The 857,463-nt window shown below is 36.6% G+C and overlaps 9 protein-coding genes, 862 non-coding genes and 1435 pseudogenes across 872 annotated transcripts; 1898 read left to right on the plus strand and 408 right to left on the minus strand.

Annotated features, from left to right (window-relative positions):
• Nucleotides 1–22,689: 22,689 nt before the first annotated feature.
• LOC149598993 (5S ribosomal RNA) lies at nt 22,690–22,792 on the minus strand (annotated as a pseudogene).
• Nucleotides 22,793–22,928: 136 nt separating this feature from the next.
• On the minus strand, nt 22,929–23,047 carry LOC149598994 (5S ribosomal RNA; annotated as a pseudogene).
• Nucleotides 23,048–23,184: 137 nt separating this feature from the next.
• LOC149598995 (5S ribosomal RNA) lies at nt 23,185–23,303 on the minus strand (annotated as a pseudogene).
• Nucleotides 23,304–23,425: 122 nt separating this feature from the next.
• On the minus strand, nt 23,426–23,528 carry LOC149598996 (5S ribosomal RNA; annotated as a pseudogene).
• A 137-nt stretch (nt 23,529–23,665) lies between these two features.
• Nucleotides 23,666–23,784, minus strand: LOC149598997 (5S ribosomal RNA; annotated as a pseudogene).
• A 123-nt stretch (nt 23,785–23,907) lies between these two features.
• Nucleotides 23,908–24,010, minus strand: LOC149598998 (5S ribosomal RNA; annotated as a pseudogene).
• A 137-nt stretch (nt 24,011–24,147) lies between these two features.
• LOC149598999 (5S ribosomal RNA) lies at nt 24,148–24,266 on the minus strand (annotated as a pseudogene).
• Nucleotides 24,267–24,389: 123 nt separating this feature from the next.
• On the minus strand, nt 24,390–24,492 carry LOC149599000 (5S ribosomal RNA; annotated as a pseudogene).
• Nucleotides 24,493–24,629: 137 nt separating this feature from the next.
• LOC149599001 (5S ribosomal RNA) lies at nt 24,630–24,748 on the minus strand (annotated as a pseudogene).
• Nucleotides 24,749–24,871: 123 nt separating this feature from the next.
• On the minus strand, nt 24,872–24,974 carry LOC149599002 (5S ribosomal RNA; annotated as a pseudogene).
• Nucleotides 24,975–25,111: 137 nt separating this feature from the next.
• On the minus strand, nt 25,112–25,230 carry LOC149599003 (5S ribosomal RNA; annotated as a pseudogene).
• A 123-nt stretch (nt 25,231–25,353) lies between these two features.
• Nucleotides 25,354–25,456, minus strand: LOC149599004 (5S ribosomal RNA; annotated as a pseudogene).
• A 137-nt stretch (nt 25,457–25,593) lies between these two features.
• Nucleotides 25,594–25,712, minus strand: LOC149599005 (5S ribosomal RNA; annotated as a pseudogene).
• A 122-nt stretch (nt 25,713–25,834) lies between these two features.
• Nucleotides 25,835–25,937, minus strand: LOC149599006 (5S ribosomal RNA; annotated as a pseudogene).
• A 378-nt stretch (nt 25,938–26,315) lies between these two features.
• LOC149599007 (5S ribosomal RNA) lies at nt 26,316–26,418 on the minus strand (annotated as a pseudogene).
• A 137-nt stretch (nt 26,419–26,555) lies between these two features.
• On the minus strand, nt 26,556–26,674 carry LOC149599008 (5S ribosomal RNA; annotated as a pseudogene).
• A 123-nt stretch (nt 26,675–26,797) lies between these two features.
• Nucleotides 26,798–26,900, minus strand: LOC149599009 (5S ribosomal RNA; annotated as a pseudogene).
• Nucleotides 26,901–27,037: 137 nt separating this feature from the next.
• Nucleotides 27,038–27,156, minus strand: LOC149599010 (5S ribosomal RNA; annotated as a pseudogene).
• Nucleotides 27,157–27,278: 122 nt separating this feature from the next.
• LOC149599011 (5S ribosomal RNA) lies at nt 27,279–27,381 on the minus strand (annotated as a pseudogene).
• Nucleotides 27,382–27,518: 137 nt separating this feature from the next.
• LOC149599012 (5S ribosomal RNA) lies at nt 27,519–27,637 on the minus strand (annotated as a pseudogene).
• Nucleotides 27,638–27,760: 123 nt separating this feature from the next.
• LOC149599013 (5S ribosomal RNA) lies at nt 27,761–27,863 on the minus strand (annotated as a pseudogene).
• A 137-nt stretch (nt 27,864–28,000) lies between these two features.
• LOC149599014 (5S ribosomal RNA) lies at nt 28,001–28,119 on the minus strand (annotated as a pseudogene).
• Nucleotides 28,120–28,242: 123 nt separating this feature from the next.
• Nucleotides 28,243–28,345, minus strand: LOC149599015 (5S ribosomal RNA; annotated as a pseudogene).
• Nucleotides 28,346–28,482: 137 nt separating this feature from the next.
• LOC149599016 (5S ribosomal RNA) lies at nt 28,483–28,601 on the minus strand (annotated as a pseudogene).
• Nucleotides 28,602–28,724: 123 nt separating this feature from the next.
• Nucleotides 28,725–28,827, minus strand: LOC149599017 (5S ribosomal RNA; annotated as a pseudogene).
• A 137-nt stretch (nt 28,828–28,964) lies between these two features.
• On the minus strand, nt 28,965–29,083 carry LOC149599018 (5S ribosomal RNA; annotated as a pseudogene).
• Nucleotides 29,084–29,206: 123 nt separating this feature from the next.
• On the minus strand, nt 29,207–29,309 carry LOC149599019 (5S ribosomal RNA; annotated as a pseudogene).
• Nucleotides 29,310–29,446: 137 nt separating this feature from the next.
• On the minus strand, nt 29,447–29,565 carry LOC149599020 (5S ribosomal RNA; annotated as a pseudogene).
• A 123-nt stretch (nt 29,566–29,688) lies between these two features.
• On the minus strand, nt 29,689–29,791 carry LOC149599021 (5S ribosomal RNA; annotated as a pseudogene).
• Nucleotides 29,792–29,928: 137 nt separating this feature from the next.
• Nucleotides 29,929–30,047, minus strand: LOC149599022 (5S ribosomal RNA; annotated as a pseudogene).
• Nucleotides 30,048–30,170: 123 nt separating this feature from the next.
• LOC149599023 (5S ribosomal RNA) lies at nt 30,171–30,273 on the minus strand (annotated as a pseudogene).
• A 137-nt stretch (nt 30,274–30,410) lies between these two features.
• Nucleotides 30,411–30,529, minus strand: LOC149599024 (5S ribosomal RNA; annotated as a pseudogene).
• Nucleotides 30,530–30,652: 123 nt separating this feature from the next.
• On the minus strand, nt 30,653–30,755 carry LOC149599025 (5S ribosomal RNA; annotated as a pseudogene).
• Nucleotides 30,756–30,892: 137 nt separating this feature from the next.
• Nucleotides 30,893–31,011, minus strand: LOC149599026 (5S ribosomal RNA; annotated as a pseudogene).
• Nucleotides 31,012–31,133: 122 nt separating this feature from the next.
• Nucleotides 31,134–31,236, minus strand: LOC149599027 (5S ribosomal RNA; annotated as a pseudogene).
• Nucleotides 31,237–31,373: 137 nt separating this feature from the next.
• LOC149599028 (5S ribosomal RNA) lies at nt 31,374–31,492 on the minus strand (annotated as a pseudogene).
• A 123-nt stretch (nt 31,493–31,615) lies between these two features.
• Nucleotides 31,616–31,718, minus strand: LOC149599029 (5S ribosomal RNA; annotated as a pseudogene).
• A 137-nt stretch (nt 31,719–31,855) lies between these two features.
• LOC149599030 (5S ribosomal RNA) lies at nt 31,856–31,974 on the minus strand (annotated as a pseudogene).
• A 122-nt stretch (nt 31,975–32,096) lies between these two features.
• LOC149599031 (5S ribosomal RNA) lies at nt 32,097–32,199 on the minus strand (annotated as a pseudogene).
• Nucleotides 32,200–32,336: 137 nt separating this feature from the next.
• Nucleotides 32,337–32,455, minus strand: LOC149599032 (5S ribosomal RNA; annotated as a pseudogene).
• Nucleotides 32,456–32,818: 363 nt separating this feature from the next.
• On the minus strand, nt 32,819–32,937 carry LOC149599033 (5S ribosomal RNA; annotated as a pseudogene).
• Nucleotides 32,938–33,060: 123 nt separating this feature from the next.
• On the minus strand, nt 33,061–33,163 carry LOC149599034 (5S ribosomal RNA; annotated as a pseudogene).
• A 137-nt stretch (nt 33,164–33,300) lies between these two features.
• On the minus strand, nt 33,301–33,419 carry LOC149599035 (5S ribosomal RNA; annotated as a pseudogene).
• Nucleotides 33,420–33,541: 122 nt separating this feature from the next.
• On the minus strand, nt 33,542–33,644 carry LOC149599036 (5S ribosomal RNA; annotated as a pseudogene).
• Nucleotides 33,645–34,022: 378 nt separating this feature from the next.
• LOC149599037 (5S ribosomal RNA) lies at nt 34,023–34,125 on the minus strand (annotated as a pseudogene).
• A 362-nt stretch (nt 34,126–34,487) lies between these two features.
• LOC149599038 (5S ribosomal RNA) lies at nt 34,488–34,590 on the minus strand (annotated as a pseudogene).
• Nucleotides 34,591–35,208: 618 nt separating this feature from the next.
• On the minus strand, nt 35,209–35,327 carry LOC149599039 (5S ribosomal RNA; annotated as a pseudogene).
• Nucleotides 35,328–35,690: 363 nt separating this feature from the next.
• LOC149599040 (5S ribosomal RNA) lies at nt 35,691–35,809 on the minus strand (annotated as a pseudogene).
• Nucleotides 35,810–35,932: 123 nt separating this feature from the next.
• LOC149599041 (5S ribosomal RNA) lies at nt 35,933–36,035 on the minus strand (annotated as a pseudogene).
• A 137-nt stretch (nt 36,036–36,172) lies between these two features.
• On the minus strand, nt 36,173–36,291 carry LOC149599042 (5S ribosomal RNA; annotated as a pseudogene).
• A 362-nt stretch (nt 36,292–36,653) lies between these two features.
• On the minus strand, nt 36,654–36,772 carry LOC149599043 (5S ribosomal RNA; annotated as a pseudogene).
• A 123-nt stretch (nt 36,773–36,895) lies between these two features.
• LOC149599044 (5S ribosomal RNA) lies at nt 36,896–36,998 on the minus strand (annotated as a pseudogene).
• A 378-nt stretch (nt 36,999–37,376) lies between these two features.
• LOC149599045 (5S ribosomal RNA) lies at nt 37,377–37,479 on the minus strand (annotated as a pseudogene).
• Nucleotides 37,480–37,841: 362 nt separating this feature from the next.
• LOC149599046 (5S ribosomal RNA) lies at nt 37,842–37,944 on the minus strand (annotated as a pseudogene).
• A 618-nt stretch (nt 37,945–38,562) lies between these two features.
• Nucleotides 38,563–38,681, minus strand: LOC149599047 (5S ribosomal RNA; annotated as a pseudogene).
• Nucleotides 38,682–38,803: 122 nt separating this feature from the next.
• Nucleotides 38,804–38,906, minus strand: LOC149599048 (5S ribosomal RNA; annotated as a pseudogene).
• A 137-nt stretch (nt 38,907–39,043) lies between these two features.
• Nucleotides 39,044–39,146, minus strand: LOC149599049 (5S ribosomal RNA; annotated as a pseudogene).
• Nucleotides 39,147–39,764: 618 nt separating this feature from the next.
• LOC149599050 (5S ribosomal RNA) lies at nt 39,765–39,883 on the minus strand (annotated as a pseudogene).
• Nucleotides 39,884–40,005: 122 nt separating this feature from the next.
• Nucleotides 40,006–40,108, minus strand: LOC149599051 (5S ribosomal RNA; annotated as a pseudogene).
• A 137-nt stretch (nt 40,109–40,245) lies between these two features.
• Nucleotides 40,246–40,348, minus strand: LOC149599052 (5S ribosomal RNA; annotated as a pseudogene).
• A 136-nt stretch (nt 40,349–40,484) lies between these two features.
• Nucleotides 40,485–40,603, minus strand: LOC149599053 (5S ribosomal RNA; annotated as a pseudogene).
• Nucleotides 40,604–40,724: 121 nt separating this feature from the next.
• On the minus strand, nt 40,725–40,843 carry LOC149599054 (5S ribosomal RNA; annotated as a pseudogene).
• A 122-nt stretch (nt 40,844–40,965) lies between these two features.
• On the minus strand, nt 40,966–41,084 carry LOC149599055 (5S ribosomal RNA; annotated as a pseudogene).
• A 363-nt stretch (nt 41,085–41,447) lies between these two features.
• LOC149599056 (5S ribosomal RNA) lies at nt 41,448–41,566 on the minus strand (annotated as a pseudogene).
• Nucleotides 41,567–41,928: 362 nt separating this feature from the next.
• LOC149599057 (5S ribosomal RNA) lies at nt 41,929–42,047 on the minus strand (annotated as a pseudogene).
• A 362-nt stretch (nt 42,048–42,409) lies between these two features.
• LOC149599058 (5S ribosomal RNA) lies at nt 42,410–42,528 on the minus strand (annotated as a pseudogene).
• Nucleotides 42,529–42,651: 123 nt separating this feature from the next.
• LOC149599059 (5S ribosomal RNA) lies at nt 42,652–42,754 on the minus strand (annotated as a pseudogene).
• Nucleotides 42,755–42,889: 135 nt separating this feature from the next.
• Nucleotides 42,890–43,008, minus strand: LOC149599060 (5S ribosomal RNA; annotated as a pseudogene).
• A 362-nt stretch (nt 43,009–43,370) lies between these two features.
• LOC149599061 (5S ribosomal RNA) lies at nt 43,371–43,489 on the minus strand (annotated as a pseudogene).
• A 362-nt stretch (nt 43,490–43,851) lies between these two features.
• On the minus strand, nt 43,852–43,970 carry LOC149599062 (5S ribosomal RNA; annotated as a pseudogene).
• Nucleotides 43,971–44,092: 122 nt separating this feature from the next.
• Nucleotides 44,093–44,195, minus strand: LOC149599063 (5S ribosomal RNA; annotated as a pseudogene).
• A 229-nt stretch (nt 44,196–44,424) lies between these two features.
• On the minus strand, nt 44,425–44,543 carry LOC149599064 (5S ribosomal RNA; annotated as a pseudogene).
• A 122-nt stretch (nt 44,544–44,665) lies between these two features.
• LOC149599065 (5S ribosomal RNA) lies at nt 44,666–44,784 on the minus strand (annotated as a pseudogene).
• Nucleotides 44,785–45,146: 362 nt separating this feature from the next.
• LOC149599066 (5S ribosomal RNA) lies at nt 45,147–45,265 on the minus strand (annotated as a pseudogene).
• Nucleotides 45,266–45,894: 629 nt separating this feature from the next.
• On the minus strand, nt 45,895–45,997 carry LOC149599067 (5S ribosomal RNA; annotated as a pseudogene).
• A 376-nt stretch (nt 45,998–46,373) lies between these two features.
• On the minus strand, nt 46,374–46,492 carry LOC149599068 (5S ribosomal RNA; annotated as a pseudogene).
• Nucleotides 46,493–46,614: 122 nt separating this feature from the next.
• Nucleotides 46,615–46,717, minus strand: LOC149599069 (5S ribosomal RNA; annotated as a pseudogene).
• Nucleotides 46,718–46,853: 136 nt separating this feature from the next.
• LOC149599070 (5S ribosomal RNA) lies at nt 46,854–46,972 on the minus strand (annotated as a pseudogene).
• Nucleotides 46,973–47,333: 361 nt separating this feature from the next.
• On the minus strand, nt 47,334–47,452 carry LOC149599071 (5S ribosomal RNA; annotated as a pseudogene).
• A 387-nt stretch (nt 47,453–47,839) lies between these two features.
• Nucleotides 47,840–47,942, plus strand: LOC149599072 (5S ribosomal RNA; annotated as a pseudogene).
• Nucleotides 47,943–48,455: 513 nt separating this feature from the next.
• LOC149599073 (5S ribosomal RNA) lies at nt 48,456–48,574 on the plus strand (annotated as a pseudogene).
• A 135-nt stretch (nt 48,575–48,709) lies between these two features.
• Nucleotides 48,710–48,812, plus strand: LOC149599074 (5S ribosomal RNA; annotated as a pseudogene).
• A 122-nt stretch (nt 48,813–48,934) lies between these two features.
• On the plus strand, nt 48,935–49,053 carry LOC149599075 (5S ribosomal RNA; annotated as a pseudogene).
• Nucleotides 49,054–49,190: 137 nt separating this feature from the next.
• Nucleotides 49,191–49,309, plus strand: LOC149599076 (5S ribosomal RNA; annotated as a pseudogene).
• A 137-nt stretch (nt 49,310–49,446) lies between these two features.
• On the plus strand, nt 49,447–49,549 carry LOC149599077 (5S ribosomal RNA; annotated as a pseudogene).
• A 347-nt stretch (nt 49,550–49,896) lies between these two features.
• Nucleotides 49,897–50,015, plus strand: LOC149599078 (5S ribosomal RNA; annotated as a pseudogene).
• Nucleotides 50,016–50,151: 136 nt separating this feature from the next.
• LOC149599079 (5S ribosomal RNA) lies at nt 50,152–50,270 on the plus strand (annotated as a pseudogene).
• Nucleotides 50,271–50,407: 137 nt separating this feature from the next.
• On the plus strand, nt 50,408–50,510 carry LOC149599080 (5S ribosomal RNA; annotated as a pseudogene).
• A 572-nt stretch (nt 50,511–51,082) lies between these two features.
• LOC149599081 (5S ribosomal RNA) lies at nt 51,083–51,201 on the plus strand (annotated as a pseudogene).
• A 137-nt stretch (nt 51,202–51,338) lies between these two features.
• On the plus strand, nt 51,339–51,457 carry LOC149599082 (5S ribosomal RNA; annotated as a pseudogene).
• A 137-nt stretch (nt 51,458–51,594) lies between these two features.
• LOC149599083 (5S ribosomal RNA) lies at nt 51,595–51,713 on the plus strand. Its single transcript, XR_016378232.1, has one exon. It is a non-coding gene; the product is annotated as a 5S ribosomal RNA (ribosomal RNA).
• A 137-nt stretch (nt 51,714–51,850) lies between these two features.
• LOC149599084 (5S ribosomal RNA) lies at nt 51,851–51,953 on the plus strand (annotated as a pseudogene).
• Nucleotides 51,954–52,075: 122 nt separating this feature from the next.
• LOC149599085 (5S ribosomal RNA) lies at nt 52,076–52,194 on the plus strand (annotated as a pseudogene).
• Nucleotides 52,195–52,331: 137 nt separating this feature from the next.
• On the plus strand, nt 52,332–52,434 carry LOC149599086 (5S ribosomal RNA; annotated as a pseudogene).
• Nucleotides 52,435–52,556: 122 nt separating this feature from the next.
• Nucleotides 52,557–52,675, plus strand: LOC149599087 (5S ribosomal RNA; annotated as a pseudogene).
• A 137-nt stretch (nt 52,676–52,812) lies between these two features.
• Nucleotides 52,813–52,915, plus strand: LOC149599088 (5S ribosomal RNA; annotated as a pseudogene).
• A 347-nt stretch (nt 52,916–53,262) lies between these two features.
• Nucleotides 53,263–53,381, plus strand: LOC149599089 (5S ribosomal RNA; annotated as a pseudogene).
• A 137-nt stretch (nt 53,382–53,518) lies between these two features.
• LOC149599090 (5S ribosomal RNA) lies at nt 53,519–53,621 on the plus strand (annotated as a pseudogene).
• Nucleotides 53,622–53,983: 362 nt separating this feature from the next.
• LOC149599091 (5S ribosomal RNA) lies at nt 53,984–54,102 on the plus strand (annotated as a pseudogene).
• Nucleotides 54,103–54,239: 137 nt separating this feature from the next.
• Nucleotides 54,240–54,342, plus strand: LOC149599092 (5S ribosomal RNA; annotated as a pseudogene).
• Nucleotides 54,343–54,688: 346 nt separating this feature from the next.
• LOC149599093 (5S ribosomal RNA) lies at nt 54,689–54,807 on the plus strand. Its single transcript, XR_016378559.1, has one exon. It is a non-coding gene; the product is annotated as a 5S ribosomal RNA (ribosomal RNA).
• Nucleotides 54,808–54,944: 137 nt separating this feature from the next.
• Nucleotides 54,945–55,063, plus strand: LOC149599094 (5S ribosomal RNA; annotated as a pseudogene).
• Nucleotides 55,064–55,875: 812 nt separating this feature from the next.
• On the plus strand, nt 55,876–55,994 carry LOC149599095 (5S ribosomal RNA). Its single transcript, XR_016378561.1, has one exon. It is a non-coding gene; the product is annotated as a 5S ribosomal RNA (ribosomal RNA).
• A 137-nt stretch (nt 55,995–56,131) lies between these two features.
• LOC149599096 (5S ribosomal RNA) lies at nt 56,132–56,250 on the plus strand (annotated as a pseudogene).
• Nucleotides 56,251–56,387: 137 nt separating this feature from the next.
• On the plus strand, nt 56,388–56,506 carry LOC149599097 (5S ribosomal RNA; annotated as a pseudogene).
• A 137-nt stretch (nt 56,507–56,643) lies between these two features.
• Nucleotides 56,644–56,746, plus strand: LOC149599098 (5S ribosomal RNA; annotated as a pseudogene).
• A 571-nt stretch (nt 56,747–57,317) lies between these two features.
• LOC149599099 (5S ribosomal RNA) lies at nt 57,318–57,436 on the plus strand. Its single transcript, XR_016378562.1, has one exon. It is a non-coding gene; the product is annotated as a 5S ribosomal RNA (ribosomal RNA).
• A 136-nt stretch (nt 57,437–57,572) lies between these two features.
• LOC149599100 (5S ribosomal RNA) lies at nt 57,573–57,691 on the plus strand (annotated as a pseudogene).
• Nucleotides 57,692–57,828: 137 nt separating this feature from the next.
• LOC149599101 (5S ribosomal RNA) lies at nt 57,829–57,947 on the plus strand (annotated as a pseudogene).
• A 137-nt stretch (nt 57,948–58,084) lies between these two features.
• Nucleotides 58,085–58,187, plus strand: LOC149599102 (5S ribosomal RNA; annotated as a pseudogene).
• A 121-nt stretch (nt 58,188–58,308) lies between these two features.
• LOC149599103 (5S ribosomal RNA) lies at nt 58,309–58,427 on the plus strand. Its single transcript, XR_016378563.1, has one exon. It is a non-coding gene; the product is annotated as a 5S ribosomal RNA (ribosomal RNA).
• A 136-nt stretch (nt 58,428–58,563) lies between these two features.
• On the plus strand, nt 58,564–58,682 carry LOC149599104 (5S ribosomal RNA; annotated as a pseudogene).
• A 137-nt stretch (nt 58,683–58,819) lies between these two features.
• On the plus strand, nt 58,820–58,938 carry LOC149599105 (5S ribosomal RNA; annotated as a pseudogene).
• A 137-nt stretch (nt 58,939–59,075) lies between these two features.
• Nucleotides 59,076–59,178, plus strand: LOC149599106 (5S ribosomal RNA; annotated as a pseudogene).
• Nucleotides 59,179–59,749: 571 nt separating this feature from the next.
• On the plus strand, nt 59,750–59,868 carry LOC149599107 (5S ribosomal RNA). Its single transcript, XR_016378564.1, has one exon. It is a non-coding gene; the product is annotated as a 5S ribosomal RNA (ribosomal RNA).
• A 137-nt stretch (nt 59,869–60,005) lies between these two features.
• LOC149599108 (5S ribosomal RNA) lies at nt 60,006–60,108 on the plus strand (annotated as a pseudogene).
• Nucleotides 60,109–60,679: 571 nt separating this feature from the next.
• Nucleotides 60,680–60,798, plus strand: LOC149599109 (5S ribosomal RNA). The gene has a single exon (XR_016378565.1). It is a non-coding gene; the product is annotated as a 5S ribosomal RNA (ribosomal RNA).
• A 136-nt stretch (nt 60,799–60,934) lies between these two features.
• LOC149599110 (5S ribosomal RNA) lies at nt 60,935–61,037 on the plus strand (annotated as a pseudogene).
• Nucleotides 61,038–61,608: 571 nt separating this feature from the next.
• Nucleotides 61,609–61,727, plus strand: LOC149599111 (5S ribosomal RNA). The gene has a single exon (XR_016378566.1). It is a non-coding gene; the product is annotated as a 5S ribosomal RNA (ribosomal RNA).
• Nucleotides 61,728–61,864: 137 nt separating this feature from the next.
• LOC149599112 (5S ribosomal RNA) lies at nt 61,865–61,967 on the plus strand (annotated as a pseudogene).
• Nucleotides 61,968–62,538: 571 nt separating this feature from the next.
• LOC149599113 (5S ribosomal RNA) lies at nt 62,539–62,657 on the plus strand (annotated as a pseudogene).
• Nucleotides 62,658–62,795: 138 nt separating this feature from the next.
• LOC149599114 (5S ribosomal RNA) lies at nt 62,796–62,914 on the plus strand (annotated as a pseudogene).
• Nucleotides 62,915–63,051: 137 nt separating this feature from the next.
• Nucleotides 63,052–63,170, plus strand: LOC149599115 (5S ribosomal RNA; annotated as a pseudogene).
• Nucleotides 63,171–63,307: 137 nt separating this feature from the next.
• On the plus strand, nt 63,308–63,410 carry LOC149599116 (5S ribosomal RNA; annotated as a pseudogene).
• Nucleotides 63,411–63,981: 571 nt separating this feature from the next.
• Nucleotides 63,982–64,100, plus strand: LOC149599117 (5S ribosomal RNA). The gene has a single exon (XR_016378567.1). It is a non-coding gene; the product is annotated as a 5S ribosomal RNA (ribosomal RNA).
• Nucleotides 64,101–64,237: 137 nt separating this feature from the next.
• Nucleotides 64,238–64,356, plus strand: LOC149599118 (5S ribosomal RNA; annotated as a pseudogene).
• A 137-nt stretch (nt 64,357–64,493) lies between these two features.
• Nucleotides 64,494–64,612, plus strand: LOC149599119 (5S ribosomal RNA; annotated as a pseudogene).
• A 137-nt stretch (nt 64,613–64,749) lies between these two features.
• LOC149599120 (5S ribosomal RNA) lies at nt 64,750–64,852 on the plus strand (annotated as a pseudogene).
• Nucleotides 64,853–65,423: 571 nt separating this feature from the next.
• Nucleotides 65,424–65,542, plus strand: LOC149599121 (5S ribosomal RNA). Its single transcript, XR_016378568.1, has one exon. It is a non-coding gene; the product is annotated as a 5S ribosomal RNA (ribosomal RNA).
• A 137-nt stretch (nt 65,543–65,679) lies between these two features.
• LOC149599122 (5S ribosomal RNA) lies at nt 65,680–65,782 on the plus strand (annotated as a pseudogene).
• A 571-nt stretch (nt 65,783–66,353) lies between these two features.
• Nucleotides 66,354–66,472, plus strand: LOC149599123 (5S ribosomal RNA). The gene has a single exon (XR_016378569.1). It is a non-coding gene; the product is annotated as a 5S ribosomal RNA (ribosomal RNA).
• A 137-nt stretch (nt 66,473–66,609) lies between these two features.
• On the plus strand, nt 66,610–66,712 carry LOC149599124 (5S ribosomal RNA; annotated as a pseudogene).
• Nucleotides 66,713–67,283: 571 nt separating this feature from the next.
• On the plus strand, nt 67,284–67,402 carry LOC149599125 (5S ribosomal RNA). Its single transcript, XR_016378570.1, has one exon. It is a non-coding gene; the product is annotated as a 5S ribosomal RNA (ribosomal RNA).
• Nucleotides 67,403–67,539: 137 nt separating this feature from the next.
• LOC149599126 (5S ribosomal RNA) lies at nt 67,540–67,658 on the plus strand (annotated as a pseudogene).
• Nucleotides 67,659–67,795: 137 nt separating this feature from the next.
• On the plus strand, nt 67,796–67,914 carry LOC149599127 (5S ribosomal RNA). Its single transcript, XR_016378231.1, has one exon. It is a non-coding gene; the product is annotated as a 5S ribosomal RNA (ribosomal RNA).
• Nucleotides 67,915–68,051: 137 nt separating this feature from the next.
• Nucleotides 68,052–68,154, plus strand: LOC149599128 (5S ribosomal RNA; annotated as a pseudogene).
• A 2,519-nt stretch (nt 68,155–70,673) lies between these two features.
• On the plus strand, nt 70,674–70,792 carry LOC149599129 (5S ribosomal RNA; annotated as a pseudogene).
• Nucleotides 70,793–70,929: 137 nt separating this feature from the next.
• Nucleotides 70,930–71,048, plus strand: LOC149599130 (5S ribosomal RNA; annotated as a pseudogene).
• A 137-nt stretch (nt 71,049–71,185) lies between these two features.
• LOC149599131 (5S ribosomal RNA) lies at nt 71,186–71,304 on the plus strand. The gene has a single exon (XR_016378669.1). It is a non-coding gene; the product is annotated as a 5S ribosomal RNA (ribosomal RNA).
• A 136-nt stretch (nt 71,305–71,440) lies between these two features.
• On the plus strand, nt 71,441–71,559 carry LOC149599132 (5S ribosomal RNA; annotated as a pseudogene).
• A 136-nt stretch (nt 71,560–71,695) lies between these two features.
• On the plus strand, nt 71,696–71,798 carry LOC149599133 (5S ribosomal RNA; annotated as a pseudogene).
• A 2,878-nt stretch (nt 71,799–74,676) lies between these two features.
• LOC149599134 (5S ribosomal RNA) lies at nt 74,677–74,795 on the plus strand (annotated as a pseudogene).
• A 137-nt stretch (nt 74,796–74,932) lies between these two features.
• On the plus strand, nt 74,933–75,051 carry LOC149599135 (5S ribosomal RNA; annotated as a pseudogene).
• Nucleotides 75,052–75,188: 137 nt separating this feature from the next.
• On the plus strand, nt 75,189–75,307 carry LOC149599136 (5S ribosomal RNA). Its single transcript, XR_016378670.1, has one exon. It is a non-coding gene; the product is annotated as a 5S ribosomal RNA (ribosomal RNA).
• A 138-nt stretch (nt 75,308–75,445) lies between these two features.
• On the plus strand, nt 75,446–75,564 carry LOC149599137 (5S ribosomal RNA; annotated as a pseudogene).
• A 136-nt stretch (nt 75,565–75,700) lies between these two features.
• LOC149599138 (5S ribosomal RNA) lies at nt 75,701–75,803 on the plus strand (annotated as a pseudogene).
• Nucleotides 75,804–76,150: 347 nt separating this feature from the next.
• Nucleotides 76,151–76,269, plus strand: LOC149599139 (5S ribosomal RNA). The gene has a single exon (XR_016378453.1). It is a non-coding gene; the product is annotated as a 5S ribosomal RNA (ribosomal RNA).
• A 137-nt stretch (nt 76,270–76,406) lies between these two features.
• On the plus strand, nt 76,407–76,525 carry LOC149599140 (5S ribosomal RNA; annotated as a pseudogene).
• Nucleotides 76,526–76,661: 136 nt separating this feature from the next.
• LOC149599141 (5S ribosomal RNA) lies at nt 76,662–76,764 on the plus strand (annotated as a pseudogene).
• Nucleotides 76,765–77,111: 347 nt separating this feature from the next.
• LOC149599142 (5S ribosomal RNA) lies at nt 77,112–77,230 on the plus strand. The gene has a single exon (XR_016378454.1). It is a non-coding gene; the product is annotated as a 5S ribosomal RNA (ribosomal RNA).
• A 137-nt stretch (nt 77,231–77,367) lies between these two features.
• LOC149599143 (5S ribosomal RNA) lies at nt 77,368–77,486 on the plus strand (annotated as a pseudogene).
• Nucleotides 77,487–77,621: 135 nt separating this feature from the next.
• On the plus strand, nt 77,622–77,740 carry LOC149599144 (5S ribosomal RNA; annotated as a pseudogene).
• Nucleotides 77,741–77,877: 137 nt separating this feature from the next.
• Nucleotides 77,878–77,980, plus strand: LOC149599145 (5S ribosomal RNA; annotated as a pseudogene).
• Nucleotides 77,981–78,102: 122 nt separating this feature from the next.
• Nucleotides 78,103–78,221, plus strand: LOC149599146 (5S ribosomal RNA; annotated as a pseudogene).
• Nucleotides 78,222–78,807: 586 nt separating this feature from the next.
• LOC149599147 (5S ribosomal RNA) lies at nt 78,808–78,925 on the plus strand (annotated as a pseudogene).
• Nucleotides 78,926–79,062: 137 nt separating this feature from the next.
• On the plus strand, nt 79,063–79,181 carry LOC149599148 (5S ribosomal RNA; annotated as a pseudogene).
• Nucleotides 79,182–79,317: 136 nt separating this feature from the next.
• On the plus strand, nt 79,318–79,436 carry LOC149599149 (5S ribosomal RNA; annotated as a pseudogene).
• Nucleotides 79,437–79,573: 137 nt separating this feature from the next.
• On the plus strand, nt 79,574–79,692 carry LOC149599150 (5S ribosomal RNA). Its single transcript, XR_016378631.1, has one exon. It is a non-coding gene; the product is annotated as a 5S ribosomal RNA (ribosomal RNA).
• Nucleotides 79,693–79,829: 137 nt separating this feature from the next.
• LOC149599151 (5S ribosomal RNA) lies at nt 79,830–79,948 on the plus strand. The gene has a single exon (XR_016378632.1). It is a non-coding gene; the product is annotated as a 5S ribosomal RNA (ribosomal RNA).
• Nucleotides 79,949–80,084: 136 nt separating this feature from the next.
• On the plus strand, nt 80,085–80,203 carry LOC149599152 (5S ribosomal RNA). Its single transcript, XR_016378672.1, has one exon. It is a non-coding gene; the product is annotated as a 5S ribosomal RNA (ribosomal RNA).
• A 138-nt stretch (nt 80,204–80,341) lies between these two features.
• Nucleotides 80,342–80,460, plus strand: LOC149599153 (5S ribosomal RNA; annotated as a pseudogene).
• Nucleotides 80,461–80,596: 136 nt separating this feature from the next.
• On the plus strand, nt 80,597–80,699 carry LOC149599154 (5S ribosomal RNA; annotated as a pseudogene).
• Nucleotides 80,700–81,271: 572 nt separating this feature from the next.
• On the plus strand, nt 81,272–81,389 carry LOC149599155 (5S ribosomal RNA; annotated as a pseudogene).
• A 137-nt stretch (nt 81,390–81,526) lies between these two features.
• On the plus strand, nt 81,527–81,645 carry LOC149599156 (5S ribosomal RNA; annotated as a pseudogene).
• Nucleotides 81,646–81,781: 136 nt separating this feature from the next.
• On the plus strand, nt 81,782–81,900 carry LOC149599157 (5S ribosomal RNA; annotated as a pseudogene).
• Nucleotides 81,901–82,037: 137 nt separating this feature from the next.
• On the plus strand, nt 82,038–82,156 carry LOC149599158 (5S ribosomal RNA). The gene has a single exon (XR_016378633.1). It is a non-coding gene; the product is annotated as a 5S ribosomal RNA (ribosomal RNA).
• A 137-nt stretch (nt 82,157–82,293) lies between these two features.
• On the plus strand, nt 82,294–82,412 carry LOC149599159 (5S ribosomal RNA). The gene has a single exon (XR_016378634.1). It is a non-coding gene; the product is annotated as a 5S ribosomal RNA (ribosomal RNA).
• Nucleotides 82,413–82,548: 136 nt separating this feature from the next.
• On the plus strand, nt 82,549–82,667 carry LOC149599160 (5S ribosomal RNA; annotated as a pseudogene).
• Nucleotides 82,668–82,805: 138 nt separating this feature from the next.
• Nucleotides 82,806–82,924, plus strand: LOC149599161 (5S ribosomal RNA; annotated as a pseudogene).
• Nucleotides 82,925–83,060: 136 nt separating this feature from the next.
• LOC149599162 (5S ribosomal RNA) lies at nt 83,061–83,163 on the plus strand (annotated as a pseudogene).
• Nucleotides 83,164–83,735: 572 nt separating this feature from the next.
• On the plus strand, nt 83,736–83,854 carry LOC149599163 (5S ribosomal RNA). The gene has a single exon (XR_016378455.1). It is a non-coding gene; the product is annotated as a 5S ribosomal RNA (ribosomal RNA).
• A 137-nt stretch (nt 83,855–83,991) lies between these two features.
• On the plus strand, nt 83,992–84,110 carry LOC149599164 (5S ribosomal RNA; annotated as a pseudogene).
• A 136-nt stretch (nt 84,111–84,246) lies between these two features.
• Nucleotides 84,247–84,365, plus strand: LOC149599165 (5S ribosomal RNA; annotated as a pseudogene).
• A 137-nt stretch (nt 84,366–84,502) lies between these two features.
• LOC149599166 (5S ribosomal RNA) lies at nt 84,503–84,605 on the plus strand (annotated as a pseudogene).
• A 122-nt stretch (nt 84,606–84,727) lies between these two features.
• Nucleotides 84,728–84,846, plus strand: LOC149599167 (5S ribosomal RNA; annotated as a pseudogene).
• A 587-nt stretch (nt 84,847–85,433) lies between these two features.
• LOC149599168 (5S ribosomal RNA) lies at nt 85,434–85,551 on the plus strand (annotated as a pseudogene).
• Nucleotides 85,552–85,688: 137 nt separating this feature from the next.
• LOC149599169 (5S ribosomal RNA) lies at nt 85,689–85,807 on the plus strand (annotated as a pseudogene).
• Nucleotides 85,808–85,944: 137 nt separating this feature from the next.
• Nucleotides 85,945–86,063, plus strand: LOC149599170 (5S ribosomal RNA; annotated as a pseudogene).
• A 137-nt stretch (nt 86,064–86,200) lies between these two features.
• On the plus strand, nt 86,201–86,319 carry LOC149599171 (5S ribosomal RNA). The gene has a single exon (XR_016378635.1). It is a non-coding gene; the product is annotated as a 5S ribosomal RNA (ribosomal RNA).
• A 137-nt stretch (nt 86,320–86,456) lies between these two features.
• On the plus strand, nt 86,457–86,575 carry LOC149599172 (5S ribosomal RNA). Its single transcript, XR_016378636.1, has one exon. It is a non-coding gene; the product is annotated as a 5S ribosomal RNA (ribosomal RNA).
• Nucleotides 86,576–86,711: 136 nt separating this feature from the next.
• Nucleotides 86,712–86,814, plus strand: LOC149599173 (5S ribosomal RNA; annotated as a pseudogene).
• A 122-nt stretch (nt 86,815–86,936) lies between these two features.
• On the plus strand, nt 86,937–87,055 carry LOC149599174 (5S ribosomal RNA; annotated as a pseudogene).
• A 137-nt stretch (nt 87,056–87,192) lies between these two features.
• Nucleotides 87,193–87,311, plus strand: LOC149599175 (5S ribosomal RNA; annotated as a pseudogene).
• Nucleotides 87,312–87,448: 137 nt separating this feature from the next.
• On the plus strand, nt 87,449–87,551 carry LOC149599176 (5S ribosomal RNA; annotated as a pseudogene).
• Nucleotides 87,552–87,673: 122 nt separating this feature from the next.
• On the plus strand, nt 87,674–87,792 carry LOC149599177 (5S ribosomal RNA). The gene has a single exon (XR_016378576.1). It is a non-coding gene; the product is annotated as a 5S ribosomal RNA (ribosomal RNA).
• Nucleotides 87,793–88,154: 362 nt separating this feature from the next.
• Nucleotides 88,155–88,257, plus strand: LOC149599178 (5S ribosomal RNA; annotated as a pseudogene).
• A 122-nt stretch (nt 88,258–88,379) lies between these two features.
• Nucleotides 88,380–88,497, plus strand: LOC149599179 (5S ribosomal RNA; annotated as a pseudogene).
• Nucleotides 88,498–88,634: 137 nt separating this feature from the next.
• On the plus strand, nt 88,635–88,753 carry LOC149599180 (5S ribosomal RNA; annotated as a pseudogene).
• Nucleotides 88,754–88,890: 137 nt separating this feature from the next.
• Nucleotides 88,891–89,009, plus strand: LOC149599181 (5S ribosomal RNA; annotated as a pseudogene).
• Nucleotides 89,010–89,146: 137 nt separating this feature from the next.
• Nucleotides 89,147–89,265, plus strand: LOC149599182 (5S ribosomal RNA). The gene has a single exon (XR_016378637.1). It is a non-coding gene; the product is annotated as a 5S ribosomal RNA (ribosomal RNA).
• A 137-nt stretch (nt 89,266–89,402) lies between these two features.
• On the plus strand, nt 89,403–89,521 carry LOC149599183 (5S ribosomal RNA). The gene has a single exon (XR_016378639.1). It is a non-coding gene; the product is annotated as a 5S ribosomal RNA (ribosomal RNA).
• A 136-nt stretch (nt 89,522–89,657) lies between these two features.
• Nucleotides 89,658–89,760, plus strand: LOC149599184 (5S ribosomal RNA; annotated as a pseudogene).
• A 347-nt stretch (nt 89,761–90,107) lies between these two features.
• LOC149599185 (5S ribosomal RNA) lies at nt 90,108–90,225 on the plus strand (annotated as a pseudogene).
• A 137-nt stretch (nt 90,226–90,362) lies between these two features.
• LOC149599186 (5S ribosomal RNA) lies at nt 90,363–90,481 on the plus strand (annotated as a pseudogene).
• Nucleotides 90,482–90,618: 137 nt separating this feature from the next.
• On the plus strand, nt 90,619–90,737 carry LOC149599187 (5S ribosomal RNA; annotated as a pseudogene).
• Nucleotides 90,738–90,874: 137 nt separating this feature from the next.
• On the plus strand, nt 90,875–90,993 carry LOC149599188 (5S ribosomal RNA; annotated as a pseudogene).
• Nucleotides 90,994–91,130: 137 nt separating this feature from the next.
• On the plus strand, nt 91,131–91,249 carry LOC149599189 (5S ribosomal RNA). The gene has a single exon (XR_016378640.1). It is a non-coding gene; the product is annotated as a 5S ribosomal RNA (ribosomal RNA).
• Nucleotides 91,250–91,385: 136 nt separating this feature from the next.
• Nucleotides 91,386–91,488, plus strand: LOC149599190 (5S ribosomal RNA; annotated as a pseudogene).
• A 122-nt stretch (nt 91,489–91,610) lies between these two features.
• LOC149599191 (5S ribosomal RNA) lies at nt 91,611–91,729 on the plus strand (annotated as a pseudogene).
• Nucleotides 91,730–91,866: 137 nt separating this feature from the next.
• LOC149599192 (5S ribosomal RNA) lies at nt 91,867–91,984 on the plus strand (annotated as a pseudogene).
• A 137-nt stretch (nt 91,985–92,121) lies between these two features.
• LOC149599193 (5S ribosomal RNA) lies at nt 92,122–92,240 on the plus strand (annotated as a pseudogene).
• A 137-nt stretch (nt 92,241–92,377) lies between these two features.
• LOC149599194 (5S ribosomal RNA) lies at nt 92,378–92,496 on the plus strand (annotated as a pseudogene).
• A 137-nt stretch (nt 92,497–92,633) lies between these two features.
• On the plus strand, nt 92,634–92,752 carry LOC149599195 (5S ribosomal RNA). Its single transcript, XR_016378641.1, has one exon. It is a non-coding gene; the product is annotated as a 5S ribosomal RNA (ribosomal RNA).
• A 137-nt stretch (nt 92,753–92,889) lies between these two features.
• On the plus strand, nt 92,890–93,008 carry LOC149599196 (5S ribosomal RNA). Its single transcript, XR_016378642.1, has one exon. It is a non-coding gene; the product is annotated as a 5S ribosomal RNA (ribosomal RNA).
• A 136-nt stretch (nt 93,009–93,144) lies between these two features.
• LOC149599197 (5S ribosomal RNA) lies at nt 93,145–93,247 on the plus strand (annotated as a pseudogene).
• A 122-nt stretch (nt 93,248–93,369) lies between these two features.
• Nucleotides 93,370–93,488, plus strand: LOC149599198 (5S ribosomal RNA; annotated as a pseudogene).
• Nucleotides 93,489–93,625: 137 nt separating this feature from the next.
• On the plus strand, nt 93,626–93,744 carry LOC149599199 (5S ribosomal RNA; annotated as a pseudogene).
• Nucleotides 93,745–93,881: 137 nt separating this feature from the next.
• Nucleotides 93,882–93,984, plus strand: LOC149599200 (5S ribosomal RNA; annotated as a pseudogene).
• Nucleotides 93,985–94,106: 122 nt separating this feature from the next.
• LOC149599201 (5S ribosomal RNA) lies at nt 94,107–94,225 on the plus strand. Its single transcript, XR_016378577.1, has one exon. It is a non-coding gene; the product is annotated as a 5S ribosomal RNA (ribosomal RNA).
• Nucleotides 94,226–94,362: 137 nt separating this feature from the next.
• Nucleotides 94,363–94,481, plus strand: LOC149599202 (5S ribosomal RNA; annotated as a pseudogene).
• Nucleotides 94,482–94,617: 136 nt separating this feature from the next.
• On the plus strand, nt 94,618–94,720 carry LOC149599203 (5S ribosomal RNA; annotated as a pseudogene).
• Nucleotides 94,721–94,842: 122 nt separating this feature from the next.
• LOC149599204 (5S ribosomal RNA) lies at nt 94,843–94,961 on the plus strand. Its single transcript, XR_016378578.1, has one exon. It is a non-coding gene; the product is annotated as a 5S ribosomal RNA (ribosomal RNA).
• Nucleotides 94,962–95,101: 140 nt separating this feature from the next.
• Nucleotides 95,102–95,220, plus strand: LOC149599205 (5S ribosomal RNA; annotated as a pseudogene).
• Nucleotides 95,221–95,357: 137 nt separating this feature from the next.
• On the plus strand, nt 95,358–95,476 carry LOC149599206 (5S ribosomal RNA; annotated as a pseudogene).
• Nucleotides 95,477–95,613: 137 nt separating this feature from the next.
• Nucleotides 95,614–95,716, plus strand: LOC149599207 (5S ribosomal RNA; annotated as a pseudogene).
• Nucleotides 95,717–96,063: 347 nt separating this feature from the next.
• On the plus strand, nt 96,064–96,182 carry LOC149599208 (5S ribosomal RNA). Its single transcript, XR_016378643.1, has one exon. It is a non-coding gene; the product is annotated as a 5S ribosomal RNA (ribosomal RNA).
• A 362-nt stretch (nt 96,183–96,544) lies between these two features.
• LOC149599209 (5S ribosomal RNA) lies at nt 96,545–96,663 on the plus strand (annotated as a pseudogene).
• Nucleotides 96,664–96,800: 137 nt separating this feature from the next.
• Nucleotides 96,801–96,919, plus strand: LOC149599210 (5S ribosomal RNA; annotated as a pseudogene).
• A 137-nt stretch (nt 96,920–97,056) lies between these two features.
• On the plus strand, nt 97,057–97,175 carry LOC149599211 (5S ribosomal RNA; annotated as a pseudogene).
• Nucleotides 97,176–97,315: 140 nt separating this feature from the next.
• On the plus strand, nt 97,316–97,434 carry LOC149599212 (5S ribosomal RNA). Its single transcript, XR_016378249.1, has one exon. It is a non-coding gene; the product is annotated as a 5S ribosomal RNA (ribosomal RNA).
• Nucleotides 97,435–97,571: 137 nt separating this feature from the next.
• On the plus strand, nt 97,572–97,690 carry LOC149599213 (5S ribosomal RNA). Its single transcript, XR_016379188.1, has one exon. It is a non-coding gene; the product is annotated as a 5S ribosomal RNA (ribosomal RNA).
• A 137-nt stretch (nt 97,691–97,827) lies between these two features.
• Nucleotides 97,828–97,930, plus strand: LOC149599214 (5S ribosomal RNA; annotated as a pseudogene).
• A 347-nt stretch (nt 97,931–98,277) lies between these two features.
• LOC149599215 (5S ribosomal RNA) lies at nt 98,278–98,396 on the plus strand. The gene has a single exon (XR_016378644.1). It is a non-coding gene; the product is annotated as a 5S ribosomal RNA (ribosomal RNA).
• Nucleotides 98,397–98,758: 362 nt separating this feature from the next.
• On the plus strand, nt 98,759–98,877 carry LOC149599216 (5S ribosomal RNA; annotated as a pseudogene).
• Nucleotides 98,878–99,014: 137 nt separating this feature from the next.
• Nucleotides 99,015–99,133, plus strand: LOC149599217 (5S ribosomal RNA; annotated as a pseudogene).
• A 137-nt stretch (nt 99,134–99,270) lies between these two features.
• On the plus strand, nt 99,271–99,373 carry LOC149599218 (5S ribosomal RNA; annotated as a pseudogene).
• A 122-nt stretch (nt 99,374–99,495) lies between these two features.
• LOC149599219 (5S ribosomal RNA) lies at nt 99,496–99,614 on the plus strand. Its single transcript, XR_016378579.1, has one exon. It is a non-coding gene; the product is annotated as a 5S ribosomal RNA (ribosomal RNA).
• Nucleotides 99,615–99,751: 137 nt separating this feature from the next.
• On the plus strand, nt 99,752–99,854 carry LOC149599220 (5S ribosomal RNA; annotated as a pseudogene).
• A 122-nt stretch (nt 99,855–99,976) lies between these two features.
• LOC149599221 (5S ribosomal RNA) lies at nt 99,977–100,095 on the plus strand. Its single transcript, XR_016378580.1, has one exon. It is a non-coding gene; the product is annotated as a 5S ribosomal RNA (ribosomal RNA).
• Nucleotides 100,096–100,232: 137 nt separating this feature from the next.
• LOC149599222 (5S ribosomal RNA) lies at nt 100,233–100,335 on the plus strand (annotated as a pseudogene).
• Nucleotides 100,336–100,457: 122 nt separating this feature from the next.
• On the plus strand, nt 100,458–100,576 carry LOC149599223 (5S ribosomal RNA). Its single transcript, XR_016378581.1, has one exon. It is a non-coding gene; the product is annotated as a 5S ribosomal RNA (ribosomal RNA).
• A 140-nt stretch (nt 100,577–100,716) lies between these two features.
• On the plus strand, nt 100,717–100,835 carry LOC149599224 (5S ribosomal RNA). The gene has a single exon (XR_016379108.1). It is a non-coding gene; the product is annotated as a 5S ribosomal RNA (ribosomal RNA).
• Nucleotides 100,836–100,971: 136 nt separating this feature from the next.
• Nucleotides 100,972–101,090, plus strand: LOC149599225 (5S ribosomal RNA). Its single transcript, XR_016378180.1, has one exon. It is a non-coding gene; the product is annotated as a 5S ribosomal RNA (ribosomal RNA).
• A 137-nt stretch (nt 101,091–101,227) lies between these two features.
• LOC149599226 (5S ribosomal RNA) lies at nt 101,228–101,330 on the plus strand (annotated as a pseudogene).
• Nucleotides 101,331–101,452: 122 nt separating this feature from the next.
• On the plus strand, nt 101,453–101,571 carry LOC149599227 (5S ribosomal RNA). Its single transcript, XR_016378583.1, has one exon. It is a non-coding gene; the product is annotated as a 5S ribosomal RNA (ribosomal RNA).
• A 137-nt stretch (nt 101,572–101,708) lies between these two features.
• On the plus strand, nt 101,709–101,827 carry LOC149599228 (5S ribosomal RNA; annotated as a pseudogene).
• A 136-nt stretch (nt 101,828–101,963) lies between these two features.
• LOC149599229 (5S ribosomal RNA) lies at nt 101,964–102,082 on the plus strand. Its single transcript, XR_016378181.1, has one exon. It is a non-coding gene; the product is annotated as a 5S ribosomal RNA (ribosomal RNA).
• Nucleotides 102,083–102,219: 137 nt separating this feature from the next.
• On the plus strand, nt 102,220–102,322 carry LOC149599230 (5S ribosomal RNA; annotated as a pseudogene).
• A 122-nt stretch (nt 102,323–102,444) lies between these two features.
• Nucleotides 102,445–102,563, plus strand: LOC149599231 (5S ribosomal RNA). The gene has a single exon (XR_016378584.1). It is a non-coding gene; the product is annotated as a 5S ribosomal RNA (ribosomal RNA).
• A 137-nt stretch (nt 102,564–102,700) lies between these two features.
• On the plus strand, nt 102,701–102,819 carry LOC149599232 (5S ribosomal RNA; annotated as a pseudogene).
• Nucleotides 102,820–103,162: 343 nt separating this feature from the next.
• Nucleotides 103,163–103,281, plus strand: LOC149599233 (5S ribosomal RNA). The gene has a single exon (XR_016378585.1). It is a non-coding gene; the product is annotated as a 5S ribosomal RNA (ribosomal RNA).
• A 140-nt stretch (nt 103,282–103,421) lies between these two features.
• On the plus strand, nt 103,422–103,540 carry LOC149599234 (5S ribosomal RNA; annotated as a pseudogene).
• A 136-nt stretch (nt 103,541–103,676) lies between these two features.
• On the plus strand, nt 103,677–103,795 carry LOC149599235 (5S ribosomal RNA). Its single transcript, XR_016378260.1, has one exon. It is a non-coding gene; the product is annotated as a 5S ribosomal RNA (ribosomal RNA).
• Nucleotides 103,796–103,932: 137 nt separating this feature from the next.
• Nucleotides 103,933–104,035, plus strand: LOC149599236 (5S ribosomal RNA; annotated as a pseudogene).
• A 122-nt stretch (nt 104,036–104,157) lies between these two features.
• LOC149599237 (5S ribosomal RNA) lies at nt 104,158–104,276 on the plus strand. The gene has a single exon (XR_016378586.1). It is a non-coding gene; the product is annotated as a 5S ribosomal RNA (ribosomal RNA).
• Nucleotides 104,277–104,413: 137 nt separating this feature from the next.
• On the plus strand, nt 104,414–104,532 carry LOC149599238 (5S ribosomal RNA; annotated as a pseudogene).
• Nucleotides 104,533–104,875: 343 nt separating this feature from the next.
• Nucleotides 104,876–104,994, plus strand: LOC149599239 (5S ribosomal RNA). The gene has a single exon (XR_016378587.1). It is a non-coding gene; the product is annotated as a 5S ribosomal RNA (ribosomal RNA).
• A 140-nt stretch (nt 104,995–105,134) lies between these two features.
• Nucleotides 105,135–105,253, plus strand: LOC149599240 (5S ribosomal RNA). Its single transcript, XR_016378696.1, has one exon. It is a non-coding gene; the product is annotated as a 5S ribosomal RNA (ribosomal RNA).
• Nucleotides 105,254–105,389: 136 nt separating this feature from the next.
• Nucleotides 105,390–105,508, plus strand: LOC149599241 (5S ribosomal RNA). Its single transcript, XR_016378272.1, has one exon. It is a non-coding gene; the product is annotated as a 5S ribosomal RNA (ribosomal RNA).
• A 137-nt stretch (nt 105,509–105,645) lies between these two features.
• On the plus strand, nt 105,646–105,748 carry LOC149599242 (5S ribosomal RNA; annotated as a pseudogene).
• A 122-nt stretch (nt 105,749–105,870) lies between these two features.
• LOC149599243 (5S ribosomal RNA) lies at nt 105,871–105,989 on the plus strand. The gene has a single exon (XR_016378588.1). It is a non-coding gene; the product is annotated as a 5S ribosomal RNA (ribosomal RNA).
• A 137-nt stretch (nt 105,990–106,126) lies between these two features.
• LOC149599244 (5S ribosomal RNA) lies at nt 106,127–106,245 on the plus strand (annotated as a pseudogene).
• Nucleotides 106,246–106,588: 343 nt separating this feature from the next.
• Nucleotides 106,589–106,707, plus strand: LOC149599245 (5S ribosomal RNA). The gene has a single exon (XR_016378589.1). It is a non-coding gene; the product is annotated as a 5S ribosomal RNA (ribosomal RNA).
• A 140-nt stretch (nt 106,708–106,847) lies between these two features.
• LOC149599246 (5S ribosomal RNA) lies at nt 106,848–106,966 on the plus strand. The gene has a single exon (XR_016378697.1). It is a non-coding gene; the product is annotated as a 5S ribosomal RNA (ribosomal RNA).
• Nucleotides 106,967–107,102: 136 nt separating this feature from the next.
• LOC149599247 (5S ribosomal RNA) lies at nt 107,103–107,221 on the plus strand. Its single transcript, XR_016378283.1, has one exon. It is a non-coding gene; the product is annotated as a 5S ribosomal RNA (ribosomal RNA).
• Nucleotides 107,222–107,358: 137 nt separating this feature from the next.
• LOC149599248 (5S ribosomal RNA) lies at nt 107,359–107,461 on the plus strand (annotated as a pseudogene).
• Nucleotides 107,462–107,808: 347 nt separating this feature from the next.
• Nucleotides 107,809–107,927, plus strand: LOC149599249 (5S ribosomal RNA). The gene has a single exon (XR_016378645.1). It is a non-coding gene; the product is annotated as a 5S ribosomal RNA (ribosomal RNA).
• A 138-nt stretch (nt 107,928–108,065) lies between these two features.
• LOC149599250 (5S ribosomal RNA) lies at nt 108,066–108,184 on the plus strand (annotated as a pseudogene).
• Nucleotides 108,185–108,321: 137 nt separating this feature from the next.
• On the plus strand, nt 108,322–108,424 carry LOC149599251 (5S ribosomal RNA; annotated as a pseudogene).
• Nucleotides 108,425–108,546: 122 nt separating this feature from the next.
• On the plus strand, nt 108,547–108,665 carry LOC149599252 (5S ribosomal RNA). Its single transcript, XR_016378590.1, has one exon. It is a non-coding gene; the product is annotated as a 5S ribosomal RNA (ribosomal RNA).
• A 137-nt stretch (nt 108,666–108,802) lies between these two features.
• Nucleotides 108,803–108,905, plus strand: LOC149599253 (5S ribosomal RNA; annotated as a pseudogene).
• Nucleotides 108,906–109,027: 122 nt separating this feature from the next.
• Nucleotides 109,028–109,146, plus strand: LOC149599254 (5S ribosomal RNA). Its single transcript, XR_016378591.1, has one exon. It is a non-coding gene; the product is annotated as a 5S ribosomal RNA (ribosomal RNA).
• A 137-nt stretch (nt 109,147–109,283) lies between these two features.
• LOC149599255 (5S ribosomal RNA) lies at nt 109,284–109,402 on the plus strand (annotated as a pseudogene).
• A 136-nt stretch (nt 109,403–109,538) lies between these two features.
• LOC149599256 (5S ribosomal RNA) lies at nt 109,539–109,641 on the plus strand (annotated as a pseudogene).
• A 122-nt stretch (nt 109,642–109,763) lies between these two features.
• On the plus strand, nt 109,764–109,882 carry LOC149599257 (5S ribosomal RNA). Its single transcript, XR_016378592.1, has one exon. It is a non-coding gene; the product is annotated as a 5S ribosomal RNA (ribosomal RNA).
• Nucleotides 109,883–110,022: 140 nt separating this feature from the next.
• LOC149599258 (5S ribosomal RNA) lies at nt 110,023–110,141 on the plus strand. Its single transcript, XR_016379109.1, has one exon. It is a non-coding gene; the product is annotated as a 5S ribosomal RNA (ribosomal RNA).
• Nucleotides 110,142–110,277: 136 nt separating this feature from the next.
• On the plus strand, nt 110,278–110,396 carry LOC149599259 (5S ribosomal RNA). Its single transcript, XR_016378182.1, has one exon. It is a non-coding gene; the product is annotated as a 5S ribosomal RNA (ribosomal RNA).
• Nucleotides 110,397–110,533: 137 nt separating this feature from the next.
• Nucleotides 110,534–110,636, plus strand: LOC149599260 (5S ribosomal RNA; annotated as a pseudogene).
• A 122-nt stretch (nt 110,637–110,758) lies between these two features.
• On the plus strand, nt 110,759–110,877 carry LOC149599261 (5S ribosomal RNA). The gene has a single exon (XR_016378594.1). It is a non-coding gene; the product is annotated as a 5S ribosomal RNA (ribosomal RNA).
• A 137-nt stretch (nt 110,878–111,014) lies between these two features.
• LOC149599262 (5S ribosomal RNA) lies at nt 111,015–111,133 on the plus strand (annotated as a pseudogene).
• Nucleotides 111,134–111,269: 136 nt separating this feature from the next.
• Nucleotides 111,270–111,372, plus strand: LOC149599263 (5S ribosomal RNA; annotated as a pseudogene).
• A 122-nt stretch (nt 111,373–111,494) lies between these two features.
• LOC149599264 (5S ribosomal RNA) lies at nt 111,495–111,613 on the plus strand. Its single transcript, XR_016378595.1, has one exon. It is a non-coding gene; the product is annotated as a 5S ribosomal RNA (ribosomal RNA).
• Nucleotides 111,614–111,753: 140 nt separating this feature from the next.
• Nucleotides 111,754–111,872, plus strand: LOC149599265 (5S ribosomal RNA). The gene has a single exon (XR_016379110.1). It is a non-coding gene; the product is annotated as a 5S ribosomal RNA (ribosomal RNA).
• A 136-nt stretch (nt 111,873–112,008) lies between these two features.
• LOC149599266 (5S ribosomal RNA) lies at nt 112,009–112,127 on the plus strand. Its single transcript, XR_016378294.1, has one exon. It is a non-coding gene; the product is annotated as a 5S ribosomal RNA (ribosomal RNA).
• Nucleotides 112,128–112,264: 137 nt separating this feature from the next.
• On the plus strand, nt 112,265–112,367 carry LOC149599267 (5S ribosomal RNA; annotated as a pseudogene).
• Nucleotides 112,368–112,714: 347 nt separating this feature from the next.
• On the plus strand, nt 112,715–112,833 carry LOC149599268 (5S ribosomal RNA). Its single transcript, XR_016378646.1, has one exon. It is a non-coding gene; the product is annotated as a 5S ribosomal RNA (ribosomal RNA).
• A 137-nt stretch (nt 112,834–112,970) lies between these two features.
• On the plus strand, nt 112,971–113,089 carry LOC149599269 (5S ribosomal RNA; annotated as a pseudogene).
• A 137-nt stretch (nt 113,090–113,226) lies between these two features.
• LOC149599270 (5S ribosomal RNA) lies at nt 113,227–113,345 on the plus strand (annotated as a pseudogene).
• A 137-nt stretch (nt 113,346–113,482) lies between these two features.
• On the plus strand, nt 113,483–113,601 carry LOC149599271 (5S ribosomal RNA; annotated as a pseudogene).
• A 137-nt stretch (nt 113,602–113,738) lies between these two features.
• Nucleotides 113,739–113,857, plus strand: LOC149599272 (5S ribosomal RNA; annotated as a pseudogene).
• Nucleotides 113,858–113,994: 137 nt separating this feature from the next.
• LOC149599273 (5S ribosomal RNA) lies at nt 113,995–114,113 on the plus strand (annotated as a pseudogene).
• Nucleotides 114,114–114,250: 137 nt separating this feature from the next.
• Nucleotides 114,251–114,369, plus strand: LOC149599274 (5S ribosomal RNA). The gene has a single exon (XR_016378305.1). It is a non-coding gene; the product is annotated as a 5S ribosomal RNA (ribosomal RNA).
• A 137-nt stretch (nt 114,370–114,506) lies between these two features.
• LOC149599275 (5S ribosomal RNA) lies at nt 114,507–114,625 on the plus strand (annotated as a pseudogene).
• A 137-nt stretch (nt 114,626–114,762) lies between these two features.
• On the plus strand, nt 114,763–114,881 carry LOC149599276 (5S ribosomal RNA). The gene has a single exon (XR_016378316.1). It is a non-coding gene; the product is annotated as a 5S ribosomal RNA (ribosomal RNA).
• Nucleotides 114,882–115,018: 137 nt separating this feature from the next.
• Nucleotides 115,019–115,137, plus strand: LOC149599277 (5S ribosomal RNA; annotated as a pseudogene).
• A 137-nt stretch (nt 115,138–115,274) lies between these two features.
• On the plus strand, nt 115,275–115,393 carry LOC149599278 (5S ribosomal RNA; annotated as a pseudogene).
• Nucleotides 115,394–115,530: 137 nt separating this feature from the next.
• LOC149599279 (5S ribosomal RNA) lies at nt 115,531–115,649 on the plus strand. The gene has a single exon (XR_016378327.1). It is a non-coding gene; the product is annotated as a 5S ribosomal RNA (ribosomal RNA).
• Nucleotides 115,650–115,786: 137 nt separating this feature from the next.
• On the plus strand, nt 115,787–115,905 carry LOC149599280 (5S ribosomal RNA). Its single transcript, XR_016377906.1, has one exon. It is a non-coding gene; the product is annotated as a 5S ribosomal RNA (ribosomal RNA).
• A 137-nt stretch (nt 115,906–116,042) lies between these two features.
• LOC149599281 (5S ribosomal RNA) lies at nt 116,043–116,161 on the plus strand (annotated as a pseudogene).
• A 137-nt stretch (nt 116,162–116,298) lies between these two features.
• On the plus strand, nt 116,299–116,417 carry LOC149599282 (5S ribosomal RNA; annotated as a pseudogene).
• Nucleotides 116,418–116,554: 137 nt separating this feature from the next.
• On the plus strand, nt 116,555–116,673 carry LOC149599283 (5S ribosomal RNA; annotated as a pseudogene).
• A 137-nt stretch (nt 116,674–116,810) lies between these two features.
• LOC149599284 (5S ribosomal RNA) lies at nt 116,811–116,929 on the plus strand (annotated as a pseudogene).
• A 137-nt stretch (nt 116,930–117,066) lies between these two features.
• On the plus strand, nt 117,067–117,185 carry LOC149599285 (5S ribosomal RNA). Its single transcript, XR_016378338.1, has one exon. It is a non-coding gene; the product is annotated as a 5S ribosomal RNA (ribosomal RNA).
• A 362-nt stretch (nt 117,186–117,547) lies between these two features.
• LOC149599286 (5S ribosomal RNA) lies at nt 117,548–117,666 on the plus strand (annotated as a pseudogene).
• A 137-nt stretch (nt 117,667–117,803) lies between these two features.
• On the plus strand, nt 117,804–117,922 carry LOC149599287 (5S ribosomal RNA; annotated as a pseudogene).
• A 136-nt stretch (nt 117,923–118,058) lies between these two features.
• LOC149599288 (5S ribosomal RNA) lies at nt 118,059–118,177 on the plus strand (annotated as a pseudogene).
• A 137-nt stretch (nt 118,178–118,314) lies between these two features.
• Nucleotides 118,315–118,433, plus strand: LOC149599289 (5S ribosomal RNA; annotated as a pseudogene).
• Nucleotides 118,434–118,570: 137 nt separating this feature from the next.
• On the plus strand, nt 118,571–118,689 carry LOC149599290 (5S ribosomal RNA; annotated as a pseudogene).
• Nucleotides 118,690–118,826: 137 nt separating this feature from the next.
• Nucleotides 118,827–118,945, plus strand: LOC149599291 (5S ribosomal RNA; annotated as a pseudogene).
• Nucleotides 118,946–119,081: 136 nt separating this feature from the next.
• LOC149599292 (5S ribosomal RNA) lies at nt 119,082–119,200 on the plus strand (annotated as a pseudogene).
• Nucleotides 119,201–119,337: 137 nt separating this feature from the next.
• Nucleotides 119,338–119,456, plus strand: LOC149599293 (5S ribosomal RNA). The gene has a single exon (XR_016378349.1). It is a non-coding gene; the product is annotated as a 5S ribosomal RNA (ribosomal RNA).
• A 137-nt stretch (nt 119,457–119,593) lies between these two features.
• LOC149599294 (5S ribosomal RNA) lies at nt 119,594–119,712 on the plus strand (annotated as a pseudogene).
• A 137-nt stretch (nt 119,713–119,849) lies between these two features.
• LOC149599295 (5S ribosomal RNA) lies at nt 119,850–119,968 on the plus strand. Its single transcript, XR_016378360.1, has one exon. It is a non-coding gene; the product is annotated as a 5S ribosomal RNA (ribosomal RNA).
• A 137-nt stretch (nt 119,969–120,105) lies between these two features.
• On the plus strand, nt 120,106–120,224 carry LOC149599296 (5S ribosomal RNA; annotated as a pseudogene).
• A 137-nt stretch (nt 120,225–120,361) lies between these two features.
• Nucleotides 120,362–120,480, plus strand: LOC149599297 (5S ribosomal RNA; annotated as a pseudogene).
• Nucleotides 120,481–120,617: 137 nt separating this feature from the next.
• Nucleotides 120,618–120,736, plus strand: LOC149599298 (5S ribosomal RNA). Its single transcript, XR_016378371.1, has one exon. It is a non-coding gene; the product is annotated as a 5S ribosomal RNA (ribosomal RNA).
• Nucleotides 120,737–121,098: 362 nt separating this feature from the next.
• LOC149599299 (5S ribosomal RNA) lies at nt 121,099–121,217 on the plus strand (annotated as a pseudogene).
• Nucleotides 121,218–121,354: 137 nt separating this feature from the next.
• LOC149599300 (5S ribosomal RNA) lies at nt 121,355–121,473 on the plus strand (annotated as a pseudogene).
• Nucleotides 121,474–121,609: 136 nt separating this feature from the next.
• On the plus strand, nt 121,610–121,728 carry LOC149599301 (5S ribosomal RNA; annotated as a pseudogene).
• A 137-nt stretch (nt 121,729–121,865) lies between these two features.
• On the plus strand, nt 121,866–121,984 carry LOC149599302 (5S ribosomal RNA; annotated as a pseudogene).
• A 137-nt stretch (nt 121,985–122,121) lies between these two features.
• LOC149599303 (5S ribosomal RNA) lies at nt 122,122–122,240 on the plus strand (annotated as a pseudogene).
• Nucleotides 122,241–122,377: 137 nt separating this feature from the next.
• LOC149599304 (5S ribosomal RNA) lies at nt 122,378–122,496 on the plus strand (annotated as a pseudogene).
• A 136-nt stretch (nt 122,497–122,632) lies between these two features.
• On the plus strand, nt 122,633–122,751 carry LOC149599305 (5S ribosomal RNA; annotated as a pseudogene).
• Nucleotides 122,752–122,888: 137 nt separating this feature from the next.
• Nucleotides 122,889–123,007, plus strand: LOC149599306 (5S ribosomal RNA). The gene has a single exon (XR_016378383.1). It is a non-coding gene; the product is annotated as a 5S ribosomal RNA (ribosomal RNA).
• A 137-nt stretch (nt 123,008–123,144) lies between these two features.
• LOC149599307 (5S ribosomal RNA) lies at nt 123,145–123,263 on the plus strand (annotated as a pseudogene).
• Nucleotides 123,264–123,400: 137 nt separating this feature from the next.
• LOC149599308 (5S ribosomal RNA) lies at nt 123,401–123,519 on the plus strand (annotated as a pseudogene).
• Nucleotides 123,520–123,656: 137 nt separating this feature from the next.
• On the plus strand, nt 123,657–123,775 carry LOC149599309 (5S ribosomal RNA; annotated as a pseudogene).
• Nucleotides 123,776–123,912: 137 nt separating this feature from the next.
• On the plus strand, nt 123,913–124,031 carry LOC149599310 (5S ribosomal RNA; annotated as a pseudogene).
• A 137-nt stretch (nt 124,032–124,168) lies between these two features.
• LOC149599311 (5S ribosomal RNA) lies at nt 124,169–124,287 on the plus strand. Its single transcript, XR_016379106.1, has one exon. It is a non-coding gene; the product is annotated as a 5S ribosomal RNA (ribosomal RNA).
• Nucleotides 124,288–124,649: 362 nt separating this feature from the next.
• Nucleotides 124,650–124,768, plus strand: LOC149599312 (5S ribosomal RNA; annotated as a pseudogene).
• Nucleotides 124,769–124,905: 137 nt separating this feature from the next.
• On the plus strand, nt 124,906–125,024 carry LOC149599313 (5S ribosomal RNA; annotated as a pseudogene).
• Nucleotides 125,025–125,160: 136 nt separating this feature from the next.
• Nucleotides 125,161–125,263, plus strand: LOC149599314 (5S ribosomal RNA; annotated as a pseudogene).
• A 122-nt stretch (nt 125,264–125,385) lies between these two features.
• LOC149599315 (5S ribosomal RNA) lies at nt 125,386–125,504 on the plus strand (annotated as a pseudogene).
• A 137-nt stretch (nt 125,505–125,641) lies between these two features.
• LOC149599316 (5S ribosomal RNA) lies at nt 125,642–125,760 on the plus strand. Its single transcript, XR_016379029.1, has one exon. It is a non-coding gene; the product is annotated as a 5S ribosomal RNA (ribosomal RNA).
• Nucleotides 125,761–126,344: 584 nt separating this feature from the next.
• On the plus strand, nt 126,345–126,463 carry LOC149599317 (5S ribosomal RNA). The gene has a single exon (XR_016378647.1). It is a non-coding gene; the product is annotated as a 5S ribosomal RNA (ribosomal RNA).
• Nucleotides 126,464–126,600: 137 nt separating this feature from the next.
• On the plus strand, nt 126,601–126,719 carry LOC149599318 (5S ribosomal RNA; annotated as a pseudogene).
• A 137-nt stretch (nt 126,720–126,856) lies between these two features.
• Nucleotides 126,857–126,975, plus strand: LOC149599319 (5S ribosomal RNA; annotated as a pseudogene).
• A 137-nt stretch (nt 126,976–127,112) lies between these two features.
• Nucleotides 127,113–127,231, plus strand: LOC149599320 (5S ribosomal RNA; annotated as a pseudogene).
• A 137-nt stretch (nt 127,232–127,368) lies between these two features.
• LOC149599321 (5S ribosomal RNA) lies at nt 127,369–127,487 on the plus strand (annotated as a pseudogene).
• A 362-nt stretch (nt 127,488–127,849) lies between these two features.
• LOC149599322 (5S ribosomal RNA) lies at nt 127,850–127,968 on the plus strand (annotated as a pseudogene).
• A 140-nt stretch (nt 127,969–128,108) lies between these two features.
• Nucleotides 128,109–128,227, plus strand: LOC149599323 (5S ribosomal RNA). Its single transcript, XR_016378394.1, has one exon. It is a non-coding gene; the product is annotated as a 5S ribosomal RNA (ribosomal RNA).
• A 137-nt stretch (nt 128,228–128,364) lies between these two features.
• LOC149599324 (5S ribosomal RNA) lies at nt 128,365–128,483 on the plus strand (annotated as a pseudogene).
• Nucleotides 128,484–128,623: 140 nt separating this feature from the next.
• Nucleotides 128,624–128,742, plus strand: LOC149599325 (5S ribosomal RNA; annotated as a pseudogene).
• Nucleotides 128,743–128,879: 137 nt separating this feature from the next.
• LOC149599326 (5S ribosomal RNA) lies at nt 128,880–128,998 on the plus strand. Its single transcript, XR_016378208.1, has one exon. It is a non-coding gene; the product is annotated as a 5S ribosomal RNA (ribosomal RNA).
• A 363-nt stretch (nt 128,999–129,361) lies between these two features.
• On the plus strand, nt 129,362–129,480 carry LOC149599327 (5S ribosomal RNA; annotated as a pseudogene).
• A 137-nt stretch (nt 129,481–129,617) lies between these two features.
• Nucleotides 129,618–129,736, plus strand: LOC149599328 (5S ribosomal RNA; annotated as a pseudogene).
• Nucleotides 129,737–129,872: 136 nt separating this feature from the next.
• On the plus strand, nt 129,873–129,975 carry LOC149599329 (5S ribosomal RNA; annotated as a pseudogene).
• Nucleotides 129,976–130,097: 122 nt separating this feature from the next.
• Nucleotides 130,098–130,216, plus strand: LOC149599330 (5S ribosomal RNA; annotated as a pseudogene).
• Nucleotides 130,217–130,338: 122 nt separating this feature from the next.
• On the plus strand, nt 130,339–130,457 carry LOC149599331 (5S ribosomal RNA; annotated as a pseudogene).
• A 137-nt stretch (nt 130,458–130,594) lies between these two features.
• On the plus strand, nt 130,595–130,713 carry LOC149599332 (5S ribosomal RNA). Its single transcript, XR_016378405.1, has one exon. It is a non-coding gene; the product is annotated as a 5S ribosomal RNA (ribosomal RNA).
• A 136-nt stretch (nt 130,714–130,849) lies between these two features.
• On the plus strand, nt 130,850–130,952 carry LOC149599333 (5S ribosomal RNA; annotated as a pseudogene).
• Nucleotides 130,953–131,074: 122 nt separating this feature from the next.
• LOC149599334 (5S ribosomal RNA) lies at nt 131,075–131,193 on the plus strand (annotated as a pseudogene).
• Nucleotides 131,194–131,329: 136 nt separating this feature from the next.
• On the plus strand, nt 131,330–131,432 carry LOC149599335 (5S ribosomal RNA; annotated as a pseudogene).
• A 122-nt stretch (nt 131,433–131,554) lies between these two features.
• Nucleotides 131,555–131,673, plus strand: LOC149599336 (5S ribosomal RNA). Its single transcript, XR_016378596.1, has one exon. It is a non-coding gene; the product is annotated as a 5S ribosomal RNA (ribosomal RNA).
• Nucleotides 131,674–131,813: 140 nt separating this feature from the next.
• On the plus strand, nt 131,814–131,932 carry LOC149599337 (5S ribosomal RNA; annotated as a pseudogene).
• Nucleotides 131,933–132,070: 138 nt separating this feature from the next.
• LOC149599338 (5S ribosomal RNA) lies at nt 132,071–132,173 on the plus strand (annotated as a pseudogene).
• Nucleotides 132,174–132,295: 122 nt separating this feature from the next.
• Nucleotides 132,296–132,414, plus strand: LOC149599339 (5S ribosomal RNA; annotated as a pseudogene).
• A 140-nt stretch (nt 132,415–132,554) lies between these two features.
• LOC149599340 (5S ribosomal RNA) lies at nt 132,555–132,673 on the plus strand. Its single transcript, XR_016378379.1, has one exon. It is a non-coding gene; the product is annotated as a 5S ribosomal RNA (ribosomal RNA).
• Nucleotides 132,674–133,035: 362 nt separating this feature from the next.
• LOC149599341 (5S ribosomal RNA) lies at nt 133,036–133,154 on the plus strand (annotated as a pseudogene).
• A 136-nt stretch (nt 133,155–133,290) lies between these two features.
• Nucleotides 133,291–133,393, plus strand: LOC149599342 (5S ribosomal RNA; annotated as a pseudogene).
• Nucleotides 133,394–133,515: 122 nt separating this feature from the next.
• Nucleotides 133,516–133,634, plus strand: LOC149599343 (5S ribosomal RNA; annotated as a pseudogene).
• Nucleotides 133,635–133,774: 140 nt separating this feature from the next.
• Nucleotides 133,775–133,893, plus strand: LOC149599344 (5S ribosomal RNA). Its single transcript, XR_016378380.1, has one exon. It is a non-coding gene; the product is annotated as a 5S ribosomal RNA (ribosomal RNA).
• Nucleotides 133,894–134,031: 138 nt separating this feature from the next.
• LOC149599345 (5S ribosomal RNA) lies at nt 134,032–134,150 on the plus strand. The gene has a single exon (XR_016378416.1). It is a non-coding gene; the product is annotated as a 5S ribosomal RNA (ribosomal RNA).
• Nucleotides 134,151–134,290: 140 nt separating this feature from the next.
• Nucleotides 134,291–134,409, plus strand: LOC149599346 (5S ribosomal RNA). The gene has a single exon (XR_016378381.1). It is a non-coding gene; the product is annotated as a 5S ribosomal RNA (ribosomal RNA).
• Nucleotides 134,410–134,547: 138 nt separating this feature from the next.
• On the plus strand, nt 134,548–134,650 carry LOC149599347 (5S ribosomal RNA; annotated as a pseudogene).
• Nucleotides 134,651–134,772: 122 nt separating this feature from the next.
• Nucleotides 134,773–134,891, plus strand: LOC149599348 (5S ribosomal RNA; annotated as a pseudogene).
• Nucleotides 134,892–135,028: 137 nt separating this feature from the next.
• LOC149599349 (5S ribosomal RNA) lies at nt 135,029–135,147 on the plus strand. The gene has a single exon (XR_016378427.1). It is a non-coding gene; the product is annotated as a 5S ribosomal RNA (ribosomal RNA).
• A 137-nt stretch (nt 135,148–135,284) lies between these two features.
• Nucleotides 135,285–135,403, plus strand: LOC149599350 (5S ribosomal RNA). Its single transcript, XR_016377909.1, has one exon. It is a non-coding gene; the product is annotated as a 5S ribosomal RNA (ribosomal RNA).
• Nucleotides 135,404–135,540: 137 nt separating this feature from the next.
• Nucleotides 135,541–135,659, plus strand: LOC149599351 (5S ribosomal RNA; annotated as a pseudogene).
• Nucleotides 135,660–135,796: 137 nt separating this feature from the next.
• Nucleotides 135,797–135,915, plus strand: LOC149599352 (5S ribosomal RNA; annotated as a pseudogene).
• Nucleotides 135,916–136,052: 137 nt separating this feature from the next.
• LOC149599353 (5S ribosomal RNA) lies at nt 136,053–136,171 on the plus strand (annotated as a pseudogene).
• A 137-nt stretch (nt 136,172–136,308) lies between these two features.
• Nucleotides 136,309–136,427, plus strand: LOC149599354 (5S ribosomal RNA; annotated as a pseudogene).
• Nucleotides 136,428–136,789: 362 nt separating this feature from the next.
• On the plus strand, nt 136,790–136,908 carry LOC149599355 (5S ribosomal RNA; annotated as a pseudogene).
• Nucleotides 136,909–137,048: 140 nt separating this feature from the next.
• Nucleotides 137,049–137,167, plus strand: LOC149599356 (5S ribosomal RNA). Its single transcript, XR_016378252.1, has one exon. It is a non-coding gene; the product is annotated as a 5S ribosomal RNA (ribosomal RNA).
• Nucleotides 137,168–137,304: 137 nt separating this feature from the next.
• Nucleotides 137,305–137,423, plus strand: LOC149599357 (5S ribosomal RNA; annotated as a pseudogene).
• A 140-nt stretch (nt 137,424–137,563) lies between these two features.
• LOC149599358 (5S ribosomal RNA) lies at nt 137,564–137,682 on the plus strand (annotated as a pseudogene).
• A 137-nt stretch (nt 137,683–137,819) lies between these two features.
• LOC149599359 (5S ribosomal RNA) lies at nt 137,820–137,938 on the plus strand. Its single transcript, XR_016378209.1, has one exon. It is a non-coding gene; the product is annotated as a 5S ribosomal RNA (ribosomal RNA).
• A 363-nt stretch (nt 137,939–138,301) lies between these two features.
• LOC149599360 (5S ribosomal RNA) lies at nt 138,302–138,420 on the plus strand (annotated as a pseudogene).
• A 137-nt stretch (nt 138,421–138,557) lies between these two features.
• LOC149599361 (5S ribosomal RNA) lies at nt 138,558–138,676 on the plus strand (annotated as a pseudogene).
• Nucleotides 138,677–138,812: 136 nt separating this feature from the next.
• LOC149599362 (5S ribosomal RNA) lies at nt 138,813–138,915 on the plus strand (annotated as a pseudogene).
• Nucleotides 138,916–139,037: 122 nt separating this feature from the next.
• LOC149599363 (5S ribosomal RNA) lies at nt 139,038–139,156 on the plus strand (annotated as a pseudogene).
• Nucleotides 139,157–139,278: 122 nt separating this feature from the next.
• Nucleotides 139,279–139,397, plus strand: LOC149599364 (5S ribosomal RNA; annotated as a pseudogene).
• A 137-nt stretch (nt 139,398–139,534) lies between these two features.
• On the plus strand, nt 139,535–139,653 carry LOC149599365 (5S ribosomal RNA). Its single transcript, XR_016378438.1, has one exon. It is a non-coding gene; the product is annotated as a 5S ribosomal RNA (ribosomal RNA).
• Nucleotides 139,654–139,789: 136 nt separating this feature from the next.
• Nucleotides 139,790–139,892, plus strand: LOC149599366 (5S ribosomal RNA; annotated as a pseudogene).
• Nucleotides 139,893–140,014: 122 nt separating this feature from the next.
• On the plus strand, nt 140,015–140,133 carry LOC149599367 (5S ribosomal RNA; annotated as a pseudogene).
• Nucleotides 140,134–140,269: 136 nt separating this feature from the next.
• On the plus strand, nt 140,270–140,372 carry LOC149599368 (5S ribosomal RNA; annotated as a pseudogene).
• Nucleotides 140,373–140,494: 122 nt separating this feature from the next.
• On the plus strand, nt 140,495–140,613 carry LOC149599369 (5S ribosomal RNA). The gene has a single exon (XR_016378597.1). It is a non-coding gene; the product is annotated as a 5S ribosomal RNA (ribosomal RNA).
• A 140-nt stretch (nt 140,614–140,753) lies between these two features.
• Nucleotides 140,754–140,872, plus strand: LOC149599370 (5S ribosomal RNA; annotated as a pseudogene).
• A 138-nt stretch (nt 140,873–141,010) lies between these two features.
• LOC149599371 (5S ribosomal RNA) lies at nt 141,011–141,113 on the plus strand (annotated as a pseudogene).
• Nucleotides 141,114–141,235: 122 nt separating this feature from the next.
• Nucleotides 141,236–141,354, plus strand: LOC149599372 (5S ribosomal RNA; annotated as a pseudogene).
• A 137-nt stretch (nt 141,355–141,491) lies between these two features.
• On the plus strand, nt 141,492–141,610 carry LOC149599373 (5S ribosomal RNA). The gene has a single exon (XR_016378449.1). It is a non-coding gene; the product is annotated as a 5S ribosomal RNA (ribosomal RNA).
• A 136-nt stretch (nt 141,611–141,746) lies between these two features.
• On the plus strand, nt 141,747–141,849 carry LOC149599374 (5S ribosomal RNA; annotated as a pseudogene).
• Nucleotides 141,850–141,971: 122 nt separating this feature from the next.
• Nucleotides 141,972–142,090, plus strand: LOC149599375 (5S ribosomal RNA; annotated as a pseudogene).
• Nucleotides 142,091–142,226: 136 nt separating this feature from the next.
• On the plus strand, nt 142,227–142,329 carry LOC149599376 (5S ribosomal RNA; annotated as a pseudogene).
• Nucleotides 142,330–142,451: 122 nt separating this feature from the next.
• LOC149599377 (5S ribosomal RNA) lies at nt 142,452–142,570 on the plus strand. Its single transcript, XR_016378598.1, has one exon. It is a non-coding gene; the product is annotated as a 5S ribosomal RNA (ribosomal RNA).
• A 140-nt stretch (nt 142,571–142,710) lies between these two features.
• Nucleotides 142,711–142,829, plus strand: LOC149599378 (5S ribosomal RNA; annotated as a pseudogene).
• Nucleotides 142,830–142,967: 138 nt separating this feature from the next.
• On the plus strand, nt 142,968–143,070 carry LOC149599379 (5S ribosomal RNA; annotated as a pseudogene).
• A 122-nt stretch (nt 143,071–143,192) lies between these two features.
• LOC149599380 (5S ribosomal RNA) lies at nt 143,193–143,311 on the plus strand (annotated as a pseudogene).
• A 140-nt stretch (nt 143,312–143,451) lies between these two features.
• LOC149599381 (5S ribosomal RNA) lies at nt 143,452–143,570 on the plus strand. The gene has a single exon (XR_016378382.1). It is a non-coding gene; the product is annotated as a 5S ribosomal RNA (ribosomal RNA).
• Nucleotides 143,571–143,932: 362 nt separating this feature from the next.
• Nucleotides 143,933–144,051, plus strand: LOC149599382 (5S ribosomal RNA; annotated as a pseudogene).
• Nucleotides 144,052–144,187: 136 nt separating this feature from the next.
• Nucleotides 144,188–144,290, plus strand: LOC149599383 (5S ribosomal RNA; annotated as a pseudogene).
• A 122-nt stretch (nt 144,291–144,412) lies between these two features.
• On the plus strand, nt 144,413–144,531 carry LOC149599384 (5S ribosomal RNA; annotated as a pseudogene).
• Nucleotides 144,532–144,671: 140 nt separating this feature from the next.
• Nucleotides 144,672–144,790, plus strand: LOC149599385 (5S ribosomal RNA). Its single transcript, XR_016378384.1, has one exon. It is a non-coding gene; the product is annotated as a 5S ribosomal RNA (ribosomal RNA).
• Nucleotides 144,791–144,928: 138 nt separating this feature from the next.
• LOC149599386 (5S ribosomal RNA) lies at nt 144,929–145,047 on the plus strand. Its single transcript, XR_016378460.1, has one exon. It is a non-coding gene; the product is annotated as a 5S ribosomal RNA (ribosomal RNA).
• A 140-nt stretch (nt 145,048–145,187) lies between these two features.
• LOC149599387 (5S ribosomal RNA) lies at nt 145,188–145,306 on the plus strand. Its single transcript, XR_016378385.1, has one exon. It is a non-coding gene; the product is annotated as a 5S ribosomal RNA (ribosomal RNA).
• A 141-nt stretch (nt 145,307–145,447) lies between these two features.
• LOC149599388 (5S ribosomal RNA) lies at nt 145,448–145,566 on the plus strand (annotated as a pseudogene).
• Nucleotides 145,567–145,704: 138 nt separating this feature from the next.
• On the plus strand, nt 145,705–145,807 carry LOC149599389 (5S ribosomal RNA; annotated as a pseudogene).
• A 122-nt stretch (nt 145,808–145,929) lies between these two features.
• LOC149599390 (5S ribosomal RNA) lies at nt 145,930–146,048 on the plus strand (annotated as a pseudogene).
• Nucleotides 146,049–146,188: 140 nt separating this feature from the next.
• LOC149599391 (5S ribosomal RNA) lies at nt 146,189–146,307 on the plus strand. The gene has a single exon (XR_016378386.1). It is a non-coding gene; the product is annotated as a 5S ribosomal RNA (ribosomal RNA).
• Nucleotides 146,308–146,669: 362 nt separating this feature from the next.
• On the plus strand, nt 146,670–146,788 carry LOC149599392 (5S ribosomal RNA; annotated as a pseudogene).
• A 136-nt stretch (nt 146,789–146,924) lies between these two features.
• On the plus strand, nt 146,925–147,027 carry LOC149599393 (5S ribosomal RNA; annotated as a pseudogene).
• A 122-nt stretch (nt 147,028–147,149) lies between these two features.
• Nucleotides 147,150–147,268, plus strand: LOC149599394 (5S ribosomal RNA; annotated as a pseudogene).
• A 140-nt stretch (nt 147,269–147,408) lies between these two features.
• On the plus strand, nt 147,409–147,527 carry LOC149599395 (5S ribosomal RNA). The gene has a single exon (XR_016378387.1). It is a non-coding gene; the product is annotated as a 5S ribosomal RNA (ribosomal RNA).
• Nucleotides 147,528–147,665: 138 nt separating this feature from the next.
• LOC149599396 (5S ribosomal RNA) lies at nt 147,666–147,784 on the plus strand. Its single transcript, XR_016378471.1, has one exon. It is a non-coding gene; the product is annotated as a 5S ribosomal RNA (ribosomal RNA).
• Nucleotides 147,785–147,924: 140 nt separating this feature from the next.
• LOC149599397 (5S ribosomal RNA) lies at nt 147,925–148,043 on the plus strand. The gene has a single exon (XR_016378388.1). It is a non-coding gene; the product is annotated as a 5S ribosomal RNA (ribosomal RNA).
• A 138-nt stretch (nt 148,044–148,181) lies between these two features.
• Nucleotides 148,182–148,284, plus strand: LOC149599398 (5S ribosomal RNA; annotated as a pseudogene).
• A 122-nt stretch (nt 148,285–148,406) lies between these two features.
• On the plus strand, nt 148,407–148,525 carry LOC149599399 (5S ribosomal RNA; annotated as a pseudogene).
• A 137-nt stretch (nt 148,526–148,662) lies between these two features.
• On the plus strand, nt 148,663–148,781 carry LOC149599400 (5S ribosomal RNA). The gene has a single exon (XR_016378482.1). It is a non-coding gene; the product is annotated as a 5S ribosomal RNA (ribosomal RNA).
• Nucleotides 148,782–148,918: 137 nt separating this feature from the next.
• On the plus strand, nt 148,919–149,037 carry LOC149599401 (5S ribosomal RNA). The gene has a single exon (XR_016378494.1). It is a non-coding gene; the product is annotated as a 5S ribosomal RNA (ribosomal RNA).
• A 136-nt stretch (nt 149,038–149,173) lies between these two features.
• Nucleotides 149,174–149,292, plus strand: LOC149599402 (5S ribosomal RNA). The gene has a single exon (XR_016378505.1). It is a non-coding gene; the product is annotated as a 5S ribosomal RNA (ribosomal RNA).
• Nucleotides 149,293–149,429: 137 nt separating this feature from the next.
• Nucleotides 149,430–149,548, plus strand: LOC149599403 (5S ribosomal RNA). Its single transcript, XR_016378516.1, has one exon. It is a non-coding gene; the product is annotated as a 5S ribosomal RNA (ribosomal RNA).
• Nucleotides 149,549–149,685: 137 nt separating this feature from the next.
• LOC149599404 (5S ribosomal RNA) lies at nt 149,686–149,804 on the plus strand. The gene has a single exon (XR_016378527.1). It is a non-coding gene; the product is annotated as a 5S ribosomal RNA (ribosomal RNA).
• A 136-nt stretch (nt 149,805–149,940) lies between these two features.
• On the plus strand, nt 149,941–150,059 carry LOC149599405 (5S ribosomal RNA). The gene has a single exon (XR_016378538.1). It is a non-coding gene; the product is annotated as a 5S ribosomal RNA (ribosomal RNA).
• A 137-nt stretch (nt 150,060–150,196) lies between these two features.
• Nucleotides 150,197–150,315, plus strand: LOC149599406 (5S ribosomal RNA). Its single transcript, XR_016379097.1, has one exon. It is a non-coding gene; the product is annotated as a 5S ribosomal RNA (ribosomal RNA).
• A 137-nt stretch (nt 150,316–150,452) lies between these two features.
• Nucleotides 150,453–150,571, plus strand: LOC149599407 (5S ribosomal RNA). Its single transcript, XR_016378686.1, has one exon. It is a non-coding gene; the product is annotated as a 5S ribosomal RNA (ribosomal RNA).
• A 135-nt stretch (nt 150,572–150,706) lies between these two features.
• LOC149599408 (5S ribosomal RNA) lies at nt 150,707–150,809 on the plus strand (annotated as a pseudogene).
• Nucleotides 150,810–150,931: 122 nt separating this feature from the next.
• LOC149599409 (5S ribosomal RNA) lies at nt 150,932–151,050 on the plus strand (annotated as a pseudogene).
• Nucleotides 151,051–151,190: 140 nt separating this feature from the next.
• LOC149599410 (5S ribosomal RNA) lies at nt 151,191–151,309 on the plus strand. Its single transcript, XR_016378389.1, has one exon. It is a non-coding gene; the product is annotated as a 5S ribosomal RNA (ribosomal RNA).
• A 138-nt stretch (nt 151,310–151,447) lies between these two features.
• LOC149599411 (5S ribosomal RNA) lies at nt 151,448–151,550 on the plus strand (annotated as a pseudogene).
• Nucleotides 151,551–151,672: 122 nt separating this feature from the next.
• Nucleotides 151,673–151,791, plus strand: LOC149599412 (5S ribosomal RNA). Its single transcript, XR_016378600.1, has one exon. It is a non-coding gene; the product is annotated as a 5S ribosomal RNA (ribosomal RNA).
• Nucleotides 151,792–151,928: 137 nt separating this feature from the next.
• Nucleotides 151,929–152,047, plus strand: LOC149599413 (5S ribosomal RNA). Its single transcript, XR_016378549.1, has one exon. It is a non-coding gene; the product is annotated as a 5S ribosomal RNA (ribosomal RNA).
• A 137-nt stretch (nt 152,048–152,184) lies between these two features.
• Nucleotides 152,185–152,303, plus strand: LOC149599414 (5S ribosomal RNA). The gene has a single exon (XR_016378560.1). It is a non-coding gene; the product is annotated as a 5S ribosomal RNA (ribosomal RNA).
• A 136-nt stretch (nt 152,304–152,439) lies between these two features.
• Nucleotides 152,440–152,542, plus strand: LOC149599415 (5S ribosomal RNA; annotated as a pseudogene).
• A 137-nt stretch (nt 152,543–152,679) lies between these two features.
• LOC149599416 (5S ribosomal RNA) lies at nt 152,680–152,798 on the plus strand. Its single transcript, XR_016378364.1, has one exon. It is a non-coding gene; the product is annotated as a 5S ribosomal RNA (ribosomal RNA).
• Nucleotides 152,799–152,935: 137 nt separating this feature from the next.
• LOC149599417 (5S ribosomal RNA) lies at nt 152,936–153,054 on the plus strand. The gene has a single exon (XR_016378571.1). It is a non-coding gene; the product is annotated as a 5S ribosomal RNA (ribosomal RNA).
• Nucleotides 153,055–153,190: 136 nt separating this feature from the next.
• LOC149599418 (5S ribosomal RNA) lies at nt 153,191–153,293 on the plus strand (annotated as a pseudogene).
• A 137-nt stretch (nt 153,294–153,430) lies between these two features.
• On the plus strand, nt 153,431–153,549 carry LOC149599419 (5S ribosomal RNA). The gene has a single exon (XR_016378365.1). It is a non-coding gene; the product is annotated as a 5S ribosomal RNA (ribosomal RNA).
• A 137-nt stretch (nt 153,550–153,686) lies between these two features.
• LOC149599420 (5S ribosomal RNA) lies at nt 153,687–153,805 on the plus strand. Its single transcript, XR_016378582.1, has one exon. It is a non-coding gene; the product is annotated as a 5S ribosomal RNA (ribosomal RNA).
• A 136-nt stretch (nt 153,806–153,941) lies between these two features.
• Nucleotides 153,942–154,044, plus strand: LOC149599421 (5S ribosomal RNA; annotated as a pseudogene).
• A 137-nt stretch (nt 154,045–154,181) lies between these two features.
• LOC149599422 (5S ribosomal RNA) lies at nt 154,182–154,300 on the plus strand. The gene has a single exon (XR_016378366.1). It is a non-coding gene; the product is annotated as a 5S ribosomal RNA (ribosomal RNA).
• Nucleotides 154,301–154,438: 138 nt separating this feature from the next.
• Nucleotides 154,439–154,541, plus strand: LOC149599423 (5S ribosomal RNA; annotated as a pseudogene).
• A 122-nt stretch (nt 154,542–154,663) lies between these two features.
• LOC149599424 (5S ribosomal RNA) lies at nt 154,664–154,782 on the plus strand. The gene has a single exon (XR_016378601.1). It is a non-coding gene; the product is annotated as a 5S ribosomal RNA (ribosomal RNA).
• Nucleotides 154,783–154,919: 137 nt separating this feature from the next.
• On the plus strand, nt 154,920–155,038 carry LOC149599425 (5S ribosomal RNA). Its single transcript, XR_016378593.1, has one exon. It is a non-coding gene; the product is annotated as a 5S ribosomal RNA (ribosomal RNA).
• Nucleotides 155,039–155,176: 138 nt separating this feature from the next.
• Nucleotides 155,177–155,279, plus strand: LOC149599426 (5S ribosomal RNA; annotated as a pseudogene).
• Nucleotides 155,280–155,401: 122 nt separating this feature from the next.
• On the plus strand, nt 155,402–155,520 carry LOC149599427 (5S ribosomal RNA). The gene has a single exon (XR_016378602.1). It is a non-coding gene; the product is annotated as a 5S ribosomal RNA (ribosomal RNA).
• A 137-nt stretch (nt 155,521–155,657) lies between these two features.
• Nucleotides 155,658–155,776, plus strand: LOC149599428 (5S ribosomal RNA). The gene has a single exon (XR_016378605.1). It is a non-coding gene; the product is annotated as a 5S ribosomal RNA (ribosomal RNA).
• Nucleotides 155,777–155,914: 138 nt separating this feature from the next.
• Nucleotides 155,915–156,017, plus strand: LOC149599429 (5S ribosomal RNA; annotated as a pseudogene).
• A 122-nt stretch (nt 156,018–156,139) lies between these two features.
• Nucleotides 156,140–156,258, plus strand: LOC149599430 (5S ribosomal RNA). The gene has a single exon (XR_016378603.1). It is a non-coding gene; the product is annotated as a 5S ribosomal RNA (ribosomal RNA).
• Nucleotides 156,259–156,392: 134 nt separating this feature from the next.
• On the plus strand, nt 156,393–156,511 carry LOC149599431 (5S ribosomal RNA). Its single transcript, XR_016378616.1, has one exon. It is a non-coding gene; the product is annotated as a 5S ribosomal RNA (ribosomal RNA).
• Nucleotides 156,512–156,647: 136 nt separating this feature from the next.
• LOC149599432 (5S ribosomal RNA) lies at nt 156,648–156,750 on the plus strand (annotated as a pseudogene).
• A 137-nt stretch (nt 156,751–156,887) lies between these two features.
• On the plus strand, nt 156,888–157,006 carry LOC149599433 (5S ribosomal RNA). The gene has a single exon (XR_016378367.1). It is a non-coding gene; the product is annotated as a 5S ribosomal RNA (ribosomal RNA).
• Nucleotides 157,007–157,143: 137 nt separating this feature from the next.
• LOC149599434 (5S ribosomal RNA) lies at nt 157,144–157,246 on the plus strand (annotated as a pseudogene).
• Nucleotides 157,247–157,368: 122 nt separating this feature from the next.
• Nucleotides 157,369–157,487, plus strand: LOC149599435 (5S ribosomal RNA; annotated as a pseudogene).
• Nucleotides 157,488–157,627: 140 nt separating this feature from the next.
• On the plus strand, nt 157,628–157,746 carry LOC149599436 (5S ribosomal RNA). The gene has a single exon (XR_016378390.1). It is a non-coding gene; the product is annotated as a 5S ribosomal RNA (ribosomal RNA).
• Nucleotides 157,747–157,884: 138 nt separating this feature from the next.
• On the plus strand, nt 157,885–158,003 carry LOC149599437 (5S ribosomal RNA). The gene has a single exon (XR_016378604.1). It is a non-coding gene; the product is annotated as a 5S ribosomal RNA (ribosomal RNA).
• A 140-nt stretch (nt 158,004–158,143) lies between these two features.
• Nucleotides 158,144–158,262, plus strand: LOC149599438 (5S ribosomal RNA). Its single transcript, XR_016379155.1, has one exon. It is a non-coding gene; the product is annotated as a 5S ribosomal RNA (ribosomal RNA).
• Nucleotides 158,263–158,399: 137 nt separating this feature from the next.
• On the plus strand, nt 158,400–158,518 carry LOC149599439 (5S ribosomal RNA). The gene has a single exon (XR_016378627.1). It is a non-coding gene; the product is annotated as a 5S ribosomal RNA (ribosomal RNA).
• Nucleotides 158,519–158,655: 137 nt separating this feature from the next.
• On the plus strand, nt 158,656–158,774 carry LOC149599440 (5S ribosomal RNA). Its single transcript, XR_016378368.1, has one exon. It is a non-coding gene; the product is annotated as a 5S ribosomal RNA (ribosomal RNA).
• Nucleotides 158,775–158,911: 137 nt separating this feature from the next.
• Nucleotides 158,912–159,030, plus strand: LOC149599441 (5S ribosomal RNA). Its single transcript, XR_016379150.1, has one exon. It is a non-coding gene; the product is annotated as a 5S ribosomal RNA (ribosomal RNA).
• A 136-nt stretch (nt 159,031–159,166) lies between these two features.
• Nucleotides 159,167–159,285, plus strand: LOC149599442 (5S ribosomal RNA). The gene has a single exon (XR_016378638.1). It is a non-coding gene; the product is annotated as a 5S ribosomal RNA (ribosomal RNA).
• Nucleotides 159,286–159,422: 137 nt separating this feature from the next.
• Nucleotides 159,423–159,541, plus strand: LOC149599443 (5S ribosomal RNA). The gene has a single exon (XR_016378369.1). It is a non-coding gene; the product is annotated as a 5S ribosomal RNA (ribosomal RNA).
• Nucleotides 159,542–159,678: 137 nt separating this feature from the next.
• Nucleotides 159,679–159,797, plus strand: LOC149599444 (5S ribosomal RNA). Its single transcript, XR_016379151.1, has one exon. It is a non-coding gene; the product is annotated as a 5S ribosomal RNA (ribosomal RNA).
• A 136-nt stretch (nt 159,798–159,933) lies between these two features.
• Nucleotides 159,934–160,052, plus strand: LOC149599445 (5S ribosomal RNA). Its single transcript, XR_016378649.1, has one exon. It is a non-coding gene; the product is annotated as a 5S ribosomal RNA (ribosomal RNA).
• A 137-nt stretch (nt 160,053–160,189) lies between these two features.
• On the plus strand, nt 160,190–160,308 carry LOC149599446 (5S ribosomal RNA). Its single transcript, XR_016378660.1, has one exon. It is a non-coding gene; the product is annotated as a 5S ribosomal RNA (ribosomal RNA).
• Nucleotides 160,309–160,445: 137 nt separating this feature from the next.
• Nucleotides 160,446–160,564, plus strand: LOC149599447 (5S ribosomal RNA). Its single transcript, XR_016378671.1, has one exon. It is a non-coding gene; the product is annotated as a 5S ribosomal RNA (ribosomal RNA).
• Nucleotides 160,565–160,700: 136 nt separating this feature from the next.
• LOC149599448 (5S ribosomal RNA) lies at nt 160,701–160,803 on the plus strand (annotated as a pseudogene).
• Nucleotides 160,804–160,925: 122 nt separating this feature from the next.
• Nucleotides 160,926–161,044, plus strand: LOC149599449 (5S ribosomal RNA; annotated as a pseudogene).
• Nucleotides 161,045–161,181: 137 nt separating this feature from the next.
• LOC149599450 (5S ribosomal RNA) lies at nt 161,182–161,284 on the plus strand (annotated as a pseudogene).
• A 139-nt stretch (nt 161,285–161,423) lies between these two features.
• LOC149599451 (5S ribosomal RNA) lies at nt 161,424–161,542 on the plus strand. The gene has a single exon (XR_016378625.1). It is a non-coding gene; the product is annotated as a 5S ribosomal RNA (ribosomal RNA).
• Nucleotides 161,543–161,679: 137 nt separating this feature from the next.
• LOC149599452 (5S ribosomal RNA) lies at nt 161,680–161,798 on the plus strand. The gene has a single exon (XR_016379120.1). It is a non-coding gene; the product is annotated as a 5S ribosomal RNA (ribosomal RNA).
• A 136-nt stretch (nt 161,799–161,934) lies between these two features.
• LOC149599453 (5S ribosomal RNA) lies at nt 161,935–162,037 on the plus strand (annotated as a pseudogene).
• A 122-nt stretch (nt 162,038–162,159) lies between these two features.
• LOC149599454 (5S ribosomal RNA) lies at nt 162,160–162,278 on the plus strand. The gene has a single exon (XR_016378606.1). It is a non-coding gene; the product is annotated as a 5S ribosomal RNA (ribosomal RNA).
• A 137-nt stretch (nt 162,279–162,415) lies between these two features.
• On the plus strand, nt 162,416–162,534 carry LOC149599455 (5S ribosomal RNA; annotated as a pseudogene).
• Nucleotides 162,535–162,671: 137 nt separating this feature from the next.
• LOC149599456 (5S ribosomal RNA) lies at nt 162,672–162,774 on the plus strand (annotated as a pseudogene).
• Nucleotides 162,775–162,896: 122 nt separating this feature from the next.
• LOC149599457 (5S ribosomal RNA) lies at nt 162,897–163,015 on the plus strand. Its single transcript, XR_016378472.1, has one exon. It is a non-coding gene; the product is annotated as a 5S ribosomal RNA (ribosomal RNA).
• A 137-nt stretch (nt 163,016–163,152) lies between these two features.
• LOC149599458 (5S ribosomal RNA) lies at nt 163,153–163,271 on the plus strand (annotated as a pseudogene).
• Nucleotides 163,272–163,409: 138 nt separating this feature from the next.
• LOC149599459 (5S ribosomal RNA) lies at nt 163,410–163,512 on the plus strand (annotated as a pseudogene).
• Nucleotides 163,513–163,634: 122 nt separating this feature from the next.
• Nucleotides 163,635–163,753, plus strand: LOC149599460 (5S ribosomal RNA; annotated as a pseudogene).
• A 136-nt stretch (nt 163,754–163,889) lies between these two features.
• Nucleotides 163,890–164,008, plus strand: LOC149599461 (5S ribosomal RNA). Its single transcript, XR_016377884.1, has one exon. It is a non-coding gene; the product is annotated as a 5S ribosomal RNA (ribosomal RNA).
• A 137-nt stretch (nt 164,009–164,145) lies between these two features.
• Nucleotides 164,146–164,264, plus strand: LOC149599462 (5S ribosomal RNA). Its single transcript, XR_016378400.1, has one exon. It is a non-coding gene; the product is annotated as a 5S ribosomal RNA (ribosomal RNA).
• A 136-nt stretch (nt 164,265–164,400) lies between these two features.
• Nucleotides 164,401–164,519, plus strand: LOC149599463 (5S ribosomal RNA; annotated as a pseudogene).
• A 137-nt stretch (nt 164,520–164,656) lies between these two features.
• On the plus strand, nt 164,657–164,775 carry LOC149599464 (5S ribosomal RNA; annotated as a pseudogene).
• Nucleotides 164,776–164,912: 137 nt separating this feature from the next.
• Nucleotides 164,913–165,015, plus strand: LOC149599465 (5S ribosomal RNA; annotated as a pseudogene).
• A 122-nt stretch (nt 165,016–165,137) lies between these two features.
• On the plus strand, nt 165,138–165,256 carry LOC149599466 (5S ribosomal RNA). Its single transcript, XR_016378473.1, has one exon. It is a non-coding gene; the product is annotated as a 5S ribosomal RNA (ribosomal RNA).
• Nucleotides 165,257–165,394: 138 nt separating this feature from the next.
• LOC149599467 (5S ribosomal RNA) lies at nt 165,395–165,513 on the plus strand. Its single transcript, XR_016378353.1, has one exon. It is a non-coding gene; the product is annotated as a 5S ribosomal RNA (ribosomal RNA).
• Nucleotides 165,514–165,650: 137 nt separating this feature from the next.
• LOC149599468 (5S ribosomal RNA) lies at nt 165,651–165,768 on the plus strand (annotated as a pseudogene).
• A 137-nt stretch (nt 165,769–165,905) lies between these two features.
• On the plus strand, nt 165,906–166,024 carry LOC149599469 (5S ribosomal RNA). Its single transcript, XR_016378682.1, has one exon. It is a non-coding gene; the product is annotated as a 5S ribosomal RNA (ribosomal RNA).
• A 137-nt stretch (nt 166,025–166,161) lies between these two features.
• On the plus strand, nt 166,162–166,280 carry LOC149599470 (5S ribosomal RNA; annotated as a pseudogene).
• A 137-nt stretch (nt 166,281–166,417) lies between these two features.
• On the plus strand, nt 166,418–166,520 carry LOC149599471 (5S ribosomal RNA; annotated as a pseudogene).
• Nucleotides 166,521–166,642: 122 nt separating this feature from the next.
• On the plus strand, nt 166,643–166,761 carry LOC149599472 (5S ribosomal RNA). The gene has a single exon (XR_016378474.1). It is a non-coding gene; the product is annotated as a 5S ribosomal RNA (ribosomal RNA).
• Nucleotides 166,762–166,895: 134 nt separating this feature from the next.
• Nucleotides 166,896–167,014, plus strand: LOC149599473 (5S ribosomal RNA). Its single transcript, XR_016378693.1, has one exon. It is a non-coding gene; the product is annotated as a 5S ribosomal RNA (ribosomal RNA).
• A 137-nt stretch (nt 167,015–167,151) lies between these two features.
• On the plus strand, nt 167,152–167,254 carry LOC149599474 (5S ribosomal RNA; annotated as a pseudogene).
• Nucleotides 167,255–167,376: 122 nt separating this feature from the next.
• LOC149599475 (5S ribosomal RNA) lies at nt 167,377–167,495 on the plus strand. The gene has a single exon (XR_016378475.1). It is a non-coding gene; the product is annotated as a 5S ribosomal RNA (ribosomal RNA).
• Nucleotides 167,496–167,632: 137 nt separating this feature from the next.
• Nucleotides 167,633–167,751, plus strand: LOC149599476 (5S ribosomal RNA; annotated as a pseudogene).
• Nucleotides 167,752–167,887: 136 nt separating this feature from the next.
• LOC149599477 (5S ribosomal RNA) lies at nt 167,888–168,006 on the plus strand. Its single transcript, XR_016377885.1, has one exon. It is a non-coding gene; the product is annotated as a 5S ribosomal RNA (ribosomal RNA).
• Nucleotides 168,007–168,143: 137 nt separating this feature from the next.
• On the plus strand, nt 168,144–168,246 carry LOC149599478 (5S ribosomal RNA; annotated as a pseudogene).
• Nucleotides 168,247–168,368: 122 nt separating this feature from the next.
• On the plus strand, nt 168,369–168,487 carry LOC149599479 (5S ribosomal RNA). Its single transcript, XR_016378476.1, has one exon. It is a non-coding gene; the product is annotated as a 5S ribosomal RNA (ribosomal RNA).
• A 137-nt stretch (nt 168,488–168,624) lies between these two features.
• On the plus strand, nt 168,625–168,743 carry LOC149599480 (5S ribosomal RNA; annotated as a pseudogene).
• Nucleotides 168,744–168,879: 136 nt separating this feature from the next.
• LOC149599481 (5S ribosomal RNA) lies at nt 168,880–168,998 on the plus strand. Its single transcript, XR_016377886.1, has one exon. It is a non-coding gene; the product is annotated as a 5S ribosomal RNA (ribosomal RNA).
• Nucleotides 168,999–169,135: 137 nt separating this feature from the next.
• LOC149599482 (5S ribosomal RNA) lies at nt 169,136–169,238 on the plus strand (annotated as a pseudogene).
• Nucleotides 169,239–169,360: 122 nt separating this feature from the next.
• On the plus strand, nt 169,361–169,479 carry LOC149599483 (5S ribosomal RNA). Its single transcript, XR_016378477.1, has one exon. It is a non-coding gene; the product is annotated as a 5S ribosomal RNA (ribosomal RNA).
• A 136-nt stretch (nt 169,480–169,615) lies between these two features.
• LOC149599484 (5S ribosomal RNA) lies at nt 169,616–169,734 on the plus strand (annotated as a pseudogene).
• Nucleotides 169,735–169,871: 137 nt separating this feature from the next.
• LOC149599485 (5S ribosomal RNA) lies at nt 169,872–169,990 on the plus strand. Its single transcript, XR_016379165.1, has one exon. It is a non-coding gene; the product is annotated as a 5S ribosomal RNA (ribosomal RNA).
• A 136-nt stretch (nt 169,991–170,126) lies between these two features.
• LOC149599486 (5S ribosomal RNA) lies at nt 170,127–170,245 on the plus strand (annotated as a pseudogene).
• Nucleotides 170,246–170,381: 136 nt separating this feature from the next.
• LOC149599487 (5S ribosomal RNA) lies at nt 170,382–170,484 on the plus strand (annotated as a pseudogene).
• Nucleotides 170,485–170,606: 122 nt separating this feature from the next.
• LOC149599488 (5S ribosomal RNA) lies at nt 170,607–170,725 on the plus strand. Its single transcript, XR_016378704.1, has one exon. It is a non-coding gene; the product is annotated as a 5S ribosomal RNA (ribosomal RNA).
• Nucleotides 170,726–170,862: 137 nt separating this feature from the next.
• On the plus strand, nt 170,863–170,981 carry LOC149599489 (5S ribosomal RNA). The gene has a single exon (XR_016378242.1). It is a non-coding gene; the product is annotated as a 5S ribosomal RNA (ribosomal RNA).
• A 137-nt stretch (nt 170,982–171,118) lies between these two features.
• On the plus strand, nt 171,119–171,237 carry LOC149599490 (5S ribosomal RNA; annotated as a pseudogene).
• Nucleotides 171,238–171,373: 136 nt separating this feature from the next.
• Nucleotides 171,374–171,492, plus strand: LOC149599491 (5S ribosomal RNA). The gene has a single exon (XR_016377887.1). It is a non-coding gene; the product is annotated as a 5S ribosomal RNA (ribosomal RNA).
• Nucleotides 171,493–171,629: 137 nt separating this feature from the next.
• Nucleotides 171,630–171,732, plus strand: LOC149599492 (5S ribosomal RNA; annotated as a pseudogene).
• A 122-nt stretch (nt 171,733–171,854) lies between these two features.
• On the plus strand, nt 171,855–171,973 carry LOC149599493 (5S ribosomal RNA; annotated as a pseudogene).
• Nucleotides 171,974–172,110: 137 nt separating this feature from the next.
• On the plus strand, nt 172,111–172,229 carry LOC149599494 (5S ribosomal RNA; annotated as a pseudogene).
• A 137-nt stretch (nt 172,230–172,366) lies between these two features.
• LOC149599495 (5S ribosomal RNA) lies at nt 172,367–172,485 on the plus strand (annotated as a pseudogene).
• Nucleotides 172,486–172,622: 137 nt separating this feature from the next.
• On the plus strand, nt 172,623–172,741 carry LOC149599496 (5S ribosomal RNA). The gene has a single exon (XR_016379166.1). It is a non-coding gene; the product is annotated as a 5S ribosomal RNA (ribosomal RNA).
• A 136-nt stretch (nt 172,742–172,877) lies between these two features.
• On the plus strand, nt 172,878–172,996 carry LOC149599497 (5S ribosomal RNA; annotated as a pseudogene).
• A 137-nt stretch (nt 172,997–173,133) lies between these two features.
• On the plus strand, nt 173,134–173,252 carry LOC149599498 (5S ribosomal RNA). The gene has a single exon (XR_016378716.1). It is a non-coding gene; the product is annotated as a 5S ribosomal RNA (ribosomal RNA).
• A 135-nt stretch (nt 173,253–173,387) lies between these two features.
• Nucleotides 173,388–173,506, plus strand: LOC149599499 (5S ribosomal RNA). The gene has a single exon (XR_016378080.1). It is a non-coding gene; the product is annotated as a 5S ribosomal RNA (ribosomal RNA).
• A 136-nt stretch (nt 173,507–173,642) lies between these two features.
• Nucleotides 173,643–173,745, plus strand: LOC149599500 (5S ribosomal RNA; annotated as a pseudogene).
• Nucleotides 173,746–173,867: 122 nt separating this feature from the next.
• On the plus strand, nt 173,868–173,986 carry LOC149599501 (5S ribosomal RNA; annotated as a pseudogene).
• A 361-nt stretch (nt 173,987–174,347) lies between these two features.
• On the plus strand, nt 174,348–174,466 carry LOC149599502 (5S ribosomal RNA; annotated as a pseudogene).
• A 748-nt stretch (nt 174,467–175,214) lies between these two features.
• On the plus strand, nt 175,215–175,333 carry LOC149599503 (5S ribosomal RNA). The gene has a single exon (XR_016378081.1). It is a non-coding gene; the product is annotated as a 5S ribosomal RNA (ribosomal RNA).
• A 136-nt stretch (nt 175,334–175,469) lies between these two features.
• On the plus strand, nt 175,470–175,588 carry LOC149599504 (5S ribosomal RNA; annotated as a pseudogene).
• Nucleotides 175,589–175,725: 137 nt separating this feature from the next.
• On the plus strand, nt 175,726–175,844 carry LOC149599505 (5S ribosomal RNA; annotated as a pseudogene).
• Nucleotides 175,845–176,431: 587 nt separating this feature from the next.
• LOC149599506 (5S ribosomal RNA) lies at nt 176,432–176,550 on the plus strand (annotated as a pseudogene).
• Nucleotides 176,551–176,687: 137 nt separating this feature from the next.
• Nucleotides 176,688–176,806, plus strand: LOC149599507 (5S ribosomal RNA). The gene has a single exon (XR_016378082.1). It is a non-coding gene; the product is annotated as a 5S ribosomal RNA (ribosomal RNA).
• Nucleotides 176,807–176,942: 136 nt separating this feature from the next.
• Nucleotides 176,943–177,061, plus strand: LOC149599508 (5S ribosomal RNA; annotated as a pseudogene).
• Nucleotides 177,062–177,198: 137 nt separating this feature from the next.
• LOC149599509 (5S ribosomal RNA) lies at nt 177,199–177,301 on the plus strand (annotated as a pseudogene).
• Nucleotides 177,302–177,422: 121 nt separating this feature from the next.
• Nucleotides 177,423–177,541, plus strand: LOC149599510 (5S ribosomal RNA; annotated as a pseudogene).
• A 362-nt stretch (nt 177,542–177,903) lies between these two features.
• On the plus strand, nt 177,904–178,022 carry LOC149599511 (5S ribosomal RNA). Its single transcript, XR_016379133.1, has one exon. It is a non-coding gene; the product is annotated as a 5S ribosomal RNA (ribosomal RNA).
• A 137-nt stretch (nt 178,023–178,159) lies between these two features.
• On the plus strand, nt 178,160–178,262 carry LOC149599512 (5S ribosomal RNA; annotated as a pseudogene).
• Nucleotides 178,263–180,043: 1,781 nt separating this feature from the next.
• LOC149599513 (5S ribosomal RNA) lies at nt 180,044–180,146 on the plus strand (annotated as a pseudogene).
• A 123-nt stretch (nt 180,147–180,269) lies between these two features.
• On the plus strand, nt 180,270–180,388 carry LOC149599514 (5S ribosomal RNA; annotated as a pseudogene).
• A 137-nt stretch (nt 180,389–180,525) lies between these two features.
• LOC149599515 (5S ribosomal RNA) lies at nt 180,526–180,644 on the plus strand. The gene has a single exon (XR_016378727.1). It is a non-coding gene; the product is annotated as a 5S ribosomal RNA (ribosomal RNA).
• Nucleotides 180,645–184,174: 3,530 nt separating this feature from the next.
• LOC149599516 (5S ribosomal RNA) lies at nt 184,175–184,293 on the plus strand (annotated as a pseudogene).
• Nucleotides 184,294–184,654: 361 nt separating this feature from the next.
• Nucleotides 184,655–184,757, plus strand: LOC149599517 (5S ribosomal RNA; annotated as a pseudogene).
• A 122-nt stretch (nt 184,758–184,879) lies between these two features.
• LOC149599518 (5S ribosomal RNA) lies at nt 184,880–184,998 on the plus strand. The gene has a single exon (XR_016378738.1). It is a non-coding gene; the product is annotated as a 5S ribosomal RNA (ribosomal RNA).
• Nucleotides 184,999–185,135: 137 nt separating this feature from the next.
• On the plus strand, nt 185,136–185,254 carry LOC149599519 (5S ribosomal RNA). The gene has a single exon (XR_016377928.1). It is a non-coding gene; the product is annotated as a 5S ribosomal RNA (ribosomal RNA).
• A 362-nt stretch (nt 185,255–185,616) lies between these two features.
• On the plus strand, nt 185,617–185,735 carry LOC149599520 (5S ribosomal RNA; annotated as a pseudogene).
• A 137-nt stretch (nt 185,736–185,872) lies between these two features.
• Nucleotides 185,873–185,991, plus strand: LOC149599521 (5S ribosomal RNA). Its single transcript, XR_016378749.1, has one exon. It is a non-coding gene; the product is annotated as a 5S ribosomal RNA (ribosomal RNA).
• A 136-nt stretch (nt 185,992–186,127) lies between these two features.
• LOC149599522 (5S ribosomal RNA) lies at nt 186,128–186,230 on the plus strand (annotated as a pseudogene).
• Nucleotides 186,231–186,352: 122 nt separating this feature from the next.
• Nucleotides 186,353–186,471, plus strand: LOC149599523 (5S ribosomal RNA). Its single transcript, XR_016378258.1, has one exon. It is a non-coding gene; the product is annotated as a 5S ribosomal RNA (ribosomal RNA).
• Nucleotides 186,472–186,609: 138 nt separating this feature from the next.
• LOC149599524 (5S ribosomal RNA) lies at nt 186,610–186,712 on the plus strand (annotated as a pseudogene).
• Nucleotides 186,713–186,834: 122 nt separating this feature from the next.
• On the plus strand, nt 186,835–186,953 carry LOC149599525 (5S ribosomal RNA; annotated as a pseudogene).
• Nucleotides 186,954–187,093: 140 nt separating this feature from the next.
• On the plus strand, nt 187,094–187,212 carry LOC149599526 (5S ribosomal RNA). Its single transcript, XR_016378607.1, has one exon. It is a non-coding gene; the product is annotated as a 5S ribosomal RNA (ribosomal RNA).
• A 362-nt stretch (nt 187,213–187,574) lies between these two features.
• LOC149599527 (5S ribosomal RNA) lies at nt 187,575–187,677 on the plus strand (annotated as a pseudogene).
• A 122-nt stretch (nt 187,678–187,799) lies between these two features.
• LOC149599528 (5S ribosomal RNA) lies at nt 187,800–187,918 on the plus strand. Its single transcript, XR_016378760.1, has one exon. It is a non-coding gene; the product is annotated as a 5S ribosomal RNA (ribosomal RNA).
• Nucleotides 187,919–188,054: 136 nt separating this feature from the next.
• LOC149599529 (5S ribosomal RNA) lies at nt 188,055–188,157 on the plus strand (annotated as a pseudogene).
• A 122-nt stretch (nt 188,158–188,279) lies between these two features.
• Nucleotides 188,280–188,398, plus strand: LOC149599530 (5S ribosomal RNA). The gene has a single exon (XR_016378608.1). It is a non-coding gene; the product is annotated as a 5S ribosomal RNA (ribosomal RNA).
• A 140-nt stretch (nt 188,399–188,538) lies between these two features.
• LOC149599531 (5S ribosomal RNA) lies at nt 188,539–188,657 on the plus strand. Its single transcript, XR_016378391.1, has one exon. It is a non-coding gene; the product is annotated as a 5S ribosomal RNA (ribosomal RNA).
• Nucleotides 188,658–188,795: 138 nt separating this feature from the next.
• Nucleotides 188,796–188,898, plus strand: LOC149599532 (5S ribosomal RNA; annotated as a pseudogene).
• Nucleotides 188,899–189,035: 137 nt separating this feature from the next.
• On the plus strand, nt 189,036–189,154 carry LOC149599533 (5S ribosomal RNA). Its single transcript, XR_016377905.1, has one exon. It is a non-coding gene; the product is annotated as a 5S ribosomal RNA (ribosomal RNA).
• Nucleotides 189,155–189,289: 135 nt separating this feature from the next.
• On the plus strand, nt 189,290–189,392 carry LOC149599534 (5S ribosomal RNA; annotated as a pseudogene).
• Nucleotides 189,393–189,514: 122 nt separating this feature from the next.
• Nucleotides 189,515–189,633, plus strand: LOC149599535 (5S ribosomal RNA). The gene has a single exon (XR_016378259.1). It is a non-coding gene; the product is annotated as a 5S ribosomal RNA (ribosomal RNA).
• A 138-nt stretch (nt 189,634–189,771) lies between these two features.
• On the plus strand, nt 189,772–189,874 carry LOC149599536 (5S ribosomal RNA; annotated as a pseudogene).
• Nucleotides 189,875–189,996: 122 nt separating this feature from the next.
• On the plus strand, nt 189,997–190,115 carry LOC149599537 (5S ribosomal RNA; annotated as a pseudogene).
• A 140-nt stretch (nt 190,116–190,255) lies between these two features.
• LOC149599538 (5S ribosomal RNA) lies at nt 190,256–190,374 on the plus strand. Its single transcript, XR_016378609.1, has one exon. It is a non-coding gene; the product is annotated as a 5S ribosomal RNA (ribosomal RNA).
• Nucleotides 190,375–190,511: 137 nt separating this feature from the next.
• LOC149599539 (5S ribosomal RNA) lies at nt 190,512–190,614 on the plus strand (annotated as a pseudogene).
• Nucleotides 190,615–190,735: 121 nt separating this feature from the next.
• Nucleotides 190,736–190,838, plus strand: LOC149599540 (5S ribosomal RNA; annotated as a pseudogene).
• Nucleotides 190,839–190,960: 122 nt separating this feature from the next.
• Nucleotides 190,961–191,079, plus strand: LOC149599541 (5S ribosomal RNA). The gene has a single exon (XR_016378771.1). It is a non-coding gene; the product is annotated as a 5S ribosomal RNA (ribosomal RNA).
• A 140-nt stretch (nt 191,080–191,219) lies between these two features.
• LOC149599542 (5S ribosomal RNA) lies at nt 191,220–191,338 on the plus strand. The gene has a single exon (XR_016378782.1). It is a non-coding gene; the product is annotated as a 5S ribosomal RNA (ribosomal RNA).
• Nucleotides 191,339–191,475: 137 nt separating this feature from the next.
• On the plus strand, nt 191,476–191,578 carry LOC149599543 (5S ribosomal RNA; annotated as a pseudogene).
• A 122-nt stretch (nt 191,579–191,700) lies between these two features.
• Nucleotides 191,701–191,819, plus strand: LOC149599544 (5S ribosomal RNA; annotated as a pseudogene).
• A 140-nt stretch (nt 191,820–191,959) lies between these two features.
• Nucleotides 191,960–192,078, plus strand: LOC149599545 (5S ribosomal RNA; annotated as a pseudogene).
• A 138-nt stretch (nt 192,079–192,216) lies between these two features.
• On the plus strand, nt 192,217–192,319 carry LOC149599546 (5S ribosomal RNA; annotated as a pseudogene).
• A 122-nt stretch (nt 192,320–192,441) lies between these two features.
• On the plus strand, nt 192,442–192,560 carry LOC149599547 (5S ribosomal RNA; annotated as a pseudogene).
• A 137-nt stretch (nt 192,561–192,697) lies between these two features.
• Nucleotides 192,698–192,816, plus strand: LOC149599548 (5S ribosomal RNA; annotated as a pseudogene).
• A 140-nt stretch (nt 192,817–192,956) lies between these two features.
• Nucleotides 192,957–193,075, plus strand: LOC149599549 (5S ribosomal RNA; annotated as a pseudogene).
• A 138-nt stretch (nt 193,076–193,213) lies between these two features.
• Nucleotides 193,214–193,316, plus strand: LOC149599550 (5S ribosomal RNA; annotated as a pseudogene).
• Nucleotides 193,317–193,438: 122 nt separating this feature from the next.
• Nucleotides 193,439–193,557, plus strand: LOC149599551 (5S ribosomal RNA; annotated as a pseudogene).
• Nucleotides 193,558–193,694: 137 nt separating this feature from the next.
• On the plus strand, nt 193,695–193,813 carry LOC149599552 (5S ribosomal RNA). Its single transcript, XR_016378784.1, has one exon. It is a non-coding gene; the product is annotated as a 5S ribosomal RNA (ribosomal RNA).
• Nucleotides 193,814–193,950: 137 nt separating this feature from the next.
• On the plus strand, nt 193,951–194,053 carry LOC149599553 (5S ribosomal RNA; annotated as a pseudogene).
• Nucleotides 194,054–194,175: 122 nt separating this feature from the next.
• Nucleotides 194,176–194,294, plus strand: LOC149599554 (5S ribosomal RNA; annotated as a pseudogene).
• Nucleotides 194,295–194,434: 140 nt separating this feature from the next.
• LOC149599555 (5S ribosomal RNA) lies at nt 194,435–194,553 on the plus strand (annotated as a pseudogene).
• Nucleotides 194,554–194,675: 122 nt separating this feature from the next.
• LOC149599556 (5S ribosomal RNA) lies at nt 194,676–194,794 on the plus strand (annotated as a pseudogene).
• Nucleotides 194,795–194,928: 134 nt separating this feature from the next.
• Nucleotides 194,929–195,047, plus strand: LOC149599557 (5S ribosomal RNA). The gene has a single exon (XR_016378785.1). It is a non-coding gene; the product is annotated as a 5S ribosomal RNA (ribosomal RNA).
• Nucleotides 195,048–195,408: 361 nt separating this feature from the next.
• LOC149599558 (5S ribosomal RNA) lies at nt 195,409–195,527 on the plus strand. Its single transcript, XR_016378610.1, has one exon. It is a non-coding gene; the product is annotated as a 5S ribosomal RNA (ribosomal RNA).
• Nucleotides 195,528–195,666: 139 nt separating this feature from the next.
• On the plus strand, nt 195,667–195,769 carry LOC149599559 (5S ribosomal RNA; annotated as a pseudogene).
• A 139-nt stretch (nt 195,770–195,908) lies between these two features.
• LOC149599560 (5S ribosomal RNA) lies at nt 195,909–196,027 on the plus strand (annotated as a pseudogene).
• Nucleotides 196,028–196,165: 138 nt separating this feature from the next.
• Nucleotides 196,166–196,268, plus strand: LOC149599561 (5S ribosomal RNA; annotated as a pseudogene).
• A 140-nt stretch (nt 196,269–196,408) lies between these two features.
• On the plus strand, nt 196,409–196,527 carry LOC149599562 (5S ribosomal RNA; annotated as a pseudogene).
• A 138-nt stretch (nt 196,528–196,665) lies between these two features.
• Nucleotides 196,666–196,784, plus strand: LOC149599563 (5S ribosomal RNA). Its single transcript, XR_016377911.1, has one exon. It is a non-coding gene; the product is annotated as a 5S ribosomal RNA (ribosomal RNA).
• A 140-nt stretch (nt 196,785–196,924) lies between these two features.
• On the plus strand, nt 196,925–197,043 carry LOC149599564 (5S ribosomal RNA). The gene has a single exon (XR_016379105.1). It is a non-coding gene; the product is annotated as a 5S ribosomal RNA (ribosomal RNA).
• Nucleotides 197,044–197,183: 140 nt separating this feature from the next.
• LOC149599565 (5S ribosomal RNA) lies at nt 197,184–197,302 on the plus strand (annotated as a pseudogene).
• A 141-nt stretch (nt 197,303–197,443) lies between these two features.
• LOC149599566 (5S ribosomal RNA) lies at nt 197,444–197,562 on the plus strand. Its single transcript, XR_016378786.1, has one exon. It is a non-coding gene; the product is annotated as a 5S ribosomal RNA (ribosomal RNA).
• Nucleotides 197,563–197,702: 140 nt separating this feature from the next.
• Nucleotides 197,703–197,821, plus strand: LOC149599567 (5S ribosomal RNA). The gene has a single exon (XR_016378392.1). It is a non-coding gene; the product is annotated as a 5S ribosomal RNA (ribosomal RNA).
• A 141-nt stretch (nt 197,822–197,962) lies between these two features.
• On the plus strand, nt 197,963–198,081 carry LOC149599568 (5S ribosomal RNA). Its single transcript, XR_016378788.1, has one exon. It is a non-coding gene; the product is annotated as a 5S ribosomal RNA (ribosomal RNA).
• Nucleotides 198,082–198,221: 140 nt separating this feature from the next.
• Nucleotides 198,222–198,340, plus strand: LOC149599569 (5S ribosomal RNA). Its single transcript, XR_016378393.1, has one exon. It is a non-coding gene; the product is annotated as a 5S ribosomal RNA (ribosomal RNA).
• A 138-nt stretch (nt 198,341–198,478) lies between these two features.
• LOC149599570 (5S ribosomal RNA) lies at nt 198,479–198,581 on the plus strand (annotated as a pseudogene).
• Nucleotides 198,582–198,703: 122 nt separating this feature from the next.
• LOC149599571 (5S ribosomal RNA) lies at nt 198,704–198,822 on the plus strand. Its single transcript, XR_016378789.1, has one exon. It is a non-coding gene; the product is annotated as a 5S ribosomal RNA (ribosomal RNA).
• A 1,624-nt stretch (nt 198,823–200,446) lies between these two features.
• Nucleotides 200,447–200,565, plus strand: LOC149599572 (5S ribosomal RNA; annotated as a pseudogene).
• A 362-nt stretch (nt 200,566–200,927) lies between these two features.
• On the plus strand, nt 200,928–201,046 carry LOC149599573 (5S ribosomal RNA; annotated as a pseudogene).
• A 137-nt stretch (nt 201,047–201,183) lies between these two features.
• On the plus strand, nt 201,184–201,302 carry LOC149599574 (5S ribosomal RNA; annotated as a pseudogene).
• Nucleotides 201,303–201,439: 137 nt separating this feature from the next.
• LOC149599575 (5S ribosomal RNA) lies at nt 201,440–201,558 on the plus strand (annotated as a pseudogene).
• Nucleotides 201,559–201,696: 138 nt separating this feature from the next.
• Nucleotides 201,697–201,799, plus strand: LOC149599576 (5S ribosomal RNA; annotated as a pseudogene).
• Nucleotides 201,800–201,921: 122 nt separating this feature from the next.
• LOC149599577 (5S ribosomal RNA) lies at nt 201,922–202,040 on the plus strand (annotated as a pseudogene).
• Nucleotides 202,041–202,177: 137 nt separating this feature from the next.
• Nucleotides 202,178–202,296, plus strand: LOC149599578 (5S ribosomal RNA). Its single transcript, XR_016378084.1, has one exon. It is a non-coding gene; the product is annotated as a 5S ribosomal RNA (ribosomal RNA).
• Nucleotides 202,297–202,434: 138 nt separating this feature from the next.
• LOC149599579 (5S ribosomal RNA) lies at nt 202,435–202,553 on the plus strand (annotated as a pseudogene).
• A 137-nt stretch (nt 202,554–202,690) lies between these two features.
• Nucleotides 202,691–202,809, plus strand: LOC149599580 (5S ribosomal RNA). Its single transcript, XR_016378573.1, has one exon. It is a non-coding gene; the product is annotated as a 5S ribosomal RNA (ribosomal RNA).
• Nucleotides 202,810–202,946: 137 nt separating this feature from the next.
• On the plus strand, nt 202,947–203,065 carry LOC149599581 (5S ribosomal RNA). The gene has a single exon (XR_016379140.1). It is a non-coding gene; the product is annotated as a 5S ribosomal RNA (ribosomal RNA).
• Nucleotides 203,066–203,202: 137 nt separating this feature from the next.
• Nucleotides 203,203–203,321, plus strand: LOC149599582 (5S ribosomal RNA). Its single transcript, XR_016378085.1, has one exon. It is a non-coding gene; the product is annotated as a 5S ribosomal RNA (ribosomal RNA).
• Nucleotides 203,322–203,458: 137 nt separating this feature from the next.
• On the plus strand, nt 203,459–203,577 carry LOC149599583 (5S ribosomal RNA). The gene has a single exon (XR_016378673.1). It is a non-coding gene; the product is annotated as a 5S ribosomal RNA (ribosomal RNA).
• A 138-nt stretch (nt 203,578–203,715) lies between these two features.
• LOC149599584 (5S ribosomal RNA) lies at nt 203,716–203,834 on the plus strand. Its single transcript, XR_016378086.1, has one exon. It is a non-coding gene; the product is annotated as a 5S ribosomal RNA (ribosomal RNA).
• Nucleotides 203,835–203,971: 137 nt separating this feature from the next.
• Nucleotides 203,972–204,090, plus strand: LOC149599585 (5S ribosomal RNA; annotated as a pseudogene).
• A 138-nt stretch (nt 204,091–204,228) lies between these two features.
• LOC149599586 (5S ribosomal RNA) lies at nt 204,229–204,331 on the plus strand (annotated as a pseudogene).
• Nucleotides 204,332–204,453: 122 nt separating this feature from the next.
• LOC149599587 (5S ribosomal RNA) lies at nt 204,454–204,572 on the plus strand. The gene has a single exon (XR_016378478.1). It is a non-coding gene; the product is annotated as a 5S ribosomal RNA (ribosomal RNA).
• Nucleotides 204,573–204,709: 137 nt separating this feature from the next.
• LOC149599588 (5S ribosomal RNA) lies at nt 204,710–204,828 on the plus strand (annotated as a pseudogene).
• A 138-nt stretch (nt 204,829–204,966) lies between these two features.
• On the plus strand, nt 204,967–205,069 carry LOC149599589 (5S ribosomal RNA; annotated as a pseudogene).
• Nucleotides 205,070–205,191: 122 nt separating this feature from the next.
• On the plus strand, nt 205,192–205,310 carry LOC149599590 (5S ribosomal RNA; annotated as a pseudogene).
• Nucleotides 205,311–205,447: 137 nt separating this feature from the next.
• On the plus strand, nt 205,448–205,566 carry LOC149599591 (5S ribosomal RNA; annotated as a pseudogene).
• Nucleotides 205,567–205,703: 137 nt separating this feature from the next.
• On the plus strand, nt 205,704–205,822 carry LOC149599592 (5S ribosomal RNA; annotated as a pseudogene).
• A 137-nt stretch (nt 205,823–205,959) lies between these two features.
• Nucleotides 205,960–206,078, plus strand: LOC149599593 (5S ribosomal RNA; annotated as a pseudogene).
• Nucleotides 206,079–206,215: 137 nt separating this feature from the next.
• On the plus strand, nt 206,216–206,334 carry LOC149599594 (5S ribosomal RNA; annotated as a pseudogene).
• Nucleotides 206,335–206,471: 137 nt separating this feature from the next.
• On the plus strand, nt 206,472–206,590 carry LOC149599595 (5S ribosomal RNA; annotated as a pseudogene).
• A 138-nt stretch (nt 206,591–206,728) lies between these two features.
• Nucleotides 206,729–206,831, plus strand: LOC149599596 (5S ribosomal RNA; annotated as a pseudogene).
• Nucleotides 206,832–206,953: 122 nt separating this feature from the next.
• Nucleotides 206,954–207,072, plus strand: LOC149599597 (5S ribosomal RNA). Its single transcript, XR_016378479.1, has one exon. It is a non-coding gene; the product is annotated as a 5S ribosomal RNA (ribosomal RNA).
• A 137-nt stretch (nt 207,073–207,209) lies between these two features.
• On the plus strand, nt 207,210–207,328 carry LOC149599598 (5S ribosomal RNA; annotated as a pseudogene).
• A 138-nt stretch (nt 207,329–207,466) lies between these two features.
• LOC149599599 (5S ribosomal RNA) lies at nt 207,467–207,569 on the plus strand (annotated as a pseudogene).
• Nucleotides 207,570–207,691: 122 nt separating this feature from the next.
• Nucleotides 207,692–207,810, plus strand: LOC149599600 (5S ribosomal RNA; annotated as a pseudogene).
• A 137-nt stretch (nt 207,811–207,947) lies between these two features.
• Nucleotides 207,948–208,066, plus strand: LOC149599601 (5S ribosomal RNA; annotated as a pseudogene).
• Nucleotides 208,067–208,203: 137 nt separating this feature from the next.
• Nucleotides 208,204–208,322, plus strand: LOC149599602 (5S ribosomal RNA; annotated as a pseudogene).
• A 137-nt stretch (nt 208,323–208,459) lies between these two features.
• LOC149599603 (5S ribosomal RNA) lies at nt 208,460–208,578 on the plus strand (annotated as a pseudogene).
• A 137-nt stretch (nt 208,579–208,715) lies between these two features.
• Nucleotides 208,716–208,834, plus strand: LOC149599604 (5S ribosomal RNA; annotated as a pseudogene).
• Nucleotides 208,835–208,971: 137 nt separating this feature from the next.
• On the plus strand, nt 208,972–209,090 carry LOC149599605 (5S ribosomal RNA). Its single transcript, XR_016378674.1, has one exon. It is a non-coding gene; the product is annotated as a 5S ribosomal RNA (ribosomal RNA).
• Nucleotides 209,091–209,228: 138 nt separating this feature from the next.
• On the plus strand, nt 209,229–209,347 carry LOC149599606 (5S ribosomal RNA; annotated as a pseudogene).
• A 137-nt stretch (nt 209,348–209,484) lies between these two features.
• LOC149599607 (5S ribosomal RNA) lies at nt 209,485–209,603 on the plus strand. The gene has a single exon (XR_016378190.1). It is a non-coding gene; the product is annotated as a 5S ribosomal RNA (ribosomal RNA).
• A 137-nt stretch (nt 209,604–209,740) lies between these two features.
• Nucleotides 209,741–209,859, plus strand: LOC149599608 (5S ribosomal RNA; annotated as a pseudogene).
• A 137-nt stretch (nt 209,860–209,996) lies between these two features.
• On the plus strand, nt 209,997–210,115 carry LOC149599609 (5S ribosomal RNA; annotated as a pseudogene).
• Nucleotides 210,116–210,252: 137 nt separating this feature from the next.
• On the plus strand, nt 210,253–210,371 carry LOC149599610 (5S ribosomal RNA). Its single transcript, XR_016378675.1, has one exon. It is a non-coding gene; the product is annotated as a 5S ribosomal RNA (ribosomal RNA).
• A 137-nt stretch (nt 210,372–210,508) lies between these two features.
• LOC149599611 (5S ribosomal RNA) lies at nt 210,509–210,627 on the plus strand (annotated as a pseudogene).
• Nucleotides 210,628–210,764: 137 nt separating this feature from the next.
• On the plus strand, nt 210,765–210,883 carry LOC149599612 (5S ribosomal RNA). The gene has a single exon (XR_016378191.1). It is a non-coding gene; the product is annotated as a 5S ribosomal RNA (ribosomal RNA).
• Nucleotides 210,884–211,020: 137 nt separating this feature from the next.
• On the plus strand, nt 211,021–211,139 carry LOC149599613 (5S ribosomal RNA; annotated as a pseudogene).
• A 137-nt stretch (nt 211,140–211,276) lies between these two features.
• On the plus strand, nt 211,277–211,395 carry LOC149599614 (5S ribosomal RNA; annotated as a pseudogene).
• A 137-nt stretch (nt 211,396–211,532) lies between these two features.
• On the plus strand, nt 211,533–211,651 carry LOC149599615 (5S ribosomal RNA). Its single transcript, XR_016378676.1, has one exon. It is a non-coding gene; the product is annotated as a 5S ribosomal RNA (ribosomal RNA).
• A 138-nt stretch (nt 211,652–211,789) lies between these two features.
• LOC149599616 (5S ribosomal RNA) lies at nt 211,790–211,908 on the plus strand (annotated as a pseudogene).
• A 137-nt stretch (nt 211,909–212,045) lies between these two features.
• Nucleotides 212,046–212,164, plus strand: LOC149599617 (5S ribosomal RNA). The gene has a single exon (XR_016378677.1). It is a non-coding gene; the product is annotated as a 5S ribosomal RNA (ribosomal RNA).
• Nucleotides 212,165–212,302: 138 nt separating this feature from the next.
• LOC149599618 (5S ribosomal RNA) lies at nt 212,303–212,421 on the plus strand (annotated as a pseudogene).
• A 137-nt stretch (nt 212,422–212,558) lies between these two features.
• Nucleotides 212,559–212,677, plus strand: LOC149599619 (5S ribosomal RNA; annotated as a pseudogene).
• Nucleotides 212,678–212,814: 137 nt separating this feature from the next.
• LOC149599620 (5S ribosomal RNA) lies at nt 212,815–212,933 on the plus strand. Its single transcript, XR_016378678.1, has one exon. It is a non-coding gene; the product is annotated as a 5S ribosomal RNA (ribosomal RNA).
• Nucleotides 212,934–213,071: 138 nt separating this feature from the next.
• LOC149599621 (5S ribosomal RNA) lies at nt 213,072–213,190 on the plus strand (annotated as a pseudogene).
• Nucleotides 213,191–213,327: 137 nt separating this feature from the next.
• LOC149599622 (5S ribosomal RNA) lies at nt 213,328–213,446 on the plus strand. Its single transcript, XR_016378679.1, has one exon. It is a non-coding gene; the product is annotated as a 5S ribosomal RNA (ribosomal RNA).
• A 137-nt stretch (nt 213,447–213,583) lies between these two features.
• Nucleotides 213,584–213,686, plus strand: LOC149599623 (5S ribosomal RNA; annotated as a pseudogene).
• A 122-nt stretch (nt 213,687–213,808) lies between these two features.
• Nucleotides 213,809–213,927, plus strand: LOC149599624 (5S ribosomal RNA; annotated as a pseudogene).
• A 377-nt stretch (nt 213,928–214,304) lies between these two features.
• Nucleotides 214,305–214,423, plus strand: LOC149599625 (5S ribosomal RNA). The gene has a single exon (XR_016378087.1). It is a non-coding gene; the product is annotated as a 5S ribosomal RNA (ribosomal RNA).
• Nucleotides 214,424–214,560: 137 nt separating this feature from the next.
• LOC149599626 (5S ribosomal RNA) lies at nt 214,561–214,679 on the plus strand (annotated as a pseudogene).
• A 137-nt stretch (nt 214,680–214,816) lies between these two features.
• Nucleotides 214,817–214,935, plus strand: LOC149599627 (5S ribosomal RNA). The gene has a single exon (XR_016378285.1). It is a non-coding gene; the product is annotated as a 5S ribosomal RNA (ribosomal RNA).
• A 137-nt stretch (nt 214,936–215,072) lies between these two features.
• Nucleotides 215,073–215,175, plus strand: LOC149599628 (5S ribosomal RNA; annotated as a pseudogene).
• A 122-nt stretch (nt 215,176–215,297) lies between these two features.
• LOC149599629 (5S ribosomal RNA) lies at nt 215,298–215,416 on the plus strand. Its single transcript, XR_016378088.1, has one exon. It is a non-coding gene; the product is annotated as a 5S ribosomal RNA (ribosomal RNA).
• Nucleotides 215,417–215,553: 137 nt separating this feature from the next.
• On the plus strand, nt 215,554–215,672 carry LOC149599630 (5S ribosomal RNA; annotated as a pseudogene).
• Nucleotides 215,673–215,809: 137 nt separating this feature from the next.
• On the plus strand, nt 215,810–215,912 carry LOC149599631 (5S ribosomal RNA; annotated as a pseudogene).
• A 122-nt stretch (nt 215,913–216,034) lies between these two features.
• LOC149599632 (5S ribosomal RNA) lies at nt 216,035–216,153 on the plus strand. The gene has a single exon (XR_016378089.1). It is a non-coding gene; the product is annotated as a 5S ribosomal RNA (ribosomal RNA).
• A 136-nt stretch (nt 216,154–216,289) lies between these two features.
• Nucleotides 216,290–216,408, plus strand: LOC149599633 (5S ribosomal RNA). The gene has a single exon (XR_016379187.1). It is a non-coding gene; the product is annotated as a 5S ribosomal RNA (ribosomal RNA).
• A 137-nt stretch (nt 216,409–216,545) lies between these two features.
• On the plus strand, nt 216,546–216,664 carry LOC149599634 (5S ribosomal RNA; annotated as a pseudogene).
• A 137-nt stretch (nt 216,665–216,801) lies between these two features.
• Nucleotides 216,802–216,904, plus strand: LOC149599635 (5S ribosomal RNA; annotated as a pseudogene).
• A 137-nt stretch (nt 216,905–217,041) lies between these two features.
• LOC149599636 (5S ribosomal RNA) lies at nt 217,042–217,160 on the plus strand. Its single transcript, XR_016378480.1, has one exon. It is a non-coding gene; the product is annotated as a 5S ribosomal RNA (ribosomal RNA).
• Nucleotides 217,161–217,297: 137 nt separating this feature from the next.
• On the plus strand, nt 217,298–217,416 carry LOC149599637 (5S ribosomal RNA; annotated as a pseudogene).
• A 137-nt stretch (nt 217,417–217,553) lies between these two features.
• On the plus strand, nt 217,554–217,656 carry LOC149599638 (5S ribosomal RNA; annotated as a pseudogene).
• A 122-nt stretch (nt 217,657–217,778) lies between these two features.
• Nucleotides 217,779–217,897, plus strand: LOC149599639 (5S ribosomal RNA). The gene has a single exon (XR_016378481.1). It is a non-coding gene; the product is annotated as a 5S ribosomal RNA (ribosomal RNA).
• Nucleotides 217,898–218,034: 137 nt separating this feature from the next.
• On the plus strand, nt 218,035–218,153 carry LOC149599640 (5S ribosomal RNA; annotated as a pseudogene).
• A 137-nt stretch (nt 218,154–218,290) lies between these two features.
• Nucleotides 218,291–218,409, plus strand: LOC149599641 (5S ribosomal RNA). Its single transcript, XR_016378286.1, has one exon. It is a non-coding gene; the product is annotated as a 5S ribosomal RNA (ribosomal RNA).
• A 137-nt stretch (nt 218,410–218,546) lies between these two features.
• LOC149599642 (5S ribosomal RNA) lies at nt 218,547–218,649 on the plus strand (annotated as a pseudogene).
• A 122-nt stretch (nt 218,650–218,771) lies between these two features.
• On the plus strand, nt 218,772–218,890 carry LOC149599643 (5S ribosomal RNA). Its single transcript, XR_016378090.1, has one exon. It is a non-coding gene; the product is annotated as a 5S ribosomal RNA (ribosomal RNA).
• A 137-nt stretch (nt 218,891–219,027) lies between these two features.
• On the plus strand, nt 219,028–219,146 carry LOC149599644 (5S ribosomal RNA). The gene has a single exon (XR_016377879.1). It is a non-coding gene; the product is annotated as a 5S ribosomal RNA (ribosomal RNA).
• Nucleotides 219,147–219,283: 137 nt separating this feature from the next.
• On the plus strand, nt 219,284–219,386 carry LOC149599645 (5S ribosomal RNA; annotated as a pseudogene).
• Nucleotides 219,387–219,508: 122 nt separating this feature from the next.
• LOC149599646 (5S ribosomal RNA) lies at nt 219,509–219,627 on the plus strand. Its single transcript, XR_016378483.1, has one exon. It is a non-coding gene; the product is annotated as a 5S ribosomal RNA (ribosomal RNA).
• A 137-nt stretch (nt 219,628–219,764) lies between these two features.
• On the plus strand, nt 219,765–219,883 carry LOC149599647 (5S ribosomal RNA; annotated as a pseudogene).
• Nucleotides 219,884–220,020: 137 nt separating this feature from the next.
• On the plus strand, nt 220,021–220,123 carry LOC149599648 (5S ribosomal RNA; annotated as a pseudogene).
• Nucleotides 220,124–220,240: 117 nt separating this feature from the next.
• Nucleotides 220,241–220,359, plus strand: LOC149599649 (5S ribosomal RNA). Its single transcript, XR_016378484.1, has one exon. It is a non-coding gene; the product is annotated as a 5S ribosomal RNA (ribosomal RNA).
• Nucleotides 220,360–220,496: 137 nt separating this feature from the next.
• LOC149599650 (5S ribosomal RNA) lies at nt 220,497–220,615 on the plus strand (annotated as a pseudogene).
• A 137-nt stretch (nt 220,616–220,752) lies between these two features.
• Nucleotides 220,753–220,871, plus strand: LOC149599651 (5S ribosomal RNA). Its single transcript, XR_016378287.1, has one exon. It is a non-coding gene; the product is annotated as a 5S ribosomal RNA (ribosomal RNA).
• Nucleotides 220,872–221,008: 137 nt separating this feature from the next.
• On the plus strand, nt 221,009–221,111 carry LOC149599652 (5S ribosomal RNA; annotated as a pseudogene).
• Nucleotides 221,112–221,233: 122 nt separating this feature from the next.
• On the plus strand, nt 221,234–221,352 carry LOC149599653 (5S ribosomal RNA). The gene has a single exon (XR_016378091.1). It is a non-coding gene; the product is annotated as a 5S ribosomal RNA (ribosomal RNA).
• Nucleotides 221,353–221,489: 137 nt separating this feature from the next.
• LOC149599654 (5S ribosomal RNA) lies at nt 221,490–221,608 on the plus strand. The gene has a single exon (XR_016377880.1). It is a non-coding gene; the product is annotated as a 5S ribosomal RNA (ribosomal RNA).
• Nucleotides 221,609–221,745: 137 nt separating this feature from the next.
• On the plus strand, nt 221,746–221,848 carry LOC149599655 (5S ribosomal RNA; annotated as a pseudogene).
• Nucleotides 221,849–221,970: 122 nt separating this feature from the next.
• On the plus strand, nt 221,971–222,089 carry LOC149599656 (5S ribosomal RNA). The gene has a single exon (XR_016378485.1). It is a non-coding gene; the product is annotated as a 5S ribosomal RNA (ribosomal RNA).
• Nucleotides 222,090–222,226: 137 nt separating this feature from the next.
• On the plus strand, nt 222,227–222,345 carry LOC149599657 (5S ribosomal RNA; annotated as a pseudogene).
• A 137-nt stretch (nt 222,346–222,482) lies between these two features.
• Nucleotides 222,483–222,585, plus strand: LOC149599658 (5S ribosomal RNA; annotated as a pseudogene).
• Nucleotides 222,586–222,702: 117 nt separating this feature from the next.
• On the plus strand, nt 222,703–222,821 carry LOC149599659 (5S ribosomal RNA). Its single transcript, XR_016378486.1, has one exon. It is a non-coding gene; the product is annotated as a 5S ribosomal RNA (ribosomal RNA).
• A 137-nt stretch (nt 222,822–222,958) lies between these two features.
• On the plus strand, nt 222,959–223,077 carry LOC149599660 (5S ribosomal RNA; annotated as a pseudogene).
• Nucleotides 223,078–223,214: 137 nt separating this feature from the next.
• LOC149599661 (5S ribosomal RNA) lies at nt 223,215–223,333 on the plus strand. Its single transcript, XR_016378288.1, has one exon. It is a non-coding gene; the product is annotated as a 5S ribosomal RNA (ribosomal RNA).
• A 137-nt stretch (nt 223,334–223,470) lies between these two features.
• LOC149599662 (5S ribosomal RNA) lies at nt 223,471–223,573 on the plus strand (annotated as a pseudogene).
• Nucleotides 223,574–223,695: 122 nt separating this feature from the next.
• On the plus strand, nt 223,696–223,814 carry LOC149599663 (5S ribosomal RNA). The gene has a single exon (XR_016378092.1). It is a non-coding gene; the product is annotated as a 5S ribosomal RNA (ribosomal RNA).
• A 137-nt stretch (nt 223,815–223,951) lies between these two features.
• Nucleotides 223,952–224,070, plus strand: LOC149599664 (5S ribosomal RNA). The gene has a single exon (XR_016379050.1). It is a non-coding gene; the product is annotated as a 5S ribosomal RNA (ribosomal RNA).
• A 137-nt stretch (nt 224,071–224,207) lies between these two features.
• On the plus strand, nt 224,208–224,326 carry LOC149599665 (5S ribosomal RNA). The gene has a single exon (XR_016378093.1). It is a non-coding gene; the product is annotated as a 5S ribosomal RNA (ribosomal RNA).
• Nucleotides 224,327–224,463: 137 nt separating this feature from the next.
• LOC149599666 (5S ribosomal RNA) lies at nt 224,464–224,566 on the plus strand (annotated as a pseudogene).
• Nucleotides 224,567–224,688: 122 nt separating this feature from the next.
• LOC149599667 (5S ribosomal RNA) lies at nt 224,689–224,807 on the plus strand. Its single transcript, XR_016378487.1, has one exon. It is a non-coding gene; the product is annotated as a 5S ribosomal RNA (ribosomal RNA).
• Nucleotides 224,808–224,944: 137 nt separating this feature from the next.
• On the plus strand, nt 224,945–225,063 carry LOC149599668 (5S ribosomal RNA; annotated as a pseudogene).
• Nucleotides 225,064–225,200: 137 nt separating this feature from the next.
• Nucleotides 225,201–225,319, plus strand: LOC149599669 (5S ribosomal RNA). Its single transcript, XR_016378790.1, has one exon. It is a non-coding gene; the product is annotated as a 5S ribosomal RNA (ribosomal RNA).
• A 137-nt stretch (nt 225,320–225,456) lies between these two features.
• LOC149599670 (5S ribosomal RNA) lies at nt 225,457–225,575 on the plus strand. Its single transcript, XR_016379051.1, has one exon. It is a non-coding gene; the product is annotated as a 5S ribosomal RNA (ribosomal RNA).
• A 137-nt stretch (nt 225,576–225,712) lies between these two features.
• On the plus strand, nt 225,713–225,831 carry LOC149599671 (5S ribosomal RNA). The gene has a single exon (XR_016378095.1). It is a non-coding gene; the product is annotated as a 5S ribosomal RNA (ribosomal RNA).
• Nucleotides 225,832–225,968: 137 nt separating this feature from the next.
• Nucleotides 225,969–226,071, plus strand: LOC149599672 (5S ribosomal RNA; annotated as a pseudogene).
• A 122-nt stretch (nt 226,072–226,193) lies between these two features.
• On the plus strand, nt 226,194–226,312 carry LOC149599673 (5S ribosomal RNA; annotated as a pseudogene).
• Nucleotides 226,313–226,449: 137 nt separating this feature from the next.
• Nucleotides 226,450–226,568, plus strand: LOC149599674 (5S ribosomal RNA; annotated as a pseudogene).
• A 137-nt stretch (nt 226,569–226,705) lies between these two features.
• Nucleotides 226,706–226,808, plus strand: LOC149599675 (5S ribosomal RNA; annotated as a pseudogene).
• Nucleotides 226,809–226,930: 122 nt separating this feature from the next.
• LOC149599676 (5S ribosomal RNA) lies at nt 226,931–227,049 on the plus strand. Its single transcript, XR_016378489.1, has one exon. It is a non-coding gene; the product is annotated as a 5S ribosomal RNA (ribosomal RNA).
• Nucleotides 227,050–227,186: 137 nt separating this feature from the next.
• LOC149599677 (5S ribosomal RNA) lies at nt 227,187–227,305 on the plus strand (annotated as a pseudogene).
• A 137-nt stretch (nt 227,306–227,442) lies between these two features.
• On the plus strand, nt 227,443–227,561 carry LOC149599678 (5S ribosomal RNA). The gene has a single exon (XR_016378289.1). It is a non-coding gene; the product is annotated as a 5S ribosomal RNA (ribosomal RNA).
• Nucleotides 227,562–227,698: 137 nt separating this feature from the next.
• Nucleotides 227,699–227,801, plus strand: LOC149599679 (5S ribosomal RNA; annotated as a pseudogene).
• A 122-nt stretch (nt 227,802–227,923) lies between these two features.
• On the plus strand, nt 227,924–228,042 carry LOC149599680 (5S ribosomal RNA). Its single transcript, XR_016378490.1, has one exon. It is a non-coding gene; the product is annotated as a 5S ribosomal RNA (ribosomal RNA).
• A 137-nt stretch (nt 228,043–228,179) lies between these two features.
• Nucleotides 228,180–228,298, plus strand: LOC149599681 (5S ribosomal RNA; annotated as a pseudogene).
• Nucleotides 228,299–228,435: 137 nt separating this feature from the next.
• Nucleotides 228,436–228,554, plus strand: LOC149599682 (5S ribosomal RNA). The gene has a single exon (XR_016377912.1). It is a non-coding gene; the product is annotated as a 5S ribosomal RNA (ribosomal RNA).
• A 137-nt stretch (nt 228,555–228,691) lies between these two features.
• LOC149599683 (5S ribosomal RNA) lies at nt 228,692–228,794 on the plus strand (annotated as a pseudogene).
• Nucleotides 228,795–228,916: 122 nt separating this feature from the next.
• Nucleotides 228,917–229,035, plus strand: LOC149599684 (5S ribosomal RNA). Its single transcript, XR_016378491.1, has one exon. It is a non-coding gene; the product is annotated as a 5S ribosomal RNA (ribosomal RNA).
• A 136-nt stretch (nt 229,036–229,171) lies between these two features.
• On the plus strand, nt 229,172–229,274 carry LOC149599685 (5S ribosomal RNA; annotated as a pseudogene).
• A 121-nt stretch (nt 229,275–229,395) lies between these two features.
• On the plus strand, nt 229,396–229,514 carry LOC149599686 (5S ribosomal RNA; annotated as a pseudogene).
• A 136-nt stretch (nt 229,515–229,650) lies between these two features.
• LOC149599687 (5S ribosomal RNA) lies at nt 229,651–229,769 on the plus strand (annotated as a pseudogene).
• A 137-nt stretch (nt 229,770–229,906) lies between these two features.
• Nucleotides 229,907–230,025, plus strand: LOC149599688 (5S ribosomal RNA; annotated as a pseudogene).
• A 137-nt stretch (nt 230,026–230,162) lies between these two features.
• On the plus strand, nt 230,163–230,265 carry LOC149599689 (5S ribosomal RNA; annotated as a pseudogene).
• A 122-nt stretch (nt 230,266–230,387) lies between these two features.
• Nucleotides 230,388–230,506, plus strand: LOC149599690 (5S ribosomal RNA). Its single transcript, XR_016378492.1, has one exon. It is a non-coding gene; the product is annotated as a 5S ribosomal RNA (ribosomal RNA).
• Nucleotides 230,507–230,642: 136 nt separating this feature from the next.
• LOC149599691 (5S ribosomal RNA) lies at nt 230,643–230,745 on the plus strand (annotated as a pseudogene).
• A 121-nt stretch (nt 230,746–230,866) lies between these two features.
• Nucleotides 230,867–230,985, plus strand: LOC149599692 (5S ribosomal RNA). The gene has a single exon (XR_016378493.1). It is a non-coding gene; the product is annotated as a 5S ribosomal RNA (ribosomal RNA).
• Nucleotides 230,986–231,122: 137 nt separating this feature from the next.
• Nucleotides 231,123–231,241, plus strand: LOC149599693 (5S ribosomal RNA; annotated as a pseudogene).
• A 137-nt stretch (nt 231,242–231,378) lies between these two features.
• Nucleotides 231,379–231,497, plus strand: LOC149599694 (5S ribosomal RNA; annotated as a pseudogene).
• A 137-nt stretch (nt 231,498–231,634) lies between these two features.
• LOC149599695 (5S ribosomal RNA) lies at nt 231,635–231,753 on the plus strand. Its single transcript, XR_016378791.1, has one exon. It is a non-coding gene; the product is annotated as a 5S ribosomal RNA (ribosomal RNA).
• Nucleotides 231,754–231,889: 136 nt separating this feature from the next.
• Nucleotides 231,890–232,008, plus strand: LOC149599696 (5S ribosomal RNA). Its single transcript, XR_016378212.1, has one exon. It is a non-coding gene; the product is annotated as a 5S ribosomal RNA (ribosomal RNA).
• Nucleotides 232,009–232,143: 135 nt separating this feature from the next.
• Nucleotides 232,144–232,262, plus strand: LOC149599697 (5S ribosomal RNA; annotated as a pseudogene).
• Nucleotides 232,263–232,399: 137 nt separating this feature from the next.
• Nucleotides 232,400–232,518, plus strand: LOC149599698 (5S ribosomal RNA). Its single transcript, XR_016379052.1, has one exon. It is a non-coding gene; the product is annotated as a 5S ribosomal RNA (ribosomal RNA).
• A 137-nt stretch (nt 232,519–232,655) lies between these two features.
• On the plus strand, nt 232,656–232,774 carry LOC149599699 (5S ribosomal RNA; annotated as a pseudogene).
• A 137-nt stretch (nt 232,775–232,911) lies between these two features.
• LOC149599700 (5S ribosomal RNA) lies at nt 232,912–233,014 on the plus strand (annotated as a pseudogene).
• A 122-nt stretch (nt 233,015–233,136) lies between these two features.
• Nucleotides 233,137–233,255, plus strand: LOC149599701 (5S ribosomal RNA). The gene has a single exon (XR_016378495.1). It is a non-coding gene; the product is annotated as a 5S ribosomal RNA (ribosomal RNA).
• Nucleotides 233,256–233,392: 137 nt separating this feature from the next.
• On the plus strand, nt 233,393–233,511 carry LOC149599702 (5S ribosomal RNA; annotated as a pseudogene).
• A 137-nt stretch (nt 233,512–233,648) lies between these two features.
• LOC149599703 (5S ribosomal RNA) lies at nt 233,649–233,751 on the plus strand (annotated as a pseudogene).
• Nucleotides 233,752–233,873: 122 nt separating this feature from the next.
• LOC149599704 (5S ribosomal RNA) lies at nt 233,874–233,992 on the plus strand. The gene has a single exon (XR_016378496.1). It is a non-coding gene; the product is annotated as a 5S ribosomal RNA (ribosomal RNA).
• A 137-nt stretch (nt 233,993–234,129) lies between these two features.
• On the plus strand, nt 234,130–234,248 carry LOC149599705 (5S ribosomal RNA; annotated as a pseudogene).
• A 137-nt stretch (nt 234,249–234,385) lies between these two features.
• Nucleotides 234,386–234,488, plus strand: LOC149599706 (5S ribosomal RNA; annotated as a pseudogene).
• A 122-nt stretch (nt 234,489–234,610) lies between these two features.
• On the plus strand, nt 234,611–234,729 carry LOC149599707 (5S ribosomal RNA). The gene has a single exon (XR_016378497.1). It is a non-coding gene; the product is annotated as a 5S ribosomal RNA (ribosomal RNA).
• Nucleotides 234,730–234,866: 137 nt separating this feature from the next.
• LOC149599708 (5S ribosomal RNA) lies at nt 234,867–234,985 on the plus strand (annotated as a pseudogene).
• Nucleotides 234,986–235,122: 137 nt separating this feature from the next.
• LOC149599709 (5S ribosomal RNA) lies at nt 235,123–235,241 on the plus strand. The gene has a single exon (XR_016378290.1). It is a non-coding gene; the product is annotated as a 5S ribosomal RNA (ribosomal RNA).
• Nucleotides 235,242–235,378: 137 nt separating this feature from the next.
• Nucleotides 235,379–235,481, plus strand: LOC149599710 (5S ribosomal RNA; annotated as a pseudogene).
• Nucleotides 235,482–235,603: 122 nt separating this feature from the next.
• Nucleotides 235,604–235,722, plus strand: LOC149599711 (5S ribosomal RNA). Its single transcript, XR_016378498.1, has one exon. It is a non-coding gene; the product is annotated as a 5S ribosomal RNA (ribosomal RNA).
• Nucleotides 235,723–235,859: 137 nt separating this feature from the next.
• LOC149599712 (5S ribosomal RNA) lies at nt 235,860–235,978 on the plus strand (annotated as a pseudogene).
• A 137-nt stretch (nt 235,979–236,115) lies between these two features.
• LOC149599713 (5S ribosomal RNA) lies at nt 236,116–236,234 on the plus strand. The gene has a single exon (XR_016377913.1). It is a non-coding gene; the product is annotated as a 5S ribosomal RNA (ribosomal RNA).
• A 137-nt stretch (nt 236,235–236,371) lies between these two features.
• LOC149599714 (5S ribosomal RNA) lies at nt 236,372–236,474 on the plus strand (annotated as a pseudogene).
• Nucleotides 236,475–236,596: 122 nt separating this feature from the next.
• LOC149599715 (5S ribosomal RNA) lies at nt 236,597–236,715 on the plus strand. The gene has a single exon (XR_016378499.1). It is a non-coding gene; the product is annotated as a 5S ribosomal RNA (ribosomal RNA).
• Nucleotides 236,716–236,852: 137 nt separating this feature from the next.
• On the plus strand, nt 236,853–236,971 carry LOC149599716 (5S ribosomal RNA; annotated as a pseudogene).
• A 137-nt stretch (nt 236,972–237,108) lies between these two features.
• LOC149599717 (5S ribosomal RNA) lies at nt 237,109–237,227 on the plus strand. Its single transcript, XR_016377914.1, has one exon. It is a non-coding gene; the product is annotated as a 5S ribosomal RNA (ribosomal RNA).
• Nucleotides 237,228–237,364: 137 nt separating this feature from the next.
• On the plus strand, nt 237,365–237,467 carry LOC149599718 (5S ribosomal RNA; annotated as a pseudogene).
• A 122-nt stretch (nt 237,468–237,589) lies between these two features.
• On the plus strand, nt 237,590–237,708 carry LOC149599719 (5S ribosomal RNA). The gene has a single exon (XR_016378500.1). It is a non-coding gene; the product is annotated as a 5S ribosomal RNA (ribosomal RNA).
• A 137-nt stretch (nt 237,709–237,845) lies between these two features.
• On the plus strand, nt 237,846–237,964 carry LOC149599720 (5S ribosomal RNA; annotated as a pseudogene).
• Nucleotides 237,965–238,101: 137 nt separating this feature from the next.
• On the plus strand, nt 238,102–238,220 carry LOC149599721 (5S ribosomal RNA). Its single transcript, XR_016377917.1, has one exon. It is a non-coding gene; the product is annotated as a 5S ribosomal RNA (ribosomal RNA).
• Nucleotides 238,221–238,357: 137 nt separating this feature from the next.
• LOC149599722 (5S ribosomal RNA) lies at nt 238,358–238,460 on the plus strand (annotated as a pseudogene).
• Nucleotides 238,461–238,582: 122 nt separating this feature from the next.
• Nucleotides 238,583–238,701, plus strand: LOC149599723 (5S ribosomal RNA). Its single transcript, XR_016378501.1, has one exon. It is a non-coding gene; the product is annotated as a 5S ribosomal RNA (ribosomal RNA).
• Nucleotides 238,702–238,838: 137 nt separating this feature from the next.
• On the plus strand, nt 238,839–238,957 carry LOC149599724 (5S ribosomal RNA; annotated as a pseudogene).
• Nucleotides 238,958–239,094: 137 nt separating this feature from the next.
• Nucleotides 239,095–239,213, plus strand: LOC149599725 (5S ribosomal RNA; annotated as a pseudogene).
• Nucleotides 239,214–239,350: 137 nt separating this feature from the next.
• On the plus strand, nt 239,351–239,469 carry LOC149599726 (5S ribosomal RNA). The gene has a single exon (XR_016378502.1). It is a non-coding gene; the product is annotated as a 5S ribosomal RNA (ribosomal RNA).
• A 137-nt stretch (nt 239,470–239,606) lies between these two features.
• On the plus strand, nt 239,607–239,725 carry LOC149599727 (5S ribosomal RNA; annotated as a pseudogene).
• A 137-nt stretch (nt 239,726–239,862) lies between these two features.
• On the plus strand, nt 239,863–239,981 carry LOC149599728 (5S ribosomal RNA; annotated as a pseudogene).
• Nucleotides 239,982–240,118: 137 nt separating this feature from the next.
• On the plus strand, nt 240,119–240,237 carry LOC149599729 (5S ribosomal RNA). Its single transcript, XR_016378503.1, has one exon. It is a non-coding gene; the product is annotated as a 5S ribosomal RNA (ribosomal RNA).
• A 137-nt stretch (nt 240,238–240,374) lies between these two features.
• On the plus strand, nt 240,375–240,493 carry LOC149599730 (5S ribosomal RNA; annotated as a pseudogene).
• Nucleotides 240,494–240,630: 137 nt separating this feature from the next.
• Nucleotides 240,631–240,749, plus strand: LOC149599731 (5S ribosomal RNA; annotated as a pseudogene).
• Nucleotides 240,750–240,886: 137 nt separating this feature from the next.
• On the plus strand, nt 240,887–241,005 carry LOC149599732 (5S ribosomal RNA). The gene has a single exon (XR_016378792.1). It is a non-coding gene; the product is annotated as a 5S ribosomal RNA (ribosomal RNA).
• A 136-nt stretch (nt 241,006–241,141) lies between these two features.
• On the plus strand, nt 241,142–241,260 carry LOC149599733 (5S ribosomal RNA). The gene has a single exon (XR_016378213.1). It is a non-coding gene; the product is annotated as a 5S ribosomal RNA (ribosomal RNA).
• Nucleotides 241,261–241,619: 359 nt separating this feature from the next.
• LOC149599734 (5S ribosomal RNA) lies at nt 241,620–241,738 on the plus strand. Its single transcript, XR_016378739.1, has one exon. It is a non-coding gene; the product is annotated as a 5S ribosomal RNA (ribosomal RNA).
• A 137-nt stretch (nt 241,739–241,875) lies between these two features.
• Nucleotides 241,876–241,994, plus strand: LOC149599735 (5S ribosomal RNA; annotated as a pseudogene).
• A 137-nt stretch (nt 241,995–242,131) lies between these two features.
• LOC149599736 (5S ribosomal RNA) lies at nt 242,132–242,250 on the plus strand (annotated as a pseudogene).
• A 137-nt stretch (nt 242,251–242,387) lies between these two features.
• LOC149599737 (5S ribosomal RNA) lies at nt 242,388–242,506 on the plus strand (annotated as a pseudogene).
• A 137-nt stretch (nt 242,507–242,643) lies between these two features.
• On the plus strand, nt 242,644–242,746 carry LOC149599738 (5S ribosomal RNA; annotated as a pseudogene).
• A 122-nt stretch (nt 242,747–242,868) lies between these two features.
• LOC149599739 (5S ribosomal RNA) lies at nt 242,869–242,987 on the plus strand (annotated as a pseudogene).
• A 137-nt stretch (nt 242,988–243,124) lies between these two features.
• Nucleotides 243,125–243,227, plus strand: LOC149599740 (5S ribosomal RNA; annotated as a pseudogene).
• Nucleotides 243,228–243,348: 121 nt separating this feature from the next.
• On the plus strand, nt 243,349–243,467 carry LOC149599741 (5S ribosomal RNA). Its single transcript, XR_016378504.1, has one exon. It is a non-coding gene; the product is annotated as a 5S ribosomal RNA (ribosomal RNA).
• Nucleotides 243,468–243,601: 134 nt separating this feature from the next.
• LOC149599742 (5S ribosomal RNA) lies at nt 243,602–243,720 on the plus strand (annotated as a pseudogene).
• Nucleotides 243,721–243,857: 137 nt separating this feature from the next.
• On the plus strand, nt 243,858–243,976 carry LOC149599743 (5S ribosomal RNA; annotated as a pseudogene).
• Nucleotides 243,977–244,113: 137 nt separating this feature from the next.
• LOC149599744 (5S ribosomal RNA) lies at nt 244,114–244,232 on the plus strand. Its single transcript, XR_016378793.1, has one exon. It is a non-coding gene; the product is annotated as a 5S ribosomal RNA (ribosomal RNA).
• Nucleotides 244,233–244,368: 136 nt separating this feature from the next.
• On the plus strand, nt 244,369–244,487 carry LOC149599745 (5S ribosomal RNA). The gene has a single exon (XR_016378214.1). It is a non-coding gene; the product is annotated as a 5S ribosomal RNA (ribosomal RNA).
• Nucleotides 244,488–244,622: 135 nt separating this feature from the next.
• LOC149599746 (5S ribosomal RNA) lies at nt 244,623–244,741 on the plus strand (annotated as a pseudogene).
• A 137-nt stretch (nt 244,742–244,878) lies between these two features.
• LOC149599747 (5S ribosomal RNA) lies at nt 244,879–244,997 on the plus strand. The gene has a single exon (XR_016379059.1). It is a non-coding gene; the product is annotated as a 5S ribosomal RNA (ribosomal RNA).
• A 132-nt stretch (nt 244,998–245,129) lies between these two features.
• LOC149599748 (5S ribosomal RNA) lies at nt 245,130–245,248 on the plus strand (annotated as a pseudogene).
• A 136-nt stretch (nt 245,249–245,384) lies between these two features.
• LOC149599749 (5S ribosomal RNA) lies at nt 245,385–245,487 on the plus strand (annotated as a pseudogene).
• Nucleotides 245,488–245,609: 122 nt separating this feature from the next.
• On the plus strand, nt 245,610–245,728 carry LOC149599750 (5S ribosomal RNA; annotated as a pseudogene).
• Nucleotides 245,729–245,865: 137 nt separating this feature from the next.
• LOC149599751 (5S ribosomal RNA) lies at nt 245,866–245,984 on the plus strand (annotated as a pseudogene).
• A 137-nt stretch (nt 245,985–246,121) lies between these two features.
• Nucleotides 246,122–246,224, plus strand: LOC149599752 (5S ribosomal RNA; annotated as a pseudogene).
• A 122-nt stretch (nt 246,225–246,346) lies between these two features.
• LOC149599753 (5S ribosomal RNA) lies at nt 246,347–246,465 on the plus strand (annotated as a pseudogene).
• Nucleotides 246,466–246,602: 137 nt separating this feature from the next.
• LOC149599754 (5S ribosomal RNA) lies at nt 246,603–246,705 on the plus strand (annotated as a pseudogene).
• Nucleotides 246,706–246,826: 121 nt separating this feature from the next.
• LOC149599755 (5S ribosomal RNA) lies at nt 246,827–246,945 on the plus strand (annotated as a pseudogene).
• Nucleotides 246,946–247,082: 137 nt separating this feature from the next.
• Nucleotides 247,083–247,201, plus strand: LOC149599756 (5S ribosomal RNA; annotated as a pseudogene).
• A 137-nt stretch (nt 247,202–247,338) lies between these two features.
• Nucleotides 247,339–247,457, plus strand: LOC149599757 (5S ribosomal RNA). Its single transcript, XR_016378794.1, has one exon. It is a non-coding gene; the product is annotated as a 5S ribosomal RNA (ribosomal RNA).
• Nucleotides 247,458–247,593: 136 nt separating this feature from the next.
• Nucleotides 247,594–247,712, plus strand: LOC149599758 (5S ribosomal RNA). Its single transcript, XR_016378215.1, has one exon. It is a non-coding gene; the product is annotated as a 5S ribosomal RNA (ribosomal RNA).
• A 135-nt stretch (nt 247,713–247,847) lies between these two features.
• Nucleotides 247,848–247,966, plus strand: LOC149599759 (5S ribosomal RNA; annotated as a pseudogene).
• A 137-nt stretch (nt 247,967–248,103) lies between these two features.
• Nucleotides 248,104–248,222, plus strand: LOC149599760 (5S ribosomal RNA). The gene has a single exon (XR_016379060.1). It is a non-coding gene; the product is annotated as a 5S ribosomal RNA (ribosomal RNA).
• Nucleotides 248,223–248,354: 132 nt separating this feature from the next.
• Nucleotides 248,355–248,473, plus strand: LOC149599761 (5S ribosomal RNA; annotated as a pseudogene).
• Nucleotides 248,474–248,609: 136 nt separating this feature from the next.
• Nucleotides 248,610–248,712, plus strand: LOC149599762 (5S ribosomal RNA; annotated as a pseudogene).
• A 122-nt stretch (nt 248,713–248,834) lies between these two features.
• Nucleotides 248,835–248,953, plus strand: LOC149599763 (5S ribosomal RNA; annotated as a pseudogene).
• A 137-nt stretch (nt 248,954–249,090) lies between these two features.
• On the plus strand, nt 249,091–249,209 carry LOC149599764 (5S ribosomal RNA). The gene has a single exon (XR_016378217.1). It is a non-coding gene; the product is annotated as a 5S ribosomal RNA (ribosomal RNA).
• Nucleotides 249,210–249,344: 135 nt separating this feature from the next.
• Nucleotides 249,345–249,463, plus strand: LOC149599765 (5S ribosomal RNA). The gene has a single exon (XR_016378218.1). It is a non-coding gene; the product is annotated as a 5S ribosomal RNA (ribosomal RNA).
• Nucleotides 249,464–249,600: 137 nt separating this feature from the next.
• Nucleotides 249,601–249,719, plus strand: LOC149599766 (5S ribosomal RNA; annotated as a pseudogene).
• A 137-nt stretch (nt 249,720–249,856) lies between these two features.
• On the plus strand, nt 249,857–249,975 carry LOC149599767 (5S ribosomal RNA). Its single transcript, XR_016378795.1, has one exon. It is a non-coding gene; the product is annotated as a 5S ribosomal RNA (ribosomal RNA).
• Nucleotides 249,976–250,112: 137 nt separating this feature from the next.
• LOC149599768 (5S ribosomal RNA) lies at nt 250,113–250,231 on the plus strand (annotated as a pseudogene).
• A 137-nt stretch (nt 250,232–250,368) lies between these two features.
• Nucleotides 250,369–250,487, plus strand: LOC149599769 (5S ribosomal RNA). Its single transcript, XR_016379061.1, has one exon. It is a non-coding gene; the product is annotated as a 5S ribosomal RNA (ribosomal RNA).
• A 136-nt stretch (nt 250,488–250,623) lies between these two features.
• Nucleotides 250,624–250,742, plus strand: LOC149599770 (5S ribosomal RNA). The gene has a single exon (XR_016378219.1). It is a non-coding gene; the product is annotated as a 5S ribosomal RNA (ribosomal RNA).
• Nucleotides 250,743–250,878: 136 nt separating this feature from the next.
• Nucleotides 250,879–250,997, plus strand: LOC149599771 (5S ribosomal RNA; annotated as a pseudogene).
• Nucleotides 250,998–251,134: 137 nt separating this feature from the next.
• LOC149599772 (5S ribosomal RNA) lies at nt 251,135–251,253 on the plus strand. Its single transcript, XR_016378796.1, has one exon. It is a non-coding gene; the product is annotated as a 5S ribosomal RNA (ribosomal RNA).
• Nucleotides 251,254–251,386: 133 nt separating this feature from the next.
• Nucleotides 251,387–251,505, plus strand: LOC149599773 (5S ribosomal RNA; annotated as a pseudogene).
• Nucleotides 251,506–251,642: 137 nt separating this feature from the next.
• Nucleotides 251,643–251,761, plus strand: LOC149599774 (5S ribosomal RNA). The gene has a single exon (XR_016379167.1). It is a non-coding gene; the product is annotated as a 5S ribosomal RNA (ribosomal RNA).
• A 137-nt stretch (nt 251,762–251,898) lies between these two features.
• On the plus strand, nt 251,899–252,017 carry LOC149599775 (5S ribosomal RNA). The gene has a single exon (XR_016378401.1). It is a non-coding gene; the product is annotated as a 5S ribosomal RNA (ribosomal RNA).
• A 137-nt stretch (nt 252,018–252,154) lies between these two features.
• On the plus strand, nt 252,155–252,257 carry LOC149599776 (5S ribosomal RNA; annotated as a pseudogene).
• A 122-nt stretch (nt 252,258–252,379) lies between these two features.
• On the plus strand, nt 252,380–252,498 carry LOC149599777 (5S ribosomal RNA). The gene has a single exon (XR_016378506.1). It is a non-coding gene; the product is annotated as a 5S ribosomal RNA (ribosomal RNA).
• Nucleotides 252,499–252,635: 137 nt separating this feature from the next.
• LOC149599778 (5S ribosomal RNA) lies at nt 252,636–252,754 on the plus strand (annotated as a pseudogene).
• Nucleotides 252,755–252,891: 137 nt separating this feature from the next.
• LOC149599779 (5S ribosomal RNA) lies at nt 252,892–253,010 on the plus strand. The gene has a single exon (XR_016378220.1). It is a non-coding gene; the product is annotated as a 5S ribosomal RNA (ribosomal RNA).
• A 136-nt stretch (nt 253,011–253,146) lies between these two features.
• LOC149599780 (5S ribosomal RNA) lies at nt 253,147–253,265 on the plus strand (annotated as a pseudogene).
• Nucleotides 253,266–253,402: 137 nt separating this feature from the next.
• Nucleotides 253,403–253,521, plus strand: LOC149599781 (5S ribosomal RNA). The gene has a single exon (XR_016378228.1). It is a non-coding gene; the product is annotated as a 5S ribosomal RNA (ribosomal RNA).
• Nucleotides 253,522–253,654: 133 nt separating this feature from the next.
• Nucleotides 253,655–253,773, plus strand: LOC149599782 (5S ribosomal RNA; annotated as a pseudogene).
• A 137-nt stretch (nt 253,774–253,910) lies between these two features.
• LOC149599783 (5S ribosomal RNA) lies at nt 253,911–254,029 on the plus strand. The gene has a single exon (XR_016379168.1). It is a non-coding gene; the product is annotated as a 5S ribosomal RNA (ribosomal RNA).
• Nucleotides 254,030–254,166: 137 nt separating this feature from the next.
• LOC149599784 (5S ribosomal RNA) lies at nt 254,167–254,285 on the plus strand. The gene has a single exon (XR_016378797.1). It is a non-coding gene; the product is annotated as a 5S ribosomal RNA (ribosomal RNA).
• A 137-nt stretch (nt 254,286–254,422) lies between these two features.
• LOC149599785 (5S ribosomal RNA) lies at nt 254,423–254,525 on the plus strand (annotated as a pseudogene).
• Nucleotides 254,526–254,647: 122 nt separating this feature from the next.
• On the plus strand, nt 254,648–254,766 carry LOC149599786 (5S ribosomal RNA). The gene has a single exon (XR_016378507.1). It is a non-coding gene; the product is annotated as a 5S ribosomal RNA (ribosomal RNA).
• Nucleotides 254,767–254,903: 137 nt separating this feature from the next.
• LOC149599787 (5S ribosomal RNA) lies at nt 254,904–255,022 on the plus strand. Its single transcript, XR_016379170.1, has one exon. It is a non-coding gene; the product is annotated as a 5S ribosomal RNA (ribosomal RNA).
• Nucleotides 255,023–255,155: 133 nt separating this feature from the next.
• Nucleotides 255,156–255,274, plus strand: LOC149599788 (5S ribosomal RNA; annotated as a pseudogene).
• A 137-nt stretch (nt 255,275–255,411) lies between these two features.
• Nucleotides 255,412–255,530, plus strand: LOC149599789 (5S ribosomal RNA). Its single transcript, XR_016378358.1, has one exon. It is a non-coding gene; the product is annotated as a 5S ribosomal RNA (ribosomal RNA).
• A 135-nt stretch (nt 255,531–255,665) lies between these two features.
• Nucleotides 255,666–255,768, plus strand: LOC149599790 (5S ribosomal RNA; annotated as a pseudogene).
• Nucleotides 255,769–255,890: 122 nt separating this feature from the next.
• Nucleotides 255,891–256,009, plus strand: LOC149599791 (5S ribosomal RNA; annotated as a pseudogene).
• A 137-nt stretch (nt 256,010–256,146) lies between these two features.
• Nucleotides 256,147–256,249, plus strand: LOC149599792 (5S ribosomal RNA; annotated as a pseudogene).
• A 122-nt stretch (nt 256,250–256,371) lies between these two features.
• Nucleotides 256,372–256,490, plus strand: LOC149599793 (5S ribosomal RNA). The gene has a single exon (XR_016378508.1). It is a non-coding gene; the product is annotated as a 5S ribosomal RNA (ribosomal RNA).
• Nucleotides 256,491–256,627: 137 nt separating this feature from the next.
• LOC149599794 (5S ribosomal RNA) lies at nt 256,628–256,746 on the plus strand (annotated as a pseudogene).
• A 137-nt stretch (nt 256,747–256,883) lies between these two features.
• On the plus strand, nt 256,884–257,002 carry LOC149599795 (5S ribosomal RNA; annotated as a pseudogene).
• Nucleotides 257,003–257,363: 361 nt separating this feature from the next.
• LOC149599796 (5S ribosomal RNA) lies at nt 257,364–257,482 on the plus strand (annotated as a pseudogene).
• Nucleotides 257,483–257,617: 135 nt separating this feature from the next.
• On the plus strand, nt 257,618–257,736 carry LOC149599797 (5S ribosomal RNA; annotated as a pseudogene).
• A 137-nt stretch (nt 257,737–257,873) lies between these two features.
• LOC149599798 (5S ribosomal RNA) lies at nt 257,874–257,992 on the plus strand (annotated as a pseudogene).
• Nucleotides 257,993–258,130: 138 nt separating this feature from the next.
• Nucleotides 258,131–258,249, plus strand: LOC149599799 (5S ribosomal RNA). The gene has a single exon (XR_016378799.1). It is a non-coding gene; the product is annotated as a 5S ribosomal RNA (ribosomal RNA).
• A 137-nt stretch (nt 258,250–258,386) lies between these two features.
• Nucleotides 258,387–258,489, plus strand: LOC149599800 (5S ribosomal RNA; annotated as a pseudogene).
• A 122-nt stretch (nt 258,490–258,611) lies between these two features.
• On the plus strand, nt 258,612–258,730 carry LOC149599801 (5S ribosomal RNA). The gene has a single exon (XR_016378509.1). It is a non-coding gene; the product is annotated as a 5S ribosomal RNA (ribosomal RNA).
• Nucleotides 258,731–258,867: 137 nt separating this feature from the next.
• Nucleotides 258,868–258,986, plus strand: LOC149599802 (5S ribosomal RNA). The gene has a single exon (XR_016379171.1). It is a non-coding gene; the product is annotated as a 5S ribosomal RNA (ribosomal RNA).
• Nucleotides 258,987–259,119: 133 nt separating this feature from the next.
• LOC149599803 (5S ribosomal RNA) lies at nt 259,120–259,238 on the plus strand (annotated as a pseudogene).
• A 137-nt stretch (nt 259,239–259,375) lies between these two features.
• On the plus strand, nt 259,376–259,494 carry LOC149599804 (5S ribosomal RNA). The gene has a single exon (XR_016378359.1). It is a non-coding gene; the product is annotated as a 5S ribosomal RNA (ribosomal RNA).
• Nucleotides 259,495–259,629: 135 nt separating this feature from the next.
• On the plus strand, nt 259,630–259,732 carry LOC149599805 (5S ribosomal RNA; annotated as a pseudogene).
• A 122-nt stretch (nt 259,733–259,854) lies between these two features.
• LOC149599806 (5S ribosomal RNA) lies at nt 259,855–259,973 on the plus strand (annotated as a pseudogene).
• Nucleotides 259,974–260,110: 137 nt separating this feature from the next.
• LOC149599807 (5S ribosomal RNA) lies at nt 260,111–260,213 on the plus strand (annotated as a pseudogene).
• Nucleotides 260,214–260,335: 122 nt separating this feature from the next.
• On the plus strand, nt 260,336–260,454 carry LOC149599808 (5S ribosomal RNA). The gene has a single exon (XR_016378510.1). It is a non-coding gene; the product is annotated as a 5S ribosomal RNA (ribosomal RNA).
• A 137-nt stretch (nt 260,455–260,591) lies between these two features.
• Nucleotides 260,592–260,710, plus strand: LOC149599809 (5S ribosomal RNA; annotated as a pseudogene).
• Nucleotides 260,711–260,847: 137 nt separating this feature from the next.
• Nucleotides 260,848–260,966, plus strand: LOC149599810 (5S ribosomal RNA; annotated as a pseudogene).
• A 361-nt stretch (nt 260,967–261,327) lies between these two features.
• On the plus strand, nt 261,328–261,446 carry LOC149599811 (5S ribosomal RNA; annotated as a pseudogene).
• A 135-nt stretch (nt 261,447–261,581) lies between these two features.
• On the plus strand, nt 261,582–261,700 carry LOC149599812 (5S ribosomal RNA; annotated as a pseudogene).
• Nucleotides 261,701–261,837: 137 nt separating this feature from the next.
• LOC149599813 (5S ribosomal RNA) lies at nt 261,838–261,956 on the plus strand (annotated as a pseudogene).
• Nucleotides 261,957–262,094: 138 nt separating this feature from the next.
• Nucleotides 262,095–262,213, plus strand: LOC149599814 (5S ribosomal RNA). Its single transcript, XR_016379027.1, has one exon. It is a non-coding gene; the product is annotated as a 5S ribosomal RNA (ribosomal RNA).
• A 137-nt stretch (nt 262,214–262,350) lies between these two features.
• LOC149599815 (5S ribosomal RNA) lies at nt 262,351–262,469 on the plus strand. The gene has a single exon (XR_016378800.1). It is a non-coding gene; the product is annotated as a 5S ribosomal RNA (ribosomal RNA).
• Nucleotides 262,470–262,829: 360 nt separating this feature from the next.
• Nucleotides 262,830–262,948, plus strand: LOC149599816 (5S ribosomal RNA; annotated as a pseudogene).
• A 361-nt stretch (nt 262,949–263,309) lies between these two features.
• Nucleotides 263,310–263,428, plus strand: LOC149599817 (5S ribosomal RNA; annotated as a pseudogene).
• A 135-nt stretch (nt 263,429–263,563) lies between these two features.
• On the plus strand, nt 263,564–263,682 carry LOC149599818 (5S ribosomal RNA; annotated as a pseudogene).
• Nucleotides 263,683–263,818: 136 nt separating this feature from the next.
• On the plus strand, nt 263,819–263,937 carry LOC149599819 (5S ribosomal RNA; annotated as a pseudogene).
• A 138-nt stretch (nt 263,938–264,075) lies between these two features.
• LOC149599820 (5S ribosomal RNA) lies at nt 264,076–264,194 on the plus strand. Its single transcript, XR_016379028.1, has one exon. It is a non-coding gene; the product is annotated as a 5S ribosomal RNA (ribosomal RNA).
• Nucleotides 264,195–264,330: 136 nt separating this feature from the next.
• On the plus strand, nt 264,331–264,449 carry LOC149599821 (5S ribosomal RNA). The gene has a single exon (XR_016378801.1). It is a non-coding gene; the product is annotated as a 5S ribosomal RNA (ribosomal RNA).
• Nucleotides 264,450–264,586: 137 nt separating this feature from the next.
• Nucleotides 264,587–264,689, plus strand: LOC149599822 (5S ribosomal RNA; annotated as a pseudogene).
• A 121-nt stretch (nt 264,690–264,810) lies between these two features.
• LOC149599823 (5S ribosomal RNA) lies at nt 264,811–264,929 on the plus strand. The gene has a single exon (XR_016378802.1). It is a non-coding gene; the product is annotated as a 5S ribosomal RNA (ribosomal RNA).
• A 137-nt stretch (nt 264,930–265,066) lies between these two features.
• LOC149599824 (5S ribosomal RNA) lies at nt 265,067–265,169 on the plus strand (annotated as a pseudogene).
• Nucleotides 265,170–266,866: 1,697 nt separating this feature from the next.
• On the plus strand, nt 266,867–266,985 carry LOC149599825 (5S ribosomal RNA; annotated as a pseudogene).
• Nucleotides 266,986–267,121: 136 nt separating this feature from the next.
• On the plus strand, nt 267,122–267,240 carry LOC149599826 (5S ribosomal RNA). The gene has a single exon (XR_016378803.1). It is a non-coding gene; the product is annotated as a 5S ribosomal RNA (ribosomal RNA).
• A 137-nt stretch (nt 267,241–267,377) lies between these two features.
• On the plus strand, nt 267,378–267,480 carry LOC149599827 (5S ribosomal RNA; annotated as a pseudogene).
• A 122-nt stretch (nt 267,481–267,602) lies between these two features.
• On the plus strand, nt 267,603–267,721 carry LOC149599828 (5S ribosomal RNA; annotated as a pseudogene).
• Nucleotides 267,722–268,082: 361 nt separating this feature from the next.
• On the plus strand, nt 268,083–268,201 carry LOC149599829 (5S ribosomal RNA). The gene has a single exon (XR_016378361.1). It is a non-coding gene; the product is annotated as a 5S ribosomal RNA (ribosomal RNA).
• Nucleotides 268,202–268,338: 137 nt separating this feature from the next.
• Nucleotides 268,339–268,457, plus strand: LOC149599830 (5S ribosomal RNA). The gene has a single exon (XR_016379042.1). It is a non-coding gene; the product is annotated as a 5S ribosomal RNA (ribosomal RNA).
• A 137-nt stretch (nt 268,458–268,594) lies between these two features.
• Nucleotides 268,595–268,697, plus strand: LOC149599831 (5S ribosomal RNA; annotated as a pseudogene).
• Nucleotides 268,698–268,819: 122 nt separating this feature from the next.
• On the plus strand, nt 268,820–268,938 carry LOC149599832 (5S ribosomal RNA; annotated as a pseudogene).
• Nucleotides 268,939–269,524: 586 nt separating this feature from the next.
• On the plus strand, nt 269,525–269,643 carry LOC149599833 (5S ribosomal RNA; annotated as a pseudogene).
• Nucleotides 269,644–269,780: 137 nt separating this feature from the next.
• LOC149599834 (5S ribosomal RNA) lies at nt 269,781–269,899 on the plus strand (annotated as a pseudogene).
• Nucleotides 269,900–270,036: 137 nt separating this feature from the next.
• Nucleotides 270,037–270,155, plus strand: LOC149599835 (5S ribosomal RNA; annotated as a pseudogene).
• A 137-nt stretch (nt 270,156–270,292) lies between these two features.
• LOC149599836 (5S ribosomal RNA) lies at nt 270,293–270,395 on the plus strand (annotated as a pseudogene).
• Nucleotides 270,396–270,517: 122 nt separating this feature from the next.
• LOC149599837 (5S ribosomal RNA) lies at nt 270,518–270,636 on the plus strand. The gene has a single exon (XR_016378611.1). It is a non-coding gene; the product is annotated as a 5S ribosomal RNA (ribosomal RNA).
• A 140-nt stretch (nt 270,637–270,776) lies between these two features.
• On the plus strand, nt 270,777–270,895 carry LOC149599838 (5S ribosomal RNA). The gene has a single exon (XR_016378805.1). It is a non-coding gene; the product is annotated as a 5S ribosomal RNA (ribosomal RNA).
• Nucleotides 270,896–271,017: 122 nt separating this feature from the next.
• On the plus strand, nt 271,018–271,136 carry LOC149599839 (5S ribosomal RNA). The gene has a single exon (XR_016378806.1). It is a non-coding gene; the product is annotated as a 5S ribosomal RNA (ribosomal RNA).
• Nucleotides 271,137–271,273: 137 nt separating this feature from the next.
• On the plus strand, nt 271,274–271,376 carry LOC149599840 (5S ribosomal RNA; annotated as a pseudogene).
• Nucleotides 271,377–271,498: 122 nt separating this feature from the next.
• On the plus strand, nt 271,499–271,617 carry LOC149599841 (5S ribosomal RNA). Its single transcript, XR_016378807.1, has one exon. It is a non-coding gene; the product is annotated as a 5S ribosomal RNA (ribosomal RNA).
• Nucleotides 271,618–271,756: 139 nt separating this feature from the next.
• Nucleotides 271,757–271,875, plus strand: LOC149599842 (5S ribosomal RNA). The gene has a single exon (XR_016378808.1). It is a non-coding gene; the product is annotated as a 5S ribosomal RNA (ribosomal RNA).
• Nucleotides 271,876–272,012: 137 nt separating this feature from the next.
• LOC149599843 (5S ribosomal RNA) lies at nt 272,013–272,115 on the plus strand (annotated as a pseudogene).
• Nucleotides 272,116–272,237: 122 nt separating this feature from the next.
• LOC149599844 (5S ribosomal RNA) lies at nt 272,238–272,356 on the plus strand. Its single transcript, XR_016378809.1, has one exon. It is a non-coding gene; the product is annotated as a 5S ribosomal RNA (ribosomal RNA).
• A 139-nt stretch (nt 272,357–272,495) lies between these two features.
• On the plus strand, nt 272,496–272,614 carry LOC149599845 (5S ribosomal RNA). Its single transcript, XR_016378811.1, has one exon. It is a non-coding gene; the product is annotated as a 5S ribosomal RNA (ribosomal RNA).
• A 137-nt stretch (nt 272,615–272,751) lies between these two features.
• LOC149599846 (5S ribosomal RNA) lies at nt 272,752–272,854 on the plus strand (annotated as a pseudogene).
• A 122-nt stretch (nt 272,855–272,976) lies between these two features.
• Nucleotides 272,977–273,095, plus strand: LOC149599847 (5S ribosomal RNA). The gene has a single exon (XR_016378812.1). It is a non-coding gene; the product is annotated as a 5S ribosomal RNA (ribosomal RNA).
• Nucleotides 273,096–273,232: 137 nt separating this feature from the next.
• LOC149599848 (5S ribosomal RNA) lies at nt 273,233–273,351 on the plus strand. Its single transcript, XR_016378461.1, has one exon. It is a non-coding gene; the product is annotated as a 5S ribosomal RNA (ribosomal RNA).
• A 136-nt stretch (nt 273,352–273,487) lies between these two features.
• LOC149599849 (5S ribosomal RNA) lies at nt 273,488–273,590 on the plus strand (annotated as a pseudogene).
• A 122-nt stretch (nt 273,591–273,712) lies between these two features.
• Nucleotides 273,713–273,831, plus strand: LOC149599850 (5S ribosomal RNA). Its single transcript, XR_016378813.1, has one exon. It is a non-coding gene; the product is annotated as a 5S ribosomal RNA (ribosomal RNA).
• Nucleotides 273,832–273,970: 139 nt separating this feature from the next.
• LOC149599851 (5S ribosomal RNA) lies at nt 273,971–274,089 on the plus strand. The gene has a single exon (XR_016378210.1). It is a non-coding gene; the product is annotated as a 5S ribosomal RNA (ribosomal RNA).
• A 137-nt stretch (nt 274,090–274,226) lies between these two features.
• Nucleotides 274,227–274,329, plus strand: LOC149599852 (5S ribosomal RNA; annotated as a pseudogene).
• Nucleotides 274,330–274,451: 122 nt separating this feature from the next.
• LOC149599853 (5S ribosomal RNA) lies at nt 274,452–274,570 on the plus strand. The gene has a single exon (XR_016378814.1). It is a non-coding gene; the product is annotated as a 5S ribosomal RNA (ribosomal RNA).
• A 137-nt stretch (nt 274,571–274,707) lies between these two features.
• On the plus strand, nt 274,708–274,826 carry LOC149599854 (5S ribosomal RNA). The gene has a single exon (XR_016378462.1). It is a non-coding gene; the product is annotated as a 5S ribosomal RNA (ribosomal RNA).
• Nucleotides 274,827–274,962: 136 nt separating this feature from the next.
• Nucleotides 274,963–275,065, plus strand: LOC149599855 (5S ribosomal RNA; annotated as a pseudogene).
• A 122-nt stretch (nt 275,066–275,187) lies between these two features.
• Nucleotides 275,188–275,306, plus strand: LOC149599856 (5S ribosomal RNA; annotated as a pseudogene).
• Nucleotides 275,307–275,443: 137 nt separating this feature from the next.
• LOC149599857 (5S ribosomal RNA) lies at nt 275,444–275,562 on the plus strand (annotated as a pseudogene).
• Nucleotides 275,563–275,699: 137 nt separating this feature from the next.
• LOC149599858 (5S ribosomal RNA) lies at nt 275,700–275,802 on the plus strand (annotated as a pseudogene).
• Nucleotides 275,803–275,924: 122 nt separating this feature from the next.
• LOC149599859 (5S ribosomal RNA) lies at nt 275,925–276,043 on the plus strand. Its single transcript, XR_016377876.1, has one exon. It is a non-coding gene; the product is annotated as a 5S ribosomal RNA (ribosomal RNA).
• Nucleotides 276,044–276,180: 137 nt separating this feature from the next.
• On the plus strand, nt 276,181–276,299 carry LOC149599860 (5S ribosomal RNA). The gene has a single exon (XR_016378815.1). It is a non-coding gene; the product is annotated as a 5S ribosomal RNA (ribosomal RNA).
• A 137-nt stretch (nt 276,300–276,436) lies between these two features.
• Nucleotides 276,437–276,539, plus strand: LOC149599861 (5S ribosomal RNA; annotated as a pseudogene).
• Nucleotides 276,540–276,661: 122 nt separating this feature from the next.
• On the plus strand, nt 276,662–276,780 carry LOC149599862 (5S ribosomal RNA). The gene has a single exon (XR_016378612.1). It is a non-coding gene; the product is annotated as a 5S ribosomal RNA (ribosomal RNA).
• Nucleotides 276,781–276,920: 140 nt separating this feature from the next.
• LOC149599863 (5S ribosomal RNA) lies at nt 276,921–277,039 on the plus strand. The gene has a single exon (XR_016378816.1). It is a non-coding gene; the product is annotated as a 5S ribosomal RNA (ribosomal RNA).
• Nucleotides 277,040–277,161: 122 nt separating this feature from the next.
• LOC149599864 (5S ribosomal RNA) lies at nt 277,162–277,280 on the plus strand. Its single transcript, XR_016378817.1, has one exon. It is a non-coding gene; the product is annotated as a 5S ribosomal RNA (ribosomal RNA).
• Nucleotides 277,281–277,417: 137 nt separating this feature from the next.
• On the plus strand, nt 277,418–277,520 carry LOC149599865 (5S ribosomal RNA; annotated as a pseudogene).
• A 122-nt stretch (nt 277,521–277,642) lies between these two features.
• LOC149599866 (5S ribosomal RNA) lies at nt 277,643–277,761 on the plus strand. The gene has a single exon (XR_016378818.1). It is a non-coding gene; the product is annotated as a 5S ribosomal RNA (ribosomal RNA).
• Nucleotides 277,762–277,897: 136 nt separating this feature from the next.
• On the plus strand, nt 277,898–278,016 carry LOC149599867 (5S ribosomal RNA). Its single transcript, XR_016378819.1, has one exon. It is a non-coding gene; the product is annotated as a 5S ribosomal RNA (ribosomal RNA).
• Nucleotides 278,017–278,153: 137 nt separating this feature from the next.
• Nucleotides 278,154–278,256, plus strand: LOC149599868 (5S ribosomal RNA; annotated as a pseudogene).
• Nucleotides 278,257–278,378: 122 nt separating this feature from the next.
• LOC149599869 (5S ribosomal RNA) lies at nt 278,379–278,497 on the plus strand. The gene has a single exon (XR_016378820.1). It is a non-coding gene; the product is annotated as a 5S ribosomal RNA (ribosomal RNA).
• A 137-nt stretch (nt 278,498–278,634) lies between these two features.
• LOC149599870 (5S ribosomal RNA) lies at nt 278,635–278,737 on the plus strand (annotated as a pseudogene).
• Nucleotides 278,738–278,859: 122 nt separating this feature from the next.
• LOC149599871 (5S ribosomal RNA) lies at nt 278,860–278,978 on the plus strand. Its single transcript, XR_016378822.1, has one exon. It is a non-coding gene; the product is annotated as a 5S ribosomal RNA (ribosomal RNA).
• Nucleotides 278,979–279,114: 136 nt separating this feature from the next.
• On the plus strand, nt 279,115–279,233 carry LOC149599872 (5S ribosomal RNA). The gene has a single exon (XR_016378823.1). It is a non-coding gene; the product is annotated as a 5S ribosomal RNA (ribosomal RNA).
• A 137-nt stretch (nt 279,234–279,370) lies between these two features.
• Nucleotides 279,371–279,473, plus strand: LOC149599873 (5S ribosomal RNA; annotated as a pseudogene).
• A 122-nt stretch (nt 279,474–279,595) lies between these two features.
• On the plus strand, nt 279,596–279,714 carry LOC149599874 (5S ribosomal RNA). Its single transcript, XR_016378824.1, has one exon. It is a non-coding gene; the product is annotated as a 5S ribosomal RNA (ribosomal RNA).
• Nucleotides 279,715–279,850: 136 nt separating this feature from the next.
• On the plus strand, nt 279,851–279,969 carry LOC149599875 (5S ribosomal RNA). Its single transcript, XR_016379184.1, has one exon. It is a non-coding gene; the product is annotated as a 5S ribosomal RNA (ribosomal RNA).
• Nucleotides 279,970–280,331: 362 nt separating this feature from the next.
• On the plus strand, nt 280,332–280,450 carry LOC149599876 (5S ribosomal RNA). The gene has a single exon (XR_016377899.1). It is a non-coding gene; the product is annotated as a 5S ribosomal RNA (ribosomal RNA).
• A 137-nt stretch (nt 280,451–280,587) lies between these two features.
• Nucleotides 280,588–280,690, plus strand: LOC149599877 (5S ribosomal RNA; annotated as a pseudogene).
• Nucleotides 280,691–280,811: 121 nt separating this feature from the next.
• On the plus strand, nt 280,812–280,930 carry LOC149599878 (5S ribosomal RNA). Its single transcript, XR_016379099.1, has one exon. It is a non-coding gene; the product is annotated as a 5S ribosomal RNA (ribosomal RNA).
• A 136-nt stretch (nt 280,931–281,066) lies between these two features.
• LOC149599879 (5S ribosomal RNA) lies at nt 281,067–281,185 on the plus strand. The gene has a single exon (XR_016379041.1). It is a non-coding gene; the product is annotated as a 5S ribosomal RNA (ribosomal RNA).
• A 137-nt stretch (nt 281,186–281,322) lies between these two features.
• On the plus strand, nt 281,323–281,425 carry LOC149599880 (5S ribosomal RNA; annotated as a pseudogene).
• Nucleotides 281,426–281,547: 122 nt separating this feature from the next.
• LOC149599881 (5S ribosomal RNA) lies at nt 281,548–281,666 on the plus strand (annotated as a pseudogene).
• A 137-nt stretch (nt 281,667–281,803) lies between these two features.
• Nucleotides 281,804–281,922, plus strand: LOC149599882 (5S ribosomal RNA; annotated as a pseudogene).
• Nucleotides 281,923–282,058: 136 nt separating this feature from the next.
• Nucleotides 282,059–282,161, plus strand: LOC149599883 (5S ribosomal RNA; annotated as a pseudogene).
• A 122-nt stretch (nt 282,162–282,283) lies between these two features.
• On the plus strand, nt 282,284–282,402 carry LOC149599884 (5S ribosomal RNA). Its single transcript, XR_016378825.1, has one exon. It is a non-coding gene; the product is annotated as a 5S ribosomal RNA (ribosomal RNA).
• Nucleotides 282,403–282,539: 137 nt separating this feature from the next.
• LOC149599885 (5S ribosomal RNA) lies at nt 282,540–282,658 on the plus strand. The gene has a single exon (XR_016378826.1). It is a non-coding gene; the product is annotated as a 5S ribosomal RNA (ribosomal RNA).
• Nucleotides 282,659–283,020: 362 nt separating this feature from the next.
• Nucleotides 283,021–283,139, plus strand: LOC149599886 (5S ribosomal RNA). The gene has a single exon (XR_016377900.1). It is a non-coding gene; the product is annotated as a 5S ribosomal RNA (ribosomal RNA).
• Nucleotides 283,140–283,276: 137 nt separating this feature from the next.
• Nucleotides 283,277–283,379, plus strand: LOC149599887 (5S ribosomal RNA; annotated as a pseudogene).
• A 121-nt stretch (nt 283,380–283,500) lies between these two features.
• Nucleotides 283,501–283,619, plus strand: LOC149599888 (5S ribosomal RNA). Its single transcript, XR_016378827.1, has one exon. It is a non-coding gene; the product is annotated as a 5S ribosomal RNA (ribosomal RNA).
• A 136-nt stretch (nt 283,620–283,755) lies between these two features.
• On the plus strand, nt 283,756–283,874 carry LOC149599889 (5S ribosomal RNA). Its single transcript, XR_016379043.1, has one exon. It is a non-coding gene; the product is annotated as a 5S ribosomal RNA (ribosomal RNA).
• Nucleotides 283,875–284,011: 137 nt separating this feature from the next.
• LOC149599890 (5S ribosomal RNA) lies at nt 284,012–284,114 on the plus strand (annotated as a pseudogene).
• A 121-nt stretch (nt 284,115–284,235) lies between these two features.
• On the plus strand, nt 284,236–284,354 carry LOC149599891 (5S ribosomal RNA; annotated as a pseudogene).
• Nucleotides 284,355–284,716: 362 nt separating this feature from the next.
• Nucleotides 284,717–284,819, plus strand: LOC149599892 (5S ribosomal RNA; annotated as a pseudogene).
• A 122-nt stretch (nt 284,820–284,941) lies between these two features.
• Nucleotides 284,942–285,060, plus strand: LOC149599893 (5S ribosomal RNA; annotated as a pseudogene).
• Nucleotides 285,061–285,439: 379 nt separating this feature from the next.
• Nucleotides 285,440–285,558, plus strand: LOC149599894 (5S ribosomal RNA). Its single transcript, XR_016378828.1, has one exon. It is a non-coding gene; the product is annotated as a 5S ribosomal RNA (ribosomal RNA).
• Nucleotides 285,559–285,695: 137 nt separating this feature from the next.
• LOC149599895 (5S ribosomal RNA) lies at nt 285,696–285,798 on the plus strand (annotated as a pseudogene).
• Nucleotides 285,799–285,920: 122 nt separating this feature from the next.
• On the plus strand, nt 285,921–286,023 carry LOC149599896 (5S ribosomal RNA; annotated as a pseudogene).
• A 122-nt stretch (nt 286,024–286,145) lies between these two features.
• Nucleotides 286,146–286,248, plus strand: LOC149599897 (5S ribosomal RNA; annotated as a pseudogene).
• A 122-nt stretch (nt 286,249–286,370) lies between these two features.
• On the plus strand, nt 286,371–286,489 carry LOC149599898 (5S ribosomal RNA; annotated as a pseudogene).
• Nucleotides 286,490–286,868: 379 nt separating this feature from the next.
• LOC149599899 (5S ribosomal RNA) lies at nt 286,869–286,987 on the plus strand. Its single transcript, XR_016378829.1, has one exon. It is a non-coding gene; the product is annotated as a 5S ribosomal RNA (ribosomal RNA).
• Nucleotides 286,988–287,124: 137 nt separating this feature from the next.
• Nucleotides 287,125–287,227, plus strand: LOC149599900 (5S ribosomal RNA; annotated as a pseudogene).
• A 122-nt stretch (nt 287,228–287,349) lies between these two features.
• LOC149599901 (5S ribosomal RNA) lies at nt 287,350–287,468 on the plus strand. Its single transcript, XR_016378830.1, has one exon. It is a non-coding gene; the product is annotated as a 5S ribosomal RNA (ribosomal RNA).
• A 137-nt stretch (nt 287,469–287,605) lies between these two features.
• LOC149599902 (5S ribosomal RNA) lies at nt 287,606–287,724 on the plus strand. Its single transcript, XR_016378463.1, has one exon. It is a non-coding gene; the product is annotated as a 5S ribosomal RNA (ribosomal RNA).
• A 136-nt stretch (nt 287,725–287,860) lies between these two features.
• On the plus strand, nt 287,861–287,963 carry LOC149599903 (5S ribosomal RNA; annotated as a pseudogene).
• Nucleotides 287,964–288,085: 122 nt separating this feature from the next.
• On the plus strand, nt 288,086–288,204 carry LOC149599904 (5S ribosomal RNA). Its single transcript, XR_016378831.1, has one exon. It is a non-coding gene; the product is annotated as a 5S ribosomal RNA (ribosomal RNA).
• A 137-nt stretch (nt 288,205–288,341) lies between these two features.
• Nucleotides 288,342–288,460, plus strand: LOC149599905 (5S ribosomal RNA). Its single transcript, XR_016378464.1, has one exon. It is a non-coding gene; the product is annotated as a 5S ribosomal RNA (ribosomal RNA).
• Nucleotides 288,461–288,596: 136 nt separating this feature from the next.
• On the plus strand, nt 288,597–288,699 carry LOC149599906 (5S ribosomal RNA; annotated as a pseudogene).
• A 122-nt stretch (nt 288,700–288,821) lies between these two features.
• Nucleotides 288,822–288,940, plus strand: LOC149599907 (5S ribosomal RNA). Its single transcript, XR_016378833.1, has one exon. It is a non-coding gene; the product is annotated as a 5S ribosomal RNA (ribosomal RNA).
• A 137-nt stretch (nt 288,941–289,077) lies between these two features.
• LOC149599908 (5S ribosomal RNA) lies at nt 289,078–289,196 on the plus strand. Its single transcript, XR_016378834.1, has one exon. It is a non-coding gene; the product is annotated as a 5S ribosomal RNA (ribosomal RNA).
• A 362-nt stretch (nt 289,197–289,558) lies between these two features.
• On the plus strand, nt 289,559–289,661 carry LOC149599909 (5S ribosomal RNA; annotated as a pseudogene).
• Nucleotides 289,662–289,783: 122 nt separating this feature from the next.
• LOC149599910 (5S ribosomal RNA) lies at nt 289,784–289,902 on the plus strand (annotated as a pseudogene).
• Nucleotides 289,903–290,264: 362 nt separating this feature from the next.
• On the plus strand, nt 290,265–290,383 carry LOC149599911 (5S ribosomal RNA; annotated as a pseudogene).
• A 138-nt stretch (nt 290,384–290,521) lies between these two features.
• LOC149599912 (5S ribosomal RNA) lies at nt 290,522–290,640 on the plus strand. The gene has a single exon (XR_016378835.1). It is a non-coding gene; the product is annotated as a 5S ribosomal RNA (ribosomal RNA).
• Nucleotides 290,641–290,776: 136 nt separating this feature from the next.
• LOC149599913 (5S ribosomal RNA) lies at nt 290,777–290,895 on the plus strand. The gene has a single exon (XR_016379130.1). It is a non-coding gene; the product is annotated as a 5S ribosomal RNA (ribosomal RNA).
• Nucleotides 290,896–291,032: 137 nt separating this feature from the next.
• On the plus strand, nt 291,033–291,135 carry LOC149599914 (5S ribosomal RNA; annotated as a pseudogene).
• A 122-nt stretch (nt 291,136–291,257) lies between these two features.
• LOC149599915 (5S ribosomal RNA) lies at nt 291,258–291,376 on the plus strand. The gene has a single exon (XR_016379131.1). It is a non-coding gene; the product is annotated as a 5S ribosomal RNA (ribosomal RNA).
• A 361-nt stretch (nt 291,377–291,737) lies between these two features.
• On the plus strand, nt 291,738–291,856 carry LOC149599916 (5S ribosomal RNA). The gene has a single exon (XR_016378836.1). It is a non-coding gene; the product is annotated as a 5S ribosomal RNA (ribosomal RNA).
• Nucleotides 291,857–291,992: 136 nt separating this feature from the next.
• LOC149599917 (5S ribosomal RNA) lies at nt 291,993–292,111 on the plus strand. The gene has a single exon (XR_016379044.1). It is a non-coding gene; the product is annotated as a 5S ribosomal RNA (ribosomal RNA).
• Nucleotides 292,112–292,248: 137 nt separating this feature from the next.
• Nucleotides 292,249–292,351, plus strand: LOC149599918 (5S ribosomal RNA; annotated as a pseudogene).
• A 122-nt stretch (nt 292,352–292,473) lies between these two features.
• Nucleotides 292,474–292,592, plus strand: LOC149599919 (5S ribosomal RNA; annotated as a pseudogene).
• Nucleotides 292,593–292,728: 136 nt separating this feature from the next.
• On the plus strand, nt 292,729–292,831 carry LOC149599920 (5S ribosomal RNA; annotated as a pseudogene).
• A 122-nt stretch (nt 292,832–292,953) lies between these two features.
• On the plus strand, nt 292,954–293,072 carry LOC149599921 (5S ribosomal RNA; annotated as a pseudogene).
• A 362-nt stretch (nt 293,073–293,434) lies between these two features.
• LOC149599922 (5S ribosomal RNA) lies at nt 293,435–293,553 on the plus strand (annotated as a pseudogene).
• A 348-nt stretch (nt 293,554–293,901) lies between these two features.
• LOC149599923 (5S ribosomal RNA) lies at nt 293,902–294,020 on the plus strand (annotated as a pseudogene).
• Nucleotides 294,021–294,156: 136 nt separating this feature from the next.
• LOC149599924 (5S ribosomal RNA) lies at nt 294,157–294,259 on the plus strand (annotated as a pseudogene).
• A 362-nt stretch (nt 294,260–294,621) lies between these two features.
• On the plus strand, nt 294,622–294,740 carry LOC149599925 (5S ribosomal RNA; annotated as a pseudogene).
• Nucleotides 294,741–295,088: 348 nt separating this feature from the next.
• On the plus strand, nt 295,089–295,207 carry LOC149599926 (5S ribosomal RNA; annotated as a pseudogene).
• Nucleotides 295,208–295,569: 362 nt separating this feature from the next.
• Nucleotides 295,570–295,688, plus strand: LOC149599927 (5S ribosomal RNA; annotated as a pseudogene).
• Nucleotides 295,689–296,049: 361 nt separating this feature from the next.
• Nucleotides 296,050–296,168, plus strand: LOC149599928 (5S ribosomal RNA; annotated as a pseudogene).
• A 362-nt stretch (nt 296,169–296,530) lies between these two features.
• LOC149599929 (5S ribosomal RNA) lies at nt 296,531–296,649 on the plus strand (annotated as a pseudogene).
• Nucleotides 296,650–296,997: 348 nt separating this feature from the next.
• On the plus strand, nt 296,998–297,116 carry LOC149599930 (5S ribosomal RNA; annotated as a pseudogene).
• Nucleotides 297,117–297,478: 362 nt separating this feature from the next.
• Nucleotides 297,479–297,597, plus strand: LOC149599931 (5S ribosomal RNA; annotated as a pseudogene).
• Nucleotides 297,598–297,958: 361 nt separating this feature from the next.
• On the plus strand, nt 297,959–298,077 carry LOC149599932 (5S ribosomal RNA; annotated as a pseudogene).
• A 362-nt stretch (nt 298,078–298,439) lies between these two features.
• Nucleotides 298,440–298,558, plus strand: LOC149599933 (5S ribosomal RNA; annotated as a pseudogene).
• A 361-nt stretch (nt 298,559–298,919) lies between these two features.
• On the plus strand, nt 298,920–299,038 carry LOC149599934 (5S ribosomal RNA; annotated as a pseudogene).
• Nucleotides 299,039–299,400: 362 nt separating this feature from the next.
• On the plus strand, nt 299,401–299,519 carry LOC149599935 (5S ribosomal RNA; annotated as a pseudogene).
• A 137-nt stretch (nt 299,520–299,656) lies between these two features.
• On the plus strand, nt 299,657–299,775 carry LOC149599936 (5S ribosomal RNA; annotated as a pseudogene).
• Nucleotides 299,776–299,912: 137 nt separating this feature from the next.
• On the plus strand, nt 299,913–300,031 carry LOC149599937 (5S ribosomal RNA; annotated as a pseudogene).
• A 137-nt stretch (nt 300,032–300,168) lies between these two features.
• LOC149599938 (5S ribosomal RNA) lies at nt 300,169–300,287 on the plus strand. Its single transcript, XR_016378179.1, has one exon. It is a non-coding gene; the product is annotated as a 5S ribosomal RNA (ribosomal RNA).
• A 135-nt stretch (nt 300,288–300,422) lies between these two features.
• On the plus strand, nt 300,423–300,525 carry LOC149599939 (5S ribosomal RNA; annotated as a pseudogene).
• A 122-nt stretch (nt 300,526–300,647) lies between these two features.
• Nucleotides 300,648–300,766, plus strand: LOC149599940 (5S ribosomal RNA). Its single transcript, XR_016379032.1, has one exon. It is a non-coding gene; the product is annotated as a 5S ribosomal RNA (ribosomal RNA).
• Nucleotides 300,767–300,903: 137 nt separating this feature from the next.
• LOC149599941 (5S ribosomal RNA) lies at nt 300,904–301,022 on the plus strand (annotated as a pseudogene).
• A 201-nt stretch (nt 301,023–301,223) lies between these two features.
• LOC149599942 (uncharacterized) lies at nt 301,224–303,069 on the minus strand. Its single transcript, XM_089860897.1, has 6 exons — nt 302,621–303,069; nt 302,445–302,556; nt 302,164–302,365; nt 301,722–302,091; nt 301,496–301,660; nt 301,224–301,421 (listed from the first exon to the last, which is right to left on the minus strand). Exons 1-6 carry the CDS (start codon nt 302,957–302,959, stop codon nt 301,224–301,226), a joined length of 1,386 nt encoding a protein of 461 aa, XP_089717023.1. The 5' UTR covers nt 302,960–303,069.
• A 499-nt stretch (nt 303,070–303,568) lies between these two features.
• Nucleotides 303,569–303,687, plus strand: LOC149599943 (5S ribosomal RNA; annotated as a pseudogene).
• Nucleotides 303,688–303,824: 137 nt separating this feature from the next.
• On the plus strand, nt 303,825–303,942 carry LOC149599944 (5S ribosomal RNA). The gene has a single exon (XR_016378711.1). It is a non-coding gene; the product is annotated as a 5S ribosomal RNA (ribosomal RNA).
• Nucleotides 303,943–304,275: 333 nt separating this feature from the next.
• Nucleotides 304,276–305,385, plus strand: LOC149599945 (uncharacterized). Its single transcript, XM_089860915.1, has 3 exons — nt 304,276–304,720; nt 304,873–305,097; nt 305,232–305,385. Exons 1-3 carry the CDS (start codon nt 304,464–304,466, stop codon nt 305,383–305,385), a joined length of 636 nt encoding a protein of 211 aa, XP_089717041.1. The 5' UTR covers nt 304,276–304,463.
• Nucleotides 305,386–306,007: 622 nt separating this feature from the next.
• On the minus strand, nt 306,008–307,862 carry LOC149599946 (uncharacterized). The gene is made up of 7 exons (XM_089860896.1): nt 307,609–307,862; nt 307,383–307,547; nt 307,122–307,308; nt 306,810–307,064; nt 306,485–306,650; nt 306,279–306,427; nt 306,008–306,222 (listed from the first exon to the last, which is right to left on the minus strand). The coding sequence occupies exons 1-7, from the start codon at nt 307,855–307,857 to the stop codon at nt 306,032–306,034; spliced, it is 1,362 nt and encodes a 453-aa protein (XP_089717022.1). The 5' UTR covers nt 307,858–307,862; the 3' UTR covers nt 306,008–306,031.
• Nucleotides 307,863–308,028: 166 nt separating this feature from the next.
• LOC149599947 (THAP domain-containing protein 2-like) lies at nt 308,029–308,956 on the minus strand. Its single transcript, XM_089860916.1, has 3 exons — nt 308,508–308,956; nt 308,332–308,443; nt 308,029–308,252 (listed from the first exon to the last, which is right to left on the minus strand). Exons 1-3 carry the CDS (start codon nt 308,844–308,846, stop codon nt 308,029–308,031), a joined length of 675 nt encoding a protein of 224 aa, XP_089717042.1. The 5' UTR covers nt 308,847–308,956.
• Nucleotides 308,957–309,455: 499 nt separating this feature from the next.
• On the plus strand, nt 309,456–309,573 carry LOC149599948 (5S ribosomal RNA). The gene has a single exon (XR_016378712.1). It is a non-coding gene; the product is annotated as a 5S ribosomal RNA (ribosomal RNA).
• A 134-nt stretch (nt 309,574–309,707) lies between these two features.
• On the plus strand, nt 309,708–309,826 carry LOC149599949 (5S ribosomal RNA). The gene has a single exon (XR_016378837.1). It is a non-coding gene; the product is annotated as a 5S ribosomal RNA (ribosomal RNA).
• Nucleotides 309,827–310,188: 362 nt separating this feature from the next.
• Nucleotides 310,189–310,307, plus strand: LOC149599950 (5S ribosomal RNA; annotated as a pseudogene).
• Nucleotides 310,308–310,444: 137 nt separating this feature from the next.
• Nucleotides 310,445–310,562, plus strand: LOC149599951 (5S ribosomal RNA). Its single transcript, XR_016378713.1, has one exon. It is a non-coding gene; the product is annotated as a 5S ribosomal RNA (ribosomal RNA).
• A 3,211-nt stretch (nt 310,563–313,773) lies between these two features.
• Nucleotides 313,774–313,876, plus strand: LOC149599952 (5S ribosomal RNA; annotated as a pseudogene).
• A 122-nt stretch (nt 313,877–313,998) lies between these two features.
• LOC149599953 (5S ribosomal RNA) lies at nt 313,999–314,117 on the plus strand. The gene has a single exon (XR_016378838.1). It is a non-coding gene; the product is annotated as a 5S ribosomal RNA (ribosomal RNA).
• A 137-nt stretch (nt 314,118–314,254) lies between these two features.
• LOC149599954 (5S ribosomal RNA) lies at nt 314,255–314,373 on the plus strand. Its single transcript, XR_016378839.1, has one exon. It is a non-coding gene; the product is annotated as a 5S ribosomal RNA (ribosomal RNA).
• Nucleotides 314,374–314,514: 141 nt separating this feature from the next.
• Nucleotides 314,515–314,633, plus strand: LOC149599955 (5S ribosomal RNA). The gene has a single exon (XR_016378840.1). It is a non-coding gene; the product is annotated as a 5S ribosomal RNA (ribosomal RNA).
• A 134-nt stretch (nt 314,634–314,767) lies between these two features.
• LOC149599956 (5S ribosomal RNA) lies at nt 314,768–314,886 on the plus strand. The gene has a single exon (XR_016378096.1). It is a non-coding gene; the product is annotated as a 5S ribosomal RNA (ribosomal RNA).
• Nucleotides 314,887–315,248: 362 nt separating this feature from the next.
• Nucleotides 315,249–315,367, plus strand: LOC149599957 (5S ribosomal RNA). The gene has a single exon (XR_016378841.1). It is a non-coding gene; the product is annotated as a 5S ribosomal RNA (ribosomal RNA).
• A 137-nt stretch (nt 315,368–315,504) lies between these two features.
• LOC149599958 (5S ribosomal RNA) lies at nt 315,505–315,623 on the plus strand. The gene has a single exon (XR_016378842.1). It is a non-coding gene; the product is annotated as a 5S ribosomal RNA (ribosomal RNA).
• Nucleotides 315,624–315,764: 141 nt separating this feature from the next.
• Nucleotides 315,765–315,883, plus strand: LOC149599959 (5S ribosomal RNA; annotated as a pseudogene).
• A 134-nt stretch (nt 315,884–316,017) lies between these two features.
• LOC149599960 (5S ribosomal RNA) lies at nt 316,018–316,136 on the plus strand. The gene has a single exon (XR_016378097.1). It is a non-coding gene; the product is annotated as a 5S ribosomal RNA (ribosomal RNA).
• Nucleotides 316,137–316,498: 362 nt separating this feature from the next.
• On the plus strand, nt 316,499–316,617 carry LOC149599961 (5S ribosomal RNA). The gene has a single exon (XR_016378844.1). It is a non-coding gene; the product is annotated as a 5S ribosomal RNA (ribosomal RNA).
• Nucleotides 316,618–316,754: 137 nt separating this feature from the next.
• LOC149599962 (5S ribosomal RNA) lies at nt 316,755–316,857 on the plus strand (annotated as a pseudogene).
• Nucleotides 316,858–316,979: 122 nt separating this feature from the next.
• LOC149599963 (5S ribosomal RNA) lies at nt 316,980–317,098 on the plus strand. Its single transcript, XR_016378845.1, has one exon. It is a non-coding gene; the product is annotated as a 5S ribosomal RNA (ribosomal RNA).
• Nucleotides 317,099–317,235: 137 nt separating this feature from the next.
• Nucleotides 317,236–317,354, plus strand: LOC149599964 (5S ribosomal RNA). Its single transcript, XR_016378846.1, has one exon. It is a non-coding gene; the product is annotated as a 5S ribosomal RNA (ribosomal RNA).
• A 141-nt stretch (nt 317,355–317,495) lies between these two features.
• LOC149599965 (5S ribosomal RNA) lies at nt 317,496–317,614 on the plus strand. The gene has a single exon (XR_016378847.1). It is a non-coding gene; the product is annotated as a 5S ribosomal RNA (ribosomal RNA).
• Nucleotides 317,615–317,748: 134 nt separating this feature from the next.
• Nucleotides 317,749–317,867, plus strand: LOC149599966 (5S ribosomal RNA; annotated as a pseudogene).
• A 362-nt stretch (nt 317,868–318,229) lies between these two features.
• LOC149599967 (5S ribosomal RNA) lies at nt 318,230–318,348 on the plus strand. Its single transcript, XR_016378848.1, has one exon. It is a non-coding gene; the product is annotated as a 5S ribosomal RNA (ribosomal RNA).
• Nucleotides 318,349–318,483: 135 nt separating this feature from the next.
• Nucleotides 318,484–318,586, plus strand: LOC149599968 (5S ribosomal RNA; annotated as a pseudogene).
• A 122-nt stretch (nt 318,587–318,708) lies between these two features.
• Nucleotides 318,709–318,827, plus strand: LOC149599969 (5S ribosomal RNA). Its single transcript, XR_016378849.1, has one exon. It is a non-coding gene; the product is annotated as a 5S ribosomal RNA (ribosomal RNA).
• A 134-nt stretch (nt 318,828–318,961) lies between these two features.
• On the plus strand, nt 318,962–319,080 carry LOC149599970 (5S ribosomal RNA; annotated as a pseudogene).
• A 362-nt stretch (nt 319,081–319,442) lies between these two features.
• On the plus strand, nt 319,443–319,561 carry LOC149599971 (5S ribosomal RNA). The gene has a single exon (XR_016378850.1). It is a non-coding gene; the product is annotated as a 5S ribosomal RNA (ribosomal RNA).
• A 135-nt stretch (nt 319,562–319,696) lies between these two features.
• Nucleotides 319,697–319,799, plus strand: LOC149599972 (5S ribosomal RNA; annotated as a pseudogene).
• Nucleotides 319,800–319,921: 122 nt separating this feature from the next.
• LOC149599973 (5S ribosomal RNA) lies at nt 319,922–320,040 on the plus strand. The gene has a single exon (XR_016378687.1). It is a non-coding gene; the product is annotated as a 5S ribosomal RNA (ribosomal RNA).
• A 137-nt stretch (nt 320,041–320,177) lies between these two features.
• On the plus strand, nt 320,178–320,296 carry LOC149599974 (5S ribosomal RNA). Its single transcript, XR_016378346.1, has one exon. It is a non-coding gene; the product is annotated as a 5S ribosomal RNA (ribosomal RNA).
• A 362-nt stretch (nt 320,297–320,658) lies between these two features.
• Nucleotides 320,659–320,777, plus strand: LOC149599975 (5S ribosomal RNA). Its single transcript, XR_016378851.1, has one exon. It is a non-coding gene; the product is annotated as a 5S ribosomal RNA (ribosomal RNA).
• A 134-nt stretch (nt 320,778–320,911) lies between these two features.
• On the plus strand, nt 320,912–321,030 carry LOC149599976 (5S ribosomal RNA). The gene has a single exon (XR_016378098.1). It is a non-coding gene; the product is annotated as a 5S ribosomal RNA (ribosomal RNA).
• A 362-nt stretch (nt 321,031–321,392) lies between these two features.
• On the plus strand, nt 321,393–321,511 carry LOC149599977 (5S ribosomal RNA). The gene has a single exon (XR_016378852.1). It is a non-coding gene; the product is annotated as a 5S ribosomal RNA (ribosomal RNA).
• A 137-nt stretch (nt 321,512–321,648) lies between these two features.
• LOC149599978 (5S ribosomal RNA) lies at nt 321,649–321,751 on the plus strand (annotated as a pseudogene).
• A 122-nt stretch (nt 321,752–321,873) lies between these two features.
• LOC149599979 (5S ribosomal RNA) lies at nt 321,874–321,992 on the plus strand (annotated as a pseudogene).
• A 137-nt stretch (nt 321,993–322,129) lies between these two features.
• LOC149599980 (5S ribosomal RNA) lies at nt 322,130–322,248 on the plus strand. Its single transcript, XR_016378853.1, has one exon. It is a non-coding gene; the product is annotated as a 5S ribosomal RNA (ribosomal RNA).
• A 132-nt stretch (nt 322,249–322,380) lies between these two features.
• LOC149599981 (5S ribosomal RNA) lies at nt 322,381–322,499 on the plus strand. The gene has a single exon (XR_016378099.1). It is a non-coding gene; the product is annotated as a 5S ribosomal RNA (ribosomal RNA).
• Nucleotides 322,500–322,861: 362 nt separating this feature from the next.
• On the plus strand, nt 322,862–322,980 carry LOC149599982 (5S ribosomal RNA). Its single transcript, XR_016378855.1, has one exon. It is a non-coding gene; the product is annotated as a 5S ribosomal RNA (ribosomal RNA).
• A 137-nt stretch (nt 322,981–323,117) lies between these two features.
• LOC149599983 (5S ribosomal RNA) lies at nt 323,118–323,236 on the plus strand. The gene has a single exon (XR_016378680.1). It is a non-coding gene; the product is annotated as a 5S ribosomal RNA (ribosomal RNA).
• A 138-nt stretch (nt 323,237–323,374) lies between these two features.
• LOC149599984 (5S ribosomal RNA) lies at nt 323,375–323,477 on the plus strand (annotated as a pseudogene).
• A 122-nt stretch (nt 323,478–323,599) lies between these two features.
• On the plus strand, nt 323,600–323,718 carry LOC149599985 (5S ribosomal RNA; annotated as a pseudogene).
• Nucleotides 323,719–323,855: 137 nt separating this feature from the next.
• LOC149599986 (5S ribosomal RNA) lies at nt 323,856–323,974 on the plus strand (annotated as a pseudogene).
• A 134-nt stretch (nt 323,975–324,108) lies between these two features.
• On the plus strand, nt 324,109–324,227 carry LOC149599987 (5S ribosomal RNA). The gene has a single exon (XR_016378100.1). It is a non-coding gene; the product is annotated as a 5S ribosomal RNA (ribosomal RNA).
• Nucleotides 324,228–324,363: 136 nt separating this feature from the next.
• On the plus strand, nt 324,364–324,482 carry LOC149599988 (5S ribosomal RNA). Its single transcript, XR_016378101.1, has one exon. It is a non-coding gene; the product is annotated as a 5S ribosomal RNA (ribosomal RNA).
• A 363-nt stretch (nt 324,483–324,845) lies between these two features.
• On the plus strand, nt 324,846–324,963 carry LOC149599989 (5S ribosomal RNA; annotated as a pseudogene).
• A 136-nt stretch (nt 324,964–325,099) lies between these two features.
• On the plus strand, nt 325,100–325,218 carry LOC149599990 (5S ribosomal RNA). Its single transcript, XR_016378856.1, has one exon. It is a non-coding gene; the product is annotated as a 5S ribosomal RNA (ribosomal RNA).
• Nucleotides 325,219–325,355: 137 nt separating this feature from the next.
• LOC149599991 (5S ribosomal RNA) lies at nt 325,356–325,474 on the plus strand (annotated as a pseudogene).
• A 137-nt stretch (nt 325,475–325,611) lies between these two features.
• LOC149599992 (5S ribosomal RNA) lies at nt 325,612–325,730 on the plus strand (annotated as a pseudogene).
• Nucleotides 325,731–325,867: 137 nt separating this feature from the next.
• LOC149599993 (5S ribosomal RNA) lies at nt 325,868–325,970 on the plus strand (annotated as a pseudogene).
• A 122-nt stretch (nt 325,971–326,092) lies between these two features.
• Nucleotides 326,093–326,211, plus strand: LOC149599994 (5S ribosomal RNA). The gene has a single exon (XR_016378740.1). It is a non-coding gene; the product is annotated as a 5S ribosomal RNA (ribosomal RNA).
• A 137-nt stretch (nt 326,212–326,348) lies between these two features.
• Nucleotides 326,349–326,467, plus strand: LOC149599995 (5S ribosomal RNA; annotated as a pseudogene).
• Nucleotides 326,468–326,604: 137 nt separating this feature from the next.
• On the plus strand, nt 326,605–326,723 carry LOC149599996 (5S ribosomal RNA). The gene has a single exon (XR_016378291.1). It is a non-coding gene; the product is annotated as a 5S ribosomal RNA (ribosomal RNA).
• Nucleotides 326,724–326,860: 137 nt separating this feature from the next.
• On the plus strand, nt 326,861–326,979 carry LOC149599997 (5S ribosomal RNA; annotated as a pseudogene).
• A 138-nt stretch (nt 326,980–327,117) lies between these two features.
• Nucleotides 327,118–327,220, plus strand: LOC149599998 (5S ribosomal RNA; annotated as a pseudogene).
• Nucleotides 327,221–327,342: 122 nt separating this feature from the next.
• LOC149599999 (5S ribosomal RNA) lies at nt 327,343–327,461 on the plus strand (annotated as a pseudogene).
• A 134-nt stretch (nt 327,462–327,595) lies between these two features.
• On the plus strand, nt 327,596–327,714 carry LOC149600000 (5S ribosomal RNA). Its single transcript, XR_016378102.1, has one exon. It is a non-coding gene; the product is annotated as a 5S ribosomal RNA (ribosomal RNA).
• Nucleotides 327,715–327,851: 137 nt separating this feature from the next.
• LOC149600001 (5S ribosomal RNA) lies at nt 327,852–327,970 on the plus strand. Its single transcript, XR_016378741.1, has one exon. It is a non-coding gene; the product is annotated as a 5S ribosomal RNA (ribosomal RNA).
• A 137-nt stretch (nt 327,971–328,107) lies between these two features.
• On the plus strand, nt 328,108–328,210 carry LOC149600002 (5S ribosomal RNA; annotated as a pseudogene).
• A 122-nt stretch (nt 328,211–328,332) lies between these two features.
• Nucleotides 328,333–328,451, plus strand: LOC149600003 (5S ribosomal RNA). Its single transcript, XR_016378742.1, has one exon. It is a non-coding gene; the product is annotated as a 5S ribosomal RNA (ribosomal RNA).
• A 137-nt stretch (nt 328,452–328,588) lies between these two features.
• On the plus strand, nt 328,589–328,707 carry LOC149600004 (5S ribosomal RNA; annotated as a pseudogene).
• Nucleotides 328,708–328,844: 137 nt separating this feature from the next.
• Nucleotides 328,845–328,963, plus strand: LOC149600005 (5S ribosomal RNA). The gene has a single exon (XR_016378292.1). It is a non-coding gene; the product is annotated as a 5S ribosomal RNA (ribosomal RNA).
• A 137-nt stretch (nt 328,964–329,100) lies between these two features.
• On the plus strand, nt 329,101–329,219 carry LOC149600006 (5S ribosomal RNA; annotated as a pseudogene).
• Nucleotides 329,220–329,357: 138 nt separating this feature from the next.
• On the plus strand, nt 329,358–329,460 carry LOC149600007 (5S ribosomal RNA; annotated as a pseudogene).
• A 122-nt stretch (nt 329,461–329,582) lies between these two features.
• Nucleotides 329,583–329,701, plus strand: LOC149600008 (5S ribosomal RNA; annotated as a pseudogene).
• Nucleotides 329,702–329,835: 134 nt separating this feature from the next.
• LOC149600009 (5S ribosomal RNA) lies at nt 329,836–329,954 on the plus strand. Its single transcript, XR_016378103.1, has one exon. It is a non-coding gene; the product is annotated as a 5S ribosomal RNA (ribosomal RNA).
• Nucleotides 329,955–330,091: 137 nt separating this feature from the next.
• Nucleotides 330,092–330,210, plus strand: LOC149600010 (5S ribosomal RNA). The gene has a single exon (XR_016378743.1). It is a non-coding gene; the product is annotated as a 5S ribosomal RNA (ribosomal RNA).
• A 137-nt stretch (nt 330,211–330,347) lies between these two features.
• LOC149600011 (5S ribosomal RNA) lies at nt 330,348–330,466 on the plus strand (annotated as a pseudogene).
• Nucleotides 330,467–330,603: 137 nt separating this feature from the next.
• LOC149600012 (5S ribosomal RNA) lies at nt 330,604–330,722 on the plus strand. Its single transcript, XR_016378293.1, has one exon. It is a non-coding gene; the product is annotated as a 5S ribosomal RNA (ribosomal RNA).
• Nucleotides 330,723–330,859: 137 nt separating this feature from the next.
• LOC149600013 (5S ribosomal RNA) lies at nt 330,860–330,978 on the plus strand (annotated as a pseudogene).
• Nucleotides 330,979–331,116: 138 nt separating this feature from the next.
• LOC149600014 (5S ribosomal RNA) lies at nt 331,117–331,235 on the plus strand. The gene has a single exon (XR_016378681.1). It is a non-coding gene; the product is annotated as a 5S ribosomal RNA (ribosomal RNA).
• Nucleotides 331,236–331,373: 138 nt separating this feature from the next.
• Nucleotides 331,374–331,476, plus strand: LOC149600015 (5S ribosomal RNA; annotated as a pseudogene).
• Nucleotides 331,477–331,598: 122 nt separating this feature from the next.
• On the plus strand, nt 331,599–331,717 carry LOC149600016 (5S ribosomal RNA; annotated as a pseudogene).
• A 137-nt stretch (nt 331,718–331,854) lies between these two features.
• LOC149600017 (5S ribosomal RNA) lies at nt 331,855–331,973 on the plus strand (annotated as a pseudogene).
• A 134-nt stretch (nt 331,974–332,107) lies between these two features.
• On the plus strand, nt 332,108–332,226 carry LOC149600018 (5S ribosomal RNA). Its single transcript, XR_016378104.1, has one exon. It is a non-coding gene; the product is annotated as a 5S ribosomal RNA (ribosomal RNA).
• Nucleotides 332,227–332,362: 136 nt separating this feature from the next.
• On the plus strand, nt 332,363–332,481 carry LOC149600019 (5S ribosomal RNA). The gene has a single exon (XR_016378106.1). It is a non-coding gene; the product is annotated as a 5S ribosomal RNA (ribosomal RNA).
• Nucleotides 332,482–332,844: 363 nt separating this feature from the next.
• On the plus strand, nt 332,845–332,962 carry LOC149600020 (5S ribosomal RNA; annotated as a pseudogene).
• A 136-nt stretch (nt 332,963–333,098) lies between these two features.
• Nucleotides 333,099–333,217, plus strand: LOC149600021 (5S ribosomal RNA). Its single transcript, XR_016378857.1, has one exon. It is a non-coding gene; the product is annotated as a 5S ribosomal RNA (ribosomal RNA).
• A 137-nt stretch (nt 333,218–333,354) lies between these two features.
• LOC149600022 (5S ribosomal RNA) lies at nt 333,355–333,473 on the plus strand (annotated as a pseudogene).
• A 137-nt stretch (nt 333,474–333,610) lies between these two features.
• On the plus strand, nt 333,611–333,729 carry LOC149600023 (5S ribosomal RNA; annotated as a pseudogene).
• A 137-nt stretch (nt 333,730–333,866) lies between these two features.
• Nucleotides 333,867–333,969, plus strand: LOC149600024 (5S ribosomal RNA; annotated as a pseudogene).
• Nucleotides 333,970–334,091: 122 nt separating this feature from the next.
• Nucleotides 334,092–334,210, plus strand: LOC149600025 (5S ribosomal RNA). Its single transcript, XR_016378744.1, has one exon. It is a non-coding gene; the product is annotated as a 5S ribosomal RNA (ribosomal RNA).
• A 137-nt stretch (nt 334,211–334,347) lies between these two features.
• LOC149600026 (5S ribosomal RNA) lies at nt 334,348–334,466 on the plus strand (annotated as a pseudogene).
• A 137-nt stretch (nt 334,467–334,603) lies between these two features.
• LOC149600027 (5S ribosomal RNA) lies at nt 334,604–334,722 on the plus strand. Its single transcript, XR_016378295.1, has one exon. It is a non-coding gene; the product is annotated as a 5S ribosomal RNA (ribosomal RNA).
• Nucleotides 334,723–334,859: 137 nt separating this feature from the next.
• Nucleotides 334,860–334,978, plus strand: LOC149600028 (5S ribosomal RNA; annotated as a pseudogene).
• A 138-nt stretch (nt 334,979–335,116) lies between these two features.
• On the plus strand, nt 335,117–335,219 carry LOC149600029 (5S ribosomal RNA; annotated as a pseudogene).
• A 122-nt stretch (nt 335,220–335,341) lies between these two features.
• Nucleotides 335,342–335,460, plus strand: LOC149600030 (5S ribosomal RNA; annotated as a pseudogene).
• A 134-nt stretch (nt 335,461–335,594) lies between these two features.
• On the plus strand, nt 335,595–335,713 carry LOC149600031 (5S ribosomal RNA). The gene has a single exon (XR_016378107.1). It is a non-coding gene; the product is annotated as a 5S ribosomal RNA (ribosomal RNA).
• Nucleotides 335,714–335,850: 137 nt separating this feature from the next.
• Nucleotides 335,851–335,969, plus strand: LOC149600032 (5S ribosomal RNA). Its single transcript, XR_016378745.1, has one exon. It is a non-coding gene; the product is annotated as a 5S ribosomal RNA (ribosomal RNA).
• Nucleotides 335,970–336,106: 137 nt separating this feature from the next.
• Nucleotides 336,107–336,225, plus strand: LOC149600033 (5S ribosomal RNA; annotated as a pseudogene).
• A 137-nt stretch (nt 336,226–336,362) lies between these two features.
• Nucleotides 336,363–336,481, plus strand: LOC149600034 (5S ribosomal RNA). The gene has a single exon (XR_016378296.1). It is a non-coding gene; the product is annotated as a 5S ribosomal RNA (ribosomal RNA).
• Nucleotides 336,482–336,618: 137 nt separating this feature from the next.
• Nucleotides 336,619–336,737, plus strand: LOC149600035 (5S ribosomal RNA; annotated as a pseudogene).
• Nucleotides 336,738–336,875: 138 nt separating this feature from the next.
• LOC149600036 (5S ribosomal RNA) lies at nt 336,876–336,994 on the plus strand. The gene has a single exon (XR_016378683.1). It is a non-coding gene; the product is annotated as a 5S ribosomal RNA (ribosomal RNA).
• Nucleotides 336,995–337,132: 138 nt separating this feature from the next.
• Nucleotides 337,133–337,235, plus strand: LOC149600037 (5S ribosomal RNA; annotated as a pseudogene).
• A 122-nt stretch (nt 337,236–337,357) lies between these two features.
• Nucleotides 337,358–337,476, plus strand: LOC149600038 (5S ribosomal RNA; annotated as a pseudogene).
• A 137-nt stretch (nt 337,477–337,613) lies between these two features.
• Nucleotides 337,614–337,732, plus strand: LOC149600039 (5S ribosomal RNA; annotated as a pseudogene).
• A 134-nt stretch (nt 337,733–337,866) lies between these two features.
• LOC149600040 (5S ribosomal RNA) lies at nt 337,867–337,985 on the plus strand. Its single transcript, XR_016378108.1, has one exon. It is a non-coding gene; the product is annotated as a 5S ribosomal RNA (ribosomal RNA).
• A 121-nt stretch (nt 337,986–338,106) lies between these two features.
• Nucleotides 338,107–338,225, plus strand: LOC149600041 (5S ribosomal RNA; annotated as a pseudogene).
• A 137-nt stretch (nt 338,226–338,362) lies between these two features.
• On the plus strand, nt 338,363–338,481 carry LOC149600042 (5S ribosomal RNA). The gene has a single exon (XR_016378109.1). It is a non-coding gene; the product is annotated as a 5S ribosomal RNA (ribosomal RNA).
• A 362-nt stretch (nt 338,482–338,843) lies between these two features.
• Nucleotides 338,844–338,962, plus strand: LOC149600043 (5S ribosomal RNA). The gene has a single exon (XR_016378684.1). It is a non-coding gene; the product is annotated as a 5S ribosomal RNA (ribosomal RNA).
• Nucleotides 338,963–339,099: 137 nt separating this feature from the next.
• LOC149600044 (5S ribosomal RNA) lies at nt 339,100–339,202 on the plus strand (annotated as a pseudogene).
• Nucleotides 339,203–339,324: 122 nt separating this feature from the next.
• LOC149600045 (5S ribosomal RNA) lies at nt 339,325–339,443 on the plus strand (annotated as a pseudogene).
• A 137-nt stretch (nt 339,444–339,580) lies between these two features.
• Nucleotides 339,581–339,699, plus strand: LOC149600046 (5S ribosomal RNA; annotated as a pseudogene).
• Nucleotides 339,700–339,836: 137 nt separating this feature from the next.
• On the plus strand, nt 339,837–339,955 carry LOC149600047 (5S ribosomal RNA). Its single transcript, XR_016378110.1, has one exon. It is a non-coding gene; the product is annotated as a 5S ribosomal RNA (ribosomal RNA).
• A 137-nt stretch (nt 339,956–340,092) lies between these two features.
• On the plus strand, nt 340,093–340,195 carry LOC149600048 (5S ribosomal RNA; annotated as a pseudogene).
• A 122-nt stretch (nt 340,196–340,317) lies between these two features.
• Nucleotides 340,318–340,436, plus strand: LOC149600049 (5S ribosomal RNA). The gene has a single exon (XR_016378746.1). It is a non-coding gene; the product is annotated as a 5S ribosomal RNA (ribosomal RNA).
• A 137-nt stretch (nt 340,437–340,573) lies between these two features.
• Nucleotides 340,574–340,692, plus strand: LOC149600050 (5S ribosomal RNA; annotated as a pseudogene).
• A 137-nt stretch (nt 340,693–340,829) lies between these two features.
• On the plus strand, nt 340,830–340,948 carry LOC149600051 (5S ribosomal RNA). Its single transcript, XR_016378297.1, has one exon. It is a non-coding gene; the product is annotated as a 5S ribosomal RNA (ribosomal RNA).
• Nucleotides 340,949–341,085: 137 nt separating this feature from the next.
• On the plus strand, nt 341,086–341,204 carry LOC149600052 (5S ribosomal RNA; annotated as a pseudogene).
• Nucleotides 341,205–341,341: 137 nt separating this feature from the next.
• Nucleotides 341,342–341,460, plus strand: LOC149600053 (5S ribosomal RNA). Its single transcript, XR_016378273.1, has one exon. It is a non-coding gene; the product is annotated as a 5S ribosomal RNA (ribosomal RNA).
• A 137-nt stretch (nt 341,461–341,597) lies between these two features.
• LOC149600054 (5S ribosomal RNA) lies at nt 341,598–341,700 on the plus strand (annotated as a pseudogene).
• Nucleotides 341,701–341,822: 122 nt separating this feature from the next.
• On the plus strand, nt 341,823–341,941 carry LOC149600055 (5S ribosomal RNA). Its single transcript, XR_016378511.1, has one exon. It is a non-coding gene; the product is annotated as a 5S ribosomal RNA (ribosomal RNA).
• Nucleotides 341,942–342,078: 137 nt separating this feature from the next.
• LOC149600056 (5S ribosomal RNA) lies at nt 342,079–342,197 on the plus strand. The gene has a single exon (XR_016378111.1). It is a non-coding gene; the product is annotated as a 5S ribosomal RNA (ribosomal RNA).
• Nucleotides 342,198–342,332: 135 nt separating this feature from the next.
• Nucleotides 342,333–342,451, plus strand: LOC149600057 (5S ribosomal RNA). Its single transcript, XR_016378298.1, has one exon. It is a non-coding gene; the product is annotated as a 5S ribosomal RNA (ribosomal RNA).
• A 136-nt stretch (nt 342,452–342,587) lies between these two features.
• Nucleotides 342,588–342,706, plus strand: LOC149600058 (5S ribosomal RNA). The gene has a single exon (XR_016378112.1). It is a non-coding gene; the product is annotated as a 5S ribosomal RNA (ribosomal RNA).
• A 137-nt stretch (nt 342,707–342,843) lies between these two features.
• LOC149600059 (5S ribosomal RNA) lies at nt 342,844–342,962 on the plus strand. Its single transcript, XR_016378299.1, has one exon. It is a non-coding gene; the product is annotated as a 5S ribosomal RNA (ribosomal RNA).
• A 137-nt stretch (nt 342,963–343,099) lies between these two features.
• On the plus strand, nt 343,100–343,218 carry LOC149600060 (5S ribosomal RNA). Its single transcript, XR_016378113.1, has one exon. It is a non-coding gene; the product is annotated as a 5S ribosomal RNA (ribosomal RNA).
• A 137-nt stretch (nt 343,219–343,355) lies between these two features.
• LOC149600061 (5S ribosomal RNA) lies at nt 343,356–343,474 on the plus strand. The gene has a single exon (XR_016378300.1). It is a non-coding gene; the product is annotated as a 5S ribosomal RNA (ribosomal RNA).
• A 137-nt stretch (nt 343,475–343,611) lies between these two features.
• On the plus strand, nt 343,612–343,730 carry LOC149600062 (5S ribosomal RNA). The gene has a single exon (XR_016378858.1). It is a non-coding gene; the product is annotated as a 5S ribosomal RNA (ribosomal RNA).
• A 137-nt stretch (nt 343,731–343,867) lies between these two features.
• On the plus strand, nt 343,868–343,986 carry LOC149600063 (5S ribosomal RNA). The gene has a single exon (XR_016378114.1). It is a non-coding gene; the product is annotated as a 5S ribosomal RNA (ribosomal RNA).
• Nucleotides 343,987–344,123: 137 nt separating this feature from the next.
• LOC149600064 (5S ribosomal RNA) lies at nt 344,124–344,242 on the plus strand. The gene has a single exon (XR_016378301.1). It is a non-coding gene; the product is annotated as a 5S ribosomal RNA (ribosomal RNA).
• A 136-nt stretch (nt 344,243–344,378) lies between these two features.
• Nucleotides 344,379–344,497, plus strand: LOC149600065 (5S ribosomal RNA). The gene has a single exon (XR_016378115.1). It is a non-coding gene; the product is annotated as a 5S ribosomal RNA (ribosomal RNA).
• Nucleotides 344,498–344,634: 137 nt separating this feature from the next.
• On the plus strand, nt 344,635–344,753 carry LOC149600066 (5S ribosomal RNA). The gene has a single exon (XR_016378302.1). It is a non-coding gene; the product is annotated as a 5S ribosomal RNA (ribosomal RNA).
• Nucleotides 344,754–344,890: 137 nt separating this feature from the next.
• LOC149600067 (5S ribosomal RNA) lies at nt 344,891–345,009 on the plus strand. The gene has a single exon (XR_016378859.1). It is a non-coding gene; the product is annotated as a 5S ribosomal RNA (ribosomal RNA).
• A 137-nt stretch (nt 345,010–345,146) lies between these two features.
• Nucleotides 345,147–345,265, plus strand: LOC149600068 (5S ribosomal RNA). The gene has a single exon (XR_016378117.1). It is a non-coding gene; the product is annotated as a 5S ribosomal RNA (ribosomal RNA).
• A 137-nt stretch (nt 345,266–345,402) lies between these two features.
• LOC149600069 (5S ribosomal RNA) lies at nt 345,403–345,521 on the plus strand. Its single transcript, XR_016378303.1, has one exon. It is a non-coding gene; the product is annotated as a 5S ribosomal RNA (ribosomal RNA).
• A 136-nt stretch (nt 345,522–345,657) lies between these two features.
• On the plus strand, nt 345,658–345,776 carry LOC149600070 (5S ribosomal RNA). The gene has a single exon (XR_016378118.1). It is a non-coding gene; the product is annotated as a 5S ribosomal RNA (ribosomal RNA).
• Nucleotides 345,777–345,913: 137 nt separating this feature from the next.
• LOC149600071 (5S ribosomal RNA) lies at nt 345,914–346,032 on the plus strand. Its single transcript, XR_016378304.1, has one exon. It is a non-coding gene; the product is annotated as a 5S ribosomal RNA (ribosomal RNA).
• A 137-nt stretch (nt 346,033–346,169) lies between these two features.
• On the plus strand, nt 346,170–346,288 carry LOC149600072 (5S ribosomal RNA). Its single transcript, XR_016378860.1, has one exon. It is a non-coding gene; the product is annotated as a 5S ribosomal RNA (ribosomal RNA).
• Nucleotides 346,289–346,425: 137 nt separating this feature from the next.
• On the plus strand, nt 346,426–346,544 carry LOC149600073 (5S ribosomal RNA; annotated as a pseudogene).
• Nucleotides 346,545–346,681: 137 nt separating this feature from the next.
• LOC149600074 (5S ribosomal RNA) lies at nt 346,682–346,800 on the plus strand (annotated as a pseudogene).
• Nucleotides 346,801–346,931: 131 nt separating this feature from the next.
• On the plus strand, nt 346,932–347,050 carry LOC149600075 (5S ribosomal RNA). The gene has a single exon (XR_016378306.1). It is a non-coding gene; the product is annotated as a 5S ribosomal RNA (ribosomal RNA).
• Nucleotides 347,051–347,184: 134 nt separating this feature from the next.
• On the plus strand, nt 347,185–347,303 carry LOC149600076 (5S ribosomal RNA). The gene has a single exon (XR_016378119.1). It is a non-coding gene; the product is annotated as a 5S ribosomal RNA (ribosomal RNA).
• Nucleotides 347,304–347,664: 361 nt separating this feature from the next.
• LOC149600077 (5S ribosomal RNA) lies at nt 347,665–347,783 on the plus strand (annotated as a pseudogene).
• A 137-nt stretch (nt 347,784–347,920) lies between these two features.
• LOC149600078 (5S ribosomal RNA) lies at nt 347,921–348,039 on the plus strand (annotated as a pseudogene).
• Nucleotides 348,040–348,177: 138 nt separating this feature from the next.
• LOC149600079 (5S ribosomal RNA) lies at nt 348,178–348,296 on the plus strand. The gene has a single exon (XR_016378307.1). It is a non-coding gene; the product is annotated as a 5S ribosomal RNA (ribosomal RNA).
• Nucleotides 348,297–348,433: 137 nt separating this feature from the next.
• On the plus strand, nt 348,434–348,536 carry LOC149600080 (5S ribosomal RNA; annotated as a pseudogene).
• Nucleotides 348,537–348,658: 122 nt separating this feature from the next.
• On the plus strand, nt 348,659–348,777 carry LOC149600081 (5S ribosomal RNA; annotated as a pseudogene).
• Nucleotides 348,778–348,914: 137 nt separating this feature from the next.
• On the plus strand, nt 348,915–349,033 carry LOC149600082 (5S ribosomal RNA). Its single transcript, XR_016378512.1, has one exon. It is a non-coding gene; the product is annotated as a 5S ribosomal RNA (ribosomal RNA).
• A 134-nt stretch (nt 349,034–349,167) lies between these two features.
• Nucleotides 349,168–349,286, plus strand: LOC149600083 (5S ribosomal RNA; annotated as a pseudogene).
• Nucleotides 349,287–349,423: 137 nt separating this feature from the next.
• Nucleotides 349,424–349,526, plus strand: LOC149600084 (5S ribosomal RNA; annotated as a pseudogene).
• Nucleotides 349,527–349,648: 122 nt separating this feature from the next.
• LOC149600085 (5S ribosomal RNA) lies at nt 349,649–349,767 on the plus strand. The gene has a single exon (XR_016378188.1). It is a non-coding gene; the product is annotated as a 5S ribosomal RNA (ribosomal RNA).
• A 137-nt stretch (nt 349,768–349,904) lies between these two features.
• LOC149600086 (5S ribosomal RNA) lies at nt 349,905–350,023 on the plus strand (annotated as a pseudogene).
• Nucleotides 350,024–350,158: 135 nt separating this feature from the next.
• LOC149600087 (5S ribosomal RNA) lies at nt 350,159–350,261 on the plus strand (annotated as a pseudogene).
• Nucleotides 350,262–350,383: 122 nt separating this feature from the next.
• Nucleotides 350,384–350,502, plus strand: LOC149600088 (5S ribosomal RNA). Its single transcript, XR_016378747.1, has one exon. It is a non-coding gene; the product is annotated as a 5S ribosomal RNA (ribosomal RNA).
• Nucleotides 350,503–350,639: 137 nt separating this feature from the next.
• On the plus strand, nt 350,640–350,758 carry LOC149600089 (5S ribosomal RNA; annotated as a pseudogene).
• Nucleotides 350,759–350,895: 137 nt separating this feature from the next.
• On the plus strand, nt 350,896–351,014 carry LOC149600090 (5S ribosomal RNA). The gene has a single exon (XR_016378308.1). It is a non-coding gene; the product is annotated as a 5S ribosomal RNA (ribosomal RNA).
• Nucleotides 351,015–351,151: 137 nt separating this feature from the next.
• LOC149600091 (5S ribosomal RNA) lies at nt 351,152–351,270 on the plus strand (annotated as a pseudogene).
• Nucleotides 351,271–351,407: 137 nt separating this feature from the next.
• LOC149600092 (5S ribosomal RNA) lies at nt 351,408–351,526 on the plus strand. The gene has a single exon (XR_016378274.1). It is a non-coding gene; the product is annotated as a 5S ribosomal RNA (ribosomal RNA).
• A 137-nt stretch (nt 351,527–351,663) lies between these two features.
• LOC149600093 (5S ribosomal RNA) lies at nt 351,664–351,766 on the plus strand (annotated as a pseudogene).
• A 122-nt stretch (nt 351,767–351,888) lies between these two features.
• Nucleotides 351,889–352,007, plus strand: LOC149600094 (5S ribosomal RNA). The gene has a single exon (XR_016378513.1). It is a non-coding gene; the product is annotated as a 5S ribosomal RNA (ribosomal RNA).
• Nucleotides 352,008–352,144: 137 nt separating this feature from the next.
• On the plus strand, nt 352,145–352,263 carry LOC149600095 (5S ribosomal RNA). The gene has a single exon (XR_016378120.1). It is a non-coding gene; the product is annotated as a 5S ribosomal RNA (ribosomal RNA).
• A 135-nt stretch (nt 352,264–352,398) lies between these two features.
• LOC149600096 (5S ribosomal RNA) lies at nt 352,399–352,517 on the plus strand. The gene has a single exon (XR_016378309.1). It is a non-coding gene; the product is annotated as a 5S ribosomal RNA (ribosomal RNA).
• A 136-nt stretch (nt 352,518–352,653) lies between these two features.
• Nucleotides 352,654–352,756, plus strand: LOC149600097 (5S ribosomal RNA; annotated as a pseudogene).
• Nucleotides 352,757–352,878: 122 nt separating this feature from the next.
• On the plus strand, nt 352,879–352,997 carry LOC149600098 (5S ribosomal RNA). Its single transcript, XR_016378514.1, has one exon. It is a non-coding gene; the product is annotated as a 5S ribosomal RNA (ribosomal RNA).
• A 137-nt stretch (nt 352,998–353,134) lies between these two features.
• On the plus strand, nt 353,135–353,253 carry LOC149600099 (5S ribosomal RNA). The gene has a single exon (XR_016378121.1). It is a non-coding gene; the product is annotated as a 5S ribosomal RNA (ribosomal RNA).
• Nucleotides 353,254–353,388: 135 nt separating this feature from the next.
• LOC149600100 (5S ribosomal RNA) lies at nt 353,389–353,507 on the plus strand. Its single transcript, XR_016378310.1, has one exon. It is a non-coding gene; the product is annotated as a 5S ribosomal RNA (ribosomal RNA).
• A 136-nt stretch (nt 353,508–353,643) lies between these two features.
• On the plus strand, nt 353,644–353,762 carry LOC149600101 (5S ribosomal RNA). Its single transcript, XR_016378122.1, has one exon. It is a non-coding gene; the product is annotated as a 5S ribosomal RNA (ribosomal RNA).
• Nucleotides 353,763–353,899: 137 nt separating this feature from the next.
• On the plus strand, nt 353,900–354,018 carry LOC149600102 (5S ribosomal RNA). Its single transcript, XR_016378311.1, has one exon. It is a non-coding gene; the product is annotated as a 5S ribosomal RNA (ribosomal RNA).
• Nucleotides 354,019–354,155: 137 nt separating this feature from the next.
• Nucleotides 354,156–354,274, plus strand: LOC149600103 (5S ribosomal RNA). The gene has a single exon (XR_016378123.1). It is a non-coding gene; the product is annotated as a 5S ribosomal RNA (ribosomal RNA).
• Nucleotides 354,275–354,411: 137 nt separating this feature from the next.
• Nucleotides 354,412–354,530, plus strand: LOC149600104 (5S ribosomal RNA). The gene has a single exon (XR_016378312.1). It is a non-coding gene; the product is annotated as a 5S ribosomal RNA (ribosomal RNA).
• Nucleotides 354,531–354,667: 137 nt separating this feature from the next.
• LOC149600105 (5S ribosomal RNA) lies at nt 354,668–354,786 on the plus strand. The gene has a single exon (XR_016378861.1). It is a non-coding gene; the product is annotated as a 5S ribosomal RNA (ribosomal RNA).
• A 137-nt stretch (nt 354,787–354,923) lies between these two features.
• On the plus strand, nt 354,924–355,042 carry LOC149600106 (5S ribosomal RNA; annotated as a pseudogene).
• Nucleotides 355,043–355,180: 138 nt separating this feature from the next.
• Nucleotides 355,181–355,299, plus strand: LOC149600107 (5S ribosomal RNA; annotated as a pseudogene).
• A 131-nt stretch (nt 355,300–355,430) lies between these two features.
• On the plus strand, nt 355,431–355,549 carry LOC149600108 (5S ribosomal RNA). The gene has a single exon (XR_016378313.1). It is a non-coding gene; the product is annotated as a 5S ribosomal RNA (ribosomal RNA).
• Nucleotides 355,550–355,683: 134 nt separating this feature from the next.
• LOC149600109 (5S ribosomal RNA) lies at nt 355,684–355,802 on the plus strand. The gene has a single exon (XR_016378124.1). It is a non-coding gene; the product is annotated as a 5S ribosomal RNA (ribosomal RNA).
• A 135-nt stretch (nt 355,803–355,937) lies between these two features.
• Nucleotides 355,938–356,056, plus strand: LOC149600110 (5S ribosomal RNA). The gene has a single exon (XR_016378314.1). It is a non-coding gene; the product is annotated as a 5S ribosomal RNA (ribosomal RNA).
• A 136-nt stretch (nt 356,057–356,192) lies between these two features.
• On the plus strand, nt 356,193–356,311 carry LOC149600111 (5S ribosomal RNA). Its single transcript, XR_016378125.1, has one exon. It is a non-coding gene; the product is annotated as a 5S ribosomal RNA (ribosomal RNA).
• Nucleotides 356,312–356,448: 137 nt separating this feature from the next.
• LOC149600112 (5S ribosomal RNA) lies at nt 356,449–356,567 on the plus strand. The gene has a single exon (XR_016378315.1). It is a non-coding gene; the product is annotated as a 5S ribosomal RNA (ribosomal RNA).
• Nucleotides 356,568–356,704: 137 nt separating this feature from the next.
• Nucleotides 356,705–356,823, plus strand: LOC149600113 (5S ribosomal RNA). Its single transcript, XR_016378126.1, has one exon. It is a non-coding gene; the product is annotated as a 5S ribosomal RNA (ribosomal RNA).
• Nucleotides 356,824–356,960: 137 nt separating this feature from the next.
• LOC149600114 (5S ribosomal RNA) lies at nt 356,961–357,079 on the plus strand. Its single transcript, XR_016378317.1, has one exon. It is a non-coding gene; the product is annotated as a 5S ribosomal RNA (ribosomal RNA).
• Nucleotides 357,080–357,216: 137 nt separating this feature from the next.
• Nucleotides 357,217–357,335, plus strand: LOC149600115 (5S ribosomal RNA). Its single transcript, XR_016378862.1, has one exon. It is a non-coding gene; the product is annotated as a 5S ribosomal RNA (ribosomal RNA).
• Nucleotides 357,336–357,472: 137 nt separating this feature from the next.
• Nucleotides 357,473–357,591, plus strand: LOC149600116 (5S ribosomal RNA; annotated as a pseudogene).
• Nucleotides 357,592–357,728: 137 nt separating this feature from the next.
• Nucleotides 357,729–357,847, plus strand: LOC149600117 (5S ribosomal RNA; annotated as a pseudogene).
• A 131-nt stretch (nt 357,848–357,978) lies between these two features.
• On the plus strand, nt 357,979–358,097 carry LOC149600118 (5S ribosomal RNA). The gene has a single exon (XR_016378318.1). It is a non-coding gene; the product is annotated as a 5S ribosomal RNA (ribosomal RNA).
• Nucleotides 358,098–358,234: 137 nt separating this feature from the next.
• LOC149600119 (5S ribosomal RNA) lies at nt 358,235–358,337 on the plus strand (annotated as a pseudogene).
• A 122-nt stretch (nt 358,338–358,459) lies between these two features.
• Nucleotides 358,460–358,578, plus strand: LOC149600120 (5S ribosomal RNA; annotated as a pseudogene).
• A 137-nt stretch (nt 358,579–358,715) lies between these two features.
• LOC149600121 (5S ribosomal RNA) lies at nt 358,716–358,818 on the plus strand (annotated as a pseudogene).
• Nucleotides 358,819–358,940: 122 nt separating this feature from the next.
• Nucleotides 358,941–359,059, plus strand: LOC149600122 (5S ribosomal RNA; annotated as a pseudogene).
• Nucleotides 359,060–359,196: 137 nt separating this feature from the next.
• LOC149600123 (5S ribosomal RNA) lies at nt 359,197–359,315 on the plus strand. The gene has a single exon (XR_016378515.1). It is a non-coding gene; the product is annotated as a 5S ribosomal RNA (ribosomal RNA).
• Nucleotides 359,316–359,449: 134 nt separating this feature from the next.
• Nucleotides 359,450–359,568, plus strand: LOC149600124 (5S ribosomal RNA; annotated as a pseudogene).
• A 135-nt stretch (nt 359,569–359,703) lies between these two features.
• Nucleotides 359,704–359,806, plus strand: LOC149600125 (5S ribosomal RNA; annotated as a pseudogene).
• A 122-nt stretch (nt 359,807–359,928) lies between these two features.
• LOC149600126 (5S ribosomal RNA) lies at nt 359,929–360,047 on the plus strand. Its single transcript, XR_016378748.1, has one exon. It is a non-coding gene; the product is annotated as a 5S ribosomal RNA (ribosomal RNA).
• Nucleotides 360,048–360,184: 137 nt separating this feature from the next.
• Nucleotides 360,185–360,287, plus strand: LOC149600127 (5S ribosomal RNA; annotated as a pseudogene).
• A 122-nt stretch (nt 360,288–360,409) lies between these two features.
• LOC149600128 (5S ribosomal RNA) lies at nt 360,410–360,528 on the plus strand (annotated as a pseudogene).
• Nucleotides 360,529–360,665: 137 nt separating this feature from the next.
• Nucleotides 360,666–360,768, plus strand: LOC149600129 (5S ribosomal RNA; annotated as a pseudogene).
• Nucleotides 360,769–360,890: 122 nt separating this feature from the next.
• On the plus strand, nt 360,891–361,009 carry LOC149600130 (5S ribosomal RNA; annotated as a pseudogene).
• A 137-nt stretch (nt 361,010–361,146) lies between these two features.
• Nucleotides 361,147–361,265, plus strand: LOC149600131 (5S ribosomal RNA). The gene has a single exon (XR_016378517.1). It is a non-coding gene; the product is annotated as a 5S ribosomal RNA (ribosomal RNA).
• A 134-nt stretch (nt 361,266–361,399) lies between these two features.
• Nucleotides 361,400–361,518, plus strand: LOC149600132 (5S ribosomal RNA; annotated as a pseudogene).
• A 135-nt stretch (nt 361,519–361,653) lies between these two features.
• LOC149600133 (5S ribosomal RNA) lies at nt 361,654–361,756 on the plus strand (annotated as a pseudogene).
• A 122-nt stretch (nt 361,757–361,878) lies between these two features.
• On the plus strand, nt 361,879–361,997 carry LOC149600134 (5S ribosomal RNA). Its single transcript, XR_016378750.1, has one exon. It is a non-coding gene; the product is annotated as a 5S ribosomal RNA (ribosomal RNA).
• A 137-nt stretch (nt 361,998–362,134) lies between these two features.
• On the plus strand, nt 362,135–362,253 carry LOC149600135 (5S ribosomal RNA; annotated as a pseudogene).
• A 137-nt stretch (nt 362,254–362,390) lies between these two features.
• Nucleotides 362,391–362,509, plus strand: LOC149600136 (5S ribosomal RNA; annotated as a pseudogene).
• Nucleotides 362,510–362,646: 137 nt separating this feature from the next.
• Nucleotides 362,647–362,765, plus strand: LOC149600137 (5S ribosomal RNA; annotated as a pseudogene).
• A 137-nt stretch (nt 362,766–362,902) lies between these two features.
• Nucleotides 362,903–363,021, plus strand: LOC149600138 (5S ribosomal RNA). The gene has a single exon (XR_016378275.1). It is a non-coding gene; the product is annotated as a 5S ribosomal RNA (ribosomal RNA).
• A 137-nt stretch (nt 363,022–363,158) lies between these two features.
• Nucleotides 363,159–363,261, plus strand: LOC149600139 (5S ribosomal RNA; annotated as a pseudogene).
• Nucleotides 363,262–363,383: 122 nt separating this feature from the next.
• On the plus strand, nt 363,384–363,502 carry LOC149600140 (5S ribosomal RNA). The gene has a single exon (XR_016378518.1). It is a non-coding gene; the product is annotated as a 5S ribosomal RNA (ribosomal RNA).
• A 137-nt stretch (nt 363,503–363,639) lies between these two features.
• Nucleotides 363,640–363,758, plus strand: LOC149600141 (5S ribosomal RNA). The gene has a single exon (XR_016378128.1). It is a non-coding gene; the product is annotated as a 5S ribosomal RNA (ribosomal RNA).
• Nucleotides 363,759–363,894: 136 nt separating this feature from the next.
• LOC149600142 (5S ribosomal RNA) lies at nt 363,895–364,013 on the plus strand. Its single transcript, XR_016378319.1, has one exon. It is a non-coding gene; the product is annotated as a 5S ribosomal RNA (ribosomal RNA).
• A 136-nt stretch (nt 364,014–364,149) lies between these two features.
• LOC149600143 (5S ribosomal RNA) lies at nt 364,150–364,252 on the plus strand (annotated as a pseudogene).
• A 122-nt stretch (nt 364,253–364,374) lies between these two features.
• On the plus strand, nt 364,375–364,493 carry LOC149600144 (5S ribosomal RNA). Its single transcript, XR_016378519.1, has one exon. It is a non-coding gene; the product is annotated as a 5S ribosomal RNA (ribosomal RNA).
• Nucleotides 364,494–364,630: 137 nt separating this feature from the next.
• Nucleotides 364,631–364,749, plus strand: LOC149600145 (5S ribosomal RNA). The gene has a single exon (XR_016378129.1). It is a non-coding gene; the product is annotated as a 5S ribosomal RNA (ribosomal RNA).
• Nucleotides 364,750–364,884: 135 nt separating this feature from the next.
• LOC149600146 (5S ribosomal RNA) lies at nt 364,885–365,003 on the plus strand. The gene has a single exon (XR_016378320.1). It is a non-coding gene; the product is annotated as a 5S ribosomal RNA (ribosomal RNA).
• Nucleotides 365,004–365,139: 136 nt separating this feature from the next.
• LOC149600147 (5S ribosomal RNA) lies at nt 365,140–365,258 on the plus strand. The gene has a single exon (XR_016378130.1). It is a non-coding gene; the product is annotated as a 5S ribosomal RNA (ribosomal RNA).
• Nucleotides 365,259–365,395: 137 nt separating this feature from the next.
• Nucleotides 365,396–365,514, plus strand: LOC149600148 (5S ribosomal RNA). The gene has a single exon (XR_016378321.1). It is a non-coding gene; the product is annotated as a 5S ribosomal RNA (ribosomal RNA).
• A 137-nt stretch (nt 365,515–365,651) lies between these two features.
• On the plus strand, nt 365,652–365,770 carry LOC149600149 (5S ribosomal RNA). Its single transcript, XR_016378131.1, has one exon. It is a non-coding gene; the product is annotated as a 5S ribosomal RNA (ribosomal RNA).
• Nucleotides 365,771–365,907: 137 nt separating this feature from the next.
• On the plus strand, nt 365,908–366,026 carry LOC149600150 (5S ribosomal RNA). The gene has a single exon (XR_016378322.1). It is a non-coding gene; the product is annotated as a 5S ribosomal RNA (ribosomal RNA).
• A 137-nt stretch (nt 366,027–366,163) lies between these two features.
• On the plus strand, nt 366,164–366,282 carry LOC149600151 (5S ribosomal RNA). Its single transcript, XR_016378863.1, has one exon. It is a non-coding gene; the product is annotated as a 5S ribosomal RNA (ribosomal RNA).
• Nucleotides 366,283–366,419: 137 nt separating this feature from the next.
• On the plus strand, nt 366,420–366,538 carry LOC149600152 (5S ribosomal RNA; annotated as a pseudogene).
• A 137-nt stretch (nt 366,539–366,675) lies between these two features.
• On the plus strand, nt 366,676–366,794 carry LOC149600153 (5S ribosomal RNA; annotated as a pseudogene).
• A 131-nt stretch (nt 366,795–366,925) lies between these two features.
• On the plus strand, nt 366,926–367,044 carry LOC149600154 (5S ribosomal RNA). Its single transcript, XR_016378323.1, has one exon. It is a non-coding gene; the product is annotated as a 5S ribosomal RNA (ribosomal RNA).
• Nucleotides 367,045–367,178: 134 nt separating this feature from the next.
• On the plus strand, nt 367,179–367,297 carry LOC149600155 (5S ribosomal RNA). The gene has a single exon (XR_016378132.1). It is a non-coding gene; the product is annotated as a 5S ribosomal RNA (ribosomal RNA).
• Nucleotides 367,298–367,434: 137 nt separating this feature from the next.
• LOC149600156 (5S ribosomal RNA) lies at nt 367,435–367,537 on the plus strand (annotated as a pseudogene).
• A 122-nt stretch (nt 367,538–367,659) lies between these two features.
• Nucleotides 367,660–367,778, plus strand: LOC149600157 (5S ribosomal RNA; annotated as a pseudogene).
• A 137-nt stretch (nt 367,779–367,915) lies between these two features.
• On the plus strand, nt 367,916–368,034 carry LOC149600158 (5S ribosomal RNA; annotated as a pseudogene).
• Nucleotides 368,035–368,172: 138 nt separating this feature from the next.
• On the plus strand, nt 368,173–368,275 carry LOC149600159 (5S ribosomal RNA; annotated as a pseudogene).
• Nucleotides 368,276–368,397: 122 nt separating this feature from the next.
• On the plus strand, nt 368,398–368,516 carry LOC149600160 (5S ribosomal RNA; annotated as a pseudogene).
• Nucleotides 368,517–368,647: 131 nt separating this feature from the next.
• On the plus strand, nt 368,648–368,766 carry LOC149600161 (5S ribosomal RNA). The gene has a single exon (XR_016378324.1). It is a non-coding gene; the product is annotated as a 5S ribosomal RNA (ribosomal RNA).
• Nucleotides 368,767–368,900: 134 nt separating this feature from the next.
• On the plus strand, nt 368,901–369,019 carry LOC149600162 (5S ribosomal RNA). The gene has a single exon (XR_016378133.1). It is a non-coding gene; the product is annotated as a 5S ribosomal RNA (ribosomal RNA).
• A 137-nt stretch (nt 369,020–369,156) lies between these two features.
• LOC149600163 (5S ribosomal RNA) lies at nt 369,157–369,259 on the plus strand (annotated as a pseudogene).
• Nucleotides 369,260–369,381: 122 nt separating this feature from the next.
• LOC149600164 (5S ribosomal RNA) lies at nt 369,382–369,500 on the plus strand (annotated as a pseudogene).
• A 137-nt stretch (nt 369,501–369,637) lies between these two features.
• Nucleotides 369,638–369,756, plus strand: LOC149600165 (5S ribosomal RNA; annotated as a pseudogene).
• A 138-nt stretch (nt 369,757–369,894) lies between these two features.
• On the plus strand, nt 369,895–370,013 carry LOC149600166 (5S ribosomal RNA). The gene has a single exon (XR_016378325.1). It is a non-coding gene; the product is annotated as a 5S ribosomal RNA (ribosomal RNA).
• Nucleotides 370,014–370,150: 137 nt separating this feature from the next.
• On the plus strand, nt 370,151–370,253 carry LOC149600167 (5S ribosomal RNA; annotated as a pseudogene).
• A 122-nt stretch (nt 370,254–370,375) lies between these two features.
• LOC149600168 (5S ribosomal RNA) lies at nt 370,376–370,494 on the plus strand (annotated as a pseudogene).
• Nucleotides 370,495–370,631: 137 nt separating this feature from the next.
• On the plus strand, nt 370,632–370,750 carry LOC149600169 (5S ribosomal RNA). The gene has a single exon (XR_016378520.1). It is a non-coding gene; the product is annotated as a 5S ribosomal RNA (ribosomal RNA).
• Nucleotides 370,751–370,884: 134 nt separating this feature from the next.
• On the plus strand, nt 370,885–371,003 carry LOC149600170 (5S ribosomal RNA; annotated as a pseudogene).
• A 137-nt stretch (nt 371,004–371,140) lies between these two features.
• Nucleotides 371,141–371,259, plus strand: LOC149600171 (5S ribosomal RNA). The gene has a single exon (XR_016377918.1). It is a non-coding gene; the product is annotated as a 5S ribosomal RNA (ribosomal RNA).
• Nucleotides 371,260–371,396: 137 nt separating this feature from the next.
• Nucleotides 371,397–371,499, plus strand: LOC149600172 (5S ribosomal RNA; annotated as a pseudogene).
• Nucleotides 371,500–371,621: 122 nt separating this feature from the next.
• Nucleotides 371,622–371,740, plus strand: LOC149600173 (5S ribosomal RNA). Its single transcript, XR_016378521.1, has one exon. It is a non-coding gene; the product is annotated as a 5S ribosomal RNA (ribosomal RNA).
• A 135-nt stretch (nt 371,741–371,875) lies between these two features.
• Nucleotides 371,876–371,994, plus strand: LOC149600174 (5S ribosomal RNA; annotated as a pseudogene).
• A 137-nt stretch (nt 371,995–372,131) lies between these two features.
• Nucleotides 372,132–372,250, plus strand: LOC149600175 (5S ribosomal RNA; annotated as a pseudogene).
• A 136-nt stretch (nt 372,251–372,386) lies between these two features.
• Nucleotides 372,387–372,505, plus strand: LOC149600176 (5S ribosomal RNA; annotated as a pseudogene).
• A 137-nt stretch (nt 372,506–372,642) lies between these two features.
• LOC149600177 (5S ribosomal RNA) lies at nt 372,643–372,761 on the plus strand. Its single transcript, XR_016378864.1, has one exon. It is a non-coding gene; the product is annotated as a 5S ribosomal RNA (ribosomal RNA).
• Nucleotides 372,762–372,896: 135 nt separating this feature from the next.
• LOC149600178 (5S ribosomal RNA) lies at nt 372,897–373,015 on the plus strand (annotated as a pseudogene).
• Nucleotides 373,016–373,152: 137 nt separating this feature from the next.
• LOC149600179 (5S ribosomal RNA) lies at nt 373,153–373,271 on the plus strand (annotated as a pseudogene).
• Nucleotides 373,272–373,408: 137 nt separating this feature from the next.
• Nucleotides 373,409–373,511, plus strand: LOC149600180 (5S ribosomal RNA; annotated as a pseudogene).
• Nucleotides 373,512–373,633: 122 nt separating this feature from the next.
• LOC149600181 (5S ribosomal RNA) lies at nt 373,634–373,752 on the plus strand. Its single transcript, XR_016378522.1, has one exon. It is a non-coding gene; the product is annotated as a 5S ribosomal RNA (ribosomal RNA).
• Nucleotides 373,753–373,889: 137 nt separating this feature from the next.
• On the plus strand, nt 373,890–374,008 carry LOC149600182 (5S ribosomal RNA). Its single transcript, XR_016378866.1, has one exon. It is a non-coding gene; the product is annotated as a 5S ribosomal RNA (ribosomal RNA).
• Nucleotides 374,009–374,142: 134 nt separating this feature from the next.
• Nucleotides 374,143–374,261, plus strand: LOC149600183 (5S ribosomal RNA; annotated as a pseudogene).
• A 136-nt stretch (nt 374,262–374,397) lies between these two features.
• On the plus strand, nt 374,398–374,516 carry LOC149600184 (5S ribosomal RNA; annotated as a pseudogene).
• Nucleotides 374,517–374,653: 137 nt separating this feature from the next.
• Nucleotides 374,654–374,772, plus strand: LOC149600185 (5S ribosomal RNA). The gene has a single exon (XR_016379101.1). It is a non-coding gene; the product is annotated as a 5S ribosomal RNA (ribosomal RNA).
• A 137-nt stretch (nt 374,773–374,909) lies between these two features.
• Nucleotides 374,910–375,028, plus strand: LOC149600186 (5S ribosomal RNA). Its single transcript, XR_016378523.1, has one exon. It is a non-coding gene; the product is annotated as a 5S ribosomal RNA (ribosomal RNA).
• Nucleotides 375,029–375,164: 136 nt separating this feature from the next.
• Nucleotides 375,165–375,283, plus strand: LOC149600187 (5S ribosomal RNA; annotated as a pseudogene).
• A 136-nt stretch (nt 375,284–375,419) lies between these two features.
• On the plus strand, nt 375,420–375,522 carry LOC149600188 (5S ribosomal RNA; annotated as a pseudogene).
• A 122-nt stretch (nt 375,523–375,644) lies between these two features.
• LOC149600189 (5S ribosomal RNA) lies at nt 375,645–375,763 on the plus strand. The gene has a single exon (XR_016378524.1). It is a non-coding gene; the product is annotated as a 5S ribosomal RNA (ribosomal RNA).
• Nucleotides 375,764–375,900: 137 nt separating this feature from the next.
• Nucleotides 375,901–376,019, plus strand: LOC149600190 (5S ribosomal RNA; annotated as a pseudogene).
• Nucleotides 376,020–376,155: 136 nt separating this feature from the next.
• LOC149600191 (5S ribosomal RNA) lies at nt 376,156–376,258 on the plus strand (annotated as a pseudogene).
• Nucleotides 376,259–376,380: 122 nt separating this feature from the next.
• Nucleotides 376,381–376,499, plus strand: LOC149600192 (5S ribosomal RNA). Its single transcript, XR_016378525.1, has one exon. It is a non-coding gene; the product is annotated as a 5S ribosomal RNA (ribosomal RNA).
• Nucleotides 376,500–376,636: 137 nt separating this feature from the next.
• LOC149600193 (5S ribosomal RNA) lies at nt 376,637–376,755 on the plus strand (annotated as a pseudogene).
• Nucleotides 376,756–376,891: 136 nt separating this feature from the next.
• LOC149600194 (5S ribosomal RNA) lies at nt 376,892–377,010 on the plus strand. Its single transcript, XR_016377888.1, has one exon. It is a non-coding gene; the product is annotated as a 5S ribosomal RNA (ribosomal RNA).
• A 136-nt stretch (nt 377,011–377,146) lies between these two features.
• On the plus strand, nt 377,147–377,265 carry LOC149600195 (5S ribosomal RNA; annotated as a pseudogene).
• Nucleotides 377,266–377,402: 137 nt separating this feature from the next.
• On the plus strand, nt 377,403–377,521 carry LOC149600196 (5S ribosomal RNA; annotated as a pseudogene).
• A 137-nt stretch (nt 377,522–377,658) lies between these two features.
• LOC149600197 (5S ribosomal RNA) lies at nt 377,659–377,761 on the plus strand (annotated as a pseudogene).
• Nucleotides 377,762–377,883: 122 nt separating this feature from the next.
• LOC149600198 (5S ribosomal RNA) lies at nt 377,884–378,002 on the plus strand. Its single transcript, XR_016378526.1, has one exon. It is a non-coding gene; the product is annotated as a 5S ribosomal RNA (ribosomal RNA).
• A 137-nt stretch (nt 378,003–378,139) lies between these two features.
• Nucleotides 378,140–378,258, plus strand: LOC149600199 (5S ribosomal RNA; annotated as a pseudogene).
• Nucleotides 378,259–378,394: 136 nt separating this feature from the next.
• Nucleotides 378,395–378,513, plus strand: LOC149600200 (5S ribosomal RNA; annotated as a pseudogene).
• A 137-nt stretch (nt 378,514–378,650) lies between these two features.
• Nucleotides 378,651–378,769, plus strand: LOC149600201 (5S ribosomal RNA). The gene has a single exon (XR_016378222.1). It is a non-coding gene; the product is annotated as a 5S ribosomal RNA (ribosomal RNA).
• Nucleotides 378,770–378,905: 136 nt separating this feature from the next.
• Nucleotides 378,906–379,024, plus strand: LOC149600202 (5S ribosomal RNA; annotated as a pseudogene).
• Nucleotides 379,025–379,160: 136 nt separating this feature from the next.
• LOC149600203 (5S ribosomal RNA) lies at nt 379,161–379,279 on the plus strand (annotated as a pseudogene).
• A 136-nt stretch (nt 379,280–379,415) lies between these two features.
• LOC149600204 (5S ribosomal RNA) lies at nt 379,416–379,518 on the plus strand (annotated as a pseudogene).
• A 122-nt stretch (nt 379,519–379,640) lies between these two features.
• Nucleotides 379,641–379,759, plus strand: LOC149600205 (5S ribosomal RNA; annotated as a pseudogene).
• A 137-nt stretch (nt 379,760–379,896) lies between these two features.
• On the plus strand, nt 379,897–379,999 carry LOC149600206 (5S ribosomal RNA; annotated as a pseudogene).
• A 122-nt stretch (nt 380,000–380,121) lies between these two features.
• LOC149600207 (5S ribosomal RNA) lies at nt 380,122–380,240 on the plus strand (annotated as a pseudogene).
• A 136-nt stretch (nt 380,241–380,376) lies between these two features.
• Nucleotides 380,377–380,495, plus strand: LOC149600208 (5S ribosomal RNA; annotated as a pseudogene).
• Nucleotides 380,496–380,632: 137 nt separating this feature from the next.
• Nucleotides 380,633–380,751, plus strand: LOC149600209 (5S ribosomal RNA; annotated as a pseudogene).
• A 137-nt stretch (nt 380,752–380,888) lies between these two features.
• On the plus strand, nt 380,889–381,007 carry LOC149600210 (5S ribosomal RNA). The gene has a single exon (XR_016378452.1). It is a non-coding gene; the product is annotated as a 5S ribosomal RNA (ribosomal RNA).
• A 122-nt stretch (nt 381,008–381,129) lies between these two features.
• LOC149600211 (5S ribosomal RNA) lies at nt 381,130–381,248 on the plus strand. The gene has a single exon (XR_016378867.1). It is a non-coding gene; the product is annotated as a 5S ribosomal RNA (ribosomal RNA).
• Nucleotides 381,249–381,385: 137 nt separating this feature from the next.
• On the plus strand, nt 381,386–381,488 carry LOC149600212 (5S ribosomal RNA; annotated as a pseudogene).
• Nucleotides 381,489–381,610: 122 nt separating this feature from the next.
• Nucleotides 381,611–381,729, plus strand: LOC149600213 (5S ribosomal RNA). The gene has a single exon (XR_016378868.1). It is a non-coding gene; the product is annotated as a 5S ribosomal RNA (ribosomal RNA).
• Nucleotides 381,730–381,868: 139 nt separating this feature from the next.
• LOC149600214 (5S ribosomal RNA) lies at nt 381,869–381,987 on the plus strand. Its single transcript, XR_016378869.1, has one exon. It is a non-coding gene; the product is annotated as a 5S ribosomal RNA (ribosomal RNA).
• A 137-nt stretch (nt 381,988–382,124) lies between these two features.
• Nucleotides 382,125–382,227, plus strand: LOC149600215 (5S ribosomal RNA; annotated as a pseudogene).
• A 122-nt stretch (nt 382,228–382,349) lies between these two features.
• On the plus strand, nt 382,350–382,468 carry LOC149600216 (5S ribosomal RNA). Its single transcript, XR_016378870.1, has one exon. It is a non-coding gene; the product is annotated as a 5S ribosomal RNA (ribosomal RNA).
• A 136-nt stretch (nt 382,469–382,604) lies between these two features.
• LOC149600217 (5S ribosomal RNA) lies at nt 382,605–382,723 on the plus strand. Its single transcript, XR_016378465.1, has one exon. It is a non-coding gene; the product is annotated as a 5S ribosomal RNA (ribosomal RNA).
• A 136-nt stretch (nt 382,724–382,859) lies between these two features.
• On the plus strand, nt 382,860–382,962 carry LOC149600218 (5S ribosomal RNA; annotated as a pseudogene).
• A 122-nt stretch (nt 382,963–383,084) lies between these two features.
• On the plus strand, nt 383,085–383,203 carry LOC149600219 (5S ribosomal RNA). The gene has a single exon (XR_016378871.1). It is a non-coding gene; the product is annotated as a 5S ribosomal RNA (ribosomal RNA).
• Nucleotides 383,204–383,340: 137 nt separating this feature from the next.
• Nucleotides 383,341–383,459, plus strand: LOC149600220 (5S ribosomal RNA). The gene has a single exon (XR_016378872.1). It is a non-coding gene; the product is annotated as a 5S ribosomal RNA (ribosomal RNA).
• Nucleotides 383,460–383,820: 361 nt separating this feature from the next.
• On the plus strand, nt 383,821–383,939 carry LOC149600221 (5S ribosomal RNA). The gene has a single exon (XR_016377901.1). It is a non-coding gene; the product is annotated as a 5S ribosomal RNA (ribosomal RNA).
• Nucleotides 383,940–384,076: 137 nt separating this feature from the next.
• On the plus strand, nt 384,077–384,179 carry LOC149600222 (5S ribosomal RNA; annotated as a pseudogene).
• A 121-nt stretch (nt 384,180–384,300) lies between these two features.
• LOC149600223 (5S ribosomal RNA) lies at nt 384,301–384,419 on the plus strand. The gene has a single exon (XR_016378873.1). It is a non-coding gene; the product is annotated as a 5S ribosomal RNA (ribosomal RNA).
• A 135-nt stretch (nt 384,420–384,554) lies between these two features.
• Nucleotides 384,555–384,673, plus strand: LOC149600224 (5S ribosomal RNA). The gene has a single exon (XR_016379045.1). It is a non-coding gene; the product is annotated as a 5S ribosomal RNA (ribosomal RNA).
• Nucleotides 384,674–384,810: 137 nt separating this feature from the next.
• LOC149600225 (5S ribosomal RNA) lies at nt 384,811–384,913 on the plus strand (annotated as a pseudogene).
• Nucleotides 384,914–385,035: 122 nt separating this feature from the next.
• Nucleotides 385,036–385,154, plus strand: LOC149600226 (5S ribosomal RNA; annotated as a pseudogene).
• A 137-nt stretch (nt 385,155–385,291) lies between these two features.
• On the plus strand, nt 385,292–385,410 carry LOC149600227 (5S ribosomal RNA; annotated as a pseudogene).
• Nucleotides 385,411–385,547: 137 nt separating this feature from the next.
• Nucleotides 385,548–385,650, plus strand: LOC149600228 (5S ribosomal RNA; annotated as a pseudogene).
• A 122-nt stretch (nt 385,651–385,772) lies between these two features.
• Nucleotides 385,773–385,891, plus strand: LOC149600229 (5S ribosomal RNA). Its single transcript, XR_016378804.1, has one exon. It is a non-coding gene; the product is annotated as a 5S ribosomal RNA (ribosomal RNA).
• Nucleotides 385,892–386,028: 137 nt separating this feature from the next.
• LOC149600230 (5S ribosomal RNA) lies at nt 386,029–386,147 on the plus strand. The gene has a single exon (XR_016378874.1). It is a non-coding gene; the product is annotated as a 5S ribosomal RNA (ribosomal RNA).
• Nucleotides 386,148–386,284: 137 nt separating this feature from the next.
• LOC149600231 (5S ribosomal RNA) lies at nt 386,285–386,387 on the plus strand (annotated as a pseudogene).
• A 122-nt stretch (nt 386,388–386,509) lies between these two features.
• Nucleotides 386,510–386,628, plus strand: LOC149600232 (5S ribosomal RNA). The gene has a single exon (XR_016378613.1). It is a non-coding gene; the product is annotated as a 5S ribosomal RNA (ribosomal RNA).
• Nucleotides 386,629–386,767: 139 nt separating this feature from the next.
• Nucleotides 386,768–386,886, plus strand: LOC149600233 (5S ribosomal RNA). The gene has a single exon (XR_016378875.1). It is a non-coding gene; the product is annotated as a 5S ribosomal RNA (ribosomal RNA).
• A 122-nt stretch (nt 386,887–387,008) lies between these two features.
• On the plus strand, nt 387,009–387,127 carry LOC149600234 (5S ribosomal RNA). Its single transcript, XR_016378877.1, has one exon. It is a non-coding gene; the product is annotated as a 5S ribosomal RNA (ribosomal RNA).
• A 137-nt stretch (nt 387,128–387,264) lies between these two features.
• On the plus strand, nt 387,265–387,367 carry LOC149600235 (5S ribosomal RNA; annotated as a pseudogene).
• Nucleotides 387,368–387,489: 122 nt separating this feature from the next.
• On the plus strand, nt 387,490–387,608 carry LOC149600236 (5S ribosomal RNA). The gene has a single exon (XR_016378879.1). It is a non-coding gene; the product is annotated as a 5S ribosomal RNA (ribosomal RNA).
• A 137-nt stretch (nt 387,609–387,745) lies between these two features.
• Nucleotides 387,746–387,864, plus strand: LOC149600237 (5S ribosomal RNA). The gene has a single exon (XR_016378880.1). It is a non-coding gene; the product is annotated as a 5S ribosomal RNA (ribosomal RNA).
• A 137-nt stretch (nt 387,865–388,001) lies between these two features.
• LOC149600238 (5S ribosomal RNA) lies at nt 388,002–388,104 on the plus strand (annotated as a pseudogene).
• A 122-nt stretch (nt 388,105–388,226) lies between these two features.
• On the plus strand, nt 388,227–388,345 carry LOC149600239 (5S ribosomal RNA). Its single transcript, XR_016378881.1, has one exon. It is a non-coding gene; the product is annotated as a 5S ribosomal RNA (ribosomal RNA).
• Nucleotides 388,346–388,482: 137 nt separating this feature from the next.
• LOC149600240 (5S ribosomal RNA) lies at nt 388,483–388,601 on the plus strand. The gene has a single exon (XR_016378882.1). It is a non-coding gene; the product is annotated as a 5S ribosomal RNA (ribosomal RNA).
• Nucleotides 388,602–388,723: 122 nt separating this feature from the next.
• Nucleotides 388,724–388,842, plus strand: LOC149600241 (5S ribosomal RNA). The gene has a single exon (XR_016378883.1). It is a non-coding gene; the product is annotated as a 5S ribosomal RNA (ribosomal RNA).
• A 137-nt stretch (nt 388,843–388,979) lies between these two features.
• On the plus strand, nt 388,980–389,082 carry LOC149600242 (5S ribosomal RNA; annotated as a pseudogene).
• Nucleotides 389,083–389,204: 122 nt separating this feature from the next.
• On the plus strand, nt 389,205–389,323 carry LOC149600243 (5S ribosomal RNA). The gene has a single exon (XR_016378884.1). It is a non-coding gene; the product is annotated as a 5S ribosomal RNA (ribosomal RNA).
• A 137-nt stretch (nt 389,324–389,460) lies between these two features.
• Nucleotides 389,461–389,579, plus strand: LOC149600244 (5S ribosomal RNA). Its single transcript, XR_016378885.1, has one exon. It is a non-coding gene; the product is annotated as a 5S ribosomal RNA (ribosomal RNA).
• Nucleotides 389,580–389,716: 137 nt separating this feature from the next.
• On the plus strand, nt 389,717–389,819 carry LOC149600245 (5S ribosomal RNA; annotated as a pseudogene).
• Nucleotides 389,820–389,941: 122 nt separating this feature from the next.
• Nucleotides 389,942–390,060, plus strand: LOC149600246 (5S ribosomal RNA). The gene has a single exon (XR_016378886.1). It is a non-coding gene; the product is annotated as a 5S ribosomal RNA (ribosomal RNA).
• Nucleotides 390,061–390,197: 137 nt separating this feature from the next.
• On the plus strand, nt 390,198–390,316 carry LOC149600247 (5S ribosomal RNA). The gene has a single exon (XR_016379030.1). It is a non-coding gene; the product is annotated as a 5S ribosomal RNA (ribosomal RNA).
• Nucleotides 390,317–390,453: 137 nt separating this feature from the next.
• Nucleotides 390,454–390,572, plus strand: LOC149600248 (5S ribosomal RNA). Its single transcript, XR_016378887.1, has one exon. It is a non-coding gene; the product is annotated as a 5S ribosomal RNA (ribosomal RNA).
• A 137-nt stretch (nt 390,573–390,709) lies between these two features.
• Nucleotides 390,710–390,812, plus strand: LOC149600249 (5S ribosomal RNA; annotated as a pseudogene).
• Nucleotides 390,813–390,934: 122 nt separating this feature from the next.
• LOC149600250 (5S ribosomal RNA) lies at nt 390,935–391,053 on the plus strand. The gene has a single exon (XR_016378889.1). It is a non-coding gene; the product is annotated as a 5S ribosomal RNA (ribosomal RNA).
• A 137-nt stretch (nt 391,054–391,190) lies between these two features.
• LOC149600251 (5S ribosomal RNA) lies at nt 391,191–391,309 on the plus strand. The gene has a single exon (XR_016378890.1). It is a non-coding gene; the product is annotated as a 5S ribosomal RNA (ribosomal RNA).
• A 137-nt stretch (nt 391,310–391,446) lies between these two features.
• LOC149600252 (5S ribosomal RNA) lies at nt 391,447–391,549 on the plus strand (annotated as a pseudogene).
• A 122-nt stretch (nt 391,550–391,671) lies between these two features.
• On the plus strand, nt 391,672–391,790 carry LOC149600253 (5S ribosomal RNA). Its single transcript, XR_016378891.1, has one exon. It is a non-coding gene; the product is annotated as a 5S ribosomal RNA (ribosomal RNA).
• A 137-nt stretch (nt 391,791–391,927) lies between these two features.
• On the plus strand, nt 391,928–392,046 carry LOC149600254 (5S ribosomal RNA). The gene has a single exon (XR_016378466.1). It is a non-coding gene; the product is annotated as a 5S ribosomal RNA (ribosomal RNA).
• Nucleotides 392,047–392,183: 137 nt separating this feature from the next.
• On the plus strand, nt 392,184–392,286 carry LOC149600255 (5S ribosomal RNA; annotated as a pseudogene).
• Nucleotides 392,287–392,408: 122 nt separating this feature from the next.
• On the plus strand, nt 392,409–392,527 carry LOC149600256 (5S ribosomal RNA). Its single transcript, XR_016378735.1, has one exon. It is a non-coding gene; the product is annotated as a 5S ribosomal RNA (ribosomal RNA).
• Nucleotides 392,528–392,663: 136 nt separating this feature from the next.
• Nucleotides 392,664–392,782, plus strand: LOC149600257 (5S ribosomal RNA). The gene has a single exon (XR_016378892.1). It is a non-coding gene; the product is annotated as a 5S ribosomal RNA (ribosomal RNA).
• A 139-nt stretch (nt 392,783–392,921) lies between these two features.
• LOC149600258 (5S ribosomal RNA) lies at nt 392,922–393,040 on the plus strand. Its single transcript, XR_016378893.1, has one exon. It is a non-coding gene; the product is annotated as a 5S ribosomal RNA (ribosomal RNA).
• A 137-nt stretch (nt 393,041–393,177) lies between these two features.
• On the plus strand, nt 393,178–393,296 carry LOC149600259 (5S ribosomal RNA). The gene has a single exon (XR_016379031.1). It is a non-coding gene; the product is annotated as a 5S ribosomal RNA (ribosomal RNA).
• Nucleotides 393,297–393,433: 137 nt separating this feature from the next.
• LOC149600260 (5S ribosomal RNA) lies at nt 393,434–393,552 on the plus strand. Its single transcript, XR_016378894.1, has one exon. It is a non-coding gene; the product is annotated as a 5S ribosomal RNA (ribosomal RNA).
• A 137-nt stretch (nt 393,553–393,689) lies between these two features.
• LOC149600261 (5S ribosomal RNA) lies at nt 393,690–393,792 on the plus strand (annotated as a pseudogene).
• Nucleotides 393,793–393,914: 122 nt separating this feature from the next.
• Nucleotides 393,915–394,033, plus strand: LOC149600262 (5S ribosomal RNA). Its single transcript, XR_016378895.1, has one exon. It is a non-coding gene; the product is annotated as a 5S ribosomal RNA (ribosomal RNA).
• Nucleotides 394,034–394,170: 137 nt separating this feature from the next.
• On the plus strand, nt 394,171–394,289 carry LOC149600263 (5S ribosomal RNA). Its single transcript, XR_016378896.1, has one exon. It is a non-coding gene; the product is annotated as a 5S ribosomal RNA (ribosomal RNA).
• A 137-nt stretch (nt 394,290–394,426) lies between these two features.
• LOC149600264 (5S ribosomal RNA) lies at nt 394,427–394,529 on the plus strand (annotated as a pseudogene).
• A 122-nt stretch (nt 394,530–394,651) lies between these two features.
• LOC149600265 (5S ribosomal RNA) lies at nt 394,652–394,770 on the plus strand. The gene has a single exon (XR_016378897.1). It is a non-coding gene; the product is annotated as a 5S ribosomal RNA (ribosomal RNA).
• A 137-nt stretch (nt 394,771–394,907) lies between these two features.
• Nucleotides 394,908–395,026, plus strand: LOC149600266 (5S ribosomal RNA). Its single transcript, XR_016378467.1, has one exon. It is a non-coding gene; the product is annotated as a 5S ribosomal RNA (ribosomal RNA).
• Nucleotides 395,027–395,163: 137 nt separating this feature from the next.
• Nucleotides 395,164–395,266, plus strand: LOC149600267 (5S ribosomal RNA; annotated as a pseudogene).
• A 122-nt stretch (nt 395,267–395,388) lies between these two features.
• On the plus strand, nt 395,389–395,507 carry LOC149600268 (5S ribosomal RNA). Its single transcript, XR_016378736.1, has one exon. It is a non-coding gene; the product is annotated as a 5S ribosomal RNA (ribosomal RNA).
• A 136-nt stretch (nt 395,508–395,643) lies between these two features.
• Nucleotides 395,644–395,762, plus strand: LOC149600269 (5S ribosomal RNA). Its single transcript, XR_016378898.1, has one exon. It is a non-coding gene; the product is annotated as a 5S ribosomal RNA (ribosomal RNA).
• Nucleotides 395,763–395,901: 139 nt separating this feature from the next.
• On the plus strand, nt 395,902–396,020 carry LOC149600270 (5S ribosomal RNA). Its single transcript, XR_016378900.1, has one exon. It is a non-coding gene; the product is annotated as a 5S ribosomal RNA (ribosomal RNA).
• Nucleotides 396,021–396,157: 137 nt separating this feature from the next.
• Nucleotides 396,158–396,260, plus strand: LOC149600271 (5S ribosomal RNA; annotated as a pseudogene).
• A 122-nt stretch (nt 396,261–396,382) lies between these two features.
• Nucleotides 396,383–396,501, plus strand: LOC149600272 (5S ribosomal RNA). The gene has a single exon (XR_016378901.1). It is a non-coding gene; the product is annotated as a 5S ribosomal RNA (ribosomal RNA).
• A 136-nt stretch (nt 396,502–396,637) lies between these two features.
• LOC149600273 (5S ribosomal RNA) lies at nt 396,638–396,756 on the plus strand. The gene has a single exon (XR_016378468.1). It is a non-coding gene; the product is annotated as a 5S ribosomal RNA (ribosomal RNA).
• Nucleotides 396,757–396,892: 136 nt separating this feature from the next.
• LOC149600274 (5S ribosomal RNA) lies at nt 396,893–396,995 on the plus strand (annotated as a pseudogene).
• Nucleotides 396,996–397,117: 122 nt separating this feature from the next.
• LOC149600275 (5S ribosomal RNA) lies at nt 397,118–397,236 on the plus strand. Its single transcript, XR_016378902.1, has one exon. It is a non-coding gene; the product is annotated as a 5S ribosomal RNA (ribosomal RNA).
• A 137-nt stretch (nt 397,237–397,373) lies between these two features.
• On the plus strand, nt 397,374–397,476 carry LOC149600276 (5S ribosomal RNA; annotated as a pseudogene).
• Nucleotides 397,477–397,598: 122 nt separating this feature from the next.
• Nucleotides 397,599–397,717, plus strand: LOC149600277 (5S ribosomal RNA). Its single transcript, XR_016378903.1, has one exon. It is a non-coding gene; the product is annotated as a 5S ribosomal RNA (ribosomal RNA).
• Nucleotides 397,718–397,854: 137 nt separating this feature from the next.
• Nucleotides 397,855–397,973, plus strand: LOC149600278 (5S ribosomal RNA). Its single transcript, XR_016378469.1, has one exon. It is a non-coding gene; the product is annotated as a 5S ribosomal RNA (ribosomal RNA).
• A 137-nt stretch (nt 397,974–398,110) lies between these two features.
• LOC149600279 (5S ribosomal RNA) lies at nt 398,111–398,213 on the plus strand (annotated as a pseudogene).
• A 122-nt stretch (nt 398,214–398,335) lies between these two features.
• LOC149600280 (5S ribosomal RNA) lies at nt 398,336–398,454 on the plus strand. Its single transcript, XR_016378737.1, has one exon. It is a non-coding gene; the product is annotated as a 5S ribosomal RNA (ribosomal RNA).
• A 136-nt stretch (nt 398,455–398,590) lies between these two features.
• Nucleotides 398,591–398,709, plus strand: LOC149600281 (5S ribosomal RNA). Its single transcript, XR_016378904.1, has one exon. It is a non-coding gene; the product is annotated as a 5S ribosomal RNA (ribosomal RNA).
• Nucleotides 398,710–399,071: 362 nt separating this feature from the next.
• LOC149600282 (5S ribosomal RNA) lies at nt 399,072–399,190 on the plus strand. Its single transcript, XR_016377902.1, has one exon. It is a non-coding gene; the product is annotated as a 5S ribosomal RNA (ribosomal RNA).
• A 137-nt stretch (nt 399,191–399,327) lies between these two features.
• LOC149600283 (5S ribosomal RNA) lies at nt 399,328–399,430 on the plus strand (annotated as a pseudogene).
• A 121-nt stretch (nt 399,431–399,551) lies between these two features.
• LOC149600284 (5S ribosomal RNA) lies at nt 399,552–399,670 on the plus strand. The gene has a single exon (XR_016378905.1). It is a non-coding gene; the product is annotated as a 5S ribosomal RNA (ribosomal RNA).
• A 136-nt stretch (nt 399,671–399,806) lies between these two features.
• LOC149600285 (5S ribosomal RNA) lies at nt 399,807–399,925 on the plus strand. Its single transcript, XR_016379047.1, has one exon. It is a non-coding gene; the product is annotated as a 5S ribosomal RNA (ribosomal RNA).
• Nucleotides 399,926–400,062: 137 nt separating this feature from the next.
• Nucleotides 400,063–400,165, plus strand: LOC149600286 (5S ribosomal RNA; annotated as a pseudogene).
• Nucleotides 400,166–400,287: 122 nt separating this feature from the next.
• On the plus strand, nt 400,288–400,406 carry LOC149600287 (5S ribosomal RNA). The gene has a single exon (XR_016378906.1). It is a non-coding gene; the product is annotated as a 5S ribosomal RNA (ribosomal RNA).
• A 137-nt stretch (nt 400,407–400,543) lies between these two features.
• Nucleotides 400,544–400,662, plus strand: LOC149600288 (5S ribosomal RNA). The gene has a single exon (XR_016378907.1). It is a non-coding gene; the product is annotated as a 5S ribosomal RNA (ribosomal RNA).
• A 362-nt stretch (nt 400,663–401,024) lies between these two features.
• LOC149600289 (5S ribosomal RNA) lies at nt 401,025–401,143 on the plus strand. Its single transcript, XR_016377903.1, has one exon. It is a non-coding gene; the product is annotated as a 5S ribosomal RNA (ribosomal RNA).
• A 137-nt stretch (nt 401,144–401,280) lies between these two features.
• Nucleotides 401,281–401,383, plus strand: LOC149600290 (5S ribosomal RNA; annotated as a pseudogene).
• Nucleotides 401,384–401,504: 121 nt separating this feature from the next.
• LOC149600291 (5S ribosomal RNA) lies at nt 401,505–401,623 on the plus strand. Its single transcript, XR_016378908.1, has one exon. It is a non-coding gene; the product is annotated as a 5S ribosomal RNA (ribosomal RNA).
• Nucleotides 401,624–401,759: 136 nt separating this feature from the next.
• LOC149600292 (5S ribosomal RNA) lies at nt 401,760–401,878 on the plus strand. The gene has a single exon (XR_016379048.1). It is a non-coding gene; the product is annotated as a 5S ribosomal RNA (ribosomal RNA).
• A 137-nt stretch (nt 401,879–402,015) lies between these two features.
• Nucleotides 402,016–402,118, plus strand: LOC149600293 (5S ribosomal RNA; annotated as a pseudogene).
• Nucleotides 402,119–402,240: 122 nt separating this feature from the next.
• Nucleotides 402,241–402,359, plus strand: LOC149600294 (5S ribosomal RNA; annotated as a pseudogene).
• A 362-nt stretch (nt 402,360–402,721) lies between these two features.
• On the plus strand, nt 402,722–402,840 carry LOC149600295 (5S ribosomal RNA). The gene has a single exon (XR_016378909.1). It is a non-coding gene; the product is annotated as a 5S ribosomal RNA (ribosomal RNA).
• A 136-nt stretch (nt 402,841–402,976) lies between these two features.
• Nucleotides 402,977–403,095, plus strand: LOC149600296 (5S ribosomal RNA). The gene has a single exon (XR_016379049.1). It is a non-coding gene; the product is annotated as a 5S ribosomal RNA (ribosomal RNA).
• A 137-nt stretch (nt 403,096–403,232) lies between these two features.
• LOC149600297 (5S ribosomal RNA) lies at nt 403,233–403,335 on the plus strand (annotated as a pseudogene).
• A 122-nt stretch (nt 403,336–403,457) lies between these two features.
• Nucleotides 403,458–403,576, plus strand: LOC149600298 (5S ribosomal RNA; annotated as a pseudogene).
• A 362-nt stretch (nt 403,577–403,938) lies between these two features.
• Nucleotides 403,939–404,041, plus strand: LOC149600299 (5S ribosomal RNA; annotated as a pseudogene).
• Nucleotides 404,042–404,163: 122 nt separating this feature from the next.
• LOC149600300 (5S ribosomal RNA) lies at nt 404,164–404,282 on the plus strand (annotated as a pseudogene).
• Nucleotides 404,283–404,644: 362 nt separating this feature from the next.
• Nucleotides 404,645–404,763, plus strand: LOC149600301 (5S ribosomal RNA; annotated as a pseudogene).
• Nucleotides 404,764–404,901: 138 nt separating this feature from the next.
• On the plus strand, nt 404,902–405,020 carry LOC149600302 (5S ribosomal RNA). Its single transcript, XR_016379100.1, has one exon. It is a non-coding gene; the product is annotated as a 5S ribosomal RNA (ribosomal RNA).
• A 136-nt stretch (nt 405,021–405,156) lies between these two features.
• On the plus strand, nt 405,157–405,275 carry LOC149600303 (5S ribosomal RNA). Its single transcript, XR_016379132.1, has one exon. It is a non-coding gene; the product is annotated as a 5S ribosomal RNA (ribosomal RNA).
• Nucleotides 405,276–405,636: 361 nt separating this feature from the next.
• LOC149600304 (5S ribosomal RNA) lies at nt 405,637–405,755 on the plus strand. Its single transcript, XR_016379104.1, has one exon. It is a non-coding gene; the product is annotated as a 5S ribosomal RNA (ribosomal RNA).
• Nucleotides 405,756–405,893: 138 nt separating this feature from the next.
• On the plus strand, nt 405,894–405,996 carry LOC149600305 (5S ribosomal RNA; annotated as a pseudogene).
• Nucleotides 405,997–406,117: 121 nt separating this feature from the next.
• Nucleotides 406,118–406,236, plus strand: LOC149600306 (5S ribosomal RNA). Its single transcript, XR_016378911.1, has one exon. It is a non-coding gene; the product is annotated as a 5S ribosomal RNA (ribosomal RNA).
• A 136-nt stretch (nt 406,237–406,372) lies between these two features.
• Nucleotides 406,373–406,491, plus strand: LOC149600307 (5S ribosomal RNA). The gene has a single exon (XR_016378241.1). It is a non-coding gene; the product is annotated as a 5S ribosomal RNA (ribosomal RNA).
• Nucleotides 406,492–406,628: 137 nt separating this feature from the next.
• Nucleotides 406,629–406,731, plus strand: LOC149600308 (5S ribosomal RNA; annotated as a pseudogene).
• Nucleotides 406,732–406,853: 122 nt separating this feature from the next.
• Nucleotides 406,854–406,972, plus strand: LOC149600309 (5S ribosomal RNA; annotated as a pseudogene).
• A 362-nt stretch (nt 406,973–407,334) lies between these two features.
• On the plus strand, nt 407,335–407,453 carry LOC149600310 (5S ribosomal RNA; annotated as a pseudogene).
• A 348-nt stretch (nt 407,454–407,801) lies between these two features.
• LOC149600311 (5S ribosomal RNA) lies at nt 407,802–407,920 on the plus strand (annotated as a pseudogene).
• A 136-nt stretch (nt 407,921–408,056) lies between these two features.
• On the plus strand, nt 408,057–408,159 carry LOC149600312 (5S ribosomal RNA; annotated as a pseudogene).
• A 362-nt stretch (nt 408,160–408,521) lies between these two features.
• Nucleotides 408,522–408,640, plus strand: LOC149600313 (5S ribosomal RNA; annotated as a pseudogene).
• A 348-nt stretch (nt 408,641–408,988) lies between these two features.
• Nucleotides 408,989–409,107, plus strand: LOC149600314 (5S ribosomal RNA; annotated as a pseudogene).
• A 362-nt stretch (nt 409,108–409,469) lies between these two features.
• On the plus strand, nt 409,470–409,588 carry LOC149600315 (5S ribosomal RNA; annotated as a pseudogene).
• A 361-nt stretch (nt 409,589–409,949) lies between these two features.
• On the plus strand, nt 409,950–410,068 carry LOC149600316 (5S ribosomal RNA; annotated as a pseudogene).
• Nucleotides 410,069–410,430: 362 nt separating this feature from the next.
• On the plus strand, nt 410,431–410,549 carry LOC149600317 (5S ribosomal RNA; annotated as a pseudogene).
• A 348-nt stretch (nt 410,550–410,897) lies between these two features.
• Nucleotides 410,898–411,016, plus strand: LOC149600318 (5S ribosomal RNA; annotated as a pseudogene).
• Nucleotides 411,017–411,378: 362 nt separating this feature from the next.
• LOC149600319 (5S ribosomal RNA) lies at nt 411,379–411,497 on the plus strand (annotated as a pseudogene).
• A 361-nt stretch (nt 411,498–411,858) lies between these two features.
• LOC149600320 (5S ribosomal RNA) lies at nt 411,859–411,977 on the plus strand (annotated as a pseudogene).
• Nucleotides 411,978–412,339: 362 nt separating this feature from the next.
• LOC149600321 (5S ribosomal RNA) lies at nt 412,340–412,458 on the plus strand (annotated as a pseudogene).
• A 137-nt stretch (nt 412,459–412,595) lies between these two features.
• Nucleotides 412,596–412,714, plus strand: LOC149600322 (5S ribosomal RNA; annotated as a pseudogene).
• A 137-nt stretch (nt 412,715–412,851) lies between these two features.
• LOC149600323 (5S ribosomal RNA) lies at nt 412,852–412,970 on the plus strand (annotated as a pseudogene).
• A 137-nt stretch (nt 412,971–413,107) lies between these two features.
• On the plus strand, nt 413,108–413,226 carry LOC149600324 (5S ribosomal RNA). Its single transcript, XR_016378916.1, has one exon. It is a non-coding gene; the product is annotated as a 5S ribosomal RNA (ribosomal RNA).
• Nucleotides 413,227–413,361: 135 nt separating this feature from the next.
• LOC149600325 (5S ribosomal RNA) lies at nt 413,362–413,464 on the plus strand (annotated as a pseudogene).
• Nucleotides 413,465–413,586: 122 nt separating this feature from the next.
• Nucleotides 413,587–413,705, plus strand: LOC149600326 (5S ribosomal RNA). The gene has a single exon (XR_016379033.1). It is a non-coding gene; the product is annotated as a 5S ribosomal RNA (ribosomal RNA).
• Nucleotides 413,706–413,839: 134 nt separating this feature from the next.
• On the plus strand, nt 413,840–413,958 carry LOC149600327 (5S ribosomal RNA; annotated as a pseudogene).
• A 182-nt stretch (nt 413,959–414,140) lies between these two features.
• LOC149600328 (uncharacterized) lies at nt 414,141–416,005 on the minus strand. The gene is made up of 6 exons (XM_089860898.1): nt 415,557–416,005; nt 415,381–415,492; nt 415,100–415,301; nt 414,658–415,027; nt 414,432–414,596; nt 414,141–414,357 (listed from the first exon to the last, which is right to left on the minus strand). The coding sequence occupies exons 1-6, from the start codon at nt 415,893–415,895 to the stop codon at nt 414,160–414,162; spliced, it is 1,386 nt and encodes a 461-aa protein (XP_089717024.1). The 5' UTR covers nt 415,896–416,005; the 3' UTR covers nt 414,141–414,159.
• A 499-nt stretch (nt 416,006–416,504) lies between these two features.
• On the plus strand, nt 416,505–416,623 carry LOC149600329 (5S ribosomal RNA; annotated as a pseudogene).
• A 137-nt stretch (nt 416,624–416,760) lies between these two features.
• Nucleotides 416,761–416,878, plus strand: LOC149600330 (5S ribosomal RNA). The gene has a single exon (XR_016378714.1). It is a non-coding gene; the product is annotated as a 5S ribosomal RNA (ribosomal RNA).
• A 2,065-nt stretch (nt 416,879–418,943) lies between these two features.
• LOC149600331 (uncharacterized) lies at nt 418,944–421,207 on the minus strand. Its single transcript, XM_089860917.1, has 8 exons — nt 420,987–421,207; nt 420,545–420,914; nt 420,319–420,483; nt 420,058–420,244; nt 419,746–420,000; nt 419,421–419,586; nt 419,215–419,363; nt 418,944–419,158 (listed from the first exon to the last, which is right to left on the minus strand). The coding sequence occupies exons 1-8, from the start codon at nt 421,205–421,207 to the stop codon at nt 418,968–418,970; spliced, it is 1,704 nt and encodes a 567-aa protein (XP_089717043.1). The 3' UTR covers nt 418,944–418,967.
• A 1,184-nt stretch (nt 421,208–422,391) lies between these two features.
• On the plus strand, nt 422,392–422,510 carry LOC149600332 (5S ribosomal RNA; annotated as a pseudogene).
• A 137-nt stretch (nt 422,511–422,647) lies between these two features.
• LOC149600333 (5S ribosomal RNA) lies at nt 422,648–422,765 on the plus strand. The gene has a single exon (XR_016378715.1). It is a non-coding gene; the product is annotated as a 5S ribosomal RNA (ribosomal RNA).
• A 134-nt stretch (nt 422,766–422,899) lies between these two features.
• Nucleotides 422,900–423,018, plus strand: LOC149600334 (5S ribosomal RNA). The gene has a single exon (XR_016378912.1). It is a non-coding gene; the product is annotated as a 5S ribosomal RNA (ribosomal RNA).
• Nucleotides 423,019–423,380: 362 nt separating this feature from the next.
• On the plus strand, nt 423,381–423,499 carry LOC149600335 (5S ribosomal RNA; annotated as a pseudogene).
• A 137-nt stretch (nt 423,500–423,636) lies between these two features.
• LOC149600336 (5S ribosomal RNA) lies at nt 423,637–423,754 on the plus strand. The gene has a single exon (XR_016378717.1). It is a non-coding gene; the product is annotated as a 5S ribosomal RNA (ribosomal RNA).
• A 3,213-nt stretch (nt 423,755–426,967) lies between these two features.
• Nucleotides 426,968–427,070, plus strand: LOC149600337 (5S ribosomal RNA; annotated as a pseudogene).
• A 122-nt stretch (nt 427,071–427,192) lies between these two features.
• Nucleotides 427,193–427,311, plus strand: LOC149600338 (5S ribosomal RNA). The gene has a single exon (XR_016378913.1). It is a non-coding gene; the product is annotated as a 5S ribosomal RNA (ribosomal RNA).
• A 137-nt stretch (nt 427,312–427,448) lies between these two features.
• Nucleotides 427,449–427,567, plus strand: LOC149600339 (5S ribosomal RNA). The gene has a single exon (XR_016378914.1). It is a non-coding gene; the product is annotated as a 5S ribosomal RNA (ribosomal RNA).
• Nucleotides 427,568–427,708: 141 nt separating this feature from the next.
• On the plus strand, nt 427,709–427,827 carry LOC149600340 (5S ribosomal RNA). The gene has a single exon (XR_016378915.1). It is a non-coding gene; the product is annotated as a 5S ribosomal RNA (ribosomal RNA).
• A 134-nt stretch (nt 427,828–427,961) lies between these two features.
• Nucleotides 427,962–428,080, plus strand: LOC149600341 (5S ribosomal RNA; annotated as a pseudogene).
• Nucleotides 428,081–428,442: 362 nt separating this feature from the next.
• On the plus strand, nt 428,443–428,561 carry LOC149600342 (5S ribosomal RNA). The gene has a single exon (XR_016378917.1). It is a non-coding gene; the product is annotated as a 5S ribosomal RNA (ribosomal RNA).
• Nucleotides 428,562–428,698: 137 nt separating this feature from the next.
• LOC149600343 (5S ribosomal RNA) lies at nt 428,699–428,817 on the plus strand. The gene has a single exon (XR_016378918.1). It is a non-coding gene; the product is annotated as a 5S ribosomal RNA (ribosomal RNA).
• A 141-nt stretch (nt 428,818–428,958) lies between these two features.
• LOC149600344 (5S ribosomal RNA) lies at nt 428,959–429,077 on the plus strand. The gene has a single exon (XR_016378919.1). It is a non-coding gene; the product is annotated as a 5S ribosomal RNA (ribosomal RNA).
• A 134-nt stretch (nt 429,078–429,211) lies between these two features.
• On the plus strand, nt 429,212–429,330 carry LOC149600345 (5S ribosomal RNA). Its single transcript, XR_016378134.1, has one exon. It is a non-coding gene; the product is annotated as a 5S ribosomal RNA (ribosomal RNA).
• Nucleotides 429,331–429,692: 362 nt separating this feature from the next.
• Nucleotides 429,693–429,811, plus strand: LOC149600346 (5S ribosomal RNA). Its single transcript, XR_016378920.1, has one exon. It is a non-coding gene; the product is annotated as a 5S ribosomal RNA (ribosomal RNA).
• Nucleotides 429,812–429,948: 137 nt separating this feature from the next.
• LOC149600347 (5S ribosomal RNA) lies at nt 429,949–430,051 on the plus strand (annotated as a pseudogene).
• Nucleotides 430,052–430,173: 122 nt separating this feature from the next.
• LOC149600348 (5S ribosomal RNA) lies at nt 430,174–430,292 on the plus strand. Its single transcript, XR_016378921.1, has one exon. It is a non-coding gene; the product is annotated as a 5S ribosomal RNA (ribosomal RNA).
• Nucleotides 430,293–430,429: 137 nt separating this feature from the next.
• LOC149600349 (5S ribosomal RNA) lies at nt 430,430–430,548 on the plus strand. Its single transcript, XR_016378923.1, has one exon. It is a non-coding gene; the product is annotated as a 5S ribosomal RNA (ribosomal RNA).
• A 141-nt stretch (nt 430,549–430,689) lies between these two features.
• LOC149600350 (5S ribosomal RNA) lies at nt 430,690–430,808 on the plus strand. The gene has a single exon (XR_016378924.1). It is a non-coding gene; the product is annotated as a 5S ribosomal RNA (ribosomal RNA).
• A 134-nt stretch (nt 430,809–430,942) lies between these two features.
• On the plus strand, nt 430,943–431,061 carry LOC149600351 (5S ribosomal RNA; annotated as a pseudogene).
• Nucleotides 431,062–431,202: 141 nt separating this feature from the next.
• On the plus strand, nt 431,203–431,321 carry LOC149600352 (5S ribosomal RNA). The gene has a single exon (XR_016378925.1). It is a non-coding gene; the product is annotated as a 5S ribosomal RNA (ribosomal RNA).
• Nucleotides 431,322–431,455: 134 nt separating this feature from the next.
• On the plus strand, nt 431,456–431,574 carry LOC149600353 (5S ribosomal RNA). Its single transcript, XR_016378135.1, has one exon. It is a non-coding gene; the product is annotated as a 5S ribosomal RNA (ribosomal RNA).
• Nucleotides 431,575–431,936: 362 nt separating this feature from the next.
• LOC149600354 (5S ribosomal RNA) lies at nt 431,937–432,055 on the plus strand. Its single transcript, XR_016378926.1, has one exon. It is a non-coding gene; the product is annotated as a 5S ribosomal RNA (ribosomal RNA).
• Nucleotides 432,056–432,192: 137 nt separating this feature from the next.
• LOC149600355 (5S ribosomal RNA) lies at nt 432,193–432,295 on the plus strand (annotated as a pseudogene).
• A 122-nt stretch (nt 432,296–432,417) lies between these two features.
• LOC149600356 (5S ribosomal RNA) lies at nt 432,418–432,536 on the plus strand. Its single transcript, XR_016378927.1, has one exon. It is a non-coding gene; the product is annotated as a 5S ribosomal RNA (ribosomal RNA).
• Nucleotides 432,537–432,673: 137 nt separating this feature from the next.
• Nucleotides 432,674–432,792, plus strand: LOC149600357 (5S ribosomal RNA). Its single transcript, XR_016378928.1, has one exon. It is a non-coding gene; the product is annotated as a 5S ribosomal RNA (ribosomal RNA).
• Nucleotides 432,793–432,933: 141 nt separating this feature from the next.
• LOC149600358 (5S ribosomal RNA) lies at nt 432,934–433,052 on the plus strand. Its single transcript, XR_016378929.1, has one exon. It is a non-coding gene; the product is annotated as a 5S ribosomal RNA (ribosomal RNA).
• Nucleotides 433,053–433,186: 134 nt separating this feature from the next.
• Nucleotides 433,187–433,305, plus strand: LOC149600359 (5S ribosomal RNA; annotated as a pseudogene).
• A 362-nt stretch (nt 433,306–433,667) lies between these two features.
• LOC149600360 (5S ribosomal RNA) lies at nt 433,668–433,786 on the plus strand. Its single transcript, XR_016378930.1, has one exon. It is a non-coding gene; the product is annotated as a 5S ribosomal RNA (ribosomal RNA).
• Nucleotides 433,787–433,923: 137 nt separating this feature from the next.
• LOC149600361 (5S ribosomal RNA) lies at nt 433,924–434,026 on the plus strand (annotated as a pseudogene).
• A 122-nt stretch (nt 434,027–434,148) lies between these two features.
• Nucleotides 434,149–434,267, plus strand: LOC149600362 (5S ribosomal RNA). The gene has a single exon (XR_016378688.1). It is a non-coding gene; the product is annotated as a 5S ribosomal RNA (ribosomal RNA).
• A 137-nt stretch (nt 434,268–434,404) lies between these two features.
• Nucleotides 434,405–434,523, plus strand: LOC149600363 (5S ribosomal RNA). Its single transcript, XR_016378347.1, has one exon. It is a non-coding gene; the product is annotated as a 5S ribosomal RNA (ribosomal RNA).
• Nucleotides 434,524–434,660: 137 nt separating this feature from the next.
• LOC149600364 (5S ribosomal RNA) lies at nt 434,661–434,779 on the plus strand. Its single transcript, XR_016378931.1, has one exon. It is a non-coding gene; the product is annotated as a 5S ribosomal RNA (ribosomal RNA).
• Nucleotides 434,780–434,913: 134 nt separating this feature from the next.
• On the plus strand, nt 434,914–435,032 carry LOC149600365 (5S ribosomal RNA). Its single transcript, XR_016378136.1, has one exon. It is a non-coding gene; the product is annotated as a 5S ribosomal RNA (ribosomal RNA).
• A 362-nt stretch (nt 435,033–435,394) lies between these two features.
• LOC149600366 (5S ribosomal RNA) lies at nt 435,395–435,497 on the plus strand (annotated as a pseudogene).
• A 122-nt stretch (nt 435,498–435,619) lies between these two features.
• On the plus strand, nt 435,620–435,738 carry LOC149600367 (5S ribosomal RNA). Its single transcript, XR_016378348.1, has one exon. It is a non-coding gene; the product is annotated as a 5S ribosomal RNA (ribosomal RNA).
• A 137-nt stretch (nt 435,739–435,875) lies between these two features.
• On the plus strand, nt 435,876–435,978 carry LOC149600368 (5S ribosomal RNA; annotated as a pseudogene).
• Nucleotides 435,979–436,100: 122 nt separating this feature from the next.
• Nucleotides 436,101–436,219, plus strand: LOC149600369 (5S ribosomal RNA). The gene has a single exon (XR_016378689.1). It is a non-coding gene; the product is annotated as a 5S ribosomal RNA (ribosomal RNA).
• A 137-nt stretch (nt 436,220–436,356) lies between these two features.
• On the plus strand, nt 436,357–436,475 carry LOC149600370 (5S ribosomal RNA). The gene has a single exon (XR_016378350.1). It is a non-coding gene; the product is annotated as a 5S ribosomal RNA (ribosomal RNA).
• A 137-nt stretch (nt 436,476–436,612) lies between these two features.
• On the plus strand, nt 436,613–436,731 carry LOC149600371 (5S ribosomal RNA). Its single transcript, XR_016378932.1, has one exon. It is a non-coding gene; the product is annotated as a 5S ribosomal RNA (ribosomal RNA).
• A 134-nt stretch (nt 436,732–436,865) lies between these two features.
• LOC149600372 (5S ribosomal RNA) lies at nt 436,866–436,984 on the plus strand. Its single transcript, XR_016378137.1, has one exon. It is a non-coding gene; the product is annotated as a 5S ribosomal RNA (ribosomal RNA).
• A 362-nt stretch (nt 436,985–437,346) lies between these two features.
• LOC149600373 (5S ribosomal RNA) lies at nt 437,347–437,449 on the plus strand (annotated as a pseudogene).
• A 122-nt stretch (nt 437,450–437,571) lies between these two features.
• Nucleotides 437,572–437,690, plus strand: LOC149600374 (5S ribosomal RNA). Its single transcript, XR_016378351.1, has one exon. It is a non-coding gene; the product is annotated as a 5S ribosomal RNA (ribosomal RNA).
• Nucleotides 437,691–437,827: 137 nt separating this feature from the next.
• Nucleotides 437,828–437,930, plus strand: LOC149600375 (5S ribosomal RNA; annotated as a pseudogene).
• A 122-nt stretch (nt 437,931–438,052) lies between these two features.
• Nucleotides 438,053–438,171, plus strand: LOC149600376 (5S ribosomal RNA). Its single transcript, XR_016378690.1, has one exon. It is a non-coding gene; the product is annotated as a 5S ribosomal RNA (ribosomal RNA).
• A 137-nt stretch (nt 438,172–438,308) lies between these two features.
• Nucleotides 438,309–438,427, plus strand: LOC149600377 (5S ribosomal RNA; annotated as a pseudogene).
• A 137-nt stretch (nt 438,428–438,564) lies between these two features.
• On the plus strand, nt 438,565–438,683 carry LOC149600378 (5S ribosomal RNA). Its single transcript, XR_016378934.1, has one exon. It is a non-coding gene; the product is annotated as a 5S ribosomal RNA (ribosomal RNA).
• A 134-nt stretch (nt 438,684–438,817) lies between these two features.
• LOC149600379 (5S ribosomal RNA) lies at nt 438,818–438,936 on the plus strand. Its single transcript, XR_016378139.1, has one exon. It is a non-coding gene; the product is annotated as a 5S ribosomal RNA (ribosomal RNA).
• Nucleotides 438,937–439,298: 362 nt separating this feature from the next.
• Nucleotides 439,299–439,417, plus strand: LOC149600380 (5S ribosomal RNA). The gene has a single exon (XR_016378935.1). It is a non-coding gene; the product is annotated as a 5S ribosomal RNA (ribosomal RNA).
• Nucleotides 439,418–439,779: 362 nt separating this feature from the next.
• LOC149600381 (5S ribosomal RNA) lies at nt 439,780–439,898 on the plus strand (annotated as a pseudogene).
• Nucleotides 439,899–440,035: 137 nt separating this feature from the next.
• Nucleotides 440,036–440,154, plus strand: LOC149600382 (5S ribosomal RNA). Its single transcript, XR_016378936.1, has one exon. It is a non-coding gene; the product is annotated as a 5S ribosomal RNA (ribosomal RNA).
• A 132-nt stretch (nt 440,155–440,286) lies between these two features.
• Nucleotides 440,287–440,405, plus strand: LOC149600383 (5S ribosomal RNA). Its single transcript, XR_016378140.1, has one exon. It is a non-coding gene; the product is annotated as a 5S ribosomal RNA (ribosomal RNA).
• Nucleotides 440,406–440,767: 362 nt separating this feature from the next.
• Nucleotides 440,768–440,886, plus strand: LOC149600384 (5S ribosomal RNA). The gene has a single exon (XR_016378937.1). It is a non-coding gene; the product is annotated as a 5S ribosomal RNA (ribosomal RNA).
• A 137-nt stretch (nt 440,887–441,023) lies between these two features.
• On the plus strand, nt 441,024–441,142 carry LOC149600385 (5S ribosomal RNA). The gene has a single exon (XR_016378326.1). It is a non-coding gene; the product is annotated as a 5S ribosomal RNA (ribosomal RNA).
• A 137-nt stretch (nt 441,143–441,279) lies between these two features.
• Nucleotides 441,280–441,398, plus strand: LOC149600386 (5S ribosomal RNA). Its single transcript, XR_016378141.1, has one exon. It is a non-coding gene; the product is annotated as a 5S ribosomal RNA (ribosomal RNA).
• Nucleotides 441,399–441,534: 136 nt separating this feature from the next.
• LOC149600387 (5S ribosomal RNA) lies at nt 441,535–441,653 on the plus strand. Its single transcript, XR_016378142.1, has one exon. It is a non-coding gene; the product is annotated as a 5S ribosomal RNA (ribosomal RNA).
• A 362-nt stretch (nt 441,654–442,015) lies between these two features.
• Nucleotides 442,016–442,134, plus strand: LOC149600388 (5S ribosomal RNA). The gene has a single exon (XR_016378751.1). It is a non-coding gene; the product is annotated as a 5S ribosomal RNA (ribosomal RNA).
• A 136-nt stretch (nt 442,135–442,270) lies between these two features.
• On the plus strand, nt 442,271–442,389 carry LOC149600389 (5S ribosomal RNA; annotated as a pseudogene).
• A 138-nt stretch (nt 442,390–442,527) lies between these two features.
• LOC149600390 (5S ribosomal RNA) lies at nt 442,528–442,630 on the plus strand (annotated as a pseudogene).
• Nucleotides 442,631–442,752: 122 nt separating this feature from the next.
• LOC149600391 (5S ribosomal RNA) lies at nt 442,753–442,871 on the plus strand (annotated as a pseudogene).
• A 137-nt stretch (nt 442,872–443,008) lies between these two features.
• LOC149600392 (5S ribosomal RNA) lies at nt 443,009–443,127 on the plus strand (annotated as a pseudogene).
• Nucleotides 443,128–443,264: 137 nt separating this feature from the next.
• LOC149600393 (5S ribosomal RNA) lies at nt 443,265–443,383 on the plus strand. Its single transcript, XR_016378143.1, has one exon. It is a non-coding gene; the product is annotated as a 5S ribosomal RNA (ribosomal RNA).
• Nucleotides 443,384–443,520: 137 nt separating this feature from the next.
• Nucleotides 443,521–443,639, plus strand: LOC149600394 (5S ribosomal RNA). Its single transcript, XR_016378144.1, has one exon. It is a non-coding gene; the product is annotated as a 5S ribosomal RNA (ribosomal RNA).
• A 362-nt stretch (nt 443,640–444,001) lies between these two features.
• LOC149600395 (5S ribosomal RNA) lies at nt 444,002–444,120 on the plus strand (annotated as a pseudogene).
• A 137-nt stretch (nt 444,121–444,257) lies between these two features.
• LOC149600396 (5S ribosomal RNA) lies at nt 444,258–444,375 on the plus strand. The gene has a single exon (XR_016378718.1). It is a non-coding gene; the product is annotated as a 5S ribosomal RNA (ribosomal RNA).
• Nucleotides 444,376–447,584: 3,209 nt separating this feature from the next.
• LOC149600397 (5S ribosomal RNA) lies at nt 447,585–447,703 on the plus strand. The gene has a single exon (XR_016378145.1). It is a non-coding gene; the product is annotated as a 5S ribosomal RNA (ribosomal RNA).
• A 362-nt stretch (nt 447,704–448,065) lies between these two features.
• LOC149600398 (5S ribosomal RNA) lies at nt 448,066–448,184 on the plus strand. Its single transcript, XR_016378938.1, has one exon. It is a non-coding gene; the product is annotated as a 5S ribosomal RNA (ribosomal RNA).
• Nucleotides 448,185–448,321: 137 nt separating this feature from the next.
• On the plus strand, nt 448,322–448,440 carry LOC149600399 (5S ribosomal RNA). Its single transcript, XR_016378939.1, has one exon. It is a non-coding gene; the product is annotated as a 5S ribosomal RNA (ribosomal RNA).
• A 141-nt stretch (nt 448,441–448,581) lies between these two features.
• LOC149600400 (5S ribosomal RNA) lies at nt 448,582–448,700 on the plus strand. Its single transcript, XR_016378940.1, has one exon. It is a non-coding gene; the product is annotated as a 5S ribosomal RNA (ribosomal RNA).
• A 134-nt stretch (nt 448,701–448,834) lies between these two features.
• Nucleotides 448,835–448,953, plus strand: LOC149600401 (5S ribosomal RNA). Its single transcript, XR_016378146.1, has one exon. It is a non-coding gene; the product is annotated as a 5S ribosomal RNA (ribosomal RNA).
• Nucleotides 448,954–449,315: 362 nt separating this feature from the next.
• On the plus strand, nt 449,316–449,434 carry LOC149600402 (5S ribosomal RNA). Its single transcript, XR_016378941.1, has one exon. It is a non-coding gene; the product is annotated as a 5S ribosomal RNA (ribosomal RNA).
• Nucleotides 449,435–449,571: 137 nt separating this feature from the next.
• LOC149600403 (5S ribosomal RNA) lies at nt 449,572–449,674 on the plus strand (annotated as a pseudogene).
• Nucleotides 449,675–449,796: 122 nt separating this feature from the next.
• LOC149600404 (5S ribosomal RNA) lies at nt 449,797–449,915 on the plus strand. Its single transcript, XR_016378942.1, has one exon. It is a non-coding gene; the product is annotated as a 5S ribosomal RNA (ribosomal RNA).
• A 137-nt stretch (nt 449,916–450,052) lies between these two features.
• On the plus strand, nt 450,053–450,171 carry LOC149600405 (5S ribosomal RNA). The gene has a single exon (XR_016378943.1). It is a non-coding gene; the product is annotated as a 5S ribosomal RNA (ribosomal RNA).
• Nucleotides 450,172–450,312: 141 nt separating this feature from the next.
• Nucleotides 450,313–450,431, plus strand: LOC149600406 (5S ribosomal RNA). The gene has a single exon (XR_016378945.1). It is a non-coding gene; the product is annotated as a 5S ribosomal RNA (ribosomal RNA).
• Nucleotides 450,432–450,565: 134 nt separating this feature from the next.
• LOC149600407 (5S ribosomal RNA) lies at nt 450,566–450,684 on the plus strand (annotated as a pseudogene).
• Nucleotides 450,685–451,046: 362 nt separating this feature from the next.
• LOC149600408 (5S ribosomal RNA) lies at nt 451,047–451,165 on the plus strand. The gene has a single exon (XR_016378946.1). It is a non-coding gene; the product is annotated as a 5S ribosomal RNA (ribosomal RNA).
• A 137-nt stretch (nt 451,166–451,302) lies between these two features.
• LOC149600409 (5S ribosomal RNA) lies at nt 451,303–451,405 on the plus strand (annotated as a pseudogene).
• Nucleotides 451,406–451,527: 122 nt separating this feature from the next.
• LOC149600410 (5S ribosomal RNA) lies at nt 451,528–451,646 on the plus strand. Its single transcript, XR_016378691.1, has one exon. It is a non-coding gene; the product is annotated as a 5S ribosomal RNA (ribosomal RNA).
• A 137-nt stretch (nt 451,647–451,783) lies between these two features.
• On the plus strand, nt 451,784–451,902 carry LOC149600411 (5S ribosomal RNA). Its single transcript, XR_016378352.1, has one exon. It is a non-coding gene; the product is annotated as a 5S ribosomal RNA (ribosomal RNA).
• A 137-nt stretch (nt 451,903–452,039) lies between these two features.
• On the plus strand, nt 452,040–452,158 carry LOC149600412 (5S ribosomal RNA). Its single transcript, XR_016378947.1, has one exon. It is a non-coding gene; the product is annotated as a 5S ribosomal RNA (ribosomal RNA).
• Nucleotides 452,159–452,292: 134 nt separating this feature from the next.
• On the plus strand, nt 452,293–452,411 carry LOC149600413 (5S ribosomal RNA). The gene has a single exon (XR_016378147.1). It is a non-coding gene; the product is annotated as a 5S ribosomal RNA (ribosomal RNA).
• A 362-nt stretch (nt 452,412–452,773) lies between these two features.
• Nucleotides 452,774–452,876, plus strand: LOC149600414 (5S ribosomal RNA; annotated as a pseudogene).
• A 122-nt stretch (nt 452,877–452,998) lies between these two features.
• Nucleotides 452,999–453,117, plus strand: LOC149600415 (5S ribosomal RNA; annotated as a pseudogene).
• Nucleotides 453,118–453,254: 137 nt separating this feature from the next.
• LOC149600416 (5S ribosomal RNA) lies at nt 453,255–453,357 on the plus strand (annotated as a pseudogene).
• Nucleotides 453,358–453,479: 122 nt separating this feature from the next.
• On the plus strand, nt 453,480–453,598 carry LOC149600417 (5S ribosomal RNA). The gene has a single exon (XR_016378692.1). It is a non-coding gene; the product is annotated as a 5S ribosomal RNA (ribosomal RNA).
• A 137-nt stretch (nt 453,599–453,735) lies between these two features.
• LOC149600418 (5S ribosomal RNA) lies at nt 453,736–453,854 on the plus strand (annotated as a pseudogene).
• A 137-nt stretch (nt 453,855–453,991) lies between these two features.
• On the plus strand, nt 453,992–454,110 carry LOC149600419 (5S ribosomal RNA). The gene has a single exon (XR_016378948.1). It is a non-coding gene; the product is annotated as a 5S ribosomal RNA (ribosomal RNA).
• A 362-nt stretch (nt 454,111–454,472) lies between these two features.
• LOC149600420 (5S ribosomal RNA) lies at nt 454,473–454,591 on the plus strand. Its single transcript, XR_016378949.1, has one exon. It is a non-coding gene; the product is annotated as a 5S ribosomal RNA (ribosomal RNA).
• Nucleotides 454,592–454,728: 137 nt separating this feature from the next.
• LOC149600421 (5S ribosomal RNA) lies at nt 454,729–454,831 on the plus strand (annotated as a pseudogene).
• A 122-nt stretch (nt 454,832–454,953) lies between these two features.
• On the plus strand, nt 454,954–455,072 carry LOC149600422 (5S ribosomal RNA; annotated as a pseudogene).
• Nucleotides 455,073–455,209: 137 nt separating this feature from the next.
• On the plus strand, nt 455,210–455,328 carry LOC149600423 (5S ribosomal RNA). Its single transcript, XR_016378950.1, has one exon. It is a non-coding gene; the product is annotated as a 5S ribosomal RNA (ribosomal RNA).
• Nucleotides 455,329–455,460: 132 nt separating this feature from the next.
• LOC149600424 (5S ribosomal RNA) lies at nt 455,461–455,579 on the plus strand. Its single transcript, XR_016378148.1, has one exon. It is a non-coding gene; the product is annotated as a 5S ribosomal RNA (ribosomal RNA).
• Nucleotides 455,580–455,941: 362 nt separating this feature from the next.
• On the plus strand, nt 455,942–456,060 carry LOC149600425 (5S ribosomal RNA). Its single transcript, XR_016378951.1, has one exon. It is a non-coding gene; the product is annotated as a 5S ribosomal RNA (ribosomal RNA).
• A 137-nt stretch (nt 456,061–456,197) lies between these two features.
• Nucleotides 456,198–456,316, plus strand: LOC149600426 (5S ribosomal RNA). Its single transcript, XR_016378328.1, has one exon. It is a non-coding gene; the product is annotated as a 5S ribosomal RNA (ribosomal RNA).
• A 137-nt stretch (nt 456,317–456,453) lies between these two features.
• LOC149600427 (5S ribosomal RNA) lies at nt 456,454–456,572 on the plus strand. Its single transcript, XR_016378150.1, has one exon. It is a non-coding gene; the product is annotated as a 5S ribosomal RNA (ribosomal RNA).
• A 362-nt stretch (nt 456,573–456,934) lies between these two features.
• On the plus strand, nt 456,935–457,053 carry LOC149600428 (5S ribosomal RNA). Its single transcript, XR_016378752.1, has one exon. It is a non-coding gene; the product is annotated as a 5S ribosomal RNA (ribosomal RNA).
• Nucleotides 457,054–457,189: 136 nt separating this feature from the next.
• Nucleotides 457,190–457,308, plus strand: LOC149600429 (5S ribosomal RNA; annotated as a pseudogene).
• Nucleotides 457,309–457,446: 138 nt separating this feature from the next.
• On the plus strand, nt 457,447–457,549 carry LOC149600430 (5S ribosomal RNA; annotated as a pseudogene).
• A 122-nt stretch (nt 457,550–457,671) lies between these two features.
• On the plus strand, nt 457,672–457,790 carry LOC149600431 (5S ribosomal RNA; annotated as a pseudogene).
• A 137-nt stretch (nt 457,791–457,927) lies between these two features.
• Nucleotides 457,928–458,046, plus strand: LOC149600432 (5S ribosomal RNA; annotated as a pseudogene).
• Nucleotides 458,047–458,183: 137 nt separating this feature from the next.
• LOC149600433 (5S ribosomal RNA) lies at nt 458,184–458,302 on the plus strand (annotated as a pseudogene).
• Nucleotides 458,303–458,439: 137 nt separating this feature from the next.
• LOC149600434 (5S ribosomal RNA) lies at nt 458,440–458,542 on the plus strand (annotated as a pseudogene).
• A 122-nt stretch (nt 458,543–458,664) lies between these two features.
• Nucleotides 458,665–458,783, plus strand: LOC149600435 (5S ribosomal RNA; annotated as a pseudogene).
• A 137-nt stretch (nt 458,784–458,920) lies between these two features.
• LOC149600436 (5S ribosomal RNA) lies at nt 458,921–459,039 on the plus strand. The gene has a single exon (XR_016378329.1). It is a non-coding gene; the product is annotated as a 5S ribosomal RNA (ribosomal RNA).
• A 137-nt stretch (nt 459,040–459,176) lies between these two features.
• Nucleotides 459,177–459,295, plus strand: LOC149600437 (5S ribosomal RNA; annotated as a pseudogene).
• A 137-nt stretch (nt 459,296–459,432) lies between these two features.
• On the plus strand, nt 459,433–459,551 carry LOC149600438 (5S ribosomal RNA). The gene has a single exon (XR_016378151.1). It is a non-coding gene; the product is annotated as a 5S ribosomal RNA (ribosomal RNA).
• Nucleotides 459,552–459,688: 137 nt separating this feature from the next.
• Nucleotides 459,689–459,791, plus strand: LOC149600439 (5S ribosomal RNA; annotated as a pseudogene).
• A 122-nt stretch (nt 459,792–459,913) lies between these two features.
• On the plus strand, nt 459,914–460,032 carry LOC149600440 (5S ribosomal RNA). Its single transcript, XR_016378753.1, has one exon. It is a non-coding gene; the product is annotated as a 5S ribosomal RNA (ribosomal RNA).
• Nucleotides 460,033–460,169: 137 nt separating this feature from the next.
• LOC149600441 (5S ribosomal RNA) lies at nt 460,170–460,288 on the plus strand (annotated as a pseudogene).
• Nucleotides 460,289–460,425: 137 nt separating this feature from the next.
• Nucleotides 460,426–460,544, plus strand: LOC149600442 (5S ribosomal RNA). The gene has a single exon (XR_016378271.1). It is a non-coding gene; the product is annotated as a 5S ribosomal RNA (ribosomal RNA).
• Nucleotides 460,545–460,681: 137 nt separating this feature from the next.
• LOC149600443 (5S ribosomal RNA) lies at nt 460,682–460,800 on the plus strand (annotated as a pseudogene).
• Nucleotides 460,801–460,938: 138 nt separating this feature from the next.
• On the plus strand, nt 460,939–461,041 carry LOC149600444 (5S ribosomal RNA; annotated as a pseudogene).
• A 137-nt stretch (nt 461,042–461,178) lies between these two features.
• On the plus strand, nt 461,179–461,297 carry LOC149600445 (5S ribosomal RNA). The gene has a single exon (XR_016378330.1). It is a non-coding gene; the product is annotated as a 5S ribosomal RNA (ribosomal RNA).
• Nucleotides 461,298–461,434: 137 nt separating this feature from the next.
• On the plus strand, nt 461,435–461,553 carry LOC149600446 (5S ribosomal RNA; annotated as a pseudogene).
• A 137-nt stretch (nt 461,554–461,690) lies between these two features.
• LOC149600447 (5S ribosomal RNA) lies at nt 461,691–461,809 on the plus strand. The gene has a single exon (XR_016378152.1). It is a non-coding gene; the product is annotated as a 5S ribosomal RNA (ribosomal RNA).
• A 137-nt stretch (nt 461,810–461,946) lies between these two features.
• Nucleotides 461,947–462,049, plus strand: LOC149600448 (5S ribosomal RNA; annotated as a pseudogene).
• A 122-nt stretch (nt 462,050–462,171) lies between these two features.
• On the plus strand, nt 462,172–462,290 carry LOC149600449 (5S ribosomal RNA). Its single transcript, XR_016378754.1, has one exon. It is a non-coding gene; the product is annotated as a 5S ribosomal RNA (ribosomal RNA).
• A 137-nt stretch (nt 462,291–462,427) lies between these two features.
• LOC149600450 (5S ribosomal RNA) lies at nt 462,428–462,546 on the plus strand (annotated as a pseudogene).
• Nucleotides 462,547–462,683: 137 nt separating this feature from the next.
• On the plus strand, nt 462,684–462,802 carry LOC149600451 (5S ribosomal RNA). Its single transcript, XR_016378331.1, has one exon. It is a non-coding gene; the product is annotated as a 5S ribosomal RNA (ribosomal RNA).
• Nucleotides 462,803–462,939: 137 nt separating this feature from the next.
• LOC149600452 (5S ribosomal RNA) lies at nt 462,940–463,058 on the plus strand (annotated as a pseudogene).
• Nucleotides 463,059–463,196: 138 nt separating this feature from the next.
• Nucleotides 463,197–463,299, plus strand: LOC149600453 (5S ribosomal RNA; annotated as a pseudogene).
• Nucleotides 463,300–463,421: 122 nt separating this feature from the next.
• Nucleotides 463,422–463,540, plus strand: LOC149600454 (5S ribosomal RNA; annotated as a pseudogene).
• Nucleotides 463,541–463,677: 137 nt separating this feature from the next.
• Nucleotides 463,678–463,796, plus strand: LOC149600455 (5S ribosomal RNA; annotated as a pseudogene).
• A 137-nt stretch (nt 463,797–463,933) lies between these two features.
• LOC149600456 (5S ribosomal RNA) lies at nt 463,934–464,052 on the plus strand. The gene has a single exon (XR_016378755.1). It is a non-coding gene; the product is annotated as a 5S ribosomal RNA (ribosomal RNA).
• A 137-nt stretch (nt 464,053–464,189) lies between these two features.
• Nucleotides 464,190–464,308, plus strand: LOC149600457 (5S ribosomal RNA; annotated as a pseudogene).
• Nucleotides 464,309–464,445: 137 nt separating this feature from the next.
• On the plus strand, nt 464,446–464,564 carry LOC149600458 (5S ribosomal RNA). The gene has a single exon (XR_016378332.1). It is a non-coding gene; the product is annotated as a 5S ribosomal RNA (ribosomal RNA).
• A 137-nt stretch (nt 464,565–464,701) lies between these two features.
• LOC149600459 (5S ribosomal RNA) lies at nt 464,702–464,820 on the plus strand (annotated as a pseudogene).
• A 138-nt stretch (nt 464,821–464,958) lies between these two features.
• Nucleotides 464,959–465,061, plus strand: LOC149600460 (5S ribosomal RNA; annotated as a pseudogene).
• A 122-nt stretch (nt 465,062–465,183) lies between these two features.
• LOC149600461 (5S ribosomal RNA) lies at nt 465,184–465,302 on the plus strand (annotated as a pseudogene).
• A 137-nt stretch (nt 465,303–465,439) lies between these two features.
• On the plus strand, nt 465,440–465,558 carry LOC149600462 (5S ribosomal RNA). The gene has a single exon (XR_016378153.1). It is a non-coding gene; the product is annotated as a 5S ribosomal RNA (ribosomal RNA).
• A 137-nt stretch (nt 465,559–465,695) lies between these two features.
• Nucleotides 465,696–465,814, plus strand: LOC149600463 (5S ribosomal RNA). Its single transcript, XR_016378333.1, has one exon. It is a non-coding gene; the product is annotated as a 5S ribosomal RNA (ribosomal RNA).
• Nucleotides 465,815–465,951: 137 nt separating this feature from the next.
• On the plus strand, nt 465,952–466,070 carry LOC149600464 (5S ribosomal RNA). Its single transcript, XR_016378154.1, has one exon. It is a non-coding gene; the product is annotated as a 5S ribosomal RNA (ribosomal RNA).
• Nucleotides 466,071–466,207: 137 nt separating this feature from the next.
• On the plus strand, nt 466,208–466,326 carry LOC149600465 (5S ribosomal RNA). Its single transcript, XR_016378156.1, has one exon. It is a non-coding gene; the product is annotated as a 5S ribosomal RNA (ribosomal RNA).
• A 362-nt stretch (nt 466,327–466,688) lies between these two features.
• LOC149600466 (5S ribosomal RNA) lies at nt 466,689–466,807 on the plus strand. Its single transcript, XR_016378685.1, has one exon. It is a non-coding gene; the product is annotated as a 5S ribosomal RNA (ribosomal RNA).
• Nucleotides 466,808–466,944: 137 nt separating this feature from the next.
• Nucleotides 466,945–467,047, plus strand: LOC149600467 (5S ribosomal RNA; annotated as a pseudogene).
• Nucleotides 467,048–467,169: 122 nt separating this feature from the next.
• On the plus strand, nt 467,170–467,288 carry LOC149600468 (5S ribosomal RNA; annotated as a pseudogene).
• A 137-nt stretch (nt 467,289–467,425) lies between these two features.
• Nucleotides 467,426–467,544, plus strand: LOC149600469 (5S ribosomal RNA; annotated as a pseudogene).
• Nucleotides 467,545–467,681: 137 nt separating this feature from the next.
• LOC149600470 (5S ribosomal RNA) lies at nt 467,682–467,800 on the plus strand. Its single transcript, XR_016378157.1, has one exon. It is a non-coding gene; the product is annotated as a 5S ribosomal RNA (ribosomal RNA).
• Nucleotides 467,801–467,937: 137 nt separating this feature from the next.
• Nucleotides 467,938–468,040, plus strand: LOC149600471 (5S ribosomal RNA; annotated as a pseudogene).
• A 122-nt stretch (nt 468,041–468,162) lies between these two features.
• On the plus strand, nt 468,163–468,281 carry LOC149600472 (5S ribosomal RNA; annotated as a pseudogene).
• A 137-nt stretch (nt 468,282–468,418) lies between these two features.
• On the plus strand, nt 468,419–468,521 carry LOC149600473 (5S ribosomal RNA; annotated as a pseudogene).
• A 122-nt stretch (nt 468,522–468,643) lies between these two features.
• On the plus strand, nt 468,644–468,762 carry LOC149600474 (5S ribosomal RNA; annotated as a pseudogene).
• A 137-nt stretch (nt 468,763–468,899) lies between these two features.
• LOC149600475 (5S ribosomal RNA) lies at nt 468,900–469,018 on the plus strand (annotated as a pseudogene).
• Nucleotides 469,019–469,155: 137 nt separating this feature from the next.
• On the plus strand, nt 469,156–469,274 carry LOC149600476 (5S ribosomal RNA). The gene has a single exon (XR_016378158.1). It is a non-coding gene; the product is annotated as a 5S ribosomal RNA (ribosomal RNA).
• A 137-nt stretch (nt 469,275–469,411) lies between these two features.
• On the plus strand, nt 469,412–469,514 carry LOC149600477 (5S ribosomal RNA; annotated as a pseudogene).
• A 122-nt stretch (nt 469,515–469,636) lies between these two features.
• Nucleotides 469,637–469,755, plus strand: LOC149600478 (5S ribosomal RNA). Its single transcript, XR_016378756.1, has one exon. It is a non-coding gene; the product is annotated as a 5S ribosomal RNA (ribosomal RNA).
• A 136-nt stretch (nt 469,756–469,891) lies between these two features.
• On the plus strand, nt 469,892–470,010 carry LOC149600479 (5S ribosomal RNA). The gene has a single exon (XR_016378952.1). It is a non-coding gene; the product is annotated as a 5S ribosomal RNA (ribosomal RNA).
• Nucleotides 470,011–470,147: 137 nt separating this feature from the next.
• LOC149600480 (5S ribosomal RNA) lies at nt 470,148–470,266 on the plus strand (annotated as a pseudogene).
• A 137-nt stretch (nt 470,267–470,403) lies between these two features.
• On the plus strand, nt 470,404–470,522 carry LOC149600481 (5S ribosomal RNA). The gene has a single exon (XR_016378276.1). It is a non-coding gene; the product is annotated as a 5S ribosomal RNA (ribosomal RNA).
• Nucleotides 470,523–470,658: 136 nt separating this feature from the next.
• On the plus strand, nt 470,659–470,761 carry LOC149600482 (5S ribosomal RNA; annotated as a pseudogene).
• Nucleotides 470,762–470,883: 122 nt separating this feature from the next.
• Nucleotides 470,884–471,002, plus strand: LOC149600483 (5S ribosomal RNA). The gene has a single exon (XR_016378528.1). It is a non-coding gene; the product is annotated as a 5S ribosomal RNA (ribosomal RNA).
• A 137-nt stretch (nt 471,003–471,139) lies between these two features.
• LOC149600484 (5S ribosomal RNA) lies at nt 471,140–471,258 on the plus strand. Its single transcript, XR_016378159.1, has one exon. It is a non-coding gene; the product is annotated as a 5S ribosomal RNA (ribosomal RNA).
• Nucleotides 471,259–471,393: 135 nt separating this feature from the next.
• LOC149600485 (5S ribosomal RNA) lies at nt 471,394–471,512 on the plus strand. The gene has a single exon (XR_016378953.1). It is a non-coding gene; the product is annotated as a 5S ribosomal RNA (ribosomal RNA).
• A 137-nt stretch (nt 471,513–471,649) lies between these two features.
• Nucleotides 471,650–471,768, plus strand: LOC149600486 (5S ribosomal RNA; annotated as a pseudogene).
• Nucleotides 471,769–471,905: 137 nt separating this feature from the next.
• On the plus strand, nt 471,906–472,024 carry LOC149600487 (5S ribosomal RNA). The gene has a single exon (XR_016378277.1). It is a non-coding gene; the product is annotated as a 5S ribosomal RNA (ribosomal RNA).
• Nucleotides 472,025–472,160: 136 nt separating this feature from the next.
• LOC149600488 (5S ribosomal RNA) lies at nt 472,161–472,263 on the plus strand (annotated as a pseudogene).
• Nucleotides 472,264–472,385: 122 nt separating this feature from the next.
• Nucleotides 472,386–472,504, plus strand: LOC149600489 (5S ribosomal RNA). The gene has a single exon (XR_016378529.1). It is a non-coding gene; the product is annotated as a 5S ribosomal RNA (ribosomal RNA).
• A 137-nt stretch (nt 472,505–472,641) lies between these two features.
• On the plus strand, nt 472,642–472,760 carry LOC149600490 (5S ribosomal RNA). Its single transcript, XR_016378160.1, has one exon. It is a non-coding gene; the product is annotated as a 5S ribosomal RNA (ribosomal RNA).
• Nucleotides 472,761–472,895: 135 nt separating this feature from the next.
• LOC149600491 (5S ribosomal RNA) lies at nt 472,896–473,014 on the plus strand. Its single transcript, XR_016378334.1, has one exon. It is a non-coding gene; the product is annotated as a 5S ribosomal RNA (ribosomal RNA).
• A 137-nt stretch (nt 473,015–473,151) lies between these two features.
• LOC149600492 (5S ribosomal RNA) lies at nt 473,152–473,270 on the plus strand (annotated as a pseudogene).
• Nucleotides 473,271–473,407: 137 nt separating this feature from the next.
• Nucleotides 473,408–473,526, plus strand: LOC149600493 (5S ribosomal RNA). The gene has a single exon (XR_016378278.1). It is a non-coding gene; the product is annotated as a 5S ribosomal RNA (ribosomal RNA).
• Nucleotides 473,527–473,663: 137 nt separating this feature from the next.
• LOC149600494 (5S ribosomal RNA) lies at nt 473,664–473,766 on the plus strand (annotated as a pseudogene).
• A 122-nt stretch (nt 473,767–473,888) lies between these two features.
• Nucleotides 473,889–474,007, plus strand: LOC149600495 (5S ribosomal RNA). The gene has a single exon (XR_016378530.1). It is a non-coding gene; the product is annotated as a 5S ribosomal RNA (ribosomal RNA).
• Nucleotides 474,008–474,141: 134 nt separating this feature from the next.
• LOC149600496 (5S ribosomal RNA) lies at nt 474,142–474,260 on the plus strand. Its single transcript, XR_016378162.1, has one exon. It is a non-coding gene; the product is annotated as a 5S ribosomal RNA (ribosomal RNA).
• A 135-nt stretch (nt 474,261–474,395) lies between these two features.
• Nucleotides 474,396–474,514, plus strand: LOC149600497 (5S ribosomal RNA). Its single transcript, XR_016378335.1, has one exon. It is a non-coding gene; the product is annotated as a 5S ribosomal RNA (ribosomal RNA).
• A 137-nt stretch (nt 474,515–474,651) lies between these two features.
• On the plus strand, nt 474,652–474,770 carry LOC149600498 (5S ribosomal RNA; annotated as a pseudogene).
• Nucleotides 474,771–474,907: 137 nt separating this feature from the next.
• LOC149600499 (5S ribosomal RNA) lies at nt 474,908–475,026 on the plus strand. The gene has a single exon (XR_016378279.1). It is a non-coding gene; the product is annotated as a 5S ribosomal RNA (ribosomal RNA).
• Nucleotides 475,027–475,162: 136 nt separating this feature from the next.
• LOC149600500 (5S ribosomal RNA) lies at nt 475,163–475,265 on the plus strand (annotated as a pseudogene).
• Nucleotides 475,266–475,387: 122 nt separating this feature from the next.
• LOC149600501 (5S ribosomal RNA) lies at nt 475,388–475,506 on the plus strand. Its single transcript, XR_016378531.1, has one exon. It is a non-coding gene; the product is annotated as a 5S ribosomal RNA (ribosomal RNA).
• Nucleotides 475,507–475,643: 137 nt separating this feature from the next.
• Nucleotides 475,644–475,762, plus strand: LOC149600502 (5S ribosomal RNA). The gene has a single exon (XR_016378163.1). It is a non-coding gene; the product is annotated as a 5S ribosomal RNA (ribosomal RNA).
• Nucleotides 475,763–475,897: 135 nt separating this feature from the next.
• LOC149600503 (5S ribosomal RNA) lies at nt 475,898–476,016 on the plus strand. Its single transcript, XR_016378336.1, has one exon. It is a non-coding gene; the product is annotated as a 5S ribosomal RNA (ribosomal RNA).
• A 137-nt stretch (nt 476,017–476,153) lies between these two features.
• On the plus strand, nt 476,154–476,272 carry LOC149600504 (5S ribosomal RNA; annotated as a pseudogene).
• A 137-nt stretch (nt 476,273–476,409) lies between these two features.
• Nucleotides 476,410–476,528, plus strand: LOC149600505 (5S ribosomal RNA). Its single transcript, XR_016378280.1, has one exon. It is a non-coding gene; the product is annotated as a 5S ribosomal RNA (ribosomal RNA).
• Nucleotides 476,529–476,665: 137 nt separating this feature from the next.
• Nucleotides 476,666–476,768, plus strand: LOC149600506 (5S ribosomal RNA; annotated as a pseudogene).
• A 122-nt stretch (nt 476,769–476,890) lies between these two features.
• LOC149600507 (5S ribosomal RNA) lies at nt 476,891–477,009 on the plus strand. The gene has a single exon (XR_016378532.1). It is a non-coding gene; the product is annotated as a 5S ribosomal RNA (ribosomal RNA).
• A 134-nt stretch (nt 477,010–477,143) lies between these two features.
• LOC149600508 (5S ribosomal RNA) lies at nt 477,144–477,262 on the plus strand (annotated as a pseudogene).
• A 137-nt stretch (nt 477,263–477,399) lies between these two features.
• Nucleotides 477,400–477,518, plus strand: LOC149600509 (5S ribosomal RNA; annotated as a pseudogene).
• Nucleotides 477,519–477,655: 137 nt separating this feature from the next.
• On the plus strand, nt 477,656–477,774 carry LOC149600510 (5S ribosomal RNA). Its single transcript, XR_016378281.1, has one exon. It is a non-coding gene; the product is annotated as a 5S ribosomal RNA (ribosomal RNA).
• A 137-nt stretch (nt 477,775–477,911) lies between these two features.
• LOC149600511 (5S ribosomal RNA) lies at nt 477,912–478,014 on the plus strand (annotated as a pseudogene).
• A 122-nt stretch (nt 478,015–478,136) lies between these two features.
• LOC149600512 (5S ribosomal RNA) lies at nt 478,137–478,255 on the plus strand. The gene has a single exon (XR_016378533.1). It is a non-coding gene; the product is annotated as a 5S ribosomal RNA (ribosomal RNA).
• Nucleotides 478,256–478,389: 134 nt separating this feature from the next.
• Nucleotides 478,390–478,508, plus strand: LOC149600513 (5S ribosomal RNA). The gene has a single exon (XR_016378164.1). It is a non-coding gene; the product is annotated as a 5S ribosomal RNA (ribosomal RNA).
• A 135-nt stretch (nt 478,509–478,643) lies between these two features.
• LOC149600514 (5S ribosomal RNA) lies at nt 478,644–478,762 on the plus strand. The gene has a single exon (XR_016378337.1). It is a non-coding gene; the product is annotated as a 5S ribosomal RNA (ribosomal RNA).
• A 137-nt stretch (nt 478,763–478,899) lies between these two features.
• On the plus strand, nt 478,900–479,018 carry LOC149600515 (5S ribosomal RNA; annotated as a pseudogene).
• Nucleotides 479,019–479,155: 137 nt separating this feature from the next.
• LOC149600516 (5S ribosomal RNA) lies at nt 479,156–479,274 on the plus strand. The gene has a single exon (XR_016378269.1). It is a non-coding gene; the product is annotated as a 5S ribosomal RNA (ribosomal RNA).
• A 137-nt stretch (nt 479,275–479,411) lies between these two features.
• On the plus strand, nt 479,412–479,530 carry LOC149600517 (5S ribosomal RNA; annotated as a pseudogene).
• Nucleotides 479,531–479,667: 137 nt separating this feature from the next.
• LOC149600518 (5S ribosomal RNA) lies at nt 479,668–479,786 on the plus strand. The gene has a single exon (XR_016378282.1). It is a non-coding gene; the product is annotated as a 5S ribosomal RNA (ribosomal RNA).
• A 137-nt stretch (nt 479,787–479,923) lies between these two features.
• On the plus strand, nt 479,924–480,026 carry LOC149600519 (5S ribosomal RNA; annotated as a pseudogene).
• Nucleotides 480,027–480,148: 122 nt separating this feature from the next.
• LOC149600520 (5S ribosomal RNA) lies at nt 480,149–480,267 on the plus strand. Its single transcript, XR_016378534.1, has one exon. It is a non-coding gene; the product is annotated as a 5S ribosomal RNA (ribosomal RNA).
• Nucleotides 480,268–480,401: 134 nt separating this feature from the next.
• On the plus strand, nt 480,402–480,520 carry LOC149600521 (5S ribosomal RNA). The gene has a single exon (XR_016378165.1). It is a non-coding gene; the product is annotated as a 5S ribosomal RNA (ribosomal RNA).
• Nucleotides 480,521–480,655: 135 nt separating this feature from the next.
• Nucleotides 480,656–480,774, plus strand: LOC149600522 (5S ribosomal RNA). The gene has a single exon (XR_016378339.1). It is a non-coding gene; the product is annotated as a 5S ribosomal RNA (ribosomal RNA).
• A 137-nt stretch (nt 480,775–480,911) lies between these two features.
• On the plus strand, nt 480,912–481,030 carry LOC149600523 (5S ribosomal RNA; annotated as a pseudogene).
• Nucleotides 481,031–481,167: 137 nt separating this feature from the next.
• On the plus strand, nt 481,168–481,286 carry LOC149600524 (5S ribosomal RNA). The gene has a single exon (XR_016378270.1). It is a non-coding gene; the product is annotated as a 5S ribosomal RNA (ribosomal RNA).
• Nucleotides 481,287–481,423: 137 nt separating this feature from the next.
• Nucleotides 481,424–481,542, plus strand: LOC149600525 (5S ribosomal RNA; annotated as a pseudogene).
• A 134-nt stretch (nt 481,543–481,676) lies between these two features.
• On the plus strand, nt 481,677–481,795 carry LOC149600526 (5S ribosomal RNA). Its single transcript, XR_016378284.1, has one exon. It is a non-coding gene; the product is annotated as a 5S ribosomal RNA (ribosomal RNA).
• Nucleotides 481,796–481,932: 137 nt separating this feature from the next.
• Nucleotides 481,933–482,035, plus strand: LOC149600527 (5S ribosomal RNA; annotated as a pseudogene).
• A 122-nt stretch (nt 482,036–482,157) lies between these two features.
• LOC149600528 (5S ribosomal RNA) lies at nt 482,158–482,276 on the plus strand. The gene has a single exon (XR_016378535.1). It is a non-coding gene; the product is annotated as a 5S ribosomal RNA (ribosomal RNA).
• A 134-nt stretch (nt 482,277–482,410) lies between these two features.
• LOC149600529 (5S ribosomal RNA) lies at nt 482,411–482,529 on the plus strand. Its single transcript, XR_016378166.1, has one exon. It is a non-coding gene; the product is annotated as a 5S ribosomal RNA (ribosomal RNA).
• Nucleotides 482,530–482,664: 135 nt separating this feature from the next.
• On the plus strand, nt 482,665–482,783 carry LOC149600530 (5S ribosomal RNA). The gene has a single exon (XR_016378340.1). It is a non-coding gene; the product is annotated as a 5S ribosomal RNA (ribosomal RNA).
• A 137-nt stretch (nt 482,784–482,920) lies between these two features.
• On the plus strand, nt 482,921–483,039 carry LOC149600531 (5S ribosomal RNA; annotated as a pseudogene).
• Nucleotides 483,040–483,176: 137 nt separating this feature from the next.
• On the plus strand, nt 483,177–483,295 carry LOC149600532 (5S ribosomal RNA). The gene has a single exon (XR_016378458.1). It is a non-coding gene; the product is annotated as a 5S ribosomal RNA (ribosomal RNA).
• Nucleotides 483,296–483,432: 137 nt separating this feature from the next.
• On the plus strand, nt 483,433–483,535 carry LOC149600533 (5S ribosomal RNA; annotated as a pseudogene).
• A 122-nt stretch (nt 483,536–483,657) lies between these two features.
• Nucleotides 483,658–483,776, plus strand: LOC149600534 (5S ribosomal RNA; annotated as a pseudogene).
• Nucleotides 483,777–483,913: 137 nt separating this feature from the next.
• Nucleotides 483,914–484,032, plus strand: LOC149600535 (5S ribosomal RNA). Its single transcript, XR_016378167.1, has one exon. It is a non-coding gene; the product is annotated as a 5S ribosomal RNA (ribosomal RNA).
• Nucleotides 484,033–484,167: 135 nt separating this feature from the next.
• LOC149600536 (5S ribosomal RNA) lies at nt 484,168–484,286 on the plus strand (annotated as a pseudogene).
• A 136-nt stretch (nt 484,287–484,422) lies between these two features.
• On the plus strand, nt 484,423–484,541 carry LOC149600537 (5S ribosomal RNA; annotated as a pseudogene).
• A 137-nt stretch (nt 484,542–484,678) lies between these two features.
• Nucleotides 484,679–484,797, plus strand: LOC149600538 (5S ribosomal RNA). The gene has a single exon (XR_016378341.1). It is a non-coding gene; the product is annotated as a 5S ribosomal RNA (ribosomal RNA).
• Nucleotides 484,798–484,934: 137 nt separating this feature from the next.
• On the plus strand, nt 484,935–485,052 carry LOC149600539 (5S ribosomal RNA; annotated as a pseudogene).
• Nucleotides 485,053–485,189: 137 nt separating this feature from the next.
• LOC149600540 (5S ribosomal RNA) lies at nt 485,190–485,308 on the plus strand. Its single transcript, XR_016378409.1, has one exon. It is a non-coding gene; the product is annotated as a 5S ribosomal RNA (ribosomal RNA).
• A 136-nt stretch (nt 485,309–485,444) lies between these two features.
• LOC149600541 (5S ribosomal RNA) lies at nt 485,445–485,547 on the plus strand (annotated as a pseudogene).
• Nucleotides 485,548–485,669: 122 nt separating this feature from the next.
• On the plus strand, nt 485,670–485,788 carry LOC149600542 (5S ribosomal RNA; annotated as a pseudogene).
• A 137-nt stretch (nt 485,789–485,925) lies between these two features.
• LOC149600543 (5S ribosomal RNA) lies at nt 485,926–486,044 on the plus strand. The gene has a single exon (XR_016378168.1). It is a non-coding gene; the product is annotated as a 5S ribosomal RNA (ribosomal RNA).
• Nucleotides 486,045–486,179: 135 nt separating this feature from the next.
• LOC149600544 (5S ribosomal RNA) lies at nt 486,180–486,298 on the plus strand (annotated as a pseudogene).
• A 136-nt stretch (nt 486,299–486,434) lies between these two features.
• LOC149600545 (5S ribosomal RNA) lies at nt 486,435–486,553 on the plus strand (annotated as a pseudogene).
• Nucleotides 486,554–486,690: 137 nt separating this feature from the next.
• Nucleotides 486,691–486,809, plus strand: LOC149600546 (5S ribosomal RNA). The gene has a single exon (XR_016378342.1). It is a non-coding gene; the product is annotated as a 5S ribosomal RNA (ribosomal RNA).
• Nucleotides 486,810–486,946: 137 nt separating this feature from the next.
• Nucleotides 486,947–487,064, plus strand: LOC149600547 (5S ribosomal RNA; annotated as a pseudogene).
• A 137-nt stretch (nt 487,065–487,201) lies between these two features.
• Nucleotides 487,202–487,320, plus strand: LOC149600548 (5S ribosomal RNA). Its single transcript, XR_016378410.1, has one exon. It is a non-coding gene; the product is annotated as a 5S ribosomal RNA (ribosomal RNA).
• A 136-nt stretch (nt 487,321–487,456) lies between these two features.
• Nucleotides 487,457–487,575, plus strand: LOC149600549 (5S ribosomal RNA). The gene has a single exon (XR_016378954.1). It is a non-coding gene; the product is annotated as a 5S ribosomal RNA (ribosomal RNA).
• A 137-nt stretch (nt 487,576–487,712) lies between these two features.
• Nucleotides 487,713–487,831, plus strand: LOC149600550 (5S ribosomal RNA; annotated as a pseudogene).
• A 137-nt stretch (nt 487,832–487,968) lies between these two features.
• Nucleotides 487,969–488,087, plus strand: LOC149600551 (5S ribosomal RNA; annotated as a pseudogene).
• Nucleotides 488,088–488,218: 131 nt separating this feature from the next.
• On the plus strand, nt 488,219–488,337 carry LOC149600552 (5S ribosomal RNA). Its single transcript, XR_016378343.1, has one exon. It is a non-coding gene; the product is annotated as a 5S ribosomal RNA (ribosomal RNA).
• A 134-nt stretch (nt 488,338–488,471) lies between these two features.
• Nucleotides 488,472–488,590, plus strand: LOC149600553 (5S ribosomal RNA; annotated as a pseudogene).
• Nucleotides 488,591–488,727: 137 nt separating this feature from the next.
• LOC149600554 (5S ribosomal RNA) lies at nt 488,728–488,846 on the plus strand. The gene has a single exon (XR_016378344.1). It is a non-coding gene; the product is annotated as a 5S ribosomal RNA (ribosomal RNA).
• Nucleotides 488,847–488,983: 137 nt separating this feature from the next.
• LOC149600555 (5S ribosomal RNA) lies at nt 488,984–489,086 on the plus strand (annotated as a pseudogene).
• A 122-nt stretch (nt 489,087–489,208) lies between these two features.
• LOC149600556 (5S ribosomal RNA) lies at nt 489,209–489,327 on the plus strand (annotated as a pseudogene).
• A 137-nt stretch (nt 489,328–489,464) lies between these two features.
• LOC149600557 (5S ribosomal RNA) lies at nt 489,465–489,583 on the plus strand (annotated as a pseudogene).
• A 137-nt stretch (nt 489,584–489,720) lies between these two features.
• On the plus strand, nt 489,721–489,839 carry LOC149600558 (5S ribosomal RNA). The gene has a single exon (XR_016378345.1). It is a non-coding gene; the product is annotated as a 5S ribosomal RNA (ribosomal RNA).
• A 137-nt stretch (nt 489,840–489,976) lies between these two features.
• LOC149600559 (5S ribosomal RNA) lies at nt 489,977–490,079 on the plus strand (annotated as a pseudogene).
• A 122-nt stretch (nt 490,080–490,201) lies between these two features.
• LOC149600560 (5S ribosomal RNA) lies at nt 490,202–490,320 on the plus strand (annotated as a pseudogene).
• Nucleotides 490,321–490,457: 137 nt separating this feature from the next.
• On the plus strand, nt 490,458–490,576 carry LOC149600561 (5S ribosomal RNA; annotated as a pseudogene).
• A 137-nt stretch (nt 490,577–490,713) lies between these two features.
• LOC149600562 (5S ribosomal RNA) lies at nt 490,714–490,816 on the plus strand (annotated as a pseudogene).
• Nucleotides 490,817–490,938: 122 nt separating this feature from the next.
• LOC149600563 (5S ribosomal RNA) lies at nt 490,939–491,057 on the plus strand (annotated as a pseudogene).
• Nucleotides 491,058–491,194: 137 nt separating this feature from the next.
• Nucleotides 491,195–491,313, plus strand: LOC149600564 (5S ribosomal RNA). Its single transcript, XR_016378536.1, has one exon. It is a non-coding gene; the product is annotated as a 5S ribosomal RNA (ribosomal RNA).
• A 134-nt stretch (nt 491,314–491,447) lies between these two features.
• LOC149600565 (5S ribosomal RNA) lies at nt 491,448–491,566 on the plus strand (annotated as a pseudogene).
• A 137-nt stretch (nt 491,567–491,703) lies between these two features.
• On the plus strand, nt 491,704–491,822 carry LOC149600566 (5S ribosomal RNA). Its single transcript, XR_016377919.1, has one exon. It is a non-coding gene; the product is annotated as a 5S ribosomal RNA (ribosomal RNA).
• Nucleotides 491,823–491,959: 137 nt separating this feature from the next.
• Nucleotides 491,960–492,062, plus strand: LOC149600567 (5S ribosomal RNA; annotated as a pseudogene).
• Nucleotides 492,063–492,183: 121 nt separating this feature from the next.
• Nucleotides 492,184–492,302, plus strand: LOC149600568 (5S ribosomal RNA). Its single transcript, XR_016378537.1, has one exon. It is a non-coding gene; the product is annotated as a 5S ribosomal RNA (ribosomal RNA).
• Nucleotides 492,303–492,437: 135 nt separating this feature from the next.
• Nucleotides 492,438–492,556, plus strand: LOC149600569 (5S ribosomal RNA; annotated as a pseudogene).
• A 137-nt stretch (nt 492,557–492,693) lies between these two features.
• On the plus strand, nt 492,694–492,812 carry LOC149600570 (5S ribosomal RNA; annotated as a pseudogene).
• Nucleotides 492,813–492,948: 136 nt separating this feature from the next.
• LOC149600571 (5S ribosomal RNA) lies at nt 492,949–493,067 on the plus strand (annotated as a pseudogene).
• A 137-nt stretch (nt 493,068–493,204) lies between these two features.
• On the plus strand, nt 493,205–493,323 carry LOC149600572 (5S ribosomal RNA). The gene has a single exon (XR_016378956.1). It is a non-coding gene; the product is annotated as a 5S ribosomal RNA (ribosomal RNA).
• A 135-nt stretch (nt 493,324–493,458) lies between these two features.
• On the plus strand, nt 493,459–493,577 carry LOC149600573 (5S ribosomal RNA; annotated as a pseudogene).
• A 137-nt stretch (nt 493,578–493,714) lies between these two features.
• On the plus strand, nt 493,715–493,832 carry LOC149600574 (5S ribosomal RNA; annotated as a pseudogene).
• Nucleotides 493,833–493,969: 137 nt separating this feature from the next.
• On the plus strand, nt 493,970–494,072 carry LOC149600575 (5S ribosomal RNA; annotated as a pseudogene).
• Nucleotides 494,073–494,194: 122 nt separating this feature from the next.
• LOC149600576 (5S ribosomal RNA) lies at nt 494,195–494,313 on the plus strand. Its single transcript, XR_016378539.1, has one exon. It is a non-coding gene; the product is annotated as a 5S ribosomal RNA (ribosomal RNA).
• A 137-nt stretch (nt 494,314–494,450) lies between these two features.
• LOC149600577 (5S ribosomal RNA) lies at nt 494,451–494,569 on the plus strand. Its single transcript, XR_016378957.1, has one exon. It is a non-coding gene; the product is annotated as a 5S ribosomal RNA (ribosomal RNA).
• Nucleotides 494,570–494,706: 137 nt separating this feature from the next.
• Nucleotides 494,707–494,825, plus strand: LOC149600578 (5S ribosomal RNA; annotated as a pseudogene).
• A 136-nt stretch (nt 494,826–494,961) lies between these two features.
• Nucleotides 494,962–495,080, plus strand: LOC149600579 (5S ribosomal RNA; annotated as a pseudogene).
• A 137-nt stretch (nt 495,081–495,217) lies between these two features.
• LOC149600580 (5S ribosomal RNA) lies at nt 495,218–495,336 on the plus strand. Its single transcript, XR_016379103.1, has one exon. It is a non-coding gene; the product is annotated as a 5S ribosomal RNA (ribosomal RNA).
• Nucleotides 495,337–495,470: 134 nt separating this feature from the next.
• LOC149600581 (5S ribosomal RNA) lies at nt 495,471–495,589 on the plus strand (annotated as a pseudogene).
• Nucleotides 495,590–495,725: 136 nt separating this feature from the next.
• Nucleotides 495,726–495,844, plus strand: LOC149600582 (5S ribosomal RNA; annotated as a pseudogene).
• A 137-nt stretch (nt 495,845–495,981) lies between these two features.
• LOC149600583 (5S ribosomal RNA) lies at nt 495,982–496,100 on the plus strand (annotated as a pseudogene).
• A 137-nt stretch (nt 496,101–496,237) lies between these two features.
• Nucleotides 496,238–496,340, plus strand: LOC149600584 (5S ribosomal RNA; annotated as a pseudogene).
• A 122-nt stretch (nt 496,341–496,462) lies between these two features.
• On the plus strand, nt 496,463–496,581 carry LOC149600585 (5S ribosomal RNA; annotated as a pseudogene).
• Nucleotides 496,582–496,717: 136 nt separating this feature from the next.
• Nucleotides 496,718–496,820, plus strand: LOC149600586 (5S ribosomal RNA; annotated as a pseudogene).
• Nucleotides 496,821–496,942: 122 nt separating this feature from the next.
• On the plus strand, nt 496,943–497,061 carry LOC149600587 (5S ribosomal RNA). Its single transcript, XR_016378540.1, has one exon. It is a non-coding gene; the product is annotated as a 5S ribosomal RNA (ribosomal RNA).
• Nucleotides 497,062–497,199: 138 nt separating this feature from the next.
• Nucleotides 497,200–497,318, plus strand: LOC149600588 (5S ribosomal RNA; annotated as a pseudogene).
• A 136-nt stretch (nt 497,319–497,454) lies between these two features.
• Nucleotides 497,455–497,573, plus strand: LOC149600589 (5S ribosomal RNA). Its single transcript, XR_016377889.1, has one exon. It is a non-coding gene; the product is annotated as a 5S ribosomal RNA (ribosomal RNA).
• A 137-nt stretch (nt 497,574–497,710) lies between these two features.
• Nucleotides 497,711–497,829, plus strand: LOC149600590 (5S ribosomal RNA; annotated as a pseudogene).
• Nucleotides 497,830–497,966: 137 nt separating this feature from the next.
• Nucleotides 497,967–498,069, plus strand: LOC149600591 (5S ribosomal RNA; annotated as a pseudogene).
• A 122-nt stretch (nt 498,070–498,191) lies between these two features.
• LOC149600592 (5S ribosomal RNA) lies at nt 498,192–498,310 on the plus strand (annotated as a pseudogene).
• Nucleotides 498,311–498,447: 137 nt separating this feature from the next.
• On the plus strand, nt 498,448–498,566 carry LOC149600593 (5S ribosomal RNA). Its single transcript, XR_016379121.1, has one exon. It is a non-coding gene; the product is annotated as a 5S ribosomal RNA (ribosomal RNA).
• Nucleotides 498,567–498,703: 137 nt separating this feature from the next.
• Nucleotides 498,704–498,822, plus strand: LOC149600594 (5S ribosomal RNA). Its single transcript, XR_016378447.1, has one exon. It is a non-coding gene; the product is annotated as a 5S ribosomal RNA (ribosomal RNA).
• Nucleotides 498,823–498,958: 136 nt separating this feature from the next.
• On the plus strand, nt 498,959–499,077 carry LOC149600595 (5S ribosomal RNA; annotated as a pseudogene).
• Nucleotides 499,078–499,214: 137 nt separating this feature from the next.
• On the plus strand, nt 499,215–499,333 carry LOC149600596 (5S ribosomal RNA; annotated as a pseudogene).
• Nucleotides 499,334–499,470: 137 nt separating this feature from the next.
• Nucleotides 499,471–499,573, plus strand: LOC149600597 (5S ribosomal RNA; annotated as a pseudogene).
• Nucleotides 499,574–499,695: 122 nt separating this feature from the next.
• On the plus strand, nt 499,696–499,814 carry LOC149600598 (5S ribosomal RNA). Its single transcript, XR_016378541.1, has one exon. It is a non-coding gene; the product is annotated as a 5S ribosomal RNA (ribosomal RNA).
• A 137-nt stretch (nt 499,815–499,951) lies between these two features.
• LOC149600599 (5S ribosomal RNA) lies at nt 499,952–500,070 on the plus strand (annotated as a pseudogene).
• A 137-nt stretch (nt 500,071–500,207) lies between these two features.
• On the plus strand, nt 500,208–500,326 carry LOC149600600 (5S ribosomal RNA; annotated as a pseudogene).
• Nucleotides 500,327–500,463: 137 nt separating this feature from the next.
• On the plus strand, nt 500,464–500,582 carry LOC149600601 (5S ribosomal RNA; annotated as a pseudogene).
• Nucleotides 500,583–500,718: 136 nt separating this feature from the next.
• LOC149600602 (5S ribosomal RNA) lies at nt 500,719–500,837 on the plus strand (annotated as a pseudogene).
• Nucleotides 500,838–500,974: 137 nt separating this feature from the next.
• Nucleotides 500,975–501,093, plus strand: LOC149600603 (5S ribosomal RNA). Its single transcript, XR_016378958.1, has one exon. It is a non-coding gene; the product is annotated as a 5S ribosomal RNA (ribosomal RNA).
• A 136-nt stretch (nt 501,094–501,229) lies between these two features.
• On the plus strand, nt 501,230–501,348 carry LOC149600604 (5S ribosomal RNA; annotated as a pseudogene).
• Nucleotides 501,349–501,484: 136 nt separating this feature from the next.
• LOC149600605 (5S ribosomal RNA) lies at nt 501,485–501,603 on the plus strand (annotated as a pseudogene).
• A 137-nt stretch (nt 501,604–501,740) lies between these two features.
• LOC149600606 (5S ribosomal RNA) lies at nt 501,741–501,859 on the plus strand. The gene has a single exon (XR_016379172.1). It is a non-coding gene; the product is annotated as a 5S ribosomal RNA (ribosomal RNA).
• A 135-nt stretch (nt 501,860–501,994) lies between these two features.
• Nucleotides 501,995–502,113, plus strand: LOC149600607 (5S ribosomal RNA; annotated as a pseudogene).
• A 137-nt stretch (nt 502,114–502,250) lies between these two features.
• Nucleotides 502,251–502,369, plus strand: LOC149600608 (5S ribosomal RNA; annotated as a pseudogene).
• Nucleotides 502,370–502,506: 137 nt separating this feature from the next.
• LOC149600609 (5S ribosomal RNA) lies at nt 502,507–502,625 on the plus strand. Its single transcript, XR_016379173.1, has one exon. It is a non-coding gene; the product is annotated as a 5S ribosomal RNA (ribosomal RNA).
• Nucleotides 502,626–502,760: 135 nt separating this feature from the next.
• Nucleotides 502,761–502,879, plus strand: LOC149600610 (5S ribosomal RNA; annotated as a pseudogene).
• Nucleotides 502,880–503,016: 137 nt separating this feature from the next.
• On the plus strand, nt 503,017–503,135 carry LOC149600611 (5S ribosomal RNA). The gene has a single exon (XR_016378959.1). It is a non-coding gene; the product is annotated as a 5S ribosomal RNA (ribosomal RNA).
• Nucleotides 503,136–503,271: 136 nt separating this feature from the next.
• Nucleotides 503,272–503,390, plus strand: LOC149600612 (5S ribosomal RNA; annotated as a pseudogene).
• Nucleotides 503,391–503,527: 137 nt separating this feature from the next.
• Nucleotides 503,528–503,646, plus strand: LOC149600613 (5S ribosomal RNA). Its single transcript, XR_016378960.1, has one exon. It is a non-coding gene; the product is annotated as a 5S ribosomal RNA (ribosomal RNA).
• Nucleotides 503,647–503,782: 136 nt separating this feature from the next.
• Nucleotides 503,783–503,901, plus strand: LOC149600614 (5S ribosomal RNA; annotated as a pseudogene).
• Nucleotides 503,902–504,037: 136 nt separating this feature from the next.
• Nucleotides 504,038–504,140, plus strand: LOC149600615 (5S ribosomal RNA; annotated as a pseudogene).
• A 122-nt stretch (nt 504,141–504,262) lies between these two features.
• LOC149600616 (5S ribosomal RNA) lies at nt 504,263–504,381 on the plus strand (annotated as a pseudogene).
• A 137-nt stretch (nt 504,382–504,518) lies between these two features.
• On the plus strand, nt 504,519–504,621 carry LOC149600617 (5S ribosomal RNA; annotated as a pseudogene).
• A 122-nt stretch (nt 504,622–504,743) lies between these two features.
• On the plus strand, nt 504,744–504,862 carry LOC149600618 (5S ribosomal RNA; annotated as a pseudogene).
• Nucleotides 504,863–504,998: 136 nt separating this feature from the next.
• LOC149600619 (5S ribosomal RNA) lies at nt 504,999–505,117 on the plus strand (annotated as a pseudogene).
• A 137-nt stretch (nt 505,118–505,254) lies between these two features.
• Nucleotides 505,255–505,373, plus strand: LOC149600620 (5S ribosomal RNA; annotated as a pseudogene).
• Nucleotides 505,374–505,510: 137 nt separating this feature from the next.
• Nucleotides 505,511–505,629, plus strand: LOC149600621 (5S ribosomal RNA; annotated as a pseudogene).
• A 137-nt stretch (nt 505,630–505,766) lies between these two features.
• Nucleotides 505,767–505,885, plus strand: LOC149600622 (5S ribosomal RNA). The gene has a single exon (XR_016379174.1). It is a non-coding gene; the product is annotated as a 5S ribosomal RNA (ribosomal RNA).
• A 135-nt stretch (nt 505,886–506,020) lies between these two features.
• LOC149600623 (5S ribosomal RNA) lies at nt 506,021–506,139 on the plus strand (annotated as a pseudogene).
• Nucleotides 506,140–506,276: 137 nt separating this feature from the next.
• Nucleotides 506,277–506,395, plus strand: LOC149600624 (5S ribosomal RNA; annotated as a pseudogene).
• Nucleotides 506,396–506,532: 137 nt separating this feature from the next.
• On the plus strand, nt 506,533–506,651 carry LOC149600625 (5S ribosomal RNA). The gene has a single exon (XR_016378961.1). It is a non-coding gene; the product is annotated as a 5S ribosomal RNA (ribosomal RNA).
• Nucleotides 506,652–506,787: 136 nt separating this feature from the next.
• On the plus strand, nt 506,788–506,906 carry LOC149600626 (5S ribosomal RNA; annotated as a pseudogene).
• Nucleotides 506,907–507,042: 136 nt separating this feature from the next.
• On the plus strand, nt 507,043–507,145 carry LOC149600627 (5S ribosomal RNA; annotated as a pseudogene).
• Nucleotides 507,146–507,267: 122 nt separating this feature from the next.
• LOC149600628 (5S ribosomal RNA) lies at nt 507,268–507,386 on the plus strand (annotated as a pseudogene).
• Nucleotides 507,387–507,523: 137 nt separating this feature from the next.
• LOC149600629 (5S ribosomal RNA) lies at nt 507,524–507,626 on the plus strand (annotated as a pseudogene).
• A 122-nt stretch (nt 507,627–507,748) lies between these two features.
• On the plus strand, nt 507,749–507,867 carry LOC149600630 (5S ribosomal RNA; annotated as a pseudogene).
• A 136-nt stretch (nt 507,868–508,003) lies between these two features.
• Nucleotides 508,004–508,122, plus strand: LOC149600631 (5S ribosomal RNA; annotated as a pseudogene).
• Nucleotides 508,123–508,259: 137 nt separating this feature from the next.
• On the plus strand, nt 508,260–508,378 carry LOC149600632 (5S ribosomal RNA; annotated as a pseudogene).
• A 137-nt stretch (nt 508,379–508,515) lies between these two features.
• On the plus strand, nt 508,516–508,634 carry LOC149600633 (5S ribosomal RNA; annotated as a pseudogene).
• Nucleotides 508,635–508,771: 137 nt separating this feature from the next.
• On the plus strand, nt 508,772–508,890 carry LOC149600634 (5S ribosomal RNA). The gene has a single exon (XR_016379175.1). It is a non-coding gene; the product is annotated as a 5S ribosomal RNA (ribosomal RNA).
• Nucleotides 508,891–509,025: 135 nt separating this feature from the next.
• On the plus strand, nt 509,026–509,144 carry LOC149600635 (5S ribosomal RNA; annotated as a pseudogene).
• Nucleotides 509,145–509,281: 137 nt separating this feature from the next.
• Nucleotides 509,282–509,400, plus strand: LOC149600636 (5S ribosomal RNA). Its single transcript, XR_016378962.1, has one exon. It is a non-coding gene; the product is annotated as a 5S ribosomal RNA (ribosomal RNA).
• A 136-nt stretch (nt 509,401–509,536) lies between these two features.
• Nucleotides 509,537–509,655, plus strand: LOC149600637 (5S ribosomal RNA; annotated as a pseudogene).
• Nucleotides 509,656–509,791: 136 nt separating this feature from the next.
• Nucleotides 509,792–509,894, plus strand: LOC149600638 (5S ribosomal RNA; annotated as a pseudogene).
• Nucleotides 509,895–510,016: 122 nt separating this feature from the next.
• On the plus strand, nt 510,017–510,135 carry LOC149600639 (5S ribosomal RNA). The gene has a single exon (XR_016378758.1). It is a non-coding gene; the product is annotated as a 5S ribosomal RNA (ribosomal RNA).
• Nucleotides 510,136–510,271: 136 nt separating this feature from the next.
• On the plus strand, nt 510,272–510,390 carry LOC149600640 (5S ribosomal RNA; annotated as a pseudogene).
• Nucleotides 510,391–510,524: 134 nt separating this feature from the next.
• Nucleotides 510,525–510,643, plus strand: LOC149600641 (5S ribosomal RNA). Its single transcript, XR_016378963.1, has one exon. It is a non-coding gene; the product is annotated as a 5S ribosomal RNA (ribosomal RNA).
• Nucleotides 510,644–510,779: 136 nt separating this feature from the next.
• On the plus strand, nt 510,780–510,898 carry LOC149600642 (5S ribosomal RNA; annotated as a pseudogene).
• A 136-nt stretch (nt 510,899–511,034) lies between these two features.
• LOC149600643 (5S ribosomal RNA) lies at nt 511,035–511,153 on the plus strand. Its single transcript, XR_016378964.1, has one exon. It is a non-coding gene; the product is annotated as a 5S ribosomal RNA (ribosomal RNA).
• Nucleotides 511,154–511,288: 135 nt separating this feature from the next.
• On the plus strand, nt 511,289–511,391 carry LOC149600644 (5S ribosomal RNA; annotated as a pseudogene).
• Nucleotides 511,392–511,513: 122 nt separating this feature from the next.
• Nucleotides 511,514–511,632, plus strand: LOC149600645 (5S ribosomal RNA). Its single transcript, XR_016378965.1, has one exon. It is a non-coding gene; the product is annotated as a 5S ribosomal RNA (ribosomal RNA).
• Nucleotides 511,633–511,769: 137 nt separating this feature from the next.
• On the plus strand, nt 511,770–511,888 carry LOC149600646 (5S ribosomal RNA). The gene has a single exon (XR_016378243.1). It is a non-coding gene; the product is annotated as a 5S ribosomal RNA (ribosomal RNA).
• Nucleotides 511,889–512,025: 137 nt separating this feature from the next.
• Nucleotides 512,026–512,144, plus strand: LOC149600647 (5S ribosomal RNA; annotated as a pseudogene).
• Nucleotides 512,145–512,281: 137 nt separating this feature from the next.
• Nucleotides 512,282–512,400, plus strand: LOC149600648 (5S ribosomal RNA). Its single transcript, XR_016379176.1, has one exon. It is a non-coding gene; the product is annotated as a 5S ribosomal RNA (ribosomal RNA).
• A 136-nt stretch (nt 512,401–512,536) lies between these two features.
• Nucleotides 512,537–512,655, plus strand: LOC149600649 (5S ribosomal RNA; annotated as a pseudogene).
• A 138-nt stretch (nt 512,656–512,793) lies between these two features.
• LOC149600650 (5S ribosomal RNA) lies at nt 512,794–512,912 on the plus strand. Its single transcript, XR_016378967.1, has one exon. It is a non-coding gene; the product is annotated as a 5S ribosomal RNA (ribosomal RNA).
• Nucleotides 512,913–513,049: 137 nt separating this feature from the next.
• Nucleotides 513,050–513,168, plus strand: LOC149600651 (5S ribosomal RNA; annotated as a pseudogene).
• Nucleotides 513,169–513,304: 136 nt separating this feature from the next.
• LOC149600652 (5S ribosomal RNA) lies at nt 513,305–513,407 on the plus strand (annotated as a pseudogene).
• A 122-nt stretch (nt 513,408–513,529) lies between these two features.
• LOC149600653 (5S ribosomal RNA) lies at nt 513,530–513,648 on the plus strand (annotated as a pseudogene).
• A 137-nt stretch (nt 513,649–513,785) lies between these two features.
• Nucleotides 513,786–513,888, plus strand: LOC149600654 (5S ribosomal RNA; annotated as a pseudogene).
• Nucleotides 513,889–514,010: 122 nt separating this feature from the next.
• On the plus strand, nt 514,011–514,129 carry LOC149600655 (5S ribosomal RNA). Its single transcript, XR_016378968.1, has one exon. It is a non-coding gene; the product is annotated as a 5S ribosomal RNA (ribosomal RNA).
• A 137-nt stretch (nt 514,130–514,266) lies between these two features.
• LOC149600656 (5S ribosomal RNA) lies at nt 514,267–514,385 on the plus strand. The gene has a single exon (XR_016378244.1). It is a non-coding gene; the product is annotated as a 5S ribosomal RNA (ribosomal RNA).
• A 137-nt stretch (nt 514,386–514,522) lies between these two features.
• On the plus strand, nt 514,523–514,641 carry LOC149600657 (5S ribosomal RNA; annotated as a pseudogene).
• A 137-nt stretch (nt 514,642–514,778) lies between these two features.
• On the plus strand, nt 514,779–514,897 carry LOC149600658 (5S ribosomal RNA). The gene has a single exon (XR_016378628.1). It is a non-coding gene; the product is annotated as a 5S ribosomal RNA (ribosomal RNA).
• A 132-nt stretch (nt 514,898–515,029) lies between these two features.
• LOC149600659 (5S ribosomal RNA) lies at nt 515,030–515,148 on the plus strand (annotated as a pseudogene).
• Nucleotides 515,149–515,285: 137 nt separating this feature from the next.
• LOC149600660 (5S ribosomal RNA) lies at nt 515,286–515,404 on the plus strand. The gene has a single exon (XR_016378969.1). It is a non-coding gene; the product is annotated as a 5S ribosomal RNA (ribosomal RNA).
• Nucleotides 515,405–515,540: 136 nt separating this feature from the next.
• Nucleotides 515,541–515,659, plus strand: LOC149600661 (5S ribosomal RNA; annotated as a pseudogene).
• A 136-nt stretch (nt 515,660–515,795) lies between these two features.
• On the plus strand, nt 515,796–515,914 carry LOC149600662 (5S ribosomal RNA). The gene has a single exon (XR_016378970.1). It is a non-coding gene; the product is annotated as a 5S ribosomal RNA (ribosomal RNA).
• Nucleotides 515,915–516,050: 136 nt separating this feature from the next.
• Nucleotides 516,051–516,169, plus strand: LOC149600663 (5S ribosomal RNA; annotated as a pseudogene).
• Nucleotides 516,170–516,305: 136 nt separating this feature from the next.
• LOC149600664 (5S ribosomal RNA) lies at nt 516,306–516,408 on the plus strand (annotated as a pseudogene).
• Nucleotides 516,409–516,530: 122 nt separating this feature from the next.
• LOC149600665 (5S ribosomal RNA) lies at nt 516,531–516,649 on the plus strand (annotated as a pseudogene).
• Nucleotides 516,650–516,785: 136 nt separating this feature from the next.
• LOC149600666 (5S ribosomal RNA) lies at nt 516,786–516,904 on the plus strand (annotated as a pseudogene).
• Nucleotides 516,905–517,041: 137 nt separating this feature from the next.
• Nucleotides 517,042–517,160, plus strand: LOC149600667 (5S ribosomal RNA; annotated as a pseudogene).
• Nucleotides 517,161–517,297: 137 nt separating this feature from the next.
• Nucleotides 517,298–517,416, plus strand: LOC149600668 (5S ribosomal RNA). Its single transcript, XR_016378629.1, has one exon. It is a non-coding gene; the product is annotated as a 5S ribosomal RNA (ribosomal RNA).
• Nucleotides 517,417–517,548: 132 nt separating this feature from the next.
• Nucleotides 517,549–517,667, plus strand: LOC149600669 (5S ribosomal RNA; annotated as a pseudogene).
• A 137-nt stretch (nt 517,668–517,804) lies between these two features.
• On the plus strand, nt 517,805–517,923 carry LOC149600670 (5S ribosomal RNA). Its single transcript, XR_016378971.1, has one exon. It is a non-coding gene; the product is annotated as a 5S ribosomal RNA (ribosomal RNA).
• A 136-nt stretch (nt 517,924–518,059) lies between these two features.
• On the plus strand, nt 518,060–518,178 carry LOC149600671 (5S ribosomal RNA; annotated as a pseudogene).
• A 136-nt stretch (nt 518,179–518,314) lies between these two features.
• Nucleotides 518,315–518,433, plus strand: LOC149600672 (5S ribosomal RNA). The gene has a single exon (XR_016378972.1). It is a non-coding gene; the product is annotated as a 5S ribosomal RNA (ribosomal RNA).
• A 136-nt stretch (nt 518,434–518,569) lies between these two features.
• LOC149600673 (5S ribosomal RNA) lies at nt 518,570–518,688 on the plus strand (annotated as a pseudogene).
• A 136-nt stretch (nt 518,689–518,824) lies between these two features.
• LOC149600674 (5S ribosomal RNA) lies at nt 518,825–518,927 on the plus strand (annotated as a pseudogene).
• A 122-nt stretch (nt 518,928–519,049) lies between these two features.
• Nucleotides 519,050–519,168, plus strand: LOC149600675 (5S ribosomal RNA; annotated as a pseudogene).
• Nucleotides 519,169–519,304: 136 nt separating this feature from the next.
• Nucleotides 519,305–519,423, plus strand: LOC149600676 (5S ribosomal RNA; annotated as a pseudogene).
• A 137-nt stretch (nt 519,424–519,560) lies between these two features.
• Nucleotides 519,561–519,679, plus strand: LOC149600677 (5S ribosomal RNA; annotated as a pseudogene).
• A 136-nt stretch (nt 519,680–519,815) lies between these two features.
• On the plus strand, nt 519,816–519,934 carry LOC149600678 (5S ribosomal RNA). The gene has a single exon (XR_016379125.1). It is a non-coding gene; the product is annotated as a 5S ribosomal RNA (ribosomal RNA).
• Nucleotides 519,935–520,070: 136 nt separating this feature from the next.
• On the plus strand, nt 520,071–520,189 carry LOC149600679 (5S ribosomal RNA; annotated as a pseudogene).
• A 137-nt stretch (nt 520,190–520,326) lies between these two features.
• Nucleotides 520,327–520,445, plus strand: LOC149600680 (5S ribosomal RNA). Its single transcript, XR_016378973.1, has one exon. It is a non-coding gene; the product is annotated as a 5S ribosomal RNA (ribosomal RNA).
• A 136-nt stretch (nt 520,446–520,581) lies between these two features.
• On the plus strand, nt 520,582–520,700 carry LOC149600681 (5S ribosomal RNA; annotated as a pseudogene).
• Nucleotides 520,701–520,836: 136 nt separating this feature from the next.
• LOC149600682 (5S ribosomal RNA) lies at nt 520,837–520,955 on the plus strand. The gene has a single exon (XR_016379126.1). It is a non-coding gene; the product is annotated as a 5S ribosomal RNA (ribosomal RNA).
• A 136-nt stretch (nt 520,956–521,091) lies between these two features.
• LOC149600683 (5S ribosomal RNA) lies at nt 521,092–521,210 on the plus strand (annotated as a pseudogene).
• Nucleotides 521,211–521,346: 136 nt separating this feature from the next.
• Nucleotides 521,347–521,449, plus strand: LOC149600684 (5S ribosomal RNA; annotated as a pseudogene).
• A 122-nt stretch (nt 521,450–521,571) lies between these two features.
• LOC149600685 (5S ribosomal RNA) lies at nt 521,572–521,690 on the plus strand (annotated as a pseudogene).
• Nucleotides 521,691–521,827: 137 nt separating this feature from the next.
• Nucleotides 521,828–521,930, plus strand: LOC149600686 (5S ribosomal RNA; annotated as a pseudogene).
• Nucleotides 521,931–522,052: 122 nt separating this feature from the next.
• Nucleotides 522,053–522,171, plus strand: LOC149600687 (5S ribosomal RNA). Its single transcript, XR_016378798.1, has one exon. It is a non-coding gene; the product is annotated as a 5S ribosomal RNA (ribosomal RNA).
• Nucleotides 522,172–522,308: 137 nt separating this feature from the next.
• LOC149600688 (5S ribosomal RNA) lies at nt 522,309–522,427 on the plus strand. The gene has a single exon (XR_016378245.1). It is a non-coding gene; the product is annotated as a 5S ribosomal RNA (ribosomal RNA).
• A 137-nt stretch (nt 522,428–522,564) lies between these two features.
• Nucleotides 522,565–522,683, plus strand: LOC149600689 (5S ribosomal RNA; annotated as a pseudogene).
• A 137-nt stretch (nt 522,684–522,820) lies between these two features.
• LOC149600690 (5S ribosomal RNA) lies at nt 522,821–522,923 on the plus strand (annotated as a pseudogene).
• A 122-nt stretch (nt 522,924–523,045) lies between these two features.
• On the plus strand, nt 523,046–523,164 carry LOC149600691 (5S ribosomal RNA). The gene has a single exon (XR_016378974.1). It is a non-coding gene; the product is annotated as a 5S ribosomal RNA (ribosomal RNA).
• Nucleotides 523,165–523,301: 137 nt separating this feature from the next.
• Nucleotides 523,302–523,420, plus strand: LOC149600692 (5S ribosomal RNA). The gene has a single exon (XR_016378246.1). It is a non-coding gene; the product is annotated as a 5S ribosomal RNA (ribosomal RNA).
• Nucleotides 523,421–523,557: 137 nt separating this feature from the next.
• LOC149600693 (5S ribosomal RNA) lies at nt 523,558–523,676 on the plus strand (annotated as a pseudogene).
• Nucleotides 523,677–523,813: 137 nt separating this feature from the next.
• LOC149600694 (5S ribosomal RNA) lies at nt 523,814–523,932 on the plus strand. Its single transcript, XR_016378630.1, has one exon. It is a non-coding gene; the product is annotated as a 5S ribosomal RNA (ribosomal RNA).
• Nucleotides 523,933–524,064: 132 nt separating this feature from the next.
• On the plus strand, nt 524,065–524,183 carry LOC149600695 (5S ribosomal RNA; annotated as a pseudogene).
• Nucleotides 524,184–524,320: 137 nt separating this feature from the next.
• Nucleotides 524,321–524,439, plus strand: LOC149600696 (5S ribosomal RNA). The gene has a single exon (XR_016378975.1). It is a non-coding gene; the product is annotated as a 5S ribosomal RNA (ribosomal RNA).
• Nucleotides 524,440–524,572: 133 nt separating this feature from the next.
• Nucleotides 524,573–524,691, plus strand: LOC149600697 (5S ribosomal RNA; annotated as a pseudogene).
• Nucleotides 524,692–524,827: 136 nt separating this feature from the next.
• On the plus strand, nt 524,828–524,946 carry LOC149600698 (5S ribosomal RNA). Its single transcript, XR_016378976.1, has one exon. It is a non-coding gene; the product is annotated as a 5S ribosomal RNA (ribosomal RNA).
• A 136-nt stretch (nt 524,947–525,082) lies between these two features.
• LOC149600699 (5S ribosomal RNA) lies at nt 525,083–525,201 on the plus strand (annotated as a pseudogene).
• A 136-nt stretch (nt 525,202–525,337) lies between these two features.
• LOC149600700 (5S ribosomal RNA) lies at nt 525,338–525,440 on the plus strand (annotated as a pseudogene).
• Nucleotides 525,441–525,562: 122 nt separating this feature from the next.
• LOC149600701 (5S ribosomal RNA) lies at nt 525,563–525,681 on the plus strand (annotated as a pseudogene).
• A 136-nt stretch (nt 525,682–525,817) lies between these two features.
• LOC149600702 (5S ribosomal RNA) lies at nt 525,818–525,936 on the plus strand (annotated as a pseudogene).
• Nucleotides 525,937–526,073: 137 nt separating this feature from the next.
• LOC149600703 (5S ribosomal RNA) lies at nt 526,074–526,192 on the plus strand. Its single transcript, XR_016378978.1, has one exon. It is a non-coding gene; the product is annotated as a 5S ribosomal RNA (ribosomal RNA).
• A 133-nt stretch (nt 526,193–526,325) lies between these two features.
• Nucleotides 526,326–526,444, plus strand: LOC149600704 (5S ribosomal RNA; annotated as a pseudogene).
• A 136-nt stretch (nt 526,445–526,580) lies between these two features.
• On the plus strand, nt 526,581–526,699 carry LOC149600705 (5S ribosomal RNA). Its single transcript, XR_016378980.1, has one exon. It is a non-coding gene; the product is annotated as a 5S ribosomal RNA (ribosomal RNA).
• A 136-nt stretch (nt 526,700–526,835) lies between these two features.
• Nucleotides 526,836–526,954, plus strand: LOC149600706 (5S ribosomal RNA; annotated as a pseudogene).
• A 136-nt stretch (nt 526,955–527,090) lies between these two features.
• LOC149600707 (5S ribosomal RNA) lies at nt 527,091–527,193 on the plus strand (annotated as a pseudogene).
• A 122-nt stretch (nt 527,194–527,315) lies between these two features.
• Nucleotides 527,316–527,434, plus strand: LOC149600708 (5S ribosomal RNA; annotated as a pseudogene).
• Nucleotides 527,435–527,570: 136 nt separating this feature from the next.
• LOC149600709 (5S ribosomal RNA) lies at nt 527,571–527,689 on the plus strand (annotated as a pseudogene).
• A 137-nt stretch (nt 527,690–527,826) lies between these two features.
• LOC149600710 (5S ribosomal RNA) lies at nt 527,827–527,945 on the plus strand (annotated as a pseudogene).
• Nucleotides 527,946–528,081: 136 nt separating this feature from the next.
• On the plus strand, nt 528,082–528,200 carry LOC149600711 (5S ribosomal RNA). The gene has a single exon (XR_016379127.1). It is a non-coding gene; the product is annotated as a 5S ribosomal RNA (ribosomal RNA).
• A 136-nt stretch (nt 528,201–528,336) lies between these two features.
• Nucleotides 528,337–528,455, plus strand: LOC149600712 (5S ribosomal RNA; annotated as a pseudogene).
• A 137-nt stretch (nt 528,456–528,592) lies between these two features.
• LOC149600713 (5S ribosomal RNA) lies at nt 528,593–528,711 on the plus strand. Its single transcript, XR_016378981.1, has one exon. It is a non-coding gene; the product is annotated as a 5S ribosomal RNA (ribosomal RNA).
• A 136-nt stretch (nt 528,712–528,847) lies between these two features.
• On the plus strand, nt 528,848–528,966 carry LOC149600714 (5S ribosomal RNA; annotated as a pseudogene).
• Nucleotides 528,967–529,102: 136 nt separating this feature from the next.
• Nucleotides 529,103–529,221, plus strand: LOC149600715 (5S ribosomal RNA). Its single transcript, XR_016379128.1, has one exon. It is a non-coding gene; the product is annotated as a 5S ribosomal RNA (ribosomal RNA).
• A 136-nt stretch (nt 529,222–529,357) lies between these two features.
• Nucleotides 529,358–529,476, plus strand: LOC149600716 (5S ribosomal RNA; annotated as a pseudogene).
• Nucleotides 529,477–529,612: 136 nt separating this feature from the next.
• On the plus strand, nt 529,613–529,715 carry LOC149600717 (5S ribosomal RNA; annotated as a pseudogene).
• Nucleotides 529,716–529,837: 122 nt separating this feature from the next.
• LOC149600718 (5S ribosomal RNA) lies at nt 529,838–529,956 on the plus strand (annotated as a pseudogene).
• Nucleotides 529,957–530,093: 137 nt separating this feature from the next.
• On the plus strand, nt 530,094–530,212 carry LOC149600719 (5S ribosomal RNA; annotated as a pseudogene).
• Nucleotides 530,213–530,349: 137 nt separating this feature from the next.
• On the plus strand, nt 530,350–530,452 carry LOC149600720 (5S ribosomal RNA; annotated as a pseudogene).
• A 122-nt stretch (nt 530,453–530,574) lies between these two features.
• LOC149600721 (5S ribosomal RNA) lies at nt 530,575–530,693 on the plus strand. Its single transcript, XR_016378810.1, has one exon. It is a non-coding gene; the product is annotated as a 5S ribosomal RNA (ribosomal RNA).
• A 137-nt stretch (nt 530,694–530,830) lies between these two features.
• LOC149600722 (5S ribosomal RNA) lies at nt 530,831–530,949 on the plus strand. The gene has a single exon (XR_016378247.1). It is a non-coding gene; the product is annotated as a 5S ribosomal RNA (ribosomal RNA).
• A 137-nt stretch (nt 530,950–531,086) lies between these two features.
• On the plus strand, nt 531,087–531,205 carry LOC149600723 (5S ribosomal RNA; annotated as a pseudogene).
• A 137-nt stretch (nt 531,206–531,342) lies between these two features.
• LOC149600724 (5S ribosomal RNA) lies at nt 531,343–531,445 on the plus strand (annotated as a pseudogene).
• Nucleotides 531,446–531,567: 122 nt separating this feature from the next.
• LOC149600725 (5S ribosomal RNA) lies at nt 531,568–531,686 on the plus strand. Its single transcript, XR_016378982.1, has one exon. It is a non-coding gene; the product is annotated as a 5S ribosomal RNA (ribosomal RNA).
• A 137-nt stretch (nt 531,687–531,823) lies between these two features.
• LOC149600726 (5S ribosomal RNA) lies at nt 531,824–531,942 on the plus strand. The gene has a single exon (XR_016378248.1). It is a non-coding gene; the product is annotated as a 5S ribosomal RNA (ribosomal RNA).
• A 137-nt stretch (nt 531,943–532,079) lies between these two features.
• Nucleotides 532,080–532,198, plus strand: LOC149600727 (5S ribosomal RNA; annotated as a pseudogene).
• A 136-nt stretch (nt 532,199–532,334) lies between these two features.
• LOC149600728 (5S ribosomal RNA) lies at nt 532,335–532,437 on the plus strand (annotated as a pseudogene).
• Nucleotides 532,438–532,558: 121 nt separating this feature from the next.
• Nucleotides 532,559–532,677, plus strand: LOC149600729 (5S ribosomal RNA). Its single transcript, XR_016378542.1, has one exon. It is a non-coding gene; the product is annotated as a 5S ribosomal RNA (ribosomal RNA).
• Nucleotides 532,678–532,814: 137 nt separating this feature from the next.
• LOC149600730 (5S ribosomal RNA) lies at nt 532,815–532,933 on the plus strand. The gene has a single exon (XR_016378169.1). It is a non-coding gene; the product is annotated as a 5S ribosomal RNA (ribosomal RNA).
• A 137-nt stretch (nt 532,934–533,070) lies between these two features.
• On the plus strand, nt 533,071–533,189 carry LOC149600731 (5S ribosomal RNA; annotated as a pseudogene).
• Nucleotides 533,190–533,327: 138 nt separating this feature from the next.
• On the plus strand, nt 533,328–533,446 carry LOC149600732 (5S ribosomal RNA). Its single transcript, XR_016379177.1, has one exon. It is a non-coding gene; the product is annotated as a 5S ribosomal RNA (ribosomal RNA).
• Nucleotides 533,447–533,580: 134 nt separating this feature from the next.
• Nucleotides 533,581–533,699, plus strand: LOC149600733 (5S ribosomal RNA; annotated as a pseudogene).
• Nucleotides 533,700–533,836: 137 nt separating this feature from the next.
• Nucleotides 533,837–533,939, plus strand: LOC149600734 (5S ribosomal RNA; annotated as a pseudogene).
• Nucleotides 533,940–534,061: 122 nt separating this feature from the next.
• On the plus strand, nt 534,062–534,180 carry LOC149600735 (5S ribosomal RNA). The gene has a single exon (XR_016378821.1). It is a non-coding gene; the product is annotated as a 5S ribosomal RNA (ribosomal RNA).
• A 137-nt stretch (nt 534,181–534,317) lies between these two features.
• On the plus strand, nt 534,318–534,436 carry LOC149600736 (5S ribosomal RNA). Its single transcript, XR_016378250.1, has one exon. It is a non-coding gene; the product is annotated as a 5S ribosomal RNA (ribosomal RNA).
• A 137-nt stretch (nt 534,437–534,573) lies between these two features.
• On the plus strand, nt 534,574–534,692 carry LOC149600737 (5S ribosomal RNA; annotated as a pseudogene).
• Nucleotides 534,693–534,829: 137 nt separating this feature from the next.
• LOC149600738 (5S ribosomal RNA) lies at nt 534,830–534,932 on the plus strand (annotated as a pseudogene).
• Nucleotides 534,933–535,054: 122 nt separating this feature from the next.
• Nucleotides 535,055–535,173, plus strand: LOC149600739 (5S ribosomal RNA). Its single transcript, XR_016378983.1, has one exon. It is a non-coding gene; the product is annotated as a 5S ribosomal RNA (ribosomal RNA).
• Nucleotides 535,174–535,310: 137 nt separating this feature from the next.
• On the plus strand, nt 535,311–535,429 carry LOC149600740 (5S ribosomal RNA). Its single transcript, XR_016378251.1, has one exon. It is a non-coding gene; the product is annotated as a 5S ribosomal RNA (ribosomal RNA).
• Nucleotides 535,430–535,566: 137 nt separating this feature from the next.
• On the plus strand, nt 535,567–535,685 carry LOC149600741 (5S ribosomal RNA; annotated as a pseudogene).
• A 136-nt stretch (nt 535,686–535,821) lies between these two features.
• On the plus strand, nt 535,822–535,924 carry LOC149600742 (5S ribosomal RNA; annotated as a pseudogene).
• A 121-nt stretch (nt 535,925–536,045) lies between these two features.
• Nucleotides 536,046–536,164, plus strand: LOC149600743 (5S ribosomal RNA). The gene has a single exon (XR_016378543.1). It is a non-coding gene; the product is annotated as a 5S ribosomal RNA (ribosomal RNA).
• A 137-nt stretch (nt 536,165–536,301) lies between these two features.
• LOC149600744 (5S ribosomal RNA) lies at nt 536,302–536,420 on the plus strand. Its single transcript, XR_016378170.1, has one exon. It is a non-coding gene; the product is annotated as a 5S ribosomal RNA (ribosomal RNA).
• A 137-nt stretch (nt 536,421–536,557) lies between these two features.
• LOC149600745 (5S ribosomal RNA) lies at nt 536,558–536,676 on the plus strand (annotated as a pseudogene).
• Nucleotides 536,677–536,814: 138 nt separating this feature from the next.
• On the plus strand, nt 536,815–536,933 carry LOC149600746 (5S ribosomal RNA). The gene has a single exon (XR_016379178.1). It is a non-coding gene; the product is annotated as a 5S ribosomal RNA (ribosomal RNA).
• Nucleotides 536,934–537,068: 135 nt separating this feature from the next.
• Nucleotides 537,069–537,187, plus strand: LOC149600747 (5S ribosomal RNA; annotated as a pseudogene).
• A 136-nt stretch (nt 537,188–537,323) lies between these two features.
• On the plus strand, nt 537,324–537,426 carry LOC149600748 (5S ribosomal RNA; annotated as a pseudogene).
• A 122-nt stretch (nt 537,427–537,548) lies between these two features.
• On the plus strand, nt 537,549–537,667 carry LOC149600749 (5S ribosomal RNA). The gene has a single exon (XR_016378544.1). It is a non-coding gene; the product is annotated as a 5S ribosomal RNA (ribosomal RNA).
• A 137-nt stretch (nt 537,668–537,804) lies between these two features.
• LOC149600750 (5S ribosomal RNA) lies at nt 537,805–537,923 on the plus strand (annotated as a pseudogene).
• Nucleotides 537,924–538,061: 138 nt separating this feature from the next.
• LOC149600751 (5S ribosomal RNA) lies at nt 538,062–538,180 on the plus strand. The gene has a single exon (XR_016379179.1). It is a non-coding gene; the product is annotated as a 5S ribosomal RNA (ribosomal RNA).
• Nucleotides 538,181–538,315: 135 nt separating this feature from the next.
• Nucleotides 538,316–538,434, plus strand: LOC149600752 (5S ribosomal RNA; annotated as a pseudogene).
• A 137-nt stretch (nt 538,435–538,571) lies between these two features.
• Nucleotides 538,572–538,690, plus strand: LOC149600753 (5S ribosomal RNA). Its single transcript, XR_016378984.1, has one exon. It is a non-coding gene; the product is annotated as a 5S ribosomal RNA (ribosomal RNA).
• Nucleotides 538,691–538,826: 136 nt separating this feature from the next.
• Nucleotides 538,827–538,945, plus strand: LOC149600754 (5S ribosomal RNA). Its single transcript, XR_016378171.1, has one exon. It is a non-coding gene; the product is annotated as a 5S ribosomal RNA (ribosomal RNA).
• Nucleotides 538,946–539,081: 136 nt separating this feature from the next.
• Nucleotides 539,082–539,184, plus strand: LOC149600755 (5S ribosomal RNA; annotated as a pseudogene).
• A 122-nt stretch (nt 539,185–539,306) lies between these two features.
• On the plus strand, nt 539,307–539,425 carry LOC149600756 (5S ribosomal RNA; annotated as a pseudogene).
• A 134-nt stretch (nt 539,426–539,559) lies between these two features.
• Nucleotides 539,560–539,678, plus strand: LOC149600757 (5S ribosomal RNA). Its single transcript, XR_016378173.1, has one exon. It is a non-coding gene; the product is annotated as a 5S ribosomal RNA (ribosomal RNA).
• Nucleotides 539,679–539,815: 137 nt separating this feature from the next.
• On the plus strand, nt 539,816–539,934 carry LOC149600758 (5S ribosomal RNA; annotated as a pseudogene).
• Nucleotides 539,935–540,072: 138 nt separating this feature from the next.
• On the plus strand, nt 540,073–540,191 carry LOC149600759 (5S ribosomal RNA). Its single transcript, XR_016379181.1, has one exon. It is a non-coding gene; the product is annotated as a 5S ribosomal RNA (ribosomal RNA).
• Nucleotides 540,192–540,326: 135 nt separating this feature from the next.
• Nucleotides 540,327–540,445, plus strand: LOC149600760 (5S ribosomal RNA; annotated as a pseudogene).
• A 137-nt stretch (nt 540,446–540,582) lies between these two features.
• On the plus strand, nt 540,583–540,701 carry LOC149600761 (5S ribosomal RNA). Its single transcript, XR_016378985.1, has one exon. It is a non-coding gene; the product is annotated as a 5S ribosomal RNA (ribosomal RNA).
• Nucleotides 540,702–540,837: 136 nt separating this feature from the next.
• On the plus strand, nt 540,838–540,956 carry LOC149600762 (5S ribosomal RNA). Its single transcript, XR_016378174.1, has one exon. It is a non-coding gene; the product is annotated as a 5S ribosomal RNA (ribosomal RNA).
• Nucleotides 540,957–541,092: 136 nt separating this feature from the next.
• LOC149600763 (5S ribosomal RNA) lies at nt 541,093–541,211 on the plus strand (annotated as a pseudogene).
• A 137-nt stretch (nt 541,212–541,348) lies between these two features.
• Nucleotides 541,349–541,467, plus strand: LOC149600764 (5S ribosomal RNA; annotated as a pseudogene).
• Nucleotides 541,468–541,604: 137 nt separating this feature from the next.
• On the plus strand, nt 541,605–541,723 carry LOC149600765 (5S ribosomal RNA). Its single transcript, XR_016379182.1, has one exon. It is a non-coding gene; the product is annotated as a 5S ribosomal RNA (ribosomal RNA).
• A 135-nt stretch (nt 541,724–541,858) lies between these two features.
• Nucleotides 541,859–541,977, plus strand: LOC149600766 (5S ribosomal RNA; annotated as a pseudogene).
• Nucleotides 541,978–542,114: 137 nt separating this feature from the next.
• Nucleotides 542,115–542,233, plus strand: LOC149600767 (5S ribosomal RNA). The gene has a single exon (XR_016378986.1). It is a non-coding gene; the product is annotated as a 5S ribosomal RNA (ribosomal RNA).
• Nucleotides 542,234–542,368: 135 nt separating this feature from the next.
• LOC149600768 (5S ribosomal RNA) lies at nt 542,369–542,487 on the plus strand. The gene has a single exon (XR_016378175.1). It is a non-coding gene; the product is annotated as a 5S ribosomal RNA (ribosomal RNA).
• A 136-nt stretch (nt 542,488–542,623) lies between these two features.
• On the plus strand, nt 542,624–542,742 carry LOC149600769 (5S ribosomal RNA; annotated as a pseudogene).
• Nucleotides 542,743–542,879: 137 nt separating this feature from the next.
• Nucleotides 542,880–542,998, plus strand: LOC149600770 (5S ribosomal RNA; annotated as a pseudogene).
• A 137-nt stretch (nt 542,999–543,135) lies between these two features.
• Nucleotides 543,136–543,254, plus strand: LOC149600771 (5S ribosomal RNA). Its single transcript, XR_016379183.1, has one exon. It is a non-coding gene; the product is annotated as a 5S ribosomal RNA (ribosomal RNA).
• A 135-nt stretch (nt 543,255–543,389) lies between these two features.
• LOC149600772 (5S ribosomal RNA) lies at nt 543,390–543,508 on the plus strand. The gene has a single exon (XR_016378176.1). It is a non-coding gene; the product is annotated as a 5S ribosomal RNA (ribosomal RNA).
• Nucleotides 543,509–543,644: 136 nt separating this feature from the next.
• LOC149600773 (5S ribosomal RNA) lies at nt 543,645–543,763 on the plus strand (annotated as a pseudogene).
• Nucleotides 543,764–543,900: 137 nt separating this feature from the next.
• LOC149600774 (5S ribosomal RNA) lies at nt 543,901–544,003 on the plus strand (annotated as a pseudogene).
• A 121-nt stretch (nt 544,004–544,124) lies between these two features.
• LOC149600775 (5S ribosomal RNA) lies at nt 544,125–544,243 on the plus strand (annotated as a pseudogene).
• Nucleotides 544,244–544,605: 362 nt separating this feature from the next.
• LOC149600776 (5S ribosomal RNA) lies at nt 544,606–544,724 on the plus strand. Its single transcript, XR_016378987.1, has one exon. It is a non-coding gene; the product is annotated as a 5S ribosomal RNA (ribosomal RNA).
• Nucleotides 544,725–544,860: 136 nt separating this feature from the next.
• On the plus strand, nt 544,861–544,963 carry LOC149600777 (5S ribosomal RNA; annotated as a pseudogene).
• A 1,780-nt stretch (nt 544,964–546,743) lies between these two features.
• On the plus strand, nt 546,744–546,846 carry LOC149600778 (5S ribosomal RNA; annotated as a pseudogene).
• Nucleotides 546,847–546,969: 123 nt separating this feature from the next.
• Nucleotides 546,970–547,088, plus strand: LOC149600779 (5S ribosomal RNA; annotated as a pseudogene).
• Nucleotides 547,089–547,227: 139 nt separating this feature from the next.
• LOC149600780 (5S ribosomal RNA) lies at nt 547,228–547,346 on the plus strand. The gene has a single exon (XR_016378988.1). It is a non-coding gene; the product is annotated as a 5S ribosomal RNA (ribosomal RNA).
• Nucleotides 547,347–550,697: 3,351 nt separating this feature from the next.
• On the plus strand, nt 550,698–550,815 carry LOC149600781 (5S ribosomal RNA; annotated as a pseudogene).
• A 362-nt stretch (nt 550,816–551,177) lies between these two features.
• Nucleotides 551,178–551,296, plus strand: LOC149600782 (5S ribosomal RNA; annotated as a pseudogene).
• Nucleotides 551,297–551,433: 137 nt separating this feature from the next.
• Nucleotides 551,434–551,552, plus strand: LOC149600783 (5S ribosomal RNA). Its single transcript, XR_016378990.1, has one exon. It is a non-coding gene; the product is annotated as a 5S ribosomal RNA (ribosomal RNA).
• A 136-nt stretch (nt 551,553–551,688) lies between these two features.
• LOC149600784 (5S ribosomal RNA) lies at nt 551,689–551,791 on the plus strand (annotated as a pseudogene).
• A 122-nt stretch (nt 551,792–551,913) lies between these two features.
• On the plus strand, nt 551,914–552,032 carry LOC149600785 (5S ribosomal RNA). Its single transcript, XR_016378614.1, has one exon. It is a non-coding gene; the product is annotated as a 5S ribosomal RNA (ribosomal RNA).
• A 140-nt stretch (nt 552,033–552,172) lies between these two features.
• On the plus strand, nt 552,173–552,291 carry LOC149600786 (5S ribosomal RNA; annotated as a pseudogene).
• Nucleotides 552,292–552,428: 137 nt separating this feature from the next.
• Nucleotides 552,429–552,531, plus strand: LOC149600787 (5S ribosomal RNA; annotated as a pseudogene).
• Nucleotides 552,532–552,652: 121 nt separating this feature from the next.
• Nucleotides 552,653–552,755, plus strand: LOC149600788 (5S ribosomal RNA; annotated as a pseudogene).
• A 122-nt stretch (nt 552,756–552,877) lies between these two features.
• On the plus strand, nt 552,878–552,996 carry LOC149600789 (5S ribosomal RNA). The gene has a single exon (XR_016378991.1). It is a non-coding gene; the product is annotated as a 5S ribosomal RNA (ribosomal RNA).
• A 137-nt stretch (nt 552,997–553,133) lies between these two features.
• Nucleotides 553,134–553,236, plus strand: LOC149600790 (5S ribosomal RNA; annotated as a pseudogene).
• Nucleotides 553,237–553,358: 122 nt separating this feature from the next.
• On the plus strand, nt 553,359–553,477 carry LOC149600791 (5S ribosomal RNA). Its single transcript, XR_016378615.1, has one exon. It is a non-coding gene; the product is annotated as a 5S ribosomal RNA (ribosomal RNA).
• Nucleotides 553,478–553,617: 140 nt separating this feature from the next.
• On the plus strand, nt 553,618–553,736 carry LOC149600792 (5S ribosomal RNA; annotated as a pseudogene).
• A 138-nt stretch (nt 553,737–553,874) lies between these two features.
• Nucleotides 553,875–553,977, plus strand: LOC149600793 (5S ribosomal RNA; annotated as a pseudogene).
• Nucleotides 553,978–554,099: 122 nt separating this feature from the next.
• Nucleotides 554,100–554,218, plus strand: LOC149600794 (5S ribosomal RNA). The gene has a single exon (XR_016378617.1). It is a non-coding gene; the product is annotated as a 5S ribosomal RNA (ribosomal RNA).
• Nucleotides 554,219–554,358: 140 nt separating this feature from the next.
• Nucleotides 554,359–554,477, plus strand: LOC149600795 (5S ribosomal RNA). The gene has a single exon (XR_016378668.1). It is a non-coding gene; the product is annotated as a 5S ribosomal RNA (ribosomal RNA).
• Nucleotides 554,478–554,613: 136 nt separating this feature from the next.
• On the plus strand, nt 554,614–554,716 carry LOC149600796 (5S ribosomal RNA; annotated as a pseudogene).
• Nucleotides 554,717–554,838: 122 nt separating this feature from the next.
• On the plus strand, nt 554,839–554,957 carry LOC149600797 (5S ribosomal RNA; annotated as a pseudogene).
• A 140-nt stretch (nt 554,958–555,097) lies between these two features.
• On the plus strand, nt 555,098–555,216 carry LOC149600798 (5S ribosomal RNA). Its single transcript, XR_016378395.1, has one exon. It is a non-coding gene; the product is annotated as a 5S ribosomal RNA (ribosomal RNA).
• A 363-nt stretch (nt 555,217–555,579) lies between these two features.
• Nucleotides 555,580–555,698, plus strand: LOC149600799 (5S ribosomal RNA). Its single transcript, XR_016378261.1, has one exon. It is a non-coding gene; the product is annotated as a 5S ribosomal RNA (ribosomal RNA).
• Nucleotides 555,699–555,820: 122 nt separating this feature from the next.
• On the plus strand, nt 555,821–555,939 carry LOC149600800 (5S ribosomal RNA; annotated as a pseudogene).
• A 137-nt stretch (nt 555,940–556,076) lies between these two features.
• On the plus strand, nt 556,077–556,179 carry LOC149600801 (5S ribosomal RNA; annotated as a pseudogene).
• Nucleotides 556,180–556,301: 122 nt separating this feature from the next.
• Nucleotides 556,302–556,420, plus strand: LOC149600802 (5S ribosomal RNA). The gene has a single exon (XR_016378262.1). It is a non-coding gene; the product is annotated as a 5S ribosomal RNA (ribosomal RNA).
• Nucleotides 556,421–556,557: 137 nt separating this feature from the next.
• On the plus strand, nt 556,558–556,660 carry LOC149600803 (5S ribosomal RNA; annotated as a pseudogene).
• Nucleotides 556,661–556,782: 122 nt separating this feature from the next.
• Nucleotides 556,783–556,901, plus strand: LOC149600804 (5S ribosomal RNA). Its single transcript, XR_016378618.1, has one exon. It is a non-coding gene; the product is annotated as a 5S ribosomal RNA (ribosomal RNA).
• A 140-nt stretch (nt 556,902–557,041) lies between these two features.
• On the plus strand, nt 557,042–557,160 carry LOC149600805 (5S ribosomal RNA). The gene has a single exon (XR_016378619.1). It is a non-coding gene; the product is annotated as a 5S ribosomal RNA (ribosomal RNA).
• Nucleotides 557,161–557,298: 138 nt separating this feature from the next.
• LOC149600806 (5S ribosomal RNA) lies at nt 557,299–557,401 on the plus strand (annotated as a pseudogene).
• Nucleotides 557,402–557,522: 121 nt separating this feature from the next.
• On the plus strand, nt 557,523–557,625 carry LOC149600807 (5S ribosomal RNA; annotated as a pseudogene).
• A 122-nt stretch (nt 557,626–557,747) lies between these two features.
• Nucleotides 557,748–557,866, plus strand: LOC149600808 (5S ribosomal RNA). Its single transcript, XR_016379129.1, has one exon. It is a non-coding gene; the product is annotated as a 5S ribosomal RNA (ribosomal RNA).
• Nucleotides 557,867–558,003: 137 nt separating this feature from the next.
• Nucleotides 558,004–558,106, plus strand: LOC149600809 (5S ribosomal RNA; annotated as a pseudogene).
• A 122-nt stretch (nt 558,107–558,228) lies between these two features.
• Nucleotides 558,229–558,347, plus strand: LOC149600810 (5S ribosomal RNA). Its single transcript, XR_016378620.1, has one exon. It is a non-coding gene; the product is annotated as a 5S ribosomal RNA (ribosomal RNA).
• A 140-nt stretch (nt 558,348–558,487) lies between these two features.
• LOC149600811 (5S ribosomal RNA) lies at nt 558,488–558,606 on the plus strand. The gene has a single exon (XR_016378396.1). It is a non-coding gene; the product is annotated as a 5S ribosomal RNA (ribosomal RNA).
• A 138-nt stretch (nt 558,607–558,744) lies between these two features.
• On the plus strand, nt 558,745–558,847 carry LOC149600812 (5S ribosomal RNA; annotated as a pseudogene).
• A 122-nt stretch (nt 558,848–558,969) lies between these two features.
• LOC149600813 (5S ribosomal RNA) lies at nt 558,970–559,088 on the plus strand. The gene has a single exon (XR_016378621.1). It is a non-coding gene; the product is annotated as a 5S ribosomal RNA (ribosomal RNA).
• A 140-nt stretch (nt 559,089–559,228) lies between these two features.
• LOC149600814 (5S ribosomal RNA) lies at nt 559,229–559,347 on the plus strand. Its single transcript, XR_016378992.1, has one exon. It is a non-coding gene; the product is annotated as a 5S ribosomal RNA (ribosomal RNA).
• A 137-nt stretch (nt 559,348–559,484) lies between these two features.
• LOC149600815 (5S ribosomal RNA) lies at nt 559,485–559,603 on the plus strand. Its single transcript, XR_016378993.1, has one exon. It is a non-coding gene; the product is annotated as a 5S ribosomal RNA (ribosomal RNA).
• A 136-nt stretch (nt 559,604–559,739) lies between these two features.
• Nucleotides 559,740–559,842, plus strand: LOC149600816 (5S ribosomal RNA; annotated as a pseudogene).
• A 122-nt stretch (nt 559,843–559,964) lies between these two features.
• Nucleotides 559,965–560,083, plus strand: LOC149600817 (5S ribosomal RNA; annotated as a pseudogene).
• A 140-nt stretch (nt 560,084–560,223) lies between these two features.
• LOC149600818 (5S ribosomal RNA) lies at nt 560,224–560,342 on the plus strand. The gene has a single exon (XR_016378397.1). It is a non-coding gene; the product is annotated as a 5S ribosomal RNA (ribosomal RNA).
• A 138-nt stretch (nt 560,343–560,480) lies between these two features.
• On the plus strand, nt 560,481–560,583 carry LOC149600819 (5S ribosomal RNA; annotated as a pseudogene).
• A 122-nt stretch (nt 560,584–560,705) lies between these two features.
• Nucleotides 560,706–560,824, plus strand: LOC149600820 (5S ribosomal RNA). The gene has a single exon (XR_016378622.1). It is a non-coding gene; the product is annotated as a 5S ribosomal RNA (ribosomal RNA).
• Nucleotides 560,825–560,964: 140 nt separating this feature from the next.
• Nucleotides 560,965–561,083, plus strand: LOC149600821 (5S ribosomal RNA). Its single transcript, XR_016378994.1, has one exon. It is a non-coding gene; the product is annotated as a 5S ribosomal RNA (ribosomal RNA).
• A 137-nt stretch (nt 561,084–561,220) lies between these two features.
• Nucleotides 561,221–561,339, plus strand: LOC149600822 (5S ribosomal RNA). The gene has a single exon (XR_016378995.1). It is a non-coding gene; the product is annotated as a 5S ribosomal RNA (ribosomal RNA).
• Nucleotides 561,340–561,475: 136 nt separating this feature from the next.
• Nucleotides 561,476–561,578, plus strand: LOC149600823 (5S ribosomal RNA; annotated as a pseudogene).
• Nucleotides 561,579–561,700: 122 nt separating this feature from the next.
• Nucleotides 561,701–561,819, plus strand: LOC149600824 (5S ribosomal RNA; annotated as a pseudogene).
• Nucleotides 561,820–561,959: 140 nt separating this feature from the next.
• LOC149600825 (5S ribosomal RNA) lies at nt 561,960–562,078 on the plus strand. Its single transcript, XR_016378398.1, has one exon. It is a non-coding gene; the product is annotated as a 5S ribosomal RNA (ribosomal RNA).
• Nucleotides 562,079–562,215: 137 nt separating this feature from the next.
• LOC149600826 (5S ribosomal RNA) lies at nt 562,216–562,318 on the plus strand (annotated as a pseudogene).
• Nucleotides 562,319–562,440: 122 nt separating this feature from the next.
• On the plus strand, nt 562,441–562,559 carry LOC149600827 (5S ribosomal RNA; annotated as a pseudogene).
• Nucleotides 562,560–562,696: 137 nt separating this feature from the next.
• Nucleotides 562,697–562,815, plus strand: LOC149600828 (5S ribosomal RNA). Its single transcript, XR_016378996.1, has one exon. It is a non-coding gene; the product is annotated as a 5S ribosomal RNA (ribosomal RNA).
• A 137-nt stretch (nt 562,816–562,952) lies between these two features.
• On the plus strand, nt 562,953–563,071 carry LOC149600829 (5S ribosomal RNA). Its single transcript, XR_016378997.1, has one exon. It is a non-coding gene; the product is annotated as a 5S ribosomal RNA (ribosomal RNA).
• A 140-nt stretch (nt 563,072–563,211) lies between these two features.
• LOC149600830 (5S ribosomal RNA) lies at nt 563,212–563,330 on the plus strand. Its single transcript, XR_016378399.1, has one exon. It is a non-coding gene; the product is annotated as a 5S ribosomal RNA (ribosomal RNA).
• A 138-nt stretch (nt 563,331–563,468) lies between these two features.
• On the plus strand, nt 563,469–563,571 carry LOC149600831 (5S ribosomal RNA; annotated as a pseudogene).
• Nucleotides 563,572–563,693: 122 nt separating this feature from the next.
• Nucleotides 563,694–563,812, plus strand: LOC149600832 (5S ribosomal RNA; annotated as a pseudogene).
• Nucleotides 563,813–563,949: 137 nt separating this feature from the next.
• On the plus strand, nt 563,950–564,068 carry LOC149600833 (5S ribosomal RNA). Its single transcript, XR_016378998.1, has one exon. It is a non-coding gene; the product is annotated as a 5S ribosomal RNA (ribosomal RNA).
• A 137-nt stretch (nt 564,069–564,205) lies between these two features.
• LOC149600834 (5S ribosomal RNA) lies at nt 564,206–564,324 on the plus strand. Its single transcript, XR_016379000.1, has one exon. It is a non-coding gene; the product is annotated as a 5S ribosomal RNA (ribosomal RNA).
• Nucleotides 564,325–564,460: 136 nt separating this feature from the next.
• On the plus strand, nt 564,461–564,563 carry LOC149600835 (5S ribosomal RNA; annotated as a pseudogene).
• Nucleotides 564,564–564,685: 122 nt separating this feature from the next.
• LOC149600836 (5S ribosomal RNA) lies at nt 564,686–564,804 on the plus strand. The gene has a single exon (XR_016379002.1). It is a non-coding gene; the product is annotated as a 5S ribosomal RNA (ribosomal RNA).
• Nucleotides 564,805–564,940: 136 nt separating this feature from the next.
• Nucleotides 564,941–565,043, plus strand: LOC149600837 (5S ribosomal RNA; annotated as a pseudogene).
• A 122-nt stretch (nt 565,044–565,165) lies between these two features.
• On the plus strand, nt 565,166–565,284 carry LOC149600838 (5S ribosomal RNA). Its single transcript, XR_016378623.1, has one exon. It is a non-coding gene; the product is annotated as a 5S ribosomal RNA (ribosomal RNA).
• A 137-nt stretch (nt 565,285–565,421) lies between these two features.
• On the plus strand, nt 565,422–565,524 carry LOC149600839 (5S ribosomal RNA; annotated as a pseudogene).
• A 139-nt stretch (nt 565,525–565,663) lies between these two features.
• Nucleotides 565,664–565,782, plus strand: LOC149600840 (5S ribosomal RNA). The gene has a single exon (XR_016379003.1). It is a non-coding gene; the product is annotated as a 5S ribosomal RNA (ribosomal RNA).
• A 136-nt stretch (nt 565,783–565,918) lies between these two features.
• LOC149600841 (5S ribosomal RNA) lies at nt 565,919–566,037 on the plus strand. Its single transcript, XR_016378223.1, has one exon. It is a non-coding gene; the product is annotated as a 5S ribosomal RNA (ribosomal RNA).
• Nucleotides 566,038–566,173: 136 nt separating this feature from the next.
• On the plus strand, nt 566,174–566,276 carry LOC149600842 (5S ribosomal RNA; annotated as a pseudogene).
• Nucleotides 566,277–566,398: 122 nt separating this feature from the next.
• On the plus strand, nt 566,399–566,517 carry LOC149600843 (5S ribosomal RNA). Its single transcript, XR_016378624.1, has one exon. It is a non-coding gene; the product is annotated as a 5S ribosomal RNA (ribosomal RNA).
• Nucleotides 566,518–566,655: 138 nt separating this feature from the next.
• On the plus strand, nt 566,656–566,758 carry LOC149600844 (5S ribosomal RNA; annotated as a pseudogene).
• A 139-nt stretch (nt 566,759–566,897) lies between these two features.
• LOC149600845 (5S ribosomal RNA) lies at nt 566,898–567,016 on the plus strand (annotated as a pseudogene).
• A 138-nt stretch (nt 567,017–567,154) lies between these two features.
• LOC149600846 (5S ribosomal RNA) lies at nt 567,155–567,257 on the plus strand (annotated as a pseudogene).
• A 122-nt stretch (nt 567,258–567,379) lies between these two features.
• LOC149600847 (5S ribosomal RNA) lies at nt 567,380–567,498 on the plus strand (annotated as a pseudogene).
• Nucleotides 567,499–567,638: 140 nt separating this feature from the next.
• Nucleotides 567,639–567,757, plus strand: LOC149600848 (5S ribosomal RNA). Its single transcript, XR_016379004.1, has one exon. It is a non-coding gene; the product is annotated as a 5S ribosomal RNA (ribosomal RNA).
• Nucleotides 567,758–567,894: 137 nt separating this feature from the next.
• LOC149600849 (5S ribosomal RNA) lies at nt 567,895–567,997 on the plus strand (annotated as a pseudogene).
• Nucleotides 567,998–568,119: 122 nt separating this feature from the next.
• On the plus strand, nt 568,120–568,238 carry LOC149600850 (5S ribosomal RNA; annotated as a pseudogene).
• A 140-nt stretch (nt 568,239–568,378) lies between these two features.
• Nucleotides 568,379–568,497, plus strand: LOC149600851 (5S ribosomal RNA; annotated as a pseudogene).
• A 138-nt stretch (nt 568,498–568,635) lies between these two features.
• Nucleotides 568,636–568,738, plus strand: LOC149600852 (5S ribosomal RNA; annotated as a pseudogene).
• Nucleotides 568,739–568,860: 122 nt separating this feature from the next.
• Nucleotides 568,861–568,979, plus strand: LOC149600853 (5S ribosomal RNA). Its single transcript, XR_016379064.1, has one exon. It is a non-coding gene; the product is annotated as a 5S ribosomal RNA (ribosomal RNA).
• Nucleotides 568,980–569,115: 136 nt separating this feature from the next.
• Nucleotides 569,116–569,218, plus strand: LOC149600854 (5S ribosomal RNA; annotated as a pseudogene).
• A 122-nt stretch (nt 569,219–569,340) lies between these two features.
• LOC149600855 (5S ribosomal RNA) lies at nt 569,341–569,459 on the plus strand. The gene has a single exon (XR_016378759.1). It is a non-coding gene; the product is annotated as a 5S ribosomal RNA (ribosomal RNA).
• Nucleotides 569,460–569,820: 361 nt separating this feature from the next.
• On the plus strand, nt 569,821–569,939 carry LOC149600856 (5S ribosomal RNA; annotated as a pseudogene).
• A 137-nt stretch (nt 569,940–570,076) lies between these two features.
• Nucleotides 570,077–570,179, plus strand: LOC149600857 (5S ribosomal RNA; annotated as a pseudogene).
• Nucleotides 570,180–570,301: 122 nt separating this feature from the next.
• LOC149600858 (5S ribosomal RNA) lies at nt 570,302–570,404 on the plus strand (annotated as a pseudogene).
• Nucleotides 570,405–570,526: 122 nt separating this feature from the next.
• On the plus strand, nt 570,527–570,645 carry LOC149600859 (5S ribosomal RNA). Its single transcript, XR_016378761.1, has one exon. It is a non-coding gene; the product is annotated as a 5S ribosomal RNA (ribosomal RNA).
• Nucleotides 570,646–570,781: 136 nt separating this feature from the next.
• On the plus strand, nt 570,782–570,884 carry LOC149600860 (5S ribosomal RNA; annotated as a pseudogene).
• Nucleotides 570,885–573,523: 2,639 nt separating this feature from the next.
• LOC149600861 (5S ribosomal RNA) lies at nt 573,524–573,642 on the plus strand. Its single transcript, XR_016378762.1, has one exon. It is a non-coding gene; the product is annotated as a 5S ribosomal RNA (ribosomal RNA).
• A 136-nt stretch (nt 573,643–573,778) lies between these two features.
• Nucleotides 573,779–573,881, plus strand: LOC149600862 (5S ribosomal RNA; annotated as a pseudogene).
• A 122-nt stretch (nt 573,882–574,003) lies between these two features.
• On the plus strand, nt 574,004–574,122 carry LOC149600863 (5S ribosomal RNA). Its single transcript, XR_016378763.1, has one exon. It is a non-coding gene; the product is annotated as a 5S ribosomal RNA (ribosomal RNA).
• Nucleotides 574,123–574,258: 136 nt separating this feature from the next.
• LOC149600864 (5S ribosomal RNA) lies at nt 574,259–574,361 on the plus strand (annotated as a pseudogene).
• A 2,574-nt stretch (nt 574,362–576,935) lies between these two features.
• On the plus strand, nt 576,936–577,054 carry LOC149600865 (5S ribosomal RNA). Its single transcript, XR_016378764.1, has one exon. It is a non-coding gene; the product is annotated as a 5S ribosomal RNA (ribosomal RNA).
• A 136-nt stretch (nt 577,055–577,190) lies between these two features.
• On the plus strand, nt 577,191–577,293 carry LOC149600866 (5S ribosomal RNA; annotated as a pseudogene).
• Nucleotides 577,294–577,415: 122 nt separating this feature from the next.
• Nucleotides 577,416–577,534, plus strand: LOC149600867 (5S ribosomal RNA). Its single transcript, XR_016378765.1, has one exon. It is a non-coding gene; the product is annotated as a 5S ribosomal RNA (ribosomal RNA).
• A 136-nt stretch (nt 577,535–577,670) lies between these two features.
• Nucleotides 577,671–577,773, plus strand: LOC149600868 (5S ribosomal RNA; annotated as a pseudogene).
• A 2,639-nt stretch (nt 577,774–580,412) lies between these two features.
• On the plus strand, nt 580,413–580,531 carry LOC149600869 (5S ribosomal RNA). The gene has a single exon (XR_016378766.1). It is a non-coding gene; the product is annotated as a 5S ribosomal RNA (ribosomal RNA).
• Nucleotides 580,532–580,667: 136 nt separating this feature from the next.
• Nucleotides 580,668–580,770, plus strand: LOC149600870 (5S ribosomal RNA; annotated as a pseudogene).
• Nucleotides 580,771–580,892: 122 nt separating this feature from the next.
• On the plus strand, nt 580,893–580,995 carry LOC149600871 (5S ribosomal RNA; annotated as a pseudogene).
• A 362-nt stretch (nt 580,996–581,357) lies between these two features.
• LOC149600872 (5S ribosomal RNA) lies at nt 581,358–581,476 on the plus strand. The gene has a single exon (XR_016378767.1). It is a non-coding gene; the product is annotated as a 5S ribosomal RNA (ribosomal RNA).
• Nucleotides 581,477–581,612: 136 nt separating this feature from the next.
• On the plus strand, nt 581,613–581,715 carry LOC149600873 (5S ribosomal RNA; annotated as a pseudogene).
• Nucleotides 581,716–582,301: 586 nt separating this feature from the next.
• Nucleotides 582,302–582,420, plus strand: LOC149600874 (5S ribosomal RNA). Its single transcript, XR_016377908.1, has one exon. It is a non-coding gene; the product is annotated as a 5S ribosomal RNA (ribosomal RNA).
• A 136-nt stretch (nt 582,421–582,556) lies between these two features.
• LOC149600875 (5S ribosomal RNA) lies at nt 582,557–582,675 on the plus strand (annotated as a pseudogene).
• A 137-nt stretch (nt 582,676–582,812) lies between these two features.
• Nucleotides 582,813–582,915, plus strand: LOC149600876 (5S ribosomal RNA; annotated as a pseudogene).
• A 122-nt stretch (nt 582,916–583,037) lies between these two features.
• Nucleotides 583,038–583,156, plus strand: LOC149600877 (5S ribosomal RNA; annotated as a pseudogene).
• A 136-nt stretch (nt 583,157–583,292) lies between these two features.
• LOC149600878 (5S ribosomal RNA) lies at nt 583,293–583,395 on the plus strand (annotated as a pseudogene).
• Nucleotides 583,396–583,517: 122 nt separating this feature from the next.
• Nucleotides 583,518–583,636, plus strand: LOC149600879 (5S ribosomal RNA; annotated as a pseudogene).
• A 136-nt stretch (nt 583,637–583,772) lies between these two features.
• LOC149600880 (5S ribosomal RNA) lies at nt 583,773–583,875 on the plus strand (annotated as a pseudogene).
• Nucleotides 583,876–583,997: 122 nt separating this feature from the next.
• On the plus strand, nt 583,998–584,116 carry LOC149600881 (5S ribosomal RNA; annotated as a pseudogene).
• Nucleotides 584,117–584,252: 136 nt separating this feature from the next.
• Nucleotides 584,253–584,355, plus strand: LOC149600882 (5S ribosomal RNA; annotated as a pseudogene).
• A 362-nt stretch (nt 584,356–584,717) lies between these two features.
• Nucleotides 584,718–584,836, plus strand: LOC149600883 (5S ribosomal RNA; annotated as a pseudogene).
• A 136-nt stretch (nt 584,837–584,972) lies between these two features.
• On the plus strand, nt 584,973–585,075 carry LOC149600884 (5S ribosomal RNA; annotated as a pseudogene).
• A 122-nt stretch (nt 585,076–585,197) lies between these two features.
• LOC149600885 (5S ribosomal RNA) lies at nt 585,198–585,316 on the plus strand (annotated as a pseudogene).
• Nucleotides 585,317–585,452: 136 nt separating this feature from the next.
• Nucleotides 585,453–585,555, plus strand: LOC149600886 (5S ribosomal RNA; annotated as a pseudogene).
• A 122-nt stretch (nt 585,556–585,677) lies between these two features.
• Nucleotides 585,678–585,796, plus strand: LOC149600887 (5S ribosomal RNA). Its single transcript, XR_016378768.1, has one exon. It is a non-coding gene; the product is annotated as a 5S ribosomal RNA (ribosomal RNA).
• A 136-nt stretch (nt 585,797–585,932) lies between these two features.
• LOC149600888 (5S ribosomal RNA) lies at nt 585,933–586,035 on the plus strand (annotated as a pseudogene).
• Nucleotides 586,036–586,156: 121 nt separating this feature from the next.
• On the plus strand, nt 586,157–586,275 carry LOC149600889 (5S ribosomal RNA; annotated as a pseudogene).
• Nucleotides 586,276–586,411: 136 nt separating this feature from the next.
• On the plus strand, nt 586,412–586,530 carry LOC149600890 (5S ribosomal RNA; annotated as a pseudogene).
• Nucleotides 586,531–586,667: 137 nt separating this feature from the next.
• LOC149600891 (5S ribosomal RNA) lies at nt 586,668–586,770 on the plus strand (annotated as a pseudogene).
• A 122-nt stretch (nt 586,771–586,892) lies between these two features.
• Nucleotides 586,893–587,011, plus strand: LOC149600892 (5S ribosomal RNA; annotated as a pseudogene).
• A 136-nt stretch (nt 587,012–587,147) lies between these two features.
• LOC149600893 (5S ribosomal RNA) lies at nt 587,148–587,250 on the plus strand (annotated as a pseudogene).
• A 122-nt stretch (nt 587,251–587,372) lies between these two features.
• LOC149600894 (5S ribosomal RNA) lies at nt 587,373–587,491 on the plus strand (annotated as a pseudogene).
• A 135-nt stretch (nt 587,492–587,626) lies between these two features.
• On the plus strand, nt 587,627–587,729 carry LOC149600895 (5S ribosomal RNA; annotated as a pseudogene).
• Nucleotides 587,730–587,851: 122 nt separating this feature from the next.
• On the plus strand, nt 587,852–587,970 carry LOC149600896 (5S ribosomal RNA; annotated as a pseudogene).
• A 136-nt stretch (nt 587,971–588,106) lies between these two features.
• On the plus strand, nt 588,107–588,209 carry LOC149600897 (5S ribosomal RNA; annotated as a pseudogene).
• Nucleotides 588,210–588,571: 362 nt separating this feature from the next.
• LOC149600898 (5S ribosomal RNA) lies at nt 588,572–588,690 on the plus strand (annotated as a pseudogene).
• A 136-nt stretch (nt 588,691–588,826) lies between these two features.
• LOC149600899 (5S ribosomal RNA) lies at nt 588,827–588,929 on the plus strand (annotated as a pseudogene).
• Nucleotides 588,930–589,051: 122 nt separating this feature from the next.
• LOC149600900 (5S ribosomal RNA) lies at nt 589,052–589,170 on the plus strand (annotated as a pseudogene).
• A 136-nt stretch (nt 589,171–589,306) lies between these two features.
• On the plus strand, nt 589,307–589,409 carry LOC149600901 (5S ribosomal RNA; annotated as a pseudogene).
• Nucleotides 589,410–589,531: 122 nt separating this feature from the next.
• LOC149600902 (5S ribosomal RNA) lies at nt 589,532–589,650 on the plus strand. Its single transcript, XR_016378769.1, has one exon. It is a non-coding gene; the product is annotated as a 5S ribosomal RNA (ribosomal RNA).
• Nucleotides 589,651–589,786: 136 nt separating this feature from the next.
• LOC149600903 (5S ribosomal RNA) lies at nt 589,787–589,889 on the plus strand (annotated as a pseudogene).
• Nucleotides 589,890–590,010: 121 nt separating this feature from the next.
• On the plus strand, nt 590,011–590,129 carry LOC149600904 (5S ribosomal RNA; annotated as a pseudogene).
• Nucleotides 590,130–590,265: 136 nt separating this feature from the next.
• On the plus strand, nt 590,266–590,368 carry LOC149600905 (5S ribosomal RNA; annotated as a pseudogene).
• Nucleotides 590,369–590,489: 121 nt separating this feature from the next.
• Nucleotides 590,490–590,608, plus strand: LOC149600906 (5S ribosomal RNA). The gene has a single exon (XR_016377931.1). It is a non-coding gene; the product is annotated as a 5S ribosomal RNA (ribosomal RNA).
• A 122-nt stretch (nt 590,609–590,730) lies between these two features.
• LOC149600907 (5S ribosomal RNA) lies at nt 590,731–590,849 on the plus strand. Its single transcript, XR_016378770.1, has one exon. It is a non-coding gene; the product is annotated as a 5S ribosomal RNA (ribosomal RNA).
• Nucleotides 590,850–590,985: 136 nt separating this feature from the next.
• LOC149600908 (5S ribosomal RNA) lies at nt 590,986–591,088 on the plus strand (annotated as a pseudogene).
• Nucleotides 591,089–591,209: 121 nt separating this feature from the next.
• LOC149600909 (5S ribosomal RNA) lies at nt 591,210–591,328 on the plus strand (annotated as a pseudogene).
• A 136-nt stretch (nt 591,329–591,464) lies between these two features.
• Nucleotides 591,465–591,567, plus strand: LOC149600910 (5S ribosomal RNA; annotated as a pseudogene).
• Nucleotides 591,568–591,689: 122 nt separating this feature from the next.
• LOC149600911 (5S ribosomal RNA) lies at nt 591,690–591,808 on the plus strand. Its single transcript, XR_016377932.1, has one exon. It is a non-coding gene; the product is annotated as a 5S ribosomal RNA (ribosomal RNA).
• A 122-nt stretch (nt 591,809–591,930) lies between these two features.
• On the plus strand, nt 591,931–592,049 carry LOC149600912 (5S ribosomal RNA). The gene has a single exon (XR_016378772.1). It is a non-coding gene; the product is annotated as a 5S ribosomal RNA (ribosomal RNA).
• Nucleotides 592,050–592,185: 136 nt separating this feature from the next.
• On the plus strand, nt 592,186–592,288 carry LOC149600913 (5S ribosomal RNA; annotated as a pseudogene).
• A 121-nt stretch (nt 592,289–592,409) lies between these two features.
• On the plus strand, nt 592,410–592,528 carry LOC149600914 (5S ribosomal RNA; annotated as a pseudogene).
• Nucleotides 592,529–592,664: 136 nt separating this feature from the next.
• On the plus strand, nt 592,665–592,767 carry LOC149600915 (5S ribosomal RNA; annotated as a pseudogene).
• A 586-nt stretch (nt 592,768–593,353) lies between these two features.
• On the plus strand, nt 593,354–593,472 carry LOC149600916 (5S ribosomal RNA). The gene has a single exon (XR_016377907.1). It is a non-coding gene; the product is annotated as a 5S ribosomal RNA (ribosomal RNA).
• A 136-nt stretch (nt 593,473–593,608) lies between these two features.
• LOC149600917 (5S ribosomal RNA) lies at nt 593,609–593,727 on the plus strand (annotated as a pseudogene).
• A 137-nt stretch (nt 593,728–593,864) lies between these two features.
• LOC149600918 (5S ribosomal RNA) lies at nt 593,865–593,967 on the plus strand (annotated as a pseudogene).
• A 122-nt stretch (nt 593,968–594,089) lies between these two features.
• Nucleotides 594,090–594,208, plus strand: LOC149600919 (5S ribosomal RNA; annotated as a pseudogene).
• A 361-nt stretch (nt 594,209–594,569) lies between these two features.
• LOC149600920 (5S ribosomal RNA) lies at nt 594,570–594,688 on the plus strand (annotated as a pseudogene).
• Nucleotides 594,689–594,824: 136 nt separating this feature from the next.
• Nucleotides 594,825–594,927, plus strand: LOC149600921 (5S ribosomal RNA; annotated as a pseudogene).
• A 362-nt stretch (nt 594,928–595,289) lies between these two features.
• On the plus strand, nt 595,290–595,407 carry LOC149600922 (5S ribosomal RNA; annotated as a pseudogene).
• A 136-nt stretch (nt 595,408–595,543) lies between these two features.
• LOC149600923 (5S ribosomal RNA) lies at nt 595,544–595,646 on the plus strand (annotated as a pseudogene).
• A 586-nt stretch (nt 595,647–596,232) lies between these two features.
• On the plus strand, nt 596,233–596,351 carry LOC149600924 (5S ribosomal RNA; annotated as a pseudogene).
• Nucleotides 596,352–596,486: 135 nt separating this feature from the next.
• LOC149600925 (5S ribosomal RNA) lies at nt 596,487–596,605 on the plus strand (annotated as a pseudogene).
• A 137-nt stretch (nt 596,606–596,742) lies between these two features.
• LOC149600926 (5S ribosomal RNA) lies at nt 596,743–596,845 on the plus strand (annotated as a pseudogene).
• Nucleotides 596,846–596,967: 122 nt separating this feature from the next.
• LOC149600927 (5S ribosomal RNA) lies at nt 596,968–597,086 on the plus strand (annotated as a pseudogene).
• A 362-nt stretch (nt 597,087–597,448) lies between these two features.
• Nucleotides 597,449–597,567, plus strand: LOC149600928 (5S ribosomal RNA; annotated as a pseudogene).
• A 136-nt stretch (nt 597,568–597,703) lies between these two features.
• On the plus strand, nt 597,704–597,806 carry LOC149600929 (5S ribosomal RNA; annotated as a pseudogene).
• A 362-nt stretch (nt 597,807–598,168) lies between these two features.
• On the plus strand, nt 598,169–598,287 carry LOC149600930 (5S ribosomal RNA; annotated as a pseudogene).
• A 135-nt stretch (nt 598,288–598,422) lies between these two features.
• On the plus strand, nt 598,423–598,525 carry LOC149600931 (5S ribosomal RNA; annotated as a pseudogene).
• Nucleotides 598,526–599,111: 586 nt separating this feature from the next.
• Nucleotides 599,112–599,230, plus strand: LOC149600932 (5S ribosomal RNA; annotated as a pseudogene).
• Nucleotides 599,231–599,365: 135 nt separating this feature from the next.
• On the plus strand, nt 599,366–599,484 carry LOC149600933 (5S ribosomal RNA; annotated as a pseudogene).
• Nucleotides 599,485–599,621: 137 nt separating this feature from the next.
• On the plus strand, nt 599,622–599,724 carry LOC149600934 (5S ribosomal RNA; annotated as a pseudogene).
• A 122-nt stretch (nt 599,725–599,846) lies between these two features.
• LOC149600935 (5S ribosomal RNA) lies at nt 599,847–599,965 on the plus strand (annotated as a pseudogene).
• A 362-nt stretch (nt 599,966–600,327) lies between these two features.
• Nucleotides 600,328–600,446, plus strand: LOC149600936 (5S ribosomal RNA; annotated as a pseudogene).
• Nucleotides 600,447–600,582: 136 nt separating this feature from the next.
• On the plus strand, nt 600,583–600,685 carry LOC149600937 (5S ribosomal RNA; annotated as a pseudogene).
• Nucleotides 600,686–601,047: 362 nt separating this feature from the next.
• Nucleotides 601,048–601,166, plus strand: LOC149600938 (5S ribosomal RNA; annotated as a pseudogene).
• Nucleotides 601,167–601,301: 135 nt separating this feature from the next.
• LOC149600939 (5S ribosomal RNA) lies at nt 601,302–601,404 on the plus strand (annotated as a pseudogene).
• A 137-nt stretch (nt 601,405–601,541) lies between these two features.
• LOC149600940 (5S ribosomal RNA) lies at nt 601,542–601,644 on the plus strand (annotated as a pseudogene).
• Nucleotides 601,645–602,006: 362 nt separating this feature from the next.
• Nucleotides 602,007–602,125, plus strand: LOC149600941 (5S ribosomal RNA). Its single transcript, XR_016378773.1, has one exon. It is a non-coding gene; the product is annotated as a 5S ribosomal RNA (ribosomal RNA).
• Nucleotides 602,126–602,261: 136 nt separating this feature from the next.
• LOC149600942 (5S ribosomal RNA) lies at nt 602,262–602,364 on the plus strand (annotated as a pseudogene).
• A 137-nt stretch (nt 602,365–602,501) lies between these two features.
• Nucleotides 602,502–602,604, plus strand: LOC149600943 (5S ribosomal RNA; annotated as a pseudogene).
• A 362-nt stretch (nt 602,605–602,966) lies between these two features.
• On the plus strand, nt 602,967–603,085 carry LOC149600944 (5S ribosomal RNA; annotated as a pseudogene).
• A 135-nt stretch (nt 603,086–603,220) lies between these two features.
• On the plus strand, nt 603,221–603,339 carry LOC149600945 (5S ribosomal RNA; annotated as a pseudogene).
• A 137-nt stretch (nt 603,340–603,476) lies between these two features.
• Nucleotides 603,477–603,579, plus strand: LOC149600946 (5S ribosomal RNA; annotated as a pseudogene).
• A 122-nt stretch (nt 603,580–603,701) lies between these two features.
• Nucleotides 603,702–603,820, plus strand: LOC149600947 (5S ribosomal RNA; annotated as a pseudogene).
• A 362-nt stretch (nt 603,821–604,182) lies between these two features.
• Nucleotides 604,183–604,301, plus strand: LOC149600948 (5S ribosomal RNA; annotated as a pseudogene).
• Nucleotides 604,302–604,437: 136 nt separating this feature from the next.
• On the plus strand, nt 604,438–604,540 carry LOC149600949 (5S ribosomal RNA; annotated as a pseudogene).
• A 362-nt stretch (nt 604,541–604,902) lies between these two features.
• LOC149600950 (5S ribosomal RNA) lies at nt 604,903–605,021 on the plus strand (annotated as a pseudogene).
• Nucleotides 605,022–605,156: 135 nt separating this feature from the next.
• LOC149600951 (5S ribosomal RNA) lies at nt 605,157–605,259 on the plus strand (annotated as a pseudogene).
• Nucleotides 605,260–605,845: 586 nt separating this feature from the next.
• Nucleotides 605,846–605,964, plus strand: LOC149600952 (5S ribosomal RNA). Its single transcript, XR_016377934.1, has one exon. It is a non-coding gene; the product is annotated as a 5S ribosomal RNA (ribosomal RNA).
• A 136-nt stretch (nt 605,965–606,100) lies between these two features.
• On the plus strand, nt 606,101–606,219 carry LOC149600953 (5S ribosomal RNA; annotated as a pseudogene).
• A 137-nt stretch (nt 606,220–606,356) lies between these two features.
• On the plus strand, nt 606,357–606,459 carry LOC149600954 (5S ribosomal RNA; annotated as a pseudogene).
• Nucleotides 606,460–606,581: 122 nt separating this feature from the next.
• On the plus strand, nt 606,582–606,700 carry LOC149600955 (5S ribosomal RNA; annotated as a pseudogene).
• Nucleotides 606,701–606,836: 136 nt separating this feature from the next.
• LOC149600956 (5S ribosomal RNA) lies at nt 606,837–606,939 on the plus strand (annotated as a pseudogene).
• Nucleotides 606,940–607,061: 122 nt separating this feature from the next.
• On the plus strand, nt 607,062–607,180 carry LOC149600957 (5S ribosomal RNA; annotated as a pseudogene).
• A 136-nt stretch (nt 607,181–607,316) lies between these two features.
• On the plus strand, nt 607,317–607,419 carry LOC149600958 (5S ribosomal RNA; annotated as a pseudogene).
• A 362-nt stretch (nt 607,420–607,781) lies between these two features.
• LOC149600959 (5S ribosomal RNA) lies at nt 607,782–607,900 on the plus strand (annotated as a pseudogene).
• Nucleotides 607,901–608,277: 377 nt separating this feature from the next.
• Nucleotides 608,278–608,380, plus strand: LOC149600960 (5S ribosomal RNA; annotated as a pseudogene).
• A 122-nt stretch (nt 608,381–608,502) lies between these two features.
• On the plus strand, nt 608,503–608,621 carry LOC149600961 (5S ribosomal RNA; annotated as a pseudogene).
• A 137-nt stretch (nt 608,622–608,758) lies between these two features.
• LOC149600962 (5S ribosomal RNA) lies at nt 608,759–608,861 on the plus strand (annotated as a pseudogene).
• Nucleotides 608,862–608,983: 122 nt separating this feature from the next.
• LOC149600963 (5S ribosomal RNA) lies at nt 608,984–609,086 on the plus strand (annotated as a pseudogene).
• Nucleotides 609,087–609,208: 122 nt separating this feature from the next.
• On the plus strand, nt 609,209–609,327 carry LOC149600964 (5S ribosomal RNA; annotated as a pseudogene).
• Nucleotides 609,328–609,464: 137 nt separating this feature from the next.
• LOC149600965 (5S ribosomal RNA) lies at nt 609,465–609,583 on the plus strand (annotated as a pseudogene).
• Nucleotides 609,584–610,407: 824 nt separating this feature from the next.
• LOC149600966 (5S ribosomal RNA) lies at nt 610,408–610,526 on the plus strand (annotated as a pseudogene).
• A 2,134-nt stretch (nt 610,527–612,660) lies between these two features.
• Nucleotides 612,661–612,779, plus strand: LOC149600967 (5S ribosomal RNA; annotated as a pseudogene).
• Nucleotides 612,780–613,231: 452 nt separating this feature from the next.
• LOC149600968 (5S ribosomal RNA) lies at nt 613,232–613,350 on the plus strand (annotated as a pseudogene).
• A 453-nt stretch (nt 613,351–613,803) lies between these two features.
• Nucleotides 613,804–613,922, plus strand: LOC149600969 (5S ribosomal RNA; annotated as a pseudogene).
• A 135-nt stretch (nt 613,923–614,057) lies between these two features.
• Nucleotides 614,058–614,160, plus strand: LOC149600970 (5S ribosomal RNA; annotated as a pseudogene).
• A 122-nt stretch (nt 614,161–614,282) lies between these two features.
• On the plus strand, nt 614,283–614,401 carry LOC149600971 (5S ribosomal RNA; annotated as a pseudogene).
• A 137-nt stretch (nt 614,402–614,538) lies between these two features.
• LOC149600972 (5S ribosomal RNA) lies at nt 614,539–614,657 on the plus strand (annotated as a pseudogene).
• A 2,788-nt stretch (nt 614,658–617,445) lies between these two features.
• On the minus strand, nt 617,446–617,564 carry LOC149600973 (5S ribosomal RNA; annotated as a pseudogene).
• A 137-nt stretch (nt 617,565–617,701) lies between these two features.
• On the minus strand, nt 617,702–617,820 carry LOC149600974 (5S ribosomal RNA; annotated as a pseudogene).
• Nucleotides 617,821–618,273: 453 nt separating this feature from the next.
• Nucleotides 618,274–618,391, minus strand: LOC149600975 (5S ribosomal RNA; annotated as a pseudogene).
• A 229-nt stretch (nt 618,392–618,620) lies between these two features.
• LOC149600976 (5S ribosomal RNA) lies at nt 618,621–618,739 on the minus strand (annotated as a pseudogene).
• A 137-nt stretch (nt 618,740–618,876) lies between these two features.
• On the minus strand, nt 618,877–618,995 carry LOC149600977 (5S ribosomal RNA; annotated as a pseudogene).
• Nucleotides 618,996–619,342: 347 nt separating this feature from the next.
• LOC149600978 (5S ribosomal RNA) lies at nt 619,343–619,445 on the minus strand (annotated as a pseudogene).
• Nucleotides 619,446–619,807: 362 nt separating this feature from the next.
• Nucleotides 619,808–619,910, minus strand: LOC149600979 (5S ribosomal RNA; annotated as a pseudogene).
• Nucleotides 619,911–620,032: 122 nt separating this feature from the next.
• On the minus strand, nt 620,033–620,135 carry LOC149600980 (5S ribosomal RNA; annotated as a pseudogene).
• A 137-nt stretch (nt 620,136–620,272) lies between these two features.
• LOC149600981 (5S ribosomal RNA) lies at nt 620,273–620,375 on the minus strand (annotated as a pseudogene).
• A 136-nt stretch (nt 620,376–620,511) lies between these two features.
• LOC149600982 (5S ribosomal RNA) lies at nt 620,512–620,614 on the minus strand (annotated as a pseudogene).
• A 136-nt stretch (nt 620,615–620,750) lies between these two features.
• On the minus strand, nt 620,751–620,869 carry LOC149600983 (5S ribosomal RNA). The gene has a single exon (XR_016378774.1). It is a non-coding gene; the product is annotated as a 5S ribosomal RNA (ribosomal RNA).
• Nucleotides 620,870–620,991: 122 nt separating this feature from the next.
• Nucleotides 620,992–621,094, minus strand: LOC149600984 (5S ribosomal RNA; annotated as a pseudogene).
• A 137-nt stretch (nt 621,095–621,231) lies between these two features.
• LOC149600985 (5S ribosomal RNA) lies at nt 621,232–621,350 on the minus strand (annotated as a pseudogene).
• A 120-nt stretch (nt 621,351–621,470) lies between these two features.
• Nucleotides 621,471–621,573, minus strand: LOC149600986 (5S ribosomal RNA; annotated as a pseudogene).
• Nucleotides 621,574–621,950: 377 nt separating this feature from the next.
• On the minus strand, nt 621,951–622,053 carry LOC149600987 (5S ribosomal RNA; annotated as a pseudogene).
• Nucleotides 622,054–622,189: 136 nt separating this feature from the next.
• Nucleotides 622,190–622,308, minus strand: LOC149600988 (5S ribosomal RNA). Its single transcript, XR_016378775.1, has one exon. It is a non-coding gene; the product is annotated as a 5S ribosomal RNA (ribosomal RNA).
• A 122-nt stretch (nt 622,309–622,430) lies between these two features.
• On the minus strand, nt 622,431–622,533 carry LOC149600989 (5S ribosomal RNA; annotated as a pseudogene).
• Nucleotides 622,534–622,669: 136 nt separating this feature from the next.
• LOC149600990 (5S ribosomal RNA) lies at nt 622,670–622,788 on the minus strand (annotated as a pseudogene).
• Nucleotides 622,789–622,910: 122 nt separating this feature from the next.
• LOC149600991 (5S ribosomal RNA) lies at nt 622,911–623,013 on the minus strand (annotated as a pseudogene).
• Nucleotides 623,014–623,150: 137 nt separating this feature from the next.
• Nucleotides 623,151–623,253, minus strand: LOC149600992 (5S ribosomal RNA; annotated as a pseudogene).
• A 136-nt stretch (nt 623,254–623,389) lies between these two features.
• Nucleotides 623,390–623,508, minus strand: LOC149600993 (5S ribosomal RNA; annotated as a pseudogene).
• Nucleotides 623,509–623,870: 362 nt separating this feature from the next.
• On the minus strand, nt 623,871–623,973 carry LOC149600994 (5S ribosomal RNA; annotated as a pseudogene).
• A 123-nt stretch (nt 623,974–624,096) lies between these two features.
• Nucleotides 624,097–624,199, minus strand: LOC149600995 (5S ribosomal RNA; annotated as a pseudogene).
• Nucleotides 624,200–624,336: 137 nt separating this feature from the next.
• Nucleotides 624,337–624,455, minus strand: LOC149600996 (5S ribosomal RNA; annotated as a pseudogene).
• Nucleotides 624,456–624,577: 122 nt separating this feature from the next.
• Nucleotides 624,578–624,680, minus strand: LOC149600997 (5S ribosomal RNA; annotated as a pseudogene).
• A 137-nt stretch (nt 624,681–624,817) lies between these two features.
• Nucleotides 624,818–624,936, minus strand: LOC149600998 (5S ribosomal RNA; annotated as a pseudogene).
• A 602-nt stretch (nt 624,937–625,538) lies between these two features.
• LOC149600999 (5S ribosomal RNA) lies at nt 625,539–625,657 on the minus strand (annotated as a pseudogene).
• A 122-nt stretch (nt 625,658–625,779) lies between these two features.
• LOC149601000 (5S ribosomal RNA) lies at nt 625,780–625,882 on the minus strand (annotated as a pseudogene).
• Nucleotides 625,883–626,019: 137 nt separating this feature from the next.
• LOC149601001 (5S ribosomal RNA) lies at nt 626,020–626,122 on the minus strand (annotated as a pseudogene).
• A 136-nt stretch (nt 626,123–626,258) lies between these two features.
• LOC149601002 (5S ribosomal RNA) lies at nt 626,259–626,377 on the minus strand (annotated as a pseudogene).
• A 362-nt stretch (nt 626,378–626,739) lies between these two features.
• LOC149601003 (5S ribosomal RNA) lies at nt 626,740–626,842 on the minus strand (annotated as a pseudogene).
• A 122-nt stretch (nt 626,843–626,964) lies between these two features.
• On the minus strand, nt 626,965–627,067 carry LOC149601004 (5S ribosomal RNA; annotated as a pseudogene).
• Nucleotides 627,068–627,204: 137 nt separating this feature from the next.
• Nucleotides 627,205–627,307, minus strand: LOC149601005 (5S ribosomal RNA; annotated as a pseudogene).
• Nucleotides 627,308–627,443: 136 nt separating this feature from the next.
• LOC149601006 (5S ribosomal RNA) lies at nt 627,444–627,562 on the minus strand (annotated as a pseudogene).
• Nucleotides 627,563–627,924: 362 nt separating this feature from the next.
• On the minus strand, nt 627,925–628,027 carry LOC149601007 (5S ribosomal RNA; annotated as a pseudogene).
• Nucleotides 628,028–628,164: 137 nt separating this feature from the next.
• Nucleotides 628,165–628,267, minus strand: LOC149601008 (5S ribosomal RNA; annotated as a pseudogene).
• Nucleotides 628,268–628,403: 136 nt separating this feature from the next.
• Nucleotides 628,404–628,522, minus strand: LOC149601009 (5S ribosomal RNA; annotated as a pseudogene).
• A 362-nt stretch (nt 628,523–628,884) lies between these two features.
• LOC149601010 (5S ribosomal RNA) lies at nt 628,885–628,987 on the minus strand (annotated as a pseudogene).
• A 122-nt stretch (nt 628,988–629,109) lies between these two features.
• LOC149601011 (5S ribosomal RNA) lies at nt 629,110–629,212 on the minus strand (annotated as a pseudogene).
• A 137-nt stretch (nt 629,213–629,349) lies between these two features.
• On the minus strand, nt 629,350–629,452 carry LOC149601012 (5S ribosomal RNA; annotated as a pseudogene).
• Nucleotides 629,453–629,588: 136 nt separating this feature from the next.
• On the minus strand, nt 629,589–629,707 carry LOC149601013 (5S ribosomal RNA; annotated as a pseudogene).
• Nucleotides 629,708–630,069: 362 nt separating this feature from the next.
• LOC149601014 (5S ribosomal RNA) lies at nt 630,070–630,172 on the minus strand (annotated as a pseudogene).
• Nucleotides 630,173–630,309: 137 nt separating this feature from the next.
• Nucleotides 630,310–630,412, minus strand: LOC149601015 (5S ribosomal RNA; annotated as a pseudogene).
• Nucleotides 630,413–630,548: 136 nt separating this feature from the next.
• Nucleotides 630,549–630,651, minus strand: LOC149601016 (5S ribosomal RNA; annotated as a pseudogene).
• Nucleotides 630,652–630,787: 136 nt separating this feature from the next.
• LOC149601017 (5S ribosomal RNA) lies at nt 630,788–630,906 on the minus strand. Its single transcript, XR_016378776.1, has one exon. It is a non-coding gene; the product is annotated as a 5S ribosomal RNA (ribosomal RNA).
• A 122-nt stretch (nt 630,907–631,028) lies between these two features.
• Nucleotides 631,029–631,131, minus strand: LOC149601018 (5S ribosomal RNA; annotated as a pseudogene).
• A 136-nt stretch (nt 631,132–631,267) lies between these two features.
• On the minus strand, nt 631,268–631,386 carry LOC149601019 (5S ribosomal RNA). Its single transcript, XR_016378777.1, has one exon. It is a non-coding gene; the product is annotated as a 5S ribosomal RNA (ribosomal RNA).
• Nucleotides 631,387–631,508: 122 nt separating this feature from the next.
• LOC149601020 (5S ribosomal RNA) lies at nt 631,509–631,611 on the minus strand (annotated as a pseudogene).
• A 136-nt stretch (nt 631,612–631,747) lies between these two features.
• Nucleotides 631,748–631,866, minus strand: LOC149601021 (5S ribosomal RNA). The gene has a single exon (XR_016378778.1). It is a non-coding gene; the product is annotated as a 5S ribosomal RNA (ribosomal RNA).
• A 122-nt stretch (nt 631,867–631,988) lies between these two features.
• On the minus strand, nt 631,989–632,091 carry LOC149601022 (5S ribosomal RNA; annotated as a pseudogene).
• A 137-nt stretch (nt 632,092–632,228) lies between these two features.
• On the minus strand, nt 632,229–632,347 carry LOC149601023 (5S ribosomal RNA). Its single transcript, XR_016379065.1, has one exon. It is a non-coding gene; the product is annotated as a 5S ribosomal RNA (ribosomal RNA).
• Nucleotides 632,348–632,469: 122 nt separating this feature from the next.
• On the minus strand, nt 632,470–632,572 carry LOC149601024 (5S ribosomal RNA; annotated as a pseudogene).
• Nucleotides 632,573–632,947: 375 nt separating this feature from the next.
• Nucleotides 632,948–633,066, minus strand: LOC149601025 (5S ribosomal RNA). Its single transcript, XR_016378779.1, has one exon. It is a non-coding gene; the product is annotated as a 5S ribosomal RNA (ribosomal RNA).
• Nucleotides 633,067–633,428: 362 nt separating this feature from the next.
• Nucleotides 633,429–633,531, minus strand: LOC149601026 (5S ribosomal RNA; annotated as a pseudogene).
• A 137-nt stretch (nt 633,532–633,668) lies between these two features.
• LOC149601027 (5S ribosomal RNA) lies at nt 633,669–633,771 on the minus strand (annotated as a pseudogene).
• A 136-nt stretch (nt 633,772–633,907) lies between these two features.
• Nucleotides 633,908–634,026, minus strand: LOC149601028 (5S ribosomal RNA). The gene has a single exon (XR_016378780.1). It is a non-coding gene; the product is annotated as a 5S ribosomal RNA (ribosomal RNA).
• Nucleotides 634,027–634,388: 362 nt separating this feature from the next.
• On the minus strand, nt 634,389–634,491 carry LOC149601029 (5S ribosomal RNA; annotated as a pseudogene).
• A 137-nt stretch (nt 634,492–634,628) lies between these two features.
• Nucleotides 634,629–634,731, minus strand: LOC149601030 (5S ribosomal RNA; annotated as a pseudogene).
• A 136-nt stretch (nt 634,732–634,867) lies between these two features.
• LOC149601031 (5S ribosomal RNA) lies at nt 634,868–634,986 on the minus strand. The gene has a single exon (XR_016378781.1). It is a non-coding gene; the product is annotated as a 5S ribosomal RNA (ribosomal RNA).
• A 362-nt stretch (nt 634,987–635,348) lies between these two features.
• On the minus strand, nt 635,349–635,451 carry LOC149601032 (5S ribosomal RNA; annotated as a pseudogene).
• Nucleotides 635,452–635,588: 137 nt separating this feature from the next.
• On the minus strand, nt 635,589–635,691 carry LOC149601033 (5S ribosomal RNA; annotated as a pseudogene).
• A 136-nt stretch (nt 635,692–635,827) lies between these two features.
• Nucleotides 635,828–635,946, minus strand: LOC149601034 (5S ribosomal RNA). The gene has a single exon (XR_016378783.1). It is a non-coding gene; the product is annotated as a 5S ribosomal RNA (ribosomal RNA).
• A 362-nt stretch (nt 635,947–636,308) lies between these two features.
• LOC149601035 (5S ribosomal RNA) lies at nt 636,309–636,411 on the minus strand (annotated as a pseudogene).
• A 137-nt stretch (nt 636,412–636,548) lies between these two features.
• On the minus strand, nt 636,549–636,651 carry LOC149601036 (5S ribosomal RNA; annotated as a pseudogene).
• A 137-nt stretch (nt 636,652–636,788) lies between these two features.
• LOC149601037 (5S ribosomal RNA) lies at nt 636,789–636,891 on the minus strand (annotated as a pseudogene).
• Nucleotides 636,892–637,028: 137 nt separating this feature from the next.
• Nucleotides 637,029–637,131, minus strand: LOC149601038 (5S ribosomal RNA; annotated as a pseudogene).
• Nucleotides 637,132–637,570: 439 nt separating this feature from the next.
• Nucleotides 637,571–638,959, plus strand: LOC149601039 (uncharacterized). 2 transcript variants are annotated; one of them, XM_089860895.1, is made up of 4 exons: nt 637,571–637,617; nt 637,733–638,108; nt 638,176–638,394; nt 638,464–638,959. In XM_089860895.1, exons 2-4 carry the CDS (start codon nt 637,843–637,845, stop codon nt 638,624–638,626), a joined length of 648 nt encoding a protein of 215 aa, XP_089717021.1. In that variant the 5' UTR covers nt 637,571–637,617; nt 637,733–637,842; the 3' UTR covers nt 638,627–638,959. The 2 variants fall into 2 exon arrangements, 1 of the variants encoding a protein (XP_089717021.1); XR_016377870.1 differs by lacking the exon at nt 637,571–637,617 and having other exon boundaries at nt 637,643–638,108; nt 638,464–638,751; nt 638,820–638,959.
• Nucleotides 638,960–639,304: 345 nt separating this feature from the next.
• On the minus strand, nt 639,305–641,282 carry LOC149601040 (uncharacterized). The gene is made up of 7 exons (XM_089860894.1): nt 641,150–641,282; nt 640,701–641,073; nt 640,396–640,560; nt 640,140–640,326; nt 639,834–640,079; nt 639,601–639,766; nt 639,305–639,532 (listed from the first exon to the last, which is right to left on the minus strand). Exons 2-7 carry the CDS (start codon nt 640,785–640,787, stop codon nt 639,328–639,330), a joined length of 1,056 nt encoding a protein of 351 aa, XP_089717020.1. The 5' UTR covers nt 640,788–641,073; nt 641,150–641,282; the 3' UTR covers nt 639,305–639,327.
• A 1,232-nt stretch (nt 641,283–642,514) lies between these two features.
• Nucleotides 642,515–642,633, minus strand: LOC149601041 (5S ribosomal RNA; annotated as a pseudogene).
• A 362-nt stretch (nt 642,634–642,995) lies between these two features.
• Nucleotides 642,996–643,098, minus strand: LOC149601042 (5S ribosomal RNA; annotated as a pseudogene).
• Nucleotides 643,099–643,235: 137 nt separating this feature from the next.
• On the minus strand, nt 643,236–643,338 carry LOC149601043 (5S ribosomal RNA; annotated as a pseudogene).
• Nucleotides 643,339–643,474: 136 nt separating this feature from the next.
• On the minus strand, nt 643,475–643,593 carry LOC149601044 (5S ribosomal RNA; annotated as a pseudogene).
• Nucleotides 643,594–643,715: 122 nt separating this feature from the next.
• Nucleotides 643,716–643,818, minus strand: LOC149601045 (5S ribosomal RNA; annotated as a pseudogene).
• Nucleotides 643,819–643,955: 137 nt separating this feature from the next.
• LOC149601046 (5S ribosomal RNA) lies at nt 643,956–644,074 on the minus strand (annotated as a pseudogene).
• Nucleotides 644,075–644,196: 122 nt separating this feature from the next.
• On the minus strand, nt 644,197–644,299 carry LOC149601047 (5S ribosomal RNA; annotated as a pseudogene).
• Nucleotides 644,300–644,437: 138 nt separating this feature from the next.
• Nucleotides 644,438–644,540, minus strand: LOC149601048 (5S ribosomal RNA; annotated as a pseudogene).
• A 136-nt stretch (nt 644,541–644,676) lies between these two features.
• On the minus strand, nt 644,677–644,795 carry LOC149601049 (5S ribosomal RNA; annotated as a pseudogene).
• Nucleotides 644,796–645,157: 362 nt separating this feature from the next.
• LOC149601050 (5S ribosomal RNA) lies at nt 645,158–645,260 on the minus strand (annotated as a pseudogene).
• Nucleotides 645,261–645,383: 123 nt separating this feature from the next.
• LOC149601051 (5S ribosomal RNA) lies at nt 645,384–645,486 on the minus strand (annotated as a pseudogene).
• Nucleotides 645,487–645,623: 137 nt separating this feature from the next.
• LOC149601052 (5S ribosomal RNA) lies at nt 645,624–645,742 on the minus strand (annotated as a pseudogene).
• A 122-nt stretch (nt 645,743–645,864) lies between these two features.
• Nucleotides 645,865–645,967, minus strand: LOC149601053 (5S ribosomal RNA; annotated as a pseudogene).
• A 137-nt stretch (nt 645,968–646,104) lies between these two features.
• LOC149601054 (5S ribosomal RNA) lies at nt 646,105–646,223 on the minus strand. Its single transcript, XR_016378654.1, has one exon. It is a non-coding gene; the product is annotated as a 5S ribosomal RNA (ribosomal RNA).
• A 362-nt stretch (nt 646,224–646,585) lies between these two features.
• Nucleotides 646,586–646,704, minus strand: LOC149601055 (5S ribosomal RNA; annotated as a pseudogene).
• Nucleotides 646,705–646,826: 122 nt separating this feature from the next.
• Nucleotides 646,827–646,929, minus strand: LOC149601056 (5S ribosomal RNA; annotated as a pseudogene).
• A 137-nt stretch (nt 646,930–647,066) lies between these two features.
• On the minus strand, nt 647,067–647,185 carry LOC149601057 (5S ribosomal RNA; annotated as a pseudogene).
• A 122-nt stretch (nt 647,186–647,307) lies between these two features.
• On the minus strand, nt 647,308–647,410 carry LOC149601058 (5S ribosomal RNA; annotated as a pseudogene).
• A 137-nt stretch (nt 647,411–647,547) lies between these two features.
• On the minus strand, nt 647,548–647,666 carry LOC149601059 (5S ribosomal RNA). The gene has a single exon (XR_016378655.1). It is a non-coding gene; the product is annotated as a 5S ribosomal RNA (ribosomal RNA).
• A 362-nt stretch (nt 647,667–648,028) lies between these two features.
• LOC149601060 (5S ribosomal RNA) lies at nt 648,029–648,147 on the minus strand (annotated as a pseudogene).
• A 122-nt stretch (nt 648,148–648,269) lies between these two features.
• On the minus strand, nt 648,270–648,372 carry LOC149601061 (5S ribosomal RNA; annotated as a pseudogene).
• Nucleotides 648,373–648,509: 137 nt separating this feature from the next.
• Nucleotides 648,510–648,628, minus strand: LOC149601062 (5S ribosomal RNA). Its single transcript, XR_016378656.1, has one exon. It is a non-coding gene; the product is annotated as a 5S ribosomal RNA (ribosomal RNA).
• A 122-nt stretch (nt 648,629–648,750) lies between these two features.
• LOC149601063 (5S ribosomal RNA) lies at nt 648,751–648,853 on the minus strand (annotated as a pseudogene).
• Nucleotides 648,854–648,990: 137 nt separating this feature from the next.
• On the minus strand, nt 648,991–649,109 carry LOC149601064 (5S ribosomal RNA). Its single transcript, XR_016378657.1, has one exon. It is a non-coding gene; the product is annotated as a 5S ribosomal RNA (ribosomal RNA).
• A 362-nt stretch (nt 649,110–649,471) lies between these two features.
• On the minus strand, nt 649,472–649,590 carry LOC149601065 (5S ribosomal RNA; annotated as a pseudogene).
• A 122-nt stretch (nt 649,591–649,712) lies between these two features.
• LOC149601066 (5S ribosomal RNA) lies at nt 649,713–649,815 on the minus strand (annotated as a pseudogene).
• A 137-nt stretch (nt 649,816–649,952) lies between these two features.
• Nucleotides 649,953–650,071, minus strand: LOC149601067 (5S ribosomal RNA; annotated as a pseudogene).
• Nucleotides 650,072–650,193: 122 nt separating this feature from the next.
• On the minus strand, nt 650,194–650,296 carry LOC149601068 (5S ribosomal RNA; annotated as a pseudogene).
• A 137-nt stretch (nt 650,297–650,433) lies between these two features.
• On the minus strand, nt 650,434–650,552 carry LOC149601069 (5S ribosomal RNA). The gene has a single exon (XR_016378658.1). It is a non-coding gene; the product is annotated as a 5S ribosomal RNA (ribosomal RNA).
• A 362-nt stretch (nt 650,553–650,914) lies between these two features.
• On the minus strand, nt 650,915–651,033 carry LOC149601070 (5S ribosomal RNA; annotated as a pseudogene).
• Nucleotides 651,034–651,155: 122 nt separating this feature from the next.
• Nucleotides 651,156–651,258, minus strand: LOC149601071 (5S ribosomal RNA; annotated as a pseudogene).
• Nucleotides 651,259–651,395: 137 nt separating this feature from the next.
• LOC149601072 (5S ribosomal RNA) lies at nt 651,396–651,514 on the minus strand (annotated as a pseudogene).
• A 122-nt stretch (nt 651,515–651,636) lies between these two features.
• Nucleotides 651,637–651,739, minus strand: LOC149601073 (5S ribosomal RNA; annotated as a pseudogene).
• A 137-nt stretch (nt 651,740–651,876) lies between these two features.
• LOC149601074 (5S ribosomal RNA) lies at nt 651,877–651,995 on the minus strand. The gene has a single exon (XR_016378659.1). It is a non-coding gene; the product is annotated as a 5S ribosomal RNA (ribosomal RNA).
• Nucleotides 651,996–652,357: 362 nt separating this feature from the next.
• LOC149601075 (5S ribosomal RNA) lies at nt 652,358–652,476 on the minus strand (annotated as a pseudogene).
• Nucleotides 652,477–652,598: 122 nt separating this feature from the next.
• LOC149601076 (5S ribosomal RNA) lies at nt 652,599–652,701 on the minus strand (annotated as a pseudogene).
• Nucleotides 652,702–652,838: 137 nt separating this feature from the next.
• Nucleotides 652,839–652,957, minus strand: LOC149601077 (5S ribosomal RNA; annotated as a pseudogene).
• A 122-nt stretch (nt 652,958–653,079) lies between these two features.
• On the minus strand, nt 653,080–653,182 carry LOC149601078 (5S ribosomal RNA; annotated as a pseudogene).
• A 137-nt stretch (nt 653,183–653,319) lies between these two features.
• On the minus strand, nt 653,320–653,438 carry LOC149601079 (5S ribosomal RNA). The gene has a single exon (XR_016378661.1). It is a non-coding gene; the product is annotated as a 5S ribosomal RNA (ribosomal RNA).
• A 362-nt stretch (nt 653,439–653,800) lies between these two features.
• On the minus strand, nt 653,801–653,919 carry LOC149601080 (5S ribosomal RNA; annotated as a pseudogene).
• A 122-nt stretch (nt 653,920–654,041) lies between these two features.
• On the minus strand, nt 654,042–654,144 carry LOC149601081 (5S ribosomal RNA; annotated as a pseudogene).
• A 137-nt stretch (nt 654,145–654,281) lies between these two features.
• On the minus strand, nt 654,282–654,400 carry LOC149601082 (5S ribosomal RNA). The gene has a single exon (XR_016378662.1). It is a non-coding gene; the product is annotated as a 5S ribosomal RNA (ribosomal RNA).
• A 122-nt stretch (nt 654,401–654,522) lies between these two features.
• On the minus strand, nt 654,523–654,625 carry LOC149601083 (5S ribosomal RNA; annotated as a pseudogene).
• A 137-nt stretch (nt 654,626–654,762) lies between these two features.
• On the minus strand, nt 654,763–654,881 carry LOC149601084 (5S ribosomal RNA). Its single transcript, XR_016378663.1, has one exon. It is a non-coding gene; the product is annotated as a 5S ribosomal RNA (ribosomal RNA).
• A 362-nt stretch (nt 654,882–655,243) lies between these two features.
• LOC149601085 (5S ribosomal RNA) lies at nt 655,244–655,362 on the minus strand (annotated as a pseudogene).
• Nucleotides 655,363–655,484: 122 nt separating this feature from the next.
• Nucleotides 655,485–655,587, minus strand: LOC149601086 (5S ribosomal RNA; annotated as a pseudogene).
• Nucleotides 655,588–655,724: 137 nt separating this feature from the next.
• On the minus strand, nt 655,725–655,843 carry LOC149601087 (5S ribosomal RNA; annotated as a pseudogene).
• Nucleotides 655,844–655,965: 122 nt separating this feature from the next.
• Nucleotides 655,966–656,068, minus strand: LOC149601088 (5S ribosomal RNA; annotated as a pseudogene).
• Nucleotides 656,069–656,205: 137 nt separating this feature from the next.
• Nucleotides 656,206–656,324, minus strand: LOC149601089 (5S ribosomal RNA; annotated as a pseudogene).
• Nucleotides 656,325–656,446: 122 nt separating this feature from the next.
• LOC149601090 (5S ribosomal RNA) lies at nt 656,447–656,549 on the minus strand (annotated as a pseudogene).
• A 137-nt stretch (nt 656,550–656,686) lies between these two features.
• On the minus strand, nt 656,687–656,805 carry LOC149601091 (5S ribosomal RNA). Its single transcript, XR_016378664.1, has one exon. It is a non-coding gene; the product is annotated as a 5S ribosomal RNA (ribosomal RNA).
• A 122-nt stretch (nt 656,806–656,927) lies between these two features.
• LOC149601092 (5S ribosomal RNA) lies at nt 656,928–657,030 on the minus strand (annotated as a pseudogene).
• A 137-nt stretch (nt 657,031–657,167) lies between these two features.
• Nucleotides 657,168–657,286, minus strand: LOC149601093 (5S ribosomal RNA). Its single transcript, XR_016378665.1, has one exon. It is a non-coding gene; the product is annotated as a 5S ribosomal RNA (ribosomal RNA).
• Nucleotides 657,287–657,648: 362 nt separating this feature from the next.
• Nucleotides 657,649–657,767, minus strand: LOC149601094 (5S ribosomal RNA; annotated as a pseudogene).
• Nucleotides 657,768–657,889: 122 nt separating this feature from the next.
• LOC149601095 (5S ribosomal RNA) lies at nt 657,890–657,992 on the minus strand (annotated as a pseudogene).
• Nucleotides 657,993–658,129: 137 nt separating this feature from the next.
• LOC149601096 (5S ribosomal RNA) lies at nt 658,130–658,248 on the minus strand (annotated as a pseudogene).
• A 122-nt stretch (nt 658,249–658,370) lies between these two features.
• On the minus strand, nt 658,371–658,473 carry LOC149601097 (5S ribosomal RNA; annotated as a pseudogene).
• A 137-nt stretch (nt 658,474–658,610) lies between these two features.
• Nucleotides 658,611–658,729, minus strand: LOC149601098 (5S ribosomal RNA). Its single transcript, XR_016378666.1, has one exon. It is a non-coding gene; the product is annotated as a 5S ribosomal RNA (ribosomal RNA).
• Nucleotides 658,730–659,091: 362 nt separating this feature from the next.
• Nucleotides 659,092–659,210, minus strand: LOC149601099 (5S ribosomal RNA; annotated as a pseudogene).
• A 122-nt stretch (nt 659,211–659,332) lies between these two features.
• LOC149601100 (5S ribosomal RNA) lies at nt 659,333–659,435 on the minus strand (annotated as a pseudogene).
• Nucleotides 659,436–659,572: 137 nt separating this feature from the next.
• LOC149601101 (5S ribosomal RNA) lies at nt 659,573–659,691 on the minus strand. Its single transcript, XR_016378667.1, has one exon. It is a non-coding gene; the product is annotated as a 5S ribosomal RNA (ribosomal RNA).
• A 363-nt stretch (nt 659,692–660,054) lies between these two features.
• On the minus strand, nt 660,055–660,173 carry LOC149601102 (5S ribosomal RNA; annotated as a pseudogene).
• A 361-nt stretch (nt 660,174–660,534) lies between these two features.
• Nucleotides 660,535–660,653, minus strand: LOC149601103 (5S ribosomal RNA; annotated as a pseudogene).
• A 122-nt stretch (nt 660,654–660,775) lies between these two features.
• Nucleotides 660,776–660,878, minus strand: LOC149601104 (5S ribosomal RNA; annotated as a pseudogene).
• A 2,660-nt stretch (nt 660,879–663,538) lies between these two features.
• LOC149601105 (5S ribosomal RNA) lies at nt 663,539–663,641 on the minus strand (annotated as a pseudogene).
• Nucleotides 663,642–663,779: 138 nt separating this feature from the next.
• Nucleotides 663,780–663,898, minus strand: LOC149601106 (5S ribosomal RNA; annotated as a pseudogene).
• Nucleotides 663,899–664,020: 122 nt separating this feature from the next.
• Nucleotides 664,021–664,123, minus strand: LOC149601107 (5S ribosomal RNA; annotated as a pseudogene).
• Nucleotides 664,124–664,261: 138 nt separating this feature from the next.
• On the minus strand, nt 664,262–664,380 carry LOC149601108 (5S ribosomal RNA; annotated as a pseudogene).
• A 119-nt stretch (nt 664,381–664,499) lies between these two features.
• On the minus strand, nt 664,500–664,602 carry LOC149601109 (5S ribosomal RNA; annotated as a pseudogene).
• Nucleotides 664,603–664,739: 137 nt separating this feature from the next.
• Nucleotides 664,740–664,858, minus strand: LOC149601110 (5S ribosomal RNA). The gene has a single exon (XR_016379111.1). It is a non-coding gene; the product is annotated as a 5S ribosomal RNA (ribosomal RNA).
• A 122-nt stretch (nt 664,859–664,980) lies between these two features.
• Nucleotides 664,981–665,083, minus strand: LOC149601111 (5S ribosomal RNA; annotated as a pseudogene).
• Nucleotides 665,084–665,439: 356 nt separating this feature from the next.
• On the minus strand, nt 665,440–665,558 carry LOC149601112 (5S ribosomal RNA; annotated as a pseudogene).
• Nucleotides 665,559–665,677: 119 nt separating this feature from the next.
• LOC149601113 (5S ribosomal RNA) lies at nt 665,678–665,780 on the minus strand (annotated as a pseudogene).
• A 137-nt stretch (nt 665,781–665,917) lies between these two features.
• LOC149601114 (5S ribosomal RNA) lies at nt 665,918–666,036 on the minus strand. The gene has a single exon (XR_016379112.1). It is a non-coding gene; the product is annotated as a 5S ribosomal RNA (ribosomal RNA).
• Nucleotides 666,037–666,158: 122 nt separating this feature from the next.
• LOC149601115 (5S ribosomal RNA) lies at nt 666,159–666,261 on the minus strand (annotated as a pseudogene).
• Nucleotides 666,262–666,616: 355 nt separating this feature from the next.
• Nucleotides 666,617–666,735, minus strand: LOC149601116 (5S ribosomal RNA). Its single transcript, XR_016379074.1, has one exon. It is a non-coding gene; the product is annotated as a 5S ribosomal RNA (ribosomal RNA).
• Nucleotides 666,736–666,857: 122 nt separating this feature from the next.
• Nucleotides 666,858–666,960, minus strand: LOC149601117 (5S ribosomal RNA; annotated as a pseudogene).
• Nucleotides 666,961–667,082: 122 nt separating this feature from the next.
• LOC149601118 (5S ribosomal RNA) lies at nt 667,083–667,185 on the minus strand (annotated as a pseudogene).
• A 573-nt stretch (nt 667,186–667,758) lies between these two features.
• Nucleotides 667,759–667,877, minus strand: LOC149601119 (5S ribosomal RNA). The gene has a single exon (XR_016378733.1). It is a non-coding gene; the product is annotated as a 5S ribosomal RNA (ribosomal RNA).
• A 122-nt stretch (nt 667,878–667,999) lies between these two features.
• LOC149601120 (5S ribosomal RNA) lies at nt 668,000–668,102 on the minus strand (annotated as a pseudogene).
• A 120-nt stretch (nt 668,103–668,222) lies between these two features.
• LOC149601121 (5S ribosomal RNA) lies at nt 668,223–668,341 on the minus strand. Its single transcript, XR_016378229.1, has one exon. It is a non-coding gene; the product is annotated as a 5S ribosomal RNA (ribosomal RNA).
• A 122-nt stretch (nt 668,342–668,463) lies between these two features.
• On the minus strand, nt 668,464–668,566 carry LOC149601122 (5S ribosomal RNA; annotated as a pseudogene).
• A 137-nt stretch (nt 668,567–668,703) lies between these two features.
• On the minus strand, nt 668,704–668,806 carry LOC149601123 (5S ribosomal RNA; annotated as a pseudogene).
• A 136-nt stretch (nt 668,807–668,942) lies between these two features.
• On the minus strand, nt 668,943–669,061 carry LOC149601124 (5S ribosomal RNA). The gene has a single exon (XR_016378417.1). It is a non-coding gene; the product is annotated as a 5S ribosomal RNA (ribosomal RNA).
• A 347-nt stretch (nt 669,062–669,408) lies between these two features.
• Nucleotides 669,409–669,511, minus strand: LOC149601125 (5S ribosomal RNA; annotated as a pseudogene).
• Nucleotides 669,512–669,867: 356 nt separating this feature from the next.
• LOC149601126 (5S ribosomal RNA) lies at nt 669,868–669,986 on the minus strand (annotated as a pseudogene).
• A 122-nt stretch (nt 669,987–670,108) lies between these two features.
• On the minus strand, nt 670,109–670,211 carry LOC149601127 (5S ribosomal RNA; annotated as a pseudogene).
• Nucleotides 670,212–670,333: 122 nt separating this feature from the next.
• On the minus strand, nt 670,334–670,436 carry LOC149601128 (5S ribosomal RNA; annotated as a pseudogene).
• A 375-nt stretch (nt 670,437–670,811) lies between these two features.
• LOC149601129 (5S ribosomal RNA) lies at nt 670,812–670,930 on the minus strand. The gene has a single exon (XR_016378408.1). It is a non-coding gene; the product is annotated as a 5S ribosomal RNA (ribosomal RNA).
• A 122-nt stretch (nt 670,931–671,052) lies between these two features.
• LOC149601130 (5S ribosomal RNA) lies at nt 671,053–671,155 on the minus strand (annotated as a pseudogene).
• A 136-nt stretch (nt 671,156–671,291) lies between these two features.
• On the minus strand, nt 671,292–671,410 carry LOC149601131 (5S ribosomal RNA; annotated as a pseudogene).
• Nucleotides 671,411–671,532: 122 nt separating this feature from the next.
• LOC149601132 (5S ribosomal RNA) lies at nt 671,533–671,635 on the minus strand (annotated as a pseudogene).
• A 122-nt stretch (nt 671,636–671,757) lies between these two features.
• LOC149601133 (5S ribosomal RNA) lies at nt 671,758–671,860 on the minus strand (annotated as a pseudogene).
• A 135-nt stretch (nt 671,861–671,995) lies between these two features.
• LOC149601134 (5S ribosomal RNA) lies at nt 671,996–672,114 on the minus strand. The gene has a single exon (XR_016379075.1). It is a non-coding gene; the product is annotated as a 5S ribosomal RNA (ribosomal RNA).
• Nucleotides 672,115–672,236: 122 nt separating this feature from the next.
• LOC149601135 (5S ribosomal RNA) lies at nt 672,237–672,339 on the minus strand (annotated as a pseudogene).
• A 136-nt stretch (nt 672,340–672,475) lies between these two features.
• LOC149601136 (5S ribosomal RNA) lies at nt 672,476–672,594 on the minus strand (annotated as a pseudogene).
• Nucleotides 672,595–672,716: 122 nt separating this feature from the next.
• On the minus strand, nt 672,717–672,819 carry LOC149601137 (5S ribosomal RNA; annotated as a pseudogene).
• A 122-nt stretch (nt 672,820–672,941) lies between these two features.
• LOC149601138 (5S ribosomal RNA) lies at nt 672,942–673,044 on the minus strand (annotated as a pseudogene).
• A 376-nt stretch (nt 673,045–673,420) lies between these two features.
• LOC149601139 (5S ribosomal RNA) lies at nt 673,421–673,539 on the minus strand (annotated as a pseudogene).
• Nucleotides 673,540–673,661: 122 nt separating this feature from the next.
• LOC149601140 (5S ribosomal RNA) lies at nt 673,662–673,764 on the minus strand (annotated as a pseudogene).
• Nucleotides 673,765–673,899: 135 nt separating this feature from the next.
• Nucleotides 673,900–674,018, minus strand: LOC149601141 (5S ribosomal RNA). Its single transcript, XR_016378418.1, has one exon. It is a non-coding gene; the product is annotated as a 5S ribosomal RNA (ribosomal RNA).
• Nucleotides 674,019–674,140: 122 nt separating this feature from the next.
• On the minus strand, nt 674,141–674,243 carry LOC149601142 (5S ribosomal RNA; annotated as a pseudogene).
• Nucleotides 674,244–674,365: 122 nt separating this feature from the next.
• Nucleotides 674,366–674,468, minus strand: LOC149601143 (5S ribosomal RNA; annotated as a pseudogene).
• A 375-nt stretch (nt 674,469–674,843) lies between these two features.
• Nucleotides 674,844–674,962, minus strand: LOC149601144 (5S ribosomal RNA). Its single transcript, XR_016379036.1, has one exon. It is a non-coding gene; the product is annotated as a 5S ribosomal RNA (ribosomal RNA).
• A 122-nt stretch (nt 674,963–675,084) lies between these two features.
• On the minus strand, nt 675,085–675,187 carry LOC149601145 (5S ribosomal RNA; annotated as a pseudogene).
• Nucleotides 675,188–675,324: 137 nt separating this feature from the next.
• Nucleotides 675,325–675,443, minus strand: LOC149601146 (5S ribosomal RNA). The gene has a single exon (XR_016379094.1). It is a non-coding gene; the product is annotated as a 5S ribosomal RNA (ribosomal RNA).
• A 122-nt stretch (nt 675,444–675,565) lies between these two features.
• On the minus strand, nt 675,566–675,668 carry LOC149601147 (5S ribosomal RNA; annotated as a pseudogene).
• Nucleotides 675,669–675,805: 137 nt separating this feature from the next.
• LOC149601148 (5S ribosomal RNA) lies at nt 675,806–675,924 on the minus strand (annotated as a pseudogene).
• Nucleotides 675,925–676,046: 122 nt separating this feature from the next.
• Nucleotides 676,047–676,149, minus strand: LOC149601149 (5S ribosomal RNA; annotated as a pseudogene).
• Nucleotides 676,150–676,286: 137 nt separating this feature from the next.
• LOC149601150 (5S ribosomal RNA) lies at nt 676,287–676,405 on the minus strand. Its single transcript, XR_016379116.1, has one exon. It is a non-coding gene; the product is annotated as a 5S ribosomal RNA (ribosomal RNA).
• A 339-nt stretch (nt 676,406–676,744) lies between these two features.
• LOC149601151 (5S ribosomal RNA) lies at nt 676,745–676,863 on the minus strand (annotated as a pseudogene).
• A 122-nt stretch (nt 676,864–676,985) lies between these two features.
• Nucleotides 676,986–677,088, minus strand: LOC149601152 (5S ribosomal RNA; annotated as a pseudogene).
• A 122-nt stretch (nt 677,089–677,210) lies between these two features.
• LOC149601153 (5S ribosomal RNA) lies at nt 677,211–677,313 on the minus strand (annotated as a pseudogene).
• A 137-nt stretch (nt 677,314–677,450) lies between these two features.
• Nucleotides 677,451–677,569, minus strand: LOC149601154 (5S ribosomal RNA; annotated as a pseudogene).
• Nucleotides 677,570–677,691: 122 nt separating this feature from the next.
• LOC149601155 (5S ribosomal RNA) lies at nt 677,692–677,794 on the minus strand (annotated as a pseudogene).
• A 137-nt stretch (nt 677,795–677,931) lies between these two features.
• LOC149601156 (5S ribosomal RNA) lies at nt 677,932–678,050 on the minus strand. Its single transcript, XR_016379117.1, has one exon. It is a non-coding gene; the product is annotated as a 5S ribosomal RNA (ribosomal RNA).
• A 557-nt stretch (nt 678,051–678,607) lies between these two features.
• On the minus strand, nt 678,608–678,726 carry LOC149601157 (5S ribosomal RNA; annotated as a pseudogene).
• A 360-nt stretch (nt 678,727–679,086) lies between these two features.
• Nucleotides 679,087–679,205, minus strand: LOC149601158 (5S ribosomal RNA; annotated as a pseudogene).
• Nucleotides 679,206–679,327: 122 nt separating this feature from the next.
• LOC149601159 (5S ribosomal RNA) lies at nt 679,328–679,446 on the minus strand (annotated as a pseudogene).
• Nucleotides 679,447–679,581: 135 nt separating this feature from the next.
• On the minus strand, nt 679,582–679,700 carry LOC149601160 (5S ribosomal RNA; annotated as a pseudogene).
• A 355-nt stretch (nt 679,701–680,055) lies between these two features.
• LOC149601161 (5S ribosomal RNA) lies at nt 680,056–680,174 on the minus strand (annotated as a pseudogene).
• A 122-nt stretch (nt 680,175–680,296) lies between these two features.
• LOC149601162 (5S ribosomal RNA) lies at nt 680,297–680,399 on the minus strand (annotated as a pseudogene).
• A 137-nt stretch (nt 680,400–680,536) lies between these two features.
• Nucleotides 680,537–680,655, minus strand: LOC149601163 (5S ribosomal RNA). The gene has a single exon (XR_016379118.1). It is a non-coding gene; the product is annotated as a 5S ribosomal RNA (ribosomal RNA).
• A 557-nt stretch (nt 680,656–681,212) lies between these two features.
• LOC149601164 (5S ribosomal RNA) lies at nt 681,213–681,331 on the minus strand. Its single transcript, XR_016378626.1, has one exon. It is a non-coding gene; the product is annotated as a 5S ribosomal RNA (ribosomal RNA).
• Nucleotides 681,332–681,691: 360 nt separating this feature from the next.
• On the minus strand, nt 681,692–681,810 carry LOC149601165 (5S ribosomal RNA; annotated as a pseudogene).
• Nucleotides 681,811–681,932: 122 nt separating this feature from the next.
• On the minus strand, nt 681,933–682,051 carry LOC149601166 (5S ribosomal RNA; annotated as a pseudogene).
• A 135-nt stretch (nt 682,052–682,186) lies between these two features.
• On the minus strand, nt 682,187–682,305 carry LOC149601167 (5S ribosomal RNA; annotated as a pseudogene).
• A 355-nt stretch (nt 682,306–682,660) lies between these two features.
• LOC149601168 (5S ribosomal RNA) lies at nt 682,661–682,779 on the minus strand (annotated as a pseudogene).
• A 122-nt stretch (nt 682,780–682,901) lies between these two features.
• LOC149601169 (5S ribosomal RNA) lies at nt 682,902–683,004 on the minus strand (annotated as a pseudogene).
• A 137-nt stretch (nt 683,005–683,141) lies between these two features.
• LOC149601170 (5S ribosomal RNA) lies at nt 683,142–683,260 on the minus strand. The gene has a single exon (XR_016379119.1). It is a non-coding gene; the product is annotated as a 5S ribosomal RNA (ribosomal RNA).
• A 557-nt stretch (nt 683,261–683,817) lies between these two features.
• Nucleotides 683,818–683,936, minus strand: LOC149601171 (5S ribosomal RNA). Its single transcript, XR_016379164.1, has one exon. It is a non-coding gene; the product is annotated as a 5S ribosomal RNA (ribosomal RNA).
• A 136-nt stretch (nt 683,937–684,072) lies between these two features.
• Nucleotides 684,073–684,191, minus strand: LOC149601172 (5S ribosomal RNA; annotated as a pseudogene).
• Nucleotides 684,192–684,551: 360 nt separating this feature from the next.
• Nucleotides 684,552–684,670, minus strand: LOC149601173 (5S ribosomal RNA; annotated as a pseudogene).
• A 136-nt stretch (nt 684,671–684,806) lies between these two features.
• LOC149601174 (5S ribosomal RNA) lies at nt 684,807–684,925 on the minus strand. Its single transcript, XR_016378177.1, has one exon. It is a non-coding gene; the product is annotated as a 5S ribosomal RNA (ribosomal RNA).
• Nucleotides 684,926–685,061: 136 nt separating this feature from the next.
• On the minus strand, nt 685,062–685,180 carry LOC149601175 (5S ribosomal RNA; annotated as a pseudogene).
• Nucleotides 685,181–685,540: 360 nt separating this feature from the next.
• LOC149601176 (5S ribosomal RNA) lies at nt 685,541–685,659 on the minus strand (annotated as a pseudogene).
• A 136-nt stretch (nt 685,660–685,795) lies between these two features.
• On the minus strand, nt 685,796–685,914 carry LOC149601177 (5S ribosomal RNA; annotated as a pseudogene).
• A 137-nt stretch (nt 685,915–686,051) lies between these two features.
• LOC149601178 (5S ribosomal RNA) lies at nt 686,052–686,170 on the minus strand. The gene has a single exon (XR_016378178.1). It is a non-coding gene; the product is annotated as a 5S ribosomal RNA (ribosomal RNA).
• Nucleotides 686,171–686,292: 122 nt separating this feature from the next.
• LOC149601179 (5S ribosomal RNA) lies at nt 686,293–686,411 on the minus strand (annotated as a pseudogene).
• Nucleotides 686,412–686,533: 122 nt separating this feature from the next.
• LOC149601180 (5S ribosomal RNA) lies at nt 686,534–686,636 on the minus strand (annotated as a pseudogene).
• A 136-nt stretch (nt 686,637–686,772) lies between these two features.
• On the minus strand, nt 686,773–686,891 carry LOC149601181 (5S ribosomal RNA). The gene has a single exon (XR_016378721.1). It is a non-coding gene; the product is annotated as a 5S ribosomal RNA (ribosomal RNA).
• Nucleotides 686,892–687,013: 122 nt separating this feature from the next.
• LOC149601182 (5S ribosomal RNA) lies at nt 687,014–687,132 on the minus strand (annotated as a pseudogene).
• A 121-nt stretch (nt 687,133–687,253) lies between these two features.
• Nucleotides 687,254–687,372, minus strand: LOC149601183 (5S ribosomal RNA; annotated as a pseudogene).
• Nucleotides 687,373–687,507: 135 nt separating this feature from the next.
• LOC149601184 (5S ribosomal RNA) lies at nt 687,508–687,626 on the minus strand. The gene has a single exon (XR_016379153.1). It is a non-coding gene; the product is annotated as a 5S ribosomal RNA (ribosomal RNA).
• A 122-nt stretch (nt 687,627–687,748) lies between these two features.
• LOC149601185 (5S ribosomal RNA) lies at nt 687,749–687,851 on the minus strand (annotated as a pseudogene).
• A 136-nt stretch (nt 687,852–687,987) lies between these two features.
• On the minus strand, nt 687,988–688,106 carry LOC149601186 (5S ribosomal RNA). The gene has a single exon (XR_016378722.1). It is a non-coding gene; the product is annotated as a 5S ribosomal RNA (ribosomal RNA).
• Nucleotides 688,107–688,228: 122 nt separating this feature from the next.
• On the minus strand, nt 688,229–688,347 carry LOC149601187 (5S ribosomal RNA; annotated as a pseudogene).
• A 122-nt stretch (nt 688,348–688,469) lies between these two features.
• Nucleotides 688,470–688,588, minus strand: LOC149601188 (5S ribosomal RNA). The gene has a single exon (XR_016378732.1). It is a non-coding gene; the product is annotated as a 5S ribosomal RNA (ribosomal RNA).
• Nucleotides 688,589–688,724: 136 nt separating this feature from the next.
• LOC149601189 (5S ribosomal RNA) lies at nt 688,725–688,843 on the minus strand (annotated as a pseudogene).
• Nucleotides 688,844–689,443: 600 nt separating this feature from the next.
• On the minus strand, nt 689,444–689,564 carry LOC149601190 (5S ribosomal RNA; annotated as a pseudogene).
• A 134-nt stretch (nt 689,565–689,698) lies between these two features.
• LOC149601191 (5S ribosomal RNA) lies at nt 689,699–689,801 on the minus strand (annotated as a pseudogene).
• Nucleotides 689,802–689,937: 136 nt separating this feature from the next.
• LOC149601192 (5S ribosomal RNA) lies at nt 689,938–690,056 on the minus strand. The gene has a single exon (XR_016379066.1). It is a non-coding gene; the product is annotated as a 5S ribosomal RNA (ribosomal RNA).
• A 600-nt stretch (nt 690,057–690,656) lies between these two features.
• On the minus strand, nt 690,657–690,775 carry LOC149601193 (5S ribosomal RNA; annotated as a pseudogene).
• A 135-nt stretch (nt 690,776–690,910) lies between these two features.
• Nucleotides 690,911–691,013, minus strand: LOC149601194 (5S ribosomal RNA; annotated as a pseudogene).
• A 136-nt stretch (nt 691,014–691,149) lies between these two features.
• On the minus strand, nt 691,150–691,268 carry LOC149601195 (5S ribosomal RNA; annotated as a pseudogene).
• Nucleotides 691,269–691,869: 601 nt separating this feature from the next.
• On the minus strand, nt 691,870–691,988 carry LOC149601196 (5S ribosomal RNA; annotated as a pseudogene).
• Nucleotides 691,989–692,122: 134 nt separating this feature from the next.
• LOC149601197 (5S ribosomal RNA) lies at nt 692,123–692,225 on the minus strand (annotated as a pseudogene).
• A 136-nt stretch (nt 692,226–692,361) lies between these two features.
• On the minus strand, nt 692,362–692,480 carry LOC149601198 (5S ribosomal RNA). Its single transcript, XR_016379067.1, has one exon. It is a non-coding gene; the product is annotated as a 5S ribosomal RNA (ribosomal RNA).
• A 601-nt stretch (nt 692,481–693,081) lies between these two features.
• Nucleotides 693,082–693,200, minus strand: LOC149601199 (5S ribosomal RNA; annotated as a pseudogene).
• A 135-nt stretch (nt 693,201–693,335) lies between these two features.
• Nucleotides 693,336–693,438, minus strand: LOC149601200 (5S ribosomal RNA; annotated as a pseudogene).
• A 137-nt stretch (nt 693,439–693,575) lies between these two features.
• On the minus strand, nt 693,576–693,694 carry LOC149601201 (5S ribosomal RNA; annotated as a pseudogene).
• Nucleotides 693,695–693,816: 122 nt separating this feature from the next.
• On the minus strand, nt 693,817–693,935 carry LOC149601202 (5S ribosomal RNA). The gene has a single exon (XR_016378574.1). It is a non-coding gene; the product is annotated as a 5S ribosomal RNA (ribosomal RNA).
• Nucleotides 693,936–694,312: 377 nt separating this feature from the next.
• LOC149601203 (5S ribosomal RNA) lies at nt 694,313–694,431 on the minus strand (annotated as a pseudogene).
• Nucleotides 694,432–694,566: 135 nt separating this feature from the next.
• LOC149601204 (5S ribosomal RNA) lies at nt 694,567–694,669 on the minus strand (annotated as a pseudogene).
• Nucleotides 694,670–694,805: 136 nt separating this feature from the next.
• LOC149601205 (5S ribosomal RNA) lies at nt 694,806–694,924 on the minus strand. The gene has a single exon (XR_016379069.1). It is a non-coding gene; the product is annotated as a 5S ribosomal RNA (ribosomal RNA).
• Nucleotides 694,925–695,283: 359 nt separating this feature from the next.
• LOC149601206 (5S ribosomal RNA) lies at nt 695,284–695,386 on the minus strand (annotated as a pseudogene).
• A 136-nt stretch (nt 695,387–695,522) lies between these two features.
• On the minus strand, nt 695,523–695,641 carry LOC149601207 (5S ribosomal RNA). The gene has a single exon (XR_016379070.1). It is a non-coding gene; the product is annotated as a 5S ribosomal RNA (ribosomal RNA).
• Nucleotides 695,642–696,242: 601 nt separating this feature from the next.
• LOC149601208 (5S ribosomal RNA) lies at nt 696,243–696,361 on the minus strand (annotated as a pseudogene).
• Nucleotides 696,362–696,495: 134 nt separating this feature from the next.
• LOC149601209 (5S ribosomal RNA) lies at nt 696,496–696,598 on the minus strand (annotated as a pseudogene).
• Nucleotides 696,599–696,735: 137 nt separating this feature from the next.
• On the minus strand, nt 696,736–696,854 carry LOC149601210 (5S ribosomal RNA; annotated as a pseudogene).
• A 122-nt stretch (nt 696,855–696,976) lies between these two features.
• On the minus strand, nt 696,977–697,095 carry LOC149601211 (5S ribosomal RNA; annotated as a pseudogene).
• Nucleotides 697,096–697,458: 363 nt separating this feature from the next.
• Nucleotides 697,459–697,561, minus strand: LOC149601212 (5S ribosomal RNA; annotated as a pseudogene).
• A 136-nt stretch (nt 697,562–697,697) lies between these two features.
• On the minus strand, nt 697,698–697,816 carry LOC149601213 (5S ribosomal RNA). The gene has a single exon (XR_016379193.1). It is a non-coding gene; the product is annotated as a 5S ribosomal RNA (ribosomal RNA).
• A 362-nt stretch (nt 697,817–698,178) lies between these two features.
• Nucleotides 698,179–698,281, minus strand: LOC149601214 (5S ribosomal RNA; annotated as a pseudogene).
• A 136-nt stretch (nt 698,282–698,417) lies between these two features.
• On the minus strand, nt 698,418–698,536 carry LOC149601215 (5S ribosomal RNA). Its single transcript, XR_016379194.1, has one exon. It is a non-coding gene; the product is annotated as a 5S ribosomal RNA (ribosomal RNA).
• Nucleotides 698,537–698,896: 360 nt separating this feature from the next.
• On the minus strand, nt 698,897–698,999 carry LOC149601216 (5S ribosomal RNA; annotated as a pseudogene).
• A 136-nt stretch (nt 699,000–699,135) lies between these two features.
• Nucleotides 699,136–699,254, minus strand: LOC149601217 (5S ribosomal RNA; annotated as a pseudogene).
• Nucleotides 699,255–699,615: 361 nt separating this feature from the next.
• Nucleotides 699,616–699,734, minus strand: LOC149601218 (5S ribosomal RNA). Its single transcript, XR_016379195.1, has one exon. It is a non-coding gene; the product is annotated as a 5S ribosomal RNA (ribosomal RNA).
• Nucleotides 699,735–700,095: 361 nt separating this feature from the next.
• On the minus strand, nt 700,096–700,198 carry LOC149601219 (5S ribosomal RNA; annotated as a pseudogene).
• Nucleotides 700,199–700,334: 136 nt separating this feature from the next.
• LOC149601220 (5S ribosomal RNA) lies at nt 700,335–700,453 on the minus strand (annotated as a pseudogene).
• A 363-nt stretch (nt 700,454–700,816) lies between these two features.
• LOC149601221 (5S ribosomal RNA) lies at nt 700,817–700,934 on the minus strand (annotated as a pseudogene).
• A 122-nt stretch (nt 700,935–701,056) lies between these two features.
• LOC149601222 (5S ribosomal RNA) lies at nt 701,057–701,174 on the minus strand (annotated as a pseudogene).
• Nucleotides 701,175–701,296: 122 nt separating this feature from the next.
• LOC149601223 (5S ribosomal RNA) lies at nt 701,297–701,399 on the minus strand (annotated as a pseudogene).
• A 377-nt stretch (nt 701,400–701,776) lies between these two features.
• On the minus strand, nt 701,777–701,895 carry LOC149601224 (5S ribosomal RNA; annotated as a pseudogene).
• A 363-nt stretch (nt 701,896–702,258) lies between these two features.
• LOC149601225 (5S ribosomal RNA) lies at nt 702,259–702,376 on the minus strand (annotated as a pseudogene).
• A 122-nt stretch (nt 702,377–702,498) lies between these two features.
• Nucleotides 702,499–702,601, minus strand: LOC149601226 (5S ribosomal RNA; annotated as a pseudogene).
• A 377-nt stretch (nt 702,602–702,978) lies between these two features.
• LOC149601227 (5S ribosomal RNA) lies at nt 702,979–703,097 on the minus strand (annotated as a pseudogene).
• A 122-nt stretch (nt 703,098–703,219) lies between these two features.
• On the minus strand, nt 703,220–703,322 carry LOC149601228 (5S ribosomal RNA; annotated as a pseudogene).
• A 122-nt stretch (nt 703,323–703,444) lies between these two features.
• Nucleotides 703,445–703,562, minus strand: LOC149601229 (5S ribosomal RNA; annotated as a pseudogene).
• A 122-nt stretch (nt 703,563–703,684) lies between these two features.
• LOC149601230 (5S ribosomal RNA) lies at nt 703,685–703,803 on the minus strand (annotated as a pseudogene).
• Nucleotides 703,804–704,910: 1,107 nt separating this feature from the next.
• On the minus strand, nt 704,911–705,029 carry LOC149601231 (5S ribosomal RNA; annotated as a pseudogene).
• A 361-nt stretch (nt 705,030–705,390) lies between these two features.
• Nucleotides 705,391–705,493, minus strand: LOC149601232 (5S ribosomal RNA; annotated as a pseudogene).
• A 361-nt stretch (nt 705,494–705,854) lies between these two features.
• LOC149601233 (5S ribosomal RNA) lies at nt 705,855–705,957 on the minus strand (annotated as a pseudogene).
• Nucleotides 705,958–706,094: 137 nt separating this feature from the next.
• Nucleotides 706,095–706,197, minus strand: LOC149601234 (5S ribosomal RNA; annotated as a pseudogene).
• Nucleotides 706,198–706,561: 364 nt separating this feature from the next.
• LOC149601235 (5S ribosomal RNA) lies at nt 706,562–706,680 on the minus strand (annotated as a pseudogene).
• A 123-nt stretch (nt 706,681–706,803) lies between these two features.
• On the minus strand, nt 706,804–706,906 carry LOC149601236 (5S ribosomal RNA; annotated as a pseudogene).
• A 1,352-nt stretch (nt 706,907–708,258) lies between these two features.
• On the minus strand, nt 708,259–708,361 carry LOC149601237 (5S ribosomal RNA; annotated as a pseudogene).
• Nucleotides 708,362–708,498: 137 nt separating this feature from the next.
• Nucleotides 708,499–708,601, minus strand: LOC149601238 (5S ribosomal RNA; annotated as a pseudogene).
• Nucleotides 708,602–708,737: 136 nt separating this feature from the next.
• LOC149601239 (5S ribosomal RNA) lies at nt 708,738–708,856 on the minus strand (annotated as a pseudogene).
• A 123-nt stretch (nt 708,857–708,979) lies between these two features.
• LOC149601240 (5S ribosomal RNA) lies at nt 708,980–709,082 on the minus strand (annotated as a pseudogene).
• A 137-nt stretch (nt 709,083–709,219) lies between these two features.
• Nucleotides 709,220–709,337, minus strand: LOC149601241 (5S ribosomal RNA; annotated as a pseudogene).
• A 362-nt stretch (nt 709,338–709,699) lies between these two features.
• LOC149601242 (5S ribosomal RNA) lies at nt 709,700–709,802 on the minus strand (annotated as a pseudogene).
• A 377-nt stretch (nt 709,803–710,179) lies between these two features.
• LOC149601243 (5S ribosomal RNA) lies at nt 710,180–710,298 on the minus strand (annotated as a pseudogene).
• Nucleotides 710,299–710,421: 123 nt separating this feature from the next.
• Nucleotides 710,422–710,524, minus strand: LOC149601244 (5S ribosomal RNA; annotated as a pseudogene).
• A 1,349-nt stretch (nt 710,525–711,873) lies between these two features.
• On the plus strand, nt 711,874–717,369 carry LOC149601245 (uncharacterized). Its single transcript, XM_089860918.1, has 2 exons — nt 711,874–711,982; nt 712,100–717,369. Exons 1-2 carry the CDS (start codon nt 711,874–711,876, stop codon nt 717,367–717,369), a joined length of 5,379 nt encoding a protein of 1,792 aa, XP_089717044.1.
• Nucleotides 717,370–718,258: 889 nt separating this feature from the next.
• On the minus strand, nt 718,259–718,361 carry LOC149601246 (5S ribosomal RNA; annotated as a pseudogene).
• Nucleotides 718,362–718,497: 136 nt separating this feature from the next.
• LOC149601247 (5S ribosomal RNA) lies at nt 718,498–718,615 on the minus strand (annotated as a pseudogene).
• Nucleotides 718,616–718,738: 123 nt separating this feature from the next.
• LOC149601248 (5S ribosomal RNA) lies at nt 718,739–718,841 on the minus strand (annotated as a pseudogene).
• A 136-nt stretch (nt 718,842–718,977) lies between these two features.
• On the minus strand, nt 718,978–719,095 carry LOC149601249 (5S ribosomal RNA; annotated as a pseudogene).
• Nucleotides 719,096–719,457: 362 nt separating this feature from the next.
• On the minus strand, nt 719,458–719,560 carry LOC149601250 (5S ribosomal RNA; annotated as a pseudogene).
• A 377-nt stretch (nt 719,561–719,937) lies between these two features.
• LOC149601251 (5S ribosomal RNA) lies at nt 719,938–720,055 on the minus strand (annotated as a pseudogene).
• A 362-nt stretch (nt 720,056–720,417) lies between these two features.
• LOC149601252 (5S ribosomal RNA) lies at nt 720,418–720,520 on the minus strand (annotated as a pseudogene).
• Nucleotides 720,521–720,898: 378 nt separating this feature from the next.
• LOC149601253 (5S ribosomal RNA) lies at nt 720,899–721,016 on the minus strand (annotated as a pseudogene).
• A 361-nt stretch (nt 721,017–721,377) lies between these two features.
• Nucleotides 721,378–721,480, minus strand: LOC149601254 (5S ribosomal RNA; annotated as a pseudogene).
• Nucleotides 721,481–721,617: 137 nt separating this feature from the next.
• On the minus strand, nt 721,618–721,736 carry LOC149601255 (5S ribosomal RNA; annotated as a pseudogene).
• A 121-nt stretch (nt 721,737–721,857) lies between these two features.
• On the minus strand, nt 721,858–721,960 carry LOC149601256 (5S ribosomal RNA; annotated as a pseudogene).
• Nucleotides 721,961–722,083: 123 nt separating this feature from the next.
• LOC149601257 (5S ribosomal RNA) lies at nt 722,084–722,186 on the minus strand (annotated as a pseudogene).
• Nucleotides 722,187–722,323: 137 nt separating this feature from the next.
• On the minus strand, nt 722,324–722,441 carry LOC149601258 (5S ribosomal RNA; annotated as a pseudogene).
• A 362-nt stretch (nt 722,442–722,803) lies between these two features.
• Nucleotides 722,804–722,921, minus strand: LOC149601259 (5S ribosomal RNA; annotated as a pseudogene).
• Nucleotides 722,922–723,043: 122 nt separating this feature from the next.
• LOC149601260 (5S ribosomal RNA) lies at nt 723,044–723,146 on the minus strand (annotated as a pseudogene).
• Nucleotides 723,147–723,524: 378 nt separating this feature from the next.
• On the minus strand, nt 723,525–723,643 carry LOC149601261 (5S ribosomal RNA; annotated as a pseudogene).
• Nucleotides 723,644–723,765: 122 nt separating this feature from the next.
• Nucleotides 723,766–723,868, minus strand: LOC149601262 (5S ribosomal RNA; annotated as a pseudogene).
• A 122-nt stretch (nt 723,869–723,990) lies between these two features.
• LOC149601263 (5S ribosomal RNA) lies at nt 723,991–724,109 on the minus strand (annotated as a pseudogene).
• Nucleotides 724,110–724,231: 122 nt separating this feature from the next.
• On the minus strand, nt 724,232–724,334 carry LOC149601264 (5S ribosomal RNA; annotated as a pseudogene).
• A 136-nt stretch (nt 724,335–724,470) lies between these two features.
• Nucleotides 724,471–724,589, minus strand: LOC149601265 (5S ribosomal RNA). Its single transcript, XR_016378184.1, has one exon. It is a non-coding gene; the product is annotated as a 5S ribosomal RNA (ribosomal RNA).
• Nucleotides 724,590–725,190: 601 nt separating this feature from the next.
• Nucleotides 725,191–725,309, minus strand: LOC149601266 (5S ribosomal RNA; annotated as a pseudogene).
• Nucleotides 725,310–725,432: 123 nt separating this feature from the next.
• LOC149601267 (5S ribosomal RNA) lies at nt 725,433–725,535 on the minus strand (annotated as a pseudogene).
• Nucleotides 725,536–725,672: 137 nt separating this feature from the next.
• Nucleotides 725,673–725,790, minus strand: LOC149601268 (5S ribosomal RNA; annotated as a pseudogene).
• Nucleotides 725,791–736,903: 11,113 nt separating this feature from the next.
• On the minus strand, nt 736,904–737,006 carry LOC149601269 (5S ribosomal RNA; annotated as a pseudogene).
• A 137-nt stretch (nt 737,007–737,143) lies between these two features.
• LOC149601270 (5S ribosomal RNA) lies at nt 737,144–737,246 on the minus strand (annotated as a pseudogene).
• A 122-nt stretch (nt 737,247–737,368) lies between these two features.
• Nucleotides 737,369–737,486, minus strand: LOC149601271 (5S ribosomal RNA; annotated as a pseudogene).
• Nucleotides 737,487–737,847: 361 nt separating this feature from the next.
• LOC149601272 (5S ribosomal RNA) lies at nt 737,848–737,966 on the minus strand (annotated as a pseudogene).
• Nucleotides 737,967–738,313: 347 nt separating this feature from the next.
• LOC149601273 (5S ribosomal RNA) lies at nt 738,314–738,431 on the minus strand (annotated as a pseudogene).
• A 122-nt stretch (nt 738,432–738,553) lies between these two features.
• Nucleotides 738,554–738,671, minus strand: LOC149601274 (5S ribosomal RNA; annotated as a pseudogene).
• A 121-nt stretch (nt 738,672–738,792) lies between these two features.
• Nucleotides 738,793–738,895, minus strand: LOC149601275 (5S ribosomal RNA; annotated as a pseudogene).
• Nucleotides 738,896–739,267: 372 nt separating this feature from the next.
• Nucleotides 739,268–739,386, minus strand: LOC149601276 (5S ribosomal RNA; annotated as a pseudogene).
• Nucleotides 739,387–739,508: 122 nt separating this feature from the next.
• LOC149601277 (5S ribosomal RNA) lies at nt 739,509–739,611 on the minus strand (annotated as a pseudogene).
• Nucleotides 739,612–739,985: 374 nt separating this feature from the next.
• Nucleotides 739,986–740,104, minus strand: LOC149601278 (5S ribosomal RNA; annotated as a pseudogene).
• A 122-nt stretch (nt 740,105–740,226) lies between these two features.
• Nucleotides 740,227–740,329, minus strand: LOC149601279 (5S ribosomal RNA; annotated as a pseudogene).
• Nucleotides 740,330–740,450: 121 nt separating this feature from the next.
• LOC149601280 (5S ribosomal RNA) lies at nt 740,451–740,568 on the minus strand (annotated as a pseudogene).
• A 362-nt stretch (nt 740,569–740,930) lies between these two features.
• Nucleotides 740,931–741,033, minus strand: LOC149601281 (5S ribosomal RNA; annotated as a pseudogene).
• A 136-nt stretch (nt 741,034–741,169) lies between these two features.
• Nucleotides 741,170–741,288, minus strand: LOC149601282 (5S ribosomal RNA). Its single transcript, XR_016378186.1, has one exon. It is a non-coding gene; the product is annotated as a 5S ribosomal RNA (ribosomal RNA).
• A 361-nt stretch (nt 741,289–741,649) lies between these two features.
• LOC149601283 (5S ribosomal RNA) lies at nt 741,650–741,752 on the minus strand (annotated as a pseudogene).
• A 122-nt stretch (nt 741,753–741,874) lies between these two features.
• Nucleotides 741,875–741,977, minus strand: LOC149601284 (5S ribosomal RNA; annotated as a pseudogene).
• Nucleotides 741,978–742,100: 123 nt separating this feature from the next.
• Nucleotides 742,101–742,203, minus strand: LOC149601285 (5S ribosomal RNA; annotated as a pseudogene).
• Nucleotides 742,204–742,340: 137 nt separating this feature from the next.
• LOC149601286 (5S ribosomal RNA) lies at nt 742,341–742,458 on the minus strand (annotated as a pseudogene).
• Nucleotides 742,459–742,820: 362 nt separating this feature from the next.
• On the minus strand, nt 742,821–742,923 carry LOC149601287 (5S ribosomal RNA; annotated as a pseudogene).
• A 135-nt stretch (nt 742,924–743,058) lies between these two features.
• LOC149601288 (5S ribosomal RNA) lies at nt 743,059–743,177 on the minus strand. The gene has a single exon (XR_016378187.1). It is a non-coding gene; the product is annotated as a 5S ribosomal RNA (ribosomal RNA).
• A 362-nt stretch (nt 743,178–743,539) lies between these two features.
• Nucleotides 743,540–743,642, minus strand: LOC149601289 (5S ribosomal RNA; annotated as a pseudogene).
• Nucleotides 743,643–743,778: 136 nt separating this feature from the next.
• On the minus strand, nt 743,779–743,897 carry LOC149601290 (5S ribosomal RNA; annotated as a pseudogene).
• Nucleotides 743,898–744,260: 363 nt separating this feature from the next.
• LOC149601291 (5S ribosomal RNA) lies at nt 744,261–744,379 on the minus strand (annotated as a pseudogene).
• A 123-nt stretch (nt 744,380–744,502) lies between these two features.
• On the minus strand, nt 744,503–744,605 carry LOC149601292 (5S ribosomal RNA; annotated as a pseudogene).
• A 137-nt stretch (nt 744,606–744,742) lies between these two features.
• LOC149601293 (5S ribosomal RNA) lies at nt 744,743–744,860 on the minus strand (annotated as a pseudogene).
• A 362-nt stretch (nt 744,861–745,222) lies between these two features.
• LOC149601294 (5S ribosomal RNA) lies at nt 745,223–745,325 on the minus strand (annotated as a pseudogene).
• A 377-nt stretch (nt 745,326–745,702) lies between these two features.
• Nucleotides 745,703–745,821, minus strand: LOC149601295 (5S ribosomal RNA; annotated as a pseudogene).
• A 121-nt stretch (nt 745,822–745,942) lies between these two features.
• On the minus strand, nt 745,943–746,045 carry LOC149601296 (5S ribosomal RNA; annotated as a pseudogene).
• A 122-nt stretch (nt 746,046–746,167) lies between these two features.
• Nucleotides 746,168–746,270, minus strand: LOC149601297 (5S ribosomal RNA; annotated as a pseudogene).
• A 376-nt stretch (nt 746,271–746,646) lies between these two features.
• On the minus strand, nt 746,647–746,749 carry LOC149601298 (5S ribosomal RNA; annotated as a pseudogene).
• Nucleotides 746,750–857,463: the final 110,714 nt, after the last annotated feature.

The following is an 857,463-nucleotide window of genomic DNA, read 5'->3' on the forward strand; positions in this document are numbered from 1 at the left end:
ATAACCACTGAAACCATTATTTTTGTACCTTTTGCTTTAATTCAAGCAAATATAACGATATTCATCCAAAAAACTGTAAAAATTCAATTTCCAATAAGAAATCGTTGTCACGGATTTTGTATCTTGAAGAAAAAAAACATGCGATTTTTTCGGTACACTTTTTAATGAATTTTTTTCTGAACAAATATTTGACCGAATTCAGCTTATTTACCTATAAAATACTCATTAAAAGTGATTTCATATCGATTGATCAATAAATAAAAATGTACCTCGAGTTTTTAATAACATTTTCAAAATCGACGTTTCTCGGCCAGAGAAGCATATTTTGAGAATTTTTTCACTTTTTTAAAATATAACCACTGAAACCATTATTTTTGTACCTTTTGCTTTAATTCAAGCAAATATAACGATATTCATCCAAAAAACTGTAAAAATTCAATTTCCAATAAGAAATCGTTGTCACGGATTTTGTCTCTTGAAGAAAAAAAACATGCGATTTTTTCGGTACACTTTTTAATGAATTTTTTTCTGGACAAATTTTTGACCGAATTCAGCTTATTTACCTATAAAATACTCATTAAAAGTGATTTCATATCGATTGATCAATAAATAAAAATGAACCTCGAGTTTTAATAACATTTTCAAAATCGACGTTTCTCGGCCAGAGAAGCACATTTTGAGAATTTTTACACTATTTTAAAATATAACCACTGAAACCATTATTTTTGTACTTTTTGCTTTAATTCAAGCAAATATAACGATATTCATCCAAAAAACTGTTAAAATTCAATTTCCAATAAGAAATCGTTGTCACGGATTTTGTATCTTGAAGAAAAAAAACATGCGATTTTTTCGGTACACTTTTTAATGAATTTTTTTCTGGACAAATTTTTGACCGAATTCAGCTTATTTACCTATAAAATACTCATTAAAAGTGATTTCATCTCGATTGATCAATAAATAAAATTGAACCTCGATTTTTAATTACATTTTCAAAATCGACGTTTCTCGGCCAGAGAAGCACATTTTGAGAATTTTTTCACTATTTTCAAATATAACCACTGAAACCATTTTTTTGTACTTTTTGCTTTAATTCAATCAAATATAACGATATTCATCCAAAAAACTGTTAAAATTCAATTTCTAATAAGAAATCGTTGTCACGGAGTTTGTATCTTGAAGAAAAAAAACATGCGATTTTTTCGGTACACTTTTGAATGCATTTTTTTCTGGACAAATTTTTGACCGAATTCAGCTTATTTATCTATAAAATACTCATTTAAAGTGATTTCATATCGATTGATCAATAAATAAAAATGTACCTCGAGTTTTAATAACATTTTCAAAATCGACGTTTCTCGGCCAGAGAAGCACATTTTGAGAATTTTTTCACAATTTTCAAATATAACCACTGAAACCATTTTTTTTTTGTACTTTTTGCTTTAATTGAATCGAATATAACGATATTCATCCAAAAAACTGTTAAAATTCAATTTCCAATAAGAAATCGTTGTCACGGAGTTTGTATCTTGAAGAAAAAAACATGCGATTTTTTCGGTACACTTTTGAATGCATTTTTTTCTGGACAAATTTTTGACCGAATTCAGCTTATTTACCTATAAAATACTCATTAAAAGTGATTTCATATCGATTGATCAATAAATAAAAATGTACCTTTATTTTTAATAACATTTTCAAAATCGACGTTTCTCGGCCAGAGAAAAACATTTTGAGAATTTTTTCACTATTTTAAAATATAACCATTGAAACCATTATTTTTGTACTTTTTGCTTTAATTCAAGAAAATATAACGATATTCATCCAAAAAACTGTTAAAATTCAATTTCCAATAAGAAATAGTTGTCACGGATTTTGTATCTTGAAGAAAAAAAACATGCGATTTTTTCGGTACACTTTTTAATGAATTTTTTTCTGGACAAATTTTTGACCGAATTCAGCTCATTTACCTATAAAATACTCATTGAAAGTGATTTCATATCGATTGATCAATAAATAAAAATGTACCTCGAGTTTTAATAACATTTTCAAAATCGACGTTTCTCGGCCAGAGAAGCACATTTTGAGAATTTTTTCACTATTTGAAAATATAACCACTGAAACCATTATTTTTGTACCTTTTGCTTTAATTCAAGCAAATATAACGATATTCATCCAAAAAACTGTAAAAATTCAATTTCCATTAAGAAATCGTTGTCACGGATTTTGTATCTTGAAGAAAAAAAACATGCGATTTTTTCGGTACACTTTTTAATGAATTTTTTTCTGGACAAACTTTTGACCGAATTCAGCTTATTTACCTATAAAATACTCATTAAAAGTGACTTCATATCGATTGATCAATAAATAAAAATGTACCTTTATTTTTAATAACATTTTCAAAATCGACGTTTCTCGGCCAGAGAAGCACATTTTGAGAATTTTTTCACTATTTTCAAATATAACCACTGAAACCATTTTTTTGTACTTTTTGCTTTAATTCAATCAAATATAACGATATTCATCCAAAAAACTGTTAAAATTCAATTTCTAATAAGAAATCGTTGTCACGGAGTTTGTATCTTGAAGAAAAAAAACATGCGATTTTTTCGGTACACTTTTGAATGCATTTTTTTCTGGACAAATTTTTGACCGAATTCAGCTTATTTATCTATAAAATACTCATTTAAAGTGATTTCATATCGATTGATCAATAAATAAAAATGTACCTCGAGTTTTAATAACATTTTCAAAATCGACGTTTCTCGGCCAGAGAAGCACATTTTGAGAATTTTTTCACAATTTTCAAATATAACCACTGAAACCATTTTTTTTTGTACTTTTTGCTTTAATTGAATCGAATATAACGATATTCATCCAAAAAACTGTTAAAATTCAATTTCCAATAAGAAATCGTTGTCACGGAGTTTGTATCTTGAAGAAAAAAACATGCGATTTTTTCGGTACACTTTTGAATGCATTTTTTTCTGGACAAATTTTTGACCGAATTCAGCTTATTTACCTATAAAATACTCATTAAAAGTGATTTCATATCGATTGATCAATAAATAAAAATGTACCTTTATTTTTAATAACATTTTCAAAATCGACGTTTCTCGGCCAGAGAAAAACATTTTGAGAATTTTTTCACTATTTTAAAATATAACCATTGAAACCATTATTTTTGTACTTTTTGCTTTAATTCAAGAAAATATAACGATATTCATCCAAAAAACTGTTAAAATTCAATTTCCAATAAGAAATAGTTGTCACGGATTTTGTATCTTGAAGAAAAAAAACATGCGATTTTTTCGGTACACTTTTTAATGAATTTTTTTCTGGACAAATTTTTGACCGAATTCAGCTCATTTACCTATAAAATACTCATTGAAAGTGATTTCATATCGATTGATCAATAAATAAAAATGTACCTCGAGTTTTAATAACATTTTCAAAATCGACGTTTCTCGGCCAGAGAAGCACATTTTGAGAATTTTTTCACTATTTGAAAATATAACCACTGAAACCATTATTTATGTACCTTTTGCTTTAATTCAAGCAAATATAACGATATTCATCCAAAAAACTGTAAAAATTCAATTTCCATTAAGAAATCGTTGTCACGGATTTTGTATCTTGAAGAAAAAAAACATGCGATTTTTTCGGTACACTTTTTAATGAATTTTTTTCTGGACAAACTTTTGACCGAATTCAGCTTATTTACCTATAAAATACTCATTAAAAGTGACTTCATATCGATTGATCAATAAATAAAAATGTACCTTTATTTTTAATAACATTTTCAAAATCGACGTTTCTCGGCCAGAGAAGCACATTTTGAGAATTTTTTCACTATTTTCAAATATAACCACTGAAACCATTTTTTTTTGTACTTTTTGCTTTAATTCAATCAAATATAACGATATTCATCCAAAAAACTGTTAAAATTCAATTTCCAATAAGAAATCGTTGTCACGGATTTTGTATCTTGAAGAAAAAAAACATGCGATTTTTTCGGTACACTTTTTAATGAATTTTTTTCTGGACAAATTTTTGACCGAATTCAGCTTATTTACCTATAAAATACTCATTAAATGTGATTTCATATCGATTGATCAATAAATAAAAATGTACCTCGAGTTTTAATAACATTTTCAAAATCGACGTTTCTCGGCCAGAGAAGCATATTTTGAGAATTTTTTCACTATTTTAAAATATAACCACTGAAACCATTATTTTTGTACCTTTTGCTTTAATTCAAGCAAATATAACGATATTCATCCAAAAAACTGTAAAAATTCAATTTCCAATAAGAAATCGTTGTCACGGATTTTGTATCTTGAAGAAAAAAAACATGCGATTTTTTCGGTACACTTTTTAATGAATTTTTTTCTGAACAAATTTTTGACCGAATTCAGCTTATTTATCTATAAAATACTCATTTAAAGTGATTTCATATCGATTGATCAATAAATAAAAATGTACCTCGAGTTTTAATAACATTTTCAAAATCGACGTTTCTCGGCCAGAGAAGCACATTTTGAGAATTTTTTCACAATTTTCAAATATAACCACTGAAACCATTTTTTTTTGTACTTTTTGCTTTAATTGAATCGAATATAACGATATTCATCCAAAAAACTGTTAAAATTCAATTTCCAATAAGAAATCGTTGTCACGGAGTTTGTATCTTGAAGAAAAAAACATGCGATTTTTTCGGTACACTTTTGAATGCATTTTTTTCTGGACAAATTTTTGACCGAATTCAGCTTATTTACCTATAAAATACTCATTAAAAGTGATTTCATATCGATTGATCAATAAATAAAAATGTACCTTTATTTTTAATAACATTTTCAAAATCGACGTTTCTCGGCCAGAGAAAAACATTTTGAGAATTTTTTCACTATTTTAAAATATAACCATTGAAACCATTATTTTTGTACTTTTTGCTTTAATTCAAGAAAATATAACGATATTCATCCAAAAAACTGTTAAAATTCAATTTCCAATAAGAAATAGTTGTCACGGATTTTGTATCTTGAAGAAAAAAAACATGCGATTTTTTCGGTACACTTTTTAATGAATTTTTTTCTGGACAAATTTTTGACCGAATTCAGCTCATTTACCTATAAAATACTCATTGAAAGTGATTTCATATCGATTGATCAATAAATAAAAATGTACCTCGAGTTTTAATAACATTTTCAAAATCGACGTTTCTCGGCCAGAGAAGCAAATTTTGAGAATTTTTTCACTATTTGAAAATATAACCACTGAAACCATTATTTTTGTACCTTTTGCTTTAATTCAAGCAAATATAACGATATTCATCCAAAAAACTGTAAAAATTCAATTTCCATTAAGAAATCGTTGTCACGGATTTTGTATCTTGAAGAAAAAAAACATGCGATTTTTTCGGTACACTTTTTAATGAATTTTTTTCTGGACAAACTTTTGACCGAATTCAGCTTATTTACCTATAAAATACTCATTAAAAGTGACTTCATATCGATTGATCAATAAATAAAAATGTACCTTTATTTTTAATAACATTTTCAAAATCGACGTTTCTCGGCCAGAGAAGCACATTTTGAGAATTTTTTCACTATTTTCAAATATAACCACTGAAACCATTTTTTTTTGTACTTTTTGCTTTAATTCAATCAAATATAACGATATTCATCCAAAAAACTGTTAAAATTCAATTTCCAATAAGAAATCGTTGTCACGGATTTTGTATCTTGAAGAAAAAAAACATGCGATTTTTTCGGTACACTTTTTAATGAATTTTTTTCTGGACAAATTTTTGACCGAATTCAGCTTATTTACCTATAAAATACTCATTAAAAGTGATTTCATATCGATTGATCAATAAATAAAAATGTACCTCGAGTTTTAATAACATTTTCAAAATCGACGTTTCTCGGCCAGAGAAGCATATTTTGAGAATTTTTTCACTATTTTAAAATATAACCACTGAAACCATTATTTTTGTACCTTTTGCTTTAATTCAAGCAAATATAACGATATTCATCCAAAAAACTGTAAAAATTCAATTTCCAATAAGAAATCGTTGTCACGGATTTTGTATCTTGAAGAAAAAAAACATGCGATTTTTTCGGTACACTTTTTAATGAATTTTTTTCTGAACAAATATTTGACCGAATTCAGCTTATTTACCTATAAAATACTCATTGAAAGTGATTTCATATCGATTGATCAATAAATAAAAATGTACCTCGAGTTTTTAATAACATTTTCAAAATCGACGTTTCTCGGCCAGAGAAGCATATTTTGAGAATTTTTTCACTTTTTTAAAATATAACCACTGAAACCATTATTTTTGTACCTTTTGCTTTAATTCAAGCAAATATAACGATATTCATCCAAAAAACTGTAAAAATTCAACTTCCAATAAGAAATCGTTGTCACGGATTTTGTATCTTGAAGAAAAAAAACATGCGATTTTTTCGGTACACTTTTTAATGAATTTTTTTCTGAACAAATATTTGACCGAATTCAGCTTATTTACCTATAAAATACTCATTAAAAGTGATTTCATATCGATTGATCAATAAATAAAAATGTACACTCTAAGAAATCGAAGTGTTAAAAATGTGTTAAAAGGGTGTAAATTTAGAATACTCTATTTTTTACACCGTAAAAACACCCAAAAAAGAGTTTTATAAAACCTTGAGTTTTTGTGGCCAATTTAAGGTGTAAATTCAGTGTAAAGTAACACTTTAAAAACACCCTTTGAAATTAAACATGGAAATTTATAATATGACTGGTTTCTTAAATAAGGTCTTTCATTTCCATTAATGTTTGAATATTAGAGTAAAAAATTATTTGTTTAACATTTATTTAAAGATGATATTCCTGAAAGAACATATTTTTCCTTTAAGTAAAATAACTAAGAAATTGGTAATCAGGCGGTATTGTACCATTATAAAACACTGCTAAACGTGTTAGGCGACACTCTTACAGGTGTTAGGCGACAATTCTTAACGGTGTTAGGCGACAATTCTTAACGGTGTTAGGCGACACTCTTAACGGTGTTAGGCGACACTCTTAACGGTGTTAGGCGACACTCTTAACGGTGTTAGGCGACACTTTTAACGGTGTTAGGCGACACTCCTAATAGTGTTAGGCGACACTCCTAATAGTGTTAGGCGACACTCCTAATAGTGTTTGGCGACACTCCTAATAGTGTTAGGCGACACTCCTAATAGTGTTAGGCGACACTCTTAATAGTGTTAAGCGACACTCTTAATAGTATTAAGCGACACTCTTAATAATGTTAAGCGACAGTCTTAATAATGTTAAGCGACAGTCTTAATAGTGTTAAGCGACACTCTTAATAGTGTTAAGCGAAACTCTTAATAGTGTTAAGCGACACTCTTAATGAGATAAAATAAAACTTACTAGAAAAATTAAAAGAATAGAAAGGTTTTTCATTCTTAAATTCCTTATTTTATATTTAGAAGTTACAACGATTCCCTAATATTCTAATAATTCTTGATGTTCTATTATCTAATCTCATCCCTCATCCCTTTAAAAAGGGAATGACCATCGTCTACTACATGGATATTCACGCCAAGTTTTGCTGTGTTTCAAATTTCGTGGGAAATTTAGGTTCTAAAGCGAACCCCTTGCGTACCCAAAAAAATTCTCGAAATAGGAGCGCGCTCAGGCCTGGATTAAAAATGTTGGCGAAGTTACAAGGTTAGGTTTCTGGTTAATTAACGTTAAAGAGTTACCAATAATGAAATTATTTCTTCAGATGGTCATGTTTTTTCCCTCTCATTGATCAGAATTAACAATGGAAACCAACCTTGGAATGTACCATTTGACCGAACTCCCGCACCTAGTTCGCCTTTCCCAAAGTAGGAAACAGCGTCAAAAGACGACACTTTATAGGCTAATTTCCCTCCGATAATAACGGAGTAGCAAGAGAATACCTTGTTTAACGATTTGCTAGCTTATCTAAATATAAAAGAAAGGTGAAATAAGCCATAATCAATAACATATCCTTTGATATTATTGCAAAATGATGCTTCAAAGGATAAACTTATATTTAAATCGACGTAAATAACCAATTTACAGTAAATTGTTGAGATAATAATGGATTTTTAGTGAAAGGTTTGTTTGTATTTCAAATTTATATCAGCAGAAGCAAGCAATTTTAGATCAGAGTAAATTTTGTTATTATTAGGGTTTTCAAAATTTATTTTATTCAAAGGAAGCCCAGCACTTTGGGCCTTTTAGGAAGAGTGTGGGCGCCGTGTACACTTAACATTAAATTAACCTTCTTTGTTGCACCATCTATATTTAGTTTAGCTTTTGATTTTTTTTATATTCATTTCCTTGGTTTTGAATAAATATAGACTAAGTTCATTAATATTGGCATTATGCAACACCAGACGAAGCCCCGGTCACTACACGTGGAAGGCTGGCCAACTACCACTGCCTCTAACGGTGCTTCTTGGTGTGAGGGAAACTACCTCCGATGGCAGCCCTGCCCAGTGGTGTTTGGTTCTCTTATGGCAATCATCAAATGGTCTCTGATGGTTCTAGGTTTTAAAACCACAACGCTAGTATTTTTATTCTTAAAAAAATTAGGATTGAAGTAATATCAATAGTAGCGCCATGAACGCTGAATCTCTAAAGCGACTGATAAACGGGAAAGAGACGTTTGCTCTGTAAAAAAATAAACCATAATGCACCTAAACTTAAACTTTTACTGGTATGATGTTTAAGTTTAAACCATGTAGAGACCATTTTTGGACCTCTAGTCTAGTGTTGACAGGCCAAGATGTGGGGCACTAGCTTTTCTGACATGTTTTATTTTTAGAAAAATTAGAGAACAAAAAGGGTTTTGTTTTTGTAAATAATGTTGTTGTTGAAATTAGGTTAAACGCGTTTCTGGTGCTTGAAAAACTCTTAGTGAAAAGAGATTATTAAATTTAACAATAACGTCTTAATCTACTGCCTGAATATTACGGCCTCAAAAACCAATTTAATATTTATTGCAGTAGTAGAAATCGGAAACTTTCTGCCTTTTTTCAGAAGGTTTAATACAGGAATGTTTACCGATTTTTCATGCAGTTTTACATTGCATTTTAAGTTGATTAAATGGTCAAATTTATATGCAGACGTTGCACACTTCATCCTAGGAATACCCGTACTTAAAGGGGTACAATTCTGCACGTGAGAAGTTTCCGCCTTATATGGGAATAAGTTCTCTCAAGGTGAAACCTTGCTATGAATATAGCACTAAATGCTAATAATTCTGCGGAATAGCGAATGCTCAAACATTAATTAAACAGCAAAACCATACGAGTATTCGATATTTCAATTATGCCTCATGAGTGGTCAAAATGTAGCTATCCATAGTATTTTCTCCGTCAATATAGTATTATTACTACTACTATCCTACTAAAAAACTCCCACTCTTAAGGGTGTTATGCGACACTCTGAAAGGTGTTAAGCGACACTCTTAAATGTGTTATGCAACACTCTTGAAGGTGTTATGCGACACCCTGAAAGGTGTTAAGTAAGACTATTAAAGCGGTTATGCGACACTCTTAAAGGTGTTATGCAACACTCTTATAGGTGTTAAGCGACACTCTTAAAGGTGTTAAGCGACACTCTTAAAGGTGTTAAGCGACACTCTTAAAGGTGTTAAGCGACACTCTAAAAGGTGTTATGCGACACTCTAAAAGGTGTTATGCGACACTCTAAAAGGCGTTATGCGGCACTCTAAAAGGTGTTTTGCGACGCTGAGAAAGGTGTTTTGCGACGCTGAGAAAGGTGTTATGCGACGCTGAGAAAGGTGTTATGCGACACTCTGAATGGTGTTACGCGACACTCTGAATGGTGTTACGCGACACTCTTAAAGTGGTTACGCGACACTCTGAAAGGTGTTACGCGACACTCTTAAAGTGGTTACGCGACACTCTGAAAGGCGTTATGCGACATTCTGAAAGGCGTTATGCGACACTCTTTAAAGTGTTATGCATTTTCTTAGAGTGTGTGATTTAACACCCTTTGGGTTGTAAACCAACACTGGAAATGGTGTTGAATTTAGCACCATCAAAAAGAGTTAAAAAGGTGTAGACTTACACCCCTATTTCTTAGAGTGTACCTCGAGTTTTTAATAACATTTTCAAAATCGACGTTTCTCGGCCAGAGAAGCATATTTTGAGAATTTTTTCACTTTTTTAAAATATAACCACTGAAACCATTATTTTTGTACCTTTTGCTTTAATTCAAGCAAATATAACGATATTCATCCAAAAAACTGTAAAAATTCAATTTCCAATAAGAAATCGTTGTCACGGATTTTGTATCTTGAAGAAAAAAAACATGCGATTTTTTCGGTACACTTTTTAATGAATTTTTTTCTGGACAAATTTTTGACCGAATTCAGCTTATTTACCTATAAAATACTCATTAAAAGTGATTTCATATCGATTGATCAATAAATAAAAATGAACCTCGAGTTTTAATAACATTTTCAAAATCGACGTTTCTCGGCCAGAGAAGCACATTTTGAGAATTTTTACACTATTTTAAAATATAACCACTGAAACCATTATTTTTGTACTTTTTGCTTTAATTCAAGCAAATATAACGATATTCATCCAAAAAACTGTTAAAATTCAATTTCCAATAAGAAATCGTTGTCACGGATTTTGTATCTTGAAGAAAAAAAACATGCGATTTTTTCGGTACACTTTTTAATGAATTTTTTTCTGGACAAATTTTTGACCGAATTCAGCTTATTTACCTATAAAATACTCATTAAAAGTGATTTCATCTCGATTGATCAATAAATAAAATTGAACCTCGATTTTTAATTACATTTTCAAAATCGACGTTTCTCGGCCAGAGAAGCACATTTTGAGAATTTTTTCACTATTTTCAAATATAACCACTGAAACCATTTTTTTTGTACTTTTTGCTTTAATTCAATCAAATATAACGATATTCATCCAAAAAACTGTTAAAATTCAATTTCTAATAAGAAATCGTTGTCACGGAGTTTGTATCTTGAAGAAAAAAAACATGCGATTTTTTCGGTACACTTTTGAATGCATTTTTTTCTGGACAAATTTTTGACCGAATTCAGCTTATTTATCTATAAAATACTCATTTAAAGTGATTTCATATCGATTGATCAATAAATAAAAATGTACCTCGAGTTTTAATAACATTTTCAAAATCGACGTTTCTCGGCCAGAGAAGCACATTTTGAGAATTTTTTCACAATTTTCAAATATAACCACTGAAACCATTTTTTTTTTGTACTTTTTGCTTTAATTGAATCGAATATAACGATATTCATCCAAAAAACTGTTAAAATTCAATTTCCAATAAGAAATCGTTGTCACGGAGTTTGTATCTTGAAGAAAAAAAACATGCGATTTTTTCGGTACACTTTTGAATGCATTTTTTTCTGGACAAATTTTTGACCGAATTCAGCTTATTTACCTATAAAATACTCATTAAAAGTGATTTCATATCGATTGATCAATAAATAAAAATGTACCTTTATTTTTAATAACATTTTCAAAATCGACGTTTCTCGGCCAGAGAAAAACATTTTGAGAATTTTTTCACTATTTTAAAATATAACCATTGAAACCATTATTTTTGTACTTTTTGCTTTAATTCAAGAAAATATAACGATATTCATCCAAAAAACTGTTAAAATTCAATTTCCAATAAGAAATAGTTGTCACGGATTTTGTATCTTGAAGAAAAAAAACATGCGATTTTTTCGGTACACTTTTTAATGAATTTTTTTCTGGACAAATTTTTGACCGAATTCAGCTTATTTACCTATAAAATACTCATTGAAAGTGATTTCATATCGATTGATCAATAAATAAAAATGTACCTCGAGTTTTAATAACATTTTCAAAATCGACGTTTCTCGGCCAGAGAAGCACATTTTGAGAATTTTTTCACTATTTGAAAATATAACCACTGAAACCATTATTTTTGTACCTTTTGCTTTAATTCAAGCAAATATAACGATATTCATCCAAAAAACTGTAAAAATTCAATTTCCATTAAGAAATCGTTGTCACGGATTTTGTATCTTGAAGAAAAAAAACATGCGATTTTTTCGGTACACTTTTTAATGAATTTTTTTCTGGACAAACTTTTGACCGAATTCAGCTTATTTACCTATAAAATACTCATTAAAAGTGACTTCATATCGATTGATCAATAAATAAAAATGTACCTTTATTTTTAATAACATTTTCAAAATCGACGTTTCTCGGCCAGAGAAGCACATTTTGAGAATTTTTTCACTATTTTCAAATATAACCACTGAAACCATTTTTTTTTGTACTTTTTGCTTTAATTCAATCAAATATAACGATATTCATCCAAAAAACTGTTAAAATTCAATTTCCAATAAGAAATCGTTGTCACGGATTTTGTATCTTGAAGAAATAAAACATGCGATTTTTTCGGTACACTTTTTAATGAATTTTTTTCTGGACAAATTTTTGACCGAATTCAGCTTATTTACCTATAAAATACTCATTAAAAGTGATTTCATATCGATTGATCAATAAATAAAAATGTACCTCGAGTTTTAATAACATTTTCAAAATCGACGTTTCTCGGCCAGAGAAGCATATTTTGAGAATTTTTTCACTATTTTAAAATATAACCACTGAAACCATTATTTTTGTACCTTTTGCTTTAATTCAAGCAAATATAACGATATTCATCCAAAAAACTGAAAAAATTCAATTTCCAATAAGAAATCGTTGTCACGGATTTTGTATCTTGAAGAAAAAAAACATGCGATTTTTTCGGTACACTTTTTAATGAATTTTTTTCTGAACAAATATTTGACCGAATTCAGCTTATTTACCTATAAAATACTCATTAAAAGTGATTCCATATCGATTGATCAATAAATAAAAATGTACCTCGAGTTTTTAATAACATTTTCAAAATCGACGTTTCTCGGCCAGAGAAGCATATTTTGAGAATTTTTTCACTTTTTTAAAATATAACCACTGAAACCATTATTTTTGTACCTTTTGCTTTAATTCAAGCAAATATAACGATATTTATCCAAAAAACTGTAAAAATTCAATTTCCAATAAGAAATCGTTGTCACGGATTTTGTATCTTGAAGAAAAAAAACATGCGATTTTTTCGGTACACTTTTTAATGAATTTTTTTCTGGACAAATTTTTGACCGAATTCAGCTTATTTACCTATAAAATACTCATTAAAAGTGATTTCATATCGATTGATCAATAAATAAAAATGAACCTCGAGTTTTAATAACATTTTCAAAATCGACGTTTCTCGGCCAGAGAAGCACATTTTGAGAATTTTTACACTATTTTAAAATATAACCACTGAAACCATTATTTTTGTACTTTTTGCTTTAATTCAAGCAAATATAACGATATTCATCCAAAAAACTGTTAAAATTCAATTTCCAATAAGAAATCGTTGTCACGGATTTTGTATCTTGAAGAAAAAAAACATGCGATTTTTTCGGTACACTTTTTAATGAATTTTTTTCTGGACAAATTTTTGACCGAATTCAGCTTATTTACCTATAAAATACTCATTAAAAGTGATTTCATCTCGATTGATCAATAAATAAAATTGAACCTCGATTTTTAATTACATTTTCAAAATCGACGTTTCTCGGCCAGAGAAGCACATTTTGAGAATTTTTTCACTATTTTCAAATATAACCACTGAAACCATTTTTTTTGTACATTTTGCTTTAATTCAATCAAATATAACGATATTCATCCAAAAAACTGTTAAAATTCAATTTCTAATAAGAAATCGTTGTCACGGAGTTTGTATCTTGAAGAAAAAAAACATGCGATTTTTTCGGTACACTTTTGAATGCATTTTTTTCTGGACAAATTTTTGACCGAATTCAGCTTATTTATCTATAAAATACTCATTTAAAGTGATTTCATATCGATTGATCAATAAATAAAAATGTACCTCGAGTTTTAATAACATTTTCAAAATCGACGTTTCTCGGCCAGAGAAGCACATTTTGAGAATATTTTCACAATTTTCAAATATAACCACTGAAACCATTTTTTTTTTGTACTTTTTGCTTTAATTGAATCGAATATAACGATATTCATCCAAAAAACTGTTAAAATTCAATTTCCAATAAGAAATCGTTGTCACGGAGTTTGTATCTTGAAGAAAAAAAACATGCGATTTTTTCGGTACACTTTTGAATGCATTTTTTTCTGGACAAATTTTTGACCGAATTCAGCTTATTTACCTATAAAATACTCATTAAAAGTGATTTCATATCGATTGATCAATAAATAAAAATGTACCTTTATTTTTAATAACATTTTCAAAATCGACGTTTCTCGGCCAGAGAAAAACATTTTGAGAATTTTTTCACTATTTTAAAATATAACCATTGAAACCATTATTTTTGTACTTTTTGCTTTAATTCAAGAAAATATAACGATATTCATCCAAAAAACTGTTAAAATTCAATTTCCAATAAGAAATCGTTGTCACGGATTTTGTATCTTGAAGAAATAAAACATGCGATTTTTTCGGTACACTTTTTAATGAATTTTTTTCTGGACAAATTTTTGACCGAATTCAGCTTATTTACCTATAAAATACTCATTAAAAGTGATTTCATATCGATTGATCAATAAATAAAAATGTACCTCGAGTTTTAATAACATTTTCAAAATCGACGTTTCTCGGCCAGAGAAGCATATTTTGAGAATTTTTTCACTATTTTAAAATATAACCACTGAAACCATTATTTTTGTACCTTTTGCTTTAATTCAAGCAAATATAACGATATTCATCCAAAAAACTGTAAAAATTCAATTTCCAATAAGAAATCGTTGTCACGGATTTTGTATCTTGAAGAAAAAAAACATGCGATTTTTTCGGTACACTTTTTAATGAATTTTTTTCTGAACAAATATTTGACCGAATTCAGCTTATTTACCTATAAAATACTCATTAAAAGTGATTCCATATCGATTGATCAATAAATAAAAATGTACCTCGAGTTTTTAATAACATTTTCAAAATCGACGTTTCTCGGCCAGAGAAGCATATTTTGAGAATTTTTTCACTTTTTTAAAATATAACCACTGAAACCATTATTTTTGTACCTTTTGCTTTAATTCAAGCAAATATAACGATATTTATCCAAAAAACTGTAAAAATTCAATTTCCAATAAGAAATCGTTGTCACGGATTTTGTATCTTGAAGAAAAAAAACATGCGATTTTTTCGGTACACTTTTTAATGAATTTTTTTCTGGACAAATTTTTGACCGAATTCAGCTTATTTACCTATAAAATACTCATTAAAAGTGATTTCATATCGATTGATCAATAAATAAAAATGAACCTCGAGTTTTAATAACATTTTCAAAATCGACGTTTCTCGGCCAGAGAAGCACATTTTGAGAATTTTTACACTATTTTAAAATATAACCACTGAAACCATTATTTTTGTACTTTTTGCTTTAATTCAAGCAAATATAACGATATTCATCCAAAAAACTGTTAAAATTCAATTTCCAATAAGAAATCGTTGTCACGGATTTTGTATCTTGAAGAAAAAAAACATGCGATTTTTTCGGTACACTTTTTAATGAATTTTTTTCTGGACAAATTTTTGACCGAATTCAGCTTATTTACCTATAAAATACTCATTAAAAGTGATTTCATCTCGATTGATCAATAAATAAAATTGAACCTCGATTTTTAATTACATTTTCAAAATCGACGTTTCTCGGCCAGAGAAGCACATTTTGAGAATTTTTTCACTATTTTCAAATATAACCACTGAAACCATTTTTTTTGTACATTTTGCTTTAATTCAATCAAATATAACGATATTCATCCAAAAAACTGTTAAAATTCAATTTCTAATAAGAAATCGTTGTCACGGAGTTTGTATCTTGAAGAAAAAAAACATGCGATTTTTTCGGTACACTTTTGAATGCATTTTTTTCTGGACAAATTTTTGACCGAATTCAGCTTATTTATCTATAAAATACTCATTTAAAGTGATTTCATATCGATTGATCAATAAATAAAAATGTACCTCGAGTTTTAATAACATTTTCAAAATCGACGTTTCTCGGCCAGAGAAGCACATTTTGAGAATATTTTCACAATTTTCAAATATAACCACTGAAACCATTTTTTTTTTGTACTTTTTGCTTTAATTGAATCGAATATAACGATATTCATCCAAAAAACTGTTAAAATTCAATTTCCAATAAGAAATCGTTGTCACGGAGTTTGTATCTTGAAGAAAAAAAACATGCGATTTTTTCGGTACACTTTTGAATGCATTTTTTTCTGGACAAATTTTTGACCGAATTCAGCTTATTTACCTATAAAATACTCATTAAAAGTGATTTCATATCGATTGATCAATAAATAAAAATGTACCTTTATTTTTAATAACATTTTCAAAATCGACGTTTCTCGGCCAGAGAAAAACATTTTGAGAATTTTTTCACTATTTTAAAATATAACCATTGAAACCATTATTTTTGTACTTTTTGCTTTAATTCAAGAAAATATAACGATATTCATCCAAAAAACTGTTAAAATTCAATTTCCAATAAGAAATAGTTGTCACGGATTTTGTATCTTGAAGAAAAAAAACATGCGATTTTTTCGGTACACTTTTTAATGAATTTTTTTCTGGACAAACTTTTGACCGAATTCAGCTTATTTACCTATAAAATACTCATTAAAAGTGACTTCATATCGATTGATCAATAAATAAAAATGTACCTTTATTTTTAATAACATTTTCAAAATCGACGTTTCTCGGCCAGAGAAGCACATTTTGAGAATTTTTTCACTATTTTCAAATATAACCACTGAAACCATTTTTTTTTGTACTTTTTGCTTTAATTCAATCAAATATAACGATATTCATCCAAAAAACTGTTAAAATTCAATTTCCAATAAGAAATCGTTGTCACGGATTTTGTATCTTGAAGAAAAAAAACATGCGATTTTTTCGGTACACTTTTTAATGAATTTTTTTCTGGACAAATTTTTGACCGAATTCAGCTTATTTACCTATAAAATACTCATTAAAAGTGATTTCATATCGATTGATCAATAAATAAAAATGTACCTCGAGTTTTAATAACATTTTCAAAATCGACGTTTCTCGGCCAGAGAAGCATATTTTGAGAATTTTTTCACTATTTTAAAATATAACCACTGAAACCATTATTTTTGTACCTTTTGCTTTAATTCAAGCAAATATAACGATATTCATCCAAAAAACTGTAAAAATTCAATTTCCAATAAGAAATCGTTGTCACGGATTTTGTATCTTGAAGAAAAAAAACATGCGATTTTTTCGGTACACTTTTTAATGAATTTTTTTCTGAACAAATATTTGACCGAATTCAGCTTATTTACCTATAAAATACTCATTAAAAGTGATTTCATATCGATTGATCAATAAATAAAAATGTACCTCGAGTTTTTAATAACATTTTCAAAATCGACGTTTCTCGGCCAGAGAAGCATATTTTGAGAATTTTTTCACTTTTTTAAAATATAACCACTGAAACCATTATTTTTGTACCTTTTGCTTTAATTCAAGCAAATATAACGATATTTATCCAAAAAACTGTAAAAATTCAATTTCCAATAAGAAATCGTTGTCACGGATTTTGTATCTTGAAGAAAAAAAACATGCGATTTTTTCGGTACACTTTTTAATGAATTTTTTTCTGGACAAATTTTTGACCGAATTCAGCTTATTTACCTATAAAATACTCATTAAAAGTGATTTCATATCGATTGATCAATAAATAAAAATGAACCTCGAGTTTTAAAAACATTTTCAAAATCGACGTTTCTCGGCCAGAGAAGCACATTTTGAGAATTTTTACACTATTTTAAAATATAACCACTGAAACCATTATTTTTGTACTTTTTGCTTTAATTCAAGCAAATATAACGATATTCATCCAAAAAACTGTTAAAATTCAATTTCCAATAAGAAATCGTTGTCACGGATTTTGTATCTTGAAGAAAAAAAACATGCGATTTTTTCGGTACACTTTTTAATGAATTTTTTTCTGGACAAATTTTTGACCGAATTCAGCTTATTTACCTATAAAATACTCATTAAAAGTGATTTCATCTCGATTGATCAATAAATAAAATTGAACCTCGATTTTTAATTACATTTTCAAAATCGACGTTTCTCGGCCAGAGAAGCACATTTTGAGAATTTTTTCACTATTTTCAAATATAACCACTGAAACCATTTTTTTTGTACTTTTTGCTTTAATTCAATCAAATATAACGATATTCATCCAAAAAACTGTTAAAATTCAATTTCTAATAAGAAATCGTTGTCACGGAGTTTGTATCTTGAAGAAAAAAAACATGCGATTTTTTCGGTACACTTTTGAATGCATTTTTTTCTGGACAAATTTTTGACCGAATTCAGCTTATTTATCTATAAAATACTCATTTAAAGTGATTTCATATCGATTGATCAATAAATAAAAATGTACCTCGAGTTTTAATAACATTTTCAAAATCGACGTTTCTCGGCCAGAGAAGCACATTTTGAGAATTTTTTCACTATTTTCAAATATAACCACTGAAACCATTTTTTTTTGTACTTTTTGCTTTAATTGAATCGAATATAACGATATTCATCCAAAAAACTGTTAAAATTCAATTTCCAATAAGAAATCGTTGTCACGGAGTTTGTATCTTGAAGAAAAAAAACATGCGATTTTTTCGGTACACTTTTGAATGCATTTTTTTCTGGACAAATTTTTGACCGAATTCAGCTTATTTACCTATAAAATACTCATTAAAAGTGATTTCATATCGATTGATCAATAAATAAAAATGTACCTTTATTTTTAATAACATTTTCAAAATCGACGTTTCTCGGCCAGAGAAAAACATTTTGAGAATTTTTTCACTATTTTAAAATATAACCATTGAAACCATTATTTTTGTACTTTTTGCTTTAATTCAAGAAAATATAACGATATTCATCCAAAAAACTGTTAAAATTCAATTTCCAATAAGAAATAGTTGTCACGGATTTTGTATCTTGAAGAAAAAAAACATGCGATTTTTTCGGTACACTTTTTAATGAATTTTTTTCTGGACAAATTTTTGACCGAATTCAGCTTATTTACCTATAAAATACTCATTGAAAGTGATTTCATATCGATTGATCAATAAATAAAAATGTACCTCGAGTTTTAATAACATTTTCAAAATCGACGTTTCTCGGCCAGAGAAGCACATTTTGAGAATTTTTTCACTATTTGAAAATATAACCACTGAAACCATTATTTTTGTACCTTTTGCTTTAATTCAAGCAAATATAACGATATTCATCAAAAAAACTGTAAAAATTCAATTTCCATTAAGAAATCGTTGTCACGGATTTTGTATCTTGAAGAAAAAAAACATGCGATTTTTTCGGTACACTTTTTAATGAATTTTTTTCTGGACAAACTTTTGACCGAATTCAGCTTATTTACCTATAAAATACTCATTAAAAGTGACTTCATATCGATTGATCAATAAATAAAAATGTACCTTTATTTTTAATAACATTTTCAAAATCGACGTTTCTCGGCCAGAGAAGCACATTTTGAGAATTTTTTCACTATTTTCAAATATAACCATTGAAACCATTTTTTTTGTACTTTTTGCTTTAATTCAATCAAATATAACGATATTCATCCAAAAAACTGTTAAAATTCAATTTCCAATAAGAAATCGTTGTCACGGAGTTTGTATCTTGAAGAAAAAAACATGCGATTTTTTCGGTACACTTTTGAATGCATTATTTTCTCGTCAAATTTTTGACCGAATTCAGCTTATTTACCTATAAAATACTCATTAAAAGTGATTTCATATCGATTGATCAATAAATAAAAATGTACCTCGAGTTTTAATAACATTTTCAAAATCGACGTTTCTCGGCCAGAGAAGCACATTTTGAGAATTTTTTCACTATTTTAAAATATAACCACTGAAACCACTATTTTTGTACTTTTTGCTTTAATTCAAGCAAATATAACGATATTCATTCAAAAAACTGTTCAAATTCAATTTCCAATAAGAAATCGTTGTCACGGATTTTGTATCTTGAAGAAAAAAAACATGCGATTTTTTCGGTACGCTTTTTAATGAATTTTTTTCTGGACAAACTTTTGATCGAATTCAGCTTATTTACCTATAAAATACTCATTAAAAGTGATTTCATATCGATTGATCAATAAATAAAAATGTACCTCGAGTTTTAATAACATTTTCAAAATCGACGTTTCTCGGCCAGAGAAGCACATTTTGAGAATGTTTTCACTATTTTAAAATATAACCACTGAAACCACTATTTTTTTGTACTTTTTGCTTTAATTCAATCAAATATAACGATATTCATCCAAAAAACTGTAAAAATTCAATTTCCAATAAGAAATCGTTGTCACGGATTTTGTATCTTGAAGAAAAAAAACATGCGATTTTTTCGGTACACTTTTTAATGAATTTTTTTCTGGACAAACTTTTGATCGAATTCAGCTTATTTACCTATAAAATACTCATTAAAAGTGACTTCATATCGATTGATCAATAAATAAAAATGTACCTTTATTTTTAATAACATTTTCAAAATCGACGTTTCTCGGCCAGAGAAGCATATTTTGAGAATTTTTTCACTATTTGAAAATATAACCACTGAAACCATTATTTTTGTACCTTTTGCTTTAATTCAAGCAAATATAACGATATTCATCCAAAAAACTGTAAAAATTCAATTTCCAATAAGAAATCGTTGTCACGGATTTTGTATCTTGAAGAAAAAAAACATGCGATTTTTTCGGTACACTTTTTAATGAATTTTTTTCTGGACAAACTTTTGACCGAATTCAGCTTATTTACCTATAAAATACTCATTAAAAGTGACTTCATATCGATTGATCAATAAATAAAAATGTACCTTTATTTTTAATAACATTTTCAAAATCGACGTTTCTCGGCCAGAGAAGCACATTTTGAGAATTTTTTCACTATTTTCAAATATAACCATTGAAACCATTTTTTTTGTACTTTTTGCTTTAATTCAATCAAATATAACGATATTCATCCAAAAAACTGTTAAAATTCAATTTCCAATAAGAAATCGTTGTCACGGAGTTTGTATCTTGAAGAAAAAAAACATGTGATTTTTTCGGTACACTTTTGAATGCATTATTTTCTCGACAAATTTTTGACCGAATTCAGCTTATTTACCTATAAAATACTCATTAAAAGTGATTTCATATCGATTGATCAATAAATAAAAATGTACCTCGAGTTTTAATAACATTTTCAAAATCGACGTTTCTCGGCCAGAGAAGCACATTTTGAGAATTTTTTCACTATTTTAAAATATAACCACTGAAACCACTATTTTTGTACTTTTCGCTTTAATTCAAGCAAATATAACGATATTCATTCAAAAAACTGTTCAAATTCAATTTCCAATAAGAAATCGTTGTCACGGATTTTGTATCTTGAAGAAAAAAAACATGCGATTTTTTCGGTACGCTTTCTAATGAATTTTTTTCTGGACAAACTTTTGATCGAATTCAGCTTATTTACCTATAAAATACTCATTAAAAGTGATTTCATATCGATTGATCAATAAATAAAAATGTACCTCGAGTTTTAATAACATTTTCAAAATCGACGTTTCTCGGCCAGAGAAGCACATTTTGAGAATGTTTTCACTATTTTAAAATATAACCACTGAAACCACTATTTCTTTGTACTTTTTGCTTTAATTCAATCAAATATAACGATATACATTCAAAAAACTGTTAAAATTCAATTTCCAATAAGAAATCGTTGTCACGGATTTTGTATCTTGAAGAAAAAAAAACATGCGATTTTTTCGGTACACTTTTTAATGAATTTTTTTCTGGACAAACTTTTGACCGAATTCAGCTTATTTACCTATAAAATACTCATTAAAAGTGACTTCATATCGATTGATCAATAAATAAAAATGTACCTTTATTTTTAATAACATTTTCAAAATCGACGTTTCTCGGCCAGAGAAGCACATTTTGAGAATTTTTTCACTATTTTCAAATATAACCACTGAAACCATTTTTTTTTGTACTTTTTGCTTTAATTCAATCAAATATAACGATATTCATCCAAAAAACTGTTAAAATTCAATTTCCAATAAGAAATCGTTGTCACGGATTTTGTATCTTGAAGAAAAAAAACATGCGATTTTTTCGGTACACTTTTTAATGAATTTTTTTCTGGACAAATTTTTGACCGAATTCAGCTTATTTACCTATAAAATACTCATTAAAAGTGATTTCATATCGATTGATCAATAAATAAAAATGTACCTTTATTTTTAATAACATTTTCAAAATCGACGTTTCTCGGCCAGAGAAGCATATTTTGAGAATTTTTTCACTATTTGAAAATATAACCACTGAAACCATTATTTTTGTACCTTTTGCTTTAATTCAAGCAAATATAACGATATTCATCCAAAAAACTGTAAAAATTCAATTTCCAATAAGAAATCGTTGTTGCTTTTTTCATATCTCATGGAATTTAAAAGAGGAAATAAAAGTGAAAAAGCCAACGGCACGCAAAGTTTCCAAGTACTGACTGCGCTCGACGCTGCTTAACTTCGGTGATCGGACGAGAACCGGTGTTTTCAGCGTGATATGGCCGTTGCCGAGAGTGCTAGATAATAATTCGAATTTAAATTAAGTGAGACAAATTAACCATCATCTTTTTAAAACAATAACAAAAAAAAATATGTTTGCTTTTGTCATATCTATTGGAATTTAAAAGAGGAAAAAAAAGTGAAAAATCCAACGGCACGCAGTGTTCCTAAGTGGTCTCACTCCCAAGTACTGACTGCGCTCGACGCTGCTTAACTTCGGTGATCGGACGAGAACCGGTGTTTTCAGCGTGATATGGCCGTTGCCGAGAGTGCTATTTAATAATTCGAATTTAAATTAAGTGAGACAAATTAACCTTCATCTTTTTAAAACAATAACAAAAAGAAAATATGTTTGCTATTTTCATATCTATTAAAATTTAAAAGAGGAAAAAAAAGTGAAAAAGCCAACGGCACGCAGTGTTCCTAAGTGGTCTCCCTCCCAAGTAATGACTGCGCTCGACGCTGCTTAACTTCGGTTATCGGACGAGAACCGGTGTATTCAGCGTGATATGGCCGTTGCCGAGAATGCTAGTTAATAATTTGAATTTAATTAACTTTCATCTTTATAAAACAATAACAAAAAGAAGATATGTTTGCTTTTTTCATATCTGGTGGAATTTGAAAGAGGAAACAAAAGTGAAAAAGCCAACGGCACGCAGTATTCCCAAGTACTGTATGCGCTCGACGCTGCTTAACTTCGGTGATCGGACGTGAACCGGTGTTTTCAGCGTGATATGGCCGTTGCCGAGAGTGCTAGTTAATAATTCGAATTTAAATTAAGTGAGACAAATTAACCTTCATCATTTTAAAACAATAACAAAAAGAAAACCTGTTTGCTTTTTACATATCTATTAAAATTTAAAAGAGGAAAAAAAAGTGAAAAAGCCAACGGCACGCAGTGTTCCTAAGTGGTCTCCCTCCCAAGTAGTGACTGCGCTCGACGCTGCTTAACTTCGGTTATCGGACGAGAACCGGAGTATTCAGCGTGATATGGCCGTTGCCGAGAGTGCTAGTTAATAATTTGAATTTAATTAACTTTCATCTTTATAAAACAATAACAAAAAAGAAGATATGTTTGCTTTTTTCATATCTGGTGGAATTTAAAAGAGGAAACAAAAGTGAAAAAGCAAACGGCACGCAGTATTCCGAAGTACTGTATGCGCTCGACGCTGCTTAACTTCGGTGATCGGACGTGAACCGGTGTTTTCAGCGTGATATGGCCGTTGCCGAAAGTGCTAGTTAATAATTCGAATTTAAATTAAGTGAGACAAATTAACCTTCATCATTTTAAAACAATAACAAAAAGAAAACATGTTTGCTTTTTTCATATCTATTAAAATTTAAAAGAGGAAAAAAAAGTGAAAAAGCCAACGGCACGCAGTGTTCCTAAGTGGTCTCCCTCCCAAGTAGTGACTGCGCTAGACGCTGCTTAACTTCGGTTATCGGACGAGAACCGGTGTATTCAGCGTGATATGGCCGTTGCCGAGAGTGCTAGTTAATAATTTGAATTTAATTAACTTTCATCTTTATAAAACAATAACAAAAAAGAAGATATGTTTGCTTTTTTCATATCTGGTGGAATTTGAAAGAGGAAACAAAAGTGAAAAAGCCAACGGCACGCAGTATTCCCAAGTACTGTATGCGCTCGACGCTGCTTAACTTCGGTGATCGGACGTGAACCGGTGTTTTCAGCGTGATATGGCCGTTGCCGAGAGTGCTAGTTAATAATTCGAATTTAAATTAAGTGAGACAAATTAACCTTCATCATTTTAAAACAATAACAAAAAGAAAACCTGTTTGCTTTTTACATATCTATTAAAATTTAAAAGAGGAAAAAAAAGTGAAAAAGCCAACGGCACGCAGTGTTCCTAAGTGGTCTCCCTCCCAAGTAGTGACTGCGCTCGACGCTGCTTAACTTCGGTTATCGGACGAGAACCGGAGTATTCAGCGTGATATGGCCGTTGCCGAGAGTGCTAGTTAATAATTTGAATTTAATTAACTTTCATCTTTATAAAACAATAACAAAAAAGAAGATATGTTTGCTTTTTTCATATCTGGTGGAATTTAAAAGAGGAAACAAAAGTGAAAAAGCAAACGGCACGCAGTATTCCGAAGTACTGTATGCGCTCGACGCTGCTTAACTTCGGTGATCGGACGTGAACCGGTGTTTTCAGCGTGATATGGCCGTTGCCGAAAGTGCTAGTTAATAATTCGAATTTAAATTAAGTGAGACAAATTAACCTTCATCATTTTAAAACAATAACAAAAAGAAAACATGTTTGCTTTTTTCATATCTATTAAAATTTAAAAGAGGAAAAAAAAGTGAAAAAGCCAACGGCACGCAGTGTTCCTAAGTGGTCTCCCTCCCAAGTAGTGACTGCGCTAGACGCTGCTTAACTTCGGTTATCGGACGAGAACCGGTGTATTCAGCGTGATATGGCCGTTGCCGAGAGTGCTAGTTAATAATTTGAATTTAATTAACTTTCATCTTTATAAAACAATAACAAAAAAGAAGATATGTTTGCTTTTTTCATATCTGGTGGAATTTGAAAGAGGAAACAAAAGTGAAAAAGCCAACGGCACGCAGTATTCCCAAGTACTGTATGCGCTCGACGCTGCTTAACTTCGGTGATCGGACGTGAACCGGTGTTTTCAGCGTGATATGGCCGTTGCCGAGAGTGCTAGTTAATAATTCGAATTTAAATTAAGTGAGACAAATTAACCTTCATCATTTTAAAACAATAACAAAAAGAAAACCTGTTTGCTTTTTACATATCTATTAAAATTTAAAAGAGGAAAAAAAAGTGAAAAAGCCAACGGCACGCAGTGTTCCTAAGTGGTCTCCCTCCCAAGTAATGACTGCGCTCGACGCTGCTTAACTTCGGTTATCGGACGAGAACCGGTGTATTCAGCGTGATATGGCCGTTGCCGAGAATGCTAGTTAATAATTTGAATTTAATTAACTTTCATCTTTATAAAACAATAACAAAAAGAAGATATGTTTGCTTTTTTCATATCTGGTGGAATTTGAAAGAGGAAACAAAAGTGAAAAAGCCAACGGCACGCAGTATTCCCAAGTACTGTATGCGCTCGACGCTGCTTAACTTCGGTGATCGGACGTGAACCGGTGTTTTCAGCGTGATATGGCCGTTGCCGAGAGTGCTAGTTAATAATTCGAATTTAAATTAAGTGAGACAAATTAACCTTCATCATTTTAAAACAATAACAAAAAGAAAACCTGTTTGCTTTTTACATATCTATTAAAATTTAAAAGAGGAAAAAAAAGTGAAAAAGCCAACGGCACGCAGTGATCCTAAGTGGTCTCCCTCCCAAGTAATGACTGCGCTCGACGCTGCTTAACTTCGGCTATGGGACGAGAATCGGTGTATTCAGCGTGATATGGCCGTTGCCGAGAGTGCTAGTTAATAATTTGAATTTCATTAACTTTCATCTTTATAAAACAATAACAAAAAGAAGATATGTTTGCTTTTTTCATATCTGGTGGAATTTGAAAGAGGAAACAAAAGTGAAAAAGCCAACGGCACGCAGTATTCCCAAGTACTGTATGCGCTCGACGCTGCTTAACTTCGGTGATCGGACGTGAACCGGTGTTTTCAGCGTGATATGGCCGTTGCCGAGAGTGCTAGTTAATAATTCGAATTTAAATTAAGTGAGACAAATTAACCTTCATCATTTTAAAACAATAACAAAAAGAAAACCTGTTTGCTTTTTACATATCTATTAAAATTTAAAAGAGGAAAAAAAAGTGAAAAAGCCAACGGCACGCAGTGTTCCTAAGTGGTCTCCCTCCCAAGTACTGACTGCGCTCGACGCTTCTTAACTTCGGTTATCGGACGAGAACCGGTGTATTCAGCGTGCTATGGCCGTTGCCGAGAGTGCTAGTTAATAATTTGAGTTAAATTAACTTTCATTTTTATAAAACGATAACAAAAAGAAGATATGTTTGCTTTTTTCATATCTGGTGGAATTTAAAAGAGGAAAAAAAAAGTGAAAAAGCCAACGGCACGCAGTATTCCCAAGTACTGTATGCGCTCGACGCTGCTTAACTTCGGTGATCGGACGTGAACCGGTGTTTTCAGCGTGATATGGCCGTTGCCGAGAGTGCTAGTTAATAATTCGAATTTAAATTAAGTGAGACAAATTAACCTTCATCATTTTAAAACAATAACAAAAAGAAAACGTGTTTGCTTTTTTCATATCTATTAAAATTTAAAAGAGGAAAAAAAAGTGAAAAAGCCAACGGCACGCAGTGTTCCTAAGTGGTCTCCCTTCCAAGTAGTGACTGCGCTCGACGCTGCTTAACTTCGGTTATCGGACGAGAACCGGAGTATTCAGCGTGACATGGCCGTTGCCGATAGTGCTAGTTAATAATTTGAATTTAATTAACTTTCATCTTTATAAAACAATAACAAAAAAGAAGATATGTTTGCTTTTTCATATCTGGTGGAATTTGAAAGAGGAAACAAAAGTGAAAAAGCCAACGGCACGCAGTATTCCCAAGTACTGTATGCGCTCGACGCTGCTTAACTTCGGTGATCGGACGTGAACCGGTGTTTTCAGCGTGATATGGCCGTTGCCGAGAGTGCTAGTTAATAATTCGAATTTAAATTAAGTGAGACAAATTAACCTTCATCATTTTAAAACAATAACAAAAAGAAAACCTGTTTGCTTTTTACATATCTATTAAAATTTAAAAGAGGAAAAAAAAGTGAAAAAGCCAACGGCACGCAGTGTTCCTAAGTGGTCTCCCTCCCAAGTAGTGACTGCGCTCGACGCTGCTTAACTTCGGTTATCGGACGAGAACCGGAGTATTCAGCGTGATATGGCCGTTGCCGAGAGTGCTAGTTAATAATTTGAATTTAATTAACTTTCATCTTTATAAAACAATAACAAAAAAGAAGATATGTTTGCTTTTTTCATATCTGGTGGAATTTAAAAGAGGAAACAAAAGTGAAAAAGCCAACGGCACGCAGTATTCTAAAGTACTGTATGCGCTCGACGCTGCTTAACTTCGGTGATCGGACGTGAACCGGTGTTTTCAGCGTGATATGGCCGTTGCCGAGAGTGCTAGTTAATAATTCGAATTTAAATTAAGTGAGACAAATTAACCTTCATCATTTTAAAACAATAACAAAAAGAAAACCTGTAGGCTTTTTACATATCTATTAAAATTTAAAAGAGGAAAAAAAAGTGAAAAAGCCAACGGCACGCAGTGTTCCTAAGTGGTCTCCCTCCCAAGTAATGACTGCGCTCGACGCTGCTTAACTTCGGTTATCGGACGAGAACCGGTGTATTCAGCGTGATATGGCCGTTGCCGAGAGTGCTAGTTAATAATTTGAATTTAATTAACTTTCATCTTTATAAAACAATAACAAAAAAGAAGATATGTTTGCTTTTTTCATATCTGGTGGAATTTAAAAGAGGAAACAAAAGTGAAAAAGCAAACGGCACGCAGTATTCCGAAGTACTGTATGCGCTCGACGCTGCTTAACTTCGGTGATCGGACGTGAACCGGTGTTTTCAGCGTGATATGGCCGTTGCCGAAAGTGCTAGTTAATAATTCGAATTTAAATTAAGTGAGACAAATTAACCTTCATCATTTTAAAACAATAACAAAAAGAAAACATGTTTGCTTTTTTCATATCTATTAAAATTTAAAAGAGGAAAAAAAAGTGAAAAAGCCAACGGCACGCAGTGTTCCTAAGTGGTCTCCCTCCCAAGTAGTGACTGCGCTAGACGCTGCTTAACTTCGGTTATCGGACGAGAACCGGTGTATTCAGCGTGATATGGCCGTTGCCGAGAGTGCTAGTTAATAATTTGAATTTAATTAACTTTCATCTTTATAAAACAATAACAAAAAAGAAGATATGTTTGCTTTTTTCATATCTGGTGGAATTTGAAAGAGGAAACAAAAGTGAAAAAGCCAACGGCACGCAGTATTCCCAAGTACTGTATGCGCTCGACGCTGCTTAACTTCGGTGATCGGACGTGAACCGGTGTTTTCAGCGTGATATGGCCGTTGCCGAGAGTGCTAGTTAATAATTCGAATTTAAATTAAGTGAGACAAATTAACCTTCATCATTTTAAAACAATAACAAAAAGAAAACCTGTAGGCTTTTTACATATCTATTAAAATTTAAAAGAGGAAAAAAAAGTGAAAAAGCCAACGGCACGCAGTGTTCCTAAGTGGTCTCCCTCCCAAGTAATGACTGCGCTCGACGCTGCTTAACTTCGGTTATCGGACGAGAACCGGTGTATTCAGCGTGATATGGCCGTTGCCGAGAGTGCTAGTTAATAATTTGAATTTAATTAACTTTCATCTTTATAAAACAATAACAAAAAAGAAGATATATTTGCTTTTTTCATATCTGGTTTAATTTAAAAGAGGAAACAAAAGTGAAAAAGCAAACGGCACGCAGTATTCCGAAGTACTGTATGCGCTCGACGCTGCTTAACTTCGGTGATCGGACGTGAACCGGTGTTTTCAGCGTGATATGGCCGTTGCCGAAAGTGCTAGTTAATAATTCGAATTTAAATTAAGTGAGACAAATTAACCTTCATCATTTTAAAACAATAACAAAAAGAAAACATGTTTGCTTTTTTCATATCTATTAAAATTTAAAAGAGGAAAAAAAAGTGAAAAAGCCAACGGCACGCAGTGTTCCTAAGTGGTCTCCCTCCCAAGTAGTGACTGCGCTAGACGCTGCTTAACTTCGGTTATCGGACGAGAACCGGTGTATTCAGCGTGATATGGCCGTTGCCGAGAGTGCTAGTTAATAATTTGAATTTAATTAACTTTCATCTTTATAAAACAATAACAAAAAAGAAGATATGTTTGCTTTTTTCATATCTGGTGGAATTTGAAAGAGGAAACAAAAGTGAAAAAGCCAACGGCACGCAGTATTCCCAAGTACTGTATGCGCTCGACGCTGCTTAACTTCGGTGATCGGACGTGAACCGGTGTTTTCAGCGTGATATGGCCGTTGCCGAGAGTGCTAGTTAATAATTCGAATTTAAATTAAGTGAGACAAATTAACCTTCATCATTTTAAAACAATAACAAAAAGAAAACCTGTAGGCTTTTTACATATCTATTAAAATTTAAAAGAGGAAAAAAAAGTGAAAAAGCCAACGGCACGCAGTGTTCCTAAGTGGTCTCCCTCCCAAGTAATGACTGCGCTCGACGCTGCTTAACTTCGGTTATCGGACGAGAACCGGTGTATTCAGCGTGATATGGCCGTTGCCGAGAGTGCTAGTTAATAATTTGAATTTAATTAACTTTCATCTTTATAAAACAATAACAAAAAAGAAGATATATTTGCTTTTTTCATATCTGGTTTAATTTAAAAGAGGAAACAAAAGTGAAAAAGCAAACGGCACGCAGTATTCCGAAGTACTGTATGCGCTCGACGCTGCTTAACTTCGGTGATCGGACGTGAACCGGTGTTTTCAGCGTGATATGGCCGTTGCCGAAAGTGCTAGTTAATAATTCGAATTTAAATTAAGTGAGACAAATTAACCTTCATCATTTTAAAACAATAACAAAAAGAAAACATGTTTGCTTTTTTCATATCTATTAAAATTTAAAAGAGGAAAAAAAAGTGAAAAAGCCAACGGCACGCAGTGTTCCTAAGTGGTCTCCCTCCCAAGTAGTGACTGCGCTAGACGCTGCTTAACTTCGGTTATCGGACGAGAACCGGTGTATTCAGCGTGATATGGCCGTTGCCGAGAGTGCTAGTTAATAATTTGAATTTAATTAACTTTCATCTTTATAAAACAATAACAAAAAAGAAGATATGTTTGCTTTTTTCATATCTGGTGGAATTTGAAAGAGGAAACAAAAGTGAAAAAGCCAACGGCACGCAGTATTCCCAAGTACTGTATGCGCTCGACGCTGCTTAACTTCGGTGATCGGACGTGAACCGGTGTTTTCAGCGTGATATGGCCGTTGCCGAGAGTGCTAGTTAATAATTCGAATTTAAATTAAGTGAGACAAATTAACCTTCATCATTTTAAAACAATAACAAAAAGAAAACATGTTTGCTTTTTTCATATCTATTAAAATTTAAAAGAGGAAAAAAAAGTGAAAAAGCCAACGGCACGCAGTGTTCCTAAGTGGTCTCCCTCCCAAGTAATGACTGCGCTCGACGCTGCTTAACTTCGGTTATCGGACGAGAACCGGTGTATTCAGCGTGATATGGCCGTTGCCGGGAATGCTAGTTAATAATTTGAATTTAATTAACTTTCATCTTTATAAAACAATAACAAAAAGAAGATATGTTTGCTTTTTTCATACCTGGTGGAATTTGAAAGAGGAAACAAAAGTGAAAAAGCCAACGGCACGCAGTATTCCCAAGTACTGTATGCGCTCGACGCTGCTTAACTTCGGTGATCGGACGTGAACCGGTGTTTTCAGCGTGATATGGCCGTTGCCGAGAGTGCTAGTTAATAATTCGAATTTAAATTAAGTGAGACAAATTAACCTTCATCATTTTAAAACAATAACAAAAAGAAAACCTGTTTGCTTTTTACATATCTATTAAAATTTAAAAGAGGAAAAAAAAGTGAAAAAGCCAACGGCACGCAGTGTTCCTAAGTGGTCTCCCTCCCAAGTAGTGACTGCGCTCGACGCTGCTTAACTTCGGTTATCGGACGAGAACCGGAGTATTCAGCGTGATATGGCCGTTGCCGAGAGTGCTAGTTAATAATTTGAATTTAATTAACTTTCATCTTTATAAAACAATAACAAAAAAGAAGATATGTTTGCTTTTTTCATATCTGGTGGAATTTAAAAGAGGAAACAAAAGTGAAAAAGCAAACGGCACGCAGTATTCCCAAGTACTGTATGCGCTCGACGCTGCTTAACTTCGGTGATCGGACGTGAACCGGTGTTTTCAGCGTGATATGGCCGTTGCCGAGAGTGCTAGTTAATAATTCGAATTTAAATTAAGTGAGACAAATTAACCTTCATCATTTTAAAACAATAACAAAAAGAAAACCTGTTTGCTTTTTACATATCTATTAAAATTTAAAAGAGGAAAAAAAAGTGAAAAAGCCAACGGCACGCAGTGTTCCTAAGTGGTCTCCCTCCCAAGTAATGACTGCGCTCGACGCTGCTTAACTTCGGTTATCGGACGAGAACCGGTGTATTCAGCGTGATATGGCCGTTGCCGGGAATGCTAGTTAATAATTTGAATTTAATTAACTTTCATCTTTATAAAACAATAACAAAAAGAAGATATGTTTGCTTTTTTCATACCTGGTGGAATTTGAAAGAGGAAACAAAAGTGAAAAAGCCAACGGCACGCAGTATTCCCAAGTACTGTATGCGCTCGACGCTGCTTAACTTCGGTGATCGGACGTGAACCGGTGTTTTCAGCGTGATATGGCCGTTGCCGAGAGTGCTAGTTAATAATTCGAATTTAAATTAAGTGAGACAAATTAACCTTCATCATTTTAAAACAATAACAAAAAGAAAACCTGTTTGCTTTTTACATATCTATTAAAATTTAAAAGAGGAAAAAAAAGTGAAAAAGCCAACGGCACGCAGTGTTCCTAAGTGGTCTCCCTCCCAAGTAGTGACTGCGCTCGACGCTGCTTAACTTCGGTTATCGGACGAGAACCGGAGTATTCAGCGTGATATGGCCGTTGCCGAGAGTGCTAGTTAATAATTTGAATTTAATTAACTTTCATCTTTATAAAACAATAACAAAAAAGAAGATATGTTTGCTTTTTTCATATCTGGTGGAATTTAAAAGAGGAAACAAAAGTGAAAAAGCAAACGGCACGCAGTATTCCGAAGTACTGTATGCGCTAGACGCTGCTTAACTTCGGTGATCGGACGTGAACCGGTGTTTTCAGCGTGATATGGCCGTTGCCGAAAGTGCTAGTTAATAATTCGAATTTAAATTAAGTGAGACAAATTAACCTTCATCATTTTAAAACAATAACAAAAAGAAAACATGTTTGCTTTTTTCATATCTATTAAAATTTAAAAGAGGAAAAAAAAGTGAAAAAGCCAACGGCACGCAGTGTTCCTAAGTGGTCTCCCTCCCAAGTAGTGACTGCGCTAGACGCTGCTTAACTTCGGTTATCGGACGAGAACCGGTGTATTCAGCGTGATATGGCCGTTGCCGAGAGTGCTAGTTAATAATTTGAATTTAATTAACTTTCATCTTTATAAAACAATAACAAAAAAGAAGATATGTTTGCTTTTTTCATATCTGGTGGAATTTGAAAGAGGAAACAAAAGTGAAAAAGCCAACGGCACGCAGTATTCCCAAGTACTGTATGCGCTCGACGCTGCTTAACTTCGGTGATCGGACGTGAACCGGTGTTTTCAGCGTGATATGGCCGTTGCCGAGAGTGCTAGTTAATTATTCGAATTTAAATTAAGTGAGACAAATTAACCTTCATCATTTTAAAACAATAACAAAAAGAAAACCTGTTTGCTTTTTACATATCTATTAAAATTTAAAAGAGGAAAAAAAAGTGAAAAAGCCAACGGCACGCAGTGTTCCTAAGTGGTCTCCCTCCCAAGTAATGACTGCGCTCGACGCTGCTTAACTTCGGTTATCGGACGAGAACCGGTGTATTCAGCGTGATATGGCCGTTGCCGAGAATGCTAGTTAATAATTTGAATTTAATTAACTTTCATCTTTATAAAACAATAACAAAAAGAAGATATGTTTGCTTTTTTCATATCTGGTGGAATTTGAAAGAGGAAACAAAAGTGAAAAAGCCAACGGCACGCAGTATTCCCAAGTACTGTATGCGCTCGACGCTGCTTAACTTCGGTGATCGGACGTGAACCGGTGTTTTCAGCGTGATATGGCCGTTGCCGAGAGTGCTAGTTAATAATTCGAATTTAAATTAAGTGAGACAAATTAACCTTCATCATTTTAAAACAATAACAAAAAGAAAACCTGTTTGCTTTTTACATATCTATTAAAATTTAAAAGAGGAAAAAAAAGTGAAAAAGCCAACGGCACGCAGTGATCCTAAGTGGTCTCCCTCCCAAGTAATGACTGCGCTCGACGCTGCTTAACTTCGGCTATGGGACGAGAATCGCTGTATTCAGCGTGATATGGCCGTTGCCGAGAGTGCTAGTTAATAATTTGAATTTCATTAACTTTCATCTTTATAAAACAATAACAAAAAGAAGATATGTTTGCTTTTTTCATATCTGGTGGAATTTGAAAGAGGAAACAAAAGTGAAAAAGCCAACGGCACGCAGTATTCCCAAGTACTGTATGCGCTCGACGCTGCTTAACTTCGGTGATCGGACGTGAACCGGTGTTTTCAGCGTGATATGGCCGTTGCCGAGAGTGCTAGTTAATAATTCGAATTTAAATTAAGTGAGACAAATTAACCTTCATCATTTTAAAACAATAACAAAAAGAAAACCTGTTTGCTTTTTACATATCTATTAAAATTTAAAAGAGGAAAAAAAAGTGAAAAAGCCAACGGCAGGCAGTATTCCCAAGTACTGTATGCGCTCGACGCTGCTTAACTTTGGTGATCGGACGTGAACCGGTGTTTTCAGCGTGATATGGCCGTTGCCGAGAGTGCTAGTTAATAATTTGAATTTCATTAACTTTCATCTTTATAAAACAATAACAAAAAGAAGATATGTTTGCTTTTTTCATATCTGGTGGAATTTGAAAGAGGAAACAAAAGTGAAAAAGCCAACGGCACGCAGTATTCCCAAGTACTGTATGCGCTCGACGCTGCTTAACTTCGGTGATCGGACGTGAACCGGTGTTTTCAGCGTGATATGGCCGTTGCCGAGAGTGCTAGTTAATAATTCGAATTTAAATTAAGTGAGACAAATTAACCTTCATCATTTTAAAACAATAACAAAAAGAAAACCTGTTTGCTTTTTACATATCTATTAAAATTTAAAAGAGGAAAAAAAAGTGAAAAAGCCAACGGCACGCAGTGATCCTAAGTGGTCTCCCTCCCAAGTAATGACTGCGCTCGACGCTGCTTAACTTCGGCTATGGGACGAGAATCGGTGTATTCAGCGAGATATGGCCGTTGCCGAGAGTGCTAGTTAATAATTTGAATTTCATTAACTTTCATCTTTATAAAACAATAACAAAAAGAAGATATGTTTGCTTTTTTCATATCTGGTGGAATTTGAAAGAGGAAACAAAAGTGAAAAAGCCAACGGCAGGCAGTATTCCCAAGTACTGTATGCGCTCGACGCTGCTTAACTTCGGTGATCGGACGTGAACCGGTGTTTTCAGCGTGATATGGCCGTTGCCGAGAGTGCTAGTTAATAATTCGAATTTAAATTAAGTGAGACAAGTTAACCTTCATCATTTTAAAACAATAACAAAAAGAAAACCTGTAGGCTTTTTACATATCTATTAAAATTTAAAAGAGGAAAAAAAAGTGAAAAAGCCAACGGCACGCAGTGTTCCTAAGTGGTCTCCCTCCCAAGTAATGACTGCGCTCGACGCTGCTTAACTTCGGTTATCGGACGAGAACCGGTGTATTCAGCGTGATATGGCCGTTGCCGAGAGTGCTAGTTAATAATTTGAATTTAATTAACTTTCATCTTTATAAAACAATAACAAAAAAGAAGATATGTTTGCTTTTTTCATATCTGGTGGAATTTAAAAGAGGAAACAAAAGTGAAAAAGCAAACGGCACGCAGTATTCCGAAGTACTGTATGCGCTCGACGCTGCTTAACTTCGGTGATCGGACGTGAACCGTTGTTTTCAGCGTGATATGGCCGTTGCCGAAAGTGCTAGTTAATAATTCGAATTTAAATTAAGTGAGACAAATTAACCTTCATCATTTTAAAACAATAACAAAAAGAAAACATGTTTGCTTTTTTCATATCTATTAAAATTTAAAAGAGGAAAAAAAAGTGAAAAAGCCAACGGCACGCAGTGTTCCTAAGTGGTCTCCCTCCCAAGTAGTGACTGCGCTAGACGCTGCTTAACTTCGGTTATCGGACGAGAACCGGTGTATTCAGCGTGATATGGCCGTTGCCGAGAGTGCTAGTTAATAATTTGAATTTAATTAACTTTCATCTTTATAAAACAATAACAAAAAAGAAGATATGTTTGCTTTTTTCATATCTGGTGGAATTTGAAAGAGGAAACAAAAGTGAAAAAGCCAACGGCACGCAGTATTCCCAAGTACTGTATGCGCTCGACGCTGCTTAACTTCGGTGATCGGACGTGAACCGGTGTTTTCAGCGTGATATGGCCGTTGCCGAGAGTGCTAGTTAATTATTCGAATTTAAATTAAGTGAGACAAATTAACCTTCATCATTTTAAAACAATAACAAAAAGAAAACCTGTTTGCTTTTTACATATCTATTAAAATTTAAAAGAGGAAAAAAAAGTGAAAAAGCCAACGGCACGCAGTGTTCCTAAGTGGTCTCCCTCCCAAGTAATGACTGCGCTCGACGCTGCTTAACTTCGGTTATCGGACGAGAACCGGTGTATTCAGCGTGATATGGCCGTTGCCGAGAATGCTAGTTAATAATTTGAATTTAATTAACTTTCATCTTTATAAAACAATAACAAAAAGAAGATATGTTTGCTTTTTTCATATCTGGTGGAATTTAAAAGAGGAAACAAAAGTGAAAAAGCAAACGGCACGCAGTATTCCGAAGTACTGTATGCGCTAGACGCTGCTTAACTTCGGTGATCGGACGTGAACCGGTGTTTTCAGCGTGATATGGCCGTTGCCGAAAGTGCTAGTTAATAATTCGAATTTAAATTAAGTGAGACAAATTAACCTTCATCATTTTAAAACAATAACAAAAAGAAAACATGTTTGCTTTTTTCATATCTATTAAAATTTAAAAGAGGAAAAAAAAGTGAAAAAGCCAACGGCACGCAGTGTTCCTAAGTGGTCTCCCTCCCAAGTAGTGACTGCGCTAGACGCTGCTTAACTTCGGTTATCGGACGAGAACCGGTGTATTCAGCGTGATATGGCCGTTGCCGAGAGTGCTAGTTAATAATTTGAATTTAATTAACTTTCATCTTTATAAAACAATAACAAAAAAGAAGATATGTTTGCTTTTTTCATATCTGGTGGAATTTGAAAGAGGAAACAAAAGTGAAAAAGCCAACGGCACGCAGTATTCCCAAGTACTGTATGCGCTCGACGCTGCTTAACTTCGGTGATCGGACGTGAACCGGTGTTTTCAGCGTGATATGGCCGTTGCCGAGAGTGCTAGTTAATTATTCGAATTTAAATTAAGTGAGACAAATTAACCTTCATCATTTTAAAACAATAACAAAAAGAAAACCTGTTTGCTTTTTACATATCTATTAAAATTTAAAAGAGGAAAAAAAAGTGAAAAAGCCAACGGCACGCAGTGATCCTAAGTGGTCTCCCTCCCAAGTAATGACTGCGCTCGACGCTGCTTAACTTCGGCTATGGGACGAGAATCGGTGTATTCAGCGTGATATGGCCGTTGCCGAGAGTGCTAGTTAATAATTTGAATTTCATTAACTTTCATCTTTATAAAACAATAACAAAAAGAAGATATGTTTGCTTTTTTCATATCTGGTGGAATTTGAAAGAGGAAACAAAAGTGAAAAAGCCAACGGCACGCAGTATTCCCAAGTACTGTATGCGCTCGACGCTGCTTAACTTCGGTGATCGGACGTAAACCGGTGTTTTCAGCGTGATATGGCCGTTGCCGAGAGTGCTAGTTAATAATTCGAATTTAAATTAAGTGAGACAAATTAACCTTCATCATTTTAAAACAATAACAAAAAGAAAACCTGTTTGCTTTTTACATATCTATTAAAATTTAAAAGAGGAAAAAAAAGTGAAAAAGCCAACGGCAGGCAGTATTCCCAAGTACTGTATGCGCTCGACGCTGCTTAACTTTGGTGATCGGACGTGAACCGGTGTTTTCAGCGTGATATGGCCGTTGCCGAGAGTGCTAGTTAATAATTTGAATTTCATTAACTTTCATCTTTATAAAACAATAACAAAAAGAAGATATGTTTGCTTTTTTCATATCTGGTGGAATTTGAAAGAGGAAACAAAAGTGAAAAAGCCAACGGCACGCAGTATTCCCAAGTACTGTATGCGCTCGACGCTGCTTAACTTCGGTGATCGGACGTGAACCGGTGTTTTCAGCGTGATATGGCCGTTGCCGAGAGTGCTAGTTAATAATTCGAATTTAAATTAAGTGAGACAAATTAACCTTCATCATTTTAAAACAATAACAAAAAGAAAACCTGTTTGCTTTTTACATATCTATTAAAATTTAAAAGAGGAAAAAAAAGTGAAAAAGCCAACGGCACGCAGTGATCCTAAGTGGTATCCCTCCCAAGTAATGACTGCGCTCGACGCTGCTTAACTTCGGCTATGGGACGAGAATCGGTGTATTCAGCGAGATATGGCCGTTGCCGAGAGTGCTAGTTAATAATTTGAATTTCATTAACTTTCATCTTTATAAAACAATAACAAAAAGAAGATATGTTTGCTTTTTTCATATCTGGTGGAATTTGAAAGAGGAAACAAAAGTGAAAAAGCCAACGGCAGGCAGTATTCCCAAGTACTGTATGCGCTCGACGCTGCTTAACTTCGGTGATCGGACGTGAACCGGTGTTTTCAGCGTGATATGGCCGTTGCCGAGAGTGCTAGTTAATAATTCGAATTTAAATTAAGTGAGACAAGTTAACCTTCATCATTTTAAAACAATAACAAAAAGAAAACGTGTTTGCTTTTTTCATATCTATTAAAATTTAAAAGAGGAAAAAAAAGTGAAAAAGCCAACGGCACGCAGTGTTCCTAAGTGGTCTCCCTCCCAAGTAGTGACTGCGCTCGACGCTGCTTAACCTCGGTTATCGGACGAGAACCGGAGTATTCAGCGTGATATGGCCGTTGCCGAGAGTGCTAGTTAATAATTTGAATTTAATTAACTTTCATCTTTATAAAACAATAACAAAAAGAAGATATGTTTGCTTTTTTCATATCTGGTGGAATTTGAAAGAGGAAACAAAAGTGAAAAAGCCAACGGCACGCAGTATTCCCAAGTACTGTATGCGCTCGACGCTGCTTAACTTTGGTGATCGGACGTGAACCGGTGTTTTCAGCGTGATATGGCCGTTGCCGAGAGTGCTAGTTAATAATTCGAATTTTAATTAAGTGAGACAAATTAACCTTCATCATTTTAAAACAATAACAAAAAGAAAACGTGTTTGCTTTTTTCATATCTATTAAAATTTAAAAGAGGAAACAAAAGTGAAAAAGCCAACGGCACGCAGTATTCCCAAGTACTGTATGCGCTCGACGCTGCTTAACTTCGGTGATCGGACGTGAACCGGTGTTTTCAGCGTGATATGGCCGTTGCCGAGAGTGCTAGTTAATAATTCGAATTTAAATTAAGTGAGACAAATTAACCTTCATCATTTTAAAACAATAACAAAAAGAAAACCTGTTTGCTTTTTACATATCTATTAAAATTTAAAAGAGGAAAAAAAAGTGAAAAAGCCAACGGCACGCAGTGATCCTAAGTGGTCTCCCTCCCAAGTAATGACTGCGCTCGACGCTGCTTAACTTCGGCTATGGGACGAGAATCGGTGTATTCAGCGTGATATGGCCGTTGCCGAGAGTGCTAGTTAATAATTTGAATTTCATTAACTTTCATCTTTATAAAACAATAACAAAAAGAAGATATGTTTGCTTTTTTCATATCTGGTGGAATTTGAAAGAGGAAACAAAAGTGAAAAAGCCAACGGCAGGCAGTATTCCCAAGTACTGTATGCGCTCGACGCTGCTTAACTTCGGTGATCGGACGTGAACCGGTGTTTTCAGCGTGATATGGCCGTTGCCGAGAGTGCTAGTTAATAATTCGAATTTAAATTAAGTGAGACAAGTTAACCTTCATCATTTTAAAACAATAACAAAAAGAAAACGTGTTTGCTTTTTTCATATCTATTAAAATTTAAAAGAGGAAAAAAAAGTGAAAAAGCCAACGGCACGCAGTGTTCCTAAGTGGTCTCCCTCCCAAGTAGTGACTGCGCTCGACGCTGCTTAACCTCGGTTATCGGACGAGAACCGGAGTATTCAGCGTGATATGGCCGTTGCCGAGAGTGCTAGTTAATAATTTGAATTTAATTAACTTTCATCTTTATAAAACAATAACAAAAAGAAGATATGTTTGCTTTTTTCATATCTGGTGGAATTTGAAAGAGGAAACAAAAGTGAAAAAGCCAACGGCACGCAGTATTCCCAAGTACTGTATGCGCTCGACGCTGCTTAACTTTGGTGATCGGACGTGAACCGGTGTTTTCAGCGTGATATGGCCGTTGCCGAGAGTGCTAGTTAATAATTCGAATTTTAATTAAGTGAGACAAATTAACCTTCATCATTTTAAAACAATAACAAAAAGAAAACGTGTTTGCTTTTTTCATATCTATTAAAATTTAAAAGAGGAAACAAAAGTGAAAAAGCCAACGGCACGCAGTATTCCCAAGTACTGTATGCGCTCGACGCTGCTTAACTTCGGTGATCGGACGTGAACCGGTGTTTTCAGCGTGATATGGCCGTTGCCGAGAGTGCTAGTTAATAATTCGAATTTAAATTAAGTGAGACAAATTAACCTTCATCATTTTAAAACAATAACAAAAAGAAAACCTGTTTGCTTTTTACATATCTATTAAAATTTAAAAGAGAAAAAAAAGTGAAAAAGCCAACGGCACGCAGTGTTCCTAAGTGGTCTCCCTCCCAAGTAATGACTGCGCTCGACGCTGCTTAACTTCGGTTATCGGAAGAGAACCGGTTTTCTCAGCGTGATATGGCCGTTGCCGAGAGTGCTAGTTTATAATTTGAATTTAATTAACCTTCATCTTTATAAAACAATAACAAAAAGAACATATGTTTGCTTTTTTCATATCAATTGGAATTTAAAAGAGGAAAAAAAGTGAAAAAGCTAACGGTACGCAGTGTTCCTAAGTGGTCTCCCTCCCAAGTAATGACTGCGCTCGACGCTGCTTAACTTCGGTGATCGGACGAGAACCGGTGTATTCAGCGTGATATGGCCGTTGCCGAGAGTGGTAGTTAATAATTTGAATTTATTTAACCTTCATCTTTATAAAACAATAACAAAAAGAAGATATGTTTGCTTTTTTCATATCTATTGGAATTTAAAAGTGGAAAAAAAAGTGAAAAAGCCGACGGCACGCAGTGTTCCTAAGTGGTCTCCCTCCCAAGTACTGACTGCGCTCGACGCTGCTTAACTTCGGTTATCGGACGAGAACCGGTGTATTCAGCGTGATATGGCCGTTGCCGAGAGTGCTAGTTAATAATTTGAATTTAATTAACTTTCATCTTTATAAAACAATAACAAAAAGAAGATATGTTTGCTTTTTTCATATCTGGTGGAATTTAAATGAGGAAGCAAAAGTGAAAAAGCAAACGGCACGCAGTATTCCCAAGTACTGTATGCGCTCGACGCTGCTTTACTTCGGTGATCGGACGAGAACCGGTGTTCTCAGCGTGATATGGCCGTTGCCGAGAGAGCTAGATAATAATTCGAATTTAAATTAAGTGAGACAAGTTAACCTTCATCTTTTTAAAACAATAACAAAAAGAAAATATGTTTGCTTATTTTCATATCTATTGGAATTTAAAAGAGGAAAAAAAAATGAAAAAGCTAACGGCACGCAGTGTTCCTAAGTGGTCGCCCTCCCAAGTACTGACTGCGCTCGACGCTGCTTAACTTCGGTTATCGGACGAGAACCGGTGTATTCAGCGTGATATGGCCGTTGCCGAGAGTGCTAGTTAATAATTTGAATTTAATTAACTTTCATCTTTATAAAACAATAACAAAAAGAAGATATGTTTGCTTTTTTCATATCTGGTGGAATTTAAAAGAGGAAACAAAAGTGAAAAAGCAAACGGCACGCAGAATTCCCAAGTACTGTATGCGCTCGACGCTGCTTAACTTCGGTTATCGGACGTGAACCGGTGTTTTCAGCGTGATATGGCCGTTGTCGAGAGTGCTAGTTAATAATTCGAATTTAAATTAAGTGAGACAAATTAACCTTCATCATTTTAAAACAATAACAAAAAGAAAACCTGTTTGCTTTTTACATATCTATTAAAATTTAAAAGAGGAAAAAAAAGTGAAAAAGCCAATGGCACGCAGTGTTCCTAAGTGGTCTCCCTCCCAAGTAATGACTGCGCTCGACGCTGCTTAACTTCGGTTATCGGACGAGAACCGGTGTATTCAGCGTGATATGGCCTTTGCCGAGAGTGCTAGTTAATAATTTGAATTTAATTAACTTTCATCTTTATAAAACAATAACAAAAAAGAAGATATGTTTGCTTTTTTCATATCTGGTGGAATTTAAAAGAGGAAACAAAAGTGAAAAAGCAAACGGCACGCAGTATTCCCAAGTACTGTATGCGCTCGACGCTGCTTAACTTCGGTGATCGGACGTGAACCGGTGTTTTCAGCGTGATATGGCCTTTGCCGAGAGTGCTAGATAATAATTCGAATTTAAATTAAGTGAGACAAATTAACCTTCATCATTTTAATACAATAACAAAAAGAAAACCTGTTTGCTTTTTACATATCTATTAAAATTTAAAAGAGGAAAAAAAGTGAAAAAGCTACCGGCACGCAGTGTTCCTAAGTGGTCTCCCTCCCAAGTAGTGACTGCGCTCGACGCTGCTTAACTTCGGTTATCGGACGAGAACCGGAGTATTCAGCGTGATATGGCCGTTGCCGAGAATGCTAGTTAATAATTTTAGTTTAATTAACTTTCATCTTTATAAAACAATAACAAAAAAGAAGATATGTTTGCTTTTTTCATATCTGGTGGAATTTAAAAGAGGAAACAAAAGTGAAAAAGCAAACGGCACGCAGTATTCCCAAGTACTGTATGCGCTCGACGCTGCTTAACTTCGGTGATCGGACGTGAACCGGTGTTTTCAGCGTGATATGGCCGTTGCCGAGAGTGCTAGTTAATAATTCGAATTTAAATTAAGTGAGACAAATTAACCTTCTTCATTTTAAAACAATAACAAAAAGAAAACAAGTTTGCTTTTTTCATATCTATTAAAATTTAAAAGAGGAAAAAAAGTGAAAAAGCCACGGCACGCAGTGTTCCTAAGTGGTCTCCCTCCCAAGTAGTGACTGCGCTCGACGCTGCTTAACTTCGGTTATCGGACGAGAACCGGTATATTCAGCGTGGTATGGCCGTTGCCGAGAGTGTTAGTTTATAATTTGAATTTAATTAACTTTCTTCTCTATAAAACAATAACAAAAAGAAGATATGTTTGCTTTTTTCATATCTGGTGGAATTTAAAAGAGGAAACAAAAGTGAAAAAGCAAACGGCACGCAGTATTCCCAAGTACAGTATGCGCTCGACGCTGCTTTACTTCGGTGATCGGACGTGAACCGGTGTTTTCAGCGTGATATGGCCGTTGCCGAGAGTGCTAGTTAATAATTCGAATTTAAATTAAGTGAGACAAATTAACCTTCATCATTTTAAAACAATAACAAAAAGAAAACGTGTTTGCTTTTTTCATATCTATTAAAATTTAAAAGAGGAAAAAAAAGTGAAAAAGCCAACGGCACGCAGTGTTCCTAAGTGGTCTCCCTCCCAAGTAGTGACTGCGCTCGACGCTGCTTAACTTCGGTTATCGGACGAGAACCGGAGTATTCAGCGTGACATGGCCGTTGCCGATAGTGCTAGTTAATAATTTGAATTTAATTAACTTTCTTCTCTATAAAACAATAACAAAAAGAAGATATGTTTGCTTTTTTCATATCTGGTGGAATTTAAAAGAGGAAACAAAAGTGAAAAAGCAAACGGCACGCAGTATTCCCAAGTACAGTATGCGCTCGACGCTGCTTTACTTCGTTGATCGGACGTGAACCGGTGTTTTCAGCGTGATATGGCCGTTGCCGAGAGTGCTAGTTAATAATTCGAATTTAAATTAAGTGAGACAAATTAACCTTCATCATTTTAAAACAATAACAAAAAGAAAACGTGTTTGCTTTTTTCATATCTATTAAAATTTAAAAGAGGAAAAAAAAGTGAAAAAGCCAACGGCACGCAGTGTTCCTAAGTGGTCTCCCTCCCAAGTAGTGACTGCGCTCGACGCTGCTTAACTTCGGTTATCGGACGAGAACCGGTGTATTCAGCGTGATATGGCCGTTGCCGAGAGTGCTAGTTAATAATTTGAATTTAATTAACCTTCATCTTTATAAAACAATAACAAAAAGAAGATATGTTTGCTTTTTTCATATCTGGTGGAATTTGAAAGAGGAAACAAAAGTGAAAAAGCCAACGGCACGCAGTATTCCCAAGTACTGTATGCGCTCGACGCTGCTTAACTTCGGTGATCGGACGTGAACCGGTGTTTTCAGCGTGATATGGCCGTTGCACGCAGTATTCCCAAGTACTGACTGCGCTCGACACTGCTAACGTCGGCGGTCGGACGAGAACCGGTGTTCTCAGCGTGATATGGCCGTTGCCGAGAGTGCTAGATAATAATTCGAATTTAAATTAAGTGAGATAAATTAACCTTCATCTTTTTAAAACAATAACAAAAAGAAAATATGTTTGCTTTTTTTCATATCTATTGGAATTTAAAAGAGGAAAAAAAAGTGAAAAAGCTAACGGCACGCAGTGTTCCTAAGTGGTCGCCCTCCCAAGTACTGACTGCGCTTGACGCTGCTTAACTTCGGTTATTGGACGAGAACCGGTGTATTCAGCGTGATATGGCCGTTGCCGAGAGTGCTAGTTAATAATTTGAATTTAATTAACCTTCATCTTTATAAAACAATAACAAAAAGAAGATACGTTTGCTTTTTTCATATCTTTTGCAATTTAAAAGAGGAAAAAAAAGTGAAAAAGCCAACGGCACGCAGTGTTCCTAAGTGGTCTCCCTCCCAAGTACTAACTGCGCTCGACGCTTCTTAACTTCGGTTATCGGACGAGAACCGGTGTATTCAGCGTGTTATGGCCGTTGCCGAGAGTGCTTGTTAATAATTTGAATTAAATTAACTTTCATCTTTATAGAACAATAACAAAAAGAAGATATGTTTGCTTTTTTCATATTTGGTGGAATTTGAAAGAGGAAACAAAAGTGAAAAAGCCAACGGCACGCAGTATTCCCAAGTACTGTATGCGCTCGACGCTACTTAACTTCGGTGATCGGACGAGAACCGGTGTTCTCAGCGTGATATGGCAGTTGCCGAGAGTGCTAGATAATAATTCGAATTTAAATTAAGTGAGACAAATTAACCTTCATCTTTTTAAAACAATAACAAAAAGAAAATATGTTTGCTTTTTTCATATCTATTGGAATTTAAAAGTGGAAAAAAAAGTGAAAAAGCTAGCGGCACGCAGTGTTCCTAAGTGGTCGCCCACCCAAGTACTGACTGCGCTCGACGCTGCTTAACTTCGGTTATCGTACGAGAACCGGTGTATTCAGCGTGATATGGCCCCCAATGCAAAACTTCAAAAAAGCTAAACTCAATCTTTTATGTAGGAGTAAAACTATACAACCAAATTTATTTACTTATATGTGATACCAAATCCTTTGCTTTAGTTAAAAAAAACTTAAAATTCATATACTTAATGGCAGTGTGTAGCCATCTTTGATCTATTTGTTTATTTATTTTTTTATTTATATATTTATTTATTCCTGATTTTATTGTTTTATTTAAAGAAAAACAATAACTCGTTTATATTTTATATTAAACGAAGTAAAAAAGTCATGCATTATAAAAGATATTAAACTATATTCATGTATTTGCAAAACTTTATTTAAATTTTAATTTATATTATTTTTTTTATGGTTATTCTCTTTTAATGTTCTTTATCTAATTTTGTTGTCCAATTGACGTTAATCTTAAGAAATTTAAGGAGGGCAATAAGTCGCTTGAAGACTTGGTCCCTCCTCATGAGCTTTTGTACTAAACTATGCCCAATAAACTTTGAAACTTTGAAACTTTGCCGAGAGTGCTAGTTAATAATTTGAATTTAATTAACTTTCATCATTATAAAACAATAACAAAAAGAAGATATGTTTGCTTTTTTCATATCGGGTGGAATTTAAAAGAGGAAACAAAAGGGAAAAACCAACGGCACGCAGTATTCCCAAGTACTGTATGCGCTCGACGCTGCTTAACTTCGGTGATCGGACGAGAACCGGTGTTTTCAGCAAGATATGACCGTTGCCGAGAGTGCTAGTTAATAATTCGAATTTAAATTAAGTGAGACAAATTAACCTTCATCTTTATAAAACAATAACAAAAAGAAGATATGTTTGCTTTTTTCATATCGGGTGGAATTTGAAAGAGGAAACAAAAGTGAAAAAGCCAACGGCACGCAGTATTCCCAAGTACTGACTGCGCTCGACGCTGCTAACGTCGGCGGTCGGACGAGAACCGGTGTTCTCAGCGTGATATGGCCGTTGCCGAGAGTGCTAGATAATAATTCGAATTTAAATTAAGTGAGACAAATTAACCTTCATCTCTTTAAAACAATAACAAAAAGAAAATATGTTTGCTTTTTTCATATCTATTGGAATTTAAAAGAGGAAAAAAAAGTGAAAACGCTAACGGCACGCAGTGTTCCTAAGTGGTCGCCCTCCCAAGTACTGACTGCGCTCGACGCTGCTTAACTTCGGTTATCGGACGAGAACCGGTGTATTCAGCGTGATACGGCCGTTGCCGAGAGTGCTAGTTAATAATTTGAATTTAATTAACCTTCATCTTTATAAAACAATAACAAAAAGAAGATACGTTTGCTTTTTTCATATCTATTGTAATTTAAAAGAGGAAACAAAAGTGAAAAAGCCAACGGCACGCAGTATACCCAAGTACTGTATGCGCTCGACGCTGCTTAACTTCGGTGATCGGACGTGAACCGGTGTTTTCAGCGTGATATGGCCGTTGCCGAGAGTGCTAGTTAATAATTCGAATTTAAATTAAGTGAGACAAATTAACCTTCATCTTTTTAAAACAATAACAAAAAGAAAATATGTTTGCTTTTTCATTTCTATTAAAATTTAAAAGAGGAAAAAAAAGTGAAAAAGCCAACGGCACGCAGTGTTCCTAAGTGGTCTCCCTCCCAAGTACTGACTGCGCTCGACGCTTCTTAACTTCGGTTATCGGACGAGAACCGGTGTATTCAGCGTTATATGGCCGTTGCCGAGAGTGCTAGTTAATAATTTGAATTTAATTAACCTTCATCTTTATAAAACAATAACAAAAAGAAGATACGTTTGCTTTTTTCATATCTATTGTAATTTAAAAGAGGAAACAAAAGTGAAAAAGCCAACGGCACGCAGTATACCCAAGTACTGTATGCGCTCGACGCTGCTTAACTTCGGTTATCGGACGAGAACCGGTTTATTCAGCGTGATATGGCCGTTGCCGAGAGTGCTAGGTAATAATTCGAATTTAAATTAAGTGAGACAAATTAACCATCATCTTTTTAAAACAATAACAAAAAGAAAATAAGTTTGCTTTTTTCAAATCTTTTGGAATTTAAAAGAGGAAAAAAAGTGAAAAAGCCAACGGCACGCAGTGTACCTAAGTGGTTTCCCTCCCAAGTAGTGACTGCGCTCTATGCTGCTTAACTTCGGTTATCGGACGAGAACCGGTGTATTCAGCGTGATATGGCCGTTGCCGAGAGTGCTAGTTAATAATTTGAATTTAATTAACTTTCATCTTTATAAAACAATAAGAAAAAGAAGATATGTTTGTTTTTCCATATCTGATGGAATTTTAAAGAGGGAAATGCTTTTTTCATATCTATTAAAATTTAAAAGACGAAAAAAAAATTGACACTGGGTCTCGTCCGATCGCCGAAGTTAAGCACCGTCGAGCGCAGTCAGTACTTGGGAGGGAGTACACTTAGGAACACTGCGTGCCGTTGGCTTTTTCACTTTTTTTCCTCTTTTAAATTCCAATAGATATGAAAAAAGCAAACATATTTTCTTTTTGTTATTGTTTTAAAAAGATGAAGGTTAATTTGTCTCAAATAATTTAAATTCGAATTATTATCTAGCACCCTCGGCAACGGCCATATCACGCTGAAAACACCGGTTCTCGTCCGATCACCGCAGTTAAGCAGCGTCGAGCGCAGTCAGTACTTGGAAACTCTGCGTGCCGTTGGCTTTTTCACTTTTGTTTCCTCTTTTAAATTCCATCAGACATGAAAAAGCAAACATATCTTCATTTTGTTATTGTTTTATAAAGATGAAGGTTAATTAAATTCAAATTATTAAATAGCACTCTCGGCAACGGCCATATCAAGCTGAAAACACCGGTTCTCGTCCGATCACCGAAAATAAGCACCGTCGAGCGCAGTCAGTACTTGGAAACTCTGCGTGGCGTTGGCTTTTTCACTTATGTTTCCTCTTTTAAATTCCATCAGATATGAAAAAAGCAAACATATCTTCTTTTTGTTATTGTTTTATAAAGATGAAGGTTAAATAAATTCAAATTATTAATTAGCACTCTCGGCAACGCTTAGGAACACTGCGTGCCGTTGGCTTTTTCACTTTTTTTTCCTCTTTTAAATTCCAATAGATATGAAAAAAGCAAACATATTTTCTTTTTGTTATTGTTTTAAAAAGATGGTTAATTTGTCTCACTTAATTTAAATTCGAATTATTATCTAGCACTCTCGGCAACGGGCATATCACACTGAAAACACCGGTTCTCGTCCGATCACCGAATTTAAGCAGCGTTGAGCGCAGTCAGTACTTGGGAGGGAGACCACTTAGGAAGACTGCGTGCCGTTGGCTTATTACTTTTTTTCCTCTTTTAAATTCCAATAGATATGAAAAAAGCAAACATATTTTCTTTTTGTTATTGTTTTAAAAAGATGAAGGTTAATTTGTCTCACTTAATTTAAATTCGAATTATTATCTAGCACCCTCGGCAACGGCCATATCACGCTGAAAACACCGGTTCTCGTCCGATCACCGCAGTTAGGCAGCGTCGAGCGCAGTCAGTACTTGGAAACTCTGCGTGCCGTTGGCTTTTTCACTTTTGTTTCCTCTTTTAAATTCCATCAGATATGAAAAAAGCAAACATATCTTCCTTTTGTTATTTTTTTATAAAGATGAAGGTTAATTAAATTCAAATTATTAAATAGCACTCTCGGCAACGGCCATATCAAGCTGAAAACACCGGTTATCGTCCGATCACCGAAGTTAAGCAGCGTCGAGTGCAGTCAGTACTTGGGAGGGAGACCACTTAGGAACACTGCGTGCCGTTGTCTTTTTCACTTTTTTTTCCTCTTTTAAATTCCAATAGATATGAAAAAAGCAAACATATTTTCTTTTTGTTATTGTTTTAAAAAGATGATGGTTAATTTTTCTCACTTAATTTAAATTCGAATTATTATCTAGCACTCTCGGCAATGGCCATATGACGCTGAAAACACCGGTTCTCGTCCGATCACCGAAGTTAAGAAGCGTCGAGCGCAGTCAGTACTTGGGAGAGAGACCACTTAGGAACACTGCGTGCCGTTGGCTTTTTCACTTTTTTTTCCTCTTTTAAATTCCAATAGATTTGAAAAAAGCAAACATATTTTCTTTTTGTTATTGTTTTAAAAAGATGAAGGATAATTTGTCTCACTTAATTTAAATTCGAATTATTATCTAGCACTCTCGGCAACGGCCATATCACGCTGAAAACACCGGTTCTCGTCCGATCACCGCAGTTAAGCAGCGTCGAGCGCAGTCAGTACTTGGAAACTCTGCGTGCCTTTGGCTTTTTCACTTTTGTTTCCTCTTTTTAATTCCATCAGATATGAAACAAGCAAACATATCTTCTTTTTGTTATTTTTTTATAAAGATGAAGGTTAATTAAATTCAAATTATTAAATAGCACTCTCGGCAACGGCCATATCAAGCTGAAAACACCGGTTATCGTCCGATCACCGAAGTTAAGCAGCGTCGAGCGCAGTCAGTACTTGGAAACTCTGCGTGCCGTTGGCTTTTTCACTTTTGTTTCCTCTTTTAAATTCCATCAGATTTGAAAAAAGCAAACATATCTTCTTTTTGTTATTGTTTTATAAAGATGAAGGTTAATTAAATTCAAATTATTAAATAGCACTCTCGGCAACGGCCATACCACGCTGAAAACACCGGTTCTCGTTCGATCACCGAAGTTAAGAAGCGTCGAGCGCAGTCAGTACTTGGGAGGGAGACCACTTAGGAACACTGCGTGCCGTTGGCTTTTTCACTTTTTTTCCTCTTTTAAATTCCAATAGATATGAAAAAAGCAAACATATTTTCTTTTTGTTATTGTTTTAAAAAGATGATGGTTAATTTTTCTCACTTAATTTAAATTCGAATTATTATCTAGCACTCTCGGCAATGGCCATATGACGCTGAAAACACCGGTTCTCGTCCGATCACCGAAGTTAAGAAGCGTCGAGCGCAGTCAGTACTTGGGAGAGAGACCACTTAGGAACACTGCGTGCCGTTGGCTTTTTCACTTTTTTTTCCTCTTTTAAATTCCAATAGATATGAAAAAAGCAAACATATTTTCTTTTTGTTATTGTTTTAAAAAGATGAAGGATAATTTGTCTCACTTAATTTAAATTCGAATTATTATCTAGCACTCTCGGCAACGGCCATATCACGCTGAAAACACCGGTTTTCGTCCGATCACCGCAGTTAAGCAGCGTCGAGCGCAGTCAGTACTTGGAAACTCTGCGTGCCGTTGGCTTTTTCACTTTTGTTTCCTCTTTTTAATTCCATCAGATATGAAACAAGCAAACATATCTTCTTTTTGTTATTTTTTTATAAAGATGAAGGTTAATTAAATTCAAATTATTAAATAGCACTCTCGGCAACGGCCATATCAAGCTGAAAACACCGGTTATCGTCCGATCACCGAAGTTAAGCAGCGTCGAGCGCAGTCAGTACTTGGAAACTCTGCGTGCCGTTGGCTTTTTCACTTTTGTTTCCTCTTTTAAATTTCATCAGATTTGAAAAAAGCAAACATATCTTCTTTTTGTTATTGTTTTATAAAGATGAAGGTTAATTAAATTCAAATTATTAAATAGCACTCTCGGCAACGGCCATATCAAGCTGAAAACACCGGTTCTCGTCCGATCACCGAAAATAAGCACCGTCGAGCGCAGTCAGTACTTGGAAACTCTGCGTGGCGTTGGCTTTTTCACTTATGTTTCCTCTTTTAAATTCCATCAGATATGAAAAAAGCAAACATATCTTCTTTTTGTTATTGTTTTATAAAGATGAAGGTTAATTAAATTCAAATTATTAATTAGCACTCTCGGCAACGGCCATATCACGCTGAAAACACCGGTTCTCGTCCGATCACCGAAGTTAAGAAGCGTCGAGCGCAGTCAGTACTAGGGAGGGAAACCACTTAGGAACACTGCGTGCCGTTGGCTTTTTCACTTTTTTTTCCTCTTTTAAATTCCAATAGATATGAAAAAAGCAAACATATTTTATTTTTGTTATTGTTTTAAAAAGATGATGGTTAATTTGTCTCACTTAATTTAAATTCGAATTATTATCTAGCACTCTCGGCAATGGCCATATGACGCTGAAAACACCGGTTCTCGTCCGATCACCGAAGTTAAGAAGCGTCGAGCGCAGTCAGTACTTGGGAGGGAGACCACTTAGGAACACTGCGTGCCGTTGGCTTTTTCACTTTTTTTTCCTCTTTTAAATTCCAATAGATATGAAAAAAGCAAACATATTTTCTTATTGTTATTGTTTTAAAAAGATGATGGTTAATTTGTCTCACTTAATTTAAATTCAAATTATTATCTAGCACTCTCGGCAACGGGCATATCACGCTGAAAACACCGGTTCTCGTCCGATCACCGAAGTTAAGCAGCGTCGAGCGCAGTCAGTACTTAGAAGGGAGACCACTTAAGAACACTGCGTGCCGTTGTCTTTTTCACTTTTTTTTCCTCATTTAAATTCCAATAGATATGAAAAAAGCAAACATATTTTCTTTTTGTTATTGTTTTAAAAAGATGAAGGATAATTTGTCTCACTTAATTTAAATTCGAATTATTATCTAGCACTCTCGGCAACGGCCATATCACGCTGAAAACACCGGTTCTCGTCCGATCACCGCAGTTAAGCAGCGTCGAGCGCAGTCAGTACTTGGAAACTCTGCGTGCCGTTGGCTTTTTCACTTTTGTTTCCTCTTTTAAATTCCATCAGATATGAAAAAAGCAAACATATCTTCCTTTTGTTATTTTTTTATAAAGATGAAGGTTAATTAAATTCAAATTATTAAATAGCACTCTCGGCAACGGCCATATCAAGCTGAAAACACCGGTTATCGTCCGATCACCGAAGTTAAGCAGCGTCGAGCGCAGTCAGTACTTGGGAGGGAGACCACTTAGGAACACTGCGTGCCGTTGTCTTTTTCACTGTTTTTTCCTCTTTTAAATTCCAATAGATATGAAAAAAGCAAACATATTTTCTTTTTGTTATTGTTTTAAAAAGATGAAGGATAATTTGTCTCACTTAATTTAAATTCGAATTATTATCTAGCACTCTCGGCAACGGCCATATCACGCTGAAAACACCGGTTCTCGTCCGATCACCGCAGTTAAGCAGCGTCGAGCGCAGTCAGTACTTGGAAACTCTGCGTGCCGTTGGCTTTTTCACATTTGTTTCCTCTTTTTAATTCCATTAGATATGAAAAAAGCAAACATATCTTCTTTTTGTTATTTTTTTATAAAGATGAAGGTTAATTAAATTCAAATTATTAAATAGCACTCTCGGCAACGGCCATATCAAGCTGAAAACACCGGTTATCGTCCGATCACCGAAGTTAAGCAGCGTCGAGCGCAGTCAGTACTTGGGAGGGAGACCACTTAGGAACACTGCGTGCCGTTGTATTTTTCACTTTTTTTTCCTCATTTAAATTCCAATAGATATGAAAAAAGCAAACATATTTTCTTTTTGTTATTGTTTTAAAAAGATGAAGGATAATTTGTCTCACTTAATTTAAATTCGAATTATTATCTAGCACTCTCGGCAACGGCCATATCACGCTGAAAACAGCGGTTCTCGTTCGATCACCGCAGTTAAGCAGCGTCGAGCGCAGTCAGTACTTGGAAACTCTGCGTGCCGTTGGCTTTTTCACTTTTGTTTCCTCTTTTAAATTCCATCAGATATGAAAAAAGCAAACATATCTTCTTTTTGTTATTTTTTTATAAAGATGAAGGTTAATTAAATTCAAATTATTAAATAGCACTCTCGGCAACGGCCATATCAAGCTGAAAACACCGGTTATCGTCCGATCACCGAAGTTAAGCAGCGTCGAGCGCAGTCAGTACTTGGAAACTCTGCGTGCCGTTGGCTTTTTCACTTTTGTTTCCTCTTTTAAATTCCATCAGATTTGAAAAAAGCAAACATATCTTCTTTTTGTTATTGTTTTATAAAGATGAAGGTTAATTAAATTCAAATTATTAATTAGCACTCTCGGCAACGGCCATATCACGCTGAAAACACCGGTTCTCGTCCGATCACCGAAGTTAAGAAGCGTCGAGCGCAGTCAGTACTAGGGAGGGAAACCACTTAGGAACACTGCGTGCCGTTGGCTTTTTCACTTTTTTTTCCTCTTTTAAATTCGTATAGATATGAAAAAAGCAAACATATTTTCTTTTTGTTATTGTTTTAAAAAGATGAAGGTCAATTTGTCTCACTTAATTTAAATTCGAATTATTATCTAGCACTCTCGGCAACGGCCATATCACGCTGAAAACACCGGTTCTCGTCCGATCACCGCAGTTAAGCAGCGTCGAGCGCAGTCAGTACTTGGAAACTCTGCGTGCCGTTGGCTTTTTCACATTTGTTTCCTCTTTTAAATTCCATCAGATATTAAAAAAGCAAACATATCTTCTTTTTGTTATTGTTTTATAAAGATGAAGGTTAATTAAATTCAAATTATTAAATAGCACTCTCGGCAACGGCTATATCAAGCTGAAAACACCGGTTCTCGTCCGATCACCGAAAATAAGCAGCGTTGAGCGCAGTCAGTACTTGGAAACTCTGCGTGCCGTTGGCTTTTTCACTTATGTTTCCTCTTTTAAATTCCATCAGATATGAAAAAAGCAAACATATTTTCTTTTTGTTATTGTTTTAAAAAGATGATGGTTAATTTGTCTCACTTAATTTAAATTCGAATTATTATCTAGCACTCTCGGCAACGGGCATATCACGCTGAAAACACCGGTTCTCGTCCGATCACCGAAGTTAAGCAGCGTCGAGCGCAGTCACTACTTGGGAGGGAGACCACTTAAGAACACTGCGTGCCGTTGTCTTTTTCACTTTTTTTTCCTCATTTAAATTCCAATAGATATGAAAAAAGCAAACATATTTTCTTTTTGTTATTGTTTTAAAAAGATGAAGGATAATTTGTCTCACTTAATTTAAATTCGATTTATTATCTAGCACTCTTGGCAACGGCCATATCACGCTGAAAACACCGGTTCTCGTCCGATCACCGCAGTTAAGCAGCGTCGAGCGCAGTCAGTACTTGGAAACTCTGCGTGCCGTTGGCTTTTTCACTTTTGTTTCCTCTTTTTAATTACATCAGATATGAAAAATCAAACATATCTTCTTTTTGTTATTTTTTTATAAAGATGAAGGTTAATTAAATTCAAATTATTAAATAGCACTCTCGGCAACGGCCATATCAAGCTGAAAACACCGGTTATCGTCCGATCACCGAAAATAAGCACCGTCGAGCGCAGTCAGTACTTGGAAACTCTGCGTGGCGTTGGCTTTTTCACTTAGGTTTCCTCTTTTAAATTCCATCAGATATGAAAAAAGCAAACATATCTTCTTTTTGTTATTGTTTTATAAAGATGAAGGTTAATTAAATTCAAATTATTAATTAGCACTCTCGGCAACGGCCATATCACGCTGAAAACACCGGTTCTCGTCCGATCACCGAAGTTAAGAAGCGTCGAGCGCAGTCAGTACTAGGGAGGGAGACCACTTAGGAACACTGCGTGCCGTTGGCTTTTTCACTTTTTTTTCCTCTTTTAAATTCCAATAGATATGAAAAAAGCAAACATATTTTCTTTTTGTTATTGTTTTAAAAAGATAATGGTTAATTTTTCTCACTTAATTTAAAGTCGAATTATTATCTAGCACTCTCGGCAACGGCCATATCACGCTGAAAACACCGGTTCTCGTCCGATCACCGAAGTTAAGAAGCGTCGAGCGCAGTCAGTACTAGGGAGGGAGACCACTCAGGAACACTGCGTGCCGTTGGCTTTTTCACTTTTTTTTCCTCTTTTAAATTCCAATAGATATGAAAAAAGCAAACATATTTTCTTTTTGTTATTGTTTTAAAAAGATGAAGGATAATTTGTCTCACTTAATTTAAATTCGAATTATTATCTAGCACTCTCGGCAACGGCCATATCACGCTGAAAACAGCGGTTCTCGTCCAATCACCGAAGTTAAGCAGCGTCGAGCGCAGTCAGTACTTGGAAACTCTGCGTGCCGTTGGCTTTTTCACTTTTGTTTCCTCTTTTAAATTCCATCAGATAGGAAAAAAGCAAACATATCTTCTTTTTGTTATTTTTTTATAAAGATAAAGGTTAATTAAATTCAAATTATTAAATAGCACTCTCGGCAACGGCCATATCAAGCTGAAAACACCGGTTATCGTCCGATCACCGAAGTTAAGCAGCGTCGAGCGCAGTCAGTACTTGGAAACTCTGCGTGCCGTTGGCTTTTTCACTTTTGTTTCCTCTTTTAAATTCCATCAGATTTGAAAAAAGCAAACATATCTTCTTTTTGTTATTGTTTTATAAAGATGAAGGTTAATTAAATTCAAATTATTAAATACCACTCTCGGCAACGGCCATATCAAGCTGAAAACACCGGTTCTCGTCCGATCACCGAAAATAAGCACCGTCGAGCGCAGTCAGTACTTGGAAACTCTGCGTGGCGTTGGCTTTTTCACTTAGGTTTCCTCTTTTAAATTCCATCAGATATGAAAAAAGCAAACATATCTTCTTTTTGTTATTGTTTTATAAAGATGAAGGTTAATTAAATTCAAATTATTAATTAGCACTCTCGGCAACGGCCATATCACGCTGAAAACACCGGTTCTCGTCCGATCACCGAAGTTAAGAAGCGTCGAGCGCAGTCAGTACTAGGGAGGGAGACCACTTAGGAACACTGCGTGCCGTTGGCTTTTTCACTTTTTTTTCCTCTTTTAAATTCCAATAGATATGAAAAAAGCAAACATATTTTCTTTTTGTTATTGTTTTAAAAAGATAATGGTTAATTTTTCTCACTTAATTTAAATTCGAATTATTATCTAGCACTCTCGGCAATGGCCATATGACGCTGAAAACACAGGTTCTCGTCCGATCACCGAAGTTAAGAAGCGTCGAGCGCAGTCAGTACTTGGGAGGGAGACCACTTAGGAACACTGCGTGCCGTTGGCTTTTTCACTTTTTTTTCCTCTTTTAAATTCCAATAGATATGAAAAAAGCAAACATATTTTCTTTTTGTTATTGTTTTAAAAAGATGATGGTTAATTTGTCTCACTAAATTTAAATTCGAATTATTATCTAGCACTCTCGGCAACGGGCATATCACGCTGAAAACACCGGTTCTCGTCCGATCACCGAAGTTAAGCAGCGTCGAGCGCAGTCACTACTTGGGAGGGAGACCACTTAAGAACACTGCGTGCCGTTGTCTTTTTCACTTTTTTTTCCTCATTTAAATTCCAATAGATATGAAAAAAGCAAACATATTTTCTTTTTGTTATTGTTTTAAAAAGATGAAGGATAATTTGTCTCACTTAATTTAAATTCGATTTATTATCTAGCACTCTCGGCAACGGCCATATCACGCTGAAAACACCGGTTCTCGTCCGATCACCGCAGTTAAGCAGCGTCGAGCGCAGTCAGTACTTGGAAACTCTGCGTGCCGTTGGCTTTTTCACTTTTGTTTCCTCTTTTTAATTCCATCAGATATGAAAAATCAAACATATCTTCTTTTTGTTATTTTTTTATAAAGATGAAGGTTAATTAAATTCAAATTATTAAATAGCACTCTCGGCAACGGCCATATCAAGCTGAAAACACCGGTTATCGTCCGATCACCGAAGTTAAGCAGCGTCGAGCGCAGTCAGTACTTGGAAACTCTGCGTGCCGTTGGCTTTTTCACTTTTGTTTCCTCTTTTAAATTCCATCAGATTTGAAAAAAGCAAACATATCTTCTTTTTGTTATTGTTTTATAAAGATGAAGGTTAATTAAATTCAAATTATTAAATAGCACTCTCGGCAACGGCCATATCAAGCTGAAAACACCGGTTCTCGTCCGATCACCGAAAATAAGCACCGTCGAGCGCAGTCAGTACTTGGAAACTCTGCGTGGCGTTGGCTTTTTCACTTAGGTTTCCTCTTTTAAATTCCATCAGATATGAAAAAAGCAAACATATCTTCTTTTTGTTATTGTTTTATAAAGATGAAGGTTAATTAAATTCAAATTATTAATTAGCACTCTCGGCAACGGCCATATCACGCTGAAAACACCGGTTCTCGTCCGATCACCGAAGTTAAGAAGCGTCGAGCGCAGTCAGTACTAGGGAGGGAGACCACTTAGGAACACTGCGTGCCGTTGGCTTTTTCACTTTTTTTCCTCTTTTAAATTCCAATAGATATGAAAAAAGCAAACATATTTTCTTTTTGTTATTGTTTTAAAAAGATAATGGTTAATTTTTCTCACTTAATTTAAATTCGAATTATTATCTAGCACTCTCGGCAATGGCCATATGACGCTGAAAACACAGGTTCTCGTCCGATCACCGAAGTTAAGAAGCGTCGAGCGCAGTCAGTACTTGGGAGGGAGACCACTTAGGAACACTGCGTGCCGTTGGCTTTTTCACTTTTTTTTCCTCTTTTAAATTCCAATAGATATGAAAAAAGCAAACATATTTTCTTTTTGTTATTGTTTTAAAAAGATGATGGTTAATTTGTCTCACTAAATTTAAATTCGAATTATTATCTAGCACTCTCGGCAACGGGCATATCACGCTGAAAACACCGGTTCTCGTCCGATCACCGAAGTTAAGCAGCGTCGAGCGCAGTCACTACTTGGGAGGGAGACCACTTAAGAACACTGCGTGCCGTTGTCTTTTTCACTTTTTTTTCCTCATTTAAATTCCAATAGATATGAAAAAAGCAAACATATTTTCTTTTTGTTATTGTTTTAAAAAGATGAAGGATAATTTGTCTCACTTAATTTAAATTCGATTTATTATCTAGCACTCTCGGCAACGGCCATATCACGCTGAAAACACCGGTTCTCGTCCGATCACCGCAGTTAAGCAGCGTCGAGCGCAGTCAGTACTTGGAAACTCTGCGTGCCGTTGGCTTTTTCACTTTTGTTTCCTCTTTTTAATTCCATCAGATATGAAAAATCAAACATATCTTCTTTTTGTTATTGTTTTATAAAGATGAAGGTTAATTAAATTCAAATTATTAATTAGCACTCTCGGCAACGGCCATATCACGCTGAAAACACCGGTTCTCGTCCGATCACCGAAGTTAAGAAGCGTCGAGCGCAGTCAGTACTAGGGAGGGAGACCACTTAGGAACACTGCGTGCCGTTGGCTTTTTCACTTTTTTTCCTCTTTTAAATTCCAATAGATATGAAAAAAGCAAACATATTTTCTTTTTGTTATTGTTTTAAAAAGATAATGGTTAATTTTTCTCACTTAATTTAAATTCGAATTATTATCTAGCACTCTCGGCAATGGCCATATGACGCTGAAAACACAGGTTCTCGTCCGATCACCGAAGTTAAGAAGCGTCGAGCGCAGTCAGTACTTGGGAGGGAGACCACTTAGGAACACTGCGTGCCGTTGGCTTTTTCACTTTTTTTTCCTCTTTTAAATTCCAATAGATATGAAAAAAGCAAACATATTTTCTTTTTGTTATTGTTTTAAAAAGATGATGGTTAATTTGTCTCACTAAATTTAAATTCGAATTATTATCTAGCACTCTCGGCAACGGGCATATCACGCTGAAAACACCGGTTCTCGTCCGATCACCGAAGTTAAGCAGCGTCGAGCGCAGTCACTACTTGGGAGGGAGACCACTTAAGAACACTGCGTGCCGTTGTCTTTTTCACTTTTTTTTCCTCATTTAAATTCCAATAGATATGAAAAAAGCAAACATATTTTCTTTTTGTTATTGTTTTAAAAAGATGAAGGATAATTTGTCTCACTTAATTTAAATTCGATTTATTATCTAGCACTCTCGGCAACGGCCATATCACGCTGAAAACACCGGTTCTCGTCCGATCACCGCAGTTAAGCAGCGTCGAGCGCAGTCAGTACTTGGAAACTCTGCGTGCCGTTGGCTTTTTCACTTTTGTTTCCTCTTTTTAATTCCATCAGATATGAAAAATCAAACATATCTTCTTTTTGTTATTTTTTTATAAAGATGAAGGTTAATTAAATTCAAATTATTAAATAGCACTCTCGGCAACGGCCATATCAAGCTGAAAACACCGGTTATCGTCCGATCACCGAAGTTAAGCAGCGTCGAGCGCAGTCAGTACTTGGAAACTCTGCGTGCCGTTGGCTTTTTCACTTTTGTTTCCTGTTTTAAATTCCATCAGATTTGAAAAAAGCAAACATATCTTCTTTTTGTTATTGTTTTATAAAGATGAAGGTTAATTAAATTCAAATTAATAAATAGCACTCTCGGCAACGGCCATATCAAGCTGAAAACACCGGTTCTCGTCCGATCACCGAAAATAAGCACCGTCGAGCGCAGTCAGTACTTGGAAACTCTGCGTGGCGTTGGCTTTTTCACTTAGGTTTCCTCTTTTAAATTCCATCAGATATGAAAAAAGCAAACATATCTTCTTTTTGTTATTGTTTTATAAAGATGAAGGTTAATTAAATTCAAATTATTAATTAGCACTCTCGGCAACGGCCATATCACGCTGAAAACACCGGTTCTCGTCCGATCACCGAAGTTAAGAAGCGTCGAGCGCAGTCAGTACTAGGGAGGGAGACCACTTAGGAACACTGCGTGCCGTTGGCTTTTTCACTTTTTTTTCCTCTTTTAAATTAAAATAGATATGAAAAAAGCAAACATATTTTCTTTTTGTTATTGTTTTAAAAAGATGAAGGATAATTTGTCTCACTTAATTTAAATTCGATTTATTATCTAGCACTCTCGGCAACGGCCATATCACGCTGAAAACACCGGTTCTCGTCCGATCACCGCAGTTAAGCAGCGTCGAGCGCAGTCAGTACTTGGAAACTCTGCGTGCCGTTGGCTTTTTCACTTTTGTTTCCTCTTTTTAATTCCATCAGATATGAAAAATCAAACATATATTCTTTTTGTTATTTTTTTATAAAGATGAAGGTTAATTAAATTCAAATTATTAAATAGCACTCTCGGCAACGGCCATATCAAGCTGAAAACACCGGTTATCGTCCGATCACCGAAGTTAAGCAGCGTCGAGCGCAGTCAGTACTTGGAAACTCTGCGTGCCGTTGGCTTTTTCAGTTTTGTTTCCTCTTTTAAATTCCATCAGATTTGAAAAAAGCAAACATATCTTCTTTTTGTTATTGTTTTATAAAGATGAAGGTTAATTAAATTCAAATTAATAAATAGCACTCTCGGCAACGGCCATATCAAGCTGAAAACACCGGTTCTCGTCCGATCACCGAAAATAAGCACCGTCGAGCGCATTCAGTACTTGGAAACTCTGCGTGGCGTTGGCTTTTTCACTTAGGTTTCCTCTTTTAAATTCCATCAGATATGAAAAAAGCAAACATATCTTCTTTTTGTTATTGTTTTATAAAGATGAAGGTTAATTAAATTCAAATTATTAATTAGCACTCTCGGCAACGGCCATATCACGCTGAAAACACCGGTTCTCGTCCGATCACCGAAGTTAAGAAGCGTCGAGCGCAGTCAGTACTAGGGAGGGAGACCACTTAGGAACACTGCGTGCCGTTGGCTTTTTCACTTTTTTTTCCTCTTTTAAATTCCAATAGATATGAAAAAGGCAAACATATTTTCTTTTTGTTATTGTTTTAAAAAGATGAAGGATAATTTGATCACTTAATTTAAATTCGATTTATTATCTAGCACTCTCGGCAACGGCCATATCACGCTGAAAACACCGGTTCTCGTCCGATCACCGCAGTTAAGCAGCGTCGAGCGCAGTCAGTACTTGGAAACTCTGCGTGCCGTTGGCTTTTTCACTTTTGTTTCCTCTTTTTAATTCCATCAGATATGAAAAATCAAACATATCTTCTTTTTGTTATTTTTTTATAAAGATGAAGGTTAATTAAATTCAAATTATTAAATAGCACTCTCGGCAACGGCCATATCAAGCTGAAAACACCGGTTATCGTCCGATCACCGAAGTTAAGCAGCGTCGAGCGCAGTCAGTACTTGGAAACTCTGCGTGCCGTTGGCTTTTTCACTTTTGTTTCCTCTTTTAAATTCCATCAGATTTGAAAAAAGCAAACATATCTTCTTTTTGTTATTGTTTTATAAAGATGAAGGTTAATTAAATTCAAATTAATAAATAGCACTCTCGGCAACGGCCATATCAAGCTGAAAACACCGGTTCTCGTCCGATCACCGAAAATAAGCACCGTCGAGCGCATTCAGTACTTGGAAACTCTGCGTGGCGTTGGCTTTTTCACTTAGGTTTCCTCTTTTAAATTCCATCAGATATGAAAAAAGCAAACATATCTTCTTTTTGTTATTGTTTTATAAAGATGAAGGTTAATTAAATTCAAATTATTAATTAGCACTCTCGGCAACGGCCATATCACGCTGAAAACACCGGTTCTCGTCCGATCACCGAAGTTAAGAAGCGTCGAGCGCAGTCAGTACTAGGGAGGGAGACCACTTAGGAACACTGCGTGCCGTTGGCTTTTTCACTTTTTTTTCCTCTTTTAAATTCCAATAGATATGAAAAAGGCAAACATATTTTCTTTTTGTTATTGTTTTAAAAAGATGAAGGATAATTTGTCTCACTTAATTTAAATTCGATTTATTATCTAGCACTCTCGGCAACGGCCATATCACGCTGAAAACACCGGTTCTCGTCCGATCACCGCAGTTAAGCAGCGTCGAGCGCAGTCAGTACTTGGAAACTCTGCGTGCCGTTGGCTTTTTCACTTTTGTTTCCTCTTTTTAATTCCATCAGATATGAAAAATCAAACATATCTTCTTTTTGTTATTTTTTTATAAAGATGAAGGTTAATTAAATTCAAATTATTAAATAGCACTCTCGGCAACGGCCATATCAAGCTGAAAACACCGGTTATCGTCCGATCACCGAAGTTAAGCAGCGTCGAGCGCAGTCAGTACTTGGAAACTCTGCGTGCCGTTGGCTTTTTCACTTTTGTTTCCTCTTTTAAATTCCATCAGATTTGAAAAAAGCAAACATATCTTCTTTTTGTTATTGTTTTATAAAGATGAAGGTTAATTAAATTCAAATTAATAAATAGCACTCTCGGCAACGGCCATATCAAGCTGAAAACACCGGTTCTCGTCCGATCACCGAAAATAAGCACCGTCGAGCGCATTCAGTACTTGGAAACTCTGCGTGGCGTTGGCTTTTTCACTTAGGTTTCCTCTTTTAAATTCCATCAGATATGAAAAAAGCAAACATATCTTCTTTTTGTTATTGTTTTATAAAGATGAAGGTTAATTAAATTCAAATTATTAATTAGCACTCTCGGCAACGGCCATATCACGCTGAAAACACCGGTTCTCGTCCGATCACCGAAGTTAAGAAGCGTCGAGCGCAGTCAGTACTAGGGAGGGAGACCACTTAGTAACACTGCGTGCCGTTGGCTTTTTCACTTTTTTTTTCCTCTTTTAAATTCCAATAGATATGAAAAAAGCAAACATATTTTCTTTTTGTTATTGTTTTAAAAAGATAATGGTTAATTTTTCTCACTTAATTTAAAGTCGAATTATTATCTAGCACTCTCGGCAATGGCCATATGACGCTGAAAACACCGGTTCTCGTCCGATCACCGAAGTTAAGAAGCGTCGAGCGCAGTCAGTACTTGGGAGGGAGACCACTTAGGAACACTGCGTGCCGTTGGCTTTTTCACTTTTTTTTCCTCTTTTAAATTCCAATAGATATGAAAAAAGCAAACATATTTTCTTTTTGTTATTGTTTTAAAAAGATGATGGTTAATTTGTCTCACTTAATTTAAATTCGAATTATTATCTAGCACTCTCGGCAACGGGCATATCACGCTGAAAACACCGGTTCTCGTCCGATCACCGAAGTTAAGCAGCGTCGAGCGCAGTCACTACTTGGGAGGGAGACCACTTAAGAACACTGCGTGCCGTTGTCTTTTTCACTTTTTTTTCCTCATTTAAATTCCAATAGATATGAAAAAAGCAAACATATTTTCTTTTTGTTATTGTTTTAAAAAGATGAAGGATAATTTGTCTCACTTAATTTAAATTCGATTTATTATCTAGCACTCTCGGCAACGGCCATATCACGCTGAAAACACCGGTTCTCGTCCGATCACCGCAGTTAAGCAGCGTCGAGCGCAGTCAGTACTTGGAAACTCTGCGTGCCGTTGGCTTTTTCACTTTTGTTTCCTCTTTTTAATTCCATCAGATATGAAAAATCAAACATATCTTCTTTTTGTTATTTTTTTATAAAGATGAAGGTTAATTAAATTCAAATTATTAAATAGCACTCTCGGCAACGGCCATATCAAGCTGAAAACACCGGTTATCGTCCGATCACCGAAGTTAAGCAGCGTCGAGCGCAGTCAGTACTTGGAAACTCTGCGTGCCGTTGGCTTTTTCACTTTTGTTTCCTGTTTTAAATTCCATCAGATTTGAAAAAAGCAAACATATCTTCTTTTTGTTATTGTTTTATAAAGATGAAGGTTAATTAAATTCAAATTAATAAATAGCACTCTCGGCAACGGCCATATCAAGCTGAAAACACCGGTTCTCGTCCGATCACCGAAAATAAGCACCGTCGAGCGCAGTCAGTACTTGGAAACTCTGCGTGGCGTTGGCTTTTTCACTTAGGTTTCCTCTTTTAAATTCCATCAGATATGAAAAAAGCAAACATATCTTCTTTTTGTTATTGTTTTATAAAGATGAAGGTTAATTAAATTCAAATTATTAATTAGCACTCTCGGCAACGGCCATATCACGCTGAAAACACCGGTTCTCGTCCGATCACCGAAGTTAAGAAGCGTCGAGCGCAGTCAGTACTAGGGAGGGAGACCACTTAGGAACACTGCGTGCCGTTGGCTTTTTCACTTTTTTTTCCTCTTTTAAATTCCAATAGATATGAAAAAAGCAAACATATTTTCTTTTTGTTATTGTTTTAAAAAGATAATGGTTAATTTTTCTCACTTAATTTAAATTCGAATTATTATCTAGCACTCTCGGCAATGGCCATATGACGCTGAAAACACAGGTTCTCGTCCGATCACCGAAGTTAAGAAGCGTCGAGCGCAGTCAGTACTTGGGAGGGAGACCACTTAGGAACACTGCGTGCCGTTGGCTTTTTCACTTTTTTTTCCTCTTTTAAATTCCAATAGATATGAAAAAAGCAAACATATTTTCTTTTTGTTATTGTTTTAAAAAGATGATGGTTAATTTGTCTCACTAAATTTAAATTCGAATTATTATCTAGCACTCTCGGCAACGGGCATATCACGCTGAAAACACCGGTTCTCGTCCGATCACCGAAGTTAAGCAGCGTCGAGCGCAGTCACTACTTGGGAGGGAGACCACTTAAGAACACTGCGTGCCGTTGTCTTTTTCACTTTTTTTTCCTCATTTAAATTCCAATAGATATGAAAAAAGCAAACATATTTTCTTTTTGTTATTGTTTTAAAAAGATGAAGGATAATTTGTCTCACTTAATTTAAATTCGATTTATTATCTAGCACTCTCGGCAACGGCCATATCACGCTGAAAACACCGGTTCTCGTCCGATCACCGCAGTTAAGCAGCGTCGAGCGCAGTCAGTACTTGGAAACTCTGCGTGCCGTTGGCTTTTTCACTTTTGTTTCCTCTTTTTAATTCCATCAGATATGAAAAATCAAACATATCTTCTTTTTGTTATTTTTTTATAAAGATGAAGGTTAATTAAATTCAAATTATTAAATAGCACTCTCGGCAACGGCCATATCAAGCTGAAAACACCGGTTATCGTCCGATCACCGAAGTTAAGCAGCGTCGAGCGCAGTCAGTACTTGGAAACTCTGCGTGCCGTTGGCTTTTTCACTTTTGTTTCCTGTTTTAAATTCCATCAGATTTGAAAAAAGCAAACATATCTTCTTTTTGTTATTGTTTTATAAAGATGAAGGTTAATTAAATTCAAATTAATAAATAGCACTCTCGGCAACGGCCATATCAAGCTGAAAACACCGGTTCTCGTCCGATCACCGAAAATAAGCACCGTCGAGCGCAGTCAGTACTTGGAAACTCTGCGTGGCGTTGGCTTTTTCACTTAGGTTTCCTCTTTTAAATTCCATCAGATATGAAAAAAGCAAACATATCTTCTTTTTGTTATTGTTTTATAAAGATGAAGGTTAATTAAATTCAAATTATTAATTAGCACTCTCGGCAACGGCCATATCACGCTGAAAACACCGGTTCTCGTCCGATCACCGAAGTTAAGAAGCGTCGAGCGCAGTCAGTACTAGGGAGGGAGACCACTTAGGAACACTGCGTGCCGTTGGCTTTTTCACTTTTTTTTCCTCTTTTAAATTCCAATAGATATGAAAAAAGCAAACATATTTTCTTTTTGTTATTGTTTTAAAAAGATGAAGGATAATTTGTCTCACTTAATTTAAATTCGATTTATTATCTAGCACTCTCGGCAACGGCCATATCACGCTGAAAACACCGGTTCTCGTCCGATCACCGCAGTTAAGCAGCGTCGAGCGCAGTCAGTACTTGGAAACTCTGCGTGCCGTTGGCTTTTTCACTTTTGTTTCCTCTTTTTAATTCCATCAGATATGAAAAATCAAACATATATTCTTTTTGTTATTTTTTTATAAAGATGAAGGTTAATTAAATTCAAATTATTAAATAGCACTCTCGGCAACGGCCATATCAAGCTGAAAACACCGGTTATCGTCCGATCACCGAAGTTAAGCAGCGTCGAGCGCAGTCAGTACTTGGAAACTCTGCGTGCCGTTGGCTTTTTCACTTTTGTTTCCTCTTTTAAATTCCATCAGATTTGAAAAAAGCAAACATATCTTCTTTTTGTTATTGTTTTATAAAGATGAAGGTTAATTAAATTCAAATTAATAAATAGCACTCTCGGCAACGGCCATATCAAGCTGAAAACACCGGTTCTCGTCCGATCACCGAAAATAAGCACCGTCGAGCGCAGTCAGTACTTGGAAACTCTGCGTGGCGTTGGCTTTTTCACTTAGGTTTCCTCTTTTAAATTCCATCAGATATGAAAAAAGCAAACATATCTTCTTTTTGTTATTGTTTTATAAAGATGAAGGTTAATTAAATTCAAATTATTAATTAGCACTCTCGGCAACGGCCATATCACGCTGAAAACACCGGTTCTCGTCCGATCACCGAAGTTAAGAAGCGTCGAGCGCAGTCAGTACTAGGGAGGGAGACCACTTAGGAACACTGCGTGCCGTTGGCTTTTTCACTTTTTTTTCCTCTTTTAAATTCCAATAGATATGAAAAAAGCAAACATATTTTCTTTTTGTTATTGTTTTAAAAAGATGAAGGATAATTTGTCTCACTTAATTTAAATTCGATTTATTATCTAGCACTCTCGGCAACGGCCATATCACGCTGAAAACACCGGTTCTCGTCCGATCACCGCAGTTAAGCAGCGTCGAGCGCAGTCAGTACTTGGAAACTCTGCGTGCCGTTGGCTTTTTCACTTTTGTTTCCTCTTTTTAATTCCATCAGATATGAAAAATCAAACATATATTCTTTTTGTTATTTTTTTATAAAGATGAAGGTTAATTAAATTCAAATTATTAAATAGCACTCTCGGCAACGGCCATATCAAGCTGAAAACACCGGTTATCGTCCGATCACCGAAGTTAAGCAGCGTCGAGCGCAGTCAGTACTTGGAAACTCTGCGTGCCGTTGGCTTTTTCACTTTTGTTTCCTCTTTTAAATTCCATCAGATTTGAAAAAAGCAAACATATCTTCTTTTTGTTATTGTTTTATAAAGATGAAGGTTAATTAAATTCAAATTAATAAATAGCACTCTCGGCAACGGCCATATCAAGCTGAAAACACCGGTTCTCGTCCGATCACCGAAAATAAGCACCGTCGAGCGCATTCAGTACTTGGAAACTCTGCGTGGCGTTGGCTTTTTCACTTAGGTTTCCTCTTTTAAATTCCATCAGATATGAAAAAAGCAAACATATCTTCTTTTTGTTATTGTTTTATAAAGATGAAGGTTAATTAAATTCAAATTATTAATTAGCACTCTCGGCAACGGCCATATCACGCTGAAAACACCGGTTCTCGTCCGATCACCGAAGTTAAGAAGCGTCGAGCGCAGTCAGTACTAGGGAGGGAGACCACTTAGGAACACTGCGTGCCGTTGGCTTTTTCACTTTTTTTTCCTCTTTTAAATTCCAATAGATATGAAAAAAGCAAACATATTTTCTTTTTGTTATTGTTTTAAAAAGATAATGGTTAATTTTTCTCACTTAATTTAAAGTCGAATTATTATCTAGCACTCTCGGCAATGGCCATATGACGCTGAAAACACCGGTTCTCGTCCGATCACCGAAGTTAAGAAGCGTCGAGCGCAGTCAGTACTTGGGAGGGAGACCACTTAGGAACACTGCGTGCCGTTGGCTTTTTCACTTTTTTTTCCTCTTTTAAATTCCAATAGATATGAAAAAAGCAAACATATTTTCTTTTTGTTATTGTTTTAAAAAGATGATGGTTAATTTGTCTCACTTAATTTAAATTCGAATTATTATCTAGCACTCTCGGCAACGGGCATATCACGCTGAAAACACCGGTTCTCGTCCGATCACCGAAGTTAAGCAGCGTCGAGCGCAGTCAGTACTTGGGAGGGAGACCACTTAAGAACACTGCGTGCCGTTGTCATTTTCACTTTTTTTTCGTCATTTAAATTCCAATAGATATGAAAAAAGCAAACATATTTTCTTTTTGTTATTGTTTTAAAAAGATGAAGGATAATTTGTCTCACTTAATTTAAATTCGAATTATTATCTAGCACTCTCGGCAACGGCCATATCACGCTGAAAACACCGGTTCTCGTCCGATCACCGCAGTTAAGCAGCGTCGAGCGCAGTCAGTACTTGGAAACTCTGCGTGCCGTTGGCTTTTTCACTTTTGTTTCCTCTTTTAAATTCCATCAGATATGAAAAAAGCAAACATATCTTCTTTTTGTTATTTTTTTATAAAGATGAAGGTTAATTAAATTCAAATTATTAAATAGCACTCTCGGCAACGGCCATATCAAGCTGAAAACACCGGTTATCGTCCGATCACCGAAGTTAAGCAGCGTCGAGCGCAGTCAGTACTTGGAAACTCTGCGTGCCGTTGGCTTTTTCACTTTTGTTTCCTCTTTTAAATTCCATCAGATATGAAAAAAGCAAACATATCTTCTTTTTGTTATTGTTTTATAAAGATGAAGGTTAATTAAATTCAATTTATTAAATAGCACTCTCGGCAACGGCCATATCAAGCTGAAAACACCGGTTCTCGTCCGATCACCGAAAATAAGCAGCGTCGAGCGCAGTCAGTACTTGGAAACTCTGCGTGCCGTTGGCTTTTTCACTTATGTTTCCTCTTTTAAATTCCATCAGATATGAAAAAAGCAAACATATCTCCTTTTTGTTATTGTTTTATAAAGATGAAGGTTAATTAAATTCAAATTATTAATTAGCACTCTCGGCAACGGCCATATCACGCTGAAAACACCGGTTCTCGTCCGATCACCGAAGTTAAGAAGCGTCGAGCGCAGTCAGTACTTGGAAACTCTGCGTGGCGTTGGCTTTTTCACTTATGTTTCCTCTTTTAAATTCCATCCCCTACAAAAATCTTCTTAAGAACTCTTAAGAAAATTCCTTGGGAAATTTCTTTGGAAATCCTTAAGGCGTTCTTTAGGAAATTGGGGAATATTGGCCTCTTTTTCTTTGGAAATTGCTTTGGAAATATCTTTGGAAATTTCTTGGGAAATATCTTTGGAATTTGCTTGGGAAATATCTTTGGAATTTTCTTGGGAAATATCTTTGGAATTTTCTTGGGAAATTTCTTTGGAATTTTCTTGGGAAATATCTTTGGAATTTTCTTGGGAAATATATTTGGAATTCTCTTGGGAAATATCTCGAGAAGTGGGTAAACTAATTTAGCCACTTGAAACGAGGATAGTTCTTACACGCAGAACCATATCCCAATACAGGGAGTGTAGTGAACTACACCCCATATAGGCCTAGCGAAGGAAGTTCTCGCATGCAGTGTGAAATTGCTTATAAAGTCAGACATTTAATCGACTTAAAAACATCCGTAAACGGCAGAAAGTTTTAACCTTGTGCAATTGTATGGTGTGCTATGTGGGTTTTGGAGGCTTTAACGGCCAAGCAGTAGATACAGACGTTGTTGTTAAATTTAATAATGTATATTCACTGAGAGTTTTTCAAGTATCAGAAACACGTTTAACCTAATTTTCTCTACAATGTTTTCTAAAAAATATTTATTTTAGACTCTAATTACGCTCGAAATAAAGATAAAACATGCCATAAGAGAATTAAGCAAAAATTTCGACTGACAGCGTAGATTCCCTGTAAATCTAAACATAACGATTTTAATTATATACTCTTATTTTTCTTTTAAAGAATTAATGCCAGGCGGGAGTGTGGCGCACTCCTGTAAGCCAAGCTTCTGGGCGGCAAAGTTTGAGGGAATAAGACACATGCCGGCGATCCTACCCTATAGGTGCCGACTGCCCCGTGTCCGCCGGAGGTAACTTGACCCCCACACCCCTTCCGTCACCTACCAAGTAAACCTCATTTCCTTCCCTGCTTAAACACATACTGAACCCTGACTAATCGCATCCTTGTCGCGGACGTATGTGCCCTACTTACATTGAAACATCCACAATAGAAAAAAAAGAGTTAGTGCCATAATTTTCGTCATCCACAAACTTAAAATGTGAAAAACTTTGGAAAATAAACCTTATACCTTCTTTGGAAATTGATCTCAAGAATTCCTAAAGAATTTCGTTGGGAAATATTCCCTAGACGTTCTTTGGAAATTTATCTCTAGAAATCCTAAAGAATTTCTTTAGAAAATAATCCTAAGAAATTCTTTGGAAATTTATCTCTAGAATTCCTAAAGAGTTTTTCAGAAAATAATCCTAAGAAATTCTTTGGTAATTTATCTCTAGAATTCCTAAAGGATTTTTCAGAAAATAATCCCAAGAAATTCTTTGGAAATTTATCTCTAGAATTCCTAAAGAATTTCTTTAGAAAATAATCCCAAGACATTCTTTGGAAATTTATCTCTAGAATTCCTAAAGAATTTCTTTAGAAAATAATCCAAAGACATTCTTTGGAAATTTATCTCTAGAATTCCTAAAGAATTTCATTAGAAAATAATCCCAAGAAATTATTTGGAAATTTATCTCAAAAATTCTTTAGGAAATTCCAAGGAAGTCTTTGGAAATTGCTTCTTTAGAAAATGATCCCAAGGGCTCCGTAGGGTTCCAAAGAAATTCCTTTAGAACTCTTAAGAAGTTTTTTGTAAGAGATCAGATATGAAAAAAGCAAACATATCTTCTTTTTGTTATTGTTTTATAAAGATGAAGGTTAATTAAATTCAAATTATTAATTAGCACTCTCGGCAACGGCCATAATACGCTGAAAACACCGGTTCTCATCCGATCACCGAAGTTAAGAAGCGTCGAGCGCAGTCAGTACTTGGGAGGGAGACAACTTAGGAACACTGCGTGCCGTTGGCTTTTTCACTTTTTTTTCCTCTTTTAAATTCCAATAGATATGAAAAAAGCAAACATATTTTCTTTTTGTTATTGTTTTAAAAAAATGATGGTTAATTTTTCTCACTTAATTTAAATTCGAATTATTATCTAGCACTCTCGGCAATGGCCATATGACGCTGAAAACACCGGTTCTCGTCCGATCACCGAAGTTAAGAAGCGTCGAGCGCAGTCAGTACTTGGGAGGGAGACCACTTAAGAACATTGCGTGCCGTTGGCTTTTTCACTTTTTTTTCCTCTTTTAAATTCCAATAGATATGAAAAAAGCAAACATATTTTCTTTTTGTTATTGTTTTAAAAAGATGAAGGTTAATTTTTCTCACTTAATTTAAATTCGAATTATTATCTAGCACTCTCGGCAACGGGCATATCACGCTGGAAACACCGGTTCTCGTCCGATCACCGAAGTTAAGCAGCGTCGAGCGCAGTCAGTACTTGGGAGGGAGGCCACATAAGAACACTGCGTGCCGTTGTCTTTTTCACTTTTTTTTCCTCATTTAAATTCCAATAGATATAAAAAAGCAAACATATTTTCTTTTTGTTATTGTTTTAAAAAGATGATGGTTAATTTTTCTCACTTAATTTAAATTCGAATTATTATCTAGCACTCTCGGCAATGGCCATATGACGCTGAAAACACCGGTTCTCGTCCGATCACCGAAGTTAAGAAGCGTCGAGCGCAGTCAGTACTTGGGATGGAGACCACTTAGGAACACTGCGTGCCGTTGGCTTTTTCACTTTTTTTCCTCTTTTAAATTCCAATAGATATGAAAAAAGCAAACATATTTTCTTTTTGTTATTGTTTTAAAAAGATGAAGGATAATTTGTCTCACTTAATTTAAATTCGAATTATTATCTAGCACTCTCGGCAACGGCCATATCACGCTGAAAACACCGGTTCTCGTCCGATCACCGCAGTTAAGCAGCGTCGAGCGCAGTCAGTACTTGGAAACTCTGCGTGCCGTTGGCTTTTTCACATTTGTTTCCTCTTTTAAATTCCATCAGATATGAAAAAAGCAAACATATCTTCTTTTTGTTATTTTTTTATAAAGATGAAGGTTAATTAAATTCAAATTATTAAATAGCACTCTCGGCAACGGCCATATCAAGCTGAAAACACCGGTTATCGTCCGATCACCGAAGTTAAGCAGCGTCGAGCGCAGTCAGTACTTGGAAACTCTGCGTGCCGTTGGCTTTTTCACTTTTGTTTCCTGTTTTAAATTCCATCAGATATGAAAAAAGCAAACATATCTTCTTTTTGTTATTGTTTTATAAAGATGAAGATTAATTAAATTCAAATTATTAAATAGCACTCTCGGTAACGGCCCTATCAAGCTGAAAACACCGGTTCTCGTCCGATCACCGAAAATAAGCAGCGTCGAGTGCAGTCAGTACTTGGAAACTCTGCGTGCCGTTGGCTTTTTCACTTATGTTTCCTCTTTTAAATTCCATCAGATATGAAAAAAGCAAACATATCTTCTTTTTGTTATTGTTTTATAAAGATGAAGGTTAATTAAATTCAAATTATTAATTAGCACTCTCGGCAACGGCCATATCACGCTGAAAACACCGGTTCTCGTCCGATCACCGAAGTTAAGAAGCGTCGAGCGCAGTCAGTACTTGGAAACTCTGCGTGGCGTTGGCTTTTTCACTTATGTTTCCTCTTTTAAATTCCATCCCCTACAAAAATCTTCTTAAGAACTCTTAAGAAAATTCCTTGGGAAATTTCTTTGGAAATCCTTAAGGCGTTCTTTAGGAAATTGGGGAATATTGGCCTCTTTTTCTTTGGAAATTGGGGAATATTGGCCTCTTTTTCTTTGGAAATTGCTTTGGAAATATCTTTGGAAATTTCTTGGGAAATATCTTTGGAATTTGCTTGGGAAATATCTTTGGAATTTTCTTGGGAAATATCTTTGGAATTTTCTTGGGAAATTTCTTTTTAATTTTCTTGGGAAATATCTTTGGAATTTTCTTGGGAAATATCTTTGGAATTATCTTGGGAAATATCTTTGGAATTTTCTTGAGAAATGTCTTTGAAATTTACTTGGGAAATGTCTTTGGAAATTACTTGGGAAATGTCTTTGGAAATTACTTGGGAAATGTCTTTGGAAATTACTTTGGAAATATCTTTGGAATTTTCTTGGGAAATATCTCGAGAAGTGGGTAAACTAATTTAGCCACTTGAAACGAGGATAGTTCTTACACGCAGAACCATATCCCAATACAGGGAGTGTAGTGAACTACACCCCATATAGGCCTAGCGAAGGAAGTTCTCGCATGCAGTGTGAAATTGCTTATAAAGTCAGACATTTAATCGACTTAAAAACATCCGTAAACGGCAGAAAGTTTTAACCTTGTGCAATTGTATGGTGTGCTATGTGGGTTTTGGAGGCTTTAACGGCCAAGCAGTAGATTCAGACGTTGTTGTTAAATTTAATAATGTATATTCACTGAGAGTTTTTCAAGTATCAGAAACACGTTTAACCTAATTTTCTCTACAATGTTTTCTAAAAAATATTTATTTTAGACTCTAATTACGCTCGAAATAAAGATAAAACATGCCATAAGAGAATTAAGCAAAAATTTCGACTGACAGCGTAGATTCCCTGTAAATCTAAACATAACGATTTTAATTATATACTCTTATTTTACTTTTAAAGAATTAATGCCAGGCGGGAGTGTGGCGCACTCCTGTAAGCCAAGCTTCTGGGCGGCAAAGTTTGAGGGAATAAGACACATGCCGGCGATCCTACCCTATAGGTGCCGACTGCCCCGTGTCCGCCGGAGGTAACTTGACCCCCACACCCCTTCCGTCACCTACCAAGTAAACCTCATTTCCTTCCCTGCTTAAACACATACTGAACCCTGACTAATCGCATCCTTGTCGCGGACGTATGTGCCCTACTTACATTGAAACATCCACAATAGAAAAAAAAGAGTTAGTGCCATAATTTTCGTCATCCACAAACTTAAAATGTGAAAAACTTTGGAAAATAAACCTTATACCTTCTTTGGAAATTGATCTCAAGAATTCCTAAAGAATTTCGTTGGGAAATATTCCCTAGACGTTCTTTGGAAATTTATCTCTAGAAATCCTAAAGAATTTCTTTAGAAAATAATCCTAAGAAATTCTTTGGAAATTTATCTCTAGAATTCCTAAAGAGTTTTTCAGAAAATAATCCTAAGAAATTCTTTGGTAATTTATCTCTAGAATTCCTAAAGAATTTTTCAGAAAATAAACCCAAGAAATTCTTTGGAAATTTATCTCTAGAATTCCTAAAGAATTTCTTTAGAAAATAATCCTAAGAAATTCTTTGGAAATTTATCTCTAGAATTCCTAAAGAATTTCTTTAGAAAATAATCCCTAGACCTTCTTTGGAAATTTATCTCTAGAATTCCTAAAGAATTTCTTTAGAAAATAATCCCAAGACATTCTTTGGAAATTTATCTCTAGAATTCCTAAAGAATTTCTTTAGAAAATAATCCCAAGACATTCTTTGGAAATTTATCTCTAGAATTCCTAAAGAATTTCTTTAGAAAATAATCCAAAGACATTCTTTGGAAATTTATCTCTAGAATTCCTAAAGAATTTCATTAGAAAATAATCCCAAGAAATTATTTGGAAATTTATTTCAAAAATTCTTTAGGAAATTCCAAGGAAGTCTTTGGAAATTGCTTCTTTAGAAAATGATCCCAAGGGCTCCGTAGGGTTCCAAAGAAATTCCTTTAGAACTCTTAAGAAGTTTTTTGTAAGAGATCAGATATGAAAAAAGCAAACATATCTTCTTTTTGTTATTGTTTTATAAAGATGAAGGTTAATTAAATTCAAATTATTAATTAGCACTCTCGGCAACGGCCATAATACGCTGAAAACACCGGTTCTCGTCCGATCACCGAAGTTAAGAAGCGTCAAGCGCAGTCAGTACTTGGGAGGGAGACCACTTAGGAACACTGCGTGCCGTTGGCTTTTTCACTTTTTTTTCCTCTTTTAAATTCCAATAGATATGAAAAAAGCAAACATATTTTCTTTTTGTTATTGTTTTAAAAAGATGATGGTTAATTTTTCTCACTTAATTTAAATTCGAATTATTATCTAGCACTCTCGGCAATGGCCATATGACGCTGAAAACACCGGTTCTCGTCCGATCACCGAAAATAAGAAGCGTCGAGCGCAGTCAGTACTTGGGAGGGAGACCACTTAGGAACATTGCGTGCCGTTGGCTTTTTCACTTTTTTTTCCTCTTTTAAATTCCAATAGATATGAAAAAAGCAAACATATTTTCTTTTTGTTATTGTTTTAAAAAGATGAAGGTTAATTTTTCTCACTTAATTTAAATTCGAATTATTATCTAGCACTCTCGGCAACGGGCATATCACGCTGGAAACACCGGTTCTCGTCCGATCACCGAAGTTAAGCAGCGTCGAGCGCAGTCAGTACTTGGGAGGGAGGCCACATAAGAACACTGCGTGCCGTTGTCTTTTTCACTTTTTTTTCCTCATTTAAATTCCAATAGATATAAAAAAAAGCAAACATATTTTCTTTTTGTTATTGTTTTAAAAAGATGATGGTTAATTTTTCTCACTTAATTTAAATTCGAATTATTATCTAGCACTCTCGGCAATGGCCATATGACGCTGAAAACACCGGTTCTCGTCCGATCACCGAAGTTAAGAAGCGTCGAGCGCAGTCAGTACTTGGGATGGAGACCACTTAGGAACACTGCGTGCCGTTGGCTTTTTCACTTTTTTTCCTCTTTTAAATTCCAATAGATATGAAAAAAGCAAACATATTTTCTTTTTGTTATTGTTTTAAAAAGATGAAGGATAATTTGTCTCACTTAATTTAAATTCGAATTATTATCTAGCACTCTCGGCAACGGCCATATCACGCTGAAAACACCGGTTCTCGTCCGATCACCGCAGTTAAGCAGCGTCGAGCGCAGTCAGTACTTGGAAACTCTGCGTGCCGTTGGCTTTTTCACTTTTGTTTCCTGCTTTAAATTCCATCAGATATGAAAAAAGCAAACATATCTTCTTTTTGTTATTGTTTTATAAAGATGAAGATTAATTAAATTCAAACTATTAAATAGCACTCTCGGTAACGGCCATATCAAGCTGAAAACACCGGTTCTCGTCCGATCACCGAAAATAAGCAGCGTCGAGCGCAGTCAGTACTTGGAAACTCTGCGTGCCGTTGGCTTTTTCACTTATGTTTCCTCTTTTAAATTCCATCAGATATGAAAAAAGCAAACATATCTTCTTTTTGTTATTGTTTTATAAAGATGAAGGTTAATTAAATTCAAATTATTAATTAGCACTCTCGGCAACGGCCATATCACGCTGAAAACACCGGTTCTCGTCCGATCACCGAAGTTAAGAAGCGTCGAGCGCAGTCAGTACTTGGGAGGGAGACCACTTAGGAACACTGCGTGCCGTTGACTTTTTCACTTTTTTTTCCTCTTTTAAATTCCAATAGATATGAAAAAAGCAAACATATTTTCTTTTTGTTATTGTTTTAAAAAGATGATGGTTAATTTGTCTCACTTAATTTAAATTCGAATTATTATCTAGCACTCTCGGCAACGGCCATATGACGCTGAAAACACCGGTTCTCGTCCGATCACCGAAGTTAAGAAGCGTCGAGCGCAGTCAGTACTTGGGAGGGAGACCACTTAGGAACACTGCGTGCCGTTGGCTTTTTCACTTTTTTTTCCTCTTTTAAATTCCAATAGATATGAAAAAAGCAAACATATTTTTTTTTGTTATTGTTTTAAAAAGATGATGGTTAATTTGTCTCACTTAATTTAAATTCGAAATATTATCTAGCACTCTCGGCAACGGCCATATCACGCTGAAAACACCGGTTCTCGTCCGATCACCGAAGTTTAGCAGCGTCGAGCGCAGTCAGTACTTGGAAACTCTACGTGCCGTTGGCTTTTTCACTTTTGTTTCCTGTTTTAAATTCCATCAGATATGAAAAAAGCAAACATATCTTCTTTTTGTTATTGTTTTATAAAGATGAAGATTAATTAAATTCAAATTATTAAATAGCACTCTCGGTAACGGCCATATCAAGCTGAAAACACCGGTTCTCGTCCGATCACCGAAAATAAGCAGCGTCGAGCGCAGTCAGTACTTGGAAACTCTGCGTGCCGTTGGCTTTTTCACTTATGTTTCCTCTTTTAAATTCCATCAGATATGAAAAAAGCAAACATATCTTCTTTTTGTTATTGTTTTATAAAGATGAAGGTTAATTAAATTCAAATTATTAATTAGCACTCTCGGCAACGGCCATATCACGCTGAAAACACCGGTTCTCGTCCGATCACCGAAGTTAAGAAGCGTCGAGCGCAGTCAGTACTTGGGAGGGAGACCACTTAGGAACACTGCGTGCCGTTGACTTTTTCACTTTTTTTTCCTCTTTTAAATTCCAATAGATATGAAAAAAGCAAACATATTTTCTTTTTGTTATTGTTTTAAAAAGATGATGGTTAATTTGTCTCACTTAATTTAAATTCGAATTATTATCTAGCACTCTCGGCAACGGCCATATGACGCTGAAAACACCGGTTCTCGTCCGATCACCGAAGTTAAGAAGCGTCGAGCGCAGTCAGTACTTGGGAGGGAGACCACTTAGGAACACTGCGTGCCGTTGGCTTTTTCACTTTTTTTTCCTCTTTTAAATTCCAATAGATATGAAAAAAGCAAACATATTTTTTTTGTTATTGTTTTAGAAAGATGATGGTTAATTTGTCTCACTTAATCTAAATTCGAATTATTATCTAGCACTCTCGGCAACGGCCATATGACGCTGAAAACACCGGTTCTCGTCCGATCACCGAAGTTAAGAAGCGTCGAGCGCAGTCAGTACTTGGGAGGGAGACCACTTAGGAACACTGCGTGCCGTTGGCTTTTTCACTTTTTTTTCCTCTTTTAAATTCCAATAGATATGAAAAAAGCAAACATATCTTCTTTTTGTTATTGTTTTAAAAAGATGATGGTTAATTTGTCTCACTTAATTTAAATTCGAAATATTATCTAGCACTCTCGGCAACGGCCATATCACGCTGAAAACACCGGTTCTCGTCCGATCACCGAAGTTTAGCAGCGTCGAGCGCAGTCAGTACTTGGAAACTCTGCGTGCCGTTGGCTTTTTCACTTTTGTTTCCTCTTTTAAATTCCATCAGATATGAAAGAAGCAAACATATCTTCTTTTTGTTATTGTTTTATAAAGATGAAGGTTAATTGAATTCAAATTATTAAATAGCACTCTCGGCAACGGCCATATCAAGCTGAAAACACCGGTTCTCGTCCGATCACCGAAGTTAAGAAGCGTCGAGCGCAGTCAGTACTTGGGAGGGAGACCACTTAGGAACACTGCGTGCCGTTGGCTTTTTCACTTTTTTTCCTCTTTTAAATTCCAATAGATATGAAAAAAGCAAACATATTTTCTTTTTGTTATTGTTTTAAAAAGATGATGGTTAATTTGTCTCACTTAATTTAAATTCGAAATATTATCTAGCACTCTCGGCAACCGCCATATCACGCTGAAAACACCGGTTATCTTCCGATCACCGAAGTTAAGCAGCGTCGAGCGCAGTCAGTACTTGGAAACTCTGCGTGCCGTTGGCTTTTTCACTTTTGTTTCCTCTTTTAAATTCCATCAGATATGAAAAAAGCAAACATATCTTCTTTTTGTTATTGTTTTATAAAGATGAAGGCTAATTGAATTCAAATTATTAAATAGCACTCTCGGCAACGGCCATATCAAGCTGAAAACACCGGTTATCGTCCGATCACCGAAGTTAAGCAGCGTCGAGCGCAGTCAGTACTTGGAAACTCTGCGTGCCGTTGGCTTTTTCACTTTTGTTTCCTCTTTTAAATTCCATCAGATATGAAAAAAGCAAACATATCTTCTTTTTGTTATTGTTTTATAAAGATGAAGGTTAATTGAATTCAAATTATTAAATAGCACTCTCGGCAACGGCCATATCAAGCTGAAAACACCGGTTCTCGTCCGATCACCGAAGTTAAGAAGCGTCGAGCGCAGTCAGTACTTGGAGGGAGACCACTTAGGAACACTGCGTGCCGTTGGCTTTTTCACTTTTTTTTCCTCTTTTAAATTCCAATAGATATGAAAAAAGCAAACATATTTTCTTTTTGTTATTGTTTTAAAAAGATGATGGTTAATTTGTCTCACTTAATTTAAATTCGAATTATTATCTAGCACTCTCGGCAACGGCCATATGACGCTGAAAACACCGGTTCTCGTCCGATCACCGAAGTTAAGAAGCGTCGAGCGCAGTCAGTACTTGGGAGGGAGACCACTTAGGAACACTGCGTGCCGTTGGCTTTTTCACTTTTTTTCCTCTTTTAAATTCCAATAGATATGAAAAAAGCAAACATATTTTCTTTTTGTTATTGTTTTAAAAAGATGATGGTTAATTTGTCTCACTTAATTTAAATTCGAATTATTATCTAGCACTCTCGGCAACGGCCATATGACGCTGAAAACACCGGTTCTCGTCCGATCACCGAAGTTAAGAAGCGTCGAGCGCAGTCAGTACTTGGGAGGGAGACCACTTAGGAACACTGCGTGCCGTTGGCTTTTTCACTTTTTTTCCCTCTTTTAAATTCCAATAGATATGAAAAAAGCAAACATATCTTCTTTTTTTTATTGTTATAAAAAGATGATGGTTAATTTGTCTCACTTAATTTAAATTCGAAATATTATCTAGCACTCTCGGCAACGGCCATATCACGCTGAAAACACCGGTTCTCGTCCGATCACCGAAGTTAAGAAGCGTCGAGCGCAGTCAGTACTTGGGAGGGAGACCACTTAGGAACACTGCGTGCCGTTGGCTTTTTCACTTTTTTTTCCTCTTTTAAATTCCAATAGATATGAAAAAAGCAAACATATCTTCTTTTTGTTATTGTTTTAAAAAGATGATGGTTAATTTGTCTCACTTAATTTAAATTCGAAATATTATCTAGCACTCTCGGCAACGGCCATATCACGCTGAAAACACCGGTTCTCGTCCGATCACCGAAGTTAAGAAGCGTCGAGCGCAGTCAGTACTTGGGAGGGAGACCACTTAGGAACACTGCGTGCCGTTGGCTTTTTCACTTTTTTTCCTCTTTTAAATTCCAATAGATATGAAAAAAGCAAACATATTTTCTTTTTGTTATTGTTTTAAAAAGATGAAGGTTAATTTTTCTCACTTAATTTAAATTCGAATTATTATCTAGCACTCTCGGCAACGGGCATATCACGCTGGAAACACCGGTTCTCGTCCGATCACCGAAGTTAAGCAGCGTCGAGCGCAGTCAGTACTTGGGAGGGAGGCCACATAAGAACACTGCGTGCCGTTGTCTTTTTCACTTTTTTTTCCTCATTTAAATTCCAATAGATATAAAAAAAAGCAAACATATTTTCTTTTTGTTATTGTTTTAAAAAGGTGATGGTTAATTTTTCTCACTTAATTTAAATTCGAATTATTATCTAGCACTCTCGGCAATGGCCATATGACGCTGAAAACACCGGTTCTCGTCCGATCACCGAAGTTAAGAAGCGTCGAGCGCAGTCAGTACTTGGGATGGAGACCACTTAGGAACACTGCGTGCCGTTGGCTTTTTCACTTTTTTTCCTCTTTTAAATTCCAATAGATATGAAAAAAGCAAACATATTTTCTTTTTGTTATTGTTTTAAAAAGATGAAGCATAATTTGTCTCACTTAATTTAAATTCGAATTATTATCTAGCACTCTCGGCAACGGCCATATCACGCTGAAAACACCGGTTCTCGTCCGATCACCGCAGTTAAGCAGCGTCGAGCGCAGTCAGTACTTGGGAACTCTGCGTGCCGTTGGCTTTTTCACATTTGTTTCCTCTTTTAAATTCCATCAGATATGAAAAAAGCAAACATATCTTCTTTTTGTTATTTTTTTATAAAGATGAAGGTTAATTAAATTCAAATTATTAAATAGCACTCTCGGCAACGGCCATATCAAGCTGAAAACACCGGTTATCGTCCGATCACCGAAGTTAAGCAGCGTCGAGCGCAGTCAGTACTTGGAAACTCTGCGTGCCGTTGGCTTTTTCACTTTTGTTTCCTGTTTTAAATTCCATCAGATATGAAAAAAGCAAACATATCTTCTTTTTGTTATTGTTTTATAAAGATGAAGATTAATTAAATTCAAATTATTAAATAGCACTCTCGGTAACGGCCATATCAAGCTGAAAACACCGGTTCTCGTCCGATCACCGAAAATAAGCAGCGTCGAGCGCAGTCAGTACTTGGAAACTCTGCGTGCCGTTGGCTTTTTCACTTATGTTTCCTCTTTTAAATTCCATCAGATATGAAAAAAGCAAACATATCTTCTTTTTGTTATTGTTTTATAAAGATGAAGGTTAATTGAATTCAAATTATTAAATAGCACTCTCGGCAACGGCCATATCAAGCTGAAAACACCGGTTCTCGTCCGATCACCGAAGTTAAGAAGCGTCGAGCGCAGTCAGTACTTGGAGGGAGACCACTTAGGAACACTGCGTGCCGTTGGCTTTTTCACTTTTTTTTCCTCTTTTAAATTCCAATAGATATGAAAAAAGCAAACATATTTTCTTTTTGTTATTGTTTTAAAAAGATGATGGTTAATTTGTCTCACTTAATTTAAATTCGAATTATTATCTAGCACTCTCGGCAACGGCCATATGACGCTGAAAACACCGGTTCTCGTCCGATCACCGAAGTTAAGAAGCGTCGAGCGCAGTCAGTACTTGGGAGGGAGACCACTTAGGAACACTGCGTGCCGTTGGCTTTTTCACTTTTTTTCCTCTTTTAAATTCCAATAGATATGAAAAAAGCAAACATATTTTCTTTTTGTTATTGTTTTAAAAAGATGATGGTTAATTTGTCTCACTTAATTTAAATTCGAATTATTATCTAGCACTCTCGGCAACGGCCATATGACGCTGAAAACACCGGTTCTCGTCCGATCACCGAAGTTAAGAAGCGTCGAGCGCAGTCAGTACTTGGGAGGGAGACCACTTAGGAACACTGCGTGCCGTTGGCTTTTTCACTTTTTTTCCCTCTTTTAAATTCCAATAGATATGAAAAAAGCAAACATATCTTCTTTTTTTTATTGTTTTAAAAAGATGATGGTTAATTTGTCTCACTTAATTTAAATTCGAAATATTATCTAGCACTCTCGGCAACGGCCATATCACGCTGAAAACACCGGTTCTCGTCCGATCACCGAAGTTAAGAAGCGTCGAGCGCAGTCAGTACTTGGGAGGGAGACCACTTAGGAACACTGCGTGCCGTTGGCTTTTTCACTTTTTTTTCCTCTTTTAAATTCCAATAGATATGAAAAAAGCAAACATATCTTCTTTTTGTTATTGTTTTAAAAAGATGATGGTTAATTTGTCTCACTTAATTTAAATTCGAAATATTATCTAGCACTCTCGGCAACGGCCATATCACGCTGAAAACACCGGTTCTCGTCCGATCACCGAAGTTAAGAAGCGTCGAGCGCAGTCAGTACTTGGGAGGGAGACCACTTAGGAACACTGCGTGCCGTTGGCTTTTTCACTTTTTTTCCTCTTTTAAATTCCAATAGATATGAAAAAAGCAAACATATTTTCTTTTTGTTATTGTTTTAAAAAGATGAAGGTTAATTTTTCTCACTTAATTTAAATTCGAATTATTATCTAGCACTCTCGGCAACGGGCATATCACGCTGGAAACACCGGTTCTCGTCCGATCACCGAAGTTAAGCATCGTCGAGCGCAGTCAGTACTTGGGAGGGAGGCCACATAAGAACACTGCGTGCCGTTGTCTTTTTCACTTTTTTTTCCTCATTTAAATTCCAATAGATATAAAAAAAAGCAAACATATTTTCTTTTTGTTATTGTTTTAAAAAGGTGATGGTTAATTTTTCTCACTTAATTTAAATTCGAATTATTATCTAGCACTCTCGGCAATGGCCATATGACGCTGAAAACACCGGTTCTCGTCCGATCACCGAAGTTAAGAAGCGTCGAGCGCAGTCAGTACTTGGGATGGAGACCACTTAGGAACACTGCGTGCCGTTGGCTTTTTCACTTTTTTTCCTCTTTTAAATTCCAATAGATATGAAAAAAGCAAACATATTTTCTTTTTGTTATTGTTTTAAAAAGATGAAGCATAATTTGTCTCACTTAATTTAAATTCGAATTATTATCTAGCACTCTCGGCAACGGCCATATCACGCTGAAAACACCGGTTCTCGTCCGATCACCGCAGTTAAGCAGCGTCGAGCGCAGTCAGTACTTGGGAACTCTGCGTGCCGTTGGCTTTTTCACATTTGTTTCCTCTTTTAAATTCCATCAGATATGAAAAAAGCAAACATATCTTCTTTTTGTTATTTTTTTATAAAGATGAAGGTTAATTAAATTCAAATTATTAAATAGCACTCTCGGCAACGGCCATATCAAGCTGAAAACACCGGTTATCGTCCGATCACCGAAGTTAAGCAGCGTCGAGCGCAGTCAGTACTTGGAAACTCTGCGTGCCGTTGGCTTTTTCACTTTTGTTTCCTGTTTTAAATTCCATCAGATATGAAAAAAGCAAACATATCTTCTTTTTGTTATTGTTTTATAAAGATGAAGATTAATTAAATTCAAATTATTAAATAGCACTCTCGGTAACGGCCATATCAAGCTGAAAACACCGGTTCTCGTCCGATCACCGAAAATAAGCAGCGTCGAGCGCAGTCAGTACTTGGAAACTCTGCGTGCCGTTGGCTTTTTCACTTATGTTTCCTCTTTTAAATTCCATCAGATATGAAAAAAGCAAACATATCTTCTTTTTGTTATTGTTTTATAAAGATGAAGGTTAATTAAATTCAAATTATTAATTAGCACTCTCGGCAACGGCCATATCACGCTGAAAACACCGGTTCTCGTCCGATCACCGAAGTTAAGAAGCGTCGAGCGCAGTCAGTACTTGGGAGGGAGACCACTTAGGAACACTGCGTGCCGTTGACTTTTTCACTTTTTTTTCCTCTTTTAAATTCCAATAGATATGAAAAAAGCAAACATATTTTCTTTTTGTTATTGTTTTAAAAAGATGATGGTTAATTTGTCTCACTTAATTTAAATTCGAATTATTATCTAGCACTCTCGGCAACGGCCATATGACGCTGAAAACACCGGTTCTCGTCCGATCACCGAAGTTAAGAAGCGTCGAGCGCAGTCAGTACTTGGGAGGGAGACCACTTAGGAACACTGCGTGCCGTTGGCTTTTTCACTTTTTTTTCCTCTTTTAAATTCCAATAGATATGAAAAAAGCAAACATATTTTTTTTTGTTATTGTTTTAAAAAGATGATGGTTAATTTGTCTCACTTAATCTAAATTCGAATTATTATCTAGCACTCTCGGCAACGGCCATATGACGCTGAAAACACCGGTTCTCGTCCGATCACCGAAGTTAAGAAGCGTCGAGCGCAGTCAGTACTTGGGAGGGAGACCACTTAGGAACACTGCGTGCCGTTGGCTTTTTCACTTTTTTTTCCTCTTTTAAATTCCAATAGATATGAAAAAAGCAAACATATCTTCTTTTTGTTATTGTTTTAAAAAGATGATGGTTAATTTGTCTCACTTAATTTAAATTCGAAATATTATCTAGCACTCTCGGCAACGGCCATATCACGCTGAAAACACCGGTTCTCGTCCGATCACCGAAGTTTAGCAGCGTCGAGCGCAGTCAGTACTTGGAAACTCTGCGTGCCGTTGGCTTTTTCACTTTTGTTTCCTCTTTTAAATTCCATCAGATATGAAAGAAGCAAACATATCTTCTTTTTGTTATTGTTTTATAAAGATGAAGGTTAATTGAATTCAAATTATTAAATAGCACTCTCGGCAACGGCCATATCAAGCTGAAAACACCGGTTCTCGTCCGATCACCGAAGTTAAGAAGCGTCGAGCGCAGTCAGTACTTGGGAGGGAGACCACTTAGGAACACTGCGTGCCGTTGGCTTTTTCACTTTTTTTTCCTCTTTTAAATTCCAATAGATATGAAAAAAGCAAACATATTTTCTTTTTGTTATTGTTTTAAAAAGATGATGGTTAATTTGTCTCACTTAATTTAAATTCGAAATATTATCTAGCACTCTCGGCAACCGCCATATCACGCTGAAAACACCGGTTATCGTCCGATCACCGAAGTTAAGCAGCGTCGAGCGCAGTCAGTACTTGGAAACTCTGCGTGCCGTTGGCTTTTTCACTTTTGTTTCCTCTTTTAAATTCCATCAGATATGAAAAAAGCAAACATATCTTCTTTTTGTTATTGTTTTATAAAGATGAAGGTTAATTGAATTCAAATTATTAAATAGCACTCTCGGCAACGGCCATATCAAGCTGAAAACACCGGTTATCGTCCGATCACCGAAGTTAAGCAGCGTCGAGCGCAGTCAGTACTTGGAAACTCTGCGTGCCGTTGGCTTTTTCACTTTTGTTTCCTCTTTTAAATTCCATCAGATATGAAAAAAGCAAACATATCTTCTTTTTGATATTGTTTTATAAAGATGAAGGTTAATTGAATTCAAATTATTAAATAGCACTCTCGGCAACGGCCATATCAAGCTGAAAACACCGGTTCTCGTCCGATCACCGAAGTTAAGAAGCGTCGAGCGCAGTCAGTACTTGGAGGGAGACCACTTAGGAACACTGCGTGCCGTTGGCTTTTTCACTTTTTTTTCCTCTTTTAAATTCCAATAGATATGAAAAAAGCAAACATATTTTCTTTTTGTTATTGTTTTAAAAAGATGATGGTTAATTTGTCTCACTTAATTTAAATTCGAATTATTATCTAGCACTCTCGGCAACGGCCATATGACGCTGAAAACACCGGTTCTCGTCCGATCACCGAAGTTAAGAAGCGTCGAGCGCAGTCAGTACTTGGGAGGGAGACCACTTAGGAACACTGCGTGCCGTTGGCTTTTTCACTTTTTTTTCCTCTTTTAAATTCCAATAGATATGAAAAAAGCAAACATATTTTCTTTTTGTTATTGTTTTAAAAAGATGATGGTTAATTTGTCTCACTTAATTTAAATTCGAATTATTATCTAGCACTCTCGGCAACGGCCATATGACGCTGAAAACACCGGTTCTCGTCCGATCACCGAAGTTAAGAAGCGTCGAGCGCAGTCAGTACTTGGGAGGGAGACCACTTAGGAACACTGCGTGCCGTTGGCTTTTTCACTTTTTTTCCCTCTTTTAAATTCCAATAGATATGAAAAAAGCAAACATATCTTCTTTTTGTTATTGTTTTAAAAAGATGATGGTTAATTTGTCTCACTTAATTTAAATTCGAAATATTATCTAGCACTCTCGGCAACGGCCATATCACGCTGAAAACACCGGTTCTCGTCCGATCACCGAAGTTAAGAAGCGTCGAGCGCAGTCAGTACTTGGGAGGGAGACCACTTAGGAACACTGCGTGCCGTTGGCTTTTTCACTTTTTTTTCCTCTTTTAAATTCCAATAGATATGAAAAAAGCAAACATATCTTCTTTTTGTTATTGTTTTAAAAAGATGATGGTTAATTTGTCTCACTTAATTTAAATTCGAAATATTATCTAGCACTCTCGGCAACGGCCATATCACGCTGAAAACACCGGTTCTCGTCCGATCACCGAAGTTAAGAAGCGTCGAGCGCAGTCAGTACTTGGGAGGGAGACCACTTAGGAACACTGCGTGCCGTTGGCTTTTTCACTTTTTTTCCTCTTTTAAATTCCAATAGATATGAAAAAAGGAAACATATTTTCTTTTTGTTATTGTTTTAAAAAGATGAAGGTTAATTTGTCTCACTTAATTTAAATTCGAATTATTATCTAGCACTCTCGGCAACGGCCATATCACGCTGAAAACACCGGTTCTCGTCCGATCACCGAAGTTAAGCAGCGTCGAGCGCAGTCAGTACTTGGAAACTCTGCGTGCCGTTGGCTTTTTCACTTTTGTTTTCTCTTTTAAATTCCATCAGATATGAAAAAAGCAAACATATCTTCTTTTTGTTATTGTTTTATAAAGATGAAGGTTAATTGAATTCAAATTATTAAATAGCACTCTCGGCAACGGCCATATCAAGCTGAAAACACCGGTTCTCGTCCGATCACCGAAGTTAAGAAGCGTCGAGCGCAGTCAGTACTTGGGAGGGAGACCACTTAGGAACACTGCGTGCCGTTGGCTTTTTCACTTTTTTTTCCTCTTTTAAATTCCAATAGATATGCAAAAAGCAAACATATTTTCTTTTTGTTATTGTTTTAAAAAGATGATGGTTAATTTGTCTCACTTAATTTAAATTCGAATTATTAAATAGCACTCTCGGCAACGGCCATATCACGCTGAAAACACCGGTTCTCGTCCGATCACCGAAGTTAAGCAGCGTCGAGCGCAGTCAGTACTTGGGAGTGAGACCACTTAGGAACACTGCGTGCCGTTGGCTTTTTCACTTTTTTTTCCTCTTTTAAATTCCAATAGATATGAAAAAAGCAAACATATTTTCTTTTTGTTATTGTTTTAAAAAGATGATGGTTAATTTGTCTCACTTAATTTAAATTCGAATTATTATCTAGCACTCTCGGCAACGGCCATATCACGCTGAAAACACCGGTTCTCGTCCGATCACCGAAGTTAAGCAGCGTCGAGCGCAGTCAGTACTTGGAAACTTTGCGTGCCGTTGGCTTTTTCACTTTTATTTCCTCTTTTAAATTCCATGAGATATGAAAAAAGCAAACATATCTTCTTTTTCTTATTGATTTATAAAGATGAAGGTTAATTAAATTCGAATTATTAAATAGCACTCTCGGCAACGGCCATATCACGCTGAAAACACCGGTTCTCGTCCGATCACCGAAGTTGAGCAGCGTCGAGCGCAGTCAGTACTTGGGAGGGAGACCACTTAGGAACACTGCGTGCCGTTGGCTTTTTCACTTTTTTTTCCTCTTTTAAATTCCAATAGATATGAAAAAAGCAAACATATTTTCTTTTTGTTATTGTTTTAAAAAGATGATGGTTAATTTGTCTCACTTAATTTAAATTCGAAATATTATCTAGCACTCTCGGCAACCGCCATATCACGCTGAAAACACCGGTTATCGTCCGATCACCGAAGTTAAGCAGCGTCGAGCGCAGTCAGTACTTGGAAACTCTGCGTGCCGTTGGCTTTTTCACTTTTATTTCCTCTTTTAAATTCCATGAGATATGAAAAAAGCAAACATATCTTCTTTTTCTTATTGATTTATAAAGATGAAGGTTAATTGAATTCAAATTATTAAATAGCACTCTCGGCAACGGCCATATCAAGCTGAAAACACCGGTTCTCGTCCGATCACCGAAGTTAAGCAGCGTCGAGCGCAGTCAGTACTTGGAAACTTTGCGTGCCGTTGGCTTTTTCTCTTTTATTTCCTCTTTTAAATTCCATGAGATATGAAAAAAGCAAACATATCTTCTTTTTGTTATTGTTTTATAAAGATGAAGGTTAATTGAATTCAAATTATTAAATAGCACTCTCGGCAACGGCCATATCAAGCTGAAAACACCGGTTCTCGTCCGATCACCGAAGTTAAGAAGCGTCGAGCGCAGTCAGTACTTGGAGGGAGACCACTTAGGAACACTGCGTGCCGTTGGCTTTTTCACTTTTTTTTCCTCTTTTAAATTCCAATAGATATGAAAAAAGCAAACATATTTTCTTTTTGTTATTGTTTTAAAAAGATGATGGTTAATTTGTCTCACTTAATTTAAATTCGAATTATTATCTAGCACTCTCGGCAACGGCCATATGACGCTGAAAACACCGGTTCTCGTCCGATCACCGAAGTTAAGAAGCGTCGAGCGCAGTCAGTACTTGGGAGGGAGACCACTTAGGAACACTGCGTGCCGTTGGCTTTTTCACTTTTTTTTCCTCTTTTAAATTCCAATAGATATGAAAAAAGCAAACATATTTTCTTTTTGTTATTGTTTTAAAAAGATGATGGTTAATTTGTCTCACTTAATTTAAATTCGAATTATTATCTAGCACTCTCGGCAACGGCCATATGACGCTGAAAACACCGGTTCTCGTCCGATCACCGAAGTTAAGAAGCGTTGAGCGCAGTCAGTACTTGGGAGGGAGACCACTTAGGAACACTGCGTGCCGTTGGCTTTTTCACTTTTTTTCCCTCTTTTAAATTCCAATAGATATGAAAAAAGCAAACATATCTTCTTTTTGTTATTGTTTTAAAAAGATGATGGTTAATTTGTCTCACTTAATTTAAATTCGAAATATTATCTAGCACTCTCGGCAACGGCCATATCACGCTGAAAACACCGGTTCTCGTCCGATCACCGAAGTTAAGAAGCGTCGAGCGCAGTCAGTACTTGGGAGGGAGACCACTTAGGAACACTGCGTGCCGTTGGCTTTTTCACTTTTTTTTCCTCTTTTAAATTCCAATAGATATGAAAAAAGCAAACATATCTTCTTTTTGTTATTGTTTTAAAAAGATGATGGTTAATTTGTCTCACTTAATTTAAATTCGAAATATTATCTAGCACTCTCGGCAACGGCCATATCACGCTGAAAACACCGGTTCTCGTCCGATCACCGAAGTTAAGAAGCGTCGAGCGCAGTCAGTACTTGGGAGGGAGACCACTTAGGAACACTGCGTGCCGTTGGCTTTTTCACTTTTTTTCCTCTTTTAAATTCCAATAGATATGAAAAAAGGAAACATATTTTCTTTTTGTTATTGTTTTAAAAAGATGAAGGTTAATTTGTCTCACTTAATTTAAATTCGAATTATTATCTAGCACTCTCGGCAACGGCCATATCACGCTGAAAACACCGGTTCTCGTCCGATCACCGAAGTTAAGCAGCGTCGAGCGCAGTCAGTACTTGGAAACTCTGCGTGCCGTTGGCTTTTTCACTTTTGTTTTCTCTTTTAAATTCCATCAGATATAAAAAAAGCAAACATATCTTCTTTTTGTTATTGTTTTATAAAGATGAAGGTTAATTGAATTCAAATTATTAAATAGCACTCTCGGCAACGGCCATATCAAGCTGAAAACACCGGTTCTCGTCCGATCACCGAAGTTAAGAAGCGTCGAGCGCAGTCAGTACTTGGAAACTCTGCGTGCCGTTGGCTTTTTCACTTTTGTTTCCTCTTTTAAATTCCATCAGATATGAAAAAAGCAAACATATCTTCTTTTTGTTATTGTTTTATAAAGATGAAGGTTAATTGAATTCAAATTATTAAATAGCACTCTCGGCAACGGCCATATCAAGCTGAAAACACCGGTTCTCGTCCGATCACCGAAGTTAAGAAGCGTCGAGCGCAGTCAGTACTTGGAGGGAGACCACTTAGGAACACTGCGTGCCGTTGGCTTTTTCACTTTTTTTTCCTCTTTTAAATTCCAATAGATATGAAAAAAGCAAACATATTTTCTTTTTGTTATTGTTTTAAAAAGATGATGGTTAATTTGTCTCACTTAATTTAAATTCGAATTATTATCTAGCACTCTCGGCAACGGCCATATGACGCTGAAAACACCGGTTCTCGTCCGATCACCGAAGTTAAGAAGCGTCGAGCGCAGTCAGTACTTGGGAGGGAGACCACTTAGGAACACTGCGTGCCGTTGGCTTTTTCACTTTTTTTTCCTCTTTTAAATTCCAATAGATATGAAAAAAGCAAACATATTTTCTTTTTGTTATTGTTTTAAAAAGATGATGGTTAATTTGTCTCACTTAATTTAAATTCGAATTATTATCTAGCACTCTCGGCAACGGCCATATGACGCTGAAAACACCGGTTCTCGTCCGATCACCGAAGTTAAGAAGCGTCGAGCGCAGTCAGTACTTGGGAGGGAGACCACTTAGGAACACTGCGTGCCGTTGGCTTTTTCACTTTTTTTCCCTCTTTTAAATTCCAATAGATATGAAAAAAGCAAACATATCTTCTTTTTGTTATTGTTTTAAAAAGATGATGGTTAATTTGTCTCACTTAATTTAAATTCGAAATATTATCTAGCACTCTCGGCAACGGCCATATCACGCTGAAAACACCGGTTCTCGTCCGATCACCGAAGTTAAGAAGCGTCGAGCGCAGTCAGTACTTGGGAGGGAGACCACTTAGGAACACTGCATGCCGTTGGCTTTTTCACTTTTTTTTCCTCTTTTAAATTCCAATAGATATGAAAAAAGCAAACATATCTTCTTTTTGTTATTGTTTTAAAAAGATGATGGTTAATTTGTCTCACTTAATTTAAATTCGAAATATTATCTAGCACTCTCGGCAACGGCCATATCACGCTGAAAACACCGGTTCTCGTCCGATCACCGAAGTTAAGAAGCGTCGAGCGCAGTCAGTACTTGGGAGGGAGACCACTTAGGAACACTGCGTGCCGTTGGCTTTTTCACTTTTTTTCCTCTTTTAAATTCCAATAGATATGAAAAAAGGAAACATATTTTCTTTTTGTTATTGTTTTAAAAAGATGAAGGTTAATTTGTCTCACTTAATTTAAATTCGAATTATTATCTAGCACTCTCGGCAACGGCCATATCACGCTGAAAACACCGGTTCTCGTCCGATCACCGAAGTTAAGCAGCGTCGAGCGCAGTCAGTACTTGGAAACTCTGCGTGCCGTTGGCTTTTTCACTTTTGTTTTCTCTTTTAAATTCCATCAGATATGAAAAAAGCAAACATATCTTCTTTTTGTTATTGTTTTATAAAGATGAAGGTTAATTGAATTCAAATTATTAAATAGCACTCTCGGCAACGGCCATATCAAGCTGAAAACACCGGTTCTCGTCCGATCACCGAAGTTAAGAAGCGTCGAGCGCAGTCAGTACTTGGGAGGGAGACCACTTAGGAACACTGCGTGCCGTTGGCTTTTTCACTTTTTTTTCCTCTTTTAAATTCCAATAGATATGAAAAAAGCAAACATATTTTCTTTTTGTTATTGTTTTAAAAAGATGATGGTTAATTTGTCTCACTTAATTTAAATTCGAATTATTAAATAGCACTCTCGGCAACGGCCATATCACGCTGAAAACACCGGTTCTCGTCCGATCACCGAAGTTAAGAAGCGTCGAGCGCAGTCAGTACTTGGAGGGAGACCACTTAGGAACACTGCGTGCCGTTGGCTTTTTCACTTTTTTTTCCTCTTTTAAATTCCAATAGATATGAAAAAAGCAAACATATTTTCTTTTTGTTATTGTTTTAAAAAGATGATGGTTAATTTGTCTCACTTAATTTAAATTCGAATTATTATCTAGCACTCTCGGCAACGGCCATATGACGCTGAAAACACCGGTTCTCGTCCGATCACCGAAGTTAAGAAGCGTCGAGCGCAGTCAGTACTTGGGAGGGAGACCACTTAGGAACACTGCGTGCCGTTGGCTTTTTCACTTTTTTTTCCTCTTTTAAATTCCAATAGATATGAAAAAAGCAAACATATTTTCTTTTTGTTATTGTTTTAAAAAGATGATGGTTAATTTGTCTCACTTAATTTAAATTCGAATTATTATCTAGCACTCTCGGCAACGGCCATATGACGCTGAAAACACCGGTTCTCGTCCGATCACCGAAGTTAAGAAGCGTCGAGCGCAGTCAGTACTTGGGAGGGAGACCACTTAGGAACACTGCGTGCCGTTGGCTTTTTCACTTTTTTTCCCTCTTTTAAATTCCAATAGATATGAAAAAAGCAAACATATCTTCTTTTTGTTATTGTTTTAAAAAGATGATGGTTAATTTGTCTCACTTAATTTAAATTCGAAATATTATCTAGCACTCTCGGCAACGGCCATATCACGCTGAAAACACCGGTTCTCGTCCGATCACCGAAGTTAAGAAGCGTCGAGCGCAGTCAGTACTTGGGAGGGAGACCACTTAGGAACACTGCGTGCCGTTGGCTTTTTCACTTTTTTTTCCTCTTTTAAATTCCAATAGATATGAAAAAAGCAAACATATCTTCTTTTTGTTATTGTTTTAAAAAGATGATGGTTAATTTGTCTCACTTAATTTAAATTCGAAATATTATCTAGCACTCTCGGCAACGGCCATATCACGCTGAAAACACCGGTTCTCGTCCGATCACCGAAGTTAAGAAGCGTCGAGCGCAGTCAGTACTTGGGAGGGAGACCACTTAGGAACACTGCGTGCCGTTGGCTTTTTCACTTTTTTTCCTCTTTTAAATTCCAATAGATATGAAAAAAGGAAACATATTTTCCTTTTGTTATTGTTTTAAAAAGATGAAGGTTAATTTGTCTCACTTAATTTAAATTCGAATTATTATCTAGCACTCTCGGCAACGGCCATATCACGCTGAAAACACCGGTTCTCGTCCGATCACCGAAGTTAAGCAGCGTCGAGCGCAGTCAGTACTTGGAAACTCTGCGTGCCGTTGGCTTTTTCACTTTTGTTTTCTCTTTTAAATTCCATCAGATATGAAAAAAGCAAACATATCTTCTTTTTGTTATTGTTTTATAAAGATGAAGGTTAATTGAATTCAAATTATTAAATAGCACTCTCGGCAACGGCCATATCAAGCTGAAAACACCGGTTCTCGTCCGATCACCGAAGTTAAGAAGCGTCGAGCGCAGTCAGTACTTGGGAGGGAGACCACTTAGGAACACTGCGTGCCGTTGGCTTTTTCACTTTTTTTTCCTCTTTTAAATTCCAATAGATATGAAAAAAGCAAACATATTTTCTTTTTGTTATTGTTTTAAAAAGATGATGGTTAATTTGTCTCACTTAATTTAAATTCGAATTATCAAATAGCACTCTCGGCAACGGCCATATCACGCTGAAAACACCGGTTCTCGTCCGATCACCGAAGTTAAGCAGCGTCGAGCGCAGTCAGTACTTGGGAGTGAGACCACTTAGGAACACTGCGTGCCGTTGGCTTTTTCACTTTTTTTTCCTCTTTTAAATTCCAATAGATATGAAAAAAGCAAACATATTTTCTTTTTGTTATTGTTTTAAAAAGATGATGGTTAATTTGTCTCACTTAATTTAAATTCGAATTATTATCTAGCACTCTCGGCAACGGCCATATCACGCTGAAAACACCGGTTCTCGTCCGATCACCGAAGTTAAGCAGCGTCGAGCGCAGTCAGTACTTGGAAACTTTGCGTGCCGTTGGCTTTTTCACTTTTATTTCCTCTTTTAAATTCCATGAGATATGAAAAAAGCAAACATATCTTCTTTTTCTTATTGATTTATAAAGATGAAGGTTAATTAAATTCGAATTATTAAATAGCACTCTCGGCAACGGCCATATCACGCTGAAAACACCGGTTCTCGTCCGATCACCGAAGTTGAGCAGCGTCGAGCGCAGTCAGTACTTGGGAGGGAGACCACTTAGGAACACTGCGTGCCGTTGGCTTTTTCACTTTTTTTTCCTTTTTTAAATTCCAATAAATATGAAAATAGCAAACATATTTTCTTTTTGTTATTGTTTTAAAAAGATGAAGGTTAATTTGTCTCACTTAATTTAAATTCGAATTATTAAATAGCACTCTCGGCAACGGCCATATCACGCTGAAAACACCGGTTCTCGTCCGATCACCGAAGTTAAGCAGCGTCGAGCGCAGTCAGTACTTGGGAGTGAGACCACTTAGGAACACTGCGTGCCGTTGGATTTTTCACTTTTTTTTCCTCTTTTAAATTCCAATAGATATGAAAAAAGCAAACATATTTTTTTTTGTTATTGTTTTAAAAAGATGATGGTTAATTTGTCTCACTTAATTTAAATTCGAATTATTATCTAGCACTCTCGGCAACGGCCATATCACGCTGAAAACACCGGTTCTCGTCCGATCACCGAAGTTAAGCAGCGTCGAGCGCAGTCAGTACTTGGAAACTTTGCGTGCCGTTGGCTTTTTCACTTTTATTTCCTCTTTTAAATTCCATGAGATATGAAAAAAGCAAACATATCTTCTTTTTCTTATTGATTTATAAAGATGAAGGTTAAGTAAATTCGAATTATTAAATAGCACTCTCGGCAACGGCCATATCACGCTGAAAACACCGGTTCTCGTCCGATCACCGAAGTTGAGCAGCGTCGAGCGCAGTCAGTACTTGGGAGGGAGACCACTTAGGAACACTGCGTGCCGTTGGCTTTTTCACTTTTTTTTCCTCTTTTAAATTCCAATAAATATGAAAATAGCAAACATATTTTCTTTTTGTTATTGTTTTAAAAAGATGAAGGTTAATTTGTCTCACTTAATTTAAATTCGAATTAGTATTAAATAGCACTCTCGGCAACGGCCATATCACGCTGAAAACACCGGTTGTCGTCCGATCACCGAAGTTAAGCAGCGTCGAGCGCAGTCAGTACTTGGGAGGGAGACCACTTAGGAACACTGCGTGCCGTTGGCTTTTTCACTTTTTTTTCCTCTTTTAAATTCCAATAGATATGAAAAAAGGAAACATATTTTCTTTTTGTTATTGTTTTAAAAAGATGAAGGTTAATTTGTCTCACTTAATTTAAATTCGAATTATTATCTAGCACTCTCGGCAACGGCCATATCACGCTGAAAACACCGGTTCTCGTCCGATCACCGAAGTTAAGCAGCGTCGAGCGCAGTCAGTACTTGGGAGTTAGACCACTTAGGAACACTGCGTGCCGTTGGCTTTTTCACTTTTTTTTCCTCTTTTAAATTCGTATAGATATGAAAAAAGCAAACATATTTTCTTTTTGTTATTGTTTTAAAAAGATGAAGGTCAATTTGTCTCACTTAATTTAAATTCGAATTATTATCTAGCACTCTCGGCAACGGCCATATCACGCTGAAAACACCGGTTCTCGTCCGATCACCGCAGTTAAGCAGCGTCGAGCGCAGTCAGTACTTGGAAACTCTGCGTGCCGTTGGCTTTTTCACATTTGTTTCCTCTTTTAAATTCCATCAGATATTAAAAAAGCAAACATATCTTCTTTTTGTTATTGTTTTATAAAGATGAAGGTTAATTAAATTCAAATTATTAAATATCACTCTCGGCAACGGCCATATCAAGCTGAAAACACCGGTTCTCGTCCGATCACCGAAAATAAGCAGCGTTGAGCGCAGTCAGTACTTGGAAACTCTGCGTGCCGTTGGCTTTTTCACTTATGTTTCCTCTTTTAAATTCCATCAGATATGAAAAAAGCAAACATATCTTCTTTTTGTTATTGTTTTATAAAGATGAAGGTTAATTAAATTCAAATTATTAATTAGCACTCTCGGCAACGGCCATATCACGCTGAAAACACCGGTTCTCGTCCGATCACCGAAGTTAAGAAGCGTCGAGCGCAGTCAGTACTTGGGAGGGAGACCACTTAGGAACACTGCGTGCCGTTGGCTTTTTCACTTTTTTTTCCTCTTTTAAATTCCTATAGATATGAAAAAAGCAAACATATTTTCTTTTTGTTATTGTTTTAAAAAGATGAAGGTCAATTTGTCTCACTTAATTTAAATTCGAATTATTATCTAGCACTCTCGGCAACGGCTATATCAAGCTGATAACACCGGTTATCGTCCGATCACCGAAGTTAAGCAGCGTCGATCGCAGTCAGTACTTGGAAACTCTGCGTGCCGTTGGCTTTTTCACTTTTGTTTCCTCTTTTAAATTCCATCAGATATGAAAAAAGCAAACATATCTTCTTTTTGTTATTGTTTTATAAAGATGAAGGTTAATTGAATTCAAATTATTAAATAGCACTCTCGGCAACGGCCATATCAAGCTGAAAACACCGGTTCTCGTCCGATCACCGAAGTTAAGAAGCGTCGAGCGCAGTCAGTACTTGGGAGGGAGACCACTTAGGAACACTGCGTGCCGTTGGCTTTTTCACTTTTTTTTCCTCTTTTAAATTCCAATAGATATGAAAAAAGCAAACATATTTTCTTTTTGTTATTGTTTTAAAAAGATGAAGGTTAATTTGTCTCACTTAATTTAAATTCGAATTATTAAATAGCACTCTCGGCAACGGCCATATCACGCTGAAAACACCGGTTCTCGTCCGATCACCGAAGTTAAGCAGCGTCGAGCGCAGTCAGTACTTGGGAGTGAGACCACTTAGGAACACTGCGTGCCGTTGGCTTTTTCACTTTTTTTTCCTCTTTTAAATTCCAATAGATATGAAAAAAGCAAACATATTTTCTTTTTGTTATTGTTTTAAAAAGATGATGGTTAATTTGTCTCACTTAATTTAAATTCGAATTATTATCTAGCACTCACGGCAACGGCCATATCACGCTGAAAACACCGGTTCTCGTCCGATCACCGAAGTTAAGCAGCGTCGAGCGCAGTCAGTACTTGGGAGTGAGACCACTTAGGAAAACTGCGTGCCGTTGGCTTTTTCACTTTTTTTTCCTCTTTTAAATTCCAATAGATATGAAAAAAGCAAACATATTTTCTTTTTGTTATTGTTTTAAAAAGATGAAGGTTAATTTGTCTCACTTAATTTAAATTCGAATTAGTATTAAATAGCACTCTCGGCAACGGCCATATCACGCTGAAAACACCGGTTCTCGTCCGATCACCGAAGTTAAGCAGCGTCGAGCGCAGTCAGTACTTGGGAGGGAGACCACTTAGGAACACTGCGTGCCGTTGGCTTTTTCACTTTTTTTTCCTCTTTTAAATTCCAATAGATATGAAAAAAGGAAACATATTTTCTTTTTGTTATTGTTTTAAAAAGATGAAGGTTAATTTGTCTCACTTAATTTAAATTCGAACTATTATCTAGCACTCTCGGCAACGGCCATATCACGCTGAAAACACCGGTTCTCGTCCGGTCACCGAAGTTAAGCAGCGTCGAGCGCAGTCAGTACTTGGGAGGGAGACCACTTAGGAACACTGCGTGCCGTTGGCTTTTTCACTTTTTTTTCCTCTTTTAAATTCGTATAGATATGAAAAAAGCAAACATATTTTCTTTTTGTTATTGTTTTAAAAAGATGAAGGTCAATTTGTCTCACTTAATTTAAATTCGAATTATTATCTAGCACTCTCGGCAACGGCCATATCACGCTGAAAACACCGGTTCTCGTCCGATCACCGCAGTTAAGCAGCGTCGAGCGCAGTCAGTACTTGGAAACTCTGCGTGCCGTTGGCTTTTTCACATTTGTTTCCTCTTTTAAATTCCATCAGATATTAAAAAAGCAAACATATCTTCTTTTTGTTATTGTTTTATAAAGATGAAGGTTAATTAAATTCAAATTATTAAATAGCACTCTCGGCAACGGCCATATCAAGCTGAAAACACCGGTTCTCGTCCGATCACCGAAAATAAGCAGCGTTGAGCGCAGTCAGTACTTGGAAACTCTGCGTGCCGTTGGCTTTTTCACTTATGTTTCCTCTTTTAAATTCCATCAGATATGAAAAAAGCAAACATATCTTCTTTTTGTTATTGTTTTATAAAGATGAAGGTTAATTAAATTCAAATTATTAATTAGCACTCTCGGCAACGGCCATATCACGCTGAAAACACCGGTTCTCGTCCGATCACCGAAGTTAAGAAGCGTCGAGCGCAGTCAGTACTTGGGAGGGAGACCACTTAGGAACACTGCGTGCCGTTGGCTTTTTCACTTTTTTTTCCTCTTTTAAATTCCTATAGATATGAAAAAAGCAAACATATTTTCTTTTTGTTATTGTTTTAAAAAGATGAAGGTCAATTTGTCTCACTTAATTTAAATTCGAATTATTATCTAGCACTCTCGGCAACGGCTATATCAAGCTGATAACACCGGTTATCGTCCGATCACCGAAGTTAAGCAGCGTCGAGCGCAGTCAGTACTTGGAAACTCTGCGTGCCGTTGGCTTTTTCACTTTTGTTTCCTCTTTTAAATTCCATCAGATATGAAAAAAGCAAACATATCTTCTTTTTGTTATTGTTTTATAAAGATGAAGGTTAATTGAATTCAAATTATTAAATAGCACTCTCGGCAACGGCCATATCAAGCTGAAAACACCGGTTCTCGTCCGATCACCGAAGTTAAGAAGCGTCGAGCGCAGTCAGTACTTGGGAGGGAGACCACTTAGGAACACTGCGTGCCGTTGGCTTTTTCACTTTTTTTTCCTCTTTTAAATTCCAATAGATATGAAAAAAGCAAACATATTTTCTTTTTGTTATTGTTTTAAAAAGATGAAGGTTAATTTGTCTCACTTAATTTAAATTCGAATTATTAAATAGCACTCTCGGCAACGGCCATATCACGCTGAAAACACCGGTTCTCGTCCGATCACCGAAGTTAAGCAGCGTCGAGCGCAGTCAGTACTTGGGAGTGAGACCACTTAGGAACACTGCGTGCCGTTGGCTTTTTCACTTTTTTTTCCTCTTTTAAATTCCAATAGATATGAAAAAAGCAAACATATTTTCTTTTTGTTATTGTTTTAAAAAGATGATGGTTAATTTGTCTCACTTAATTTAAATTCGAATTATTATCTAGCACTCACGGCAACGGCCATATCACGCTGAAAACACCGGTTCTCGTCCGATCACCGAAGTTAAGCAGCGTCGAGCGCAGTCAGTACTTGGAAACTTTGCGTGCCGTTGGCTTTTTCACTTTTATTTCCTCTTTTAAATTCCATGAGATATGAAAAAAGCAAACATATCTTCTTTTTCTTATTGATTTATAAAGATGAAGGTTAATTAAATTCGAATTATTAAATAGCACTCTCGGCAACGGCCATATCACGCTGAAAACACCGGTTCTCGTCCGATCACCGAAGTTGAGCAGCGTCGAGCGCAGTCAGTACTTGGGAGGGAGACCACTTAGGAACACTGCGTGCCGTTGGCTTTTTCACTTTTTTTTCCTCTTTTAAATTCCAATAGATATGAAAAAAGCAAACATATTTTCTTTTTGTTATTGTTTTAAAAAGATGATGGTTAATTTGTCACACTTAATTTAAATTCGAATTATTATCTAGCACTCACGGCAACGGCCATATCACGCTGAAAACACCGGTTCTCGTCCGATCACCGAAGTTAAGCAGCGTCGAGCGCAGTCAGTACTTGGAAACTTTGCGTGCCGTTGGCTTTTTCACTTTTATTTCCTCTTTTAAATTCCATGAGATATGAAAAAAGCAAACATATCTTCTTTTTCTTATTGATTTATAAAGATGAAGGTTAATTAAATTCGAATTATTAAATAGCACTCTCGGCAACGGCCATATCACGCTGAAAACACCGGTTCTCGTCCGATCACCGAAGTTGAGCAGCGTCGAGCGCAGTCAGTACTTGGGAGGGAGACCACTTAGGAACACTGCGTGCCGTTGGCTTTTTCACTTTTTTTTCCTTTTTTAAATTCCAATAAATATGAAAATAGCAAACATATTTTCTTTTTGTTATTGTTTTAAAAAGATGAAGGTTAATTTGTCTCACTTAATTTAAATTCGAATTATTAAATAGCACTCTCGGCAACGGCCATATCACGCTGAAAACACCGGTTCTCGTCCGATCACCGAAGTTAAGCAGCGTCGAGCGCAGTCAGTACTTGGAAACTTTGCGTGCCGTTGGCTTTTTCACTTTTATTTCCTCTTTTAAATTCCATGAGATATGAAAAAAGCAAACATATCTTCTTTTTCTTATTGATTTATAAAGATGAAGGTTAAGTAAATTCGAATTATTAAATAGCACTCTCGGCAACGGCCATATCACGCTGAAAACACCGGTTCTCGTCCGATCACCGAAGTTGAGCAGCGTCGAGCGCAGTCAGTACTTGGGAGGGAGACCACTTAGGAACACTGCGTGCCGTTGGCTTTTTCACTTTTTTTTCCTCTTTTAAATTCCAATAAATATGAAAATAGCAAACATATTTTCTTTTTGTTATTGTTTTAAAAAGATGAAGGTTAATTTGTCTCACTTAATTTAAATTCGAATTAGTATTAAATAGCACTCTCGGCAACGGCTATATCACGCTGAAAACACCGGTTCTCGTCCGATCACCGAAGTTAAGCAGCGTCGAGCGCAGTCAGTACTTGGGAGGGAGACCACTTAGGAACACTGCGTGCCGTTGGCTTTTTCACTTTTTTTCCTCTTTTAAATTCCAATAGATATGAAAAAAGGAAACATATTTTCTTTTTGTTATTGTTTTAAAAAGATGAAGGTTAATTTGTCTCACTTAATTTAAATTCGAATTATTATCTAGCACTCTCGGCAACGGCCATATCACGCTGAAAACATCGGTTCTCGTCCGATCACCGAAGTTAAGCAGCGTCGAGCGCAGTCAGTACTTGGGAGGGAGACCACTTAGGAACACTGCGTGCCGTTGGCTTTTTCACTTTTTTTTCCTCTTTTAAATTCGTATAGATATGAAAAAAGCAAACATATTTTCTTTTTGTTATTGTTTTAAAAAGATGAAGGTCAATTTGTCTCACTTAATTTAAATTCGAATTATTATCTAGCACTCTCGGCAACGGCCATATCACGCTGAAAACACCGGTTCTCGTCCGATCACCGCAGTTAAGCAGCGTCGAGCGCAGTCAGTACTTGGAAACTTTGCGTGCCGTTGGCTTTTTCACTTTTATTTCCTCTTTTAAATTCCATGAGATATGAAAAAAGCAAACATATCTTCTTTTTCTTATTGATTTATAAAGATGAAGGTTAATTAAATTCGAATTATTAAATAGCACTCTCGGCAACGGCCATATCACGCTGAAAACACCGGTTCTCGTCCGATCACCGAAGTTGAGCAGCGTCGAGCGCAGTCAGTACTTGGGAGGGAGACCACTTAGGAACACTGCGTGCCGTTGGCTTTTTCACTTTTTTTTCCTTTTTTAAATTCCAATAAATATGAAAATAGCAAACATATTTTTTTTTTGTTATTGTTTTAAAAAGATGAAGGTTAATTTGTCTCACTTAATTTAAATTCGAATTATTAAATAGCACTCTCGGCAACGGCCATATCACGCTGAAAACACCGGTTCTCGTCCGATCACCGAAGTTAAGCAGCGTCGAGCGCAGTCAGTACTTGGGAGTGAGACCACTTAGGAACACTGCGTGCCGTTGGATTTTTCACTTTTTTTTCCTCTTTTAAATTCCAATAGATATGAAAAAAGCAAACATATTTTTTTTTGTTATTGTTTTAAAAAGATGATGGTTAATTTGTCTCACTTAATTTAAATTCGAATTATTATCTAGCACTCTCGGCAACGGCCATATCACGCTGAAAACATCGGTTCTCGTCCGATCACCGAAGTTAAGCAGCGTCGAGCGCAGTCAGTACTTGGGAGGGAGACCACTTAGGAACACTGCGTGCCGTTGGCTTTTTCACTTTTTTTTCCTCTTTTAAATTCGTATAGATATGAAAAAAGCAAACATATTTTCTTTTTGTTATTGTTTTAAAAAGATGAAGGTCAATTTGTCTCACTTAATTTAAATTCGAATTATTATCTAGCACTCTCGGCAACGGCCATATCACGCTGAAAACACCGGTTCTCGTCCGATCACCGCAGTTAAGCAGCGTCGAGCGCAGTCAGTACTTGGAAACTTTGCGTGCCGTTGGCTTTTTCACTTTTATTTCCTCTTTTAAATTCCATGAGATATGAAAAAAGCAAACATATCTTCTTTTTCTTATTGATTTATAAAGATGAAGGTTAATTAAATTCGAATTATTAAATAGCACTCTCGGCAACGGCCATATCACGCTGAAAACACCGGTTCTCGTCCGATCACCGAAGTTGAGCAGCGTCGAGCGCAGTCAGTACTTGGGAGGGAGACCACTTAGGAACACTGCGTGCCGTTGGCTTTTTCACTTTTTTTTCCTTTTTTAAATTCCAATAAATATGAAAATAGCAAACATATTTTTTTTTTGTTATTGTTTTAAAAAGATGAAGGTTAATTTGTCTCACTTAATTTAAATTCGAATTATTAAATAGCACTCTCGGCAACGGCCATATCACGCTGAAAACACCGGTTCTCGTCCGATCACCGAAGTTAAGCAGCGTCGAGCGCAGTCAGTACTTGGGAGTGAGACCACTTAGGAACACTGCGTGCCGTTGGATTTTTCACTTTTTTTTCCTCTTTTAAATTCCAATAGATATGAAAAAAGCAAACATATTTTTTTTTGTTATTGTTTTAAAAAGATGATGGTTAATTTGTCTCACTTAATTTAAATTCGAATTATTATCTAGCACTCTCGGCAACGGCCATATCACGCTGAAAACACCGAAGTTAAGCAGCGTCGAGCGCAGTCAGTACTTGGAAACTTTGCGTGCCGTTGGCTTTTTCACTTTTATTTCCTCTTTTAAATTCCATGAGATATGAAAAAAGCAAACATATCTTCTTTTTCTTATTGATTTATAAAGATGAAGGTTAAGTAAATTCGAATTATTAAATAGCACTCTCGGCAACGGCCATATCACGCTGAAAACACCGGTTCTCGTCCGATCACCGAAGTTGAGCAGCGTCGAGCGCAGTCAGTACTTGGGAGGGAGACCACTTAGGAACACTGCGTGCCGTTGGCTTTTTCACTTTTTTTTCCTCTTTTAAATTCCAATAAATATGAAAATAGCAAACATATTTTCTTTTTGTTATTGTTTTAAAAAGATGAAGGTTAATTTGTCTCACTTAATTTAAATTCGAATTAGTATTAAATAGCACTCTCGGCAACGGCTATATCACGCTGAAAACACCGGTTCTTGTCCGATCACCGAAGTTAAGCAGCGTCGAGCGCAGTCAGTACTTGGGAGGGAGACCACTTAGGAACACTGCGTGCCGTTGGCTTTTTCACTTTTTTTCCTCTTTTAAATTCCAATAGATATGAAAAAAGGAAACATATTTTCTTTTTGTTATTGTTTTAAAAAGATGAAGGTTAATTTGTCTCACTTAATTTAAATTCAAATTATTATCTAGCACTCTCGGCAACGGCCATATCACGCTGAAAACACCGGTTCTCGTCCGATCACCGAAGTTAAGCAGCGTCGAGCGCAGTCAGTACTTGGGAGGGAGACCACTTAGGAACACTGCGTGCCGTTGGCTTTTTCACTTTTTTTTCCTCTTTTAAATTCGTATAGATATGAAAAAAGCAAACATATTTTCTTTTTGTTATTGTTTTAAAAAGATGAAGGTGAATTTGTCTCACTTAATTTAAATTCGAATTATTATCTAGCACTCTCGGCAACGGCCATATCACGCTGAAAACACCGGTTCTCGTCCGATCACCGCAGTTAAGCAGCGTCGAGCGCAGTCAGTACTTGGAAACTTTGCGTGCCGTTGGCTTTTTCACTTTTATTTCCTCTTTTAAATTCCATGAGATATGAAAAAAGCAAACATATCTTCTTTTTCTTATTGATTTATAAAGATGAAGGTTAATTAAATTCGAATTATTAAATAGCACTCTCGGCAACGGCCATATCACGCTGAAAACACCGGTTCTCGTCCGATCACCGAAGTTGAGCAGCGTCGAGCGCAGTCAGTACTTGGGAGGGAGACCACTTAGGAACACTGCGTGCCGTTGGCTTTTTCACTTTTTTTTCCTTTTTTAAATTCCAATAAATATGAAAATAGCAAACATATTTTCTTTTTGTTATTGTTTTAAAAAGATGAAGGTTAATTTGTCTCACTTAATTTAAATTCGAATTATTAAATAGCACTCTCGGCAACGGCCATATCACGCTGAAAACACCGGTTCTCGTCCGATCACCGAAGTTAAGCAGCGTCGAGCGCAGTCAGTACTTGGGAGTGAGACCACTTAGGAACACTGCGTGCCGTTGGATTTTTCACTTTTTTTTCCTCTTTTAAATTCCAATAGATATGAAAAAAGCAAACATATTTTTTTTTGTTATTGTTTTAAAAAGATGATGGTTAATTTGTCTCACTTAATTTAAATTCGAATTATTATCTAGCACTCTCGGCAACGGCCATATCACGCTGAAAACACCGAAGTTAAGCAGCGTCGAGCGCAGTCAGTACTTGGAAACTTTGCGTGCCGTTGGCTTGTTCACTTTTATTTCCTCTTTTAAATTCCATGAGATATGAAAAAAGCAAACATATCTTCTTTTTCTTATTGATTTATAAAGATGAAGGTTAAGTAAATTCGAATTATTAAATAGCACTCTCGGCAACGGCCATATCACGCTGAAAACACCGGTTCTCGTCCGATCACCGAAGTTGAGCAGCGTCGAGCGCAGTCAGTACTTGGGAGGGAGACCACTTAGGAACACTGCGTGCCGTTGGCTTATTCACTTTTTTTTCCTCTTTTAAATTCCAATAAATATGAAAATAGCAAACATATTTTCTTTTTGTTATTGTTTTAAAAAGATGAAGGTTAATTTGTCTCACTTAATTTAAATTCGAATTAGTATTAAATAGCACTCTCGGCAACGGCTATATCACGCTGAAAACACCGGTTCTCGTCCGATCACCGAAGTTAAGCAGCGTCGAGCGCAGTCAGTACAAGGGAGGGAGACCACTTAGGAACACTGCGTGCCGTTGGCTTTTTCACTTTTTTTCCTCTTTTAAATTCCAATAGATATGAAAAAAGGAAACATATTTTCTTTTTGTTATTGTTTTAAATAGATGAAGGTTAATTTGTCTCACTTAATTTAAATTCGAATTATTATCTAGCACTCTCGGCAACGGCCATATCACGCTGAAAACACCGGTTCTCGTCCGATCACCGAAGTTAAGCAGCGTCGAGCGCAGTCAGTACTTGGGAGGGAGACCACTTAGGAACACTGCGTGCCGTTGGCTTTTTCACTTTTTTTTCCTCTTTTAAATTCGTATAGATATGAAAAAAGCAAACATATTTTCTTTTTGTTATTGTTTTAAAAAGATGAAGGTCAATTTGTCTCACTTAATTTAAATTCGAATTATTATCTAGCACTCTCGGCAACGGCCATATCACGCTGAAAACACCGGTTCTCGTCCGATCACCGCAGTTAAGCAGCGTCGAGCGCAGTCAGTACTTGGAAACTTTGCGTGCCGTTGGCTTTTTCACTTTTATTTCCTCTTTTAAATTCCATGAGATATGAAAAAAGCAAACATATCTTCTTTTTCTTATTGATTTATAAAGATGAAGGTTAATTAAATTCGAATTATTAAATAGCACTCTCGGCAACGGCCATATCACGCTGAAAACACCGGTTCTCGTCCGATCACCGAAGTTGAGCAGCGTCGAGCGCAGTCAGTACTTGGGAGGGAGACCACTTAGGAACACTGCGTGCCGTTGGCTTTTTCACTTTTTTTTCCTTTTTTAAATTCCAATAAATATGAAAATAGCAAACATATTTTCTTTTTGTTATTGTTTTAAAAAGATGAAGGTTAATTTGTCTCACTTAATTTAAATTCGAATTATTAAATAGCACTCTCGGCAACGGCCATATCACGCTGAAAACACCGGTTCTCGTCCGATCACCGAAGTTAAGCAGCGTCGAGCGCAGTCAGTACTTGGGAGTGAGACCACTTAGGAACACTGCGTGCCGTTGGATTTTTCACTTTTTTTTCCTCTTTTAAATTCCAATAGATATGAAAAAAGCAAACATATTTTTTTTTGTTATTGTTTTAAAAAGATGATGGTTAATTTGTCTCACTTAATTTAAATTCGAATTATTATCTAGCACTCTCGGCAACGGCCATATCACGCTGAAAACACCGAAGTTAAGCAGCGTCGAGCGCAGTCAGTACTTGGAAACTTTGCGTGCCGTTGGCTTTTTCACTTTTATTTCCTCTTTTAAATTCCATGAGATATGAAAAAAGCAAACATATCTTCTTTTTCTTATTGATTTATAAAGATGAAGGTTAAGTAAATTCGAATTATTAAATAGCACTCTCGGCAACGGCCATATCACGCTGAAAACACCGGTTCTCGTCCGATCACCGAAGTTGAGCAGCGTCGAGCGCAGTCAGTACTTGGGAGGGAGACCACTTAGGAACACTGCGTGCCGTTGGCTTTTTCACTTTTTTTTCCTCTTTTAAATTCCAATAAATATGAAAATAGCAAACATATTTTCTTTTTGTTATTGTTTTAAAAAGATGAAGGTTAATTTGTCTCACTTAATTTAAATTCGAATTAGTATTAAATAGCACTCTCGGCAACGGCTATATCACGCTGAAAACACCGGTTCTCGTCCGATCACCGAAGTTAAGCAGCGTCGAGCGCAGTCAGTACAAGGGAGGGAGACCACTTAGGAACACTGCGTGCCGTTGGCTTTTTCACTTTTTTTCCTCTTTTAAATTCCAATAGATATGAAAAAAGGAAACATATTTTCTTTTTGTTATTGTTTTAAATAGATGAAGGTTAATTTGTCTCACTTAATTTAAATTCGAATTATTATCTAGCACTCTCGGCAACGGCCATATCACGCTGAAAACACCGGTTCTCGTCCGATCACCGAAGTTAAGCAGCGTCGAGCGCAGTCAGTACTTGGGAGGGAGACCACTTAGGAACACTGCGTGCCGTTGGCTTTTTCACTTTTTTTTCCTCTTTTAAATTCGTATAGATATGAAAAAAGCAAACATATTTTCTTTTTGTTATTGTTTTAAAAAGATGAAGGTCAATTTGTCTCACTTAATTTAAATTCGAATTATTATCTAGCACTCTCGGCAACGGCCATATCACGCTGAAAACACCGGTTCTCGTCCGATCACCGCAGTTAAGCAGCGTCGAGCGCAGTCAGTACTTGGAAACTCTGCGTGCCGTTGGCTTTTTCACATTTGTTTCCTCTTTTAAATTCCATCAGATATTAAAAAAGCAAACATATCTTCTTTTTGTTATTGTTTTATAAAGATGAAGGTTAATTAAATTCAAATTATTAAATAGCACTCTCGGCAACGGCTATATCAAGCTGAAAACACCGGTTCTCGTCCGATCACCGAAAATAAGCAGCGTTGAGCGCAGTCAGTACTTGGAAACTCTGCGTGCCGTTGGCTTTTTCACTTATGTTTCCTCTTTTAAATTCCATCAGATATGAAAAAAGCAAACATATCTTCTTTTTGTTATTGTTTTATAAAGATGAAGGTTAATTAAATTCAAATTATTAATTAGCACTCTCGGCAACGGCCATATCACGCTGAAAACACCGGTTCTCGTCCGATCACCGAAGTTAAGAAGCGTCGAGCGCAGTCAGTACTTGGGAGGGAGACCACTTAGGAACACTGCGTGCCGTTGGCTTTTTCACTTTTTTTTTCCTCTTTTAAATTCCAATAGATATGAAAAAAGCAAACATATTTTCTTTTTGTTATTGTTTTAAAAAGATGATGGTTAATTTGTCTCACTTAATTTAAATTCGAATTATTATCTAGCACTCTCGGCAACGGCCATATGACGCTGAAAACACCGGTTCTCGTCCGATTACCGAAGTTAAGAAGCGTCGAGCGCAGTCAGTACTTGGGAGTGAGACCACTTAGGAACACTGCGTGCCGTTGGCTTTTTCACTTTTTTTTCCTCTTTTAAATTCCAATAGATATGAAAAAAGCAAACATATTTTCTTTTTGTTATTGTTTTAAAAAGATGATGGTTAATTTGTCTCACTTAATTTAAATTCGAATTATTATCTAGCACTCACGGCAACGGCCATATCACGCTGAAAACACCGGTTCTCGTCCGATCACCGAAGTTAAGCAGCGTCGAGCGCAGTCAGTACTTGGAAACTTTGCGTGCCGTTGGCTTTTTCACTTTTATTTCCTCTTTTAAATTCCATGAGATATGAAAAAAGCAAACATATCTTCTTTTTCTTATTGATTTATAAAGATGAAGGTTAATTAAATTCGAATTATTAAATAGCACTCTCGGCAACGGCCATATCACGCTGAAAACACCGGTTCTCGTCCGATCACCGAAGTTGAGCAGCGTCGAGCGCAGTCAGTACTTGGGAGGGAGACCACTTAGGAACACTGCGTGCCGTTGGCTTTTTCACTTTTTTTTCCTCTTTTAAATTCCAATAGATATGAAAAAAGCAAACATATTTTCTTTTTGTTATTGTTTTAAAAAGATGATGGTTAATTTGTCTCACTTAATTTAAATTCGAATTATTATCTAGCACTCACGGCAACGGCCATATCACGCTGAAAACACCGGTTCTCGTCCGATCACCGAAGTTAAGCAGCGTCGAGCGCAGTCAGTACTTGGAAACTTTGCGTGCCGTTGGCTTTTTCACTTTTATTTCCTCTTTTAAATTCCATGAGATATGAAAAAAGCAAACATATCTTCTTTTTCTTATTGATTTATAAAGATGAAGGTTAATTAAATTCGAATTATTAAATAGCACTCTCGGCAACGGCCATATCACGCTGAAAACACCGGTTCTCGTCCGATCACCGAAGTTGAGCAGCGTCGAGCGCAGTCAGTACTTGGGAGGGAGACCACTTAGGAACACTGCGTGCCGTTGGCTTTTTCACTTTTTTTTCCTTTTTTAAATTCCAATAAATATGAAAATAGCAAACATATTTTCTTTTTGTTATTGTTTTAAAAAGATGAAGGTTAATTTGTCTCACTTAATTTAAATTCGAATTATTAAATAGCACTCTCGGCAACGGCCATATCACGCTGAAAACACCGGTTCTCGTCCGATCACCGAAGTTAAGCAGCGTCGAGCGCAGTCAGTACTTGGGAGTGAGACCACTTAGGAACACTGCGTGCCGTTGGATTTTTCACTTTTTTTTCCTCTTTTAAATTCCAATAGATATGAAAAAAGCAAACATATTTTTTTTTGTTATTGTTTTAAAAAGATGATGGTTAATTTGTCTCACTTAATTTAAATTCGAATTATTATCTAGCACTCTCGGCAACGGCCATATCACGCTGAAAACACCGGTTCTCGTCCGATCACCGAAGTTAAGCAGCGTCGAGCGCAGTCAGTACTTGGAAACTTTGCGTGCCGTTGGCTTTTTCACTTTTATTTCCTCTTTTAAATTCCATGAGATATGAAAAAAGCAAACATATCTTCTTTTTCTTATTGATTTATAAAGATGAAGGTTAAGTAAATTCGAATTATTAAATAGCACTCTCGGCAACGGCCATATCACGCTGAAAACACCGGTTCTCGTCCGATCACCGAAGTTGAGCAGCGTCGAGCGCAGTCAGTACTTGGGAGGGAGACCACTTAGGAACACTGCGTGCCGTTGGCTTTTTCACTTTTTTTTCCTCTTTTAAATTCCAATAAATATGAAAATAGCAAACATATTTTCTTTTTGTTATTGTTTTAAAAAGATGAAGGTTAATTTGTCTCACTTAATTTAAATTCGAATTAGTATTAAATAGCACTCTCGGCAACGGCTATATCACGCTGAAAACACCGGTTCTCGTCCGATCACCGAAGTTAAGCAGCGTCGAGCGCAGTCAGTACTTGGGAGGGAGACCACTTAGGAACACTGCGTGCCGTTGGCTTTTTCACTTTTTTTCCTCTTTTAAATTCCAATAGATATGAAAAAAGGAAACATATTTTCTTTTTGTTATTGTTTTAAAAAGATGAAGGTTAATTTGTCTCACTTAATTTAAATTCGAATTATTATCTAGCACTCTCGGCAACGGCCATATCACGCTGAAAACATCGGTTCTCGTCCGATCACCGAAGTTAAGCAGCGTCGAGCGCAGTCAGTACTTGGGAGGGAGACCACTTAGGAACACTGCGTGCCGTTGGCTTTTTCACTTTTTTTTCCTCTTTTAAATTCGTATAGATATGAAAAAAGCAAACATATTTTCTTTTTGTTATTGTTTTAAAAAGATGAAGGTCAATTTGTCTCACTTAATTTAAATTCGAATTATTATCTAGCACTCTCGGCAACGGCCATATCACGCTGAAAACACCGGTTCTCGTCCGATCACCGCAGTTAAGCAGCGTCGAGCGCAGTCAGTACTTGGAAACTTTGCGTGCCGTTGGCTTTTTCACTTTTATTTCCTCTTTTAAATTCCATGAGATATGAAAAAAGCAAACATATCTTCTTTTTCTTATTGATTTATAAAGATGAAGGTTAATTAAATTCGAATTATTAAATAGCACTCTCGGCAACGGCCATATCACGCTGAAAACACCGGTTCTCGTCCGATCACCGAAGTTGAGCAGCGTCGAGCGCAGTCAGTACTTGGGAGGGAGACCACTTAGGAACACTGCGTGCCGTTGGCTTTTTCACTTTTTTTTCCTTTTTTAAATTCCAATAAATATGAAAATAGCAAACATATTTTCTTTTTGTTATTGTTTTAAAAAGATGAAGGTTAATTTGTCTCACTTAATTTAAATTCGAATTATTAAATAGCACTCTCGGCAACGGCCATATCACGCTGAAAACACCGGTTCTCGTCCGATCACCGAAGTTAAGCAGCGTCGAGCGCAGTCAGTACTTGGGAGTGAGACCACTTAGGAACACTGCGTGCCGTTGGATTTTTCACTTTTTTTTCCTCTTTTAAATTCCAATAGATATGAAAAAAGCAAACATATTTTTTTTTGTTATTGTTTTAAAAAGATGATGGTTAATTTGTCTCACTTAATTTAAATTCGAATTATTATCTAGCACTCTCGGCAACGGCCATATCACGCTGAAAACACCGGTTCTCGTCCGATCACCGAAGTTAAGCAGCGTCGAGCGCAGTCAGTACTTGGAAACTTTGCGTGCCGTTGGCTTTTTCACTTTTATTTCCTCTTTTAAATTCCATGAGATATGAAAAAAGCAAACATATCTTCTTTTTCTTATTGATTTATAAAGATGAAGGTTAAGTAAATTCGAATTATTAAATAGCACTCTCGGCAACGGCCATATCACGCTGAAAACACCGGTTCTCGTCCGATCACCGAAGTTGAGCAGCGTCGAGCGCAGTCAGTACTTGGGAGGGAGACCACTTAGGAACACTGCGTGCCGTTGGCTTTTTCACTTTTTTTTCCTCTTTTAAATTCCAATAAATATGAAAATAGCAAACATATTTTCTTTTTGTTATTGTTTTAAAAAGATGAAGGTTAATTTGTCTCACTTAATTTAAATTCGAATTAGTATTAAATAGCACTCTCGGCAACGGCTATATCACGCTGAAAACACCGGTTCTCGTCCGATCACCGAAGTTAAGCAGCGTCGAGCGCAGTCAGTACTTGGGAGGGAGACCACTTAGGAACACTGCGTGCCGTTGGCTTTTTCACTTTTTTTCCTCTTTTAAATTCCAATAGATATGAAAAAAGGAAACATATTTTCTTTTTGTTATTGTTTTAAAAAGATGAAGGTTAATTTGTCTCACTTAATTTAAATTCGAATTATTATCTAGCACTCTCGGCAACGGCCATATCACGCTGAAAACACCGGTTCTCGTCCGATCACCGAAGTTAAGCAGCGTCGAGCGCAGTCAGTACTTGGGAGGGAGACCACTTAGGAACACTGCGTGCCGTTGGCTTTTTCCCTTTTTTTTCCTCTTTTAAATTCGTATAGATATGAAAAAAGCAAACATATTTTCTTTTTGTTATTGTTTTAAAAAGATGAAGGTCAATTTGTCTCACTTAATTTAAATTCGAATTATTATCTAGCACTCTCGGCAACGGCCATATCACGCTGAAAACACCGGTTCTCGTCCGATCACCGCAGTTAAGCAGCGTCGAGCGCAGTCAGTACTTGGAAACTCTGCGTGCCGTTGGCTTTTTCACATTTGTTTCCTCTTTTAAATTCCATCAGATATTAAAAAAGCAAACATATCTTCTTTTTGTTATTGTTTTATAAAGATGAAGGTTAATTAAATTCAAATTATTAAATAGCACTCTCGGCAACGGCCATATCAAGCTGAAAACACCGGTTCTCGTCCGATCACCGAAAATAAGCAGCGTTGAGCGCAGTCAGTACTTGGAAACTCTGCGTGCCGTTGGCTTTTTCACTTATGTTTCCTCTTTTAAATTCCATCAGATATGAAAAAAGCAAACATATCTTCTTTTTGTTATTGTTTTATAAAGATGAAGGTTAATTAAATTCAAATTATTAATTAGCACTCTCGGCAACGGCCATATCACGCTGAAAACACCGGTTCTCGTCCGATCACCGAAGTTAAGAAGCGTCGAGCGCAGTCAGTACTTGGGAGGGAGACCACTTAGGAACACTGCGTGCCGTTGGCTTTTTCACTTTTTTTTCCTCTTTTAAATTCCAATAGATATGAAAAAAGCAAACATATTTTCTTTTTGTTATTGTTTTAAAAAGATGATGGTTAATTTGTCTCACTTAATTTAAATTCGAATTATTATCTAGCACTCTCGGCAACGGCCATATGACGCTGAAAACACCGGTTCTCGTCCGATTACCGAAGTTAAGAAGCGTCGAGCGCAGTCAGTACTTGGGAGGGAGACCACTTAGGAACACTGCGTGCCGTTGGCTTTTTCACTTTTTTTTCCTCTTTTAAATTCCAATAGATATGAAAAAAGCAAACATATTTTCTTTTTGTTATTGTTTTAAAAAGATGATGGTTAATTTGTCTCACTTAATTTAAATTCGAATTATAATCTAGCACTCTCGGCAACGGCCATATGACGCTGAAAACACCGGTTCTCGTCCGATCACCGAAGTTAAGAAGCGTCGAGCGCAGTCAGTACTTGGGAGGGAGACCACTTAGGAACACTGCGTGCCGTTGGCTTTTTCACTTTTTTTTCCTCTTTTAAATTCCAATAGATATGAAAAAAGCAAACATATTTTCTTTTTGTTATTGTTTTAAAAAGATGATGGTTAATTTGTCTCACTTAATTTAAATTCGAATTATTATCTAGCACTCTCGGCAACGGCCATATGACGCTGAAAACACCGGTTCTCGTCCGATTACCGAAGTTAAGAAGCGTCGAGCGCAGTCAGTACTTGGGAGGGAGACCACTTAGGAACACTGCGTGCCGTTGGCTTTTTCACTTTTTTTTCCTCTTTTAAATTCCAATAGATATGAAAAAAGCAAACATATTTTCTTTTTGTTATTGTTTTAAAAAGATGATGGTTAATTTGTCTCACTTAATTTAAATTCGAATTATAATCTAGCACTCTCGGCAACGGCCATATGACGCTGAAAACACCGGTTCTCGTCCGATCACCGAAGTTAAGAAGCGTCGAGCGCAGTCAGTACTTGGGAGGGAGACCACTTAGGAACACTGCGTGCCGTTGGCTTTTTCACTTTTTTTTCCTCTTTTAAATTCCAATAGATATGAAAAAAGCAAACATATTTTCTTTTTGTTATTGTTTTAAAAAGATGATGGTTAATTTGTCTCACTTAATTTAAATTCGAAATATTATCTAGCACTCTCGGCAACGGCCATATCACGCTGAAAACACCGGTTCTGGTCCGATCACCGAAGTTAAGAAGCGTCGAGCGCAGTCAGTACTTGGGAGGGAGACCACTTAGGAACACTGCGTGCCGTTGGCTTTTTCACTTTATTTTCCTCTTTTAAATTCCAATAGATATGAAAAAAGGAAACATATTTTCTTTTTGTTATTGTTTTAAAAAGATGAAGGTTAATTTGTCTCACTTAATTTAAATTCGAATTATTATCTAGCACTCTCGGCAACGGCCATATCACGCTGAAAACACCGGTTCTCGTCCGATCACCGAAGTTAAGCAGCGTCGAGCGCAGTCAGTACTTGGGAGGGAGACCACTTAGGAACACTGCGTGCCGTTGGCTTTTTCACTTTTTTTTCCTCTTTTAAATTCCAATAGATATGAAAAAAGCAAACATATTTTCTTTTTGTTATTGTTTTAAAAAGATGATGGTTAATTTGTCTCACTTAATTTAAATTCGAAATATTATCTAGCACTCTCGGCAACGGCCATATGACGCTGAAAACACCGGTTCTCGTCCGATTACCGAAGTTAAGAAGCGTCGAGCGCAGTCAGTACTTGGGAGGGAGACCACTTAGGAACACTGCGTGCCGTTGGTTTTTTAATTTTTTTTTCCTCTTTTAAATTCCAATAGATATGAAAAAAGCAAACATATTTTCTTTTTGTTATTGTTTTAAAAAGATGATGGTTAATTTGTCTCACTTAATTTAAATTCGAATTATTATCCAGCACTCTCGGCAACGGCCATATCACGCTGAAAACACCGGTTCTCGTCCGATCACCGAAGTTAAGCAGCGTCGAGCGCAGTCAGTACTTGGGAGGGAGACCACTTAGGAACACTGCGTGCCGTTGGCTTTTTCACTTTTTTTTCCTCTTTTAAATTCCAATAGATATGAAAAAAGCAAACATATTTTCTTTTTGTTATTGTTTTAAAAAGATGATGGTTAATTTGTCTCACTTAATTTAAATTCGAATTATAATCTAGCACTCTCGGCAACGGCCATATGACGCTGAAAACACCGGTTCTCGTCCGATCACCGAAGTTAAGAAGCGTCGAGCGCAGTCAGTACTTGGGAGGGAGACCACTTAGGAACACTGCGTGCCGTTGGCTTTTTCACTTTTTTTTCCTCTTTTAAATTCCAATAGATATGAAAAAAGCAAACATATTTTCTTTTTGTTATTGTTTTAAAAAGATGATGGTTAATTTGTCTCACTTAATTTAAATTCGAAATATTATCTAGCACTCTCGGCAACGGCCATATCACGCTGAAAACACCGGTTCTGGTCCGATCACCGAAGTTAAGAAGCGTCGAGCGCAGTCAGTACTTGGGAGGGAGACCATTTAGGAACACTGCGTGCCGTTGGCTTTTTCACTTTATTTTCCTCTTTTAAATTCCAATAGATATGAAAAAAGGAAACATATTTTCTTTTTGTTATTGTTTTAAAAAGATGAAGGTTAATTTGTCTCACTTAATTTAAATTCGAATTATTATCTAGCACTCTCGGCAACGGCCATATCACGCTGAAAACACCGGTTCTCGTCCGATCACCGAAGTTAAGCAGCGTCGAGCGCAGTCAGTACTTGGGAGGGAGACCACTTAGGAACACTGCGTGCCGTTGGCTTATTCACTTTTTTTTCCTCTTTTAAATTCCTATAGATATGAAAAAAGCAAACATATTTTCTTTTTGTTATTGTTTTAAAAAGATGAAGGTCAATTTGTCTCACTTAATTTAAATTCGAATTATTATCTAGCACTCTCGGCAACGGCCATATCACGCTGAAAACACCGGTTCTCGTCCGATCACCGCAGTTAAGCAGCGTCGGGCGCAGTCAGTACTTGGGAGGGAGACCACTTAGGAACACTGCGTGCCGTTGGCTTTTTCACTTTTTTTTCCTCTTTTAAATTCCAATAGATATGAAAAAAGCAAACATATTTCCTTTTTGTTATTGTTTTAAAAAGATGATGGTTAATTTGTCTCACTTAATTTAAATTCGAAATATTATCTAGCACTCTCGGCAACGGCCATATGACGCTGAAAACACCGGTTCTCGTCCGATTACCGAAGTTAAGAAGCGTCGAGCGCAGTCAGTACTTGGGAGGGAGACCACTTAGGAACACTGCGTGCCGTTGGCTTTTTCACTTTTTTTTCCTCTTTTAAATTCCAATAGATATGAAAAAAGCAAACATATTTTCTTTTTGTTATTGTTTTAAAAAGATGATGGTTAATTTGTCTCACTTAATTTAAATTCGAATTATAATCTAGCACTCTCGGCAACGGCCATATGACGCTGAAAACACCGGTTCTCGTCCGATCACCGAAGTTAAGAAGCGTCGAGCGCAGTCAGTACTTGGGAGGGAGACCACTTAGGAACACTGCGTGCCGTTGGCTTTTTCACTTTTTTTTCCTCTTTTAAATTCCAATAGATATGAAAAAAGCAAACATATTTTCTTTTTGTTATTGTTTTAAAAAGATGATGGTTAATTTGTCTCACTTAATTTAAATTCGAATTATAATCTAGCACTCTCGGCAACGGCCATATGACGCTGAAAACACCGGTTCTCGTCCGATCACCGAAGTTAAGAAGCGTCGAGCGCAGTCAGTACTTGGGAGGGAGACCACTTAGGAACACTGCGTGCCGTTGGCTTTTTCACTTTTTTTTCCTCTTTTAAATTCCAATAGATATGAAAAAAGCAAACATATTTTCTTTTTGTTATTGTTTTAAAAAGATGATGGTTAATTTGTCTCACTTAATTTAAATTCGAAATATTATCTAGCACTCTCGGCATCGGCCATATCACGCTGAAAACACCGGTTCTGGTCCGATCACCGAAGTTAAGAAGCGTCGAGCGCAGTCAGTACTTGGGAGGGAGACCATTTAGGAACACTGCGTGCCGTTGGCTTTTTCACTTTATTTTCCTCTTTTAAATTCCAATAGATATGAAAAAAGGAAACATATTTTCTTTTTGTTATTGTTTTAAAAAGATGAAGGTTAATTTGTCTCACTTAATTTAAATTCGAATTATTATCTAGCACTCTCGGCAACGGCCATATCACGCTGAAAACACCGGTTCTCGTCCGATCACCGAAGTTAAGCAGCGTCGAGCGCAGTCAGTACTTGGGAGGGAGACCACTTAGGAACACTGCGTGCCGTTGGCTTTTTCACTTTTTTTTCCTCTTTTAAATTCCTATAGATATGAAAAAAGCAAACATATTTTCTTTTTGTTATTGTTTTAAAAAGATGAAGGTCAATTTGTCTCACTTAATTTAAATTCGAATTATTATCTAGCACTCTCGGCAACGGCTATATCAAGCTGATAACACCGGTTATCGTCCGATCACCGAAGTTAAGCAGCGTCGAGCGCAGTCAGTACTTGGAAACTCTGCGTGCCGTTGGCTTTTTCACTTTTGTTTCCTCTTTTAAATTCCATCAGATATGAAAAAAGCAAACATATCTTCTTTTTGTTATTGTTTTATAAAGATGAAGGTTAATTGAATTCAAATTATTAAATAGCACTCTCGGCAACGGCCATATCAAGCTGAAAACACCGGTTCTCGTCCGATCACCGAAGTTAAGAAGCGTCGAGCGCAGTCAGTACTTGGGAGGGAGACCACTTAGGAACACTGCGTGCCGTTGGCTTTTTCACTTTTTTTTCCTCTTTTAAATTCCAATAGATATGAAAAAAGCAAACATATTTTCTTTTTGTTATTGTTTTAAAAAGATGAAGGTTAATTTGTCTCACTTAATTTAAATTCGAATTATTAAATAGCACTCTCGGCAACGGCCATATCACGCTGAAAACACCGGTTCTCGTCCGATAACCGAAGTTAAGCAGCGTCGAGCGCAGTCAGTACTTGGGAGTGAGACCACTTAGGAACACTGCGTGCCGTTGGCTTTTTCACTTTTTTTTCCTCTTTTAAATTCCAATAGATATGAAAAAGCAAACATATTTTCTTTTTGTTATGGTTTTAAAAAGATGATGGTTAATTTGTCTCACTTAATTTGAATTCGAATTATTATCTAGCACTCTCGGCAACGGCCATATGACGCTGAAAACACCGGTTCTCGTCCGATTACCGAAGTTAAGAGGCGTCGAGCGCAGTCAGTACTTGGGAGGGAGACCACTTAGGAACACTGCGTGCCGTTGGCTTTTTCACTTTTTTTTCCTCTTTTAAATTCCAATAGATATGAAAAAAGCAAACATATTTTCTTTTTGTTATTGTTTTAAAAAGATGATGGTTAATTTGTCTCACTTAATTTAAATTCGAATTATAATCTAGCACTCTCGGCAACGGCCATATGACGCTGAAAACACCGGTTCTCGTCCGATCACCGAAGTTAAGAAGCGTCGAGCGCAGTCAGTACTTGGGAGGGAGACCACTTAGGAACACTGCGTGCCGTTGGCTTTTTCACTTTTTTTTCCTCTTTTAAATTCCAATAGATATGAAAAAAGCAAACATATTTTCTTTTTGTTATTGTTTTAAAAAGATGATGGTTAATTTGTCTCACTTAATTTAAATTCGAAATATTATCTAGCACTCTCGGCAACGGCCATATGACGCTGAAAACACCGGTTCTCGTCCGATTATCGAAGTTAAGAAGCGTCGAGCGCAGTCAGTACTTGGGAGGGAGACCACTTAGGAACACTGCGTGCCGTTGGCTTTTTCACTTTTTTTTCCTCTTTTAAATTCCAATATATATGAAAAAAGCAAACATATTTTCTTTTTGTTATTGTTTTAAAAAGATGATGGTTAATTTGTCTCACTTAATTTAAATTCGAATTATAATCTAGCACTCTCGGCAACGGCCATATGACGCTGAAAACACCGGTTCTCGTCCGATCACCGAAGTTAAGAAGCGTCGAGCGCAGTCAGTACTTGGGAGGGAGACCACTTAGGAACACTGCGTGCCGTTGGCTTTTTCACTTTTTTTTCCTCTTTAAATTCCAATAGATATGAAAAAAGCAAACATATTTTCATTTTGTTATTGTTTTAAAAAGATGATGGTTAATTTGTCTCACTTAATTTAAATTCGAAATATTATCTAGCACTCTCGGCAACGGCCATATCACGCTGAAAACACCGGTTCTGGTCCGATCACCGAAGTTAAGCAGCGTCGAGCGCAGTCAGTACTTGGGAGGGAGACCATTTAGGAACACTGCGTGCCGTTGGCTTTTTCACTTTATTTTCCTCTTTTAAATTCCAATAGATATGAAAAAAGGAAACATATTTTCTTTTTGTTATTGTTTTAAAAAGATGAAGGTTAATTTGTCTCACTTAATTTAAATTCGAATTATTATCTAGCACTCTCGGCAACGGCCATATCACGCTGAAAACACCGGTTCTCGTCCGATCACCGAAGTTAAGCAGCGTCGAGCGCAGTCAGTACTTGGGAGGGAGACCACTTAGGAACACTGCGTGCCGTTGGCTTTTTCACTTTTTTTTCCTCTTTTAAATTCCAATAGATATGAAAAAAGCAAACATATTTTCTTTTTGTTATTGTTTTAAAAAGATGATGGTTAATTTGTCTCACTTAATTTAAATTCGAAATATTATCTAGCACTCTCGGCAACGTTCATATCACGCTGAAAACACCGGTTCTGGTCCGATCACCGAAGTTAAGATGCGTCGAGCGCAGTCAGTACTTGGGAGGGAGACCACTTAGGAACACTGCGTGCCGTTGGCTTTTTCACTTTATTTTCCTCTTTTAAATTCCAATAGATATGAAAAAAGGAAACATATTTTCTTTTTGTTATTGTTTTAAAAAGATGAAGGTTAATTTGTCTCACTTAATTTAAATTCGAATTATTATCTAGCACTCTCGGCAACGGCCATATCACGCTGAAAACACCGGTTCTCGTCCGATCACCGAAGTTAAGCAGCGTCGAGCGCAGTCAGTACTTGGGAGGGAGACCACTTAGGAACACTGCGTGCCGTTGGCTTTTTCACTTTTTTTTCCTCTTTTAAATTCCAATAGATATGAAAAAAGCAAACATATTTTCTTTTTGTTATTGTTTTAAAAAGATGATGGTTAATTTGTCTCACTTAATTTAAATTCGAATTATAATCTAGCACTCTCGGCAACGGCCATATGACGCTGAAAACACCGGTTCTCGTCCGATCACCGAAGTTAAGAAGCGTCGAGCGCAGTCAGTACTTGGGAGGGAGACCACTTAGGAACACTGCGTGCCGTTGGCTTTTTCACTTTTTTTTCCTCTTTTAAATTCCAATAGATATGAAAAAAGCAAACATATTTTCTTTTTGTTATTGTTTTAAAAAGATGATGGTTAATTTGTCTCACTTAATTTAAATTCGAAATATTATCTAGCACTCTCGGCAACGGCCATATCACGCTGAAAACACCGGTTCTGGTCCGATCACCGAAGTTAAGAAGCGTCGAGCGCAGTCAGTACTTGGGAGGGAGACCATTTAGGAACACTGCGTGCCGTTGGCTTTTTCACTTTATTTTCCTCTTTTAAATTCCAATAGATATGAAAAAAGGAAACATATTTTCTTTTTGTTATTGTTTTAAAAAGATGAAGGTTAATTTGTCTCACTTAATTTAAATTCGAATTATTATCTAGCACTCTCGGCAACGGCCATATCACGCTGAAAACACCGGTTCTCGTCCGATCACCGAAGTTAAGCAGCGTCGAGCGCAGTCAGTACTTGGGAGGGAGACCACTTAGGAACACTGCGTGCCGTTGGCTTTTTCACTTTTTTTTCCTCTTTTAAATTCCTATAGATATGAAAAAAGCAAACATATTTTCTTTTTGTTATTGTTTTAAAAAGATGAAGGTCAATTTGTCTCACTTAATTTAAATTCGAATTATTATCTAGCACTCTCGGCAACGGCTATATCAAGCTGATAACACCGGTTATCGTCCGATCACCGAAGTTAAGCAGCGTCGAGCGCAGTCAGTACTTGGAAACTCTGCGTGCCGTTGGCTTTTTCACTTTTGTTTCCTCTTTTAAATTCCATCAGATATGAAAAAAGCAAACATATCTTCTTTTTGTTATTGTTTTATAAAGATGAAGGTTAATTGAATTCAAATTATTAAATAGCACTCTCGGCAACGGCCATATCAAGCTGAAAACACCGGTTCTCGTCCGATCACCGAAGTTAAGAAGCGTCGAGCGCAGTCAGTACTTGGGAGGGAGACCACTTAGGAACACTGCGTGCCGTTGGCTTTTTCACTTTTTTTTCCTCTTTTAAATTCCAATAGATATGAAAAAAGCAAACATATTTTCTTTTTGTTATTGTTTTAAAAAGATGAAGGTTAATTTGTCTCACTTAATTTAAATTCGAATTATTAAATAGCACTCTCGGCAACGGCCATATCACGCTGAAAACACCGGTTCTCGTCCGATAACCGAAGTTAAGCAGCGTCGAGCGCAGTCAGTACTTGGGAGTGAGACCACTTAGGAACACTGCGTGCCGTTGGCTTTTTCACTTTTTTTTCCTCTTTTAAATTCCAATAGATATGAAAAAGCAAACATATTTTCTTTTTGTTATGGTTTTAAAAAGATGATGGTTAATTTGTCTCACTTAATTTGAATTCGAATTATTATCTAGCACTCTCGGCAACGGCCATATGACGCTGAAAACACCGGTTCTCGTCCGATTACCGAAGTTAAGAGGCGTCGAGCGCAGTCAGTACTTGGGAGGGAGACCACTTAGGAACACTGCGTGCCGTTGGCTTTTTCACTTTTTTTTCCTCTTTTAAATTCCAATAGATATGAAAAAAGCAAACATATTTTCTTTTTGTTATTGTTTTAAAAAGATGATGGTTAATTTGTCTCACTTAATTTAAATTCGAATTATAATCTAGCACTCTCGGCAACGGCCATATGACGCTGAAAACACCGGTTCTCGTCCGATCACCGAAGTTAAGAAGCGTCGAGCGCAGTCAGTACTTGGGAGGGAGACCACTTAGGAACACTGCGTGCCGTTGGCTTTTTCACTTTTTTTTCCTCTTTTAAATTCCAATAGATATGAAAAAAGCAAACATATTTTCTTTTTGTTATTGTTTTAAAAAGATGATGGTTAATTTGTCTCACTTAATTTAAATTCGAAATATTATCTAGCACTCTCGGCAACGGCCATATGACGCTGAAAACACCGGTTCTCGTCCGATTATCGAAGTTAAGAAGCGTCGAGCGCAGTCAGTACTTGGGAGGGAGACCACTTAGGAACACTGCGTGCCGTTGGCTTTTTCACTTTTTTTTCCTCTTTTAAATTCCAATATATATGAAAAAAGCAAACATATTTTCTTTTTGTTATTGTTTTAAAAAGATGATGGTTAATTTGTCTCACTTAATTTAAATTCGAATTATAATCTAGCACTCTCGGCAACGGCCATATGACGCTGAAAACACCGGTTCTCGTCCGATCACCGAAGTTAAGAAGCGTCGAGCGCAGTCAGTACTTGGGAGGGAGACCACTTAGGAACACTGCGTGCCGTTGGCTTTTTCACTTTTTTTTCCTCTTTAAATTCCAATAGATATGAAAAAAGCAAACATATTTTCATTTTGTTATTGTTTTAAAAAGATGATGGTTAATTTGTCTCACTTAATTTAAATTCGAAATATTATCTAGCACTCTCGGCAACGGCCATATCACGCTGAAAACACCGGTTCTGGTCCGATCACCGAAGTTAAGCAGCGTCGAGCGCAGTCAGTACTTGGGAGGGAGACCATTTAGGAACACTGCGTGCCGTTGGCTTTTTCACTTTATTTTCCTCTTTTAAATTCCAATAGATATGAAAAAAGGAAACATATTTTCTTTTTGTTATTGTTTTAAAAAGATGAAGGTTAATTTGTCTCACTTAATTTAAATTCGAATTATTATCTAGCACTCTCGGCAACGGCCATATCACGCTGAAAACACCGGTTCTCGTCCGATCACCGAAGTTAAGCAGCGTCGAGCGCAGTCAGTACTTGGGAGGGAGACCACTTAGGAACACTGCGTGCCGTTGGCTTTTTCACTTTTTTTTCCTCTTTTAAATTCCTATAGATATGAAAAAAGCAAACATATTTTCATTTTGTTATTGTTTTAAAAAGATGAAGGTCAATTTGTCTCACTTAATTTAAATTCGAATTATTATCTAGCACTCTCGGCAACGGCCATATGACGCTGAAAACACCGGTTCTCGTCCGATTACCGAAGTTAAGAAGCGTCGAGCGCAGTCAGTACTTGGGAGGGAGACCACTTAGGAACACTGCGTGCCGTTGGCTTTTTCACTTTTTTTTCCTCTTTTAAATTCCAATAGATATGAAAAAAGCAAACATATTTTCTTTTTGTTATTGTTTTAAAAAGATGATGGTTAATTTGTCTCACTTAATTTAAATTCGAATTATAATCTAGCACTCTCGGCAACGGCCATATGACGCTGAAAACACCGGTTCTCGTCCGATCACCGAAGTTAAGAAGCGTCGAGCGCAGTCAGTACTTGGGAGGGAGACCACTTAGGAACACTGCGTGCCGTTGGCTTTTTCACTTTTTTTTCCTCTTTTAAATTCCAATAGATATGAAAAAAGCAAACATATTTTCTTTTTGTTATTGTTTTAAAAAGATGATGGTTAATTTGTCTCACTTAATTTAAATTCGAAATATTATCTAGCACTCTCGGCAACGGCCATATGACGCTGAAAACACCGGTTCTCGTCCGATTACCGAAGTTAAGAAGCGTCGAGCGCAGTCAGTACTTGGGAGGGAGACCACTTAGGAACACTGCGTGCCGTTGGCTTTTTCACTTTTTTTTCCTCTTTTAAATTCCAATAGATATGAAAAAAGCAAACATATTTTCTTTTTGTTATTGTTTTAAAAAGATGATGGTTAATTTGTCTCACTTAATTTAAATTCGAATTATAATCTAGCACTCTCGGCAACGGCCATATGACGCTGAAAACACCGGTTCTCGTCCGATCACCGAAGTTAAGAAGCGTCGAGCGCAGTCATTACTTGGGAGGGAGACCACTTAGGAACACTGCGTGCCGTTGGCTTTTTCATTTTTTTTTCCTCTTTTAAATTCCAATAGATATGAAAAAAGGAAACATATTTTCTTTTTGTTATTGTTTTAAAAAGATGAAGGTTAATTTGTCTCACTTAATTTAAATTCGAATTATTATCTAGCACTCTCGGCAACGGCCATATCACGCTGAAAACACCGGTTCTCGTCCGATCACCGAAGTTAAGCAGCGTCGAGCGCAGTCAGTACTTGGGAGGGAGACCACTCAGGAACACTGCGTGCCGTTGGCTTTTTCACTTTTTTTTCCTCTTTTAAATTCCTATAGATATGAAAAAAGCAAACATATTTTCTTTTTGTTATTGTTTTAAAAAGATGAAGGTCAATTTGTCTCACTTAATTTAAATTCGAATTATTATCTAGCACTCTCGGCAACGGCTATATCAAGCTGATAACACCGGTTATCGTCCGATCACCGAAGTTAAGCAGCGTAGAGCGCAGTCAGTACTTGGAAACTCTGCGTGCCGTTGGCTTTTTCACTTTTGTTTCCTCTTTTAAATTCCATCAGATATGAAAAAAGCAAACATATCTTCTTTTTGTTATTGTTTTATAAAGATGAAGGTTAATTGAATTCAAATTATTAAATAGCACTCTCGGCAACGGCCATATCAAGCTGAAAACACCGGTTCTCGTCCGATCACCGAAGTTAAGAAGCGTCGAGCGCAGTCAGTACTTGGGATGGAGACCACTTAGGAACACTGCGTGCCGTTGGCTTTTTCACTTTTTTTTCCTCTTTTAATTTCCAATAGATATGAAAAAAGCAAACATATTTTCTTTTTGTTATTGTTTTAAAAAGATGAAGGTTAATTTGTCTCACTTAATTTAAATTCGAATTATTAAATAGCACTCTCGGCAACGGCCATATCACGCTGAAAACACCGGTTCTCGTCCGATCACCGAAGTTAAGCAGCGTCGAGCGCAGTCAGTACTTGGGAGTGAGACCACTTAGGAACACTGCGTGCCGTTGGCTTTTTCACTTTTTTTTCCTCTTTTAAATTCCAATAGATATGAAAAAGCAAACATATTTTCTTTTTGTTATGGTTTTAAAAAGATGATGGTTAATTTGTCTCACTTAATTTGAATTCGAATTATTATCTAGCACTCTCGGCAACGGCCATATCACGCTGAAAACACCGGTTCTCGTCCGATCACCGAAGTTAAGCAGCGTCGAGCGCAGTCAGTACTTGGAAACTTTGCGTGCCGTTGGCTTTTTCACTATTATTTCCTCTTTTAAATTCCATGAAATATGAAAAAAGCAAACATATCTTCTTTTTCTTATTGATTTATAAAGATGAAGGTTAATTAAATTCGAATTATTAAATAGCACTCTCGGCAACGGCCATATCACGCTGAAAACACAGGTTCTCGTCTGATCACCGAAGTTGAGCAGCGTCGAGCGCAGTCAGTACTTGGGAGGGAGACCACTTAGGAACACTGCGTGCCGTTGGCTTTTTCACTTTTTTTTCCTCTTTTAAATTCCAATAGATATGAAAAAAGGAAACATATTTTCTTTTTGTTATTGTTTTAAAAAGATGAAGGTTAATTTGTCTCACTTAATTTAAATTCGAATTATTATCTAGCACTCTCGGCAACGGCCATATCACGCTGAAAACACCGGTTCTCGTCCGATCACCGAAGTTAAGCAGCGTTGAGCGCAGTCAGTACTTGGGAGGGAGACCACTTAGGAACACTGCGTGCCGTTGGCTTTTTCACTTTTTTTTCCTCTTTTAAATTCCTATAGATATGAAAAAAGCAAACATATTTTCTTTTTGTTATTGTTTTAAAAAGATGAAGGTCAATTTGTCTCGCTTAATTTAAATTCGAATTATTATCTAGCACTCTCGGCAACGGCCATATCACGCTGAAAACACCGGTTCTCGTCCGATCACCGCAGTTAAGCAGCGTCGAGCGCAGTCAGTACTTGGAAACTCTGCGTGACGTTGGCTTTTTCACATTTGTTTCCTGTTTTAAATTCCATCAGATATTAAAAAAGCAAACATATCTTCTTTTTGTTGTTTTATAAAGATGAAGGTTAATTAAATTCAAATTATTAAATAGCACTCTCGGCAACGGCCATATCAAGCTGAAAACACCGGTTCTCGTCCGATCACCGAAAATAAGCAGCGTCGAGCGCAGTCAGTACTTGGAAACTCTGCGTGCCGTTGGCTTTTTCACTTATGTTTCCTCTTTTAAATTCCATCAGATATGAAAAAAGCAAACATATCTTCTTTTTGTTATTGTTTTATAAAGATAAAGGTTAATTAAATTCAAATTATTAATTAGCACTCTCGGCAACGGCCATATCACGCTGAAAACACCGGTTCTCGTCCGATCACCGAAGTTAAGAAGCGTCGAGCGCAGTCAGTACTTGGGAGGGAGACCACTTAGGAACACTGCGTGCCGTTGGCTTTTTCACTTTTTTTTCCTCTTTTAAATTCCAATAGATATGAAAAAAGCAAACATATTTTCTTTTTGTTATTGTTTTAAAAAGATGATGGTTAATTTGTCTCACTTAATTTAAATTCGAATTATAATCTAGCACTCTCGGCAACGGCCATATGACGCTGAAAACACCGGTTCTCGTCCGATCACCGAAGTTAAGAAGCGTCGAGCGCAGTCAGTACTTGGGAGGGAGACCACTTAGGAACACTGCGTGCCGTTGGCTTTTTCACTTTTTTTTCCTCTTTTAAATTCCAATAGATATGAAAAAAGCAAACATATTTTCTTTTTGTTATTGTTTTAAAAAGATGATGGTTAATTTGTCTCACTTAATTTAAATTCGAATTATAATCTAGCACTCTCGGCAACGGCCATATGACGCTGAAAACACCGGTTCTCGTCCGATCACCGAAGTTAAGAAGCGTCGAGCGCAGTCAGTACTTGGGAGGGAGACCACTTAGGAACACTGCGTGCCGTTGGCTTTTTCACTTTTTTTTCCTCTTTTAAATTCCAATAGATATGAAAAAAGCAAACATATTTTCTTTTTGTTATTGTTTTAAAAAGATGATGGTTAATTTGTCTCACTTAATTTAAATTCGAATTATAATCTAGCACTCTCGGCAACGGCCATATGACGCTGAAAACACCGGTTCTCGTCCGATCACCGAAGTTAAGAAGCGTCGAGCGCAGTCAGTACTTGGGAGGGAGACCACTTAGGAACACTGCGTGCCGTTGGCTTTTTCACTTTTTTTTCCTCTTTTAAATTCCAACAGATATGAAAAAAGCAAACCTATTTTCTTTTTGTTATTGTTTTAAAAAGATGATGGTTAATTTGTCTCACTTAATTTAAATTCGAAATATTATCTAGCACTCTCGGCAACGGCCATATCACGCTGAAAACACCGGTTCTCGTCCGATCACCGAAGTTAAGCAAAGTCGAGCGCAGTCAGTACTTGGGAGGGAGACCACTTAGGAACACTGCGTGCCGTTAGCTTTTTCACTTTTTTTTCCTCTTTTAAATTCCTATAGATATGAAAAAAGCAAACATATTTTCTTTTTGTTATTGTTTTAAAAAGATGAAGGTCAATTTGTCTCACTTAATTTAAATTCGAATTATTATCTAGCACTCTCGGCAACGGCTATATCAAGCTGATAACACCGGTTATCGTCCGATCACCGAAGTTAAGCAGCGTCGAGCGCAGTCAGTACTTGGAAACTCTGCGTGCCGTTGGCTTTTTCACTTTTGTTTCCTCTTTTAAATTCCATCAGATATGAAAAAAGCAAACATATCTTCTTTTTGTTATTGTTCTATAAAGATGAAGGTTAATTGAATTCAAATTATTAAATAGCACTCTCGGCAACGGCCATATCACGCTGAAAACACCGGTTCTCGTCTGATCACCGAAGTTGAGCAGCGTCGAGCGCAGTCAGTACTTGGGAGGGAGACCACTTAGGAACACTGCGTGCCGTTGGCTTTTTCACTTTTTTTTCCTCTTTTAAATTCCAATAGATATGAAAAAAGCAAACATATTTTCTTTTTGTTATTGTTTTAAAAAGATGAAGGTTAATTTGTCTCACTTAATTTAAATTCGAATTAGTATTAAATAGCACTCTCGGCAACGGCCATATCACGCTGAAAACACCGGTTCTCGTCCGATCACCGAAGTTAAGCAGCGTCGAGCGCAGTCAGTACTTGGGAGGGAGACCACTTAGGAACACTGCGTGCCGTTGGCTTTTTCACTTTTTTTTCCTCTTTTGAATTCCAATAGATATGAAAAAAGGAAACATATTTTCTTTTTGTTATTGTTTTAAAAAGATGAAGGTTAATTTGTCTCACTTAATTTAAATTCGAATTATTATCTAGCACTCTCGGCAACGGCCATGTCACGCTCAAAACACCGGTTCTCGTCCGATCACCGAAGTTGAGCAGCGTCGAGCGCAGTCAGTACTTGGGAGGGAGACCACTTAGGAACACTGCGTGCCGTTGGCTTTTTCACTTTTTTTTCCTCTTTTAAATTCCAATAGATATGAAAAAAGCAAACATATTTTCTTTTTGTTATTGTTTTAAAAAGATGAAGGTTAATTTGTCTCACTTAATTTAAATTCGAATTAGTATTAAAGAGCACTCTCGGCAACGGCCATATCACGCTGAAAACACCGGTTCTCGTCCGATCACCGAAGTTAAGCAGCGTCGAGCACAGTCAGTACTTGGGAGGGAGACCACTTAGGAACATTGCGTGCCGTTGGCTTTTTCACTTTTTTTTCCTCTTTTAAATTCCAATAGATATGAAAAAAGGAAACATGTTTTCTTTTTGTTATTGTTTTAAAAAGATGAAGGTTAATTTGTCTCACTTAATTTAAATTCGAATTATTATCTAGCACTCTCGGCAACGGCCATATCACGCAGAAAACACCGGTTCTCGTCCGATCACCGAAGTTAAGCAGCGTCGAGCGCAGTCAGTACTTGGGAGGGAGACCACTTAGGAACACTGCGTGCCGTTGGCTTTTTCACTTTTTTTTTCCTCTTTTAAATTCCTATAGATATGAAAAAAGCAAACATATTTTCTTTTTGTTATTGTATTAAAAAGATGAAGGTCAATTTGTCTCACTTAATTTAAATTCGAATTATTATCTAGCACTCTCGGCAACGGCTATATCAAGCTGATAACACCGGTTATCGTCCGATCACCGAAGTTAAGCAGCGTCGAGCGCAGTCAGTACTTGGAAACTCTGCGTGCCGTTGGCTTTTTCACTTTTGTTTCCTCTTCTAAATTCCATCAGATATGAAAAAAGCAAACATATCTTCTTTTTGTTATTGTTTTATAAAGATGAAGGTTAATTAAATTCAAATTATTAAATAGCACTCTCGGCAACGGCCATATCAAGCTGAAAACACCGGTTCTCGTCCGATCACCGAAGTTAAGAAGCGTCGAGCGCAGTCAGTACTTGGGAGGGAGACCACTTAGGAACACTGCGTGCCGTTGGCTTTTTCACTTTTTTTTCCTCTTTTAAATTCCAATAGATATGAAAAAAGCAAACATATTTTCTTTTTGTTATTGTTTTTAAAAGATGAAGGTTAATTTGTATCACTTAATTTAAATTCGAATTATTAAATAGCACTCTCGGCAACGGCCATATCACGCTGAAACCACCGGTTCTCGTCCGATCACCGAAGTTAAGCAGCGTCGAGCGCAGTCAATACTTGGGAGGGAGACCACTTAGGAACACTGCGTGCCGTTGGCTTTTTCACTTTTTTTCCTCTTTTAAATTCCTATAGATATGAAAAAAGCAAACATATTTTCTTTTTGTTATTGTTTTAAAAAGATGATGGTTAATTTGTCTCACTTAATTTAAATTCGAATTATTATCTAGCACTCTCGGCAACGGCCATATCACGCTGAAAACACCGGTTCTCGTCCGATCACCGAAGTTAAGCAGCGTCGAGCGAAGTCAGTACTTGGAAACTTTGCGTGCCGTTGGCTTTTTCACTTTTATTTCCTCTTTTAAATTCCATGAGATATGAAAAAAGCAAACATATCTTCTTTTTCTTATTGATTTATAAAGATGAAGGTTAATTAAATTCGAATTATTAAATAGCACTCTCGGCAACGGCCATATCACGCTGAAAACACCGGTTCTCGTCCGATCACCGAAGTCGAGCAGCGTCGAGCGCAGTCAGTACTTGGGAGGGAGACCACTTAGGAACACTGCGTGCCGTTGGCTTTTTCACTTTTTTTTCCTCTTTTAAATTCCAATAGATATGAAAAAAGCAAACATATCTTCTTTTTGTTATTGTTTTATAAAGATGAAGGTTAATTAAATTCAAATTATTAAATAGCACTCTCGGCAACGGCCATATCAAGCTGAAAACACCGGTTCTCGTCCGATCACCGAAGTTAAGAAGCGTCGAGCGCAGTCAGTACTTGGGAGGGAGACCACTTAGGAACACTGCGTGCCGTTGGCTTTTTCACTTTTTTTTCCTCTTTTAAATTCCAATAGATATGAAAAAAGCAAACATATTTTCTTTTTGTTATTGTTTTTAAAAGATGAAGGTTAATTTGTATCACTTAATTTAAATTCGAATTATTAAATAGCACTCTCGGCAACGGCCATATCACGCTGAAAACACCGGTTCTCGTCCGATCACCGAAGTTAAGCAGCGTCGAGCGCAGTCAGTACTTGGGAGGGAGACCACTTAGGAACACTGCGTGCCGTTGGCTTTTTCACTTTTTTTCCTCTTTTAAATTCCTATAGATATGAAAAAAGCAAACATATTTTCTTTTTGTTATTGTTTTAAAAAGATGATGGTTAATTTGTCTCACTTAATTTAAATTCGAATTATTATCTAGCACTCTCGGCAACGGCCATATCACGCTGAAAACACCGGTTCTCGTCCGATCACCGAAGTTAAGCAGCGTCGAGCGCAGTCAGTACTTGGAAACTTTGCGTGCCGTTGGCTTTTTCACTTTTATTTCCTCTTTTAAATTCCATGAGATATGAAAAAAGCAAACATATCTTCTTTTTCTTATTGATTTATAAAGATGAAGGTTAATTAAATTCGAATTATTAAATAGCACTCTCGGCAACGGCCATATCACGCTGAAAACACCGGTTCTCGTCCGATCACCGAAGTCGAGCAGCGTCGAGCGCAGTCAGTACTTGGGAGGGAGACCACTTAGGAACACTGCGTGCCGTTGGCTTTTTCACTTTTTTTCCTCTTTTAAATTCCAATAGATATGAAAAAAGCAAACATATTTTCTTTTTGTTATTGTTTTAAAAAGATGATGGTTAATTTGTCTCACTTAATTTAAATTCGAATTATTATCTAGCACTCTCGGCAACGGCCATATCACGCTGAAAACACCGGTTCTCGTCCGATCACCGAAGTTAAGCAGCGTCGAGCGCAGTCAGTACTTGGAAACTTTGCGTGCCGTTGGCTTTTTCACTTTTATTTCCTCTTTAAAATTCCATGAGATATGAAAAAAGCAAACATATCTTCTTTTTCTTATTGATTTATAAAGATGAAGGTTAATTAAATTCGAATTATTAAATAGCACTCTCGGCAACGGCCATATCACGCTGAAAACACCGGTTCTCGTCCGATCACCGAAGTTGAGCAGCGTCGAGCGCAGTCAGTACTTGGGAGGGAGACCACTTAGGAACACTGCGTGCCGTTGGCTTTTTCACTTCTTTTTCCTCTTTTAAATTCCAATAGATATGGAAAAAGCAAACATATTTTCTTTTTGTTATTGTTTTAAAAAGATGAAGGTTAATTTGTCTCACTTAATTTAAATTCGAATTAGTATTAAATAGCACTCTCGGCAACGGCCATATCACGCTGAAAACACCGGTTCTTGTCCGATCACCGAAGTTAACCAGCGTCGAGCTCAGTCAGTACTTGGGAGGGAGACCACTTAGGAACACTGCGTGCCGTTGGCTTTTTCACTTTTTTTTTCATCTTTTAAATTCCAATAGATGTGAAAACAGCAAACATATTTTCTTTTTGTTATTGTTTCAAAAAGATGATGGTTAATTTGTCTCACTTAATTTAAATTCGAATTATTATCTAGCACTCTCGGCAACGGCCATATCACGCTGAAAACACCGGTTCTCGTCCGATCACCGAAGTTAAGCAGCGTCGAGCGCAGTCAGTACTTGGAAACTTTGCGTGCCGTTGGCTTTTTCACTTTTATTTCCTCTTTTAAATTCCATGAGATATGAAAAAAGCAAACATATCTTCTTTTTCTTATTGATTTATAAAGATGAAGGTTAATTAAATTCGAATTATTAAATAGCACTCTGGGCAACGGCCATATCACGCTGAAAACACCGGTTCTCGTCCGAGCACCGAAGTTGAGCAGCGTCGAGCGCAGTCAGTATTTGGGAGGGAGACCACTTAGGAACACTGCGTGCCGTTGGCTTTTTCACTTCTTTTTCCTCTTTTAAATTCCAATAGATATGAAAAAAGCAAACATATTTTCTTTTTGTTATTGTTTTAAAAAGATGAAGGTTAATTTGTCTCACTTAATTTAAATTCGAATTAGTATTAAATAGCACTCTCGGCAACGGCCATATCACGCTGAAAACACCGGTTCTCGTCCGATCACCGAAGTTAAGCAGCGTCGAGCTCAGTCAGTACTTGGGAGGGAGACCACTTAGGAACACTGCGTGCCGTTGGCTTTTTCACTTTTTTTTTCATCTTTTAAATTCCAATAGATGTGAAAAAAGCAAACATATTTTCTTTTTGTTATTGTTTCAAAAAGATGATGGTTAATTTGTCTCACTTAATTTTAATTCGAATTATTATCTAGCACTCTCGGCAACGGCCAGCTCACGCTGAAAACACCGGTTCTCGTCCGATCACCGAAGTTAAGCAGCGTCGAGCGCAGTCAGTACTTGGAAACTTTGCGTGCCGTTGGCTTTTTCACTTTTATTTCCTCTTTTAAATTCCATGAGATATGAAAAAGCAAACATATCTTCTTTTTCTTATTGATTTATAAAGATGAAGGTTAATTAAATTCGAATTATTAAATAGCACTCCCGGCAACGGCCATAACACGCTGAAAACACCGGTTCTCGTCCGATCACCGAAGTTGAGCAGCGTCGAGCGCAGTCAGTACTTGGGAGGGAGACCACTTAGGAACACTGCGTGCCGTTGGCTTTTTCACTTTTTTTCCTCTTTTAAATTCCAATAGATATGAAAAAAGCAAACATATTTTCTTTTTGTTATTGTTTTAAAAAGATGATGGTTAATTTGTCTCACTTAATTTAAATTCGAATTATTATCTAGCACTCTCGGCAACGGCCATATCACGCTGAAAACACCGGTTCTCGTCCGATCACCGAAGTTAAGCAGCGTCGAGCGCAGTCAGTACTTGGAAACTTTGCGTGCCGTTGGCTTTTTCACTTTTATTTCCTCTTTTAAATTCCATGAGATATGAAAAAAGCAAACATATCTTCTTTTTCTTATTGATTTATAAAGATGAAGGTTAATTAAATTCGAATTATTAAATAGCACTCTCGGCAACGGCCATATCACGCTGAAAACACCGGTTCTCGTCCGAGCACCGAAGTTGAGCAGCGTCGAGCGCAGTCAGTATTTGGGAGGGAGACCACTTAGGAACACTGCGTGCCGTTGGCTTTTTCACTTCTTTTTCCTCTTTTAAATTCCAATAGATATGAAAAAAGCAAACATATTTTCTTTTTGTTATTGTTTTAAAAAGATGAAGGTTAATTTGTCTCACTTAATTTAAATTCGAATTAGTATTAAATAGCACTCTCGGCAACGGCCATATCACGCTGAAAACACCGGTTCTCGTCCGATCACCGAAGTTAAGCAGCGTCGAGCTCAGTCAGTACTTGGGAGGGAGACCACTTAGGAACACTGCGTGCCGTTGGCTTTTTCACTTTTTTTTTCATCTTTTAAATTCCAATAGATGTGAAAAAAGCAAACATATTTTCTTTTTGTTATTGTTTCAAAAAGATGATGGTTAATTTGTCTCACTTAATTTAAATTCGAATTATTATCTAGCACTCTCGGCAACGGCCATATCACGCTGAAAACACCGGTTCTCGTCCGATCACCGAAGTTAAGCAGCGTCGAGCGCAGTCAGTACTTGGGAGGGAGACCACTTAGGAACACTGCGTGCCGTTGGCTTTTTCACTTCTTTTTCCTCTTTTAAATTCCAATAGATATGAAAAAAGCAAACATATTTTCTTTTTGTTATTGTTTTAAAAAGATGAAGGTTAATTTGTCTCACTTAATTTAAATTCGAATTAGTATTAAATAGCACTCTCGGCAACGGCCATATCACGCTGAAAACACCGGTTCTCGTCCGATCACCGAAGTTAAGCAGCGTCGAGCTCAGTCAGTACTTGGGAGGGAGACCACTTAGGAACACTGCGTGCCGTTGGCTTTTTCACTTTTTTTTTCATCTTTTAAATTCCAATAGATGTGAAAAAAGCAAACATATTTTCTTTTTGTTATTGTTTTTAAAAGATGAAGGTTAATTTGTCTCACTTAATTTAAATTCGAATTATTATCTAGCACTCTCGGCAACGGCCATATCACGCTGAAAACACCGGTTCTCGTCCGATCACCGAAGTTAAGCAGCGTCGAGCGCAGTCAGTACTTGGAAACTTTGCGTGCCGTTGGCTTTTTCACTTTTATTTCCTCTTTTAAATTCCATGAGATATGAAAAAAGCAAACATATCTTCTTTTTCTTATTGATTTATAAAGATGAAGGTTAATTAAATTCGAATTATTAAATAGCACTCTCGGCAACGGCCATATCACGCTGAAAACACCGGTTCTCGTCCGATTACCGAAGTTGAGCAGCGTCGAGCGCAGTCAGTACTTGGGAGGGAGACCACTTAGGAACACTGCGTGCCGTTGGCTTTTTCACTTTTTTTTCCTCTTTTAAATTCCAATAGATATGAAAAAAGCAAACATATTTTCATTTTGTTATTGTTTTAAAAAGATGGTTAATTTGTCTCACTTAATTTAAATTCGAATTAGTATTAAATAGCACTCTCGGCAACGGCCATATCACGCTGAAAACACCGGTTCTCGTCCGATCACCGAAGTTAAGCAGCGTCGAGCGCAGTCAGTACTTGGGAGGGAGACCACTTAGGAACACTGCGTGCCGTTGGCTTTTTCACTTTTCTTTCCTCTTTTAAATTCCAATAGATATGAAAAAAGCAAACATATTTTCTTTTTGTTATTGTTTTTAAAAGATGAAGGTTAATTTGTCTCACTTAATTTAAATTCGAATTATTAAATGGCACTCTCGGCAACGGCCATATCACGCTGAAAACACCGGTTCTCGTCCGATCACCGAAGTTAAGCAGCGTCGAGCGCAGTCAGTACTTGGGAGGGAGACCACTTAGGAACAATGCGTGCCGTTGGCTTTTTCACTTTTTTTTCCTCTTTTAAATTCCAATAGATATGAAAAAAGCAAACATATTTTCTTTTTGTTATTGTTTTAAAAAGATGATGGTTAATTTGTCTCACTTAATTTAAATTCGAATTATAATCTAGCACTCTCGGCAACGGCCATATGACGCTGAAAACACCGGTTCTCGTCCGATCACCGAAGTTAAGAAGCGTCGAGCGCAGTCAGTACTTGGGAGGGAGACCACTTAGGAACACTGCGTGCCGTTGGCTTTTTCACTTTTTTTTCCTCTTTTAAATTCCAATAGATATGAAAAAAGCAAACATATTTTCTTTTTGTTATTGTTTTAAAAAGATGATGGTTAATTTGTCTCACTTAATTTAAATTCGAATTATAATCTAGCACTCTCGGCAACGGCCATATGACGCTGAAAACACCGGTTCTCGTCCGATCACCGAAGTTAAGAAGCGTCGAGCGCAGTCAGTACTTGGGAGGGAGACCACTTAGGAACACTGCGTGCCGTTGGCTTTTTCACTTTTTTTTCCTCTTTTAAATTCCAATAGATATGAAAAAAGCAAACATATTTTCTTTTTGTTATTGTTTTAAAAAGATGATGGTTAATTTGTCTCACTTAATTTAAATTCGAATTATAATCTAGCACTCTCGGCAACGGCCATATGACGCTGAAAACACCGGTTCTCGTCCGATCACCGAAGTTAAGAAGCGTCGAGCGCAGTCAGTACTTGGGAGGGAGACCACTTAGGAACACTGCGTGCCGTTGGCTTTTTCACTTTTTTTTCCTCTTTTAAATTCCAACAGATATGAAAAAAGCAAACCTATTTTCTTTTTGTTATTGTTTTAAAAAGATGATGGTTAATTTGTCTCACTTAATTTAAATTCGAAATATTATCTAGCACTCTCGGCAACGGCCATATCACGCTGAAAACACCGGTTCTCGTCCGATCACCGAAGTTAAGCAAAGTCGAGCGCAGTCAGTACTTGGGAGGGAGACCACTTAGGAACACTGCGTGCCGTTAGCTTTTTCACTTTTTTTTCCTCTTTTAAATTCCTATAGATATGAAAAAAGCAAACATATTTTCTTTTTGTTATTGTTTTAAAAAGATGAAGGTCAATTTGTCTCACTTAATTTAAATTCGAATTATTATCTAGCACTCTCGGCAACGGCTATATCAAGCTGATAACACCGGTTATCGTCCGATCACCGAAGTTAAGCAGCGTCGAGCGCAGTCAGTACTTGGAAACTCTGCGTGCCGTTGGCTTTTTCACTTTTGTTTCCTCTTTTAAATTCCATCAGATATGAAAAAAGCAAACATATCTTCTTTTTGTTATTGTTCTATAAAGATGAAGGTTAATTGAATTCAAATTATTAAATAGCACTCTCGGCAACGGCCATATCACGCTGAAAACACCGGTTCTCGTCTGATCACCGAAGTTGAGCAGCGTCGAGCGCAGTCAGTACTTGGGAGGGAGACCACTTAGGAACACTGCGTGCCGTTGGCTTTTTCACTTTTTTTTCCTCTTTTAAATTCCAATAGATATGAAAAAAGCAAACATATTTTCTTTTTGTTATTGTTTTAAAAAGATGAAGGTTAATTTGTCTCACTTAATTTAAATTCGAATTAGTATTAAATAGCACTCTCGGCAACGGCCATATCACGCTGAAAACACCGGTTCTCGCCCGATCACCGAAGTTAAGCAGCGTCGAGCGCAGTCAGTACTTGGGAGGGAGACCACTTAGGAACACTGCGTGCCGTTGGCTTTTTCACTTTTTTTTCCTCTTTTGAATTCCAATAGATATGAAAAAAGGAAACATATTTTCTTTTTGTTATTGTTTTAAAAAGATGAAGGTTAATTTGTCTCACTTAATTTAAATTCGAATTATTATCTAGCACTCTCGGCAACGGCCATGTCACGCTCAAAACACCGGTTCTCGTCCGATCACCGAAGTTGAGCAGCGTCGAGCGCAGTCAGTACTTGGGAGGGAGACCACTTAGGAACACTGCGTGCCGTTGGCTTTTTCACTTTTTTTTCCTCTTTTAAATTCCAATAGATATGAAAAAAGCAAACATATTTTCTTTTTGTTATTGTTTTAAAAAGATGAAGGTTAATTTGTCTCACTTAATTTAAATTCGAATTAGTATTAAATAGCACTCTCGGCAACGGCCATATCACGCTGAAAACACCGGTTCTCGTCCGATCACCGAAGTTAAGCAGCGTCGAGCACAGTCAGTACTTGGGAGGGAGACCACTTAGGAACATTGCGTGCCGTTGGCTTTTTCACTTTTTTTTCCTCTTTTAAATTCCAATAGATATGAAAAAAGGAAACATGTTTTCTTTTTGTTATTGTTTTAAAAAGATGAAGGTTAATTTGTCTCACTTAATTTAAATTCGAATTATTATCTAGCACTCTCGGCAACGGCCATATCACGCAGAAAACACCGGTTCTCGTCCGATCACCGAAGTTAAGCAGCGTCGAGCGCAGTCAGTACTTGGGAGGGAGACCACTTAGGAACACTGCGTGCCGTTGGCTTTTTCACTTTTTTTTTCCTCTTTTAAATTCCTATAGATATGAAAAAAGCAAACATATTTTCTTTTTGTTATTGTATTAAAAAGATGAAGGTCAATTTGTCTCACTTAATTTAAATTCGAATTATTATCTAGCACTCTCGGCAACGGCTATATCAAGCTGATAACACCGGTTATCGTCCGATCACCGAAGTTAAGCAGCGTCGAGCGCAGTCAGTACTTGGAAACTCTGCGTGCCGTTGGCTTTTTCACTTTTGTTTCCTCTTCTAAATTCCATCAGATATGAAAAAAGCAAACATATCTTCTTTTTGTTATTGTTTTATAAAGATGAAGGTTAATTAAATTCAAATTATTAAATAGCACTCTCGGCAACGGCCATATCAAGCTGAAAACACCGGTTCTCGTCCGATCACCGAAGTTAAGAAGCGTCGAGCGCAGTCAGTACTTGGGAGGGAGACCACTTAGGAACACTGCGTGCCGTTGGCTTTTTCACTTTTTTTTCCTCTTTTAAATTCCAATAGATATGAAAAAAGCAAACATATTTTCTTTTTGTTATTGTTTTTAAAAGATGAAGGTTAATTTGTATCACTTAATTTAAATTCGAATTATTAAATAGCACTCTCGGCAACGGCCATATCACGCTGAAACCACCGGTTCTCGTCCGATCACCGAAGTTAAGCAGCGTCGAGCGCAGTCAATACTTGGGAGGGAGACCACTTAGGAACACTGCGTGCCGTTGGCTTTTTCACTTTTTTTCCTCTTTTAAATTCCTATAGATATGAAAAAAGCAAACATATTTTCTTTTTGTTATTGTTTTAAAAAGATGATGGTTAATTTGTCTCACTTAATTTAAATTCGAATTATTATCTAGCACTCTCGGCAACGGCCATATCACGCTGAAAACACCGGTTCTCGTCCGATCACCGAAGTTAAGCAGCGTCGAGCGAAGTCAGTACTTGGAAACTTTGCGTGCCGTTGGCTTTTTCACTTTTATTTCCTCTTTTAAATTCCATGAGATATGAAAAAAGCAAACATATCTTCTTTTTCTTATTGATTTATAAAGATGAAGGTTAATTAAATTCGAATTATTAAATAGCACTCTCGGCAACGGCCATATCACGCTGAAAACACCGGTTCTCGTCCGATCACCGAAGTCGAGCAGCGTCGAGCGCAGTCAGTACTTGGGAGGGAGACCACTTAGGAACACTGCGTGCCGTTGGCTTTTTCACTTTTTTTTCCTCTTTTAAATTCCAATAGATATGAAAAAAGCAAACATATCTTCTTTTTGTTATTGTTTTATAAAGATGAAGGTTAATTAAATTCAAATTATTAAATAGCACTCTCGGCAACGGCCATATCAAGCTGAAAACACCGGTTCTCGTCCGATCACCGAAGTTAAGAAGCGTCGAGCGCAGTCAGTACTTGGGAGGGAGACCACTTAGGAACACTGCGTGCCGTTGGCTTTTTCACTTTTTTTTCCTCTTTTAAATTCCAATAGATATGAAAAAAGCAAACATATTTTCTTTTTGTTATTGTTTTTAAAAGATGAAGGTTAATTTGTATCACTTAATTTAAATTCGAATTATTAAATAGCACTCTCGGCAACGGCCATATCACGCTGAAAACACCGGTTCTCGTCCGATCACCGAAGTTAAGCAGCGTCGAGCGCAGTCAGTACTTGGGAGGGAGACCACTTAGGAACACTGCGTGCCGTTGGCTTTTTCACTTTTTTTCCTCTTTTAAATTCCTATAGATATGAAAAAAGCAAACATATTTTCTTTTTGTTATTGTTTTAAAAAGATGATGGTTAATTTGTCTCACTTAATTTAAATTCGAATTATTATCTAGCACTCTCGGCAACGGCCATATCACGCTGAAAACACCGGTTCTCGTCCGATCACCGAAGTTAAGCAGCGTCGAGCGCAGTCAGTACTTGGAAACTTTGCGTGCCGTTGGCTTTTTCACTTTTATTTCCTCTTTTAAATTCCATGAGATATGAAAAAAGCAAACATATCTTCTTTTTCTTATTGATTTATAAAGATGAAGGTTAATTAAATTCGAATTATTAAATAGCACTCTCGGCAACGGCCATATCACGCTGAAAACACCGGTTCTCGTCCGATCACCGAAGTCGAGCAGCGTCGAGCGCAGTCAGTACTTGGGAGGGAGACCACTTAGGAACACTGCGTGCCGTTGGCTTTTTCACTTTTTTTCCTCTTTTAAATTCCAATAGATATGAAAAAAGCAAACATATTTTCTTTTTGTTATTGTTTTAAAAAGATGATGGTTAATTTGTCTCACTTAATTTAAATTCGAATTATTATCTAGCACTCTCGGCAACGGCCATATCACGCTGAAAACACCGGTTCTCGTCCGATCACCGAAGTTAAGCAGCGTCGAGCGCAGTCAGTACTTGGAAACTTTGCGTGCCGTTGGCTTTTTCACTTTTATTTCCTCTTTAAAATTCCATGAGATATGAAAAAAGCAAACATATCTTCTTTTTCTTATTGATTTATAAAGATGAAGGTTAATTAAATTCGAATTATTAAATAGCACTCTCGGCAACGGCCATATCACGCTGAAAACACCGGTTCTCGTCCGATCACCGAAGTTGAGCAGCGTCGAGCGCAGTCAGTACTTGGGAGGGAGACCACTTAGGAACACTGCGTGCCGTTGGCTTTTTCACTTCTTTTTCCTCTTTTAAATTCCAATAGATATGGAAAAAGCAAACATATTTTCTTTTTGTTATTGTTTTAAAAAGATGAAGGTTAATTTGTCTCACTTAATTTAAATTCGAATTAGTATTAAATAGCACTCTCGGCAACGGCCATATCACGCTGAAAACACCGGTTCTTGTCCGATCACCGAAGTTAACCAGCGTCGAGCTCAGTCAGTACTTGGGAGGGAGACCACTTAGGAACACTGCGTGCCGTTGGCTTTTTCACTTTTTTTTTCATCTTTTAAATTCCAATAGATGTGAAAACAGCAAACATATTTTCTTTTTGTTATTGTTTCAAAAAGATGATGGTTAATTTGTCTCACTTAATTTAAATTCGAATTATTATCTAGCACTCTCGGCAACGGCCATATCACGCTGAAAACACCGGTTCTCGTCCGATCACCGAAGTTAAGCAGCGTCGAGCGCAGTCAGTACTTGGAAACTTTGCGTGCCGTTGGCTTTTTCACTTTTATTTCCTCTTTTAAATTCCATGAGATATGAAAAAAGCAAACATATCTTCTTTTTCTTATTGATTTATAAAGATGAAGGTTAATTAAATTCGAATTATTAAATAGCACTCTGGGCAACGGCCATATCACGCTGAAAACACCGGTTCTCGTCCGAGCACCGAAGTTGAGCAGCGTCGAGCGCAGTCAGTATTTGGGAGGGAGACCACTTAGGAACACTGCGTGCCGTTGGCTTTTTCACTTCTTTTTCCTCTTTTAAATTCCAATAGATATGAAAAAAGCAAACATATTTTCTTTTTGTTATTGTTTTTAAAAGATGAAGGTTAATTTGTATCACTTAATTTAAATTCGAATTATTAAATAGCACTCTCGGCAACGGCCATATCACGCTGAAAACACCGGTTCTCGTCCGATCACCGAAGTTAAGCAGCGTCGAGCGCAGTCAGTACTTGGGAGGGAGACCACTTAGGAACACTGCGTGCCGTTGGCTTTTTCACTTTTTTTCCTCTTTTAAATTCCTATAGATATGAAAAAAGCAAACATATTTTCTTTTTGTTATTGTTTTAAAAAGATGATGGTTAATTTGTCTCACTTAATTTAAATTCGAATTATTATCTAGCACTCTCGGCAACGGCCATATCACGCTGAAAACACCGGTTCTCGTCCGATCACCGAAGTTAAGCAGCGTCGAGCGCAGTCAGTACTTGGAAACTTTGCGTGCCGTTGGCTTTTTCACTTTTATTTCCTCTTTTAAATTCCATGAGATATGAAAAAAGCAAACATATCTTCTTTTTCTTATTGATTTATAAAGATGAAGGTTAATTAAATTCGAATTATTAAATAGCACTCTCGGCAACGGCCATATCACGCTGAAAACACCGGTTCTCGTCCGATCACCGAAGTCGAGCAGCGTCGAGCGCAGTCAGTACTTGGGAGGGAGACCACTTAGGAACACTGCGTGCCGTTGGCTTTTTCACTTTTTTTCCTCTTTTAAATTCCAATAGATATGAAAAAAGCAAACATATTTTCTTTTTGTTATTGTTTTAAAAAGATGATGGTTAATTTGTCTCACTTAATTTAAATTCGAATTATTATCTAGCACTCTCGGCAACGGCCATATCACGCTGAAAACACCGGTTCTCGTCCGATCACCGAAGTTAAGCAGCGTCGAGCGCAGTCAGTACTTGGAAACTTTGCGTGCCGTTGGCTTTTTCACTTTTATTTCCTCTTTAAAATTCCATGAGATATGAAAAAAGCAAACATATCTTCTTTTTCTTATTGATTTATAAAGATGAAGGTTAATTAAATTCGAATTATTAAATAGCACTCTCGGCAACGGCCATATCACGCTGAAAACACCGGTTCTCGTCCGATCACCGAAGTTGAGCAGCGTCGAGCGCAGTCAGTACTTGGGAGGGAGACCACTTAGGAACACTGCGTGCCGTTGGCTTTTTCACTTCTTTTTCCTCTTTTAAATTCCAATAGATATGGAAAAAGCAAACATATTTTCTTTTTGTTATTGTTTTAAAAAGATGAAGGTTAATTTGTCTCACTTAATTTAAATTCGAATTAGTATTAAATAGCACTCTCGGCAACGGCCATATCACGCTGAAAACACCGGTTCTTGTCCGATCACCGAAGTTAACCAGCGTCGAGCTCAGTCAGTACTTGGGAGGGAGACCACTTAGGAACACTGCGTGCCGTTGGCTTTTTCACTTTTTTTTTCATCTTTTAAATTCCAATAGATGTGAAAACAGCAAACATATTTTCTTTTTGTTATTGTTTCAAAAAGATGATGGTTAATTTGTCTCACTTAATTTAAATTCGAATTATTATCTAGCACTCTCGGCAACGGCCATATCACGCTGAAAACACCGGTTCTCGTCCGATCACCGAAGTTAAGCAGCGTCGAGCGCAGTCAGTACTTGGAAACTTTGCGTGCCGTTGGCTTTTTCACTTTTATTTCCTCTTTTAAATTCCATGAGATATGAAAAAAGCAAACATATCTTCTTTTTCTTATTGATTTATAAAGATGAAGGTTAATTAAATTCGAATTATTAAATAGCACTCTGGGCAACGGCCATATCACGCTGAAAACACCGGTTCTCGTCCGAGCACCGAAGTTGAGCAGCGTCGAGCGCAGTCAGTATTTGGGAGGGAGACCACTTAGGAACACTGCGTGCCGTTGGCTTTTTCACTTCTTTTTCCTCTTTTAAATTCCAATAGATATGAAAAAAGCAAACATATTTTCTTTTTGTTATTGTTTTAAAAAGATGAAGGTTAATTTGTCTCACTTAATTTAAATTCGAATTAGTATTAAATAGCACTCTCGGCAACGGCCATATCACGCTGAAAACACCGGTTCTCGTCCGATCACCGAAGTTAAGCAGCGTCGAGCTCAGTCAGTACTTGGGAGGGAGACCACTTAGGAACACTGCGTGCCGTTGGCTTTTTCACTTTTTTTTTCATCTTTTAAATTCCAATAGATGTGAAAAAAGCAAACATATTTTCTTTTTGTTATTGTTTCAAAAAGATGATGGTTAATTTGTCTCACTTAATTTTAATTCGAATTATTATCTAGCACTCTCGGCAACGGCCAGCTCACGCTGAAAACACCGGTTCTCGTCCGATCACCGAAGTTAAGCAGCGTCGAGCGCAGTCAGTACTTGGAAACTTTGCGTGCCGTTGGCTTTTTCACTTTTATTTCCTCTTTTAAATTCCATGAGATATGAAAAAGCAAACATATCTTCTTTTTCTTATTGATTTATAAAGATGAAGGTTAATTAAATTCGAATTATTAAATAGCACTCCCGGCAACGGCCATAACACGCTGAAAACACCGGTTCTCGTCCGATCACCGAAGTTGAGCAGCGTCGAGCGCAGTCAGTACTTGGGAGGGAGACCACTTAGGAACACTGCGTGCCGTTGGCTTTTTCACTTTTTTTCCTCTTTTAAATTCCAATAGATATGAAAAAAGCAAACATATTTTCTTTTTGTTATTGTTTTAAAAAGATGATGGTTAATTTGTCTCACTTAATTTAAATTCGAATTATTATCTAGCACTCTCGGCAACGGCCATATCACGCTGAAAACACCGGTTCTCGTCCGATCACCGAAGTTAAGCAGCGTCGAGCGCAGTCAGTACTTGGAAACTTTGCGTGCCGTTGGCTTTTTCACTTTTATTTCCTCTTTTAAATTCCATGAGATATGAAAAAAGCAAACATATCTTCTTTTTCTTATTGATTTATAAAGATGAAGGTTAATTAAATTCGAATTATTAAATAGCACTCTCGGCAACGGCCATATCACGCTGAAAACACCGGTTCTCGTCCGAGCACCGAAGTTGAGCAGCGTCGAGCGCAGTCAGTATTTGGGAGGGAGACCACTTAGGAACACTGCGTGCCGTTGGCTTTTTCACTTCTTTTTCCTCTTTTAAATTCCAATAGATATGAAAAAAGCAAACATATTTTCTTTTTGTTATTGTTTTAAAAAGATGAAGGTTAATTTGTCTCACTTAATTTAAATTCGAATTAGTATTAAATAGCACTCTCGGCAACGGCCATATCACGCTGAAAACACCGGTTCTCGTCCGATCACCGAAGTTAAGCAGCGTCGAGCTCAGTCAGTACTTGGGAGGGAGACCACTTAGGAACACTGCGTGCCGTTGGCTTTTTCACTTTTTTTTTCATCTTTTAAATTCCAATAGATGTGAAAAAAGCAAACATATTTTCTTTTTGTTATTGTTTCAAAAAGATGATGGTTAATTTGTCTCACTTAATTTAAATTCGAATTATTATCTAGCACTCTCGGCAACGGCCATATCACGCTGAAAACACCGGTTCTCGTCCGATCACCGAAGTTAAGCAGCGTCGAGCGCAGTCAGTACTTGGGAGGGAGACCACTTAGGAACACTGCGTGCCGTTGGCTTTTTCACTTCTTTTTCCTCTTTTAAATTCCAATAGATATGAAAAAAGCAAACATATTTTCTTTTTGTTATTGTTTTAAAAAGATGAAGGTTAATTTGTCTCACTTAATTTAAATTCGAATTAGTATTAAATAGCACTCTCGGCAACGGCCATATCACGCTGAAAACACCGGTTCTCGTCCGATCACCGAAGTTAAGCAGCGTCGAGCTCAGTCAGTACTTGGGAGGGAGACCACTTAGGAACACTGCGTGCCGTTGGCTTTTTCACTTTTTTTTTCATCTTTTAAATTCCAATAGATATGGAAAAAGCAAACATATTTTCTTTTTGTTATTGTTTTAAAAAGATGAAGGTTAATTTGTCTCACTTAATTTAAATTCGAATTAGTATTAAATAGCACTCTCGGCAACGGCCATATCACGCTGAAAACACCGGTTCTTGTCCGATCACCGAAGTTAACCAGCGTCGAGCTCAGTCAGTACTTGGGAGGGAGACCACTTAGGAACACTGCGTGCCGTTGGCTTTTTCACTTTTTTTTTCATCTTTTAAATTCCAATAGATGTGAAAACAGCAAACATATTTTCTTTTTGTTATTGTTTCAAAAAGATGATGGTTAATTTGTCTCACTTAATTTAAATTCGAATTATTATCTAGCACTCTCGGCAACGGCCATATCACGCTGAAAACACCGGTTCTCGTCCGATCACCGAAGTTAAGCAGCGTCGAGCGCAGTCAGTACTTGGAAACTTTGCGTGCCGTTGGCTTTTTCACTTTTATTTCCTCTTTTAAATTCCATGAGATATGAAAAAAGCAAACATATCTTCTTTTTCTTATTGATTTATAAAGATGAAGGTTAATTAAATTCGAATTATTAAATAGCACTCTGGGCAACGGCCATATCACGCTGAAAACACCGGTTCTCGTCCGAGCACCGAAGTTGAGCAGCGTCGAGCGCAGTCAGTATTTGGGAGGGAGACCACTTAGGAACACTGCGTGCCGTTGGCTTTTTCACTTCTTTTTCCTCTTTTAAATTCCAATAGATATGAAAAAAGCAAACATATTTTCTTTTTGTTATTGTTTTAAAAAGATGAAGGTTAATTTGTCTCACTTAATTTAAATTCGAATTAGTATTAAATAGCACTCTCGGCAACGGCCATATCACGCTGAAAACACCGGTTCTCGTCCGATCACCGAAGTTAAGCAGCGTCGAGCTCAGTCAGTACTTGGGAGGGAGACCACTTAGGAACACTGCGTGCCGTTGGCTTTTTCACTTTTTTTTTCATCTTTTAAATTCCAATAGATGTGAAAAAAGCAAACATATTTTCTTTTTGTTATTGTTTCAAAAAGATGATGGTTAATTTGTCTCACTTAATTTTAATTCGAATTATTATCTAGCACTCTCGGCAACGGCCAGCTCACGCTGAAAACACCGGTTCTCGTCCGATCACCGAAGTTAAGCAGCGTCGAGCGCAGTCAGTACTTGGAAACTTTGCGTGCCGTTGGCTTTTTCACTTTTATTTCCTCTTTTAAATTCCATGAGATATGAAAAAGCAAACATATCTTCTTTTTCTTATTGATTTATAAAGATGAAGGTTAATTAAATTCGAATTATTAAATAGCACTCCCGGCAACGGCCATAACACGCTGAAAACACCGGTTCTCGTCCGATCACCGAAGTTGAGCAGCGTCGAGCGCAGTCAGTACTTGGGAGGGAGACCACTTAGGAACACTGCGTGCCGTTGGCTTTTTCACTTTTTTTCCTCTTTTAAATTCCAATAGATATGAAAAAAGCAAACATATTTTCTTTTTGTTATTGTTTTAAAAAGATGATGGTTAATTTGTCTCACTTAATTTAAATTCGAATTATTATCTAGCACTCTCGGCAACGGCCATATCACGCTGAAAACACCGGTTCTCGTCCGATCACCGAAGTTAAGCAGCGTCGAGCGCAGTCAGTACTTGGAAACTTTGCGTGCCGTTGGCTTTTTCACTTTTATTTCCTCTTTTAAATTCCATGAGATATGAAAAAAGCAAACATATCTTCTTTTTCTTATTGATTTATAAAGATGAAGGTTAATTAAATTCGAATTATTAAATAGCACTCTCGGCAACGGCCATATCACGCTGAAAACACCGGTTCTCGTCCGAGCACCGAAGTTGAGCAGCGTCGAGCGCAGTCAGTATTTGGGAGGGAGACCACTTAGGAACACTGCGTGCCGTTGGCTTTTTCACTTCTTTTTCCTCTTTTAAATTCCAATAGATATGAAAAAAGCAAACATATTTTCTTTTTGTTATTGTTTTAAAAAGATGAAGGTTAATTTGTCTCACTTAATTTAAATTCGAATTAGTATTAAATAGCACTCTCGGCAACGGCCATATCACGCTGAAAACACCGGTTCTCGTCCGATCACCGAAGTTAAGCAGCGTCGAGCTCAGTCAGTACTTGGGAGGGAGACCACTTAGGAACACTGCGTGCCGTTGGCTTTTTCACTTTTTTTTTCATCTTTTAAATTCCAATAGATGTGAAAAAAGCAAACATATTTTCTTTTTGTTATTGTTTCAAAAAGATGATGGTTAATTTGTCTCACTTAATTTAAATTCGAATTATTATCTAGCACTCTCGGCAACGGCCATATCACGCTGAAAACACCGGTTCTCGTCCGATCACCGAAGTTAAGCAGCGTCGAGCGCAGTCAGTACTTGGGAGGGAGACCACTTAGGAACACTGCGTGCCGTTGGCTTTTTCACTTCTTTTTCCTCTTTTAAATTCCAATAGATATGAAAAAAGCAAACATATTTTCTTTTTGTTATTGTTTTAAAAAGATGAAGGTTAATTTGTCTCACTTAATTTAAATTCGAATTAGTATTAAATAGCACTCTCGGCAACGGCCATATCACGCTGAAAACACCGGTTCTCGTCCGATCACCGAAGTTAAGCAGCGTCGAGCTCAGTCAGTACTTGGGAGGGAGACCACTTAGGAACACTGCGTGCCGTTGGCTTTTTCACTTTTTTTTTCATCTTTTAAATTCCAATAGATGTGAAAAAAGCAAACATATTTTCTTTTTGTTATTGTTTTTAAAAGATGAAGGTTAATTTGTCTCACTTAATTTAAATTCGAATTATTATCTAGCACTCTCGGCAACGGCCATATCACGCTGAAAACACCGGTTCTCGTCCGATCACCGAAGTTAAGCAGCGTCGAGCGCAGTCAGTACTTGGAAACTTTGCGTGCCGTTGGCTTTTTCACTTTTATTTCCTCTTTTAAATTCCATGAGATATGAAAAAAGCAAACATATCTTCTTTTTCTTATTGATTTATAAAGATGAAGGTTAATTAAATTCGAATTATTAAATAGCACTCTCGGCAACGGCCATATCACGCTGAAAACACCGGTTCTCGTCCGATTACCGAAGTTGAGCAGCGTCGAGCGCAGTCAGTACTTGGGAGGGAGACCACTTAGGAACACTGCGTGCCGTTGGCTTTTTCACTTTTTTTTCCTCTTTTAAATTCCAATAGATATGAAAAAAGCAAACATATTTTCATTTTGTTATTGTTTTAAAAAGATGGTTAATTTGTCTCACTTAATTTAAATTCGAATTAGTATTAAATAGCACTCTCGGCAACGGCCATATCACGCTGAAAACACCGGTTCTCGTCCGATCACCGAAGTTAAGCAGCGTCGAGCGCAGTCAGTACTTGGGAGGGAGACCACTTAGGAACACTGCGTGCCGTTGGCTTTTTCACTTTTCTTTCCTCTTTTAAATTCCAATAGATATGAAAAAAGCAAACATATTTTCTTTTTGTTATTGTTTTTAAAAGATGAAGGTTAATTTGTCTCACTTAATTTAAATTCGAATTATTAAATGGCACTCTCGGCAACGGCCATATCACGCTGAAAACACCGGTTCTCGTCCGATCACCGAAGTTAAGCAGCGTCGAGCGCAGTCAGTACTTGGGAGGGAGACCACTTAGGAACACTGCGTGCCGTTGGCTTTTTCACTTTTTTTCCTCTTTTAAATTCCAATAGATATGAAAAAAGCAAACATATTTTCTTTATGTTATTGTTTTAAAAAGATGATGGTTAATTTGTCTCACTTAATTTAAATTCGAATTATTATCTAGCACTCTCGGCAACGGCCATATCACGCTGAAAACACCGGTTCTCGTCCGATCACCGAAGTTAAGCAGCGTCGAGCGCAGTCAGTACTTGGGAGGGAGACCACTTAGGAACACTGCGTGCCGTTGGCTTTTTCACTTTTTTTTCCTCTTTTAAATTCCAATAGATATGAAAAAAGCAAACATATTTTCATTTTGTTATTGTTTTAAAAAGATGGTTAATTTGTCTCACTTAATTTAAATTCGAATTAGTATTAAATAGCACTCTCGGCAACGGCCATATCACGCTGAAAACACCGGTTCTCGTCCGATCACCGAAGTTAAGCAGCGTCGAGCGCAGTCAGTACTTGGGAGGGAGACCACTTAGGAACACTGCGTGCCGTTGGCTTTTTCACTTTTCTTTCCTCTTTTAAATTCCATTAGATATGAAAAAAGCAAACATATTTTCTTTTTGTTATTGTTTTTAAAAGATGAAGGTTAATTTGTCTCATTTAATTTAAATTCGAATTATTAAATGGCACTCTCGGCAACGGCCATATCACGCTGAAAACACCGGTTCTCGTCCGATCACCGAAGTTAAGCAGCGTCGAGCGCAGTCAGTACTTGGGAGGGAGACCACTTAGGAACACTGCGTGCCGTTGGCTTTTTCACTTTTTTTCCTCTTTTAAATTCCAATAGATATGAAAAAAGCAAACATATTTTCTTTTTGTTATTGTTTTAAAAAGATGATGGTTAATTTGTCTCACTTAATTTAAATTCGAATTATTATCTAGCACTCTCGGCAACGGCCATATCACGCTGAAAACACCGGTTCTCGTCCGATCACCGAAGTTAAGCAGCGTCGAGCGCAGTCAGTACTTGGGAGGGAGACCACTTAGGAACACTGCGTGCCGTTGGCTTTTTCACTTTTTTTTCCTCTTTTAAATTCCAATAGATATGAAAAAAGCAAACATATTTTCATTTTGTTATTGTTTTAAAAAGATGGTTAATTTGTCTCACTTAATTTAAATTCGAATTAGTATTAAATAGCACTCTCGGCAACGGCCATATCACGCTGAAAACACCGGTTCTCGTCCGATCACCGAAGTTAAGCAGCGTCGAGCGCAGTCAGTACTTGGTAGGGAGACCACTTAGGAACACTGCGTGCCGTTGGCTTTTTCACTTTTCTTTCCTCTTTTAAATTCCAATAGATATGAAAAAAGCAAACATATTTTCTTTTTGTTATTGTTTTTAAAAGATGAAGGTTAATTTGTCTCACTTAATTTAAATTCGAATTATTAAATGGCACTCTCGGCAACGGCCATATCACGCTGAAAACACCGGTTCTCGTCCGATCACCGAAGTTCAGCAGCGTCGAGCGCAGTCAGTACTTGGGAGGGAGACCACTTAGGAACACTGCGTGCCGTTGGCTTTTTCACTTTTTTCCTCTTTTAAATTCCAATAGATATGAAAAAAGCAAACATATTTTCTTTTTGTTATTGTTTTAAAAAGATGATGGTTAATTTGTCTCACTTAATTTAAATTCGAATTATTATCTAGCACTCTCGGCAACGGCCATATCACGCTGAAAACACCGGTTCTCGTCCGATCACCGAAGTTAAGCAGCGTCGAGCGCAGTCAGTACTTGGAAACTTTGCGTGCCGTTGGCTTTTTCACTTTTATTTCCTCTTTTAAATTCCATGAGATATGAAAAAAGCAAACATATCTTCTTTTTCTTATTGATTTATAAAGATGAAGGTTAATTAAATTCGAATTATTAAATATCACTCTCGGCAACGGCCATATCACGCTGAAAACACCGGTTCTCGTCCGAGCACCGAAGTTGAGCAGCGTCGAGCGCAGTCAGTATTTGGGAGGGAGACCACTTAGGAACACTGCGTGCCGTTGGCTTTTTCACTTCTTTTTCCTCTTTTAAATTCCAATAGATATGAAAAAAGCAAACATATTTTCTTTTTGTTATTGTTTTAAAAAGATGAAGGTTAATTTGTCTCACTTAATTTAAATTCGAATTAGTATTAAATAGCACTCTCGGCAACGGCCATATCACGCTGAAAACACCGGTTCTCGTCCGATCACCGAAGTTAAGCAGCGTCGAGCTCAGTCAGTACTTGGGAGGGAGACCACTTAGGAACACTGCGTGCCGTTGGCTTTTTCACTTTTTTTTTCATCTTTTAAATTCCAATAGATGTGAAAAAAGCAAACATATTTTCTTTTTGTTATTGTTTCAAAAAGATGATGGTTAATTTGTCTCACTTAATTTAAATTCGAATTATTATCTAGCACTCTCGGCAACGGCCATATCACGCTGAAAACACCGGTTCTCGTCCGATCACCGAAGTTAAGCAGCGTCGAGCGCAGTCAGTACTTGGAAACTTTGCGTGCCGTTGGCTTTTTCACTTTTATTTCCTCTTTTAAATTCCATGAGATATGAAAAAAGCAAACATATCTTCTTTTTCTTATTGATTTATAAAGATGAAGGTTAATTAAATTCGAATTATTAAATAGCACTCTCGGCAACGGCCATATCACGCTGAAAACACCGGTTCTCGTCCGATCACCGAAGTTGAGCAGCGTCGAGCGCAGTCAGTACTTGGGAGGGAGACCACTTAGGAACACTGCGTGCCGTTGGCTTTTTCACTTTTTTTTCCTCTTTTAAATTCCAATAGATATGAAAAAAGCAAACATATTTTCATTTTGTTATTGTTTTAAAAAGATGGTTAATTTGTCTCACTTAATTTAAATTCGAATTAGTATTAAATAGCACTCTCGGCAACGGCCATATCACGCTGAAAACACCGGTTCTCGTCCGATCACCGAAGTTAAGCAGCGTCGAGCGCAGTCAGTACTTGGGAGGGAGACCACTTAGGAACACTGCGTGCCGTTGGCTTTTTCACTTTTCTTTCCTCTTTTAAATTCCAATAGATATGAAAAAAGCAAACAAATTTTCTTTTTGTTATTGTTTTTAAAAGATGAAGGTTAATTTGTCTCACTTAATTTAAATTCGAATTATTAAATGGCACTCTCGGCAACGGCCATATCACGCTGAAAACACCGGTTCTCGTCCGATCACCGAAGTTAAGCAGCGTCGAGCGCAGTCAGTACTTGGGAGGGAGACCACTTAGGAACACTGCGTGCCGTTGGCTTTTTCACTTTTTTTCCTCTTTTAAATTCCAATAGATATGAAAAAAGCAAACATATTTTCTTTTTGTTATTGTTTTAAAAAGATGATGGTTAATTTGTCTCACTTAATTTAAATTCGAATTATTATCTAGCACTCTCGGCAACGGCCATATCACGCTGAAAACACCGGTTCTCGTCCGATCACCGAAGTTAAGCAGCGTCGAGCGCAGTCAGTACTTGGAAACTTTGCGTGCCGTTGGCTTTTTCACTTTTATTTCCTCTTTTAAATTCCAATAGATATGAAAAAAGCAAACATATTTTCATTTTGTTATTGTTTTAAAAAGATGGTTAATTTGTCTCACTTAATTTAAATTCGAATTAGTATTAAATAGCACTCTCGGCAACGGCCATATCACGCTGAAAACACCGGTTCTCGTCCGATCACCGAAGTTAAGCAGCGTCGAGCGCAGTCAGTTCTTGGGAGGGAGACCACTTAGGAACACTGCGTGCCGTTGGCTTTTTCACTTTTCTTTCCTCTTTTAAATTCCAATAGATATGAAAAAAGCAAACAAATTTTCTTTTTGTTATTGTTTTTAAAAGATGAAGGTTAATTTGTCTCACTTAATTTAAATTCGAATTATTAAATGGCACTCTCGGCAACGGCCATATCACGCTGAAAACACCGGTTCTCGTCCGATCACCGAAGTTAAGCAGCGTCGAGCGCAGTCAGTACTTGGGAGGGAGACCACTTAGGAACACTGCGTGCCGTTGGCTTTTTCACTTTTTTTCCTCTTTTAAATTCCAATAGATATGAAAAAAGCAAACATATTTTCTTTTTGTTATTGTTTTAAAAAGATGATGGTTAATTTGTCTCACTTAATTTAAATTCGAATTATTATCTAGCACTCTCGGCAACGGCCATATCACGCTGAAAACACCGGTTCTCGTCCGATCACCGAAGTTAAGCAGCGTCGAGCGCAGTCAGTACTTGGAAACTTTGCGTGCCGTTGGCTTTTTCACTTTTATTTCCTCTTTTAAATTCCAATAGATATGAAAAAAGCAAACATATTTTCATTTTGTTATTGTTTTAAAAAGATGGTTAATTTGTCTCACTTAATTTAAATTCGAATTAGTATTAAATAGCACTCTCGGCAACGGCCATATCACGCTGAAAACACCGGTTCTCGTCCGATCACCGAAGTTAAGCAGCGTCGAGCGCAGTCAGTTCTTGGGAGGGAGACCACTTAGGAACACTGCGTGCCGTTGGCTTTTTCACTTTTCTTTCCTCTTTTAAATTCCAATAGATATGAAAAAAGCAAACAAATTTTCTTTTTGTTATTGTTTTTAAAAGATGAAGGTTAATTTGTCTCACTTAATTTAAATTCGAATTATTAAATGGCACTCTCGGCAACGGCCATATCACGCTGAAAACACCGGTTCTCGTCCGATCACCGAAGTTAAGCAGCGTCGAGCGCAGTCAGTACTTGGGAGGGAGACCACTTAGGAACACTGCGTGCCGTTGGCTTTTTCACTTTTTTTCCTCTTTTAAATTCCAATAGATATGAAAAAAGCAAACATATTTTCTTTTTGTTATTGTTTTAAAAAGATGATGGTTAATTTGTCTCACTTAATTTAAATTCGAATTATTATCTAGCACTCTCGGCAACGGCCATATCACGCTGAAAACACCGGTTCTCGTCCGATCACCGAAGTTAAGCAGCGTCGAGCGCAGTCAGTACTTGGAAACTTTGCGTGCCGTTGGCTTTTTCACTTTTATTTCCTCTTTTAAATTCCAATAGATATGAAAAAAGCAAACATATTTTCATTTTGTTATTGTTTTAAAAAGATGGTTAATTTGTCTCACTTAATTTAAATTCGAATTAGTATTAAATAGCACTCTCGGCAACGGCCATATCACGCTGAAAACACCGGTTCTCGTCCGATCACCGAAGTTAAGCAGCGTCGAGCGCAGTCAGTTCTTGGGAGGGAGACCACTTAGGAACACTGCGTGCCGTTGGCTTTTTCACTTTTTTTTTCATCTTTTAAATTCCAATAGATGTGAAAAAAGCAAACATATTTTCTTTTTGTTATTGTTTCAAAAAGATGATGGTTAATTTGTCTCACTTAATTTAAATTCGAATTATTATCTAGCACTCTCGGCAACGGCCATATCACGCTGAAAACACCGGTTCTCGTCCGATCACCGAAGTTAAGCAGCGTCGAGCGCAGTCAGTACTTGGAAACTTTGCGTGCCGTTGGCTTTTTCACTTTTATTTCCTCTTTTAAATTCCATGAGATATGAAAAAAGCAAACATATCTTCTTTTTCTTATTGATTTATAAAGATGAAGGTTAATTAAATTCGAATTATTAAATAGCACTCTCGGCAACGGCCATATCACGCTGAAAACACCGGTTCTCGTCCGATCACCGAAGTTGAGCAGCGTCGAGCGCAGTCAGTACTTGGGAGGGAGACCACTTAGGAACACTGCGTGCCGTTGGCTTTTTCACTTTTTTTTCCTCTTTTAAATTCCAATAGATATGAAAAAAGCAAACATATTTTCATTTTGTTATTGTTTTAAAAAGATGGTTAATTTGTCTCACTTAATTTAAATTCGAATTAGTATTAAATAGCACTCTCGGCAACGGCCATATCACGCTGAAAACACCGGTTCTCGTCCGATCACCGAAGTTAAGCAGCGTCGAGCGCAGTCAGTACTTGGGAGGGAGACCACTTAGGAACACTGCGTGCCGTTGGCTTTTTCACTTTTTTTTTCATCTTTTAAATTCCAATAGATGTGAAAAAAGCAAACATATTTTCTTTTTGTTATTGTTTCAAAAAGATGATGGTTAATTTGTCTCACTTAATTTAAATTCGAATTATTATCTAGCACTCTCGGCAACGGCCATATCACGCTGAAAACACCGGTTCTCGTCCGATCACCGAAGTTAAGCAGCGTCGAGCGCAGTCAGTACTTGGAAACTTTGCGTGCCGTTGGCTTTTTCACTTTTATTTCCTCTTTTAAATTCCATGAGATATGAAAAAAGCAAACATATCTTCTTTTTCTTATTGATTTATAAAGATGAAGGTTAATTAAATTCGAATTATTAAATAGCACTCTCGGCAACGGCCATATCACGCTGAAAACACCGGTTCTCGTCCGATCACCGAAGTTGAGCAGCGTCGAGCGCAGTCAGTACTTGGGAGGGAGACCACTTAGGAACACTGCGTGCCGTTGGCTTTTTCACTTTTTTTTCCTCTTTTAAATTCCAATAGATATGAAAAAAGCAAACATATTTTCATTTTGTTATTGTTTTAAAAAGATGGTTAATTTGTCTCACTTAATTTAAATTCGAATTAGTATTAAATAGCACTCTCGGCAACGGCCATATCACGCTGAAAACACCGGTTCTCGTCCGATCACCGAAGTTAAGCAGCGTCGAGCGCAGTCAGTACTTGGGAGGGAGACCACTTAGGAACACTGCGTGCCGTTGGCTTTTTCACTTTTTTTTTCATCTTTTAAATTCCAATAGATGTGAAAAAAGCAAACATATTTTCTTTTTGTTATTGTTTCAAAAAGATGATGGTTAATTTGTCTCACTTAATTTAAATTCGAATTATTATCTAGCACTCTCGGCAACGGCCATATCACGCTGAAAACACCGGTTCTCGTCCGATCACCGAAGTTAAGCAGCGTCGAGCGCAGTCAGTACTTGGAAACTTTGCGTGCCGTTGGCTTTTTCACTTTTATTTCCTCTTTTAAATTCCATGAGATATGAAAAAAGCAAACATATCTTCTTTTTCTTATTGATTTATAAAGATGAAGGTTAATTAAATTCGAATTATTAAATAGCACTCTCGGCAACGGCCATATCACGCTGAAAACACCGGTTCTCGTCCGATCACCGAAGTTGAGCAGCGTCGAGCGCAGTCAGTACTTGGGAGGGAGACCACTTAGGAACACTGCGTGCCGTTGGCTTTTTCACTTTTTTTTCCTCTTTTAAATTCCAATAGATATGAAAAAAGCAAACATATTTTCATTTTGTTATTGTTTTAAAAAGATGGTTAATTTGTCTCACTTAATTTAAATTCGAATTATTAAATGGCACTCTCGGCAACGGCCATATCACGCTGAAAACACCGGTTCTCGTCCGATCACCGAAGTTAAGCAGCGTCGAGCGCAGTCAGTACTTGGGAGGGAGACCACTTAGGAACACTGCGTGCCGTTGGCTTTTTCACTTTTTTTCCTCTTTTAAATTCCAATAGATATGAAAAAAGCAAACATATTTTCTTTTTGTTATTGTTTTAAAAAGATGATGGTTAATTTGTCTCACTTAATTTAAATTCGAATTATTATCTAGCACTCTCGGCAACGGCCATATCACGCTGAAAACACCGGTTCTCGTCCGATCACCGAAGTTAAGCAGCGTCGAGCGCAGTCAGTACTTGGAAACTTTGCGTGCCGTTGGCTTTTTCACTTTTATTTCCTCTTTTAAATTCCAATAGATATGAAAAAAGCAAACATATTTTCATTTTGTTATTGTTTTAAAAAGATGGTTAATTTGTCTCACTTAATTTAAATTCGAATTAGTATTAAATAGCACTCTCGGCAACGGCCATATCACGCTGAAAACACCGGTTCTCGTCCGATCACCGAAGTTAAGCAGCGTCGAGCGCAGTCAGTTCTTGGGAGGGAGACCACTTAGGAACACTGCGTGCCGTTGGCTTTTTCACTTTTCTTTCCTCTTTTAAATTCCAATAGATATGAAAAAAGCAAACATATTTTCTTTTTGTTATTGTTTTTAAAAGATGATGGTTAATTTGTCTCACTTAATTTAAATTCGAATTATTATCTAGCACTCTCGGCAACGGCCATATCACGCTGAAAACACCGGTTCTCGTCCGATCACCGAAGTTAAGCAGCGTCGAGCGCAGTCAGTACTTGGAAACTTTGCGTGCCGTTGGGTTTTTCACTTTTATTTCCTCTTTTAAATTCCATGAGATATGAAAAAAGCAAACATATCTTCTTTTTCTTATTGATTTATAAAGATGAAGGTTAATTAAATTCGAATTATTAAATAGCACTCTCGGCAACGGCCATATCACGCTGAAAACACCGGTTCTCGTCCGAGCACCGAAGTTGAGCAGCGTCGAGCGCAGTCAGTATTTGGGAGGGAGACCACTTAGGAACACTGCGTGCCGTTGGCTTTTTCACTTCTTTTTCCTCTTTTAAATTCCAATAGATATGAAAAAAGCAAACATATTTTCTTTTTGTTATTGTTTTAAAAAGATGAAGGTTAATTTGTCTCACTTAATTTAAATTCGAATTAGTATTAAATAGCACTCTCGGCAACGGCCATATCACGCTGAAAACACCGGTTCTCGTCCGATCACCGAAGTTAAGCAGCGTCGAGCTCAGTCAGTACTTGGGAGGGAGACCACTTAGGAACACTGCGTGCCGTTGGCTTTTTCACTTTTTTTTTCATCTTTTAAATTCCAATAGATGTGAAAAAAGCAAACATATTTTCTTTTTGTTATTGTTTCAAAAAGATGATGGTTAATTTGTCTCACTTAATTTAAATTCGAATTATTATCTAGCACTCTCGGCAACGGCCATATCACGCTGAAAACACCGGTTCTCGTCCGATCACCGAAGTTGAGCAGCGTCGAGCGCAGTCAGTACTTGGGAGGGAGACCACTTAGGAACACTGCGTGCCGTTGGCTTTTTCACTTTTTTTTCCTCTTTTAAATTCCAATAGATATGAAAAAAGCAAACATATTTTCTTTTTGTTATTGTTTTAAAAAGATGAAGGTTAATTTGTCTCACTTAATTTAAATTCGAATTAGTATTAAATAGCACTCTCGGCAACGGCCATATCACGCTGAAAACACCGGTTCTCGTCCGATCACCGAAGATAAGCAGCGTCGAGCGCAGTCAGTACTTGGGAGGGAGACCACTTAGGAACACTGCGTGCCGTTGGCTTTTTCACTTTTTTTTCCTCTTTTAAAGTCCAATAGATATGAAAAAAGCAAACAAATTTTCTTTTTGTTATTGTTTTTAAAAGATGAAGGTTAATTTGTCTCACTTAATTTAAATTCGAATTATTAAATGGCACTCTCGGCAACGGCCATATCACGCTGAAAACACCGGTTCTCGTCCGATCACCGAAGTTAAGCAGCGTCGAGCGCAGTCAGTACTTGGGAGGGAGACCACTTAGGAACACTGCGTGCCGTTGGCTTTTTCACTTTTTTTTCCTCTTTTAAATTCCAATAGATATGAAAAAAGCAAACATATTTTCATTTTGTTATTGTTTTAAAAAGATGGTTAATTTGTCTCACTTAATTTAAATTCGAATTAGTATTAAATAGCACTCTCGGCAACGGCCATATCACGCTGAAAACACCGGTTCTCGTCCGATCACCGAAGTTAAGCAGCGTCGAGCGCAGTCAGTTCTTGGGAGGGAGACCACTTAGGAACACTGCGTGCCGTTGGCTTTTTCACTTTTCTTTCCTCTTTTAAATTCCAATAGATATGAAAAAAGCAAACATATTTTCTTTTTGTTATTGTTTTTAAAAGATGAAGGTTAATTTGTCTCACTTAATTTAAATTCGAATTATTAAATGGCACTCTCGGCAACGGCCATATCACGCTGAAAACACCGGTTCTCGTCCGATCACCGAAGTTAAGCAGCGTCGAGCGCGGTCAGTACTTGGGAGGGAGACCACTTAGGAACACTGCGTGCCGTTGGCTTTTTCACTTTTTTTCCTCTTTTAAATTCCAATAGATATGAAAAAAGCAAACATATTTTCTTTTTGTTATTGTTTTAAAAAGATGATGGTTAATTTGTCTCACTTAATTTAAATTCGAATTATTATCTAGCACTCTCGGCAACGGCCATATCACGCTGAAAACACCGGTTCTCGTCCGATCACCGAAGTTAAGCAGCGTCGAGCGCAGTCAGTACTTGGGAGGGAGACCACTTAGGAACACTGCGTGCCGTTGGCTTTTTCACTTTTTTTTCCTCTTTTAAATTCCAATAGATATGAAAAAAGCAAACATATTTTCATTTTGTTATTGTTTTAAAAAGATGGTTAATTTGTCTCACTTAATTTAAATTCGAATTAGTATTAAATAGCACTCTCGGCAACGGCCATATCACGCTGAAAACACCGGTTCTCGTCCGATCACCGAAGTTAAGCAGCGTCGAGCGCAGTCAGTTCTTGGGAGGGAGACCACTTAGGAACACTGCGTGCCGTTGGCTTTTTCACTTTTCTTTCCTCTTTTAAATTCCAATAGATATGAAAAAAGCAAACATATTTTCTTTTTGTTATTGTTTTTAAAAGATGAAGGTTAATTTGTCTCACTTAATTTAAATTCGAATTATTAAATGGCACTCTCGGCAACGGCCATATCACGCTGAAAACACCGGTTCTCGTCCGATCACCGAAGTTAAGCAGCGTCGAGCGCGGTCAGTACTTGGGAGGGAGACCACTTAGGAACACTGCGTGCCGTTGGCTTTTTCACTTTTTTTCCTCTTTTAAATTCCAATAGATATGAAAAAAGCAAACATATTTTCTTTTTGTTATTGTTTTAAAAAGATGATGGTTAATTTGTCTCACTTAATTTAAATTCGAATTATTATCTAGCACTCTCGGCAACGGCCATATCACGCTGAAAACACCGGTTCTCGTCCGATCACCGAAGTTAAGCAGCGTCGAGCGCAGTCAGTACTTGGGAGGGAGACCACTTAGGAACACTGCGTGCCGTTGGCTTTTTCACTTTTTTTTCCTCTTTTAAATTCCAATAGATATGAAAAAAGCAAACATATTTTCATTTTGTTATTGTTTTAAAAAGATGGTTAATTTGTCTCACTTAATTTAAATTCGAATTAGTATTAAATAGCACTCTCGGCAACGGCCATATCACGCTGAAAACACCGGTTCTCGTCCGATCACCGAAGTTAAGCAGCGTCGAGCGCAGTCAGTACTTGGGAGGGAGACCACTTAGGAACACTGCGTGCCGTTGGCTTTTTCACTTTTCTTTCCTCTTTTAAATTCCAATAGATATGAAAAAAGCAAACATATTTTCTTTTTGTTATTGTTTTTAAAAGATGAAGGTTAATTTGTCTCACTTCATTTAAATTCGAATTATTAAATGGCACTCTCGGCAACGGCCATATCACGCTGAAAACACCGGTTCTCGTCCGATCACCGAAGTTAAGCAGCGTCGAGCGCAGTCAGTACTTGGGAGGGAGACCACTTAGGAACACTGCGTGCCGTTGGCTTTTTCACTTTTTTTCCTCTTTTAAATTCCAATAGATATGAAAAAAGCAAACATATTTTCTTTTTGTTATTGTTTTAAAAAGATGATGGTTAATTTGTCTCACTTAATTTAAATTCGAATTATTATCTAGCACTCTCGGCAACGGCCATATCACGCTGAAAACACCGGTTCTCGTCCGATCACCGAAGTTAAGCAGCGTCGAGCGCAGTCAGTACTTGGAAACTTTGCGTGCCGTTGGCTTTTTCACTTTTATTTCCTCTTTTAAATTCCATGAGATATGAAAAAAGCAAACATATCTTCTTTTTCTTATTGATTTATAAAGATGAAGGTTAATTAAATTCGAATTATTAAATAGCACTCTCGGCAATGGCCATATCACGCTGAAAACACCGGTTCTCGTCCGATCACCGAAGTTGAGCAGCGTCGAGCGCAGTCAGTACTTGGGAGGGAGACCACTTAGGAACACTGCGTGCCGTTGGCTTTTTCACTTTTTTTTCCTCTTTTAAATTCCAATAGATATGAAAAAAGCAAACATATTTTCTTTTTGTTATTGTTTTAAAAAGATGATGGTTAATTTGTCTCACTTAATTTAAATTCGAATTATTATCTAGCACTCTCGGCAACGGCCATATCACGCTGAAAACACCGGTTCTCGTCCGATCACCGAAGTTAAGCAGCGTCGAGCGCAGTCAGTACTTGGAAACTTTGCGTGCCGTTGGCTTTTTCACTTTTTTTCCTCTTTTAAATTCCAATAGATATGAAAAAAGCAAACATATTTTCTTTTTGTTATTGTTTTAAAAAGATGAAGGTTAATTTGTCTCACTTAATTTAAATTCGAATTAGTATTAAATAGCACTCTCGGCAACGGCCATATCACGCTGAAAACACCGGTTCTCGTCCGATCACCGAAGTTAAGCAGCGTCGAGCGCAGTCAATACTTAGGAGGGAGACCACTTAGGAACACTGCGTGCCGTTGGCTTTTTCACTTTTCTTTCCTCTTTTAAATTCCAATAGATATGAAAAAAGCAAACATATTTTCTTTTTGTTATTGTTTTTAAAAGATGAAGGTTAATTTGTCTCACTTAATTTAAATTCGAATTATTAAATGGCACTCTCGGCAACGGCCATATCACGCTGAAAACACCGGTTCTCGTCAGATCACCGAAGTTAAGCAGCGTCGAGCGCAGTCAGTACTTGGGAGGGAGACCACTTAGGAACACTGCGTGCCGTTGGCTTTTTCACTTTTTTTCCTCTTTTAAATTCCAATAGATATGAAAAAAGCAAACATATTTTCTTTTTGTTATTGTTTTAAAAAGATGATGGTTAATTTGTCTCACTTAATTTAAATTCGAATTATTATCTAGCACTCTCGGCAACGGCCATATCACGCTGAAAACACCGGTTCTCGTCCGATCACCGAAGTTAAGCAGCGTCGAGCGCAGTCAGTACTTGGAAACTTTGCGTGCCGTTGGCTTTTTCACTTTTATTTCCTCTTTTAAATTCCATGAGATATGAAAAAAGCAAACATATCTTCTTTTTCTTATTGATTTATAAAGATGAAGGTTAATTAAATTCGAATTATTAAATAGCACTCTCGGCAACGGCCATATCACGCTGAAAACACCGGTTCTCGTCCGATCACCGAAGTTGAGCAGCGTCGAGCGCAGTCAGTACTTGGGAGGGAGACCACTTAGGAACACTGCGTGCCGTTGGCTTTTTCACTTTTTTTTCCTCTTTTAAATTCCAATAGATATGAAAAAAGCAAACATATTTTCTTTTTGTTATTGTTTTAAAAAGATGAAGGTTAATTTGTCTCACTTAATTTAAATTCGAATTATTAAATAGCACTCTCGGCAACGGCCATATCACGCTGAAAACACCGGTTCTCGTCTGATCACCGAAGTTAAGCAGCGTCGAGCGCAGTCAGTACTTGGGAGAGAGACCACTTAGGAACACTGCGTGCCGTTGGCTTTTTCACTTTTTTTTCCTCTTTTAAAATCCAATAGATATGAAAAAAGCAAACATATTTTCTTATTGTTATTGTTTTAAAAAGATGATGGTTAATTTGTCTCACTTAATTTAAATTCGAATTATTATCTAAAACTCTCGGCAACGGCCATATCACGCTGAAAACACCGGTTCTCGTCCGATCACCGAAGTTAAGCAGCGTCGAGCGCAGTCAGTACTTGGAAACTTTGCGTGCCGTTGGCTTTTTCACTTTTATTTCCTCTTTTAAATTCCATGAGATATGAAAAAAGCAAACATATCTTCTCTTTCTTATTGATTTATAAAGATGAATGTTAATTAAATTCGAATTATTAAATAGCACTCTCGGCAACGGCCATATCACGCTGAAAACACCGGTTCTCGTCCGATAACCGAAGTTAAGCAGCGTCGAGCGCAGTCAGTACTTGGGAGGGAGACCACTTAGGAACACTGCGTGCCGTTGGCTTTTTCACTTTTTTTTCCTCTTTTAAATTCCAATAGATATGAAAAAAGCCAACATATTTACTTTTTGTTATTGTTTTAAAAAGATGAAGGTTAATTTGTCTCACTTAATTTAAATTCGATTTATTAAATAGCACTCACAGCATCGGCCATATCACGCTGAAAACACCGGTTCTCGTCCGATCACCGAAGTTAAGCAGCGTCGAGCGCAGTCAGTACTTGGGAGGGAGACCACTTAGGAACGCTGCGTGCCGTTGGCTTTTTCACTTTTTTTTTCCTCTTTTAAATTCCAATAGATATGAAAAAAGCAAACATATTTTCTTTTTGTTATTGTTTTAAAAAGATGAAGGTTAATTTGTCTCACTTAATTTAAATTCGAATTATTAAATAGCACTCTCGGCAACGGCCATATCACGCTGAAAACACCGGTTCTCGTCCGATCACCGAAGTTAAGCAGCGTCGAGCGCAGTCAGTACTTGGAAACTTTGCGTGCCGTTGGCTTTTTCACTTTTATTTCCTCTTTTAAATTCCATGAGATATGAAAAAAGCAAACATATCTTCTCTTTCTTATTGATTTATAAAGATGAAGGTTAATTAAATTCGAATTATTAAATAGCACTCTCGGCAACGGCCATATCACGCTGAAAACACCGGTTCTCGTCCGATAACCGAAGTTAAGCAGCGTCGAGCGCAGTCAGTACTTGGGAGGGAGACCACTTAGGAACACTGCGCGCTGTTGGCTTTTTCACGTTTTTTTCATCTTTTTAATTCCTATAGATATGAAAAAAGCCAACATATTTTCTTTTTGTTATTGTTTTAAAAAGATGAAGGTTAATTTGTCTCACTTAATTTAAATTCGAATTATTAAATACTCTCTCGGCAACGGCCATATCACGCTTAAAACACCGGTTCTCGTCCGATCACCGAAGTTAAGCAGCGTCGAGCGCAGTCAGTACTTGGGAGGGAGACCACTTAGGAACACTGCGTGCCGTTGGCTTTTTCACTTTTTTTTCCTCTTTTAAATTCCAATAGATATGAAAAAAGCCAACATATTTTCTTTTTGTTATTGTTTTAAAAAGATGAAGGTTAATTTGTCTCACTTAATTTAAATTCGAATTATTAAATAGCACTCTCGGCAACGGCCATATCAGGCTGAAAACACCGGTTCTCGTCCGATCACCGAAGTTAAGCAGCGTCGAGCGCAGTCAGTACTTGGGAGGGAGACCACTTAGGAACACTGCGTGCCGTTGGCTTTTTCACTTTTTTTTTTCTTTTAAATTCCTATAGATATGAAAAAAGCAAACATATTTTCTTTTTGTTATTGTTTTAAAAAGATGAAGGTCAATTTGTCTCACTTAATTTAAATTCGAATTATTATCCAGCACTCTCGGCAACGGCCATATCACGCTGAAAACACCGGTTCTCGTCGGATCACGGAAGTTAAGCAGCGTCAAGCGCAGTCAGTACTTGGGAGGGATACCACTTAGGAACACTGCGTGCCGTTGGCTTTTTCACTTTTTTTTCCTCTTTTAAATTCCAATAGATATGAAAAAAGCAAACATATTTTCTTTTTGTTATTGTTTTAAAAAGATGAAGGTTAATTTGTCTCACTTAATTTAAATTCGAATTATTAAATAGCACTCTCGGCAACGGCCATATCACGCTGAAAACACCGGTTCTCGTCTGATCAATGAAGTTAAGCAGCGTCGAGCGCAGTCAGTACTTGGGAGAGAGACCACTTAGGAACACTGCGTGCCGTTGGCTTTTTCACTTTTTTTTCCTCTTTTAAAATCCAATAGATATGAAAAAAGCAAACATATTTTCTTATTGTTATTGTTTTAAAAAGATGATGGTTAATTTGTCTCACTTAATTTAAATTCGAATTATTATCTAAAACTCTCGGCAACGGCCATATCACGCTGAAAACACCGGTTCTCGTCCGATCACCGAAGTTAAGCAGCGTCGAGCGCAGTCAGTACTTGGAAACTTTGCGTGCCGTTGGCTTTTTCACTTTTATTTCCTCTTTTAAATTCCATGAGATATGAAAAAAGCAAACATATCTTCTCTTTCTTATTGATTTATAAAGATGAATGTTAATTAAATTCGAATTATTAAATAGCACTCTCGGCAACGGCCATATCACGCTGAAAACACCGGTTCTCGTCCGATAACCGAAGTTAAGCAGCGTCGAGCGCAGTCAGTACTTGGGAGGGAGACCACTTAGGAACACTGCGTGCCGTTGGCTTTTTCACTTTTTTTTTCCTCTTTTAAATTCCAATAGATATGAAAAAAGCCAACATATTTTCTTTTTGTTATTGTTTTAAAAAGATGAAGGTTAATTTGTCTCACTTAATTTAAATTCGAATTATTAAATAGCACTCACGGCATCGGCCATATCACGCTGAAAACACCGGTTCTCGTCCGATCACCGAAGTTAAGCAGCGTCGAGCGCAGTCAGTACTTGGGAGGGAGACCACTTAGGAACACTGCGTGCCGTTGGCTTTTTCACTTTTTTTTCCTCTTTTAAATTCCAATAGATATGAAAAAAGCAAACATATTTTCTTTTTGTTATTGTTTTAAAAAGATGAAGGTTAATTTGTCTCACTTAATTTAAATTCGAATTATTAAATAGCACTCTCGGCAACGGCCATATCACGCTGAAAACACCGGTTCTCGTCCGATCACCGAAGTTAAGCAGCGTCGAGCGCAGTCAGTACTTGGGAGGGAGACCACTTAGGAACACTGCGTGCGTTGGCTTTTTCACTTTTTTTTCCTCTTTTAAATTCCAATAGATATGAAAAAAGCCAACATATTTTCTTTTTGTTATTGTTTTAAAAAGATGAAGGTTAATTTGTCTCACTTAATTTAAATTCGAATTATTAAATAGCACTCTCGGCAACGGCCATATCACGCTGAAAACACCGGTTCTCGTCCGATCACCGAAGTTAAGCAGCGTCGAGCGCAGTCAGTACTTGGGAGGGAGACCACTTAGGAACACTGCGTGCCGTTGGCTTTTTCACTTTTTTTTCCTCTTTTAAATTCCAATAGATATGAAAAAAGCAAACATATTTTCTTTTTGTTATTGTTTTAAAAAGATGAAGGTTAATTTGTCTCACTTAATTTAAATTCGAATTATTAAATAGCACTCTCGGCAACGGCCATATCACGCTGAAAACACCGGTTCTCGTCTGATCACCGAAGTTAAGCAGCGTCGAGCGCAGTCAGTACTTGGGAGAGAGACCACTTAGGAACACTGCGTGCCGTTGGCTTTTTCACTTTTTTTTCCTCTTTTAAAATCCAATAGATATGAAAAAAGCAAACATATTTTCTTATTGTTATTGTTTTAAAAAGATGATGGTTAATTTGTCTCACTTAATTTAAATTCGAATTATTATCTAAAACTCTCGGCAACGGCCATATCACGCTGAAAACACCGGTTCTCGTCCGATCACCGAAGTTAAGCAGCGTCGAGCGCAGTCAGTACTTGGAAACCTTGCGTGCCGTTGGCTTTTTCACTTTTATTTCCTCTTTTAAATTCCATGAGATATGAAAAAAGCAAACATATCTTCTCTTTCTTATTGATTTATAAAGATGAATGTTAATTAAATTCGAATTATTAAATAGCACTCTCGGCAACGGCCATATCACGCTGAAAACACCGGTTCTCGTCCGATAACCGAAGTTAAGCAGCGTCGAGCGCAGTCAGTACTTGGGAGGGAGACCACTTAGGAACACTGCGTGCCGTTGGCTTTTTCACTTTTTTTTCCTCTTTTAAATTCCAATAGATATGAAAAAAGCCAACATATTTTCTTTTTGTTATTGTTTTAAAAAGATGGTTAATTTGTCTCACTTAATTTAAATTCGAATTATTAAATAGCACTCACGGCAACGGCCATATCACGCTGAAAACACCGGTTCTCGTCCGATCACCGAAGTTAAGCAGCGTCGAGCGCAGTCAGTACTTGGGAGGGAGACCACTTAGGAACACTGCGTGCCGTTGGCTTTTTCACTTTTTTTTCCTCTTTTAAATTCCAATAGATATGAAAAAAGCAAACATATTTTCTTTTTGTTATTGTTTTAAAAAGATGAAGGTTAATTTGTCTCACTTAATTTAAATTCGAATTATTAAATAGCACTCTCGGCAACGGCCATATCACGCTGAAAACACCGGTTCTCGTCCGATCACCGAAGTTAAGCAGCGTCGAGCGCAGTCAGTACTTGGAAACTTTGCGTGCCGTTGGCTTTTTCACTTTTATTTCCTCTTTTAAATTCCATGAGATATGAAAAAAGCAAACATATCTTCTCTTTCTTATTGATTTATAAAGATGAAGGTTAATTAAATTCGAATTATTAAATAGCACTCTCGGCAACGGCCATATCACGCTGAAAACACCGGTTCTCGTCCGATAACCGAAGTTAAGCAGCGTCGAGCGCAGTCAGTACTTGGGAGGGAGACCACTTAGGAACACTGCGTGCCGTTGGCTTTTTCACTTTTTTTTCCTCTTTTTAATTCCTATAGATATGAAAAAAGCAAACATATTTTCTTTTTGTTATTGTTTTAAAAAGATGAAGGTCAATTTGTCTCACTTAATTTAAATTCGAATTATTATCTAGCACGCTCGGCAACGGCCATATCACGCTGAAAACACCGGTTCTCGTCGGACCACCGAAGTTAAGCAGCGTCGAGCGCAGTCAGTACTTGGGAGGGAGACCACTTAGGAACACTGCGCGCTGTTGGCTTTTTCACGTTTTTTTCTTCTTTTAAATTCCAATAGATATGAAAAAAGCCAACATATTTTCTTTTTGTTATTGTTTTAAAAAGATGAAGGTTAATTTGTCTCACTTAATTTAAATTCGAATTATTAAATACTCTCTCGGCAACGGCCATATCACGCTTAAAACACCGGTTCTCGTCCGATCACCGAAGTTAAGCAGCGTCGAGCGCAGTCAGTACTTGGGAGGGAGACCACTTAGGAACACTGCGTGCCGTTGGCTTTTTCACTTTTTTTTCCTCTTTTAAATTCCAATAGATATGAAAAAAGCAAACATATTTTCTTTTTGTTATTGTTTTAAAAAGATGAAGGTTAATTTGTCTCACTTAATTTAAATTCGAATTATTAAATAGCACTCTCGGCAACGGCCATATCACGCTGAAAACACCGGTTCTCGTCCGATCACCGAAGTTAAGCAGCGTCGAGCGCAGTCAGTACTTGGAAACTTTGCGTGCCGTTGGCTTTTTCACTTTTATTTCCTCTTTTAAATTCCATGAGATATGAAAAAAGCAAACATATCTTCTCTTTCTTATTGATTTATAAAGATGAAGGTTAATTAAATTCGAATTATTAAATAGCACTCTCGGCAACGGCCATATCACGCTGAAAACACCGGTTCTCGTCCGATAACCGAAGTTAAGCAGCGTCGAGCGCAGTCAGTACTTGGGAGGGAGACCACTTAGGAACACTGCGTGCCGTTGGCTTTTTCACTTTTTTTTCCTCTTTTTAATTCCTATAGATATGAAAAAAGCAAACATATTTTCTTTTTGTTATTGTTTTAAAAAGATGAAGGTCAATTTGTCTCACTTAATTTAAATTCGAATTATTATCTAGCACTCTCGGCAACGGCCATATCACGCTGAAAACACCGGTTCTCGTCGGACCACCGAAGTTAAGCAGCGTCGAGCGCAGTCAGTACTTGGGAGGGAGACCACTTAGGAACACTGCGCGCTGTTGGCTTTTTCACGTTTTTTTCTTCTTTTAAATTCCAATAGATATGAAAAAAGCCAACATATTTTCTTTTTGTTATTGTTTTAAAAAGATGAAGGTTAATTTGTCTCACTTAATTTAAATTCGAATTATTAAATACTCTCTCGGCAACGGCCATATCACGCTTAAAACACCGGTTCTCGTCCGATCACCGAAGTTAAGCAGCGTCGAGCGCAGTCAGTACTTGGGAGGGAGACCACTTAGGAACACTGCGTGCCGTTGGCTTTTTCACTTTTTTTTCCTCTTTTAAATTCCAATAGATATGAAAAAAGCAAACATATTTTCTTTTTGTTATTGTTTTAAAAAGATGAAGGTTAATTTGTCTCACTTAATTTAAATTCGAATTATTAAATAGCACTCTCGGCAACGGCCATATCACGCTGAAAACACCGGTTCTCGTCCGATCACCGAAGTTAAGCAGCGTCGAGCGCAGTCAGTACTTGGAAACTTTGCGTGCCGTTGGCTTTTTCACTTTTATTTCCTCTTTTAAATTCCATGAGATATGAAAAAAGCAAACATATCTTCTCTTTCTTATTGATTTATAAAGATGAAGGTTAATTAAATTCGAATTATTAAATAGCACTCTCGGCAACGGCCATATCACGCTGAAAACACCGGTTCTCGTCCGATAACCGAAGTTAAGCAGCGTCGAGCGCAGTCAGTACTTGGGAGGGAGACCACTTAGGAACACTGCGTGCCGTTGGCTTTTTCACTTTTTTTCCTCTTTTCAATTCCAATAGATATGAAAAAAGCAAACATATTTTCTTTTTGTTATTGTTTTAAAAAGATGAAGGTCAATTTGTCTCACTTAATTTAAATTCGAATTATTATCTAGCACTCTCGGCAACGGCCATATCACGCTGAAAACACCGGTTCTCGTCGGATCACCGAAGTTAAGCAGCGTCGAGCGCAGTCAGTACTTGGGAGGGAGACCACTTAGGAACACTGCGCGCTGTTGGCTTTTTCACGTTTTTTTCCTCTTTTAAATTCCAATAGATATGAAAAAAGCAAACATATTTTCTTTTTGTTATTGTTTTAAAAAGATGAAGGTTAATTTGTCTCACTTAATTTAAATTCGAATTATTAAATAGCACTCTCGGCAACGGCCATATCACGCTGAAAACACCGGTTCTCGTCCGATCACTGAAGTTAAGCAGCGTCGAGCGCAGTCAGTACTTGGGAGGGAGACCACTTAGGAACACTGCGTGCCGTTGGCTTTTTCACTTTTTTTTTTCTTTTAAATTCCTATAGATATGAAAAAAGCAAACATATTTTCTTTTTGTTATTGTTTTAAAAAGATGAAGGTCAATTTGTCTCACTTAATTTAAATTCGAATTATTATCTAGCACTCTCGGCAACGGCCATATCACGCTGAAAACACCGGTTCTCGTCGGATCACCGAAGTTTAGCAGCGTCGAGCGCAGTCAGTACTTGGGAGGGAGACCACTTAGGAACACTGCGTGCCGTTGGCTTTTTCACTTTTTTTCCTCTTTTAAATTCCAATAGATATGAAAAAAGCAAACATATTTTCTTTTTGTTATTGTTTTAAAAAGATGAAGGTTAATTTGTCTCACTTATATTAAATTCGAATTATTAAATAGCACTATCGGTAACGGCCATATCACGCTGAAAACACCGGTTCTCGTCCGATCACCGAAGTTAAGCAGCGTCGAGCGCAGTCAGTACTTGGAAACTTTGCGTGCCGTTGGCTTTTTCACTTTTATTTCCTCTTTTAAATTCCATGAGATATGAAAAAAGCAAACATATCTTCTCTTTCTTATTGATTTATAAAGATGAAGGTTAATTAAATTCGAATTATTAAATAGCACTCACGGCAACGGCCATATCACGCTGAAAACACCGGTTCTCGTCCGATCACCGAAGTTAAGCAGCGTCGAGCGCAGTCAGTACTTGGGAGGGAGACCACTTAGGAACACTGCGTGCCGTTGGCTTTTTCACTTTTTTTTCCTCTTTTAAATTCCAATAGATATGAAAAAAGCAAACATATTTTCTTTTTGTTATTGTTTTAAAAAGATGAAGGTTAATTTGTCTCACTTAATTTATATTCGAATTATTAAATAGCACTCTCGGCAACGGCCATATCAAGCTGAAAACACCGGTTCTCGTCCGATCACCGAAGTTAAGCAGCGTCGAGCGCAGTCAGTACTTGGGAGGGAGACCACTTAGGAACACTGCGTGCCGTTGGCTTTTTCACTTTTTTTTCCTCTTTTCAATTCCTATAGATATGAAAAATGCAAACATATTTTCTTTTTGTTATTGTTTTAAAAAGATGAAGGTCAATTTGTCTCACTTAATTTAAATTCGAATTATTATCTAGCACTCTCGGCAACGGCCATATCACGCTGAAAACACCGGTTCTCGTCGGATCACCGAAGTTAAGCAGCGTCGAGCGCAGTCAGTACTTGGGAGGGAGACCACTTAGGAACACTGCGCGCTGTTGGCTTTTTCACGTTTTTTTCTTCTTTTAAATTCCAATAGATATGAAAAAAGCCAACATATTTTCTTTTTGTTATTGTTTTAAAAAGATGAAGGTTAATTTGTCTCACTTAATTTAAATTCGAATTATTAAATACTCTCTCGGCAACGGCCATATCACGCTTAAAACACCGGTTCTCGTCCGATCACCGAAGTTAAGCAGCGTCGAGCGCAGTCAGTACTTGGGAGGGAGACCACTTAGGAACACTGCGTGCCGTTGGCTTTTTCACTTTTTTTTCCTGTTTTAAATTCCAATAGATATGAAAAAAGCAAACATATTTTCTTTTTGTTATTGTTTTAAAAAGATGAAGGTTAATTTGTCTCACTTAATTTAAATTCGAATTATTAAATAGCACTCTCGGCAACGGCCATATCACGCTGAAAACACCGGTTCTCGTCCGATCACCGAAGTTAAGCAGCGTCGAGCGCAGTCAGTACTTGGTAACTTTGCGTGCCGTTGGCTTTTTCACTTTTATTTCCTCTTTTAAATCCCATGAGATATGAAAAAAGCAAACATATCTTCTCTTTCTTATTGATTTATAAAGATGAAGGTTAATTAAATTCGAATTATTAAATAGCACTCTCGGCAACGGCCATATCACGCTGAAAACACCGGTTCTCGTCCGATAACCGAAGTTAAGCAGCGTCGAGCGCAGTCAGTACTTGAGAGGGAGACCACTTAGGAACACTGCGTGCCGTTGGCTTTTTCACTTTTTTTTCCTCTTTTCAATTCCTATAGATATGAAAAAAGCAAACATATTTTCTTTTTGTTATTGTTTTAAAAAGATGAAGGTCAATTTGTCTCACTTAATTTAAATTCGAATTATTATCTAGCACTCTCGACAACGGCCATATCACGCTGAAAACACCGGTTCTCGTCGGATCACCGAAGTTAAGCAGCGTCGAGCGCAGTCAGTACTTGGGACGGAGACCACTTAGGAACACTGCGTGCCGTTGGCTTTTTCACTTTTTTTTCCTCTTTTCAATTCCTATAGATATGAAAAAAGCAAACATATTTTCTTTTTGTTATTGTTTTAAAAATATGAAGGTCAATTTGTCTCACTTAATTTAAATTCGAATTATTATCTAGCACTCTCGGCAACGGCCATATCACGCTGAAAACCCCGGTTCTCGTCGGATCACCGAAGTTAAGCAGCGTCGAGCGCAGTCAGTACTTGGGAGGGAGACCACTTAGGAACACTGCGCGCTGTTGGCTTTTTCACGTTATTTTCCTCTTTTAAATTCCAATAGATATGAAAAAAGCAAACATATTTTCTTTTTGTTATTGTTTTAAAAAGATGAAGGTTAATTTGTCTCACTTAATTTAAATTCGAATTATTAAATAGCACTCTCGGCAACGGCCATATCACGCTGAAAACACCGGTTCTCGTCCGATCACTGAAGTTAAGCAGCGTCGAGCGCAGTCAGTACTTGGGAGGGAGACCACTTAGGAACACTGCGTGCCGTTGGCTTTTTCACTTTTTTTTTTCTTTTAAATTCCTATAGATATGAAAAAAGCAAACATATTTTCTTTTTGTTATTGTTTTAAAAAGATGAAGGTCAATTTGTCACACTTAATTTAAATTCGAATTATTATCTAGCACTCTCGGCAACGGCCATATCACGCTGAAAACACCGGTTCTCGTCGGATCACCGAAGTTAAGCAGCGTCGAGCGCAGTCAGTACTTGGGAGGGAGACCACTTAGGAACACTGCGCGCTGTTGGCTTTTTCACGTTTTTTTCCTCTTTTAAATTCCAATAGATATGAAAAAAGCAAACATATTTTCTTTTTGTTATTGTTTTAAAAAGATGAAGGTTAATTTGTCTCACTTAATTTAAATTCGAATTATTAAATAGCACTCTCGGCAACGGCCATATCACGCTGAAAACACCGGTTCTCGTCCGATCACCGAAGTTAAGCAGCGTCGAGCGCAGTCAGTACTTGGGAGGGAGACCACTTAGGAACACTGCGTGCCGTTGGCTTTTTCACTTTTTTTTTCTTTTAAATTCCTATAGATATGAAAAAAGCAAACATATTTTCTTTTTGTTATTGTTTTAAAAAGATGAAGGTCAATTTGTCTCACTTAATTTAAATTCGAATTATTATCCAGCATACTCGGCAACGGCCATATCACGCTGAAAACACCGGTTCTCGTCGGATCACCGAAGTTAAGCAGCGTCGAGCGCAGTCAGTACTTGGGAGGGAGACCACTTAGGAACACTGCGTGCCGTTGGCTTTTTCACTTTTTTTCCTCTTTTAAATTCCAATAGATATGAAAAAAGCAAACATATTTTCTTTTTGTTATTGTTTTAAAAAGATGAAGGTTAATTTGTCTCACTTAATTTAAATTCGAATTATTAAATAGCACTCTCGGCAACGGCCATATCACGCTGAAAACACCGGTTCTCGTCCGATCACCGAAGTTAAGCAGCGTCGAGCGCATACAGTACTTGGGAATACTGCGTGCCGTTGGCTTTTTCACTTTTGTTTCCTCTTTCAAATTCCACCAGATATGAAAAAAGCAAACATATCTTCTTTTTGTTATTGTTTTATAAAGATGAAAGTTAATTAAATTCGAATTATTAAATAGCACTCTCGGCAACGGCCATATCACGCTGAAAACACCGGTTCTCGTCCGATCACCGAAGTTAAGCAGCGTCGAGCGCAGTCAGTACTTGGGAGGGAGACCACTTATTAACACTGCGTGCCGTTGGCTTTTTCACTTTTTTTTCCTCTTTTAAATTCCTATAGATATGAAAAAAGCAAACATATTTTCTTTTTGTTATTGTTTTAAAAAGATGAAGGTCAATTTGTCTCACTTAATTTAAATTCGAATTATTATCTAGCGCTCTCGGCAACGGCCATATCACGCTGAAAACACCGGTTCTCGCCGATCACCGAAGTAAAGCAGCGTCGAGCGCAGTCAGTACTTGGAAACTTTGCGTGCCGTTGGCTTTTTCACTTTTATTTCCTCTTTTAAATTCCATGAGATATGAAAAAAGCAAACATATCGTCTCTTTCTTATTGATTTATAAAGATGAAGGTTAATTAAATTCAAATTATTAAATAGCACTCTCGGCAACGTCCATATCACGCTGAAAACACCGGTTCTCGTCCGATCACCGAAGTTAAGCAGCGTCGAGCGCAGTCAGTACTTGGGAGGGAGACCACTTAGGAACACTGCGTGCCGTTGGCTTTTCCACTTTTTTTTCCTCTTTTAAATTCCAATAGATATGAAAAAAGCAAACATATTTTCTTTTTGTTATTGTTTTAAAAAGATGATGGTTAATTTGTCTCACTTAATTTAAATACGAATTATTATCTAGCACTCTCGGCAACGGCCATATAACGCTGAAAACACCGGTTCTCGTACGATCCCCGAAGTTAAGCAGCGTCGAGCGCAATCAGTACTTGGAAACCCTGCGTGCCGTTGGCTTTCAAACTTTTATTTCCTCTTTTAAATTCCACCAGATATAAAAAAGCAAACATATCTTCTTTTTGTTATTGTTTTTTAAAGATGAAGGTTAATTAAATTCAAATTATTAAATAGCACTCTCGGCAACGGCCATATCACGCTGAAAACACCGGTTCTCGCCGATCACCGAAGTTAAGCAGCGTCGAGCGCAGTCAGTAATTGGAAACTCTGCGTGCCGTTGGCTTTTTCACTTTTATTTCCCCTTTTAAATTCCATGAGATATGAAAAAAGCAAACATATCTTCTTTTTCTTATTGATTTATAAAGATGAAGGTTAATTAAATTCAAATTATTAAATAGTACTCTCGGCAACGGCCATATCACGCTGAAAACACCGGTTCTCGTCCGATCACCGAAGTTAAGCAGCGTCGAGCGCAAAAGCAAACATATTTTTTTTTGTTATTGTTTTAAAAAGATGAAGGTCAATTTGTCTCACTTAATTTAAATTCGAATTATTATCTAGCACTCTTGGCAACGGCCATATCACGCTGAAAACACCGGTTCTCGTCGGATCACCGAAGTTAAGCAGCGTCGAGCGCAGTCAGTACTTGGGAGGGAGACCACTTAGGAACACTGCGTGCCGTTGGCTTTTTCACTTTTTTTTCCTCTTTTAAATTCCAATAGATATGAAAAAAGCAAACATATTTTCTTTTTGTTATTGTTTTAAAAAGATGAAGGTTAATTTGTCTCACTTAATTTAAATTCGAATTATTAAATAGCACTCTCGGAAAGGCCATATCACGCTGAAAACACCGGTTCTCGTCCGATCACCAAAGTTAAGCAGCGTCGAGCGCAGTCAGTACTTGGGAGGGAGACCACTTAGGAACACTGCGTGCCGTTGGCTTTTTCACTTTTTTTTCCTCATTTAAAATCCAATAGATATGAAAAAAGCAAACATATTTTCTTTTTGTTATTGTTTTAGAAAGATGAAGGTCAATTTGTCTCACTTAATTTAAATTCGAATTATTATCTAGCACTCTTGGCAACGGCCATATCACGCTGGAAACACCGGTTCTCGTCGGATCACCGAAGTTAAGCAGCGTCGAGCGCATTCAGTACTTGGGAGGGAGACCACTTAGGAACACTGCGTGCCGTTGGCTTTTTCACTTTTTTATCCTCTTTTAAATTCCAATAGATATAAAAAAAAAGCAAACGTATTTTCTTTTTGTTATTGTTTTAAAAAGATGATGGTTAATTTGTCTCACTTAATTTAAATACGAATTATTATCTAGCACTCTCGGCAACGGCCATATAACGCTGAAAACACCGGTTCTCGTACGATCCCCGAAGTTAAGCAGCGTCGAGCGCAATCAGTACTTGGAAACCCTGCGTGCCGTTGGCTTTCAAACTTTTATTTCCTCTTTTAAATTCCACCAGATATAAAAAAGCAAACATATCTTCTTTTTGTTATTGTTTTTTAAAGATGAAGGTTAATTAAATTCAAATTATTAAATAGCACTCTCGGCAACGGCCATATCACGCTGAAAACACCGGTTCTCGCCGATCACCGAAGTTAAGCAGCGTCGAGCGCAGTCAGTACTTGGAAACTCTGCGTGCCGTTGGCTTTTTCACTTTTATTTCCCCTTTTAAATTCCATGAGATATGAAAAAAGCAAACATATCTTCTTTTTCTTATTGATTTATAAAGATGAAGGTTAATTAAATTCAAATTATTAAATAGCACTCTCGGCAACGGCCATATCACGCTGAAAACACCGGTTCTCGTCCGATCACCGAAGTTTAGCAGCGTCGAGCGCAATCAATGCTTGGGAGGGAGACCACTTAGGAACACTGCGTGCCGTTGGCTTTTTCACTTTTTTTTCCTCTTTTAAATTCCTATAGATATGAAAAAAGCAAACAAATTTTTTTTTTGTTATTGTTTTAAAAAGATGAAGGTCAATTTGTCTCACTTAATTTAAATTCGAATTATTATCTAGCACTCTTGGCAACGGCCATATCACGCTGAAAACACCGGTTCTCGTCGGATCACCGAAGTTAAGCAGCGTCGAGCGCAGTCAGTACTTGGGAGGGAGACCACTTAGGAACACTGCGTGCCGTTGGCTTTTTCACTTTTTTTTCCTCTTTTAAATTCCAATAGATATGAAAAAAGCAAACATATTTTCTTTTTGTTATTGTTTTAAAAAGATGAAGGTTAATTTGTCTCACTTAATTTAAATTCGAATTATTAAATAGCACTTTCGGAAAGGCCATTTCACGCTGAAAACACCGGTTCTCGTCCGATCACCGAAGTTAAGCAGCGTCGAGCGCAGTCAGTACTTGGGAGGGAGACCACTTAGGAACACTGCGTGCCGTTGGCTTTTTCACTTTTTTTTCCTCATTTAAAATCCAAAAGATATGAAAAAAGCAAACATATTTTCTTTTTGTTATTGTTTTAAAAAGATGATGGTTAATTTGTCTCACTTAATTTAAATTCGAATTATTATCTAGCACTCTCGGCAACTGCCATATCACGCTGAAAACACCGGTTCTCGTCCGATCACCGAAGTTAAGCAGCGTCGAGCGCAGTCAGTACTTCGAAACTCTGCGTGCCGTTGGCTTTTTCACTTTTATTTCCCCTTTTAAATTCCATGAGATATGAAAAAAGCAAACATATCTTCTTTTTCTTATTGATTTATAAAGATAAGGTTAATTAAATTCAAATTATTAAATAGCACTCTCGGCAACGGCCATATCATGCTGAAAACACCGGTTCTCGTCCGATCACCGAAGTTAAGCAGCGTCGAGCGCAGTCAGTACTTGGGAGCGAGACCACTTAAGAACACTGCGTGCCGTTGGCTTTTTCACTTTTTTTTCCTCTTTTAAATTTTAATAGATATGAAAAAAGCAAACACGTTTTCTTTTTGTTATTGTTTTAAAATGATGATGGTTAATTTGTCTCACTTAGTTTAAATTCGAATTATTATCTAGCACTCTCGGCAACTGCCATATCACGCTGAAAACACCGGTTCTCGTCCGATCACCGAAGTTAAGCAGCGTCGAACGCAGTCAGAACTTGGAAACTTTGCGTGCCGTTGGCTTTTTCACTTTTATTTCCTCTTTTAAATTCCATCAGATATGAAAAAAGCAAACATATCTTCTTTTTCTTATTGATTTTTAAAGATGAAAGTTAATTAAATTCAAATTATTAAATAGCACTCTCGGCAACGGCCTTATCACGCTGAAAACACCGGTTCTCATCCGATCACCGAAGTTAAGCAGCGTCGAGCGCAGTCAGTACTTGGGAGGGAGACCACTTAGGAACACTGCGTGCCGTTGGCTTTTTCACTTTTTTTTCCTCTTTTAAATTCCAATAGATATGAAAAAAGCAAACATATTTTCTTTTTGTTATTGTTTTAAAAAGATGATGGTTAATTTGTCTCACTTAATTTAAATTCGAATTATTATCTAGCACTCTCGGCAACGGCCATATCACGCTGAAGACACCGGTTCTCGTCCGATCACCGAAGTTAAGCAGCGTCGAGCGCAGTCAGTACTTGGAAACTCTGCGTGCCGTTGGCTTTTTCACTTTTATTTCCTCTTTTAAATTCCATCAGATATGAAAAAAGCAAACATATCTTCTTTTTGTTATTGTTTTATAAAGATGAAGGTTTTTAAATTCAAATTATTAAATAGCACTCTCGGCAACGGCCATATCACGCCCTCGATAGATGGAGCCTTACAAACGATGGGGCTCTAATTTGGCCGGGGCCATCTTGTTACACTTTCATAAATAAAGTACAACATCATATGCTTATGAAAATCAATGTTATTGGATATAAGTTAAATGTAATTATCTATAATTAAGTACTTCTTTAAGGAATTAGAAATAGATCAACCCCAAATATATGACGGTAAAGCAAAAATAAAATTATTCAAATTTTAATTACATTAAGACTGAAGTGACAGATATTATAAAAAACGTCTTGGTTTAGACCAAGGCCGAAAAAACAAACGATATGTGTGAGGTTTATCATTTGACTGAAGTTTCAGATATTGCAATTGTTTTAGTTATTTTTATCCATTTAATCCTTAATCAATATTTAATTCAATCAACTGATTTTACTGATCCATTCCCTCTAAATTAATTGATAAAATTACATATCTACGCTTTTTCAAGAACAATTACATTTTCCGAAAACATTTTATCATGAAATTAATTATTTTGAAGGGATTTCGTGTCGACGATTACTAACTGGAAAGCATCTTGACGGGCATAGTTTTAGTTAAGGCTGGCATGACAAATTTTGAAGTTTGCACCAAAAAAGTTTAAATCTGTAGTAAGTTTCTGAGAAGACTGATGTTCAAGAAATTATGATAAATAACTTATTCCGGACTTGCCCGCCAACCTTAATAACCTAAAACTATAAAACATTCGTGTACATGATTGATTACGGTTGTGGCTTGACACTCGCTAGCGCCTGAAGGACCGATCACTCAGTGTAATCGGTGTTCATTTGTAAGTGAGTGGACCATTTTGGAAATTACATACAGATAATTAAAACACAGGGGTGATGCCACCATTGAGGTCTTCTCTCTCTCTTGCCTAGAAGCCCCGCTATAGGCAGTGAGAGTTGACTAGCCTCTTGCCTGTAGTGAACTTTGGCACAGTCTGGCAGTGACCCTTGGTGTGAGGGAGAATACCCCAATGGTGGCCTCGCCCCTGTGTGTTTTCCGAAATGGTCTTTATGCGTACTAAAATGATTACACGTAATACGTAACCGGTGTACAAGTAGCGCCAACATTGTAGAAATGACGTTTCAAATGAAGACTGAATTATGACCAAGAAATTCTAAAGCACGGAGAGGGAAATTGCAGTGCAATCTTTTCTTCATAGAGGCGACAATAGAAATGTACTATTTCGATTGACGAAATTAAATGTATAAATTCATGCAACACCCTTGTTTGGCATCCCACTATTAAATATTTACTTTTTCTTTCGAATTATGTCAAAGTTCACATGCTCTTTTTAGAAAGTCAGTAGAATATTTCAAATATTCAATATTGACCCCTCAACACGTACTCCCTTCAAAATAATTAATTTCATGATAAAATGTTTTCGGAAAATGTAATTGTTCTTGAAAAAGCGTAGAAATGTAATTTTTTCAATTAATTTAGAGGGAATGGATCAGTAAAATCAGTTGATTGAATTAAATATTGATTAAGGATTAAATGGATAAAAATAACTAAAACAATTGCAATATCTGAAACTTCAGTCAAATGATAAACCTCACACATATCGTTTGTTTTTTCGGCCTTGGTCTAAACCAAGACGTTTTTTATAATTATTAAATAGCACTCTCGGCAACGGCCATATCACGCTGAAAACACCGGTTCACGTCCGATCACCGAAGTTAAGCAGCGTCGAGCGCATACAGTACTTGGGAATACTGCGTGCCGTTTGCTTTTTCACTTTTGTTTCCTCTTTTAAATTCCACCAGATATGAAAAAAGCAAACATATCTTCTTTTTTGTTATTGTTTTATAAAGATGAAAGTTAATTAAATTCAAATTATTAACTAGCACTCTCGGCAAGGGCCATATCACGCTGAATACACCGGTTCTCGTCCGATAACCGAAGTTAAGCAGCGTCGAGCGCAGTCACTACTTGGGAGGGAGACCACTTAGGAACACTGCGTGCCGTTGGCTTTTTCACTTTTTTTTTCTCTTTTAAATTCCAATAGATATGAAAAAAGCAAACATATTTTCTTTTTGTTATTGTTTTAAAAAGATGAAGGTTAATTTGTCTCACTTAATTTAAATTCGAATTATTAAATAGCGCTCTCGGCAACGGCCATATCACGCTGAAAACACCGGTTCTCGTCCGATCACCGAAGTTAAGCAGCGTCGAGCGCAGTCAGTACTTGGGAGGGAGACCACTTAGGAACACTGCGTGCCGTTGGCTTTTTCACTTTTTTTTCCTCTTTTAAATTCCTATAGATATGAAAAAAGAAAACATATTTTCTTTTTGTTATTGTTTTAAAAAGATGAAGGTCAATTTGTCTCACTTAATTTAAATTCGAATTATTATCCAGCACTCTCGGCAACGGCCATATCACGCTGAAAACACCGGTTCTCGTCGGATCACGGAAGTTAAGCAGCGTCGAGCGCAGTCAGTACTTGGGAGGGAGACCACACTCTAAGAAATAGAGGTGTAAGTCTACACCTTTTTAACTCTTTTTGATGGTGCTAAATTCAACACCATTTCCAGTGTTGGTTTACAACCCAAAGGGTGTTAAATCACACTCTAAGAAAATGGAGTGTGCTTTAACACCTTTAAGATAAGTTTATATGGGCCGAAATTTGACACCGTTTCAGTTGTTGCATAACACCTTTAAGAGTGTCGCATAACACCTTTAAGAGTGTCGCATAACGACATTAAGGGTGTCGCATAACGACTTTAAGAGTGTCGTATAACACCATTCAGCGTGTCGCATAACACCATTCAGAGTATCGCATAACACCATTCAGAGTGCGCATAACACCATTCTGAGCGGCGCATAACACTATTCAGGGTGTCGCATAACACCATTCAGAGTGTCGCATAACACCATTCAGAGTGTCGCATAACACCATTCAGAGTGTCGCATAACACCATTCAGAGTGTCGCATAACACCTTTAAGAGTGTCGCATAACACCTTTAAGAGTGTCGCATAAAACCTTTAAGAGTGTCCCATAAAACCTTTAAGAGTGTCCCATAAAACCTTTAAGAGTGTCCCATAAAACCTTTAAGAGTGTCGCATAACACCTTTAAGAGTGTCTCTTAACACCTTTAAGAGTGTCTCTAAACACCTTTCGGGGTTTCGCATAACACCTTTAAGACTTTCGCTTAACACCTCTCGGAGTGTTGCATAGCACCTTTAAGAGTGGGAGTTTTTTTAATAGGATAGTAGTAGAAATCATACTATACTGACGGAGAAAATACTATGGATAGCTACATTTTGACCACTCATGAGGCATAATTGAAATATCGAAAACTCGTATGGTTTTACTGTTTCATTACTGTTTGAGCATTCGCTATTCCGCAGAATTATTAGCATTTAGTGCTATATTCATAGCAAGGTTTCACCTTGAGAGAACTTATTCCCCTGTTGGAAATTTCTCACGTGCAGAACTTCGCCCCGTTAAGTAAGGGTATCTCTGGGATGAAGTGTGCAACTGCACATAAAGTTGGCCATTTGATCAACTTAAAATGCAGTGTAAAACTGCATGAAAAATCCGTAGAGTTTCCCGTATTAAACCATCTGAAAAACGGCAGAAAGTTTCCGATTTATACTAATGCAATGGAAATTATATTGGTTTTTGAGGCCATAATATTCAGGCAGTAGATTTAGACGTTCTTGTTAAATTTAATAATCTCTTTTCACTAAGAGTTTTTCAAGTAACAGAAACAAGTTTAACCTAATTTACTCTACAAAATTTTCAAAAACAAAACCCTTTTTTCTAAAAATAAAACATGTCAGAAAAGCAAGTGCTTCACAAGTTGTCCTGTCAACACTAGACTAGAGGTCTAAAAATGGTTTCTACATGGTTTAAACTTAAACATGATACCTGTAATAGTTTAAATTTAGTTGTATTATGGTTTATTTTTCTACAAAGCAAACGTGCTATAGAGAAAAATCTATCACGTTTACCAGTCCCTTTAGAGATTCAGCGTTCATGGCGCTACTATTGATATTACTTCAATAGTAATTACTTCATGCCTATTTCGAAATTTTTTTTCGGTACCCTTTAATTCGCCGAATGCGTCCGCAAGGGGCGCGCTTTAGAACCTATATTTCCCGCGAAATTTGAAACGCAGCAAAACTTGGCGTGAATATCCATATAGTAGACGATGGTCATTCCCTATTTCAAGGTCTGAGGGATGAGATTAGATAAAAGAACATCAAGAATTATTAGAATATTAGGGCATCGTTGAAACTTCTAAATTTAAAATAAGGAATTTAAGAATGAAAAAACCTTTTTATTCGTTTAATTTTTCTAGTAAGTTTTTTATTAGGAGTGTCGCCTAACACTAATAGGGGTGTCGCCTAACACTATAAAGAGTGTCGCCTAACACTATAAAGAGTGTCGCTTAACACTATTAAGAGTGTCGTCTAACACTATTAAGAGTGTCGTCTAACACTATTAAGAGTGTCACCTAACACTATTAAGAGTGTTGCCTAACACTATTAAGAGTGTTGCCTAACACTATTAAGAGTGCCGCCTAACACTATTAGGAGTGTCGCCTAACACTAATAGGGGTGTCGCCTAACACTAATAGGGGTGTCGCCTAACACTATTAGGAGTGTCGCCTAACACTAATAGGGGTGTCGCCTAACACTATTAAGAGTGTCGCCTTACACTATTAAGAGTGTCGCTTAAAACTATTAAGAGTGTCGTCTAACACTATTAAGAGTGACGTCTAACACTATTAAGAGTGTCGCCTAACACTATTAAGAGTGTTGCCTAACACTATTAAGAGTGTTGCCTAACACTATTAAGAGTGCCGCCTAACACTATTAGGAGTGTCGCCTAACACTATTAAGATTGTCGCTTAACACCGTTAAGAGTGTCGCTTAAAACCGTTAAGAGTGTCGCCTAACACCGTTAAGAGTGTCGCCTTACACCGTTAAGAGTGTCGCCTAACACCGTTAAGAGTGTCGCCAAACACCTGTAAGAGTGCATAACACGTTTAGCAGTGTTTTATAATGGTACAATACCGCCTGATTACCAATTTCTTAGTTATTTTATTTAAAGGAAAAAATGTTCTTTCATGAATATCATCTTTAAATAAATGTTTAAAAAATAATATTCTACTCTAATATTCAAACAGTAATGGAAATGAAAGACCTTATTTATGAAACCAGCCATATTATAAATTTCCATGTTTAATTTCAAAGGGTGTTTTTAAAGTGTTGCTTTACACTGAATTTACACCTTAAATTGGCCACAAAAACTAAAGGTAATAAAACTCTTTTTTTGGGTGTTTTTACGGTGTAAAAAAAGAGTATTCTAAATTTACACCCTTTTAACACATTTTTAACACTTCGATTTCTTAGAGTGCACTTAGGAACACTGCGTGCCGTTGGCTTTTTCACTTTTTTTTCCTCTTTTAAAATCCAATAGATATGAAAAAAGCAAACATATTTTCTTTTTGTTATTGTTTTAAAAAGATGATGGTTAATTTGTCTCACTTAATTTAAATTCGAATTATTATCTAGCACTCTCGGCAACGGCCATATCACGCTGAAAACACCGGTTCTCGCCGATCACCGAAGTTAAGCAGCGTCGAGCGCAGTCAGTACTTGGAAACTTTGCGTGCCGTTGGCTTTTTCACTTTTATTTCCTCTTTTAAATTCCATGAGATATGAAAAAAGCAAACATATCTTCTTTTTCTTATTGATTTATAAAGATGAAGGTTAATTAAATTCAAATTATTAAATAGCACTCTCGGCAACGTCCATATCACGCTGAAAACACCGGTTCTCGTCCGATCACCGAAGTTAAGCAGCGTCGAGCGCAGTCAGTACTTGGGAGGGAGACCACTTAGGAACACTGCGTGCCGTTGGCTTTTCCACTTTTTTTTCCTCTTTTAAATTCCAATAGATATGAAAAAAGCAAACATATTTTCTTTTTGTTATTGTTTTAAAAAGATGATGGTTAATTTGTCTCACTTAATTTAAATACGAATTATTATCTAGCACTCTCGGCAACGGCCATATAACGCTGAAAACACCGGTTCTCGTCCGATCCCCGAAGTTAAGCAGCGTCGAGCGCAATCAGTACTTGGAAACTCTGCGTGCCGTTGGCTTTCAAACTTTTATTTCCTCTTTTAAATTCCACCAGATATAAAAAAGCAAACATATCTTCTTTTTGTTATTGTTTTTTAAAGATGAAGGTTAATTAAATTCAAATTATTAAACAGCACTCTCGGCAACGGCCATACCACGCTGACAACACCGGTTCTCGTCCGATCACCGAAGTTAAGCAGCGTCGAGCGCAGTCAGTACTTGGAAACTCTGCGTGCCGTTGGCTTTTTCACTTTTATTTCCCCTTTTAAATTCCATGAGATATGAAAAAAGCAAACATATCTTCTTTTTCTTATTGATTTATAAAGATGAAGGTTAAATAAATTCAAATTATTAAATAGCACTCTCGGCAACGGCCATATCACGCTGAAAACACCGGTTCTCGTCCGATCACCGAAGTTAAGCAGCGTCGAGCGCAGTCAGTACTTGGGAGGGAGACCACTTAGGAACACTGCGTGCCGTTGGCTTTTTCACTTTTTTTTCCTCTTTTAAATTCCAATAGATATGAAAAAAGGAAACATATTTTCTTTTTGTTATTGTTTTAAAAAGATGAAGGTTAATTTGTCTCACTTAATTTAAATTCGAATTATTATCTAGCACTCTCGGCAACGGCCTTATCACGCTGAAAACACCGGTTCTCGTCCGATCACCGAAGTTAAGCAGCGTCGAGCGCAGTCAGTACTTGGGAGGGAGACCACTTAGGAACACTGCGTGCCGTTGGCTTTTTCACTTTTTTTTCCTCTTTTAAATTCCTATAGATATGAAAAAAGCAAACATATTTTCTTTTTGTTATTGTATTAAAAAGATGAAGTTCAATTTGTCTCACTTAATTTAAATTCGAATTATTATCTAGCACTCTCGGCAACGGCTATATCAAGCTGATAACACCGGTTATCGTCCGATCACCGAAGTTAAGCAGCGTCGAGCGCAGTCAGTACTTGGAAACTCTGCGTGCCGTTGGCTTTTTCACTTTTGTTTCCTCTTTTAAATTCCATCAGATATGAAAAAAGCAAACATATCTTCTTTTTGTTATTGTTTTATAAAGATGAAGGTTAATTAAATTCAAATTATTAAATAGCACTCTCGGCAACGGCCATATCAAGCTGAAAACACCGGTTCTCGTCCGATCACCGAAGTTAAGAAGCGTCGAGCGCAGTCAGTACTTGGGAGGGAGACCATTTAGGAACACTGCGTGCCGTTGGCTTTTTCACTTTTTTTTCCTCTTTTAAATTCCAATAGATATGAAAAAAGCAAACATATTTTCTTTTTGTTATTGTTTTTAAAAGATGAAGGTTAATTTGTATCACTTAATTTAAATTCGAATTATTAAATAGCACTCTCGGCAACGGCCATATCACGCTGAAAACACCGGTTCTCGTCCGATCACCGAAGTTAAGCAGCGTCGAGCGCAGTCAGTACTTGGGAGGGAGACCACTTAGGAACACTGCGTGCCGTTGGCTTTTTCACTTTTTTTCCTCTTTTAAATTCCAATAGATATGAAAAAAGCAAACATATTTTCTTTTTGTTATTGTTTTAAAAAGATGATGGTTAATTTGTCTCACTTAATTTAAATTCGAATTATTATCTAGCACTCTCGGCAACGGCCATATCACGCTGAAAACACCGGTTCTCGTCCGATCACCGAAGTTAAGCAGCCTCGAGCGCAGTCAGTACTTGGAAACTTTGCGTGCCGTTGGCTTTTTCACTTTTATTTCCTCTTTTAAATTCCATGAGATATGAAAAAAGCAAACATATCTTCTTTTTCTTATTGATTTATAAAGATGAAGGTTAATTAAATTCGAATTATTAAATAGCACTCTCGGCAACGGCCATATCACGCTGAAAACACCGGTTCTCGTCCGAACACCGAAGTTGAGCAGCGTCGAGCGCAGTCAGTACTTGGGAGGGAGACCACTTAGGAACACTGCGTGCCGTTGGCTTTTTCACTTTTTTTTTCCTCTTTTAAATTCCAATAGATATGAAAAAAGCAAACATATTTTCTTTTTGTTATTGTTTTAAAAAGATGATGGTTAATTTGTCTCACTTAATTTAAATTCGAATTATTATCTAGCACTCTCGGCAACGGCCATATCACGCTGAAAACACCAGTTCTCGTCCGATCACCGAAGTTAAGCAGCGTCGAGCGCAGTCAGTACTTGGAAACTTTGCGTGCCGTTGGCTTTTTCACTTTTATTTCCTCTTTTAAATTCCATGAGATATGAAAAAAGCAAACATATCTTCTTTTTCTTATTGATTTATAAAGATGAAGGTTAATTAAATTCGAATTATTAAATAGCACTCTCGGCAACGGCCATATCAAGCTGAAAACACCGGTTCTCGTCCGATCACCGAAGTTGAGCAGCGTCGAGCGCAGTCAGTACTTGGGAGGGAGACCACTTAGGAACACTGCGTGCCGTTGGCTTTTTCACTTCTTTTTCCTCTTTTAAATTCCAATAGATATGAAAAAAGCAAACATATTTTCTTTTTGTTATTGTTTTAAAAAGATGAAGGTTAATTTGTCTCACTTAATTTAAATTCGAATTAGTATTAAATAGCACTCTCGGCAACGGCCATATCACGCTGAAAACACCGGTTCTCGTCCGATCACCGAAGTTGAGCAGCGTCGAGCGCAGTCAGTACTTGGGAGGGAGACCACTTAGGAACACTGCGTGCCGTTGGCTTTTTCACTTTTTTTTTCCTCTTTTAAATTCCAATAGATATGAAAAAAGCAAACATATTTTCTTTTTGTTATTGTTTTAAAAAGATGATGGTTAATTTGTCTCACTTAATTTAAATTCGAATTATTATCTAGCACTCTCGGCAACGGCCATATCACGCTGAAAATACCGGTTCTCGTCCGATCCCCGAAGTTAAGCAGCGTCGAGCGCAATCAGTACTTGGAAACTCTGCGTGCCGTTGGCTTTCAAACTTTTATTTCCTCTTTTAAATTCCACCAGATATAAAAAAGCAAACATATCTTCTTTTTGTTATTGTTTTTTAAAGATGAAGGTTAATTAAATTCAAATTATTAAACAGCACTCTCGGCAACGGCCATACCACGCTGACAACACCGGTTCTCGTCCGATCACCGAAGTTAAGCAGCGTCGAGCGCAGTCAGTACTTGGAAACTCTGCGTGCCGTTGGCTTTTTCACTTTTATTTCCCCTTTTAAATTCCATGAGATATGAAAAAAGCAAGCATATCTTCTTTTTCTTATTGATTTATAAAGATGAAGGTTAATTAAATTCAAATTATTAAATAGGACTCTCGGCAACGGCCATATCACGCTGAAAACACCGGTTCTCGTCCGATCACCGAAGTTAAGCAGCGTCGAGCGCAGTCAGTACTTGGGAGGGAGACCACTTAGGAACACTGCGTGCCGTTGGCTTTTTCACTTTTTTTCCTCTTTTAAATTCCAATAGATATGAAAAAAGGAAACATATTTTCTTTTTGTTATTGTTTTAAAAAGATGAAGGTTAATTTGTCTCACTTAATTTAAATTCGAATTATTATCTAGCACTCTCGGCAACGGCCATATCACGCTGAAAACACCGGTTCTCGTCCGATCACCGAAGTTAAGCAGCGTCGAGCGCAGTAAGTACTTGGAAACTTTGCGTGCCGTTGGCTTTTTCACTTTTATTTCCTCTTTTAAATTCCAGGAGATATGAAAAAAGCAAACATATCTTCTTTTTCTTATTGATTTATAAAGATGAAGGTTAATTAAATTCGAATTATTAAATAGCACTCTCGGCAACGGCCATATCACGCTGAAAACACCGGTTCTCGTCCGATCACCGAAGTTGAGCAGCGTCGAGCGCAGTCAGTACTTGGGAGGGAGACCACTTAGGAACACTGCGTGCCGTTGGCTTTTTCACTTCTTTTTCCTCTTTTAAATTCCAATAGATATGAAAAAAGCAAACATATTTTCTTTTTGTTATTGTTTTAAAAAGATGAAGGTTAATTTGTCTCACTTAATTTAAATTCGAATTAGTATTAAATAGCACTCTCGGCAACGGCCATATCACGCTGAAAACACCGGTTCTCGTCCGATCACCGAAGTTAAGCAGCGTCGAGCTCAGTCAGTACTTGGGAGGGAGACCACTTAGGAACACTGCGTGCCGTTGGCTTTTTCACCTTTTTTTTCATCTTTTAAATTCCAATAGATGTGAAAAAAGCAAACATATTTTCTTTTTGTTATTGTTTCAAAAAGATGAAGGTTAATTTGTCTCACTTAATTTAAATTCGAATTATTATCTAGCACTCTCGGCAACGGCCATATCACGCTGAAAACACCGGTTCTCGTCCGATCACCGAAGTTAAGCAGCGTCGAGCGCAGTCAGTACTTGGAAACTTTGCGTGCCGTTGGCTTTTTCACTTTTATTTCCTCTTTTAAATTCCATGAGATATTAAAAAAGCAAACATATTTTCTTTTTGTTATTGTTTTTAAAAGATGAAGGTTAATTTGTATCACTTAATTTAAATTCGAATTATTAAATAGCACTCTCGGCAACGGCCATATCACGCTGAAAACACCGGTTCTCGTCCGATCACCGAAGTTAAGCAGCGTCGAGCGCAGTCAGTACTTGGGAGGGAGATCACTTAGGAACACTGCGTGCCGTTGGCTTTTTCACTTTTTTCCTCTTTTAAATTCCAATAGATATGAAAAAAGCAAACATATTTTCTTTTTGTTATTGTTTTAAAAAGATGATGGTTAATTTGTCTCACTTAATTTAAATTCGAATTATTATCTAGCACTCTCGGCAACGGCCATATCACGCTGAAAACACCGGTTCTCGTCCGATCACCGAAGTTAAGCAGCGTCGAGCGCAGTCAGTACTTGGAAACTTTGCGTGCCGTTGGCTTTTTCACTTTTATTTCCTCTTTTAAATTCCATGAGATATGAAAAAAGCAAACATATCTTCTTTTTCTTATTGATTTATAAAGATGAAGGTTAATTAAATTCGAATTATTAAATAGCACTCTCGGCAACGGCCATATCACGCTGAAAACACCGGTTCTCGTCCGAACACCGAAGTTGAGCAGCGTCGAGCGCAGTCAGTACTTGGGAGGGAGACCACTTAGGAACACTGCGTGCCGTTGGCTTTTTCACTTTTTTTTTCCTCTTTTAAATTCCAATAGATATGAAAAAAGCAAACATATTTTCTTTTTGTTATTGTTTTAAAAAGATGATGGTTAATTTGTCTCACTTAATTTAAATTCGAATTATTATCTAGCACTCTCGGCAACGGCCATATCACGCTGAAAACACCGGTTCTCGTCCGATCACCGAAGTTAAGCAGCGTCGAGCGCAGTCAGTACTTGGAAACTTTGCGTGCCGTTGGCTTTTTCACTTTTATTTCCTCTTTTAAATTCCATGAGATATGAAAAAAGCAAACATATCTTCTTTTTCTTATTGATTTATAAAGATGAAGGTTAATTAAATTTGAATTATTAAATAGCACTCTCGGCAACGGCCATATCAAGCTGAAAACACCGGTTCTCGTCCGATCACCGAAGTTGAGCAGCGTCGAGCGCAGTCAGTACTTGGGAGGGAGACCACTTAGGAACACTGCGTGCCGTTGGCTTTTTCACTTCTTTTTCCTCTTTTAAATTCCAATAGATATGAAAAAAGCAAACATATTTTCTTTTTGTTATTGTTTTAAAAAGATGAAGGTTAATTTGTCTCACTTAATTTAAATTCGAATTAGTATTAAATAGCACTCTCGGCAACGGCCATATCACGCTGAAAACACCGGTTCTCGTCCGATCACCGAAGTTGAGCAGCGTCGAGCGCAGTCAGTACTTGGGAGGGAGACCACTTAGGAACACTGCGTGCCGTTGGCTTTTTCACTTTTTTTTCCTCTTTTAAATTCCAATAGATATGAAAAAAGCAAACATATTTTCTTTTTGTTATTGTTTTAAAAAGATGATGGTTAATTTGTCTCACTTAATTTAAATTCGAATTATTATCTAGCACTCTCGGCAACGGCCATATCACGCTGAAAACACCGGTTCTCGTCCGATCCCCGAAGTTAAGCAGCGTCGAGCGCAATCAGTACTTGGAAACTCTGCGTGCCGTTGGCTTTCAAACTTTTATTTCCTCTTTTAAATTCCACCAGATATAAAAAAGCAAACATATCTTCTTTTTGTTATTGTTTTTTAAAGATGAAGGTTAATTAAATTCAAATTATTAAACAGCACTCTCGGCAACGGCCATACCACGCTGACAACACCGGTTCTCGTCCGATCACCGAAGTTAAGCAGCGTCGAGCGCAGTCAGTACTTGGAAACTCTGCGTGCCGTTGGCTTTTTCACTTTTATTTCCCCTTTTAAATTCCATGAGATATGAAAAAAGCAAGCATATCTTCTTTTTCTTATTGATTTATAAAGATGAAGGTTAATTAAATTCAAATTATTAAATAGGACTCTCGGCAACGGCCATATCACGCTGAAAACACCGGTTCTCGTCCGATCACCGAAGTTAAGCAGCGTCGAGCGCAGTCAGTACTTGGGAGGGAGACCACTTAGGAACACTGCGTGCCGTTGGCTTTTTCACTTTTTTTTCCTCTTTTAAATTCCAATAGATATGAAAAAAGCAAACATATTTTCATTTTGTTATTGTTTTAAAAAGATGAAGGTTAATTTGTCTCACTTAATTTAAATTCGAATTAGTATTAAATAGCACTCTCGGCAACGGCCATATCACGCTGAAAACACCGGTTCTCGTCCGATCACCGAAGTTAAGCAGCGTCGAGCGCAGTCAGTACTTGGGAGGGAGACCACTTAGGAACACTGCGTGCCGTTGGCTTTTTCACTTTTTTTTCCTCTTTTAAATTCCAATAGATATGAAAAAAGCAAACATATTTTCTTTTTGTTATTGTTTTTAAAAGATGAAGGTTAATTTGTCTCACTTAATTTAAATTCGAATTATTAAATAGCACTCTCGGCAACGGCCATATCACGCTGAAAACACCGGTTCTCGTCCGATCACCGAAGTTAAGCAGCGTCGAGCGCAGTCAGTACTTGGAAACTTTGCGTGCCGTTGGCTTTTTCACTTTTATTTCCTCTTTTAAATTCCATGAGATATGAAAAAAGCAAACATATCTTCTTTTTCTTATTGATTTATAAAGATGAAGGTTAATTAAATTCGAATTATTAAATAGCACTCTCGGCAACGGCCATATCACGCTGAAAACACCGGTTCTCGTCCGAGCACCGAAGTTGAGCAGCGTCGAGCGCAGTCAGTATTTGGGAGGGAGAACACTTAGGAACACTGCGTGCCGTTGGCTTTTTCACTTCTTTTTCCTCTTTTAAATTCCAATAGATATGAAAAAAGCAAACATATTTTCTTTTTGTTATTGTTTTAAAAAGATGAAGGTTAATTTGTCTCACTTAATTTAAATTCGAATTAGTATTAAATAGCACTCTCGGCAACGGCCATATCACGCTGAAAACACCGGTTCTCGTCCGATCACCGAAGTTAAGGAGCGTCGAGCTCAGTCAGTACTTGGGAGGGAGACCACTTAGGAACACTGCGTGCCGTTGGCTTTTTCACTTTTTTTTTCATCTTTTAAATTCCAATAGATGTGAAAAAAGCAAACATATTTTCTTTTTGTTATTGTTTCAAAAAGATGATGGTTAATTTGTCTCACTTAATTTAAATTCGAATTATTATCTAGCACTCTCGGCAACGGCCATATCACGCTGAAAACACCGGTTCTCGTCCGATCACCGAAGTTAAGCAGCGTCGAGCGCAGTCAGTACTTGGAAACTTTGCGTGCCGTTGGCTTTTTCACTTTTATTTCCTCTTTTAAATTCCATGAGATATGAAAAAAGCAAACATATCTTCTTTTTCTTATTGATTTATAAAGATGAAGGTTAAATAAATTTGAATTATTAAATAGCACTCTCGGCAACGGCCATATCACGCTGAAAACACCGGTTCTCGTCCGATCACCGAAGTTGAGCAGCGTCGAGCGCAGTCAGTACTTGGGAGGGAGACCACTTAGGAACATTGCGTGCCGTTGGCTTTTTCACTTTTTTTTCCTCTTTTAAATTCCAATAGATATGAAAAAAGCAAACATATTTTCATTTTGTTATTGTTTTAAAAAGATGGTTAATTTGTCTCACTTAATTTAAATTCGAATTAGTATTAAATAGCACTCTCGGCAACGGCCATATCACGCTGAAAACACCGGTTCTCGTCCGAGCACCGAAGTTGAGCAGCGTCGAGCGCAGTCAGTATTTGGGAGGGAGACCACTTAGGAACACTGCGTGCCGTTGGCTTTTTCACTTCTTTTTCCTCTTTTAAATTCCAATAGATATGAAAAAAGCAAACATATTTTCTTTTTGTTATTGTTTTAAAAAGATGAAGGTTAATTTGTCTCACTTAATTTAAATTCGAATTAGTATTAAATAGCACTCTCGGCAACGGCCATATCACGCTGAAAACACCGGTTCTCGTCCGATCACCGAAGTTAAGGAGCGTCGAGCTCAGTCAGTACTTGGGAGGGAGACCACTTAGGAACACTGCGTGCCGTTGGCTTTTTCACTATTTTTTTCATCTTTTAAATTCCAATAGATGTGAAAAAAGCAAACATATTTTCTTTTTGTTATTGTTTCAAAAAGATGATGGTTAATTTGTCTCACTTAATTTAAATTCGAATTATTATCTAGCACTCTCGGCAACGGCCATATCACGCTGAAAACACCGGTTCTCGTCCGATCACCGAAGTTAAGCAGCGTCGAGCGCAGTCAGTACTTGGAAACTTTGCGTGCCGTTGGCTTTTTCACTTTTATTTCCTCTTTTAAATTCCATGAGATATGAAAAAAGCAAACATATCTTCTTTTTCTTATTGATTTATAAAGATGAAGGTTAATTAAATTTGAATTATTAAATAGCACTCTCGGCAACGGCCATATCACGCTGAAAACACCGGTTCTCGTCCGATCACCGAAGTTGAGCAGCGTCGAGCGCAGTCAGTACTTGGGAGGGAGACCACTTAGGAACATTGCGTGCCGTTGGCTTTTTCACTTTTTTTTCCTCTTTTAAATTCCAATAGATATGAAAAAAGCAAACATATTTTCATTTTGTTATTGTTTTAAAAAGATGGTTAATTTGTCTCACTTAATTTAAATTCGAATTAGTATTAAATAGCACTCTCGGCAACGGCCATATCACGCTGAAAACACCGGTTCTCGTCCGATCACCGAAGTTAAGCAGCGTCGAGCGCAGTCAGTACTTGGGAGGGAGACCACTTAGGAACACTGCGTGCCGTTGGCTTTTTCACTTTTTTTTCCTCTTTTAAATTCCAATAGATATGAAAAAAGCAAACATATTTTCTTTTTGTTATTGTTTTTAAAAGATGAAGGTTAATTTGTCTCACTTAATTTAAATTCGAATTATTAAATAGCACTCTCGGCAACGGCCATATCACGCTGAAAACACCGGTTCTCGTCCGATCACCGAAGTTAAGCAGCGTCGAGCGCAGTCAGTACTTGGAAACTTTGCGTGCCGTTGGCTTTTTCACTTTTATTTCCTCTTTCAAATTCCATGAGATATGAAAAAAGCAAACATATCTTCTTTTTCTTATTGATTTATAAAGATGAAGGTTAATTAAATTCGAATTATTAAATAGCACTCTCGGCAACGGCCATATCACGCTGAAAACACCGGTTCTCGTCCGAGCACCGAAGTTGAGCAGCGTCGAGCGCAGTCAGTATTTGGGAGGGAGACCACTTAGGAACACTGCGTGCCGTTGGCTTTTTCACTTCTTTTTCCTCTTTTAAATTCCAATAGATATGAATAAAGCAAACATATTTTCTTTTTGTTATTGTTTTAAAAAGATGAAGGTTAATTTGTCTCACTTAATTTAAATTCGAATTAGTATTAAATAGCACTCTCGGCAACGGCCATATCACGCTGAAAACACCGGTTCTCGTCCGATCACCGAAGTTAAGGAGCGTCGAGCTCAGTCAGTACTTGGGAGGGAGACCACTTAGGAACACTGCGTGCCGTTGGCTTTTTCACTTTTATTTCCTCTTTTAAATTCCATGAGATATGAAAAAAGCAAACATATCTTCTTTTTCTTATTGATTTATAAAGATGAAGGTTAATTAAATTTGAATTATTAAATAGCACTCTCGGCAACGGCCATATCACGCTGAAAACACCGGTTCTCGTCCGATCACCGAAGTTGAGCAGCGTCGAGCGCAGTCAGTACTTGGGAGGGAGACCACTTAGGAACATTGCGTGCCGTTGGCTTTTTCACTTTTTTTTCCTCTTTTAAATTCCAATAGATATGAAAAAAGCAAACATATTTTCATTTTGTTATTGTTTTAAAAAGATGGTTAATTTGTCTCACTTAATTTAAATTCGAATTATTAAATGGCACTCTCGGCAACGGCCATATCACGCTGAAAACACCGGTTCTCGTCCGATCACCGAAGTTAAGCAGCGTCGAGCGCAGTCAGTACTTGGGAGGGAGACCACTTAGGAACACTGCGTGCCGTTGGCTTTTTCACTTTTTTTCCTCTTTTAAATTCCAATAGATATGAAAAAAGCAAACATATTTTCTTTTTGTTATTGTTTTAAAAAGATGATGGTTAATTTGTCTCACTTAATTTAAATTCAAATTATTATCTAGCACTCTCGGCAACGGCCATATCACGCTGAAAACACCGTTTCTCGTCCGATCACCGAAGTTAAGCAGCGTCGAGCGCAGTCAGTACTTGGAAACTTTGCGTGCCGTTGGCTTTTTCACTTTTATTTCCTCTTTTAAATTCCATGAGATATGAAAAAAGCAAACATATCTTCTTTTTCTTATTGATTTATAAAGATGAAGGTTAATTAAATTCGAATTATTAAATAGCACTCTCGGCAACGGCCATATCACGCTGAAAACACCGGTTCTCGTCCGATCACCGAAGTTGAGCAGCGTCGAGCGCAGTCAGTACTTGGGAGGGAGACCACTTAGGAACACTGCGTGCCGTTGGCTTTTTCACTTTTTTTTTTCCTCTTTTAAATTCCAATAGATATGAAAAAAGCAAACATATTTTCTTTTTGTTATTGTTTTAAAAAGATGATGGTTAATTTGTCTCACTTAATTTAAATTCGAATTATTATCTAGCACTCTCGGCAACGGCCATATCACGCTGAAAACACCGGTTCTCGTCCGATCACCGAAGTTAAGCCGCGTCGAGCGCAGTCAGTACTTGGAAACTTTGCGTGCCGTTGGCTTTTTCACTTTTTTTCCTCTTTTAAATTCCAATAGATATGAAAAAAGCAAACATATTTTCTTTTTGTTATTGTTTTAAAAAGATGAAGGTTAATTTGTCTCACTTAATTTAAATTCGAATTAGTATTAAATAGCACTCTCGGCAACGGCCATTTCACGCTGGAAACACCGGTGCTCGTCCGATCACCGAAGTTAAGCAGCGTCGAGCTCAGTCAGTACTTGGGAGGGAGACCACTTAGGAACACTGCGTGCCGTTGGCTTTTTCACTTTTTTGTTCATCTTTTAAATTCCAATAGATGTGAAAAAAGCAAACATATTTTCTTTTTGTTATTGTTTCAAAAAGATGATGGTTAATTTGTCTCACTTAATTTAAATTCGAATTATTATCTAGCACTCTCGGCAACGGCCATATCACGCTGAAAACACCGGTTCTCGTCCGATCACCGAAGTTAAGCAGCGTCGAGCTCAGTCAGTACTTGGAAACTTTGCGTGCCGTTGGCTTTTTCACTTTTATTTCCTCTTTTAAATTCCATGAGATATGAAAAAAGCAAACATATTTTCTTTTTGTTATTGTTTTAAAAAGATGAAGGTTAATTTGTCTCACTTAATTTAAATTCGAATTAGTATTAAATAGCACTCTCGGCAACGGCCATTTCACGCTGGAAACACCGGTGCTCGTCCGATCACCGAAGTTAAGCAGCGTCGAGCTCAGTCAGTACTTGGGAGGGAGACCACTTAGGAACACTGCGTGCCGTTGGCTTTTTCACTTTTTTGTTCATCTTTTAAATTCCAATAGATGTGAAAAAAGCAAACATATTTTCTTTTTGTTATTGTTTCAAAAAGATGATGGTTAATTTGTCTCACTTAATTTAAATTCGAATTATTATCTAGCACTCTCAGCAACGGCCATATCACGCTGAAAACACCGGTTCTCGTCCGATCACCGAAGTTAAGCAGCGTCGAGCGCAGTCAGTACTTGGGAGGGAGACCACTTAGGAACACTGCGTGCCGTTGGCTTTTTCACTTCTTTTTCCTCTTTTAAATTCCTATAGATATGAAAAAAGCAAACATATTTTCTTTTTGTTATTGTTTTAAAAAGATGAAGGTTAATTTGTCTCACTTAATTTAAATTCGAATTAGTATTAAATAGCACTCTCGGCAACGGCCATATCACGCTGAAAACACCGGTTCTCGTCCGATCACCGAAGTTAAGCAGCGTCGAGCGCAGTCAGTACTTGGGAGGGATACCACTTAGGAACACTGCGTGCCGTTGGCTTTTTCACTTTTTTTTCCTCTTTTAAAGTCCAATAGATATGAAAAAAGGAAACATATTTTCTTTTTGTTATTGTTTTATAAAGATGAAGGTCAATTTGTCTCACTTAATTTAAATTCGAATTAGTATTAAATAGCACTCTCGGCAACGGCCATATCACGCTGAAAACACCGTTTCTCGTCCGATCACCGAAGTTAAGCAGCGTCGAGATCAGTCAGTACTTGGGAGGGAGACCACTTAGGAACACTGCGTGCCGTTGGCTTTTTCACTTTTTTTTTCATCTTTTAAATTCCAATAGATGTGAAAAAAGCAAACATATTCTCTTTTTGTTATTGTTTCAAAAAGATGATGGTTAATTTGTCTCACTTAATTTAAATTCGAATTAGTATTAAATAGCACTCTCGGCAACGGCCATATCACGCTGAAAACACCGGTTCTCGTCCGATCACCGAAGTTAAGCAGCGTCGAGCGCAGTCAGTACTTGGGAGGGAGACCACTTAGGAACACTGCGTGCCGTTGGCTTTTTCACTTTTTTTTCCTCTTTTAAAGTCCAATAGATATGAAAAAAGGAAACATATTTTCTTTTTGTTATTGTTTTAAAAAGATGAAGGTCAATTTGTCTCACTTAATTTAAATTCGAATTAGTATTAAATAGCACTCTCGGCAACGGCCATATCACGCTGAAAACACCGGTTCTCGTCCGATCACCGAAGTTAAGCAGCGTCGAGCTCAGTCAGTACTTGGGAGGGAGACCACTTAGGAACACTGCGTGCCGTTGGCTTTTTCACTTTTTTTTTCATCTTTTAAATTCCAATAGATGTGAAAAAAGCAAACATATTCTCTTTTTGTTATTGTTTCAAAAAGATGATGGTTAATTTGTCTCACTTAATTTAAATTCGAATTAGTATTAAATTGCACTCTCGGCAACGGCCATATCACGCTGAAAACACCGGTTCTCGTCCGATCACCGAAGTTAAGCAGCGTCGAGCGCAGTCAGTACTTGGGAGGGAGACCACTTAGGAACACTGCGTGCCGTTGGCTTTTTCACTTTTTTTTCCTCTTTTAAAGTCCAATAGATATGAAAAAAGGAAACATATTTTCTTTTTGTTATTGTTTTAAAAAGATGAAGGTCAATTTGTCTCACTTAATTTAAATTCGAATTAGTATTAAATAGCACTCTCGGCAACGGCCATATCACGCTGAAAACACCGGTTCTCGTCCGATCACCGAAGTTAAGCAGCGTCGAGCTCAGTCAGTACTTGGGAGGGAGACCACTTAGGAACACTGCGTGCCGTTGGCTTTTTCACTTTTTTTTTCATCTTTTAAATTCCAATAGATGTGAAAAAAGCAAACATATTCTCTTTTTGTTATTGTTTCAAAAAGATGATGGTTAATTTGTCTCAATTAATTTAAATTCGAATTATTATCTAGCACTCTCGGCAACGGCCATATCACGCTGAAAATACCGGTTCTCGTCCGATCACCGAAGTTAAGCAGCGTCGAGCGCAGTCAGTACTTGGAAACTTTGCGTGCCGTTGGCTTTTTCACTTTTATTTCCTCTTTTAAATTCCATGAGATATGAAAAAAGCAAACATATCTTCTTTTTCTTATTGATTTATAAAGATGAAGGTTAATTAAATTCGAATTATTAAATGGCACTCTCGGCAACGGCCATATCACGCTGAAAACACCGGTTCTCGTCCGATCACCGAAGTTAAGCAGCGTCGAGCGCAGTCAGTACTTGGGAGGGAGACCACTTAGGAACACTGCGTGCCGTTGGCTTTTTCACTTTTTTATCCTCTTTTAAAGTCCAATAGATATGAAAAAAGGAAACATATTTTCTTTTTACCTCTCCGTGTGACGTAGTCCAGGAGAGGTTCTGTAACGGCCGTGTCTGTGTGTGTGTGTGTGTCTGTGTGTCTGTCTGTCCGTTGTTACACCCACGTGACCGCGTTCGCAGTTTGCGTATCGGAGCAAACGTGTTCGCCATTTCCGAACTGCTTTCACAGTCACGGAAATGGCTCCTCTACTTGAGTTCTCACACCACCATCTTCTGGTTTTTGTCCATCCCACACGGACACTAGTCTGTTCTTACTGGCTTCTAATTACCGTCTTCGTCCATTCCACTTGGCCACCAGTCTGTACATACTGGCTTCTAATCACCACCATCTTCTGTTCTTTGTCAATCCCACATTGACACCAGTCTGCACTTACACTGCCTTCTAACACCACCATCCACTGGTCTTCCGTCTATTCCACATAGACACCAATCTGTATCATTGGCTTCTACTCCATTATCATCGTTTGGTTTTAGGATATACGCGGCGATCAGCTAGGGTTACGAGAAACGTCTAGCCGCTCCCTAAGGTAGGATCGCTACCAAAGGTTTTCGCATTTGCGGTTTTTCCTTACTATTATAATGGAAACGAATCGTATATATACCCCAAAATTTGAAGAAAGCGGGAAGAGGGGTACCCTTCACTTTAAACGTCAATATTAGCAAAGTTTGAGAAGATAATAGGTATAACTTTATTTTAAACGATTTAACTATTATTAATGTTAATTATTGAAGATTAAAATAATTAAAAATAATTATATTTATTTAAATATTAAAGATAAACCTCTCGTGCAAAGAGAGAGATTATCATTGCCTCCTATATCTACCAAGGCCCGTGCATGCGATATATTTCCTTCATTGCCTCCTATATCTATCAAGGCCCGTGCATTGTGATATATTTCATTCATTGCATAAACATAAGCGAGATTGTTTTGGGAAAAAAATACTGCTTCCACTAATGGGTTTATACTCCTTGTTACTGTTGTATAGAGTAATCATGAGAAAAGCTTTAAAAATTACGAGAGGACAGACCTTTTTTATCCTCATTCAAAAATATTTTTTGGTGCTAGAAAGCTTTAAAAAATCCAAACGGTTAGGCATTGGTAAAAAAGACAAATGATATTTTTCAAATCTAATGAGATAACGCCCACCTAGTTGAAAATTGCCGTTTTTTATCCGCGGGAGCCATTCTTAATGAGAATTTCGATGCCAGTAGGTTGTCAATTAAACTACCGGTATATTATTGTTGTTGGAAATTGGATATTAAGTCAAATTAAGTGGTTGTAAAGAGCCAGCAGGTTTTTGCCACTTCTTTTTGTGAGTATTTGATATTTATATGTAAAATGGAGGAAGATAATGTTGAGAGTAAGTATGAAATGCGGAAGCGCAAAGCGCGGGAAAGGATGAGGGCAAAAAGGTCGACGTTTTCATTGGATACTTAAGGTTATATAATCTTCTCGACACGGAGAGGTAATATTTTGGTTTTCCCGACTTGTTGTTATTGTTTTAAAAAGATGAAGGTTAATTTGTCTCACTTAATTTTAATTCGAATTATTATCTAGCACTCTCAGCAACGGCCATATCACGCTGAAAACACCGGTTCTCGTCCGATCACCGAAGTTAAGCAGCGTCGAGCGCAGTCAGTACTTGGGAGGGAGACCACTTAGGAACACTGGGTCCCGTTGGCTTTTTCACTTTTTTTTCCTCTTTTAAATTCCTATAGATATGAAAAAAGCCAACATATTTTCTTTTTGTTATTGTTTTAAAAAGATGAAGGTCAATTTGTCTCACTTAATTTAAATTCGAATTATTATCTAGCACTCTCGGCAACGGCTATATCAAGCTGATAACACCGGTTATCGTCCGATCACCGAAGTTAAGCAGCGTCGAGCGCAGTCAGTACTTGGAAACTCTGCGTGCCGTTGGCTTTTTCACTTTTGTTTCCTCTTTTAAATTCCATCAGATATGAAAAAAGCAAACATATCTTCTTTTTGTTATTGTTTTATAAAGATGAAGGTTAATTAAATTCAAATTATTAAATAGCACTCTCGGCAACGGCCATATCAAGCTGAAAACACCGGTTCTCGTCCGATCACCGAAGTTAAGAAGCGTCGAGCGCAGTCAATGCTTGGGAGGGAGACCACTTAGGAACACTGCGTGCCGTTGGCTTTTTCACTTTTTTTTCCTCTTTTAAATTCCTATAGATATGAAAAAAGCAAACATATTATCTTTTTGTTATTGTTTTAAAATGATGAAGGTTAATTTGTCTCACTTAATTTAAATACGAATTATTAAATAGCACTCTCGGCAACGGCCATATCACGCTGAAAACACCGGTTCTCGTCGGATCACGGAAGTTAAGCAGCGTCGAGCGCAGTCAGTACTTGGGAGGGAGACCACTTAGGAACACTGCGCGCTGTTGGCTTTTTCACGTTTTTTTCCTCTTTTAAATTCCAATAGATATGAAAAAAGCCAACATATTTTCTTTTTGTTATTGTTTTAAAAAGATGAAGGTTAATTTGTCTCACTTAATTTAAATACGAATTATTAAATAGCACTCTCGGCAACGGCCATATCACGCTGAAAACACCGGTTTTCGTCCGATCACCGAAGTTAAGCAGCGTCGAGCGCAGTCAGTACTTGGGAGAGAGACCACTTAGGAACACTGCGTGCCGTTGGCTTTTTCACTTTTTTTTTCCTCTTTTAAAATCCAATAGATATGAAAAAAGCAAACATATTTTCTTTTTGTTATTGTTTTAGAAAGATGAAGGTCAATTTGTCTCACTTAATTTAAATTCGAATTATTATCTAGCACTCTTGGCAACGGCCATATCACGCTGAAAACACCGGTTCTCGTCCGATCACCGAAGTTAAGCAGCGTCGAGCGCAGTCAGTACTTGGAAACTCTGCGTGCCGTTGGCTTTTTCACTTTTATTTCCCCTTTTAAATTCCATGAGATATGAAAAAAGCAAACATATCTTCTTTTTCTTATTGATTTATAAAGATGAAGGTTAATTAAATTCAAATTATTAAATAACACTCTCGGCAACGGCCATATAACGCTGAAAACACCGGTTCTCGTCCGATCACCGAAGTTAAGCAGCGTCGAGCGCAGTCAATGCATGGGAGGGAGACCACTTAGGAACACTGCGTGCCGTTGGCTTTTTCACTTTTTTTTCCTCTTTTAAATTCCTATAGATATGAAAAAAGCAAACATATTATCTTTTTGTTATTGTTTTAAAAAGATGAAAGTCAATTTGTCTCACTTAATTTAAATTCGAATTATTATCTAGCACTCTTGGCAACGGCCATATCACGCTGAAAACACCGGTTCTCGTCGGATCACCGAAGTTAAGCAGCGTCGAGCGCAGTCAGTACTTGGGAGGGAGACCACTTAGGAACACTGCGTGCCGTTGGCTTTTTCACTTTTTTTTTCCTCTTTTAAATTCCAATAGATATGAAAAAAGCAAACATATTTTCTTTTTGTTATTGTTTTAAAAAGATGAAGGTTAATTTGTCTCACTTAATTTAAATTCGAATTATTAAATAGCACTCTCGGCAACGGCCATATGACGCTGAAAACACCGGTTCTCGTCCGTTCACCAAAGTTAAGCAGCGTCGAGCGCAGTCAGTACTTGGGAGGGAGACCACTTAGGAACACTGCGTGCCGTTGGCTTTTTCACTTTTTTTTCCTCATTTAAAATCCGATAGATATGAAAAAAGCAAACATATTTTCTTTTTGTTATTGTTTTAGAAATATGAAGGTCAATTTGTCTCACTTAATTTAAATTCGAATTATTATCTAGCACTCTTGGCAACGGCCATATCACGCTGAAAACACCGGTTCTCTTCGGATCACCGAAGTTAAGCAGCGTCGAGCGCAGTCAGTACTTGGGAGGGAGACCACTTAGGAACACTGCGTGCCGTTGGCTTTTTCACTTTTTTTTCCTCTTTTAAATTCCAATAGATATGAAAAAAGCCAACATATTTTCTTTTTGTTATTGTTTTAAAAAGATGAAGGTTAATTTGTCTCACTTAATTTAAATACGAATTATTAAATAGCACTCTCGGCAACGGCCATATCACGCTGAAAACACCGGTTCTCCTCCGATCACCGAAGTTAAGCAGCGTCGAGCGCAGTCAGTACTTGGGAGGGAGACCACTTAGGAACACTGCGTGCCGTTGGCTTTTTCACTTTTTTTTCCTCATTTAAAATCCGATAGATATGAAAAAAGCAAACATATTTTCTTTTTGTTATTGTTTTAGAAAGATGAAGGTCAATTTGTCTCACTTAATTTAAATTCGAATTATTATCTAACACTCTTGGCAACGGCCATATCACGCTGAAAACACCGGTTCTCGTCGGATCACCGAAGTTAAGCAGCGTCGAGCGCAGTCAGTACTTGGGAGGGAGACCACTTAGGAACACTGCGTGCCGTTGGCTTTTTCACTTTTTTTTCCTCTTTTAAATTCCAATAGATATGAAAAAAGCCAACATATTTTCTTTTTGTTATTGTTTTAAAATGATGAAGGTTAATTTGTCTCACTTAATTTAAATACGAATTATTAAATAGCACTCTCGGCAACGGCCATATCACGCTGAAAACACCGGTTCTCGTCCGATCACCGAAGTTAAGCAGCGTCGAGCGCAGTCAGTACTTGGGAGAGAGACCACTTAGGAACACTGCGTGCCGTTGGCTTTTTCACTTTTTTTTTCCTCTTTTAAAATCCAATAGATATGAAAAAAGCAAACATATTTTCTTTTTGTTATTGTTTTAGAAAGATGAAGGTCAATTTGTCTCACTTAATTTAAATTCGAATTATTATCTAGCACTCTCGGCAACGGCCATATCACGCTGAAAACACCGGTTCTCGTCGGATCACCGAAGTTAAGCAGCGTCGAGCGCAGTCAGTACTTGGGAGGGAGACCACTTAGGAACACTGCGTGCCGTTGGCTTTTTCACTTTTTTTTCCTCTTTTAAATTCCAATAGATATGAAAAAAGCCAACATATTTTCTTTTTGTTATTCTTTTAAAAAGATGAAGGTTAATTTGTCTCACTTAATTTAAATACGAATTATTAAATAGCACTCTCGGCAACGGCCATATCACGCTGAAAACACCGGTTCTCGTCCGATCACCGAAGTTAAGCAGCGTCGATCGCAGTCAGTACTTGGGAGAGAGACCACTTAGGAACACTGCGTGCCGTTGGCTTTTTCACTTTTTTTTTCCTCTTTTAAAATCCAATAGATATGAAAAAAGCAAACATATTTTCTTTTTGTTATTGTTTTAGAAAGATGAAGGTCAATTTGTCTCACTTAATTTAAATTCGAATTATTATCTAGCACTCTTGGCAACGGCCATATCACGCTGAAAACACCGGTTCTCGTCCGATCACCGAAGTTAAGCAGCGTCGAGCGCAGTCAGTACTTGGAAGCTCTGCGTGCCGTTGGCTTTTTCACTTTTATTTCCCCTTTTAAATTCCATGAGATATGAAAAAAGCAAACATATCTTCTCTTTCTTATTGATTTATAAAGATGAAGGTTAATTAAATTCGAATTATTAAATAGCACTCTCGGCAACGGCCATATCACGCTGAAAACACCGGTTCTCGTCCGATAACCGAAGTTAAGCAGCGTCGAGCGCAGTCAGTACTTGGGAGGGAGACCACTTAGGAACACTGCGTGCCGTTGGCTTTTTCACTTTTTTTTCCTCTTTTAAATTCCTATAGATATGAAAAAAGCAAACATTTTTTCTTTTTGTTATTGTTTTAAAAAGATGAAGGTCAATTTGTCTCACTTAATTTAAATTCGAATTATTATCTAGCACTCTTGGCAACGGCCATATCACGCTGAAAACACCGGTTCTCGTCGGATCACCGAAGTTAAGCAGCGTCGAGCGCAGTCAGTACTTGGGAGAGAGACCACTTAGGAACACTGCGTGCTGTTGGCTTTTTCACTTTTTTTTTCCTCTTTTAAAATCCAATAGATATGAAAAAAGCAAACATATTTTCTTTTTGTTATTGTTTTAGAAAGATGAAGGTCAATTTGTCTCACTTAATTTAAATTCGAATTATTATCTAGCACTCTTGGCAACGGCCATATCACGCTGAAAACACCGGTTCTCGTCCGATCACCGAAACTAAGCAGCGTCGAGCGCAGTCAGTACTTGGAAACTCTGCGTGCCGTTGGCTTTTTCACTTTTATTTCCCCTTTTAAATTCCATGAGATATGAAAAAAGCAAACATATCTTCTTTTTCTTATTGATTTATAAAGATGAAGGTTAATTAAATTCAAATTATTAAATAACAGTCTCGGCAACGGCCATATAACGCTGAAAACACCGGTTCTCGTCCGATCACCGAAGTTAAGCAGCGTCGAGCGCAGTCAATGCTTGGGAGGGAGACCACTTAGGAACACTGCGTGCCGTTGGCTTTTTCACTTTTTTTTCCTCTTTTAAATTCCTATAGATATGAAAAAAGCAAACATATTATCTTTTTGTTATTGTTTTAAAAAGATGAAAGTCAATTTGTCTCACTTAATTTAAATTCGAATTATTATCTAGCACTCTTGGCAACGGCCATATCACGCTGAAAACACCGGTTCTCGTCGGATCACCGAAGTTAAGCAGCGTCGAGCGCAGTCAGTACTTGGAAGGGAGACCACTTAGGAACGCTGCGTGCCGTTGGCTTTTTCACTTTTTTTTCCTCTTTTAAATTCCAATAGATATGAAAAAAGCAAACATATTTTCTTTTTGTTATTGTTTTAAAAAGATGAAGGTTAATTTGTCTCACTTAATTTAAATTCGAATTATTAAATAGCACTCTCGGCAACGGCCATATGACGCTGAAAACACCGGTTCTCGTCCGATCACCAAAGTTAAGCAGCGTCGAGCGCAGTCAGTACTTGGGAGGGAGACCACTTAGGAACACTGCGTGCCGTTGGCTTTTTCACTTTTTTTTCCTCATTTAAAATCCGATAGATATGAAAAAAGCAAACATATTTTCTTTTTGTTATTGTTTTAGAAAGATGAAGGTCAATTTGTCTCACTTAATTTAAATTCGAATTATTATCTAGCACTCTTGGCAACGGCCATATCACGCTGAAAACACCGGTTTTCGTCGGATCACCGACGTTAAGCAGCGTCGAGCGCAGTCAGTACTTGGGAGGGAGACCACTTAGGAACACTGCGTGCCGTTGGCTTTTTCACTTTTTTTTCCTCTTTTAAATTCCAATAGATATGAAAAAAGCCAACATATTTTCTTTTTGTTATTGTTTTAAAATGATGAAGGTTAATTTGTCTCACTTAATTTAAATACGAATTATTATCTAGCACTCTTGGCAACGGCCATATCACGCTGAAAACACCGGTTCTCGTCGGATCACCGAAGTTAGGCAGCGTCGAGCGCAGTCAGTACTTGGGAGGGAGACCACTTAGGAACACTGCGTGCCGTTGGCTTTTTCACTTTTTTTTCCTCTTTTAAATTCCAATAGATATGAAAAAAGCCAACATATTTTCTTTTTGTTATTCTTTTAAAAAGATGAAGGTTAATTTGTCTCACTTAATTTAAATACGAATTATTAAATAGCACTCTCGGCAACGGCCATATCACGCTGAAAACACCGGTTCTCGTCCGATCACCGAAGTTAAGCAGCGTCGATCGCAGTCAGTACTTGGGAGAGAGACCACTTAGGAACACTGCGTGCCGTTGGCTTTTTCACTTTTTTTTTCCTCTTTTAAAATCCAATAGATATGAAAAAAGCAAACATATTTTCTTTTTGTTATTGTTTTAGAAAGATGAAGGTCAATTTGTCTCACTTAATTTAAATTCGAATTATTATCTAGCACTCTTGGCAACGGCCATATCACGCTGAAAACACCGGTTCTCGTCCGATCACCGAAGTTAAGCAGCGTCGAGCGCAGTCAGTACTTGGAAACTCTGCGTGCCGTTGGCTTTTTCACTTTTATTTCCCCTTTTAAATTCCATGAGATATGAAAAAAGCAAACATATCTTCTCTTTCTTATTGATTTATAAAGATGAAGGTTAATTAAATTCGAATTATTAAATAGCACTCTCGGCAACGGCCATATCACGCTGAAAACACCGGTTCTCGTCCGATAACCGAAGTTAAGCAGCGTCGAGCGCAGTCAGTACTTGGGAGGGAGACCACTTAGGAACACTGCGTGCCGTTGGCTTTTTCACTTTTTTTTCCTCTTTTAAATTCCTATAGATATGAAAAAAGCAAACATTTTTTCTTTTTGTTATTGTTTTAAAAAGATGAAGGTCAATTTGTCTCACTTAATTTAAATTCGAATTATTATCTAGCACTCTTGGCAACGGCCATATCACGCTGAAAACACCGGTTCTCGTCGGATCACCGAAGTTAAGCAGCGTCGAGCGCAGTCAGTACTTGGGAGAGAGACCACTTAGGAACACTGCGTGCTGTTGGCTTTTTCACTTTTTTTTTCCTCTTTTAAAATCCAATAGATATGAAAAAAGCAAACATATTTTCTTTTTGTTATTGTTTTAGAAAGATGAAGGTCAATTTGTCTCACTTAATTTAAATTCGAATTATTATCTAGCACTCTTGGCAACGGCCATATCACGCTGAAAACACCGGTTCTCGTCCGATCACCGAAACTAAGCAGCGTCGAGCGCAGTCAGTACTTGGAAACTCTGCGTGCCGTTGGCTTTTTCACTTTTATTTCCCCTTTTAAATTCCATGAGATATGAAAAAAGCAAACATATCTTCTTTTTCTTATTGATTTATAAAGATGAAGGTTAATTAAATTCAAATTATTAAATAACAGTCTCGGCAACGGCCATATAACGCTGAAAACACCGGTTCTCGTCCGATCACCGAAGTTAAGCAGCGTCGAGCGCAGTCAATGCTTGGGAGGGAGACCACTTAGGAACACTGCGTGCCGTTGGCTTTTTCACTTTTTTTTCCTCTTTTAAATTCCTATAGATATGAAAAAAGCAAACATATTATCTTTTTGTTATTGTTTTAAAAAGATGAAAGTCAATTTGTCTCACTTAATTTAAATTCGAATTATTATCTAGCACTCTTGGCAACGGCCATATCACGCTGAAAACACCGGTTCTCGTCGGATCACCGAAGTTAAGCAGCGTCGAGCGCAGTCAGTACTTGGAAGGGAGACCACTTAGGAACGCTGCGTGCCGTTGGCTTTTTCACTTTTTTTTCCTCTTTTAAATTCCAATAGATATGAAAAAAGCAAACATATTTTCTTTTTGTTATTGTTTTAAAAAGATGAAGGTTAATTTGTCTCACTTAATTTAAATTCGAATTATTAAATAGCACTCTCGGCAACGGCCATATGACGCTGAAAACACCGGTTCTCGTCCGATCACCAAAGTTAAGCAGCGTCGAGCGCAGTCAGTACTTGGGAGGGAGACCACTTAGGAACACTGCGTGCCGTTGGCTTTTTCACTTTTTTTTCCTCATTTAAAATCCGATAGATATGAAAAAAGCAAACATATTTTCTTTTTGTTATTGTTTTAGAAAGATGAAGGTCAATTTGTCTCACTTAATTTAAATTCGAATTATTATCTAGCACTCTTGGCAACGGCCATATCACGCTGAAAACACCGGTTTTCGTCGGATCACCGACGTTAAGCAGCGTCGAGCGCAGTCAGTACTTGGGAGGGAGACCACTTAGGAACACTGCGTGCCGTTGGCTTTTTCACTTTTTTTTCCTCTTTTAAATTCCAATAGATATGAAAAAAGCCAACATATTTTCTTTTTGTTATTGTTTTAAAATGATGAAGGTTAATTTGTCTCACTTAATTTAAATACGAATTATTATCTAGCACTCTTGGCAACGGCCATATCACGCTGAAAACACCGGTTCTCGTCGGATCACCGAAGTTAGGCAGCGTCGAGCGCAGTCAGTACTTGGGAGGGAGACCACTTAGGAACACTGCGTGCCGTTGGCTTTTTCACTTTTTTTTCCTCTTTTAAATTCCAATAGATATGAAAAAAGCCAACATATTTTCTTTTTGTTATTCTTTTAAAAAGATGAAGGTTAATTTGTCTCACTTAATTTAAATACGAATTATTAAATAGCACTCTCGGCAACGGCCATATCACGCTGAAAACACCGGTTCTCGTCCGATCACCGAAGTTAAGCAGCGTCGAGCGCAGTCAGTACTTGGGAGAGAGACCACTTAGGAACACTGCGTGCCGTTGGCTTTTTCACTTTTTTTTTCCTCTTTTAAAATCCAATAGATATGAAAAAAGCAAACATATTTTCTTTTTGTTATTGTTTTAGAAAGATGAAGGTCAATTTGTCTCACTTAATTTAAATTCGAATTATTATCTAGCACTCTTGGCAACGGCCATATCACGCTGAAAACAACGGTTCTCGTCCGATCACCGAAGTTAAGCAGCGTCGAGCGCAGTCAATGCTTGGGAGGGAGACCTCTTAGGAACACTGCGTGCCGTTGGCTTTTTCACTTTTTTTTCCTCTTTTAAATTCCTATAGATATGAAAAAAGCAAACATATTATCTTTTTGTTATTGTTTTAAAAAGATGAAAGTCAATTTGTCTCACTTAATTTAAATTCGAATTATTATCTAGCACTCTTGGCAACGGCCATATCACGCTGAAAACACCGGTTCTCGTCGGATCACCGAAGTTAAGCAGCGTCGAGCGCAGTCAGTACTTGGAAGGGAGACCACTTAGGAACACTGCGTGCCGTTGGCTTTTTCACTTTTTTTTCCTCTTTTAAATTCCAATAGATATGAAAAAAGCAAACATATTTTCTTTTTGTTATTGTTTTAAAAAGATGAAGGTTAATTTGTCTCACTTAATTTAAATTCGAATTATTAAATAGCACTCTCGGCAACGGCCATATGACGCTGAAAACACCGGTTCTCGTCCGATCACCAAAGTTAAGCAGCGTCGAGCGCAGTCAGTACTTGGGAGGGAGACCACTTAGGAACACTGCGTGCCGTTGGCTTTTTCACTTTTTTTTCCTCATTTAAAATCCGATAGATATGAAAAAAGCAAACATATTTTCTTTTTGTTATTGTTTTAGAAAGATGAAGGTCAATTTGTCTCACTTAATTTAAATTCGAATTATTATCTAGCACTCTTGGCAACGGCCATATCACGCTGAAAACACCGGTTTTCGTCGGATCACCGAAGTTAAGCAGCGTCGAGCGCAGTCAGTACTTGGGAGGGAGACCACTTAGGAACACTGCGTGCCGTTGGCTTTTTCACTTTTTTTTCCTCTTTTAAATTCCAATAGATATGAAAAAAGCCAACATATTTTCTTTTTGTTATTGTTTTAAAATGATGAAGGTTAATTTGTCTCACTTAATTTAAATACGAATTATTAAATAGCACTCTCGGCAACGGCCATATCACGCTGAAAACACCGGTTCTCGTCCGATCACCGAAGTTAAGCAGCGTCGAGCGCAGTCAGTACTTGGGAGAGAGACCACTTAGGAACACTGCGTGCCGTTGGCTTTTTCACTTTTTTTTCCTCTTTTAAAATCCAATAGATATGAAAAAAGCAAACATATTTTCTTTTTGTTATTGTTTTAGAAAGATGAAGGTCAATTTGTCTCACTTAATTTAAATTCGAATTATTATCTAGCACTCTTGGCAACGGCCATATCACGCTGAAAACAACGGTTCTCGTCCGATCACCGAAGTTAAGCAGCGTCGAGCGCAGTCAATGCTTGGGAGGGAGACCACTTAGGAACACTGCGTGCCGTTGGCTTTTTCACTTTTTTTTCCTCTTTTAAATTCCTATAGATATGAAAAAAGCAAACATATTATCTTTTTGTTATTGTTTTAAAAAGATGAAAGTCAATTTGTCTCACTTAATTTAAATTCGAATTATTATCTAGCACTCTTGGCAACGGCCATATCACGCTGAAAACACCGGTTCTCGTCGGATCACCGAAGTTAAGCAGCGTCGAGCGCAGTCAGTACTTGGAAGGGAGACCACTTAGGAACACTGCGTGCCGTTGGCTTTTTCACTTTTTTTTCCTCTTTTAAATTCCAATAGATATGAAAAAAGCAAACATATTTTCTTTTTGTTATTGTTTTAAAAAGATGAAGGTTAATTTGTCTCACTTAATTTAAATTCGAATTATTAAATAGCACTCTCGGCAACGGCCATATGACGCTGAAAACACCGGTTCTCGTCCGATCACCAAAGTTAAGCAGCGTCGAGCGCAGTCAGTACTTGGGAGGGAGACCACTTAGGAACACTGCGTGCCGTTGGCTTTTTCACTTTTTTTTCCTCATTTAAAATCCGATAGATATGAAAAAAGCAAACATATTTTCTTTTTGTTATTGTTTTAGAAAGATGAAGGTCAATTTGTCTCACTTAATTTAAATTCGAATTATTATCTAGCACTCTTGGCAACGGCCATATCACGCTGAAAACACCGGTTTTCGTCGGATCACCGAAGTTAAGCAGCGTCGAGCGCAGTCAGTACTTGGGAGGGAGACCACTTAGGAACACTGCGTGCCGTTGGCTTTTTCACTTTTTTTTCCTCTTTTAAATTCCAATAGATATGAAAAAAGCCAACATATTTTCTTTTTGTTATTGTTTTAAAATGATGAAGGTTAATTTGTCTCACTTAATTTAAATACGAATTTTTAAATAGCACTCTCGGCAACGGCCATATCACGCTGAAAACACCGGTTCTCGTCCGATCACCGAAGTTAAGCAGCGTCGAGCGCAGTCAGTACTTGGGAGAGAGACCACTTAGGAACACTGCGTGCCGTTGGCTTTTTCACTTTTTTTTTCCTCTTTTAAAATCCAATAGATATGAAAAAAGCAAACATATTTTCTTTTTGTTATTGTTTTAGAAAGATGAAGGTCAATTTGTCTCACTTAATTTAAATTCGAATTATTATCTAGCACTCTTGGCAACGGCCATATCACGCTGAAAACACCGGTTCTCGTCGGATCACCGAAGTTAGGCAGCGTCGAGCGCAGTCAGTACTTGGGAGGGAGACCACTTAGGAACACTGCGTGCCGTTGGCTTTTTCACTTTTTTTTCCTCTTTTAAATTCCAATAGATATGAAAAAAGCCAACATATTTTCTTTTTGTTATTCTTTTAAAAAGATGAAGGTTAATTTGTCTCACTTAATTTAAATACGAATTATTAAATAGCACTCTCGGCAACGGCCATATCACGCTGAAAACACCGGTTCTCGTCCGATCACCGAAGTTAAGCAGCGTCGAGCGCAGTCAGTACTTGGGAGAGAGACCACTTAGGAACACTGCGTGCCGTTGGCTTTTTCACTTTTTTTTTCCTCTTTTAAAATCCAATAGATATGAAAAAAGCAAACATATTTTCTTTTTGTTATTGTTTTAGAAAGATGAAGGTCAATTTGTCTCACTTAATTTAAATTCGAATTATTATCTAGCACTCTTGGCAACGGCCATATCACGCTGAAAACAACGGTTCTCGTCCGATCACCGAAGTTAAGCAGCGTCGAGCGCAGTCAATGCTTGGGAGGGAGACCACTTAGGAACACTGCGTGCCGTTGGCTTTTTCACTTTTTTTTCCTCTTTTAAATTCCTATAGATATGAAAAAAGCAAACATATTATCTTTTTGTTATTGTTTTAAAAAGATGAAAGTCAATTTGTCTCACTTAATTTAAATTCGAATTATTATCTAGCACTCTTGGCAACGGCCATATCACGCTGAAAACACCGGTTTTCGTCGGATCACCGAAGTTAAGCAGCGTCGAGCGCAGTCAGTACTTGGGAGGGAGACCACTTAGGAACACTGCGTGCCGTTGGCTTTTTCACTTTTTTTTCCTCTTTTAAATTCCAATAGATATGAAAAAAGCCAACATATTTTCTTTTTGTTATTGTTTTAAAATGATGAAGGTTAATTTGTCTCACTTAATTTAAATACGAATTATTAAATAGCACTCTCGGCAACGGCCATATCACGCTGAAAACACCGGTTCTCGTCCGATCACCGAAGTTAAGCAGCGTCGAGCGCAGTCAGTACTTGGGAGAGAGACCACTTAGGAACACTGCGTGCCGTTGGCTTTTTCACTTTTTTTTTCCTCTTTTAAAATCCAATAGATATGAAAAAAGCAAACATATTTTCTTTTTGTTATTGTTTTAGAAAGATGAAGGTCAATTTGTCTCACTTAATTTAAATTCGAATTATTATCTAGCACTCTTGGCAACGGCCATATCACGCTGAAAACACCGGTTCTCGTCGGATCACCGAAGTTAGGCAGCGTCGAGCGCAGTCAGTACTTGGGAGGGAGACCACTTAGGAACACTGCGTGCCGTTGGCTTTTTCACTTTTTTTTCCTCTTTTAAATTCCAATAGATATGAAAAAAGCCAACATATTTTCTTTTTGTTATTCTTTTAAAAAGATGAAGGTTAATTTGTCTCACTTAATTTAAATACGAATTATTAAATAGCACTCTCGGCAACGGCCATATCACGCTGAAAACACCGGTTCTCGTCCGATCACCGAAGTTAAGCAGCGTCGAGCGCAGTCAGTACTTGGGAGAGAGACCACTTAGGAACACTGCGTGCCGTTGGCTTTTTCACTTTTTTTTCCTCTTTTAAAATCCAATAGATATGAAAAAAGCAAACATATTTTCTTTTTGTTATTGTTTTAGAAAGATGAAGGTCAATTTGTCTCACTTAATTTAAATTCGAATTATTATCTAGCACTCTTGGCAACGGCCATATCACGCTGAAAACACCGGTTCTCGTCCGATCACCGAAGTTAAGCAGCGTCGAGCGCAGTCAGTACTTGGAAACTCTGTGTGCCGTTGGCTTTTTCACTTTTATTTCCCCTTTTAAATTCCATGAGATATGAAAAAAGCAAACATATCTTCTTTTTCTTATTGATTTATAAAGATGAAGGTTAATTAAATTCAAATTATTAAATAACACTCTCGGCAACGGCCATATAACGCTGAAAACACCGGTTCTCGTCGGATCACCGAAGTTAAGCAGCGTCGAGCGCAGTCAGTACTTGGGAGGGAGACCACTTAGGAACACTGCGTGCCGTTGGCTTTTTCACTTTTTTTTCCTCTTTTAAATTCCAATAGATATGAAAAAAGCAAACATATTTTCTTTTTGTTATTGTTTTAAAAAGATGAAGGTTAATTTGTCTCACTTAATTTAAATTCGAATTATTAAATAGCACTCTCGGCAACGGCCATATGACGCTGAAAACACCGGTTCTCGTCCGATCACCAAAGTTAAGCAGCGTCGAGCGCAGTCAGTACTTAGGAACACTGCGTGCCGTTGGATTTTTCACTTTTTTTTCCTCATTTAAAATCCGATAGATATGAAAAAAGCAAACATATTTTCTTTTTGTTATTGTTTTAGAAAGATGAAGGTCAATTTGTCTCACTTAATTTAAATTCGAATTATTATCTAGCACTCTTGGCAACGGCCATATCACGCTGAAAACACCGGTTCTCGTCGGATCACCGAAGTTAAGCAGCGTCGAGCGCAGTCAGTACTTGGGAGGGAGACCACTTAGGAACACTGCGTGCCGTTGGCTTTTTCACTTTTTTTTCCTCTTTTAAATTCCAATAGATATGAAAAAAGCAAACATATTTTCTTTTTGTTATTGTTTTAAAAAGATGAAGGTTAATTTGTCTCACTTAATTTAAATTCGAATTATAAAATTGCACTCTCGGCAACGGCCATATCACGCTGAAAACACCGGTTCTCGTCGGATCACCGAAGTTAAGCAGCGTCGAGCGCAGTCAGTACTTGGGAGTGAGACCACTTAGGAACACTGCGTGCCGTTGGCTTTTTCACTTTTTTTTCCTCTTTTAAATTCCAATAGATATGAAAAAAGCAAACATATTTTCTTTTTGTTATTGTTTTAGAAAGATGAAGGTTAATTCGTCTCACTTAATTTAAATTCGAATTATTAAATAGCACTCTCGGCAACGGCCATATCACGCTGAAAACACCGGTTCTCGTCCGATCACCAAAGTTAAGCAGCGTCGAGCGCAGTCAGTACTTGGGAGGGAGACCACTTAGGAACACTGCGTGCCGTTGGCTTTTTCACTTTTTTTTCCTCATTTAAAATCCAATAGATATGAAAAAAGCAAACATATTTTCTTTTTGTTATTGTTTTAGAAAGATGAAGGTCAATTTGTCTCACTTAATTTAAATTCGAATTATTATCTAGCACTCTTAACAACGGCCATATCACGCTGAAAACACCGGTTCTCGTCCGATCACCGAAGTTAAGCAGCGTCGAGCGCAGTCAGTACTTGGAAACTTTGCGTGCCGTTGGCTTTTTCACTTTTATTTCCTTTTTTAAATTCCATGAGATATGAAAAAAGCAAACATATCTTCTCTTTCTTATTGATTTATAAAGATGAAGGTTAATTAAATTCGAATTATTATCTAGCACTCTTGGCAACGGCCATATCACGCTGAAAACACCGGTTCTCGTCGGATCACCGAAGTTAAGCAGCGTCGAGCGCAGTCAGTACTTGGGAGGGAGACCACTTAGGAACACTGCGTGCCGTTGGCTTTTTCACTTTTTTTTCCTCTTTTAAATTCCAATAGATATGAAAAAAGCAAACATATTTTCTTTTTGTTATTGTTTTAAAAAGATGAAGGTTAATTTGTCTCACTTAATTTAAATTCGAATTATTAAATAGTACTCTCGGCAACGGCAATATCACGCTGAAAACACCGGTTCTCGTCCGATCACCAAAGTTAAGCAGCGTCGAGCGCAGTCAGTACTTGGGAGGGAGACCACTTAGGAACACTGCGTGCCGTAGGCTTTTTCACTTTTTTTTCCTCATTTAAAATCCAATAGATATGAAAAAAGCAAACATATTTTCTTTTTGTTATTGTTTTAGAAAGATGAAGGTCAATTTGTCTCACTTAATTTAAATTCGAATTATTATCTAGCACTCTTAACAACGGCCATATCACGCTGAAAACACCGGTTCTCGTCCGATCACCGAAGTTAAGCAGCGTCGAGCGCAGTCAGTACTTGGAAACTTTGCGTGCCGTTGGCTTTTTCACTTTTATTTCCTTTTTTAAATTCCATGAGATATGAAAAAAGCAAACATATCTTCTCTTTCTTATTGATTTATAAAGATGAAGGTTAGTTAAATTCGAATTATTATCTAGCACTCTTGGCAACGGCCATATCACGCTGAAAACACCGGTTCTCGTCGGATCACCGAAGTTAAGCAGCGTCGAGCGCAGTCAGTACTTGGGAGGGAGACCACTTAGGAACACTGCGTGCCGTTGGCTTTTTCACTTTTTTTTCCTCTTTAAATTCCAATAGATATGAAGAAAGCAAACATATTTTCTTTTTGTTATTGTTTTAAAAAGATGAAGGTTAATTTGTCTCACTTAATTTAAATTCGAATTATTAAATAGCACTCTCGGCAACGGCCATATCACGCTGAAAACACCGGTTCTCGTCCGATCACCAAAGTTAAGCAGCGTCGAGCGCAGTCAGTACTTGGGAGGGAGACCACTTAGGAACTCTGCGTGCCGTTGTCTTTTTCACTTTTTTTTCCTCATTTAAAATCCGATAGATATGAAAAAAGCAAACATATTTTCTTTTTGTTATGGTTTTAGAAAGATGAAGGTCAATTTGTCTCACTTAATTTAAATTCGAATTATTATCTAGCACTCTTGGCAACGGCCATATCACGCTGAAAACACCGGTTCTCGTCGGATCACCGAAGTTAAGCAGCGTCGAGGGCAGTCAGTACTTGGGAGGGAGACCACTTAGGAACACTGCGTGCCGTTGGCTTTTTCACTTTTTTTTCCTCTTTTAAATTCCAATAGATATGAAAAAAGCAAACATATTTTCTTTTTGTTATTGTTTTAAAAAGATGAAGGTTAATTTGTCTCACTTAATTTAAATTCGAATTATTAAATAGCACTCTCGGCAACGGCCATATCACGCTGAAAACACCGGTTCTCGTCCGATCACCGAAGTTAAGCAGCGTCGAGCGCAGTCAGTACTTGGAAACTTTGCGTGCCGTTGGCTTTTTCACTTTTTTTTCCTCTTTTAAATTCCAATAGATATGAAAAAAGCAAACATATTTTCTTTTTGTTATTGTTTTAAAAAGATGAAGGTTAATTTGTCTCACTTAATTTAAATTCGAATTATTAAATAGCACTCTCGGCAACGGCCATATCACGCTGAAAACACCGGTTCTCGTCCGATAACCGAAGTTAAGCAGCGTCGAGCGCAGTCAGTACTTGGGAGGGAGACCACTTAGGAACACTGCGTGCCGTTGGCTTTTTCACTTTTTTTTCCTCTTTTAAATTCCTATAGATATGAAAAAAGCAAACATTTTTTCTTTTTGTTATTGTTTTAAAAAGATGAAGGTCAATTTGTCTCACTTAATTTAAATTCGAATTATTATCTAGCACTCTTGGCAACGGCCATATCACGCTGAAAACACCGGTTCTCGTCGGATCACCGAAGTTAATAAGCGTCGAGCGCAGTCAGTACTTGGGAGGGAGACCACTTAGGAACACTGCGTGCCGTTGGCTTTTTCACTTTTTTTTCCTCTTTTAAATTCCAATAGATATGAAAAAAGCAAACATATTTTCTTTTTGTTATTGTTTTAAAAAGATGAAGGTTAATTTGTCTCACTTAATTTAAATTCGAATTATTAAATAGCACTCTCGGCAACGGCCATATCACGCTGAAAACACCGGTTCTCGTCCGATCACCGAAGTTAAGCAGCGTCGAGCGCAGTCAGTACTTGGAAACTTTGCGTGCCGTTGGCTTTTTCACTTTTATTTCCTCTTTTAAATTCCATGAGATATGAAAAAAGCAAACATATCTTCTCTTTCTTATTGATTTATAAAGATGAAGGTTAATTAAATTCGAATTATTAAATAGCACTCTCGGCAACGGCCATATCACGCTGAAAACACCGGTTCTCGTCCGATAACCGAAGTTAAGCAGCGTCGAGCGCAGTCAGTACTTGGGAGGGAGACCACTTAGGAACACTGCGTGCCGTTGGCTTTTTCACTTTTTTTTCCTCTTTTAAATTCCTATAGATATGAAAAAAGCAAACATTTTTTCTTTTTGTTATTGTTTTAAAAAGATGAAGGTCAATTTGTCTCACTTAATTTAAATTCGAATTATTATCTAGCACTCTTAGCAACGGCCATATCACGCTGAAAACACCGGTTCTCGTCGGATCACCGAAGTTAATAAGCGTCGAGCGCAGTCAGTACTTGGGAGGGAGACCACTTAGGAACACTGCGTGCCGTTGGCTTTTTCACTTTTTTTTCCTCTTTTAAATTCCAATAGATATGAAAAAAGCAAACATATTTTCTTTTTGTTATTGTTTTAAAAAGATGAAGGTTAATTTTTCTCACTTAATTTAAATTCGTATTATTAAATAGCACTCTCGGCAACGGCCATATCACGCTGAAAACACCGGTTCTCGTCCGATCACCAAAGTTAAGCAGCGTCGAGCGCAGTCAGTACTTGGGAGGGAGACCACTTAGGAACACTGCGTGCCGTTGGCTTTTTCACTTTTTTTTCCTCTTTTAAATTCCAATAGATATGAAAAAAGCAAACATATTTTCTTTTTGTTATTGTTTTAAAAAGATGAAGGTTAATTTGTCTCACTTAATTTAAATTCGAATTATTAAATAGCACTCTCGGCAACGGCCATATCACGCTGAAAACACCGGTTCTCGTCCGATCACCGAAGTTAAGCAGCGTCGAGCGCAGTCAGTACTTGGAAACTTTGCGTGCCGTTGGCTTTTTCACTTTTATTTCCTTTTTTAAATTCCATGAGATATGAAAAAAGCAAACATATCTTCTCTTTCTTATTGATTTATAAAGATGAAGGTTAATTAAATTCGAATTATTATCTAGCACTCTTGGCAACGGCCATATCACGCTGAAAACACCGGTTCTCGTCGGATCACCGAAGTTAAGCAGCGTCGAGCGCAGTCAGTACTTGGGAGGGAGACCACTTAGGAACACTGCGTGCCGTTGGCTTTTTCACTTTTTTTTCCTCTTTTAAATTCCAATAGATATGAAGAAAGCAAACATATTTTCTTTTTGTTATTGTTTTAGAAAGATGAAGGTCAATTTGTCTCACTTAATTTAAATTCGAATTATTATCTAGCACTCTTGGCAACGGCCATATCACGCTGAAAACACTGGTTCTCGTCCGATCACCGAAGTTAAGCAGCGTCGAGCGCAGTCAGTACTTGGGAGGGAGACCACTTAGGAACACTGCGTGCCGTTGGCTTTTTCACTTTTTTTTCCTCTTTTAAATTCCAATAGATATGAAAAAAGCAAACATATTTTCTTTTTGTTATTCTTTTAAAAAGATGAAGGTTAATTTGTCTCACTTAATTTAAATTCGAATTATTAAATAGCACTCTCGGCAACGGCCATATCACGCTGAAAACACCGGTTCTCGTCCGATCACCGAAGTTAAGCAGCGTCGAGCGCAGTCAGTACTTGAAAACTTTGCGTGCCGTTGGCTTTTTCACTTTTATTTCCTCTTTTAAATTCCATGAGATATGAAAAAAGCAAACATATCTTCTCTTTCTTATTGATTTATAAAGATGAAGGTTAATTAAATTCGAATTATTAAATAGCACTCTCGGCAACGGCCATATCACGCTGAAAACACCGGTTCTCGTCCGATAACCGAAGTTAAGCAGCGTCGAGCGCAGTCAGTACTTGGGAGGGAGACCACTTAGGAACACTGCGTGCCGTTGGCTTTTTCACTTTTTTTTCCTCTTTTAAATTCCTATAGATATGAAAAAAGCAAACATTTTTTCTTTTTGTTATTGTTTTAAAAAGATGAAGGTCAATTTGTCTCACTTAATTTAAATTCGAATTATTATCTAGCACTCTTGGCAACGGCCATATCACGCTGAAAACACCGGTTCTCGTCGGATCACCGAAGTTAATAAGCGTCGAGCGCAGTCAGTACTTGGGAGGGAGACCACTTAGGAACACTGCGTGCCGTTGGCTTTTTCACTTTTTTTTCCTCTTTTAAATTCCAATAGATATGAAAAAAGCAAACATATTTTATTTTTGTTATTGTTTTAAAAAGATGAAGGTTAATTTGTCTCACTTAATTTAAATTCGAATTATTAAATAGCACTCTCGGCAACGGCCATATCACGCTGAAAACACCGGTTCTCGTCCGATCACCGAAGTTAAGCAGCGTCGAGCGCAGTCAGTACTTGGAAACTTTGCGTGCCGTTGGCTTTTTCACTTTTATTTCCTCTTTTAAATTCCATGAGATATGAAAAAAGCAAACATATCTTTCTTATTGATTTATAAAGATGAAGGTTAATTAAATTCGAATTATTAAATAGCACTCTCGGCAACGGCCATATCACGCTGAAAACACCGGTTCTCGTCCGATAACCGAAGTTAAGCAGCGTCGAGCGCAGTCAGTACTTGGGAGGGAGACCACTTAGGAACACTGCGTGCCGTTGGCTTTTTCACTTTTTTTTCCTCTTTTAAATTCCTATAGATATGAAAAAAGCAAACATTTTTTCTTTTTGTTATTGTTTTAAAAAGATGAAGGTCAATTTGTCTCACTTAATTTAAATTCGAATTATTATCTAGCACTCTTAGCAACGGCCATATCACGCTGAAAACACCGGTTCTCGTCGGATCACCGAAGTTAATAAGCGTCGAGCGCAGTCAGTACTTGGGAGGGAGACCACTTAGGAACACTGCGTGCCGTTGGCTTTTTCACTTTTTTTTCCTCTTTTAAATTCCAATAGATATGAAAAAAGCAAACATATTTTCTTTTTGTTATTGTTTTAAAAAGATGAAGGTTAATTTGTCTCACTTAATTTAAATTCGAATTATTAAATAGCACTCTCGGCAACGGCCATATCACGCTGAAAACACCGGTTCTCGTCCGATCACCAAAGTTAAGCAGCGTCGAGCGCAGTCAGTACTTGGGAGGGAGACCACTTAGGAACACTGCGTGCCGTTGGCTTTTTCACTTTTTTTTCCTCTTTTAAATTCCAATAGATATGAAAAAAGCAAACATATTTTCTTTTTGTTATTGTTTTAAAAAGATGAAGGTTAATTTGTCTCACTTAATTTAAATTCGAATTATTAAATAGCACTCTCGGCAACGGCCATATCACGCTGAAAACACCGGTTCTCGTCCGATCACCGAAGTTAAGCAGCGTCGAGCGCAGTCAGTACTTGGAAACTTTGCGTGCCGTTGGCTTTTTCACTTTTATTTCCTTTTTTAAATTCCATGAGATATGAAAAAAGCAAACATATCTTCTCTTTCTTATTGATTTATAAAGATGAAGGTTAATTAAATTCGAATTATTATCTAGCACTCTTGGCAACGGCCATATCACGCTGAAAACACCGGTTCTCGTCGGATCACCGAAGTTAAGCAGCGTCGAGCGCAGTCAGTACTTGGGAGGGAGACCACTTAGGAACACTGCGTGCCGTTGGCTTTTTCACTTTTTTTTCCTCTTTTAAATTCCAATAGATATGAAGAAAGCAAACATATTTTCTTTTTGTTATTGTTTTAGAAAGATGAAGGTCAATTTGTCTCACTTAATTTAAATTCGAATTATTATCTAGCACTCTTGGCAACGGCCATATCACGCTGAAAACACTGGTTCTCGTCCGATCACCGAAGTTAAGCAGCGTCGAGCGCAGTCAGTACTTGGGAGGGAGACCACTTAGGAACACTGCGTGCCGTTGGCTTTTTCACTTTTTTTTCCTCTTTTAAATTCCAATAGATATGAAAAAAGCAAACATATTTTCTTTTTGTTATTGTTTTAAAAAGATGAAGGTTAATTTGTCTCACTTAATTTAAATTCGAATTATTAAATAGCACTCTCGGCAACGGCCATATCACGCTGAAAACACCGGTTCTCGTCCGATCACCGAAGTTAAGCAGCGTCGAGCGCAGTCAGTACTTGAAAACTTTGCGTGCCGTTGGCTTTTTCACTTTTATTTCCTCTTTTAAATTCCATGAGATATGAAAAAAGCAAACATATCTTCTCTTTCTTATTGATTTATAAAGATGAAGGTTAATTAAATTCGAATTATTAAATAGCACTCTCGGCAACGGCCATATCACGCTGAAAACACCGGTTCTCGTCCGATAACCGAAGTTAAGCAGCGTCGAGCGCAGTCAGTACTTGGGAGGGAGACCACTTAGGAACACTGCGTGCCGTTGGCTTTTTCACTTTTTTTTCCTCTTTTAAATTCCTATAGATATGAAAAAAGCAAACATTTTTTCTTTTTGTTATTGTTTTAAAAAGATGAAGGTCAATTTGTCTCACTTAATTTAAATTCGAATTATTATCTAGCACTCTTGGCAACGGCCATATCACGCTGAAAACACCGGTTCTCGTCGGATCACCGAAGTTAATAAGCGTCGAGCGCAGTCAGTACTTGGGAGGGAGACCACTTAGGAACACTGCGTGCCGTTGGCTTTTTCACTTTTTTTTCCTCTTTTAAATTCCAATAGATATGAAAAAAGCAAACATATTTTCTTTTTGTTATTGTTTTAAAAAGATGAAGGTTAATTTGTCTCACTTAATTTAAATTCGAATTATTAAATAGCACTCTCGGCAACGGCCATATCACGCTGAAAACACCGGTTCTCGTCCGATCACCGAAGTTAAGCAGCGTCGAGCGCAGTCAGTACTTGGAAACTTTGTGTGCCGTTGGCTTTTTCACTTTTATTTCCTCTTTTAAATTCCATGAGATATGAAAAAAGCAAACATATCTTTCTTATTGATTTATAAAGATGAAGGTTAATTAAATTCGAATTATTAAATAGCACTCTCGGCAACGGCCATATCACGCTGAAAACACCGGTTCTCGTCCGATAACCGAAGTTAAGCAGCGTCGAGCGCAGTCAGTACTTGGGAGGGAGACCACTTAGGAACACTGCGTGCCGTTGGCTTTTTCACTTTTTTTTCCTCTTTTAAATTCCTATAGATATGAAAAAAGCAAACATTTTTTCTTTTTGTTATTGTTTTAAAAAGATGAAGGTCAATTTGTCTCACTTAATTTAAATTCGAATTATTATCTAGCACTCTTAGCAACGGCCATATCACGCTGAAAACACCGGTTCTCGTCGGATCACCGAAGTTAATAAGCGTCGAGCGCAGTCAGTACTTGGGAGGGAGACCACTTAGGAACACTGCGTGCCGTTGGCTTTTTCACTTTTTTTTCCTCTTTTAAATTCCAATAGATATGAAAAAAGCAAACATATTTTCTTTTTGTTATTGTTTTAAAAAGATGAAGGTTAATTTGTCTCACTTAATTTAAATTCGAATTATTAAATAGCACTCTCGGCAACGGCCATATCACGCTGAAAACACCGGTTCTCGTCCGATCACCAAAGTTAAGCAGCGTCGAGCGCAGTCAGTACTTGGGAGGGAGACCACTTAGGAACACTGCGTGCCGTTGGCTTTTTCACTTTTTTTTCCTCTTTTAAATTCCAATAGATATGAAAAAAGCAAACATATTTTCTTTTTGTTATTGTTTTAAAAAGATGAAGGTTAATTTGTCTCACTTAATTTAAATTCGAATTATTAAATAGCACTCTCGGCAACGGCCATATCACGCTGAAAACACCGGTTCTCGTCCGATCACCGAAGTTAAGCAGCGTCGAGCGCAGTCAGTACTTGGAAACTTTGCGTGCCGTTGGCTTTTTCACTTTTATTTCCTTTTTTAAATTCCATGAGATATGAAAAAAGCAAACATATCTTCTCTTTCTTATTGATTTATAAAGATGAAGGTTAATTAAATTCGAATTATTATCTAGCACTCTTGGCAACGGCCATATCACGCTGAAAACACCGGTTCTCGTCGGATCACCGAAGTTAAGCAGCGTCGAGCGCAGTCAGTACTTGGGAGGGAGACCACTTAGGAACACTGCGTGCCGTTGGCTTTTTCACTTTTTTTTCCTCTTTTAAATTCCAATAGATATGAAGAAAGCAAACATATTTTCTTTTTGTTATTGTTTTAAAAAGATGAAGGTTAATTTGTCTCACTTAATTTAAATTCGAATTATTAAATAGCACTCTCGGCAACGGCCATATCACGCTGAAAACACCGGTTCTCGTCCGATCACCAAAGTTAAGCAGCGTCGAGCGCAGTCAGTACTTGGGAGGGAGACCACTTAGGAACACTGCGTGCCGTTGCCTTTTTCACTTTTTTTTCCTCATTTAAAATCCGATAGATATGAAAAAAGCAAACATATTTTCTTTTTGTTATGGTTTTAGAAAGATGAAGGTCAATTTGTCTCACTTAATTTAAATTCGAATTATTATCTAGCACTCTTGGCAACGGCCATATCACGCTGAAAACACCGGTTCTCGTCGGATCACCGAAGTTAAGCAGCGTCGAGCGCAGTCAGTACTTGGGAGGGAGACCACTTAGGAACACTGCGTGCCGTTGGCTTTTTCACTTTTTTTTTCTCTTTTAAATTCCAATAGATATGAAAAAAGCAAACATATTTTCTTTTTGTTATTGTTTTAAAAAGATGAAGGTTAATTTGTCTCACTTAATTTAAATTCGAATTATTAAATAGCACTCTCGGCAACGGCCATATCACGCTGAAAACACCGGTTCTCGTCCGATCACTGAAGTTAAGCAGCGTCGAGCGCAGTCAGTACTTGGAAACTTTGCGTGCCGTTGGCTTTTTCACTTTTATTTCCTCTTTTAAATTCCATGAGATATGAAAAAAGCAAACATATCTTCTCTTTCTTATTGATTTATAAAGATGAAGGTTAATTAAATTCGAATTATTAAATAGCACTCTCGGCAACGGCCATATCACGCTGAAAACACCGGTTCTCGTCCGATAACCGAAGTTAAGCAGCGTCGAGCGCAGTCAGTACTTGGGAGGGAGACCACTTAGGAACACTGCGTGCCGTTGGCTTTTTCACTTTTTTTTCCTCTTTTAAATTCCTATAGATATGAAAAAAGCAAACATTTTTTCTTTTTGTTATTGTTTTAAAAAGATGAAGGTCAATTTGTCTCACTTAATTTAAATTCGAATTATTATCTAGCACTCTTGGCAACGGCCATATCACGCTGAAAACACCGGTTCTCGTCGGATCACCGAAGTTAATAAGCGTCGAGCGCAGTCAGTACTTGGGAGGGAGACCACTTAGGAACACTGCGTGCCGTTGGCTTTTTCACTTTTTTTTCCTCTTTTAAATTCCAATAGATATGAAAAAAGCAAACATATTTTCTTTTTGTTATTGTTTTAAAAAGATGCTGGTTAATTTGTCTCACTTAATTTAAATTCGAATTATTAAATAGCACTCTCGGCAACGGCCATATCACGCTGAAAACACCGGTTCTCGTCCGATCACCGAAGTTAAGCAGCGTCGAGCGCAGTCAGTACTTGGGAGGGAGACCACTTAGGAACACTGCGTGCCGTTGGCTTTTTCACTTTTTTTTCCTCTTTTAAATTCCAATAGATATGAAGAAAGCAAACATATTTTCTTTTTGTTATTGTTTTAAAAAGATGAAGGTTAATTTGTCTCACTTAATTTAAATTCGAATTATTAAATAGCACTCTCGGCAACGGCCATATCACGCTGAAAACACCGGTTCTCGTCCGATCACCAAAGTTAAGCAGCGTCGAGCGCAGTCAGTACTTGGGAGGGAGACCACTTAGGAACACTGCGTGCCGTTGCCTTTTTCACTTTTTTTTCCTCATTTAAAATCCGATAGATATGAAAAAAGCAAACATATTTTCTTTTTGTTATGGTTTTAGAAAGATGAAGGTCAATTTGTCTCACTTAATTTAAATTCGAATTATTATCTAGCACTCTTGGCAACGGCCATATCACGCTGAAAACACCGGTTCTCGTCGGATCACCGAAGTTAAGCAGCGTCGAGCGCAGTCAGTACTTGGGAGGGAGACCACTTAGGAACACTGCGTGCCGTTGGCTTTTTCACTTTTTTTTCCTCTTTTAAATTCCAATAGATATGAAAAAAGCAAACATATTTTCTTTTTGTTATTGTTTTAAAAAGATGAAGGTTAATTTGTCTCACTTAATTTAAATTCGAATTATTAAATAGCACTCTCGGCAACGGCCATATCACGCTGAAAACACCGGTTCTCGTCCGATCACTGAAGTTAAGCAGCGTCGAGCGCAGTCAGTACTTGGAAACTTTGCGTGCCGTTGGCTTTTTCACTTTTATTTCCTCTTTTAAATTCCATGAGATATGAAAAAAGCAAACATATCTTCTCTTTCTTATTGATTTATAAAGATGAAGGTTAATTAAATTCGAATTATTAAATAGCACTCTCGGCAACGGCCATATCACGCTGAAAACACCGGTTCTCGTCCGATAACCGAAGTTAAGCAGCGTCGAGCGCAATCAGTACTTGGGAGGGAGACCACTTAGGAACACTGCGTGCCGTTGGCTTTTTCACTTTTTTTTCCTCTTTTAAATTCCTATAGATATGAAAAAAGCAAACATTTTTTCTTTTTGTTATTGTTTTAAAAAGATGAAGGTCAATTTGTCTCACTTAATTTAAATTCGAATTATTATCTAGCACTCTTGGCAACGGCCATATCACGCTGAAAACACCGGTTCTCGTCGGATCACCGAAGTTAATCAGCGTCGAGCGCAGTCAGTACTTGGGAGGGAGACCACTTAGGAACACTGCGTGCCGTTGGCTTTTTCACTTTTTTTTCCTCTTTTAAATTCCAATAGATATGAAAAAAGCAAACATATTTTCTTTTTGTTATTGTTTTAAAAAGATGAAGGTTAATTTGTCTCACTTAATTTAAATTCGAATTATTAAATAGCACTCTCGGCAACGGCCATATCACGCTGAAAACACCGGTTCTCGTCCGATCACCGAAGTTAAGCAGCGTCGAGCGCAGTCAGTACTTGGAAACTTTGCGTGCCGTTGGCTTTTTCACTTTTATTTCCTCTTTTAAATTCCATGAGATATGAAAAAAGCAAACATATCTTCTCTTTCTTATTGATTTATAAAGATGAAGGTTAATTAAATTCGAATTATTAAATAGCACTCTCGGCAACGGCCATATCACGCTGAAAACACCGGTTCTCGTCCGATAACCGAAGTTAAGCAGCGTCGAGCGCAGTCAGTACTTGGGAGGGAGACCACTTAGGAACACTGCGTGCCGTTGGCTTTTTCACTTTTTTTTCCTCTTTTAAATTCCTATAGATATGAAAAAAGCAAACATTTTTTCTTTTTGTTATTGTTTTAAAAAGATGAAGGTCAATTTGTCTCACTTAATTTAAATTCGAATTATTATCTAGCACTCTTAGCAACGGCCATATCACGCTGAAAACACCGGTTCTCGTCGGATCACCGAAGTTAATAAGCGTCGAGCGCAGTCAGTACTTGGGAGGGAGACCACTTAGGAACACTGCGAGCCGTTGGCTTTTTCACTTTTTTTTCCTCTTTTAAATTCCAATAGATATGAAAAAAGCAAACATATTTTCTTTTTGTTATTGTTTTAAAAAGATGAAGGTTAATTTGTCTCACTTAATTTAAATTCGAATTATTAAATAGCACTCTCGGCAACGGCCATATCACGCTGAAAACACCGGTTCTCGTCCGATCACCAAAGTTAAGCAGCGTCGAGCGCAGTCAGTACTTGGGAGGGAGACCACTTAGGAACACTGCGTGCCGTTGGCTTTTTCACTTTTTTTTCCTCTTTTAAATTCCAATAGATATGAAAAAAGCAAACATATTTTCTTTTTGTTATTGTTTTAAAAAGATGAAGGTTAATTTGTCTCACTTAATTTAAATTCGAATTATTAAATAGCACTCTCGGCAACGGCCATATCACGCTGAAAACACCGGTTCTCGTCCGATCACCGAAGTTAAGCAGCGTCGAGCGCAGTCAGTACTTGGAAACTTTGCGTGCCGTTGGCTTTTTCACTTTTATTTCCTCTTTTAAATTCCATGAGATATGAAAAAAGCAAACATATCTTCTCTTTCTTATTGATTTATAAAGATGAAGGTTAATTAAATTCGAATTATTAAATAGCACTCTCGGCAACGGCCATATCACGCTGAAAACACCGGTTCTCGTCCGATAACCGAAGTTAAGCAGCGTCGAGCGCAGTCAGTACTTGGGAGGGAGACCACTTAGGAACACTGCGTGCCGTTGGCTTTTTCACTTTTTTTTCCTCTTTTCAATTCCTATAGATATGAAAAAAGCAAACATATTTTCTTTTTGTTATTGTTTTAAAAAGATGAAGGTCAATTTGTCTCACTTAATTTAAATTCGAATTATTATCTAGCACTCTCGGCAACGGCCATATCACGCTGAAAACACCGGTTCTCGTCGGATCACCGAAGTTAAGCAGCGTCGAGCGCAGTCAGTACTTGGGAGGGAGACCACTTAGGAACACTGCGCGCTGTTGGCTTTTTCACGGTTTTTTCCTCTTTTAAATTCCAATAGATATGAAAAAAGCCAACATATTTTCTTTTTGTTATTGTTTTAAAAAGATGAAGGTTAATTTGTCTCACTTAATTTAAATTCGAATTATTAAATAGCACTCTCGGCAACGGCCATATCACGCTGAAAACACCGGTACTCGTCCGATCACCGAAGTTAAGCAGCGTCGAGCGCAGTCAGTACTTGGGAGGGAGACCACTTAGGAACACTGCGTGCCGTTGGCTTTTTCACTTTTTTTTCCTCTTTTAAATTCCAATAGATATGAAAAAAGCAAATATATTTTCTTTTTGTTATTGTTTTAAAAAGATGAAGGTTAATTTGTCTCACTTAATTTAAATTCGAATTATTAAATAGCACTCTCGGCAACGGCCATATCACGCTGAAAACACCGGTTCTCGTCCGATCACCGAAGTTAAGCAGCGTCGAGCGCAGTCAGTACTTGGAAACTTTGCGTGCCGTTGGCTTTTTCACTTTTATTTCCTCTTTTAAATTCCATGAGATATGAAAAAAGCAAACATATCTTCTCTTTCTTATTGATTTATAAAGATGAAGGTTAATTAAATTCGAATTATTAAATAGCACTCTCGGCAACGGCCATATCACGCTGAAAACACCGGTTCTCGTCCGATAACCGAAGTTAAGCAGCGTCGAGCGCAGTCAGTACTTGGGAGGGAGACCACTTAGGAACACTGCGTGCCGTTGGCTTTTTCACTTTTTTTCCTCTTTTAAATTCCAATAGATATGAAAAAAGCAAACATATTTTCTTTTTGTTATTGTTTTAAAAAGATGAAGGTTAATTTGTCTCACTTAATTTAAATACGAATTATTAAATAGCACTCTCGGCAACGGCCATATCACGCTGAAAACACCGGTTCTCGTCCGATCACCGAAGTTAAGCAGCGTCGAGCGCAGTCAGTACTTGGAAACTTTGCGTGCCGTTGGCTTTTTCACTTTTATTTCCTCTTTTAAATTCCATGAGATATGAAAAAGCAAACATATCTTCTCTTTCTTATTGATTTATAAAGATGAAGGTTAATTAAATTCGAATTATTAAATAGCACTCTCGGCAACGGCCATATCACGCTGAAAACACCGGTTCTCGTCCGATAACCGAAGTTAAGCAGCGTCGAGCGCAGTCAGTACTTGGGAGGGAGACCACTTAGGAACACTGCGTGTCGTTGGCTTTTTCACTTTTTTTCCTCTTTTCAATTCCTATAGATATGAAAAAAGCAAACATATTTTCTTTTTGTTATTGTTTTAAAAAGATGAAGGTCAATTTGTCTCACTTAATTTAAATTCGAATTATTATCTAGCACTCTCGGCAACGGCCATATCACGCTGAAAACACCGGTTCTCGTCGGATCACCAAAGTTAAGCAGCGTCGAGCGCAGTCAGTACTTGGGAGAGAGACCACTTAAGAACACTGCGCGCTGTTGGCTTTTTCACGTTTTTTTCCTCTTTTAAATTCCAATAGATATGAAAAAAGCAAACATATTTTCTTTTTGTTATTGTTTTAAAAAGATGAAGGTTAATTTGTCTCACTTAATTTAAATTCGAATTATTAAATAGCACTCTCGGCAACGGCCATATCACGCTGAAAACACCGGTTCTCGTCGGATCACCGAAGTTAAGCAGCGTCGAGCGCAGTCAGTACTTGGGAGGGAGACCACTTAGGAACACTGCGCGCTGTTGGCTTTTTCACGTTTTTTTCCTCTTTTAAATTCCAATAGATATGAAAAAAGCCAACATATTTTCTTTTTGTTATTGTTTTAAAAAGATGAAGGTTAATTTGTCTCACTTAATTTAAATTCGAATTATTAAATAGCACTCTCGGCAACGGCCATATCACGCTGAAAACACCGGTTCTCGTCCGATCACCGAAGTTAAGCAGCGTCGAGCGCAGTCAGTACTTGGAAACTTTGCGTGCCGTTGGCTTTTTCACTTTTATTTCCTCTTTTAAATTCCATGAGATATGAAAAAAGCAAACATATCTTCTCTTTCTTATTGATTTATAAAGATGAAGGTTAATTAAATTCGAATTATTAAATAGCACTCTCGGCAACGGCCATATCACGCTGAAAACACCGGTTCTCGTCCGATAACCGAAGTTAAGCAGCGTCGAGCGCAGTCAGTACTTGGGAGGGAGACCACTTAGGAACACTGCGTGCCGTTGGCTTTTTCACTTTTTTTCCTCTTTTAAATTCCAATAGATATGAAAAAAGCAAACATATTTTCTTTTTGTTATTGTTTTAAAAAGATGAAGGTTAATTTGTCTCACTTAATTTAAATACGAATTATTAAATAGCACTCTCGGCAACGGCCATATCACGCTGAAAACACCGGTTCTCGTCCGATCACCGAAGTTAAGCAGCGTCGAGCGCAGTCAGTACTTGGAAACTTTGCGTGCCGTTGGCTTTTTCACTTTTATTTCCTCTTTTAAATTCCATGAGATATGAAAAAGCAAACATATCTTCTCTTTCTTATTGATTTATAAAGATGAAGGTTAATTAAATTCGAATTATTAAATAGCACTCTCGGCAACGGCCATATCACGCTGAAAACACCGGTTCTCGTCCGATAACCGAAGTTAAGCAGCGTCGAGCGCAGTCAGTACTTGGGAGGGAGACCACTTAGGAACACTGCGTGCCGTTGGCTTTTTCACTTTTTTTTCCTCTTTTCAATTCCTATAGATATGAAAAAAGCAAACATATTTTCTTTTTGTTATTGTTTTAAAAAGATGAAGGTCAATTTGTCTCACTTAATTTAAATTCGAATTATTATCTAGCACTCTCGGCAACGGCCATATCACGCTGAAAACACCGGTTCTCGTCGGATCACCAAAGTTAAGCAGCGTCGAGCGCAGTCAGTACTTGGGAGGGAGACCACTTAAGAACACTGCGCGCTGTTGGCTTTTTCACGTTTTTTTCCTCTTTTAAATTCCAATAGATATGAAAAAAGCAAACATATTTTCTTTTTGTTATTGTTTTAAAAAGATGAAGGTTAATTTGTCTCACTTAATTTAAATTCGAATTATTAAATAGCACTCTCGGCAACGGCCATATCACGCTGAAAACACCGGTTCTCGTCGGATCACCGAAGTTAAGCAGCGTCGAGCGCAGTCAGTACTTGGGAGGGAGACCACTTAGGAACACTGCGCGCTGTTGGCTTTTTCACGTTTTTTTCCTCTTTTAAATTCCAATAGATATGAAAAAAGCCAACATATTTTCTTTTTGTTATTGTTTTAAAAAGATGAAGGTTAATTTGTCTCACTTAATTTAAATTCGAATTATTAAATAGCACTCTCGGCAACGGCCATATCACGCTGAAAACACCGGTTCTCGTCCGATCACCGAAGTTAAGCAGCGTCGAGCGCAGTCAGTACTTGGGAGGGAGACCACTTAGGAACACTGCGTGCCGTTGGCTTTTTCACTTTTTTTTTTCTTTTAAATTCCTATAGATATGAAAAAAGCAAACATATTTTCTTTTTGTTATTGTTTTAAAAAGATGAAGGTTAATTTGTCTCACTTAATTTAAATTCGAATTATTAAATAGCACTCTCGGCAACGGCCATATCACGCTGAAAACACCGGTTCTCGTCCGATCACTGAAGTTAAGCAGCGTCGAGCGCAGTCAGTACTTGGGAGGGAGACCACTTAGGAACACTGCGTGCTGTTGGCTTGTTCACTTTTTTTTTCTTTTAAATTCCTATAGATATGAAAAAAGCAAACATATTTTCTTTTTGTTATTGTTTTAAAAAGATGAAGGTCAATTTGTCTCACTTAATTTAAATTCGAATTATTATCTAGCACTCTCGGCATTGGCCATATCACGCTGAAAACACCGGTTCTCGTCGGATCACCGAAGTTAAGCAGCGTCGAGCGCAGTCAGTACTTGGGAGGGAGACCACTTAGGAACACTGCGTGCCGTTGGCTTTTTCACTTTTTTTTCCTCTTTTAAATTCCAATAGATATGAAAAAAGCAAACATATTTTCTTTTTGTTATTGTTTTAAAAAGATGAAGGTTAATTTGTCTCACTTAATTTAAATTCGAATTATTAAATAGCACTCTCGGCAACGGCCATATCACGCTGAAAACACCGGTTCTCGTCCGATCACCAAAGTTAAGCAGCGTCGAGCGCAGTCAGTACTTGGGAGGGAGACCACTTAGGAACACTGCGTGCCGTTGCCTTTTTCACTTTTTTTTCCTCATTTAAAATCCGATAGATATGAAAAAAGCAAACATATTTTCTTTTTGTTATGGTTTTAGAAAGATGAAGGTCAATTTGTCCCACTTAATTTAAATTCGAATTATTATCTAGCACTCTTGGCAACGGCCATATCACGCTGAAAACACCGGTTCTCGTCGGATCACCGAAATTAAGCAGCGTCGAGCGCAGTCAGTACTTGGGAGGGAGACCACTTAGGAACACTGCGTGCCGTTGGCTTTTTCACTTTTTTTTCCTCTTTTAAATTCCAATAGATATGAAAAAAGCAAACATATTTTCTTTTTGTTATTGTTTTAAAAAGATGAAGGTTAATTTGTCTCACTTAATTTAAATTCGAATTATTAAATAGCACTCTCGGCAACGGCCATATCACGCTGAAAACACCGGTTCTCGTCCGATCACCGAAGTTAAGCAGCGTCGAGCGCAGTCAGTACTTGGAAACTTTGCGTGCCGTTGGCTTTTTCACTTTTATTTCCTCTTTTAAATTCCATGAGATATGAAAAAAGCAAACATATCTTCTCTTTCTTATTGATTTATAAAGATGAAGGTTAATTAAATTCGAATTATTAAATAGCACTCTCGGCAACGGCCATATCACGCTGAAAACACCGGTTCTCGTCCGATAACCGAAGTTAAGCAGCGTCGAGCGCAGTCAGTACTTGGGAGGGAGACCACTTAGGAACACTGCGTGCCGTTGGCTTTTTCACTTTTTTTTCCTCTTTTAAATTCCTATAGATATGAAAAAAGCAAACATTTTTTCTTTTTGTTATTGTTTTAAAAAGATGAAGGTCAATTTGTCTCACTTAATTTAAATTCGAATTATTATCTAGCACTCTTGGCAACGGCCATATCACGCTGAAAACACCGGTTCTCGTCGGATCACCGAAGTTAATAAGCGTCGAGCGCAGTCAGTACTTGGGAGGGAGACCACTTAGGAACACTGCGTGCCGTTGGCTTTTTCACTTTTTTTTCCTCTTTTAAATTCCAATAGATATGAAAAAAGCAAACATATTTTCTTTTTGTTATTGTTTTAAAAAGATGAAGGTTAATTTGTCTCACTTAATTTAAATTCGAATTATTAAATAGCACTCTCGGCAACGGCCATATCACGCTGAAAACACCGGTTCTCGTCCGATCACCGAAGTTAAGCAGCGTCGAGCGCAGTCAGTACTTGGAAACTTTGCGTGCCGTTGGCTTTTTCACTTTTATTTCCTCTTTTAAATTCCATGAGATATGAAAAAAGCAAACATATCTTCTCTTTCTTATTGATTTATAAAGATGAAGGTTAATTAAATTCGAATTATTAAATAGCACTCTCGGCAACGGCCATATCACGCTGAAAACACCGGTTCTCGTCCGATAACCGAAGTTAAGCAGCGTCGAGCGCAGTCAGTACTTGGGAGGGAGACCACTTAGGAACACTGCGTGCCGTTGGCTTTTTCACTTTTTTTTCCTCTTTTAAATTCCTATAGATATGAAAAAAGCAAACATTTTTTCTTTTTGTTATTGTTTTAAAAAGATGAAGGTCAATTTGTCTCACTTAATTTAAATTCGAATTATTATCTAGCACTCTTGGCAACGGCCATATCACGCTGAAAACACCGGTTCTCGTCGGATCACCGAAGTTAATAAGCGTCGAGCGCAGTCAGTACTTGGGAGGGAGACCACTTAGGAACACTGCGTGCCGTTGGCTTTTTCACTTTTTTTTCCTCTTTTAAATTCCAATAGATATGAAAAAAGCAAACATATTTTCTTTTTGTTATTGTTTTAAAAAGATGAAGGTTAATTTGTCTCACTTAATTTAAATTCGAATTATTAAATAGCACTCTCGGCAACGGCCATATCACGCTGAAAACACCGGTTCTCGTCCGATCACCGAAGTTAAGCAGCGTCGAGCGCAGTCAGTACTTGGAAACTTTGCGTGCCGTTGGCTTTTTCACTTTTATTTCCTCTTTTAAATTCCATGAGATATGAAAAAAGCAAACATATCTTCTCTTTCTTATTGATTTATAAAGATGAAGGTTAATTAAATTCGAATTATTAAATAGCACTCTCGGCAACGGCCATATCACGCTGAAAACACCGGTTCTCGTCCGATAACCGAAGTTAAGCAGCGTCGAGCGCAGTCAGTACTTGGGAGGGAGACCACTTAGGAACACTGCGTGCCGTTGGCTTTTTCACTTTTTTTTCCTCTTTTAAATTCCTATAGATATGAAAAAAGCAAACATTTTTTCTTTTTGTTATTGTTTTAAAAAGATGAAGGTCAATTTGTCTCACTTAATTTAAATTCGAATTATTATCTAGCACTCTTGGCAACGGCCATATCACGCTGAAAACACCGGTTCTCGTCGGATCACCGAAGTTAATAAGCGTCGAGCGCAGTCAGTACTTGGGAGGGAGACCACTTAGGAACACTGCGTGCCGTTGGCTTTTTCACTTTTTTTTCCTCTTTTAAATTCCAATAGATATGAAAAAAGCAAAAATATTTTCTTTTTGTTATTGTTTTAAAAAGATGAAGGTTAATTTGTCTCACTTAATTTAAATTCGAATTATTAAATAGCACTCTCGGCAACGGCCATATCACGCTGAAAACACCGGTTCTCGTCCGATCACCAAAGTTAAGCAGCGTCGAGCGCAGTCAGTACTTGGGAGGGAGACCACTTAGGAACACTGCGTGCCGTTGGCTTTTTCACTTTTTTTTCCTCTTTTAAATTCCAATAGATATGAAAAAAGCAAACATATTTTCTTTTTGTTATTGTTTTAAAAAGATGAAGGTTAATTTGTCTCACTTAATTTAAATTCGAATTATTAAATAGCACTCTCGGCAACGGCCATATCACGCTGAAAACACCGGTTCTCGTCCGATCACCGAAGTTAAGCAGCGTCGAGCGCAGTCAGTACTTGGAAACTTTGCGTGCCGTTGGCTTTTTCACTTTTATTTCCTCTTTTAAATTCCATGAGATATGAAAAAAGCAAACATATCTTCTCTTTCTTATTGATTTATAAAGATGAAGGTTAATTAAATTCGAATTATTAAATAGCACTCTCGGCAACGGCCATATCACGCTGAAAACACCGGTTCTCGTCCGATAACCGAAGTTAAGCAGCGTCGAGCGCAGTCAGTACTTGGGAGGGAGACCACTTAGGAACACTGCGTGCCGTTGGCTTTTTCACTTTTTTTTCCTCTTTTCAATTCCTATAGATATGAAAAAAGCAAACATATTTTCTTTTTGTTATTGTTTTAAAAAGATGAAGGTCAATTTGTCTCACTTAATTTAAATTCGAATTATTATCTAGCATTCTCGGCAACGGCCATATCACGCTGAAAACACCGGTTCTCGTCGGATCACCGAAGTTAAGCAGCGTCGAGCGCAGTCAGTACTTGGGAGGGAGACCACTTAGGAACACTGCGCGCTGTTGGCTTTTTCACGTTTTTTTCCTCTTTTAAATTCCAATAGATATGAAAAAAGCCAACATATTTTCTTTTTGTTATTGTTTTAAAAAGATGAAGGTTAATTTGTCTCACTTAATTTAAATTCGAATTATTAAATAGCACTCTCGGCAACGGCCATATCACGCTGAAAACACCGGTACTCGTCCGATCACCGAAGTTAAGCAGCGTCGAGCGCAGTCAGTACTTGGGAGGGAGACCACTTAGGAACACTGCGTGCCGTTGGCTTTTTCACTTTTTTTTCCTCTTTTAAATTCCAATAGATATGAAAAAAGCAAATATATTTTCTTTTTGTTATTGTTTTAAAAAGATGAAGGTTAATTTGTCTCACTTAATTTAAATTCGAATTATTAAATAGCACTCTCGGCAACGGCCATATCACGCTGAAAACACCGGTTCTCGTCCGATCACCGAAGTTAAGCAGCGTCGAGCGCAGTCAGTACTTGGAAACTTTGCGTGCCGTTGGCTTTTTCACTTTTATTTCCTCTTTTAAATTCCATGAGATATGAAAAAAGCAAACATATCTTCTCTTTCTTATTGATTTATAAAGATGAAGGTTAATTAAATTCGAATTATTAAATAGCACTCTCGGCAACGGCCATATCACGCTGAAAACACCGGTTCTCGTCCGATAACCGAAGTTAAGCAGCGTCGAGCGCAGTCAGTACTTGGGAGGGAGACCACTTAGGAACACTGCGTGCCGTTGGCTTTTTCACTTTTTTTTCCTCTTTTCAATTCCTATAGATATGAAAAAAGCAAACATATTTTCTTTTTGTTATTGTTTTAAAAAGATGAAGGTCAATTTGTCTCACTTAATTTAAATTCGAATTATTATCTAGCATTCTCGGCAACGGCCATATCACGCTGAAAACACCGGTTCTCGTCGGATCACCGAAGTTAAGCAGCGTCGAGCGCAGTCAGTACTTGGGAGGGAGACCACTTAGGAACACTGCGCGCTGTTGGCTTTTTCACGTTTTTTTCCTCTTTTAAATTCCAATAGATATGAAAAAAGCCAACATATTTTCTTTTTGTTATTGTTTTAAAAAGATGAAGGTTAATTTGTCTCACTTAATTTAAATTCGAATTATTAAATAGCACTCTCGGCAACGGCCATATCACGCTGAAAACACCGGTACTCGTCCGATCACCGAAGTTAAGCAGCGTCGAGCGCAGTCAGTACTTGGGAGGGAGACCACTTAGGAACACTGCGTGCCGTTGGCTTTTTCACTTTTTTTTCCTCTTTTAAATTCCAATAGATATGAAAAAAGCAAATATATTTTCTTTTTGTTATTGTTTTAAAAAGATGAAGGTTAATTTGTCTCACTTAATTTAAATTCGAATTATTAAATAGCACTCTCGGCAACGGCCATATCACGCTGAAAACACCGGTTCTCGTCCGATCACCGAAGTTAAGCAGCGTCGAGCGCAGTCAGTACTTGGAAACTTTGCGTGCCGTTGGCTTTTTCACTTTTATTTCCTCTTTTAAATTCCATGAGATATGAAAAAAGCAAACATATCTTCTCTTTCTTATTGATTTATAAAGATGAAGGTTAATTAAATTCGAATTATTAAATAGCACTCTCGGCAACGGCCATATCACGCTGAAAACACCGGTTCTCGTCCGATAACCGAAGTTAAGCAGCGTCGAGCGCAGTCAGTACTTGGGAGGGAGACCACTTAGGAACACTGCGTGCCGTTGGCTTTTTCACTTTTTTTTCCTCTTTTCAATTCCTATAGATATGAAAAAAGCAAACATATTTTCTTTTTGTTATTGTTTTAAAAAGATGAAGGTCAATTTGTCTCACTTAATTTAAATTCGAATTATTATCTAGCATTCTCGGCAACGGCCATATCACGCTGAAAACACCGGTTCTCGTCGGATCACCGAAGTTAAGCAGCGTCGAGCGCAGTCAGTACTTGGGAGGGAGACCACTTAGGAACACTGCGCGCTGTTGGCTTTTTCACGTTTTTTTCCTCTTTTAAATTCCAATAGATATGAAAAAAGCCAACATATTTTCTTTTTGTTATTGTTTTAAAAAGATGAAGGTTAATTTGTCTCACTTAATTTAAATTCGAATTATTAAATAGCACTCTCGGCAACGGCCATATCACGCTGAAAACACCGGTACTCGTCCGATCACCGAAGTTAAGCAGCGTCGAGCGCAGTCAGTACTTGGGAGGGAGACCACTTAGGAACACTGCGTGCCGTTGGCTTTTTCACTTTTTTTTCCTCTTTTAAATTCCAATAGATATGAAAAAAGCAAATATATTTTCTTTTTGTTATTGTTTTAAAAAGATGAAGGTTAATTTGTCTCACTTAATTTAAATTCGAATTATTAAATAGCACTCTCGGCAACGGCCATATCACGCTGAAAACACCGGTTCTCGTCCGATCACCGAAGTTAAGCAGCGTCGAGCGCAGTCAGTACTTGGAAACTTTGCGTGCCGTTGGCTTTTTCACTTTTATTTCCTCTTTTAAATTCCATGAGATATGAAAAAAGCAAACATATCTTCTCTTTCTTACTGATTTATAAAGATGAAGGTTAATTAAATTCGAATTATTAAATACCACTCTCGGCAACGGCCATATCACGCTGAAAACACCGGTTCTCGTCCGATAACCGAAGTTAAGCAGCGTCGAGCGCAGTCAGTACTTGGGAGGGAGACCACTTAGGAACACTGCGTGCCGTTGGCTTTTTCACTTTTTTTTCCTCTTTTCAATTCCTATAGATATGAAAAAAGCAAACATATTTTCTTTTTGTTATTGTTTTAAAAAGATGAAGGTTAATTTGTCTCACTTAATTTAAATTCGAATTATTATCTAGCACTCTCGGCAACGGCCATATCACGCTGAAAACACCGGTTCTCGTCGGATCACCAAAGTTAAGCAGCGTCGAGCGCAGTCAGTACTTGGGAGGGAGACCACTTAAGAACACTGCGCGCTGTTGGCTTTTTCACGTTTTTTTCCTCTTTTAAATTCCAATAGATATGAAAAAAGCAAACATATTTTCTTTTTGTTATTGTTTTAAAAAGATGAAGGTTAATTTGTCTCACTTAATTTAAATTCGAATTATTAAATAGCACTCTCGGCAACGGCCATATCACGCTGAAAACACCGGTTCTCGTCGGATCACCGAAGTTAAGCAGCGTCGAGCGCAGTCAGTACTTGGGAGGGAGACCACTTAGGAACACTGCGCGCTGTTGGCTTTTTCACGTTTTTTTCCTCTTTTAAATTCCAATAGATATGAAAAAAGCCAACATATTTTCTTTTTGTTATTGTTTTAAAAAGATGAAGGTTAATTTGTCTCACTTCATTTAAATTCGAATTATTAAATAGCACTCTCGGCAACGGCCATATCACGCTGAAAACACCGGTTCTCGTCCGATAACCGAAGTTAAGCAGCGTCGAGCGCAGTCAGTACTTGGGAGGGAGACCACTTAGGAACACTGCGTGCCGTTGGCTTTTTCACTTTTTTTTCCTCTTTTCAATTCCTATAGATATGAAAAAAGCAAACATATTTTCTTTTTGTTATTGTTTTAAAAAGATGAAGGTTAATTTGTCTCACTTAATTTAAATTCGAATTATTATCTAGCACTCTCGGCAACGGCCATATCACGCTGAAAACACCGGTTCTCGTCGGATCACCAAAGTTAAGCAGCGTCGAGCGCAGTCAGTACTTGGGAGGGAGACCACTTAAGAACACTGCGCGCTGTTGGCTTTTTCACGTTTTTTTCCTCTTTTAAATTCCAATAGATATGAAAAAAGCAAACATATTTTCTTTTTGTTATTGTTTTAAAAAGATGAAGGTTAATTTGTCTCACTTAATTTAAATTCGAATTATTAAATAGCACTCTCGGCAACGGCCATATCACGCTGAAAACACCGGTTCTCGTCGGATCACCGAAGTTAAGCAGCGTCGAGCGCAGTCAGTACTTGGGAGGGAGACCACTTAGGAACACTGCGCGCTGTTGGCTTTTTCACGTTTTTTTCCTCTTTTAAATTCCAATAGATATGAAAAAAGCCAACATATTTTCTTTTTGTTATTGTTTTAAAAAGATGAAGGTTAATTTGTCTCACTTCATTTAAATTCGAATTATTAAATAGCACTCTCGGCAACGGCCATATCACGCTGAAAACACCGGTTCTCGTCCGATAACCGAAGTTAAGCAGCGTCGAGCGCAGTCAGTACTTGGGAGGGAGACCACTTAGGAACACTGCGTGCCGTTGGCTTTTTCACTTTTTTTTCCTCTTTTCAATTCCTATAGATATGAAAAAAGCAAACATATTTTCTTTTTGTTATTGTTTTAAAAAGATGAAGGTCAATTTGTCTCACTTAATTTAAATTCGAATTATTATCTAGCACTCTCGGCAACGGCCATATCACGCTGAAAACACCGGTTCTCGTCGGATCACCAAAGTTAAGCAGCGTCGAGCGCAGTCAGTACTTGGGAGGGAGACCACTTAAGAACACTGCGCGCTGTTGGCTTTTTCACGTTTTTTTCCTCTTTTAAATTCCAATAGATATGAAAAAAGCAAACATATTTTCTTTTTGTTATTGTTTTAAAAAGATGAAGGTTAATTTGTCTCACTTAATTTAAATTCGAATTATTAAATAGCACTCTCGGCAACGGCCATATCACGCTGAAAACACCGGTTCTCGTCGGATCACCGAAGTTAAGCAGCGTCGAGCGCAGTCAGTACTTGGGAGGGAGACCACTTAGGAACACTGCGCGCTGTTGGCTTTTTCACGTTTTTTTCCTCTTTTAAATTCCAATAGATATGAAAAAAGCCAACATATTTTCTTTTTGTTATTGTTTTAAAAAGATGAAGGTTAATTTGTCTCACTTAATTTAAATTCGAATTATTAAATAGCACTCTCGGCAACGGCCATATCACGCTGAAAACACCGGTTCTCGTCCGATCACCGAAGTTAAGCAGCGTCGAGCGCAGTCAGTACTTGGGAGGGAGACCACTTAGGAACACTGCGTGCCGTTGGCTTTTTCACTTTTTTTTTTCTTTTAAATTCCTATAGATATGAAAAAAGCAAACATATTTTCTTTTTGTTATTGTTTTAAAAAGATGAAGGTTAATTTGTCTCACTTAATTTAAATTCGAATTATTAAATAGCACTCTCGGCAACGGCCATATCACGCTGAAAACACCGGTTCTCGTCCGATCACTGAAGTTAAGCAGCGTCGAGCGCAGTCAGTACTTGGGAGGGAGACCACTTAGGAACACTGCGTGCTGTTGGCTTGTTCACTTTTTTTTCTTTTAAATTCCTATAGATATGAAAAAAGCAAACATATTTTCTTTTTGTTATTGTTTTAAAAAGATGAAGGTCAATTTGTCTCACTTAATTTAAATTCGAATTATTATCTAGCACTCTCGGCATTGGCCATATCACGCTGAAAACACCGGTTCTCGTCGGATCACCGAAATTAAGCAGCGTCGAGCGCAGTCAGTACTTGGAAACTTTGCGTGCCGTTGGCTTTTTCACTTTTATTTCCTCTTTTAAATTCCATGAGATATGAAAAAAGCAAACATATCTTCTCTTTCTTATTGATTTATAAAGATGAAGGTTAATTAAATTCGAATTATTAAATAGCACTCTCGGCAACGGCCATATCACGCTGAAAACACCGGTTCTCGTCCGATTACCGAAGTTAAGCAGCGTCGAGCGCAGTCAGTACTTTAGAGGGAGACCACTTAGGAACACTGCGTGCCGTTGGCTTTTTCACTTTTTTTTCCTCTTTTCAATTCCTATAGATATGAAAAAAGCAAACATATTTTCTTTTTGTTATTGTTTTAAAAAGATGAAGGTCAATTTGTCTCACTTAATTTAAATTCGAATTATTATCTAGCACTCTCGGCAACGGCCATATCACGCTGAAAACACCGGTTCTCGTCGGATCACCGAAGTTAAGCAGCGTCGAGCGCAGTCAGTACTTGGGAGGGAGACCACTTAGGAACACTGCGCGCTGTTGGCTTTTTCACGTTTTTTTCTTCTTTTAAATTCCAATAGATATGAAAAAAGCCAACATATTTTCTTTTTGTTATTGTTTTAAAAAGATGAAGGTCAATTTGTCTCACTTAATTTAAATTCGAATTATTATCTAGCACTCTCGGCAACGGCCATATCACGCTGAAAACACCGGTTCTCGTCGGATCACGGAAGTTAAGCAGCGTCGAGCGCAGTCAGTACTTGGGAGGGATACCACTTAGGAACACTGCGTGCCGTTGGCTTTTTCACTTTTTTTTCCTCTTTTAAATTCCAATAGATATGAAAAAAGCAAACATATTTTCTTTTTGTTATTGTTTTAAAAAGATGAAGGTTAATTTGTCTCACTTAATTTAAATTCGAATTATTAAATAGCACTCTCGGCAACGGCCATATCACGCTGAAAACACCGGTTCTCGTCTGATCACCGAAGTTAAGCAGCGTCGAGCGCAGTCAGTACTTGGGAGAGAGACCACTTAGGAAAACTGCGTGCCGTTGGCTTTTTCACTTTTTTTTCCTCTTTTAAAATCCAATAGATATGAAAAAAGCAAACATATTTTCTTATTGTTATTGTTTTAAAAAGATGATGGTTAATTTGTCTCACTTAATTTAAATTCGAATTATTATCCAAAACTCTCGGCAACGGCCATATCACGCTGAAAACACCGGTCCTCGTCCGATCACCGAAGTTAAGCAGCGTCGAGCGCAGTCAGTACTTGGAAACTTTGCGTGCCGTTGGCTTTTTCACTTTTATTTCCTCTTTTAAATTCCATGAGATATGAAAAAAGCAAACATATCTTCTCTTTCTTATTGATTTATAAAGATGAAGGTTAATTAAATTCGAATTATTAAATAGCACTCTCGGCAACGGCCATATCACGCTGAAAACACCGGTTCTCGTCCTATAACCGAAGTTAAGCAGCGTCGAGCGCAGTCACTACTTGGGAGGGAGACCACTTAGGAACACTGCGTGCCGTTGGCTTTTTCACTTTTTTTTCCTCTTTTAAATTCCAATAGATATGAAAAAAGCAAACATATTTTCTTTTTGTTATTGTTTTAAAAAGATGAAGGTTAATTTGTCTCACTTAATTTAAATTCGAATTATTAAATAGCACTCTCGGCAACGGCCATATCACGCTGAAAACACCGGTTCTCGTCCGATCACCGAAGTTAAGCAGCGTCGAGCGCAGTCAGTACTTGGAAACTTTGCGTGCCGTTGGCTTTTTCACTTTTATTTCCTCTTTTAAATTCCATGAGATATGAAAAAGCAAACATATCTTCTCTTTCTTATTGATTTATAAAGATGAAGGTTAATTAAATTCGAATTATTAAATAGCACTCTCGGCAACGGCCATATCACGCTGAAAACACCGGTTCTCGTCCGATAACCGAAGTTAAGCAGCGTCGAGCGCAGTCAGTACTTGGGAGGGAGACCACTTAGGAACACTGCGTGCCGTTGGCTTTTTCACTTTTTTTTCCTCTTTTCAATTCCTATAGATATGAAAAAAGCAAACATATTTTCTTTTTGTTATTGTTTTAAAAAGATGGTCAATTTGTCTCACTTAATTTAAATTCGAATTATTATCTAGCACTCTCGGCAACGGCCATATCACGCTGAAAACACCGGTTCTCGTCGGATCACCAAAGTTAAGCAGCGTCGAGCGCAGTCAGTACTTGGGAGGGAGGCCACTTAAGAACACTGCGCGCTGTTGGCTTTTTCACGTTTTTTTCCTCTTTTAAATTCCAATAGATATGAAAAAAGCAAACATATTTTCTTTTTGTTATTGTTTTAAAAAGATGAAGGTTAATTTGTCTCACTTAATTTAAATTCGAATTATTAAATAGCACTCTCGGCAACGGCCATATCACGCTGAAAACACCGGTTCTCGTCGGATCACCGAAGTTAAGCAGCGTCGAGCGCAGTCAGTACTTGGGAGGGAGACCACTTAGGAACACTGCGCGCTGTTGGCTTTTTCACGTTTTTTTCCTCTTTTAAATTCCAATAGATATGAAAAAAGCCAACATATTTTCTTTTTGTTATTGTTTTAAAAAGATGAAGGTTAATTTGTCTCACTTAATTTAAATTCGAATTATTAAATAGCACTCTCGGCAACGGCCATATCACGCTGAAAACACCGGTTCTCGTCCGATCACCGAAGTTAAGCAGCGTCGAGCGCAGTCAGTACTTGGGAGGGAGACCACTTAGGAACACTGCGTGCCGTTGGCTTTTTCACTTTTTTTTTTCTTTTAAATTCCTATAGATATGAAAAAAGCAAACATATTTTCTTTTTGTTATTGTTTTAAAAAGATGAAGGTTAATTTGTCTCACTTAATTTAAATTCGAATTATTAAATAGCACTCTCGGCAACGGCCATATCACGCTGAAAACACCGGTTCTCGTCCGATCACTGAAGTTAAGCAGCGTCGAGCGCAGTCAGTACTTGGGAGGGAGACCACTTAGGAACACTGCGTGCTGTTGGCTTGTTCACTTTTTTTTTCTTTTAAATTCCTATAGATATGAAAAAAGCAAACATATTTTCTTTTTGTTATTGTTTTAAAAAGATGAAGGTCAATTTGTCTCACTTAATTTAAATTCGAATTATTATCTAGCTCTCTCGGCAACGGCTATATCACGCTGAAAACACCGGTTCTCGTCGGATCACCGAAGTTAAGCAGCGTCGAGCGCAGTCAGTACTTGGGAGGGAGACCACTTAGGAACACTGCGCGCTGTTGGCTTTTTAACGTTTTTTTCCTCTTTTAAATTCCAATAGATATGAAAAAAGCCAACATATTTTCTTTTTGTTATTGTTTTAAAAAGATGAAGGTTAATTTGTCTCACTTAATTTAAATTCGAATTATTAAATAGCACTCTCGGCAACGGCCATATCACGCTGAAAACACCGGTTCTCGTCCGATCACCGAAGTTAAGCAGCGTCGAGCGCAGTCAGTACTTGGGAGGGAGACCATTTAGGAACACTGCGTGCCGTTGGCTTTTTCACTTTTTTTTTCTTTTAAATTCCTATAGATATGAAAAAAGCAAACATATTTTCTTTTTGTTATTGTTTTAAAAAGATGGTCAATTTGTCTCACTTAATTTAAATTCGAATTATTATCCAGCATTCTCGGCAACGGCCATATCACGCTGAAAACACCGGTTCTCGTCGGATCACGGAAGTTAAGCAGCGTCGAGCGCAGTCAGTACTTGGGAGGGAGACCACTTAGGAACACTGCGTGCCGTTGGCTTTTTCACTTTTTTTCCTCTTTTAAATTCCAATAGATATGAAAAAAGCAAACATATTTTCTTTTTGTTATTGTTTTAAAAAGATGAAGGTTAATTTGTCTCACTTAATTTAAATTCGAATTATTAAATAGCACTCTCGGCAACGGCCATATCACGCTGAAAACACCGGTTCTCGTCCGATCACCGAAGTTAAGCAGCGTCGAGCGCATACAGTACTTGGGAATACTGCGTGCCGTTGGCTTTTTCACTTTTGTTTCCTCTTTCAAATTCCACCAGATATGAAAAAAGCAAACATATCTTCTTTTTGTTATTGTTTTATAAAGATGAAAGTTAATTAAATTCGAATTATTAAATAGCACTCTCGGCAACGGCCATATCACGCTGAAAACACCGGTTCTCGTCGGATCACCGAAGTTAAGCAGCGTCGAGCGCAGTCAGTACTTGGGAGGGAGACCACTTAGGAACACTGCGCGCTGTTGGCTTTTTCACGTTTTTTTCCTCTTTTAAATTCCAATAGATATGAAAAAAGCAAACATATTTTCTTTTTGTTATTGTTTTAAAAAGATGAAGGTTAATTTGTCTCACTTAATTTAAATTCGAATTATTAAATAGCACTCTCGGCAACGGCCATATCACGCTGAAAACACCGGTTCTCGTCTGATCACCGAAGTTAAGCAGCGTCGAGCGCAGTCAGTACTTGGGAGAGAGACCACTTAGGAAAACTGCGTGCCGTTGGCTTTTTCACTTTTTTTTCCTCTTTTAAAATCCAATAGATATGAAAAAAGCAAACATATTTTCTTATTGTTATTGTTTTAAAAAGATGATGGTTAATTTGTCTCACTTAATTTAAATTCGAATTATTATCCAAAACTCTCGGCAACGGCCATATCACGCTGAAAACACCGGTCCTCGTCCGATCACCGAAGTTAAGCAGCGTCGAGCGCAGTCAGTACTTGGAAACTTTGCGTGCCGTTGGCTTTTTCACTTTTATTTCCTCTTTTAAATTCCATGAGATATGAAAAAAGCAAACATATCTTCTCTTTCTTATTGATTTATAAAGATGAAGGTTAATTAAATTCGAATTATTAAATAGCACTCTCGGCAACGGCCATATCACGCTGAAAACACCGGTTCTCGTCCGATAACCGAAGTTAAGCAGCGTCGAGCGCAGTCACTACTTGGGAGGGAGACCACTTAGGAACACTGCGTGCCGTTGGCTTTTTCACTTTTTTTTCCTCTTTTAAATTCCAATAGATATGAAAAAAGCAAACATATTTTCTTTTTGTTATTGTTTTAAAAAGATGAAGGTTAATTTGTCTCACTTAATTTAAATTCGAATTATTAAATAGCACTCTCGGCAACGGCCATATCACGCTGAAAACACCGGTTCTCGTCCGATCACCGAAGTTAAGCAGCGTCGAGCGCAGTCAGTACTTGGAAACTTTGCGTGCCGTTGGCTTTTTCACTTTTATTTCCTCTTTTAAATTCCATGAGATATGAAAAAGCAAACATATCTTCTCTTTCTTATTGATTTATAAAGATGAAGGTTAATTAAATTCGAATTATTAAATAGCACTCTCGGCAACGGCCATATCACGCTGAAAACACCGGTTCTCGTCGGATCACCAAAGTTAAGCAGCGTCGAGCGCAGTCAGTACTTGGGAGGGAGGCCACTTAAGAACACTGCGCGCTGTTGGCTTTTTCACGTTTTTTTCCTCTTTTAAATTCCAATAGATATGAAAAAAGCAAACATATTTTCTTTTTGTTATTGTTTTAAAAAGATGAAGGTTAATTTGTCTCACTTAATTTAAATTCGAATTATTAAATAGCACTCTCGGCAACGGCCATATCACGCTGAAAACACCGGTTCTCGTCGGATCACCGAAGTTAAGCAGCGTCGAGCGCAGTCAGTACTTGGGAGGGAGACCACTTAGGAACACTGCGCGCTGTTGGCTTTTTCACGTTTTTTTCCTCTTTTAAATTCCAATAGATATGAAAAAAGCCAACATATTTTCTTTTTGTTATTGTTTTAAAAAGATGAAGGTTAATTTGTCTCACTTAATTTAAATTCGAATTATTAAATAGCACTCTCGGCAACGGCCATATCACGCTGAAAACACCGGTTCTCGTCCGATCACCGAAGTTAAGCAGCGTCGAGCGCAGTCAGTACTTGGGAGGGAGACCACTTAGGAACACTGCGTGCCGTTGGCTTTTTCACTTTTTTTTTTCTTTTAAATTCCTATAGATATGAAAAAAGCAAACATATTTTCTTTTTGTTATTGTTTTAAAAAGATGAAGGTTAATTTGTCTCACTTAATTTAAATTCGAATTATTAAATAGCACTCTCGGCAACGGCCATATCACGCTGAAAACACCGGTTCTCGTCCGATCACTGAAGTTAAGCAGCGTCGAGCGCAGTCAGTACTTGGGAGGGAGACCACTTAGGAACACTGCGTGCTGTTGGCTTGTTCACTTTTTTTTTCTTTTAAATTCCTATAGATATGAAAAAAGCAAACATATTTTCTTTTTGTTATTGTTTTAAAAAGATGAAGGTCAATTTGTCTCACTTAATTTAAATTCGAATTATTATCTAGCTCTCTCGGCAACGGCTATATCACGCTGAAAACACCGGTTCTCGTCGGATCACCGAAGTTAAGCAGCGTCGAGCGCAGTCAGTACTTGGGAGGGAGACCACTTAGGAACACTGCGCGCTGTTGGCTTTTTAACGTTTTTTTCCTCTTTTAAATTCCAATAGATATGAAAAAAGCCAACATATTTTCTTTTTGTTATTGTTTTAAAAAGATGAAGGTTAATTTGTCTCACTTAATTTAAATTCGAATTATTAAATAGCACTCTCGGCAACGGCCATATCACGCTGAAAACACCGGTTCTCGTCCGATCACCGAAGTTAAGCAGCGTCGAGCGCAGTCAGTACTTGGGAGGGAGACCATTTAGGAACACTGCGTGCCGTTGGCTTTTTCACTTTTTTTTTCTTTTAAATTCCTATAGATATGAAAAAAGCAAACATATTTTCTTTTTGTTATTGTTTTAAAAAGATGGTCAATTTGTCTCACTTAATTTAAATTCGAAATATTATCCAGCATTCTCGGCAACGGCCATATCACGCTGAAAACACCGGTTCTCGTCGGATCACGGAAGTTAAGCAGCGTCGAGCGCAGTCAGTACTTGGGAGGGAGACCACTTAGGAACACTGCGTGCCGTTGGCTTTTTCACTTTTTTTCCTCTTTTAAATTCCAATAGATATGAAAAAAGCAAACATATTTTCTTTTTGTTATTGTTTTAAAAAGATGAAGGTTAATTTGTCTCACTTAATTTAAATTCGAATTATTAAATAGCACTCTCGGCAACGGCCATATCACGCTGAAAACACCGGTTCTCGTCCGATCACCGAAGTTAAGCAGCGTCGAGCGCATACAGTACTTGGGAATACTGCGTGCCGTTGGCTTTTTCACTTTTGTTTCCTCTTTCAAATTCCACCAGATATGAAAAAAGCAAACATATCTTCTTTTTGTTATTGTTTTATAAAGATGAAAGTTAATTAAATTCGAATTATTAAATAGCACTCTCGGCAACGGCCATATCACGCTGAAAACACCGGTTCTCGTCGGATCACCGAAGTTAAGCAGCGTCGAGCGCAGTCAGTACTTGGGAGGGAGACCACTTAGGAACACTGCGCGCTGTTGGCTTTTTCACGTTTTTTTCCTCTTTTAAATTCCAATAGATATGAAAAAAGCAAACATATTTTCTTTTTGTTATTGTTTTAAAAAGATGAAGGTTAATTTGTCTCACTTAATTTAAATTCGAATTATTAAATAGCACTCTCGGCAACGGCCATATCACGCTGAAAACACCGGTTCTCGTCCGATCACTGAAGTTAAGCAGCGTCGAGCGCAGTCAGTACTTGGGAGGGAGACCACTTAGGAACACTGCGTGCTGTTGGCTTGTTCACTTTTTTTTTCTTTTAAATTCCTATAGATATGAAAAAAGCAAACATATTTTCTTTTTGTTATTGTTTTAAAAAGATGAAGGTTAATTTGTCTCACTTAATTTAAATTCGAATTATTAAATAGCACTCTCGGCAACGGCCATATCACGCTGAAAACACCGGTTCTCGTCCGATCACTGAAGTTAAGCAGCGTCGAGCGCAGTCAGTACTTGGGAGGGAGACCACTTAGGAACACTGCGTGCTGTTGGCTTGTTCACTTTTTTTTTTTCTTTTAAATTCCTATAGATATGAAAAAAGCAAACATATTTTCTTTTTGTTATTGTTTTAAAAAGATGAAGGTCAATTTGTCTCACTTAATTTAAATTCGAATTATTATCTAGCACTCTCGGCAACGGCCATATCACGCTGAAAACACCGGTTCTCGTCGGATCACCGAAGTTAAGGAGCGTCGAGCGCAGTCAGTACTTGGGAGGGAGACCACTTAGGAACACTGCGCGCTGTTGGCTTTTTAACGTTTTAATCCTCTTTTAAATTCCAATAGATATGAAAAAAGCCAACATATTTTCTTTTTGTTATTGTTTTAAAAAGATGAAGGTTAATTTGTCTCACTTAATTTAAATTCGAATTATTAAATAGCACTCTCGGCAACGGCCATATCACGCTGAAAACACCGGTTCTCGTCCGATCACCGAAGTTAAGCAGCGTCGAGCGCAGTCAGTACTTGGGAGGGAGACCACTTAGGAACACTGCGTGCCGTTGGCTTTTTCACGTTTTTTTCCTCTTTTAAATTTCAATAGATATGAAAAAAGCAAACATATTTTCTTTTTGTTATTGTTTTAAAAAGATGAAGGTTAATTTGTCTCACTTAATTTAAATTCGAATTATTAAATAGCACTCTCGGCAACGGCGATATCACGCTGAAAACACCGGTTCTCGTCCGATCACTGAAATTAAGCAGCGTCGAGCGCAGTCAGTACTTGGGAGGGAGACCACTTAGGAACACTGCGTGCCGTTGGCTTTTTCACTTTTTTTTCCTCTTTTAAATTCCAATAGATATGAAAAAAGCCAACATATTTTCTTTTTGTTATTGTTTTAAAAAGATGAAGGTTAATTTGTCTCACTTAATTTAAATTCGAACTATTAAATAGCACTCACGGCAACGGCCATATCACGCTGAAAACACCGGTTCTCGTCCGATCACCGAAGTTAAGCAGCGTCGAGCGCAGTCAGTACTTGGGAGGGAGACCACTTAGGAACACTGCGTGCTGTTGGCTTGTTCACTTTTTTTTTTCTTTTAAATTCCTATAGATATGAAAAAAGCAAACATATTTTCTTTTTGTTATTGTTTTAAAAAGATGAAGGTTAATTTGTCTCACTTAATTTAAATTCGAATTATTAAATAGCACTCTCGGCAACGGCCATATCACGCTGAAAACACCGGTTCTCGTCCGATCACTGAAGTTAAGCAGCGTCGAGCGCAGTCAGTACTTGGGAGGGAGACCACTTAGGAACACTGCGTGCTGTTGGCTTGTTCACTTTTTTTTTTCTTTTAAATTCCTATAGATATGAAAAAAGCAAACATATTTTCTTTTTGTTATTGTTTTAAAAAGATGAAGGTCAATTTGTCTCACTTAATTTAAATTCGAATTATTATCTAGCACTCTCGGCAACGGCCATATCACGCTGAAAACACCGGTTCTCGTCGGATCACCGAAGTTAAGCAGCGTCGAGCGCAGTCAGTACTTGGGAGGGAGACCACTTAGGAACACTGCGCGCTGTTGGCTTTTTAACGTTTTTTTCCTCTTTTAAATTCCAATAGATATGAAAAAAGCCAACATATTTTCTTTTTGTTATTGTTTTAAAAAGATGAAGGTTAATTTGTCTCACTTAATTTAAATTCGAATTATTAAATAGCACTCTCGGCAACGGCCATATCACGCTGAAAACACCGGTTCTCGTCCGATCACCGAAGTTAAGCAGCGTCGAGCGCAGTCAGTACTTGGGAGGGAGACCACTTAGGAACACTGCGTGCCGTTGGCTTTTTCACTTTTTTTTTTCTTTTAAATTCCTATAGATATGAAAAAAGCAAACATATTTTCTTTTTGTTATTGTTTTAAAAAGATGGTCAATTTGTCTCACTTAATTTAAATTCGAATTATTATCCAGCATTCTCGGCAACGGCCATATCACGCTGAAAACACCGGTTCTCGTCGGATCACCGAAGTTAAGCAGCGTCGAGCGCAGCCAGTACTTGGGAGGGAGACCACTTAGGAACACTGCGCGCTGTTGGCTTTTTCACGTTTTTTTCCTCTTTTAAATTTCAATAGATATGAAAAAAGCAAACATATTTTCTTTTTGTTATTGTTTTAAAAAGATGAAGGTTAATTTGTCTCACTTAATTTAAATTCGAATTATTAAATAGCACTCTCGGCAACGGCCATATCACGCTGAAAACACCGGTTCTCGTCCGATCACTGAAGTTAAGCAGCGTCGAGCGCAGTCAGTACTTGGGAGGGAGACCACTTAGGAACACTGCGTGCCGTTGGCTTTTTCACTTTTTTTTCCTCTTTTAAATTCCAATAGATATGAAAAAAGCCAACATATTTTCTTTTTGTTATTGTTTTAAAAAGATGAAGGTTAATTTGTCTCACTTAATTTAAATTCGAACTATTAAATAGCACTCACGGCAACGGCCATATCAGGCTGAAAACACCGGTTCTCGTCCGATCACCGAAGTTAAGCAGCGTCGAGCGCAGTCAGTACTTGGGAGGGAGACCACTTAGGAACACTGCGTGCCGTTGGCTTTTTCACTTTTTTTTCCTCTTTTAAATTCCAATAGATATGAAAAAAGCAAACATATTTTCTTTTTGTTATTGTTTTAAAAAGATGAAGGTTAATTTGTCTCACTTAATTTAAATTCGAATTATTAAATAGCACTCTCGGCAACGGCCATATCACGCTGAAAACACCGGTTCTCGTCCGATCACCGAAGTTAAGCAGCGTCGAGCGCAGTCAGTACTTGGAAACTTTGCGTGCCGTTGGCTTTTTCACTTTTATTTCCTCTTTTAAATTCCATGCGATATGAAAAAAGCAAACATATCTTCTCTTTCTTATTGATTTATAAAGATGAAGGTTAATTAAATTCGAATTATTAAATAGCACTCTCGGCAACGGCCATATCACGCTGAAAACACCGGTTCTCGTCCGATAACCGAAGTTAAGCAGCGTCGAGCGCAGTCAGTACTTGGGAGGGAGACCACTTAGGAACACTGCGTGCCGTTGGCTTTTTCACTTTTTTTTCCTCTTTTCAATTCCTATAGATATGAAAAAAGCAAACATATTTTCTTTTTGTTATTGTTTTAAAAAGATGAAGGTCAATTTGTCTCACTTAATTTAAATTCGAATTATTATCTAGCACTCTCGGCAACGGCCATATCACGTTGAAAACACCGGTTCTCGTCGGATCACCGAAGTTAAGCAGCGTCGAGCGCAGCCAGTACTTGGGAGGGAGACCACTTAGGAACACTGCGCGCTGTTGGCTTTTTCACGTTTTTTTCCTCTTTTAAATTCCAATAGATATGAAAAAAGCAAACATATTTTCTTTTTGTTATTGTTTTAAAAAGATGAAGGTTAATTTGTCTCACTTAATTTAAATTCGAATTATTAAATAGCACTCTCGGCAACGGCCATATCACGCTGAAAACACCGGTTCTCGTCCGATCACTGAAGTTAAGCAGCGTCGAGCGCAGTCAGTACTTGGGAGGGAGACCACTTAGGAACACTGCGTGCTGTTGGCTTGTTCACTTTTTTTTTTCTTTTAAATTCCTATAGATATGAAAAAAGCAAACATATTTTCTTTTTGTTATTGTTTTAAAAAGATGAAGGTCAATTTGTCTCACTTAATTTAAATTCGAATTATTATCTAGCACTCTCGGCAACGGCCATATCACGCTGAAAACACCGGTTCTCGTCGGATCACCGAAGTTAAGCAGCGTCGAGCGCAGTCAGTACTTGGGAGGGAGACCACTTAGGAACACTGCGCGCTGTTGGCTTTTTAACGTTTTTTTCCTCTTTTAAATTCCAATAGATATGAAAAAAGCCAACATATTTTCTTTTTGTTATTGTTTTAAAAAGATGAAGGTTAATTTGTCTCACTTAATTTAAATTCGAATTATTAAATAGCACTCTCGGCAACGGCCATATCACGCTGAAAACACCGGTTCTCGTCCGCTCACCGAAGTTAAGCAGCGTCGAGCGCAGTCAGTACTTGGGAGGGAGACCACTTAGGAACACTGCGTGCCGTTGGCTTTTTCACTTTTTTTTTTCTTTTAAATTCCTATAGATATGAAAAAAGCAAACATATTTTCTTTTTGTTATTGTTTTAAAAAGATGGTCAATTTGTCTCACTTAATTTAAATTCGAATTATTATCCAGCATTCTCGGCAACGGCCATATCACGCTGAAAACACCGGTTCTCGTCGGATCACCGAAGTTAAGCAGCGTCGAGCGCAGCCAGTACTTGGGAGGGAGACCACTTAGGAACACTGCGCGCTGTTGGCTTTTTCACGTTTTTTTCCTCTTTTAAATTCCAATAGATATGAAAAAAGCAAACATATTTTCTTTTTGTTATTGTTTTAAAAAGATGAAGGTTAATTTGTCTCACTTAATTTAAATTCGAATTATTAAATAGCACTCTCGGCAACGGCCATATCACGCTGAAAACACCGGTTCTCGTCCGATCACTGAAGTTAAGCAGCGTCGAGCGCAGTCAGTACTTGGGAGGGAGACCACTTAGGAACACTGCGTGCCGTTGGCTTTTTCACTTTTTTTTCCTCTTTTAAATTCCAATAGATATGAAAAAAGCCAACATATTTTCTTTTTGTTATTGTTTTAAAAAGATGAAGGTTAATTTGTCTCACTTAATTTAAATTCGAACTATTAAATAGCACTCACGGCAACGGCCATATCACGCTGAAAACACCGGTTCTCGTCCGATCACCGAAGTTAAGCAGCGTCGAGCGCAGTCAGTACTTGGGAGGGAGACCACTTAGGAACACTGCGTGCCGTTGGCTTTTTCACTTTTTTTTCCTCTTTTAAATTCCAATAGATATGAAAAAAGCAAACATATTTTCTTTTTGTTATTGTTTTAAAAAGATGAAGGTTAATTTGTCTCACTTAATTTAAATTCGAATTATTAAATAGCACTCTCGGCAACGGCCATATCACGCTGAAAACACCGGTTCTCGTCCGATCACCGAAGTTAAGCAGCGTCGAGCGCAGTCAGTACTTGGAAACTTTGCGTGCCGTTGGCTTTTTCACTTTTATTTCCTCTTTTAAATTCCATGAGATATGAAAAAAGCAAACATATCTTCTCTTTCTTATTGATTTATAAAGATGAAGGTTAATTAAATTCGAATTATTAAATAGCACTCTCGGCAACGGCCATATCACGCTGAAAACACCGGTTCTCGTCCGATAACCGAAGTTAAGCAGCGTCGAGCGCAGTCAGTACTTGGGAGGGAGACCACTTAGGAACACTGCGTGCCGTTGGCTTTTTCACTTTTTTTTCCTCTTTTCAATTCCTATAGATATGAAAAAAGCAAACATATTTTCTTTTTGTTATTGTTTTAAAAAGATGAAGGTTAATTTGTCTCACTTAATTTAAATTCGAATTATTAAATAGCACTCTCGGCAACGGCCATATCACGCTGAAAACACCGGTTCTCGTCCGATCACTGAAGTTAAGCAGCGTCGAGCGCAGTCAGTACTTGGGAGGGAGACCACTTAGGAACACTGCGTGCCGTTGGCTTTTTCACTTTTTTTCTTTTAAATTCCTATAGATATGAAAAAAGCAAACATATTTTCTTTTTGTTATTGTTTTAAAAAGATGAAGGTCAATTTGTCTCACTTAATTTAAATTCGAATTATTATCTAGCACTCTCGGCAACGGCCATATCACGCTGAAAACACCGGTTCTCGTCGGATCACCGAAGTTAAGCAGCGTCGAGCGCAGTCAGTACTTGGGAGGGAGACCACTTAGGAACACTGCGCGCTGTTGGCTTTTTCACGTTTTTTTCCTCTCTTAAATTCCAATAGATATGAAAAAAGCCAACATATTTTCTTTTTGTTATTGTTTTAAAAAGATGAAGGTTAATTTGTCTCACTTAATTTAAATTCGAATTATTAAATAGCACTCTCGGCAACGGCCATATCACGGTGAAAACACCGGTTCTCGTCCGATCACCGAAGTTAAGCAGCGTCGAGCGCAGTCAGTACTTGGGAGGGAGACCACTTAGGAACACTGCGTGCCGTTGGCTTTTTCACTTTTTTTTTCTTTTAAATTCCTATAGATATGAAAAAAGCAAACATATTTTCTTTTTGTTATTGTTTTAAAAAGATGAAGGTCAATTTGTCTCACTTAATTTAAATTCGAATTATTAAATAGCACTCTCGGCAACGGCCATATCACGCTGAAAACACCGGTTCTCGTCCGATCACCGAAGTTAAGCAGCGTCGAGCGCATACAGTACTTGGGAATACTGCGTGCCGTTGGCTTTTTCACTTTTGTTTCCTCTTTCAAATTCCACCAGATATGAAAAAAGCAAACATATCTTCTTTTTGTTATTGTTTTATAAAGATGAAAGTTAATTAAATTCGAATTATTAAATAGCACTCTCGGCAACGGCCATATCACGCTGAAAACACCGGTTCTCGTCCCATCACCGAAGTTAAGCAGCGTCGAGCGCAGTCAGTACTTGGGAGAGAGACTACTTAGGAACACTGCGTGCCGTTGGCTTTTTCACTTTTTTTTCCTCTTTTAAAATCCAATAGATATGAAAAAAGCAAACATATTTTCTTTTTGTTATTGTTTTAAAAAGATGATGGTTAATTTTTCTCACTTAATTTAAATTCGAATTATTATCTAAAACTCTCGGCAACGGCCATATCACGCTGAAAACACCGGTTCTCGTCCGATCACCGAAGTTAAGCAGCGTCGAGCGCAGTCAGTACTTGGAAACTTTGCGTGCCGTTGGCTTTTTCACTTTTATTTCCTCTTTTAAATTCCATGAGATATGAAAAAAGCAAACATATCTTCTCTTTCTTATTGATTTATAAAGATGAAGGTTAATTAAATTCGAATTATTAAATAGCACTCTCGGCAACGGCCATATCACGCTGAAAACACCGGTTCTCGTCCGATAACCGAAGTTAAGCAGCGTCGAGCGCAGTCAGTACTTGGGAGGGAGACCACTTAGGAACACTGCGTGCCGTTGGCTTTTTCACTTTTTTTTCCTCTTTTCAATTCCTATAGATATGAAAAAAGCAAACATATTTTCTTTTTGTTATTGTTTTAAAAAGATGAAGGTCAATTTGTCTCACTTAATTTAAGTTCGAATTATTATCTAGCACTCTCGGCAACGGCCATATCACGCTGAAAACACCGGTTCTCGTCGGATCACCGATGTTAAGCAGCGTCGAGCGCAGTCAGTACTTGGGAGGGAGACCACTTAGGAACACTGCGCGCTGTTGGCTTTTTCACGTTTTTTTCCTCTTTTAAATTCCAATAGATATGAAAAAAGCCAACATATTTTCTTTTTGTTATTGTTTTAAAAAGATGAAGGTTAATTTGTCTCACATAATTTAAATTCGAATTATTAAATAGCACTCTCGGCAACGGCCATATCACGCTGAAAACACCGGTTCTCGTCCGATCACCGAAGTTAAGCAGCGTCGAGCGCAGTCAGTACTTGGGAGGGAGACCACTTATTAACACTGCGTGCCGTTGGCTTTTTCACTTTTTTTTCCTCTTTTAAATTCCTATAGATATGAAAAAAGCAAACATATTTTCTTTTTGTTATTGTTTTAAAAAGATGAAGGTCAATTTGTCTCACTTAATTTAAATTCGAATTATTATCTAGCACTCTCGGCAACGGCCATATCACGCTGAAAACACCGGTTCTCGTACGATCCCCGAAGTTAAGCAGCGTCGAGCGCAATCAGTACTTGGAAACCCTGCGTGCCGTTGGCTTTCAAACTTTTATTTCCTCTTTTAAATTCCACCAGATATAAAAAAGCAAACATATCTTCTTTTTGTTATTGTTTTTTAAAGATGAAGGTTAATTAAATTCAAATTATTAAATAGCACTCTCGGCAACGGCCATACCATGCTGACAACACCGGTTCTCGTCCGATCACCGAAGTTAAGCAGCGTCGAGCGCAGTCAATGCTTGGGAGGGAGACCACTTAGGAACACTGCGTGCCGTTGGCTTTTTCACTTTTTTTTCCTCTTCTAAATTCCTATAGATATGAAAAAAGCAAACATATTTTTTTTTGTTATTGTTTTAAAAAGATGAAGGTTAATTTGTCTCACTTAATTTAAATTCGAATTATTAAATAGCACTCTCGGAAAGGCCATATCACGCTGAAAATACCGGTTCTCGTCCGATCACCAAAGTTAAGCAGCGTCGAGCGCAGTCAGTACTTGGGAGGGAGACCACTTAGGAACACTGCGTGCCGTTGGCTTTTTCACTTTTTTTTCCTCATTTAAAATCCAATAGATATGAAAAAAGCAAACATATTTTCCTTTTGTTATTGTTTTAGAAAGATGAAGGTCAATTTGTCTCACTTAATTTAAATTCGAATTATTATCTAGCACTCTTGGCAACGGCCATATCACGCTGAAAACACCGGTTCTCGTCGCATCACCGAAGTTAAGCAGCGTCGAGCGCATTCGGTACTTGGGAGGGAGACCACTTAGGAACACTGCGTGCCGTTGGCTTTTTCACTTTTTTATCCTCTTTTAAATTCCAATAGATATAAAAAAAAGCAAACGTATTTTCTTTTTGTTATTGTTTTAAAAAGATGAAGGTTAATTTGTCTCACTTAATTTAAATTCGAATTATTAAATAGCACTCTCGGCAACGGCCATATCACGCTGAAAACACCGGTTCTCGTCCGATCACCGAAGTTAAGCAGCGTCGAGCGCAGTCAGTACTTGGGAGGGAGACCACTTAGGAACACTGCGTGCCGTTGGCTTTTTCACTTTTTTTTCCTCTTTTAAATTCCAATAGATATGAAAAAAGCAAACATATTTTCTTTTTGTTATTGTTTTAAAAAGATGAAGGTTAATTTGTCTCACTTAATTTAAATTCGAATTATTAAATAGCACTCTCGGCAACGGCCATATCACGCTGAAAACACCGGTTCTCGTCCGATCACCGAAGTTAAGCAGCGTCGAGCGCAGTCAGTACTTGGAAACTTTGCGTGCCGTTGGCTTTTTCACTTTTATTTCCTCTTTTAAATTCCATGAGATATGAAAAAAGCAAACATATCTTCTCTTTCTTATTGATTTATAAAGATGAAGGTTAATTAAATTCGAATTATTAAATAGCACTCTCGGCAACGGCCATATCACGCTGAAAACACCGGTTCTCGTCCGATAACCGAAGTTAAGCAGCGTCGAGCGCAGTCAGTACTTGGGAGGGAGACCACTTAGGAACACTGCGTGCCGTTGGCTTTTTCACTTTTTTTTCCTCTTTTCAATTCCTATAGATATGAAAAAAGCAAACATATTTTCTTTTTGTTATTGTTTTAAAAAGATGAAGGTTAATTTGTCTCACTTAATTTAAATTCGAATTATTAAATAGCACTCTCGGCAACGGCCATATCACGCTGAAAACACCGGTTCTCGTCCGATCACTGAAGTTAAGCAGCGTCGAGCGCAGTCAGTACTTGGGAGGGAGACCACTTAGGAACACTGCGTGCCGTTGGCTTTTTCACTTTTTTTCTTTTAAATTCCTATAGATATGAAAAAAGCAAACATATTTTCTTTTTGTTATTGTTTTAAAAAGATGAAGGTCAATTTGTCTCACTTAATTTAAATTCGAATTATTATCTAGCACTCTCGGCAACGGCCATATCACGCTGAAAACACCGGTTCTCGTCGGATCACCGAAGTTAAGCAGCGTCGAGCGCAGTCAGTACTTGGGAGGGAGACCACTTAGGAACACTGCGCGCTGTTGGCTTTTTCACGTTTTTTTCCTCTCTTAAATTCCAATAGATATGAAAAAAGCCAACATATTTTCTTTTTGTTATTGTTTTAAAAAGATGAAGGTTAATTTGTCTCACTTAATTTAAATTCGAATTATTAAATAGCACTCTCGGCAACGGCCATATCACGGTGAAAACACCGGTTCTCGTCCGATCACCGAAGTTAAGCAGCGTCGAGCGCAGTCAGTACTTGGGAGGGAGACCACTTAGGAACACTGCGTGCCGTTGGCTTTTTCACTTTTTTTTTCTTTTAAATTCCTATAGATATGAAAAAAGCAAACATATTTTCTTTTTGTTATTGTTTTAAAAAGATGAAGGTCAATTTGTCTCACTTAATTTAAATTCGAATTATTAAATAGCACTCTCGGCAACGGCCATATCACGCTGAAAACACCGGTTCTCGTCCGATCACCGAAGTTAAGCAGCGTCGAGCGCATACAGTACTTGGGAATACTGCGTGCCGTTGGCTTTTTCACTTTTGTTTCCTCTTTCAAATTCCACCAGATATGAAAAAAGCAAACATATCTTCTTTTTGTTATTGTTTTATAAAGATGAAAGTTAATTAAATTCGAATTATTAAATAGCACTCTCGGCAACGGCCATATCACGCTGAAAACACCGGTTCTCGTCCCATCACCGAAGTTAAGCAGCGTCGAGCGCAGTCAGTACTTGGGAGAGAGACTACTTAGGAACACTGCGTGCCGTTGGCTTTTTCACTTTTTTTTCCTCTTTTAAAATCCAATAGATATGAAAAAAGCAAACATATTTTCTTTTTGTTATTGTTTTAAAAAGATGATGGTTAATTTTTCTCACTTAATTTAAATTCGAATTATTATCTAAAACTCTCGGCAACGGCCATATCACGCTGAAAACACCGGTTCTCGTCCGATCACCGAAGTTAAGCAGCGTCGAGCGCAGTCAGTACTTGGAAACTTTGCGTGCCGTTGGCTTTTTCACTTTTATTTCCTCTTTTAAATTCCATGAGATATGAAAAAAGCAAACATATCTTCTCTTTCTTATTGATTTATAAAGATGAAGGTTAATTAAATTCGAATTATTAAATAGCACTCTCGGCAACGGCCATATCACGCTGAAAACACCGGTTCTCGTCCGATAACCGAAGTTAAGCAGCGTCGAGCGCAGTCAGTACTTGGGAGGGAGACCACTTAGGAACACTGCGTGCCGTTGGCTTTTTCACTTTTTTTTCCTCTTTTCAATTCCTATAGATATGAAAAAAGCAAACATATTTTCTTTTTGTTATTGTTTTAAAAAGATGAAGGTCAATTTGTCTCACTTAATTTAAGTTCGAATTATTATCTAGCACTCTCGGCAACGGCCATATCACGCTGAAAACACCGGTTCTCGTCGGATCACCGATGTTAAGCAGCGTCGAGCGCAGTCAGTACTTGGGAGGGAGACCACTTAGGAACACTGCGCGCTGTTGGCTTTTTCACGTTTTTTTCCTCTTTTAAATTCCAATAGATATGAAAAAAGCCAACATATTTTCTTTTTGTTATTGTTTTAAAAAGATGAAGGTTAATTTGTCTCACATAATTTAAATTCGAATTATTAAATAGCACTCTCGGCAACGGCCATATCACGCTGAAAACACCGGTTCTCGTCCGATCACCGAAGTTAAGCAGCGTCGAGCGCAGTCAGTACTTGGGAGGGAGACCACTTATTAACACTGCGTGCCGTTGGCTTTTTCACTTTTTTTTCCTCTTTTAAATTCCTATAGATATGAAAAAAGCAAACATATTTTCTTTTTGTTATTGTTTTAAAAAGATGAAGGTCAATTTGTCTCACTTAATTTAAATTCGAATTATTATCTAGCACTCTCGGCAACGGCCATATCACGCTGAAAACACCGGTTCTCGTACGATCCCCGAAGTTAAGCAGCGTCGAGCGCAATCAGTACTTGGAAACCCTGCGTGCCGTTGGCTTTCAAACTTTTATTTCCTCTTTTAAATTCCACCAGATATAAAAAAGCAAACATATCTTCTTTTTGTTATTGTTTTTTAAAGATGAAGGTTAATTAAATTCAAATTATTAAATAGCACTCTCGGCAACGGCCATACCATGCTGACAACACCGGTTCTCGTCCGATCACCGAAGTTAAGCAGCGTCGAGCGCAGTCAATGCTTGGGAGGGAGACCACTTAGGAACACTGCGTGCCGTTGGCTTTTTCACTTTTTTTTCCTCTTCTAAATTCCTATAGATATGAAAAAAGCAAACATATTTTTTTTTGTTATTGTTTTAAAAAGATGAAGGTTAATTTGTCTCACTTAATTTAAATTCGAATTATTAAATAGCACTCTCGGAAAGGCCATATCACGCTGAAAATACCGGTTCTCGTCCGATCACCAAAGTTAAGCAGCGTCGAGCGCAGTCAGTACTTGGGAGGGAGACCACTTAGGAACACTGCGTGCCGTTGGCTTTTTCACTTTTTTTTCCTCATTTAAAATCCAATAGATATGAAAAAAGCAAACATATTTTCCTTTTGTTATTGTTTTAGAAAGATGAAGGTCAATTTGTCTCACTTAATTTAAATTCGAATTATTATCTAGCACTCTTGGCAACGGCCATATCACGCTGAAAACACCGGTTCTCGTCGCATCACCGAAGTTAAGCAGCGTCGAGCGCATTCAGTACTTGGGAGGGAGACCACTTAGGAACACTGCGTGCCGTTGGCTTTTTCACTTTTTTATCCTCTTTTAAATTCCAATAGATATAAAAAAAAGCAAACGTATTTTCTTTTTGTTATTGTTTTAAAAAGATGAAGGTTAATTTGTCTCACTTAATTTAAATTCGAATTATTAAATAGCACTCTCGGCAACGGCCATATCACGCTGAAAACACCGGTTCTCGTCCGATCACCGAAGTTAAGCAGCGCCGAGCGCAGTCAGTACTTGGGAGGGAGACCACTTAGGAACACTGCGTGCCGTTGGCTTTTTCACTTTTTTTTCCTCTTTTAAATTCCAATAGATATGAAAAAAGCAAACATATTTTCTTTTTGTTATTGTTTTAAAAAGATGAAGGTTAATTTGTCTCACTTAATTTAAATTCGAATTATTAAATAGCATTCTCGGCAACGGCCATATCACGCTGAAAACACCGGTTCTCGTCCGATCACCGAAGTTAAGCAGCGTCGAGCGCAGTCAGTACTTGGGAGGGAGACCACTTAGGAACACTGCGTGCCGTTGGCTTTTTCACTTTTTTTTCCTCATTTAAATTCCTATAGATATGAAAAAAGCAAACATATTTTCTTTTTGTTATTGTTTTAAAAAGATGATGGTTAATTTGTCTCACTTAATTTAAATTCGAATTATTATCTAGCACTCTCGGCAACTGCCATATCACGCTGAAAACACCGGTTCTCGTCCGATCACCGAAGTTAAGCAGCGTCGAGCGCCGTCAGTACTTGGAAACTCTGCGTGCCGTTGGCTTTTTCACTTTTATTTCCCCTTTTAAATTCCATGAGATATGAAAAAAGCAAACATATCTTGTTTTTCTTATTGATTTAAAAGATAAGGTTAATTAAATTCAAATTATTAAATAGCACTCTCGGCAACGGCCATATCACGCTGAAAACACCGGTTCTCGTCCGATCACCGAAGTTAAGCAGCGTCGAGCGCAGTCAGTACTTGGGAGGGAGACCACTTATTAACACTGCGTGCCGTTGGCTTTTTCACTTTTTTTTCCTCTTTTAAATTCCTATAGATATGAAAAAAGCAAACATATTTTCTTTTTGTTATTGTTTTAAAAAGATGAAGGTCAATTTGTCTCACTTAATTTAAATTCGAATTATTATCTAGCACTCTCGGCAACGGCCATATCACGCTGAAAACACCGGTTCTCGTACGATCCCCGAAGTTAAGCAGCGTCGAGCGCAATCAGTACTTGGAAACCCTGCGTGCCGTTGGCTTTCAAACTTTTATTTCCTCTTTTAAATTCCACCAGATATAAAAAAGCAAACATATCTTCTTTTTGTTATTGTTTTTTAAAGATGAAGGTTAATTAAATTCAAATTATTAAATAGCACTCTCGGCAACGGCCATACCATGCTGACAACACCGGTTCTCGTCCGATCACCGAAGTTAAGCAGCGTCGAGCGCAGTCAATGCTTGGGAGGGAGACCACTTAGGAACACTGCGTGCCGTTGGCTTTTTCACTTTTTTTTCCTCTTCTAAATTCCTATAGATATGAAAAAAGCAAACATATTTTTTTTTGTTATTGTTTTAAAAAGATGAAGGTTAATTTGTCTCACTTAATTTAAATTCGAATTATTAAATAGCACTCTCGGAAAGGCCATATCACGCTGAAAATACCGGTTCTCGTCCGATCACCAAAGTTAAGCAGCGTCGAGCGCAGTCAGTACTTGGGAGAGAGACCACTTAGGAACACTGCGTGCCGTTGGCTTTTTCACTTTTTTTTCCTCATTTAAAATCCAATAGATATGAAAAAGCAAACATATTTTCCTTTTGTTATTGTTTTAGAAAGATGAAGGTCAATTTGTCTCACTTAATTTAAATTCGAATTATTATCTAGCACTCTTGGCAACGGCCATATCACGCTGAAAACACCGGTTCTCGTCGCATCACCGAAGTTAAGCAGCGTCGAGCGCATTCAGTACTTGGGAGGGAGACCACTTAGGAACACTGCGTGCCGTTGGCTTTTTCACTTTTTTATCCTCTTTTAAATTCCAATAGATATAAAAAAAAGCAAACGTATTTTCTTTTTGTTATTGTTTTAAAAAGATGAAGGTTAATTTGTCTCACTTAATTTAAATTCGAATTATTAAATAGCACTCTCGGCAACGGCCATATCACGCTGAAAACACCGGTTCTCGTCCGATCACCGAAGTTAAGCAGCGCCGAGCGCAGTCAGTACTTGGGAGGGAGACCACTTAGGAACACTGCGTGCCGTTGGCTTTTCACTTTTTTTTCCTCTTTTAAATTCCAATAGATATGAAAAAAGCAAACATATTTTCTTTTTGTTATTGTTTTAAAAAGATGAAGGTTAATTTGTCTCACTTAATTTAAATTCGAATTATTAAATAGCATTCTCGGCAACGGCCATATCACGCTGAAAACACCGGTTCTCGTCCGATCACCGAAGTTAAGCAGCGTCGAGCGCAGTCAGTACTTGGGAGGGAGACCACTTAGGAACACTGCGTGCCGTTGGCTTTTTCACTTTTTTTTCCTCATTTAAATTCCTATAGATATGAAAAAAGCAAACATATTTTCTTTTTGTTATTGTTTTAAAAAGATGATGGTTAATTTGTCTCACTTAATTTAAATTCGAATTATTATCTAGCACTCTCGGCAACTGCCATATCACGCTGAAAACACCGGTTCTCGTCCGATCACCGAAGTTAAGCAGCGTCGAGCGCAGTCAGTACTTGGAAACTCTGCGTGCCGTTGGCTTTTTCACTTTTATTTCCCCTTTTAAATTCCATGAGATATGAAAAAAGCAAACATATCTTGTTTTTCTTATTGATTTATAAAGATAAGGTTAATTAAATTCAAATTATTAAATAGCACTCTCGGCAACGGCCATATCACGCTGAAAACACCGGTTCTCGTCCGATCACCGAAGTTAAGCAGCGTCGAGCGCAGTCAGTACTTGGGAGGGAGACCACTTAGGAACACTGCGTGCCGTTGGCTTTTTCACTTTTTTTTCCTCTTTTAAATTCCAATAGATATGAAAAAAGCAAACATATTTTCTTTTTGTTATTGTTTTAAAAAGATGATGGTTAATTTGTCTCACTTAATTTAAATTCGAATTATTATCTAGCACTCTCGGCAACGGCCATATCACGCTGAAGACACCGGTTCTCGTCCGATCACCGAAGTTAAGCAGCGTCGAGCGCAGTCAGTACTTGGAAACTCTGCGTGCCGTTGGCTTTTTCACTTTTATTTCCTCTTTTAAATTCCATCAGATATGAAAAAAGCAAACATATCTTCTTTTTGTTATTGTTTTATAAAGATGAAGGTTTTTAAATTCAAATTATTAAATAGCACTCTCGGCAACGGCCATATCACGCCCTCGATAGATGGAGCCTTACAAACGATGGGGCTCTAATTTGGCCGGGGCCATCTTGTTAAACTTTCATAAATAAAGTACAACATCATATGCTTATGAAAATCAATGTTATTGGATATAAGTTAAATGTAATTATCTATAATTAAGTACTTCTTTAAGGAATTAGAAATAGATCAACCCCAAATATATGACGGTAAAGCAAAAATAAAATTATTCAAATTTTAATTACATTAAGACTGAAGTGACAGATATTATAAAAAACGTCTTGGTTTAGACCAAGGCCGAAAAAACAAACGATTGTGTGAGGTTTATCATTTGACTGAAGTTTCAGATATTGCAATTGTTTTAGTTATTTTTATCCATTTAATGCTTAATCAATATTTAATTCAATCAACTGATTTTACTGATCCATTCCCTCTAAATTAATTGAAAAAATTACATATCTAGGCTTTTTCAAGAACAATTACATTTTCCGAAAACATTTTATCATGAAATTAATTATTTTGAAGGGATTTCGTGTCGACGATTACTAACTTGAAAGCATCTTGACGGGCATAGTTTTAGTTAAGGCTGGCATGACAAATTTTGAAGTTTGCACCAAAAAAGTTTAAATCTGTAGTAAGTTTCTGAGAAGACTGATGTTCAAGAAATTATGATAAATAACTTATTCCGGACTTGCCCGCCAACCTTAATAACCTAAAACTATAAAACATTCGTGTACATGATTGATTACGGTTGTGGCTTGACACTCGCTAGCGCCTGAAGGACCGATCACTCAGTGTAATCGGTGTTCATTTGTAAGTGAGTGGACCATTTTGGAAATTACATACAGATAATTAAAACACAGGGGTGATGCCACCATTGAGGTCTTCTCTCTCTCTTGCCTAGAAGCCCCGCTATAGGCAGTGAGAGTTGACTAGCCTCTTGCCTGTAGTGAACTTTGGCACAGTCTGGCAGTGACTCTTGGTGTGAGGGAGAATACCCCAATGGTGGCCTCGCCCCTGTGTGTTTTCCGAAATGGTCTTTATGCGTACTAAAATGATTACACGTAATACGTAACCGGTGTACAAGTAGCGCCAACATTGTAGAAATGACGTTTCAAATGAAGACTGAATTATGACCAAGAAATTCTAAAGCACGGAGAGGGAAATTGCAGTGCAATCTTTTCTTCATAGAGGCGACAATAGAAATGTACTATTTCGATTAACGAAATTAAATGTATAAATTCATGCAACACCCTTGTTTGGCATCCCACTATTAAATATTTACTTTTCCTTTCGAATTATGTCAAAGTTCACATGCTCTTTTTAGAAAGTCAGTAGAATATTTCAAATATTCAACATTGACCCCTCAACACGTACTCCCTTCAAAATAATTAATTTCATGATAAAATGTTTTCGGAAAATGTAATTGTTCTTGAAAAAGCGTAGATATGTAATTTTTTCAATTAATTTAGAGGGAATGGATCAAGATATGAAAAAAGCAAACAAATCTTCTTTTTGTTATTGTTTTATAAAGATGAAGGTTAATTAAATTCAAATTATTAACTAGCACTCTCGGCAACGGCCATATCTCGCTGAATACACCGGTTCTCGTCCGATAACCGAAGTTAAGCAGCGTCGAGCGCAGTCAGTACTTGGGAGGGAGAGCACTTAGGAACACTGCGTGCCGTTGGCTTTTTCACTTTTTTTTCCTCTTTTAAATTCCAATAGATATAAAAAAGCAAACATATTTTCTTTTTGTTATTGTTTTAAAAAGATGAAGGTTAAATTGTCTCACTTAATTTAAATTCGAATTATTAAATAGCACTCTCGGCAACGGCCATATCACGCTGAAAACACCGGTTCTCGTCCGATCACCGAAGTTAAGCAGCGTCGAGCGCAGTCAGTACTTGGGAGGGAGACCACTTAGGAACACTGCGTGCCGTTGGCTTTTTCACTTTTTTTTCCTCTTTTAAATTCCAATAGATATGAAAAAAGCAAACATATTTTCTTTTTGTTATTGTTTTAAAAAGATGATGGTTAATTTGTCTCACTTAATTAAAATTCGAATTATTATCTAGCACTCTCGGCAACTGCCATATCACGCTGAAAACACCGGTTCTCGTCCGATCACCGAAGTTAAGCAGCGTCGAGCGCAGTCAGTACTTGGAAACTCTGCGTGCCGTTGGCTTTTTCACTTTTATTTCCCCTTTTAAATTCCATGAGATATGAAAAAAGCAAACATATCTTCTTTTTCTTATTGATTTATAAAGATGAAGGTTAATTAAATTCAAATTATTAAATAGCACTCTCGGCAACGGCCATATCACGCTGAAAACACCGGTTCTCGTCCGATCACCGAAGTTAAGCAGCGTCGAGCGCAGTCAGTACTTGGGAGCGAGACCACTTAAGAACACTGCGTGCCGTTGGCTTTTTCACTTTTTTCCTCTTTTTTAATTTTAATAGATATGAAAAAAGCAAACACGTTTTCTTTTTGTTATTGTTTTAAAATGATGATGGTTAATTTGTCTCACTTAGTTTAAATTCGAATTATTATCTAGCACTCTCGGCAACTGCCATATCACGCTGAAAACACCCGTTCTCGTCCGATCACCAAAGTTAAGCAGCGTCGAACGCAGTCAGTACTTGGGAATACTGCGTGCCGTTGGCTTTTTCACTTTTATTTCCCCTTTTAAATTCCATGAGATATGAAAAAAGCAAACATATCTTCTTTTTCTTATTGATTTATAAAGATGAAGGTTAATTAAATTCAAATTATTAAATAGCACTCTCGGCAACGGCCATATCACGCTGAAAACACCGGTTCTCGTCCGATCACCGAAGTTAAGCAGCGTCGAGCGCAGTCAGTCCTTGGGAGGGAGACCACTTAGGAACACTGCGTGCCGTTGGCTTTTTCACTTTTTTTTCCTCTTTTAAATTCCAATAGATATAAAAAAAGCAAACATATTTTCTTTTTGTTATTGTTTTAAAAAGATGAAGGTTAATTTGTCTAACTTAATTTAAATTCGAATTATTAAATAGCACTCTCGGCAACGGCCATATCACGCTGAAAACACCGGTTCTCGTCCGATCACCGAAGTTAAGCAGCGTCGAGCGCAGTCAGTACTTGGGAGGGAGACCACTTAGGAACACTGCGTGCCGTTGGCAGTTTCACTTTTTTTTCCTCATTTAAAATCCAATAGATATGAAAAAAGCAAACATATTTTCTTTTTGTTATTGTTTTAAAAAGATGATGGTTAATTTGTCTCACTTAATTTAAATTCGAATTATTATCTAGCACTCTCGGCAACTGCCATATCACGCTGAAAACACCGGTTCTCGTCCGATCACCGAAGTTAAGCAGCGTCGAGCGCAGTCAGTACTTGGAAACTCTGCGTGCCGTTGGCTTTTTCACTTTTATTTCCCCTTTTAAATTCCATGAGATATGAAAAAAGCAAACATATCTTCTTTTTCTTATTGATTTATAAAGATGAAGGTTAATTAAATTCAAATTATTAAATAGCACTCTCGGCAACGGCCATATCACGCTGAAAACACCGGTTCTCGTCCGAACACCGAAGTTAAGCAGCGTCGAGCGCAGTCAGTACTTGGGAGCGAGACCACTTAAGAACACTGCGTGCCGTTAGCTTTTTCACTTTTTTTCCTCTTTTAAATTTTAATAGATATGAAAAAAGCAAACACGTTTTCTTTTTGTTATTGTTTTAAAATGATGATGGTTAATTTGTCTCACTTAGTTTAAATTCGAATTATTATCTAGCACTCTCGGCAACTGCCATATCACGCTGAAAACACCGGTTCTCGTCCGATCACCGAAGTTAAGCAGCGTCGAACGCAGTCAGTACTTGGAAACTTTGCGTGCCGTTGGCTTTTTCACTTTTATTTCCTCTTTTAAATTCCATCAGATATGAAAAAAGCAAACATATCTTCTTTTTCTTATTGTTTTATAAAGATGAAAGTTAATTAAATTCAAATTATTAACTAGCACTCTCGGCAACGGCCATATCACGCTGAAAACACCGGTTCTCGTCCGATCACCGAAAAAAAGCAGCGTCGAGCGCATACTATACTTGGGAATACTGCGTGCCGTTGGCTTTTTCACTTTTGTTTCCTCTTTTAAACTCCACCAGATATGAAAAAAGCAAACAAATCTTCTTTTTGTTATTGTTTTATAAAGATGAAGGTTAATTAAATTCAAATTATTAACTAGCACTCTCGGCAACGGCCATATCTCGCTGAATACACCGGTTCTCGTCCGATAACCGAAGTTAAGCAGCGTCGAGCGCAGTCAGTACTTGGGAGGGAGAGCACTTAGGAACACTGCGTGCCGTTGGCTTTTTCACTTTTTTTTCCTCTTTTAAATTCCAATAGATATAAAAAAAGCAATCATATTAAATTTTTGTTATTGTTTTAAAAAGATGAAGGTTAATTTGTCTCACTTAATTTAAATTCGAATTATTAAATAGCACTCTCGGCAACGGCCATATCACGCTGAAAACACCGGTTCTCGTCCGATCACCGAAGTTAAGCAGCGTCGAGCGCAGTCAGTACTTGGGAGGGAGAGCACTTAGGAACACTGCGTGCCGTTGGCTTTTTCACTTTTTTTTCCTCTTTTAAATTCCAATAGATATAAAAAAAGCAAACATATTTTCTTTTTGTTATTGTTTTAAAAAGATGAAGGTTAATTTGTCTCACTTAATTTAAATTCGAATTATTAAATAGCACTCTCGGCAACGGCCATATCACGCTGAAAACACCGGTTCTCGTCCGATCACCGAAGTTAAGCAGCGTCGAGCGCAGTCAGTACTTGGGATGGAGACCACTTAGGAACACTGCGTGCCGTTGGCTTTTTCACTTTTTTTTCCTCTTTTAAATTCCAATAGATATGAAAAAAGCAAACATATTTTCTTTTTGTTATTGTTTTAAAAAGATGATGGTTAATTTGTCTCACTTAATTAAAATTCGAATTATTATCTAGCACTCTCGGCAACGGCCATATCACGCTGAAAACACCGGTTCTCGTCCGATCACCGAAGTTAAGCAGCGTCGAGCGCAGTCAGTACTTGGAAACTTTGCGTGCCGTTGGCTTTTTCACTTTTATTTCCTCTTTTAAATTCCATGAGATATGAAAAAAGCAAAGATATCTTCTTTTTCTTATTGATTTATAAAGATGAAGGTTAATTAAATTCGAATTATTAAATAGCACTCTCGGCAACGGCCATATCACGCTGAAAACACCGGTTCTCGTCCGATCACCGAAGTTGAGCAGCGTCGAGCGCAGTCAGTACTTGGGAGGGAGACCACTTAGGAACACTGCGTGCCGTTGGCTTTTTCACTTTTTTTTCCTCTTTTAAATTCCAATAGATATGAAAAAAGCCAACATATTTTCTTTTTGTTATTGTTTTAAAAAGATGAAGGTTAATTTGTCTCACTTAATTTAAATTCGAATTAGTATTAAATAGCACTCTCGGCAACGGCCATATCACGCTGAAAACACCGGTTCTCGTCCGATCACCGAAGTTAAGCAGCGTCGAGCGCAGTCAGTACTTGGGAGGGAGACCACTTAGGAACACTGCGTGCCGTTGGCTTTTTCACTTTTTTTTCCTCTTTTAAATTCCATCAGATATGAAAAAAGCAAACATATCTTCTTTTTCTTATTGATTTTTAAAGATGAAGGTTAATTAAATTCAAATTATTAAATAGCACTCTCGGCAACGGCCATATCACGCTGAAAACACCGGTTCTCGTCCGATCACCGAAGTTAAGCAGCGTCGAGCGCAGTCAGTACTTGGGAGGGAGACCACTTAGGAACACTGCGTGCCGTTGGCTTTTTCACTTTTTTTTCCTCTTTTAAATTCCAATAGATATGAAAAAAGCAAACATATTTTCTTTTTGTTATTGTTTTAAAAAGATGATGGTTATTTTGTCTCACTTAATTTAAATTCGAATTATTATCTAGCACTCTCGGCAACTGCCATATCACGCTGAAAACACCGGTTCTCGTCCGATCACCGAAGTTAAGCAGCGTCGAGCGCAGTCAGTACTTGGAAACTCTGCGTGCCGTTGGCTTTTTCACTTTTATTTCCCCTTTTAAATTCCATGAGATATGAAAAAAGCAAACATATCTTCTTTTTCTTATTGATTTATAAAGATGAAGGTTAATTAAATTCAAATTATTAAATAGCACTCTCGGCAACGGCCATATCACGCTGAAAACACCGGTTCTCGTCCGATCACCGAAGTTAAGCAGCGTCGAGCGCAGTCAGTACTTGGGAGGGAGACCACTTAGGAACACTGCGTGCCGTTGGCTTTTTCACTTTTTTTTTTCCTCTTTTAAATTCCAATAGATATAAAAAAAGCAAACATATTTTCTTTTTGTTATTGTTTTAAAAAGATGAAGGTTAATTTGTCTAACTTAATTTAAATTCAAATTATTAAATAGCACTCTCGGCAACGGCCATATCACGCTGAAAACACCGGTTCTCGTCCGATCACCGAAGTTAAGCAGCGTCGAGCGCAGTCAGTACTTGGGAGGGAGACCACTTAGGAACACTGCGTGCCGTTGGCTTTTTCACTTTTTTTTCCTCTTTTAAATTCCAATAGATATGAAAAAAGCAAACATATTTTCTTTTTGTTATTGTTTTAAAAAGATGATGGTTATTTTGTCTCACTTAATTTAAATTCGAATTATTATCTAGCACTCTCGGCAACTGCCATATCACGCTGAAAACACCGGTTCTCGTCCGATCACCGAAGTTAAGCAGCGTCGAGCGCAGTCAGTACTTGGAAACTCTGCGTGCCGTTGGCTTTTTCACTTTTATTTCCCCTTTTAAATTCCATGAGATATGAAAAAAGCAAACATATCTTCTTTTTCTTATTGATTTATAAAGATGAAGGTTAATTAAATTCAAATTATTAAATAGCACTCTCGGCAACGGCCATATCACGCTGAAAACACCGGTTCTCGTCCGATCACCGAAGTTAAGCAGCGTCGAGCGCAGTCAGTACTTGGGAGGGAGACCACTTAGGAACACTGCGTGCCGTTGGCTTTTTCACTTTTTTTTTTCCTCTTTTAAATTCCAATAGATATAAAAAAAGCAAACATATTTTCTTTTTGTTATTGTTTTAAAAAGATGAAGGTTAATTTGTCTAACTTAATTTAAATTCAAATTATTAAATAGCACTCTCGGCAACGGCCATATCACGCTGAAAACACCGGTTCTCGTCCGATCACCGAAGTTAAGCAGCGTCGAGCGCAGTCAGTACTTGGGAGGGAGACCACTTAGGAACACTGCGTGCCGTTGGCTTTTTCACTTTTTTTTCCTCTTTTAAATTCCAATAGATATGAAAAAAGCAAACATATTTTCTTTTTGTTATTGTTTTAAAAAGATGATGGTTATTTTGTCTCACTTAATTTAAATTCGAATTATTATCTAGCACTCTCGGCAACTGCCATATCACGCTGAAAACACCGGTTCTCGTCCGATCACCGAAGTTAAGCAGCGTCGAGCGCAGTCAGTACTTGGAAACTCTGCGTGCCGTTGGCTTTTTCACTTTTATTTCCCCTTTTAAATTCCATGAGATATGAAAAAAGCAAACATATCTTCTTTTTCTTATTGATTTATAAAGATGAAGGTTAATTAAATTCAAATTATTAAATAGCACTCTCGGCAACGGCCATATCACGCTGAAAACACCGGTTCTCGTCCGATCACCGAAGTTAAGCAGCGTCGAGCGCAGTCAGTACTTGGGAGGGAGACCACTTAGGAACACTGCGTGCCGTTGGCTTTTTCACTTTTTTTTCCTCTTTTAAATTCCAATAGATATAAAAAAAGCAAACATATTTTCTTTTTGTTATTGTTTTAAAAAGATGAAGGTTAATTTGTCTAACTTAATTTAAATTCGAATTATTAAATAGCACTCTCGGCAACGGCCATATCACGCTGAAAACACCGGTTCTCGTCCGATCACCGAAGTTAAGCAGCGTCGAGCGCAGTCAGTACTTGGGAGGGAGACCACTTAGAAACACTGCGTGCCGTTGGCAGTTTCATTTTTTTTCCTCATTTAAAATCCAATAGATATGAAAAAAGCAAACATATTTTCTTTTTGTTATTGTTTTAAAAAGATGATGGTTAACTTGTCTCACTTAATTTAAATTCGAATTATTATCTAGCACTCTCGGCAACTGCCATATCACGCTGAAAACACCGGTTCTCGTCCGATCACCGAAGTTAAGCAGCGTCGAGCGCAGTCAGTACTTGGAAACTCTGCGTGCCGTTGGCTTTTTCACTTTTATTTCCCCTTTTAAATTCCATGAGATATGAAAAAAGCAAACATATCTTCTTTTTCTTATTGATTTATAAAGATGAAGGTTAATTAAATTCAAATTATTAAATAGCACTCTCGGCAACGGCCATATCACGCTGAAAACACCGGTTCTCGTCCGATCACCGAAGTTAAGCAGCGTCGAGCGCAGTCAGTACTTGGGAGGGAGACCACTTAGGAACACTGCGTGCCGTTGGCTTTTTCACTTTTTTTTTTCCTCTTTTAAATTCCAATAGATATAAAAAAAGCAAACATATTTTCTTTTTGTTATTGTTTTAAAAAGATGAAGGTTAATTTGTCTAACTTAATTTAAATTCAAATTATTAAATAGCACTCTCGGCAACGGCCATATCACGCAGAAAACACCGGTTCTCGTCCGATCACCGAAGTTAAGCAGCGTCGAGCGCAGTCAGTACTTGGGAGGGAGACCACTTAGGAACACTGCGTGCCGTTGGCTTTTTCACTTTTTTTTCCTCTTTTAAATTCCAATAGATATGAAAAAAGCAAACATATTTTCTTTTTGTTATTGTTTTAAAAAGATGATGGTTATTTTGTCTCACTTAATTTAAATTCGAATTATTATCTAGCACTCTCGGCAACTGCCATATCACGCTGAAAACACCGGTTCTCGTCCGATCACCGAAGTTAAGCAGCGTCGAGCGCAGTCAGTACTTGGAAACTCTGCGTGCCGTTGGCTTTTTCACTTTTATTTCCCCTTTTAAATTCCATGAGATATGAAAAAAGCAAACATATCTTCTTTTTCTTATTGATTTATAAAGATGAAGGTTAATTAAATTCAAATTATTAAATAGCACTCTCGGCAACGGCCATATCACGCTGAAAACACCGGTTCTCGTCCGATCACCGAAGTTAAGCAGCGTCGAGCGCAGTCAGTACTTGGGAGGGAGACCACTTAGGAACACTGCGTGCCGTTGGCTTTTTCACTTTTTTTTCCTCTTTTAAATTCCAATAGATATAAAAAAAGCAAACATATTTTCTTTTTGTTATTGTTTTAAAAAGATGAAGGTTAATTTGTCTAACTTAATTTAAATTCGAATTATTAAATAGCACTCTCGGCAACGGCCATATCACGCTGAAAACACCGGTTCTCGTCCGATCACCGAAGTTAAGCAGCGTCGAGCGCAGTCAGTACTTGGGAGGGAGACCACTTAGAAACACTGCGTGCCGTTGGCAGTTTCATTTTTTTTCCTCATTTAAAATCCAATAGATATGAAAAAAGCAAACATATTTTCTTTTTGTTATTGTTTTAAAAAGATGATGGTTAATTTGTCTCACTTAATTTAAATTCGAATTATTATCTAGCACTCTCGGCAACTGCCATATCACGCTGAAAACACCGGTTCTCGTCCGATCACCGAAGTTAAGCAGCGTCGAGCGCAGTCAGTACTTGGAAACTCTGCGTGCCGTTGGCTTTTTCACTTTTATTTCCCCTTTTAAATTCCATGAGATATGAAAAAAGCAAACATATCTTCTTTTTCTTATTGATTTATAAAGATGAAGGTTAATTAAATTCAAATTATTAAATAGCACTCTCGGCAACGGCCATATCACGCTGAAAACACCGGTTCTCGTCCGATCACCGAAGTTAAGCAGCGTCGAGCGCAGTCAGTACTTGGGAGCGAGACCACTTAAGAACACTGCGTGCCGTTGGCTTTTTCACTTTTTTTCCTCTTTTTTAATTTTAATAGATATGAAAAAAGCAAACACGTTTTCTTTTTGTTATTGTTTTAAAATGATGATGGTTAATTTGTCTCACTTAGTTTAAATTCGAATTATTATCTAGCACTCTCGGCAACTGCCATATCACGCTGAAAACACCGGTTCTCGTCCGATCACCGAAGTTAAGCAGCGTCGAGCGCAGTCAGTACTTGGGAGGGAGACCACTTAGAAACACTGCGTGCCGTTGGCAGTTTCACTTTTTTTTCCTCATTTAAAATCCAATAGATATGAAAAAAGCAAACATATTTTCTTTTTGTTATTGTTTTAAAAAGATGATGGTTAACTTGTCTCACTTAATTTAAATTCGAATTATTATCTAGCACTCTCGGCAACTGCCATATCACGCTGAAAACACCGGTTCTCGTCCGATCACCGAAGTTAAGCAGCGTCGAGCGCAGTCAGTACTTGGAAACTCTGCGTGCCGTTGGCTTTTTCACTTTAATTTCCCCTTTTAAATTCCATGAGATATGAAAAAAGCAAACATATCTTCTTTTTCTTATTGATTTATAAAGATGAAGGTTAATTAAATTCAAATTATTAAATAGCACTCTCGGCAACGGCCATATCACGCTGAAAACACCGGTTCTCGTCCGATCACCGAAGTTAAGCAGCGTCGAGCGCAGTTAGTACTTGGGAGGGAGACCACTTAGGAACACTGCGTGCCGTTGGCTTTTTCACTTTTTTTTCCTCTTTTAAATTCCAATAGATATAAAAAAAGCAAACATATTTTCTTTTTGTTATTGTTTTAAAAAGATGAAGGTTAATTTGTCTAACTTAATTTAAATTCGAATTAATAAATAGCACTCTCGGCAACGGCCATATCACGCTGAAAACACCGGTTCTCGTCCGATCACCGAAGTTAAGCAGCGTCGAGCGCAGTCAGTACTTGGGAGGGAGACCACTTAGGAACACTGCGTGCCGTTGGCTTTTTCACTTTTTTTTCCTCTTTTAAATTCCAATAGATATGAAAAAAGCAAACATATTTTCTTTTTGTTATTGTTTTAAAAAGATGATGGTTAATTTGTCTCACTTAATTAAAATTCGAATTATTATCTAGCACTCTCGGCAACGGCCATATCACGCTGAAAACACCGGTTCTCGTCCGATCACCGAAGTTAAGCAGCGTCGAGCGCAGTCAGTACTTGGAAACTTTGCGTGCCGTTGGCTTTTTCACTTTTATTTCCTCTTTTAAATTCCATGAGATATGAAAAAAGCAAAGATATCTTCTTTTTCTTATTGATTTATAAAGATGAAGGTTAATTAAATTCGAATTATTAAATAGCACTCTCGGCAACGGCCATATCACGCTGAAAACACCGGTTCTCGTCCGATCACCGAAGTTGAGCAGCGTCGAGCGCAGTCAGTACTTGGGAGGGAGACCACTTAGGAACACTGCGTGCCGTTGGCTTTTTCACTTTTTTTTCCTCTTTTAAATTCCAATAGATATGAAAAAAGCCAACATATTTTCTTTTTGTTATTGTTTTAAAAAGATGAAGGTTAATTTGTCTCACTTAATTTAAATTCGAATTAGTATTAAATAGCACTCTCGGCAACGGCCATATCACGCTGAAAACACCGGTTCTCGTCCGATCACCGAAGTTAAGCAGCGTCGAGCGCAGTCAGTACTTGGGAGGGAGACCACTTAGGAACACTGCGTGCCGTTGGCTTTTTCACTTTTTTTTCCTCTTTTAAATTCCATCAGATATGAAAAAAGCAAACATATCTTCTTTTTCTTATTGATTTTTAAAGATGAAGGTTAATTAAATTCAAATTATTAAATAGCACTCTCGGCAACGGCCATATCACGCTGAAAACACCGGTTCTCGTCCGATCACCGAAGTTAAGCAGCGTCGAGCGCAGTCAGTACTTGGGAGGGAGACCACTTAGGAACACTGCGTGCCGTTGGCTTTTTCACTTTTTTTTCCTCTTTTAAATTCCAATAGATATGAAAAAAGCAAACATATTTTCTTTTTGTTATTGTTTTAAAAAGATGATGGTTATTTTGTCTCACTTAATTTAAATTCGAATTATTATCTAGCACTCTCGGCAACTGCCATATCACGCTGAAAACACCGGTTCTCGTCCGATCACCGAAGTTAAGCAGCGTCGAGCGCAGTCAGTACTTGGAAACTCTGCGTGCCGTTGGCTTTTTCACTTTTATTTCCCCTTTTAAATTCCATGAGATATGAAAAAAGCAAACATATCTTCTTTTTCTTATTGATTTATAAAGATGAAGGTTAATTAAATTCAAATTATTAAATAGCACTCTCGGCAACGGCCATATCACGCTGAAAACACCGGTTCTCGTCCGATCACCGAAGTTAAGCAGCGTCGAGCGCAGTCAGTACTTGGGAGGGAGACCACTTAGGAACACTGCGTGCCGTTGGCTTTTTCACTTTTTTTCCTCTTTTAAATTCCAATAGATATAAAAAAAGCAAACATATTTTCTTTTTGTTATTGTTTTAAAAAGATGAAGGTTAATTTGTCTAACTTAATTTAAATTCAAATTATTAAATAGCACTCTCGGCAACGGCCATATCACGCTGAAAACACCGGTTCTCGTCCGATCACCGAAGTTAAGCAGCGTCGAGCGCAGTCAGTACTTGGGAGGGAGACCACTTAGGAACACTGCGTGCCGTTGGCTTTTTCACTTTTTTTTCCTCTTTTAAATTCCAATAGATATGAAAAAAGCAAACATATTTTCTTTTTGTTATTGTTTTAAAAAGATGATGGTTATTTTGTCTCACTTAATTTAAATTCGAATTATTATCTAGCACTCTCGGCAACTGCCATATCACGCTGAAAACACCGGTTCTCGTCCGATCACCGAAGTTAAGCAGCGTCGAGCGCAGTCAGTACTTGGAAACTCTGCGTGCCGTTGGCTTTTTCACTTTAATTTCCCCTTTTAAATTCCATGAGATATGAAAAAAGCAAACATATCTTCTTTTTCTTATTGATTTATAAAGATGAAGGTTAATTAAATTCAAATTATTAAATAGCACTCTCGGCAACGGCCATATCACGCTGAAAACACCGGTTCTCGTCCGATCACCGAAGTTAAGCAGCGTCGAGCGCAGTCAGTACTTGGGAGGGAGACCACTTAGGAACACTGCGTGCCGTTGGCTTTTTCACTTTTTTTTCCTCTTTTAAATTCCAATAGATATGAAAAAAGCAAACATATTTTCTTTTTGTTATTGTTTTAAAAAGATGATGGTTATTTTGTCTCACTTAATTTAAATTCGAATTATTATCTAGCACTCTCGGCAACTGCCATATCACGCTGAAAACACCGGTTCTCGTCCGATCACCGAAGTTAAGCAGCGTCGAGCGCAGTCAGTACTTGGAAACTCTGCGTGCCGTTGGCTTTTTCACTTTTATTTCCCCTTTTAAATTCCATGAGATATGAAAAAAGCAAACATATCTTCTTTTTCTTATTGATTTATAAAGATGAAGGTTAATTAAATTCAAATTATTAAATAGCACTCTCGGCAACGGCCATATCACGCTGAAAACACCGGTTCTCGTCCGATCACCGAAGTTAAGCAGCGTCGAGCGCAGTCAGTACTTGGGAGGGAGACCACTTAGGAACACTGCGTGCCGTTGGCTTTTTCACTTTTTTTCCTCTTTTAAATTCCAATAGATATAAAAAAAGCAAACATATTTTCTTTTTGTTATTGTTTTAAAAAGATGAAGGTTAATTTGTCTAACTTAATTTAAATTCAAATTATTAAATAGCACTCTCGGCAACGGCCATATCACGCTGAAAACACCGGTTCTCGTCCGATCACCGAAGTTAAGCAGCGTCGAGCGCAGTCAGTACTTGGGAGGGAGACCACTTAGGAACACTGCGTGCCGTTGGCTTTTTCACTTTTTTTTCCTCTTTTAAATTCCAATAGATATGAAAAAAGCAAACATATTTTCTTTTTGTTATTGTTTTAAAAAGATGATGGTTATTTTGTCTCACTTAATTTAAATTCGAATTATTATCTAGCACTCTCGGCAACTGCCATATCACGCTGAAAACACCGGTTCTCGTCCGATCACCGAAGTTAAGCAGCGTCGAGCGCAGTCAGTACTTGGAAACTCTGCGTGCCGTTGGCTTTTTCACTTTAATTTCCCCTTTTAAATTCCATGAGATATGAAAAAAGCAAACATATCTTCTTTTTCTTACTGATTTATAAAGAAGAAGGTTAATTAAATTCAAATTATTAAATAGCACTCTCGGCAACGGCCATATCACGCTGAAAACACCGGTTCTCGTCCGATCACCGAAGTTAAGCAGCGTCGAGCGCAGTCAGTACTTGGGAGGGAGACCACTTAGGAACACTGCGTGCCGTTGGCTTTTTCACTTTTTTTCCTCTTTTAAATTCCAATAGATATAAAAAAAGCGAACATATTTTCTTTTTGTTATTGTTTTAAAAAGATGAAGGTTAATTTGTCTAACTTAATTTAAATTCGAATTATTAAATAGCACTCTCGGCAACGGCCATATCACGCTGAAAACACCGGTTCTCGTCCGATCACCGAAGTTAAGCAGCGTCGAGCGCAGTCAGTACTTGGGAGGGAGACCACTGAGGAACACTGCGTGCCGTTGGCTTTTTCACTTTTTTTTCCTCATTTAAAATCCAATAGATATGAAAAAAGCAAACATATTTTCTTTTTGTTATTGTTTTAAAATGATGATGGTTAATTTGTCTCACTTAGTTTAAATTCGAATTATTATCTAGCACTCTCGGCAACTGCCATATCACGCTGAAAACACCGGTTCTCGTCCGATCACCGAAGTTAAGCAGCGTCGAACGCAGTCAGTACTTGGAAACTTTGCGTGCCGTTGGCTTTTTCACTTTTATTTCCTCTTTTAAATTCCATCAGATATGAAAAAAGCAAACATATCTTCTTTTTCTTATTGATTTTTAAAGATGAAGGTTAATTAAATTCAAATTATTAAATGGCACTCTCGGCAACGGCCACATCACGCTGAAAACACCGGTTCTCGTCCGATCACCGAAGTTAAGCAGCGTCGAGCGCAGTCAGTACTTGGGAGGGAGACCACTTAGGAACACTGCGTGCCGTTGGCTTTTTCACTTTTTTTTCCTCTTTTAAATTCCAATAGATATGAAAAAAGCAAACATATTTTCTTTTTGTTATTGTTTTAAAAAGATGATGGTTAATTTGTCTCACTTAATTTAAATTCGAATTATTATCTAGCACTCTCGGCAACGGCCATATCACGCTGAAGACACCGGTTCTCGTCCGATCACCGAAGTTAAGCAGCGTCGAGCGCAGTCAGTACTTGGAAACTCTGCGTGCCGTTGGCTTTTTCAGTTTTATTTCCTCTTTTAAATTCCATCAGATATGAAAAAAGCAAACATATCTTCTTTTTGTTATTGTTTTATAAAGATGAAGGTTTTTAAATTCAAATTATTAAATAGCACTCTCGGCAACGGTCATATCACGCTGAAAACACCGGTTCTCGTCCGATCACCGAAGTTAAGCAGCGTCGAGCGCAGTCAGTACTTGGGAGGGAGACCACTTAGGAACACTGCGTGCCGTTGGCTTTTTCACTTTTTTTTCCTCTTTTAAATTCCAATAGATATAAAAAAAGCAAACATATTTTCTTTTGTTATTGTTTTAAAAAGATGAAGGTTAATTTGTCTAACTTAATTTAAATTCGAATTATTAAATAGCACTCTCGGCAACGGCCATATCACGCTGAAAACACCGGTTCTCGTCCGATCACCGAAGTTAAGCAGCGTCGAGCGCAGTCAGTACTTGGGAGGGAGACCACTTAGGAAAACTGCGTGCCGTTGGCAGTTTCACTTTTTTTTCCTCATTTAAAATCCAATAGATATGAAAAAAGCAAACATATTTTCTTTTTGTTATTGTTTTAAAAAGATGATGGTTAATTTGTCTCACTTAATTTAAATTCGAATTATTATCTAGCACTCTCGGCAACTGCCATATCACGCTGAAAACACCGGTTCTCGTCCGATCACCGAAGTTAAGCAGCGTCGAGCGCAGTCAGTACTTGGAAACTCTGCGTGCCGTTGGCTTTTTCACTTTTATTTCCCCTTTTAAATTCCATGAGATATGAAAAAAGCAAACATATCTTCTTTTTCTTATTGATTTATAAAGATGAAGGTTAATTAAATTCAAATTATTAAATAGCACTCTCGGCAACGGCCATATCACGCTGAAAACACCGGTTCTCGTCCGATCACCGAAGTTAAGCAGCGTCGAGCGCAGTCAGTACTTGGGAGCGAGACCACTTAAGAACACTGCGTGCCGTTGGCTTTTTCACTTTTTTTCCTCTTTTTTAATTTTAATAGATATGAAAAAAGCAAACACGTTTTCTTTTTGTTATTGTTTTAAAATGATGATGGTTAATTTGTCTCACTTAGTTTAAATTCGAATTATTATCTAGCACTCTCGGCAACTGCCATATCACGCTGAAAACACCGGTTCTCGTCCGATCACCGAAGTTAAGCAGCGTCGAGCGCAGTCAGTACTTGGGAGGGAGACCACTTAGAAACACTGCGTGCCGTTGGCAGTTTCACTTTTTTTCCTCATTTAAAATCCAATAGATATGAAAAAAGCAAACATATTTTCTTTTTGTTATTGTTTTAAAAAGATGATGGTTAACTTGTCTCACTTAATTTAAATTCGAATTATTATCTAGCACTCTCGGCAACTGCCATATCACGCTGAAAACACCGGTTCTCGTCCGATCACCGAAGTTAAGCAGCGTCGAGCGCAGTCAGTACTTGGAAACTCTGCGTGCCGTTGGCTTTTTCACTTTAATTTCCCCTTTTAAATTCCATGAGATATGAAAAAAGCAAACATATCTTCTTTTTCTTATTGATTTATAAAGATGAAGGTTAATTAAATTCAAATTATTAAATAGCACTCTCGGCAACGGCCATATCACGCTGAAAACACCGGTTCTCGTCCGATCACCGAAGTTAAGCAGCGTCGAGCGCAGTCAGTACTTGGGAGGGAGACCACTTAGGAACACTGCGTGCCGTTGGCTTTTTCACTTTTTTTTCCTCTTTTAAATTCCAATAGATATAAAAAAAGCGAACATATTTTCTTTTTGTTATTGTTTTAAAAAGATGAAGGTTAATTTGTCTAACTTAATTTAAATTCGAATTATTAAATAGCACTCTCGGCAACGGCCATATCACGCTGAAAACACCGGTTCTCGTCCGATCACCGAAGTTAAGCAGCGTCGAGCGCAGTCAGTACTTGGGAGGGAGACCACTTAGGAACACTGCGTGCCGTTGGCTTTTTCACTTTTTTTTCCTCATTTAAAATCCAATAGATATGAAAAAAGCAAACATATTTTCTTTTTGTTATTGTTTTAAAATGATGATGGTTAATTTGTCTCACTTAGTTTAAATTCGAATTATTATCTAGCACTCTCGGCAACTGCCATATCACGCTGAAAACACCGGTTCTCGTCCGATCACCGAAGTTAAGCAGCGTCGAACGCAGTCAGTACTTGGAAACTTTGCGTGCCGTTGGCTTTTTCACTTTTATTTCCTCTTTTAAATTCCATCAGATATGAAAAAAGCAAACATATCTTCTTTTTCTTATTGATTTTTAAAGATGAAGGTTAATTAAATTCAAATTATTAAATGGCACTCTCGGCAACGGCCACATCACGCTGAAAACACCGGTTCTCGTCCGATCACCGAAGTTAAGCAGCGTCGAGCGCAGTCAGTACTTGGGAGGGAGACCACTTAGGAACACTGCGTGCCGTTGGCTTTTTCACTTTTTTTTCCTCTTTTAAATTCCAATAGATATGAAAAAAGCAAACATATTTTCTTTTTGTTATTGTTTTAAAAAGATGATGGTTAATTTGTCTCACTTAATTTAAATTCGAATTATTATCTAGCACTCTCGGCAACGGCCGTATCACGCTGAAGACACCGGTTCTCGTCCGATCACCGAAGTTAAGCAGCGTCGAGCGCAGTCAGTACTTGGAAACTCTGCGTGCCGTTGGCTTTTTCAGTTTTATTTCCTCTTTTAAATTCCATCAGATATGAAAAAAGCAAACATATCTTCTTTTTGTTATAGTTTTATAAAGATGAAGGTTTTTAAATTCAAATTATTAAATAGCACTCTCGGCAACGGCCATATCACGCTGAAAACACCGGTTCTCGTCCGATCACCGAAGTTAAGCAGCGTCGAGCGCAGTCAGTACTTGGGAGGGAGACCACTTAGGAACACTGCGTGCCGTTGGCTTTTTCACTTTTTTTTCCTCTTTTAAATTCCAATAGATATAAAAAAAGCAAAGATATTTTCTTTTGTTATTGTTTTAAAAAGATGAAGGTTAATTTGTCTAACTTAATTTAAATTCGAATTATTAAATAGCACTCTCGGCAACGGCCATATCACGCTGAAAACACCGGTTCTCGTCCGATCACCGAAGTTAAGCAGCGTCGAGCGCAGTCAGTACTTGGGAGGGAGACCACTTAGGAACACTGCGTGCCGTTGGCAGTTTCACTTTTTTTTCCTCATTTAAAATCCAATAGATATGAAAAAAGCAAACATATTTTCTTTTTGTTATTGTTTTAAAAAGATGATGGTTAATTTGTCTCACTTAATTTAAATTCGAATTATTATCTAGCACTCTCGGCAACTGCCATATCACGCTGAAAACACCGGTTCTCGTCCGATCACCGAAGTTAAGCAGCGTCGAGCGCAGTCAGTACTTGGAAACTCTGCGTGCCGTTGGCTTTTTCACTTTTATTTCCCCTTTTAAATTCCATGAGATATGAAAAAAGCAAACATATCTCGTTTTCTTATTGATTTATAAAGATGAAGGTTAATTAAATTCAAATTATTAAATAGCACTCTCGGCAACGGCCATATCACGCTGAAAACACCGGTTCTCGTCCGATCACCGAAGTTAAGCAGCGTCGAGCGCAGTCAGTACTTGGGAGCGAGACCACTTAAGAACACTGCGTGCCGTTGGCTTTTTCACTTTTTTTCCTCTTTTTTAATTTTAATAGATATGAAAAAAGCAAACACGTTTTCTTTTTGTTATTGTTTTAAAATGATGATGGTTAATTTGTCTCACTTAGTTTAAATTCGAATTATTATCTAGCACTCTCGGCAACTGCCATATCACGCTGAAAACACCGGTTCTCGTCCGATCACCGAAGTTAAGCAGCGTCGAACGCAGTCAGTACTTGGAAACTTTGCGTGCCGTTGGCTTTTTCACTTTTATTTCCTCTTTTAAATTCCATCAGATATGAAAAAAGCAAACATATCTTCTTTTTCTTATTGTTTTATAAAGATGAAAGTTAATTAAATTCAAATTATTAACTAGCACTCTCGGCAACGGCCATATCACGCTGAAAACACCGGTTCTCGTCCGATCACCGAAGTTAAGCAGCGTCGAGCGCAGTCAGTACTTGGGAATACTGCGTGCCGTTGGCTTTTTCACTTTTGTTTCCTCTTTCAAATTCCACCAGATATGAAAAAAGCAAACATATCTTCTTTTTGTTATTGTTTTATAAAGATGAAAGTTAATTAAATTCAAATTATTAACTAGCACTCTCGGCAACGGCCATATCACGCTGAGTACACCGGTTCTCGTCCGATAACCGAAGTTAAGCAGCGTCGAGCGCAGTCACTACTTGGGAGGGAGACCACTTAGGAACACTGCGTGCCGTTGGCTTTTTCACTTTTTTTTCCTCTTTTAAATTTTAATAGATATGAAAAAAGCAAACATGTTTTCTTTTTGTTATTGTTTTAAAATGATGAAGGTTAATTTGTCTCACTTAATTTAAATTCGAATTATTAACTAGCACTCTCGGCAACGGCCATATCACGCTAAAAACACCGGTTCACGTCCGATCACCGAAGTTAAGCAGCGTCGAGCGCATACTGTACTTGGGAATACTGCGTGCCGTTGGCTTTTTCACTTTTTTTTTTCCTCTTTTAAATTCCAATAGATATAAAAAAAGCAAACATATTTTCTTTTTGTTATTGTTTTAAAAAGATGAAGGTTAATTTGTCTAACTTAATTTAAATTCAAATTATTAAATAGCACTCTCGGCAACGGCCATATCACGCTGAAAACACCGGTTCTCGTCCGATCACCGAAGTTAAGCAGCGTCGAGCGCAGTCAGTACTTGGGAGGGAGACCACTTAGGAACACTGCGTGCCGTTGGCTTTTTCACTTTTTTTTCCTCTTTTAAATTCCAATAGATATGAAAAAAGCAAACATATTTTCTTTTTGTTATTGTTTTAAAAAGATGATGGTTATTTTGTCTCACTTAATTTAAATTCGAATTATTATCTAGCACTCTCGGCAACTGCCATATCACGCTGAAAACACCGGTTCTCGTCCGATCACCGAAGTTAAGCAGCGTCGAGCGCAGTCAGTACTTGGAAACTCTGCGTGCCGTTGGCTTTTTCACTTTTATTTCCCCTTTTAAATTCCATGAGATATGAAAAAAGCAAACATATCTTCTTTTTCTTATTGATTTATAAAGATGAAGGTTAATTAAATTCAAATTATTAAATAGCACTCTCGGCAACGGCCATATCACGCTGAAAACACCGGTTCTCGTCCGATCACCGAAGTTAAGCAGCGTCGAACGCAGTCAGTACTTGGAAACTTTGCGTGCCGTTGGCTTTTTCACTTTTATTTCCTCTTTTAAATTCCATCAGATATGAAAAAAGCAAACATATCTTCTTTTTCTTATTGTTTTATAAAGATGAAAGTTAATTAAATTCAAATTATTAACTAGCACTCTCGGCAACGGCCATATCACGCTGAAAACACCGGTTCTCGTCCGATCACCGAAGTTAAGCAGCGTCGAGCGCAGTCAGTACTTGGGAATACTGCGTGCCGTTGGCTTTTTCACTTTTGTTTCCTCTTTCAAATTCCACCAGATATGAAAAAAGCAAACATATCTTCTTTTTGTTATTGTTTTATAAAGATGAAAGTTAATTAAATTCAAATTATTAACTAGCACTCTCGGCAACGGCCATATCACGCTGAGTACACCGGTTCTCGTCCGATAACCGAAGTTAAGCAGCGTCGAGCGCAGTCACTACTTGGGAGGGAGACCACTTAGGAACACTGCGTGCCGTTGGCTTTTTCACTTTTTTTTCCTCTTTTAAATTTTAATAGATATGAAAAAAGCAAACATGTTTTCTTTTTGTTATTGTTTTAAAATGATGAAGGTTAATTTGTCTCACTTAATTTAAATTCGAATTATTAACTAGCACTCTCGGCAACGGCCATATCACGCTAAAAACACCGGTTCACGTCCGATCACCGAAGTTAAGCAGCGTCGAGCGCATACTGTACTTGGGAATACTGCGTGCCGTTGGCTTTTTCACTTTTTTTTTTCCTCTTTTAAATTCCAATAGATATAAAAAAAGCAAACATATTTTCTTTTTGTTATTGTTTTAAAAAGATGAAGGTTAATTTGTCTAACTTAATTTAAATTCAAATTATTAAATAGCACTCTCGGCAACGGCCATATCACGCTGAAAACACCGGTTCTCGTCCGATCACCGAAGTTAAGCAGCGTCGAGCGCAGTCAGTACTTGGGAGGGAGACCACTTAGGAACACTGCGTGCCGTTGGCTTTTTCACTTTTTTTTCCTCTTTTAAATTCCAATAGATATGAAAAAAGCAAACATATTTTCTTTTTGTTATTGTTTTAAAAAGATGATGGTTATTTTGTCTCACTTAATTTAAATTCGAATTATTATCTAGCACTCTCGGCAACTGCCATATCACGCTGAAAACACCGGTTCTCGTCCGATCACCGAAGTTAAGCAGCGTCGAGCGCAGTCAGTACTTGGAAACTCTGCGTGCCGTTGGCTTTTTCACTTTTATTTCCCCTTTTAAATTCCATGAGATATGAAAAAAGCAAACATATCTTCTTTTTCTTATTGATTTATAAAGATGAAGGTTAATTAAATTCAAATTATTAAATAGCACTCTCGGCAACGGCCATATCACGCTGAAAACACCGGTTCTCGTCCGATCACCGAAGTTAAGCAGCGTCGAGCGCAGTCAGTACTTGGGAGGGAGACCACTTAGGAACACTGCGTGCCGTTGGCTTTTTCACTTTTTTTTCCTCTTTTAAATTCCAATAGATATAAAAAAAGCAAACATATTTTCTTTTTGTTATTGTTTTAAAAAGATGAAGGTTAATTTGTCTAACTTAATTTAAATTCGAATTATTAAATAGCACTCTCGGCAACGGCCATATCACGCTGAAAACACCGGTTCTCGTCCGATCACCGAAGTTAAGCAGCGTCGAGCGCAGTCAGTACTTGGGAGGGAGACCACTTAGAAACACTGCGTGCCGTTGGCAGTTTCATTTTTTTTCCTCATTTAAAATCCAATAGATATGAAAAAAGCAAACATATTTTCTTTTTGTTATTGTTTTAAAAAGATGATGGTTAACTTATCTCACTTAATTTAAATTCGAATTATTATCTAGCACTCTCGGCAACTGCCATATCACGCTGAAAACACCGGTTCTCGTCCGATCACCGAAGTTAAGCAGCGTCGAGCGCAGTCAGTACTTGGAAACTCTGCGTGCCGTTGGCTTTTTCACTTTAATTTCCCCTTTTAAATTCCATGAGATATGAAAAAAGCAAACATATCTTCTTTTTCTTATTGATTTATAAAGATGAAGGTTAATTAAATTCAAATTATTAAATAGCACTCTCGGCAACGGCCATATCACGCTGAAAACACCGGTTCTCGTCCGATCACCGAAGTTAAGCAGCGTCGAGCGCAGTCAGTACTTGGGAGGGAGACCACTTAGGAACACTGCGTGCCGTTGGCTTTTTCACTTTTTTTTCCTCTTTTAAATTCCAATAGATATAAAAAAAGCAAACATATTTTCTTTTTGTTATTGTTTTAAAAAGATGAAGGTTAATCGGTCTAACTTAATTTAAATTCGAATTATTAAATAGCACTCTCGGCAACGGCCATATCACGCTGAAAACACCGGTTCTCGTCCGATCACCGAAGTTAAGCAGCGTCGAGCGCAGTCAGTACTTGGGAGGGAGACCACTTAGAAACACTGCGTGCCGTTGGCAGTTTCATTTTTTTTCCTCATTTAAAATCCAATAGATATGAAAAAAGCAAACATATTTTCTTTTTGTTATTGTTTTAAAAAGATGATGGTTAACTTATCTCACTTAATTTAAATTCGAATTATTATCTAGCACTCTCGGCAACTGCCATATCACGCTGAAAACACCGGTTCTCGTCCGATCACCGAAGTTAAGCAGCGTCGAGCGCAGTCAGTACTTGGAAACTCTGCGTGCCGTTGGCTTTTTCACTTTAATTTCCCCTTTTAAATTCCATGAGATATGAAAAAAGCAAACATATCTTCTTTTTCTTATTGATTTATAAAGATGAAGGTTAATTAAATTCAAATTATTAAATAGCACTCTCGGCAACGGCCATATCACGCTGAAAACACCGGTTCTCGTCCGATCACCGAAGTTAAGCAGCGTCGAGCGCAGTCAGTACTTGGGAGGGAGACCACTTAGGAACACTGCGTGCCGTTGGCTTTTTCACTTTTTTTTCCTCTTTTAAATTCCAATAGATATAAAAAAAGCAAACATATTTTCTTTTTGTTATTGTTTTAAAAAGATGAAGGTTAATCGGTCTAACTTAATTTAAATTCGAATTATTAAATAGCACTCTCGGCAACGGCCATATCACGCTGAAAACACCGGTTCTCGTCCGATCACCGAAGTTAAGCAGCGTCGAGCGCAGTCAGTACTTGGGAGGGAGACCACTTAGGAACACTGCGTGCCGTTGGCTTTTTCACTTTTTTTTCCTCATTTAAAATCCAATAGATATGAAAAAAGCAAACATATTTTCTTTTTGTTATTGTTTTAAAATGATGATGGTTAATTTGTCTCACTTAGTTTAAATTCGAATTATTATCTAGCACTCTCGGCAACTGCCATATCACGCTGAAAACACCGGTTCTCGTCCGATCACCGAAGTTAAGCAGCGTCGAACGCAGTCAGTACTTGGAAACTTTGCGTGCCGTTGGCTTTTTCACTTTTATTTCCTCTTTTAAATTCCATCAGATATGAAAAAAGCAAACATATCTTCTTTTTCTTATTGTTTTATAAAGATGAAAGTTAATTAAATTCAAATTATTAACTAGCACTCTCGGCAACGGCCATATCACGCTGAAAACACCGGTTCTCGTCCGATCACCGAAGTTAAGCAGCGTCGAGCGCAGTCAGTACTTGGGAATACTGCGTGCCGTTGGCTTTTTCACTTTTGTTTCCTCTTTCAAATTCCACCAGATATGAAAAAAGCAAACATATCTTCTTTTTGTTATTGTTTTATAAAGATGAAAGTTAATTAAATTCAAATTATTAACTAGCACTCTCGGCAACGGCCATATCACGCTGAGTACACCGGTTCTCGTCCGATAACCGAAGTTAAGCAGCGTCGAGCGCAGTCACTACTTGGGAGGGAGACCACTTAGGAACACTGCGTGCCGTTGGCTTTTTCACTTTTTTTTCCTCTTTTAAATTTTAATAGATATGAAAAAAGCAAACATGTTTTCTTTTTGTTATTGTTTTAAAATGATGAAGGTTAATTTGTCTCACTTAATTTAAATTCGAATTATTAACTAGCACTCTCGGCAACGGCCATATCACGCTAAAAACACCGGTTCACGTCCGATCACCGAAGTTAAGCAGCGTCGAGCGCATACTGTACTTGGGAATACTGCGTGCCGTTGGCTTTTTCAATTTTGTTTCCTCTTTTAAATTCCACCAGATATGAAAAAAGCAAACAAATCTTCTTTTTGTTATTGTTTTATAAAGATGAAGGTTAATTAAATTCAAATTATTAACTAGCACTCTCGGCAACGGCCATATCTCGCTGAATACACCGGTTCTCGTCCGATAACCGAAGTTAAGCAGCGTCGAGCGCAGTCAGTACTTGGGAGGGAGAGCACTTAGGAACACTGCGTGCCGTTGGCTTTTTCACTTTTTTTTCCTCTTTTAAATTCCAATAGATGTAAAAAAAAGCAAACATATTTTCTTTTTGTTATTGTTTTAAAAAGATGAAGGTTAATTTGTCTCACTTAATTTAAATTCGAATTATTAAATAGCTCTCTCGGCAACGGCCATATCACGCTGAAAACACCGGTTCTCGTCCGATCACCGAAGTTAAGCAGCGTCGAGCGCAGTCAGTACTTGGGAGGGAGACCACTTAGGAACACTGCGTGCCGTTGGCTTTTTCACTTTTTTTTCCTCTTTTAAATTCCAATAGATGTAAAAAAAACAAACATATTTTCTTTTGTTATTGTTTTAAAAAGATGAAGGTTAATTTGTCTAACTTAATTTAAATTCGAATTATTAAATAGCACTCTCGGCAACGGCCATATCACGCTGAAAACACCGGTTCTCGTCCGATCACCGAAGCTAAGCAGCGTCGAGCGCAGTCAGTACTTGGGAGGGAGACCACTTAGGAACACTGCGTGCCGTTGGCTTTTTCACTTTTTTTTCCTCATTTAAAATCCAATAGATATGAAAAAAGCAAACATATTTTCTTTTTGTTATTGTTTTAAAAAGATGATGGTTATTTTGTCTCACTTAATTTAAATTCGAATTATTATCTAGCACTCTCGGCAACTGCCATATCACGCTGAAAACACCGGTTCTCGTCCGATCACCGAAGTTAAGCAGCGTCGAGCGCAGTCAGTACTTGGAAACTCTGCGTGCCGTTGGCTTTTTCACTTTTATTTCCCCTTTTAAATTCCATGAGATATGAAAAAAGCAAACATATCTTCTTTTTCTTATTGATTTATAAAGATGAAGGTTAATTAAATTCAAATTATTAAATAGCACTCTCGGCAACGGCCATATCACGCTGAAAACACCGGTTCTCGTCCGATCACCGAAGCTAAGCAGCGTCGAGCGCAGTCAGTACTTGGGAGGGAGACCACTTAGGAACACTGCGTGCCGTTGGCTTTTTCACTTTTTTTTCCTCATTTAAAATCCAATAGATATGAAAAAAGCAAACATATTTTCTTTTTGTTATTGTTTTAAAAAGATGATGGTTATTTTGTCTCACTTAATTTAAATTCGAATTATTATCTAGCACTCTCGGCAACTGCCATATTACGCTGAAAACACCGGTTCTCGTCCGATCACCGAAGTTAAGCAGCGTCGAACGCAGTCAGTACTTGGAAACTTTGCGTGCCGTTGGCTTTTTCACTTTTATTTCCTCTTTTAAATTCCATCAGATATGAAAAAAGCAAACATATCTTCTTTTTCTTATTGATTTATAAAGATGAAGGTAGTTAAATTCGAATTATTAAATAGCACTCTCGGCAACGGCCATATCACGCTGAAAACACCGGTTCTCGTCCGATCACCGAAGTTAAGCAGCGTCGAGCGCAGTCAGTACTTGGGAGGGAGACCACTTAGGAACACTGCGTGCCGTTGGCTTTTTCACTTTTTTTTCCTCTTTTAAATTCCAATAGATATAAAAAAGCAAACATATTTTCTTTTTGTTATTGTTTTAAAAAGATGAAGGTTAATTTGTCTAACTTAATTTAAATTTGAATTATTAAATAGCACTCTCGGCAACGGCCATATCACGCTGAAAACACCGGTTCTCGTCCGATCACCGAAGTTAAGCAGCGTCGAGCGCAGTCAGTACTTGGGAGGGAGACCACTTAGGAACACTGCGTGCCGTTGGCAGTTTCACTTTTTTTTCCTCATTTAAAATCCAATAGATATGAAAAAAGCAAACATATTTTCTTTTTGTTATTGTTTTAAAAAGATGATGGTTAATTTGTCTCACTTAATTTAAATTCGAATTATTATCTAGCACTCTCGGCAACTGCCATATCACGCTGAAAACACCGGTTCTCGTCCGATCACCGAAGTTAAGCAGCGTCGAGCGCAGTCAGTACTTGGAAACTCTGCGTGCCGTTGGCTTTTTCACTTTTATTTCCCCTTTTAAATTCCATGAGATATGAAAAAAGCAAACATATCTTCTTTTTCTTATTGATTTATAAAGATGAAGGTTAATTAAATTCAAATTATTAAATAGCACTCTCGGCAACGGCCATATCACGCTGAAAACACCGGTTCTCGTCCGATCACCGAAGTTAAGCAGCGTCGAGCGCAGTCAGTACTTGGGAGCGAGACCACTTAAGAACACTGCGTGCCGTTGGCTTTTTCACTTTTTTTCCTCTTTTAAATTTTAATAGATATGAAAAAAGCAAACACGTTTTCTTTTTGTTATTGTTTTAAAATGATGATGGTTAATTTGTCTCACTTAGTTTAAATTCGAATTATTATCTAGCACTCTCGGCAACGGCCATATCACGCTGAAAACACCGGTTCTCGTCCGATCACCGAAGTTAAGCAGCGTCGAGCGCAGTCAGTACTTGGGAATACTGCGTGCCGTTGGCTTTTTCACTTTTGTTTCCTCTTTCGAATTCCACCAGATATGAAAAAAGCAAACATATCTTCTTTTTGTTATTGTTTTATAAAGATGAAAGTTAATTAAATTCAAATTATTAACTAGCACTCTCGGCAACGGCCATATCACGCTGAGTACACCGGTTCTCGTCCGATAACCGAAGTTAAGCAGCGTCGAGCGCAGTCACTACTTGGGAGGGAGACCACTTAGGAACACTGCGTGCCGTTGGCTTTTTCACTTTTTTTTCCTCTTTTAAATTTTAATAGATATGAAAAAAGCAAACATGTTTTCTTTTTGTTATTGTTTTAAAATGATGAAGGTTCATTTGTCTCACTTAATTTAAATTCGAATTATTAACTAGCACTCTCGGCAACGGCCATATCACGCTAAAAACACCGGTTCACGTCCGATCACCGAAGTTAAGCAGCGTCGAGCGCATACTGTACTTGGGAATACTGCGTGCCGTTGGCTTTTTCACTTTTGTTTCCTCTTTTAAATTCCACCAGATATGAAAAAAGCAAACAAATCTTCTTTTTGTTATTGTTTTATAAAGATGAAGGTTAATTAAATTCAAATTATTAACTAGCACTCTCGGCAACGGCCATATCTCGCTGAATACACCGGTTCTCGTCCGATAACCGAAGTTAAGCAGCGTCGAGCGCAGTCAGTACTTGGGAGGGCGACCACTTAGGAACACTGCGTGCCGTTAGCTTTTTCACTTTTTTTCCTCTTTTAAATTCCAATAGATATGAAAATAAGCAAACATATTTTCTTTTTGTTATTGTTTTAAAAAGATGAAGGTTAATTTTAAATTCGAATTATTATCTAGCAATCTCGGCAACGGCCATATCACGCTGAAAACACCGGTTCTCGTCCGATCACCGAAGTTAAGCAGCGTCGAACGCAGTCAGTACTTGGAAACTTTGCGTGCCGTTCGCTTTTTCAGTTTTATTTCCTCTTTTAAATTCCATCAGACATGAAAAAAGCAAACATATCTTCTTTTTGTTATTGTTTTATAAAGATGAAGGTTTTTAAATTCAAATTATTAAATAGCACTCTCGGCAACGGCCACATCACGCTGAAAACACCGGTTCTCGTCCGATCACCGAAGTTAAGCAGCGTCGAGCGCAGTCAGTACTTGGGAGCGAGACCACTGAAGAACACTGCGTGCCGTTGGCTTTTTCACTTTTTTTCCTCTTTTAAATTTTAATAGATATGAAAAAAGCAAACACGTTTTCTTTTTGTTATTGTTTTAAAATGATGATGGTTAATTTGTCTCACTTAGTTTAAATTCGAATTATTATCTAGCACTCTCGGCAACGGCCATATCACGCTGAAAACACCGGTTCTCGTCCGATCACCGAAGTTAAGCAGCGTCGAGCGCAGTCAGTACTTGGGAATACTGCGTGCCGTTGGCTTTTTCACTTTTTTTTCGTCTTTTAAATTTTAATAGATATGAAAAAAGCAAACATGTTTTCTTTTTGTTATTGTTTTAAAATGATGAAGGTTAATTTGTCTCACTTAATTTAAATTCGAATTATTAACTAGCACTCCCGGCAACGGCCATATCACGCTAAAAACACCGGTTCACGTCCGATCACCGAAGTTAAGCAGCGTCGAGCGCATACTGTACTTGGGAATACTGCGTGCCGTTGGCTTTTTCACTTTTGTTTCCTCTTTTAAATTCCACCAGATATGAAAAAAGCAAACAAATCTTCTTTTTGTTATTGTTTTATAAAGATGAAGGTTAATTAAATTCAAATTATTAACTAGCACTCTCGGCAACGGCCATATCTCGCTGAATACACCGGTTCTCGTCCGATAACCGAAGTTAAGCAGCGTCGAGCGCAGTCAGTACTTGGGAGGGCGACCACTTAGGAACACTGCGTGCCGTTAGCTTTTTCACTTTTTTTCCTCTTTTAAATTCCAATAGATATGAAAATAAGCAAACATATTTTCTTTTTGTTATTGTTTTAAAAAGATGAAGGTTAATTTTAAATTCGAATTATTATCTAGCAATCTCGGCAACGGCCATATCACGCTGAAAACACCGGTTCTCGTCCGATCACCGAAGTTAAGCAGCGTCGAACGCAGTCAGTACTTGGAAACTTTGCGTGCCGTTCGCTTTTTCAGTTTTATTTCCTCTTTTAAATTCCATCAGATATGAAAAAAGCAAACATATCTTCTTTTTGTTATTGTTTTATAAAGATGAAGGTTTTTAAATTCAAATTATTAAATAGCACTCTCGGCAACGGCCATATCACGCTGAGTACACCGGTGCTCGTCCGATAACCGAAGTTAAGCAGCGTCGAGCGCAGTCACTACTTGGGAGGGAGACCACTTAGGAACACTGCGTGCCGTTGGCTTTTTCACTTTTTTTTCGTCTTTTAAATTTTAATAGATATGAAAAAAGCAAACATGTTTTCTTTTTGTTATTGTTTTAAAATGATGAAGGTTAATTTGTCTCACTTAATTTAAATTCGAATTATTAACTAGCACTCTCGGCAACGGCTATATCACGCTAAAAACACCGGTTCACGTCCGATCACCGAAGTTAAGCAGCGTCGAGCGCATACTGTACTTGGGAATACTGCGTGCCGTTGGCTTTTTCAATTTTGTTTCCTCTTTTAAACTCCACCAGATATGAAAAAAGCAAACAAATCTTCTTTTTGTTATTGTTTTATAAAGATGAAGGTTAATTAAATTCAAATTATTAACTAGCACTCTCGGCAACGGCCATATCTCGCTGAGTACACCGGTTCTCGTCCGATAACCGAAGTTAAGCAGCGTCGAGCGCAGTCAGTACTTGGGAGGGTGACCACTTAGGAACACTGCGTGCCGTTAGCTTTTTCACTTTTTTTCCTCTTTTAAATTCCAATAGATATGAAAATAAGCAAACATATTTTCTTTTTGTTATTGTTTTAAAAAGATGAAGGTTAATTTGTCTCACTTAATTTAAATTCGAATTATTATCTAGCACTCTCGGCAACGGCCATATCACGCTGAGAACACCGGTTCTCGTCCGATCGCCGACGTTAGCAGCGTCGAGCGCAGTCAGTACTTGGGAATACTGCGTGCCGTTGGCTTTTTCACTTTTGTTTCTTCTTTCAAATTCCACCAGATATGAAAAAAGCAACCATATCTTCTTTTTGTTATTGTTTTATAAAGATGAAAGTTAATTAAATTCAAATTATTAACTAGCACTCTCGGCAACGGCCATATCACGCTGAGTACACCGGTGCTCGTCCGATAACCGAAGTTAAGCAGCGTCGAGCGCAGTCACTACTTGGGAGGGAGACCACTTAGGAACACTGCGTGCCGTTGGCTTTTTCACTTTTTTTTCGTCTTTTAAATTTTAATAGATATGAAAAAAGCAAACATGTTTTCTTTTTGTTATTGTTTTAAAATGATGAAGGTTAATTTGTCTCACTTAATTTAAATTCGAATTATTAACTAGCACTCTCGGCAACGGCTATATCACGCTAAAAACACCGGTTCACGTCCGATCACCGAAGTTAAGCAGCGTCGAGCGCATACTGTACTTGGGAATACTGCGTGCCGTTGGCTTTTTCAATTTTGTTTCCTCTTTTAAATTCCACCAGATATGAAAAAAGCAAACAAATCTTCTTTTTGTTATTGTTTTATAAAGATGAAGGTTAATTAAATTCAAATTATTAACTAGCACTCTCGGCAACGGCCATATCTCGCTGAGTACACCGGTTCTCGTCCGATAACCGAAGTTAAGCAGCGTCGAGCGCAGTCAGTACTTGGGAGGGCGACCACTTAGGAACACTGCGTGCCGTTAGCTTTTTCACTTTTTTTCCTCTTTTAAATTCCAATAGATATGAAAATAAGCAAACATATTTTCTTTTTGTTATTGTTTTAAAAAGATGAAGGTTAATTTTAAATTCGAATTATTATCTAGCAATCTCGGCAACGGCCATATCACGCTGAAAACACCGGTTCTCGTCCGATCACCGAAGTTAAGCAGCGTCGAACGCAGTCAGTACTTGGAAACTTTGCGTGCCGTTCGCTTTTTCAGTTTTATTTCCTCTTTTAAATTCCATCAGATATGAAAAAAGCAAACATATCTTCTTTTTGTTATTGTTTTATAAAGATGAAGGTTTTTAAATTCAAATTATTAAATAGCACTCTCGGCAACGGCCATATCACGCTGAGTACACCGGTGCTCGTCCGATAACCGAAGTTAAGCAGCGTCGAGCGCAGTCACTACTTGGGAGGGAGACCACTTAGGAACACTGCGTGCCGTTGGCTTTTTCACTTTTTTTTCGTCTTTTAAATTTTAATAGATATGAAAAAAGCAAACATGTTTTCTTTTTGTTATTGTTTTAAAATGATGAAGGTTAATTTGTCTCACTTAATTTAAATTCGAATTATTAACTAGCACTCTCGGCAACGGCTATATCACGCTAAAAACACCGGTTCACGTCCGATCACCGAAGTTAAGCAGCGTCGAGCGCATACTGTACTTGGGAATACTGCGTGCCGTTGGCTTTTTCAATTTTGTTTCCTCTTTTAAACTCCACCAGATATGAAAAAAGCAAACAAATCTTCTTTTTGTTATTGTTTTATAAAGATGAAGGTTAATTAAATTCAAATTATTAACTAGCACTCTCGGCAACGGCCATATCTCGCTGAGTACACCGGTTCTCGTCCGATAACCGAAGTTAAGCAGCGTCGAGCGCAGTCAGTACTTGGGAGGGTGACCACTTAGGAACACTGCGTGCCGTTAGCTTTTTCACTTTTTTTCCTCTTTTAAATTCCAATAGATATGAAAATAAGCAAACATATTTTCTTTTTGTTATTGTTTTAAAAAGATGAAGGTTAATTTGTCTCACTTAATTTAAATTCGAATTATTATCTAGCACTCTCGGCAACGGCCATATCACGCTGAGAACACCGGTTCTCGTCCGATCGCCGACGTTAGCAGCGTCGAGCGCAGTCAGTACTTGGGAATACTGCGTGCCGTTGGCTTTTTCACTTTTGTTTCTTCTTTCAAATTCCACCAGATATGAAAAAAGCAACCATATCTTCTTTTTGTTATTGTTTTATAAAGATGAAAGTTAATTAAATTCAAATTATTAACTAGCACTCTCGGCAACGGCCATATCACGCTGAGTACACCGGTGCTCGTCCGATAACCGAAGTTAAGCAGCGTCGAGCGCAGTCACTACTTGGGAGGGAGACCACTTAGGAACACTGCGTGCCGTTGGCTTTTTCACTTTTTTTTCGTCTTTTAAATTTTAATAGATATGAAAAAAGCAAACATGTTTTCTTTTTGTTATTGTTTTAAAATGATGAAGGTTAATTTGTCTCACTTAATTTAAATTCGAATTATTAACTAGCACTCTCGGCAACGGCTATATCACGCTAAAAACACCGGTTCACGTCCGATCACCGAAGTTAAGCAGCGTCGAGCGCATACTGTACTTGGGAATACTGCGTGCCGTTGGCTTTTTCAATTTTGTTTCCTCTTTTAAATTCCACCAGATATGAAAAAAGCAAACAAATCTTCTTTTTGTTATTGTTTTATAAAGATGAAGGTTAATTAAATTCAAATTATTAACTAGCACTCTCGGCAACGGCCATATCTCGCTGAGTACACCGGTTCTCGTCCGATAACCGAAGTTAAGCAGCGTCGAGCGCAGTCAGTACTTGGGAGGGCGACCACTTAGGAACACTGCGTGCCGTTAGCTTTTTCACTTTTTTTCCTCTTTTAAATTCCAATAGATATGAAAATAAGCAAACATATTTTCTTTTTGTTATTGTTTTAAAAAGATGAAGGTTAATTTGTCTCACTTAATTTAAATTCGAATTATTATCTAGCACTCTCGGCAACGGCCATATCACGCTGAGAACACCGGTTCTCGTCCGATCGCCGACGTTAGCAGCGTCGAGCGCAGTCAGTACTTGGGAATACTGCGTGCCGTTGGCTTTTTCACTTTTGTTTCTTCTTTCAAATTCCACCAGATATGAAAAAAGCAACCATATCTTCTTTTTGTTATTGTTTTATAAAGATGAAAGTTAATTAAATTCAAATTATTAACTAGCACTCTCGGCAACGGCCATATCACGCTGAGTACACCGGTGCTCGTCCGATAACCGAAGTTAAGCAGCGTCGAGCGCAGTCACTACTTGGGAGGGAGACCACTTAGGAACACTGCGTGCCGTTGGCTTTTTCACTTTTTTTTCGTCTTTTAAATTTTAATAGATATGAAAAAAGCAAACATGTTTTCTTTTTGTTATTGTTTTAAAATGATGAAGGTTAATTTGTCTCACTTAATTTAAATTCGAATTATTAACTAGCACTCTCGGCAACGGCTATATCACGCTAAAAACACCGGTTCACGTCCGATCACCGAAGTTAAGCAGCGTCGAGCGCATACTGTACTTGGGAATACTGCGTGCCGTTGGCTTTTTCAATTTTGTTTCCTCTTTTAAATTCCACCAGATATGAAAAAAGCAAACAAATCTTCTTTTTGTTATTGTTTTATAAAGATGAAGGTTAATTAAATTCAAATTATTAACTAGCACTCTCGGCAACGGCCATATCTCGCTGAGTACACCGGTTCTCGTCCGATAACCGAAGTTAAGCAGCGTCGAGCGCAGTCAGTACTTGGGAGGGCGACCACTCAGGAACACTGCGTGCCGTTAGCTTTTTCACTTTTTTTCCTCTTTTAAATTCCAATAGATATGAAAATAAGCAAACATATTTTCTTTTTGTTATTGTTTTAAAAAGATGAAGGTTAATTTGTCTCACTTAATTTAAATTCGAATTATTATCTAGCACTCTCGGCAACGGCCATATCACGCTGGAAACACCGGTTTTCGTCCGATCACCGAAGTTAAGAAGCGTCGAGCGCAGTCAGTACTTGGGAGGGAGACCACTTATTAACACTGCGTGCCGTTGGCTTTTTCACTTTTTTTTCCTCTTTTAAATTCCAATAGATATGAAAAAAGCAAACATATTTTCTTTTTGTTATTGTTTTAAAAAGATGATGGTTAATTTTTCTCACTTAATTTAAATTCGAATTATTATCTAGCACTCTCGGCAACGGCCATATGACGCTGAAAACACCAGTTCTCGTCCGATCACCGAAGTTAAGAAGCGTCGAGCGCAGTCAGTACTTGGGAGGGAGACCACTTAGGAACACTGCGTGCCGTTGGCTTTTTCACTTTTTTTTCCTCTTTTAAATTCCTATAGATATGAAAAAAGGAAACATATTTTCTTTTTGTTATTGTTTTGAAAAGATGAAGGTTAATTGGTCTCACTTAATTTAAATTCGAATTATTATCTAGCACTCTCGACAACGGACATATCACGCTGAAAACACCGGTTCTCGTCCGATCACCGAAGTTAAGCAGCGTCGAGCGCAGTCAGTACTTGGGAGGGAGACCACTTAGGAACACTGCGTGCCGTTGGCTTTTTCATTTTTTTCCTCTTTTAAATTCCTATAGATATGAAAAAAGCAAACATATTTTCTTTTTGTTATTGTTTTAAAAAGATGATGGTTAATTTGTCTCACTTAATTTAAATTCGAATTATTATCTAGCACTATCGGCAACGGCCATATCACGCTGAAAACACCGGTTCTCGTCCGATCACCGAAGTTAAGCAGCGTCGAGCGCAGTCAGTACTTGGAAACTTTGCGTGCCGTTGGCTTTTTCACTTTTATTTCCTCTTTTAAATTCCATGAGATATGAAAAAAGCAAACATATCTTCTTTTTCTTATTGATTTATAAAGATGAAGGTTAATTAAATTCGAATTATTAAATAGCACTCTCGGCAACGGCCATATCACGCTGAAAGCACCGGTTCTCGTCCGATCACCGAAGTTAAGCAGCGTCGAGCGCAGTCAGTACTTGGGAGGGAGACCACTTAGGAACACTGCGTGCCGTTGGCTTTTTCACTTTTTTTTCCTCTTTTAAATTCCAATAGATATGAAAAAAGCAAACATATTTTCTTTTTGTTATTGTTTTAAAAAGATGAAGGTTAATTTGTCTCACTTAATTTAAATTTGAATTATTATCTAGCACTCTCGGCAACGGCCATATCACGCTGAAAACACCGGTTCTCGTCGGATCACCGAAGTTAAGCAGCGTCGAGCGCAGTCAGTACTTGGGAGGGAGACCACTTAGGAACACTGCGCGCCGTTGGCTTTTTCACTTTTTTTTCCTCTTTTAAATTCCAATAGATATGAAAAAAGGAAACATATTTTCTTTTTGTTATTGTTTTGAAAAGATGAAGGTTAATTTGTCTCACTTAATTTAAATTCGAATTATTAAATAGCACTCTCGGCAACGGCCATATCACGCTGAAAACACCGGTTCACTTACTCGATTGAAGATTTGAAAATTAAACTAATTCTTACATTTCACTAAGTGCCAGCAGTCAAATAAATGCGTTATTCTAGGATAATTTTCCTTGAGATAGCGCCTTACTTGCTTGTGTCTATCCGTAACTAAATACGCCACAGTCATACCTTTATCATATAAATAACTTAGCCCCTTTTTTAGTCCTTCGAGTTCCATCGCTACACTGTTAGCTACTTGACTACTCTATAGGAAAAAAACAAGAATCATTATATATAAAATTCTTCAGGTGTTGTCCAACAGGCGTGGCAATTGATTACCTGAATCAAAACCAAGTGAATTATTTTTTTAATGGAACTCTCTAAGAAACAGTAGCTGCCATATTTAGCAGAAAATCCGGGACTGTCACATCTTCCATCCCCACCCAAGCAAAGAGGTTTCCCCTGCAAGGACTCGAGAAGACATCTTTGTTCGCTCTCCCAGACCTACAAGAAAATTTCTACCATTTTTAATCCTTTTAGCATTTATATAAGAAAGGACACTAACAGTTTTTATAGCTCGCAAAAGGTAGGCTTTTTGAATTCGATAATAAGTTCTCTTATCAAACATTTGAATCCCTATCATTTGCAACATCCTAATGGCTTTAGTTGGGTTCATCCCAGAAAATAAAATAGCTGCGGCAGTAAGAATATTCCCAGCAGGTTTGCGGGATATTTCTGGTTGGCTTTGCCATTTCACTTTGTGATTGTTGCAACATGTAGCCTGTACTATGACCATTGAGCCTTTTGTAGACATGACTGTAGTACATTTAGAGAGGCATATTGCGCAAAACGTGAAAAGTTGTAATAATGCGCTTTCAAACACCATAAATTTGCGCTCTTTAAAGAGATCTTCCCCTTCTTTGAACTGACGTGAACTACACAAATGGTAAAATTCCATCAAGAAGTTTTTCGCCAGGCACTCATTTCAAATAACTATAAACTCATACAGATTGACTTCATCTTCAGATAATTGGGAAGGAGTGTAGCTGGGATCTTGAGAACTCATAAATTCTCCAGCATCTGGGATTTCCTCCTCTTCCTCTTCGTAATCATCATCTTGGTCTCGATTTAGACATTGATGTAGATAATTCAAATCTTCTTCAGTTTGCGTAGATGCCTCTTTAGTCTTTATTGGGTCAGTTTGGGCTACTACAGGTTTAAAATTCATTGAAAACAGGTATAAATTCATTATAGGTTGAGAATAGCAATCGAGGGCCTAAATTTTCACCTCTATGAGATACAATCCTACAAAGTCGTTCATCAGTTTGAACTTTTTTTGACTGAACACCAAGATTTTTAGGAGTTTGCGTTTCTACTGTTACTCTTAGAAGACTAAATTCCTGGCAAGAAAATACTAGATGATGAATATAATTTATTATAATATATCTAATGAGAACATCTTACCATTTCCTTAACTCGTGACGTTGAGGGCTCGTTTATAAAATCAAAAATAGTGGGTACCACATTTGGCAATAAATTACGAAATCCAGGAACTGAGCTAGCACTCAAACTAAATGCAGCATCTCGGTTTCGTACAAAACACTCGGACTCAAAATGTAGAGAACATATTTTGCTTGTTTTTGCAGGCTTAAAACTAGGTTTTTTCATGCTTGCCAACCATTTATTTCTTAGTTCAATATCACTTGGAAAAGAATGAAACGTAAGCCTTTGGCCTTCTCGGTTGGTATTGCTATTATTTCCACAATTTGGAGCGACACACCGATATTTCACTGATTTCTCCATTCTAATAAATACAAGGGGCCTAAAACTTGGTCAAAATCTCTAAACAAACGCACCTAATATACTAAACTTTTGTGAGAAATACCGCCACTAACAAGTAGCAAATTAATCAGCTCAGCTGATAAAAACAGCCCTTGGCGTCGGAGCTCGGGAGTCTCGGGCGCGCGCGCTTGGCTTTTCCGCGAGATGCCGTGAGTGACGTAGCGAGGAGAAATCCCGCCAAAAATCATCTCCGCAAATTTGCTTTTTGTCCCCCAAATTTCAAGTTTTCAAAGTGTTTTTTCTGTGTTTTCCTTCATATTTAAATATTAATCAAGCATATTTTTGGAATCTGAAGAGTTTAAACTCTCAAAAAAGTAAGGTTTTCTTTAGATTTGAGATAATTTTTAAATCACGTCACTAACACTTTAAGCAGCGTCGAACGCAGTCAGTACTTGGGAGGGAGACCACTTAGGAACACTGCGTGCCGTTGGCTTTTTCACTTTTTTTTCCTCTTTTAAATTCCTATAGATATGAAAAAAGCAAACATATTTTCTTTTTGTTATTGTTTTAAAAAGATGAAGGTCAATTTGTCTCACTTAATTTAAATTCGAATTATTATCTAGCACTCTCGGCAACGGCCATATCACGCTGAAAACACCGGTTCTCGTCGGATCACCGAAGTTAAGCAGCGTCGAGCGCAGTCAGTACTTGGGAGGGAGACCACTTAGGAACACTGCGCGCCGTTGGCTTTTTCACTTTTTTTTCCTCTTTTAAATTCCAATAGATATGAAAAAAGCCAACATATTTTCTTTTTGTTATTGTTTTAAAAAGATGAAGTTTAATTTGTCTCACTTAATTTAAATTCGAATTATTAAATAGCACTCTCGGCAACGGCCATATCACGCTGAAAACACCGGTTCTCGTCCGATCACCGAAGTTAAGCAGCGTCGAGCGCAGTCAGTACTTGGGAGGAGACCACTTAGGAACACTGCGTGCCGTTGGCTTTTTCACTTTTTTTTCCTCTTTTAAATTCCTATAGATATGAAAAAAGCAAACATATTTTCTTTTTGTTATTGTTTTAAAAAGATGGTCAATTTGTCTCACTTAATTTAAATTCGAATTATTATTTAGCACTCTCGGCAACGGCCATATCACGCTGAAAACACCGGTTCTCGTCCGATCACCGAAGTTAAAGTGTTAGTGACATAATTTTCGTCACCCACAAACTTAAAATGCGAAAAAAATCCTTGAAAAATCTAGTTTATTATGATATGTTTACTTTTTTATTTGGTTTCGTAGCAATTTATTAAATTGCAATCAAAGTAGAGTATTTGGAAAAGGCCTAGTTAAAATTTTGTTTCGTTTGATGACGTAGTAAGGAGAAATTTTCTCTCTAGATGTCGCTCACGTGAAGCCTGTTAGTGTCTCCGCGCGCGCCGCGTTAAGCCTAATTTATTCAGATTCGCGCGGCATTAGTACCGTGACCGTCAGTGGTGAGCGATATAGTCTTTAATTTTGAACTAAAATGTCAGACTCGGAAAACGATGAATATTATTCATTGTCATCAGATTCTTATTCTGAAGACGGGCTTAATCTAAGCTTTGATTCGAGTGTAGTAGACGAAGAATTATCGGAAGATGAAGATCTCGGGATTGGAAACTTGGGCCTTGGTATTCAGCCATACCAATTTGAACCCTTGATGCCAGAAGAAGTTTTAAGGGAAAGGCAGCTTGCTGCAGCAGTAAATACCGAGAGAAATGAGAGACTTTTTAATAATGACTGGTACGTACGATTACTACTTGATTTTCATAATTACGAGGATAGGTGAAAAGTGATTCAGGCTAGAATGATTCATACCTTTTACACAAGGAGATCGGACTATTTATGTAATTAGTATTAATCCTCATAGCCTGAAAACTATGTATTTTTTGTAGGTGTATTTGTGGCTTTTGCCAAGTAATGACTACTGTAGAAGAATGCACTTGCTGCAGGGAATATGAGCAAGTGGACAGTGTGTTGGAAGAGGGTAGCTGTATTACACAGCACCGTTTATTTGAGAGACGATGTCTCGATGTGGAAGAACTTAGGCAGTGGTATTTGGAATTTTGTAACCGGAGGCCTGGAAGAATCACTGAACCTCGACAAGGAGAAATTCACAGGTCAGATTTTAATTTCGATTACCTTACAGTAAGACTAAATGAGTATGTGCAAAAATTAGAATACAATTGCCACGTTTTATCATTGCCTTCAGTATTTAGTTCAGAAGAATTTACACCTAGTTGTTTCATTGCAGGAAATATAGGTATATTGCCTATAGAAGATTTATACGATGGACTCACCAATTCTTACCAAGTGGTTTACGTTACCCAATTCCTAGTTGCGTCTTATTAAAAATTCGGGAAACATTTCCATCCGATGTTTATTGTGGATTTGTACGATTGCAATAAGAACTAATTTAAAAACCTCAATTATCCTCGTGTTAAGTCGAACTTGCGAAATAATTGCTAAACGTCTATTGGAAAAACATTTTAGTGCAACATGACTTGGATATGGGGATGGATAATTTGAAGTGTGAAATGTTGTATCTAGGGAAATTCGTATTCCCCATACACAATTAATGGTGTCTAGCTTCATTCCACTCGCTGTATACGGATCCTTGGAGTTTTTATTGATGACAGAGTAGCTTTTGACAACCACACTACAAAATCTTCCAACTGTGTAAACTAAACTCCTATTATAATTCTTTGACACTGCTAAATATTGACTTTACGTCGGTAATATGGCGCCCTCTATATTGTTTGGCACACAATCGCTCCACCAACACCAGGTTGGCAGTTACGTCTTTGGACATCTGTCACAAAGTGAACAAGTTAGTTCCCGCTAGTGATTTCTAGGATCACTGCTGTGTCAGTTGGACGCGGGGGTTTTATCTTTTGTACTTATCAGTTGTCTTTTTTTTTCTTGATAATTTCACACACGGTAGGCTATGAAGTAGCCTTTTTAAACTAAGTAGTCCTAGACCTCAAATGTGAAATAAATAAATTGACTTTTGTTTAAAATTTTTTTATTTTTGTCATGGTCATAAACAAACAACTATTTTTCTTCCTCAAAACGCCGTCGTTTACTGTAAGATTCGATAGCAAAATCTTTATCGGGATGTTCATGTTTGTGGCACAAGGTTTGTGGTTGTGGGCCTAACACGTTCGCAGTCCGATCCGTTCCTGTAGCATAGGTTTCGGCTCCGCTATACTCAATCACTTGAGCCATTAATCTTTCTACATAATCTAAAAATTCTTACGTTAATGCATTAAACTACTAAGCAGCCACAAGCTTAGCTTACTGTAAGTTGATGCAGCCATAATAGGCCTAACTGAAAATTCACCGGCTTTCGCCTTGGAAAAATAAATATTCCACCTACGAATACCGTCTTTAGTAGTGGCTTGTAGCTTCGAAGAATTTTCATTATAATGAAGGGCCGCCAAAATTAACCTGAAAAAACCTTTTCAATTGAGCTCTTACTAAAACCTAGTAGCTTTCATTATTTACCGCGCTTCCATTCCATGAAACGAATAATGCGTATGCTTAGGAGCAAAATGAATCACTACAGCGTGATAGGCTTCAACAGATGATGTCTGGCAAACTGATGACATTTGTTTTACATCTTCCTGCAGAGACTTCACAATTTTTTGCAAAATAAGGAAAGGTTTTTTCCCTGGAAAATACTGATTATTAGCTAAGCGGTTTTCAAATGTAACGGGCGTAAGTAACACTAAAACTATAGTTATCTTCAAAGATCCTAGAAATAGTTCTTAGTAAATATGCCACGCACTGCATAAACGCAGCCTTGTTGTGTTTCATCGAAATAACAAACCTAATTCCAACCAATATTTGGGTCTTTCCTCGTCTAACTCTCCGTGGGCGCACTCATTGTATGGCATTCCATGATCCTTATGTTGGTTAGTGACATGACGTAACACAGATAACCATTTAGATTTCATGAGTTCACCATCTCCACCACTGGAATTGGCCAACCAATACATATGATTTTGTATACTTCTACTCCAAGACTTAACATCTCGCATGTATTTTTTGGTCCCGCAAGCTTGAGCAATCTTAGATTTCAGGGCTAAAAGAAAGTTTTCACTTACTCGATTGAAGATTTGAGAATTAAACTAATTCTTACATTTCACTAAGTGCCAGCAGTCAAATAAATGCGTTATTCTAGGATAATTTTCCTTGAGATAGCGCCTTACTTGCTTGTGTCTATCCGTAACTAAATACGCCACAGTCATACCTTTATCATATAAATAACTTAGCCCCTTTTTTAGTCCTTCGAGTTCCATCGCTACACTGTTAGCTACTTGACTACTCTATAGGAAAAAAACAAGAATCATTATATATAAAATTCTTCAGGTGTTGTCCAACAGGCGTGGCAATTGATTACCTGAATCAAAACCAAGTGAATTATTTTTTTAATGGAACTCTCTAAGAAACAGTAGCTGCCATATTTAGCAGAAAATCCGGGACTGTCACATCTTCCATCCCCACCCAAGCAAAGAGGTTTCCCCTGCAAGGACTCGAGAAGACATCTTTGTTCGCTCTCCCAGACCTACAAGAAAATTTCTACCATTTTTAATCCTTTTAGCATTTATATAAGAAAGGACACTTACAGTTTTTATAGCTCGCAAAAGGTAGGCTTTTTGAATTCGATAATAAGTTCTCTTATCAAACATTTGAATCCCTATCATTTGCAACATCCTAATGGCTTTAGTTGGGTTCATCCCAGAAAATAAAATAGCTGCGGCAGTAAGAATATTCCCAGCAGGTTTGCGGGATATTTCTGGTTGGCTTTGCCATTTCACTTTGTGATTGTTGCAACATGTAGCCTGTACTATGACCATTGAGCCTTTTGTAGACATGACTGTAGTACATTTAGAGAGGCATATTGCGCAAAACAAGAAAAGTTGTAATAATGCGCTTTCAAACACCATAAATTTGCGCTCTTTAAAGAGATCTTCCCCTTCTTTGAACTGACGTGAATTACACAAATGGTAAAATTCCATCAAGAAGTTTTTCGCCAGGCACTCATTTCAAATAACTATAAACTCATACAGATTGACTTCATCTTCAGATAATTGGGAAGGAGTGTAGCTGGGATCTTGAGAACTCATAAATTCTCCAGCATCTGGGATTTCCTCCTCTTCCTCTTCGTAATCATCATCTTGGTCTCGATTTAGACATTGATGTAGATAATTCAAATCTTCTTCAGTTTGCGTAGATGCCTCTTTAGTCTTTATTGGGTCAGTTTGGGCTACTACAGGTTTAAAATTCATTGAAAACAGGTATAAATTCATTATAGGTTGAGAATAGCAATCGAGGGCCTAAATTTTCACCTCTATGAGATACAATCCTACAAAGTCGTTCATCAGTTTGAACTTTTTTTGACTGAACACCAAGATTTTTAGGAGTTTGCGTTTCTACTGTTACTCTTAGAAGACTAAATTCCTGGCAAGAAAATACTAGATGATGAATATAATTTATTATAATATATCTAATGAGAACATCTTACCATTTCCTTAACTCGTGACGTTGAGGGCTCGTTTATAAAATCAAAAATAGTGGGTACCACATTTGGCAATAAATTACGAAATCCAGGAACTGAGCTAGCACTCAAACTAAATGCAGCATCTCGGTTTCGTACAAAACACTCGGACTCAAAATGTAGAGAACATATTTTGCTTGTTTTTGCAGGCTTAAAACTAGGTTTTTTCATGCTTGCCAACCATTTATTTCTTAGTTCAATATCACTTGGAAAAGAATGAAACGTAAGCCTTTGGCCTTCTCGGTTGGTATTGCTATTATTTCCACAATTTGGAGCGACACACCGATATTTCACTGATTTCTCCATTCTAATAAATACAAGGGGCCTAAAACTTGGTCAAAATCTCTAAACAAACGCACCTAATATACTAAACTTTTGTGAGAAATACCGCCACTAACAAGTAGCAAATTAATCAGCTCAGCTGATAAAAACAGCCCTTGGCGTCGGAGCTCGGGAGTCTCGGGCGCGCGCGCTTGGCTTTTCCGCGAGATGCCGTGAGTGACGTAGCGAGGAGAAATCCCGCCAAAAATCATCTCCGCAAATTTGCTTTTTGCCCCCCAAATTTCAAGTTTTCAAAGTGTTTTTTCTGTGTTTTCCTTCATATTTAAATATTAATCAAGCATATTTTTGGAATCAGAAGAGTTTAAACTCTCAAAAAAGTAAGGTTTTCTTTAGATTTGAGATAATTTTTAAATCACGTCACTAACACTTTAAGCAGCGTCGAACGCAGTCAGTACTTGGGAGGGAGACCACTTAGGAACACTGCGTGCCGTTGGCTTTTTCACTTTTTTTTCCTCTTTTAAATTCCTATAGATATGAAAAAAGCCAACATATTTTCTTTTTGTTATTGTTTTAAAAAGATGAAGTTTAATTTGTCTCACTTAATTTAAATTCGAATTATTAAATAGCACTCTCGGCAACGGCCATATCACGCTGAAAACACCGGTTCTCGTCCGATCACCGAAGTTAAGCAGCGTCGAGCGCAGTCAGTACTTGGGAGGAGACCACTTAGGAACACTGCGTGCCGTTGGCTTTTTCACTTTTTTTTCCTCTTTTAAATTCCTATAGATATGAAAAAAGCAAACATATTTTCTTTTTGTTATTGTTTTAAAAAGATGGTCAATTTGTCTCACTTAATTTAAATTCGAATTATTATTTAGCACTCTCGGCAACGGCCATATCACGCTGAAAACACCGGTTCTCGTCCGATCACCGAAGTTAAGCAGCGTCGAGCGCAGTCAGTACTTGGGAGGGAGACCACTTAGGAACACTGCGTGCCGTTGGCTTTTTCACTTTTTTTTCCTCTTTTAAATTCCTATAGATATGAAAAAAGCAAACATATTTTCTTTTTGTTATTGTTTTAAAAAGATGAAGGTCAATTTGTCTCACTTAATTTAAATTCGAATTATTATCTAGCACTCTCGGCAACGGCTATATCAAGCTGATAACACCGGTTATCGTCCGATCACCGAAGTTAAGCAGCGTCGAGCGCAGTCAGTACTTGGAAACTCTGCGTGCCGTTGGCTTTTTCACTTTTGTTTCCTCTTTTAAATTCCATCAGATATGAAAAAAGCAAACATATCTTCTTTTTGTTATTGTTTTATAAAGATGAAGGTTAATTAAATTCAAATTATTAAATAGCACTCTCGGCAACGGCCATATCAAGCTGAAAACACCGGTTCTCGTCCGATCACCGAAGTTATGAAGCGTCGAGCGCAGTCAGTACTTGGGAGGGAGACCACTTAGGAACACTGCGTGCCGTTGGCTTTTTCACTTTTTTTTCCTCTTTTAAATTCCAATAGATATGAAAAAAGCAAACATATTTTCTTTTTGTTATTGTTTTAAAAAGATGAAGGTTAATTTGTCTCACTTAATTTAAATTCGAATTATTAAATAGCACTCTCGGCAACGGCCATATCACGCTGAAAACACCGGTTCTCGTCCGATCACCGAAGTTAAGCAGCGTCGAGCGCAGTCAGTACTTGGGAGGAGACCACTTAGGAACACTGCGTGCCGTTGGCTTTTTCACTTTTTTTTCCTCTTTTAAATTCCTATAGATATGAAAAAAGCAAACATATTTTCTTTTTGTTATTGTTTTAAAAAGATGGTCAATTTGTCTCACTTAATTTAAATTCGAATTATTATCTAGCACTCTCGGCAACTTCCATATCACGCTGAAAACACCGGTTCTCGTCGGATCACCGAAGTTAAGCAGCGTCGAGCGCAGTCAGTACTTGTAGCCCAGGACTTTTAGGGTTTGACCTAGAACATTTGAACATAAAGATGAAAATTGGTACATGTGTTGTTTTTGACCCAACAAAAAATATACTAAAAGTCCCCTGCTGTAGAGCGCGAGCTTTCGCCGCCATCTTGGAAAATGGCCGCCGGGAATGCTAGCTACAATGTATTCCACGTTCTTCTTCAAAAAATATGAAAATTGGTACACATTATTATTGTAACCACTAAAACATCATGGCAAAATTTTATAGCTCTGTGTTCAATAGTTTGGCCGCCATATTTGAAAATGGCCGCCGTTAATGCTAGGTACAGTATATTTCACCATGTTGTTGGAAAATTATGAAAATTGATAGGTATTACAATCAGAGCTTTCTGAACCTCATAGTAAAATATTGAAGCCATTAATCAGATAGTTTGGCCGCCATGTTGGAAAATGGCCGCCATCAATGTCATATAGATACGGTATACGGTTAAAAAATTATGAAAATTGGTAATAATTATGTTGAAGACCGTCTAAGCATCATACTTGAATATTGAAGACGTGCTACTGATAGTTTGGGCGCCATCTTCAAAATGACTGCTGGAAACGCTAAATATATTTCAAATATATAAATCTTTTTGAAATTCCTTTTTTGAATAGATGATTTTCATTAACGTAATAAACAACAAAAAATGGATATCTCGAAGTCGAAATTATCGACACCATCTTTAAAAATGCCCACATGAAAATCATAGCCCTAAATTCTGAAAGAAAGAAAAGTTATTCTAAGCTGTTATTCTCAACATGTTGATTAGAGAATATGATTTAATATGGGGTTTATACATTCTACTGCTGTTTAAGATTAGAATTTAGACAGATCTCTAGCATTTCATACACATTCATCGTCATCCTGAAGATTTTTCATAATAATTGCATGTCACAACCCTTGATTAGGCGCTACACTTAGCTGGGGGCCTTATCAGCGCCCCTCCCCATCATATTCCAAATTGAACCTGCGGAAACGCCGTCATGGCACACGGGATCAGCCAGTGGGACCGACAAACGCCACTTGAGCAGGTGACAGAAGCTGGACACCGTAAGCGGCGAGCCCATTCAGGAGGTGGTCGGTGACAGGGAAGGATTAAGGCAGCAGAAGACTCGAGGGGACGGGGAAGTTCTCTCCAAGCACAACAGTGACATACGGCCCAAACAAATAGTGTATCCGCGACCCCTAGAGGGTTGCCAATAGCGGGGGCGAGCCAAGGCAACACCTGGGTGGGGGCGAAACGGCCCAGCAAAACCTTCACGGAATGGGGCAAGGAACGGTCTGAACCAAGAGCGAACCCAAGGAACTCCCGAACTGTTACACTGAACACGGGCCCCCTCTGCCACGACAAGTCCTTTGATATAAAAAGGTTAAGAGAGCACTTCTTTCATTTACGTGCTGTAACTGGGTATGGTAATGATAAGGCGTGGTTTAAAATTATGACAGATAAACAGCATGTTATAAATTCGTTGCGCTTTTTTAATATATTGCATCTAAGAAAGCCATAGCTGCTACAGAAGAGAGATTTCTTGTCGATTTTTAGGGTGATAATGGACACGTCAAGCTTCAACTCTGTAGATATTACACGCATAATGGAACCGATACCACACTTACTGTCTAGTCCTCATTTGATCTCGCTAAGCTTCATCCAACAACCGACACCGCAGAACTACATTTTTTCCGAGCGTAACTTCAAGTCCAAAATAGCTAGGAAACAATTTAATCCCATTCACACCGTTCTCCTTCCGGCATCAGAAGATTTTGTAACACTTATTATTGGTACCTGCAGTCTGCAGAACATATGGTATAAAGAACTGTGAATGTAGATGATCCGGATTAGCTTGCTGGGCAATGTGTGGTCATTGTCAAGGTATTAGCGGTAATAAAAAATCTTCAGGATGAAGAGAAATATGAACGAAATGTTAAAAATGTGTCGTAAATCTAATCCTTAACGACACTAGAATGTTTATACCCCATATAAAATGGTTTTTCCTAACCAAAATTCGAGTAATATGGCTTTCCTTTTCTTTTTCCAGATTTTAGGATAGTAATATTTCAGCGACCATTTTTGAAGATGGGTCGATAATTTAGACTCGAAAATAGTTATTTTTATGGCGTTTTATACGTTCATGAAAATCACCTACTCAATAAAAAATATCGAAAAAAATTATATATCGGCAATATATTTGCCATTTCAAGCAGTCATTTTCGAAGATGGCGCCCAAACTATACGTAACACGTCTTCAATATTCAAGTATGATGTTTAGACGGTCTTCAACATAATTATTACCAATTTTCATAATTTTTGAACCATATACTGTATCTAAATGACATTGATGGCGGCCATTTTCCAACATGGCGGCCAAACTATCTGACTAATGGCTTCAATATTTTACTATGAGATTCACACAGCTCTGATTATAATACCTATCAATTTTCATAGTTTTCCAACAACATGGTGAAATATACTGTACCTAGCATTAACGGCGGCCATTTTCCAATATGGCGACCAAACTATTCAACACAGAGATTTAAAATTTTGCCATGATGTTCACGTTGTACCAATCATAATGCCTACCAATTTTCATAATTTTTGAAGAAGAACGTGGAATACATTGTAGCTGTAATTCCAGGCGGCCATTTTCCAAGATGGCGGCGAAAGCTCGCGCTCTACAGCAGGGGACTTTTAGTATAATTTTTGTTGGGTCAAAAACAACACATGTACCAATTTTCATCTTTATGTTCAAATGTTCTAGGTCAAGCCCTTTTTTGGCCTATCTGTCCTGGCCTATTGGGAGGGAGACCACTTAGGAACACTGCGTGCCGTTGGCTTTTTCAATTTTTTTTCCTCTTTTAAATTCCAATAGATATGATAAAAGCAAACATATTTTCTTTGTGTTATTGTTTTAAAAAGATGATGGTTAATTTGTCTCACTTAATTTAAATTCGAATTATTATCTAGCACTCTCGGCAACGGCCATATCACGCTGAAAACACCGGTTCTCGTCCGATCACCGAAGTTAAGCAGCGTCGAGCGCAGTCAGTACTTGGAAACTTTGCGTGCCGTTGGCTTTTTCACTTTTATTTCCTCTTTTAAATTCCATGAGATATGAAAAAAGCAAACATATCTTCTTTTTCTTATTGATTTATAAAGATGAAGGTTAATTAAATTCGAATTATTAAATAGCACTCTCGGCAACGGCCATATCACGCTGAAAACACCGGTTCTCGTCCGATCACCGAAGTTAAGCAGCGTCGAGCGCAGTCAGTACTTGGGAGGGAGACCACTTAGGAACACTGCGTGCCGTTGGCTTTTTCACTTTTTTTTCCTCTTTTTAATTCCAATAGATATGAAAAAAGCAAACATATTTTCTTTTTGTTATTGTTTTAAAAAGATGAAGGTTAATTTGTCTCACTTAATTTAAATTCGAATTATTAAAAAGCACTCTTGGCAACGGCCATATCACGCTGAAAACACCGGTTCTCGTCCGATCACCGAAGTTAAGCAGCGTCGAGCGCAGTCAGTACTTGGGAGGGAGACCACTTAGGAACACTGCGTGCCGTTGGCTTTTTCACTTTTTTTTCCTCTTTTAAATTCCAATAGATATGAAAAAAGCCAACATATTTTCTTTTTGTTATTGTTTTAAAAAGATGAAGGTTAATTTGTCTTGAGCACTTAATTTAAATTCGAATTATTAAATAGCACTCTCGGCAACGGCCATATCACGCTGAAAACACCGGTTCTCGTCCGATCACCGAAGTTAAGCAGCGTCGAGCGCAGTCAGTACTTGGGAGGGAGACCACTTAGGAACACTGCGTGCCGTTGGCTTTTTCACTTTTTTTTCCTCTTTTAAATTCCTATAGATATGAAAAAAACAAACATATTTTCTTTTTGTTATTGTTTTAAAAAGATGGTCAATTTGTCTCACTTAATTTAAATTCGAATTATTATCCAGCACTCTCGGCAACGGCCATATCACGCTGAAAACACCGGTTCTCGTCGGATCACCGAAGTTAAGCAGCGTCGAGCGCAGTCAGTACTTGGGAGGGAGACCACTTAGGAACACTGCGTGCCGTTGGCTTTTTCACTTTTTTTTCCTCTTTTAAATTCCAATAGATATGAAAAAAGCCAACATATTTTCTTTTTGTTATGGTTTTAAAAAGATGAAGGTTAATTTGTCCCACTTAATTTAAATTCGAATTATTAAATAGCACTCTTGGCAACGGCCATATCACGCTGAAAACACCGGTTCTCGTCCGATCACCGAAGTTAAGCAGCGTCGAGCGCAGTCAGTACTTGGAAACTTTGCGTGGCGTTGGCATTTTCACTTTTATTTCCTCTTTTAAATTCCATCAGATATGAAAAAAGCAAACATATCTTCTTTTTCTTATTGATTTATAAAGATGAAGGTTAATTAAAATCAAATTATTAAATATCACTCTCGGCAACGGCCATATCACGCTGAAAACACCGGTTCTCGTCCGATCACCGAAGTTAAGCAGCGTCGAGCGCAGTCAGTACTTGGGAGGGAGACCACTTAGGAACACTGCGTGCCGTTGGCTTTTTCACTTTTTTTTCCTCTTTTTAATTCCAATAGATATGAAAAAAGCAAACATATTTTCTTTTTGTTATTGTTTTAAAAAGATGAAGGTTAATTTGTCTCACTTAATTTAAATTCGAATTATTAAATAGCACTCTTGGCAACGGCCATATCACGCTGAAAACACCGGTTCTCGTCCGATCACCGAAGTTAAGCAGCGTCGAGCGCAGTCAGTACTTGGGAGGGAGACCACTTAGGAACACTGCGTGCCGTTGGCTTTTTCACTTTTTTTTCCTCTTTTAAATTCCAATAGATATGAAAAAAGCCAACATATTTTCTTTTTGTTATTGTTTTAAAAAGATGAAGGTTAATTTGTCTTGAGCACTTAATTTAAATTCGAATTATTAAATAGCACTCTCGGCAACGGCCATATCACGCTGAAAACACCGGTTCTCGTCCGATCACCGAAGTTAAGCAGCGTCGAGCGCAGTCAGTACTTGGGAGGGAGACCACTTAGGAACACTGCGTGACGTTGGCTTTTTCACTTTTTTTTCCTCTTTTAAATTCCTATAGATATGAAAAAAACAAACATATTTTCTTTTTGTTATTGTTTTAAAAAGATGGTCAATTTGTCTCACTTAATTTAAATTCGAATTATTATCCAGCACTCTCGGCAACGGCCATATCACGCTGAAAACACCGGTTCTCGTCGGATCACCGAAGTTAAGCAGCGTCGAGCGCAGTCAGTACTTGGGAGGGAGACCACTTAGGAACACTGCGTGCCGTTGGCTTTTTCACTTTTTTTTCCTCTTTTAAATTCCAATAGATATGAAAAAAGCCAACATATTTTCTTTTTGTTATGGTTTTAAAAAGATGAAGGTTAATTTGTCCCACTTAATTTAAATTCGAATTATTAAATAGCACTCTTGGCCACGGCCATATCACGCTGAAAACACCGGTTCTCGTTAGATCACCGAAGTTAAGCAGCGTCGAGCGCAGTCAGTACTTGGAAACTTTGCGTGGCGTTGGCATTTTCACTTTTATTTCCTCTTTTAAATTCCATCAGATATGAAAAAAGCAAACATATCTTCTTTTTCTTATTGATTTATAAAGATGAAGGTTAATTAAAATCAAATTATTAAATATCACTCTCGGCAACGGCCATATCACGCTGAAAACACCGGTTCTCGTCCGATCACCGAAGTTAAGCAGCGTCGAGCGCAGTCAGTACTTGGGAGGGAGACCACTTAGGAACACTGCGTGCCGTTGGCTTTTTCAATTTTTTTTCCTCTTTTAAATTCCAATAGATATGATAAAAGCAAACATATTTTCTTTGTGTTATTGTTTTAAAAAGATGATGGTTAATTTGTCTCACTTAATTTAAATTCGAATTATTATCTAGCACTCTCGGCAACGGCCATATCACGCTGAAAACACCGGTTCTCGTCCGATCACCGAAGTTAAGCAGCGTCGAGCGCAGTCAGTACTTGGAAACTTTGCGTGCCGTTGGCTTTTTCACTTTTATTTCCTCTTTTAAATTCCATGAGATATGAAAAAAGCAAACATATCTTCTTTTTCTTATTGATTTATAAAGATGAAGGTTAATTAAATTCGAATTATTAAATAGCACTCTCGGCAACGGCCATATCACGCTGAAAACACCGGTTCTCGTCCGATCACCGAAGTTAAGCAGCGTCGAGCGCAGTCAGTACTTGGGAGGGAGACCACTTAGGAACACTGCGTGCCGTTGGCTTTTTCACTTTTTTTTCCTCTTTTTAATTCCAATAGATATGAAAAAAGCAAACATATTTTCTTTTTGTTATTGTTTTAAAAAGATGAAGGTTAATTTGTCTCACTTAATTTAAATTCGAATTATTAAATAGCACTCTTGGCAACGGCCATATCACGCTGAAAACACCGGTTCTCGTCCGATCACCGAAGTTAAGCAGCGTCGAGCGCAGTCAGTACTTGGGAGGGAGACCACTTAGGAACACTGCGTGCCGTTGGCTTTTTCACTTTTTTTTCCTCTTTTAAATTCCAATAGATATGAAAAAAGCCAACATATTTTCTTTTTGTTATTGTTTTTAAAAGATGAAGGTTAATTTGTCTTGAGCACTTAATTTAAATTCGAATTATTAAATAGCACTCTCGGCAACGGCCATATCACGCTGAAAACACCGGTTCTCGTCCGATCACCGAAGTTAAGCAGCGTCGAGCGCAGTCAGTACTTGGGAGGGAGACCACTTAGGAACACTGCGTGCCGTTGGCTTTTTCACTTTTTTTTCCTCTTTTAAATTCCTATAGATATGAAAAAAACAAACATATTTTCTTTTTGTTATTGTTTTAAAAAGATGGTCAATTTGTCTCACTTAATTTAAATTCGAATTATTATCCAGCACTCTCGGCAACGGCCATATCACGCTGAAAACACCGGTTCTCGTCGGATCACCGAAGTTAAGCAGCGTCGAGCGCAGTCAGTACTTGGGAGGGAGACCACTTAGGAACACTGCCTGCCGTTGGCTTTTTCACTTTTTTTTCCTCTTTTAAATTCCAATAGATATGAAAAAAGCCAACATATTTTCTTTTTGTTATGGTTTTAAAAAGATGAAGGTTAATTTGTCCCACTTAATTTAAATTCGAATTATTAAATAGCACTCTTGGCAACGGCCATATCACGCTGAAAACACCGGTTCTCGTCCGATCACCGAAGTTAAGCAGCGTCGAGCGCAGTCAGTACTTGGAAACTTTGCGTGGCGTTGGCATTTTCACTTTTATTTCCTCTTTTAAATTCCATCAGATATGAAAAAAGCAAACATATCTTCTTTTTCTTATTGATTTATAAAGATGAAGGTTAATTAAAATCAAATTATTAAATATCACTCTCGGCAACGGCCATATCACGCTGAAAACACCGGTTCTCGTCCGATCACCGAAGTTAAGCAGCGTCGAGCGCAGTCAGTACTTGGGAGGGAGACCACTTAGGAACACTGCGTGCCGTTGGCTTTTTCAATTTTTTTTCCTCTTTTAAATTCCAATAGATATGATAAAAGCAAACATATTTTCTTTGTTTTTGTTTTAAAAAGATGATGGTTAATTTGTCTCACTTAATTTAAATTCGAATTATTATCTAGCACTCTCGGCAACGGCCATATCACGCTGAAAACACCGGTTCTCGTCCGATCACCGAAGTTAAGCAGCGTCGAGCGCAGTCAGTACTTGGAAACTTTGCGTGCCGTTGGCTTTTTCACTTTTATTTCCTCTTTTAAATTCCATGAGATATGAAAAAAGCAAACATATCTTCTTTTTCTTATTGATTTATAAAGATGAAGGTTAATTAAATTCGAATTATTAAATAGCACTCTCGGCAACGGCCATATCACGCTGAAAACACCGGTTCTCGTCCGATCACCGAAGTTAAGCAGCGTCGAGCGCAGTCAGTACTTGGGAGGGAGACCACTTAGGAACACTGCGTGCCGTTGGCTTTTTCACTTTTTTTTCCTCTTTTAAATTCCTATAGATATGAAAAAAACAAACATATTTTCTTTTTGTTATTGTTTTAAAAAGATGGTCAATTTGTCTCACTTAATTTAAATTCGAATTATTATCCAGCACTCTCGGCAACGGCCATATCACGCTGAAAACACCGGTTCTCGTCGGATCACCGAAGTTAAGCAGCGTCGAGCGCAGTCAGTACTTGGGAGGGAGACCACTTAGGAACACTGCCTGCCGTTGGCTTTTTCACTTTTTTTTCCTCTTTTAAATTCCAATAGATATGAAAAAAGCCAACATATTTTCTTTTTGTTATGGTTTTAAAAAGATGAAGGTTAATTTGTCCCACTTAATTTAAATTCGAATTATTAAATAGCACTCTTGGCAACGGCCATATCACGCTGAAAACACCGGTTCTCGTCCGATCACCGAAGTTAAGCAGCGTCGAGCGCAGTCAGTACTTGGAAACTTTGCGTGGCGTTGGCATTTTCACTTTTATTTCCTCTTTTAAATTCCATCAGATATGAAAAAAGCAAACATATCTTCTTTTTCTTATTGATTTATAAAGATGAAGGTTAATTAAAATCAAATTATTAAATATCACTCTCGGCAACGGCCATATCACGCTGAAAACACCGGTTCTCGTCCGATCACCGAAGTTAAGCAGCGTCGAGCGCAGTCAGTACTTGGGAGGGAGACCACTTAGGAACACTGCGTGCCGTTGGCTTTTTCAATTTTTTTTCCTCTTTTAAATTCCAATAGATATGATAAAAGCAAACATATTTTCTTTGTTTTTGTTTTAAAAAGATGATGGTTAATTTGTCTCACTTAATTTAAATTCGAATTATTATCTAGCACTCTCGGCAACGGCCATATCACGCTGAAAACACCGGTTCTCGTCCGATCACCGAAGTTAAGCAGCGTCGAGCGCAGTCAGTACTTGGAAACTTTGCGTGCCGTTGGCTTTTTCACTTTTATTTCCTCTTTTAAATTCCATGAGATATGAAAAAAGCAAACATATCTTCTTTTTCTTATTGATTTATAAAGATGAAGGTTAATTAAATTCGAATTATTAAATAGCACTCTCGGCAACGGCCATATCACGCTGAAAACACCGGTTCTCGTCCGATCACCGAAGTTATGCAGCGTCGAGCGCAGTCAGTACTTGGGAGGGAGACCACTTAGGAACACTGCGTGCCGTTGGCTTTTTCACTTTTTTTTCCTCTTTTTAATTCCAATAGATATGAAAAAAGCAAACATATTTTCTTTTTGTTATTGTTTTAAAAAGATGAAGGTTAATTTGTCTCACTTAATTTAAATTCGAATTATTAAATAGCACTCTTGGCAACGGCCATATCACGCTGAAAACACCGGTTCTCGTCCGATCACCGAAGTTAAGCAGCTTCGAGCGCAGTCAGTACTTGGGAGGGAGACCACTTAGGAACACTGCGTGCCGTTGGCTTTTTCACTTTTTTTTCCTCTTTTAAATTCCAATAGATATGAAAAAAGCCAACATATTTTCTCTTTGTTATGGTTTTAAAAAGATGAAGGTTAATTTGTCCCACTTAATTTAAATTCGAATTATTAAATAGCACTCTTGGCAACGGCCATATCACGCTGAAAACACCGGTTCTCGTCCGATCACCGAAGTTAAGCAGCGTCGAGCGCAGTCAGTACTTGGAAACTTTGCGTGGTGTTGGCATTTTCACTTTTATTTCCTCTTTTAAATTCCATCAGATATGAAAAAAGCAAACATATCTTCTTTTTCTTATTGATTTATAAAGATGAAGGTTAATTAAATTCAAATTATTAAATATCACTCTCGGCAACGGCCATATCACGCTGAAAACACCGGTTCTCGTCCGATCACCGAAGTTAAGCAGCGTCGAGCGCAGTCAGTACTTGGGAGGGAGACCACTTAGGAACACTGCGTGCCGTTGGCTTTTTCACTTTTTTTTCCACTTTTAAATTCCAATAGATATGAAAAAAGCAAACATATTTTCTTTTTGTTATTGTTTTAAAAAGATGGTCAATTTGTCTCACTTAATTTAAATTCGAATTATTATCCAGCACTCTCGGCAACGGCCATATCACGCTGAAAACACCGGTTCTCGTCGGATCACCGAAGTTAAGCAGCGTCGAGCGCAGTCAGTACTTGGGAGGGAGACCACTTAGGAACACTGCGTGCCGTTGGCTTTTTCACTTTTTTTTCCTCTTTTAAATTCCAATAGATATGAAAAAAGCCAACATATTTTCTTTTTGTTATGGTTTTAAAAAGATGAAGGTTAATTTGTCCCACTTAATTTAAATTCGAATTATTAAATAGCACTCTTGGCAACGGCCATATCACGCTGAAAACACCGGTTCTCGTCCGATCACCGAAGTTAAGCAGCGTCGAGCGCAGTCAGTACTTGGAAACTTTGCGTGGTGTTGGCATTTTCACTTTTATTTCCTCTTTTAAATTCCATCAGATATGAAAAAAGCAAACATATCTTCTTTTTCTTATTGATTTATAAAGATGAAGGTTAATTAAATTCAAATTATTAAATATCACTCTCGGCAACGGCCATATCACGCTGAAAACACCGGTTCTCGTCCGATCACCGAAGTTAAGCAGCGTCGAGCGCAGTCAGTACTTGGGAGGGAGACCACTTAGGAACACTGCGTGCCGTTGGCTTTTTCACTTTTTTTTCCACTTTTAAATTCCAATAGATATGAAAAAAGCAAACATATTTTCTTTTTGTTATTGTTTTAAAAAGATGAAGGTTAATTTGTCTCACTTAATTTAAATTCGAATTATTAAATAGCACTCTCGGCAACGGCCATATCACGCTGAAAACACCGGTTCTCGTGCGATCACCGAAGTTAAGCAGCGTCGAGCGCAGTCAGTACTTGGAAACTTTGCGTGCCGTTGGCTTTTTCACTTTTATTTTGTCTTTTAAATTCCATGAGATATGAAAAAAGCAAACATATCTTCTCTTTCTTTTTGATTTATAAAGATGAAGGTTAATTAAATTCGAATTATTAAATAGCACTCTCGGCAACGGCCATATCACGCTGAAAACACCGGTTCTCGTCCGATAACCGAAGTTAAGCAGCGTCGAGCGCAGTCAGTACTTGGGAGGGAGACCACTTAGGAACACTGCGCGCTGTTGGCTTTTTCACGTTTTTTTCCTCTTTTAAATTCCAATAGATATGAAAAAAGCCTACATATTTTCTTTTTGTTATTGTTTTAAAAAGATGAAGGTTAATTTGTCTCACTTAATTTAAATTCGAATTATTAAATAGCACTCTCGGCAACGGCCATATCACGCTGAAAACACCGGTTCTCGTCCGATCACCGAAGTTAAGCAGCGTCGAGCGCAGTCAGTACTTGGGAGGGAGACCACTTAGGAACACTGCGTGCCGTTGGCTTTTTCACTTTTTTTTTCTTTTAAATTCCTATAGATATGAAAAAAGCAAACATATTTTCTTTTTGTTATTGTTTTAAAAAGATGGTCAATTTGTCTCACTTAATTTAAATTCGAATTATTATCCAGCACTCTCGGCAACGGCCATATCACGCTGAAAACACCGGTTCTCGTCGGATCACCGAAGTTAAGCAGCGTCGAGCGCAGTCAGTACTTGGGAGGGAGACCACTTAGGAACACTGCGTGCCGTTGGCTTTTTCACTTTTTTTTCCTCTTTTAAATTCCAATAGATATGAAAAAAGCCAACATATTTTCTTTTTGTTATGGTTTTAAAAAGATGAAGGTTAATTTGTCCCACTTAATTTAAATTCGAATTATTAAATAGCACTCTTGGCAACGGCCATATCACGCTGAAAACACCGGTTCTCGTCCGATCACCGAAGTTAAGCAGCGTCGAGCGCAGTAAGTACTTGGAAACTTTGCGTGGCGTTGGCATTTTCACTTTTATTTCCTCTTTTAAATTCCATCAGATATGAAAAAAGCAAACATATCTTCTTTTTCTTATTGATTTATAAAGATGAAGGTTAATTAAATTCAAATTATTAAATAGCACTCTCGGCAACGGCCATATCACGCTGAAAACACCGGTTCTCGTCCGATCACCGAAGTTAAGCAGCGTCGAGCGCAGTCAGTACTTGGGAGGGAGACCACTTAGGAACACTGCGTGCCGTTGGCTTTTTCACTTTTTTTTCCTCTTTTAAATTCCTATAGATATGAAAAAAGCAAACATATTTTCTTTTTGTTATTGTTTTAGAAAGATGAAGGTCAATTTGTCTCACTTAATTTAAATTCGAATTATTATCTAGCACTCTTGGCAACGGCCATATCACGCTGAAAACACCGGTTCTCGTCCGATCACCGAAGTTAAGCAGCGTCGAGCGCAGTCAGTACTTGGGAGAGAGACCACTTAGGAACACTGCGTGCCGTTGGCTTTTTCACTTTTTTTTTCCTCTTTTAAAATCCAATAGATATGAAAAAAGCAAACATATTTTCTTTTTGTTATTGTTTTAGAAAGATGAAGGTCAATTTGTCTCACTTAATTTAAATTCGAATTATTATCTAGCACTCTTGGCAACGGCCATATCACGCTGAAAACACCGGTTCTCGTCCGATCACCGAAGTTAAGCAGCGTCGAGCGCAGTCAGTACTTGGAAACTCTGCGTGCCGTTGGCTTTTTCACTTTTATTTCCCCTTTTAAATTCCATGAGATATGAAAAAAGCAAACATATCTTCTTTTTCTTATTGATTTATAAAGATGAAGGTTAATTTGATTCAAATTATTAAATAACACTCTCGGCAACGGCCATATAACGCTGAAAACACCGGTTCTCGTCCGATCACCGAAGTTAAGCAGCGTCGAGCGCAGTCAATGCTTGGGAGGGAGACCACTTAGGAACACTGCGTGCCGTTGGCTTTTTCACTTTTTTTTCCTCTTTTAAATTCCTATAGATATGAAAAAAGCAAACATATTTTCTTTTTGTTATTGTTTTAAAAAGATGAAAGTCAATTTGTCTCACTTAATTTAAATTCGAATTATTATCTAGCACTCTTGGCAACGGCCATATCACGCTGAAAACACCGGTTCTCGTCCGATCACGAAAGTTAAGCAGCGTCGAGCGCAGTCAGTACTTGGGAGGGAGACCACTTAGGAACACTGCGTGCCGTTGGCTTTTTCACTTTTTTTTCCTCATTTAAAATCCGATAGATATGAAAAAAGCAAACATATTTTCTTTTTGTTATTGTTTTAGAAAGATGGTCAATTTGTCTCACTTAATTTAAATTCGAATTATTATCTATCACTCTTGGCAACGGCCATATCACGCTGAAAACACCGGTTCTCGTCGGATCACCGAAGTTAAGCAGCGTCGAGCGCAGTCAGTACTTGGGAGGGAGACCACTTAGGAACACTGCGTGCCGTTGGCTTTTTCACTTTTTTTCCTCTTTTAAATTCCAAAAGATATGAAAAAAGCAAACATATTTTCTTTTTGTTATTGTTTTAAAAAGATGAAGGTTAATTTGTCTCACTTAATTTAAATTCGAATTATAAAATTGCACTCTCGGCAACGGCCATATCACGCTGAAAACACCGGTTCTCGTCGGATCACCGAAGTTAAGCAGCGTCGAGCGCAGTCAGTACTTGGGAGGGAGACCACTTAGGAACACTGCGTGCCGTTGGCTTTTTCACTTTTTTTTCCTCTTTTAAATTCCAATAGATATGAAAAAAGCAAACATATTTTCTTTTTGTTATTGTTTTAAAAAGATGAAGGTTAATTTGTCTCAATTAATTTAAATTCGAATTATTAAATAGCACTCTCTGCAACGGCCATATCACGCTGAAAACACCGGATCTCGTCCGATCACCAAAGTTAAGCAGCGTCGAGCGCAGTCAGTACTTGGAAACTTTGCGTGCCGTTGGCTTTTTCACTTTTATTTCCTTTTTTAAATTCCATGAGATATGAAAAAAGCAAACATATCTTCTCTTTCTTATTGATTTATAAAGATGAAGGTTAATTAAATTCGAATTATTAAATAGCACTCTCGGCAAATGCCATATCACGCTGAAAACACCGGTTCTCGTCCGATCACCGAAGTTAAGCAGCGTCGAGCGCAGTCAGTACTTGGGAGAGAGACCACTTAGGAACACTGCGTGCCGTTGGCTTTTTCACTTTTTTTCCTCTTTTAAAATCCAATAGATATGAAAAAAGCAAACATATTTTCTTTTTGTTATTGTTTTAGAAAGATGAAGGTCAATTTGTCTCACTTAATTTAAATTCGAATTATTATCTAGCACTCTTGGCAACGGCCATATCACGCTGAAAACACCGGTTCTCGTCCGATCACCGAAGTTAAGCAGCGTCGAGCGCAGTCAGTACTTGGGAGGGAGACCACTTAGGAACACTGCGTGCCGTTGGCTTTTTCACTTTTTTTTCCTCATTTAAAATCCGATAGATATGAAAAAAGCAAACATATTTTCTTTTTGTTATTGTTTTAGAAAGATGAAGGTCAATTTGTCTCACTTAATTTAAATTCGAATTATTATCTATCACTCTTGGCAACGGCCATATCACGCTGAAAACACCGGTTCTCGTCGGATCACCGAAGTTAAGCAGCGTCGAGCGCAGTCAGTACTTGGGAGGGAGACCACTTAGGAACACTGCGTGCCGTTAGCTTTTTCACTTTTTTTTCCTCTTTTAAATTCCAATAGATATGAAAAAAGCAAACATATTTTCTTTTTGTTATTGTTTTAAAAAGATGAAGGTTAATTTGTCTCACTTAATTTAAATTCGAATTATAAAATTGCACTCTCGGCAACAACCATATCACGCTGAAAACACCGGTTCTCGTCGGATCACCGAAGTTAAGCAGCGTCGAGCGCAGTCAGTACTTGGGAGGGAGACCACTTAGGAACACTGCGTGCCGTTGGCTTTTTCACTTTTTTTTCCTCTTTTAAATTCCAATAGATATGAAAAAAGCAAACATATTTTCTTTTTGTTATTGTTTTAAAAAGATGAAGGTTAATTTGTCTCACTTAATTTAAATTCGAATTATTAAATAGCACTCTCGGCAACGGCCATATCACGCTGAAAACACCGGTTCTCGTCCGATCACCAAAGTTAAGCAGCGTCGAGCGCAGTCAGTACTTGGAAACTTAGCGTGCCGTTGGCTTTTTCACTTTTATTTCCTTTTTTAAATTCCATGAGATATCAAAAAAGCAAACATATCTTCTCTTTCTTATTGATTTATAAAGATGAAGGTTAATTAAATTCGAATTATTAAATAGCACTCTCGGCAACGGCCATATCACGCTGAAAACACCGGTTCTCGTCCGATAACCGAAGTTAAGCAGCGTCGAGCGCAGTCAGTACTTAGGAGGGAGACCACTTAGGAACACTGCGTGCCGTTGGCTTTTTCACTTTTTTTTCCTCTTTTAAATTCCTATAGATATGAAAAAAGCAAACATATTTTCTTTTTGTTATTGTTTTAAAAAGATGAAGGTTAATTTGTCTCACTTAATTTAAATTCGAATTATTAAATAGCACTCTCGGCAACGGCCATATCACGCTGAAAACACCGGTTCTCGTCGGATCACCGAAGTTAAGCAGCGTCGTGCGCAGTCAGTACTTGGGAGGGAGACCACTTAGGAACACTGCGTGCCGTTGGCTTTTTCACTTTTTTTTCCTCTTTTAAATTCCAATAGATATGAAAAAAGCAAACATATTTTCTTTTTGTTATTGTTTTAAAAAGATGAAGGTTAATTTGTCTCACTTAATTTAAATTCGAATTATTAAATAGCACTCTCGGCAACGGCCATATCACGCTGAAAACACCGGTTCTCGTCCGATCACCAAAGTTAAGCAGCGTCGAGCGCAGTCAGTACTTGGGAGGGAGACCACTTAGGAACACTGCGTGCCGTTGGCTTTTTCACTTTTTTTTCCTCTTTTAAATTCCTATAGATATGAAAAAAGCAAACATATTTTCTTTTTGTTATTGTTTTAAAAAGATGAAGGTCAATTTGTCTCACTTAATTTAAGTTCGAATTATTATCTAGCACTCTTGGCAACGGCCATATCACGCTGAAAACACCGGTTCTCGTCGGATCACCGAAGTTAAGCAGCGTCGAGCGCAGTCAGTACTTGGGAGAGAGACCACTTAGGAACACTGCGTGCCGTTGGCTTTTTCACTTTTTTTTTCCTCTTTTAAAATCCAATAGATATGAAAAAAGCAAACATATTTTCTTTTTGTTATTGTTTTAGAAAGATGAAGGTCAATTTGTCTCACTTAATTTAAATTCGAATTATTATCTAGCACTCTTGGCAACGGCCATATCACGCTGAAAACACCGGTTCTCGTCCGATCACCGAAGTTAAGCAGCGTCGAGCGCAGTCAGTACTTGGAAACTCTGCGTGCCGTTGGCTTTTTCACTTTTATTTCCCCTTTTAAATTCCATGAGATATGAAAAAAGCAAACATATCTTCTTTTTCTTATTGATTTATAAAGATGAAGGTTAATTAAATTCAAATTATTAAATAACACTCTCGGCAACGGCCATATAACGCTGAAAACACCGGTTCTCGTCCGATCACCGAAGTTAAGCAGCGTCGAGCGCAGTCAATGCTTGGGAGGGAGACCACTTAGGAACACTGCGTGCCGTTGGCTTTTTCACTTTTTTTTCCTCATTTAAAATCCGATAGATATGAAAAAAGCAAACATATTTTCTTTTTGTTATTGTTTTAGAAAGATGGTCAATTTGTCTCACTTAATTTAAATTCGAATTATTATCTAGCACTCTTGGCAACGGCCATATCACGCTGAAAACACCGGTTCTCGTCGGATCACCGAAGTTAAGCAGCGTCGAGCGCAGTCAGTACTTGGGAGGGAGACCACTTAGGAACACTGCGTGCCGTTGGCTTTTTCACTTTTTTTTCCTCTTTTAAATTCCTATAGATATGAAAAAAGCAAACATATTTTCTTTTTGTTATTGTTTTAAAAAGATGAAAGTCAATTTGTCTCACTTAATTTAAATTCGAATTATTATCTAGCACTCTTGGCAACGGCCATATCACGCTGAAAACACCGGTTCTCGTCCGATAACCGAAGTTAAGCAGCGTCGAGCGCAGTCAGTACTTAGGAGGGAGACCACTTAGGAACACTGCGTGCCGTTGGCTTTTTCACTTTTTTTTCCTCTTTTAAATTCCTATAGATATGAAAAAAGCAAACATATTTTCTTTTTGTTATTGTTTTAAAAAGATGAAGGTTAATTTGTCTCACTTAATTTAAATTCGAATTATTAAATAGCACTCTCGGCAACGGCCATATCACGCTGAAAACACCGGTTCTCGTCCGATCACCAAAGTTAAGCAGCGTCGAGCGCAGTCAGTACTTGGAAACTTAGCGTGCCGTTGGCTTTTTCACTTTTATTTCCTTTTTTAAATTCCATGAGATATCAAAAAAGCAAACATATCTTCTCTTTCTTATTGATTTATAAAGATGAAGGTTAATTAAATTCGAATTATTAAATAGCACTCTCGGCAACGGCCATATCACGCTGAAAACACCGGTTCTCGTCCGATAACCGAAGTTAAGCAGCGTCGAGCGCAGTCAGTACTTAGGAGGGAGACCACTTAGGAACACTGCGTGCCGTTGGCTTTTTCACTTTTTTTTCCTCTTTTAAATTCCTATAGATATGAAAAAAGCAAACATATTTTCTTTTTGTTATTGTTTTAAAAAGATGAAGGTTAATTTGTCTCACTTAATTTAAATTCGAATTATTAAATAGCACTCTCGGCAACGGCCATATCACGCTGAAAACACCGGTTCTCGTCGGATCACCGAAGTTAAGCAGCGTCGTGCGCAGTCAGTACTTGGGAGGGAGACCACTTAGGAACACTGCGTGCCGTTGGCTTTTTCACTTTTTTTTCCTCTTTTAAATTCCAATAGATATGAAAAAAGCAAACATATTTTCTTTTTGTTATTGTTTTAAAAAGATGAAGGTTAATTTGTCTCACTTAATTTAAATTCGAATTATTAAATAGCACTCTCGGCAACGGCCATATCACGCTGAAAACACCGGTTCTCGTCCGATCACCAAAGTTAAGCAGCGTCGAGCGCAGTCAGTACTTGGGAGGGAGACCACTTAGGAACACTGCGTGCCGTTGGCTTTTTCACTTTTTTTTCCTCTTTTAAATTCCTATAGATATGAAAAAAGCAAACATATTTTCTTTTTGTTATTGTTTTAAAAAGATGAAGGTCAATTTGTCTCACTTAATTTAAGTTCGAATTATTATCTAGCACTCTTGGCAACGGCCATATCACGCTGAAAACACCGGTTCTCGTCGGATCACCGAAGTTAAGCAGCGTCGAGCGCAGTCAGTACTTGGGAGAGAGACCACTTAGGAACACTGCGTGCCGTTGGCTTTTTCACTTTTTTTTTCCTCTTTTAAAATCCAATAGATATGAAAAAAGCAAACATATTTTCTTTTTGTTATTGTTTTAGAAAGATGAAGGTCAATTTGTCTCACTTAATTTAAATTCGAATTATTATCTAGCACTCTTGGCAACGGCCATATCACGCTGAAAACACCGGTTCTCGTCCGATCACCGAAGTTAAGCAGCGTCGAGCGCAGTCAGTACTTGGAAACTCTGCGTGCCGTTGGCTTTTTCACTTTTATTTCCCCTTTTAAATTCCATGAGATATGAAAAAAGCAAACATATCTTCTTTTTCTTATTGATTTATAAAGATGAAGGTTAATTAAATTCAAATTATTAAATAACACTCTCGGCAACGGCCATATAACGCTGAAAACACCGGTTCTCGTCCGATCACCGAAGTTAAGCAGCGTCGAGCGCAGTCAATGCTTGGGAGGGAGACCACTTAGGAACACTGCGTGCCGTTGGCTTTTTCACTTTTTTTTCCTCATTTAAAATCCGATAGATATGAAAAAAGCAAACATATTTTCTTTTTGTTATTGTTTTAGAAAGATGGTCAATTTGTCTCACTTAATTTAAATTCGAATTATTATCTAGCACTCTTGGCAACGGCCATATCACGCTGAAAACACCGGTTCTCGTCGGATCACCGAAGTTAAGCAGCGTCGAGCGCAGTCAGTACTTGGGAGGGAGACCACTTAGGAACACTGCGTGCCGTTGGCTTTTTCACTTTTTTTTCCTCTTTTAAATTCCTATAGATATGAAAAAAGCAAACATATTTTCTTTTTGTTATTGTTTTAAAAAGATGAAAGTCAATTTGTCTCACTTAATTTAAATTCGAATTATTATCTAGCACTCTTGGCAACGGCCATATCACGCTGAAAACACCGGTTCTCGTCCGATAACCGAAGTTAAGCAGCGTCGAGCGCAGTCAGTACTTAGGAGGGAGACCACTTAGGAACACTGCGTGCCGTTGGCTTTTTCACTTTTTTTTCCTCTTTTAAATTCCTATAGATATGAAAAAAGCAAACATATTTTCTTTTTGTTATTGTTTTAAAAAGATGAAGGTTAATTTGTCTCACTTAATTTAAATTCGAATTATTAAATAGCACTCTCGGCAACGGCCATATCACGCTGAAAACACCGGTTCTCGTCGGATCACCGAAGTTAAGCAGCGTCGTGCGCAGTCAGTACTTGGGAGGGAGACCACTTAGGAACACTGCGTGCCGTTGGCTTTTTCACTTTTTTTTCCTCTTTTAAATTCCAATAGATATGAAAAAAGCAAACATATTTTCTTTTTGTTATTGTTTTAAAAAGATGAAGGTTAATTTGTCTCACTTAATTTAAATTCGAATTATTAAATAGCACTCTCGGCAACGGCCATATCACGCTGAAAACACCGGTTCTCGTCCGATCACCAAAGTTAAGCAGCGTCGAGCGCAGTCAGTACTTGGGAGGGAGACCACTTAGGAACACTGCGTGCCGTTGGCTTTTTCACTTTTTTTTCCTCTTTTAAATTCCTATAGATATGAAAAAAGCAAACATATTTTCTTTTTGTTATTGTTTTAAAAAGATGAAGGTCAATTTGTCTCACTTAATTTAAGTTCGAATTATTATCTAGCACTCTTGGCAACGGCCATATCACGCTGAAAACACCGGTTCTCGTCGGATCACCGAAGTTAAGCAGCGTCGAGCGCAGTCAGTACTTGGGAGAGAGACCACTTAGGAACACTGCGTGCCGTTGGCTTTTTCACTTTTTTTTTCCTCTTTTAAAATCCAATAGATATGAAAAAAGCAAACATATTTTCTTTTTGTTATTGTTTTAGAAAGATGAAGGTCAATTTGTCTCACTTAATTTAAATTCGAATTATTATCTAGCACTCTTGGCAACGGCCATATCACGCTGAAAACACCGGTTCTCGTCCGATCACCGAAGTTAAGCAGCGTCGAGCGCAGTCAGTACTTGGGAGAGAGACCACTTAGGAACACTGCGTGCCGTTGGCTTTTTCACTTTTTTTTTCCTCTTTTAAAATCCAATAGATATGAAAAAAGCAAACATATTTTCTTTTTGTTATTGTTTTAGAAAGATGAAGGTCAATTTGTCTCACTTAATTTAAATTCGAATTATTATCTAGCACTCTTGGCAACGGCCATATCACGCTGAAAACACCGGTTCTCGTCCGATCACCGAAGTTAAGCAGCGTCGAGCGCAGTCAGTACTTGGAAACTCTGCGTGCCGTTGGCTTTTTCACTTTTATTTCCCCTTTTAAATTCCATGAGATATGAAAAAAGCAAACATATCTTCTTTTTCTTATTGATTTATAAAGATGAAGGTTAATTAGATTCAAATTATTAAATAACACTCTCGGCAACGGCCATATAACGCTGAAAACACCGGTTCTCGTCCGATCACCGAAGTTAAGCAGCGTCGAGCGCAGTCAATGCTTGGGAGGGAGACCACTTAGGAACACTGCGTGCCGTTGGCTTTTTCACTTTTTTTTCCTCTTTTAAATTCCTATAGATATGAAAAAAGCAAACATATTTTCTTTTTGTTATTGTTTTAAAAAGATGAAAGTCAATTTGTCTCACTTAATTTAAATTCGAATTATTATCTAGCACTCTTGGCAACGGCCATATCACGCTGAAAACACCGGTTCTCGTCCGATCACGAAAGTTAAGCAGCGTCGAGCGCAGTCAGTACTTGGGAGGGAGACCACTTAGGAACACTGCGTGCCGTTGGCTTTTTCACTTTTTTTTCCTCATTTAAAATCCGATAGATATGAAAAAAGCAAACATATTTTCTTTTTGTTATTGTTTTAGAAAGATGGTCAATTTGTCTCACTTAATTTAAATTCGAATTATTATCTATCACTCTTGGCAACGGCCATATCACGCTGAAAACACCGGTTCTCGTCGGATCACCGAAGTTAAGCAGCGTCGAGCGCAGTCAGTACTTGGGAGGGAGACCACTTAGGAACACTGCGTGCCGTTGGCTTTTTCACTTTTTTTCCTCTTTTAAATTCCAAAAGATATGAAAAAAGCAAACATATTTTCTTTTTGTTATTGTTTTAAAAAGATGAAGGTTAATTTGTCTCACTTAATTTAAATTCGAATTATAAAATTGCACTCTCGGCAACGGCCATATCACGCTGAAAACACCGGTTCTCGTCGGATCACCGAAGTTAAGCAGCGTCGAGCGCAGTCAGTACTTGGGAGGGAGACCACTTAGGAACACTGCGTGCCGTTGGCTTTTTCACTTTTTTTTCCTCTTTTAAATTCCAATAGATATGAAAAAAGCAAACATATTTTCTTTTTGTTATTGTTTTAAAAAGATGAAGGTTAATTTGTCTCAATTAATTTAAATTCGAATTATTAAATAGCACTCTCTGCAACGGCCATATCACGCTGAAAACACCGGATCTCGTCCGATCACCAAAGTTAAGCAGCGTCGAGCGCAGTCAGTACTTGGAAACTTTGCGTGCCGTTGGCTTTTTCACTTTTATTTCCTTTTTTAAATTCCATGAGATATGAAAAAAGCAAACATATCTTCTCTTTCTTATTGATTTATAAAGATGAAGGTTAATTAAATTCGAATTATTAAATAGCACTCTCGGCAAATGCCATATCACGCTGAAAACACCGGTTCTCGTCCGATCACCGAAGTTAAGCAGCGTCGAGCGCAGTCAGTACTTGGGAGAGAGACCACTTAGGAACACTGCGTGCCGTTGGCTTTTTCACTTTTTTTCCTCTTTTAAAATCCAATAGATATGAAAAAAGCAAACATATTTTCTTTTTGTTATTGTTTTAGAAAGATGAAGGTCAATTTGTCTCACTTAATTTAAATTCGAATTATTATCTAGCACTCTTGGCAACGGCCATATCACGCTGAAAACACCGGTTCTCGTCCGATCACCGAAGTTAAGCAGCGTCGAGCGCAGTCAGTACTTGGGAGGGAGACCACTTAGGAACACTGCGTGCCGTTGGCTTTTTCACTTTTTTTTCCTCATTTAAAATCCGATAGATATGAAAAAAGCAAACATATTTTCTTTTTGTTATTGTTTTAGAAAGATGAAGGTCAATTTGTCTCACTTAATTTAAATTCGAATTATTATCTATCACTCTTGGCAACGGCCATATCACGCTGAAAACACCGGTTCTCGTCGGATCACCGAAGTTAAGCAGCGTCGAGCGCAGTCAGTACTTGGGAGGGAGACCACTTAGGAACACTGCGTGCCGTTAGCTTTTTCACTTTTTTTTCCTCTTTTAAATTCCAATAGATATGAAAAAAGCAAACATATTTTCTTTTTGTTATTGTTTTAAAAAGATGAAGGTTAATTTGTCTCACTTAATTTAAATTCGAATTATAAAATTGCACTCTCGGCAACAACCATATCACGCTGAAAACACCGGTTCTCGTCGGATCACCGAAGTTAAGCAGCGTCGAGCGCAGTCAGTACTTGGGAGGGAGACCACTTAGGAACACTGCGTGCCGTTGGCTTTTTCACTTTTTTTTCCTCTTTTAAATTCCAATAGATATGAAAAAAGCAAACATATTTTCTTTTTGTTATTGTTTTAAAAAGATGAAGGTTAATTTGTCTCACTTAATTTAAATTCGAATTATTAAATAGCACTCTCGGCAACGGCCATATCACGCTGAAAACACCGGTTCTCGTCCGATCACCAAAGTTAAGCAGCGTCGAGCGCAGTCAGTACTTGGAAACTTAGCGTGCCGTTGGCTTTTTCACTTTTATTTCCTTTTTTAAATTCCATGAGATATCAAAAAAGCAAACATATCTTCTCTTTCTTATTGATTTATAAAGATGAAGGTTAATTAAATTCGAATTATTAAATAGCACTCTCGGCAACGGCCATATCACGCTGAAAACACCGGTTCTCGTCCGATAACCGAAGTTAAGCAGCGTCGAGCGCAGTCAGTACTTAGGAGGGAGACCACTTAGGAACACTGCGTGCCGTTGGCTTTTTCACTTTTTTTTCCTCTTTTAAATTCCTATAGATATGAAAAAAGCAAACATATTTTCTTTTTGTTATTGTTTTAAAAAGATGAAGGTTAATTTGTCTCACTTAATTTAAATTCGAATTATTAAATAGCACTCTCGGCAACGGCCATATCACGCTGAAAACACCGGTTCTCGTCGGATCACCGAAGTTAAGCAGCGTCGTGCGCAGTCAGTACTTGGGAGGGAGACCACTTAGGAACACTGCGTGCCGTTGGCTTTTTCACTTTTTTTTCCTCTTTTAAATTCCAATAGATATGAAAAAAGCAAACATATTTTCTTTTTGTTATTGTTTTAAAAAGATGAAGGTTAATTTGTCTCACTTAATTTAAATTCGAATTATTAAATAGCACTCTCGGCAACGGCCATATCACGCTGAAAACACCGGTTCTCGTCCGATCACCAAAGTTAAGCAGCGTCGAGCGCAGTCAGTACTTGGGAGGGAGACCACTTAGGAACACTGCGTGCCGTTGGCTTTTTCACTTTTTTTTCCTCTTTTAAATTCCTATAGATATGAAAAAAGCAAACATATTTTCTTTTTGTTATTGTTTTAAAAAGATGAAGGTCAATTTGTCTCACTTAATTTAAGTTCGAATTATTATCTAGCACTCTTGGCAACGGCCATATCACGCTGAAAACACCGGTTCTCGTCGGATCACCGAAGTTAAGCAGCGTCGAGCGCAGTCAGTACTTGGGAGAGAGACCACTTAGGAACACTGCGTGCCGTTGGCTTTTTCACTTTTTTTTTCCTCTTTTAAAATCCAATAGATATGAAAAAAGCAAACATATTTTCTTTTTGTTATTGTTTTAGAAAGATGAAGGTCAATTTGTCTCACTTAATTTAAATTCGAATTATTATCTAGCACTCTTGGCAACGGCCATATCACGCTGAAAACACCGGTTCTCGTCCGATCACCGAAGTTAAGCAGCGTCGAGCGCAGTCAGTACTTGGAAACTCTGCGTGCCGTTGGCTTTTTCACTTTTATTTCCCCTTTTAAATTCCATGAGATATGAAAAAAGCAAACATATCTTCTTTTTCTTATTGATTTATAAAGATGAAGGTTAATTAAATTCAAATTATTAAATAACACTCTCGGCAACGGCCATATAACGCTGAAAACACCGGTTCTCGTCCGATCACCGAAGTTAAGCAGCGTCGAGCGCAGTCAATGCTTGGGAGGGAGACCACTTAGGAACACTGCGTGCCGTTGGCTTTTTCACTTTTTTTTCCTCATTTAAAATCCGATAGATATGAAAAAAGCAAACATATTTTCTTTTTGTTATTGTTTTAGAAAGATGGTCAATTTGTCTCACTTAATTTAAATTCGAATTATTATCTAGCACTCTTGGCAACGGCCATATCACGCTGAAAACACCGGTTCTCGTCGGATCACCGAAGTTAAGCAGCGTCGAGCGCAGTCAGTACTTGGGAGGGAGACCACTTAGGAACACTGCGTGCCGTTGGCTTTTTCACTTTTTTTTCCTCTTTTAAATTCCTATAGATATGAAAAAAGCAAACATATTTTCTTTTTGTTATTGTTTTAAAAAGATGAAAGTCAATTTGTCTCACTTAATTTAAATTCGAATTATTATCTAGCACTCTTGGCAACGGCCATATCACGCTGAAAACACCGGTTCTCGTCCGATAACCGAAGTTAAGCAGCGTCGAGCGCAGTCAGTACTTAGGAGGGAGACCACTTAGGAACACTGCGTGCCGTTGGCTTTTTCACTTTTTTTTCCTCTTTTAAATTCCTATAGATATGAAAAAAGCAAACATATTTTCTTTTTGTTATTGTTTTAAAAAGATGAAGGTTAATTTGTCTCACTTAATTTAAATTCGAATTATTAAATAGCACTCTCGGCAACGGCCATATCACGCTGAAAACACCGGTTCTCGTCGGATCACCGAAGTTAAGCAGCGTCGTGCGCAGTCAGTACTTGGGAGGGAGACCACTTAGGAACACTGCGTGCCGTTGGCTTTTTCACTTTTTTTTCCTCTTTTAAATTCCAATAGATATGAAAAAAGCAAACATATTTTCTTTTTGTTATTGTTTTAAAAAGATGAAGGTTAATTTGTCTCACTTAATTTAAATTCGAATTATTAAATAGCACTCTCGGCAACGGCCATATCACGCTGAAAACACCGGTTCTCGTCCGATCACCAAAGTTAAGCAGCGTCGAGCGCAGTCAGTACTTGGGAGGGAGACCACTTAGGAACACTGCGTGCCGTTGGCTTTTTCACTTTTTTTTCCTCTTTTAAATTCCTATAGATATGAAAAAAGCAAACATATTTTCTTTTTGTTATTGTTTTAAAAAGATGAAGGTCAATTTGTCTCACTTAATTTAAGTTCGAATTATTATCTAGCACTCTTGGCAACGGCCATATCACGCTGAAAACACCGGTTCTCGTCGGATCACCGAAGTTAAGCAGCGTCGAGCGCAGTCAGTACTTGGGAGAGAGACCACTTAGGAACACTGCGTGCCGTTGGCTTTTTCACTTTTTTTTTCCTCTTTTAAAATCCAATAGATATGAAAAAAGCAAACATATTTTCTTTTTGTTATTGTTTTAGAAAGATGAAGGTCAATTTGTCTCACTTAATTTAAATTCGAATTATTATCTAGCACTCTTGGCAACGGCCATATCACGCTGAAAACACCGGTTCTCGTCCGATCACCGAAGTTAAGCAGCGTCGAGCGCAGTCAGTACTTGGGAGAGAGACCACTTAGGAACACTGCGTGCCGTTGGCTTTTTCACTTTTTTTTTCCTCTTTTAAAATCCAATAGATATGAAAAAAGCAAACATATTTTCTTTTTGTTATTGTTTTAGAAAGATGAAGGTCAATTTGTCTCACTTAATTTAAATTCGAATTATTATCTAGCACTCTTGGCAACGGCCATATCACGCTGAAAACACCGGTTCTCGTCCGATCACCGAAGTTAAGCAGCGTCGAGCGCAGTCAGTACTTGGAAACTCTGCGTGCCGTTGGCTTTTTCACTTTTATTTCCCCTTTTAAATTCCATGAGATATGAAAAAAGCAAACATATCTTCTTTTTCTTATTGATTTATAAAGATGAAGGTTAATTAGATTCAAATTATTAAATAACACTCTCGGCAACGGCCATATAACGCTGAAAACACCGGTTCTCGTCCGATCACCGAAGTTAAGCAGCGTCGAGCGCAGTCAATGCTTGGGAGGGAGACCACTTAGGAACAATGCGTGCCGTTGGCTTTTTCACTTTTTTTTCCTCTTTTAAATTCCTATAGATATGAAAAAAGCAAACATATTTTCTTTTTGTTATTGTTTTAAAAAGATGAAAGTCAATTTGTCTCACTTAATTTAAATTCGAATTATTATCTAGCACTCTTGGCAACGGCCATATCACGCTGAAAACACCGGTTCTCGTCCGATCACGAAAGTTAAGCAGCGTCGAGCGCAGTCAGTACTTGGGAGGGAGACCACTTAGGAACACTGCGTGCCGTTGGCTTTTTCACTTTTTTTTCCTCATTTAAAATCCGATAGATATGAAAAAAGCAAACATATTTTCTTTTTGTTATTGTTTTAGAAAGATGGTCAATTTGTCTCACTTAATTTAAATTCGAATTATTATCTATCACTCTTGGCAACGGCCATATCACGCTGAAAACACCGGTTCTCGTCGGATCACCGAAGTTAAGCAGCGTCGAGCGCAGTCAGTACTTGGGAGGGAGACCACTTAGGAACACTGCGTGCCGTTGGCTTTTTCACTTTTTTTCCTCTTTTAAATTCCAAAAGATATGAAAAAAGCAAACATATTTTCTTTTTGTTATTGTTTTATAAAGATGAAGGTTAATTAAATTCAAATTATTAACTAGCACTCTCGGCAACGGCCATATCTCGCTGAGTACACCGGTTCTCGTCCGATAACCGAAGTTAAGCAGCGTCGAGCGCAGTCAGTACTTGGGAGGGAGACCACTTAGGAACACTGCGTGCCGTTGGCTTTTTCACTTTTTTTTCCTCTTTTAAATTCCAATAGATATGAAAAAAGCAAACATATTTTCTTTTTGTTATTGTTTTAAAAAGATGAAGGTTAATTTGTCTCACTTAATTTAAATTCGAATTATAAAATTGCACTCTCGGCAACGGCCATATCACGCTGAAAACACCGGTTCTCGTCGGATCACCGAAGTTAAGCAGCGTCGAGCGCAGTCAGTACTTGGGAGGGAGACCACTTAGGAACACTGCGTGCCGTTGGCTTTTTCACTTTTTTTTCCTCTTTTAAATTCCAATAGATATGAAAAAAGCAAACATATTTTCTTTTTGTTATTGTTTTAAAAAGATGAAGGTTAATTTGTCTCAATTAATTTAAATTCGAATTATTAAATAGCACTCTCTGCAACGGCCATATCACGCTGAAAACACCGGATCTCGTCCGATCACCAAAGTTAAGCAGCGTCGAGCGCAGTCAGTACTTGGAAACTTTGCGTGCCGTTGGCTTTTTCACTTTTATTTCCTTTTTTAAATTCCATGAGATATGAAAAAAGCAAACATATCTTCTCTTTCTTATTGATTTATAAAGATGAAGGTTAATTAAATTCGAATTATTAAATAGCACTCTCGGCAACGGCCATATCACGCTGAAAACACCGGTTCTCGTCCGATCACCGAAGTTAAGCAGCGTCGAGCGCAGTCAGTACTTGGGAGAGAGACCACTTAGGAACACTGCGTGCCGTTGGCTTTTTCACTTTTTTTTCCTCTTTTAAAATCCAATAGATATGAAAAAAGCAAACATATTTTCTTTTTGTTATTGTTTTAGAAAGATGAAGGTCAATTTGTCTCACTTAATTTAAATTCGAATTATTATCTAGCACTCTTGGCAACGGCCATATCACGCTGAAAACACCGGTTCTCGTCCGATCACCGAAGTTAAGCAGCGTCGAGCGCAGTCAGTACTTGGAAACTCTGCGTGCCGTTGGCTTTTTCACTTTTATTTCCCCTTTTAAATTCCATGAGATATGAAAAAAGCAAACATATCTTCTTTTTCTTATTGATTTATAAAGATGAAGGTTAATTAAATTCAAATTATTAAATAACACTCTCGGCAACGGCCATATAACGCTGAAAACACCGGTTCTCGTCCGATCACCGAAGTTAAGCAGCGTCGAGCGCAGTCAATGCTTGGGAGGGAGACCACTTAGGAACACTGCGTGCCGTTGGCTTTTTCACTTTTTTTTCCTCTTTTAAATTCCTATAGATATGAAAAAAGCAAACATATTTTCTTTTTGTTATTGTTTTAAAAAGATGAAAGTCAATTTGTCTCACTTAATTTAAATTCGAATTATTATCTAGCGCTCTTGGCAACGGCCATATCACGCTGAAAACACCGGTTCTCGTCCGATCACCAAAGTTAAGCAGCGTCGAGCGCAGTCAGTACTTGGGAGGGAGACCACTTAGGAACACTGCGTGCCGTTAGCTTTTTCACTTTTTTTTCCTCTTTTAAATTCCAATAGATATGAAAAAAGCAAACATATTTTCTTTTTGTTATTGTTTTAAAAAGATGAAGGTTAATTTGTCTCACTTAATTTAAATTCGAATTATAAAATTGCACTCTCGGCAACGGCCATATCACGCTGAAAACACCGGTTCTCGTCGGATCACCGAAGTTAAGCAGCGTCGAGCGCAGTCAGTACTTGGGAGGGAGACCACTTAGGAACACTGCGTGCCGTTGGCTTTTTCACTTTTTTTTCCTCTTTTAAATTCCAATAGATATGAAAAAAGCAAACATATTTTCTTTTTGTTATTGTTTTAAAAAGATGAAGGTTAATTTGTCTCACTTAATTTAAATTCGAATTATTAAATAGCACTCTCGGCAACGGCCATATCACGCTGAAAACACCGGTTCTCGTCCGATCACCAAAGTTAAGCAGCGTCGAGCGCAGTCAGTACTTGGAAACTTTGCGTGCCGTTGGCTTTTTCACTTTTATTTCCTTTTTTAAATTCCATGAGATATCAAAAAAGCAAACATATCTTCTCTTTCTTATTGATTTATAAAGATGAAGGTTAATTAAATTCGAATTATTAAATAGCACTCTCGGCAACGGCCATATCACGCTGAAAACACCGGTTCTCGTCCGATAACCGAAGTTAAGCAGCGTCGAGCGCAGTCAGTACTTAGGAGGGAGACCACTTAGGAACACTGCGTGCCGTTGGCTTTTTCACTTTTTTTTCCTCTTTTAAATTCCTATAGATATGAAAAAAGCAAACATATTTTCTTTTTGTTATTGTTTTAAAAAGATGAAGGTTAATTTGTCTCACTTAATTTAAATTCGAATTATTAAATAGCACTCTCGGCAACGGCCACATCACGCTGAAAACACCGGTTCTCGTCGGATCACCGAAGTTAAGCAGCGTCGTGCGCAGTCAGTACTTGGGAGGGAGACCACTTAGGAACACTGCGTGCCGTTGGCTTTTTCACTTTTTTTTCCTCTTTTAAATTCCAATAGATATGAAAAAAGCAAACATATTTTCTTTTTGTTATTGTTTTAAAAAGATGAAGGTTAATTTGTCTCACTTAATTTAAATTCGAATTATTAAATAGCACTCTCGGCAACGGCCATATCACGCTGAAAACACCGGTTCTCGTCCGATCACCAAAGTTAAGCAGCGTCGAGCGCAGTCAGTACTTGGGAGGGAGACCACTTAGGAACACTGCGTGCCGTTGGCTTTTTCACTTTTTTTTCCTCATTTAAAATCCGATAGATATGAAAAAAGCAAACATATTTTCTTTTTGTTATTGTTTTAGAAAGATGAAGGTCAATTTGTCTCACTTAATTTAAATTCGAATTATTATCTAGCACTCTTGGCAACGGCCATATCACGCTGAAAACACCGGTTCTCGTCGGATCACCGAAGTTAAGCAGCGTCGAGCGCAGTCAGTACTTGGGAGGGAGACCACTTAGGAACACTGCCTGCCGTTGGCTTTTTCACTTTTTTTTCCTCTTTTAAATTCCAATAGATATGAAAAAAGCAAACATATTTTCTATTTGTTATTGTTTTAAAAAGATGAAGGTTAATTTGTCTCACTTAATTTAAATTCGAATTATAAAATTGCACTCTCGGCAACGGCCATATCACGCTGAAAACACCGGTTCTCGTCCGATCACCAAAGTTAAGCAGCGTCGAGCGCAGTCAGTACTTGGGAGGGAGACCACTTAGGAATACTGCGTGCCGTTGGCTTTTTCACTTTTTTTTCCTCATTTAAATTCCAATAGATATGAAAAAAGCAAACATATTTTCTTTTTGTTATTGTTTTAAAAAGATGAAGGTTAATTTGTCTCACTTAATTTAAATTCGAATTATTAAATAGCACTCTCGGCAACGGCCATATCACGCTGAAAACACCGGTTCTCGTCCGATCACCGAAGTTAAGCAGCGTCGAGCGCAGTCAGTACTTGGAAACTTTGCGTGCCGTTGGCTTTTTCACTTTTATTTCCTCTTTTAAATTCCATGAGATATGAAAAAAGCAAACATATCTTCTCTTTCTTATTGATTTATAAAGATGAAGGTTAATTAAATTCGAATTATTAAATAGCACTCTCGGCAACGGCCATATCACGCTGAAAACACCGGTTCTCGTCCGATAACCGAAGTTAAGCAGCGTCGAGCGCAGTCAGTACTTGGGAGGGAGACCACTTAGGAACACTGCGTGCCGTTGGCTTTTTCACTTTTTTTTCCTCTTTTAAATTCCTATAGATATGAAAAAAGCAAACATATTTTCTTTTTGTTATTGTTTTAAAAAGATGAAGGTCAATTTGTCTCACTTAATTTGAATTCGAATTATTATCTAGCACTCTTGGCAACGGCCATATCACGCTGAAAACACCGGTTCTCGTCGGATCACCGAAGTTAAGCAGCGTCGAGCGCAGTCAGTACTTGGGAGGGAGACCACTTAGGAACACTGCGTGCCGTTGGCTTTTTCACTTTTTTTTCCTCTTTTAAATTCCAATAGATATGAAAAAAGCAAACATTTTCTTTTTGTTATTGTTTTAAAAAGATGAAGGTTAACTTGTCTCACTTAATTTAAATTCGAATTATTAAATAGCACTCTCGGCAACGGCCATATCACGCTGAAAACACCGGTTCTCGTCCGATCACCAAAGTTAAGCAGCGTCGAGCGCAGTCAGTACTTGGGAGGGAGACCACTTAGGAACACTGCGTGCCGTTGGCTTTTTCACTTTTTTTCCTCATTTAAAATCCAATAGATATGAAAAAAGCAAACATATTTTCTTTTTGTTATTGTTTTAGAAAGATGAAGGTCAATTTGTCTCACTTAATTTAAATTCGAATTATTATCTAGCACTCTTGGCAACGGCCATATCACGCTGAAAACACCGGTTCTCGTCGGATCACCGAAGTTAAGCAGCGTCGAGCGCAGTCAGTACTTGGGAGGGAGACCACTTAGGAACACTGCGTGCCGTTGGCTTTTTCACTTTTTTTTCCTCTTTTAAATTCCAATAGATATGAAAAAAGCAAACATATTTTCTTTTTGTTATTGTTTTAAAAAGATGAAGGTTAATTTGTCTCACTTAATTTAAATTCGAATTATTAAATAGCACTCTCGGCAACGGCCATATCACGCTGAAAACACCGGTTCTCGTCCGATCACCAAAGTTAAGCAGCGTCGAGCGCAGTCAGTACTTGGGAGGGAGACCACTTAGGAACACTGCGTGCCGTTGGCTTTTTCACTTTTTTTTCCTCTTTTAAATTCCAATAGATATGAAAAAAGCAAACATATTTTCTTTTTGTTATTGTTTTAAAAAGATGAAGGTTAATTTGTCTCACTTAATTTAAATTCGAATTATTAAATAGCACTCTTGGCAACGGCCATATCACGCTGAAAACACCGGTTCTCGTCGGATCACCGAAGTTAAGCAGCGTCGAGCGCAGTCAGTACTTGGGAGGGAGACCACTTAGGAACACTGCGTGCCGTTGGCTTTTTCACTTTTTTTTCCTCTTTTAAATTCCAATAGATATGAAAAAAGCAAACATATTTTCTTTTTGTTATTGTTTTAAAAAGATGAAGGTTAATTTGTCTCACTTAATTTAAATTCGAATTATTAAATAGCACTCTCGGCAACGGCCATATCACGCTGAAAACACCGGTTCTCGTCCGATCACCAAAGTTAAGCAGCGTCGAGCGCAGTCAGTACTTGGGAGGGAGACCACTTAGGAACACTGCGTGCCGTTGGCTTTTTCACTTTTTTTTCCTCTTTTAAATTCCAATAGATATGAAAAAAGCAAACATATTTTCTTTTTGTTATTGTTTTAAAAAGATGAAGGTTAATTTGTCTCACTTAATTTAAATTCGAATTATTAAATAGCACTCTCGGCAACGGCCATATCACGCTGAAAACACCGGTTCTCGTCCGATCACCGAAGTTAAGCAGCGTCGAGCGCAGTCAGTACTTGGGAGGGAGACCACTTAGGAACACTGCGTGCCGTTGGCTTTTTCACTTTTTTTTCCTCTTTTCAATTCCTATAGATATGAAAAAAGCAAACATATTTTCTTTTTGTTATTGTTTTAAAAAGATGAAGGTCAATTTGTCTCACTTAATTTAAATTCGAATTATTATCTAGCACTCTCGGCAACGGCCATATCACGCTGAAAACACCGGTTCTCGTCGGATCACCGAAGTTAAGCAGCGTCGAGCGCAGTCAGTACTTGGGAGGGAGACCACTTAGGAACACTGCGTGCCGTTGGCTTTTTCACTTTTTTTTCCTCTTTTAAATTCCAATAGATATGAAAAAAGCAAACATATTTTCTTTTTGTTATTGTTTTAAAAAGATGAAGGTTAATTTGTCTCACTTAATTTAAATTCGAATTATTAAATAGCACTCTCGGCAACGGCCATATCACGCTGAAAACACCGGTTCTCGTCCGATCACCAAAGTTAAGCAGCGTCGAGCGCAGTCAGTACTTGGGAGGGAGACCACTTAGGAACACTGCGTGCCGTTGGCTTTTTCACTTTTTTTCCTCTTTTAAATTCCAATAGATATGAAAAAAGCAAACATATTTTCTTTTTGTTATTGTTTTAAAAAGATGAAGGTTAATTTGTCTCACTTAATTTAAATTCGAATTATTAAATAGCACTCTTGGCAACGGCCATATCACGCTGAAAACACCGGTTCTCGTCGGATCACCGAAGTTAAGCAGCGTCGAGCGCAGTCAGTACTTGGGAGGGAGACCACTTAGGAACACTGCGTGCCGTTGGCTTTTTCACTTTTTTTTCCTCTTTTAAATTCCAATAGATATGAAAAAAGCAAACATATTTTCTTTTTGTTATTGTTTTAAAAAGATGAAGGTTAATTTGTCTCACTTAATTTAAATTCGAATTATTAAATAGCACTCTCGGCAACGGCCATATCACGCTGAAAACACCGGTTCTCGTCCGATCACCAAAGTTAAGCAGCGTCGAGCGCAGTCAGTACTTGGGAGGGAGACCACTTAGGAACACTGCGTGCCGTTGGCTTTTTCACTTTTTTTTCCTCTTTTAAATTCCAATAGATATGAAAAAAGCAAACATATTTTCTTTTTGTTATTGTTTTAAAAAGATGAAGGTTAATTTGTCTCACTTAATTTAAATTCGAATTATTAAATAGCACTCTCGGCAACGGCCATATCACGCTGAAAACACCGGTTCTCGTCCGATCACCGAAGTTAAGCAGCGTCGAGCGCAGTCAGTACTTGGGAGGGAGACCACTTAGGAACACTGCGTGCCGTTGGCTTTTTCACTTTTTTTTCCTCTTTTCAATTCCTATAGATATGAAAAAAGCAAACATATTTTCTTTTTGTTATTGTTTTAAAAAGATGAAGGTCAATTTGTCTCACTTAATTTAAATTCGAATTATTATCTAGCACTCTCGGCAACGGCCATATCACGCTGAAAACACCGGTTCTCGTCGGATCACCGAAGTTAAGCAGCGTCGAGCGCAGTCAGTACTTGGGAGGGAGACCACTTAGGAACACTGCGTGCCGTTGGCTTTTTCACTTTTTTTTCCTCTTTTAAATTCCAATAGATATGAAAAAAGCAAACATATTTTCTTTTTGTTATTGTTTTAAAAAGATGAAGGTTAATTTGTCTCACTTAATTTAAATTCGAATTATTAAATAGCACTCTCGGCAACGGCCATATCACGCTGAAAACACCGGTTCTCGTCCGATCACCAAAGTTAAGCAGCGTCGAGCGCAGTCAGTACTTGGGAGGGAGACCACTTAGGAACACTGCGTGCCGTTGGCTTTTTCACTTTTTTTCCTCTTTTAAATTCCAATAGATATGAAAAAAGCAAACATATTTTCTTTTTGTTATTGTTTTAAAAAGATGAAGGTTAATTTGTCTCACTTAATTTAAATTCGAATTATTAAATAGCACTCTTGGCAACGGCCATATCACGCTGAAAACACCGGTTCTCGTCGGATCACCGAAGTTAAGCAGCGTCGAGCGCAGTCAGTACTTGGGAGGGAGACCACTTAGGAACACTGCGTGCCGTTGGCTTTTTCACTTTTTTTTCCTCTTTTAAATTCCAATAGATATGAAAAAAGCAAACATATTTTCTTTTTGTTATTGTTTTAAAAAGATGAAGGTTAATTTGTCTCACTTAATTTAAATTCGAATTATTAAATAGCACTCTCGGCAACGGCCATATCACGCTGAAAACACCGGTTCTCGTCCGATCACCAAAGTTAAGCAGCGTCGAGCGCAGTCAGTACTTGGGAGGGAGACCACTTAGGAACACTGCGTGCCGTTGGCTTTTTCACTTTTTTTTCCTCTTTTAAATTCCAATAGATATGAAAAAAGCAAACATATTTTCTTTTTGTTATTGTTTTAAAAAGATGAAGGTTAATTTGTCTCACTTAATTTAAATTCGAATTATTAAATAGCACTCTCGGCAACGGCCATATCACGCTGAAAACACCGGTTCTCGTCCGATCACCGAAGTTAAGCAGCGTCGAGCGCAGTCAGTACTTGGGAGGGAGACCACTTAGGAACACTGCGTGCCGTTGGCTTTTTCACTTTTTTTTCCTCTTTTCAATTCCTATAGATATGAAAAAAGCAAACATATTTTCTTTTTGTTATTGTTTTAAAAAGATGAAGGTCAATTTGTCTCACTTAATTTAAATTCGAATTATTATCTAGCACTCTCGGCAACGGCCATATCACGCTGAAAACACCGGTTCTCGTCGGATCACCGAAGTTAAGCAGCGTCGAGCGCAGTCAGTACTTGGGAGGGAGACCACTTAGGAACACTGCGCGCTGTTGGCTTTTTCACGTTTTTTTCCTCTTTTAAATTCCAATAGATATGAAAAAAGCCAACATATTTTCTTTTTGTTATTGTTTTAAAAAGATGAAAGTTAATTTGTCTCACTTAATTTAAATTCGAATTATTAAATAGCACTCTCGGCAACGGTCATATCACGCTGAAAACACCGGTTCTCGTCCGATCACCGAAGTTAAGCAGCGTCGATCGCAGTCAGTACTTGGGAGGGAGACCAGTTAGGAACACTGCGTGCCGTTGGCTTTTTCACTTTTTTTTTTCTTTTAAATTCCTATAGATATGAAAAAAGCAAACATTTTCTTTTTGTTATTGTTTTAAAAAGATGGTTAATTTGTCTCACTTAATTTAAATTCGAATTATTAAATAGCACTCTCGGCAACGGCCATATCACGCTGAAAACACCGGTTCTCGTCCGATCACCAAAGTTAAGCAGCGTCGAGCGCAGTCAGTACTTGGGAGGGAGACCACTTAGGAACACTGCGTGCCGTTGGCTTTTTCACTTTTTTTTCCTCATTTAAAATCCAATAGATATGAAAAAAGCAAACATATTTTCTTTTTGTTATTGTTTTAGAAAGATGGTCAATTTGTCTCACTTAATTTAAATTCGAATTATTATCTAGCACTCTTGGCAACGGCCATATCACGCTGAAAACACCGGTTCTCGTCGGATCACCGAAGTTAAGCAGCGTCGAGCGCAGTCAGTACTTGGGAGGGAGACCACTTAGGAACACTGCGTGCCGTTGGCTTTTTCACTTTTTTTTCCTCTTTTAAATTCCAATAGATATGAAAAAAGCAAACATATTTTCTTTTTGTTATTGTTTTAAAAAGATGAAGGTTAATTTGTCTCACTTAATTTAAATTCGAATTATTAAATAGCACTCTCGGCAACGGCCATATACGCTGAAAACACCGGTTCTCGTCCGATCACCGAAGTTAAGCAGCGTCGAGCGCAGTCAGTACTTGGAAACTTTGCGTGCCGTTGGCTTTTTCACTTTTATTTCCTCTTTTAAATTCCATGAGATATGAAAAAAGCAAACATATCTTCTCTTTCTTATTGATTTATAAAGATGAAGGTTAATTAAATTCGAATTATTAAATAGCACTCTCGGCAACGGCCATATCACGCTGAAAACACCGGTTCTCGTCCGATAACCGAAGTTAAGCAGCGTCGTGCGCAGTCAGTACTTGGGAGGGAGACCACTTAGGAACACTGCGTGCCGTTGGCTTTTTCACTTTTTTTTCCTCTTTTCAATTCCTATAGATATGAAAAAAGCAAACATATTTTCTTTTTGTTATTGTTTTAAAAAGATGAAGGTCAATTTGTCTCACTTAATTTAAATTCGAATTATTATCTAGCACTCTCGGCAACGGCCATATCACGCTGAAATCACCGGTTCTCGTCGGATCACCGAAGTTAAGCAGCGTCGAGCGCAGTCAGTACTTGGGAGGGAGACCACTTAGGAACACTGCGCGCTGTTGGCTTTTTCACGTTTTTTTTCCTCTTTTAAATTCCAATAGATATGAAAAAAGCCAACATATTTTCTTTTTGTTATTGTTTTAAAAAGATGAAGGTTAATTTGTCTCACTTAATTTAAATTCGAATTATAAAATAGCACTTTCGGCAACGGCCATATCACGCTGAAAACACCGGTTCTCGTCCGATCACCAAAGTTAAGCAGCGTCGAGCGCAGTCAGTACTTGGGAGGGAGACCACTTAGGAACACTGCGTGCCGTTGGCTTTTTCACTTTTTTTTCCTCTTTTAAATTCCAATAGATATGAAAAAAGCAAACATATTTTCTTTTTGTTATTGTTTTAAAAAGATGAAGGTTAATTTGTCTCACTTAATTTAAATTCGAATTATTAAATAGCACTCTCGGCAACGGCCATATCACGCTGAAAACACCGGTTCTCGTCCGATCACCGAAGTTAAGCAGCGTTGAGCGCAGTCAGTACTTGGAAACTTTGCGTGCCGTTGGCTTTTTCACTTTTATTTCCTCTTTTAAATTCCATGAGATATGAAAAAAGCAAACATATCTTCTCTTTCTTATTGATTTATAAAGATGAAGGTTAATTAAATTCGAATTATTAAATAGCACTCTCGGCAACGGCCTTATCACGCTGAAAACACCGGTTCTCGTCCGATAACCGAAGTTAAGCAGCGTCGAGCGCAGTCAGTACTTGGGAGGGAGACCACTTAGGAACACTGCGTGCCGTTGGCTTTTTCACTTTTTTTTCCTCTTTTAAATTCCAATAGATATGATAAAAGCAAATATATTTTCTTTTTGTTATTGTTTTAAAAAGATGAAGGTTAATTTGTCTCACTTAATTTAAATTCGAATTATTAAACAGCACTCTCGGCAACGGCCATATCACGCTGAAAACACCGGTTCTCGTCCGATAACCGAAGTTAAGCAGCGTCGAGCGCAGTCAGTACTTGGGAGGGAGACCACTTAGGAACACTGCGTGCCGTTGGCTTTTTCACTTTTTTTTCCTCTTTTCAATTCCTATAGATATGAAAAAAGCAAACATATTTTCTTTTTGTTATTGTTTTAAAAAGATGGTCATTTTGTCTCACTTAATTTAAATTCGAATTATTATCTAGCACTCTCGGCAACGGCCATATCACGCTGAAAACACCGGTTCTCGTCGGATCACCGAAGTTAAGCAGCGTCGAGCGCAGTCAGTACTTGGGAGGGAGACCACTTAGGAACACTGCGCGCTGTTGGCTTTTTCACGTTTTTTTCCTCTTTTAAATTCCAATAGATATGAAAAAAGCAAACATATTTTCTTTTTGTTATTGTTTTAAAAAGATGAAGGTTAATTTGTCTCACTTAATTTAAATTCGAATTATTAAATAGCACTCTCGGCAACGGCCATATCACGCTGAAAACACCGGTTCTCGTCCGATCACCGAAGTTAAGCAGCGTCGAGCGCAGTCAGTACTTGGAAACTTTGCGTGCCGTTGGCTTTTTCACTTTTATTTCCTCTTTTAAATTCCATGAGATATGAAAAAAGCAAACATATCTTCTCTTTCTTATTGATTTATAAAGATGAAGGTTAATTAAATTCGAATTATTAAATAGCACTCTCGGCAACGGCCATATCACGCTGAAAACACCGGTTCTCGTCCGATAACCGAAGTTAAGCAGCGTCGAGCGCAGTCAGTACTTGGGAGGGAGACCACTTAGGAACACTACGTGCCGTTGGCTTTTTCACTTTTTTTTCCTCTTTTAAATTCCTATAGATATGAAAAAAGCAAACATATTTTCTTTTTGTTATTGTTTTAAAAAGATGAAGGTCAATTTGACTCACTTAATTTGAATTCGAATTATTATCTAGCACTCTTGGCAACGGCCATATCACGCTGAAAACACCGGTTCTCGTCGGATCACCGAAGTTAAGCAGCGTCGAGCGCAGTCAGTACTTGGGAGGGAGACCACTTAGGAACACTGCGTGCCTTTGGCTTTTTCACTTTTTTTTCCTCTTTTAAATTCCAATAGATATGAAAAAAGCAAACATTTTCTTTTTGTTATTGTTTTAAAAAGATGAAGGTTAATTTGTCTCACTTAATTTAAATTCGAATTATTAAATAGCACTCTCGGCAACGGCCATATCACGCTGAAAACACCGGTTCTCGTCCGATCACCAAAGTTAAGCAGCGTCGAGCGCAGTCAGTACTTGGAAACTTTGCGTGCCGTTGGCTTTTTCACATTTATTTCCTTTTTTAAATTCCATGAGATATCAAAAAAGCAAACATATCTTCTCTTTCTTATTGATTTATAAAGATGAAGGTTAATTAAATTCGAATTATTAAAAAGCACTCTCGGCAACGGCCATATCACGCTGAAAACACCGGTTCTCGTCCGATAACCGAAGTTAAGCAGCGTCGAGCGCAGTCAGTACTTAGGAGGGAGACCACTTAGGAACACTGCGTGCCGTTGGCTTTTTCACTTTTTTTTCCTCTTTTAAATTCCTATAGATATGAAAAAAGCAAACATATTTTCTTTTTGTTATTGTTTTAAAAAGATGAAGGTTAATTTGTCTCACTTAATTTAAATTCGAATTATTAAATAGCACTCTCGGCAACGGCCATATCACGCTGAAAACACCGGTTCTCGTCGGATCACCGAAGTTAAGCAGCGTCGTGCGCAGTCAGTACTTGGGAGGGAGACCACTTAGGAACACTGCGTGCCGTTGGCTTTTTCACTTTTTTTTCCTCTTTTAAATTCCAATAGATATGAAAAAAGCAAACATATTTTCTTTTTGTTATTGTTTTAAAAAGATGAAGGTTAATTTGTCTCACTTAATTTAAATTCGAATTATTAAATAGCACTCTCGGCAACGGCCATATCACGCTGAAAACACCGGTTCTCGTCCGATCACCAAAGTTAAGCAGCGTCGAGCGCAGTCAGTACTTGGGAGGGAGACCACTTAGGAACACTGCGTGCCGTTGGCTTTTTCACTTTTTTTTCCTCATTTAAAATCCGATAGATATGAAAAAAGCAAACATATTTTCTTTTTGTTATTGTTTTAGAAAGATGAAGGTCAATTTGTCTCACTTAATTTAAATTCGAATTATTATCTAGCACTCTTGGCAACGGCCATATCACGCTGAAAACACCGGTTCTCGTCGGATCACCGAAGTTAAGAAGCGTCGAGCGCAGTCAGTACTTGGGAGGGAGACCACTTAGGAACACTGCCTGCCGTTGGCTTTTTCACTTTTTTTTCCTCTTTTAAATTCCAATAGATATGAAAAAAGCAAACATATTTTCTATTTGTTATTGTTTTAAAAAGATGAAGGTTAATTTGTCTCACTTAATTTAAATTCGAATTATAAAATTGCACTCTCGGCAACGGCCATATCACGCTGAAAACACCGGTTCTCGTCCGATCACCAAAGTTAAGCAGCGTCGAGCGCAGTCAGTACTTGGGAGGGAGACCACTTAGGAATACTGCGTGCCGTTGGCTTTTTCACTTTTTTTTCCTCATTTAAATTCCAATAGATATGAAAAAAGCAAACATATTTTCTTTTTGTTATTGTTTTAAAAAGATGAAGGTTAATTTGTCTCACTTAATTTAAATTCGAATTATTAAATAGCACTCTCGGCAACGGCCATATCACGCTGAAAACACCGGTTCTCGTCCGATCACCGAAGTTAAGCAGCGTCGAGCGCAGTCAGTACTTGGAAACTTTGCGTGCCGTTGGCTTTTTCACTTTTATTTCCTCTTTTAAATTCCATGAGATATGAAAAAAGCAAACATATCTTCTCTTTCTTATTGATTTATAAAGATGAAGGTTAATTAAATTCGAATTATTAAATAGCACTCTCGGCAACGGCCATATCACGCTGAAAACACCGGTTCTCGTCCGATAACCGAAGTTAAGCAGCGTCGAGCGCAGTCAGTACTTGGGAGGGAGACCACTTAGGAACACTGCGTGCCGTTGGCTTTTTCACTTTTTTTTCCTCTTTTAAATTCCTATAGATATGAAAAAAGCAAACATATTTTCTTTTTGTTATTGTTTTAAAAAGATGAAGGTCAATTTGTCTCACTTAATTTGAATTCGAATTATTATCTAGCACTCTTGGCAACGGCCATATCACGCTGAAAACACCGGTTCTCGTCGGATCACCGAAGTTAAGCAGCGTCGAGCGCAGTCAGTACTTGGGAGGGAGACCACTTAGGAACACTGCGTGCCGTTGGCTTTTTCACTTTTTTTTCCTCTTTTAAATTCCAATAGATATGAAAAAAGCAAACATTTTCTTTTTGTTATTGTTTTAAAAAGATGAAGGTTAATTTGTCTCACTTAATTTAAATTCGAATTATTAAATAGCACTCTCGGCAACGGCCATATCACGCTGAAAACACCGGTTCTCGTCCGATCACCAAAGTTAAGCAGCGTCGAGCGCAGTCAGTACTTGGGAGGGAGACCACTTAGGAACACTGCGTGCCGTTGGCTTTTTCACTTTTTTTCCTCATTTAAAATCCAATAGATATGAAAAAAGCAAACATATTTTCTTTTTGTTATTGTTTTAAAAAGATGAAGGTTAATTTGTCTCACTTAATTTAAATTCGAATTATTAAATAGCACTCTCGGCAACGGCCATATCACGCTGAAAACACCGGTTCTCGTCCGATCACCGAAGTTAAGCAGCGTCGAGCGCAGTCAGTACTTGGAAACTTTGCGTGCCGTTGGCTTTTTCACTTTTATTTCCTCTTTTAAATTCCATGAGATATGAAAAAAGCAAACATATCTTCTCTTTCTTATTGATTTATAAAGATGAAGGTTAATTAAATTCGAATTATTAAATAGCACTCTCGGCAACGGCCATATCACGCTGAAAACACCGGTTCTCGTCCGATAACCGAAGTTAAGCAGCGTCGAGCGCAGTCAGTACTTGGGAGGGAGACCACTTAGGAACACTGCGTGCCGTTGGCTTTTTCACTTTTTTTTCCTCTTTTAAATTCCTATAGATATGAAAAAAGCAAACATATTTTCTTTTTGTTATTGTTTTAAAAAGATGAAGGTCAATTTGTCTCACTTAATTTGAATTCGAATTATTATCTAGCACTCTTGGCAACGGCCATATCACGCTGAAAACACCGGTTCTCGTCGGATCACCGAAGTTAAGCAGCGTCGAGCGCAGTCAGTACTTGGGAGGGAGACCACTTAGGAACACTGCGTGCCGTTGGCTTTTTCACTTTTTTTTCCTCTTTTAAATTCCAATAGATATGAAAAAAGCAAACATTTTCTTTTTGTTATTGTTTTAAAAAGATGAAGGTTAATTTGTCTCACTTAATTTAAATTCGAATTATTAAATAGCACTCTCGGCAACGGCCATATCACGCTGAAAACACCGGTTCTCGTCCGATCACCAAAGTTAAGCAGCGTCGAGCGCAGTCAGTACTTGGGAGGGAGACCACTTAGGAACACTGCGTGCCGTTGGCTTTTTCACTTTTTTTCCTCATTTAAAATCCAATAGATATGAAAAAAGCAAACATATTTTCTTTTTGTTATTGTTTTAGAAAGATGAAGGTCAATTTGTCTCACTTAATTTAAATTCGAATTATTATCTAGCACTCTTGGCAACGGCCATATCACGCTGAAAACACCGGTTCTCGTCGGATCACCGAAGTTAAGCAGCGTCGAGCGCAGTCAGTACTTGGGAGGGAGACCACTTAGGAACACTGCGTGCCGTTGGCTTTTTCACTTTTTTTTCCTCTTTTAAATTCCAATAGATATGAAAAAAGCAAACATATTTTCTTTTTGTTATTGTTTTAAAAAGATGAAGGTTAATTTGTCTCACTTAATTTAAATTCGAATTATTAAATAGCACTCTCGGCAACGGCCATATCACGCTGAAAACACCGGTTCTCGTCCGATCACCAAAGTTAAGCAGCGTCGAGCGCAGTCAGTACTTGGGAGGGAGACCACTTAGGAACACTGCGTGCCGTTGGCTTTTTCACTTTTTTTTCCTCTTTTAAATTCCAATAGATAAGAAAAAAGCAAACATATTTTCTTTTTGTTATTGTTTTAAAAAGATGAAGGTTAATTTGTCTCACTTAATTTAAATTCGAATTATTAAATAGCACTCTTGGCAACGGCCATATCACGCTGAAAACACCGGTTCTCGTCGGATCACCGAAGTTAAGCAGCGTCGAGCGCAGTCAGTACTTGGGAGGGAGACCACTTAGGAACACTGCGTGCCGTTGGCTTTTTCACTTTTTTTTCCTCTTTTAAATTCCAATAGATATGAAAAAAGCAAACATATTTTCTTTTTGTTATTGTTTTAAAAAGATGAAGGTTAATTTGTCTCACTTAATTTAAATTCGAATTATTAAATAGCACTCTCGGCAACGGCCATATCACGCTGAAAACACCGGTTCTCGTCCGATCACCAAAGTTAAGCAGCGTCGAGCGCAGTCAGTACTTGGGAGGGAGACCACTTAGGAACACTGCGTGCCGTTGGCTTTTTCACTTTTTTTTCCTCTTTTAAATTCCAATAGATATGAAAAAAGCAAACATATTTTCTTTTTGTTATTGTTTTAAAAAGATGAAGGTTAATTTGTCTCACTTAATTTAAATTCGAATTATTAAATAGCACTCTCGGCAACGGCCATATCACGCTGAAAACACCGGTTCTCGTCCGATCACCGAAGTTAAGCAGCGTCGAGCGCAGTCAGTACTTGGGAGGGAGACCACTTAGGAACACTGCGTGCCGTTGGCTTTTTCACTTTTTTTTCCTCTTTTCAATTCCTATAGATATGAAAAAAGCAAACATATTTTCTTTTTGTTATTGTTTTAAAAAGATGAAGGTCAATTTGTCTCACTTAATTTAAATTCGAATTATTATCTAGCACTCTCGGCAACGGCCATATCACGCTGAAAACACCGGTTCTCGTCGGATCACCGAAGTTAAGCAGCGTCGAGCGCAGTCAGTACTTGGGAGGGAGACCACTTAGGAACACTGCGCGCTGTTGGCTTTTTCACGTTTTTTTCCTCTTTTAAATTCCAAATAGATATGAAAAAAGCCAACATATTTTCTTTTTGTTATTGTTTTAAAAAGATGAAAGTTAATTTGTCTCACTTAATTTAAATTCGAATTATTAAATAGCACTCTCGGCAACGGTCATATCACGCTGAAAACACCGTTTCTCGTCCGATCACCGAAGTTAAGCAGCGTCGATCGCAGTCAGTACTTGGGAGGGAGACCAGTTAGGAACACTGCGTGCCGTTGGCTTTTTCACTTTTTTTTTTCTTTTAAATTCCTATAGATATGAAAAAAGCAAACATTTTCTTTTTGTTATTGTTTTAAAAAGATGGTTAATTTGTCTCACTTAATTTAAATTCGAATTATTAAATAGCACTCTCGGCAACGGCCATATCACGCTGAAAACACCGGTTCTCGTCCGATCACCAAAGTTAAGCAGCGTCGAGCGCAGTCAGTACTTGGGAGGGAGACCACTTAGGAACACTGCGTGCCGTTGGCTTTTTCACTTTTTTTTCCTCATTTAAAATCCAATAGATATGAAAAAAGCAAACATATTTTCTTTTTGTTATTGTTTTAGAAAGATGGTCAATTTGTCTCACTTAATTTAAATTCGAATTATTATCTAGCACTCTTGGCAACGGCCATATCACGCTGAAAACACCGGTTCTCGTCGGATCACCGAAGTTAAGCAGCGTCGAGCGCAGTCAGTACTTGGGAGGGAGACCACTTAGGAACACTGCGTGCCGTTGGCTTTTTCACTTTTTTTTCCTCTTTTAAATTCCAATAGATATGAAAAAAGCAAACATTTTCTTTTTGTTATTGTTTTAAAAAGATGAAGGTTAATTTGTCTCACTTAATTTAAATTCGAATTATTAAATAGCACTCTCGGCAACGGCCATATCACGCTGAAAACACCGGTTCTCGTCCGATCACCAAAGTTAAGCAGCGTCGAGCGCAGTCAGTACTTGGGAGGGAGACCACTTAGGAACACTGCGTGCCGTTGGCTTTTTCACTTTTTTTCCTCATTTAAAATCCAATAGATATGAAAAAAGCAAACATATTTTCTTTTTGTTATTGTTTTAGAAAGATGAAGGTCAATTTGTCTCACTTAATTTAAATTCGAATTATTATCTAGCACTCTTGGCAACGGCCATATCACGCTGAAAACACCGGTTCTCGTCGGATCACCGAAGTTAAGCAGCGTCGAGCGCAGTCAGTACTTGGGAGGGAGACCACTTAGGAACACTGCGTGCCGTTGGCTTTTTCACTTTTTTTTCCTCTTTTAAATTCCAATAGATATGAAAAAAGCAAACATATTTTCTTTTTGTTATTGTTTTAAAAAGATGAAGGTTAATTTGTCTCACTTAATTTAAATTCGAATTATTAAATAGCACTCTCGGCAACGGCCATATCACGCTGAAAACACCGGTTCTCGTCCGATCACCAAAGTTAAGCAGCGTCGAGCGCAGTCAGTACTTGGGAGGGAGACCACTTAGGAACACTGCGTGCCGTTGGCTTTTTCACTTTTTTTTCCTCTTTTAAATTCCAATAGATATGAAAAAAGCAAACATATTTTCTTTTTGTTATTGTTTTAAAAAGATGAAGGTTAATTTGTCTCACTTAATTTAAATTCGAATTATTAAATAGCACTCTTGGCAACGGCCATATCACGCTGAAAACACCGGTTCTCGTCGGATCACCGAAGTTAAGCAGCGTCGAGCGCAGTCAGTACTTGGGAGGGAGACCACTTAGGAACACTGCGTGCCGTTGGCTTTTTCACTTTTTTTTCCTCTTTTAAATTCCAATAGATATGAAAAAAGCAAACATATTTTCTTTTTGTTATTGTTTTAAAAAGATGAAGGTTAATTTGTCTCACTTAATTTAAATTCGAATTATTAAATAGCACTCTCGGCAACGGCCATATCACGCTGAAAACACCGGTTCTCGTCCGATCACCAAAGTTAAGCAGCGTCGAGCGCAGTCAGTACTTGGGAGGGAGACCACTTAGGAACACTGCGTGCCGTTGGCTTTTTCACTTTTTTTTCCTCTTTTAAATTCCAATAGATATGAAAAAAGCAAACATATTTTCTTTTTGTTATTGTTTTAAAAAGATGAAGGTTAATTTGTCTCACTTAATTTAAATTCGAATTATTAAATAGCACTCTCGGCAACGGCCATATCACGCTGAAAACACCGGTTCTCGTCCGATCACCGAAGTTAAGCAGCGTCGAGCGCAGTCAGTACTTGGGAGGGAGACCACTTAGGAACACTGCGTGCCGTTGGCTTTTTCACTTTTTTTTCCTCTTTTCAATTCCTATAGATATGAAAAAAGCAAACATATTTTCTTTTTGTTATTGTTTTAAAAAGATGAAGGTCAATTTGTCTCACTTAATTTAAATTCGAATTATTATCTAGCACTCTCGGCAACGGCCATATCACGCTGAAAACACCGGTTCTCGTCGGATCACCGAAGTTAAGCAGCGTCGAGCGCAGTCAGTACTTGGGAGGGAGACCACTTAGGAACACTGCGCGCTGTTGGCTTTTTCACGTTTTTTTCCTCTTTTAAATTCCAATAGATATGAAAAAAGCCAACATATTTTCTTTTTGTTATTGTTTTAAAAAGATGAAAGTTAATTTGTCTCACTTAATTTAAATTCGAATTATTAAATAGCACTCTCGGCAACGGTCATATCACGCTGAAAACACCGGTTCTCGTCCGATCACCGAAGTTAAGCAGCGTCGATCGCAGTCAGTACTTGGGAGGGAGACCAGTTAGGAACACTGCGTGCCGTTGGCTTTTTCACTTTTTTTTTTCTTTTAAATTCCTATAGATATGAAAAAAGCAAACATTTTCTTTTTGTTATTGTTTTAAAAAGATGGTTAATTTGTCTCACTTAATTTAAATTCGAATTATTAAATAGCACTCTCGGCAACGGCCATATCACGCTGAAAACACCGGTTCTCGTCCGATCACCAAAGTTAAGCAGCGTCGAGCGCAGTCAGTACTTGGGAGGGAGACCACTTAGGAACACTGCGTGCCGTTGGCTTTTTCACTTTTTTTTCCTCTTTTAAATTCCAATAGATATGAAAAAAGCAAACATATTTTCTTTTTGTTATTGTTTTAAAAAGATGAAGGTTAATTTGTCTCACTTAATTTAAATTCGAATTATTAAATAGCACTCTCGGCAACGGCCATATCACGCTGAAAACACCGGTTCTCGTCCGATCACCGAAGTTAAGCAGCGTCGAGCGCAGTCAGTACTTGGAAACTTTGCGTGCCGTTGGCTTTTTCACTTTTATTTCCTCTTTTAAATTCCATGAGATATGAAAAAAGCAAACATATCTTCTCTTTCTTATTGATTTATAAAGATGAAGGTTAATTAAATTCGAATTATTAAATAGCACTCTCGGTAACGGCCATATCACGCTGAAAACACCGGTTCTCGTCCGATAACCGAAGTTAAGCAGCGTCGTGCGCAGTCAGTACTTGGGAGGGAGACCACTTAGGAACACTGCGTGCCGTTGGCTTTTTCACTTTTTTTTCCTCTTTTAAATTCCAATAGATATGAAAAATGCAAACATATTTTCTTTTTGTTATTGTTTTAAAAAGATGAAGGTTAATTTGTCTCACTTAATTTAAATTCGAATTATTAAATAGCACTCTCGGCAACGGCCATATCACGCTGAAAACACCGGTTCTCGTCCGATCACCGAAGTTAAGCAGCGTCGAGCGCAGTCAGTACTTGGAAACTTTGCGTGCCGTTGGCTTTTTCACTTTTATTTCCTCTTTTAAATTCCATGAGATATGAAAAAAGCAAACATATCTTCTCTTTCTTATTGATTTATAAAGATGAAGGTTAATTAAATTCGAATTATTAAATAGCACTCTCGGCAACGGCCTTATCACGCTGAAAACACCGGTTCTCGTCCGATAACCGAAGTTAAGCAGCGTCGAGCGCAGTCAGTACTTGGGAGGGAGACCACTTAGGAACACTGCGTGCCGTTGGCTTTTTCACTTTTTTTTCCTCTTTTAAATTCCAATAGATATGAAAAAAGCAAATATATTTTCTTTTTGTTATTGTTTTAAAAAGATGAAGGTTAATTTGTCTCACTTAATTTAAATTCGAATTATTAAACAGCACTCTCGGCAACGGCCATATCACGCTGAAAACACCGGTTCTCGTCCGATAACCGAAGTTAAGCAGCGTCGAGCGCAGTCAGTACTTGGGAGGGAGACCACTTAGGAACACTGCGTGCCGTTGGCTTTTTCACTTTTTTTTCCTCTTTTCAATTCCTATAGATATGAAAAAAGCAAACATATTTTCTTTTTGTTATTGTTTTAAAAAGATGGTCATTTTGTCTCACTTAATTTAAATTCGAATTATTATCTAGCACTCTCGGCAACGGCCATATCACGCTGAAAACACCGGTTCTCGTCGGATCACCGAAGTTAAGCAGCGTCGAGCGCAGTCAGTACTTGGGAGGGAGACCACTTAGGAACACTGCGTGCCTTTGGCTTTTTCACTTTTTTTTCCTCTTTTAAATTCCAATAGATATGAAAAAAGCAAACATTTTCTTTTTGTTATTGTTTTAAAAAGATGAAGGTTAATTTGTCTCACTTAATTTAAATTCGAATTATTAAATAGCACTCTCGGCAACGGCCATATCACGCTGAAAACACCGGTTCTCGTCCGATCACCAAAGTTAAGCAGCGTCGAGCGCAGTCAGTACTTGGAAACTTTGCGTGCCGTTGGCTTTTTCACATTTATTTCCTTTTTTAAATTCCATGAGATATCAAAAAAGCAAACATATCTTCTCTTTCTTATTGATTTATAAAGATGAAGGTTAATTAAATTCGAATTATTAAATAGCACTCTCGGCAACGGCCATATCACGCTGAAAACACCGGTTCTCGTCCGATAACCGAAGTTAAGCAGCGTCGAGCGCAGTCAGTACTTAGGAGGGAGACCACTTAGGAACACTGCGTGCCGTTGGCTTTTTCACTTTTTTTTCCTCTTTTAAATTCCAATAGATATGAAAAAAGCAAACATATTTTCTTTTTGTTATTGTTTTAAAAAGATGAAGGTTAATTTGTCTCACTTAATTTAAATTCGAATTATTAAATAGCACTCTCGGCAACGGCCATATCACGCTGAAAACACCGGTTCTCGTCCGATCACCGAAGTTAAGCAGCGTCGAGCGCAGTCAGTACTTGGAAACTTTGCGTGCCGTTGGCTTTTTCACTTTTATTTCCTCTTTTAAATTCCATGAGATATGAAAAAAGCAAACATATCTTCTCTTTCTTATTGATTTATAAAGATGAAGGTTAATTAAATTCGAATTATTAAATAGCACTCTCGGTAACGGCCATATCACGCTGAAAACACCGGTTCTCGTCCGATAACCGAAGTTAAGCAGCGTCGTGCGCAGTCAGTACTTGGGAGGGAGACCACTTAGGAACACTGCGTGCCGTTGGCTTTTTCACTTTTTTTTCCTCTTTTAAATTCCAATAGATATGAAAAATGCAAACATATTTTCTTTTTGTTATTGTTTTAAAAAGATGAAGGTTAATTTGTCTCACTTAATTTAAATTCGAATTATTAAATAGCACTCTCGGCAACGGCCATATCACGCTGAAAACACCGGTTCTCGTCCGATCACCGAAGTTAAGCAGCGTCGAGCGCAGTCAGTACTTGGAAACTTTGCGTGCCGTTGGCTTTTTCACTTTTATTTCCTCTTTTAAATTCCATGAGATATGAAAAAAGCAAACATATCTTCTCTTTCTTATTGATTTATAAAGATGAAGGTTAATTAAATTCGAATTATTAAATAGCACTCTCGGCAACGGCCTTATCACGCTGAAAACACCGGTTCTCGTCCGATAACCGAAGTTAAGCAGCGTCGAGCGCAGTCAGTACTTGGGAGGGAGACCACTTAGGAACACTGCGTGCCGTTGGCTTTTTCACTTTTTTTTCCTCTTTTAAATTCCAATAGATATGAAAAAAGCAAATATATTTTCTTTTTGTTATTGTTTTAAAAAGATGAAGGTTAATTTGTCTCACTTAATTTAAATTCGAATTATTAAACAGCACTCTCGGCAACGGCCATATCACGCTGAAAACACCGGTTCTCGTCCGATAACCGAAGTTAAGCAGCGTCGAGCGCAGTCAGTACTTGGGAGGGAGACCACTTAGGAACACTGCGTGCCGTTGGCTTTTTCACTTTTTTTTCCTCTTTTCAATTCCTATAGATATGAAAAAAGCAAACATATTTTCTTTTTGTTATTGTTTTAAAAAGATGGTCATTTTGTCTCACTTAATTTAAATTCGAATTATTATCTAGCACTCTCGGCAACGGCCATATCACGCTGAAAACACCGGTTCTCGTCGGATCACCGAAGTTAAGCAGCGTCGAGCGCAGTCAGTACTTGGGAGGGAGACCACTTAGGAACACTGCGTGCCTTTGGCTTTTTCACTTTTTTTTCCTCTTTTAAATTCCAATAGATATGAAAAAAGCAAACATTTTCTTTTTGTTATTGTTTTAAAAAGATGAAGGTTAATTTGTCTCACTTAATTTAAATTCGAATTATTAAATAGCACTCTCGGCAACGGCCATATCACGCTGAAAACACCGGTTCTCGTCCGATCACCAAAGTTAAGCAGCGTCGAGCGCAGTCAGTACTTGGAAACTTTGCGTGCCGTTGGCTTTTTCACATTTATTTCCTTTTTTAAATTCCATGAGATATCAAAAAAGCAAACATATCTTCTCTTTCTTATTGATTTATAAAGATGAAGGTTAATTAAATTCGAATTATTAAATAGCACTCTCGGCAACGGCCATATCACGCTGAAAACACCGGTTCTCGTCCGATAACCGAAGTTAAGCAGCGTCGAGCGCAGTCAGTACTTAGGAGGGAGACCACTTAGGAACACTGCGTGCCGTTGGCTTTTTCACTTTTTTTTCCTCTTTTAAATTCCTATAGATATGAAAAAAGCAAACATATTTTCTTTTTGTTATTGTTTTAAAAAGATGAAGGTTAATTTGTCTCACTTAATTTAAATTCGAATTATTAAATAGCACTCTCGGCAACGGCCATATCACGCTGAAAACACCGGTTCTCGTCGGATCACCGAAGTTAAGCAGCGTCGTGCGCAGTCAGTACTTGGGAGGGAGACCACTTAGGAACACTGCGTGCCGTTGGCTTTTTCACTTTTTTTTCCTCTTTTAAATTCCAATAGATATGAAAAAAGCAAACATATTTTCTTTTTGTTATTGTTTTAAAAAGATGAAGGTTAATTTGTCTCACTTAATTTAAATTCGAATTATTAAATAGCACTCTCGGCAACGGCCATATCACGCTGAAAACACCGGTTCTCGTACGATCACCAAAGTTAAGCAGCGTCGAGCGCAGTCAGTACTTGGGAGGGAGACCACTTAGGAACACTGCGTGCCGTTGGCTTTTTCACTTTTTTTTCCTCATTTAAAATCCGATAGATATGAAAAAAGCAAACATATTTTCTTTTTGTTATTGTTTTAGAAAGATGAAGGTCAATTTGTCTCACTTAATTTAAATTCGAATTATTATCTAGCACTCTTGGCAACGGCCATATCACGCTGAAAACACCGGTTCTCGTCGGATCACCGAAGTTAAGCAGCGTCGAGCGCAGTCAGTACTTGGGAGGGAGACCACTTAGGAACACTGCCTGCCGTTGGCTTTTTCACTTTTTTTTCCTCTTTTAAATTCCAATAGATATGAAAAAAGCAAACATATTTTCTATTTGTTATTGTTTTAAAAAGATGAAGGTTAATTTGTCTCACTTAATTTAAATTCGAATTATAAAATTGCACTCTCGGCAACGGCCATATCACGCTGAAAACACCGGTTCTCGTCCGATCACCAAAGTTAAGCAGCGTCGAGCGCAGTCAGTACTTGGGAGGGAGACCACTTAGGAATACTGCGTGCCGTTGGCTTTTTCACTTTTTTTTCCTCATTTAAATTCCAATAGATATGAAAAAAGCAAACATATTTTCTTTTTGTTATTGTTTTAAAAAGATGAAGGTTAATTTGTCTCACTTAATTTAAATTCGAATTATTAAATAGCACTCTCGGCAACGGCCATATCACGCTGAAAACACCGGTTCTCGTCCGATCACCGAAGTTAAGCAGCGTCGAGCGCAGTCAGTACTTGGAAACTTTGCGTGCCGTTGGCTTTTTCACTTTTATTTCCTCTTTTAAATTCCATGAGATATGAAAAAAGCAAACATATCTTCTCTTTCTTATTGATTTATAAAGATGAAGGTTAATTAAATTCGAATTATTAAATAGCACTCTCGGCAACGGCCATATCACGCTGAAAACACCGGTTCTCGTCCGATAACCGAAGTTAAGCAGCGTCGAGCGCAGTCAGTACTTGGGAGGGAGACCACTTAGGAACACTGCGTGCCGTTGGCTTTTTCACTTTTTTTTCCTCTTTTAAATTCCTATAGATATGAAAAAAGCAAACATATTTTCTTTTTGTTATTGTTTTAAAAAGATGAAGGTCAATTTGTCTCACTTAATTTGAATTCGAATTATTATCTAGCACTCTTGGCAACGGCCATATCACGCTGAAAACACCGGTTCTCGTCGGATCACCGAAGTTAAGCAGCGTCGAGCGCAGTCAGTACTTGGGAGGGAGACCACTTAGGAACACTGCGTGCCGTTGGCTTTTTCACTTTTTTTTTCCTCTTTTAAATTCCAATAGATATGAAAAAAGCAAACAGTTTCTTTTTGTTATTGTTTTAAAAAGATGAAGGTTAATTTGTCTCACTTAATTTAAATTCGAATTATTAAATAGCACTCTCGGCAACGGCCATATCACGCTGAAAACACCGGTTCTCGTCCGATCACCAAAGTTAAGCAGCGTCGAGCGCAGTCAGTACTTGGGAGGGAGACCACTTAGGAACACTGCGTGCCGTTGGCTTTTTCACTTTTTTTCCTCATTTAAAATCCAATAGATATGAAAAAAGCAAACATATTTTCTTTTTGTTATTGTTTTAAAAAGATGAAGGTTAATTTGTCTCACTTAATTTAAATTCGAATTATTAAATAGCACTCTCGGCAACGGCCATATCACGCTGAAAACACCGGTTCTCGTCCGATCACCGAAGTTAAGCAGCGTCGAGCGCAGTCAGTACTTGGAAACTTTGCGTGCCGTTGGCTTTTTCACTTTTATTTCCTCTTTTAAATTCCATGAGATATGAAAAAAGCAAACATATCTTCTCTTTCTTATTGATTTATAAAGATGAAGGTTAATTAAATTCGAATTATTAAATAGCACTCTCGGCAACGGCCATATCACGCTGAAAACACCGGTTCTCGTCCGATAACCGAAGTTAAGCAGCGTCGAGCGCAGTCAGTACTTGGGAGGGAGACCACTTAGGAACACTGCGTGCCGTTGGCTTTTTCACTTTTTTTTCCTCTTTTAAATTCCTATAGATATGAAAAAAGCAAACATATTTTCTTTTTGTTATTGTTTTAAAAAGATGAAGGTCAATTTGTCTCACTTAATTTGAATTCGAATTATTATCTAGCACTCTTGGCAACGGCCATATCACGCTGAAAACACCGGTTCTCGTCGGATCACCGAAGTTAAGCAGCGTCGAGCGCAGTCAGTACTTGGGAGGGAGACCACTTAGGAACACTGCGTGCCGTTGGCTTTTTCACTTTTTTTTCCTCTTTTAAATTCCAATAGATATGAAAAAAGCAAACATTTTCTTTTTGTTATTGTTTTAAAAAGATGAAGGTTAATTTGTCTCACTTAATTTAAATTCGAATTATTAAATAGCACTCTCGGCAACGGCCATATCACGCTGAAAACACCGGTTCTCGTCCGATCACCAAAGTTAAGCAGCGTCGAGCGCAGTCAGTACTTGGGAGGGAGACCACTTAGGAACACTGCGTGCCGTTGGCTTTTTCACTTTTTTTCCTCATTTAAAATCCAATAGATATGAAAAAAGCAAACATATTTTCTTTTTGTTATTGTTTTAGAAAGATGAAGGTCAATTTGTCTCACTTAATTTAAATTCGAATTATTATCTAGCACTCTTGGCAACGGCCATATCACGCTGAAAACACCGGTTCTCGTCGGATCACCGAAGTTAAGCAGCGTCGAGCGCAGTCAGTACTTGGGAGGGAGACCACTTAGGAACACTGCGTGCCGTTGGCTTTTTCACTTTTTTTTCCTCTTTTAAATTCCAATAGATATGAAAAAAGCAAACATATTTTCTTTTTGTTATTGTTTTAAAAAGATGAAGGTTAATTTGTCTCACTTAATTTAAATTCGAATTATTAAATAGCACTCTCGGCAACGGCCATATCACGCTGAAAACACCGGTTCTCGTCCGATCACCAAAGTTAAGCAGCGTCGAGCGCAGTCAGTACTTGGGAGGGAGACCACTTAGGAACACTGCGTGCCGTTGGCTTTTTCACTTTTTTTTCCTCTTTTAAATTCCAATAGATATGAAAAAAGCAAACATATTTTCTTTTTGTTATTGTTTTAAAAAGATGAAGGTTAATTTGTCTCACTTAATTTAAATTCGAATTATTAAATAGCACTCTTGGCAACGGCCATATCACGCTGAAAACACCGGTTCTCGTCGGATCACCGAAGTTAAGCAGCGTCGAGCGCAGTCAGTACTTGGGAGGGAGACCACTTAGGAACACTGCGTGCCGTTGGCTTTTTCACTTTTTTTTCCTCTTTTAAATTCCAATAGATATGAAAAAAGCAAACATATTTTCTTTTTGTTATTGTTTTAAAAAGATGAAGGTTAATTTGTCTCACTTAATTTAAATTCGAATTATTAAATAGCACTCTCGGCAACGGCCATATCACGCTGAAAACACCGGTTCTCGTCCGATCACCAAAGTTAAGCAGCGTCGAGCGCAGTCAGTACTTGGGAGGGAGACCACTTAGGAACACTGCGTGCCGTTGGCTTTTTCACTTTTTTTTCCTCTTTTAAATTCCAATAGATATGAAAAAAGCAAACATATTTTCTTTTTGTTATTGTTTTAAAAAGATGAAGGTTAATTTGTCTCACTTAATTTAAATTCGAATTATTAAATAGCACTCTCGGCAACGGCCATATCACGCTGAAAACACCGGTTCTCGTCCGATCACCGAAGTTAAGCAGCGTCGAGCGCAGTCAGTACTTGGGAGGGAGACCACTTAGGAACACTGCGTGCCGTTGGCTTTTTCACTTTTTTTTCCTCTTTTCAATTCCTATAGATATGAAAAAAGCAAACATATTTTCTTTTTGTTATTGTTTTAAAAAGATGAAGGTCAATTTGTCTCACTTAATTTAAATTCGAATTATTATCTAGCACTCTCGGCAACGGCCATATCACGCTGAAAACACCGGTTCTCGTCGGATCACCGAAGTTAAGCAGCGTCGAGCGCAGTCAGTACTTGGGAGGGAGACCACTTAGGAACACTGCGCGCTGTTGGCTTTTTCACGTTTTTTTCCTCTTTTAAATTCCAATAGATATGAAAAAAGCCAACATATTTTCTTTTTGTTATTGTTTTAAAAAGATGAAAGTTAATTTGTCTCACTTAATTTAAATTCGAATTATTAAATAGCACTCTCGGCAACGGTCATATCACGCTGAAAACACCGGTTCTCGTCCGATCACCGAAGTTAAGCAGCGTCGATCGCAGTCAGTACTTGGGAGGGAGACCAGTTAGGAACACTGCGTGCCGTTGGCTTTTTCACTTTTTTTTTTCTTTTAAATTCCTATAGATATGAAAAAAGCAAACATTTTCTTTTTGTTATTGTTTTAAAAAGATGGTTAATTTGTCTCACTTAATTTAAATTCGAATTATTAAATAGCACTCTCGGCAACGGCCATATCACGCTGAAAACACCGGTTCTCGTCCGATCACCAAAGTTAAGCAGCGTCGAGCGCAGTCAGTACTTGGGAGGGAGACCACTTAGGAACACTGCGTGCCGTTGGCTTTTTCACTTTTTTTTCCTCATTTAAAATCCAATAGATATGAAAAAAGCAAACATATTTTCTTTTTGTTATTGTTTTAGAAAGATGGTCAATTTGTCTCACTTAATTTAAATTCGAATTATTATCTAGCACTCTTGGCAACGGCCATATCACGCTGAAAACACCGGTTCTCGTCGGATCACCGAAGTTAAGCAGCGTCGAGCGCAGTCAGTACTTGGGAGGGAGACCACTTAGGAACACTGCGTGCCGTTGGCTTTTTCACTTTTTTTTCCTCTTTTAAATTCCAATAGATATGAAAAAAGCAAACATATTTTCTTTTTGTTATTGTTTTAAAAAGATGAAGGTTAATTTGTCTCACTTAATTTAAATTCGAATTATTAAATAGCACTCTCGGCAACGGCCATATCACGCTGAAAACACCGGTTCTCGTCCGATCACCGAAGTTAAGCAGCGTCGAGCGCAGTCAGTACTTGGAAACTTTGCGTGCCGTTGGCTTTTTCACTTTTATTTCCTCTTTTAAATTCCATGAGATATGAAAAAAGCAAACATATCTTCTCTTTCTTATTGATTTATAAAGATGAAGGTTAATTAAATTCGAATTATTAAATAGCACTCTCGGTAACGGCCATATCACGCTGAAAACACCGGTTCTCGTCCGATAACCGAAGTTAAGCAGCGTCGTGCGCAGTCAGTACTTGGGAGGGAGACCACTTAGGAACACTGCGTGCCGTTGGCTTTTTCACTTTTTTTTCCTCTTTTCAATTCCTATAGATATGAAAAAAGCAAACATATTTTCTTTTTGTTATTGTTTTAAAAAGATGAAGGTCAATTTGTCTCACTTAATTTAAATTCGAATTATTATCTAGCACTCTCGGCAACGGCCATATCACGCTGAAATCACCGGTTCTCGTCGGATCACCGAAGTTAAGCAGCGTCGAGCGCAGTCAGTACTTGGGAGGGAGACCACTTAGGAACACTGCGCGCTGTTGGCTTTTTCACGTTTTTTTTCCTCTTTTAAATTCCAATAGATATGAAAAAAGCCAACATATTTTCTTTTTGTTATTGTTTTAAAAAGATGAAGGTTAATTTGTCTCACTTAATTTAAATTCGAATTATTAAATAGCACTCTCGGCAACGGCCATATCACGCTGAAAACACCGGTTCTCGTCCGATCACCGAAGTTAAGCAGCGTCGAGCGCAGTCAGTACTTGGAAACTTTGCGTGCCGTTGGCTTTTTCACTTTTATTTCCTCTTTTAAATTCCATGAGATATGAAAAAAGCAAACATATCTTCTCTTTCTTATTGATTTATAAAGATGAAGGTTAATTAAATTCGAATTATTAAATAGCACTCTCGGCAACGGCCTTATCACGCTGAAAACACCGGTTCTCGTCCGATCACCAAAGTTAAGCAGCGTCGATCGCAGTCAGTACTTGGGAGGGAGACCAGTTAGGAACACTGCGTGCCGTTGGCTTTTTCACTTTTTTTTTTCTTTTAAATTCCTATAGATATGAAAAAAGCAAACATTTTCTTTTTGTTATTGTTTTAAAAAGATGGTTAATTTGTCTCACTTAATTTAAATTCGAATTATTAAATAGCACTCTCGGCAACGGCCATATCACGCTGAAAACACCGGTTCTCGTCCGATCACCAAAGTTAAGCAGCGTCGAGCGCAGTCAGTACTTGGGAGGGAGACCACTTAGGAACACTGCGTGCCGTTGGCTTTTTCACTTTTTTTTCCTCATTTAAAATCCAATAGATATGAAAAAAGCAAACATATTTTCTTTTTGTTATTGTTTTAGAAAGATGGTCAATTTGTCTCACTTAATTTAAATTCGAATTATTATCTAGCACTCTTGGCAACGGCCATATCACGCTGAAAACACCGGTTCTCGTCGGATCACCGAAGTTAAGCAGCGTCGAGCGCAGTCAGTACTTGGGAGGGAGACCACTTAGGAACACTGCGTGCCGTTGGCTTTTTCACTTTTTTTTCCTCTTTTAAATTCCAATAGATATGAAAAAAGCAAACATATTTTCTTTTTGTTATTGTTTTAAAAAGATGAAGGTTAATTTGTCTCACTTAATTTAAATTCGAATTATTAAATAGCACTCTCGGCAACGGCCATATCACGCTGAAAACACCGGTTCTCGTCCGATCACCGAAGTTAAGCAGCGTCGAGCGCAGTCAGTACTTGGAAACTTTGCGTGCCGTTGGCTTTTTCACTTTTATTTCCTCTTTTAAATTCCATGAGATATGAAAAAAGCAAACATATCTTCTCTTTCTTATTGATTTATAAAGATGAAGGTTAATTAAATTCGAATTATTAAATAGCACTCTCGGTAACGGCCATATCACGCTGAAAACACCGGTTCTCGTCCGATAACCGAAGTTAAGCAGCGTCGTGCGCAGTCAGTACTTGGGAGGGAGACCACTTAGGAACACTGCGTGCCGTTGGCTTTTTCACTTTTTTTTCCTCTTTTCAATTCCTATAGATATGAAAAAAGCAAACATATTTTCTTTTTGTTATTGTTTTAAAAAGATGAAGGTCAATTTGTCTCACTTAATTTAAATTCGAATTATTATCTAGCACTCTCGGCAACGGCCATATCACGCTGAAATCACCGGTTCTCGTCGGATCACCGAAGTTAAGCAGCGTCGAGCGCAGTCAGTACTTGGGAGGGAGACCACTTAGGAACACTGCGCGCTGTTGGCTTTTTCACGTTTTTTTTCCTCTTTTAAATTCCAATAGATATGAAAAAAGCCAACATATTTTCTTTTTGTTATTGTTTTAAAAAGATGAAGGTTAATTTGTCTCACTTAATTTAAATTCGAATTATTAAATAGCACTCTCGGCAACGGCCATATCACGCTGAAAACACCGGTTCTCGTCCGATCACCAAAGTTAAGCAGCGTCGAGCGCAGTCAGTACTTGGGAGGGAGACCACTTAGGAACACTGCGTGCCGTTGGCTTTTTCACTTTTTTTTCCTCTTTTAAATTCCAATAGATATGAAAAAAGCAAACATATTTTCTTTTTGTTATTGTTTTAAAAAGATGAAGGTTAATTTGTCTCACTTAATTTAAATTCGAATTATTAAATAGCACTCTCGGCAACGGCCATATCACGCTGAAAACACCGGTTCTCGTCCGATCACCGAAGTTAAGCAGCGTCGAGCGCAGTCAGTACTTGGAAACTTTGCGTGCCGTTGGCTTTTTCACTTTTATTTCCTCTTTTAAATTCCATGAGATATGAAAAAAGCAAACATATCTTCTCTTTCTTATTGATTTATAAAGATGAAGGTTAATTAAATTCGAATTATTAAATAGCACTCTCGGCAACGGCCTTATCACGCTGAAAACACCGGTTCTCGTCCGATAACCGAAGTTAAGCAGCGTCGAGCGCAGTCAGTACTTGGGAGGGAGACCACTTAGGAACACTGCGTGCCGTTGGCTTTTTCACTTTTTTTTCCTCTTTTAAATTCCAATAGATATGAAAAAAGCAAATATATTTTCTTTTTGTTATTGTTTTAAAAAGATGAAGGTTAATTTGTCTCACTTAATTTAAATTCGAATTATTAAACAGCACTCTCGGCAACGGCCATATCACGCTGAAAACACCGGTTCTCGTCCGATAACCGAAGTTAAGCAGCGTCGAGCGCAGTCAGTACTTGGGAGGGAGACCACTTAGGAACACTGCGTGCCGTTGGCTTTTTCACTTTTTTTTCCTCTTTTCAATTCCTATAGATATGAAAAAAGCAAACATATTTTCTTTTTGTTATTGTTTTAAAAAGATGGTCATTTTGTCTCACTTAATTTAAATTCGAATTATTATCTAGCACTCTCGGCAACGGCCATATCACGCTGAAAACACCGGTTCTCGTCGGATCACCGAAGTTAAGCAGCGTCGAGCGCAGTCAGTACTTGGGAGGGAGACCACTTAGGAACACTGCGCGCTGTTGGCTTTTTCACGTTTTTTTCCTCTTTTAAATTCCAATAGATATGAAAAAAGCCAACATATTTTCTTTTTGTTATTGTTTTAAAAAGATGAAGGTTAATTTGTCTCACTTAATTTAAATTCGAATTATTAAATAGCACTCTCGGCAACGGCCATATCACGCTGAAAACACCGGTACTCGTCCGATCACCGAAGTTAAGCAGCGTCGAGCGCAGTCAGTACTTGGGAGGGAGACCACTTAGGAACACTGCGTGCCGTTGGCTTTTTCACTTTTTTTTCCTCTTTTAAATTCCAATAGATATGAAAAAAGCAAATATATTTTCTTTTTGTTATTGTTTTAAAAAGATGAAGGTTAATTTGTCTCACTTAATTTAAATTCGAATTATTAAATAGCACTCTCGGCAACGGCCATATCACGCTGAAAACACCGGTTCTCGTCCGATCACCGAAGTTAAGCAGCGTAGAGCGCAGTCAGTACTTGGAAACTTTGCGTGCCGTTGGCTTTTTCACTTTTATTTCCTCTTTTAAATTCCATGAGATATGAAAAAAGCAAACATATCTTCTCTTTCTTATTGATTTATAAAGATGAAGGTTAATTAAATTCGAATTATTAAATAGCACTCTCGGCAACGGCCATATCACGCTGAAAACACCGGTTCTCGTCCGATAACCGAAGTTAAGCAGCGTCGAGCGCAGTCAGTACTTGGGAGGGAGACCACTTAGGAACACTGCGTGCCGTTGGCTTTTTCACTTTTTTTTCCTCTTTTCAATTCCTATAGATATGAAAAAAGCAAACATTTTCTTTTTGTTATTGTTTTAAAAAGATGAAGGTCAATTTGTCTCACTTAATTTAAATTCGAATTATTATCTAGCACTCTCGGCAACGGCCATATCACGCTGAAAACCCCGGTTCTCGTCGGATCACCGAAGTTAAGCAGCGTCGAGCGCAGTCAGTACTTGGGAGGGAGACCACTTAGGAACACTGCGCGCTGTTGGCTTTTTCACGTTTTTTTCCTCTTTTAAATTCCAATAGATATGAAAAAAGCCAACATATTTTCTTTTTGTTATTTTTTTAAAAAGATGAAGGTTAATTCGTCTCACTTAATTTAAATTCGAATTATTAAATAGCACTCTCGGCAACGGTCATATCACGCTGAAAACACCGGTTCTCGTCCGATCACCGTAGTTAAGCAGCGTCGATCGCAGTCAGTACTTGGGAGGGAGACCAGTTAGGAACACTGCGTGCCGTTGGCTTTTTCACTTTTTTTTTTCTTTTAAATTCCTATAGATATGAAAAACGCAAACATATTTTCTTTTTGTTATTGTTTTAAAAAGATGAAGGTCAATTTGTCTCACTTAATTTAAATTCGAATTATTATCTAGCACTCTCGGCAACGGCCATATCACGCTGAAAACGCCGGTTCTCGTCGGATCACCGAAGTTAAGCAGCGTCGAGCGCAGTCAGTACTTGGGAGGGAGACCACTTAGGAACACTGCGCGCTGTTGGCTTTTTCACGTTTTTTTCCTCTTTTAAATTCCAATAGATATGAAAAAAGCCAACATATTTTCTTTTTGTTATTGTTTTAAAAAGATGAAGGTTAATTTGTCTCACTTAATTGAAATTCGAATTATTAAATAGCACTCTCGGCAACGGCCATATCACGCTGAAAACACCGGTTCTCGTCCGATCACCGAAGTTAAGCAGCGTCGAGCGCAGTCAGTACTTGGGAGGGAGACCACTTAGGAACACTGCGTGCCGTTGGCTTTTTCACTTTTTTTTTCTTTTAAATTCCTATAGATATGAAAAAAGCAAACATATTTTCTTTTTGTTATTGTTTTAAAAAGATGAAGGTCAATTTGTCTCACTTAATTTAAATTCGAATTATTATCCAGCACTCTCGGCAACGGCCATATCACGCTGAAAACACCGGTTCTCGTCGGATCACGGAAGTTAAGCAGCGTCGAGCGCAGTCAGTACTTGGGAGGGATACCACTTAGGAACACTGCGTGCCGTTGGCTTTTTCACTTTTTTTTCCTCTTTTAAATTCCAATAGATATGAAAAAAGCAAACATATTTTCTTATTGTTATTGTTTTAAAAAGATGATGGTTAATTTGTCTCACTTAATTTAAATTCGAATTATTAAATAGCACTCTCGGCAACGGCCATATCACGCTGAAAACACCGGTTCTCGTCTGATCACCGAAGTTAAGCAGCGTCGAGCGCAGTCAGTACTTGGGAGAGAGACCACTTAGGAACACTGCGTGCCGTTGGCTTTTTCACTTTTTTTTCCTCTTTTAAAATCCAATAGATATGAAAAAAGCAAACATATTTTCTTATTGTTATTGTTTTAAAAAGATGATGGTTAATTTGTTTCACTTAATTTAAATTCGAATTATTATCTAAAACTCTCGGCAACGGCCATATCACGCTGAAAACACCGGTTCTCGTCCGATCACCGAAGTTAAGCAGCGTCGAGCGCAGTCAGTACTTGGAAACTTTGCGTGCCGTTGGCTTTTTCACTTTTATTTCCTCTTTTAAATTCCATGAGATATGAAAAAAGCAAACATATCTTCTCTTTCTTATTGATTTATAAAGATGAAGGTTAATTAAATTCGAATTATTAAATAGCACTCTCGGCAACGGCCATATCACGCTGAAAACACCGGTTCTCGTCCGATAACCGAAGTTAAGCAGCGTCGAGCGCAGTCAGTACTTGGGAGGGAGACCACTTAGGAACACTGCGTGCCGTTGGCTTTTTCACTTTTTTTTCCTCTTTTAAATTCCAATAGATATGAAAAAAGCCAACATATTTTCTTTTTGTTATTGTTTTAAAAAGATGAAGGTTAATTTGTCTCACTTAATTTAAATTCGAATTATTAAATAGCACTCACGGCAACGGCCATATCACGCTGAAAACACCGGTTCTCGTCCGATCACCGAAGTTAAGCAGCGTCGAGCGCAGTCAGTACTTGGGAGGGAGACCACTTAGGAACACTGCGTGCCGTTGGCTTTTTCACTTTTTTTTCCTCTTTTAAATTCCAATAGATATGAAAAAAGCAAACATATTTTCTTTTTGTTATTGTTTTAAAAAGAAGGTTAATTTGTCTCACTTAATTTAAATTCGAATTATTAAATAGCACTCTCGGCAACGGCCATATCACGCTGAAAACACCGGTTCTCGTCCGATCACCGAAGTTAAGGAGCTTCGAGCGCAGTCAGTACTTGGGAGGGAGACCACTTAGGAACACTGCGTGCCGTTGGCTTTTTCACTTTTTTTTTTCTTTTAAATTCCTATAGATATGAAAAAAGCAAACATATTTTCTTTTTGTTATTGTTTTAAAAAGATGAAGGTCAATTTGTCTCACTTAATTTAAATTCGAATTATTATCCAGCACTCTCGGCAACGGCCATATCACGCTGAAAACACCGGTTCTCGTCGGATCACGGAAGTTAAGCAGCGTCGAGCGCAGTCAGTACTTGGGAGGGATACCACTTAGGAACACTGCGTGCCGTTGGCTTTTTCACTTTTTTTTCCTCTTTTAAATTCCAATAGATATGAAAAAAGCAAACATATTTTCTTTTTGTTATTGTTTTAAAAAGATGAAGGTTAATTTGTCTCACTTAATTTAAATTCGAATTATTAAATAGCACTCTCGGCAACGGCCATATCACGCTGAAAACACCGGTTCTCGTCTGATCACCGAAGTTAAGCAGCGTCGAGCGCAGTCAGTACTTGGGAGGGAGACCACTTAGGAACACTGCGTGCCGTTGGCTTTTTCACTTTTTTTTCCTCTTTTAAATTCCAATAGATATGAAAAAAGCAAACATATTTTCTTTTTGTTATTGTTTTAAAAAGATGAAGGTTAATTTGTCTCACTTAATTTAAATTCGAATTATTAAATAGCACTCTCGGCAACGGCCATATCACGCTGAAAACACCGGTTCTCGTCCGATAACCGAAGTTAAGCAGCGTCGAGCGCAGTCAGTACTTGGGAGGGAGACCACTTAGGAACACTGCGTGCCGTTGGCTTTTTCACTTTTTTTTTTCTTTTAAATTCCTATAGATATGAAAAAAGCAAACATATTTTCTTTTTGTTATTGTTTTAAAAAGATGAAGGTCAATTTGTCTCACTTAATTTAAATTCGAATTATTATCCAGCACTCTCGGCAACGGCCATATCACGCTGAAAACACCGGTTCTCGTCCGATAACCGAAGTTAAGCAGCGTCGAGCGCAGTCAGTACTTGGGAGGGAGACCAGTTAGGAACACTGCGTGCCGTTGGCTTTTTCACTTTTTTTCCTCTTTTAAATTCCAATAGATATGAAAAAAGCCAACATATTTTCTTTTTGTTATTGTTTTAAAAAGATGAAGGTTAATTTGTCTCACTTAATTTAAATTCGAATTATTAAATAGCACTCACGGCAACGGCCATATCACGCTGAAAACACCGGTTCTCGTCCGATCACCGAAGTTAAGCAGCGTCGAGCGCAGTCAGTACTTGGAAACTTTGCGTGCCGTTGGCTTTTTCACTTTTATTTCCTCTTTTAAATTCCATGAGATATGAAAAAAGCAAACATATCTTCTCTTTCTTATTGATTTATAAAGATGAAGGTTAATTAAATTCGAATTATTAAATAGCACTCTCGGCAACGGCCATATCACGCTGAAAACACCGGTTCTCGTCCGATAACCGAAGTTAAGCAGCGTCGAGCGCAGTCAGTACTTGGGAGGGAGACCACTTAGGAACACTGCGTGCCGTTGGCTTTTTCACTTTTTTTTCCTCTTTTTAATTCCTATAGATATGAAAAAAGCAAACATATTTTCTTTTTGTTATTGTTTTAAAAAGATGAAGGTCAATTTGTCTCACTTAATTTAAATTCGAATTATTATCTAGCACTCTCGGCAACGGCCATATCACGCTGAAAACACCGGTTCTCGTCGGATCACCGAAGTTAAGCAGCGTCGAGCGCAGTCAGTACTTGGGAGGGAGACCACTTAGGAACACTGCGCGCTGTTGGCTTTTTCACGTTTTTTTCTTCTTTTAAATTCCAATAGATATGAAAAAAGCCAACATATTTTCTTTTTGTTATTGTTTTAAAAAGATGAAGGTTAATTTGTCTCACTTAATTTAAATTCGAATTATTAAATACTCTCTCGGCAACGGCCATATCACGCTTAAAACACCGGTTCTCGTCCGATCACCGAAGTTAAGCAGCGTCGAGCGCAGTCAGTACTTGGAAACTTTGCGTGCCGTTGGCTTTTTCACTTTTATTTCCTCTTTTAAATTCCATGAGATATGAAAAAAGCAAACATATCTTCTCTTTCTTATTGATTTATAAAGATGAAGGTTAATTAAATTCGAATTATTAAATAGCACTCTCGGCAACGGCCATATCACGCTGAAAACACCGGTTCTCGTCCGATAACCGAAGTTAAGCAGCGTCGAGCGCAGTCAGTACTTGGGAGGGAGACCACTTAGGAACACTGCGTGCCGTTGGCTTTTTCACTTTTTTTTCCTCTTTTTAATTCCTATAGATATGAAAAAAGCAAACATATTTTCTTTTTGTTATTGTTTTAAAAAGATGAAGGTCAATTTGTCTCACTTAATTTAAATTCGAATTATTATCTAGCACTCTCGGCAACGGCCATATCACGCTGAAAACACCGGTTCTCGTCGGATCACCGAAGTTAAGCAGCGTCGAGCGCAGTCAGTACTTGGGAGGGAGACCACTTAGGAACACTGCGCGCTGTTGGCTTTTTCACGTTTTTTTCTTCTTTTAAATTCCAATAGATATGAAAAAAGCCAACATATTTTCTTTTTGTTATTGTTTTAAAAAGATGAAGGTTAATTTGTCTCACTTAATTTAAATTCGAATTATTAAATACTCTCTCGGCAACGGCCATATCACGCTTAAAACACCGGTTCTCGTCCGATCACCGAAGTTAAGCAGCGTCGAGCGCAGTCAGTACTTGGGAGGGAGACCACTTAGGAACACTGCGTGCCGTTGGCTTTTTCACTATTTTTTTTCTTTTAAATTCCTATAGATATGAAAAAAGCAAACATATTTTCTTTTTGTTATTGTTTTAAAAAGATGAAGGTCAATTTGTCTCACTTAATTTAAATTCGAATTATTATCCAGCACTCTCGGCAACGGCCATATCACGCTGAAAACACCGGTTCTCGTCGGATCACGGAAGTTAAGCAGCGTCGAGCGCAGTCAGTACTTGGGAGGGATACCACTTAGGAACACTGCGTGCCGTTGGCTTTTTCACTTTTTTTTCCTCTTTTAAATTCCAATAGATATGAAAAAAGCAAACATATTTTCTTTTTGTTATTGTTTTAAAAAGATGAAGGTTAATTTGTCTCACTTAATTTAAATTCGAATTATTAAATAGCACTCTCGGCAACGGCCATATCACGCTGAAAACACCGGTTCTCGTCTGATCACCGAAGTTAAGCAGCGTCGAGCGCAGTGAGTACTTGGGAGAGAGACCACTTAGGAACACTGCGTGCCGTTGGCTTTTTCACTTTTTTTTCCTCTTTTAAAATCCAATAGATATGAAAAAAGCAAACATATTTTCTTATTGTTATTGTTTTAAAAAGATGATGGTTAATTTGTCTCACTTAATTTAAATTCGAATTATTATCTAAAACTCTCGGCAACGGCCATATCACGCTGAAAACACCGGTTCTCGTCCGATCACCGAAGTTAAGCAGCGTCGAGCGCAGTCAGTACTTGGAAACTTTGCGTGCCGTTGGCTTTTTCACTTTTATTTCCTCTTTTAAATTCCATGAGATATGAAAAAAGCAAACATATCTTCTCTTTCTTATTGATTTATAAAGATGAATGTTAATTAAATTCGAATTATTAAATAGCACTCTCGGCAACGGCCATATCACGCTGAAAACACCGGTTCTCGTCCGATAACCGAAGTTAAGCAGCGTCGAGCGCAGTCAGTACTTGGGAGGGAGACCACTTAGGAACACTGCGTGCCGTTGGCTTTTTCACTTTTTTTTCCTCTTTTTAATTCCTATAGATATGAAAAAAGCACACATATTTTCTTTTTGTTATTGTTTTAAAAAGATGAAGGTCAATTTGTCTCACTTAATTTAAATTCGAATTATTATCTAGCACTCTCGGCAACGGCCATATCACGCTGAAAACACCGGTTCTCGTCGGATCACCGAAGTTAAGCAGCGTCGAGCGCAGTCAGTACTTGGGAGGGAGACCACTTAGGAACACTGCGCGCTGTTGGCTTTTTCACGTTTTTTTCTTCTTTTAAATTCCAATAGATATGAAAAAAGCCAACATATTTTCTTTTTGTTATTGTTTTAAAAAGATGAAGGTTAATTTGTCTCACTTAATTTAAATTCGAATTATTAAATACTCTCTCGGCAACGGCCATATCACGCTTAAAACACCGGTTCTCGTCCGATCACCGAAGTTAAGCAGCGTCGAGCGCAGTCAGTACTTGGGAGGGAGACCACTTAGGAACACTGCGCGCTGTTGGCTTTTTCACGTTTTTTTCCTCTTTTAAATTCCAAGAGATATGAAAAAAGCCAACATATTTTCTTTTTGTTATTGTTTTAAAAAGATGAAGGTTAATTTGTCTCACTTAATTTAAATTCGAATTATTAAATAGCACTCTCGGCAACGGCCATATCACGCTGAAAACACCGGTTCTCGTCCGATCACCGAAGTTAAGCAGCGTCGAGCGCAGTCAGTACTTGGGAGGGAGACCACTTAGGAACACTGCGTGCCGTTGGGTTTTTCACTTTTTTTTTTCTTTTAAATTCCTATAGATATGAAAAAAGCAAACATATTTTCTTTTTGTTATTGTTTTAAAAAGATGAAGGTCAATTTGTCTCACTTAATTTAAATTCGAATTATTATCTAGCACTCTCGGCAACGGCCATATCACGCTGAAAACACCGGTTCTCGTCGGATCACCGAAGTTTAGCAGCGTCGAGCGCAGTCAGTACTTGGGAGGGAGACCACTTAGGAACACTGCGTGCCGTTGGCTTTTTCACTTTTTTTTTTCTTTTAAATTCCTATAGATATGAAAAAAGCAAACATATTTTCTTTTTGTTATTGTTTTAAAAAGATGAAGGTCAATTTGTCTCACTTAATTTAAATTCGAATTATTATCCAGCATTCTCGGCAACGGCCATATCACGCTGAAAACACCGTTTCTCGTCGGATCACGGAAGTTAAGCAGCGTCGAGCGCAGTCAGTACTTGGGAGGGAGACCACTTAGGAACACTGCGTGCCGTTGGCTTTTTCACTTTTTTTCCTCTTTTAAATTCCAATAGATATGAAAAAAGCAAACATATTTTCTTTTTGTTATTGTTTTAAAAAGATGAAGGTTAATTTGTCTCACTTATATTAAATTCGAATTATTAAATAGCACTCTCGGTAACGGCCATATCACGCTGAAAACACCGGTTCTCGTCCGATCACCAAAGTTAAGCAGCGTCGAGCGCATACAGTACTTGGGAATACTGCGTGCCGTTGGCTTTTTCACTTTTGTTTCCTCTTTCAAATTCCACCAGATATGAAAAAAGCAAACATATCTTCTTTTTGTTATTGTTTTATAAAGATGAAAGTTAATTAAATTCGAATTATTAAATAGCACTCTCGGCAACGGCCATATCACGCTGAAAACACCGGTTCTCGTCTGATCACCGAAGTTAAGCAGCGTCGAGCGCAGTCAGTACTTGGGAGAGAGACCACTTAGGAACACTGCGTGCCGTTGGCTTTTTCACTTTTTTTTCCTCTTTTAAAATCCAATAGATATGAAAAAAGCAAACATATTTTCTTATTGTTATTGTTTTAAAAAGATGATGGTTAATTTGTTTCACTTAATTTAAATTCGAATTATTATCTAAAACTCTCGGCAACGGCCATATCACGCTGAAAACACCGGTTCTCGTCCGATCACCGAAGTTAAGCAGCGTCGAGCGCAGTCAGTACTTGGAAACTTTGCGTGCCGTTGGCTTTTTCACTTTTATTTCCTCTTTTAAATTCCATGAGATATGAAAAAAGCAAACATATCTTCTCTTTCTTATTGATTTATAAAGATGAAGGTTAATTAAATTCGAATTATTAAATAGCACTCTCGGCAACGGCCATATCACGCTGAAAACACCGGTTCTCGTCCGATAACCGAAGTTAAGCAGCGTCGAGCGCAGTCAGTACTTGGGAGGGAGAAAACTTAGGAACACTGCGCGCTCTTGGCTTTTTCACGTTTTTTTCTTCTTTTAAATTCCAATAGATACGAAAAAAGCCAACATATTTTCTTTTTGTTATTGTTTTAAAAAGATGAAGGTTAATTTGTCTCACTTAATTTAAATTCGAATTATTAAATACTCTCTCGGCAACGGCCATATCACGCTTAAAACACCGGTTCTCGTCTGATCACCGAAGTTAAGCAGCGTCGAGCGCAGTCAGTACTTGGGAGAGAGACCACTTAGGAACACTGCGTGCCGTTGGCTTTTTCACTTTTTTTTCCTCTTTTAAAATCCAATAGATATGAAAAAAGCAAACATATTTTCTTTTTGTTATTGTTTTAAAAAGATGAAGGTCAATTTGTCTCACTTAATTTAAATTCGAATTATTATCTAGCACTCTCGGCAACGGCCATATCACGCTGAAAACACCGGTTCTCGTCGGATCACCGAAGTTAAGCAGCGTCGAGCGCAGTCAGTACTTGGGAGGGAGACCACTTAGGAACACTGCGCGCTGTTGGCTTTTTCACGTTTTTTTCCTCTTTTAAATTCCAATAGATATGAAAAAAGCAAACATATTTTCTTTTTGTTATTGTTTTAAAAAGATGAAGGTTAATTTGTCTCACTTAATTTAAATTCGAATTATTAAATAGCACTCTCGGCAACGGCCATATCACGCTGAAAACACCGGTTCTCGTCCGATCACCGAAGTTAAGCAGCGTCGACCGCAGTCAGTACTTGGGAGGGAGACCACTTAGGAACACTGCGTGCCGTTGGCTTTTTCACTTTTTTTTCCTCTTTTAAATTCCATCAGATATGAAAAAAGCAAACATATCTTCTTTTTCTTATTGATTTTTAAAGATGAAGGTTAATTAAATTCAAATTATTAAATAGCACTCTCGGCAACGGCCATATCACGCTGAAAACACCGGTTCTCGTCCGATCACCGAAGTTAAGCAGCGTCGAGCGCAGTCAGTACTTGGGAGGGAGACCACTTAGGAACACTGCGTGCCGTTGGCTTTTTCACTCTTTTTTCCTCTTTTAAATTCCAATAGATATGAAAAAAGCAAACATATTTTCTTTTTGTTATTGTTTTAAAAAGATGATGGTTATTTTGTCTCACTTAATTTAAATTCGAATTATTATCTAGCACTCTCGGCAACTGCCATATCACGCTGAAAACACCGGTTCTCGTCCGATCACCGAAGTTAAGCAGCGTCGAGCGCAGTCAGTACTTGGAAACTCTGCGTGCCGTTGGCTTTTTCACTTTTATTTCCCCTTTTAAATTCCATGAGATATGAAAAAAGCAAACATATCTTCTTTTTCTTATTGATTTATAAAGATGAAGGTTAATTAAATTCAAATTATTAAATAGCACTCTCGGCAACGGCCATATCACGCTGAAAACACCGGTTCTCGTCCGATCACCGAAGTTAAGCAGCGTCGAGCGCAGTCAGTACTTGGGAGGGAGACCACTTAGGAACACTGCGTGCCGTTGGCTTTTTCACTTTTTTTTTTCCTCTTTTAAATTCCAATAGATATAAAAAAAGCAAACATATTTTCTTTTTGTTATTGTTTTAAAAAGATGAAGGTTAATTTGTCTAACTTAATTTAAATTCAAATTATTAAATAGCACTCTCGGCAACGGCCATATCACGCTGAAAACACCGGTTCTCGTCCGATCACCGAAGTTAAGCAGCGTCGAGCGCAGTCAGTACTTGGGAGGGAGACCACTTAGGAACACTGCGTGCCGTTGGCTTTTTCACTTTTTTTTCCTCTTTTAAATTCCAATAGATATGAAAAAAGCAAACATATTTTCTTTTTGTTATTGTTTTAAAAAGATGATGGTTATTTTGTCTCACTTAATTTAAATTCGAATTATTATCTAGCACTCTCGGCAACTGCCATATCACGCTGAAAACACCGGTTCTCGTCCGATCACCGAAGTTAAGCAGCGTCGAGCGCAGTCAGTACTTGGAAACTCTGCGTGCCGTTGGCTTTTTCACTTTTATTTCCCCTTTTAAATTCCATGAGATATGAAAAAAGCAAACATATCTTCTTTTTCTTATTGATTTATAAAGATGAAGGTTAATTAAATTCAAATTATTAAATAGCACTCTCGGCAACGGCCATATCACGCTGAAAACACCGGTTCTCGTCCGATCACCGAAGTTAAGCAGCGTCGAGCGCAGTCAGTACTTGGGAGGGAGACCACTTAGGAACACTGCGTGCCGTTGGCTTTTTCACTTTTTTTTCCTCTTTTAAATTCCAATAGATATAAAAAAGCAAACATATTTTCTTTTTGTTATTGTTTTAAAAAGATGAAGGTTAATTTGTCTAACTTAATTTAAATTCGAATTATTAAATAGCACTCTCGGCAACGGCCATATCACGCTGAAAACACCGGTTCTCGTCCGATCACCGAAGTTAAGCAGCGTCGAGCGCAGTCAGTACTTGGGAGGGAGACCACTTAGAAACACTGCGTGCCGTTGGCAGTTTCATTTTTTTTCCTCATTTAAAATCCAATAGATATGAAAAAAGCAAACATATTTTCTTTTTGTTATTGTTTTAAAAAGATGATGGTTAACTTGTCTCACTTAATTTAAATTCGAATTATTATCTAGCACTCTCGGCAACTGCCATATCACGCTGAAAACACCGGTTCTCGTCCGATCACCGAAGTTAAGCAGCGTCGAGCGCAGTCAGTACTTGGAAACTCTGCGTGCCGTTGGCTTTTTCACTTTAATTTCCCCTTTTAAATTCCATGAGATATGAAAAAAGCAAACATATCTTCTTTTTCTTATTGATTTATAAAGATGAAGGTTAATTAAATTCAAATTATTAAATAGCACTCTCGGCAACGGCCATATCACGCTGAAAACACCGGTTCTCGTCCGATCACCGAAGTTAAGCAGCGTCGAGCGCAGTCAGTACTTGGGAGGGAGACCACTTAGGAACACTGCGTGCCGTTGGCTTTTTCACTTTTTTTTCCTCTTTTAAATTCCAATAGATATAAAAAAAGCAAACATATTTTCTTTTTGTTATTGTTTTAAAAAGATGAAGGTTAATCGGTCTAACTTAATTTAAATTCGAATTATTAAATAGCACTCTCGGCAACGGCCATATCACGCTGAAAACACCGGTTCTCGTCCGATCACCGAAGTTAAGCAGCGTCGAGCGCAGTCAGTACTTGGGAGGGAGACCACTTAGGAACACTGCGTGCCGTTGGCTTTTTCACTTTTTTTCCTCATTTAAAATCCAATAGATATGAAAAAAGCAAACATATTTTCTTTTTGTTATTGTTTTAAAATGATGATGGTTAATTTGTCTCACTTAGTTTAAATTCGAATTATTATCTAGCACTCTCGGCAACTGCCATATCACGCTGAAAACACCGGTTCTCGTCCAATCACCGAAGTTAAGCAGCGTCGAACGCAGTCAGTACTTGGAAACTTTGCGTGCCGTTGGCTTTTTTACTTTTATTTCCTCTTTTAAATTCCCTCAGATATGAAAAAAGCAAACATATCTTCTTTTTCTTATTGATTTTTAAAGATGAAGGTTAATTAAATTCAAATTATTAAATGGCACTCTCGGCAACGGCCACATCACGCTGAAAACACCGGTTCTCGTCCGATCACCGAAGTTAAGCAGCGTCGAGCGCAGTCAGTACTTGGGAGGGAGACCACTTAGGAACACTGCGTGCCGTTGGCTTTTTCACTTTTTTTTCCTCTTTTAAATTCCAATAGATATGAAAAAAGCAAACATATTTTCTTTTTGTTATTGTTTTAAAAAGATGATGGTTAATTTGTCTCACTTAATTTAAATTCGAATTATTATCTAGCACTCTCGGCAACGGCCATATCACGCTGAAGACACCGGTTCTCGTCCGATCACCGAAGTTAAGCAGCGTCGAGCGCAGTCAGTACTTGGAAACTCTGCGTGCCGTTGGCTTTTTCAGTTTTATTTCCTCTTTTAAATTCCATCAGATATGAAAAAAGCAAACATATCTTCTTTTTGTTATTGTTTTATAAAGATGAAGGTTTTTAAATTCAAATTATTAAATAGCACTCTCGGCAACGGCCATATCACGCTGAAAACACCGGTTCTCGTCCGATCACCGAAGTTAAGCAGCGTCGAGCGCAGTCAGTACTTGGGAGGGAGACCACTTAGGAACACTGCGTGCCGTTGGCTTTTTCACTTTTTTTTCCTCTTTTAAATTCCAATAGATATAAAAAAGCAAACATATTTTCTTTTGTTATTGTTTTAAAAAGATGAAGGTTAATTTGTCTAACTTAATTTAAATTCGAATTATTAAATAGCACTCTCGGCAACGGCCATATCACGCTGAAAACACCGGTTCTCGTCCGATCACCGAAGTTAAGCAGCGTCGAGCGCAGTCAGTACTTGGGAGGGAGACCACTTAGGAACACTGCGTGCCGTTGGCAGTTTCACTTTTTTTTCCTCATTTAAAATCCAATAGATATGAAAAAAGCAAACATATTTTCTTTTTGTTATTGTTTTAAAAAGATGATGGTTAATTTGTCTCACTTAATTTAAATTCGAATTATTATCTAGCACTCTCGGCAACTGCCATATCACGCTGAAAACACCGGTTCTCGTCCGATCACCGAAGTTAAGCAGCGTCGAGCGCAGTCAGTACTTGGAAACTCTGCGTGCCGTTGGCTTTTTCACTTTTATTTCCCCTTTTAAATTCCATGAGATATGAAAAAAGCAAACATATCTTCTTTTTCTTATTGATTTATAAAGATGAAGGTTAATTAAATTCAAATTATTAAATAGCACTCTCGGCAACGGCCATATCACGCTGAAAACACCGGTTCTCGTCCGATCACCGAAGTTAAGCAGCGTCGAGCGCAGTCAGTACTTGGGAGCGAGACCACTTAAGAACACTGCGTGCCGTTGGCTTTTTCACTTTTTTTCCTCTTTTTTAATTTTAATAGATATGAAAAAAGCAAACACGTTTTCTTTTTGTTATTGTTTTAAAATGATGATGGTTAATTTGTCTCACTTAGTTTAAATTCGAATTATTATCTAGCACTCTCGGCAACTGCCATATCACGCTGAAAACACCGGTTCTCGTCCGATCACCGAAGTTAAGCAGCGTCGAGCGCAGTCAGTACTTGGGAGGGAGACCACTTAGAAACACTGCGTGCCGTTGGCAGTTTCACTTTTTTTTCCTCATTTAAAATCCAATAGATATGAAAAAAGCAAACATATTTTCTTTTTGTTATTGTTTTAAAAAGATGATGGTTAACTTGTCTCACTTAATTTAAATTCGAATTATTATCTAGCACTCTCGGCAACTGCCATATCACGCTGAAAACACCGGTTCTCGTCCGATCACCGAAGTTAAGCAGCGTCGAGCGCAGTCAGTACTTGGAAACTCTGCGTGCCGTTGGCTTTTTCACTTTAATTTCCCCTTTTAAATTCCATGAGATATGAAAAAAGCAAACATATCTTCTTTTTCTTATTGATTTATAAAGATGAAGGTTAATTAAATTCAAATTATTAAATAGCACTCTCGGCAACGGCCATATCACGCTGAAAACACCGGTTCTCGTCCGATCACCGAAGTTAAGCAGCGTCGAGCGCAGTTAGTACTTGGGAGGGAGACCACTTAGGAACACTGCGTGCCGTTGGCTTTTTCACTTTTTTTTCCTCTTTTAAATTCCAATAGATATAAAAAAAGCAAACATATTTTCTTTTTGTTATTGTTTTAAAAAGATGAAGGTTAATTTGTCTAACTTAATTTAAATTCGAATTATTAAATAGCACTCTCGGCAACGGCCATATCACGCTGAAAACACCGGTTCTCGTCCGATCACCGAAGTTAAGCAGCGTCGAGCGCAGTCAGTACTTGGGAGGGAGACCACTTAGGAACACTGCGTGCCGTTGGCTTTTTCACTTTTTTTTCCTCTTTTAAATTCCAATAGATATGAAAAAAGCAAACATATTTTCTTTTTGTTATTGTTTTAAAAAGATGATGGTTAATTTGTCTCACTTAATTAAAATTCGAATTATTATCTAGCACTCTCGGCAACGGCCATATCACGCTGAAAACACCGGTTCTCGTCCGATCACCGAAGTTAAGCAGCGTCGAGCGCAGTCAGTACTTGGAAACTTTGCGTGCCGTTGGCTTTTTCACTTTTATTTCCTCTTTTAAATTCCATGAGATATGAAAAAAGCAAAGATATCTTCTTTTTCTTATTGATTTATAAAGATGAAGGTTAATTAAATTCGAATTATTAAATAGCACTCTCGGCAACGGCCATATCACGCTGAAAACACCGGTTCTCGTCCGATCACCGAAGTTGAGCAGCGTCGAGCGCAGTCAGTACTTGGGAGGGAGACCACTTAGGAACACTGCGTGCCGTTGGCTTTTTCACTTTTTTTCCTCTTTTAAATTCCAATAGATATGAAAAAAGCCAACATATTTTCTTTTTGTTATTGTTTTAAAAAGATGAAGGTTAATTTGTCTCACTTAATTTAAATTCGAATTAGTATTAAATAGCACTCTCGGCAACGGCCATATCACGCTGAAAACACCGGTTCTCGTCCGATCACCGAAGTTAAGCAGCGTCGAGCGCAGTCAGTACTTGGGAGGGAGACCACTTAGGAACACTGCGTGCCGTTGGCTTTTTCACTTTTTTTTCCTCTTTTAAATTCCATCAGATATGAAAAAAGCAAACATATCTTCTTTTTCTTATTGATTTTTAAAGATGAAGGTTAATTAAATTCAAATTATTAAATAGCACTCTCGGCAACGGCCATATCACGCTGAAAACACCGGTTCTCGTCCGATCACCGAAGTTAAGCAGCGTCGAGCGCAGTCAGTACTTGGGAGGGAGACCACTTAGGAACACTGCGTGCCGTTGGCTTTTTCACTTTTTTTTCCTCTTTTAAATTCCAATAGATATGAAAAAAGCAAACATATTTTCTTTTTGTTATTGTTTTAAAAAGATGATGGTTATTTTGTCTCACTTAATTTAAATTCGAATTATTATCTAGCACTCTCGGCAACTGCCATATCACGCTGAAAACACCGGTTCTCGTCCGATCACCGAAGTTAAGCAGCGTCGAGCGCAGTCAGTACTTGGAAACTCTGCGTGCCGTTGGCTTTTTCACTTTTATTTCCCCTTTTAAATTCCATGAGATATGAAAAAAGCAAACATATCTTCTTTTTCTTATTGATTTATAAAGATGAAGGTTAATTAAATTCAAATTATTAAATAGCACTCTCGGCAACGGCCATATCACGCTGAAAACACCGGTTCTCGTCCGATCACCGAAGTTAAGCAGCGTCGAGCGCAGTCAGTACTTGGGAGGGAGACCACTTAGGAACACTGCGTGCCGTTGGCTTTTTCACTTTTTTTTCCTCTTTTAAATTCCAATAGATATAAAAAAAGCAAACATATTTTCTTTTTGTTATTGTTTTAAAAAGATGAAGGTTAATTTGTCTAACTTAATTTAAATTCAAATTATTAAATAGCACTCTCGGCAACGGCCATATCACGCTGAAAACACCGGTTCTCGTCCGATCACCGAAGTTAAGCAGCGTCGAGCGCAGTCAGTACTTGGGAGGGAGACCACTTAGGAACACTGCGTGCCGTTGGCTTTTTCACTTTTTTTTCCTCTTTTAAATTCCAATAGATATGAAAAAAGCAAACATATTTTCTTTTTGTTATTGTTTTAAAAAGATGATGGTTATTTTGTCTCACTTAATTTAAATTCGAATTATTATCTAGCACTCTCGGCAACTGCCATATCACGCTGAAAACACCGGTTCTCGTCCGATCACCGAAGTTAAGCAGCGTCGAGCGCAGTCAGTACTTGGAAACTCTGCGTGCCGTTGGCTTTTTCACTTTTATTTCCCCTTTTAAATTCCATGAGATATGAAAAAAGCAAACATATCTTCTTTTTCTTATTGATTTATAAAGATGAAGGTTAATTAAATTCAAATTATTAAATAGCACTCTCGGCAACGGCCATATCACGCTGAAAACACCGGTTCTCGTCCGATCACCGAAGTTAAGCAGCGTCGAGCGCAGTCAGTACTTGGGAGGGAGACCACTTAGGAACACTGCGTGCCGTTGGCTTTTTCACTTTTTTTTCCTCTTTTAAATTCCAATAGATATAAAAAAAGCAAACATATTTTCTTTTTGTTATTGTTTTAAAAAGATGAAGGTTAATTTGTCTAACTTAATTTAAATTCGAATTATTAAATAGCACTCTCGGCAACGGCCATATCACGCTGAAAACACCGGTTCTCGTCCGATCACCGAAGTTAAGCAGCGTCGAGCGCAGTCAGTACTTGGGAGGGAGACCACTTAGGAACACTGCGTGCCGTTGGCTTTTTCACTTTTTTTTCCTCTTTTAAATTCCATCAGATATGAAAAAAGCAAACATATCTTCTTTTTCTTATTGATTTTTAAAGATGAAGGTTAATTAAATTCAAATTATTAAATAGCACTCTCGGCAACGGCCATATCACGCTGAAAACACCGGTTCTCGTCCGATCACCGAAGTTAAGCAGCGTCGAGCGCAGTCAGTACTTGGGAGGGAGACCACTTAGGAACACTGCGTGCCGTTGGCTTTTTCACTTTTTTTTCCTCTTTTAAATTCCAATAGATATGAAAAAAGCAAACATATTTTCTTTTTGTTATTGTTTTAAAAAGATGATGGTTATTTTGTCTCACTTAATTTAAATTCGAATTATTATCTAGCACTCTCGGCAACTGCCATATCACGCTGAAAACACCGGTTCTCGTCCGATCACCGAAGTTAAGCAGCGTCGAGCGCAGTCAGTACTTGGAAACTCTGCGTGCCGTTGGCTTTTTCACTTTTATTTCCCCTTTTAAATTCCATGAGATATGAAAAAAGCAAACATATCTTCTTTTTCTTATTGATTTATAAAGATGAAGGTTAATTAAATTCAAATTATTAAATAGCACTCTCGGCAACGGCCATATCACGCTGAAAACACCGGTTCTCGTCCGATCACCGAAGTTAAGCAGCGTCGAGCGCAGTCAGTACTTGGGAGGGAGACCACTTAGGAACACTGCGTGCCGTTGGCTTTTTCACTTTTTTTTCCTCTTTTAAATTCCAATAGATATAAAAAAAGCAAACATATTTTCTTTTTGTTATTGTTTTAAAAAGATGAAGGTTAATTTGTCTAACTTAATTTAAATTCAAATTATTAAATAGCACTCTCGGCAACGGCCATATCACGCTGAAAACACCGGTTCTCGTCCGATCACCGAAGTTAAGCAGCGTCGAGCGCAGTCAGTACTTGGGAGGGAGACCACTTAGGAACACTGCGTGCCGTTGGCTTTTTCACTTTTTTTTCCTCTTTTAAATTCCAATAGATATGAAAAAAGCAAACATATTTTCTTTTTGTTATTGTTTTAAAAAGATGATGGTTATTTTGTCTCACTTAATTTAAATTCGAATTATTATCTAGCACTCTCGGCAACTGCCATATCACGCTGAAAACACCGGTTCTCGTCCGATCACCGAAGTTAAGCAGCGTCGAGCGCAGTCAGTACTTGGAAACTCTGCGTGCCGTTGGCTTTTTCACTTTTATTTCCCCTTTTAAATTCCATGAGATATGAAAAAAGCAAACATATCTTCTTTTTCTTATTGATTTATAAAGATGAAGGTTAATTAAATTCAAATTATTAAATAGCACTCTCGGCAACGGCCATATCACGCTGAAAACACCGGTTCTCGTCCGATCACCGAAGTTAAGCAGCGTCGAGCGCAGTCAGTACTTGGGAGGGAGACCACTTAGGAACACTGCGTGCCGTTGGCTTTTTCACTTTTTTTTCCTCTTTTAAATTCCAATAGATATAAAAAAAGCAAACATATTTTCTTTTTGTTATTGTTTTAAAAAGATGAAGGTTAATTTGTCTAACTTAATTTAAATTCAAATTATTAAATAGCACTCTCGGCAACGGCCATATCACGCTGAAAACACCGGTTCTCGTCCGATCACCGAAGTTAAGCAGCGTCGAGCGCAGTCAGTACTTAGGAGGGAGACCACTTAGGAACACTGCGTGCCGTTGGCTTTTTCACTTTTTTTTCCTCTTTTAAATTCCAATAGATATAAAAAAAGCAAACATATTTTCTTTTTGTTATTGTTTTAAAAAGATGAAGGTTAATTTGTCTAACTTAATTTAAATTCAAATTATTAAATAGCACTCTCGGCAACGGCCATATCACGCTGAAAACACCGGTTCTCGTCCGATCACCGAAGTTAAGCAGCGTCGAGCGCAGTCAGTACTTGGGAGGGAGACCACTTAGGAACACTGCGTGCCGTTGGCTTTTTCACTTTTTTTTCCTCTTTTAAATTCCAATAGATATGAAAAAAGCAAACATATTTTCTTTTTGTTATTGTTTTAAAAAGATGATGGTTATTTTGTCTCACTTAATTTAAATTCGAATTATTATCTAGCACTCTCGGCAACTGCCATATCACGCTGAAAACACCGGTTCTCGTCCGATCACCGAAGTTAAGCAGCGTCGAGCGCAGTCAGTACTTGGAAACTCTGCGTGCCGTTGGCTTTTTCACTTTTATTTCCCCTTTTAAATTCCATGAGATATGAAAAAAGCAAACATATCTTCTTTTTCTTATTTATTTATAAAGATGAAGGTTAATTAAATTCAAATTATTAAATAGCACTCTCGGCAACGGCCATATCACGCTGAAAACACCGGTTCTCGTCCGATCACCGAAGTTAAGCAGCGTCGAGCGCAGTCAGTACTTGGGAGGGAGACCACTTAGGAACACTGCGTGCCGTTGGCTTTTTCACTTTTTTTTCCTCTTTTAAATTCCAATAGATATAAAAAAAGCAAACATATTTTCTTTTTGTTATTGTTTTAAAAAGATGAAGGTTAATTTGTCTAACTTAATTTAAATTCAAATTATTAAATAGCACTCTCGGCAACGGCCATATCACGCTGAAAACACCGGTTCTCGTCCGATCACCGAAGTTAAGCAGCGTCGAGCGCAGTCAGTACTTGGGAGGGAGACCACTTAGGAACACTGCGTGCCGTTGGCTTTTTCACTTTTTTTTCCTCTTTTAAATTCCAATAGATATGAAAAAAGCAAACATATTTTCTTTTTGTTATTGTTTTAAAAAGATGATGGTTATTTTGTCTCACTTAATTTAAATTCGAATTATTATCTAGCACTCTCGGCAACTGCCATATCACGCTGAAAACACCGGTTCTCGTCCGATCACCGAAGTTAAGCAGCGTCGAGCGCAGTCAGTACTTGGAAACTCTGCGTGCCGTTGGCTTTTTCACTTTTATTTCCCCTTTTAAATTCCATGAGATATGAAAAAAGCAAACATATCTTCTTTTTCTTATTGATTTATAAAGATGAAGGTTAATTAAATTCAAATTATTAAATAGCACTCTCGGCAACGGCCATATCACGCTGAAAACACCGGTTCTCGTCCGATCACCGAAGTTAAGCAGCGTCGAGCGCAGTCAGTACTTGGGAGGGAGACCACTTAGGAACACTGCGTGCCGTTGGCTTTTTCACTTTTTTTTCCTCTTTTAAATTCCAATAGATATAAAAAAAGCAAACATATTTTCTTTTTGTTATTGTTTTAAAAAGATGAAGGTTAATTTGTCTAACTTAATTTAAATTCGAATTATTAAATAGCACTCTCGGCAACGGCCATATCACGCTGAAAACACCGGTTCTCGTCCGATCACCGAAGTTAAGCAGCGTCGAGCGCAGTCAGTACTTGGGAGGGAGACCACTTAGAAACACTGCGTGCCGTTGGCAGTTTCACTTTTTTTTCCTCATTTAAAATCCAATAGATATGAAAAAAGCAAACATATTTTCTTTTTGTTATTGTTTTAAAAAGATGATGGTTAACTTGTCTCACTTAATTTAAATTCGAATTATTATCTAGCACTCTCGGCAACTGCCATATCACGCTGAAAACACCGGTTCTCGTCCGATCACCGAAGTTAAGCAGCGTCGAGCGCAGTCAGTACTTGGAAACTCTGCGTGCCGTTGGCTTTTTCACTTTAATTTCCCCTTTTAAATTCCATGAGATATGAAAAAAGCAAACATATCTTCTTTTTCTTATTGATTTATAAAGATGAAGGTTAATTAAATTCAAATTATTAAATAGCACTCTCGGCAACGGCCATATCACGCTGAAAACACCGGTTCTCGTCCGATCACCGAAGTTAAGCAGCGTCGAGAGCAGTCAGTACTTGGGAGGGAGACCACTTAGGAACACTTCGTGCCGTTGGCTTTTTCACTTTTTTTCCTCTTTTAAATTCCAATAGATATAAAAAAAGCAAACATATTTTCTTTTTGTTATTGTTTTAAAAAGATGAAGGTTAATTTGTCTAACTTAATTTAAATTCGAATTATTAAATAGCACTCTCGGCAACGGCCATATCACGCTGAAAACACCGGTTCTCGTCCGATCACCGAAGTTAAGCAGCGTCGAGCGCAGTCAGTACTTGGGAGGGAGACCACTTAGGAACACTGCGTGCCGTTGGCTTTTTCACTTTTTTTTTTCCTCTTTTAAATTCCAATAGATATAAAAAAAGCAAACATATTTTCTTTTTGTTATTGTTTTAAAAAGATGAAGGTTAATTTGTCTAACTTAATTTAAATTCAAATTATTAAATAGCACTCTCGGCAACGGCCATATCACGCTGAAAACACCGGTTCTCGTCCGATCACCGAAGTTAAGCAGCGTCGAGCGCAGTCAGTACTTGGGAGGGAGACCACTTAGGAACACTGCGTGCCGTTGGCTTTTTCACTTTTTTTTCCTCTTTTAAATTCCAATAGATATAAAAAAAGCAAACATATTTTCTTTTTGTTATTGTTTTAAAAAGATGAAGGTTAATTTGTCTAACTTAATTTAAATTCAAATTATTAAATAGCACTCTCGGCAACGGCCATATCACGCTGAAAACACCGGTTCTCGTCCGATCACCGAAGTTAAGCAGCGTCGAGCGCAGTCAGTACTTAGGAGGGAGACCACTTAGGAACACTGCGTGCCGTTGGCTTTTTCACTTTTTTTTCCTCTTTTAAATTCCAATAGATATAAAAAAAGCAAACATATTTTCTTTTTGTTATTGTTTTAAAAAGATGAAGGTTAATTTGTCTAACTTAATTTAAATTCAAATTATTAAATAGCACTCTCGGCAACGGCCATATCACGCTGAAAACACCGGTTCTCGTCCGATCACCGAAGTTAAGCAGCGTCGAGCGCAGTCAGTACTTGGGAGGGAGACCACTTAGGAACACTGCGTGCCGTTGGCTTTTTCACTTTTTTTTCCTCTTTTAAATTCCAATAGATATGAAAAAAGCAAACATATTTTCTTTTTGTTATTGTTTTAAAAAGATGATGGTTATTTTGTCTCACTTAATTTAAATTCGAATTATTATCTAGCACTCTCGGCAACTGCCATATCACGCTGAAAACACCGGTTCTCGTCCGATCACCGAAGTTAAGCAGCGTCGAGCGCAGTCAGTACTTGGAAACTCTGCGTGCCGTTGGCTTTTTCACTTTTATTTCCCCTTTTAAATTCCATGAGATATGAAAAAAGCAAACATATCTTCTTTTTCTTATTTATTTATAAAGATGAAGGTTAATTAAATTCAAATTATTAAATAGCACTCTCGGCAACGGCCATATCACGCTGAAAACACCGGTTCTCGTCCGATCACCGAAGTTAAGCAGCGTCGAGCGCAGTCAGTACTTGGGAGGGAGACCACTTAGGAACACTGCGTGCCGTTGGCTTTTTCACTTTTTTTTCCTCTTTTAAATTCCAATAGATATAAAAAAAGCAAACATATTTTCTTTTTGTTATTGTTTTAAAAAGATGAAGGTTAATTTGTCTAACTTAATTTAAATTCAAATTATTAAATAGCACTCTCGGCAACGGCCATATCACGCTGAAAACACCGGTTCTCGTCCGATCACCGAAGTTAAGCAGCGTCGAGCGCAGTCAGTACTTGGGAGGGAGACCACTTAGGAACACTGCGTGCCGTTGGCTTTTTCACTTTTTTTTCCTCTTTTAAATTCCAATAGATATGAAAAAAGCAAACATATTTTCTTTTTGTTATTGTTTTAAAAAGATGATGGTTATTTTGTCTCACTTAATTTAAATTCGAATTATTATCTAGCACTCTCGGCAACTGCCATATCACGCTGAAAACACCGGTTCTCGTCCGATCACCGAAGTTAAGCAGCGTCGAGCGCAGTCAGTACTTGGAAACTCTGCGTGCCGTTGGCTTTTTCACTTTTATTTCCCCTTTTAAATTCCATGAGATATGAAAAAAGCAAACATATCTTCTTTTTCTTATTGATTTATAAAGATGAAGGTTAATTAAATTCAAATTATTAAATAGCACTCTCGGCAACGGCCATATCACGCTGAAAACACCGGTTCTCGTCCGATCACCGAAGTTAAGCAGCGTCGAGCGCAGTCAGTACTTGGGAGGGAGACCACTTAGGAACACTGCGTGCCGTTGGCTTTTTCACTTTTTTTTCCTCTTTTAAATTCCAATAGATATAAAAAAAGCAAACATATTTTCTTTTTGTTATTGTTTTAAAAAGATGAAGGTTAATTTGTCTAACTTAATTTAAATTCGAATTATTAAATAGCACTCTCGGCAACGGCCATATCACGCTGAAAACACCGGTTCTCGTCCGATCACCGAAGTTAAGCAGCGTCGAGCGCAGTCAGTACTTGGGAGGGAGACCACTTAGAAACACTGCGTGCCGTTGGCAGTTTCACTTTTTTTTCCTCATTTAAAATCCAATAGATATGAAAAAAGCAAACATATTTTCTTTTTGTTATTGTTTTAAAAAGATGATGGTTAACTTGTCTCACTTAATTTAAATTCGAATTATTATCTAGCACTCTCGGCAACTGCCATATCACGCTGAAAACACCGGTTCTCGTCCGATCACCGAAGTTAAGCAGCGTCGAGCGCAGTCAGTACTTGGAAACTCTGCGTGCCGTTGGCTTTTTCACTTTAATTTCCCCTTTTAAATTCCATGAGATATGAAAAAAGCAAACATATCTTCTTTTTCTTATTGATTTATAAAGATGAAGGTTAATTAAATTCAAATTATTAAATAGCACTCTCGGCAACGGCCATATCACGCTGAAAACACCGGTTCTCGTCCGATCACCGAAGTTAAGCAGCGTCGAGAGCAGTCAGTACTTGGGAGGGAGACCACTTAGGAACACTTCGTGCCGTTGGCTTTTTCACTTTTTTTCCTCTTTTAAATTCCAATAGATATAAAAAAAGCAAACATATTTTCTTTTTGTTATTGTTTTAAAAAGATGAAGGTTAATTTGTCTAACTTAATTTAAATTCGAATTATTAAATAGCACTCTCGGCAACGGCCATATCACGCTGAAAACACCGGTTCTCGTCCGATCACCGAAGTTAAGCAGCGTCGAGCGCAGTCAGTACTTGGGAGGGAGACCACTTAGGAACACTGCGTGCCGTTGGCTTTTTCACTTTTTTTTTTCCTCTTTTAAATTCCAATAGATATAAAAAAAGCAAACATATTTTCTTTTTGTTATTGTTTTAAAAAGATGAAGGTTAATTTGTCTAACTTAATTTAAATTCAAATTATTAAATAGCACTCTCGGCAACGGCCATATCACGCTGAAAACACCGGTTCTCGTCCGATCACCGAAGTTAAGCAGCGTCGAGCGCAGTCAGTACTTGGGAGGGAGACCACTTAGGAACACTGCGTGCCGTTGGCTTTTTCACTTTTTTTTCCTCTTTTAAATTCCAATAGATATGAAAAAAGCAAACATATTTTCTTTTTGTTATTGTTTTAAAAAGATGATGGTTATTTTGTCTCACTTAATTTAAATTCGAATTATTATCTAGCACTCTCGGCAACTGCCATATCACGCTGAAAACACCGGTTCTCGTCCGATCACCGAAGTTAAGCAGCGTCGAGCGCAGTCAGTACTTGGAAACTCTGCGTGCCGTTGGCTTTTTCACTTTTATTTCCCCTTTTAAATTCCATGAGATATGAAAAAAGCAAACATATCTTCTTTTTCTTATTGATTTATAAAGATGAAGGTTAATTAAATTCAAATTATTAAATAGCACTCTCGGCAACGGCCATATCACGCTGAAAACACCGGTTCTCGTCCGATCACCGAAGTTAAGCAGCGTCGAGCGCAGTCAGTACTTGGGAGGGAGACCACTTAGGAACACTGCGTGCCGTTGGCTTTTTCACTTTTTTTTCCTCTTTTAAATTCCAATAGATATAAAAAAGCAAACATATTTTCTTTTTGTTATTGTTTTAAAAAGATGAAGGTTAATTTGTCTAACTTAATTTAAATTCGAATTATTAAATAGCACTCTCGGCAACGGCCATATCACGCTGAAAACACCGGTTCTCGTCCGATCACCGAAGTTAAGCAGCGTCGAGCGCAGTCAGTACTTGGGAGGGAGACCACTTAGAAACACTGCGTGCCGTTGGCAGTTTCATTTTTTTTCCTCATTTAAAATCCAATAGATATGAAAAAAGCAAACATATTTTCTTTTTGTTATTGTTTTAAAAAGATGATGGTTAACTTGTCTCACTTAATTTAAATTCGAATTATTATCTAGCACTCTCGGCAACTGCCATATCACGCTGAAAACACCGGTTCTCGTCCGATCACCGAAGTTAAGCAGCGTCGAGCGCAGTCAGTACTTGGAAACTCTGCGTGCCGTTGGCTTTTTCACTTTAATTTCCCCTTTTAAATTCCATGAGATATGAAAAAAGCAAACATATCTTCTTTTTCTTATTGATTTATAAAGATGAAGGTTAATTAAATTCAAATTATTAAATAGCACTCTCGGCAACGGCCATATCACGCTGAAAACACCGGTTCTCGTCCGATCACCGAAGTTAAGCAGCGTCGAGCGCAGTCAGTACTTGGGAGGGAGACCACTTAGGAACACTGCGTGCCGTTGGCTTTTTCACTTTTTTTTCCTCTTTTAAATTCCAATAGATATGAAAAAAGCAAACATATTTTCTTTTTGTTATTGTTTTAAAAAGATGATGGTTATTTTGTCTCACTTAATTTAAATTCGAATTATTATCTAGCACTCTCGGCAACTGCCATATCACGCTGAAAACACCGGTTCTCGTCCGATCACCGAAGTTAAGCAGCGTCGAGCGCAGTCAGTACTTGGAAACTCTGCGTGCCGTTGGCTTTTTCACTTTTATTTCCCCTTTTAAATTCCATGAGATATGAAAAAAGCAAACATATCTTCTTTTTCTTATTGATTTATAAAGATGAAGGTTAATTAAATTCAAATTATTAAATAGCACTCTCGGCAACGGCCATATCACGCTGAAAACACCGGTTCTCGTCCGATCACCGAAGTTAAGCAGCGTCGAGCGCAGTCAGTACTTGGGAGGGAGACCACTTAGGAACACTGCGTGCCGTTGGCTTTTTCACTTTTTTTTCCTCTTTTAAATTCCAATAGATATAAAAAAAGCAAACATATTTTCTTTTTGTTATTGTTTTAAAAAGATGAAGGTTAATTTGTCTAACTTAATTTAAATTCGAATTATTAAATAGCACTCTCGGCAACGGCCATATCACGCTGAAAACACCGGTTCTCGTCCGATCACCGAAGTTAAGCAGCGTCGAGCGCAGTCAGTACTTGGGAGGGAGACCACTTAGAAACACTGCGTGCCGTTGGCAGTTTCACTTTTTTTTCCTCATTTAAAATCCAATAGATATGAAAAAAGCAAACATATTTTCTTTTTGTTATTGTTTTAAAAAGATGATGGTTAACTTGTCTCACTTAATTTAAATTCGAATTATTATCTAGCACTCTCGGCAACTGCCATATCACGCTGAAAACACCGGTTCTCGTCCGATCACCGAAGTTAAGCAGCGTCGAGCGCAGTCAGTACTTGGAAACTCTGCGTGCCGTTGGCTTTTTCACTTTAATTTCCCCTTTTAAATTCCATGAGATATGAAAAAAGCAAACATATCTTCTTTTTCTTATTGATTTATAAAGATGAAGGTTAATTAAATTCAAATTATTAAATAGCACTCTCGGCAACGGCCATATCACGCTGAAAACACCGGTTCTCGTCCGATCACCGAAGTTAAGCAGCGTCGAGAGCAGTCAGTACTTGGGAGGGAGACCACTTAGGAACACTTCGTGCCGTTGGCTTTTTCACTTTTTTTCCTCTTTTAAATTCCAATAGATATAAAAAAAGCAAACATATTTTCTTTTTGTTATTGTTTTAAAAAGATGAAGGTTAATTTGTCTAACTTAATTTAAATTCGAATTATTAAATAGCACTCTCGGCAACGGCCATATCACGCTGAAAACACCGGTTCTCGTCCGATCACCGAAGTTAAGCAGCGTCGAGCGCAGTCAGTACTTGGGAGGGAGACCACTTAGGAACACTGCGTGCCGTTGGCTTTTTCACTTTTTTTTCCTCATTTAAAATCCAATAGATATGAAAAAAGCAAACATATTTTCTTTTTGTTATTGTTTTAAAATGATGATGGTTAATTTGTCTCACTTAGTTTAAATTCGAATTATTATCTAGCACTCTCGGCAACTGCCATATCACGCTGAAAACACCGGTTCTCGTCCGATCACCGAAGTTAAGCAGCGTCGAACGCAGTCAGTACTTGGAAACTTTGCGTGCCGTTGGCTTTTTCACATTTATTTCCTCTTTTAAATTCCATCAGATATGAAAAAAGCAAACATATCTTCTTTTTCTTATTGATTTTTAAAGATGAAGGTTAATTAAATTCAAATTATTAAATGGCACTCTCGGCAACGGCCACATCACGCTGAAAACACCGGTTCTCGTCCGATCACCGAAGTTAAGCAGCGTCGAGCGCAGTCAGTACTTGGGAGGGAGACCACTTAGGAACACTGCGTGCCGTTGGCTTTTTCACTTTTTTTTCCTCTTTTAAATTCCAATAGATATGAAAAAAGCAAACATATTTTCTTTTTGTTATTGTTTTAAAAAGATGATGGTTAATTTGTCTCACTTAATTTAAATTCGAATTATTATCTAGCACTCTCGGCAACGGCCATATCACGCTGAAGACACCGGTTCTCGTCCGATCACCGAAGTTAAGCAGCGTCGAGCGCAGTCAGTACTTGGAAACTCTGCGTGCCGTTGGCTTTTTCAGTTTTATTTCCTCTTTTAAATTCCATCAGATATGAAAAAAGCAAACATATCTTCTTTTTGTTATTGTTTTATAAAGATGAAGGTTTTTAAATTCAAATTATTAAATAGCACTCTCGGCAACGGCCATATCACGCTGAAAACACCGGTTCTCGTCCGATCACCGAAGTTAAGCAGCGTCGAGCGCAGTCAGTACTTGGGAGGGAGACCACTTAGGAACACTGCGTGCCGTTGGCTTTTTCACTTTTTTTTCCTCTTTTAAATTCCAATAGATATAAAAAAAGCAAACATATTTTCTTTTGTTATTGTTTTAAAAAGATGAAGGTTAATTTGTCTAACTTAATTTAAATTCGAATTATTAAATAGCACTCTCGGCAACGGCCATATCACGCTGAAAACACCGGTTCTCGTCCGATCACCGAAGTTAAGCAGCGTCGAGCGCAGTCAGTACTTGGGAGGGAGACCACTTAGGAACACTGCGTGCCGTTGGCAGTTTCACTTTTTTTTCCTCATTTAAAATCCAATAGATATGAAAAAAGCAAACATATTTTCTTTTTGTTATTGTTTTAAAAAGATGATGGTTAATTTGTCTCACTTAATTTAAATTCGAATTATTATCTAGCACTCTCGGCAACTGCCATATCACGCTGAAAACACCGGTTCTCGTCCGATCACCGAAGTTAAGCAGCGTCGAGCGCAGTCAGTACTTGGAAACTCTGCGTGCCGTTGGCTTTTTCACTTTTATTTCCCCTTTTAAATTCCATGAGATATGAAAAAAGCAAACATATCTTCTTTTTCTTATTGATTTATAAAGATGAAGGTTAATTAAATTCAAATTATTAAATAGCACTCTCGGCAACGGCCATATCACGCTGAAAACACCGGTTCTCGTCCGATCACCGAAGTTAAGCAGCGTCGAGCGCAGTCAGTACTTGGGAGGGAGACCACTTAGGAACACTGCGTGCCGTTGGCTTTTTCACTTTTTTTTCCTCTTTTAAATTCCAATAGATATAAAAAAAGCGAACATATTTTCTTTTTGTTATTGTTTTAAAAAGATGAAGGTTAATTTGTCTAACTTAAATTAAATTCGAATTATTAAATAGCACTCTCGGCAACGGCCATATCACGCTGAAAACACCGGTTCTCGTCCGATCACCGAAGTTAAGCAGCGTCGAGCGCAGTCAGTACTTGGGAGGGAGACCACTTAGGAACACTGCGTGCCGTTGGCTTTTTCACTTTTTTTTCCTCATTTAAAATCCAATAGATATGAAAAAAGCAAACATATTTTCTTTTTGTTATTGTTTTAAAATGATGATGGTTAATTTGTCTCACTTAGTTTAAATTCGAATTATTATCTAGCACTCTCGGCAACTGCCATATCACGCTGAAAACACCGGTTCTCGTCCGATCACCGAAGTTAAGCAGCGTCGAACGCAGTCAGTACTTGGAAACTTTGCGTGCCGTTGGCTTTTTCACTTTTATTTCCTCTTTTAAATTCCATCAGATATGAAAAAAGCAAACATATCTTCTTTTTCTTATTGATTTTTAAAGATGAAGGTTAATTAAATTCAAATTATTAAATGGCACTCTCGGCAACGGCCACATCACGCTGAAAACACCGGTTCTCGTCCGATCACCGAAGTTAAGCAGCGTCGAGCGCAGTCAGTACTTGGGAGGGAGACCACTTAGGAACACTGCGTGCCGTTGGCTTTTTCACTTTTTTTTCCTCTTTTAAATTCCAATAGATATGAAAAAAGCAAACATATTTTCTTTTTGTTATTGTTTTAAAAAGATGATGGTTAATTTGTCTCACTTAATTTAAATTCGAATTATTATCTAGCACTCTCGGCAACGGCCATATCACGCTGAAGACACCGGTTCTCGTCCGATCACCGAAGTTAAGCAGCGTCGAGCGCAGTCAGTACTTGGAAACTCTGCGTGCCGTTGGCTTTTTCAGTTTTATTTCCTCTTTTAAATTCCATCAGATATGAAAAAAGCAAACATATCTTCTTTTTGTTATAGTTTTATAAAGATGAAGGTTTTTAAATTCAAATTATTAAATAGCACTCTCGGCAACGGCCATATCACGCTGAAAACACCGGTTCTCGTCCGATCACCGAAGTTAAGCAGCGTCGAGCGCAGTCAGTACTTGGGAGGGAGACCACTTAGGAACACTGCGTGCCGTTGGCTTTTTCACTTTTTTTTCCTCTTTTAAATTCCAATAGATATAAAAAAAGCAAAGATATTTTCTTTTGTTATTGTTTTAAAAAGATGAAGGTTAATTTGTCTAACTTAATTTAAATTCGAATTATTAAATAGCACTCTCGGCAACGGCCATATCACGCTGAAAACACCGGTTCTCGTCCGATCACCGAAGTTAAGCAGCGTCGAGCGCAGTCAGTACTTGGGAGGGAGACCACTTAGGAACACTGCGTGCCGTTGGCAGTTTCACTTTTTTTTCCTCATTTAAAATCCAATAGATATGAAAAAAGCAAACATATTTTCTTTTTGTTATTGTTTTAAAAAGATGATGGTTAATTTGTCTCACTTAATTTAAATTCGAATTATTATCTAGCACTCTCGGCAACTGCCATATCACGCTGAAAACACCGGTTCTCGTCCGATCACCGAAGTTAAGCAGCGTCGAGCGCAGTCAGTACTTGGAAACTCTGCGTGCCGTTGGCTTTTTCACTTTTATTTCCCCTTTTAAATTCCATGAGATATGAAAAAAGCAAACATATCTTCTTTTTCTTATTGATTTATAAAGATGAAGGTTAATTAAATTCAAATTATTAAATAGCACTCTCGGCAACGGCCATATCACGCTGAAAACACCGGTTCTCGTCCGATCACCGAAGTTAAGCAGCGTCGAGCGCAGTCAGTACTTGGGAGCGAGACCACTTAAGAACACTGCGTGCCGTTGGCTTTTTCACTTTTTTTCCTCTTTTTTAATTTTAATAGATATGAAAAAAGCAAACACGTTTTCTTTTTGTTATTGTTTTAAAATGATGATGGTTAATTTGTCTCACTTAGTTTAAATTCGAATTATTATCTAGCACTCTCGGCAACTGCCATATCACGCTGAAAACACCGGTTCTCGTCCGATCACCGAAGTTAAGCAGCGTCGAACGCAGTCAGTACTTGGAAACTTTGCGTGCCGTTGGCTTTTTCACTTTTATTTCCTCTTTTAAATTCCATCAGATATGAAAAAAGCAAACATATCTTCTTTTTCTTATTGTTTTATAAAGATGAAAGTTAATTAAATTCAAATTATTAACTAGCACTCTCGGCAACGGCCATATCACGCTGAAAACACCGGTTCTCGTCCGATCACCGAAGTTAAGCAGCGTCGAGCGCAGTCAGTACTTGGGAGGGAGACCACTTAGGAACACTGCGTGCCGTTGGCTTTTTCACTTTTTTTTCCTCTTTTAAATTCCAATAGATATAAAAAAAGCAAAGATATTTTCTTTTGTTATTGTTTTAAAAAGATGAAGGTTAATTTGTCTAACTTAATTTAAATTCGAATTATTAAATAGCACTCTCGGCAACGGCCATATCACGCTGAAAACACCGGTTCTCGTCCGATCACCGAAGTTAAGCAGCGTCGAGCGCAGTCAGTACTTGGGAGGGAGACCACTTAGGAACACTGCGTGCCGTTGGCAGTTTCACTTTTTTTTCCTCATTTAAAATCCAATAGATATGAAAAAAGCAAACATATTTTCTTTTTGTTATTGTTTTAAAAAGATGATGGTTAATTTGTCTCACTTAATTTAAATTCGAATTATTATCTAGCACTCTCGGCAACTGCCATATCACGCTGAAAACACCGGTTCTCGTCCGATCACCGAAGTTAAGCAGCGTCGAGCGCAGTCAGTACTTGGAAACTCTGCGTGCCGTTGGCTTTTTCACTTTTATTTCCCCTTTTAAATTCCATGAGATATGAAAAAAGCAAACATATCTTCTTTTTCTTATTGATTTATAAAGATGAAGGTTAATTAAATTCAAATTATTAAATAGCACTCTCGGCAACGGCCATATCACGCTGAAAACACCGGTTCTCGTCCGATCACCGAAGTTAAGCAGCGTCGAGCGCAGTCAGTACTTGGGAGCGAGACCACTTAAGAACACTGCGTGCCGTTGGCTTTTTCACTTTTTTTCCTCTTTTTTAATTTTAATAGATATGAAAAAAGCAAACACGTTTTCTTTTTGTTATTGTTTTAAAATGATGATGGTTAATTTGTCTCACTTAGTTTAAATTCGAATTATTATCTAGCACTCTCGGCAACTGCCATATCACGCTGAAAACACCGGTTCTCGTCCGATCACCGAAGTTAAGCAGCGTCGAACGCAGTCAGTACTTGGAAACTTTGCGTGCCGTTGGCTTTTTCACTTTTATTTCCTCTTTTAAATTCCATCAGATATGAAAAAAGCAAACATATCTTCTTTTTCTTATTGTTTTATAAAGATGAAAGTTAATTAAATTCAAATTATTAACTAGCACTCTCGGCAACGGCCATATCACGCTGAAAACACCGGTTCTCGTCCGATCACCGAAGTTAAGCAGCGTCGAGCGCAGTCAGTACTTGGGAATACTGCGTGCCGTTGGCTTTTTCACTTTTGTTTCCTCTTTCAAATTCCACCAGATATGAAAAAAGCAAACATATCTTCTTTTTGTTATTGTTTTATAAAGATGAAAGTTAATTAAATTCAAATTATTAACTAGCACTCTCGGCAACGGCCATATCACGCTGAGTACACCGGTTCTCGTCCGATAACCGAAGTTAAGCAGCGTCGAGCGCAGTCACTACTTGGGAGGGAGACCACTTAGGAACACTGCGTGCCGTTGGCTTTTTCACTTTTTTTTCCTCTTTTAAATTTTAATAGATATGAAAAAAGCAAACATGTTTTCTTTTTGTTATTGTTTTAAAATGATGAAGGTTAATTTGTCTCACTTAATTTAAATTCGAATTATTAACTAGCACTCTCGGCAACGGCCATATCACGCTAAAAACACCGGTTCACGTCCGATCACCGAAGTTAAGCAGCGTCGAGCGCATACTGTACTTGGGAATACTGCGTGCCGTTGGCTTTTTCAATTTTGTTTCCTCTTTTAAATTCCACCAGATATGAAAAAAGCAAACAAATCTTCTTTTTGTTATTGTTTTATAAAGATGAAGGTTAATTAAATTCAAATTATTAACTAGCACTCTCGGCAACGGCCATATCTCGCTGAATACACCGGTTCTCGTCCGATAACCGAAGTTAAGCAGCGTCGAGCGCAGTCAGTACTTGGGAGGGAGAGCACTTAGGAACACTGCGTGCCGTTGGCTTTTTCACTTTTTTTTCCTCTTTTAAATTCCAATAGATATAAAAAAAAGCAAACATATTTTCTTTTTGTTATTGTTTTAAAAAGATGAAGGTTAATTTGTCTCACTTAATTTAAATTCGAATTATTAAATAGCTCTCTCGGCAACGGTCATATCACGCTGAAAACACCGGTTCTCGTCCGATCACCGAAGTTAAGCAGCGTCGAGCGCAGTCAGTACTTGGGAGGGAGACCACTTAGGAACACTGCGTGCCGTTGGCTTTTTCACTTTTTTTTCCTCTTTTAAATTCCAATAGATGTAAAAAAAGCAAACATATTTTCTTTTGTTATTGTTTTAAAAAGATGAAGGTTAATTTGTCTAACTTAATTTAAATTCGAATTATTAAATAGCACTCTCGGCAACGGCCATATCACGCTGAAAACACCGGTTCTCGTCCGATCACCGAAGCTAAGCAGCGTCGAGCGCAGTCAGTACTTGGGAGGGAGACCACTTAGGAACACTGCGTGCCGTTGGCTTTTTCACTTTTTTTTCCTCATTTAAAATCCAATAGATATGAAAAAAGCAAACATATTTTCTTTTTGTTATTGTTTTAAAAAGATGATGGTTATTTTGTCTCACTTAATTTAAATTCGAATTATTATCTAGCACTCTCGGCAACTGCCATATTACGCTGAAAACACCGGTTCTCGTCCGATCACCGAAGTTAAGCAGCGTCGAACGCAGTCAGTACTTGGAAACTTTGCGTGCCGTTGGCTTTTTCACTTTTATTTCCTCTTTTAAATTCCATCAGATATGAAAAAAGCAAACATATCTTCTTTTTCTTATTGATTTATAAAGATGAAGGTAGTTAAATTCGAATTATTAAATAGCACTTTCGGCAACGGCCATATCACGCTGAAAACACCGGTTCTCGTCCGATCACCGAAGTTAAGCAGCGTCGAGCGCAGTCAGTACTTGAGAGGGAGACCACTTAGGAACACTGCGTGCCGTTGGCTTTTTCACTTTTTTTTTCCTCTTTTAAATTCCAATAGATATGAAAAAAGCAAACATATTTTCTTTTTGTTATTGTTTTAAAAAGATGATGGTTAATTTGTCTCACTTAATTTAAATTCGAATTATTATCTAGCACTCTCGGCAACGGCCATATCACGCTGAAGACACCGGTTCTCGTCCGATCACCGAAGTTAAGCAGCGTCGAGCGCAGTCAGTTCTTGGAAACTCTGCGTGCCGTTGGCTTTTTCAGTTTTATTTCCTCTTTTAAATTCCATCAGATATGAAAAAAGCAAACATATCTTCTTTTTGTTATTGTTTTATAAAGATGAAGGTTTTTAAATTCAAATTATTAAATAGCACTCTCGGCAACGGCCATATCACGCTGAAAACACCGGTTCTCGTCCGATCACCGAAGTTAAGCAGCGTCGAGCGCAGTCAGTACTTGGGAGGGAGACCACTTAGGAACACTGCGTGCCGTTGGCTTTTTCACTTTTTTTTCCTCTTTTAAATTCCAATAGATATAAAAAAGCAAACATATTTTCTTTTTGTTATTGTTTTAAAAAGATGAAGGTTAATTTGTCTAACTTAATTTAAATTTGAATTATTAAATAGCACTCTCGGCAACGGCCATATCACGCTGAAAACACCGGTTCTCGTCCGATCACCGAAGTTAAGCAGCGTCGAGCGCAGTCAGTACTTGGGAGGGAGACCACTTAGGAACACTGCGTGCCGTTGAAAGTTTCACTTTTTTTTCCTCATTTAAAATCCAATAGATATGAAAAAAGCAAACATATTTTCTTTTTGTTATTGTTTTAAAAAGATGATGGTTAATTTGTCTCACTTAATTTAAATTCGAATTATTATCTAGCACTCTCGGCAACTGCCATATCACGCTGAAAACACCGGTTCTCGTCCGATCACCGAAGTTAAGCAGCGTCGAGCGCAGTCAGTACTTGGGAATACTGCGTGCCGTTGGCTTTTTCACTTTTGTTTCCTCTTTCAAATTCCACCAGATATGAAAAAAGCAAACATATCTTCTTTTTGTTATTGTTTTATAAAGATGAAAGTTAATTAAATTCAAATTATTAACTAGCACTCTCGGCAACGGCCATATCACGCTGAGTACACCGGTTCTCGTCCGATAACCGAAGTTAAGCAGCGTCGAGCGCAGTCACTACTTGGGAGGGAGACCACTTAGGAACACTGCGTGCCGTTGGCTTTTTCACTTTTTTTTCCTCTTTTAAATTTTAATAGATATGAAAAAAGCAAACATGTTTTCTTTTTGTTATTGTTTTAAAATGATGAAGGTTAATTTGTCTCACTTAATTTAAATTCGAATTATTAACTAGCACTCTCGGCAACGGCCATATCACGCTAAAAACACCGGTTCACGTCCGATCACCGAAGTTAAGCAGCGTCGAGCGCATACTGTACTTGGGAATACTGCGTGCCGTTGGCTTTTTCACTTTTGTTTCCTCTTTTAAATTCCACCAGATATGAAAAAAGCAAACAAATCTTCTTTTTGTTATTGTTTTATAAAGATGAAGGTTAATTAAATTCAAATTATTAACTAGCACTCTCGGCAACGGCCATATCTCGCTGAATACATCGGTTCTCGTCCGATAACCGAAGTTAAGCAGCGTCGAGCGCAGTCAGTACTTGGGAGGGCGACCACTTAGGAACACTGCGTGCCGTTAGCTTTTTCACTTTTTTTCCTCTTTTAAATTCCAATAGATATGAAAATAAGCAAACATATTTTCTTTTTGTTATTGTTTTAAAAAGATGAAGGTTAATTTTAAATTCGAATTATTATCTAGCAATCTCGGCAACGGCCATATCACGCTGAAAACACCGGTTCTCGTCCGATCACCGAAGTTAAGCAGCGTCGAACGCAGTCAGTACTTGGAAACTTTGCGTGCCGTTCGCTTTTTCAGTTTTATTTCCTCTTTTAAATTCCATCAGATATGAAAAAAGCAAACATATCTTCTTTTTGTTATTGTTTTATAAAGATGAAGGTTTTTAAATTCAAATTATTAAATAGCACTCTCGGCAACGGCCACATCACGCTGAAAACACCGGTTCTCGTCCGATCACCGAAGTTAAGCAGCGTCGAGCGCAGTCAGTACTTGGGAGCGAGACCACTTAAGAACACTGCGTGCCGTTGGCTTTTTCACTTTTTTTCCTCTTTTAAATTTTAATAGATATGAAAAAAGCAAACACGTTTTCTTTTTGTTATTGTTTTAAAATGATGATGGTTAATTTGTCTCACTTAGTTTAAATTCGAATTATTATCTAGCACTCTCGGCAACGGCCATATCACGCTGAAAACACCGGTTCTCGTCCGATCACCGAAGTTAAGCAGCGTCGAGCGCAGTCAGTACTTGGGAATACTGCGTGCCGTTGGCTTTTTCACTTTTTTTTCGTCTTTTAAATTTTAATAGATATGAAAAAAGCAAACATGTTTTCTTTTTGTTATTGTTTTAAAATGATGAAGGTTAATTTGTCTCACTTAATTTAAATTCGAATTATTAACTAGCACTCCCGGCAACGGCCATATCACGCTAAAAACACCGGTTCACGTCCGATCACCGAAGTTAAGCAGCGTCGAGCGCATACTGTACTTGGGAATACTGCGTGCCGTTGGCTTTTTCACTTTTGTTTCCTCTTTTAAATTCCACCAGATATGAAAAAAGCAAACAAATCTTCTTTTTGTTATTGTTTTATAAAGATGAAGGTTAATTAAATTCAAATTATTAACTAGCACTCTCGGCAACGGCCATATCTCGCTGAATACACCGGTTCTCGTCCGATAACCGAAGTTAAGCAGCGTCGAGCGCAGTCAGTACTTGGGAGGGCGACCACTTAGGAACACTGCGTGCCGTTAGCTTTTTCACTTTTTTTCCTCTTTTAAATTCCAATAGATATGAAAATAAGCAAACATATTTTCTTTTTGTTATTGTTTTAAAAAGATGAAGGTTAATTTTAAATTCGAATTATTATCTAGCAATCTCGGCAACGGCCATATCACGCTGAAAACACCGGTTCTCGTCCGATCACCGAAGTTAAGCAGCGTCGAACGCAGTCAGTACTTGGAAACTTTGCGTGCCGTTCGCTTTTTCAGTTTTATTTCCTCTTTTAAATTCCATCAGATATGAAAAAAGCAAACATATCTTCTTTTTGTTATTGTTTTATAAAGATGAAGGTTTTTAAATTCAAATTATTAAATAGCACTCTCGGCAACGGCCATATCACGCTGAGTACACCGGTGCTCGTCCGATAACCGAAGTTAAGCAGCGTCGAGCGCAGTCACTACTTGGGAGGGAGACCACTTAGGAACACTGCGTGCCGTTGGCTTTTTCACTTTTTTTTCGTCTTTTAAATTTTAATAGATATGAAAAAAGCAAACATGTTTTCTTTTTGTTATTGTTTTAAAATGATGAAGGTTAATTTGTCTCACTTAATTTAAATTCGAATTATTAACTAGCACTCTCGGCAACGGCTATATCACGCTAAAAACACCGGTTCACGTCCGATCACCGAAGTTAAGCAGCGTCGAGCGCATACTGTACTTGGGAATACTGCGTGCCGTTGGCTTTTTCAATTTTGTTTCCTCTTTTAAACTCCACCAGATATGAAAAAAGCAAACAAATCTTCTTTTTGTTATTGTTTTATAAAGATGAAGGTTAATTAAATTCAAATTATTAACTAGCACTCTCGGCAACGGCCATATCTCGCTGAGTACACCGGTTCTCGTCCGATAACCGAAGTTAAGCAGCGTCGAGCGCAGTCAGTACTTGGGAGGGTGACCACTTAGGAACACTGCGTGCCGTTAGCTTTTTCACTTTTTTTCCTCTTTTAAATTCCAATAGATATGAAAATAAGCAAACATATTTTCTTTTTGTTATTGTTTTAAAAAGATGAAGGTTAATTTGTCTCACTTAATTTAAATTCGAATTATTATCTAGCACTCTCGGCAACGGCCATATCACGCTGAGAACACCGGTTCTCGTCCGATCGCCGACGTTAGCAGCGTCGAGCGCAGTCAGTACTTGGGAATACTGCGTGCCGTTGGCTTTTTCACTTTTGTTTCTTCTTTCAAATTCCACCAGATATGAAAAAAGCAACCATTTCTTCTTTTTGTTATTGTTTTATAAAGATGAAAGTTAATTAAATTCAAATTATTAACTAGCACTCTCGGCAACGGCCATATCACGCTGAGTACACCGGTGCTCGTCCGATAACCGAAGTTAAGCAGCGTCGAGCGCAGTCACTACTTGGGAGGGAGACCACTTAGGAACACTGCGTGCCGTTGGCTTTTTCACTTTTTTTTCGTCTTTTAAATTTTAATAGATATGAAAAAAGCAAACATGTTTTCTTTTTGTTATTGTTTTAAAATGATGAAGGTTAATTTGTCTCACTTAATTTAAATTCGAATTATTAACTAGCATTCTCGGCAACGGCTATATCACGCTAAAAACACCGGTTCACGTCCGATCACCGAAGTTAAGCAGCGTCGAGCGCATACTGTACTTGGGAATACTGCGTGCCGTTGGCTTTTTCAATTTTGTTTCCTCTTTTAAATTCCACCAGATATGAAAAAAGCAAACAAATCTTCTTTTTGTTATTGTTTTATAAAGATGAAGGTTAATTAAATTCAAATTATTAACTAGCACTCTCGGCAACGGCCATATCTCGCTGAGTACACCGGTTCTCGTCCGATAACCGAAGTTAAGCAGCGTCGAGCGCAGTCAGTACTTGGGAGGGCGACCACTTAGGAACACTGCGTGCCGTTAGCTTTTTCACTTTTTTTCCTCTTTTAAATTCCAATAGATATGAAAATAAGCAAACATATTTTCTTTTTGTTATTGTTTTAAAAAGATGAAGGTTAATTTTAAATTCGAATTATTATCTAGCAATCTCGGCAACGGCCATATCACGCTGAAAACACCGGTTCTCGTCCGATCACCGAAGTTAAGCAGCGTCGAACGCAGTCAGTACTTGGAAACTTTGCGTGCCGTTCGCTTTTTCAGTTTTATTTCCTCTTTTAAATTCCATCAGATATGAAAAAAGCAAACATATCTTCTTTTTGTTATTGTTTTATAAAGATGAAGGTTTTTAAATTCAAATTATTAAATAGCACTCTCGGCAACGGCCATATCACGCTGAGTACACCGGTGCTCGTCCGATAACCGAAGTTAAGCAGCGTCGAGCGCAGTCACTACTTGGGAGGGAGACCACTTAGGAACACTGCGTGCCGTTGGCTTTTTCACTTTTTTTTCGTCTTTTAAATTTTAATAGATATGAAAAAAGCAAACATGTTTTCTTTTTGTTATTGTTTTAAAATGATGAAGGTTAATTTGTCTCACTTAATTTAAATTCGAATTATTAACTAGCACTCTCGGCAACGGCTATATCACGCTAAAAACACCGGTTCACGTCCGATCACCGAAGTTAAGCAGCGTCGAGCGCATACTGTACTTGGGAATACTGCGTGCCGTTGGCTTTTTCAATTTTGTTTCCTCTTTTAAACTCCACCAGATATGAAAAAAGCAAACAAATCTTCTTTTTGTTATTGTTTTATAAAGATGAAGGTTAATTAAATTCAAATTATTAACTAGCACTCTCGGCAACGGCCATATCTCGCTGAGTACACCGGTTCTCGTCCGATAACCGAAGTTAAGCAGCGTCGAGCGCAGTCAGTACTTGGGAGGGTGACCACTTAGGAACACTGCGTGCCGTTAGCTTTTTCACTTTTTTTCCTCTTTTAAATTCCAATAGATATGAAAATAAGCAAACATATTTTCTTTTTGTTATTGTTTTAAAAAGATGAAGGTTAATTTGTCTCACTTAATTTAAATTCGAATTATTATCTAGCACTCTCGGCAACGGCCATATCACGCTGAGAACACCGGTTCTCGTCCGATCGCCGACGTTAGCAGCGTCGAGCGCAGTCAGTACTTGGGAATACTGCGTGCCGTTGGCTTTTTCACTTTTGTTTCTTCTTTCAAATTCCACCAGATATGAAAAAAGCAACCATATCTTCTTTTTGTTATTGTTTTATAAAGATGAAAGTTAATTAAATTCAAATTATTAACTAGCACTCTCGGCAACGGCCATATCACGCTGAGTACACCGGTGCTCGTCCGATAACCGAAGTTAAGCAGCGTCGAGCGCAGTCACTACTTGGGAGGGAGACCACTTAGGAACACTGCGTGCCGTTGGCTTTTTCACTTTTTTTTCGTCTTTTAAATTTTAATAGATATGAAAAAAGCAAACATGTTTTCTTTTTGTTATTGTTTTAAAATGATGAAGGTTAATTTGTCTCACTTAATTTAAATTCGAATTATTAACTAGCACTCTCGGCAACGGCTATATCACGCTAAAAACACCGGTTCACGTCCGATCACCGAACTTAAGCAGCGTCGAGCGCATACTGTACTTGGGAATACTGCGTGCCGTTGGCTTTTTCAATTTTGTTTCCTCTTTTAAATTCCACCAGATATGAAAAAAGCAAACAAATCTTCTTTTTGTTATTGTTTTATAAAGATGAAGGTTAATTAAATTCAAATTATTAACTAGCACTCTCGGCAACGGCCATATCTCGCTGAGTACACCGGTTCTCGTCCGATAACCGAAGTTAAGCAGCGTCGAGCGCAGTCAGTACTTGGGAGGGCGACCACTTAGGAACACTGCGTGCCGTTAGCTTTTTCACTTTTTTTCCTCTTTTAAATTCCAATAGATATGAAAATAAGCAAACATATTTTCTTTTTGTTATTGTTTTAAAAAGATGAAGGTTAATTTGTCTCACTTAATTTAAATTCGAATTATTATCTAGCACTCTCGGCAACGGCCATATCACGCTGAGAACACCGGTTCTCGTCCGATCACCGAAGTTAAGAAGCGTCGAGCGCAGTCAGTACTTGGGAGGGAGACCACTTAGGAACACTGCGTGCCGTTGGCTTTTTCACTTTTTTTTCCTCTTTTAAATTCCAATAGATATGAAAAAAGCAAACATATTTTCTTTTTGTTATTGTTTTAAAAAGATGATGGTTAATTTTTCTCACTTAATTTAAATTCGAATTATTATCTAGCACTCTCGGCAACGGCCATATGACGCTGAAAACACCAGTTCTCGTCCGATCACCGAAGTTAAGAAGCGTCGAGCGCAGTCAGTACTTGGGAGGGAGACCACTTAGGAACACTGCGTGCCGTTGGCTTTTTCACTTTTTTTTCCTCTTTTAAATTCCTATAGATATGAAAAAAGGAAACATATTTTCTTTTTGTTATTGTTTTGAAAAGATGAAGGTTAATTTGTCTCACTTAATTTAAATTCGAATTATTATCTAGCACTCTCGACAACGGCCATATCACGCTGAAAACACCGGTTCTCGTCCGATCACCGAAGTTAAGCAGCGTCGAGCGCAGTCAGTACTTGGGAGGGAGACCACTTAGGAACACTGCGTGCCGTTGGCTTTTTCATTTTTTTCCTCTTTTAAATTCCTATAGATATGAAAAAAGCAAACATATTTTCTTTTTGTTATTGTTTTAAAAAGATGATGGTTAATTTGTCTCACTTAATTTAAATTCGAATTATTATCTAGCACTCTCGGCAACGGCCATATCACGCTGAAAACACCGGTTCTCGTCCGATCACCGAAGTTAAGCAGCGTCGAGCGCAGTCAGTACTTGGAAACTTTGCGTGCCGTTGGCTTTTTCACTTTTATTTCCTCTTTTAAATTCCATGAGATATGAAAAAAGCAAACATATCTTCTTTTTCTTATTGATTTATAAAGATGAAGGTTAATTAAATTCGAATTATTAAATAGCACTCTCGGCAACGGCCATATCACGCTGAAAGCACCGGTTCTCGTCCGATCACCGAAGTTAAGCAGCGTCGAGCGCAGTCAGTACTTGGGAGGGAGACCACTTAGGAACACTGCGTGCCGTTGGCTTTTTCACTTTTTTTTCCTCTTTTAAATTCCTATAGATATGAAAAAAGCAAACATATTTTCTTTTTGTTATTGTTTTAAAAAGATGGTCAATTTGTCTCACTTAATTTAAATTCGAATTATTATCTAGCACTCTCGGCAACGGCCATATCACGCTGAAAACACCGGTTCTCGTCGGATCACCGAAGTTAAGCAGCGTCGAGCGCAGTCAGTACTTGGGAAGGAGACCACTTAGGAACACTGCGCGCCGTTGGCTTTTTCACTTTTTTTTCCTCTTTTAAATTCCAATAGATATGAAAAAAGGAAACATATTTTCTTTTTGTTATTGTTTTGAAAAGATGAAGGTTAATTTGTCTCACTTAATTTAAATTCGAATTATTAAATAGCACTCTCGGCAACGGCCATATCACGCTGAAAACACCGGTTCACTTACTCGATTGAAGATTTGAGAATTAAACTAATTCTTACATTTCACTAAGTGCCAGCAGTCAAATAAATGCGTTATTCTAGGATAATTTTCCTTGAGATAGCGCCTTACTTGCTTGTGTCTATCCGTAACTAAATACGCCACAGTCATACCTTTATCATATAAATAACTTAGCCCCTTTTTTAGTCCTTCGAGTTCCATCGCTACACTGTTAGCTACTTGACTACTCTATAGGAAAAAAACAAGAATCATTATATATAAAATTCTTCAGGTGTTGTCCAACAGGCGTGGCAATTGATTACCTGAATCAAAACCAAGTGAATTATTTTTTTAATGGAACTCTCTAAGAAACAGTAGCTGCCATATTTAGCAGAAAATCCGGGACTGTCACATCTTCCATCCCCACCCAAGCAAAGAGGTTTCCCCTGCAAGGACTCGAGAAGACATCTTTGTTCGCTCTCCCAGACCTACAAGAAAATTTCTACCATTTTTAATCCTTTTAGCATTTATATAAGAAAGGACACTTACAGTTTTTATAGCTCGCAAAAGGTAGGCTTTTTGAATTCGATAATAAGTTCTCTTATCAAACATTTGAATCCCTATCATTTGCAACATCCTAATGGCTTTAGTTGGGTTCATCCCAGAAAATAAAATAGCTGCGGCAGTAAGAATATTCCCAGCAGGTTTGCGGGATATTTCTGGTTGGCTTTGCCATTTCACTTTGTGATTGTTGCAACATGTAGCCTGTACTATGACCATTGAGCCTTTTGTAGACATGACTGTAGTACATTTAGAGAGGCATATTGCGCAAAACGTGAAAAGTTGTAATAATGCGCTTTCAAACACCATAAATTTGCGCTCTTTAAAGAGATCTTCCCCTTCTTTGAACTGACGTGAACTACACAAATGGTAAAATTCCATCAAGAAGTTTTTCGCCAGGCACTCATTTCAAATAACTATAAACTCATACAGATTGACTTCATCTTCAGATAATTGGGAAGGAGTGTAGCTGGGATCTTGAGAACTCATAAATTCTCCAGCATCTGGGATTTCCTCCTCTTCCTCTTCGTAATCATCATCTTGGTCTCGATTTAGACATTGATGTAGATAATTCAAATCTTCTTCAGTTTGCGTAGATGCCTCTTTAGTCTTTATTGGGTCAGTTTGGGCTACTACAGGTTTAAAATTCATTGAAAACAGGTATAAATTCATTATAGGTTGAGAATAGCAATCGAGGGCCTAAATTTTCACCTCTATGAGATACAATCCTACAAAGTCGTTCATCAGTTTGAACTTTTTTTGACTGAACACCAAGATTTTTAGGAGTTTGCGTTTCTACTGTTACTCTTAGAAGACTAAATTCCTGGCAAGAAAATACTAGATGATGAATATAATTTATTATAATATATCTAATGAGAACATCTTACCATTTCCTTAACTCGTGACGTTGAGGGCTCGTTTATAAAATCAAAAATAGTGGGTACCACATTTGGCAATAAATTACGAAATCCAGGAACTGAGCTAGCACTCAAACTAAATGCAGCATCTCGGTTTCGTACAAAACACTCGGACTCAAAATGTAGAGAACATATTTTGCTTGTTTTTGCAGGCTTAAAACTAGGTTTTTTCATGCTTGCCAACCATTTATTTCTTAGTTCAATATCACTTGGAAAAGAATGAAACGTAAGCCTTTGGCCTTCTCGGTTGGTATTGCTATTATTTCCACAATTTGGAGCGACACACCGATATTTCACTGATTTCTCCATTCTAATAAATACAAGGGGCCTAAAACTTGGTCAAAATCTCTAAACAAACGCACCTAATATACTAAACTTTTGTGAGAAATACCGCCACTAACAAGTAGCAAATTAATCAGCTCAGCTGATAAAAACAGCCCTTGGCGTCGGAGCTCGGGAGTCTCGGGCGCGCGCGCTTGGCTTTTCCGCGAGATGCCGTGAGTGACGTAGCGAGGAGAAATCCCGCCAAAAATCATCTCCGCAAATTTGCTTTTTGCCCCCCAAATTTCAAGTTTTCAAAGTGTTTTTTCTGTGTTTTCCTTCATATTTAAATATTAATCAAGCATATTTTTGGAATCTGAAGAGTTTAAACTCTCAAAAAAGTAAGGTTTTCTTTAGATTTGAGATAATTTTTAAATCACGTCACTAACACTTTAAGCAGCGTCGAACGCAGTCAGTACTTGGGAGGGAGACCACTTAGGAACACTGCGTGCCGTTGGCTTTTTCACTTTTTTTTCCTCTTTTAAATTCCTATAGATATGAAAAAAGCAAACATATTTTCTTTTTGTTATTGTTTTAAAAAGATGAAGGTCAATTTGTCTCACTTAATTTAAATTCGAATTATTATCTAGCACTCTCGGCAACGGCCATATCACGCTGAAAACACCGGTTCTCGTCGGATCACCGAAGTTAAGCAGCGTCGAGCGCAGTCAGTACTTGGGAGGGAGACCACTTAGGAACACTGCGCGCTGTTGGCTTTTTCACTTTTTTTTCCTCTTTTAAATTCCAATAGATATGAAAAAAGCCAACATATTTTCTTTTTGTTATTGTTTTAAAAAGATGAAGTTTAATTTGTCTCACTTAATTTAAATTCGAATTATTAAATAGCACTCTCGGCAACGGCCATATCACGCTGAAAACACCGGTTCTCGTCCGATCACCGAAGTTAAGCAGCGTCGAGCGCAGTCAGTACTTGGGAGGAGACCACTTAGGAACACTGCGTGCCGTTGGCTTTTTCACTTTTTTTTCCTCTTTTAAATTCCTATAGATATGAAAAAAGCAAACATATTTTCTTTTTGTTATTGTTTTAAAAAGATGGTCAATTTGTCTCACTTAATTTAAATTCGAATTATTATTTAGCACTCTCGGCAACGGCCATATCACGCTGAAAACACCGGTTCTCGTCCGATCACCGAAGTTAAAGTGTTAGTGACATAATTTTCGTCACCCACAAACTTAAAATGCGAAAAAAATCCTTGAAAAATCTAGTTTATTATGATATGTTTACTTTTTTATTTGGTTTCGTAGCAATTTATTAAATTGCAATCAAAGTAGAGTATTTGGAAAAGGCCTAGTTAAAATTTTGTTTCGTTTGATGACGTAGTAAGGAGAAATTTTCTCTCTAGATGTCGCTCACGTGAAGCCTGTTAGTGTCTCCGCGCGCGCCGCGTTAAGCCTAATTTATTCAGATTCGCGCGGCATTAGTACCGTGACCGTCAGTGGTGAGCGATATAGTCTTTAATTTTGAACTAAAATGTCAGACTCGGAAAACGATGAATATTATTCATTGTCATCAGATTCTTATTCTGAAGACGGGCTTAATCTAAGCTTTGATTCGAGTGTAGTAGACGAAGAATTATCGGAAGATGAAGATCTCGGGATTGGAAACTTGGGCCTTGGTATTCAGCCATACCAATTTGAACCCTTGATGCCAGAAGAAGTTTTAAGGGAAAGGCAGCTTGCTGCAGCAGTAAATACCGAGAGAAATGAGAGACTTTTTAATAATGACTGGTACGTACGATTACTACTTGATTTTCATAATTACGAGGATAGGTGAAAAGTGATTCAGGCTAGAATGATTCATACCTTTTACACAAGGAGATCGGACTATTTATGTAATTAGTATTAATCCTCATAGCCTGAAAACTATGTATTTTTTGTAGGTGTATTTGTGGCTTTTGCCAAGTAATGACTACTGTAGAAGAATGCACTTGCTGCAGGGAATATGAGCAAGTGGACAGTGTGTTGGAAGAGGGTAGCTGTATTACACAGCACCGTTTATTTGAGAGACGATGTCTCGATGTGGAAGAACTTAGGCAGTGGTATTTGGAATTTTGTAACCGGAGGCCTGGAAGAATCACTGAACCTCGACAAGGAGAAATTTACAGGTCAGATTTTAATTTCGATTACCTTACAGTAAGACTAAATGAGTATGTGCAAAAATTAGAATACAATTGCCACGTTTTATCATTGCCTTCAGTATTTAGTTCAGAAGAATTTACACCTAGTTGTTTCATTGCAGGAAATATAGGTATATTGCCTATAGAAGATTTATACGATGGACTCACCAATTCTTACCAAGTGGTTTACGTTACCCAATTCCTAGTTGCGTCTTATTAAAAATTCGGGAAACATTTCCATCCGATGTTTATTGTGGATTTGTACGATTGCAATAAGAACTAATTTAAAAACCTCAATTATCCTCGTGTTAAGTCGAACTTGCGAAATAATTGCTAAACGTCTATTGGAAAAACATTTTAGTGCAACATGACTTGGATATGGGGATGGATAATTTGAAGTGTGAAATGTTGTATCTAGGGAAATTCGTATTCCCCATACACAATTAATGGTGTCTAGCTTCATTCCACTCGCTGTATACGGATCCTTGGAGTTTTTATTGATGACAGAGTAGCTTTTGACAACCACACTACAAAATCTTCCAACTGTGTAAACAAAACTCCTATTATAATTCTTTGACACTGCTAAATATTGACTTTACGTCGGTAATATGGCGCCCTCTATATTGTTTGGCACACAATCGCTCCACCAACACCAGGTTGGCAGTTACGTCTTTGGACATCTGTCACAAAGTGAACAAGTTAGTTCCCGCTAGTGATTTCTAGGATCACTGCTGTGTCAGTTGGACGCGGGGGTTTTATCTTTTGTACTTATCAGTTGTCTTTTTTTTTCTTGATAATTTCACACACGGTAGGCTATGAAGTAGCCTTTTTAAACTAAGTAGTCCTAGACCTCAAATGTGAAATAAATAAATTGACTTTTGTTTAAAATTTTTTTATTTTTGTCATGGTCATAAACAAACAACTATTTTTCTTCCTCAAAACGCCGTCGTTTACTGTAAGATTCGATAGCAAAATCTTTATCGGGATGTTCATGTTTGTGGCACAAGGTTTGTGGTTGTGGGCCTAACACGTTCGCAGTCCGATCCGTTCCTGTAGCATAGGTTTCGGCTCCGCTATACTCAATCACTTGAGCCATTAATCTTTCTACATAATCTAAAAATTCTTACGTTAATGCATTAAACTACTAAGCAGCCACAAGCTTAGCTTACTGTAAGTTGATGCAGCCATAATAGGCCTAACTGAAAATTCACCGGCTTTCGCCTTGGAAAAATAAATATTCCACCTACGAATACCGTCTTTAGTAGTGGCTTGTAGCTTCGAAGAATTTTCATTATAATGAAGGGCCGCCAAAATTAACCTGAAAAAACCTTTTCAATTGAGCTCTTACTAAAACCTAGTAGCTTTCATTATTTACCGCGCTTCCATTCCATGAAACGAATAATGCGTATGCTTAGGAGCAAAATGAATCACTACAGCGTGATAGGCTTCAACAGATGATGTCTGGCAAACTGATGACATTTGTTTTACATCTTCCTGCAGAGACTTCACAATTTTTTGCAAAATAAGGAAAGGTTTTTTCCCTGGAAAATACTGATTATTAGCTAAGCGGTTTTCAAATGTAACGGGCGTAAGTAACACTAAAACTATAGTTATCTTCAAAGATCCTAGAAATAGTTCTTAGTAAATATGCCACGCACTGCATAAACGCAGCCTTGTTGTGTTTCATCGAAATAACAAACCTAATTCCAACCAATATTTGGGTCTTTCCTCGTCTAACTCTCCGTGGGCGCACTCATTGTATGGCATTCCATGATCCTTATGTTGGTTAGTGACATGACGTAACACAGATAACCATTTAGATTTCATGAGTTCACCATCTCCACCACTGGAATTGGCCAACCAATACATATGATTTTGTATACTTCTACTCCAAGACTTAACATCTCGCATGTATTTTTTGGTCCCGCAAGCTTGAGCAATCTTAGATTTCAGGGCTAAAAGAAAGTTTTCACTTACTCGATTGAAGATTTGAGAATTAAACTAATTCTTACATTTCACTAAGTGCCAGCAGTCAAATAAATGCGTTATTCTAGGATAATTTTCCTTGAGATAGCGCCTTACTTGCTTGTGTCTATCCGTAACTAAATACGCCACAGTCATACCTTTATCATATAAATAACTTAGCCCCTTTTTTAGTCCTTCGAGTTCCATCGCTACACTGTTAGCTACTTGACTACTCTATAGGAAAAAAACAAGAATCATTATATATAAAATTCTTCAGGTGTTGTCCAACAGGCGTGGCAATTGATTACCTGAATCAAAACCAAGTGAATTATTTTTTTAATGGAACTCTCTAAGAAACAGTAGCTGCCATATTTAGCAGAAAATCCGGGACTGTCACATCTTCCATCCCCACCCAAGCAAAGAGGTTTCCCCTGCAAGGACTCGAGAAGACATCTTTGTTCGCTCTCCCAGACCTACAAGAAAATTTCTACCATTTTTAATCCTTTTAGCATTTATATAAGAAAGGACACTTACAGTTTTTATAGCTCGCAAAAGGTAGGCTTTTTGAATTCGATAATAAGTTCTCTTATCAAACATTTGAATCCCTATCATTTGCAACATCCTAATGGCTTTAGTTGGGTTCATCCCAGAAAATAAAATAGCTGCGGCAGTAAGAATATTCCCAGCAGGTTTGCGGGATATTTCTGGTTGGCTTTGCCATTTCACTTTGTGATTGTTGCAACATGTAGCCTGTACTATGACCATTGAGCCTTTTGTAGACATGACTGTAGTACATTTAGAGAGGCATATTGCGCAAAACGTGAAAAGTTGTAATAATGCGCTTTCAAACACCATAAATTTGCGCTCTTTAAAGAGATCTTCCCCTTCTTTGAACTGACGTGAACTACACAAATGGTAAAATTCCATCAAGAAGTTTTTCGCCAGGCACTCATTTCAAATAACTATAAACTCATACAGATTGACTTCATCTTCAGATAATTGGGAAGGAGTGTAGCTGGGATCTTGAGAACTCATAAATTCTCCAGCATCTGGGATTTCCTCCTCTTCCTCTTCGTAATCATCATCTTGGTCTCGATTTAGACATTGATGTAGATAATTCAAATCTTCTTCAGTTTGCGTAGATGCCTCTTTAGTCTTTATTGGGTCAGTTTGGGCTACTACAGGTTTAAAATTCATTGAAAACAGGTATAAATTCATTATAGGTTGAGAATAGCAATCGAGGGCCTAAATTTTCATCTCTATGAGATACAATCCTACAAAGTCGTTCATCAGTTTGAACTTTTTTTGACTGAACACCAAGATTTTTAGGAGTTTGCGTTTCTACTGTTACTCTTAGAAGACTAAATTCCTGGCAAGAAAATACTAGATGATGAATATAATTTATTATAATATATCTAATGAGAACATCTTACCATTTCCTTAACTCGTGACGTTGAGGGCTCGTTTATAAAATCAAAAATAGTGGGTACCACATTTGGCAATAAATTACGAAATCCAGGAACTGAGCTAGCACTCAAACTAAATGCAGCATCTCGGTTTCGTACAAAACACTCGGACTCAAAATGTAGAGAACATATTTTGCTTGTTTTTGCAGGCTTAAAACTAGGTTTTTTCATGCTTGCCAACCATTTATTTCTTAGTTCAATATCACTTGGAAAAGAATGAAACGTAAGCCTTTGGCCTTCTCGGTTGGTATTGCTATTATTTCCACAATTTGGAGCGACACACCGATATTTCACTGATTTCTCCATTCTAATAAATACAAGGGGCCTAAAACTTGGTCAAAATCTCTAAACAAACGCACCTAATATACTAAACTTTTGTGAGAAATACCGCCACTAACAAGTAGCAAATTAATCAGCTCAGCTGATAAAAACAGCCCTTGGCGTCGGAGCTCGGGAGTCTCGGGCGCGCGCGCTTGGCTTTTCCGCGAGATGCCGTGAGTGACGTAGCGAGGAGAAATCCCGCCAAAAATCATCTCCGCAAATTTGCTTTTTGCCCCCCAAATTTCAAGTTTTCAAAGTGTTTTTTCTGTGTTTTCCTTCATATTTAAATATTAATCAAGCATATTTTTGGAATCAGAAGAGTTTAAACTCTCAAAAAAGTAAGGTTTTCTTTAGATTTGAGATAATTTTTAAATCACGTCACTAACACTTTAAGCAGCGTCGAACGCAGTCAGTACTTGGGAGGGAGACCACTTAGGAACACTGCGTGCCGTTGGCTTTTTCACTTTTTTTTCCTCTTTTAAATTCCTATAGATATGAAAAAAGCAAACATATTTTCTTTTTGTTATTGTTTTAAAAAGATGAAGGTCAATTTGTCTCACTTAATTTAAATTCGAATTATTATCTAGCACTCTCGGCAACGGCCATATCACGCTGAAAACACCGGTTCTCGTCGGATCACCGAAGTTAAGCAGCGTCGAGCGCAGTCAGTACTTGGGAGGGAGACCACTTAGGAACACTGCGCGCCGTTGGCTTTTTCACTTTTTTTTCCTCTTTTAAATTCCAATAGATATGAAAAAAGCCAACATATTTTCTTTTTGTTATTGTTTTAAAAAGATGAAGTTTAATTTGTCTCACTTAATTTAAATTCGAATTATTAAATAGCACTCTCGGCAACGGCCATATCACGCTGAAAACACCGGTTCTCGTCCGATCACCGAAGTTAAGCAGCGTCGAGCGCAGTCAGTACTTGGGAGGAGACCACTTAGGAACACTGCGTGCCGTTGGCTTTTTCACTTTTTTTTCCTCTTTTAAATTCCTATAGATATGAAAAAAGCAAACATATTTTCTTTTTGTTATTGTTTTAAAAAGATGGTCAATTTGTCTCACTTAATTTAAATTCGAATTATTATTTAGCACTCTCGGCAACGGCCATATCACGCTGAAAACACCGGTTCTCGTCCGATCACCGAAGTTAAGCAGCGTCGAGCGCAGTCAGTACTTGGGAGGGAGACCACTTAGGAACACTGCGTGCCGTTGGCTTTTTCACTTTTTTTTCCTCTTTTAAATTCCTATAGATATGAAAAAAGCAAACATATTTTCTTTTTGTTATTGTTTTAAAAAGATGAAGGTCAATTTGTCTCACTTAATTTAAATTCGAATTATTATCTAGCACTCTCGGCAACGGCTATATCAAGCTGATAACACCGGTTATCGTCCGATCACCGAAGTTAAGCAGCGTCGAGCGCAGTCAGTACTTGGAAACTCTGCGTGCCGTTGGCTTTTTCACTTTTGTTTCCTCTTTTAAATTCCATCAGATATGAAAAAAGCAAACATATCTTCTTTTTGTTATTGTTTTATAAAGATGAAGGTTAATTAAATTCAAATTATTAAATAGCACTCTCGGCAACGGCCATATCAAGCTGAAAACACCGGTTCTCGTCCGATCACCGAAGTTATGAAGCGTCGAGCGCAGTCAGTACTTGGGAGGGAGACCACTTAGGAACACTGCGTGCCGTTGGCTTTTTCACTTTTTTTTCCTCTTTTAAATTCCAATAGATATGAAAAAAGCAAACATATTTTCTTTTTGTTATTGTTTTAAAAAGATGAGGGTTAATTTGTCTCACTTAATTTAAATTCGAATTATTAAATAGCACTCTCGGCAACGGCCATATCACGCTGAAAACACCGGTTCTCGTCCGATCACCGAAGTTAAGCAGCGTCGAGCGCAGTCAGTACTTGGGAGGAGACCACTTAGGAACACTGCGTGCCGTTGGCTTTTTCACTTTTTTTTTCCTCTTTTAAATTCCTATAGATATGAAAAAAGCAAACATATTTTCTTTTTGTTATTGTTTTAAAAAGATGGTCAATTTGTCTCACTTAATTTAAATTCGAATTATTATCTAGCACTCTCGGCAACTTCCATATCACGCTGAAAACACCGGTTCTCGTCGGATCACCGAAGTTAAGCAGCGTCGAGCGCAGTCAGTACTTGTAGCCCAGGACTTTTAGGGTTTGACCTAGAACATTTGAACATAAAGATGAAAATTGGTACATGTGTTGTTTTTGACCCAACAAAAAATATACTAAAAGTCCCCTGCTGTAGAGCGCGAGCTTTCGCCGCCATCTTGGAAAATGGCCGCCGGGAATGCTAGCTACAATGTATTCCTCGTTCTTCTTCAAAAAATATGAAAATTGGTACACATTATTATTGTAACCACTAGAACATCATGGCAAAATTTTATAGCTCTGTGTTCAATAGTTTGGCCGCCATATTTGAAAATGGCCGCCGTTAATGCTAGGTACAGTATATTTCACCATGTTGTTGGAAAATTATGAAAATTGATAGGTATTACAATCAGAGCTTTCTGAACCTCATAGTAAAATATTGAAGCCATTAATCAGATAGTTTGGCCGCCATGTTGGAAAATGGCCGCCATCAATGTCATATAGATACGGTATACGGTTAAAAAATTATGAAAATTGGTAATAATTATGTTGAAGACCGTCTAAGCATCATACTTGAATATTGAAGACGTGCTACTGATAGTTTGGGCGCCATCTTCGAAAATGACTGCTGGAAATGCTAAATATATTTCAAATATATAAATCTTTTTGAAATTCCTTTTTTGAATAGATGATTTTCATTAACGTAATAAACAACAAAAAATGGATATCTCGAAGTCGAAATTATCGACACCATCTTTAAAAATGCCCACATGAAAATCATAGCCCTAAATTCTGAAAGAAAGAAAAGTTATTCTAAGCTGTTATTCTCAACATGTTGATTAGAGAATATGATTTAATATGGGGTTTATACATTCTACTGCTGTTTAAGATTAGAATTTAGACAGATCTCTAGCATTTCATACACATTCATCGTCATCCTGAAGATTTTTCATAATAATTGCATGTCACAACCCTTGATTAGGCGCTACACTTAGCTGGGGGCCTTATCAGCGCCCCTCCCCATCATATTCCAAATTGAACCTGCGGAAACGCCGTCATGGCACACGGGATCAGCCAGTGGGACCGACAAACGCCACTTGAGCAGGTGACAGAAGTTGGACACCGTAAGCGGCGAGCCCATTCAGGAGGTGGTCGGTGACAGGGAAGGATTAAGGCAGCAGAAGACTCGAGGGGACGGGGAAGTTCTCTCCAAGCACAACAGTGACATACGGCCCAAACAAATAGTGTATCCGCGACCCCTAGAGGGTTGCCAATAGCGGGGGCGAGCCAAGGCAACACCTGGGTGGGGGCGAAACGGCCCAGCAAAACCTTCACGGAATGGGGCAAGGAACGGTCTGAACCAAGAGCGAACCCAAGGAACTCCCGAACTGTTACACTGAACACGGGCCCCCTCTGCCACGACAAGTCCTTTGATATAAAAAGGTTAAGAGAGCACTTCTTTCATTTACGTGCTGTAACTGGGTATGGTAATGATAAGGCGTGGTTTAAAATTATGACAGATAAACAGCATGTTATAAATTCGTTGCGCTTTTTTAATATATTGCATCTAAGAAAGCCATAGCTGCTACAGAAGAGAGATTTCTTGTCGATTTTTAGGGTGATAATGGACACGTCAAGCTTCAACTCTGTAGATATTACACGCATAATGGAACCGATACCACACTTACTGTCCAGTCCTCATTTGATCTCGCTAAGCTTCATCCAACAACCGACACCGCAGAACTACATTTTTTCCGAGCGTAACTTCAAGTCCAAAATAGCTAGGAAACAATTTAATCCCATTCACACCGTTCTCCTTCCGGCATCAGAAGATTTTGTAACACTTATTATTGGTACCTGCAGTCTGCAGAACATATGGTATAAAGAACTGTGAATGTAGATGATCCGGATTAGCTTGCTGGGCAATGTGTGGTCATTGTCAAGGTATTAGCGGTAATAAAAAATCTTCAGGATGAAGAGAAATATGAACGAAATGTTAAAAATGTGTCGTAAATCTAATCCTTAACGACACTAGAATGTTTATACCCCATATAAAATGGTTTTTCCTAACCAAAATTCGAGTAATATGGCTTTCCTTTTCTTTTTCCAGATTTTAGGATAGTAATATTTCAGCGACCATTTTTGAAGATGGGTCGATAATTTAGACTCGAAAATAGTTATTTTTATGGCGTTTTATACGTTCATGAAAATCACCTACTCAATAAAAAATATCGAAAAAAATTATATATCGGCAATATATTTGCCATTTCAAGCAGTCATTTTCGAAGATGGCGCCCAAACTATACGTAACACGTCTTCAATATTCAAGTATGATGTTTAGACGGTCTTCAACATAATTATTACCAATTTTCATAATTTTTGAACCATATACTGTATCTAAATGACATTGATGGCGGCCATTTTCCAACATGGCGGCCAAACTATCTGACTAATGGCTTCAATATTTTACTATGAGATTCACACAGCTCTGATTATAATACCTATCAATTTTCATAGTTTTCCAACAACATGGTGAAATATACTGTACCTAGCATTAACGGCGGCCATTTTCCAATATGGCGACCAAACTATTCAACACAGAGCTTTAAAATTTTGCCATGATGTTCACGTTGTACCAATCATAATGCGTACCAATTTTCATAATTTTTGAAGAAGAACGTGGAATACATTGTAGCTGTAATTCCAGGCGGCCATTTTCCAAGATGGCGGCGAAAGCTCGCGCTCTACAGCAGGGGACTTTTAGTATAATTTTTGTTGGGTCAAAAACAACACATGTACCAATTTTCATCTTTATGTTCAAATGTTCTAGGTCAAGCCCTTTTTTGGCCTATCTGTCCTGGCCTATTGGGAGGGAGACCACTTAGGAACACTGCGTGCCGTTGGCTTTTTCAATTTTTTTTCCTCTTTTAAATTCCAATAGATATGATAAAAGCAAACATATTTTCTTTGTGTTATTGTTTTAAAAAGATGATGGTTAATTTGTCTCACTTAATTTAAATTCGAATTATTATCCAGCACTCTCGGCAACGGCCATATCACGCTGAAAACACCGGTTCTCGTCGGATCACCGAAGTTAAGCAGCGTCGAGCGCAGTCAGTACTTGGAAACTTTGCGTGCCGTTGGCTTTTTCACTTTTATTTCCTCTTTTAAATTCCATGAGATATGAAAAAAGCAAACATATCTTCTTTTTCTTATTGATTTATAAAGATGAAGGTTAATTAAATTCGAATTATTAAATAGCACTCTCGGCAACGGCCATATCACGCTGAAAACACCGGTTCTCGTCCGATCACCGAAGTTAAGCAGCGTCGAGCGCAGTCAGTACTTGGGAGGGAGACCACTTAGGAACACTGCGTGCCGTTGGCTTTTTCACTTTTTTTTCCTCTTTTTAATTCCAATAGATATGAAAAAAGCAAACATATTTTCTTTTTGTTATTGTTTTAAAAAGATGAAGGTTAATTTGTCTCACTTAATTTAAATTCGAATTATTAAATAGCACTCTTGGCAACGGCCATATCACGCTGAAAACACCGGTTCTCGTCCGATCACCGAAGTTAAGCAGCGTCGAGCGCAGTCAGTACTTGGGAGGGAGACCACTTAGGAACACTGCGTGCCGTTGGCTTTTTCACTTTTTTTTCCTCTTTTAAATTCCAATAGATATGAAAAAAGCCAACATATTTTCTTTTTGTTATTGTTTTAAAAAGATGAAGGTTAATTTGTCTTGAGCACTTAATTTAAATTCGAATTATTAAATAGCACTCTCGGCAACGGCCATATCACGCTGAAAACACCGGTTCTCGTCCGATCACCGAAGTTAAGCAGCGTCGAGCGCAGTCAGTACTTGGGAGGGAGACCACTTAGGAACACTGCGTGCCGTTGGCTTTTTCACTTTTTTTTCCTCTTTTAAATTCCTATAGATATGAAAAAAACAAACATATTTTCTTTTTGTTATTGTTTTAAAAAGATGGTCAATTTGTCTCACTTAATTTAAATTCGAATTATTATCCAGCACTCTCGGCAACGGCCATATCACGCTGAAAACATCGGTTCTCGTCGGATCACCGAAGTTAAGCAGCGTCGAGCGCAGTCAGTACTTGGGAGGGAGACCACTTAGGAACACTGCGTGCCGTTGGCTTTTTCACTTTTTTTTCCTCTTTTAAATTCCAATAGATATGAAAAAAGCCAACATATTTTCTTTTTGTTATGGTTTTAAAAAGATGAAGGTTAATTTGTCCCACTTAATTTAAATTCGAATTATTAAATAGCACTCTTGGCAACGGCCATATCACGCTGAAAACACCGGTTCTCGTCCGATCACCGAAGTTAAGCAGCGTCGAGCGCAGTCAGTACTTGGAAACTTTGCGTGGCGTTGGCATTTTCACTTTTATTTCCTCTTTTAAATTCCATCAGATATGAAAAAAGCAAACATATCTTCTTTTTCTTATTGATTTATAAAGATGAAGGTTAATTAAAATCAAATTATTAAATATCACTCTCGGCAACGGCCATATCACGCTGAAAACACCGGTTCTCGTCCGATCACCGAAGTTAAGCAGCGTCGAGCGCAGTCAGTACTTGGGAGGGAGACCACTTAGGAACACTGCGTGCCGTTGGCTTTTTCACTTTTTTTTCCTCTTTTTAATTCCAATAGATATGAAAAAAGCAAACATATTTTCTTTTTGTTATTGTTTTAAAAAGATGAAGGTTAATTTGTCTCACTTAATTTAAATTCGAATTATTAAATAGCACTCTTGGCAACGGCCATATCACGCTGAAAACACCGGTTCTCGTCCGATCACCGAAGTTAAGCAGCGTCGAGCGCAGTCAGTACTTGGGAGGGAGACCACTTAGGAACACTGCGTGCCGTTGGCTTTTTCACTTTTTTTTCCTCTTTTAAATTCCAATAGATATGAAAAAAGCCAACATATTTTCTTTTTGTTATTGTTTTAAAAAGATGAAGGTTAATTTGTCTTGAGCACTTAATTTAAATTCGAATTATTAAATAGCACTCTCGGCAACGGCCATATCACGCTGAAAACACCGGTTCTCGTCCGATCACCGAAGTTAAGCAGCGTCGAGCGCAGTCAGTACTTGGGAGGGAGACCACTTAGGAACACTGCGTGCCGTTGGCTTTTTCACTTTTTTTTCCTCTTTTAAATTCCTATAGATATGAAAAAAACAAACATATTTTCTTTTTGTTATTGTTTTAAAAAGATGGTCAATTTGTCTCACTTAATTTAAATTCGAATTATTATCCAGCACTCTCGGCAACGGCCATATCACGCTGAAAACACCGGTTCTCGTCGGATCACCGAAGTTAAGCAGCGTCGAGCGCAGTCAGTACTTGGGAGGGAGACCACTTAGGAACACTGCGTGCCGTTGGCTTTTTCACTTTTTTTTCCTCTTTTAAATTCCAATAGATATGAAAAAAGCCAACATATTTTCTTTTTGTTATGGTTTTAAAAAGATGAAGGTTAATTTGTCCCACTTAATTTAAATTCGAATTATTAAATAGCACTCTTGGCAACGGCCATATCACGCTGAAAACACCGGTTCTCGTCCGATCACCGAAGTTAAGCAGCGTCGAGCGCAGTCAGTACTTGGAAACTTTGCGTGGCGTTGGCATTTTCACTTTTATTTCCTCTTTTAAATTCCATCAGATATGAAAAAAGCAAACATATCTTCTTTTTCTTATTGATTTATAAAGATGAAGGTTAATTAAAATCAAATTATTAAATATCACTCTCGGCAACGGCCATATCACGCTGAAAACACCGGTTCTCGTCCGATCACCGAAGTTAAGCAGCGTCGAGCGCAGTCAGTACTTGGGAGGGAGACCACTTAGGAACACTGCGTGCCGTTGGCTTTTTCAATTTTTTTTCCACTTTTAAATTCCAATAGATATGATAAAAGCAAACATATTTTCTTTGTGTTATTGTTTTAAAAAGATGATGGTTAATTTGTCTCACTTAATTTAAATTCGAATTATTATCTAGCACTCTCGGCAACGGCCATATCACGCTGAAAACACCGGTTCTCGTCCGATCACCGAAGTTAAGCAGCGTCGAGCGCAGTCAGTACTTGGAAACTTTGCGTGCCGTTGGCTTTTTCACTTTTATTTCCTCTTTTAAATTCCATGAGATATGAAAAAAGCAAACATATCTTCTTTTTCTTATTGATTTATAAAGATGAAGGTTAATTAAATTCGAATTATTAAATAGCACTCTCGGCAACGGCCATATCACGCTGAAAACACCGGTTCTCGTCCGATCACCGAAGTTAAGCAGCGTCGAGCGCAGTCAGTACTTGGGAGGGAGACCACTTAGGAACACTGCGTGCCGTTGGCTTTTTCACTTTTTTTTCCTCTTTTTAATTCCAATAGATATGAAAAAAGCAAACATATTTTCTTTTTGTTATTGTTTTAAAAAGATGAAGGTTAATTTGTCTCACTTAATTTAAATTCGAATTATTAAATAGCACTCTTGGCAACGGCCATATCACGCTGAAAACACCGGTTCTCGTCCGATCACCGAAGTTAAGCAGCGTCGAGCGCAGTCAGTACTTGGGAGGGAGACCACTTAGGAACACTGCGTGCCGTTGGCTTTTTCACTTTTTTTTCCTCTTTTAAATTCCAATAGATATGAAAAAAGCCAACATATTTTCTTTTTGTTATTGTTTTAAAAAGATGAAGGTTAATTTGTCTTGAGCACTTAATTTAAATTCGAATTATTAAATAGCACTCTCGGCAACGGCCATATCACGCTGAAAACACCGGTTCTCGTCCGATCACCGAAGTTAAGCAGCGTCGAGCGCAGTCAGTACTTGGGAGGGAGACCACTTAGGAACACTGCGTGCCGTTGGCTTTTTCACTTTTTTTTCCTCTTTTAAATTCCTATAGATATGAAAAAAACAAACATATTTTCTTTTTGTTATTGTTTTAAAAAGATGGTCAATTTGTCTCACTTAATTTAAATTCGAATTATTATCCAGCACTCTCGGCAACGGCCATATCACGCTGAAAACACCGGTTCTCGTCGGATCACCGAAGTTAAGCAGCGTCGAGCGCAGTCAGTACTTGGGAGGGAGACCACTTAGGAACACTGCCTGCCGTTGGCTTTTTCACTTTTTTTTCCTCTTTTAAATTCCAATAGATATGAAAAAAGCCAACATATTTTCTTTTTGTTATTGTTTTAAAAAGATGAAGGTTAATTTGTCTTGAGCACTTAATTTAAATTCGAATTATTAAATAGCACTCTCGGCAACGGCCATATCACGCTGAAAACACCGGTTCTCGTCCGATCACCGAAGTTAAGCAGCGTCGAGCGCAGTCAGTACTTGGGAGGGAGACCACTTAGGAACACTGCGTGCCGTTGGCTTTTTCACTTTTTTTTCCTCTTTTAAATTCCTATAGATATGAAAAAAACAAACATATTTTCTTTTTGTTATTGTTTTAAAAAGATGGTCAATTTGTCTCACTTAATTTAAATTCGAATTATTATCCAGCACTCTCGGCAACGGCCATATCACGCTGAAAACACCGGTTCTCGTCGGATCACCGAAGTTAAGCAGCGTCGAGCGCAGTCAGTACTTGGGAGGGAGACCACTTAGGAACACTGCGTGCCGTTGGCTTTTTCACTTTTTTTTCCTCTTTTAAATTCCAATAGATATGAAAAAAGCCAACATATTTTCTTTTTGTTATGGTTTTAAAAAGATGAAGGTTAATTTGTCCCACTTAATTTAAATTCGAATTATTAAATAGCACTCTTGGCAACGGCCATATCACGCTGAAAACACCGGTTCTCGTCCGATCACCGAAGTTAAGCAGCGTCGAGCGCAGTCAGTACTTGGAAACTTTGCGTGGCGTTGGCATTTTCACTTTTATTTCCTCTTTTAAATTCCATCAGATATGAAAAAAGCAAACATATCTTCTTTTTCTTATTGATTTATAAAGATGAAGGTTAATTAAAATCAAATTATTAAATATCACTCTCGGCAACGGCCATATCACGCTGAAAACACCGGTTCTCGTCCGATCACCGAAGTTAAGCAGCGTCGAGCGCAGTCAGTACTTGGGAGGGAGACCACTTAGGAACACTGCGTGCCGTTGGCTTTTTCAATTTTTTTTCCACTTTTAAATTCCAATAGATATGATAAAAGCAAACATATTTTCTTTGTGTTATTGTTTTAAAAAGATGATGGTTAATTTGTCTCACTTAATTTAAATTCGAATTATTATCTAGCACTCTCGGCAACGGCCATATCACGCTGAAAACACCGGTTCTCGTCCGATCACCGAAGTTAAGCAGCGTCGAGCGCAGTCAGTACTTGGAAACTTTGCGTGCCGTTGGCTTTTTCACTTTTATTTCCTCTTTTAAATTCCATGAGATATGAAAAAAGCAAACATATCTTCTTTTTCTTATTGATTTATAAAGATGAAGGTTAATTAAATTCGAATTATTAAATAGCACTCTCGGCAACGGCCATATCACGCTGAAAACACCGGTTCTCGTCCGATCACCGAAGTTAAGCAGCGTCGAGCGCAGTCAGTACTTGGGAGGGAGACCACTTAGGAACACTGCGTGCCGTTGGCTTTTTCACTTTTTTTTCCTCTTTTTAATTCCAATAGATATGAAAAAAGCAAACATATTTTCTTTTTGTTATTGTTTTAAAAAGATGAAGGTTAATTTGTCTCACTTAATTTAAATTCGAATTATTAAATAGCACTCTTGGCAACGGCCATATCACGCTGAAAACACCGGTTCTCGTCCGATCACCGAAGTTAAGCAGCGTCGAGCGCAGTCAGTACTTGGGAGGGAGACCACTTAGGAACACTGCGTGCCGTTGGCTTTTTCACTTTTTTTTCCTCTTTTAAATTTTTATAGATATGAAAAAAGCCAACATATTTTCTTTTTGTTATTGTTTTAAAAAGATGAAGGTTAATTTGTCTTGAGCACTTAATTTAAATTCGAATTATTAAATAGCACTCTCGGCAACGGCCATATCACGCTGAAAACACCGGTTCTCGTCCGATCACCGAAGTTAAGCAGCGTCGAGCGCAGTCAGTACTTGGGAGGGAGACCACTTAGGAACACTGCGTGCCGTTGGCTTTTTCACTTTTTTTTCCTCTTTTAAATTCCTATAGATATGAAAAAAACAAACATATTTTCTTTTTGTTATTGTTTTAAAAAGATGGTCAATTTGTCTCACTTAATTTAAATTCGAATTATTATCCAGCACTCTCGGCAACGGCCATATCACGCTGAAAACACCGGTTCTCGTCGGATCACCGAAGTTAAGCAGCGTCGAGCGCAGTCAGTACTTGGGAGGGAGACCACTTAGGAACACTGCCTGCCGTTGGCTTTTTCACTTTTTTTTCCTCTTTTAAATTCCAATAGATATGAAAAAAGCCAACATATTTTCTTTTTGTTATGGTTTTAAAAAGATGAAGGTTAATTTGTCCCACTTAATTTAAATTCGAATTATTAAATAGCACTCTTGGCAACGGCCATATCACGCTGAAAACACCGGTTCTCGTCCGATCACCGAAGTTAAGCAGCGTCGAGCGCAGTCAGTACTTGGAAACTTTGCGTGGCGTTGGCATTTTCACTTTTATTTCCTCTTTTAAATTCCATCAGATATGAAAAAAGCAAACATATCTTCTTTTTCTTATTGATTTATAAAGATGAAGGTTAATTAAAATCAAATTATTAAATATCACTCTCGGCAACGGCCATATCACGCTGAAAACACCGGTTCTCGTCCGATCACCGAAGTTAAGCAGCGTCGAGCGCAGTCAGTACTTGGGAGGGAGACCACTTAGGAACACTGCGTGCCGTTGGCTTTTTCAATTTTTTTTCCTCTTTTAAATTCCAATAGATATGATAAAAGCAAACATATTTTCTTTGTGTTATTGTTTTAAAAAGATGATGGTTAATTTGTCTCACTTAATTTAAATTCGAATTATTATCTAGCACTCTCGGCAACGGCCATATCACGCTGAAAACACCGGTTCTCGTCCGATCACCGAAGTTAAGCAGCGTCGAGCGCAGTCAGTACTTGGAAACTTTGCGTGCCGTTGGCTTTTTCACTTTTATTTCCTCTTTTAAATTCCATGAGATATGAAAAAAGCAAACATATCTTCTTTTTCTTATTGATTTATAAAGATGAAGGTTAATTAAATTCGAATTATTAAATAGCACTCTCGGCAACGGCCATATCACGCTGAAAACACCGGTTCTCGTCCGATCACCGAAGTTATGCAGCGTCGAGCGCAGTCAGTACTTGGGAGGGAGACCACTTAGGAACACTGCGTGCCGTTGGCTTTTTCACTTTTTTTTCCTCTTTTTAATTCCAATAGATATGAAAAAAGCAAACATATTTTCTTTTTGTTATTGTTTTAAAAAGATGAAGGTTAATTTGTCTCACTTAATTTAAATTCGAATTATTAAATAGCACTCTTGGCAACGGCCATATCACGCTGAAAACACCGGTTCTCGTCCGATCACCGAAGTTAAGCAGCTTCGAGCGCAGTCAGTACTTGGGAGGGAGACCACTTAGGAACACTGCGTGCCGTTGGCTTTTTCACTTTTTTTTCCACTTTTAAATTCCAATAGATATGAAAAAAGCCAACATATTTTCTTTTTGTTATTGTTTTAAAAAGATGAAGGTTAATTTGTCTCACTTAATTTAAATTCGAATTATTAAATAGCACTCTCGGCAACGGCCATATCACGCTGAAAACACCGGTTCTCGTCCGATCACCGAAGTTAAGCAGCGTCGAGCGCAGTCAGTACTTGGGAGGGAGACCACTTAGGAACACTGCGTGCCGTTGGCTTTTTCACTTTTTTTTCCTCTTTTAAATTCCTATAGATATGAAAAAAACAAACATATTTTCTTTTTGTTATTGTTTTAAAAAGATGGTCAATTTGTCTCACTTAATTTAAATTCGAATTATTATCCAGCACTCTCGGCAACGGCCATATCACGCTGAAAACACCGGTTCTCGTCGGATCACCGAAGTTAAGCAGCGTCGAGCGCAGTCAGTACTTGGGAGGGAGACCACTTAGGAACACTGCGTGCCGTTGGCTTTTTCACTTTTTTTTCCTCTTTTAAATTCCAATAGATATGAAAAAAGCCAACATATTTTCTTTTTGTTATGGTTTTAAAAAGATGAAGGTTAATTTGTCCCACTTAATTTAAATTCGAATTATTAAATAGCACTCTTGGCAACGGCCATATCACGCTGAAAACACCGGTTCTCGTCCGATCACCGAAGTTAAGCAGCGTCGAGCGCAGTCAGTACTTGGAAACTTTGCGTGGTGTTGGCATTTTCACTTTTATTTCGTCTTTTAAATTCCATGAGATATGAAAAAAGCAAACATATCTTCTCTTTCTTTTTGATTTATAAAGATGAAGGTTAATTAAATTCGAATTATTAAATAGCACTCTCGGCAACGGCCATATCACGCTGAAAACACCGGTTCTCGTCCGATAACCGAAGTTAAGCAGCGTCGAGCGCAGTCAGTACTTGGAAACTTTGCGTGCCGTTGGCTTTTTCACTTTTATTTTGTCTTTTAAATTCCATGAGATATGAAAAAAGCAAACATATCTTCTCTTTCTTTTTGATTTATAAAGATGAAGGTTAATTAAATTCGAATTATTAAATAGCACTCTTGGCAACGGCCATATCACGCTGAAAACACCGGTTCTCGTCCGATCACCGAAGTTAAGCAGCTTCGAGCGCAGTCAGTACTTGGGAGGGAGACCACTTAGGAACACTGCGTGCCGTTGGCTTTTTCACTTTTTTTTCCTCTTTTAAATTCCAATAGATATGATAAAAGCAAACATATTTTCTTTGTGTTATTGTTTTAAAAAGATGATGGTTAATTTGTCTCACTTAATTTAAATTCGAGTTATTATCTAGCACTCTCGGCAACGGCCATATCACGCTGAAAACACCGGTTCTCGTCCGATCACCGAAGTTAAGCAGCGTCGAGCGCAGTCAGTACTTGGAAACTTTGCGTGCCGTTGGCTTTTTCACTTTTATTTCCTCTTTTAAATTCCATGAGATATGAAAAAAGCAAACATATCTTCTTTTTCTTATTGATTTATAAAGATGAAGGTTAATTAAATTCGAATTATTAAATAGCACTCTCGGCAACGGCCATATCACGCTGAAAACACCGGTTCTCGTCCGATCACCGAAGTTATGCAGCGTCGAGCGCAGTCAGTACTTGGGAGGGAGACCACTTAGGAACACTGCGTGCCGTTGGCTTTTTCACTTTTTTTTCCTCTTTTTAATTCCAATAGATATGAAAAAAGCAAACATATTTTCTTTTTGTTATTGTTTTAAAAAGATGAAGGTTAATTTGTCTCACTTAATTTAAATTCGAATTATTAAATAGCACTCTTGGCAACGGCCATATCACGCTGAAAACACCGGTTCTCGTCCGATCACCGAAGTTAAGCAGCTTCGAGCGCAGTCAGTACTTGGGAGGGAGACCACTTAGGAACACTGCGTGCCGTTGGCTTTTTCACTTTTTTTTCCACTTTTAAATTCCAATAGATATGAAAAAAGCCAACATATTTTCTTTTTGTTATTGTTTTAAAAAGATGAAGGTTAATTTGTCTCACTTAATTTAAATTCGAATTATTAAATAGCACTCTCGGCAACGGCCATATCACGCTGAAAACACCGGTTCTCGTCCGATCACCGAAGTTAAGCAGCGTCGAGCGCAGTCAGTACTTGGGAGGGAGACCACTTAGGAACACTGCGTGCCGTTGGCTTTTTCACTTTTTTTTCCTCTTTTAAATTCCTATAGATATGAAAAAAACAAACATATTTTCTTTTTGTTATTGTTTTAAAAAGATGGTCAATTTGTCTCACTTAATTTAAATTCGAATTATTATCCAGCACTCTCGGCAACGGCCATATCACGCTGAAAACACCGGTTCTCGTCGGATCACCGAAGTTAAGCAGCGTCGAGCGCAGTCAGTACTTGGGAGGGAGACCACTTAGGAACACTGCGTGCCGTTGGCTTTTTCACTTTTTTTTCCTCTTTTAAATTCCAATAGATATGAAAAAAGCCAACATATTTTCTTTTTGTTATGGTTTTAAAAAGATGAAGGTTAATTTGTCCCACTTAATTTAAATTCGAATTATTAAATAGCACTCTTGGCAACGGCCATATCACGCTGAAAACACCGGTTCTCGTCCGATCACCGAAGTTAAGCAGCGTCGAGCGCAGTCAGTACTTGGAAACTTTGCGTGGTGTTGGCATTTTCACTTTTATTTCGTCTTTTAAATTCCATGAGATATGAAAAAAGCAAACATATCTTCTCTTTCTTTTTGATTTATAAAGATGAAGGTTAATTAAATTCGAATTATTAAATAGCACTCTCGGCAACGGCCATATCACGCTGAAAACACCGGTTCTCGTCCGATAACCGAAGTTAAGCAGCGTCGAGCGCAGTCAGTACTTGGAAACTTTGCGTGCCGTTGGCTTTTTCACTTTTATTTTGTCTTTTAAATTCCATGAGATATGAAAAAAGCAAACATATCTTCTCTTTCTTTTTGATTTATAAAGATGAAGGTTAATTAAATTCGAATTATTAAATAGCACTCTTGGCAACGGCCATATCACGCTGAAAACACCGGTTCTCGTCCGATCACCGAAGTTAAGCAGCTTCGAGCGCAGTCAGTACTTGGGAGGGAGACCACTTAGGAACACTGCGTGCCGTTGGCTTTTTCACTTTTTTTTCCTCTTTTAAATTCCAATAGATATGATAAAAGCAAACATATTTTCTTTGTGTTATTGTTTTAAAAAGATGATGGTTAATTTGTCTCACTTAATTTAAATTCGAGTTATTATCTAGCACTCTCGGCAACGGCCATATCACGCTGAAAACACCGGTTCTCGTCCGATCACCGAAGTTAAGCAGCGTCGAGCGCAGTCAGTACTTGGAAACTTTGCGTGCCGTTGGCTTTTTCACTTTTATTTCCTCTTTTAAATTCCATGAGATATGAAAAAAGCAAACATATCTTCTTTTTCTTATTGATTTATAAAGATGAAGGTTAATTAAATTCGAATTATTAAATAGCACTCTCGGCAACGGCCATATCACGCTGAAAACACCGGTTCTCGTCCGATCACCGAAGTTATGCAGCGTCGAGCGCAGTCAGTACTTGGGAGGGAGACCACTTAGGAACACTGCGTGCCGTTGGCTTTTTCACTTTTTTTTCCTCTTTTTAATTCCAATAGATATGAAAAAAGCAAACATATTTTCTTTTTGTTATTGTTTTAAAAAGATGAAGGTTAATTTGTCTCACTTAATTTAAATTCGAATTATTAAATAGCACTCTTGGCAACGGCCATATCACGCTGAAAACACCGGTTCTCGTCCGATCACCGAAGTTAAGCAGCTTCGAGCGCAGTCACTACTTGGGAGGGAGACCACTTAGGAACACTGCGTGCCGTTGGATTTTTCACTTTTTTTTCCACTTTTAAATTCCAATAGATATGAAAAAAGCCAACATATTTTCTTTTTGTTATTGTTTTAAAAAGATGAAGGTTAATTTGTCTCACTTAATTTAAATTCGAATTATTAAATAGCACTCTCGGCAACGGCCATATCACGCTGAAAACACCGGTTCTCGTCCGATCACCGAAGTTAAGCAGCGTCGAGCGCAGTCAGTACTTGGGAGGGAGACCACTTAGGAACACTGCGTGCCGTTGGCTTTTTCACTTTTTTTTCCTCTTTTAAATTCCTATAGATATGAAAAAAACAAACATATTTTCTTTTTGTTATTGTTTTAAAAAGATGGTCAATTTGTCTCACTTAATTTAAATTCGAATTATTATCCAGCACTCTCGGCAACGGCCATATCACGCTGAAAACACCGGTTCTCGTCGGATCACCGAAGTTAAGCAGCGTCGAGCGCAGTCAGTACTTGGGAGGGAGACCACTTAGGAACACTGCGTGCCGTTGGCTTTTTCACTTTTTTTTCCTCTTTTAAATTCCAATAGATATGAAAAAAGCCAACATATTTTCTTTTTGTTATGGTTTTAAAAAGATGAAGGTTAATTTGTCCCACTTAATTTAAATTCGAATTATTAAATAGCACTCTTGGCAACGGCCAAATCACGCTGAAAACACCGGTTCTCGTCCGATCACCGAAGTTAAGCAGCGTCGAGCGCAGTCAGTACTTGGAAACTTTGCGTGGTGTTGGCATTTTCACTTTTATTTCCTCTTTTAAATTCCATCAGATATGAAAAAAGCAAACATATCTTCTTTTTCTTATTGATTTATAAAGATGAAGGTTAATTAAATTCAAATTATTAAATATCACTCTCGGCAACGGCCATATCACGCTGAAAACACCGGTTCTCGTCCGATCACCGAAGTTAAGCAGCGTCGAGCGCAGTCAGTACTTGGGAGGGAGACCACTTAGGAACACTGCGTGCCGTTGGCTTTTTCACTTTTTTTTCCACTTTTAAATTCCAATAGATATGAAAAAAGCAAACATATTTTCTTTTTGTTATTGTTTTAAAAAGATGAAGGTTAATTTGTCTCACTTAATTTAAATTCGAATTATTAAATAGCACTCTCGGCAACGGAAATATCACGCTGAAAACACCGGTTCTCGTGCGATCACCGAAGTTAAGCAGCGTCGAGCGCAGTCAGTACTTGGAAACTTTGCGTGCCGTTGGCTTTTTCACTTTTATTTTGTCTTTTAAATTCCATGAGATATGAAAAAAGCAAACATATCTTCTCTTTCTTTTTGATTTATAAAGATGAAGGTTAATTAAATTCGAATTATTAAATAGCACTCTCGGCAACGGCCATATCACGCTGAAAACACCGGTTCTCGTCCGATAACCGAAGTTAAGCAGCGTCGAGCGCAGTCAGTACTTGGGAGGGAGACCACTTAGGAACACTGCGCGCTGTTGGCTTTTTCACGTTTTTTTCCTCTTTTAAATTCCAATAGATATGAAAAAAGCCTACATATTTTCTTTTTGTTATTGTTTTAAAAAGATGAAGGTTAATTTGTCTCACTTAATTTAAATTCGAATTATTAAATAGCACTCTCGGCAACGGCCATATCACGCTGAAAACACCGGTTCTCGTCCGATCACCGAAGTTAAGCAGCGTCGAGCGCAGTCAGTACTTGGGAGGGAGACCACTTAGGAACACTGCGTGCCGTTGGCTTTTTCACTTTTTTTTTCTTTTAAATTCCTATAGATATGAAAAAAGCAAACATATTTTCTTTTTGTTATTGTTTTAAAAAGATGGTCAATTTGTCTCACTTAATTTAAATTCGAATTATTATCCAGCACTCTCGGCAACGGCCATATCACGCTGAAAACACCGGTTCTCGTCGGATCACCGAAGTTAAGCAGCGTCGAGCGCAGTCAGTACTTGGGAGGGAGACCACTTAGGAACACTGCGTGCCGTTGGCTTTTTCACTTTTTTTTCCTCTTTTAAATTCCAATAGATATGAAAAAAGCCAACATATTTTCTTTTTGTTATGGTTTTAAAAAGATGAAGGTTAATTTGTCCCACTTAATTTAAATTCGAATTATTAAATAGCACTCTTGGCAACGGCCATATCACGCTGAAAACACCGGTTCTCGTCCGATCACCGAAGTTAAGCAGCGTCGAGCGCAGTAAGTACTTGGAAACTTTGCGTGGCGTTGGCATTTTCACTTTTATTTCCTCTTTTAAATTCCATCAGATATGAAAAAAGCAAACATATCTTCTTTTTCTTATTGATTTATAAAGATGAAGGTTAATTAAATTCAAATTATTAAATAGCACTCTCGGCAACGGCCATATCACGCTGAAAACACCGGTTCTCGTCCGATCACCGAAGTTAAGCAGCGTCGAGCGCAGTCAGTACTTGGGAGGGAGACCACTTAGGAACACTGCGTGCCGTTGGCTTTTTCACTTTTTTTTCCTCTTTTAAATTCCTATAGATATGAAAAAAGCAAACATATTTTCTTTTTGTTATTGTTTTAAAAAGATGAAAGTCAATTTGTCTCACTTAATTTAAATTCGAATTATTATCTAGCACTCTTGGCAACGGCCATATCACGCTGAAAACACCGGTTCTCGTCCGATCACCAAAGTTAAGCAGCGTCGAGCGCAGTCAGTACTTGGGAGGGAGACCACTTAGGAACACTGCGTGCCGTTGGCTTTTTCACTTTTTTTTCCTCATTTAAAATCCGATAGATATGAAAAAAGCAAACATATTTTCTTTTTGTTATTGTTTTAGAAAGATGAAGGTCAATTTGTCTCACTTAATTTAAATTCGAATTATTATCTATCACTCTTGGCAACGGCCATATCACGCTGAAAACACCGGTTCTCGTCGGATCACCGAAGTTAAGCAGCGTCGAGCGCAGTCAGTACTTGGGAGGGAGACCACTTAGGAACACTGCGTGCCGTTGGCTTTTTCACTTTTTTTTCCTCTTTTAAATTCCAATAGATATGAAAAAGCAAACATATTTTCTTTTTGTTATTGTTTTAAAAAGATGAAGGTTAATTTGTCTCACTTAATTTAAATTCGAATTATAAAATTGCACTCTCGGCAACGGCCATATCACGCTGAAAACACCGGTTCTCGTCGGATCACCGAAGTTAAGCAGCGTCGAGCGCAGTCAGTACTTGGGAGGGAGACCACTTAGGAACACTGCGTGCCGTTGGCTTTTTCACTTTTTTTTCCTCTTTTAAATTCCAATAGATATGAAAAAAGCAAACATATTTTCTTTTTGTTATTGTTTTAAAAAGATGAAGGTTAATTTGTCTCACTTAATTTAAATTCGAATTATTAAATAGCACTCTCGGCAACGGCCATATCACGCTGAAAACACCGGTTCTCGTCCGATCACCAAAGTTAAGCTGCGTCGAGCGCAGTCAGTACTTGGAAACTTTGCGTGCCGTTGGCTTTTTCACTTTTATTTCCTTTTTTAAATTCCATGAGATATGAAAAAAGCAAACATATCTTCTCTTTCTTATTGATTTATAAAGATGAAGGTTAATTAAATTCGAATTATTAAATAGCACTCTCGGCAACGGCCATATCACGCTGAAAACACCGGTTCTCGTCCGATAACCGAAGTTAAGCAGCGTCGAGCGCAGTCAGTACTTAGGAGGGAGACCACTTAGGAACACTGCGTGCCGTTGGCTTTTTCACTTTTTTTCCTCTTTTAAATTCCTATAGATATGAAAAAAGCAAACATATTTTCTTTTTGTTATTGTTTTAAAAAGATGAAGGTCAATTTGTCTCACTTAATTTAAGTTCGAATTATTATCTAGCACTCTTGGCAACGGCCATATCACGCTGAAAACACCGGTTCTCGTCGGATCACCGAAGTTAAGCAGCGTCGAGCGCAGTCAGTACTTGGGAGAGAGACCACTTAGGAACACTGCGTGCCGTTGGCTTTTTCACTTTTTTTTTCCTCTTTTAAAATCCAATAGATATGAAAAAAGCAAACATATTTTCTTTTTGTTATTGTTTTAGAAAGATGAAGGTCAATTTGTCTCACTTAATTTAAATTCGAATTATTATCTAGCACTCTTGGCAACGGCCATATCACGCTGAAAACACCGGTTCTCGTCCGATCACCGAAGTTAAGCAGCGTCGAGCGCAGTCAGTACTTGGAAACTCTGCGTGCCGTTGGCTTTTTCACTTTTATTTCCCCTTTTAAATTCCATGAGATATGAAAAAAGCAAACATATCTTCTTTTTCTTATTGATTTATAAAGATGAAGGTTAATTAAATTCAAATTATTAAATAACACTCTCGGCAACGGCCATATAACGCTGAAAACACCGGTTCTCGTCCGATCACCGAAGTTAAGCAGCGTCGAGCGCAGTCAATGCTTGGGAGGGAGACCACTTAGGAACACTGCGTGCCGTTGGCTTTTTCACTTTTTTTTCCTCTTTTAAATTCCTATAGATATGAAAAAAGCAAACATATTTTCTTTTTGTTATTGTTTTAAAAAGATGAAAGTCAATTTGTCTCACTTAATTTAAATTCGAATTATTATCTAGCACTCTTGGTAACGGCCATATCACGCTGAAAACACCGGTTCTCGTCCGATCACGAAAGTTAAGCAGCGTCGAGCGCAGTCAGTACTTGGGAGGGAGACCACTTAGGAACACTGCGTGCCGTTGGCTTTTTCACTTTTTTTTCCTCATTTAAAATCCGATAGATATGAAAAAAGCAAACATATTTTCTTTTTGTTATTGTTTTAGAAAGATGAAGGTCAATTTGTCTCACTTAATTTAAATTCGAATTATTATCTATCACTCTTGGCAACGGCCATATCACGCTGAAAACACCGGTTCTCGTCGGATCACCGAAGTTAAGCAGCGTCGAGCGCAGTCAGTACTTGGGAGGGAGACCACTTAGGAACACTGCGTGCCGTTGGCTTTTTCACTTTTTTTTCCTCTTTTAAATTCCAATAGATATGAAAAAAGCAAACATATTTTCTTTTTGTTATTGTTTTAAAAAGATGAAGGTTAATTTGTCTCACTTAATTTAAATTCGAATTATAAAATTGCACTCTCGGCAACGGCCATATCACGCTGAAAACACCGGTTCTCGTCGGATCACCGAAGTTAAGCAGCGTCGAGCGCAGTCAGTACTTGGGAGGGAGACCACTTAGGAACACTGCGTGCCGTTGGCTTTTTCACTTTTTTTTCCTCTTTTAAATTCCTATAGATATGAAAAAAGCAAACATATTTTCTTTTTGTTATTGTTTTAAAAAGATGAAGGTCAATTTGTCTCACTTAATTTAAATTCGAATTATTATCTAGCACTCTCGGCAACGGCTATATCAAGCTGATAACACCGGTTATCGTCCGATCACCGAAGTTAAGCAGCGTCGAGCGCAGTCAGTACTTGGAAACTCTGCGTGCCGTTGGCTTTTTCACTTTTGTTTCCTCTTTTAAATTCCATCAGATATGAAAAAAGCAAACATATCTTCTTTTTGTTATTGTTTTATAAAGATGAAGGTTAATTAAATTCAAATTATTAAATAGCACTCTCGGCAACGGCCATATCAAGCTGAAAACACCGGTTCTCGTCCGATCACCGAAGTTATGAAGCGTCGAGCGCAGTCAGTACTTGGGAGGGAGACCACTTAGGAACACTGCGTGCCGTTGGCTTTTTCACTTTTTTTTCCTCTTTTAAATTCCAATAGATATGAAAAAAGCAAACATATTTTCTTTTTGTTATTGTTTTAAAAAGATGAGGGTTAATTTGTCTCACTTAATTTAAATTCGAATTATTAAATAGCACTCTCGGCAACGGCCATATCACGCTGAAAACACCGGTTCTCGTCCGATCACCGAAGTTAAGCAGCGTCGAGCGCAGTCAGTACTTGGGAGGAGACCACTTAGGAACACTGCGTGCCGTTGGCTTTTTCACTTTTTTTTCCTCTTTTAAATTCCTATAGATATGAAAAAAGCAAACATATTTTCTTTTTGTTATTGTTTTAAAAAGATGGTCAATTTGTCTCACTTAATTTAAATTCGAATTATTATCTAGCACTCTCGGCAACTTCCATATCACGCTGAAAACACCGGTTCTCGTCGGATCACCGAAGTTAAGCAGCGTCGAGCGCAGTCAGTACTTGTAGCCCAGGACTTTTAGGGTTTGACCTAGAACATTTGAACATAAAGATGAAAATTGGTACATGTGTTGTTTTTGACCCAACAAAAAATATACTAAAAGTCCCCTGCTGTAGAGCGCGAGCTTTCGCCGCCATCTTGGAAAATGGCCGCCGGGAATGCTAGCTACAATGTATTCCTCGTTCTTCTTCAAAAAATATGAAAATTGGTACACATTATTATTGTAACCACTAGAACATCATGGCAAAATTTTATAGCTCTGTGTTCAATAGTTTGGCCGCCATATTTGAAAATGGCCGCCGTTAATGCTAGGTACAGTATATTTCACCATGTTGTTGGAAAATTATGAAAATTGATAGGTATTACAATCAGAGCTTTCTGAACCTCATAGTAAAATATTGAAGCCATTAATCAGATAGTTTGGCCGCCATGTTGGAAAATGGCCGCCATCAATGTCATATAGATACGGTATACGGTTAAAAAATTATGAAAATTGGTAATAATTATGTTGAAGACCGTCTAAGCATCATACTTGAATATTGAAGACGTGCTACTGATAGTTTGGGCGCCATCTTCGAAAATGACTGCTGGAAATGCTAAATATATTTCAAATATATAAATCTTTTTGAAATTCCTTTTTTGAATAGATGATTTTCATTAACGTAATAAACAACAAAAAATGGATATCTCGAAGTCGAAATTATCGACACCATCTTTAAAAATGCCCACATGAAAATCATAGCCCTAAATTCTGAAAGAAAGAAAAGTTATTCTAAGCTGTTATTCTCAACATGTTGATTAGAGAATATGATTTAATATGGGGTTTATACATTCTACTGCTGTTTAAGATTAGAATTTAGACAGATCTCTAGCATTTCATACACATTCATCGTCATCCTGAAGATTTTTCATAATAATTGCATGTCACAACCCTTGATTAGGCGCTACACTTAGCTGGGGGCCTTATCAGCGCCCCTCCCCATCATATTCCAAATTGAACCTGCGGAAACGCCGTCATGGCACACGGGATCAGCCAGTGGGACCGACAAACGCCACTTGAGCAGGTGACAGAAGTTGGACACCGTAAGCGGCGAGCCCATTCAGGAGGTGGTCGGTGACAGGGAAGGATTAAGGCAGCAGAAGACTCGAGGGGACGGGGAAGTTCTCTCCAAGCACAACAGTGACATACGGCCCAAACAAATAGTGTATCCGCGACCCCTAGAGGGTTGCCAATAGCGGGGGCGAGCCAAGGCAACACCTGGGTGGGGGCGAAACGGCCCAGCAAAACCTTCACGGAATGGGGCAAGGAACGGTCTGAACCAAGAGCGAACCCAAGGAACTCCCGAACTGTTACACTGAACACGGGCCCCCTCTGCCACGACAAGTCCTTTGATATAAAAAGGTTAAGAGAGCACTTCTTTCATTTACGTGCTGTAACTGGGTATGGTAATGATAAGGCGTGGTTTAAAATTATGACAGATAAACAGCATGTTATAAATTCGTTGCGCTTTTTTAATATATTGCATCTAAGAAAGCCATAGCTGCTACAGAAGAGAGATTTCTTGTCGATTTTTAGGGTGATAATGGACACGTCAAGCTTCAACTCTGTAGATATTACACGCATAATGGAACCGATACCACACTTACTGTCTAGTCCTCATTTGATCTCGCTAAGCTTCATCCAACAACCGACACCGCAGAACTACATTTTTTCCGAGCGTAACTTCAAGTCCAAAATAGCTAGGAAACAATTTAATCCCATTCACACCGTTCTCCTTCCGGCATCAGAAGATTTTGTAACACTTATTATTGGTACCTGCAGTCTGCAGAACATATGGTATAAAGAACTGTGAATGTAGATGATCCGGATTAGCTTGCTGGGCAATGTGTGGTCATTGTCAAGGTATTAGCGGTAATAAAAAATCTTCAGGATGAAGAGAAATATGAACGAAATGTTAAAAATGTGTCGTAAATCTAATCCTTAACGACACTAGAATGTTTATACCCCATATAAAATGGTTTTTCCTAACCAAAATTCGAGTAATATGGCTTTCCTTTTCTTTTTCCAGATTTTAGGATAGTAATATTTCAGCGACCATTTTTGAAGATGGGTCGATAATTTAGACTCGAAAATAGTTATTTTTATGGCGTTTTATACGTTCATGAAAATCACCTACTCAATAAAAAATATCGAAAAAAATTATATATCGGCAATATATTTGCCATTTCAAGCAGTCATTTTCGAAGATGGCGCCCAAACTATACGTAACACGTCTTCAATATTCAAGTATGATGTTTAGACGGTCTTCAACATAATTATTACCAATTTTCATAATTTTTGAACCATATACTGTATCTAAATGACATTGATGGCGGCCATTTTCCAACATGGCGGCCAAACTATCTGACTAATGGCTTCAATATTTTACTATGAGATTCACACAGCTCTGATTATAATACCTATCAATTTTCATAGTTTTCCAACAACATGGTGAAATATACTGTACCTAGCATTAACGGCGGCCATTTTCCAATATGGCGACCAAACTATTCAACACAGAGCTTTAAAATTTTGCCATGATGTTCACGTTGTACCAATCATAATGCGTACCAATTTTCATAATTTTTGAAGAAGAACGTGGAATACATTGTAGCTGTAATTCCAGGCGGCCATTTTCCAAGATGGCGGCGAAAGCTCGCGCTCTACAGCAGGGGACTTTTAGTATAATTTTTGTTGGGTCAAAAACAACACATGTACCAATTTTCATCTTTATGTTCAAATGTTCTAGGTCAAGCCCTTTTTTGGCCTATCTGTCCTGGCCTATTGGGAGGGAGACCACTTAGGAACACTGCGTGCCGTTGGCTTTTTCACTTTTTTTTCCTCTTTTAAATTCCTATAGATATGAAAAAAACAAACATATTTTCTTTTTGTTATTGTTTTAAAAAGATGGTCAATTTGTCTCACTTAATTTAAATTCGAATTATTATCCAGCACTCTCGGCAACGGCCATATCACGCTGAAAACACCGGTTCTCGTCGGATCACCGAAGTTAAGCAGCGTCGAGCGCAGTCAGTACTTGGGAGGGAGACCACTTAGGAACACTGCGTGCCGTTGGCTTTTTCACTTTTTTTTCCTCTTTTAAATTCCAATAGATATGAAAAAAGCCAACATATTTTCTTTTTGTTATGGTTTTAAAAAGATGAAGGTTAATTTGTCCCACTTAATTTAAATTCGAATTATTAAATAGCACTCTTGGCAACGGCCATATCACGCTGAAAACACCGGTTCTCGTCCGATCACCGAAGTTAAGCAGCGTCGAGCGCAGTCAGTACTTGGAAACTTTGCGTGGCGTTGGCATTTTCACTTTTATTTCCTCTTTTAAATTCCATCAGATATGAAAAAAGCAAACATATCTTCTTTTTCTTATTGATTTATAAAGATGAAGGTTAATTAAAATCAAATTATTAAATATCACTCTCGGCAACGGCCATATCACGCTGAAAACACCGGTTCTCGTCCGATCACCGAAGTTAAGCAGCGTCGAGCGCAGTCAGTACTTGGGAGGGAGACCACTTAGGAACACTGCGTGCCGTTGGCTTTTTCACTTTTTTTTCCTCTTTTTAATTCCAATAGATATGAAAAAAGCAAACATATTTTCTTTTTGTTATTGTTTTAAAAAGATGAAGGTTAATTTGTCTCACTTAATTTAAATTCGAATTATTAAATAGCACTCTTGGCAACGGCCATATCACGCTGAAAACACCGGTTCTCGTCCGATCACCGAAGTTAAGCAGCGTCGAGCGCAGTCAGTACTTGGGAGGGAGACCACTTAGGAACACTGCGTGCCGTTGGCTTTTTCACTTTTTTTTCCTCTTTTAAATTCCAATAGATATGAAAAAAGCCAACATATTTTCTTTTTGTTATTGTTTTAAAAAGATGAAGGTTAATTTGTCTTGAGCACTTAATTTAAATTCGAATTATTAAATAGCACTCTCGGCAACGGCCATATCACGCTGAAAACACCGGTTCTCGTCCGATCACCGAAGTTAAGCAGCGTCGAGCGCAGTCAGTACTTGGGAGGGAGACCACTTAGGAACACTGCGTGCCGTTGGCTTTTTCACTTTTTTTTCCTCTTTTAAATTCCTATAGATATGAAAAAAACAAACATATTTTCTTTTTGTTATTGTTTTAAAAAGATGGTCAATTTGTCTCACTTAATTTAAATTCGAATTATTATCCAGCACTCTCGGCAACGGCCATATCACGCTGAAAACACCGGTTCTCGTCGGATCACCGAAGTTAAGCAGCGTCGAGCGCAGTCAGTACTTGGGAGGGAGACCACTTAGGAACACTGCGTGCCGTTGGCTTTTTCACTTTTTTTTCCTCTTTTAAATTCCAATAGATATGAAAAAAGCCAACATATTTTCTTTTTGTTATGGTTTTAAAAAGATGAAGGTTAATTTGTCCCACTTAATTTAAATTCGAATTATTAAATAGCACTCTTGGCAACGGCCATATCACGCTGAAAACACCGGTTCTCGTCCGATCACCGAAGTTAAGCAGCGTCGAGCGCAGTCAGTACTTGGAAACTTTGCGTGGCGTTGGCATTTTCACTTTTATTTCCTCTTTTAAATTCCATCAGATATGAAAAAAGCAAACATATCTTCTTTTTCTTATTGATTTATAAAGATGAAGGTTAATTAAAATCAAATTATTAAATATCACTCTCGGCAACGGCCATATCACGCTGAAAACACCGGTTCTCGTCCGATCACCGAAGTTAAGCAGCGTCGAGCGCAGTCAGTACTTGGGAGGGAGACCACTTAGGAACACTGCGTGCCGTTGGCTTTTTCAATTTTTTTTCCACTTTTAAATTCCAATAGATATGATAAAAGCAAACATATTTTCTTTGTGTTATTGTTTTAAAAAGATGATGGTTAATTTGTCTCACTTAATTTAAATTCGAATTATTATCTAGCACTCTCGGCAACGGCCATATCACGCTGAAAACACCGGTTCTCGTCCGATCACCGAAGTTAAGCAGCGTCGAGCGCAGTCAGTACTTGGAAACTTTGCGTGCCGTTGGCTTTTTCACTTTTATTTCCTCTTTTAAATTCCATGAGATATGAAAAAAGCAAACATATCTTCTTTTTCTTATTGATTTATAAAGATGAAGGTTAATTAAATTCGAATTATTAAATAGCACTCTCGGCAACGGCCATATCACGCTGAAAACACCGGTTCTCGTCCGATCACCGAAGTTAAGCAGCGTCGAGCGCAGTCAGTACTTGGGAGGGAGACCACTTAGGAACACTGCGTGCCGTTGGCTTTTTCACTTTTTTTTCCTCTTTTTAATTCCAATAGATATGAAAAAAGCAAACATATTTTCTTTTTGTTATTGTTTTAAAAAGATGAAGGTTAATTTGTCTCACTTAATTTAAATTCGAATTATTAAATAGCACTCTTGGCAACGGCCATATCACGCTGAAAACACCGGTTCTCGTCCGATCACCGAAGTTAAGCAGCGTCGAGCGCAGTCAGTACTTGGGAGGGAGACCACTTAGGAACACTGCGTGCCGTTGGCTTTTTCACTTTTTTTTCCTCTTTTAAATTCCAATAGATATGAAAAAAGCCAACATATTTTCTTTTTGTTATTGTTTTAAAAAGATGAAGGTTAATTTGTCTTGAGCACTTAATTTAAATTCGAATTATTAAATAGCACTCTCGGCAACGGCCATATCACGCTGAAAACACCGGTTCTCGTCCGATCACCGAAGTTAAGCAGCGTCGAGCGCAGTCAGTACTTGGGAGGGAGACCACTTAGGAACACTGCGTGCCGTTGGCTTTTTCACTTTTTTTTCCTCTTTTAAATTCCTATAGATATGAAAAAAACAAACATATTTTCTTTTTGTTATTGTTTTAAAAAGATGGTCAATTTGTCTCACTTAATTTAAATTCGAATTATTATCCAGCACTCTCGGCAACGGCCATATCACGCTGAAAACACCGGTTCTCGTCGGATCACCGAAGTTAAGCAGCGTCGAGCGCAGTCAGTACTTGGGAGGGAGACCACTTAGGAACACTGCCTGCCGTTGGCTTTTTCACTTTTTTTTCCTCTTTTAAATTCCAATAGATATGAAAAAAGCCAACATATTTTCTTTTTGTTATGGTTTTAAAAAGATGAAGGTTAATTTGTCCCACTTAATTTAAATTCGAATTATTAAATAGCACTCTTGGCAACGGCCATATCACGCTGAAAACACCGGTTCTCGTCCGATCACCGAAGTTAAGCAGCGTCGAGCGCAGTCAGTACTTGGAAACTTTGCGTGGCGTTGGCATTTTCACTTTTATTTCCTCTTTTAAATTCCATCAGATATGAAAAAAGCAAACATATCTTCTTTTTCTTATTGATTTATAAAGATGAAGGTTAATTAAAATCAAATTATTAAATATCACTCTCGGCAACGGCCATATCACGCTGAAAACACCGGTTCTCGTCCGATCACCGAAGTTAAGCAGCGTCGAGCGCAGTCAGTACTTGGGAGGGAGACCACTTAGGAACACTGCGTGCCGTTGGCTTTTTCAATTTTTTTTCCTCTTTTAAATTCCAATAGATATGATAAAAGCAAACATATTTTCTTTGTGTTATTGTTTTAAAAAGATGATGGTTAATTTGTCTCACTTAATTTAAATTCGAATTATTATCTAGCACTCTCGGCAACGGCCATATCACGCTGAAAACACCGGTTCTCGTCCGATCACCGAAGTTAAGCAGCGTCGAGCGCAGTCAGTACTTGGAAACTTTGCGTGCCGTTGGCTTTTTCACTTTTATTTCCTCTTTTAAATTCCATGAGATATGAAAAAAGCAAACATATCTTCTTTTTCTTATTGATTTATAAAGATGAAGGTTAATTAAATTCGAATTATTAAATAGCACTCTCGGCAACGGCCATATCACGCTGAAAACACCGGTTCTCGTCCGATCACCGAAGTTATGCAGCGTCGAGCGCAGTCAGTACTTGGGAGGGAGACCACTTAGGAACACTGCGTGCCGTTGGCTTTTTCACTTTTTTTTCCTCTTTTTAATTCCAATAGATATGAAAAAAGCAAACATATTTTCTTTTTGTTATTGTTTTAAAAAGATGAAGGTTAATTTGTCTCACTTAATTTAAATTCGAATTATTAAATAGCACTCTTGGCAACGGCCATATCACGCTGAAAACACCGGTTCTCGTCCGATCACCGAAGTTAAGCAGCTTCGAGCGCAGTCAGTACTTGGGAGGGAGACCACTTAGGAACACTGCGTGCCGTTGGCTTTTTCACTTTTTTTTCCACTTTTAAATTCCAATAGATATGAAAAAAGCCAACATATTTTCTTTTTGTTATTGTTTTAAAAAGATGAAGGTTAATTTGTCTCACTTAATTTAAATTCGAATTATTAAATAGCACTCTCGGCAACGGCCATATCACGCTGAAAACACCGGTTCTCGTCCGATCACCGAAGTTAAGCAGCGTCGAGCGCAGTCAGTACTTGGGAGGGAGACCACTTAGGAACACTGCGTGCCGTTGGCTTTTTCACTTTTTTTTCCTCTTTTAAATTCCTATAGATATGAAAAAAACAAACATATTTTCTTTTTGTTATTGTTTTAAAAAGATGGTCAATTTGTCTCACTTAATTTAAATTCGAATTATTATCCAGCACTCTCGGCAACGGCCATATCACGCTGAAAACACCGGTTCTCGTCGGATCACCGAAGTTAAGCAGCGTCGAGCGCAGTCAGTACTTGGGAGGGAGACCACTTAGGAACACTGCGTGCCGTTGGCTTTTTCACTTTTTTTTCCTCTTTTAAATTCCAATAGATATGAAAAAAGCCAACATATTTTCTTTTTGTTATGGTTTTAAAAAGATGAAGGTTAATTTGTCCCACTTAATTTAAATTCGAATTATTAAATAGCACTCTTGGCAACGGCCATATCACGCTGAAAACACCGGTTCTCGTCCGATCACCGAAGTTAAGCAGCGTCGAGCGCAGTCAGTACTTGGAAACTTTGCGTGGTGTTGGCATTTTCACTTTTATTTCGTCTTTTAAATTCCATGAGATATGAAAAAAGCAAACATATCTTCTCTTTCTTTTTGATTTATAAAGATGAAGGTTAATTAAATTCGAATTATTAAATAGCACTCTCGGCAACGGCCATATCACGCTGAAAACACCGGTTCTCGTCCGATAACCGAAGTTAAGCAGCGTCGAGCGCAGTCAGTACTTGGAAACTTTGCGTGCCGTTGGCTTTTTCACTTTTATTTTGTCTTTTAAATTCCATGAGATATGAAAAAAGCAAACATATCTTCTCTTTCTTTTTGATTTATAAAGATGAAGGTTAATTAAATTCGAATTATTAAATAGCACTCTTGGCAACGGCCATATCACGCTGAAAACATCGGTTCTCGTCCGATCACCGAAGTTAAGCAGCTTCGAGCGCAGTCAGTACTTGGGAGGGAGACCACTTAGGAACACTGCGTGCCGTTGGCTTTTTCACTTTTTTTTCCTCTTTTAAATTCCAATAGATATGATAAAAGCAAACATATTTTCTTTGTGTTATTGTTTTAAAAAGATGATGGTTAATTTGTCTCACTTAATTTAAATTCGAGTTATTATCTAGCACTCTCGGCAACGGCCATATCACGCTGAAAACACCGGTTCTCGTCCGATCACCGAAGTTAAGCAGCGTCGAGCGCAGTCAGTACTTGGAAACTTTGCGTGCCGTTGGCTTTTTCACTTTTATTTCCTCTTTTAAATTCCATGAGATATGAAAAAAGCAAACATATCTTCTTTTTCTTATTGATTTATAAAGATGAAGGTTAATTAAATTCGAATTATTAAATAGCACTCTCGGCAACGGCCATATCACGCTGAAAACACCGGTTCTCGTCCGATCACCGAAGTTATGCAGCGTCGAGCGCAGTCAGTACTTGGGAGGGAGACCACTTAGGAACACTGCGTGCCGTTGGCTTTTTCACTTTTTTTTCCTCTTTTTAATTCCAATAGATATGAAAAAAGCAAACATATTTTCTTTTTGTTATTGTTTTAAAAAGATGAAGGTTAATTTGTCTCACTTAATTTAAATTCGAATTATTAAATAGCACTCTTGGCAACGGCCATATCACGCTGAAAACACCGGTTCTCGTCCGATCACCGAAGTTAAGCAGCTTCGAGCGCAGTCACTACTTGGGAGGGAGACCACTTAGGAACACTGCGTGCCGTTGGATTTTTCACTTTTTTTTCCACTTTTAAATTCCAATAGATATGAAAAAAGCCAACATATTTTCTTTTTGTTATTGTTTTAAAATGATGAAGGTTAATTTGTCTCACTTAATTTAAATTCGAATTATTAAATAGCACTCTCGGCAACGGCCATATCACGCTGAAAACACCGGTTCTCGTCCGATCACCGAAGTTAAGCAGCGTCGAGCGCAGTCAGTACTTGGGAGGGAGACCACTTAGGAACACTGCGTGCCGTTGGCTTTTTCACTTTTTTTTCCTCTTTTAAATTCCAATAGATATGAAAAAAGCCAACATATTTTCTTTTTGTTATGGTTTTAAAAAGATGAAGGTTAATTTGTCCCACTTAATTTAAATTCGAATTATTAAATAGCACTCTTGGCAACGGCCAAATCACGCTGAAAACACCGGTTCTCGTCCGATCACCGAAGTTAAGCAGCGTCGAGCGCAGTCAGTACTTGGAAACTTTGCGTGGTGTTGGCATTTTCACTTTTATTTCCTCTTTTAAATTCCATCAGATATGAAAAAAGCAAACATATCTTCTTTTTCTTATTGATTTATAAAGATGAAGGTTAATTAAATTCAAATTATTAAATATCACTCTCGGCAACGGCCATATCACGCTGAAAACACCGGTTCTCGTCCGATCACCGAAGTTAAGCAGCGTCGAGCGCAGTCAGTACTTGGGAGGGAGACCACTTAGGAACACTGCGTGCCGTTGGCTTTTTCACTTTTTTTTCCACTTTTAAATTCCAATAGATATGAAAAAAGCAAACATATTTTCTTTTTGTTATTGTTTTAAAAAGATGAAGGTTAATTTGTCTCACTTAATTTAAATTCGAATTATTAAATAGCACTCTCGGCAACGGCCATATCACGCTGAAAACACCGGTTCTCGTGCGATCACCGAAGTTAAGCAGCGTCGAGCGCAGTCAGTACTTGGAAACTTTGCGTGCCGTTGGCTTTTTCACTTTTATTTTGTCTTTTAAATTCCATGAGATATGAAAAAAGCAAACATATCTTCTCTTTCTTTTTGATTTATAAAGATGAAGGTTAATTAAATTCGAATTATTAAATAGCACTCTCGGCAACGGCCATATCACGCTGAAAACACCGGTTCTCGTCCGATAACCGAAGTTAAGCAGCGTCGAGCGCAGTCAGTACTTGGGAGGGAGACCACTTAGGAACACTGCGCGCTGTTGGCTTTTTCACGTTTTTTTCCTCTTTTAAATTCCAATAGATATGAAAAAAGCCTACATATTTTCTTTTTGTTATTGTTTTAAAAAGATGAAGGTTAATTTGTCTCACTTAATTTAAATTCGAATTATTAAATAGCACTCTCGGCAACGGCCATATCACGCTGAAAACACCGGTTCTCGTCCGATCACCGAAGTTAAGCAGCGTCGAGCGCAGTCAGTACTTGGGAGGGAGACCACTTAGGAACACTGCGTGCCGTTGGCTTTTTCACTTTTTTTTTCTTTTAAATTCCTATAGATATGAAAAAAGCAAACATATTTTCTTTTTGTTATTGTTTTAAAAAGATGGTCAATTTGTCTCACTTAATTTAAATTCGAATTATTATCCAGCACTCTCGGCAACGGCCATATCACGCTGAAAACACCGGTTCTCGTCGGATCACCGAAGTTAAGCAGCGTCGAGCGCAGTCAGTACTTGGGAGGGAGACCACTTAGGAACACTGCGTGCCGTTGGCTTTTTCACTTTTTTTTCCTCTTTTAAATTCCAATAGATATGAAAAAAGCCAACATATTTTCTTTTTGTTATGGTTTTAAAAAGATGAAGGTTAATTTGTCCCACTTAATTTAAATTCGAATTATTAAATAGCACTCTTGGCAACGGCCATATCACGCTGAAAACACCGGTTCTCGTCCGATCACCGAAGTTAAGCAGCGTCGAGCGCAGTAAGTACTTGGAAACTTTGCGTGGCGTTGGCATTTTCACTTTTATTTCCTCTTTTAAATTCCATCAGATATGAAAAAAGCAAACATATCTTCTTTTTCTTATTGATTTATAAAGATGAAGGTTAATTAAATTCAAATTATTAAATAGCACTCTCGGCAACGGCCATATCACGCTGAAAACACCGGTTCTCGTCCGATCACCGAAGTTAAGCAGCGTCGAGCGCAGTCAGTACTTGGGAGGGAGACCACTTAGGAACACTGCGTGCCGTTGGCTTTTTCACTTTTTTTTCCTCTTTTAAATTCCTATAGATATGAAAAAAGCAAACATATTTTCTTTTTGTTATTGTTTTAAAAAGATGAAAGTCAATTTGTCTCACTTAATTTAAATTCGAATTATTATCTAGCACTCTTGGCAACGGCCATATCACGCTGAAAACACCGGTTCTCGTCCGATCACCAAAGTTAAGCAGCGTCGAGCGCAGTCAGTACTTGGGAGGGAGACCACTTAGGAACACTGCGTGCCGTTGGCTTTTTCACTTTTTTTTCCTCATTTAAAATCCGATAGATATGAAAAAAGCAAACATATTTTCTTTTTGTTATTGTTTTAGAAAGATGAAGGTCAATTTGTCTCACTTAATTTAAATTCGAATTATTATCTATCACTCTTGGCAACGGCCATATCACGCTGAAAACACCGGTTCTCGTCGGATCACCGAAGTTAAGCAGCGTCGAGCGCAGTCAGTACTTGGGAGGGAGACCACTTAGGAACACTGCGTGCCGTTGGCTTTTTCACTTTTTTTTCCTCTTTTAAATTCCAATAGATATGAAAAAAGCAAACATATTTTCTTTTTGTTATTGTTTTAAAAAGATGAAGGTTAATTTGTCTCACTTAATTTAAATTCGAATTATTAAATAGCACTCTCGGCAACGGCCATATCACGCTGAAAACACCGGTTCTCGTCCGATCACCAAAGTTAAGCTGCGTCGAGCGCAGTCAGTACTTGGAAACTTTGCGTGCCGTTGGCTTTTTCACTTTTATTTCCTTTTTTAAATTCCATGAGATATGAAAAAAGCAAACATATCTTCTCTTTCTTATTGATTTATAAAGATGAAGGTTAATTAAATTCGAATTATTAAATAGCACTCTCGGCAACGGCCATATCACGCTGAAAACACCGGTTCTCGTCCGATAACCGAAGTTAAGCAGCGTCGAGCGCAGTCAGTACTTAGGAGGGAGACCACTTAGGAACACTGCGTGCCGTTGGCTTTTTCACTTTTTTTCCTCTTTTAAATTCCTATAGATATGAAAAAAGCAAACATATTTTCTTTTTGTTATTGTTTTAAAAAGATGAAGGTCAATTTGTCTCACTTAATTTAAGTTCGAATTATTATCTAGCACTCTTGGCAACGGCCATATCACGCTGAAAACACCGGTTCTCGTCGGATCACCGAAGTTAAGCAGCGTCGAGCGCAGTCAGTACTTGGGAGAGAGACCACTTAGGAACACTGCGTGCCGTTGGCTTTTTCACTTTTTTTTTCCTCTTTTAAAATCCAATAGATATGAAAAAAGCAAACATATTTTCTTTTTGTTATTGTTTTAGAAAGATGAAGGTCAATTTGTCTCACTTAATTTAAATTCGAATTATTATCTAGCACTCTTGGCAACGGCCATATCACGCTGAAAACACCGGTTCTCGTCCGATCACCGAAGTTAAGCAGCGTCGAGCGCAGTCAGTACTTGGAAACTCTGCGTGCCGTTGGCTTTTTCACTTTTATTTCCCCTTTTAAATTCCATGAGATATGAAAAAAGCAAACATATCTTCTTTTTCTTATTGATTTATAAAGATGAAGGTTAATTAAATTCAAATTATTAAATAACACTCTCGGCAACGGCCATATAACGCTGAAAACACCGGTTCTCGTCCGATCACCGAAGTTAAGCAGCGTCGAGCGCAGTCAATGCTTGGGAGGGAGACCACTTAGGAACACTGCGTGCCGTTGGCTTTTTCACTTTTTTTTCCTCTTTTAAATTCCTATAGATATGAAAAAAGCAAACATATTTTCTTTTTGTTATTGTTTTAAAAAGATGAAAGTCAATTTGTCTCACTTAATTTAAATTCGAATTATTATCTAGCACTCTTGGCAACGGCCATATCACGCTGAAAACACCGGTTCTCGTCCGATCACGAAAGTTAAGCAGCGTCGAGCGCAGTCAGTACTTGGGAGGGAGACCACTTAGGAACACTGCGTGCCGTTGGCTTTTTCACTTTTTTTTCCTCATTTAAAATCCGATAGATATGAAAAAAGCAAACATATTTTCTTTTTGTTATTGTTTTAGAAAGATGAAGGTCAATTTGTCTCACTTAATTTAAATTCGAATTATTATCTATCACTCTTGGCAACGGCCATATCACGCTGAAAACACCGGTTCTCGTCGGATCACCGAAGTTAAGCAGCGTCGAGCGCAGTCAGTACTTGTGAGGGAGACCACTTAGGAACACTGCGTGCCGTTGGCTTTTTCACTTTTTTTTCCTCTTTTAAATTCCAATAGATATGAAAAAAGCAAACATATTTTCTTTTTGTTATTGTTTTAAAAAGATGAAGGTTAATTTGTCTCACTTAATTTAAATTCGAATTATAAAATTGCACTCTCGGCAACGGCCATATCACGCTGAAAACACCGGTTCTCGTCGGATCACCGAAGTTAAGCAGCGTCGAGCGCAGTCAGTACTTGGAAACTCTGCGTGCCGTTGGCTTTTTCACTTTTATTTCCCCTTTTAAATTCCATGAGATATGAAAAAAGCAAACATATCTTCTTTTTCTTATTGATTTATAAAGATGAAGGTTAATTAAATTCAAATTATTAAATAACACTCTCGGCAACGGCCATATAACGCTGAAAACACCGGTTCTCGTCCGATCACCGAAGTTAAGCAGCGTCGAGCGCAGTCAATGCTTGGGAGGGAGACCACTTAGGAACACTGCGTGCCGTTGGCTTTTTCACTTTTTTTTCCTCTTTTAAATTCCTATAGATATGAAAAAAGCAAACATATTTTCTTTTTGTTATTGTTTTAAAAAGATGAAAGTCAATTTGTCTCACTTAATTTAAATTCGAATTATTATCTAGCGCTCTTGGCAACGGCCATATCACGCTGAAAACACCGGTTCTCGTCCGATCACCAAAGTTAAGCAGCGTCGAGCGCAGTCAGTACTTGGGAGGGAGACCACTTAGGAACACTGCGTGCCGTTGGCTTTTTCACTTTTTTTTCCTCATTTAAAATCCGATAGATATGAAAAAAGCAAACATATTTTCTTTTTGTTATTGTTTTAGAAAGATGAAGGTCAATTTGTCTCACTTAATTTAAATTCGAATTATTATCTATCACTCTTGGCAACGGCCATATCACGCTGAAAACACCGGTTCTCGTCGGATCACCGAAGTTAAGCAGCGTCGAGCGCAGTCAGTACTTGGGAGGGAGACCACTTAGGAACACTGCGTGCCGTTAGCTTTTTCACTTTTTTTTCCTCTTTTAAATTCCAATAGATATGAAAAAAGCAAACATATTTTCTTTTTGTTATTGTTTTAAAAAGATGAAGGTTAATTTGTCTCACTTAATTTAAATTCGAATTATAAAATTGCACTCTCGGCAACGGCCATATCACGCTGAAAACACCGGTTCTCGTCGGATCACCGAAGTTAAGCAGCGTCGAGCGCAGTCAGTACTTGGGAGGGAGACCACTTAGGAACACTGCGTGCCGTTGGCTTTTTCACTTTTTTTTCCTCTTTTAAATTCCAATAGATATGAAAAAAGCAAACATATTTTCTTTTTGTTATTGTTTTAAAAAGATGAAGGTTAATTTGTCTCACTTAATTTAAATTCGAATTATTAAATAGCACTCTCGGCAACGGCCATATCACGCTGAAAACACCGGTTCTCGTCCGATCACCAAAGTTAAGCAGCGTCGAGCGCAGTCAGTACTTGGAAACTTTGCGTGCCGTTGGCTTTTTCACTTTTATTTCCTTTTTTAAATTCCATGAGATATCAAAAAAGCAAACATATCTTCTCTTTCTTATTGATTTATAAAGATGAAGGTTAATTAAATTCGAATTATTAAATAGCACTCTCGGCAACGGCCATATCACGCTGAAAACACCGGTTCTCGTCCGATAACCGAAGTTAAGCAGCGTCGAGCGCAGTCAGTACTTAGGAGGGAGACCACTTAGGAACACTGCGTGCCGTTGGCTTTTTCACTTTTTTTTCCTCTTTTAAATTCCTATAGATATGAAAAAAGCAAACATATTTTCTTTTTGTTATTGTTTTAAAAAGATGAAGGTTAATTTGTCTCACTTAATTTAAATTCGAATTATTAAATAGCACTCTCGGCAACGGCCATATCACGCTGAAAACACCGGTTCTCGTCGGATCACCGAAGTTAAGCAGCGTCGTGCGCAGTCAGTACTTGGGAGGGAGACCACTTAGGAACACTGCGTGCCGTTGGCTTTTTCACTTTTTTTTCCTCTTTTAAATTCCAATAGATATGAAAAAAGCAAACATATTTTCTTTTTGTTATTGTTTTAAAAAGATGAAGGTTAATTTGTCTCACTTAATTTAAATTCGAATTATTAAATAGCACTCTCGGCAACGGCCATATCACGCTGAAAACACCGGTTCTCGTCCGATCACCAAAGTTAAGCAGCGTCGAGCGCAGTCAGTACTTGGGAGGGAGACCACTTAGGAAAACTGCGTGCCGTTGGCTTTTTCACTTTTTTTTCCTCTTTTAAATTCCTATAGATATGAAAAAAGCAAACATATTTTCTTTTTGTTATTGTTTTAAAAAGATGAAGGTCAATTTGTCTCACTTAATTTAAGTTCGAATTATTATCTAGCACTCTTGGCAACGGCCATATCACGCTGAAAACACCGGTTCTCGTCGGATCACCGAAGTTAAGCAGCGTCGAGCGCAGTCAGTACTTGGGAGAGAGACCACTTAGGAACACTGCGTGCCGTTGGCTTTTTCACTTTTTTTTTCCTCTTTTAAAATCCAATAGATATGAAAAAAGCAAACATATTTTCTTTTTGTTATTGTTTTAGAAAGATGAAGGTCAATTTGTCTCACTTAATTTAAATTCGAATTATTATCTAGCACTCTTGGCAACGGCCATATCACGCTGAAAACACCGGTTCTCGTCCGATCACCGAAGTTAAGCAGCGTCGAGCGCAGTCAGTACTTGGAAACTCTGCGTGCCGTTGGCTTTTTCACTTTTATTTCCCCTTTTAAATTCCATGAGATATGAAAAAAGCAAACATATTTTCTTTTTGTTATTGTTTTAAAAAGATGAAAGTCAATTTGTCTCACTTAATTTAAATTCGAATTATTATCTAGCGCTCTTGGCAACGGCCATATCACGCTGAAAACACCGGTTCTCGTCCGATCACCAAAGTTAAGCAGCGTCGAGCGCAGTCAGTACTTGGGAGGGAGACCACTTAGGAACACTGCGTGCCGTTGGCTTTTTCACTTTTTTTTCCTCATTTAAAATCCGATAGATATGAAAAAAGCAAACATATTTTCATTTTGTTATTGTTTTAGAAAGATGAAGGTCAATTTGTCTCACTTAATTTAAATTCTAATTATTATCTATCACTCTTGGCAGCGGCCATATCACGCTGAAAACACCGGTTCTCGTCGGATCACCGAAGTTAAGCAGCGTCGAGCGCAGTCAGTACTTGGGAGGGAGACCACTTAGGAACACTGCGTGCCGTTAGCTTTTTCACTTTTTTTTCCTCTTTTAAATTCCAATAGATATGAAAAAAGCAAACATATTTTCTTTTTGTTATTGTTTTAAAAAGATGAAGGTTAATTTGTCTCACTTAATTTAAATTCGAATTATAAAATTGCACTCTCGGCAACGGCCATATCACGCTGAAAACACCGGTTCTCGTCGGATCACCGAAGTTAAGCAGCGTCGAGCGCAGTCAGTACTTGGGAGGGAGACCACTTAGGAACACTGCGTGCCGTTGGCTTTTTCACTTTTTTTTCCTCTTTTAAATTCCAATAGATATGAAAAAAGCAAACATATTTTCTTTTTGTTATTGTTTTAAAAAGATGAAGGTTAATTTGTCTCACTTAATTTAAATTCGAATTATTAAATAGCACTCTCGGCAACGGCCATATCACGCTGAAAACACCGGTTCTCGTCCGATCACCAAAGTTAAGCAGCGTCGAGCGCAGTCAGTACTTGGAAACTTTGCGTGCCGTTGGCTTTTTCACTTTTATTTCCTTTTTTAAATTCCATGAGATATCAAAAAAGCAAACATATCTTCTCTTTCTTATTGATTTATAAAGATGAAGGTTAATTAAATTCGAATTATTAAATAGCACTCTCGGCAACGGCCATATCACGCTGAAAACACCGGTTCTCGTCCGATAACCGAAGTTAAGCAGCGTCGAGCGCAGTCAGTACTTAGGAGGGAGACCACTTAGGAACACTGCGTGCCGTTGGCTTTTTCACTTTTTTTTCCTCTTTTAAATTCCTATAGATATGAAAAAAGCAAACATATTTTCTTTTTGTTATTGTTTTAAAAAGATGAAGGTTAATTTGTCTCACTTAATTTAAATTCGAATTATTAAATAGCACTCTCGGCAACGGCCATATCACGCTGAAAACACCGGTTCTCGTCGGATCACCGAAGTTAAGCAGCGTCGTGCGCAGTCAGTACTTGGGAGGGAGACCACTTAGGAACACTGCGTGCCGTTGGCTTTTTCACTTTTTTTTCCTCTTTTAAATTCCAATAGATATGAAAAAAGCAAACATATTTTCTTTTTGTTATTGTTTTAAAAAGATGAAGGTTAATTTGTCTCACTTAATTTAAATTCGAATTATTAAATAGCACTCTCGGCAACGGCCATATCACGCTGAAAACACCGGTTCTCGTCCGATCACCAAAGTTAAGCAGCGTCGAGCGCAGTCAGTACTTGGGAGGGAGACCACTTAGGAACACTGCGTGCCGTTGGCTTTTTCACTTTTTTTTCCTCTTTTAAATTCCTATAGATATGAAAAAAGCAAACATATTTTCTTTTTGTTATTGTTTTAAAAAGATGAAGGTCAATTTGTCTCACTTAATTTAAGTTCGAATTATTATCTAGCACTCTTGGCAACGGACATATCACGCTGAAAACACCGGTTCTCGTCGGATCACCGAAGTTAAGCAGCGTCGAGCGCAGTCAGTACTTGGGAGAGAGACCACTTAGGAACACTGCGTGCCGTTGGCTTTTTCACTTTTTTTTTCCTCTTTTAAAATCCAATAGATATGAAAAAAGCAAACATATTTTCTTTTTGTTATTGTTTTAGAAAGATGAAGGTCAATTTGTCTCACTTAATTTAAATTCGAATTATTATCTAGCACTCTTGGCAACGGCCATATCACGCTGAAAACACCGGTTCTCGTCCGATCACCGAAGTTAAGCAGCGTCGAGCGCAGTCAGTACTTGGAAACTCTGCGTGCCGTTGGCTTTTTCACTTTTATTTCCCCTTTTAAATTCCATGAGATATGAAAAAAGCAAACATATCTTCTTTTTCTTATTGATTTATAAAGATGAAGGTTAATTAAATTCAAATTATTAAATAACACTCTCGGCAACGGCCATATAACGCTGAAAACACCGGTTCTCGTCCGATCACCGAAGTTAAGCAGCGTCGAGCGCAGTCAATGCTTGGGAGGGAGACCACTTAGGAACACTGCGTGCCGTTGGCTTTTTCACTTTTTTTTCCTCATTTAAAATCCGATAGATATGAAAAAAGCAAACATATTTTCTTTTTGTTATTGTTTTAGAAAGATGAAGGTCAATTTGTCTCACTTAATTTAAATTCGAATTATTATCTAGCACTCTTGGCAACGGCCATATCACGCTGAAAACACCGGTTCTCGTCGGATCACCGAAGTTAAGCAGCGTCGAGCGCAGTCAGTACTTGGGAGGGAGACCACTTAGGAACACTGCTTGCCGTTGGCTTTTTCACTTTTTTTTCCTCTTTTAAATTCCTATAGATATGAAAAAAGCAAACATATTTTCTTTTTGTTATTGTTTTAAAAAGATGAAAGTCAATTTGTCTCACTTAATTTAAATTCGAATTATTATCTAGCACTCTTGGCAACGGCCATATCACGCTGAAAACACCGGTTCTCGTCCGATAACCGAAGTTAAGCAGCGTCGAGCGCAGTCAGTACTTAGGAGGGAGACCACTTAGGAACACTGCGTGCCGTTGGCTTTTTCACTTTTTTTTCCTCTTTTAAATTCCTATAGATATGAAAAAAGCAAACATATTTTCTTTTTGTTATTGTTTTAAAAAGATGAAGGTTAATTTGTCTCACTTAATTTAAATTCGAATTATTAAATAGCACTCTCGGCAACGGCCATATCACGCTGAAAACACCGGTTCTCGTCGGATCACCGAAGTTAAGCAGCGTCGTGCGCAGTCAGTACTTGGGAGGGAGACCACTTAGGAACACTGCGTGCCGTTGGCTTTTTCACTTTTTTTTCCTCTTTTAAATTCCAATAGATATGAAAAAAGCAAACATATTTTCTTTTTGTTATTGTTTTAAAAAGATGAAGGTTAATTTGTCTCACTTAATTTAAATTCGAATTATTAAATAGCACTCTCGGCAACGGCCATATCACGCTGAAAACACCGGTTCTCGTCCGATCACCAAAGTTAAGCAGCGTCGAGCGCAGTCAGTACTTGGGAGGGAGACCACTTAGGAACACTGCGTGCCGTTGGCTTTTTCACTTTTTTTTCCTCTTTTAAATTCCTATAGATATGAAAAAAGCAAACATATTTTCTTTTTGTTATTGTTTTAAAAAGATGAAGGTCAATTTGTCTCACTTAATTTAAGTTCGAATTATTATCTAGCACTCTTGGCAACGGCCATATCACGCTGAAAACACCGGTTCTCGTCGGATCACCGAAGTTAAGCAGCGTCGAGCGCAGTCAGTACTTGGGAGAGAGACCACTTAGGAACATTGCGTGCCGTTGGCTTTTTCACTTTTTTTTTCCTCTTTTAAAATCCAATAGATATGAAAAAAGCAAACATATTTTCTTTTTGTTATTGTTTTAGAAAGATGAAGGTCAATTTGTCTCACTTAATTTAAATTCGAATTATTATCTAGCACTCTTGGCAACGGCCATATCACGCTGAAAACACCGGTTCTCGTCCGATCACCGAAGTTAAGCAGCGTCGAGCGCAGTCAGTACTTGGAAACTCTGCGTGCCGTTGGCTTTTTCACTTTTATTTCCCCTTTTAAATTCCATGAGATATGAAAAAAGCAAACATATCTTCTTTTTCTTATTGATTTATAAAGATGAAGGTTAATTAAATTCAAATTATTAAATAACACTCTCGGCAACGGCCATATAACGCTGAAAACACCGGTTCTCGTCCGATCACCGAAGTTAAGCAGCGTCGAGCGCAGTCAATGCTTGGGAGGGAGACCACTTAGGAACACTGCGTGCCGTTGGCTTTTTCACTTTTTTTTCCTCATTTAAAATCCGATAGATATGAAAAAAGCAAACATATTTTCTTTTTGTTATTGTTTTAGAAAGATGAAGGTCAATTTGTCTCACTTAATTTAAATTCGAATTATTATCTAGCACTCTTGGCAACGGCCATATCACGCTGAAAACACCGGTTCTCGTCGGATCACCGAAGTTAAGCAGCGTCGAGCGCAGTCAGTACTTGGGAGGGAGACCACTTAGGAACACTGCGTGCCGTTGGCTTTTTCACTTTTTTTTCCTCTTTTAAATTCCTATAGATATGAAAAAAGCAAACATATTTTCTTTTTGTTATTGTTTTAAAAAGATGAAAGTCAATTTGTCTCACTTAATTTAAATTCGAATTATTATCTAGCACTCTTGGCAACGGCCATATCACGCTGAAAACACCGGTTCTCGTCCGATCACCAAAGTTAAGCAGCGTCGAGCGCAGTCAGTACTTGGGAGGGAGACCACTTAGGAACACTGCGTGCCGTTGGCTTTTTCACTTTTTTTTCCTCATTTAAAATCCGATAGATATGAAAAAAGCAAACATATTTTCTTTTTGTTATTGTTTTAGAAAGATGAAGGTCAATTTGTCTCACTTAATTTAAATTCGAATTATTATCTATCACTCTTGGCAACGGCCATATCACGCTGAAAACACCGGTTCTCGTCGGATCACCGAAGTTAAGCAGCGTCGAGCGCAGTCAGTACTTGGGAGGGAGACCACTTAGGAACACTGCGTGCCGTTGGCTTTTTCACTTTTTTTTCCTCTTTTAAATTCCAATAGATATGAAAAAAGCAAACATATTTTCTTTTTGTTATTGTTTTAAAAAGATGAAGGTTAATTTGTCTCACTTAATTTAAATTCGAATTATAAAATTGCACTCTCGGCAACGGCCATATCACGCTGAAAACACCGGTTCTCGTCGGATCACCGAAGTTAAGCAGCGTCGAGCGCAGTCAGTACTTGGGAGGGAGACCACTTAGGAACACTGCGTGCCGTTGGCTTTTTCACTTTTTTTTCCTCTTTTAAATTCCAATAGATATGAAACAAGCAAACATATTTTCTTTTTGTTATTGTTTTAAAAAGATGAAGGTTAATTTGTCTCAATTAATTTAAATTCGAATTATTAAATAGCACTCTCTGCAACGGCCATATCACGCTGAAAACACCGGATCTCGTCCGATCACCAAAGTTAAGCAGCGTCGAGCGCAGTCAGTACTTGGAAACTTTGCGTGCCGTTGGCTTTTTCACTTTTATTTCCTTTTTTAAATTCCATGAGATATGAAAAAAGCAAACATATCTTCTCTTTCTTATTGATTTATAAAGATGAAGGTTAATTAAATTCGAATTATTAAATAGCACTCTCGGCAACGGCCATATCACGCTGAAAACACCGGTTCTCGTCCGATCACCGAAGTTAAGCAGCGTCGAGCGCAGTCAGTACTTGGGAGAGAGACCACTTAGGAACACTGCGTGCCGTTGGCTTTTTCACTTTTTTTTCCTCTTTTAAAATCCAATAGATATGAAAAAAGCAAACATATTTTCTTTTTGTTATTGTTTTAGAAAGATGAAGGTCAATTTGTCTCACTTAATTTAAATTCGAATTATTATCTAGCACTCTTGGCAACGGCCATATCACGCTGAAAACACCGGTTCTCGTCCGATCACCGAAGTTAAGCAGCGTCGAGCGCAGTCAGTACTTGGAAACTCTGCGTGCCGTTGGCTTTTTCACTTTTATTTCCCCTTTTAAATTCCATGAGATATGAAAAAAGCAAACATATCTTCTTTTTCTTATTGATTTATAAAGATGAAGGTTAATTAAATTCAAATTATTAAATAACACTCTCGGCAACGGCCATATAACGCTGAAAACACCGGTTCTCGTCCGATCACCGAAGTTAAGCAGCGTCGAGCGCAGTCAATGCTTGGGAGGGAGACCACTTAGGAACACTGCGTGCCGTTGGCTTTTTCACTTTTTTTTCCTCTTTTAAATTCCTATAGATATGAAAAAAGCAAACATATTTTCTTTTTGTTATTGTTTTAAAAAGATGAAAGTCAATTTGTCTCACTTAATTTAAATTCGAATTATTATCTAGCGCTCTTGGCAACGGCCATATCACGCTGAAAACACCGGTTCTCGTCCGATCACCAAAGTTAAGCAGCGTCGAGCGCAGTCAGTACTTGGGAGGGAGACCACTTAGGAACACTGCGTGCCGTTAGCTTTTTCACTTTTTTTTCCTCTTTTAAATTCCAATAGATATGAAAAAAGCAAACATATTTTCTTTTTGTTATTGTTTTAAAAAGATGAAGGTTAATTTGTCTCACTTAATTTAAATTCGAATTATAAAATTGCACTCTCGGCAACGGCCATATCACGCTGAAAACACCGGTTCTCGTCGGATCACCGAAGTTAAGCAGCGTCGAGCGCAGTCAGTACTTGGGAGGGAGACCACTTAGGAACACTGCGTGCCGTTGGCTTTTTCACTTTTTTTTCCTCTTTTAAATTCCAATAGATATGAAAAAAGCAAACATATTTTCTTTTTGTTATTGTTTTAAAAAGATGAAGGTTAATTTGTCTCACTTAATTTAAATTCGAATTATTAAATAGCACTCTCGGCAACGGCCATATCACGCTGAAAACACCGGTTCTCGTCCGATCACCAAAGTTAAGCAGCGTCGAGCGCAGTCAGTACTTGGAAAATTTGCGTGCCGTTGGCTTTTTCACTTTTATTTCCTTTTTTAAATTCCATGAGATATCAAAAAAGCAAACATATCTTCTCTTTCTTATTGATTTATAAAGATGAAGGTTAATTAAATTCGAATTATTAAATAGCACTCTCTTCAACGGCCATATCACGCTGAAAACACCGGTTCTCGTCCGATAACCGAAGTTAAGCAGCGTCGAGCGCAGTCAGTACTTGGGAGAGAGACCACTTAGGAACACTGCGTGCCGTTGGCTTTTTCACTTTTTTTTCCTCTTTTAAAATCCAATAGATATGAAAAAAGCAAACATATTTTCTTTTTGTTATTGTTTTAGAAAGATGAAGGTCAATTTGTCTCACTTAATTTAAATTCGAATTATTATCTAGCACTCTTGGCAACGGCCATATCACGCTGAAAACACCGGTTCTCGTCCGATCACCGAAGTTAAGCAGCGTCGAGCGCAGTCAGTACTTGGAAACTCTGCGTGCCGTTGGCTTTTTCACTTTTATTTCCCCTTTTAAATTCCATGAGATATGAAAAAAGCAAACATATCTTCTTTTTCTTATTGATTTATAAAGATGAAGGTTAATTAAATTCAAATTATTAAATAACACTCTTGGCAACGGCCATATAACGCTGAAAACACCGGTTCTCGTCCGATCACCGAAGTTAAGCAGCGTCGAGCGCAGTCAATGCTTGGGAGGGAGACCACTTAGGAACACTGCGTGCCGTTGGCTTTTTCACTTTTTTTTCCTCTTTTAAATTCCTATAGATATGAAAAAAGCAAACATATTTTCTTTTTGTTATTGTTTTAAAAAGATGAAAGTCAATTTGTCTCACTTAATTTAAATTCGAATTATTATCTAGCGCTCTTGGCAACGGCCATATCACGCTGAAAACACCGGTTCTCGTCCGATCACCAAAGTTAAGCAGCGTCGAGCGCAGTCAGTACTTGGGAGGGAGACCACTTAGGAACACTGCGTGCCGTTAGCTTTTTCACTTTTTTTTCCTCTTTTAAATTCCAATAGATATGAAAAAAGCAAACATATTTTCTTTTTGTTATTGTTTTAAAAAGATGAAGGTTAATTTGTCTCACTTAATTTAAATTCGAATTATAAAATTGCACTCTCGGCAACGGCCATATCACGCTGAAAACACCGGTTCTCGTCGGATCACCGAAGTTAAGCAGCGTCGAGCGCAGTCAGTACTTGGGAGGGAGACCACTTAGGAACACTGCGTGCCGTTGGCTTTTTCACTTTTTTTTCCTCTTTTAAATTCCAATAGATATGAAAAAAGCAAACATATTTTCTTTTTGTTATTGTTTTAAAAAGATGAAGGTTAATTTGTCTCACTTAATTTAAATTCGAATTATTAAATAGCACTCTCGGCAACGGCCATATCACGCTGAAAACACCGGTTCTCGTCCGATCACCAAAGTTAAGCAGCGTCGAGCGCAGTCAGTACTTGGAAACTTTGCGTGCCGTTGGCTTTTTCACTTTTATTTCCTTTTTTAAATTCCATGAGATATCAAAAAAGCAAACATATCTTCTCTTTCTTATTGATTTATAAAGATGAAGGTTAATTAAATTCGAATTATTAAATAGCACTCTCGGCAACGGCCATATCACGCTGAAAACACCGGTTCTCGTCCGATAACCGAAGTTAAGCAGCGTCGAGCGCAGTCAGTACTTAGGAGGGAGACCACTTAGGAACACTGCGTGCCGTTGGCTTTTTCACTTTTTTTTCCTCTTTTAAATTCCTATAGATATGAAAAAGCAAACATATTTTCTTTTTGTTATTGTTTTAAAAAGATGAAGGTTAATTTGTCTCACTTAATTTAAATTCGAATTATTAAATAGCACTCTCGGCAACGGCCATATCACGCTGAAAACACCGGTTCTCGTCCGATCACCGAAGTTAAGCAGCGTCGAGCGCAGTCAGTACTTGGGAGGGAGACCACTTAGGAACACTGCGTGCCGTTGGCTTTTTCACTTTTTTTTCCTCATTTAAAATCCGATAGATATGAAAAAAGCAAACATATTTTCTTTTTGTTATTGTTTTAGAAAGATGAAGGTCAATTTGTCTCACTTAATTTAAATTCGAATTATTATCTAGCACTCTTGGCAACGGCCATATCACGCTGAAAACACCGGTTCTCGTCGGATCACCGAAGTTAAGCAGCGTCGAGCGCAGTCAGTACTTGGGAGGGAGACCACTTAGGAACACTGCCTGCCGTTGGCTTTTTCACTTTTTTTTCCTCTTTTAAATTCCAATAGATATGAAAAAAGCAAACATATTTTCTATTTGTTATTGTTTTAAAAAGATGAAGGTTAATTTGTCTCACTTAATTTAAATTCGAATTATAAAATTGCACTCTCGGCAACGGCCATATCACGCTGAAAACACCGGTTCTCGTCCGATCACCAAAGTTAAGCAGCGTCGAGCGCAGTCAGTACTTGGGAGGGAGACCACTTAGGAATACTGCGTGCCGTTGGCTTTTTCACTTTTTTTCCTCATTTAAATTCCAATAGATATGAAAAAAGCAAACATATTTTCTTTTTGTTATTGTTTTAAAAAGATGAAGGTTAATTTGTCTCACTTAATTTAAATTCGAATTATTAAATAGCACTCTCGGCAACGGCCATATCACGCTGAAAACACCGGTTCTCGTCCGATCACCGAAGTTAAGCAGCGTCGAGCGCAGTCAGTACTTGGAAACTTTGCGTGCCGTTGGCTTTTTCACTTTTATTTCCTCTTTTAAATTCCATGAGATATGAAAAAAGCAAACATATCTTCTCTTTCTTATTGATTTATAAAGATGAAGGTTAATTAAATTCGAATTATTAAATAGCACTCTCGGCAACGGCCATATCACGCTGAAAACACCGGTTCTCGTCCGATAACCGAAGTTAAGCAGCGTCGAGCGCAGTCAGTACTTGGGAGGGAGACCACTTAGGAACACTGCGTGCCGTTGGCTTTTTCACTTTTTTTTCCTCTTTTAAATTCCTATAGATATGAAAAAAGCAAACATATTTTCTTTTTGTTATTGTTTTAAAAAGATGAAGGTCAATTTGTCTCACTTAATTTGAATTCGAATTATTATCTAGCACTCTTGGCAACGGCCATATCACGCTGAAAACACCGGTTCTCGTCGGATCACCGAAGTTAAGCAGCGTCGAGCGCAGTCAGTACTTGGGAGGGAGACCACTTAGGAACACTGCGTGCCGTTGGCTTTTTCACTTTTTTTTCCTCTTTTAAATTCCAATAGATATGAAAAAAGCAAACATTTTCTTTTTGTTATTGTTTTAAAAAGATGAAGGTTAATTTGTCTCACTTAATTTAAATTCGAATTATTAAATAGCACTCTCGGCAACGGCCATATCACGCTGAAAACACCGGTTCTCGTCCGATCACCGAAGTTAAGCAGCGTCGAGCGCAGTCAGTACTTGGGAGGGAGACCACTTAGGAACACTGCGTGCCGTTGGCTTTTTCACTTTTTTTTCCTCATTTAAAATCCGATAGATATGAAAAAAGCAAACATATTTTCTTTTTGTTATTGTTTTAGAAAGATGAAGGTCAATTTGTCTCACTTAATTTAAATTCGAATTATTATCTAGCACTCTTGGCAACGGCCATATCACGCTGAAAACACCGGTTCTCGTCGGATCACCGAAGTTAAGCAGCGTCGAGCGCAGTCAGTACTTGGGAGGGAGACCACTTAGGAACACTGCCTGCCGTTGGCTTTTTCACTTTTTTTTCCTCTTTTAAATTCCAATAGATATGAAAAAAGCAAACATATTTTCTATTTGTTATTGTTTTAAAAAGATGAAGGTTAATTTGTCTCACTTAATTTAAATTCGAATTATAAAATTGCACTCTCGGCAACGGCCATATCACGCTGAAAACACCGGTTCTCGTCCGATCACCAAAGTTAAGCAGCGTCGAGCGCAGTCAGTACTTGGGAGGGAGACCACTTAGGAATACTGCGTGCCGTTGGCTTTTTCACTTTTTTTCCTCATTTAAATTCCAATAGATATGAAAAAAGCAAACATATTTTCTTTTTGTTATTGTTTTAAAAAGATGAAGGTTAATTTGTCTCACTTAATTTAAATTCGAATTATTAAATAGCACTCTCGGCAACGGCCATATCACGCTGAAAACACCGGTTCTCGTCCGATCACCGAAGTTAAGCAGCGTCGAGCGCAGTCAGTACTTGGAAACTTTGCGTGCCGTTGGCTTTTTCACTTTTATTTCCTCTTTTAAATTCCATGAGATATGAAAAAAGCAAACATATCTTCTCTTTCTTATTGATTTATAAAGATGAAGGTTAATTAAATTCGAATTATTAAATAGCACTCTCGGCAACGGCCATATCACGCTGAAAACACCGGTTCTCGTCCGATAACCGAAGTTAAGCAGCGTCGAGCGCAGTCAGTACTTGGGAGGGAGACCACTTAGGAACACTGCGTGCCGTTGGCTTTTTCACTTTTTTTTCCTCTTTTAAATTCCTATAGATATGAAAAAAGCAAACATATTTTCTTTTTGTTATTGTTTTAAAAAGATGAAGGTCAATTTGTCTCACTTAATTTGAATTCGAATTATTATCTAGCACTCTTGGCAACGGCCATATCACGCTGAAAACACCGGTTCTCGTCGGATCACCGAAGTTAAGCAGCGTCGAGCGCAGTCAGTACTTGGGAGGGAGACCACTTAGGAACACTGCGTGCCGTTGGCTTTTTCACTTTTTTTTCCTCTTTTAAATTCCAATAGATATGAAAAAAGCAAACATTTTCTTTTTGTTATTGTTTTAAAAAGATGAAGGTTAATTTGTCTCACTTAATTTAAATTCGAATTATTAAATAGCACTCTCGGCAACGGCCATATCACGCTGAAAACACCGGTTCTCGTCCGATCACCAAAGTTAAGCAGCGTCGAGCGCAGTCAGTACTTGGGAGGGAGACCACTTAGGAACACTGCGTGCCGTTGGCTTTTTCACTTTTTTTTCCTCATTTAAAATCCGATAGATATGAAAAAAGCAAACATATTTTCTTTTTGTTATTGTTTTAGAAAGATGAAGGTCAATTTGTCTCACTTAATTTAAATTCGAATTATTATCTAGCACTCTTGGCAACGGCCATATCACGCTGAAAACACCGGTTCTCGTCGGATCACCGAAGTTAAGCAGCGTCGAGCGCAGTCAGTACTTGGGAGGGAGACCACTTAGGAACACTGCCTGCCGTTGGCTTTTTCACTTTTTTTTCCTCTTTTAAATTCCAATAGATATGAAAAAAGCAAACATATTTTCTATTTGTTATTGTTTTAAAAAGATGAAGGTTAATTTGTCTCACTTAATTTAAATTCGAATTATAAAATTGCACTCTCGGCAACGGCCATATCACGCTGAAAACACCGGTTCTCGTCCGATCACCAAAGTTAAGCAGCGTCGAGCGCAGTCAGTACTTGGGAGGGAGACCACTTAGGAATACTGCGTGCCGTTGGCTTTTTCACTTTTTTTTCCTCATTTAAATTCCAATAGATATGAAAAAAGCAAACATATTTTCTTTTTGTTATTGTTTTAAAAAGATGAAGGTTAATTTGTCTCACTTAATTTAAATTCGAATTATTAAATAGCACTCTCGGCAACGGCCATATCACGCTGAAAACACCGGTTCTCGTCCGATCACCGAAGTTAAGCAGCGTCGAGCGCAGTCAGTACTTGGAAACTTTGCGTGCCGTTGGCTTTTTCACTTTTATTTCCTCTTTTAAATTCCATGAGATATGAAAAAAGCAAACATATCTTCTCTTTCTTATTGATTTATAAAGATGAAGGTTAATTAAATTCGAATTATTAAATAGCACTCTCGGCAACGGCCATATCACGCTGAAAACACCGGTTCTCGTCCGATAACCGAAGTTAAGCAGCGTCGAGCGCAGTCAGTACTTGGGAGGGAGACCACTTAGGAACACTGCGTGCCGTTGGCTTTTTCACTTTTTTTTCCTCTTTTAAATTCCTATAGATATGAAAAAAGCAAACATATTTTCTTTTTGTTATTGTTTTAAAAAGATGGTCAATTTGTCTCACTTAATTTGAATTCGAATTATTATCTAGCACTCTTGGCAACGGCCATATCACGCTGAAAACACCGGTTCTCGTCGGATCACCGAAGTTAAGCAGCGTCGAGCGCAGTCAGTACTTGGGAGGGAGACCACTTAGGAACACTGCGTGCCGTTGGCTTTTTCACTTTTTTTTCCTCTTTTAAATTCCAATAGATATGAAAAAAGCAAACATTTTCTTTTTGTTATTGTTTTAAAAAGATGAAGGTTAATTTGTCTCACTTAATTTAAATTCGAATTATTAAATAGCACTCTCGGCAACGGCCATATCACGCTGAAAACACCGGTTCTCGTCCGATCACCAAAGTTAAGCAGCGTCGAGCGCAGTCAGTACTTGGGAGGGAGACCACTTAGGAACACTGCGTGCCGTTGGCTTTTTCACTTTTTTTTCCTCATTTAAAATCCGATAGATATGAAAAAAGCAAACATATTTTCTTTTTGTTATTGTTTTAGAAAGATGAAGGTCAATTTGTCTCACTTAATTTAAATTCGAATTATTATCTAGCACTCTTGGCAACGGCCATATCACGCTGAAAACACCGGTTCTCGTCGGATCACCGAAGTTAAGCAGCGTCGAGCGCAGTCAGTACTTGGGAGGGAGACCACTTAGGAACACTGCCTGCCGTTGGCTTTTTCACTTTTTTTTCCTCTTTTAAATTCCAATAGATATGAAAAAAGCAAACATATTTTCTATTTGTTATTGTTTTAAAAAGATGAAGGTTAATTTGTCTCACTTAATTTAAATTCGAATTATAAAATTGCACTCTCGGCAACGGCCATATCACGCTGAAAACACCGGTTCTCGTCCGATCACCAAAGTTAAGCAGCGTCGAGCGCAGTCAGTACTTGGGAGGGAGACCACTTAGGAATACTGCGTGCCGTTGGCTTTTTCACTTTTTTTCCTCATTTAAATTCCAATAGATATGAAAAAAGCAAACATATTTTCTTTTTGTTATTGTTTTAAAAAGATGAAGGTTAATTTGTCTCACTTAATTTAAATTCGAATTATTAAATAGCACTCTCGGCAACGGCCATATCACGCTGAAAACACCGGTTCTCGTCCGATCACCGAAGTTAAGCAGCGTCGAGCGCAGTCAGTACTTGGAAACTTTGCGTGCCGTTGGCTTTTTCACTTTTATTTCCTCTTTTAAATTCCATGAGATATGAAAAAAGCAAACATATCTTCTCTTTCTTATTGATTTATAAAGATGAAGGTTAATTAAATTCGAATTATTAAATAGCACTCTCGGCAACGGCCATATCACGCTGAAAACACCGGTTCTCGTCCGATAACCGAAGTTAAGCAGCGTCGAGCGCAGTCAGTACTTGGGAGGGAGACCACTTAGGAACACTGCGTGCCGTTGGCTTTTTCACTTTTTTTTCCTCTTTTAAATTCCTATAGATATGAAAAAAGCAAACATATTTTCTTTTTGTTATTGTTTTAAAAAGATGAAGGTCAATTTGTCTCACTTAATTTGAATTCGAATTATTATCTAGCACTCTTGGCAACGGCCATATCACGCTGAAAACACCGGTTCTCGTCGGATCACCGAAGTTAAGCAGCGTCGAGCGCAGTCAGTACTTGGGAGGGAGACCACTTAGGAACACTGCGTGCCGTTGGCTTTTTCACTTTTTTTTCCTCTTTTAAATTCCAATAGATATGAAAAAAGCAAACATTTTCTTTTTGTTATTGTTTTAAAAAGATGAAGGTTAATTTGTCTCACTTAATTTAAATTCGAATTATTAAATAGCACTCTCGGCAACGGCCATATCACGCTGAAAACACCGGTTCTCGTCCGATCACCAAAGTTAAGCAGCGTCGAGCGCAGTCAGTACTTGGGAGGGAGACCACTTAGGAACACTGCGTGCCGTTGGCTTTTTCACTTTTTTTTCCTCATTTAAAATCCGATAGATATGAAAAAAGCAAACATATTTTCTTTTTGTTATTGTTTTAGAAAGATGAAGGTCAATTTGTCTCACTTAATTTAAATTCGAATTATTATCTAGCACTCTTGGCAACGGCCATATCACGCTGAAAACACCGGTTCTCGTCGGATCACCGAAGTTAAGCAGCGTCGAGCGCAGTCAGTACTTGGGAGGGAGACCACTTAGGAACACTGCCTGCCGTTGGCTTTTTCACTTTTTTTTCCTCTTTTAAATTCCAATAGATATGAAAAAAGCAAACATATTTTCTATTTGTTATTGTTTTAAAAAGATGAAGGTTAATTTGTCTCACTTAATTTAAATTCGAATTATAAAATTGCACTCTCGGCAACGGCCATATCACGCTGAAAACACCGGTTCTCGTCCGATCACCAAAGTTAAGCAGCGTCGAGCGCAGTCAGTACTTGGGAGGGAGACCACTTAGGAATACTGCGTGCCGTTGGCTTTTTCACTTTTTTTTCCTCATTTAAATTCCAATAGATATGAAAAAAGCAAACATATTTTCTTTTTGTTATTGTTTTAAAAAGATGAAGGTTAATTTGTCTCACTTAATTTAAATTCGAATTATTAAATAGCACTCTCGGCAACGGCCATATCACGCTGAAAACACCGGTTCTCGTCCGATCACCGAAGTTAAGCAGCGTCGAGCGCAGTCAGTACTTGGAAACTTTGCGTGCCGTTGGCTTTTTCACTTTTATTTCCTCTTTTAAATTCCATGAGATATGAAAAAAGCAAACATATCTTCTCTTTCTTATTGATTTATAAAGATGAAGGTTAATTAAATTCGAATTATTAAATAGCACTCTCGGCAACGGCCATATCACGCTGAAAACACCGGTTCTCGTCCGATAACCGAAGTTAAGCAGCGTCGAGCGCAGTCAGTACTTGGGAGGGAGACCACTTAGGAACACTGCGTGCCGTTGGCTTTTTCACTTTTTTTTCCTCTTTTAAATTCCTATAGATATGAAAAAAGCAAACATATTTTCTTTTTGTTATTGTTTTAAAAAGATGGTCAATTTGTCTCACTTAATTTGAATTCGAATTATTATCTAGCACTCTTGGCAACGGCCATATCACGCTGAAAACACCGGTTCTCGTCGGATCACCAAAGTTAAGCAGCGTCGAGCGCAGTCAGTACTTGGGAGGGAGACCACTTAGGAACACTGCGTGCCGTTGGCTTTTTCACTTTTTTTTCCTCATTTAAAATCCGATAGATATGAAAAAAGCAAACATATTTTCTTTTTGTTATTGTTTTAGAAAGATGAAGGTCAATTTGTCTCACTTAATTTAAATTCGAATTATTATCTAGCACTCTTGGCAACGGCCATATCACGCTGAAAACACCGGTTCTCGTCGGATCACCGAAGTTAAGCAGCGTCGAGCGCAGTCAGTACTTGGGAGGGAGACCACTTAGGAACACTGCCTGCCGTTGGCTTTTTCACTTTTTTTTCCTCTTTTAAATTCCAATAGATATGAAAAAAGCAAACATATTTTCTATTTGTTATTGTTTTAAAAAGATGAAGGTTAATTTGTCTCACTTAATTTAAATTCGAATTATAAAATTGCACTCTCGGCAACGGCCATATCACGCTGAAAACACCGGTTCTCGTCCGATCACCAAAGTTAAGCAGCGTCGAGCGCAGTCAGTACTTGGGAGGGAGACCACTTAGGAATACTGCGTGCCGTTGGCTTTTTCACTTTTTTTTCCTCATTTAAATTCCAATAGATATGAAAAAAGCAAACATATTTTCTTTTTGTTATTGTTTTAAAAAGATGAAGGTTAATTTGTCTCACTTAATTTAAATTCGAATTATTAAATAGCACTCTCGGCAACGGCCATATCACGCTGAAAACACCGGTTCTCGTCCGATCACCGAAGTTAAGCAGCGTCGAGCGCAGTCAGTACTTGGAAACTTTGCGTGCCGTTGGCTTTTTCACTTTTATTTCCTCTTTTAAATTCCATGAGATATGAAAAAAGCAAACATATCTTCTCTTTCTTATTGATTTATAAAGATGAAGGTTAATTAAATTCGAATTATTAAATAGCACTCTCGGCAACGGCCATATCACGCTGAAAACACCGGTTCTCGTCCGATAACCGAAGTTAAGCAGCGTCGAGCGCAGTCAGTACTTGGGAGGGAGACCACTTAGGAACACTGCGTGCCGTTGGCTTTTTCACTTTTTTTTCCTCTTTTAAATTCCTATAGATATGAAAAAAGCAAACATATTTTCTTTTTGTTATTGTTTTAAAAAGATGGTCAATTTGTCTCACTTAATTTGAATTCGAATTATTATCTAGCACTCTCGGCAACGGCCATATCACGCTGAAAACACCGGTTCTCGTCGGATCACCGAAGTTAAGCAGCGTCGAGCGCAGTCAGTACTTGGGAGGGAGACCACTTAGGAACACTGCGTGCCGTTGGCTTTTTCACTTTTTTTTCCTCTTTTAAATTCCAATAGATATGAAAAAAGCAAACATTTTCTTTTTGTTATTGTTTTAAAAAGATGAAGGTTAATTTGTCTCACTTAATTTAAATTCGAATTATTAAATAGCACTCTCGGCAACGGCCATATCACGCTGAAAACACCGGTTCTCGTCCGATCACCAAAGTTAAGCAGCGTCGAGCGCAGTCAGTACTTGGGAGGGAGACCACTTAGGAACACTGCGTGCCGTTGGCTTTTTCACTTTTTTTTCCTCATTTAAAATCCGATAGATATGAAAAAAGCAAACATATTTTCTTTTTGTTATTGTTTTAGAAAGATGAAGGTCAATTTGTCTCACTTAATTTAAATTCGAATTATTATCTAGCACTCTTGGCAACGGCCATATCACGCTGAAAACACCGGTTCTCGTCGGATCACCGAAGTTAAGCAGCGTCGAGCGCAGTCAGTACTTGGGAGGGAGACCACTTAGGAACACTGCCTGCCGTTGGCTTTTTCACTTTTTTTTCCTCTTTTAAATTCCAATAGATATGAAAAAAGCAAACATATTTTCTATTTGTTATTGTTTTAAAAAGATGAAGGTTAATTTGTCTCACTTAATTTAAATTCGAATTATAAAATTGCACTCTCGGCAACGGCCATATCACGCTGAAAGCACCGGTTCTCGTCCGATCACCAAAGTTAAGCAGCGTCGAGCGTAGTCAGTACTTGGGAGGGAGACCACTTAGGAACACTGCGTGCCGTTGGCTTTTTCACTTTTTTTTCCTCATTTAAAATCCGATAGATATGAAAAAAGCAAACATATTTTCTTTTTGTTATTGTTTTAGAAAGATGAAGGTCAATTTGTCTCACTTAATTTAAATTCGAATTATTATCTAGCACTCTTGGCAACGGCCATATCACGCTGAAAACACCGGTTCTCGTCGGATCACCGAAGTTAAGCAGCGTCGAGCGCAGTCAGTACTTGGGAGGGAGACCACTTAGGAACACTGCCTGCCGTTGGCTTTTTCACTTTTTTTTCCTCTTTTAAATTCCAATAGATATGAAAAAAGCAAACATATTTTCTATTTGTTATTGTTTTAAAAAGATGAAGGTTAATTTGTCTCACTTAATTTAAATTCGAATTATAAAATTGCACTCTCGGCAACGGCCATATCACGCTGAAAACACCGGTTCTCGTCCGATCACCAAAGTTAAGCAGCGTCGAGCGCAGTCAGTACTTGGGAGGGAGACCACTTAGGAATACTGCGTGCCGTTGGCTTTTTCACTTTTTTTTCCTCATTTAAATTCCAATAGATATGAAAAAAGCAAACATATTTTCTTTTTGTTATTGTTTTAAAAAGATGAAGGTTAATTTGTCTCACTTAATTTAAATTCGAATTATTAAATAGCACTCTCGGCAACGGCCATATCACGCTGAAAACACCGGTTCTCGTCCGATCACCGAAGTTAAGCAGCGTCGAGCGCAGTCAGTACTTGGAAACTTTGCGTGCCGTTGGCTTTTTCACTTTTATTTCCTCTTTTAAATTCCATGAGATATGAAAAAAGCAAACATATCTTCTCTTTCTTATTGATTTATAAAGATGAAGGTTAATTAAATTCGAATTATTAAATAGCACTCTCGGCAACGGCCATATCACGCTGAAAACACCGGTTCTCGTCCGATAACCGAAGTTAAGCAGCGTCGAGCGCAGTCAGTACTTGGGAGGGAGACCACTTAGGAACACTGCGTGCCGTTGGCTTTTTCACTTTTTTTTCCTCTTTTAAATTCCTATAGATATGAAAAAAGCAAACATATTTTCTTTTTGTTATTGTTTTAAAAAGATGGTCAATTTGTCTCACTTAATTTGAATTCGAATTATTATCTAGCACTCTTGGCAACGGCCATATCACGCTGAAAACACCGGTTCTCGTCGGATCACCGAAGTTAAGCAGCGTCGAGCGCAGTCAGTACTTGGGAGGGAGACCACTTAGGAACACTGCGTGCCGTTGGCTTTTTCACTTTTTTTTCCTCTTTTAAATTCCAATAGATATGAAAAAAGCAAACATTTTCTTTTTGTTATTGTTTTAAAAAGATGAAGGTTAATTTGTCTCACTTAATTTAAATTCGAATTATTAAATAGCACTCTCGGCAACGGCCATATCACGCTGAAAACACCGGTTCTCGTCCGATCACCAAAGTTAAGCAGCGTCGAGCGCAGTCAGTACTTGGGAGGGAGACCACTTAGGAACACTGCGTGCCGTTGGCTTTTTCACTTTTTTTTCCTCATTTAAAATCCGATAGATATGAAAAAAGCAAACATATTTTCTTTTTGTTATTGTTTTAGAAAGATGAAGGTCAATTTGTCTCACTTAATTTAAATTCGAATTATTATCTAGCACTCTTGGCAACGGCCATATCACGCTGAAAACACCGGTTCTCGTCGGATCACCGAAGTTAAGCAGCGTCGAGCGCAGTCAGTACTTGGGAGGGAGACCACTTAGGAACACTGCCTGCCGTTGGCTTTTTCACTTTTTTTTCCTCTTTTAAATTCCAATAGATATGAAAAAAGCAAACATATTTTCTATTTGTTATTGTTTTAAAAAGATGAAGGTTAATTTGTCTCACTTAATTTAAATTCGAATTATAAAATTGCACTCTCGGCAACGGCCATATCACGCTGAAAGCACCGGTTCTCGTCCGATCACCAAAGTTAAGCAGCGTCGAGCGTAGTCAGTACTTGGGAGGGAGACCACTTAGGAACACTGCGTGCCGTTGGCTTTTTCACTTTTTTTTCCTCATTTAAAATCCGATAGATATGAAAAAAGCAAACATATTTTCTTTTTGTTATTGTTTTAGAAAGATGAAGGTCAATTTGTCTCACTTAATTTAAATTCGAATTATTATCTAGCACTCTTGGCAACGGCCATATCACGCTGAAAACACCGGTTCTCGTCGGATCACCGAAGTTAAGCAGCGTCGAGCGCAGTCAGTACTTGGGAGGGAGACCACTTAGGAACACTGCCTGCCGTTGGCTTTTTCACTTTTTTTTCCTCTTTTAAATTCCAATAGATATGAAAAAAGCAAACATATTTTCTATTTGTTATTGTTTTAAAAAGATGGTTAATTTGTCTCACTTAATTTAAATTCGAATTATAAAATTGCACTCTCGGCAACGGCCATATCACGCTGAAAACACCGGTTCTCGTCCGATCACCAAAGTTAAGCAGCGTCGAGCGCAGTCAGTACTTGGGAGGGAGACCACTTAGGAATACTGCGTGCCGTTGGCTTTTTCACTTTTTTTTCCTCATTTAAATTCCAATAGATATGAAAAAAGCAAACATATTTTCTTTTTGTTATTGTTTTAAAAAGATGAAGGTTAATTTGTCTCACTTAATTTAAATTCGAATTATTAAATAGCACTCTCGGCAACGGCCATATCACGCTGAAAACACCGGTTCTCGTCCGATCACCGAAGTTAAGCAGCGTCGAGCGCAGTCAGTACTTGGAAACTTTGCGTGCCGTTGGCTTTTTCACTTTTATTTCCTCTTTTAAATTCCATGAGATATGAAAAAAGCAAACATATCTTCTCTTTCTTATTGATTTATAAAGATGAAGGTTAATTAAATTCGAATTATTAAATAGCACTCTCGGCAACGGCCATATCACGCTGAAAACACCGGTTCTCGTCCGATAACCGAAGTTAAGCAGCGTCGAGCGCAGTCAGTACTTGGGAGGGAGACCACTTAGGAACACTGCGTGCCGTTGGCTTTTTCACTTTTTTTTCCTCTTTTAAATTCCTATAGATATGAAAAAAGCAAACATATTTTCTTTTTGTTATTGTTTTAAAAAGATGGTCAATTTGTCTCACTTAATTTGAATTCGAATTATTATCTAGCACTCTTGGCAACGGCCATATCACGCTGAAAACACCGGTTCTCGTCGGATCACCGAAGTTAAGCAGCGTCGAGCGCAGTCAGTACTTGGGAGGGAGACCACTTAGGAACACTGCGTGCCGTTGGCTTTTTCACTTTTTTTTCCTCTTTTAAATTCCAATAGATATGAAAAAAGCAAACATTTTCTTTTTGTTATTGTTTTAAAAAGATGAAGGTTAATTTGTCTCACTTAATTTAAATTCGAATTATTAAATAGCACTCTCGGCAACGGCCATATCACGCTGAAAACACCGGTTCTCGTCCGATCACCAAAGTTAAGCAGCGTCGAGCGCAGTCAGTACTTGGGAGGGAGACCACTTAGGAACACTGCGTGCCGTTGGCTTTTTCACTTTTTTTTCCTCATTTAAAATCCGATAGATATGAAAAAAGCAAACATATTTTCTTTTTGTTATTGTTTTAGAAAGATGAAGGTCAATTTGTCTCACTTAATTTAAATTCGAATTATTATCTAGCACTCTTGGCAACGGCCATATCACGCTGAAAACACCGGTTCTCGTCGGATCACCGAAGTTAAGCAGCGTCGAGCGCAGTCAGTACTTGGGAGGGAGACCACTTAGGAACACTGCCTGCCGTTGGCTTTTTCACTTTTTTTTCCTCTTTTAAATTCCAATAGATATGAAAAAAGCAAACATATTTTCTATTTGTTATTGTTTTAAAAAGATGAAGGTTAATTTGTCTCACTTAATTTAAATTCGAATTATAAAATTGCACTCTCGGCAACGGCCATATCACGCTGAAAGCACCGGTTCTCGTCCGATCACCAAAGTTAAGCAGCGTCGAGCGCAGTCAGTACTTGGGAGGGAGACCACTTAGGAATACTGCGTGCCGTTGGCTTTTTCACTTTTTTTTCCTCATTTAAATTCCAATAGATATGAAAAAAGCAAACATATTTTCTTTTTGTTATTGTTTTAAAAAGATGAAGGTTAATTTGTCTCACTTAATTTAAATTCGAATTATTAAATAGCACTCTCGGCAACGGCCATATCACGCTGAAAACACCGGTTCTCGTCCGATCACCGAAGTTAAGCAGCGTCGAGCGCAGTCAGTACTTGGAAACTTTGCGTGCCGTTGGCTTTTTCACTTTTATTTCCTCTTTTAAATTCCATGAGATATGAAAAAAGCAAACATATCTTCTCTTTCTTATTGATTTATAAAGATGAAGGTTAATTAAATTCGAATTATTAAATAGCACTCTCGGCAACGGCCATATCACGCTGAAAACACCGGTTCTCGTCCGTTAACCGAAGTTAAGCAGCGTCGAGCGCAGTCAGTACTTGGGAGGGAGACCACTTAGGAACACTGCGTGCCGTTGGCTTTTTCACTTTTTTTTCCTCTTTTAAATTCCTATAGATATGAAAAAAGCAAACATATTTTCTTTTTGTTATTGTTTTAAAAAGATGAAGGTCAATTTGTCTCACTTAATTTGAATTCGAATTATTATCTAGCACTCTTGGCAACGGCCATATCACGCTGAAAACACCGGTTCTCGTCGGATCACCGAAGTTAAGCAGCGTCGAGCGCAGTCAGTACTTGGGAGGGAGACCACTTAGGAACACTGCGTGCCGTTGGCTTTTTCACTTTTTTTTCCTCTTTTAAATTCCAATAGATATGAAAAAAGCAAACATTTTCTTTTTGTTATTGTTTTAAAAAGATGAAGGTTAATTTGTCTCACTTAATTTAAATTCGAATTATTAAATAGCACTCTCGGCAACGGCCATATCACGCTGAAAACACCGGTTCTCGTCCGATCACCAATGTTAAGCAGCGTCGAGCGCAGTCAGTACTTGGGAGGGAGACCACTTAGGAACACTGCGTGCCGTTGGCTTTTTCACTTTTTTTCCTCATTTAAAATCCAATAGATATGAAAAAAGCAAACATATTTTCTTTTTGTTATTGTTTTAGAAAGATGAAGGTCAATTTGTCTCACTTAATTTAAATTCGAATTATTATCTAGCACTCTTGGCAACGGCCATATCACGCTGAAAACACCGGTTCTCGTCGTATCACCGAAGTTAAGCAGCGTCGAGCGCAGTCAGTACTTGGGAGGGAGACCACTTAGGAACACTGCGTGCCGTTGGCTTTTTCACTTTTTTTTCCTCTTTTAAATTCCAATAGATATGAAAAAAGCAAACATATTTTCTTTTTGTTATTGTTTTAAAAAGATGAAGGTTAATTTGTCTCACTTAATTTAAATTCGAATTATTAAATAGCACTCTCGGCAACGGCCATATCACGCTGAAAACACCGGTTCTCGTCCGATCACCAAAGTTAAGCAGCGTCGAGCGCAGTCAGTACTTGGGAGGGAGACCACTTAGGAACACTGCGTGCCGTTGGCTTTTTCACTTTTTTTTCCTCTTTTAAATTCCAATAGATATGAAAAAAGCAAACATATTTTCTTTTTGTTATTGTTTTAAAAAGATGAAGGTTAATTTGTCTCACTTAATTTAAATTCGAATTATTAAATAGCACTCTTGGCAACGGCCATATCACGCTGAAAACACCGGTTCTCGTCGGATCACCGAAGTTAAGAGCGTCGAGCGCAGTCAGTACTTGGGAGGGAGACCACTTAGGAACACTGCGTGCCGTTGGCTTTTTCACTTTTTTTTCCTCTTTTAAATTCCAATAGATATGAAAAAAGCAAACATATTTTCTTTTTGTTATTGTTTTAAAAAGATGAAGGTTAATTTGTCTCACTTAATTTAAATTCGAATTATTAAATAGCACTCTCGGCAACGGCCATATCACGCTGAAAACACCGGTTCTCGTCCGATCACCAAAGTTAAGCAGCGTCGAGCGCAGTCAGTACTTGGGAGGGAGACCACTTTGGAACACTGCGTGCCGTTGGCTTTTTCACTTTTTTTCCTCTTTTAAATTCCAATAGATATGAAAAAAGCAAATATATTTTCTTTTTGTTATTGTTTTAAAAAGATGAAGGTTAATTTGTCTCACTTAATTTAAATTCGAATTATTAAATAGCACTCTCGGCAACGGCCATATCACGCTGAAAACACCGGTTCTCGTCCGATCACCGAAGTTAAGCAGCGTCGAGCGCAGTCAGTACTTGGAAACTTTGCGTGCCGTTGGCTTTTTCACTTTTATTTCCTCTTTTAAATTCCATGAGATATGAAAAAAGCAAACATATCTTCTCTTTCTTATTGATTTATAAAGATGAAGGTTAATTAAATTCGAATTATTAAATAGCACTCTCGGCAACGGCCATATCACGCTGAAAACACCGGTTCTCGTCCGTTAACCGAAGTTAAGCAGCGTCGAGCGCAGTCAGTACTTGGGAGGGAGACCACTTAGGAACACTGCGTGCCGTTGGCTTTTTCACTTTTTTTTCCTCTTTTAAATTCCTATAGATATGAAAAAAGCAAACATATTTTCTTTTTGTTATTGTTTTAAAAAGATGAAGGTCAATTTGTCTCACTTAATTTGAATTCGAATTATTATCTAGCACTCTTGGCAACGGCCATATCACGCTGAAAACACCGGTTCTCGTCGGATCACCGAAGTTAAGCAGCGTCGAGCGCAGTCAGTACTTGGGAGGGAGACCACTTAGGAACACTGCGTGCCGTTGGCTTTTTCACTTTTTTTTCCTCTTTTAAATTCCAATAGATATGAAAAAAGCAAACATTTTCTTTTTGTTATTGTTTTAAAAAGATGAAGGTTAATTTGTCTCACTTAATTTAAATTCGAATTATTAAATAGCACTCTCGGCAACGGCCATATCACGCTGAAAACACCGGTTCTCGTCCGATCACCAATGTTAAGCAGCGTCGAGCGCAGTCAGTACTTGGGAGGGAGACCACTTAGGAACACTGCGTGCCGTTGGCTTTTTCACTTTTTTTCCTCATTTAAAATCCAATAGATATGAAAAAAGCAAACATATTTTCTTTTTGTTATTGTTTTAGAAAGATGAAGGTCAATTTGTCTCACTTAATTTAAATTCGAATTATTATCTAGCACTCTTGGCAACGGCCATATCACGCTGAAAACACCGGTTCTCGTCGTATCACCGAAGTTAAGCAGCGTCGAGCGCAGTCAGTACTTGGGAGGGAGACCACTTAGGAACACTGCGTGCCGTTGGCTTTTTCACTTTTTTTTCCTCTTTTAAATTCCAATAGATATGAAAAAAGCAAACATATTTTCTTTTTGTTATTGTTTTAAAAAGATGAAGGTTAATTTGTCTCACTTAATTTAAATTCGAATTATTAAATAGCACTCTCGGCAACGGCCATATCACGCTGAAAACACCGGTTCTCGTCCGATCACCAAAGTTAAGCAGCGTCGAGCGCAGTCAGTACTTGGGAGGGAGACCACTTAGGAACACTGCGTGCCGTTGGCTTTTTCACTTTTTTTTCCTCTTTTAAATTCCAATAGATATGAAAAAAGCAAACATATTTTCTTTTTGTTATTGTTTTAAAAAGATGAAGGTTAATTTGTCTCACTTAATTTAAATTCGAATTATTAAATAGCACTCTTGGCAACGGCCATATCACGCTGAAAACACCGGTTCTCGTCGGATCACCGAAGTTAAGAGCGTCGAGCGCAGTCAGTACTTGGGAGGGAGACCACTTAGGAACACCGCGTGCCGTTGGCTTTTTCACTTTTTTTTCCTCTTTTAAATTCCAATAGATATGAAAAAAGCAAACATATTTTCTTTTTGTTATTGTTTTAAAAAGATGAAGGTTAATTTGTCTCACTTAATTTAAATTCGAATTATTAAATAGCACTCTCGGCAACGGCCATATCACGCTGAAAACACCGGTTCTCGTCCGATCACCAAAGTTAAGCAGCGTCGAGCGCAGTCAGTACTTGGGAGGGAGACCACTTTGGAACACTGCGTGCCGTTGGCTTTTTCACTTTTTTTCCTCTTTTAAATTCCAATAGATATGAAAAAAGCAAATATATTTTCTTTTTGTTATTGTTTTAAAAAGATGAAGGTTAATTTGTCTCACTTAATTTAAATTCGAATTATTAAATAGCACTCTCGGCAACGGCCATATCACGCTGAAAACACCGGTTCTCGTCCGATCACCGAAGTTAAGCAGCGTCGAGCGCAGTCAGTACTTGGGAGGGAGACCACTTAGGAACACTGCGTGCCGTTGGCTTTTTCACTTTTTTTTCCTCTTTTCAATTCCTATAGATATGAAAAAAGCAAACATATTTTCTTTTTGTTATTGTTTTAAAAAGATGAAGGTCAATTTGTCTCACTTAATTTAAATTCGAATTATTATCTAGCACTCTCGGCAACGGCCATATCACGCTGAAAACACCGGTTCTCGTCGGATCACCGAAGTTAAGCAGCGTCGAGCGCAGTCAGTACTTGGGAGGGAGACCACTTAGGAACACTGCGCGCTGTTGGCTTTTTCACGTTTTTTTCCTCTTTTAAATTTCAATAGATATGAAAAAAGCCAACATATTTTCTTTTTGTTATTGTTTTAAAAAGATGAAGGTTAATTTGTCTCACTTAATTTAAATTCGAATTATTAAATAGCACTCTCGGCAACGGTCATATCACGCTGAAAACACCGGTTCTCGTCCGATCACCGAAGTTAAGCAGCGTCGATCGCAGTCAGTACTTGGGAGGGAGACCAGTTAGGAACACTGCGTGCCGTTGGCTTTTTCACTTTTTTTTTTCTTTTAAATTCCTATAGATATGAAAAAAGCAAACATTTTCTTTTTGTTATTGTTTTAAAAAGATGGTTAATTTGTCTCACTTAATTTAAATTCGAATTATTAAATAGCACTCTCGGCAACGGCCATATCACGCTGAAAACACCGGTTCTCGTCCGATCACCAAAGTTAAGCAGCGTCGAGCGCAGTCAGTACTTGGGAGGGAGACCACTTAGGAACACTGCGTGCCGTTGGCTTTTTCACTTTTTTTTCCTCATTTAAAATCCAATAGATATGAAAAAAGCAAACATATTTTCTTTTTGTTATTGTTTTAGAAAGATGGTCAATTTGTCTCACTTAATTTAAATTCGAATTATTATCTAGCACTCTTGGCAACGGCCATATCACGCTGAAAACACCGGTTCTCGTCGGATCACCGAAGTTAAGCAGCGTCGAGCGCAGTCAGTACTTGGGAGGGAGACCACTTAGGAACACTGCGTGCCGTTTGTTTTTTCACTTTTTTTTCCTCTTTTAAATTCCAATAGATATGAAAAAAGCAAACATATTTTCTTTTTGTTATTGTTTTAAAAAGATGAAGGTTAATTTGTCTCACTTAATTTAAATTCGAATTATTAAATAGCACTCTCGGCAACGGCCATATCACGCTGAAAACACCGGTTCTCGTCCGATCACCAAAGTTAAGCAGCGTCGAGCGCAGTCAGTACTTGGGAGGGAGACCACTTAGGAACACTGCGTGCCGTTGGCTTTTTCACTTTTTTTTCCTCTTTTAAATTCCAATAGATATGAAAAAAGCAAACATATTTTCTTTTTGTTATTGTTTTAAAAAGATGAAGGTTAATTTGTCTCACTTAATTTAAATTCGAATTATTAAATAGCACTCTCGGCAACGGCCATATCACGCTGAAAACACCGGTTCTCGTCCGATCACCGAAGTTAAGCAGCGTCGAGCGCAGTCAGTACTTGGAAACTTTGCGTGCCGTTGGCTTTTTCACTTTTATTTCCTCTTTTAAATTCCATGAGATATGAAAAAAGCATACATATCTTCTCTTTCTTATTGATTTATAAAGATGAAGGTTAATTAAATTCGAATTATTAAATAGCACTCTCGGCAACGGCCATATCACGCTGAAAACACCGGTTCTCGTCCGATAACCGAAGTTAAGCAGCGTCGTGCGCAGTCAGTACTTGGGAGGGAGACCACTTAGGAACACTGCGTGCCGTTGGCTTTTTCACTTTTTTTTCCTCTTTTCAATTCCTATAGATATGAAAAAAGCAAACATATTTTCTTTTTGTTATTGTTTTAAAAAGATGAAGGTCAATTTGTCTCACTTAATTTAAATTCGAATTATTATCTAGCACTCTCGGCAACGGCCATATCACGCTGAAATCACCGGTTCTCGTCGGATCACCGAAGTTAAGCAGCGTCGAGCGCAGTCAGTACTTGGGAGGGAGACCACTTAGGAACACTGCGCGCTGTTGGCTTTTTCACTTTTTTTTCCTCTTTTAAATTCCAATAGATATGAAAAAAGCCAACATATTTTCTTTTTGTTATTGTTTTAAAAAGATGAAGGTTAATTTGTCTCACTTAATTTAAATTCGAATTATTAAATAGCACTCTCGGCAACGGCCATATCACGCTGAAAACACCGGTTCTCGTCCGATCACCAAAGTTAAGCAGCGTCGAGCGCAGTCAGTACTTGGGAGGGAGACCACTTAGGAACACTGCGTGCCGTTGGCTTTTTCACTTTTTTTTCCTCTTTTAAATTCCAATAGATATGAAAAAAGCAAACATATTTTCTTTTTGTTATTGTTTTAAAAAGATGAAGGTTAATTTGTCTCACTTAATTTAAATTCGAATTATTAAATAGCACTCTCGGCAACGGCCATATCACGCTGAAAACACCGGTTCTCGTCCGATCACCGAAGTTAAGCAGCGTCGAGCGCAGTCAGTACTTGGAAACTTTGCGTGCCGTTGGCTTTTTCACTTTTATTTCCTCTTTTAAATTCCATGAGATATGAAAAAAGCAAACATATCTTCTCTTTCTTATTGATTTATAAAGATGAAGGTTAATTAAATTCGAATTATTAAATAGCACTCTCGGCAACGGCCATATCACGCTGAAAACACCGGTTCTCGTCCGATAACCGAAGTTAAGCAGCGTCGTGCGCAGTCAGTACTTGGGAGGGAGACCACTTAGGAACACTGCGTGCCGTTGGCTTTTTCACTTTTTTTTCCTCTTTTCAATTCCTATAGATATGAAAAAAGCAAACATATTTTCTTTTTGTTATTGTTTTAAAAAGATGAAGGTCAATTTGTCTCACTTAATTTAAATTCGAATTATTATCTAGCACTCTCGGCAACGGCCATATCACGCTGAAATCACCGGTTCTCGTCGGATCACCGAAGTTAAGCAGCGTCGAGCGCAGTCAGTACTTGGAAGGGAGACCACTTAGGAACACTGCGCGCTGTTGGCTTTTTCACGTTTTTTTCCTCTTTTAAATTCCAATAGATATGAAAAAAGCCAACATATTTTCTTTTTGTTATTGTTTTAAAAAGATGAAGGTTAATTTGTCTCACTTAATTTAAATTCGAATTATTAAATAGCACTCTCGGCAACGGCCATATCACGCTGAAAACACCGGTTCTCGTCCGATCACCGAAGTTAAGCAGCGTCGAGCGCAGTCAGTACTTGGAAACTTTGCGTGCCGTTGGCTTTTTCACTTTTATTTCCTCTTTTAAATTCCATGAGATATGAAAAAAGCAAACATATCTTCTCTTTCTTATTGATTTATAAAGATGAAGGTTAATTAAATTCGAATTATTAAATAGCACTCTCGGCAACGGCCTTATCACGCTGAAAACACCGGTTCTCGTCCGATAACCGAAGTTAAGCAGCGTCGAGCGCAGTCAGTACTTGGGAGGGAGACCACTTAGGAACACTGCGTGCCGTTGGCTTTTTCACTTTTTTTTCCTCTTTTAAATTCCAATAGATATGAAAAAAGCAAATATATTTTCTTTTTGTTATTGTTTTAAAAAGATGAAGGTTAATTTGTCTCACTTAATTTAAATTCGAATTATTAAACAGCACTCTCGGCAACGGCCATATCACGCTGAAAACACCGGTTCTCGTCCGATAACCGAAGTTAAGCAGCGTCGAGCGCAGTCAGTACTTGGGAGGGAGACCACTTAGGAACACTGCGTGCCGTTGGCTTTTTCACTTTTTTTTCCTCTTTTCAATTCCTATAGATATGAAAAAAGCAAACATATTTTCTTTTTGTTATTGTTTTAAAAAGATGGTCATTTTGTCTCACTTAATTTAAATTCGAATTATTATCTAGCACTCTCGGCAACGGCCATATCACGCTGAAAACACCGGTTCTCGTCGGATCACCGAAGTTAAGCAGCGTCGAGCGCAGTCAGTACTTGGGAGGGAGACCACTTAGGAACACTGCGCGCTGTTGGCTTTTTCACGTTTTTTTCCTCTTTTAAATTCCAATAGATATGAAAAAAGCCAACATATTTTCTTTTTGTTATTGTTTTAAAAAGATGAAGGTTAATTTGTCTCACTTAATTTAAATTCGAATTATTAAATAGCACTCTCGGCAACGGCCATATCACGCTGAAAACACCGGTACTCGTCCGATCACCGAAGTTAAGCAGCGTCGAGCGCAGTCAGTACTTGGGAGGGAGACCACTTAGGAACACTGCGTGCCGTTGGCTTTTTCACTTTTTTTTCCTCTTTTAAATTCCAATAGATATGAAAAAAGCAAATATATTTTCTTTTTGTTATTGTTTTAAAAAGATGAAGGTTAATTTGTCTCACTTAATTTAAATTCGAATTATTAAATAGCACTCTCGGCAACGGCCATATCACGCTGAAAACACCGGTTCTCGTCCGATCACCGAAGTTAAGCAGCGTCGAGCGCAGTCAGTACTTGGAAACTTTGCGTGCCGTTGGCATTTTCACTTTTATTTCTCTTTTAAATTCCATGAGATATGAAAAAAGCAAACATATCTTCTCTTTCTTATTGATTTATAAAGATGAAGGTTAATTAAATTCGAATTATTAAATAGCACTCTCGGCAACGGCCATATCACGCTGAAAACACCGGTTCTCGTCCGATAACCGAAGTTAAGCAGCGTCGAGCGCAGTCAGTACTTGGGAGGGAGACCACTTAGGAACACTGCGTGCCGTTGGCTTTTTCACTTTTTTTTCCTCTTTTCAATTCCTATAGATATGAAAAAAGCAAACATTTTCTTTTTGTTATTGTTTTAAAAAGATGAAGGTCAATTTGTCTCACTTAATTTAAATTCGAATTATTATCTAGCACTCTCGGCAACGGCCATATCACGCTGAAAACACCGGTTCTCGTCGGATCACCGAAGTTAAGCAGCGTCGAGCGCAGTCAGTACTTGGGAGGGAGACCACTTAGGAACACTGCGCGCTGTTGGCTTTTTCACGTTTTTTTCCTCTTTTAAATTCCAATAGATATGAAAAAAGCCAACATATTTTCTTTTTGTTATTTTTTTAAAAAGATGAAGGTTAATTCGTCTCACTTAATTTAAATTCGAATTATTAAATAGCACTCTCGGCAACGGTCATATCACGCTGAAAACACCGGTTCTCGTCCGATCACCGTAGTTAAGCAGCGTCGATCGCAGTCAGTACTTGGGAGGGAGACCAGTTAGGAACACTGCGTGCCGTTGGCTTTTTCACTTTTTTTTTTCTTTTAAATTCCTATAGATATGAAAAACGCAAACATATTTTCTTTTTGTTATTGTTTTAAAAAGATGAAGGTCAATTTGTCTCACTTAATTTAAATTCGAATTATTATCTAGCACTCTCGGCAACGGCCATATCACGCTGAAAACGCCGGTTCTCGTCGGATCACCGAAGTTAAGCAGCGTCGAGCGCAGTCAGTACTTGGGAGGGAGACCACTTAGGAACACTGCGCGCTGTTGGCTTTTTCACGTTTTTTTCCTCTTTTAAATTCCAATAGATATGAAAAAAGCCAACATATTTTCTTTTTGTTATTGTTTTAAAAAGATGAAGGTTAATTTGTCTCACTTAATTGAAATTCGAATTATTAAATAGCACTCTCGGCAACGGCCATATCACGCTGAAAACACCGGTTCTCGTCCGATCACCGAAGTTAAGCAGCGTCGAGCGCAGTCAGTACTTGGGAGGGAGACCACTTAGGAACACTGCGTGCCGTTGGCTTTTTCACTTTTTTTTTCTTTTAAATTCCTATAGATATGAAAAAAGCAAACATATTTTCTTTTTGTTATTGTTTTAAAAAGATGAAGGTCAATTTGTCTCACTTAATTTAAATTCGAATTATTATCCAGCACTCTCGGCAACGGCCATATCACGCTGAAAACACCGGTTCTCGTCGGATCACGGAAGTTAAGCAGCGTCGAGCGCAGTCAGTACTTGGGAGGGATACCACTTAGGAACACTGCGTGCCGTTGGCTTTTTCACTTTTTTTTCCTCTTTTAAATTCCAATAGATATGAAAAAAGCAAACATATTTTCTTTTTGTTATTGTTTTAAAAAGATGAAGGTTAATTTGTCTCACTTAATTTAAATTCGAATTATTAAATAGCACTCTCGGCAACGGCCATATCACGCTGAAAACACCGGTTCTGTCTGATCACCGAAGTTAAGCAGCGTCGAGCGCAGTCAGTACTTGGGAGAGAGACCACTTAGGAACACTGCGTGCCGTTGGCTTTTTCACTTTTTTTTCCTCTTTTAAAATCCAATAGATATGAAAAAAGCAAACATATTTTCTTATTGTTATTGTTTTAAAAAGATGATGGTTAATTTGTTTCACTTAATTTAAATTCGAATTATTATCTAAAACTCTCGGCAACGGCCATATCACGCTGAAAACACCGGTTCTCGTCCGATCACCGAAGTTAAGCAGCGTCGAGCGCAGTCAGTACTTGGAAACTTTGCGTGCCGTTGGCTTTTTCACTTTTATTTCCTCTTTTAAATTCCATGAGATATGAAAAAAGCAAACATATCTTCTCTTTCTTATTGATTTATAAAGATGAAGGTTAATTAAATTCGAATTATTAAATAGCACTCTCGGCAACGGCCATATCACGCTGAAAACACCGGTTCTCGTCCGATAACCGAAGTTAAGCAGCGTCGAGCGCAGTCAGTACTTGGGAGGGAGACCACTTAGGAACACTGCGTGCCGTTGGCTTTTTCACTTTTTTTTCCTCTTTTAAATTCCAATAGATATGAAAAAAGCCAACATATTTTCTTTTTGTTATTGTTTTAAAAAGATGAAGGTTAATTTGTCTCACTTAATTTAAATTCGAATTATTAAATAGCACTCACGGCAACGGCCATATCACGCTGAAAACACCGGTTCTCGTCCGATCACCGAAGTTAAGCAGCGTCGAGCGCAGTCAGTACTTGGGAGGGAGACCACTTAGGAACACTGCGTGCCGTTGGCTTTTTCACTTTTTTTTCCTCTTTTAAATTCCAATAGATATGAAAAAAGCAAACATATTTTCTTTTTGTTATTGTTTTAAAAAGATGAAGGTTAATTTGTCTCACTTAATTTAAATTCGAATTATTAAATAGCACTCTCGGCAACGGCCATATCACGCTGAAAACACCGGTTCTCGTCCGATCACCGAAGTTAAGGAGCTTCGAGCGCAGTCAGTACTTGGGAGGGAGACCACTTAGGAACACTGCGTGCCGTTGGCTTTTTCACTTTTTTTTTTCTTTTAAATTCCTATAGATATGAAAAAAGCAAACATATTTTCTTTTTGTTATTGTTTTAAAAAGATGAAGGTCAATTTGTCTCACTTAATTTAAATTCGAATTATTATCCAGCACTCTCGGCAACGGCCATATCACGCTGAAAACACCGGTTCTCGTCGGATCACGGAAGTTAAGCAGCGTCGAGCGCAGTCAGTACTTGGGAGGGATACCACTTAGGAACACTGCGTGCCGTTGGCTTTTTCACTTTTTTTTCCTCTTTTAAATTCCAATAGATATGAAAAAAGCAAACATATTTTCTTTTTGTTATTGTTTTAAAAAGATGAAGGTTAATTTGTCTCACTTAATTTAAATTCGAATTATTAAATAGCACTCTCGGCAACGGCCATATCACGCTGAAAACACCGGTTCTCGTCTGATCACCGAAGTTAAGCAGCGTCGAGCGCAGTCAGTACTTGGGAGGGAGACCACTTAGGAACACTGCGTGCCGTTGGCTTTTTCACTTTTTTTTCCTCTTTTAAATTCCAATAGATATGAAAAAAGCAAACATATTTTCTTTTTGTTATTGTTTTAAAAAGATGGTTAATTTGTCTCACTTAATTTAAATTCGAATTATTAAATAGCACTCTCGGCAACGGCCATATCACGCTGAAAACACCGGTTCTCGTCCGATCACCGAAGTTAAGGAGCTTCGAGCGCAGTCAGTACTTGGGAGGGAGACCACTTAGGAACACTGCGTGCCGTTGGCTTTTTCACTTTTTTTTTTCTTTTAAATTCCTATAGATATGAAAAAAGCAAACACATTTTCTTTTTGTTATTGTTTTAAAAAGATGAAGGTCAATTTGTCTCACTTAATTTAAATTCGAATTATTATCCAGCACTCTCGGCAACGGCCATATCACGCTGAAAACACCGGTTCTCGTCGGATCACGGAAGTTAAGCAGCGTCGAGCGCAGTCAGTACTTGGGAGGGATACCACTTAGGAACACTGCGTGCCGTTGGCTTTTTCACTTTTTTTTCCTCTTTTAAATTCCAATAGATATGAAAAAAGCAAACATATTTTCTTTTTGTTATTGTTTTAAAAAGATGAAGGTTAATTTGTCTCACTTAATTTAAATTCGAATTATTAAATAGCACTCTCGGCAACGGCCATATCACGCTGAAAACACCGGTTCTCGTCTGATCACCGAAGTTAAGCAGCGTCGAGCGCAGTCAGTACTTGGGAGAGAGACCACTTAGGAACACTGCGTGCCGTTGGCTTTTTCACTTTTTTTTCCTCTTTTAAAATCCAATAGATATGAAAAAAGCAAACATATTTTCTTATTGTTATTGTTTTAAAAAGATGATGGTTAATTTGTCTCACTTAATTTAAATTCGAATTATTATCTAAAACTCTCGGCAACGGCCATATCACGCTGAAAACACCGGTTCTCGTCCGATCACCGAAGTTAAGCAGCGTCGAGCGCAGTCAGTACTTGGAAACTTTGCGTGCCGTTGGCTTTTTCACTTTTATTTCCTCTTTTAAATTCCATGAGATATGAAAAAAGCAAACATATCTTCTCTTTCTTATTGATTTATAAAGATGAATGTTAATTAAATTCGAATTATTAAATAGCACTCTCGGCAACGGCCATATCACGCTGAAAACACCGGTTCTCGTCCGATAACCGAAGTTAAGCAGCGTCGAGCGCAGTCAGTACTTGGGAGGGAGACCAGTTAGGAACACTGCGTGCCGTTGGCTTTTTCACTTTTTTTCCTCTTTTAAATTCCAATAGATATGAAAAAAGCCAACATATTTTCTTTTTGTTATTGTTTTAAAAAGATGAAGGTTAATTTGTCTCACTTAATTTAAATTCGAATTATTAAATAGCACTCACGGCAACGGCCATATCACGCTGAAAACACCGGTTCTCGTCCGATCACCGAAGTTAAGCAGCGTCGAGCGCAGTCAGTACTTGGAAACTTTGCGTGCCGTTGGCTTTTTCACTTTTATTTCCTCTTTTAAATTCCATGAGATATGAAAAAAGCAAACATATCTTCTCTTTCTTATTGATTTATAAAGATGAATGTTAATTAAATTCGAATTATTAAATAGCACTCTCGGCAACGGCCATATCACGCTGAAAACACCGGTTCTCGTCCGATAACCGAAGTTAAGCAGCGTCGAGCGCAGTCAGTACTTGGGAGGGAGACCACTTAGGAACACTGCGTGCCGTTGGCTTTTTCACTTTTTTTTTCCTCTTTTTAATTCCTATAGATATGAAAAAAGCAAACATATTTTCTTTTTGTTATTGTTTTAAAAAGATGAAGGTCAATTTGTCTCACTTAATTTAAATTCGAATTATTATCTAGCACTCTCGGCAACGGCCATATCACGCTGAAAACACCGGTTCTCGTCGGATCACCGAAGTTAAGCAGCGTCGAGCGCAGTCAGTACTTGGGAGGGAGACCACTTAGGAACACTGCGCGCTGTTGGCTTTTTCACGTTTTTTTCTTCTTTTAAATTCCAATAGATATGAAAAAAGCCAACATATTTTCTTTTTGTTATTGTTTTAAAAAGATGAAGGTTAATTTGTCTCACTTAATTTAAATTCGAATTATTAAATACTCTCTCGGCAACGGCCATATCACGCTTAAAACACCGGTTCTCGTCCGATCACCGAAGTTAAGCAGCGTCGAGCGCAGTCAGTACTTGGGAGGGAGACCACTTAGGAACACTGCGTGCCGTTGGCTTTTTCACTTTTTTTTCCTCTTTTAAATTCCAATAGATATGAAAAAAGCAAACATATTTTCTTTTTGTTATTGTTTTAAAAAGATGAAGGTTAATTTGTCTCACTTAATTTAAATTCGAATTATTAAATAGCACTCTCGGCAACGGCCATATCACGCTGAAAACACCGGTTCTCGTCTGATCACCGAAGTTAAGCAGCGTCGAGCGCAGTCAGTACTTGGGAGAGAGACCACTTAGGAACACTGCGTGCCGTTGGCTTTTTCACTTTTTTTTCCTCTTTTAAAATCCAATAGATATGAAAAAAGCAAACATATTTTCTTATTGTTATTGTTTTAAAAAGATGATGGTTAATTTGTTTCACTTAATTTAAATTCGAATTATTATCTAAAACTCTCGGCAACGGCCATATCACGCTGAAAACACCGGTTCTCGTCCGATCACCGAAGTTAAGCAGCGTCGAGCGCAGTCAGTACTTGGAAACTTTGCGTGCCGTTGGCTTTTTCACTTTTATTTCCTCTTTTAAATTCCATGAGATATGAAAAAAGCAAACATATCTTCTCTTTCTTATTGATTTATAAAGATGAAGGTTAATTAAATTCGAATTATTAAATAGCACTCTCGGCAACGGCCATATCACGCTGAAAACACCGGTTCTCGTCCGATAACCGAAGTTAAGCAGCGTCGAGCGCAGTCAGTACTTGGGAGGGAGACTACTTAGGAACACTGCGTGCCGTTGGCTTTTTCACTTTTTTTTCCTCTTTTAAATTCCAATAGATATGAAAAAAGCCAACATATTTTCTTTTTGTTATTGTTTTAAAAAGATGAAGGTTAATTTGTCTCACTTAATTTAAATTCGAATTATTAAATAGCACTCACGGCAACGGCCATATCACGCTGAAAACACCGGTTCTCGTCCGATCACCGAAGTTAAGCAGCGTCGAGCGCAGTCAGTACTTGGGAGGGAGACCACTTAGGAACACTGCGTGCCGTTGGCGTTTTCACTTTTTTTTCCTCTTTTAAATTCCAATAGATATGAAAAAAGCAAACATATTTTCTTTTTGTTATTGTTTTAAAAAGATGAAGGTTAATTTGTCTCACTTAATTTAATTTCGAATTATTAAATAGCACTCTCGGCAACGGCCATATCACGCTGAAAACACCGGTTCTCGTCCGATCACCGAAGTTAAGCAGCGTCGAGCGCAGTCAGTACTTGGGAAGGAGACCACTTAGGAACACTGCGTGCCGTTGGCTTTTTCACTTTTTTTTTTCTTTTAAATTCCTATAGATATGAAAAAAGCAAACATATTTTCTTTTTGTTATTGTTTTAAAAAGATGAAGGTCAATTTGTCTCACTTAATTTAAATTCGAATTATTATCCAGCACTCTCGGCAACGGCCATATCACGCTGAAAACACCGGTTCTCGTCGGATCACAGAAGTTAAGCAGCGTCGAGCGCAGTCAGTACTTGGGAGGGATACCACTTAGGAACACTGCGTGCCGTTGGCTTTTTCACTTTTTTTTCCTCTTTTAAATTCCAATAGATATGAAAAAAGCAAACATATTTTCTTTTTGTTATTGTTTTAAAAAGATGAAGGTTAATTTGTCTCACTTAATTTAAATTCGAATTATTAAATAGCACTCTCGGCAACGGCCATATCACGCTGAAAACACCGGTTCTCGTCTGATCACCGAAGTTAAGCAGCGTCGAGCGCAGTCAGTACTTGGGAGAGAGACCACTTAGGAACACTGCGTGCCGTTGGCTTTTTCACTTTTTTTTCCTCTTTTAAAATCCAATAGATATGAAAAAAGCAAACATATTTTCTTATTGTTATTGTTTTAAAAAGATGATGGTTAATTTGTCTCACTTAATTTAAATTCGAATTATTAAATAGCACTCTCGGCAACGGCCATATCACGCTGAAAACACCGGTTCTCGTCCGATCACCGAAGTTAAGCAGCGTCGAGCGCAGTCAGTACTTGGAAACTTTGCGTGCCGTTGGCTTTTTCACTTTTATTTCCTCTTTTAAATTCCATGAGATATGAAAAAAGCAAACATATCTTCTCTTTCTTATTGATTTATAAAGATGAAGGTTAATTAAATTCGAATTATTAAATAGCACTCTCGGCAACGGCCATATCACGCTGAAAACACCGGTTCTCGTCCGATAACCGAAGTTAAGCAGCGTCGAGCGCAGTCAGTACTTGGGAGGGAGACCACTTAGGAACACTGCGTGCCGTTGGCTTTTTCACTTTTTTTTCCTCTTTTCAATTCCTATAGATATGAAAAAAGCAAACATATTTTCTTTTTGTTATTGTTTTAAAAAGATGAAGGTTAATTTGTCTCACTTAATTTAAATTCGAATTATTAAATAGCACTCTCGGCAACGGCCATATCACGCTGAAAACACCGGTTCTCGTCGGATCACCGAAGTTAAGCAGCGTCGAGCGCAGTCAGTACTTGGGAGGGAGACCACTTAGGAACACTGCGCGCTGTTGGCTTTTTCACGTTTTTTTCCTCTTTTAAATTCCAATAGATATGAAAAAAGCAAACATATTTTCTTTTTGTTATTGTTTTAAAAAGATGAAGGTTAATTTGTCTCACTTAATTTAAATTCGAATTATTAAATAGCACTCTCGGCAACGGCCATATCACGCTGAAAACACCGGTTCTCGTCGGATCACCGAAGTTAAGCAGCGTCGAGCGCAGTCAGTACTTGGGAGGGAGACCACTTAGGAACACTGCGCGCTGTTGGCTTTTTCACGTTTTTTTCCTCTTTTAAATTCCAATAGATATGAAAAAAGCAAACATATTTTCTTTTTGTTATTGTTTTAAAAAGATGAAGGTTAATTTGTCTCACTTAATTTAAATTCGAATTATTAAATAGCACTCTCGGCAACGGCCATATCACGCTGAAAACACCGGTTCTCGTCCGATCACTGAAGTTAAGCCGCGTCGAGCGCAGTCAGTACTTGGGAGGGAGACCACTTAGGAACACTGCGTGCCGTTGGCTTTTTCACTTTTTTTTTTCTTTTAAATTCCTATAGATATGAAAAAAGCAAACATATTTTCTTTTTGTTATTGTTTTAAAAAGAAGAAGGTCAATTTGTCTCACTTAATTTAAATTCGAATTATTATCTAGCACTCTCGGCAACGGCCATATCACGCTGAAAACACCGGTTCTCGTCGGATCACCGAAGTTTAGCAGCGTCGAGCGCAGTCAGTACTTGGGAGGGAGACCACTTAGGAACACTGCGCGCTGTTGGCTTTTTCACGTTTTTTTCCTCTTTTAAATTCCAAGAGATATGAAAAAAGCCAACATATTTTCTTTTTGTTATTGTTTTAAAAAGATGAAGGTTAATTTGTCTAACTTAATTTAAATTCGAATTATTAAATAGCACTCTCGGCAACGGCCATATCACGCTGAAAACACCGGTTCTCGTCCGATCACCGAAGTTAAGCAGCGTCGAGCGCAGTCAGTACTTGGGAGGGAGACCACTTAGGAACACTGCGTGCCGTTGGCTTTTTCACTTTTTTTTTTCTTTTAAATTCCTATAGATATGAAAAAAGCAAACATATTTTCTTTTTGTTATTGTTTTAAAAAGATGAAGGTCAATTTGTCTCACTTAATTTAAATTCGAATTATTATCCAGCATTCTCGGCAACGGCCATATCACACTGAAAACACCGTTTCTCGTCGGATCACGGAAGTTAAGCAGCGTCGAGCGCAGTCAGTACTTGGGAGGGAGACCACTTAGGAACACTGCGTGCCGTTGGCTTTTTCACTTTTTTTCCTCTTTTAAATTCCAATAGATATGAAAAAAGCAAACATATTTTCTTTTTGTTATTGTTTTAAAAAGATGAAGGTTAATTTGTCTCACTTATATTAAATTCGAATTATTAAATAGCACTCTCGGTAACGGCCATATCACGCTGAAAACACCGGTTCTCGTCGGATCACCGAAGTTAAGCAGCGTCGAGCGCAGTCTGTACTTGGGAGGGAGACCACTTAGGAACACTGCGCGCTGTTGATTTTTTCACGTTTTTTTCCTCTTTTAAATTCCAATAGATATGAAAAAAGCAAACATATTTTCTTTTTGTTATTGTTTTAAAAAGATGAAGGTTAATTTGTCTCACTTAATTTAAATTCGAATTATTAAATAGCACTCTCGGCAACGGCCATATCACGCTGAAAACACCGGTTCTCGTCCGATCACTGAAGTTAAGCAGCGTCGAGCGCAGTCAGTACTTGGGAGGGAGACCACTTAGGAACACTGCGTGCCGTTGGCTTTTTCACTTTTTTTTTCTTTTAAATTCCTATAGATATGAAAAAAGCAAACATATTTTCTTTTTGTTATTGTTTTAAAAAGATGAAGGTCAATTTGTCTCACTTAATTTAAATTCGAATTATTATCTAGCACTCTCGGCAACGGCCATATCACGCTGAAAACACCGGTTCTCGTCGGATCACCGAAGTTTAGCAGCGTCGAGCGCAGTCAGTACTTGGGAGGGAGACCACTTAGGAACACTGCGCGCTGTTGGCTTTTTCACGTTTTTTTCCTCTTTTAAATTCCAAGAGATATGAAAAAAGCCAACATATTTTCTTTTTGTTATTGTTTTAAAAAGATGAAGGTTAATTTGTCTCACTTATATTAAATTCGAATTATTAAATAGCACTCTCGGTAACGGCCATATCACGCTGAAAACACCGGTTCTCGTCGGATCACCGAAGTTAAGCAGCGTCGAGCGCAGTCTGTACTTGGGAGGGAGACCACTTAGGAACACTGCGCGCTGTTGATTTTTTCACGTTTTTTTCCTCTTTTAAATTCCAATAGATATGAAAAAAGCAAACATATTTTCTTTTTGTTATTGTTTTAAAAAGATGAAGGTTAATTTGTCTCACTTAATTTAAATTCGAATTATTAAATAGCACTCTCGGCAACGGCCATATCACGCTGAAAACACCGGTTCTCGTCCGATCACTGAAGTTAAGCAGCGTCGAGCGCAGTCAGTACTTGGGAGGGAGACCACTTAGGAACACTGCGTGCCGTTGGCTTTTTCACTTTTTTTTTCTTTTAAATTCCTATAGATATGAAAAAAGCAAACATATTTTCTTTTTGTTATTGTTTTAAAAAGATGAAGGTCAATTTGTCTCACTTAATTTAAATTCGAATTATTATCTAGCACTCTCGGCAACGGCCATATCACGCTGAAAACACCGGTTCTCGTCGGATCACCGAAGTTTAGCAGCGTCGAGCGCAGTCAGTACTTGGGAGGGAGACCACTTAGGAACACTGCGCGCTGTTGGCTTTTTCACGTTTTTTTCCTCTTTTAAATTCCAAGAGATATGAAAAAAGCCAACATATTTTCTTTTTGTTATTGTTTTAAAAAGATGAAGGTTAATTTGTCTCACTTAATTTAAATTCGAATTATTAAATAGCACTCTCGGCAACGGCCATATCACGCTGAAAACACCGGTTCTCGTCCGATCACCGAAGTTAAGCAGCGTCGAGCGCAGTCAGTACTTGGGAGGGAGACCACTTAGGAACACTGCGTGCCGTTGGCTTTTTCACTTTTTTTTTTCTTTTAAATTCCTATTGATATGAAAAAAGCAAACATATTTTCTTTTTGTTATTGTTTTAAAAAGATGAAGGTCAATTTGTCTCACTTAATTTAAATTCGAATTATTATCTAGCACTCTCGGCAACGGCCATATCACGCTGAAAACACCGGTTCTCGTCGGATCACCGAAGTTTAGCAGCGTCGAGCGCAGTCAGTACTTGGGAGGGAGACCACTTAGGAACACTGCGCGCTGTTGGCTTTTTCACGTTTTTTTCCTCTTTTAAATTCCAAGAGATATGAAAAAAGCCAACATATTTTCTTTTTGTTATTGTTTTAAAAAGATGAAGGTTAATTTGTCTCACTTAATTTAAATTCGAATTATTAAATAGCACTCTCGGCAACGGCCATATCACGCTGAAAACACCGGTTCTCGTCCGATCACCGAAGTTAAGCAGCGTCGAGCGCAGTCAGTACTTGGGAGGGAGACCACTTAGGAACACTGCGTGCCGTTGGCTTTTTCACTTTTTTTTTTCTTTTAAATTCCTATAGATATGAAAAAAGCAAACATATTTTCTTTTTGTTATTGTTTTAAAAAGATGAAGGTCAATTTGTCTCACTTAATTTAAATTCGAATTATTATCCAGCATTCTCGGCAACGGCCATATCACGCTGAAAACACCGTTTCTCGTCGGATCACGGAAGTTAAGCAGCGTCGAGCGCAGTCAGTACTTGGGAGGGAGACCACTTAGGAACACTGCGTGCCGTTGGCTTTTTCACTTTTTTTCCTCTTTTAAATTCCAATAGATATGAAAAAAGCAAACATATTTTCTTTTTGTTATTGTTTTAAAAAGATGAAGGTTAATTTGTCTCACTTATATTAAATTCGAATTATTAAATAGCACTCTCGGTAACGGCCATATCACGCTGAAAACACCGGTTCTCGTCCGATCACCAAAGTTAAGCAGCGTCGAGCGCATACAGTACTTGGGAATACTGCGTGCCGTTGGCTTTTTCACTTTTGTTTCCTCTTTCAAATTCCACCAGATATGAAAAAAGCAAACATATCTTCTTTTTGTTATTGTTTTATAAAGATGAAAGTTAATTAAATTCGAATTATTAAATAGCACTCTCGGCAACGGCCATATCACGCTGAAAACACCGGTTCTCGTCTGATCACCGAAGTTAAGCAGCGTCGAGCGCAGTCAGTACTTGGGAGAGAGACCACTTAGGAACACTGCGTGCCGTTGGCTTTTTCACTTTTTTTTCCTCTTTTAAAATCCAATAGATATGAAAAAAGCAAACATATTTTCTTATTGTTATTGTTTTAAAAAGATGATGGTTAATTTGTTTCACTTAATTTAAATTCGAATTATTATCTAAAACTCTCGGCAACGGCCATATCACGCTGAAAACACCGGTTCTCGTCCGATCACCGAAGTTAAGCAGCGTCGAGCGCAGTCAGTACTTGGAAACTTTGCGTGCCGTTGGCTTTTTCACTTTTATTTCCTCTTTTAAATTCCATGAGATATGAAAAAAGCAAACATATCTTCTCTTTCTTATTGATTTATAAAGATGAAGGTTAATTAAATTCGAATTATTAAATAGCACTCTCGGCAACGGCCATATCACGCTGAAAACACCGGTTCTCGTCCGATAACCGAAGTTAAGCAGCGTCGAGCGCAGTCAGTACTTGGGAGGGAGAAAACTTAGGAACACTGCGCGCTGTTGGCTTTTTCACGTTTTTTTCTTCTTTTAAATTCCAATAGATACGAAAAAAGCCAACATATTTTCTTTTTGTTATTGTTTTAAAAAGATGAAGGTTAATTTGTCTCACTTAATTTAAATTCGAATTATTAAATACTCTCTCGGCAACGGCCATATCACGCTTAAAACACCGGTTCTCGTCTGATCATTGAAGTTAAGCAGCGTCGAGCGCAGTCAGTACTTGGGAGAGAGACCACTTAGGAACACTGCGTGCCGTTGGCTTTTTCACTTTTTTTTCCTCTTTTAAAATCCAATAGATATGAAAAAAGCAAACATATTTTCTTTTTGTTATTGTTTTAAAAAGATGAAGGTCAATTTGTCTCACTTAATTTAAATTCGAATTATTATCTAGCACTCTCGGCAACGGCCATATCACGCTGAAAACACCGGTTCTCGTCGGATCACCGAAGTTAAGCAGCGTCGAGCGCAGTCAGTACTTGGGAGGGAGACCACTTAGGAACACTGCGCGCTGTTGGCTTTTTCACGTTTTTTTCCTCATTTAAATTCCAATAGATATGAAAAAAGCAAACATATTTTCTTTTTGTTATTGTTTTAAAAAGATGAAGGTTAATTTGTCTCACTTAATTTAAATTCGAATTATTAAATAGCACTCTCGGCAACGGCCATATCACGCTGAAAACACCGGTTCTCGTCCGATCACTGAAGTTAAGAAGCGTCGAGCGCAGTCAGTACTTGGGAGGGAGACCACTTAGGAACACTGCGCGCTGTTGGCTTTTTCACGTTTTTTTCCTCTTTTAAATTCCAATAGATATGAAAAAAGCAAACATATTTTCTTTTTGTTATTGTTTTAAAAAGATGAAGGTTAATTTGTCTCACTTAATTTAAATTCGAATTATTAAATAGCACTCTCGGCAACGGCCATATCACGCTGAAAACACCGGTTCTCGTCCGATCACTGAAGTTAAGCAGCGTCGAGCGCAGTCAGTACTTGGGAGGGAGACCACTTAGGAACACTGCGTGCCGTTGGCTTTTTCACTTTTTTTTTCTTTTAAATTCCTATAGATATGAAAAAAGCAAACATATTTTCTTTTTGTTATTGTTTTAAAAAGATGAAGGTCAATTTGTCTCACTTAATTTAAATTCGAATTATTATCTAGCACTCTCGGCAACGGCCATATCACGCTGAAAACACCGGTTCTCGTCGGATCACCGAAGTTTAGCAGCGTCGAGCGCAGTCAGTACTTGGGAGGGAGACCACTTAGGAACACTGCGCGCTGTTGGCTTTTTCACGTTTTTTTCCTCTTTTAAATTCCAAGAGATATGAAAAAAGCCAACATATTTTCTTTTTGTTATTGTTTTAAAAAGATGAAGGTTAATTTGTCTCACTTAATTTAAATTCGAATTATTAAATAGCACTCTCGGCAACGGCCATATCACGCTGAAAACACCGGTTCTCGTCCGATCACCGAAGTTTAGCAGCGTCGAGCGCAGTCAGTACTTGGGAGGGAGACCACTTAGGAACACTGCGCGCTGTTGGCTTTTTCACGTTTTTTTCCTCTTTTAAATTCCAAGAGATATGAAAAAAGCCAACATATTTTCTTTTTGTTATTGTTTTAAAAAGATGAAGGTTAATTTGTCTCACTTAATTTAAATTCGAATTATTAAATAGCACTCTCGGCAACGGCCATATCACGCTGAAAACACCGGTTCTCGTCCGATCACCGAAGTTAAGCAGCGTCGAGCGCAGTCAGTACTTGGGAGGGAGACCACTTAGGAACACTGCGTGCCGTTGGCTTTTTCACTTTTTTTTTTCTTTTAAATTCCTATAGATATGAAAAAAGCAAACATATTTTCTTTTTGTTATTGTTTTAAAAAGATGAAGGTCAATTTGTCTCACTTAATTTAAATTCGAATTATTATCCAGCATTCTCGGCAACGGCCATATCACGCTGAAAACACCGTTTCTCGTCGGATCACGGAAGTTAAGCAGCGTCGAGCGCAGTCAGTACTTGGGAGGGAGACCACTTAGGAACACTGCGTGCCGTTGGCTTTTTCACTTTTTTTCCTCTTTTAAATTCCAATAGATATGAAAAAAGCAAACATATTTTCTTTTTGTTATTGTTTTAAAAAGATGAAGGTTAATTTGTCTCACTTATATTAAATTCGAATTATTAAATAGCACTCTCGGTAACGGCCATATCACGCTGAAAACACCGGTTCTCGTCCGATCACCAAAGTTAAGCAGCGTCGAGCGCATACAGTACTTGGGAATACTGCGTGCCGTTGGCTTTTTCACTTTTGTTTCCTCTTTCAAATTCCACCAGATATGAAAAAAGCAAACATATCTTCTTTTTGTTATTGTTTTATAAAGATGAAAGTTAATTAAATTCGAATTATTAAATAGCACTCTCGGCAACGGCCATATCACGCTGAAAACACCGGTTCTCGTCTGATCACCGAAGTTAAGCAGCGTCGAGCGCAGTCAGTACTTGGGAGAGAGACCACTTAGGAACACTGCGTGCCGTTGGCTTTTTCACTTTTTTTTCCTCTTTTAAAATCCAATAGATATGAAAAAAGCAAACATATTTTCTTATTGTTATTGTTTTAAAAAGATGATGGTTAATTTGTTTCACTTAATTTAAATTCGAATTATTATCTAAAACTCTCGGCAACGGCCATATCACGCTGAAAACACCGGTTCTCGTCCGATCACCGAAGTTAAGCAGCGTCGAGCGCAGTCAGTACTTGGAAACTTTGCGTGCCGTTGGCTTTTTCACTTTTATTTCCTCTTTTAAATTCCATGAGATATGAAAAAAGCAAACATATCTTCTCTTTCTTATTGATTTATAAAGATGAAGGTTAATTAAATTCGAATTATTAAATAGCACTCTCGGCAACGGCCATATCACGCTGAAAACACCGGTTCTCGTCCGATAACCGAAGTTAAGCAGCGTCGAGCGCAGTCAGTACTTGGGAGGGAGAAAACTTAGGAACACTGCGCGCTGTTGGCTTTTTCACGTTTTTTTCTTCTTTTAAATTCCAATAGATACGAAAAAAGCCAACATATTTTCTTTTTGTTATTGTTTTAAAAAGATGAAGGTTAATTTGTCTCACTTAATTTAAATTCGAATTATTAAATACTCTCTCGGCAACGGCCATATCACGCTTAAAACACCGGTTCTCGTCTGATCATTGAAGTTAAGCAGCGTCGAGCGCAGTCAGTACTTGGGAGAGAGACCACTTAGGAACACTGCGTGCCGTTGGCTTTTTCACTTTTTTTTCCTCTTTTAAAATCCAATAGATATGAAAAAAGCAAACATATTTTCTTTTTGTTATTGTTTTAAAAAGATGAAGGTCAATTTGTCTCACTTAATTTAAATTCGAATTATTATCTAGCACTCTCGGCAACGGCCATATCACGCTGAAAACACCGGTTCTCGTCGGATCACCGAAGTTAAGCAGCGTCGAGCGCAGTCAGTACTTGGGAGGGAGACCACTTAGGAACACTGCGCGCTGTTGGCTTTTTCACGTTTTTTTCCTCATTTAAATTCCAATAGATATGAAAAAAGCAAACATATTTTCTTTTTGTTATTGTTTTAAAAAGATGAAGGTTAATTTGTCTCACTTAATTTAAATTCGAATTATTAAATAGCACTCTCGGCAACGGCCATATCACGCTGAAAACACCGGTTCTCGTCCGATCACTGAAGTTAAGCAGCGTCGAGCGCAGTCAGTACTTGGGAGGGAGACCACTTAGGAACACTGCGCGCTGTTGGCTTTTTCACGTTTTTTTCCTCTTTTAAATTCCAATAGATATGAAAAAAGCAAACATATTTTCTTTTTGTTATTGTTTTAAAAAGATGAAGGTTAATTTGTCTCACTTAATTTAAATTCGAATTATTAAATAGCACTCTCGGCAACGGCCATATCACGCTGAAAACACCGGTTCTCGTCCGATCACTGAAGTTAAGCAGCGTCGAGCGCAGTCAGTACTTGGGAGGGAGACCACTTAGGAACACTGCGTGCCGTTGGCTTTTTCACTTTTTTTTTCTTTTAAATTCCTATAGATATGAAAAAAGCAAACATATTTTCTTTTTGTTATTGTTTTAAAAAGATGAAGGTCAATTTGTCTCACTTAATTTAAATTCGAATTATTATCTAGCACTCTCGGCAACGGCCATATCACGCTGAAAACACCGGTTCTCGTCGGATCACCGAAGTTTAGCAGCGTCGAGCGCAGTCAGTACTTGGGAGGGAGACCACTTAGGAACACTGCGCGCTGTTGGCTTTTTCACGTTTTTTTCCTCTTTTAAATTCCAAGAGATATGAAAAAAGCCAACATATTTTCTTTTTGTTATTGTTTTAAAAAGATGAAGGTTAATTTGTCTCACTTAATTTAAATTCGAATTATTAAATAGCACTCTCGGCAACGGCCATATCACGCTGAAAACACCGGTTCTCGTCCGATCACCGAAGTTAAGCAGCGTCGAGCGCAGTCAGTACTTGGGAGGGAGACCACTTAGGAACACTGCGTGCCGTTGGCTTTTTCACTTTTTTTTTTCTTTTAAATTCCTATAGATATGAAAAAAGCAAACATATTTTCTTTTTGTTATTGTTTTAAAAAGATGAAGGTCAATTTGTCTCACTTAATTTAAATTCGAATTATTATCCAGCATTCTCGGCAACGGCCATATCACGCTGAAAACACCGGTTCTCGTCGGATCACGGAAGTTAAGCAGCGTCGAGCGCAGTCAGTACTTGGGAGGGAGACCACTTAGGAAGACTGCGTGCCGTTGGCTTTTTCACTTTTTTTCCTCTTTTAAATTCCAATAGATATGAAAAAAGCAAACATATTTTCTTATTGTTATTGTTTTAAAAAGATGATGGTTAATTTGTTTCACTTAATTTAAATTCGAATTATTATCTAAAACTCTCGGCAACGGCCATATCACGCTGAAAACACCGGTTCTCGTCCGATCACCGAAGTTAAGCAGCGTCGAGCGCAGTCAGTACTTGGAAACTTTGCGTGCCGTTGGCTTTTTCACTTTTATTTCCTCTTTTAAATTCCATGAGATATGAAAAAAGCAAACATATCTTCTCTTTCTTATTGATTTATAAAGATGAAGGTTAATTAAATTCGAATTATTAAATAGCACTCTCGGCAACGGCCATATCACGCTGAAAACACCGGTTCTCGTCCGATCACTGAAGTTAATCAGCGTCGAGCGCAGTCAGTACTTGGGAGGGAGACCACTTAGGAACACTGCGTGCCGTTGGCTTTTTCACTTTTTTTTTTCTTTTAAATTCCTATAGATATGAAAAAAGCAAACATATTTTCTTTTTGTTATTGTTTTAAAAAGATGAAGGTCAATTTGTCTCACTTAATTTAAATTCGAATTATTATCTAGCACTCTCGGTAACGGCCATATCACGCTGAAAACACCGGTTCTCGTCGGATCACCGAAGTTTAGCAGCGTCGAGCGCAGTCAGTACTTGGGAGGGAGACCACTTAGGAACACTGCGCGCTGTTGGCTTTTTCACGTTTTTTTCCTCTTTTAAATTCCAAGAGATATGAAAAAAGCCAACATATTTTCTTTTTGTTATTGTTTTAAAAAGATGGTTAATTTGTCTCACTTAATTTAAATTCGAATTATTAAATAGCACTCTCGGCAACGGCCATATCACGCTGAAAACACCGGTTCTCGTCCGATCACCGAAGTTAAGCAGCGTCGAGCGCAGTCAGTACTTGGGAGGGAGACCACTTAGGAACACTGCGTGCCGTTGGCTTTTTCACTTTTTTTTTTCTTTTAAATTCCTATAGATATGAAAAAAGCAAACATATTTTCTTTTTGTTATTGTTTTAAAAAGATGAAGGTCAATTTGTCTCACTTAATTTAAATTCGAATTATTATCCAGCATTCTCGGCAACGGCCATATCACGCTGAAAACACCGGTTCTCGTCGGATCACGGAAGTTAAGCAGCGTCGAGCTCAGTCAGTACTTGGGAGGGAGACCACTTAGGAACACTGCGTGCCGTTGGCTTTTTCACTTTTTTTCCTCTTTTAAATTCCAATAGATATGAAAAAAGCAAACATATTTTCTTTTTGTTATTGTTTTAAAAAGATGAAGGTTAATTTGTCTCACTTAATTTAAATTCGAATTATTAAATAGCACTCTCGGCAACGGCCATATCACGCTGAAAACACCGGTTCTCGTCCGATCACCGAAGTTAAGCAGCGTCGAGCGCAGTCAGTACTTGGGAGGGAGACCACTTAGGAACACTGCGTGCCGTTGGCTTTTTCACTTTTTTTTTCTTTTAAATTCCTATAGATATGAAAAAAGCAAACATATTTTCTTATTGTTATTGTTTTAAAAAGATGATGGTTAATTTGTTTCACTTAATTTAAATTCGAATTATTATCTAAAACTCTCGGCAACGGCCATATCACGCTGAAAACACCGGTTCTCGTCCGATCACCGAAGTTAAGCAGCGTCGAGCGCAGTCAGTACTTGGAAACTTTGCGTGCCGTTGGCTTTTTCACTTTTATTTCCTCTTTTAAATTCCATGAGATATGAAAAAAGCAAACATATCTTCTCTTTCTTATTGATTTATAAAGATGAAGGTTAATTTAATTCGAATTATTAAATAGCACTCACGGCAACGGCCATATCACGCTGAAAACACCGGTTCTCGTCCGATCACCGAAGTTAAGCAGCGTCGAGCGCAGTCAGTACTTGGGAGGGAGACCACTTAGGAACACTGCGTGCCGTTGGCTTTTTCACTTTTTTTTCCTCTTTTAAATTCCAATAGATATGAAAAAAGCAAACATATTTTCTTTTTGTTATTGTTTTAAAAAGATGAAGGTTAATTTGTCTCACTTAATTTAAATTCGAATTATTAAATAGCACTCTCGGCAACGGCCATATCAAGCTGAAAACACCGGTTCTCGTCCGATCACCGAAGTTAAGCAGCGTCGAGCGCAGTCAGTACTTGGGAGGGAGACCACTTAGGAACACTGCGTGCCGTTGGCTTTTTCACTTTTTTTTCCTCTTTTCAATTCCTATAGATATGAAAAATGCAAACATATTTTCTTTTTGTTATTGTTTTAAAAAGATGAAGGTCAATTTGTCTCACTTAATTTAAATTCGAATTATTATCTAGCACTCTCGGCAACGGCCATATCACGCTGAATACACCGGTTCTCGTCGGATCACCGAAGTTAAGCAGCGTCGAGCGCAGTCAGTACTTGGGAGGGAGACCACTTAGGAACACTGCGCGCTGTTGGCTTTTTCACGTTTTTTTCCTCTTTTAAATTCCAATAGATATGAAAAAAGCAAACATATTTTCTTTTTGTTATTGTTTTAAAAAGATGAAGGTTAATTTGTCTCACTTAATTTAAATTCGAATTATTAAATAGCACTCTCGGCAACGGCCATATCACGCTGAAAACACCGGTTCTCGTCCGATCACTGAAGTTAAGCAGCGTCGAGCGCAGTCAGTACTTGGGAGGGAGACCACTTAGGAACACTGCGTGCCGTTGGCTTTTTCACTTTTTTTTTTCTTTTAAATTCCTATAGATATGAAAAAAGCAAACATATTTTCTTTTTGTTATTGTTTTAAAAAGATGAAGGTCAATTTGTCTCACTTAATTTAAATTCGAATTATTATCTAGCACTCTCGGCAACGGCCATATCACGCTGAAAACACCGGTTCTCGTCGGATCACCGAAGTTTAGCAGCGTCGAGCGCAGTCAGTACTTGGGAGGGAGACCACTTAGGAACACTGCGCGCTGTTGGCTTTTTCACGTTTTTTTCCTCTTTTAAATTCCAAGAGATATGAAAAAAAGCCAACATATTTTCTTTTTGTTATTGTTTTAAAAAGATGAAGGTTAATTTGTCTCACTTAATTTAAATTCGAATTATTAAATAGCACTCTCGGCAACGGCCATATCACGCTGAAAACACCGGTTCTCGTCCGATCACCGAAGTTAAGCAGCGTCGAGCGCAGTCAGTACTTGGGAGGGAGACCACTTAGGAACACTGCGTGCCGTTGGCTTTTTCACTTTTTTTTTCTCTTTTAAATTCCTATAGATATGAAAAAAGCAAACATATTTTCTTTTTGTTATTGTTTTAAAAAGATGAAGGTCAATTTGTCTCACTTAATTTAAATTCGAATTATTATCCAGCATTCTCGGCAACGGCCATATCACGCTGAAAACACCGGTTCTCGTCGGATCACGGAAGTTAAGCAGCGTCGAGCGCAGTCAGTACTTGGGAGGGAGACCACTTAGGAACACTGCGTGCCGTTGGCTTTTTCACTTTTTTTCCTCTTTTAAATTCCAAGAGATATGAAAAAAGCCAACATATTTTCTTTTTGTTATTGTTTTAAAAAGATGAAGGTTAATTTGTCTCACTTAATTTAAATTCGAATTATTAAATAGCACTCTCGGTAACGGCCATATCACGCTGAAAACACCGGTTCTCGTCCGATCACCGAAGTTAAGCAGCGTCGAGCGCATACAGTACTTGGGAATACTGCGTGCCGTTGGCTTTTTCACTTTTGTTTCCTCTTTCAAATTCCACCAGATATGAAAAAAGCAAACATATCTTCTTTTTGTTATTGTTTTATAAAGATGAAAGTTAATTAAATTCGAATTATTAAATAGCACTCTCGGCAACGGCCATATCACGCTGAAAACACCGGTTCTCGTCTGATCACCGAAGTTAAGCAGCGTCGAGCGCAGTCAGTACTTGGGAGAGAGACCACTTAGGAACACTGCGTGCCGTTGGCTTTTTCACTTTTTTTTCCTCTTTTAAAATCCAATAGATATGAAAAAAGCAAACATATTTTCTTATTGTTATTGTTTTAAAAAGATGATGGTTAATTTGTTTCACTTAATTTAAATTCGAATTATTATCTAAAACTCTCGGCAACGGCCATATCACGCTGAAAACACCGGTTCTCGTCCGATCACCGAAGTTAAGCAGCGTCGAGCGCAGTCAGTACTTGGAAACTTTGCGTGCCGTTGGCTTTTTCACTTTTATTTCCTCTTTTAAATTCCATGAGATATGAAAAAAGCAAACATATCTTCTCTTTCTTATTGATTTATAAAGATGAAGGTTAATTTAATTCGAATTATTAAATAGCACTCACGGCAACGGCCATATCACGCTGAAAACACCGGTTCTCGTCCGATCACCGAAGTTAAGCAGCGTCGAGCGCAGTCAGTACTTGGGAGGGAGACCACTTAGGAACACTGCGTGCCGTTGGCTTTTTCACTTTTTTTTCCTCTTTTAAATTCCAATAGATATGAAAAAAGCAAACATATTTTCTTTTTGTTATTGTTTTAAAAAGATGAAGGTTAATTTGTCTCACTTAATTTAAATTCGAATTATTAAATAGCACTCTCGGCAACGGCCATATCAAGCTGAAAACACCGGTTCTCGTCCGATCACCGAAGTTAAGCAGCGTCGAGCGCAGTCAGTACTTGGGAGGGAGACCACTTAGGAACACTGCGTGCCGTTGGCTTTTTCACTTTTTTTTCCTCTTTTCAATTCCTATAGATATGAAAAATGCAAACATATTTTCTTTTTGTTATTGTTTTAAAAAGATGAAGGTCAATTTGTCTCACTTAATTTAAATTCGAATTATTATCTAGCACTCTCGGCAACGGCCATATCACGCTGAAAACACCGGTTCTCGTCGGATCACCGAAGTTAAGCAGCGTCGAGCGCAGTCAGTACTTGGGAGGGAGACCACTTAGGAACACTGCGCGCTGTTGGCTTTTTCACGTTTTTTTCCTCTTTTAAATTCCAATAGATATGAAAAAAGCAAACATATTTTCTTTTTGTTATTGTTTTAAAAAGATGAAGGTTAATTTGTCTCACTTAATTTAAATTCGAATTATTAAATAACACTCTCGGCAACGGCCATATCACGCTGAAAACACCGGTTCTCGTCCGATCACTGAAGTTAAGCAGCGTCGAGCGCAGTCAGTACTTGGGAGGGAGACCACTTAGGAACACTGCGTACCGTTGGCTTTTTCACTTTTTTTTTCTTTTAAATTCCTATAGATATGAAAAAAGCAAACATATTTTCTTTTTGTTATTGTTTTAAAAAGATGGTCAATTTGTCTCACTTAATTTAAATTCGAATTATTATCTAGCACTCTCGGCAACGGCCATATCACGCTGAAAACACCGGTTCTCGTCGGATCACCGAAGTTTAGCAGCGTCGAGCGCAGTCAGTACTTGGGAGGGAGACCACTTAGGAACACTGCGCGCTGTTGGCTTTTTCACGTTTTTTTCCTCTTTTAAATTCCAAGAGATATGAAAAAAGCCAACATATTTTCTTTTTGTTATTGTTTTAAAAAGATGAAGGTTAATTTGTCTCACTTAATTTAAATTCGAATTATTAAATAGCACTCTCGGCAACGGCCATATCACGCTGAAAACACCGGTTCTCGTCCGATCACCGAAGTTAAGCAGCGTCGAGCGCAGTCAGTACTTGGGAGGGAGACCACTTAGGAACACTGCGTGCCGTTGGCTTTTTCACTTTTTTTTTTCTTTTAAATTCCTATAGATATGAAAAAAGCAAACATATTTTCTTTTTGTTATTGTTTTAAAAAGATGAAGGTCAATTTGTCTCACTTAATTTAAATTCGAATTATTATCCAGCATTCTCGGCAACGGCCATATCACGCTGAAAACACCGGTTCTCGTCGGATCACGGAAGTTAAGCAGCGTCGAGCGCAGTCAGTACTTGGGAGGGAGACCACTTAGGAACACTGCGTGCCGTTGGCTTTTTCACTTTTTTTCCTCTTTTAAATTCCAATAGATATGAAAAAAGCAAACATATTTTCTTTTTGTTATTGTTTTAAAAAGATGAAGGTTAATTTGTCTCACTTAATTTAAATTCGAATTATTAAATAGCACTCTCGGCAACGGCCATATCACGCTGAAAACACCGGTTCTCGTCCGATCACCGAAGTTAAGCAGCGTCGAGCGCAGTCAGTACTTGGGAGGGAGACCACTTAGGAACACTGCGTGCCGTTGGCTTTTTCACTTTTTTTTTTCTTTTAAATTCCTATAGATATGAAAAAAGCAAACATATTTTCTTTTTGTTATTGTTTTAAAAAGATGAAGGTCAATTTGTCTCACTTAATTTAAATTCGAATTATTATCCAGCATTCTCGGCAACGGCCGTATCACGCTGAAAACACCGGTTCTCGTCGGATCACGGAAGTTAAGCAGCGTCGAGCGCAGTCAGTACTTGGGAGGGAGACCACTTAGGAACACTGCGTGCCGTTGGCTTTTTCACTTTTTTTCCTCTTTTAAATTAAAATAGATATGAAAAAAGCAAACATATTTTCTTTTTGTTATTGTTTTAAAAAGATGAAGGTTAATTTGTCTCACTTATATTAAATTCGAATTATTAAATAGCACTCTCGGTAACGGCCATATCACGCTGAAAACACCGGTTCTCGTCCGATCACCGAAGTTAAGCAGCGTCGAGCGCATACAGTACTTGGGAATACTGCGTGCCGTTGGCTTTTTCACTTTTGTTTCCTCTTTCAAATTCCACCAGATATGAAAAAAGAAAACATATCTTCTTTTTGTTATTGTTTTATAAAGATGAAAGTTAATTAAATTCGAATTATTAAATAGCACTCTCGGCAACGGCCATATCACGCTGAAAACACCGGTTCTCGTCTGATCACCGAAGTTAAGCAGCGTCGAGCGCAGTCAGTACTTGGGAGAGAGACCACTTAGGAACACTGCGTGCCGTTGGCTTTTTCACTTTTTTTTTTCTTTTAAATTCCTATAGATATGAAAAAAGCAAACATATTTTCTTTTTGTTATTGTTTTAAAAAGATGAAGGTCAATTTGTCTCACTTAATTTAAATTCGAATTATTATCTAGCACTCTCGGCAACGGCCATATCACGCTGAAAACACCGGTTCTCGTCGGATCACCGAAGTTTAGCAGCGTCGAGCGCAGTCAGTACTTGGGAGGGAGACCACTTAGGAACACTGCGCGCTGTTGGCTTTTTCACGTTTTTTTCCTCTTTTAAATTCCAAGAGATATGAAAAAAGCCAACATATTTTCTTTTTGTTATTGTTTTAAAAAGATGAAGGTTAATTTGTCTCACTTAATTTAAATTCGAATTATTATCTAGCACTCTCGGCAACGGCCATATCACGCTGAAAACACCGGTTCTCGTCGGATCACCGAAGTTAAGCAGCGTCGAGCGCAGTCAGTACTTGGGAGGGAGACCACTTAGGAACACTGCGCGCTGTTGGCTTTTTCACGTTTTTTTCCTCTTTTAAATTCCAATAGATATGAAAAAAGCAAACATATTTTCTTTTTGTTATTGTTTTAAAAAGATGAAGGTTAATTTGTCTCACTTAATTTAAATTCGAATTATTAAATAACACTCTCGGCAACGGCCATATCACGCTGAAAACACCGGTTCTCGTCCGATCACTGAAGTTAAGCAGCGTCGAGCGCAGTCAGTACTTGGGAGGGAGACCACTTAGGAACACTGCGTACCGTTGGCTTTTTCACTTTTTTTTTCTTTTAAATTCCTATAGATATGAAAAAAGCAAACATATTTTCTTTTTGTTATTGTTTTAAAAAGATGGTCAATTTGTCTCACTTAATTTAAATTCGAATTATTATCTAGCACTCTCGGCAACGGCCATATCACGCTGAAAACACCGGTTCTCGTCGGATCACCGAAGTTTAGCAGCGTCGAGCGCAGTCAGTACTTGGGAGGGAGACCACTTAGGAACACTGCGCGCTGTTGGCTTTTTCACGTTTTTTTCCTCTTTTAAATTCCAAGAGATATGAAAAAAGCCAACATATTTTCTTTTTGTTATTGTTTTAAAAAGATGAAGGTTAATTTGTCTCACTTAATTTAAATTCGAATTATTAAATAGCACTCTCGGCAACGGCCATATCACGCTGAAAACACCGGTTCTCGTCCGATCACCGAAGTTAAGCAGCGTCGAGCGCAGTCAGTACTTGGGAGGGAGACCACTTAGGAACACTGCGTGCCGTTGGCTTTTTCACTTTTTTTTTTCTTTTAAATTCCTATAGATATGAAAAAAGCAAACATATTTTCTTTTTGTTATTGTTTTAAAAAGATGAAGGTCAATTTGTCTCACTTAATTTAAATTCGAATTATTATCCAGCATTCTCGGCAACGGCCATATCACGCTGAAAACACCGGTTCTCGTCGGATCACGGAAGTTAAGCAGCGTCGAGCGCAGTCAGTACTTGGGAGGGAGACCACTTAGGAACACTGCGTGCCGTTGGCTTTTTCACTTTTTTTCCTCTTTTAAATTCCAATAGATATGAAAAAAGCAAACATATTTTCTTTTTGTTATTGTTTTAAAAAGATGAAGGTTAATTTGTCTCACTTAATTTAAATTCGAATTATTAAATAGCACTCTCGGCAACGGCCATATCACGCTGAAAACACCGGTTCTCGTCCGATCACCGAAGTTAAGCAGCGTCGAGCGCAGTCAGTACTTGGGAGGGAGACCACTTAGGAACACTGCGTGCCGTTGGCTTTTTCACTTTTTTTTTTCTTTTAAATTCCTATAGATATGAAAAAAGCAAACATATTTTCTTTTTGTTATTGTTTTAAAAAGATGAAGGTCAATTTGTCTCACTTAATTTAAATTCGAATTATTATCCAGCATTCTCGGCAACGGCCGTATCACGCTGAAAACACCGGTTCTCGTCGGATCACGGAAGTTAAGCAGCGTCGAGCGCAGTCAGTACTTGGGAGGGAGACCACTTAGGAACACTGCGTGCCGTTGGCTTTTTCACTTTTTTTCCTCTTTTAAATTAAAATAGATATGAAAAAAGCAAACATATTTTCTTTTTGTTATTGTTTTAAAAAGATGAAGGTTAATTTGTCTCACTTATATTAAATTCGAATTATTAAATAGCACTCTCGGTAACGGCCATATCACGCTGAAAACACCGGTTCTCGTCCGATCACCGAAGTTAAGCAGCGTCGAGCGCATACAGTACTTGGGAATACTGCGTGCCGTTGGCTTTTTCACTTTTGTTTCCTCTTTCAAATTCCACCAGATATGAAAAAAGAAAACATATCTTCTTTTTGTTATTGTTTTATAAAGATGAAAGTTAATTAAATTCGAATTATTAAATAGCACTCTCGGCAACGGCCATATCACGCTGAAAACACCGGTTCTCGTCTGATCACCGAAGTTAAGCAGCGTCGAGCGCAGTCAGTACTTGGGAGAGAGACCACTTAGGAACACTGCGTGCCGTTGGCTTTTTCACTTTTTTTTTTCTTTTAAATTCCTATAGATATGAAAAAAGCAAACATATTTTCTTTTTGTTATTGTTTTAAAAAGATGAAGGTCAATTTGTCTCACTTAATTTAAATTCGAATTATTATCTAGCACTCTCGGCAACGGCCATATCACGCTGAAAACACCGGTTCTCGTCGGATCACCGAAGTTTAGCAGCGTCGAGCGCAGTCAGTACTTGGGAGGGAGACCACTTAGGAACACTGCGCGCTGTTGGCTTTTTCACGTTTTTTTCCTCTTTTAAATTCCAAGAGATATGAAAAAAGCCAACATATTTTCTTTTTGTTATTGTTTTAAAAAGATGAAGGTTAATTTGTCTCACTTAATTTAAATTCGAATTATTATCCAGCATTCTCGGCAACGGCCATATCACGCTGAAAACACCGGTTCTCGTCGGATCACGGAAGTTAAGCAGCGTCGAGCGCAGTCAGTACTTGGGAGGGAGACCACTTAGGAACACTGCGTGCCGTTGGCTTTTTCACTTTTTTTCCTCTTTTAAATTCCAATAGATATGAAAAAAGCAAACATATTTTCTTTTTGTTATTGTTTTAAAAAGATGAAGGTTAATTTGTCTCACTTAATTTAAATTCGAATTATTAAATAGCACTCTCGGCAACGGCCATATCACGCTGACAACACCGGTTCTCGTCCGATCACCGAAGTTAAGCAGCGTCGAGCGCAGTCAGTACTTGGGAGGGAGACCACTTAGGAACACTGCGTGCCGTTGGCTTTTTCACTTTTTTTTTTCTTTTAAATTCCTATAGATATGAAAAAAGCAAACATATTTTCTTTTTGTTATTGTTTTAAAAAGATGAAGGTCAATTTGTCTCACTTAATTTAAATTCGAATTATTATCCAGCATTCTCGGCAACGGCCATATCACGCTGAAAACACCGGTTCTCGTCGGATCACGGAAGTTAAGCTGCGTCGAGCGCAGTCAGTACTTGGGAGGGAGACCACTTAGGAACACTGCGCGCTGTTGGCTTTTTCACGTTTTTTTCCTCTTTTAAATTCCAAGAGATATGAAAAAAGCCAACATATTTTCTTTTTGTTATTGTTTTAAAAAGATGAAGGTTAATTTGTCTCACTTAATTTAAATTCGAATTATTAAATAGCACTCTCGGCAACGGCCATATCACGCTGAAAACACCGGTTCTCGTCCGATCACCGAAGTTAAGCAGCGTCGAGCGCAGTCAGTACTTGGGAGGGAGACCACTTAGGAACACTGCGTGCCGTTGGCTTTTTCACTTTTTTTTTTCTTTTAAATTCCTATAGATATGAAAAAAGCAAACATATTTTCTTTTTGTTATTGTTTTAAAAAGATGAAGGTCAATTTGTCTCACTTAATTTAAATTCGAATTATTATCCAGCATTCTCGGCAACGGCCATATCACGCTGAAAACACCGGTTCTCGTCGGATCACGGAAGTTAAGCAGCGTCGAGCGCAGTCAGTACTTGGGAGGGAGACCACTTAGGAACACTGCGTGCCGTTGGCTTTTTCACTTTTTTTCCTCTTTTAAATTCCAATAGATATGAAAAAAGCAAACATATTTTCTTTTTGTTATTGTTTTAAAAAGATGAAGGTTAATTTGTCTCACTTAATTTAAATTCGAATTATTAAATAGCACTCTCGGCAACGGCCATATCACGCTGACAACACCGGTTCTCGTCCGATCACCGAAGTTAAGCAGCGTCGAGCGCAGTCAGTACTTGGGAGGGAGACCACTTAGGAACACTGCGTGCCGTTGGCTTTTTCACTTTTTTTTTTCTTTTAAATTCCTATAGATATGAAAAAAGCAAACATATTTTCTTTTTGTTATTGTTTTAAAAAGATGAAGGTCAATTTGTCTCACTTAATTTAAATTCGAATTATTATCCAGCATTCTCGGCAACGGCCATATCACGCTGAAAACACCGGTTCTCGTCGGATCACGGAAGTTAAGCTGCGTCGAGCGCAGTCAGTACTTGGGAGGGAGACCACTTAGGAACACTGCGTGCCGTTGGCTTTTTCACTTTTTTTCCTCTTTTAAATTCCAATAGATATGAAAAAAGCAAACATATTTTCTTTTTGTTATTGTTTTAAAAAGATGAAGGTTAATTTGTCTCACTTATATTAAATTCGAATTATTAAATAGCACTCTCGGTAACGGCCATATCACGCTGAAAACACCGGTTCTCGTCCGATCACCGAAGTTAAGCAGCGTCGAGCGCATACAGTACTTGGGAATACTGCGTGCCGTTGGCTTTTTCACTTTTGTTTCCTCTTTCAAATTCCACCAGATATGAAAAAAGCAAACATATCTTCTTTTTGTTATTGTTTTATAAAGATGAAAGTTAATTAAATTCGAATTATTAAATAGCACTCTCGGCAACGGCCATATCACGCTGAAAACACCGGTTCTCGTCTGATCACCGAAGTTAAGCAGCGTCGAGCGCAGTCAGTACTTGGGAGAGAGACCACTTAGGAACACTGCGTGCCGTTGGCTTTTTCACTTTTTTTTCCTCTTTTAAAATCCAATAGATATGAAAAAAGCAAACATATTTTCTTATTGTTATTGTTTTAAAAAGATGATGGTTAATTTGTTTCACTTAATTTAAATTCGAATTATTATCTAAAACTCTCGGCAACGGCCATATCACGCTGAAAACACCGGTTCTCGTCCGATCACCGAAGTTAAGCAGCGTCGAGCGCAGTCAGTACTTGGAAACTTTGCGTGCCGTTGGCTTTTTCACTTTTATTTCCTCTTTTAAATTCCATGAGATATGAAAAAAGCAAACATATCTTCTCTTTCTTATTGATTTATAAAGATGAAGGTTAATTAAATTCGAATTATTAAATAGCACTCACGGCAACGGCCATATCACGCTGAAAACACCGGTTCTCGTCCGATCACCGAAGTTAAGCAGCGTCGAGCGCAGTCAGTACTTGGGAGGGAGACCACATAGGAACACTGCGTGCCGTTGGCTTTTTCACTTTTTTTTCCTCTTTTAAATTCCAATAGATATGAAAAAAGCAAACATATTTTCTTTTTGTTATTGTTTTAAAAAGATGAAGGTTAATTTGTCTCACTTAATTTAAATTCGAATTATTAAATAGCACTCTCGGCAACGGCCATATCAAGCTGAAAACACCGGTTCTCGTCCGATCACCGAAGTTAAGCAGCGTCGAGCGCAGTCAGTACTTGGGAGGGAGACCACTTAGGAACACTGCGTGCCGTTGGCTTTTTCACTTTTTTTTCCTCTTTTCAATTCCTATAGATATGAAAAATGCAAACATATTTTCTTTTTGTTATTGTTTTAAAAAGATGAAGGTCAATTTGTCTCACTTAATTTAAATTCGAATTATTATCTAGCACTCTCGGCAACGGCCATATCACGCTGAAAACACCGGTTCTCGTCGGATCACCGAAGTTAAGCAGCGTCGAGCGCAGTCAGTACTTGGGAGGGAGACCACTTAGGAACACTGCGCGCTGTTGGCTTTTTCACGTTTTTTTCTTCTTTTAAATTCCAATAGATATGAAAAAAGCCAACATATTTTCTTTTTGTTATTGTTTAAAAAAGATGATGGTTAATTTGTTTCACTTAATTTAAATTCGAATTATTATCTAAAACTCTCGGCAACGGCCATATCACGCTGAAAACACCGGTTCTCGTCCGATCACCGAAGTTAAGCAGCGTCGAGCGCAGTCAGTACTTGGAAACTTTGCGTGCCGTTGGCTTTTTCACTTTTATTTCCTCTTTTAAATTCCATGAGATATGAAAAAAGCAAACATATCTTCTCTTTCTTATTGATTTATAAAGATGAAGGTTAATTAAATTCGAATTATTAAATAGCACTCACGGCAACGGCCATATCACGCTGAAAACACCGGTTCTCGTCCGATCACCGAAGTTAAGCAGCGTCGAGCGCAGTCAGTACTTGGGAGGGAGACCACTTAGGAACACTGCGTGCCGTTGGCTTTTTCACTTTTTTTTCCTCTTTTAAATTCCAATAGATATGAAAAAAGCAAACATATTTTCTTTTTGTTATTGTTTTAAAAAGATGAAGGTTAATTTGTCTCACTTAATTTAAATTCGAATTATTAAATAGCACTCTCGGCAACGGCCATATCAAGCTGAAAACACCGGTTCTCGTCCGATCACCGAAGTTAAGCAGCGTCGAGCGCAGTCAGTACTTGGGAGGGAGACCACTTAGGAACACTGCGTGCCGTTGGCTTTTTCACTTTTTTTTCCTCTTTTCAATTCCTATAGATATGAAAAATGCAAACATATTTTCTTTTTGTTATTGTTTTAAAAAGATGAAGGTCAATTTGTCTCACTTAATTTAAATTCGAATTATTATCTAGCACTCTCGGCAACGGCCATATCACGCTGAAAACACCGGTTCTCGTCGGATCACCGAAGTTAAGCAGCGTCGAGCGCAGTCAGTACTTGGGAGGGAGACCACTTAGGAACACTGCGCGCTGTTGGCTTTTTCACGTTTTTTTCCTCTTTTAAATTCCAATAGATATGAAAAAAGCAAACATATTTTCTTTTTGTTATTGTTTTAAAAAGATGAAGGTTAATTTGTCTCACTTAATTTAAATTCGAATTATTAAATAGCACTCTCGGCAACGGCCATATCACGCTGAAAACACCGGTTCTCGTCCGATCACTGAAGTTAAGCAGCGTCGAGCGCAGTCAGTACTTGGGAGGGAGACCACTTAGGAACACTGCGTACCGTTGGCTTTTTCACTTTTTTTTTCTTTTAAATTCCTATAGATATGAAAAAAGCAAACATATTTTCTTTTTGTTATTGTTTTAAAAAGATGGTCAATTTGTCTCACTTAATTTAAATTCGAATTATTATCTAGCACTCTCGGCAACGGCCATATCACGCTGAAAACACCGGTTCTCGTCGGATCACCGAAGTTTAGCAGCGTCGAGCGCAGTCAGTACTTGGGAGGGAGACCACTTAGGAACACTGCGCGCTGTTGGCTTTTTCACGTTTTTTTCCTCTTTTAAATTCCAAGAGATATGAAAAAAGCCAACATATTTTCTTTTTGTTATTGTTTTAAAAAGATGAAGGTTAATTTGTCTCACTTAATTTAAATTCGAATTATTAAATAGCACTCTCGGCAACGGCCATATCACGCTGAAAACACCGGTTCTCGTCCGATCACCGAAGTTAAGCAGCGTCGAGCGCAGTCAGTACTTGGGAGGGAGACCACTTAGGAACACTGCGTGCCGTTGGCTTTTTCACTTTTTTTTTTCTTTTAAATTCCTATAGATATGAAAAAAGCAAACATATTTTCTTTTTGTTATTGTTTTAAAAAGATGGTCAATTTGTCTCACTTAATTTAAATTCGAATTATTATCCAGCATTCTCGGCAACGGCCATATCACGCTGAAAACACCGGTTCTCGTCGGATCACGGAAGTTAAGCAGCGTCGAGCGCAGTCAGTACTTGGGAGGGAGACCACTTAGGAACACTGCGTGCCGTTGGCTTTTTCACTTTTTTTCCTCTTTTAAATTCCAATAGATATGAAAAAAGCAAACATATTTTCTTTTTGTTATTGTTTTAAAAAGATGAAGGTTAATTTGTCTCACTTAATTTAAATTCGAATTATTAAATAGCACTCTCGGCAACGGCCATATCACGCTGAAAACACCGGTTCTCGTCCGATCACCGAAGTTAAGCAGCGTCGAGCGCAGTCAGTACTTGGGAGGGAGACCACTTAGGAACACTGCGTGCCGTTGGCTTTTTCACTTTTTTTTTTCTTTTAAATTCCTATAGATATGAAAAAAGCAAACATATTTTCTTTTTGTTATTGTTTTAAAAAGATGAAGGTCAATTTGTCTCACTTAATTTAAATTCGAATTATTATCCAGCATTCTCGGCAACGGCCGTATCACGCTGAAAACACCGGTTCTCGTCGGATCACGGAAGTTAAGCAGCGTCGAGCGCAGTCAGTACTTGGGAGGGAGACCACTTAGGAACACTGCGTGCCGTTGGCTTTTTCACTTTTTTTCCTCTTTTAAATTAAAATAGATATGAAAAAAGCAAACATATTTTCTTTTTGTTATTGTTTTAAAAAGATGAAGGTTAATTTGTCTCACTTATATTAAATTCGAATTATTAAATAGCACTCTCGGTAACGGCCATATCACGCTGAAAACACCGGTTCTCGTCCGATCACCGAAGTTAAGCAGCGTCGAGCGCATACAGTACTTGGGAATACTGCGTGCCGTTGGCTTTTTCACTTTTGTTTCCTCTTTCAAATTCCACCAGATATGAAAAAAGCAAACATATCTTCTTTTTGTTATTGTTTTATAAAGATGAAAGTTAATTAAATTCGAATTATTAAATAGCACTCTCGGCAACGGCCATATCACGCTGAAAACACCGGTTCTCGTCTGATCACCGAAGTTAAGCAGCGTCGAGCGCAGTCAGTACTTGGGAGAGAGACCACTTAGGAACACTGCGTGCCGTTGGCTTTTTCACTTTTTTTTTTCTTTTAAATTCCTATAGATATGAAAAAAGCAAACATATTTTCTTTTTGTTATTGTTTTAAAAAGATGAAGGTCAATTTGTCTCACTTAATTTAAATTCGAATTATTATCTAGCACTCTCGGCAACGGCCATATCACGCTGAAAACACCGGTTCTCGTCGGATCACCGAAGTTTAGCAGCGTCGAGCGCAGTCAGTACTTGGGAGGGAGACCACTTAGGAACACTGCGCGCTGTTGGCTTTTTCACGTTTTTTTCCTCTTTTAAATTCCAAGAGATATGAAAAAAGCCAACATATTTTCTTTTTGTTATTGTTTTAAAAAGATGAAGGTTAATTTGTCTCACTTAATTTAAATTCGAATTATTAAATAGCACTCTCGGCAACGGCCATATCACGCTGAAAACACCGGTTCTCGTCCGATCACCGAAGTTAAGCAGCGTCGAGCGCAGTCAGTACTTGGGAGGGAGACCACTTAGGAACACTGCGTGCCGTTGGCTTTTTCACTTTTTTTTTTCTTTTAAATTCCTATAGATATGAAAAAAGCAAACATATTTTCTTTTTGTTATTGTTTTAAAAAGATGGTCAATTTGTCTCACTTAATTTAAATTCGAATTATTATCCAGCATTCTCGGCAACGGCCATATCACGCTGAAAACACCGGTTCTCGTCGGATCACGGAAGTTAAGCAGCGTCGAGCGCAGTCAGTACTTGGGAGGGAGACCACTTAGGAACACTGCGTGCCGTTGGCTTTTTCACTTTTTTTCCTCTTTTAAATTCCAATAGATATGAAAAAAGCAAACATATTTTCTTTTTGTTATTGTTTTAAAAAGATGAAGGTTAATTTGTCTCACTTAATTTAAATTCGAATTATTAAATAGCACTCTCGGCAACGGCCATATCACGCTGAAAACACCGGTTCTCGTCCGATCACCGAAGTTAAGCAGCGTCGAGCGCAGTCAGTACTTGGGAGGGAGACCACTTAGGAACACTGCGTGCCGTTGGCTTTTTCACTTTTTTTTTTCTTTTAAATTCCTATAGATATGAAAAAAGCAAACATATTTTCTTTTTGTTATTGTTTTAAAAAGATGAAGGTCAATTTGTCTCACTTAATTTAAATTCGAATTATTATCCAGCATTCTCGGCAACGGCCGTATCACGCTGAAAACACCGGTTCTCGTCGGATCACGGAAGTTAAGCAGCGTCGAGCGCAGTCAGTACTTGGGAGGGAGACCACTTAGGAACACTGCGTGCCGTTGGCTTTTTCACTTTTTTTCCTCTTTTAAATTAAAATAGATATGAAAAAAGCAAACATATTTTCTTTTTGTTATTGTTTTAAAAAGATGAAGGTTAATTTGTCTCACTTATATTAAATTCGAATTATTAAATAGCACTCTCGGTAACGGCCATATCACGCTGAAAACACCGGTTCTCGTCCGATCACCGAAGTTAAGCAGCGTCGAGCGCATACAGTACTTGGGAATACTGCGTGCCGTTGGCTTTTTCACTTTTGTTTCCTCTTTCAAATTCCACCAGATATGAAAAAAGCAAACATATCTTCTTTTTGTTATTGTTTTATAAAGATGAAAGTTAATTAAATTCGAATTATTAAATAGCACTCTCGGCAACGGCCATATCACGCTGAAAACACCGGTTCTCGTCTGATCACCGAAGTTAAGCAGCGTCGAGCGCAGTCAGTACTTGGGAGAGAGACCACTTAGGAACACTGCGTGCCGTTGGCTTTTTCACTTTTTTTTTTCTTTTAAATTCCTATAGATATGAAAAAAGCAAACATATTTTCTTTTTGTTATTGTTTTAAAAAGATGAAGGTCAATTTGTCTCACTTAATTTAAATTCGAATTATTATCTAGCACTCTCGGCAACGGCCATATCACGCTGAAAACACCGGTTCTCGTCGGATCACCGAAGTTTAGCAGCGTCGAGCGCAGTCAGTACTTGGGAGGGAGACCACTTAGGAACACTGCGCGCTGTTGGCTTTTTCACGTTTTTTTCCTCTTTTAAATTCCAAGAGATATGAAAAAAGCCAACATATTTTCTTTTTGTTATTGTTTTAAAAAGATGAAGGTTAATTTGTCTCACTTAATTTAAATTCGAATTATTATCCAGCATTCTCGGCAACGGCCATATCACGCTGAAAACACCGGTTCTCGTCGGATCACGGAAGTTAAGCAGCGTCGAGCGCAGTCAGTACTTGGGAGGGAGACCACTTAGGAACACTGCGTGCCGTTGGCTTTTTCACTTTTTTTCCTCTTTTAAATTCCAATAGATATGAAAAAAGCAAACATATTTTCTTTTTGTTATTGTTTTAAAAAGATGAAGGTTAATTTGACTCACTTAATTTAAATTCGAATTATTAAATAGCACTCTCGGCAACGGCCATATCACGCTGACAACACCGGTTCTCGTCCGATCACCGAAGTTAAGCAGCGTCGAGCGCAGTCAGTACTTGGGAGGGAGACCACTTAGGAACACTGCGTGCCGTTGGCTTTTTCACTTTTTTTTTTCTTTTAAATTCCTATAGATATGAAAAAAGCAAACATATTTTCTTTTTGTTATTGTTTTAAAAAGATGAAGGTCAATTTGTCTCACTTAATTTAAATTCGAATTATTATCCAGCATTCTCGGCAACGGCCATATCACGCTGAAAACACCGGTTCTCGTCGGATCACGGAAGTTAAGCTGCGTCGAGCGCAGTCAGTACTTGGGAGGGAGACCACTTAGGAACACTGCGCGCTGTTGGCTTTTTCACGTTTTTTTCCTCTTTTAAATTCCAAGAGATATGAAAAAAGCCAACATATTTTCTTTTTGTTATTGTTTTAAAAAGATGAAGGTTAATTTGTCTCACTTAATTTAAATTCGAATTATTAAATAGCACTCTCGGCAACGGCCATATCACGCTGAAAACACCGGTTCTCGTCCGATCACCGAAGTTAAGCAGCGTCGAGCGCAGTCAGTACTTGGGAGGGAGACCACTTAGGAACACTGCGTGCCGTTGGCTTTTTCACTTTTTTTTTTCTTTTAAATTCCTATAGATATGAAAAAAGCAAACATATTTTCTTTTTGTTATTGTTTTAAAAAGATGAAGGTCAATTTGTCTCACTTAATTTAAATTCGAATTATTATCCAGCATTCTCGGCAACGGCCATATCACGCTGAAAACACCGGTTCTCGTCGGATCACGGAAGTTAAGCAGCGTCGAGCGCAGTCAGTACTTGGGAGGGAGACCACTTAGGAACACTGCGTGCCGTTGGCTTTTTCACTTTTTTTCCTCTTTTAAATTCCAATAGATATGAAAAAAGCAAACATATTTTCTTTTTGTTATTGTTTTAAAAAGATGAAGGTTAATTTGTCTCACTTAATTTAAATTCGAATTATTAAATAGCACTCTCGGCAACGGCCATATCACGCTGACAACACCGGTTCTCGTCCGATCACCGAAGTTAAGCAGCGTCGAGCGCAGTCAGTACTTGGGAGGGAGACCACTTAGGAACACTGCGTGCCGTTGGCTTTTTCACTTTTTTTTTTCTTTTAAATTCCTATAGATATGAAAAAAGCAAACATATTTTCTTTTTGTTATTGTTTTAAAAAGATGAAGGTCAATTTGTCTCACTTAATTTAAATTCGAATTATTATCCAGCATTCTCGGCAACGGCCATATCACGCTGAAAACACCGGTTCTCGTCGGATCACGGAAGTTAAGCTGCGTCGAGCGCAGTCAGTACTTGGGAGGGAGACCACTTAGGAACACTGCGTGCCGTTGGCTTTTTCACTTTTTTTCCTCTTTTAAATTCCAATAGATATGAAAAAAGCAAACATATTTTCTTTTTGTTATTGTTTTAAAAAGATGAAGGTTAATTTGTCTCACTTATATTAAATTCGAATTATTAAATAGCACTCTCGGTAACGGCCATATCACGCTGAAAACACCGGTTCTCGTCCGATCACCGAAGTTAAGCAGCGTCGAGCGCATACAGTACTTGGGAATACTGCGTGCCGTTGGCTTTTTCACTTTTGTTTCCTCTTTCAAATTCCACCAGATATGAAAAAAGCAAACATATCTTCTTTTTGTTATTGTTTTATAAAGATGAAAGTTAATTAAATTCGAATTATTAAATAGCACTCTCGGCACCGGCCATATCACGCTGAAAACACCGGTTCTCGTCTGATCACCGAAGTTAAGCAGCGTCGAGCGCAGTCAGTACTTGGGAGAGAGACCACTTAGGAACACTGCGTGCCGTTGGCTTTTTCACTTTTTTTTCCTCTTTTAAAATCCAATAGATATGAAAAAAGCAAACATATTTTCTTATTGTTATTGTTTTAAAAAGATGATGGTTAATTTGTTTCACTTAATTTAAATTCGAATTATTATCTAAAACTCTCGGCAACGGCCATATCAAGCTGAAAACACCGGTTCTCGTCGGATCACCGAAGTTAAGCAGCGTCGAGCGCAGTCAGTACTTGGGAGGGAGACCACTTAGGAACACTGCGTGCCGTTGGCTTTTTCACTTTTTTTTCCTCTTTTCAATTCCTATAGATATGAAAAAAGCAAACATATTTTCTTTTTGTTATTGTTTTAAAAAGATGAAGGTTAATTTGTCTCACTTATATTAAATTCGAATTATTAAATAGCACTCTCGGTAACGGCCATATCACGCTGAAAACACCGGTTCTCGTCCGATCACCGAAGTTAAGCAGCGTCGAGCGCAGTCAGTACTTGGAAACTTTGCGTGCCGTTGGCTTTTTCACTTTTATTTCCTCTTTTAAATTCCATGAGATATGAAAAAAGCAAACATATCTTCTCTTTCTTATTGATTTATAAAGATGAAGGTTAATTAAACTCGAATTATTAAATAGCACTCACGGCAACGGCCATATCACGCTGAAAACACCGGTTCTCGTCCGATCACCGAAGTTAAGCAGCGTCGAGCGCAGTCAGTACTTGGGAGGGAGACCACATAGGAACACTGCGTGCCGTTGGCTTTTTCACTTTTTTTTCCTCTTTTAAATTCCAATAGATATGAAAAAAGCAAACATATTTTCTTTTTGTTATTGTTTTAAAAAGATGAAGGTTAATTTGTCTCACTTAATTTAAATTCGAATTATTAAATAGCACTCTCGGCAACGGCCATATCAAGCTGAAAACACCGGTTCTCGTCCGATCACCGAAGTTAAGCAGCGTCGAGCGCAGTCAGTACTTGGGAGGGAGACCACTTAGGAACACTGCGTGCCGTTGGCTTTTTCACTTTTTTTTCCTCTTTTCAATTCCTATAGATATGAAAAATGCAAACATATTTTCTTTTTGTTATTGTTTTAAAAAGATGAAGGTCAATTTGTCTCACTTAATTTAAATTCGAATTATTATCTAGCACTCTCGGCAACGGCCATATCACGCTGAAAACACCGGTTCTCGTCGGATCACCGAAGTTAAGCAGCGTCGAGCGCAGTCAGTACTTGGGAGGGAGACCACTTAGGAACACTGCGCGCTGTTGGCTTTTTCACGTTTTTTTCTTCTTTTAAATTCCAATAGATATGAAAAAAGCCAACATATTTTCTTTTTGTTATTGTTTAAAAAAGATGATGGTTAATTTGTTTCACTTAATTTAAATTCGAATTATTATCTAAAACTCTCGGCAACGGCCATATCACGCTGAAAACACCGGTTCTCGTCCGATCACCGAAGTTAAGCAGCGTCGAGCGCAGTCAGTACTTGGAAACTTTGCGTGCCGTTGGCTTTTTCACTTTTATTTCCTCTTTTAAATTCCATGAGATATGAAAAAAGCAAACATATCTTCTCTTTCTTATTGATTTATAAAGATGAAGGTTAATTAAATTCGAATTATTAAATAGCACTCACGGCAACGGCCATATCACGCTGAAAACACCGGTTCTCGTCCGATCACCGAAGTTAAGCAGCGTCGAGCGCAGTCAGTACTTGGGAGGGAGACCACTTAGGAACACTGCGTGCCGTTGGCTTTTTCACTTTTTTTTCCTCTTTTAAATTCCAATAGATATGAAAAAAGCAAACATATTTTCTTTTTGTTATTGTTTTAAAAAGATGAAGGTTAATTTGTCTCACTTAATTTAAATTCGAATTATTAAATAGCACTCTCGGCAACGGCCATATCAAGCTGAAAACACCGGTTCTCGTCCGATCACCGAAGTTAAGCAGCGTCGAGCGCAGTCAGTACTTGGGAGGGAGACCACTTAGGAACACTGCGTGCCGTTGGCTTTTTCACTTTTTTTTCCTCTTTTCAATTCCTATAGATATGAAAAATGCAAACATATTTTCTTTTTGTTATTGTTTTAAAAAGATGAAGGTCAATTTGTCTCACTTAATTTAAATTCGAATTATTATCTAGCACTCTCGGCAACGGCCATATCACGCTGAAAACACCGGTTCTCGTCGGATCACCGAAGTTAAGCAGCGTCGAGCGCAGTCAGTACTTGGGAGGGAGACCACTTAGGAACACTGCGCGCTGTTGGCTTTTTCACGTTTTTTTCTTCTTTTAAATTCCAATAGATATGAAAAAAGCCAACATATTTTCTTTTTGTTATTGTTTTAAAAAGATGAAGGTTAATTTGTCTCACTTAATTTAAATTCGAATTATTAAATACTCTCTCGGCAACGGCCATATCACGCTTAAAACACCGGTTCTCGTCCGATCACCGAAGTTAAGCAGCGTCGAGCGCAGTCAGTACTTGGTAACTTTGCGTGCCGTTGGCTTTTTCACTTTTATTTCCTCTTTTAAATTTCATGAGATATGAAAAAGCAAACATATCTTCTCTTTCTTATTGATTTATAAAGATGAAGGTTAATTAAATTCGAATTATTAAATAGCACTCTCGGCAACGGCCATATCACGCTGAAAACACCGGTTCTCGTCCGATAACCGAAGTTAAGCAGCGTCGAGCGCAGTCAGTACTTGGGAGGGAGACCACTTAGGAACACTGCGTGCCGTTGGCTTTTTCACTTTTTTTTCCTCTTTTCAATTCCTATAGATATGAAAAAAGCAAACATATTTTCTTTTTGTTATTGTTTTAAAAAGATGAAGGTCAATTTGTTTCACTTAATTTAAATTCGAATTATTATCTAGCACTCTCGGCAACGGCCATATCACGCTGAAAACACCGGTTCTCGTCGGATCACCGAAGTTAAGCAGCGTCGAGCGCAGTCAGTACTTGGGAGGGAGACCACTTAGGAACACTGCGTGCCGTTGGCTTTTTCACTTTTTTTTCCTCTTTTCAATTCCTATAGATATGAAAAAAGCAAACATATTTTCTTTTTGTTATTGTTTTAAAAATATGAAGGTCAATTTGTCTCACTTAATTTAAATTCGAATTATTATCTAGCACTCTCGGCAACGGCCATATCACGCTGAAAACACCGGTTCTCGTCGGATCACCGAAGTTAAGCAGCGTCGAGCGCAGTCAGTACTTGGGAGGGAGACCACTTAGGAACACTGCGCGCTGTTGGCTTTTTCACGTTTTTTTTCCTCTTTTAAATTCCAATAGATATGAAAAAAGCAAACATATTTTCTTTTTGTTATTGTTTTAAAAAGATGAAGGTTAATTTGTCTCACTTAATTTAAATTCGAATTATTAAATAGCACTCTCGGCAACGGCCATATCACGCTGAAAACACCGGTTCTCGTCCGATCACTGAAGTTAAGCAGCGTCGAGCGCAGTCAGTACTTGGGAGGGAGACCACTTAGGAACACTGCGTGCCGTTGGCTTTTTCACTTTTTTTTCTTTTAAATTCCTATAGATATGAAAAAAGCAAACATATTTTCTTTTTGTTATTGTTTTAAAAAGATGAAGGTCAATTTGTCACACTTAATTTAAATTCGAATTATTATCTAGCACTCTCGGCAACGGCCATATCACGCTGAAAACACCGGTTCTCGTCTGATCACCGAAGTTAAGCAGCGTCGAGCGCAGTCAGTACTTGGGAGAGAGACCACTTAGGAACACTGCGTGCCGTTGGCTTTTTCACTTTTTTTTCCTCTTTTAAAATCCAATAGATATGAAAAAAGCAAACATATTTTCTTATTGTTATTGTTTTAAAAAGATGATGGTTAATTTGTTTCACTTAATTTAAATTCGAATTATTATCTAAAACTCTCGGCAACGGCCATATCACGCTGAAAACACCGGTTCTCGTCCGATCACCGAAGTTAAGCAGCGTCGAGCGCAGTCAGTACTTGGAAACTTTGCGTGCCGTTGGCTTTTTCACTTTTATTTCCTCTTTTAAATTCCATGAGATATGAAAAAAGCAAACATATCTTCTCTTTCTTATTGATTTATAAAGATGAAGGTTAATTAAATTCGAATTATTAAATAGCACTCACGGCAACGGCCATATCACGCTGAAAACACCGGTTCTCGTCCGATCACCGAAGTTAAGCAGCGTCGAGCGCAGTCAGTACTTGGGAGGGAGACCACATAGGAACACTGCGTGCCGTTGGCTTTTTCACTTTTTTTTCCTCTTTTAAATTCCAATAGATATGAAAAAAGCAAACATATTTTCTTTTTGTTATTGTTTTAAAAAGATGAAGGTTAATTTGTCTCACTTAATTTAAATTCGAATTATTAAATAGCACTCTCGGCAACGGCCATATCAAGCTGAAAACACCGGTTCTCGTCCGATCACCGAAGTTAAGCAGCGTCGAGCGCAGTCAGTACTTGGGAGGGAGACCACTTAGGAACACTGCGTGCCGTTGGCTTTTTCACTTTTTTTTCCTCTTTTCAATTCCTATAGATATGAAAAATGCAAACATATTTTCTTTTTGTTATTGTTTTAAAAAGATGAAGGTCAATTTGTCTCACTTAATTTAAATTCGAATTATTATCTAGCACTCTCGGCAACGGCCATATCACGCTGAAAACACCGGTTCTCGTCGGATCACCGAAGTTAAGCAGCGTCGAGCGCAGTCAGTACTTGGGAGGGAGACCACTTAGGAACACTGCGCGCTGTTGGCTTTTTCACGTTTTTTTCTTCTTTTAAATTCCAATAGATATGAAAAAAGCCAACATATTTTCTTTTTGTTATTGTTTAAAAAAGATGATGGTTAATTTGTTTCACTTAATTTAAATTCGAATTATTATCTAAAACTCTCGGCAACGGCCATATCACGCTGAAAACACCGGTTCTCGTCCGATCACCGAAGTTAAGCAGCGTCGAGCGCAGTCAGTACTTGGAAACTTTGCGTGCCGTTGGCTTTTTCACTTTTATTTCCTCTTTTAAATTCCATGAGATATGAAAAAAGCAAACATATCTTCTCTTTCTTATTGATTTATAAAGATGAAGGTTAATTAAATTCGAATTATTAAATAGCACTCACGGCAACGGCCATATCACGCTGAAAACACCGGTTCTCGTCCGATCACCGAAGTTAAGCAGCGTCGAGCGCAGTCAGTACTTGGGAGGGAGACCACTTAGGAACACTGCGTGCCGTTGGCTTTTTCACTTTTTTTTCCTCTTTTAAATTCCAATAGATATGAAAAAAGCAAACATATTTTCTTTTTGTTATTGTTTTAAAAAGATGAAGGTTAATTTGTCTCACTTAATTTAAATTCGAATTATTAAATAGCACTCTCGGCAACGGCCATATCAAGCTGAAAACACCGGTTCTCGTCCGATCACCGAAGTTAAGCAGCGTCGAGCGCAGTCAGTACTTGGGAGGGAGACCACTTAGGAACACTGCGTGCCGTTGGCTTTTTCACTTTTTTTTCCTCTTTTCAATTCCTATAGATATGAAAAATGCAAACATATTTTCTTTTTGTTATTGTTTTAAAAAGATGAAGGTCAATTTGTCTCACTTAATTTAAATTCGAATTATTATCTAGCACTCTCGGCAACGGCCATATCACGCTGAAAACACCGGTTCTCGTCGGATCACCGAAGTTAAGCAGCGTCGAGCGCAGTCAGTACTTGGGAGGGAGACCACTTAGGAACACTGCGCGCTGTTGGCTTTTTCACGTTTTTTTCTTCTTTTAAATTCCAATAGATATGAAAAAAGCCAACATATTTTCTTTTTGTTATTGTTTTAAAAAGATGAAGGTTAATTTGTCTCACTTAATTTAAATTCGAATTATTAAATACTCTCTCGGCAACGGCCATATCACGCTTAAAACACCGGTTCTCGTCCGATCACCGAAGTTAAGCAGCGTCGAGCGCAGTCAGTACTTGGTAACTTTGCGTGCCGTTGGCTTTTTCACTTTTATTTCCTCTTTTAAATTTCATGAGATATGAAAAAGCAAACATATCTGCTCTTTCTTATTGATTTATAAAGATGAAGGTTAATTAAATTCGAATTATTAAATAGCACTCTCGGCAACGGCCATATCACGCTGAAAACACCGGTTCTCGTCCGATAACCGAAGTTAAGCAGCGTCGAGCGCAGTCAGTACTTGGGAGGGAGACCACTTAGGAACACTGCGTGCCGTTGGCTTTTTCACTTTTTTTTCCTCTTTTCAATTCCTATAGATATGAAAAAAGCAAACATATTTTCTTTTTGTTATTGTTTTAAAAAGATGAAGGTCAATTTGTCTCACTTAATTTAAATTCGAATTATTATCTAGCACTCTCGGCAACGGCCATATCACGCTGAAAACACCGGTTCTCGTCGGATCACCGAAGTTAAGCAGCGTCGAGCGCAGTCAGTACTTGGGAGGGAGACCACTTAGGAACACTGCGTGCCGTTGGCTTTTTCACTTTTTTTTCCTCTTTTCAATTCCTATAGATATGAAAAAAGCAAACATATTTTCTTTTTGTTATTGTTTTAAAAATATGAAGGTCAATTTGTCTCACTTAATTTAAATTCGAATTATTATCTAGCACTCTCGGCAACGGCCATATCACGCTGAAAACACCGGTTCTCGTCGGATCACCGAAGTTAAGCAGCGTCGAGCGCAGTCAGTACTTGGGAGGGAGACCACTTAGGAACACTGCGCGCTGTTGGCTTTTTCACGTTTTTTTTCCTCTTTTAAATTCCAATAGATATGAAAAAAGCAAACATATTTTCTTTTTGTTATTGTTTTAAAAAGATGAAGGTTAATTTGTCTCACTTAATTTAAATTCGAATTATTAAATAGCACTCTCGGCAACGGCCATATCACGCTGAAAACACCGGTTCTCGTCCGATCACTGAAGTTAAGCAGCGTCGAGCGCAGTCAGTACTTGGGAGGGAGACCACTTAGGAACACTGCGTGCCGTTGGCTTTTTCACTTTTTTTTTCTTTTAAATTCCTATAGATATGAAAAAAGCAAACATATTTTCTTTTTGTTATTGTTTTAAAAAGATGAAGGTCAATTTGTCACACTTAATTTAAATTCGAATTATTATCTAGCACTCTCGGCAACGGCCATATCACGCTGAAAACACCGGTTCTCGTCGGATCACCGAAGTTAAGCAGCGTCGAGCGCAGTCAGTACTTGGGAGGGAGACCACTTAGGAACACTGCGCGCTGTTGGCTTTTTCACGTTTTTTTCCTCTTTTAAATTCCAATAGATATGAAAAAAGCCAACATATTTTCTTTTTGTTATTGTTTTAAAAAGATGAAGGTTAATTTGTCTCACTTAATTTAAATTCGAATTATTAAATACTCTCTCGGCAACGGCCATATCACGCTTAAAACACCGGTTCTCGTCCGATCACCGAAGTTAAGCAGCGTCGAGCGCAGTCAGTACTTGGTAACTTTGCGTGCCGTTGGCTTTTTCACTTTTATTTCCTCTTTTAAATTTCATGAGATATGAAAAAAGCAAACATATCTTCTCTTTCTTATTGATTTATAAAGATGAAGGTTAATTAAATTCGAATTATTAAATAGCACTCTCGGCAACGGCCATATCACGCTGAAAACACCGGTTCTCGTCCGATAACCGAAGTTAAGCAGCGTCGAGCGCAGTCAGTACTTGGGAGGGAGACCACTTAGGAACACTGCGTGCCGTTGGCTTTTTCACTTTTTTTTCCTCTTTTCAATTCCTATAGATATGAAAAAAGCAAACATATTTTCTTTTTGTTATTGTTTTAAAAATATGAAGGTCAATTTGTCTCACTTAATTTAAATTCGAATTATTATCTAGCACTCTCGGCAACGGCCATATCACGCTGAAAACACCGGTTCTCGTCGGATCACCGAAGTTAAGCAGCGTCGAGCGCAGTCAGTACTTGGGAGGGAGACCACTTAGGAACACTGCGCGCTGTTGGCTTTTTCACGTTTTTTTTCCTCTTTTAAATTCCAATAGATATGAAAAAAGCAAACATATTTTCTTTTTGTTATTGTTTTAAAAAGATGAAGGTTAATTTGTCTCACTTAATTTAAATTCGAATTATTAAATAGCACTTTCGGCAACGGCCATATCACGCTGAAAACACCGGTTCTCGTCCGATCACTGAAGTTAAGCAGCGTCGAGCGCAGTCAGTACTTGGGAGGGAGACCACTTAGGAACACTGCGTGCCGTTGGCTTTTTCACTTTTTTTTTCTTTTAAATTCCTATAGATATGAAAAAAGCAAACATATTTTCTTTTTGTTATTGTTTTAAAAAGATGAAGGTCAATTTGTCACACTTAATTTAAATTCGAATTATTATCTAGCACTCTCGGCAACGGCCATATCACGCTGAAAACACCGGTTCTCGTCGGATCACCGAAGTTAAGCAGCGTCGAGCGCAGTCAGTACTTGGGAGGGAGACCACTTAGGAACACTGCGCGCTGTTGGTTTTTTCACGTTTTTTTCCTCTTTTAAATTCCAATAGATATGAAAAAAGCCAACATATTTTCTTTTTGTTATTGTTTTAAAAAGATGAAGGTTAATTTGTCTCACTTAATTTAAATTCGAATTATTAAATAGCACTCTCGGCAACGGCCATATCACGCTGAAAACACCGGTTCTCGTCCGATCACCGAAGTTAAGCAGCGTCGAGCGCAGTCAGTACTTGGGAGGGAGACCACTTAGGAACACTGCGTGCCGTTGGCTTTTTCACTTTTTTTTTTCTTTTAAATTCCTATAGATATGAAAAAAGCAAACATATTTTCTTTTTGTTATTGTTTTAAAAAGATGAAGGTCAATTTGTCTCACTTAATTTAAATTCGAATTATTATCCAGCATTCTCGGCAACGGCCATATCACGCTGAAAACACCGGTTCTCGTCGGATCACCGAAGTTAAGCAGCGTCGAGCGCAGTCAGTACTTGGGAGGGAGACCACTTAGGAACACTGCGTGCCGTTGGCTTTTTCACTTTTTTTCCTCTTTTAAATTCCAATAGATATGAAAAAAGCAAACATATTTTCTTTTTGTTATTGTTTTAAAAAGATGAAGGTTAATTTGTCTCACTTAATTTAAATTCGAATTATTAAATAGCACTCTCGGCAACGGCCATATCACGCTGAAAACACCGGTTCTCGTCCGATCACCGAAGTTAAGCAGCGTCGAGCGCATACAGTACTTGGGAATACTGCGTGCCGTTGGCTTTTTCACTTTTGTTTCCTCTTTCAAATTCCACCAGATATGAAAAAAGCAAACATATCTTCTTTTTGTTATTGTTTTATAAAGATGAAAGTTAATTAAATTCGAATTATTAAATAGCACTCTCGGCAACGGCCATATCACGCTGAAAACACCGATTCTCGTCCGATCACCGAAGTTAAGCAGCGTCGAGCGCAGTCAGTACTTGGGAGGGAGACCACTTATTAACACTGCGTGCCGTTGGCTTTTTCACTTTTTTTTCCTCTTTTAAATTCCTATAGATATGAAAAAAGCAAACATATTTTCTTTTTGTTATTGTTTTAAAAAGATGGTCAATTTGTCTCACTTAATTTAAATTCGAATTATTATCTAGCACTCTCGGCAACGGCCATATCACGCTGAAAACACCGGTTCTCGTCGGATCACCGAAGTTAAGCAGCGTCGAGCGCAGTCAGTACTTGGGAGGGAGACCACTTAGGAACACTGCGTGCCGTTGGCTTTTTCACTTTTTTTTCCTCTTTTCAATTCCTATAGATATGAAAAAAGCAAACATATTTTCTTTTTGTTATTGTTTTAAAAATATGAAGGTCAATTTGTCTCACTTAATTTAAATTCGAATTATTATCTAGCACTCTCGGCAACGGCCATATCACGCTGAAAACACCGGTTCTCGTCGGATCACCGAAGTTAAGCAGCGTCGAGCGCAGTCAGTACTTGGGAGGGAGACCACTTAGGAACACTGCGCGCTGTTGGCTTTTTCACGTTTTTTTTCCTCTTTTAAATTCCAATAGATATGAAAAAAGCAAACATATTTTCTTTTTGTTATTGTTTTAAAAAGATGAAGGTTAATTTGTCTCACTTAATTTAAATTCGAATTATTAAATAGCACTCTCGGCAACGGCCATATCACGCTGAAAACACCGGTTCTCGTCCGATCACTGAAGTTAAGCAGCGTCGAGCGCAGTCAGTACTTGGGAGGGAGACCACTTAGGAACACTGCGTGCCGTTGGCTTTTTCACTTTTTTTTTCTTTTAAATTCCTATAGATATGAAAATAGCAAACATATTTTCTTTTTGTTATTGTTTTAAAAAGATGAAGGTCAATTTGTCACACTTAATTTAAATTCGAATTATTATCTAGCACTCTCGGCAACGGCCATATCACGCTGAAAACACCGGTTCTCGTCGGATCACCGAAGTTAAGCAGCGTCGAGCGCAGTCAGTACTTGGGAGGGAGACCACTTAGGAACACTGCGCGCTGTTGGCTTTTTCACGTTTTTTTCCTCTTTTAAATTCCAATAGATATGAAAAAAGCCAACATATTTTCTTTTTGTTATTGTTTTAAAAAGATGAAGGTTAATTTGTCTCACTTAATTTAAATTCGAATTATTAAATAGCACTCTCGGCAACGGCCATATCACGCTGAAAACACCGGTTCTCGTCCGATCACCGAAGTTAAGCAGCGTCGAGCGCAGTCAGTACTTGGGAGGGAGACCACTTAGGAACACTGCGTGCCGTTGGCTTTTTCACTTTTTTTTTTCTTTTAAATTCCTATAGATATGAAAAAAGCAAACATATTTTCTTTTTGTTATTGTTTTAAAAAGATGAAGGTCAATTTGTCTCACTTAATTTAAATTCGAATTATTATCTAGCACTCTTGGCAACGGCCATATCACGCTGAAAACACCGGTTCTCGTCGGATCACCGAAGTTAAGCAGCGTCGAGCGCAGTCAGTACTTGGGAGGGAGACCACTTAGGAACACTGCGTGCCGTTGGCTTTTTCACTTTTTTTTCCTCTTTTAAATTCCAATAGATATGAAAAAAGCAAACATATTTTCTTTTTGTTATTGTTTTAAAAAGATGAAGGTTAATTTGTCTCACTTAATTTAAATTCGAATTATTAAATAGCACTTTCGGAAAGGCCATATCACGCTGAAAACACCGGTTCTCGTCCGATCACCGAAGTTAAGCAGCGTCGAGCGCAGTCAGTACTTGGGAGGGAGACCACTAAGGAACACTGCGTGCCGTTGGCTTTTTCACTTTTTTTTCCTCATTTAAAATCCAATAGATATGAAAAAAGCAAACATATTTTCTTTTTGTTATTGTTTTAAAAAGATGAAGGTCAATTTGTCACACTTAATTTAAATTCGAATTATTATCTAGCACTCTCGGCAACGGCCATATCACGCTGAAAACACCGGTTCTCGTCGGATCACCGAAGTTAAGCAGCGTCGAGCGCAGTCAGTACTTGGGAGGGAGACCACTTAGGAACACTGCGCGCTGTTGGCTTTTTCACGTTTTTTTCCTCTTTTAAATTCCAATAGATATGAAAAAAGCCAACATATTTTCTTTTTGTTATTGTTTTAAAAAGATGAAGGTTAATTTGTCTCACTTAATTTAAATTCGAATTATTAAATAGCACTCTCGGCAACGGCCATATCACGCTGAAAACACCGGTTCTCGTCCGATCACTGAAGTTAAGCAGCGTCGAGCGCAGTCAGTACTTGGGAGGGAGACCACTTAGGAACACTGCGTGCCGTTGGCTTTTTCACTTTTTTTTTCTTTTAAATTCCTATAGATATGAAAAAAGCAAACATATTTTCTTTTTGTTATTGTTTTAAAAAGATGAAGGTCAATTTGTCACACTTAATTTAAATTCGAATTATTATCTAGCACTCTCGGCAACGGCCATATCACGCTGAAAACACCGGTTCTCGTCGGATCACCGAAGTTAAGCAGCGTCGAGCGCAGTCAGTACTTGGGAGGGAGACCACTTAGGAACACTGCGCGCTGTTGGCTTTTTCACGTTTTTTTCCTCTTTTAAATTCCAATAGATATGAAAAAAGCCAACATATTTTCTTTTTGTTATTGTTTTAAAAAGATGAAGGTTAATTTGTCTCACTTAATTTAAATTCGAATTATTAAATAGCACTCTCGGCAACGGCCATATCACGCTGAAAACACCGGTTCTCGTCCGATCACCGAAGTTAAGCAGCGTCGAGCGCAGTCAGTACTTGGGAGGGAGACCACTTAGGAACACTGCGTGCCGTTGGCTTTTTCACTTTTTTTTTCTTTTAAATTCCTATAGATATGAAAAAAGCAAACATATTTTCTTTTTGTTATTGTTTTAAAAAGATGAAGGTCAATTTGTCTCACTTAATTTAAATTCGAATTATTATCTAGCACTCTTGGCAACGGCCATATCACGCTGAAAACACCGGTTCTCGTCGGATCACCGAAGTTAAGCAGCGTCGAGCGCAGTCAGTACTTGGGAGGGAGACCACTTAGGAACACTGCGTGCCGTTGGCTTTTTCACTTTTTTTTCCTCTTTTAAATTCCAATAGATATGAAAAAAGCAAACATATTTTCTTTTTGTTATTGTTTTAAAAAGATGAAGGTTAATTTGTCTCACTTAATTTAAATTCGAATTATTAAATAGCACTTTCGGAAAGGCCATATCACGCTGAAAACACCGGTTCTCGTCCGATCACCGAAGTTAAGCAGCGTCGAGCGCAGTCAGTACTTGGGAGGGAGACCACTTAGGAACACTGCGTGCCGTTGGCTTTTTCACTTTTTTTTCCTCATTTAAAATCCAATAGATATGAAAAAAGCAAACATATTTTCTTTTTGTTATTGTTTTAAAAAGATGATGGTTAATTTGTCTCACTTAATTTAAATTCGAATTATTATCTAGCACTCTCGGCAACTGCCATATCACGCTGAAAACACCGGTTCTCGTCGGATCACCGAAGTTAAGCAGCGTCGAGCGCAGTCAGTACTTGGGAGGGAGACCACTTAGGAACACTGCGCGCTGTTGGCTTTTTCACGTTTTTTTCCTCTTTTAAATTCCAATAGATATGAAAAAAGCCAACATATTTTCTTTTTGTTATTGTTTTAAAAAGATGAAGGTTAATTTGTCTCACTTAATTTAAATTCGAATTATTAAATAGCACTCTCGGCAACGGCCATATCACGCTGAAAACACCGGTTCTCGTCCGATCACTGAAGTTAAGCAGCGTCGAGCGCAGTCAGTACTTGGGAGGGAGACCACTTAGGAACACTGCGTGCCGTTGGCTTTTTCACTTTTTTTTTCTTTTAAATTCCTATAGATATGAAAAAAGCAAACATATTTTCTTTTTGTTACTGTTTTAAAAAGATGAAGGTCAATTTGTCTCACTTAATTTAAATTCGAATTATTATCTAGCACTCTTGGCAACGGCCATATCACGCTGAAAACACCGGTTCTCGTCGGATCACCGAAGTTAAGCAGCGTCGAGCGCAGTCAGTACTTGGGAGGGAGACCACTTAGGAACACTGCGTGCCGTTGGCTTTTTCACTTTTTTTTCCTCTTTTAAATTCCAATAGATATGAAAAAAGCAAACATATTTTCTTTTTGTTATTGTTTTAAAAAGATGAAGGTTAATTTGTCTCACTTAATTTAAATTCGAATTATTAAATAGCACTTTCGGAAAGGCCATATCACGCTGAAAACACCGGTTCTCGTCCGATCACCGAAGTTAAGCAGCGTCGAGCGCAGTCAGTACTTGGGAGGGAGACCACTTAGGAACACTGCGTGCCGTTGGCTTTTTCACTTTTTTTTCCTCATTTAAAATCCAATAGATATGAAAAAAGCAAACATATTTTCTTTTTGTTATTGTTTTAAAAAGATGATGGTTAATTTGTCTCACTTAATTTAAATTCGAATTATTATCTAGCACTCTCGGCAACTGCCATATCACGCTGAAAACACCGGTTCTCGTCCGATCACCGAAGTTAAGCAGCGTCGAGCGCAGTCAGTACTTCGAAACTCTGCGTGCCGTTGGCTTTTTCACTTTTATTTCCCCTTTTAAATTCCATGAGATATGAAAAAAGCAAACATATCTTCTTTTTCTTATTGATTTATAAAGATAAGGTTAATTAAATTCAAATTATTAAATAGCACTCTCGGCAACGGCCATATCATGCTGAAAACACCGGTTCTCGTCCGATCACCGAAGTTAAGCAGCGTCGAGCGCAGTCAGTACTTGGGAGCGAGACCACTTAAGAACACTGCGTGCCGTTGGCTTTTTCACTTTTTTTTCCTCTTTTAAATTTTAATAGATATGAAAAAAGCAAACACGTTTTCTTTTTGTTATTGTTTTAAAATGATGATGGTTAATTTGTCTCACTTAGTTTAAATTCGAATTATTATCTAGCACTCTCGGCAACTGCCATATCACGCTGAAAACACCGGTTCTCGTCCGATCACCGAAGTTAAGCAGCGTCGAACGCAGTCAGAACTTCTAAACTTTGCGTGCCGTTGGCTTTTTCACTTTTATTTCCTCTTTTAAATTCCATCAGATATGAAAAAAGCAAACATATCTTCTTTTTCTTATTGATTTTTAAAGATGAAGGTTAATTAAATTCAAATTATTAAATAGCACTCTCGGCAACGGCCATATCACGCTGAAAACACCGGTTCTCGTCCGATCACCGAAGTTAAGCAGCGTCGAGCGCAGTCAGTACTTGGGAGGGAGACCACTTAGGAACACTGCGTGCCGTTGGCTTTTTCACTTTTTTTCCTCTTTTAAATTCCAATAGATATGAAAAAAGCAAACATATTTTCTTTTTGTTATTGTTTTAAAAAGATGATGGTTAATTTGTCTCACTTAATTTAAATTCGAATTATTATCTAGCACTCTCGGCAACGGCCATATCACGCTGAAGACACCGGTTCTCGTCCGATCACCGAAGTTAAGCAGCGTCGAGCGCAGTCAGTACTTGGAAACTCTGCGTGCCGTTGGCTTTTTCACTTTTATTTCCTCTTTTAAATTCCATCAGATATGAAAAAGCAAACATATCTTCTTTTTGTTATTGTTTTATAAAGATGAAGGTTTTTAAATTCAAATTATTAAATAGCACTCTCGGCAACGGCCATATCACGCCCTCGATAGATGGAGCCTTACAAACGATGGGGCTCTAATTTGGCCGGGGCCATCTTGTTAAACTTTCATAAATAAAGTACAACATCATATGCTTATGAAAATCAATGTTATTGGATATAAGTTAAATGTAATTATCTATAATTAAGTACTTCTTTAAGGAATTAGAAATAGATCAACCCCAAATATATGACGGTAAAGCAAAAATAAAATTATTCAAATTTTAATTACATTGAGACTGAAGTGACAGATATTATAAAAAACGTCTTGGTTTAGACCAAGGCCGAAAAAACAAACGATATGTGTGAGGTTTATCATTTGACTGAAGTTTCAGATATTGCAATTGTTTTAGTTATTTTTATCCATTTAATCCTTAATCAATATTTAATTCAATCAACTGATTTTACTGATCCATTCCCTCTAAATTAATTGATAAAATTACATATCTACGCTTTTTCAAGAACAATTACATTTTCCGAAAACATTTTATCATGAAATTAATTATTTTGAAGGGATTTCGTGTCGACGATTACTAACTTGAAAGCATCTTGACGGGCATAGTTTTAGTTAAGGCTGGCATGACAAATTTTGAAGTTTGCACCAAAAAAGTTTAAATCTGTAGTAAGTTTCTGAGAAGACTGATGTTCAAGAAATTATGATAAATAACTTATTCCGGACTTGCCCGCCAACCTTAATAACCTAAAACTATAAAACATTCGTGTACATGATTGATTACGGTTGTGGCTTGACACTCGCTAGCGCCTGAAGGACCGATCACTCAGTGTAATCGGTGTTCATTTGTAAGTGAGTGGACCATTTTGGAAATTACATACAGATAATTAAAACACAGGGGTGATGCCACCATTGAGGTCTTCTCTCTCTCTTGCCTAGAAGCCCCGCTATAGGCAGTGAGAGTTGACTAGCCTCTTGCCTGTAGTGAACTTTGGCACAGTCTGGCAGTGACCCTTGGTGTGAGGGAGAATACCCCAATGGTGGCCTCGCCCCTGTGTGTTTTCCGAAATGGTCTTTATGCGTACTAAAATGATTACACGTAATACGTAACCGGTGTACAAGTAGCGCCAACATTGTAGAAATGACATTTCAAATGAAGACTGAATTATGACCAAGAAATTCTAAAGCACGGAGAGGGAAATTGCAGTGCAATCTTTTCTTCATAGAGGCGACAATAGAAATGTACTATTTCGATTGACGAAATTAAATGTATAAATTCATGCAACACCCTTGTTTGGCATCCCACTATTAAATATTTACTTTTCCTTTCGAATTATGTCAAAGTTCACATGCTCTTTTTAGAAAGTCAGTAGAATATTTCAAATATTCAATATTGACCCCTCAACACGTACTCCCTTCAAAATAATTAATTTCATGATAAAATGTTTTCGGAAAATGTAATTGTTCTTGAAAAAGCGTAGATATGTAATTTTTTCAATTAATTTAGAGGGAATGGATCAGTAAAATCAGTTGATTGAATTAAATATTGGTTAAGGATTAAATGGATAAAAATAACTAAAACAATTGCAATATCTGAAACTTCAGTCAAATGATAAACCTCACACATATCGTTTGTTTTTTCGGCCTTGGTCTAAACCAAGACGTTTTTTATAATTATTAAATAGCACTCTCGGCAACGGCCATATCACGCTGAAAACACCGGTTCACGTCCGATCACCGAAGTTAAGCAGCGTCGAGCGCATACAGTACTTGGGAATACTGCGTGCCGTTTGCTTTTTCACTTTTGTTTCCTCTTTTAAATTCCACCAGATATGAAAAAAGCAAACATATCTTCTTTTTTGTTATTGTTTTATAAAGATGAAAGTTAATTAAATTCAAATTATTAACTAGCACTCTCGGCAAGGGCCATATCACGCTGAATACACCGGTTCTCGTCCGATAACCGAAGTTAAGCAGCGTCGAGCGCAGTCACTACTTGGGAGGGAGACCACTTAGGAACACTGCGTGCCGTTGGCTTTTTCACTTTTTTTTTTTCTCTTTTAAATTCCAATAGATATGAAAAAAGCAAACATATTTTCTTTTTGTTATTGTTTTAAAAAGATGAAAGTTAATTTGTCTCACTTAATTTAAATTCGAATTATTAAATAGCACTCTCGGCAACGGCCATATCACGCTGAAAACACCGGTTCTCGTCCGATCACCGAAGTTAAGCAGCGTCGAGCGCAGTCAGTACTTGGGAGGGAGACCACTTAGGAACACTGCGTGCCGTTGGCTTTTTCACTTTTTTTTCCTCTTTTAAATTCCTATAGATATGAAAAAAGCAAACATATTTTCTTTTTGTTATTGTTTTAAAAAGATGAAGGTCAATTTGTCTCACTTAATTTAAATTCGAATTATTATCCAGCACTCTCGGCAACGGCCATATCACGCTGAAAACACCGGTTCTCGTCGGATCACGGAAGTTAAGCAGCGTCGAGCGCAGTCAGTACTTGGGAGGGAGACCACACTCTAAGAAATAGAGGTGTAAGTCTACACCTTTTTAACTCTTTTTGATGGTGCTAAATTCAACACCATTTCCAGTGTTGGTTTAAAACCCAAAGGGTGTTAAATCACAGTCTAAGAAAATGGAGTGTGCTTTAACACCTTTAAGATAAGTTTATATGGGCCGAAATTTGACACCGTTTCAGTTGTTGCATAACACCTTTAAGAGTGTCGCATAACACCTTTAAGAGTGTCGCATAACGACATTAAGGGTGTCGCATAACGACTTTAAGAGTGTCGTATAACACCATTCAGCGTGTCGCATAACACCATTCAGAGTATCGCATAACACCATTCAGAGTGTCGCATAACACCATTCTGAGCGGCGCATAACACTATTCAGGGTGTCGCATAACACCATTCAGAGTGTCGCATAACACCATTCAGAGTGTCGCATAACACCATTCAGAGTGTCGCATAACACCATTCAGAGTGTCGCATAACACCTTTAAGAGTGTCGCATAACACCTTTAAGAGTGTCGCATAAAACCTTTAAGAGTGTCCCATAAAACCTTTAAGAGTGTCCCATAAAACCTTTAAGAGTGTCCCATAAAACCTTTAAGAGTGTCGCATAACACCTTTAAGAGTGTCTCTTAACACCTTTAAGAGTGTCTCTAAACACCTTTCGGGGTGTCGCATAACACCTTTAAGACTTTCGCTTAACACCTCTCGGAGTGTTGCATAGCACCTTTAAGAGTGGGAGTTTTTTTAATAGGATAGTAGTAGAAATCATACTATACTGACGGAGAAAATACTATGGATAGCTACATTTTGACCACTCATGAGGCATAATTGAAATATCGAAAACTCGTATGGTTTTACTGTTTCATTGCTGTTTGAGCATTCGCTATTCCGCAGAATTATTAGCATTTAGTGCTATATTCATAGCAAGGTTTCACCTTGAGAGAACTTATTCCCCTGTTGGAAATTTCTCACGTGCAGAACTTCACCCCGTTAAGTAAGGGTATCTCTGGGATGAAGTGTGCAACTGCACATAAAGTTGGCCATTTGATCAACTTAAAATGCAGTGTAAAACTGCATGAAAAATCCGTAGAGTTTCCCGTATTAAACCATCTGAAAAACGGCAGAAAGTTTCCGATTTATACTAATGCAATGGAAATTATATTGGTTTTTGAGGCCATAATATTCAGGCAGTAGATTTAGACGTTCTTGTTAAATTTAATAATCTCTTTTCACTAAGAGTTTTTCAAGTAACAGAAACAAGTTTAACCTAATTTACTCTACAAAATTTTCAAAAACAAAACCCTTTTTTCTAAAAATAAAACATGTCAGAAAAGCAAGTGCTTCACAAGTTGTCCTGTCAACACTAGACTAGAGGTCTAAAAATGGTTTCTACATGGTTTAAACTTAAACATGATACCAGTAATAGTTTAAATTTAGTTGTATTATGGTTTATTTTTCTACAAAGCAAACGTGCTATAGAGAAAAATCTATCACGTTTACCAGTCCCTTTAGAGATTCAGCGTTCATTCCGCTACTATTGATATTACTTCAATAGTAATTACTTCATGCCTATTTCGAAATTTTTTTTCGGTACCCTTTAATTCGCCGAATGCGTCCGCAAGGGGCGCGCTTTAGAACCTATATTTCCCACGAAATTTGAAACGCAGCAAAACTTGGCGTGAATATCCATATAGTAGACGATGGTCATTCCCTTTTTCAAGGTCTGAGGGATGAGATTAGATAAAAGAACATCAAGAATTATTAGAATATTAGGGCATCGTTGAAACTTCTAAATTTAAAATAAGGAATTTAAGAATGAAAAAACCTTTTTATTCGTTTAATTTTTCTAGTAAGTTTTTTATTAGGAGTGTCGCCTAACACTAATAGGGGTGTCGCCTAACACTATTAGGAGTGTCGCCTAACACTAATAGGGGTGTCGCCTAACACTATAAAGAGTGTCGCCTAACACTATAAAGAGTGTCGCTTAACACTATTAAGAGTGTCGTCTAACACTATTAAGAGTGTCGTCTAACACTATTAAGAGTGTCGCCTAACACTATTAAGAGTGTTGCCTAACACTATTAAGAGTGTTGCCTAACACTATTAAGAGTGCCGCCTAACACTATTAGGAGTGTCGCCTAACACTAATAGGGGTGTCGCCTAACACTAATAGGGGTGTCGCCTAACACTATTAGGAGTGTCGCCTAACACTAATAGGGGTGTCGCCTAACACTATTAAGAGTGTCGCCTAACACTATTAAGAGTGTCGCTTAACACTATTAAGAGTGTCGTCTAACACTATTAAGAGTGACGTCTAACACTATTAAGAGTGTCGCCTAACACTATTAAGAGTGTTGCCTAACACTATTAAGAGTGTTGCCTAACACTATTAAGAGTGCCGCCTAACACTATTAGGAGTGTCGCCTAACACTATTAAGATTGTCGCTTAACACCGTTAAGAGTGTCGCTTAAAACCGTTAAGAGTGTCGCCTAACACCGTTAAGAGTGTCACCTTACACCGTTAAGAGTGTCGCCTAACACCGTTAAGAGTGTCGCCAAACACCTGTAAGAGTGCATAACACGTTTAGCAGTGTTTTATAATGGTACAATACCGCCTGATTACCAATTTCTTAGTTATTTTATTTAAAGGAAAAAATGTTCTTTCATGAATATCATCTTTAAATAAATGTTTAAAAAATAATATTCTACTCTAATATTCAAACAGTAATGGAAATGAAAGACCTTATTTATGAAACCAGCCATATTATAAATTTCCATGTTTAATTTCAAAGGGTGTTTTTAGAGTGTTGCTTTACACTGAATTTACACCTTAAATTGGCCACAAAAACTAAAGGTAATAAAACTCTTTTTTTGGGTGTTTTTACGGTGTAAAAAAAGAGTATTCTAAATTTACACCCTTTTAACACATTTTTAACACTTCGATTTCTTAGAGTGCACTTAGGAACACTGCGTGCCGTTGGCTTTTTCACTTTTTTTTCCTCTTTTAAAATCCAATAGATATGAAAAAAGCAAACATATTTTCTTTTTGTTATTGTTTTAAAAAGATGATGGTTAATTTGTCTCACTTAATTTAAATTCGAATTATTATCTAGCACTCTCGGCAACGGCCAGATTACGCTGAAAACACCGGTTCTCGCCGATCACCGAAGTTAAGCAGCGTCGAGCGCAGTCAGTACTTGGGAGGGAGACCACTTAGGAACACTGCGTGCCGTTGGCTTTTTCACTTTTTTTTCCTCTTTTAAATTCCTATAGATATGAAAAAAGCAAACATATTTTCTTTTTGTTATTGTATTAAAAAGATGAAGGTCAATTTGTCTCACTTAATTTAAATTCGAATTATTATCTAGCACTCTCGGCAACGGCTATATCAAGCTGATAACACCGGTTATCGTCCGATCACCGAAGTTAAGCAGCGTCGAGCGCAGTCAGTACTTGGAAACTCTGCGTGCCGTTGGCTTTTTCACTTTTGTTTCCTCTTTTAAATTCCATCAGATATGAAAAAAGCAAACATATCTTCTTTTTGTTATTGTTTTATAAAGATGAAGGTTAATTAAATTCAAATTATTAAATAGCACTCTCGGCAACGGCCATATCAAGCTGAAAACACCGGTTCTCGTCCGATCACCGAAGTTAAGAAGCGTCGAGCGCAGTCAGTACTTGGGAGGGAGACCATTTAGGAACACTGCGTGCCGTTGGCTTTTTCACTTTTTTTTCCTCTTTTAAATTCCAATAGATATGAAAAAAGCAAACATATTTTCTTTTTGTTATTGTTTTTAAAAGATGAAGGTTAATTTGTATCACTTAATTTAAATTCGAATTATTAAATAGCACTCTCGGCAACGGCCATATCACGCTGAAAACACCGGTTCTCGTCCGATCACCGAAGTTAAGCAGCGTCGAGCGCAGTCAGTACTTGGGAGGGAGACCACTTAGGAACACTGCGTGCCGTTGGCTTTTTCACTTTTTTTCCTCTTTTAAATTCCAATAGATATGAAAAAAGCAAACATATTTTCTTTTTGTTATTGTTTTAAAAAGATGATGGTTAATTTGTCTCACTTAATTTAAATTCGAATTATTATCTAGCACTCTCGGCAACGGCCATATCACGCTGAAAACACCGGTTCTCGTCCGATCACCGAAGTTAAGCAGCGTCGAGCGCAGTCAGTACTTGGAAACTTTGCGTGCCGTTGGCTTTTTCACTTTTATTTCCTCTTTTAAATTCCATGAGATATGAAAAAAGCAAACATATCTTCTTTTTCTTATTGATTTATAAAGATGAAGGTTAATTAAATTCGAATTATTAAATAGCACTCTCGGCAACGGCCATATCACGCTGAAAACACCGGTTCTCGTCCGATCACCGAAGTTGAGCAGCGTCGAGCGCAGTCAGTACTTGGGAGGGAGACCACTTAGGAACACTGCGTGCCGTTGGCTTTTTCACTTCTTTTTCCTCTTTTAAATTCCAATAGATATGAAAAAAGCAAACATATTTTCTTTTTGTTATTGTTTTAAAAAGATGAAGGTTAATTTGTCTCACTTAATTTAAATTCGAATTAGTATTAAATAGCACTCTCGGCAACGGCCATATCACGCTGAAAACACCGGTTCTCGTCCGATCACCGAAGTTGAGCAGCGTCGAGCGCAGTCAGTACTTGGGAGGGAGACTACTTAGGAACACTGCGTGCCGTTGGCTTTTTCACTTTTTTTTCCTCTTTTAAATTCCAATAGATATGAAAAAAGCAAACATATTTTCTTTTTGTTATTGTTTTAAAAAGATGATGGTTAATTTGTCTCACTTAATTTAAATTCGAATTATTATCTAGCACTCTCGGCAACGGCCATATCACGCTGAAAACACCGGTTCTCGTCCGATCCCCGAAGTTAAGCAGCGTCGAGCGCAATCAGTACTTGGAAACTCTGCGTGCCGTTGGCTTTCAAACTTTTATTTCCTCTTTTAAATTCCACCAGATATAAAAAAGCAAACATATCTTCTTTTTGTTATTGTTTTTTAAAGATGAAGGTTAATTAAATTCAAATTATTAAACAGCACTCTCGGCAACGGCCATACCACGCTGACAACACCGGTTCTCTTCCGATCACCGAAGTTAAGCAGCGTCGAGCGCAGTCAGTACTTGGAAACTCTGCGTGCCGTTGGCTTTTTCACTTTTATTTCCCCTTTTAAATTCCATGAGATATGAAAAAAGCAAACATATCTTCTTTTTCTTATTGATTTATAAAGATGAAGGTTAATTAAATTCAAATTATTAAATAGCACTCTCGGCAACGGCCATATCACGCTGAAAACACCGGTTCTCGTCCGATCACCGAAGTTAAGCAGCGTCGAGCGCAGTCAGTACTTGGGAGGGAGACCACTTAGGAACACTGCGTGCCGTTGGCTTTTTCACTTTTTTTTCCTCTTTTAAATTCCAATAGATTTGAAAAAAGGAAACATATTTTCTTTTTGTTATTGTTTTAAAAAGATGAAGGTTAATTTGTCTCACTTAATTTAAATTCGAATTATTATCTAGCACTCTCGGCAACGGCCATATCACGCTGAAAACACCGGTTCTCGTCCGATCACCGAAGTTAAGCAGCGTCGAGCGCAGTCAGTACTTGGAAACTTTGCGTGCCGTTGGCTTTTTCACTTTTATTTCCTCTTTTAAATTCCAGGAGATATGAAAAAAGCAAACATATCTTCTTTTTCTTATTGATTTATAAAGATGAAGGTTAATTAAATTCGAATTATAAAATAGCACTCTCGGCAACGGCCATATCACGCTGAAAACACCGGTTCTCGTCCGATCACCGAAGTTGAGCAGCGTCGAGCGCAGTCAGTACTTGGGAGGGAGACCACTTAGGAACACTGCGTGCCGTTGGCTTTTTCACTTCTTTTTCCTCTTTTAAATTCCAATAGATATGAAAAAAGCAAACATATTTTCTTTTTGTTATTGTTTTAAAAAGATGAAGGTTAATTTGTCTCACTTAATTTAAATTCGAATTAGTATTAAATAGCACTCTCGGCAACGGCCATATCACGCTGAAAACACCGGTTCTCGTCCGATCACCGAAGTTAAGCAGCGTCGAGCTCAGTCAGTACATGGGAGGGAGACCACTTAGGAACACTGCGTGCCGTTGGCTTTTTCACCTTTTTTTTCATCTTTTAAATTCCAATAGATGTGAAAAAAGCAAACATATTTTCTTTTTGTTATTGTTTCAAAAAGATGATGGTTAATTTGTCTCACTTAATTTAAATTCGAATTATTATCTAGCACTCTCGGCAACGGCCATATCACGCTGAAAACACCGGTTCTCGTCCGATCACCGAAGTTAAGCAGCGTCGAGCGCAGTCAGTACTTGGAAACTTTGCGTGCCGTTGGCTTTTTCACTTTTATTTCCTCTTTTAAATTCCATGAGATATGAAAAAAGCAAACATATCTTCTTTTTCTTATTGATTTATAAAGATGAAGGTTAATTAAATTCGAATTATTAAATAGCACTCTCGGCAACGGCCATATCACGCTGAAAACACCGGTTCTCGTCCGATCACCGAAGTTGAGCAGCGTCGAGCGCAGTCAGTACTTGGGAGGGAGACCACTTAGGAACACTGCGTGCCGTTGGCTTTTTCACTTTTTTTTCCTCTTTTAAATTCCAATAGATATGAAAAAAGCAAACATATTTTCATTTTGTTATTGTTTTAAAAAGATGAAGGTTAATTTGTCTCACTTAATTTAAATTCGAATTAGTATTAAATAGCACTCTCGGCAACAGCCATATCACGCTGAAAACACCGGTTCTCGTCCGATCACCGAAGTTAAGCAGCGTCGAGCGCAGTCAGTACTTGGGAGGGAGACCACTTAGGAACACTGCGTGCCGTTGGCTTTTTCACTTTTTTTCCTCTTTTAAATTCCAATAGATATGAAAAAATCAAACATATTTTCTTTTTGTTATTGTTTTAAAAAGATGATGGTTAATTTGTCTCACTTAATTTAAATTCGAATTATTATCTAGCACTCTCGGCAACGGCCATATCACGCTGAAAACACCGGTTCTCGTCCGATCACCGAAGTTAAGCAGCGTCGAGCGCAGTCAGTACTTGGAAACTTTGCGTGCCGTTGGCTTTTTCACTTTTATTTCCTCTTTTAAATTCCATGAGATATGAAAAAAGCAAACATATCTTCTTTTTCTTATTGATTTATAAAGATGAAGGTTAATTAAATTCGAATTATTAAATAGCACTCTCGGCAACGGCCATATCACGCTGAAAACACCGGTTCTCGTCCGAGCACCGAAGTTGAGCAGCGTCGAGCGCAGTCAGTATTTGGGAGGGAGACCACTTAGGAACACTGCGTGCCGTTGGCTTTTTCACTTCTTTTTCCTCTTTTAAATTCCAATAGATATGAAAAAAGCAAACATATTTTCTTTTTGTTATTGTTTTAAAAAGATGAAGGTTAATTTGTCTCACTTAATTTAAATTCGAATTAGTATTAAATAGCACTCTCGGCAACGGCCATATCACGCTGAAAACACCGGTTCTCGTCCGATCACCGAAGTTAAGCAGCGTCGAGCTCAGTCAGTACTTGGGAGGGAGACCACTTAGGAACACTGCGTGCCGTTGGCTTTTTCACCTTTTTTTTCATCTTTTAAATTCCAATAGATGTGAAAAAAGCAAACATATTTTCTTTTTGTTATTGTTTCAAAAAGATGATGGTTAATTTGTCTCACTTAATTTAAATTCGAATTATTATCTAGCACTCTCGGCAACGGCCATATCACGCTGAAAACACCGGTTCTCGTCCGAGCACCGAAGTTGAGCAGCGTCGAGCGCAGTCAGTACTTGGAAACTTTGCGTGCCGTTGGCTTTTTCACTTTTATTTCCTCTTTTAAATTCCATGAGATATGAAAAAAGCAAACATATCTTCTTTTTCTTATTGATTTATAAAGATGAAGGTTAATTAAATTCGAATTATTAAATAGCACTCTCGGCAACGGCCATATCACGCTGAAAACACCGGTTCTCGTCCGAACACCGAAGTTGAGCAGCGTCGAGCGCAGTCAGTACTTGGGAGGGAGACCACTTAGGAACACTGCGTGCCGTTGGCTTTTTCACTTTTTTTTCCTCTTTTAAATTCCAATAGATATGAAAAAAGCAAACATATCTTCTTTTTCTTATTGATTTATAAAGATGAAGGTTAATTAAATTCGAATTATTAAATAGCACTCTCGGCAACGGCCATATCACGCTGAAAACACCGGTTCTCGTCCGAGCACCGAAGTTGAGCAGCGTCGAGCGCAGTCAGTATTTGGGAGGGAGACCACTTAGGAACACTGCGTGCCGTTGGCTTTTTCACTTCTTTTTCCTCTTTTAAATTCCAATAGATATGAAAAAAGCAAACATATTTTCTTTTTGTTATTGTTTTAAAAAGATGATGGTTAATTTGTCTCACTTAATTTAAATTCGAATTATTATCTAGCACTCTCGGCAACGGCCATATCACGCTGAAAACACCGGTTCTCGTCCGATCACCGAAGTTAAGCAGCGTCGAGCGCAGTCAGTACTTGGAAACTTTGCGTGCCGTTGGCTTTTTCACTTTTATTTCCTCTTTTAAATTCCATGAGATATGAAAAAAGCAAACATATCTTCTTTTTCTTATTGATTTATAAAGATGAAGTTTAATTAAATTCGAATTATTAAATAGCACTCTCGGCAACGGCCATATCACGCTGAAAACACCGGTTCTCGTCCGAACACCGAAGTTGAGCAGCGTCGAGCGCAGTCAGTACTTGGGAGGGAGACCACTTAGGAACACTGCGTGCCGTTGGCTTTTTCACTTTTTTTTCCTCTTTTAAATTCCAATAGATATGAAAAAAGCAAACATATTTTCTTTTTGTTATTGTTTTAAAAAGATGATGGTTAATTTGTCTCACTTAATTTAAATTCGAATTATTATCTAGCACTCTCGGCAACGGCCATATCACGCTGAAAACACCGGTTCTCGTCCGATCACCGAAGTTAAGCAGCGTCGAGCGCAGTCAGTAATTGGAAACTTTGCGTGCCGTTGGCTTTTTCACTTTTATTTCCTCTTTTAAATTCCATGAGATATGAAAAAAGCAAACATATCTTCTTTTTCTTATTGATTTATAAAGATGAAGGTTAATTAAATTCGAATTATTAAATAGCACTCTCGGCAACGGCCATATCACGCTGAAAACACCGGTTCTCGTCCGATCACCGAAGTTGAGCAGCGTCGAGCGCAGTCAGTACTTGGGAGGGAGACCACTTAGGAACACTGCGTGCCGTTGGCTTTTTCACTTCTTTTTCCTCTTTTAAATTCCAATAGATATGAAAAAAGCAAACATATTTTCTTTTTGTTATTGTTTTAAAAAGATGAAGGTTAATTTGTCTCACTTAATTTAAATTCGAATTAGTATTAAATAGCACTCTCGGCAACGGCCATATCACGCTGAAAACACCGGTTCTCGTCCGATCACCGAAGTTGAGCAGCGTCGAGCGCAGTCAGTACTTGGGAGGGAGACCACTTAGGAACACTGCGTGCCGTTGGCTTTTTCACTTTTTTTTTCCTCTTTTAAATTCCAATAGATATGAAAAAAGCAAACATATTTTCTTTTTGTTATTGTTTTAAAAAGATGATGGTTAATTTGTCTCACTTAATTTAAATTCGAATTATTATCTAGCACTCTCGGCAACGGCCATATCACGCTGAAAACACCGGTTCTCGTCCGATCCCCGAAGTTAAGCAGCGTCGAGCGCAATCAGTACTTGGAAACTCTGCGTGCCGTTGGCTTTCAAACTTTTATTTCCTCTTTTAAATTCCACCAGATATAAAAAAGCAAACATATCTTCTTTTTGTTATTGTTTTTTAAAGATGAAGGTTAATTAAATTCAAATTATTAAACAGCACTCTCGGCAACGGCCATACCACGCTGACAACACCGGTTCTCGTCCGATCACCGAAGTTAAGCAGCGTCGAGCGCAGTCAGTACTTGGAAACTCTGCGTGCCGTTGGCTTTTTCACTTTTATTTCCCCTTTTAAATTCCATGAGATATGAAAAAAGCAAACATATCTTCTTTTTCTTATTGATTTATAAAGATGAAGGTTAATTAAATTCAAATTATTAAATAGCACTCTCGGCAACGGCCATATCACGCTGAAAACACCGGTTCTCGTCCGATCACCGAAGTTAAGCAGCGTCGAGCGCAGTCAGTACTTAAGAGGGAGACCACTTAGGAACACTGCGTGCCGTTGGCTTTTTCACTTTTTTTTCCTCTTTTAAATTCCAATAGATATGAAAAAAGGAAACATATTTTCTTTTTGTTATTGTTTTATAAAGATGAAGGTTAATTTGTCTCACTTAATTTAAATTCGAATTATTATCTAGCACTCTCGGCAACGGCCATATCACGCTGAAAACACCGGTTCTCGTCCGATCACCGAAGTTAAGCAGCGTCGAGCGCAGTCAGTACTTGGAAACTTTGCGTGCCGTTGGCTTTTTCACTTTTATTTCCTCTTTTAAATTCCAGGAGATATGAAAAAAGCAAACATATCTTCTTTTTCTTATTGATTTATAAAGATGAAGGTTAATTAAATTCGAATTATTAAATAGCACTCTCGGCAACGGCCATATCACGCTGAAAACACCGGTTCTCGTCCGATCACCGAAGTTGAGCAGCGTCGAGCGCAGTCAGTACTTGGGAGGGAGACCACTTAGGAACACTGCGTGCCGTTGGCTTTTTCACTTCTTTTTCCTCTTTTAAATTCCAATAGATATGAAAAAAGCAAACATATTTTCTTTTTGTTATTGTTTTAAAAAGATGAAGGTTAATTTGTCTCACTTAATTTAAATTCGAATTAGTATTAAATAGCACTCTCGGCAACGGCCATATCACGCTGAAAACACCGGTTCTCGTCCGATCACCGAAGTTAAGCAGCGTCGAGCTCAGTCAGTACTTGGGAGGGAGACCACTTAGGAACACTGCGTGCCGTTGGCTTTTTCACCTTTTTTTTCATCTTTTAAATTCCAATAGATGTGAAAAAAGCAAACATATTTTCTTTTTGTTATTGTTTCAAAAAGATGATGGTTAATTTGTCTCACTTAATTTAAATTCGAATTATTATCTAGCACTCTCGGCAACGGCCATATCACGCTGAAAACACCGGTTCTCGTCCGATCACCGAAGTTAAGCAGCGTCGAGCGCAGTCAGTACTTGGAAACTTTGCGTGCCGTTGGCTTTTTCACTTTTATTTCCTCTTTTAAATTCCATGAGATATGAAAAAAGCAAACATATCTTCTTTTTCTTATTGATTTATAAAGATGAAGGTTAATTAAATTCGAATTATTAAATAGCACTCTCGGCAACGGCCATATCACGCTGAAAACACCGGTTCTCGTCCGATCACCGAAGTTGAGCAGCGTCGAGCGCAGTCAGTACTTGGGAGGGAGACCACTTAGGAACACTGCGTGCCGTTGGCTTTTTCACTTTTTTTTCCTCTTTTAAATTCCAATAGATATGAAAAAAGCAAACATATTTTCATTTTGTTATTGTTTTAAAAAGATGAAGGTTAATTTGTCTCACTTAATTTAAATTCGAATTAGTATTAAAAAGCACTCTCGGCAACGGCCATATCACGCTGAAAACACCGGTTCTCGTCCGATCACCGAAGTTAAGCAGCGTCGAGCGCAGTCAGTACTTGGGAGGGAGACCACTTAGGAACACTGCGTGCCGTTGGCTTTTTCACTTTTTTTTCCTCTTTTAAATTCCAATAGATATGAAAAAAGCAAACATATTTTCTTTTTGTTATTGTTTTTAAAAGATGAAGGTTAATTTGTCTCACTTAATTTAAATTCGAATTATTAAATAGCACTCTCGGCAACGGCCATATCACGCTGAAAACACCGGTTCTCGTCCGATCACCGAAGTTAAGCAGCGTCGAGCGCAGTCAGTACTTGGGAGGGAGACCACTTAGGAACACTGCGTGCCGTTGGCTTTTTCACTTTTTTTCCTCTTTTAAATTCCAATAGATATGAAAAAATCAAACATATTTTCTTTTTGTTATTGTTTTAAAAAGATGATGGTTAATTTGTCTCACTTAATTTAAATTCGAATTATTATCTAGCACTCTCGGCAACGGCCATATCACGCTGAAAACACCGGTTCTCGTCCGATCACCGAAGTTAAGCAGCGTCGAGCGCAGTCAGTACTTGGTAACTTTGCGTGCCGTTGGCTTTTTCACTTTTATTTCCTCTTTTAAATTCCATGAGATATGAAAAAAGCAAACATATCTTCTTTTTCTTATTGATTTATAAAGATGAAGGTTAATTAAATTCGAATTATTAAATAGCACTCTCGGCAACGGCCATATCACGCTGAAAACACCGGTTCTCGTCCGAGCACCGAAGTTGAGCAGCGTCGAGCGCAGTCAGTATTTGGGAGGGATACCACTTAGGAACACTGCGTGCCGTTGGCTTTTTCACTTCTTTTTCCTCTTTTAAATTCCAATAGATATGAAAAAAGCAAACATATTTTCATTTTGTTATTGTTTTAAAAAGATGAAGGTTAATTTGTCTCACTTAATTTAAATTCGAATTAGTATTGAATAGCACTCTCGGCAACGGCCATATCACGCTGAAAACACCGGTTCTCGTCCGATCACCGAAGTTAAGCAGCGTCGAGCTCAGTCAGTACTTGGGAGGGAGACCACTTAGGAACACTGCGTGCCGTTGGCTTTTTCACCTTTTTTTTCATCTTTTAAATTCCAATAGATGTGAAAAAAGCAAACATATTTTCTTTTTGTTATTGTTTCAAAAAGATGATGGTTAATTTGTCTCACTTAATTTAAATTCGAATTATTATCTAGCACTCTCAGCAACGGCCATATCACGCTGAAAACACCGGTTCTCGTCCGATCACCGAAGTTAAGCAGCGTCGAGCGCAGTCAGTACTTGGAAACTTTGCGTGCCGTTGGCTTTTTCACTTTTATTTCCTCTTTTAAATTCCATGAGATATGAAAAAAGCAAACATATCTTCTTTTTCTTATTGATTTATAAAGATGAAGGTTAATTAAATTCGAATTATTAAATAGCACTCTCGGCAACGGCCATATCACGCTGAAAACACCGGTTCTCGTCCGATCACCGAAGTTGAGCAGCGTCGAGCGCAGTCAGTACTTGGGAGGGAGACCACTTAGGAACACTGCGTGCCGTTGGCTTTTTCACTTTTTTTTCCTCTTTTAAATTCCAATAGATATGAAAAAAGCAAACATATTTTCATTTTGTTATTGTTTTAAAAAGATGAAGGTTAATTTGTCTCACTTAATTTAAATTCGAATTAGTATTAAATAGCACTCTCGGCAACGGCCATATCACGCTGAAAACACCGGTTCTCGTCCGATCACCGAAGTTAAGCAGCGTCGAGCGCAGTCAGTACTTGGGAGGGAGACCACTTAGGAACACTGCGTGCCGTTGGCTTTTTCACTTTTTTTTCCTCTTTTAAATTCCAATAGATATGAAAAAAGCAAACATATTTTCTTTTTGTTATTGTTTTTAAAAGATGAAGGTTAATTTGTCTCACTTAATTTAAATTCGAATTATTAAATAGCACTCTCGGCAACGGCCATATCACGCTGAAAACACCGGTTCTCGTCCGATCACCGAAGTTAAGCAGCGTCGAGCGCAGTCAGTACTTGGGAGGGAGACCACTTAGGAACACTGCGTGCCGTTGGCTTTTTCACTTTTTTTCCTCTTTTAAATTCCAATAGATATGAAAAAATCAAACATATTTTCTTTTTGTTATTGTTTTAAAAAGATGATGGTTAATTTGTCTCACTTAATTTAATTTCGAATTATTATCTAGCACTCTCGGCAACGGCCATATCACGCTGAAAACACCGGTTCTCGTCCGATCACCGAAGTTAAGCAGCGTCGAGCGCAGTCAGTACTTGGAAACTTTGCGTGCCGTTGGCTTTTTCACTTTTATTTCCTCTTTTAAATTCCATGAGATATGAAAAAAGCAAACATATCTTCTTTTTCTTATTGATTTATAAAGATGAAGGTTAATTAAATTCGAATTATTAAATAGCACTCTCGGCAACGGCCATATCACGCTGAAAACACCGGTTCTCGTCCGAGCACCGAAGTTGAGCAGCGTCGAGCGCAGTCAGTATTTGGGAGGGAGACCACTTAGGAACACTGCGTGCCGTTGGCTTTTTCACTTCTTTTTCCTCTTTTAAATTCCAATAGATATGAAAAAAGCAAACATATTTTCTTTTTGTTATTGTTTTAAAAAGATGAAGGTTAATTTGTCTCACTTAATTTAAATTCGAATTAGTATTAAATAGCACTCTCGGCAACGGCCATATCACGCTGAAAACACCGGTTCTCGTCCGATCACCGAAGTTAAGCAGCGTCGAGCTCAGTCAGTACTTGGGAGGGAGACCACTTAGGAACACTGCGTGCCGTTGGCTTTTTCACTTTTTTTTCATCTTTTAAATTCCAATAGATGTGAAAAAAGCAAACATATTTTCTTTTTGTTATTGTTTCAAAAAGATGATGGTTAATTTGTCTCACTTAATTTAAATTCGAATTATTATCTAGCACTCTCGGCAACGGCCATATCACGCTGAAAACACCGGTTCTCGTCCGATCACCGAAGTTAAGCAGCGTCGAGCGCAGTCAGTACTTGGAAACTTTGCGTGCCGTTGGCTTTTTCACTTTTATTTCCTCTTTTAAATTCCATGAGATATGAAAAAAGCAAACATATCTTCTTTTTCTTATTGATTTATAAAGAAGAAGGTTAATTAAATTTGAATTATTAAATAGCACTCTCGGCAACGGCCATATCACGCTGAACACACCGGTTCTCGTCCGATCACCGAAGTTGAGCAGCGTCGAGCGCAGTCAGTACTTGGGAGGTAGGCCACTTAGGAACATTGCGTGCCGTTGGCTTTTTCACTTTTTTTTCCTCTTTTAAATTCCAATAGATATGAAAAAAGCAAACATATTTTCATTTTGTTATTGTTTTAAAAAGATGGTTAATTTGTCTCACTTAATTTAAATTCGAATTAGTATTAAATAGCACTCTCGGCAACGGCCATATCACGCTGAAAACACCGGTTCTCGTCCGATCACCGAAGTTAAGCAGCGTCGAGCGCAGTCAGTACTTGGGAGGGAGACCACTTAGGAACACTGCGTGCCGTTGGCTTTTTCACTTTTTTTTCCTCTTTTAAATTCCAATAGATATGAAAAAAGCAAACATTTTTTCTTTTTGTTATTGTTTTTAGAAGATGAAGGTTAATTTGTCTCACTTAATTTAAATTCGAATTATTAAATGGCCCTCTCGGCAACGGCCATATCACGCTGAAAACACCGGTTCTCGTCCGATCACCGAAGTTAAGCAGCGTCGAGCGCAGTCAGTACTTGGGAGGGAGACCACTTAGGAACACTGCGTGCCGTTGGCTTTTTCACTTCTTTTTCCTCTTTTAAATTCCAATAGATATGAAAAAAGCAAACATATTTTCTTTTTGTTATTGTTTTAAAAAGATGAAGGTTAATTTGTCTCACTTAATTTAAATTCGAATTAGTATTAAATAGCACTCTCGGCAACGGCCATATCACGCTGAAAACACCGGTTCTCGTCCGATCACCGAAGTTAAGCAGCGTCGAGCTCAGTCAGTACTTGGGAGGGAGACCACTTAGGAACACTGCGTGCCGTTGGCTTTTTCACTTTTTTTTTCATCTTTTAAATTCCAATAGATGTGAAAAAAGCAAACATATTTTCTTTTTGTTATTGTTTCAAAAAGATGATGGTTAATTTGTCTCACTTAATTTAAATTCGAATTATTATCTAGCACTCTCGGCAACGGCCATATCACGCTGAAAACACCGGTTCTCTTCCGATCACCGAAGTTAAGCAGCGTCGAGCGCAGTCAGTACTTGGAAACTTTGCGTGCCGTTGGCTTTTTCACTTTTATTTCCTCTTTTAAATTCCATGAGATATGAAAAAAGCAAACATATCTTCTTTTTCTTATTGATTTATAAAGATGAAGGTTAATTAAATTTGAATTATTAAATAGCACTCTCGGCAACGGCCATATCACGCTGAAAACACCGGTTCTCGTCCGATCACCGAAGTTGAGCAGCGTCGAGCGCAGTCAGTACTTGGGAGGTAGACCACTTAGGAACATTGCGTGCCGTTGGCTTTTTCACTTTTTTTTCCTCTTTTAAATTCCAATAGATATGAAAAAAGCAAACATATTTTCATTTTGTTATTGTTTTAAAAAGATGGTTAATTTGTCTCACTTAATTTAAATTCGAATTAGTATTAAATAGCACTCTCGGCAACGGCCATATCACGCTGAAAACACCGGTTCTCGTCCGATCACCGAAGTTAAGCAGCGTCGAGCGCAGTCAGTACTTGGGAGGGAGACCACTTAGGAACACTGCGTGCCGTTGGCTTTTTCACTTTTTTTTCCTCTTTTAAATTCCAATAGATATGAAAAAAGCAAACATATTTTCTTTTTGTTATTGTTTTTAGAAGATGAAGGTTAATTTGTCTCACTTAATTTAAATTCGAATTATTAAATGGCCCTCTCGGCAACGGCCATATCACGCTGAAAACACCGGTTCTCGTCCGATCACCGAAGTTAAGCAGCGTCGAGCGCAGTCAGTACTTGGGAGGGAGACCACTTAGGAACACTGCGTGCCGTTGGCTTTTTCACTTTTTTTCCTCTTTTAAATTCCAATAGATATGAAAAAAGCAAACATATTTTCTTTTTGTTATTGTTTTAAAAAGATGATGGTTAATTTGTCTCACTTAATTTAAATTCGAATTATTATCTAGCACTCTCGGCAACGGCCATATCACGCTGAAAACACCGGTTCTCGTCCGATCACCGAAGTTAAGCAGCGTCGAGCGCAGTCAGTACTTGGAAACTTTGCGTGCCGTTGGCTTTTTCACTTTTATTTCCTCTTTTAAATTCCATGAGATATGAAAAAAGCAAACATATCTTCTTTTTCTTATTGATTTATAAAGATGAAGGTTAATTAAATTCGAATTATTAAATGGCCCTCTCGGCAACGGCCATATCACGCTGAAAACACCGGTTCTCGTCCGATCACCGAAGTTAAGCAGCGTCGAGCGCAGTCAGTACTTGGGAGGGAGACCACTTAGGAACACTGCGTGCCGTTGGCTTTTTCACTTTTTTTCCTCTTTTAAATTCCAATAGATATGAAAAAAGCAAACATATTTTCTTTTTGTTATTGTTTTAAAAAGATGATGGTTAATTTGTCTCACTTAATTTAAATTCGAATTATTATCTAGCACTCTCGGCAACGGCCATATCACGCTGAAAACACCGGTTCTCGTCCGATCACCGAAGTTAAGCAGCGTCGAGCGCAGTCAGTACTTGGAAACTTTGCGTGCCGTTGGCTTTTTCACTTTTATTTCCTCTTTTAAATTCCATGAGATATGAAAAAAGCAAACATATCTTCTTTTTCTTATTGATTTATAAAGATGAAGGTTAATTAAATTCGAATTATTAAATAGCACTCTCGGCAACGGCCATATCACGCTGAAAACACCGGTTCTCGTCCGATCACCGAAGTTGAGCAGCGTCGAGCGCAGTCAGTACTTGGGAGGGAGACCACTTAGGAACACTGCGTGCCGTTGGCTTTTTCACTTTTTTTTCCTCTTTTAAATTCCAATAGATATGAAAAAAGCAAACATATTTTCTTTTTGTTATTGTTTTAAAATGATGATAATTAATTTGTCTCACTTAATTTAAATTCGAATTATTATCTAGCACTCTCGGCAACGGCCATATCACGCTGAAAACACCGGTTCTCGTCCGATCACCGAAGTTAAGCCGCGTCGAGCGCAGTCAGTACTTGGAAACTTTGCGTGCCGTTGGCTTTTTCACTTTTTTTCCTCTTTTAAATTCCAATAGATATGAAAAAAGCAAACATATTTTCTTTTTGTTATTGTTTTAAAAAGATGAAGGTTAATTTGTCTCACTTAATTTAAATTCGAATTAGTATTAAATAGCACTCTCGGCAACGGCCATATCACGCTGAAAACACCGGTTCTCGTCCGATCACCGAAGTTAAGCAGCGTCGAGCGCAGTCAGTACTTGGGAGGGAGACCACTTAGGAACACTGCGTGCCGTTGGCTTTTTCACTTTTTTTTCCTCTTTTAAATTCCAATAGATATGAAAAAAGCAAACATATTTTCTTTTTGTTATTGTTTTTAGAAGATGAAGGTTAATTTGTCTCACTTAATTTAAATTCGAATTATTAAATGGCCTCTCGGCAACGGCCATATCACGCTGAAAACACCGGTTCTCGTCCGATCACCGAAGTTAAGCAGCGTCGAGCGCAGTCAGTACTTGGGAGGGAGACCACTTAGGAACACTGCGTGCCGTTGGGTTTTTCACTTTTTTTCCTCTTTTAAATTCCAATAGATATGAAAAAAGCAAACATATTTTCTTTTTGTTATTGTTTTAAAAAGATGATGGTTAATTTGTCTCACTTAATTTAAATTCGAATTATTATCTAGCACTCTCGGCAACGGCCATATCACGCTGAAAACACCGGTTCTCGTCCGATCACCGAAGTTAAGCAGCGTCGAGCGCAGTCAGTACTTGGAAACTTTGCGTGCCGTTGGCTTTTTCACTTTTATTTCCTCTTTTAAATTCCATGAGATATGAAAAAAGCAAACATATCTTCTTTTTCTTATTGATTTATAAAGATGAAGGTTAATTAAATTCGAATTATTAAATAGCACTCTCGGCAACGGCCATATCACGCTGAAAACACCGGTTCTCGTCCGATCACCGAAGTTGAGCAGCGTCGAGCGCAGTCAGTACTTGGGAGGGAGACCACTTAGGAACACTGCGTGCCGTTGGCTTTTTCACTTTTTTTTTCCTCTTTTAAATTCCAATAGATATGAAAAAAGCAAACATATTTTCTTTTTGTTATTGTTTTAAAAAGATGATAATTAATTTGTCTCACTTAATTTAAATTCGAATTATTATCTAGCACTCTCGGCAACGGCCATATCACGCTGAAAACACCGGTTCTCGTCCGATCACCGAAGTTAAGCCGCGTCGAGCGCAGTCAGTACTTGGAAACTTTGCGTGCCGTTGGCTTTTTCACTTTTTTTCCTCTTTTAAATTCCAATAGATATGAAAAAAGCAAACATATTTTCTTTTTGTTATTGTTTTAAAAAGATGAAGGTTAATTTGTCTCACTTAATTTAAATTCGAATTAGTATTAAATAGCACTCTCGGCAACGGCCATATCACGCTGGAAACACCGGTGCTCGTCCGATCACCGAAGTTAAGCAGCGTCGAGCTCAGTCAGTACTTGGGAGGGAGACCACTTAGGAACACTGCGTGCCGTTGGCTTTTTCACTTTTTTTTTCATCTTTTAAATTCCAATAGATGTGAAAATAGCAAACATATTTTCTTTTTGTTATTGTTTCAAAAAGATGATGGTTAATTTGTCTCACTTAATTTAAATTCGAATTATTATCTAGCACTCTCGGCAACGGCCATATCACGCTGAAAACACCGGTTCTCGTCCGATCACCGAAGTTAAGCAGCGTCGAGCGCAGTCAGTACTTGGAAACTTTGCGTGCCGTTGGCTTTTTCACTTTTATTTCCTCTTTTAAATTCCATGAGATATGAAAAAAGCAAACATATCTTCTTTTTCTTATTGATTTATAAAGATGAAGGTTAATTAAATTCGAATTATTAAATAGCACTCTCGGCAACGGCCATATCACGCTGAAAACACCGGTTCTCGTCCGATCACCGAAGTTGAGCAGCGTCGAGCGCAGTCAGTACTTGGGAGGGAGACCACTTAGGAACCCTGCGTGCCGTTGGCTTTTTCACTTTTTTTTCCTCTTTTAAAGTCCAATAGATATGAAAAAAGGAAACATATTTTCTTTTTGTTATTGTTTTAAAAAGATGAAGGTTAATTTGTCTCACTTAATTTAAATTCGAATTAGTATTAAATAGCACTCTCGGCAACGGCCATATCACGCTGAAAACACCGGTTCTCGTCCGATCACCGAAGTTAAGCAGCGTCGAGCGCAGTCAGTACTTGGGAGGGAGACCACTTAGGAACACTGCGTGCCGTTGGCTTTTTCACTTTTTTTTCCTCTTTTAAAGTCCAATAGATATGAAAAAAGGAAACGTATTTTCTTTTTGTTATTGTTTTAAAAAGATGAAGGTCAATTTGTCTCACTTAATTTAAATTCGAATTATTATCTAGCACTCTCGGCAACGGCCATATCACGCTGAAAACACCGGTTCTCGTCCGATCACCGAAGTTAAGCAGCGTCGAGCGCAGTCAGTACTTGGAAACTTTGCGTGCCGTTGGCTTTTTCACTTTTATTTCCTCTTTTAAATTCCATGAGATATGAAAAAAGCAAACATATCTTCTTTTTCTTATTGATTTATAAAGATGAAGGTTAATTAAATTCGAATTATTAAATAGCACTCTCGGCAACGGCCATATCACGCTGAAAACACCGGTTCTCGTCCGAACACCGAAGTTGAGCAGCGTCGAGCGCAGTCAGTATTTGGGAGGGAGACCACTTAGGAACACTGCGTGCCGTTGGCTTTTTCACTTCTTTTTCCTCTTTTAAATTCCAATAGATATGAAAAAAGCAAACATATTTTCTTTTTGTTATTGTTTTAAAAAGATGAAGGTTAATTTGTCTCACTTAATTTAAATTCGAATTAGTATTAAATAGCACTCTCGGCAACGGCCATATCATGCTGAAAACACCGGTTCTCGTCCGATCACCGAAGTTAAGCAGCGTCGAGCTCAGTCAGTACTTGGGAGGGAGACCACTTAGGAACACTGCGTGCCGTTGGCTTTTTCACTTTTTTTTTCATCTTTTAAATTCCAATAGATGTGAAAAAAGCAAACATATTTTCTTTTTGTTATTGTTTCAAAAAGATGATGGTTAATTTGTCTCACTTAATTTAAATTCGAATTATTATCTAGCACTCTCGGCAACGGCCATATCACGCTGAAAACACCGGTTCTCGTCCGATCACCGAAGTTAAGCAGCGTCAAGCGCAGTCAGTACTTGGAAACTCTGCGTGCCGTTGGCTTTTTCACTTTTATTTCCTCTTTTAAATTCAACCAGATATGAAAAAAGCAAACATATCTTCTTTTTTATATTGTTTTATAAAGATGAAAGTTAATTAAATTCAAATTATTAACTAGCACTTTCGGCAACGGCCATATCACGCTGAATACACCGGTTCTCGTCCGATCACCGAAGTTAAGCAGCGTCGAGCGCAGTCAGTACTTGGGAGGGAGACCACTTAGGAACACTGCGTGCCGTTGGCTTTTTCACTTTTTTTCCTCTTTTAAATTCCAATAGATATGAAAAAAGCAAACTTATTTTCTTTTTGTTATTGTTTTAAAAAGATGAAGGTTAATTTGTCTCACTTAATTTAAATTCGAATTATTATCTAGCACTCTCGGCAACGGCCATATCACGCTGAAAACACCGGTTCTCGTCCGATCACCGAAGTTAAGCAGCGTCGAACGCAGTCAGTACTTGGAAACTCTGCGTGCCGTTGGCTTTTTCACTTTTGTTTCCTCTTTTAAATTCCACCAGATATGAAAAAAGCAAACATATCTTCTTTTTGTTATTGTTTTATAAAGATGAAGGTTAATTAAATTCAAATTATTAAATAGCACTCTCGGCAACGGCCATATCACGCTGAAAACACCGGTTCACGTCCGATCACCGAAGTTAAGCAGCGTCGAGCGCAGTCAGTTCTTGGGAGGGAGACCACTTAGGAACACTGCGTGCCGTTGGCTTTTTCACTTTTTTTCCTCTTTTAAATTCCAATAGATATGAAAAAAGCAAACATATTTTCTTTTTGTTATTGATTTAAAAAGATGAAGGTTAATTTGTCTCACTTAATTTAAATTCGAATTATTAACTAGCACTCTCGGCTACGGCCATATCACGCTGAAAACACCGGTTCTCGTCGGATCACCGAAGTTAAGCAACGTCGAGCGCAGTCAGTACTTGGAAACTCTGCGTGCCGTTGGCTTTTTCACTTTTGTTTCCTCTTTTAAATTCCACCAGATATGAAAAAAGCAAACATATCTTCTTTTTGTTATTGTTTTATAAAGATGAAGATTAATTAAATTCAAATTATTAAATAGCACTCTCGGCAACGGCCATATCACGCTGAAAACACCGGTTCACGTCCGATCACCGAAGTTAAGCAGGGTCGAGCGCAGTCAGTACTTGGGAGGGAGACCACTTAGGAACACTGAGTGCCGTTGGCTTTTTCACTTTTTTTTCCTCTTTTAAATTAAAATAGATATGAAAAAAGCAAACATATTTTTTTTTTGTTATTGTTTTAAAAAGATGAAGGTTAATTTGTCTCACTTAATTTAAATTCGAATTATTATCTAGCACTCTCGGCAACGGCCATATCACGCTGAAAACACCGGTTCTCGTCCGATCACCGAAGTTAAGCAGCGTCGAGCGCAGTCAGTACTTGGAAACTCTGCGTGCCGTAGGCTTTTTCACTTTTATTTCCTCTTTTAAATTCCACCAGATATGAAAAAAGCAAGCATATCTTCTTTTTTATATTGTTTTATAAAGATGAAAGTCAATTAAATTCAAATTATTAACTAGCACTCTCGGCAACGGCCATATCACGCTGAAAACACCGGTTCACGTCCGATCACCGAAGTTAAGCAGCGTCGAACGCAGTCAGTACTTGGAAACTCTGCGTGCCGTTGGCTTTTTCACTTTTGTTTCCTCTTTTAAATTCCACCAGATATGAAAAAAGCAAACATATCTTCTTTTTGTTATTGTTTTATAAAGATGAAGGTTAATTAAATTCAAATTATTAAATAGCACTCTCGGCAACGGCCATATCACGCTGAAAACACCGGTTCACGTCCGATCACCGAAGTTAAGCAGCGTCGAGCGCAGTCAGTTCTTGGGAGGGAGACCACTTAGGAACACTGCGTGCCGTTGGCTTTTTCACTTTTTTTCCTCTTTTAAATTCCAATAGATATGAAAAAAGCAAACATATTTTCTTTTTGTTATTGTTTTAAAAAGATGAAGGTTAATTTGTCTCACTTAATTTAAATTCGAATTATTAACTAGCACTCTCGGCTACGGCAATATCACGCTGAAAACACCGGTTCTCGTCCGATCACCGAAGTTAAGCAGCGTCGAACGCAGTCAGTACTTGGAAACTCTGCGTGCCGTTGGCTTTTTCACTTTTGTTTCCTCTTTTAAATTCCACCAGATATGAAAAAAGCAAACATATCTTCTTTTTACCTCTCCGAGTGACGTATGTCACGGAGAGGTTCTAATTTCGACGTGTGTGTGTGTGTGGCTGTTGTTATTGACTTACACCCCACGTGACCGCGTTCGCAGTTTCCAAATCGGAGCAAACGTGTTCGCCATTTCCGAACTGCTTTCAAAAGTCTCGGAAATGGCTCCTCTACTTGAGTTCTCACACCACCATCTTCTGATCTTTGTCCATCCCACACGGACACCAGTCTGTACATACTGGCTTCTAATCACCACCATCTTCTGGTCTTCGTCCATTCCACTTGGACACCAGTCTGTACATACTGGCTTCTAATCACCACCATCTTCTGGTCTTCGTCCATTCCACTTGGACACCAGTCTGTACATACTGGCTTCTAATCACCACCATCTTCTGGTCTTCGTCCATTCCACTTGGACACCAGTCTGTACATACTGGCTTCTAATCACCACCATCTTCTGGTCTTCGTCCATTCCACTTGGACACCAGTCTGTACACCTGGTTTCTAATAACCACCATCTTCTTCTCTTCGTCCATTCCACTTGGACACCAGTCTGTACACCTGGCTTCTAATCACCACCATCTTCTGGTCTTCGTCCATTCCACTTGGACACCAGTCTGTACACCTGGCTTCTACTCCATCGTCATCGTTGGGTTTAAGACATTCGCGGCGATCAGCTAGGGTTACGAGAAACGTCTAGCCTCCCTAGGGTGGGATCACCACCAAAGGTTTTCGCAATTGCGGTTGTTCTTGCTTTTAGCTGTAGATCGACACCCTTATATACTACCTATTTGAGTAAGGCAAAGCAACCGGAGTATGCTTCATTTCAAACGCCAATATTAGTCAAGTCTCTCAAGAATGTCTAATTGTTCTTTATCAACGCGATGTAACGCTCAATAAGGCGAACAACTAACGAAGAAAATATTTAATATTAATTATATTTATTTTAATATTTAAGATAATCTAGTTTCTCAACTCAAAATTAAAACGGAAAGAGTTAAAAATTAGCCTATGTTTTAGTCTGTGTGTGTCCGTCCGTTAGTGCACCGCGTTAGCAGTTCGCTTTGTTTTGTGGAAAAAAATCCTACAAAACCTTAATATTTGGTTTTCTCATAATGTATAATTTATATATGGAAATATTTTTCGTAATTTCGATGCCTTTAGTGGTTTTGTAGCTATAAAGCTCTGTTTCATTTTGATATGCCAAGAATATTTTTTATTATTATTATTTGAAATCGATGTTTATATATTACTTAAGCTATACTACATCTGTTTATAGCATAATTTTTTCTAAAGTGATTTCAAGACGAACGCATCTATATTGGTCAAATGAACTTTTATTTGTCAATAGGCCTATCGAACCAAAAAGTAAACGCTTGGGTTTGGTTTTCGTTTCTGTAATACAGAGACATTAACGGTTCAGAGTGAGCCGAAAGTTAAATACACTTTTAAATAATTAGGCTTAGACTTTATAACCATGGTGGAAATCTGGGCCGCGTTCAGAAGAGCTCAGCGCTGTTAGCAGTGTCCTACAGAACGGGATTTTGTTATTGAATTTTGACGTCACGGTGCTCAGCGCTGAGCCAGCACGGTCTTCAAGGAAAATAGTCGGGTTTTTGGATAACGTGACGTAAAACGCGTAGTTCTCAGCTTGGCGAAAAAAGCATGGAGGAATTAATACAAATAGCTCTTGCTGATTATGATGGGACTAGAGCTATTTAATTAGCGTGAAACAAGTTGATCACGCGAGAAGTTTAAGAGACATGTTAGTTTCTAATTTTAATTATAAAAGTTGTTGTTATCTATCTCTTAAAATATGTTATCATACAATTTTTGTTAAGCCTTGGTACCTTGCACGCTTTATTGCGCTAGCGTCATTTTTAAAACACCGATGACCGGAGAAAAGCTATGACGACAGAGCTCACAGGTAAACGTTTTCCAAATCCGCTGCCTTTTTTGGTGAGCTCTGCTGAACGCAGCCCAGATCAGAGAAAGGTCTGATCGCAATCGGATTATAGCTTCGTGTTTTCATGCTTTTTATGGTGCCCATTTACCTTCAGTGTGTGTGGCCACAAATTAGCTTTGGTGTTATGTAACGTTAACAGTCATGTTGACAAACTAAGAAAATCGTTGAGGTGAAACGAGAGGATAGTGTTTACATGGCAACCCTGTTGTGAATATGGCTTTGAACATAGAGGGTATACAGTTGAGGAGTAGAAAATTGGGCCCTTACAAACACGTAAAGGTAATATCACCCCAAAGTTTTATCTCTTCATTTCCCGTTTTTCCCCCATCGGATGATTTTAATGTGTACAAGTATATCCTTATTGGATGTAAAATATCGTCTGATTTACAGTATATTTGCTATGCTTTGTATACTGCTTTAATATTTCATAAATTTTAACTTCACTATTTGCTCATAAAAAAAAAAAGAAACATTTCCATATCTGGGTAAATAAGTTTGTAAGTAGTCCTCTTCTAGACTCGGAGAGGTAATATTTTGGTTTTCCCAACTTGTTGTTATTGTTTTATAAAGATGAAGGTTAATTAAATTCAAATTATTAAATAGCACTCTCGGCAACGGCCATATCACGCTGAAAACACCGGTTCACGTCCGATCACCGAAGTTAAGCAGCGTCGAGCGCAGTCAGTTCTTGGGAGGGAGACCACTTAGGAACACTGCGTGCCGTTGGCTTTTTCACTTTTTTTCCTCTTTTAAATTCCAATAGATATGAAAAAAGCAAACATATTTTCTTTTTGTTATTGTTTTAAAAAGATGAAGGTTAATTTGTCTCACTTAATTTAAATTCGAATTATTAACTAGCACTCTCGGCTACGGCCATATCACGCTGAAAACACCGGTTCTCGTCCGATCACCGAAGTTAAGCAGCGTCGAGCGCAGTCAGTACTTGGAAACTCTGCGTGCCGTTGGCTTTTTCAGTTTTATTTCCTCTTTTAAATTCCACCAGATATGAAAAAAGCAAACATATCTTCTTTTTGTTATTGTTTTATAAAGATGAAGGTTAATTAAATTCAAATTATTAAATAGCACTCTCGGCAACGGCCATATCACGCTGAAAACACCGGTTCACGTCCGATCACCGAAGTTAAGCAGCGTCGAGCGCAGTCAGTTCTTGGGAGGGAGACCACTTAGGAACACTGCGTGCCGTTGGCTTTTTCACTTTTTTTCCTCTTTTAAATTCCAATAGATATGAAAAAAGCAAACATATTTTCTTTTTGTTATTGTTTTAAAAAGATGAAGGTTAATTTGTCTCACTTAATTTAAATTCGAATTATTAACTAGCACTCTCGGCTACGGCAATATCACGCTGAAAACACCGGTTCTCGTCCGATCACCGAAGTTAAGCAGCGTCGAACGCAGTCAGTACTTGGAAACTCTGCGTGCCGTTGGCTTTTTCACTTTTGTTTCCTCTTTTAAATTCCACCAGATATGAAAAAAGCAAACATATCTTCTTTTTACCTCTCCGAGTGACGTATGTCACGGAGAGGTTCTAATTTCGACGTGTGTGTGTGTGTGGCTGTTGTTATTGACTAACACCCCACGTGACCGCGTTCGCAGTTTCCAAATCGGAGCAAACGTGTTCGCCATTTCCGAACTGCTTTCAAAAGTCTCGGAAATGGCTCCTCTAATTGAGTTCTCACACCACCATCTTCTGATCTTTGTCCATCCCACACGGACACCAGTCTGTACATACTGGCTTCTAATCACCACCATCTTCTGGTCTTCGTCCATTCCACTTGGACACCAGTCTGTACATACTGGCTTCTAATCACCACCATCTTCTGGTCTTCGTCCATTCCACTTGGACACCAGTCTGTACATACTGGCTTCTAATCACCACCATCTTCTGGTCTTCGTCCATTCCACTTGGACACCAGTCTGTACATACTGGCTTCTAATCACCACCATCTTCTGGTCTTCGTCCATTCCACTTGGACACCAGTCTGTACACCTGGCTTCTAATAACCACCATCTTCTGGTCTTCGTCCATTCCACTTGGACACCAGTCTGTACACCTGGCTTCTACTCCATCGTCATCGTTGGGTTTAAGACATTCGCGGCGATCAGCTAGGGTTACGAGAAACGTCTAGCCTCCCTAGGGTGGGATCACCACCAAAGGTTTTCGCAATTGCGGTTGTTCTTGCTTTTAGCTGTAGATCGACACCCTTATATACTACCTATTTGAGTAAGGCAAAGCAACCGGAGTACGCTTCATTTCAAACGCCAATATTAGTCAAGTCTCTCAAGAATGTCTAATTGTTCTTTATCAACGCGATGTAACGCTCAATAAGGCGAACAACTAACGAAGAAAATATTTAATATTAATTATATTTATTTTAATATTTAAGATAATCTAGTTTCTCAACTCAAAATTAAAACGGAAAGAGTTAAAAATTAGCCTATGTTTTAGTCTGTGTGTGTCCGTCCGTTAGTGCACCGCGTTAGCAGTTCGCTTTGTTTTGTGGAAAAAAATCCTACAAAACCTTAATATTTGGTTTTCTCATAATGTATAATTAATATATGGAAATATTTTTCGTAATTTCGATGCCTTTAGTGGTTTTGTAGCTATAAAGCTCTGTTTCATTTTGATATGCCAAGAATATTTTTTATTATTATTATTTGAAATCGATGTTTATATATTACTTAAGCTATACTACATCTGTTTATAGCATAATTTTTTCTAAAGTGATTTCAAGACGAACGCATCTATATTGGTCAAATGAACTTTTATTTGTCAATAGGCCTATCGAACCAAAAAGTAAACGCTTGGGTTTGGTTTTCGTTTCTGTAATACAGAGACATTAACGGTTCAGAGTGAGCCGAAAGTTAAATACACTTTTAAATAATTAGGCTTAGACTTTATAACCATGGTGGAAATCTGGGCCGCGTTCAGAAGAGCTCAGCGCTGTTAGCAGTGTCCTACAGAACGGGATTTTGTTATTGAATTTTGACGTCACGGTGCTCAGCGCTGAGCCAGCACGGTCTTCAAGGAAAATAGTCGGGTTTTTGGATAACGTGACGTAAAACGCGTAGTTCTCAGCTTGGCGAAAAAAGCATGGAGGAATTAATACAAATAGCTCTTGCTGATTATGATGGGACTAGAGCTATTTAATTAGCGTGAAACAAGTTGATCACGCGAGAAGTTTAAGAGACATGATAGTTTCTAATTTTAATTATAAAAGTTGTTGTTATCTATCTCTTAAAATATGTTATCATACAATTTTTGTTAAGCCTTGGTACCTTGCACGCTTTATTGCGCTAGCGTCATTTTTAAAACACCGATGACCGGAGAAAAGCTATGACGACAGAGCTCACAGGTAAACGTTTTCCAAATCCGCTGTCTTTTTTGGTGAGCTCTGCTGAACGCAGCCCAGATCAGAGAAAGGTCTGATCGCAATCGGATTATAGCTTCGTGTTTTCATGCTTTTTATGGTGCCCATTTACCTTCAGTGTGTGTGGCCACAAATTAGCTTTGGTGTTATGTAACGTTAACAGTCATGTTGACAAACTAAGAAAATCGTTGAGGTGAAACGAGAGGATAGTGTTTACATGGCAACCCTGTTGTGAATATGGCTTTGAACATAGAGGGTATACAGTTGAGGAGTAGAAAATTGGGCCCTTACAAACACGTAAAGGTAATATCACCCCAAAGTTTTATCTCTTCATTTCCCGTTTTTCCCCCATCGGATGATTTTAATGTGTACAAGTATATCCTTATTGGATGTAAAATATCGTCTGATTTACAGTATATTTGCTATGCTTTGTATACTGCTTTAATATTTCATAAATTTTAACTTCACTATTTGCTCATAAAAAAAAAAGAAACATTTCCATATCTGGGTAAATAAGTTTGTAAGTAGTCCTCTTCTAGACTCGGAGAGGTAATATTTTGGTTTTCCCAACTTGTTGTTATTGTTTTATAAAGACGAAGGTTAATTAAATTCAAATTATTAAATAGCACTCTCGGCAACGGCCATATCACGCTGAAAACACCGGTTCACGTCCGATCACCGAAGTTAAGCAGCGTCGAGCGCAGTCAGTTCTTGGGAGGGAGACCACTTAGGAACACTGCGTGCCGTTGGCTTTTTCACTTTTTTTCCTCTTTTAAATTCCAAAAGATATGAAAAAAGCAAACATATTTTCTTTTTGTTATTGTTTTAAAAAGATGAAGGTTAATTTGTCTCACTTAATTTAAATTCGAATTATTAACTAGCACTCTCGGCTACGGCCATATCACGCTGAAAACACCGGTTCTCGTCCGATCACCGAAGTTAAGCAGCGTCGAGCGCAGTCAGTACTTCGAAACTCTGCGTGCCGTTGGCTTTTTCAGTTTTATTTCCTCTTTTAAATTCCACCAGATATGAAAAAAGCAAACATATCTTCTTTTTGTTATTGTTTTATAAAGATGAAGGTTAATTAAATTCAAATTATTAAATAGCACTCTCGGCAACGGCCATATCACGCTGAAAACACCGGTTCACGTCCGATCACCGAAGTTAAGCAGCGTCGAGCGCAGTCAGTTCTTGGGAGGGAGACCACTTAGGAACACTGCGTGCCGTTGGCTTTTTCACTTTTTTTCCTCTTTTAAATTCCAATAGATATGAAAAAAGCAAACATATTTTCTTTTTGTTATTGTTTTAAAAAGATGAAGGTTAATTTGTCTCACTTAATTTAAATTCGAATTATTAACTAGCACTCTCGGCTACGGCAATATCACGCTGAAAACACCGGTTCTCGTCCGATCACCGAAGTTAAGCAGCGTCGAACGCAGTCAGTACTTGGAAACTCTGCGTGCCGTTGGCTTTTTCACTTTTGTTTCCTCTTTTAAATTCCACCAGATATGAAAAAAGCAAACATATCTTCTTTTTACCTCTCCGAGTGACGTATGTCACGGAGAGGTTCTAATTTCGACGTGTGTGTGTGTGTGGCTGTTGTTATTGACTTACACCCCACGTGACCGCGTTCGCAGTTTCCAAATCGGAGCAAACGTGTTCGCCATTTCCGAACTGCTTTCAAAAGTCTCGGAAATGGCTCCTCTACTTGAGTTCTCACACCACCATCTTCTGATCTTTGTCCATCCCACACGGACACCAGTCTGTACATACTGGCTTCTAATCACCACCATCTTCTGGTCTTCGTCCATTCCACTTGGACACCAGTCTGTACATACTGGCTTCTAATCACCACCATCTTCTGGTCTTCGTCCATTCCACTTGGACACCAGTCTGTACATACTGGCTTCTAATCACCACCATCTTCTGGTCTTCGTCCATTCCACTTGGACACCAGTCTGTACATACTGGCTTCTAATCACCACCATCTTCTGGTCTTCGTCCATTCCACTTGGACACCAGTCTGTACACCTGGCTTCTAATAACCACCATCTTCTTCTCTTCGTCCATTCCACTTGGACACCAGTCTGTACACCTGGCTTCTAATCACCACCATCTTCTGGTCTTCGTCCATTCCACTTGGACACCAGTCTGTACACCTGGCTTCTACTCCATCGTCATCGTTGGGTTTAAGACATTCGCGGCGATCAGCTAGGGTTACGAGAAACGTCTAGCCTCCCTAGGGTGGGATCACCACCAAAGGTTTTCGCAATTGCGGTTGTTCTTGCTTTTAGCTGTAGATCGACACCCTTATATACTACCTATTTGAGTAAGGCAAAGCAACCGGAGTATGCTTCATTTCAAACGCCAATATTAGTCAAGTCTCTCAAGAATGTCTAATTGTTCTTTATCAACGCGATGTAACGCTCAATAAGGCGAACAACTAACGAAGAAAATATTTAATATTAATTATATTTATTTTAATATTTAAGATAATCTAGTTTCTCAACTCAAAATTAAAACGGAAAGAGTTAAAAATTAGCCTATGTTTTAGTCTGTGTGTGTCCGTCCGTTAGTGCACCGCGTTAGCAGTTCGCTTTGTTTTGTGGAAAAAAATCCTACAAAACCTTAATATTTGGTTTTCTCATAATGTATAATTAATATATGGAAATATTTTTCGTAATTTCGATGCCTTTAGTGGTTTTGTAGCTATAAAGCTCTGTTTCATTTTGATATGCCAAGAATATTTTTTATTATTATTATTTGAAATCGATGTTTATATATTACTTAAGCTATACTACATCTGTTTATAGCATAATTTTTTCTAAAGTGATTTCAAGACGGACGCATCTATATTGGTCAAATGAACTTTTATTTGTCAATAGGCCTATCGAACCAAAAAGTAAACGCTTGGGTTTGGTTTTCGTTTCTGTAATACAGAGACATTAACGGTTCAGAGTGAGCCGAAAGTTAAATACACTTTTAAATAATTAGGCTTAGACTTTATAACCATGGTGGAAATCTGGGCCGCGTTCAGAAGAGCTCAGCGCTGTTAGCAGTGTCCTACAGAACGGGATTTTGTTATTGAATTTTGACGTCACGGTGCTCAGCGCTGAGCCAGCACGGTCTTCAAGGAAAATAGTCGGGTTTTTGGATAACGTGACGTAAAACGCGTAGTTCTCAGCTTGGCGAAAAAAGCATGGAGGAATTAATACAAATAGCTCTTGCTGATTATGATGGGACTAGAGCTATTTAATTAGCGTGAAACAAGTTGATCACGCGAGAAGTTTAAGAGACATGTTAGTTTCTAATTTTAATTATAAAAGTTGTTGTTATCTATCTCTTAAAATATGTTATCATACAATTTTTGTTAAGCCTTGGTACCTTGCACGCTTTATTGCGCTAGCGTCATTTTTAAAACACCGATGACCGGAGAAAAGCTATGACGACAGAGCTCACAGGTAAACGTTTTCCAAATCCGCTGTCTTTTTTGGTGAGCTCTGCTGAACGCAGCCCAGATCAGAGAAGGGTCTGATCGCAATCGGATTATAGCTTCGTGTTTTCATGCTTTTTATGGTGCCCATTTACCTTCAGTGTGTGTGGCCACAAATTAGCTTTGGTGTTATGTAACGTTAACAGTCATGTTGACAAACTAAGAAAATCGTTGAGGTGAAACGAGAGGATAGTGTTTACATGGCAACCCTGTTGTGAATATGGCTTTGAACATAGAGGGTATACAGTTGAGGAGTAGAAAATTGGGCCCTTACAAACACGTAAAGGTAATATCACCCCAAAGTTTTATCTCTTCATTTCCCGTTTTTCCCCCATCGGATGATTTTAATGTGTACAAGTATATCCTTATTGGATGTAAAATATCGTCTGATTTACAGTATATTTGCTATGCTTTGTATACTGCTTTAATATTTCATAAATTTTAACTTCACTATTTGCTCATAAAAAAAAAAAGAAACATTTCCATATCTGGGTAAATAAGTTTGTAAGTAGTCCTCTTCTAGACTCGGAGAGGTAATATTTTGGTTTTCCCAACTTGTTGTTATTGTTTTATAAAGATGAAGGTTAATTAAATTCAAATTATTAAATAGCACTCTCGGCAACGGCCATATCACGCTGAAAACACCGGTTCACGTCCGATCACCGAAGTTAAGCAGCGTCGAGCGCAGTCAGTTCTTGGGAGGGAGACCACTTAGGAACACTGCGTGCCGTTGGCTTTTTCACTTTTTTTCCTCTTTTAAATTCCAATAGATATGAAAAAAGCAAACATATTTTCTTTTTGTTATTGTTTTAAAAAGATGAAGGTTAATTTGTCTCACTTAATTTAAATTCGAATTATTAACTAGCACTCTCGGCAACGGCCATATCACGCTGAAAACACCGGTTCTCGTCCGATCACCGAAGTTAAGCAGCGTCAAGCGCAGTCAGTACTTGGAAACTCTGCGTGCCGTTGGCTTTTTCACTTTTATTTCCTCTTTTAAATTCAACCAGATATGAAAAAAGCAAACATATCTTCTTTTTTATATTGTTTTATAAAGATGAAAGTTAATTAAATTCAAATTATTAACTAGCACTTTCGGCAACGGCCATATCACGCTGAATACACCGGTTCTCGTCCGATCACCGAAGTTAAGCAGCGTCGAGCGCAGTCAGTACTTGGAAACTCTGCGTGCCGTTGGCTTTTTCACTTTTATTTCCTCTTTTAAATTCCACCAGATATGAAAAAAGCAAACTTATTTTCTTTTTGTTATTGTTTTAAAAAGATGAAGGTTAATTTGTCTCACTTAATTTAAATTCGAATTATTATCTAGCACTCTCGGCAACGGCCATATCACGCTGAAAACACCGGTTCTCGTCCGATCACCGAATATAAGCAGCGTCAAGCGCAGTCAGTACTTGGAAACTCTGCGTGCCGTTGGCTTTTTCACTTTTATTTCCTCTTTTAAATTCCACCAGATATGAAAAAAGCAAACATATCTTCTTTTTTATATTGTTTTATAAAGATGAAAGTTAATTAAATTCAAATTATTAAATAGCACTCTCGGCAACGGCCATATCACGCTGAAAACACCGGTTCACGTCCGATCACCGAAGTTAAGCAGCGTCGAGCGCAGTCAGTTCTTGGGAGGGAGACCACTTAGGAACACTGCGTGCCGTTGGCTTTTTCACTTTTTTTCCTCTTTTAAATTCCAATAGATATGAAAAAAGCAAACATATTTTCTTTTTGTTATTGTTTTAAAAAGATGAAGGTTAATTTGTCTCACTTAATTTAAATTCGAATTATTAACTAGCACTCTCGGCTACGGCCATATCACGCTGAAAACACCGGTTCTCGTCCGATCACCGAAGTTAAGCAGCGTCGAACGCAGTCAGTACTTGGAAACTCTGCGTGCCGTTGGCTTTTTCACTTTTGTTTCCTCTTTTAAATTCCACCAGATATGAAAAAAGCAAACATATCTTCTTTTTTTATTGTTTTATAAAGATGAAGGTTAATTAAATTCAAATTATTAAATAGCACTCTCGGCAACGGCCATATAGAGCTGAAAACACCGGTTCACGTCCGATCACCGAAGTTAAGCAGCGTCGAGCGCAGTCAGTACTTGTAAACTCTGCGTGCCGTTGGCATTTTCACTTTTATTTCCTCTTTTAAATTCCACCAGATATGAAAAAAGCAAACTTATTTTCTTTTTGTTATTGTTTTAAAAAGATGAAGATTAATTTGTCTCACTTAATTTAAATTCGAATTATTATCTAGCACTCTCGGCAACGGCCATATCACGCTGAAAACACCGGTTCTCGTCCGATCACCGAATATAAGCAGCGTCAAGCGCAGTCAGTACTTGGAAACTCTGCGTGCCGTTGGCTTTTTCACTTTTATTTCCTCTTTTAAATTCCACCAGATATGAAAAAAGCAAACATATCTTCTTTTTTATATTGTTTTGTAAAGATGAAAGTTAATTAAATTCAAATTATTAAATAGCACTCTCGGCAACGGCCATATCACGCTGAATACACCGGTTCTCGTCCGATCACCGAAGTTAAGCAGCGTCGAGCGCAGTTAGTACATGGGAGGGAGACCACTTAAGAACACTGCGTGCCGTTGGCTTTTTCACTTTTTTTCCTCTTTTAAATTCCAATAGATATGAAAAAAGCAAACTTATTTTCTTTTTGTTATTGTTTTAAAAAGATGAAGGTTAATTTGTCTCACTTAATTTAAATTCGAATTATTAACTAGCACTCTCAGCAACGGCCATATCACGCTGAAAACACCGGTTCTAGTCCTATCACCGAAGTTAAGCACCGTCGAGCGCAGTCAGTACTTGGGAGGGAGACCACTTAGGAACACTGCGTGCCGTTGGTTTTTTCACTTTTTTTTCCTCTTTTAAATTCCAATAGATATGAAAAAAGCAAACTTATTTTCTATTTGTTATTGTTTTAAAAAGATGAAGGTTAATTTGTCTCACTTAATTTAAATTCGAATTATTATCTAGCACTCTCGGCAACGGCCATATCACGCTGAAAACACCGGTTCTCGTCCGATCACCGAAGTTAAGCAGCGTCGAGCGCAGTCAGTACTTGGAAACTCTGCGTGCCGTTGGCTTTTTCACTTTTATTTCCTCTTTTAAATTCCACCAGATATGAAAAAAGCAAACATATCTTCTTTTTGTTATTGTTTTATAAAGATGAAGGTTAATTAAATTCAAATTATTAAATAGCACTCTCGGCAACGGCCATATCACGCTGAAAACACCGGTTCACGTCCGATCACCGAAGTTAAGCAGCGTCAAGCGCAGTCAGTTCTTGGGAGGGAGACCACTTAGGAACACTGCGTGCCGTTGGCTTTTTCACTTTTTTTCCTCTTTTAAATTCCAATAGATATGAAAAAAGCAAACATATTTTCTTTTTGTTATTGTTTTAAAAAGATGAAGGTTAATTTGTCTCACTAAATTTAAATTCGAATTATTAACTAGCACTCTCGGCTACGGCCATATCACGCTGAAAACACCGGTTCTCGTCCGATCACCGAAGTTAAGCAGCGTCGAACGCAGTCAGTACTTGGAAACTCTGCGTGCTGTTGGCTTTTTCACTTTTGTTTCCTATTTTAAATTCCACCAGATATGAAAAAAGCAAACATATCTTCTTTTTGTTATTGTTTTATAAAGATGAAGGTTAATTAAATTCAAATTATTAAATAGCACTCTCGGCAACGGCCATATCACGCTGAAAACACCGGTTCACGTCCGATCACCGAAGTTAAGCAGCGTCGAGCGCAGTCAGTTCTTGGGAGGGAGACCACTTAGGAACACTGCGTGACGTTGGCTTTTTCACTTTTTTTCCTCTTTTAAATTCCAATAGATATGAAAAAAGCAAACATATTTTCTTTTTGTTATTGTTTTAAAAAGATGAAGGTTAATTTGTCTCACTTAATTTAAATTCGAATTATTAACTAGCACTCTCGGCTACGGCCATATCACGCTGAAAACACCGGTTCTCGTCCGATCACCGAAGTTAAGCAGCGTCGAACGCAGTCAGTACTTGGAAACTCTGCGTGCTGTTGGCTTTTTCACTTTTGTTTCCTATTTTAAATTCCACCAGATATGAAAAAAGCAAACATATCTTCTTTTTGTTATTGTTTTATAAAGATGAAGGTTAATTAAATTCAAATTATTAAATAGCACTCTCGGCAACGGCCATATCACGCTGAAAACACCGGTTCACGTCCGATCACCGAAGTTAAGCAGCGTCGAGCGCAGTCAGTTCTTGGGAGGGAGACCACTTAGGAACACTGCGTGACGTTGGCTTTTTCACTTTTTTTCCTCTTTTAAATTCCAATAGATATGAAAAAAGCAAACATATTTTCTTCTTGTTATTGTTTTAAAAAGATGAAGGTTAATTTGTCTCACTTAATTTAAATTCGAATTATTAACTAGCACTCTCGGCTACGGCCATATCACGCTGAAAACACCGGTTCTCGTCCGATCACCGAAGTTAAGCAGCGTCGAGCGCAGTCAGTACTTGGAAACTCTGCGTGCCGTTGGCTTTTTCAGTTTTATTTCCTCTTTTAAATTCCACCAGATATGAAAAAAGCAAACTTATTTTCTTTTTGTTATTGTTTTAAAAAGATGAAGATTAATTTGTCTCACTTAATATAAATTCGAATTATTATCTAGCACTCTCGGCAACGGCCATATCACGCTGAAAACACCGGTTCTCGTCCGATCACCGAATATAAGCAGCGTCAAGCGCAGTCAGTACTTGGAAACTCTGCGTGACGTTGGCTTTTTTACTTTTATTTCCTCTTTTAAATTCCACCAGATATGAAAAAAGCAAACATATCTTCTTTTTGTTATTGTTTTATAAAGATGAGGGTTAATTAAATTCAAATTATTAAATAGCACTCTCGGCAACGGCCATATCACGCTGAAAACACCGGTTCACGTCCGATCACCGAAGTTAAGCAGCGTCGAGCGCAGTCAGTTCTTGGGAGGGAGACCACTTAGGAACACTGCGAGCCGTTGGCTTTTTCACTTTTTTTCCTCTTTTAAATTCCAATAGATATGAAAAAAGCAAACATATTTTCTTTTTGTTATTGTTTTAAAAAGATGAAGGTTAATTTGTCTCACTTAATTTAAATTCGAATTATTAACTAGCACTCTCGGCTACGGCCATATCACGCTGAAAACACCGGTTCTCGTCCGATCACCGAAGTTAAGCAGCGTCGAACGCAGTCAGTACTTGGAAACTCTGCGTGCTGTTGGCTTTTTCACTTTTGTTTCCTCTTTTAAATTCCACCAGATATGAAAAAAGCAAACATATCTTCTTTTTGTTATTGTTTTATAAAGATGAAGGTTAATTAAATTCAAATTATTAAATAGCACTCTCGGCAACGGCCCTATCACGCTGAAAACACCGGTTCACGTCCGATCACCGAAGTTAAGCAGCGTCGAGCGCAGTCAGTTCTTGGGAGGGAGACCACTTAGGAACACTGCGTGCCGTTGGCTTTTTCACTTTTTTTCCTCTTTTAAATTCCAATAGATATGAAAAAAGCAAACATATTTTCTTTTTGTTATTGTTTTAAAAAGATGAAGGTTAATTTGTCTCACTTAATTTAAATTCGAATTATTAACTAGCACTCTCGGCTACGGCCATATCACGCTGAAAACACCGGTTCTCGTCCGATCACCGAAGTTAAGCAGCGTCGAACGCAGTCAGTACTTGGAAACTCTGCGTGCCGTTGGCTTTTTCACTTTTGTTTCCTCTTTTAAATTCCACCAGATATGAAAAAAGCAAACATATCTTCTTTTTGTTATTGTTTTATAAAGATGAAGGTTAATTAAATTCAAATTATTAAATAGCACTCTCGGCAACGGCCATATCACGCTGAAAACACCGGTTCACGTCCGATCACCGAAGTTAAGCAGCGTCGAGCGCAGTCAGTTCTTGGGAGGGAGACCACTTAGGAACACTGCGTGCCGTTGGCTTTTTCACTTTTTTTCCTCTTTTAAATTCCAATAGATATGAAAAAAGCAAACATATTTTCTTTTTGTTATTGTTTTAAAAAGATGAAGGTTAATTTGTCTCACTTAATTTAAATTCGAATTATTAACTAGCACTCTCGGCTACGGCCATATCACGCTGAAAACACCGGTTCTCGTCCGATCACCGAAGTTAAGCAGCGTCGAACGCAGTCAGTACTTGGAAACTCTGCGTGCCGTTGGCTTTTTCACTTTTGTTTCCTCTTTTAAATTCCACCAGATATGAAAAAAGCAAACATATCTTCTTTTTTTATTGTTTTATAAAGATGAAGGTTAATTAAATTCAAATTATTAAATAGCACTCTCGGCAACGGCCATATAGAGCTGAAAACACCGGTTCACGTCCGATCACCGAAGTTAAGCAGCGTCGAGCGCAGTCAGTTCTTGGGAGGGAGACCACTTAGGAACACTGCGAGCCGTTGGCTTTTTCACTTTTTTTCCTCTTTTAAATTCCAATAGATATGAAAAAAGCAAACTTATTTTCTTTTTGTTATTGTTTTAAAAAGATGAAGGTTAATTTGTCTCACTTAATTTAAATTCGAATTATTAACTAGCACTCTCAGCAACGGCCATATCACGCTGAAAACACCGGTTCTAGTCCTATCACCGAAGTTAAGCACCGTCGAGCGCAGTCAGTACTTGGGAGGGAGACCACTTAGGAACACTGCGTGCCGTTGGTTTTTTCACTTTTTTTTCCTCTTTTAAATTCCAATAGATATGAAAAAAGCAAACTTATTTTCTATTTGTTATTGTTTTAAAAAGATGAAGGTTAATTTGTCTCACTTAATTTAAATTCGAATTATTATCTAGCACTCTCGGCAACGGCCATATCACGCTGAAAACACCGGTTCTCGTCCGATCACCGAAGTTAAGCAGCGTCGAGCGCAGTCAGTACTTGGAAACTCTGCGTGCCGTTGGCTTTTTCACTTTTATTTCCTCTTTTAAATTCCACCAGATATGAAAAAAGCAAACATATCTTCTTTTTGTTATTGTTTTATAAAGATGAAGGTTAATTAAATTCAAATTATTAAATAGCACTCTCGGCAACGGCCATATCACGCTGAAAACACCGGTTCACGTCCGATCACCGAAGTTAAGCAGCGTCAAGCGCAGTCAGTTCTTGGGAGGGAGACCACTTAGGAACACTGCGTGCCGTTGGCTTTTTCACTTTTTTTCCTCTTTTAAATTCCAATAGATATGAAAAAAGCAAACATATTTTCTTTTTGTTATTGTTTTAAAAAGATGAAGGTTAATTTGTCTCACTAAATTTAAATTCGAATTATTAACTAGCACTCTCGGCTACGGCCATATCACGCTGAAAACACCGGTTCTCGTCCGATCACCGAAGTTAAGCAGCGTCGAACGCAGTCAGTACTTGGAAACTCTGCGTGCTGTTGGCTTTTTCACTTTTGTTTCCTATTTTAAATTCCACCAGATATGAAAAAAGCAAACATATCTTCTTTTTGTTATTGTTTTATAAAGATGAAGGTTAATTAAATTCAAATTATTAAATAGCACTCTCGGCAACGGCCATATCACGCTGAAAACACCGGTTCACGTCCGATCACCGAAGTTAAGCAGCGTCGAGCGCAGTCAGTTCTTGGGAGGGAGACCACTTAGGAACACTGCGTGACGTTGGCTTTTTCACTTTTTTCCTCTTTTAAATTCCAATAGATATGAAAAAAGCAAACATATTTTCTTTTTGTTATTGTTTTAAAAAGATGAAGGTTAATTTGTCTCACTTAATTTAAATTCGAATTATTAACTAGCACTCTCGGCTACGGCCATATCACGCTGAAAACACCGGTTCTCGTCCGATCACCGAAGTTAAGCAGCGTCGAACGCAGTCAGTACTTGGAAACTCTGCGTGCTGTTGGCTTTTTCACTTTTGTTTCCTATTTTAAATTCCACCAGATATGAAAAAAGCAAACATATCTTCTTTTTGTTATTGTTTTATAAAGATGAAGGTTAATTAAATTCAAATTATTAAATAGCACTCTCGGCAACGGCCATATCACGCTGAAAACACCGGTTCACGTCCGATCACCGAAGTTAAGCAGCGTCGAGCGCAGTCAGTTCTTGGGAGGGAGACCACTTAGGAACACTGCGTGACGTTGGCTTTTTCACTTTTTTTCCTCTTTTAAATTCCAATAGATATGAAAAAAGCAAACATATTTTCTTCTTGTTATTGTTTTAAAAAGATGAAGGTTAATTTGTCTCACTTAATTTAAATTCGAATTATTAACTAGCACTCTCGGCTACGGCCATATCACGCTGAAAACACCGGTTCTCGTCCGATCACCGAAGTTAAGCAGCGTCGAGCGCAGTCAGTACTTGGAAACTCTGCGTGCCGTTGGCTTTTTCAGTTTTATTTCCTCTTTTAAATTCCACCAGATATGAAAAAAGCAAACTTATTTTCTTTTTGTTATTGTTTTAAAAAGATGAAGATTAATTTGTCTCACTTAATATAAATTCGAATTATTATCTAGCACTCTCGGCAACGGCCATATCACGCTGAAAACACCGGTTCTCGTCCGATCACCGAATATAAGCAGCGTCAAGCGCAGTCAGTACTTGGAAACTCTGCGTGACGTTGGCTTTTTTACTTTTATTTCCTCTTTTAAATTCCACCAGATATGAAAAAAGCAAACATATCTTCTTTTTGTTATTGTTTTATAAAGATGAGGGTTAATTAAATTCAAATTATTAAATAGCACTCTCGGCAACGGCCATATCACGCTGAAAACACCGGTTCACGTCCGATCACCGAAGTTAAGCAGCGTCGAGCGCAGTCAGTTCTTGGGAGGGAGACCACTTAGGAACACTGCGAGCCGTTGGCTTTTTCACTTTTTTTCCTCTTTTAAATTCCAATAGATATGAAAAAAGCAAACATATTTTCTTTTTGTTATTGTTTTAAAAAGATGAAGGTTAATTTGTCTCACTTAATTTAAATTCGAATTATTAACTAGCACTCTCGGCTACGGCCATATCACGCTGAAAACACCGGTTCTCGTCCGATCACCGAAGTTAAGCAGCGTCGAACGCAGTCAGTACTTGGAAACTCTGCGTGCTGTTGGCTTTTTCACTTTTGTTTCCTCTTTTAAATTCCACCAGATATGAAAAAAGCAAACATATCTTCTTTTTGTTATTGTTTTATAAAGATGAAGGTTAATTAAATTCAAATTATTAAATAGCACTCTCGGCAACGGCCCTATCACGCTGAAAACACCGGTTCACGTCCGATCACCGAAGTTAAGCAGCGTCGAGCGCAGTCAGTTCTTGGGAGGGAGACCACTTAGGAACACTGCGTGCCGTTGGCTTTTTCACTTTTTTTCCTCTTTTAAATTCCAATAGATATGAAAAAAGCAAACATATTTTCTTTTTGTTATTGTTTTAAAAAGATGAAGGTTAATTTGTCTCACTTAATTTAAATTCGAATTATTAACTAGCACTCTCGGCTACGGCCATATCACGCTGAAAACACCGGTTCTCGTCCGATCACCGAAGTTAAGCAGCGTCGAACGCAGTCAGTACTTGGAAACTCTGCGTGCCGTTGGCTTTTTCACTTTTGTTTCCTCTTTTAAATTCCACCAGATATGAAAAAAGCAAACATATCTTCTTTTTGTTATTGTTTTATAAAGATGAAGGTTAATTAAATTCAAATTATTAAATAGCACTCTCGGCAACGGCCATATCACGCTGAAAACACCGGTTCACGTCCGATCACCGAAGTTAAGCAGCGTCGAGCGCAGTCAGTTCTTGGGAGGGAGACCACTTAGGAACACTGCGTGCCGTTGGCTTTTTCACTTTTTTTCCTCTTTTAAATTCCAATAGATATGAAAAAAGCAAACATATTTTCTTTTTGTTATTGTTTTAAAAAGATGAAGGTTAATTTGTCTCACTTAATTTAAATTCGAATTATTAACTAGCACTCTCGGCTACGGCCATATCACGCTGAAAACACCGGTTCTCGTCCGATCACCGAAGTTAAGCAGCGTCGAACGCAGTCAGTACTTGGAAACTCTGCGTGCCGTTGGCTTTTTCACTTTTGTTTCCTCTTTTAAATTCCACCAGATATGAAAAAAGCAAACATATCTTCTTTTTTTATTGTTTTATAAAGATGAAGGTTAATTAAATTCAAATTATTAAATAGCACTCTCGGCAACGGCCATATAGAGCTGAAAACACCGGTTCACGTCCGATCACCGAAGTTAAGCAGCGTCGAGCGCAGTCAGTTCTTGGGAGGGAGACCACTTAGGAACACTGCGAGCCGTTGGCTTTTTCACTTTTTTTCCTCTTTTAAATTCCAATAGATATGAAAAAAGCAAACATATTTTCTTTTTGTTATTGTTTTAAAAAGATGAAGGTTAATTTGTCTCACTTAATTTAAATTCGAATTATTAACTAGCACTCTCGGCTACGGCCATATCACGCTGAAAACACCGGTTCTCGTCCGATCACCGAAGTTAAGCAGCGTCGAACGCAGTCAGTACTTGGAAACTCTGCGTGCCGTTGGCTTTTTCACTTTTGTTTCCTCTTTTAAATTCCACCAGATATGAAAAAAGCAAACATATCTTCTTTTTTTATTGTTTTATAAAGATGAAAGTTAATTAAATTCAAATTATTAAATAGCACTCTCGGCAACGGCCATATCACGCTGAATACACCGGTTCTCGTCCGATCACCGAAGTTAAGCAGCGTCGAGCGCAGTTAGTACATGGGAGGGAGACCACTTAGGAACACTGCGTGCCGTTGGCTTTTTCACTTTTGTTTCCTCTTTTAAATTCCACCAGATATGAAAAAAGCAAACATATCTTCTTTTTGTTATTGTTTTATAAAGATGAAGGTTAATTAAATTCAAATTATTAAATAGCACTCTCGGCAACGGCCATATCACGCTGAAAACACCGGTTCACGTCCGATCACCGAAGTTAAGCAGCGTCGAGCGCAGTCAGTTCTTGGGAGGGAGACCACTTAGGAACACTGCGTGCCGTTGGCTTTTTCACTTTTTTTCCTCTTTTAAATTCCAATAGATATGAAAAAAGCAAACATATTTTCTTTTTGTTATTGTTTTAAAAAGATGAAGGTTAATTTGTCTCACTTAATTTAAATTCGAATTATTAACTAGCACTCTCGGCTACGGCCATATCACGCTGAAAACACCGGTTCTCGTCCGATCACCGAAGTTAAGCAGCGTCGAACGCAGTCAGTACTTGGAAACTCTGCGTGCCGTTGGCTTTTTCACTTTTGTTTCCTCTTTTAAATTCCACCAGATATGAAAAAAGCAAACATATCTTCTTTTTTTATTGTTTTATAAAGATGAAGGTTAATTAAATTCAAATTATTAAATAGCACTCTCGGCAACGGCCATATAGAGCTGAAAACACCGGTTCACGTCCGATCACCGAAGTTAAGCAGCGTCGAGCGCAGTCAGTTCTTGGGAGGGAGACCACTTAGGAACACTGCGAGCCGTTGGCTTTTTCACTTTTTTTCCTCTTTTAAATTCCAATAGATATGAAAAAAGCAAACATATTTTCTTTTTGTTATTGTTTTAAAAAGATGAAGGTTAATTTGTCTCACTTAATTTAAATTCGAATTATTAACTAGCACTCTCGGCTACGGCCATATCACGCTGAAAACACCGGTTCTCGTCCGATCACCGAAGTTAAGCAGCGTCGAACGCAGTCAGTACTTGGAAACTCTGCGTGCCGTTGGCTTTTTCACTTTTGTTTCCTCTTTTAAATTCCACCATATATGAAAAAAGCAAACATATCTTCTTTTTTATATTGTTTTGTAAAGATGAAAGTTAATTAAATTCAAATTATTAAATAGCACTCTCGGCAACGGCCATATCACGCTGAATACACCGGTTCTCGTCCGATCACCGAAGTTAAGCAGCGTCGAGCGCAGTTAGTACATGGGAGGGAGACCACTTAGGAACACTGCGTGCCGTTGGCTTTTTCACTTTTGTTTCCTCTTTTAAATTCCACCAGATATGAAAAAAGCAAACATATCTTCTTTTTGTTATTGTTTTATAAAGATGAAGGTTAATTAAATTCAAATTATTAAATAGCACTCTCGGCAACGGCCATATCACGCTGAAAACACCGGTTCACGTCCGATCACCGAAGTTAAGCAGCGTCGAGCGCAGTCAGTTCTTGGGAGGGAGACCACTTAGGAACACTGCGTGCCGTTGGCTTTTTCACTTTTTTTCCTCTTTTAAATTCCAATAGATATGAAAAAAGCAAACATATTTTCTTTTTGTTATTGTTTTAAAAAGATGAAGGTTAATTTGTCTCACTTAATTTAAATTCGAATTATTAACTAGCACTCTCGGCTACGGCCATATCACGCTGAAAACACCGGTTCTCGTCCGATCACCGAAGTTAAGCAGCGTCGAACGCAGTCAGTACTTGGAAACTCTGCGTGCCGTTGGCTTTTTCACTTTTGTTTCCTCTTTTAAATTCCACCAGATATGAAAAAAGCAAACATATCTTCTTTTTTTATTGTTTTATAAAGATGAAGGTTAATTAAATTCAAATTATTAAATAGCACTCTCGGCAACGGCCATATAGAGCTGAAAACACCGGTTCACGTCCGATCACCGAAGTTAAGCAGCGTCGAGCGCAGTCAGTTCTTGGGAGGGAGACCACTTAGGAACACTGCGAGCCGTTGGCTTTTTCACTTTTTTTCCTCTTTTAAATTCCAATAGATATGAAAAAAGCAAACATATTTTCTTTTTGTTATTGTTTTAAAAAGATGAAGGTTAATTTGTCTCACTTAATTTAAATTCGAATTATTAACTAGCACTCTCGGCTACGGCCATATCACGCTGAAAACACCGGTTCTCGTCCGATCACCGAAGTTAAGCAGCGTCGAACGCAGTCAGTACTTGGAAACTCTGCGTGCCGTTGGCTTTTTCACTTTTGTTTCCTCTTTTAAATTCCACCATATATGAAAAAAGCAAACATATCTTCTTTTTTTATTGTTTTATAAAGATGAAGGTTAATTAAATTCAAATTATTAAATAGCACTCTCGGCAACGGCCATATAGAGCTGAAAACACCGGTTCACGTCCGATCACCGAAGTTAAGCAGCGTCGAGCGCAGTCAGTACTTGGAAACTCTGCGTGCCGTTGGCTTTTTCACTTTTATTTCCTCTTTTAAATTCCACCAGATATGAAAAAAGCAAACTTATTTTCTTTTTGTTATTGTTTTAAAAAGATGAAGATTAATTTGTCTCACTTAATTTAAATTCGAATTATTATCTAGCACTCTCGGCAACGGCCATATCACGCTGAAAACACCGGTTCTCGTCCGATCACCGAATATAAGCAGCGTCAAGCGCAGTCAGTACTTGGAAACTCTGCGTGCCGTTGGCTTTTTCACTTTTATTTCCTCTTTTAAATTCCACCAGATATGAAAAAAGCAAACATATCTTCTTTTTTATATTGTTTTGTAAAGATGAAAGTTAATTAAATTCAAATTATTAAATAGCACTCTCGGCAACGGCCATATCACGCTGAATACACCGGTTCTCGTCCGATCACCGAAGTTAAGCAGCGTCGAGCGCAGTTAGTACATGGGAGGGAGACCACGTAGGAACACTGCGTGCCGTTGGCTTTTTCACTTTTTTTCCTCTTTTAAATTCCAATAGATATGAAAAAAGCAATCTTATTTTCTTTTTGTTATTGTTTTAAAAAGATGAAGGTTAATTTGTCTCACTTAATTTAAATTCGAATTATTAACTAGCACTCTCAGCAACGGCCATATCACGCTGAAAACACCGGTTCTAGTCCTATCACCGAAGTTAAGCACCGTCGAGCGCAGTCAGTACTTGGGAGGGAGACCACTTAGGAACACTGCGTGCCGTTGGTTTTTTCACTTTTTTTTCCTCTTTTAAATTCCAATAGATATGAAAAAAGCAAACTTATTTTCTATTTGTTATTGTTTTAAAAAGATGAAGGTTAATTTGTCTCACTTAATTTAAATTCGAATTATTATCTAGCACTCTCGGCAACGGCCATATCACGCTGAAAACACCGGTTCTCGTCCGATCACCGAAGTTAAGCAGCGTCGAGCGCAGTCAGTACTTGGAAACTCTGCGTGCCGTTGGCTTTTTCACTTTTATTTCCTCTTTTAAATTCCACCAGATATGAAAAAAGCAAACATATCTTCTTTTTGTTATTGTTTTATAAAGATGAAGGTTAATTAAATTCAAATTATTAAATAGCACTCTCGGCAACGGCCATATCACGCTGAAAACACCGGTTCACGTCCGATCACCGAAGTTAAGCAGCGTCAAGCGCAGTCAGTTCTTGGGAGGGAGACCACTTAGGAACACTGCGTGCCGTTGGCTTTTTCACTTTTTTTCCTCTTTTAAATTCCAATAGATATGAAAAAAGCAAACATATTTTCTTTTTGTTATTGTTTTAAAAAGATGATGGTTAATTTGTCTCACTTAATTTAAATTCGAATTATTAACTAGCACTCTCGGCTACGGCCATATCACGCTGAAAACACCGGTTCTCGTCCGATCACCGAAGTTAAGCAGCGTCGAACGCAGTCAGTACTTGGAAACTCTGCGTGCTGTTGGTTTTTTCATTTTTGTTTCCTATTTTAAATTCCACCAGATATGAAAAAAGCAAACATATCTTCTTTTTGTTATTGTTTTATAGAGATGAAGGTTAATTAAATTCAAATTATTAAATAGCACTCTCGGCAACGGCCATATCACGCTGAAAATACCGGTTCACGTCCGATCACCGAAGTTAAGCAGCGTCGAGCGCAGTCAGTTCTTGGGAGGGAGACCACTTAGGAACACTGCGTGACGTTGGCTTTTTCACTTTTTTTCCTCTTTTAAATTCCAATAGATATGAAAAAAGCAAACATATTTTCTTTTTGTTATTGTTTTAAAAAGATGAAGGTTAATTTGTCTCACTTAATTTAAATTCGAATTATTAACTAGCACTCTCGGCTACGGCCATATCACGCTGAAAACACCGGTTCTCGTCCGATCACCGAAGTTAAGCAGCGTCGAGCGCAGTCAGTACTTGGAAACTCTGCGTGCCGTTGGCTTTTTCAGTTTTATTTCCTCTTTTAAATTCCACCAGATATGAAAAAAGCAAACTTATTTTCTTTTTGTTATTGTTTTAAAAAGATGAAGATTAATTTGTCTCACTTAATATAAATTCGAATTATTATCTAGCACTCTCGGCAACGGCCATATCACGCTGAAAACACCGGTTCTCGTCCGATCACCGAATATAAGCAGCGTCAAGCGCAGTCAGTACTTGGAAACTCTGCGTGACGTTGGCTTTTTTACTTTTATTTCCTCTTTTAAATTCCACCAGATATGAAAAAAGCAAACATATCTTCTTTTTGTTATTGTTTTATAAAGATGAAGGTTAATTAAATTCAAATTATTAAATAGCACTCTCGGCAACGGCCATATCACGCTGAAAACACCGGTTCACGTCCGATCACCGAAGTTAAAAGCGTCGAGCGCAGTCAGTTCTTGGGAGGGAGACCACTTAGGAACACTGCGAGCCGTTGGCTTTTTCACTTTTTTTCCTCTTTTAAATTCCAATAGATATGAAAAAAGCAAACATATTTTCTTTTTGTTATTGTTTTAAAAAGATGAAGGTTAATTTGTCTCACTTAATTTAAATTCGAATTATTAACTAGCACTCTCGGCTACGGCCATATCACGCTGAAAACACCGGTTCTCGTCCGATCACCGAAGTTAAGCAGCGTCGAACGCAGTCAGTACTTGGAAACTCTGCGTGCCGTTGGCTTTTTCACTTTTGTTTCCTCTTTTAAATTCCACCAGATATGAAAAAAGCAAACATATCTTCTTTTTTTATTGTTTTATAAAGATGAAGGTTAATTAAATTCAAATTATTAAATAGCACTCTCGGCAACGGCCATATAGAGCTGAAAACACCGGTTCACGTCCGATCACCGAAGTTAAGCAGCGTCGAGCGCAGTCAGTACTTGGAAACTCTGCGTGCCGTTGGCTTTTTCACTTTTATTTCCTCTTTTAAATTCCACCAGATATGAAAAAAGCAAACTTATTTTCTTTTTGTTATTGTTTTAAAAAGATGAAGATTAATTTGTCTCACTTAATTTAAATTCGAATTATTATCTAGCACTCTCGGCAACGGCCATATCACGCTGAAAACACCGGTTCTCGTCCGATCACCGAATATAAGCAGCGTCAAGCGCAGTCAGTACTTGGAAACTCTGCGTGCCGTTGGCTTTTTCACTTTTATTTCCTCTTTTAAATTCCACCAGATATGAAAAAAGCAAACATATCTTCTTTTTTATATTGTTTTGTAAAGATGAAAGTTAATTAAATTCAAATTATTAAATAGCACTCTCGGCAAAGGCCATATCACGCTGAATACACCGGTTCTCGTCCGATCACCGAAGTTAAGCAGCGTCGAGCGCAGTTAGTACATGGGAGGGAGACCACTTAGGAACACTTCGTGCCGTTGGCTTTTTCACTTTTTTCCTCTTTTAAATTCCAATAGATATGAAAAAAGCAAACTTATTTTCTTTTTGTTATTGTTTTAAAAAGATGAAGGTTAATTTGTCTCACTTAATTTAAATTCGAATTATTAACTAGCACTCTCAGCAACGGCCATATCACGCTGAAAACACCGGTTCTAGTCCTATCACCGAAGTTAAGCACCGTCGAGCGCAGTCAGTACTTGGGAGGGAGACCACTTAGGAACACTGCGTGCCGTTGGTTTTTTCACTTTTTTTTCCTCTTTTAAATTCCAATAGATATGAAAAAAGCAAACTTATTTTCTATTTGTTATTGTTTTAAAAAGATGAAGGTTAATTTGTCTCACTTAATTTAAATTCGAATTATTATCTAGCACTCTCGGCAACGGCCATATCACGCTGAAAACACCGGTTCTCGTCCGATCACCGAAGTTAAGCAGCGTCGAGCGCAGTCAGTACTTGGAAACTCTGCGTGCCGTTGGCTTTTTCACTTTTATTTCCTCTTTTAAATTCCACCAGATATGAAAAAAGCAAACATATCTTCTTTTTGCTATTGTTTTATAAAGATGAAGGTTAATTAAATTCAAATTATTAAATAGCACTCTCGGCAACGGCCATATCACGCTGAAAACACCGGTTCACGTCCGATCACCGAAGTTAAGCAGCGTCAAGCGCAGTCAGTTCTTGGGAGGGAGACCACTTAGGAACACTGCGTGCCGTTGGCTTTTTCACTTTTTTTTCCTCTTTTAAATTCCAATAGATATGAAAAAAGCAAACATATTTTCTTTTTGTTATTGTTTTAAAAAGATGAAGGTTAATTTGTCTCACTTAATTTAAATTCGAATTATTAACTAGCACTCTCGGCTACGGCCATATCACGCTGAAAACACCGGTTCTCGTCCGATCACCGAAGTTAAGCAGCGTCGAACGCAGTCAGCACTTGGAAACTCTGCGTGCTGTTGGTTTTTTCATTTTTGTTTCCTATTTTAAATTCCACCAGATATGAAAAAAGCAAACATATCTTCTTTTTGTTATTGTTTTATAAAGATGAAGGTTAATTAAATTCAAATTATTAAATAGCACTCTCGGCAACGGCCATATCACGCTGAAAACACCGGTTCACGTCCGATCACCGAAGTTAAGCAGCGTCGAGCGCAGTCAGTTCTTGGGAGGGAGACCACTTAGGAACACTGCGTGACGTTGGCTTTTTCACTTTTTTTCCTCTTTTAAATTCCAATAGATATGAAAAAAGCAAACATATTTTCTTTTTGTTATTGTTTTAAAAAGATGAAGGTTAATTTGTCTCACTTAATTTAAATTCGAATTATTAACTAGCACTCTCGGCTACGGCCATATCACGCTGAAAACACCGGTTCTCGTCCGATCACCGAAGTTAAGCAGCGTCGAGCGCAGTCAGTACTTGGAAACTCTGCGTGCCGTTGGCTTTTTCAGTTTTATTTCCTCTTTTAAATTCCACCAGATATGAAAAAAGCAAACTTATTTTCTTTTTGTTATTGTTTTAAAAAGATGAAGATTAATTTGTCTCACTTAATATAAATTCGAATTATTATCTAGCACTCTCGGCAACGGCCATATCACGCTGAAAACACCGGTTCTCGTCCGTTCACCGAATATAAGCAGCGTCAAGCGCAGTCAGTACTTGGAAACTCTGCGTGACGTTGGCTTTTTTACTTTTATTTCCTCTTTTAAATTCCACCAGATATGAAAAAAGCAAACATATCTTCTTTTTGTTATTGTTTTATAAAGATGAAGGTTAATTAAATTCAAATTATTAAATAGCACTCTCGGCAACGGCCATATCACGCTGAAAACACCGGTTCACGTCCGATCACCGAAGTTAAGCAGCGTCGAGCGCAGTCAGTTCTTGGGAGGGAGACCACTTAGGAACACTGCGAGCCGTTGGCTTTTTCACTTTTTTCCTCTTTTAAATTCCAATAGATATGAAAAAAGCAAACATATTTTCTTTTTGTTATTGTTTTAAAAAGATGAAGGTTAATTTGTCTCACTTAATTTAAATTCGAATTATTAACTAGCACTCTCGGCTACGGCCATATCACGCTGAAAACACCGGTTCTCGTCCGATCACCGAAGTTAAGCAGCGTCGAACGCAGTCAGTACTTGGAAACTCTGCGTGCTGTTGGCTTTTTCACTTTTGTTTCCTCTTTTAAATTCCACCAGATATGAAAAAAGCAAACATATCTTCTTTTTTTATTGTTTTATAAAGATGAAGGTTAATTAAATTCAAATTATTAAATAGCACTCTCGGCAACGGCCATATAGAGCTGAAAACACCGGTTCACGTCCGATCACCGAAGTTAAGCAGCGTCGAGCGCAGTCAGTACTTGGAAACTCTGCGTGCCGTTGGCTTTTTCACTTTTATTTCCTCTTTTAAATTCCACCAGATATGAAAAAAGCAAACTTATTTTCTTTTTGTTATTGTTTTAAAAAGATGAAGATTAATTTGTCTCACTTAATTTAAATTCGAATTATTATCTAGCACTCTCGGCAACGGCCATATCACGCTGAAAACACCGGTTCTCGTCCGATCACCGAATATAAGCAGCGTCAAGCGCAGTCAGTACTTGGAAACTCTGCGTGCCGTTGGCTTTTTCACTTTTATTTCCTCTTTTAAATTCCACCAGATATGAAAAAAGCAAACATATCTTCTTTTTTATATTGTTTTGTAAAGATGAAAGTTAATTAAATTCAAATTATTAAATAGCACTCTCGGCAAAGGCCATATCACGCTGAATACACCGGTTCTCGTCCGATCACCGAAGTTAAGCAGCGTCGAGCGCAGTTAGTACATGGGAGGGAGACCACTTAGGAACACTGCGTGCCGTTGGCTTTTTCACTTTTTTCCTCTTTTAAATTCCAATAGATATGAAAAAAGCAAACTTATTTTCTTTTTGTTATTGTTTTAAAAAGATGAAGGTTAATTTGTCTCACTTAATTTAAATTCGAATTATTAACTAGCACTCTCAGCAACGGCCATATCACGCTGAAAACACCGGTTCTAGTCCTATCACCGAAGTTAAGCACCGTCGAGCGCAGTCAGTACTTGGGAGGGAGACCACTTAGGAACACTGCGTGCCGTTGGTTTTTTCACTTTTTTTTCCTCTTTTAAATTCCAATAGATATGAAAAAAGCAAACTTATTTTCTATTTGTTATTGTTTTAAAAAGATGAAGGTTAATTTGTCTCACTTAATTTAAATTCGAATTATTATCTAGCACTCTCGGCAACGGCCATATCACGCTGAAAACACCGGTTCTCGTCCGATCACCGAAGTTAAGCAGCGTCGAGCGCAGTCAGTACTTGGAAACTCTGCGTGCCGTTGGCTTTTTCACTTTTATTTCCTCTTTTAAATTCCACCAGATATGAAAAAAGCAAACATATCTTCTTTTTGTTATTGTTTTATAAAGATGAAGGTTAATTAAATTCAAATTATTAAATAGCACTCTCGGCAACGGCCATATCACGCTGAAAACACCGGTTCACGTCCGATCACCGAAGTTAAGCAGCGTCAAGCGCAGTCAGTTCTTGGGAGGGAGACCACTTAGGAACACTGCGTGCCGTTGGCTTTTTCACTTTTTTTTCCTCTTTTAAATTCCAATAGATATGAAAAAAGCAAACATATTTTCTTTTTGTTATTGTTTTAAAAAGATGAAGGTTAATTTGTCTCACTTAATTTAAATTCGAATTATTAACTAGCACTCTCGGCTACGGCCATATCACGCTGAAAACACCGGTTCTCGTCCGATCACCGAAGTTAAGCAGCGTCGAACGCAGTCAGCACTTGGAAACTCTGCGTGCTGTTGGTTTTTTCATTTTTGTTTCCTATTTTAAATTCCACCAGATATGAAAAAAGCAAACATATCTTCTTTTTGTTATTGTTTTATAAAGATGAAGGTTAATTAAATTCAAATTATTAAATAGCACTCTCGGCAACGGCCATATCACGCTGAAAACACCGGTTCACGTCCGATCACCGAAGTTAAGCAGCGTCGAGCGCAGTCAGTTCTTGGGAGGGAGACCACTTAGGAACACTGCGTGACGTTGGCTTTTTCACTTTTTTTCCTCTTTTAAATTCCAATAGATATGAAAAAAGCAAACATATTTTCTTTTTGTTATTGTTTTAAAAAGATGAAGGTTAATTTGTCTCACTTAATTTAAATTCGAATTATTAACTAGCACTCTCGGCTACGGCCATATCACGCTGAAAACACCGGTTCTCGTCCGATCACCGAAGTTAAGCAGCGTCGAGCGCAGTCAGTACTTGGAAACTCTGCGTGCCGTTGGCTTTTTCAGTTTTATTTCCTCTTTTAAATTCCACCAGATATGAAAAAAGCAAACTTATTTTCTTTTTGTTATTGTTTTAAAAAGATGAAGATTAATTTGTCTCACTTAATATAAATTCGAATTATTATCTAGCACTCTCGGCAACGGCCATATCACGCTGAAAACACCGGTTCTCGTCCGTTCACCGAATATAAGCAGCGTCAAGCGCAGTCAGTACTTGGAAACTCTGCGTGACGTTGGCTTTTTTACTTTTATTTCCTCTTTTAAATTCCACCAGATATGAAAAAAGCAAACATATCTTCTTTTTGTTATTGTTTTATAAAGATGAAGGTTAATTAAATTCAAATTATTAAATAGCACTCTCGGCAACGGCCATATCACGCTGAAAACACCGGTTCACGTCCGATCACCGAAGTTAAGCAGCGTCGAGCGCAGTCAGTTCTTGGGAGGGAGACCACTTAGGAACACTGCGAGCCGTTGGCTTTTTCACTTTTTTCCTCTTTTAAATTCCAATAGATATGAAAAAAGCAAACATATTTTCTTTTTGTTATTGTTTTAAAAAGATGAAGGTTAATTTGTCTCACTTAATTTAAATTCGAATTATTAACTAGCACTCTCGGCTACGGCCATATCTCGCTGAAAACACCGGTTCTCGTCCGATCACCGAAGTTAAGCAGCGTCGAGCGCAGTCAGTACTTGGAAACTTTGCGTGCCGTTGGCTTTTTCAGTTTTATTTCCTCTTTTAAATTCCACCAGATATGAAAAAAGCAAACATATTTTCTTTTTGTTATTGTTTTAAAAAGATGAAGGTTAATTTGTCTCACTTAATTTAAATTCGAATTATTAACTAGCACTCTCGGCTACGGCCATATCACGCTGAAAACACCGGTTCTCGTCCGATCACCGAAGTTAAGCAGCGTCGAGCGCAGTCAGTACTTGGAAACTCTGCGTGCCGTTGGCTTTTTCAGTTTTATTTCCTCTTTTAAATTCCACCAGATATGAAAAAAGCAAACTTATTTTCTTTTTGTTATTGTTTTAAAAAGATGAAGATTAATTTGTCTCACTTAATTTAAATTCGAATTATTATCTAGCACTCTCGGCAACGGCCATATCACGCTGAAAACACCGGTTCTCGTCCGATCACCGAATATAAGCAGCGTCAAGCGCAGTCAGTACTTGGAAACTCTGCGTGCCGTTGGCTTTTTTACTTTTATTTCCTCTTTTAAATTCCACCAGATATGAAAAAAGCAAACATATCTTCTTTTTGTTATTGTTTTATAAAGATGAAGGTTAATTAAATTCAAATTTTTAAATAGCACTCTCGGCAACGGCCATATCACGCTGAAAACACCGGTTCACGTCCGATCACCGAAGTTAAGCAGCGTCGAGCGCAGTCAGTTCTTGGGAGGGAGACCACTTAGGAACACTGCGTGCCGTTGGCTTTTTCACTTTTTTTCCTCTTTTAAATTCCAATAGATATGAAATAAGCAAACATATTTTCTTTTTGTTATTGTTTTAAAAAGATGAAGGTTAATTTGTCTCACTTAATTTAAATTCGAATTATTAACTAGCACTCTCGGCTACGGCCATATCACGCTGAAAACACCGGTTCTCGTCCGATCACCGAAGTTAAGCAGCGTCGAGCGCAGTCAGTACTTGGAAACTCTGCGTGCCGTTGGCTTTTTCAGTTTTATTTCCTCTTTTAAATTCCACCAGATATGAAAAAAGCAAACATATTTTCTTTTTGTTATTGTTTTAAAAAGATGAAGGTTAATTTGTCTCACTTAATTTAAATTCGAATTATTAACTAGCACTCTCGGCTACGGCCATATCACGCTGAAAACACCGGTTCTCGTCCGATCACCGAAGTTAAGCAGCGTCGAGCGCAGTCAGTACTTGGAAACTCTGCGTGCCGTTGGCTTTTTCAGTTTTATTTCCTCTTTTAAATTCCACCAGATATGAAAAAAGCAAACTTATTTTCTTTTTGTTATTGTTTTAAAAAGATGAAGATTAATTTGTCTCACTTAATTTAAATTCGAATTATTATCTAGCACTCTCGGCAACGGCCATATCACGCTGAAAACACCGGTTCTCGTCCGATCACCGAATATAAGCAGCGTCAAGCGCAGTCAGTACTTGGAAACTCTGCGTGCCGTTGGCTTTTTCACTTTTATTTCCTCTTTTAAATTCCACCAGATATGAAAAAAGCAAACATATCTTCTTTTTTATATTGTTTTGTAAAGATGAAAGTTAATTAAATTCAAATTATTAAATAGCACTCTCGGCAAAGGCCATATCACGCTGAATACACCGGTTCTCGTCCGATCACCGAAGTTAAGCAGCGTCGAGCGCAGTTAGTACATGGGAGGGAGACCACTTAGGAACACTGCGTGCCGTTGGCTTTTTCACTTTTTTCCTCTTTTCAATTCCAATAGATATGAAAAAAGCAAACTTATTTTCTTTTTGTTATTGTTTTAAAAAGATGAAGGTTAATTTGTCTCACTTAATTTAAATTCGAATTATTAACTAGCACGCTCAGCAACGGCCATATCACGCTGAAAACACCGGTTCTAGTCCTATCACCGAAGTTAAGCACCGTCGAGCGCAGTCAGTACTTGGGAGGGAGACCACTTAGGAACACTGCGTGCCGTTGGTTTTTTCACTTTTTTTTCCTCTTTTAAATTCCAATAGATATGAAAAAAGCAAACTTATTTTCTATTTGTTATTGTTTTAAAAAGATGAAGGTTAATTTGTCTCACTTAATTTAAATTCGAATTATTATCTAGCACTCTCGGCAACGGCCATATCACGCTGAAAACACCGGTTCTCGTCCGATCACCGAAGTTAAGCAGCGTCGAGCGCAGACAGTACTTGGAAACTCTGCGTGCCGTTGGCTTTTTCACTTTTATTTCCTCTTTTAAATTCCACCAGATATGAAAAAAGCAAACATATCTTCTTTTTGTTATTGTTTTATAAAGATGAAGGTTAATTAAATTCAAATTATTAAATAGCACTCTCGGCAACGGCCATATCACGCTGAAAACACCGGTTCACGTCCGATCACCGAAGTTAAGCAGCGTCAAGCGCAGTCAGTTCTTGGGAGGGAGACCACTTAGGAACACTGCGTGCCGTTGGCTTTTTCACTTTTTTTTCCTCTTTTAAATTCCAATAGATATGAAAAAAGCAAACATATTTTCTTTTTGTTATTGTTTTAAAAAGATGAAGGTTAATTTGTCTCACTTAATTTAAATTCGAATTATTAACTAGCACTCTCGGCTACGGCCATATCACGCTGAAAACACCGGTTCTCGTCCGATCACCGAAGTTAAGCAGCGTCGAACGCAGTCAGCACTTGGAAACTCTGCGTGCTGTTGGTTTTTTCATTTTTGTTTCCTATTTTAAATTCCACCAGATATGAAAAAAGCAAACATATCTTCTTTTTGTTATTGTTTTATAAAGATGAAGGTTAATTAAATTCAAATTATTAAATAGCACTCTCGGCAACGGCCATATCACGCTGAAAACACCGGTTCACGTCCGATCACCGAAGTTAAGCAGCGTCGAGCGCAGTCAGTTCTTGGGAGGGAGACCACTTAGGAACACTGCGTGACGTTGGCTTTTTCACTTTTTTTCCTCTTTTAAATTCCAATAGATATGAAAAAAGCAAACATATTTTCTTTTTGTTATTGTTTTAAAAAGATGAAGGTTAATTTGTCTCACTTAATTTAAATTCGAATTATTAACTAGCACTCTCGGCTACGGCCATATCACGCTGAAAACACCGGTTCTCGTCCGATCACCGAAGTTAAGCAGCGTCGAGCGCAGTCAGTACTTGGAAACTCTGCGTGCCGTTGGCTTTTTCAGTTTTATTTCCTCTTTTAAATTCCACCAGATATGAAAAAAGCAAACTTATTTTCTTTTTGTTATTGTTTTAAAAAGATGAAGATTAATTTGTCTCACTTAATATAAATTCGAATTATTATCTAGCACTCTCGGCAACGGCCATATCACGCTGAAAACACCGGTTCTCGTCCGTTCACCGAATATAAGCAGCGTCAAGCGCAGTCAGTACTTGGAAACTCTGCGTGACGTTGGCTTTTTTACTTTTATTTCCTCTTTTAAATTCCACCAGATATGAAAAAAGCAAACATATCTTCTTTTTGTTATTGTTTTATAAAGATGAAGGTTAATTAAATTCAAATTATTAAATAGCACTCTCGGCAACGGCCATATCACGCTGAAAACACCGGTTCACGTCCGATCACCGAAGTTAAGCAGCGTCGAGCGCAGTCAGTTCTTGGGAGGGAGACCACTTAGGAACACTGCGAGCCGTTGGCTTTTTCACTTTTTTCCTCTTTTAAATTCCAATAGATATGAAAAAAGCAAACATATTTTCTTTTTGTTATTGTTTTAAAAAGATGAAGGTTAATTTGTCTCACTTAATTTAAATTCGAATTATTAACTAGCACTCTCGGCTACGGCCATATCACGCTGAAAACACCGGTTCTCGTCCGATCACCGAAGTTAAGCAGCGTCGAACGCAGTCAGTACTTGGAAACTCTGCGTGCCGTTGGCTTTTTCACTTTTGTTTCCTCTTTTAAATTCCACCAGATATGAAAAAAGCAAACATATCTTCTTTTTTTATTGTTTTATAAAGATGAAGGTTAATTAAATTCAAATTATTAAATAGCACTCTCGGCAACGGCCATATAGAGCTGAAAACACCGGTTCACGTCCGATCACCGAAGTTAAGCAGCGTCGAGCGCAGTCAGTACTTGGAAACTCTGCGTGCCGTTGGCTTTTTCACTTTTATTTCCTCTTTTAAATTCCACCAGATATGAAAAAAGCAAACTTATTTTCTTTTTGTTATTGTTTTAAAAAGATGAAGATTAATTTGTCTCACTTAATTTAAATTCGAATTATTATCTAGCACTCTCGGCAACGGCCATATCACGCTGAAAACACCGGTTCTCGTCCGATCACCGAATATAAGCAGCGTCAAGCGCAGTCAGTACTTGGAAACTCTGCGTGCCGTTGGCTTTTTCACTTTTATTTCCTCTTTTAAATTCCACCAGATATGAAAAAAGCAAACATATCTTCTTTTTTATATTGTTTTGTAAAGATGAAAGTTAATTAAATTCAAATTATTAAATAGCACTCTCGGCAACGGCCATATCACGCTGAATACACCGGTTCTCGTCCGATCACCGAAGTTAAGCAGCGTCGAGCGCAGTTAGTACATGGGAGGGAGACCACTTAGGAACACTGCGTGCCGTTGGCTTTTTCACTTTTTTTCCTCTTTTAAATTCCAATAGATATGAAAAAAGCAAACTTATTTTCTTTTTGTTATTGTTTTAAAAAGATGAAGGTTAATTTGTCTCACTTAATTTAAATTCGAATTATTAACTAGCACTCTCAGCAACGGCCATATCACGCTGAAAACACCGGTTCTAGTCCTATCACCGAAGTTAAGCACCGTCGAGCGCAGTCAGTACTTGGGAGGGAGACCACTTAGGAACACTGCGTGCCGTTGGTTTTTTCACTTTTTTTTCCTCTTTTAAATTCCAATAGATATGAAAAAAGCAAACTTATTTTCTATTTGTTATTGTTTTAAAAAGATGAAGGTTAATTTGTCTCACTTAATTTAAATTCGAATTATTATCTAGCACTCTCGGCAACGGCCATATCACGCTGAAAACACCGGTTCTCGTCCGATCACCGAAGTTAAGCAGCGTCGAGCGCAGTCAGTACTTGGAAACTCTGCGTGCCGTTGGCTTTTTCACTTTTATTTCCTCTTTTAAATTCCACCAGATATGAAAAAAGCAAACATATCTTCTTTTTGTTATTGTTTTATAAAGATGAAGGTTAATTAAATTCAAATTATTAAATAGCACTCTCGGCAACGGCCATATCACGCTGAAAACACCGGTTCACGTCCGATCACCGAAGTTAAGCAGCGTCAAGCGCAGTCAGTTCTTGGGAGGGAGACCACTTAGGAACACTGCGTGCCGTTGGCTTTTTCACTTTTTTTCCTCTTTTAAATTCCAATAGATATGAAAAAAGCAAACATATTTTCTTTTTGTTATTGTTTTAAAAAGATGAAGGTTAATTTGTCTCACTTAATTTAAATTCGAATTATTAACTAGCACTCTCGGCTACGGCCATATCACGCTGAAAACACCGGTTCTCGTCCGATCACCGAAGTTAAGCAGCGTCGAACGCAGTCAGTACTTGGAAACTCTGCGTGCTGTTGGCTTTTTCACTTTTGTTTCCTATTTTAAATTCCACCAGATATGAAAAAAGCAAACATATCTTCTTTTTGTTATTGTTTTATAAAGATGAAGGTTAATTAAATTCAAATTATTAAAAAGCACTCTCGGCAACGGCCATATCACGCTGAAAACACCGGTTCACGTCCGATCACCGAAGTTAAGCAGCGTCGAGCGCAGTCAGTTCTTGGGAGGGAGACCACTTAGGAACACTGCGTGACGTTGGCTTTTTCACTTTTTTTCCTCTTTTAAATTCCAATAGATATGAAAAAAGCAAACATATTTTCTTTTTGTTATTGTTTTAAAAAGATGAAGGTTAATTTGTCTCACTTAATTTAAATTCGAATTATTAACTAGCACTCTCGGCTACGGCCATATCACGCTGAAAACACCGGTTCTCGTCCGATCACCGAAGTTAAGCAGCGTCGAGCGCAGTCAGTACTTGGAAACTCTGCGTGCCGTTGGCTTTTTCAGTTTTATTTCCTCTTTTAAATTCCACCAGATATGAAAAAAGCAAACTTATTTTCTTTTTGTTATTGTTTTAAAAAGATGAAGATTAATTTGTCTCACTTAATATAAATTCGAATTATTATCTAGCACTCTCGGCAACGGCCATATCACGCTGAAAACACCGGTTCTCGTCCGATCACCGAATATAAGCAGCGTCAAGCGCAGTCAGTACTTGGAAACTCTGCGTGACGTTGGCTTTTTTACTTTTATTTCCTCTTTTAAATTCCACCAGATATGAAAAAAGCAAACATATCTTCTTTTTGTTATTGTTTTATAAAGATGAAGGTTAATTAAATTCAAATTATTAAATAGCACTCTCGGCAACGGCCATATCACGCTGAAAACACCGGTTCACGTCCTATCACCGAAGTTAAGCAGCGTCGAGCGCAGTCAGTTCTTGGGAGGGAGACCACTTAGGAACACTGCGTGCCGTTGGCTTTTTCACTTTTTTTCCTCTCTTTTAAATTCCAATAGATATGAAAAAAGCAAACATATTTTCTTTTTGTTATTGATTTAAAAAGATGAAGGTTAATTTGTCTCACTTAATTTAAATTCGAATTATTAACTAGCACTCTCGGCTACGGCCATATCACGCTGAAAACACCGGTTCTCGTCCGATTACCGAAGTTAAGCAACGTCGAGCGCAGTCAGTACTTGGAAACTCTGCGTGCCGTTGGCTTTTTCACTTTTATTTCCTCTTTTAAATTCCACCAGATATGAAAAAAGCAAACATATTTTCTTTTTTTATTGTTTTAAAAATATGAAGGTTAATTTGTCTCACTTAATTTAAATTCGAATTATTATCTAGCACTCTCGGCAACGGCCATATCACGCTGAAAACACCGGTTCTCGTCCGATCACCGAAGTTAAGCAGCGTCAAGCGCAGTCAGTACTTGGAAACTCTGCGTGCCGTTGGCTTTTTCACTTTTATTTCCTCTTTTAAATTCAACCAGATATGAAAAAAGCAAACATATCTTCTTTTTTATATTGTTTTATAAAGATGAAAGTTAATTAAATTCAAATTATTAACTAGCACTTTCGGCAACGGCCATATCACGCTGAATACACCGGTTCTCGTCCGATCACCGAAGTTAAGCAGCGTCGAGCGCAGTCAGTACTTGGGAGGGAGACCACTTAGGAACACAGCGTGCCGTTGGCTTTTTCACTTTTTTTTCCTCTTTTAAATTCCAATAGATATGAAAAAAGCAAACTTATTTTCTTTTTGTTATTGTTTTAAAAAGATGAAGGTTAATTTGTCTCACTTAATTTAAATTCGAATTATTATCTAGCACTCTCGGCAACGGCCATATCACGCTGAAAACACCGGTTCTCGTCCGATCACCGAAGTTAAGCAGCGTCGAGCGCAGTCAGTACTTGGAAACACTGCGTGCCGTTGGCTTTTTCACTTTTGTTTCCTCTTTTAAATTCCACCAGATATGAAAAAAGCAAACATATCTTCTTTTTGTTATTGTTTTATAAAGATGAAGGTTAATTAAATTCAAATTATTAAATAGCACTCTCGGCAACGGCCTTATCACGCTGAAAACACCGGTTCACGTCCGATCACCGAAGTTAAGCAGCGTCGAGCGAAGTCAGTACTTGGAAACTCTGCGTGCCGTTGGCTTTTTCACTTATGTTTCCTCTTTTAAATTCCATCAGATATGAAAAAAGCAAACATATCTTCTTTTTGTTATTGTTTTATAAAGATGAAGGTTAATTAAATTCAAATTATTAATTAGCACTCTTGGCAACGGCCATATCACGCTCAAAACACCGGTTCTCGTCCGATCACCGAAGTTAAGAAGCATCGAGCGCAGTCAGTTCTTGGGAGGGAGACCACTTAGGAACACTGCGTGCCGTTGGTTTTTTCACTTTTTTTTCCTCTTTTAAATTCCAATAGATATGAAAAAAGCAAACTTATTTTCTATTTGTTATTGTTTTAAAAAGATGAAGGTTAATTTGTCTCACTTAATTTAAATTCGAATTATTAACTAGCACTCTCAGCAACGGCCATATCACGCTGAAAACACCGGTTCTAGTCCTATCACCGAAGTTAAGCACCGTCGAGCGCAGTCAGTACTTGGGAGGGAGACCACTTAGGAACACTGCGTGCCGTTGGTTTTTTCACTTTTTTTTCCTCTTTTAAATTCCAATAGATATGAAAAAAGCAAACTTATTTTCTATTTGTTATTGTTTTAAAAAGATGAAGGTTAATTTGTCTCACTTAATTTAAATTCGAATTATTATCTAGCACTCTCGGCAACGGCCATATCACGCTGAGAACACCGGTTCTCGTCCGATCGCCGACGTTAGCAGCGTCGAGCGCAGTCAGTACTTGGGAATGCTGCGTGCCGTTGGCTTTTTCACTTTTGTTTCCTCTTTTAAATTCCACCCGATATGAAAAAAGCAAACATATCTTCTTTTTGTTATTGTTTTATAAAGATGAAGGTTAATTTGTCTCACTTAATTTAAATTCGAATTTTTAACTAGCACTCTCGGCAACGGCCATATCACGCTGAGAACACCGGTTCTCGTCCGATCGCCGACGTTAACAGCGTCGAGCGCAGTCAGTACTTGGGAATACTGCGTGCCGTTGGTTTTTCACTTTTGTTTCCTCTTTTAAATTCCACCCGATTTGAAAAAAGCACACATATCTTCATTTTGTTATTGTTTTAAAAAGATGAAAGTTAATTAAATTCAAATTTTTAACTAGCACTCTCGGCAACGGCCATATCACGCTGAATACAACGGTTCTCGTCCGATAACCGAAGTTAAGCAGCGTCGAGCGCATACAGTACTTGGGAATACTGCGTGCCATTGGCTTTTTCACTTTTGTTTCCTCTTTCAAATTCCACCAAATATGAAAAAAGCAAACATATCTTCTTTTTGTTATTGTTTTATAAAGATGAAAGTTAATTAAATTAAAATTATTAACTAGCACTCTTGGCAACGGCCATATCACGCTGAATACACCGGTTCTCGTCCGATAACCGAAGTTAAGCAGCGTCGAGCGCAGTCACTACTTGGGAGGGAGACCACTTAGGAACACTGCGTGCCGTTGGCTTTTTCACTTTTTTTTCCTCTTTTAAATTTTAATAGATATGAAACAAGTTGTGAAAACCAAAATATTACCTCTCCGAGTCAAGAGGTCTACTACTACAAACTTATTTACCTAGATATGGAATTATTTCACTTTTTTGAAGTAAAAATTTACGAAATATTGAAGCAGTATTCCAAACGTAGCGAATGTACAGTAAAGCAGACGACATTTCACATCGAATAAGGATAAATCTTGGTTACATGGAAATCAGTTAATGGGGAAAAGAACAGGAAATGAAGTCTACGCTTCAGGTGTTTACCCTATATTCTGATAGCGACATTCACAACTGGTTTGCAGTGTAAACACTATCGTCTCGTCTCACCTCAACAATATTCTTAGTTTGCCAACATGAATTTTAACGTTAAATAACACCAAAGCTAAATTGTAGCTAGACGCACCAGTTTACCATAAGCCCTTTTACTAATCTAATTGCCACCATGATCTTTTCTTCTATTATAAAATCTTAACCTGGTTATTTAATAGTGTATTTAACTTTTACTTTGAACCGTTAATGTCTCATCATTTCAGACACGAAAATCAAAGCCAAAAGTTTACTTCACCTCAGGCCTCAATTATTTACTTTTTGTTTCACTAAGACTATTGCGAATAACGCTTGTTATACCCGCCGGAGTCTAGGTCTTAGTTTTCTTCATGAAATCACTAAACCAAGGATTATTCTATATACAGATGTAGTATAGCTTAAGTAATATATTAACAGCCATTTCAAATAACAATATTAAAAAAAATCTTTGGAATATCAAAATGAAACAGAGTTTTAAAGCCACAAAAGTACTAAATGCATCATAATAACGAAAAATACTTCCACATATTCACTTTATATTATGGAAAAAGGGAATATTAAGGTTCTGTACGATTTCTTAACACATCAACACAAGGCTAACTGCTAACGCGACGCACTAGTGTAACAATGGACGGACACACACAGACAAAAACATAAGCTGCTTTTTAACTCTTTCCGTATTAATTTTGAGTTGAGAAACAAGATTATCTTAAATATTAAAATAAATATAATTAGTATTAAATATTTTCTTCGTCAGTTGTTTGCCTTATTGAGCGTTACATCGTTTTGATAAAGAACAATTAAACATTCTTCAGAGACCTGACTAATATTGGCGTTTGAAATGAAGCATACGCCGGTTGCTTCGCCTTGCTCAAATAGGTAGTATATAAGGGTGTCGAACTACACTTCAAAGCAAGAACAACCGCAATTGCGAAAACCTTTGGTGGACAACTCACTCTAGGGAGGCTAGACGTTTCTCGTAACCCTAGCTGATCGCCGCGAATGTCTTAAACTAAACGATGACGATGGAGTTCGAAGCCAATGTGACAGATTGGTGTCTATGTGGAATAGACGGAAGACCAGTAGATGGTGGTGTTTAGAAGCCAGTATGCACAGACTGGTGTCCAAGTGGGATAGACAAAGACCAGAAAATGGTGGTGATTAGAAGCCAGTATATACAGACTGGTGTCCATGTGGGATGAACGAAGACAAAAAGATGGTGGTGATTAGAAGCCATTAAGTACAGACTGGTGTCCGTGTGGTATGGACAAAGACCAGAAGATGGTGGTGTGGGAACTCATGTAGAGGAGCCATTTCCGTGACTGTGAAAGCAGTGCGGAAATGGCGAACACGTTTGCTCCGATTTGGAAACTGCGAACGCGGTCACGTGGGTGTAACAACAGACACACACACACACACACAGACACACAGACACACACGATCGTTACAGAACCTCTCCGTGACATACGTCACTCGGAGAGGTAAAAAGAAAAAATGTTTTTTTTGTTATTGTTTTAAAATGATGAAGGTTAATTTGTCTCACTTAAATTCGAATTATTAACTAGCACTCTCGGCAACGGCCATATCACGCTGAATACACTGGTTCTCGTCCGATAACCGAAGTTAAGCAGCGTCGAGCGCATACAGAACTTGGGAATACTGCGTGCCGTTGGCTTTTTCACTTTTGTTTCCTCTTTCAAATTCCACCAAATATGAAAAAAGCAAACATATCTTCTTTTTGTTATTGTTTTATAAAGATGAAAGTTAATTAAATTAAAATTATTAACTAGCACTCTCGGCAACGACCATATCACGCTGAATACACCGGTTCTCGTCCGTTCACCGAAGTTAAGCAGCGTCGAGCGCAGTCAGTACTTGGGAGGGAGACCACTTAGGAACACTGCGCGCCGTTGGCTTTTTCACTTTTTTTCCTCTTTTAAATTCCAATAGATATGAAAAAAGCAAACATATTTTCTTTTTGTTATTGATTTAAAAAGATGAAGGTTAATTTGTCTCACTTAATTTAAATTCGAATTATTAACTAGCACTCTCGGCTTCGGCCATATCACGCTGAAAACACCGGTTCTCGTCCGACCGCCGACGTTAGCAGCGTCGAGCGCAGTCAGTACTTGGGAATACTGCGTGCAACGGCCATATCACGCTGAAAACACCGGTTCTCGTCCGATCACCGAAGTTAAGCAGCGTCGAGAGCATACAGTACTTGGGAATACTGCGTGCCGTTGGCTTTTTCACTTTTGTTTCCTCTTTTAAATTTCAAAAGATATGAAAAAAGCAAACGTATCTTCTTTTTGTTATTGTTTTATAAAGATGAAGGTTAATTAAATTCAAATTATTAACTAGCACTCTCGGCAACGGCCATATCACGCTGAATACACCGGTTCTCGTCCGATAACCGAAGTTAAGCAGCGTCGAGCGCAGTCAGTACTTGGAAGGGCGACCACTTAGGAACACTGCGTGCCGTTAGCTTTTTCATTTTTTTTTTCCTCTTTTAAATTCCAATAGATATGAAAAAGCAAACATATTTTCTTTTTGTTATTGTTTTAAAAAGATGAAGGTTAATTTGTCTCAGTTAATTTAAATTCGAATTATTATCTAGCACTCTCGGCAACGGCCATATCACGCTGAGAACACCGGTTCTCGTCTGACCGCCGACGTTAGCAGCGTCGAGCGCAGTCAGTACTTGGGAATACTGCGTGCAACGGCCATATCACGCTGAAAACACCGGTTCTCGTCCGATCACCGAAGTTAAGCAGCGTCGAGAGCATACAGTACTTGGGAATACTGCGTGCCGTTGGCTTTTTCACTTTTGTTTCCTCTTTCAAATTCCACCAGATATGAAAAAAGCAAACATATCTTCTTTTTGTTATTGTTTTATAAAGATGAAAGTTAATTTAATTCAAATTATTAACTAGCACTCTCGGCAAAGCCCATAACACGCTGAATACACCGGTTCTCGTCCGATTACCGAAGTTAAGCAGCGTCGAGCGCAGTCAGTACTTGGGAGGGAGACCAGTTAGGAAAACTGCGTGCCGTTGGCTTTTTCGTTTTTTTTTCCTCTTTTAAATTTTAATAGATATGAAAAAAGCAAACATGTTTTTTTTGTTATTGTTTTAAAAAGATGAAGGTCAAATTGTCTCACTTAATTTAAATTCGAATTATTATCTAGCACTCTAGGCAACGGCCATATCACGCTGAAAACACCGGTTCTCGTCCGATCACCGAAGTTAAGCAGCGTCGAGCGCATACAGTACTTGGGAATACTGCGTGCCGTTGGCTTTTTCACTTTTGTTTCCTCTTTTAAATTCCACCAGATATGAAAAAAGCAAACGTATCTTCATTTTGTTATTGTTTTATAAAGATGAAAGTTAATTAAATTCAAATTATTAACTAGCACTCTCGGCAACGGCCATATCACGCTGAATACAACGGTTCTCGTCCGATAACCGAAGTTAAGCAGCGTCGAGAGCAGTCACTACTTGGGAGGGAGACCACTTAGGAACACTGCGTGCCGTTGGCTTTTTCACTTTTTTTTCCTCATTTAAATTCCAATAGATTTGAAAAAAGCAAACTTATTTTCTTTTTGTTATTGTTTTAAAAAGATGATGGTTAATTTGTCTCACTTAATTTAAATTCGAATTATTACCTAGCACTCTCGGCAACGGCCATATCACGCTGAATACACCGGTTCTCGTCCGATAACCGAAGTTAAGCAGCGTCGAGCGCAGTCAGTACTTGGGAGGGAGACCACTTAGGAACACTGCGTGCCGTTGGCTTTTTCACTTTTTTTCCTCTTTTAAATTTTAATAGATATGAAATAAATTTTAATAGATATGAAATAATAGGTATGAAATAAATTTTAATAGATATGAAACAAGTTGGGAAAACCAAAATATTACCTCTCCGAGTCAAGAGGTCTACTACTACAAACTTATTTACCTAGATATGGAATTATTTCACTTTTTTGAAGTAAAAATTTACGAAATATTGAAGCAGTATTCCAAACGTAGCGAATGTACAGTAAAGCAGACGACATTTCACATCGAATAAGGATAAATCTTGGTTACATGGAAATCAGTTAATGGGGAAAAGATCAGGAAATGAATTCTACGCTTCAGTTGTTTACCCTATATTCTGATAGCTACATTCACAACTGGTTTGCAGTGTAAACACTATCGTCTCGTCTCACCTCAACAATATTCTTAGTTTGCCAACATGAATGTTAACGTTAAATAACACCAAAGCTAAATTGTAGCTAGACGCACTAATAGTCAATGCGCACCATAAAGAGAATAATAAGTCTGTAGCTACTACCAGTTTACCATAAGCCCTTTTACTAATCTAATTGCCACCATGATCTTTTCTTCTATTATAAAATCTTAACCTGATTAATTAATAGTGTATTTAACTTTTACTCTGAACCGTTAATGTCTCTTCATTTCAGACACGAAAATCAAAGCCAAAAGTTTACTTCACCTCAGGCCTCAATTATTTACTCTTTGTTTCACTAAGACTATTGCGAATAACGCTTGTTATACCCGCCGGAGTCTAGGTCTTAGTTTTCTTCATGAAAACACTAAACCAAGGATTATTCTATATACAGATGTAGTATAGCTTAAGTAATATATTAACAGCCATTTCAAATAACAATATTAAAAAAAATCTTTGGAATATCAAAATGAAACAGAGTTTTAAAGCCACAAAAGTACTAAATGCATCATAATTACGAAAAATACTTCCACATATTCACTTTATATTATGGAAAAAGGGAATATTAAGGTTCTGTATGATTTCTTAACACATCAACACAAGGCTAACTGCTAACGCGACGCACTAGTGTAACAATGGACGGACACACACAGACAAAAACATAAGCTGCTTTTCAACTCTTTCCGTATTAATTTTGAGTTGAGAAACAAGATTATCTTTTTGAAAATGTTATTAAAAATAAAGGTACATTTTTATTTATTGATCAATCGAGATGAAATCACTTTTAATGAGTATTTTATAGGTAAATAAGCTGAATTCGGTCAAAAATTTGTCCAGTAAAAAATTCATTAAAAAATGTACCGAAAAAATCGCATGTTTTTTTTCTTCAAGATACAAAATCCGTGACAACGATTTCTTATTGGAAATTGAATTTTAACAGTTTTTTGGATGAATATCGTTATATTTGCTTGAATTAAAGCAAAAAGTACAAAAATAATGGTTTCAGTGGTTATATTTTAAAATAGTGAAAAAATTCTCAAAATGTGCTTCTCTGGCCGAGAAACGTCGATTTTGAAAATAAAGGTACATTTTTATTTATTGATCAATCGAGATGAAATCACTTTTAATGAGTATTTTATAGGTAAATAAGCTGAATTCGGTCAAAAATTTGTCCAGAAAAAAATTCATTAAAAAGTGTACCGAAAAAATCGCATGTTTTCTGGTCTTCGTCCATTCCACTTGGACACCAGTCTGTACATACTGGCTTCTAATCACCACCATCTTCTGGTCTTTGTCCATCCCACTTGGACACCAGTCTGTGGATACTGGCTTCTAAACACCACCATCTACTGGTCTTCCGTCTATTCCACATAGACACCAATCTGTCTCATTGGCTTCGAACTCCATCGTCATCGTTTAGTTTAAGACATTCGCGGCGATCAGCTAGGGTTACGAGAAACGTCTAGCCTCCCTAGAGTGGGTTGTCCACCAAAGGTTTTCGCAATTGCGGTTGTTCTTGCTTTGAAGTGTAGTTCGACACCCTTATATACTACCTATTTGAGCAAGGCGAAGCAACCGGCGTATGCTTCATTTCAAACGCCAATATTAGTCAGGTCTCTGAAGAATGTTTAATTGTTCTTTATCAAAACGATGTAACGCTCAATAAGGCAAACAACTGACGAAGAAAATACTTAATACTAATTATATTTATTTTAATATTTAAGATAATCTTGTTTCTCAATAGAAGAAAAGATCATGGTGGCAATTAGATTAGTAAAAGGGCTTATGGTAAACTGGTAGTAGCTACAGACTTATTAATCTCTTTATGGTGCGCATTGACTATTAGTGCGTCTAGCTACAATTTAGCTTTGGTGTTATTTAACGTTAACATTCATGTTGGCAAACTAAGAATATTGTTGAGGTGAGACGAGACGATAGTGTTTACACTGCAAACCAGTTGTGAATGTAGCTATCAGAATATAGGGTAAACAACTGAAGCGTAGAATTCATTTCCTGATCTTTTCCCCATTAACTGATTTCCATGTAACCAAGATTTATCCTTATTCGATGTGAAATGTCGTCTGCTTTACTGTACATTCGCTACGTTTGGAATACTGCTTCAATATTTCGTAAATTTTTACTTCAAAAAAGTGAAATAATTCCATATCTAGGTAAATAAGTTTGTAGTAGTAGACCTCTTGACTCGGAGAGGTAATATTTTGGTTTTCCCAACTTGTTTCATATCTATTAAAATTTATTTCATATCTATTATTTCATATCTATTAAAATTTATTTCATATCTATTAAAATTTATTTCATATCTATTAAAATTTAAAAGAGGAAAAAAAGTGAAAAAGCCAACGGCACGCAGTGTTCCTAAGTGGTCTCCCTCCCAAGTACTGACTGCGCTCGACGCTGCTTAGCTTCGGTTATCGGACGAGAACCGGTGTATTCAGCGTGATATGGCCGTTGCCGAGAGTGCTAATTAATAATTCGAATTTAAATTAAGTGAGACAATTTGACCTTCATCTTTTTAAAAAAATAACAAAAAAAAAACATGTTTGCTTTTTTCATATCTATTAAAATTTAAAAGAGGAAAAAAAAACGAAAAAGCCAACGGCACGCAGTTTTCCTAACTGGTCTCCCTCCCAAGTACTGACTGCGCTCGACGCTGCTTAACTTCGGTAATCGGACGAGAACCGGTGTATTCAGCGTGTTATTGGCTTTGCCGAGAGTGCTAGTTAATAATTTGAATTAAATTAACTTTCATCTTTATAAAACAATAACAAAAAGAAGATATGTTTGCTTTTTTCATATCTGGTGGAATTTGAAAGAGGAAACAAAAGTGAAAAAGCCAACGGCACGCAGTATTCCCAAGTACTGTATGCTCTCGACGCTGCTTAACTTCGGTGATCGGACGAGAACCGGTGTTTTCAGCGTGATATGGCCGTTGCACGCAGTATTCCCAAGTACTGACTGCGCTCGACGCTGCTAACGTCGGCGGTCGGACGAGAACCGGTGTTCTCAGCGTGATATGGCCGTTGCCGAGAGTGCTAGATAATAATTCGAATTTAAATTAACTGAGACAAATTAACCTTCATCTTTTTAAAACAATAACAAAAAGAAAATATGTTTGCTTTTTCATATCTATTGGAATTTAAAAGAGGAAAAAAAAAATGAAAAAGCTAACGGCACGCAGTGTTCCTAAGTGGTCGCCCTTCCAAGTACTGACTGCGCTCGACGCTGCTTAACTTCGGGTATCGAACGAGAACCGGTGTTTTCAGCGTGATATGGCCGTTGCACGCAGTATTCCCAAGTACTGACTGCGCTCGACGCTGCTAACGTCGGCGGTCGGACGAGAACCGGTGTTCTCAGCGTGATATGGCCGTTGCCGAGAGTGCTAGATAATAATTCGAATTTAAATAAAGTGAGACAAATTAACCTTCATCTTTTTAAAACAATAACAAATAGAAAATAAGTTTGCTTTTTTCATATCTATTGGAATTTAAAAGAGGAAAAAAAAGTGAAAAAACCAACGGCACGCAGTGTTCCTAAGTGGTCTCCCTCCCAAGTACTGACTGCGCTCGACGGTGCTTAACTTCGGTGATAGGACTAGAACCGGTGTTTTCAGCGTGATATGGCCGTTGCTGAGAGTGCTAGTTAATAATTCGAATTTAAATTAAGTGAGACAAATTAACCTTCATCTTTTTAAAACAATAACAAATAGAAAATAAGTTTGCTTTTTTCATATGTATTGGAATTTAAAAGAGGAAAAAAAAGTGAAAAAACCAACGGCACGCAGTGTTCCTAAGTGGTCTCCCTCCCAAGAACTGACTGCGCTAGATGCTTCTTAACTTCGGTGATCGGACGAGAACCGGTTTTTTGAGCGTTATATGGCCGTTGCCAAGAGTGCTAATTAATAATTTGAATTTAATTAACCTTCATCTTTATAAAACAATAACAAAAAGAAGATATGTTTGCTTTTTTCATATCTGATGGAATTTAAAAGAGGAAACATAAGTGAAAAAGCCAACGGCACGCAGAGTTTCCAAGTACTGACTTCGCTCGACGCTGCTCAACTTCGGTGATCGGACGTGAACCGGTGTTTTCAGCGTATTAAGGCCGTTGCCGAGAGTGCTATTTAATAATTTGAATTTAATTAACCTTCATCTTTATAAAACAATAACAAAAAGAAGATATGTTTGGTTTTTTCATATCTGGTGGAATTTAAAAGAGGAAACAAAAGTGAAAAAGCCAACGGCACGCAGAGTTTCCAAGTACTGACTGCGCTCGACGCTGCTTAACTTCGGTGATCGGACGAGAACCGGTGTATTCAGCGTGATATGGCCGTTGCCGAGAGCGCTATTTAATAATTTGAATTTAATTAACTTTCATCTTTACAAAACAATATAAAAAAGAAGATATGTTTGCTTTTTTCATATCTGGTGGAATTTAAAAGAGGAAATAAAAGTGAAAAAGCCAACGGCACGCAGAGTTTCCAAGTACTGACTGCGCTTGACGCTGCTTATATTCGGTGATCGGACGAGAACCGGTGTTTTCAGCGTGATATGGTCGTTGCCGAGAGTGCTAGATAATAATTCGAATTTAAATTAAGTGAGACAAATTAATCTTCATCTTTTTAAAACAATAACAAAAAGAAAATAAGTTTGCTTTTTTCATATCTGGTGGAATATAAAAGAGGAAATAAAAGTGAAAAAGCCAACGGCACGCAGAGTTTCCAAGTACTGACTGCGCTCGACGCTGCTTAACTTCGGTGATCGGACGTGAACCGGTGTTTTCAGCTCGATATGGCCGTTGCCGAGAGTGCTATTTAATAATTTGAAATTAATTAATTTTCATCTTTATAAAACAATAACAAAAAGAAGATATGTTTGCTTTTTTCATATCTGGTGGAATTTAAAAGAGGAAACAAAAGTGAAAAAGCCAACGGCACGCTGTGTTCCCAAGTACTGACTGCGCTCGACGCTGCTTAACTTCGGTAGTCGGACGAGAACCGGTGTTTTCAGCGTGATATGGCCGTTGCCGAGAGTGCTAGATAATAATTCGAATTTAAATTAAGTGAGACAAAATAACCTTCATCTTTTTAAAACAATAACAAAAAGAAAATAAGTTTGCTTTTTTCATATCTGGTGGAATTTAAAAGAGGAAACAAAAGTGAAAAAGCCAACGGCACGCAGAGTTTCCAAGTACTGACTGCGCTCGACGCTGCTTAACTTCGGTGATCGGACGAGAACCGGTGTTTTCAGCGTGATATGGCCGTTGCCGAGAGTGCTAGATAATAATTCGAATTTAAATTAAGTGAGACAAATTAACCTTCATCTTTTAAAACAATAACTAAAAGAAAATAAGTTTGCTTTTTTCATATCTATTGGAATTTAAAAGAGGAAAAAAAATTGAAAAAGCCAACGGCACGCAGAGTTTCCAAGTACTGACTGCGTTCGACGCTGCTTAACTTCGGTGATCGGACGAGAACCGGTGTTTTCAGCGTGATATGGCCGTAGCCGAGAGTGCTAGTTAATAATTCGAATTTAAATTAAGTGAGACAAATTAACCTTCATCTTTTTAAAACAATAACAAAAAGAAAATATGTTTGCTTTTTTCATATCTATTGGAATTTAAAAGAGGAAAAAAAGTGAAAAAGCCAACGGCACGCAGTGTTCCTAAGTGGTCTCCCTCCCAAGAACTGACTGCGCTCGACGCTGCTTAACTTCGGTGATCGGACGTGAACCGGTGTTTTCAGCGTGATATGGCCGTTGCCGAGAGTGCTATTTAATAATTTGAATTTAATTAACCTTCATCTTTATAAAACAATAACAAAAAGAAGATATGTTTGCTTTTTTCATATCTGGTGGAATTTAAAAGAGGAAACAAAAGTGAAAAAGCCAACGGCACGCAGAGTTTCCAAGTACTGACTGCGTTCGACGCTGCTTAACTTCGGTGATCGGACGAGAACCGGTGTTTTCAGCGTGATATGGCCGTTGCCGAGAGTGCTAGATAATAATTCGAATTTAAATTAAGTGAGACAAATTAACCTTCATCTTTTTAAAACAATAACAAAAAGAAAATAAGTTTGCTTTTTTCATATCTATTGGAATTTAAAAGAGGAAAAAAAAGTGAAAAAGCCAACGGCACGCAGTGTTCCTAAGTGGTCTCCCTCCCAAGTACTGACTGCGCTCGACGCTGCTTAACTTCGGTGATCGGACGAGAACCGGTGTATTCAGCGTGATATGGCTGTTGCCGAAAGTGCTAGTTAATAATTTGAATTTAATTAACTTTCATCTTTATAAAACAATATAAAAAAGAAGATGTTTGCTTTTTTCATATCTGGTGGAATTTAAAAGAGGAAATAAAAGTGAAAAAGCCAACGGCACGCAGAGTTTCCAAGTACTGACTGCGCTCGACGTTGCTTAACTTCGGTGATCGGACGAGAACCGGTGTTTTCAGCGTGATATGGCCGTAGCCGAGAGTGCTAGTTAATAATTCGAATTTAAATTAAGTGAGACAAATTAACCTTCATCTTTTTAAATCAATAACAAAAAGAAAAAATGTTTGCTTTTTTCATATCTATTGGAATTTAAAAGAGGAAATAAAAGTAAAAAAGCCAACGGCACGCAGAGTTTCCAAGTACTGACTGCGCTTGACGCTGCTTATATTCGGTGATCGGACGAGAACCGGTGTTTTCAGCGTGATATGGCCGTTGCCGAGAGTGCTAGATAATAATTCGAATTTAAATTAAGTGAGACAAATTAATCTTCATCTTTTTAAAACAATAACAAAAAGAAAATAAGTTTGCTTTTTTCATATCTGGTGGAATTTAAAAGAGGAAATAAAACTGAAAAAGCCAACGGCACGCAGAGTTTCCAAGTACTGACTGCGCTCGACGCTGCTTAACTTCGGTGATCGGACGAGAACCGGTGTTTTCAGCGTGATATGGCCGTAGCCGAGAGTGCTAGTTAATAATTCGAATTTAAATTAAGTGAGACAAATTAACCTTCATCTTTTTAAAACAATAACAAAAAGAAAATATGTTTGCTCTTTTCATATCTATTGGAATTTAAAAGAGGAAAAAAAGTGAAAAAGCCAACGGCACGCAGTGTTCCTAAGTGGTCTCCCTCCCAAGAACTGACTGCGCTCGACGCTGCTTAACTTCGGTGATCGGACGTGAACCGGTGTTTTCAGCGTGATATGGCCGTTGCCGAGAGTGCTATTTAATAATTTGAATTTAATTAACCTTCATCTTTATAAAACAATAACAAAGAGAAGATATGTTTGCTTTTTTCATATCTGGTGGAATTTAAAAGAGGAAACAAAAGTGAAAAAGCCAACGGCACGCAGAGTTTCCAAGTACTGACTGCGTTCGACGCTGCTTAACTTCGGTGATCGGACGAGAACCGGTGTTTTCAGCGTGATATGGCCGTTGCCGAGAGTGCTAGATAATAATTCGAATTTAAATTAAGTGAGACAAATTAACCTTCATCTTTTTAAAACAATAACAAAAAGAAAATAAGTTTGCTTTTTTCATATCTATTGGATTTTAAAAGAGGAAAAAAAGTGAAAAAGCCAACGGCACGCAGTGTTCCTAAGTGGTCTCCCTCCCAAGTACTGACTGCGCTCGACGCTGCTTAACTTCGGTGATCGGACGAGAACCGGTGTATTCAGCGTGATATGGCTGTTGCCGAAAGTGCTAGTTAATAATTTGAATTTAATTAACTTTCATCTTTATAAAACAATATAAAAAAGAAGATATGTTTGCTTTTTTCATATCTGGTGGAATTTAAAAGAGGAAATAAAAGTGAAAAAGCCAACGGCACGCAGAGTTTCCAAGTACTGACTGCGCTCGACGCTGCTTAACTTCGGTGATCGGACGAGAACCGGTGTTTTCAGCGTGATATGGCCGTTGCCGAGAGTGCTAGATAATAATTCGAATTTAAATTAAGTGAGACAAATTAACCTTCATATTTTTAAAACAATAAAAAAAAGAAAATATGTTTGCTTTTTTCATATCTGGTGGAATTTAAAAGAGGAAATAAAAGTGAAAAAGCCAACGGCACGCAGAGTTTCCAAGTACTGACTGCGCTCGACGCTGCTTAACTTCGGTGATCGGACGAGAACCGGTGTTTTCAGCGTGATATGGCCGTTGCCGAGAGTGCTACTTAATAATTCGAATTTAAATTAAGTGAGATAAATTAACCTTCATCTTTTTAAAACAATAATAAAAAGAAAATAAGTTTGCTTTTTTCATATCTATTGGAATTTAAAAGAGGAAAAAAAGTGAAAAAGCCAACGGCACGCAGTGTTCCTAAGTGGTCTCCCTCCCATGTAATAACTGCGCTCGACGCTGCTTAACTTCGGTGATCGGACGAGAACCGGTGTATTCAGCGTGATATGGCCGTTGCCGAGAGTGCTATTTAATAATTTGAATTTAATTAACTTTCATCTTAACAAAACAATATAAAAAAGAAGATATGTTTGCTTTTTTCATATCTGGTGGAATTTAAAAGGGGAAACAAAAGTGAAAAAGCCAACGGCACGCAGAGTTTCCAAGTACTGACTGCGCTTGAAGCTGCTTATATTCGGTGATCGGACGAGAACCGGTGTTTTCAGCGTGATATGGCCGTTGCCGAGAGTGCTAGATAATAATTCGAATTTAAATTAAGTGAGACAAATTAATCTTCATCTTTTTAAAACAATAACAAAAAGAAAATAAGTTTGCTTTTTTCATATCTGGTGGAATTTAAAAGAGGAAACAAAAGTGAAAAAGCCAACGGCACGCAGAGTTTCCAAGTACTGACTGCGCTAGACGCTGCTTAACTTCGGTGATCGGACGAGAACCGGTGTTTTCAGCGTGATATGGCCGTTGCCGAGAGTGCTATTTAATAATTTGAATTTAATTAACCTTCATCTTTATAAAACAATAACAAAATGAAAATAAGTTTGCTTTTTTTCATATCTGGTGGAATTTAAAAGAGGAAATAAAAGTGAAAAAGCCAACGGCACGCAGAGTTTCCAAGTACTGACTGCGCTCGACGCTGCTTAACTTCGGTGATCGGACGAGAACCGGTGTTTTCAGCGTGATATGGCCGTTGCCGAGAGTGCTAGATAATAATTCGAATTTAAATTAAGTGAGACAAATTAACCTTCATCTTTTTAAAACAATAACAAAAAGAAAATATGTTTGCTTTTTTCATATCTATTTTAATTTAAAAGAGGAAAAAAAAGTGAAAAAGCCAACGGCACGCAGTGTTCCTAAGTGGCCTCCCTCCCAAGTACTGACAGCGCTCGACGCTGCTTAACTTCGGTGATCAGACGTGAACCGATGTTTTCAGCGTGATATGGCCGTTGCCGAGAGTGCTATTTAATAATTTGAATTTAATTAATCTTCATCTTTATAAAACAATAACAAAAAGAAGATATGTTTGCTTTTTTCATATCTGGTGGAATTTGAAAGAGGAAACAAAAGTGAAAAAGCCAACGGCACGCAGAGTTTCCAAGTACTGACTGCGCTCGACGCTGCTTAACTTCGGTGATCGGACGAGAACCGGTGTTATCAGCGTGATATGGCCGTTGCCGAGAGTGCTAGATAATAATTCGAATTTAAATTAAGTGAGACAAATTAACCTTCATCTTTTTAAAACAATAACAAAAAGAAAATATGTTTGCTTTTTTCATATCTATTTTAATTTAAAAGAGGAAAAAAAAGTGAAAAAGCCAACGGCACTCAGTGTTCCTAAGTAGTCTCCCTCCCAAGTACTGACTGCGCTCGACGCTGCTTAACTTCGGTGATCGGACGTGAACCGGTGTTTTCAGCGTGATATGGCCGTTGCCGAGAGTGCTATTTAATAATTTGAATTTAATAATTCTTCATCTTTATAAAACAATAACAAAAAGAAGATATGTTTGCTTTTTTCATATCTGGTGGAATTTAAAAGAGGAAACAAAAGTGAAAAAGCCAACGGCACGCAGAGTTTCCAAGTACTGACTGCGCTAGACGCTGCTTAACTTCGGTGATCGGACGAGAACCGGTGTTTTCAGCGTGATATGGCCGTAGCCGAGAGTGCTAGATAATAATTCGAATTTAAACTAAGTGAGACAAATTAACCTTCATCTTTTTAAAACAATAACAAAAAGAAAATAAGTTTGCTTTTTTCATATCTATTGGAATTTAAAAGAGGAAAAAAAAAGTGAAAAAGCCAACGGCACGCAGAGTTTCCAAGTACTGACTGCGCTTGACGCTGCTTATATTCGGTGATCGGACGAGAACCGGTGTTTTCAGCGTGATATGGCCGTTGCCGAGAGTGCTAGATAATAATTCGAGTTTAAATTAAGTGAGATAAATTAACCTTCATCTTTTTAAAACAATAACAAAAAGAAAATAAGTTTGCTTTTTTCATATCTATTGGAATTTAAAAGAGGAAAAAAAGTGAAAAAGCCAACGGCACGCAGTGTTCCTAAGCGGTCTCCCTCCCAAGTACTGAATGCGCTCGACGCTGCTTATTTTACGTGATCGGACGAGAACCGGTGTATTCAGCGTGATATAGCCGTTGCCGAGAGTTCTAGATAATAATTTGAATTTAATTAACCTTCATCTTTATAAAACAATAACAAAAAGAAGATATGTTTGCTTTTTTCATATCTGGTGGAATTTAAAAGAGGAAACAAAAGTGAAAAAGCCAACGGCACGCAGAGTTTCCAAGTACTGACTGCGCTTGACGCTGCTTAACTTCGGTGATCGGACGAGAACCGGTGTTTTCAGCGTGATATGGCCGTTGCCGAGAGTGCTAGATAATAATTCGAATTTAAATTAAGTGAGACAAATTAACTTTCATCTTTTTAAAACAATAAAAAAAAGAAAATATGTTTGCTTTTTTCATATCTGGTGGAATTTAAAAGAGGAAACAAAAGTCAAAAAGCCAACGGCACGCAGAGTTTCCAAGTACTGACTGCGCTCGACGCTGCTTAACTTCGGTGATCGGACGAGAACCGGTGTTTTCAGCGTGATATGGCCGTTGCCGAGAGTGCTAGATAATAATTCGAGTTTAAATTAAGTGAGATAAATTAACCTTCATCTTTTTAAAACAATAACAAAAAGAAAATAAGTTTGCTTTTTTCATATCTATTGGAATTTAAAAGAGGAAAAAAAGTGAAAAAGCCAACGGCACGCAGTGTTCCTAAGTGGTCTCCCTCCCATGTACTATCTGCGCTCGATGCTGCTTAACTTCGGTGATCGGACGAGAACCGGTGTATTCAGCGTGATATGGCCGTTGCCGAGAGTGCTATTTAATAATTTGAATTTAATTAACTTTCATCTTTACAAAACAATATAAAAAAGAAGATATGTTTGCTTTTTTCATATCTGGTGGAATTTAAAAGAGGAAATAAAAGTGAAAAAGCCAACGGCACGCAGAGTTTCCAAGTACTGACTGCGCTTGACGCTGCTTATATTCGGTGATCGGACGAGAACCGGTGTTTTCAGCGTGATATGGCCGTTGCCGAGAGTGCTAGATAATAATTCGAATTTAAATTAAGTGAGACAAATTAATCTTCATCTTTTTAAAACAATAACAAAAAGAAAATAAGTTTGCTTTTTTCATATCTGGTGGAATTTAAAAGAGGAAATAAAAGTGAAAAAGCCAACGGCACGCAGAGTTTCCAAGTACTGACTGCGCTCGACGCTGCTTAACTTCGGTGATCGGACGTGAACCGGTGTTTTCAGCTCGATATGGCCGTTGCCGAGAGTGCTATTTAATAATTTGAAATTAATTAATTTTCATCTTTATAAAACAATAACAAAAAGAAGATATGTTTGCTTTTCTCATATCTGGTGGAATTTAAAAGAGGAAACAAAAGTGAAAAAGCGAACGGCACGCAGAGTTTCCAAGTACTGACTGCGCTCGACGCTGCTTAACTTCGGTGATCGGACGAGAACCGGTGTTTTCAGCGTGATATGGCCGTTGCCGAGAGTGCTAGATAATAATTCGAATTTAAATTAAGTGAGACAAATTAACTTTCATCTTTTTAAAACAATAAAAAAAAGAAAATATGTTTGCTTTTTTCATATCTGGTGGAATTTAAAAGAGGAAACAAAAGTGAAAAAGCCAACGGCACGCAGAGTTTCCAAGTACTGACTGCGCTCGACGCTGCTTAACTTCGGTGATCGGACGAGAACCGGTGTTTTCAGCGTGATATGGCCGTTGCCGAGAGTGCTAGATAATAATTCGAATTTAAAATAAGTGAGATAAATTAACCTTCATCTTTTTAAAACAATAACAAAAAGAAAATAAGTTTGCTTTTTTCATATCTATTGGAATTTAAAAGAGGAAAAAAAGTGAAAAAGCCAACGGCACGCAGTGTTCCTAAGTGGTCTCCCTCCCATGTACTAACTGCGCTCGATGCTGCTTAACTTCGGTGATCGGACGAGAACCGGTGTATTCAGCGTGATATGGCCGTTGCCGAGAGTGCTATTTAATAATTTGAATTTAATTAACTTTCATCTTTACAAAACAATATAAAAAAGAAGATATGTTTGCTTTTTTCATATCTGGTGGAATTTAAAAGAGGAAATAAAAGTGAAAAAGCCAACGGCACGCAGAGTTTCCAAGTACTGACTGCGCTTGACGCTGCTTATATTCGGTGATCGGACGAGAACCGGTGTTTTCAGCGTGATATGGCCGTTGCCGAGAGTGCTAGATAATAATTCGAATTTAAATTAAGTGAGACAAATTAATCTTCATCTTTTTAAAACAATAACAAAAAGAAAATAAGTTTGCTTTTTTCATATCTGGTGGAATTTAAAAGAGGAAATAAAAGTGAAAAAGCCAACGGCACGCAGAGTTTCCAAGTACTGACTGCGCTCGACGCTGCTTAACTTCGGTAGTCGGACGAGAACCGGTGTTTTCAGCGTGATATGGCCGTTGCCGAGAGTGCTAGATAATAATTCGAATTTAAATTAAGTGAGACAAATTAACCTTCATCTTTTTAAAACAATAACAAAAAGAAAATAAGTTTGCTTTTTTCATATCTGGTGGAATTTAAAAGAGGAAACAAAAGTGAAAAAGCCAACGGCACGCAGAGTTTCCAAGTACTGACTGCGCTCGACGCTGCTTAACTTCGGTGATCGGACGAGAACCGGTGTTTTCAGCGTGATATGGCCGTTGCCGAGAGTGCTAGATAATAATTCGAGTTTAAATTAAGTGAGATAAATTAACCTTCATCTTTTTAAAACAATAACAAAAAGAAAATAAGTTTGCTTTTTTCATATCTATTGGAATTTAAAAGAGGAAAAAAAGTGAAAAAGCCAACGGCACGCAGTGTTCCTAAGTGGTCTCCCTCCCATGTACTATCTGCGCTCGATGCTGCTTAACTTCGGTGATCGGACGAGAACCGGTGTATTCAGCGTGATATGGCCGTTGCCGAGAGTGCTATTTAATAATTTGAATTTAATTAACTTTCATCTTTACAAAACAATATAAAAAAGAAGATATGTTTGCTTTTTTCATATCTGGTGGAATTTAAAAGAGGAAATAAAAGTGAAAAAGCCAACGGCACGCAGAGTTTCCAAGTACTGACTGCGCTTGACGCTGCTTATATTCGGTGATCGGACGAGAACCGGTGTTTTCAGCGTGATATGGCCGTTGCCGAGAGTGCTAGATAATAATTCGAATTTAAATTAAGTGAGACAAATTAATCTTCATCTTTTTAAAACAATAACAAAAAGAAAATAAGTTTGCTTTTTTCATATCTGGTGGAATTTAAAAGAGGAAATAAAAGTGAAAAAGCCAACGGCACGCAGAGTTTCCAAGTACTGACTGCGCTCGACGCTGCTTAACTTCGGTGATCGGACGTGAACCGGTGTTTTCAGCTCGATATGGCCGTTGCCGAGAGTGCTATTTAATAATTTGAAATTAATTAATTTTCATCTTTATAAAACAATAACAAAAAGAAGATATGTTTGCTTTTCTCATATCTGGTGGAATTTAAAAGAGGAAACAAAAGTGAAAAAGCGAACGGCACGCAGAGTTTCCAAGTACTGACTGCGCTCGACGCTGCTTAACTTCGGTGATCGGACGAGAACCGGTGTTTTCAGCGTGATATGGCCGTTGCCGAGAGTGCTAGATAATAATTCGAATTTAAATTAAGTGAGACAAATTAACTTTCATCTTTTTAAAACAATAAAAAAAAGAAAATATGTTTGCTTTTTTCATATCTGGTGGAATTTAAAAGAGGAAACAAAAGTGAAAAAGCCAACGGCACGCAGAGTTTCCAAGTACTGACTGCGCTCGACGCTGCTTAACTTCGGTGATCGGACGAGAACCGGTGTTTTCAGCGTGATATGGCCGTTGCCGAGAGTGCTAGATAATAATTCGAATTTAAATTAAGTGAGATAAATTAACCTTCATCTTTTTAAAACAATAACAAAAAGAAAATAAGTTTGCTTTTTTCATATCTATTGGAATTTAAAAGAGGAAAAAAAGTGAAAAAGCCAACGGCACGCAGTGTTCCTAAGTGGTCTCCCTCCCATGTACTAACTGCGCTCGATGCTGCTTAACTTCGGTGATCGGACGAGAACCGGTGTATTCAGCGTGATATGGCCGTTGCCGAGAGTGCTATTTAATAATTTGAATTTAATTAACTTTCATCTTTACAAAACAATATAAAAAAGAAGATATGTTTGCTTTTTTCATATCTGGTGGAATTTAAAAGAGGAAATAAAAGTGAAAAAGCCAACGGCACGCAGAGTTTCCAAGTACTGACTGCGCTTGACGCTGCTTATATTCGGTGATCGGACGAGAACCGGTGTTTTCAGCGTGATATGGCCGTTGCCGAGAGTGCTAGATAATAATTCGAATTTAAATTAAGTGAGACAAATTAATCTTCATCTTTTTAAAACAATAACAAAAAGAAAATAAGTTTGCTTTTTTCATATCTGGTGGAATTTAAAAGAGGAAATAAAAGTGAAAAAGCCAACGGCACGCAGAGTTTCCAAGTACTGACTGCGCTCGACGCTGCTTAACTTCGGTAGTCGGACGAGAACCGGTGTTTTCAGCGTGATATGGCCGTTGCCGAGAGTGCTAGATAATAATTCGAATTTAAATTAAGTGAGACAAATTAACCTTCATCTTTTTAAAACAATAACAAAAAGAAAATAAGTTTGCTTTTTTCATATCTGGTGGAATTTAAAAGAGGAAACAAAAGTGAAAAAGCCAACGGCACGCAGAGTTTCCAAGTACTGACTGCGCTCGACGCTGCTTAACTTCAGTGATCGGACGAGAACCGGTGTTTTCAGCGTGATATGGCCGTTGCCGAGAGTGCTAGATAATAATTCGAATTTAAATTAAGTGAGACAAATTAACCTTCATCTTTTAAAACAATAACTAAAAGAAAATAAGTTTGCTTTTTTCATATCTATTGGAATTTAAAAGAGGAAAAAAAATTGAAAAAGCCAACGGCACGCAGAGTTTCCAAGTACTGACTGCGTTCGACGCTGCTTAACTTCGGTGATCGGACGAGAACCGGTGTTTTCAGCGTGATATGGCCGTAGCCGAGAGTGCTAGTTAATAATTCGAATTTAAATTAAGTGAGACAAATTAACCTTCATCTTTTTAAAACAATAACAAAAAGAAAATATGTTTGCTTTTTTCATATCTATTGGAATTTAAAAGAGGAAAAAAAGTGAAAAAGCCAACGGCACGCAGTGTTCCTAAGTGGTCTCCCTCCCAAGAACTGACTGCGCTCGACGCTGCTTAACTTCGGTGATCGGACGTGAACCGGTGTTTTCAGCGTGATATGGCCGTTGCCGAGAGTGCTATTTAATAATTTGAATTTAATTAACCTTCATCTTTATAAAACAATAACAAAAAGAAGATATGTTTGCTTTTTTCATATCTGGTGGAATTTAAAAGAGGAAACAAAAGTGAAAAAGCCAACGGCACGCAGAGTTTCCAAGTACTGACTGCGTTCGACGCTGCTTAACTTCGGTGATCGGACGAGAACCGGTGTTTTCAGCGTGATATGGCCGTTGCCGAGAGTGCTAGATAATAATTCGAATTTAAATTAAGTGAGACAAATTAACCTTCATCTTTTTAAAACAATAACAAAAAGAAAATATGTTTGCTTTTTTCATATCTATTGGAATTTAAAAGAGGAAAAAAAGTGAAAAAGCCAACGGCACGCAGTGTTCCTAAGTGGTCTCCCTCCCAAGAACTGACTGCGCTCGACGCTGCTTAACTTCGGTGATCGGACGTGAACCGGTGTTTTCAGCGTGATATGGCCGTTGCCGAGAGTGCTATTTAATAATTTGAATTTAATTAACCTTCATCTTTATAAAACAATAACAAAAAGAAGATATGTTTGCTTTTTTCATATCTGGTGGAATTTAAAAGAGGAAACAAAAGTGAAAAAGCCAACGGCACGCAGAGTTTCCAAGTACTGACTGCGTTCGACGCTGCTTAACTTCGGTGATCGGACGAGAACCGGTGTTTTCAGCGTGATATGGCCGTTGCCGAGAGTGCTAGATAATAATTCGAATTTAAATTAAGTGAGACAAATTAACCTTCATCTTTTTAAAACAATAACAAAAAGAAAATATGTTTGCTTTTTTCATATCTATTGGAATTTAAAAGAGGAAAAAAAGTGAAAAAGCCAACGGCACGCAGTGTTCCTAAGTGGTCTCCCTCCCAAGAACTGACTGCGCTCGACGCTGCTTAACTTCGGTGATCGGACGTGAACCGGTGTTTTCAGCGTGATATGGCCGTTGCCGAGAGTGCTATTTAATAATTTGAATTTAATTAACCTTCATCTTTATAAAACAATAACAAAAAGAAGATATGTTTGCTTTTTTCATATCTGGTGGAATTTAAAAGAGGAAACAAAAGTGAAAAAGCCAACGGCACGCAGAGTTTCCAAGTACTGACTGCGTTCGACGCTGCTTAACTTCGGTGATCGGACGAGAACCGGTGTTTTCAGCGTGATATGGCCGTTGCCGAGAGTGCTAGATAATAATTCGAATTTAAATTAAGTGAGACAAATTAACCTTCATCTTTTTAAAACAATAACAAAAAGAAAATAAGTTTGCTTTTTTCATATCTATTGGAATTTAAAAGAGGAAAAAAAAGTGAAAAAGCCAACGGCACGCAGTGTTCCTAAGTGGTCTCCCTCCCAAGTACTGACTGCGCTCGACGCTGCTTAACTTCGGTGATCGGACGAGAACCGGTGTATTCAGCGTGATATGGCCGTTGCCGAAAGTGCTAGTTAATAATTTGAATTTAATTAACTTTCATCTTTATAAAACAATATAAAAAAGAAGATATGTTTGCTTTTTTCATATCTGGTTGAATTTAAAAGAGGAAATAAAAGTGAAAAAGCCAACGGCACGCAGAGTTTCCAAGTACTGACTGCGCTTGACGCTGCTTAACTTCGGTGATCGGACGAGAACCGGTGTTTTCAACGTGATATGGCCGTTGCCGAGAGTGCTAGATAATAATTCGAATTTAAATTAAGTGAGACAAATTAACCTTCATCTTTTTAAAACAATAAAAAAAGATAATATGTTTGCTTTTTTCATATCTGGTGGAATTTAAAAGAGGAAATAAAAGTGAAAAAGCCAACGGCACGCAGAGTTTCCAAGTACTGACTGCGCTCGACGTTGCTTAACTTCGGTGATCGGACGAGAACCGGTGTTTTCAGCGTGATATGGCCGAAGCCGAGAGTGCTAGTTAATAATTCGAATTTAAATTAAGTGAGACAAATTAACCTTCATCTTTTTAAATCAATAACAAAAAGAAAATATGTTTGCTTTTTTCATATCTATTGGAATTTAAAAGAGGAAAAAAAGTGAAAAAGCCAACGGCACGCAGTGTTCCTAAGTGGTCTCCCTCCCAAGAACTGACTGCGCTCGACGCTGCTTAACTTCGGTGATCGGACGTGAACCGGTGTTTTCAGCGTGATATGGCCGTTGCCGAGAGTGCTATTTAATAATTTGAATTTAATTAACCTTCATCTTTATAAAACAATAACAAAAAGAAGATATGTTTGCTTTTTTCATATCTGGTGGAATTTAAAAGAGGAAATAAAAGTAAAAAAGCCAACGGCACGCAGAGTTTCCAAGTACTGACTGCGCTTGACGCTGCTTATATTCGGTGATCGGACGAGAACCGGTGTTTTCAGCGTGATATGGCCGTTGCCGAGAGTGCTAGATAATAATTCGAATTTAAATTAAGTGAGACAAATTAATCTTCATCTTTTTAAAACAATAACAAAAAGAAAATAAGTTTGCTTTTTTCATATCTGGTGGAATTTAAAAGAGGAAATAAAACTGAAAAAGCCAACGGCACGCAGAGTTTCCAAGTACTGACTGCGCTCGACGCTGCTTAACTTCGGTGATCGGACGAGAACCGGTGTTTTCAGCGTGATATGGCCGTAGCCGAGAGTGCTAGTTAATAATTCGAATTTAAATTAAGTGAGACAAATTAACCTTCATCTTTTTAAAACAATAACAAAAAGAAAATATGTTTGCTTTTTTCATATCTGGTGGAATTTAAAAGAGGAAATAAAACTGAAAAAGCCAACGGCACGCAGAGTTTCCAAGTACTGACTGCGCTCGACGCTGCTTAACTTCGGTGATCGGACGAGAACCGGTGTTTTCAGCGTGATATGGCCGTAGCCGAGAGTGCTAGTTAATAATTCGAATTTAAATTAAGTGAGACAAATTAACCTTCATCTTTTTAAAACAATAACAAAAAGAAAATATGTTTGCTTATTTCATATCTATTGGAATTTAAAAGAGGAAAAAAAGTGAAAAAGCCAACGGCACGCAGTGTTCCTAAGTGGTCTCCCTCCCAAGAACTGACTGCGCTCGACGCTGCTTAACTTCGGTGATCGGACGTGAACCGGTGTTTTCAGCGTGATATGGCCGTTGCCGAGAGTGCTATTTAAAAATTTGAATTTAATTAACCTTCATCTTTATAAAACAATAACAAAAAGAAGATATGTTTGCTTTTTTCATATCTGGTGGAATTTAAAAGAGGAAATAAAAGTAAAAAAGCCAACGGCACGCAGAGTTTCCAAGTACTGACTGCGCTTGACGCTGCTTATATTCGGTGATCGGACGAGAACCGGTGTTTTCAGCGTGATATGGCCGTTGCCGAGAGTGCTAGATAATAATTCGAATTTAAATTAAGTGAGACAAATTAATCTTCATCTTTTTAAAACAATAACAAAAAGAAAATAAGTTTGCTTTTTTCATATCTGGTGGAATTTAAAAGAGGAAATAAAACTGAAAAAGCCAACGGCACGCAGAGTTTCCAAGTACTGACTGCGCTCGACGCTGCTTAACTTCGGTGATCGGACGAGAACCGGTGTTTTCAGCGTGATATGGCCGTAGCCGAGAGTGCTAGTTAATAATTCGAATTTAAATTAAGTGAGACAAATTAACCTTCATCTTTTTAAAACAATAACAAAAAGAAAATATGTTTGCTTTTTTCATATCTGGTGGAATTTAAAAGAGGAAATAAAACTGAAAAAGCCAACGGCACGCAAAGTTTCCAAGTACTGACTGCGCTCGACGCTGCTTAACTTCGGTGATCGGACGAGAACCGGTGTTTTCAGCGAGATATGGCCGTAGCCGAGAGTGCTAGTTAATAATTCGAATTTAAATTAAGTGAGACAAATTAACCTTCATCTTTTTAAAACAATAACAAAAAGAAAATATGTTTGCTTTTTTCATATCTATTGGAATTTAAAAGAGGAAAAAAAGTGAAAAAGCCAACGGCACGCAGTGTTCCTAAGTGGTCTCCCTCCCAAGAACTGACTGCGCTCGACGCTGCTTAACTTCGGTGATCGGACGTGAACCGGTGTTTTCAGCGTGATATGGCCGTTGCCGAGAGTGCTATTTAATAATTTGAATTTAATTAACCTTCATCTTTATAAAACAATAACAAAAAGAAGATATGTTTGCTTTTTTCATATCTGGTGGAATTTAAAAGAGGAAATAAAAGTAAAAAAGCCAACGGCACGCAGAGTTTCCAAGTACTGACTGCGCTTGACGCTGCTTATATTCGGTGATCGGACGAGAACCGGTGTTTTCAGCTTGATATGGCCGTTGCCGAGAGTGCTAGATAATAATTCGAATTTAAATTAAGTGAGACAAATTAATCTTCATCTTTTTAAAACAATAACAAAAAGAAAATAAGTTTGCTTTTTTCATATCTGGTGGAATTTAAAAGAGGAAATAAAACTGAAAAAGCCAACGGCACGCAGAGTTTCCAAGTACTGACTGCGCTCGACGCTGCTTAACTTCGGTGATCGGACGAGAACCGGTGTTTTCAGCGTGATATGGCCGTAGCCGAGAGTGCTAGTTAATAATTCGAATTTAAATTAAGTGAGACAAATTAACCTTCATCTTTTTAAAACAATAACAAAAAGAAAATATGTTTGCTTTTTTCATATCTGGTGGAATTTAAAAGAGGAAATAAAACTGAAAAAGCCAACGGCACGCAGAGTTTCCAAGTACTGACTGCGCTCGACGCTGCTTAACTTCGGTGATCGGACGAGAACCGGTGTTTTCAGCGTGATATGGCCGTAGCCGAGAGTGCTAGTTAATAATTCGAATTTAAATTAAGTGAGACAAATTAACCTTCATCTTTTTAAAACAATAACAAAAAGAAAATATGTTTGCTTTTTTCATATCTATTGGAATTTAAAAGAGGAAAAAAAGTGAAAAAGCCAACGGCACGCAGTGTTCCTAAGTGGTCTCCCTCCCAAGAACTGACTGCGCTCGACGCTGCTTAACTTCGGTGATCGGACGTGAACCGGTGTTTTCAGCGTGATATGGCCGTTGCCGAGAGTGCTATTTAATAATTTGAATTTAATTAACCTTCATCTTTATAAAACAGTAACAAAAAGAAGATATGTTTGCTTTTTTCATATCTGGTGGAATTTAAAAGAGGAAATAAAAGTAAAAAAGCCAACGGCACGCAGAGTTTCCAAGTACTGACTGCGCTTGACGCTGCTTATATTCGGTGATCGGACGAGAACCGGTGTTTTCAGCGTGATATGGCCGTTGCCGAGAGTGCTAGATAATAATTCGAATTTAAATTAAGTGAGACAAATTAATCTTCATCTTTTTAAAACAATAACAAAAAGAAAATAAGTTTGCTTTTTTCATATCTGGTGGAATTTAAAAGAGGAAATAAAACTGAAAAAGCCAACGGCACGCAGAGTTTCCAAGTACTGACTGCGCTCGACGCTGCTTAACTTCGGTGATCGGACGAGAACCGGTGTTTTCAGCGTGATATGGCCGTAGCCGAGAGTGCTAGTTAATAATTCGAATTTAAATTAAGTGAGACAAATTAACCTTCATCTTTTTAAAACAATAACAAAAAGAAAATATGTTTGCTTTTTTCATATCTGGTGGAATTTAAAAGAGGAAATAAAACTGAAAAAGCCAACGGCACGCAGAGTTTCCAAGTACTAACTGCGCTCGACGCTGCTTAACTTCGGTGATCGGACGAGAACCGGTGTTTTCAGCGTGATATGGCCGTAGCCGAGAGTGCTAGTTAATAATTCGAATTTAAATTAAGTGAGACAAATTAATCTTCATCTTTTTAAAACAATAACAAAAAGAAAATAAGTTTGCTTTTTTCATATCTGGTGGAATTTAAAAGAGGAAATAAATCTGAAAAAGCCAACGGCACGCAGAGTTTCCAAGTACTGACTGCGCTCGACGCTGCTTAACTTCGGTGATCGGACGAGAACCGGTGTTTTCAGCGTGATATGGCCGTAGCCGAGAGTGCTAGTTAATAATTCGAATTTAAATTAAGTGAGACAAATTAACCTTCATCTTTTTAAAACAATAACAAAAAGAAAATATGTTTGCTTTTTTCATATCTGGTGGAATTTAAAAGAGGAAATAAAACTGAAAAAGCCAACGGCACGCAGAGTTTCCAAGTACTGACTGCGCTCGACGCTGCTTAACTTCGGTGATCGGACGAGAACCGGTGTTTTCAGCGTGATATGGCCGTAGCCGAGAGTGCTAGTTAATAATTCGAATTTAAATTAAAGGGTAAGAGAATCGTCGTTTACATTTTCGTTAATTTGTATAAGAATACTTAGGAGAATGTATAGAGAATTCAAATTTACCAACCATTTTGCTCTAACACTAATAGTTATTACGTAAAGTTCATTTAAACATTATTAATTTCAAATCGCGTTGGGAAAATGGTCGGCCATTTTATTTTCCTTGTGACGTAACTAACATGTATATTCGTGATTGGCTAGGCCTCTAGAGGAGACCGGTAGAAGGAACATAGATCTTGGAATATATGACTTTCCTAGAGATACACCTTAAAATAATGATGGCCCCTTATTCCCCTTGTAAAAATTTAAGCCTAGAAACGTATCTCTAGATTTTGTTTACCAATGTCATTGAGTAGGATTTCCTAAAGGTCACGTCATTGCGTTGAAACTTCGATGAAAAAAATTATCTTATTCAGTTAAGCGTTGTGCAATTATGTATTTATTTATTTCTTTATTTATTTCTTTATTTCTTTATTTATTTATTTATTTATTTATTTCTTTATTTATTTATTTATTTCTTTATTTATTTATTGTTGTTTGGTACATCAAGTCAGAAATTGACTTGTGGAGACCGCCTTGTACTACTGACAGTTTTTGTTATCACAGCTGATTGTATATAAGGTGTTTGTTTCAATTTTTCGTGGTTAAAATTATTAAGAAATGGCAACCGCGGCGTCCAGCTCTAGCAGCGATTCAGAGAATGAAGTAAATCTGTCTGATTATTCGATAGCATTTAGTGATTCGGTTTCTGAGGATGAAGAGCCGGATGGGGGAATTATTAGGCCTAGGATTTTAGGAAATTTAGGAAATCTTGCCCTCGGTGCTCAGCCTTATCAATTTGAGCCTGATGCTCCTCCACCACCTGTGCAAGATGAAAATGTTGAAATTGAAGTAGAAGGCCATGAAAGGCTAAATAACAACACATGGTAAGCAGTGAAAATGATCAAGGTAACGGTGTGGCTAACTGGTAATATACACAAATTTACTATGTAGGTGTTCTTGTGGAAAATGTGAACCGATGAACTCTATTGAAGAGAGCCTTTGTTGCCAAGAGGTTCCAAAGATTTGGAATAGAGTAAGGGATGGCGATAGCTGCATTACTCAACACCCAGCAACAGATTATGTTTATTTGAACATATATGCCTTGGAGGCGGCGGTGTATGACTATTGTGATAATAACTTTGTTATCCCAAATGATGCCACAATTCACAAGTAATAGTATATTATATAATATTATTAATTTATAGAGTCAAAATTGATTAAAATTATTGTTACATTTAGAACCTACCGCTATATTGCCTATCGGAAATTTACCAGATGGATTCATAAAAGGCTAGGGCGACGTCAAAGACGACCTATTCCAAGCTGCGTCTTAACCACAATCAGAAGATCCTTTCCATCAGAAGAATATTCCGGATTTCGCTATCCACGATTTGACGAATAGTTATAAATAAATTACAAAAATTGAAATATTAAATAAATTTACGGAGAGAACAACGTGATAAGTTGATAACTGACTAATTAAAATGTCTCACAATTAGTTTATTTAATCAGTCGTCATATTTAATTGTAATTTATTTATAATTATTATAAACTTGATAAATTGTATCCTTCATAGTCCTTTATATTACTTTTAGAACACATATTGGCTATCGGAAATTTACACGATGGATTCAGAATATGCTACAACACCAAAGCTGACCAATTAGAAGAATCTTCACATCAGAAGAATTTTCAGGATTTTTTAAATAACATATGTAAATTTCATTCATAAATATTAGCGAGTAAAGATACACGTGACAGACGAAATTATTATGGGCCTATATATGAGGATAAAATATGCCAGTTACCGGATCTCACAACTATTTTTTCTAGATATTAGCCATGATAGAGCTTGATAAATAAACTGCAGTATTCATTGTTTATTAAAAAAATATTTATTTCAAGTTGATTTGAATCGTTTCTTCTGCATGTATGTTTCAATTGCATCCGACTTGTCAGGATGAACATACTTTGCACTTAGTGGTTGTGGGATTGTAGGCGGATCTAATTCTCTTTCGTATAAATCTATTGCGTCAGTCATAGTAAGTTCCGCTATTTCAAGTACCTTTCCAAAGAGATTTTTTACGTAGTCTAAAAAATTGTTTACATTTCAATAACTAGACTTATTTTTAATTTAACTTTTATATAATTAAAATTACCATATGTAGATGGCTCCCTAATAGGTTTGACACTATATTCTCCTTGTTTAGATTTAGGTAATGAAACGCTATAGCGTAAAGTACCATCGGCTTTACGAGCTTGGAGTTTGTTTGAATTTTCATTAAAATGTAAAACGGAAAGGGTCAATCTGGAAAACCACATAAAACAAATTAGAGTTTTACATAACTATGAAATTGAAATGTATGTTGAATTTACCTAGCCTCCATTATTATGTAAGGGTAATACACACTCTTGCTTGCAAAGTGCAATACTACACTGTGGTACGCTTCAACATTTGAAGTTTGAACAATGGGTGATAGCTGAATTATATCACGGCTGGCAAGTTTGACAATATAGGCCAACTTATTATACGCTTCTGATGCTAAAATGATTATTATTAGACCCAAGTAAATATCATATAATATAGTGCATTTATGTTATTGAATTACATTCTTCAAGCCAGTCTTTGGGTGAGGTAATTTCATCATGTGCACACCTTTCAAATAATCCATCATGACCACTATGTTTATTGGTAACATGACGTAGCACGGAAAGCCATTTGTCCCTCGCTAACTCCCCATTTCCGTTACTTGATACTGCGCACCAATAAACGTGATTAACAATACTGCGCTTCCATTTTAGGAGTATTTCACATTTTTTGGCCTTCCCGGCAGCCTCAATTTTTGTTTTAACTCCTAAAAACAAATAAATAAAATTTATTATGATTTGCTAAATAAGGTTTAAGTGCTATATACCTTTCGCAAGATGCCAGCAATCAAATAAATGCTTTACGGCAGGGTGTTCCTCTCTCATGAAACGGCGAATACTCTTATGTCGGTCAGTTACAAGAGTTTCTACCGTGACATCACTCAATGATAAGTAACGCAAGCCCCTCCGTAAACCTTCCAATTCCATGGCTTGACTGCTACTAACTTCGCTAGACTATAAAAGTAAATAATATGGTATTTAAATGTAACCACTGCCCGACTTTTAAATAAATTTAGACTTTACCTGGACCAATTCTAGATGTATTATTTTATTGGTGGTGCTTTCCATAAAACAGTAACTCCCATACAACGCAGAGTAACCGGGTGAATCACACCTTCCATCTCCACCAATTTTTATAGTCTTACCTTCTAATGCCGTTAATAACTCGTCTTGCTGTCGTACCCAAGCCTTTAGTTGGAAAATAATTTTTGAAATTTAAACGAGGGACTGGTAAATTTAATAACATGGTTGCCACAGGTCAGTTAAAAGTCATGGAATTTGAATCTCAAAATCTTGTGACAACTCTGAATTAAAAAATTAATACTTACCTCTCTTATTGAGGGAACAAGATAAGCTTTTTGGAGTTTGCAATAGGCCCTTTTGCCAATCATGACTATACCAATTGACCTAAACATTCTCAAAACTTTGGAGGGGTTTAATCCCGCGAAAAGAATAGCTCCCGCAATTAAGAGATTGCCCAGTGGTTTTCGAGTTATTTTGGGCTGGCTTTGCCAAATAAACGTGTGCTTATTTTCACAAACAGCTCTAACAGTAATCAGGGATCCAATAACAGATAAGGTTTGAGTGCACGGTGCCAAACAGGAAAAGCAATATTTGAACAACAGTAGTAGCGCTGATTGAAAAATTATATATTTCGGTTCAGATACTACATCATCAACAGGATCCAAGTGGTCTGAGAAACTATTTGTAATAAGTTAATAGCATTAAGACTTAAATGTGTAAAGTTCTTTGAATGTGTTTAACATGCAAACCATACTCAATGATACTTGTATCTCCCAAGCCAAGAGTTGAAGGTGTGAAACTTGTATCCAAGGGGTCAAGAGTTTCACTGACATCAATTATGTCAGATCCATCATCATCTTGTTCTATAATAGTAGAACTAAGATGTTCTGCTTCTGTTTGAATCGCAATATCTACCTTCACATCTTGGGGGGTTTGACAGCCTATCAAATGAGGACAAATTAAAACTCATTCGCCAATTCAGATTTCAAAGATTATGATACCTTTACTTCGTGATTTTCTACAAGTTTGCACACCTATACTTCTGCCACAGTTATACACTTGTATATATTTGTTCTTAGTTTTACAATTTTCAATTGTGGGATTCTTAATTTTAATTGAATGCTTTCTTAGTGAAGTCTCTTTGTCATAACTAGACAAAGTAGACTCAGCAGGCTCAACAAATGATTGGATCAATTCACCGCTACTAAAACCCGATTTATGTAGGATTTTACGTTGTGGCATTACTACATCAATAGATAAATCCACATTTGTGTGGGTAGAACAACTAGGGGTGGGACTTTGTACTTTTTCGCGTTTCTCTATGGGACAATCGCCAGGAAAAAGTGTTGGGATCGCTGACTTAGTCAAGCTCAATTTAACCTTCTTCTGCAAGCTTTTTAACACATCAGGGTTGTGAACAAAACAATCGTTTGTAAAATGACTGGAACAAACAGTGGATCTCTCTTTTGGTGTCCAATTAGGTCTATCAATGTTTTGCAACCATTTTTCAGCTAAAGAAGGGTCTTTTGGCCAATAATGAAAAGATATCTCCTTGTTGGTGTTGTTATTTTTACACCCAGGAACGACGCAAACAACAGACGGTCTAGGCATAACTTCCGTTTACAATTATTTTGATTAATGATTGTTTAAAATTTGTCGAGCACTTGAAAAGGTACAACCCTTGGCCACACGAGAGACACGAAGAAACTGAAAAAACGGAATCTATGCGGGAATGACGCAAAAAAAAAACTTGACCTTAATGTAAAGTTCGGTTCATAGATGGCTCGCGCTTCGCGCTCTCTACGTAACAAACATGTGAAACAAGTTGGCTAAGACATAACTGGCGTCAAGTTGGGGGAGGAGTTATGTCGATATTTAAATGGATTTTAAGTAGAGAAATAAATTTTAAATGAAACTAAAAGTATGAAATTTAGGAAGAAGAGATTCGAAAGTGTAAGTTAAAACCATTTTCATTATAATTGGAGAGTATGTACAAAACGATTCTCTTGCCCTTTAAGTGAGACAAATTAACCTTCATCTTTTTAAAATAATAACAAAAAGAAAATATGTTTGCTTTTTTCATATCTATTGGAATTTAAAAGAGGAAAAAAAGTGAAAAAGCCAACGGCACGCAGTGTTCCTAAGTGGTCTCCCTCCCAAGAACTGACTGCGCTCGACGCTACTTAACTTCGGTGATCGGACGTGAACCGGTGTTTTCAGCGTGATATGGCCGTTGCCGAGAGTGATATTTAATAATTTGAATTTAATTAACCTTCATCTTTATAAAACAATAACAAAAAGAAGATATGTTTGCTTTTTTCATATCTGGTGGAATTTAAAAGAGGAAATAAAAGTAAAAAAGCCAACGGCACGCAGAGTTTCCAAGTACTGACTGCGCTTGACGCTGCTTATATTCAGTGATCGGACGAGAACCGGTGTTTTCAGCGTGATATGGCCGTTGCCGAGAGTGCTAGATAATAATTCGAATTTAAATTAAGTGAGACAAATTAATCTTCATCTTTTTAAAACAATAACAAAAAGAAAATAAGTTTGCTTTTTTCATATCTGGTGGAATTTAAAAGAGGAAATAAAACTGAAAAAGCCAACGGCACGCAGAGTTTCCAAGTACTGACTGCGCTCGACGCTGCTTAACTTCGGTGATCGGACGAGAACCGGTGTTTTCAGCGTGATATGGCCGTAGCCGAGAGTGCTAGTTAATAATTCGAATTTAAATTAAGTGAGACAAATTAACCTTCATCTTTTTAAAACAATAACAAAAAGAAAATATGTTTGCTTTTTTCATATCTGGTGGAATTTAAAAGAGGAAATAAAACTGAAAAAGCCAACGGCACGCAGAGTTTCCAAGTACTGACTGCGCTCGACGCTGCTTAACTTCGGTGATCGGACGAGAACCGGTGTTTTCAGCGTGATATGGCCGTAGCCGAGAGTGCTAGTTAATAATTCGAATTTAAATTAAGTGAGACAAATTAACCTTCATCTTTTTAAAACAATAACAAAAAGAAAATATGTTTGCTTTTTTCATATCTATTGGAATTTAAAAGAGGAAAAAAAGTGAAAAAGCCAACGGCACGCAGTGTTCCTAAGTGGTCTCCCTCCCAAGAACTGACTGCGCTCGACGCTGCTTAACTTCGGTGATCGGACGTGAACTGGTGTTTTCAGCGTGATATGGCCGTTGCCGAGAGTGCTATTTAATAATTTGAATTTAATTAACCTTCATCTTTATAAAACAATAACAAAAAGAAGATATGTTTGCTTTTTTCATATCTGGTGGAATTTAAAAGAGGAAACAAAAGTGAAAAAGCCAACGGCACGCAGAGTTTCCAAGTACTGACTGCGTTCGACGCTGCTTAACTTCGGTAATCGGACGAGAACCGGTGTTTTCAGCGTGATATGGCCGTTGCCGAGAGTGCTAGATAATAATTCGAATTTAAATTAAGTGAGACAAATTAACCTTCATCTTTTTAAAACAATAACAAAAAGAAAATAAGTTTGCTTTTTTCATATCTATTGGAATTTAAAAGAGGAAAAAAAAGTGAAAAAGCCAACGGCACGCAGTGTTCCTAAGTGGTCTCCCTCCCAAGTACTGACTGCGCTCGACGCTGCTTAATTTCGGTGATCGGACGAGAACCGGTGTATTCAGCGTGATATGGCTGTTGCCGAAAGTGCTAGTTAATAATTTGAATTTAATTAACTTTCATCTTTATAAAACAATATAAAAAAGAAGATATGTTTGCTTTTTTCATATCTGGTGGAATTTAAAAGAGGAAATAAAAGTGAAAAAGCCAACGGCACGCAGAGTTTCCAAGTACTGACTGCGCTCGACGCTGCTTAACTTCGGTGATCGGACGAGAACCGGTGTTTTCAGCGTGATATGGCCGTTGCCGAGAGTGCTAGATAATAATTCGAATTTAAATTAAGTGAGACAAATTAACCTTCATATTTTTAAAACAATAAAAAAAAAGAAAATATGTTTGCTTTTTTCATATCTGGTGGAATTTAAAAGAGGAAATAAAAGTGAAAAAGCCAACGGCACGCAGAGTTTCCAAGTACTGACTGCGCTCGACGCTGCTTAACTTCGGTGATCGGACGAGAACCGGTGTTTTCAGCGTGATATGGCCGTTGCCGAGAGTGCTAGATAATAATTCGAATTTAAATTAAGTGAGATAAATTAACCTTCATCTTTTTAAAACAATAATAAAAAGAAAATAAGTTTGCTTTTTTCATATCTATTGGAATTTAAAAGAGGAAAAAAAGTGAAAAAGCCAACGGCACGCAGTGTTCCTAAGTGGTCTCCCTCCCATGTAATAACTGCGCTCGACGCTGCTTAACTTCGGTGATCGGACGAGAACCGGTGTATTCAGCGTGATATGGCCGTTGCCGAGAGTGCTATTTAATAATTTGAATTTAATTAACTTTCATCTTTACAAAACAATATAAAAAAGAAGATATGTTTGCTTTTTTCATATCTGGTGGAATTTAAAAGAGGAAATAAAAGTGAAAAAGCCAACGGCACGCAGAGTTTCCAAGTACTGACTGCGCTTGACGCTGCTTATATTCGGTGATCGGACGAGAACCGGTGTTTTCAGCGTGATATGGCCGTTGCCGAGAGTGCTAGATAATAATTCGAATTTAAATTAAGTGAGACAAATTAATCTTCATCTTTTTAAAACAATAACAAAAAGAAAATAAGTTTGCTTTTTTCATATCTGGTGGAACTTAAAAGAGGAAAAAAAAGTGAAAAAGCCAACGGCACGCAGAGTTTCCAAGTACTGACTGCGCTAGACGCTGCTTAACTTCGGTGATCGGACGAGAACCGGTGTTTTCAGCGTGATATGGCCGTTGCCGAGAGTGCTATTTAATAATTTGAATTTAATTAACCTTCATCTTTATAAAACAATAACAAAATGAAAATAAGTTTGCTTTTTTTCATATCTGGTGGAATTTAAAAGAGGAAATAAAAGTGAAAAAGCCAACGGCACGCAGAGTTTCCAAGTACTGACTGCGCTCGACGCTGCTTAACTTCGGTGATCGGACGAGAACCGGTGTTTTCAGCGTGATATGTCCGTAGCCGAGAGTGCTAGATAATAATTCGAATTTAAATTAAGTGAGACAAATTAACCTTCATCTTTTTAAAACAATAACAAAAAGAAAATATGTTTGCTTTTTTCATATCTATTTTAATTTAAAAGAGGAAAAAAAAGTGAAAAAGCCAACGGCACGCAGTGTTCCTAAGTGGCCTCCCTCCCAAGTACTGACAGCGCTCGACGCTGCTTAACTTCGGTGATCGGACGTGAACCGGTGTTTTCAGCGTGATATGGCCGTTGCCGAGAGTGCTATTTAATAATTTGAATTTAATTAATCTTCATCTTTATAAAACAATAACAAAAAGAAGATATGTTTGCTTTTTTCATATCTGGTGGAATTTGAAAGAGGAAACAAAAGTGAAAAAGCCAACGGCACGCAGAGTTTCCAAGTACTGACTGCGCTCGACGCTGCTTAACTTCGGTGATCGGACGAGAACCGGTGTTTTCAGCGTGATATGGCCGTTGCCGAGAGTGCTAGATAATAATTCGAATTTAAATTAAGTGAGACAAATTAACCTTCATCTTTTTAAAACAATAACAAAAAGAAAATATGTTTGCTTTTTTCATATCTATTTTAATTTAAAAGAGGAAAAAAAAGTGAAAAAGCCAACGGCACTCAGTGTTCCTAAGTGGTCTCCCTCCCAAGTACTGACTGCGCTCGACGCTGCTTAACTTCGGTGATCGGACGTGAACCGGTGTTTTCAGCGTGATATGGCCGTTGCCGAAAGTGCTATTTAATAATTTGAATTTAATAATTCTTCATCTTTATAAAACAATAACAAAAAGAAGATATGTTTGCTTTTTTCATATCTGGTGGAATTTAAAAGAGGAAACAAAAGTGAAAAAGCCAACGGCACGCAGAGTTTCCAAGTACTGACTGCGCTAGACGCTGCTTAACTTCGGTGATCGGACGAGAACCGGTGTTTTCAGCGTGATATGGCCGTAGCCGAGAGTGCTAGATAATAATTCGAATTTAAATTAAGTGAGACAAATTAACCTTCATCTTTTTTAAACAATAACAAAAAGAAAATATGTTTGCTTTTTTCATATCTATTTTAATTTAAAAGAGGAAAAAAAAGTGAAAAAGCCAACGGCACGCAGTGTTCCTAAGTGGCCTCCCTCCCAAGTACTGACAGCGCTCGACGCTGCTTAACTTCGGTGATCGGACGTGAACCGGTGTTTTCATCGTGATATGGCCGTTGCCGAGAGTGCTATTTAATAATTTGAATTTAATTAATCTTCATCTTTATAAAACAATAACAAAAAGAAGATATGTTTGCTTTTTTCATATCTGGTGGAATTTGAAAGAGGAAACAAAAGTGAAAAAGCCAACGGCACGCAGAGTTTCCAAGTACTGACTGCGCTCGACGCTGCTTAACTTCGGTGATCGGACGAGAACCGGTGTTTTCAGCGTGATATGTCCGTAGCCGAGAGTGCTAGATAATAATTCGAATTTAAATTAAGTGAGACAAATTAACCTTCATCTTTTTAAAACAATAACAAAAAGAAAATATGTTTGCTTTTTTCATATCTATTTTAATTTAAAAGAGGAAAAAAAAGTGAAAAAGCCAACGGCACGCAGTGTTCCTAAGTGGCCTCCCTCCCAAGTACTGACAGCGCTCGACGCTGCTTAACTTCGGTGATCGGACGTGAACCGGTGTTTTCAGCGTGATATGGCCGTTGCCGAGAGTGCTATTTAATAATTTGAATTTAATTAATCTTCATCTTTATAAAACAATAACAAAAAGAAGATATGTTTGCTTTTTTCATATCTGGTGGAATTTGAAAGAGGAAACAAAAGTGAAAAAGCCAACGGCACGCAGAGTTTCCAAGTACTGACTGCGCTCGACGCTGCTTAACTTCGGTGATCGGACGAGAACCGGTGTTTTCAGCGTGATATGGCCGTTGCCGAGAGTGCTAGATAATAATTCGAATTTAAATTAAGTGAGACAAATTAACCTTCATCTTTTTAAAACAATAACAAAAAGAAAATATGTTTGCTTTTTTCATATCTATTTTAATTTAAAAGAGGAAAAAAAAGTGAAAAAGCCAACGGCACTCAGTGTTCCTAAGTGGTCTCCCTCCCAAGTACTGACTGCGCTCGACGCTGCTTAACTTCGGTGATCGGACGTGAACCGGTGTTTTCAGCGTGATATGGCCGTTGCCGAAAGTGCTATTTAATAATTTGAATTTAATAATTCTTCATCTTTATAAAACAATAACAAAAAGAAGATATGTTTGCTTTTTTCATATCTGGTGGAATTTAAAAGAGGAAACAAAAGTGAAAAAGCCAACGGCACGCAGAGTTTCCAAGTACTGACTGCGCTAGACGCTGCTTAACTTCGGTGATCGGACGAGAACCGGTGTTTTCAGCGTGATATGGCCGTAGCCGAGAGTGCTAGATAATAATTCGAATTTAAATTAAGTGAGACAAATTAACCTTCATCTTTTTTAAACAATAACAAAAAGAAAATATGTTTGCTTTTTTCATATCTATTTTAATTTAAAAGAGGAAAAAAAAGTGAAAAAGCCAACGGCACGCAGTGTTCCTAAGTGGCCTCCCTCCCAAGTACTGACAGCGCTCGACGCTGCTTAACTTCGGTGATCGGACGTGAACCGGTGTTTTCATCGTGATATGGCCGTTGCCGAGAGTGCTATTTAATAATTTGAATTTAATTAATCTTCATCTTTATAAAACAATAACAAAAAGAAGATATGATTGCTTTTTTCATATCTGGTGGAATTTGAAAGAGGAAACAAAAGTGAAAAAGCCAACGGCACGCAGAGTTTCCAAGTACTGACTGCGCTCGACGCTGCTTAACTTCGGTGATCGGACGAGAACCGGTGTTTTCAGCGTGATATGGCCGTTGCCGAGAGTGCTAGATAATAATTCGAATTTAAATTAAGTGAGACAAATTAACCTTCATCTTTTTAAAACAATAACAAAAATAAAATATGTTTGCTTTTTTCATATCTATTTTAATTTAAATGAGGAAAAAAAAGTGAAAAAGCCAACGGCACTCAGTGTTCCTAAGTGGTCTCCCTCCCAAGTACTGACTGCGCTCGACGCTGCTTAACTTCGGTGATCGGACGTGAACCGGTGTTTTCAGCGTGATATGGCCGTTGCCGAGAGTGCTATTTAATAATTTGAATTTAATAATTCTTCATCTTTATAAAACAATAACAAAAAGAAGATATGTTTGCTTTTTTCATATCTGGTGGAATTTAAAAGAGGAAACAAAAGTGAAAAAGCCAACGGCACGCAGAGTTTCCAAGTACTGACTGCGCTCGACGCTGCTTAACTTCGGTGATCGGACGAGAACCGGTGTTTTCAGCGTGATATGGCCGTTGCCGAGAGTGCTAGATAATAATTCGAATTTAAATTAAGTGAGACAAATTAACCTTCATCTTTTTAAAACAATAACAAAAAGAAAATATGTTTGCTTTTTTCATATCTATTTTAATTTAAAAGAGGAAAAAAAAGTGAAAAAGCCAACGGCACTCAGTGTTCCTAAGTGGTCTCCCTCCCAAGTACTGACTGCGCTCGACGCTGCTTAACTTCGGTGATCGGACGTGAACCGGTGTTTTCAGCGTGATATGGCCGTTGCCGAAAGTGCTATTTAATAATTTGAATTTAATAATTCTTCATCTTTATAAAACAATAACAAAAAGAAGATATGTTTGCTTTTTTCATATCTGGTGGAATTTAAAAGAGGAAACAAAAGTGAAAAAGCCAACGGCACGCAGAGTTTCCAAGTACTGACTGCGCTAGACGCTGCTTAACTTCGGTGATCGGACGAGAACCGGTGTTTTCAGCGTGATATGGCCGTAGCCGAGAGTGCTAGATAATAATTCGAATTTAAATTAAGTGAGACAAATTAACCTTCATCTTTTTTAAACAATAACAAAAAGAAAATATGTTTGCTTTTTTCATATCTATTTTAATTTAAAAGAGGAAAAAAAAGTGAAAAAGCCAACGGCACGCAGTGTTCCTAAGTGGCCTCCCTCCCAAGTACTGACAGCGCTCGACGCTGCTTAACTTCGGTGATCGGACGTGAACCGGTGTTTTCATCGTGATATGGCCGTTGCCGAGAGTGCTATTTAATAATTTGAATTTAATTAATCTTCATCTTTATAAAACAATAACAAAAAGAAGATATGTTTGCTTTTTTCATATCTGGTGGAATTTGAAAGAGGAAACAAAAGTGAAAAAGCCAACGGCACGCAGAGTTTCCAAGTACTGACTGCGCTCGACGCTGCTTAACTTCGGTGATCGGACGAGAACCGGTGTTTTCAGCGTGATATGTCCGTAGCCGAGAGTGCTAGATAATAATTCGAATTTAAATTAAGTGAGACAAATTAACCTTCATCTTTTTAAAACAATAACAAAAAGAAAATATGTTTGCTTTTTTCATATCTATTTTAATTTAAAAGAGGAAAAAAAAGTGAAAAAGCCAACGGCACGCAGTGTTCCTAAGTGGCCTCCCTCCCAAGTACTGACAGCGCTCGACGCTGCTTAACTTCGGTGATCGGACGTGAACCGGTGTTTTCAGCGTGATATGGCCGTTGCCGAGAGTGCTATTTAATAATTTGAATTTAATTAATCTTCATCTTTATAAAACAATAACAAAAAGAAGATATGTTTGCTTTTTTCATATCTGGTGGAATTTGAAAGAGGAAACAAAAGTGAAAAAGCCAACGGCACGCAGAGTTTCCAAGTACTGACTGCGCTCGACGCTGCTTAACTTCGGTGATCGGACGAGAACCGGTGTTTTCAGCGTGATATGGCCGTTGCCGAGAGTGCTAGATAATAATTCGAATTTAAATTAAGTGAGACAAATTAACCTTCATCTTTTTAAAACAATAACAAAAAGAAAATATGTTTGCTTTTTTCATATCTATTTTAATTTAAAAGAGGAAAAAAAAGTGAAAAAGCCAACGGCACTCAGTGTTCCTAAGTGGTCTCCCTCCCAAGTACTGACTGCGCTCGACGCTGCTTAACTTCGGTGATCGGACGTGAACCGGTGTTTTCAGCGTGATATGGCCGTTGCCGAAAGTGCTATTTAATAATTTGAATTTAATAATTCTTCATCTTTATAAAACAATAACAAAAAGAAGATATGTTTGCTTTTTTCATATCTGGTGGAATTTAAAAGAGGAAACAAAAGTGAAAAAGCCAACGGCACGCAGAGTTTCCAAGTACTGACTGCGCTAGACGCTGCTTAACTTCGGTGATCGGACGAGAACCGGTGTTTTCAGCGTGATATGGCCGTAGCCGAGAGTGCTAGATAATAATTCGAATTTAAATTAAGTGAGACAAATTAACCTTCATCTTTTTTAAACAATAACAAAAAGAAAATATGTTTGCTTTTTTCATATCTATTTTAATTTAAAAGAGGAAAAAAAAGTGAAAAAGCCAACGGCACGCAGTGTTCCTAAGTGGCCTCCCTCCCAAGTACTGACAGCGCTCGACGCTGCTTAACTTCGGTGATCGGACGTGAACCGGTGTTTTCATCGTGATATGGCCGTTGCCGAGAGTGCTATTTAATAATTTGAATTTAATTAATCTTCATCTTTATAAAACAATAACAAAAAGAAGATATGTTTGCTTTTTTCATATCTGGTGGAATTTGAAAGAGGAAACAAAAGTGAAAAAGCCAACGGCACGCAGAGTTTCCAAGTACTGACTGCGCTCGACGCTGCTTAACTTCGGTGATCGGACGAGAACCGGTGTTTTCAGCGTGATATGTCCGTAGCCGAGAGTGCTAGATAATAATTCGAATTTAAATTAAGTGAGACAAATTAACCTTCATCTTTTTAAAACAATAACAAAAAGAAAATATGTTTGCTTTTTTCATATCTATTTTAATTTAAAAGAGGAAAAAAAAGTGAAAAAGCCAACGGCACGCAGTGTTCCTAAGTGGCCTCCCTCCCAAGTACTGACAGCGCTCGACGCTGCTTAACTTCGGTGATCGGACGTGAACCGGTGTTTTCAGCGTGATATGGCCGTTGCCGAGAGTGCTATTTAATAATTTGAATTTAATTAATCTTCATCTTTATAAAACAATAACAAAAAGAAGATATGTTTGCTTTTTTCATATCTGGTGGAATTTGAAAGAGGAAACAAAAGTGAAAAAGCCAACGGCACGCAGAGTTTCCAAGTACTGACTGCGCTCGACGCTGCTTAACTTCGGTGATCGGACGAGAACCGGTGTTTTCAGCGTGATATGGCCGTTGCCGAGAGTGCTAGATAATAATTCGAATTTAAATTAAGTGAGACAAATTAACCTTCATCTTTTTAAAACAATAACAAAAAGAAAATATGTTTGCTTTTTTCATATCTATTTTAATTTAAAAGAGGAAAAAAAAGTGAAAAAGCCAACGGCACTCAGTGTTCCTAAGTGGTCTCCCTCCCAAGTACTGACTGCGCTCGACGCTGCTTAACTTCGGTGATCGGACGTGAACCGGTGTTTTCAGCGTGATATGGCCGTTGCCGAAAGTGCTATTTAATAATTTGAATTTAATAATTCTTCATCTTTATAAAACAATAACAAAAAGAAGATATGTTTGCTTTTTTCATATCTGGTGGAATTTAAAAGAGGAAACAAAAGTGAAAAAGCCAACGGCACGCAGAGTTTCCAAGTACTGACTGCGCTAGACGCTGCTTAACTTCGGTGATCGGACGAGAACCGGTGTTTTCAGCGTGATATGGCCGTAGCCGAGAGTGCTAGATAATAATTCGAATTTAAATTAAGTGAGACAAATTAACCTTCATCTTTTTTAAACAATAACAAAAAGAAAATATGTTTGCTTTTTTCATATCTATTTTAATTTAAAAGAGGAAAAAAAAGTGAAAAAGCCAACGGCACGCAGTGTTCCTAAGTGGCCTCCCTCCCAAGTACTGACAGCGCTCGACGCTGCTTAACTTCGGTGATCGGACGTGAACCGGTGTTTTCATCGTGATATGGCCGTTGCCGAGAGTGCTATTTAATAATTTGAATTTAATTAATCTTCATCTTTATAAAACAATAACAAAAAGAAGATATGTTTGCTTTTTTCATATCTGGTGGAATTTGAAAGAGGAAACAAAAGTGAAAAAGCCAACGGCACGCAGAGTTTCCAAGTACTGACTGCGCTCGACGCTGCTTAACTTCGGTGATCGGACGAGAACCGGTGTTTTCAGCGTGATATGTCCGTAGCCGAGAGTGCTAGATAATAATTCGAATTTAAATTAAGTGAGACAAATTAACCTTCATCTTTTTAAAACAATAACAAAAAGAAAATATGTTTGCTTTTTTCATATCTATTTTAATTTAAAAGAGGAAAAAAAAGTGAAAAAGCCAACGGCACGCAGTGTTCCTAAGTGGCCTCCCTCCCAAGTACTGACAGCGCTCGACGCTGCTTAACTTCGGTGATCGGACGTGAACCGGTGTTTTCAGCGTGATATGGCCGTTGCCGAGAGTGCTATTTAATAATTTGAATTTAATTAATCTTCATCTTTATAAAACAATAACAAAAAGAAGATATGTTTGCTTTTTTCATATCTGGTGGAATTTGAAAGAGGAAACAAAAGTGAAAAAGCCAACGGCACGCAGAGTTTCCAAGTACTGACTGCGCTCGACGCTGCTTAACTTCGGTGATCGGACGAGAACCGGTGTTTTCAGCGTGATATGGCCGTTGCCGAGAGTGCTAGATAATAATTCGAATTTAAATTAAGTGAGACAAATTAACCTTCATCTTTTTAAAACAATAACAAAAAGAAAATATGTTTGCTTTTTTCATATCTATTTTAATTTAAAAGAGGAAAAAAAAGTGAAAAAGCCAACGGCACTCAGTGTTCCTAAGTGGTCTCCCTCCCAAGTACTGACTGCGCTCGACGCTGCTTAACTTCGGTGATCGGACGTGAACCGGTGTTTTCAGCGTGATATGGCCGTTGCCGAAAGTGCTATTTAATAATTTGAATTTAATAATTCTTCATCTTTATAAAACAATAACAAAAAGAAGATATGTTTGCTTTTTTCATATCTGGTGGAATTTAAAAGAGGAAACAAAAGTGAAAAAGCCAACGGCACGCAGAGTTTCCAAGTACTGACTGCGCTAGACGCTGCTTAACTTCGGTGATCGGACGAGAACCGGTGTTTTCAGCGTGATATGGCCGTAGCCGAGAGTGCTAGATAATAATTCGAATTTAAATTAAGTGAGACAAATTAACCTTCATCTTTTTTAAACAATAACAAAAAGAAAATATGTTTGCTTTTTTCATATCTATTTTAATTTAAAAGAGGAAAAAAAAGTGAAAAAGCCAACGGCACGCAGTGTTCCTAAGTGGCCTCCCTCCCAAGTACTGACAGCGCTCGACGCTGCTTAACTTCGGTGATCGGACGTGAACCGGTGTTTTCATCGTGATATGGCCGTTGCCGAGAGTGCTATTTAATAATTTGAATTTAATTAATCTTCATCTTTATAAAACAATAACAAAAAGAAGATATGATTGCTTTTTTCATATCTGGTGGAATTTGAAAGAGGAAACAAAAGTGAAAAAGCCAACGGCACGCAGAGTTTCCAAGTACTGACTGCGCTCGACGCTGCTTAACTTCGGTGATCGGACGAGAACCGGTGTTTTCAGCGTGATATGGCCGTTGCCGAGAGTGCTAGATAATAATTCGAATTTAAATTAAGTGAGACAAATTAACCTTCATCTTTTTAAAACAATAACAAAAATAAAATATGTTTGCTTTTTTCATATCTATTTTAATTTAAATGAGGAAAAAAAAGTGAAAAAGCCAACGGCACTCAGTGTTCCTAAGTGGTCTCCCTCCCAAGTACTGACTGCGCTCGACGCTGCTTAACTTCGGTGATCGGACGTGAACCGGTGTTTTCAGCGTGATATGGCCGTTGCCGAGAGTGCTATTTAATAATTTGAATTTAATAATTCTTCATCTTTATAAAACAATAACAAAAAGAAGATATGTTTGCTTTTTTCATATCTGGTGGAATTTAAAAGAGGAAACAAAAGTGAAAAAGCCAACGGCACGCAGAGTTTCCAAGTACTGACTGCGCTCGACGCTGCTTAACTTCGGTGATCGGACGAGAACCGGTGTTTTCAGCGTGATATGGCCGTTGCCGAGAGTGCTAGATAATAATTCGAATTTAAATTAAGTGAGACAAATTAACCTTCATCTTTTTAAAACAATAACAAAAAGAAAATATGTTTGCTTTTTTCATATCTATTTTAATTTAAAAGAGGAAAAAAAAGTGAAAAAGCCAACGGCACTCAGTGTTCCTAAGTGGTCTCCCTCCCAAGTACTGACTGCGCTCGACGCTGCTTAACTTCGGTGATCGGACGTGAACCGGTGTTTTCAGCGTGATATGGCCGTTGCCGAAAGTGCTATTTAATAATTTGAATTTAATAATTCTTCATCTTTATAAAACAATAACAAAAAGAAGATATGTTTGCTTTTTTCATATCTGGTGGAATTTAAAAGAGGAAACAAAAGTGAAAAAGCCAACGGCACGCAGAGTTTCCAAGTACTGACTGCGCTAGACGCTGCTTAACTTCGGTGATCGGACGAGAACCGGTGTTTTCAGCGTGATATGGCCGTAGCCGAGAGTGCTAGATAATAATTCGAATTTAAATTAAGTGAGACAAATTAACCTTCATCTTTTTTAAACAATAACAAAAAGAAAATATGTTTGCTTTTTTCATATCTATTTTAATTTAAAAGAGGAAAAAAAAGTGAAAAAGCCAACGGCACGCAGTGTTCCTAAGTGGCCTCCCTCCCAAGTACTGACAGCGCTCGACGCTGCTTAACTTCGGTGATCGGACGTGAACCGGTGTTTTCATCGTGATATGGCCGTTGCCGAGAGTGCTATTTAATAATTTGAATTTAATTAATCTTCATCTTTATAAAACAATAACAAAAAGAAGATATGTTTGCTTTTTTCATATCTGGTGGAATTTGAAAGAGGAAACAAAAGTGAAAAAGCCAACGGCACGCAGAGTTTCCAAGTACTGACTGCGCTCGACGCTGCTTAACTTCGGTGATCGGACGAGAACCGGTGTTTTCAGCGTGATATGTCCGTAGCCGAGAGTGCTAGATAATAATTCGAATTTAAATTAAGTGAGACAAATTAACCTTCATCTTTTTAAAACAATAACAAAAAGAAAATATGTTTGCTTTTTTCATATCTATTTTAATTTAAAAGAGGAAAAAAAAGTGAAAAAGCCAACGGCACGCAGTGTTCCTAAGTGGCCTCCCTCCCAAGTACTGACAGCGCTCGACGCTGCTTAACTTCGGTGATCGGACGTGAACCGGTGTTTTCAGCGTGATATGGCCGTTGCCGAGAGTGCTATTTAATAATTTGAATTTAATTAATCTTCATCTTTATAAAACAATAACAAAAAGAAGATATGTTTGCTTTTTTCATATCTGGTGGAATTTGAAAGAGGAAACAAAAGTGAAAAAGCCAACGGCACGCAGAGTTTCCAAGTACTGACTGCGCTCGACGCTGCTTAACTTCGGTGATCGGACGAGAACCGGTGTTTTCAGCGTGATATGGCCGTTGCCGAGAGTGCTAGATAATAATTCGAATTTAAATTAAGTGAGACAAATTAACCTTCATCTTTTTAAAACAATAACAAAAAGAAAATATGTTTGCTTTTTTCATATCTATTTTAATTTAAAAGAGGAAAAAAAAGTGAAAAAGCCAACGGCACTCAGTGTTCCTAAGTGGTCTCCCTCCCAAGTACTGACTGCGCTCGACGCTGCTTAACTTCGGTGATCGGACGTGAACCGGTGTTTTCATCGTGATATGGCCGTTGCCGAGAGTGCTATTTAATAATTTGAATTTAATTAATCTTCATCTTTATAAAACAATAACAAAAAGAAGATATGATTGCTTTTTTCATATCTGGTGGAATTTGAAAGAGGAAACAAAAGTGAAAAAGCCAACGGCACGCAGAGTTTCCAAGTACTGACTGCGCTCGACGCTGCTTAACTTCGGTGATCGGACGAGAACCGGTGTTTTCAGCGTGATATGGCCGTTGCCGAGAGTGCTAGATAATAATTCGAATTTAAATTAAGTGAGACAAATTAACCTTCATCTTTTTAAAACAATAACAAAAATAAAATATGTTTGCTTTTTTCATATCTATTTTAATTTAAATGAGGAAAAAAAAGTGAAAAAGCCAACGGCACTCAGTGTTCCTAAGTGGTCTCCCTCCCAAGTACTGACTGCGCTCGACGCTGCTTAACTTCGGTGATCGGACGTGAACCGGTGTTTTCAGCGTGATATGGCCGTTGCCGAGAGTGCTATTTAATAATTTGAATTTAATAATTCTTCATCTTTATAAAACAATAACAAAAAGAAGATATGTTTGCTTTTTTCATATCTGGTGGAATTTAAAAGAGGAAACAAAAGTGAAAAAGCCAACGGCACGCAGAGTTTCCAAGTACTGACTGCGCTCGACGCTGCTTAACTTCGGTGATCGGACGAGAACCGGTGTTTTCAGCGTGATATGGCCGTTGCCGAGAGTGCTAGATAATAATTCGAATTTAAATTAAGTGAGACAAATTAACCTTCATCTTTTTAAAACAATAACAAAAAGAAAATATGTTTGCTTTTTTCATATCTATTTTAATTTAAAAGAGGAAAAAAAAGTGAAAAAGCCAACGGCACTCAGTGTTCCTAAGTGGTCTCCCTCCCAAGTACTGACTGCGCTCGACGCTGCTTAACTTCGGTGATCGGACGTGAACCGGTGTTTTCAGCGTGATATGGCCGTTGCCGAAAGTGCTATTTAATAATTTGAATTTAATAATTCTTCATCTTTATAAAACAATAACAAAAAGAAGATATGTTTGCTTTTTTCATATCTGGTGGAATTTAAAAGAGGAAACAAAAGTGAAAAAGCCAACGGCACGCAGAGTTTCCAAGTACTGACTGCGCTAGACGCTGCTTAACTTCGGTGATCGGACGAGAACCGGTGTTTTCAGCGTGATATGGCCGTAGCCGAGAGTGCTAGATAATAATTCGAATTTAAATTAAGTGAGACAAATTAACCTTCATCTTTTTTAAACAATAACAAAAAGAAAATATGTTTGCTTTTTTCATATCTATTTTAATTTAAAAGAGGAAAAAAAAGTGAAAAAGCCAACGGCACGCAGTGTTCCTAAGTGGCCTCCCTCCCAAGTACTGACAGCGCTCGACGCTGCTTAACTTCGGTGATCGGACGTGAACCGGTGTTTTCATCGTGATATGGCCGTTGCCGAGAGTGCTATTTAATAATTTGAATTTAATTAATCTTCATCTTTATAAAACAATAACAAAAAGAAGATATGTTTGCTTTTTTCATATCTGGTGGAATTTGAAAGAGGAAACAAAAGTGAAAAAGCCAACGGCACGCAGAGTTTCCAAGTACTGACTGCGCTCGACGCTGCTTAACTTCGGTGATCGGACGAGAACCGGTGTTTTCAGCGTGATATGTCCGTAGCCGAGAGTGCTAGATAATAATTCGAATTTAAATTAAGTGAGACAAATTAACCTTCATCTTTTTAAAACAATAACAAAAAGAAAATATGTTTGCTTTTTTCATATCTATTTTAATTTAAAAGAGGAAAAAAAAGTGAAAAAGCCAACGGCACGCAGTGTTCCTAAGTGGCCTCCCTCCCAAGTACTGACAGCGCTCGACGCTGCTTAACTTCGGTGATCGGACGTGAACCGGTGTTTTCAGCGTGATATGGCCGTTGCCGAGAGTGCTATTTAATAATTTGAATTTAATTAATCTTCATCTTTATAAAACAATAACAAAAAGAAGATATGTTTGCTTTTTTCATATCTGGTGGAATTTGAAAGAGGAAACAAAAGTGAAAAAGCCAACGGCACGCAGAGTTTCCAAGTACTGACTGCGCTCGACGCTGCTTAACTTCGGTGATCGGACGAGAACCGGTGTTTTCAGCGTGATATGGCCGTTGCCGAGAGTGCTAGATAATAATTCGAATTTAAATTAAGTGAGACAAATTAACCTTCATCTTTTTAAAACAATAACAAAAAGAAAATATGTTTGCTTTTTTCATATCTATTTTAATTTAAAAGAGGAAAAAAAAGTGAAAAAGCCAACGGCACTCAGTGTTCCTAAGTGGTCTCCCTCCCAAGTACTGACTGCGCTCGACGCTGCTTAACTTCGGTGATCGGACGTGAACCGGTGTTTTCAGCGTGATATGGCCGTTGCCGAAAGTGCTATTTAATAATTTGAATTTAATAATTCTTCATCTTTATAAAACAATAACAAAAAGAAGATATGTTTGCTTTTTTCATATCTGGTGGAATTTAAAAGAGGAAACAAAAGTGAAAAAGCCAACGGCACGCAGAGTTTCCAAGTACTGACTGCGCTAGACGCTGCTTAACTTCGGTGATCGGACGAGAACCGGTGTTTTCAGCGTGATATGGCCGTAGCCGAGAGTGCTAGATAATAATTCGAATTTAAATTAAGTGAGACAAATTAACCTTCATCTTTTTTAAACAATAACAAAAAGAAAATATGTTTGCTTTTTTCATATCTATTTTAATTTAAAAGAGGAAAAAAAAGTGAAAAAGCCAACGGCACGCAGTGTTCCTAAGTGGCCTCCCTCCCAAGTACTGACAGCGCTCGACGCTGCTTAACTTCAGTGATCGGACGTGAACCGGTGTTTTCATCGTGATATGGCCGTTGCCGAGAGTGCTATTTAATAATTTGAATTTAATTAATCTTCATCTTTATAAAACAATAACAAAAAGAAGATATGTTTGCTTTTTTCATATCTGGTGGAATTTGAAAGAGGAAACAAAAGTGAAAAAGCCAACGGCACGCAGAGTTTCCAAGTACTGACTGCGCTCGACGCTGCTTAACTTCGGTGATCGGACGAGAACCGGTGTTTTCAGCGTGATATGGCCGTTGCCGAGAGTGCTAGATAATAATTCGAATTTAAATTAAGTGAGACAAATTAACCTTCATCTTTTTAAAACAATAACAAAAATAAAATATGTTTGCTTTTTTCATATCTATTTTAATTTAAATGAGGAAAAAAAAGTGAAAAAGCCAACGGCACTCAGTGTTCCTAAGTGGTCTCCCTCCCAAGTACTGACTGCGCTCGACGCTGCTTAACTTCGGTGATCGGACGTGAACCGGTGTTTTCAGCGTGATATGGCCGTTGCCGAGAGTGCTATTTAATAATTTGAATTTAATAATTCTTCATCTTTATAAAACAATAACAAAAAGAAGATATGTTTGCTTTTTTCATATCTGGTGGAATTTAAAAGAGGAAACAAAAGTGAAAAAGCCAACGGCACGCAGAGTTTCCAAGTACTGACTGCGCTAGACGCTGCTTAACTTCGGTGATCGGACGAGAACCGGTGTTTTCAGCGTGATATGGCCGTAGCCGAGAGTGCTAGATAATAATTCGAATTTAAACTAAGTGAGACAAATTAACCTTCATCTTTTTAAAACAATAACAAAAAGAAAATAAGTTTGCTTTTTTCATATCTATTGGAATTTAAAAGAGGAAAAAAAAAGTGAAAAAGCCAACGGCACGAAGTGTTCCTAAGCGGTCTCCCTCCCAAGTACTGACTGCGCTCGACGCTGCTTATTTTACGTGATCGGACGAGAACCGGTGTATTCAGCGTGATATAGCCGTTGCCGAGAGTTCTAGATAATAATTTGAATTTAATTAACTTTCATCTTTATAAAACAATATAAAAAGAAGATATGTTTGCTTTTTTCATATCTGGTGGAATTTAAAAGAGGAAATAAAAGTGAAAAAGCCAACGGCACGCAGAGTTTCCAAGTACTGACTGCGCTTGACGCTGCTTATATTCGGTGATCGGACGAGAACCGGCGTTTTCAGCGTGATATGGCCGTTGCCGAGAGTGCTAGATAATAATTCGAATTTAAATTAAGTGAGACAAATTAACCTTCATCTTTTTAAAACAATAACAAAAAGAAAATATGTTTGCTTTTTTCATATCTATTTTAATTTAAAAGAGGAAAAAAAAGTGAAAAAGCCAACGGCACGAAGTGTTCCTAAGTGGCCTCCCTCCCAAGTACTGACAGCGCTCGACGCTGCTTAACTTCGGTGATCGGACGTGAACCGGTGTTTTCAGCGTGATATGGCCGTTGCCGAGAGTGCTATTTAATAATTTGAATTTAATTAATCTTCATCTTTATAAAACAATAACAAAAAGAAGATATGTTTGCTTTTTTCATATCTGGTGGAATTTGAAAGAGGAAACAAAAGTGAAAAAGCCAACGGCACGCAGAGTTTCCCAGTACTGACTGCGCTCGACGCTGCTTAACTTCGGTGATCGGACGAGAACCGGTGTATTCAGCGTGATATGGCCGTTGCCGATAGTGCTAGTTAATAATTTGAATTTAATTAACTTTCATCTTTATAAAACAATATAAAAAAGAAGATATGTTTGCTTTTTTCATATCTGGTGGAATTTAAAAGAGGAATAAAAGTGAAAAAGCCAACGGCACGCAGAGTTACAATAACTCTGACATTAATACTGCTTATGATTTCTTCGAAGAAAAAATGAGTGCCGAATATAACATGAGTTTTGCATACAAGACAATAAAATTAGGAAAAGACTCGTGGATAACAGACGATATAAAAGAAATTTTGAGGAATAAACATAAAGCACAAAAAAGGTTTAGAAGATCGCCCTCACATATGAACAAAGATCAATACCTACATCTTAGAAACCGAGCAAACAATATTATTAGAAATAGCCGTAATGAGTTTTTCAGGAGTAAGTTATATGGTTCAAAAACGAATAAAGAAAAATAGCAAATTGTAAATCAACTATTGGGAAAAGGTCAAATGACCCCAGAACAAATTACATTACACCCTAATAATTTAAATGAATATTTTACTAGCAACGAATCTAAACCAGTTAATGTTAGATCATTAAACTTTCTCGAACTAAACCCCAACACAATGGCTCTGTACGAAACCGACGAAGCAGAACTTGTAACCATAATTAACTCTCTCCAAAATAACTCGTCGCCTGGCTTTGACGGCATAAAAGCTAAACCGCTGAAAATAGTGTTAGAAAGCATAATAACCCCTCTTAAATACCTAATTAACTTATCCTTCAATCTAGGTATCTATCCAGAAAATCTAAAAAAACCATAATAGTTCCAATTTTTAAAAAAGACGACCCAAAAACGCCGTCAAATTATCGCCCTATTTCACTTCTATCTATTATAGCAAAAATATTTGATAAAGCCTTTCACGTGCGACTCAACTCCTTCGTGGAGAAATTTAACATATTATCGGAATTTCAATTTGGTTTCCGTAGTGGAAATGGTACAATGGAAGCATTAGGGGGAGCATACAAGTATATACTAGAAGCACTTGATCAAAGTGAAATCTGTGTGGGCGTTTTTCTGGATCTGCGAAAAGCTTTCGATAGTGTAGATCACGAACATCAACTAAACAAACTATACAAACAAGGGATCAGAGGAACTGCAAGTGCGTGGCTAAAAAGCTACCTAGAAAATAGACAATGCTACACTAGAGTGGGAAGGGATTTATCTGCGCCAAGTCAATTAATGTCTGGAGTTCCGCAGGGCTCTATAATATCTCCACTCAAATTTAATCTATTTATAAATGACCTCATAAAACAGGCACCGTCTGGTCACATGTTCATGTACGCAGATGACGCGCTCCTTTTATATAAATCCGCAAACCCAATAAATGCAATAGATCAATCAAACCACTACCTAGATAAGATATTTAAGTGGATCACAGATAATGGGCTTCTCCTTAATATAAAAAAGACGGAATGCATAATATTCCATAATAGGGGTACAGATGTCAGTAGGGTACTAAATGGTATCGAACTTAACAAGGAAAAAATTAAAATAGTAGATAAATACAAATATCTAGGCCTATACTTTGATAAACACCTGACCTGGGACAGTCATGTTAATATAACCAGCTCAAAATTAGCCCGAGTGAATGGATTACTTTACCATTGTAGAAAAATGGTACCCAGAAATATTCTAATTGAAATATACCACGCATTATTTAATTCGGTGCTCTCCTATGGAATACAATTCTGGGGCAACACAACAAAAGCTAATAAAAATAGGATACATATCCTAAAAAAAGGGCAATTAGATCAATATATAATTTATCATTTAGAGACCATTCCCAAGAGTACTTTACTAGGGCAAAAATTTTAAACATACAAAAGAGTATACAGTATAATAGCTTATGTTTCATATACACAAACATTAGGCGGGAAAATAGCCTACTAAAAATGAAGCAGAAAAATAGACATACTAGATCACTAGAGCTATTAGATATACCTAAATGTAGCACTTCAAAAAAATTCACGTCTATATTTTATACGGGAATAAAATTATTTACACAATATCACCTGAAATTCAAGCAAAACCGACTTTAACTAGATTTAAAAAGACTATAAAATCAATAATACTAGAAAAAAATAATAAAACCTTTACTTTTATATTTAATTTGTTTTTCTAAAGCCACCTTTGGTATAACCAATTGTTAAATTTTTTATATTATACCATGCCACTGTTCAATTTTAAGTGGTATTCATTAATTCTTTTTTCATGGATCTTTAACACTAATTATTATAATACACCATTGTTAAATCTATTTTTTATTTGATTAAATTAAATTGTTGTATTAAATAAAGCAGATAGGCACGGGGCTTACAAGTCACAATGTGACTTAGCCCCGTAGCAAACTGTATATGTAATGAAAAGTAAAAAATAAACATTTTTTGAATTTGAATTTGAATTTGAGTTTCCAAGTACTGACTACGCTCGACGCTGCTTAACTTCGGTGATCGGACGAGAACCGGTGTTTTCAGCGTGATATGGCCGTTGCCGAGAGTGCTAGATGATAATTCGAATTTAAATTAAGTGAGACAAATTAACCTTCATCTGTTTAAAACAATAACAAAAAGAAAATAAGTTTGCTTTTTTCATATCTGGTGGAATTTAAAAGAGGAAATAATAGTGAAAAAGCCAACGGCACGCAGAGTTTCCAAGTACTGACTGCGCTCGACGCTGCTTAACTTCGGTGATCGGACGAGAACCGGCGTTTTCAGCGTGATATGGCCGTTGCCGAGAGTGCTAGATAATAATTCGAATTTAAATTAAGTGAGACAAATTAACTTTCATCTTTTTAAAACAATAACAAAAAGAAAATATGTTTTCCTTTTTTCATATCTATTGGAATTTAAAAGAGGAAAAAAAAGTGAAAAAGCCAAGGGCACGCAGTGTTCCTAAGTGGTCTCCCTCCCAAGTACTGACTGCGCTCGACGCTGCTTAACTTCGGTGATCGGACGTGAACCGGTGTTTTCAGCGTGATATGGCCGTTGCCGAGAGTGCAATTTAATAATTTGAATTTAATTAATCTTCATCTTTATAAAACAATAACAAAAAGAAGATATGTTTGCTTTTTTCATATCTGGTGGAATTTAAAAGAGGAAACAAAAGTGAAAAAGCCAACGGCACGCAGAGTTTCCAAGTACTGACTGCGCTCGACGCTGCTTAACTTCGGAGATCGGACGAGAACCGGTGTTTTCAGCGTGATATGGCCGTAGCCGAGAGTGCTAGTTAATAATTCGAATTTAAATTAAGTGAGACAAATTAACCTTCATCTTTTTAAAACAATAACAAAAAGAAAAGATGTTTGCTTTTCTCATATCTATTGGAATTTAAAAGAGGAAAAAAAAAGTGGAAAAGCCAACGGTGCGCAGTGTTCCTAAGTGGTCTCCCTCCCAAGTACTGACTGCGCTCGACGCTGCTTAACTTCGGTGATCGGACGTGAACCGGTGTTTTCAGCGTGATATGGCCGTTGCCAAGAGTGCTATTTAATAATTTGAATTTAATTAATCTTCATCTTTATAAAACAACAAAAAGAAGATATGTTTGCTTTTTTCATATCTGGTGGAATTTAAAAGAGGAAACAAAAGTGAAAAAGCCAACGGCACGCAGAGTTTCCAGGTACTGACTGCGCTCGACGCTGCTTAACTTCGGTGATCGGACGAGAACCGGTGTTTTCAGCGTGATATGGCCGTTGCCGAGAGTGCTAGACAGTAATTCGAATTTAAATTAAGTGAGACAAATTAACCTTCATTTTTTTAAAACAATAACAAAAAGAAAATATGTTTGCTTTTTTCATATCTATTGGAATTTTAAAGAGGAAAAAAATGTGAAAAAGCCAACGGCACGCAGTGTTCCTAAGTGGTCTCCCTCCCAAGTACTGTCTGCGCTCGACGCTGCTTAACTTCGGTGATCGGACGAGAACCGGTGTATTCAGCGTGATATGGCCGTTGCCGAGAGTGCTAGTTAATAATATGAATTTAATTAACTTTCATCTCTATAAAACAATATCAAAAAGAAGATATGTTTGCTTTTTTCATATCTAGTGGAATTTAAAAGAGGAAATAAAAGTGAAAAAGCCAACGGCACGCTGTGTTCCCAAGTACTGACTGCGCTCGACGCTGCTTAACTTCGGTAATCGGACGAGAACCGGTGTTTTCAGCGTGATATGGCCGTTGCCGAGAGTGCTAGTTAATAATTCGAATTTAATTAACCTTCATATTTATAAAACAATAACAAAAAGTAGATATGTTTGGTTTTTTCATATCTGGTGGAATTTAGAAGAGGAAACAAAAAGGAAAAAGCCAACGGCTCGCAGTGCTCCCAACTGCGCTCGACGCTGCTTAACTTCGGAGATCGGACGAGAACCGGTGTTTTCAGCGTGATATGGCCGTAGCCGAGAGTGCTAGTTAATAATTCGAATTTAAATTAAGTGAGACAAATTAACCTTCATCTTTTTAAAACAATAACAAAAAGAAAAGATGTTTGCTTTTCTCATATCTATTGGAATTTAAAAGAGGAAAAAAAAAGTGGAAAAGCCAACGGTGCGCAGTGTTCCTAAGTGGTCTCCCTCCCAAGTACTGACTGCGCTCGACGCTGCTTAACTTCGGTGATCGGACGTGAACCGGTGTTTTCAGCGTGATATGGCCGTTGCCAAGAGTGCTATTTAATAATTTGAATTTAATTAATCTTCAACTTTATAAAACAACAAAAAGAAGATATGTTTGCTTTTTTCATATCTGGTGGAATTTAAAAGAGGAAACAAAAGTGAAAAAGCCAACGGCACGCAGAGTTTCCAGGTACTGACTGCGCTCGACGCTGCTTAACTTCGGTGATCGGACGAGAACCGGTGTTTTCAGCGTGATATGGCCGTTGCCGAGAGTGCTAGACAGTAATTCGAATTTAAATTAAGTGAGACAAATTAACCTTCATTTTTTTAAAACAATAACAAAAAGAAAATATGTTTGCTTTTTTCATATCTATTGGAATTTTAAAGAGGAAAAAAATGTGAAAAAGCCAACGGCACGCAGTGTTCCTAAGTGGTCTCCCTCCCAAGTACTGTCTGCGCTCGACGCTGCTTAACTTCGGTGATCGGACGAGAACCGGTGTATTCAGCGTGATATGGCCGTTGCCGAGAGTGCTAGTTAATAATATGAATTTAATTAACTTTCATCTCTATAAAACAATATCAAAAAGAAGATATGTTTGCTTTTTTCATATCTAGTGGAATTTAAAAGAGGAAATAAAAGTGAAAAAGCCAACGGCACGCTGTGTTCCCAAGTACTGACTGCGCTCGACGCTGCTTAACTTCGGTAATCGGACGAGAACCGGTGTTTTCAGCGTGATATGGCCGTTGCCGAGAGTGCTAGTTAATAATTCGAATTTAATTAACCTTCATATTTATAAAACAATAACAAAAAGTAGATATGTTTGGTTTTTTCATATCTGGTGGAATTTAGAAGAGGAAACAAAAAGGAAAAAGCCAACGGCTCGCAGTGCTCCCAACTGCGCTAGACGCTGCTTAACTTCGGTGATCGGACGAGAACCGGTGTTTTCAGCGTGATATGGCCGTAGCCGAGAGTGCTAGTTAATAATTCGAATTTAAATTAAGTGAGACAAATTAACCTTCATCTTTTTAAAACAATAACAAAAAGAAAATATGTTTGCTTTTTTCATATCTATTGGAATTTTAAAGAGGAAAAAAATGTGAAAAGGCCAACGGCACGCAGTGTTCCTAAGTGGTCTCCCTCCCAAGTACTGACTGCGCTCGACGCTGCTTAACTTCGGTGATCGGACGTGAACCGGTGTTTTCAGCGTGATATGGCCGTTGCCGAGAGTGCTATTTAATAATTTGAAGTTAATTAACCTTCATCTTTATAAAACAATAACAAAAAGAAGATATGTTTGCTTTTTTCATATCTGGTGGAATTTAAAAGAGGAAACAAAAGTGAAAAAGCCAACGGCACGCAGAGTTTCCAAGTACTGACTGCGCTCGACGCTGCTTAACTTCGGTGATCGGACGAGAACCGGTGTATTCAGCGTGATTTGGCCGTTGCCGAGAGTGCTAGTTAATAATTTGAATTTAATTAACTTTCATCTCTATAAAACAATATCAAAAAGAAGATATGTTTGCTTTTTTCATATCTAGTGGAATTTAAAAGAGGAAATAAAAGTGAAAAAGCCAACGGCACGCTGTGTTCCCAAGTACTGACTGCGCTCGACGCTGCTTAACTTCGGTAATCGGACGAGAACCGGTGTTTTCAGCGTGATATGGCCGTTGCCGAGAGTGCTAGTTAATAATTCGAATTTAATTAACCTTCATATTTATAAAACAATAACAAAAAGTAGATATGTTTGGTTTTTTCATATCTGGTGGAATTTAGAAGAGGAAACAAAAAGGAAAAAGCCAACGGCTCGCAGTGCTCCCAACTGCGCTAGACGCTGCTTAACTTCGGTGATCGGACGAGAACCGGTGTTTTCAGCGTGATTTGGCCGTAGCCGAGAGTGCTAGTTAATAATTCGAATTTAATTAACCTTCATATTTATAAAACAATAACAAAAAGTAGATATGTTTGGTTTTTTCATATCTGATGGAATTTAGAAGAGGAAACAAAAAGGAAAAAGCCAACGGCTCGCAGTGCTCCCAACTGCGCTAGACGCTGCTTAACTTCGGTGATCGGACGAGAACCGGTGTTTTCAGCGTGCTATGGCCGTAGCCGAGAGTGCTAGTTAATAATTCGAATTTAAATTAAGTGAGACAAATTAACCTTCATCTTTTTAAAACAATAACAAAAAGAAAATATGTTTGCTTTTTTCATATCTATTGGAATTTAAAAGAGGAAAAAAATGTGAAAAAGCCAACGGCACGCAGTGTTCCTAAGTGGTCTCCCTCCCAAGTACTGACTGCGCTCGAGGCTGCTTAACTTCGGTGATCGGACGTGAACCGGTGTTTTCAGCGTGATATGGCCGTTGCCAAGAGTGCTATTTAAAAATTTGAAGTTAATTAACCTTCATCTTTTTAAAACAATAACAAAAAGAAAATAAGTTTGCTTTTTTCATATCTAGTGGAATTTAAAAGAGGAAATAAAAGTGAAAAAGCCAACGGCACGCTGTGTTCCCAAGTACTGACTGCGCTCGACGCTGCTTAACTTCGGTAATCGGACGAGAACCGGTGTTTTCAGCGTGATATGGCCGTTGCCGAGAGTGCTAGTTAATAATTCGAATTTAATTAACCTTCATATTTATAAAACAATAACAAAAAGAAAATATGTTTGCTTTTTTCATATCTATTGGAATTTAAAAGAGGAAAAAAAATTAAAGGCCAACGGCACGCAGTGTTCCTAAGTGGTCTCCCTCCCAAGTACTGACTGCGCTCGACGCTGCTTAACTTCGGTGATCGGACGAGAACCAGTGTATTCAGCGTGATATGGCCGTTGCCGAGAGTGCTAGTTAATAATTTGAATTTAATTAACTTTCATCTCTATAAAACAATATCAAAAAGAAGATATGTTTGCTTTTTTCATATCTAGTGGAATTTAAAAGAGGAAATAAAAGTGAAAAAGCCAACGGCACGCTGTGTTCCCAAGTACTGACTGCGCTCGACGCTGCTTAACTTCGGTAATCGGACGAGAACCGGTGTTTTCAGCGTGATATGGCCGTTGCCGAGAGTGCTAGATAATAATTCGAATTTAAATTAAGTGAGACAAATTAACCTTCATCTTTTTAAAACAATAACAAAATGAAAATAAGTTTGCTTTTTTCATATCTGGTGGAATTTAAAAGAGGAAACAAAAGTGAAAAAGCCAACGGCACGCAGAGTTTCCAAGTACTGACTGCGCTCGACACTGCTTAACTTCGGTGATCGGACGAGAACCGGTGTTTTCAGCGTGATATGGCCGTTGGCGAGAGTGCTAGATAATAATTCGAATTTAAATTAAGTGAGACAAATTAACCCTCATCTTTTAAAACAATAACTAAAAGAAAATAAGTTTGCTTTTTTCATATCTATTGGAATTTAAAAGAGGAAAAAAAATTGAAAAAGCCAACGGCACGCAGTGTTCCTATGTGGTCTCCCTCCCGAGTACTGACTGCGCTCGACGCTGCTTAACTTCGGTGATCGGACGAGAACCGGTGTTTTCAGTGTGATATGGCCGTTGCCGAGAGTGCTATTTAATAATTTGAATTTAATTAACCTTCATCTTTATAAAACAATAACAAAAAGAAGATATGTTTGCTTTTTTCATATCTGGTGGAATTTAAAAGAGGAAACAAAAAGGAAAAAGCCAACGGCACGCTGTGTTCCCAAGTACTGACTGCGCTCGACGCTGCTTAACTTCGGTGATCGGACGAGAACCGTTGTATTCAGCGTGATTTGGCCGTTGCCGAGAGTGCTAGTTAATAATTTGAATTTAATTAAATTTCATCTCTATAAAACAATATCAAAAAGAAGATATGTTTGCTTTTTTCATATCTAGTGGAATTTAAAAGAGGAAATAATAGTGAAAAAGCCAACGGCACGCTGTGTTCCCAAGTACTGACTGCGCTCGACGCTGCTTAACTTCGGTAATCGGACGAGAACCGGTGTTTTCAGCGTGATATGGCCGTTGCCGAGAGTGCTAGTTAATAATTCGAATTTAATTAACCTTCATATTTATAAAACAATAACTAAAAGTAGATATGTTTGGTTTTTTCATATCTGGTGGAATTTAGAAGAGGAAACAAAAAGGAAAAAGCCAACGGCTGGCAGTGCTCCCAACTGCGCTAGACGCTGCTTAACTTCGGTGATCGGACGAGAACCGGTGTTTTCAGCGTGATTTGGCCGTAGCCGAGAGTGCTAGTTAATAATTCGAATTTAAATTAAGTGAGACAAATTAACCTTCATCTTTTTAAAACAATAACAAAAAGAAAATATGTATGCTTTTTTCATATCTATTGGAATTTAAAAGAGGAAAAAAAATGTGAAAAAGCCAACGGCACGCAGTGTTCCTAAGTGGTCTCCCTCCCAAGTACTGACTGCGCTCGACGCTGCTTAACTTCAATGATCGGACGTGAACCGGTGTTTTCAGCGTGATATGGCCGTTGCCGAGAGTGCTATTTAATAATTTGAATTTAATTAACCTTCATCTTTATAAAACAATAACAAAAAGAAGATATGTTTGGTTTTTTCATATCTGGTGGAATTTAAAAGAGGAAACAAAAGTGAAAAAGCCAACGGCACGCAGAGTTTCCAAGTACTGACTGCGCTCGACGCTGCTTAACTTCGGTGATCGGACGAGAACCGGTGTTTTCAGCGTGATATTGCCGTTGCCGAGAGTGCTATTTAATAATTTGAATTTAATTAACCTTCATCTTTATAAAACAATAACAAAAAGAAGATATGTTTGGTTTTTTCATATCTGGTGGAATTTAAAAGAGGAAACAAAAGTGAAAAAGCCAACGGCACGCAGAGTTTCCAGGTACTGACTGCGCTCGACGCTGCTTAACTTCGGTGATCGGACGAGAACCGGTGTTTTCAGCGTGATATGGCCGTTGCCGAGAGTGCTAGATAATAATTCGAATTTAAATTAAGTGAGACAAATTAACCTTCATCTTTTTAAAACAATAACAAAAAGAAAATAAGTTTGCTTTTTTCATATCTGGTGGAATTTAAAAGAGGAAACAAAAGTGAAAAAGCCAATGGCACGCAGAGTTTCCAAGTACTGACTGCGCTCGACGCTGCTTAACTTCGGTGATCGGACGAGAACCTGTGTTTTCAGCGTGATATGGCCGTTGCCGAGAGTGCTAGATAATAATTCGAATTTAAATTAAGTGAGACAAATTAACCTTCATCTTTTTAAGACAATAACAAAAAGAAAATATGTTTGCTTTTTTCATATCTATTGGAATTTAAAAGAGGATAAAAAATTAAAGCCCAACGGCACGCAGTGTTCCTAAGTGGTCTCCCTCCCAAGTACTGACTGCGCTCGACGCTGCTTAACTTCGGTGATCGGACGTGAACCGGTGTTTTCAGCGTGATATGGCCGTTGCCGAGAGTGCTATTTAATAATTTGAATTTAATGAACCTTCTTCTTTATAAAACAATAACAAAAATAAGATATGTTTGCTTTTTTCATATCTGGTGGAATTTAAAAGAGGAAACAAAAGTGAAAAAGCCAACGGCACGCAGAGTTTCCAAGTACTGACTGCGCTCGACGCTGCTTAACTTCGGTGATCGGACGAGAACCGGTGTTTTCAGCGTGATATGGCCGTTGCCGAGAGTGCTAGATAATAATTCGAATTTAAATTAAGTGAGACAAATTAACCTTCATCTTTTAAAACAATAACTAAAAGAAAATAAGTTTGCTTTTTTCATATCTATTGGAATTTAAAAGAGGAAAAAAAATTGAAAAAGCCAACGGCACGCAGTGTTCCTATGTGGTCTCCCTCCCGAGTACTGACTGCGCTCGACGCTGCTTAACTTCGGTGATCGGACGAGAACCGCTGTTTTCAGTGTGATATGGCCGTTGCCGAGAGTGCTATTTAATAATTTGTATTTAATTAACCTTCATCTTTATAAAACAATAACAAAAAGAAGATATGTTTGCTTTTTTCATATCTGGTGGAATTTAAAAGAGGAAACAAAAAGGAAAAAGCCAACGGCACGCTGTGTTCCCAAGTACTGACTGCGCTCGACGCTGCTTAACTTCGGTGATCGGACGAGAACCGTTGTATTCAGCGTGATATGGCCGTTGCCGAGAGTGCTAGTTAATAATTTGAATTTAATTAACTTTCATCTCTATAAAACAATATCAAAAAGAAGATATGTTTGCTTTTTTCATATATAGTGGAATTTAAAAGAGGAAATAAAAGTGAAAAAGCCAACGGCACGCTGTGTTCCCAAGTACTGACTGCGCTCGACGCTGCTTAACTTCGGTGATCGGACGAGAACCGGTGTTTTCAGCGTGATATGGCCGTTGCCGAGAGTGCTAGATAATAATTCGAATTTAAATTAAGTGAGACAAATTAACCTTCATCTTTTTAAGACAATAACAAAAAGAAAATATGTTTGCTTTTTTCATATCTATTGGAATTTAAAAGAGGATAAAAAATTAAAGGCCAACGGCACGCAGTGTTCCTAAGTGGTCTCCCTCCCAAGTACTGACTGCGCTCGACGCTGCTTAACTTCGGTGATCGGACGTGAACCGGTGTTTTCAGCGTGATATGGCCGTTGCCGAGAGTGCTATTTAATAATTTGAATTTAATGAACCTTCTTCTTTATAAAACAATAACAAAAATAAGATATGTTTGCTTTTTTCATATCTGGTGGAATTTAAAAGAGGAAACAAAAGTGAAAAAGCCAACGGCACGCAGAGTTTCCAAGTACTGACTGCGCTCGACGCTGCTTAACTTCGGTGATCGGACGAGAACCGGTGTTTTCAGCGTGATATGGCCGTTGCCGAGAGTGCTAGATAATAATTCGAATTTAAATTAAGTGAGACAAATTAACCTTCATCTTTTAAAACAATAACTAAAAGAAAATAAGTTTGCTTTTTTCATATCTATTGGAATTTAAAAGAGGAAAAAAAATTGAAAAAGCCAACGGCACGCAGTGTTCCTATGTGGTCTCCCTCCCGAGTACTGACTGCGCTCGACGCTGCTTAACTTCGGTGATCGGACGAGAACCGCTGTTTTCAGTGTGATATGGCCGTTGCCGAGAGTGCTATTTAATAATTTGAATTTAATTAACCTTCATCTTTATAAAACAATAACAAAAAGAAGATATGTTTGCTTTTTTCATATCTGGTGGAATTTAAAAGAGGAAACAAAAAGGAAAAAGCCAACGGCACGCTGTGTTCCCAAGTACTGACTGCGCTCGACGCTGCTTAACTTCGGTGATCGGACGAGAACCGTTGTATTCAGCGTGATATGGCCGTTGCCGAGAGTGCTAGTTAATAATTTGAATTTAATTAACTTTCATCTCTATAAAACAATATCAAAAAGAAGATATGTTTGCTTTTTTCATATATAGTGGAATTTAAAAGAGGAAATAAAAGTGAAAAAGCCAACGGCACGCTGTGTTCCCAAGTACTGACTGCGCTCGACGCTGCTTAACTTCGGTGATCGGACGAGAACCGGTGTTTTCAGCGTGATATGGCCGTTGCCGAGAGTGCTAGATAATAATTCGAATTTAAATTAAGTGAGTCAAATTAACCTTCATCTTTTTAAAACAATAACAAAAAGAAAATAAGTTTGCTTTTTTCATATCTGGTGGAATTTAAAAGAGGAAACAAAAGTGAAAAAGCCAATGGCACGCAGAGTTTCCAAGTACTGACTGCGCTCGACGCTGCTTAACTTCGGTGATCGGACGAGAACCTGTGTTTTCAGCGTGATATGGCCGTTGCCGAGAGTGCTAGATAATAATTCGAATTTAAATTAAGTGAGACAAATTAACCTTCATCTTTTTAAAACAATAACAAAAAGAAAATATGTTTGCTTTTTTCATATCTATTGGAATTTAAAAGAGGAAAAAATGTGAAAACGCCAACGGCACGCAGTGTTCCTAAGTCGTCTCCCTCCCAAATACTGACTGCGCTCGACGCTGCTTAACTTCGGTGATCGGACGTGAACCGGTGTTTTCAGCGTGATATGGCCGTTGCCGAGAGTGTTATTTAATAATTTGAATTTAATGAACCTTCTTCTTTATAAAACAGTAACAAAAATAAGATATGTTTGCTTTTTTCATATCTGGTGGAATTTAAAAGAGGAAACAAAAGTGAAAAAGCCAACGGCACGCAGAGTTTCCAAGTACTGACTGCGCTCGACGCTGCTTAACTTCGGTGATCGGACGAGAACCGGTGTTTTCAGCGTGATATGGCCGTTGCCGAGAGTGCTAGATAATAATTCGAATTTAAATTAAGTGAGACAAATTAACCTTCATCTTTTAAAACAATAACTAAAAGAAAATAAGTTTGCTTTTTTCATATCTATTGGAATTTAAAAGAGGAAAAAAATTGAAAAAGCCAACGGCACGCAGTGTTCCTATGTGGTCTCCCTCCCGAGTACTGACTGCGCTCGACGCTGCTTAACTTCGGTGATCGGACGAGAACCGGTGTTTTCAGTGTGATATGGCCGTTGCCGAGAGTGCTATTTAATAATTTGAATTTAATTAAACTTCATCTTTATAAAACAATAACAAAAAGAAGATATGTTTGCTTTTTTCATATCTGGTGGAATTTAAAAGAGGAAACAAAAAGGAAAAAGCCAACGGCACGCTGTGTTCCCAAGTACTGACTGCGCTCGACGCTGCTTAACTTCGGTGATCGGACGAGAACCGTTGTATTCAGCGTGATATGGCCGTTGCCGAGAGTGCTAGTTAATAATTTGAATTTAATTAACTTTCATCTCTATAAAACAATATCAAAAAGAAGATATGTTTGCTTTTTTCATATATAGTGGAATTTAAAAGAGGAAATAAAAGTGAAAACGTTAACGGCACGCTGTGTTCCCAAGTACTGACTGCGCTCGACGCTGCTTAACTTCGGTGATCGGACGAGAACCGGTGTTTTCAGCGTGATATGGCCGTTGCCGAGAGTGCTAGATAATAATTTGAATTTAAATTAAGTGAGACAAATTAACCTTCATCTTTTTAAAACAATAACAAAAAGAAAATAAGTTTGCTTTTTTCATATCTGGTGGAATTTAAAAGAGGAAACAAAAGTGAAAAAGCCAATGGCACGCAGAGTTTCCAAGTACTGACTGCGCTCGACGCTGCTTAACTTCGGTGATCGGACGAGAACCTGTGTTTTCAGCGTGATATGGCCGTTGCCGAGAGTGCTAGATAATAATTCGAATTTAAATTAAGTGAGACAAATTAACCTTCATCTTTTTAAAACAATAACAAAAAGAAAATATGTTTGCTTTTTTCATATCTATTGGAATTTAAAAGAGGAAAAAAAATTAAAGGCCAACGGCACGCAGTGTTCCTAAGTGGTCTCCCTCCCAAGTACTGACTGCGCTCGACGCTGCTTAACTTCGGTGATCGGACGAGAACCGGTGTATTCAGCGTGATATGGCCGTTGCCGAGAGTGCTAGTTAATAATTTGAATTTAATTAACTTTCATCTCTATAAAACAATATCAAAAAGATGATATGTTTGCTTTTTTCATATCTAGTGGAATTTAAAAGAGGAAATAAAAGTGAAAAAGCCAACGGCGCGCTGTGTTCCCAAGTACTGACTGCGCTCGACGCTGCTTAACTTCGGTAATCGGACGAGAACCGGTGTTTTCAGCGTGATATGGCCGTTGCCGAGAGTGCTAGTTAATAATTCAAATTTAAATTAAGTGAGACAAATTAACCTTCATCTTTTTAAAACAATAACAAAAAGAAAATATGTTTGCTTTTTTCATATCTATTGGAATTTAAAAGAGGAAAAAAATGTGAAAAAGCCAACGGCACGCAGTGTTCCTAAGTGGTCTCCCTCCCAAGTACTGACTGCGCTCGACGCTGCTTAACTTCGGTGATCGGACGTGAACCGGTGTTTTCAGCGTGATATGGCCGTTGCCGAGAGTGCTACTTAATAATTTGAATTTAATTAACCTTTATCTTTATAAAACAATAACAAAAATAAGATATGTTTGCTTTTTTCATATCTGGTGGAATTTAAAAGAGGAAACAAAAGGGAAAAAGCCAACGGCACGCAGAGTTTCCAAGTACTGACTGCGCTCGACGCTGCTGAACTTCGGTGATCGGACGAGAACCGGTGTTTTCAGCGTGATATGGCCGTTGCCGAGAGTGCTAGATAATAATTCGAATTTAAATTAAGTGAGACAAATTAACCTTCATCTTTTTAAAACAATAACAAAAAGAAAATAAGTTTGCTTTTTTCATATCTGGTGGAATTTAAAAGAGGAAATAAAAGTGAAAAAGCCTACGGCCGGCAGTGTTCCTAAGTGGTCTCCCTCCCAAATACTGACTGCGCTCGACGCTGCTTAACTTCGGTGATCGGACGAGAACCGGTGTATTCAGCGTGATATGGCCGTTTCCGAGAGTGCTAGTTAATAATTTGAATTTAATTAACCTTCATTTTTATAAAACAATAACAAAAAGAAAATATGTTTGCTTTTTTCATATCTGGTGGAATTTAAAAGAGGAAACAAAAAGGAAAAATCCAACGGCACGCAGTATTCCCTAGTACTGACTGCGCTCGACGCTGCTTAACTTCGGTGATCGGACGAGAACCGATGTTTTCAGCGTGATATGGCCGTTGCCGAGAGTGCTAGTTAATAATTCGAATTTAAATTAAGTGAGACAAATTAACCTTCATCTTTTTAAAACAATAACAAAAAGAAAATATGTTTGCTTTTTTGAAATCTATTGGAATTTAAAAGAGGAAAAAAATGTGAAAAAGCCAACGGCACGCAGTGTTCCTAAGTGGTCTCCCTCCGAAGTACTGACTGCGCTCGACGCTGCTTAACTTCGGTGATCGGACGTGAACCGGTGTTTTCAGCGTGATATGGCCGTTGCCGAGAGTGCTATTTAATAATTTGAGTTTAATTAACCTTCATCTTTATAAAACAATAACAAAAATAAGATATGTTTGCTTTTTTCATATCTGGTGGAATTTAAAAGAGGAAACAAAAGAGTTTCCAAGTACTGACTGCGCTCGACGCTGCTTAACTTCGGTGATCGGACGAGAACCGGTGTTTTCAGCGTGATATGGCCATTGCCGAGAGTGCTAGATAATAATTCGAATTTAAATTAAGTGAGACAAATTAACCTTCATCTTTTTAAAACAATAACAAAAAGAAAATATGTTTGCTTTTTTCATATCTATTGGAATTTAAAAGAGGAAAAAAAAATTAAAAGCCATCGGCACGCAGTGTTCTTAAGTGGTCTCCCTCCTAAGTACTGACTGCGCTCGACGCTGCTTAACTTCGGTGATCGGACGAGAACCGGTGTATTCAGCGTGATATGGCCGTTGCCGAGAGTGCTAGTTAATAATTTGAATTTATTAAACCTTCATCTTTATAAAACAATAACAAAAAGAAGATATGTTTGCTTTTTTCATATCTGGTGGGATTTAAAAGAGGAAACAAAAAGGAAAAAGCCAACGGCACGCAGTGTTCCCAAGTACTGACTGCGCTCGACGCTGCTTAACTTCGGTGATCGGAGGAGAACCGGGGTTTTCAGCGTGATATGGCCGTTGCCGAGAGTGCTAGTTAATAATTCGAATTTAGTTAACCTTCATATTTATAAAACAATAACACAAAAGAAGATATGGTTGGTTTTTCATATCTGGTGGAATTTAAAAGAGGAAACAAAAAGAAAAAAGCCAACGGCACGCAGTGTTCCCAAGTACTGACTGCGCTCGATGCTGCTTAACTTCGGTGATCGGACGAGAACCGGTGTTTTCAGCGTGATATGGCCGTTGCCGAGAGTGCTAGATAATAATTCGAATTTAAATTAAGTGAGACAAATTAACCTTCATCTTTTTAAAACAATAACAAAAAGAAAATAAGTTTGCTTTTTTCATATCTGGTGGAATTTAAAAGAGGAAATAAAAGTGAAAAAGCCTACGGCCGGCAGTGTTCCTAAGTGGTCTCCCTCCCAAATACTGACTGCGCTCGACGCTGCTTAACTTCGGTGATCGGACGAGAACCGGTGTATTCAGCGTGATATGGCCGTTTCCGAGAGTGCTAGTTAATAATTTGAATTTAATTAACCTTCATTTTTATAAAACAATAACAAAAAGAAAATATGTTTGCTTTTTTCATATCTGGTGGAATTTAAAAGAGGAAACAAAAAGGAAAAATCCAACGGCACGCAGTATTCCCTAGTACTGACTGCGCTCGACGCTGCTTAACTTCGGTGATCGGACGAGAACCGATGTTTTCAGCGTGATATGGCCGTTGCCGAGAGTGCTAGTTAATAATTCGAATTTAAATTAAGTGAGACAAATTAACCTTCATCTTTCTAAAACAATAACAAAAAGAAAATATGTTTGCTTTTTTGAAATCTATTGGAATTTAAAAGAGGAAAAAAATGTGAAAAAGCCAACGGCACGCAGTGTTCCTAAGTGGTCTCCCTCCGAAGTACTGACTGCGCTCGACGCTGCTTAACTTCGGTGATCGGACGTGAACCGGTGTTTTCAGCGTGATATGGCCGTTGCCGAGAGTGCTATTTAATAATTTGAGTTTAATTAACCTTCATCTTTATAAAACAATAACAAAAATAAGATATGTTTGCTTTTTTCATATCTGGTGGAATTAAAAAGAGGAAACAAAAGAGTTTCCAAGTACTGACTGCGCTCGACGCTGCTTAACTTCGGTGATCGGACGAGAACCGGTGTTTTCAGCGTGATATGGCCGTTGCCGAGAGTGCTAGATAATAATTCGAATTTAAATTAAGTGAGACAAATTAACCTTCATCTTTTTAAAACAATAACAAAAAGAAAATATGTTTGCTTTTTTCATATCTATTGGAATTTAAAAGAGGAAAAAAAATTAAAAGCCATAGGCACGCAGTGTTCCTAAGTGGTCTCCCTCCCAACTTAACTTCGGAGATCGGACGAGAACCGGTGTTTTCAGCGTGATATGGCCGTTAGCGAAAGTGCTATTTAATAATTTGAATTTAATTAACTTTCGTCTTCATAAAACAATATCAAAAAGAAGATATGTTTGTTTTTTTCATATCTGGTGGAATTTAAAAGAGGAAATAAAAGTGAAAAAGCCAACGGCCCGCAGTGTTCCTAAGCGGTCTCCCTCCCAAGTACTGACTGCGCTCAACGCTGCTTAACTTCGGTGATCGGATGAGAACCAGTGTATTCAGCGTGACATGGCCGTTGCCGAGAGTGCTAGTTAATAATTTGAATTTAATTAACCTTCATTTTTATAAAACAATAACAAAAAGAAGATATGTTTGCTTTTTCATATCTGGTGGAATTTAAAAGAGGAAACAAAAAGGAAAAATGCAACGGCACGCAGTATTCCCAAGATCTGACTGCGCTCGACACTGCTTAACTTCGGTGATCGGACGAGAACCGTTTTTTTCAGCGTGATATGGCCGTTGCCGAGAGTGCTAGTTAATAATTCGAATTTAAATTAAGTGAGACAAATTAACCTTCATCTTTTTAAAACAATAACAAAATGAAAATACGTTTGCTTTTTTGAAATCTATTGGAATTTAAAAGTTGAAAAAAAGTGAAAAAAACAACGGCACGCAGTGTTCCTAAGTGGTCTCCCTCCCAAGTACTGACTGCGCTCGACGCTGCTTAACTTCGGTGATGGGACGAGAACCGGTTTTTTAAGCGTGATATGGCCGTTGCCGAGAGTGCTATTTAATAATTTGAATTTAATTAACTTTCGTCTTTATAAAACAATATCAAAAAGAAGATATGTTTGGTTTTTTCATATCTGGTGGAATTTAAAAGAGGAAATAAAAGTGAAAAAGCCAACGGCCCGCAGTGTTCCTAAGCGGTCTCCCTCCCAAGTACTGACTGCGCTCGACGCTGCTTAACTTCGGTGATCGGACGAGAACCGTTTTTTTCAGCGTGATATGGCCGTTGCCGAGAGTGCTAGTTAATAATTCGAATTTAAATTAAGTGAGACAAATTAACCTTCATCTTTTTAAAACAATAACAAAAAGAAAATATGTTTGCTTTTTGAAATCTATTGGAATTTAAAAGAGGAAAAAAAATTAAAAAGCCAACGGCACGCAGTGTTCCTAAGTGGTCTCCCTCCCAACTACTGACTGCGCTCGACGCTGCTTAACTTCGGTGATCGGACGAGAACCGGGGTTTTCAGCGTGATATGGCCGTTGCCGAGAGTGCTAGATAATAATTCGAATTTAAATTAAGTGAGACAAATTAACCTTCATCTTTTTAAAACAATAACAAAAAGAAAATATGTTTGCTTTTTTCATATCTATTGGAATTTAAAAGAGGAAAAAAAAATTAAAAGCCATAGGCACGCAGTGTTCCTAAGTGGTCTCCCTCCCAACTTAACTTCGGAGATCGGACGAGAACCGGTGTTTTCAGCGTGATATGGCCGTTAGCGAAAGTGCTATTTAATAATTTGAATTTAATTAACTTTCGTCTTCATAAAACAATATCAAAAAGAAGATATGTTTGTTTTTTTCATATCTGGTGGAATTTAAAAGAGGAAATAAAAGTGAAAAAGCCTACGGCCGGCAGTGTTCCTAAGTGGTCTCCCTCCCAAATACTGACTGCGCTCGACGCTGCTTAACTTCGGTGATCGGACGAGAACCGGTGTATTCAGCGTGACATGGCCGTTTCCGAGAGTGCTAGTTAATAATTTGAATTTAATTAACCTTCATTTTTATAAAACAATAACAAAAAGAAAATATGTTTGCTTTTTTCATATCTGGTGGAATTTAAAAGAGGAAACAAAAAGGAAAAATCCAACGGCACGCAGTATTCCCTAGTACTGACTGCGCTCGACGCTGCTTAACTTCGGTGATCGGACGAGAACCGATGTTTTCAGCGTGATATGGCCGTTGCCGAGAGTGCTAGTTAATAATTCGAATTTAAATTAAGTGAGACAAATTAACCTTCATCTTTCTAAAACAATAACAAAAAGAAAATATGTTTGCTTTTTTGAAATCTATTGGAATTTAAAAGAGGAAAAAAATGTGAAAAAGCCAACGGCACGCAGTGTTCCTAAGTGGTCTCCCTCCGAAGTACTGACTGCGCTCGACGCTGCTTAACTTCGGTGATCGGACGTGAACCGGTGTTTTCAGCGTGATATGGCCGTTGCCGAGAGTGCTATTTAATAATTTGAGTTTAATTAACCTTCATCTTTATAAAACAATAACAAAAATAAGATATGTTTGCTTTTTTCATATCTGGTGGAATTTAAAAGAGGAAACAAAAGAGTTTCCAAGTACTGACTGCGCTCGACGCTGCTTAACTTCGGTGATCGGACGAGAACCGGTGTTTTCAGCGTGATATGGCCGTTGCCGAGAGTGCTAGATAATAATTCGAATTTAAATTAAGTGAGACAAATTAACCTTCATCTTTTTAAAACAATAACAAAAAGAAAATATGTTTGCTTTTTTCATATCTATTGGAATTTAAAAGAGGAAAAAAAATTAAAAGCCATAGGCACGCAGTGTTCCTAAGTGGTCTCCCTCCCAACTTAACTTCGGAGATCGGACGAGAACCGGTGTTTTCAGCGTGATATGGCCGTTAGCGAAAGTGCTATTTAATAATTTGAATTTAATTAACTTTCGTCTTCATAAAACAATATCAAAAAGAAGATATGTTTGTTTTTTTCATATCTGGTGGAATTTAAAAGAGGAAATAAAAGTGAAAAAGCCAACGGCCCGCAGTGTTCCTAAGCGGTCTCCCTCCCAAGTACTGACTGCGCTCAACGCTGCTTAACTTCGGTGATCGGATGAGAACCGGTGTATTCAGCGTGACATGGCCGTTGCCGAGAGTGCTAGTTAATAATTTGAATTTAATTAACCTTCATTTTTATAAAACAATAACAAAGAGAAGATATGTTTGCTTTTTCATATCTGGTGGAATTTAAAAGAGGAAACATAAAGGAAAAATGCAACGGCACGCAGTATTCCCAAGATCTGACTGCGCTCGACACTGCTTAACTTCGGTGATCGGACGAGAACCGTTTTTTTCAGCGTGATATGGCCGTTGCCGAGAGTGCTAGTTAATAATTCGAATTTAAATTAAGTGAGACAAATTAACCTTCATCTTTTTAAAACAATAACAAAATGAAAATACGTTTGCTTTTTTGAAATCTATTGGAATTTAAAAGTTGAAAAAAAGTGAAAAAAACAACGGCACGCAGTGTTCCTAAGTGGTCTCCCTCCCAAGTACTGACTGCGCTCGACGCTGCTTAACTTCGGTGATGGGACGAGAACCGGTTTTTTAAGCGTGATATGGCCGTTGCCGAGAGTGCTATTTAATAATTTGAATTTAATTAACTTTCGTCTTTATAAAACAATATCAAAAAGAAGATATGTTTGGTTTTTTCATATCTGGTGGAATTTAAAAGAGGAAATAAAAGTGAAAAAGCCAACGGCCCGCAGTGTTCCTAAGCGGTCTCCCTCCCAAGTACTGACTGCGCTCGACGCTGCTTAACTTCGGTGATCGGACGAGAACCGTTTTTTTCAGCGTGATATGGCCGTTGCCGAGAGTGCTAGTTAATAATTCGAATTTAAATTAAGTGAGACAAATTAACCTTCATCTTTTTAAAACAATAACAAAAAGAAAATATGTTTGCTTTTTGAAATCTATTGGAATTTAAAAGAGGAAAAAAAATTAAAAAGCCAACGGCACGCAGTGTTCCTAAGTGGTCTCCCTCCCAACTACTGACTGCGCTCGACGCTGCTTAACTTCGGTGATCGGACGAGAACCGGGGTTTTCAGCGTGATATGGCCGTTGCCGAGAGTGCTAGATAATAATTCGAATTTAAATTAAGTGAGACAAATTAACCTTCATCTTTTTAAAACAATAACAAAAAGAAAATATGTTTGCTTTTTTCATATCTATTGGAATTTAAAAGAGGAAAAAAAAATTAAAAGCCATAGGCACGCAGTGTTCCTAAGTGGTCTCCCTCCCAACTTAACTTCGGAGATCGGACGAGAACCGGTGTTTTCAGCGTGATATGGCCGTTAGCGAAAGTGCTATTTAATAATTTGAATTTAATTAACTTTCGTCTTCATAAAACAATATCAAAAAGAAGATATGTTTGTTTTTTTCATATCTGGTGGAATTTAAAAGAGGAAATAAAAGTGAAAAAGCCTACGGCCGGCAGTGTTCCTAAGTGGTCTCCCTCCCAAATACTGACTGCGCTCGACGCTGCTTAACTTCGGTGATCGGACGAGAACCGGTGTATTCAGCGTGACATGGCCGTTTCCGAGAGTGCTAGTTAATAATTTGAATTTAATTAACCTTCATTTTTATAAAACAATAACAAAAAGAAAATATGTTTGCTTTTTTCATATCTGGTGGAATTTAAAAGAGGAAACAAAAAGGAAAAATCCAACGGCACGCAGTATTCCCTAGTACTGACTGCGCTCGACGCTGCTTAACTTCGGTGATCGGACGAGAACCGATGTTTTCAGCGTGATATGGCCGTTGCCGAGAGTGCTAGTTAATAATTCGAATTTAAATTAAGTGAGACAAATTAACCTTCATCTTTCTAAAACAATAACAAAAAGAAAATATGTTTGCTTTTTTGAAATCTATTGGAATTTAAAAGAGGAAAAAAATGTGAAAAAGCCAACGGCACGCAGTGTTCCTAAGTGGTCTCCCTCCGAAGTACTGACTGCGCTCGACGCTGCTTAACTTCGGTGATCGGACGTGAACCGGTGTTTTCAGCGTGATATGGCCGTTGCCGAGAGTGCTATTTAATAATTTGAGTTTAATTAACCTTCATCTTTATAAAACAATAACAAAAATAAGATATGTTTGCTTTTTTCATATCTGGTGGAATTTAAAAGAGGAAACAAAAGAGTTTCCAAGTACTGACTGCGCTCGACGCTGCTTAACTTCGGTGATCGGACGAGAACCGGTGTTTTCAGCGTGATATGGCCGTTGCCGAGAGTGCTAGATAATAATTCGAATTTAAATTAAGTGAGACAAATTAACCTTCATCTTTTTAAAACAATAACAAAAAGAAAATATGTTTGCTTTTTTCATATCTATTGGAATTTAAAAGAGGAAAAAAAATTAAAAGCCATAGGCACGCAGTGTTCCTAAGTGGTCTCCCTCCCAACTTAACTTCGGAGATCGGACGAGAACCGGTGTTTTCAGCGTGATATGGCCGTTAGCGAAAGTGCTATTTAATAATTTGAATTTAATTAACTTTCGTCTTCATAAAACAATATCAAAAAGAAGATATGTTTGTTTTTTTCATATCTGGTGGAATTTAAAAGAGGAAATAAAAGTGAAAAAGCCAACGGCCCGCAGTGTTCCTAAGCGGTCTCCCTCCCAAGTACTGACTGCGCTCAACGCTGCTTAACTTCGGTGATCGGATGAGAACCGGTGTATTCAGCGTGATATGGCCGTTGCCGAGAGTGCTAGTTAATAATTCGAATTTAAATTAAGTGAGACAAATTAACCTTCATCTTTTTAAAAGAATAACAAAAAGAAAATATGTTTGCTTTTTTCATATCAATTGGAATTTAAAAGAGGAAAAAAAATTATAAAGCCAACGGCACCCAGTGTTCCTAAGTGGTCTCCCTCCAAAGTACTGACTGCGCTCTACGCTGCTTAACTTCGGTGATCGTACGAGAACCGGTGTATTCAGCATGATATGGCCGTTGCCGAGAGTGCTAGTTAATAATTTGAATTTAATTAACCTTCACCTTTATAAAACAATAACAAAAAGAAGATATGATTGCTTTTTTCATATCTGGTGGAATTTAAAAGAGGAAACAAAAAGAAAAAAGCCTACGGCACGCAGTGTTCCCAAGTACTGACTGCGCTCGATGCCTCTTAACTTCGGTGATCGGACGAGAACCGGTGTTTTCAGCGAGATATGGCCGTTGCCGAGAGTGCTAGTTAATAATTCGAATTTAAATTAAGTGAGACAAATTAACCTTCATCTTTTTAAAACAATAACAAAAAGAAAATATGTTTGCTTTTTGAAATCTATTGGAATTTAAAAGAGGAAAAAAAATTAAAAAGCCAACGGCACGCAGTGTTCCTAAGTGGTCTCCCTCCCAAATACTGACTGCGCTCGACGCTGCTTAACTTCAGTGATCGGTTAAGAACCGGTGTTTTCAGCGTGATATGGCCGTTGCCGAGCGTGGTAGATATTAATTCGAATTAAAATTAAGTGAGACAAATTAACCTTCATCTTTTTAAAACAATAACAAAAAGAAAATATGTTTGCTTTTTTCATATCTATTGGAATTTAAAAGAGGAAAAAAAAATTAAAAGCCAACGGCACGCAGTGTTCCTAAGTGGTCTCCCTCCCAAGTACTGACTGCGCTCGACGCTGCTTAACTTCGGTGATCGGACGAGAACCGGGGTTTTCAGCGTGATATGGCCGTTGCCGAGAGTTCTAGTTAATAATTCGAATTTAAATTAAGTGAGACAAATTAACCTTCATCTTTTTAAAAGAATAACAAAAAGAAAATATGTTTGCTTTTTTCATATCAATTGGAATTTAAAAGAGGAAAAAAAATTAAAAAGCCAACGGCACCCAGTGTTCCTAAGTGGTCTCCCTCCAAAGTACTGACTGCGCTCTACGCTGCTTAACTTCGGTGATCGTACGAGAACCGGTGTATTCAGCATGATATGGCCGTTGCCGAGAGTGCTAGTTAATAATTTGAATTTAATTAACCTTCACCTTTATAAAACAATAAAAAAAAGAAGATATGATTGCTTTTTTCATATCTGGTGGAATTTAAAAGAGGAAACAAAAAGAAAAAAGCCTACGGCACGCAGTGTTCCTAAGTACTGACTGCGCTCGATGCCTCTTAACTTCGGTGATCGGACGAGAACCGGTGTTTTCAGCGAGATATGGCCGTTGCCGAGAGTGCTAGTTAATAATTCGAATTTAAATTAAGTGAGACAAATTAACCTTCATCTTTTTAAAACAAGAACAAAAAGAAAATATGTTTGCTTTTTGAAATCTATTGGAATTTAAAAGAGGAAAAAAAATTAAAAAGCCAACGGCACGCAGTGTTCCTAAGTGGTCTCCCTCCCAACTACTGACTGCGCTCGACGCTGCTTAACTTCAGTGATCGGTTAAGAACCGGTGTTTTCAGCGTGATATGGCCGTTGCCGAGAGTGGTAGATAATAATTCGAATTTAAATTAAGTGAGACAAATTAACCTTCATCTTTTTAAAACAATAACAAAAAGAAAATATGTTTGCTTTTTTCATATCTATTGGAATTTAAAAGAGGAAAAAAAAATTAAAAGCCAACGGCACGCAGTGTTCCTAAGTGGTCTCCCTCCCAAGTACTGACTGCGCACGACGCTGCTTAAAATCGGAGATCGTACGAGAACCGGTGTTTTCAGCGTGATATGGCCGTTGCCGAGAGTGCTAGATAATAATTCGAACTTAAGTTAAGTGAGACAAATTAACCTTCATCTTTTTAAAACAATAACAAAAAGAAAATATGTTTGCTTTTTTCATATCTATTGGAATTTAAAAGAGGAAAAATAAAATTAAAAGCCAACGGCACGCAGTGTTCCTAAGTGGTCTCCCTCCCAAGTACTGACTGCGCTCGACGCTGCTTAACTTCGGTGGTCGGACGAGAACCGGTGTTTTCAGCGTGATATGGCCGTTACCGAAAGTGCTATTTAATAATTTGAATTTAATTAACTTTCGTCTTTATAAAACAATATCAAAAAGAAGATATGTTTGCTTTTTTCATATCTGGTGGAATTTAAAAGAGGAAATAAAAGTGAAAAAGCCAACGGCACGAAGTGTTCCTAAGCGGTCTCCCTCCCAAGTACTGACTGCGCTCGACGCTGCTTAACTTCGGTGATCGGACGAGAACAGGCGTTTTCAGCGTGATATGGCCGTTGCCGAGAGTGCTAGATAATAATTTGAATTTAATTAACTTTCATCTTTATAAAACAATATAAAAAAGAAGATATGTTTGCTTTTTTCATATCTGGTGGAATTTAAAAGAGGAAATAAAAGTGAAAAAGCCAACGGCACGCAGAGTTTCCAAGTACTGACTGCGCTTGACGCTGCTTAACTTCGGTGATCGGACGTGAACCGGTGTTTTCAGCGTGATATGGCCGTTGCCGAGAGTGCTAGATAATAATTCGAATTTAAATTAAGTGAGACAAATTAACCTTCATCTTTTTAAAACAATAACAAAAAGAAAATATGTTTGCTTTTTTCATATCTATTGGAATTTAAAAGAGGAAAAAAAAATTAAAAGCCAACGGCACGCAGTGTTCCTAAGTGGACTCCCTCCCAAGTACTGACTGCGCTCGACGCTGCTTAACTTCGGAGATCGGACGAGAACCGGTGTTTTCAGCGGGATATGGCCGTTAGCGAAAGTGCTATTTAATAATTTGAATTTAATTAACTTTCGTCTTTATAAAACAATATCAAAAAGAAGATATGTTTGGTTTTTTCATATCTGGTGGAATTTAAAAGAGGAAATAAAAGTGAAAAAGCCAACAGCCCGCACTGTTCCTAAGTGGTCTCCCTCCCAAGTACTGACTGCGCTCGACGCTGCTTAACTTCGTTGATCGGACGAGAACCGGTGTATTCAGCGTGATATGGCCGTTGCCGAGAGTGCTAGTTAATAATTTGAATTTAATTAACTTTCGTCTTTATAAAACAATATCAAAAAGAAGATATGTTTGATTTTTCATATCTGGTGGAATTTAAAAGAGGAAATAAAAGTGATAAAGCCAACGGCCCGCAGTGTTCCTAAGTGGTCTCCCTCCCTAGTACTGACTGCGCTCGACGCTGCTTAACTTCGGTGATCGGAGGAGAACCGGTGTTTTCAGCGTGATATGGCCATTGCCGAGAGTGCAAGTTAATAATTCAAATTTAAATTAAGTGAGACAAATTAACCTTCATCATTTTAAAACAATAACAAAAAGAAAATATGTTTGCTTTTTTCATATCTATTGGAATTTAAAAGAGGAAAAAAGTGAAAAAGCCAACGGCACGCAGTGTTCCTAAGCGGTCTCCCTCCCAAGTACTGACTGCGCTCGACGCTGCTTAACTTCGGTGATCGGACGAGAACCGGCGTTTTCAGCGTGATATGGCCGTTGCCGAGAGTGCTAGATAATAATTTGAATTTAATTAACTTTCATCTTTATAAAACAATATAAAAAAGAAGATATGTTTGCTTTTTTCATATCTGGTGGAATTTAAAAGAGGAAATAAAAGTGAAAAAGCCAACGGCACGCAGAGTTTCCAAGTACTGACTGCGCTTGACGCTGCTTAACTGCGGTGATCGGACGTGAACCGGTGTTTTCAGCGTGATATGGCCGTTGCCGAGAGTGCTAGATAATAATTCGAATTTAAATTAAGTGAGACAAATTAACCTTCATCTTTTTAAAACAATAACAAAAAGAATATATGTTTGCTTTTTTCATATCTATTGGAATTTAAAAGAGGAAAAAAAAATTAAAAGCCAACGGCACGCAGTGTTCCTAAGTGGACTCCCTCCCAAGTACTGACTGCGCTCGACGCTGCTTAACTTCGGAGATCGGACGAGAACCGGTGTTTTCAGCGGGATATGGCCGTTAGCGAAAGTGCTATTTAATAATTTGAATTTAATTAACTTTCGTCTTTATAAAACAATATCAAAAAGAAGATATGTTTGGTTTTTTCATATCTGGTGGAATTTAAAAGAGGAAATAAAAGTGAAAAAGCCAACAGCCCGCACTGTTCCTAAGTGGTCTCCCTCCCAAGTACTGACTGCGCTCAACGCTGCTTAACTTCGTTGATCGGACGAGAACCGGTGTATTCAGCGTGATATGGCCGTTGCCGAGAGTGCTAGTTTATAATTTGAATTTAATTAACTTTCGTCTTTATAAAGCAATATCAAAAAGAAGATATGTTTGGTTTTTTCATATCTGGTGGAATTTAAAAGAGGAAATAAAAGTGATAAAGCCAACGGCCCGCAGTGTTCCTAAGTGGTCTCCCTCCCTAGTACTGACTGCGCTCGACGCTGCTTAACTTCGGTGATCGGAGGAGAACCGGTGTTTTCAGCGTGATATGGCCGTTGCCGAGAGTGCTAGTTAATAATTCAAATTTAAATTAAGTGAGACAAATTAACCTTCATCATTTTAAAACAATAACAAAAAGAAAATATGTTTGCTTTTTTCATATCTATTGGAATTTAAAAGAGGAAAAAAAGTGAAAAAGCCAACGGCACGCAGTGTTCCTAAGTGGTCTCCCTCCCAAGTACTGACTGAGCTCGACGCTGCTTAACTTCGGTGATCGGTGGAGAACCGGTGTATTCAGCGTGATATGGCCGTTGCCGAGAGTGCTAGTTAATAATTTGAATTTAATTAACCTTCATTTTTATAAAACAATAACAAAAAGAAGATATGTCTGCTTTTTTCATATCTGGTGGAATTTAAAAGAGGAAACAAAAAGGAAAAATCCAACGGCACGCAGTATTCCCAAGTACTGACTGCGCTCGACGCTGCTTAACTTCGGAAATCGGACGAGAACCGTTTTTTCAGCGTGATATGGCCGTTGCCGAGAGTGCTAGTTAATAATTCGAATTTAAATTAATGAGACAAATTAACCTTCATCTTTTTAAAACAATAACAAAAAGAAAATAAGTTTGCTTTTTTCATATCTATTGGAATTTAAAAGAGGAAAAAAAAGTGAAAAAGCCAACGACACGCAGAGTTTCTAAGTACTGACTGCGCTCGACGCTGCTTAACTTCGGTGATCGGACGAGAACCGTTTTTTTCACCGTGATATGGCCGTTGCCGAGAGTGCTAGTTAATTATTCGAATTTAAATTAAGTGAGACAAATTAACCTTCATCTTTTTAAAACAATAACAAAAAGAAAATATGTTTGCTTTTTTGAAATCTATTGGAATTTAAAAGTGGAGAAAAAAGTGAAAAAATCAACGGCACGCAGTGTTCCTAAGTGTGGTCTCCCTCCCAAGTACTGACTGCGCTCGACGCTGCTTAACTTCGGAGATTGGACGAGAACCGGTGTTTTCAGCGTGATATGGCCGTTGCCGAGAGTCAGTTAATAATTCGAATTTAAATTAAGTGAGCAAAATAACCTTCATCTTTTTAAAACAATAACAAAAAGAAAATAAGTTTGCTTTTTTCATATCTATTTGAATTTAAAAGAGGAAAAAAAAGTGAAAAAGCCAACGGCACGCAGAGTTTCCAAGTACTGACTGCGCTCGACGCTGCTTAACTTCGGTGATCGGACGAGAACCGGTGTTTTCAGCGTGATATGGCCGTTGCCGAGAGTGCTAGTTAATAATTCAAATTTAAATTAAGTGAGACAAATTAACCTTCATCATTTTAAAACAATAACAAAAAGAAAATATGTTTGCTTTTTTCATATCTATTGGAATTTAAAAGAGGAAAAAAAGTGAAAAAGCCAACGGCACGCAGTGTTCCTAAGTGGTCTCCCTCCCAAGTACTGACTGCGCTCGACGCTGCTTAACTTCGGTGATCGGACGAGAACCGGTGTATTCAGCGTGATATGGCCGTTGCCGAGAGTGCTATTTAATAATTTGAATTTAATTAACCTTCATTTTTATAAAACAATAACAAAAAGAAGATATGTTTGCTTTTTTCATATCTGGTGGAATTTAAAAGAGGAAACAAAAAGGAAAAATCCAACGGCACGCAGTATTCCCAAGTACTGACTGCGCTCGACGCTGCTTAACTTCGGTGATCGGACGAGAACCGTTTTTTCAGCGTGATATGGCCGTTGCCGAGAGTGCTAGTTAATAATTCGAATTTAAATTAAGTGAGACAAATTAACCTTCATCTTTTTAAAACAATAACAAAAAGAAAATAAGTTTGCTTTTTTCATATCTATTGGAATTTAAAAGAGGAAAAAAAGTGAAAAAGCCAACGACACGCAGAGTTTCCAAGTACTGACTGCGCTCGACGCTGCTTAACTTCGGTGATCGGACGAGAACCGTTTTTTTCAGCGTGATATGGCCGTTGCCGAGAATGCTAGTTAATTATTCGAATTTAAATTAAGTGAGACAAATTAACCTTCATCTTTTTAAAACAATAACAAAATGAAAATATGTTTGCTTTTTTGAAATCTATTGGAATTTAAAAGTGGAGAAAAAAGTGAAAAAATCAACGGCACGCAGTGTTCCTAAGTGGTCTCCCTCCCAAGTACTGACTGCGCTCGACGCTGCTTAACTTCGGAGATCGGACGAGAACCGGTGTTTTCAGCGTGATATGGCCGTTGCCGAGAGTCAGTTAATAATTCGAATTTAAATTAAGTGAGACAAATTAACCTTCATCTTTTTAAAACAATAACAAAAAGAAAATAAGTTTGCTTTTTTCATATCTATTGGAATTTAAAAGAGGAAAAAAAAGTGAAAAAGCCAACGGCACGCAGAGTTTCCAAGTACTGACTGCGCTCGACGCTGCTTAACTTCGGTGATCGGACAAGAACCGGTGTTTTCAGCGTGATATGGCCGTTGCCGAGAGTGCTAGTTAATAATTCAAATTTAAATTAAGTGAGACAAATTAACCTTCATCATTTTAAAACAATAACAAAAAGAAAATATGTTTGCTTTTTTCATATCTATTGGAATTTAAAAGAGGAAAAAAAGTGAAAAAGCCAACGGCATGCAGTGTTCCTAAGTGGTCTCCCTCCCAAGTACTGACTGCGCTCGACGCTGCTTAACTTCGGTGATCGGTGGAGAACCGGTGTATTCAGCGTGATATGGCCGTTGCCGAGAGTGCTAGTTAATAATTTGAATTTAATTAACCTTCATTTTTATAAAACAATAACAAAAAGAAGATATGTTTGCTTTTTTCATATCTGGTGGAATTTAAAAGAGGAAACAAAAAGGAAAAATCCAACGGCACGCAGTATTCCCAAGTACTGACTGCGCTCGACGCTGCTTAACTTCGGTGATCGGACGAGAACCGTTTTTTCAGCGTGATATGGCCGTTGCCGAGAGTGCTAGTTAATAATTCGAATTTAAATTAAGTGAGACATATTAACCTTCATCTTTTTAAAACAATAACAAAAAGAAAATAAGTTTGCTTTTTTCATATCTATTGGAATTTAAAAGAGGAAAAAAAAGTGAAAAAGCCAACGACACGCAGAGTTTCCAAGTACTGACTGCGCTCGACGCTGCTTAACTTCGGTGATCGGACGAGAACCGTTTTTTTCAGCGTGATATGGCCGTTGCCGAGAATGCTAGTTAATTATTCGAATTTAAATTAAGTGAGACAAATTAACCTTCATCTTTTTAAAACAATAACAAAAAGAAAATATGTTTGCTTTTTTGAAATCTATTGGAATTTAAAAGTGGAGAAAAAAGTGAAAAAATCAACGCAACGCAGTGTTCCTAAGTGGTCTCCCTCCCTAGTACTGACTGCGCTCGACGCTGCTTAACTTCGGAGATCGGACGAGAACCGGTGTTTTCAGCGTGATATGGCCGTTGCCGAGAGTCAGTTAATAATTCGAATTTAAATTAAGTGAGACAAATTAACCTTCATCTTTTTAAAACAATAACAAAAAGAAAATAAGTTTGCTTTTTTCATATCTATTGGAATTTAAAAGAGGAAAAAAAGTGAAAAAGCCAACGGCACGCAGAGTTTCCAAGTACTGACTGCGCTCGACGCTGCTTAACTTCGGTGATCGGACGAGAACCGGTGTTTTCAGCGTGATATGGCCGTTGCCGAGAGTGCTAGTTAATAATTCAAATTTAAATTAAGTGAAACAAATTAACCTTCATCATTTTAAAACAATAACAAAAAGAAAATATGTTTGCTTTTTTCATATCTATTGGAATTTAAAAGAGGAAAAAAAGCGAAAAAGCCAACGGCACGCAGTGTTCCTAAGTGGTCTCCCTCCCAAGTACTGACTGCGCTCGACGCTGCTTAACTTCGGTGATCGGACGAGAACCGGTGTATTCAGCGTGATATGGCCGTTGCCGAGAGTGCTAGTTAATAATTTGAATTTAATTAACCTTCATTTTTATAAAACAATAACAAAAAGAAGATATGTTTGCTTTTTTCATATCTGGTGGAATTTAAAAGAGGAAACAAAAAGGAAAAATCCAACGGCACGCAGTATTCCCAAGTACTGACTGCGCTCGACGCTGCTTAACTTCGGTGATCGGACGAGAACCGTTTTTTCAGCGTGATATGGCCGTTGCCGAGAGTGCTAGTTAATAATTCGAATTTAAATTAAGTGAGACATATTAACCTTCATCTTTTTAAAACAATAACAAAAAGAAAATAAGTTTGCTTTTTTCATATCTATTGGAATTTAAAAGAGGAAAAAAAAGTGAAAAAGCCAACGACACGCAGAGTTTCCAAGTACTGACTGCGCTCGACGCTGCTTAACTTCGGTGATCGGACGAGAACCGTTTTTTTCAGCGTGATATGGCCGTTGCCGAGAATGCTAGTTAATTATTCGAATTTAAATTAAGTGAGACAAATTAACCTTCATCTTTTTAAAACAATAACAAAAAGAAAATATGTTTGCTTTTTTGAAATCTATTGGAATTTAAAAGTGGAGAAAAAAGTGAAAAAATCAACGCCACGCAGTGTTCCTAAGTGGTCTCCCTCCCTAGTACTGACTGTGCTCGACGCTGCTTAACTTCGGAGATCGGACGAGAACCGGTGTTTTCAGCGTGATATGGCCGTTGCCGAGAGTCAGTTAATAATTCGAATTTAAATTAAGTGAGACAAATTAACCTTCATCTTTTTAAAACAATAACAAAAAGAAAATAAGTTTGCTTTTTTCATATCTATTGGAATTTAAAAGAGGAAAAAAAAGTGAAAAAGCCAACGGCACGCAGAGTTTCCAAGTACTGACTGCGCTCGACGCTGCTTAACTTCGGTGATCGGACGAGAACCGGTGTTTTCAGCGTGATATGGCCGTTGCCGAGAGTGCTAGTTAATAATTCAAATTTAAATTAAGTGAGACAAATTAACCTTCATCTTTTTAAAACAATAACATAAATAAAATATGTTTGCTTTTTTCATATCTATTTGAATTTAAAAGAGGAAAAAAAAAATTAAAAGCCAACGGCACGCAGTGTTCCTAAATGGTCTCCCTCCCAAGTACTGACTGCGCTCGACGCTGCTTAACTTCGGAGATCGGACGAGAACCGGTGTTTTCAGTGTGATATGGCCGTTAGCGAAAGTGCTATTTAATAATTTGAATTTAATTAACTTTCGTCTTTATAAAACAATATCAAAAAGAAGATATGTTTGGTTTTTTCATATCTGGTGGAATTTAAAAGAGGAAATAAAAGTGATAAAGCCAACGGCCCGCAGTGTTCCTAAGTGGTCTCCCTCCCAAGTACTGACTACGCTCGACGCTGCTTAACTACGGTGATCGGACGAGAACCGGTGTATTCAGCGTGATATGGCCGTTGCCGAGAGTGCTAGTTAATAATTCGAATTTAAATTAAGTGAGACAAATTAACCTTCATCTTTTTAAAACAATAACAAAAAGAAAATAAGTTTGCTTTTTTCATATCTATTGGAATTTAAAAGAGGAAAAAAAAGTGAAAAAGCCAACGACACGCAGAGTTTCCAAGTACTGACTGCGCCCGACGCTACTTAACTTCGGTGATCGGACGAGAACCGTTTTTTTCAGCGTGATATGGCCGTTGCCGAGAATGCTAGTTAATTATTCGAATTTAAATTAAGTGAGACAAATTAACCTTCATCTTTTTAAAACAATAACAAAAAGAAAATATGTTTGCTTTTTTGAAATCTATTGGAATTTAAAAGTGGAGAAAAAAGTGAAAAAATCAACTGCACGCAGTGTTCCTAAGTGGTCTCCCTCCCAAGTACTGACTGCGCTCGACGCTGCTTAACTTCGGAGATCGGACGAGAACCGGTGTTTTCAGCGTGATATGGCCGTTGCCGAGAGTCAGTTAATAATTCGAATTTAAATTAAGTGAGACAAATTAACCTTCATCTTTTTAAAACAATAACAAAAAGAAAATAAGTTTGCTTTTTTCATATCTATTGGAATTTAAAAGAGGAAAAAAAAGTGAAAAAGCCAACGGCACGCAGAGTTTCCAAGTACTGACTGCGCTCGACGCTGCTTAACTTCGGTGATCGGACGAGAACCGGTGTTTTCAGCGTGATATGGCCGTTGCCGAGAGTGCTAGTTAATAATTCAAATTTAAATTAAGTGAGACAAATTAACCTTCATCATTTTAAAACAATAACAAAAAGAAAATATGTTTGCTTTTTTCATATCTATTGGAATTTAAAAGAGGAAAAAAAGTGAAAAAGCCAACGGCACGCAGTGTTCCTAAGTGGTCTCCCTCCCAAGTACTGACTGCGCTCGACGCTGCTTAACTTCGGTGATCGGACGAGAACCGGTGTATTCAGCGTGATATGGCCGTTGCCGAGAGTGCTAGTTAATAATTTGAATTTAATTAACCTTCATTTTTATAAAACAATAACAAAAAGAAGATATGTTTGCTTTTTTCATATCTGGTGGAATTTAAAAGAGGAAACAAAAAGGAAAAATCCAACGGCACGCAGTATTCCCAAGTACTGACTGCGCGACGCTGCTTAACTTCGGTGATCGGACGAGAACCGTTTTTTCAGCGTGATATGGCCGTTGCCGAGAGTGCTAGTTAATAATTCGAATTTAAATTAAGTGAGACAAATTAACCTTCATCTTTTTAAAACAATAACAAAAAGAAAATAAGTTTGCTTTTTTCATATCTATTGGAATTTAAAAGAGGAAAAAAAAGTGAAAAAGCCAACGGCACGCAGAGTTTCCAAGTACTGACTGCGCTCGACGCTGCTTAACTTCGGTGATCGGACGAGAACCGGTGTTTTCAGCGTGATATGGCCGTTGCCGAGAGTGCTAGTTAATAATTCAAATTTAAATTAAGTGAGACAAATTAACCTTCATCATTTTAAAACAATAACAAAAAGAAAATATGTTTGCTTTTTTCATATCTATTGGAATTTAAAAGAGGAAAAAAAGTGAAAAAGCCAACGGCACGCAGTGTTCCTAAGTGGTCTCCCTCCCAAGTACTGACTGCGCTCGACGCTGCTTAACTTCGGTGATCGGACGAGAACCGGTGTATTCAGCGTGATATGGCCGTTGCCGAGAGTGCTAGTTAATAATTTGAATTTAATTAACCTTCATTTTTATAAAACAATAACAAAAAGAAGATATGTTTGCTTTTTTCATATCTGGTGGAATTTAAAAGAGGAAACAAAAAGGAAAAATCCAACGGCACGCAGTATTCCCAAGTACTGACTGCGCTCGACGCTGCTTAACTTCGGTGATCGGACGAGAACCGTTTTTTCAGCGTGATATGGCCGTTGCCGAGAGTGCTAGTTAATAATTCGAATTTAAATTAAGTGAGACAAAATAACCTTCATCTTTTTAAAACAATAACAAAAAGAAAATAAGTTTGCTTTTTTCATATCTATTGGAATTTAAAAGGGGAAAAAAAAGTGAAAAAGCCAACGACACGCAGAGTTTCCAAGTACTGACTGCGCTCGACGCTGCTTAACTTCGGTGATCGGACGAGAACCGTTTTTTTCAGCGTGATATGGCCGTTGCCGAGAATGCTAGTTAATTATTCGAATTTAAATTAAGTGAGACAATTTAACCTTCATCTTTTTAAAACAATAACAAAAAGAAAATATGTTTGCTTTTTTGAAATCTATTGGAATTTAAAAGTGGAGAAAAAAGTGAAAAAATCAACGCCACGCAGTGTTCCTAAGTGGTCTCCCTCCCTAGTACTGACTGCGCTCGACGCTGCTTAACTTCGGAGATCGGACGAGAACCGGTGTTTTCAGCGTGATATGGCCGTTGCCGAGAGTCAGTTAATAATTCGAATTTAAATTATGTGAGACAAATTAACCTTCATCTTTTTAAAACAATAACAAAAAGAAAATAAGTTTGCTTTTTTCATATCTATTGGAATTTAAAAGAGGAAAAAAAGTGAAAAAGCCAACGGCACGCAGAGTTTCCAAGTACTGACTGCGCTCGACGCTGCTTAACTTCGGTGATCGGACGAGAACCGGTGTTTTCAGCGTGATATGGCCGTTGCCGAGAGTGCTAGTTAATAATTCAAATTTAAATTAAGTGAGACAAATTAACCTTCATCTTTTTAAAACAATAACATAAATAAAATATGTTTGCTTTTTTCATATCTATTTGAATTTAAAAGAGGAAAAAAAAAATTAAAAGCCAACGGCACGCAGTGTTCCTAAATGGTCTCCCTCCCAAGTACTGACTGCGCTCGACGCTGCTTAACTTCGGAGATCGGACGAGAACCGGTGTTTTCAGTGTGATATGGCCGTTAGCGAAAGTGCTATTTAATAATTTGAATTTAATTAACTTTCGTCTTTATAAAACAATATCAAAAATAAGATATGTTTGGTTTTTTCATATCTGGTGGAATTTAAAAGAGGAAATAAAAGTGATAAAGCCAACGGCCCGCAGTGTTCCTAAGTGGTCTCCCTCCCAAGTACTGACTACGCTCGACGCTGCTTAACTACGTTGATCGGACGAGAACCGGTGTATTCAGCGTGATATGGCCGTTGCCGAGAGTGCTAGTTAATAATTTGAATTTAATTAACCTTCATTTTTATAAAACAATAACAAAAAGAAGATATGTTTGCTTTTTTCATATCTGGTGGAATTTAAAAGAGGAAACAAAAAGGAAAAATCCAACGGCACGCAGTATTCCCAAGTACTGACTGCGCTCGACGCTGCTTAACTTCGGTGATCGGACGAGAACCGTTTTTTTTCAGCGTGATATGGCCGTTGCCGAGAGTGCTAGTTAATAATTCGAATTTAAATTAAGTGAGACAAATTAACCTTCATCTTTTAAAAACAATAACAAAAAGAAAATAAGTTTGCTTTTTTCATATCTATTGGAATTTAAAAGAGGAAAAAAAAGTGAAAAAGCCAACGGCACGCAGAGTTTCCAAGTACTGACTGCGCTCGACGCTGCTTAACTTCGGTGATCGGACGAGAACCGGTGTTTTCAGCGTGATATGGCCGTTGCCGAGAGTGCTAGTTATTAATTCAAATTTAAATTAAGTGAGACAAATTAACCTTCATCATTTTAAAACAATAACATAAATAAAATATGTTTGCTTTTTTCATATCTATTGGAATTTAAAAGAGGAAAAAAAGTGAAAAAGCCAACGGCACGCAGTGTTCCTAAGTGGTCTCCCTCCCAAGTACTGACTGCGCTCGACGCTGCTTAACTTCGGTGATCGGACGAGAACCGGTGTTTTCAGCGTGAAATGGCCGTTGCCCAGTGTGCTATTTAATATATTGAATTTAATTAACCTTCATCTTTATAAAACAATAACAAAAAGAAGATATGTTTGCTTTTTTCATATCTGGTGGAATTTAAAAGAGGAAACAAATGTCAAAAAGCCAACGGCACGCAGAGTTTCCAAGTACTGACTGCGCTCGACGCTGCTTAAAATCGGTGATCGTACGAGAACCGGTGTTTTCAGCGTGATATGGCCGTTGCCGAGAGTGCTAGTTAATAATTCGAATTTAAATTAATCGAGACAAATTAACCTTCATCTTTTTAAAACAATAACAAAAAGAAAATAAGTTTGCTTTTTTCATATCTATTGGAATTTAAAAGAGGAAAAAAAAGTGAAAAAGCCAACGGCACGCAGAGTTTCCAAGTACTGACTGCGCTCGACGCTGCTTAACTTCGGTGATCGGACGAGAACCGGTGTTTTCAGCGTGATATGGCCGTTGCCGAGAGTGCTAGTTATTAATTCAAATTTAAATTAAGTGAGACAAATTAACCTTCATCATTTTAAAACAATAACATAAATAAAATATGTTTGTTTTTTTCATATCTATTGGAATTTAAAAGAGGAAAAAAAGTGAAAAAGCCAACGGCACGCAGTGTTCCTAAGTGGTCTCCCTCCCAAGTACTGACTGCGCTCGACGCTGCTTAACTTCGGTGATCGGACGAGAACCGGTGTTTTCAGCGTGAAATGGCCGTTGCCCAGTGTGCTATTTAATATATTGAATTTAATTAACCTTCATCTTTATAAAACAATAACAAAAAGAAGATATGTTTGCTTTTTTCATATCTGGTGGAATTTAAAAGAGGAAACAAATGTCAAAAAGCCAACGGCACGCAGAGTTTCCAAGTACTGACTTCGCTCGACGCTGCTTAAAATCGGTGATCGTACGAGAACCGGTGTTTTCAGCGTGATATGGCCGTTGCCGAGAGTGCTAGATAATAATTCGAATTTAAATTAAGTGAGACAAATTAACCTTCATCTTTTTAAAACAATAACAAAAAGAAAATATGTTTGCTTTTTTCATATCTATTGGAATTTAAAAGAGGAAAAAAAATTAAAAGCCATCGGCACGCAGAGTTTCCAAGTACTGACTGCGCTCGACGCTGCTTAACTTCGGTGATCGGACGAGAACCGGTGTTTTCAGCGTGATATGGCCGTAGCCGAGAGTGCTAGTTAATAATTCGAATTTAAATTAAGTGAGACAAATTAACCTTCATCATTTTAAAACAATAACATAAAGAAAATATGTTTGCTTTTTTCATATCTATTGGAATTTAAAAGAGGAAAAAAAGTGAAAAACCCAACGGCACGCAGTGTTCCTAAGTGGTCTCCCTCCCAAGTACTGACTGCGCTCGACGCTGCTTAATTTCGGTGATCGTACGATAACCGCTGTATTCAGCGTGATATGGCCGTTGCCGAGAGTGCTAGTTAATAATTTGAATTTAATTAACCTTCATTTTTATAAAACAATAACAAAAAGAAGATATGTTTGCTTTTTTCATTTCTGGTGGAATTTAAAAGAGGAAACAAAAAGGAAAAATCCAACGGCACGCAGTATTCCCAAGTACTGACTGCGCTCGACGCTGCTTAACTTCGGTGATATGACGAGAACCGTTTTTTTCAGCGCGATATGGCCGTTGCCGAGAGTGCTAGTTAATAATTCGAATTTAAATTAAGTGAGACAAATTAACCTTCATCTTTTTAAAACAATAACATAAATAAAATATGTTTGTTTTTTTCATATCTATTGGAATTTAAAAGAGGAAAAAAAGTGAAAAAGCCAACGGCACGCAGTGTTCCTAAGTGGTCTCCCTCCCAAGTACTGACTGCGCTCGACGCTGCTTAACTTCGGTGATCGGACGAGAACCGGTGTTTTCAGCGTGAAATGGCCGTTGCCCAGTGTCCTATTTAATATATTGAATTTAATTAACCTTCATCTTTATAAAACAATAACAAAAAGAAGATATGTTTGCTTTTTTCATATCTGGTGGAATTTAAAAGAGGAAACAAATGTCAAAAAGCCAACGGCACGCAGAGTTTCCAAGTACTGACTGCGCTCGACGCTGCTTAAAATCGGTGATCGTACGAGAACCGGTGTTTTCAGCGTGATATGGCCGTTGCCGAGAGTGCTAGATAATAATTCGAATTTAAATTAAGTGAGACAAATTAACCTTCATCTTTTTAAAACAATAACAAAAAGAAAATATGTTTGCTTTTTTCATATCTATTGGAATTTAAAAGAGGAAAAAAAAATTAAAAGCCATCGGCACGCAGAGTTTCCAAGTACTGACTGCGCTCGACGCTGCTTAACTTCGGTGATCGGACGAGAACCGGTGTTTTCAGCGTGATATGGCCGTAGCCGAGAGTGCTAGTTAATAATTCGAATTTAAATTAAGTGAGACAAATTAACCTTCATCATTTTAAAACAATAACATAAAGAAAATATGTTTGCTTTTTTCATATCTATTGGAATTTAAAAGAGGAAAAAAAGTGAAAAACCCAACGGCACGCAGTGTTCCTAAGTGGTCTCCCTCCCAAGTACTGACTGCGCTCGACGCTGCTTAATTTCGGTGATCGTACGATAACCGCTGTATTCAGCGTGATATGGCCGTTGCCGAGAGTGCTAGTTAATAATTTGAATTTAATTAACCTTCATTTTTATAAAACAATAACAAAAAGAAGATATGTTTGCTTTTTTCATTTCTGGTGGAATTTAAAAGAGGAAACAAAAAGGAAAAATCCAACGGCACGCAGTATTCCCAAGTACTGACTGCGCTCGACGCTGCTTAACTTCGGTGATCGGACGAGAACCGTTTTTTTCAGCGTGATATGGCCGTTGCCGAGAGTGCTAGTTAATAATTCGAATTTAAATTAAGTGAGACAAATTAACCTTCGTCTTTTTAAAACAATAACAAAAAGAAAATATGTTTGCTTTTTTGAAATCTATTGGTATTTAAATGTGGAGAAAAAAAGTGAAAAAGCCAACGGCACGCAGTGTTCGTAAGTGGTCTCCCTCCCAAGTACTGACTGCGCTCGACGCTGCTTAACTTCCTGATCGGAGGAGAACCGGTGTGTTCAGCGTGATATGGCCGTTGCCGAGAGTGCTAGTTAATAATTTGAATTTAATTAACCTTCATCTTTATAAAACAATAACAAAAAGAAGATATGTTTGCTTTTTTCATATCTGGTGGAATTTAAAAGAGGAAATAAAAGTGAAAAAGCCAACGGCCCGCAGTGTTCCTAAGTGGTCTCCCTCCCAAGTACTGACTGCGCTCGACGCTGCTTAACTTCCTGATCGGAGGAGAACCGTTGTATTCAGCGTGATATGGCCGTTGCCGAGAGTGCTAGTTAATAATTTGAAATTAATTAACCTTCATCTTTATAAAACAATAACAAAAAGAAGATATGTTTGCTTTTTTCATATCTGGTGGAATTTAAAAGAGGAAACAAAAGTGAAAAAGCCAACGGCACGCAGAGTTTCCAAGTACTGACTGCGCTCGACGCTGCTTAACTTCGGTGATCGGACGAGAACCGGTGTTTTCAGCGTGATATGGCCGTTGCCGAGAGTGCTAGATAATAATTCGAATTTAAATTAAGTGAGACAAATTAACCTTCATCTTTTTAAAACAAAAACAAAAAGAAAATAAGTTTGCTATTTTCATATCTGGTGGAATTTAAAAGATGAAACAAAAAGGAAAAATCCAACGGCACGCAGTATTCCCAAGTACTGACTGCGCTCGACGCTGCTTAACTTCGGTGATCGGACGAGAACCGTTTTTTTCAGCGTGATATGGCCGTTGCCGAGAGTGCTAGTTAATAATTCGAATTTAAATTAAGTGAGACAAATTAACCTTCATCTTTTTAAAACAATAACAAAAAGAAAATATGTTTGCTTTTTTGAAATCTATTGCAATTTAAAAGTGGAGAAAAAAGTGAAAAAACCAACGGCACGCAGTGTTCCTAAGTGATCTCCCTCCCAAGAACTGACTGCGCTCGACGCTGCTTAACGTCGGTGATCGGACGAGAACCGGTGTTTTCAGCGTGATATGGCCGTTGCCGAGAGTGCTAGTTAATAATTCGAATTTAATTTACCTTCATATTTATAAAAACAATAACAAAAAGAAGATATGTTTGGTTTTTTCATATCTGGTGGAATTTAAAAGCGGAAACAAAAAGGAAAAAGCCTACGGCAAGCAGTATTCCCAAGTACTGACTGCGCTCGACGCTGCTTAACTTCGGTGATCGGACGAGAACCGTTTTTTTCAGCGTGATATGGCCGTTGCCGAGAGTGCTAGTTAATAATTCGAATTTAAATTAAGTGAGACAAATTAACCTTCATCTTTTTAAAACAATAACAAAAAGAAAATATGTTTGCTTTTTTGAAATCTATTGGAATTTAAAAGAGGAAATAAAAGTGAAAAAGCCAACGGCCCGCAGTGTTCCTAAGTGGTCTCCCTCCCAAGTACTGACTGCGCTCGACGCTGCTTAACTTCCTGATCGGAGGAGAACCGTTGTATTCAGCGTGATATGGCCGTTGCCGAGAGTGCTAGTTAATAATTTGAATTTAATTAACCTTCATCTTTATAAAACAATAACAAAAAGAAGATATGTTTGCTTTTTTCATATCTGGTGGAATTTAAAAGAGGAAACAAAAGTGAAAAAGCCAACGGCACGCAGAGTTTCCAAGTACTGACTGCGCTCGACGCTGCTTAACTTCGGTGATCGGACGAGAACCGGTGTTTTCAGCGTGATATGGCCGTTGCCGAGAGTGCTAGATAATAATTCGAATTTAAATTAAGTGAGACAAATTAACCTTCATCTTTTTAAAACAAAAACAAAAAGAAAATAAGTTTGCTATTTTCATATCTGGTGGAATTTAAAAGATGAAACAAAAAGGAAAAATCCAACGGCACGCAGTATTCCCAAGTACTGACTGCGCTCGACGCTGCTTAACTTCGGTGATCGGACGAGAACCGTTTTTTTCAGCGTGATATGGCCGTTGCCGAGAGTGCTAGTTAATAATTCGAATTTAAATTAAGTGAGACAAATTAACCTTCATCTTTTTAAAACAATAACAAAAAGAAAATATGTTTGCTTTTTTGAAATCTATTGGAATTTAAAAGAGGAAAAAAAAGTGAAAAAGCCAACGGCACGCAGTGTTCCTAAGTGGTCTCCCTCCCAAGTACTGACTGCGCTTGACGCTGCTTAACTTCGGCGATCGGAGGAGAACTGGTGTTTTCAGCGTGAAATAGCCGTTGCCGAGTGTGCTATTTAATAATTTGAATTTAATTAACCTTCATCTTTATAAAACAATAACAAAAAGAAGAAATGTTTGCTTTTTTCATATCTGGTGGAATTTAAAAGAGGAAACAAAAGTGAAAAAGCCAACGGCACGAAGAGTTTCCGAGTACTGACTGCGCTCGACGCTGCTTAACTTCGGAGATCGGACGAGAACCGGTGTTTTCAGCGTGATATGGCCGTTAGCGAAAGTGCTATTTAATAATTTGAATTTAATTAACTTTCGTCTTTATAAAACAATATCAAAAAGAAGAGATGTTTGGTTTTTTCATATCTGGTGGAATTTAAAAGAGGAAATAAAAGGGAAAAAGCCAACGGCCCGCAGTGTTCGTAAGTGGTCTCCCTCCCTAGTACTGACTGCGCTCGACGCTGCTTAACTTCCTGATCGGAGGAGAACCGGTGTTTTCAGCGTGATATGGCCGTTGCCGAAAGTGCTAGTTAATAATTTGAATTTAATTAACCTTCATCTTTATAAAACAATAACAAAAAGAAGATATGTTTGCTTTTTTCATATCTGGTGGAATTTAAAAGAGGAAACAAAAATTAAAAAGCCAACGGCACGCATTGTTCCTAAGTGGTCTCCCTCTAAAGTACTGACTGTGCTCGACGCTGCTTAACTTCGGTGATCGGACGAGAACCGTTGAATTCAGCGTGATACGGCCGTTGCCGAGAGTGCTAGTTAATAATTTGAATTTATTATACCTTCATCTTTATAAAACTATAACAAAAAAAGATATGTTTGCTTTTTTTATATCTGGTGGAATTTAAAAGAGGAAACAAAAGTGAAAAAACCAACGGCACGCAGTGTTCCTAAGTGGTCTCCCTCCCCTGACTGCGCTCGACGCTGCTTAAAATCGGTGATCGTACGAGAACCGGTGTTTTTAGCGTGATATGGCCGTTGCCGAAAATGCTAGATAATGGAATACAATTCTGGGGCAACACAACAAAAGCTAATAAAAATAGGATACATATCCTACAAAAAAGGGCAATTAGATCAATTTATAATTTGTCATTTAGAGACCATACCCAAGAGTATTTTACTAGGGCAAAAATTTTAAACATACAAGAGAGTATACAGTATAATAGCTTATGTTTCATATACACAAACATTAGGCGGGAAAATAGCCTACTAAAACAGAAGCAGAAAAATAGACATACTAGATCACTAGAGCTATTAGATTTACCTAAATGTAGCACCTCAAAAAAATTCACGTCTATCTTTTATACGGGAATAAAATTATATAACACAATATCACCTGAAATTCAAGCAAAACCGACTTTAACTAGATTTAAAAAGACTATAAAATCACTAATATTAGAAAAAAATAATAAAACCTTTACTTTTTTATTTAACTTGTTTTTATAAAGCCACCTTTGGCATAACCAATTGTTAAATATTTTATAATATACCATGCCACTGTTCAATTTTAAGTGGATATAACATATATTCATTAAATCTTTTTTCATGAATCTTTAACACGAATTATTATAAGACACCATTGTTAAATCTATTTTTTATTTGATTAAATTAAATTGTTATATTAAATTAAGCAGATAGGCACGGGGCTTACAAGTCACAATGTGACTTAGCCCCGTAGCAAACTGTAATGTAATGAAAAGTAAAAAATAAACATTTTTGAATTTGAATTTGAATAATTCGAATTTAAATTAAGTGAGACAAACTAACCTTCATCTTTTTAAAACAATAACAAAAAGAAGATATATTTGGTTTTTTCATATCTGGTGGAATTTAAAAGAGGAAATAAAAGTGAAAAAGCCAACGGCCCGCGGTGTTCCTAAGTGGTCTCCCTCCCAAGTACTGACTGCGCTCGACGCTGCTTAAAATCGGAGATCGGACGAGAACCGGTGTATTCAGCGTGATATGGCCGTTGCCAAGAGTGCTTGTTAATAATTTGAATTTAATTAACCTTCATTTTTATAAAACAATAACAAAAAGAAGATATGTTTGCTTTTTTCATATCTGGTGGAATTTAAAAGAGGAAACAAAAAGGAAAAATCCAACGGCACGCAGTATTCCCAAGTACTGACTGCGCTCGAAGCTGTTTAACTTCGGTGTTCGGACGAGAACCGTTTTTTTCAGCGTGATATGGCCGTTGCCGAGAGTGCTAGTTAATAATTCGAATTTAAATTAAGTGAGACAAATTAACCTTCATCTTTTTAAAACAATAACAAAAAGAAAATAAGTTTGCTTTTTTCATATCTATTGGAATTTAAAAGAGGAAAAAAAGTGAAAAAGCCAACGGCACGCAGAGTTTCCAAGTACTGACTGCGCTCGACGCTGCTTAACTTCGGTGATCGGACGAGAACCGGTGTTTTCAGCGTAAAATGGCCGTTGCCCAGTGTGCTATTTAATAAATTGAATTTTATTAACCTTCATCTTTATAAAACAATAACAAAAAGAAGATATGTTTGCTTTTTTCATATCTGGTGGAATTTAAAAGAGGAAACAAATGTGAAAAAGCCAACGGCACGCAGAGTTTCCAAGTACTGACTGCGCTCGACGCTGCTTAAAATCGGTGATCGTACGAGAACCGGTGTTTTCAGCGTGATATGGCCGTTTCCGAGAGTGCTAGATAATAATTCGAATTTAAATTAAGTGAGACAAATTAACCTTCATCTTTTTAAAACAATAACAAAAAGAAAATATGTTTGCTTTTTTCATATCTATTGGAATTTAAAAGAGGAAAAAAAAATTAAAAGCCAACGGCACGCAGAGTTTCCAAGTACTGACTGCGCTCGACGCTGCTTAACTTCGGTGATCGGACGAGAACCGGTGTTTTCAGCGTGATATGGCCGTTGCCGAGAGTGCTAGTTAATTATTCAAATTTAAATTAAGTGAGACAAATTAACCTTCATCATTTTAAAACAATAACATAAATAAAATATGTTTGCTTTTTTCATATCTGGTGGAATTTAAAAGAGGAAATAAAAGAGAAAAAGCCAACGGCACGCAGAGTTTCCAAGTACTGACTGCGCTCGACGCTGCTTAACTTTGGTGATCGGACGAGAACCGGTGTTTTCAGCGTGATATGGCCGTTGCCGAGAGTGCTAGTTAATAATTTCAATTTAATTAACCTTCATTTTTATAAAACAATAACAAAAAGAAGATATGTTTGCTTTTTTCATATCTGGTGGAATTTGAAAGAGGAAACAAAAAGGAAAAATCCAACGGCACGCAGTATTCCCAAGTACTGACTGCGCTCGACGCTGCTTAACTTCGGTGATCGGACGAGAACCGTTTTTTTTCATGCGCTATATGGCCGTTGCCGAGAGTGCTAGTTAATAATTCGAATTTAAATTAAGTGAGACAAATTAACCTTCATCTTTTTAAAACAATGACAAAAAGAAAATATGTTTGCTTTTTTGAAATCTATTGGAATTTAAAAGTGGAGAAAAAAGTAAAAAAACCAACGGCACGCAGTGTTCCTAAGTGGTCTCCCTCCCAAGAACTGACTGCGCTCGACGCTGCTTAACGTCGGTGATCGGACGAGAACCGGTGTTTTCAGCGTGATATGGCCGTTGCCGAGAGTGCTAGTTAATAATTCGAATTTAATTTACCTTCATATTTATAAAAACAATAACAAAAAGAAGATATGTTTGGTTTTTTCATATCTGGTGGGATTTAAAAGCGGAAACAAAAAGGAAAAAGCCAACGGCACGCAGTATTCCCAAGTACTGACTGCGCTCGACGCTGCTTAACTTCGGTGATCGGACGAGAACCGTTTTTTTCAGCGTGATATGGCCGTTGCCGAGAGTGCTAGTTAATAATTCGAATTTAAATTAAGTGAAACAAATTAACCTTCGTCTTTTTAAAACAATAACAAAAAGAAAATATGTTTGCTTTTTTGAAATCTATTGGAATTTAAATGTGGAGAAAAAAGTGAAAAAACCAACGGCACGCAGTGTTCGTAAGTGGTCTCACTCCCAGGTACTGACTGCGCTCGACGCTGCTTAACTTCCTGATCGGAGGGGAACCGGTGTGTTCAGCGTGATATGGCCGTTGCCGAGAGTGCTAGTTAATAATTTGAATTTAATTAACCTTCATCTTTATAAAACAATAACAAAAAGAAGATATGTTTGCTTTTTTCATATCTGGTGGAATTTAAAAGAGGAAATAAAAGTGAAAAAGCCAACGGCCCGCAGTGTTCCTAAGTTGTCTCCCTCCCAAGTACTGACTGCGCTCGACGCTCCTTAACTTCCTGATCGGAGGAGAACCGGTGTATTCAGCGTGATATGGCCGTTGCCGAGAGTGCTAATTAATAATTTCAATTTAATTAACCTTCATCTTTATAAAACAATAACAAAAAGAAGATATGTTTGCTTTTTTCATATCTGGTGGAATTTAAAAGAGGAAATAAAAGTGAAAAAGCCAACGGCCCGCAGTGTTCCTAAGTTGTCTCCCTCCCAAGTACTGACTGCGCTCGACGCTGCTTAACTTCCTGATCGGAGGAGAACCGGTGTGTTCAGCGTGATATGGCCGTTGCCGAGAGTGCTAGTTAATAATTCGAATTTAAATTAAGTGAGACAAATTAACCTTCATCTTTTTAAAACAAAAACAAAAAGAAAATAAGTTTGCTATTTTCATATCTGGTGGAATTTAAAAGATGAAACAAAAAGGAAAAATCCAACGGCACGCAGTATTCCCAAGTACTGACTGCGCTCGACGCTGCTTAACTTCGGTGATCGGACGAGAACCGTTTTTTTCAGCGTGATATGGCCGTTGCCGAGAGTGCTAGTTAATAATTCGAATTTAAATTAAGTGAGACAAATTAACCTTCATCTTTTTAAAACAACAACAAAAAGAAAATATGTTTGCTTTTTTGAAATCTATTGGAATTTAAAACAGGAAACAAAAAGGAAAAATCCAACGGCACGCAGTATTCCCAAGTACTGACTGCGCTCGAAGCTGCTTAACTTCGGTGTTCGGACGAGAACCGTTTTTTTCAGCGTGATATGGCCGTTGCCGAGAGTGCTAGTTAATAATTCGAATTTAAATTAAGTGAGACAAATTAACCTTCATCTTTTTAAAACAATAACAAAAAGAAAATAAGTTTGCTTTTTTCATATCTATTGGAATTTAAAAGAGGAAAAAAAAGTGAAAAAGCCAACGGCACGCAGAGTTTCCAAGTACTGACTGCGCTCGACGCTGCTTAACTTCGGTGATCGGACGAGAACCGGTGTTTTCAGGGTGATATGGCCGTTGCCGAGAGTGCTAGTTAATTATTCAAATTTAAATTAAGTGAGACAAATTAACCTTCATCATTTTAAATCAATAACATAAATAAAATATGTTTGCTTTTTTCATATCTATTGGAATTTAAAAGAGGAAAAAAAAGTGAAAAAGCCAACGGCACGCAGAGTTTCCAAGTACTGACTGCGCTCGACGCTGCTTAACTTCGGTGATCGGACGAGAACCGGTGTTTTCAGCGTGATATGGCCGTTGCCGAGAGTGCTAGTTAATAATTCAAATTTAAATTAAGTGAGACAAATTAACCTTCATCATTTTAAAACAATAACATAAATAAAATATGTTTGCTTTTTTCATATCTATTGGAATTTAAAAGAGGAAAAAAAGTGAAAAAGCCAACGGCACGCAGTGTTCCTAAGTGGTCTCCCTCCCAAGTACTGACTGCGCTCGACGCTGCTTAACTTCGGTGATCGGTCGAGAACCGGTGTTTTCAGCGTGAAATGGCCGTTGCCGAGAGTGCTAGTTAATAATTCGAATATAATTTACCTTCATATTTATAAAAACAATAACAAAAAGAAGATATGTTTGGTTTTTTCATATCTGGTGGGATTTAAAAGCGGAAACAAAAAGGAAAAAGCCAACGGCACGCAGTATTCCCAAGTACTGACTGCGCTCGACGCTGCTTAAATTCGGTGATCGGACGAGAACCGTTTTTTTCAGCGTGATATGGCCGTTGCCGAGAGTGCTAGTTAATAATTCGAATTTAAATTAAGTGAGACAAATTAACCTTCGTCTTTTTAAAACAATAACAAAAAGAAAATATGTTTGCTTTTTTGAAATCTATTGGAATTTAAATGTGGAGAAAAAAGTGAAAAAACCAACGGCACGCAGTGTTCGTAAGTGGTCTCCCTCCCAGGTACTGACTGCGCTCGACGCTGCTTAACTTCCTGATCGGAGGAGAACCGGTGTGTTCAGCGTGATATGGCCGTTGCCGAGAGTGCTAGTTAATAATTTGAATTTAATTAACCTTCATCTTTATAAAACAATAACAAAAAGAAGATATGTTTGCTTTTTTCATATCTGGTGGAATTTAAAAGAGGAAATAAAAGTGAAAAAGCCAACGGCCCGCAGTGTTCCTAAGTTGTCTCCCTCCCAAGTACTGACTGCGCTCGACGCTGCTTAACTTCCTGATCGGAGGAGAACCGGTGTGTTCAGCGTGATATGGCCGTTGCCGAGAGTGCTAGTTAATAATTTGAATTTAATTAACCTTCATCTTTATAAAACAATAACAAAAAGAAGATATGTTTGCTTTTTTCATATCTGGTGGAATTTAAAAGAGGAAACAAAAGTGAAAAAGCCAACGGCACGCAGAGTTTCCAAGTACTGACTGCGCTCGACGCTGCTTAACTTCGGTGATCGGACGAGAACCGGTGTTTTCAGCGTGATATGGCCGTTGCCGAGAGTGCTAGATAATAATTCGAATTTAAATTAAGTGAGACAAATTAACCTTCATCTTTTTAAAACAAAAACAAAAAGAAAATAAGTTTGCTATTTTCATATCTGGTGGAATTTAAAAGATGAAACAAAAAGGAAAAATCCAACGGCACGCAGTATTCCCAAGTACTGACTGCGCTCGACGCTGCTTAACTTCGGTGATCGGACGAGAACCGTTTTTTTCAGCGTGATATGGCCGTTGCCGAGAGTGCTAGTTAATAATTCGAATTTAAATTAAGTGAGACAAATTAACCTTCATCTTTTTAAAACAATAACAAAAAGAAAATATGTTTGCTTTTTTGAAATCTATTGGAATTTAAAAGAGGAAAAAAAAGTGAAAAAGCCAACGGCACGCAGTGTTCCTAAGTGGTCTCCCTCCCAAGTACTGACTGCGCTTGACGCTGCTTAACTTCGGCGATCGGAGGAGAACTGGTGTTTTCAGCGTGAAATGGCCGTTGCCGAGAGTGCTAGTTAATAATTCGAATTTAATTTACCTTCATATTTATAAAAACAATAACAAAAAGAAGATATGTTTGGTTTTTTCATATCTGGTGGGATTTAAAAGCGGAAACAAAAAGGAAAAAGCCAACGGCACGCAGTATTCCCAAGTACTGACTGCGCTCGACGCTGCTTAACTTCGGTGATCGGACGAGAACCGTTTTTTTCAGCGTGATATGGCCGTTGCCGAGAGAGCTAGTTAATAATTCGAATTTAAATTAAGTGAGACAAATTAACCTTCGTCTTTTTAAAACAATAACAAAAAGAAAATATGTTTGCTTTTTTGAAATCTATTGGAATTTAAATGTGGAGAAAAAAGTGAAAAAACCAACGGCACGCTGTGTTCGTAAGTGGTCTCCCTCCCAGGTACTGACTGCGTTCGACGCTGCTTAACTTCCTGATCGGAGGAGAACCGGTGTGTTCAGCGTGATATGGCCGTTGCCGAGAGTGCTAGTTAATAATTTGAATTTAATTAACCTTCATCTTTATAAAACAATAACAAAAAGAAGATATGTTTGCTTTTTTCATATCTGGTGGAATTTAAAAGAGGAAATAAAAGTGAAAAAGCCAACGGCCCGCAGTGTTCCTAAGTTGTCTCCCTCCCAAGTACTGACTGCGCTCGACGCTGCTTAACTTCCTGATCGGAGGAGAACCGGTGTGTTCAGCGTGATATGGCCGTTGCCGAGAGTGCTAGTTAATAATTTGAATTTAATTTACCTTCATCTTTATAAAACAATAACAAAAAGAAGATATGTTTGCTTTTTTCATATCTGGTGGAATTTAAAAGAGGAAATAAAAGTGAAAAAGCCAACGGCCCGCAGTGTTCCTAAGTGGTCTCCCTCCCAAGTACTGACTGTGTTAAAAATGTGCATGCTTTATTTTAATAAAAATTCTTTAAATCTTAATTTTATAACTTAGCAAATTAAATTAAATATAAAATACCAAACTGTATAATTCAAACTGTATAACTTAAATTTCAAAAACCTAAAAACATTCTTGTAAATTTTCCTTTACTCGATGTAAACTTTAAAATTGAAAGAAAATATATAAAAACCCCCAAAAAGAGGGATTAAAGCCTTTGTAAAGAAATCCAGGTTGCCTTTCGTGAAACATGGGGCGTGTGTGGTAAAGATCACGCACCCCAAAAAACTTTCCATGTTTCCGAAAGGCGCCATGAAGTCTATTGACGTCATCCCTGGGTTTCTATAGAAATCATTGTAAAGAGAGGAACCACTTCTCTGCTCTTCGCTGCGCAAGCAAGATGGGTAAAAATTTGAGAGTCGTCAATAAAATAAAATTAAACCAAAGTCTTGTCCTTTGAAAATAACCTTAGGATAACTAAACTAAAATAAAACGCGGTTAGCACCCAATTAAAACAAATCAAAAAGAACGCGGTATCGTTTTTCAGTCGGCGATATAGCGGCAAAAATTCAAGCTCTCCCAGAACCAGCAAACCCTAGGAATTGGATAAAACAAAAGTCCAATTTTCTACATGGTACGCGAAACCCGGGACTAAACGCGTAATCGAAACGAAACAATGCCAAACGAAGACGAAATTACGGGTGAAAATATGGACGGGGACAAAACAAACGACCCGAAATCCTCATCCTCAAAAACAATCAAAACTTCAAAAGCGCAACAAGCGCGTCTGGACAAATTAAATCTACAACGGGCTGCAAGAAAAAGCACTCGCGACGCAGTTAAATGAACAATAAGTGAACTAGACGCGCTTCTCAAAAACACAACAATTTCATCTGTAATAGATGATATTGAAGACAATCTAAGCATTTTACTACAAAAAGAAGAAGAGCTAGTAGAACTAGACGCCAAGGTAGAGTCTCTCATTGAAGACGAAGCCGAATTATTCAAAGAAAGAAACGAAGCCATCAACGAGAGGGACATCATCATTCTCTATAAATCGAAATCAACGAGGGCTATCAGAAGGGCAAACGGACAAGGAGGATCCAGTTACGGTGGATCAACCGTCATCGGGCAACTACCGCTACCCACGCCGCCAAATCAACAAAGCAGCGCTGGAAACAACGGAAATTCAGGCATCAAACTTCCGCCAATTAACATCCTGAGGTTCAGAGGAGACCATACGAAATGGCCGAGCTTCTGGGCAAGATACAAAATCACCATCCACGATCAAACAAATATCTCAAAGGTAGAAAAAATGATTCACTTAATATCATATTTAGATGGCGAAGCCCTTCAGGCTGTAGATGGATTTCCCGAAATTGATAGCTCTTATGATGAAATAATAGACTTGTTAAAGAAAAGATACGATAAAACACATGTTGCTATTAATGAACATATTAGAAAGTTAGCAAGTATTGAACCAATTAACGAAGTCAATAATGTTAGGGCGTTACGTCGTCTATTAGACACGTGCGAAATAAACTTAAGATGTTTAAAATCATTAGGGGTAACCTCAGCCGCGGAAAAGGCTAGTTATGTATGTCCCGCATTATTGAGGTGTCTTCCAGTCGAAATACGAACGGAGTATTATCTTAAATATAAACCAGCAGATGGTAATTATTGGGACGCGGAAGAGTTAATTAGGTTTTTTAAGGAACAAGTTGAGTGCAGAGAGATGGCCCAGTTGTTGGCTGGAAAACCAGAACAAACTAAAAGTTTTAAACAAAACGATAAACTAAACGATAAACAAAATTTTAAATTTAAAACGGACCCTAGAAAAACTTCATCTGGCGGTTCCGCTTCTGCATTATCGGTACAAACAAAACCTCAATCGGATTTTTTTTGTATCTTTTGCGATGAAAAGGGACATAAAACAATAGAATGCCCAAATTTCACTATAGAGCAAAAGACGCAAATAATTGACGAGAGCGGTAGATGTACCAACTGTCTAAAATTTAGTCATAATGCCCAAAATTGCTTTTCAAAATTTAAAAACTGCAGAAAATGTCACAAAAGAACGCATAATTTTGCAGTTTGCGATCAAAACCAATCCCATTTAAAAGAAAAACCCCAATCAAAATTAAACATAGACAACATTAACCCAAAAGTAGTTTCCTCAGTGAAAGGAGGGGAAAAAATAGTGCTGCTGCAAACCGCTACGGCTATTGTGCGCAACAATACCTTCCCAGAAAAACAAGGAGTCGCTAGGGTATTATTGGACGGGGGGAGTCAAATAAGTTTCGTGAGAGAAGATCTTTCGAGGCAGCTTAACCTTCCAATTGTAAGAAAAGAATATTTAGATGTATATAGCTTCGGTGAAGAAAGCCCCACCGAAAGGGAGGCAAACAGGGTAAAATTAATCCTTGAAAATCGCTCAGACCCCGAACAAAAGGTTGAAATAGAAGCTGTAGAGGTACCCTTTATTTGTCACTCTGTACCAAGCATATATAGCTCGGAAATAGAACAAATCATGAACCAAAAAGGCCTACAACCAGCCGATATCTCCAGTAAATCGGAAGAAATTAATTCCGACCTACAAATACTAATTGGAGGCGATTATTATTGGCGGGTAGTATCAGGAAAAAATGAAAGATTCAGTGATGACGTTGTAGCTATAGAAACCGTTCTAGGTTGGTCCATTCAAGGACCTACCGGAACACCGAGAAATCGGTTCTCTTGTAGCGCTGTTAGTACTCTGCTCGTCAGCCTTGGACAAAAACAAATAAATGACAATTTAAATAGATTTTGGGATCTAGAATCCATCGGGATAAAAGAAGAAATAACAAAAAACCCAGGGGATGACGCGACTGTGGCTAGATTTTTTGAAGAAGTAGAGTTTACAGGGGAAAGGTACAGCGTTAAGTTCCCTTGGATAGTTAGTAAGGAAACATTACCTGATAACTTCCAGATAGCAGAGAAAAGGCTACACAGCTTAATTAGAAAGTTCAAAAAAGATCCAAAATACTATATAGAATACAAAAAAATCATAGAAGAACAACTAGAAACAGGTGTGACAGAAATAGTACCCGAAGAAGTTCTCAAAGAAAAAAGGGCAGGGACCTATTATGTACCACACCAGGGGGTGGTTAGGGAAAACGTTGCTACCACAAAACTACGCGTAGTATACGACGCCTCATCCCATTCAAAGGGTAAACCATCGCTGAACGAGTGCCTAGCACCTGGACCCAATCTTAACCCAGATTTACTGCTATTGCTCTTAAAATTTAGGAAACATCCTGTAGTAGTAGTTAGCGACATTGAAAAAGCTTTCCTCCAGGTTGAATTAGATGAGGGCGATAGGGACTCTGTCAGGTTGTTGTGGGTAAAAGAACAAAACGGAGAAATCTTAGATAACGAATATACCGTTATTAGAACTTGTCGCGTTCCCTTTGGCATCAGCCCATCCCCATTTTTATTGGGATGTACCATTAAGTTTCACTTACAAAATATAAAAGAGGTAAATGACAGAGTTTTAGAAAGACTAAAAAATAACCTTTATGTGGATGATTTCATATCGGGGGGAAAAGGCGTAGAAGAGGCGTATGAAATCTCAGTGGGGGCAGCTCGCGTACTAAAAGGAGCGGGCATGAAGCTACGTAAATGGGTAACCAATTGTCCAAATCTAAGAAACCTTTGGAATAATCATTCTAACCCAGAGGAGCTTGATCTATTTGAAAAGGTAGATCAAGAAAAGGAAACAAAAATATTAGGATTAAACTGGGAACCAAATTTAGATAGCTTTAGATTCGACCTAAGCAATTTAATCGCTGTAAGTGGAGTTAAAGGAACAAAAAGACAAGTTTTAAGTCTAGTGGCGCAAATCTTTGACCCGATAGGCTTATTAGCTCCATTCACAATACGCGCAAAACTTCTTCTCCAAGAGATTTGGAAATTAGAAAAAATAGGGTGGGACTCCGAACTACCTGAAGAAATAAACAACCAATTCGAGGCATGGTGTACTGAATTCCACAAACTAAATGAAATTAAAATAAACAGACACTACTTCCTCGGAGAAAAGGAAATAACCAACCTAGAATTACATTGCTTCTGTGATGCGAGTATTAAGGCTTACTCAACTGCAATCTTTGTCAGATATCAAACAAAATCAAACGAAATTAGAGTTTCCTTAATTACTGCGAAATCTAGGGTAGCTCCTCTAAGAGAAAAAAGTCTTACACTCCCTAGGCTTGAACTAATGGGATGCCTGTTGGGAGCGAGATTAACCAATTACGTCAAAGAAACGTTTGGAGATGAATTATCAGGAATTCATCTCTGGACGGATTCTACAATAGCCTTGTCATGGGTAACCGACAATCAAAAGACATGGCGACCTTTCGTATCTAATCGAGCTAAAGAGGTTCAAGAACTAACAAAAAACTACGAGTGGGCTCACTGTCCAGGGGTCGAAAACCCCGCCGACCTACCAACTCGTGGCATCAGCGCAAACAAATTAAAAGACAATGAGTTATGGTTTCAAGGACCGCACTGGTTGAGAAAAACTAAAGACCACTGGCCAAAAATCATGCCTGAACCTAATTTAGAACTAGTAGAGAATGAAAGGCGCAAAGTAATTATGTCGGTCAGAGTGATAAATATTGTAGGAATTCAAAAAATAGTAGATTTAAATCTAAGCAATTCCCTAAACAAATTATTACGCGTAACATCATACGTGTTAAGATTCGTAAAGGCAGCTAAAGGGTTAGGTAAAACCACAGGACCCATAACCGCGGAGGAAATTAGATTAGCTGAATTAAAATTTGTAAAAGATATTCAATCAGAAGAATATAGAATCGAATTGAAAGCTTTAGAACAGGGAAAAAACGTTCAACCCTCTTCCAACATAGCTTCATTAAGTCCCATTTTAAGCAATGGAGGGTTAATTTGTTTGGGAGGTCGTTTAAAAGAATCCGAAGACCTTACATACAGTGAAAAGCACCCCATAGTTCTGAACAAAAATCATAGGTTTTCAAAATTACTCATGATTAGAAGTCATGAGGAAGTTAATCACAGCGGCATAGCAGACACTATTACCCAACTAAGAGAAAAGTATTGGTTAACGGCCGGTAGACAATTGGCAAGAACAATTGTAAAGGATTGTACAAAATGCAAAAAATTCAAAGTCAAACTAGGCGAAGTGCCTACCGCCCCGTTACCCAAGGAACGCATTAGCGAAAACCCCGCCTTCTCCATAGTGGGATTGGATTTTTTCGGACCATTAATAATCAAAACACAAAATGATAAACAAATTTCCCATCAAAAATCCTATGTTTTATTGGCAACTTGCGCCGTCTCACGAGCTGTCCATTTGGAACTCGTGCCATCACTCAGCACTCAAGAGTTCCTTTTAGCATTTAGGAGAATGATCGCGAGAAAGGGTATACCTAGTATAATTTACTCTGATAATGCTTTAACCTTTAAAAAGGCCGATAGAGAATTAAAACTAATCTGGGAAAAACTCAATGATGCGGAAATTAAAGAATTTTTTGGGAAAAAATGTATGCAATGGAAATATATTGTAGAGCGATCAGCATGGTATGGTGGTTGGTGGGAGCGTCTCGTACGCTCAGCAAAAACATCACTAAAGAAAACTTTAGGTAGAGCAATGCTTAATTACACTGAGATGGAAACAGTAATCTCTGAGACCGAGGCTCTAATAAACTCTCGCCCGATCTCGTATAATTACAATGACCCTAACGAACCATCTCCCATCTGCCCAGCTGATCTAGTCATTGGCCGAAGATTAACTTCGCTGCCACCCCTAGAATTTAAGGAAAATGTACCAACAAAACTAAATCAATTTAAAATAAGAGAAAAACATCGCGAACAAATTATGCAAAGAATCTGGCGAAAGTGGCGACAAAATTACTTAATGGAATTAAGGTCTGCGCACCATTCTGATCCAAATAAAAAGGATTCTGCATTATTTAAAGTAGGCGATGTAGTGATCATATATGACGATAAAATACCACGTCATATGTGGAAATTAGGAATAGTAAAACAATTGATTATTGGTAGAGATAACAAAATTCGTGCATGCATAATTAAAAATAACAAAGGAACGGAACTTAAACGCTCCGTGCAACATTTAGCTAATTTACAAATTACAGATTAAATAAATTCTTCCTGGTGATAATAGTAATTATCACCGGGGGGAGTGTTAAAAATGTGCATGCTTTATTTTAATAAAAATTCTTTAAATCTTAATTTTATAACTTAGCAAATTAAATTAAATATAAAATACCAAACTGTATAATTCAAACTGTATAACTTAAATTTCAAAAACCTAAAAACATTCTTGTAAATTTTCCTTTACTCGATGTAAACTTTAAAATTGAAAGAAAAAATATAAAAACCCCCAAAAAGAGGGATTAAAGCCTTTGTAAAGAAATCCAGGTTGCCTTTCGTGAAACATGGGGCGTGTGTGGTAAAGATCACGCACCCCAAAAAACTTTCCATGTTTCCGAAAGGCGCCATGAAGTCTATTGACGTCATCCCTGGGTTTCTATAGAAATCATTGTAAAGAGAGGAACCACTTCTCTGCTCTTCGCTGCGCAAGCAAGATGGGTAAAAATTTGAGAGTCGTCAATAAAATAAAATTAAACCAAAGTCTTGTCCTTTGAAAATAACCTTAGGATAACTAAACTAAAATAAAACGCGGTTAGCACCCAATTAAAACAAATCAAAAAGAACGCGGTATCGTTTTTCAGTCGGCGATATAGCGGCAAAAATTCAAGCTCTCCCAGAACCAGCAAACCCTAGGAATTGGATAAAACAAAAGTCCAATTTTCTACAGACTGCGCTCGACGCTGCTTAACTTCCTGATCGGAGGAGAACCGGTGTATTCAGCGTGATATGGCCGTTGCCGAGAGTGCTAGTTAATTATTCAAATTTAAATTAAGTGAGACAAATTAACCTTCATCATTTTAAAACCATAACATAAATAAAATATGTTTGCTTTTTTCATATCTATTGGAATATAAAAGAGGAAAAAAAAGTGAAAAAGCCAACGGCACGCAGAGTTTCCAAGTACTGACTGCGCTCGACGCTGCTTAACTTCGGTGATCGGACGAGAACCGGTGTTTTCAGCGTGATATGGCCGTTGCCGAGAGTGCTAGTTAATAATTCAAATTTAAATTTAGTGAGACAAATTAACCTTCATCATTTTAAAACAATAACATAAATAAAATATGTTTGCTTTTTTCATATCTATTGGAATTTAAAAGAGGAAAAAAAGTGAAAAAGCCAACGGCACGCAGTGTTCCTAAGTGGTCTCCCTCCCAAGTACTGACTGCGCTCGACGCTGCTTAACTTCGGTGATCGGACGAGAACCGGTGTTTCAGCGTGAAATGGCCGTTGCCGAGAGTGCTAGTTAATAATTCGAATTTAATTTACCTTCATATTTATAAAAACAATAACAAAAAGAAGATATGTTTGGTTTTTTCATATCTGGTGGGATTTAAAAGCGGAAACAAAAAGGAAAAAGCCAACGGCACGCAGTATTCCCAAGTACTGACTGCGCTCGACGCTGCTTAAATTCGGTGATCGGACGAGAACCGTTTTTTTCAGCGTGATATGGCCGTTGCCGAGAGTGCTAGTTAATAATTCGAATTTAAATTAAGTGAGACAAATTAACCTTCGTCTTTTTAAAACAATAACAAAAAGAAAATATGTTTGCTTTTTGAAATCTATTGGAATTTAAATGTGGAGAAAAAAGTGAAAAAACCAACGGCACGCAGTGTTCGTAAGTGGTCTCCCTCCCAGGTACTGACTGCGCTCGACGCTGCTTAACTTCCTGATCGGAGGAGAACCGGTGTGTTCAGCGTGATATGGCCGTTGCCGAGAGTGCAAGTTAATAATTTGAATTTAATTAACCTTCATCTTTATAAAACAATAACAAAAAGAAGATATGTTTGCTTTTTTCATATCTGGTGGAATTTAAAAGAGGAAATAAAAGTGAAAAAGCCAACGGCCTGCAGTGTTCCTAAGTTGTCTCCCTCCCAAGTACTGACTGCGCTCGACGCTGCTTAACTTCCTGATCGGAGGAGAACCGGTGTGTTCAGCGTGATATGGCCGTTGCCGAGAGTGCTAGTTAATAATTTGAATTTAATTAACCTTCATCTTTATAAAACAATAACAAAAAGAAGATATGTTTGCTTTTTTCATATCTGGTGGAATTTAAAAGAGGAAACAAAAGTGAAAAAGCCAACGGCACGCAGAGTTTCCAAGTACTGACTGCGCTCGACGCTGCTTAACTTCGGTGATCGGACGAGAACCGGTGTTTTCAGCGTGATATGGCCGTTGCCGAGAGTGCTAGATAATAATTCGAATTTAAATTAAGTGAGACAAATTAACCTTAATCTTTTTAAAACAATAACAAAAAGAAGATATGTTTGCTTTTTTCATATCTGGTGGAATTTAAAAGAGGAAACAAAAGTGAAAAAGCCAACGGCACGCAGAGTTTCCAAGTACTGACTACGCTCGACGCTGCTTAACTTCGGTGATCGGACGAGAACCGTTTTTTTCAGCGTGATATGGCCGTTGCCGAGAGTGCTAGATAATAATTCGAATTTAAATTAAGTGAGACAAATTAACCTTCGTCTTTTTAAAACAATAACAAAAAGAAAATATGTTTGCTTTTTTGAAATCTATTGGAATTTAAATGTGGAGAAAGAAGTGAAAAAACCAACGGCACGCAGTGTTCGTAAGTGGTCTCCCTCCCAGGTACTGACTGCGCTCGACGCTGCTTAACTTCCTGATCGGAAGAGAACCGGTGTGTTCAGCGTGATATGGCCGTTGCCGAGAGTGCTAGTTAATAATTTGAATTTAATTAACCTTCATCTTTATAAAACAATAACAAAAAGAAGATATGTTTGCTTTTTTCATATCTGGTGGAATTTAAAAGAGGAAATAAAAGTGAAAAAGCCAACGGCCCGCAGTGTTCCTAAGTTGTCTCCCTCCCAAGTACTGACTGCGCTCGACGCTGCTTAACTTCCTGATCGGAGGAGAACCGGTGTGTTCAGCGTGATATGGCCGTTGCCGAGAGTGCTAGTTAATAATTTGAATTTAATTAACCTTCATCTTTATAAAACAATAACAAAAAGAAGATATGTTTGCTTTTTTCATATCTGGTGGAATTTAAAAGAGGAAACAAAAGTGAAAAAGCCAACGGCACGTAGAGTTTCCAAGTACTGACTGCGCTCGACGCTGCTTAACTTCGGTGATCGGACGAGAACCGGTGTTTTCAGCGTGATATGGCCGTTGCCGAGAGTGCTAGATAATAATTCGAATTTAAATTAAGTGAGACAAATTAACCTTAATCTTTTTAAAACAATAACAAAAAGAAGATATGTTTGCTTTTTTCATATCTGGTGGAATTTAAAAGAGGAAACAAAAGTGAAAAAAGCCAACGGCACGCAGAGTTTCCAAGTACTGACTACGCTCGACGCTGCTTAACTTCGGTGATCGGACGAGAACCGTTTTTTTCAGCGTGATATGGCCGTTGCCGAGAGTGCTAGTTAATAATTCGAATTTAAATTAAGTGAGACAAATTAACCTTCGTCTTTTTAAAACAATAACAAAAAGAAAATATGTTTGCTTTTTTGAAATCTATTGGAATTTAAATGTGGAGAAAAAAGTGAAAAAACCAACGGCACGCAGTGTTCGTAAGTGGTCTCCCTCCCAGGTACTGACTGCGCTCGACGCTGCTTAACTTCCTGATCGGAAGAGAACCGGTGTGTTCAGCGTGATATGGCCGTTGCCGAGAGTGCTAGTTAATAATTTGAATTTAATTAACCTTCATCTTTATAAAACAATAACAAAAAGAAGATATGTTTGCTTTTTTCATATCTGGTGGAATTTAAAAGAGGAAATAAAAGTGAAAAAGCCAACGGCCCGCAGTGTTCCTAAGTTGTCTCCCTCCCAAGTACTGACTGCGCTCGACGCTGCTTAACTTCCTGATCGGAGGAGAACCGGTGTGTTCAGCGTGATATGGCCGTCGCCGAGAGTGCTAGTTAATAATTTGAATTTAATTAACCTTCATCTTTATAAAACAATAACAAAAAGAAGATATGTTTGCTTTTTCATATCTGGCGGAATTTAAAAGAGGAAACAAAAGTGAAAAAGCCAACAGCACGTAGAGTTTCCAAGTACTGACTGCGCTCGACACTGCTTAACTTCGGTGATCGGACGAGAACCGGTGTTTTCAGCGTGATATGGCCGTTGCCGAGAGTGCTAGATAATAATTCGAATTTAAATTAAGTGAGACAAATTAATCTTCATCTTTTTAAAACAATAACAAAAAGAAAATATGTTTGCTTTTTTCATATCTATTTTAATTTAAAAGAGGAAAAAAAAGTGAAAAAGCCAACGGCACTCAGTGTTCCTAAGTGGTCTCCCTGCCAAGTACTGACTGCGCTCGACGCTGCTTAACTTCGGTGATCGGACGTGAACCGGTGTTTTCAGCGTGATATGGCCGTTGCCGAGAGTGCTATTTAATAATTTGAATTTAATTAATCTTCATCTTTATAAAACAATAACAAAAAGAAGATATGTTTGCTTTTTTATATCTGGTGGAATTTAAAAGAGGAAACAAAAGTGAAAAAGCCAACGGCACGCAGAGTTTCCAAGTACTGACTGCGCTAGACGCTGCTTAACTTCGGTGATCGGACGAGAACCGGTGTTTTCAGCGTGATATGGCCGTTGCCGAGAGTGCTATTTAATAATTCGAATTTAATTTACCTTCATATTTATAAAAACAATAACAAAAAGAAGATATGTTTGGTTTTTTCATATCTGGTGGGATTTAAAAGCGGAAACAAAAAGGAAAAAGCCAACGGCACGCAGTATTCCCAAGTACTGACTGCGCTCGACGCTGCTTAACTTCGGTGATCGGACGAGAACCGTTTTTTTCAGCGTGATATGGCCGTTGCCGAGAGTGCTAGTTAATAATTCGAATTTAAATTAAGTGAGACAAATTAACCTTCGTCTTTTTAAAACAATAACAAAAAGAAAATATGTTTGCTTTTTTGAAATCTATTGGAATTTAAATGTGGAGAAAAAAGTGAAAAAACCAACGGCACGCAGTGTTCGTAGGTGGTCTCCCTCCCAGGTACTGACTGCGCTCGACGCTGCTTAACTTCCTGATCGGAGGAGAACCGGTGTGTTCAGCGTGATATGGCCGTTGCCGAGAGTGCTAGTTAATAATTTGAATTTAATTAACCTTCATCTTTATAAAACAATAACAAAAAGAAGATATGTTTGCTTTTTTCATATCTGGTGGAATTTAAAAGAGGAAATAAAAGTGAAAAAGCCAACGGCCCGCAGTGTTCCTAAGTTGTCTCCCTCCCAAGTACTGACTGCGCTCGACGCTGCTTAACTTCCTGATCGGAGGAGAACCGGTGTGTTCAGTGTGATATGGCCGTTGCCGAGAGTGCTAGTTAATAATTTGAATTTAATTTACCTTCATCTTTATAAAACAATAACAAAAAGAAGATATGTTTGCTTTTTTCATATCTGGTGGAATTTAAAAGAGGAAATAAAAGTGAAAAAGCCAACGGCCCGCAGTGTTCCTAAGTGGTCTCCCTCCCAAGTACTGACTGCGCTCGACGCTGCTTAACTTCCTGATCGGAGGAGAACCGGTGTATTCAGCGTGATATGGCCGTTGCCGAGAGTGCTAGTTAATAATTTGAATTTAATTAACCTTCATCTTTATAAAACAATAACAAAAAGAAGATATGTTTGCTTTTTTCATATCTGGTGGAATTTAAAAGAGGAAACAAAAGTGAAAAAGCCAACGGCACGCAGAGTTTCCAAGTACTGACTGCGCTCGACGCTGCTTAACTTCGGTGATCGGACGAGAACCGGTGTTTTCAGCGTGATATGGCCGTTGCCGAGAGTGCTAGATAATAATTCGAATTTAATTTAAGTGACACAAATTAACCTTCATCTTTTTAAAACAAAAACAAAAAGAAAATAAGTTTGCTATTTTCATATCTGGTGGAATTTAAAAGATGAAACAAAAAGGAAAAATCCAACGGCACGCAGTATTCCCAAGTACTGACTGCGCTCGACGCTGCTTAACTTCGGTGATCGGACGAGAACCGTTTTTTTCAGCGTGATATGGCCGTTGCCGAGAGTGCTAGTTAATAATTCGAATTTAAATTAAGTGAGACAAATTAACCTTCATCTTTTTAAAACAATAACAAAAAGAAAATATGTTTGCTTTTTTGAAATCTATTGGAATTTAAAAGAGGAAAAAAAAAGTGAAAAAGCCAACGGCACGCAGTGTTCCTAAGTGGTCTCCCTCCCAAGTACTGACTGCGCTTGACGCTGCTTAACTTCGGCGATCGGAGGAGAACTGGTGTTTTCAGCGTGAAATAGCCGTTGCCGAGTGTGCTATTTAATAATTTGTATTTAATTCACCTTCATCTTTATAAAACAATAACAAAAAGAAGATATGTTTGCTTTTTTCATATCTGGTGGAATTTAAAAGAGGAAACAAAAGTGAAAAAGCCAACGGCACGAAGAGTTTCCGAGTACTGACTGCGCTCGACGCTGCTTAACTTCGGAGATCGGACGAGAACCGGTGTTTTCAGCGTGATATGGCCGTTAGCGAAAGTGCTAGTTAATAATTTGAATTTAATTAACCTTCATCTTTATAAAACAATAACAAAAAGAAGATATGTTTGCTTTTTTCATATCTGGTGGAATTTAAAAGAGGAAACAAAAATTAAAAAGCCAACGGCACGCATTGTTCCTAAGTGGTCTCCCTCTAAAGTACTGACTGCGCTCGACGCTGCTTAACTTCGGTGATCGGACGAGAACCGTTGAATTCAGCGTGATACGGCCGTTGCCGAGAGTGCTAGTTAATAATTTGAATTTATTATACCTTCATCTTTATAAAACTATAACAAAAAAAAGATATGTTTGCTTTTTTCATATCTGGTGGAATTTAAAAGAGGAAACAAAAAGGAAAAATCCAACGGCACGCAGTATTCCCAAGTACTGACTGCGCTCGAAGCTGCTTAACTTCGGTGTTCGGACGAGAACCGGTGTTTTCAGCGTGATATGGCCGTTGCCGAGAGTGCTAGTTAATAATTCAAATTTAAATTAAGTGAGACAAATTAACCTTCATCATTTTAAAACAATAACATAAATAAAATATGTTTGCTTTTTTCATATCTATTGGAATTTAAAAGAGGAAAAAAAGTGAAAAAGCCAACGGCACGCAGTGTTCCTAAGTGGTCTCCCTCCCAAGTACTGACTGCGCTCGACGCTGCTTAACTTCGGTGATCGGACGAGAACCGGTGCTTTCAGCGTGAAATGGCCGTTGCCCAGTGTGCTATTTAATAAATTGAATTTTATTAACCTTCATCTTTATAAAACAATAACAAAAAGAAGATATGTTTGCTTTTTTCATATCTGGTGGAATTTAAAAGAGGAAACAAATGTGAAAAAGCCAACGGCACGCAGAGTTTCCAAGTACTGACTGCGCTCGACGCTGCTTAAAATCGGTGATCGTACGAGAACCGGTGTTTTCAGCGTGATATGGCCGTTTCCGAGAGTGCTAGATAATAATTCGAATTTAAATTAAGTGAGACAAATTAACCTTCATCTTTTTAAAACAATAACAAAAAGAAAATATGTTTGCTTTTTTCATATCTATTGGAATTTAAAAGAGGGAAAAAAAATTAAAAGCCAACGGCACGCAGAGTTTCCAAGTACTGACTGCGCTCGACGCTGCTTAACTTCGGTGATCGGACGAGAAGCGGTGTTTTCAGCGTGATATGGCCGTTGCCGAGAGTGCTAGTTAATAATTCGAATTTAAATTAAGTGAGACAAATTAATATTCATCTTTTTAAAACAATAACAAAAAGAAAATATGTTTGCTTTTTTGAAATCTATTGGAATTTAAAAGTGGAGAAAAAAGTGAAAAAACCAACGGCACGCAGTGTTCCTAAGTGGTCTCCCTCCCAAGAACTGACTGCGCTCGACGCTGCTTAACGTCGGTGATCGGACGAGAACCGGTGTTTTCAGCGTGATATGGCCGTTGCCGAGAGTGCTAGTTAATAATTCGAATTTAATTTACCTTCATATTTATAAAAACAATAACAAAAAGAAGATATGTTTGGTTTTTTCATATCTGGTGGGATTTAAAAGCGGAAACAAAAAGGAAAAAGCCAACGGCACGCAGTATTCCCAAGTACTGACTGCGCTCGACGCTGCTTAACTTCGGTGATCGGACGAGAACCGTTTTTTTCAGCGTGATATGGCCGTTGCCGAGAGTGCTAGTTAATAATTCGAATTTAAATTAAGTGAGACAAATTAACCTTCGTCTTTTTAAAACAATAACAAAAAGAAAATATGTTTGCTTTTTTGAAATCTATTGGAATTTAAATGTGGAGAAAAAAGTGAAAAAACCAACGGCACGCAGTGTTCGTAAGTGGTCTCCCTCCCAGGTACTGACTGCGCTCGACGCTGCTTAACTTCCTGATCGGAGGAGAACCGGTGTGTTCAGCGTGATATGGCCGTAGCCGAGAGTGCTAGTTAATAATTTGAATTTAATTAACCTTCATCTTTATAAAACAATAACAAAAAGAAGATATGTTTGCTTTTTTCATACACACAGAATAAAAATGCTGTAAAATAAACACTATGGTAATGGCAATAGCGTATGCCATCAAGATGATGCTAATTTAATTGCACATCCTCCCTGTTTTTAATACCGTCAACAATACTGTTTTTCTAAACAGTGGAACTAACAGTTTTAAGTATTAATTGTTCGTGTATTCAGGGTCGTTCTTAGCTTTTAAAATAGACGCTTCAGAGGTTGTTTCAAAGACAGTCTTAACCGTTGATTATATTGTATGGGTCAATGAAAAACAAGCACTATATGCTGTTTTACTACCAATAAATTACAGTTTCATAAAATGTTTGCTGCTGTAAAACTAACAGCAAAATATGTGGCTTTAAACTCACTAAGCACTGTGGATTAAAAGATGGTTTGCTGTGAAAATAAAAACACATCATGCTGTTTCAAACCGCTTATAGTACACTAAAAAAATAGGGTTGCTGTAAAAATAACAGTTTTAAATCCCGGTACTTATGTTGATAAAGACGCTCTTTGTTGTTAAACTAAAAGCACTCAAACCTTTATTAAAAACATTGGTTAAGATGCAACTTGTCATTTATATAAGACGACTAGCTGTTTTTAACATACTGTCCATTAGGGCATATTTATACTGGTTGCTGTTATACACTCTTAGAAAAAGCGGTGTGCTTTAACACCTTTAAAAGTAGTTTATATGGGTCCAAATTTGACACCATTACAGGTGTTCATTCACACCCCAGAAAGGGTTTCATAACACTTATTTGAGCAATTAGTGTCAAAGATAAGAATAAAATGGTGCAACAGAGGTTCAGTTTTACACCTTTTTAACACATATATCGAACTAAAAGTTAATTTTTGCTCCCTTATGAGTGTTGTGCAATTCCTTAAAGTGTGCAGCATAACACCTTTCCGAGTTTAAATAACGCTTTCTTAGTGTCGCATGACACCTTCCTGAGTGGTTGATTTGTCAGCAAATGGCGCTATATGCTTAGCAAGGCTCAACCTTGAGAAAACAGTTCTAACAAGCAACGGTACCCCTTACAAAAATCTTCTTAAGAACTCTTAAGAAAATTCCTTGGGAAATTGCTTTGGAAATCCTTAAGGCGTTCTTTTGGAAATTGGGGAATATTGGCCTCTTTTTCTTTGGAAATTACTTTGGAAATATCTTTGGAATTTTCTTGGGAAATATCTTTGGAATTTTCTTGGGAAATATCTTTGGAATTTTCATGGGAAATATCTTTGGAATTTTCTTGGGAAATATCTTTGGAATTTTCTTGAGAAATATCTTTGGAATTTTCTTGAGAAATATCTTTGGAATTTTCTTGGGAAATATCTTTGCAATTTTCATGGGAAATATCTTTGGAATTTTCTTGGGAAACATCTTTGCAATTTCCTTGGGAAATGTCTTTGGAATTTCCTTGGGAAATATCTTAGGAATTTCCTTGGGAAATGTCTTTGGAATTTCTTTGGGAAATGTCTTAGGAATTTCCTTGTGAAATATCTTTGGAATTTTCTTGGGAAATATCTTTGGAATTTTCATGAGAAATATCTTCGGAATTTACTTGGGAAATGTCTTGGGAATTTACTTGGAAATGTCTTTGGAAATATCTATGGAATTTTCTTGGGGAACATATAGAGAAGGTTATGGGGTAAATTAATTTAGTCCCTAGAAACGAGGATAGCTCTCACATGCAGAACCATATCCCAATACTGGGAGTGCAGTTCTTATATGGTGAATTACACCCCTTACAGCGAGGGAAATTCTCGCATGCAGTGTGAAATTGCGTATAAAGTCAGACTTTTAAACATCCGTAAACGGCGGAAAGTTTAAACCTTGTGCAATTGTATAGGGTACTAAGTGGGTTTTGGAGGCTTTAATGGCCAAGCAGTAGATCCATACGTTGTTGTTAAATTTAATGATGTATATTCATTGAGAGTTTTTGGAGTATTAGAAACGCGTTTAACCTAATTATCTCTACAATATTTCTAAAAAAATATTTATTTTGGACTCTAATTACGCTCGAAATAAAGATAAAACATGCCATAAGAGAATTAAGCAACAATTCCGACTGCCAGCTTAGATTCCATGTAAATCTAAACAACGATTTTAATTACTCTTACTTTACTTTTAATCTATTTCATCCTTTAAATAAACACCTCACGGATTATTAAAGGCAAAAAAAAAAGAAAAAAATATGTAAATATAACATTTCATTTCAGCGCATGCTGAGCCTTAGCTACGAAACAAGCCTTCGTTAAACGTTTTTATTATAGGGGTGTGCAAATACCACTTTTTTGGTATCGAACCGGTTATCGAATACCAAAAAAATTTCCTTATCAAATACCGAATCGAATAGTTTATTCCAAATCGAATACCGAATAGTTGGGCCTTGGTAATTTTTTTCCTTCCCGATTAATCGCGAATAGTTAAGCCTAGTAACCGCGAATATTTAACTCTAATATTCGCGAATACTAGGCCAACTATTCGCGGTTAATCGGGTAGTAACCCTAATATTCGCCAATAGTCAATACAAAGTAAGGAGAAGAACATTAGAAGCTCCTAAATTTCAAAATACCCCTCCTCATTGGTGGTCAAGTATTTCTTAAAATTTTCCTATGCACTTGCTGGTAGTTTTTGATGGGAGACAAATAAAATTGGGATGAAATTTTTTTAAATAAGGTGGGTCTCTCTAGAGCCAAGGACCTAAATTTATGGTAGTCGAACTTTAACCGAATAGTCAGTTCGGTATTCGATATTCGAATCGAATAGTGAAAATGGGCTTATCGAATACCGAATCGAATTATTCGGTTCGGTATTCGATCGAATTATTCGATTGAAACGGTTAACCGCACACCTCTAGTTTTTAAATTTTTTAACCATTAAGTTAAGGAAAACTTTAGCTAAACAATTTGGGTAAAAATATTTTGAGATAATTATACGTAAAGCATAATTGCAATATATCTGGCCCTTTGAAATTCATCTCTAAAATTCTTAACTAATTTCGTTGGAAAATAAACCCTAGACCTTCTTTGGAAATATATCTCTTGAATTCCAAACGAATTTCTTTGGAAAATAAACCCTAGATCTTCTTTGGAAATTTAGCTCTAGAGTTCCTAAAGAATTCCTTTAGAAAATAATCCCTAGACATTCTTAGGAAATTTATCTCTAGAATTCCTTAGGAATTTCTTTAGAAAATAAACCTTATACGTTCTTTGGAGATTTATCTTTAGAATTTCTAAAGAATTTCTTTAGAAAATAATCCCAAGACATTCTTAAGAAATATATCTTTAGAATTCCTAAAGATTTCTTTAGAAAATAATCCCAAGACATTCTTTGGAAATTTATCTCTAGAATTCCTAAAGAATTTCTTTAGAAAATAAACCTTATACATTCTTTGGAAATTTATCTTTAGAATTCTTAAAGAATTTCTTTGGAAAATAAACCCAAGACATTCTTTGGAAATTTATCTTTAGAATTCCTAAAGAATTTCTTTGTAAAATAAACCCAAGACATTCTTCGGAAATTTATCTTTAGAATTCCTAAAGAATTTCTTTGGAAAATAATCCCAAGACATTCTTTGGAAATTTAACTTTAGAATTCCTAAAAAATTTCTTTGGAAAATAATCCCAAGACATTCTTTGGAAATTTATCTCAAGAATTCTTTAGGAAATTCCAAGGAAGTCTTTGGAAATAGTTTCTTTAGAAAATGATCCCAAGGGCTCCGTAGGGATCCAAAGAAATTCCTTTAGAACTCTTAAGAAGATTATTGTAAGGGGTAGTTCTCGCATTAATGTGAAACTACACATAAAGTTGGCCACTTGATCAACTTAAAATTCAGCTTGAAATTTCTTGGTAAGTTGGTCATTTTCACCGACTTCTGAAAAAGGCAGAAAGTTATAAATTAGTATAAATGCATCGGGATTAAATTGGTTTTGGAGGCCCTAATATCCCGGCAGTTGATACAGACGTATTCGTTAAACTTAATAATCTCTTTTCACGAAGAGTTTTTCGAGCACCAGAAACGCGTTTGACCTAATCTACTGTACCATATTTAAAAAAAGAAAATCCATGGAAGTGCGAGAACTTGGAACAGTTTGACACTAACGACGTTTTTGAAGCGGAAATTTCTCTAACTGTAACTAAAGTCGACGATTTAGAAGTTAGTGTATGGATTTTTTTGAAGGGGCTAACTTTGAAATTTGGGGGCGCTATAGCCCCATAAATGGCCTAGCGACGCCAATCCAAGAGTGTCGCATAACGCTTTTAAGAATGTCGCCTAACACGTTTTGTACATTTTCGGTCAATTTTAGAAATAAGTAGGTTGAAATTATAATGAAGAAGAGAAATTGCAAAGTTAAAAAATTGGTTTTAAAATTAGCAAATTCACTGACTTTCCAAAATATTTTTATTTTCATATCGGTCCTTTCATAATAAACGCGGACCTTTTCCAAAAGGCTTAGCATGGTTAGGTAAGATTAGGTTATATTGCTTCAAGGTTTAAATTAAAGCGCTTCAAGGTTTAAAATAAAGTGCTTCAAGGTTTAAAGTAAAGTACTTAATGTTCAAATTATAGTATGCAAAACTTTAATTTACGCTGGATTATACAGTAAAATATACGTTAAATCAGAAGTCCATTAAATTAGCCTAGGAAGTGAACAATTACAATGGCTGGTATAGCGTACGTCTCTGCTGGGATAAAAACTCCTTCTAGCTCCATGGATAGGGGGTTAAATTTTTCCCCTTTCCTAACACAGTTAGAAATCTCGAGCTCCTCTCTAGGAAGTCTTTCTTGACGTGAGCAAAGGGTAGATTGTTTGCTTTATAAAAAATTAAAAAAAGGAACGGCCGCGGTTGTTAAAGGGAGGGTGAAGTAGAAAATCAAGTGGTTTTTTTATCGATTCTTCTACTAATTATGAAAAGGCAGGGGGTTACGCGATTGGTCGGACGTCCTTATTTAAAATTACCCTTTAATTCTGAACCTAATTTGAATTTTAAAATCATTCGGAAGTATTTCCTGAATGTTTCACTATGCAGACTGGTCTTGTAATTAGTAGAAGAATCGATAAAAAAATCACTTGATTTTCTACTTCACCCTCCCTTTATATAGTTTTTTTTCAATAGGTTCATGAAGAGTCATAAAAAAACTGAATGACCTTGACTGTTCCACTACGATGAAGCAAACCAAAATTATTGCAGGGGGCAAGGTCGACGTTGGAGGAGACAATAGACCACTTTGATGTAACTAAGAGGGGTTGACACGGGGGTAAAACTTTGCCTCGCATCTCGATTTTTGACACCTGCGCTGTATACTTGGGGAATCATGTGAGTGCGCAGAGACGGCAAGGGATTAACCCCTAAGTGTGTCCCGATGCTTAGGGTTGCCTATTCTGACATGCCTACACTTTTTTTATATCGAAAACGTTGATACCCCCTGTGCCCATTCAGTTCTACGCCCATGACTAGTGTAATCTGCTGGCCCGTGCTGGGTCGTCTCTCATTAAAAAGATGGAGGATTCCAGTTTTGGAAAATGGAATCAAATCAAATGATAAACCATCGAGACGCACATAATAAAACCATACTAGCTTAGCATCAAATTAGGCAAGTGCCTTGGTAGAGTAAGGGTTTAATTTTAATTTTATGCACAGATCATTATCATTCTATTTATAAAATCTTATAACTCTAACACCCAGTCACGGCCTGTGCAGTTATTATAGTTCAGTTGTCATCAAAGTATAAAAAATACTGCAAATTACTTGATTGGAACGAAAATGAACTTGTGAGATTAACTGACTGGAACAGCTGACACAATAGCGAGATCAGCGAATGTGTGCGGCCCTATTTTTTGAGTTGAAGTGCGCTGGGACTATCGTGATACGAGGATGTCTCTGGAAAATTTCACCCTCGTATAGTTCACTCAGCAAGAAGGGTTTCCTAAATTACTACTGGGTTTTGTAATATTTTTATGCATACTAGTGCAAGGTACCTTCCAAATAAACATTTTTCACTATTAGCAATAAAATTTAACTTATGTCTTTCTGTCTAATAATTCACTGTACTTTCATAACTTGAACGTGACGTGGGAAAAGGGTTCGAAACTATTCCTGCTTCAAAGTTCATAAACGATCCGATCTCTACTCTTGAAAGGGAAGACTGTCAAATATTTTCTCCCTTCGTTTACCGAACTTTATGAAAAATTACCATATGCCTGGAAATAAACGAGCCGGCTGAGACGGACCCAAGAAATGTCATTCCAGAGAGAGTTACAGCCATGACAGTTTTTCTTCGTCTTAACAGATGCAGCGCGCTTTACTTCTTTTTCCGAAGAACATTTTAGCTTCACCCTAAAGTTTTCACGACTTTGTTTCATGGGTTATGTGTTTTGTTGATGGCTTTGTGCTACTGCTAGCTACCTACACACAGAATAAAAATGCTGTAAAATAAACACTATGGTAATGGCAATAGCGTATGCCATCAAGATGATGCTAATTTAATTGCACATCCTCCCTGTTTTTAATACCGTCAACAATACTGTTTTTCTAAACAGTGGAACTAACAGTTTTAAGTATTAATTGTTCGTGTATTCAGGGTCGTTCTTAGCTTTTAAAATAGACGCTTCAGAGGTTGTTTCAAAGACAGTCTTAACCGTTGATTATATTATATAGGTCAATGAAAAACAAGCACTATATGCTGTTTTACTACCAATAAATTACAGTTTCATAAAATGTTTGCTGCTGTAAAACTAACAGCAAAATATGTGGTTTTAAACTCACTAAGCACTGTGGATTAAAAGATGGTTTGCTGTGAAAATAAAAACACATCATGCTGTTTCAAACCGCTTATAGTACACTAAAAAAATAGGGTTGCTGTAAAAATAACAGCTCTTAGAACAGTTTTAAATCCCGGTACTTATTTTGATAAAGACGCTCTTTGTTGTTAAACTAAAAGCACTCAAACCTTTATTAAAAACATTAAGCTCTGTTGGTTAAGATGCAACTTGTCATTTATATAAGACGACTAGCTGTTTTTAACATACTGTCCATTAGGGCATATTTATACTGGTTGCTGTTATACACTCTTAGAAAAAGCGGTGTGCTTTAACACCTTTAAAAGTAGTTTATATGGGTCCAAATTTGACACCATTACAGGTGTTCATTTACACCCCAGAAAGGGTTTAATAACACTTATTTGAGCAATTAGTGTCAAAGATAAGAATAAAATGGTGCAACAGAGGTTCAGTTTAACACCTTTTTAACACTTATATCGAACTAAAAGTTAATTTTTGCTCCCTTATGAGTGTTGTGCAATTCCTTAAAGGGTGCAGCATAACACCTTTCCGAGTTTAAATAACGCTTTCTTAGTGTCGCATGACACCTTCCTGAGTGGTTGATTTGTCAGCAAATGGCGCTATATGCTTAGCAAGGCTCAACCTTGAGAAAACAGTTCTAACAAGCAACGGTAGTTCTCGCATTAATGTGAAACTACACATAAAGTTGGCCACTTGATCAACTTAAAATTCAGCTTGAAATTTCTTGGTAAGTTGGTCATTTTCACCGACTTCTGAAAAAGGCAGAAAGTTATAAATTAGTATAAATGCATCGGGATTAAATTGGTTTTGGAGGCCCTAATATCCCGGCAGTAGATACAGACGTATTCGTTAAACTTAATAATCTCTTTTCACGAAGAGTTTTTCGAGCACCAGAAACGCGTTTGACCTAATCTACTGTACCATATTTAAAAAAAGAAAATCCATGGAAGTGCGAGAACTTGGAACAGTTTGACACTAACGACGTTTTTGAAGCGGAAATTTCTCTAACTGTAACTAAAGTCGACGATTTAGAAGTTAGTGTATGGATTTTTTTGAAGGGGCTAACTTCGAAATTTGGGGGCGCTATAGCCCCATAAATGGCCTAGCGACGCCACTCCAAGAGTGTCGCATAACGCTGTTAAGAATGTCGCCTAACACGTTTTGTACATTTTCGGTCAATTTTAGAAATAAGTAGGTTGAAATTATAATGAAGAAGAGAAATTGCAAAGTTAAAAAATTGGTTTTAAAATTAGCAAATTCACTGACTTTCCAAAATATTTTTATTTTCATATCGGTCCTTTCATAATAAACGCGGACCTTTTCCAAAAGGCTTAGCATGGTTAGGTAAGATTAGGTTATATTGCTTCAAGGTTTAAATTAAAGCGCTTCAAGGTTTAAAATAAAGTGCTTCAAGGTTTAAAGTAAAGTACTTAATGTTCAAATTATAGTATGCAAAACTTTAATTTACGCTGGATTATACAGTAAAATATACGTTAAATCAGAAGTCCATTAAATTAGCCTAGGAAGTGAACAATTACAATGGCTGGTATAGCGTACGTCTCTGCTGGGATAAAAACTCCTTCTAGCTCCATGGATAGGGGGTTAAATTTTTCCCCTTTCCTAACACAGTTAGAAATCTCGAGCTCCTCTCTAGGAAGTCTTTCTTGACGTGAGCAAAGGGTAGATTGTTTGCTTTATAAAAAATTAAAAAAAGGAACGGCCGCGGTTGTTAAAGGGAGGGTGAAGTAGAAAATCAAGTGGTTTTTTTATCGATTCTTCTACTAATTATGAAAAGGTAGGGGGTTACGCGATTGGTCGGACGTCCTTATTTAAAATTACCCTTTAATTCTGAACCTAATTTGAATTTTAAAATCATTCGGAAGTATTTCCTGAATGTTTCACTATGCAGACTGGTCTTGTAATTAGTAGAAGAATCGATAAAAAATCACTTGATTTTCTACTTCACCCTCCCTTTATATAGTTTTTTTTCAATAGGTTTATGAAGAGTCATAAAAAAACTGAATGACCTTGACTGTTCCAAAATTCACACCCCCATCCCTTCTATGCTAAAGAGAGCTCGGTTTTACAGTGGAAAGGGGCGTTTTCGTACAATAGTTTTTTCTCTCTCGATAGGGCAAATTTTGGCGCACGAGTCGCACCAGGAATGTATGGAGGGGTTGGAATGGCTAAGGTCAAATCCTAATCGGCGTGAAATGATTTTGGAAACAACTGGCGTGGCTTTATTTACGCTAGTGACGTCATAGTCTGACGTAAAAATCGTATTTACCACTTAAATTATTTTCATTCATTCATAGGCTGCCAAAAAAACTTGTTTGCTATAATTCTCCACCCTCTACCAGGCTGAAAGAATCGAATATGAACGCGAACGGCGGCGAATCAGCGCATTTAACTTAAAAACCTAAAAGGTCACTTCTGCCATGCCTTTTTTAACGAGTCATGAGTTTTTTCGCCTTCGGTAGACAGCTAAACAAACGTAGGGGGAGGAACTACACTTCTAAAAAAAGGAATCACCTTATGTTTCTACCATGAAGGGTACAACGAGAGCCCCTTTAGCCATTCCAGCCCCTCCATACATTCCTGGTCGCACTTAAACCGGAGATCTGAGAAAAATTACCGCGAGGTGCCGAAGGTGTCGCCCATCTTCAGTATTGCTACACAAGAGAGGGGAGTCCCAAACCCCGCTTTTGGTTACTTCCTAGGCTAATTTAATGGACTTCTGGTTAAATTTATACTTAATAGTGTAACTATCTGTGTTTTTAATTATACACTACTGTATTCTTCACTGCAGAATACGTTTTTCCCGGAAAACAGCAACGTTCTATTAATAATAACATATCTTGCACTTCCGTTTGAGAAATAAAAATAAGCTGTTTTTTCCACAGTCGTTAACGTAAAAAAACAATGTTTTGCTGTTTATTTAAAATTAAGGTAATGTAATTTCAAAAAACAGCGACTACCTGTATATATTAAGGCTTGTTAGAGGTTTTTCTGGATAACAGCATTAAACAATCAAAAACATGGTGAAAACTATTGTTTCTTTGACATTAATTTCTCAGTGTGTATCTGGTGGAATTTAAAAGAGGAAATAAAAGTGAAAAAGCCAACGGCCCGCAGTGTTCCTAAGTTGTCTCCCTCCCAAGTACTGACTGCGCTCGACGCTCCTTAACTTCCTGATCGGAGGAGAACCGGTGTATTCAGCGTGATATGGCCGTTGCCGAGAGTGCTAGTTAATAATTTGAATTTAATTAACCTTCATCTTTATAAAACAATAACAAAAAGAAGATATTTAAAAAGGTCAAACATAACTATTATTATACACGGGTGTGAAGTAATTTAGAAAATTAAAGAAATTTACGGAGATAAACCACGTGTAATTAGAGTTAAATAATAATTTATTTAAAACATCCAAATTAAAAATGAGAAGTTTCGAGCCGCGGCTCGTCGTTCAGTCTGGTGAACCATAGTGAGTTTCACATTAATAAGCTATACACTAAAAAACTAAAAAACAATATATCTAAAAAAGGAGGGGGAGTATAACATTTTATCCCTAGGAGATTATTTACATCTAGAGGGTGCCAGGTTGGCGCGGGAATTTATTTATTTTTATTTTTATATTTTAATAGGTTATTAATGTTCCAATTATTTTTTAAGGAGATTCCGGCTTCTAAATTAAAATTGTTATGTTTAAATTTTTTTATAAATATGCTTTCAGTAATTTTACGTTTAAAATAATCCTTTTCTTTAGCCAAAATAGAGATATTATCCCAATTAATCTGGTGTGAATTATTAAATTTTAGATGAACAAATATGGCATTTGTTTCTGTTTTGTTTTTGACATCTCTTTTATGTTCCTTGACTCTATCAAGTAGTTTTCTTTCTGTCTCCCCGATGTAAACCTTATTACAGGTTTTACATTCAATTTTATAAATTATGCCCGAAGTATTTAAAATATCAACTTTATCTCTATCAGATTCCGATTCCCATTTAACTAAGGCACTCCTTAAATCCTTAGCTTTTTTGTTAATAATTTTAATATTAAAAGGTCTTAACTTCCTCTGAAGGGTTTCATTAAATCCCTTGTAATAAGGTAAGAAAAGCCATTTTTCAGATTCCTTATTTTTTTTGGCTGTTGTAGTAATATTGGTAAAAAGAAGATATGTTTGCTTTTTTCATATCTGGTGGAATTTAAAAGAGGAAACAAAAGTGAAAAAGCCAACGGCACGCAGAGTTTCCAAGTACTGACTGCGCTCGACGCTGCTTAACTTCGGTGATCGGACGAGAACCGGTGTTTTCAGCGTGATATGGCCGTTGCCGAGAGTGCTAGATAATAATTCGAATTTAAATTAAGTGAGACAAATTAACCTTCATCTTTTTAAAACAAAAACAAAAAGAAAATAAGTTTGCTATTTTCATATCTGGTGGAATTTAAAAGAGGAAACAAAAGTGAAAAAGCCAACGGCACGAAGAGTTTCCAAGTACTGACTGCGCTCGACGCTGCTTAGCTTCGGAGATCGGACGAGAACCGGTGTTTTCAGCGTGATAAGGCCGTTAGCGAAAGTGCTATTTAATAATTTGAATTTAATTAACTTTCGTCTTTATTAAACAATATCAAAAAGAAGATATGTTTGGTTTTTTCATATCTGGTGGAATTTAAAAGAGGAAATAAAAGTGAAAAAGCCAACGGCCCGCAGTGTTCGTAAGTGGTCTCCCTCCCAGGTACTGACTGCGCTCGACGCTGCTTAACTTCCTGATCGGAGGAGAACCGGTGTGTTCAGCGTGATATGGCCGTTGCCGAGAGTGCTAGTTAATAATTTGAATTTAATTAACCTTCATCTTTATAAAACAATAACAAAAAGAAGATATGTTTGCTTTTTCATATCTGGTGGAATTTAAAAGAGGAAACAAAAGTGAAAAAGCCAACGGCACGCAGAGTTTCCAAGTACTGACTGCGCTCGACGCTGCTTAACTTCGGTGATCGGACGAGAACCGTTTTTTTCAGCGTGATATGGCCGTTGCCGAGAGTGCTAGTTAATAATTCGAATTTAAATTAAGTGAGACAAATTAACCTTCATCTTTTTAAAACAATAACAAAAAGAAAATATGTTTGCTTTTTTGAAATCTATTGGAATTTAAAAGAGGAAAAAAAAGTGAAAAAGCCAACGGCACGCAGTGTTCCTAAATGGTCTCCCTCCCAAGTACTGACTGCGCTCGACGCTGCTTAACTTCGGCGATCGGAGGAGAACTGGTGTTTTCAGCGTGAAATAGCCGTTGCCGAGTGTGCTATTTAATAATTTGAATTTAATTAACCTTCATCTTTATAAAACAATAACAAAAAGAAGATATGTTTGCTTTTTTCATATCTGGTGGAATTTAAAAGAGGAAACAAAAGTGAAAAAGCCTACGGCACGAAGAGTTTCCAAGTACTGACTGCGCTCGACGCTGCTTAACTTCGGAGATCGGACGAGAACCGGTGTTTTCAGCGTGATAAGGCCGTTAGCGAAAGTGCTATTTAATAATTTGAATTTAATTAACTTTCGTCTTTATTAAACAATATCAAAAAGAAGATATGTTTGGTTTTTTCATATCTGGTGGAATTTAAAAGAGGAAATAAAAGTGAAAAAGCCAACGGCCCGCAGTGTTCGTAAGTGGTCTCCCTCCCAGGTACTAACTGCGCTCGACGCTGCTTAACTTCCTGATCGGAGGAGAACCGGTGTGTTCAGCGTGATATGGCCGTTGCCGAGAGTGCTATTTAATAATTTGAATTTAATTAACCTTCATCTTTATAAAACAATAACAAAAAGAAGATATGTTTGCTTTTTTCATATCTGGTGGAATTTAAAAGAGGAAATAAAAGTGAAAAAGCCAACGGCCCGCAGTGTTCCTAAGTGGTCTCCCTCCCAAGTACTGTCTGCGCTCGACGCTGCTTAACTTCCTGATCGGAGGAGAACCGGTGTATTCAGCGTGATATGGCCGTTGTCGAGAGTGCTAGTTAATAATTTGAATTTAATTAACCTTCATGTTTATAAAACAATAACAAAAGAAGATATGTTTGCTTTTTTCATATCTGGTGGAATTTAAAAGAGGAAACAAAAGTGAAAAAGCCAACGGCACGCAGAGTTTCCAAGTACTGACTGCGCTCGACGCTGCTTAACTTCGGTGATCGGACGAGAACCGGTGTTTTCAGCGTGATATGGCCCTTGCCGAGAGTGCTAGATAATAATTCGAATTTAAATTAAGTGAGACAAATTAACCTTCATCTTTTTAAAACAAAAAAAAAAATAAGTTTGCTATTTTCATATCTGGTGGAATTTAAAAGATGAAACAAAAAGGAAAAATCCAACGGCACGCAGTATTCCCAAGTACTGACTGCGCTCGACGCTGCTTAACTTCGGTGATCGGACGAGAACCGTTTTTTTCAGCGTGATATGGCCGTTGCCGAGAGTGCTAGTTAATAATTCGAATTTAAATTAAATGAGACAAATTAACCTTCATCTTTTTAAAACAATAACAAAAAGAAAATATGTTTGCTTTTTTGAAATCTATTGGAATTTAAAAGAGGAAAAAAAAGTGAAAAAGCCAACGGCACGCAGTGTTCCTAAGTGGTCTCCCTCCCAAGTACTGACTGCGCTCGACGCTGCTTAACTTCGGCGATCGGAGGAGAACTGGTGTTTTCAGCGTGAAATAGCCGTTGCCGAGTGTGGTATTTAATAATTTGAATTTAATTAACCTTCATCTTTATAAAACAATAACAAAAAGAAGATATGTTTGCTTTTTTCATATCTGGTGGAATTTAAAAGAGGAAACAAAAGTGAAAAAGCCAACGGCACGCAGAGTTTCCAAGTACTGACTGCGCTCGACGCTGCTTAACTTCGGTGATCGGACGAGAACCGGTGTTTTCAGCGTGATATGGCCGTTGCGGAGAGTGCTAGATAATAATTCGAATTTAAATTAAGTGAGACAAATTAACCTTCATCTTTCTAAAAAAAAAAAAAGAAAATAAGTTTGCTATTTTCATATCTGGTGGAATTTAAAAGATGAAACAAAAAGGAAAAATCCAACGGCACGCAGTATTCCCAAGTACTGACTGTGCTCGACGCTGCTTAACTTTGGTGATCGGACGAGAACCGTTTTTTTCAGCGTGATATGGCCGTTGCCGAGAGTGCTAGTTAATAATTCGAATTTAAATTAAGTGAGACAAATTAACCTTCATCTTTTTAAAACAATAACAAAAAGAAAATATGTTTGCTTTTTTGAAATCTATTGGAATTTAAAAGAGGAAAAAAAAGTGAAAAAGCCAACGGCACGCAGTGTTCCTAAGTGGTCTCCCTCCCAAGTACTGACTGCGCTCGACGCTGCTTAACTTCGGCGATCGGAGGAGAACTGGTGTTTTCAGCGTGAAATAGCCGTAGCCGAGTGTGGTATTTAATAATTTGAATTTAATTAACCTTCATCTTTATAAAACAATAACAAAAAGAAGATATGTTTGCTTTTTTCATATCTGGTGGAATTTAAAAGAGGAAACAAAAGTGAAAAAGCCAACGGCACGAAGAGTTTCCAAGTACTGACTGCGCTCGACGCTGCTTAACTTCGGAGATCGGACGAGAACCGGTGTTTTCAGCGTGATATGGCCGTTAGCGAAAGTGCTATTTAATAATTTGAATTTAATTAACTTTCGTCTTTATTAAAAATATCAAAAAGAAGATATGTTTGGTTTTTTCATATCTGGTGGAATTTTAAAGAGGAAATAAAAGTGAAAAAGCCAACGGCCCGCAGTGTTCGTAAGTGGTCTCCCTCCCAAGTACTGACTGCGCTCGACGCTGCTTAACTTCCTGATCGGAGGAGAACCGGTGTGTTCAGCGTGATATGGCCGTTGCCGAAAGTGCTAGTTAATAATTTGAATTTAATTAACCTTCATCTTTATAAAACAATAACAAAAAGAAGATATGTTTGCTTTTTTCATATCTGGTGGAACTTAAAAGAGGAAACAAAAAGGAAAAATCCAACGGCACGCAGTATTCCCAAGTACTGACTGCGCTCGAAGCTGCTTAACTTCGGTGTTCGGACGAGAACCGTTTTTTTCAGCGTGATATGGCCGTTGCCGAGAGTGCTAGTTAATTATTCAAATTTAAATTAAGCGAGACAAATTAACCATCATCATTTTAAAACAATAACATAAATAAAATATGTTTGCTTTTTTCATATCTATTGGAATTTAAAAGAGGAAAAAAAAGTGAAAAAGCCAACGGCACGCAGAGTTTCCAAGTACTGACTGCGCTCGACGCTGCTTAACTTCGGTGATCGGACGAGAACCGGTGTTTTCAGCGTGATATGGCCGTTGCCGAGAGTGCTAGTTAATTATTCAAATTTAAATTAAGTGAGACAAATTAACCTTCATCATTTTAAAACAATAACATAAATAAAATATGTTTGCTTTTTTCATATCTATTGGAATTTAAAAGAGGAAAAAAAGTGAAAAAGCCAACGGCACGCAGTGTTCTTAAGTGGTCTCCCTCCCAAGTACTGACTGCGCTCGACGCTGCTTAACTTCGGTGATCGGACGAGAACCGGTGTTTTCAGCGTGAAATGGCCGTTGCCCAGTGTGCTATTTAATAAATTGAATTTAATTAACCTTCATCTTTATAAAACAATAACAAAAAGAAGATATGTTTGCTTTTTTCATATCTGGTGGAATTTAAAAGAGGAAACAAATGTGAAAAAGCCAACGGCACGCAGAGTTTCCAAGTACTGACTGCGCTCGACGCTGCTTAAAATCGGTGATCGTACGAGAACCGGTGTTTTCAGCGTGATATGGCCGTTTCCGAGAGTGCTAGATAATAATTCGAATTTAAATTAAGTGAGACAAATTAACCTTCATCTTTTTAAAACAATAACAAAAAGAAAATATGTTTGCTTTTTTCATATCTATTGGAATTTAAAAGAGGAAAAAAAAATTAAAAGCCAACGGCACGCAGAGTTTCCAAGTACTGACTGCGCTCGACGCTGCTTAACTTCGGTGATCGGACGAGAACCGGTGTTTTCAGCGTGATATGGCCGTTGCCGAGAGTGCTAGTTAATAATTCAAATTTAATTAACTTTCATTTTTATAAAACAATAACAAAAAGAAGATATGTTTGCTTTTTTCATATCTGGTGGAATTTAAAAGAGGAAACAAAAAGGAAAAATCCAACGGCACGCAGTATTCCCAAGAACTGACTGCGCTCGACGCTGCTTAACGTCGGTGATCGGACGAGAACCGGTGTTTTCAGCGTGATATGGCCGTTGCCGAGAGTGCTAGTTAATAATTCGAATTTAATTTACCTTCATATTTATAAAAACAATAACAAAAAGAAGATATGTTTGGTTTTTTCATATCTGGTGGGATTTAAAAGCGGAAACAAAAAGGTAAAAGCCAACGGCACGCAGTATTCCCAAGTACTGACTGCGCTCGACGCTGTTTAACTTCGGTGATCGGACGAGAACCGTTTTTTTCAGCGTGATATGGCCGTTGCCGAGAGTGCTAGTTAATAATTCGAATTTGAATTAAGTGAGACAAATTAACCTTCGTCTTTTTAAAACAATAACAAAAAGAAAATATTTTTGCTTTTTTGAAATCTATTGGAATTTAAATGTGGAGGAAAAAGTGAAAAAACCAACGGCACGCAGTGTTCGTAAGTGGTCTCCCTCCCAGGTACTTACTGCGCTCGACGCTGCTTAACTTCCTGATCGGAGGAGAACCGGTGTGTTCAGCGTGATACGGCCGTTGCCGTGAGTGCTAGTTAATAATTTGAATTTAATTAACCTTCATCTTTATAAAACAATAACAAAAAGAAGATATGTTTGCTTTTTTCATATCTGGTGGAATTTAAAAGAGGAAATAAAAGTGAAAAAGCCAACGGCCCGCAGTGTTCCTAAGTGGTCTCCCTCCCAAGTACTGACTGCGCTTGACCCTGCTTAACTTCCTGATCGGAGGAGAACCGGTGTATTCAGCGTGATATGGTTGTTGCCGAGAGTGCTAGTTAATAATTTGAATTTAATTAACCTTCATCTTTATAAAACAATAAGAAAAAGAAGATATGTTTGCTTTTTTCATATCTGGTGGAATTTAAAAGAGGAAACAAAAGTGAAAAAGCCAACGGCACGCAGAGTTTCCAAGTACTGACTGCGCTCGACGCTGCTTAACTTCGGTGATCGGAGGAGAACCGGTGTTTTCAGCGTGATATGGCCGTTGCCGAGAGTGCTAGTTAATTATTCAAATTTAAATTAAGTGAGACAAATTAACCTTCATCATTTTAAAACAATAACATAAATAAAATATGTTTGCTTTTTTCATATCTATTGGAATTTAAAAGAGGAAAAAAGTGAAAAAGCCAACGGCACGCAGTGTTCTTAAGTGGTCTCCCTCCCAAGTACTGACTGCGCTCGACGCTGCTTAACTTCGGTGATCGGACGAGAACCGGTGTTTTCAGCGTGAAATGGCCGTTGCCCAGTGTGCTATTTAATAAATTGAATTTAATTAACCTTCATCTTTATAAAACAATAACAAAAAGAAGATATGTTTGCTTTTTTCATATCTGGTGGAATTTAAAAGAGGAAACAAATGTGAAAAAGCCAACGGCACGCAGAGTTTCCAAGTACTGACTAAGCTCGACGCTGCTTAAAATCGGTGATCGTACGAGAACCGGTGTTTTCAGCGTGATATGGCCGTTTCCGAGAGTGCTAGATAATAATTCGAATTTAAATTAAGTGAGACAAATTAACCTTCATCTTTTTAAAACAATAACAAAAAGAAAATATGTTTGCTTTTTTCATATCTATTGGAATTTGAAAGAGGAAAAAAAAAATTAAAAGCCAACGGCACGCAGAGTTTCCAAGTACTGACTGCGCTCGACGCTGCTTAACTTCGGTGATCGGACGAGAACCGGTGTTTTCAGCGTGATATGGCCGTTGCCGAGAGTGCTAGTTAATAATTCAAATTTAAATTAAGTGAGACAAATTAACCTTCATCATTTTAAAACAATAACATAAAGAAAATATGTTTGCTTTTTTCATATCTATTGGAATTTAAAAGAGGAAAAAAAGTGAAAAAGCCAACGGCACGCAGTGTTCCTAAGTGGTCTCCCTCCCACGTACTGACTGCGCTCGACGCTGCTTAACTTCGGTGATCGTACGATAACCGGTGTATTCAGCGTGATATGGCCGTTGCCGAGAGTGCTATTTAATAATTTGAATTTAATTAACTTTCATTTTTATAAAACAATAACAAAAAGAAGATATGTTTGCTTTTTTCATATCTGGTGGAATTTAAAAGAGGAAACAAAAAGGAAAAATCCAACGGCACGCAGTATTCCCAAGTACTGACTGCGCTCGACGCTGCTTAACTTCGGTGATCGGACGAGAACCGTTTTTTTCATGCGCTATATGGCCGTTGCCGAGAGTGCTAGTTAATAATTCGAATTTAAATTAAGTGAGACAAATTAACCTTCATCTTTTTAAAACAATAACAAAAAGAAAATATGTTTGCTTTTTTGAAATCTATTGGAATTTAAAAGTGGAGAAAAAAGTGAAAAAACCAACGGCACGCAGTGTTCCTAAGTGGTCTCCCTCCCAAGAACTGACTGCGCTCGACGCTGCTTAACGTCGGTGATCGGACGAGAACCGGTGTTTTCAGCGTGATATGGCCGTTGCCGAGAGTGCTAGTTAATAATTCGAATTTAATTTACCTTCATATTTATAAAAACAATAACAAAAAGAAGATATGTTTGGTTTTTTCATATCTGGTGGGATTTAAAAGCGGAAACAAAAAGGAAAAAGCCAACGGCACGCAGTATTCCCAAGTACTGACTGCGCTCGACGCTGTTTAACTTCGGTGATCGGACGAGAACCGTTTTTTTCAGCGTGATATGGCCGTTGCCGAGAGTGCTAGTTAATAATTCGAATTTGAATTAAGTGAGACAAATTAACCTTCGTCTTTTTAAAACAATAACAAAAAGAAAATATGTTTGCTTTTTTGAAATCTATTGGAATTTAAATGTGGAGGAAAAAGTGAAAAAACCAACGGCACGCAGTGTTCGTAAGTGGTCTCCCTCCCAGGTACTTACTGCGCTCGACGCTGCTTAACTTCCTGATCGGAGGAGAACCGGTGTGTTCAGCGTGATATGGCCGTTGCCGTGAGTGCTAGTTAATAATTTGAATTTAATTAACCTTCATCTTTATAAAACAATAACAAAAAGAAGATATGTTTGCTTTTTTCATATCTGGTGGAATTTAAAAGAGGAAATAAAAGTGAAAAAGCCAACGGCCCGCAGTGTTCCTAAGTGGTCTCCCTCCCAAGTACTGACTGCGCTTGACGCTGCTTAACTTCCTGATCGGAGGAGAACCGGTGTATTCAGCGTGATATGGTTGTTGCCGAGAGTGCTAGTTAATAATTTGAATTTAATTAACCTTCATCTTTATAAAACAATAAGAAAACGAAGATATGTTTGCTTTTTTCATATCTGGTGGAATTTAAAAGAGGAAACAAAAGTGAAAAAGCCAACGGCACGCAGAGTTTCCAAGTACTGACTGCGCTCGACGCTGCTTAACTTCGGTGATCGGACGAGAACCGGTGTTTTCAGCGTGATATGGCCGTTGCCGAGAGTGCTAGATAATAATTCGAATTTAAATTAAGTGAGACAAATTAACCTTCATCTTTTTAAAACAAAAACAAAAAGAAAATAAGTTTGCTATTTTCATATCTGGTGGAATTTAAAAGATGAAACAAAAAGGAAAAATCCAACGGCACGCAGTATTCCCAAGTACTGACTGCGCTCGACGCTGCTTAACTTCGGTGATCGGACGAGAACCGTTTTTTTCAGCGTGATATGGCCGTTGCCGAGAGTGCTAGTTAATAATTCGAATTTAAATTAAGTGAGACAAATTAACCTTCATCTTTTTAAAACAATAACAAAAAGAAAATATGTTTGCTTTTTTGAAATCTATTGGAATTTAAAAGAGGAAAAAAAAGTGAAAAAGCCAACGGCACGCTGTGTTCCTAAGTGGTCTCCCTCCCAAGTACTGACTGCGCTCGACGCTGCTTAACTTCGGCGATCGGATGAGAACCGGTGTTTTCAGCGTGAAATAGCCGTTGCCGAGTGTGCTATTTAATAATTTGAATTTAATTAACCTTCATCTTTATAAAACAATAACAAAAAGAAGATATGTTTGCTTTTTCATATCTGGTGGAATTTAAAAGAGGAAACAAAAGTGAAAAAGCCAACGGCACGAAGAGTTTCCAAGTACTGACTGCGCTCGACGCTGCTTAACTTCGGTGATCGGACGAGAACCGGTGTATTCAGCGTGATATGGCCGTTAGCGAAAGTGCTATTTAATAATTTGAATTTAATTAACTCTTATTTTTATAAAACAATAACAAAAAGAAGATATGTTTGGTTTTTTCATATCTGGTGGGATTTAAAAGCGGAAACAAAAAGGAAAAAGCCAACGGCACGCAGTATTCCCAAGTACTGACTGCGCTCGACGCTGCTTAACTTCGGTGATCGGACGAGAACCGTTTTTTTCAGCGTGATATGGCCGTTGCCGAGAGTGCTAGTTAATAATTCGAATTTGAATTAAGTGAGACAAATTAACCTTCGTCTTTTTAAAACAATAACAAAAAGAAAATATGTTTGCTTTTTTGAAATCTATTGGAATTTAAATGTGGAGAAAAAAGTGAAAAAACCAACGGCACGCAGTGTTCGTAAGTGGTCTCCCTCCCAGGTACTGACTGCGCTCGACGCTGCTTAACTTCCTGATCGGAGGAGAACCGGTGTATTTAGCGTGATATGGCCGTTGCCGAGAGTGCTAGTTAATAATTTGAATTTAATTAACCTTCATCTTTATAAAACAATAACAAAAAGAAGATATGTTTGCTTTTTTCATATCTGGTGGAATTTAAAAGAGGAAACAAAGTGAAAAAGCCAACGGCACGCAGAGTTTCCAAGTACTGACTGCGCTCGACGCTGCTTAACTTCGGTGATCGGACGAGAACCGGTGTTTTCAGCGTGATATGGCCGTTGCCGAGAGTGCTAGTTAATTATTCGAATTTAAACTAAGTGAGACAAATTAATTCGGTCAAAAATTTGTCCAGAAAAAAATACATTAAAAAGTGTACCGAAAAAATCGCATGTTTTTTTTCTTCAAGATACAAAATCCGTGACAACGATTACTTATTGAAAATTGAATTTCAACAGTTTTTTGAATGAATATCGTTAGATTTGCTCGAATTAAAGCAAAAAGTACAAAAATAGTGGTTTCAGTGGTTATATTTGAAAATAGTGACAAAATTCTCAAAATGTGCTTCTCTTTGCCGAGAAACGTCGATTTTGCAAATGTTATCAAAAATCGAGGTACATTTTTATTTATTGATCAATCGATATGAAATCACTTTTAATGAGTATTTTATAGGTAAGTAAGCTGAATTCGGTCAAACTTTTGTCCAGAAAAAAATGCATTAAAAAGCGTACCGAAAAAATCGCATGTTTTTTTTCTTCAAGATACAAAATCCGTGACAACGATTTCTTATTGAAAATTGAATTTTAAGTTTTTTGAATGAATATCGTTAGATTTGCTTGAATTAAAGCAAAAAGTACAAAAATAGTGGTTTCAGTGGTTATATTTGAAAATAGTGAAAAAATTCTCAAAATGTGCTTCTCTTTGCCGAGAAACGTCGATTTTGCAAATGTTAACAAAAATCGAGGTTCATTTTTATTTATTGATCTATCGATATGAAATAACTTTTAATGAGTATTTTATAGGTAAATAAGCTGAATTCGGTCAAAAATTTGTCCAGAAAAAAATGCATTAAAAAGTGTACAGAAAAAATCGCATGTTTTTTTCTCCAAGATACAAAATCCGTGACAACGATTTCTTATTGAAAATTGAATTTTAACAGTTTTTTGAATGAATATTGTAACATTTGCTTTAATTAAAGCAAAAAGTACAAAAATAGTGGTTTCAGTGGTTATATTTGAAAATAGTGAAAAAATTCTCAAAATGTGCTTCTCTGGCCGAGAAACGTCGATTTTGCAAATGTTATTAAAAATCGAGGTACATTTTTATTTATTGATCAATCGATTTTAAATCACTTTTAATGAGTATTTTATAGGTAAATAAGCTGAATTCGGTCAAAAATTTGTCCAGAAAAAAATGCATTCAAAAGTGTACCGAAAAAATCGCATGTTTTTTCTTCAAGATACAAAATCAGTGACAACGATTTCTTATTGAAAATTGAATTTTAACAGTTTTTTGAATGAATATCGTTACATTTGCTTTAATTAAAGCAAAAAGTACAAAAATAGTGGTTTCAATGGTTATATTTGAAAATAGTGAAAAAAAAATCAAATTGTGCTTCTCTGGCCGAAAAACGTCGATTTTGCAAATGTTATTAAAAATCGAGGTACATTTTTATTTATTGATCATCGATATGAAATCACTTTTAATGAGTATTTTATAGGTAAATAATCTGAATTCGGTCAAAAATTTGTCGAGAAAAAAATGCATTCAAAATTGTACCAAAAAAATTGCATCTTTTTTTCTTCGAGATAAAAAATCCGTGACATCGATTTCTTATTGAAAATTTAATTTCAACCGTTTTTTGAATGAATATCGTTACATTTGCTTGAATTAAAGCAAAAAGTACAAAAATTATGGTTTCAGTGGTTATATTTTAAATAGTGAAAAAATTCTCAAAATGTTTTTCTCTGGCCGAGAAACGTCGATTTTCAAAATGTTATTAAAAATCGAGGTACATTTTTATTTATTGATCATCGATATGAAATCACTTTTAATGAGTATTTTATAGGTAAATAAGCTGAATTCGGTCAAAAATTTGTCCAGAAAAAAATGCATTAAAAAGAGTAACGAAAAAATCGCATGTTTTTTTTTCTTCAAGATACAAAATTCGTGACAACGATTACTTATTGAAAATTGAATTTTAACAGTTTTTTGAATGAATATCGTTACATTCGCTTTAATTAAAGCAAAAAGTACAAAAATAGTGGTTTCAGTGGTTATATTTGAAAATAGTGAAAAAATTCTCAAAATGTGCTTCTCTGGCCGAGAAACGTTGATTTTGCAAATGTTATTAAAAATCGAGGTACATTTTTATTTATTGATCAATTGATATGAAATCACTTTAAATGAGTATTTTATAGGTAAATAAGCTGAATTCGGTCAAACATTTGTCCAGAAAAAAATGCATTAAAAAGTGTACCGAAAAAATCGCATGTTTTTTTCTTCAAGATACAAAATCCGTCACAACGTTTTGTTATTGAAAATTGAATTTTAACAGATTTTGAATGAATATCGTTATATTTGCTTGAATTAGAGCAAAAAGTACAAAAATAGTGGTTTCAGTGGTTATATTTGAAAATAGTGAAAAAATTCTCAAAATGTGCTTCTCTGGCCGAGAAACGTCGATTTTGCAAATGTTATTAAAAATCGAGGTACATTTTTATTTATTGATCAATCGATTTAAAATCACTTTTAATGAGTATTTTATAGGTAAATAAGCTGAATTCGGTCAAACATTTGTCCAGAAAAAAAATGCATTCAAAAGTGTACCAAAAAAATCGCATGTTTTTTTCTTCAAGATTCAAAATTCATGACAACGATTTCTCATTGAAAATTGAATTTGAACAGTTTTTGAATGAATATCGTTACATTTGATTGAATTAAAGCAAAAAGTACAAAAATAATAGTTTCAGTGGTTATATTTGAAAATAGTGAAAAAATTCTCAAAATGTGCTTCTCTCGCCGAGAAACGTTGATTTTGCAAATGTTATTAAAAATCGAGGTACATTTTTATTTATTGATCAATTGATATGAAATCACTTTAAATGAGTATTTTATAGGTAAATAAGCTGAATTCGGTCAAACATTTGTCCAGAAAAAAATGCATTAAAAATTGTACCGAAAAAATCGCATGTTTTTTTCTTCAAGATACAAAATCCGTCACAACGTTTTGTTATTGAAAATTGAATTTTAACAGATTTTGAATGAATATCGTTATATTTGCTTGAATTAGAGCAAAAAGTACAAAAATAGTGGTTTCAGTGGTTATATTTGAAAATAGTTAAAAAATTTTCAAAATGTGCTTCTCTCGCCGAGAAACGTCGATTTTGAAAATGTTATTAAAAATCGAGTAACATTTTTATTTATTGATCAATCGATATGAAATCACTTTTAATGAGTATTTTATAGGTAAGTAAGCTGAATTCGGTCAAACTTTTGTCCAGAAAAAAATGCATTAAAAAGCGTACCGAAAAAATCGCATGTTTTTTTTCTTCAAGATACAAAATCCGTGACAACGATTTCTTATTGAAAATTGAATTTTAAGTTTTTTGAATGAATATCGTTAGATTTGCTTGAATTAAAGCAAAAAGTACAAAAATAGTGGTTTCAGTGGTTATATTTGAAAATAGTGAAAAAATTCTCAAAATGTGCTTCTCTTTGCCGAGAAACGTCGATTTTGCAAATGTTATCAAAAATCGAGGTTCATTTTTATTTATTGATCTATCGATATGAAATAACTTTTAATGAGTATTTTATAGGTAAATAAGCTGAATTCGGTCAAAAATTTGTCCAGAAAAAAATGCATTCAAAAGTGTACCGAAAAAATCGCATGTTTTTTCTTCAAGATACAAAATCAGTGACAACGATTTCTTATTGAAAATTGAATTTTAACAGGTTTTTGAATGAATATCGTTACATTTGCTTTAATTAAAGCAAAAAGTACAAAAATAGTGGTTTCAATGGTTATATTTGAAAATAGTGAAAAAAAAATCAAATTGTGCTTCTCTGGCCGAAAAACGTCGATTTTTCAAATGTTATTAAAAATCGAGGTACATTTTTATTTATTGATCATCGATATGAAATCACTTTTAATGAGTATTTTATAGGTAAATAATCTGAATTCGGTCAAAAATTTGTCGAGAAAAAAATGCATTCAAAATTGTACCAAAAAATTGCATCTTTTTTTCTTCGAGATAAAAAATCCGTGACATCGATTTCTTATTGAAAATTTAATTTCAACCGTTTTTTGAATGAATATCGTTACATTTGCTTGAATTAAAGCAAAAAGTACAAAAATTATGGTTTCAGTGGTTATATTTTAAATAGTGAAAAAATTCTCAAAATGTTTTTCTCTGGCCGAGAAACGTCGATTTTCAAAATGTTATTAAAAATCGAGGTACATTTTTATTTATTGATCATCGATATGAAATCACTTTTAATGAGTATTTTATAGGTAAATAAGCTGAATTCGGTCAAAAATTTGTCCAGAAAAAAATGCATTAAAAAGAGTAACGAAAAAATCGCATGTTTTTTTTCTTCAAGATACAAAATTCGTGACAACAATTACTTATTGAAAATTGAATTTTAACAGTTTTTTGAATGAATATCGTTACATTCGCTTTAATTAAAGCAAAAAGTACAAAAATAGTGGTTTCAGTGGTTATATTTGAAAATAGTGAAAAAATTCTCAAAATGTGCTTCTCTGGCCGAGAAACGTTGATTTTGCAAATGTTATTAAAAATCGAGGTACATTTTTATTTATTGATCAATTGATATGAAATCACTTTAAATGAGTATTTTATAGGTAAATAAGCTGAATTCGGTCAAACATTTGTCCAGAAAAAAATGCATTAAAAAGTGTACCGAAAAAATCGCATGTTTTTTTCTTCAAGATACAAAATCCGTCACAACGTTTTGTTATTGAAAATTGAATTTTAACAGATTTTGAATGAATATCGTTATATTTGCTTGAATTAGAGCAAAAAGTACAAAAATAGTGGTTTCAGTGGTTATATTTGAAAATAGTGAAAAAATTTTCAAAATGTGCTTCTCTCGCCGAGAAACGTCGATTTTGAAAATGTTATTAAAAATCGAGGTACATTTTTATTTATTGATCAATCGATTTGAAATCACTTTTAATGAGTATGTTTTAGGTAAATAAGCTGAATTCGGTCAAAAATTTGTCCAGAAAAAAATGCATTCAAAAGTGTACCAAAAAAATCGCATGTTTTTTTCTTCAAGATACAAAATTCATGACAACGATTTCTCATTGAAAATTGAATTTGAACAGTTTTTGAATGAATATCGTTACATTTGATTGAATTAAAGCAAAAAGTACAAAAATAATGGTTTCAGTGGTTATATTTGAAAATAGTGAAAAAATTCTCAAAATGTGCTTCTCTCGCCGAGAAACGTCGATTTTGCAAATGTTATTAAAAATCGAGGTACATTTTTATTTATTGATCAATCGATTTGAAATCACTTTTAATGAGTATTTTTTAGGTAAATAAGCTGAATTCGGTCAAAAATTTGTCCAGAAAAAAATGCATTCAAAAGTGTACCAAAAAAATCGCATGTTTTTTTCTTCAAGATACAAAATTCGTGACAACGATTTCTCATTGAAAGTTGAATTTCAACAGTTTTTTGAATGAATATCGTTACATTTGCTTGAATTAAAGCAAAAAGTACAAAAATAATGGTTTCAGTGGTTATATTTTAAATAGTGAAAAAATTCTCAAAATGTGCTTCTCTGGCCGAGAAACGTCGATTTTGAAAATGTTATTAAAAATCGAGATTCATTTCTATTTATTGATCAATCGATATGAAATCACTTTTAATGAGTATTTTATAGGTAAATAAGCTTAATTCGGTCAAAAATTTGTCCAGAAAAAAATGCATTAAAAATTGTACCGAAAAAATCGCATGTTTTTTCTTCAAGATACAAAATCCGTCACAACGTTTTGTTATTGAAAATTGAATTTTAACAGATTTTGAATGAATATCGTTATATTTGCTTGAATTAGAGCAAAAAGTACAAAAATAGTGGTTTCAGTGGTTATATTTGAAAATAGTGAAAAAATTCTCAAAATGTGCTTCTCTCGCCGAGAAACGTCGATTTTGAAAATGTTATTAAAAATCGAGGTACATTTTTATTTATTGATCAATCGATTTGAAATCACTTTTAATGAGTATTTTATAGGTAAATAAGCTGAATTTGGTCAAAAATTTGTCCAGAAAAAAATGCATTCAAAAGTGTACCGAAAAAATCGCATGTTTTTTCTTCAAGATACAAAATCAGTGACAACGATTTCTTATTGAAAATTTAATTTTAACAGTTTTTTGAATGAATATCGTTACATTTGCTTTAATTAAAGCAAAAAGTACAAAAATAGTGGTTTCAATGGTTATATTTGAAAATAGTGAAAAAAAAATCAAATTGTGCTTCTCTGGCCGAAAAACGTCGATTTTGCAAATGTTATTAAAAATCGAGGTACATTTTTATTTATTGATCATCGATATGAAATCACTTTTAATGAGTATTTTATAGGTAAATAATCTGAATTCGGTCAAAAATTTGTCGAGAAAAAAATGCATTCAAAATTGTACCAAAAAAATTGCATCTTTTTTTCTTCGAGATACAAAATCCGTGACATCGATTTCTTATTGAAAATTTAATTTCAACAGTTTTTTGAATGAATATCGTTACATTTGCTTGAATTAAAGCAAAAAGTACAAAAATTATGGTTTCAGTGGTTATATTTTAAATAGTGAAAAAATTCTCCAAATGTGCTTCTCTGACCGAGAAACGTCGATTTTGAAAAAGTTATTAAAAATCGAGGTTCATTTTTTTTATTGATCAATCGAGATGAAATCACTTTTAATGAGTATTTTTTAGGTAGTTAAGCTGAATTCGGTCAAAATTTTGTCCAGAAAAAAATGCATTCAAAAGTGTACCGAAAAAATCGCATGTTTTTTTCTTCATGATTCAAAATCCGTGACAACGATTACTTATTGGAAATTGAATTTTAACAGTTTTTTTGGATGAATATCGTTATATTTGCTTGAATTAAAGCAAAAAGTACAAAAATAATGGTTTCAATGGTTATATTTTAAAATAGTGAAAAAATTCTCAAAATGTTTTTCTCTGGCCGAGAAACGTCGATTTTCGAAATGTTATTAAAAATCGAGGTACATTTTTATTTATTGATCATCGATATGAAATCACTTTTAATGAGTATTTTATAGGTAAATAAGCTGAATTCGGTCAAAAATTTGTCCAGAAAAAAATGCATTAAAAAGTGTAACGAAAAAATCGCATTTTTTTTTTCTTCAAGATACAAAATTCGTGACAACGATTACTTATTGAAAATTGAATTTTAACAGTTTTTTGAATGAATATCGTTACATTCGCTTTAATTAAAGCAAAAAGTACAGAAATAATGGTTTCAGTGGTTATATTTTAAATAGTGAAAAAATTCTCAAAATGTGCTTCTCTGGCCGAGAAACGTCGATTTTGCAAATGTTATAAAAAATCGAGGTACATTTTTATGTATTGATCAATCGATATGAAATCACTTTTAATGAGTATTTTATAGGTAAATAAGCTTAATTCGGTCAAAAATTTGTCCAGAAAAAAATGCATTAAAAATTGTACCGAAAAAATCGCATGTTTTTTCTTCAAGATACAAAATCCGTCACAACGTTTTGTTATTGAAAATTGAATTTTAACAGATTTTGAATGAATATCGTTATATTTGCTTGAATTAGAGCAAAAAGTACAAAAATAGTGGTTTCAGTGGTTATATTTGAAAATAGTGAAAAAATTCTCAAAATGTGCTTCTCTCGCCGAGAAACGTCGATTTTGAAAATGTTATTAAAAATCGAGGTACATTTTTATTTATTGATCAATCGATTTGAAATCACTTTCAATGAGTATTTTATAGGTAAATAAGCTGAATTCGGTCAAAAATTTGTCCAGAAAAAAATGCATTCAAAAGTGTACCGAAAAAATCGCATGTTTTTTCTTCAAGATACAAAATCAGTGACAACGATTTCTTATTGAAAATTGAATTTTAACAGTTTTTTGAATGAATATCGTTACATTTGCTTTAATTAAAGCAAAAAGTACAAAAATAGTGGTTTCAATGGTTATATTTGAAAATAGTGAAAAAAAAATCAAATTGTGCTTCTCTGGCCGAAAAACGTCGATTTTGCAAATGTTATTAAAAATCGAGGTACATTTTTATTTATTGATCATCGATATGAAATCACTTTTAATGAGTATTTTATAGGTAAATAATCTGAATTCGGTCAAAAATTTGTCGAGAAAAAAATGCATTAAAAATTGTACCAAAAAAATTGCATCTTTTTTTCTTCGAGATACAAAATCCGTGACATCGATTTCTTATTGAAAATTGAATTTTAACAGTTTTTTGAATGAATATCGTTACATTTGCTTGAATTAAAGCAAAAAGTACAAAAATTATGGTTTCAGTGGTTATATTTTAAATAGTGAAAAAATTCTCCAAATGTGCTTCTCTGACCGAGAAACGTCGATTTTGAAAAAGTTATTAAAAATCGAGGTTCATTTTTTTTATTGATCAATCGAGATGAAATCACTTTTAATGAGTATTTTTTAGGTAGTTAAGCTGAATTCGGTCAAAATTTTGTCCAGAAAAAAATGCATTCAAAAGTGTACCGAAAAAATCGCATGTTTTTTTCTTCATGATTCAAAATCCGTGACAACGATTTCTTATTGAAAATTGAATTTTAACAGATTTTGAATGAATATCATTATATATGCTTGAATTAGAGCAAAAAGTACAAAAATAGTGGTTTCAGTGGTTATATTTGAAAATAGTGAAAAAGTTCTCAAAATGTGCTTCTCTCGCCGAGATACGTCGATTTTGAAAATGTTATTAAAAATCGAGGTACATTTTTATTTATTGATCAATCGATTTGAAATCACTTTTAATGAGTATTTTATAGGTAAATAAGCTGAATTCTGTCAAAAATTTGTCCAGAAAAAAATGCATTCAAAAGTGTACCGAAAAAATCGCATGTTTTTTCTTCAAGATACAAAATCAGTGACAACGATTTCTTATTGAAAATTGAATTTTAACAGTTTTTTGAATGAATATCGTTACATTTGCTTTAATAAGAGCAAAAAGTACAAAAATAGTGGTTTCAATGGTTATATTTGAAAATAGTGAAAAAAAAAATCAAATTGTGCTTCTCTGGCCGAAAAACGTCGATTTTGGAAATGTTATTAAAAATCGAGGTACATTTTTATGTATTGATCAATCGATATGAAATCACTTTTAATGAGTATTTTATAGGAAAATAAGCTTAATTCGGTCAAAAATTTGTCCAGAAAAAAATGCATTAAAAATTGTACCGAAAAAATCGCATGTTTTTTCTTCAAGATACAAAATCCGTCACAACGTTTTGTTATTGAAAATTGAATTTTAACAGATTTTGAATGAATATCGTTATATTTGCTTGAATTAGAGCAAAAAGTACAAAAATAGTGGTTTCAGTGGTTATATTTGAAAATAGTGAAAAAATTCTCAAAATGTGCTTCTCTCGCCGAGAAACGTCGATTTTCAAAATGTTATTAAAAATCGAGGTACATTTTTATTTATTGATCATCGATATGAAATCACTTTTAATGAGTATTTTATAGGTAAATAAGCTGAATTCGGTCAAAAATTTGTCCAGAAAAAAATGCATTAAAAAGTGTACCGAAAAAATCGCATGTTTTATTCTTCAAGATACAAAATCCGTGACAACGTTTTCTTATTGAAAATTGAATTTTAACAGTTTTTTGAATGAATATCGTTACATTTGCTTGAATTAAAGCAAAAAGTACAAAAATAGTGGTTTCAGTGGTTATATTTTAAAATAGTGAAAAAATTCTCAAAATGTGCTTCTCTGGCCGAGAAACGTCGATTTTGCAAATGTTATTAAAAATCGAGGTACATTTTTATGTATTGATCAATCGATATGAAATCACTTTTAATGAGTATTTTATAGGAAAATAAGCTTAATTCGGTCAAAAATTTGTCCAGAAAACAATGCATTAGAAATTGTACCGAAAAAATCGCATGTTTTTTCTTCAAGATACAAAATCCGTCACAACGTTTTGTTATTGAAAATTGAATTTTAACAGATTTTGAATGAATATCGTTATATTTGCTTGAATTAGAGCAAAAAGTACAAAAATAGTGGTTTCAGTGGTTATATTTGAAAATAGTGAAAAAATTCTCAAAATGTGCTTCTCTCGCCGAGAAACGTCGATTTTGAAAATGTTATTAAAAATCGAGGTACATTTTTATTTATTGATCAATCGATTTAAAATCACTTTTAATGAGTATTTTATAGGTAAATAAGCTGAATTCGGTCAAACATTTGTCCAGAAAAAAATGCATTCAAAAGTGTACCAAAAAAATCGCATGTTTTTTCTTCAAGATTCAAAATTCATGACAACGATTTCTCATTGAAAATTGAATTTGAACAGTTTTTTGAATGAATATCGTTACATTTGCTTGAATTAAAGCAAAAAGTACAAAAATTATGGTTTCAGTGGTTATATTTTAAATAGTGACAAAATTCTCAAAATGTGCTTCTCTGACCGAGAAACGTCGATTTTGAATATGTTATTAAAAATCGAGGTTCATTTTTATTTATTGATCAATCGAGATGAAATCACTTTTAATGAGTATTTTTTAGGTACTTAAGCTGAATTCGGTCAAAAATTTGTCCAGAAAAAATGCATTCAAAAGTGTACCGAAAAAATCGCATGTTTTTTTCTTCAAGATACAAAATTCGTGACAACGATTTCTCATTGAAAATTGAATTTGAACAGTTTTTTGAATGAATATCGTTACATTTGCTTGAATTAAAGCAAAAAGTACAAAAATTTTGGTTTCAGTGGTTATATTTGAAAATAGTGAAAAAAAAAATCAAATTGTGCTTCTCTGGCCGAGAAACGTCGATTTTGCAAATGTTATTAAAAATCGAGGTACATTTTTCTTTATTGATCAATCGATATGAAATCACTTTTAATGAGTATTTTATAGGTAAATAATCTGTATTCGGTCAAAAATTTGTCGAGAAAAAAATGCATTCAAAATTGTACCAAAAAAATCGCATGTTTTTTTCTTCGAGATACAAAATCCGTGACATCGATTTCTTATTGAAAATTGAATTTCAACAGTTTTTTGAATGAATATCGTTACATTTGCTTGAATTAAAGCAAAAAGTACAAAAATTATGGTTTCAGTGGTTATATTTTAAATAGTGAAAAAATTCTCAAAATGTGCTTCTCTGACCGAGAAACGTCGATTTTGAAAATGTTATTAAAAATCGAGGTTCATTTTTTTTTATTGATCAATCGAGATGAAATCACTTTTAATGAGTATTTTTTAGGTTGTTAAGCTGAATTCGGTCAAAATTTTGTCCAGAAAAAAATGCATTAAAAAGTGTACCGAAAAAATCGCATGTTTTATTCTTCAAGATACAAAATCCGTGCCAACGTTTTCTTATTGAAAATTGAATTTTAACAGTTTTTTGAATGAATATCGTTACATTTGCTTGAATTAAAGCAAAAAGTACAAAAATAGTGGTTTCAGTGGTTATATTTGAAAATAGTGAAAAAATTCTCAAAATGTGCTTCTCTCGCCGAGAAACGTCGATTTTGCAAATGTTATTAAAAATCGAGGTACATTTTTATTTATTGATCAATCGATTTGAAATCACTTTTAATGAGTATTTTTTAGGTAAATAAGCTGAATTCGGTCAAAAATTTGTCCAGAAAAAATGCATTCAAAAGTGTACCAAAAAATCGCATGTTTTTTTCTTCAAGATACAAAATTCGTGACAACGATTTCTCATTGAAAGTTGAATTTCAACAGTTTTTTGAATGAATATCGTTACATTTGCTTGAATTAAAGCAAAAAGTACAAAAATAATGGTTTCAGTGGTTATATTTTAAATAGTGAAAAAATTCTCAAAATGTGCTTCTCTGGCCGAGAAACGTCGATTTTGAAAATGTTATTAAAAATCGAGATTCATTTCTATTTATTGATCAATCGATATGAAATCACTTTTAATGAGTATTGTATAGGTAAATAAGATGAATTCGGTCAAAAACTTTTCCAGAAAAAAATGCATTAAAAAGTGTACCGAAAAAATCGCATGTTTTATTCTTCAAGATACAAAATCCGTGACAACGTTTTCTTATTGAAAATTGAATTTTAACAGTTTTTTGAATGAATATCGTTACATTTGCTTGAATTAAAGCAAAAAGTACAAAAATAGTGGTTTCAGTGGTTATATTTGAAAATAGTGAAAAAATTCTCAAAATGTGCTTCTCTGGCCGAGAAACGTCGATTTTGCAAATGTTATTAAAAATCGAGGTACATTTTTATGTATTGATCAATCGATATGAAATCACTTTTAATGGTATTTTATAGGTAAATAAGCTTAATTCGGTCAAAAATTTGTCCAGAAAAAAATGCATTAAAAATTGTACCGAAAAAATCGCATGTTTTTTCTTCAAGATACAAAATCCGTGACAACGATTTCTTATTGAAAATTGAATTTTAACAGTTTTTTGAATGAATGTCGTTACATTTGCTTTAATTAAAGCAAAAAGTACAAAAATAGTGGTTTCAGTGGTTATATTTAAAAATAGTGAAAAAATTCTCAAAATGTGCTTCTCTGGCCGAGAAACGTCGATTTTGCAAATGTGATTAAAAATCGAGGTACATTTTTATTTATTGATCAATCGATATGAAATCACTTTTAATGAGTATTTTATAGGTAAATAAGCTGAATTCGGTCAAACATTTGTCCAGAAAAAAATGCATTCAAAAGTGTACCAAAAAAATCGCATGTTTTTTTCCTCAAGATTCAAAATTCATGACAACGATTTCTCATTGAAAATTGAATTTGAACAGTTTTTTGAATGAATATCGTTACATTTGCTTGAATTAAAGCAAAAAGTACAAAAATAATGGTTTCAGTGGTTATATTTTAAATAGTGAAAAAATTCTCAAAATGTGCTTCTCTGACCGAGAAACGTCGATTTTGAATTTGTTATTAAAAATCGAGGTTCATTTTTATTTATTGATCAATCGAGATGAAATCACTTTTAATCAGTATTTTTTAGGTACTTAAGCTGAATTCGGTCAAAAATTTGTCCAGAAAAAATGCATTCAAAAGTGTACCGAAAAAATCGCATGTTTTTTTCTTCAAGATACAAAATTCGTGACAACGATTTCTCATTGAAAATTGAATTTGAACAGTTTTTTGAATGAATATCGTTACATTTGCTTGAATTAAAGCAAAAAGTACAAAAATAGTGGTTTCAGTGGTTATATTTGAAAATAGTGAAAAAAAAATCAAATTGTGCTTCTCTGGCCGAGAAACGTCGATTTTGCAAATGTTATTAAAAATCGAGGTACATTTTTCTTTATTGATCAATCGATATGAAATCACTTTTAATGAGTATTTTATAGGTAAACAATCTGAGTTCGGTCAAAAATTTGTCGAGAAAAAAATGCATTCAAAATTGTACCAAAAAAATCGCATGTTTTTTTCTTCGAGATACAAAATCCGTGACATCGATTTCTTATTGAAAATTGAATTTCAACAGTTTTTTGAATGAATATCGTTACATTTGCTTGAATTAAAGCAAAAAGTACAAAAATTATGGTTTCAGTGGTTATATTTTAAATAGTGAAAAAATTCTCAAAATGTGCTTCTCTGACCGAGAAACGTCGATTTTGAAAATGTTATTAAAAATCGAGGTTCATTTTTTTTTATTGATCAATCGAGATGAAATCACTTTTAATGAGTATTTTTTAGGTAGTTAAGCTGAATTCGGTCAAAATTTTGTCCAGAAAAAAATGCATTAAAAAGTGTACCGAAAAAATCGCATGTTTTATTCTTCAAGATAAAAAATCCGTGACAACGTTTTCTTATTGAAAATTGAATTTTAACAGTTTTTTGAATGAATATCGTTACATTTGCTTGAATTAAAGCAAAAAGTACAAAAATAGTGGTTTCAGTGGTTATATTTGAAAATAGTGAAAAAATTCTCAAAATGGGCTTCTCTCGCCGAGAAACGTCGATTATGCAAATGTTATTAAAAATCGAGGTACATTTTTATTTATTGATCAATCGATTTGAAATCACTTTTAATGAGTATTTTTAAGGTAAATAAGCTGAATTCGGTCAAAAATTTGTCCAGAAAAAAATGCATTCAAAAGTGTACCAAAAAAATCGCATGTTTTTTTCTTCAAGATACAAAATTCGTGACAACGATTTCTCATTGAAAGTTGAATTTCAACAGTTTTTTGAATGAATATCGTTACATTTGCTTGAATTAAAGCAAAAAGTACAAAAATAATGGTTTCAGTGGTTATATTTTAAATAGTGAAAAAATTCTCAAAATGTGCTTCTCTGGCCGAGAAACGTCGATTTTGAAAATGTTATTAAAAATCGAGATTCATTTCTATTTATTGATCAATCGATATGAAATCACTTTTAATGAGTATTGTATAGGTAAATAAGCTGAATTCGGTCAAAAATGTTTCCAGAAAAAAATGCATTAAAAAGTGTACCGAAAAAATCGCATGTTTTATTCTTCAAGATACAAAATCCGTGACAACGTTTTCTTATTGAAAATTGAATTTTAACAGTTTTTTGAATGAATATCGTTACATTTGCTTGAATTAAAGCAAAAAGTACAAAAATAATGGTTTCAGTGGTTATATTTTAAATAGTGAAAAAATTCTCAAAATGTGCTTCTCTGGCCGAGAAACGTCGATTTTGAAAATGTTATTAAAAATCGAGATTCATTTCTATTTATTGATCAATCGATATGAAATCACTTTTAATGAGTATTGTATAGGTAAATAAGCTGAATTCGGTCAAAAATGTTTCCAGAAAAAAATGCATTAAAAAGTGTACCGAAAAAATCGCATGTTTTATTCTTCAAGATACAAAATCCGTGACAACGTTTTCTTATTGAAAATTGAATTTTAACAGTTTTTTGAATGAATATCGTTACATTTGCTTGAATTAAAGCAAAAAGTACAAAAATAGTGGTTTCAGTGGTTATATTTGAAAATAGTGAAAAAATTCTCAAAATGTGCTTCTCTGGCCGAGAAACGTCGATTTTGCAAATGTTATTAAAAATCGAGGTACATTTTTATGTATTGATCAATCGATATGAAATCACTTTTAATGAGTATTTTATAGGTAAATAAGCTTAATTCGGTCAAAAATTTGTCCAGAAAAAAATGCATTAAAAATTGTACCGAAAAAATCGCATGTTTTTTCTTCAAGATACAAAATCCGTGACAACGATTTCTTATTGAAAATTGAATTTTAACAGTTTTTTGAATGAATGTCGTTACATTTGCTTTAATTAAAGCAAAAAGTACAAAAATAGTGGTTTCAGTGGTTATATTTAAAAATAGTGAAAAAATTCTCAAAATGTGCTTCTCTGGCCGAGAAACGTCGATTTTGCAAATGTGATTAAAAATCGAGGTACATTTTTATTTATTGATCAATCGATATGAAATCACTTTTAATGAGTATTTTATAGGTAAATAAGCTGAATTCGGTCAAACATTTGTACAGAAAAAAATGCATTCAAAAGTGTACCAAAAAAATCGCATGTTTTTTTCTTCAAGATTCAAAATTCGTGACAACGATTTCTCATTGAAAATTGAATTTGAACAGTTTTTTGAATGAATATCGTTACATTTGCTTGAATTAAAGCAAAAAGTACAAAAATAATGGTTTCAGTGGTTATATTTTAAATAGTGAAAAAATTCTCAAAATGTGCTTCTCTGACCGAGAAACGTCGATTTTGAATTTGTTATTAAAAATCGAGGTTCATTTTTATTTATTGATCAATCGAGATGAAATCACTTTTAATCAGTATTTTTTAGGTACTTAAGCTCAATTCGGTCAAAAATTTGTCCAGAAAAAATGCATTCAAAAGTGTACCGAAAAAATCGCATGTTTTTTTCTTCAAGATACAAAATTCGTGACAACGATTTCTCATTGAAAATTGAATTTGAACAGTTTTTTGAATGAATATCGTTACATTTGCTTGAATTAAAGCAAAAAGTACAAAAATAGTGGTTTCAGTGGTTATATTTGAAAATAGTGAAAAAATTCTCAAAATGGGCTTCTCTCGCCGAGAAACGTCGATTATGCAAATGTTATTAAAAATCGAGGTACATTTTTATTTATTGATCAATCGATTTGAAATCACTTTTAATGAGTATTTTTAAGGTAAATAAGCTGAATTCGGTCAAAAATTTGTCCAGAAAAAAATGCATTCAAAAGTGTACCAAAAAAATCGCATGTTTTTTTCTTCAAGATACAAAATTCGTGACAACGATTTCTCATTGAAAGTTGAATTTCAACAGTTTTTTGAATGAATATCGTTACATTTGCTTGAATTAAAGCAAAAAGTACAAAAATTATGGTTTCAGTGGTTATATTTTAAATAGTGAAAAAATTCTCAAAATGTGCTTCTCTGACCGAGAAACGTCGATTTTGAAAATGTTATTAAAAATCGAGGTTCAGTTTTTTTTATTGATCAATCGAGATGAAATCACTTTTAATGAGTATTTTTTAGGTAGTTAAGCTGAATTCGGTCAAAATTTTGTCCAGAAAAAAATGCATTAAAAAGTGTGCCGAAAAAATCGAATGTTTTATTCTTCAAGATACAAAATCCGTGACAACGTTTTCTTATTGAAAATTGAATTTTAACAGTTTTTTGAATGAATATCGTTACATTTGCTTGAATTAAAGCAAAAAGTACAAAAATAGTGGTTTCACTGGTTATATTTGAAAATAGTGAAAAAATTCTCAAAATGTGCTTCTCTGGCCGAGAAACGTCGATTTTGCAAATGTTATTAAAAATCGAGGTACATTTTTATGTATTGATCAATCGATATGAAATCACTTTTAATGAGTATTTTATAGGTAATTAAGCTTAATTCGGTCAAAAATTTGTCCAGAAAAAAATGCATTAAAAATTGTACCGAAAAAATCGCATGTTTTTTCTTCAAGATACAAAATCCGTGACAACGATTTCTTATTGAAAATTGAATTTTAACAGTTTTTTGAATGAATGTCGTTACATTTGCTTTAATTAAAGCAAAAAGTACAAAAATAGTGGTTTCAGTGGTTATATTTAAAAATAGTGAAAAAATTCTCAAAATGTGCTTCTCTGGCCGAGAAACGTCGATTTTGCAAATGTGATTAAAAATCGAGGTACATTTTTATTTATTGATCAATCGATATGAAATCACTTTTAATGAGTATTTTATAGGTAAATAAGCTGAATTCGGTCAAACATTTGTACAGAAAAAAATGCATTCAAAAGTGTACCAAAAAAATCGCATGTTTTTTTCTTCAAGATTCAAAATTCATGACAACGATTTCTCATTGAAAATTGAATTTGAACAGTTTTTTGAATGAATATCGTTACATTTGCTTGAATTAAAGCAAAAAGTACAAAAATAATGGTTTCAGTGGTTATATTTTAAATAGTGAAAAAATTCTCAAAATGTGCTTCTCTGACCGAGAAACGTCGATTTTGAATTTGTTATTAAAAATCGAGGTTCATTTTTATTTATTGATCAATCGAGATGAAATCACTTTTAATCAGTATTTTTTAGGTACTTAAGCTGAATTCGGTCAAAAATTTGTCCAGAAAAAATGCATTCAAAAGTGTACCGAAAAAATCGCATGTTTTTTTCTTCAAGATACAAAATTCGTGACAACGATTTCTCATTGAAAATTGAATTTGAACAGTTTTTTGAATGAATATCGTTACATTTGCTTGAATTAAAGCAAAAAGTACAAAAATAGTGGTTTCAGTGGTTATATTTGAAAATAGTGAAAAAAAAATCAAATTGTGCTTCTCTGGCCGAGAAACGTCGATTTTGCAAATGTTATTAAAAATCGAGGTACATTTTTCTTTATTGATCAATCGATATGAAATCACTTTTAATGAGTATTTTATAGGTAAACAATCTGAGTTCGGTCAAAAATTTGTCGAGAAAAAAATGCATTCAAAATTGTACCAAAAAAATCGCATGTTTTTTTCTTCGAGATACAAAATCCGTGACATCGATTTCTTATTGAAAATTGAATTTCAACAGTTTTTTGAATGAATATCGTTACATTTGCTTGAATTAAAGCAAAAAGTACAAAAATTATGGTTTCAGTGGTTATATTTTAAATAGTGAAAAAATTCTCAAAATGTGCTTCTCTGACCGAGAAACGTCGATTTTGAAAATGTTATTAAAAATCGAGGTTCATTTTTTTTTATTGATCAATCGAGATGAAATCACTTTTAATGAGTATTTTTTAGGTAGTTAAGCTGAATTCGGTCAAAATTTTGTCCAGAAAAAAATGCATTAAAAAGTGTACCGAAAAAATCGCATGTTTTATTCTTCAAGATAAAAAATCCGTGACAACGTTTTCTTATTGAAAATTGAATTTTAACAGTTTTTTGAATGAATATCGTTACATTTGCTTGAATTAAAGCAAAAAGTACAAAAATAGTGGTTTCAGTGGTTATATTTGAAAATAGTGAAAAAATTCTCAAAATGGGCTTCTCTCGCCGAGAAACGTCGATTATGCAAATGTTATTAAAAATCGAGGTACATTTTTATTTATTGATCAATCGATTTGAAATCACTTTTAATGAGTATTTTTAAGGTAAATAAGCTGAATTCGGTCAAAAATTTGTCCAGAAAAAAATGCATTCAAAAGTGTACCAAAAAAATCGCATGTTTTTTTCTTCAAGATACAAAATTCGTGACAACGATTTCTCATTGAAAGTTGAATTTCAACAGTTTTTTGAATGAATATCGTTACATTTGCTTGAATTAAAGCAAAAAGTACAAAAATAATGGTTTCAGTGGTTATATTTTAAATAGTGAAAAAATTCTCAAAATGTGCTTCTCTGGCCGAGAAACGTCGATTTTGAAAATGTTATTAAAAATCGAGATTCATTTCTATTTATTGATCAATCGATATGAAATCACTTTTAATGAGTATTGTATAGGTAAATAAGCTGAATTCGGTCAAAAATGTTTCCAGAAAAAAATGCATTAAAAAGTGTACCGAAAAAATCGCATGTTTTATTCTTCAAGATACAAAATCCGTGACAACGTTTTCTTATTGAAAATTGAATTTTAACAGTTTTTTGAATGAATATCGTTACATTTGCTTGAATTAAAGCAAAAAGTACAAAAATAATGGTTTCAGTGGTTATATTTTAAATAGTGAAAAAATTCTCAAAATGTGCTTCTCTGGCCGAGAAACGTCGATTTTGAAAATGTTATTAAAAATCGAGATTCATTTCTATTTATTGATCAATCGATATGAAATCACTTTTAATGAGTATTGTATAGGTAAATAAGCTGAATTCGGTCAAAAATGTTTCCAGAAAAAAATGCATTAAAAAGTGTACCGAAAAAATCGCATGTTTTATTCTTCAAGATACAAAATCCGTGACAACGTTTTCTTATTGAAAATTGAATTTTAACAGTTTTTTGAATGAATATCGTTACATTTGCTTGAATTAAAGCAAAAAGTACAAAAATAGTGGTTTCAGTGGTTATATTTGAAAATAGTGAAAAAATTCTCAAAATGTGCTTCTCTGGCCGAGAAACGTCGATTTTGCAAATGTTATTAAAAATCGAGGTACATTTTTATGTATTGATCAATCGATATGAAATCACTTTTAATGAGTATTTTATAGGTAAATAAGCTTAATTCGGTCAAAAATTTGTCCAGAAAAAAATGCATTAAAAATTGTACCGAAAAAATCGCATGTTTTTTCTTCAAGATACAAAATCCGTGACAACGATTTCTTATTGAAAATTGAATTTTAACAGTTTTTTGAATGAATGTCGTTACATTTGCTTTAATTAAAGCAAAAAGTACAAAAATAGTGGTTTCAGTGGTTATATTTAAAAATAGTGAAAAAATTCTCAAAATGTGCTTCTCTGGCCGAGAAACGTCGATTTTGCAAATGTGATTAAAAATCGAGGTACATTTTTATTTATTGATCAATCGATATGAAATCACTTTTAATGAGTATTTTATAGGTAAATAAGCTGAATTCGGTCAAACATTTGTACAGAAAAAAATGCATTCAAAAGTGTACCAAAAAAATCGCATGTTTTTTTCTTCAAGATTCAAAATTCGTGACAACGATTTCTCATTGAAAATTGAATTTGAACAGTTTTTTGAATGAATATCGTTACATTTGCTTGAATTAAAGCAAAAAGTACAAAAATAATGGTTTCAGTGGTTATATTTTAAATAGTGAAAAAATTCTCAAAATGTGCTTCTCTGACCGAGAAACGTCGATTTTGAATTTGTTATTAAAAATCGAGGTTCATTTTTATTTATTGATCAATCGAGATGAAATCACTTTTAATCAGTATTTTTTAGGTACTTAAGCTCAATTCGGTCAAAAATTTGTCCAGAAAAAATGCATTCAAAAGTGTACCGAAAAAATCGCATGTTTTTTTCTTCAAGATACAAAATTCGTGACAACGATTTCTCATTGAAAATTGAATTTGAACAGTTTTTTGAATGAATATCGTTACATTTGCTTGAATTAAAGCAAAAAGTACAAAAATAGTGGTTTCAGTGGTTATATTTGAAAATAGTGAAAAAATTCTCAAAATGGGCTTCTCTCGCCGAGAAACGTCGATTATGCAAATGTTATTAAAAATCGAGGTACATTTTTATTTATTGATCAATCGATTTGAAATCACTTTTAATGAGTATTTTTAAGGTAAATAAGCTGAATTCGGTCAAAAATTTGTCCAGAAAAAAATGCATTCAAAAGTGTACCAAAAAAATCGCATGTTTTTTTCTTCAAGATACAAAATTCGTGACAACGATTTCTCATTGAAAGTTGAATTTCAACAGTTTTTTGAATGAATATCGTTACATTTGCTTGAATTAAAGCAAAAAGTACAAAAATTATGGTTTCAGTGGTTATATTTTAAATAGTGAAAAAATTCTCAAAATGTGCTTCTCTGACCGAGAAACGTCGATTTTGAAAATGTTATTAAAAATCGAGGTTCAGTTTTTTTTATTGATCAATCGAGATGAAATCACTTTTAATGAGTATTTTTTAGGTAGTTAAGCTGAATTCGGTCAAAATTTTGTCCAGAAAAAAATGCATTAAAAAGTGTGCCGAAAAAATCGCATGTTTTATTCTTCAAGATACAAAATCCGTGACAACGTTTTCTTATTGAAAATTGAATTTTAACAGTTTTTTGAATGAATATCGTTACATTTGCTTGAATTAAAGCAAAAAGTACAAAAATAATGGTTTCAGTGGTTATATTTTAAATAGTGAAAAAATTCTCAAAATGTGCTTCTCTGACCGAGAAACGTCGATTTTGAATTTGTTATTAAAAATCGAGGTTCATTTTTATTTATTGATCAATCGAGATGAAATCACTTTTAATCAGTATTTTTTAGGTACTTAAGCTCAATTCGGTCAAAAATTTGTCCAGAAAAAATGCATTAAAAAGTGTGCCGAAAAAATCGCATGTTTTTTTCTTCAAGATACAAAATTCGTGACAACGATTTCTCATTGAAAATTGAATTTGAACAGTTTTTTGAATGAATATCGTTACATTTGCTTGAATTAAAGCAAAAAGTACAAAAATAGTGGTTTCAGTGGTTATATTTGAAAATAGTGAAAAAATTCTCAAAATGGGCTTCTCTCGCCGAGAAACGTCGATTATGCAAATGTTATTAAAAATCGAGGTACATTTTTATTTATTGATCAATCGATTTGAAATCACTTTTAATGAGTATTTTTAAGGTAAATAAGCTGAATTCGGTCAAAAATTTGTCCAGAAAAAAATGCATTCAAAAGTGTACCAAAAAAATCGCATGTTTTTTTCTTCAAGATACAAAATTCGTGACAACGATTTCTCATTGAAAGTTGAATTTCAACAGTTTTTTGAATGAATATCGTTACATTTGCTTGAATTAAAGCAAAAAGTACAAAAATTATGGTTTCAGTGGTTATATTTTAAATAGTGAAAAAATTCTCAAAATGTGCTTCTCTGACCGAGAAACGTCGATTTTGAAAATGTTATTAAAAATCGAGGTTCAGTTTTTTTTATTGATCAATCGAGATGAAATCACTTTTAATGAGTATTTTTTAGGTAGTTAAGCTGAATTCGGTCAAAATTTTGTCCAGAAAAAAATGCATTAAAAAGTGTGCCGAAAAAATCGCATGTTTTATTCTTCAAGATACAAAATCCGTGACAACGTTTTCTTATTGAAAATTGAATTTTAACAGTTTTTTGAATGAATATCGTTACATTTGCTTGAATTAAAGCAAAAAGTACAAAAATAGTGGTTTCACTGGTTATATTTGAAAATAGTGAAAAAATTCTCAAAATGTGCTTCTCTGGCCGAGAAACGTCGATTTTGCAAATGTTATTAAAAATCGAGGTACATTTTTATGTATTGATCAATCGATATGAAATCACTTTTAATGAGTATTTTATAGGTAATTAAGCTTAATTCGGTCAAAAATTTGTCCAGAAAAAAATGCATTAAAAATTGTACCGAAAAAATCGCATGTTTTTTCTTCAAGATACAAAATCCGTGACAACGATTTCTTATTGAAAATTGAATTTTAACAGTTTTTTGAATGAATGTCGTTACATTTGCTTTAATTAAAGCAAAAAGTACAAAAATAGTGGTTTCAGTGGTTATATTTAAAAATAGTGAAAAAATTCTCAAAATGTGCTTCTCTGGCCGAGAAACGTCGATTTTGCAAATGTGATTAAAAATCGAGGTACATTTTTATTTATTGATCAATCGATATGAAATCACTTTTAATGAGTATTTTATAGGTAAATAAGCTGAATTCGGTCAAACATTTGTACAGAAAAAAATGCATTCAAAAGTGTACCAAAAAAATCGCATGTTTTTTTCTTCAAGATTCAAAATTCATGACAACGATTTCTCATTGAAAATTGAATTTGAACAGTTTTTTGAATGAATATCGTTACATTTGCTTGAATTAAAGCAAAAAGTACAAAAATAATGGTTTCAGTGGTTATATTTTAAATAGTGAAAAAATTCTCAAAATGTGCTTCTCTGACCGAGAAACGTCGATTTTGAATTTGTTATTAAAAATCGAGGTTCATTTTTATTTATTGATCAATCGAGATGAAATCACTTTTAATCAGTATTTTTTAGGTACTTAAGCTGAATTCGGTCAAAAATTTGTCCAGAAAAAATGCATTCAAAAGTGTACCGAAAAAATCGCATGTTTTTTTCTTCAAGATACAAAATTCGTGACAACGATTTCTCATTGAAAATTGAATTTGAACAGTTTTTTGAATGAATATCGTTACATTTGCTTGAATTAAAGCAAAAAGTACAAAAATAGTGGTTTCAGTGGTTATATTTGAAAATAGTGAAAAAAAAATCAAATTGTGCTTCTCTGGCCGAGAAACGTCGATTTTGCAAATGTTATTAAAAATCGAGGTACATTTTTCTTTATTGATCAATCGATATGAAATCACTTTTAATGAGTATTTTATAGGTAAACAATCTGAGTTCGGTCAAAAATTTGTCGAGAAAAAAATGCATTCAAAATTGTACCAAAAAAATCGCATGTTTTTTTCTTCGAGATACAAAATCCGTGACATCGATTTCTTATTGAAAATTGAATTTCAACAGTTTTTTGAATGAATATCGTTACATTTGCTTGAATTAAAGCAAAAAGTACAAAAATTATGGTTTCAGTGGTTATATTTTAAATAGTGAAAAAATTCTCAAAATGTGCTTCTCTGACCGAGAAACGTCGATTTTGAAAATGTTATTAAAAATCGAGGTTCATTTTTTTTTATTGATCAATCGAGATGAAATCACTTTTAATGAGTATTTTTTAGGTAGTTAAGCTGAATTCGGTCAAAATTTTGTCCAGAAAAAAATGCATTAAAAAGTGTACCGAAAAAATCGCATGTTTTATTCTTCAAGATAAAAAATCCGTGACAACGTTTTCTTATTGAAAATTGAATTTTAACAGTTTTTTGAATGAATATCGTTACATTTGCTTGAATTAAAGCAAAAAGTACAAAAATAGTGGTTTCAGTGGTTATATTTGAAAATAGTGAAAAAATTCTCAAAATGGGCTTCTCTCGCCGAGAAACGTCGATTATGCAAATGTTATTAAAAATCGAGGTACATTTTTATTTATTGATCAATCGATTTGAAATCACTTTTAATGAGTATTTTTAAGGTAAATAAGCTGAATTCGGTCAAAAATTTGTCCAGAAAAAAATGCATTCAAAAGTGTACCAAAAAAATCGCATGTTTTTTTCTTCAAGATACAAAATTCGTGACAACGATTTCTCATTGAAAGTTGAATTTCAACAGTTTTTTGAATGAATATCGTTACATTTGCTTGAATTAAAGCAAAAAGTACAAAAATAATGGTTTCAGTGGTTATATTTTAAATAGTGAAAAAATTCTCAAAATGTGCTTCTCTGGCCGAGAAACGTCGATTTTGAAAATGTTATTAAAAATCGAGATTCATTTCTATTTATTGATCAATCGATATGAAATCACTTTTAATGAGTATTGTATAGGTAAATAAGCTGAATTCGGTCAAAAATGTTTCCAGAAAAAAATGCATTAAAAAGTGTACCGAAAAAATCGCATGTTTTATTCTTCAAGATACAAAATCCGTGACAACGTTTTCTTATTGAAAATTGAATTTTAACAGTTTTTTGAATGAATATCGTTACATTTGCTTGAATTAAAGCAAAAAGTACAAAAATAATGGTTTCAGTGGTTATATTTTAAATAGTGAAAAAATTCTCAAAATGTGCTTCTCTGGCCGAGAAACGTCGATTTTGAAAATGTTATTAAAAATCGAGATTCATTTCTATTTATTGATCAATCGATATGAAATCACTTTTAATGAGTATTGTATAGGTAAATAAGCTGAATTCGGTCAAAAATGTTTCCAGAAAAAAATGCATTAAAAAGTGTACCGAAAAAATCGCATGTTTTATTCTTCAAGATACAAAATCCGTGACAACGTTTTCTTATTGAAAATTGAATTTTAACAGTTTTTTGAATGAATATCGTTACATTTGCTTGAATTAAAGCAAAAAGTACAAAAATAGTGGTTTCAGTGGTTATATTTGAAAATAGTGAAAAAATTCTCAAAATGTGCTTCTCTGGCCGAGAAACGTCGATTTTGCAAATGTTATTAAAAATCGAGGTACATTTTTATGTATTGATCAATCGATATGAAATCACTTTTAATGAGTATTTTATAGGTAAATAAGCTTAATTCGGTCAAAAATTTGTCCAGAAAAAAATGCATTAAAAATTGTACCGAAAAAATCGCATGTTTTTTCTTCAAGATACAAAATCCGTGACAACGATTTCTTATTGAAAATTGAATTTTAACAGTTTTTTGAATGAATGTCGTTACATTTGCTTTAATTAAAGCAAAAAGTACAAAAATAGTGGTTTCAGTGGTTATATTTAAAAATAGTGAAAAAATTCTCAAAATGTGCTTCTCTGGCCGAGAAACGTCGATTTTGCAAATGTGATTAAAAATCGAGGTACATTTTTATTTATTGATCAATCGATATGAAATCACTTTTAATGAGTATTTTATAGGTAAATAAGCTGAATTCGGTCAAACATTTGTACAGAAAAAAATGCATTCAAAAGTGTACCAAAAAAATCGCATGTTTTTTTCTTCAAGATTCAAAATTCGTGACAACGATTTCTCATTGAAAATTGAATTTGAACAGTTTTTTGAATGAATATCGTTACATTTGCTTGAATTAAAGCAAAAAGTACAAAAATAATGGTTTCAGTGGTTATATTTTAAATAGTGAAAAAATTCTCAAAATGTGCTTCTCTGACCGAGAAACGTCGATTTTGAATTTGTTATTAAAAATCGAGGTTCATTTTTATTTATTGATCAATCGAGATGAAATCACTTTTAATCAGTATTTTTTAGGTACTTAAGCTCAATTCGGTCAAAAATTTGTCCAGAAAAAATGCATTCAAAAGTGTACCGAAAAAATCGCATGTTTTTTTCTTCAAGATACAAAATTCGTGACAACGATTTCTCATTGAAAATTGAATTTGAACAGTTTTTTGAATGAATATCGTTACATTTGCTTGAATTAAAGCAAAAAGTACAAAAATAGTGGTTTCAGTGGTTATATTTGAAAATAGTGAAAAAATTCTCAAAATGGGCTTCTCTCGCCGAGAAACGTCGATTATGCAAATGTTATTAAAAATCGAGGTACATTTTTATTTATTGATCAATCGATTTGAAATCACTTTTAATGAGTATTTTTAAGGTAAATAAGCTGAATTCGGTCAAAAATTTGTCCAGAAAAAAATGCATTCAAAAGTGTACCAAAAAAATCGCATGTTTTTTTCTTCAAGATACAAAATTCGTGACAACGATTTCTCATTGAAAGTTGAATTTCAACAGTTTTTTGAATGAATATCGTTACATTTGCTTGAATTAAAGCAAAAAGTACAAAAATTATGGTTTCAGTGGTTATATTTTAAATAGTGAAAAAATTCTCAAAATGTGCTTCTCTGACCGAGAAACGTCGATTTTGAAAATGTTATTAAAAATCGAGGTTCAGTTTTTTTTATTGATCAATCGAGATGAAATCACTTTTAATGAGTATTTTTTAGGTAGTTAAGCTGAATTCGGTCAAAATTTTGTCCAGAAAAAAATGCATTAAAAAGTGTGCCGAAAAAATCGCATGTTTTATTCTTCAAGATACAAAATCCGTGACAACGTTTTCTTATTGAAAATTGAATTTTAACAGTTTTTTGAATGAATATCGTTACATTTGCTTGAATTAAAGCAAAAAGTACAAAAATAGTGGTTTCACTGGTTATATTTGAAAATAGTGAAAAAATTCTCAAAATGTGCTTCTCTGGCCGAGAAACGTCGATTTTGCAAATGTTATTAAAAATCGAGGTACATTTTTATGTATTGATCAATCGATATGAAATCACTTTTAATGAGTATTTTATAGGTAATTAAGCTTAATTCGGTCAAAAATTTGTCCAGAAAAAAATGCATTAAAAATTGTACCGAAAAAATCGCATGTTTTTTCTTCAAGATACAAAATCCGTGACAACGATTTCTTATTGAAAATTGAATTTTAACAGTTTTTTGAATGAATGTCGTTACATTTGCTTTAATTAAAGCAAAAAGTACAAAAATAGTGGTTTCAGTGGTTATATTTAAAAATAGTGAAAAAATTCTCAAAATGTGCTTCTCTGGCCGAGAAACGTCGATTTTGCAAATGTGATTAAAAATCGAGGTACATTTTTATTTATTGATCAATCGATATGAAATCACTTTTAATGAGTATTTTATAGGTAAATAAGCTGAATTCGGTCAAACATTTGTCCAGAATAAAATGCATTCAAAAGTGTACCAAAAAAATCGCATGTTTTTTTCTTCAAGATTCAAAATTCATGACAACGATTTCTCATTGAAAATTGAATTTGAACAGTTTTTTGAATGAATATCGTTACATTTGCTTGAATTAAAGCAAAAAGTACAAAAATAATGGTTTCAGTGGTTATATTTTAAATAGTGAAAAAATTCTCAAAATGTGCTTCTCTGACCGAGAAACGTCGATTTTGCAAATGTTATTAAAAATCGAGGTACATTTTTATGTATTGATCAATCGATATGAAATCACTTTTAATGAGTATTTTATAGGTAAATAAGCTTAATTCGGTCAAAAATTTGTCCAGAAAAAAATTCATTAAAAATTGTACCGAAAAAATCGCATGTTTTTTCTTCAAGATACAAAATCCGTCACAACGTTTTGTTATTGAAAATTGAATTTTAACAGATTTTGAATGAATATCGTTATATTTGCTTGAATTAGAGCAAAAAGTACAAAAATAGTGGTTTCAGTGGTTATATTTGAAAATAGTGAAAAAATTCTCAAAATGTGCTTCTCTGACCGAGAAACGTCGATTTTGAAAATGTTATTAAAAATCGAGGTTCATTTTTTTTATTGATCAATCGAGATGAAATCACTTTTAATGAGTATTTTTTAGGTTGTTAAGCTGAATTCGGTCAAAATTTTGTCCAGAAAAAAATGCATTAAAAAGTGTACCGAAAAAATCGCATGTTTTATTCTTCAAGATACAAAATCCGTGACAACGTTTTCTTATTGAAAATTGAATTTTAACAGTTTTTTGAATGAATATCGTTACATTTGCTTGAATTAAAGCAAAAAGTACAAAAATAGTGGTTTCAGTGGTTATATTTGAAAATAGTGAAAAAATTCTCAAAATGTGCTTCTCTCGCCGAGAAACGTCGATTTTGCAAATGTTATTAAAAATCGAGGTACATTTTTATTTATTGATCAATCGATTTGAAATCACTTTTAATGAGTATTTTTTAGGTAAATAAGCTGAATTCGGTCAAAAATTTGTCCAGAAAAAAATGCATTCAAAAGTGTACCAAAAAAATCGCATGTTTTTTTCTTCAAGATACAAAATTCGTGACAACGATTTCTCATTGAAAATTGAATTTGAACAGTTTTTTGAATGAATATCGTTACATTTGCTTGAATTAAAGCAAAAAGTACAAAAATAGTGGTTTCAGTGGTTATATTTGAAAATAGTGAAAAAATTCTCAAAATGTGCTTCTCTGGCCGAGAAACGTCGATTTTGCAAATGTTATTAAAAATCGAGGTACATTTTTATGTATTGATCAATCGATATGAAATCACTTTTAATGAGTATTTTATAGGTAAATAAGCTTAATTCGGTCAAAAATTTGTCCAGAAAAAAATGCATTAAAAATTGTACCGAAAAAATCGCATGTTTTTTCTTCAAGATACAAAATCCGTGACAACGATTTCTTATTGAAAATTGAATTTTAACAGTTTTTTGAATGAATGTCGTTACATTTGCTTTAATTAAAGCAAAAAGTACAAAAATAGTGGTTTCAGTGGTTATATTTAAAAATAGTGAAAAAATTCTCAAAATGTGCTTCTCTGGCCGAGAAACGTCGATTTTGCAAATGTGATTAAAAATCGAGGTACATTTTTATTTATTGATCAATCGATATGAAATCACTTTTAATGAGTATTTTATAGGTAAATAAGCTGAATTCGGTCAAACATTTGTCCAGAAAAAAATGCATTCAAAAGTGTACCAAAAAAATCGCATGTTTTTTTCTTCAAGATTCAAAATTCATGACAACGATTTCTCATTGAAAATTGAATTTGAACAGTTTTTTGAATGAATATCGTTACATTTGCTTGAATTAAAGCAAAAAGTACAAAAATAATGGTTTCAGTGGTTATATTTTAAATAGTGAAAAAATTCTCAAAATGTGCTTCTCTGACCGAGAAACGTCGATTTTGAATTTGTTATTAAAAATCGAGGTTCATTTTTATTTATTGATCAATCGAGATGAAATCACTTTTAATCAGTATTTTTTAGGTACTTAAGCTGAATTCGGTCAAAAATTTGTCCAGAAAAAATGCATTCAAAAGTGTACCGAAAAAATCGCATGTTTTTTTCTTCAAGATACAAAATTCGTGACAACGATTTCTCATTGAAAATTGAATTTGAACAGTTTTTTGAATGAATATCGTTACATTTGCTTGAATTAAAGCAAAAAGTACAAAAATAGTGGTTTCAGTGGTTATATTTGAAAATAGTGAAAAAAAAAATCAAATTGTGCTTCTCTGGCCGAGAAACGTCGATTTTGCAAATGTTATTAAAAATCGAGGTACATTTTTCTTTATTGATCAATCGATATGAAATCACTTTTAATGAGTATTTTATAGGTAAACAATCTGAGTTCGGTCAAAAATTTGTCGAGAAAAAAATGCATTCAAAATTGTACCAAAAAAATCGCATGTTTTTTTCTTCGAGATGCAAAATCCGTGACATCGATTTCTTATTGAAAATTGAATTTCAACAGTTTTTTGAATGAATATCGTTACATTTGCTTGAATTAAAGCAAAAAGTACAAAAATTATGGTTTCAGTGGTTATATTTTAAATAGTGAAAAAATTCTCAAAATGTGCTTCTCTGACCGAGAAACGTCGATTTTGAAAATGTTATTAAAAATCGAGGTTCATTTTTTTTTATTGATCAATCGAGATGAAATCACTTTTAATGAGTATTTTTTAGGTAGTTAAGCTGAATTCGGTCAAAATTTTGTCCAGAAAAAAATGCATTAAAAAGTGTACCGAAAAAATCGCATGTTTTATTCTTCAAGATAAAAAATCCGTGACAACGTTTTCTTATTGAAAATTGAATTTTAACAGTTTTTTGAATGAATATCGTTACATTTGCTTGAATTAAAGCAAAAAGTACAAAAATAGTGGTTTCAGTGGTTATATTTGAAAATAGTGAAAAAATTCTCAAAATGGGCTTCTCTCGCCGAGAAACGTCGATTATGCAAATGTTATTAAAAATCGAGGTACATTTTTATTTATTGATCAATCGATTTGAAATCACTTTTAATGAGTATTTTTAAGGTAAATAAGCTGAATTCGGTCAAAAATTTGTCCAGAAAAAAATGCATTCAAAAGTGTACCAAAAAAATCGCATGTTTTTTTCTTCAAGATACAAAATTCGTGACAACGATTTCTCATTGAAAGTTGAATTTCAACAGTTTTTTGAATGAATATCGTTACATTTGCTTGAATTAAAGCAAAAAGTACAAAAATAATGGTTTCAGTGGTTATATTTTAAATAGTGAAAAAATTCTCAAAATGTGCTTCTCTGGCCGAGAAACGTCGATTTTGAAAATGTTATTAAAAATCGAGATTCATTTCTATTTATTGATCAATCGATATGAAATCACTTTTAATGAGTATTGTATAGGTAAATAAGCTGAATTCGGTCAAAAATGTTTCCAGAAAAAAATGCATTAAAAAGTGTACCGAAAAAATCGCATGTTTTATTCTTCAAGATACAAAATCCGTGACAACGTTTTCTTATTGAAAATTGAATTTTAACAGTTTTTTGAATGAATATCGTTACATTTGCTTGAATTAAAGCAAAAAGTACAAAAATAATGGTTTCAGTGGTTATATTTTAAATAGTGAAAAAATTCTCAAAATGTGCTTCTCTGGCCGAGAAACGTCGATTTTGAAAATGTTATTAAAAATCGAGATTCATTTCTATTTATTGATCAATCGATATGAAATCACTTTTAATGAGTATTGTATAGGTAAATAAGCTGAATTCGGTCAAAAATGTTTCCAGAAAAAAATGCATTAAAAAGTGTACCGAAAAAATCGCATGTTTTATTCTTCAAGATACAAAATCCGTGACAACGTTTTCTTATTGAAAATTGAATTTTAACAGTTTTTTGAATGAATATCGTTACATTTGCTTGAATTAAAGCAAAAAGTACAAAAATAGTGGTTTCAGTGGTTATATTTGAAAATAGTGAAAAAATTCTCAAAATGTGCTTCTCTGGCCGAGAAACGTCGATTTTGCAAATGTTATTAAAAATCGAGGTACATTTTTATGTATTGATCAATCGATATGAAATCACTTTTAATGAGTATTTTATAGGTAAATAAGCTTAATTCGGTCAAAAATTTGTCCAGAAAAAAATGCATTAAAAATTGTACCGAAAAAATCGCATGTTTTTTCTTCAAGATACAAAATCCGTGACAACGATTTCTTATTGAAAATTGAATTTTAACAGTTTTTTGAATGAATGTCGTTACATTTGCTTTAATTAAAGCAAAAAGTACAAAAATAGTGGTTTCAGTGGTTATATTTAAAAATAGTGAAAAAATTCTCAAAATGTGCTTCTCTGGCCGAGAAACGTCGATTTTGCAAATGTGATTAAAAATCGAGGTACATTTTTATTTATTGATCAATCGATATGAAATCACTTTTAATGAGTATTTTATAGGTAAATAAGCTGAATTCGGTCAACCATTTGTACAGAAAAAAATGCATTCAAAAGTGTACCAAAAAAATCGCATGTTTTTTTCTTCAAGATTCAAAATTCGTGACAACGATTTCTCATTGAAAATTGAATTTGAACAGTTTTTTGAATGAATATCGTTACATTTGCTTGCATTAAAGCAAAAAGTACAAAAATAATGGTTTCAGTGGTTATATTTTAAATAGTGAAAAAATTCTCAAAATGTGCTTCTCTGACCGAGAAACGTCGATTTTGAATTTGTTATTAAAAATCGAGGTTCATTTTTATTTATTGATCAATCGAGATGAAATCACTTTTAATCAGTATTTTTTAGGTACTTAAGCTCAATTCGGTCAAAAATTTGTCCAGAAAAAATGCATTCAAAAGTGTACCGAAAAAATCGCATGTTTTTTTCTTCAAGATACAAAATTCGTGACAACGATTTCTCATTGAAAATTGAATTTGAACAGTTTTTTGAATGAATATCGTTACATTTGCTTGAATTAAAGCAAAAAGTACAAAAATAGTGGTTTCAGTGGTTATATTTGAAAATAGTGAAAAAATTCTCAAAATGGGCTTCTCTCGCCGAGAAACGTCGATTATGCAAATGTTATTAAAAATCGAGGTACATTTTTATTTATTGATCAATCGATTTGAAATCACTTTTAATGAGTATTTTTAAGGTAAATAAGCTGAATTCGGTCAAAAATTTGTCCAGAAAAAAATGCATTCAAAAGTGTACCAAAAAAATCGCATGTTTTTTTCTTCAAGATACAAAATTCGTGACAACGATTTCTCATTGAAAGTTGAATTTCAACAGTTTTTTGAATGAATATCGTTACATTTGCTTGAATTAAAGCAAAAAGTACAAAAATTATGGTTTCAGTGGTTATATTTTAAATAGTGAAAAAATTCTCAAAATGTGCTTCTCTGACCGAGAAACGTCGATTTTGAAAATGTTATTAAAAATCGAGGTTCAGTTTTTTTTATTGATCAATCGAGATGAAATCACTTTTAATGAGTATTTTTTAGGTAGTTAAGCTGAATTCGGTCAAAATTTTGTCCAGAAAAAAATGCATTAAAAAGTGTGCCGAAAAAATCGCATGTTTTATTCTTCAAGATACAAAATCCGTGACAACGTTTTCTTATTGAAAATTGAATTTTAACAGTTTTTTGAATGAATATCGTTACATTTGCTTGAATTAAAGCAAAAAGTACAAAAATAGTGGTTTCACTGGTTATATTTGAAAATAGTGAAAAAATTCTCAAAATGTGCTTCTCTGGCCGAGAAACGTCGATTTTGCAAATGTGATTAAAAATCGAGGTACATTTTTATTTATTGATCAATCGATATGAAATCACTTTTAATGAGTATTTTATAGGTAAATAAGCTTAATTCGGTCAAAAATTTGTCCAGAAAAAAATTCATTAAAAATTGTACCGAAAAAATCGCATGTTTTTTCTTCAAGATACAAAATCCGTCACAACGTTTTGTTATTGAAAATTGAATTTTAACAGATTTTGAATGAATATCGTTATATTTGCTTGAATTAGAGCAAAAAGTACAAAAATAGTGGTTTCAGTGGTTATATTTGAAAATAGTGAAAAAATTCTCAAAATGTGCTTCTCTGACCGAGAAACGTCGATTTTGAAAATGTTATTAAAAATCGAGGTTCATTTTTTTTATTGATCAATCGAGATGAAATCACTTTTAATGAGTATTTTTTAGGTAAATAAGCTGAATTCGGTCAAAATTTTGTCCAGAAAAAAATGCATTAAAAAGTGTACCGAAAAAATCGCATGTTTTATTCTTCAAGATACAAAATCCGTGACAACGTTTTCTTATTGAAAATTGAATTTTAACAGTTTTTTGAATGAATATCGTTACATTTGCTTGAATTAAAGCAAAAAGTACAAAAATAGTGGTTTCAGTGGTTATATTTGAAAATAGTGAAAAAATTCTCAAAATGTGCTTCTCTCGCCGAGAAACGTCGATTTTGCAAATGTTATTAAAAATCGAGGTACATTTTTATTTATTGATCAATCGATTTGAAATCACTTTTAATGAGTATTTTTTAGGTAAATAAGCTGAATTCGGTCAAAAATTTGTCCAGAAAAAAATGCATTCAAAAGTGTACCAAAAAAATCGCATGTTTTTTTCTTCAAGATACAAAATTCGTGACAACGATTTCTCATTGAAAATTGAATTTGAACAGTTTTTTGAATGAATATCGTTACATTTGCTTGAATTAAAGCAAAATGTACAAAAATAGTGGTTTCAGTGGTTATATTTGAAAATAGTGAAAAAAAAATCAAATTGTGCTTCTCTGTTCGAGAAACGTCGATTTTGCAAATGTTATTAAAAATCGAGGTACATTTTTCTTTCTTGATCAATCGATATGAAATCACTTTTAATGAGTATTTTATAGGAAAATAAGCTTAATTCGGTCAAAAATTTGTCCAGAAAACAATGCATTAGAAATTGTACCGAAAAAATCGCATGTTTTTTCTTCAAGATACAAAATCCGTCACAACGTTTTGTTATTGAAAATTGAATTTTAACAGATTTTGAATGAATATCGTTATATTTGCTTGAATTAGAGCAAAAAGTACAAAAATAGTGGTTTCAGTGGTTATATTTGAAAATAGTGAAAAAATTCTCAAAATGTGCTTCTCTCGCCGAGAAACGTCGATTTTGAAAATGTTATTAAAAATCGAGGTACATTTTTATTTATTGATCAATCGATTTGAAATCACTTTTAATGAGTATTTTATAGGTAAATAAGCTGAATTCGGTCAAACATTTGTCCAGAAAAAAATGCATTCAAAAGTGTACCAAAAAAATCGCATGTTTTTTCTTCAAGATTCAAAATTCATGACAACGATTTCTCATTGAAAATTGAATTTGAACAGTTTTTTGAATGAATATCGTTACATTTGCTTGAATTAAAGCAAAAAGTACAAAAATTATGGTTTCAGTGGTTATATTTTAAATAGTGAAAAAATTCTCAAAATGTGCTTCTCTGACCGAGAAACGTCGATTTTGAATATGTTATTAAAAATCGAGGTTCATTTTTATTTATTGATCAATCGAGATGAAATCACTTTTAATGAGTATTTTTTAGGTACTTAAGCTGAATTCGGTCAAAAATTTGTCCAGAAAAAATGCATTCAAAAGTGTACCGAAAAAATCGCATGTTTTTTTCTTCAAGATACAAAATTCGTGACAACGATTTCTCATTGAAAATTGAATTTGAACAGTTTTTTGAATGAATATCGTTACATTTGCTTGAATTAAAGCAAAAAGTACAAAAATTTTGGTTTCAGTGGTTATATTTGAAAATAGTGAAAAAAAAATCAAATTGTGCTTCTCTGGCCGAGAAACGTCGATTTTGCAAATGTTATTAAAAATCGAGGTACATTTTTCTTTATTGATCAATCGATATGAAATCACTTTTAATGAGTATTTTATAGGTAAATAATCTGTATTCGGTCAAAAATTTGTCGAGAAAAAAATGCATTCAAAATTGTACCAAAAAAATCGCATGTTTTTTTCTTCGAGATACAAAATCCGTGACATCGATTTCTTATTGAAAATTGAATTTCAACAGTTTTTTGAATGAATATCGTTACATTTGCTTGAATTAAAGCAAAAAGTACAAAAATTATGGTTTCACTTGTTATATTTTAAATAGTGAAAAAATTCTCAAAATGTGCTTCTCTGACCGAGAAACGTCGATTTTGAATTTGTTATTAAAAATCGAGGTTCATTTTTATTTATTGATCAATCGAGATGAAATCACTTTTAATGAGTATTTTTTAGGTAGTTAAGCTGAATTCGGTCAAAATTTTGTCCAGAAAAAAATGCATTAAAAAGTGTACCGAAAAAATCGCATGTTTTATTCTTCAAGATAAAAAATCCGTGACAACGTTTTCTTATTGAAAATTGAATTTTAACAGTTTTTTGAATGAATATCGTTACATTTGCTTGAATTAAAGCAAAAAGTACAAAAATAGTGGTTTCAGTGGTTATATTTGAAAATAGTGAAAAAATTCTCAAAATGTGCTTCTCTCGCCGAGAAACGTCGATTTTGCAAATGTTATTAAAAATCGAGGTACATTTTTATTTATTGATCAATCGATATGAAATCACTTTTAATGAGTATTTTATAGGTAAATAAGCTGAATTCGGTCAAAAATTTGTCCAGAAAAAATGCATTAAAAAGTGTGCCGAAAAAATCGCATGTTTTATTCTTCAAGATACAAAATCCGTGTCAACGATTTCTTATTGAAAATTGAATTTTAACAGTTTTTTGAATGAATGTCGTTACATTTGCTTTAATTAAAGCAAAAAGTACAAAAATAGTGGTTTCAGTGGTTATATTTGAAAATAGTGAAAAAATTCTCAAAATGTGCTTCTCTGGCCGAGAAACGTCGATTTTGCAAATGTTATTAAAAATCGAGGTACATTTTTATTTATTGATCAATCGATATGAAATCACTTTTAATGAGTATCTTATAGGTAAATAAGCTGAATTCGGTCAAAAATTTTTCCGGAGAAAAATGCATTAAAAAGTGTACCGAAAAAATCGCATGTTTTATTCTTCAAGATACAAAATCCGTGACAACGTTTTCTTATTGAAAATTGAATTTTAACAGTTTTTTGAATGAATATCGTTACATTTGCTTGAATTAAAGCAAAAAGTACAAAAATAGTGGTTTCAGTGGTTATATTTGAAAATAGTGAAAAAATTCTCAAAATGTGCTTCTCTGGCCGAGAAACGTCGATTTTGCAAATGTTATTAAAAATCGAGGTACATTTTTATGTATTGATCAATCGATTTGAAATCACTTTTAATGAGTATTTTTTAGGTAAATAAGCTGATTTCGGTCAAAAATTTGTCCAGAAAAAAATGCATTCAAAAGTGTACCAAAAAAATCGCATGTTTTTCTTCGAGATACAAAATCCGTGACATCGATTTCTTATTGAAAATTGAATTTCAACAGTTTTTTGAATGAATATCGTTACATTTGCTTGAATTAAAGCAAAAAGTACAAAAATTATGGTTTCAGTGGTTATATTTTAAATAGTGAAAAAATTCTCAAAATGTGCTTCTCTGACCGAGAAACGTCGATTTTGAAAATGTTATTAAAAATCGAGGTTCATTTTTTTCTATTGATCAATCGAGATGAAATAACTTTTAATGAGTATTTTTTTGGTAGTTAAGCTGAATTCGGTCAAAAATTTTTCCAGAAAATAATGCATTAAAAAGTGTACCGAAAAAATCGCATGTTTTATTCTTCAAGATACAAAATCCGTGACAACGTTTTCTTATTGAAAATTGAATTTTAACAGTTTTTTGAATGAATATCGTTACATTTGCTTGAATTAAAGCAAAAAGTACAAAAATAGTGGTTTCAGTGGTTATATTTGAAAATAGTGAAAAAATTCTCAAAATGTGCTTCTCTGGCCGAGAAACGTCGATTTTGCAAATGTTATTAAAAATCGAGGTACATTTTTATGTATTGATCAATCGATATGAAATCACTTTTAATGAGTATTTTAAAGGTAAATAAGCTGAATTCGGTCAAAAATTGTCCAGAAAAAAATGCATTAAAAATTGTACCGAAAAAATCGCATGTTTTTTCTTCAAGATACAAAATCCGTCGCAACGATTTCTTATTGAAAATTGAATTTTAACAGTTTTTTGAATGAATGTCGTTACATTTGCTTTAATTAAAGCAAAAAGTACAAAAATAGTGGTTTCAGTGGTTATATTTGAAAATAGTGAAAAAATTCTCAAAATGTGCTTCTCTGGCCGAGAAACGTCGATTTAGAAAATGTTATTAAAAATCGAGGTTCATTTTTATTTATTGATCAATCGATATGAAATCACTTTTAATGAGTATTTTATAGGTAAATAAGCTGAATTCGGTCAAAAATTTGTCCAGAAAAAAATGCATTAAATAGTGTACCGAAAAAATCGCATGTTTTTTTCTTCAAGATACAAAATCCGTCACAACGTTTTGTTATTGAAAATTGAATTTTAACAGATTTTGAATGAATATCGTTGTATTTGCTTGAATTAGAGCAAAAAGTACAAAAATAGTGGTTTCAGTGGTTATATTTGAAAATAGTGAAAACATTCTCAAATTGTGCTTCTCTGGCCGAGAAACGTCAATTTTGAAAATGTTATTAAAAATCGGGGTTCATTTTTATTTATTGATCAATCGATATGAAATCACTTTTAATGAGTATTTTATAGGTAAATAAGCTGAATTCGGTCAAAAATTTGTCCAGAAAAAAATGCATTAAATAGTGTACCGAAAAAATCGCATGTTTTTTTCTTCAAGATACAAAATCCGTCACAACGTTTTGTTATTGAAAATTGAATTTTAACAGATTTTGAATGAATATCGTTGTATTTGCTTGAATTAGAGCAAAAAGTACAAAAATAGTGGTTTCAGTGGTTATATTTGAAAATAGTGAAAACATTCTCAAATTGTGCTTCTCTGGCCGAGAAACGTCAATTTTGAAAATGTTATTAAAAATCGGGGTTCATTTTTATTTATTGATCAATCGATATGAAATCACTTTAAATGAGCATTTTATAGGTAAATAAGCTGAATTCGGTCAAAAATTTGTCCGGAAAAAAATACATTAAAAAGTGTACCGAAAAAATCGCATGTTTTTTTCTTCAAGATACAAAATCCGTGACAACTATTACTTATTGAAAATTGAATTTTAACAGTTTTTTTCAATGAATATCGTTACATTTGCTTGAATTAAAGCAAAAAGTTCAAAAATTATGGTTTCAGTGGTTATATTTTAAATAGTGAAAAAAAGATCAAAATGTGCTTCTCTGGCCGAGAAACGTCGATTTTGCAAATGTTATTAAAAATCGAGGTACATTTTTATTTATTGATCAATCGATATGAAATCACTTTTAATGAGTATTTTATAGGTAAATAAGCTGAATTCGGTCAAAAATTTCTCCAGAAAAAAATGCATTCAATAGTGTACCAAAGAAATCGCATGTTTTTTTCTTCAAGATACAAAATCCGTGACAACGATTTCTCATTGAAAATTGAATTTGAACAGTTTTTTGAATGAATATCGTTACATTTGCTTGAATTAGAGCAAAAAGTACAAAAATAGTGGTTTCAGTGGTTATATTTGAAAATAGTGAAAAAATTCTCAAATTGTGCTTCTCTGACCGAGAAACGTCGATTTTGAAAATGTTATTAAAAATCGGGGTTCATTTTTATTTATTGATCAATCGATATGAAATCACTTTTAATGAGTATTTTATAGGTAAATAAGCTGAATTCGGTCAAAAATTTGTCCAGAAAAAAATGCATTAAAAAGTGTACCGAAAAAATCGCATGTTTTTTTCTTCAAGATACAAAATCCGTGACAACAATTTCTTATTGAAAATTGAATTTTAACAGTTTTTTTGAATGAATATCGTTACATTTGCTTGAATTAAAGCAAAAAGTACAAAAATTATGGTTTCAGTGGTTATATTTTAAATAGTGAAAAAATTCTCAAAATGTGCTTCTCTGGCCGAGAAACGTCGATTTTGAAAATGTTATTAAAAATCGAGATTCATTTCTATTTATTGATCAATCGATATGAAATCACTTTTAATGAGTATTGTATAGGTAAATAAGCTGAATTCGGTCAAAAATTTTTCCAGAAAAAAATGCATTAAAAAGTGTACCGAAAAAATCGCATGTTTTATTCTTCAAGATACAAAATCCGTGACAACGATTTCTTATTGAAAATTGAATTTTAATAGTTTTTTGAATGAATATCGTTACATTTGCTTTAATTAAAGCAAAAAGTACAAAAATAGTGGATTCAGTGGTTATATTTGAAAATAGTGAAAAAAATCTCAAAATGTGCTTCTCTGGCCGAGAAACGTCGATTTTGCAAATGTTATTAAAAATCGAGGTACATTTTTATTTATTGATCAATCGATATGAAATCACTTTTAATGAGTATTTTAGAGGTAAGTAAGCTGAATTCGGTCAAAAATTTGTCCAGAAAAAAATGCATTAAAAAGTGTACCGAAAAAATCGCATGTTTTTTTTCTTCAAGATACAAAATCCGTGACAACGATTTCTCAATGAAAATTGAATTTGAACAGTTTTTTGAATGAATATCGTTACATTTGCTTGAATTAAAGCAAAAAGTACAAAAATAGTGGTTTCAGTGGTTATATTTGAAAATAGTGAAAAAATTCTCAAAATGAGCTTCTCTGGCCGAGAAACGTCGATTTAGAAAATGTTATTAAAAATCGAGGTTCATTTTTATTTTTGATCAATCGATATGAAATCACTTTAAATGAGTATTTTATAGGTAAATAAGCTGAACTTGGTCAAAAATTTGTTAAGAAAAAAATGCATTAAAAAGTGTACCGAAAAAATCGCATGTTTTTTTCTTCGAGATAAAAAATCCGTCACAACGTTTTCTTATTGAAAATTGAATTTTAACAGATTTTGAATGAATGTCGTTATATTTGCTTGAATTAGAGCAAAAAGTACAAAAATAGTGGTTTCAGTGGTTATATTTGAAAATAGTGAAAAAATTCTCAAAATGTGCTTCTCTTTGCCGAGAAACGTCGATTTTGCAAATGTTATCAAAAATCGAGGCTCATTTTTTTCTATTGATCAATCGAGATGAAATAACTTTTAATGAGTATTTTTTAGGTAGTTAAGCTGAATTCGGTCAAAAATTTTTCCAGAAAAAAATGCATTAAAAAGTGTACCGAAAAAATCGCATGTTTTATTCTTCAAGATACAAAATCCGTGACAACGTTTTCTTATTGAAAATTGAATTTTAACAGTTTTTTGAATGAATATCGTTACATTTGCTTGAATTAAAGCAAAAAGTACAAAAATAGTGGTTTCAGTGGTTATATTTGAAAATAGTGAAAAAATTCTCAAAATGTGCTTCTCTGGCCGAGAAACGTCGATTTTGCAAATGTTATTAAAAATCGAGGTACATTTTTATGTATTGATCAATCGATATGAAATCACTTTTAATGAGTATTTTAAAGGTAAATAAGCTGAATTCGGTCAAAAATTGTCCAGAAAAAAATGCATTAAAAATTGTACCGAAAAAATCGCATGTTTTTTCTTCAAGATACAAAATCCGTCACAACGATTTCTTATTGAAAATTGAATTTTAACAGTTTTTTGAATGAATGTCGTTACATTTGCTTTAATTAAAGCAAAAAGTACAAAAATAGTGGTTTCAGTGGTTATATTTGAAAATAGTGAAAAAATTCTCAAAATGTGCTTCTCTGGCCGAGAAACGTCGATTTTGCAAATGTTATTAAAAATCGAGGTACATTTTTATTTATTGATCAATCGATATGAAATCACTTTTAATGAGTATTTTATAGGTAAATAAGCTGAATTCGGTCAAAAATTTGTCCAGAAAAAAATGCATTAAATAGTGTACCGAAAAAATCGCATGTTTTTTTCTTCAAGATACAAAATCCGTCACAACGTTTTGTTATTGAAAATTGAATTTTAACAGATTTTGAATGAATATCGTTGTATTTGCTTGAATTAGAGCAAAAAGTACAAAAATAGTGGTTTCAGTGGTTATATTTGAAAATAGTGAAAAAATTCTCAAATTGTGCTTCTCTGGCCGAGAAACGTCAATTTTGAAAATGTTATTAAAAATCGGGGTTCATTTTTATTTATTGATCAATCGATATGAAATCACTTTAAATGAGTATTTTATAGGTAAATAAGCTGAATTCGGTCAAAAATTTGTCCGGAAAAAAATACATTAAAAAGTGTACCGAAAAAATCGCATGTTTTTTTCTTCAAGATACAAAATCCGTGACAACTATTACTTATTGAAAATTGAATTTCAACAGTTTTTTGAATGAATATCGTTACATTCGCTTGAATTAAAGCAAAAATTACAAAAATTGTGGTTTCAGTGGTTATATTTGAAAATAGTGAAAAAATTCTCAAAATGTGCTTCTCTGGCCGAGAAACGTCGATTTTGCAAATGTTATTAAAAATCGAGGTACATTTTTATTTATTGATCAATCGATATGAAATCACTTTTAATGAGTATTTTATAGGTAAGTAAGCTGAATTCGGTCAAAATTTTGTCCAGAAAAAAATGCATTAAAAAGTGTACCGAAAAAATCGCATGTTTTTTTCTTCAAGATACAAAATCCGTGACAACAATTTCTTATTGAAAATTGAATTTTAACAGTTTTTTCCAATGAATATCGTTACATTTGCTTGAATTAAAGCAAAAAGTACAAAAATAGTGGTTTCAGTGGTTATATTTGAAAATAGTGAAAAAAATCTCAAAATGTGCTTCTCTGGCCGAGAAACGTCGATTTTGCAAATGTTATTAAAAATCGAGGTACATTTTTATTTATTGATCAATCGATATGAAATCACTTTTAATGAGTATTTTATAGGTAAGTAAGCTGAATTCGGTCAAAAATTTGTCCAGAAAAAAATGCATTAAAAAGTGTACCGAAAAAATCGCATGTTTTTTTCTTCAAGATACAAAATCCGTGACAACGATTTCTCAATGAAAATTGAATTTGAACAGTTTTTTGAATGAATATCGTTACATTTGCTTGAATTAAAGCAAAAAGTACAAAAATAGTGGTTTCAGTGGTTATATTTGAAAATAGTGAAAAAATTCTCAAAATGTGCTTCTCTGGCCGAGAAACGTCGATTTAGAAAATGTTATTAAAAATCGAGGTTCATTTTTATTTTTGATCAATCGATATGAAATCACTTTAAATGAGTATTTTATAGGTAAATAAGCTGAACTTGGTCAAAAATTTGTTAAGAAAAAAATGCATTAAAAAGTGTACCGAAAAAATCGCATGTTTTTTTCTTCGAGATAAAAAATCCGTCACAACGTTTTCTTATTGAAAATTGAATTTTAACAGATTTTGAATGAATGTCGTTATATTTGCTTGAATTAGAGCAAAAAGTACAAAAATAGTGGTTTCAGTGGTTATATTTGAAAATAGTGAAAAAATTCTCAAAATGTGCTTCTCTGGCCGAGAAACGTCGTTTTTGCAAATGTTATTAAAAACCGAGGTACATTTTTATTTATTGATCAATCGATATGAAATCACTTTTAATGAGTATTTTATAGGTAAGTAAGCTGAATTCGGTCAAAACTTTGTCCAGATAAAAAATGCATTAAAAAGTGTACCGAAAAAATCGCATGTTTTTTTTTCTTCAAGATACAAAATCCGTGACAACGATTTCTTATTGAAAATTGAATTTTAAGTTTTTTGAATGAATTTCGTTTCGCTTAAATTAAAGCAAAAAGTACAAAAATAGTGGTTTCAGTGGTTATATTTGAAAATAGTGAAAAAATTCTCAAAATGTTGTAGCAAAGGATTTCGGCCTACACTTTTAAGTCTTAACACAGTCATTTATCTTACCTATTCAAGTAACTTGTCAAACTCTCATATCACTAGAAATATCTGAACTCTCTATTTTTGGACCCCTTTCCCACCATGATCTTATCGGCCATCGCGGCGCCACATTTCCTATTCTATTGTAACAGTTTTACCTAGGAGGTCCTGCCTAGTTTTACCTATATTTTTGGGGGATCGGTATAAACTTTGTAAGAGGAGAGGACTCTCTCCTTAGACTCAGAGATGAACGGTCACTAATAAAATTGCTTTTTCAAAAAAGTCTACTCTTTCTTGAGTTTTTCACTCGTTTTATGGAATCGTTAGAGTAGCGAGGTTGCGCGAGCCCCTCAAGTCGTGGAATGATAAAACCCCGCGACATCTATTTGGTGGAGGCGCGGGGCAAGACTAAGGTAGTTAGGAAAGTCTTGCAAGTTCCCAGTTAGTAAATTATACGAGTGTTGAACGGAAGAAGATGTGTTCCAACGGAAGGAGTACTAATTAAGCTGGAAACCAATCGCAATCAAACTCATCGCCGGCCGGCCCACGGAGGAAGAAACTGCGGGGTCTTCATTGCCGTAAGAAGTTTGATGTGGCGGAAGGAACTGCGGGGCCTTCATAGCCGCATCAAGTAACGCACCGGAGGAGTACTTGCGACCTGGTTGGAGATTGCAGGAGGTGGAGGGCTAAACAGGCCATAGCCATCATTGGACATCAGCGAGGGTCACCAAGAAGTCTCATCGAGGACCGACGTGGAGGGAAGAAATCCATTGCCACGCTAAAGCCGAAAACGTAGAGGGTGGAAGCCATAGCTACGTGAAGTTGTGAAGAGACTATTTGAACTTTTGAACTTAATTACGTAAAAATAAAAAAAAAAACAGTTACAAAGAAAAAAAAATTTTTTAGGCGTGAACGGATTCGCCAAGTAGTAAGTCGAAATTGATTTGGTTTAAATTTAGATTTTGATTTGGTTTTGAGTAAGGTAAACCATGAATCGTAGTGAAATACAAGCACTCATGGCTACACTGACCAGTGAGGTGGGTGAAATGTTTAAGTCATTCGAAGAAAGAAACAATAGAAAGATAGAATTAGCTTTACAAACGTTAAATGAGAGAGGAAATCCAAATCAAGTTAATCAGGAAATTTCGTCGGGGGAGGATGCTGGTAACCCTCGAGCAAATTCATCCGCTTCGTCGGATACGGACATTTATGATCATAACTTATTTACTTCCGAGTTAGTAAATAATGATACTAACACCAGTCCCAAGATAGTAGTAAATAGAAACGTAAGGCCACCAGGGCTAAATGTTAATGCAACCCCTTATTGTATCCCCACATCAAACTCCTTGAACATGGGAAATTCGACTCCTCCCAAGTTCAAGAGTGGGCAAGATGCTTATTCATTTTTGGGAGAGGTCGAGAGATACCGGCGTCTTTCACGGTTAACCGACGCGCAATTACTTAGTAATGTGGAATTCATGTTGGAAGGAGATCTTATATATTGGTGGGATCGTGTTTGCCATGAAATTAACACGTGGTCAGAGTTCAGGGATAAGTTTTGTCGTTCGTTTGTGGGTTTCGATTACCGTAGCCAGTTAGAAAGTAAGGTCTCGCAAAGAAGGCAGAAACCAAATGAATCCGTTTTGGATTATATGCTCGAGAAAGAAAGGTTATGCAGACAGTTAGATCCGAATATTAACACTGTCAGTCTCGGAGAAAAGGTAGTAAGTGGGTTGAATCCACACTTGTTACAAATTATGCGCTTACCTGCAAACCCAACATTAACGGAAGTTCAGGAAGAAGCTCAACGAGCACAAGGTTTACTGGCCCAAACAAGAGAATATGATAATTCATATCGGCAAAATAGCCACAACGTCAATCGGTTTAATAGTAGGATTCAAAGAGTAGAGCCTATCAACCGTTACAGCAGCGAACCTAAAAGAGAAGCAAACACCCTGACAAACGGTACAAAGCCACGGTACCCTGTCAATAATAACAGGTCTAGGAGTCAAAACGTAGAACCTAGGATTGGCAATTCGCGTTCGAACCCATTAGAATGATTTAAGTGCCATAAGACCGGACATAAAGCGTTCCACTGCTCAAAGAAAGAATCAAATACCCAAGGGGGAAAGGTATCGTCGGTCTCTGAACAAGACGGACCGGCAGATAATTCGGTTGCACAGGAGGATATCCCAGACACTATTTCAGTCATTATGGCAGTCAGAAGCCAAGAACCGATACAAACTGAGAAGTTGGATGAAGCGAGTGAAGAGATCGAAATGGTGGATAGCAACTGGGATGAATTAACAAATTTTCCGGGACTGGAAAAGGAAAAGGAAGATAGTTATTTTGCAAAAATGAGAGAAGAATTTCGGAAACGTGGAAGACCCAAAGTTCCCGTAGCCATTGGATCATGGAAGGGAGTAGCGTTGATTGATAGTGGGTCAGATTATACAGTAGTTCCACAGGCCGTTTGGCAAGCCATTCGAGAAGATAATAATTTGAATCCGTGGAGTGGTCCAACGCTAGTTGTCGCGAATGAGGTCCCTATGACAATGCTTGGTGAAGCGGATGTAATCATTAGAATGGTAGAAAAATCTTGGAAGTTTAGGATCGGAGTAACAGCGGTTTTAGAAAGCGAAGTAATTCTGGGATGGGATTTTTGTCTGCACACCGGGTTACACGCTAAACCTCATGTATCAGCTTATTCTTTCGGTTTCGAAGAGACATTACACCCATTGCATAATCCGAGATCAGAGAAAAATGAATCTATTGCGGTTAGTAAGACCAAAGAAATTATGGAAACTAGAGAATCAGCTGAAATGGAAGTACCACCCGTAATAGGAGAGATACTAGAAGATTTCCCAGACGTATTTACGGGAGAGCCTGGTCAAACTTCGGTAGTTAAGCATACGATAACGCTTAGTACCGAGGTACCTATTAAATCAAGACCGTATCCGATGGCACCTTTCAAGAAGAAAATAATTGAAGAACAAATTGAAGAGATGCTCAAAAGAAAGATTATTAGGCCTAGTAATTCTCCTTACGCTTCACCAGTATTAGTAGTCAAAAAGAAGGACTCAACCTATCGCTTTTGTGGAGATTATAGAAAGCTGAATGAAATAACGGTAGCTGATGCATACCCCATTCCAAATATTAGAGAGCAAATTAACGCGTTAACTGGAGCCAAGTATTTTTCCATATTGGACCTTAAGGATGGATTTTGGCAGATCGCGTTAGAGGAGGAAACAAAGCCTTATACAGCGTTCGTGACGCACAAGGGACTCTTCGAATTTAATGTTTTACCTTTTGGGTTGAAGAATTCCCCAGCGACCTTTCAACGCTGTATCGCTTCAATATTCCGCGAAGAATTGGGAAAAAGCGTAGTAGTCTACATAGACGATATTTTAGTTTACTCGAAGACCCTTGAAGAGCACCTAGAACACTTAAGAAACGTATTTACAATTTTGAGAGAGGCAGGTTTTACGTGTAAGGCCTCAAAATGCCATTTTCTGAAGGAAGAGTTAAAATTCCTTGGCCACCTGGTGGGAAAAAACGGGATAAGTGTCGATAGCGACAAAGTAAAAGCCGTAACGGGTTACCCTAGACCGAAAAATGTGAAGGAGGTCCGAGCCTTTATTGGTCTCGCGGGGTGGTATAGGGAGTTCGTCCCGAACTTCTCAGAGGTCGCCTACCCTTTGACTGAGTTAACTAAGAGCAACGTAAGTTGGGAATGGAACGACAAGAGGGAGAAGGCGTTTCTAGAGTTGAAAACCCGTTTGGCCACAGCTCCTATCTTGCATTACCCTGACTACGAACTGCCATTCTTCGTCCAGACTGATGCCAGCTTAATCGGTGCAGGCGCAGTCTTGTATCAAGTAGACAATGAAGGGAGAGAGAAAGTTATTTCTTTCATGAGCTGTAAATTCAAAGATGCGGAAAGAAATTATCACGCTACTGAACGTGAACTATTAGCGATCGTATGGGCGATATCGAAATTCCGACAATATATTGAAGGGATACGTTTTACCCTCGTAACGGATAGCAGCGCTTTATTATGGCTTAGGAAGATGAGAGATTCCTCATCTAGGCTAACACGTTGGGCGATTCAGACCCAAGAATTTAACTTTGACGTAGTACACAGACGAGGAAAAGAAAACGTAGTGGCGGATGCGTTATCCAGAGCGCCAGTTGATGCCGCTGAATCGGATTTTGACAATTCAAACCGAGAATATTTTGAAGAAATAATGAGTCCCAGGATTCCTGAAGGAAAAGTTGGAAAGCTAGCGGCCATCGCAGCTGGAAAAGACTCTAAAATTAAATTTGAAAATTCTGATTTGGCATTCGATAGAGAAGAGTTCATCGAAGAGCAAGATAGCGACTCAGAAATAGCTGCCTATAAAGCATACCTAAAAGATTCGTCTTTGCCAGAAAATAACCGTTTGGCGCGGAAAATTAAGAAGAAAGCGCATCGTTATTCGATGTCTGATAAAATATTGTACAGGCTTATCGAAACAAGACCATGTCGTCATGAAGGGAAGTTGGAAATCCCTATAGCGTATCGTCCAGTTATACCTCGCAGTTTAAGGGCAAAGTTTTTATCAATATCGCATGATCAACCCATATCGGGGCATTTGGGCTTGGAGAAAACCTACTGGAGGGTTAAAAATACTGCGTATTGGGACAGAATGTACCAAGATTGCGAAAAGTATGTTCGTTCGTGTGAAATTTGTCAGAGAGTAAAAGGTTCGAATCAAAAACCATCGGGTTTACTACAAACTATTCCACCATCAGAACCATGGGAACTAATCGATATGGATTTACAAGGACCCTTTCCTAAGAGTACGAAAGGAAATGAATATCTGTTGGTCGTGGTGGATCATTTCTCAAAATACGTGGAAATGTTCCCATTAAGAAAGGCAACGGCTAAGAACATTGCAAAAAATTTATCTGAGAATATTTTTCCACGGTATGGAGTGCCAAGAGCCATTCTTTGTGACAATGGACCACAGTTTATCTCCGATTGCTTCAGATGAGTTGTAAACGACTGGGGTTCAAAGGTAGTGTACACCACTACCTACCATCCGCAGACAAATTTTACCGAGAGAGAAAACAAGACCATCAAAACCCTAATATCTTGTTTTATTAACGACGAGCATCGAACGTGGGACAGTAAACTACCATTTTTAGCGATGGCTATAAATTCGGTACCACAGGCGACGACAAAGTATAGTCCACATTTAGTCCTTACTGGGCGCGAGATGAAAATGCCCATAGACAGAGCTATTGGCAAAACAGACTCTGTAAATTCAGATGTAGACGCCTATGTCAGAAAGTTAAAAGATAAGGTTGAAAGTATAATGGCAAATGCGATCGCGTCCAAAGAATCTGAATTTCAGAAACAAAAGAAAAACTATGATAAGTCGCGTAAAGACGTGAGATTTAGTTTAGGTGAACTTGTGTTAGTTAGAACACACCCCATTTCAAAGAAAGACAAATATTTTTCGAAAAAACTGGCAGAAAAATGGGAAGGCCCGTATAAAATTTCTAAAGTTAAATCTAATGTCAACTATGAAATTGAAGGTTTAAATGACAATATTAATTACGGCACTTTCCATGTGCAAAACTTAAAAAAATATAACCAGAGAGAAGCAAGTTTACCTTTGAACAATGATCAGAAATCTAACAAAGAATCAAATAGGCAAGTAACTTCAAGACCACCTAGAAAGGTTAAAAGACCTATTAAATATCCAAAATAGGCTAGCAAAGAAAGATTTGAAAAAAAAAATTTATGTGTTGAAAACCAACAGGAGTGAATATAAGATTCAACTGTTCTTTTTATTATTATTAGGACGATTAATTTTATTGGTCTGATTAATTCCATTTGTGCTAAAATGAATTTTTTTATTTTATTTGTTTGTGAAAAAAAAAAAATTTTGATTCGAGTTGTAGTAATGTTTTTACTGTTGTCAAACGCGGTAGACCAAGAGACCAAGTTAAAGATTTTTCTTTTGTGTATTTTCACATTGATTTTGGACACTATGCGCGTCCTTTTTAAAGAAGGGGGGAGTTGTAGCAAAGGATTTCGGCCTACACTTTTAAGTCTTAACACAGTCATTTATCTTACCTATTCAAGTAACTTATCAAACTCTCATATCACTAGAAATATCTGAACTCTCTATTTTTGGACCCCTTTCCCACCATGATCTTATCGGCCATCGCGGCGCCACATTTCCTATTCTATTGTAACAGTTTTATCTAGGAGGTCCTGCCTAGTTTTACCTATATTTTTGGGGGATTGGTATAAACTTTGTAAGAGGAGAGGACTCTCTCCTTAGACTCAGAGATGAACGGTCACTAATAAAATTGCTTGTTCAAAAAAGTCTACTCTTTCTTGAGTTTTTCACTCGTTTTATGGAATCGTTAGAGTAGCGAGGTTGCGCGAGCCCCTCAAGTCGTGGAATGATAAAACCCCGCTACAATGTGCTTCTCTTTGCCGAGAAACGTCGATTTTGCAAATGTTATCAAAAATCGAGGTTCATTTTTATTTATTGATCAATCGATATGAAATCACTTTTAATGAGTATTTTATAAGTAAATAAGCTGAATTCGGTCAAAACTTTGTCCAGAAAAAAATGCATTAAAAAGTGTACCGAAAAAATCGCATGTTTTTTTTCTTCAAGATGCAAAATCCGTGACAACGATTTCTTATTGAAAATTGAATTTGAACAGTTTTTTGAATGAATATCGTTATATTTGCTTGAATTAAAGCAAAAAGTACAAAAATAGTGGTTTCAGTGGTTATATTTTAAAATAGTGAAAAAATCTCAAAATGTGCTTCTCTGGCCGAGAAACGTCGATATTGAAAATGTTATTAAAAATAAAGGTACTTTTTTATTTATTGATCAATTGATATGAAATCACTTTTAATGAGTATTTTAAAGGTAAATAAGATGAATTCGGTCAAAAATTTGTCCAGAAAAAAATGCATTCAAAAGTGTACCGAAAAAATCGCATATTTTTTTCTTCAAGATACAAAATCCGTGACAACGATTTCTTATTGGAAATTGAATTTTAACAGTTTTTTGAATGAATATCGTTACATTTGCTTGATTTAAAGCAAAAAGTACAAAAATAGTGGTTTCAGTGGTTATATTTGAAAATAGTGAAAAAATTCTCAAAATGTGCCTCTCTGGCCGAGAAACGTCGATTTTGAAAATGTTATTAAAAATCGAGGTTCATTTTTTTTATTGATCAATCGAGATGAAATCACTTTTAATGAGTATTTTATAGGTAAATAAGCTGAATTCGGTCAAAAATTTGTCCAGAAAAAAATGCATTAAAAAGTGTACCGAAAAAAATCGCATGTTTTTTTCTTCAAGATACAAAATCCGTCACTACGTTTTCTTATTGAAAATTGAATTTTAACAGATTTTGAATGAATATCGTTACATTTGCTTGATTTAAAGCAAAAAGTACAAAAATAGTGGTTTCAGTGGTTATATTTGAAAATAGTGAAAAAATTCTCAAAATGTGCTTCTCTGGCCGAGAAACGTCGATTTTGAAAATGTAATTAAAAATCGAGGTTCAATTTTATTTATTGATCAATCGAGATGAAATCACTTTTAATGAGTATTTTATAGGTAAATAAGCTGAATTCGGTCAAAAGTTTGTCCAGAAAAAAATGCATTAAAAAGTGTACCGAAAAAATCGCATGTTTTTTTTCTTCAAGATGCAAAATCCGTGACAACGATTTCTTATTGAAAATTGAATTTGAACAGTTTTTTGAATGAATATCGTTATATTTGCTTGAATTAAAGCAAAAAGTACAAAAATAGTGGTTTCAGTGGTTATATTTTAAAATAGTGAAAAAATCTCAAAATGTGCTTCTCTGGCCGAGAAACGTCGATTTTGAAAATGTTATTAAAAATAAAGGTACATTTTTATTTATTGATCAATTGATATGAAATCACTTTTAATGAGTATTTTATAGGTAAATAAGATGAATTCGGTCAAAAATTTGTCCAGAAAAAAATGCATTCAAAAGTGTACCGAAAAAATCGCATATTTTTTTCTTCAAGATACAAAATCCGTGACAACGATTTCTTATTGGAAATTGAATTTTAACAGTTTTTTGAATGAATATCGTTACATTTGCTTGATTTAAAGCAAAAAGTACAAAAATAGTGGTTTCAGTGGTTATATTTGAAAATAGTGAAAAAATTCTCAAAATGTGCTTCTCTGGCCGAGAAACGTCGATTTTGAAAATGTTATAAAAAATCGAGATTCATTTTTATTTATTGATCAATCGATATGAAATCACTTTTAATGTGTATTTTATAGGTAAATAAGCTGAATTCGGTCAAAAATTTGTCCGGAAAAAAATGCATTAAAAAGTGTACCGAAAAAATCGCATGTTTTTTTCTTCAAGATACAAAATCCGTGACAACGATTTCTCATTGAAAATTGAATTTGAACAGTTTTTTGAATGAATATCGTTACATTTGCTTGATTTAAAGCAAAAAGTACAAAAATAGTGGTTTCAGTGGTTATATTTGAAAATAGTGAAAAAATTCTCAAAATGTGCCTCTCTGGCCGAGAAACGTCGATTTTGAAAATGTTATTAAAAATCGAGGTTCATTTTTTTTATTGATCAATCGAGATGAAATCACTTTTAATGAGTATTTTATAGGTAAATAAGCTGAATTCGGTCAAAAGTTTGTCCAGAAAAAAATGCATTAAAAAGTGTACCGAAAAAATCGCATGTTTTTTTTCTTCAAGATGCAAAATCCGTGACAACGATTTCTTATTGAAAATTGAATTTGAACAGTTTTTTGAATGAATATCGTTATATTTGCTTGAATTAAAGCAAAAAGTACAAAAATAGTGGTTTCAGTGGTTATATTTTAAAATAGTGAAAAAATCTCAAAATGTGCTTCTCTGGCCGAGAAACGTCGATTTTGAAAATGTTATTAAAAATAAAGGTACATTTTTATTTATTGATCAATTGATATGAAATCACTTTTAATGAGTATTTTATAGGTAAATAAGATGAATTCGGTCAAAAATTTGTCCAGAAAAAAATGCATTCAAAAGTGTACCGAAAAAATCGCATATTTTTTTCTTCAAGATACAAAATCCGTGACAACGATTTCTTATTGGAAATTGAATTTTAACAGTTTTTTGAATGAATATCGTTACATTTGCTTGATTTAAAGCAAAAAGTACAAAAATAGTGGTTTCAGTGGTTATATTTGAAAATAGTGAAAAAATTCTCAAAATGTGCTTCTCTGGCCGAGAAACGTCGATTTTGAAAATGTTATAAAAAATCGAGATTCATTTTTATTTATTGATCAATCGATATGAAATCACTTTTAATGTGTATTTTATAGGTAAATAAGCTGAATTCGGTCAAAAATTTGTCCGGAAAAAAATGCATTAAAAAGTGTACCGAAAAAATCGCATGTTTTTTTCTTCAAGATACAAAATCCGTGACAACGATTTCTCATTGAAAATTGAATTTGAACAGTTTTTTGAATGAATATCGTTACATTTGCTTGATTTAAAGCAAAAAGTACAAAAATAGTGGTTTCAGTGGTTATATTTGAAAATAGTGAAAAAATTCTCAAAATGTGCCTCTCTGGCCGAGAAACGTCGATTTTGAAAATGTTATAAAAAATCGAGGTTCATTTTTATTTATTGATCAATCGATATGAAATCACTTTTAATGAGTATTTTATAGATAAATAAGCTGAATTCGGTCAAAAATTTGTCCAGAAAAAAATGCATTAAAAAGTGTACCGAAAAAAATCGCATGTTTTTTTCTTCAAGATACAAAATCCGTCACTACGTTTTCTTATTGAAAATTGAATTTTAACAGATTTTGAATGAATATCGTTACATTTGCTTGATTTAAAGCAAAAAGTACAAAAATAGTGGTTTCAGTGGTTATATTTGAAAATAGTGAAAAAATTCTCAAAATGTGCTTCTCTGGCCGAGAAACGTCGATTTTGAAAATGTAATTAAAAATCGAGGTTCAATTTTATTTATTGATCAATCGAGATGAAATCACTTTTAATGAGTATTTTATAGGTAAATAAGCTGAATTCGGTCAAAAGTCTGTCCAGAAAAAAATGCATTAAAAAGTGTACCGAAAAAATCGCATGTTTTTTTTCTTCAAGATGCAAAATCCGTGACAACGATTTCTTATTGAAAATTGAATTTGAACAGTTTTTTGAATGAATATCGTTATATTTGCTTGAATTAAAGCAAAAAGTACAAAAATAGTGGTTTCAGTGGTTATATTTTAAAATAGTGAAAAAATCTCAAAATGTGCTTCTCTGGCCGAGAAACGTCGATTTTGAAAATGTTATTAAAAATAAAGGTACATTTTTATTTATTGATCAATTGATATGAAATCACTTTTAATGAGTATTTTATAGGTAAATAAGATGAATTCGGTCAAAAATTTGTCCAGAAAAAAATGCATTCAAAAGTGTACCGAAAAAATCGCATATTTTTTTCTTCAAGATACAAAATCCGTGACAACGATTTCTTATTGGAAATTGAATTTTAACAGTTTTTCTGAAGAATATCGTTATATTTGCTTGAATTAAAGCAAAAAGTACAAAAAAAATGGTTTCAGTGGTTATATTTCAAAATAGTGAAAAAATTCTCAAAATGTGCTTCTCTGGCCGAGAAACGTCGATTTTCAAAATGTAATTAAAAATCGAGGTTCAATTTTATTTATTGATCAATCGAGATGAAATCACTTTTAATGAGTATTTTATAGGTAATAAAGCTGAATTCGGTCAAAAATATGTCCAGAAAAAAAGAATGCATTAAAAAGTGTACCGAAAAAATCGCATGTTTTTTTTCTTCAAGATGCAAAATCCGTGACAACGATTTCTTATTGAAAATTGAATTTGAACAGTTTTTTGAATGAATATCGTTATATTTGCTTGAATTAAAGCAAAAAGTACAAAAATAGTGGTTTCAGTGGTTATATTTTAAAATAGTGAAAAAAATCTCAAAATGTGCTTCTCTGGCCGAGAAACGTCGATTTTGAAAATGTTATTAAAAATAAAGGTACATTTTTATTTATTGATTAATTGATATGAAATCACTTTTAATGAGTATTTTATAGGTAAATAAGCTGAATTCGGTCAAAAATTTGTCCAGAAAAAAATGCATTCAAAAGTGTACCGAAAAAATCGCATATTTTTTTCTTCAAGATACAAAATCCGTGACAACGATTTCTTATTGGAAATTGAATTTTAACAGTTTTTCGGAAGAATATCGTTATATTTGCTTGAATTAAAGCAAAAAGTACAAAAAAAATGGTTTCAGTGGTTATATTTGAAAATAGTGAAAAAATTCTCAAAATGTGCTTCTCTGGCCGAGAAACGTCGATTTTCAAAATGTAATTAAAAATCGAGGTTCAATTTTATTTATTGATCAATCGAGATGAAATCACTTTTAATGAGTATTTTATAGGTAATAAAGCTGAATTCGGTCAAAAATTTGTCCGGAAAAAAATGCATTCAAAAGTGTACCGAAAAAATCGCATGTTTTTTTTCTTCAAGATACAAAATCCGTGACAACGATTTCTGATTGGAAATTGAATTTTAACAGTTTTTTGTATTAATATCGTTATATTTGCTTGAATTAAAGCAAAAAGTACAAAAATAATGGTTTCAGTGGTTATATTTTAAAATAGTGAAAAAATTCTCAAAATGTGCTTCTCTGGCCGAGAAACGTCGATTTTGAAAATGTTATTAAAAATAAAGGTACATTTTTATTTATTGATCAATCGATATGAAATCACTTTTAATGAGTATTTTATAGGTAAATAAGCTGAATTCGGTCAAAAGTTTGTCCAGAAAAAAATTAATTAAAAAGTGTACCGAAAAAATCGCATGCTTTTTTCTTCAAGATACAAAATCCGTGACAACGATTTCTTATTGGAAATTGAATTTTAGCAGTTTTTTGGATGAATATCGTTATATTTGCTTGAATTAAAGCAAAAAGTACAAAAATAATGGTTTCAATGGTTATATTTTAAAATAGTGAAAAAATTCTCAAAATGTTTTTCTCTGGCCGAGAAACGTCGATTTTGAAAATGTTATTAAAAATCGAGGTTCATTTTTATTTATTGATCAATCGAAATGAAATCACTTTTAGTGAGTATTTTATAGGTAAATAAGCTGAATTCGGTCAAAAGTTTGTCCAGAAAAAAATGCATTAAAAAGTGTACCGAAAAAATCGCATGTTTTTTTTCTTCAAGATGCAAAATCCGTGACAACGATTTCTTATTGGAAATTGAATTTGAACAGTTTTTTGAATGAATATCGTTATATTTGCTTGAATTAAAGCAAAAAGTACAAAAATAGTGGTTTCAGTGGTTATATTTTAAAATAGTGAAAAAATCTCAAAATGTGCTTCTCTGGCCGAGAAACGTCGATTTTGAAAATGTTATTAAAAATAAAGGTACATTTTTATTTATTGATCAATTGATATGAAATCACTTTTAATGAGTATTTTATAGGTAAATAAGATGAATTCGGTCAAAAATTTGTCCAGAAAAAAATGCATTCAAAAGTGTACCGAAAAAATCGCATATTTTTTTCTTCAAGATACAAAATCCGTGACAACGATTTCTTATTGGAAATTGAATTTTAACAGTTTTTTGAATGAATATCGTTACATTTGCTTGATTTAAAGCAAAAAGTACAAAAATAGTGGTTTCAGTGGTTATATTTGAAAATAGTGAAAAAATTCTCAAAATGTGCTTCTCTGGCCGAGAAACGTCGATTTTGAAAATGTTATAAAAAATCGAGATTCATTTTTATTTATTGATCAATCGATATGAAATCACTTTTAATGTGTATTTTATAGGTAAATAAGCTGAATTCGGTCAAAAATTTGTCCGGAAAAAAATGCATTAAAAAGTGTACCGAAAAAATCGCATGTTTTTTTCTTCAAGAAACAAAATCCGTGACAACGATTTCTCATTGAAAATTGAATTTGAACAGTTTTTTGAATGAATATCGTTACATTTGCTTGATTTAAAGCAAAAAGTACAAAAATAGTGGTTTCAGTGGTTATATTTGAAAATAGTGAAAAAATTCTCAAAATGTGCCTCTCTGGCCGAGAAACGTCGATTTTGAAAATGTTATAAAAAATCGAGGTTCATTTTTATTTATTGATCAATCGATATGAAATCACTTTTAATGAGTATTTTATAGGTAAATAAGCTGAATTCGGTCAAAAATTTGTCCAGAAAAAAATGCATTAAAAAGTGTACCGAAAAAAATCGCATGTTTTTTTCTTCAAGATACAAAATCCGTCACTACGTTTTCTTATTGAAAATTGAATTTTAACAGATTTTGAATGAATATCGTTACATTTGCTTGATTTAAAGCAAAAAGTACAAAAATAGTGGTTTCAGTGGTTATATTTGAAAATAGTGAAAAAATTCTCAAAATGTGCTTCTCTGGCCGAGAAACGTCGATTTTGAAAATGTAATTAAAAATCGAGGTTCAATTTTATTTATTGATCAATCGAGATGAAATCACTTTTAATGAGTATTTTATAGGTAAATAAGCTGAATTCGGTCAAAAGTCTGTCCAGAAAAAAATGCATTAAAAAGTGTACCGAAAAAATCGCATGTTTTTTTTCTTCAAGATGCAAAATCCGTGACAACGATTTCTTATTGAAAATTGAATTTGAACAGTTTTTTGAATGAATATCGTTATATTTGCTTGAATTAAAGCAAAAAGTACAAAAATAGTGGTTTCAGTGGTTATATTTTAAAATAGTGAAAAAATCTCAAAATGTGCTTCTCTGGCCGAGAAACGTCGATTTTGAAAATGTTATTAAAAATAAAGGTACATTTTTATTTATTGATCAATTGATATGAAATCACTTTTAATGAGTATTTTATAGGTAAATAAGATGAATTCGGTCAAAAATTTGTCCAGAAAAAAATGCATTCAAAAGTGTACCGAAAAAATCGCATATTTTTTTCTTCAAGATACAAAATCCGTGACAACGATTTCTTATTGGAAATTGAATTTTAACAGTTTTTCTGAAGAATATCGTTATATTTGCTTGAATTAAAGCAAAAAGTACAAAAAAAATGGTTTCAGTGGTTATATTTCAAAATAGTGAAAAAATTCTCAAAATGTGCTTCTCTGGCCGAGAAACGTCGATTTTCAAAATGTAATTAAAAATCGAGGTTCAATTTTATTTATTGATCAATCGAGATGAAATCACTTTTAATGAGTATTTTATAGGTAATAAAGCTGAATTCGGTCAAAAATATGTCCAGAAAAAAAGAATGCATTAAAAAGTGTACCGAAAAAATCGCATGTTTTTTTTCTTCAAGATGCAAAATCCGTGACAACGATTTCTTATTGAAAATTGAATTTGAACAGTTTTTTGAATGAATATCGTTATATTTGCTTGAATTAAAGCAAAAAGTACAAAAATAGTGGTTTCAGTGGTTATATTTTAAAATAGTGAAAAAAATCTCAAAATGTGCTTCTCTGGCCGAGAAACGTCGATTTTGAAAATGTTATTAAAAATAAAGGTACATTTTTATTTATTGATTAATTGATATGAAATCACTTTTAATGAGTATTTTATAGGTAAATAAGCTGAATTCGGTCAAAAATTTGTCCAGAAAAAAATGCATTCAAAAGTGTACCGAAAAAATCGCATATTTTTTTCTTCAAGATACAAAATCCGTGACAACGATTTCTTATTGGAAATTGAATTTTAACAGTTTTTCGGAAGAATATCGTTATATTTGCTTGAATTAAAGCAAAAAGTACAAAAAAAATGGTTTCAGTGGTTATATTTGAAAATAGTGAAAAAATTCTCAAAATGTGCTTCTCTGGCCGAGAAACGTCGATTTTCAAAATGTAATTAAAAATCGAGGTTCAATTTTATTTATTGATCAATCGAGATGAAATCACTTTTAATGAGTATTTTATAGGTAATAAAGCTGAATTCGGTCAAAAATTTGTCCGGAAAAAAATGCATTCAAAAGTGTACCGAAAAAATCGCATGTTTTTTTTCTTCAAGATACAAAATCCGTGACAACGATTTCTGATTGGAAATTGAATTTTAACAGTTTTTTGTATTAATATCGTTATATTTGCTTGAATTAAAGCAAAAAGTACAAAAATAATGGTTTCAGTGGTTATATTTTAAAATAGTGAAAAAATTCTCAAAATGTGCTTCTCTGGCCGAGAAACGTCGATTTTGAAAATGTTATTAAAAATAAAGGTACATTTTTATTTATTGATCAATCGATATGAAATCACTTTTAATGAGTATTTTATAGGTAAATAAGCTGAATTCGGTCAAAAGTTTGTCCAGAAAAAAATTAATTAAAAAGTGTACCGAAAAAATCGCATGCTTTTTTCTTCAAGATACAAAATCCGTGACAACGATTTCTTATTGGAAATTGAATTTTAGCAGTTTTTTGGATGAATATCGTTATATTTGCTTGAATTAAAGCAAAAAGTACAAAAATAATGGTTTCAATGGTTATATTTTAAAATAGTGAAAAAATTCTCAAAATGTTTTTCTCTGGCCGAGAAACGTCGATTTTGAAAATGTTATTAAAAATCGAGGTTCATTTTTATTTATTGATCAATCGAAATGAAATCACTTTTAGTGAGTATTTTATAGGTAAATAAGCTGAATTCGGTCAAAAGTTTGTCCAGAAAAAAATGCATTAAAAAGTGTACCGAAAAAATCGCATGTTTTTTTTCTTCAAGATGCAAAATCCGTGACAACGATTTCTTATTGGAAATTGAATTTGAACAGTTTTTTGAATGAATATCGTTATATTTGCTTGAATTAAAGCAAAAAGTACAAAAATAGTGGTTTCAGTGGTTATATTTTAAAATAGTAAAAAAAATCTCAAAATGTGCTTCTCTGGCCGAGAAACGTCGATTTTGAAAATGTTATTAAAAATAAAGGTACATTTTTATTTATTGATTAATTGATATGAAATCACTTTTAATGAGTATTTTATAGGTAAATAAGCTGAATTCGGTCAAAAATTTGTCCAGAAAAAAATGCATTCAAAAGTGTACCGAAAAAATCGCATATTTTTTTCTTCAAGATACAAAATCCGTGACAACGATTTCTTATTGGAAATTGAATTTTAACAGTTTTTCGGAAGAATATCGTTATATTTGCTTGAATTAAAGCAAAAAGTACAAAAAAAATGGTTTCAGTGGTTATATTTGAAAATAGTGAAAAAATTCTCAAAATGTGCTTCTCTGGCCGAGAAACGTCGATTTTCAAAATGTAATTAAAAATCGAGGTTCAATTTTATTTATTGATCAATCGAGATGAAATCACTTTTAATGAGTATTTTATAGGTAATAAAGCTGAATTCGGTCAAAAATTTGTCCGGAAAAAAATGCATTCAAAAGTGTACCGAAAAAATCGCATGTTTTTTTTCTTCAAGATACAAAATCCGTGACAACGATTTCTGATTGGAAATTGAATTTTAACAGTTTTTTGTATTAATATCGTTATATTTGCTTGAATTAAAGCAAAAAGTACAAAAATAATGGTTTCAGTGGTTATATTTTAAAATAGTGAAAAAATTCTCAAAATGTGCTTCTCTGGCCGAGAAACGTCGATTTTGAAAATGTTATTAAAAATAAAGGTACATTTTTATTTATTGATCAATCGATATGAAATCACTTTTAATGAGTATTTTATAGGTAAATAAGCTGAATTCGGTCAAAAGTTTGTCCAGAAAAAAATTAATTAAAAAGTGTACCGAAAAAATCGCATGCTTTTTTCTTCAAGATACAAAATCCGTGACAATGATTTCTTATTGGAAATTGAATTTTAGCAGTTTTTTGGATGAATATCGTTATATTTGCTTGAATTAAAGCAAAAAGTACAAAAATAATGGTTTCAATGGTTATATTTTAAAATAGTGAAAAAATTCTCAAAATGTTTTTCTCTGGCCGAGAAACGTCGATTTTGAAAATGTTATTAAAAATCGAGGTTCATTTTTATTTATTGATCAATCGAAATGAAATCACTTTTAGTGAGTATTTTATAGGTAAATAAGCTGAATTCGGTCAAAAGTTTGTCCAGAAAAAATGCATTAAAAAGTGTACCGAAAAAATCGCATGTTTTTTTTCTTCAAGATGCAAAATCCGTGACAACGATTTCTTATTGGAAATTGAATTTGAACAGTTTTTTGAATGAATATCGTTATATTTGCTTGAATTAAAGCAAAAAGTACAAAAATTATGGTTTCAGTGGTTATATTTTAAAATAGTGAAAAAATTCTCAAAATGTGCTTCTCTGGCCGAGAAACGTCGATTTTGAAAATGTTATAAAAAATCGAGATTCATTTTTATTTATTGATCAATCGATATGAAATCACTTTTAATGTGTATTTTATAGGTAAATAAGCTGAATTCGGTCAAAAATTTGTCCGGAAAAAAATGCATTAAAAAGTGTACCGAAAAAATCGCATGTTTTTTTCTTCAAGATACAAAATCCGTGACAACGATTTCTCATTGAAAATTGAATTTGAACAGTTTTTTGAATGAATATCGTTATATTTGCTTGAATTAAAGCAAAAAGTACAAAAATAGTGGTTTCAGTGGTTATATTTGAAAATAGTGAAAAAATTCTCAAAATGTGCCTCTCTGGGCGAGAATCGTCGATTTTGAAAATGTTATAAAAAATCGAGGTTCATTTTTATTTATTGATCAATCGATATGAAATCACTTTTAATGAGTATTTTATAGGTAAATAAGCTGAATTCGGTCAAAAATTTGTCCAGAAAAAAATGCATTAAAAAGTGTACCGAAAAAAATCGCATGTTTTTTTCTTCAAGATACAAAATCCGTCACTACGTTTTCTTATTGAAAATTGAATTTTAACAGATTTTGAATGAATATCGTTACATTTGCTTGATTTAAAGCAAAAAGTACAAAAATAGTGGTTTCAGTGGTTATATTTGAAAATAGTGAAAAAATTCTCAAAATGTGCTTCTCTGGCCGAGAAACGTCGATTTTGAAAATGTAATTAAAAATCGAGGTTCAATTTTATTTATTGATCAATCGAGATGAAATCACTTTTAGTGAGTATTTTATAGGTAAATAAGCTGAATTCGGTCAAAAGTTTGTCCAGAAAAAAATTAATTAAAAAGTGTACCGAAAAAATCGCATGCTTTTTTCTTCAAGATACAAAATCCGTGACAACGATTTCTTATTGGAAATTGAATTTTAGCAGTTTTTTGGATGAATATCGTTATATTTGCTTGAATTAAAGCAAAAAGTACAAAAATAATGGTTTCAATGGTTATATTTTAAAATAGTGAAAAAATTCTCAAAATGTTTTTCTCTGGCCGAGAAACGTCGATTTTGAAAATGTTATTAAAAATCGAGGTTCATTTTTATTTATTGATCAATCGAAATGAAATCACTTTTAGTGAGTATTTTATAGGTAAATAAGCTGAATTCGGTCAAAAGTTTGTCCAGAAAAAAATGCATTAAAAAGTGTACCGAAAAAATCGCATGTTTTTTTTCTTCAAGATGCAAAATCCGTGACAACGATTTCTTATTGGAAATTGAATTTGAACAGTTTTTTGAATGAATATCGTTATATTTGCTTGAATTAAAGCAAAAAGTACAAAAATAGTGGTTTCAGTGGTTATATTTTAAAATAGTAAAAAAAATCTCAAAATGTGCTTCTCTGGCCGAGAAACGTCGATTTTGAAAATGTTATTAAAAATAAAGGTACATTTTTATTTATTGATTAATTGATATGAAATCACTTTTAATGAGTATTTTATAGGTAAATAAGCTGAATTCGGTCAAAAATTTGTCCAGAAAAAAATGCATTCAAAAGTGTACCGAAAAAATCGCATATTTTTTTCTTCAAGATACAAAATCCGTGACAACGATTTCTTATTGGAAATTGAATTTTAACAGTTTTTCGGAAGAATATCGTTATATTTGCTTGAATTAAAGCAAAAAGTACAAAAAAAATGGTTTCAGTGGTTATATTTGAAAATAGTGAAAAAATTCTCAAAATGTGCTTCTCTGGCCGAGAAACGTCGATTTTCAAAATGTAATTAAAAATCGAGGTTCAATTTTATTTATTGATCAATCGAGATGAAATCACTTTTAATGAGTATTTTATAGGTAATAAAGCTGAATTCGGTCAAAAATTTGTCCGGAAAAAAATGCATTCAAAAGTGTACCGAAAAAATCGCATGTTTTTTTTCTTCAAGATACAAAATCCGTGACAACGATTTCTGATTGGAAATTGAATTTTAACAGTTTTTTGTATTAATATCGTTATATTTGCTTGAATTAAAGCAAAAAGTACAAAAATAATGGTTTCAGTGGTTATATTTTAAAATAGTGAAAAAATTCTCAAAATGTGCTTCTCTGGCCGAGAAACGTCGATTTTGAAAATGTTATTAAAAATAAAGGTACATTTTTATTTATTGATCAATCGATATGAAATCACTTTTAATGAGTATTTTATAGGTAAATAAGCTGAATTCGGTCAAAAGTTTGTCCAGAAAAAAATTAATTAAAAAGTGTACCGAAAAAATCGCATGCTTTTTTCTTCAAGATACAAAATCCGTGACAACGATTTCTTATTGGAAATTGAATTTTAGCAGTTTTTTGGATGAATATCGTTATATTTGCTTGAATTAAAGCAAAAAGTACAAAAATAATGGTTTCAATGGTTATATTTTAAAATAGTGAAAAAATTCTCAAAATGTTTTTCTCTGGCCGAGAAACGTCGATTTTGAAAATGTTATTAAAAATCGAGGTTCATTTTTATTTATTGATCAATCGAAATGAAATCACTTTTAGTGAGTATTTTATAGGTAAATAAGCTGAATTCGGTCAAAAGTTTGTCCAGAAAAAAAATGCATTAAAAAGTGTACCGAAAAAATCGCATGTTTTTTTTCTTCAAGATGCAAAATCCGTGACAACGATTTCTTATTGGAAATTGAATTTGAACAGTTTTTTGAATGAATATCGTTATATTTGCTTGAATTAAAGCAAAAAGTACAAAAATTATGGTTTCAGTGGTTATATTTTAAAATAGTGAAAAAATTCTCAAAATGTGCTTCTCTGGCCGAGAAACGTCGATTTTGAAAATGTTATAAAAAATCGAGATTCATTTTTATTTATTGATCAATCGATATGAAATCACTTTTAATGTGTATTTTATAGGTAAATAAGCTGAATTCGGTCAAAAATTTGTCCGGAAAAAAATGCATTAAAAAGTGTACCGAAAAAATCGCATGTTTTTTTCTTCAAGATACAAAATCCGTGACAACGATTTCTCATTGAAAATTGAATTTGAACAGTTTTTTGAATGAATATCGTTATATTTGCTTGAATTAAAGCAAAAAGTACAAAAATAGTGGTTTCAGTGGTTATATTTGAAAATAGTGAAAAAATTCTCAAAATGTGCCTCTCTGGGCGAGAATCGTCGATTTTGAAAATGTTATAAAAAATCGAGGTTCATTTTTATTTATTGATCAATCGATATGAAATCACTTTTAATGAGTATTTTATAGGTAAATAAGCTGAATTCGGTCAAAAATTTGTCCAGAAAAAAATGCATTAAAAAGTGTACCGAAAAAAATCGCATGTTTTTTTCTTCAAGATACAAAATCCGTCACTACGTTTTCTTATTGAAAATTGAATTTTAACAGATTTTGAATGAATATCGTTACATTTGCTTGATTTAAAGCAAAAAGTACAAAAATAGTGGTTTCAGTGGTTATATTTGAAAATAGTGAAAAAATTCTCAAAATGTGCTTCTCTGGCCGAGAAACGTCGATTTTGAAAATGTAATTAAAAATCGAGGTTCAATTTTATTTATTGATCAATCGAGATGAAATCACTTTTAGTGAGTATTTTATAGGTAAATAAGCTGAATTCGGTCAAAAGTTTGTCCAGAAAAAAATTAATTAAAAAGTGTACCGAAAAAATCGCATGCTTTTTTCTTCAAGATACAAAATCCGTGACAACGATTTCTTATTGGAAATTGAATTTTAGCAGTTTTTTGGATGAATATCGTTATATTTGCTTGAATTAAAGCAAAAAGTACAAAAATAATGGTTTCAATGGTTATATTTTAAAATAGTGAAAAAATTCTCAAAATGTTTTTCTCTGGCCGAGAAACGTCGATTTTGAAAATGTTATTAAAAATCGAGGTTCATTTTTATTTATTGATCAATCGAAATGAAATCACTTTTAGTGAGTATTTTATAGGTAAATAAGCTGAATTCGGTCAAAAGTTTGTCCAGAAAAAAATGCATTAAAAAGTGTACCGAAAAAATCGCATGTTTTTTTTCTTCAAGATGCAAAATCCGTGACAACGATTTCTTATTGGAAATTGAATTTGAACAGTTTTTTGAATGAATATCGTTATATTTGCTTGAATTAAAGCAAAAAGTACAAAAATTATGGTTTCAGTGGTTATATTTTAAAATAGTGAAAAAATTCTCAAAATGTGCTTCTCTGGCCGAGAAACGTCGATTTTGAAAATGTTATAAAAAATCGAGATTCATTTTTATTTATTGATCAATCGATATGAAATCACTTTTAATGTGTATTTTATAGGTAAATAAGCTGAATTCGGTCAAAAATTTGTCCGGAAAAAAATGCATTAAAAAGTGTACCGAAAAAATCGCATGTTTTTTTCTTCAAGATACAAAATCCGTGACAACGATTTCTCATTGAAAATTGAATTTGAACAGTTTTTTGAATGAATATCGTTATATTTGCTTGAATTAAAGCAAAAAGTACAAAAATAGTGGTTTCAGTGGTTATATTTGAAAATAGTGAAAAAATTCTCAAAATGTGCCTCTCTGGCCGAGAATCGTCGATTTTGAAAATGTTATAAAAAATCGAGGTTCATTTTTATTTATTGATCAATCGAGATGAAATCACTTTTAATGAGTATTTTATAGGTAAATAAGCTGAATTCGGTCAAAAGTTTGTCCAGAAAAAAATGCATTAAAAAGTGTACCGAAAAAATCGCATGTTTTTTTTCTTCAAGATGCAAAATCCGTGACAACGATTTCTTATTGAAAATTGAATTTGAACAGTTTTTTGAATGAATATCGTTATATTTGCTTGAATTAAAGCAAAAAGTACAAAAATAGTGGTTTCAGTGGTTATATTTTAAAATAGTGAAAAAATCTCAAAATGTGCTTCTCTGGCCGAGAAACGTCGATTTTGAAAATGTTATTAAAAATAAAGGTACATTTTTATTTATTGATCAATTGATATGAAATCACTTTTAATGAGTATTTTATAGGTAAATAAGATGAATTCGGTCAAAAATTTGTCCAGAAAAAAATGCATTCAAAAGTGTACCGAAAAAATCGCATATTTTTTTCTTCAAGATACAAAATCCGTGACAACGATTTCTTATTGGAAATTGAATTTTAACAGTTTTTCTGAAGAATATCGTTATATTTGCTTGAATTAAAGCAAAAAGTACAAAAAAAATGGTTTCAGTGGTTATATTTCAAAATAGTGAAAAAATTCTCAAAATGTGCTTCTCTGGCCGAGAAACGTCGATTTTCAAAATGTAATTAAAAATCGAGGTTCAATTTTATTTATTGATCAATCGAGATGAAATCACTTTTAATGAGTATTTTATAGGTAATAAAGCTGAATTCGGTCAAAAATTTGTCCAGAAAAAAATGCATTAAAAAGTGTACCGAAAAAATCGCATGTTTTTTTTCTTCAAGATGCAAAATCCGTGACAACGATTTCTTATTGAAAATTGAATTTGAACAGTTTTTTGAATGAATATCGTTAAATTTGCTTGAATTAAAGCAAAAAGTACAAAAATAGTGGTTTCAGTGGTTATATTTTAAAATAGTGAAAAAATCTCAAAATGTGCTTCTCTGGCCGAGAAACGTCGATTTTGAAAATGTTATTAAAAATAAAGGTACATTTTTATTTATTGATTAATTGATATGAAATCACTTTTAATGAGTATTTTATAGGTAAATAAGCTGAATTCGGTCAAAAATTTGTCCAGAAAAAAATGCATTCAAAAGTGTACCGAAAAAATCGCATATTTTTTTCTTCAAGATACAAAATCCGTGACAACGATTTCTTATTGGAAATTGAATTTTAACAGTTTTTCGGAAGAATATCGTTATATTTGCTTGATTTAAAGCAAAAAGTACAAAAAAAATGGTTTCAGTGGTTATATTTGAAAATAGTGAAAAAATTCTCAAAATGTGCTTCTCTGGCCGAGAAACGTCGATTTTCAAAATGTAATTAAAAATCGAGGTTCAATTTTATTTATTGATCAATCGAGATGAAATCACTTTTAATGAGTATTTTATAGGTAATAAAGCTGAATTCGGTCAAAAATTTGTCCGGAAAAAAATGCATTAAAAAGTGTACCGAAAAAATCGCATGTTTTTTTCTTCAAGATACAAAATCCGTGACAACGATTTCTCATTGAAAATTGAATTTGAACAGTTTTTTGAATGAATATCGTTATATTTGCTTGAATTAAAGCAAAAAGTACAAAAATAGTGGTTTCAGTGGTTATATTTGAAAATAGTGAAAAAATTCTCAAAATGTGCCTCTCTGGCCGAGAATCGTCGATTTTGAAAATGTTATAAAAAATCGAGGTTCATTTTTATTTATTGATCAATCGAGATGAAATCACTTTTAATGAGTATTTTATAGGTAAATAAGCTGAATTCGGTCAAAAGTTTGTCCAGAAAAAAATGCATTAAAAAGTGTACCGAAAAAATCGCATGTTTTTTTTCTTCAAGATGCAAAATCCTTGACAACGATTTCTTATTGAAAATTGAATTTGAACAGTTTTTTGAATGAATATCGTTATATTTGCTTGAATTAAAGCAAAAAGTACAAAAATAGTGGTTTCAGTGGTTATATTTTAAAATAGTGAAAAAATCTCAAAATGTGCTTCTCTGGCCGAGAAACGTCGATTTTGAAAATGTTATTAAAAATAAAGGTACATTTTTATTTATTGATCAATTGATATGAAATCACTTTTAATGAGTATTTTATAGGTAAATAAGATGAATTCGGTCAAAAATTTGTCCAGAAAAAAATGCATTCAAAAGTGTACCGAAAAAATCGCATATTTTTTTCTTCAAGATACAAAATCCGTGACAACGATTTCTTATTGGAAATTGAATTTTAACAGTTTTTCTGAAGAATATCGTTATATTTGCTTGAATTAAAGCAAAAAGTACAAAAAAAATGGTTTCAGTGGTTATATTTCAAAATAGTGAAAAAATTCTCAAAATGTGCTTCTCTGGCCGAGAAACGTCGATTTTCAAAATGTAATTAAAAATCGAGGTTCAATTTTATTTATTGATCAATCGAGATGAAATCACTTTTAATGAGTATTTTATAGGTAATAAAGCTGAATTCGGTCAAAAATTTGTCCAGAAAAAAATGCATTAAAAAGTGTACCGAAAAAATCGCATGTTTTTTTCTTCAAGATGCAAAATCCGTGACAACGATTTCTTATTGAAAATTGAATTTGAACAGTTTTTTGAATGAATATCGTTAAATTTGCTTGAATTAAAGCAAAAAGTACAAAAATAGTGGTTTCAGTGGTTATATTTTAAAATAGTGAAAAAATCTCAAAATGTGCTTCTCTGGCCGAGAAACGTCGATTTTGAAAATGTTATTAAAAATAAAGGTACATTTTTATTTATTGATTAATTGATATGAAATCACTTTTAATGAGTATTTTATAGGTAAATAAGCTGAATTCGGTCAAAAATTTGTCCAGAAAAAAATGCATTCAAAAGTGTACCGAAAAAATCGCATATTTTTTTCTTCAAGATACAAAATCCGTGACAACGATTTCTTATTGGAAATTGAATTTTAACAGTTTTTCGGAAGAATATCGTTATATTTGCTTGATTTAAAGCAAAAAGTACAAAAAAAATGGTTTCAGTGGTTATATTTGAAAATAGTGAAAAAATTCTCAAAATGTGCTTCTCTGGCCGAGAAACGTCGATTTTCAAAATGTAATTAAAAATCGAGGTTCAATTTTATTTATTGATCAATCGAGATGAAATCACTTTTAATGAGTATTTTATAGGTAATAAAGCTGAATTCGGTCAAAAATTTGTCCGGAAAAAAATGCATTCAAAAGTGTACCGAAAAAATCGCATGTTTTTTTTCTTCAAGATACAAAATCCGTGACAACGATTTCTGATTGGAAATTGAATTTTAACAGTTTTTGGAATGAATATCGTTATATTTGCTTGAATTAAAGCAAAAAGTACAAAAATAGTGGTTTCAGTGGTTATATTTTAAAATAGTGAAAAAAATCTCAAAATGTGCTTCTCTGGCCGAGAAACGTCGATTTTGAAAATGTTATTAAAAATCGAGGTACATTTATATTTATTGATCAATTGATATGAAATCACTTTTAATGAGTATTTTATAGGTAAATAAGCTGAATTCGGTCAAAAGTTTGTCCAGAAAAAAATTAATTAAGAAGTGTACCGAAAAAATCGCATGCTTTTTTCTTCAAGATACAAAATCCGTGACAACGATTTCTTATTGGAAATTGAATTTTAGCAGTTTTTTGGATGAATATCGTTATATTTGCTTGAATTAAAGCAAAAAGTACAAAAATAATGGTTTCAATGGTTATATTTTAAAATAGTGAAAAAATTCTCAAAATGTTTTTCTCTGGCCGAGAAACGTCGATTTTGAAAATGTTATTAAAAATCGAGGTTCATTTTTATTTATTGATCAATCGAAATGAAATCACTTTTAGTGAGTATTTTATAGGTAAATAAGCTGAATTCGGTCAAAAGTTTGTCCAGAAAAAAATGCATTAAAAAGTGTACCGAAAAAATCGCATGTTTTTTTCTTCAAGATGCAAAATCCGTGACAACGATTTCTTATTGGAAATTGAATTTGAACAGTTTTTTGAATGAATATCGTTATATTTGCTTGAATTAAAGCAAAAAGTACAAAAATTATGGTTTCAGTGGTTATATTTTAAAATAGTGAAAAAATTCTCAAAATGTGCTTCTCTGGCCGAGAAACGTCGATTTTGAAAATGTTATAAAAAATCGAGATTCATTTTTATTTATTGATCAATCGATATGAAATCACTTTTAATGTGTATTTTATAGGTAAATAAGCTGAATTCGGTCAAAAATTTGTCCGGAAAAAAATGCATTAAAAAGTGTACCGAAAAAATCGCATGTTTTTTTCTTCAAGATACAAAATCCGTGACAACGATTTCTCATTGAAAATTGAATTTGAACAGTTTTTTGAATGAATATCGTTATATTTGCTTGAATTAAAGCAAAAAGTACAAAAATAGTGGTTTCAGTGGTTATATTTGAAAATAGTGAAAAAATTCTCAAAATGTGCCTCTCTGGCCGAGAATCGTCGATTTTGAAAATGTTATAAAAAATCGAGGTTCATTTTTATTTATTGATCAATCGAGATGAAATCACTTTTAATGAGTATTTTATAGGTAAATAAGCTGAATTCGGTCAAAAGTTTGTCCAGAAAAAAATGCATTAAAAAGTGTACCGAAAAAATCGCATGTTTTTTTTCTTCAAGATGCAAAATCCGTGACAACGATTTCTTATTGAAAATTGAATTTGAACAGTTTTTTGAATGAATATCGTTATATTTGCTTGAATTAAAGCAAAAAGTACAAAAATAGTGGTTTCAGTGGTTATATTTTAAAATAGTGAAAAAATCTCAAAATGTGCTTCTCTGGCCGAGAAACGTCGATTTTGAAAATGTTATTAAAAATAAAGGTACATTTTTATTTATTGATCAATTGATATGAAATCACTTTTAATGAGTATTTTATAGGTAAATAAGATGAATTCGGTCAAAAATTTGTCCAGAAAAAAATGCATTCAAAAGTGTACCGAAAAAATCGCATATTTTTTTCTTCAAGATACAAAATCCGTGACAACGATTTCTTATTGGAAATTGAATTTTAACAGTTTTTCTGAAGAATATCGTTATATTTGCTTGAATTAAAGCAAAAAGTACAAAAAAAATGGTTTCAGTGGTTATATTTCAAAATAGTGAAAAAATTCTCAAAATGTGCTTCTCTGGCCGAGAAACGTCGATTTTCAAAATGTAATTAAAAATCGAGGTTCAATTTTATTTATTGATCAATCGAGATGAAATCACTTTTAATGAGTATTTTATAGGTAATAAAGCTGAATTCGGTCAAAAATTTGTCCAGAAAAAAATGCATTAAAAAGTGTACCGAAAAAATCGCATGTTTTTTTTCTTCAAGATGCAAAATCCGTGACAACGATTTCTTATTGAAAATTGAATTTGAACAGTTTTTTGAATGAATATCGTTAAATTTGCTTGAATTAAAGCAAAAAGTACAAAAATAGTGGTTTCAGTGGTTATATTTTAAAATAGTGAAAAAAATCTCAAAATGTGCTTCTCTGGCCGAGAAACGTCGATTTTGAAAATGTTATTAAAAATAAAGGTACATTTTTATTTATTGATTAATTGATATGAAATCACTTTTAATGAGTATTTTATAGGTAAATAAGCTGAATTCGGTCAAAAATTTGTCCAGAAAAAAATGCATTCAAAAGTGTACCGAAAAAATCGCATATTTTTTTCTTCAAGATACAAAATCCGTGACAACGATTTCTTATTGGAAATTGAATTTTAACAGTTTTTCGGAAGAATATCGTTATATTTGCTTGATTTAAAGCAAAAAGTACAAAAAAAATGGTTTCAGTGGTTATATTTGAAAATAGTGAAAAAATTCTCAAAATGTGCTTCTCTGGCCGAGAAACGTCGATTTTCAAAATGTAATTAAAAATCGAGGTTCAATTTTATTTATTGATCAATCGAGATGAAATCACTTTTAATGAGTATTTTATAGGTAATAAAGCTGAATTCGGTCAAAAATTTGTCCGGAAAAAAATGCATTCAAAAGTGTACCGAAAAAATCGCATGTTTTTTTTCTTCAAGATACAAAATCCGTGACAACGATTTCTGATTGGAAATTGAATTTTAACAGTTTTTTGAATGAATATCGTTATATTTGCTTGAATTAAAGCAAAAAGTACAAAAATAGTGGTTTCAGTGGTTATATTTTAAAATAGTGAAAAAAATCTCAAAATGTGCTTCTCTGGCCGAGAAACGTCGATTTTGAAAATGTTATTAAAAATCGAGGTACATTTTTATTTATTGATCAATTGATATGAAATCACTTTTAATGAGTATTTTATAGGTAAATAAGCTGAATTCGGTCAAAAATTTGTCCAGAAAAAAATGCATTCAAAAGTGTCCCGAAAAAATCGCATGTTTTTTTCTTCAAGATACAAAATCCGTCACTACGTTTTCTTATTGAAAATTGAATTTTAACAGATTTTGAATGAATATCGTTACATTTGCTTGATTTAAAGCAAAATGTACAAAAATAGTGGTTTCAGTGGTTATATTTGAAAATAGTGAAAAAATTCTCAAAATGTGCTTCTCTGGCCGAGAAACGTCGATTTTGCAAATGTTATTAAAAATCCAGGTACATTTTTATTTATTGATCAATCGATATGAAATCACTTTTAATGAGTATTTTATAGGTAAATAAGCTGAATTCGGTCAAACATTTGTCCAGAAAAAAATGCATTCAAAAGTGTACCGAAAAAATCGCATGTTTTTTTCTTCAAGATACAAAATTCGTGACAACGATTTCTCATTGAAAATTGAATTTGAACAGTTTTTTGAGTGAATATCGTTACATTTGCTTGAATTAAAGCAAAAAGTACAAAAATAGTGGTTTCAGTGGTTATATTTGAAAATAGTGAAAAAAAAAATCAAATTGTGCTTCTCTGGCCGAGAAACGTCGATTTAGAAAATGTTATTAAAAATCGAGGTTCATTTTTATTTTTGATCAATCGATATGAAATCACTTTAAATGAGTATTTTATAGGTAAATAAGCTGAACTCGGTCAAAAATTTGTTCAGAAAAAAAGGCATTAAAAAGTGTACCGAAAAAATCGCATGTTTTTTTCTTCGAGATACAAAATCCGTCACGTTTTCTTATTGAAAATTGAATTTTAACAGATTTTGAATGAATATCGTTATATTTGCTTGAATTAGAGCAAAAAGTACAAAAATAGTGGTTTCAGTGGTTATATTTGAAAATAGTGAAAAAATTCTCAAAATGTGCTTCTCTGGCCGAGAAACGTCGATTTTGCAAATGTTATTTAAAATCGAGGTACATTTTTATTTATTGATCAATCGATATGAAATCACTTTTTATAAGTATTTTATAGGTAAGTAAGCTGAATTCGGTCAAAAATTTGTCCAGAAAAAAATGCATTCAAAAGTGTACCAAAAAGTCGCATGCTTTTTTTCTTCAAGATACAAAATCCGTGACAACGATTTCTCATTGAAAATTGAATTTGAACAGTTTTTTGAATGAATATCGTTACATTTGCTTGAATTAAAGCAAAAAGTACAAAAATAGTGGTTTCAGTGGTTATATTTGAAAATAGTGAAAAAATTCTCAAAATATGCTTCTCTGGCCGAGAAACGTCGATTTAGAAAATGTTATTAAAAATCGAGGTTCATTTTTATTTTTGATCAATCGATATGAAATCACTTTAAATGAGTATTTTATAGGTAAATAAGCTGAACTTGGTCAAAAATTTGTTCAGAAAAAAATGCATTAAAAAGTGTACCGAAAAAATCGCATGTTTTTTTCTTCGAGATACAAAATCCGTCACGTTTTCTTATTGAAAATTGAATTTTAACAGATTTTGAATGAATATCGTTATATTTGCTTGATTTAAAGCAAAAAGTACAAAAATAGTGGTTTCAGTGGTTATATTTGAAAATAGTGAAAAAATTCTCAAAATGTGCTTCTCTGGCCGAGAAACGTCGATTTAGAAAATGTTATTAAAAATCGAGGTTCATTTTTATTTTTGATCAATCGATATGAAATCACTTTAAATGAGTATTTTATAGGTAAATAAGCTGAACTTGGTCAAAAATTTGTTCAGAAAAAAATGCATTAAAAAGTGTACCGAAAAATCGCATGTTTTTTTCTTCGAGATACAAAATCCGTCACAACGTTTTCTTATTGAAAATTGAATTTTAACAGATTTTGAATGAATGTCGTTATATTTGCTTGAATTAGAGCAAAAAGTACAAAAATAGTGGTTTCAGTGGTTATATTTGAAAATAGTGAAAAAATTCTCAAAATGTGCTTCTCTGGCCGAGAAACGTCGATTTTGAAAATGTTATTAAAAATCGAGGTTCATTTTTATTTATTGATCAATCGATATGAAATCACTTTTAATGAGTATTTTATAGGTAAATAAGCTGAATTCGGTCAAAAATTTGTCCAGAAAAAAATGCATTAAAAAGTGTACCGAAAAAATCGCATGTTTTTTTCTTCAAGATACAAAATCCGTGAAAACGATTTCTCATTGAAAATTGAATTTGAACAGTTTTTTGAATGAATATCGTTACATTTGCTTGATTTAAAGCAAAAAGTACAAAAATAGTGGTTTCAGTGGTTATATTTGAAAATAGTGAAAAAATTCTCAAAATGTGCTTCTCTGGCCGAGAAACGTCGATTTTGAAAATGTTATAAAAAATCGAGGTACATTTTTATTTATTGATCAATCGATATGAAATCACTTTTAATGAGTATTTTACAGGTAAGTAAGCTGAATTCGGTCAAAAAGTTGTCCAGAAAAAAATGCATTAAAAAGTGTACCGAAAAAATCGCATGTTTTTTTTCTTCAAGATACAAAATCCGTGACAACGATTTCTTATTGAAAATTGAATTTTAAGTTTTTTGAATGAATATCGTTACATTTGCTTGAATTAAAGCAAAAAGTACAAAAATAGTGGTTTCAGTGGTTATATTTGAAAATAGTGAAAAAATTCTCAAAATGTGCTTCTCTTTGCCGAGAAACGTCGATTTTGCAAATGTTATCAAAAATCGAGGTTCATTTTTATTTATTGATCAATCGATATGAAATAACTTTTAATGAGTATTTTATAGGTAAATAAGCTGAATTCGGTCAAAAATTTGTCCAGAAAAAAATGCATTAAAAAGTGTACCGAAAAAATCGCATGTTTTTTTAATCAAGATACAAAATCCGTCACTACGTTTTCTTATTGAAAATTGAATTTTAACAGATTTTGAATGAATATCGTTACATTTGCTTGATTTAAAGCAAAAAGTACAAAAATAGTGGTTTCAGTGGTTATATTTGAAAATAGTGAAAAAATTCTCAAAATGTTTTTCTCTGGCCGAGAAACGTCGATTTTCAAAATGTAATTAAAAATCGAGGTTCAATTTTATTTATTGATCAATCGAGATGAAATCACTTTTAATGAGTATTTTATAGGTAATAAAGCTGAATTCGGTCAAAAATTTGTCCAGAAAAAAATTCATTAAAAAGTGTACCGAAAAAATCGCATGTTTTTTTTCTTCAAGATACAAAATCCGTGACAACGATTTCTTATTGGAAATTGAATTTTAGCAGTTTTTTGGATAAATATCGTTATATTTGCTTGAATTAAAAAAAAAGTACAAAAATAATGGTTTCAATGGTTATATTTTAAAATAGTGAAAAAATTCTCAAAATGTTTTTCTCTGGCCGAGAAACGTCGATTTTGAAAATGTTATTAAAAATCGAGGTTCATTTTTATTTGTTGATCAATCGAAATGAAATCACTTTTAATGAGTATTTTATAGGTAATTTATTTGAATTCGGTCAAACATTTGTCCAGAAAAAAATGCATTAAAAAGTGTACCGAAAAAATCGCATGTTTTTTTCTTCAAGATACAAAATCCGTGACAACGATTTCTTATTGGAAATTGAATTTTAACAGTTTTTTGGATGAATATCGTTATATTTGCTTGAATTAAAGCAACAAGTACAAAAATAATGGTTTCAGTGGTTATATTTTAAAATAGTGAAAAAATTCTCAAAATGTCCTTCTCTGGCCGAGAAACGTCGATTTTGAAAATGTTATTAAAACTCGAGGTACATTTTTATTTATTGATCAATCGATATGAAATCACTTTTAATGAGTATTTTATAGGTAATAAGCTGAATTCGGTCAAAAATTTGTCCAGAAAAAAATTCATTAAAAAGTGTACCGAAAAAATCGCATGTTTTTTTTCTTCAAGATGCAAAATCCGTGACAACGATTTCTTATTGAAAATTGAATTTGAACAGTTTTTTGAATGAATATCGTTATATTCGCTTGAATTAAAGCAAAAAGTACAAAAATAGTGGTTTCAGTGGTTATATTTTAAAATAGTGAAAAAAATCTCAAAATGTGCTTCTCTGGCCGAGAAACGTCGATTTTGAAAATGTTATTAAAAATAAAGGTACATTTTTATTTATTGATCAATTGATATGAATTCACTTTTAATGAGTATTTTATAGGTAAATAAGCTGAATTCGGTCAAAAATTTGTCCAGAAAAAAATGCATTCAAAAGTGTACCGAAAAAATCGCATATTTTTTTCTTCAAGATACAAAATCCGTGACAACGATTTCTTATTGGAAATTGAATTTTAACAGTTTTTCGGAAGAATATCGTTATATTTGGTTGAATTAAAGAAAAAAGTACAAAAAAAATGGTTTCAGTGGTTATATTTGAAAATAGTGAAAAAATTCTCAAAATGTGCTTCTCTGGCCGAGAAACGTCGATTTTCAAAATGTAATTAAAAATCGAGGTTCAATTTTATTTATTGATCAATCGAGATGAAATCACTTTTAATGAGTATTTTATAGGTAATAAAGCTGAATTCGGTCAAAAATTTATCCGGAGAAAAATGCATTCAAAAGTGTACTGAAAAAATCGCATGTTTTTTTCTTCAAGATACAAAATCCGTGACAACGATTTCTGATTTGAAATTGAATTTTAACAGTTTTTTGTATGAATATCGTTATTTTTGCTTGAATTAAAGTAAAAAGTACAAAAATAATGGTTTCAGTGGTTATATTTTAAAATAGTGAAAAAATTCTCAAAATGTGCTTCTCTGGCCGAGAAACGTCGATTTTGAAAATGCTATTAAAACTCGAGGTACATTTTTATTTATTGATCAATCGATATGAAATCACTTTTAATGAGTATTTTATAGGTAAATAAGCTGAATTCGGTCAAAAATTTGTCCAGAAAAAAATTCATTAAAAAGTGTACCGAAAAAATCGCATGTTTTTTTTCTTCAAGATACAAAATCCGTGACAACGATTTCTTATTGGAAATTGAATTTTAGCAGTTTTTTGGATGAATATCGTTATATTTGCTTGAATTAAAGCAAAAAGTACAAAAATAATGGTTTCAATGGTTATATTTTAAAATAGTGAAAAAATTCTCAAAATGTTTTTCTCTGGCCGAGAAACGTCGATTTTGAAAATGTTATTAAAAATCGAGGTTCATTTTTATTTGTTGATCAATCGAAATGAAATCACTTTTAATGAGTATTTTATAGGTAATTTATTTGAATTCGGTCAAACATTTGTCCAGAAAAAAATGCATTAAAAAGTGTACCGAAAAAATCTTATGTTTTTTTTCTTCAAGATACAAAATCCGTGACAACGATTTCTTATTCAAAATTGAATTTGAACAGTTTTTTGAATGAATATCGTTACATTTGCTTGAATTAAAGCAAAAAGTACAAAAATAGTGGTTTCAGTGGTATATTTGAAAATAGTGAAAAAATTCTCAAAATGTGCTTCTCTTTGCCGAGAAACGTCGATTTTGCAAATGTTATAAAAAATCGAGGTTCATTTTTATTTATTGATCAATCGATATGAAATCACTTTTAATGTGTATTTTATAGGTAAATAAGCTGAATTCGGTCAAAAATTTGTCCAGAAAAAAGTGCATTCAAAAGTGTACCAAAAAATCGCATGTTTTTTTTCTTCAAGATACAAAATCCGTGACAACGATTTCTCATTGAAAATTGAATTTGAACAGGTTTTTGAATGAATATCGTTACATTTGCTTGATTTAAAGCAAAAAGTACAAAAAAAGTGGTTTCAGTGGTTATATTTGAAAATAGTGAAAAAATTCTCAAAATGTGCTTCTCTGGCCGAGAAACGTCGATTTTGAAAATGTTATAAAAAATCGAGGTTCATTTTTATTTATTGATCAATCGATATGAAATCACTTTTAATGTGTATTTTATAGGTAAATAAGCTGAATTCGGTCAAAAATTTGTCCGGAAAAAAATGCATTAAAAAGTGTACCGAAAAAATCGCATGTTTTTTTCTTCAAGATACAAAATCCGTAACAACGATTTCTCATTGAAAATTGAATTTGAACAGTTTTTTGAATGAATATCGTTACATTTGCTTGATTTAAAGCAAAAAGTACAAAAATAGTGGTTTCAGTGGTTATATTTGAAAATAGTTAAAAAATTCTCAAAATGTGCTTCTCTGGCCGAGAAACGTCGATTTTGAAAATATTATAAAAAATCGAGGTACATTTTTATTTATTGATCAATCGATATGAAATCACTTTTAATGAGTATTTTATAGGTAAGTAAGCTGAATTCGGTCAAAAATTTGTCCAGAAAAAAATGCATTAAAAAGTGTACCGAAAAAATCGCATGTTTTTTTTCTTCAAGATACAAAATCCGTGACAACGATTTCTTATTGAAAATTGAATTTTAAGTTTTTTGAATGAATATCGTTACATTTGCTTGAATTAAAGCAAAAAGTACAAAATTAGTGGTTTCAGTGGTTATATTTGAAAATAGTGAATTAATTCTCAAAATGTGCTTCTCTTTGCCGAGAAACGTCGATTTTGCGAATGTTATCAAAAATCGAGGTTCATTTTTATTTATTGATCAATCGATATGAAATAACTTTTAATGAGTATTTTATAGGTAAATAAGCTGAATTCGGTCAAAAATTTGTCCAGAAAAAAATGCATTAAAAAGTGTCCCGAAAAAATCGCATGTTTTTTTCTTCAAGATACAAAATCCGTCACTACGTTTTCTTATTGAAAATTGAATTTTAACAGATTTTGAATGAATATCGTTACATTTGCTTGATTTAAAGCAAAAAGTACAAAAATAGTGGTTTCAGTGGTTATATTTGAAAATAGTGAAAAAATTCTCAAAATGTGCTTCTCTGGCCGAGAAACGTCGATTTTGCAAATGTTATTAAAAATCCAGGTACATTTTTATTTATTGATCAATCGATATGAAATCACTTTTAATGAGTATTTTATAGGTAAATAAGCTGAATTCGGTCAAACATTTGTCCAGAAAAAAATGCATTCAAAAGTGTACCGAAAAAATCGCATGCTTTTTTCTTCAAAATACAAAATTCGTGACAACGATTTCTCATTGAAAATTGAATTTGAACAGTTTTTTGAATGAATATCGTTACATTTGCTTGAATTAAAGCAAAAAGTACAAAAATAGTGGTTTCAGTGGTTATATTTGAAAATAGTGAAAAAATTCTCAAAATGTGCTTCTCTGGCCGAGAAACGTCGATTTTGAAAATGCTATTAAAACTCGAGGTACATTTTTATTTATTGATCAATCGATATGAAATCACTTTTAATGAGTATTTTATAGGTAAATAAGCTGAATTCGGTCAAAAATTTGTCCAGAAAAAAATTCATTAAAAAGTGTACCGAAAAAATCGCATGTTTTTTTTCTTCAAGATACAAAATCCGTGACAACGATTTCTTATTGGAAATTGAATTTTAGCAGTTTTTTGGATGAATATCGTTATATTTGCTTGATTTAAAGCAAAAAGTACAAAAATAGTGGTTTCAGTGGTTATATTTGAAAATAGTGAAAAAATTCTCAAAATGTGCTTCTCTGGCCGAGAAACGTCGATTTTGAAAATGTTATAAAAAATCGAGGTTCATTTTTATTTATTGATCAATCGATATGAAATCACTTTTAATGTGTATTTTATAGGTAAATAAGCTGAATTCGGTCAAAAATTTGTCCGGAAAAAAATGCATTAAAAAGTGTACCGAAAAAATCGCATGTTTTTTTCTTCAAGATACAAAATCCGTAACAACGATTTCTCATTGAAAATTGAATTTGAACAGTTTTTTGAATGAATATCGTTACATTTGCTTGATTTAAAGCAAAAAGTACAAAAATAGTGGTTTCAGTGGTTATATTTGAAAATAGTTAAAAAATTCTCAAAATGTGCTTCTCTGGCCGAGAAACGTCGATTTTGAAAATATTATAAAAAATCGAGGTACATTTTTATTTATTGATCAATCGATATGAAATCACTTTTAATGAGTATTTTATAGGTAAGTAAGCTGAATTCGGTCAAAAATTTGTCCAGAAAAAAATGCATTAAAAAGTGTCCCGAAAAAATCGCATGTTTTTTTCTTCAAGATACAAAATCCGTCACTACGTTTTCTTATTGAAAATTGAATTTTAACAGATTTTGAATGAATATCGTTACATTTGCTTGATTTAAAGCAAAAAGTACAAAAATAGTGGTTTCAGTGGTTATATTTGAAAATAGTGAAAAAATTCTCAAAATGTGCTTCTCTGGCCGAGAAACGTCGATTTTGCAAATGTTATTAAAAATCCAGGTACATTTTTATTTATTGATCAATCGATATGAAATCACTTTTAATGAGTATTTTATAGGTAAATAAGCTGAATTCGGTCAAACATTTGTCCAGAAAAAAATGCATTCAAAAGTGTACCGAAAAAATCGCATGCTTTTTTCTTCAAAATACAAAATTCGTGACAACGATTTCTCATTGAAAATTGAATTTGAACAGTTTTTTGAATGAATATCGTTACATTTGCTTGAATTAAAGCAAAAAGTACAAAAATAGTGGTTTCAGTGGTTATATTTGAAAATAGTGAAAAAATTCTCAAAATGTGCTTCTCTGGCCGAGAAACGTCGATTTTGAAAATGCTATTAAAACTCGAGGTACATTTTTATTTATTGATCAATCGATATGAAATCACTTTTAATGAGTATTTTATAGGTAAATAAGCTGAATTCGGTCAAAAATTTGTCCAGAAAAAAATTCATTAAAAAGTGTACCGAAAAAATCGCATGTTTTTTTTCTTCAAGATACAAAATCCGTGACAACGATTTCTTATTGGAAATTGAATTTTAGCAGTTTTTTGGATGAATATCGTTATATTTGCTTGAATTAAAGCAAAAAGTACAAAAATAATGGTTTCAATGGTTATATTTTAAAATAGTGAAAAAATTCTCAAAATGTTTTTCTCTGGCCGAGAAACGTCGATTTTGAAAATGTTATTAAAAATCGAGGTTCATTTTTATTTGTTGATCAATCGAAATGAAATCACTTTTAATGAGTATTTTATAGGTAATTTATTTGAATTCGGTCAAACATTTGTCCAGAAAAAAATGCATTAAAAAGTGTACCGAAAAAATCGCATGTTTTTTTTCTTCAAGATGCAAAATCCGTGACAACGATTTCTTATTGAAAATTGAATATGAACAGTTTTTTGAATGAATATCGTTATATTTACTTGAATTAAAGCAAAAAGTACAAAAATAGTGGTTTCAGTGGTTATATTTTAAAATAGTGAAAAAAATCTCAAAATGTGCTTCTCTGGCCGAGAAACGTCGATTTTGAAAATGTTATTAAAAATAAAGGTACATTTTTATTTATTGATCAATTGATATGAAATCACTTTTAATGAGTATTTTATAGGTAAATAAGCTGAATTCGGTCAAAAATTTGTCCAGAAAAAAATGCATTCAAAAGTGTACCGAAAAAATCGCATATTTTTTTCTTCAAGATACAAAATCCGTGACAACGATTTCTTATTGGAAATTGAATTTTAACAGTTTTTCGGAAGAATATCGTTATATTTGGTTGAATATAAGCAAAAAGTACAAAAAAAATGGTTTCAGTGGTTATATTTGAAAATAGTGAAAAAATTCTCAAAATGTGCTTCTCTGGCCGAGAAACGTCGATTTTCAAAATGTAATTAAAAATCGAGGTTCAATTTTATTTATTGATCAATCGAGATGAAATCACTTTTAATGAGTATTTTATAGGTAATAAAGCTGAATTCGGTCAAAAATTTATCCGGAGAAAAATGCATTCAAAAGTGTACTGAAAAAATCGCATGTTTTTTTCTTCAAGATACAAAATCCGTGACAACGATTTCTGATTTGAAATTGAATTTTAATAGTTTTTTGTATGAATATCGTTATTTTTGCTTGAATTAAAGTAAAAAGTACAAAAATAATGGTTTCAGTGGTTATATTTTAAAATAGTGAAAAAATTCTCAAAATGTGCTTCTCTGGCCGAGAAACGTCGATTTTGAAAATGCTATTAAAACTCGAGGTACATTTTTATTTATTGATCAATCGATATGAAATCACTTTTAATGAGTATTTTATAGGTAAATAAGCTGAATTCGGTCAAAAATTTGTCCAGAAAAAAATTCATTAAAAAGTGTACCGAAAAAATCGCATGTTTTTTTTCTTCAAGATACAAAATCCGTGACAACGATTTCTTATTGGAAATTGAATTTTAGCAGTTTTTTGGATGAATATCGTTATATTTGCTTGAATTAAAGCAAAAAGTACAAAAATAATGGTTTCAATGGTTATATTTTAAAATAGTGAAAAAATTCTCAAAATGTTTTTCTCTGGCCGAGAAACGTCGATTTTGAAAATGTTATAAAAAATCGAGGTTCATTTTTATTTATTGATCAATCGATATGAAATCACTTTTAATGTGTATTTTATAGGTAAATAAGCTGAATTCGGTCAAAAATTTGTCCGGAAAAAAATGCATTAAAAAGTGTACCGAAAAAATCGCATGTTTTTTTCTTCAAGATACAAAATCCGTGACAACGATTTCTCATTGAAAATTGAATTTGAACAGTTTTTTGAATGAATATCGTTACATTTGCTTGATTTAAAGCAAAAAGTACAAAAATAGTGGTTTCAGTGGTTATATTTGAAAATAGTGAAAAAATTCTCAAAATGTGCTTCTCTGGCCGAGAAACGTCGATTTTGAAAATATTATAAAAAATCGAGGTACATTTTTATTTATTGATCAATCGATATGAAATCACTTTTAATGAGTATTTTATAGGTAAGTAAGCTGAATTCGGTCAAAAATTTGTCCAGAAAAAAATGCATTAAAAAGTGTACCGAAAAAATCGCATGTTTTTTTCTTCAAGATACAAAATCCGTGACAACGATTTCTTATTGGAAATTGAATTTTAACAGTTTTTTGGATGAATATCGTTATATTTGCTTGAATTAAAGCAACAAGTACAAAAATAATGGTTTCAGTGGTTATATTTTAAAATAGTGAAAAAATTCTCAAAATGTCCTTCTCTGGCCGAGAAACAACGATTTTGAAAATGTTATTAAAACTCGAGGTACATTTTTATTTATTGATCAATCGATATGAAATCACTTTTAATGAGTATTTTATAGGTAATAAGCTGAATTCGGTCAAAAATTTGTCCAGAAAAAAATTCATTAAAAAGTGTACCGAAAAAATCGCATGTTTTTTTTCTTCAAGATGCAAAATCCGTGACAACGATTTCTTATTGAAAATTGAATTTGAACAGTTTTTTGAATGAATATCGTTATATTCGCTTGAATTAAAGCAAAAAGTACAAAAATAGTGGTTTCAGTGGTTATATTTTAAAATAGTGAAAAAAATCTCAAAATGTGCTTCTCTGGCCGAGAAACGTCGATTTTGAAAATGTTATTAAAAATAAAGGTACATTTTTATTTATTGATCAATTGATATGAAATCACTTTTAATGAGTATTTTATAGGTAAATAAGCTGAATTCGGTCAAAAATTTGTCCAGAAAAAAATGCATTCAAAAGTGTACCGAAAAAATCGCATATTTTTTTCTTCAAGATACAAAATCCGTGACAACGATTTCTTATTGGAAATTGAATTTTAACAGTTTTTCGGAAGAATATCGTTATATTTGGTTGAATATAAGCAAAAAGTACAAAAAAAATGGTTTCAGTGGTTATATTTGAAAATAGTGAAAAAATTCTCAAAATGTGCTTCTCTGGCCGAGAAACGTCGATTTTCAAAATGTAATTAAAAATCGAGGTTCAATTTTATTTATTGATCAATCGAGATGAAATCACTTTTAATGAGTATTTTATAGGTAATAAAGCTGAATTCGGTCAAAAATTTATCCGGAGAAAAATGCATTCAAAAGTGTACTGAAAAAATAGCATGTTTTTTTCTTCAAGATACAAAATCCGTGACAACGATTTCTGATTTGAAATTGAATTTTAATAGTTTTTTGTATGAATATCGTTATTTTTGCTTGAATTAAAGTAAAAAGTACAAAAATAATGGTTTCAGTGGTTATATTTTAAAATAGTGAAAAAATTCTCAAAATGTGCTTCTCTGGCCGAGAAACGTCGATTTTGAAAATGCTATTAAAACTCGAGGTACATTTTTATTTATTGATCAATCGATATGAAATCACTTTTAATGAGTATTTTATAGGTAAATAAGCTGAATTCGGTCAAAAATTTGTCCAGAAAAAAATTCATTAAAAAGTGTACCGAAAAAATCGCATGTTTTTTTTCTTCAAGATACAAAATCCGTGACAACGATTTCTTATTGGAAATTGAATTTTAGCAGTTTTTTGGATGAATATCGTTATATTTGCTTGAATTAAAGCAAAAAGTACAAAAATAATGGTTTCAATGGTTATATTTTAAAATAGTGAAAAAATTCTCAAAATGTTTTTCTCTGGCCGAGAAACGTCGATTTTGAAAATGTTATAAAAAATCGAGGTTCATTTTTATTTATGGATCAATCGATATGAAATCACTTTTAATGTGTATTTTATAGGTAAATAAGCTGAATTCGGTCAAAAATTTGTCCGGAAAAAAATGCATTAAAAAGTGTACCGAAAAAATCGCATGTTTTTTTCTTCAAGATACAAAATCCGTGACAACGATTTCTCATTGAAAATTGAATTTGAACAGTTTTTTGAATGAATATCGTTACATTTGCTTGATTTAAAGCAAAAAGTACAAAAATAGTGGTTTCAGTGGTTATATTTGAAAATAGTGAAAAAATTCTCAAAATGTGCTTCTCTGGCCGAGAAACGTCGATTTTGAAAATATTATAAAAAATCGAGGTACATTTTTATTTATTGATCAATCGATATGAAATCACTTTTAATGAGTATTTTATAGGTAAGTAAGCTGAATTCGGTCAAAAATTTGTCCAGAAAAAAATGCATTAAAAAGTGTACCGAAAAAATCGCATGTTTTTTTTCTTCAAGATACAAAATCCGTGACAACGATTTCTTATTGAAAATTGAATTTTAAGTTTTTTGAATGAATATCGTTACATTTGCTTGATTTAAAGCAAAAAGTACAAAAATAGTGGTTTCAGTGGTTATATTTGAAAATAGTGAAAATATTCTCAAAATGTGCTTCTCTGGCCGAGAAACGTCGATTTTGCAAATGTTATTAAAAATCCAGGTACATTTTTATTTATTGATCAATCGATATGAAATCACTTTTAATGAGTATTTTATAGGTAAATAAGCTGAATTCGGTCAAACATTTGTCCAGAAAAAAATGCATTCAAAAGTGTACCGAAAAAATCGCATGCTTTTTTCTTCAAGATACAAAATTCGTGACAACGATTTCTCATTGAAAATTGAATTTGAACAGTTTTTTGAATGAATATCGTTACATTTGCTTGAATTAAAGCAAAAAGTACAAAAATAGTGGTTTCAGTGGATATATTTGAAAATAGTGAAAAAAAAATCAAATTGTGCTTCTCTGGCCGAGAAACGTCGATTTAGAAAATGTTATTAAAAATCGAGGTTCATTTTTATTTTTGATCAATCGATATGAAATCACTTTAAATGAGTATTTTATAGGTAAATAAGCTGAACTCGGTCAAAAATTTGTTCAGAAAAAAAGGCATTAAAAAGTGTACCGAAAAAATCGCATGTTTTTTTCTTCGAGATACAAAATCCGTCACGTTTTCTTATTGAAAATTGAATTTTAACAGATTTTGAATGAATATCGTTATATTTGCTTGAATTAGAGCAAAAAGTACAAAAATAGTGGTTTCAGTGGTTATATTTGAAAATAGTGAAAAAATTCTCAAAATGTGCTTCTCTGGCCGAGAAACGTCGATTTTGCAAATGTTATTTAAAATCGAGGTACATTTTTATTTATTGATCAATCGATATGAAATCACTTTTTATAAGTATTTTATAGGTAAGTAAGCTGAATTCGGTCAAAAATTTGTCCAGAAAAAAATGCATTCAAAAGTGTACCAAAAAGTCGCATGCTTTTTTTCTTCAAGATACAAAATCCGGGACAACGATTTCTCATTGAAAATTGAATTTGAACAGTTTTTTGAATGAATATCGTTACATTTGCTTGAATTAAAGCAAAAAGTACAAAATTAGTGGTTTCAGTGGTTATATTTGAAAATAGTGAAAAAATTCTCAAAATATGCTTCTCTGGCCGAGAAACGTCGATTTAGAAAATGTTATTAAAAATCGAGGTTCATTTTTATTTTTGATCAATCGATATGAAATCACTTTAAATGAGTATTTTATAGGTAAATAAGCTGAACTTGGTCAAAAATTTGTTCAGAAAAAAATGCATTAAAAAGTGTACCGAAAAAATCGCATGTTTTTTTCTTCGAGATACAAAATCCGTCACGTTTTCTTATTGAAAATTGAATTTTAACAGATTTTGAATGAATATCGTTATATTTGCTTGATTTAAAGCAAAAAGTACAAAAATAGTGGTTTCAGTGGTTATATTTGAAAATAGTGAAAAAATTCTCAAAATGTGCTTCTCTGGCCGAGAAACGTCGATTTAGAAAATGTTATTAAAAATCGAGGTTCATTTTTATTTTTGATCAATCTATATGAAATCACTTTAAATGAGTATTTTATAGGTAAATAAGCTGAACTTGGTCAAAAATTTGTTCAGAAAAAAATGCATTAAAAAGTGTACCGAAAAATCGCATGTTTTTTTCTTCGAGATACAAAATCCGTCACAACGTTTTCTTATTGAAAATTGAATTTTAACAGATTTTGAATGAATGTCGTTATATTTGCTTGAATTAGAGCAAAAAGTACAAAAATAGTGGTTTCAGTGGTTATATTTGAAAATAGTGAAAAAATTCTCAAAATGTGCTTCTCTGGCCGAGAAACGTCGATTTTGAAAATGTTATTAAAAATCGAGGTTCATTTTTATTTATTGATCAATCGATATGAAATCACTTTTAATGAGTATTTTATAGGTAAATAAGCTGAATTCGGTCAAAAATTTGTCCAGAAAAAAATGCATTAAAAAGTGTACCGAAAAAATCGCATGTTTTTTTCTTCAAGATTCAAAATCCGTCACTACGTTTTCTTATTGAAAATTGAATTTTAACAGATTTTGAATGAATATCGTTATATTTGCTTGAATTAGAGCAAAAAGTACAAAAATAGTGGTTTCAGTGGTTATATTTGAAAATAGTGAAAAAAAAAATCAAATTGTGCTTCTCTGGCCGAGAAACGTCGATTTAGAAAATGTTATTAAAAATCGAGGTTCATTTTTATTTTTGATCAATCGATATGAAATCACTTTAAATGAGTATTTTATAGGTAAATAAGCTGAACTCGGTCAAAAATTTGTTCAGAAAAAAAGGCATTAAAAAGTGTACCGAAAAAATCGCATGTTTTTTTCTTCGAGATACAAAATCCGTCACGTTTTCTTATTGAAAATTGAATTTTAACAGATTTTGAATGAATATCGTTATATTTGCTTGAATTAGAGCAAAAAGTACAAAAATAGTGGTTTCAGTGGTTATATTTGAAAATAGTGAAAAAATTCTCAAAATGTGCTTCTCTGGCCGAGAAACGTCGATTTTGCAAATGTTATTTAAAATCGAGGTACATTTTTATTTATTGATCAATCGATATGAAATCACTTTTTATAAGTATTTTATAGGTAAGTAAGCTGAATTCGGTCAAAAATTTGTCCAGAAAAAAATGCATTCAAAAGTGTACCAAAAAGTCGCATGCTTTTTTTCTTCAAGATACAAAATCCGTGACAACGATTTCTCATTGAAAATTGAATTTGAACAGTTTTTTGAATGAATATCGTTACATTTGCTTGAATTAAAGCAAAAAGTACAAAAATAGTGGTTTCAGTGGTTATATTTGAAAATAGTGAAAAAATTCTCAAAATATGCTTCTCTGGCCGAGAAACGTCGATTTAGAAAATGTTATTAAAAATCGAGGTTCATTTTTATTTTTGATCACTCGATATGAAATCACTTTAAATGAGTATTTTATAGGTAAATAAGCTGAACTTGGTCAAAAATTTGTTCAGAAAAAAATGCATTAAAAAGTGTACCGAAAAAATCGCATGTTTTTTTCTTCGAGATACAAAATCCGTCACGTTTTCTTATTGAAAATTGAATTTTAACAGATTTTGAATGAATATCGTTATATTTGCTTGATTTAAAGCAAAAAGTACAAAAATAGTGGTTTCAGTGGTTATATTTGAAAATAGTGAAAAAATTCTCAAAATGTGCTTCTCTGGCCGAGAAACGTCGATTTAGAAAATGTTATTAAAAATCGAGGTTCATTTTTATTTTTGATCAATCGATATGAAATCACTTTAAATGAGTATTTTATAGGTAAATAAGCTGAACTTGGTCAAAAATTTGTTCAGAAAAAAATGCATTAAAAAATGTACCGAAAAATCGCATGTTTTTTTCTTCGAGATACAAAATCCGTCACAACGTTTTCTTATTGAAAATTGAATTTTAACAGATTTTGAATGAATGTCGTTATATTTGCTTGAATTAGAGCAAAAAGTACAAAAATAGTGGTTTCAGTGGTTATATTTGAAAATAGTGAAAAAATTCTCAAAATGTGCTTCTCTGGCCGAGAAACGTCGATTTTGAAAATGTTATTAAAAATCGAGGTTCATTTTTATTTATTGATCAATCGATATGAAATCACTTTTAATGAGTATTTTATAGGTAAATAAGCTGAATTCGGTCAAAAATTTGTCCAGAAAAAAATGCATTAAAAAGTGTACCGAAAAAATCGCATGTTTTTTTCTTCAAGATACAAAATCCGTGAAAACGATTTCTCATTGAAAATTGAATTTGAACAGTTTTTTGAATGAATATCGTTACATTTGCTTGATTTAAAGCAAAAAGTACAAAAATAGTGGTTTCAGTGGTTATATTTGAAAATAGTGAAAAAATTCTCAAAATGTGCTTCTCTGGCCGAGAAACGTCGATTTTGAAAATGTTATAAAAAATCGAGGTTCATTTTTATTTTTGATCAATCGATATGAAATCACTTTAAATGAGTATTTTATAGGTAAATAAGCTGAATTCGGTCAAAAAGTTGTCCAGAAAAAAATGCATTAAAAAGTGTACCGAAAAAATCGCATGTTTTTTTTCTTCAAGATACAAAATCCGTGACAACGATTTCTTATTGAAAATTGAATTTTAAGTTTTTTGAATGAATATCGTTACATTTGCTTGAATTAAAGCAAAAAGTACAAAAATAGTGGTTTCAGTGGTTATATTTGAAAATAGTGAAAAAATTCTCAAAATGTGCTTCTCTTTGCCGAGAAACGTCGATTTTGCAAATGTTATCAAAAATCGAGGTTCATTTTTATTTATTGATCAATCGATATGAAATAACTTTTAATGAGTATTTTATAGGTAAATAAGCTGAATTCGGTCAAAAATTTGTCCAGAAAAAAATGCATTAAAAAGTGTACCGAAAAAATCGCATGTTTTTTTCTTCAAGATTCAAAATCCGTCACTACGTTTTCTTATTGAAAATTGAATTTTAACAGATTTTGAATGAATATCGTTATATTTGCTTGAATTAGAGCAAAAAGTACAAAAATAGTGGTTTCAGTGGTTATATTTGAAAATAGTGAAAAAAAAAATCAAATTGTGCTTCTCTGGCCGAGAAACGTCGATTTAGAAAATGTTATTAAAAATCGAGGTTCATTTTTATTTTTGATCAATCGATATGAAATCACTTTAAATGAGTATTTTATAGGTAAATAAGCTGAACTCGGTCAAAAATTTGTTCAGAAAAAAAGGCATTAAAAAGTGTACCGAAAAAATCGCATGTTTTTTTCTTCGAGATACAAAATCCGTCACGTTTTCTTATTGAAAATTGAATTTTAACAGATTTTGAATGAATATCGTTATATTTGCTTGAATTAGAGCAAAAAGTACAAAAATAGTGGTTTCAGTGGTTATATTTGAAAATAGTGAAAAAATTCTCAAAATGTGCTTCTCTGGCCGAGAAACGTCGATTTTGCAAATGTTATTTAAAATCGAGGTACATTTTTATTTATTGATCAATCGATATGAAATCACTTTTTATAAGTATTTTATAGGTAAGTAAGCTGAATTCGGTCAAAAATTTGTCCAGAAAAAAATGCATTCAAAAGTGTACCAAAAAGTCGCATGCTTTTTTTCTTCAAGATACAAAATCCGTGACAACGATTTCTCATTGAAAATTGAATTTGAACAGTTTTTTGAATGAATATCGTTACATTTGCTTGAATTAAAGCAAAAAGTACAAAAATAGTGGTTTCAGTGGTTATATTTGAAAATAGTGAAAAAATTCTCAAAATATGCTTCTCTGGCCGAGAAACGTCGATTTAGAAAATGTTATTAAAAATCGAGGTTCATTTTTATTTTTGATCACTCGATATGAAATCACTTTAAATGAGTATTTTATAGGTAAATAAGCTGAACTTGGTCAAAAATTTGTTCAGAAAAAAATGCATTAAAAAGTGTACCGAAAAAATCGCATGTTTTTTTCTTCGAGATACAAAATCCGTCACGTTTTCTTATTGAAAATTGAATTTTAACAGATTTTGAATGAATATCGTTATATTTGCTTGATTTAAAGCAAAAAGTACAAAAATAGTGGTTTCAGTGGTTATATTTGAAAATAGTGAAAAAATTCTCAAAATGTGCTTCTCTGGCCGAGAAACGTCGATTTAGAAAATGTTATTAAAAATCGAGGTTCATTTTTATTTTTGATCAATCGATATGAAATCACTTTAAATGAGTATTTTATAGGTAAATAAGCTGAACTTGGTCAAAAATTTGTTCAGAAAAAAATGCATTAAAAAATGTACCGAAAAATCGCATGTTTTTTTCTTCGAGATACAAAATCCGTCACAACGTTTTCTTATTGAAAATTGAATTTTAACAGATTTTGAATGAATGTCGTTATATTTGCTTGAATTAGAGCAAAAAGTACAAAAATAGTGGTTTCAGTGGTTATATTTGAAAATAGTGAAAAAATTCTCAAAATGTGCTTCTCTGGCCGAGAAACGTCGATTTTGAAAATGTTATTAAAAATCGAGGTTCATTTTTATTTATTGATCAATCGATATGAAATCACTTTTAATGAGTATTTTATAGGTAAATAAGCTGAATTCGGTCAAAAATTTGTCCAGAAAAAAATGCATTAAAAAGTGTACCGAAAAAATCGCATGTTTTTTTCTTCAAGATACAAAATCCGTGAAAACGATTTCTCATTGAAAATTGAATTTGAACAGTTTTTTGAATGAATATCGTTACATTTGCTTGATTTAAAGCAAAAAGTACAAAAATAGTGGTTTCAGTGGTTATATTTGAAAATAGTGAAAAAATTCTCAAAATGTGCTTCTCTGGCCGAGAAACGTCGATTTTGAAAATGTTATAAAAAATCGAGGTTCATTTTTATTTTTGATCAATCGATATGAAATCACTTTAAATGAGTATTTTATAGGTAAATAAGCTGAATTCGGTCAAAAAGTTGTCCAGAAAAAAATGCATTAAAAAGTGTACCGAAAAAATCGCATGTTTTTTTTCTTCAAGATACAAAATCCGTGACAACGATTTCTTATTGAAAATTGAATTTTAAGTTTTTTGAATGAATATCGTTACATTTGCTTGAATTAAAGCAAAAAGTACAAAAATAGTGGTTTCAGTGGTTATATTTGAAAATAGTGAAAAAATTCTCAAAATGTGCTTCTCTTTGCCGAGAAACGTCGATTTTGCAAATGTTATCAAAAATCGAGGTTCATTTTTATTTATTGATCAATCGATATGAAATAACTTTTAATGAGTATTTTATAGGTAAATAAGCTGAATTCGGTCAAAAATTTGTCCAGAAAAAAATGCATTAAAAAGTGTACCGAAAAAATAGCATGTTTTTTTCTTCAAGATACAAAATCCGTGACAACGATTTCTTATTGAAAATTGAATTTTAAGTTTTTTGAATGAATATCGTTACATTTGCTTGAATTAAAGCAAAAAGTACAAAAATAGTGGTTTCAGTGGTTATATTTGAAAATAGTGAAAAAATTCTCAAAATGTGCTTCTCTGGCCGAGAAACGTCGATTTTGAAAATGTTATAAAAAATCGAGGTTCATTTTTATTTATTGATCAATCGATATGAAATCACTTTTATTGAGTATTTTATAGGTAAATAAGCTGAATTCGGTCAAAAATTTGTCCAGAAAAAAATGCATTAAAAAGTGTACCGAAAAAATCGCATGTTTTTTCTTCAAGATTCAAAATCCGTCACTACGTTTTCTTATTGAAAATTGAATTTTAACAGATTTTGAATGAATATCGTTATATTTGCTTGAATTAGAGCAAAAAGTACAAAAATAGTGGTTTCAGTGGTTATATTTGAAAATAGTGAAAAAATTCTCAAAATGTGCTTCTCTGGCCGAGAAACGTCGTTTTTGCAAATGTTATTAAAAATCGAGGTACATTTTTATTTATTGATCAATCGATATGAAATCACTTTTAATGAGTATTTTATAGGTAAGTAAGCTGAATTCGGTCAAAACTTTGTCCAGAAAAAAATGCATTAAAAAGTGTACCGAAAAAATCGCATGTTTTTTTTTCTTCAAGATACAAAATCCGTGACAACGATTTCTTATTGAAAATTGAATTTTAAGTTTTTTGAATGAATATCGTTACATTTGCTTGAATTAAAGCAAAAAGTACAAAAATAGTGGTTTCAGTGGTTATATTTGAAAATAGTGAAAAAATTCTCAAAATGTGCTTCTCTTTGCCGAGAAACGTCGATTTTGCAAATGTTATCAAAAATCGAGGTTCATTTTTATTTATTGATCAATCGATATGAAATCACTTTTAATGAGTATTTTATAGGTAAATAAGCTGAATTCGGTCAAAAATTTGTCCAGAAAAAGTGCATTCAAAAGTGTACCAAAAAATCGCATGTTTTTTTTCTTCAAGATACAAAATCCGTGACAACGATTTCTCATTGAAAATTGAATTTGAACAGTTTTTTGAATGAATATCGTTACATTTGCTTGATTTAAAGCAAAAAGTACAAAAATAGTGGTTTCAGTGGCTATATTTGAAAATAGTGAAAAAATTCTCAAAATGTACTTCTCTGGCCGAGAAACGTCGATTTTGAAAATGTTATAAAAAATCGAGGTACATTTTTATTTATTGATCAATCGATATGAAATCACTTTTAATGAGTATTTTATAGGTAAGTAAGCTGAATTCGGTCAAAAATTTGTCCAGAAAAAAATGCATTAAAAAGTGTACCGAAAAAATCGCATGTTTTTTTTCTTCAAGATAAAAAATACGTGACAACGATTTCTTATTGAAAATTGAATTTTAAGTTTTTTGAATGAATATCGTTACATTTGCTTGAATTAAAGCAAAAAGTACAAAAATAGTGGTTTCAGTGGTTATATTTGAAAATAGTGAAAAAATTCTCAAAATGTGCTTCTCTTTGCCGAGAAACGTCGATTTTGCAAATGTTATCAAAAATCGAGGTTCATTTTTATTTATTGATCAATCGATATGAAATCACTTTTAATGAGTATTTTATAGGTAAATAAGCTGAATTCGGTCAAAAATTTGTCCAGAAAAAAATGCATTAAAAAGTGTACCGAAAAAATAGCATGTTTTTTTCTTCAAGATACAAAATCCGTGACAACGATTTCTTATTGAAAATTGAATTTTAAGTTTTTTGAATGAATATCGTTACATTTGCTTGAATTAAAGCAAAAAGTACAAAAATAGTGGTTTCAGTGGTTATATTTGAAAATAGTGAAAAAATTCTCAAAATGTGCTTCTCTGGCCGAGAAACGTCGATTTTGAAAATGTTATAAAAAATCGAGGTTCATTTTTATTTATTGATCAATCGATATGAAATCACTTTTATTGAGTATTTTATAGGTAAATAAGCTGAATTCGGTCAAAAATTTGTCCAGAAAAAAATGCATTAAAAAGTGTACCGAAAAAATCGCATGTTTTTTCTTCAAGATTCAAAATCCGTCACTACGTTTTCTTATTGAAAATTGAATTTTAACAGATTTTGAATGAATATCGTTATATTTGCTTGAATTAGAGCAAAAAGTACAAAAATAGTGGTTTCAGTGGTTATATTTGAAAATAGTGAAAAAATTCTCAAAATGTGCTTCTCTGGCCGAGAAACGTCGTTTTTGCAAATGTTATTAAAAATCGAGGTACATTTTTATTTATTGATCAATCGATATGAAATCACTTTTAATGAGTATTTTATAGGTAAGTAAGCTGAATTCGGTCAAAACTTTGTCCAGAAAAAAATGCATTAAAAAGTGTACCGAAAAAATCGCATGTTTTTTTTTCTTCAAGATACAAAATCCGTGACAACGATTTCTTATTGAAAATTGAATTTTAAGTTTTTTGAATGAATATCGTTACATTTGCTTGAATTAAAGCAAAAAGTACAAAAATAGTGGTTTCAGTGGTTATATTTGAAAATAGTGAAAAAATTCTCAAAATGTGCTTCTCTTTGCCGAGAAACGTCGATTTTGCAAATGTTATCAAAAATCGAGGTTCATTTTTATTTATTGATCAATCGATATGAAATCACTTTTAATGAGTATTTTATAGGTAAATAAGCTGAATTCGGTCAAAAATTTGTCCAGAAAAAGTGCATTCAAAAGTGTACCAAAAAATCGCATGTTTTTTTTCTTCAAGATACAAAATCCGTGACAACGATTTCTCATTGAAAATTGAATTTGAACAGTTTTTTGAATGAATATCGTTACATTTGCTTGATTTAAAGCAAAAAGTACAAAAATAGTGGTTTCAGTGGCTATATTTGAAAATAGTGAAAAAATTCTCAAAATGTACTTCTCTGGCCGAGAAACGTCGATTTTGAAAATGTTATAAAAAATCGAGGTACATTTTTATTTATTGATCAATCGATATGAAATCACTTTTAATGAGTATTTTATAGGTAAGTAAGCTGAATTCGGTCAAAAATTTGTCCAGAAAAAAATGCATTAAAAAGTGTACCGAAAAAATCGCATGTTTTTTTTCTTCAAGATAAAAAATACGTGACAACGATTTCTTATTGAAAATTGAATTTTAAGTTTTTTGAATGAATATCGTTACATTTGCTTGAATTAAAGCAAAAAGTACAAAAATAGTGGTTTCAGTGGTTATATTTGAAAATAGTGAAAAAATTCTCAAAATGTGCTTCTCTTTGCCGAGAAACGTCGATTTTGCAAATGTTATCAAAAATCGAGGTTCATTTTTATTTATTGATCAATCGATATGAAATCACTTTTAATGAGTATTTTATACGTAAGTAAGCTGAATTCGGTCAAAACTTTGTCCAGAAAAAAATGCATTAAAAAGTGTACCGAAAAAATCGCATGTTTTTTTTCTTCAAGATACAAAATCCGTGACAACGATTTCTTATTGAAAATTGAATTTTAAGTTTTTTGAATGAATATCGTTACATTTGCTTGAATTAAAGCAAAAAGTACAAAAATAGTGGTTTCAGTGGTTATATTTGAAAATAGTGAAAAAATTCTCAAAATATGCTTCTCTGGCCGAGAAACGTCGATTTAGAAAATGTTATTAAAAATCGAGGTTCATTTTTATTTTTGATCAATCGATATGAAATCACTTTAAATGAGTATTTTATAGGTAAATAAGCTGAACTCGGTCAAAAATTTGTTCAGAAAAAAAGGCATTAAAAAGTGTACCGAAAAAATCGCATGTTTTTTTCTTCGAGATACAAAATCCGTCACGTTTTCTTATTGAAAATTGAATTTTAACAGATTTTGAATGAATATCGTTATATTTGCTTGAATTAGAGCAAAAAGTACAAAAATAGTGGTTTCAGTGGTTATATTTGAAAATAGTGAAAAAATTCTCAAAATGTGCTTCTCTGGCCGAGAAACGTCGATTTTGCAAATGTTATTAAAAATCGAGGTACATTTTTATTTATTGATCAATCGATATGAAATCACTTTTTATAAGTAATTTATAGGTAAGTAAGCTGAATTCGGTCAAAAAATTTTCCAGAAAAAAATGCATTCAAAAGTGTACCAAAAAGTCGCATGCTTTTTTTCTTCAAGATACAAAATCCGTGACAACGATTTCTCATTGAAAATTGAATTTGAACAGTTTTTTGAATGAATATCGTTACATTTGCTTGAATTAAAGCAAAAAGTACAAAAATAGTTGTTTCAGTGGTTATATTTGAAAATAGTGAAAAAATTCTCAAAATGTGCTTCTCTGGCCGAGAAACGTCGATTAAGAAAATGTTATTAAAAATCGAGGTTCATTTTTATTTTTGATCAATCGGTATGAAATCACTTTAAATGAGTATTTTATAGGTAAATAAGCTGAACTCGGTCAAAAATTTGTTCAGAAAAAAATGCATTAAAAAGTGTACCGAAAAAATCGCATGTTTTTTTCTTCGAGATACAAAATCCGTCACGTTTTCTTATTGAAAATTGAATTTTAACAGATTTTGAATGAATATCGTTATATTTGCTTGATTTAAAGCAAAAAGTACAAAAATAGTGGTTTCAGTGGTTATATTTGAAAATAGTGAAAAAATTCTCAAAATGTGCTTCTCTGGCCGAGAAACGTCGTTTTTGCAAATGTTATTAAAAATCGAGGTACATTTTTATTTATTGATCAATCGATATGAAATCACTTTTAATGAGTATTTTATAGGTAAGTAAGCTGAATTCGGTCAAAACTTTGTCCAGAAAAAAATGCATTAAAAAGTGTACCGAAAAAATCGCATGTTTTTTTTTCTTCAAGATACAAAATCCGTGACAACGATTTCTTATTGAAAATTGAATTTTAAGTTTTTTGAATGAATATCGTTACATTTGCTTGAATTAAAGCAAAAAGTACAAAAATAGTGGTTTCAGTGGTTATATTTGAAAATAGTGAAAAAATTCTCAAAATGTGCTTCTCTTTGCCGAGAAACGTCGATTTTGCAAATGTTATCAAAAATCGAGGTTCATTTTTATTTATTGATCAATCGATATGAAATCACTTTTAATGAGTATTTTATAGGTAAATAAGCTGAATTCGGTCAAAAATTTGTCCAGAAAAAAGTGCATTCAAAAGTGTACCAAAAAATCGCATGTTTTTTTCTTCAAGATACAAAATCCGTGACAACGATTTCTTATTGAAAATTGAATTTTAAGTTTTTTGAATGAATATCGTTACATTTGCTTGAATTAAAGCAAAAAGTACAAAAATAGTGGTTTCAGTGGTTATATTTGAAAATAGTGAAAAAATTCTCAAAATGTGCTTCTCTTTGCCGAGAAACGTCGATTTTGCAAATGTTATCAAAAATCGAGGTTCATTTTTATTTATTGATCAATCGATATGAAATCACTTTTAATGAGTATTTTATAGGTAAATAAGCTGAATTCGGTCAAAAATTTGTCCAGAAAAAAGTGCATTCAAAAGTGTACCAAAAAATCGCATGTTTTTTTCTTCAAGATACAAAATCCATGACAACGATTTCTCATTGAAAATTGAATTTGAACAGTTTTTTGAATGAATATCGTTACATTTGCTTGATTTAAAGCAAAAAGTACAAAAATAGTGGTTTCAGTGGTTATATTTGAAAATAGTGAAAAAATTCTCAAAATGTGCTTCTCTGGCCGAGAAACGTCGATTTTGAAAATGTTATAAAAAATCGAGGTACATTTTTATTTATTGATCAATCGATATGAAATCACTTTTAATGAGTATTTTATAGGTAAGTAAGCTGAATTCGGTCAAAAATTTGTCCAGAAAAAAATGCATTAAAAAGTGTACCGAAAAAATCGCATGTTTTTCTTCTTCAAGATACAAAATACGTGACAACGATTTCTTATTGAAAATTGAATTTTAAGTTTTTTGAATGAATATCGTTACATTTGCTTGAATTAAAGCAAAAAGTACAAAAATAGTGGTTTCAGTGGTTATATTTGAAAATAGTGAAAAAATTCTCAAAATGTGCTTCTCTTTGCCGAGAAACGTCGATTTTGCAAATGTTATCAAAAATCGAGGTTCATTTTTATTTATTGATCAATCGATATGAAATAACTTTTAATGAGTATTTTATAGGTAAATAAGCTGAATTCGGTCAAAAATTTGTCCAGAAAAAAATGCATTAAAAAGTGTACCGAAAAAATCGCATGTTTTTTTCTTCAAGATACAAAATCCGTCACTACGTTTTCTTATTGAAAATTGAATTATAACAGATTTTGAATGAATATCGTTACATTTGCTTGATTTAAAGCAAAAAGTACAAAAATAGTGGTTTCAGTGGTTATATTTGAAAATAGTGAAAAAATTCTCAAAATGTGCTTCTCTTTGCCGAGAAACGTCGATTTTGAAAATGTTATAAAAAATCGAGGTTCATTTTTATTTATTGATCAATCGATATGAAATCACTTTTAATGAGTATTTTATAGGTAAATAAGCTGAATTCTGTCAAAAATTTGTCCAGAAAAAAATGCATTAAAAAGTGTACCGAAAAAATCGCATGTTTTTTTCTTCAAGATTCAAAATCCGTCACTACGTTTTCTTATTGAAAATTGAATTTTAACAGATTTTGAATGAATATCGTTATATTTGCTTGAATTAGAGCAAAAAGTACAAAAATAGTGATTTCAGTGGTTTTATTTGAAAATAGTGAAAAAATTCTCAAAATGTGCTTCTCTGGCCGAGAAACGTCGATTTTGCAAATGTTATTAAAAATCCAGGTACATTTTTATTTATTGATCAATCGATATGAAATCACTTTTAATGAGTATTTTATAGGTAAGTAAGCTGAATTCGGTCAAAAATTTGTCCAGAAAAAATGCATTAAAAAGTGTACCGAAAAAATCGAATGTTTTTTTCTTCAAGATACAAAATCCGTGACAACGATTTCTTATTGAAAATTGAATTTTAAGTTTTTTGAATGAATATCGTTACATTTGCTTGAATTAAAGCAAAAAGTACAAAAATAGTGGTTTCAGTGGTTATATTTGAAAATAGTGAAAAAATTCTCAAAATGTGCTTCTCTGGCCGAGAAACGTCGATTTTGAAAATGTTATAAAAAATCGAGGTACATTTTTATTTATTGATCAATCGATATGAAATCACTTTTAATGAGTATTTTATAGGTAAGTAAGCTGAATTCGGTCAAAAATTTGTCCAGAAAAAAATGCATTAAAAAGTGTACCGAAAAAATCGCATGTTTTTTTCTTCAAGATACAAAATCCGTCACTACGTTTTCTTATTGAAAATTGAATTTTAACAGATTTTGAATGAATATCGTTACATTTGCTTGATTTAAAGCAAAAAGTACAAAAATAGTGATTTCAGTGGTTATATTTGAAAATAGTGAAAAAATTCTCAAAATGTGCTTCTCTTTGCCGAGAAACGTCGTTTTGGCAAATGTTATTAAAAATCGAGGTACATTTTTATTTATTGATCAATCGATATGAAATCACTTTTAATGAGTATTTTATAGGTAAGTAAGCTGAATTCGGTCAAAACTTTGTCCAGAAAAAAATGCATTAAAAAGTGTACCGAAAAAATCGCATGTTTTTTTTTCGTCAAGATACAAAATCCGTGACAACGATTTCTTATTGAAAATTGAATTTTAAGTTTTTTGAATGAATTTCGTTACATTTGCTTGAATTAAAGCAAAAAGTACAAAAATAGTGGTTTCAGTGGTTATATTTGAAAATAGTGAAAAAATTCTCAAAATGTGCTTCTCTTTGCCGAGAAACGTCGATTTTGCAAATGTTATCAAAAATCGAGGTTCATTTTTATTTATTGATCAATCGATATGAAATCACTTTTAATGAGTATTTTATAGGTAAATAAGCTGAATTCGGTCAAAAATTTGTCCATAAAAAAATGCATTAAAAAGTGAACCGAAAAAATCGCATGTTTTTTTCTTCAAGATACAAAATCCTTCACAACGTTTTCTTATTGAAAATTGAATTTTAACAGATTTTGAATGAATATCGTTATATTTGCTTGAATTAGAGAAAAAAGTACAAAAATAGTGGTTTCAGTGGTTATATTTGAAAATAGTGAAAAAATTCTCAAATTGTGCTTCTCTGGCCGAGAAACGTCGATTTTGCAAATGTTATTAAAAATCGAGGTACATTTTTATTTATTTATTTTTTTATTTTATTTATTCCTTACCTGCGATTGCCAAGTCACGATATTTTTGATACGAACAAAGATGTATAATAATGATAGAGTGAAAGAATATCGGTTATTAATTAGGAAAAGGACTTAATTTATAACATATTTGTTCAATTGGCGATTGAATAAGAACAAAAAGGCAGACTTGGCTCTACATGGAATCTCAGAACGTTTTACGGCGGAAAAGGCACGAGGCGAGGCTTGGCCTATTTTTGTACGTTTTTTCATAGGATTTTTAATTTTTAAAAATTTAATAGCTACGGAATCTAGTTCAAGTAACATAACAGCGAGGCTCCGACGAGGATCGAACTCATGATCTCATGTTTACAATACAGGCGCTTTAACCACTAAACCACGACGCCCATGCTTTGAAGCGATATGAATTCTGAATATTCCAGTAAATTAACTAAATTATCTCATCGGAACTTTTACCATATTGTTTGCATAAATGCATATCTAAATCAACTATTATTTTTAATTTTTTAAAAATTTAATTGCTACGAAATCTAGTTCAAATAACATAACAGCGAGGCTCTGACGAGAATCGAACTCATGAACTCCTGTTTACGAGACGGGCGCTTTACCCGCTAAGCCACGGAGCCCTTGCTTTGAAGCGATATGAATTCTGAATATTCCTGAAATTTAACTAAATTAACTCGTCGGAACTTTTACCCTATTGTTTTTTCCAACAAGACTCCCCCTATTTAACATTTTACAAAAATATTTTAATTAAATTAATTTCTTAAATACATCAAATAATTTAGAATAATTTTGTTTAGTAATTAGTGTTTCTTAGAGCTAACATTTTCCTAACTTAATTTTAACATATTAACACAATGTAGGAAATTTAATTTTGATAATGTCTTAGTGAATACATCTGCCACGTTCTGTTTTGAGGGTACATATTTCAATATATATTTAATCAATATTTAATAATCAATATATATTTGTTTCTACGGCGTTTCTTGAAAAATGTATCGCGGATGGATTGTCGCAGAATACTTCTGGTGTGTCAAACGTAACTTCGAAGTTCTTCTTCAAATCTTCCAACATTGGGTTTAACCATAGAACTTCCTTCACTGCTTCCGACAACGCGATATACTCCGCTTCCATTGTAGACAACGATATTGATTTTTGTTGAAATGACCTCCATGAGAATTATGAGGAACCGATGCAGCAAACGTAACCACAAGTTGATCGTCTTGTGTCCTTATTTGAGGCCCAATCACTGTCTGAGTATACTTCGACTTTGAATTGGCTTTGCTTTTGATATGTAAGACCATAACATGCCGTCGCATGGACATATCGGACTAACTGACATAACCGATTCCTATGATTCATACCCGGATTTTGATTAAATTGGGAGAGTGCTATGACGGAATATAATATGTCAGGTCGTGTGCGATGACCAAGGAACAATAGCGATCCAATCACTGCTTGATATGGGAAGTCTTCTTGGTTAAGTTTGTCGCATTCATTTGATGAACAGTCTTGTCTTGTCAGAATAGCTCCAGGAAATAATGGCAAACTACTTGGCTCTTCACATCCAATATTAAACTTCGAAGATATTTGGTGTACATAATCTTCTTGGTGTAATTTTAAGTTACCTCCTCCTACATTCGTAAACGTGACACCCAAGAATTTCCGAATTGGTCCCAAGCTCTTCATTTCATATATTCTCGATAGCTGGCTTTGAGCGTCATCAAGGTTTTCCTGCGAATCCGCCAATACCAGAAGGTCATCCACATAGACTAATACAATGATTTTCATCGGAATGAAATAAACGCAGTTAGTTCCCAATACACTGTAAAAAAGTGAGGTTCATCTTTGAATGCTTAGGCGTGCATAGCCCCGACACTGTGGTGGTACGATTTAACGTTCAAATTTGAATAATTTCGTTGCGTTAAAATTTGAACAGAGCACTATATTTCAAAATTAAACGCTCACGCATTCATATTTGAACGGCGCGTAAGAGGTTAGTATATCGTGTAAATTTAAGCAGAAAACCGCTCAAATTTAATTGGAAAATTGAACGTTTAATAGTGAATTTTTATGCATTCATTTTTGAGCAACATCGGAGAGTTTGATCAAGCGTTCATATTCAATTGCTTACGTTCACCATTTAATAATACATGGTGGACAAGCGTTTGATGAAGTATTGAAATTTGATAGTTATAGCGTTGAATTTTGAATAGAGAAATTTGATTTCAAAATTTGAAACACATAAACCATAAACGTTGTGTTAAATAGTAATTCAGCTATATGAAGAAAGTCTGAACTTAAGGAAAGTGTTCATTATCAAGTTCTTTCCGATTATAACCTTGTAGCAATAAATTACATTATCAAACTATTTGAAGGCCTTTGTAAATATAAGGGAATGGTGAAATACGCAATAATCCGTAACATTTCCTTTGATATTATAGTATAATTATGATTATACAGACAAATATATATTAAATTCACAGTAAATAAGCAAGTTATAGTAAATTGTTGAGAAGTTATTGTATTTTTAATGAAAGCTTTGTTTGTAGTACAAATTTACAGCAGCGGAATCAACTAATTTTAGGGCAGAATTAATTTTATTTTGCACACCTTTTGCGATTGAACAATTTCGTTCATATTTGAATACCCATTAAACGCTTTTTTCTTAGAGTGTTGTTTTAAAGCCTAAAACAAATCCATTTGAACGCCCATATCGCTGTCGTTTGAACGCCCATATCGCACTCGTTTGAATGCCCATATCGCGTTCTTTTCAATGCCCATATCGCATTCGTTTGAACGCCCATAATGAACTCGATTGAAAGTCAAAAAGTTCTTTTTTGAACGCCTAAAACGCTCTTGTTTTATTACTAATACTAATACAATTCTATTAGAACGCCAAAACTACCATATCTAAACACTTCATTAGCGCAAGGCGGTTATTAAAAATTGAATGGGATAAGGATTCATTTTTGAATGGTAATATATAAGCTGTTCAAAATGAATGCTAGAGTTAAGTTTTCATTCAAAAATGAATGCTCATGGTTGGGTTTGAACGCCTAAAACACTCCTTGTTCAAAATTGAATGCCTCTGGTTAAATGTGAACGCTTCAATACAGGCTTGTTCAAAATTTAACGGTCCCTATCATTTTTGAATGCCAAAAGCACGCTTATTTTTTACAGTGTAGTTTTCTGAATCCAACTGTCTTAAACGTCCGATCTAGTTCTTCATACCAGTGTCGGCCATTTTGTGGCAACCTATACAATGCTTTCTTTAATTTTAAGCAGTATTTCATGGGATCCGCGGTGTTGAAACCTGGGATTTGTTTCATGTAAACCTCTTGTTGCAATTTTCCATACAAATATGCGTTTCTTAAGTCTAAATGACAACTCGTCCATCCAAGCATGACCACGAATAAGGCAATGAATAGTTGAATCAATGAGAAGTTTACCACTGGAGAAAATGCTTGATTGTAATCTATTCCTTGTGTCATATAGAACCCCTGCACCACCAATCTTGCTCGATACCGTATATTATTATTTGATTCTTGTTTTCTCGCGTAGACCCATCTACATCCAACGATTTTAGATTTCCCTGGTTTAGGTACCGTTTCCATGACTTCTCGATTATTTAGCGTGTTAACTTCATCTTCCATTGCTTTATACCATTCTTCGCTTTCTTCCGATTTCATCGCTTCTTCGTATGTTCTGAGAATTTGTACTTCGTACAATGTGTCTCGTAAAATATGTCTTCTTCGTCTTGTTTCTTGTCCACGGTCACATTTGGTTCTACGTTTGCTTGTTCTTTCACGTTATCATCCTGCTCCATTACAGTAGGTAGTCCTGGTTTTACATATTGTCCAAATGGAAAAGCTGTGGCTTCATAAGGTATACGGTTCCTTCTGCAATATTTGGCAACTTCTTTCCCAGATCTCAGTCTCATTCCCTCTGGCGAACGATAGTGTACATGTTGTCCTGTAGTTGTCCCTTCTCTCCTTATACGAATTTCTTGGGTCCATCCTGGTGGCAATTTCGGAAAGAGTGGGTCATCTTGGATTTCTTGATGACGGATTTCCTGATTATCCTCTTGTATTTGATTTTCTTCTTGATTTTCCGCTTGTAATGGTAATTGTTTTTCTGGCGTTGCAACTGGACTTTGTCGGTTTGGGACTGCCCATTGTACTGAGAAATAGTCTTCTAGTGGTGCCAATGTACGCGTTCCAAGACTTTTTTCATTTATCCGTACGTGTTTTGTTTCTTTGACTGTACGTTCTTCCGGTATCCAGATACGATACCCTCTGGTTCTTTGGGCGTATCCTACTAACACCCCGGGTTTTGATCTTGCTTGGAATTTATTTCTTCTCTGTTTCTGATGAATATGCACGTGAGCTTCGCTTCCGATCCTTCGAAGGTGTCTGCTACTTGGCTTTCTTGACGTCCATAATTCGACAGGTACTTTCGTTCCAAGTTTACTATGCTTTAATCTATTCTTCAGATAAACCGACGTGTATACCAGCTAGGCCCATAATGATTCAGGTAATTTTGCGTCGTTCATGAAGGTTCTTGTCATGTCGATTATGGTTCTATTGATCCTCTCCGCAACTCCATTCATTTGTGGGGAATAAACATCTGTCCTCTCATGTTTAATTCCATTTTTCCTGCAGTATTCTTCAAAAGTCTTAGAACAGAATTCCATACCGTTATCTGTCCGAATTTTAATCAATGGTCTCCCAGTCTTCCTGGCGCTCTTCCTGTACGTATCGAAATGTCGCAATACTTCATCTTTTCTGGCCATAGTAAATACTGTTATATAACGACTGTAATCATCCACCATTGATAAGTAATAACGCGCTCCACCCAATGAGGTAACCGGAGCAGGTCCCCATACATCAGAATGAACGAGTTGTAAAACATCTGTACTTCTTATATTTTCCAGTTGATGATATGTCTGTGCTTGACTTTTGTTTATCTTGCAGGCATAGCAACTTTCTAGTTGTCCTCTCACCGGGTGTAGACCTCTCAACATTCTTTGATTCATCATCACCTTCAGGTCGGCTTCGTTGACATGACCCAGTCTATGGTGCCATTTGTCTATCTCTTTCGTCACTCCCCCTGTATGATATGTTGTAGTTTCGTCATCATATGCGATTTTATTTATTGGAATTGCTTCTAGAGTGTAGAACTTGTCTCGCAGTCTTGCTTGCACGCAATAGTGCCGTCTGGAAAATAAGTTGTACACGTTCTTCCATGAAAAGTTGTTTTGTGCTCTGATTGATCCACTAAGCGTATGGACAATAAATTCTTGCTCATGTTGGGGCATATATGACGTTCCTTAGATGAATCTTATTTTGGTCAATTGCTATATATACATATCCTGTTCCTTCAGCTTTTGAAATGCATTCTCCCAGATTGACGTCCATTTGCATAGGTTGATAATTTTCGAACCATTCCCTTTGATTACACACGTGATGCGTCGATGCTGAATCAATAATCCACGTTTGTTTACCGTGATGAGTGTTACAGGCTGATACTGTTTCCCCTGCGTGATGTTGCACGTGGTGTTCTGTAAGCTGTTCTGCCTCTTGAGTACGATCTACATTCGTAACTTTTATGTCCTCTTCTACCGATATTATAACACTCCATGTGGCTCTTCTGGTTGTCTACTGGGCATCTATTGTTGGGCCGGTTATTCTGAGGAACTGATGGTGCTTGAGTCGAGAATGCTTCTGTATTTGTCTGCTCACTGTCTCTGAGCAAATGTCTTCCTACTCTGCCATTAATTTGTCCTTAATGGTTGTAGTTGTAAACTCAGCGTCGCTCAGTTGATACATATACTGTGCTAGCGAACTATACGAGTCGGGGAGTGATCCTATTAACAAATAAGCTATGTATTTGTCCGGTATTTGTTCGCCCGCTGCTACTAGTTGATTTCTCACGTGTTCTACTCGGCCAATAAACGTTGCCATCGTTTCACCTGGTTGGAACGATGTTGTATATAATTGCCGTCTTAATATGGTTATTCGTGCTCGCGATTGAGGAACGTATATCGTCTTTAATTTATCCCAAATGTCCTTGGGTTCCGTTAGTCCGTCAACAAACCGACTATTTTCATCGTTAAGCGCCATGCCGATAATTGCATGCGCGAGACCTCTTCTTTCTTCGTACACATTTGTTGCGCGAACGTCCGTTGTGGCTGGGGCCACTTCCGTACCAGCAATAAATCCGAATAGTTTCTGAGCGCGTAAAGCTAAACCTAATTCGAATTGCCATGAATGATAGTTCTGACCGTCTAATTTCCGAATGTTTCCGAGTGCGAAATTAGTACCACCACCAGTAGCCATGTTAAATCCGTTAATTTCCCTTTACTGTACCTAACCCTTTCCTATACCGCATGTGCACCGTCCGTCCCGTCCGATTGTTAAGCCTTTGCTATATCGCGTGTCCAACGTTCACAATCGACACCGAAACGCAACCACGCTCTGCTTCCATATTGTTATTTTTAGAGGTTCGCTGATAGTGAAATAATCCCGTCTTCATTGTTAAACAAATGATTTACTTTATTAGTTTAAATTAAACATCCGATTCATCTCCGGCTTTCAAAAATAACAACTCTATATCCCGACTCAAAAGTACACTGACAGCTCTTATCTTGGGAGTCTCATTTCAACTCCGTCACGTGATCTATAGTAGTTTTTTATTAGTAGGCCTTTAGTTTTTATATGTTTTGTACAATGTTAGATATCTATTTTCCAACAGCTCCGACGAGCAGTGTTCAGCGATATCTTATTATAGTAACGTTAGTTATGCATCTAGATACGTTTGTAGGTAGTTATATCTTAGATAAGTTTTTTAAAATAACTACATATAACTATACGTAGATCCATCCAATGAAGTCTAGGACAAAAAAACGAGCCTTTTACCGAATTCCATTCGTGAATATTTCGTATCTAGTATATCATTAATTGTTCACTCTTTTTTACCGTATTATCTATTATCGTTTTTAAGAACATTATCTTAAGCATGTTTTTTATCTGATACTCATGTTTTAGGTCAATATTTTTAGCAGTGTATCGCATAAAGTCCACCGTAAAAAGCAGTTTCCCATTAATTTGTCGAGTAATTGCCATAAACCCGGCGAGCTTAGAGTAGTCAGTTTTCGTTGCGTGTGTTTGCGAGATAGATTATCATGTCAGAGATCAACCATAATAATGATGAAAGTACTGATAACATCAGGCGTGAAACAACAAGTGTACAATCAAATATTCAACTTCCATATCTCTTGGACGGCGAGTTTTTTTCTTCCAATCGGCGAGTCCAGCAATGCCTCTAATTCTATCAGTGTCCAATGCTTAAGTTGCCCTGATAGAAAAATTCTGAAATCATCAAGAGCATCTACTGGGAACCTACTTAAGCACATTAAGGTACGTTTTCGTTATATGCCCAAATAGGCCTATTGCTAAAATATCGACGTGTAGCCCGTAGTGGAAATAATCCAAAATACATTACATTGTCCTAAAAATAAATAACAGCGATACTATTAAGAGTATTTGGTAGTGTGCCACTTGCTAGATTCAAAAGGAGTTGTAAAAAGTTTTTGTCCGCCGTGTTTCATGGTTTCTCCTTTCTATCTAAACTTGCTGAGGCTATCGGTAATAGTTAGTATAGGACCCTGTCTGTTAGATGTGGCACTGGAGCTATGCATTGTAAAGGAACCCACCTGTAAATAAGCCGCTAACATTGTGTGGACATCAATTCTCAGATAAACCCTATATCAAGAAGGGATATCTAGTTTATTTGGAAGTAGGTATAAAATGGCCACATATCTAGCTTTATCTCCAGTCAAAACGTATGTCCGGACGGAGTTAATCCCCGCCTCAAAATTACAACTAGCATCTCACTGGTTCTTAAAAACTCACGTCAGCGCAACGCGAATGACGAAAATTACTGACGACTGAGGAGAGGCGAAATAGCCCGGCCTCCTTTTACGTCTCCCCTTGCATTTTAAAAGGAGGACTGGGACTATGGCGTGCGAATACTAAGGCATCTTATACCTTCTCCCTAGTAAAGTAGATATCCCTTCTTGTCATTATTACGGTTTCCGACCCTCTGCTTACATTTCCAAGCTAATGAAAAGTTTAACCATAGTCACAGTGATTCCTTTCCTAAGCAGTGGCAGCACACTAAAAGCAGTCAGGCGCTTTGTCTTGTCGTTTTTGTTTTCAGAATAAACACCCCTTAGTGTTAAAACAAATAGAAGAAAAGAAAGCTACCAAAAGGAAGAATTCATCCTCTAACGTTGAACGAACCAAGCGTATCTGCTTTCATCCACCAACAAAAGATGAAGTAAGAATGGCCAGCACGATTGAGTGTTGATGATAGGTGGTAGTGATATTTAGGCACATTATCAGTCATTTAAACTCAAACCTTTATTCAGTCGCAGTTCTGATCGTTCTTGCTTAGTTGATTTTTATTAGTAACTCTTGATCGCCATTTGACTTACTTTATTGATCGGTAGCTATCCCTGCCTAATGGTTTTTCTTATAACAGGTGGACGAGGTCGTGATGGAGTACATAATATCAGAAATGCGGCCGATATATACGGTTGAAAAACCATCGTTTCGGCGTATGATTAAACGTTTGTCTGGAGGAGTCGAACCTCCTTACGCCACTTGTTTCAAGGGCAAGCTCTCTTCGAAGAGACAGGTTATGGAATATAATCTGAGAGTCAAGTTGTCGGATGTCGAATTTGTATGTACAACTGCTGATATATGGAGCTCCAATCATAAATCATTTATGGGGGTTACCGGACATTATATAGACCCATCCTCTTTAAAACGTGTATCTGTTTTACTTGCGTGTCAACGAATGAAATTCAAGCATACATTTACGGAAATTGCTGCAGTGTTATTTACCGTTTACTCTAATTATGACCTGTATGTCCCCAAATTAGTGGGTACGGTTACTGATAATGCTTCAAATTTCGGAAAAGCATTTAAAGTATTTCATGTGCCTGACAATGTACCTGACGAGGATGTTTCTTTCCTGGACCACGATTTTCAGAAGACTATAGATGTAGAAGCCTTCCCGCATGGCCCTTTGGAAGATCAAGAGACCATTCTCGATTCCAGTCTACCCAGACACTATAAGTGCTTTGCACACACTCTGAATTTGGTAGCGACTACCGATGCAGAGAAAGCTTTGAAGGATGCCGTCTATAAGAAACGCTACAATTCATCCATAGGAACATGTTGCGCTCTCTGGAATAAACTTAGCCGATCGACACAATCGTGCGACTATGTTGAGGAACGTCTAGCAAAACGGCTACCGACTCCTTGCCCAACTAGATGGAATTCATTCTACGACTGTTTGTTAGAAATAGTTAATTCTAAGGAACACCTACCGGCCATTTCCAATAACCTGGGAATCCCTTCTTTAAAAGCCACAGACTTAGAATTTATCACTGAATATCTTTCCGTCATGCGCCCGGTTGCTCTTGCCTTGGATATCCTCCAAGGGGAAGAGCATTGCTATTTGGGGCTAGTGCTTCCTACGCTCTATCAGATAAAATTGTCATTAAGTAGCATTGATAAGTTGGAACAATGTCGCGCTTTAAAGGCGGCTGTTGTTCAAGGCTTGGATGCTAGGTTTTCAGATATAATGATTTTGGAAAGTCCAGAAAGTAGACGCTACATTTTAGCCACCATTTCACTTCCGAAATTCAAGCTACATTGGTGGACGATCTACGAAGAACGGGAAACTTTGGACTATTTGAAAACTGTCTTCTTGTCGGAAGCCGAAAAATATTCAAGTGCCTATGTATCAACGAGTAGTGGTACCGTAGACCCACCTAACGCAGCAACGACGACAAATGAAGTGGACCCCTTTTTTACCTTCTTAAATGCCGTTGAAGAGGGAAACCCTGAAGACTCGACGAAGAATCGCATCACCATGGAAGTGCTTGCCTATTTAGAAAACAGAAGCAGAGACGTGACAATGTTGCATCTTTATCCTGTTGTTAAGGCAATGTTTCTCAAGTATAATACGATATTGCCTTCGTCTGCCGCCGTAGAAAGAGCTTTTAGCTCGGGAGGTCAAATCCAAACACCAAGGCGTAATAGATTAGATGATACCATGTTTGAAACAATGTTGATGTTAAAGTATAACCAAAATATTGATTAATGATATTGTTAAAGAAAATATATATTTAGGCAAATGTTTCTAAAATATAATTTGGTTTTCGTGGACTAATAAAAACGTCAAATCTGCAGAAGTTTTAGACTTGTTTTTCGAGGCCCATTAAGACATTCTAGAATCAAATGAGTCCAAGTGATACAGTCCAAGTATAACAGTTCCAGTGTCAACGAAGTAGCTTGTATTAATGCAATGTTTCAATTCGTGTCCAACACTACCAAGAGTTCTCTGGAGGGCACTTTCCAAAATGGGTTGCGAAATTAACCTCGAGGGCAGTTGCCCAGTTGGTACCGAGTGTCCTCGAGGAAACTTGCCCAGATGGTACCGAGTGTCCTCGAGGAAACTTGCCCAGATGGTACCGAGTGTCCTCGAGGAAACTTGCCCAGATGGTACCGAGTGTCCTCGAGGAAACTTGCCCAGATGGTACCGAGTGTCCTCGAGGAAACTTGCCCAGATGGTACCGAGTGTCCTCGAGGAAACTTGCCCAGATGGTACCGAGTGTCCTCGAGGAAACTTGCCCAGATGGTACCGAGTGTCCTCGAGGAAACTTGCCCAGATGGTACCGAGTGTCCTCGAGGAAACTTGCCCAGATGGTACCGAGTGTCCTCGAGGAAACTTGCCCAGTTGGTAACGAGTGTCCTCGAGGAAACTTGCCCAGTTGGTAACGAGTGTCCTCGAGGAAACTGGCCCAGTTGGTAACGAGTGTCCTCGAGGAAACTT

Source organism: Phalangium opilio, unplaced genomic scaffold (genome assembly GCF_054372755.1).
Source record: "Phalangium opilio isolate 3A_F unplaced genomic scaffold, DU_Popi_V2 ptg000360l_1, whole genome shotgun sequence".
NCBI lineage: Eukaryota > Metazoa > Arthropoda > Arachnida > Opiliones > Phalangiidae > Phalangium > Phalangium opilio.

Excerpts from the sequence above, each read along its gene's own strand:
- LOC149599945 (XM_089860915.1), top strand. The coding sequence starts at position 304,464 with ATGTCAGACTCGGAAAACGATGAATATTATTCATTGTCATCAGATTCT. Across the intron at positions 304,721-304,872 it reads AGACTTTTTAATAATGACTG|GTGTATTTGTGGCTTTTGCC; the intron begins GTACGTACGATT and ends TATTTTTTGTAG. Across the intron at positions 305,098-305,231 it reads CGACAAGGAGAAATTCACAG|GAAATATAGGTATATTGCCT; the intron begins GTCAGATTTTAA and ends GTTTCATTGCAG.
- LOC149599946 (XM_089860896.1), bottom strand. The coding sequence starts at position 307,857 with ATGTCTACAAAAGGCTCAATGGTCATAGTACAGGCTACATGTTGCAAC. Across the intron at positions 307,309-307,382 it reads TTCACTTGGTTTTGATTCAG|AGTAGTCAAGTAGCTAACAG; the intron begins GTAATCAATTGC and ends TTTTTCCTATAG. Across the intron at positions 307,065-307,121 it reads CTGCTGGCACTTAGTGAAAT|CCCTGAAATCTAAGATTGCT; the intron begins GTAAGAATTAGT and ends ACTTTCTTTTAG.
- LOC149600331 (XM_089860917.1), bottom strand. The coding sequence starts at position 421,207 with ATGAATTTTAAACCTGTAGTAGCCCAAACTGACCCAATAAAGACTAAA. Across the intron at positions 419,364-419,420 it reads TTTCATGGAATGGAAGCGCG|GTTAATTTTGGCGGCCCTTC; the intron begins GTAAATAATGAA and ends AGGTTTTTTCAG. Across the intron at positions 419,159-419,214 it reads TATGGCTGCATCAACTTACA|ATTATGTAGAAAGATTAATG; the intron begins GTAAGCTAAGCT and ends AAGAATTTTTAG.
- LOC149600328 (XM_089860898.1), bottom strand. The coding sequence starts at position 415,895 with ATGGAGAAATCAGTGAAATATCGGTGTGTCGCTCCAAATTGTGGAAAT. Across the intron at positions 415,493-415,556 it reads CGTCACGAGTTAAGGAAATG|GAATTTAGTCTTCTAAGAGT; the intron begins GTAAGATGTTCT and ends TTTTCTTGCCAG. Across the intron at positions 414,597-414,657 it reads TTTTGCGAGCTATAAAAACT|GTCTGGGAGAGCGAACAAAG; the intron begins GTAAGTGTCCTT and ends ATTTTCTTGTAG.
- LOC149601039 (XM_089860895.1), top strand. The coding sequence starts at position 637,843 with ATGGCAACCGCGGCGTCCAGCTCTAGCAGCGATTCAGAGAATGAAGTA. Across the intron at positions 638,109-638,175 it reads AGGCTAAATAACAACACATG|GTGTTCTTGTGGAAAATGTG; the intron begins GTAAGCAGTGAA and ends TTTACTATGTAG. Across the intron at positions 638,395-638,463 it reads AATGATGCCACAATTCACAA|AACCTACCGCTATATTGCCT; the intron begins GTAATAGTATAT and ends TGTTACATTTAG.
- LOC149599947 (XM_089860916.1), bottom strand. The coding sequence starts at position 308,846 with ATGGAGAAATCAGTGAAATATCGGTGTGTCGCTCCAAATTGTGGAAAT. Across the intron at positions 308,444-308,507 it reads CGTCACGAGTTAAGGAAATG|GAATTTAGTCTTCTAAGAGT; the intron begins GTAAGATGTTCT and ends TTTTCTTGCCAG. Across the intron at positions 308,253-308,331 it reads TAGGATTGTATCTCATAGAG|TAGCCCAAACTGACCCAATA; the intron begins GTGAAAATTTAG and ends TTAAACCTGTAG.
- LOC149599942 (XM_089860897.1), bottom strand. The coding sequence starts at position 302,959 with ATGGAGAAATCAGTGAAATATCGGTGTGTCGCTCCAAATTGTGGAAAT. Across the intron at positions 301,661-301,721 it reads TTTTGCGAGCTATAAAAACT|GTCTGGGAGAGCGAACAAAG; the intron begins GTTAGTGTCCTT and ends ATTTTCTTGTAG. Across the intron at positions 301,422-301,495 it reads TTCACTTGGTTTTGATTCAG|AGTAGTCAAGTAGCTAACAG; the intron begins GTAATCAATTGC and ends TTTTTCCTATAG.
- LOC149601040 (XM_089860894.1), bottom strand. The coding sequence starts at position 640,787 with ATGTTTAGGTCAATTGGTATAGTCATGATTGGCAAAAGGGCCTATTGC. Across the intron at positions 640,561-640,700 it reads TTGTTCCCTCAATAAGAGAG|GCTTGGGTACGACAGCAAGA; the intron begins GTAAGTATTAAT and ends TTCCAACTAAAG. Across the intron at positions 640,080-640,139 it reads TTGCTGGCATCTTGCGAAAG|GAGTTAAAACAAAAATTGAG; the intron begins GTATATAGCACT and ends ATTTGTTTTTAG.
- LOC149601245 (XM_089860918.1), top strand. The coding sequence starts at position 711,874 with ATGCCAAACGAAGACGAAATTACGGGTGAAAATATGGACGGGGACAAA. Across the intron at positions 711,983-712,099 it reads TTCAAAAGCGCAACAAGCGC|ATGATATTGAAGACAATCTA; the intron begins GTCTGGACAAAT and ends CATCTGTAATAG.